Here is a 1,141,689-nt window from a genome sequence, read left to right as displayed (position 1 = left end):
TCTAAGTAGAAATTATCTAGAGTCAAAGGCTTTTTCTTATTTTTTTTTTTGTTATAGATTGTGTTTCTTGGGCATTACTGACCATTTTATTTAGTTTTTCCTTCCCTTCCCAGTCAGAAGTCTGGGTGAGGAGGGTAGGCAGCTTTCTGTGTATAGAGCCTCAGTATGGTTTTGCCCTGAGGCTATTTTTTGAGTCTCTGCAGCAGCATCTGCTGTGTGTGGCCCTGCACTCTTTCTTCACCGAAACTCCATGTTCCTCAGCCTCCTAGGCATACAAGTCCCACTGTTCTTAGTGACAAGTCAGTGTGGCCTCAGCCAGCTCCTGAGAACCTAGAGATTGCCCTGCTGAGGTCTTTGTGGGAGGGTAGGAAAGTCTCTGTGTTGAGCTCCAGAGAGGTTTTTGCCCTAAGGCTATTTTGGGTGCCTGTGTGGCATCTGCTTTGAGCTGTCCTTCTCTGCCCAGTCTCTGAGTCCATTTCCCCCATTTCCTAAGCCTCCTGGAATCCCTAGTCTTGTTGCTCTTAAGGTTAAGTCTATGGTGTCCTCAGTCAATCCCCCCACGAACCTATAGGTTACTCCACTCTGACTTTGACTCTGGCACATGGAAATGTCCAAATTTTACCTGCCTTCCATTCTGTGCCCTACTGTGCAGCCCATCTGATCTTGGTTTTGTCTTTGTGAGGTACACTATCTCAATTGGTAGAGAGGAGAAGAAGAGTCCTGCCTCTACTCTGGGGCCATCTTAACCTGGAAGTGGATGAAGTTGCATTTTGGAAAACTTTTAAACCATAAAGGTTTAACCTTTTGTAAAGAAATACTTGATTTTGTGTCCAAATTGAGGTAAAAATTCATTGTAACTCCTGTATATTGCTAGATGGTCTTTAAGGCCATTTTTATATTGGAGTGCAAATGGCAGAAAAACAAGGGAGTTTCTCGTCCTCCATCTTGTATCCATCACATGTCTATCAAGAGGTGGGTAGCCATCTTCATAACAATTTACCTGAAGGATATAGATACTTGTCTCAGAGCATCTATCTTCAAAATGAAATATATTAAATATGAAAAAATGAATAATACATGAAGAAAATGAATATATCAATCATATTACAGCATTATTCTATGTTATAGGAAAAACATAACATTGTATTTCTTCTGGATCATTTAAAAATTTATGATGATTTTGCAACAGAATCCAACAGTGCTTTATCATGTTGCTTATAATCAACTTAAAGTTTATAAAGATTATGGCAACATAACATAAATTCTGGTAGGTAATTCACAGGTAAAAAAATACTATGAAAGGAGACCTGAGAATGGTCATTGTCAGTTAAGCTCAGAAAGTCTGCCAAGTATTTTTTGTTGATGTGTTTTGTGTTTATGTGTGTGTGTATGTATAGAAATTCATTAAGACCATTTTTGCCATGTTAAAGTTACAATGATTCTCGAGTCAATGTCTATATAGATGACATCTCAAATCCTCAATGTTCATTTGAAACATAAGAAGTAGAGCAGATAGCATTAAATAACATTAAATGCATTTTCTATGTAATTTTATCTTATTTTCTATACCTTTGCTGTTACTTGGCCCCATAGCTGGAAGCACTTCCTCTTCACCTCTACTTTTTAGCACCTTTAGTTTGTTTCAAGACCCAGTTCAACATTGCTTTCTACAAGAAGTCCTTCCTTATCCCCTATAATTGGCTAGTGATGTTTCCTCTAAACTTGCCTGTATTTGCTTTGTATATAATTATATATGTACACATAGACTTCATCAATCATATGTAAGCTTCTGGAGGACAGAGAGTGTTTCATTTCTATTTTGTATACTCAGTACATTGCACCATTCTTGATACATCATATATACATGTGAATTAGTTGAATTTGATGTGAACTCACTTTTCTGCAGTATCAGAGAGAATGTATTCCTTTGAAATTCTTGGGTTTTTGTTCTATCAAATTAATTTTTAATTCTTTTTTTCTAGTTCAATAATGTTTTGGTAATTTAATTGGAATGAATCTGAATAGTGCACCAAAAAAAATCAAAGGTACCTTGAAATAATGAAGTATGTCTGCTCAGATATTTTGAACATCTTTCATAAAGTCAAGTGAATAATATCTTATTTTTGCAGAAGATGTTTACAGAGATCCCACTTTTGATTTTCTGATACCTCGTTCTAAAGATGTATTCAGTTACTTCTTTCTCAATCATACTTTCATTTTATTTGCAGATGCATAAGTGAGTGGAGAGGAAATCGATGCCACATCCCGCTTAGCTCTGCCTCGCCAGCAGAGGTCATATTCACCCAGAATGGTAGGTACCTTTGAATACACATAAATTACAGTCATTGCTTTTTAACTATCTTTTCCTATGATTGTTCATGTTTGATTGGCTTGGAATTGCAGGTATTTGGACAATCTTAATTATTGGATTGACTTTCCTGACAACTCACCTGGCAATTGCTCTTTTCAGTTTCCTTTACAACAGAAAACAGCCAAGAAAGTAAGTGATATATTTTATCATCTGTTGAACAAAATATTTTAGCATGTCACAAAGCATTGGATAATTTCCCAGATTCTTTGGTTTCAACTAATAAGCTTTCCTTGGCATATTCTTTTCAAATACCAAGCCATAAAATAAAGCCTGGAATTAAAAAAAAAAAACTAACCTTACTGGACCCCAAACTAGAATCTATGAAACATGAAAAAAGTCTCACAGAATTCTTTGTTCTCCAAATGGTAGGGCATTAGACTTGTCAGTATGCATAGACATCTTTCACATTTTTCCAAGGTAGTAGAAATAGGACAAATGAAAAAAACTTAAAGCTTAGAACTTTATGAGTTTTCTAGGACAAGAGTTGGCAATGTTTAACCTTGAATCACTGACATTGACATTATTAGCAATTTTATTATTTTTCCTCCTGTATCTTTTGCTCCTCTTTCTAATCATTCCTCCTTCTCCTTCTTTCTCCCTTCATCCTCCTACTTTCCTTATTCCTGGGGCCCTTCTTTTTTTTTCCCTATCCCTTTTTATTTTCCTAAAAATTATGATGATTCAATACTGCCAAAAGCATTGGTATTTTTTATTCCCATCAATAACCTTTAAAGTATAAGTAACTGATGACTGATTTCCTCAGAGAATTTATCTCAAATGACATATAACCATAGAAAAAATGAAAGATCAAGAACAGAAGAGACTTAAGGTTTATAGATAAACTAAGATCCACTGAGGTAATTTGCTCAAGGAAATAGCTAGTAGCAAGGGGTTCCCTCATTCTCAGTGAATTATTCACTAAACAATGGTGCATTCAAGGGGAAAAGTAGCAACTGTATATTTCAAAATTTTGAAATAAAGATATGATCATTATTTCATGGGGAGTACCATATTTTAATAGCCAATCATGAGAACATTAACTAGGAAATGAGGTATTGGTTTTTAGTTTATCTAGTATAACATGATAGCACATAACCAGGTCCCAAAGATTATGCCAGAAAAATTGAAGGACTGTGGCAAGAAGGAAAGGAGGCATAGCAAAAAAAAGGTCTATATTGACTTCTAGTGTCAGTCTTTGTATTCTAAAGCTATCAGTCTTTAAAGTAAAATATCAATTCAAACTGTTATAATTTATTACGGTCCTTCAACAAGGCTGGTGACTTGGGAGGTCATGCTAGTCATTTTTTTTTTGTTTTAGGGATGTGGTTTCTTAACCTCTCATTTTTTTTGGAACATAGGAGCTAATTAACCATTTGCAATTGGTTCTTTAAAAAAAAAAAACATGTTTCTAAGACAGCATCAAGGGCAAATCAGCCAAAACGCCTGCTTTCTCAACCAAAATGAAGTAGAACAATCAGGATAAAGCTTATGAGGCACTTTCTTATCAGAGCAAAACTATACTTGGAGATAAAGATTGAAGGGCAAGGAAAGGGGAGATCCTCATCCTGGCATTTTTCTCATCTGCAGACAAATTTTATCCTGCCACAGTAGATTTGAATCTGTCTTCCAAAGGGAAATTCAATAATATAACATCTCAATAATTCTCCTGAATGACTTTGACTTATATCATTAAGTAACAAGAATGTGTGACTCCAAGACAGGAGAATAATGACTTGGATTTCTCTCTCTAATATTTATTAGGCATGAGGTTTGAACAAATCTGATATCCCCTGTTTCTTCATCCACAAAATATCATAAAGTAACACTTATTTCACAGGATTATTTTAGAGATCATTTTTCCTTGCTTAGATATTGTTTCATTTTTTGTATTTATATCCCTTGTTCCAATCCCAATTCCTAGCACTTTTAGTCACTTTATAATTGATTGACTGATTAACAAATCAGTACATGTAAAGTACTTGGCAAAACTGAAAAACCTTATTCTCTCACATACAATATAGGATCATTCTACTTTATTACTGAAATAAGCATGGTAAGATGCATTTCCTTGTACATTATTTGATAATAGTCAATATTTTGAAAGCTCTTAAGTTTATAAATCATTTACATACATTATTTAATCTTTACAATATTTCCGGTAAAACAGATACTACTGTTATTTATATTTTATAGATAAATAAATTGGGGCAGAAGGAGATTAAGTGATTTGCACAGTGACAGAACTAAGATATGTCTAAGTCAGGATTTGAACTCAGATGTTTTTACTAAAATTTCCATGCTCTAGTAAATATGCCAACTAGCTACCTTGAAAATGAATAAATAAATAAGACATGTATAAGTAAGAGACTTCTGGAAGAAGTGACAGAACCAACAAAAGACAATATGAAGCAGGATTTCAGCCAAAGAAAATAGAGAGGCAGCAGGAAGGGTCCGTCTCCCTAGAGTAAGAGGTGAGAGCTATGGAACTAGCAGTATGAGGATCAGCTTGTTATAAATACCTCCTGAGGAGTTGGAGGACTGAGTCACTGCTAGCATAGCAGGGATAACCCTCCAGCCGATAGAAATACACTGGCAGTAGCAACATCAGAGAGAACTGGCAGCTGAGAAGTGGAATCTAGCTAAATATACTGTATATGACACCCTGGGGAACCAAGAGACCATATTCTCTCCATACCAGAAAAGTGAATTTGACCTTCAACTTGTAAGCATGATCAAGAAAATATTTCCCACAAATGAGTAAAAAAACAAAGAAAAGATTTGACTATTTCAGGAAAAGGGAAGGCAAAAATGCAAGTTCAGAAGAAGACAATAATGCCAAAATGGAATTGTATGAACCTCAAAGGTAAATGTGAAAGGATACCAGGCACAAAATGAACTCCTGAAAGAGCTACAAAAGAGGATCTAGAAAACAGATAAGAGTCTTAGAGGAAAAAATGAAAAAAAACTGAAAAGAGAATAGCAGATAGCAAAATCTCACTCAACAACAGGACTTAGAAAGAGAAACTCTAGTTAAAATCACTCTAGACAATATAAAATATTTAGGAATCTATCTGCCAAGACAAACACAGGAATTATATGAACACAACTACAAAACACTTTCACACAATTAAAAATAGATCTAAATAATTGGGGAAAATATTAATTGCTCCTGGGTAAGATGAGCTAACCTCTCTGGGAGGTTAGGGTACCCTCTTAAACTTTAGTCCTACCTTTATGTTACCCTTAGCTTTATTTCTGGTTTCTGCTAGTTTCAGTTCTTCCAAGATGGTATGATGGCCTGAGGGCTCAGACCCAATTTAGTCTTTAAATGAGGAATTTTAATTTGCTTTCTTCCTACTTCTTTTAGTTGCAAACCAAGTTCTTTAACCTGAACTATATTCAATGAAACTATATTCAAAGAGTTATAAAACTGTGCATGTCCTTTGATCCAGTAATACCACTACTGTATCTATATCCCAAAAAGGTACTAAAAAAGGGGAATGGACCAACTTGTACAAAAATATTTATAGCTCCTCTTTTTTGTGGTGTCAAAGAATGGAAATTGAGGGGATGTCCATCTACTGGGGAATGGCTGAACAAATTGTGGTACGTGTTAATAATGAAATATTACTGTGCTATGAGAAATGATCAGCAGAATGACTTCATAAAAAGCTGTAATGATCTGTGGGAACTAAATAGTGAATAGCAGAACTGAGATAACATTGTACACATTACAAACAGTATTGTATGATGATTATCTGTGAAAACTAGGCTTCTATTCTGAAAAACTAATGATGGGGAAGGCTATCCACCTCCAGAGAAAGAACTTTGGAAGTTGTCTTTCACATCAGTGTATTTTTTGTTTTATTTAGGGAATTTTGGTTATGTATGAGTGTGTTCTTACAACAATGACTAATATGGAAGTATGTTTTGCATGATAACAAAAAATGAAAAGAAAAGAAAATATTAGAACTGCACAAATAGAAGCTAATAACTACATAAGACAAAAGAAAACAAATGAAATTCAAAAGTATTTTTTTAAAGAATATCTGAACTGTCTCACTGGAAAAACAACTGATGTGGAAAAAAGATGCAGGAGAACCTAAAAATCATTGTATAACCTGAAAACCATAATAAAAAAACAAACAAAAAGAATGATTTCAAGAATTTATCAGGGAAAGGGAAAGCTGCTCTGATATTCTTGAACAAGAAGGGATAATAGAAATTGAAAGAATCCACATATCACCAACTGAAAGAGATTCCAAATTTAGCAGTCAGAACTATTTAATGATATTCCAGAATCCCCAGACCAAGGGGAAAGAATTGAAAGTAGGTAAGAAATAATTAGAATGTCATAGATATATAGTCAAGATTACACAGGACCTAGTGGCTTCTACATTAACAGATCAAAAGATGTGGACTATGATGTTCTGCCAGGCAAAGGATCTAGAACTACAACTAAGAATCATCAAACCATAATATACCCAGGAGAGATACACGTATAATAAAATAGAAACTTCTAAGAATTCCTGAGAAAAGGATCAGAGCTGAAAAGGAATTAGTGATCGAATTCAACACACAAGAAAAACAAAAAGATGAAAATAAAAACTTTGAGAGACTCACTGGGGGTAAAATTGGTCATAGTCCTAAATGGGAAAGTGTTAATTAGGATACTTAAGATGTTTATGATTCAAATGTACCTAAGGTATTCAAGATACATAAAGTAATCAAGGGAAGCAATGAAACATTTTACACAAATTGGTAACTATGATACTTAATATATCTATGATACTTGAAGTACTTAATTTTACTTAACTTACTAAAATTACTTTGGATACTTAAATACTTAAATACTTAAGTATTTTTAAGCAAAATACTTAAGAATTTTAAGTAAAATTTTTTAAGTAAAATACTTAAGAATTTTTATCACTATTAAGGCAGTGAATAAGAGCATACATAGAAGGCAGTGAGTAAATTGAATATGATAGAATGATATTGTACCCCTAGAAAATAAAGAAAAAAATGAAATCAAGGGATAACAAAGAAAGGACTATACTGGGAAAAGAGAAAAGGAAAAAAATAGAGTTAAATTATCTCACATGAGAAAGTGTGTAAGCATCAATGCAGTGGAGGAGGAAATGGGAGAGGGAATGATGGACAATGCTTTCATCATAATTTCATTGGAATTGGCACAAAGCAGAAAGAACATATACATGCAGTTAGCTAAAGAAATCAATCTTACTTCATAGGTAAGTAAGAAAAGAAAATTGAATAAGAAAATGGGTAATGGACAAAAAGGAGGGTCAACTCAGAAAGATGATAGTCAGAAAGAAAAATATTTGTTATCAAGGAAAGGATGTAAGGAAAAGATGAGAAAGATAAGCATGGGAAAAATAAGATGGAGGGAAGCACAGTAATCCATCAAATGGAAGATAATAGCAGGGTGAAATCCCACAATATGCTATCCATAAGAAACAATTTAAAGTAGGGAGACACACAGGAGAACATTGTATATAACAACAGCAATAAAGTATGATGATCTAGTGTTAACAACTTAATTATTATGCAAGGATCCAAGACAACTCCAAGGGACTCATGAAAAACAGTATCCACTACTGTAGAAGGAACTGACAAAGTCTGAATGTAGATTATAACCTGCCACTCTTCATTCTTGTTTTTTCATAATTTTTTTCTCTAGCATAAGGGATATGGGTCTTCTTTCACAACATGATGAGCATGGAAATATATAAATGAATATCCCATATCATATTACCTGCCCCCTTGGGAAAGGGGAGGAATGATAGGGAGGCAGAAAACATAGAATGCAAAATGTCAAATAAGGATTGCTGAAAATTGTACTGACATAATTTGGAAAAAATTTAAAAGAGACATCTGGAAAAAAATAGGATTGAAATGTCTCTGAAATAGATCAATAGAACATGAAAAATATACTATGTTATAATGTAGAAATATGAACTTGCAAATATGAATTCTCAGTTCTAGTCCTGACTGTCCCTAAAATGAGATATGTCATTTTGGCCCAGTCATCCTTTAATGGTTGGGCTAAATGATTGTTAATATTTCTTCCAGGTCAAAATATAGTAATATAGGAAAAGTTTTGAGTTAAATCCACTGAGTGCTTAAATGACTCATGTCTTGGGAACATGAATTAACTCTTTTAGAAAATTATAATAATTTTAAATATGATAAATTCATAAGTGGGTGGATGGATAAGCATTTATTAGGTATATATATATATATATATATATATATATATGTCCCTGCTACTGTACTAAGTACAGATGAAAATAGTATCATAGTTTCAAAACAATAAACTAAAAGGGTGAATTTTTTTCCTAAAGGCACCTAATATGTTAAGAAATATTTATAGCCAAGAGGAATTTATCTTAACATTGATATCAAATTGCCTGGATCTGAATGGAAATGTGGTCTTCCTCTTTTGTAAATATCTAGCACCATCTGGGGTGAACCTGTGGCACAGATGCTGGAGCATACTGGAAGGGGTTGCTCCCTACCCATTCTCCATGGGTATCTGAGGAAATTTCTCACATCACCTGCCCCTCTGCCCAGTAGCCCAATGGTAGTTCTTCCTCCCTCCCCTGTCTGGAGCAAGGTGCAGGGCTCACATGCAGTGTGAGATTTGCAATTTGGGTGCTCAGTCCTGAAAAGGTTTACCATCACTGACCTAGAAGTTAGAGGCTACATCAGCTATCTTTCTAACACCTTATTATGAGGCTTATTATTTACATTTAATTAAATACCTAATTAAGCCATTGGAATGCCATTCAGAAACATTCAGTTCTTTAGTCCTATATCCAGTTCTTAGAACTACTTTATAGATGTTCAGTAATATAAATATTACTGAGCCACATATTCAAGGATTCTTAAATACTTTAAGAAATGCTCAGACCTTTTCCAGATTTTGAGACCCTTGCATGTACTAAAGAGAGGCAGGGAAGACCCAGGAAAACAAGTAAAAATTTTCTAAAAAGATAATTTAAAATTATATTTGTTAATCTTTTATTTTATTTTATGCAAACTAATTAGTTATTAGGGTAGGGGTAAAAAAACTGGGTTTCCTGAAATGGCACTATTAATATGAAAGTTATTGAAATTATTCAAACATTCTTGACCAATTTGCTTCTTAAATTTGAGGGCCCATTTGAGCTAGTTAGCTGTGCCAAATGACCTTCTCCTCTTCTCCTTTTATCCCACCTGATTGATCTCACATAGAATGAATGAACGACACAGAAAATGTCCTTTCCACATGAATAGAGTTTAATAGTAGTTTCTGGAGTCATTGCTTATCCAAGGGTAGTTGACAAAGTCACCAGGGGATGTCATGTTGACCTTCTACTTCACCCTAATAATGAATCAGGAAACAATGAAACAAGCTTAGGGTGTCCATAGGATAATATTGATTTATTTGAATCTGAACAAACATTTTATGGTTAAAAGCAATTTATTACCATAGGCATGAGGCCTCCCAGACTTCATGACTTTCATTAGAGATTTCCCTTAGTTGATTCCTAAAGCAGGGAGGGTAGTTACTCTGTATGCCTGCCAAAAGACTTGGCTTCCCTCTGATTCTTGCAGGCATCTGGAAGAAGTCCAAAGCTGCTCACCATCCTGGGCGGGGGGAGGGGACATAGAACACTTGCCTAATTGCCAATTTTTCTTTAATCAGGAGATTCTTTTTTCACCCTATAATAACACCTTTTATACTACTATGTTTCCTAGAGAAGACATTTTCAAAACCAACTGTTCTCTATTTTGAAAAAATCTGATATGACAAACATTTTAATAAATGTATTTCAGAAGTATTTTTTGCTGCAGATATGTGTGTATGTGTAAGTCTCCTAAACAATGGCACATACATAATTATACACAATTTGCATATGTATAATTATATGCATTTATGTTGCTCAGTTGTTCAGGCACATCTGAAACTTCATGACCCTATTTGAGGTTTTTCTTGGTAAAAGATACCAGAGAGGTTTGCCATTTCCTTCTCTGGCTCATTTTACAAATGAGGAAATTGAGGCAAACAGGGTTAAGTGACTTGCTCAGGGTCACAAAGCTAGTAAGTGTCTGATGGCAGATTTAAACTCATGAAGATAAATCTTCCTGAATTCGTTTAGTGCCCTATCCACTGCACACTACCTACTGTGTAAGAATATATACACATAAATAAATAAATAATATATACATTATATATATATATATATATATATACACACACACACACACATAAATATATACCTAACATGATCTTACTGTATACATTCAAGTGCATGGAAATTATTTTGCACATATTTAACAATTACATTTTTGGGGGAAGCTAGGTGACTCAGTGGATAGTGCTCCAAGACTGAAGATGGACGTCCTGGGTTCAAATCCGACCTGAGATACTTAATATCTCTGTGACCCTGGGCAAATCATGTAACCCCAAATCCTGTTCCTTACCTGTCTTTTGCCTTGGAACTGATACTTACTTTCAATTCTAAGACAGTAAGTAGGTAAAAGTTTTTAAAATCGCATTCATAGCCTTATATGATAATTCTTAAAACATTTTGCTACTTAAAAAATGTAACGTTATATATTCTCCTTTTACTGCATTCACTCATTTTACATGGTTTTGCTTTGAGTATTCATGATTATGACAAATATTCTTTAAATTTTTTTGTCACAAAAGCATATTTTTATTGCATTTGGTTGTTAAATGTTCCTTTGACTAATAGCCCAGTTTTCCCAGCCTTTTCTAGATTATAATGTAGAGGTTTTCAATGAGTTTTTAATTGTGTGAATTCCCAGGCCACTGGAATGCTTTAATTTAGATTTCTTGGGTATCTTTCTTGAACATTAACTATGTGTCCTATCACAATGTGACATTCCAGACTTTTAACTCCTTTTAAGAATTTCTAAAATTTCAGAACAATTGTTATTCTTAGTATACCAGTAAATCTGTAAGGATTCATCATTTCCTCAGAGGAAACAAGATTTCCAGGAATAGGATTGCCCAATGGATAGAGATCTAGGCCTGAGATCAGGAAGAACCTAATTTAAATCCCATTTCAGGCACTTCCTAGATATGTGACTCTGGAACAGGCACTTCACCTCTCTCTTTCTTCCTACGTATCCTCATCTGTAAAATGATGGGGTTGATTAATGTATCTACCTCCCATAGTTCTTAGGATGATCGAATGAGCTAATATTTGTAAAGCACTCAGTGTGTGTACACATAGTAAGCAAAATAGAAACATAAGAGATAATGATGATGATTCACCAAAACATTTTGAGAGATGAGTATTTCACCTTTTGAAGAAGTTTCTCAGATCTTACACATTTACTTGGACTTCTAAGAATGATTTTGGCATAGTCTTGAATGAAAAGGACTCTGCAATGTAGTTTTTATATCAGTAAAGAATGTTTCAGATTCTGTGGTTTTCAAAACTGATTTTGCTTCAAAGAAACACGCAAACATTACAGACCTTTAAATGTACATTAGTAGTTCTGTTGCAGTGGCCATTGGTATGGGGCACTCAAGCATTTAGAGATCATATAATAGCATAATAAAGAAAAATCAGTCCCATGGAGGAATAAATTAAATTGTAGTACAAATTGGAAAAAAAGAAAGATTTTTCAATCTTCATTATTCTATTTGTGCTATCTTTCACCTGGAAAACATTTTCTTTTATTAACATTAACAATTGGAAGATTTATTTTCTGTTAGATTGATCTTATGTCTCTTTCAACAATCAAGAACACATATAGTGCTGCCCAAGAATCCATAGCAACCTTTTTCCAGTGACTAGGACCCTCTGAAGGTCTTTGCTTATTTTTCCAAGGATAAATTATACCCTCTTGTAGCAATAGTTTTTTCAGTTCAGTATTTTTTTTCTATTTTCATCACAATTTCATTTTTGATTGAATATGCTTATATTTTTTTTTCATTATGAGACTGAATAATCCTTATATTTGTGATTGCCTCATACCAACAGCCACTACAATAGAGCTACTAGTCATTGAAGGGTACACTTAAAGACCTATGATTTTTGCTTATTTTCTTGAAGTTATATCAATCTTGAAAATTGCAGAATTCAAAATAGAACAATAAAGAACAAGGAAACTAGTATGTATGGCCTAAAATCCAACAGTGAATTTCAGAGGACTTACTAAAGATGGAGACACTGTATCAAACAGTTTTCTTCATGGCAAAGTCATATGTTTTAAGCCTCACATGGTATCAGCTAAAACACACATTCATGATCACTTCTATTGCAAAATGAACAATTTCAAAATAATTGCTTCTGCAGTGCTATTCCTATATCATCCATCATATATGGTATATAAATATTTTGTGGCACTTGGGCTTGTAGCTGAAAATACATTATTTAAAGGCCCTTCCTTTTCCAACCTTCTCTTAAATATTGCTAGAACAAGATCACTTAATTCTTATATGTAGGTTGGTATACATTTACAGGTTCATGTAAATAAGTGAATAATACCTACAAAAAGATACATATGCACTTATCTATGGAATTATTGCAGTTGTACCTTAACATTTTACCTATATATTTTAAAGGTGGACTACAGTTGCAAGAATTCATCTGCATTCACTTTATGTAAGTCAAGATATATACAAATGTGTATAATAATAGGATCTATTCATCTAGTGTTTTAAGTTAACACAGTTCTTTCCTTTTAAAAACCCTGTCAACTTACAAGCATTATCCTCACTTTACAAATGAACTGTAGGGAGATTAAATAATTTTCCTAAGGTCTTGAAAAGCCATGATTTTGAACATGGTGTTTTATTTCATATGCTTTTCTTTCCCCATCATACCATACCTCCTTCCTAAATAGCATGACCACTGGATATATTAATAATCATCCTAGATAAATAAAGGTAAAAGATATGAAATGTGTTTTACTGCCTCCTCTAACATCCCTAATAACCATCATATTCAATTTTAAGTTGCTTTTTTCCTAGTCTCAAAATTTAATATTTGAAATTGTTAGATTTCTAGTGTAAAAGTTATTCTAAGGAAGTTTTAGTCTATGTTTTCTTGGTCTTCTTCCTTTAGGTTTGTTGTAAGCTCTTTACTGAATGGAGGGCAGTATATAGAAATGTTGTTGAATTGTAATTGCTTCCTTATCCCTAAATAATAAAGAGAAAGCAAAGAAATTCCAGAGGAGAAAAAAGTAGAAATCCCAAGATGAAGAAATTATGTCTACAATAAAGAAGGGTGGAAACTCTCAAAAAGAGATAAGATATACATTATTAGTGAATGGCATATCAATTCCATAGAAAGGGCAGAAATTATTTCCCATCTATGACTGGGGAAACATCATTTTGAATGCTTGAGATTTTTTAGTTGTAAGTAGAAGACATTGGGGGGCTTTTCCTTCTTCATTCTGTTTTTCTCTAACTATTTTGTTACCCTTCTGATACCTTCTTTTCTACTTTAAAATTTACTTTCCCATCATTTTATCTTACAACATTCCTCAGGGAGACTCTTGCAACTTTCACAACCTTTTTTTTTTTTGTCATGGAATTTCAAGATCTTTAATGAGAAAGAGAAAAAATAAAATTCCCTCCTAAAAGAGTAGCTTGTCTCTGCCCCTTAACATACTAAAATTGTGTTCCAACTTTTTTATTCATATCCTTCCAGTGAATATTTTAGAGTAAAGCCAAAATTGACTATATAAAATATTATATTTTATGAAGTATTTTATAAATATTATTTCATTTAATGCTTATAGCAAACCTGTGTTATAAATGCTACAGATATCATTGTTATTATTCTCTTTATCATTTCTCAGAGGAAGCACTTAAAACTTAGAGAGATTAAAAGAATTCCTTATGATCACACAACTATATTAGTAGGTGGTAACTAAGGTCTATTTCTAGAAAAAGAAAAATAATATTTTTCCTTTTGTCCACCTCCAAATTGGAAAATATGGAAATTTAGCTTAAATAAAATTAAGTGTGAGATTACATACCAGGTATGAAATTAATTTTCAAGTGTTGTCCTGGATTGAAAATAAACATTCGAGAAGGTTTTTAGTTTATGTTTATATTTGTGGTAAAAAGGGTTAATTTAAGGGAAATTGAAACTGTTTAGGGATTCACATTGCATATACTTTCTTTTGCAGTACAAAAGGATCTCATGTTTTTCTAAGGTCAGTTGAAACTTTCTGAAGTGGTTTGTAATAAAGACAGTTTTAGCAGCCTCCAAATGGAAGTAATCAATGAAAAGATGATAATCTAGCAATATATTATATGGATTTAAGTCAAACAATGTGAATAAACAGAATGGCAAACTATGAATGGTCAGATGAAAGATTCTCCAAAGTATTAATTGGAAAGAGAGATGCAAATAAAAGAAAATCTGAGGTTTCACTTCATACCTAGAAAGCTGGCAAAGATGAGAAAAGCTGGACATAATTAATATTAAAGGGCCTGTGGAAATATAGGGATACTGATATTTATCCTATTGGCAGAACTCTGAATTGGTTCACCAATTCTGAAAAGCAGTTTGGAATCTAAAAATATAATTCTTGGCATCTCCATATATTTTACCTGAGATCCCATAGCTGAGCTTATACCCAAAGGAGGTCATGGATAGAAATAAAAGTTCATATTCACCAAAATATTCATAGCATTGTTTCTTGTGGTAGCAAAGAATAACTTCAAAGGGTATGCTTTTCAAAGGGGATTAGCTAAGCAAAGTGTTTGCTGGAATGTCTGGCCCATAATTAAGTCAGTTAAATTAATGAACATGTATTAATCACCTGCCACTTTCTGAGTACTCTGCTAAGCCATGAGAATGCACAGACATCAAAAACAATAACAAGAAAAACAGTACCTATATTCAAGGTACTCACAGTCTCATAGGGGAAACTGAAAAGAAGTAGGAATAAATAGGTTATATACAAAGTAAGAACTTAAAGGTCATATCATAGGATAAAAGTATTCAGATTAAGGAGAACTGGAAAAGGCTTATGATAGACTTTAGCTGAGACTTGATGGAAGCTAAGGAAGCAAGGATGGAGAAAATTTCAGGTCTGGGGGCACACCTTTGAAAATGCCTAGTGTCTGGAGATAAGAGTGTTGTGTGGGAGGGCCAGCAAGAAGACTGCTGCCATTTGATCACCTTGTACATAAAGGTATAAGAAGGGGCCAAATTATGGAAATCCATTAAGCCAAAGAAGCAATTTCATATTTGATTTTAGAACTGAGAGTTTATAACTTATTAAACTGGTTTTGTGACTTGGTCAAATACATACTTTAGGAAGATCAATTCACAACTTAGAGTAGAAAAGTCTAGATGGGAAAGAACTGAGACAGGGAGACCAATCATGTTGAAATAGTCCAGGCAAAAAGTGATAAGATTTACAAGAGAATGATATCTGTATTAAAGAATGGAAGGGAAAGATGTTATGAAGGTAGAACAGATAAGATTTGGTAACTAATTAGATATGATGATGACAAAGAGAAAGAATTTTAAAATAATATCCAGATTGAAAGCCAAGGTGCCTGGGAAGATGATGGAATTCCTAACCAAAGGAGGAAAGTTAGAAAGAGCAAAAGATTTAGGCAAAAGAATCATGAATTCAGTTCTGGCCATGTTCAGTTTAATATGTCTACAGGACATCTAGCTTATCCTATTGTCTAGTGGATTATTGGGGAAGGGAAACTAGTGATTAGGAGAAAATGTAAGGTTGAATAAGTACCATTTAGAATCATCAGCATAGAGATAATAATTGAAACTGTAGAAACTAATAATAGTATAGAAGAAGATAAAAAGAAGATCCTGGATAGATTGGGTGGGGCAGGTTCAGGGTGTGAAAGATACTCACAGTCAATGGTTGTAACCCAATTGAAGATTTACCAAAGGTACAAAGAAATGGTCAGACAGTTAAGAGGAGAATCAGGAAAGAAATCTTTTTCTTTCTTATTCTTCCTATACTCTTGTACTCACCAAGACCTGGAAACAGATGACTTTTTTTTTCTGGCTACCCTTTCCAGTACTGAATACGCTTTCATTCATGCCCCTGGAATTATTGGTGGTGGATCCTTACTACTCATCACTACTTCTATACTCTTTTTACCATCATCACTCAATAGCATTCCCTCCTTTGAAGCCCAATACTATGATACTATTGAAATGTACCACTTATCCAGGAACTGGTGGCCCTTAGTGACCTTCAGAACATTGTCCTTCCTTTACTAATAAGTTCAGCACCTGGCTTAGAGTATATTTCTCCACAACTACTGCCCTCATAATAGGGCAATTCATTACATACAAGGATGCTTCCTCAAATACTCTTACCTCCCAGTTCCTTAATCTATTCTGTTATAATGAAATATCCACCATTCTGCATCAGCTCTGTAGAAAAAGTCATATTCTTGATCTTGCCATCACCCACAAGTGATACTTCTTTACTAAAAAAATAAAGGAAGTATCTACCAATAACTCCCTTGTCTCTTCTCCTACTCATGTTACATACTGTAGATAACTCCTTTCATTTCATTCTTTTTCATCCTTGTCTTACATGTACAGATAGATCATCCTAAGAGGAAATCATCTATATGTAGCTTTGATCCCATCTCCTCTCTTATCTTCCCCCTCTTTCTAATCATCAGTCTCTCCATATCTATTGATTCATTTCTGGCTAACTAATCCCACAAGATATTCCCATCTTAAAAGAAAAAGAAACTTTTTTAACCATCGCCAGCAGCTGTCATTCTCATTCTCTCTCCTTTTTGTATAAAGTTCTTATTTTATTTTTTATTTTTAAACATTTTTAGTATTTTGGGAAAAAATTGAGTTCCAAATCCTCTCCCTCTAGCCACACCACACCCACTGAGGTAAGCAGCATGACATACTTTATATATGTGAAGTCATGCAAAACATTTCCATTTCATCTAGGTTTCAAAAATAACAATAAATAAAAATAAAGTGGAAACTATATTTCAGTCTATACTTAGTTCATCAATTTTATCTCTGAAGGTGGAATTGGATAAAATTCTTGAGGAACCATCTCTAATAGATTCTTCCTTTTCTTATCTCCCCCTTCTTTTCTAAAATATGTTTTCTAAAATTTATTTTTTAAATATGATTGCTCATGTTATCATTCAACTGAAATATACTTTCCAAAGTCTTCAAAGTTCTATTAATTGTCAGGTCTAAGGACCATGCACCCTCATCCAGTTTTTTTTTTTTACTCATCTTGATCACTTTACAGATTTTAACACTATCTTCTCCTCCTGGATGCTGGCTCTACTCTAGGGTTTGTGACAGTGCCCTTTTCTGGTTCTTCCCCTATTTGTTTGGCTTTTTGTCAGGATATTGGTTCTTCCCTCCAGGTCCTCCTCAGTGATTCTGTGTACCAAAGGCTCTGTTGTGGTCCTTTTCTGCATCTATACTATCTCTTGAGGATATCATAAACTATCTTGAATCTTATCATTATGCAGGTGACTAATAGAGACATAAATAGATAGATGACTGATGTAGAATAAAAGTAGATAAATGGATGAGAAATAGATAGCCCACACTGGGACAGACATAGATATAATGGAAATCGATATTGATTAGAAGTAGAAATACAGAACCTAATAGATAGATAGAAATATATCACTAATAAATTTTCTGACCTTTTTTCCTCTATTTGTCTTTCTTTGTATCCCTAACACAACACAGTGCTTGACACATATTAACCAATTAATAAATGTCCATTCAATGACTGACAAAATATGATATTATAATGTTGCATTATAAGAAATATTAAATAGATGGAATTTAGAAAAAATGGAATCAAGATGAACCACTTTAAAATGAAATAAGAAGAACCAAGAAATCCTTATCCATTTGACTCAGTAAAGTAAGTGGAAATAATCAAGAAGAAAAAGGAATTCTTTTTTAATAATAATGGTCAAGTTTCAATCTAGAGAACTCAAGAAGCATTTAATGAGTTAATTAGTGATCACTATGTTCCAGGCACCTGGCTAAGCAATGATTAGAAAAATTTATTTCTAATTCTTTTTACAGAGGTTGGGGACATTGATATAGAATATTGCAAAGATTATCAGGGATGCTTGATGGGTTTCTGTGGCTTGCTTTTCTTCTCTCTCTTTTTAAATAATTTTTTTTAATTTCATAAAGGATGACTCAGGGGAGAGGTAGGGCTATATTTGGAAATAAACATAATAAAAATTAAGTAGCAACCATTATTATTTAAATGTAATCAAAATTAAAGACTTTGTGTTTAAAAAAGAGAACACAATGAGAAGAGGAAAATTAAAGTGAATTCTCCCAAAAATCAAAATGCTTAGAAAAAAATATCTTTCTTATGAAGGAGAAAGCAATGTGTTCTTATACTTTTCAGCAGAGATTTTTACAATTTTCTTTTAAATAAAAAGAAGTTATCTTAGAAAAGGAAGTTGAAAAATCTCTGGAACGTTGCAGCTTCCTTTCCTTGAGAGTTGATCTCCATTTGATAGCTGAAAAGGGGAAAAAAACATCTTTTAACTAGTATATAGTATGAAAAGATCTTTGACACTGAGCAAACCTTAAGGGGAGAAGACAAATTTCTAGGAGGAACTTTTTAAAGGAAAAATATATCAAATGGGTGAAAAAAGAGAACCTTCTATCCAACTTCATCTCTAAGCACCAAGATAAATATAACAGATAATAGAGAAAATTTTAATATTTGTTGCAAAACCCTATTATGCATTTTATTTGAAACATAGTTAGACTTTTGTTACTATTATTTAATAAGCATTTTGTTAAATCTCTGCAAATATAATGATAAAAAGGAAATTATAATCTTCAATGAGCTTATATTCAACCAGTGACATGTAATGGAAATAGAAAACTAAATGCAAAATAATTTCAGGAAATTAAAAACAACTGGAAAGTTTAGGAAAGATCTTTGAGTTGGGAATTTCAAGAGGAAGAAGATGTGAATTCTAGCTGAATGAACATTTGAACAAGGGTTAGAGGTATGGGCAAAGACCCTGTAAGTTTGCACCTTGGCAAGAAGGAAAGACAATGTGAGATCAAGAATGGAGGATGGTCAATTTTTCCCATAGTTCAGGGCAGGGAGGGAAGAATGGGGAATGGTGATCTATCCATAGGGAGTAGAAAGAAAACTAGAACTGAAGAAAAAGGAGGTAGAGTTTTCCCTTTATTCTTTCATTCCCATCCTCCCTGTGTTAGATTTAAAATAGTTTTGAGTGTTAAATAGTTGTAGATAAAAGAGTGGGAGCCATAAACTGTGATAATTAAAATGTTTGGGAGCAAGGGAAATATATATATATATATATATATATATATATATATCAACTATGACCACTGAAATATGCTTTCTACTGTGTCTTGGTTTATATAAATATAAGATGGTCGCCAGGGAATATATTCCCAATTTATGACTATGCCCAAGCCAACTGGGTTTTATAGAGAACTTTAATTTATAATACACTGATTAATCAACAGAAAAAGAGAGAAAGTAAGAAAGGAATAAGAATGAATAAATCAGTCAGTTGGTTTTATCACTCACCCAAGATCTCTCTAGGCAAGGCTTCTCATGCCAACCTCAGGCTCCACCTTCAAGAGAGCCTCCTTTCAAGAAATGTTTCCAGAGAATCCTCCTCCTTCAGAGCCAGCCTTCTCTCATGGTCCTTCCACAGAGCAACCTCCTCAGTCCTCCTTCAGAGCCACCTCAATCTAAGTCCCCTCCCCTCAGTTCTCACATCTACCAATCACTGTCCATGTCTCCCCTGTGCCAATGGTGGCTCTAGCTTAACCCAGGACCACCCAGAGGTCTTCCCCCCTTTGCACATGTCTGTTGAAGGTCATATTCTCAAATAATTAAATTTTGATCTATGCTGCAGCCCTTCCTAAATTCTATTAGGCTGAGTAGGGTGGAGATTGTAAGTTCCAAGACCTGATTCTGTTGTTCCAAGTATCTCTATTGTATCAATTCTAAAATCAATCATGACTCAAAGAACTTCCTGTTCTATGCTTAAGCATAGGTCAAAGCCCTTTCCATTGTTCAGCAAAAGGTTTCTGTCCTAAAGCAGTCCCAAGTAGGGAGGAGAAGGATCCTCCCATGCCAAGGGGGTTCACATTCCAATATAGTTCTTACTATCAGTAGGAAATTTTTTCCAAGTATGAAACTTTCCAATGGTGAAATTTCCAACATTCACAAGTCTAAGAAATTTTAAGGTTTACACCTGTCCCATACTCTGATTTCATATTGGCAACAATTCAATTAGAGTACCCAAGAAGTGGCAAATAAGCCAACAAGCAAAAAGGCATATGATTTTTTAAATGACCACTGCTAGCTTTTTGGTAGCTAGCTTCCTGATATAAAACCAGAAAAGAATGTGCAATGTATGCCTTCTTTCACAATAAAATGAATATGGAAATGTAAATTACATGATAGCACAAATTGTAACCTATATCAGATTACTTGCTGTCTTGAGGAGGGGGGATGCAAAGGAGGAAAGGAAAGAAGCTGGGTTACAAAAGGTCAAAAACAATTGTTAAAATTGTTTCAATTTGTAAGTGGAGAAAAATACAATAAGATATTATGGGGGGGTAAAAAGAAAAGAAAACAAAATGAGGAAATGATGGTCTTTGACTCACTTCTTGCCTTCCTTTATCTGGGTGAAATGGGAAGACACATTAATTATATTTTTTTTGTTTAAAAACAATTGATGGATCGAATCTTCTTAAAATATCTCTGGTTGACCCTGGACTTATATTCCTAAATTTCAGAAGGAACACTTCTGGACCCCTCAAGAGAGAGAACGTTTTTGTTTTTTTGTTTTTTGTTTTTTTCCTAGCACAGAGATATCATCTCTCTCTCTCTCTCTCTCTCCTTTTCTCTAACTTAAGCAGGAACCATTTCATTACACTTCTAATGGCAGAAACCCTATGGAGTTGGGCCATTGTTTAAAATGTCTGTTTATTAAGAAATAAGACTAATGTCATGACAGAAAGTTGCACAGGCATAGAGGACAGCTTGTATAAAGCACAGAGTTGGGAGATGGTGTGTTAAATCCAAAGAATATTTAGTAGACCAGTGTGGCTAGATAAAATCAATTTTGATTGTGAAGATTTTATGTCAGACCAAAGAACTCATTTTATCCTTGAAAGAATAGAAACCACTAGGGGAGATACCCTGGAGAAACTATTGTTATTCAGTTGCAGCAGTCATGTTTGACTCTTCATGACCTGGTTTTAGGATTTTCTTTGCAAAGATATTAAAGTGGTTTGCTATTTCTTTCTCCATCTCATTTTCACAGATGAGAAAACTGAGGCAAACACTGTTTAAGTGACTTGCCCAAAGTCACAAAGCTAATAAATGTTCAAGACCAAATTTGAACTCAGGCCATCTTGTCTCCAGGTCTTGTACTCTATCCACTGTGCTGCCTTACTGTTCTTAAAGGGCATATATTTTATAAATACTCAGTTTGTGCCCAGGGGAAGGGTAGACTGGACAACCCTGTTGTCAGAACTAGAAAGGATAATAAGGCAGCTTTTGCAATAGTCTAGGAAAAAAGTAATCTCTGAAGGTGGCACCAAGAAAGGAGAAAAGCACTTAGAAGCCAAAGGTGTTTTGGAAGTAGCCTTTTCTTGAAACAGAAATTGTAGTGAAACGATTGTTTTTTTAAATCCTCATCTTCCATCTTAGAATCAATACTGTGTATTGGCTCCAAGGCAGAAGAGTGGTAAGGCCTAGGCAATGGGGGACTTGCCCAAGTCACATGACTAGGTAGTGTCTGAGGTCATATTTGAACCCAGACCCTCTTGTCTCTGGATCTGGCTCTCAATCCACTGACCACCCAGCTGCCCTCAAAACAAGTATTTTTTTGAGAAAAGATACCAGGTCATTTTTAAGTCTAGAATAAGAATGTTGAAAATTACATTTTTCAAATGTCAAATTGATCTTACTGTAACTTCAGGGACTTCGTTTGTCATGATACTGTACTTAAATAGCAGAGCTAAACCCACCACCACCACTGAATACAGAGTGATAAAAGCTCTCTGTGTCAGAGAGAGTGCACTGGATAAATTGGACAGTCTTTGGTTTTGTCTTAAGGTTAAATGACAAAAACTTGGTTTCTCTCCATCTACATTAATTACAACCATATTCATGCATTGCCACCGTCCCCCTCCAAAAAGAGTAATATAAATAGCTATTCCTGTTAATGCTGCTAGGTTTTGTGGCTAATGATGTTGTCCTTTCTCCTGAGGGGGAGATTGGAGGGTGTGGCTTTGGCAGGGGGAAAAGTGGGAAACCTCTGGAGCAATTTTGCATCATGTGAATTAATGTAGCAAAACTAACTGGTTATCCATGTGATCTGGCTTTGTGACCTTGAATGATTAATCCTTTCCTTCTTTCTGTGGTATTTCTTGGTTATGTTAGAAAACCCAAGTCTCTGAACTTGTTTCACCCAAACATATGGTTCATCTGGTTTTTTAAGTATTTGGAACTGCCTCTTTGTACCCTTAGAACTTCTCCCCTTTAATTGGTTCCTCCTTTCAGGAGCTCTTCTTGTTTGGACTTGCTTTGTTTGATTCAGTTCTTTGTTGAGTTGGCTTTTAACACCAGCAGAAGTAGTTGCAACAACAGTAAGGTTTACAGATTCTTCTTTCATCCTTGCCTGCTTATTTGTAGTCTGTTGTCTGTCTTCTGTGTGTGCCTCTGCCTCTGTCTCTCTTTCTTATCAGGAAGCACTTTGCTTGGCACGAGGGAACTAAGCATTTTTCTAAATAATTCATTATATTTAATTGATTTCTCATCTCCTGTTCTGCAATTATTCCAATGTCATTTTAAGGTCTAATACGGTACAGATATATTGCCCCACACTGAAGCTAGTAGTTATTAATTTCCAATCTGAGTAATCCTTCAGTGAGATTGACAAAAAACAAATATAAAAAGAATGTGATTAATATTAGTTACTAATATTCTGCAAAATTATCTACATAAATAGTCTCAAATCCATCTGGTATCCCCGGTATAAACCACTTGACCTAGTATCAGCTCCTTTGGAACGTGATGTATCAAAGAGAGGGAACATGATTTGTACAAAGTGCGTCTTACTAACCATGGCCACATTTCACATGCTCTAGCTACATGTGCCCCTCGCCTCTTAAGAGAATTAGTGTTTCCTTCATTTAGGATGCAGAATTTCTATTCTCAATAGCTGGCTGCATCCCCAAAAGGTTATATCATATTAACTGAAAACTCCAGGGATGGCCCTGAAGGATTTGGGGGATATTTTTGTTGTTGTTACTTTTTTCCCCTAACGATATTGCACATTAGCCCACTTCAGTGTGTTTCCTACCATGATAATCAGTTGTTATCCATCAAGATTTAATTATCTTTAATTAAGGAGTCTTTACTAGGGTTGAATAATAAGACAAATTATTATAAATATTTCTTCTACCAAAATCTATGATGCCGTTTTCCACAAAACAAAGAAAAGGGAAAAGTGGACTCGAGCTTAACAGAAACATGTGACCAAGAGGTTAACTTCCTGCTCCTTGAAGTCCTTTGGCTAGAGTCCTCATGTTGTTCTTAAATATGATGCCACTTTTCTTCTTGACTCCTTATAGGGCTTTGATTCCGCCTTTTGTAGCTGCATACAGTCTGTCCTCAGTTACCCAATGTTGCCTGTACTTCATAGAAGTCATGGCACACTCATATATATGCATATGTAAATGTGCCTGTGAACACTATATATATATATATATATATATATATATATATATATATATACACACACATATATTTATACACACAGGTATATGCTTTATTCTTATATTGAAAATCTGTGAACACAGGAAATTGAGGCAAAAAATGGAAGCATGATCAATTTATTAGCAAGTTAGCAATTAATAATAAAAGAGATTAATGACTCCTCAGTAATGAGAGACCCTGAATTTTCAAAGCCCTTTATAGCCATAAATGAGAAGCATCATCACAATGGGGAACATCAACAATAAATGATGAACATTAATCCTAATTTGAGGAATGTGATATTGATACTCATGAGCTTTCATACATTCTGATTGTTTGGAGTATTTCAGGACTTTCTATTATCATCACAGAAAACTCTTCTATGTTGAGACTAAGGAAAGTTCCCAAAATGAGAAGCAATAGTCAAAGAATGAAAAATGGCCAGGCCCAATCTACAAACTACGGAATTAAGCTCTTGAGACATTTTTACTAAAAATAGGAAACTTGGTCTGTTAGCTAAGAGCTCAGCTCCTTAAAAATTGTAAGCACAGTCTTACAAAAAATCCAAAATCTTATTTTCTGTCTTGGAATCGATACTAATTATTGGTTCCAAGGCAGAAGAGTGGTAGGAGCTAGGCAGCTGGGGTTAAGTGACTTGCCAAAGATCACACCACTAAGTGTCTAAGGCTAGATTTGAACATTGGACCTCCCATCTCCAGGCCTGGCTCTTTATCTTCTGAGTTAACCAGTTGCCCCCTGCACAGTCTCATATATTTCTACATATACAATGATTTCATAAGGGGAAAATTAAAAATTTGTTAATATTATAAAATGCACATACATATGTCATATGTGCATATACAATCAATACACATAGAAGGGGAGAGAACTGCTCCTCAATCCTTTCTCTATTCCAAGATCATTTAGTCTGACATACAAATAGAGGAGGAAATGGTAGAGAAGACAAAAATAACTCTTATGGATCTATACTAAGACCTTGCTCTTCACCTCAGTCCTTTGTTTCCAATCCCTTCCTTTGTTATGATCATGGTCAGATAGTGATATTGATGGATACAGAGCTATAGACAAAGATATAGAGGATAACGATTGATACCTTTCTTCATCAAGAAATTCTAAGGCTTAAAAGTGCTGCAACACTAGCATTTTCCTCTTCTAAAAAATTAAATATCCACTGACTGCATTGTATCTTATATTTTCTGCTTATTTCAATCCATCATGTCAACAAAACAAGTATTTATTAAGTATTTACTATGTTCCAGGCACTGAACTAAGCCATGGGAATATAGAGGGATTCAGAAACAATTAAGTGATATAAAGATGTTTTCTCTGAGAATAAAAGTTGTGAAAGCTTGCTTACTTTTTCATACCTTCATGAAGGAAACTCTCAAGACATGTATGAATTATGATAGAAAAAGATTTTGTCAAAATGGGAAATTTATTTTACAAAACAGTGCTTGTATTACTACATTTTTGGTAGTAATAATGTTTTGAGGTCTGACTAGAGAAAGGCTTCATGGAATAAATGCTATTTCATTAACTTTCTTCAATCTTTATCATTTCATATTTGATTTTCTTTTTACATTTCACCACATTTCTTTATTTGCTGGATACTCGTCATTATTGCTCATAATGTTCTATTACATTCTTTTGCTAGAACTATGCCTTCATCCCCAGACATCTAAATTATTTACAATCCTTTTCTGTTAAAAGTAATTTCCCCGGAATTCCAGATAATCATGGCGGCAATCTAGATGCCACAAGCTTCCTCTCCCCGGCACCGAATGAAACAGACTACATCAAAGGAGCATAAAAATCACCTTTGGAGGAACAGAAGGACACCCCAGTACTCCCCAGTACCCCACAGAGGCGAAGGTACATGGGGATTGAACATTTCCACACTATAATAAGAAGGAAGAAAAGCTTGCACAGAAACGTGAACTGAGCTCCCCTTTCCCCCTCCCACCTCCCCCACCAAAACAGAGTGAGCTACCGGAGCACTCGGACAGCAAGTGAAGGGGGAATGTCTCTATCTGGGGGGGCACTCCAGGGTCTTTGGGATCTGGGGACTGCCAGGAAAAAAATGTCTCAGGGTGGTTTCAGGGGAGAACCCGGCGCTGAGCACAGGGGGGTCTGCAGAGCTATACTTGGAGCGGTTGCGCTGAGCATCTGGGAAGAGCTAAACTGCAGGGGAAGACCACACACTGATTATCTGGGTGGAGCTGAACACCTGGGCAGTTTGGCTGTGATCAGGGGCCCAGTGATCTAAGAAAGCTCAGAGGATGGGAAGAACTAGTCTGAGGCAACCTAAATTCACAGAAAAACCACCCATATCACACAGACCCCAGACCAAAAAGGAAAGGGGAATAAAACCACCAAAGGGATGGCTCACATGGCCCAAAATCAAGCCTCCAGGAAGAAAGGGGAAAAGGTGACTATTGAAAACTTTTATGGTGGAAGTACCCAAGGAAAAGAAGAGAATGAGGAGGAAATCAAAAAAAAAAAAATCAGAACATGCCTCCCAAAATGGAAACTATAAAAAAGCTCTGGAAGATCTCAAACCGGAACTTATTCAAAAGATGGAAACCTGGAAAGAAAAATGGGAGAAAGAGATCAGCAGTCTGACAGATAGGACTGCTCAATTGGAAAAAAGAGCTCGAAGCATCCAAATGAAGGGCAGACAAAGCTGAAAAGCAAAACCAGTCCCTAATGACCAGAATTAAGCAACTCGAAGAAAGTGAGCTCATAAAACAGTAAGAATCAATAAAGCAAACCCAAAAAATTAATAAATTAGAAGAAAACATAAAATATCTCACTGAGAAGGTCACAGACTTGGAAAACAGAGGGAGAAGAGATAACCTCTGAATTATCGGTATCCTAGAAAAACCAGAGATAAACAATAAACTCGATATTATTCTACAGGAGATTATAAAAGAAAATTGCCCACACGTTCTGGAGCAAGGGGGCAAAATAGAAATAGAAGGGGTTCATAGAACACCCTCTATACTAAATCCCCAAAAGACAACCCCTAGGAATGTAATTGCCAAATTCAAGAGCTTCCAAGAAAAAGAGAAAATCCTACAAGAAGCCAAGAAGAGGAGCTTCAGATATAGGGGGGATCCCATAAGGGTCACACATGACTTAGAGGCTAACACACTAAGAGACCGCATAGCATGGAACACAATATTTAGAAAAGCAAGAGAGCTGGGTCTCCAAACAAGAATCAACTACCCAGCAAAACTGACTATATACTTCCAGGGGAAAGTATGGGCATTCAACAAAATAGAAGATTTCCAAGCATTTGCTAAGAAAAGACCAGAACTTAGTGGAAAATTTGATATCCAAGCACAGAAAGCAAGAGAAACATGAAAAGGTAAATATAAAAGAAAGGGAAAAGGAGATAAATCTTATCTTTTTCTTTAAGTCAAACTCTCTTCTATAAGGACTACATTTACATCAAATTATATATATTAATATGTGGGGGAAATGTTTTGTGTATCTCTCAAAAATTGTATGCATCATAACAGTACTTAGAAGAAAAATGCGTAGGGAAGGATTGGAGCATTAAGAAGATTTGGGGAAAGTGGGGGCAAAGAAAGGAAAAGGGAGGGGGGAACTGTCAATAACACTAAGATTTACTTCAAGAAATAGGGGGGGACTAAATAGAATCATCTTTCCCATATAAAGATACACATGGGAAGGGGAGGGGAAGAACTCTCATATGAGAAGGAGAGGAAGAGAGCGTGAAGTGGAGTTACCTAAACCTTATTCTCAGCGAAATCAAATCTGAGAGGGAAGAACATCTAGATCCAGTGGGATCCTGAATTCTATCTTATCCATTAGGGCAAGAAAGAAAGGAAAATTAAGGAGGGGGAGGGGAGAGGGAGTATAAAAAGGGAGGGAAGGAGAGGGGGGAGGGGAAGGGAGCATAAAAAGGGAGGGGCTAGAAAGGGAAGCATCTCAAGGGAGGGGACTAGGGGGGCTGACCTAAAGTAAATCACTGGTTCAAAAGGAGACAGCTAAAGAAGAAAGGTCAGAACTAGGGGAAGATATCAAAATGCCAGTGAATCCACAAATGACAATCATAACCTTGAACGTGAATGGGATGAACTCACCCATAAAACGTAGACAAATATCAGATTGGATTAGAACCCAAAACCCTACCATTTGTTGTCTTCATGAAACACATATGAGACGGGTTGACACTCACAAGATTAGAATTAAAGGTTGGAGTTACACCTTTTGGGCCTCAACTGATAGAAAGAAGGCAGGAGTTACAATCATGATATCTGACAAAACCAAAGCAAAAATAGACCTGATCAAAAGGGATAGGGAAGGTAAATATATTCTGTTAAAAGGGAGTATAGACAATGAGGAAATATCACTAATCAACATGTATGCAACAAATGGTATAGCATCCAAAATTTTAATAGAGAAACTAGGAGAATTGAAGGAGGAAATAAACAGTAAAACCATATTAGTGGGAGACTTGAACCAACCACTATCAAATTTAGATAAATCAAACCAAAAAATAAACAAGAAAGAGGTAAAAGAGGTGAATGAAATCTTAGAAAAATTAGAGTTAATAAACATATGGAGAAAAATAAATAGGGACAAAAAGGAATACACCTTCTTACCAGCACTACATGGCACATTCACAAAAATAGAACATACACTAGGTCACAGAATCATGGCACTCAAATACAGAAAAGCAGAAATAAAAAATGCAGCATTTTCAGATCACAAGGCAATAAAAATATTGATTGGTAAGGGTACATGGAGAGCAAAATAAAAAATTAATTAGAAATTAAATAATATGATACCCCAAAATCGGGGAATTAGAGAAGAAATCATAGAAACAATAATTTCATTGAAGAAAATGACAACGGCGAGACATCCTTTCAAACGTTATGGGATGCAGCCAAGGCAGTACTTAGAAGAAAATTCATATCCCTGAGTGCATATATTAACAAATTAGGGAGGACAGAGATCAAGGAATTGGAAATGCAAATCAAAATACTTGAGAATGAACAAATTAAAAACCCCCAGAAGAAAACCAAACTAGAGATCCTAAAAATTAAGGGAGGAATTAATAAAATCGAAAGTGACAGAACTATTGAGCTAATAAACAAGACTAGAAGCTGGTACTTTGAAAAAACAGACAAAATATACAAAGTACTTGTCAATCTAATTAAAAAAAGGAAAGAAGAAAGGCAAATTAACAGCATCAAGGATGAAAAGGTGATCTCACCTCCAATGAAGAGGAAATTACGGCAATCATTAAAATCTACTTTGCCCAACTATATGGCAATAAATATACCAACCTAGGTGATATAAATAAATATTTACAAAAATATAAATTGCCTAGACTAACAGAAGAAGAAATAGATTTCTTAAATAATCCCATATCAAAAAAAGAAATCTAACAGGCCATCAAAGAACTTCCTAAGAAAAAATCCCCAGGGCCTGATGGATTCACCAGTGAATTCTATCAAACATTCAAAGAACAGCTAACTCCAATACTATACAAATATTTGACATAATAAGCAAAGAGGGAGTTCTACCAAACTCCTTTTATGACACAAACATGGTACTAAGTCCAAAGTTAGGCAGGCCAAAAACAGAGAAAGAAAATTATAGACCAATCTCCCTAATGAATATAGATGCAAAAATCTTAAATAGGATACTAGCAAAAAGACTCCAGCAAGTGATCAGAAGGGTCATCCACCATGATCAAGTAGGATTTATACCAGGGATGCAGGGCTGGTTCAATATTAGGAAAACTATCCACATAATTGACCACATCAACAAGCAAACCAACAAGAACCACATGATTTTCTCAATAGATGCAGAAAAAGCCTTTGATAAAATACAACACCCATTCCTACTAAAACACTAGAAAGCATAGGAATAGAAGGGTCTTTCCTAAAAATAATAAACAGTATATATCTAAAACTATCAACTAATATCATCTGCAATGGGGATAAACTAAATCCATTCCCATTAAGATCTGGAGTGAAACAAGGATGCCCATTATCACCTCTATTATTTGACATTGTATTAGAAACACTAGCAGTAGCAATTAGAGAAGAAAAAGAAATTGAAGGCATTAAAATAGGCAAGGAGGAGACCAAATTATCGCTCTTTGCCGATGACATGATGGTCTACCTAAAGAATCCTAGAGATTCAACCAAAAAGCTAATCGAAATAATCAACAACTTTAGCAAAGTTGCAGGATACAAAATAAACCCACATAAGTCATCAGTATTTCTATCTAATTCCAACACAGCTCAGCAGCAAGAACTAGAAAGAGAAATCCCATTCAAAATTACCTTAGACAAAATAATATACTTAGGAATCTATCTCCCAAGACAAACACAGGAACTATATGAACACAACTACAAAACACTTTCCACACAACTAAAACTAGCCTTGAACAATTGGAAGAACATTAACTGTTCATGGGTAGGATGAGCCAATATAATAAAAATGACCATCCCAATTCATCTATCTATTTAGTTCCATACCCATGGAACTTCCAAATTTTTTTTACTGATTTAGAAAAAACCATAACAAAGTTCATTTGGAAGAACAAAAGATCAGGGATATCCAGGGAAATAATGAAAAAAAAATACAAAGGAAGGGGGCCTTGCAGTCCCAGATCGCAGACTATATTATAAAGCAGCGGTCATCAAAACAATGTGGTACTGGCTAAGAGACAGAAAGGAGGATCAGTGGAATAGACTGGGGGCAAGCAACCTCAGCAAGACAGTATATGACAAACCCAAAGATCCCAGCTTTTGGGACAAAAATCCACTATTTCATTAAAACTGCTGGGAAAATTGGAGGACAGTGTGGGAAAGATTAGGTTTAGATCAACACCTCACACCCTACACCAAGATAAATTCATGGGTGAATGACTTGAACATAAAGAAGGAAACTATAAGAAAATTAGGTGAACACAGAATAGCATACGTGTCAGACCTTTGGGAAGGGAAAGACTTCAAAACCAAGCAAGACTTAGAAAAAGTTACAAAATGAAAAATAAATAATCTGGAATACATCAAATTAAAAAGGTTTTGTACAAACAAAACCAATGTAGCCAAAATCAGAAGGGTAGCAACAAATTGGGAAACAATCTTCATAATAAAAACCTCTGACAAAGATTTAATTACTCAAATTTACAAAGAACTAAATCAATTGTACAAAAAAATCAAGCCATTCTCCAATTGATAAATGGGGAAGGGACATGAACAGGCAATTCTCAGCCAAAGAAATCAAAACTATTAATAAGCACATGAAAAAGTGCTCTACATCCCTTATAATCAGAGAAATGCAAATCAAAACAACTCTGAGGTATCACCTCACACCTAGCAGATTGGCTAACATGACAGCCATGGAAAGTAATGAATGCTGGAAGGGTTGTGGCAAAGTGGGGACACTAATTCATTGCTGGTGGAGTTGTGAATTGATCCAGCCATTCTGGAGGGCAATTTGGAACTATACCCAAAGGGTGATAAAAGACTGTCTGCCCTTTGATCCAGCAATTGCACTGCTGGGTTTGTACCCCAAAGACATAATAAGGAAAAAGACCTGTACAAGAATATTCATAGCTGATCTCTTTGTGGTGGCCAAAAATTGGAAAATGTGGGGATGCCCTTCAATTGGGGAATGGCTGAACAAATTGTGGTATATGTTTGTGATGGAATACTATTGTGCTAAAAGGAATAATAAAGTAGAGGAATTCCATGGAAACTGGAACAACCTCCAAGAAGTGATGCAGAGCGAAAGGAGCAGAACCAGGAAAACATTGTACACAGAGACTGATACACTGTGGTACAATCGAAGGTGATGGACTTCTCCATTAGTGTCAATGCAATGTCCCTGAACAATTTGCAGGGATCTAAAAAATACTATCCACAAGCAGAGGATAAACTGTGGGAGTAAAAACACCGATGAAAAGCAAATGCTTGACTACAGGGGTTGAGGGGATATGACTGAGGAGAGACTCTTAATGAACACTCTAATGCAAATACCAACAACAGGGAAATGGGTTCAAGTCAAGAACACATGTGATAACCAGTGGAATCATGCGTCGGCTATGAGAGAGGAACAGGTGGTGGGAGGGGGCGAGGGGAGGAAAAGAAAATGATCTTTGTTTCCAGTGAATAATGTTTGGAAATGACCAAATAAAATAATGTTTAAAATTTTTAAAAAAGTAATTTCCCCAATTTAAAAACAAAACAAAACAACAACAACAAAAAACAAACAACAATCTTCACTTCTCATGCTTTGATAATGTTAGTATAATGTTCTACATAAAGAACTCATTGAGTAAAAACATATGAAAAGATTCATAAATCTTTCCAATTATGTTAGCAATTCATAACTTCATAGAGATATATCTATTCTTCCCTACTGGTCCTGAATTTTTTCACAAAGCTTTATTTTCAGTATTTTTTTTTGCCATATCCCCCTTTACCCACACCACATATCAAGTACTTCATATAATTTCTAATTCTTCATCCTATCTACCAGCTGTGGTTATTTGAATTATAATTATCTTCACAGTGGTCATTTTGCTTATGCCTTGCATGAACACTCCAAGGCTAAATCATCAAGCATCCTATAAAATGGTTTTTCATCATTCTTTGGATGCTTTCTAAAGCAAGGATGAGTCTAATGAAAACATTCAGTCATTTATCACTTGAATTAAGCAGAATCAACAAAGCAAGCCTATCAGTCCCACAAGTACTAATGGTCTGATTAGCATGCCAACAGTTAAATGTTGATAGGAGGCAGGAGAAATGGATGATTCATAGATCACTTTGTCCCACTTCCATTTTCTGTCCCTATATCACTATAACAGAAGAAGCAAAAAAAAAAAAAAAGCAGCCTCCCAAGAGTTAAGGATATTTATTATTTATCTCATCCATGAGTAAACTTAGTAAACAAATTCATAACTCTGGCCAGGATGCTGGTGATGAGCTACTTATATAGTAGTCACATCTTTCATTGCTAATGTACGCAAAGTATCTTGTAGGACACTAGAACTTTTGCTCTGCTAATATAGCCTTTGAAAATGAAGGATTCTAATTTGAGGATTGTAGAAGAAGGGAAAGAGAATGCAAAGGCAAAAGAAGCAAAGGGTTGAGGTCAGCCTTTGAACTGAACCAGCAGGGGAGAAAAAAAAGAGCAGAAATTCCAACTGAAAGCATAACCAGGCCCCCGACACCCTATCTGGAATAATTAAAGAGAATAAAAAATACAATTTGATATAATGAGGATTAAAAATAAAGGAAAATATAATTTAAACGGTTTAGAACAGAAAGCAAAAATCTTATATAAGTAGTAAAATCTCTGACAATAAAATCAAGTATATAGAACTTAATTCTATAGACAAAACTTTTTAAATGATGAATATGTAAACTACTTGCTGTCACTGAACACAAGTTGAGCAGATATATTTCAAGAATTATAAGAATTCCTGAAAACATGAACAAGTGGGGAAAAATAAAAAAAGTTTGATTACATATTATGGGAAATTATAGATAATCAGAACTTTTAGGGAAAAAAGGTACAGTGAACATAGAAAAAATAAAAACCTCCAGAAAGAAACCCCCAAGCTGAAAACAATCAGAAATATTAAAGTCCAAATCCAAAATTCCTAGATCATAGGAGAAAAAAATATTGTAACTAGTCTGGAAAAAGGAATTCACATACCAAAGAATCTGAGTCAAGATCATATTTCTATAAAGAGAAAATCCTGGAATATATCATTCCAAAATATAAAATATAAATACATGTATATACATATGTATATGTATATATAATGCAGTAGAATAGAGTTATACGAATATAAATAAAAATATTACCACAAGAAATAGTGAAAGAATTAAAAGAAACCTGGGATGGTTTGTATGAACTTATGGAGAGTGATATGAATAGAACTACAGATTAATCTATACATTGACCAGAAGATGGTAGAGAAAAATAGCTGAAAGACTTAAGTATTCTGAAAAAAATGTTTTCTATCAATTAAAAATCCAGAGGAATACAAGTTCCTTATGTGTCATCTATATCACATTAGGCAAGTTACTTCACTCTTCAGTTTGCTCATCTGTGAAATAAGGATAGGGAAGGAGTTGAACTAGACAGCCTCTAACATATCCTATTCTTTCCAGAAAATTTATCTTTGATATTCTATGACATGCCAATAGAAAGTATCATTATAGACTTCTAAGTCTACCATTTTTTACCAAATTAATGTTATTAATTCAAGTGTAAGATGACCAGTCATTGAAATTCTGATTATCTTTTTCAAAATATATTGACATTTTCTAAATGATTCTAAGGGATTTTGCACACTTTCAAAAGAACAGGAAGAAGAATATCTAGCATATTTTACATATGTGGATACACATATTAATGTTAATGACCATTCTTTAGGGACCACAAATGGTCATTTTATTTCAATTTCATATTGTCATGATGGCATTCCTATAATTCTTTGCTTTAAGAATCTCAACAGATCTCTTTGGTTTCAGTAGTGTAAGAAGCTTGTAGATGTTTCAGTATTTATGAAAATAAGTAGCCGTAACACTTCAATACTTTGTTCTTTTTTTCTGAATCAAGTGGATATAACCAACATAAATCTATAATTTTAATAATAACAATTTATAAGCCAATAGAACTAATTATTAAATTAAATTAATATTATAATCATACCTATATTTTTATTGTTGCAACACTGAGGGGAACCAAGCACAAATATCACTGGCACTAGTTTATAATGGATTATATTCATGACTGCTTTAAGTCAGTTTCACATTTTTTGCTATTACAGTTTTAGCATCATTCTTTCCTCCTGTGTATTTTTCTGACAAATTATAGAGAGTTCCTTATGTTCTCTCATTCTCTATTGCCCTTTAAACCTTGTTAAGGGAGTAATTAATCCTTTTACTTGCAATCAGATTGAACCACAGTTGTCTACATTGATATTGCTCAATCATTCTTGAAATGCATTCTGATTTCTCTTTCATATGTTGTTCATAGCTTAACTATGCCAGTGAAACTCTCCCCTCCTCACCTCTATCTGAATCAGTCATTGAAAATGATGTTTTCCTACCATGTCCATCTCACAATGTTCTTTCTTAGCAGTATCCCTTTTCCTCTTAGCTATACCCACTGACATTGAAAGAATTTTCTCAGTTTCCCCATTAAGTGAATTACTTTAGGGGTACACATACTCTCCAAATTAAAATTGGCATATCCAGGTCAGAATTACCCTCACTTTATCTGATGCATTGACATTTCTTTAACAGGCTTGGTGAAAGGTGATTTATCTCTTTGCAGCCATCATCAAAATGACTTTTCCCCTGCTGGATTCCACTAACCACTCATATATTCCAATTGGCCACAATATTTCAAGGGCTGTATATATGTTCATGTCATTCAACACAGAGTGAAAGATCTTATAGTTAAAACAAATTTTTGTAGAGTAGAGAATTTTTAAGAAAATAGAATCTGTGGAAGTCATCTTGTCTAGTTCATCATTATTTAGCAAAATGTACACAAAATACATTTTCATCCCACATACATAATGAGTGTCATTATTTTTCCTTGAAAATTTGGGACTTCAAAACAAGTTATTCACTTTCCCTAGGCTTCTCTTTTGTGCTTACCACATTCCATCTTCTACTTTTATTACTTCTCTCAATGAAATTTTTAAGTTCCCTGCAAGGTCTATGTTTTATTTAATTTGTATCTTCAGTGCCAAGCACTGTGTCTTGCTTATATTAGGTTACGAATAAAACTATGTTGAACTGAAATAAGGAAGGATTACAAAAATATTATTTAAGTGATTATTATGTTTTAAGAACTATGAATAGAAAAAGTTAAACAGATTCTGCTTTTAAGGAGCTCATATTCTAATTGGGGGAGACAGCATGTAAGAGCAAGTTTAGCTGTAGGGCAGATTAACAAGCTTATAATTCCAAAATCCAATCAATATTCATACCCCCCAGATGGCAGTGGACAGGGATTGGGAGAGATGAGCATAGGTGTGAGAGAACATAAATAGAGAATAGAATCTGATAAGACTGTAGTATTTTAGGATTCAGTGACAGGGCAGTTTTTAAAACCTAGAGCTCTCCCATCTCACTTGGTAAAGAAGAGTTAGTTAATTCCATTTCACCTAGGCATCCAGGAAATTAGCAGTCAAGATGCTAGATGGGTTACTGGACAAACAGTGTGTTGTGTGAGGGTATAATGGAGAGATGAGCATCTGCACCATTGAAGATGGGTCTTCTTACCTTCAGTTCTTTGGGGTTGGTTGAACTAATTTGAATCAGGCTAATAACACAAACAAATGGAGCCTATCAACATATAGTGGCTCCATGCTGGGGTTGATCATTATTATCAACAGCTATGATATTTTAGACACTAAGTTTTCAGCATTACAAATACTAAAAATAATCTGTACTCTAGTCAGTTCCAGAGCTTCCTCCAGAAATACAAATAACAGTTCTTTCATTCCTTCTCATTCTGTACAACTCATATCCCTATCCTTCCATGGATCTTTTATGGAAGATCTATTCAAAATACTAGACTTTCCCCTCAGTCTTTTAATTTTTCGACAGTGTTAGTATAGCATGTAGGTTGTACATTTCTTGCTCTTCTCTCCTACCACGGTTATTTTGCTTCCTTTTCTATCCATACAATTATTGAATGATAATATCTGTTAAAAATCATCTTCCATTCTAGAATTAAGATTAGATATTAGTTCCAAAGCAGAAAAAGGGCAAGGACTAGGTAATGGGAGTTAAGTGACTCGCCCAGAGTTACACAGCTAGGAGGTATTTTAAACCTGATTTGAATCCAGGACCTCCTATTTCCAGACATGGCTCCCTGTCTACTGAGCCATCTAGTTATCCAAAATAACATTTCTTTAAGACCACTTCTCTTCAAGCAAGTCCCTGTTACTAAAGTCATTAAAATTAGAGCTACCATGTTACTTTGCATATCCCCCTTGGTTTTCTGCAGTATTGATCCTTCCATGATTGTGTTCTATTCATTCTGTGATTTGAAACTGTAGTATCCACAGTAAATTGTTTTTTTTTTTGTAAAATTGAGGGCTTTTGCAGCAGAGGGTAGTTCAAGATCATGGAGAGGTCAGTAGAGTTCAGAAGCAGAATTACTGTTAACCTGAGTAGAGATAAGATAGTCCATTACTAGGTTAAAAGAAAGAAAAGTATCATGCATTTGTTTGTTGTCTGCTTCTCCCCGTCATCAACATGACTATAATGGGCCAGGATCTTGGCTGGCATCATGTTTCCTAAAGAATTTTAAATGTAGAGTAGCCTTGGAGTCTCTCTAGTTGCTGTAACACCAGAGTAGGTCATATCCAAACCTTAAAACCATGAAAATACCAGATCAGTATTCCTAGTTTCAGTAATCAGTACTAATTTTGAATCAGAGCAACTGGGATCAAATCAAATACTTACAGCTAATAGACATAGTTGGCACTTTAGCTATAATCCTAGACTAAGATTCAAAAGATGTGAGTTAAAACTGGGCTGTAGATATTTAGTAGCTATAAGTAGCTAGGAAAATCACTTAAGTAATTACCTCAACTATAAAATGTAAATGATAACTGACTATTTCTCGCAGGGTTGATGAGTATTAAAAGTGGTAATATCTATTAAAATGCTTAGTTTTACAAATTAATTGGGTGCTTAATAAATGCTAGGTTTTTTTTCCTTTCCTTTTTATCTGTTGGACCTCAGGAAAGTCACTTAATATCTTTGTACCTCATTTTTCCCATTTATGAAATGAAGCTTTGGGACTAGGTCCCTTCCAGCTCTAAATGTATGATTACTTCTTGGAAGAGGGGAAATTAGACATTCCTGTGGAAAATCTATCTTCTGAGGTTTTTAGAATGCTTTGATAATGAGCTCATTATATTTTTCCATATTTCTCTTATATGACTGAATAAAGATCTCCCATACTTATGTAGTTTTTTTTCCTTTGCTACTATAAAGAAACATTACTATTTGGCTGGTTCTCTAATCCATTTGCCATATTTTGAATTTCATTATTCTTCATATAATCCTTAGATAGTTGTTTCTGTTTGGGTGCACTGGTATGTGTGTGTTTGTGTGAAATATGACTCCTATTCAAGAATATTTTGTCTAGTAATAAATTTTCTTTTGACTCCTGGCATAGCATATAAAAATAGCCTTGATCATTTGAGACTAGTTGATCATAGCAAAACAGACTTAGAAGAGGAAGCGAGCATGCCAGTGACAAGCTTCATTAACAATGAGGATATAAGATTCAAAGGCAAAAGTTTTAAAACCTCACTAAAGATTTCATGATACTTCAGAACTCTTAAGCAAACATGTAACATTTATTCAATGGAGATTTGCCTTAAGGCTACATTGTAGTAAACCAATATCTTTAGACAATTATTCCCTCAATCCAAATGATATGGTGGACTAACAATTAAACTTTCTTCCTCAACCCTTTCCACATTCAACAGCCTTGTCAAAGTGATCAGTTTACCAAGGGCTTTTAACTGCACAGAATTAACTGCACAGAGATTAGAACAGGACAAGCAAAAAATGGGAAAGAGGTGAGGAGGAGAAAGGGTGAAAGGGAGAAGAAGAAGAGGAGAAGAGGAAGGGCAGAAGGAAGACAAGAATTAAGATGACTAGAAAGAAAAAATGACTAAGATCATGAAAATTTTAAAAAGTGTAGAATAAAAAGAAGTTAGGAGAAGAAGGAATGGAAAAAAAGAGGAAAAGAGGAACTCACTTCTTCATTTGTTGGTTTTAAGAAGCAAGGAGCTTTCATAGTTAAACTTTGCCCTGGACACCGTGGGTCCACAGACTCATAGAAGATTCCCCTGTGTTCACTTTGGCTAAAATACTGAGATCTTAAAATCACATGCATACATTAGAAGGTTTTTTTACGTACACTTTTGTCGCTTCGTTAACTCAGCTGCCTTCATCTGTAACTCTGAAGGTTCAGAGTTCAGGTTATATTTGTTTTTAGGAACGTGGCTACTTTTGGAATCTTTTTTATCATTTTTACTCATCATAATGTATTCATTTAAAGTAAGCACTTGTTGGCTAGACAATGTGTCTCTCTCCTTATTTTCTACAAGATGTAACTTGAAAATATACTAGAAAGCCTCTTTTAATCCTTAACATTCTGTGTGACACTGTATTTTAAAGGAAACCTGAGGAAACAGCTTACGCGTTTGCGAACCCTATGTATGAAGATGGGAATTGTTCAGAGAAAACTGAGGTAGGTGGCCATGAGGCCTGCATTGTTTCAGTGATGGAAAATCTAAAACCGCAATATTGTTCTTACATGTTTCCACATCACAAATTTAAAAAAAAAAAAGTTCTTTTGTGGAGTTATTTGAACTAGGAAAATGAAGATTTCAATTTCTTTAAATTCCCAATGGGACATTTTTGGCTCAAGTAGCTTCTCAATATGCTAGTAAAGTCAGTTCAGTGTTAAGTGACTCTCTGTGGTTACTTTTCCGATTCAAACAGTGCTGACAAATCTGGAAAATATCAGTTTAAGCCACAGAGTATTAGTCAGCTATTCACAGCAAATGTCCATTGGATGCCCTCCAGTTTTTTTTTCTTATCCCAAAAGTAATAAAGGGGGAAAAATGTGTTCAACAGATATTCACTCTCATTCAAATTAAACTATATAGAATGGAATCCATTACCTAGATAGTTCAAAAGGAGTGGAAAAGGAAATTAAAATGTGCAACATCTACTTAGTCTCATTTTGAGGCCACCTCTTATCAGTGTGATAAGAATTAGGTGAGAAAGGCAATGGCAAAGAAAATTTCTTATCCTTTCCTCAAGCAATTAATGGGAGATTCCACTTGAGCATTAAATAGGATTAGCTGTGACACATCACTTAGGTTCTGCAAAAGTTTCTTTACATCTGATTTTAGACATTAGATCAGCTTCATTCACTTACAAATATGGTCTTCAAGCAGCCTTGACTTTGAATTGTCCCCATTTTTCTCATGTCCATGGACCCTGTGTGATCATATTTGGGCAATTTGGTTGCTGCTAGTGAGCTGAAAACTCCAACTGGGGTTTTCTTGGCAAAAATACTGGAATCGTTTGCCATTTACTTCTCCAGCTCATTTTAAAGATGAGGCACTGAGTCAAACTGGGTTAATTGAGTTGCCCAGGATCACAAAACTAGTGTCTGAGGCCTCATTGTAATGCATGAAGATAAGTTTTCATGTTTCAAAGCCCAGTGCTCTATCCACTGTATTACCTAACTGACCCACTTGAGTGATAGTCAGCCCATATAGTCTTTTCTTATCTGGAGACTGAAAAAAAAAAAGAAGCAATGCTTTAGATCAGACTTTTTCTTTGTGGGCAGTTTACAGAGCCCCAGGCAGTACAATTGAACCTAGGGCAACTCTTGATTTTTTTTCTCTTTGTCTCTTTAAAGAAAGAGGTGATATAGCTCTTAATAATTCTTTTAGTTGGAGTGAAAACAAAAGGTAAGATATTTCCCAGAGCATGAAGTAAATTAACTTTGGGTGATTCATGCTGCCAATCAGGACATATGGTAAAACTGTAAGTGTATCCCCAGCCTGGAGATGAAAAACCAGAGATAAATGTTTTAGAAACTAACTTGGATGTACTCGCATTTTTGAGCTGAGAGATCTAGCATAAACATTTTTATTCTGATTGAAGAAAAAAAGGAGAAAATGTAATATCATTTCATCTTTAAATTAGTTTAACTTTCAGCATCTGAAAAGTACAAATGTTATGTTGAATCCAATCAGGGTCTTTCTTGGCTGATATCGTGTTCTCTGAGATAATATCTAAACATAGTCCCTTGTTTAAAATGTGGAGGTAATACTGCTGGCCATCTTTTACAGGCTACAGGGAGTACTGTCTTCCCAAGGATACAAATCAGTGTCTCTCCTTGGCAAGCTCACACAGAGGTATGTACCAAGAACACTTTTCAAGATGCTATCCAGTGTGTACACACAGCAGTCCATTTAAAGACTCTGAAAGGAACTGCAGACAAAATTTATCTTACTTTTCTGGGCAACTAAAAGAATTCCAGCTGTCTTCTGTTCTCCTCATTCCTTTCCTTAAGAATGACAAGAGAGTCCCTATCTCTGAATCCTGAATTTTGTTTCCATATTAAGTTGTACCATAATTTTAATGAACTGAAACAAGAAATAGCCGCTTCATTTTAATAAACTGAAGCACAACGAAACTTTACTATGCTTCACATAGCTAGTAAATGTAGGAGACATGTTGTAAACTCAGGTGTTCTAGACTCCAAGCCCTTCCTTTCTATTTAGCGCTTAAGGCTCTAATTCTGCCTTTAATGCATAATAGCTTTTTGACCATAAGCAAGCCACTTGATGCCATTGCTCCTAGGCAACTCAGTATAAATAATATAGATGACAGGCTAAGAGAATGAAGCGGTAGGTCTGAAAAACCTCCATCAGACCCATCCAGAAGTTAGATCCTCCAAAAGAATCTTTTGCTATAAATGGTGGTGGAATTTAATTGTATGCTTATAAAAACAAATCCCTTATTTCTTATATAAAAAGTCTCAACAAATGTCTTTACACAGTATGCTCTTTATATGTCTCTATCATGGTTCCTGCATCTGGTAGAATGGACCACTCAAAGCCTGAGGGAAAAGACATGAAATTTCTTTAATAAAAACAAATCCATCATCGATCATGTGAAGTGACAGACTTAGGAATGTGAGGATAAAAACAACATTCAAGAAAAGTCTATGGGGCTTCAGAAGTTTCCTATAGAATTTTAGAACTATCTATATGTTATCCTTGCCCAAAGGGCTAATAGCTGAGTGCCAGATAAATCTTTCTGGGACCAAAATTAACTCAAAGAGCCCCAGGCCTGATCTAGAGTAGTTGGGTTTACACCAACCCAAATTGATTGCATATCGGAATTTGGAGGTTAATTCAAGTCTTCCCAGTTACTTTACTATACCTGCCCAAAAACATTACGTGGGCAAATATGCTATTCCAGAATGGCCAGCTATGCACCTTGGAGAAAAAAACAAACAAACAGGTGCTCCTCACTCAGTTTCTTGGTGCCTTAACATCATCTCATCGCCAGCAAAACTGTGGAAGGAAGAAGTAATCCCAAGGCAGACAATCTAACCTTTCGTCAGTGATGATTTTCCACAAATGATCTGGGAGCATAAAGCAGGAATAGGAAGTTCTCTAGACAGTTAGAAATCCAGAGTCTCCCACCCTCTTTCATTATATATATATGTATTACCATTACCATCTGAACCATTTTTCAAGAATATTCTGATGATTCTACTGGAAAATGAGACCAGAAGTTTAGCCTGTAGGCTGTTCCTAACTTCTCAGAGCTTCAGCTCCTCTGTCTACACATTCAAGTTAATAGCAAGCACCTAACTTCACAGTTAACTCAACTTTTCTAATATCTTCATACAACCACTTTCCTTGTATCCAAACAGATGGTAGTCACTGTAGGTGCTTTTCCAGTGCAATCATCATTGAAGGATAGGAGTTATTCATTGTCCATTGCTTTCTGTTAATTCCTTCCTTCTTTCCTTCTTCCTCCACCTCCCTCCCCCCTTTAACAATCCCCCTTTCCATTTCCTCTCCCTTTCACAAATAGAGCAACACAATAAACCCAGTGATAAGGCACAGCTGGGAAGACTGCTGTGAACTTCATTAGAGTAATTTTAGCTCAACTACTTAACGCATCTCATATAGATCACAGGGTCTTTGTTTGACCCTTATCCTGAAGAGTCCACTTTCTCTAGAAGCTTTATTTAAGGCCAAAACATAAGATGTTTGGCTTGGGCAGCAAATTATTTCCCCGAAGTAAAATTCATTAAGAATCCAGTTATGTTTTGGCTTGAATCTTCGAGATGGAGCTGGTTCTTCTCACATAAAATTCAAACTCTTTAAATGTTTTTTTTTTCTCTTTTTAGACTTCTGCTTATTCCTTTGCCAATCCTTTGTATGGTGCTACATGAAGAAACCAGGAAAATATTTCTAATCATCTACAATAGTCAAATAAATTACAATTAATTCAGTTTGTCAAATTGATAGAAAATCCCAATTTCTAAAATTGGCTAGAAATCATACTGCATACAATAGTAATGAGCAGAAATGAATGAGATTGTTCATGTGAGCTGTAGCATTAAAACCCATTTTTATTGAAATCATACATTTTCTGAAACCATTGTTCTGATCTTCATGCTAGCATAGGGTCAGATGGGTAACTATGTTTTCGTTATGCAAACAGCACAAATTCCACTGTATTAATAAAAGCATTTCACTTAATAAAAGCCAGATTTCTCATTTTCTAAGTGTTTTCATTTTGTTGCTATCATTGAGAAAATAAGAACTTAAATCTTTTCGAATTTGGAGATATACAGAGACTTTAAAATGCTTATTTTGAAGTTTGAAGGATCAAAAGTAAAGGGTGAATTAGCAGAGCATTCAAATAAGCAGAACCAACTAGATCAAAGCAATTTTAAGGAGAATTAAAAGAGTCTCTGGTCCTGCATGTTGAGCACAAATAAGGTCAGTTAATATTCTACCCTTACCCTTCTGAAAGACATAAAAGCTTTTGCATTAATTTAACAATGTTTCATAATGGAGGCATATGCCTTTCTTCCACGTGTTTGCTATTCATCATATCCAAAACTTTTGACTTAGGAAAAAATTTCTCCTTAGGGGGGTAGATGATGGGAGAGTGTATATGTGGCAGAGGGTGAGGAGAGTAAATTTATGGTTTTTATTAAGCTAATGATTGCATGGATTAACCACTCTCATAGCCTGGAGATCAGTCTTGTTGATCTTCTGTCTCTCTGAAAGTTGCTTTCATTCTGATCCTGAAGTGATTCCCTTAAAGAAATACCTAAATGATTTAACTTGAACCAACTTGATGAAGAAGTACAAGTACAAAAGTTTCCTACAAAAGAAGAAGAATACTGATTAGGCAGCTGGAATTGGCCCTGTCTCCTTTGCAGCAATTTGGGGGATTCATGAGACTCATTATGAAACTCAATGAAGTGAAAACTCAGGATAATCAACAGAAAGTAAGAAGTGGGCAACAATTCAGAAATCATTGAAATTTCTCTTTGAAACCTAAATTGATGTGAGTGGTTTGCTTCAACAGTTGTAGAAAGTGTTTTATTATTAAAAGATATTTTATTAATGGTTTCCCATTTTCTTATGTTGGTATATCATGTGACACATTGCTGGGCCTAGAATCAGGAAGACCTGAGTTCAAATGTGACCTAAGATAAGTATTAGCTTAATAACTTCTGGCAAGCCACTTAACATCTTTTCATCTCATTTTCTCAATAGTAAAATAGAGATAATGACAGTGTCTACCTAGCAGGGTTATTAAGAGGATCAAATGAGATCATATATGTAAATCACTTAGCACAGGACCTGGCACCTGGCAGATACCTAATAAATGTTTCTTCCTTATGTTCCCCCAAGAAACCATAAAGCTTTCTCATAACAAATAGTTTGAGTGAAGTAATTCACTAATCATACCAACTACCAATACCAACCAATGGCAACAATTATGAAGGATATTTTTATTGTAACAATATGTCTTATTGAAAAGTTTTGTTTTTCTTATGTTGCTATAGCATGTGGCACAAGAGATAGAATACTGAGCTTGAAGTCAAGATCTGAATTAAAATTTGGTCTCAGACACTTACTATGTGATCCTGGGCAAGTCATTAAATTATCTGCCTTAATTTCCTCAAATGTGTAATAGCCCTAGCTCTCTGAGTCAACGTAAGGATGAAATAAAATAATAATTGTGAAGTGTTTAGCATGTTTAATAAATGCTTTCTGCCTTCTGCCTACCTCTATCTATCTATCTATATCTATCTATCTATCTATCTATCTATCTATCTATCTACTGCATTCTATACTTGTGGTCTGCCATTGCTTTGCTGAGTAGATTTTGCTTCCAAAAAAATCAATCCTCTTAGGAAACTATTGGTTTGATCAAAGTTCTGAAATCATGGAAAACATGTTAAATTTGGACACCTACCTCTTACAATATAAGAACAAAACCAGGAGATTGGGTCTTGTTCCAATGAGTTGAATTCAAGTCTTCCTGACTCCATGTGTAGTATTCAATTCCTTGTTCCACCTAAGAATTACATGTTTGTTAACATCATTAGTAAGATCTCATGAATTTTAGAATTGGAAGGGATCTCACAAGCCATCTGGTCTAATTATTTCATTTTATAAAGAAAGTAACTGAGTCCCAGAAAAACTAAGCAAAGTGTCCATAGTGACACAGTGAAGAAGTGTGATTTGAATACTACTTACTATCTATGAAGTTACTTAATTCATCTAAATCTAAGATTACTGTCTAAAGCAATAAGCTAAAGACAAGTTGCTATTTTGTGCTAAACATAAACCTTTGATTTAGAATTCTTCATGATAATAATAATAGATTTTATTTGCATAATGATGTAAGATTTTTGAAGTGCTGTTATTTAAATGATCTCAATGCCTCTATGTTCTCTGACCAATTTCCCATGCAAGTATTAATAAACATTAACATAATCAAAAGAGGGAGGGAATATGAAAAGAATCAGGTTCATAAAGACAATCTGAAACATAATTTTGACTCAATTCTCCATGAGTAAATTTTCCATTGAGCAGAGAATTCTCTTTACAAGTAATGGGAAAGTTATAAGTAGAATGAAATAGAAATGTTGGGAGAATGATTAGATACTAAGATGCTGCTTTTCTAGGATTAACTTTATATTAAAAAGCAAGCATTCTTATCACTTGAAGATCAAGCCAACAATCACTTAAACTCTATTACAGGGTTAACATATAATAATGCAATTAACCTCCTAATGCTCCCAATGCATTTAAGCTATAGAATATAGAAATGTTCATTGTGGTTTAAGCCTATAAATAAGACTTTCCAAAGATTTGTTGCTATAAATACTAAAATTACTCTATGTAAATTTATAAGAAATTAACCTCAAAAATCCTTTCCCATTCTGGTTTACTGACAAGAGTCAGCCAATTTTAGCTCAGCATACCAAATTACAAAGAAGATAATTCTACTTGGACACAAGCTAGGAGTGATATGAAATACAGAGACCCAATTTTAGTAGTGCTTTCTTGTCAAAAATGAGTTATACTTCCTTTTCTCTGGCTATTTTTTGCAACTGTAACTGGCATCTTCATTACAAATACCTTTTTTACATTTAGATGATATTTTAAAGGAATATGTAAGAGCTGATTTCTTGCCTTTTCATCCCCTTGACCTTCCATCATTTTTCACATTTGTTGCATCATGAACAAAAGATTCATTTATATCGCTTAAATGATTGCTGCCTTTTGCTGGCCACAGCACTGCTGGTCAGGCTTTGTAGACAGACCTGCTACTGTATTCAGCACATGAAGATTTCCAACTAGGAGACTTATGTATTGTTTTCAAGCACAAATAAGAAATCCATATATGTGTGTACACATATATATATATATACATATACATAAGCATATATATGTATACACATGCAAACATATTTTTCATGTATATATACATGCATGTGCAGATATACCTATTAATGCATTTACATATGGATAGAGAGAAATATAAATATGTTTATTTGCACAGGAATTCTTTAAGAGAACAGATTGGTTCTGAACTACTGATGGTCTTTGTTTTCAAGCTTCTAAAAACACTATGGAAAACAACATCATTTCTCAGATAGGGCTGTGACCGCCGAATCAGGAAGACTTGGGTTCAAATCCTGTTTCTAATATTTAAGTTCAGCAAACCTGGGTCATGAATTCTCATTTAAGCGATTTTCTACATCCTTGTGTATCAAAGAAGTTGCTGATGGGAATTGATAGGGGGGGAAATCTTCTGTCCTTTTCTTGATTACACAAGAGGTAGCAATTATACTGAGGAGAAGAAACTGGAGTTAAACAAGGGGTTTAAAGCAAGTGTTGATTAGAGGACTCGTTAAAGGCAATTGTGATGTCACTGAGATTTTATTTACAAGAAGATATGAAAGGCATAAGGAAAACCTCATGTTTCATTAATACAAAAATAAGTATAGCTAAATGATTAACACTATCAATCAGTTTGCATGGCTACTCCCCAAATACACACATACACACACACACAATAAAAATCATGTGTCTACATTGAGAACATCATTGCCACCCCAAAATTTACACAGTGAAAAAGATGTAGAGAAAGTAAGATACGTTTCTTTTTGTTGGCTATGGAAATGTGTTTGACTAGCTAGACCCAACAGCAGACATTCTTGATCTTTTTATTTATCAGAGATCCCCTTCAGCAGTGGAACAATGTGAAAAGACTCACAGAATAATGTTTCTAAATAACTGAAATAATTAATACTACTTTTTATTTAGGTGTTAGTGAAAGTAAGCAGTTTTGTTGGTAATTGTTTTTCCCATCCCTGACCCATAAATCCCATCTTAATGAACTCCTACCTTACAGGCTTTCTTTTAACAGGTTGTCTCCCAACCACACTAAACCACTAAAAATTCCTAAAAAGACACAACAACGGAGATAACAGTGCCAATTACAAAAGGCATAAAACACAGAGACTCCCTGCATGGTCAGTAAAAACAATTGCCACTGTTAGGGAATCCAATTTAGCATCTAAGTTTAAGAGAATCCTCTCAAGGAGGGTGACAACATCCAATGGATCCTTTTCCTGATAATGCTATGATGGAACATTGAAGTGCCTCCTGGAATATATCCAGAACCACTCAAGAGTTTCATCTGAGGGGGAAGCTGGGTAGCTCAGTGGATTGAGAGCCAGGCCTAGAGATGGGAGGTCCTAGGTTCAAATCTGGCCTCAGACACTTCCCAGCTGTGTGATCCTGGGCAAGTCATTTAACCCCCATTGCTTAGCCCTTACCTCTCTTCTGCCTTGTAGTCAATATTGAGGTTTTAATATAAGGGTTTTAATTTTAAAAAAAATTAAAAAAAGACTTTCACCAGACCATCCATGCAACAGAAAGCAAGTGAATGGAAAATGTCCATTGCCTAGATTATGACAAGCAATTATGCATACAGGTACCTATAGAAGCTCTCCATTTGTGTGTATCTATCTTTCTTTATTTAAGCTTATAGATAGTGCAATGTTCGAAATACTTTCTATCAACTTCAGATATCTATCAGTCAGAAATTGGTAAGTACTACAAATCAGGATTTAATTTACTGCTTTCTAGATTATGTAGACATAAGAGATGGAGAAAATCATAACCCTGACTAAACTTCAAAGTATATCACATGTCTTTTTTGGTGAGTATTTTCTTATTTTTTTCAAAACCTTTCCTTCACCCTTAGAACCAATATTGGTTCTAAGGCAGAAGAGCAGTAAGAGGTAGGCAATAGGAGTTAAGTGACTTGCTCATAGTCACACTGCTATGAAGTGTCTGAAGCCAGGTTTGAACCTCCTGTCTCAAGGCTTGGTTCTCATTCCACTGAGCCACCCAGCTGCTCCCTGGAGAGTAGTTTCTTAAACATTCATTAATACCTCCTCAATTATGTTTGCATACGGTATATTTATATTCATGGATATTGTTTAATTTTAATAAAAAAGGTAAACTGAGACCAATCTGCCTAGGTTATCTTTTATTATGAGGAGCATTTGGCATGATAATAAAGGATGAATAAAATGTCCCTACCTCTGATCAAGAGACCCAGAATTGAGAGTATGATACATTTTTATAAGCCCAGAACAAAGAAAAGAAATGAGATAATTGAATATCATCACAAAGATGAAAAATCATTACTGACTACTTTAAAGAAAGTAGACATACTACCCCAAATGCCATGAGGATCACCTCTTACAATCTCTGTGGAATGCCTTTGTAAATGTGAGCTACTCCCCAGTTCCCTGATAAGGGCAGACTTGCTTGCTACTTGGGAATTCAATAAGATCACCTTAATTGTTAAAGATGGGACAAGGTCAGGCTGTCCTAGCTTCTCAGGAATACTCCCACAGACCTTGTAAGAGATGCTGAAACAATGTTTTATGAGAACAACAATAACCGTTTTTCTTTAATATAAATTGTATCCTTGGTTATCTCTCATTTGAGAGGGAGAGGTTTGAACTTCAGCACACATAAGCTTCTCCACTGCAACCTTAAAGACGATGTTTCTGCTTTTGTTCAGTATAAAATCAAATATAAAAAACAAGATAAAGAAATGCTCTAATTTTTCACTTTGAAATTTAATGTATAATATATACCAAGAAATAATAAATGTAAATTTGTTACTGTCATTTATGCATTCATAAATGTATGTTTGCATTCTTATTTTTATATGCATATTTGTATTGTGCATACATCTATATGTATCTATAGATCTATGTGTATCTAGGACAGACATTTCAAATGGCAGTGAGTTGGACCTGGAATGAAAAAGGAGAAACAGTAAAGGCAACATTACTTTTAGGAAGTTGCAAAACTTGTAATGATTCCAAATTTCTCCAAGAAATAAAGGTCCATCTGTTTCATCTTTGTATTCTACCAGTATGGTTTTGTGACTGTAACACACAGATTACAACAATCTCTGAAACTCTGAAAAATCACTGAAGGGCAATGGAGAAATGTTTGATGATCAAGAGAGCCTGCCAAAGAGAACAAAAGAGGAACTTGGAAGAGTAAGTGGAAAAAAATGTATTTGAGGTGATATATACTTGAAAAAGAACATAGCTTAGTCAATCAGAGAAGGTAAATCATAATTCTTGGAAATTCCATTGATCTTTTTGTTATGTCATTAGAACATGAGGAACCCCCACCTCCCCAACATATTAGGGGGACCCCAAGGCAGACTGATGAGAAGAAGCCTAAAGCACTTCACATAGGATTTACATAGTGAGAGCAGCACTATGAAAGGGAAAATTCAAATTGAAAAAATAAGAGATCCAGTTAAGTATTTTGATTGTATACAATATCTAATATATTGTCTTGTACTTGGGGGCAGTTATAATGCAGTTTTATTGAAGAAAAAAATCGCAAACAATAACAAGACTTCTTCGTTAATGGATAGGTTCCCAAAGGTGTATAACCAAGTGAAGGGCCTTGAATCTTCATGTTTCAAGTAATGATCTGTTATGAGAGAACCAGAGAGATGGCTTAGTGGAAGCAGTGCTAGAGACAGGAAGATCTAAGTTCAAGGTCTTAAGACAGAGAATTTATTTGATCTGAATTTTCCCTTTGAAGGTACAGTTCTCACTATCTATCTATCTATCTATCTATCTATCTATCTATCTATCTATCTGTCTATCTATCTATCCTATGTGAAGTACTATAGGCATTCTCTCATCAGTCTGCTAGGGGGAGCCCCTAAAGCCTGAAATTTTACTAGTTGTATGTTCCTGAGGAGCCCCTAAAGCCTGAAATTTTACTAGTTGTATGTTCCTTGACCTCTGATTTACTTAATCAACTAGAGAAGAAAATAGCAAACCACACTGGTGTCTTTCCCAAGAAAACGACATGGCTAGTATTGATTGACATGCTATGGTCCTCAGAGTCAGGCACTACAGAACAGCATTCTGTTATGAATTCCTATTGAATTCTAATAGCACTTTCTCTTATGATTCTAATTCATGATATAATATTTTATTGAAGTTTTGTCAACATAGTTTCAGTGGTCCTTCCTATTTCTCATTTCCCACTATAAAGTCAGAGCCAATCAACCTGGTAGAAATGAGACCTAAACACCTGGATGGCACTTACTAGAAAACCATGTTTGTAGGTTGCCTTATGCTGTTGTGAAGAATGTATGATTAATAGAACACCACAAAATTCCTAATCCAATGCACCATCCTGCTTTCAAGGTGACAGGGTTTTTTTTTTTTTTTAAAGATGAATCCAATGGACAGATATAAAACTAGTAGTTTATGGTTGTTGAGTCACTTAGTCTGTCTGACTCTGTGACCCCATTTGCGATTTACTGGAGTGGTTTGTCATTTCCTTCTCCAACTCATTTTATAGTTTGTACTAATCTAAAAAGATTTTGCACATGTTTTTAGCAAAAGATTATGTATCTGTCTTTGGAGGGTGAAGGTACAGGAGCTCACAACAGTTTGACCACTGGGCAATGATGATTTTATCTTGTAAGGGTAGAATTTCACCAGAAGTACATAATAGGACATAGAGGAATTCCTGTTTACATTGACAGAGGGAACACCCATCCCTATTTTTATCACAGAGCTTATGAATATTGATTCAGCAATAGAAATATATCCACACAAATCATTAGCATATCTATATATGTATATTAAAGTCCTGAAAGAAGATATAAGAAAGAGATATCCCATTTAAAGTAACCACAGATATAGTAAAATACCTTGGATTTTACTTGACAAAACAAAGCTAGGAACTACATGAACATAATTATAAAATACCTTTTATACAAATAAAGTCAGATCTAAATAACTATAGAAATATTAATCATTCATGGCAGAGTCAATATAATTAAAATGAAAATCCTTCCCAAAGTAATCTACTTCTTTAATACCATCCCAATTAAATTATCAAAAAAAGTTATTGAGATATAAAAAATAACAAAATTCATTTGGAAGAACATAGGTCATGGATATCAGAATAATTAATGAAAATCAAAATGACAGTACCAGATTTTTGGTTGTAATATAAAGCAGTAATTTCTAAACTATCTGGTACTGGCTAAGAAATAGAAAGATGGATAAATGGAATAGAAAATACATATAATATAGCATTAAAAGATTATAGGTAACCTTTTCTTAAGAAAAGCATAGATCCAAGTTTTTAGTATAAGAAATTACTCTTTGGTAAATATTGCTGGGACAAACAGAAAATAGTGTGGCAGAAATTAGATAAAAACCAATATCTTATGGCATTTCCTAAGATAAGATCTAAAGGACAAGTAATCTAGAAATAAAAGGAGATATCATAAATAAACTAGAACAGGGAACATATTATTTATCAGATCTATGGACTCAAAAGTTTTTTGTCAAATAAAAAGTTGCCATGATTAGAAGGAAAGTTTAAAAATGGGGAAAAAAATTAGACAGACTCTAAGACTGAGGTCTTATATCTAAAATATATAGAGAACCTTGTCAAATTTATAAGAATAAGAGCTGTCTCTCAATTGATATATGGACAAAAGAGATGAACAGGACTTTGTTGGATAAAGAAATCAAAGCCATCTATATGCATATAAAATGCTCTCAAATACTACTGATTAGAGAAATACAAACCAAACAATTGATGGTATCATTTCTCACCTGATAGACTAGCTAAAATAAGAAAAGGGCAAAGTGACAGATTTTGAAGGGCATGTGGAAAAACAGGGACACTGATACACTGCTAGTGGAGTTGTGAATTGATCCAACCATTTTGAAGAGCAATTTAGAACTGCATCCAGAGAGTTATAAACTATGTTTATCATTAGTCCCAGAAATACCATTGCTGTGTCTGTTTCTCAAAGAGATCAGGAAAAAGGAAAGAACTTATATGTTCCAAAATGTTTATTGCAGCTCTCTCAGTGGTGGCAAAGAATTGGAAATTCAGGGAATGTAGTTTATCAATTGTGATATGACTAAACAAATTGTGGTATAGCATTATGAAGGAATATATAAGAAGTAATTAACAGGCTAATTAAAGAAAACTTGGAAAAAACTACATGAAATAATGAACAGTGAAATGAGTAGAGTGAAGAGAACATACACAGCTACAGAATTAATACCAAATAATGTCAATATTACCTCTAGAGAGTGAAATAAATGGTGAATATATGACAGACTTAATTTTTATGAACATATCTGTCTCCCAGATGATGCCTTCTGTTATTCAGGGAGGAGAAGGGCTGGTACATTTGTTGATGGGATTTATTATGTAGATGTGAAGAAAAGTAAGCTAAACATATAAGAGATTTGTAATTTCATGTATGCATAGTTTTCTTTTTTCTTTGTATATTGAATGCTTATTTTATATGGTTTTATAAAACTTTGAATAAAAATAAAATTAAAAAGAAGGGTTAGAAGACATCCTAAATATAGTGGGCATCTAACATCACACACACACACACACACACACACACACACACATACACACAGAACTATATTTTAAGAAAATGGGTTTCAATGGGATCATAATTTCAGAATCATGTCGATGTAGTTCAATTATTAACCAGGCAGCGGAAAAGCAAATCAACACCAAATTAGGACAAAAATGAGATGACACTACAAGTAATCACAACTACAACTGATGTATTTGAACAAATTATTGATGCTAAATCATAATAAAGAGAAAACCTTTCAACAAGATGGCTCCCATGCAAATGTTAAAATTATATGAAAAAAGAAACAACAATGAAAAATTGGTTGACCATCCTTTGCCTATTAATATTAATCAAAGATTAAAACAGAGAGATACATACTGGCAAGAGGTATTAATTACACTGACAAAGAATATCTAATACAATGTGCAAATTAAAAAAAATAGAAATATAGATTCTAGATGTTGATGCCAGTTAGTTGTAAATTTAAATTAACTTCCAACAGATATTAATCACTAATGTACAACGTATTGACCTGGATGTCAGTGACAAAAGAAACAACAAAATGATATTCTGTATGTTCAGGAATACGTAGATGCAAAGTAAACTTATGAGGGAAGAGAACAATTAATAAATGAACAGGAAAGGCTCCCTGTAGCAGGTGGCACTTCACCTAAGACTTAAAAGATAATAGAGTCTAATACCAGAAGTGAAGAAGCAGTGTATTCCTCACCTGTGCAAAGACAAATTATATTCCTATAGCAGTAATGGCAAGCTTTTTAGAGACCAAGTGCCCAAACTACAACCCTCACATGGTATGTGAGCTCCCCACCTTGCCCCAGACAGGGGAAGGAGGAAGCACTCCCATTGGGCTACTGGACAGAGGTGTGGGTCATGTGAGAAATGTCCTTAGATGCACATGGAGAGAGGGAAGGGAACAACCCACTCTGGCACATGTGCCAAAGGTTCACCACCATGGCCCTTTAGGGTCCCAGTAAATACTAATCACTAAGCAAAGCCTATTCATCACAACTTCCATACCTGGAATTTATTCCTTTCTCACTTCTGCCTCTTGGAATATCTGCCTTGTTTCAAGTCTTATTTCAAGGGCCACCTCCTATATGAATCCTTTCCTAATTCTCTCATTTACCAGTTCCATCCCCCCAGTTATTTCATATGTATTTAAAATGTATTTATCTATGAAAGTTTGTGTAACTAGTGGCTAGAGATGCAGTCTGGATTCACATCCTGCTTCTGGCACTTACTGGATATGTACGTGACCCTTGAACAATCATTTCTTGGTGTTCTAGTTAACTAAGAGCTACAAATAACATGCTTGCCTGAATTGATGAAGAGAGTTCACTCATTTTATCAATAAAGTCTTCCCTTAACCAATGAAATTATACTTGTTCCCATATTTAAGCCTTAATAGTTATTTGTCTGGATATGTGTTTCTCCCACAAATCAAATGTAAGTTTTTTGAGAGCTCAAAGACCATTTGTTTTTGTTTTTTTAACTTTGTCCCCAGAATCTCATACCCAGCACATAGTAGGAATTTATTTGATAAACTAATGAATGAATAGTCCTAACAGCTGTCATACTGAAGATTATGTATAAATCCCTAGTATTAAAAATAGCATGTTTTCCCCTGACATAGAAGGAATTCATTGAGTCTGAAGGCAGATTAAAGTATACCATTCTTCGCTTTATTTTCTACATTATTTTTCCCGATGGTAAGTAATACGTCTTCTTTTAGAATATGATGAACATGGAAATACATATGCATATATATAGTGTCATAACATATATGTAACCTATATAATATTGCCATCTTAGGAGTGGAGAAACATGAGAGGAAATGAACATGGATTGTAAAATGTCAGAAGAAGATTATTAAAAATTGCATTAACATGTTAAAAATAAAAAATAACAGATTTTCTTTTTATTACTATTATTTAAAACTCTTACCTTTTATCTTAGAATCAATACTGTGTATTGGTTCTAAGGCAGAAGAGTGGTAAGGGCTAGGCAATGAGGGACAAGTGACTTGCCCAGGGTCACACAGCTAGGAAGTATCTGAGGCCATCTTTGAACCCAGGACCTTCCATCTCTGAGCCTGGCTCCCAATCTACTGAGCCACCCAGCTTCCCCCTAAAATAGCACATTTTCAAAGAAACATAAGCTCCTCAAGAGAAAAAAAAACAAGAAGTATTTTTTGCATACACAAGGCATTAATATTCTTTCCTAGATTCCCATAAGAAAGAGAAGAGCATGGGAAAATATAACAGTAAACAGGTCAGTACCAGATGAGTGTTGACTGAGTAAGTATCAAGCTTTGTTTCGTGTTCATCTTAAGTCCCATGTGCCTTCAAGGAGCAACCAATTAACATTATGAACATTCAGGAAACAAAATGGGTGAATCACAGTAGGTTGGCAATTTTTTGATATCTTTAATGTTGGAGTAAGTAGAATTCTGGTGAAAAAAAAATAATGTTCCAAGTAATTATACCTCTAGAATAGAATCTAGCTTTCTCAGCAACTTCCAACTAACCTGGAATTATTCAACAATGCTCTTCTGATGAAGCTGAGATGTTATTATGTTATGTTCCTAACAAATGAAGATTCAGGGTTGTGCTGTTTTGCTGTGGTTGAAAATGAGTAAGAAATGAGCATTTTGAAACTTGGGGAAAATTGCAACCAATGTTTTGAAATGAGTAAGTTGCACAGAACAATAATTTGCAATAAGTTTAAAGCCTTTACTGACAAATTAAAAGAGACTTTTTATAGACCTTAACACGATCGTGGCACTTCATATAATAAACTCTCAGAATTTATCAAATTGCTCGCAAATTAACGATAATTTTCTAGATAGACTAGAAAAGGAAATGTGTTCATTGAATTGACAATAATCTCATCCAAAGACAGGAGTGGCAAACTTATCTAGGTGTAGCCCAAGCTGTGCACAGAATTTGCATTGATATATAAGAAAATACAAAGTCTTTAATCTCAGAGGCTGAGCCAATTAGTATGTGACTTACCATTGCCTAAAGTGGTCATTTTCAAATACTGTATAAATATTATTTCAGAAATTGAGAGTTTTTAGCAATTCTTTCCATTTAGATGGGCCAATGATAGGACAACACAATGTCTTTAGACATGATATGTTATGATTCCTAACGATGCGTCCTAATTCCATAGAGCCTTGAAGCTCACAACGTTCACTCCTCTCAGGATTGTCAGGCAAGCAAGGCGCAATTATTAAGTAGTTACTGTGAGCCAGCTACTGGGCTAAGCGTTGAGGCCTCAAAGAAAGACAAAAATACTCTTGAAGCCCTCAACAAGATTATGTCTTGAAGTGAAAGACATTTAAACAGCTCAAAGTGTAAAGAGAGTTGGTAGAAGTTGATCACAGAGGTGAAGGCACAAAGGCAATGATTACAGAAATTTGAGCTGAGTCTTGTTGCAAACCAAGGAAACTGCTAGGTTAAGGTAATAAGGAAGTGCATTCCCAGCTTGAGGGATAGTCAGGACAATGGTAGGAAAATAGGAGATGGAGAGTTGGAAGTGACAAATGGCCATTGTAGCTGAATGAGAGACTACATGGTGAGCGGTAAAGCATATGACTGGAAATGTAGGAAAGGGCCACTTTATGAAGAGCTTTAAATACTTTGAAATGGACTTTATATATGATCCAAAAGGGAGAGAGCCACTGGAGCTCCCCGACAAGAGCAGCTCACATGGGCAAAACCATCCTTTAGAAAAATCACTTTAGCAGCGAAATGGATAATGAAGTGAGGTAAGGAGGTATTTGGCACAAGATACCAGAGAGAAAGCTGTTGTAATAGTCCAGGCAAGAGGGGATGAGGGCCTGAACTAGAGTGAGGTGGAATTCTTTAAATAATGCTATGATGTTACCTGACACATCTGAAACAAAGGAAGCAAATAAGAGTAGAAGTTCTCAGAGAACTGCTGCATATCAGAGAGTGGTATGCTGAGGTCATCTCCTACCAGGTCAGGGGAGTTGATGATTAAATTGTTATTAAGAGGCTTTATACTTGAGTTACATATTGGAGTCTGATTTACTATTTTATCAATTGTCTAGACTGTTTAACAAAGAAAATATTAGTGCTATAAATTGTTTATGCTATACATACTGGGGTTTTTTTTTCCCCACAGTGTTTTTGTTGTTGAACATTTACCATCACATCTTTGGTTAATGGGCAATGTGTATCAGGGATCATGCATTTGTCTTGTTTTTGTATGCCCTGTCCTTAGTATGGTGCCTGACACGTAGAAAGGACTTAAAATTACTTACTGACTGGCTGACATTTTCACTTCTCTGAAATAACTTCTACAATGGAAAAGCATTCATCAACGTATGTTTTGAAAGCTCTTTTTTTGGAAGGAGAATTGACACTGAAAAGTCAGGGTGGAAATACTATATGACCCATGACCTTCTGCTTAGTCTCCAAAAACAACTAAGTAAACATGCACCTCTGAGAGTGTTTCTGTGCATCACTTTAACAACCTAGCAATACATCAGTGGTACATGTTCAGTGCAGAGTACCGAGGGAGACAGGCATGAGGACAAGGTAAAATTATTATGACTCAAGGAAGAATGTAGCAAACTAATGATTTAGGAGAAAATAAATTGTAGAATTCTAAAAAAGCACAAGGAAGCTCACTCTGAAGGTGTACCTGTTTGGAAAATCACTGAAGGCTCTTTGGACTTGATCTAATTCAAGGTACTTTGGAGGAGGATAAAAATACAAAAATAGAAAATTCCTAATTCAAAAGAAGCTCTTTCTTCTGGTCAGTGTTGTAAATTTTAAAGCTTGGTCTTATTATATTGCTACAGTAATTAAAAGCATTCCATTGGTCTTGACTTAAATTAACTGTAAAGACCCTACTACACTGAGAAAAGTACAGGCAAGGGAGAGTGGCTGTACTATCCCAAGTAAGCTTGGTCCTTGTCGATAATTTTCATTTCATGTGCCATAGTCAACTTTCCATTCCACGCAGGACCGAATTTTGAACAATTCACCCAGCCTTGCTATGACAGTTACATAATGGATAGTATTGTAGCTGCTCTCAACATTCCTGTTCCTCGTCGTCACTGCATACCACATCATGACATGAAAATCAATAAGCACCAGGGAGCAGCTCCCATCCAGAACTGATCCTTCTGCAGCATTAAAAAAAATGACAAGAAAAAAAAGAAAACAGAAAATAAAGACCAGAAAGGAAGATAAGGAAGGAGAGACCTTGTTTCAAGAAAACAGCCTAAATAAGTCTTTTTTCCTATGCATAGCATCAAAATAAATATCCCCAAGCAAAAGATGAGGGTGATCACTAATCAATAGTTCAAAGGGAAGAGACTATGATTGTGTTTTATTATCAATAGAAGGGTAAAAACTTTTACAATGTTCAGCAAGTATTTTATGAAGTGATACAGGTTCTATGTCAGAGGCTGAGGATACAAGTACAAAGAATAAAAAGTCTCTACTTTCAAGAAGCTTACATTCTAGCAGGAGAGAGAAAAAAAGATACATTATTATTATTATGTAAAATGAATAAAAAGAGAATAAATACAAGGTGGTTAACTTCAAGGTACACTGAGTGGAAAAGCAGTAGCAGTCTGCTTATCCAGGAAGCCTCCAGGTAAAAGGTGTTGCTGAGCTAAAGTTTAAAGGAAGGAGGATTCTATGAGGCTGAGATAAGAAAAGAGTATATTCCAGAGATGGTAAATAAGCAGTGCAAAGTCACAGGGACCTGAGATAATTTATCTTTGGTGAGGTCCTGAGAGATCAGTTTGGCTATTCACTGATTTTCAACATTCTTTAAATACACAATACATAAACAATGCCTAGGAGTAATAGTTTATTCATTCTCTAATTTTTTTAATTTTTTTATTAAGACTGAAGAAAACATTTGAGCTCCTTAGATTGTAAAGTCAAAACGACTAGGTAAGAGAAGATATAGAGAGAGATCTTGAAAAAGATCTTAAGGTACTTTGTTCAAATTAACTAATTTAAATATTTATAGATCTTGAACAAAGGACTACATTGAGAATTAATTTTCATTTTCTAGTAAAATATTAATTTTGTGTTAATATAGAAAAATATGGTTTATAAACCTATAAAAAGATACTGTTAAGATGTGGGAAAATATCATTGAATATTCTTGGAATTTCTGAATTATATTTGCTTTTGCAGTAAAAATTGTCGTTTTTTATGTAAATCTAAATAGTTTTCTCTACCAAAATGAATAAATGGAAGCCAGAGGATTCCATGGTAACTTTACATATCAAAGCAAAAGAAGTCCTACTCTATAGCTTCATAATGGGATGTCAGGATAGAAAATGGACTTGTGATTTCCTCAGTATGAAAAAAATATATATGTTCTTTATGCTCTTAAATAGTAAACCATAACAGAAAATTTGTAATTTGGAGTCTAATAGCTAATTTTTGTTACCCACAGGACTCAAAACCAGATTTTCCTCATGAGGTCAGATCTCTTTCCATTATAACACACTGCCTGTCTTTTTTTTAAAAAACATTATTTTATTTGGTCATTTTCAAACATTATTAATTAGAAATAAAGATCATTTTCTTTTCCTCCCCCCCCCACCCTTCCCATTGGCGATGCGTGATTCCTCTGGGTATCACATGTGTCCTCAATCCGAACTCATTTCCATGTTATTGGTTTTTGCATTAGATTGTTCCTTTAGAGTCTTTCCTCCATCATATCCCCTCTATCCCTGTAGTCAAGCTGTTGCCTTTCCTCAGTGTTTTTACTCCCACCATTTGTCCTCTGCTTGAGGGTAGTGTTTTCTTTTTCTCCTTGATCCCTGCAGATTGTTCAGGGGCATTGCATTGACACTAATGGAAAATCCATTACATCCGATTGGACCACAATGTATCAGTCTCTGTGTACAATATTCTCCTGGCTCTGCTCTTTTCACTCTGCATCACTTTCTGGAGGTTGTTCCGGTCTCCATGGAATTCCTCCAGTTCTTTATTCCTTTTAGCACAATAGTATTCCATCACCAACATATACCACAATTTGCTCAGCCATTCCCCAATTGATGGGCATCCCCTCATTTTCCAATTTTTGGCCACCACAAAGAGCACAGCTATGAATATTCTTGTACATGTCTTTTTCCTTATTATCTCTTTGGGGTACAAAACCAGCAGTGCTATGGCTGGATCAAAGGGCAGACAGTCTTTTATCACCCTTTGGGCATAGTTCCAAATTGCCCTCCAGAATGGTTGGATCAGTTCACAACTCCACCAACAATGAGTTAATGTCCCTACTTTGCCACATCCCATCCAGCATTCATTACTTTCCTTTCCTGTCATGTTAGCCAATCTGCTAGGTGTGAGGTGATACCTCAGAGTTGTTTTGATTTGCATCTCTCTGATTATGAGAGATTTAGAACACTTTTTTCATGTGTTTATTTATAGTTTTGATTTATTTAACTGAAGACTGCCTATTCATGTCCCTTGCCCATTTATCAATTGGAGAATGGCTTGATTTTTGGTACAATTGATTTAACTCTTTATAAATTTGAGTAATTAGACCTTTGTCAGAGGATTTTGTTATGAAGATTGTTTCCCAATTTGTTGCTTCCCTTCTAATTTTGGTTGCATTGGTTTTATTTGTACAAAACCTTTTTAATTTGATGTATTCAAAATTATTTATTTTATATTTTGTGACTCTTTAAATGTCTTGTTTGGTTTTAAAGTCTTTCCCTTCCCAAAAGTCTGACATTCTGTGTTCACCTAATTTGCTTATAGTTTCCTTCTTTATGTTCAAGTCATTCACCCATTCTGAGTTTATCTTGGAGTAGGGTGTGAGGTGTTGATCCAAACCTAATCTCTCCCACACTGTCTTCCAGTTTTCCTAGCAGTTTTTGTCAAATAGTGGATTTTTGTCCCAAAAGCTGGGGTCACACTTCCTGTCTTGATAACAGGATAATACATAATCAGGATTAGAATCAAAAAGCATAAAAATATCACTTTGGCATAGTATACCCCAGATAAAAAAATATTTTTTCCATTACAGATTAGTATATAGTAACAGCATAGCCAATGGAAACAGGGTTGATTATTTTTAGGTTTGATAAAAGCTTTGCTTTGTTTTTATTATATTTCCTAATTTTCTAAAATGCTTTCATGTCAAAAGAAAATGAAACATTATTTAATTTTGATGAGATCTGCCATATAAAGTGGTTTCTGTATGTTTACTTAGATCCACCATATGTATATAAACATATATATGAATATTTACACATATACAGCATCAGTATTATATAATAGGGCATATTCACATATGTATACACACATACACACACACACACATATATACCATGGTCCAATTTTCAAGGAATACCTCCTTTATCTGTATTTTCTCCTTGAAGTTTTTCCCACTTTCCCTCTACATATTAACTAATTCTCCTTTTTAGGGTATATATCGACTAACTTTTCTGTTTTTAATAAATATCAACATACTCACCTATTTTTAAAATTTGAAATTAAAGTAAGAGAGTGATTAAGTGAGGAGAAAAGCAAATGATGGAGTAAGGGGACTTAATAACACCATTGTGGTTCCATGAGTCCTATGGGTATGCAGTATCTCCTATCTAATACTGTAGGGTTCTAGGTAGGTGTTTTCTCTACACTATAGTTATGTCTTTTCATCCCTAATAAGTTCTATAATGCCATAAAAGAAAGCTATTTCCTTAAAACATTTTTCTAACTGATGCACATATTCAGACCTTAGAAGCTGAGTTCTTCCCTTTCCCTGGATATTTAAGCATAGATCTATGGAAAGAACTTCCAGGTAATGATAAAGACTACATAGAATTCATTTTACATTATCAAGACTTTAAAAAATATCTATTTCTGGGTTCCAGAATCATCACATCTAGAGTACACAGAGTAATACGTCATAAGAGCAAAAGCCAGCTGGAAAATTCACAAGAACAGGTTGAAGCCAACTTTTCTGGCAAAGGCAATTGAAAATTGGATGCTATAAGATATTTATATCATAAAGGGAGTGATAGCAAAAATATATCAATTAATTCACAGAACCTATGAATGGGCAAGTTGGATTGAAGCATAACAACTTAGATATTATAACTGAACCGACCAAAGCAGAGAAATCAAGTATAAATACCTATGTTGTAGAAGCAATTCCCAAAATATGAGGGGTGAGAGTAATTGAGAGCCATTCAACTGTTGTAAGATTTCATTGCACAGTCTGAACTAATCAAATCCTGTGAATTACTACATTTTAACAGTTAGCCTTACCCCCAAAAAAAAAAAAAATCAGACTGGATATTTCCAGGTAAAACCTATTGTAGGATAGGAAAGGCGTCATAGAAGAAAAGAAATACAGAAGGCTAATAGGAATTATGACTTCCTTTAGCTTCTACTTGGTTCACAGTAATGCTTTAGTTTTTTTTTTTTAATTTAAAAAACTCAAATTCAATAGAAATAAAGACACTTGTTAGATTTGGCGTACCCATAAAGCAACACATTTTAAAAAAAAATCTCTCTTGGGTAGAATTGAACTCAATTTATTTCTGTATACGTGTATCCCACTCACTTCCAATAGAATACAAGTTTCTTATAAGAAGGAATTCCTATTTTTGTTTGATGCCTTTGGATCAATATTATCTGAAAACCAAAGTTTCAGTCCCTCTTACAATTTCAGTATTTTTTCTCAATATAGTATCTTGCATGTTAGAAAACATGGTGTCAGTAATTCCCTGTAAGTAAATTACCTCTGCCAATGTGTCTAATTCTCTGCAATTTAGCATCTTAGAAAGTTGCTTGAGCCGATGAAGTGAGGTGACTTTCTGGGAGTTACACAAGAAAAAGGCTAATGTAAGCATTTATGTAGCATCTTCTATGTGGCAGGGACAGTAGTATAAGTTTTTCCTTTGACATATTTGCTCTGTCGAGAAATCAAATGAGATAATATACATAAAAGCATAAAGTATTGTCCCTATCAGGAAAGTCTTCTTGACTCAGGATCGGGGACTTTAATTATCACTTCTCTTGTCTTTATCAACAGGGATTTATTAAATATTTATTATGTGACACACGTGTAGTAGGCATCTAGTAAATACCTTTTGAATCACATTTCCAATGGTGAATTACTCTGTGTATTGGTGAGCTTCATTTTCCATTTTCCATTATAAAATTTTACATTTTACATTGTAAAATAGGAATCTTTCGATATTTTTCACCAAAATAAAATTGCATTTCTGCTTTTCCTTTCATCCTAGTATCTGCAGAATTTGATCAAGAAAGGAGGATGATTTTAATTTATTTTCCTTTTGTTTGTACATCTTAGGAAATTCTGGGTACATTTGTTGTTGGTGAGAGAATTCTGCTCAGGTACACAATCTTCTGAAGTCTTAGAAAGTAACAGCAATGGATTCTAGTGTCATCTAGGAGATATAATTACATATTCAATGGCCCAGTTTATGTTCAACATCTGAAGCAGAATAGTCATCAATCAAGGATGGACACATACAAGCAGAGTTAGGAAAAATGAGCATGAAGAATACTCTTTTTTCCCCATTTTCTAAGAGTGAAGAAGCAGATGTGTCCTTCCATTAAAGGGATATAAGTTGGTTGAGATTTTCCAGAATCTGAATAAGATATGGAGCAATCTTTGCTACTGAATTAATTTAGATAGGAGGAATGAAGAGATTTAGAGTCTTAACTTCTCATAAACAAAAAATTTCATCTAACAGTCCATAATTCAGGGATAAAGTAAGTGAAATTTTATGGAAATATAGACATATTAGAGTTTTCCACACATAGCAAAAATAAACATATCCTTCTTCAAATGATCACTTAAAGAGTATTTTTAAGCATCTTTCAGAGCTACTACTAGGAAGAATTGTAAAAATGAAGAATGAAAGTCTTTACTCTCAGGAAACTTCCATTCTAAAGGGAAATAATAATAGTCTATTGTAAACATGGAAGAAGCTGCCCATAACTTTCCATAAATTCATCATAGGAATGTCAATCCAATGTGCTGAAGGCCTTTCTCACTTTTTCCTGATATGTCACTGGTATCAAAGAAGTGCTCTGCCTTATCTATCAATCATTCCCCTTTCCTGTCATTTGACCAGTCCATTTTCCTTTCCCATAATCCATTTTTCAATAACATCTTTTATTCATGCACATCATTCTTAATTACTCATGTATTATGAGTTGCAATCTTCTTGTACATGCCATGTATTGTTCTATTACCCTCTTTGTTATATTTATGTTTCATTCTGCAGATATAATAAGAAATAGCTATATTTCAAGTCTTGGTCCCATACAGCAATACATGGAGAATTTTTATATTAAAAAGATAGGCCTTATTTCCAGTAGAAGAAATGGGTTATTAATGAATCCTTGCAGTTTCCCAGAGGCAATTCAGTTTTGCCCTGAAACCTGTTCTCCTAATAAGTTCCTCCTTAGTTTAATCCCAAATTTCATGATTATTCCTTGCCAGGATCACAGTATTTCCAGCTCAACGCACTCTCTTGACTGAACTCCCTTACTATTCCCCAAACAAACTATTGCCTTCAAGGTCCAGTGGCAAAGGAGGAATCACTTGACTGAGGCCATAGGGGCTGGAAACCTACACTGATCCCTAACTTTTATCTGCAATTGAAGTTAATACCATATTCAGCTCAATGGGAAGTCTAATTTCTTAGTAGGAGAAGTGGAGTCCCCACATCTTATTTTCATTGTCTCCTAATCATACCTTGGTTTTCCAAGGAAACTTATTGTAGTAAGGTTGTTTTGGGTGCTAGTCTAAGATCTCAATGAATTAGTAGATGGAGGGATATTTAGAAATAGACAATTTTCAGATATGGATCAGGTATGGATTAGGTAGTTTATTTCCATACAGAAAAGAGAATGAACAAAATATTAACCATCAACTGATTATAATAGAATCCATTAAGAGTCTAAGATCTCAATGAATTAGTAGATGGAGGGATATTTAGAAATAGACAATTTTCAGATATGGATCAGGTATGGATTAGGTAGTTTATTTCCATACAGAAAAGAGAATGAACAAAATATTAACCATCAACTGATTATAATAGAATCCATTAAGTATCATCATTAACTGAAAGGCTAGTATTCGGGTCTCACTGGAAGTATAGATTTTGCATAGCAGTTCATTAGTCAATTCACATTTTACCTTTAACTACAATATCCCTCATAACAGAAAATGATTTTCCTTCAAAGAAGGGTACTCATCTATGAAACAGCAAGAAAGTACCCAGGATCTTTTTTATGTTTTGAATGAAAGGCTGAGGAATGCTCTTCCAGATTAAGTCTTTCCACTGCCTGCCCTTTGATCCAGCCATAGCACTGCTGGGTTTGTACCCCAAAGAGATAATAAGGAAAAAGACTTGTACAACAAAATTCATACCTGTGCTCTTTGTGGTGGAAAATTGTTGCTTCATTTGATCACTGAAAGCATTTTATGTTAGTTATATACACTCATGCAGGATCAATTAGTTTCCTGTGGATCATATTCCAACTCAGAGACATCTGTATCTATAGATACTAAACTTGTGATTTTCCTGTTTTGTTTATACATAAGAGAAATTCTTGGGCTAGTTACACAGACTGTAAACTTGCTAGAAAGAAAGATGGGAAATGAGTTTTGCTCTATTCCACCTGATAGACCACTCGGGAAGCTGCTCTAAGCATGAAGGCAGAACAGGCTTCCTGTTTAACCTGGCAAGACAAAGGTTAAAACTTAATAAGTGAAAATATGTACTGTTTTGAAAGAAGCTAGCTAATTAGTTACTGGGTATAGTCCAAGGAGACAGTCTGTGGGGACTACTTAAGAATTTTACACTCAGACACTAGTAATTTCTTCCTAGGATTATCCTTATTTAGAAAATTTTTAAAAATCAGTTAGAGATTTAGAATTTAGAATTTACTTTTCTCTTAGAAAAAAAGGAGATACTCTACTCCACTGTTTTCTTTTCTAGACTATTTATTTATATCTGTTTTTACTCATATTAATATATGCTTTCAAGCAGCCTTTACTTTTAATCTGATCAACTAGAGAGGAGGGGAATTTTGAATAATAAAACTCTTACTATTGTTAAACTACATATGTATGTCTACACACATGTATGTGTGTATACATATATACATATATATATATAACTTGTATTATTTTCTCTCTCTTTCTCTCCCTCCCATCATCATTGTTGGCCACATTGAAATGGTACTGAGACAACAGACATATTAAAATAATCAGAAACTATATGACAGAGAAATGCTTTAATTTCTCCATTGAAAAATTCTAAATTATGCTTATTTCAAAATAATGAGTGTATATACTAAAAGTTAATAATTCTAAAATAGGAGAATTGAACTAATTTGAAAACAGCAAATGTCAATTATGAATTATACTTAATGTTTAGAATTTGAAACTTAGAAAACATTCATGTTCTGAATATGGAAATCATAATTTAGCATTTGCAAAATTTCTCTCCATCAGACTCTACAGGATAATAGATACTGCTTGAGAATAGAAATAGAAATTTTGTTCTTTGATATCCTGTTTTCAATTATATAGGATTCAATAATTTCATGGTCTTTAATGATCTTAGATTTGGTAAATCAAGCAAATCATGATATATTAATGATGAATGGTAAATTGAAATGCAAAATTTATCAACATAGCAATAACTACAATACTCAAATTGAATAATATTGTCAAAATCATTAATGGTTTGAATTTTGGAAAAAGTGAATTATGGTTTGAGAGAGTTTTTAGAGTGGTATCCCAAAAGACGCTTTGTTAAAATCATTTCAGTTAAATTCCAAAAAAATTAAAAAAAAATACTAAGTAATTTAGACTGAACTTATGGTCCAAAATAACATCTTTTTTATGGAAACCTTTGCTCTGAAAACTCATTATCTTCTTGTTATCTTTTGATTGAGAAAATGATTGTACACTTACTATTGTCTAAGAAGCTCCATTATAAAGATTTTAAATACTTGCTACTACATTCAAACTTCTATTTCCATCCTTGTATTTCACTTTTAGTTTGTGGTCTGATGTAATTTGGAAATAAATTTTTCTATTAATTTTCTTTTTATAAAATTATATTATATAAATGTAATAAATTCACCTAAATTATTTCTATAAACCTGATCATAGCTCATCATATTCCTGTTACTCAATTTATTTCAAACACACTTTAGCACTCTAATAAAGGAAATTGTAAACAAAATATGTATGAATTCAATCACATAAGGAGATTTAGGTGAAAGGTTAGTGCAGTTTCTTGATGTGGTAGAAATTGTACTATGAATGGGAAAACCTGGTAGTACAATATAACCTAACCTTGAAGTTCAAAAACTGTATATTGATTCTCCTTTGAATTGAGACACACTAATATAATTATTGCCATATCTTTTTTTAAAGAATCTCCTTGGAACTTATTCAAAGTTCTGAACTAGGGGATCCAGTATTTTTTAAGCCAATCCTTTTAGAATTCTTAGATTCTTGAGTGAACTGGGATATCTTTGGATTTTGTCATTTCTTTCCATCTAACTAATCAAAGATTACTTTCACTTCACATTTACATATGACCATTTGCTAAGTTTGCTAAGTGCAAACTGCTATTACTCTGTTGAAATCTCTGGTTTCTGTCTCGCTTATGAAGGGACCTCCACTACTTCACTTTTAATTAATTTTACATGAATGGGTAGAGTCAATATAATTAAAATGACAATTCTACCTAAACAAATCTATCTATTCAATGCAAAACTAATTACATTACCAAAATATTTTATTCAGCTACAAAAAATTATTTGGAAGAACAAAAGAACAAGAATATCAAGAGAATTAATGAAAAATATATTTAGGACAGAAATCTAGCAGTACTAGATTTTAAAATTGAATTATAAAGAAGTAATTATCAAAACCATCTGGTACCAGCTAAGAAATAGAAAGGTAGACCAGTAGAACAGAACAGACATACAACAAACAGAAGTAAAAGATAGTAACCTGATATGATAAAACCATAGATTCAGGATTATCATCAATGGTATTCCTCCAAAGTTGAGTTATAATGAAGGCTCAGTGCAGAAGTTCTCTTCTCTCTCTTTGTCTCTCTCCCTCCCTCCCCCCCCCTCTCTCTCTCTCTCTCTCTTTCTCTCTCTCTCTCTCTCTCTCTCTCTATATATATATATATATATATATATATATATATATATATATATATAGGTGTGTGTGTATGATCTGATCAGCTCATCTGTCCTCAGTTATTATCTTTATGAAGATGCCATCCATATCTATATATCTATCTCATACCTTTCATGATCCTTAGACCTTTGGCTGTTTAGTGAGCATTTCAGTATCATGTTCAAAACAAGGAGAAGGAAAAGGGCCAAACTAAAGTCCACTTAAGTAAATGAGTAATTCAACCATGCACTTCTGAGTTAGGTGTAGATGATTATATATGTACATATACATTTATTCATATATATATATATTAAATATGTAGAAACATACTTATGGCTTAGGAACTATACATGAGACTCCACTGGTAAAGGGTATTTCTGGGTGAAGAAACTCCTTATACCAGTGTAGGTCAGCACCATTTTTCCAACTGATATTATTCAGTAGTTGCCTAAACTACTGAGAAATTAAGTGCTTTATCCAGGATTGTGTAGTCATCCAATAAGGGTCAGAGCAGAACTTGACTTGAACCTAGATCTTTTTGACTTCTTATCTACTATTCCATGCAGCCTTATATGTGTGTATTGTTAAACATGGATACATATGTTATATGCATATTTGTTTATGTATTATATATAGAAATAAATATATGTCTATAAATTGGCATATATACATTTATATGATAATGGGAGTTTCCTAATCTAAGGAATTATCTGTATTACTATCAAGTTCAGTCCTTAACTGTGTTGGGGGAAAAAGATATTTAAGTATAAGGAAATGTCAAGTAAAGGTATTAAACAGTTAAAATGCAAAAGAAAAGAAAAAATAAATAAAAGGAAGGACCTCCACTCCCCTCTTAGTGCATGAAGCTATGAGAGGAGGATGAGATACAGGTAGAAGGATAAGAATCTGTCTTTCCTGAACCTGACATCCTTTTTGGACCTGTAATCCTGATCTCTACCTCCTCTGCACCTCAGAATATTATATCTCTATTACAATAGACCACACAGTCTATGACTGCTTCCTATATACAGGGATTTCCTTGTCTGTTTTGACCTCACTCCCAGATTCCTCTTATATTGTTGGCTGACAGTCTATTGTTGATGTAACTGGCAAATCACAACATTCAGATTTCTTGGGCCCCCCAAACAAGTTATTGTTGGATCCCTGGGCATAGATCATTAATTCTTGTTAATGACACATTTATCTATTAACATTGGTGGGAAAAGAGCTATTGTGTAAATGAAAAGCCACTATCTAATGCTTACCTAACAAGTCTTTATCTCTACAGCTGCCAGAACTAACTCTCTCTCTCTCTCTCTCTCTCTCTCTCTCTCTCTCTCTCTCTCTCTCTCTCTCTCTCTCTCTCTCTCTCTCTCTCTCTCTCTCTCTGTATTTCCTCTATTTCTAGCCTCCTGCTATTGCTCATGTTGGTACTAAGAAAAATTTCAACCATTCTTCAACCTTCATAAGTTTGGGCTAGATTTTCTAATGATGTAGAACATTTAAAATCAGCTGTGCCTATTATTATTGAAGTCAAAGGTGGTCCTCCTTCCTCTACTTTTATTCAATATGTTGATGATGCATTATCAGCCTCTTCTGATGTTGAGACTGGTGAAAAGGATATTATCTACCTCATATTACAATTGCATGAGAGACCATAAGATTTCTAATTCTAAAGTCCAATGATGATGTCTCTCTCAAGTAGAATATTTAGGTTTTCTTCTATCAGAAAATTCCAGATAAGTGTCATCACAGTACATCAGAACAATATAAAAGATGGAAAATCCAAAGATCAAGAAACATCTACAGGCTGCTTTAGTTCTTTCAAGTTATATTCATCAATGAATTTCATTTTTTGGTGATATTGTTAAACCCTTAACTGCTTTAACTGAAGACTCAGTTCCAAAACCTTTGCTTTTGCAGTCTGCACACCTGACAGACATAGAAACTCAAAAACTCTCTCAGCACCCGTTTTGGGCCTCCCAGATTACAGTAAACCCTTTTTCTTTTTGTCCATTAATAGAAAGATGTAGCATGTGGGGTTCTTGTCCAGTATCTTGGACTATCCCTTCACACAATTCACTATTATTCCTGCCAACTAGATGCTGTTGTCTCAGAAGTACCTCCATGCCACCAGGCATTGGCAAATGCTGCTCTACTAGTAAACAAGGCCTGTAATCTGCTTTTGGACTCTCAGCTTACTGTGCTGTGTCCTCACAAAGTGAAATCCCTATTACTAAGATACCATGCCCAGGCTTTCTCTAACCAGATACTTACTAGGTATTACTTGTTGGTATCCCTTGTTGGGCAAAGAAAATGTTACTATCAGAAGGTGTCCGATTCTTAATACTACCACACTCCTACAAGATCTTCCTTTATCAGAAGGAATGCTTCCTTTACATGACTGTAACCTCATTGTTGATATGACTGAAAGCAAAGGACCTCACCAATGTCCCACTTCCTGATCCAGATCTAACCCTCTACACTGATGGCTCTTCCTCACCTTCACCAAGCCTATAGAATGTCTGAAGGTAAAGTCACAAACACATCTACATATTCCAGGCATGCTTTTGGTTTTTGTCATGCCATTGGTATACTCTGGCTATTATAACATGGATTCCTTACATCCTCTGGAAATATTTTAGGCAATGCTGCCATATCTCTGATTTCCTTGAAGCCATTAACTTTCTTTGCTAAGGTCTTGAGTACTGGAAGACAAAATTTAATGCAAAGCAGATATCTTGGATCTTGAATGCAGAAACTAGTAAGTCCCTTCTTTATAAAATATTTTGCCATCAAATTTGTCTTTCAGCTCACAAAAATGGGCATTTGGTACTCAAGGAATAATGGACACAATGAAATGGTTTGGGGTCATGCATGGCATTTAGTCTATTGCTACTCATACATGTTCTTCTTGCCATACATGCCAATTCTACAACTAACATGCTCTTAGGAAGGCTATATTTGGTGGCTGCCTTCCAGGTGACAACACCTATATCAAACACTTCCACAGGACAGAAGGTAAAGGACAGTCAGCAAGACTGGAAGGGACCATTCCTGGTACTATTGTCAACCCAACAGTCTTTCATTGAGAAGGGAAAGATCTTGGTCTCATTGACCTCATACTAAGGCTACTTGAATTGTATTTGAAGTGGGGTTAAGATGAAGAGGAGGCTTTGTAAACAATATGTGCTCTGTCTCCTCTGTCCTTAATTTCCAAACCTAGCTATGTCCTTTTCAAAGAAGAATGTTGTAAGAAATACTACCCATTGTGCCACTCCCCCAGGGCAGTGAGCTCTCTTTTGTACACTCACATTCAGATCCAATTGAGAGTCCAGAGAAAGGTGATTACTCTTGCCATAGTACTGCTTGTTATAGATCAGGCTTTACCTATTAATAAATCAGATGCTGACTTGATCATCATCAACATAACATCCAGTACACCTGAAGAACCATTTAGACAATAGGTATAGATTGTTGCAGATTTTCCTCTGTAGGGCACTCCTTTAACTGGACTATCAGCACCAGCAGTCCTCATTCCTTCTTGGAACAAGCTTTTAATCACCCCATGAAACTCATATTCATAGTACAGTTTCCTACAGATACTGCCAAGGGCACTCTTTTGTGTGGATAACCCACAAGAAGAGAACATTGCTACTACCTAAGATCAACAACTGTCAAGCCAGAAACATCCATCACCAGTGGTTCCTGACACTTCTGTGTCAGCATCTCTGATAACCTCTGATGGTTCTCTTACCTTTCCTCTTCTTCAATTTTAATTTTGTGCCTCAACAGGGGATTGTCCCCTCTGGTTTTGCATCCTAAATATATTTGTGTTCATGTTGTCTCTGGGTTTGTCTTGTCAAGTAGATATTGACAGATTTTATATTCCATTCAGGAATTTTATATAGAAAAATGAATGTCTTTATATCTCATCCTGATGGATTTTTCACTTGAGTTTATTTTATATTCAGCAACTTTACTAAAGTTGCTCATTGTTTCAACTAGTTTTTTAGTTGATTCTTTAGGATTATCTAAGGATACCATCATATTATCTGCAGAGTGATAGTTGTGTTTCCTCATTGTCTATTTTTCTTAATTAATTTTCTTCTGTTATTGCTTTAGCTTGCATTTCTAGTACAATCTTGAATAATAGCAGTGATAAGGAATATCTTTGTTTCACCCGTGATCTTATTGGGAAAGCTTTAAGTTTATTCCTGTGCAATAAATTGCTTGCTCTTGGTTTTAGATAGATGCTCTTTAAAATTTTTAGATGGCTTCATTTATTCCTATACTCTCTGGTGTTTTTAATAAGAATGAGTGTTGTATTTTATCCAGAGCTTTTTTCCCTACATCTACTGATATAATCATATGATTTTTGCTATTTTTATTGATATGGTTAATTATAAAGAGATACAAAGAAAGTGAAGAAAATGCCAAGTCTCATGAGAGTGTCTCTTGCTCTCTCCTCTGCCCCATACTTCATGCAGTAGTGGGACATTCATCTCCACCAATAAAGGGAAACTACCCTACAATGAGCTTTGGAACTTGGGTTACAAAAATAGCATCAGATTTTTATCATATCCATGTAGCTCTGACTAAACAACTAATTGGAGTGGGTTGGCAGGGGACTAAACCCAACAATGAGTCATGCATAGCAAGAAGCAGGCAGAGAATATCTGGGCTTGCCCAAGTTTCCATTTGTTTGTTAAATAAACATGCTCTAAATGGAGGATAGGAGCAACCTCCCTATAATTGTATCTTGCAAAGGATTAGCCCCCAAACTGTAAATGTTCTGTTTAGATTTTAAATAATTTAAGTGAATAAAATCACCATATTGTACTTAAATTTATATTGTTAATTAAAATAATTACTATTTTCCATTTTTTAGAAAGAAAATTATGTGTAAATTATCCTTTGAAACAGCTATTGGTCTACCACTAATTATGTTCTTCTTACTTGAAAAGCCAGTATTTCACACCTTCACAAAATTATCCATAATCTAGAATGTGTAATGTGAATATTCCCTCCCCCTGCTCATACTGATACAACTGGTGATGGGCTCATGTCCAAATTCCATGAGTTTGATCAAATGATGTAATTTTCCTTGTAGATAGGTTGGAAGCCTACTTCTGTAAGATTATTATAAAGTAAGTACCTTGGAGAGACTATGGAGAATGCATTTATATCCAGTTTGCTCCATGCTTGGAAGGAATTTCTTCAATTGAATGCTGGATGTATTGGATGGATCTTCCAAAAGAACTGAGTCATTTTCAACCTCTTATCTTCTTTCTCTTTTTATTTTATTTTGCTTTTTTAATTTTTATTGTTCCCTGATTACATATAAGAACAATTTGCAACATTTAAAAAAGAATTTTGAGTCTCATTTTCTCTCCTCCACACTCCCAACCCATGATATAAGTAGTCTCATATAAATTTCACATGTATAATCATATAAAATATTTTTCCATATTAATCCTTTTGTGGAAGGAAACTAGAACAAAACAATTGACAAAGTGAAAAACATTTGCTTTTGTCTCAATTCAGACTCCATCAGTTTCTTCTTTGAAATCAGATGACATTGTTTGTCATGAGTCTTTGGGATTGTTTTGGATCATTGCATTTCTGAGAATAACTAAGCCATTTACACCCATTGCTGTCACTGTGTTTAGTGTTCTTCTGGTTCTGTTCATTTCACTCTGCTTCAGTTCATGTAAGTGTTTTCTTTCAGGTTTTTCTCAGCTTCTCTTGCTCCTCATTTCATACAGAAAAATGGTATTTCAATACAATCACATAATATATAATTCAGCCATTCCCCAATTGAGGTATCCCCTCATTTCCTAATTCTTTGTTCCTACAAGAGCTGCTTTATATATTTTGTACATATATGTGCTTCCTTTTTGTATTTTAGTTCTTTGGGATATAAATTCAGTAATGATGTTGCTTGGTCAAAGGGTATGTAACATTAATTTTTTTTTTCTGGGGGCATAGGACCAAATTGCTCTCCAGAATGGTTTAATCAGTTGACAACTCCCCCAACCATGCATTAGTGTCTCAATTTAAGTATATCCCTTCCAAATTTTCTCATTTTCCTTTTCTGTCATAATAGCCAATTATGTTAGGTGTGGAGTCATACCTCGGAGTTATTTTAATTTGCATTTCTCTAATAGTGGTTTAGAGCATTTTGAATGATTATTGAGAGCTTTCATTCTATGAACTACATGTTCATCTTCTTTAATCATTTATCAATTAGGGAATGGCTTTTAATCATATATTGACCTCATTTCTCTATGTTTTTAAGAAATGAGGTCTTTGTTAGAGGAATTATAAACATTTCCCCCATTATGTTTACTGTGTATTACTCTCTGTCCTATTTTCCCCTGTTCATATTCCACCTCCTACAATTTTTCCACCTCCCCTTCTCTTGTCCCCTTCCCATTGTGAAGATTGGATTTAGCTATCTCCTGATTGTAACAATGAAGGTACTTAGCTCTCCCTTTATAGTGAAGCTAGAATTGTAAGCTATAATCCATTTTTAGATTTTAAATACAAAAAGGTGTTAAGTAACTACAAAAGAGGAACTTATTAAAAGAGCTGTTAAGTAACCCCAAAATATATAATCTAAACAGAAAAGGTGAGAATTAGAGTCCTGGAGAAAATCTAACCAAAGAAGGTGAGAACTAAATAATGAGCAGTCCTGGAGAAAAGCATCTGCTGTGATTGGTAGACATGAAAATTTAGGGGAGGTGACACAAGAGAAAAAGATCTTTAAAAAGAGGAACAAAAGGCAGAGGGAGATTTTTTCATTCAGATTCAGCAGTTGTTCAGAGATTTGGGCACTGACTCAGAGGAGTGACTGAGTGACTGGAAGACAAACCCTTGAGGAGCAACCAAAAGGCAGATACTCAGACTTCTTTTAAACTGTCACCATTGGTGAGTGAAAAGCTGACTTAGTGACCCCATCTTTCTGGAGGCATGAAGCCTCCAGGTAAGGCCCATCTTCTTGAGACTCTCTTCCCCTCCCTGGGGCTTCAGAAGAAGTCAGAGCTTTTTTTTTTTTTTCCTCTCTCTTGCTCTCATTCCTTAATATCTTCATTCTATTGTAAATATTGTAAATAAACTACCATAAATTCCATTTACTTTTGATATTCATTTTGGGATTTAGAAATTAAATCCCTGGTGACCATCTATATATATAATATTCAAATTCCAACCACAATTAATTTTAACACCTTCCTACTTTCTTTTAATATAGATTTCTATACCCAATTTGTGTGTTATTACTTAATTAAGCCAATTGTGATAAGATAAAATTTAATGCCCCCCACACACTTACCTTATCTTCCCCCTACACTGTAAAAGCTGTTTTAGGCCTCTTTATTATGCAATGGTTTACTCCATTATATATATATTATTTCCTTTCCCCTTCCTACCAATGCATTCCTCTTTCTGATGTCTTAATTTCATTTTTCTCTCATCCCATAAAATTAAACCCACGTCCTTGTCTATATATGTTCCCAACTGCCCTAATAATTATAAAGGACTTGGAAAATACATCATTCTATAAAGGCATATAAAGAGTTTAACCTTGGTGAATGTCTTTTGATTTCTTTTCCTTGGTTGCCTTTTTATGTTTCCCTTGAGTTTTGCTTTGAGAGTCAAAATTTCCATTTCAAGCTCTGGTCTTTTCACCTGGAATGTGTGAAAGTCTTCTATTTCATTGAATAAACATTTTCCCCCTGAAGGACCCTGCTCAGTTTTGTTTGATAAGTGATTCTTGGTTGAAATCCTAGCTCATTTGCCTTCTGAAATATATTCAAGGCCCTCTAATCCTTTAATATAGAAGCTCCTGGTCTTGTTATTTTGATCTTATTTATTTTGACTATAGCACCACAATATTTAATTATTTCTTTTTGGATGTTGACAATATTTTATCCTTAAATAGTGAGTTTGGAAATTTGGCTATAATTTTCCTGGGAAATATCTTTTGGGATCTCTTTCAGGGCATGATTGGAAGATTCTTTCTATTTATACTTACTTACTCTCTGGTTCTAGAATATCAGGGCAGTTTTCCCTTTTAATTTATTAAAAGATGAAGTGCAGTTTTTTTTTATTTACCATGGCATTCAGGTGGTTCAATAATTCTTAAGATTATCTCTTCATGGGTTTATTTCCAAGTCAGTTGTTTTTCCAATGAGATATTTCACATTTTCTTCTATTTTTTTTTCATTCTTTTCACTATGATTATTTCTTGTTGTCTCATGGAGTCATTAGTTTCCACTTGTCCAATTCTAATTTTTAAGGTATAATTTTCTGGAGTAAACTTTTGTATGTCCTTTTCCATTTAGTCAAATCTACTTTTAAAAAATTTAGTTCTTTTTCTTAGTGAATTTTTATTCCATATGGCCAATTCTGCCTTTTAAAAAGTTTTTCTCTGTAGTGCCTTTTCATATATCTTTTTTCCATTTGGCCCATTATGCTTTTTAATAAGTTCTCTTCTTTGGATTTTTGTGTCTCTTTTACCAATTGGCCTATTCTGTTTTTTAAGATTCCATATTTTTTGTGCTTCCTTTACCAAGCTGTTCACTCTTTTTTCATGATTTTCCTCTATCACTCTCTTTTCTTTTCCAAAATTTTCTTCTATGTCTAATTTGATTTTTAAATCCTTTTTGAGTTCCTCCATTAATTCATTTAGGCATTTAGAACAATTACTACTTTTCTGGAGAATTTTATTGAAGTGATATTGACTTTGGTATCTTCTTCTGAGTTTGTGTTTTGGCTTTCCCTGTAAGCCAAATGACTCTCTGAGTTGTTTCTTTTTTGTTGCTTGCTCATTTTCCAGCCTACTCCTTTTCTTTTTATTAAAAATAAACTTGTTCATGTTGGCCTCTGCAACTGTGGTGAAGGGAGTATTATTCCAAGCTTCAGGTTCTTTGTTCAGCTGCCTTGAGAGCTACTCTGGGGATCTATAGGTTTTTAGTCCTTCCAAAATGGCTTGATCTAAGGAGAAGTCTATTTAATGCTCTTCCAGCCTGGGCTCTGGTCTGAGAGTAACCACAAGCGGTATTTTCTTCCTTGGAACTGTGACTATGGTCCCATGTGGTCACAAGTCCTTGTGTGTAATAATGCTCCTCATCACTCTCCAAACATATCCCTGGCCTGCCACCTGGTTTAGCATATGGACACTATGACAAGATATTTGCACTCAAAGTCTGCAAAGAGACCCCTGAAATCTCCTTCTGAGTAGTTGTACCACCCTCACTCACTGTTGTCTCCAAAAGCCTTGGTTTCTGATTCAGCTATACCAGCCTTTTGCTGTGGAGGGACCTTCCTTGGCATGCTGCTTTGTGTTCCACTTCCACTCTGGTGTACTAGTTCTTTTGCTCTTTGGCCTTCTAAATTGTTTTGGGCTGGAAAATTATTTTGCCCCATATTTTTATGTTTTATGCTGCTGCAGAATTCATTTTGAGGAATTAAATCTCAGTTTTTTAAGTATAATTTGGTAGAAATTAGGTGGATCTGGATACCTTTTCTGACATCTTGGCTCTGCCCTTCTCATATGTCTCTTTTGCTTTTATAAAGTTAATTTTTTTCACATCATCATACTTTTCCATATCATCCCTTCCTCTCTGACAGAGCTATCCCATTTAACAAATAGCATTTTAAAAGATTTTAAAAAGATAAAACAAAAGAGGAAAAATTAACTCAACCAGTTAATACATTGGAAAAAAATACCTGAAAAAACATGCAATCTAAAATACCTGGGGACATCCTATTTCCACAAAAGTGTTGTTTGGGATACTTTTTCATATATTTTCTTTCTTTTTAAATTTAAAATATTCATATTTTGTTTGTTTTTATATCAATGCAACTTTTTCAACAATAATTTTCTGACATTTTCAGACCTATGTTTTTTCTTTCCATCCCACCCTTCCCCTCTCCTCAAGACAGCAGTTAATATGGTGTAGCTTTTACATGTGTTATCATGCAATACATATTGCCATGTTAAACATGTTGAGAAATATATCTCTTACACTAGAGAAAAATTCATGAAGTAAAATGAAAAATGGTATGTTTCAATTTGTATTCAGACTATACTTTGTTTCAATTGATATTTGGCATAATTTTTTTAACATTCATTTTTTATCATTGTTTTTTAATTTGCATTGTTGTAGTCATTGTGTATAGAGTTTTCTTAACTCTCCTTACTTCACACAGCTTGTTTGTTTTTTCGTAGATTTTCCATGCATCTAGGTGTTCATTATAGTAATACCCCATTATATTCTTTTACTTCCATTTGTTTAGCCATTCCTCAATTGTTGGGCATATCCTTTTTCTTAACCATTTTTTTGCTATAATCAAAAGTACTGCTATAAATAGATTGGTTGGAACATTCTACTTATTAATCATTTCTTAGGGAAGATAAACCCAGTAATTTGAACTCTGAGTCAAAGTGTATGATCATTTTACTCAATTTATTTGCTTTCTAAAATGTTGTACTTTTTCACATCTCTACCAATAATATATTAATGCATTCATAATTCCATAACCTCTCCAACGTTGGCCAATACCATTTTTTTCATCTTTGCCAATTTGCAGGGTATGAAACAACTCAGAGCTGTATTGATCCATATTTCTCTTTTGGAACTCATTTACAGAAAAAAAAATATAAGATTTTTAGCAGTCATGTAATTCTTTCTCCCAAGCTAATTGGACAGGAATGGCAGGGGACTAAATTCATCAATGCGTGACGCATAGCCTGAAGAAGATAGAGGACATCTGTGTATGCTCATTTCCAGTGGTATGATAACAACATGCTCCAAAAAGAGATTGGGAGTACTCTCACTATATAATTATCCACAAAGGTCTACCCAAATAATCGAAATGTTTTGTTTAAATTTCACATAATTTTTGTTAAATGCATAACACTTGTAGTAATAATGCCATTTTTAAAATGAACCTGCTCCATGATCAATGGCTTGTAGAATATATATATATTTATATATATATATATATATATATAGTGGTAGTCTCTCGGTGACCGAGAATGACTATTGTCTTTGTACATTATCATCATTATCATCTATTGATGTACCCTCATGTGGCTTTGGAGTCCATAAGCTGAGGCGCACAGTTTGTGGCACATGGGGCCTGGGACGCCAGTTGTTACGGGAGGTGCGGGTGTGGCCTGGTGTCGGCGTTCACGCACAGCGGCAAGACGTCGACGTCGCTCATCTTCAAAGGTGGCGGCAGCATGGTGAATGTGGGCTCGCCAGCTGCTTCTGTCAGAGGCAGCGAGTTCTAGTTGCTTTGGTGTCATGCCAGCCCACTTCAAGTTTGACTTTAGCTGGTCCTTGAATCTTTTCTTTGGTCGGCCTTGTTTCCTGAGTCCAGCTCACAGTTCACCATAGAATACCTGTCTCAGTATTCGCTGTGGGTCCATGCGGATGACGTGTCCAGACCATCGTAGCTGGGTTCTGAGGACCAGGACTTCGATGCTGGTGGAGTTGGCTCTGTCGAGGACTTCCTGGTTGGTGATTCGGTCCTGCCATCGGATCCTCATGATTGACCGGAGGGAGCTTTGGTGGAATTGCTCCAGCTGTTTCATGTGCTTCCGGTACAGTGTCCATGTCTCACACCATACAGGAGCGAGCTGAGGACCACTGCGTTGTACACTTTGAGCTTCGTCGCAGTGCTTACACCTCTGTGTTGGAGGACTTTACAGCGCAGCCGCCCGAGTGCCTGGCTGGCCTGTTGGATCCTGGCATTAATCTTGTGGTCTAGGGACCCGTCGTTGGCGATGGTGCTGCCCAGGTACTTGAAAGGGTTGACGTTAGAAAGCTGCGTGCCGTCAATTGTAATGCACGGCTGGTTCGTTGGCCTCCCTGGTGCAGGTTGGAACAGCACCTCTGTTTTGCTGAGGCTGATAGTCAGGCCAAACAGTTTTGTTGCGGTGGAGAACCTGTCCACAATGGTTTGGAGATGATTTTCTTGGCATAAGTTAAGCCTATTTATTCTTTTTCTCTTATTGCCTTCAGAGACCAAGGCTAAGTAGGGGAAGGTAGTGGAGGAAATGTTTAAATATTTTGTATCATTATATTTTTGAAGTAACTATCCATTTGAATAGGCAACTAACCTTTTTTAATTGATAAATTATTTTTATTGAAATACTTTTTCTTTTGAATTCTTTGTTGCAGGAGAGCAGGAGATACATTTGAAAATGAAAGTGATGTAAAAAGGATATAAATAATTTGTAAACTCCTTATCCAACACCTCACTGTAATGTGGAGGTCACCCTGGATTCTTTTTTTATTTTTAAAATCAATTTATTTAATAGAATTTATTCCCATATGCCTCATCCTGTTAGATGAAGAATATTAAAGCCATGGAAGCATGTGAGTTTGAAAATTCAGGAGGGTATTCCAGTGTTCTGCCATTCCAGAGTGCATCACTGATACTCTGAAGATCAAAGAGTAACCTTCAAAAACCAGTACCAGAAGGGCAGCAAGATGGTTCATGAATAGATAGTCACGCTTAAAGATGGTAGGTCTTGGGTTCATATCTTCCCTCAGCCATTTCCTAGCTATGTAACTCTGGGCAAATTCCTTAATCCCAATTGTTTAACCCTTACCATTCTTCTGCCTTAGAACCATGACTTTATTATTGATTCTAAGACAGAAGGAAAGGGTTAAAAAAAAGGAAAAAAGGGGGTGAATTGCAATCCTAAATAGAATCAACAATGAGTAAAAACATAAATTAACCTTATCCTTAATTTAAAAGTAGAACTCGAGACTCTTATACTTTACTTAAAAGTGCTCCACTACATTTTCAACTTTACTTATATTCTGCTTTAAGCCATAGCCCAAGGTATTTTTTCTCTGTGTGTGTGTGTGTATGAATGCATGCATGAATCCACACATTCTTATATGTTTCAACGAAAGTACTTTGCTTACTGACAGTTTTGAGGCATATGACTGACTGGAAGCCAAAACCAATAAAAATTGTTTTGTACACAGAAGGGCAGCAATCAGTCAGGAGAGCAAATAAATGAATAAATGAAAGTGAATGAAAAATCATTTATTAAGCACTTACTAGGTCTTTTATTGCTGATAATTTTGAGCAGCAATCCCGGAAACTGACAGCTGAGATTTCCTTAGTGTAGAACATCTTTATAATAAATGTTCCTATAAAACTATATTATGATTCTTCACAATAAAATATTTATGAGGCAACATCACTGGGCCCTTGAGAAACGGAGAACATTCAATGAAGATCAATCATATTCTTTCATGTCACCACAGCATGGACAGAGCTGATCTTTGCAACTTCTTGAGACATGATTTCCCAGCTTCTGGAAACAACTTATCTCCCTAAACAATGAATAATCCTAGGACACTTCTCTCCCTTACTTTACAAACTTCTCTCTGCCTCAAATGACCTCTCATATTTTCTCTGTTCATTTTAATCCCACCAATGTTGTAAAGCCCTAATCAAGAGCAACCCTTTCTGTGAATCCTTCTCTGATTAACCTAATCAACACTGATCTCTCTCTCTTCTCAAGGATGAATGCCTATAGTGCTAGGTAACTAGAACTTGCAGTGGAAAGAGCACTATACCTGGAGTCAGGAACACTTGAATTCAAATTCAGTCTCAAACACTTACTAGCTATATGACTAGCTATCCTGAGTGTACCAAACCTGATTTACATATCATTGGGAAATCTTTTTTTTTTAATTGAACACAATGACTTTATTTAAATATTTATTTAGAAATTTTTATTTAGTCAATTTAGAACATTATTCCTTGGTTACCAGAATCATATTCTTTCCCTCCCTCCCTTCTCCCCCAACCCCTTCCCATAGCTGACATGCAACTGGGTTTTACATGCGTCCTTGATCAGAATCTATTTCCATATTGTTGATGTTTGCACTAGGATGATCATTTAGAATCTACATCTCCCATAATGTCCCCCTCAACCCATGAAATTAAGCAGTTGTTTTTCTTCTCTGTTTCTACTCCCACAGTTCTTCCTCTGGATGTGGATAGTGTTCTTTGTCATGAGTCCCACAGAATTGTCCTGGATCATTGCATTGCTGCTAATAGAGAAGTCCATTACATTTGATTGTGCCACAGTGTATCTGTCTCTATGTACAACGTTCTCCTAGTTGTGCTCCTTTTGCTCTTCATCAATTCATGAAGGTCATTCCAGTTTACATGGAATCCCTCCAGTTCATTGCTCCTTTGAGAACAATAGCATTCCATCACCAACATATACCCCAGTTTGTTCAGCAATTCCCTAATCAAAGGGCATCCCCTCATTTTCCAATTTTTTGTCCACCAGAAAGAGTGTAGCTATAAATGTTTTTGTACAAATCCTTTTCCTTATTATCTCCTTGAGCTATAAACCCAGCAATGCTATGACTGAATCTTTTAGCTCTTTTAGCTCCCTTTGGGCATAGTTACAAATTGCCCTCCAGAATGTTTGTATCAATTTTCAACTTCACCAGCAGTGCATTAATGTCCCAACTTTACCACATCCCCTCCAACATTCATTATTTTCCTTTACTGTCATGTTAGCCAATCTGCTAGGTGTGAGGTGATACCTCAGAGTTATTTTGATTTGCATCTCTCTGATTGTAAGAGATTTATAACACTTTCATGTGCTTATTAATAGTTTTGATTTCTTTATCTGAAAATTGCCTATTCACACCCCTTGCCCATTTATCAATTAGAGAACGGCTTGACTTTTTGTTCAATTGATTTAGCTCTTTATAAATTTGAGTAAGTAGACCTTTATCAGAGGTTTTTGTTATGAAGATTTTTTTCCATGTGTTGCTTCCCTTCTAATTTTGGTTGCATTGGTTTTGTTTGTACAAAAAATGTTTTAATTTAATGTAATCAAAATTATTGATTTTACATTTTGTGATTTTTTTCTAGCTCTTGCTTGGTTTTAAAGTATTTCCTTTCCCAAAGATCTGACATGTATACTATTCAGGTTTGACCTAATTTACTTATAGTGTCCTTCTTTATGTTCAAGTCATTCACCCATTCTGAGTTTATCTTGGTGTAGAGTGTGAAATGTTGATCCAAACCTAATCTCTCCCACACTGTCTTCCATTTTTCCCTGCAGTTTTTATCAAAAAGTGGATTTTTGTCCTGAAAGCTGGGATCTTTGGGCTTATCATAGACTGTCTTGCTAAGGTCACTTACCCCAAGTCTATTCCACTGATCCTCCTTTCTGTCTCTTAGCCAGTACCATGTTGTTTTGATGACCACTGCTTTATAGTATAGTTTGAGATCTGGGACTGCAAGGCCACCTTCATTCACATTTTTTTCATGATTTCCCTGGATATCCTTGATCTTTTGTTCTTCCCAAAGAACTTTGTTATGTTTTTTTCTAATTCAGTAAAAAAAAAAGTTCAATGGGTATGGTACTAAATAAGTAAATCAATTTGGGTAGGATTGTCATTTTTATTATGTTAACTCATCTTACCCATGACCATTCAATGTTTTTCCAATTGTTTAGATCTAGTTTTAATTGTGTGGAGAGTGTTTTGTAGTTGTGCTCATATAGTTCCTGTGTTTGTTTCAGCAGATAGATTCCTAAGTATTTTATATTGTGTAGAATGTTTTAAATGGAATTTCTCTTTCTAATTCTTGCTGCTGAGATGTATCAGGGATATATAGAAATGCTGATGACTTATGTGAGTTTATTTTGTATCCTGCAACTTTCCTAAATTTGTTGATTATTTCTACTAGCTTTTTAGTTGATTCTCTAGGATTCAGTAAGTAGACCATCATATCATGGAAATCTTTAATAAAATAAAATGTTAAAATATAATACAACATAAGTAATTCTAGTATTTGTTTTTCTAAGTCAATATGTAAGTCTAAGTCAATATGAAGATAGAGGGTCCATTTCCTTTTGATTTTGACAGTCAAACTCTAGACCTGACCTCTTTACTCTATGTCTCTGTCTTACAGACTCAAGAACAGTCAACTGTATTATTGACATAACATAAGGACATTTTGGACTTTCCATCTTTCTCTCTACTGCACTTTTAGGATATATAGGCATCCCTATCTGCCTTAAAACTGAATTTTCTTTTATTCTCTTCCTTATTTTATTTTACTGTAATTCTTAATTAGTATGTGTTTTATTAGAGGAGTGGTTAGGTCTTTTCTATTGGGTACAATCACTGGCACCTAATAAATGCTTTCATTTTTTTCCATTTGGAATTATTCATTCAGTCAGTCATATAGATCAAGGTTTCAAGTCACCAGTAATGCAGATATAAAGGGTTGAGAAGTAAAGGAGAAAAGATCTAGCAGGACAGGGAAAGAGTTTCAGGAATTTGGATGGGGAGTGATTGCTGAACAGAGCAGAGATACACAAGCCCCAAATGAGTCTATGTTCTCAAGGAATTGCATTTTCTCAGTCTTAGGAGTGAAATAAGGCATGCTATTCCAGATTGCAGACTATTCCTAAGTGTCTACAGCTAAAGTAAAATAGATGTGGTGGGAAATTATCCCACAGACATGATAGAAAGGGGGTCTCTTTGCTCACTCTTTCCCATGATGATCCAAATGTATTTATCAGGAGTGGTCAAGAGCTTAGGGAGCAAAATTGTTCTGGCTGGAGCTTAGGTGTTTGACTCATTGACTACGTGAACCTGGTTCATGGTGGGGAGCTACACTAGGAGGAGAGACAGTAGTTTAATACAAAAGGCTTGAAATTGGAAGCTATTAGAAGAAACCTGGTGTCAAATGTTTGCATTTGTTCTTATTAGCTCTTTGAATGCAACAAAGTGACTTTACGTTTATGAGCTTGCAAATTCTTACCATGTAGGGGAAATACTAATACTTGTGCTGCCTATCTCACTTGTGCTGCAGTTGTGAGGAAAACCCTTTAAAGCTAGGTATATATAAGGATGTGTCCATGCATTAGCAGAATTGTAGCTATTCAGATGCATTAGCAGAATTGTAGCTATTCAGATGCCTTTCTAGGACACTAACATCTCAGACTGTTGACATTACTTCCTGTTCTCCTAATACAAAACAGTCTTGAATATTTCACTGATTCTTGGATGGTAGATCATGGTAAGCATCTCAGTCAAAAGAGATTCAGATAGTTAAATCATCTTAAAGTGTTCCTCAGTTAACATCCTTATTGACTATCTTCCAACTATAGCTACATAAATCTTTTCTTAGATATTAAATGACCAATTACTGTATTATTTCTTTCCAAGGTTGAACTCAATCTACGACAGGATCAGCTTTAGTCAACCTAGAGGACAGCAGACTTTGTAGAGTCAAGAGTTAGCATCTGATTTGTGCTTCACCAATCTGAAGAATCAGAAAGCAGCAGCTTTTGATACCACATCAGAGGCCATGTCTATTAACAGTACAGCTGAGATGAGACAAGAATGACTGACCTGAACTTTACAGGCCGGGGTAAGTGAGAAAACCCTTGCTATCCTGAGGAAAAATTCTCCCTTCCCATGATTCTGAGTAAGGGGGAAGATAGATGCCCTTAATTGTCTCTGAGCAGGAAAAGCAAACATGCCTATGGCATTGCGAGGTACTCAGTTGTTAGTACCCACTTTTGACCCCCAAAAGTTTCTTCCCATTCCATTGTCATTATATAATCTAGTATTATATAATTATAATAATAACAACTACCATTTATTTCTGTGCTATTAGGTAGAAAAATATTAGTTGGGAGCCACAGAACCTAGAATAATGAAATGGACCCATGTAGCCATTGTCATGGCACACCAGCTAGGGAAATAACAGAACAATGAGTCCTCCTCAACTCCCAAACCTGTTGTTACTGCTCTCTGTATCAACTGAGATGGTTAACAAGGAGAAATAGGCATAAAAATAGGGAGAGATTCACAAGCTGAACCTTCATTGGTAGAGGAACCACACATATGCACAAACATTCACATGAACGTATATAAACACGCAGAGGAGTATGCTTTAAGAGAGGGATCTACTATTACATTTGTGTCATGCTAACTAAGCATTTGAGTAGACTGTGCTCAGTACAGATGGAATATGAACTAGACAATTAAGACTTACAAAACTGTTTATGTACCCAGAAGGCTTGAATATTAAACTCCCAAACAATTGCACTGTACTGAGATCTCTCTGTCTCTCTATTTTTCTGTCTCTGTCTCTCTGTCTGTTTCTTTATCTCTGTCTTTCTCTGCCTCTGTCTCTGCCCCCCAAATCCCCCTTCTCTCCTTTTTCTATCTTTCCCTCCCCTTCCCCCTTTTCTCTCTTTTTCTAATGTATATATACATTTTATATATGCTGTTTAGTCATTTTATTTGTATCCAACTATGTTCCTATTTGGGATTTCTTGGCAAAGATACAGATCATTTTATAGATGAGGAAACTGAGACAAACAGGACTGTGTCTAAGGCCAGATTTGAACTCAGGTTTTCCTGACTCCAGATCCAATATTCTATTTACTAAACTACCTATATATCTTCTCTTCTCTTCCCTACTTCATTACCTCTCTCCCTGTCTCTCTAAACATGCACACACATGCACAAAGCTTGTGTATACATATATGACTCACAGAAGACCAATTTATGAGAGAGAAAAGTTCTAATGGACAAAACTATCACATCTATGTCGACTATCCTGAAATGATTATCATAAGACTTTTCAACCCAGACTTTTAGTTATACAAAAGATCCAACACTAGGAAAGGGGTCTAAATTTGGTGATGTCAGATAATTACATTCATATTACACTAACAATTCTGAGTGCTGACAGAAGAAGAATGTTATATTTTTGGTGTATTAGCACAGGAGTGAAGATCAAAGCAAGTACCATGGGAAGAGAAGAAAAAGGAGTCTTAGAAGTGGTAGTTTTAATACAATAACCATAAACCAAATACAAAAATGACCCTCCTGTCCCATAAACATAAGGAATATGCATGCTTGTTTGTTCATTTTTTGTCTTTGCCAGTAGTGTTAAAGATTTTCTCTGAACTGAAACATCTTCATTCCTTGCTAGATCCACCATGAATAAAGAAATCCTTATATTATTTGATTGGTAAGAGATAGAAATCAAATCTATTTCACAGAGATTTTCTCAATTGTAATGATTAGTCAGTATTTTAAAGATGTTTCAAGAGGAAGTTATTAGGTTTTTGCTGACTTCAAAGTAGAAGGTAAGTCTAAGAAAATGTATTTCTCCCACAATCTTACAACTCAGAAGGGAATTCATTTTCCCCACTGAAAGTACAGAACATGAAATTTAATTACTGAGAAAGAGTATAAAAACAAAAAATTCCTTTGTCTTTTCCCTTTGAAAATAATTTTTAGCTTCACACTGGAGAAAGTACACTATTAGAAAACTTTTCTTGGTGTGTTACACTTTTATGTTTTAATATTTCATCAACTTTGAAAATGTTCTCCTGTACACTTTCCTTTTTATGTTTAGTGATTATTAGGGAAAGTTTATATTTTCTTAACAATATATGATGACTGTAATGTTTTGGCATTTCTATTGATGTTTTAAAGTTTTTAAAATATTCAATGTTTTTATTCATTTGAAATTGAAAATCATAGTGTAACTTTTTCCAGAGAAATTGATTAACACTTCCTTTGTGTGTTTCTATTCTTCTCATCCTCCACCAAAACTGAGTTAACTTTTTCCTCATGTATTAACTTCTGGAATTCAGTAATAAGTAATTTTTTTCTATCATAAGCACCCTGTAATCAAATGTACAATAGATAAATAAACGTTAGTGAAAAAGAATTATGGTAACTCCTTATTTATCTATCACCATGAGGGAATAAAGAATTCAGGAGAAGCAAAATTTGAGTAAACTTGAAATTAATGCCTTTTTTCATTTAACCTTTAAAAAATAACTGTTTTGGAGGGAAAGGTAAACTCTCTGTTTACTCACATATAAAAATTTTTTATATAAACAAAAATATAAAATTAGTTTATTCATATATAAATTAGATTCAGTTAATTTTAGGGATGCTTTTGTCCTAGTCTATATTCCTGTAAAATATTCCTACAATCTATTCCCCTACTTAATAAATAAAATATGAAGATCATAATTTAATCTAGGATAATTTAGCTTCCTCACATACAATGGCTATTATATAGGGTCATGACTTCAGAAGCTATTGAAATGTGGAATTCTGGGTGTTCATACAGAAAGAGTCCCCATACTGTCTTGATTTTCCACGTTTTACTTTTGTTTTCCTTTCTTGTCAGCTACTTTTTCATGTAAGCATTATATCTTTATCCCAGGCAGATTAGAATTTTATTAGCAGCAACCTGATTAACCATAATAGATGAATCACTCACCTTATTATTTCTATAAAAATGCTACGTCCATAGACTCCTTTCTTAGTGATGACACTTTGTCAATGGAATAAAGTATATGGGCTTTTTGTCAACTACTCCCTTGATTCTCAGGGGCTGTTCTAAATTTATACTTACTGGCATTCTAAAAAACTGAGGCTGCCACAAGTTTGATGAAGACTTAAGTAGTAAAATTGCTGTACTTAGACCCTGTCCTCTATGAAGATAAAAAAATCACTATTCAGTGAAAGCTGATAGATGCATCTACAGCACATATGATGCAAAATAAGCACATGGCTATTACTTGAATAGATGATAAAAACTTGTTGACAGATAAGAATTACTGAATTTTATCAAATGAATTGATGTTCCCTCTACTGTTGATTGTATGTTTGTGGAATTCCCTATATCAGTGAGATCTCAATTCGTGTCCCCCTAACCCTGTCATTTGATGAATTCTTTCCTCACTGGTAGATAGAAATACTTTATTAAAGTTTTGTGTTAAATATTTTGTACTTGAAATTTTTTACATTAAACAAATCACTTCATCAACTATTATAGGATTAACTAGACTAGATGCTATCCAAAATCCCTTTCAGAGATACAATTCCATTATTATGTGCAAATTAGATATTTTTTATGAAAAATAACCTGATATTAGTACCCAATAAAGATAGTTCAATAGAATTATGAGCATTAGTCTTAATAGAGCCACAACCAGTTTATATGTTAAACCCAACTCATGTGTCATAGAAGACACAGTTCTACACATGGTATCTATCTCCATTTCCTCCCCATATATCTCTGGTCATATAATATTTTAAATTGTATGCTTTTTTTTCTCTCAACATTCCAAGATAGGATGCACAGTGGACAGATTACTTTAGAATGACTAGAGAGTTAGCTGTTCTTTGAATGTTTGATAGAATTCACTGGTGAATCCATCAGGCCCTGGGGATTTTTTCTTAGGAAGTTCTTTGATGGACTGTTGGGTTTCTGTTTCTGATATGGGATTATTTAAGAAATCTATTTCTTCTTCTGTTAGTCTAGGCAATGTATATTTTTGTAAATATTCATCCATATCACCTAGGTTGGTATATTTATTGCCATATAGTTGGGCAAAGTAGTTTTTAATGATTGCCTTAATTTCCTCTTCATTGGAGGTGAGATCCCCCTTTTCATCCTTGATGCTGTTAATTTGCCTTTCTTATTTTCTTTTTTTAATTAGATTGACCAGTACTTTGTCTATTTTGTCTGTTTTTTCAAAGTACCAGCTTCTAGTCTTGTTTATTAGCTCAATAGTTCTATCACTTTCAATTTTATTAATTTCTCCCTTAATTTTTAGGATCTCCAGTTTGGTTTTCTTCTGGGGGTTTTTAATTTGTTCGTTCTCAAGTTTTTTGATTTGCATTTCCAATTCTTTGATCTCTGTCCTCTCTAATTTGTTAATATATGCACTCAGGGATATACATTTTCCTCTAAGTACTGCCTTGGCTGCATCCCATAAGGTTTGAAAGGATGTCTCGCCATTGTCATTTTCCTCAACAAAATTATAAATTGTTTCTATGATTTCTTCTCTAACTAACTGATTTTGGAGTATCATATTATTTAATTTCCAATTAATTTTTGATTTGGCTTTCCATGTACCCTTACAGAAAAATATTTTTATTGCCTTATGATCTGAAAAGGCTGCATTTATTATTTCTGCTTTTCTGCATTTGAGTGCCATGTTTCTGTGACCTAGTGTATTATCTATTTTTGTGAATGTGCCATGTGCTGCTGAGAAGAAGGTGTATTCCTTTTTGTCCCTATATATTTTTCTCCATATGTCTATTAACTCTAATTTTTCTAAGATTTCATTCACCTCTTTTACCTCTTTCTTGTTTATTTTTTGGTTTAATTTATCTAAATTTGATAGTGGTTGGTTCAAGTCTTCCACTAATATGGTTTTACTGTCTATTTCCTCCTTCAATTCTCCTACTTTCTCCATTAAAAATTTGGATGCTATACCATTTGGTGCATACATTTTTGATTGGTGATATTTCCTCATTGTCTATACTCCCTTTTAACAGAATATATTTACCTTCCCTATCCCTTTTGATCAGTTCTATTTTTGCTTTGGCTTTGTCAGATATCATGATTGCAACTCCTGCCTTCTTTCTATAGGTTGAGGCCCAAAAGGTCTTACTCCAACCTTTAAATCTAACCTTTTGAGTATCGACACACCTCATATGTGTTTCCTGAAGACAACAAATGGTAGGGTGTGGGGTTCTAATCCAATCTGCTATTTGTCTACGTTTTATGGCTGAGTTAATCCCATTCACATTCACTTGTGGGTTCGCTGGCATTTTGATATCTTCCCCTAGTTCTGACCTTTTTTCTTTAGCTATATCCTTTTGAACCAGTGATTTACTTTGAGTCAGTCCCCCTAGTCCCCTCCCTTGAGATGCTTCCCTTTCTAGCCCCTCCCTTTTTATGCTCCCTTCCCCTCCCCCCTCTCCTTCCCTCCCTTTTTATATTCCCTCCTCCCTCCCCCACCTTAATTTTCCTTTCTTTCTTGCCCTGTTGGATAAGATAGAATTCAGGATCCCACTGGATCTAGATGTTCTTCCCTCTCAGATTTGATTTCACTGAGAGTAAGGTTTAAGTAATTCCACTTCACGCTCTCTTCCTCTCCTTCTCATTTAAGAGTTCTTCCCCTCCCCTTCCCATGTGTATCTTTATATGGGAAAGATCATTCTATTAAATCCCCTCCTTTTTCTTGAAGTAAATCTTAGTATTATTGACATTTCCCCCCTCCCTTTTCCTTTCTTTGCCCCCACTTTCACCAAATCTTCTTAATGCCCTAATCTTTCCCTATGCATGTTTCTTCTAATTACTCTTATGATGCATACAATTTTTGAGAGTTACACAAAACATTTTCCCAACATATTAATATATATAATTTGATGTAAATGTAGTCCTTATAGAAGAGAGTTTGACTTAAAGAAAAAGATGAGATTAATCTCCTTCTCCCTTTCTTTCATATTTACCTTTTCATGTTTCTCTTGCTTTCTGTGCCTGGATATCAAATTTTCCACTAAGTTCTGGTCTTTTCTTAGCAAATGCTTGGAAATCTTCTATTTTGTTGAATGCCCATACTTTCCCCTGGAAGTATATAGTCAGTTTTGCTGGGTAGTTGATTCTTGGTTGGAGACCCAGCTCTCTTGCCTTTCTAAATATCGTGTTCCATGCTTTGCGGTCTTTTAGTGTGTTAGCCACTAAGTCCTGTGTGATCCTTATGGGAGCCCCCATATATCTGAAGCTCCTCTTCTTGGCTTCTTGTAGGATTTTCTCCTTTTTTTGGAAGCTCTTGAATTTGGCAATTACATTCCTGGGGGTTGTCTTTTGGGGATTTAGTATAGAGGGTGTTCTATGAACCCTTTCTATTTCTATTTTGCCCCCTTGCTCCAGAACGTGTGGGCAATTTTCTTTTATAATCTCCTGTAGAATAATATCGAGTTTATTGTTTATCTCTGGTTTTTCTGGGAGACCAATAATTCAAGGTTGTCTCTTCTTCCTCTGTTTTCCAAGTTTGTGACCTTTTCAGTGAGATATTTTATGTTTTCTTCTAATTCATTAATTTTTTGGCTTTGCTTTATTGATTCTTGCTGTTTTATGATCTCACTTTCTTCAAATTGCTTAATTCTGGTCTTTAGGGACTGGTTTTGCTTTTCATCTTTGTCTGCCCTTCTATTGGATGCTTCCCACTCTTTCTCCAATTGTGCAGTCTTATCTATCAGACTGCTGATCTCTTTCTCACATTTTTCTTTCCAGAAGGTTTCCATCTTTTGGGTAAGCTCCAGTTTGAGATCTTCCAGAGCTTGTTGATAGTTTCCTTTTTTGGGAGGCATGTTCTGATTTTTTTTGGATTTCATCCTCATTCTCTTCTTTTCCTTGGGTACTCCCACCATAAAGGTTTTCAATAGCCACCCTTTTCCCTTTCTTCCCGGAGGCTTGATTTTGGGCCATGTGAGCCATCCCTTTGGTGGTTTTATTCCACTTTCTTTTTTGGTCTGGGGTCTGGATGATGTGGGCAGGTTTTCTGTGAATTTAGTTTGCCTCAGACTACTTCTTTCCAGCCTCTGAGGTTTCTTAAAGTGCTGGGCCCCTGATCACAGCCAAACTGCCCAGGTGCTCAGCTCCTCCCAGATAATCAGGGCTTGGTCTATCCCTGGTGTTTAGCTCTGCCCAGATACTCAGCTCAACCACTCCAAGTATAGCTCCACAGCCCCCATGCTCAGCGCAGGATTCTCCCATGAAAGAGCCCTGATATGTTGATTCCTGGCAGCCCCCAGATCCCAAGGACCCTGGAGTGCCCCCTCCCAGACAAAGACTTTCCCCACTCACTCGCTGTCCCAGTGAGCACTCCGGTAGCTCACTCTGGTTTGGTGGGGGAGGTGGGGGGGGAAGGGCAGCTCAGTTCACCTTTCTGTGCAAGCTTTTCCTCCTTATTATAGTGTGGAAATGTTCAAACCCCATGTACCTTCGCCTCTTTGGGATACTGGGGAGTCCTGTTCCTCCAAAGGTGATTTTTATGATCCTTTGATGTAGTCTATTTCATTTGGTGCCGGGGAGAGGAAGCGTGTGGCGTCTAGATTGCAGCCATGGTACTAATTCCAAAGCCAGGCAGGCCAAAAACAGAGAAAGAAAATTATAGACCAATCTCCCTAATGAATATAGATGCAAAAATCTTAAATAGAATACTAGCAAAAAGACTCCAGCAAGTGATCAGAAGGGTCATCCACCATGATCAAGTAGGATTCATACCAGGGATGCAGGGTTGGTTCAATATTAGGAAAACCATCCACATAATTGACCACATCAACAAGCAAACCAACAAAAATCACATGATTATTTCAATAGATGCAGAAAAAGCCTTTGATAAAATACAACACACATTCCTATTAAAAACTCTGGAAAGCACAGGAATAGAAGGGCTGTTCCTAAAAATAATAAACAGTATATATCTAAAACCATCAACTAATATCATCCGCAATGGGGATAAACTAAATCCATTCCCATTAAGATGAGGAATGAAACAAGGATGCCCATTATCACCTTTATTATTTGACTTTGTATTAGAAACACTAGCAGTAGCAATTAGAGAAGAAAAAGAAATTGAAGGCATTAAAATAGGCTAGGAGTAGACCAAATTATCGCTCTTTGCAGATGACATGATGGTCTACTTAAGAATCCTAGAGATTCAACCAAAAAGCTAATTGAAATAATCAACAACTTTAGCAAAGTTGCAGGATACAAAATAAACCCACATAAGTCATCAGTATTTCTATATAATTCCAACCACAGCTCAGCAGCAAGAACTAGCAAGAGAAATCCCATTCAAAATTACCTTAGACAAAATAAAATACCTAGGAATCTATCTCCCAAGACAAACACAGGAACTATATGAACACAACTACAAAACACTCTCCCCACAACTAAAACTAGACTTGAACAATTGGAAAAACATTAACTGCTCATGGGTAGGATGAGCCAATATAATAAAAATGACCATCCTACCCAAACTTATCTATCTATTTAGTGCCATACCCATGGAACTTCCAAAAAATTTATTTTACTGATTTAGAAAAAAACATAACAAAGTTCATTTGGAAGAACAAAAGATCAAGGATATCCAAGGAAATAATGAAAAAAAAAATACAAAGTAAGGGGATCTTGCAGTCCCAGATTGCAGACTATATTATAAAGCAGCAGTCATCAAAACAATGTGGTACTGGCTAAGAGACAGAAAGGAGTATCGGTGGAATAGACTGGGGGTAAGTGACCTCAGCAAGACAGTATATGACAAACCCAAAGATCCCAGCTTTTGGGACAGAAATCCACTATTTCATGCTGGGAAAATTGGAGGACAGTGTGGGAAAGATTAGGTTTAGATCAACACCTCACACCCTACACCAAGATAAACTCAGAATGGGTGAATGACTTGAACATAAAGAAGGAAACTATAAGAAAATTAGGCGAACACAGAATAGTACACATGTCAGACCTTCGGGAAGGGAAAGACTTCAAAACCGAGCAAGACTTAGAGTTACAAAATGCAAAATAAATAATCTGGAATACATCAAATTAAAAAGTTTTTGTACAAACAAAACCAATGTAACTAAAATTAGATGGGAAGCAACAAATTGGGAAACAATCTACATAAAAACCTCTGACAAAGATTTAATTACTCAAATTTACAAAGACCTAAATCAATTGTACAAAAAATCAAGCCATTCTCCAATCGATAAATGGGCAAGGGACATGAACAGGCAGTTCTCAGCCAAAGAAATCAAAACTATTAATAAGCACATGAAAAAGTGTTCTACATCTCTTATAATCAGAGAGATGCAAATCAAAACAACTCTGAGGTATCACCTCATACCTAGCAGATTGGCTAACATGACAGCTATGGAAAGTATGGAATGCTAGAGGGGATGTGGCAAAGTGGGGACATTAATTCATTGCTGGTGGAGTTGTGAATTGATCCAACCATTCTGGAGGGCAATTTGGAACTATGCCCAAAGGGTGATAAAAGACTGTCTGCCCTTTCATCCAGCTATAGCATTGCTGGGTTTGTACCCCAAGAAGATAATAAGAAAAAAGACTTGTACAAGAATATTCATAGCTGCGCTCTTTGTGGTGGCCAAAAATTGGAAAACGAGGGGATGCCCTTCAATTGGGGAATGGCTGAACACATTGTGGTATATGTTGGTGATGGAATACTATTGTGCTAAAAGGAATAATAAAGTGGAGGAATTCCACGGAGACTGGAACAACCTCCAAGACGTGATGCAGAGCGAAAGAAGCAGAACCAGAAAATCATTATACACAGAGACTGATACACTGTGGTACAATCGAAGGTAGTGGACTTCTCCATTAGTGTCAATGCAATGTCCCTGAACAATCTTTAGGGATCTAAAAAATACTATCCACAAGCAGAGGTTAAACTGTGGGAGTAAAAACGAGGAGGAAAAGCAACTGCCTGACTACAGGGGTGGAGGTGATAGGACTGAGGAGAGACTCTAAATGAACACTCTAATGCAAATACCAACAAGATGGAAATGGGTTAGAAACAGGAACACATGTGATAACCAGTGGAATCTTTTGTGTCGGCTATGGGAGAGGGAAGGGTGGGGGGGGTGGCGGTGAGGAAAAGAAAATGATCTTTGTTTCCAGTGAATAACGTTTGGAAATGACCAAATAAAATAATGTTAAAAAAAAGAATGACTAGAGAAGTGAGTACTAACCTTAGAATCAGGAAAACTAGATTTTAAATAGTCCCAAATATTTACTACCTCTGTGATTCTGATCAAATGACTTAATACCTTTGAAGCTTCAGTTTCCTTGGCTATAAAATGGCAGAAATGAAAGCTCCTTACTGTACAGGGTACAGAAGCTCAATGAGATAGCTGGTGCAAGTACTTGAAAAAACTCAGAGCTCTGTGCAACTTTCCCCTTCCTGAATCTTCTCTGCTAATCATTAACATCAATTATCTCCATTTTACAGATTAGGAAATTAAAGAAACTCATTGAATGTAATTGGCTTCCCAGAGTTCATAGAGCACCTGACTTTAAGTCCAGTGCTATTTTCACTACATTATACAGTAGTAGAGAAAATAAGAACAGAAGAAAGGGGTGGAAGATTTGTGTCATTGTTCAATATTAGGAAAGTGAGTGAACCTGGGCACTTGAATGTGGCACAGAAGAAACTGGATTTAATAATTTGGTATTGGGTATTTATCATAGTGCTCGAGAAGGAGAGAATAGTTAAAATCACATCCATATGGGAAGAATCCCAGATAGGACCAGTATTTTCTCAGCTGAGACAAAATGTATGTATTTCTCTGCTCGAACAAGTCTTAGAAACACTGACAGTAGAGGGATGTTGTATAAATACTTGGAATAACTAGGGGGCACACTAGAGAATGTGTCAGGCTTGGAATTAGGAAAATTTATCTGTGAGTTAAGATCTGGCCTCAGATTTTAAGAATCCAGCACTATTTATCTGAAGATCAAGCAAGAAAAAAGTTGCAGAATACATGCTGTGATATAGAGATCTTTATTATCAGAAGTTGAGTTTTTTATTTATTTTGGAGTTTGGAGATGAAGCTATTGATAATTGCTAACTTACATCTCAAATATTTCCTCCCTAACCCCCCTGTCAAAAAACAGCTACTCAAATAAAGTAAATATGAGAGTTATCAGGCAGCTTGCAAAAGGAAAAAAAAATCCCATCCTTTGAATTTCTGTTAGAAAAATTGGTTTCTATAAAGTTAGAGCCAAAACTAGGGTGGTGTAACCACATCATATTCTAAGGGTACTACTGTCAGTTTTAAATCTTTAGCATCAAAAAATAACCAAAATTAACTCTCTTTTAGAAAGAATAATACAAAGAAATTCTGACCAAATAGGATATTGTAGTTCATACCATAGTCTTCCCCTACCCTCAATGAAGCAGTGTGGTATAACAAATGAGCACTAACTCTCAAGTCAAAAGTCTTGGGTTCAAATATGACTTCTGACCTTTATTTCCTGGGTGCCCTTGGCAAGTCACTTAACTCCCTGATGTTCAGTTTCCTTGTTTGTGCAAAAAGAAGGTTGGAAGGGATGGGCTCTGTGCTTCTTGATCTATAAACATATAATCTTAGCAGGGATCTCATACTGGGGACTTAGTTTTTGTCTTATTAGTAGGGGTGATATCTGCCATAAATCTTGCCCAACTGAGAGCCCCATTTCATTCTATTTCCTGTGGACATGGTTTTTAGTGTTTGTCTGAGCTCAGAAATTACAAATTATACTTTGGTTTAAAACAAAAAATTCTCTATTTTTCAGTAAGTTGATTTTATCAATTATATTGAGAACAGGGACACATTTAGCTATTCAGACAACATGTAAAATGTCAGAGGCAAGACATAAATGGTTATTTCAATTTGCTTCTTTGCATAATATAATGGGAACCTTTGCCCTTATTATGATTATTCTAGTCAAAGCCATTTAAAGTAGCATCTTATTTGGAGGATGATGACTTTAATTTGCCATTTTCATTTCTCTTCCTTTCCTCAAGAAAAATCCTGGTGCAAACTATCCAACTATTTAGCCTACTGCAGTCAAAATATTTGGAAAATATTTTTTCAGTGCCTGGACTAAGCCAATGGTGTTTTTCCTTTGCTCCAGGGAAAGTGGCTACCATGCGTGATGTATGCTGATTAATCAGACTTTGTAGAGGATAACAGCTCCAGGGAAAAGCAACACTTAGTAAAAAAAAAAACTAAAATGGAAAACTAACGTCCTCTAAATATATTACAGTATAAGCTAGAAAATGTGCTAAAATGGGGGTATTTAAAATATATTTACTTTACCTAAAATGATTCAGGAAAATCATGTTATTTTAATCTACATAACATGAGAGAACACTTGAAAGCTTTACAAAGTAGCATCATTGACTGGGAGCTAAATGGGACTATTAAGGCCAAGTAATCAAGTTGTCTCATTTTAGGTATGGGGAAACAGGTCCAGGGGACTGTCTAAGGTTACTCAATTTTTTGCACAGTAGAAGCTGAAGTCCTCAGCTTCCAAATCCAGCACTATGTTTCTACATTATGCTGCCATGATATATTGTATGTATTGCATATAACTTAGTATTCAAGCTTTTGTAGAAATCAGTTTGGTGTGAATTTATCACTTCTGTTGTTCCCAAGTACCTTTTGAATGTTCAAGGAATTCTAGGATGTTCAATGAAGGCTAGCATCTCTAATGGGAGAGCCTTTTCAGGGCTGTTTCTCTACCTTTGGTCCACCTATCACAGAACTTTCTCATGTGACTCCAAGAAACTATAGCATTGACAACAGCCATAGCCTTATAAAACCATGGCAGATGGTCTAAACCAGGTTGAAGGTAGCTGATAGGTCTCAAACCAATCAGTGATTTAGGGACATATCTACCCCAGCATGTGAAGACTTCTTGAGCAAAATGGGGAGATGAGAACAATTTGTTCCAATCATGAAAATAACTGAGGCAGTCACCATGAAGCTCTTAGAATTTGGTTGGATAAAGAAGATGCCAAGAATATACACTGTTTTCAGTCATGGCTAGTTATTCTGACTTTTGTCTTGCTATTGGACTTTGATAAACCTAGAAGAGGGAATGAAGCTGCCAACTCTGTGACCTCTGCCTCACTTAAATTCAATTCATGTGCAAGTCAATAAATCATCCTGTGATGTCATTCGTCCTCTTCCAAATGAAGAACAAACAACATGGACAAAAAGCCAAGGTTGGACATTATTTTAAAATAAAACCAGAGCTTTGTGGCTGGATGGGATCTTAGAAGTAAAACCTCCATTTTACAGATGAGGAAACTGAGGCTAAGAGAAAGTAAGTGAAATTCCAAGATCATGTAATCAGTGTTAGAGCAGGTGTGTATATGTTTTTCATGCTTTAAACTGAAATATTATATTATGGGCTCAATGAGTACAGTATGATAGAGCCTGGCACTCGAAAACAACAGAGACTAAACATATTGCTTATCATATATATATATATATATGTATATATATATATATGTATATATATGTCATATATATTATATATCTTATATTCTCTCTAGAGCTTATCAAGGTAAATTATAGGCATATTATAGAAATTCACCAATTATATGTGCATGTATGTCCATATACATACCTTTGTCACAAAACAAACCTTTCCTTACTGAATGATTACTAGCAGTCCACCAAGTTCTGAGAGAAGGGGAAAGAGGCAGAAGGCAGGGGGAGAGGCACGAAGAGAAAAGGAGAGGGACAAAAGAGAGAATGAAAGGGAGGAAGAAAGGGAGAAAGGGAGGAGGTAGGTAGGAAAAAGAAGTGAAGAAGAGGGAGAGGGAGAGAGATAGTAGGAGAGAGGGAGATAAAGGGTGGGGGAGAGGAGGGAGGGATTGAGGGGAAAAGACAGGAAGGAGAAAGAGAATGAGGGAGGAGGTGGGAGGAGTGAGTGAGAAGGAAAAAGGAGGGGAGGGGAGAGACAGAGACTGAGAGAGGCACTAAAAGGACAAAAATATACCCAAGACACAGTAACTCATGATGCTGGCAGCACAGACTATCAAGTCTTCCAAAAAAATGATAGTAGTATATGAACTCTAAATGAGCAGAATTTTTTCTTTTAAGAGGCTCATGCAATAATTTTAAATTGAATTGAACCATTGGTACTAGATTGGAAAAGAGCCCAAAAGATATGAATGGGCACAAATGTCTATCACAATTATACTTTTTACCCTAGAAAATATTAAATATAATTCCTGGAATGATGAAGTGCTGAGAATATAGTTTAAAAATTCTAGGTATGGTTCAATGAACCAACAGATCATTGAGAAGCCTGTTTTTCACATTAGTGTAAATCTTATTCCCCATTATACCTTTTTCCCCTAAGAATCACTGACAAATACAAAAATTGAATGAATTAAATTTCATCCCTTTCCCTATTTCCTTTTACTCACTTGTGGAGAAGCTTATAAGCAATGAAATGGTCAAAAGAGGGACAGCAGGAAATATTATCAAAGAGTCAGATAATCAAGCTGATATTAAATGCAATAATCATTTTCACTGTAGTGTTAAATCATATTTCTTTCTCATTATTAATAGAAAGCATGTCTTTGACAGGGTTTATCTTAGAGTATAAAGATATCAAAGAGTCCTGACTCATGACTAATCTCATAATGCTGAGTTTGTTAAACAAACTTTGTGAAGGCAAATTCTAAACATTTAAAGCCCCAATACATTTACTTAGGAGCGTATGGGGTGCTCAGGGAGGGGTAGTATCTCTGGTATGGAGGGCTTGTCGTGCCCTCCTAGGGCAGCTCTCCAGCCTCTGACCCTCACCTGACACCCAGCTCTCACTTGTGGCTCCCAGTAGCTGCTAGCATGCAGCAGCGGCCACACCCCAGGCAATGGCTTCAACAGGCTGGCTAAACCTTGTGAGGGTAGCCATCAGGTTGTTGTCCACCCCTGGTGAACCAGGGCTTTGCTCACCCAGCATGTGAAGACTGCTTCGGCAGAACAGGAGGAAGAAACTAATAAGAAGGTTCAATGGCTGAGATGGCGATGCAGCAAAGCACTGTGGAGTGCTCAGGATGTGTTGGAGCACAAAGGACAACACGGCCATCCAATGCAGCTGAGGAAGTCTCCAGGTGTAACGACTTTTCATGCCACTGGACCCAGGTTTCCAACGCCGAGAGAGTGGGACTGTCTCTGTGCATCGGCTTTTCCACTTAACTCTCCTTCACGCACAAGTATCTTTGTGCACACTCATCTATCCTAACCCCGTCCACCCTCTTCAAGACCTTCGGTGATGGGGGAATGACGACACAAGAGGTGGAGGTGACCACTGGCAGTTGTAGTCACGATCCTGCACGTAGGCGGCCCACGGACCAGTGGTTGCTCGGCCCTGTGGGCAGCAGGGACGTTCGGCAGCATCCTGGGCGACTGAGCAGCCCTCTCTAGGACAGCACTGCTCACCCTAATCAAGGGAGGGGACTAGAAAAGTTGTCCCAAACATTGCCTGCCCTACAAACACCCGGTCAGCACAGCGTGGCTGGCGGCTCATCCCTTTAAGCTGTCGAAATCAAAAGAAACAAAACACAAAGAAACTCCTATTAGGAGCATGGAACATCAGGGCATTACTTGACAGAGAGAATACCCCAAGACCTGAGAGAAGAACAGCTCTAATCGGTAAAGAACTGGCACAATATAACATCGACATCGCAGCCCTAAGTGAAACATGCTTACCAGAAGAGGGATCACTCAGTGAACCCACCACTGGATACACCTTCTTCTGGAAAGGTAGAGCCTCAAATGAAGACAGAATCCATGGTGTTGGCCTGGCTTTCAAGACCAGTTTGCTCAAACAGCTGCCAGACTTGCCTGTGGGCATCAGCAAGAGGCTCATGAAGATCTGTTTACCTCTCAGCAAAGTCCGGTATGCCACAATCATCAGCGCATATGCCCCAACACTGACCAGCACAGAGGAGACCATCGAGTAGTTCTACTCTGGCCTGAGTGCAGTCCTTCACTCAGTGCCCACAAATGACAAGCTGATACTACTGGGAGAGTTCAATGCCCGCGTTGGCCAGGACCATGAAAGATGGAAAGGAGTTCTAGGCAAACATGGCATGGGCAAAATGAACAACAACAGACTATTGCTACTCAGCAAATGCTCAGAGTTCGAACTCACCATCATGAATACCATGTTCAGAATGGTGAACAAATATAAAACAATGTGGATGCACCCACGATCAAAACAGTGGCATGTCATTGACTACATCATTGTATGCCAGCGAGACATCCAGGATATAAAGATCACCAGAGCCATGAGAGGAGCTGAATGCTGGACAGACCACTGATTGGTTAGAGCGACTCTTCAAATGTGCATTGCTCCTCGCCATCAAAACGCGCCCAGACAGTTCGCACATTTTACAACGTGAGTTGTCTTAGAGATCCATCTTATTTGCAAACATTCCAGACCCACCTGGACGACAAGCTGTCTGCCAAGGGGACCACTCACTGGAAGCTCAACCAAGAAATGGAACCAGTTCAGAGACGCAGTGAAGGAAACATCAAAGACAGTCCTAGGCCCCAAACAATGCAACCACCAGAACTGGTTCAATGAGAACAACACTGCTATTGCAGACCTATTGAGCAAAAAGAACAAAGCCTTTATGGAGTGGCAAAATAACCCAAACTCTGCTCCTAAAAAGGACAGATTCAAGTCTCTCCAAGCCACGGAGCAGCATGATATCAGGAAGATGCAAGACCAATGGTGGGAAAAAAAGGCAGAAGAAATCCCGCATTTTGCTGATATGAAAAACTACAAACAATTTTTCAGTGCCCTCGAGACTGTCTATGGGCCATTAAAACCTACCACCACTCCCTTGCTATCCTCTGATGGTGACACTCTCATAAAAGATTAAAAAGGCGTCAGCAACAGGTGGAAAGAACACTTCAGTCATCGTAGCCCTATACAAGAACAACGGCTCACGAGCAGCCTGTGACAACTACAGAGGCATCTCACTACTCTCCACTGCTGGAAAGATCCTTGCCCGTGTTATACTCAACAGACTCCTGTCATCTGTTTCAGAGCAGAACCTGCCTGAATCACAATGTGGCTTCCGACCAGATCGCAGTACCATCAACATGGTCTTCACGGTGAGGCAAATGCAGGAAAAATGCCTTGAGCAGAACTTGAGTCTGTAACTTGTCTTCATAGACCTGACAAAGGTGTTCGACACAGTGAACAGGGACTCATTGTGGGTGATCCTCAGCAAGCTTGATTGCCCAGCAAAATTCGTCAAACTGATCCAGCTCTTTCATGTCGAAATGACAGGGGGAGTCCTATCTAGTGGAGAGATTTCCGATAGCTTCAACATCTCCAATGGCATGAAACAAGGCTGTGTCCTCGCTCCGGTACTATTCAACCTATACTTCACCCAAAAGTCATTCTTAGTCACCGAGAGACTACCACTACATTTACTTAAATAGTCCTAGATGTTTGAATCTTACCACATATCCACCATTGGAATTTGCACAAAGAACACAGGGATAAAAATAAGGAAGTTTTCTTCATGGTCACTACCATTGTAGAACAAACAAACAAGAAGAGTTGTGGGAGGAGTATTAGATTTCATTTAGAAAACTCATTTTGTGGTGGGATTGTGGAGCCAAGATGGCAGAGTAGAGGCACAGAAGCCCAAATCTCTTTGAAAATTCCCTCCAATGAATCTAAAATTAAAATTTCAAATCAGATATTAGAGTGGAAGAAATAAAAAAGGAATGGGGTGAGTAATTTTTCTGCAAAAAATAACTTAGAAGGTAGAGAGAATTGGTCCATTTCACTGGAGAGTTCAGAGAGTTTAGGCAAGGCCTCACCAAGTAGCCTAGCACAGGCCAAAAGCAAGCCCTCTACCTCCCCCACTGCTTGAGATTATGAACCTGGGGCTAGGCCAGCAGTGAGATCCTGAGACCTTGGCTAAGTCAATAGCAGAACACCCCACTCCTACTCTTCAAAGTTCTGAGCCCCAGAACAAACCCTCAGATTCTAGATGAGGTTCTGAGACCCAAAGCAAGGTAATACTCCATTCACCTGGCCAATGCAAGTTTGTAGTGAGGTCCCAAGTCCTGGCACAAGCCAGTGGGTGAAATCTGAAGCACCAACACTGACACCTGGCTGTGCAAGTCAACAACAGGTCCATAGGGAACCTGAATCAACAATGACAGGTGACTTCCAGAGCTCTCAGGCCAAAGGCCATCATACTACTTTGGAAGATCTGAAGCTTATATACAGACAGAACTAGATATGAAGACAACAGCAAGAAAATTCTGAAGTTTAAGAAAGTTCTCCATCTAACCTGGGAATAGAGACTACCTTTAAGAAAAAATAGAAAGCAAGAAAAAGGATGGAAATTTTTTTTAAATGGAAGGGCAAGACAAACTCAGAAGGGGACACTGAGATCAAAGCAGCTACAGCTATATGCAAAACTTCAAAGAAAAATGGGAATTGGTCTAGGACTCTAAAAAAACTCAAAAAGGATTTGAAAAATCAAATAAAAGAGGCAAGAAAAAAGAATAAATAACATTTTAAAGTTTATTTATTTAATTTATTTTAGAATATTTTTCCATAGTTACATGAATTATGTTCTGTTCTTCCGTTTCCCCCACCCCCTCCCAGAGCCAATGAGCAATTCCACTAGGTTTTATATGTGTCATTGATCAAGACCTATTTCCATATTCTTAATATTTGTACTAGGGCAATCATTTAGAGTTGACATCCCAAATCATATCACCATCAACCCATGTGATGAAGTAGTTGTTTTTCTTCTGTGTTTCTATTACCACAGTTCTTTTGTCTGGATATGTAAAGCATTCTTTCTCATAAGTCCCTCAGAATTGTCCTGGATCATTGCATTGCTGCTAGTAATTTGTTCAACCATTCCCCAGAGGGCATCCCCTTGTTTTATAGTATTTTGCCAACACAAAGAGGGTAGCTATAAATATATTTGTACAAATCTTTTTCCTTATGATCTATTTGGCGTATAAACATAGCAGTGCTATGAATGGATCAAAGGTCTGTCAGTCTTTTAGCGCCCTTTGAGCATAGTTACAAATTGCCTTCCAGAACAGTTAGATCAATTTACAACTCCACCAGAATTAAATTGATGTCCCAATTTTGCCGTATCACCTCCAATATTTATTACTTTCCTTTCCTGTCATGTTAGCCAATCTGCAAGTTGTGAGGTGGTACCTCAGAGTTGTTTTTATTTGCATCTCTCTGATTTTAAGAGATTTAGAACACTTTTTCATGTGCTTATTAAGAGTTTTGATTTTTTTAACTGTCCCTTGCCCATTTATCAATTGGAAAATGGCTTTTTTTTTGTACAATTGATGTAGCTCTTTATAAATTTGAGTAATTAGACTTTTGTCAGAGGTTTTTGTAGAAAGGATTTTCCCCATTTTTTTCCCTTCTAGTAAAAAATATCTTTAAAAAGAAAAATTGATCAAATAGAAAAGGAGGCCAAAAATTCACTGAAGAGAAAAATTACTTAAGAAGCAGAATTGGCCAAATGGGAAAGGAGGTTCAAAAATTCACTGAAGAAAATAATTCATTAAATTATAATTGAACAAGTAGCAACTAATGACTTCACAAAGAAAAATCAAAAGTGAAAAATAGAAGAAAATATGAATTCTCTCATTGGAAAAAAACCAACAGACCTGGAAAAATAGATTAAGGAGAAATAATTTAAGAATTATTAAACTACTTCAAAGACATTTTCTGTCCCCCAAAAAAGCCTAGATTCCTATTATAAGAAATTATTAATTTCTCTAATATTAGAAATTAAAAGAATCCATTGATCACATAATGATAGAAATCCTCAAATAAAAATTCCAGGTATATTACAGTCAAATTGCAGAACTCTCAGGCCATTGAGAAAATGATGCAATAGTAAGAAACAGTACAAATATCATGGAGCCACAATGAGGATTACACAGGATTTATAAGCTTCTAGATTAAAGGTTCAGAGGTTTTATTATAGGATATGCTGGAAGACAAAAAACTAGGTTTACAAACAAGAATCTTACAGCCAACAAAACTGAATATATTTTAATGGGGAAAATGATCACTTAATGACATAGAGGATTTCCATGTATTTCTGATGAAAAGACCATACCTGAACAGAAATTTTATGTTCAAATACAAGACTCAAGAGAAGCACAAAAAAGTAAATGGGAAAGAAAAAATTTAAGGTAATCAGAAAGGTTGAAAGTTTATATTGCCATATGGGAAAATGATACTTGTAATTTTTCAGAATTTTCTCATTATTAGGACAGTTAGAAGAAGTATACATTAACAGAGGATATAGGAATAAATTGACTATGACGACTTCATATCCAAAAATAAAATCAAGGGGGTGATAAAGAAAATTGGTCTGAGAGAAGAAGGAAGGGAAAAGTAAAGTAGAGTAAATTATCTGACCTGAAGTGATATTTGTGGCAATGGAGGAGAATATTAGAATGATGATGGGCAAGACTTAAACCTTACTTTCATCAGAACTGACTCAGAGAGGGAGTAGATACCATACTTAGTTGAGTATATAAATCTATCTTATCTTATGCAAAGAAGGAGGTGGATAAGAATATAGAGGGATAATAGAAATGAAAGTGATTTGGGGGAGAAAATTGTTAGAAACAAAACACTTGAAAGGAAGGATAGAGTAAAAGGAAAAAGTATAGAATCCAAAGGGGAAAATTTTTTTTAATTTTTAATTTAATTTAATTTAATCAATATAGAATATTATTCCTTGGTTACAAGAATCATATTCTATCCCTCCCTCAACAACCCCATCCTTCCCATAGCCCATGTACAATTCCACTGGGTATTACATGTGTCCATGATCAGAACCTATTTCAATGTTGGTGATGTTTGCACTAGGATGTTCACTAAGTCTACATCCCCAATCATATCCACCTCAACCCATGTAGTCAAGCATTTGTTTTTCTTTGGTGTTTCTGCTCCCACAGTTATTCCTCTGAATGTGGATAGTGTTCTTTCTCATAGATCCCTTCAGGTTGTTCAGAATCACTGCATTGCCACTAATGGAGAAGTCCATTACATTCGATTGTACCATAGTGTATCAGTCACTGTGTACAATGTTTTCCTGGTTTTCCTCCTTTCATACTGCATCAATTCCTGGAGGTCATTCCAGTTCACATAGAATTCCTCCAGTTTATTATTTCATTGAGCACAATAGTATTCCATCACCAAAATATACCACAATTTGTTCAGCCATTCCACAATTGAAAGGCATCCCCAAGAAAGAGTGCAACTATGAATATTCTTGAATATTTTTGTACATGTATTTTCCTCATTATCTCTTTGGGGTACAAACCCAGCAGTGCTATGGCTGGGTCAAAGGGCAGACAGTCTTTTATTGCCCTTTGGGCATAGTTCCAAATTGCCCTCCAGAATGGTTGGATCAATTCACAACTCCACCAGAAATGCATTAATGTTCCCACTTTGCAACATCACCTCCAGCATTCATTACTTTCCATAGCTGTCCTGTTAGCCAATTTGCTAGGTGTGAGGTGTTACCTCAGAATTGTTTTGATTTGAATCTCTCTGATTATAAGAGATTTAGAACACTTTTTCATATGTTCATTAATAGTTTTGATTTCTTTAACTGAAAATTGCCTATTCATGTCCCTTGCCCACTTAACAATTGGAGAATGGCTTGATTTTTTGTACAATTGATTTAGCTCTAAGTTTTTACAGTTTGGCTGACCACTTTGTTTTTGACAAAATATACTCAATCTTCTTAACTTTTCTAAATCTTTTCTCTACTGTGACTATCCATAAGTTCAGCTTTTAATAGCTTATTTTGATCAGCTGTAGAGGGAACAACTGCCTAGATTTTTTAAGCCATGTTTCTCTGGCCAAGGCTTTTCACCTACCCTCACAAAGCTCCCTTGATCAGCTCACTCTTGCTTGCCTGCTATCCTCTTCATACCTTCTTGATTCAGATTGCTCACCTGGTCCCAGCCCTTCCCACCCACCTGGCTCCTGCTGCCTGCTTCTGTGCTCCTGCAATCCAGACCTGCTTGACCCAGATCACTCTCCTGGTCCCACCTGGCTCCAGCCCGAGCCCCAGCAACTCTGGCCTCTGAGCCAGATCGTTCATCACCCCAGGCCCAGAGTCAGGACCCAGGCTGCTGGTAGCTGCTGTGTCTTCAGGAATCACAAACCAGCTGGTAAAAACTGGGGTGTTCTTTCCTTAGGCTACAATTATCCTCCACATGGCAGGGGGCAGGGGGCCACAGTGGGGGGAGAGAACAAGGAGAAGGAAGAGACTTTTCCAAACAGGAAGTTATAAGCATGGCTTCTTTCAAAGGGTATCTTTTGAGTGCACTGGTCCTTTTATTTAATCTCACCTGAGATTCAGGAGAGAATTTAAACTCCCTGCAAATCTTTGACCCAATTTGAGATTCCAAAAACCCACCCTCACTATGGGGGAGCAGCTCAGTGGCTCAGTGGATTGAGAGCCAGGCCTAGAGACAGGAGGTCCTGGTTTAAAATGTGGCCTCAGACACTTCCTAGCTGTGTGACCCTGGGCAAGTTACTTGAACCCCATTGTCTACCCCTTACCAATCTTCTGCCTTCTGATAATAGGCATCTAAATGGATAAAAACCAAGGAACTTTAAAGAGACTGGAAGTTATATTTTTAAGGCTAAAAATATTACTTTGTGAAATTAATTTGCTCATACTCACAGATGATCATGGCCAGGTATGAAGAGGAAATGAATCTCATTTTTTGTGAGAAAACCTTCTATTCTATATTTCCTTAGCTGATACAGTGTGTCAATGATTATAAGCTATATTTTGAATTTTAAACTCTTTTATTATTATATTTTGCTTGCATGTACAATATACTATTTAAGTTTTTTTTTTACTTTTTCTCTCCTTTTTATATTTGAAGCACATGTCACCAGTATTAAGATTTTCCTTAACTTTTTTTTTAAATTTAGCAGTAATATGTTTAAAATACATTTGCTATAATGTCAATACATGCCCCAAAAGCTTTAGACTATAAAAATGATGCCACTGGTCATTTAAAAAAAATTATGAGACTTTGCTTAATGATTCTGTCTGATTCCAGGACAAGATAATACAAAAAGAGCCAATGGACAGGGCCAAAGAAGCAAAAAGCTAAACCTGAATTGTGCCAAAAGAGCACACAGGTCAAAAAAAAAAAAGAAAGAAAAGGAAAAGCCAATACAGGAAGGATTGATGCACTTCTAAGCCAATACAAAGGACTTTAACCTAGTGTGAAAATTCGAGGTTGTGACGCTAAAAATACGTTATGACATAGGCTTTCCTTGTATCCATACTCTTTGTGAACATACTTACAGACAAATATCTCAAATTTGGCTCCTACCTGGCTCTGATAATCTAGTCCCTTTTCTGTCTTTCATAGTGTGGCAACTTTCTGTAGTCCTGGCTACTGACTGAGTAAATGCTTACTTGCTTATATTATTTTAATTGGGCCCTGATTCAAGGACCTGTTATAGATTTACTTTTCCTTACTTAGAATTTTTACACATAAGACTTTGATAGTCTATATTTCATCCAGAAATTATCTTTTTTATTTGTATTTTTCTGATTTTTTTATTTCACTTGCCAATTGATTCATATACCCCATAACTCAGCCATGCATCCTTAAATTATCCCTCTGTTTTTCAATCACCCTCTTCGGGGAGGGGGGAGGGTTATTGTAAAATTATTATCATTCTAAATTGCAAAGTGTAAATTCCTTTTGAGAGTAATTTTAGGTTAAGAAACATGCTACCTCTCCAAATCCAGAAACTGAACTGTTTAGAGAAGACACCATGAAGATGCCTCCACAGACCACAAGCTGCATAAGAAAGATCAAGAATGAACTTTGGATGTTGTAACCACCAAAACGTGGTTGCAAAAACTGTGAATGTTAAAAATTAAAAATGTTAAAAAAATGTAAATGCCAAACACTGTAAAGGTGTAATAGTTAAAAATTAGGGGGAGACTGAGGCAGGTAGAAATTAGTTTCTCTCTGCAAGGAGTATATATATTTTTAGAGGTTTATTAAAGGTTAAGGATTAAAGAAAATACAGAATAAGAAAAATACGTGCCTAGGCCAGAGGCCTAGACATGATAACCTCACATCTTGAAAGAGACACGTCTGCTCCAAAACGGAAGACCAAAAGAGAGCCAAAAGCCTTTGCAATCAGGTTAAATACCTTCTCGATCTCAGCCCACATGAGAATTCAAAGCATTCTAGGGAAGTGGAGCAAGGGCGTCTGGGGATTGAAGTCCAGAGTTCAAGTCTATTTTTACATCCCCCCGTTTGATTCTTATTGGGAAAGGTTTCCTCAAAAAGGATCATGAAAACATAAATGTTCAATCAACCACACCCAAAATTCATTTTTGTGCAGCTTGTGGTCTGGAGGCTTCTTCATTGTGTCTTCTCCAACAGTTCAGTTCTGGATTCAGAGAGGTATCATCTTTCTTTACCTAAAATTCTTCTCAAAAAGAATTTAAACTTTGCAATTTAAATAATGATATTTTTTTTTACATTCCCCTGTTAAGAGGGTGATTGACAAATAAAGGATCACTTAGGGATGCATGGCTGAGGTATGAGGTATATGAATCAATTGGTAAGAGAAATTAAAAAGATATCAGAAAAATCCAAAAGAAAAGAAAAATTTCTGGATGAAAATATAGACTATCAAAGTCTTATGTGTAAAAATTCCAAGTAAAAAGAAAAATAAATCTATAACAGGTATTTCTATCAGGGCCCAATCAAAATGATCAAAGCAATGATGCATTTACCCAGTCAGTAGCCAGGACTACAGAAAGTTACCACATTATGAAAGGCAGAAAAGGGGACCAGATTATATGAGCCAAGGTTTCCGGGATACTCGTCTGTGAGTATTTTCAGAGTAAGTGTGGACACAAGGAAAGCTTATGTTTTAACCCATGTTAAACATAGTAACCTCGAGTCTTCACACTAAGTTCAAGTCCTTTGTATTGGCTTAGAAGTGCATCAATCCATCCTGGATTGGCTTTTCTTTGGCTCTGTGCAATGCCTCTTATGTATATCTTGTCCTGGAATCAGACAGAATCATTAAGCAAAGTCCCATAATTTTTTAAATAATTAGTGGCATCATTTTTATAGTCATAGGCTTTTGGGGGCATGCATTGACAAATGTATTTTAAACTTATAATACTGCAAAGTCAAAAAGTTAAAGAAAATCTTAATGCTGGTGACATGTGCTTCAAATATAAAGAGTATATTGCACATGCAAGAAAAATATAATAAATGAATTTTAAAAGATTCAAAAATATAGCTTATAATCATTGACACTCTGTGTCAGCTAAGAAAATATAAAATACAAGGCTTTCTCACCAAAAATGAGATCCATTTCCTCTTCATGTCTGGCTATGATCACTGTGGGTAGAAGGCAAATGAATTGAACAAGGTAACATTTTTTCATTTCTAAAGAATAGTAGTACAAATATGTAGTTATCAATATCCCCAAAATTCTCAATAGCCAAATTAATTACAATAGTAAACAAACACACTGTCATATTTTACATAAGTTGTTGTATTACATTTAAAAGCCTACGAATTGATGGATATTTATCACAATTTTTACAATCATAGCAAATCTTTCAACCTTGGTGAATAAACATTTTTTTAAACAAGGTAAAACTTATCTTGGGTTAAATACATAATCAAGAAATCTGTATATCATTCTGGTAGAAGTTAAATAATGAGCTGAAGAGTATAAATAAAGGGGTGCTCCTTTTTTGGAGGCTTTGTTAGGGGTAAAAATGCCCTGAGATTAACTGCCCCAACTTCCATTCACATATTTAGAAATGCGGGAATCAAAAATGTATTTCACTTCAGCTACTGGAATGGGCCTTACCTCGTGGTAGGGGCAGGCAAAAATGACCATAAATTGTTAAAATAAATTCCAAAAATCATGTTTAAAAAACCCTTAAAATCATTTGAGGCACATTAAAATTTCCAAAGGTTGTTATACAATTGTAACCAGTTCTGAAGAAGTCCATCTATCCTCTATGTGACAATTTACAAAGGCAAAAATAGAAAAAAAGCTGTTTTTTCATATATGGGCTTAATTAACCTATGAATTTTTTCAATATGGTTATAGGGGAAAAGCAACAGAATTTTAAAACTCAGTACATTAAATGAACAGTATAACAGAATAATATTGAATCCAGTAATATATGAATTCAAAATCACAAAGTTATATCTTAAACAAAATAATCAGGAAATGCAATAGAAATACAGAGATGTTTTATAAACCATTGGAGTCTGAAATGCCTTAAAATATATAACCTCGAGTCTTTAAAGCTCCTTGGTTTTTTTTTTTTTTTGGTTTTGGTTTTTAATTATCCATTTAACTGTCTATTGTTTGAAGGCAGAGTGTTAAGGGCTAAGCAATGGGGGTTAAGGGACCCATCCAGGGCCCCACAGCTGGGAAGTATCTGAGGCCAGATTTTAACCCAGGACCACCTGTCTTTAGGCCTGGTTCTCTGTTCACTGAGCCACCCATTTGCAACTTCAAAGTTAAAGTTGAATCTTTGGGTGGAATCTTCTCCCTGACATGCAGGTGAAGTCAATAAAATCACCAGAACATCAAAAGGTATCCTTTTAAATAGCCCATCGCTTTTAAGTTTCTGTTTGGAAAAGTCTGTTTCTTCTCCTCTCCCTTTCTCTCTCCCCTCCTACACTCTGATCTGCCCATGTGGTCAATACCCCTCGTTTATTTGTTACCAGGTGGTAGAAATGAGTCCTGAGCAATGAGTGAATCTGCTCCAAGGCTAGAGTTTGTTGGGCAGGCAGGACACCAGGTGATTGCAATCTTGGTTGAATCAGGTGGGCCAGGTGAGGAGAGAAAGACCGCTGGGGTGGGCAGGGCCAGGAGCCAGAGAGCAGACAAGCAGGGCCGGGAGCTAATGGCTGGAATGAGCAGTAGCTTTGCAAGGGTAAAAAAACCTCAGCCAGAGAAAAGTGGATCAAAAAAATTTCTAGGCACTAGCTATTACAAGCTGAACTTAAGATCAGAAAAGAATCAGAAGATTGAGATATTTCATTTTCCCGAAGTGTTGAGTCAACTGTAAAGATTAAAATTTTGGGAGACTGAGGCAGGTAGAAATTAGTTTCTCTCTGCAAGGAGTATTATATTTTTAGAGGTTTATTAAAGGTTAAGGATTAAAGAAAATACAGAATAAGAAAAATATGTGCCTAGGGCAGAGGCCTAGACAAGATAACCTCACATCATGAAAGAGACATGTCTGCTTCAAAACAGAAGTCCAAAAGAGAGCCAAAAGCCTTTGCAATCAGGTTAAATACCTTCTCAATCTCGGCCCAACTGAGAATTCAAAGCATTCTGGGGAAGTGGAGCAAGGGCTTCTGGGGATTGAAGACCAGAGTTCGAGTCTATTTTTACAAAGGGTTTTGGCCAAATTGGTAAGATAGTGTTTTGACTTAAATTCTAAATAAGTCATCACCATTGGAAAATTCCCAAATATGAAAATACCCAAGTCAGCTGGGATTGATGGAGATTTTAATTAATATAAATGAAGGAATTAAGGGAAGAAAAGAGAGAGAGAGAGGAAAAGAGACTAGCTAAGCAGTAGAAAAGGGCCTAGGCCAAAAGGGCCTAGGTGTGAGCCCATGGGAGAGCAAGTCAGTCTTTATCACTCACCACAATATCCTCTCCAAGCAAGCTCCAATCCTCACTTCAACTCCGAACTCCAACCAACTCCCAAACTCCAACTAACTCCAACCAACTGACTTCCAATCCAAAAAAAAAAAAACAAAAAACAAAAAACTCCATTACCTGAACTGACTTCTCCTTTTAAGGAAAATTTCTCTTGTGTCACCTCCCCTAAATTTTCATGTCTACCAATCACAGTAGACACTTTTCCCCAGGACTCATCTTTTGTTCTCACCTTCTCTGGTTAGATTAAATCCTCTGAGTACTTCACACCTCTTTTGTTAAGCTTGCCTTTTGTGAGTTGCTTGATCTTTTGGGTACTAATTTAACCTTTATAGGTACTTAGGACCCTTTTTGTATTAGATCTAAAAATAGACCTAGCTTAAGGTTCTAGCTTTACTATAAGTATGAGTTGGGGACTTTTCATTCTACAATCAGGAGTTTACAATTTTATCTTCCCCTACGGCACTGACTGAATGGGGTGGAGTAAATTCAAAAGTTTTCAATACATTCCTGATCAAGTATCTTCATTGTTAAAAATGGGGAATAGCTTAATCAAATCTTCTAAGGTACAGTCTGAGTAGTTTTAAGATTAACAATGTGGTTGATTAAACATTTATTTGTATGTATACTCTTATACCAAATGGGGACAGCCCTCTAATTGGATTTTTGTCAATGCGCCTAGCAATCATTGGTTTTGTTCTCTTTTCCTCTTATCCTCAAGTTATTGTAATTTCAAAGTTGGTATGTTTACAAGCCCCATCAGAGAGATTAATCTTCCTTGGGTCTCAGGGGGGATAATGTAAAATGGAGATTTGAACCCCAGTCTTCAATCCCCAGAAGTCCTTGGTACTTCCCAGAATTCCCTATAATCTCACCTGAGTCCCCACCTGGGCGAGATCACAATTTGTATTTAAACTGGCTGTAATGCCTACTTTGGCCTCTCTCTTTCTCTACTCGCACATGGCAAGATGTAATAAGTAAGATGAGACTGGGCTAATTAGCCTTAGGCATGTGGTTGATTATTTTGTATCCTTGATTTCTAATAATCTTTAATAAACCTCATAAAATATAATACTTTTATTACTATAAACTAATTTAATTTTTACACTTTTTATAAATTTAAGTAATTAGACCTTTGTCAGAGGTTTTTGTTATGAAGATTGTTTTGCAATTTGTTACTTCCCTTATAATTTTGGTTGCATTGTTTTTTGTTTGTACAAAAAGGTTTTAATTTGATGCAATCAAAATTATATTTTATATTTTGTGATTTTTTTCTACCTCTTGTTTGGTTTTAAAATCTTTCCTTCCCCAAAGATATGACATGTATATTATTCTGTGTACACCTAATTTACTTATAGTTTCCTTCTTTATGTTCAAGTCATTTACCCATTCTGAGTTTATCTTGGTGTAGTGTGTGAGCTGTTGAGCCATACCTAATCTCTCCCACACTTTCTTCCAATTTTCCCAGTAGTTTTTATTAAATAGTGGATTTTTGTCTGAAAGCTGGGATCTTTGGGCTTATCATAGACTGTCTTGCTGAGGTCACTTACCCCAAGACTATTCCACTGATCATTCTTTCTGTCTCTTAGCCGGTACTATATTGTTTTGATGATCACAGCTTTATAGTATAGTTTAAGATCTGTTACTGCTAGGCCAACTTCCTTCATATTTTTTCATTACTTCTCAGGATTTCCTTTGTCTTTTGTTCTTCCAAATTAACTTTATAATTTTTTTTCTAATTAGGGAAAAAAAATTTTGGTAGTTCGATAGGTATGGCACTAAATAAGTAAATAGGTTGGAGTAAGATGGTCATTTTTATGTTAGCTTATCCTACCCATGAGCACTTAATGTTCTACCAATTGTTTAGATCTAGTTTTAATTATGTGGAAAGTGTTTTGTAGTGGTGTTCATATAGTTCCTGTGGTTATCTCAGCAGATAGATTTCCAAGTATTTTATATTGTCTAGGGTGATTTTTAATGGAATTTCTCTTTCTAATTCTTGCTTCTGAGATGTGTTAGAGATATCTAGAAATGCTGATGACTTATGTGGGTTTATTTTGTATCCTGCAACTTTCCTAAAGTTGTTGATTATTTCCACTAGCTTTTTAGTTAATTCTCTAGGATTCTTTAAGTAGACCATCATATCATCCTCAAAGAGTGAATAGCTTGGTCTCCTCATTGCCAGTTTTAATACCTTCAATGTCTTTTTCTTCTCTAATTGCTAATGCTAGTGTTTCTAGTACGATGTTAAATAATAGAGGTGATAATGGGCATCTTTGTTTCACTCCTGATCTCATTGGGAAAGCATCTAGTTTATCCTCATTGCCAATGATGTTTGCTGATGTTTTTAGATACATACTGTTTATTATTTTTAGGAAAGGCCCTTCTATTCTTATATTTCCTAGTGTTTTCAATAAGAATGAATGTTGTATTTTGTCAAAGGTGTTTTTCTTCATCTATTGATATCATCATGTGATTTTTGTTGTTTTGCTTGTTGATATGGTCAATTATGTGGATGGTTTTCCAAAATTTAAACCATCCTTGCATTACTGGTATAAATCCTACCTGATCATAATGAATTACCCTTGTTATGACTTGCTGGATTATTTTTGCTAGTATTCTATTTAAGGCTTTTGTATGTTCTTTAAGGAGATTGGTCTATAGTTTTCTTTCTCTGTTTTAACCTGCCTAGCTTTGGAATCAGTACCATATTTGTGTCAAAGGAGGAATTTGGGAGAACTCCTTCTTTGCTTATTCTTTTAAATAGTTTGTATAAAATTGAGATTAGTTGTTCTTTGAATGTTAGATAGAATTTATTTGTGAATCCAACTGGACCTGGGGATTTTTTCTTAGGGAGTTCTTTGATGGCTTGTTCAATTTCTTTTTCTAATATGGGGTTGTTTAGGTAGTCTATTTCTCCCTCTGTTAGTTTAGGCAACATCTGCCCTCCCTAATTTATTAATATATGAACTCAAGGATATAAATTTCCCGCTGAGTATTGCTTTGGTTGCTTCCTATAGATTTTGAAAGGATGTCTCATCATTGTCATTTTCTTCAGTGAAATTATTAATTCTTTCTATGATTTGTTCTCTAATTAACTGATTTTGGAGAATCATATTATTTAATTTCCAATTAATTTTTGATTTGCCTCTCCATGTACCCTTACTGATTATTATTTTTATTGTGTTATGATCTGAAAAAGTTGCATTTATTATTTCTGCTTTTCTGCATTTGTTTGCCATATTTTATAACCTAGTACATGGTTAATATTTGTGAATGTACCATGTACTGCTGAAAATAAGGTTATTTCCTTTTTGTCCTTATTTATTTTTCTCTATATATCTATTAACTCCAATTTTTCTAAGATTTCATTCAAATCTCTTACCTCTTTCTTATTTATTTTTATTTAATTTATCTAAATTTGATAGTGGTAAGTTCAGATCTCCCACTAGTATAGTTTTACTATCTATTTCATCCTTCAACTCCACTAGTTTCTCTTTTAGAAATATGGATGCTATACCATTTGGTGCATACATGTTTATTAGTGATATTTCCTCATTATCTATAATGGCTTTTATCAGGATGTAGTTAACTTCCCTATCCCTTTTAATCAGATCTATTTTTACTTTGGCTTTTTGGATATCATGATTTCAACTCCTGCCTTCTTTCTATCAGTTGAAGTCCAATAAATTTTTTCTCCAACCTTTAATTATAACCTTGTGAGTGTCTACTCACCTCAAGTGTGTTTCTTGCAGACAACATGTTCTGGGATTCTGATTGCTGTATTTTTCCTATATTTTTTTCTTTTTATGGGTTAATTCATCCCATTCACATTCAAAGTTATGATTGCCACTTGTGTATTCCCAAGCATTTTGATATCCTCTCCTAGTTCTATCCTTTCTTCTTTTGCTTTATCCTTTTAAACCACTGGTTTGCTTTTAATCAGTCCCCCTAATTCCCGCCCTTAATAAGTTTCCCTTTCCATCCCCTCCCTTATTTTGGGGGGGTCTCTTAAGTTCCCTCCCCCTTTTTTCCCTCCTTTTTGTGCTCCCTGTCTTCTGCCCCCCAGTTTTCCCTTCTTACTTTCCCTGTATGGTAAGACAGATTTCAATACCCCCGTGGATCTAGATGCTCTTCCTTCTCAGAATTGATTTCACTGAGAGTAAGATTTAAGTATTACCTATGGGCACTCTCTCTCCTTCTTATAAGAGTTTTCTTCACCTCCCCTTCCCATATGTATCTTTGTGTGATAAAGATTATACTATTTATTTTATTACTTTTAGTATCTTTTGATGCCATCTTCGATTTTCCCCTCCCTTTTTCTTTTTTTTGTTGCATATAATCTTATAGCACTTATTACCCCAATCTCTTCCTGTGAATGATTCCTCTAATTACTATAATAGTGAATATAATTTTTGAGAGTTACAAATAGCATTTTCCCCATATACTAATATAAATAATTTGATCTTATTGAATCCCTGAAAGAAGAAAGTTTGAATAAAAAACATTTTCCCCCTTTCCCTCTCTTTCTTATTTACCTTTACATATTTCTCTTGATTTTTGTGTTTGGTTATCAAACTTTCCACTTCATTCTGTTCTTTTCTTTACAAATACTTGGAAATCTTCTATATTGTTGAATGCCCATATTTTCCCCTGGATGTTTTGATGGATAGGTGATCCTTAGTTGAAGACCCAATTTTTTTGCCTTTCTGAATATGTGGTCCTTTAGTGTGGAAGCTGCCAGATCTTCTGTAATCCTGATTAGTGTTCCTTGATAACTGAAAATTTTCTCCTTAGCTTGGAAGCTCTTGAATTTGGCAATTATGTTTCTGGGAGTTATCTTTTGAGGATTTAATGTAGAGGGTGTTCTATGAACTCTTTCAATGTCTGTTTTGCCCCCTTTTTCAAGAACATGAGGGCAATTTTCTTGGATAATTTCTTGTAGTATGATTGCAAAATTTCTGTTTATTTCTGGGTTTTCAGGTAAACTGATGATTCTCAAATTTTTCTTTGTGCTCTATTTTCCTGATCTGTCATCTTTTCAGTGAGATATTTTATGTTTATGCCATCCAAGAAAACTACCTTGAAGTTCTGGACCAAGGAGGCAAAATAGACATTGAAAGAGTTCATAGAACACCCTTTACACTCAACTCCCCAAAAACAACTCCCAGAAATGTAATTGCCAAATTCCAGAGTTTTCAAACTAAGGGGGAAATCCTAAAAGAAGCCAAAAGAAGCAATTCAGATACAAAGGAACACCAATCAGGATCACACAAGATCTGGCAGCTTTAACACTAAAGGACCACAAGGCCTGGAACACGATATTCAGAAAGACAAGAGAACTGGGTCTTCAACCAAGGATCACCTATCCATCAAAACTGACTATATACTTCCAGGGGAAGGTATGGACATTCAACAGAATAGAAGATTTCCAAGTATTTGTAAGGAAAAGACCAGAATTAAGTGGAAAGTTTGATATCCAAACACAAAGATCAAGAAAAGCATGAAAAGGTAAATATGAAAGAGAAGGAAAAGGAGAAAAATGTTTTTTTCTTTTTTTCATTCAAACTCTCTTCTTTAAGGGCTAAAATTAGATCAAATTATATATATTAATATGTGGGGGAGATGTTATATGTAACTCTCAAAAATGTTTTCATTATTATAGTAAAATAATCATTCATAGGAAATGATTGGGGCATTAAAGGACATAAAACAATATAAAAGGGTGAGGGGGAATTGATGATGGTACTAAGAGATATCTGAAAAAATAAAATAAATAGAATAATCTTTGTCACACAAAGATACACATGGGAAGAGGAGGGGAAGAATACTCTTATAAGAGGGAGAGGAAGAACATGCTAATAGGTAATACTCAAATATTACTCTCAGTGAAATCAATTTTGAGAGGGAAGAGCATCTAATCCATTGGGATCTTGAAGTCTATCTTATCCTACAGGGTAAGGAAGAAGGGAAAACTAAGAGGGTAGGGTAAAAGAGATAAAAAAGGGAGGGAAGGAGAGGGAGGAGGGAACTTAACAGATCCTAAAAAAAACAAGAAGGGAACAAAAAGGGAGGGGAGAGAAAGGGAAGCATATCAAGGGAGGGGAATAAGGGGATTGACTGAAAGTAAACCACTGGTTTAAAAGGATATAGCAAAAGAATAAAGGTCAGAACTAGGAAAGGATATCAAAATGCTAGGGAATTCAAAAGTGACAATCATAACTTTGAACATGAATGGGATGAACTCACCCATAAAACGTAGATGAATAAGAGAATGGATTAGAATCCAGAATCCTACCATATGTTGTCTACAAGAAACACACAGGTGGGGCAGCTGGGTAGCTCAGTGGATTGAGAACCAGGCCTAGAGACAGGAGGTTCTAGGTTCAAATCTGGCCTCAGACACTTCCCAGCTGTGTGACCCTGGGCAAGTCACTTGACCCCCATTGCCTAGTCCTTACCACTATTCTGCCTTGGAGCCAATACACAGTATTGGCTCCAAGACAGAATGTAAGGGTTTAAAAAAAAAGAAAAAAGAAAAAAAGAAACACACATGAGGCAAGTAGATAGTCACAAAGTCAGAATTAAAGGGTGGAGCAAGACCTATTGGGCCCCAACTGATAGAAAGAAGGCAGGAGTTGCAATCATGATATCTGACAAAGCCAAAGTAAAAAGAGACCTGATTAAAAGGGATAGGGAAGGTAAATACATCCTGATAAAAGGGAGTATAGATAATGAGGAAATATCACTAATCAACATGTATGCACCAAATGGTATAGCACCCAAATTTCTAATGGAAAAGCTAGTGGAATTGAAGGAGGAAATAGATAGTAAAACTATACTAGTGGGAGACCTGAACCTATTACTATCAAATTTAGATAAATCAAATCAAAAAATAAATAAGAAAGAGGTAAAAGAGGTGAATGAAATCTTAGAAAAACTAGTTAGTAGATATATGGAGAAAAATAAATAGGAACAAAAAGGAATACACCTTCTTTTCAGCAGCTCATGGCACATTCACAAAGATTGACCATATACCAGGTCAAAAAACATGGCAAACAACTGCAGAAAAGCAGAAATAGTAAATGCAACCTTTTCAGATCATAAGGCAATAAAAATAATGATCAGTAAGTGTACATGGAGAGCTAAATCAAAAATTAATTGGAAATGAAATAATATGATTCTCCCAAATTGACTAGTCCAACTTCACTTCAATAAATCACACCCAAAGTTTGTTCTGGATCTTCTTGATGTGTGTAGGTTTTCTGGCATCTTTCTGCAACAGTTTGTTCTCTGGATTTAGGAGTTTGCAAGCTTCTTCCTTGAAGATCTTTCCTCAAACAAAATTTCAAAATCTTGGATTTTTATTAAAATATATCCCACCCCCAAAAGTGGGTGTTAATAAACATCCAGTTCAGCTCAGGATGCATGGTTGAGTTATGGGGTTGTAGGAGTCAATTATCAAAAGAAGAGGAAAAAGAAAAACAAAAAGCAAAAAATAAAGAAAAAAATGGAAGAAACTTAAACTTTTGGGAGAAAGAAGGAAAATTCAAAATCAGAATCAAAATATCAAAATCTATGTATATAAAATGTTGAGTAAACAAGAATAAACTCATAATAGGCCCTTGTACAGGTCCATTTTAAAGTAATTTCTATCCCACCAGTCTGTAAGACAGAATGCAGTAATATTTCAGTTACCCACTTGCAGGCAAGACTACAGGAAGTTGCCATACTATGAGAAGAAAAGTACTAGAATTTCATTTTGATAGCGAAGTGTCATTCCCTGGTCTGATTTTTTTGTCTTTCTCAGGGATATGGGGAGCCAGGATGATAGTCAAACTTTTGGTACTTGTCTGAGTACTTCACAAAGAGTGTAGATACAAGGAAGTCCTACGACTTAACATATGTCAAGCGTCGTAACCTCGAGTCTCACACTAATTTTTTTTAACCTGTGTGCTCTTTTTGGCACTATTCACGTTAAGTTTGTGCTCCTTGTTTTTATCCCATTTCCTAGAATCAGACACAAACCTTAATCACTAGTCCCATAACATTTTATCAATAAATGGCAGGTTCCCACAGTTTAAAGCTTTTGGGTATGCATTGATATCATATCAAGTATACATATATGTGTGTGTGTGTATTAAACTTATGTGATCATTTTATGAAAAGATTAGCAAATCTAGTGATAGAAATTTCTAGGGATCAGGGATTTTCCTTCAGATGACACCCATGCTCCATTAATCTGTTTTACTTTGAATTTTTGCTTCCATTTTTCCACTTCCTTTTCATTATAGGAAAGTGATAAATTGACATCATCAGTGGTTGTTAATGATAAAATTAATTCAGGCCCCTCTATGGCTGCTTGCTTTGCAGAGGCATCTGCTTGATCATTTCCCCTAGAGACAAGGTCAGTGCCCCCTGTATGGGCAGAGCAATGAACTACAGCTAGGGCTTTGGGCAGCTGGAGAGCAGAAAGAACTTCATTAATGATTTCTGCATTAGCTATAGATTTTCCAGCTGAGGTTAAAAATCCTCTCTGGAGCCATAGCATTCTGACTGAGTGACAAATGCCAAAAGCATACCAAAATCCGTATAAAGTGTTGACTTTTTATCCTTGCCAATTATACAGGCGTGTTTTAGATCTATGAGTTCTGCACCTTAAGCGCAAATATTAGAGGGCAGTGAAGCTGACCACTCAGTGGCAAATTTTGAGTAAGACTCAATCATCTATAAGTCTTATAGCTCTGAAATACTAGAGTGATTCTTCCTTAGACAATTAATTAAAAAACAATGGAGAACTTGGAGAAGATGAAGAGCTGAGAATAAAAGATTTTACACATCCAGAAAATGGGGAAAAGGAGGACTAAATCACAGGCAGAAGAACTATTCAGCCTGAAGAAGATATCAAAGAATAATAGCTCACATATTTAAAATTAAAGGACTTTAGAAGTCACCTAATTATGTCTCCTTATTTCATAAGTGAGGAACTGAAGTCCTGAGAGTTGAAGAGATTTGTCCAAAGCCAAACCAAAAGGTAGTAGAGGAAAGGTTTCAACCAAGCTTCTCTGGATCCAAGTCAATACTTTTTCCACTAAAAGAATGTATGCTCCTTTCTATCCAGGACTTCTTTTAGGAAATATTGATTGCCTTATATAGGCAAGATGGTGTTGAATTTGGTTCCAGGCTCCCTATTTACTAGCTCTTTCATCCTGGTCTAGTAATTTCAAAATTCATTAAACTCAATCTTTTCATCTATACTTTATTGTTTTACTGGATTTATAGATGTTCATGCCAGTATGGATGATAATTGTCTACAACTTAATATATTGTTTTGGAGAGTTGTATGGTTGGAGGAAATAAAAACCAACACTTTTTATTCAACCCACTAAAAAGGTTTTCCAACATTGCTAGGCTGGTCCTCAACTAACTGATAATAATCAGTCCATCACCAGGTCCATATTCAGTAATGCTTATTTTGGTAGACCTCTCAGTTTTTACTTAACTGACCCAACCATTAAGAATTCAATTGCTTTCCACACTATGATGAACTCTGTCATAGTAAACTTTAGTGTATTCCATACAATGGGAATAATTGCATTTTAAAAACTTGAATATATTACAGAACAATGAACTATTACAGTTCCTTAAGATGATTGATTTGGCACTTGTATTTGAGATGATTCTATTTTGCAAAGTTCTGACTATCCAATATTTCTTTTGCCCTAGAGCTAGAAAATTATTCCATATTGTTTCTAAATGATCTCTTCTAATATCTATCATTTAGAGGCACTATCTTCCTAGTTTAAAACACATTTTGTACTATTTTCACTAAGTAGTTCATCTTTGTGAGTTAAAATTTGGCCTCATTCACTCCCTAGCTGTTTAGCTAGGGACAAATCACATAACTCCATTTCCTCAGTTTCCTTATATGTAAAATGAACTGGAGAAGGCAATGGCAAGCTACTTTAGTATCTTTTATAATAAAAGGGTTCACAAAGAGTCAGGCATGACTGGAACAACTGAATAAGACCCAGTTCCTATGGCTTCTCAATCCTTTTTTATTTTCTTCAACTCTTCCATTGTATCTTCTGGATTTCTGGGTCTATTGTTATTAAACTCTACTTTGACCTTGAATACTTCCTTTTATATATATATATATCCCTCTACATTCTGAAAACTGGCTTTCTCTTTAATACCCTCTATCTTTAATACCCATTACCATCTCCTATGCTAGAACTTTATTTCCTAAGGTCTGAATTCCATAATAATGTGCCAATATTTCTTGTGCTTTCTATCTAAGATGCAGTAAGTGAATTAAGATTAAAATTAAATGTACCTGGCCCTTGATGAGCAGTCAGTATAAGCCTTGCTTACCCTAGACATATTCAAATATTTGTATTGCTTCCATCACCCCTTCATAAGCTCTCTCTGTATTTCAATCTGTGAAAGATCTGTGAAAGAGAGAACAAGATGAACTGAAATTTAAAATCTTATATATGATTAAATTTTCATAAAATATAACAAATTATGTGTATATGAATATTTACATATGTAGTGTGTTCCAAAACACTTAGTAAAGTTTGATCCATTAAAAGTTTGGGGCCACTTTATATATGGCCAATATGTACATTTATTAGTCACAACAAATTGATTAAGCACTTACTATATATGCCAGATACTATGCCAGATGATGAGGAAACAAAATTAAAGGGAACAATCCCTGCCTATGAGAAGCTTGCATGTGATCAGAGGGAATACTGCCATGCTTGGAATGTGTTTGATAAATGTTTTTTCCCACTTCAACCATTCATTTATTGTGTTGTATATATGTATGTAGAGATAGAAAAATAGAGGGATAGATAGATAGATAGATAGATAGATAGATAGATAGATAGATAGACAGTCAGACAGACAGATAGATAGATAGATAGATAGATAGATAGATAGATAGATAGATAGATTAGAGAGACATAGAACTCAATGGCTATCTGTAACCACAATAGGATTATGGTTAACCCTAATGAGATAGGACTTATTTTTTTCTGTGTCATGGTTCCCCTTTGGCTCTAGATTTTTTAAAAGTATAAGTAAAAATACTTTAAAATATGTATAGGAAACTTATTATATTGAAATATTCATAAAATCTTTTTAAAAGTACCAGTTCATATATATGAGGTTAAAACTCCAACCAAAGATATATTTAGCTTCTTGCTTAGGGTTTCATAATCAGAACTTCAAATTAATACATGTAAAGCCTGCAAATCTTAATGTGATATCTTATTTTTTAGCTATTATTATTAAAACCAAGGAAACTGGATTTCAAAGTTAAATAACTTGATGGTTACACAGCAGAGCAGGAGCAAATTCAAAATGGCGTCAATCCAAGGTTGAATTCTACTTCCAGAATTCCGCCTTATGCTGTCTCTCATCAAGCAGAGAAAGTCCTGAATAAAAAAATACTAATATCGTATTTTTGTTTGCTTATTGTTTTTTTTAAGATTTCAGACACAGAAATAAAAGGATGAAATAAATTCAGAAGGAAAATATTTGGTTGGATTTTAACTAAAAATAGAGGTAGAAGGTAAGAGAGAATGTGTAAATATTTTACATAATTAGATCTTTTTTTTTTCCCCAGCTTTGTTATTATTCAGTAATGTTCAACTTTTTGGATCATTTCTATCTATTGAACTTTCATGGCAAGGAGAGGCTGGTCATTTCCTTCTCCAATGGATCCAGTGAATCTTTTTGTCAGACAAATCAGAAATTAAATGCCTTGTCCAAGGTCATACAATTAAGAAGTGTTTGAAGTTCAATTTGAACCCTGGTCAGCCTGACTCTGAACAGCTGCTTCTCTTTTCACTAGTAGTAATTTCCCCTATTAGATTTTGGTATTTTATTTTTACTTAAAATCTTATCTCCTCTAGTCTTCCATTCCATTAAAAATGTATCAAATACTTTATTTAGACAGCATTCAAAAAGTATTTAATCACTACATTTTAACTGATGGTTTTGTCAAATGGTATCTAACCTAATAAGTTGGCATTTCTAGTTTATCCTTTAAGCTCATTTAAAGACTATCAAATCCAAACATGGGTTATACTTTACTTTGCAAAATGAGAACTCTGATTTTACATTTGACCAGAAAAGAAATCAAATCATTGTTGGTTTCTCCAGTTGATGTGAATGACAGAAATGAATTAGCTGATAAAATATTCAGAAGACTGTTACAAATTACAAATCAGATGAGTGAATTAAGGATGCAAAGAAATGTTTTAATAAATTGGAAACAAAGATAGAATAAAGATGGATGGTGGTATGACAGAGAGAAAGGGTAAAAATTATGGAGTCTAAACTTAAAGATCACTCCAATAATAATCATTTCAATTGAGAAATATATATATATATATATATATATATATATATATATTGTAACCCCAAATAACCACTGGTTTCAGTGCATCAAATATTCCATTTCATTATCAAAGAGAATGACTTGGTGGTCTACTTCCACAGAGAAATTACCTCTCTCTTCTGTTTTAAATGGGTTTTTTAAATTGATTTTCATAGTAGTGACATAAAAGATGTTGATGGAGAAATTTGTCACTAAGAATAATCAAATGTCTGCTCATGTGCTTCACTGGAATCCATTCAAGGGATATAAAGGAAGGTCCCTCCTCATGTGGGTAGGTGTCCTATGGTCAGGGAATATGGAAAAGAATTGCATAGAACATATAAGCTTCGATCAATTGTAATTTGATTTGCTGGAGGGTGGACTCACGTGAAATCATACATGCATTGAGGTATTTGATTTCAGGTGTAATAGATTCTATGACTCCAAGTCCTTCTGCACAGAAGAGGTTCTCTCTAACTATGGGTACTGGAAGTTTTTGACGAATTTTATGTAAGCAAGATGAATATTTGTTTTGAGAGGGAAGCAATGATTTCCTCTCAAAAACAAAAAAGATAGATAATTATGTAGACAAAAAGCATTTCATGTTATAAACACAATAGGACATTTCCTCATATTTTTCTTTTTTTCTGTTTCTAGTCCCTTAGGAAATGCAGAGACTAAGAAGAAAGGCAGACTGAGACTTTCCTTTGGTGGTTTTTTAGAGGTCTCCAAAGAAATTCAAGTACTATAGTGGAGCCCATTACAAAGAATTTTAGTTAATGGTGAGTAGGAATGAATGTTTCTTTAAATTGTGCTCTATGTGTATATCTTTTTTATTTTATTCTGTTATTCAATAGTTCAATTTCTAGTGGAGCCAATACATTCATAATAAAAAAAATGGAATAGAAAATTTCCTGAAAATATCTCTCCCTTAATTATATTTCTGGGAATCTAGATTACAAAATCATAACCAAGGCATCAATGCCTACCTGGTGGCAACACATCTTAATTTAAGAATATAATGTTAAAGTTGTAAAAATTATTTCCTTCAGTGTTGTAATTTACTGCATCATTGGAGATCACAATGCCTCTATGTTTTCTAATACTCTTCAGGTCTCTCGTTCTCCCTGTTTTCTCTCTCTCTTCCAACATGGGCCAGATCCTAGCTCTGATAAATAAGTGGTTTTACTCTTTCTTATTCCTTACACGTCCAAGTTTATCCCTCCTTTGGCACTGTAAGGGTTACCCTGAGGTTTTGAATAAATAAGAGAGTTATAAATTCAATGTTGTGGTAGCCAAATTCAAAATATTATCTGTAAATCAGAAAAAAAATCTTAGCAGCTTTTATTTATTACAAGGAGGAGAAAGAGTTAAAGTATGAAATGTAGGTAGGAAAGAGGTAAGGAGTTGCTTAGCCTACCCTAAGTGCTGATCCAATGAATTTCAGCTTGCTCCCTGACAAAGTTTCAATCTCCAAATGGAAGTTCAAGTCATTATTTGGGATATCCATGGCAACCAATAAATAAAATAATTTAGGTCACAACGCTAAAATTATCCTTTACAGTTTTGGCTGACCACATTGGTTGTGAAGAAATACCCTCAATCTTCTTAACTTTCCTAATCCTTTTCTCTGGTGTGACTTTCCCTCCGTGGTTGCCAAAACTGTAAAGGATAATTTTAGCGTTGTGACCTAAATTATATTAATTATTGGTCGCCATAGATATCCCAAATAATAAAATAAAGATACCCAAGTCTGTCTGAAATTTTATGGTGATTTAATTAATATATTGAAAGAGATTAAGAACAAGTGAAAGGAAAGGGTGTAGGACTTTATACTGCTGGCTTGTACCGGGTAGGAAGATTAGGGGATCTAGAAAGTAAGGATTTGGAGTTTGAAGGAGGAAGGAATTAGATTGAACTCCAAGAAGGTTCAGCCAAGATGCCTGAACTTGAATTAGCTCAAGGGAAAACTCACCACCAAAACCCAGACAAATAGTTGCCACCATGCCAAGATGTTGGAATGCTTAGCATGCTGCAAGCCAGAGATACCTCTCCAGGAAAAGAGACTGAAGAGAGCAAGTGACTTGCCCTATATAGATAGTTTTACATCACTTTCCTGCATTTCATCTGTACAAATGTTAGTAGGAGAGCCCAGAGGTCTGTCCACTATTTCTGCACATGTCTGTGGAAGGCCATTTTCTCAAATACTTAATCCTTGAGTATGGTGCAGACATTCCTGAACCTGTTAAAGTAAATAGGGTGGAGAAATGTAGAGTTCCCAAGAATTGATTCTGTTAAACCAAGTATCACCATTGTTACTAATCAGGAAATAGCTAAATCAAATCTTCTAAAGTACAGTCTGAATGGGGTGGAGTAGTTTTAAAATTCACACTCATCATCAAGGCAATGCAGGATCCAAGAAAGAGAGATTCTCCACAGAATTCATGCTGAAGTGAGTGTCCCACAGAAGTGCCAAAGAGCTGAGAGAGTCTCCTCATAAAACTACCAAGGCAGGACTCTCTACAAGCCAGAAGTCCCCAAAAGAAATTCAAAGGAGAAGTCCCAAGGAACAGTCCTCCAAAGAAGAAGTCCAAAGGAGAAGTGCTGAGGACAGGAAGTTCCAAACTTTTTATAGTCCTTCATTACAGGTCAATTCATGTCCCTTTCCCTCTTCACAGGGGTCAATCACAGCTTCAAAATGTCCTGGCAGTGCCCACAGAGGCAATGTCTGTGGGATTGACCTCTAGTCCTCTGGTGGTACAAATTCTTATCAAAGGATTGACACATATATGACTGAGTTAAAAGGGTAGAGGTCTCTAAATAGGTGACTTATGAATTTGTGTCTAACAAAGTCCTAAGCAACGGTTTCTTGATTGATTAACTCAAAATAAAGAAAATAAAGAATTCAATTTCATAGCACTCTGGTTTAATTTATCTCTTATAATTCCTACTAGTATATCATATCATTACCAAACTTATTTTAGACACAAAATTGTTTTGGCCCACTGTAGCTCAGAATTCCAAGGTTCAAGTAGAAAGGATAGGATTAAATAGGTATGTCAACATGCCTGGCTTATCTGTCTTTCCATAAATCTGAAATAGATGACACATCTAAGGCATTGAAAGCTTTTTCTTGCCCTAATAATATCAGAATGCCACTAATTTGCTGTTATATTTCCATACCCATCATTAATATTTCTTTTTTTTGAAAATTTTATTTAATTAATCAAATTAGAATATTTTTCCTTGGTTACAAGAGTCATCTTCTTTCCCTTCTCTCTTCCAACCCCCTCCAGTAGCCAGTCATTCAATTCCACTGGATTTTACATGTGTCCTTAATGAAAACCTATTTTCCTATGGTTGATGTTTGCTATAGGGTGATCATTTACAGTCTATATGCCCAATCATATCAACATTGACCCATGTGATCAAACAGTTGTTTTTCTTCTGTGTTTCTGTTCCCACAGTTCTTCCTTTGGATGTGGATAGTGTTCTTTCTCATAAGTCCCTCAGGGGGGGTGGAGTCAAGATGGCGGCATAGAGGCAGCAAAAGTTCAGACATCTGAAAACCCTTCCTTATTGATCACAAACTGAATGCTCTGAAGGTACTGAAAATCAAACCTAAAAACAAGATAGCAAAGGAACCCTGTATCTGGACTCAATTCAAAAGGTCTGCCCAAAAGCCAGAATCCAAGAACTCTTGGGTATAAGTGGAAAGCAGAAGGAAGGTCCAAGGACACCTCCTCCCCCACATAGAGCTCTAATCCTCCAGGGGCAGCAGGAACCTCTGGGCAGGCAAAGGCACTGGTCTGGAGGGTGTATCTTGTGGGCAGGTCTGTGCCAGGCTCAGAGTATCAAACACAGGTGGCAGGGAAGGAGCTGGAGAGGGAGAACAGAGTGGGCAGCCTGCTCAGAGTGGTGGAGACCCTCCATATTGCTCCAGCCTTCCAGGAGGTTTTGGCCTCAGGGTACATAAAGACCAACCCAGCTGAACTTAATCCCATCAAAAGGCTTCAGAGGTCAGGGAAGTCCAGGTTCCAATATCCCTCCATCACAGACTGCTGGACTTTAATCCAATCAAAAGCCTCCAGAGGACAAGGAAGTTAAAACTCCAACAACCTTCCCCTACAGACTGTACTGAGAGATCTGACAAAACACCAAGAAGGGAGACTAACAGAAAGCCCCAAAACCAAAAAATGAGAGGGGCAAGAGCACAGACAAATATGGGGAGCAAAGAAGGGGTAAATATGAGAAAACAACAGAAAAATAAGAAAGAAATTACAATAGACGGCTTCTGTACAGGCAATGAACAAAGAGCAAATAGAACAGAGGAGGTGTCAAGGAATAAAACAGAAATTCCAATGAATTGAATACAGACTTTGGAAGAAATCAAAATGCAATTCAAAACACATTTAAGAGAGGCTGAAGACAATTGGGAAAATAATGTAAAAACTAAAATAAGTCATCTAGAAACAGAAAATAGTTTCTTGAAGGCCAAAATCAACCAGTTTGAATATGAGGCAAAGGAGATGAAAGATGAGGCAAAAAAGATGAAAGATGAGACAAAGGAGATGAGAGATGAGGTAAAGATAAGGAAAGATGAATTCCAAAGAAAACCAGATCAGAATGAGAGGGATAACCAAAAAGTCAGGGATGAAATCCAGTCTTTAAGAAACATAATACAACTAGAATTAAGTGACCTCACAAGGCAGCAGGACACTATAAAACAAAACCAAAAGAATGAAAAAATTGAGGAAAATATGAAGCATTTCATTCAAAAAATAGAGGATTTAGAAAATCCTTCAAGGAGAGAAAATTTAAGGATCAATGGTCTACCAGAAGGCCATGACAAAAGAAAAAGCCTAGAAGTCATACTACAGGAAATTATCCAAGAAAACTTCCCTGATATTCTAGAACAAGAGGGAAAAGAGGAGATTGAAAGAATCCACAGATCACCTCCTTTACTTAATACCAAACTCACAACACCCAGGAATGTTATAGCCAAATTCAAGAACTATCAGACCAAAGAAAAGATATTACAAACTACCAAAAAGAAGTCATTCAGATACTATGGAACCGCATTGAGGATAACACAGGATCTGGCTGCATCCACACTAAAGGACCAAAAGGCATGGAATATGATATTCTGGAAAGCAAGGGAACTAGGTCTACAATCAAGAATCAACTACCCAAAAAAACTGACTATATTCTTACAGGGCGAAGTATGGTCATTCAAAACAATAGAAGAATTCCAAGAATTTGTAAAGAAAAGACAAGACCTGAACAGAAAATTTGATGCCCAAGCACAGAACTCAACAAAATCATCAAAAGGTAATTAAAAAAGAGGAAAAAAAGAAAAAAAACTTTTTTTAAGAGACTCAATGAGTATCCCTATAAGAAAAGAGGTCATTGGTAACTCTTAAAAATTATTACTATCATCTGGGCAGCTAGAAGAATTATACTTAGAGGGAACAGTGACAAACTGTATAGGATGAAATGACAAGACATAAATAGGTATATAGATATATGTATGCATACATGCATATACATGTGTATATATATATGTATATATATGTATACTTACATATATACAACTAGAGCTAAAAAAAGATGTTAATACTAAAAGAAATGGGAAAACAAATAAAAGGGGGTAAATTTATATGTCACAAAGAAGCTCATGGCATGAGGGGGGAGACCATCAATACACTGGAAATATAAAGAATTTGGAGATAGGAAATACTCAATTCTTATGTGCATTGAAATTGACCTAAAGAGGCAAGAACATCCAATCCATTGGGGCAGAGAATAGATTTTAGCCCCATAGGGGAGTAGAAGGGTAACAAATGGATTGGTGTGGAGGGAAGCAGTATAAGGGAGGGAGAAGGTGGGGGTACTTTTAGAAAGTTTCCAGGAAAAATAAAGGGGGGAGGAAGGGGGATAGAAAGGGAAGTAAAATTAGGGTGGGAAGTAGGGGGACTGATTAAAAACAAACATTGATGTAGAAGGAAATAGTTAAAGAAGAAAAGGCTGGACCAGGAGTATAAATCAAAGTGCTGGGAAATTCACAGCTAGTAATCACAAGTCTGAATGAGAATTGGAATGAACTCACCCATAAAAAGCAAGCAAATAGAAGAGTGAATTAGAATCAAAAATCCTACCATATGCTGTCTACAAGAAACACACATGAGGAAGGTAGATAAGCATAGGGTTAAAGTAAGAGCATGGAGTCAAACCTATTGGGCATCAACTGATAAAAATAAGGAAGGAGTAACAATCATGATATCTGACAAAGCCAAAGTAAAAATAAATCTAGTTAAAATAGATAGGGAAGGTATTAGATTTAAAATAGTTTTGAGCATTAAATAGTTGTAGATAAGAGAGTGGGAGCCACAAACTGGGATAATTAAAATGTTTGGGAGCAAGGGAAATATATATATCAATTATGACCACTGAAATATGTTTTCTACTGTGTCTTGGGATTATATAAATATAAGATGGTCGCCAGGGAATATATTCCCAGTTTATGAATATGCCCAAGCCAACTGGGTTTTATAGAGAATTTAATTTATAATACACTGATTAATCAATAGAAAAAGAGAGAAAGTAAGAAAGGAATAAGAATGAAAGGTCTCAAGCCAATAAGGCCTAGACCTCAGTCCTAAGAGATAAATCAGTTAGTTGGTTTTATCACTCACCCAAGATCTCTCTAGGTAAGGTTTTTCATGCCAACCTCAGGCTCCACCTTCAAGAGAGCCTCCTTTCAAGAAATGTTTCCAGAGAATTCTCCTCCTGACTCCTCCTGATTTCTCCTTCCACTGCCTCCTTCAAGACCTCTCCAGGAGCTCTCCCTCCAGGACCTCTCTCCTCTCAGACCTCCTTCAGAGCCAAACCTCTCCTCCTTCTCAGCAAAAACTCTCCTCAGTCCTCAGACCCTGCTATCTTTAAGCAAACAATCTAAGTTCCCTCCCCTCAGTTCTCACATCTACCAATCACTGTCTATGTCTCCCCTGTGCCAATGGTGGCTCTAGTTTAACCCAGGACAGCCCAGAAGTCTGTGGCTTTGCACATGTCTGTTGAAGGTCATATTCTCAAATAATTAAATCTTGATCTTTGCTGCAGCCCTTCCTAAATCCTGTTACTCTGAGTAGGGTGGAGATTGTAGTTTCCAAGACCTGGTTCTGTCATTCCAAGTATCTCTATTGTATCAATTCTAAAATCAATCATGACTCAAAGAACTTCCTGCTCTATGCTTAAGCATAAGTCAAAGCCCTTTCCATTGTTTAGCAAAAGGTTTCTGTCCTAAAGTAGTCTTAAGTAGGGAGGAGAAGGACCCTCCCATGCCAACGAGTTTCACATTCCAATAGAGTTCTTACTATCAGTAGGAAATTTTTTCAAGTATGAAATTTCCCAATGGGGAAATTTCCAACATTCATAAGTCTAAGAAATTTTAAGGTTTACAAAGGTAATTACATACTGATAAAAGGCAGTATAGACAATGAGGAAATATCAGTACTCAACATGAGTGCACCAAATGGCATAGTGTCCAAATTTCTAAAAGAGAAACTAGTGGAGCTCAAGGATGAAATAGATAGAAAAACTATACTAGTGGGAGACCTGAACCTTCCTCTATCCAAACTAGATGAATCATACCAAAAAATAAATAAGAAAGAGGTAAGAGAAGTGAATGGAATCTTAGAAAAATCAGAGTTAGTAGATATGTGGAGAAAAATAAATAGGGACAAAAAGAAATACACCCTCTTTTCAGCAGAAAATGGTACATTCACAAAAAATGCCCATGAATTAGGGCACAAAAACATTGCAAACAAGTGCAAAATAACAGAAGTCATAAATGCAACCTTCTCAGATCACAATGCAATGAAAATAGTAATTAGTAAGGGTACATGGAGAGGTAAATAAAAAATTAATTGGAAATTGAACAATACTATTCTTCAAAACCGGTTAGTCAAAGAACAAATCATAGAAACAATAACTTCATTGAAGAAAATGACAATAATGAGACATTGTTTCAATACCTATGGTATGCAGCCAAAGCAATACTCAGGGGGAAATTTATATCCTTGAATTCATATATTAACAAATTAAAGAGGGAAGAGGTCAATGAATTGGGCATGCAAATTAAAAAAAAAACACTAGAAAGTGAACAAATTAAAAATCCTCAGATGAAGACTAAATTAGAGATCCTAAAAATCAAAGGAGAAATTAATAAAATTGAAAGTCAAAGAACCATTGATTTAATGAATAAGACTAGAAGCCAGTACTTTGAAAAAACAAATTAAATAGACAGAGTACTGGTCAATCTAATTAAGAAATGGAAATAAGAAAACCAAATTGACAGTATCCAAGATGAAAAGGGAGACCTCACCTATAATGAAGATGAAATTAAGGCAATCATTAAAAACTATTATGCCCAATTATATGGCAACAAATTTGGCAATCTATGTGATATGGATGAATACTTACAAAAATATAAATTTCCTAGACTAACAGAGGAAGAAATACATTACCTAAACAACCCCATATCAGAAAAAGAAATTGAACAAGTCATCAAAGAACTCCCTAAGAAAACATCCCCAGGTCCAGATGAATTCACAAGTGAATTCTATCAAACATTCAAAGAACAACTAATCTCAATATTATACAAACTATATGACAGAATAAGCCAAGAAGGAGTTCTACCAAATTAATTTTATGACACAAACATGATACTGATCCCAAAGCCAGGCAGGTCAAAAGCAGAGAGAGAAAACTATAGATCAATCTCCTTAATGAATATAGATGTAAAAATCTTAAATAGGATACTAGCAAAAAGATTCCAGCAAGTCATCACAAGGGTTATTCACTATGATCAGGTAGGATTCGTACCAGGAATACAAGGATGGTTCAATATTAAGAAAACTATCCACATAATTGACCATATTAATAAGCAAACCAACAGAAATTGCATGACTATCTCAATAGATGCAGAAAAAGCCTTTGATAAAATACAACACTCATTCCTATTGAAAACACTAGAAAGTATAGGAATAGAAGGGCCTTTCCTAAAAGTAATAAACAGTATATATCTAAAACCATCACCAAACATCATCTGCAATGGGGATAAACTAGAAGTCTTCCTAATAAGATCAGGAGTGAAACAAGGATGCCCATTATCACCTTTATTATTTAGCATTGTATTAGAAACACAAGAATTAGCAATTAGAGAAAAAAAAGAAATTGAAGGTATTAAAACTGGAAATGAGGAGACCAAGCTATCACTTTGCAGATGACATGATGATCTACTTAAAGAATTCGAGAGAATCATCCAAAAAGCTATTCGAAATAATCAACATCTTTAGCAAAGTTGCAGGATACAAAATAAACCCCATAAGTCTTCAGCATTTCTATATATCTCCAACCCATTTCAGCAGCAAGAATTAGAAAGAGAAATTCCATTTAAAATAACCCTAGACAAAGGTCTAATTACTCAAATTTATAAAGAGCTAAAACAATTGTCCAAAAAATCAAACCATTCTCCAACTGATAATTGGACAAGGGACATGAACAGGCAGTTTTCAGCCAAAGAAATCAAAACTATTAATAAGCATATAAAAAGTGTTCTAAATCTCTTATAATCTGATAAATGCAAATCAAAACAACTCTGAGGTATCACCTCACACCTAGCAGATTGGCTAACATGACAGGAAAGGACAGTAATGAATGTTGGAGAGGATGTGGTAAAGTTGGGACATTAATGCACTGCTGGTGGAGTTGTGAATTGATCCAATCATTCTGGAGGGCAATTTGGAACTATGCCCAAAGGGCGATAAAAGACTGTGTGTCCTTTGATCCAGCCATAGGACTGTTGGGTTTGTTCCTCAAAAAGATAATAAGGAAAAAGACATATACAAAAATATTCATACCTGAGCTCTTTGTGGTAGAAAAAAATTGGGAAATGAGTGGATGTCCTTCAATTGCGGAATGGCTGAACAAATTGTGGTATATTTTGGTGATGGAATACTATTGTGTGCAAAGGAATAATAAAGTGGAGGGATTCCCTGGGAACTGGAACAACCTCCAGGAATTGATGTAGAGTGAGAGGAACAGAACCAGGAAAACATTGTACACAGAGACTGATACACTGTGGTACAATAAAAAATAATGGACTTCTCCATTAGTGGCAATGCAGTGACCCTGAACAACTTGGAGGAATCTATGAGAAAAACCACTATCCAAATTCAGAGGAAACACTGTGGGAGTAGAAACACCAAAGGAAAACAATTGCTTGATTACATGGATCAAAGGGATATGGCTGGGGATGTAGACTCTAAATGAACATTCTAATGCAAACATCAACAACTTGTAAATAGGTTCTGATCAAGGACAAAAGTAATACCCAATGAAATTGCACATTGGCTGCAGGAAGGGTGGGTGGAGGGGAGGGATGGGAAAAATGTGATTACTGTAACCAAGGTATAATGTCCTAAATTGACTAAATAAACATATTCAAATGGAAAATACATAAGTCCCTCAGAATTGTCCTGGATCATTACATTGCTACTACTAGAGAAGTCCATTACATTCTATTGTACCACAGTATATCAGCCTCTGTATATAATGTTCTCCTGGTTCTGCTCCTTTCACTGTGCATCAATTCCTGGAGGTCATTCCAGTTCACATGGAGTTCCTCCAATTCATTATTCTCTTGAGCAAAATAGTATTCTGTCTCCAACAGATACCACAATTTGTTCAGTCATTCCCCACTCGAAGGTTATTCCCTCATTTTCCAATTTTTTTGTCACAACAAAGAGTGCAGCTATGAATATTCTTGTACAAGTCTTTCCCCTTATTATCTCTTTGGGGTATAAAGCCAGCCATGCTGTGGCTGGATCAAAGGGCATATAGACTTTTAGCACCCTTTGGGCATAGTTCCAAATTGCCCTCCAGAAAGGTTGGATCAATTCACAACTCCAACAGCAATGCATTAATGCCCCAATGTTGCCACATCCCCTCCCCATTCATTACTTTACTTTGCTATCATGTTAACCAATCTGCTGGGTTTGAGGTGGTACCTCAGAGTTGTTTTGATTTGAATTTCTCTGATTATAAGAGATTTAGAACACTTTTTCATGTGCTTATTAATAGTTTTGATTTCTTTGGCTGAAAACTGCCTGTTCATATCCCTTGTCCAATTATCAATTGGGAAATGGCTTGATTTTGTGGAAAATTGATTTAATTCCTTATATATTTGAGTAATTAGACCTTTGTCAGAGGTTTCTGTTATGAAGATTTTACCCCAAATTTGTTGCTTCCCTTCTTATTTTGGTTGCATTGGGTTTGTTTGTTCATAAACTTCTAAATTTAATGTAATCAATGTATTACTTTTACATTTTGTAATTTTTTTCTATCTCTTACTTGGTCTCAAATTTTTTCCTTTCCCAAAGGTCTGACAAGTTTACAGGCATACTATTCTGTGATCATCTAATTTACTTATAGTTTCCTGCTTTATATTCAAGTCATTCACCCATTCTGAATTTATCTTGGTGTAGGGTGAGACGTTGATCCAAACCCAATCTCTCTCATATTGTCTTCCAATTTTCCCAGCAGTTTTTGTAAAACAGTGGATTTTTGTCCCAAAAGCTGGGATTTTTGAGTTTATCATAGGCAGTCTTGCTGAGGTTACTTATCACAGGTCTATTCCACTGATGCTCCTTTCTGTCTCTTAGCCAGTACCATATTGTTCTGATGACCACTTCTTTATAGTATAGTTTGAGATCTGGTACTGCTAGGGCACCTTCCATCACATTTCTTTTCATGATTTCCCTGAATATCCTTGATCTTTTTTTCTTCCAAATGAAACCGTGTTATATTTTTTTTTCTAATTCAGTAAAAAAGTTTCTTGGTAGTTCAATGGGTATGACACTAAATAAGTAAATAAGTTTGGGTAAGATTATAATTTTTATTATGTTAGCTCATTCTACCCATGAGTACTTAATGTTTTTCCAATTATTTAGAGCTAGTTTTATTTGTGTGAAAAGTGTTTTGTTGTTGTGTTCATATAGTTCCTTTGTTTGTCTCAGCAGATAGATTCCTCAGTATTTTATATTGTTTAGGGTGATTTTAAATGGAATTTCTCTTTCTATTTCTTGCTGCTGTGGAGGTGGAGTCAAGATGGCATCATAGAGGCAATGAAAATTAAGACCTCTGAAAACCCTCCCTCACCAATTAAAAACCAAATGCTCCTAGGGGACTGAAAACCAAATCTAACAACAGGACAGAGCTAAGGAACTCTCCTGCTGGACTCAATTTAAAAAGTATGTCCCCCAAAATCCTGTATTCAAGAACACTTGGGTTTAAGGGGAAGGAATAAGGAAGGTCCCAGGACCCCTTCCCCACTCACAGTACTGAGCCTCCAGCAGTGGCCTAAGTCTCTGGGCAGGCAAGGGCACTAGTCTGGATAGAGAACCTTGAGGGCCAAGCTGTGCCAATCTCAGGGCTCTGAACACGGGAGGTTGGGAGGCAGCTTGAGGAGAAACACAGACAAGGCAGTCTAGTCACAGCATAAGAGACACTCTCTATTCCCCCCACCCCTTTCCAAGGTTTTGGCTTCAAGGCATACCCAGCACTACAAGTTCAAGGCAGCTGGGTTTAATCTGATCAAGTGTTCTGAGGGCAGGGAAGCTCAAGCTCTAACACCCCTCCTCTACAGACTGCTCTGAGTGCCTTGCTAAGCTCCAAGGGTGAAGGCTGACAGAAAAGCCCAAACCCACACATCCAACATACAATGAGAGGAGCAAGAGTCCAGGTCACTGCAGGGAGAAAAAGGGGGCAAATATGAGCAAACAACAGAAAGAGGAAAAAGAAATTGCAATTGACAGCTTTTATCCAGGCAATGAACCGAGTGCAAAAGTAACAGAGGAGGATCAAGAAACATAAAACAAAAACACAGAAATTCCAGGGAATTAGATCCAGACTTTGGAATAACTCAAAATATAATTCAAAACACAATTAAGAAAGACTGAAGACAACTGGGCAAAGAATTTTAAAAGCAAGATAAGTCATCTGGAAACAGAGGCACTTGAACTAAAACAAGAAAATAGTGTCTTGCAAATCAAAATTAATCAGCTTGAAAATGAGGCAAAGGAGATGAAGGATGAGGCAAAGAAAATGAAAGATGAGGCAAAGGATATGAAAGATGAGGTAAAGAAGATGAAATATGAACTCCAAAGAAAGTCAGACAAGAAGGAAAAGGATGACCAAAAAGCCAGGGATGAAATTAAGTCTTTCAAAACTAGAAGATAACAATTAGAAGCAAGTGACTTCACAAGGCAGCAGGAAACTATACAACAAAATCAAAAGAATGAAAAAAAATTGAGGAAAATATGAAACCTCTCATTAACAAAACAGTAGATTTAGAAAACCATTCCAAGAGAGACAACTAATTCTTCCTACTCAGATATGTTGGAAATAAATAGAAATGCTGATAACTTATGTGGGTTTATTTTGTATGCTAAAACTTTGCTAAAGTTGTTGATTATTTCCACTAGCTTTTAAGTTGATTCTTTAGGATTCTTTAAGTAACCATTATATTATTTGCACAGAATGATCTTGGTCTCCTCATTGCCTGTTTTAATACCTTCTATTTCTTTTTCTTCTCTAATCGCTACTGCTAGTGTTTCTATTACAATGTTAAATAATAGAGGTGATTATAGACATCATTGTTTCACTCCTGATCTTATTGGGAAGACTTCTAGTTTATTCTCATGGATTTTGATACATACTATTTATTATTTTTAAGAAAGGCCCTTCAATTCCTATTAATTTTATGTAGTATTTTCAATAGGAATGAGTGTTGTAGTTTGTCAAAGGCGTTTTCTACATATATTGAGAAAATCAAGTGATTTTTTTTTGTTTGCTTGATGATATGGTCAATTATGTGGATGCTTTTCCTAATATTGAACCATCCTTGCATTCCTGGTATAAATCCAACCTGATCATAATGAATAACCCTCATGATCATTTTCTGGAGTCTTTTTGCTAGTATTCTATTTAAGAATTTTGCATCTATATTCATTAAGGAGTTTGGTCTATAGTTTTCTTTCTCTTTTTTTGATCTATCTGGCTTTGGATCAGTACCATATTTGTGTCATAAAAGGAATTTGGTAGAACTCTTTCTTTGCTTATGTGTAAAGGATAATTTTAGTGTTGTGACCTAAACTAAATTAATTATTGGATGCCATTTATATCCAAAATAATTAAAAAAATACCCAAGCCAGCTGGAAATTTATGGTGATTTAATTAATATAATGGAAAGTAATTAAGAAGAAGGGAAAAGGAAATGGTGTAGGATTTATCCCACCTGGCTTATGCAAGAGGGAAGATTAGAGGCTCTAGGAAGATAAGGTTTTGGAGAGTAAAGGAAGAAGGAATCAATGTGAACAGCCAAGATGCCTGAACCTGAATTAGCTCAAGGTCAAACTCACCACCAAAACCCAGACAAATAGCTGCCACCAAGCCAAGATGTTGGAATGCTTAGCATGCTGCCAACCAGAGCCTCCTCTCCAGGGAAAGAGATTTATGAGAAGTTCTGCAAAAAACCTAGATGATTCTACCTCACTTTCCTGCATATCCTCTGCACCAATGATAGCCTAAGCTTGACTTAGGAGAGTCCAGGGGTCTGGCAGCTGTTTCTGATTTGTCATTTCTCAATCAAAGGCCACCCTCTTAAAACTCAATCCTCAAGCATGGTTAGAGACATTCCCAATTTTGTTAGACAAATTAGGTTGGAGTAATGCAAAGTTACCAAGATATCTCTGTTTTTGTTAGTTTAAGCATCTTCATCGTTACAAATCAGGAGATAACTAAATCCAATCTCCAGAATTCCCCCTGTTGATCATTGGGAGACTAGTCTCCCCATTCATTATTTAACATATAATCATCTTGTAGTCCTAAAGCACCTCTAACTACAGATGTATACAATATTCAATTTATAAGGGGAAATTACAAGTTACAATAGTTAGGTAATGAGGGAAATAGAAGATAGACAGACAGCAAACCAATGTTTGCTGAGAGCATTGACAAAAACCAATTAGGGTGCAGTCCCCTTTTGGCATAGGAGTATACATTCAAATAAATGTTCAATCAACCACACCCAAAGTTCATTCTTGATCTTCTTGATGCAGTGTAGGGTTTCTGACATCATTCTGCAACAGTTCATTTTCTGGTTTTAGGAGTTAGCAAGAATAAATTCATAATAGGCCCTTGTACAAGTCCAATTTAAAATAATTTCTATCCCACAAGTCTATAGGCTAGAATGCAGTAATATTTCACATACCCATTTGCAGCCAAGACTACAGGATGTTGCCATACTATTAGAAGAAATGGAACTAGAATGTTATTTAGATAGGGAAGTGTCATTCCCTGATCTGATTTTACCTTCATTCTCAGGGATAGAGGGAGCCAGGATGATTGCCAAACTTTGGTACTTGTCTGTAAGTATTTTCACAAAGAGTGTGGATACAAGGAAGGCCTACATTTTAATGTATGTCAAGCATTGCAACGTCCTCTTACTCTAGGTTCAAGTCCTTTCTATTGGCTTAGAAGTGCATCAATTCTACCTGGTTTGGTTTCTTCTTCTTCTTTTTGACCTGTGTTTTTTTTTTTGGGGGGGGGGGCACCATTCAGGTTAGGTCTATGCTTCTTTTTTGATCTTGTTTCCTAGAATCAGACGCAAACATTAATCACAGTCCCATAACAATTATCAATAAATGGCAGGTTCCCACAGTCTAAAGCTATATGGGTATGCATTAATATTATAGCAAGTATATATACATTTAAACTTATATTATTGTAGAATAAAAATTAATATTCATTGCATATGCCTTAAGTACAATAAATAAGAAAAGGGAAAATTAAATTTTCTAATCAAAATAAAAGAAAATCAATAATAAAATAAAGAAAAAGAAAAAAGAGGAAAGAAAAATTTCAGGAATTCAATGTGCTAAAAAAAAAACGGCTTCCACTTGTCAATGGATTATTATCTCCAATGCATGTATAGGACACAGTCAATCAATTTCAATAGGAGATGCTCTCTTTACATGTGAGCAATGAATCCAAGAGTCATTCTCTCCAATCTTTATAGATGTTGGAGTAGTTAACAATATTTGGAATGGCACTTCCCAGGAAGGCTGAGTTGGTCCAGTATGCTGGAAATTCTTAATATACACCTTGTCTCCTGGGTTCAGGTCATGAAGAGAAAAATCTACTGGTCCAACTTCTACTCCAGCTCCGGATTCATGAAGTTCATGCAATTTGTGCTGAAATTCCTGTATATAGGAAGCAATAGTAGTATTTTTCCCCTAATAGTGATGTATACAGGGGAGAAAGGCTTAGCCTGTATAGGCGGATGTCAAAAAAGCATCTCAACTAGTGAGATGTGTAGTTTTCCTCTAGATCTGCTTCTAAGATAAAATAGGGCCAGAGGAAGAATTTCAGACCTTTTTAAATGTATCTTAGTGTATAATTTGCCAATCATAGTTTTAAGTTCTTTATTTATTCTTCAACTTGGCCTGAGCTCTGGGGATTATATGGAGCATGGAATTTTGGAGTTATCCCCAAGCAAGAATATATCTGATTTAGGACAGAATCAGTAAAATGACTTCCTCTATCTGAATCAATACATACTGGCAGGCCAAAGAGAGGAATAATTTCTTTTAAAAGCACCTTAGCAACAAAAGCTGCTGTGGCTTGGGTAGCAGGAAATGCTTCTGGCCATCTGGTCAGTTGATCTACTATGACTAGACAAAATTTACAATGTCCGGCCTTTGACATTATTATGAAATCTATCTGTATGTACTCAAAAGGTGTATAAGCCAGAGGACACCCACCAAAGACTTTTCCACGAAAGGTATATTGGTTATATGCTTGGCAGGTAGAACAGGCTGTACAGACTTTAGAGGCTATAGTAGTTATACCAGGGGCTATCCATACTCTCTTAACAGAGTCCACAATGCCCTGGGTGCCAAAGTGACAATTTTTATGGATTGACAAATTTGGTGATACAAACTTCTAGGGAGCAGGGGTATTCCTTCAGATGACACCCATACTCCATTAATTTGTTTTGCTTTGAATTTTTGCTTCCATTATTCTACTTCCTTTTCATTATAGGAAAGTAATAAATTTAATTCATCAGTAGTTGTTAATGTTTTGTTTTTTTCCATTTGAATAAGTTTATTTAGTCAATTTAGAATATTATTCCTTGGTTAAAATAATCATATTATTTCCCTCCCTCCCCTCCACCCTCTCTTCCTACAGCCAACACGCAATTTCATTGGGTATTACTTGTGTCCTTGAGCAGAAGCTATTTCCATGTTGCTGTTTACACTAGGATGTTCATTTAGACTCTACATCGCCAACCGCATCCCTTTGACCCATGTATTCAAGCAATTCTTTTTCTTCAGTGTTTTTAATCCCACTGTGTTTCCTCTGGATGTGGATAGTGGTTTTTCTCATAGGTTCCTCTGAGTTGTTTAGGGTCATTGTGTTACAAGGGAATCACTTTAAAAGACTGATATATATTAATTTAAGGTCGCCAAGGAATTTAGCTATGTAATTCCTAAATGAAAACTCAAGTTTGCAGTCAATCTTTTATGGAGTTTAATTACAATAGGAGGAAGAAAGGAATTAGAGATAGAGAGAGAGAAAAAGGGAGAGAAAGGAATAGGGCTTAAATACCCCTTCTGTTTAGGCTGGGCCAAAAGGCCCAAGCCCTTAGATAGCTGGGGCAAAGAAAGGCAATCAGTCCCTATTACTCACGTGACCAAAATGGAGAAACAGTCTCAGAGGCCCCCACCTTCAGCTTCCTTCAGAGCAAGCTTCTCAGAGTACACTGCCACCACTCCGATCAACTCCTCAAAACCCTTGAGTCTTCAGACCCCCCTGATCTTTAAGGAAACCATCCAAGTTGCCTCCCCTCAGTTCTCAAATCTACCAATCACTGTCCATCAATTTCCCTGTGCCAATGGAGGCTCTATCTTAACCCAGGACCGCCCAGAGGCTTTGCACATGTCTGTTGAAGGTCATATTTTCAAATGATTAAATCTTTGCTCCTTTGCTACAGCCCTTTCTAAATCCTGTTAACCTGAGTAGGGTAGAGATTGGAATAATTAAATTTTGATCTAGGCTGCAGCCCTTACTCAATCCTGTTAGGACTGAATAGGGTGGAGATTGATTCCAAGTATCTCCATTGTATCAATTCTAAAATCAATCATGACTCAAAGAAATTCCTGTTCTATGCTCAAGCATAGGTCAAAGTCCTTTCCATTGTTCAGCAAAAGGTTTCTGTCCTAAAGTAATCTTAAGAAGGGAAGAGAAGGAACCTCCCATGCCAATGGGGTTCCCATTCCAATAGACTATCAGTAAGAAATTTTCCAAGTATGAAATATCCCAATGGTGAAATTTCCAACATTTATAAGTCTAAGGAATTTTAAGGTTTACAATCCCCCCTGATGATCATTGGGAGACTAGTCTCCCCATTGATCATTTAACATAATCATTTTGTAGTTCTAAATTCACTTCTAACTAAAAATATACACAATATTCAATTTTCTAAGAGAAATTAGAATAGTGAGAGAGGAAATAGAAAAGAAAAGAAAGCAAAACCAATGTTTGCTAGGCGCATTGACAGAAAGCCAAATTAGGGGCAGTCCCTTTTGGCATAAATGTGTACAGTTACAATAAATGTTCAATCAAAAGTTCAGTCCAATCAATCACATCCAAAGTTCATTCTTGATCTTCTTGATGAAGTGTAGGTTTTTGGCATCTTTCTGCAACAGTTCATTCTCTGGATATAAAAGTTTCAAGCTTCTTTCTTGAAGATCTTTTCTCGAACAAAATCAAAATCTTTGAATTTTTTATAAAAGTAAAATCTTAAACAAAATTCTTGGATTTTTTCAAAAATTCAATTCAAAAAATTCTTAGATTTTAAATTAAAATACAATCCCCCCTGAAGTAAGTATTTTAAAAAAAATATCAAGTTTAGCTCAGAATGCAATGTTCAGTTATGGGGGGTGTATGTGTCAATTATCAAAAGAATAGAAAAATAATCAAAAACATAAGAAAATTCAAAATAGACCTTGTATAGGTCCAGTTTAAAGTAATTTCTATCCCACAAGTATGTAGGACAGAATGCAGTAATATTTCACTTAGCCATTTGTAGCCAAGACTACAGGAAGTTGCCATAATATAAGAAGAAAAGAATTAGAATTCTATTTTGATGGGGAAATGTCATTCCCTTGTCTGATTTTTTTTCCTCAGGGATATAGGGAGCCAGCATGATAGTCAAGCTTTGTACTTGTTTAAGTACTTCGAAAAGAGTGTAGATACAAGGAAGACCTACGACTTAAACATAAGTTAAGCGTCGCAACCTCGAGTCTCACTTTAATATTTCTAGTGTGCTCTATTGGCACTATTCAGGTTTAGTCTGTGCTCCTTGTTTTTATCCCTTTTCCTGGAATCAGACACAAACATTAATCACAGTCCTATAATATTTTATCAATAAATGGCAGGTTCCTATAGTTTAAAGCTTTTAGGCATATATTGATATTATAGCAAGAGTATATATATTAACTTGTATGACTGCAGGGAAAAATAATATTAATATTAATTATGTGTACCTTCAGTACAAAAAATGAGAAAAAAATCAAATATTCTGATAAAAAAATAAAAGAAAAGAAATAAGAAAAAATCAGAAAAAATCAGTAATTCAATATATTCTTGAAAAAAAACAGCATCCATTTGTCTATGGATTATTATCTCCAATTCATATGATAAGATAGAGTCACAATTCATATGATAGGATAGAGTCAATCAGTCTCAGCAGAAGATGCTTTCTTTACATGTGAGCAGTGAATCCAAGAGTCTCTTTCTCCAATCTTTATAGATGTTGGAGTAGTTAATAATATTTGGAATGGCACTTCCCAGGAAGGTTCAGTTGCTCCAGTTCGCTTGAAATTCTTGATATAAACTTTATCTCCTGGGTTCAGGTCATGCAGAGAAAACTCTAATGGTCCAGCTTGTACTGCAGCTCTGGATTCATGAAGTTCACATAGTTTGTGCTGTAACTCCTGTATATAGGAAGCAATAGTAATATCTCCCCCTAATAGCGATGTATAAGCCGGGGAGAAAGGCTTAGCCTGTATAGGCAGATGTCCAAAAAGCATCTCAAATGGTGAAATATGTAAGTCTCCTCTAGGCCTGCTTCTAAGATAAAATAGGGCCAGAGGGAGAATTTCAGGCCATTTTAAATGGGTCTCAGTGCATAATTTGCCAATCATAGTCTTAAGTTCTTTATTCATCTTTCCTACTATTTGGAGAGGAGAAAAAAAAACTGAAAAAAGTTAATTAATATCAACAAAATCAATACAATCTAAGAAGAATCATCTTTATTATACTGGGAAGTTCCCTGGGCACCCTCCTGAAGGGCACCTCTCTGAGGGTCATTAGTACCTCGAGTATTTTTTGGACAAGCTCCATTTCTCATATATTGTTGTTGTTCATTATCATTATAATTTTCTTTAATTGGAACATTGTCATTAATTTCCCAATTCCTATTTCTATAATTCTGGTTTCTAAAGTTCTTATTTCTATATTCATTATAGTTATTTCCATAGTCATTATTATAATTTCTAGAATTCTGGTTTCTATAACCATTATCATCATTTCTATAGTTATTATTTCTAAAACTATTATTAAACTGTGTATTCCTTCCAAACATCTTTAAAAAGGTTCTACAATCCATCATATTGTGGCCCTTTTTCCCACAGAAGTGGCAAGTAATGGATTGATAATTGGATTTCTGGAGAGGGGCAATTGTCGTTGGTTCATTATCATGCCCACTTTCTAATTTAGTTATCCTATCTATTACACATCTCATTTTTTTCTTCATTTCCTCCATGTCATCATTATTTTCTTCCTCCTTTTCCTTGTTTCCCTTTAAAACATATATAGCTGTTTTTCGCAATTCTTCAAGGTCCATATCTGACCATCTTGGGCATTGTGTTTTAAAATAATTTTTAATTGCTTTGCAAGAATTGTTTACAAAGATTCTTCTAACTTGTCTTAAACTACTCTCTTTAGTTAAGTCCCAATCTAAGTATCTGTCCCCAAACTCGATAATTCTGTCCATAAATCTGGAGGGTGTTTCGTCTTCCTTTTGCTTAATTTTTTCCAGTTCCATCCACTTATCTGTACTGTCTGCACATTCCTTCATGGCCGTGAGGATGGCCTCTCTACAACGGTATAGTTGTAGATAATCCTCAGGATTGTTATAGTCCCATTCTGGATCCTGAGATGGCCAATGTGCTGCATTAAGCCCCCGGGTATTGTTGACATGAGCAATTATTTTATTTTTTTCACGTTCACTTAAAAAAGCCTGTAGTAAGCTCTCAACGTCCTTGTAAGACGGATTATACTGAAAAAATATGTCTCCCATCTTTTTTGTTACTAGAAAAGGATCTTGTTCATATGTGGGGATATTTCGTGTAAATTCATTTATTTCTTGGGGAGTAAACGGTATCCTATGTCTTAAAGTCACCACATCCCCATTCCGTCCTATTTCAGGTACTTCTCTTAGAGAAAACAGGCCTCTAGTTGAATTTTGCACCTGTGGGTCAGTTTGACAAGGACAGGTTTCTCTAGGAGGACAAGATCTCCCTTGCATTGGAATTTGGTTTTCTGTAGGAGAAGGAACATGAGAAACTGGGATTGCAGGGGAAGGGTTTTGGGGATTAAATTCAGACAAGATTTGCACTACACGAGAGAAGCAGTCTGTTAACTGGGCTATAGGGAAAGTGTTTTCCATCTCTATTTCAGGGAAGGAAATTTCCTCATTCAAAGGTTCAGAAACAGGTCTGTTTCTGGTAGAGTGGTTGTTTGCCAATTGATCCTGTAAGAAACTTTTTAGATCTTCTAATTGGCTTGCATTTTATCCTCAATTTTTCTTATTTTATCATCTCTAAATATAGTATTGAGGATTACAAAAATGACAGTACCTATTAATATAAAAATTTGGAGGTATCCTGCATTCCCCAATGCCCCTACTTCTTCAGCTGCCATATAATTGTCAAAGAATGTAGTACTCATTTATATATATATATATATATATATATATATATATATATTTTGTAATTTCACAAAACATGTGGGGAGCAGGGCAAAGCAACAAACTTTCCACAGGGTTTTTTTTTCTAATCCAGGAAGTTGTTCCTTAAGGGAAAGGATATTTAGAAACAGCTCAAACGAGTCCTGTTGCTGAGATTTAAAACAGCTGTTTTCTGTCTATCAGAGTCACACAGCTGGGAAGTATCCGAGGTCCAATTTGAACCCAGGACCTTCTGTCTCTAGGGCTGGCTCTCAATCCGCTGAGCTACCCAGCTGTCCCTTAAGATTAAAGGGGAGAAAAAGAAAAAAACTGCTGATTCCAATTTAACTTAAGGAGAAAAGAGAAAAAGTTTTTTATACTCACGTGTTCTAGCAGCTGTGTCTTTAAGCCAAGTTTTTTGTTAAAAAAAAAAAGGGACTAAGTGGTGAGACGGTATAGTAAAAAAGCAAGGAATTTCAAAAGTTTATTGAGAGGATTCTTTAGACTCCCGTGTGGTCAGCCACAATGTTACAAGGGAATCACTTTAAAAGACTGATATATATTAATTTAAGGTCGCCAAGGAATTTAGCTATATAATTCCTAAATGAAAACTCAAGTTTGCAGTCAATCTTTTATGGAGTTTAATTACAATAGGAGGAAGAAAGGAATTAGAGATAGAGAGAGAGAAAAAGGGAGAGAAAGGAATAGGGCTTAAATACCCCTTCTGTTTAGGCTGGGCCAAAAGGCCCAAGCCCTTAGATAGCTGGGGCAAAGAAAGGCAATCAGTCCCTATTACTCACGTGACCAAAATGGAGAAACAGTCTCAGAGGCCCCCACCTTCAGCTTCCTTCAGAGCAAGCTTCTCAGAGTACACTGCCACCACTCCGATCAACTCCTCAAACCCTTCGAGTCTTCAGACCCCCCTGATCTTTAAGGAAACCATCCAAGTTGCCTCCCCTCAGTTCTCAAATCTACCAATCACTGTCCATCAATTTCCCTGTGCCAATGGAGGCTCTATCTTAACCCAGGACCGCCCAGAGGCTTTGCACATGTCTGTTGAAGGTCATATTTTCAAATGATTAAATCTTTGCTCCTTTGCTACAGCCCTTTCTAAATCCTGTTAACCTGAGTAGGGTAGAGATTGGAATAATTAAATTTTGATCTAGGCTGCAGCCCTTACTCAATCCTGTTAGGACTGAATAGGGTGGAGATTGATTCCAAGTATCTCCATTGTATCAATTCTAAAATCAATCATGACTCAAAGAAATTCCTGTTCTATGCTCAAGCATAGGTCAAAGTCCTTTCCATTGTTCAGCAAAAGGTTTCTGTCCTAAAGTAATCTTAAGAAGGGAAGAGAAGGAACCTCCCATGCCAATGGGGTTCCCATTCCAATAGACTATCAGTAAGAAATTTTCCAAGTATGAAATATCCCAATGGTGAAATTTCCAACATTTATAAGTCTAAGGAATTTTAAGGTTTACAATTGCATTGCCACTAATGGAGAAGTCCATTACATTCTTTTGTACCACAGTGTATCAGTCTCTGTGTACAATGTTTTCTTGGTTCTGCTCCTCTCACTCTGAATCAATTCCTGGAGGTTGTTCCATCCCATGGAATTCTTCCACTTTATTATTCCTTGGCACATAATAGTATTCCATCACCAACATATACCACACTTTGTTCAGCCATTCCCCAATTGAAGGGCATCCCCTCATTTTCCAATTTTTTACCACCACAAAGAGTGCAGATATGAATAGTTTTGTATATGTGTTTTTCCTTATTATCTCTTTGGGTTATAAACTCAGCAGTACTTTGGCTGGATCAAAGGGCAGGGAATCTCTTATCGCCCTTTGGGCATAGTTCCAAATTGCCCTCCAGAATGGATGGATCAATTCACAGCTCCACCAGCAATGAATTAATATCCCAACTTTGCCACATCCCATCCAACATTCATTACATCCCTTTGCTGTCATGTTAGCCAATCTGCTAGGTGTGAGGTTATACCTCAGAATTGTTTTGACTTGCATTTCTCTGATTATAAGAGATTTAGAGCACTTTTATATGTGCTTATTAATAGTTTTGATTTCTTTAACTGAAAATTGCCTATTCATGTCCCTTGCCAATTTATCAATTGGAGAATGGCTTGAATATTTGTAAAACTGGCTTAGCTCTTTATAAATTTGAGTAATTTGACCTTTGTCAGAGGTTTTTATAATGAAGATTGTTTCCCAATTTGTTACTTCCCTTCTAATTTTGAATGCATTCAGTTTGTACAAAAACTTTTTAATTTTATGTAATCAAAATTATTGATTTTACATTTTGTGATTTTTTTCTAGGTCTTGCTTGGTTTTTAAAGTCTTTCCTTTCCCAAAGATCTGACAAGAATACTATTCTGTGTTCACCTGATTTGCTTATAGTTTCCTTCTTTATGTTCAAGTCATTCACCCATTCTGAGTTTATCTTGGTGTAGGGCGTGAGATGTTGATCCAAACCTAATCTCTCCCATACTGTCTTCCAATTTTCCCTGTAGTTTTTATCAAAAGTGGGTTTTGGTTCCAAAAACTGGGACCATTGGGTTTATCATAAATTGTCCTGCTGAAGTCATTTATCCCAAGTCTATTCCACTGATCCTCCTTTCTGTCTCTTAGCCAGTACCCAATTGTTTTGATGACCACTGCTTTATAGTATAGTTTGAGATATGGGACTACAAGTCCTCCTTCCTTTGCATTTTTTTTATGATTTCCCTGGATATCCTTGATCTTTTGTTCTTCCAAATGAACTTTATTATTTTTTTCTAATTCCATTAAGAAGTTTTTTGGTTGTTCAATGGGTATGGCACTAAATAAGTAAATTAATTTGGGTAGGATTGTCATTTTTATTATGTGAGCTTGTCCAACCCATGAGCAATCAATGTTTTTCCAATTGTTTAGATCTAGTTTTAATTATGTGGAGAGTGTTTTGTAGTTGTGTTCATATAGTTCCTGTGTTTGTCTTGGTAGAGAGATTCCTAAGTATTTTATATTGTCTAGGGTGATTTTAAATGGAATTTCTGTTTCTAATTCTTGTTGCTGAGATGGATTGGAGATATATAGAAATGCTGATGATTTACACAGGTTTATTTTGTATTCTGCAACTTTGCTAAAGATGTTGATTATTTTGAATAGCTTTTTGGTTGATTCTCTAGGATTCTTTGAGTAAACCATCATGTCATCTGCAAAGAGTGATAGCTTGGTCTCCTCATTTCCAAGTTTAACAACTTCAATTTCTTTTTCTTCTCTAATTGCTACTGCTAGTATTTCTAGTACAATGTTAAATAATAGGGTGGATAATGGGCATCCTTGTTTCACTCCTGATCTTATTGGGAAGGCTTCTAGTTTATCCCCATTGCAGATGATGTTTGCTGATAGATTTAGATATTTACTGTTCATTATTTTTAGGAAAGGCCCTTTTATTCCTATGCTTTCTAGTGTTTTCAATAAGAATGGGTGTTGTATTTTATCAAAGGCTTTTTCTGCATCTATTGAGATAGTAATCTGATTTTTGTCAGTTTGCTTGTTAATATGGTCAATTATGTGGATAGTTTTCTTAATATTGAACCATCCTTGTATTCCTGGTTAGAATCCTACCTACCTGAACATAGTGAATAACCCTTGTGATGACTAGCTGGAGTCTTTTTGCTAGTATTCTATTTAAGATTTTGCATCTATATTCATTAAGGAGATTGGTCTATAGTTTTTTTTATCTGTTTTTGACCTGCCTGGCTTTGGGATCAGTACCATGTTTGTGTCATAAAATGAATTTGGTAGAACTCCTTCTTGGCTCATTCTGTCAAATAGTTTGTATAATATTGGGATTAGTTGTTCTTTGAATGTTTGATAGAATTCATTTGTGAATCCATCTGGACCTGAGGACTGAAGACTTTTAATGGGTTTAAGTTCATCTTGGTTGGGCTGGGTGTGGTCAGAGTCCAAAGCCTCCTAGAAGGCTGGAGCAAATATAGAGGATCTCCACAGCTCTGGCCAGGCTTCCAGGTCTATGCTCCCTCTCTAGCTCCTTCCCCGCATTCTGTGCTTGATGCTCTGAACTTGGCACAGCCCGTCCCTCAAGGTACACCCTCCAGACCAACAACATTGCCTGCCCAGAAGTTCCCGATGCCTCTGGAGTCTCAGAGCTCTAGGTGGGAGAGGGGAGGCATCCTGGGACCTTCCTTCTGCCTTCCCCTTAAACCCAAGTGTTCTCAGATCTGACTTTTCGGGGGGGGAGGCGTACCTTTAGAATTGAGTCCAGCAGCAGGGTTCTTTGGCTCTGTCTTGTTAATATGTTTGTTTTTCAGTCCCCTAGGATTTTTTAGTTTGTGATTGGAAAGGAAGGGTATTCAGAGGTCTGAACATCTGTTCCTTCTAGGCTGCCATCTTCCATTTCCTTCATTCCTTCGATGTCCAGGTAGGATTCATACCAGGAATACAAAGATGATTGTTAATGTTAAATAGAATTGGGATCAGTTGTTCTTTGAAAGTTTGATATAATTTACTTGTGAATCCATCAGATGCTGGGAATTTTTTCTTTGGGAATTCTTTGATGGCTTGTTCAATTTCTTTTTCTGATACAGGAATATTTAAGTATTTTGTTTCTTCTTATGCTAATCTAGGCAATTCATATTTTTATAAATATTACTCCCTAACACCTAGATTGCCATATTTGTTGCCATATAGTTGGGCAAGCATGTTTTTAATGATTGCCTTAATTTCCTCTTCATTAGAGGTAAGGTCTATCTAATCTTGGATACTGTTAATTTGGTTTTCATCCTTCATTTTTTTCAAGAGATTGACCAGTACTATGTCTATTTTATTTGTTTTTTTTTCCAAAATACCAGCATCTAGTCTTATTTATTTATTTATTTGATTTTTTTCTAGTCTTATTTTTTAATTCAACATTTCTTTCACTTTCAGTTTTATTAATTTCTCCTTTAATTTTTAGGATCTCTAATTTAGTTTTCATCTGGGGATTTTTAATTTGTTCACTTTCAAGTTTTTTGATTTGCATGTCCAACTCGTTGACTTCTACCCTCCCTAATTTGTTGATATATGGACTCAAGGATATAATTTTTTCCCCAGAGTACTGCTTTGGCTGCATCCCATGGATTTTGAAAGCAAGTCTCATCATTGTCATTTTCTTCAATGAAATTATTAATTGTTTCTATGATTTGTTCTTTAATTGATTTTGGAGAATCACATTATTTAATTTCCAATTAATTTTTTATTTGTCTATCCATGTACCATTACTAATTAATATTTTATTGCATTGTGATTTGAAAAGGTTGCATTTATTATTTCTTCTTTTTTGCACTTGTTTGCCATGTTTTTAAGTCCTAGTACATAGTCAATCTTTGTAAATGTACCATTTGCTGCTGAAAAAAACAATGTATTCTTTTTTACCTCTTTATTTTTCTCCATTTATCTATTAACTAATTTTTCTAAAATTTCATTCATGTCTCTGACCTATTTGTTATTAATTTTTTGTTTTAATTTATCTGGATTTGATAGAGGAAAATTCAGGTCTCCCACTAGTATAGTTTTACTATCTATTTTATCCTCCAACTCCACCATTTTCTCCTTTAGAAATTTTGATGGTATATCATGTTTAGTACTGATATTTACTCGTTGTCTATACTGTCTTTTATCAGAATGTAATTACCTTCCCTATCTCTTTTAATCATATCTATTTTTACTTTAGCTTTTTCAGATATCATGATTGTAATTCCTGTTTTCTTTTTCTCAGTTGAGTTCCCAAATATTTTACTCCAACCTTTAATTTAACCTTGTGAGTGTCTACCTGCATCATATGTGTTTCTTAGAGACAACATATGGTAAGACTTTTGTTTCTAATCAACTCTGCTATTTGCTTTCATTTTATAGGTGAATTCATCCCAATTATGTTCAAAGTTATGATTGCCACTAGTGTATTCCCCAACATTTTGATATCCTCTGTATAAATGGAGATTTTGAACCTTGACTTCATTCCCTAGAAGTCCTTAGTATTTCCCAAAATTCCCTCTAATCTCTCCTTTGACTCCACATTGGTGAGATCACATTATTGGTATTTAACTGGTGGTAATGCCACCCAGACTCTCTCTTTTTTTTGCCTGATGTAGAATCAGCAGTAATGGTGGTGAGTGGGTTTTTAAAAAATGGGTAACCTGCCATGGGCATATGGTTTTTATTTTGTATCCTCTTTATTTCTTGATTTCTAATGATCATTTAATAAACCTCATAAACTATAATATATTTACTATTGAGATATAAGTATAATTTTCACACCTCCCTAGTTCTGCCCTTCCTTCTTTCTATATATCCTTTTAATCCAGTGGTTTGTTTTTAACCAGTCCTCCTTATCCCCACCCTTATTATGATTCCCTTTCTGCTTAAGTTAAGTTCTCTCCCCCCTCTCTTTCCCTCACTTTTTGTACTTCCCACCCCACTCTCCCCCTTGCTTTTCCCTTCTCATTTTCCCTGTATGGTAAGATAGAAATCGACACATCAATGGATCTAGATGCTCTTCCCTCTCAGAATTGATTTCACTAAGATTAAGGTTTAAGTATTAAATATTAGCACTCTCTTCCTCTCCTTCTTATAATAGTATTCTTCCCCTCCCTTTCCCATGTGCCTCTTTGTATGGTATAGATTATCGTATTTATCTGATTCCTTCAAGTTTCTCTTGGTGCCATCTTCTCCATTCTCTTTCTTATTTACCTCTTCATGTTTCTCTTGATTTTTGTGTTTGGATATCAAACTTTCCTCTTAGTTCTGGTCTTTTCCTTACAAATACTTGGAAATCTATTTTGTTGAATGCCCGTACTTTGATTTTGTTCGAGAAAAGATCTTCAAGAAAGAAGCTTGAAACTTTTATATCCAGAGAATGAACTGTTGCAGAAAGATGCCAAAAACCTACACTTCATCAAGAAGATCAAGAATGAACTTTGGATGTGATTGATTGGACTGAACTTTTGATTGAACATTTATTGTAACATTTATGCCAAAAGGGACTGCCCCTAATTTGGCTTTCTGTCAATGCGCCTAGCAAACATTGGTTTTGCTTTCTTTTCTTTTCTATTTCCTCTCTCACTATTCTAATTTCTCTTAGAAAATTGAATATTGTGTATATCTTTAGTTAGAAGTGAATTTAGAACTACAAAATGATTATGTTAAATGATCAATGGGGAGACTAGTCTCCCAATGATCATCAGGGGGGATTGTAAACCTCAAATTTCCTTAGACTTATAAATGTTGGAAATTTCACCATTGGGATATTTCATACTTGGAAAATTTCTTACTGATAGTCTATTGGAATGGGAACCCCATTGGCATGGGAGGTTCCTTCTCTTCCCTTCTTAAGATTACTTTAGGACAGAAACCCTTTGCTGAACAATGGAAAGGACTTTGACCTATGCTTAAGCATAGAACAGGAATTTCTTTGAATCTTGATTGATTTTAGAATTGATACAATGGAGATACTTGGAATAAATCTCCACCCTATTCAGTCCTAATAGGATTGAGTAAGGGCTGCAGCCTAGATCAAAATTTAATTATTCCAATCTCTACCATACTCAAGTTAACAGGATTTAGAAAGGGCGGTAGCAAAGGAGTAAAGATTTAATCATTTGAAAATATGACCTTCAACAGACATGTGCAAAAGCCAGAAACCTCTGGGCGGTCCTGGGTTAAGCTAGAGCCTCCATTGGCACAGGGAAATTGATGAACAGTGATTGGTAGATGGGAGAAAGAAGGGGAGGAACTTGGATGGTTTCCTTAAAGATAGGGGGTCTGAAGACTCAGGAAGGAGGTTGAGGTTTTGGTCGGTGTGGTTCCTGGGCTCAGAGAAGGCTTGCTCTGAAGGAAGCTGAAGGTGGGGGCCTCTGAGACTGTTTCTCCATTTTGGACACGTGAGTAATAGGGACTGATCTCTTTTCTTTGCCCCAGCTATCTAAGGGCTTGGGCCTTTTGGCCCAGCCTAAACAGAGGGGGGTATTTAAGCCCTATTCCCTTCTCTCCCTTTTCCTCTCTCTCTATCTCTAATTCCTTTCTTACTCCTATTGTAATTAAACTCCAAAAAAGGCTGACGGCTGACTTGAGTTTTTCATTTAGGAATTACATAGCTGATTCCTTGGCGACCTTAAATTAATATATATATCAGTCTTTTAAAGTGATTCCCTTGTTACATAGTTCTGGTCTTTTCCTTACAAATACTTGGAAATCTATTTTGTTGAATGCCCGTACTTTCCCCTAGAAGTATGTTTTCAGTTTTGATGGGAAGACGATCATTTGTTGAAGACCCAATTCTCTTGCCTTTCTGAATATCACATTCTAAGTCTTGTGATCTTTTTGTGTGGAAGCTTCCAGATCTTGTGTAATCTTGATTGGTGCTCCTTGATGTCAAAATTGTATCTTTTTGGCTTCTTATAAAATTTTCTCCTTATCTTGTAAGCTCTTGAATTTGGCAATTACATTCCTGGGGATTGTCTTTTGAGGATTTAGAGGGTGTTCTATGAACTCTTTCAATGTCTATTTTGCCCCCTTGCACAAGGACATCAGGGCAGTTTTCCTGGATAATTTCTTTTAGTATGATGTCAAGATTTCTGTTTATTTCTGGGTTTTTAGGTAGACCAACCAATGATTCTCAAATTGTCTCTTTGAGACTGGTTTTCCTAATCTATCTTCTTGTCAGTAAGATATTTTATGTTTTCATTTCTTTTTTTAATTTTAATTTTTAATTTCAAACATTGTTTCTTGGTTACAAAAATCATTTTATTTTCCTCCCTCCCCTTCCCCCACCCCTCCCATGGCCAACACGCAGTTTGACTGGGTATCACATGTGTTCTTGATCAGAACCTCTTTCCATGTTGTTGCTATTTGCAATAGGATGTTCATTTGGAGTCTATTTCCCCATTCATTTACCCTTTGACCCATGTCATTAAGAAGTAGTTTTTCTTTAGTGTTTTTGCTCCCACAGTTTTTCCTCTGGATGTGGATAGTGTTTTTCTCCTGTACCCCTCTTCTATTTTGTCAGTCTTTTGACTTTGCTTTATTAATTCTTGCTGTTTTGCAAGATCATTGGCTTCCAATTGCCTAATTCTGGTCTTTATGGACTGTTTTTCTGCTTTAATCTTTTGATTTTCCTTTTCAGTTTGTCTATCTTGCTTTTTGTGGCTTCTAGCTATTTCTCCAATTTGGAATTCCTGTCCTTCAAACTAGTATTTTCTTTTTGAACTATTTCCCACTTTTCTTGCCAAAATCCTTCCATCTTTTTGATAAGCTTTGATTTAAATTCTTCAAGTGCTTGTGGCAAAATTCTATTTTTTGGAAGGTTTGGATGCATTTATTTGTTTTTCCTCTTCTGATATTTCCTCTGTAATCTGGGTCAATGCCTTCTTTTTTTTCCTTGGTGTTGGGAAGTTGTTTTTTTCTGGGTGTTGTTTGCCATCACTATGGTGGTTTTTTCCTTCCCTTTCCAGTCAGAAATCTGAGTGAGGAGGACAGGCTCTCTGTATATGGAACTAAAGAAATGGTAGGTGGTGAGTAGAGGAAGAGTCCTGGGTCTACACTGCTGTCATGTTTACCTGGAAACACATCATTAGTATTTCTTGACACATGATGCGGTAGGAAGAATCTTTGATTTGAAGTCAGAGTACCTGGGTTTAAATTTCACTTATGATACTTGTTCCCTATATGTATGTATGACTTTGTGTGTATATATATACATATATATATACATATACATATATATGTATGACTTTGTGTAAGTTATTTAACCTCTGTGAGCCACAGTTTCTTCTCTCAAAAGAGGCAGCTGAACTGTTTGACTTAGAATCACATTCAGCACTTGATCTTTAATCCATTTAATTGGCACAACTTTTTTCTCCCAATTATGTCTTTTATACTTCATTTTGCACACAAGTTCCCCTTGAAATTATATGTCTGACTATTTTTGCCCTAATTATGGATTTTTACATCGAGCTTTTTGTTACTTATAATTTTAGGTTTAGTTTTTGTTTGTTTTTGAGAAATGTGGAGTTCAAGGACTTGCAGTTATATTACATCTCCAAGAGATTATCAAGGCCAAAGTGAAGGACTCTTGTATCTGAGAGCAGTCTGAGATCATTAAAAGTATTCTGAATTTTCCCAGATGCAATTTAATACCTTCTCCTCCTACCAGTCAAGGAACTAGCCAGAGATCAACAGCTTCAGAGATGCTGGTCTTGCAAATTCAAGCTCATAAGATGACCACAAATAGCATTCAGGCTATGTTTTCTCTAGTGTATGGCAGCACCTGAAATTGCTATGTTAAAGAATTACTCAAACAGGCAATCAGTCAAAACTCGCTTGGGTAGAATCACATAGGCCTACATGTACCCAAAATGAGGTAAGGGAAAGCTTATTAGGCCATGCTTATTAATGGTAACTAAGTCCCTTCATGGAGAGTGTTGGTTCTCATTCTGAATTACAATGACCTGTAACCTATCCCAAGTTTACCAGTCCAACACATCCTGTTTAAAAATTGTAGCCAATCAGAAAAAATAGAGTTTATTATAGGATATTTGTGTTCTTGCTAACTCTGCTAGAACACATAATGAAGAGGTCCACCCAACAATGGAAAGTTCCATTCTGAGTTTCCTATTGACTCACTGACTATGCAACTCATGAACAAAACAACTTGCTTTCCTTTACCTCACCCTAGTGACAACTAACTACACCCAGACAAGTGTTGTGCCCCCAAACTCAGGTAAACACCCAGTAATTGATCCAAATGAATAGGTGTGGTAAGGGTGGAGATGAAAAGCAAGGAGTAGTTATTTCTGCTTTGCTCCTCACTTTTTCATTCAAGACTAAATACAGTTACACCCTCCTGGAATTGAATTGATTCTGAGAAAGCGAAATAGATATTGGGCTAGTTGGAAATTGGAACTAGGGATACATGAATAGTGTTTGAAAGTTAAAAGATTGGGATAAATCCTTTGAATTGAGGAAAAGTTCCTATTAAATTGCAAATAGAGGCAGGATCCTACAATGACTGGTTTTCACACCATTAGAGAGCAGAGTCATGAGAGAATCAGATTGAAAAAATTACATTTTGTCAGGAAGAAGTAACAAGTATGTGACAATACAAGAGAGAATACACACACCAACAGGAGGCAAACTGGGAAAGTGTATAGTTGGCCTTTGTCTCCTCACCAGCATTACTTCAAATTCTCTACCTCTAGTCAGATGAGGATTCTTTGACCTTTCTTTTAAAAAAATGTCTTAATGATATTTTTATTTGAACAATTCTGAACATAGACATTACTTTTCCCAACCATTTTGTCTTTTCCTCCTATATGCAATCTTGGAATCTTTTATTATAAAAATATGAATATTAAATAAAATAAACCAATACAAATGAACATATTTGACAGTACAGGAAACATTATTCACCCATAGCCTCTTCTCCTATATCACCCCCATACCTCTGTATTCAAAGAAAATTAAATTTTATCACCTTTTTATGTCAATATTGGTAATTATTATTTTTGCCCTTCCTATTAGTGTTTTTATAATATGTAATGTTATTTTAATTGGGTTTGTATACACATTATTCCTGTCAGTTCTGTTTGTTTCATTCTATATCATTTTATGAAATCTTCCAAGGTTTTCATAAAATTTAAATCTTTTCATTTTCTTAAAAGAGTCATATTCAATTGCATTTATACACCACAATTTGTGCGACAATTTCCTAATGAGTGGGTATCCACTGTATTTCTGAGTTTTTGCTAGTTAAAACACTTTTTGCCTGTTTGAAAATTTGTGGATAATTTCTTTTTGTCCTTGACTTACATAGTATATCTGCGTGTCAACTTACTTAGAACATCACTACACCAAAAAGTATAAAGAATTAGCTAGTTTTCCACATATAATTCCAAACTGTTTCCCAGAGGCACTAGATAAATTTATGGTTTCAACAATAGTATTTCAGTGTTTCTGATTCCTTAGAGTCAACATTAAGCATTTTCCTTTTTTAGTCACTTTTGTTAATTTGGAAAATGTGAATCAAAACCAGAATTGTTTGTTTTGTTTTCTCTTATTAGTAGTAAATCAAACAAGCTTTTATGTGATTTTTTGATATTTTTATATTCTCTTTTGAAGACTACCCATCAGTCCCATTCTTTTTTTTTTTTTTTGGTCAATTTCAAACATTATTCCTTAATTACAAAAGTCATATTCTATTCCTCCCTCCCCTCCCCCTGCCCTTCCAGTAGCCAACTTTGCCATCACTGTAGAGGTTTTTCCTTCCCTTTTTAGTCAGAAATCTGAGTGAGGTGGGCAGGCTCTCTGTGGATGGAGCTAAGGAGCAAGGATTTTGCCTGAGGCAAGCTCTTGAATCTCAGCAGCTTCTGCTGTTTGCTGCCCTTCTCTGTGCTATTTCCCCATGAATACCCATGGTCTGCGCTCTTCAGCCTGCTGGGGTTTCAGGTGTAGCTGTTCTCAGAGGTAGGTCTTTGGGGGTCTTAGTCAGCTCCCAAGGAACTAGAGGTGCCCCTCGCTCACTGATTCTGGCACATGCTGGTTCTGACTCTGGCTCTGTAGGTGTGGGGGGGAGGGTAGATCAGCTTGCGGTTTTGGTGGGAGCTTTTTCATCCCCTTATAGTGTGGAAATGCCCAAATCCCACATACCTTCAATGCTGTGCCCTACTGTAGATGCCCTTCATTCTTATGAATTTGTTTTTTTTTTTTTTGGTATTTTGAGGTAGTCTATTTCTGAGAGGACGAGTCTTGCATCTAGACTGCCACCATGTTTACCTGGAAGCCCGCCATCGGTCCCATTCTTCTGCTAATTTGTCTGTTAAAAATCACATGAGTGGAAAAAGCATGTTTTGATGTAAATTCCAGAGGCATGTCAGGCATGTTTCTACCCTATACTATTATCAGTTGATGCAAGTGAAAATTTTTAACCTGGAAAAAAAGATGATTCAATAGAAACAGAATCAATATAAAGACACAATCAATCATCTGTTTGATCTCATCTGTAATGAATAGATGGTTTCCAAAATCCCTTTCAATTTGGAGGTTGTAAGATTCTATGAACACAAAGGTTACAAAAAGAAAAAAAGGGGAAACGGGTATAATGAGGTAATCATGGGCTATAGTTGTGGTATTTCTCTTCAGCTGTTGCTTCTGATACCTTTTGCCAATTATATCATTAATTTAGCCTGCTATTCTACTTATTTTTAAGGGCAGGCTTGGATGGGGTAAAGGAGTAGGAAGCACTGAGAAGCCAAGGCATATCCTATAAAGGCAAGGAGAAGAGCACAATATGCACATTTCCTGCTTCACAAAAACACACCTTTACTTAGGACCATCCCTATTATGGGATGTTGGTTGTCATATGAAAACTGAATTAAAATTTCATCATGATTTTTATCCTCGTAAAGAAAAGAATGACCATTTGCTCTCTGGTTTTAATGCAAATTAAAAGCTATAATTATAAGAGGGATTTAAGCACTAATTGCATTAAAACTTTTTAAAATCCTGATTTTGTCTCTAATTACCTGTGTGACTTCAGTAGCTTCTATTAATTGCATAGGACTTCAATGTGCTCAATTGTAATGAGAAGAAAAAAAGCTGATGTTCTCTGATGGTCCTACCAGCTCAATATCTCTTTCTCATGTCTCTCTTCTCTCCAGTCCAGCCTACTCAGAGCCAAAGGGCTATTCCAAAAACATATTGCAAAAATGTTATTCTTCTTAAAAAGTTCAGGTGGCTCCTATTTGCTTCTAAGATAAAATTAAGATTGCATTCTTTGTCATTTAAAACTTTTTGTTATCTGAATTTCCCCTACCTTTTAAGATTGATTCTGTTATTATATTTACATCCATGCACAACTATCCACTCAAATTGACCTGCTTGATCATATATAGAATTCTAATCCCCTTCCCCACAGCTACTTATTTGTTTACCTTGGCATAAATTGTTAACAAAGTATGTGTCTCTCTCCCATAAATTACTAGTTTCCCTGAGAATTCATTACCAAAACTCATCTCTTACAAAAAATATTTCCTATTTCTCCATTAGTTGGTACTCTCCAAATGGGCTTTTGCTTTCTCAATATGTTATTTATGCTCATGTGTGTGTGTGTGTGCGTGCGTGTGTGTGTGTGTGTGTGTATAAAGATGTTTTTTTTTTTTCCTAATGGATTGTAAGTGCTTTGAGGGCAAAGATTTCTTTTTAAGCTTTATATCCCTAGAGCTTATCACAGCACTTGCTACATAATGAGAACTTATTCTATGCTTGTTGGTTGATTGATTTACCAGAAAGTGAGATGTGATAGTTATTTTTACATATTAATGTAGATTAGACATCCAAAAATACAAAGAAACTTATTCAGTTTAAAAAAAAACTGGGGAGTGATGCTTCTAAAAAATAAAAAAAAATATGTTAACAATATTGACAATTATAAACAAGAGATTCTCATTGGAAACAAATTATTCTGGCTTCAGAGAGCTGGTCATTTCATTAAAAATAAAAAGAAGGTAAATTGGAATGAGGAAAAGAATGTTGGGCTTGAAATCCTGTATAATGAGAGTGAACCCCCCCTCCCCACAAAATTAAATGATGGAATTAAAAAATGTATATAGTTTCCCAATGATTAAGTTAAGATGCATAACTAATGTGATCACAGTTCCCAAATCTGCCAATCTGACATCAGTGTATTCATTGCTCTGTCCTGTGAAGTAATGGCAATAAAAAGGATATTGTTTCCCATACTGTAACTCTACTGTTTTGTCAGACTGGCAGCAGAGTGACTTAGCAGCTCAATGTAAGAATAGGTTCCTTTATCAAGCTCCATCATAATCAGATTCTGAGCAAGAGTTCCATTTGAGTTGAAGTTGTTTTGTATTTCATGATGGAGGTGCTTCCTTTTTGTGGACTATTAAAAACTAGGTCTAGATATGTATGTGTTTTTAAATTTAATGATGTGTCAAATATGAAAGCGTCTGGAAGGAAAAGAAAGGTATTTTTGGAACTATATAAGTAAATTTTTGTTTTTTAACTGTGTATATGGTTTTGTCTGTCTTTAAAATAATTCTTTGGAAAAAGAAGCACATAAAATTAATGAATATATCAGCCTGAATTAAAATATCAGTTTATGTATATAATCCAAACATTATTGATATTCATAACAACAATTCCAGAACTGCCTCTTAAATTTTATAGAGAACAAATATATGTTTTGGCCAGTCATTTTAATTTTGTTCAATTGATAGTCACATTTATAAAATAAATATATACATTCTTCAAAATATTGAGAAATATTAACTTTACTTTTTAAAGCAGACAATTATTTCTTTTAATTCTTATGAATTTATGAGAATGAATTTCTATATGCAATCTTTTGAGGTTGACTTAAAATTCATTTTTTGATATTTTTATATTAAATACAGAGGAAAACAGAATGGGAAGAGGTATGGAGTTAATTTAAAGTTTATAGTAAATGACATTGTAGGATACAAGAGTAGTCCTTAAGCCTCTGAGTGTATAGGTTCTATTAAGCATTTTGCATTCTTGGCATGATAGTTGTTATTTTGTTATTTTGTTATTTTGTACTGGTTGAGAAAGTAGAAAATGGGGAAATGCTACTATAAAGGCTATAATTTTGAAATTAGCTGATTATTCATTACACCTAAATATAATTAAACTACTAATACATAGGTATGTGTGAATTCACTTTTTACAAGATACATGGCATATTACTTATCTATTATACTGAAATGTGATGCACAGGGGTTTTTTGTTGTTGTTGTTGTTGTTTTTTGAGCCATACAAGGATCAAAACGACTGCTGATTGCACATATTGGTGCAAAGATACTTTATAATAAACCTTTGGCTCACCAGGTGTGCACAGCTCTCATGCGGGAATGGCTGCTACAAAGAGTGGCATAAATTCTGTTAAATTCAGTGCTAAGATTATGTTTCACTTATACTCTATTGGTTTAAAACATTGACAAATGTTATAAATAATAAAGCTTACATTAAATGAAAAAAGGTATCACTTTATAAATACAGAATGACTATCAAGAATTAGGAATTAATTTTGTTTCTTGAATGTAAATAATTTTCTTTTTCAAAATTATGAGAGGGTAAAAGAGTATGATATAACAGAAAGAGGTTTTAGTTCCTTCTCTGTTATATGACCCTGGGTAAGTCATTTATCTGTTCATTCATTTATCTTCCAAGGAAATGGTTATTTCCTTTTATATTCCATGTGTGAGGAAGCTAGGTGGTTCAGAGGATAAAGTGATTGGCCTAGAGTCAGGGAGATTTGAATTCAGATCTGGCCTCCTACAGAACTCACCTAACCTCTATTTGCCTTAATTCATTGAAGAAAGAAATGGAAGATCATTCCATTATCTTTGCCAAGAAAATTCTTGAGAAAATATGGTCCATGCTGTCATAAAGAGATACAACTACACATACTTATTCCCTGAGCAGTATTAGACTCTGGGGATACAAAGGTAAAAAAAAAGTCCATGTCACCAAGAAGCTTCCATTTTGGGGAGGAAAAACAACAGGAATAAAAATATGTAAATTCAAAATATTTAAATATATACAAAATAATATCCATGAGAAACCACTTTCATCAGTTGGAGAAGAGCAGGTGGGGAATAGTACAAGCGAGTCAGGATAGACTTCTTGTAGAAGGTAGCACTTGAACCAAATCTGGAAGGAACTAAGAATTGCCAGGACAAAAGTAAGAAGTATGTGCATTTTAGCTATGCATGACTGCCTTCCCAAAGATACAGAATAAAGTGATCAATCAATTAATAAGCCTACTATGTGCTAGGCACTCTGCTAATTGAAGAAGATCCATAAAAAGACAAAAGACAGTTTGTGCCCTCAAAGAACTTACCATTTAAAAGTCTAATAGAGGAGAGGACATGCAAATAAATATATACAAATTAAGCCATATGTATGCTAAATAGGAGATGATTAAAGAGGCAATGCACTGGAATTAAGAAGAGTTGTGGAAGGTGAATTTTGAATGTCGAATAATGCTCTGTATGTCAGATAGGATAGATGTGAAGTATGAAAACAGGAGCAAAATGAAATAAACACAGAAATCTAAGGTGAAGCCAAACTGTGGAGTTTCTATTTTATCCTCTATGCAATACATAGTCCCTGGAGACTTTTTGAGAAAGATAATAAACCATCCTTTTGGAATATCACTTTGGCAGCTATATCAAGGACTTAAGAATAGAGAGAGGGTTGAAGTAGGGATACCAAATAATTGAGGCAAGAGTTGATAAAGGGCATGAACTAGAATACTAATAGAGTGTGCAAATATATGTGGAAGACATCATAAAATGAAATGCAACAAGATTGCAACTCAGGGGTGGAAAGGAGCATAAAAGGAGTCATAAACTCATACAGCTGGAGAGATGGTATTACCATGCCCTGAACAGAAATATGGAATTGAGGAGGCGAGGATTTGTGGGAAGAGATGAGTTTTGTTTTGTACATGTTGAATTTCAGTTGACTATGGGATAAGCAAATGATGATCCAGGAATATCTCTCATACTCAGTTTATTTGTCATTAAAAGGGGGGGGGGGTTAGCAAGATAATCTTTAAGGTCTTTGCTGACTCTAAATGTATATGCTTATACAAATATTAATTTCTGCTATGTGTTGAGGAGGACCCTATAATATCAACACACATTAAAGAAAAGTTAGTACAATATAGTACAACAGGGAGAGAAGAAGGAAAAAAGAGAAATCGATGAATGCATGAATGAATGAATGAATGAATGAAGGATTGGTAATGAAGCTGCCATTTTTGAAACTAAAGTCCTTAAACTTCTATTGGCATAAAGTACACTAATTAAAGAAGCATTATCTAAGAAAATGTCTATGGTCCTTTGCTTTGTTATTGCATTATTTTATTTTTTGTAAATTCTGAATGGTGCAAGATAATTATAGTCCTAGAAGTGATTGATTTGCACTTAACTTTTTAAGATTTTGTTATTTTATGGGTATACTTTGTTTTCATATTACTTGAATATAGACATTTATCCTCCCTCTTACGTTCATACAAAATAGTCTTCTCTTGCAACAATAACAAAAATATATATGAGAAAAGGGGTGGAACACTTTAAACAAACTGTCATTAAGAAATAAACTAAGGGGGCACCTAGGTAGCTCAGAGGATTGAGAGCCAGGTCTATAGACATGAGGCCCTGGGTTCAAATTTAGCCCCTAACACTTCTTAGCTGTGTGACTCTGAGTAAGTCACTTAACCCCTATTGCCTAGCTCTTAACCACTCTTCTGCCTTGGAAGCAATGCAGTTTTGATTCTAATATGGAAGGTAAAGATTAAAAAAAAACAGCTAAATCTCTACAAAATCTTCTCTCTCCCCACTCTTCTGCAAAGAAGAGAGGAAGGTATATTTTCTCATTTCTTTATCAAAGTAAGCTTGGTCATTATAATTACATGGTGTAAGGTTGTCATTTGCTTTTTCTTTTCATTAACAATCCTGTAATAATGGTTCATCTTAGTGATTCTTAATTTACACTATCCTGTACCACGTCCATAGATATGAACTTAGCTGGGGGGAAATGCATCTTTATTTTCATTAACTTCCAACTCAAATTAGCATTTCCTTCAATTATTTAAAAAACATTTTTTGAGAAAGGACCCCCATAGACTTTACCAAATTGCTAAAAAGGTTCATGACAGATTAAAAAAAAAACAAAAACAACTTTTAAATTTAAACTTTTAAGAACCCTTATCTATATATTGTTTTCTTTATTTTTCTGCTTTCACTTTGCATCAGCTCATTTGAGTTTTCTCCTGGATCTTTCAACTTTTATATCATTTTAAATGTAGTAATATTCTGTTGTATTTATCACAATTCGGTTTTTCTCCAATCGTGTTTCATTTTTTTTTTACTATCACTAAATACATGTGTTTTAATTTATATTTCCTATTTGATTTTTCATCTGGCTCTAGCTGCTAAAAAGTAATAACTGAAGATGTTTTTAAATACACATGAATTATTTTTCTATCTTTCTTCCGTTGTTATAATCTATGAAACAGAAAAGTGATGAAGAATTACTCAAACTGATAAACATGATTTATGTGATAAAAAACATGTAAAAATATTCTAGTTTTAAAGAATTTAGTTTTGGAATCCTTTCATATTCTAAATTTCAGGTCTTAGAAGATGTTGATAAATATGTTCCAAAGTTTCAATTATCTGTAGAACCCTTTATGGGTGAGGGAAGGGTTGGAATAGTTTGATTTAATACCATCTGAGCAAGGAGTAGCTATAATGTGTTCTGTGATATCTTTTAAATTTCGTGTGAATGCTGGATGATGATATGCTATTGGTACATCAAACTTATAGATGGGATATAATTATGGAGTACTAAGGATCACTAAATTACCCCCATTGCTAACAAATTGCAAAGACATTTGAAAAACTACTTAAAATGCTGACTATACATGAGCAATTGCTAAGTGCTTGTTGCCTAATGCAGGGCACATCAATAGGATTTTTTATTATTGTGCTTTAGAATGGAAATAGGGCTTCTAATTTAGGTCACTGCTGTTGACTTTGGACATGCTTGTATAGTTCAAAAGGTTGGATACACAGTTCATAAGGTGAGTTAATTATTTTCCCCCCTCTGGGATATTACATAGTGCAAAGAAAGAGATAATTAAGTGGTACCCTGCTGTCTGTTCTCTGGTCATTCCTCCCCTTCATCTCTCTTAGGATCTGTGAGGATTCTTCTGAGAGTTCATTCAAGAGTTTCTGCTATGCTTTCCTTGAAATATTTTATCTTTTCACATTTCCATCTTCATTATTTATGCATATTATTCTCTGAGCTATTTCTCCCTGTGGCTTACCTGTAGCATCAATTTTTTAATTGAATATTTTTGAAGATTGACTTCAAAATCACTTTTATTCCCTATCTTTCCCAATCCATAAAATGTTTTTGCCCTGACCCTTGGCTAGTTTTTCAATATCTTCTACTTACAAATTAAATGCCTTCCGGTTAAGATGGCGGCTTAGAGAAAGCTAAAGCTCAGATCTCCGGAAAACCCTTCCCGACCGATCTCAAACTATAAGCTCCTAAGGTGCCGAAATTCAAAACGATCAACAGCACAGACCCTGGGAACCCTCCTCCTGGACCTGGACCCGGTTCAAAAGGTACGGCTCCCCTCAAAAGCCAGAACCCGAGATCACTCGGACCTCAGGGGTAGGAGCGCAGAGTCCAAGGCTCCGGGAAGCCGCAGCCAGGCCAGGCTCAGAGAGCAGGGTCCTCGGAACAACAACCCTCAGGGCCTTCTACCGGAGTCCGGGTGAAAGTTACTGCCTGGGGCTTCTGCTGCAGAGAGCTGGTCGAAACAACAGCAACCCTCAGGGCGGCAAAACAGCCTCACGGGCTGGATCCTGCTATCCAAGTCTCAGTGAAAGTCCCTGCCCTCAGAGCTTGGGGAAGCTGCAGCCCATCCCCCCGAAGGCCGACGAAACAGCCTCACGGCCAGCGATTCTGAAGGCAACTTCCAGAAAGCGAGCCAGGGGGAGAGTGTGGCCTCGTGGTCTGACCCTTCCATTCCAGTTCCAGTGAGGCATATTCAGTTTAACCCAGGGAAAGCTCATAGAAGGGACAATCTGCCCCAGACTAAAGCCTCTGATCACCAGACAGAGATAAGAAAAGCTAATCCTCCACATTCAGAGATGGCAGCAAACTCCACAGAAGCACAGAAGCCCCAAAATACCAAGAAAAATAAGAAGAAAGGGCCGACTTTGGACACATTCTATGGAGCCAAAATACAAAATACAGAGCAGATAGAAGAAGATATACAAGAAAATTCTCCAAAATCTTCCAAAGGAAATAGAAACTCTCCACAAACCCATGAAGAATTTGAATCAGAAATGACCAAAAAGATGGAAGCCCTCTGGGAGGAAAAGTGGGAAATAATGCAAAAGAAATTCACGCATCTACAAAACCAGTTTGACCAAACTGTAAAAGAAAACCAGGCTTTAAAGCAAGAACTAATAAAGCAAAGCCAAAACACCAAGAAATTAGAAGAGAACATAAAATATCTCACCGACAAGGTGATAGATCTGGAAAATAGAGGGAGAAGAGAAAATTTAAGAATAATTGGACTCCCAGAAAAGCCAGAAATAAACACCAAACTGGACATGGTGATACAAGATATAATCAAAGAAAATTGCCCAGAGATTCTAGAACAAGGGGGCAATACAGCCACTGACAGAGCTCACAGAACACCTTCTACACTAAACCCCCAGAAGACAACTCCCAGGAATGTAATTGCCAAATTCCAAAGCTATCAAACAAAAGAAAAAATCCTACAGGAAGCCAGAAAAAGACAATTTAGATATAAAGGAATGCCAATCAGGGTCACACAAGACCTTGCAAGTTCTACTCTGAATGATCGTAAGGCATGGAACATGATCTTCAGAAAGGCAAGAGAGCTGGGTCTCCAACCAAGAATCAGCTACCCAGCAAAACTGACTATATACTTCCAAGGGAAAGTATGGGCATTCAACAAAATAGAAGACTTCCAACTTTTTGCAAAGAAAAGACCAGAACTCTGTGGAAAGTTTGATACCAAAAATCAAAGAGCAAGGAATACCTGAAAAGGTAAATATTAAGGAAAGGGGAAAAATGTTATTTTCTTTTACTCAAACTCTCTTCTATAAGGACTACATTTATATCAATCTATGTATACTAATATGTGGGGAAAATGTAATGTATAAATAGGGGGTAAAGAAAGACCAAATAGAATAATGGTTCTCACACAAAGATTCACAGGGGAAGGGGAGGGGAAGAAAACTCCTATAAGAAGGAGAGGAAGAGAGGGATTTTTTTTTTACTTAAACCTCAATCTCAGGGAAATCAACTCTGAGAGGGAAAAACATCCAGATCCATTGGGATCTTGAATTCTATCTTACCCAACAAGGGTAAGGAGAAGGGAAAACCGAGGGGGGGAGGGGGAGAGGGAGAACAAAAAGGGAGGGAAAGAGAGGGGGGAGGGGGAGAGGGAGAACAAAAAGGGAGGGAAAGAGAGGGGGGAGGGGGAGGGAAGAAAAAGAGAGGGACTAAAAAGGGAAACATCAAGGGAGGGGACAAGGGGACTGATTCAAAGTAAATCACTGGACTAAAAGGTAGAGCCGAAGAAGAAAAGGTTAGAATTAGGGAAGGCAATCAAAATGCCAGGGAGTCCACAAATGACAATCATAACTTTGAACGTGAATGGGATGAACTCACCCATAAAACGTAGACGAATAGCAGAATGGATTAGAATCCAAAACCCTACCATATGTTGTCTTCAAGAAACACACATGAGGCGGGTTGACACCCACAAGGTCAGAATTAAAGGATGGAGTAAGACCTTCTGGGCCTCAACTGATAGAAAGAAGGCAGGAGTGGTAATCATGATATCTGATAAAGCCAATGCAAAAATAGACCTGATCAAAAGGGATAGGGAAGGTGATTATATTTTGTTAAAAGGGACTCTAGACAACGAGGAAATATCATTAATCAACATGTATGCACCAAATAATATAGCACCCAAATTTCTAATGGAGAAACTAGGAGAATTGAAGGAAGAAATAGACAATAAAACCATACTAGTGGGAGACTTAAACCAACCATTATCAAATTTAGATAAATCAAATAAAAAAATAAATAAGAAAGAGGTAAAAGAAGTGAATGAAATCTTAGAAAAATTAGAATTAATAGACATATGGAGAAAAATAAATAGGGATAAAAAGGAATACACCTTCTTCTCAGCACCACATGGCACATTCACAAAAATTGACCATACATTAGGTCACAGAAACATAGCATACAAATGCAAAAAAGCAGAAATAATGAATGCATCCTTCTCAGATCACAAGGCAATAAAAATAATGATTAGTAATGGTACATGGAAAACCAAATCTAAAACCAATTGAACAAATTAAACAATATGATACTCCAAAACCTTTTAGTTAAAGAAGAAATCATAGAAACAATTAATAATTTCATCAAGGAAAACGACAATGGCGAAACATCCTTTCAAACCTTTTGGGATGCAGCCAAAGCGGTAATCAGAGGCAAATTCATATCCCTGAAAGCTTATATTAACAAACAAGGGAGAGCAGAGATCAATCAATTGGAAATGCAATTGAAAAAACTCGAAAGCGATCAAATTAAAAACCCCCAGCAGAAAACCAAATTAGAAATCCTAAAAATTAAGGGAGAAATTAATAAAATCGAAAGTGATAGAACTATTGATTTAATAAATAAGACAAGAAGCTGGTACTTTGAAAAAACAAACAAAATAGACAAAGTACTGGTCAATCTAATTTAAAAAAGGAAGGAAGAAAAGCAAATTCACAGCATTAAAGATGAAAAGGGGGACAGCACCTCCAATGAGGAGGAAATTAAGGCAATCATTAGAAATTACTTTGCCCAATTATATGGCAATAAATACACCAATTTAGGAGAAATGGATGAAAATATACAAAAATACAAACTGCCTAGACTAACAGAAGAGGAAATAGAATTCTTAAATAATCCCATATCAGAAATTGAAATCCATCAAGCCATCAAAGAACTTCCTAAGAAAAAATCCCCAGGGCCTGATGGATTCACCTGTGAATTCTATCAAACATTCAGAGAACAGTTAATCCCAATACTATACAAACTATTTGACATAACAAGCAAAGAGGGAGTTCTACCAAACTCCTTTTACGACACAAACATGGTACTGATTCCAAAACCAGGCAGGTCAAAAACAGAGAAAGAAAACTATAGGCCAATCTCCCTAATGAATATAGATGCAAAAATCTTAAATAGGATACTAGCAAAAAGACTCCAGCAAGTGATCAGAAGGATCATTCACCATGATCAAGTAGGATTCATACCAGGGATGCAGGGCTGGTTCAACATTAGGAAAACCATGCACATAATTGACCACATCAACAAGCAAACTAGCAAGAACCACATGATTATCTCAATAGATGCAGAAAAAGCCTTTGATAAAATACAACACCCATTCCTATTAAAAACACTAGAAAGCATAGGAATAGAAGGGTCATTCCTAAAAATAATAAACAGTATATATCTAAAACCAACAGCTAATATCATCTGCAATGGGGATAAACTAGATGCATTCCCAATAAGATCAGGAGTGAAACAAGGATGCCCATTATCACCTCTACTATTTGACATTGTACTAGAAACACTAGCAGTAGCAATTAGAGAAGATAAAGGAATTGAAGGCATCAAAATAGGCAAGGAGGAGACTAAGTTATCACTCTTTGCGGATGACATGATGGTCTACTTAAAGAATCCTAGAGATTCAACCAAAAAGCTAATTGAAATAATCAACAACTTTAGCAAAGTTGCAGGATACAAAATAAACCCACATAAATCATCAGCTTTTCTATATATCTCCAACACAGCTCAGCAGCAAGAACTAGAAAGAGAAATCCCATTCAAAATCACCTTAGACAAAATAAAATACCTAGGAATCTATCTCCCAAGACAAACACAGGAACTATATGAACACAACTAGAAAACACTCGCCACACAACTAAAACTAGACTTGAACAAATGGAAAAACATTAACTGCTCATGGATAGGACGAGCCAATATAATAAAAATGACCATCCTACCCAAACTTATTTATCTATTTAGTGCCATACCCATTGAACTACCAAAATACTTCTTCACTGATTTAGAAAAAACCATAACAAAGTTCATTTGGAAGAACAAAAGATCAAGGATATCCAGGGAAATAATGAAAAAAAACACATATGATGGGGGCCTTGCAGTCCCTGACCTAAAACTATATTACAAAGCAGCAGTCATCAAAACAATTTGGTACTGGCTAAGAAACAGAAAGGAAGATCAGTGGAATAGACTGGGGGAAAGCGACCTCAGCAAGACAGTATACGATAAACCCAAAGATCCCAGCTTTTGGGACAAAAATCCACTATTCGATAAAAACTGCTGGGAAAATTGGAAGACAGTGTGGGAGAGACTAGGAATAGATCAACACCTCACACCCTACACCAAGATAAATTCAAAATGGGTGAGTGACTTAAACATAAAGAAGGAAACCATAAGTAAATTGGGTAAACACAGAATAGTATACATGTCAGACCTTTGGGAGGGGAAAGGCTTTAAAACCAAGCAAGATATAGAAAGAATCACAAAATGTAAAATAAATAATTTTGACTACATCAAACTAAAAGGCTTTTATACAAACAAAACCAATGTGGCTAAAATCAGAAGGGAAACAACAAATTGGGAAAAGATCTTCATAGAAGCCTCTGACAAAGGTTTAATTACTCATATTTATAATGAGCTAAATCAATTGTACAAAAGGTCGGGCCATTCTCCAGTTGATAAATGGGCAAGGGACATGGTTAGGCAGTTCTCAGATAAAGAGATCAAAGCTATCAACAAGCACATGAAGAAGTGTTCTACATCTCTTATAATCAGAGAGATGCAAATCAAAACAACTCTGAGGTATCACCTCACACCTAGCAGATTGGCTAACATAACAGCAAAGGAAAGTAATGAATGCTGGAGGGGATGTGGCAAAGTAGGGACATTAATTCATTGCTGGTGGAGTTGTGAACTGATCCAACCATTCTGGAGGGCAATTTGGAACTATGCCCAAAGGGCGACAAAAGAATATCTACCTTTTGACCCAGCCATAGCACTGCTGGGTCTGTACCCCAAAGAGATAATGGACACAAAGACTTGTACAAAAATATTCATAGCTGCGCTCTTTGTGGTGGCCCAAAACTGGAAAACGAGGGGATGCCCATCAATTGGGGAATGGCTGAACAAACTGTGGTATATGTTGGTGATGGAGTACTATTGTGCTAAAAGGAATAATAAAGTGGAGAAGTTCCATGGAGACTGGAACAACCTCCAGGAAGTGATGCAGAGCGAGAGGAGCAGAACCAGGAGAACATTGTACACAGAGACTAATACACTGTGGTATAATCGAACGTAATGGACTTCTCCATTAGTGGCGGTGTAATGTCCCTGAACAACTTGCAGGGATCCAGGAGAAAAAAACACCATTCATAAGCAAAGGATAAACTATGGGAGTGGAAACACCGAGAAAAAGCAACTGCCTGAATACAGAGGTTGAGGGGACATGACAGAGGATAGACTCTAAATGAACACTCTAATGCAAATACTATCAACAAAGCAATGGGTTCAAATCAAGAAAACATCTAATGCCCAGTGGACTTACGCGTCGGCTATGGGGGGTGGGGGGGAGGAAAAGAAAATGATCTATGTCTTTAACGAATAATGCTTGGAAATGATCAAATAAAATATATTTAAAAAAAAAACAAATTAAATGCCTTTTTTTTTACCATGATATCTCCACATTGTTCCCTTCTTTATCTTCATGTTTCAAAATTATGTCTAAAGCAGAGGAGTCAAAAACTGCATAAGCCAAATTAAAATATACTTGTGAAATATTTAACAAAATAAGTGAAACTGCATTAAAACAAAAAATAGTAATATTTGGTTGTCTAAGTCAATATGAAGTCAGCAAGGAAGCCTATGTAGTTTAGTTTAAGTATAATTGCTGTTTGATACTACTGGCCTTCAATAGAAACATGTTGTGTTGAATCAGTGTTTAATTTATGGTTGGATTGAATATTATTATTGGTGGTCACCAGGGATTTAATTTCTAAATCCCAAAATAAATTACTAAAGTAAAATGGAATTTAATGGTAGTTTATTTTACAATAGAGGGAAGATATTAAGGAAGAGAGAAAAGGAGAGAGAGAAAAAAAAAAGGGAATTGATCTGCTCAGGCCTGATCTGAGCCAGGGAGGAGTTCAGAGGCCTCGACTAAGGGGCCTATCCAGAAAGCCAAGGAAAAGGGGAGTTAGCTTTATAACTCACCACATGACCATCTAAAAGGAAAGCAGTCTGAAGTCTCCTGCATGATTCATTGTTAAAATCAGAGCAGAGCCAAATCCAATTTTCACATCAGTAAATCTGTAAATTTGGAATGCCTTAAATTGTCCTCCATTGACTTACAGATTAAGAATGAATATCTTGCTAGTATCTGCAAAAACCTCTAAAAAATCATTAAGGAGGAAGATGGATGGCTCAATGGATTGAGAGTCAGGTCTAGAGATGGGAGGTCATGGATTCAAATCTGGCCTCAGACACTTCCTAGCTGTGTGACCCTGGGCAAGTCACATAACCCCTATTACCTAACCCTTAGCATTATTCTGCCTTAGAAACAGTACACACATTGATTCTAAGATGGAAGGTAAGGGTCCAAAAAATCATTAAACTCTGCTCCAATATTCTTAAAAAATTTTGATTGTCTTCCCAGACACTGTTCTCTTCATGAATTCTGATCTCATCCATTTTTTTCCTCTCAAATTCTTTCTATTTATTCATTTTATTCTTACCAAGAGCCATGACCCTAACTAGTTTAGTTATATATATATATATATATATATATATATGTTTCTTGACATATGCATCCACATTTTATAAATACATACAATAAAGTAGTGACAACAGTCCACATTTAGAAATACAGAGTATTACAATAGAAATAACTCTAAATTTGAAGTTCAAATATCTTATTTCAAATCCCCAATATATCTACCCTCTTTAAGAGTAACTAGGTGAATAGAATGTCAAGTCTGGAGAATTATTTCAAAAAAGAATTTTTATTCTGTAGAGGTTTCTTTGAATAAAAAAAGAAGTTCAATAATGAGTAGCTGTTTATCATTAATGACAGTAAGAATCATCACAGTAAAGCATTCACCACTCTCCAGGAAATCCAAAGAAGTTGTATATCTTCAAATAGTGCCTTGCCCCATAGCAGGTGTTTAATAAATATGTTGAACTGAGTTTACTATTAAATAAAATTTGCAAGTAAAAGGCATATTGGAAGATGTTAGTGTAATTCCATTATCAAGCTTGGGTTGTGAATCTTGGCTGAAGGTAAAATATAATTAAAATTTTGAGAATCAGATGGTATTTTTGGTGAGTTCCATGATGTCTGGAAGCAAAGAGCAATGATTTTGGATGAAGGATATACAGATTGGCATGGATAGCACTCTGTCTAAAATATCTTAGCAATAAAAGTTAGAATTCAAAAGAAGATTCATCAAATTATCTACTGACTTATTTTCAAAAATTTTGTTCGAGTGAAATATTTTTAAACTCTTTATTTTAAACTAAGTTTTATTTTTAAAATTTTGACATCACGTATCTATATGTTTTTCTTTCTCTCTTCTTTCCTTCCTTCTTTCACTACATTCAACTCCATTTTCCTTTATGTCTCTTTTCTCTTTCTTTCCTTTCTTTTTCTTCCTCCCTCCCTTTCTCCATCCCTCCCTCTGTCCTTCTGTTCCCTCTCCTTTCCTCTTGCTATGTCTCACTTTCTTTTTTTCTTTCTCTCTTTCATCCCTGAAAGACAGACATTACTTTTTTTCCAAAGAGTAAGGAGCCAAAGTTGTCATTACAGTGATGTAACAGAATTCCGTTTTGATTAAAGTAATTGTTTTCCTTATGCATACTATTTTTCTGATAGTATTTATTTCAGTCTTTGCATTTCCATAATTCTTCCCTCATTTCTCTGTATTCATAATAGTCATGATTTCTTACAATTTTGTAATATTCTATTGTATTCATGCACTATAGCTTTCGACATTCCACAAATTAGTGACATAAATTCTATTTCCAGTCTTTAAAACTCTGAAGTAATGATAAACTCTGTATTAATACTAGCACGGCTCCTGTTTATTTGCTTTTGACTACATTTAGAAAGAAGTATTCCTTATGAATCTTTTCCTAGCAAGTGCATTATTTAGTCTTTGTAAATTATGAAATTTGCAGTAGAATGCAGAGGGAAAGCATGATTTCAAATGATGAGAACTATAACAATCACCTTAAAGTGGAACTGAAGTTGTAAATTTTTGTACATAAAATTTTGGCTGAAATATAGAAACTTGGCATAACAGGAAAAATGTAGAAAATAATTGAGAGTGAGATTATCTGGAAATGATGAGCCATTTCACCTACAAATGAATAAAGGAAATAATCTGGCTTCAAATAACTTATGATTTAATCAGAAAACCTAGAATTAGATTAGAAGGAAAGAATACATTCAGGTCTTAAAAGATTTTAGGTATGGAAAAAAAGTCAGAATAAAAATAAAAATAACAAAATTTGGAGAGTGTACCTTTGAATAACCACTAAATATTTTAAAAACAAACCCTACATAAGCTATGTTTTTCACTTCTGCAAGAGACATTGCAAAAAAAATAGAATGGTATATTAATGTTGCTTAGAATTTTCACTGAAATTTCTAACAGATTGCAAGCTTGCCTTTTAATTCACAAATTATGGTGATGTGTGAGACTTTCTTCTTAAATAGATCATAGCACCTGGGCTTAAACACTGTTCCTTTCGGTTTTGTAGCAGTTCAGTTAATCAAGCACATTTAAATAATATTTAAGTTCTAACAGAAAAGCACAAAAGTAGGAAAATTGGCTATGTCACAAGAACCTAGCCATGACAAGCACAGCAGGAGAACCCAGTGGGAAAGCATTAAATGACCAATAATTTATGACTAAAAGTGGCTTTTATTGCTCCAAGAACTTTTTTATTCATAGCAATACTAATCCCAACTTTTCCTATGAATTTTACTGAAATATCTTCTTTGCCATCACATGAATATGATTTTTAAAACTGCTGAAATAATAAGATACTCACACTATGCATGCTTCCATTGTTATATATCTATTTATCAAGAAAGCCTAAGTGATGTCTGATTTCTATTATTCTGAAATACAGTATTATTTCAACTAATTTGGGGTGAAATTAAGTTTTCTCTACCTATCATAGGAAATATTTCATCATTTACATTTCTATGAAAATGTGCAGAGTTTCAAAAATACTTGTTAAATATGACTTTTGGCCCAGCAACCAATTTTGTAATTGATTTGATTTTTTTTAGTTATGGGCAGAAGATCTCTTATTTTATTTGGTTATTTGCTATCTCTGAAGCCTTAGCAAGACACACATTACTTAAATTTCTTTTTGAATGAACAGATATCTATTATCTTCCTCTCTAATTCATATCCCATTAACATCCATTTGTAAGCTGGTAATTTATCTCATAATATTTTTACATCTTTCATTTTTCAAGTGTTTAAGACCCTTTTGAGTTTTCAGTGGTTATTAAAACTATGAATTCTACCTCTTTAAACCTCTCACAACTACCTACTTCTTTTAATTTTCACATCATCACTCTGATACAGGATCTCATCACCACTAACCTGGACTGCCTAACATACCTGCAATCCCATCCTATTGATAACTGCCATATTAATCTGTCTATACAACAGGTCAGGTAAAATCACTCTTCTGTTTCCAAATCTTCAAGACTTTAGCATTGTTCATTGAATTTCACTTCTCTTCTATATTCTTATTTTGGGGGGCCCTCCATATTTTCCTCAACGTGCATTGTTAGCAATATTTTTTATTTCTGCGTTGTTTACGTCCACTCCTTTAGCCAAATTGAATTATTCACTATTCTTCTTCACAAGGGGCTCATGATTACCAGTCCCCTGTGCCATCACTACGGTTTCAACCACCTGGAATACTTACCCCTGCCTCCACCACTTTTCATTCTGAAATCCTCCCTGAACTTCAAGTCCAGCCTTTATGTTACAGGTTTTGAAAAACTTTTCCTGATCTCCACAAATAGCTATGATTTCAACCTCTGAAACCACATAAAATGTTCAAAATTCTAATAGTGTTTTTGCTGCTATTGTTATTTATGTACTTGCCTTACTCCCCATCCCTTCTTCCTACTAGCAGAAAATAAGTTTCTTAAGTTCAGTGGCCATGTTTTCAACCATCATTGTATCTTCTATAGCACAAATTTGCTTTTTATTTTTTTTTCAATTCTTGCCTTCCATCTTAGAATCAATACTGTGTATTGGTTCCAAGGCAGAAGAGTGGTAAGGGCTAGGCAATGGGAGTTAAGGGACTTTCCCAGAGTCACACAGCTGTGAAGTGTTTGAGGCCAGATTTGAACCTATTTTGTCTTTAGGCTTGGCTCTCAATTCACTGTGCCACATAGCTGTCCCCACAACTTTGCTTTTTAAACAAATATACTTCATGGATAGATGGATGATTGAATGAAACAAGTAACATCCTGGAGCTATTGCCATTGTAAAATTTTATATAAATAGAATTAAAGATTAGACAGAGAATGAACCAATACATAAGATGATTGATTTTGCTGGATCTTTTTCTGATCAATGGATGTTAAAGTAAAATAAATGTTCTAACCTGGTCTGAAGGATTAAGTGTCTATTTCCAAAGAAATGACACCTAAGGTGATTTGGATATCAGATCACTTCTGAACTCTGGGAGAGTTATATTTAGATCTCTTTATATATAATCCTATATGTGTTTCTATACCTATGTTGATATAGATATAAATATATATTCATATATATATATATAGGTGTATACATTTGTCCTTATGCCTTAATTGAATATTATATATCTCTATTGGCACGATAGATACACACAGATATATACATGAAATATGCATGCATCCCCTTTCACAGATATGTAAATATAAGGCAACTAGATCTCAGTAGATAAAACATTGAAACTATAATCTTCCTGACTTGAGTTCATATTGGACTGCAGACATTTACTAGCTGTGTGACCTTTAGAAAGTCATTTAACTTCTGTTTGCCTTAACTCATTGAAGAAAGAAATGGGAAATGACTCCAGTGTCTCTGCAAGAAGTGCCCATGGACACTATGATCCATGCAGTCAAAGAGAGTTGAACATGACATGACTGATCAACAATATGAATATATGAGCCTCTGTATACTATATGCATGTGAACATGTGTAAATTACATGCAGATTTGTCCTTATATCTTAATATTTTGGTAAACATGTCTCAGTTATGTTGTAAAGCTATTTTTGCTATCTGAGGACAGTTACTTAGGTTGACAAAAATGATTTCTTTAATTTACATGCTTTATAAGGATTTATATGCAAAGGAGAATGTTATTCTTCTAAAATTTAGGAATATTATTCAAGATATTGGTCCAGTTCAGATACATGTCACAAGTAAGCTGAATTGGTTTTTGATTTAGGTAGGGAGGTTTAGGTAGGTAGGCTCTTTGTTATCAATAGTTTTGAGAAAGCCTAGGCTAGGGAACTACCTTTAACAATGTAGAAAAACATCTTCTTTGCCAGATATAGTCTTAGAGAGTTGCCTAGAAAATCAAGAGATTATGTGAATTGCCCAGGTAGAGGGAAGATTGGAACTGGACATTTCCTGGCTGTAAGACCAGCCTAAGCACATTACCCCGTGCTACCTCTCAAATTGGAGCTTTACTACTAGATTTCCTTCCTCCCACCAAAGAGTTTATGTACCTGAAAATTCCTCTAGGAAGGACCAGTTTATGTGGGTGTGGCAATAATTGCAATGCTGTCAGTTTCAGTTGTCTAAGTGTACAACTGGACTCATTTTCACCACACCCCTCAATGTATTCATCATATTACTTCACAAACCTGTATTTGAGGGAGGTTGTAGTTTATCGCCCATACTGTATCCCATGGAAGCTTCTTTATCCCCTAAGAAAAGTTGCTGCACTCAGTAGACTGAGTGATTTTCAAATTTCACTGCAATTAATGCTAATTGTGCTGACATCTGAGTTCTTTCCTTAGAGAATGCAATCCTTACCATTCTAAAAAATGACATTTTGTTTTGGAAAGTTCTGGTTCAAGCTGGTTCTTATATATGGAAATTAACATAATTTTTTACCATTTCCCTATTCTTTGTCTCAAGAGGTCACAAAACCTTTAATATCAACTTCTGGCAGTCATATGTACAGTATGATTAGAGTTCCTTAATTGTAAGGTGAAATCATCCCCTCATGGCACTATCTGTAATGTGGCTGGATGGCAAAGGCCAGGGTTATCTAATCTTAAAATATTCTTTTTTCTTATATACTATGGTATTTCACTGGACATTTAAATTAACAATCATTCTGTAAGAAACACCTTTAAAGATACTTCTGTTTTGGTATGAAACAAAGTTTAAAATGCCACAGCATGTTATTTTCTCTTATTTTAATGATTAATGATAGATTGCTTAATTATATTTCTGAGTCTACTTCTAGAGTGCTCAATGAAGGCAAGCTAAGATAGGAAAATAAAATTCCTCCCACTATTTGAATAATCTATAAAGATTTATATGAAAGCAGTTAGATTTCATTCATGTCTATGTGGTATGACTTTGTTGTATAGATTTGTAAATTAATTATCTGAAAATATTTGAATAGGTTTCAGTAATAAGAAGTAGCTGAATATGCAGCCAAGTGAGTATGCTTATACTGCACTATTCATGAACATAATACAAAAGTTATGGGCAAAGAAAAAGCTTCATTTTCATCAGCTCCTAAATTTAGAGCTGGTAGGGATCTTAGAGGACATCTAGAGTTATCCTTTTATTTTTCCATTGAAAAAACAGGTCCAGAGAGTTTAAATGCCTTAACTAGAGTCACACAGGTATAAATGAGAAAAGTAGATTTAGAACTGAAGTTCCCTCTCTCCAAACTATGGATACTTTCCAATGTACCAAGTTGCCACTTAGAGATATAAGGTTATTGGTCATGTATGATGCATAACTTTAAGAAATCAGGATAAAACATTTTATAAAATAATTTAGCATTGAAATTATGCATAATAATGCTTTCTTATAGAAATAGATTATGATTCTGTTTCATTATTGATTCTACCCACCTGAAGTTTATATCAAGTTAATTAAAGCATTTTCCTAGTTACAAAAGAATTAGATATGCCATCATTTTTACATCATAGAGACTATCCATGCATGTGACACATTTAACTAGACTGGTTTCTAGTTTATTAGTCACTTAATCAGAAGCAAAAGTGGAACTAAGGCACACAGACATATATTACCTTTAATAAACTCTCAGTGAATCTTGCTTTGCACCCAGCATTGTTCTCAATGCCATTGTACATATTACAGTCTATTGCTTCAGCATATTTAAATCATTAATTCCATGAGCATTTCAGTAAAAAGATAACATTGATCAGTCTCATTGCTAAATTCACTTTAAGTTCTAAAATTACTTAATTCTGTTCTCTAACTAATGCTGATTTAATCAATGAGGGATAATGTAAAAGAGATGTAAGTCATGACTCCAATCCTTCAAAAATTTATATTTTAGTTTGATATATTTTCCGACCTACTCATATTTTATATTTAGCTTTTGTTTCCCCCCAAAATGGGTTCATTAATTTCACTATTTCATTAATAAAAGAGTGCCCACCCAATGACCAAAGTAAATTCCTGCTTCTTTAAAGAGTTTGTCTTTGGGATTTTTTAAAATAGCAACATATTCTTCTACCTAGATAATGGTGAAGGTGAGGAGGGAGGAGGTGACTAAAAGGAGCAGAATAGCAGGAAAAAAAATGAGTAACTCAGTAGATATAGAAAAAAACTGACTCATTGCACTATTAGAAATGATGAGCAAGATGGTTTCACAGAAACCTGGGGAGTCTTATATGAACTCATGCCAAGGGAAGTGAGCAGAACCATGAGAACATTTTTACAAAGTAAAAGCAATATCGTGATGATGGTCAACTCTAAAATTTAGACTTAGCCACTTTGATCAGGGCAGTCATCTAAGACAATTGCAAAGAATCCAGGATGAAAAAATCTATCCACTACCAGAGAAAAAGAACTGATGAATTCTGAGTGGAAATTGAAGCACGGTCTTCCCATTTTCCTTTTTGTTCCCCCCTCCCCCCACATGTTTTTTTTTTTTTGCAACATATCCAATGTGTCTAGTTTTATGAAAGTTTCCTTAGAAATTTCTCTCTCAGATAGGAACCTAACTCTCTACTCTCATGGCCAAATCTCTAGCCTAGATCTTCCTCATTTTGGACTCACTGATGGAAATTGCCTTATTATTTGTTTCCCTACCTCCAGTCTTTTGTCTCTTCACATACAGCATTTGCTGTTAAGACTTCTCCCTAAATATTCTATAGATTGAAAGCAACCACATACAGATGGAGAAATAGAAATACAGAATTTAAATGAATGACATAAGATGAGCTGTGATTTCACCCTACAGTTTTGGCTTGTAATTGTTATGTTCTAATGAGTCCAAAGGAGTGACCTAGATAATTTTCTAAAAGTTATTAGTCAAGGACCAATTCCAACAGGGAGAAATGGGAAGTGGAGAGATTCACCTCTAATCGTCTTTTCAAATGCTAGGCTATCAATTTGGACTAGTTTACCAAATCTCCCTAATGACCTCAATGCGTAAAGATGCCCTTTCTCTGATTCCCTTAAGTATTTGTGCGCACCAATGCAGATGGACATTCATTTCATTCAAGCCTTCTCTGGTCATTCAATTCAAATCCCTGGAAGAAGTGGTGTCCTAAGTAGAGCAGTCTGAGAGGCAATGATAGCAATTCTCTTTGTTCTTTGTATAAGGGAAGCTGAGAAGAAATTGCATGTCACCTATAAGGAGATAACCTATTGTTTACAAAAGCAAAAGTATACAGAAAAAGTTGGGTGTGTTAGAACATGCTGTTTATGTTTTTACTAAGGAATTACTAAATTAAACACATATGGAAATAGATAAGAAAATAATAATAGTGGAGTATTTTAATTTTCCTCTATCAGAACTAGATATATCTAAACAAAAATAAAATAAGAAAGAAGTTAAGGAGATGAATAAAATCTTAGATAAGTTAAATATGATTGATAACTGGAAAGAACTCCCACATCTGCATGTAGTTAGTAGTAGATCTTAGCCTGAGCATAGAAATAATCCTGGTGGGACAAAATGGTTTAGAGTATAAATTCTCTGCAAAAGTCTTACTTTAACAGTCTTTATACCATGGAGGTATTTTTGCATTCTTAGGGGGTTGTAGCATTGGAACAAAAGTTCCACTGAGTATAACGAAGTTGGAAAGATTTGATTTTGAAAAGAGTATGATTCTGGCAATAGATAGGGTTTGCTGCCTAAGGACCAATATAGTTAAATATGGTCCTGGTAATGCATGTTAACTCAGAACCAGATGGATTAAAGGGATCAGATTAAGCACTGAGAGAAACATGAAGAAAACAGTCCAATATTACATAATTGTAGCAGCTATATATTGGATTTTTTTCCTTCAGGAAATTAGGATCTGTAAAGCTGTTCCTGCTCATTGACCTAGAGATACTACTACTTGGATTAAGCCCTAACAGCATTATTGAGAGGATAAAAAGTGCATATGTATGAAAATAGTCATGGAGGTTTTGTAATGACAAAGAAACTGGAAATAACACAAATGTATTGAATAGGAGAAATGTGATATTTGAATGTAATGATTGGATTATATTATTAGAAAGGACAAATATTGGAAAATAAAGAAAATAGGGGAAATATATGAAGCAAATAAAAATAAGTGTAATAAATAGTATGATTATATTAAAAATAATAGACAAAATCAAGAGAAAAAATATCCAAGTAAAACAAATCCAAAGGGAATTCAAGAGCAGATGTTTATGTTAGCACACAAATAATTTGCATATCATTAAATAAATTGTAAACAATCCATAATTTGTGGTTTTGCATACTTTTTACACACTTGTCTAGTTACAAATTTCTCTATGTTGGTTTTAGTTATTGATCATGACATTTTTAAAAAGAGAAAAAATGTACTGGACTAGGCAGAAGACCTACCAGAAGAGGCATGGGGATTCCATTCCATGCCCATTGAATGGAGAGGCATGTGAGAATATTACTCAAGATCAATGCAGGGGACATCCTTTCCACTGTAACCTTTTTTTTTTGCCATCAGGGCCAATGAAAAACCATTTGGAAACACTTCTAAAGATGAAAACATTTAAGAACACCTCTCCCACAGTCTACACCAACTGGCTCATTATTATATCTTAATACCATAGACTTAGACCCACAAGAGATCATCTTGACTAACATATCCCTCCTTTTTGTTTCCTTTATGAGGAAGTGAGAGTCTCAAAAGTTAAAGGACTTACCCTAGCCTATACAATAGAGCAGTCAAAAATCAGAATCAAGATTTTTTCTAGTATTCTTCACATACTAGTATTATGATAGACTGAAGCTAGTAGAAGAATATCCTATAGAGGAATACCTATTGTACTAGGTATATTATTTATCAGAAGAAAAATACTAAATATGGCAGTGATAGTGATATATTTTGTTTTTAATTTGTTGTAGGTGGATGGGTTTTTAAACTCATTCTTCACTAAGGTCTCTGGCTTAAAAAATAAGGAGAAGGTGAGGTACAAACCATTATGAACACAATATAAAATCTCTTCAGAATGTAAAACATTAGCTTTCTAGGATGAACATATAAGACTTGTGATTGTATACCAGAAGTACACCCAGGGAATTATCCTAGGTAACTGAGAAGAGGAAATAAATATCTCAGGCCTAGAAGGAAGGGATGAACTTGAAGCCATCTAAGGATTAGGATGCAGTTGTGAAGTTTTAGGAACCTTTCAGGTGACACAGTGGATTGAGAGTCAAGGGTTCAAATTTGGCCTCAGACACTTTTCCATTGCCTAGACCTTACCATTCTTTTTTCCCCCCCAACAATTCTCAGAATTCATTCTAAGAAGGAAAATACGATTTTTTTTTCTTTAAAGAAAGAAACCTTTTTCATTCTAACTAGACCTTTTTTCCAGGGACCATCTAGCTTTCTTTTTATTAGATATAGGTTCCTTTTGAGTTTGTTATCATCTCTTATCAAAACCTCAATCTAGGCACTAACAAATGTTACCTTGTTAGGTAAGGATCTTTGGATGAGGACCCACTGAATAAATAATATAGAAATTCAGGCTATTTCAAAAGCTTCCAAATTGCAACAACTCACATTTTATATACAGATTTAAATTTATTTAAAGACAAACTACTCATTGCAAGTTAAGATAAAATTACTCTTCCTCTTTTATAGGTTATTAAACAAACTCTGAGTGATGAGTGACTAGCCCATACTGAGGAGTGCTAGAAGTCATATTCATGGCTAGGGCTCCTTTCACTATGCAAATTTTAATGTCTTGAGAATTTAGAAAGTTACTTGGGAAACTGGAAGAGTACTAGAGCATTAGATGGATTAACATCGTCCTGTCCTGTAGCCCATGTAGCCAGAAGGAGTCAATCTACTATCTCCTGTAATTCTAGCCACCATTGTCACTGATAGCAGACAATTGCCATGATGAAGACATTATTGCAAGTAGAGTTAGTCTATCTTCAAAAGCAAATTGAATAGAAGTTTAACAACCATAAGTATTAATAACTTGAGGTTGTCTTCTTACTGTCCCCATTTTCTTGCATGATTTGTGTAAGCTTGTTCATATTCTACTTCATTTGGTAGGTGCTAGGGCCCTTCATATTATGTATTATGTCCTCCAGTTACAAAGGTCAAAAGGGAAACCACAGTTGAAGTTGGAAGAGTGGCTATCACTTGTCAGAGAACCAGTCCAATGGAAATGTCATGGGGAATACACTATCTTATTTTTTCACATTTAGTACTGAACATTGATCTAGTTAATCCACACCTATCTGCGGTCTCCCATATTGTTTTGTTATTGTTGTTGTTGTAAGCTTTATCATCCTTGACCCTTTTTGTGATAAAATAAGGGACAGCTGATAGTAACATGGCAACAGCAAAGCCTGTTTTGTTTTGGTGGTGTTTTTTTTTTTAATGCAGAGACAACATGAAATAGATTGAATGACTAAAAATCGTACCTGGAAATTACAGAGTCCTTGTTACAGTATTATAATTTACATAAATTAACTTATTTCACGTTACATAATTATAATGTAATTTAAATTACATTGTCAATGTTGTCATTTTTGAGTAAAAGTTCCACCAGCTAAATATTCCCAACTCACATATTAAGTGACTAGTATTGTTTAGGAGGAAAATTGCTAACTTTTATGTGTGATAAAGTCTACAACCTTATTAGACTTTGGTGTAGAGACAGAAGAGAACCTTAAGAGTTTGGTTTTGTTCTTTGTATCATGCTTATGGACCCCCGCATTCCCCCTCCCCCCCCCCCATCTTATAATGTTTAAAAGCTGGAGCAGGAGGAGAGGAAGAAGGAGATAGAGAACGAAGGGAGACAGGAAAGTATTTTTAAAGACATCAAGATGCTGAGCAGGATGGGAAAAAAATTGGGGTAGAGAAAGGGGGGCGGGGGAATGAGGGGCAGACGGACAGAGAATTGTATGGAATAGGAGGAGAGGGAAAGCCAGAGATTGGAAAGGAGGTAGAAACGAATTCTCTAAAATGAACTTATCCCTTTCTTATGAGTGTCTGGAGGCTTCCCTAGGGATCGGAATAAAAAGAAGTCGACTGAATTTCGAGTTTTGAGACAATCCGGCATTGGAGTTGTGAAACTTGCTGCTGTTCAGAAGCTTCTCCGGGCTGCTGCTGCTGCTTCTGCAGGTAGTAAACTCTGCTGTGCAGTGAAAGCTTCCAGCTCCCTATAGAGCCCTGCCCTGGGTACTGAGCATGCCCAGTGTTTTACCTAGAGTGAAGGCTGATAAAGAAAAAGCGGAGACAGGAAGATAAGAAAGGAGTGGGTAGGGGGCGCAGCAGGAGCTTGGAGGAGACCGAAGAGAGACAGAATGAACCATTGAGAAAATTAGTAAACACTTTTTTTTCCCCTTGTACTGTTGTGTACTTGTTGGGATGATAGTTTGGTGGAATAATTAATTGTACTCTCAGTGATTCATCGTTTTGAGGGAGACTTCAGTTGCCTCATTCTCCTGAATACTATAAAAATTCTTCCTTGTTTGTCTTCCCTGGCTCTTTAACCACTTTCCCGTTCTGCAATGAACTTCAGAGATCTCTTTGAACACGTGAAGGGAGAGGGATGGAGAGTTTAGGGTAGCCAGGGACTGACCTTTTAGCAGACAAGGAAAAACAAAGGGAATTAGACATACGAGTCAAATTCCCTTCGGAGACTGACTTACACTTAGGTGCTAATTATATTCATGGGTTAATGGAGGGTAGCGGTAACTCCTTAAGGGGAGGGGTGGGTGACCGGGATTGAAGGGGGTCTGTGGTTTGTAGAAGTGCGCGCATATTCGAGCCCCAAGGAAGGGGCTAAAGGAAGACGATGCGGGAACCCAGTTCTTTTAAACTCACGCTTCTCTCTTCCCGGGTACTTTACGAAGCAGTAGCAACTACAGCAGTAGCTGGACCCCAGAGCAGCCACCAGCAGAAATCTAAAAGCGTCCGTGTTTCTCCAAAAGCTTTGTCTCCTGGTTCGCCACCCGAATACCCTTTGTAGCCATCCTGTAATTTTTCTAGTCCCAATCACAAGGATAATCACAGCAAGTCCTTATGGGGGATGAAGGGTTTCTTGGGGGCAAAAACTCCCCATTATCCTATCGCTGACATGGCCGAGCCCCAACGCGTGGTGGCCGCGCATTACACTCCAGAATCTCCAGTCGCCGGCTCCTTGCCCAGAGCCCAGGCACCAGATGCCAGCGGTGTCCGGGTCGCTCCTGGAAGCAAGTGCCGGGGAGAGAGTCTGGGACAGTGCTCACACCATCCAGCAGGCTCCGCAACGCATTCCTCTCCTCCTTCCCTTTCTCAGTCACCCCGTGTCACAGTCCTCTTTCTAGTGAGTCCTCCAAGCGCTCCCTTTCCTTTAGCTTTCATCTCCCATCGACTCTTCATAGACTCCTGGGGGAAAGTGCTGCCATTGGCCAGGTCGCTTCCGGCAGCCTGTTAGAGAGGAGGAAGGTGGGAGAAGCAGCGAGCAGAAAGGCGGAGGGAGGAAGGGAAGGGAAGGAAAGAAAAGGAAAAGAAGGAGGGAGGGTGAGGGCAGTTCCATCAGCTCAGGCAAATTGCAAGATCTGCCTTCACTCCTCAAAGTGTTGAGAGGAAGGGATCCCCGGCTGGTGAGCGGTCTGGCAATCACCAAACTATCTCGTCCCTTGCTGCCATCGGATTTCATCTCTCTTTCCTCTTCGGCAAATCGGAACCATCTCAGGATAGGCTCCAACCTGACTCCCCCCCCTTCCTCTTCTCCTCCTCCTCCTCCTCCCCTCCCCCGCTCCTTTTGCCTCCTGGCATAGGATCTCTGATTCTACTGCAGCCTGAATCTTGCAAATAGCAGGGCTGTTGGTGTGGGGGCTGCCGTCTGCTTGGGAGCCGAGAGCACAGGCAACCAGGGGTCCTGACCTGGGCAAAAGGAAGAAGAAAAACTTGTGGTGGCCGTGGCCAGAGCCTACAGCCATCCCCTCCTCCGAGACCTCGGACACCCCTCAGGGGTTGCTTCATTCCAGCGGAGGCAATAACAAGGTCGGGGAGGGAAAAGTTCCTCCTACTGGTGTTGCCTCGCGTTTGGAGGAGGCGCAGTGGCTTTGCTCCCTCGGAAGTGGGGATTGTTTTGAATCCAGCTAGTAGGGGGTGGGGGGCTCCCGGGCACGCAGGGAAGTCATCATCCGCAAGCCCAAAGGGAGCTCTACCTAACAGCAAGGAGGACCTTCAGAGCTTATTCGGATTTGTCCTGGAACCCGGGACTTAGCAACGCACTTTGCAGCCCAAGCTACGAAAGATTTCATCCCTCCCAGTCCTACCTTGGTTTTGGACTGAAATCTGCTTGGCCGGGCAACCTAGGAAGAGCGCTGAAGTGACACTGGGAGCATTGCGCTGCCCCCTCCCCATCTCCTCCCATTTCTCCTCCTCCCCCCATTTTCCTTTTCTCTCCAGGGTACATGAAATCAGATCCAAATAAAAAGGCGACTTAATCCCGCGGTGATTGTGGTCTGCAGTACTCTTGCTTCCTTGCCCCCTTCTTCCCACCCCTCCTTCCTCAACTCTGCAGCCCAAAGGAAGAAGCTCTGGAAGAATAAATTAGGGGGGGAGGGCTAAGGGGGAGGTATCCGCGTTATGGCGAGGTTAAGGAAAGCCGAGCTGGCCACAGCTGGAGTTGTATTACTTTGCCACTTTTTAATGGACCGGTTTCGGTATGCGGAAGGGGAGACCGTAAATCAAACCAATGGTAAGCTGCGTTTTTACTTCTCTATTGTGCATGTGGGATGCGGACCTCTTTTCTTTTTCTTTTTTTCCCCTGCGGGAAAGTTAAGGCTTCTGCTTCTAGGGAAAAACTTCGGCTCCAAAATGCAAGGGGGGAAATTGTTGGGAAAGGGTAGGTTTGTGGGGGACGGGACTGCTGGTTGGGAAAATGTATCTGAGATTCCCACTTGGGTGGCAGGGGGAAGGGGGAGGGGGAGCAACGTGGAGGAGCTCGGGACAAATGGGCAGGTGGGTTTAAAAAGCCCCTTCATTCCGGGCTAGCCCAGGGTTGGCTCGAAGCCTAAAGTGTACTACCACTGACGCCTACTTCATCTTCTTGTTACCACCTGAGTGACTTTGAGACGGGGTGGGAAGGGAAAGTCTATTCCTCTCCACCATGAAATTGTCAAAAAGAAAACAGGTCCCACTGGTCTTGTCAAGTCTGAGGCTTCATCCTCCCCGCCTCTCCCCTAGACTGTCACACCCTGCCCGGGATGGGAGGCTGGGGTGGGGAAAGGAAATGGGGAGATTGTGTCTGGGGAGGCAAATCTCCTTAAACTATCGTCCACCCAATACTTAATTTACCAGCTAGCCTGAACTTATTGAGGCTTCCTCAAGTGCCTCCAGGTTGGCTCAGAGATTGACTCCTCCACCTGCCATCTGGCCCCTATCCCAGGGGTATTCCAATACCTTCTTCCTGATGCTGCTTTGCTTATTGGTATAGGTTTCTGACTGAGGGTCACAAACTGCCAGCTAAGGGAGAGCTGGCGTTGTTTGCTCCACCAGCTGACCCACTAGCCCAGACTGGATCAGTCTAGTGTGACTCCTTCATGGCATTGCTAGCCATTCCAGTCTTCTCTATGCACATGTGTTGTTTTACCTGAGATGCATCTCCAGCTGTGGAGTCAATGACTAGTTGCTTAGGAACACAGACACCTAACCAGATTTATGGAAATATTGCCCCCTGGTCACACACACAGAAGGGATCTCTTAGTTAAAGGACTTAGCCAGATTTTCGAAGCTATAATCATTTCCAAAGTGCACTAGGAGCAAAGTCACGATAGACTGTCTCACCAGCCTGCCATCAATCATCATATTGTTTGTGGCAATCACAGGGGAAAGTTAGTACATGTTGAAGAACTCTCAGTTGTTTATCATGTTGGCACCAAACCATGAGAAATTAAAGTTATCATCTGAGGGTGATTTGGTTTGGTTAAGACTAGGTAGAGCTGTGGCTGCCTGGTAGAGGGTCCCGGGTATTTCCACTGGAGAAGACATTAAATAGAAACCAATAAAAGCTATGTCCATTACATGCACCTCTATAGTAGAAGTATGCTTGTTTCTATCACTTCATTTTTAAAAGGAATGTGCAGGTGTTGACCCGAGAACCCCTTAATCTCTCTTGACTTTATTGCTTTGCTAAGAATCAACAGGTCAAAGGGCATTTCTGTGAATAATGCACTAAATAGAATTTAGAAGGCACTAAATAAATGTTCATTAATTGACAGTTTAAGGTGGACTTGTGTTAAATGGAACAGATATCTCATTGTACTGTAGATGTGTATTCTCCAAACACACAGGTGTTTGTTTCTTGATTTATAGGTAAAAGGCCTAGAGCTTACAAGTTTTTGATCACTGCTTGTCTTTGATTCATAATTTCCTAGTAAGAAATGAATGATTTCAATAGGCTTGGTATCTACTCATAGTATTGTAGAAGAAGACTAGGATAGTAGAAAACAAAACAAAACACTGGATTTGGATTTGAATGTGTCTCTCTTGTCTCTGCCACTCACTGTGTGACCTTGGATACTGCTTTGACTTTTGCCTCTGCTACTTTAAGTCATGTCTCTTGACTCAGTTTCCCCATTGGTAAAATAAGGAGGTGGGATGGGTTTGTTTCTAAGGCTCCAACTCAAAAGTCTGTATTGATTTCTATTCTGATTAAAAGAATACACTTTGGACTGTATTTGTAATAAACACTTATGGAAATAATTTATTTAGTTCCAAAGCATTAGAGGTAAAATTCTGACTCCACAGATCAAAGAATCTTTCCTAAATTGCTTAACTTTGAAGAATTTCCTTACCCTTACCTGAAGAAAAACATTGGAAGATTAAAAAATGAAAAGTTAAAAAAAGAACATAGGACAGCAAATATTTAGCTTTTTCTTTTCTTTCTGACTTCATATTTTCACACATTTTTCTTCTGAAAAATACATATATCGCACAATTTGAAAATGTTTAGTGTAAGTTCCCAAACTGAGGGTCCAATTTGTTCCATTTTCACTGAGGGGAGAATGAATTAGAAGAATGTTCTGTTTGAGAAAAGAGAGAATGCTGGCATTAACTGCCACGAGAAGAAGTTTAATATGGGAATAAAAATGTTGGTAGGGAGACAATTAACAAGGGTGTAGACTCAAGGGATAGTGAATTTTTTTAAAAAATAAAGGTATGTTGGCTCTGCCTATTTCTTGAAGTTAAGCTGTAAGAACTGCCTAAAAGCTCTGTTGTACACTGGAGCATCTTTTCTATTCCCTGGGCAGCTCTTCTGTTACTAAAGGAGATCTTTGAAGTAATTCACTAAATAAACCTTATTTCTTGCACGTACAATCATTTTCAAGAGGAGACTAAATACTAATATACTAATAAAATATACTTATTGATGTTTCAAGTGAAAGGAAACAGGTTTTATTCTGTAAGATTAGCATAGGACCCCCCCCCCCCCATACAAGGGGAAAACTAGGCTTTTTTAAAAGTTAAGACCACGGCTTTTTACAAGTTTAGTTTTGGAAACTCCAGCTGTTTGCCCAACATCTTTGACATTTTATGAGAAGCAATCGGCTACTACACACACCTACACACATACACACATGTATGTATAGTTGACTGTAGGGTCATGGGGAGAGCACCTGAAATGTTTCAGGGGCATTTGAACCCAGCAGTAATTATTGTAGTTGGTTTTGTACCCACTAGAGGGCAGAGAAGTTGTTAATTTCCCTGATCCAAGAACCTTTTTCAAATATTTCAGATTAATTGTCCTGCAATGTTTTCTTCACATCTAGTTGTATGGAACTCCATGCTGCTGTCCAGAAAATAGTGACTATGAAAAGGAGGAAGATTTCCCCATTTTCATATTTTTGCATATTAAATTAATTACTCAAATGTAACACTTTGTGAAACACACCCAGTAAACTGTAATAAATTCTTTCTCAGTAACTAATAGGGCAATAAAGGAGCTCTATTGACTAAGAAAATTTATTAATTATATCACTCCCATAAGCAATCTTCAAACATTGCCTTATAAAATCATTTTTATTATAATGTAATTTAAAATATGTTTAAATTTAAATTTAAACAATTTAAAATATGTAAAAATAAAATTATTTAAAAACACTGTACTGATTTTTCTTGGGCTGAATAGTCGTATAGTATGTACCACATACCTAACATTACTTTTGGGTGTCTCCTAATCAAACCAGCTCCTGAATGCTTAATATTTCCACTCTGAATATTTATTAAGTTTTTACCTTATCGATGGATTGCTCTTCTTTCTACATGTTAGTTGTTACTTCAGCTGATAAGAAACATGTCTGTATGAGGTTTAAGTGGTCTTATTAAACATGAAAGCAGGACTTTTTATGTCCGAGAGAGCTTTACATTATTCAGAGAAGAGGAAATAAGAACACTCTGAATAGCTTGATGAACGTTTCCTACTCCTTTTATATTATGTTGTGAGCTGTATGTTTCAATCACAAAAAATGTTGAAGGAGGGATCACAGGCCATGACAGTAGCAAACTTTACATCAAAGCCATGTTCTGGCTTAAGTACTATGCCTAGCAATCTTCACCAGCAAAGCTTTCATGCTTATGTGCACTATTCTCTAACCCATTTCTCTAAGTCAATTCAGACTTTTTTTCCCTGCCTTGCCTCTTTCCCTTCTGTTTTGGTCTGAAGTAAATATGTGGTTTCAAAGATTCCTAGCTGGTAGAGTATTTGTTTTGAGAGCACCCCAGCTGACACATGCAGAGTATTACAAGCATTTAACTCATTGTGTACTTTAGCACTGGAGAAAGGCAGGAAGGGTGTCATCTGGGATGGGGTGCTTTAGAAGATGGTATAAAAAGAGAGCATGCAGTGAGTTAATGGATAAGTTCATGGTCTTTGATTACTGAATGACAGGTTAATGAATTCAATTGATTTATGACAGATAGCTACCCTCAGAAGTTTGCCTGCTTGTTTGAGAACTTAAGGTGAAGGACTTTATTTTATTTAAGAAAGAGATGAAAATTGAGAGGTTATGCGAGGGTGATCAGCAAACTAAGTGTCTTTAAGGAAATCTACACTTCAGTAAAGTTTGTTCTTCAGAAATTCTTACAGAATGTGGTATGCTTATAGCATAACGATGGAAAATACCCGGTTAACTAGGTGAGGAGACTGCAGAAGGAAAAGATACTTTGCTGTGGGGAAATTCTGACTTCATAACAGGATTAAAAAAAAAAAAAGCCTAACTTTCTACAGGTTTAGCTTTAAACTGGTTTAACTTTAAACTTTTTACTCTCCTTTAAATAAAGTTTCATTTTTTAAAGATTCCATGAGATAAGCAAAAAAATTAAGAATTTGTGAGCATTAATTTTAATTCTTGTAGTACTATTAATGTTACCTTGAAGTTACATTGGGTGATCTTCTTAATGCTATTCTTATCTCTCTATTTTCCAATGTCATAATATATGTGAAAATTATATACTATAACATGTACTGTATTTATAAATATAAGTATTAGATACAATGAGATATTATTATGTTTTCATATAAAATTTGGGTAACCATGTGGGCATTTTTTTTTGTTCAGAGAGTGGGACAGAGAATCTCTTAGGAATGGTCCCAAATGGTTTAAAACTTCATATAGGAAGGCTCCAAAATTAATTCAGGAAACAATATTAAAGTATTAGACACAGTTCTCATTGATGATTCAGGGCAAATAGGTACACAGCTTATTATCCTGAGAATATGACCCTTTTTCTGGTGTTTATTGCCAGGAAGTTCATCTTCAATCTGGACTTGCATTCTCCTGTTTTATCTCTAGGGGAAATACTCTCTCTGTGTTAAATTCCTCTGAAATATCTGAGGATTATTAATAAATTTATCTCCAAGGTTGTTGTCATCTAACAAGTGTATATTAGCATTTCTTCATAGAATCTTTTTGCAAGCTGTTAGACTGCCTTTGCCTCAGTCCTCCAGAGGAAGATTTCATGATCCCACTAGAAACCTGGAAGGCAAGGACTTCCATTGGTATTTTCAGTATCCCTAGCACCTACCAATGCCTTGAACATAGGGAATGCTAAATAAATATTTGTTGAATTGAATTATAGGTACACCCTTGCTTCCTTTGGAATATTCCAAGAGAAGAATGCCCTCTGCAACATAGTGGAGATTTTGTACAAATGAAGCCAATGATAGAAAAAAAATGATATCTCTGCTAAGTTGTCATGCTTTTATATAGAAGATTCTGCCCATTGATTGTCTTGTGTCATTCATTTGTTGTTTAGCAAGAACAGAATACTTTCTGGTAAAATAACCGTTAACTTGCTGAATTTTTTTTTATTCTTTGTAACTTGAGGTAACATTTATTCTTTGCCCCCCCCAATCTGTCTCTGTTTCTCTGTATCTCTGTCTCTTTCTGTCTGTCTGTCTGCCTTCTTTCTTCCCAGTTCTCTCTTTTATCTTTCTTTCTTCCTATTGTGTGCATTCTTACTTTCTTTCCTGTAAGGGTTAAAGTGATGAATTCCTATCCTTTGAAATTGTATTTAAGGTTCTGCCTTGGATCATGATAAGGGTGTTTTGCAGCCAATCACAGACAGCCATTTTACTTACTGGATTTTGTTAGTTGATACAGAAAAGCATACAAAAAGCATTGGCAATGGAATTGAAGACCTAGTTTCAAGTCTCAGTTTTGTTACTTGTCAACTATATGAACTTCATTGTCATGGTTGCACTCTACTACTGGGGTATGACTACTACTTCTGCTCCAAGGTTTACTGACTGAATACTTTTTTAAACTAAGATTTAAATGCATCATGTTTGCTAAGAAAGGCAGACTGGAATGGAAAGATCACCCATTCTGTCTCTATGGCCCTGGGCAAGTCATTTAATTTCTTTGTGTCCACAGTTCTCTTCCATTGCAGAACAGTTATTGATCTGCATCTGCAAAGGGCCTTTTCTTTGATGGAGTTCCCTTCATGGATGAAATCCTAGCTTTGGATGCCACACTTGTCACAAGAGAGAAGGAAACCCCAAAGTCATTCATTCATTGGACTTCATATTCTGGCTGATTGGCAATCTCTTGTCACTACATTGACTCTGCTTAATTAGTACTTCTAGAGATGGAAGAAAGTTGGCATTCTTTTTTTTAAATAATTATAATTTAGTAATTCTTAGACACTGAGTTACAAAGATAGGACTTTCAAATATCTATATAGATTTATTAATTTACAAATAAACTCTTTTAGCCTCTAATGAAAGGGTGCTTTAAACAGTGAGGCAGAGAGCCAGATTCAGATTCAGTCAAAGACCTTGATGAAGGTACCCCAAATTTCCTCCTCTGACTCGAACTTACTGTGTAAATGGCATTAGGAACTCCCTATGACAATTAAATTACATTGCCAAATTATAATTCCTCCCTTTATCTTCATGTTAACATCTCAACTTAAAATGTTTTGTTCTAACCTCAGTGGAGAGTTCTGGAGTATGATTTCCTCTGTTGGACAGACACAGATTGGCCTAATCCTTGTCAAAAGGAAGTAAGGAAGGAGAGTGTGGGGAGAGATAGGTGAGGAATGGAGGAGAGAAGAGGAAGAATAGAGGAGAGAGAGAGGGAGAAGAGGATGAAGGACAGAGAGAGATGGGGGAGAGTAAGGGAGAGAGAATGAGGGGAAGAGAAAGAGGGAGAAGGACACAACCCCCAAAAGTTAGCTTATCAAAGCCCAAAGTGATTAAACTTTTTACCCCAAGGTCACAGAGTTAGTAAATAGTATAACTGGGATTCAAATTAAGATCCTCTCATTCTAAAATCAGTCACTCTTTTAATCTATTCAGTAAGGTCCACCTAGCTCTGGATTTTCCACTTCATCAGTTGCTTTTTGTTGAAATTGTCCTTGTTAACTAATAAACTTTAATGAACATTGCCAGTTTGAACACATTTGACAACTCCGGATCCCTATGAGCACAGTTGGGGGTTAAGGTTAGACAATGAAAGCATTCTATTGCATTCTAGTCCAATGTCTTCCAAAATAACATAAAACTCACCCTGTTCTATTACATCATGGATTGTGCAAGATTTTGTTCTAGTATTCTTATTGTTTATGTCAAGGTATTTTGCATTGGCAAGATCATATTAAACCTAGATTTGTCAAATTTTTATTTACAGGAATTTAGTGTTTTGTTTCTCTTGTTCAGCTAAATATTTACAAAATATATATGACCTCTGTTGCTGTTTGCCTTGATTGCAATGATTTTAACTATGTTAACTACAATTAGGAATTCTGATACATTATGTTAATGGGATAGGTCATATTGGGAAACAGCAGTGCATTTTGCTGTTCACGTTTACTCCTGATTGGTCTTTAATGCTGATGTGTATGTCTGTGTTTGTCTTATCTCCCTCATTACAATATTTTTAAAAAATGGTGACCAGAGAAGGTCTTTTTGCCTAGATGATACAAGATTCTAGGAGCAAAGAAACTGGTGTTACACCGGTTTAATGAGGGTGGTAATTCTGAAATATTCTTTCCAAAAGTGGTGAACTATGAAAGCTGAAACAGCTGGAAGTCATTTGTCTGTTGGGCAAAAAGAAGGAATCCCCACCTTTGAGAAGATTACATTCTAATGGCAGAAAATGATTATCAAAAATAATTTCAGGTGGTTTAGTGGATAGAGAGGTAGGCCTGGAGATGAATAATTCCAGATGAAAATTCTAGGCTAGGATCAACTCTGGCCTCAGACACTTCCTAGCTGTGTGACTCTGGACAAGTCACAACTACCATTGCCAGCCTTTACCTCTCTTTTGCCTTTGACCAATACTTAGTATCTATTCTAAGACAGAAGGTAAGAATTAAAAACAACAACAACTGGGAAATATTAGTGACTGCTAGCTAGAGCTGAAGGATGCAGAATGAACAAATGGGGTGTCATTTTAATATTATTCCAAACCCTTTAGTAAAGACCTGTAAAAATGTGTTAACTTGTTTTGTATGTGTCTTCCTGTTAGTAATAACCATCTAGTTGGACTTCAACTGCAGTAGTCTCTGGTGAAACTAAAAGGACACAAAAAATGTCATTTGGCCTCATTAAAATCATGTTCAAAGGATAGCATTTGGTTGTTGGGAAAATAGTTAAGCCCCCTGTATCTAGGATCCTCATTAAGATTTACTACTTAGATAATCATTATGAGTGTCAAGAAAAGGGCTGGGTTTAAAAAAAAATGATACTTGTCAACTCCTCAGACTTTTTGTCCCTAAAATACATAGCATTGTGTATTCTTCTACTGGTGGCTTAAAATGTAGTCTATTTCAAAATCCCATGACTTCAGTATCAACACAATTTGTGGCATACTCATACATACATGCTGATACAAACTGTGTATCTTTAGTACAAAATAAACTGACAATCTGTTTTATTTCTCATTCCTTATTTAGCCATCATTATCTTTTCAACATCTGTTGTTAATTCCTGACATTTAGCAAAAAAATGCATGATTCTCAAGTCATTGTACAGATGACAACCTCATTTTCTAGAGTGCAAAGTGGCTTCATGAAGACAGCCAGATTGGCTCAATCTTTGCTTTGTAGAACCACTTTTAATTCAGAGCTTTGCAAAGTAAGGGAAACAAATTTGTTAGATACCCATTGTCATTTGATCTTAAATCTTCTTTCTGTTTTAATATCCTGGTATGGTTGCAGACTCGAGTTTGCTCTGACTGAAAGGAAAAAAATGAAAAAATGAATTTGTGGTGTTTTACCCTTTATTTCTCCCATTCTGTTGGCTCAGCTTTCTATTTATCCATCCCATGGATTCCTATGTGCTCTAGAGTCTTTTCTTGTGTTAAATCCTGGTCACTGAACAGGGTACTTATATCAGAGAGAGGAACTCAAAAAATGTGGGAGTTTGTGAACTGTCTTGTGGGCTTGTACTTAGCAATAACCTGTGAGATGCCAGGGAATGGGAAGTGTCCAGTGACAAATCAAAGCCTCGAAGATAAAGCTCTAACAACGAAGGCACTGAAAAAGGGGTGTTATAACTTTTGTTTCTGGAACACTATAAATCAGAATAACATTTCAAAGGGCAAAAAACACCAAAAAATTAATTTCTGAACAATGATTTATAATCCAATAAGCAGTATTGTCTGATAATAATAAGACTATTCATTAAATTGATTTCTCTAGAGAAGATACTAATGTTCAAATAGCAAGAGGGAGAAAGGGAATTAATTGGAAAAGCTAAAGTGGCAATGTCTGGGTAGATATCATTAATATGCTTTTTCCAGTCATATTATACACTGATTTTTTTCTTTTTTCACTGTTGTTGTTCAGTCGTTTTCTGTTGTGTCCAACTCTTTGTGTCCCCATTTGGGTTTTCTTGGTAAAGAAACTGATTTATTATTTTTTTCTCCATCTCATTTTACAGATGAGAAAACTGAGGCAAACAGAATTAAGTAACTTGTCCAGGGTTACACATTGAGTAAAATGTACTCCTGAAGCCAGATTTGAACTTAGAAAATGAGTTTTCTTGTTTTTGCACTCTATCTACTGAGCCACCTAGATGCCTGCTTTCTTCCTTATTATATTACTTTTTGCCTTCATCAAAATGACTATATGTAAAGTATATATGTATATTTAATATGAATATATGATATGCATACATATGTGTATAAATATGAATTTATAAATAAAAGAGAAAAAAGAAAGATAGATAGTATGGGTGGATGGATGGATGGAAGGATGGAAGAATGGCTGGAAAGATGGCTGGTTGGCTGACTAGATGGATAAATAGATGTATACAAAGACAGACAGACAGATAGATAGATAGATAGATAGATAGATAGATAGATAGATAGATAGATAGATAGATAGGTAGGTAGATAGATAGATGGACGGATGGATGGATGATTGGGTGGAGCAATGGATGGAAGGATGGAAGAATGGCTGGAAAAATGGCTGGTTGGCTGGCTGGTTAGATGGATAGATAGATGCATAGACAGACAGACAGAGAGACAGAGAGACAGACAGATAGAAAGAAAGAAAGAAAGAAAGAAAGAAAGAAAGAAAGAAAGAAAGAAAGAAAGAAAGAAAGAAAGAGAAAGAAAGAAGGATGGATGGATAGATAGATAGATAGATAGATAGATAGATAGATAGATAGATAGATAGTTAATGGATAAGTAGTTAGGTTGGACTTGGTAACCAACCTTACACACAGTATTCTTCAATGATTCTAAAGATTATTGCATGTTTGCATGCAGGTAAATCTTCTGTGCAATGAATAGACACACTGGCACATAAGCACACACAAAGAGACTTATACTCATCCCTTAATTGTCAATCTTTTATTGATGATTCCCTCTGAATTTAGCTAAACTGGTCTGGTGAAAGATGGAATCTCTCTCTGAGCCTGAACTCAACAACTTCCACTTGGGTAGTGTCTATCCCAACTTGAACTTACCAGGTGTACGTGTGACATTCATGTTGCCAAGAAGGAGACTAGTAATAACTTTATATTTTAAGCCTTCAACAAGTACTTGAATAAATAAATGGACAAATGAATGAATAAGAAAAGTCAGAAGTGCAGCCTTCCTGAAATGAAATTTTTGATGTAGAGAACAGCTTGCAAAATAGCCTCAGCTTTTGTGATCACCTAAACACTGGAATTTTATAATGGGGAATTGGCTACCTTAAAAAAAATCAGAGAAGGGGACTCAAACTCTATGATGTATCACAGTGTCCCAGATTTGCAATTACAAAAGATCATCATGGCATCTAAGTTGAATTCCACCTACTGTTATTCAAATCAATTTCCTTTTATTTCTGTCCTTAGAAACACTGCTGCTCACCCACAACTTCATTTTTAGGAAACTATTAGTAATCCATCTCTCTGTTTTCTTTTGTCTAGGCTAAGCAGAGGCAGTTCTATCAGCTTTTCATCATTCATGTAGCACTCACCTTTTCTTCATTTTCAACATTTCTTCTCTGAACCGATTCCTTGATTTTTTCCATCTGTCTATATTTGGGACAAAAACAGAGTGATGTACAGAGCGACCTGATTTATCTGGCATTAAATTAGTTCTAGTCCATCAAAATCTTTGATGAATCATTGTGATAAGGAGATGACCCTTTATTTTCAAAAGGTACATCAGCAGAGCATAAATTCTGTCTAGTCTTATCAAGCTGGAATTAGAGTTTTGAACATGAGTCTGATAATATTGATTATATATGTTTTTGGAGGAATATCCTAGTCATAGATTGCCTTAAAGAGGTTTCTTCCTGGAAAGTGCAATGCAAGTCACATAAATCAGCGAAGAATTCCTTTTAAAGAATAGAAATGGAGTGATTTAGATTGTTAGAGCCGTGGCTATGTTTATATGTATGTATATATATATATATATATATATATATATATATATATGACATCTAGGAGGCACAGAAGATAGAGTGTTAGGCCTAGAGTCAAGAAGACTCCCATCCAAATCTGGCTTAAGGCACTTAATAGTTGTGTGACCCTGGGCAAGACATTTAACCCTGTTTGCCTGATTATTCTCATCTGTAAAGTGAGCTAGAGAAGGACATGGCAAATCATTCCAGGATATCTGCCCAAAAACAAAAACAAAAGTGAGAAAACGATCACAAGGAGTTTGACATCTGAAAAAGAATCAAAGAACATTGACAAAATGCTTGCATGTACATGTGCATATATGTAAACATATATGTGTATTCATGCAAGTGCATGTGTATATGTATAGATAGCCTTACATTTTGTGAACCATTTTACATCTGTTAATTAATTGGATCCTTATAACCTTGTCATGTAAAGACTATTAATATTCTGATTTTACAGATGAAGAAACTGAGACTGAGTGAGATGAAGTGACTTGTTCAGAGTCACTTATTGTTGAGTCATTTGTTTATGGTGTCTGACTCTTCAGGACTCCATTTGGGATTTTCTTGACAAAGATAAGAAAGTCAGGTGATTGTGATTCAACATTAATAGGCAAAAATGTTTTTGTTCTGCTTTGAGGTCTTCTGCTATTATCAGAGTGTCCCCTTTTCTTCTCTGTTCCCTTTATTTTTGTCTTGATTTTGAGCTCTACTTCTATCCTTTGTTCTATCTTACCATTCTTCCTTCTAAATGTAAGAAATTTCCATACCAAAAACAAAAACAAAAACAAAAAAACCCCAACAAACCCAAGACCATCTTCTGTTTTTTAAGTTTAATTTATATTTTTAATTAATAAACATCTTTTTCTTTCCTCCTGTAGCTCCATCCTCAGTTGGAGGGGGAAAAACAAAACAAAACAAAACCTCAAAAACAAATCCCCACATTTGCTGGCTATGATCCCAATTGTCTCATTTTGTACTCCAACCCCTTTCACCTGTAGAACCACTTCTTCTTAAAAGAGGTGGTATTTATCCTCAAAGCTTTTGAACATGGGAAATCTTCCTCCTTGAACAAGCAGCATGAAAACAACCTCTGGCTTTTTGAGACAAATGCAGTTCAGCAGAGAGATATCTCAGGGCACAGAGCCCCATGTGAGGAGAGAGGGACTTGGAAACACCTGGAAAGAGAGCAGCAAGCAGGGAAAACTAGGTAAGGAAGGAGCATACTTATGCATGGCTTCCAGTGGAGAAAAGGAAGATACTGTAATACCCCCTGGTCGCCTTCAATTTATGTGAATTATTCTTGCGAACTAAGGACTAAACTCAGCTGTTCTCCCTGCTGAAGGAATAAAAAAGCTTGTCAGTGTCTTCTATAATTATCCTGGAAAGAAGAAAACAAACTAGAAACTCTGCCCTAGGTGTGTTTCTCTTCTTTATCGAGTACCTTCTGTGGGAAATGAATTGCCTTAAGCTTAAAAAGATATGTATAATAGACCTGAGGGACTTTATAGGCTTCCTGTACACACATTACAAGACAATATGTAGTGATGCCACCAGTGTAAGAAGGGTAGAGTGCTTTGGGTGGATAAAGAAGGGAGATGTCATTTATATTAGGGCGACGGAACAGCAAAGGACTATAGATGTTGAATTTAGAACATGTAAATAGTAATTGACTAAAATAATGGGTGTGTGTGTGTGTGTGTGTGTGTGTATGTGTATGTGTGTTAGTGTAGAGACTTAGTTAACTGGTTCCAAAGATATTAGTAGGTAACTTTTTGAACTGGATCTTGAAAGACAGATAGTTTCAAAAGGCATTGAGTGATTGGAAGATGAATTACAAATAGAATAAAGGCATGGAGTCTAGAGGAAATGGGGAATATTTGCAGAATGATGGTTCCCTCAATTTGATTATAGCTTAGAGAAATTGGGAACATATCTAGAAGATAAATTTGAGTCCAATTATAGCTTGGAGGAATTAGAAATATATCTAGAAGATGGATTTGAGCCAATTACTATGTGAGCCCAGGATAAAGAAATTGGGATTCATTTAATAAACAGGAAGGAACCATTGACATTTTTATTTATTTGTATTTTGAGTAGTACAGTGATTTCATCAGACCTATGCTTGGAGAAAATGAATTATATACAACTTCTTGTGAAGTCAACTATTTCATTAGTGTTATACAGTTTTGCTAAACCCAGTTGTAAATTGGAAGAATTGTCAGTCAGTAATCCTTTATTACTTGCCTCCCATGTCCTAGACATTATACCAAACTCTGAGGATACAAAGAAGGGTAAAAGAATTTTTGATTCCAAGGCCCTCCCATTCCAATGAAGAGTTGATAATTATAGGTGTTTATGAAGTATTGATGTCCCAATAATTACTAACTAGTCCCAATCTATTCTCAACCTATCTTCCTTCCCTTTCCTTCTTTCTCTTTCTTCCTTCCTTTCCTCCCCCCCCCCAATTGCTTTAGAATTTAGTTACTGTTTAGAATATTATTTTTTGGACACATAAAATCCAGTTTTGAACAGAAAGGTTTTACATTTGGAATTTACAAATCAATAGAGCAAAAATGAAAGAGCCATAATCCCATTGGTCAGTTGGGTGCTTCCTAGATTTGACAATGTACTTTTGAGATACTTGGTATTACAGTGCTTAAGACAGTATCATGATTACCATAAGGCTTCAAAAGAATAGTCAGTAGATGAATATTCTCAGGAATCACTATAATTACTTTGTAAGCATTAACTATTACAATCACAGTGTAGCAGAGTAAATAGAGAGCTAGCCTCAAAGCTAGGATGAGCTGGGGTACAGTGACCCTCTTCTAACCCCTCTTCTATAGGCAATATGAACCTGAGGAAAGTCATATAATTTCTCTAGGCAATTTTCTAAGACCAGAAGCTGTAGAGACTCATATCTCCCTAAATGCAATGAAAGGGGGAGTATTTCAAATATATCCCCAGCTTCTTATACCAATGGAATCAAAGATCCAGACCTTGTCTCTAAATATTACATTCTTTTTTAATGTTTTGTTTTCATCTAAAATGATACATTTAATTTTAGAGATGTGTATATACATATATACATATATATGTTCCCCTTTATGGACAATGTTAGTTTTAATTATTTATATTCTATCTGACTCTTCAAATGGCCAGAGATTATATTAGTGTCAGAGTGCAAAGTGGAGTCCCATTCATTCTTATTAAATAAGTCTTGCTACTGTGGGATTAAAAAAGATTTAATAATAAAAATAATAGCACTTTTTTCAGATACTATGCTAAATGCTCTACAATTATTATTTCATTTGATCCTCACACCAGCCCTGGGAGATAGATGCTATTATTATCTTCACTTTACAGGGGAAAAAACTGGGTCAATTAGAGGGTAGGTGACCTGCCCAGTGTCTGGGGTCAGATTTGAACTCATCTCTTCCTACCTTCCAGGCTGTCACTCTATCCACTGTGCTGCTTAGCTTTCCCCATTGGCCTCTCAGCTTAAGGAAAGGAAGAGCCATTTCTCTCCATATGAACACTAAATTGCTTACAGAGGCATCTAATCTGTTTCATCAACAAGTTCTGACTTATGCTTCTACATGTCAGGATACAAAGCTTTTTCCCTTTCCAGAAATCTTCCATTTCACTCAGTGAGACTATAGCCAAAGGCAAACTTTGAATTAGACCAATGGAATGTATATTTTAACAAGCATTAAATGACTGTTTTCTAAAGTAGCTCAGGCTCTGTGAAGGAGACAAATCTCCTTGAAACACTTTTGTCTCCTTTCTATTGGCTGGGGATCCAGAACTTCATTCTGTGACACTATCCAAAGCTGATGTAGGCAGAATGAAACGTTGACCTGATAATCCCAGGTGAATGAACCATTTTATCAGGGCAAACAAGTCTTCTGTGCTGTACTAAATGAGGTTTTCTAGTTAGTGAGTTATATTAAGAAAGGGCACGTAAATCTCTCGAGTTGAACAATGTTAGAAATGGGACAATGCGTGTACCGTGTTTTATCTGGGTGCTGTAGACCAAGAGTCCCAGATTTACAAATGAAGTAAGAATCAGACAGAGATAAGAAATCAAAACTATTTTAGAAGATGAGATCACTTGGTTATTGCAGCTCTGTGAAAGGAGAGGTGATGCATTCCAGGTCAGAAAAAGGCAAGGTAACACCTGTGCTGATCGGTAGTGGGATCTGGCCCATTGGGGAAGAGAGAGACAGAGAGACAGATAGAGGGACACAGAGAGATAAAGACAGAGACTGGCAGAGAAAAGATGCAGCTTTCAGGTATTGCCTGGAGAATGAATGCCTCTAGGAAAGCTATTTGCCAATATATCTATAAGTTTGGGAAAGAAGTGTTGAGGGCAACAGGACACAGGGAAGTGGATTTCAAGCTAAAAAAGAATCTTCAAGACTTGGAAGACTTGTTTCAGGAAAGAACATTACATTTGGAGTTAGCCTGGATCCCACTCTCAGTTCTTCTGTTTACTGACTCTGAGGCTGAGTAACCTCTGTAGACCCCCGTTTCCTCATTTATAAAATGAGAGGATTGGCCCAGATAACACCCAGATCACTTCTAGCTCTAACCCAATGTTTACCAAAGCCCGAAGTCTATACCTTAAAAAATTGAAGTGGTGAGATGAAAGTGATTGACCTGAGGGCACACCTGAAGTTGCTGAGTCAGAGAATTTGAACTCATGTCTTCTGATTGCAAATTGAATGGTCTTTTAGAAAACTGGTAGGGCAAGGAACCTTCAGGTAGAAGGGAATCTATGATAAAATTGATTACCAAACAATTTTATTCTCTGTTCTGGATTGAATATATTTCTGACACCCTGGGAATACCAGTCACTAAATTATCATATTAGTATACAAATTGACATGTCAATAGGGGTCTCTAAGAGCTAATGACATTGTCCAAAAACTACAATTAACTTCACTAACATAATTCATGAAGTGGGAGAATGATACAAGTAAGATCTGTTGCAAAATGTCTGAGGTTGTGTTGAATTGAATGAAATGTTAGAGGAAATTTAGCAAAAAAAAAAATCATCAAATTTCATGGTCGCTAGCCCCTGGAAAAATAGGGGGCAGTGGTTATTTTTTTTTCCCTAGCATATTGGAAGAAATCCTGTGCTAAGACTATAAGAAAACTAAGCTGTTAGGATTATCTCATATTGGAAAGGTAGGTCTAGTGGATCTCCAAAGGAACTTAAATGTTGGGTTTTATGGGGGGGATTATATTTTATTTTATGCATGGAAGACTTTGTAACATCTAACTAAATGGCTGCAATTAACAGCAACAGTCTTCAACTTTAGGTAGTTAAGTATGAAGAATGGCAACACATAGAGTTACATGGGTAGAGAGAATAGTGCTTCTAAGCTATAGAAGAAGCCAGTTTAGGGTTAGCTAACATTTGCTTGTAGAGTATTGGTACCCAAGCAAGAAACAATAGATACTTTTGAGGATAAGGATATTTAAAAGCATTTTTTCAGTTTCAGAAATGAACACTTACCAAAGCAAAGCTGCATTGCATTCTGGAGGAGAATGTTGATGCATTGCTTAGCTTATCATAGAATCCAAAGTAATCCCCAATGGGATATAAATGAAGGGTATTTTGGGCATTGTAGTTACTGGAGCAGGCAGGGTCTCTACTTGGTATTTGTATAGGAAACTCCCAGGTGAGGAAATTTCCTTTATCAATCCAGGTCATTAGTGCCTTCTCAGCAGTTTAGCATCTCAGAGAAGCTACTGAGAATACAGACTGAATAAGTGCCAGTATGTCAGAGTCTTATTGACTCTGAGGCTAGTTCATTAGTCACTACATCATTTTGCCTTCTTTAGTTATGCTTCTGCAACTATTTTGAAGAGAATGTATTTTTATGACAAAAAAAATAACTGAAGGTTATTGAGTAAGTTTTTCCACATTTTAAAAAGCTTTATTTTGCTGAATGATTGCATCGATGGCCTCTGCTATCCTCTAAGATCTTCCCTTTTTTGTCATTGTTTAGTCCTGTCTAATTCTTTGTTACTCCAATTTGGAGTTTTCTTGGCAAAGATACCAGAGGAGTTTGCTATTTCCTTCTCCGGTTCATTTTGCAGATGAGAAAATGGAAGCAAACAGAGTCGTGTGACTTGCTCAGATCACATAGCTAGCAAGTGTCTGAGGCCAGATTTGAACTCACAAAGATGAGTCTTCCTGGTTCTAGACCCAGCCTCCTGTTCACTTTACCACCTTGTTGCCCCAGGGCTTCCCCATACAAATAGAATGTAAAGTGCCAGAGAGACTTCCTAGTGTTATGTTGGTGGGATCTTTACACTGCTCTTCTGGAGTTTTCTGACATTGCTGTTCTCATGAGCTTGGAAAAATCTATAATGAAATTTAAATCCAAAATAATATGTAAATGAGATGAATGTTTATGATGAAAAACAAAATACTGGTTAGGTTTTTCTTTATAAAACAGCAGTAAAGCAGTCCTCAATCTTAATAGAAATAGGAAGAATTCAAGGAAGCAAGACTCAGATTCCCCCCTTCTTTCAGGCATATGGAACTTCCTTTTTAGTATGGAAAATGTGAACTGGCAAAGGAGGCTTTTTTTTTCTCTACCTGTGCTGCCTGCCAGGTGACTCATAGTTTCTATCAATGGTTGTCTTATGGAATTGTAACGAATGCAGAACTGATTGATTGGGGGCACTTGTGGCAGCTTTCCCTCTAGTCTAAAACATTTATGAGTAATGTGGATTTAAAAAAAATACATCTGCTTCAGCTGGGATTGAAATAATAATTGAAAAGTAAATTTGTTTTGTTTTTTTCCAAATCACTTATACATTGTATTATTCATTCTGTGTGTGTGTGTGTGTGTGTGTGTGTGTAAATGTAACAGCAAAGGATGGGGCTTCTCTGGGAGAAAGAACAACAAATTGACTTGGGTCAAGTTTTGTGAATGTATGATGATTTTTAAATATTGACCACTCATATAGGATAGTGGCTTAATCTATATTGTAAGAAACTATTATTTTATCATTTTTGGCTTTATAATTTGCAGCAAAAACCAATATAACAACATATAAAATGAATGCATTTATTTTTATAAAACATGTTGAAATTTTAATGAATCCAATAAATGTGCATCCATCTGAAGTTGTTCCACTTGTGACTGAACTGGTTGGGTCATTTATCATTGTTTGGATATGCAAATGACTTTGCCACATGCTTTTGCAGGAATTCTCAAGCATGGTTTTCCATTTATGGATGTTTAGCTTATTTCTTATTCCACTGAGACATTTGATATTTAACCTGCAGATGTATTAGCAGAAAAGTCAGTGAAATAAATTTATCTCACCTTTACAAAAAAAAGTCATTATATTTTCAGAGAAGGAAAAATAACCATCTTTTTAATGAACTTCTTTTAGCATTCTATTCCAAATCTCAAATTTTCAAGTTTATCTACTTTAAAATATTTTTTTTCCTTTTGCTGTCCTTCCTTTCTTCCATATTAGATCATCAAAAATGTATACATTAGGAAAATCACAAGTATTGATAACTTGATAATAAGGGCCTTTTCTCCATATACTTTTAAAAAATAATCCTGTTTTATTTTATTTTCAGTTTTGAATTCTCTCCCTCTTGCCTCTTCTCTTTCCTTCTTTGAGAAGGCAAGAAAAACAAAACTTTTTACTAATATATATAGTTGAACAAAATCATTTCTCTCATTAGTCATTTCTAACAACAAAAAAAGAAAAAATAGAGAAGAAAATATGCTTCACTCTGCATTCTTAATCAGCTTTCCACCTGTAGGTGGATAATATATTATGAGCTCTCTGGAAATGTGGTTGGTCATTATTATGACATTAAGTCTTGTTCCTAAGTCTTTCAGAGTTACTTGTCTTTACAACATTGCTGTAATTGTATGAATTATTTCCTTGGTTCTGCTCACTTTGCATCAGTTCATACAGGTATTCATAGGCTTCTCTGAAACCATTTCCTTCATCATGTCTTATGAAAAAATAATATTCCATCACTTTTTATATCATAACTTATTTATCCATTCTGCAATTTATGGGCACTCTCAATGTCTAATTCCTTCCCAATATGAAAAGAGCTACTATAATATTTTCTGTACCTTTGGGTTTTGTTCCTTGTTCTTTTATCTCTTTGAAGAATAGACAAACTAGGGCCTTCTTTTAAATATGATCAAATTTTAAAGAGTAGTTTGGAAACATAGTTCAAATGAATAATTTAAAATAGGAATCATGTTAAAACTAGTATATCAAGAAAACATTTAATATTATACTCTGAAAGTCATCTGAAAAATACTTTGATCATAATTGAAGTAGCTTTTAATGTTTTACTAGTAGAAATGCATGGTTTCCTTAAATTTTGGAATTCTACAATCTAGGGGAATACTTAAGATTTTATTGTTAAACTCCTATTCTATTTTACTTTCCACAATAATATGAAATAGCAAGCAGGCTCTTACAAATAGCCATTCTATAGTAGATGACATTTTTATGGTCCTTCAATGACTTAGAGACTTATAGAATAAAATAAAATCTCTCCAGTTACTATTGCTTGTTTTTTGTTTTGTTTTGAAGTAATTGACTTAAGGAATACAGAATACAGAGTTCAGATATCCATATCAGCTACTCACTATCTGTGACTGTAAAAGTTATTTAACTTCGCACCTTCTATTTCCTTATTGGTAAAATGGAGGCACCTCAAGCGATTATTGTAGGATAAAAGGACTTAACTGCACAGCATTTTGTAAAACTTTAAGTCTGTCTGTCTTGGTCATCATCATCATCTTCATCTCTGAACCCAAAATGAACAAGTCTAATTGTAGTAGAATAAAACATAATCTCAAAGGCTCTCTCCAGACATAGTATTTTCTACACAAGTCAAAATTACACAAGACAAGATGACATCTGTCTAGAGAAAACGCTTATTTGATGATCTACTGATTATTGACATAAAAAATATATGAATCAAGGAGGCAGAAATGTGTATGTGTATAATGAATGTTTGTACATGTGATGGAAAATAAGTTTCACAGAGAGCAAATAAAAAGATTCCCTAAAGTTTATGAGTTTTTCCCCAATTCATAGATTACATTATTTTAACTTTATTGAATGCTATGAAAACCTACAGTGAAATCAATATGATTACAAGAGAGTGATATGATCTCTCTCACATCAAAATGAATGTAAATTTATTATTTCAAGACAACAGTATATATCTGGGCAGCCAGTTCCTTAGATAAGACCACACACACACACACACACACACACACACACACACACACACCACCTTAAATGAATGCTTAAACTAAAGACAAATGAGTTGGTTTAAAAATCAAGTAGTAGGAAGAAGAGATTGGAATGTGTCAGCTAGGTGGTTCAGTGGTTAGAGAGCCAGGCCTAGAGACAGAGGGTTCTGAATTCAAAATCTGGCCTTATAAACTTCTTAGCTGTGTTACCCTAGAGAAGTCATTTAGCCCCAATTGCCTACCTCTTACCACTCTTCTGCTTTGGAAAATATACCTTGTATCCATTCTAAGGCAAGGTAAGGGTCTACAAAAATAAGAGGTTGAGGCAGTTTGAATTTAGAATATTAGATAGTACTTTGAACAGTTTTAAAATAAATGTTGAAATAATAGCACATCTCTTTGAGACCAGTATATATGATTAAATATCATGCCCTTGGAAGAATTAAATTTGTAAACAACTTGAAATGGAAGAAAAATAGTCAGACATCATTGTTTCCAAGTCATAACTTATTGCTGTCAAATAACACCCCCCCCAAATGACCCAAACTGTATTATTCGAGATGTGTGTAATCAGAAAAAGATATGGAGACATTATTTCACAGTGGTACCCAGGATTTTAGAACCAGCAGAATTCCTCCAGTGCTTGGGATAATTCCCTCTGTGGTGGAGGAAAGACTGCATTTGGAGTTAGATAATCTTGATTCCAATCATACCTAATCTACTTATTATTAGGGAATTTGGACATTTCAGCATCAATCTTAGTATATATGTAAAATGAAAATTTGACCTAGAATAATGTTAGGCCACTTAGATGAATTCCACATATTCTATTCCACATAATTCTATTTAATTCAATGCCGTATAATCCTATTAGTTATGGGATTATATAGATAAGAATCACCTAAAATTACAAGTCATAGAGAAGCTTCTATCTTTATTGGGCTGGGTTGGTCTCATTGATGGAACCATAGTTGGACCAAAGTAATATTAATATTTTAGCACTTCAAAAATTTAATGATATCATTCATGTGTTCATTCTCTCCCCTGATGCAGAGTATAGTACTTTTAAACAGGAGTTTCTTAACATGGAGTCCAGGGACATCAAGAGGGTCTGTGGATAGATTTCTGGGGATCCATGAACTTGAATGTGAAAAAAATACATCTTTATTTTCATTACCTTTTAACTTAAATTGATTATTTACTTATTTAAAAATATTATTCTGGAAGTCTATGAGCATAGGCTTCACAAGATTGCCATAGGAGTTAATGTTAAACACACACACACACACACACACACACACACTCACACACTCACTCCACCACCACCACCACCACCACCTCCATCTTTACCAACACTACCAATAACAACTAAGAACTCCTCTGAAACTAAGTGGTCAATTTCTTGACTCACCACAGCCAAAAATATTTACCACAAGCCCCCTTATCTTCTGGAAGGGGGCTATATACTATTAGCTTGGCCTTTGATTACCCTACCCTGCACAAAGTCTTTTGCTGGGTCCCTGTTTAACCCCTATCCATCTGGGGGATTGTGGCTATTGTTTGGTTTTGCAACTTCCTGTACTTTGCAGCTAGACTAGACTGCTTTTGAAATCCTGGGGTCAACCCTTTAAAATGCAACTAGATCTATTGAAAACCTCTTACAAATAGAAAATGTCTAGTTTTATTTATTTACCCCATGATTTTAGTCTGTGATTAGTTAAAATTAAATGCATTGAAATCAATACTGTATTGCATAAGGGATTCATACTTCTGATTCAACAATTTTTGGCCCAATCTAAAAATCTCGTTTTTTCTTCAAGTTTTCCCTACTGATTACAGATTGCATTATCTCTCTCTTTTTAGAAATTCTTCTTTCCATTATTGTTTGTACCATATGGTTCTACACTTAATGATACATTGTCCCATCTGCTAATATTTCATTAAACCCATGTCTTATCTTCAACATTGTATCAGAGGCAGCAAAAGACAGGGGAAAAATAATAATTGTGGAATCAGAGACCTTGAGTTCCAATTTGACCTCTGATATTTACTCCATACCTTAGATAAGTCCATCAATGTCCCTGGGGCTCATTTTCCATTCCTGTAAATGATGGGGTCTGGCTTAGTGTCCTTTGAAATTTCTCTTAGTTCTAGGCCCATGAACACCAATATAAATTCTTTAAAACCAGGTTTGAGATCTTAAACCATTTGTATCCTTCATAACATTCCAGTGTCCCTAATCTCTCTGGTTTCTGATGAATTATAATTCAGTTCTTTCTCCATCATTAGGGATAGCTTTGGGCAAAGCCCCCAAATCAGATCTCCTTGGCACATTGGATAGAGACTGATGCTTCCTTCAATGAACTCTCCATGTGCCAACATGAGAGAGACATGCTTTCAGGTCTTAAACTGCTTGGAGTATATTATAGATCCTCCTATCCTATGCAGAAAAAACATGGCAGGTAGCTTTGATACTTCTCTTTATATTTCAAGTTAATTCATCAAATATTTATTGAGTACAGTTTGGGAGATGCTATGAAGAAATGAGTCAAGTGGCTGCCCTCAAGGATTTTCCAATCTAGTAGAGGATATAGTTCAGGTAAATAAATAGCTACAGAAATGTTTTACTATAAAGGCTATGAGTTTGTGATAGTAGATATTTTTTTTACGGTCATAGTACAGTGAATACTAGATTTGGAATTAGAAGACCTAGATTCAAATCCCTGCTTCTCTTTCTATATACTGTGACCTCAGGAATTTACTTAAAATCATTTGACCTCAATTTCCTAATCCATAAAATGAAGAGGTTGGACTAGATTATCTCTAAAGTCCCTTCTAGCTTGAAATGTCTGATCTTATGATTGATAAAACAAAGAATCATGCACTCTTTCTAAGGCTTAGGGACCTGCTCTCATGAACCACTTTGAGTAAATACACACATACACGTACACACATGCTCTCTCTCTCTCTCTCTCTCTCTCTCTCTCTCTCTCTCTCTCTCTCTCTCTCTCTCTCTCTCTCTCTCTCTCTCTCTCTCTCTCTCTCTCTCTCTCTCTCTCTCTCTCTCTCTCTCTCTCTCCCCTCTCCCTCTTTCTCTCCCTCCCTCTCTCTCTCTCCCCAGTATATTTTTGTCATTATTTCCTCTGATTAGTGAATGCTGGTGAATACTCCTTAAATTGTATTGAAAGCATTCCTTAGAGCCTGGATTCCACTGAATAATTGTGAAAAATCTAGAATCAGTCCTAGGCTAAGATAAAACATTAAAGCAGGACTTTAGGAAACAAAGGTGTCATTTTCTATTTCAAGTTGATTTTCTGATATGCCTGTATGAACAGGAAAGGTGAGAGAGGAAATAAGGGCCTTAAATATTTATAAAAGCATACAAGTTGTATAAAGGCTATGATTTAGTTTATATAACATTCAATCATAGTATTTTTATTTGAAGTGCTTAAATCAGTTCTCCACAGAGCCTATATTCACCTATCTATATTGCATTTTAGCAACAGCCCAAGAAAAAGGAAATGTTTATATGAAGTGCTGAAGGTGTGCAGAGAATTGTGCTAGGTGCTAGGAGAGATACAAAATACAGGTGAAATAGAGACATTCTCATAGAGTAAGAAAATGATATTAACTCGACACTGATAATACACAATATTTATAGATTCTTCAAAACGTTACAAAATAAATTACTACTTAAATTAAAAGGGAAAGGTTTTTGCTGTGTAAGAGATCAGAGAAGGCTTTCTGTAGGGAGGAACCTCTTAACTTTGGGTATATGACCTTGTGTATGAATGTATATATACATTTATATTTATATACATGTATGACTACATACATATATAGATATATTTATATACATATATGAATATACAACCATATATTCATATGTGAAAAGAGAAGCAGAAATAACTATTTCTATATAAATGGTTTTCTTCATAAGCCTAACTTCTTTATACATTTAAAAATATGATGAGAAGTTCATAAACCAGACAGTTTAAGAGCTTCTGTTCTAGAAGGTGGCATTTGAGTTGGCCTTTAAAGGATGGGCAGGAATTGAGCAATTGAACACACAGAAAATAGTAATGAGAACAGTTAGCACTATAAGAGTAAGAGCAAATACATGGAGACCTGGAAGTACAGGCCATGTTACAATTTAAAGAGTTTGGGGAATATTGGCAGATGATGCTGGAAAGGTGGAATGACTCAATATTGTCGAGGGGTCTTAAACAACAGAGGAAGCTGAACTTTATTTAATTGGAAACCAAATGTCATTGGAAGATGTTGAGCAGAGAGACATGGCATTGACCAAATCTATGTACTGCATTAGTTAAGTAACTGATGGTAATCAGTAATGCCATTCTGTATATGGAAGATGAGTTCATTTTTATCATTCTTGTTTATTTTGTAGATTAAAATTTCCATAATGGAGGAGAAAACTTACTGTTATATTCTCATTGTTTTGTGATTTTGATTGTCATCAAAGAATGCTTTAGTACCAGGCACTCAGTTTCAAATGATTATAACCATACATTATTTCTTTCTAGATTTAGGTGACTAGAGGGCATAAATTCAATAAAACATAGTCCTTAATTTCACTTTGTTTCAGGCAGGTGGTGAGGACCACTACAGATAGCCTAATATCATGGGATGCTTGTAAATATTGATTCCCTCTCTGAAGCTTTTTTTAAAAAAATAAATCTTTAACCAGATTCTCTTCACTTAATGAGAACTGCTTTGATTAAAGGTTAATGGAGAATTGAATTATTTCACTTCATTATTTGGTCTCCTGTAGGTTCAAATTACTTTCTGTCTTCTGAGGATATGACATATTATCCCATTGCCAAGCATTTCTGGAGATCCTAACATTGAGTTAATATTGAATTTTGTTTGAGAGGGATGAGGGAATTCAAAATATTTGTTTCTAGTTCCATTTTCCTTATCTAATAGAATGGAAGCTTCTTGAAGATTGAGACTGGTTCTTCGTTGTCATTATTTCCCTGGTTTCTGGTGTAGAACAATGAATGGGGTAGGTAGATAAATATAAGGTTAGATGGAATAGAAATGTTGATAATGAAGGTTAAATTGCTTTATTAAACCTTCTTTGGACTCAGACTCCAAATCTCCATTTAGCAACATTTTTTGCACACCAAATCAGATAAACTAATTAAAAGAAAGAAAATGGAACTGAAAGAGAGGTAAGAATGACTTGTAAACATACTATAATAGAAAGTGCCCTAACTCTGCAGTCAGAGGATATGCATGAAATTTCATGTCTGACACTATCTGTATAACCTTGAACATGAGGCTGAAACTGCCTCAGCCCCATTTTCTCTCTTTTCTTAGATGTACTTTTAGCTATTGATTCATGGAAATGATGATGATGATGATGATGATAACTAGAATTTATTAGAGCATTTTAAGATTTGCATTGTGCTTTATAAATATTACTTTTTAAAAATCCTCATTCCAACCCCATTATCTTTACCCTTTTATAAATGAAAAAAAAAAAACAGTTTAAATGACTGGTCTAGGGTCACATAGCTAATAAATGTCTGAGGGAGGATTTATATTCAGGTCTTCTTGATTCCAGGACTAGCACTCTTAGCCACTTTACTCTCTTGATACCTACATCTATCCAAAGGTCATGGTTGGTGTTGCTGTGTTGATCTCTGTTCCCACCCAAAACCAAGCCCTTTCATTAATTTGAGCAACTTCCAGGAAAGCATCATGGGGGTACTAACATGTTAATTTAATTTCCATGATTACAAAACAATGACATGTGAGGTATAGGAACGGAACCCGGGCCTTCATGACCCCTGAGACTAGTCCTGTAGTCATTCCACCACACTGCCTCTGTTTATATTCTCTATTAATAGTATACTTCAAAATTTAAAGAATCTATATTTTCATTAATGAGTGTACCATTAATTCAGATGAAGGATGTATATAATATGGTAAAGTTTATAAGCATTTTATGTATATCATTTTATTCTGATTTTCACAACAACCCTGTGAGGTAGGTGCTATTATCCTCCATTGTACAGATGAGGAAACTGAGGTCAGGTGATTATTTAGGGTCACACAATAGTAAATGTATGAGGTGGATTTGAATTCAGGTCCTTCTGACACCCAGCATGGCACCCTAACTACTACATCACCTCTCTACCTCATCACAAGTGTGCTGCAATTTAAAGGTGGATTTCCAGAGTAACTATGGCTACAATTTTGGTCACTCAGCAGCTAATGGATAAGATGCCTCTTAGGACTCAACTGGACTGATCCTTAGTTGACTATGGGTATCATACATATATGGGTACCATACATATGTGTCTATTATACAATTTCACAAATTATTTCAAGGATTCTCAGTTTGGCGGGATCTGATGGAGATTTTTTTTCTATTAGCAAAGAACACAGGGTGATCTCATAGCCCATAGCCAGGTTGAGACATAGGAAAACTGAGGTATATATGATAGTATTTGTAATTTATGGCATCTAAGGCTAGAGAGAGCCAAGTCTATCTCCTTTGTGTTTTGTACAATACCTGACAAGTTGGGGATAATCAATAAATACAGAATAAATATTTAACAAATTTTAAAATGACTTCTGCATTAATAATTTATGTATTGAAACTGCTGTGATAAAGTGATACAGAATTGCTGAAAAATTACTTCCTGAGAATCAATGGCTGAAATAACAGTCAACAGTGAGTTGTTAATTTTCTTGTGTACACATGAAGCACCTAGCATTTCTATTTAATTTATAGATCATTTGCAATGTGAAATTAATAGCTTGTACCATTTACTTTAAGGCCTTCTATAAATTAAGTGCATGGTCTTGGATATTTGGGGTCTGAAGAATAGCTAAATGGTGAAGAGCCTTAATTAAATCATCAGCTGAGAATTATTTGGTAATGACACCAATTGTCTTGGCCATTGTGTTCAGTATAAATCAACAGATGAAATGGATTCTCTATTTCTGCTCTCTTATTTAGAATATTCTTTCCTTAATAAGTTTGGTGTTCTTGAAATAACACTGATTCCCTTTTTTTACCTGGTTGGGATTGCAAACAGCAGAGTGTCAGAAAGGGACAAAATTCTCCATCCAAATGTATCTTCCTAGTTTCTCCATGGTGTCCTGAAACCATGTGTTTTTAAGATTTTGCTCTTGATGTGATTGGTAGTTAAGGATGTTATGATTTTCAAGCCATTCCCCAACTGAAAAATAGATGAGGGACATGAATAGGCAGTTTTCAGATAAAGAAATCCAAACTATCAATAAGCATGTGAAAAAGTCTTCTAAATCTCTCATAATTAGAAAAATGCTAAACAAAACACTGAGGCGCTACCTCATACCTAGCAGATTGGCTATTATGATAGTAAAGGAAAATAATAAATGTTTGGAGGGGATTTTGCAAAGTTGGGACACTAATGCATTGCTGGTGGAGTTGTGAATTAATCCAACCATTCTGGAAGGCAATTTGGAATTATGCCCAAAGGACATTAAAAAAATGCACACCCTTTGATCCAGCAATACCACAAGTAGATTTGTATCCTAAAAAAATAATAAGGAAAAATACTTGTACAAAAATATTCTTAGCCTCACTCTTTGTGGTGGCAAAGAATTGGAAAATGAGGGGGTATCCATTGATTGGGGAATGGCTGAACAAATTGTGGTAGGTGATGGTGATGGAATACTATTGTGCTATAAGGAATGATGATATGGAGGATTTCTATATGAACTGGGAGAACCTCAATGAATTGATATAGAGTGAAATGAGTAGAACCAGGAGAACATTGTACACAGAAAGTAAAACATTGTAGAATAAACCAGTGTAATAGACCTTGCTACTAAAATCAGTGCAATAAGCCAGGACATTCCTGAAGGACTTAGGAGAAAGAATGCTAACCACACTGAGAGAGAGAATTATAGGAGTAGAAATGCAAAAGAAGAACATATGACATCACTTATCACATGTATATATGGGTATGTGATTTGGAGTTTAGGCTTTAAAAGATCTCTCTATAGCAAAAATGAATACTATAATAAATAGGTATTAAGTGATAGCATTTGTACAACCCAGTGGAATTGCTTGTTGGCTCTGGGAGGGGGGAGGGAAGGAGGGAAATAAATTAAATCATGTAAACATGGGAAAATATTTAAAAATAAAAAATTTAAAAATACATTTTAAAAAAGGATGCTATGATTTTTGCGGCTGCTGAAAACAGGCTCCTTTGGACTCCAGTTCAAGTTCAAATTAGGGTTGAGTTTAATGGATTGCCCTGAGATATGGTGATGGTCTATTTTTAACTGCATCTCCTAAACCCAACAAATATGGCCACTATTGGAAACCTGCGCTGTCAGGTTCAAACTGGGAATGGATCTTAATTGGTTTGTGTGTGCTGTCCTCTGCTCTGAGGATTTTAAACTAGAGGACTATCAAGGAGGGGATCTTTTAAAAGAAAATTACAAACCATAGCTCCTAGGTAGAGCTAGAGCAGAAAGGAAGCTCATAGTTCATCTCACTGGACTCTCTCAGTTTACTGATGAGAGACCCAAGACCCAAGAAGTTAAGTGGCCTGCCCTAACTTACACAGTTAGCTAGTATGAGAAATGAGACTTCACAGATTTCAACTTTGGTCTTGGATGGGGCTTAAATTGAAAGAAGAAAAGGAAAGTAATAATTAGGATTTCTTAGTCAGTTGCTAAAAAGAGCTTTTACTTTATTTTATCTTTTTCAATGTAATGAGTAGCACAAAAGGCACATAACTAATTATTTCTGGTTAAATGGCATAGTTTGGTGAATAAAGAATTGCCTGGTTCATTCCCTGATGGAAAGGAAAAATCGTAAAAGACTCAATGGGATTTGCAATCTAGATCTCTTGTTTATTTATTGATGCTTCCCAGAATCCAAAGTTATTAACAGTTGCTCTGGCTTACTATTTCTTAATTTTTTTCTCTGACATTTTCCACTGGGATTGTCTTACTTATTTTACTCTTTTATTATGAAAAGAAATCTTATTTACTTATAATCTTAGAGTTGGAAAGATAACTACAGGTAAGTCATATATGAGTGCAGTACAGAAATTACCTTGGCAGCTTGAGTTCTTAATTTTTATGAAACTGCAAAATATGAATGTGTTGTTTTTTCTAACTTGATCATTTAGATCCTCAAATGCCTTAGGAATCTGAGTTTACTAGAAGAGATTTTATTTAAAGGTATAGATCAGACAGATCCTGAAATAAGAATTAGGTTTTCTCTTGCTTTACAATCTGAAGCATAACCATTTACAGGAAGCACATGTGACAAACCAGTTAATTATATTCTATTAAACTTCTAATTGAACAAAAACTAATTATATAGAGGAGTCTATTACAATGAAATTTATAAATAAATGTAAATTCGCATTTCACAGCTTGAATTTGACATGAGGAGCAAAGCTTAGAAAGGACTTCCTAAGTATTTGTGATAAAAGGATCAGACGGATAGCTGGGTAGCTCAGTGGATTGAGAACCAGGCCCAAAGATAGGAGGTCCTAGATTTAAATCTGACTTTAGACACTTCCTAGCAGTATGACCATGGGCAAGTCACTTAACCTCCATTGCCTAGCCCTTACCACTCTTCTGCCTTGGAAGGAATAAACAGTGTTGATTCTAAGACAGAAGGTAAGGGTTTAAAAAAAAAGTATCAGACAATGTTATATAAATAACTAACCTTGGCAATAGAATTGTAAACAGAAACACAATTTGTACATTGGCCAATTATTTTTTTAATTGGGCACTAATAACTTTTTTGTGTATATGTGCATATGTAAATGATCATAAGAAAATGCCTGGTCCACCATACTTGGGATCCTTCCATAGATATGGGCATTGCATATGCATATCAAATGATATTAATTAAATATTTCTCTATCAAACAAAGGGGAAAAGAACATTGGAAAAATTATAAACACATACTTTATTATATATTATATGTCTTCTTATTTCTACAAATATTTATTTCTCTAATGCTATGCCATTGCTAAAGCATATTATACACATGCATGTATTGGCTCTGTATTAATTAATATCTACATAGATATAAAATATAAACATATACATAAAAGTATATAGATATCTGTACACACACATCTTCCTTTCACATTTCTTTAATGTTCTCCTCCACCAGTGAAAATATTTAAGTAATATCAAACAATATATATTGCTTGATGATATAAGATATATAGAAAATTAAATGAAGGACTGTATTGTGGATGAGAGCTTAGGGATTTTAACAATTTAATTCTCCTTTTGTTTGCCAGAATACTGAATGCTTCTGATTAGATGTAACCCATCCTTGTCACTTTTAAGATCTGACTATGACACGATAACAGATGTCAGAAAGGTAGTAAACTAAAAATAACTTGAATACAGACACCAATTTGATCCAAGAAACCTGCAAAAATACATAAGAAGGAAAATAAGTTTATGAGATTTTAATGTCACTTGTCTTTTAAAATAAAAATTGATTGATAGATTGATTGATTTTGTCTAGCAGGCCAGCATGCATACATATTGCTAAGCAAGATTCCTAATAGGAAGCATGGGTGTTAACCTTAGTATTTTATACCTAATATGAGACACATTTTCTAAGTAATTTAATTTTATCCCTACTTAATAATACCCTAAAAGCACAACACAAAGATTTAAATTTTATATTTCCTAATTAGTGTTTGATTGACTCTACTTAACAGAATAACTGTACTAATGTAAAAGAATTATCTTACAAAGTTCGGAATTCAATTGTCTGGTAAATTTTCCATTTCTCCTCTAATATAAATGCCAGTGTTTTTTTATTTTATACCACTAATATTGTTCTGAAGAGAATATTCAAATATAGGGGACAGACAAGGAAGGATTTAAGGTATTTATAAGATACTCCTTAAAAAGTCCAAGGGTCTGTTTTCCATTCAAAATTCCTACCTAGATCTCATTTCTGGCTCCTGTTAGAAGCTACTAACTCTAGAACTTTTTCTTCTACAGTAAGGAGAGGAAGTTCTTATAGAATTTTGTAGAATAATCAAAAGTTTATATCTATAATTCAGATCCCCTCTTCTTTACAGCCTCAGTTTGGGGGTAGAGGGTACAATTTCCTTGGATGTTACTGCTTACCAAGAGTTCTTGACATTTTCTGAAGAGTAGAATGTTATTTCATCATTGTGGGAAATTCATGGTGTAGAAAACCTTTCACAAAGACAGATTCACAGCTTACCTCTGAATTGATAGTCTAGGAGTTCCCTTGGAAACTGAAAGTTCAAATGACTTTTCCATGTTTACAAAGTTAGTGTCAGAGATGGTACTTCAGTGTAACAGTCTAGCTCTTATTCTCCACACTAACTTTTTGTTTTCTGATTATGTTGTGATGCAAAATTGAATCCTATAACCAATTCAAAACTTGTATTTCACTTCTCTTAAACCTTTGTCTTGGTAGAAGCCACATATAGATCCTTTACATTAATATTAGTCTCAATTATTTTGTAGATTACTTATTTATCCTAGTTTTCTCTTTCTGATGATTTTTTAAATGTAGCAGTGGGATAGTTTTTTCTATCTCCAGTAAAGCTTGCCTTTTTTCTACATTAATGGATAGTTTTTGTGGATGTAAGATTTTAATTGCTAATCCATTTTCATCAGTCCATTCTGGTAATAAAAATCCAAAGAGAAATAGTTAAGGTAAAAAGGAAAAAAAATCCTTTTCAACCATGGACTTGGATGAATAAAGATGGAATTATAAGAGAGACATGCCAGTCTCAAGCTAAGATACAGCCCCTACTAAGTAAGATGGATTTGTATTGTCCAAATGGGTTGGATTCAATCTAAGAGCTAGAGGTTGACACTGGACCCTAAATTTCTAGGTCTTTCTCCGCATGCAGAAACCATTGCATCCCCCACATATTCATTGTAAATCAATTTTAGTCTTCTCTTCCACATGCACACAGTTCATTAATGCCTTTTCTAAATATTGTGTTTTTCTCTTTGTCACATCAAATATTACCATTCTCTTCCCTCTGGATATTAAATTTCAGGCACCTAAGGACTCGTGATTAAAAACCCTGAAGCTTCAGTGCATTCAAAATGCTTTCATAATATCCTGGGGTTCTGCGTTCAGACTTGAACATCAAGTTTGTGACCCTGGTAGGACTCTGTTAAATTAAACTTTGAAATTCAGAGGAAAAGTATATTTTTTAAATACTATATAGTGATGGGGACTATTTTCCCTCTAAATAAAATTATTTAAAGGTGTTGCTTCTTAGTAATAGTTGAATATATCATCATCATGATCAGAATAATCATCATCACCTTTGTTAATAACAAGAAAAGTTTGTGGAATATCTGCATGAATAGATGACTCTCTTAGTTATATAGACATTTCTACCATGATTGGAAGGCCTTTATATATAAGAAACAAAATTGTGCTTTAAATTGCTTATAAATATTTTATATCAAATAATGTTTTCTTTAGACATAGTTTTCATATGATAAACATATTATAGCTGCAATATTATTTCATTTACCACATATTGGAAATAATGAATAAGAGATTTTATATATTAATATGGGATCATAGATTATTAGAGCTGGAAAAGACCTTAGGAAATCAACCAATCAGCATTTATTAAGATCTTTCTGGGTCAGGCACTGTACTAAACTCTTGGGAATAAAAAAGGAGGCAAAAAGTAGTCCTTGCCCTCAATAAGTATAAAATTAAATGGGAGAGTAGATATATAAATAAGTATATACAATTCCAGCTATATACAGGGTAACTAGGAAATAATCAAGAAAAGGAAGATACTAGAATGAGGAAGGCTTCCAATAAATAATGGAATTTAAGTTCAGACTTAAAGAAAGGCAAGGAAGTCATTAGATTGAGATAAGGAAGAAGATCATTCCAAGGAATGATCCAGAAAGGAAGAGCCAGAGAAAATGCCCAGAGCTGAGAGATGGAATGTCTTTTTTGTGGAACAATGAGGAGACCAATGACCCTGGATTAAAAAGTTATGAGTTGGGGGAATACAGAGAACATTGGAAAGGTATGAAGGGGGTAGGACATGAAGGACTTTGAATGCCAAACAATATATTTTGTATTTTATTTATCCTGGAGGCAATAGACACCCTGGAAACTTATCTTTATTTTCTTTTTTTTTTTAATCCCTACCTTCCATCTTAGAATTAATACTGTGTATTGATTCCAAGGCAGAAGAACAGTAAGGTCTAGGCAATGGGGGGAGGGGTGGTAAAGTGACTTGCCTCAAGTTCCACAGCTAGAAGTGTCTGGGGCCAAATTTGAACCCAGGATCTCTGGTCTCTAGGCCTGGCTCATAATCCACCTAGTCACTTTGTTGCCCCCATCCTCATTTTCTAGATGCGGAAATTGCAACCCAGAGGTTACCAATTCTTCTTGGCTGACACAAGGGGAAAGGCCATTTCAATTTAAACATTGGTTCTTATGAATGGGTTTGGGGAGAGAATATACATCTGTTCTTTGAAGGTCGCATTTACTAATTTATTTCCAGGTTGACCACAGAATGATGAAGTTTTGGATCACATCTCTTGAAGACTATACTGAGTTATGGATGGATTATAAGCTGCCTTGGTTAAAGGAGTACTTATACCAATAAACCAAAGATCTTTGAAATATTCAAAAGACACTATTTGCAAAATATATTGATTGAACCCTGAGTAGCATCAGTGGAGCATCTTTGTAGTGGCACATCTAAAACATTGGTCCAAAAAGAAGGAAATGATGAGAGAGAAGAAGAACATAGTGCTACTTTGTTTATTCCCTTGAAAAAATGTAATGGTAGATTGGTATACTGTGGGTAGTAGTTAAACCATTCTTTAAGAAGCATTTGATTTAAATGCCTCATAGTATTCATGTGGAAAGATAGATCGATATGGGTTAGCTGATTTCACTGACAGATTCAAAACTGAGGTCATGGCCAGACTTAAATAGAAGTAATTAATGATTCGTGTCAATTTGACAAGAAGTTGGAGTTGGCCAAGGAGTGCTTGGCTTGTTCTGTTTTACATTTTCATCACTGACTTGGATAAAGGGAGAGATGACATGCTTATCCAATTTACAGATGGCACACTGCTGGGACAAATAGCTATATCACTAGATGACAGTCAGGATCCAAAATAATATTGATGAATCAAAGCATTGGTTTGAATCTAAGATGATGAAGTTTAGTAGGGAGACATGCTGAATGGAACACACTTTCATTTATGCAAGATAAGGGAGGCAGGGCAGGAGGGCAGTTTACATGAAAACTATCTAGGAATTTTAGTAGGCTACTACATTTGGATCAGTGATATTCTATGGCAAAACAAATAAGCAATAAACAAATTATGCAATCTTGGGCTTTATAAAGTGAGGGAGAGCTTTCAGTAATAAGGACATATTAGTCCTACTATTTGTGATAAACTAGGAAAGTCTAGTGCTAGAAACCATTTATGGAAGAGCATAATTAGCTAGAAGCCGTCCAAAGAAGAATGTGTGTGGTAAGTGATTTGAATCTGTACCATATGAGGCAATTAACGATGTTTAAATTGGAGAAGAGAAGAACTGGAGGGAAGGTATGATAGCTTCCTTCGAGTTTATAAAGGCAATTATCTTGCAGAAGGATAACTTTATGGAGTTTGCCCATGCCCTTGTATTTATGTATGTGTATATATTTATATGTGTGTTTCCCAGAAGGTATAAATAGGAAAAATGGCAGAAGTTGCAAAGAGGAAAATTTATGATTGATATAAGGAAATACTGTTTTAATAATTAGACCTTTGGAGAATAGTATGGCTTATTTTTATCTTAATAACAATTTTCTACATAAATTTTCCAAAGTTACGTGATTCATATTGTCTCCCTTCCTTCTTCCCTCCTCCTCCTCGAGCTGAAATTTGGGTTATACATATATGATTACACAAAGGATATTTACATTTTGTTCATTTTTGTAAGTGAATGATCTTAAAACCAAACCCCCCAAATATATACCCAAATACACAAGTGATAAATCGTATGTTTTTATCTGTATTCCTCTCCAAAAGTTCTCTCTCTGGAGGTGGACAGCATTTTTTTTTCACAAGTCCCTCAGAATTGGGTTAATTGGGAAGGTATTAGTCACTCCCTCATTGGAAGTCTCCAGATACTGAGTGATGATGACTTCTTGAGATTATGTAATAGGAATTACTTTGGGAGCTACTAGACAGTTACTGATGTCATTTCTAACTCTAAAATTCTATAAGTCTGTGTAAGAATATAGAAAAGATGTGAAATAGAAGAAGAGGAAGGAAAAAGATAAAAAGAGATGAGGACTTATCATCAATAACAATATCTACTGCCACTAACAAAAATCTTTTGTCCATCCTATTGCTATCCTCTCCATTGCCTATTCCAATGAATTTGCAGCCACCATGATGCCAAATGCCTAATCAGATTGTAAAAAGCAGATGAACTTCTATAGTACTTGTAGAACTTATGTAGTATTAGGTTTAGAAGCATCCAAAGTGCCAATTCTTAGTCATTCTCACCATTGGACCCATCATATGAATAGGAATACTTCTAGAGTGAGTAAAATAGTGGAAGAAGCCATAAAATGATATCACATAATCAGCATGATTATGAGCTTTACCAAGTAATGTTAGTATGCTGTAGCAAAGCTGCATGTTTACTTCATTTTCATTGTGAAGAAATTACATCTGCAATTATCTCTTGATTTATGTAATTTAGGAAAATGTATTTTCTTTTAGCTCTGTATTAAATAATTACCAACACCCTACTTTATATTCTGTGCATTTTACATTAGTTTACTATGGGGGGAAATTGGAAGGGAGCTGAATTGGTAAGGATACTATGCCTGTAAGTGTGCATAGTAAATAATGGATAAATAGAAACTGCATGCTTTTAAGACAACACCTGTTTTGAAAGAGGTTAAATAAAAGAGAGGCTTTTGCTTTTCTAACTGTCAAATGGGATGTTTATGCAAAGGAGAAGACTTGGCTGAATTAGCCTCACCTTTATTAAAGTAAATATTATTAGCCTTACTTAGACAGTTAGTGAACTAAGAACCACAAGTTGGATTTTTAATTTTCAAGTATTTAAACCCTGGCTACACAGGTGAGTATAAAAGCTTATGTGCTATAGGAATACGTTTCCTCATAATTAGGCTGACTCCAACTAAAATATTTTTAAAATATATTTTATTGTGTTGTGTGGTGTTGAGTATCTAGTCCATCAAAATAAAGAAAAGGTTCACATGCATATGTATATAATATATATGTATATATTACATATATATATAAAGGATTGAGAACTGATTTGTTTCAGATTGTACAGATTATGTTATTTTCAAATAAGCAACTCAATGATCTTCTACTCTTGGAATGTAAGCTAAGAACTGTATTTTAAATGAATGCTTTAGGGCATATTGAGAAGTTTGCTATCAGTCAACCAGAGAGTCCTGGGAATCTTGTGTGGATCTATTGTTCTTTTATCTCCAAGCAACCAACATGGAGGGCTCAGAAAGAAAACATTCTCCATCCCTCATAGTCTGCAGGGGCCAAACATATGTCACAGCGAGATGCCTCACCACCCCTACTTCACCCAAGACTCAGACATTTGATGAACTTTGGGGATTGGTGAAGCCTAGTTTCTCTTCAACACTGTCATTCACCAGCATTGTTAAGAGATTTAAATTTCACCAAAAGAATCAAAAGTCTAGTGAGGGCATTGATGCTCGTATCACACAGCTCCATTCTCTGTCTTAGCATTGCAATTTAGAGACTATCTTCAATGATCTGTTGCAAAAAATATGTTTGAAGTTCATGGTGACACTCACTAGTGGCTCCTCTTAAATACAATTTAACATTTTTTCTTGGCCCAAGACAAAGTCATTGCCAGTGAGACTCCATCACCGAGTGTCACAGAATTAAAGGAGCAGATTCTAATTTAGATCCTGCCTCTAAAATTCAGGTGGAGAAATATTTTTAATGAAGTTAGCAAAACATAGGAAATTATGCTCCATGATATCTGAAAATCAGTTGACATCCTTGCTAAATTTTCAGAGGATTACATAGCCAAACTAACAGTTATGGAGTGCAGCTTTGGAAAAAAGGCCCATCATAAGAGAAATATGCCATTTGAAACTCATTAGATCCTCTCCAGCATCCCCTGGGAGCCGTCAGCAGTTCATATCATGTTTCATTGTGTAGTGTTTATTTTTATTTTATAGAACCCTCAACCCCTACTTGTTCCATGTCCAGAGGATTGATTTTGTGATGCTTCACACTACTATATTTGCAGCAATTGTATTAAAAGAATCATTCAATTTTTAAGCTGTAAAAGTCTTTAGAGTTCACTGTGACTGTAGCATAGAAATAGATAGCAAACGTGGTATTTCAGTACTTTCAAGTCATCCTTCTAAAATGTATTATTTTTATTAGGTCTATTGCTAGAGATGTTGGGAACATTATTTATTTTTCCAGGTGTCCAGAACCAGGAAGGTGATACCATTGGGAAATATTTGAAGATTATGTTTATACCACTAGAAATCAGTATCCTAAGTCTATTAAAAGAATGTGATCATCAGAAGTTGTCAACCTATTTCCCAGAGTGCTCTGTGAGAAGAGGGGAGCCTAAAATATGGAGTGTGCCAATCTGCTTGGGTACAGAATAATGCCCCTTTACTCTAGAAGGAGATAATTAAAGAAGTTCTTAATTGTGATCAATTCCTAAACATAGCTTACAGGATGTAGAATGATCACAAACCTGTTGAAGCTCTCAGCTCTGAACTAGTTAATTGTTACTTCCAGATTGTTAGATGCTATCATTTCTGACAACATGTCTACATTACCTGCATTTGTAGACATGAATCTTATCCAAGCTGTCATCATCACTTCTCATCATCCTTAAACAACTGGCTTCAATGAAACTGTGGGAGAGATTATTAAGTATGTGATAAAACAGATTTTTGGCAGAGACTGGCCAAAGAGACTGTTGCATTTCTCATCTTTCAGCATATAATTTCACACTCAAAAGTAATTGTTATTCCTTTTTGGCCCTGGTCAGGATGAAAAATCATTTTGCTGGCTTTTTATACTAGTATAAGGAGTTGATACTTAGTGTGGTATTTTTGGTTTATTGTAAATGTTTCAACTGGAGAGAGAGGAATGACAGCGAGACTCAGGCATAGATGCTTGTAAAGATCAAAGCATGTATAATTTTATTACTTTAAAAAAGTAGTCTTGAGTTGCCAATCCAGTGACATTTCAAGACTTGTCAGGATCATGTTGATCCAGATTTAGGTTGCTCTAATTTGATCTCTCAAGATTTAGCAAAAGATTTACAAGCCAAACATGAATAATATGCTACTATAGCAAAACCTATTTCTGTATATGTTAAAAATAAGAAAAACAGTTAGCTAAAATTTCTAGATCTTCCTAGGAGCGAGATTTTAAATATACTCTGAATGCTGCCTGAACCAGATTTAAATCTAAAAAGCAAATATTTAACAAAATAAAAGTATGATACAACCTAAATAATGTGGTTTTCTAAGTTAGCATGCTACTAGCAGGGATCCTTATGTACTGTTTAGTGGCTCATATGCCCACTCTATACCCACTATACCTAGTTTCTATACCCATTATAAAACTAGATCAGTTTCTGGTAATATAATTTACATAATTGATTTGCCTTAAGTTGGAAAGACTGATTGACCTTGTTTTCCATGTCTCACTGGGGCAGAGCAAGTATATATGAATTGAATGTTCTTGGTGACATATTTCAGCCCAACATAAGGAATTTTTTCCCCTAAAAATTATGGGTATAAAAAATAGAATGGGTTCCCTGGAAGTATAATAGAAACACCTTGACTTCAGGTTTCCAAGGATACTTGGAGTATCAAATTGTTTCAGGTACTAGAGAGAGAATTCCTGATTAATTTTCTGATTAGACTAGGATAACCTCTGAAATTTCTTTCTTTTCTTGGAGTTTGTGATTCTGTAAAGTCTAAACATATCATATGAAATCCGATATTTTTTTAAAAAGGTCCAGTGTAGATATGGAATCATATTAATAAATTACCCCCCAAGCGTTTCAGTATGATTTGATAAAGACCAAGGCTATTAATCACATCTCTTCTTACTCTATGTAGCATCAATATTTCCCCTGAGAACTTGCCAGAATCAAAAGGTAAAAGCCCTGATGTAACTTCTCTGACCACTATCACTGCTAAAGCATCCTTGCCTCGTATTTCTACAACAGCCAGTGGAACATATAGGTTTGGGGATTTTGTTGCTATAGTTTTTTTGTTTGTTTGTTTGTTTGTTTTAAATTCTTCCTAGTAAAAGAGTGCTTTCTAAGAAAGATGGTGTGATATGTAGGTAAGCCAAGGGAGGTATGGTGCAATGTCAGGATTTTGTACTTTGTGAGTTCTAGTTCAGATATTTTATCTTTTTGATAGCTGTGGTTCAGTTTGAAAAAAACAAACTTTTGAATGTAATTTTTGATATGTAAGGCAGAGTGAATTAAGAGCTTGCCTCAGAGTCAAGAAAACTAGTCTTCAAGTCCAGCCTTTGACACATACTGACTGTGTGACTGTCAGCAACTTTTTGACCTCCCAAAATTTTCTAAAGTTACTACAGAGTGGTCTGAATCGGTAGTAGAAGTTTCCTTATCGAGGATTCCTTCTATGAGGAAATCAGAAGTCTGATAATATATCATTGGAATAACTATATAATAAAATATTAAATTATTTAAAACATAAAATATAATATACTTATATGATACATTTCTGTTATATACATTATGTAATATAATTATCTATAATATAATAAAATAAGTTATAATATTTCCAGCACATGGTATTATGCCATATATAAAAATGCCATATGTGTGTCCTACATATGTGTGTATATATATATTTGTGCATACCACAAATGTCTCCTGTGTAGTATCATACATACATAGTGTCATGTATATGTATGTCTACATATGTGTATGTATGTGTATGTATATACAAATATTACCATGTTATGTGGTGGAAATATACAATAACATCTAAATTGCCCAAAGTTGCCACATGGTTACTTAGGTGCAGAGCTAAGACCAGAACCCAGCTTAGACCATATATGCAGTTCTCTTTCTACTGTATCACACTATATCTCTATAAATTGTGTAGAATTTATCATAGACAGATAGTGGATAGAATAGTGGATATAGTGGATAGAATACTGGGCTTCAAATTAGGAAGACATCTTCATGAGTTCAAATGCTATCTCAGACACTTCTTAGGTGTGTTACCCTGGGCAAGTCACTTAACCCTATTTGTCATCTGTAAAATAAATTGTAGAAGGAAATGACAAATCATCCCAGTATCTTTGCAAAAAAAAAAAACAAAAACAAACAAACAAACCCCAAAACAGCCATAATGGAATCAGGACAGACATAAGTGAAACCAACTAACAACAAAATAACAACAAAAATTTTATGAAGGTTAAAAACCCATTTGAGACTAAATAATAATACTCTTTGATATACTTTTGAAAATTATAGATGATCAAAAGAATAGAGCCATTCTTTCATAGAATAAACCCATGTAGCTGAGTCAGGTAATTCCAGTTATCCACTGAAAAGACATTGTAACAGAAATAGAATTCAAATATGAATTTCAAATAAATGATTATTAAACTTTAAAAAAATAAAAAACCAAAATCAATTTATAGTTTTAAAAGACTTTCATATTTTAAGACAAAAAAATAACAAAACCTTTAAGAAAGCACTTGAACTTGGAAAAAACTCATGTTCTTTTTCATTTGTATTTCTGAATTATCTCTGATTACCCAAAATAATTTTCTAGTGTTTCCATGAAACCTTCACAGAGAGATTAAATACTTTTTACTAAATTAAAACAAAAATAAATAGCAAAGCTGGTATCTGATACAAGAATTCCTCCTTATTTTCCTAAAGGAGTGCTTCCTCCACTATGCACAAAAACTCTTCTTTTGCCTCTCTTATACCCACCATACCTCTGCCTTTGCACATGCTGCTCCCTTAACTGCAATACCCACAATCTTCTTTTCTCTTAAAATCCATAGTTAAGCTGAACCTGTTTTTAAAGTATGTGATTGCCTAGGGCTTTTATTTATGAGATGGAAGATTTGAAAATTTGCCTGGTTAGTGTTACTGGTTAATGAAAGAGAGCATTCAAATAAGATAATTTCAGTCTCTTGCACAATTTTTGTGAAATAATATGAAAAAGGCTTTAAGTTTAATCGTGGACATTCAGCTTTTATACCACTGAAAATAAATACATGGCAAGGGTTTTCCATATATCCAGTGTGCATTATTTTAAATACACATCTGTCTACATTTTGATTGAATTTATATATAGCTATATGGTAACAGTTTTTTATCTACCATATAAATGTATATATACAGGGTAGATTAAGCCACACCAAAGAAAACCTACATCTACAAGGAGAATGTATAATATATAGGTTGAATCTCAATGGTTAACATCAATACTAAAATAATAACTAAAGAATGGACTGAAATCCAGTAAGTATATTAGAAGATAAGGATAGGGACTACATCTCTGTTACATTCATATAATGAATTCCCAGGTGAGGAAACTCCTTGTATCCCCAGAAAGAACTAAGTGGTCCAGTTTGTACAACATTAGATCTGCAAATGGAAAGAACCCCAGTTCAAATCCAACTTCACACTTATTTGTTTTGTGATCCTGAGTAGTTGCTGCCTCCTTTCATTTCCTCATCTGTAAAATGGGGATAATAAAAAACACCTACCTCTGAAGATTGTTGCAAAGATAAAATCAATTATTATTTGTAAATATGTAAAAATTGTAAATATTTAAACTAAATTTGCTTTGCAAACTTAAGGTGTTGTTTACATGCTATCATCATCATCATAGCAGATGTTAAAAATTATAAAATAAGATAACATAATGAAGTGGATAAAATGGAGGGAAAAGAATATAATAAAACTATTCCATAGTATTTGGTGGCAGTTTTACCTAGCCACTGAAGTAGATATGGTCTAGATAATTTAATCACTAACCTCAGATATAGATATAGTTGTTTTTCTAATCAGATGAGGTTTCTACATGTCTGTTTTAATCATTCACTATAATGGAAGTAATTATTTGTCAGTAAATGCAATCCTTGCAATAATAAGTATTTTTTTAGAGTCTCTGAAAATGAACTAGTGGAGGACAGGGGCAAGAATTATCATGATTCAAAATACATCCTGCCCAATTCACTAAATAGTATTGCTATACCTCTATATTATTTTCTCTGTGTGGATTCTTTGAGAGAAAAATCTTTCTTGCCTAAAATAAAGCCATCCCTACAAATTTACCTGATAGGGTTTTCATTTTAGTTGGAAAGCAAAACAAAACAAACCAATGCATACTCATCTAATGACAGGATGGAGGGAACTTTTCAATTGGTGTTTTTACCACAGTAGGTGAGAGTCCTTAGAGATATTTGGATCCTTGTTTATAGATGAATTATCAGGAAAAATACTTTATTTTTCAAATTTTAAACCTCTCATCTTGTTTTTGGGCAATATAAATTAAGAAGATGAAATGTAAAAATAATTTGGTGAAATTAATATTATATCAGTATAATAAAAAGAATATTCTAGTTTGTTCTTTAAAAAAATAAGAACATTTATCTTCTGTTTTAGAATTGATATTAGTTATTGGTTACCAGAAAGAAGAGTTGTAAGGGCTAGCTAGTTGGGGTTAAGAAGTGATTTTTCCAGAGTCGCAGAGGTAGGAAATATTGGATGGTAGATTTGAACCCAGGGCATCTCATCTCCAGGACTGAAGCCAGGGATATTCACTGATCCTGACCCTTATAATTTATTCTTATATACTACTTCTATGCTCCATAGTATGAAAAGTAAAGCAAATTGTGGGTGCTTGAATTTCTACATCCTAAATTCTTTGTTGCAGATACTGTAAATATTTTATACAAAATACTCTAGTAAAATATCAAAAAAATTGAGATTTCATGAAAGGCATGTTTTTTTTTAAATAAGTTCCACCTTCATGAAATATAATAATAAAGTACTTTGGTCAGTCACTATTGAGCAAGTATTTCATAGAAGCTCTCAGAGCTGATCAAATGGAAGTTACTACCTGCTCAACTAAGGAAGAGAGTTGGATGAACTACTTTCTAAAGATGGATGACAGGTTTCAGATGAATAATAATGTTATCAATAATAAAGAGAAGGAACTCAGTCAACAGGTCAGACATTCTACAATAAACATGGAAAAAGAATGGTTTCTCTTCTCTTTCCTTGTCATTACATGAAATTCACCAACTTTTCTATGATAGGTATTAAGTGATTATTAGGTCCCATATGGAGGAATTTTGGCCATTTATCTGTATTCCTTGTTTTATTTACTGAAATTATAAGAAAAGCATAGGTCCTATGGTTTTCCTAAACCCTATGTTCATTTACAAATATTTAGACTTTCCAGGCACCATATATATACAGCTATGGATATAGATAGGAGGATAGATATATGGATAGATGGATAGATGGATAGATAGATAGTTCCAGTCACAGTTAAAAAGGATACTCGCTACTGTTTCAAGTACTGTCTTTCCCAATCCTTCCTAATTCTAGTGCCTTCCCTCTATTATTTCTTTTTTTTCCTATGGAAAAACTTGTTGGTACACAATTGCTTGTTGTCTCCTTTGCTAGATTGTGAGCTTCTTGAGAACAAGAACTTTTGCTTTTCTTTGTATCTCTCATTCTTTCACATTTAGTACAGTGTCTGACCCATAGTAGAAATTAAATAAATGTAACTGTCTGACTGATGTAGTTTAGTTATGTGTTTTGCAACCCACGTGCTCCTTTTCTTTCTTGACATTTTTGTGTGGAAAAATGTCTTTGGGGGAGAGGATAGTGAGGAATTTGGTGGAGGTCTAGTCCATACCTTGTTCTCAGTTCAGTCATATACTCTTTCTCAGTTATAAAACTTATCTTTAATAGATAAATGTGAGTAAACTGTTGTTGTAAGAAGGCCAAGTAGCTTCCAGCCAACTTGCTCATATTTCAATGCCTTCATAATTCTTCATTTGCTTTCTCATAACTTCCCTGTATATCTGCTTCTCATAGAAATCAGGATGAGGTTCACCTAAAATAAATTATTGAAAATTTAGAGATGAAGGAATTTTTAAAATTCATCTAACCCCCTCATTCTATACCTGAGGCTTCTGCAGTCCAGAAAAGTTATGACTTGTCTAGGATCACAGAAAGAGTAAATTGGCATTGTTATTTGAACCGTGGCCTCACTTAGTTACTAGATGCATGACCCTGGGCAACTCACTTACCTTTATTTGCCTCAGTTTCCTCATCCAAAATGAGCTATAGCTGGACATGACAAATCCACTGTAATGTCTCTTCCAAGAAACCTTAAATGGGGTCATGAAGAGTGGTAGAAGACTGAAAAGAACAACTCAATTACAACAAAATTCAAGCGCAGTTCAGTTCTAGTTCACTTTCCACTATACGGCAGTGACTCTGGAAAAGAAGGTAAGCTTTGGTGAATGAAGGCTGTGTTTCATTTTAGCTTCATATCTTACCTTTTCCACCCCCAACACACATACTTAAGTTATTGTTAAATCTTTTAATTTACATTAATAGAATTTATCTTGAATGTTTTCTCTCTTTTCCATGGCAAGATATGACCTTAATTTAATGCCTAAATGTCTAGCCTGGTCTACTGCAGTGGTTTTTAGGAAGTCATTCCTGAATTCCTTTATAATTATAATAATATTATAATTCCTTTCCAGCAAGTCCTTGTCATCTCCAGGATCAAATATAGATTGCCGTTTGACATTTAAACTCTTCTCAATATCACCCCTGCCTGAATTTCCATCCTTTTGCAGCATCAGAAACCACTTGATGTTTTAGCTCAAACATGATGCTTCATCTCTGTCTTTGCCTGTTTCTTACACATTGAGAATTGTCTCTCCTTACTTCTTCCTCTTAATTTCTTAGGCCCCTGTCAAATGAAGCTCAAGTCCAACTTTTTACAATAGGCCTTTTCAGGTCTACCCCATCTGTGCCTAATACTTTTCCATCTGAGATAAAAGTCCATCCCTTCAGTATATATCTCATCTATGTCATTCATATCATATGAATGCTGTCTCCTTTGAGGGCAAGGATCGTAAGGCATTATTACTGAGTCTCTAGTGCTTAGCACAGTGATTGTCATACTGCTCAGTCACATCTGCCTCTTTATGAGCCTATTTGGAGTTTTCTTGGCAGACACCAAAGTGGTTTACCATTCCTTCTCCAGCTCACTTTACAGATGAAGAGCCTGAAGCAAATTAGGTTGTGACTTGCCCAGGGTTACACAGCTAGTAAGTATCTGAGGACAATTTTGAACTCAGGAAGAAGCATCTTCCTGACTTTAGGTGCAACACTTTATGAACTATGTTGCTACCAAGCTGCTCCTGCTTGTCCTATGAGCACACAATAAATGCTCATTTTTGATTGGTTTATTTTCAGAATGGATCACTGAACAAAGAATGTAAAGAATTTGCTGAACAATAGGGAGTCACTTGCTTTAGAATGATTTGTCATTGTTGCTTCAACTGTATCATGAAAATCATAAAACCTTTAAAATGCCATTGTAGTCTTATATTTTGACAGCTATAAATGATATCTAGGGTATATGTAGGAAGTGATGAGTAACAGTCCAATGTCCTAAAAAATGGCTAATATTTGGTCAATTTAATTGCGTTTTCCATGTTAGGAGCCTTTTCAGGAAGATGTACAAGGACTAATAAAGGAAGAATAAAAACCTGATTTTAGGGAGAATTTTTTTGTTCTAAGAAATCAGGAAGGACAAAGGGGATGTTATGAGTGAAAGTACTGAAGATAGAAGGAAAGAGTCATCAAGTACCAACCGCAGAGAGTAATACAGTTTAGGTACAAAACTTTGGAATTCTGTTCTGGAGAGAAGGACCAGCATGACTGAGTAGAAGCCAGGATTCTGTGAGGAGAATAACTTGGCCAAATTGAAAGAAATATGACCTGATATATAAGCTGAGAAGAAATGGTCCAAGTAAAGGAGTGACAAGCAATACTTAATGAAAAAATGAACAGCAAATCATTGAATATGAGGAATGAGAATAATGACCAAAACATGTTAAAATAAAAACTACCTCATTTCATATTCCATATACAGTATATTGAATGGAAGGTTTGCAAATGTGTGCTGCTGCTGATCCGGCAATATTAAAAGAGTTGATCAGAAAAAAAGCAAAATTATAACTTTTGAATTCCAAATAAAAAATAAATGTGTATTTTCTAATGAATTGCTTCATTTCATCCATTGTATTGTGTGTGTGTGTGTGCGTGTGTAGCATAATTCATAGGAAGCAAAAAACATCAACCATGAATTAGTTTTTTATAAACTTTTAAAATGAAACAAAACCATGTTTGAAATTTTTATAATGAATGAGTAAATGGCTATATATGTAATGGATATATACATATATGCATATATATAATTAAGCATTTCTTTTACTATATGCTAGATACTATGCTAAGCAATCTAGAGATGGATTGGAAAATTAAGTCTGTGCTCTCAAGAACTCTTATTTTCATTGGGTCAGGAAGGATTCAGCAATTATCATTGGATATTGGGAGGATTCAGCATCAGGGCTCATTGAGAAGTCCTTCAGAGAGAGGGGCAAGACAGGCAATAACAACTTATAATCTTCCATCTTTCCAGAAAGATTGTTGATGTAGATTATCAATACACTGAAGTGATTTGATTGGCCTTGTTCAATCCAGGGTCAGAAATTGCAGGATTCAGTTTTTAGTAGCTTCTTCTCTAAGCTTCCTTTCCTTGTAGTATACATCCTGCCTATCTCATTTTCCCTATTAGAATGTATACTTCTTGAGAGCAAACTTCTTTCCATCCCATTTGCTCAGAACCATGCTTGGTACATAGTAAGCACTTTATAAATTCTTGTATTGTTTTGGTTTGGATGATAAAAATTGTATGGGATATTAACTTTTCTACTTCATACAATATTGGTTTTTAACCCCTTACCTTCTGTCTTAGAGACAGAATAGTGGTAAGGGCTAGGCAATGGGGGTTAAGTGACTTGCCCAGAGTCACACAGCTGAGAGTATCTAAGACTAGATTTGAACCTAGGATCTTCTGTCTCTAGACCTGGCTCACAATCCACGGAGCCACCCAGCGGCCCCCCCCCCAGACAGTACTAAATTTAAGGGAAGCTTTAATTCATATAATTTAACATTAATTAGGGGTAGGATTGGAGTTATTTGGTTTATCGGGAAAATTGTTTCCACATTTTTCTTGTTCCTTCTTTTGAGTACATAGAGTCAGTCTTTCAGCTCCTTCTCTCAGGTGTTTGGGTGACCATGAGACTTCCTAACCTTTTCAGAAGAAGAAAGGGGCATCTAAAGAGCCCAAATAAAATATTACTCAAGGAAGCAATTCTTGGTGCTTACTTAAGACCTCTTTTCTTTTAACTGTGAGCATTGAACTCACTTAAGGCCAAAATAATCTATAATTTCCTGATTCTTCTTTATTTTCCTTGTTTTTTGGTGGGGAGGGGAGGAGGCAGGTAGTTATACCACTTGTCAGATATCTTTGGTTTTTATCACTTCTCTGTTTATGTGTCCCAGATGGCCCATCATCCCTTATTCCATTGCTTTCTTAATCCCCTCCACTAAAAGTATCTACAGGAAACTACTTTCCTTCCCTAGGCAGAACGATACATTAGAGAAGGCATCCTCATCCTGAAATACATGGATATATTTGAAGGGATTGGAGAATTCAATTGAGGAAAAATGCATATTTATATCAATAAAAGTATTTTCTTTCATCCTAATTATTTTAATTTCTTCATTTAAAACAACTCTTATGGGTACATAGGTTTTACTAGAGTGCCAAAAGATATATGCACACACATGTTATGGAAACTTGCCTTAATGAAGCAGGTTTAATGCTGAGAGAACACTTGATCAATACTAAAAGCAAAGGGACAAGGAATGGAAAAAAGCTTAAATAGAAAACTAGAAGGAAAAAGGAGAGAGAGAATGTCACCATTATGGTTCATAGGAGACAGACAGAAGCTACAGTTTATTCCCTTTGCTTTCAACATTCTCTCACTAACAAGTTCCCTTTCATGTCAATAATTGTTCAACTGGCTCTCCCATCCTCTCCATCTTCTATTGTCTCTCTTCTTCTGTCCCTCTTTCTCTCCTTCCCTTCTTCTTTCCCTCTCTCCCCTTTTTTCTTTCTCTCCCTTCCCTTTGTCTTTGCCTCCCCCTTCTTCCCCCTTTTTTCTTTCCCTTAATCCCTCCTTCCCTCCTTGTATCTCCTTCCATCTCCTATCCTTTCTCTGTTTATCTGTCTATCTCTATCCATATCCCAAGCCTGAGTGTCCTCAGAAGCTTGCTCACCTCTCTCATCTCCTGAGATTTCTGATCTTCCTCCATCCAAGATGAAGAGAAGGACCTCTGGCCCTTAATATCAAGATACTGGGTTCCCAAAGCTCCGGAGGCATATAGTGTGGGCTTCATTTCTGCCCCCCTGTGTCTCTAAAGACCTACAAAAGAATGTTAGACCTGGAAGGGACCCCAGAGGTCCAACATCTTTGCTTTATCCAATGAAGAAACTGAGGTGAATAGGCCCTAGGTAACCTGAGCTTAGTAGTTACAGAATTTGGATGAGCATTATTGGGCTCCCCTGGCCTCCAAACTAGTGCCCTTTCTACAATGCCCATAGTGTAGAGCAACAGTTATAAGATCGGCAGCAAAAAATGCATTTTGTTAATTTCATAAAAAGTGAACTAATCACAATAATTTCAGTCTTGGATGCTATTCAAGAAGGCCATTTATTTAACTACTCTGAACAAGCTATCTAACTTAGATATGTTCTTTCAGTGGCTAATTTATCAGTTTTCATTTTGAACAAATAAAGGATGCAAATAAAGACTCATAATAGTTTAAAAGGTTCCAGTGGAGTGGGCAACGGATGAAATGTAGAATTTTTCATTAGCTGAAACAGCAACTCTTTGGCTGATTAGTACATTGCTTTTATTCTCAAGTTCTATGCCATATTTTAGCAATACCAATGATGTTAGTGACCTACTTTCATTATTTCATAGAAAATGCACTAATTACAGAATTTCTCTTGACTTAAAAAAGACTAATAAATGAGTTTCTAAAATTAAATTTATTCAATGTGTTGCAAGATATTTTAAAATACTTCTTGTGTCATCAATTGATTTAACTGAAATAAAAGAACTCTTAAAAAAGAGGGAGAACCTTGAAACACAGTGTGTCTATACCACAGCAAAGCATCTAATCAATTGTTTTAAGTAATATTCAAGTCAATGAAAAAATAATAAAGTTATGGCCTTGGCAGCTAAGAGATAACATAACAAGTGGTTTGACTAAAGGAAAGTGTAAACAACTAAGAATTTCACTCTAAATTCTGTCCTTTAGGTTTAAGGCAACGAACTTCAGTCCACACCATAGACTTAGGAATTAATTGACAAGTTTGACAACAAAGTTTATGCTGTTTCCTGACCTTTTCCTATTCATAGAGATCTCAGAGGAGAACTCTGTCAAGAGTCTTTGTGTATGTTTCATAATCTCTTCCTTTCTGTTTCTCCTGCATTGTTGACAGTACAACTGTGACATTTCAAATGATTCCTTGTATTTTTTCGTCCCAATACATCCCTTTTTTTCTGCTCATCACAATTGGAGGTAAGGAAAAGTTATAAATATTTTTTAAATTAGAATTTTTTAACTTTGAGGATTTCATTGATATTCATTGTACCACTTTAGTTTTAAAGCTTATTATTCGATCTAAAACACTAAATTCTTAATGTGGATAAGGCATACTCTACTACTCAATGGTTGATGTATGAATTTAAAATAAGAAGTTTCTACTCTCAAGGAGTTTTTTTGGTTAATTGTAGTCAATGTAAAAATGGAGCAATGTATGGGGCAGAGTAGATAGAGTCTTTTCCTGGAGTCATAAAGACTTAAGTTTGACTCTAGCATATGACACACTAGCTTTATAACCCTGGATCAATCATTAAATGTCTCTGAAGATTAATTTCCTTATCTGCAAAAATGAGGTTAATAATAACACGTACATTTTAGAATTATTATGGTGATTATAAGTGATAATTTTTTTGGAAAACACTTTGTTCAGCTATAAAAGAACTATACAAACAAGCTATTAAACTATAAAGCAATATTAGATATGTACACAATCCAATCCAAATGCAATTTAAAAATAATTTTTCAACATAATGATTTTTATCATTAAAGATAACTCAATGAAATAGACTTACAAAAACATTAATGTTTAATGAAATCACACCATAGGGGGTAAGTTTTTCCTCGAGGAAACTGACAAATTCAGTCATCCTTGTTTCATTCATATACATGCCTTTCAAATGGTCAGGAATTTTTGTTCTTTAATGCTGTCCTTTTCAAGAATTCCATGATTGAATACCTTTTGATTTATAAAGGCCATCTAGGTGGCACAGCATTGGATATAGTATAGGGGCTAGAGTCTGAAAGATATGTGTTCAAATTAGGCCTCAGAAATTAAATAGCTTTGTGACTCTGGACAAGACACTTAAGCCTATTTGCCTCAGTTTCCACATATGTAAAATGAACTGGAGAAGGAAATGACAAACCATTCCAGTATCTTTGCAAAGAAAACCCCGAATGAGGTAGGAAAGAGTTGAATACAATTGAAAGGAATAAACAGATTCATATGGAATAAAGGAATTAAGAACTAATTTGGTAGAATTAAAATAGTAGAAAGAGTCATCTGTCATCCAGGATCTAGGATAATCAGATTTCTTTTTAATTTCCTCTTTTTAAAATTGAACTAATAATTTTGGCATGCTTTTAATTGGTTTTCCCCTACCAATATTAGTTTACTTTGTTCTTCATATCAAAACTTTACAAGTAGAGAGAGACAAGTTAGTGACTCAGTTAACTGAAATCCAGGCCTAGAGATAGGAAATCTTAGGTTTAAATCTTACCTCAAATACTTCCCAGCTGTATTATCCTGGATAAGTCACCTAACTTCCATTATCTAGTCCTTATAATTCTTCTGCCTTAGAACTCATACCCAGTATTGATCCTAAGATGGAAGATAAAAGTTAAAAAGAAAATAAAACACTTTATAAGTCATTTAAGAGTGGTACTAAAAATATAATATTTATTAGCAATTTAAATAAAATAAATCTATGAGGAAATACATGACCAAGATCACAGTTTGCTTAGCCATTGATACTCTTATGAACTTGGAGAAAACATTTTCTATTTTGACTCAGTCTTCAAAATGGATGTCTGAACTTGAAAATCAGTAAGAATTATACAAACTTACAACAAAGCTTACTGTATGGGATCAACTTCACTTTTCAATTGCCCTTCTACCATGGGTTTCTGGCAATAAAGATTATTAATTATAAGAATGAAACATATGTGTATTTTCTTCATGTAAATCAAAGAATGGGAAATAACTCAGAGAAAGAATATATATATATATATATATATATATATATATATATATATATAGAGAGAGAGAGAGAGAGAGAGAGAGAAACAGACAGACAGACAGAGGGAGACACAAAGAGAGACACAGAGAAAGCGAGCAGAGAGATGGAGAAATTTTTACTTTTTTTAAGCCAACTCTCTCTTGGACAGTTGAGGGAAAAATATCCAACAATGATTAATCCACTATATTTACCTGCTTTCCTCCTCCCCTCAATTCTATGGAGAGACTTAAGGAATTACAAGATTGTAATTTTTTATTTTATGAATTGAAATGAAATATGAAATGAAAAAAGTTATTTATGATAACTTTAAAGGGACAAAAAGAGTAATAAAGTAGAACTTTTTCTAAGACAATAACATTTAGTGTCAGAGTTCAAATTTAATAATCTATTAACAAATCACTACTACTCAATACTATTTCTCATCTGAGTACTAGCTTCTCACAGCTTGGCAGTCTGTGTTAAAAGTTTTAAAATCAAGGAATCTACCTTATGATGTCCCTTGTCTTGTTTATGCCATGCTGCTCCTACTGTCAATTTGTGAAATTAATTCTAATCTTGAAAGAATACTGATCCATTTTCCTTAACTATAAGGATGGGGCGAATATTTAATGGTGTTTCATATAGCTACTTTCTTTCGGATATCTAAAGTAGGTAATTGCGGTGAGGTCTTTTAATGTAAGCATGATCATGAAGCATGGAGTGACTTCAGGAAAACAGAATTGAGGTGCACTGAATCGCCTGATTCTTTTTGGTTTCAAGTCACTCCTAAAAGATTGTGAGTCATTTTGGGTGGTGGTGTTGAAAAAAAGAAAAGCAGATTTTTAAATTCCCCAAGCTTGAGTGTTTAATGTAGCATTTATTAGAATGGAAGTAGTCCCATTAAGTTGAAAAGTTTTCTACAGATTTGAGGTAAATTTAATTTATGATCCCATAATTGACATTATCAGTCTCATGAATGAAAGGTTATAGTAGTCAAAAATTACATGAAATGTTTGCGTGCTGTGCCACAATAAATAATACGGAAAGACTTAGGGTCCACAGCTAGAGTGATGGTAATGGAAGAGGTGGGTGAGTATTAAGGGAAAGGTAGATGGAGGAGACTTTTTCTCCCATTTCCCTCCTCCTACCTGCAGTTTCAGAATGTTAATCAGATCATTAATCATGAATGAAGTAGGGAAATTTTAAGTGGGTGTGTTGAATTGAAATGTTAATCCCTTAACTCCACTGCATCAAAGCAACTGGGTGCTGATCAAGAAGAATCCTATGGACTGGAACTAGATTTGAAAGGGACATCAGAAGTCTGTTAATCCAAACCTTCATTTTATAGAAAAGGAAACTGAAACCTAGAAAGTTGAAGTGACTGACCGAAAGTCACACACATAAAAAGTGGCAGTTAGATTGTGAACTCTGGTGCTGTGACTCCAAATTCAACTCTTTCTCTAATGTAACACATTAAGATCTTGGGTTCAAATCTTGTCCCTGACACTGCCTATGTGACTCTGGACAAGTGACTTAACCAGTATGTGCCTTTACCCTCTCCCCAGGAGGAAATTTCCAAACTGGAATTTCAGTATGCTGATTAAATCACAGATTCTTAGTATAATTTCTTTGATGTAGTGAAATGTCAGTGAAGTAATTCTCTTTATTAGTACAGATTGTAAACCCATCCTACTATTTAAAATTTTAGAACACTCTCTGGTGAATTATAAAATGTCATTCTAAGGTTACATAGCCAGTATGTGTACGAGGAAAGAATTGAACCTGCCTTTCTGACTCAGAAATCTACTATTTACCTACTAAGCTATATAATTTATTAAGCACAAATGTAAAAATAAATCTTATATTTGAGTTAATTGTCATTCTCACAAATCTAGAACATAAATGGTCATCTAGATAAGATTTCTGATGTAAAAAGATCTGGAGATTTTCAGAGGACATCAAGATCAATGGATCTTTTACCAAGGATTAATTAAACACCTTCTATATAGTAGACACTGTGATATATTCTGAGGATAAAAATACAAAGAATGAAATAATCACTCCTTACAAGTAGTTTCCATGCTAATGGGGAAGATGTCAAGTACACATTTTATATACAACTATCCATTCATATCTACACACATATTATATATTATAGCATACATACAAAGTGAATAACTACTGATAAACATCCTTAGTTCCTTTAAACCCTCCTTCTATGGAATGGACTCAGAGCCCTTCATTATCCTGGTTACATTCTGTGGCTTGTCAATGTGTACCAAGTTTAGAGAAACTAAAACCTTCTTATTTTGGGAAGCTATACCTCTGTTAATGCAGCCCAAGATTTCATCCAATTTTTTGGCCATTTCATCATATTTCTGGTTCATGTCGACTGTGTGGTCTAAATTCCTCAAATCTTATTTTGGATGAACCGTTTTATAATTATACCTTTCCCTGCATATAACCATCCCCAAGGTATTGGTTCTTTATGTTAACTTTCTAAAGAGTTGGATATTCCTTAGTTTTGCTGTGTATTCCTCTTGACTCTCTCAATACGCCAGCATCAAGAATGTGTAGACTTCAGGTGTGGTGACATCCAACTCTTTTTGAATGTCTTGCAGAGTGACAAAAGCAGGTATGAATTACATGTATGGATTAGGACTACCACAATCAGATTTATGTTGTAGCTTCAGAAAATCCCTTCAAGTCATACCTATTTCTCATGTATCTTAACTCTTTCTCTGATATGACCAAGGGAATGAATTGGATTCTTTGTTTCCATGCTCTTCTTGTCTAGAAGAAAGATGGCAATTTTTTTCAAAGAGGAGCTTTGTGTTTTGTTTTGTTTTTTTAGATCATCCATGTACTTGATTTACTCTGGAAGTCTGATTATATTCTGGTCATTTTTCATATTGTCACATAAGAGCAGTTGGGCCCTGTGTTGAGGAAACACTTTTTTCATTTCTCCTGATTTTATATTTTGGTTTTTTTGGGGGGGAGATATTTGGGCAGAAATTGTATCAACAAAAAAGAACCACGTGGATCTCAGTTAAAAAAAAAAGAAAAACTATTCTGTGCTGGGAGCTGTTTGAGGACCAACTACCAGTTGACATATTCCAAAATTTCTGATAGAGCCGGGACACCTTATAAAGGGTTTTGCCTTTGAAACTTTTCTCCAAATGGCTGTGCAGCTTAAGAAATCCAATTTAATTCATGGGGATTAATACAACAGACCCTGCATATATGCTAGAATACAGATGGAACATCACTGCCCTACCCAAACAAGTTCTCAGTATGTCCTTTGTAGAAGAGAACAATACCTTATAATCTGATGGTATCGTTCATTGAAGCTCGAGTTGGGAGTTAATGAAAAACCTATCACAGGTCTCAAGAGTATTAGTGGATTAAAGATTCATGCATTCACCAAATTAAAAAGCACATAGTTTCACTAGCATTTAGGACTGTAGATTTTTAGCTAGAAAGTTCCCTATGAATCATGTGACAACTTTTCTGAGAGATGTCTAAGGTTACACAAGTCTTAAATGACAGAGCCAGGACTGAACCAGCATCCCTGGATTCAAAATCTAGCCCGTTTCCCAGCATAACATATGCTTGTTATATGTAGTCATTGGTCTTCAATATACTTCATCAGTCTCCAATAGAATTATAAAATAAAGATTTTCATTTTCTGCTAAGATGATGGTTGCCTTATGATAGCAGAGAGAAACTATGATGTTATTTTAGGAGAATACTGCAATAGCATGTTTGTCTCATAAAAATCCAGAAGGTAAGGATACTAGGCTAGCAAGTCATCACGTGTGACTGTGGGAATACACACTGTATATGATGAGAATCTGGCCTATAAATACTAATTACTTGTGAGTAATGAACTCTTCATTTTCATTCAGTAGAGAAAATGACATAAAACCTGAAATTGCTTGGGGAAGGAATGCTCCACTTAAGCTATAACTGGTCATTCCTGTTCATCCGTTTAAATGAAAGGACAGGTGCCTTCCTGATCAACCTTGATTTCACTCAATCTCTGATAGTAGACAAAGTGCCTCCAGCACAAACTTAGGTAAAAACTACAAGCAAAAAAGCTTTGAAATTATAGTTGTCCATAAATACTGTATCAACTTGGATTGTCTACACTTAGTTAAGTGTTGCTTAAAAATAGTCTAAGCCTTATGTTAAGTTAGTTTTTTTTTGAGGGGGATGGAAATTTATTCATGTACATTTGGGTTGGTTTAATATTTTATTATATTTTATTTTTCATGGATTTTTAGAATTAATTCAAGTAGCAGTATATATGATCATATGACTCTTGGTATAACATTTTAGTCTAGGATGACCGTAGATTATAACTAGAATGTTTTCATGTCCCTGATGACTTTTCACTAACTACCATATTTATCTTGATTTAATTCATTCTCTAGAAAAAACATTCCACTCAAATAGTGACCAAAACTGAGTGATATCAGTTATATGACAACTCCTTAGTCTTAGGAAATAATATTAAAGGGGACAAAGAAACCCTGGTGGTTTCTTTTCTCTGCTAAAGTTTCCTCTGCTAAAGACAATAGTAAAAAAAAAAAGAATATAAGAAAACGTGTGATTGTTGCTTTATTAAGGGAAAACATGAAACAATTCAACAAGTATATGTCATCTGATTAAAATACTATAGACACGTTTCCTGGAGAAAGGAAGGAGGGAGGAAGAAATATATATATATATATATATATATATATATATATATATATATATATATATCCTTTAGTACACTAACACCCTACTCTTGATGACTCTTAATGGCATGAAATTGACCCAAGATCCTCTCAGAACTTTCACTTAAGGAGTGCATCCAGGTCAGTCATGTCTCATTCTTCTCCAGGCTGGAATCTGGACTTCCTCTATCAGGTTTACGCAGTCTGAATACCTTTCTGTACCATCCCTTTTAGTTCCCTTTTATGTGATGTCTTACCATCTTAGATTTTATGCTCACTGAGAGCAAGGATTCTATTTATATTTACAGCACTTAACATGGCACCTAGCACAAAGTAAATAAAACATAAAGTGACTTATATAAGTGTAGGAAGAAAAGAAGGAGGGAAGGAAGGAGGGAAAGAAGAAAGGGAGGAGAGAAGGAGGGATGGAGGTAAGAGGAGGAAGGGAAGGAAGGAAAGAAGAAGGGAAGGAAGGAGGGAAGGAGGGAAGAAAGGAAAGGAAAGATGGACAGAGGGATGGAAGGAAGGAAGGAATGAAGGAAGAATGGAAGGAGGGAAGGAAAGAAGGAAGGAAGTAATGAAAAGAAAACTGTGCCTACTCCCTATAAGCATATGTTTTATGACCCTTCTATAATATCCTCTCCTTTATCTTCTTGCCTCTAGTTTTTCTTCTGAGGGAGACCTCCAGCAGTTCCCTCAAGAAAGGAAAGATCAGAGTTTTACCGCTGGGATCTGAAGTAGGGAGGGATGGAAGAAAGAATCAGCCACAAATCATCCGTTATACATGAGCCCCACAGAGATTAGCTCCCAGTCCCTCATTTCCCAAGGACAGGAAACCCTGAGGTGACCATAACATCATGGAAATCAGAACTGTGTTCAGAAATAGGTAAAGAGCAAGCCCAGTCCCATCTAGCCTTGCTTGATGCACGGACTTTTACGGCTCATGGTTAAGGGATAGAGCAGGAAAGGTAAGTCAGAGAAACAAAATAAATTGCCTAAGAAAAACTGAGCATGGCCAGAGGCCGAGCTGGAAGAGAGATAAGTGAAAGGAGTGGAAGAAAGGAAAAGTGAGAGAGAGTGAGAGTGGGCTGGCCACTGCCTGGCTTGTCTTTTATTAATATTCATATGCAAATGTTCATAATACATTATTAATAGGAGACATAGTGGATTATCATTGGTAGAAAGGTAAATTGTCATAAGATAAGGGCATAGCCTTTTCACAGCCTGAGAACAAAGAAACCTGCTTTCGTGCCTAAACTAGTTGGGATCAAAGTTCAGTGCCTTACTGGCCATGCACAGGATAGAGAATGCCTTCTCCTAAAACCAACTTTACAGCTTAATTATCTCTAGAGTAAACACAATTGCGTACTGCTACATCTTCCCTTCAGATCCATCCTTTCATAGTACTAACCCCTTCAGTCTTCTTATTTGTAGACCCTGTCATGACCCTTTCTCAATTCATTGCTCACCATTCTTTTATCCTTTGTCTTTGTTTGGATCATAGTCAAACATTTCTTATTTTTAGTAGTAAATCTAAGATTATAAAGGGAGGCAGCAAAGGTGACATTTTTCTCTGCTTGTTAAGGGGCAAAATAGGGGGTCAGATGTACTAGCTCTTAGGGACAGCCTACATAGACAAAGTCTCTGGGAATGCTGAAAGGGAGAGAAGCCATTGACCATGATGGGGCTATTTGGTTATTCTTGACCTAAAGACAAAGCTTTTCCTGAACCCCCATGATGTGCCTTCAACTAGACACTGTATAGCTGAGACAATGACTCCTAGCAGAAGGCAAATAATTTTTGGCCTTTCCTGAACATAAGAGCTGAAATTTGAACATTGCTTGCACCCTGGGAATCCAAATTTCCTGATGCCTAGGAGAGAGTTAATTTTTTTTTTCTTTTGGAAGATTTGGAAACTACTTTGGGGGTATTTATGATTTTAAGGGAGTGGTAACTTAGGGGTTCTCTCTTTGAATCCTTAATTCAAAAAGAATGAAAATCATCCTCTTTGGTTCCTTGATTTTAAGAGCATTGTTACACCCTGATTTCTGTTACATTTCCACTTATCATCCTAAAGTGTAGAGTTTAAAGAATGCTGTCATTTCCCCTACATTCTTGAACATCTCTATAGAAATTGGAATTGAAGGTTGTTACAGTAGTCCTGGTAAACTCAACAAATTCTCTGGAGAATCAATATTTTCTGATGGAAGGTCTTGAGAGAACAAACAATGATGGTCATAGTGAATAGAAAATCACCTTCCCCCTTCCTTCTTGCTCCCACCCTCCAATCACAGAGTTCCTTATTCTCTAGGGAAACTCAGCTTAAACTTCTTGCTGCATTCTGATGCTTTCAAGGTTTTTTTTTCCTTCTCTTCTAATAGACACATCCTATCTCTTACAGCCCTCCTGGTTATTGTGATTTTGGCCAGACACAGATTCTAGACTTGAAGCTCATTGTTTCCTAGTAGCCCTCTCTGCCTTTCCTCTTCCTTCCCTGAAACACAGAAAAGGAGACACTGAGGTCAGCCAGATCTAACCATTTGATTTCCTCAGTTTGGTAGTTTTCTGAGCTCTTTAGGATATTTAAGATTCAAAAAATTGAGAGGAACTTCTGGAATGCCTTTATGACAGAGATCACTGTCTCCTTTTGCCAGGAAAGGGCTAGAATATGAGAGAATAATGATGTTTGTAGAAGTGAATGCTACATCCAGGCAACTCAGGAAGAAAAGATGAATCACCCAAACCTATTGTGTTTCTATTTCAAAGACACTGGGGGAAATCCTCTGCAAGTGAAAAGGGTCAGAGATAGGTCAAGGGAGGTAATGGTCAAGGGTATATAGCCTAGTAGAATGTTAATGGATTACTTTTAAAATGAAATAAATAGAAGAGTAAATGCCTGTTTAAAATATGGCCATCTGCCTGTCAGGGTGTTGAAATCCTACTCTTCAAAATTAGGATTCATATCTGGCAATAGAAACGAGGTATATTTCTAGCAATATATGTGATATAAAAACAGAAGTCATCAATTCAAATTATTTTTAATGTGGCATATACTGTCGTATGCACTCATCAGAATGGTTTTGCTGAAGTGCTTTTCTCTTTTTTCTTTTTTCTTTTTACATCTTTGCTACCAGGGAAGATTCTCTTAGTTGGGGAGGATTATATTTGGAAAATGAATGTGATATAAAAACAAAAGACAAAAGACAGCTACAAAAAATAAAAATCAGGATTTTTATGGGCATAAAAGAAGATTGAGATCTAAGGACCATGAATTACTTTAAGGCTGCTGTGGCAGATAGGAATATTTAGATGAACAATCAGAAAAATTCTATTAAGATATACTACGTGAAGTCTTAGACGACAATATTTTCCTGAAAATATCTTTGGGGTTTTTAATAAAATACTTTCATATCCTTGAAAATGTAGCCTGAGAATGTAGTCTGTATGACTTCCAAAAGGACCTGCCCTAAAAATTCTCCAACAGTCAAGTCTGTTCTACATTAATGATAATTTATCCATTGTCAGATTTGATAATGTTTGACTTCAAAAATAAATGAGTAACTATCAGACTTAAAAAAGCATTGAGGATTTACAATGATTTTTGGTGCTTTACTACAATGAACACTTCTTTAAGGTGAATAATTGTAGATTCCATGTACTTTGTTAAAAGCACATCATGCATTCTAATGAAGCAAATATCCATATTCCAATCCATATTTTAAAGGATATGGAGGAAAGAAGTGAAAAAGTGTTGTAATGGGTTTTACCAGTAAGAAGGCTGATGAGGTAGTGGTGTGGAAGCATAGATCCGAGGTGAGCAAGAAGCAAGATGACCAGGTAGAACAGGGGTCCCCAAACTATAGCCCACAGGACACATGTGTACCCCTGAGGCCATTTATCCAGCCCCCACCACCCTTCTGGAAGGGTCACCTCTTTCATTGGTGGTCAATGAGAGGCGCACAAGATACATCCTAATCCTGTGCTCCTGGAGCACCGTATGTGGCAGTGCTGCAAAGCTCAGTACTACTTCAGGTGACATAATCCTTTGCATGGCACCTTGTTCTGAAAGTAACTGAATGAGAACAATGTGCCACTCAAAGGATTATGTGGCTGCACAATGGAAGACATCAGTGTGACAGGCCCATCATAGCCAGAGCTGCAGCCTCCGCTATCCTGGACAGCAGTATACAGTGTCACAGGCTCAGCCCTGCCTCCAGTACTGTATACAGGCATTGGATAGTGGTGATCTGGCATCAGGGGTGGGCCTCTACTGTGAGAAGCCCATCATTACCACTGGGTGTTTTATAAGACACTCCCTGTTTTTTTTTGGGGGGGGGTCAAATTAATATAAGACATTGTCTTATTTTGGGGAAAACAGGGTAGTACAATGTCCCTCATACTCCCCCAGATGTACAATGTAATGGCCCCTATTATGGGGGGAGTATGGTGGTCATTGTACTATGTAGTAATGTGGGGAGAGACTTTTGGGCAAAGGGTAGTTTTAGGGGACATTATGTTGTGCATATGGGGGAGTATGGTTGCCATTGTACTATGTGGGGTAAGTGTTTTTCGTATTATGGTCTATAATTACAGATCCATGAATATGGACCTCAGGACAAACACTAGTGTTGTGTCTTTTTTTTTTTCCTGCCGTGGAATCTGATTGCATGGGTAAGACCCATGCGATCAGATTCCTGTGTGAGTTCACAGATCACAGTGAGGTTCCCATAGGGTCATGTGAACTGGAAAGGTGGTAGAGGAACCGGCTCTCTAATCGTGTCAGTTACCGCACTGCACCAGTGTGAGCCTGAGGTGAAAGTGGAGTTCCACCAATATGGCCACTGGTGAGGGTGAAATGATGTGGACTGGGATGGCTGCATTGATGGACACAGATCAGACTGCATTGATGGATTGATAGGCAGAGCAGTCTATATGCCTCTGTGTGGGCAAAATTATTGTTGTATTGTTTCTGTAGGGCTGTGTATCTGTGTGTGTGTATACATACATATATATATATACATATATATATATATATACATATATGTGTATTGTAAAGGATAATTTTAGCATTGTGACCTAAAATTATATTAATCATTGGTTGCCATGGATACCCCAAATAACAACAAAAAAAAATTTACCCAAGTCAGTCTGGAAATTTATGGTGATTTAATTAATATAGGAGAAAGAAATTTAAGAAGAAGGGAGAAGGAAAGGGTGTAGGATTTCTCCCGTCTGGCTTGTGCTGGGCGGGAAGATTAGAGGCTCTAAAAGGTAAGGTTTGGAGAGTAAAAGAGGAAGGAATCAGTCTGAACTCCAAGAGGGCTCAGCCAAGATGCCTCAACCTGAATTAGCTCTAGGGCAAACTCACCACCAAAATCCAGACAAATAGCTGCCACCACGCCAAGATGTTGGAACACTTAGCACACTGCCAGTCAGAGACGCCTCTCTAGGAAAAGAGAACGAAGAGAGGAAGTCACATGCCTTATATAGATGATTTTATGTCACTTTACTGGATTTCATATGTACCAATGATAGCTTGACTTGACTTAGGACAGCCCAGGGGTCTGTCCACTGTATCTGCACATGTCTCTTGAAGGCATTTTCTCAGATACTTAATCCTTGAGTATGGTGCAGAAGTTCCTGATCTTGTTAAACTAAGTAGGGTGGAGAAATGTAGAGTTCCCAAGACTTGATTCTGTTAGACCAAGTATCTCCATTGTTACTAATCAGGAAATAGCTAAATCAGATCTTCTAAAGTACAATCTGAGTAGGGTGGAACAGTTTTAAAATTCACAGTATGTATGTATTTTACTAATAGCAATTTGGAATCCCTAGGAAACAAAGACGTCAAGAAAGAGAAAAATTGACTCAGAGTGTAGGATATTCAAAGAATAGTGGACTTATGATTACTTTTTCATGCAGTACAAGGAAAGAGCTGCATGTTTGATATGCCAGAATATAGTGTCTGTGTTCAAAGAACATAATTTGCGTCAACACTATCAAACTCAACATAAAGATAAATATGATTGTTTGGTTGGGGATGTGAGAAAAGATAAAATATCAAAACTGAAAAATACATTGACAACTCAGCAAAATATTTTTGTGAAGAAGCAGCAGTTAAATATTTCATCACTGCGAGCAAGTTTTCAAGTTACCAAGCTAATAGTGTGCACTGGCAGATCACTCATGGAGGGAGATTTTTGAAAGTGTGCCTTCTTTCTGTTGCCAAAGAAACCCTTTTTTGGGTCAAGAAAAGGAAGACTTATTTAGTACAGTTAATCTTTCAGGATCTACACTTACATGAAGGATTTAAAAAATGGGAGACAATTTGCATCAGCATTTGCAAAACTCCGCAAGAAAACTTTGCTATTTTTCCTTGGCACACAATGAGAGCAATGATGTTCTTGATTCTGCACAACTTCTAATTTTTATATGTGGGATGAATGACAGTTTCAAAGTCACAGAAGAACTTGCTGCACTGCAAAGCATCAAATGAACAACTACAGGAGAGGATATCTATGAAAACTTTTCCCAAACTGTGATGGATTTGGACTGGGCTAAGCTAGTCAGTGTGACAACTGATGGTGCTCCTAGCATGGTGGGGTCTAACAAAGGAGTAATTGCTCACATTAACCAAGAGATGAACAAACGTAACCATTCTCATTCAATAGCCATGCGCTGCCTCATTCACCAACAAGCTCTACTATGTAGTAAAAATCACTGAAGTGGGACTCTGTTATGAAAATTGTGTATCTTGTGTTAACTTCATTAGAGCTAATGCACTAAACCATAGACAATTTCAGGAATCTTTGTGTGAGCTAAATGTTGCCTGTGAAGATGTTATATACCATAAAGAAGTCCATTCACTGCATCAAGGGAGAGTTTTGAGACATTTCTAAGACTTACTTCCTCAGATTATGCCTTTTATCCTTTCAAAAAACAAAGAAGTACCAGAGCTCAATGATGCATAATGGAAATGACACCTCGCCTTTCTGACAGATGTAATAGAGCTACCCAACAGTTTCAGTGTTGAACTTCAAGGAAAAGGGAAGCTCATCTGTGATATGCAATCACATGTGAAAGCATTTGAAGTAAAATTAGATCTCCTTATCAAACAAGTGAAGGAGGGAAATTTCTGCCATCTCCCTTTAACTCAAAATCTATTAGCGGAAAAACCTTTGATTGCATCCCCAAAAGAAACATGTGGATTCACTGGAAAAGTTGCGAAAGGAGTTCCAATTCAGATTTAAAGAGCTTCATCTCCATGAACAGGACATCTAGCTTTTCTATCACCCATTTTCTATTGACATTGAAAATGTGGATACAATTTACCAAATGAAACTGGCTGAACTGCACAATTGTGACTCTTTGAAAGACTCATTCAAGTCAAGCAGCTTGCCTAATTTCTATGCATCTCTCCCCTCTGAGACTATATACTAATCTCAGGAATCATGCACTAAAAATGGCAACCATCTTTGGCAGCACTTATGTCTTTGAACAGACTTTTTCCAGAATGAAACATCTGAAATCTCTAACCAGATCTAAACTAACTGATACACACTTCCACCACTTGTTATGGCTATCAGTAACAAATATGGAACAGGACATTTACAATCTCATTAGCCAAAAGCAGGCCCATAGTTCCCATTCAAATACTGGTCAGTTTGTTGAATTAAATTTACTTGTTCTTTACATTAAATATTGTATTTGTTCCCATTTTTTTAACTTTAAAATAAGATATGTGCAGTGTGCATAGGGATTTGTTCATAGAGTTTTTTTTTGTTTGTTTTCTTTTTTTTATATATATATAGTCTGGCCCTCCAAGGGTCTGAGGTACAGTGAACTGGTCCCATTTGTAAAAAGTTTGGGGACCCCTGAGGTAGAAGGATGTTGTTTAAATTCAATCAAACATATCCTCATTGAAGGTATACACAGCTACCAAAGTAATATTCTTACAAAGTTAACCTCCAACTTAATACATTTCAGTGATTCCCTATTGATTTAAACTCCTCCATTTTGCATTTAAAATTCTTCAAAGCTTGACCCCTTCATATTTTCCTATTTCTAAAAAAATATTATTCTCTTCCATGAGAATTATGTTTAAACCATGTTTGCATACTTGATGTTGAGTTTTTCAGTTATGTCAAATGCTTTGTGATCCCATTAGGGGTTTTCTTGACAAAGATACAGCTGTGGTTCGCCATTTTCTTCTCTAGCTCATTTTACAGAGAAGGAAATTGAGATAAATAGGGGTAAGTGACTTGTCCATGCTCATACAACTAGTGAGTGTCTGAGGTCAGATTTGATCTCATCTTCTTGATTCCAGGTCAGGTGTTCTATCCAATCTACCACCTACCTGCCCACATGGTCAAACCATACTGGCCTTTTTTACTGTTTCTCACAAATGATATTCCATCCAACTTTTCTTTGTCTTAGCATATGCTTGTACTGTTCTGCTTTCTCATCTCTGGTTCTTAGCGTTCCAAACTTCCTATAATATTCATCTCAAGTTCTTCCTTATGGAAGAGGCCTTTAACAGTTCCTATATCTGCTCATGCCTTCCCCTTTAAAGATATCTTCCATCTACTCTGTAGCAGAAAGGTGATTTCAGAGAATGTATTCTTATACTTTTTGTTCCCAAGATTTAGAACAGTGCCTGGGAATGTAGTAGTCACTTAATAAATGTTCCTTGTTTGATTCATATGAGTTGTTTGTCCTCTTTTGAATTAAAGCACCTCCCCCTACTTGAAGGCAGAGATTAGTTTTTGCTTTTCCTTTTAATCCTCAGCCTTTAATACGGAGCCTGGGACATAGAAAACACTTGATTGATTGGTGTTTGATTGATTTTGGATGTTTGCATGATACTTTTTATTTGGAACAGAGAGAATACATCTATCTGCATTTTTATATTTGACTTTATATTTTTATTTCTTTTTTAAAACATCGACATAATTTTTAATGATAATTTTCTAACATATTACAGTCCATGTCCTTTGCTTCCCTCCCATTCCTCCCTCCTCCCCAAGATGGTAGGTAATATGAAACTGTATTGTATTTTATGTTGCATTTCCAAATGACACTTGTTTCAAAAATATCAAGAATTTTAGGATCACATGCAGGTGTATGTATATATATATATATGTTTATATATGTATTTTAAGTACATAAGTCTACAATTAGTCAAAAGTCTTGGGATTTCATATCTTTACACTAACATTTGGGACATCAACTATTTCTTTCTGGGCCTCTATAGCATGGCCCCAAAGCACTTTTTAAGCCTTACTTCATATTATTTGCATTCACTGACTCTACCTTAGAGTCCAAATAGACTAATCTCTTACTTACTTTCTTATTATGCCCTCTTGTTCCCATGCCTTTGTTCACTTTACTTTCAAAGCCTAGAATGAACTCATGGTTCATTCAGTGTCTGGCTCCAACCATGATTTTCATCTCCTGAATTCTTTCCTGTTCTTTGAGTCCCAACTCAGAAATTATTTTTTTCCATGAAAAATTACTAAATTCCTTTTTTCCTACAATGGAAAGTAATCTCTTTTACCTCAACTTTCTCCTAATATTTTACCCATATTTTATTATTTATATTTTCCTTAATCTTAGTTTTTGTGGATCTACCCCTTCCCATAAGTTTGTAATGTTCTTGAGAGCAGCCTTGTATCATATTTATCTTATTATACCCAGAATATAGTAACACCAAATAAATATTTCAAAGATGTTTGTTGTATTTATTATTTAATTTAAATTAATTAAATGAAATTATTTGTTATTAAATAAATTATATCAAAATTGAAATAAAATTATTTGATAATTCATTTTACTTGGAATAATAGTAACACTATGTCAAGCTACTGAGGTATGTAATATTGCCGATGTACTAGTGTTTATCTTCCTTGTAGCCCAATTCTTATAGTCTCATGAATCCATTAATTTCTATGATTTGGGTTTAGCTTCACTCTTCTAATACCATATAATGAGGTAATCATAATTTATACATAATCAGCTCTTGACACTTTTCAACTTCCAAAATCTTGAAAAATGAAATCCTCTTCTCTGATTTATGATATCCTCTCCTTTCTCTTCTTAATAAGATGCCCTTCATTCTCATTATGATCATTTATCACACCCAACATTCCCTACTCATCTTAGATGTTCTAGTTTTATTTTTCTTCCCTCACAGTCTAACAATTTCAAAAAAATGTCTCTCTTCCATCCTTGAATTCCATAACCTTTTGACCTTGCATTTTTCTATGTTTCTATTTTTCCCATTTTCTAGGTCACTCCCACTCTCTGCCTTCTCTACTTCTTCCAGAAGTGACATAATTCTGGATGAAATCCATAAATCTCTTTAATGGGATTTATTTAAATAAGCAATATCAACTATATCCTTATGGATATTTGGAAATTAATTTAGTCCCTTCCAAAGAACTCTATTGTATTCCCTTTAACAAGTGTCTCATACCTTCTTTACTCGCTCTTGCAGTATTCACTTCCTCATTTTTTTGTTTATTCTGCAGATATACATATACTCACAGAAACAGAAATATATATCTCTCTGTAAATATATATTGGCATACATGTATACAAATGTAAATGCTTATGTAGCCTAATATATGTATATGTGTTTGTTTTTGTGTATATCTAGGTCTATGTAATAATATATTGTTGTATGTATTCCAAAGCTAATGAAACAGATGGGTCTCAATAGTAAAGAGAATTTTAGAAATGCTGTAGGTAGTAAAGAATAAAAGGAAAAGAATATGGCAGGAATCTCTTAGAAATAACTAAATATGGAAAATACAAATACATTTTCCTCAGGTCAGCTCTCCAAAGTGGTCTAGTATCTGGCCTTGGTAAAGATGGGAAATTTTAATTATTGCAGTGTAAAAGCACTTCAGTCTTGTTTTTATCATGTGTCAGAGGTAATTTCCTAATGAAGGAATCAAATAGAGGAGACAGAGAGAATCATTTGGTTTTGGTTGTTCCTTCAAGTGAGGAATTAGTCATGGATTAAATGTTAAATGCTAAGTATATGTTAGATAAAAATCTTTGTGGAAACAGTGACAAGATTTAAAAAATAATTCATCGCTTTTTGCCAGCAAACTCTAATTTGCAATTTGTGCTAATTTACATTGACAAAAGGCATGCATGAGTGTATTTGTTTTCCCACAGTCCTACTAGTTTTTACTTTTTTATTTTTGTTTTTGCCAATTATATAGGACTGAGGTTGCCTCTCACAGTTTTAAAGTGCATTCTTTAAGTCCTAATTGATGCAATGGATAAGAATGCAAGACCTAAATTAGAATGCAGTCCAGCAGGTATAAATCAAATGAACAAATTTACTTTGGCAAAAAACTCCTTATGGGAACCTGTCAAAGACTGTGAGGGCAATGGAGTACTTCAGTGATTATATACAATGAAGAGCCATGGAGATTATGATTTTACGAATATTATAGATCAAATTAGTTAGCGGAATAGCCAAATTTAGAATTCAAGTCTTCTGTCTCCCAGACTAGTAATTTTATTATTACTGATGTTTCTTAGTCATGACTAGGATGAAAAATAAATCCTTGTATCACTCATATGATATTGAAATTATTTCCTTTCAGTATGCTGATAAAAGTATTAGCAGCTATGGTTATATGGTTGTCCCTAAGAGTAAGACAGGGAAATAGAAACTATCAAGTTACATCCCAACAACAGATTCAGAAGCCATAAAAAATAATTTTAAGAAATGGAAAAAAAAAAGAAAAATTCTCTTTAAATTCTTTCACTTTGCGGTAATAAAAGCTTTTACTTTAGATCTTTCCCAATAATACTAGATGCTTTTAATATGAATGAATGTATTTTCTCCTTTATAACAAGACACAGAATTTTAGAATTTTTATTTTATATCAGAGTACTTACAACAGAAAATGGCTTTTATGTCTTTTGACATTTTCCAATAATATCCTAAGTACCTCTTACTCCTATATATTTTAAGATAATTATTAAAATGTGATGATTTATATTACTAATTAATCTCTCCACTAATGTATTCCCCCCTCCAAAAGTGATATTCCTCTCATTTCTTATGGCTTCCATTTCTTGGATACTATCAATTTGGTTTTCTTCTTTCCTTTTTTTAAATTAGATTGACCAATACTTTGTCTATTTTATTTGTTTTTTTCAAAGCACCAGCTTCTAGTCTTCTTTATTAATTCAGTAGTTCTTTGACTTTCGATTTTACTAATTTCTCCTTTGATTTTAAGAATCTTTAATTCTTCATCTGAGGGTTTTTAATTTGTTCACTTTCTAGTTTTTTTTTTTAATTTGTATGCCCAATTGATTGACCTCTGCCCTCTCTAATTTGTTAATATATGAACTCAAGGATATAAATTTCCCCCTGTGTACTGCTTTGGCTGAATCCCATAGATTTTGATAGGATGTCTCATCATTGTCATTTTCTTCAATGAAATTATTGTTTCTATGATTTGTTCTTTAACCGATTCTGGAATCGTATTGTTTAATTTCCAATTAATTTTTAATTTGCCGCTCTATGTATCCTTACTAATTATTATTTTCATTGCATTGTGATCTGAGAAGGTTGCATTTATTTCTGCTCTTTTACACTTGTTTGCAATGTTTTTATGCCCTCAAATATGGTCAATCTTTGTGAATGTACCATGTGCTGCTGAGAAGTCCTATTTGTTTTTCTCCACATATCTATTAATTCTAGTTTTTCTAAGATTTCTTTCACTTCTCTTACCTCTTTCTTATTTATTTATTTTTTCATTTGATTTATCTAGTTCTGATAGAAGAAGGTTCAGGTCTCCCACTAGTATAGTTTTTCTATCTGTTTCATCCTTGAGCTCTACTAGTTTCTCCTTTAGAAATTTGGATGCTATGCCATTTGGTGCATATATGTTGAGTACTGATATTTCCTCATTGTCTATATTGCCTTTTATCAGGATGTGATTACCTTCCCTATTTCTTTTAACTAGATCTATTTTTACTTTGGCTTTGTCAGATATCATGATTGTGACTCCTGCCTTCATTTTATCAGTTGATGCCCAATAGATTTGGCTCCATCCTCGTACTTTTACCCTATGCATGTCTACCTTCCTCATGTGTGTATTTTGTAGACAGCATATGGTAGAATTTTGGTTTCTAATCCACTCTGCTATTCACTTGAGTTTTATGGGTGAGTTCATTCCATTAACATTCAGAGTTATACCAGCTATGTATTTCCTAGCATTTTTATCTCCACTCCTAGTCCTGCCTTTTCTTCTTTCACTATTTCCTCCTACACCAATGTTTTGTTTTTAATCAGTCTCCCTAATTTCCACCCTTATTTTACTTCCCTTTCTACCCCCATCCCTTCTTATTCCTCTCTTATTTTCTTTTCAGTCTTTTTAAACTACCCCATCCTCTCCTTCCCTTGTACTGCTTCTCTCCTTACCAGTCCATTTGTTACCCTTCAACTTCCTTATAGGGCTCAAATAATTCTCTGCCCCAATGTATTTGATTATTCTTCCCTCTTTGAGTCAATTTCAATGCATGTAAGATTTGAGCATATCCTATCTCCAACCTCTTTACCCTTCCAGTGTATTGATGTTCTCTCCCCTCCCACCATGAGCTTCTTTGAAAAATAAAAATATCCCCTTTTGTTTCTTTTCCTATTTCTTTTAGCATTAATCTCTTTTTTAGATCTAGTTATACACACACACACATATGTATTTATGCATCCTATACAGTTTGTCACTGTTCCCTCTAAGTGTAATTCTTCTGGTTGCCTAGGTGATAATAACAATTTTTAAGTATTACCAATGGCCTCTTTTCTTATAGGGATACATATTGTTTTAACTTATTGGGTCTCTTATTTTTTTTTCTTTTTTCCCTCTTTCTTAATTACTTTTTGATGATTCTCTTGAGTTCTGTGCTTGGGCATCAAATTTTCTGTTCAGGTCTGGTCTTTTCTTTACTAATGCTTGGAATTCTTCTATTTTCTTAAATGACCATACTTTCCCCTGTAAGAATATAGTCAGTTTTGCTGGGTAGTTGATTCTTGGTTGTAGACATAGTTCCCTTGATTTCTGGAACATCATATTCCATGCCTTTCAGTCCTTCAGTGTACATGCAGCCAGATCCCATGTTATTCTTACTGTGGTTCCATGGTATCTGTGACATTTTCTTAGCAGCTTGTAATATTTTTTTATTGGTCTGATAGTTCTTGAATTTGGCTATAACATTCCTGGGTGTCGTCAGTTGGGGATTAAATACAGGAGGTGATCTGTGGATTCTTTCAATCTCCAATTTTCCTTCTTGTTCTAGAATGTCAGGGCAGTTTTCTTGGATAATTTCCTGTAGTATGATGTCCCGGATTTTTCTTTTCTCATGGCCTTCTGGTAGATCAGTGATTCTTAAGTTGTCTCTCCTGAAACGATTTTCTAAATCTTCTGTTTTGTGAATGTGGTGCTTCATATTTTCCTCATTTTTTTCATTCTTTTGATTTTGTTTTATAGTTTCCTGCTGCCTTGTGAAGTTTCTTGCTTCTAATGTTGTATTCTGTTTTTAAAAAACTGGATTTCATCGATGGCTTTTTGGTCATCCTTCTCCTTCTGATCTTTAATCTCCTTTGTCTCATTTTACAAGCTGATTATTTTTTGGCTTTCAAGACACTATTCTTTTGTTTTAGTTGAAGTGCCACTGTTTCCAGATGACTTATCTTGATTTTTAAGTTCTTTTCCCAGGTTTCTTTAGCCTCTCTTAATTGTGTTTTGAATTGTATTTTGAGTTCTTCCAAAGCCTGTATCTAATTCACTGGGGTTTCTATTTTTTGCTTGGTGTTCCCTCTCTGTTCTGTTTACTCTTTGTTTATTGTCTGTTGTGAATTTTAAAAGTCTCCATCTTGGTCTAGCACCCAAAAATTGTGCACACCCACACTACACGGGCATGTGCTAGTCAATGACAAATCAGAAATAACTAACTGCCCACCTGGGCTGTCCTAAGCCAAGCTAGAGCCAACCATTGGCATTTGTGAGACACAGGAAGTGAGGTAGGGAACAGCCTCTGGAATTTACTCACTTCCTGTGGAGAGAGCTAGACAGGAGTTGGTGTTAGGAGCTTGGACAGAGAGGACGCCCGCAGACAGCTTTCCTTCAGATCACTCACGTGAGTTAAGGACTGATTCTTTCCACCTTGGCCCTTTGGGCCTAAAACTCCCTCTGCCTTGGTCAGAGGTTGAGTAGCCCCTTTCCTTTTTCTCTTCTCTCCTTCTCTCCCTCTCCTTTCCCTACTCCCAGTGTGATTAAACCTCCATAAACTTCATTCTGACTTGAGTGTTTCATTTTAGAAATTTCATAAGTAAATTCCTTGGCGGCCATTGTTCAATATTACATAAATCCTGTAGCCACATTTGTAACCATTACAGTGCTCATAACCTCTCCCAGAAGCCTAAAATTTCTACCATTACACTGTATAGAAGTTGTCGGTTATAATTTCTTTTTTCTTTTTCTGTCTTTTGGTCATATTTACCCATATTTTTGAACCTTTACCTTCTGTCATAGAATTGATAGTATGCATTGGTTCCAAGGCAAAATATCAGTAAGGATTAGTAATTTGGGCAAAGTTAATTAAGGGCCACACAATTAGGAAATGTCTGAGGGCCAATTTGGACAGGACCTTCCTTCTCTGTGGCTGGCTTTCTTATCTACTGAGAAACATAGCTACCCTGACAAATTATTTTTAAAGAAGAAAAAAAAGAGGACAAATAAACAAAAATCAGCAAAACTGTAAAATACATTTGAAAGTATATTTAGACTTGCATATCTTTTAATCTTTCACATCTGAGAAGGAATGAGGAGGTAGATATCTTCCATCTTTTCTTTTTATTTTTTTTTTATTTTTTTTTAAATATATTTTATTTGATCATTTCCAAGCATTATTCGTTAAAGACATAGATCATTTTCTTTTCCTCCCCCCCACCCCCCATAGCCGACGCGTAAGTCCACTGGGCATTAGATGTTTTCTTGATTTGAACCCATTGCTTTGTTGATAGTATTTGCATTAGAGTGTTCATTTAAAGTCTATCCTCTGTCATGTCCCCTCAACCTCTGTATTCAGGCAGTTGCTTTTTCTCGGTGTTTCCACTCCCATAGTTTATCCTTTGCTTATGAATAGTGTTTTTTTTCTCCTGGATCCCTGAAAGTTGTTCAGGGACATTACACCGCCCCTAATGGAGAAGTCCATTACGTTCGATTATACCACAGTGTATTAGTCTCTGTGTACAATGTTCTCCTGGTTCTGCTCCTCTCGCTCTGCATCACTTCCTGGAGGTTGTTCCAGTCTCCATGGAACTTCTCCACTTTATTATTCCTTTGAGCACAATAGTATTCCATCACCAACATATACCACAGTTTGTTCAGCCATTCCCCAATTGATGGGCATCCCCTCGTTTTCCAGTTTTGGGCCACCACAAAGAGCGCAGCTATGAATATTTTTGTACAAGTCTTTGTGTCCATTATCTCTTTGGGGTACAGACCCAGCAGTGCTATGGCTGGGTCAAAGGGTAGATATTCTTTTGTCGCCCTTTGGGCATAGTTCCAAATTGCCCTCCAGAATGGTTGGATCAGTTCACAACTCCACCAGCAATGAATTAATGTCCCTACTTTGCCACATCCCCTCCAGCATTCATTACTTTCCTTTGCTGTTATGTTAGCCAATCTGCTAGGTGTGAGGTGATACCTCAGAGTTGTTTTGATTTGCATCTCTCTGATTATAAGAGATGTAGAACACTTCTTCATGTGCTTGTTAATAGTTTTGATTTCTTTATCTGAGAACTGCCTATCCATTTCCCTTGCCCATTTATCAATTGGAGAATGGCTTGATTTTTTGTACAATTGATTTAGCTCATTATAAATATGAGTAATTAAACCTTTGTCAGAGGTTTCTATGAAGATTTTTTCCCAATTTGTTGTTTCCCTTCTGATTTTAGTTATATTGGTTTTGTTTGTACAAAAGCTTTTTAGTTTGATGTAGTCAAAATTATTTATTTTACATTTTGTGATTCTTTCTATATCTTGCTTGGTTTTAAAGCCTTTCCCCTCCCAAAGGTCTGACATGTATACTATTCTGTGTTTACCCAATTTACTTATGGTTTCCTTCTTTATGTTTAAGTCACTCACCCATTTTGAATTTATCTTGGTGTAGGGTGTGAGGTGTTGATCTATTCCTAGTCTCTCCCACACTGTCTTCCAATTTTCCCAGCAGTTTTTATCGAATAGTGGATTTTTGTCCCAAAAGCTGGGATCTTTGGGTTTATCGTATACTGTCTTGCTGAGGTCGTTTTCCCCCAGTCTATTCCACTGATCTTCCTTTCTGTTTCTTAGCCAGTACCAAATTGTTTTGATGACTGCTGCTTTGTAATATAGTTTTAGGTCAGGGACTGCAAGGCCCCCATCATATGTGTTTTTTTTCATTATTTCCCTGGATATCCTTGATCTTTTGTTCTTCCAAATGAACTTTGTTATGGTTTTTTCTAAATCAGTGAAGAAGTATTTTGGTAGTTCAATGGGTATGGCACTAAATAGATAAATAAGTTTGGGTAGGATGGTCATTTTTATTATATTGGCTCGTCCTATCCATGAGCAGTTAATGTTTTTCCAATTGTTCAAGTCTAGTTTTAGTTGTGTGGCGAGTGTTTTGTAGTTGTGTTCATATAGTTCCTGTGTTTGTCTTGGGAGGTAGATTCCTAGGTATTTTATTTTGTTTAAGGTGATTTTGAATGGGATTTCTCTTTCTAGTTCTTGCTGCTGAGCTGTGTTGGAGATATATAGAAAAGCTGATGATTTATGTGGGTTTATTTTGTATCCTGCAACTTTGCTAAAGTTGTTGATTATTTCAATTAGCTTTTTGGTTGAATCTCTAGGATTCTTTAAGTAGACCATCATGTCATCCGCAAAGAGTGATAACTTGGTCTCCTCCTTGCCTATTCTGATGCCTTCAATTTCTTTATCTTCTCTAATTGCTACTGCTAGTGTTTCTAGTACAATGTCAAATAGTAGAGGTGATAATGGGCATCCTTGTTTCACTCCTGATCTTATTGGGAATGCATCTAGTTTATCCCCATTGCAGATGATATTAGCTGTTGGTTTTAGATATATACTGTTTATTATTTTTAGGAATGACCCTTCTATTCCTATGCTTTCTAGTGTTTTTAATAGGAATGGGTGTTGTATTTTATCAAAGGCTTTTTCTGCATCTATTGAGATAATCCTGTGGTTCTTGCTAGTTTGCTTGTTGATGTGGTCAATTATGTGGATGGTTTTCCTAATGTTGAACCAGCCCTGCATCCCTGGTATGAATCCTACTTGATCATGGTGAATGATCCTTCTGATCACTTGCTGGAGTCTTTTTGCTAGTATCCTATTTAAAATTTTTGCATCTATATTCATTAGGGAGATTGGTCTATAGTTTTCTTTCTCTGTTTTTGACCTGCCTGGTTTTGGAATCAGTACCATGTTTGTGTCGTAAAAGGAGTTTGGTAGAACTCCCTCTTTGCTTATTATGTCAAATAGTTTGTATAGTATTGGGGTTAACTGTTCTCTGAATGTTTGATAGAATTCACAGGTGAATCCATCAGGCCCTGGGGATTTTTTCTTAGGAAGTTCTTTGATGGCTTGATGGATTTCAATTTCTGATATGGGATTATTTAAGAATTCTATTTCCTCTTCTGTTAGTCTAGGCAGTTTGTATTTTTGTATATATTGATCCATTTCTCCTAAATTGGTGTATTTATTGCCATATAATTGGGCAAAGTAATTTCTAATGATTGCCTTAATTTCCTCCTCATTGGAGGTGCTGTCCCCCTTTTCATCTTTAATGCTGTGAATTTGCTTTTCTTCCTTCCTTTTTTTAATTAGATTGACCAGTACTTTGTCTATTTTGTTTGTTTTTTCAAAGTACCAGCTTCTTGTCTTATTTATTAAATCGATAGTTCTATCACTTTCGATTTTATTAATTTCTCCCTTAATTTTTAGGATTTCTAATTTGGTTTTCTGCTGGGGGTTTTTAATTTGATCGCTTTCGAGTTTTTTCAATTGCATTTCCAATTGATTGATCTCTGCTCTCCCTTGTTTGTTAATATGAGCTTTCAGGGATATGAATTTGCCTCTGATTACCGCTTTGGCTGCATCCCAAAAGGTTTGAAAGGATGTTTCGCCATTGTCATTTTCCTTGATGAAATTATTAATTGTTTCTATGATTTCTTCTTTAGCTAAACGGTTTTGGAGTATCATATTGTTTAATTTCCAATTGGTTTTAGATTTGGTTTTCCATGTACCATTACTAATCATTATTTTTATTGCCTTGTGATCTGAGAAGGCTGCATTCATTATTTCTGCTTTTTTGCATTTGTGTGCTATGTTTCTGTGACCTAATGTATGGTCAATTTTTGTGAATGTGCCATGTGGTGCTGAGAAGAAGGTGTATTCCTTTTTATCCCTATTTATTTTTCTCCATATGTCTATTAATTCTAATTTTTCTAAGATTTCATTCACTTCTTTTACCTTTTTCTTATTTATTTTTTGATTTGATTTATCTAAATTTGATAATGGTTGGTTTAAGTCTCCCACTAGTATGGTTTTATTGTCTATTTCTTCCTTCAATTCTCCTAGTTTCTCCATTAGAAATTTGGGTGCTATATTATTTGGTGCATACATGTTGATTAATGATATTTCCTCATTGTCTAGAGTCCCTTTTAACAAAATATAATTACCTTCCCTATCCCTTTTGATCAGGTCTATTTTTGCATTGGCTTTATCAGATATCATGATTACCACTCCTGCCTTCTTTCTATCAGTTGAGGCCCAGAAGGTCTTACTCCATCCTTTAATTCTGACCTTGTGGGTGTCAACCCGCCTCATGTGTGTTTCTTGAAGACAACATATGGTAGGGTTTTGGATTCTAATCCATTCAGCTATTCGTCTACGTTTTATGGGTGAGTTCATCCCATTCACGTTCAAAGTTATGATTGTCATTTGTGGACTCCCTGGCATTTTGATTGCCTTCCCTAATTCTAACCTTTTCTTCTTCGGCTCTACCTTTTAGTCCAGTGATTTACTTTGAATCAGTCCCCCTTGTCCCCTCCCTTGATGTTTCCCTTTTTAGTCCCTCCCTTTTTGTTCCCTCCCCCTCCCCCCTCTCTTTCCCTCCCTTTTTGTTCTCCCTCTCCCCCTCCCCCCCTTGGTTTTCCCTTCTCCTTACCCTTGTTGGGTAAGATAGAATTCAAGATCCCAATGGATCTGGATGTTTTTCCCTCTCAGAGTTGATTTCCCTGAGATTGAGGTTTAAGTAAACCCCCCCCTCTCTTCCTCTCCTTCTTATAGGAGTTTTCTTCCCCTCCCCTTCCCCTGTGAATCTTTGTGTGAGAACCATTATTCTATTTGGTCTTTCTTTACCCCCTATTTATACATTACATTTTCCCCACATATTAGTATACATAGGTTGATATAAATGTAGTCCTTATAGAAGAGAGTTTGAGTAAAAGAAGATAACATTTTTCCCCTTTCCTTAATATTTACCTTTTCAGGTATTCCTTGCTCTTTGATTTTCGGTATCAAACTTTCCACAGAGCTCTGGTCTTTTCTTTGCAAAAAGTTGGAAGTCTTCTATTTTGTTGAATGCCCATACTTTCCCTTGGAAGTATATAGTCAGTTTTGCTGGGTAGCTGATTCTTGGTTGGAGACCCAGCTCTCTTACCTTTCTGAAGATCATGTTCCATGCCTTACGATCATTCAGCGTAGAACTTGCAAGGTCTTGTGTGACCCTGATTGGCATTCCTTTATATCTAAATTGTCTTTTTCTGGCTTCCTGTAGGATTTTTTCTTTTGTTTGATAGCTTTGGAATTTGGCAATTACATTCCTGGGAGTTGTCTTTTGGGGGTTTAGTGTAGAAGGTGTTCTGTGAGCTCTGTCAATGGATGTATTGCCCCCTTGTTCTAGAATCTCTGGGCAATTTTCTTTGATTATATCTTGTATCACCATGTCCAGTTTGGTGTTTATTTCTGGCTTTTCTGGGAGTCCAATTATTCTTAAATTTTCTCTTCTCCCCCTGTTTTCCAGATCTATCACCTTGTCGGTGAGATATTTTATGTTCTCTTCTAATTTCTTGGTGTTTTGGCTTTGCTTTATTAGTTCTTGCTTTAAAGCCTGGTTTTCTTTTACAGTTTGGTCAAACTGGTTTTGTAGATGCGTGAATTTCTTTTGCATCATTTCCCACTTTTCCTCCCAGAGGGCTTCCATCTTTTTGGTCCTTTCTGATTCAAATTCTTCATGGGTTTGTGGAGAGTTTCTATTTCCTTTGGAAGATTTTGGAGAATTTTCTTGTATATCTTCTTCTATCTGCTCTGTATTTTGTATTTTGGCTCCATAGAATGTATCCAGAGTCGCCCCTTTCTTCTTATTTTTCTTGGTATTTTGGGGCTTCTGTGCTTCTGTGGAGTTTGTCATCTCTGAACGTGGAGGATTGGCTTTTCTTGTCTTTGTCTGGTGATCAGAGGCTTTAGTCCTGGGCAGATGTTGGTTCTATGAGCGTTCCCTGGGTTAAACTGAATATGCCTCACTGGAACTGGAATGGAAGGGTCGGACCACGAGGCCACACTCTCCCCCTGGCTCGATTTCCGGAAGTTGCCTTCAGAATCCCTGGCCGTGAGGCTGTTTCATCGGCCTGCGGGGGGATGGGCTGCCGCTTCCCCAAGCTCCGAGAGCACAGACTTTCACTGAGACTTGGATAGCAGGATCCAGCCCGTGAGGCTGTCTTGCCCGCCCTGAGGGTTGCTGTTGTTTTGACCAGCTCTCTGCAGCGGAGGCCCCAGGCAGTAACTTTCACCCGGACCTACCGGCTCTTTGACCGACCGGCTCTTTGCAGCAGAAGCCCCAGGCAGTAACTTTCACCCGGACTGGGACTTGGGTAGAAGACCCTGAGGGTTGTTGTTCCTCAGACCCTGCTCTCTGAGCCGGGCGTGGCTGCCGCTTCCGGGAGCCTTGGACTCTGCGCTCCTACCCCTGAGGTCCGAGGGATCTCGGGTTCTGGCTTTTAAGGGGAGCCGTACCTTTTGAACCGGGTCCAGGTCCAGGAGGAGGGTTCCCAGGGTCTGTGCTGTTGATCGTTTTGAATTTCGGCGCCTTAGGAGCTTCTAGTTTGAGATCGGTCGGGAAGGGTTTTCCGGAGATCTGAACTTCAGCTTTCTCTAAGCCGCCATCTTAACCGGAAGTCCCCAAATTTCCCATCTTTTCTTGAGAGTAATGATTCTCCTTTGTAATTTTTCAACATTTGTTTTCAATTGTTTTTGTTCTTGCTTTATCAGTTTATCTTATTGAAAATCTTATTGAAAATATGCTGTTTTCTTTCTACACTTCCTTCACTCTGCATAAGTCCTCTAATTCTCAGCATGATTCTATATATTTATGATATTCACATTTCTTAAACACAGAAATGACATTCATGTGCCATTATTTGTATATCCTTTCTCAACTGATGGATATTTCCATTTTTTTACCTCAAAACATTACTTTATGAGTATTTTGAAGCTAACTTATTTTCTCTTTATTTTAAAAATAAAAATAGAAAACACTGTTTTGATCAAAAGAATAAAAGAATGCAAAAGACATTCCTGTCACAGGAAATATGGATTATATTATTTTACAAAATAATTGTTCATAGGTTGTTATAAATATAGATATTACCTAGGAAGCACCTACAATTGTTTCCTGTATTCTAGGTAAGATCTCTCTCTGACTCTGTCTCTTGGTCTTTTTATCCTGTCTTTCTCTCCGTCTTGGTCTCTTTCTCTTTCTCTCGCTTTTTCTTCTCTCTCTCCCTCCTTTCCACTTTCTCTCTCCCCTCCCTTTTTCTTTCTCTCCTTCTCTCTCTTCTCCATTCTCCTCTTTCTTTTTCTTTGTTTCTCCTCTCCCTCTCCATCCCTTCTTCCCTCGTGAAGAATTGCTTTTAAAAATTACCAAAAAAACGTTTAAAATAAGAGCTTTCCACATCTCTTAGTTATGGATTCAAACATTAAAGTCCTTTACTACTAATTACCAAGTTTAACAGATAATCTGTTGCTATTCTTTGTTTCTCTACTATTGTAAGATTTCAGAATCAGTCTTCTTAGTTCTATATTTATTTGGAAAACACATTTTTTTCAAAAGAGAGGAGAATCATCCTTGTAATATGATTCTAATACAGCTTGGACTTAGGAGTACATTCAATATTTGTCACAATTTTATTTATTTGTATTTTTAAAAGCCCTCATGTTTTTGCCTTTGAATCAATACTATGTATTGGTTCCAAGGCAGGAGAGTGGTAAGTGCCAGGCAATGGTGGTTAGGTGACTTGCCCAGGGTCACAGAACTGGGAAGTGTCTGAGGTCAGATTTGAACCTAGGACCTCCCATCTCTAGGCCTGGTTCTCAGTCCACTGAGCTACCCAGATGCCACCATCACAACTTTAATTAAAAATGCCTAGACATTTGGTTAGCTTGAGTAATTATCAGGATACTTTTAATTTTTGTACTGAATTAACTGAGAAATCCATATATTCCCTTCATCGGTACAAGTTATGCCTCTACTCCATTATCAGCACTTAGTTCCATGATTCCATGGGTTAATGATTTCCAGAGTGAGGTTTATTAGATTATGATGTATGCATATATTCTCACCTCATTTCACTTTTGTCAAATCTTTCTAACGAATTTCAATAAAATTGTTTCCCAATCTTTTATAGAACATAATTAATTTTTGTGGTCAAGTTATAAGCTTCAGTTTTTCTAGAAGTCACATATAAAACCATGGGTTGATATTGCACATTAATAGTATATACCTTGTACTATACCTTGTAAAAACTTTCTTCATCATATAATTTTCCTCCCCTTTCTCCATTATTATGCCATTCTCACTGTGGATTTGAAAGCTACACAGGACTAATGACTATTTTCTGGTTTTGCTTTTTTTTTTCTTAGACTGCTGTGGCCAACAACTTAACTTCTTACTGGTCTGTCTAACTTTTGGTCATGGCCTTTCTGTACCTAGCTAGGTTTTTCTGCATATAATAGACCTAGTTTGTTGATGAAATGACACTTAAAGCTTTTATAACACAATAGGACTCTCCAGAGCTTGAAATGCTTGGTCATTCTCTTAGGAAGAACAATGCCAGTGTATATACCATCCATCATGAATTCATCATCAGTTCATGTAATTTTTTTCTAATATGTGATTTTGTGCTGATCCACTTTTACCTGTCCTTACTTATAATCAATAATAGCTTTTTGAAGCATCTACTAGACTAGATCACTTGAGTTGAAATAGTTGATTTTCTCCCCCCAAGACAAATCAAACTGAGACAATGACCTCTTAAGTAAGAGGCTTTCAGAATTTGAGAAATGCACTCCTACAGAAAATCTATAATTTCCCCCCTCCCTCTAATGAAGTCATGGAGAAGGAGTTGAGATCTCTTTGTCCTCTTACTCTTTTCAAATATCCACCAATTGTGATTGCCAATGGAGGGCCAAAGGACTCACTGGCAGGTCATTCAGAAGGAAGACCCATCCTTGGCATAAAAGGTGTGCAAGATGGCCACTTGGTCTTTTCCCTTCAGAACCACATGTGATTTACTCATACTTGATTAAGTATAGATTGATGCCCCTATCAATAAATAATGTTATATTCAGGGGGGAAATTAACTGATAAAACTCCAAGAAGTCCTAAAAGGCAAGTAGATAGAAAGTGAAGTTTCCTTATTCTTTGGTATTTGATATGCTTTGAGGTCTGAGTCACTTCTGAGTAACTGGGATAGAGTTTCAGTGGAGGCTGAATGTATATGAGAATACATAACTTTTAGAGGAGGAAAGATGTTTTTCTACAAAGGGAAAGTAACTTTGGCCCATAGTTGGATTATTTACTTAAAAAGGGGGTTAGAAAAGGGCCTCTCAGACCCTAACCAGCTCTAAATCTGTCACTGTGATAGTCTTCTAAATATGTTTTAACAGCTTATATGTGGATTGTCAGGGAAGTAGATAGACTGATATCTCTGACCAACTTGAATATGATTAAAATGTTTTGAAATATTATCCTTTTTTTAAACCGATGATTATCTTGCTTTCTGTTTCCCAAAGCAAAGTCAAGTAGTCATGAAGGATTTGTTATTACAATAATTCAATTAAATAAATATTTATTAAATGCTTGTCACTGAGTTACATTCTGGGGAAGAAAAACAGATATTTTTGGCCTTCAAAAGATTTACATGGAGGTGGGAAAGAGACTATTCACAAAAGGAGGCTCTGAGGAAGGGTGACAGGGCACCAGGGAATGCTGGGAACATCTTATTCTGTGGAGCTGAAACCAGGCAAAGCAGCAGATATGAAGTAGATTGAGTTGAAAGTCTTCTTTCTGCCTTCAATAAAGGGGAATTTTTTTGAGACATTTGATATTTTGCTCTCCAGCCTTCTAATCAGAGGATAGAAGAGATTGAATGAGATGGTATCACACAAGGCTTGAGTTAACATATAGTGATAACTTTATCCTGGGAGATGCATCTTTTTCCAAGGAGAATTAAGCAGACAGGAAAGCAGATGCACAAAAAAGGTTATCCTAGTAGGGAAATGTCCCAAGTCCCAATTCTAAAACTGCTCTGAACTGGTGAAATGCTTAGTAGTCTCAAATATTAACCGAGATCCGTGGTAGAGTTACAATCAGTAAAAATGGGTCCTAAATCCACCTCCAATAATTAATAACTATGTGACCATGAGACAGCTAGGTGACTCAGTGGATAGAGTGCTGGGCTTGGCATTAGGAAACGCTAAGCTCAAATCTGGCCTCAGACACTTGCTAACTGTACAACCATGGGCAAGTCATTTAGCCATTATTTATGAAGGGAGATAGGTAGTTCAGTGGATAGCATGCTGGTCCTAGAATCATGAAGACCTAAATTCAAATCTGACCTCTCACACTTACTAGGTAGGTGACCCTGGGCAAGTCACTTAACCTCTGTTTGTTTTAGAGAAGGAAATGGTAAACCACTCCAGTATGTTTGCCAAGAAAACCCCATGGACAATAATGACATACTATGTGTTCCATAAGGTCACAAAGAGTTGAACAAAACTGAAAAACTAGGCATGTCACTTAATTTACTGAGTTTCATTATTCTAACTGTTCAGTAAGGTTGAAAATACTTAGAATTCCCACCTCACAGCATTGTGATGAGCGTCAAATGAAATGATATTATATCAGTAATGCATTTTACAAACTGCATAGAACTATAAAACATGATTTGTTTTTTTTTTCATTTAATTTAATAATTTTTTCAGTTTTTATCCATTTTCACATTGCCTTACATTACCTAGGTGGCAGTATTATCCACTGTGGAGGGAAAACTGTCAACAGGCTCCCTTTTTTTCTGTGTGGTTGGGAACCTTATAGTTTTAGAGCTGCTGTCCTATGTTTGATTCATCAGCTTTCACTTCATTGCAGACAAGGATTACCACCTGGGCCATACGAAAACAAAGACATTGCTCTCTTCTTACCTAAAAAGAGAGCTCTGCAAATTGAGAAGGATCCAAAAATCAAACCCAATTCTCTCCTACCAAATTCTACTTCCAGTTTCAAGAAGGGGCCCAGGAGAGAGAAAGCTACATGATTCAAGACAAAGAGATCTGGCTTTCTAATTAGAATAGCTGGGCTTGATTTCCAGCCCTTTTCTCTGAGAATCTGTGTGATCATTGCCAAGCCTCATAACCTCTCTGTTCCTCAGTTTCCCCATCTGTGAAATGATGAGATTAGCCTAGATAACTTCTTACCTTCCTTTCAGACTCTAGATCTAGGGAATTCAAATGTCTAACACCCTGAATGTAAAATGGTAGTGACTTTAGCAGACCCAATTCCTATACTATAAACCCATTTTTTTATGACTATTGACTTTTCTTTCATTGTTGTTTCATCTCCTTCCTGTGTTTTTAGCATTTATGAAAGAATGGATGCTCTAACATGTAACCAAGAATTACAAGAGAGTAACAAAGGGGTCCATTCAGGAAGAGTATTATGGGTTGATTCCCTTTGGTCATCAAACAAATTCAGCAAGCATTTATTAAACACTTACAAAGTGACAGCCATTGCTCAAGTGCTGGAGAGACAAAGAAATGAAATAAAGAATCCATCCAGGCCCCTAAGGAACTTGTAAGCTAATGGGGGATACAAAATAAAAGAACTATCCACAGATAAGATACATATAGAATAAATTGGAGAACGTGTCATTGGGAAGACAGTAGCATGAAGGGCTTCAGGTTTGGAAATTAATATTAATCTGTCCCCATTTTTGTCACCCTGAGACCACCTTTGGGTTTTAAAAAGGAATAAAGTTTAAGCTTAAGATTGATGCTCCAACATGTTTTCCCCCCATCTCTTGCTGAATGAGGGTGGAAACAATTTCTTTGTTTTCTGTAAACAATTCTTTTGATAGTGAATTAACTAAGTAAGCTGGGCAGAGTCTGGCAGAGGAATGTGGACATATGTGCTATGCCTGTGCCACCATTCTAGAGGTCCTGTAACTCAGAATATGCTCCTCTTGTCCAGAGTGAGGCCAGAGTCCTCCAATGAAAGAGGCTTGGGAAACAGATTTCATGAAGAACATAATGGAAAAGGGGAGGACGTAGGACCTTTTTTTCCCTTGGGATCCCAGACCAAATGATGTGCTGGGGCCAGCTCATAAGGGTGGGTTAGGGGGGATGACAGTCAAAAGAGCTTCCAGCCACATGTGTCGGGCACCTTTACTTTACTTTCCTGATTTTTATTATTTAATTTAAAAAAAGTAAGAGATGGTCTCCAGAGAGCTTTAATCATAACACAGGGAAGTTTTCTTATGGAAAGATCCTTAAGCTAATATCTTTCTCTCATCCAACAAATCGCATATAGTAGCAGTATTTGGGGGGGGGGGATGGAGATCTTGTTGGAGGGATAGTACAGAGAATTAGGTTAGAGAGATTAAAAGAGGTAACTCTCTAAATGTGAAAAAAAGTTTATTGCTTCTGATGTGCGTGTAATTTATATGCTTCATAGCATGTTGAATGAAAATGCAAATTGACAGTGATGCTACATATTAAAAAAAAGATTATTGGATAGTGATCTCCTTTTCTGACTACTGTTATGCCATAACTCTGATGCATATGGCTGCATTCCATTTCAAATATACAAGACCAAGCTTACATTTGGAACAAATCATTCTTTCCTATAACACTCATAGAATTCAGATTTTGCCTAAAAGGGAGAAAAAAGCACTCATTTTTCACATTCTCCCTTTTATTTGAAACTATATTGAAGGCTCCCTAAAGGGCACAATATCATAGATCATGGGCTAGAAAGGACTTTAAGAGGTCACTGAACCCAACTCTCTCATTTTGCAGATGAGGAAGCTGAGACTAGTTCAGACAGATCAAGTCAACAAGTACTTATTAAACACATACTTGGGGCCAGACATGTTGGTGAGCACTGAGTATAAAAATTCAACCAAAAATAAAGTCTTTGCCCTCAAGAAGCTTGCATTCTAATGGAGAAATTCAGTTCTTAAAGGGAACGTGGAATAGGGTGGGAGGTAGAATAAGGTTCCTAGGGAGGGGCATTGTATAGAAAGTCCAGAAAGAAAGTCAGAAGTGCAGTTTGGAGAAGAATGAAGACATGGTAGATCTAGGAGTCCTCCTTAAAATGGAAGATCTAAAAGAAGCCAGCCAATCAAAGAGATGAACTACAGGGGCAGAGGGGATTTCCTATGTAAGAAATCCAGGGAATGAGTGAGTTTCTAAGTTTCTGGGTCACTGAATAGAAATTCCAAGAAGATTTTTCAGAGTGTACCCCAGAGAGTGATTAAGTGACTTGCCAAAAGTCACAAAGGAAGTGAAGGGCAGAAGCAATATTCCACCTCTAATCCCATGACTGATAATTCTCTGTTCAGTTGTTCATTTATTTCAATTGTGTCCAATTCTTTGTGACCCCATTTGCTGTTTTCTTAGCAAAAAATGCTGGTATTGTTTGTCATTTCTATCACCAGTTCATTTTACAGATGAGGAAATGAAGGCAAACAGGATTAAATGACTTGCCCAGGCCAGTAAATAGTAAGTGTCTGCATTTGAACTCAGATCTTCCAGACTTCAAGCCCAGAGATGTAGCTATTATATTACCTAGCTACAGTTCAGTATTCTTTCTCTTTTAAATTATTTTTTTCAAGATCACATGTTGATAAAATTTTAATAATCATTTTCAGAAATTTTGTAATACATGTTCTTTCCTTCCCTCCCATCCATCTCCTCTCCCCAAGGGAAAAAAAAAGATAATATGATATGGTTTGTACATATTTTACATACAATGAGTATTTATTGAGAGACAGTTTTTCTTAATTTTAACTTTATTAGTTGACAAGTCAAGACATCTTAATCTAGTTAGTTCTCTCTCTCTACAAGGCAAAAATGCCCCACTTCTCTGGTGCAGGTCTACATATAACCTTGGTGATGTCACCACTCAGTCCTTCCCTGGTCATCCCAAGACTTCTCTGATTTGTAAATGGCCCCTGAGGAGGTGGACTTAGAGACCACAATTCCTCCATTATTATTTCATCACAAGAGACATGTGTCCTTGCTGGAACCTGGAAGCACATCCTAAGCCACTTTCATAGCCTGAGAGAGAAACTGGGTATAACCTTAGCTTAGAATAATTATTTCATAAAAATATCACAATTTGACATTGATTTTCCATACAAGAAACCTATTGCTTAGACTAGAGATAAATCCATGAAGGAAATTAAAGGAAGAATGATATGCCTCAATCTGCATTCAGATTCCATCTGTTCCTTCTTGGGAGTGGATATCATTTTCATCATGAGTTTCTTGGAATTGTCCAGGTTCCTTGCCTTGTTGATAATGGCTGTCATTCATAGTCAATGATGGTACAATATTGTTGTCAGCATTCTTTCTGCATGCAGCTAGTTGGTAAGGTGGACAATGTTTGGAACCTGGAATGAGGAAGAACTGAGTTTGAATGAAGTCTCAGATCCTTAGTACCAAGTGCATTTGGGCAAGTAACAAACATATCCTCTCTCAGTCTCAGGGTTGCTTTTCTCCACACTGGAGATAACAAATGTGACCCAAGAGAGAAAAGACCTAGAGACTTTTTTGCAAACCTTAATGTTCTGTATAAATGCTAGCTATTCTTGTTGTGGTTCAAGGAAGCATCTCCCCTTACCTAGCATTAGGCTGGTTGTAATGTTAAGGGGAGAATCAGATCTTTAAAACAAAATAGACAAGCCCTTGCCACCTCAAATCATTACTGACAGACTTCTTTTGGCAGGAACTGATGATTTCACCCAAGTAGAAGAAATGTCTTATTGCAAATAGATACTTGAAAGTCAAGTATTTATATCTTTTGCATATTGATGGCATTTTTAAAGACAATTTACCTCTATGGCCAAAATAAATTAACCTGTTGCTCTTCACCACAAAATATTTCTTTCCTTCAATAGTTAGCTCATTCCCCTGCCATTAGTGTCTCTATCTAAATAATCCCTTTAATTACCCCCCAAATGCTATTTTGAAGTGCCTCTGATTACATCTGTTACTTCCTCCCAGATGACTGGGAATTTGAGTTAGGAAATTTGAAAAACAGAATTCCCAGACTGAGAGTCACCTCCACACCCAAATGTGATGTTTCCTTTTTATCTTCCTGGATAATCTGCAGTCTACTCAGTTTTCTGGGATGCTTTGGCCTCAGGCACAGTTTGGAAACAAGTAAATGAAACTGCTTGATTGGGGGCAAATCTTTTCCCTTACACTTTACCAGGGGATTATTCCCAAATTACTGTGCTTTCAAGCCTCTCAACCAGCTTTGGCGGGGATTGAAAAACTTTGAAAGTTTATAAGTTATAGGCAACAGCTGATTAAAAAAAGCTAAGCATGGCAAGCATTCTGACTGTCATTAAAGTGGGAGTGCTCAGCCTGTGCCTGATGACATTAGAGGCATGGAAATGGGCTTCTGATGGGTGGGGATGCACTTTAGCAAAGGTTTCACTCCCAAGCATGAAAAGTGAGTGCATTTGCTGAGCAAGGTGATTTAGATGCTGTTTCCATTCACTTCAGTTGGTTTTCCGTTCTCTCTGACTCTTCATGACCCCATTTAAGTTTTTCTTGGCAGATACTGGAATAGTTTGTCATTTCCCTCTCCAGCTCATTTTACAGATGAGGAAACTGAGGCAAACTGGCTTAAGCACCTTACCCAGAGTCACACAGTTAGCAAATGTCTGAAACCAGATTTGAAGTAAAGAAGAAGAGTCTTCCTGACTCCAGACTCAGGGCTCTATCCACTTAGCCACCTACCTCATTTTTTCATAGACAGTTTTAATGGAAATTGAGAGTTCAATTGATTGTAAATCAGTTAGGCATATGACCCTGCTAAATAAATATTTAGAGTTATGAATCTGGAGCTGCAAGAGACTTCAGAGGCCACAGAGTCAAACTCCTTCATTTTATATTTGAGGAAACTGAGGGTTGAGAAATATTTTTTCCTCCTATGGTTACAAATTGTATCTCTTAGAAGTAGGATTTGAATCTGGGTCCTCAGATACCAGAAGCAATGCTCAAATCATCTTATTCTTTAACCTTAATAGAATATCTTTTATTCTTCTGATGTTCATTAAGTATATCTTGTTTGATGACAAAAGGAACAAAATAATTTCTCTCTGTCTCCTTTTAACCTTCTGGTCATACTGTCAGAGGATCATTGATTTTAGACTGAGAGGTTCTGTAGAAGTCATGTAGTCCGAACCCTTTGTTTTATCAAGAAGGATATTGAATCCCCACTTGTCAAAGCCATACAAGAGAGCATGAACTTACTGCAAAGTCATTGTATATTCACTTACACCATACTCCCTCTTCATTCATCCAGAAAATCTTTATCATATGTATATTCTGAACATCTGATCAGAATCTTCACAATAGCTAGATCACAGGGTCTTAGAACTTCATCAGGGAGGAGCACTTGAAACCATTTAGTCCAATTCTCTCATTTGAAAGCCCAGTCCAAGAAATGCAGGTGACTTGGCCAAGGTAATATAGATAGTAACCCTCACAGGTGACATGAATTCAGACTGTCTGACTCCAAAGCCAGTGTTCTTTAAACTATATCCATCTGCCTCTTATTTGTTGAAAGGCAAAATCTGTAGCTTGGTGATTTTCTGCCCTGGTGGTTATTCAGATGTTGCATTGTTATATAGGCTCAGTAATGGCTGGCAAGTTTTTCTAGGACACTATTAAACAAACTAGGTCGTGACAAAATATTTTGAGTTTTTGTTTATTGTGCCTTAATTTGTTGTCATTGACCACTTTAGTGTGTTCAAGACCTTACATTCTAATAGCTGTTCTCTAACATCCTTCATCAAACCTCCTGATATTATTGGTGTTCAGTCTTTTCAGTAATATCCAACTCTTTCTGAAAACACTTGGGGTTTTCTTGGCAAGGATACTGGAGTGGTTTTTCATTTCCTTATTCAGCTTATTTTACAGATAATGAAACTGAGGCAAATGGGGTTCAGTAACTTGCCTAGAGCCACACAGCTAGTATCTGAGATCAGATAGGAACTCAATCTTCCTAATTTCAGTCTTGACTGTTTTCAACTGTGCCTAGTTGCCTCCTGATTGAACCTGGTTAAAGATAGGATGATTCAAGAAGCATTGATGAAAAGATAAGTTGTTTTCTTTGTTTTGTTTTCCTTTTAGTGGGTGGAAGAGGAACATGAAAGCCTGCTAAAAGGATTCATTCATGGAATAGACTGTATACCTTTCATTTCCCCCTGTTTAATAAAGTTTGTAATTTCTTAAAAATAATACCAAGTTTTTCTATTATCTCTTAAATGAGTAATGAAGTAAAGACTTAATTCTCATACTATATAGGCTATTTTTATGTTCATTTCCATGTCTTATTATCCTAATGATGACATATTAAAGTCCAGATGTTCCATATGGCTCCTACAACTCGTTTCAGATTAGATCATATGAATGATACTATTGACTAGATGGTCTGGTTTTTCATCAGGATGTTGTAAACATGTGTTGCCATTAGAAAAAACACTAATTATGATGGAATGTGTGTTGAAATATGGGAGTAGCCAAAGAAGACAGAGCAAAATTATTCCTCTAAAAATAAAAGTAATTAATCATTTGCTGATTGGAAATCAGAATCAAGAATGTAACTGAGGCTTATTTTCATTACAGGTTTCTAGAATGCCATTCTTCCTCCTTAGACAACAAATTCTTAGAGTCCATGAATACATATTTGGGGGGGGGATGTCTGTGAAATTGAGTGGGGAAGAAATAACATTTCATTTTCATTAGACTTTTTCTTTTGCAAATTTATATATTTTATGTTATGCCTTTTAAGCTATTATTCTGATAAGGGCTCCAATGACTTCATCAGACAGCCAAAGGGGGTCCATCATACACACACCCCCCCCCACACACACACACACAAGAGAACAATTAAAACTCCCTGCCTTAAACTATTTCTTTCTCTGATGCATCAGCCTCCTTACCAGAAACAAGAGAAATACTGTCTACTCCTGTAATACTTTCCTACCCTTTCATGTTCTATCCATCTCTTGTTTTACTTTCTTTCTATTCACTTTTTCTATGTACTAGATGTTTTCTCCTGAATATAGCCTCAATCTCCTGATGCTGAGCCTTCATTGGCTACTCCCATCTCTAGAACTTTCTCCCTCCTCATCTCTGTCTCCTGACTTTCCTAACTTCATTCGCATCTCAGCTAAAATCCCACCATCTCCTATACTCCTCTCTTAACTCCCCTTAATACTAGTGTCTTACCTCTATTGAGTATCTCTGTTTTATTCTTTTTATGTCTTGTATGTACAGATTTGTATCCATATTGTCTTCCTCATTGGATTTTGAGCTCTTTAAGAACAAGGTGTTTGTTTATGTTTACATTACCAATATATATTTCATAATGTCTGCTACATAGTGTTTAATAAATGCTTTTGAATTTGACCTTTTTCCCTTCTCTGCTGTGGCTTCCCTAAGCTTGTCTGAGATTCATTAGACTCTGGATGTTTAAAACTATTTACACAGCACACAAACTAGCATGATTAATTTCATTAAAAATATAAACAGAAAGCCCAGTAAAATGAATATTTATTAATGGTTTAGTTAGCTCTTTTTTGGACAACACAATGCTCATTGAATCATGTGAATTTATTTCCCAACTTTCCAACAGGTTGCTTTGATATTCTAAGAACAGAGTCATGAATGAATCTGCCAAAGCATTTTACTAGAAAAGGCAAAAAGTACAAATGAGAATCACTTGAAAGATCCATTATTCGGACTCATAAAAGAAATGAAAGCTTTTTTTAGTAGTTATTAAGAGTAGTATATTAAATTATTCATATTTCTCAATTGCTGCTGTATCACATATCTGGAGATCATAAGATTACTCCTCTAGTTCCTTCTAGAATGCTTTGTGATTTATAAGTAATTTTAGGTTATTGTGTTATATTTCATATATTTTATTATTATATAGCTTCCATAGTTAAGTAGTAGAATTTTACAAATCCCCAATAATATCCTCATGATTAGACTGGAAAAAAGTAAAAACATGGAGCTATCTACCTTTATCAGTTTAGTTTTCCAGGTATTTCTTCAAGCTAACTTTGGATTAATGTGCTTTTGCAATTTTGGGATAGCTGATTTTAATACTTTTCAATGTTTTAGTCTGTTCTGAATTGTTGTTGTTTGTCCTTCATCTTTAAAGAGGACCAAATGGCACCAAAGGGTCATCAAAGTCCAATGGCAAGATAGGACAAGTGGTGATGGCCCAGGATACAAGTGATGATCTTGAAATCTTTGTTGGTTTTTTGGCTATTGGAACAAACTTTGTTCATCTGCTCATTCTAGTGGGAGAAGATTTCACATGATTGTGGTACATATCCCCTCCACTCAAGGTTAGACACTACCCATGTGCCTTATCAATTATCCTCATCATGATTTACCCCACCAGGGTGTGGGCACTGCATATGCTACAGCTTAGTGGAGTCACAGGTGATAAGTGAGTGTCAGGTGGTCATCAAATGTTCAGGATAGCTCTGAAAAGGACTCAGCAAACCCTCACATCAGAGGTGCTAGTTTACTTTGAACGCCTCATTCTAAATTGTATAGTATAGTGGAAAGAATGATGAATTTGAGTATGTATGTATCTGGGCTCAAATTCTGACTGCCACTTAGTGCCTGTGCCAACCATAATCACATAGGTAATGAGAACAGAGGCTGTGAGAGAGACTAGGTCTTTCTAAATCCCTCTTGAATATGGAAATGCAAATTAAAACAACTCTGAGGCACTACCTGACACCTATCAGATTGGCCAATATGGCAGTAAAGGAAAATGATCAATGTTGGCAGGGATATGGCAAAATTGGACACTAATGAATTGCTGATGGAGCTATGAGTTGATCTAACCATTCTGGAGGGCAATTCAGAATTATAGCCAAAGGCTATAAAATAATGCATATCCTTTGATCCAGTAATACCACTACTAGGTCTGTATCCTAGAGAGATCAAAAAAGGAAGAAGGATTACCTGTTCAAAAATATTTATAACTCCTCTTTTTTGTGGTGGCAAGGAACTGGAAATTAAGGGGATGTCTATCAGTTGGAAATGACTGAACAAATTGTGGTTTATGATAGTGATTGAATACTATTGTGCTGTAAGGAATGATAAACAGAATGATTTCAGAAAGAGCTGGAAAGACCTACATGAACTGATGCAGAGTGAAATAAGCAGAATCAGAAGAACATTATATACAGTAACAGCAATGTTATAGAATGATCAACTGTGATAGACTTGGCTATTATCGGCAATACAATGATCCACAACAATTCTGCGAGACATAGAACATAGAGTGCTATCCACCTCCAGAGAAAGAAATGTTGGAGTCAGAATGCAAATGAATTGCTGTTGTTTATTTGGGTTTATGTTTTGGAGTTTATGTTTTAAAATATTATTCACTTACAAAAATAAATATATATGAATATATATATATATTTAAGAGATCAGGTCTTTGACATCAAATGAAGGAACCATTTGTGAAGTACTTATTATTTGAAAATGCTCAGTGCTAAGCTCTGGGGAAACCAAAATGTAAGAAAGTCCCTGCTATCAAGTAATCTAAATTTTATTTGAGGAGACAATAAATCTGGAAATTCTGCAAGTGACTTAGAAAAATCCCATGTTCTTTAGGGTCTGATGGCAAAACAGATAACGCCTCTTTTAATGCTATCACTATGAATAATAGATCAGTTTCTTCTGTCGAACAATTTGACATTGCCAAAGACTTTGGTGGAAAGAACTGCTTTTTTTGGGGGGGACGGGGATGTCTTCAATAGCTGTGTCTTCAGTTCTGGTAAAGACAATTACAAGGCTATATAGCAACTTGCTAAAAGGAGTTGCTTCTTGGGATGATGGTTAAAGGCACTGGGATGGAAGCATTGCTGTTCCTAAGGCTCCCAGGTTCAGGACATGGGCTAACTCCATCAGTATCTGAGAGGAGATGGTGGTTGTGTTAAATGGTTATGGTGTTGCTTTCATTTGCCTAACATATGCTGCCTTCTGGCTTGCCCTCAATGTCCTTTGCTACTTTAGCTTGTCTATTTGCCTCCCTCATGTTTGACAATTGTTTGGCAATTGGTAGACATGGTTGGTCCTTTCTCTATAGTTGCTTACTAAGGTGATGGCTATGAGAATAGGAATAGTAGTTTAGAAGAAGGGGTGCTGTCACTCCCAGGGCTCCAAGCCTGTCTGCCTTTTGGTGGTAGTTGATCAGCAGCTATTGCTGGTGATGAGGAGAAAGGTACCCTGTCCTCTTTTCATAATGATTCCATGCTCCATGCTCCCCCAATGATGGCTGTAGAAGCTGAACTAATAGGTGGGATGAGGGGTTGGGTGAAAATGGGAACTGTTATGTCCAAGGTTGGTGGATTCTCAGTTTTGAGCAGTCACTATCAGGATCTATGGGGAGATAGGAGTCATCATAGTAAGAATGCTTTGACTTTGCTGGAAAATACCATGTCCTGACTTCTGACTCTCACTCAATGCCAGTGCCATTGCCATTACACATTATGTAAACAGTGAAACCAAGAGAAGCCAACTTGGGGATCATGAGCTGTTTTAGTAGGGGCCATATTGAACTTCACATGCATGTCTTATAGTTTTAAATAAACTTCATTTCTGCACCTATATAAGCCTGAGCTAAAACTTTACTTTATTTCGCCAAGGCTTCTCTTTGTGTTGATTGTTTGACCATCACCCTAGTCAGCTTTAATAAGCCTGCCCCTCTCCTCTCTCCCCCAATCCCATGGCCATCAAGTCATTTGCCATGTGTTATCTGTTTTACTTCAATAACACCTCTGTATTCTACCTCTTAATTTCTACACCTATACCCAATAGCATAAATCTAATAGGTAGATAGACAGACAAACCAACAGATAAATAGATAGAGAGATTGACATATTGATAGATAGATAGATAGGTATATTGATAGATATATTGATAGATAGATAGAACATTCATGGCTTTAAAGTACTGTATTTTTCACTAAGAATGCAAATATAAGCACAAAAGACAGCCTCTATCCTAAAGGAGATTACATTCTAATGGGGGAAAGAACTATACAAAAGACAGTGAAAAGTGTGTGTGTAGGGGTGCTAATGAAAGAGTCAAATTTGCTGGAAAGGAGGTAGAAAATACTGGAGAAATAGTGGTGAGGGGAATGAAATGAAAATGATCTGGGGAGATCATGAAATGGTGCTCTAAGTCCAGCAACTCACCAATCAGCAGAAAGGGCCTCAAGACAGAAGTGTCTTATTGCTTTTCAAGCCATGTGCCATTTATTTATTTAAAAGATATTTATTAAGAGCCTGTCTTTGAGTGTGTTCTCATGTTTTCTCCATCACTATCATATCCATGACAGCTACTGAATTAGAAAACTGAAAGTATCAGCTCAGCTTTATTTTATACTCAGATATAAGATGTTACCAAGTAACATTTTAAAATGTTAGTTCTTTGGCATACAAATATGAACAGGATGCATATTGTATCAAGTCATTCAGTGTAACTATGATTGTTAATGAGGATGGTAGCTGAAAGTTCTTCTGTCTCTTAATACCTCCACACCCCCAAACCCCCCAATACCCACAAATATCCTAAGTTTGGACTCCTTCTCATTAGTCAGGATCTTTTACTTATATCTGTTTAATTTCATATTTATATAATTCTTTAAGATTTGTAAATTACCTTCCTTTCAATTTCCAATCTATGATCCTACAAACCAGTGCAGTAGATACTTCAAGTGTCATTCCCATTTTTCAATGAGGAAATTGCAGTTCTCACAACTTTTAAACATCAGAGCCACATTTAATAGCAGAGACCACATAAGGCCTAAAGTGATGGCTATTCTTTTATTTTTTTTAGTCTGGCAAATGTGTGAAAGGGTTAAAGGGAATATTCCGAGGCACTTGTAAACATGAAAGAAAATGAAACAATTATCTGGAATGGGTAGGACAGCTTTTTTATAATCTCACTTTGACATGTCAGCATGGTGTAAGTCATTTGGAGATGACATTATAGCTGAGCCAGCTGAAAGAGAAAGGGAAAAAAAAGTGCCTCAGAATGATTTTGGCACTGCCCACATTCTCTTAGGTTGAATTACTTTATTACAGCTGTGTCCCCACCTATAAGAAATATGGCATTATTCCGGCTTGGGTAGTACACTTGACTTTGGTATTCATTAGATTTTGCAGCTCACATAGAACTCATTCATATGCTCACTAAAGAGAACACAATTGCCCATCACAATCTTTTTCCTTTGTTCATTTATGCTATTTTGGATCAAATTTGGAAGACTATTCTTAGGTGGCAGGTTTAAAAAGACAAAGAAAGTTGAGGCAGCCAGTGATAGATCCCGTTTCCTCAATTCTGAATGTTTTTGAAATCATAAGATGAGACAGAAATGATTCATCTTTGTTAAAGGTTTAAGAGAAAATGGAATACATCTTTTTTTCCTAACCAAATCTTTGATCTACAGATTGCCTTTGGCTACTGAAAGACTATATCATAGAACTAAGCCAAATGCACCCACTGCCAGTTTCCCCTTAAGTATCAATTTACAGATACTGTAATGCTGACCAATTCTCTGCTCTTTAAGACTACTATTTAAATTCTCTGGAATCATCTTTAAATAGTGCTGATTTATTAAGATACAAAATCAGTATTTAGTTTCAGAAACACATCCATGTTTTGATCTTATACCACTTGAATCACATAATAGGAAACAGACACATTTATGACATAATAGAATAATGGCAAACTGTACTTCATAGTGAGTATATATTGTAAATAACCAACCTGATTCTCTATACAGGCAGCTTTCAGAGGCATGTTTGTTATTCACACAGCATAAAAATGCACATCAATATATAGAAATATATTAAAAGAATAACAACCAAGCAACAAGCATTTATTAAGTATCTCCTCTATGCCAGGAATTGTGCTGCGCTTAATAGAGATATAATGCCTTTGTTTGCAATAAAGTCTTTACTATAACTTTGTCTTTTATCACAAAAGTAAACTGGAATCCCTGATTTGTTCTATCTACTGCCTATGCTGTTGCTCAGGAAGATGCATCAACTGCTCTGGGTTTTGAAGGCCCCTTTGATTGTACTGGACCAAAATCTACTAACTGACACTTATTCTTCTGAAACCATAAGGGTTTCAGTTAAAATTAAAACTGTTGCTATAGGGGTGGGCAAGGGGAGCTAGGTGAATTGAGAGCCAGGACTAGAGAAAGGAAGTTCTGTTTTCAGATCTAGTCTCAGACACTTCCTAGATGGGTGACCCTGGGCAAGTCACTTAACCCCCACTGCCTAGCCCTTACCACTCTTCTGCCTTGGAACCAATACACAGTAGTGATTCCAAGATAGAGGGTAGAGGTTAAGAAAAGCAAAACAAAAGAAAGCAAAACTACTTCTATAATACAACCTGTTGGTTCTTATAGCCTGAAAAAAATACTATTCAGGCAAAAAGGAATTTATAAGTGGACACAAGGGCAGGAGTGGGACAAACACTTTTGGAAAGAAAATAAATCATTTCTCTACTTTTTTTCCCCTGATTTCCTTTCCTATTCATATGGCATAGTAAAGAGAGAGCTGGCTTTGGAATTAGGAAACCTTAATGAGTTCAATTTTTTCCTCTCATTTGTGTGGATCTGAGCAAATCATTTAATGTCGCATTGACCCAAGGGAATTCTAAGAGTATGACTAAGTTTTGGAGAAAGTGCAGTGTGAATTGGTAGAGGCACTTCCCTAGGCTGAGAATATTCTAGATCAGTGAACTTACAGGTGCAGTGACTGACCCTCCCTTCCTCCTACCTGATCCTCCTCCAACATGTATTTCATTGACACTTCAAAGGTTAGTGATAATTATTATTATTTTTTTTTGTATCATCTTTCAGAAATTTGGATAGACAACTGGAAACGTGATAACTGCCACATATAGTACAGGTATTTCCTATTCAAAACTAGCTACTCAGCTTATTTGATCCTGGCACAGTGAAAGAATGTAAGAAATAAATCTCAGGCCCAGCCTCTTTGAGGACTCTCTTTCCTGACTACTACTTAAGAAGATAGTGGGTTGCTGTTGACATCAGGGTTATAATTTCATTTAGGCATTACATATCTTGATTAGCCAGCCTTAAAAGCATGAAAAGATGGGGTTAGTGGCATTCTGCTACAAGCACTATCTTTGTTAATTGTGAGGAACCATATTATAAGCTAAGGACATCAATTTTGTAAGGGGGGAAAAGGAGTTATTATATAAAAAGGTTGGACTGGACTATATTTAAAAATAGGGTTGCCAGGAATTTATATTAATTCCAAAGAGATTTATTTAAAAAATATAGAAAGAGTAAAGTAAGAAAATCAGAGAGAGGATAGGGTAAGATATGATATCTAGCTTAAGCAATAAGTAATTTAGTCCTGGCCCCTGGCTCAACCCAGGCAGGGAGAGTTAATACTCAGGCCTTGGCAAAGCTAAGAACCTGGGGAAATCTCTCTCAAGAGGTAAGTCTTTCCTGAGGTTAGTTTTATAAGAAAAATCCAGCAGTTAAGAGTCAGCTTTTCACTCACCACATGTCAGTCCAAAGGAAGAAATTTTAGAATAGCCTCACTAGGAAAAGAGTCTCCGGTCAGGTCAGCAGATTCTCCACCAGCCTCCACTCCAAATAATCAAGAATTGTCCCTCACCGGGAATTGTAATTCCTTTTAAAGACACTTTCTTTTGCATCACTTCCTGTTTCTTCCTCCACTTTTTACATGGACAAATCATAGTCTAAAGCCTTGCTTAAGACTGCCCAGGAGGCAGACAGTCAATTTTGATTATCACCCAGTATTGAACATGTAGGTCACAGACCTCTCCCACTCAAGTGTGAATGGGGTGTTTATACCTTTGGGGATTAAATCTAAAAATGGGCAGATCTCCCCACTCAACTTTTAAGTAGGATGTTGACACTTTTAGTGATTAAATCTAAAAATAGGCAGCGTTACAATTTAATCCTCACAATCAGGGGAGAGTTAAATTTAATCTTCACAATTTATATTTTTTAAAGAAAATTATTAAATTTAGTAATTTTATTGGTAAATAAAATAAACTTCATTTTCTCATTTATAAAATTGGGAAAACTTTTTCTTTTGGCCTTTCTCTACAGAGTTATTATGATGCTCAAATGACATTATGTGAGGGGAATTACTTGGAAAATTTAAATTTCAATACTTTGCAGTACTGAGTACTTCAAAAACCCTATAGTGTTTTTTTTGTTTTTGTTTTTGTTTTTTGGCCCTTTACCAGCAGTGATTCTAATAATCCCATATTTTAGTTTTAATGAGATGGTACAAACAGACAAATTAATTAACTAGTGGCCAGTCATCAAGTGATTACTACCAATTAAATTAGCTCTGCCAGTCCTAGGATGACAGACATAGTCTGTCCCCAGGCCTGTAAGTGAATCTTTTCAAATTTGGTAGGAACTAATAAAACTCATCTTCTGGCATAGCTTTTGAAAATCCAAGGTTACTTTCACAGAGTAGGACATTAATGGAGGATATATGTTTTGAAGAATATGTTCTGTATGTTCTGTATTCCTTCCTTCCTTCCTTCCTCCTTTCCTTCCTTTGTTCCTTCCTTCCTTCATTCCTTCCTTCCTTCCTTCCTCCCTCCCTCCCTCCCTCCCTCCCTCCTTCCCTCCTTCCCTCCTTTCTTCCTTCCTTCCTTCCTTTCTTTCCTTCTTTCCTTCTTTCCTTCTTTCTTTCTTTTTTTCCCATTTTAGAATCAATACTAAATATTGTTTCTAAAAGTTTAAGAAGGGTAAGCATGAGGCAATTTAATGATTTGTTCCAGGTGCACATAACTAGAAAGTGTCTGAGGACAAATTTGAATCCAGATCTAGTTGAAGAATATATACACACTCACTCACATATACATATAAAAATCACTCTTATTTATTTACTTTGTGCTAGGTACCATGTTATTTGCTGTGAACAGAAATAGAATGACTATCCCTGCTCTCAATGAGCATAAATTCTAAGAGGGTAATACACCACATAAAAGGAAACTAAACAGGATGAGGCAGAAATGTATTCAGACTGGGAAAACCTGATAGAGGAAGTCCAGAATTCAGCCTATAGAAGAATGAGACAAGACTGGCATGGGTGTTTTTCTTCAATGGAAGTTCTGGGAGAATCTTGTATCAATTCAATGCCATAAACAGGTGAAGAGTCATCAAGAGTAGGACTTTAGTGTACTAGAGTGATATATACACACACACACACATACTACTATACACATTCCTGTGATATCCCCAATAAATGGATCACTTATTTTGTTGCAGTTTTGTTCTTTCAATTAACCCTACATATTGCACATGCCAATATTTTAACTCAGGTCTTCAGATACCAAATTCAAAGTTCTTTCCCCTACACTAATTTCTTCACACATACTCAACATTACGATTCCATTGATATGATAAACTCTCAAATTCTCTTTTCCATAACAACTCTTTTCCATTTTTTTGTTCTTTTATTTATTCACTTGACCTTCCTTATCAACCTCTTTTTCTCAGCTTTTAAACAATAGTATTATTAATTAATTGGATTAGCCATAGATGTTCCTGAGAGTGAGATGGGAAGGAATTCTACTGGCCTATGGGTTGCAATTCATCTTCATGTGAACCCCAAATGCTAGATCAATGAAATTAAGTGCATAATAAGAGTTGCTTTCTAGGTCTTGAAGTTTCACTACTTTCTGCGATTAGTCCTCAATAAAGGAGAGATCTACTTTCTGGCTCACTCTCTTGAAGTTTCAATAACTTCTGGAACTAGAACAAAATTAAGCATGATATAGAACATTTGATTATTGCCACTGGACTATTACCTCATAGATGTTATCACTTCCTTACCAAGTAAAATACTTATTCATTAAGGCAAAGAATTAGTTTCACCTTCAAGGTCCAATATACCCTGAACAAACCCAATATCAAATAATATATCTGAAATTGCTTCTTTGATTTAAAGAATTGGATTTTCATTTTCTCAAACCATATTAAGGGACTCCTATAGAAACAAATGAAAATAATTGAAAAATCTCCTCATGCATGCTTGATGGATTTCTCTTAAAGAACTTGCTTGTCTTATCAGTATTTTGAACATAAAGAACTTATCGGAGTCTGCATCTGGCTTTCTATGAAGGCATAATAAAGAGTTTTTGGATTTTGGAAGCCATTTCAGAGTGACTTTAAAAAAAAAATGTGTCAAGTTACACTTAATGTTAGTTTTCCCTTTACGCTCTGTGGACCGACCATGAAATTAACTGTCATATTATGGTAATTTGTGAATAATTCCACAAAGGCTAGATACAGCTTTAGAATGAAGTGACCACTATAATCCAGAGCAAGGTTGATAGAAGTTATACTCAGAGATTAAGAAGTTAGCTAATTGTGTAGCCTGTAACAGGAGAGGTAATGTGTCACTGTTTTTTAACTTGAACAATCCCCAGGAAAAAGTGGAATTGCTCTAAATAGGGATGTTTTATTTCAAAGAACAATAGATTCCATTAAGTTTGCACAAGATTAAATATCATAAAAATATGCCCCTCATTCTTTGATCTAATTCTTTCCCATATATCCCCTATAAGTTACTCCCTAATAATCATCAACTTATATAAAACATCAGAAGTATAGTTTGCTTCGTCATCATCATCATTGATTTAGTCCTGTCCAATTCTTCATGACTCCATTTGGGGGTTTTCCTGACAAAGATACTAGAATTGTTTGTCATTTGCTTCTCCAGATTATTTTACAGATGGAGGAACTGAGGCAAACAGGGTTAAGTACTTACCCAAGGTCACTTAGGTAATAAAATGTCTGAGGCTGGAAGTGAACACAGGTCCTCCTGATTCCTGAATTGGCACTCTCTCCATTGTGCCACCTAGCTGCTTCCATAATCTCATTTTCTGGTTGCCAAAAAAAAAAATGAAACAAATCTTCAAGCTGGACTGTGTGTATGTACAGGTATGATTGAGTATGAAGTTACTCATGTGTTAAATCATATTGGTCACACTAATATGAGACCATTTTAGAAAATAGAGATATCATAGGGATATATGAACTTTTTGAGTATATAGGTTTTTATTCTTCCCATTTGTATATCTGGTACCTGGAACATAAAGGTGTTTAATAATTGCTCATTAATTGATTGAATCAATAAAGTCTTTGCAAAGGAGAAAATGTATACAAGAGAAAAACTGAGCTTGAAGGAAAGAAAATAATAAGTATTGCCTAATTACAAATTAGCAAATGAGGCTGAACTGGAATTCAGAGATCTAATGGCCAGTGCAGTGTTGTTTCCCCCACCCTTCTTCTATACTCTTCCTTAACTTGAAATGGCTTTATTACTTTTTTATTTGTTACAAGGTTCAGCTTCACTCAATGAAATCTAACAAACCAGCCTCTGTAGACAGTTGATAATCTGGATTCATTTTTCTTCCAGCCAGTGAGCCTGGCTTTGACCTTCATCACTCTCAAAGTTAATAATCCTTCCTCTGCCAGGCATGACCAATGCAATCAAATCTCACTAGCCCTGTTCATAGATGGTTATGAGGATGCTTTGGCTATGGTGAATTTACTGAAAAACAAGCAAACAAAAAAAGGAATACCTGTGCCCAGCATTCATTTTCTAAGAAGCCTGATGCTATTGTGACTTAAATCTTCATGCTATATATATATGAACAAAAACTGTCTTGCTTAATGTTTAATCCTGCTGTGTATTTCCAAGATGGAGCATACTTTGGAAAAGTCTGATGATGTGATAATGCTCTAAGAAGCTGAAAAATACATCTTAAGGAAGTCGTTTCTCCAGTTATTGAAACAATGGAAACAGTCATTGCTTAATCATAATGGTGAAATAATTTCTTTTTACATACCAAATAACTTTGTATGTATTTCCATAATGGTGATCTTTCTAATGCAAAGGTATCTTTGTATTATGATTTGCTATACACAACCAGAGAAGAGGAATATTTCATTTTACTCCTTGATCCCTAATGACTGAATTAGATACCTGAAAAACTTAGTGTAGGTTGAATGTGTGACAAGCCAGTGTAAAGGGAGTCTTGCATCTCTGATGATGATAACTGGTCTTAAGGTTTATGAAATACATTATATACGTTAGTTTAAGTCTCATGACTTTGTGTTATCCAGATATCTTTGTTCCTATTTATTATTATACTATACTATAAGATATAATATGATACTATTGCAAAATATGTATATATACATATGGTGTATGTAATTTTACAATTATTTCAAATACCTTAAGTGACTTGCCCATATTCCCCCAGTAACAATAGAAGAGACAAGATTAGGACTTTACTTCTTATTACCTCTTTTTACTTTGATCAAGTCATTGTTCCTTTCAGGGCTTACTTTCCATAGCTCTAACATGAAATGTTTTGAAATAGATAACCTCTGTAATTCTAAATCCAATGAACTGTCATGTATAAACAATAAATTATGAGACAATATGGGTATTATTGGTAATTATGATACTAGTCTGTTATTAGTAGCAATAAGTAACATTAATAATGATTAATTATAATTAGTTTATAATTATATAGCATAAATAATTCATTTTTACTAAGAATAGAGGTTCATATCACTTTTATTATTATAATTATTATTATTCCTATTCATTATAGGGTAATATGAAAATTCATTGTTTATATATGAGTTCATAAGTTTGTGAGCCAGGAGGAACCTTAGAGTCCTGTTTTCTCAGATGTTTATATACAACCAGATCCCAGAACTGTGATGTTCAGTCTCTGCTCTTTTTACATGTCTTCCTTAGGTTTACTGAACTTTAAAGGGCATTTTTTCTTGTCATAAGGATTATGTCGACTTCAGTATTTAAACTCTTTAGGTATTTTAAAATTTGGAAATTTATTACTATAATTATTAAAGAGACTTCAAAGATCAGGGTTTCAAGAAGAAAATGAGAGCAGATAGGTGTGGTCATTATTAGATATCCGCTAAAACATTTTTGTATATACCACCACCACCATCACCACCATCATCCTCTTCAACCACCATCATCATTATCATCATCAACCATTTAAAGCTAAGTAGACGTAAGAAAAATCTCACCTCATGTGTGCAAACTGCTTAACTCTAGGCAAGTCATTTAACCTCAGTCCACTTGATAATAATGTAATAGCTAATTTTCATTAAATTATTTATTTACTTACAATATTTATATAATTATTCTCATTTGATTTTCACAACAGTTTTAGGACATAGATGCTATTATTATTTCCATTTTAGAGATGAGAAAACTGAGGCAAACAGAGGTTAAGTGACTTGTTACACAGCTAATAAATATCTGAGGCTTTATTTGAGCTCAGGACTTCTAGGTTTATGAATGATTTTTGTGTAATAGGAATGCCTATTTTTTTTAGTTGACATTTGAGTTGTTTGTTACCAAAGCAAGGCTGATTATCTGACTCTGATATAATTGATGGATGTATTTCTTTCACCCAAGCTAAACATCTGTGCTTTATAAGAAGTATAGCATTATTCCATTCCGTTTTCTCCTTCTGACCATTGTAATGCTTGCCGTGAATTAATAACAAGAAATTGCAAAGCAGTATTGAAAAGTTTCATATACCTCCTCCTAAGATTCACAGATCAAACATGGCACCTATTTGGAAACAGACATATAGTATGCCCATCTGGCCATAATAAAATGATGTAGACAGAGGATTCTATTAGTTGAATATGGCCTTATCAGAGTGGTGCCATTAATAATTTAGAAATAAGAATATGAATCTGACTTCTCAAAAGATGTATTGGGAGAACAAATTGGGTAACAACATATTTTGGGACCCTGGATGTTTTCTCCAAATGCAAACTGCACACTAATAGATCTTAATGATAGAATCACATATCCTTGGAGCATCGAAAGGAAATATGTATTCTAAGATTTTTGAACTGCTTTGTTAATAAATTTTCCCACCTTCTAAGGACTTGCCTACTAAGTTTAGGGAGGTTTTTTACCTACTGGCAGGCCACTGGCATTTTTTTTTTTGTTGTTGTTGTTCACTAAAAGCCATGATACATATATTATAGGTTATAAATTAAAACAATTAATATGAGTACATTTATCCCAGGATCCCTTAAACAATAAATAGTTGTCCTTTTCATATCTTGATATCTTGTAACTTTTTCCTTCTGATATAATTTCAAGAGAAATAACTTGAATAATTTAAAATAATTTGAGGATTTCAAGATTCCTGGTTTTATTTTTCCATCAAAATTTATCTTCTTTTTTTTCCTAAATTCATGTTAATTTGAGAATGGGAGGGATAATTTTTGAAAGCCAACAAGGTCAGGATTAGCATACTTATTAAAGACACCTGTATTGGTGGGATATTTTAGAATCTTAGAAAGTTAAAACTTGCAGTAACTTGTCATGCTAATCCTATCCTTCCCACTTTAGAGATATAATTAGCATAAGACCCAGAGAGGGGAAATGAGTAAAAAGGATTACAATTTAACATAGTAAGTTGGAACCAGAACCTAGGTGTTCTGGATCTGATCTTAGGTCTTTCTGTTACTTGAATCTTTATAGGAAGTTTTTAGACCTAAAGCTTCCTATAATTAATTCACCTCTATTAAAGAACAACATTATATTAAAATGAAAAATGTAACATAAATCTAGGCTTAATAGGGACTTGAACCCTAGGTCCTCTCATTAAAAGTCTGATTCCCTATTCACTATTTAAGTTTTCCAGACTTGCAAAAACTGAATTTTCTTCCACTTTAAGGAATACTAGCCTACTTTTCTTTGTGAAAGGCAGAGGTATTCATTACTATATATGAAATAAGAAGATAGTAGAGAATGGGTCACTCAGATTGCACAGAGGAACATATGGTGGACATAAATAAGCTACAGGATGTTAACAAGAATGAATTGAGCACTAGAGGCAGAGTAAATAATATCATTACAGAGACATATTACAGGAGAAGTTGGGTCACATAGTAAAAAACCAAGGATAACATATGCATTGCCCAGGTGCTGTAGTGCTGCTTAAATAAATTTAAGACATATTGGAAGTCCTTCAAATTGAGTGGACACTCTCTGGAGGATTTATGGGAAGACATTGATAAGGGGACTAACATGATGAGAAATCATGAATGGACTCCTATTGGCATTGTTGATGAGAATATCCACATTGCTACTGATGTATTGGAGCTCAGTGATATATTAAAATGTTAAAAGGAACATTGAGGGATCAGAGGAAATGATCACTATCCTCAAGTATCTCTTTGACTTTCCCATGGAAGAGAAATTTTATCTTTACTGCTCAGCATCATAAGAAAGAACACCAAGCATCAGGTGGAAGATTTAGAGAAATATATTCCAGCTTAAAGTGTGGTAAATCTCTTAATGATTATTACTTCATCATTTCAGTCATGTCTGACTCTTCATGACCCCATCTTTGGTTTTCTTGGCAGGGAACAAATAGAGCTAATAAATATTTCTGTTAGCTTCCTTTGTAGTTGATGCCTTCAAGAAAATGCTAGATGATCATTTATTATATCTTGTAATGAAAATACTTATTCAGATAAGGGTTGGAGTAGTCATCCCTGGTGACTCTGAGATCTACAGTTATTACTATATATGCTATTACTATTATTTTATGGAAGCATGTATAATTATATACTTATTCCAGAATATACATCATGCTTGGTACTATTTAAACTACATGACTTTGAAATACCATCTTTAAATATCCCTTTGGCTCTTTCTCTGTTTTTCAATAGTCTTCACTATTTTAATTTATCACTTATACTATTACCTCCCAACTTAGTTTATTTTTCAAACTGATTCCATATGTTTCAATGATTCCCCATGACAGTCCCTCCAGACCTTGGATGAATGCCTTTCCAGCAGTTTCCCTGTTTAACATTCTACAGAGTTCTTCTGCAGCAGTCAAAGTCAAAGTCAGTGTCACCTCTTTGGTATGACAATTTTCTGCCTCAGGTTCTCCAATTCTGCTGGGAGGCTCATTTAGATAAAGATGTCCTCATAAAGGCAAAAACTTTAGACCTCTCTAAGACCAAATTAGAAACCAAATGGGCAGAAATGAACTTAGGCTAGCTGAGATCAGGCACTAAGTGTTCATGCAGTGAAAGGCCAAGAAGGCAATGTGTCATCATGGAAAGAGTTGGGCTTGATGTCCAGAAGATATAGATTCAAATGTGGATAAATTACTTAATCCCTTGCCTCAGGTGAATTCTTAGGGTTTATTTATTGAGTAAGAGGGAGCTTAAGATGTTTTACATAATGGAGTCATATATCATTCACAAATATTGGGTCATTTAAATTGGAGAAATTTGGAGAATGTAAAATAGGTGTCATTGATTTGTTTGGTATCATGGCCCCATTTAGCATCTTGATGAAGCTGATAGACCCTTGAGAATGATGTTTATAAATATCTCAAATAAAATATATAGGTTTAAGAAGGAAATTAAACTGTATTGAAATACAGTTATCTATAGGTGTGCATGTGTATATACACATACAAATATAAAGATGGACTTTAACAAGTCATAGAGCCATTTTAAGAAATATCTAATCTATGGTTACACTTTTGAGAACAGATTTTGTATGTGGCACTGTATATAGTACCAACTAGATATACTCTTAGAGATGTATAATAGACCACTAGGTCTATTTTGAGCTTCATTTTCCAAATTTAGAAGGCACAGGTTGGACAGTTACTGGCATTGACACTTTGTGTCTGGGTGACTTTGGTGAGTCACAGAATTATATGTTCCTGGACCTAAGTTTCTTCACATTTGAAAGGCACATAATGATATGCATACTACTTATGTAGAGTGCTAGTTGTGAGGATGATGGCACACAAACCATCCATGCTAAATTAATGTCTATTAATTGATACTTAATACATAATTGATATTTAAATATAAGATATAGTTTTATGGAAATAAGCAAAATTTAGCAGGAATTTTCCAGCCCTTCCTTACATGAGCAATTTGCAGTACCTACATTCAGAAGGTTAAGTCTTTTAACTGTTTAAGGGTCTGTTTTATATCCTTGTAGAGCATGACAACAATGGTACAATAAATGTTTGCCAGATGGGAGGAGAAGCAGTTTCCCCACTAATTAACCTTTCCACTCACATTTCTATAGTATTTTCTAACTTCCAAGTGCTTTCTTTGCTACTCGAGGACGTGGTGCCACGATGGGGATGGAAAGACTGACGCATTTAGAGTTAGAGCACCTAGATTAAAAACCCAGATTTGTTTTTACTTATTTTACTTTACTTATTCCTTTCCTATTCCTATATTACTTTATGGATTCCTGTGTGTAATTCCTTTGGCAAGATTTCTCTAGGCTTCAGTTCCCAAATTTTTTGGAGTAGAATACCTCTAAGCTTGCTTCTTTTTCTACACTGATGAATAGATATGCATAAAGCAGCCTATTCCACAGAAGTACATACATAGTAGGTTAGTGACAGGGGAAGGGAATAAACATTTATGAAGTACTTTCTGTATGGTAGACTTTGGACTAGGAGCTTTTCAAATGTTTTCTAATTTGGAGAACGCTGAAGTTGTCACTGAGTTTTTGGGTAAGTATTTGAGAAGGATCCTAAACTCTGCTTATTCCTCCCCCGCCCCCACTCCACCCCCACACCATGTGATTGGAGTTTCTACTTGTTAGGAACACCTGTGCTGAAATGGGTCGTACCGCGTCCTCCGCCCCTCCCCCAAAGAGGAATTTTTGAAAGCTCGGTTTTTAGCCTTGTAGAGGAGAGTGATGGTCCTGCTGCTTTTAGGTAGGATAGCAAAAGCAGGCGACTGTCAAAGGGAAGGAAAGAATGTATGTGTTAGAAATGATAGTAGATTCGGTCCCAGAGCCCCGGTTCCAAACCAAACTTTGTTACTGCTTAGTTATGTGGACTTTGGCAAATTACTTAACTTCTGTACCCTGAGGTTTCCTAATCTGTATAATGAGACATTTGAGCTCTGAGCTCCCTTAGAATTCTACAATCTAGCCCTCACCAAAGACTGTGGCACTCATGTGGAACTCATCCCTTCCTTTCTGCTTCTTTTCAGAATCCAGAGCTTCTTTCAAGGTGCTAACCCCTGGGGAAATCTCTTATGGTAAGCTTGCCACAATTGTCGGGGTTATCGCTGTACTCTCCTCCATCCAATACTTTGGGCTTATTTATTTTTGTACATTTTATTCCTCATTAGGTTTTAAGCTCCTTCATGGTAGGGAGCTATATTTATTTTATATTCGTATCTCCTAGCCTCACGATAGAGTATAGTAATACAAATAGTAGGCATTGGTATTGATATTGATTTCATAGAAAAAGCAATTGAGTAGACAAATCCGCTCTCTCCCCTTCTAGACATTACAAGTTCTAATAGTGCATTGAGCTATATCACCAGAAAGCCAAGTACTTGAGGCACATTATCCCCTCTAGCACAATACCTTCTCTAAGGAGATTTATTTACTTTTTTCTTATTTTTTCTTTTTTATGTTTATTCTTTCGATTTCCAAAGACGGAACTTCTCCCTCCTAAAAAATGTACCCATATGAAGAAACTGAGTATTTTCATGAGTTTTGTAAGATGCTATCTACTATTTTACCTAATGTATCTCATGGCTGGATATATTTCTCCTTAAGATTAATTCTAAGAAAATAATAAAGTCTGCAAACAAAGTTATATAGCCTGCCTTTTGTCAAATGGTGAATCTGAAATATCAGGCTATTTGGGGTAGAGATAGACTAATATGGTATATTTAACATATGTTGGCTTTGGAGTCAGAAAAAAGAATTTTTTTAATAGATAAATGATCCCGAGTCAGCCCTTTAAGCTTTGTGCCTCAAACAATTCACTCAGGGTTTCATCACTCAGTTACAGGTGGAGTAGGATCTCTCTTGGAGGGGATTTCTCTCCTTTTGAGTAATTGAAAATTTTTTTCACAGTCTCATTTTCAGAGTCAAATTTTCCAGTTTATCTTAACTACCTGTTAATATCTATGCTTTCTGGTCCTATTTTTGCCTTGTTTAATTGTGTAATTCATCCCTGATCTTTTCTGGAAGTATGTTTGGTATAATAAACAAATGAACCTTGAAAATAGAGGAAATGAGATAATTTTTTAGGGTCAGTATCAGTCTCTTCTCCCCATCTATTATTTGTTTTTAAGTTATAAAAAGAACCTCTCCCAGCTCCTTTCAGGACTGGGATTTTCTTTGTACATATTGGTAATATAGAACTATATAACCAAGAAACACTTTTCTGAATAAAATAAAATTCAGTTTTATATCCTGAGTTAAGTTTTATATTGAGATGCCATGATATTTTAATTTTAGCTGTCAGTCACTAAGGTCTCTTAAGTATCTTTTTTAAATTTTTCTCAAAGAAACTAATGTTTAGCATAGATATGAGAAATTATTTCCAATTATACTTCTTTTGGAAAAAAAGAAAAGGCAATAGAACGTCATACTTGTCTTTGAAGTATTTTTTTTAATTCAAGGAAGGAATTTAAATTTTTTAAATTTTTTAAAAAATTTCCCCTGAATTTTAATTTTTTAATTTTTTTTCCTGAATTTAAATTTAAATTTAATTTAAATTAATTTAATTTAATTTAATTTTAATTCAGGAAGGACTGCTACATCCTATCATAATATTGATGTTTTACTGTTGTGTTTCAATTAAACTTTAAGAGGCTCAATTTCTTCATCTTTAAAGTGGACATAATAATAACTATACTACAGCAGTCTCATAAGATTGAACAGTGATAATGCATGCAAAGTATTTTGCCCAACTCAATGCTACATATAAATGCTACTAGCTATTACACATCTTACTCTTTGGGATTGTCTGTTTACGTTTCTTTTTCTTGCATTCATTTCTTGTCTGCTGATAAAATGAATACTTTTCTTGACTTCCATAAATCGTAAAAAGCCTTTTTTCAACTGGAGCTTTATTCTGTATAACTTTTATTAAGATGGGATGAAACACATTTAGAAAAAAACAAGAGAAATCTCTAAAGTGGGAATGATCACACTTTTTCTATATATCATCCAGTTTCAAGATTGTTAGAATCAATTTGTGAAAATACATTTAAGGTAAAATTTTGAAATGTTTATTTTTCAAAATAAAATAAATGAGTAAAGTTTCTGAAAGCTTAAGATAACAGTTGCCTATCCCTCAGCTAAAATAAATGTCTGAGGTATATAAAATGCTAAAGGAAAATTCTTACTGGAAAAATAATATGAAGTACCAGTGCTGAAGAAACAAATTGTGATGCTTCAAGTGCTATTTTATCACTTCTGAAGGTTTTAGTGCAATATTAAATTGTAGTAATACCATTACATTTATCTGTCTCCTCCCCTCCCTTTCTCAGTCCTGGAATATTTTCATCGTAAAATAGAGAATAAGTATAAAAACCATGTACGTGATTAAGCCCTGGCCAACTGAGCTCTAGTCATTATTAATGTTCTTACTCAGATTTTCAAGAAAAAGAGTGATTTTCCCCCCAGAGATGTAAGTCAAATACAGGTAAAGGGAATTGAAATCTACCATTTCTCTCTTCATCACCAATGAATTTCATGCAATTGGCCACTTAAATCACAATGATTCCACCTGTAAGCAATTATGAATAAGTGTTGAGATCAATCATTTAGTCAGTAGACATTTATTAAACCCTCATATGGCAGGCAAATGAAAATTACTCAAATCCAGTTGGTAGTTGTATTTTTAGAATTTAGACCCCATTGATCCAATGGAGAAGAAGACAGGTAATGGAAGTTGCCTTGGCTTTCTCCTGCATCTCCTTAATGAGTCACAGGTATATTACCAGTAATTGGTAGCCCAAGACCAGTTAGTAAAAGGTCAGTACCTTCTCACCACTTTAAAATTTTGCTATCATAGATTCCCAACAGCTTATCCTGCCTCCATTTTCTTTCCTCTCTGGCCTAATGTAGTATCAAGGAAAGCCATTTTGACTTATTGCCTGGAAACACTTGGGTTCAAAACTATGTACACTAATTAGTGATCTCAAGAAAATAAGTTAATTCTTTTGAGTCATATTTTCCTCATATGTAGAGTGAAATCTAGTATAAAGAATTGAAATTTGATTCAGGATGACTTGAGTTCAAGTTTTACCTTTGAAATGCTAAGGCTATGTGATCCTGAAAAAGACACTTAAATTTTCAGTGTCCCAAATCATTGAGCTAATTCTTGAGGATGCAGAGCAGGCTATTCCTCTATTTTGGAGTAGTTCCCTGAACCAGAAAAAAAGTTATGTCAGATTTTAATCCTTCCACTTCTACCTATAATAACTTCCTGCCTCTTCACAAGTTGGTTATAAGGAAAATGCTTCATGAACACCTCCACTCCCAAACAAATGAAACATATGCAACAACATCAAATTGCTGTTATTACCCATCCTTAATTCCATTACCAGATAAACTTTCCTAATACACAGATCTGCTTAAATAACTCCTCTTAAATAAAAATTTTATTTTTTAAATAAAAAATACTCAGTGCCTCCCTATTACTATATAGGTGGAATTATTTTTATAAGGCATATAAGGCTCTTAATGGATAATTTTGAAAAGCTTTATCTTACAAATTTCCATCATAGACTCCATTGTCTTCTCAGATTGTAGTATGTTGATATCCAGACCCCCTCTGTACTTTCTTCCTTCTGTAGATTTCTTCAAGTTATTTCCATGGGTATAATGCCCAACTTCTGTACCCTTTTCTTTTTGAATTCCTTCCCATCCTTTAAAGTTTTCCTCAAATCTGCCTTCTGAAGTTTTACATAATGTATCTCTGATGATGACAATTTGCACCTCTCCTTTCTTGGATACCTCTCTAATGCACTTTCCATAGGTAAACACACCATGAGCCTTCAGCTCAGGGTCAGTATTTTCTTTTAATCAATGGATCCATTACATCAGCTATATGTAAACAATCCTTCTAGGAAAGACTGAAGTCTTCCCATGCATTTTAGTGCTGTTAAAACTTTCTATATCATTCTATATATTCTCCATGGGGAAGCTATCAAACATACTAGACCATAGACAGGTCACTTTACCACCATGTGCCTCAGTTTTTTCCTTTGTAAAAAAAAAGTTGGATTTACTTCTAATATCCCTTCTAACTCTAAATTTGTGCTCCTAAGATCCAATGTGTCTTTGCTTTGGTTATTTTAATATTCTGAGGATGTAAGTTCAGTGTTTATTATCTTTTTTTCTTCTTTTTTTTTAAAAACATTTTATTTGGTCATTTTCTCCCCCCCCACTACCCCACCTATCCCATAGCTGACGTGCAATTCCATTGGGTATCACAAGTGTTCTTGATTCGAACCCATTTCCATGTTTTGGTGTTTGCACCAGAGTGCTCATTTAGCGTCTCTCCTCAGTCATATCCCCTCCACCCCTATAGTCTAGCAGTTGGTTTTCCTCGGTGTTCTTACTTCCACAGTTTGTCCTCTGCTTGTGGATAGTGTTTTTTCTCCTAGATCCCTGCAGATTGTTCAGGGACATTGCATTGACACTAATGGAGAAGTCCATTAGGTTTGATTGTACAACAGTGTGTCAGTCTCTGTGTACAATGTATTCCTGGTTCTGCTCCTTTCGCTCTGTATCACTTCCTGGAGGTTGTTCCAGTCTCCATGGAATTCCTCCACTTCATTATTCCTTTTAGCACAATAGTATTCCATCACCAACATATACCACAATTTGTTCAGCCATTCCCCAACCTATGGGCATCGCCTCATTTTCCAGTTTTTGCCACCACAAAGAGCGCAGCTATGAATATTCTTGAACATGGCTTATTCCTTATTATCTCTTTGGGATACAAGCCAAGCAGTGCTATGGCTGGATCATAGGGCAGACAGTCTTTTATCACCCTTTGGGCATAGTTCCAAATTGCCCTCCAGAATGTTTGGATTAATTCACAACCCCACCAGAAGTGAATTAGTGTCCCTACTTTGCCACATCTCCAGCATTCATTACTTTCCTTTGCTGTCATGTTAGCCAATCTGCTAGGTGTGAGGTGATACCTCAGAGTTGTTTTAATATGCATCTCTCAGATTATAAGATTGAGAACACTTTTTCATGTGCTTATTAATAGTTTTGATTTCTTTATCTGAAAACTGCCTATTCATATCCCTTGCCCATTTATCAATTGGAGAATGGCTTGATTTCTTGTACAATTGATTTAGCTCTTTGTAAATTTGAATAATTAAACCTTTGAGGTTTTTATGAGAATTGTTTCCCAATTTGTTGCTTTCCTTCTGATTTTGGTTACATTGGTTTTGTTTGTACAAAAGCTTTTTAATTTGATGTAGTCCAAATAATTTATTTTGCATTTTTGTGACTCTTTTTAAGTCTTGCTTGGCTTTAAAATATTTCCCTTCCCAAAAGTATGACATGTATACTCTTCTGTGTTAACCTAATTTTCTTATAATTTCCTTCTTTATGTTCAAGTCATTTGCCCATTTTGAATTTATCTTGGTGTAGGGTGTGAGGTGTTGATCTAAAACTAATCTTTCCCACACTGTCCTCCAATTTTCTCAGCAGTTTTTATGAAATAGTGGATTTTTGTCCCAAAAGCTGGGATCTTTGGGTTTGTCATAGACTGTCTTGCTGAGGTCACTTACCCCGGGTCTATTCCACTGATCCTCCTTTCTGTCTCTTAGCCAGTACCAAATTGTTTTGATGACCGCTGTTTTATAATATAGTCTGCGATCTGGGACTGCAAGGCCCCAGTCCTTTGTATTTTTTTTTCATTATTTCCCTGGATATCCTTGATCCTTTGTTCTTCCAAATGAACTTTGTTATGGTTTTTTCTAAATCAGTAAAAAAAAATTTTTGGAAGTTCCATGGGTATGGCACTAAATAGATAGATGAGTTTGGGTAGGATGGTCATTTTTATTATATTGGCTCATCCTATCCATGAGCAGTTAATGTTTTTCCAATTGTTCAAGCCTAGTTTTAGTTGTGTGGAGAGTGTTTTGTAGTTGTGTTCATATAGTTCCTGTGTTTGTCTCGGGAGATAGATTCCTTAGTATTTTATTTTGTCTAAGATGATTTTGAATGGGATTTCTCCATTGTTTATTATCTTATGCATCTTTTAGCTCTCATGTTTAGCCATTTGTGTCATTGATGATATTTATGCCCCCTTTTATACCCAAAAAGCATCTTTCCATTGCCTTGTGGGTGACCTGTAGCTTTGATTATTCAAAGGTTGCAATGAGAGAACCTATTGCTTCAAGTACTTCTTATAAATAGATGAACAGGTCACTGCTTTAGACCATTAATCTATATATTTAGACAGGTGTTACAGATAGACAGTGAGCTCATTCCCAAATTGAAAATCAGGAAATCCTCAAAGCAGAAAAAAAACCAGGGAGTTAAGAGTAAATTTATTTGAAGGATTTTTTCACATGTAAAATTTATGTAAGGGAAATAATTGAGATCAAATAAAAAATAAAAGTTGTTGGAACACAGGTGTGAGACTGAAGTATTCCCAAAGATAAAATTTGTTTAACACTGATTTTTTTTTCTTAATGAAGGAGATAGTTAAAGAGCCAAGATTTGTATCCTATCTCTGTTCCATTGTTCCAGAACTAAATTCTTCTTTACTCCTGTTGTTCCACAAAAGAAAACAAAAATAGATCTAAAAGGAGCATTCAAAACCTAATGTCATCCTTTAGAATGAGAATGTTATAGATGAGGATACTAGACCAAAGAAACTATAGGTAACTCACCCAATTAGGACTAGAATTCGGATATCCTGTCTTTTCACAAGAGCTGTTAATTCCTTCCATTTTAATAAGTTAATTAATGGACATATCTCGAGAGCATACTATATGCCTAACACTTTACTAGTCATGATGGGAAATTTGAAACTATATAAGCTTGTAGCTAATCTGGTCATAAGAAAAAAATAAAGACAGTGGAAATAAGTAGAGAATGAATATTAAATAGGACAATCATCTCTAAATATGATTAGAACTTAGGAGCTATAGAACTTAGGGATTTAGAGAAGGAACTTAAAGAAGAAAGAATCAATGGAAGTCATAATAGAAATCTTCCTTAAAGTAGATATCAAAAGGAATCTTGAAGAATGAGGCTGTGTAGGTGGAGGGCAAAATAATAATCAGTTGGCAGAGGAGAGAGTAGCTACAGAGTTAAGAGGGAATATGTTATAAAGAACTTAAAACTAAAGCGAAAGCAACTAATATCCTCAAGGGAAGGATTTGGCCAGAAGTGGAAATAGTTCTAAAGACAGACATTACAAATAAAACTAAAAATAGAAATAAAGGAAAACGCATTTATTAACTGCTTACAATGTTTCTGACCCCTTATTAAGCAAGGCATATTCAAATCATCCAAACCAGAGCAATTAAGACTGGCATTGCCTTTAATTTACTTGCATTCTAATGAGGAAAGACAATACATTCTAAGTTTATTGTATTCATTTGCTTCCACTTCAAGATTACTTTTTTATATAAGTGCCTATTATATGCTTTTGATTTTTGCTTTAGATTAAATTTTGAGATCCACTTGTATATATCAGCTTTTTTTCTCATAAATTCCTTTCTTATTGGTTGTATATATTTTCTTTATTAATAAACATAATGGCTAAAATTTATATAATACTATGTGCCTGAAACAGGGAGAGCTAGGATGAATTTGGGTTCCTTATTTGCAAAGATGACCGGGGAATGGCTGGAAAGTAACATGGAGGCTTGGCTTTGGGCAAGAAAAAATGAAATGGAAATGTTCCAAAGGGCAGAATTCTGGTTCTGGTAGTTAGGAGGTTAGAGCTAAAATATTTTCTTTCAGGCAAAATTCAACACAAGTGTATTTATTATTAAGTATCAAGTATGTATCCTCATAGTGCCTGGCCTAAAATAGTCACTTAATAATTGCTGGTGAATTGAAACAAATTATTCTGGGCCAATGAGGAATTGATTCAGTTGAAGGATCTACCACACATCCCTGTCCTTAAGGAAATCATTAAACATCAAATTCTTCTTTTTATACCTTCCTATGTAAGTGCTGCAAATAGCAGAAATGTGGAAATATGGAAAATTTAAAATAACAGCCAAGATAATTGCTTGCTTGCTGTCTTTTAATGCCAATAATTGTCATGCCTTGTACTTTCCTTTGTAACTGATGCCATGCCTCACCTAATAGGCACTCTATGACAAATGTGTACATTAACAACTAATCAAGAATTTGATGGGGTGACCTTTTCAGGGCAGGGTGCTAGGACATTGGGATACAATACAAAGAAGGAAACCTACTTTTTCTCAAGGAATTTCTATTCTAATTGAGGAGATAATGATCTATGTAAGGGATTCTATAAGAGGATCTATGTGAGAATGATTAAATATAAGGAACATTGTACAAATAAATATAAAATAGCCAAATACAAAGAACCTGAATTATAATAGAGAACCCACATAAGTATGCAAAGGAGGAAAAAGAATTAATATAAGTAAATAAAAAGTTGTTAAATACAAAAGGGAATTGGAGTATAATTAAAGCAGTTGGCAAAATCTTTTCTTTGCCAGGATTCATCTGAGGCAGCTAAGCAAAAAAGCCCTCTTTGGTCTTCAGGCAGATTATAGTAACTCCTACTTTGCCATTAGCTTATCAGTGCAGGAGGCATCCCAAAAGGTGATAACAATGCATTAGTCCATGGTCTAGCAAAACTCTTTAATAAAGTATCTCCACAGGCCTCACTGTGGGCATATTATGGAAATCATTAACTGAAATGTCAAATACACATAGGCACTTATGTCTATTTTAAAAGACAACTTGTTTGGTAAAAAGGATTATTTCATAGCATTTATGAGGATTTAGTCAGTTATTGAGATTTAATACCTTAACAGTGTTGGACCTTTAATGTGATTGGAGCAGAGGGGTGGCTGAGTATTTTAGGAAAATGTAACTTTTTTTTCCTGATGGTAAAAAACTACTTTGTGAAATATTCCCAGTGTTATATCATTTTGAGTGATACTCTTTCCTTAATACAATTATTTAGCATTTAGTATAATTCAAGAATGAGAGGAGGTCTTAGAAAAGAACAAACCTTTTATCTGGAATATCTTATTAGATTTCCTTTGATTTAGAAGTATTATATGCTTCTTTGTTTTCTTAGTAAGAAAACAATAAACATCACCTTAGATAAAAAATAAAATAAAATGATTTAGGAAACATGGCCCCAAAGTGAAAATGGAAAAGAATGAATAGGACATTTCAGCTTTAATTTACAGTGTGTTCAGAGTACTGCATTCATATGCATGTGCACAAAAATGGTATTTTAAAAGGACATTATCTGGCTGGTAGACACTTGCTTAAATGAAAAAAAATGTTGCTGGCAAAGAATATTTTAAACTGTCTTTGGGCAACCTAAGTAAACACATCTGTACCTTGGGAGAAAGGGTGAAAGCTAATAGCAGTGATAATAATTGTTTTAAGGAAAACAATTGACAAACTGAACTGATTTTTGAAAGTATCCAACTATAACAAGAAACACTGTTTGAAGCAAGGTAGCTAAGCACATTGTTTGCACTTTTATCTCTGCTTCAGATTGTTCTCTTCCTAGGATCCATGTTTGTCTAGTAGAAGGCCACTGGTTACATTTCATTGTTGATTTGCCTTATCAGGCTTAATTCCCTGTCCTTTTCTTACATTATGGTCTGGGATTTATATGCACCTCTGCTCTGTGCCTCAGACTCCACCTAGTATTTAATCTTAGGCATCAGATTTTCAGAGAGTCATGAGCAAACTGGAGTCTCTCTAGAAGAGAGCAACCAAAAATGAAGGTTCACACAGATTACAAATGCGATATGTGTCAGAGATTCTGAGTTCAAATCTAAACTCATTTTAACTCAGTCACTTCCTGTGTGGCCTTGAATAAATCTCTAATTTTCTGAGTCTGTTTCTTCACTTGTGCAAGAAAGACATCAAACTCCAAGATTTCTAAGCAATCTTTTTAATCTAAATCTATAATGCTGTCACATAATTAGGGATTTTATATAAAAGAAGAAATTAATTTCTTCTGCATTGCCCTAGAAAACTGAACTCATCAACATGAAATTTATCAGCAGGTAGATTTCCACTTAAGACAAAGTTTCTAATCACATATCTGATCTATAATGATTACTCCTATAATTAATGGATTATTGTTTATTTTACTAAATTTTATTGAAGACCTCCAGCATATTTAAGATCTTATGATTCCAAATGTTTAAAATAGGCTCGTTGGATTTTGTTTTCACTTTGTTTAGATGATTCTCCATTCATCTTAGTTTCTTTTCACTTATGTAATTGTATAACATTAAATGAATTTAAAGGGCTCCATTAATGATAAGGCCTTTTGGAGGTTGGACATGCCTTATAGAAAATTATTTTTTTTCTTTGTGTACTGAATTAGAGAAAATAGTCTTCTCATAAAGCATTAATTAAACAAAGGGAATTTAAAGTTTAAATTTCAAATAAATATAGTCTTCAGTGAATGAAAATTATAGCTCAGTTATTAATTCTTTAATAATTTGTAGAAATTCCCCTTGAAGGCTTGAACTGCTATGGTGTGAAAGTATATTTGGCTTGTCTCTGATGCTTCTTAGCCTAATGCCCAAAGACAAATCATTTACTCTCTCCAAGACTCAGTTTCCTTATCTGTAAAATGACTAAATGATGCCCAAGAGCTCTTGCAGCTCTCGATGTGTTATTCTATGATAATTACACCTGTAGTTCCTAACTCACAGAGGATAACAGTGATAAATAAATGGTATCATTTATGTAAAAAGCTATGTAAACCTTAATGTACTACTTCCATCTCAGTTATCAGCACATATATTCTCCCCCACCCCAATAAAAGAAATGCTTTGCATTCAGAGAGCTTCCATTTTGAGGTATCCCCAGGAAATATACGCATGTAAACTAGAATCTCAAAGAGATATTTAGTAAGCAATGGCATGGTGCAATGCATTGTCTCACCTTTCTGGCTGCCTCCTCCTCTTTTCTCTGCAGTCTCAGCTTTGCTTCTACCTTCTCTCCTCCCCTTCAATCACACTTTGAGTTTTAAGGGTTCAGGCAGGGTTATAACTACACATGCTGTGATTTGAGAGATACTGAAATGTCACCCTGACCAAAAATGCTTCCCTCCCCTGCACAAGAAGTTCCTATAAATAGTGTTGTCGCCTACCAGCATCTGTTGGAAACATCTCTGTCTAGTATTTAGGCTACCTGCAAGGGGGTAAAATACGTGAAGGTGTCTCCCCGAGATTCATGTCTGTAATTAATATGTTTCAACTCATTTTTTTCTCTTAGCAAAGAGCAGCATCGCCCACAATGGGGCAGTGTACTGATGAGATTTGCTGGAAGAAATGCAAGGAGGGAAGGGCACAGAGAATGGGCACAACCTGGGTCCCACTAGAGTATCACTGAAAGGAGATGATGAATAGACAAAGTAAGACATGAAGTCATGGCTATTGAGTGATGGAAACAAATTTCAGGGAAATGATAGTATCTTCAAAGGAGGAATAGATACTTTGTTAGAGGAAATGTCAAATGAAAAATTTCCATGTGCTAATGGAGTGAGTACATGGCTCCCCCCACCCCTTTTTAGTTTCTATTCAAGTGAACTTGATCAGGAAGTAGTCTCAAATGGGAAGGAGTCTACTAGAAAGATGAAGGGTGAATTATTTCACTTTGGCAAGTAGTTAAGTGCAAATTCTTTGGTGTGCTCATCAGAGATAATAGTAGTTGGGGTCTACTGTATTTGCTTTGTGGTTTTAATTCATGGACCTGACCTAATAATAGAAATAAGCAATCAACTTCATACATATCACTTAAGAGAGAAGATTCACCCAGTAACATTAGAATGCCCTGTTTAGTACTGGCAAAAAGCAGCTCAGTGATTAAAAATTAACTCTTTTAAAAAGTTCATCAAACTGTTCTCTAGGGCTAGTAATTCTTATTTGCTGTAGGCAACAAGAAGGGAAAATAAAAGATCTGGGAAATGTATTCATCATATTAGTTTTTCATAGTAGTAGGCTGCATGGCAATATTTGAAGTTGAACAAAATGTCTTCTAACTTTATATTCCTTGAAATACATTTTTGCTTAGCTGAAAATCAAAACATACTTCTAAGTTTTGAAATTTGTTTCAAAGAAATCTCCTCAGAGTATTTTAAATTTGTTTGCACTTAATTCATCCTGAAGCTATTTGACTAGGAATGTCTGATCTCCAAGAAATCTTTGAGGAATCTGTAAGCAACTTAAGATGCCTTTTCTTTGAACAAGGAAATTCTAGTACCACATGTTGTTGGACCTTTCCTTTCTCTTGGTGGCTGAGGGTGAATGTATTCCATAGGGATGAGTTTTTTCCCCATTGACCTTACACATGGAGAGATATAGTTTGATTTAAAATTTCACTCAGGCATGCCATCAGTAAACATTCCAATGCTAGAAAGGTATTTCTGAAACAAACTCTTGATTCTGAAACTGACTTCTTATATACATATTTTAATCTGTGTCTCCCATTTTATGGGGGACAAAGAAAGAATAGCCATCCTGGAGACAAAGGACCCAGATTTGAATTCTGCCTCTGCTTCTTCCTACTTTTGTGAACTGGAATAAATCACTTAACATCTTGTCTCAATCTCCTCATCTGTAAAAGTGAGAAGGTCAGGAGAGATGGCTTATGGGTTTCTTTCTAGATCTATGTTCCTTTAGAATATATTCTATTTGTTTTTTAAATATAATATGGTTCATAAAGCAATTTATATATAACAATTACAAGAAATCAAGTTTTTTTGAGTGCAAAAAAACTAAGCAAGGTACTAAAAAGCTTGATTTATTGTTATTTGTGCCACTGCTCTAAAGATCAAAAGATTTGATAAGTAGTAATTAGACTGAATAATTTTCTTCTGAAGTAGGGCATGATTTATATATTTACTCCTCGATCACACTGGGGCACTTGGCCATTGATGATATAACATTTGCCTTCTTATATCTTCTAAATATGACTAAGAATATGCCCTTTGGTTCCATTTCTACTTTTCTCTACCACCTCATATTAATTTCATTGACTTTACTTCCTCTTACCCTATCCTACCTATTTGTTATCATCTTTCTTCCTAATGAAAAGCAAGATTAAATACAAGTATTGTGAGAGATAGTCAGGAAGAACTAGGTTCAAATCCTCCCTTTGACATTTTTACAGCTGAACTTGGGAATCGGGAATATGGAAGTTCAAATCTTCCTCCAGATATTTTTTAGATCTGACAATCTGAGAAAGTTATTTAATTTGTCTAAGGCTCAGTTTCCTTATCTGGGGGAAAAAGGAAAAAAAGTAATAGCCCTATCTCAAGATTATTGAGAGCAATAAATGAGGTAACATCTGTAATTTTTTATAATCTTTAAATATTATGTAAATGCTATTTCTCATTTATAAACTAGAGGTAATTATGCCTTTAAGGATCTATGGTTGCTATGAAGTTTTCACATGTTAATGCATGTAAAGAACTTAGCCAGCTTTGTAGTGTTACATGGATATTGGCCATCCTGATGATATTCAGAATTAAGCTGGACTTATAAAATGAATATGCTTAATCATTCCAAAAATATAAAAGGAAAGAACAACAAAACACTAAAATTGAGGATTTTGATACTTGAATGATGAAGTTTGTCCCCAAATACTAGATATTAAATGACATTGCCCTTTCTTCATTGAATAAGTAGGGGGTTATGGTTATAGAACATGGCATATTGCATTATAATTTTTCAGTGTTTGTTAGTTGTGCAAAACTGCTTGCTTTTCTATTTTTATTTACTCTTATAAAGAATGATTCCCAGGTGAAGTAGGTGTGTTAAATAAAGGTTCAAAACTATATATATATATATAACAAAATAACAGATTTATTTAACAAAAGGGATAAGGGGGAGGGGAATCAGGGAATAACTAATTTTACACCCAAATCAGAGACTAAATCCCTTACAGCCTTTTATAACTATTCTAAACTAACTCCTTAATTACTAATTAAGATTGGGGATGGTTTGGTAGGAGCAAGAACAAGGGTCAAAGTTAATTGCACAAAACTGGAGTCCACTTTGGGTCAAGCAGAAGTCCCAGTATAAAGAGTAGCACTGCAGGAATCAGGATCAGAAGGGGAGTGATGAATAACACACACCATCCACTAGTTCAATGTTATCCACTATGTCCATCACTTCCTTTAGATGATTTTGACTGGCAGAAGGTCCTGTCTCCGGGCAGTGCAGCTTCAAGTCTCCCTCTCTCCTCCAGAGAAGACAACCAGCTGCTCCCAGAAACTGTCTATGTTCAGTTCTTCAGCTCCTGAGAGCTCTGGAATGTTGACCTGCAGGATACCCTGCTTTCAGCTTGCTCCTGCTAAAAATCTCTTATAACACAGGGAAGGACATATAGTGATGTAAGATATGTGTATACATATACATACATATGAATAAAAAATCCCAAGTTCATGTAGGATCTCCTTTATTTTCTGTTGGTCAAAACATTATAAATTATTACCTTCTGAAACTCTACTAGGTAGAGTTGATTTGAAAATAATATTATATCCTTCATTGTTTTACTCTTCTGTTAAATCCCACTTCAAATGGATATTCATCACCTTCACTAAGAATTCACTTCATAAAATTACATTATTTACTAACTTTTGGGTGAGAGATGTCAGTGCCAACTGCCTGGTTTTAGCTAAACAAACACTCGCCAACCCAATCTAGTACTCATTAGACAATTTGTACATGTGGATATTGGAGCAAATTAGTGTGGATACTTCTGCCCAAATACTTGGGAATTTTATAGATTGTATCTAACTTATTAAATAGAGCCTTGTCAAATCAAAAACTGAATGACCTTTCTCCCTTCTTTTATTTTTAACATGACTAAAAGCAAAGAGGAATAGTTGACAGTTTGAGAAGTGAAAATTGAATTTTATTTAGCAATTTAATTATGGAAACTTCTTCTTGGGAATCCAGGATGGGTGATGCATGGTCTGTAGTTCTGGGTTATCAGGATAAGAAGAGAGGCTTGCCTTAAAGGTCAGTAGAGTTGATCTAATTTTTGCCCCAGACAAGAACAGAATGAGAAGCATTTTTACTAAGAAAAAGACTTTCAGAATATTTTTTATCCCAAAGAATATGTGAATGTTACCTCCTTACAAATCAGCATGTAAAAGAAAATGTTTTACTCACTCTCAAGTTGGGAAAACTTTGACAAATCTTTTGACAACTTGGCAGATTCTTGTAGGAAGGTTATTGATTTCTCCTCGGTCCTCCAGAAGAGAGTAGTGTTTAGGGGCCATCTGTTCCCACAGAAGAGATCTGGTTTCTATTTTCTCCTCCCCCTCTGTAAACTTCATCTTCATAGTATCTGTGTGTGTAAGTGAATTTTAACTTAGTAAAATTCCCTTAATCCTTGTAAACCCAAGGTATTAGGCTATTCTCTGAGCCTGTCTTCCAAATCTCTGTTTCAATAGATTGCCTCATTAGGAGGCAAAGTGAAATTACTTTTATGATTAGAATGATATATCTCAGTTGGAAATCAGGGAAAAATTGGTAGCAAACATTTGCTGATTTATGGATAGATGGGAACTTCTCGTTTGAAAACAGCTGGGATTTTTTTCCACTTCAGCTCTCTGCAAAACCCCTAATCAGGTCTTTAGCACCATGAGCAGCAGCGTAATTCACGGTTGTCAAGAAGAATATTTGCTAACTTAAAGTCTGTGTTGACTGGTATTAGTGAAAGGCGGTAAGAATTATGTTTGTGTCTTTTCATGCCCACCAGACAATACTAGGGGCTAGGGAACTATTTTAAAAAATCTATGATAAATCAAAGTATGTGGTGACTGAAAAAAGAGATTATGGAATCAAAATGAAATTTTTCAAAGGGAGGTGTGAGGGTGATCCTAGCATTAGTTTAATTGCTGGGTGCATGACAGTATTAAAATCAATCCTTTAGTTTGGGATTACTGCTTGCGAAAGGCTTAAGGATCATAGTATTTAAACCTAGAAGGTATCTGAGAAGTCATCTACTCCAACTATCATTTTAGAAGTGTGAAAACATTGGAAAATGAGGGGATGCCCTTCCAATTGGGGAATGGCTGACCAAATTGTGGTATATGTTGGTGATGGAATACTATTGTGCTCAAAGGAATAATGAACTGGAAGAATTCCATGTGAACTGGAACAACCTTCAGGAACTGATGCAGAGTGAAAGCAGCAGAACCAGGAGAGCATTGTACACAGAGACTGATACACTGTGGTACAATCTATTGTAATGTACTTCTCTACTAGCAGTAATGCAATGATCCAGGACAATTCTGAGGGACTTATGAAAGAACACTATCCACATTCAGAGGAAGAACTGTGGGGGCAGAAATATAGAAGAAAAACAACTGCTCAATCACATGGGTCAATGGGGTTATGATTGCGGATTTAGACTCTAAAAGATCACGCTCGTGCAAATATTAATAAAATGGAAATAGGTCTTGATCAATGACACATGTAAAACAGTGGCAATGCTCATTGGCTGCAGAAGGGGTGTTAGGGGAGGGGAGGGAAAGAACATGAATATTGTAATCATGGAAAAATATTCTAAATCAATTAAATAAAATTTTTCAAATAAAAAAGTGGGAAATTTGGGCCAAGAAAGATTGTGAGTTTTCACATAGTCACTTAAGTAGAAAGTGGTGGAATTCAGTTTAAAATTGAGGTACTCTGTTATTCCAATGCCAATACTCCTTCTGCTACATGATAGTGCTATTGTGGCTATCTAGTGAGTAGGGATATAGAGTAGAGAATGAAATGAAACTATTGAAAATAAACCATGAATCATTAGGAGTGGCAATGAAGAGCCTGGATGATTCAAAACTCTCAGCTTCCCTACCACTCTCTCCCCCCTCCCCCCACTGTCCATTCTAGCTTCTGAATTCCTTACCATCTGTATCACTCCATAATGTTAGAGGCACTGGTAACCCCAAAGATAAATAGGTTTTAATGAAAATTTATAAGGTTTGGCAGAGGCTACATCATTTTTCAAGTATACCTTACTTCAGAGAATAGATATGTTAAAAGTTCAGTAGAAATCATATTTATGAAAATTTCATATTAAGTGCCTCCAGGGAGCTTGTCATGTGAAGGAAAATTTCTGCAATTATTCATGTTTATAATCACCATTTCCTACTTTTATTAGTTTGGCTAACTTAAATTTTTAGCCATCTTGTTGTGCTCAAGTAGGATAAGCATGCCCTATTAGCAAGATATTCTCTAGGGAATCTGTGTAGCTAGCTCTTTGCTGATCTCTATTAATTCTCTATTAACCTTTGACTATCTGATAGAGGACCATAGGCAAAATCATTTAGGAAGATGTCATGATAGCAGCAATTATACTTTCTTTTTATTGTTTCCCACATTTCTTTTCCTTCTGCAGCCTCCTCCCCACCAACTCCCAGACTTACTTCTACCCACCTGGTCCATCAAGGTGGAAAGCACTTGGTAACCTCTAAGTACAGTGATTGGAACTGAATTCCCATCACTCAGAGAAAGTAATATCCACAGAAATGAAAATTGATTTCAAAAATAAAGATGTTTCTTTAGAATTATTGGTAAATAGTTTTATTTTTAAATGTAAAATAGAGGAAAGGATTGAATTTGTGATTACACTATATGGGACATCCCAAATAAGAAAAATCCCTCTATTCAATTGTTTCTACTCTGCAACTTGGAGCATTAGATGATCACCTAGAAAGGAAAATGGCTAAATGACTTGTCACGATCACATAGATCTCAGTATCACATGTATCTGAAAGATTGAACTTAAACTCATGTCTCTACTATGTCATGGCTCCCTTATGCAGTTCAACTACTAGAACAGAGTGAAAATTTTCTTGACTATATGAACAAACTTGGGGTGTGCTATTCATTTCAAAGCTTCCAGCTTTCAATGTTCTTCAAGATAGTGTTTCCACTGTCTGCCCTTTGATCCAACCATAGCACTGCTGGGTTTATACCACAAAGAGCTAATAAGGAAATAGACTTGTACAAAAATATAGTCACATTCTTTGTGGTAGCATAAAATTGGAAAATGTGGGGATGCCCTTCAATTGTGAAATAGCTTAACAAATTGTGGTATTTGTTGGTGATGGAATACTATTGTGCTAAAAGAAATAATAAACTGGAGGAATTCCATGTGAACTGGAACGACCTCCAGGATTTGATGCAGAGTGAGAGGAGCAGAACCAGGAGAACATTGGACTTCTCTACTAGCAGTATTTCTATGATCCAGGACAATTCTGAGGGACTTATGAGAAAGAACACATCCAGAGAAAGAACTGTGGGAGCAGAAACACAGGAGAAAAACAACTACTTGATCATATGGGTTGATGGGGATATGATTGGGGATGTAGACTCTAAACGATCACCCTAGTGCAATTATCAATAATATGGAAATAGGTCTTGATCAATGACACATGTAAAACCTAGGGGAATTGTGCATTGGCTACAGGGGAGGAGGGAAGGAAAGAACATGAATCATATAACCATGGAAAAATATTCTAATTAAATAAAATTTTTCAATTAAAAACAAAACAAGAAAAAATATTATGTATTTCCTGTTTCTCTATATCAGTTAAACACTTTTTTTTGACTGGGAGTTGGAAAACTATAACAACTCTCTCTTACCCTGTCTCTTCCAAGCTTTGTGGTGATTAGAAAAGGAAGTTGAAACTTCAAGTGATCAGAGAGTGTTGTTTCAGCTTTATTTTCCCCCCAAACTACCATAAAACTTGATATATACTGATCTTTTCCTCTCAAAGCATTTTTAACTTGTAAACTAGGCACTTGAACATCTGTAATTTTTGGGGAGGTCTCATTTAAATCTAATTCACTTATAAAGGTAATCTAGAATATCTCAATCCCTCATTAAAAGCATGTTCAAACAAATATCTAATTTATAGCCTAGATACATTATTAACTGGATGAACCACAGGTATGGTACTACTGTTTTTCTGAGTTTAGATCCTTTTGAGGCAGTAGTCTCCTTTCTCTTTGCCAGAAATGACAAATTTAACCACTGAGGAGCTTTGATAGACAACTTGAAAATTCATCACCTTGTTTGAGGGAATTATAGACTGTTCCTTCTCTACACTGTTCTCTGGTGGCGCATCTCTGCCTTTTAGACAATGGGTGATAGACTGCTGACACTGGGGGCTTTAATGTCCTTTGACAAGGCCAACTGTCTCGCCAACTACTTGACCAGTAACTGTCTGCATGGCTCACTGAATCACACGTCAGTTGACAAGCTAGCCAGCAGCTAGAGCCAAGGCTACGCACGAACTTGACAGCTGACAGGTGGGATTTGCCTGGAGCTGTAAGAGTTTCCTTTCCAGCTCTGGGCAAGAGCCAGTCTTTCACCCGACACCCAGTAAGTATTCAGGAAGAAATCTTGATTGCTATCAAGCTGTGGCTCTTCCTACATCAGCTGAGAAGTGGGTTTCTGCTATGGGAGATGGTGAGATAGGATCTTTCCATTTATTGCTCAGGCATATTGGGTTGGTTGATCTGTGCCATAAAACTATAGACCTCTTACACTTATATTGATATAGTAGGATTGCTGAAAAAAAATTCTCCCTGAGAAACCAAGCATCTATTCCTCTATTCAGGCCTGAGAAAGGATGTCCATATGCTAGAATTGTCCTGACTCTCATCAGTTTCAAGCCCTGCTCCTAACATTAGTGTGTCAATAGAAAATCTCCCACCTCTAGTGAGTGCTAGAACTGGTGATCAAAGACTCATGGATGGGAATTCCACAGGCATGAGTTCTGAGAAATCAGCTTCAGAAATGAATTCAGGATTGCCTCTGACCATGACAAAACTACCTGGGTAGTAAAGATGCTAAGAATACTAGTCCACATCCTTAGAGGGTCTGCTTTTGGCAGGCTGTCCATTAGCCTCATGACAGAAATGGCTTTTTGCTGTACCCAAAAAATAGAGAGAGGGCACATAATCCTGATTTAATCTGATGGAAGACAAAATGTCCCACTTCTTTTCCTTTGATTAAAAAAAAGTTGTTTTCATTGTTGACAAACAGGAATTGTGACTTTACTTAGAAGTGATATCTCACAGAAGCACCTTGGAAATTGGGGTCTGAAAAATGGAATAATGGTAGCTTTTGTATGTGTTTTTGATTCCCTGATTTTTAAGGCGAATGGCAACATGGTTATTAATTATTATTTTTATTAACATTAGATTTGGCTTTTTAAATGGCATGTACACTTTGTGACATTTTGAAGTAATACAATAAGTTATATTTCTATATATGATAGTTTTTTGCTTATTCGTTGATAGACTCATCAGGAATATTGAAACTTCTACTCTTCAGGGCTTTGTTCTTAGGCTTTTGTTGTTGTTGCTGACACTGTAGCACTTCAGAAACTCTTTAGGTTTAGTTGTGTAGAAGGCCATTGGAATTATTCTAAAAGAGAGATAGATTGGGTCTTTGCCTGAATTCTAGTCTCTGTGTAAAGGCAGACTTTTAACATAACACTCCCTTTATATCAAAGGGCGTGTTATGAAAGATAAAATGTCTCTTTCTGTGAAAATAGCTAATTAGCTTAATTAGGGGCTTTTTGCTATGACACAATGAATTAGAATCAGCTAGAACCATGTGTTCTTTATTCCTGCTAAAACCAAATAAATATAGATTTACTTTTGTTGTAGTTGGGTGAAGGGGAAGAAGAGTTTTTGAAGCCCTTTATCTAGTTCTACTTATCTAAAGATAGTTCATCTTTATCTAGCAAGTATGGTGGTCATTCATGGAGCCTGTTCACACTCCTGCCTGTCTGGGAGCTTTGACCTGCTCCATTTTGCGAATGTGGCTACTTTAACTCCCATTTTCTAATAGCTCTCTATATCAGTTTTTATCTTAATATAGACAGTTAGGTGGTATACTGGATAGAGTACAGGGCCAGAAATAATAAAGACTCATCTTGCTAAATTAAAATGTAGCCTTAGACACTAGCTATGTGACCCAACACAAGTCACTAAACCACGTTTGCCTCAGTTTCCTTCTCTGTAAAATGAGCTGGAGAAAGGAAATGGCAAACCACTCCAGTTTCTTCAATGACTGAAATAATGACTGAACAACAACAATTGAGTGAGTTTAGTTTACTCAAATTCATTGTTTAAAATTTTAATAACATAATTAGTTCTCCAAGTTAATTTATGTGATATTGGAGATTCTCAAACAGAGGGATAGTCTGCATTCAAGCATTCTGAGCTACAGTGTGCTAAACAGTCAACTGGATATCTACATTATTGTGGTTGTTGCTCTTCAGTCATTTTCAGTTGTAGCTGTTATAGTGTAGTATTTTTCAAAAACAACCTCAGCATTATCTTGGATTACTGTACTGAGAATAGTGGTCATTTACAATTGATCATTGTATATTATTGCTGTTACTATGTACAACATTCTCTTGATTGTGCTCATTTCACTTTGTGTCAGTTTATGTCTTTGCAGATTTCTTATAGTTCAGTGTTATTTCAACACAATCATTGATGAAAACTTGTTCAGCCATTCCCCAATTGGTGGCCGTTCACTCAATTTCTAATTATTTACCACCACAAAAATAGCTGCTATAATTTTCTGTATATATAGGTCATTTTCCTTCTAAAAAAATCTCTTTGGGATATATTCAGCATATTATTGTTGGATCAAAGGGTTTACAACAGAATCCTGCCCCAGTATTGGGAAAAAAAGTTGGGAATCTTCTTCTGATAAACTGTCTAATCCCTTTACATTCTGTGAGCTGATAATCTGGAAGATTCTACCATTAATCCAGATGCCTCCAAGACATACTGAAGGCCTCCTGGAGGTCCACTTTCATCCTAGAGAGCCTGACCTTTCTTGCCTACCTTCTAAGCCATCTTAGACAAAAAGGAATATTTCCCCTTATCTTTTTGTTAGTTCTGCTTCTCCAAAATTCATTTTGAGGCATTATTTTAAAGTTGTTTGGGAGAGCTCAGGCATGCCACTGTTTGCCCTCTTTTCTTGGCTTCCCTGGCTCTATACAGATTCAATGCCTATTTCTTAGAGATTTTTTTAGATAAAAAAATTATACATAGATTTATTTTATAATCACTAATAAAATTATATTCCCTTTGAATAAAAGGAATTGATTATAAGTAGATAGATTTATAGAAGCTATCTTTAAAAGAGAAAAAAGGAGGCAGGGAAGTAGTAAAGGAAAGAGGGAAGGAGTAAGGATGAAGGAGGAAAAAAAGGAGGGAGGAAGAAAGGAAAGTCGTCTGTTGTCAGCTTCTTCTCTCTCAATATTCCTGTGGTTTAGTTAGCTGCCTGATCATGAGCTGGCCCAACTCTCTGTGACCCAGTGACTGTGCTTTAAAGAAAAGACAGAATTCTGGGTTTTAGTCAATTTGAGCAAGCCAAGAAGTGCATGGCCAAGGCTTTTCTGGCCAAGTCACAGTTAACAGATTCCTTTATGTGGGCCTCAAATACTTCTCAAAATTCCATCTTCAGTATTTCAACAATAAATTTCTCTGACCTATACAATCTATTCGGAGGAGTATAAAAATATGCTACTTTGTTAATCTATTCAGGTAACTTGGAATTAACAACCCTTTAATTATTCCCTCAAAATAGAATCATATTAATTAGTCTCTGAGTGACTCATTTAAAGTCTGGCCAGAGTGGCATCAGATGAGACCTTCCTCTGCCTAGAGTTCCTTTTCCTTTGTACCCTGGCATTCATATAGCAAAGAAGTAAGCAAGACCATGGAGTGGAAAGGAGTTGAATCTGGCTGTTATCGTGTATTCTCCTCCAACTTAGACCATAATACCTTAAGCTATGTGAAGAATATCAAACCACTTTTGGAAAAAGGTAAACTAAAAAGAAATAGGTCAGTTTTAATGGAAAACTCGAGATCAAACTATATGGGTGTATATATGTATACACACATGCACATAAGCTGTAACGTGTTTGACTAACCCAGTACAGATAAATCCTTTGACTGAATATAAAGATCTTTCTTATGTTTCTCGGTGGGCAACCTCTGCCTTTGGTATGGAATGAATAAATAAATGAAGCTGCAATTTCTTTGGCTTCAACATTATAGAACAGCTTGGCACACAGATGGAGAAAAGCAGTAGTTTGTATTCTAGAATGCAGGTAATTTTTGTGAGAGAAGCCAGGGGAACTCTACCAGCTGGTGTAAAGCAGTTCAAAGAAATACACATCAACACAGAGGACTTTGAAAGATGTAACTCTTGGGCACCTCATTCCTTATGGGCAATGGATCTCTTGTAATCTGCTTATCTGAAAGCCAGGAGAAAAAGTTCTGGAACTGCTAACAGAATTTGTAGTTGGGTTCTCAACTTTCGGTAGAAGAATGTGGCAGATAGTAGTTTTATATAGTACCACTCTTCTCCTTTTTCATGATAACTTTGTAAGCCTGAATGGCTAATAGGGTTTAGAGTTGATGATTTATGGCTGCAAAGAAGCTACTTGACCTACTGGATAGACTGACATTAACTAGACCAGCTGCCTAACTTTGGATATGTTACTGCATCATGTACCTCCGACAAATTCTTAGGATTTATCTACTAACTCAAATGAAGGCTGTGATGTTCCAGATGGCAACATCTGCAAAAGGTTTGGTTTTTTTTAAAACATTTTTTTTGTATCATGAGCCCCTTGAGGAGTCTGGTAAAACTTATGGATCCTTCTTTAGAATGTTGTTTATCACCTAAATACAAATTTGAAGATAATATTAAATGTAGGTGCTTATGAAAATAAAGACGTGTATTTTTCCCCATCTAAGTTCATGTCCCCTTGAAATCGATCCATAAGAGCCTCTCAGCATTTCCAGGCTATCAAACCCTTCTCTTTCTCTCTATATAAATATGTTATAAAACTACACTTAATGAAAAATTTAAAGCAATCCCGTCCACTAGTAGTGTTCTGTATGTAGTGTTTTGAAGCAAATATTTAAACCAAATCTAGTTGATATAAGGCAAATCAATTTGTTTCTTATTTTTGTTGTTTTATCCAGGGAAAAAGAAGTGTTTTATTATCAAAATTACAGAGAGTCTTAAATTCCAGTCTTGGAAGACTATCTGCATAGAACTTCCTCTTTCCCTTTTAATCAATTTTCTGTAATTATTCAAGTTTTCAGCTTTTTAATTTATTTAATCACTCTCACTTTTTAACATTTCCTGACTTCAAGGACATTTGACTTAATAAAAATATTTTATATCCTTTATTTTATTATGTTTTAAAATCTAATTTACTAGGGAAATAACATAATAGCTTATCTTTTCTTCCCCTAAAGCTTCTGACAGTGAAAGAAGATTTCAATAAAGTTTGACAGGTATGCAGAGTCTCAAGCTAGATAGAGGACCTAGAAATTTTATTATATCTAGTATGTATGAAGGGCAGACATGGACTCAGAGAAAAAAATTGTTGCTTTTAATTTAAGGTAGTTCCAACATAAGCCAAACAGAAAATTAAATAGCCCAGTCAAGAAGTAAATTGGAAGAGAGGGAGTATACTTATGGCCTGCCAAACTAGTTGCCTAAATCAAATCAGTGAAAGGAATTAAACTCCATATAATTAAAAAAAAGAATATAAATCTAGGGTGGGCAGCCCTTTTCCATCTGGCCACATTATTCCAGGAAGTGAGTTGATGTTATGAAATCATCTTGGTCTAGTAGAAATATCCAAGTTCAAAAAAATGACTAAAATGTTCATATTCTTTAACCCAGAGGTCAAAATACTGAACATATGCTCAGTTAATCGAAACCCAAATCCCCCCATATAATAAGATTTTTAAAGTAATCTTTTTGTGAAAGCAAAGGCCTGAGAACCAATGGTCCTATCATAAATTAGAGAATGGATAAAATTATGATGCACACATTTAAATAAATATTTTGGCTGCATTAAACAATAGGAGAAATTAAGATAACATGGGAAGATGTTAATGATTGAATGCATGGTGAAATAAGAACAAGGAAAATTAAATTCTTGTAAACAACATTTGAAGTTAAAACAATTCAAAAATGAAAGATCTATGTGAATGAAAATGAGCTTTGTGTACTCTTTATTCACTTAGTTTTATTATAATCTCCTGATTTTCCTTTTACATTTCTAACTACTTCTCTAGATTTGTTAAGTGTCCATTACTCTTCATAGTCTCTTAATGTGACTGTTTGCCAAAGTCTGCTTCTTTCATTTCCATATTGTCAGTTACCAGATCTATGTGTACTTTTTAGTCTTGAAATTTTCTTCTAAAGTAATTTCTCTTAAGAAATCAATCTACATTTATATATTGAACATCCCTAATATTCCACATGTACCAAAATGAATTTTCTCCAACCTGCTCCTTTTTTTGGTCAAAGCTTTTAGTAAATGGCATCACTCATTTTTTACCAAAACTGGTAGCAGAAAATTGTTGGTATATAGCTCCATTTACTCACTGAGCATTCACCCACCCTCATTTTTTTTTTTGCCATTGTTGACCCTATCATCCAGCAATGACCCAGAGACTAGGAGCACAAAAGAGAAGAAAAGGGAATGGATTATCCTCAATTGTATAATCAACCCATGAGTAATCCCAAATTGGGCTCAGAGCCAATGACATAAAATGAATTGGGAAGAATGGGCTTTGTTCTTTATTTGAGAAATGAGCCATTCTTCTGCGTTAACTGGTTCTATGTTTCTTGTTTATAGGTAGATAGCAGTCTTAAGATCTTTCACACTGTTTCTTGCTCCTGGGATCTTGAGTGGGTAGACAACATTTATTCTCTAAGCTACTTTGGGGGTTAGCCATATAGACTAGATCATGCTTTGTAAGATATTTGTACACTTTATTAGCTCTGTCATAAAGATCAGACAATTCCCTGGACACTCAATTCTCATGTACCCCCTCACAGCTCTTCCCAGAAAAAAGAAAATGATGGAAACTTATTTTAAGGATTTTGCCTATGTTATATCTTTGTATCCACCTTTTTGTGGTTAAACATTTAAGCATAGATCCTGTTGTTTCAGTGTTATATGCTTAGAAAAATACGTACATATCTGATGTAAAACACATTAATGCTTATTGTATATGTATATATGCACTAATCATATATATATAAATTTAGTATATATCTATATCAGGCGTATATGATAGAAATATCAGCTGACATTAGCTTTTCATTGTTAAAGGAAGTTCTTGCATGAGGACTCTTTACCAAGTCAATTTAACCTTTTCTCTGAAATGGTCTTTGAGAGCTGCTTAGTACATTGAGACACTCAGTGACTTAAGAGCAAGTATCAATTTTTCCCTCTCCATTTACCTCTATTATACAATAGATAACTTTTATAAAAGTGTATAAATTAATAGATGTGATATCTATATATCTATACCTTTGTCTATAGCTCTTTATATGGCATATCTGGAAATCCATAGCCAATGTCTGCATAGCAACTCTATTGATCAATATACCTGTCTATTCTTCTGTCATTGACCTACTTAAGTAGCTGCCTTTCTCCTTGGAAAGCCAATTATTGGTAGAGTTTTAGTTTGCTAGTGAAGAACCATTAAATGAAAGAAGCAGCAAAATATCAAACCAATTAGATGAATTCTTGGCTTGTGTCATTTACCTTGCTGAATGATAGAACAATGGTCTGGTTCATGATTTTTTTCCTTCCCCCTGGTCTAGACTGAGTAAGTGAAGAAGTTCCTTAAAACACAAAAAGCAATCCCCTGCTTTTTCTGATATGTTATTTCAATGACTTGCTATCTTGTATGAGTGAGTGCTAATAAAGGATGATTTGTGCCTGGCTGAGATTTTCAAATTTTAAGTCTTTCAGACTTTTGTTATGCATTAATCATTACTATGTTCATTTACAGTATTTAATGGAACCAAGCCTTTCCACCTTTAAAGGCATTGACTATTAACTGTTATTACTTTCTTCTAAAAGCTTTCTGGATATTTTCTACCTTCTGGTAGCTATTTTGTTGAGGGATCCCAAAGGCAAACTGTATAATAAATTGATAGGGACTTGAAGTGTCTCAGATTCTATGATAACCAGTAATAAAGAAGGCAATAAAATTGAACATAGTTTTTGTATGTGCCTCAGAAGGCATTAGAAAAAGCCAAAACACAAACTCACAAAATTTTCCTGTTAGTTGGTGGCAATAAAGACCCCTTATGGATTAGAGAAATTTGCAATGTAATCCTGATAAGTCACCCTCATATACCATCTGGCCCTTGTATTTGGGATTGGGGGGATGGTTAGCAGATGAAAGTCAGGATGACAAAATGTTGTTTTCTGTTTTCTCCTCTCTGATATAAAACACACACGTGCATACGCACAGACACTCATACACACATGCATGCACCAGATAGCAAACATTTGGAAAATGTATCCGTTTCTGAATCTTATATTACCAAAAGGGGATTCCAGGATGCCAGATTCAACTGTGCCTTCCTGTTATTTTCTAACTACCTGCCCATATGCTCCCTCATTTGATATCATGAAGCAGCATGTCTTTTCTACCTCCTCATGCACCTTGTTTGGTCCACCACCCTGATCAGATTATTGTTATCAGACTACTGAGATCCTTTACTCACATGCAGAAAAACTGTCAGCAAAGGAAGATTTTTCAGTGGTAAATCCTGGGCTATATATTACCTGCTTTTCATATTGGGCATCCCATCTTTCTGATTCCCATTTAGTATGGTTTGACCGTGATGCAGTTGAACCTTTTTCAAAATCTAAACTAGCCCATAGTTTTGTCTTGTATTGAACCAGGAAGATAGAAACCATGACCACTCTGCAAACCTGCAGGTTCATTTGTAATCTGGTCTATGGATTTCCCAAGGAAATGCTGCCTTTAATTGATTTTTTTTCTTTGTGAATATGTGATCCATTATATACTCTCCTAGATAAACCAAATTCAGTAGTCACTTTTTATTTTCACTGTAATATTTTGATAATCACTGTCTATGCATAATAATCTGTGCCTCAAATTTTCATGAGCCTTTTTAGGTCCTAGAGAGGAATCTACAGTTTTTCCCTTCCAACTTATATATGTTTCAGCAGCACATTTGTCTATTAACTGCAAATGATTTGATAAACATTTTATTAAGCACCTACTATGTTCCAGAACTCCTTTTAATCTTTGTAAATGAGATTAGTTTTATGGAATAAATTAACTCTATAACCCAAAGGCACAATTTTTAGTAACAGTGCAAACATCTTAAGCCAGAGGGAATCTCACAGGTCATATATTCCAGTACCTTCATTTAATAAATGAGGAAGTTGTAGAATGTCCAGAGAAGTCCAACAAGGAATTTGAAGAGCTGAGTATATGATGTATGAGGGAGAATGAATTGAAGGACATGTGTAGAAGGAGCCTAGAGAAAATAAAATTCAGGAAATGGAGTTATAATGATGTCTATGTTCATGTATTTGAAGGGTTGTCATCTGGATGAGAGATTAGAATATTTTGTTTGGCTACAGTGAGCAGAATAAAAATAAAATTACAAAGAAGCCAATTTTGGCCAGATATTAACATTTTCCTAAAAAAATAGAGTTTTCTGAAAAAAGAATGGCTTGTCTCAAGAGGTCATGTATTTTCCCTCCTTTGAAGTCTTTAGGAACAGCTTAAATAACCATTTTTAGAAAAAGAATGTAATAATGGCAATAGTTCTTTGTATCAGTTCAGATAGATTGCCACTGAAATTTCTTCCAAGCCTCATTATGTAATTCAGTGAGACAGAAGCTCAGGAAAATTAAATGATTAATTAATAGTATGTAGGTATTGAGACTCAGACAGAGTTTGAACACATTACTTCTCAAATCAGAATACTTCCTCAATACTCTCAATTCAATTTACTAATATTACATATCAAAACAACTCTTTAATATTTAGAAATGTCTTCCTTACAAGTGTCTGTAACTTAGGGAGTGTAACTATTATTGCCCATGTTATAGGGGGAAGAGAAAAAATGTTTATAGTGGCAAAATGACTTTTGTATAATGTGAGAGGGCTTAGAAGTTGCCTTGCGGAAAATGAGTCAGAAAAGTGGAGCCAATATGGAAGAGAAGGTATAGAGACCCATCTGATTTCTGCCTCAATAAAGCAATTATATAAAACCTCAAACACATTTTTGGAGTAACAAAATCTAAGAAAAGATGAGGTGAAGGAAATTTTCAGCCCCAAACAACTTAGTAGACCAGTATAAGGGATTTATTACCCTAGGGTAGAGACAGAGCTCAGCACATCAGGTCAGACAGCCCACTAAGGAAATAGAGCTTGAGCATAACTGAAGCAGCAGCCAAGGCCTTCAGAGCTCTCAACCACAGAAGGTAAGGTGTATTTGGATAACTGCTGAGAAGATTGTAAGAGACCCTTTGCTGACTCTGGGTGCAAAATTCTTCTTCCATTGTCTATATGCAAAACCAAATAATAGTCCTGGAGTTACAAAAACCCACTCAAAATCAGGCTTTAAAAATTAGAATTGAGCAAGTAGAAGTTAATGACTTCATGAGACATCAAGAAACAATCAAAGTCAAAACAATGAAAACATAGAAGAAAATGTGAAATATATCATGGGAAAAACAACTGCCTTGGAAAATAAAGCTGGGATAGATAATGTAAGAATTATTGGATTGCCTGAAAATCATGATAAAAAAAAGCATGGACATCAATTATCTTTCAAGAATCTCCAAGGAAAACTGCCCTGATATTGTAGAGCCAGAGGACAAAATAAAAATGGAAAGAATCCACTAATCACCTCCTGAAAGAGATCCCAAAAGGGTAACTCCTAAGTATATTATAACCAAATTTCAAAATTCTCAGGTGAAAGGGAAAATATTTCAAGCAGCCAAAAAGAAGAAATTCAAATATTGTGGAGCCACAATCAAGATAACACAAGACTTAGCAGCTTCTATGTTTAAGGATGGAAGGTTCTGGAATAAAATGTTCCATAGGGCAAAGGAGCTAGACTTCAATAATCATTTACTCAGCATAATTGAGCAAAATCTTTCAGGGGAAAGTGCCTATTTAATGAAATAGAGGTCTCCCAAATATCCCTAATGAAAAGACTTGAACTGAATCAAAATTTGACTAAATCTTAAGACTCAAGAGAGTCCATAGTACATAGTAATCATAACGGTGTAAAATTTTTTTACAAAAATTTTTACATGCCTTCTTTGGCATGTAGAGCACTCTCTGAGCATGAGTTCATTACTAGAAAGACAGAGGGATTCAGGCAGAGCTGCCCCCTACCTCCTCTCCACCATGCCTGACAACATTTTTTCACACCCACCCCTCTGCCCAGTAGTCCAATGGGATTGCAAAGGGGTAAGGTGGGCTGCTTATGGGTGGCAGAGCAGGAGGAGACCAGAGAGCTTGGTTGACTCCCTTCCCACTCTCTACACTCTCTGAGGACATTTCTCACTTCACCTTCCCCCTTCCCAGCAGCCCAATGGGATTGCTTCCTTATTTCCCCATCTGGAATGGGGGGGGGGTATGACATGTGATCTCTAAAACAATTACCATCACTGATATAAATAAATGAATAAGTAATAAGAATCCAAGGCATTTCCCAATTAACAAATGGTCATAGGATATAAACAGGCAGTCCTCAAACAAAGGAATTAAAAGTATAGTCCTAAAAATACTCTTTATCTAATTAATTAGAGAAATGCAAATTAAAATAACTCTGAGGTACCACTCCACACTTGGGAAATTGGCTATTAAGACAGAAAATAAAATGACAAAATGTTGAAGGGGATATGGGAAAGCTGGGAAACAAATACATTGTTGGGAAAACTGGAAGTAGATTCATTCATCTCAAAGGGGATTGGGTTCTGTGGGAGTGAAGAAGGGAGAGAATTTGTGACTTGGTGTTATTTGAAAATTTTTGGAATCCGTTTTGTATGTAATTGGGAGGAAATAAAATAAAATAATGGAGAAAACAAAAAGAATTGCTCTTGCCTTGGGTAAGGCAAGGTTTCTAGCTATCAAGTTCATTATTTTCCCCTCCTGCAATACTATACTCCTATTTGCCAGAACACATATGCAATATACTTTTGTGAGAGGAAAAAGGTTTTAGCTGATTTTAATCTATATGCAACATTCAAGATTGAATCAGTCACCATATGAAAGTGAAGACATACAACCAGTGTGACAGAATGGCATCATTTTTCAGTAAAAATTCCATGGTAATATGCTGTATTTTTTTAAAGGACCAACAAGTAGTTCCATCAAAAAGGAATTTCCTTATTCTCAACACAGCTCTCAATTCTCATCAATTGCTTCATGTGTTGCATGGGGAAGAATGAAATGATTGAGCATGTTTTTTTCAGGGTTTTAGGTGATGGAGGAAAAAGGAACTGAAGAGGATTTCTTCTCTTTCTTCCTATATTAGTTCCAAAATATCCTATTCTATCAACTACTGGAACAGAAAAAATCAGACAAAAAGCATCGATTTCAAAGTAGTCCCCTGAATGATTTGGCTGTTTTATTGAAAATACTCTATGGTCATTTTCATCTTGGAATCATTAGAGCCAACTTAATGACTTCTAAACTTATGTGAATTATATTTCTCTTTTACTTTGAGCTCTACTTATGACTGATAAATAATAGCTATTATTGGTTGGGTATGGGTTCTAGCTAAAAATTCACCTGTGTAGTCTGACCAATAGTGATGAAACCAAAAGAAAGTTATAGCTGAAATATTTTAGCATAAATCTGCCATAATACATCTAGTGAAGTAGAGGAACTGGAGCTATGATTTCATTTATATAGGGAAATAGATCAGGAAACTTTCTACTTTAGCCCCTTCTTGTAATTTATATTAGAGGATTGACTAGGAAGATGTAGAAGACAATATTGTGTTTGAATTTTTTGCACTATAGATAGTATGCAAATGTGTAAATATAATTTCACATATATAATTGATATGATTTGCCTTCTAAGTATGTTTAGGAGGGCCAGGTGAGATGAGAAATTGGAATTCAACATTTAAAAAGAAGCATCCTAAAATAAATAATATTTTTTTAAAAGTTGTATAATAGTCAATTGAAGGAGAAAATTCTTTTTTTACAGAGATGACAGAATTAGTCCCTTTTCTTCTATAATATTTATTGAAATGGCATATCTCAGTTTCTTTTGGGAATAGATGGAGTTAGATACAGTGAAAAACTTAACCAATTAAGAAGAACAGTAGGGAGTAAATGAGAAATGTACCTTTAACACCAATTGAGATGTGGTAAATGGGATTAACATTTCAGAAGACTAAAATATTAGTCTGATTATTTTTATTAGGATGTAAAAAGAATGAAATGACAGAACAACTACAAAACATTCATTCCTTAAAATGTGATGATTTGTCAGCTAGAAAGGAAATTACAATTCATTTTATTCTTTTTTGGAGGAAGTTTGTTTTGAATTCTTTAATATGGTTCATTCATCTAAATATACCTTGGGGAATATACAATTTAATTCTTTCAAGATATTCTTTTTCCTATGGTGCAACTTATTCTTTCATTTGTTAAACAAAAACAAAATTCTAATAAGTTCAATTCCAAGGACAGTTATAATATCAGTTATCTGTCTTCTACATTAGAAATAAAATGGCATTGCTTATAGAAACCTGGCCTTGTCATTAGGAAGACCTGATACTTGAATGGATAGGTTTTGTAGCCTTGGTCAAGTAATTTACATATCAGGGTTCCAATCAGCTTTCTAGCAACTGACAAGGTAGACAATTTCCTGCTCTTTATTTTGATGAAGGGATTTCCTTGCTTGGAGACTGAGTCTCCTATGTGAATGGAAAGAAATTCAAGCTGTAAAGAAAAACAGGACATTGTGCTATTTTCTTGGGATGTAAAGACAGAAATTATAAGTGCTTGCTCTGAAGAAGGTTGTAGTCTACATTTCTCTTAGTCTAATATCATGCTTTCCTTCCTTTCAATTCATTTCACACATGTATTGATTGCTTCTTACTTTCTAGATATACTGCATTAGTTCCTGTTGTGAACAAGCATATAAATAAGATATAGTTCTTGGCTTTCAAAAATCTTTCTACCTAGTACAGAGCATGACTTTTGAACAAGTAACAGTTGTGTAAGGCATCAAGTAATAAAGACCCTAAAATAATCACCCCAAAAGTGCTATGGGAGTTCTGGACAACATAAAGATAGAAAAATCATTTTTATTACTGCTTTATGCTTTAGAAGAAAAATTATGGTTGAAAATTGTATCAACACTTAGAGTAGATAGGTAAAGGATCTGACTCAGTGCTGGCATATTCAGTAGAGAGGGAGAGAATAAATATTAAGTTTCTGTTATGTGCCATGGACTAATAGGCACCTGACAGTGTTTACAGGGACTTCTATCATATAAAATAGATGCTTTGAGTATCCCCACTCAGGGTACTTGGAAATTGGAAAGAAATGGGGAAAAGCCTGGGAAAGATGAGGAAACTGGGGAAGACAGAAATTAAGTGACTTAGCCAGAGTCATTTAACCTGCAAGTGTTTGAGCTCAAATTGAATTTCTGACTTCAGGTCTAGCATTCAAACCTCTGTAGTTACAAAATTGGCAAATATGTTACCAGAGACATAGGTCTGAATTTTTAAAAGGAGGGTTTTCTTTTTACATGGTGAATCTTTGGTAGATAAAAAAGAAAATAAAAGACTTTTATGAATAGAGAATGGCACTTAGAGAACATTATCAGTTGGAGTCAAAGTTGTATGGACTTTCAAATGGACACTGTTAGAGGCTCTGCAAGTCTGGAGTTAGAATCTTTCCAAGAGAAATATGATAAAAGCTCTCAGTCCATATATCTCCTTTAAGTTATCTGAATTTACAGGTGTGTCAACTCAGAGTCTCTTTTGATTTCTTCCAATTTAGAAACATTGGGAACAAAGAGGAGAATACTCATGTATGTTATATACGAATATGAATACACACACATGACATGACTAGTTTCAGTACTTGACAATAGTAAGCTGGAGTGAGGAATTAATATAAGGAGCCTAGAGCTCAAATCCAAGGGCCAGGGTTTGGAATTTATTGTTACAAGGCCATTTGTAGTATAAGTGAAATATAAAGCAAGGGAAACCCCTGTTTTCCTTTGGACCTTTTGACCGTTTGGGATAAATAAGATTTTGTAAAAAATTCTGTTGAGTTTTGATGCCAGAACTATATACACTTCATCTCAAAAAGTGAGCATCCTTATGACATTTGTTGAACTTGTTAATTTATAATAATAATGACTCTTGAGACATCGAGTGAGGCTTATTTGTTAATACAGCGTATTTTTAATTAGGTAGGAAATTTGACTACCTGGAACTGATCCCAATTTTTATGACCAGGTCATAAGTAATTTTGGCAAAACAAAGCTGCTCATTATAAATTAGATAGAACACAGATTTTTCCAAGGTATGTGAATCACAGATCAGTCTCAAAAATGATCCATATTAAATATGAATTTAAGTGGCATAAAACAAACTAAAAGGAGTGGAAGTGCTTTTATATCAAAGTCGCAGATGTTAAATCTAAGCAAGCATCCTTCCAGTTTTCAGCTCAAGGTCACTAGATTGTTGAACTCAAGAAAGAGAGGTGAGATTTATAGACATTCCATCATATATAATTTTCAAATATCACAAAATTTGTTAATTTGCAAATTCCTAGCAAAAATTGCTAGGAAGTGAGAAGTCAGGAAATACATGTAATAGATTAGAAGAGTATGATTTTAGTCATAGTTTGAAGAAACAATTGAAATACCTGCATAAAAAGAAAAAGAAAACTGTTATAGTTTAAATATCATATAAAATATCTCATTAATAGTAAAAACAAAACTCCTCCAACAATTAAAAAAAACCTGGGATAGTTAGTCTTAAAACACAATTCTTTGGCACTTCAGTTCCATAAGTAAAGATTGGAATAAATGAATTAGTTTATAGATTTCTAGGATAAAGAGAAGACTTCAGTTCTCAAAGCTATAAATCTAGTGTCTTTCTTATAGACTATTTTTTTCTCCAAAAGTAGTTTGTAACTATCATCATATATGATCAATGAGAGATTTTTCTTTTTCTTTTAAATAATTCTTGATATAAGTTGAAGGAAATTGACTATATTTTCTTTAAAATATGATATCAAATATACTCTTAGATAAAATTACTCAAAGGTAATAAATTTATTTTTTATTTTACCAGTAAAACATAAACTATATTTAAAAAAAACTATGATACTGGGGATCTTATTATTGAAGTTTATTGATTATATCAATATTTTATTAATATATTTATCAATTTATTAATATAAAAATAATTAATAATTAATTCAATTATATGAATATTAGTTTTTAATATCTTTGTTGCTATATAAAATTCTGCCATTACTTATTCTCAAAAAATTCATGGTACCTAATTAATATCCAAAAGTCTATCAATGTACTCTAAATTAGATTATATTGTTACTTTAGTGTGATAATTATGAGTTAGCTAATGTGAATGAGAATGTCTTCATTTTTTGTTACCTTTTAGAGGATAGTACTTTTGATCATCCTATTAAACTGATTGCTGCTATCTGAATTACACAAAAATACCTTTGGGAACAAAAATAAGACCTAACACAATTTAGTACTTTTATTGATTCCAGAAACACTATTTAGATGTGATCATCTTTATCAAGGAGAGTTCTAATTTAATCATTAACAGAGGTAATTTCATAGGTCAAGGATTTCTGATATTCTTGGTAGAAGAACTCTACTCACTCATCCCAATTCAAATATTTCTATAAGTTTGAGTGTTGTTTAAGGTTTAAAGGAGTTAGGCTTCTTGCTCATGGTTACAAAATTGATGGGTATGAGAGAGGATTGGAAGCTAGGAGTTTCTGATTGAAGATCTAGCATAACTACATAACTTTCAAATAAAATTTATTTCAGTAATAATAATAAGAACAATTCTAAGTCATATTTGTATGGTACTATTAAGGTTTATAAGACAACCCCCTTCATATAACAATATGAGGGAGGGATTATCTTGAAACAAAAGGGTCAACAATATGACATTTCACCAATTTGCTTATTATTAGTAAAAATTAGAAGGTTCTTTCACAAAATGTAAAATAAATAATTTCAATTACATTAAATTAAAAAGTTTTTGTACAAACAAAACCAATGTAACTAAAATCAGAAGGGAAACAACAAATTGGGAAACAATCTTCATAGAAACCTCTGACAAAGGTTTAATTACTCAAATTTACAAAGAGCTAAATCAATTGTAAAAAAAATCAAGCCATTCTCCAATTGATAAATAGGCAAGGGACATGGATAGGCAGTTTTCAGATAAAGAAATCAAAACTATTAATAAGTACATGAAGAAGTGTTCTAAATCTCTTATAATCAGAGAGATGCAAATCAAAACAACTCTGAGGTTTCACCTCACACCTAGCAGATTGGCTAACATGACAGCAGAGGAAAGCAGTGAATGCTGGAGGGGATGTGGCAAAGTAGGGACATTAATTCATTGCTGATGGAGTTGTGAATTGATCCAACCATTCTGGAGGGCAATTTGGAACTATGCCCAAAGGGCGATAAAAGAATGTCTACCCTTTGATCCATCCATAGCACTGCTGGGTCTGTACCCCAAAGAGATAATGGAGAAAAAGACTTGTACAAGAATATTCATAGCTGCACTCTTTGTGGTGACCAAAAATTGGAAAATGAGGGGATGCCCATCAATTGGGGAATGGCTGAACAAATTGTGGTATATGTTGGTGATGGAATACTATTATGCTAAAAGGAAAAATAAAGTGGAGGAATTCCGTGGAGACTGGAACAACCTCCAGGAAGTGATTTAGTAATTTACTCTTTGTGCTAAGTTGTGTATATGTACATATAAACATGATTTATATGTATTTTGGCATACATATACACACATATACCCAAGGCATATTCACATATGCCTTGGGGCAAAAAAGGTTTTATAAATTATTTTTTATCTTATTTAGTCTGTGAAAGCCTCTTAGGGAAAAAAAAGGACCAGTTTTGTTGTTGTTACTTTAACACTGCTCTTCCTGACTGATCTCTTCAGGTTTTACATCTCACTTAAGTTAATCTCTAGAGACAGTGGGCTTTAGAAGAAAAAAGAAAGTATATTTTCTACTTGGTCAGGAGGAGGACTATTTTCACCTTTGAGAAGGAGTGAACACTTTTCTCTAGGTTTTTGCCCCCACATCTAATTAGGAGAGAAGGCAATGTAGCTAAAAGATACATCTTACCCAGGTGAAAACCTGAGGGTCTACTAATTGGGTTTTTTGCCAGAGGGGTAGGTTTGAGAATAGTTTCCCCAGGTGGGGCCTCAGTATCCAGCCTCTAAAATTAAAAATGGCTATGCTATATTTACTTTTCAGGGGAAAAAGGGGAAAAAAGAATTTTACTTTAGCTGTGAAATGTAGACTCAAAATAAGCTATTTAAAGCTGACTTAGGGATAGTCAGAAAAGTAAAAGTCCAGAAAAATAGAAAGATTGAGGGTATTTCTTAACAACCAAAATGGTCATCTAATAAATGTAAGGGGGGAAAGGGGTTAATTGTAAAAAAGTGTGGACTGGATTATTTAAGAATAGGATCCCCAGGAATTTAATTTATTCCAAAGAGATTTATTTACCAAATATAGAAGGAGTAAAGTGGATAGGGTAAAATATCTAGCCTAAGCACTAAGTAATTTACTCCTGGCCCCTGGTTCAACCCTGGTCCCTCTTGAGGCTATTCTCTTCAGAAAATCCAGGAAAGGAGTCAGCTTTTTCACTAACCACATGTCAATCCAAAGGAAGAGATTCAAGGGCATTCTCACCAGAACCAGATTCTCAGGTCCAGTCAGCAGATTCTTCACCAGTCTCCAACTCCAACTTGAACTCCAGAAGAAGCCAAAGTCCAAGTTTAATTCTCTGAAGATCTCAGATGATTCTTACAGGAATATCAGAGGATTCTTCTCCATAGGAAGTTGTCACTCCCTTTGAAGACACTTTCTTTTGCATCACTTCCTGTGCCTTCCCCTAATTTTGCCTCTACCAACCACAGTTGAAACTTTGCTTTAGGACAACCCAGGGGCAGTCAGTTTAATTCTGATTTATCACCCACTATTGCACACATGGGTCACAGATCTTCCCACTAAATGATTAAGTGGGATGTTTATACTTTTTGGTAATTAAATCTAAAAATGGGAAGGAGAATTAATTTAATTTTCACAATCAGAGGAGAGTTAAATTTAATCTTCACACTTTATACATATATATATATATTCACTATATATCAAGCTCTATAAAAATAAATAGACTATAATTAACAGAGGGAAGACACTATAATTAAGAAGGACTGAAAGAGACTTGTAGCAAGTGAAATTTTAGTATGAACATAAAATAAAATACAGAGATTAGTAGCCAGAACAGATGAAGAAAAGCATTTCAAACATGAGAGATAGCCAGAGAAAATACTCAAAGCTGAAAGATCAAGAATTTGGTTTCTGGAATACCTAGGAAGCCAGTGTCACTAGATTGACGAGAACATTACATGGAATAAAATGAAATCAAACTAAATAGGTAAATGGGAATTAGGTTATAAAAGGCACTGAATGCCAAATAAAATGATGTATTTGTACTTTAAGGGAATAGGAAATTTCTAGAGTTTAGTGTGAGCAGGGTGACTGGACCTTTATTTTAGGGAAATCATTTAATTTGCTGTAAATCATGAGGCAAGGTTCTTAGCTGAGAAGGTGGAACGAGGACAGGAAGCCATTTGTGGCTTGAAGAGAAATGAAAATATTTGGGAAAAAAGTGGTGAGAATGTGATGGTGGATTGATAAGGAAGGTATAAGTAGAATTACCTTTCAGCAGTGAGGATCCAATTGCAGTTATGTAACATGAATTTGTAGTGGGCACAGTTATAGTAGTTATATTTTTTTCTCTAACTCCAATCAGCAACATGTGTATAGGAGTAAGGGTGACAAATCATGAGAATGATTCAAGACCTAGGCTTGGTTGGGTGAAATAAGTGCCATGATAAGGGGGTTCTGGATTCAAGAGGGAAGGATGGCATAAAATTGAACTGGTTCACCAAAGAGTCAGGATTAGGCAAAGAGGAGAGAGTGGAGAGTGCAGAGGTGATAGTGTGAGAGTGAAGGAATTGGAGGTCAAGAGTGGATAGAATAGACACATGTAGAAATGTATACCCTATATCCGTTTTATATATAGTGCCTCTTAGGGTTGGCAAGGATATATGGAGGCTGAAGAAAGATGTCTGCTGGTAAGGATGGAAATCTATTGGGCTCTCCATGATCCCCAAGGAATTGCCCTCAAATGAAATGCTGAATAACAGTAGAGTCATCTATCCTAAGTGAATGAAGCCCTAGTATACTAATAGCAAGCCATCTGGCCCAGGAATTTGGACAAGTTTGAGGAAATAACACTAACCAATATGAGAACTCAATACATGGAATGGGAGTCAGGAAAGAAGCCACACAATACATTTACCTTGGAAACAAATATAGTGTTTCAAGAATGAGAATACCAGACTCTAGGAACTGGCATTTTGGGGCATAATTTTTTTTTCCTGACTTCACCCAGAGGAGAAGACTCAGATCTGGTGACTCCTTGTTACTATCCTCCCTCTTTCCTCTATCCTGAGTGTTCCTATTTTGAAAACAACTCTTTTAAAAATATTGCTAATTTTCCTATTTACCTAATTTTTAAATCCAGATTTTAAAGAATGTAATGAAGCATTACCTTCCTGAACTAGATATTTCATTACTCAAATGCAGCAGAGAAAGATAATAAGCAGGGACGTCGAGTGGGAGGAAGGAAATAGATTTTACAGTGGAAGTACATATTGCCACTGATCCACTGACTGGGGGTTCAGGGTGAACAAAAGATCATTATAGATATTTTTTAACTTCCTCGAGCAGATGGAGTTCAAAATTACATTTGAGGAATACTTAATGCCAATAAAAGTCAGGGAAACTGCTTTTGACTTGAGAAGGTTGTGTTTATTTTTCTTTACTCAAAGTCAGATTCAAAGTTAATGTCTTCAATAATTCTGACTGATCTGAACTTGCTCTTCTAACTCAATCAAACACAGTCCAGTTGTCTTGTTGGATGGATGTGCATCTGAAAATTGGTTTCCAAATATGACCTATTATGCTTATTAACTGAGTAATGTGTAGCTAGATACCCTCCCTGGGTCTCAATTTTCTCATCTGTAGGAAATGGGAAGAGACTGGATTACATGGCCTCTGACTTTTGCTATGTAATCTTTAAGGTAGCTCTTTTAAACTATATTAAATTTCATTAATTTTTTATATATGTATATATAAATATGGATAGACAAACATACATACACACATCTATATACATAGAAATCTATATACACACAGACAAATACTTTTGGATCAAGTGAGCACATATTTGTTTTGCAAATTCAAAAGCCCCAAAAAGCTATTTGTTGCTTTTATTTTATTGTTGTGTCTATGGCTGTTGTTATAGTTATAGTAATGTCCCTAATCTGAAGAGAACACTTTCTATTATTCATTAGATTTAACTATCAACCATGAAGACTAAAATGAAACACAAATATGAGCTAATATTTAAATTCCACTTTCAGGTTTGCAAAATATTTTATGGATAGTATTTTATTTAGTTTCATGACAACTCTCTAAAGTAGGTTGTTTTAGTATTGCCATTTTGTAGATAAAGAAACAAACTGTGGGAGGCTAAAAGTCTTGCCCAAGATCCATCAACTAGAAATCTCTAAAAGAGGATTTGTATTAAGGTCTTCGTGACTCCTGATCTGTCAAGCTATCCATAAAATGATTAGTTGGTCTTTGATTCACACTGTCATCTTCATCTGCTTTATTTTCCAGAGTTCTTCAGAGGACATCTCAGTTTCCTAGGATTTGGCAAGCAGGTCTTATATGGTGTGTTAGCTGCCAAGTAGTTATCAGTATTGCTACATTTCCCCACATATTGCCTATACTTTACTTTTATTGTTTCCTCTATCCCTTTGAAGCTTGATGTTTTGCTTCAAATTTTTATTAATGTAATAGAACTGAAGGTGAACATGAAAAGAATTTGGCAAAGTAACACACATGCTTACATCAGACTCGATTCTTGTTCTTTGCAACTCCATGGGGAAGTTAATGAAATTCACAGGAGTGCAAGATTCTAGAATGTCACAAAGCCAAGATCAGGGTTTTAAGTGTGTGTGTGTGTGAGAGAGAGAGAGAGAGAGAGAGAGAGAGAGAGAGAGAGAGAGAGAGAGAGAGAGAACACCTTATTGCTTTCTGGTGAAACATGGAGAATATTTCTCAGAATAATGTTTTAAGACATTTGAAGGAATTATTAATTTCAGTGACAGGGTAGGGAAAACAAATCGATTATTTTTCTCAGACAAGTTCATGGATGTACTAAAATCTATGCATTCAAGGATAAGAAACCCTAGGACTAGAGGGGAGCTGAGGGAGGGTCTTAGAAGAAGAAAGTAAGGGGAGCTTATATAAAATACCTTATTCCCATCAGCTGTGTACTAAGTTCCTACAATTTGTAATTTTGTGCATGTGTATATGTAGTTATTGGCATGCTGTTATCCCCAAGAGAACATACTCTCTTTGAGGGTAGGAACTATGATTTTACATTCTTTTGAAATATCAGCTTCTAGACAGTTCTAGACATTTAGAAATGAGTAATTGATCAACTACCTGGCTGAATCACTTTTATATTTGTTAAAATTAGTGTAATATTCAACAGTATGATGATATTAACATGAATATAATTATTTTGGGTGGAATCATCATGGCAGTACCTTATATAATTAGTGTTTCAGGAAAGAACAGTGTTTATTAAGTCAGAGGATCTGAGTTTCCACTTTTAATGATCATTACCTATTATAATTTGGGCAAGATATTTAATTCCCTGCACCTTAACTTCCCCATCCAGAACTTGAGGTAAGTTCACCCTAAATGTGCAATCATACAATAGTTGATAAATTACTCCCAAAGCTCACTTCTATGTGATCCCCAAACATCTTCCTAGATTGGACATGGTCATACTATTACTATCATCCTATAGCTGAGAAAGCTATATCTCAGAGAGAAAACAAAACAGTTAAAAAACATCAGAACTATAATCTCAGAATCTAAGCTTTCTGATCCCTGTCCACTATACTCCACAACTCTTACCTTGGGTCAGAGAAAGACAGAGAAGACAATTGCTCTTGGTTGCAGCTTAGATGGGAATAAACAGACTAGTTTCAGGACATTGATGGAATCTTTTTCACTCATTTTTGTACTAATGTATCTAGTAAATTAAAAAATAAGAAATAATGATTTTCTATGCATATATGGTCAGTTTCTGTTTTTATAAGCTCTGGTATATAATTACCCTTTAATTCCTATTTCTCTTCATCCCCTTTATCCTTCTAGGTCAGACAGCATCAGTACCAACTCTTCTGATAGATAGATCCCTCTGGTTATAACAAATGAGTATTTGATGTCTTTGTTGGATCTGCCTATTGGGATCCTCCAGATTCTTTAAATTTGAACTCAGATACATTCAATTCTCTTCCCTGATCACATATGTCAGATATTATCTTTCCATATTTGCAATTCATAGAGTAGGTTTTATCTTTCATTGATATATCATATCCAAGTTTTTTTAGGGGTGATATTATATATGTCTCACATCAGTGAAATACTGTTTGAGGGCTGACTGTATTTCTTTTGAGTATTTTCCCAACATCTTCCATAATGCATTGTGCATAATGAGTGCTTAATAAATATTTGATTCATGTTGAAAGATTCATATTATACTAAACTGTATTCTTGTATATATATTTTAAAATTCTTACCTTCCATCTTAGAATCAAAATCATGTTTTCTAAGGCAGATGAGTAGTAAAGACTAGGCAGTGGAGGTTAAGTGACTTGTTCAAGATCACATAACTATGAAGTCTTAGGTCAGATTTGAATTCAGAATCTCTCATCTCTAGGCCTGGTTCTCAATCCACTGAGCCACCCAACTGCCCTCTTTGGATATTAATTTTATCTCATAGTCCATGATTTCTAGGTTTCTCCTTTCCCCCCTTTCTAAGTTCAGAGAATTTCTACTCTTTCCCATGATTTCCTTTTTTAGTTTGATACATTTTGGACTGAAAAAAGAGACAAATTGGAAACATATTAAAATAGTCTAGGTAAAAGAGATGAAAATATGAAATAAGTAAGGAACCTTTTAGATGGAGAGATGTGGCAGAGAGAGAATCCATAGAAACTTTTCAGTTATTTGTATGCATATCTGAGGAAAAGGGAAGAGTCAAGGCTAATTTTGGGTGTATGATGATACCAATAGCAGAAATTGGAAAGTTGGCAGTGAAGAAAGGTTTTTATAGGGAGAGAAGGATAGAGACACTGTGTGAACTGAAAACAGAGCTAGGAGACTAAAGTAGTTTTCACCAAGAATTAATTTCACCTTGCTGGATAAAAAGCTAGTTTTCTGCTATGTATGTGACCAGTATTTCTTATTAAAAAGAGTTGATGAGTTCAGTAATCTTATTTCATTATCACCTCAGAATGAAATCAGGCTTAACTTCAGAGACAAAACACTACTGTTTTTAAGCTACAGTTATGTTATTCAGATCATGATGTCTAATTCTGTCCAACAGGGGCTTAGCATTAGCTGTTTTCTTACTATTCTGTGCAGAGTGAATATAGGAGAACTTGACTAAGGTCTAAGATAAATTCTTTAGTTGAGTGACTGATGAATCAGGATAATAAGGCATTCAAAATTGTTGCTATTGACCCAGGCATTAGGTTTATGGTAAAAAAAAAGCAACTTTCTGAAATGTTTCCTTTGGTGAAGGGCAATTATGTTCCATATCTAAATAGCCTCTATGTCCCAATTTATATGATGCTATCTCTTCCATTAGAATGCAAACTACTTGATGAAAATAGTGGCTTGGTTTGTTTTGCTTTTTCTTTGTATTCTCTAGACTGTCCATTGTGCTTAGATGGCAATAATCCTATTAAAATAATATTTTATTTCCTCCAATTTCATGTAAAGTGATTTTAATATTCATTTTTAAAATTTTGAGTTATAAATTTTTTCACTCGCTTCTTTCTTCTCTTCTACCCTTCTCTCCTCTCTGAAACAGTAAACAATTTGATAAATGTCTTTTGGATGGCAATAATTAATGAATTTTTAAAAACTGATGAAATCTGCTTGACCTGACACTTCATTAGTGGGCTAAAAGTACCTAGACGTTCTGGGAATTAAGGTTTCTACTGTCAAAGCCTTTATTTATGTTATTATCCCAACATCTAGGGCATCTTTTCAAGTACTGGTGCCAGAGAAAAACTGAAGTCTTCTTGTAGCCCAAAACATCCTAATCTTTTTGTGTGTTAATCATATATTCTTCTTTGAAGTAGACCTACGTATTCATTGGTATTGAGGACTTCCAGGGAGAATACATCTTCTAACATCACAGACTAATATTTGCTTCATAGCTTGAAATTGTAAAGAATTAACTAGATGAAAAGGAGTTAAGTGACTTATCTCTAATCACACATTGTATAATCTGTTAGAGACAAAAGTTAATCCCTGGTCTTTTTGACCCTGCTAGTAGCCATATATCTACTACACCATATTTCCATTAGACTTTGGACCATATTTCCTGCAAACTATAAACATACTCACTTTCTGAGCATCCTTTCTCTTGGTAGTTTGACATTGTCTAGCTGCAAATGCAATAATGGTATATCCATCCATTATCCTTCTTGTGGTAAGACTATGCCATTTCAATTTTGTAGCCAACATATAAAACAAGTCTGGGACCTAATAGGATTAAACTTCGGTTAGAATTGGGGTTTTCTGTTTTTTTTCTTGGATAAAATGGTCCATTGGAACCTGAGAATTAGATAAAATCATTCTCAAAGGAACAAGGAGAGAAAAACGACTGTGTGGAAGTCAGAAACCAGATGACAGCTGTTAGTATCATGAGAACTTCTGGGCTGTTCTAAAAAAGGGAGGTTGTCACAACATGGGTCTCCTCTCTATGTTTCCTTTGAAGGAGAGCTTTAGATATCTTATCATAGACTGTCTTTATACATTTTGCCTTCTTGGCCCCTAAAGACTGAATGGATAAGACTGAGGTTGAGTTTTAGCTTCAACACCTGGTAAAAGATATTGGCTCTCTTACATGAAACTGAGCAAAAATTGAGTCCACAAAGGCATACATGTGATGCTACTCCTGAGTAAGTCCTCACTTAGAAATCATTGAATGATAAATGAGGGAGGTGAGTCCCTGGTATGGCACCTTATCAATCAGAGCTATTCAGTGTCTAATTATAGATAGATCAGTAAGGAAGAACTTGGGGAATTTCTACCTTGCAAATTAAAGGTAAGAAGTCTAATTTTCTGGGGAATGACTTGACTAAATGACAAAAGTAGGCAGCCCTGTCACAAAGGATTCATTCAATTTGGTGTAGAGACTTGCAAAATATCCTGATTATCCCTCAATTTACTCCCAGTTATTGGATGAGTGTAGGCAGATCACCTAGCTTTCTTGTTCCCAAGTTCTAGTCACTCCTTGAGCCTGTCTTATGCAATTTTTCTGCTGAATTGTTCTGATGTTACCTTCTAACTATTCAAGTCACTATGAGGTATCCATCAGTGTGCACTCCTTACTTGAAGAAAATCAGGGAAGAGATAGGTGGTGGAGGATAGAGAAGACTGCAAAAGTTTAGAGAGCTCACTCTAAACAAAGGTGCAAAATAGTGCTTTTAATTAAGGTCACATAAGATGCTGATAGTTTTCACTTAACACAGGAATACAGGACAAGTTTATTCAAACTATGAGTAGAACAATGTGGGATTTGTTGCATGGATATCTTTTAAAAATTTGTTTGTTAATTAAACTTCCTTCTGCCATGCTGTGACTAAACCTGATCAAGTTCACTAATTGCTACTGATTAACTGAGCAGTTCATGAGAAAGGTTTTGTGAAAATTATGGATATGGCCCTTAAGCTAAGGAGAATGGGACCATCCTTTGAGAGATCTCAGCACCTTTGCTATTATTGGCAAAACTCCACAAAAAAAAAGAGGGTTGCATACAAGGGCGAGGCAAACTCAGGTAAAGATGCTGTGAACTGAGGGGAAGAGGTCAGAAGGAGAGTGAGAACATGAATCACAAAATGTTAGAAAACAATTATTAAAATTTTTGTCAATGTGAAATCTGGGAAAATATTTCAAACTGTACTTATTAGTGTAATTAGGGAATGTGGGGTAACAGAGAGAGGGATCTTCCTTCTCATATTTCAGATGGGTGAAGCGTTTTAACCTCTTTGTGCCTCAGTCAACTCTAAGACTTCTAGTTGTGTCTGTAATAACTTGTAGATATAGGAAATTTCCTTCCCTCAGTTCCTCTATATGAATAAAATCACAGGTTCAGAACAAATAAAGAAATATTTTTGAGGCAGCAGATCTCAAAGGGCTTAATACTGAGGGAATGATAACTCTGAATATTCTTTAAAAGTGCAAAGGGGCAATAAGAGTGCAATAAGTCAGCTACAGTAAGGCTGCCTGAATTGAGGTCCAAAAACAGCTCAGCCTGGTTATTAAATGAGTAGGGAGAACCAATCCTGCATGTCCATTTAAAACAATATTAACTGCCTCCCAATGGAGTCAAACTTTGTGTCTATTAAAAATTGGAAACAGAGGTGAAAAGAAAAGGGAAAAGCCTGTCCTTAATAGCTTACGAAGACATGTGTTAATTGTATGTATGAACATAGATGGTTGATTTCCAACAGAATTCTCGGGGTAATGTTTTGAAGGGTAATATCTCCATTTCAATTGTTTTAACTATCTTTGCTCCCTCCACCATATAATACATGAAAACTTCATTTATCATTTTTCTATAATTCTGAACTTAATAAATGCCACATAAAAAGCATGTCTACACAGTAAAAGAAAAAATATTTTACATTAAATCATACATAATTACATACATTTTTGTTTCCCTTTTAAATATATAAAAGATTCAGCATGTAACTTCCAAACTACTATGGCTTTGCTCCTGTGAATTAAAAAAATGCTTTTCAGTGGATTCTCTTCATTTTTCAACATTAGCATTTCCCAACTCCTCTACATCTAACTAAAACAAAGTAAAACTATATATGCATATATATATATATATATATATATATTTGTAAGAAATATGCCTAGTCAACCATAATAATCCAACCTTTGCCCATTCCAAAAATGTATGTCTTATTCTATACCCTGAGTAAATTATACTTGTGGCAGTAGACAGGTAACTTATTTCATCATCTGCCAAGTGGAATCCTGGTTGATCATTATATTGAATATAGTTCTTCCCTCCTTCAAAGATTTTCTTGACAAAGTCTTCATTATTTATAAATTGTTCTTTGGATTCTTACTTTACCCTGTGCTATTTCATACTTATGTGTCTTCACAAGTTTCTTTGAAACAATTCCTTTTGTCATTTATAATATGGTGTATTATTATTGTATGAAATTTATATACAATAATTCAGTTCTTTTCCAATTAGGGGATATTCTTTTTTTCTAATTCTTTGCTTTTTTCTAAAAGTAGCTGCTATAAGTATCTTGAATGTACAGTACTTGTTCTTTTCTCTTTGATCCATTTAGAACATAGGTGAAAGAATAGGCACAAGTGTCTTCTCAAGTCTAGTCTCATGTATACTAATTGGGGGAAGTGAAGGAAATAAGAACCTACTATGTGCCAGGAATTGGGTAAGTGACTTTTAAAAAATATCTCATTTGATACTATTAAAATAGATAGGACTACAATGATGACAACAAAAATTACTAGTAAGTATAAGAATAACTTTTATTTTAAGTATTTATAGAGAGCTTTAAGATTTACAAATATCCTACTTATTAACCCATTTCATTTATAAATCGAAGGGATTAGCTTTTATGGTTTCATATTTACATCCCTGATCTTCAAATATTTTTGTAGACTGGCCTTTTGTTTGCTATAGAGAAAAAAATATGGTACATGCATGTATGTATATATGTGTGTGGGTTAGGGGAGGGGCATTTGCAAATGCTGATTTTTTCACTTCTGCCAACATATTTATATTGCTGATTAAAACTCTCCAAGTAGAAAAATTGAACATTTCTGAATTTGAATTGGATATATTTTGATTCTTTGGCTGTTTTAGGAGCAGGAATTTGGTATTATGCCTTCCAAGTATTTGGAGTATCTCTGATGAAGGAAAAGCAAGCAAAAAAGGAAAGCAAATTTTGGGAGGATTTAGTGAAGCAAGTCATAAATTCCCAGAATACTAAGTCAGCTTTATTTTTCAACTATTTTATTTAAATAGGAAAATTTGCTTTAGACTTTCTCAGAAGACAAAAAAAGACTGGTGTCCTCATGATACTTTTGTAGTTCTCAGCTTCTTTTCTTTCTCCCTCAGCAATCACGGCATGGAATTCATGCATGGGTCCCTGTACTTATTCTTGGTTGTACAGAGCATGCAGTGACCTTTTGAGCATTTCCTCTCAAATCAGCTAGCTTGAAGTTATATTTTATTGATTCTCTTTTAAAGCCCAAGCTAACAAAGATGGAATGATAATAGGCAATTTTTGATTTTACTAAAGGTTCTGTGTTTGATGGAAGTGGTCCCTGCAAGGTTCCAATGAAGAGTGAGCTCTCTCTGTGCATTTAAAATAGGATTCATTGAAACACATTCAAATATGTACCCTCTACACATCCCCTCAATACATTCCTCTTGTGTAAATCAAAGTATAGATTTCAATCTATTTACATATTGGAATGCACTTGGGCCAGGCACAGATGAACTCTTAATGAATAGTGCTCGAAGAGATGAAATAATTCAATTTGCATGATTTTCTCAAGTAGTACTCATGTCAAGTATCAGAAGACATAGAACCTTCTCTATATAAGGAGGAAAATGAGCCTTCCATATGACAGTGTTTGTGTGGCTAGGGGCAAGAAGTGGAGAATATATCATCACCCTTTGATAATTTTGAATTGGGATACTCCTGGTTTATAAACTCTTTCCCCCATGGATATCAGAGAATAGTCTAATAACTGGGGTCTTGGAGAGTTGCTGGGGCACTGAAATGAAATGACTTCACTTGGCCAACTAGCAAATTTTGGAGATAGGGCTTGAACCTAGATCTTCATAACTCTATGACATGGTATATTGTTTGGTAATATTACTCTATCCCCCCCACACACAAATACAGAAAAAACCACCCTATTCTTTGATGATCCTGTTCAATAAGTGGGTGATGCAACTTTAAACTCATATGAAATAAAGTGTTGAGAAGAGCACAAAGGAATGTATACATTAATATTGTACAAGTGCCAAGACCATATATCATCCATCATCTTGTTACTTTCTGCCCTTCTTATTGGTGGATTATTCTGAAATTTCCTTATCCTAATTTTATGATGACCTCAGTTTCCTTCATCTACTCCCATCTTCTATTACTCAAACATTAACTGTCTTGGACCTGTCTGTGTTGGTCAAGTACTGATATATGCTCATTTCCAAGACTTCACTATTTTTTCAGCTTGCATTCATTGTCCATATTTAAACTTGTATTATATTTTGTCATGTTGGGGATCCCCATGTCATAATTTTTCCAGTTTAGTTAAAGCTCTAAAATGAGCCCCCTATTTTTAATTCCACATGTGTATTTTAATAATGTACTTCTGAGAACAGTGTTCCCAAAGGTGTTATTTGGTTCAAAGGGGTAGTGCTTTTAGGTCACAGATAATGGGAGAGTGATATTGGAGAAAAATGAAGTTGAAGCACATCCAATCTTGTGAGCCATTTATTTTATAACACATTGCTTTCTCAGAAGACACAAAGTATTAGTTTAATTACTGAAAGGATCTGATCTTCCTATGATCAATTTATCTATAGTGGGATGTAGTAATGATAGTGACCATCATCATGCGAGATCACATATGTCATAGGAACATCATGGTAGCATATTCTTTGTTCAGAGTAGACAACAAACAAGTAATTATCCCCATTGTTTTGGCTCCTTATTTCATCACACTGTAATCATAAAGAGTAAAGGAAATGATTATTATTTTGATTTTGCCTATCCTTATATCTGAAACTATGGAGCAGGTTCCTGGCATGTAATAACCACTTAATAAATACTTCTTGTTTGACTTTAAATGGATTGTGTATTTATTAGATGCTTACATGTGCTAGGTAATATGCAAAGCACTAGGTAAATAAATGTCTGGCACATAGTAGGCACTTAAAATGCTTGATAAGTTGATTCAACTTGAAAAAGCAAATCCTATCTTCTAGTAGTTTACATTACATAATTAATAAGACAAGTTAAAATAGGGATTATAATATACACAGAGAGAATAAATGGAAAATAATCTCAGAAGGGAAGGTACCAGATGTAGTAGTGTGAGAATGAGTATATGAACCAATAGACAGGACGAAGAGGAAAAATATTTCTCCAACTTTCTCTTTGCACCTTAGTGACTACTCTTTGGATGTGTCTTATGGATATAGGTTTTCCTTCCTTTCTTCTTCCCCCAATATCTTATGGCTCTCTGAGCCATTCCCCCAACCTAGTGACTAATTTCTCAAGTCTGTGAATTATTGATTATTGCCATTAAGAAATACAAATTCAGAAGACCCCAAATGGATACTCTCACTTTTTTATTACTTTTGTTTTCTTGTATGGCATCTGCAATATGGCAATGCTAATCAGGTCATTCCAGAATAATGAGAATTCCAATTGTGTCAATGTGAGAACCATAATGGGAAAAGACTGAAGCATTCTTGTGATTATAGATGCTTTTAGTTAAGCTTGTCTTGTCTCAGCTTTCAGGGCATGTCCAAAGTTTAATCCCTAGTCTTTTGGGAAAATATAAGAAGTTTCAAATGCTAAAATCTCTCTCTCTCTCTCTCTCTCTCTCTCTCTCTCTCTCTCTCTCTCTCTCTCTCTCTCACACACACACACACACACACACACACACACTCGCTCGCTCGCTCTCATGACTCATACAGCAGTGTTGAAATAAGGACAATACTAAAATTATATATGTGTCTTGAAAATAGATGCTTCATTGTGAGGTTAAGTAAGGGAAATCTGATGACTGAATCTATAATAATACCTTGTAAAATAATCTTAGATTTAGAGTGGGAATGAAACTCAAGGGTTATCTAATCTGTTGTCTTTATTTTATACATGGGGTTTACATTGAACATGAGGTTCAATGGCTTCTTCCTAGTCACAGAAGAACTTGTTTATATGAACTCTAAATCCATTCCATGCTGTGATACCATCCTATTCAATGAACTGTTCTGTTTTAACTGAGATGTATGTATGTAATAATGTCTTCTTTTTTGACATCTTTGTAATGAATTATAAAAATTCAGAGGGCTCAATATTTAAGGTGATAAGTTTTAATCTTAATCTTGAAAGTCTACTCATCTTGAATTCCATAATGCTTTATTTTTTAAAGGATGCAAAAAATAATGGGAAGAAAGTGACCTTGCCAACCATATTCATACATCTACTGAGTTAGGATTTGAACCCAATGACAACACAGAGCTAGATATTTCCAACCTAATATCTTGCTTATTTGTTGTCAGTTGAAGAAGATGATGCTTGGAGATCTACACCTTTACAAAGACAGAGCAGACATTTTAGCAAAGTACACTTTTCCCTTTAGAGGACCAAATTAGGAATCTGCCTTGTTTTTATTGTCATGCAAAACAGAATTCCATATTTATCGTTGTAAGAGCAAATTCATACATAACTCAAACCACAAAATAAAACCATAAAAAACACTGATGTGAAAGATAACTCCAATAGTTATTTCTTTGGAAATATATAGCATTCCCCATAATAAGACTTTCAGGTTTATCTCAGATCAGTCTATTGCTGAGAGTAGCCAAGTTTTCACAGATAATCATCATCCAATATTGCTATTACAGTATACATTGTTCTCCCAATTCTGCTTATTTCACTCTGCATCAGTTCCCGTAGAGCTTTCTCTTTTTCTGAAATCATCTTGTTTATCATTTCTTATAGCACAATAGTATTCTATTACCAACATGTACCACAACTTGTTTAGCCATTTCTACATCCCCTCAATTTCTAATTCTTTGCAACCACTAAAAAAGCAGCTACAAATATTTCTGTACAAGTAGGCTATTTCTCTGTCCTGTTTAAATATGCATATATCATTGTTGCACTTAAGACATATCCCAAGTTATTTCATTCTCCCTTTTATGGGTCAATTTAATTCCATCAGATTAGATTTCATTTGGTGAAAGAAAAGATGACTTTCATTAGCTTAGATCCATGCTGGCAAACTTATGGCATAGGTGCCAGAGAGGGTACACAGCTTGCTCTTTGTGGGCACACCATGCCATCACACACCAGAGTTCATTACAAGGAAGGCAGAGGGACTTGGGCAGAGCTGCTCCTTCTCCGTCTCTACCATGCTTGATGACGGTTTTTTTGGTTTTTTGTTTTTTTTGTTTTCACATCACCTTCCCCTCTGCCCAGCAGCCCAATAGGAGTACTTTCTCCCTCCCCTGTGTCAAGTAAGGGAGGGGTGGATCACATGTGGTACTCATTGAGGGGTAAGGTGTGGCACAGCATGCGATCTCTGGGTGGGACATGGCATGACATCTCTAAAAGGTTCACCATCACTGGCTTAGATCATCTTATTTTCAGAGAATTTTACCTCTTCAGCTTCCAAGACTCTTAACTTTTAGTTTGCCTTCATCAAGAATTAGGAGGTGTAATTTGTCATGGATTCCCAGGGATGCAAGAAAAGGCAACATTATTTTCTGTAGTCATTCCCTTTAACATAATTACCATATACTGACTTAAATGAGGGGGCAGAGGGAGACATAAGTGGGCAAAGCATACAAGTATTATGGATGCAGCAGATAAATCATGAGAATCACAACATTTTGGAAAAGCCTGTTCAGGGTCAAATTACAGTCTGTCTTTGCCATTGCTTGCAGATGACAGTCGTATTAAAAGTCATGATTACTATCTAGCCCTTGTCTAAAAGTCAAATTGAGTAAAGAAGTTTGTATAAAATAGAGTGAGGCTATCATGATTTCTGTGTGTAAATTAGTGCACATGATACTATTGTTTCTCATATATAAGCATCTAGATATCATGGTAGTTAGAGTGCTGGATTGGGAATTGATAAGATTTGAATTTAAATTCTTTCTTTGATACTTATTAACTCTATGACTTGTGAAAAGTCATTTAAATATTTTTAGCCTCAGATTCCTCATATATAAATGAGTATAATAATAGTACCTATCTTCATAGGATTGTGAGGATAAAATGAGATAACATATGTGGAGCGCACTAAAATGGTAAGCACTATTATGAAAATTAAAGTGCCATATTATTATTAGTAATAATATAAACTGTGATTCAGTTTGTCCCTCCAAAACCAATATTGCCATTAGACTTGGACTAATTGCTTATGGAACTTAAAAGGAAGAACTTCTTTTCTTTACAAATTCTTGGTCACTTTGTTTTATTAAACTATAAAATGCTGTATGTAGATCTGTATAAGTTGGACAATAATGTTAATTAAGTAATTATATCACTTTATAAAACATTTTTTTTTGATTCTGCTTAGTTATACTTTCTATAGATGAGGAGTAGTAGTAGTAGTAACTATCACTTATATAGTGCTTACAGTAGTACTAGCCATTCTGCTAAGAACTTTTTAATCATTTTCTTATTTCTGACTAGTTTGCCATATATAGATTCAACCTTTGTTTCTTAAAGGTGAAGCCCACAGGATTGGACAAGCTGAATCCTAGGAATTATTGGAGGTTTTAGAAGTGGTGGAGAGGAGCCTTTGAACCAATCCAGCATTGTAGATGCCATCCTGTAAATGATATTGATCAAGTCCCAACATTAAAACAGCAGATGGCATTGCCCAGTGTTAGACCAGTAAGCTTTGTTAGAGAAAGCCTGCCAATCTGCAAATTGAAAACAGGTGGCAAAAATTTCACTTGGGAACTTGGCATCTGTAAGTAATCACTTACTGTAAAAACCCTGGTCAGACACAAATTAGCTTCATTGCTGATGACAATTTTAATATCTTAAGGAACTTGCAGCTATTTTTAATTAAAACAGTATTAAAAATTTAGACATAGCTCATGAACTTTGACATTGTTGACATTCTTCTACTTTGTTAGTTTCAGTTGTGAAATAATAGCTTTATTTTGGTGAAATGATTTTCAAAGATTGTAGCCATGTGATGGAAGGCAATCCATATCTCCCCATTTCTACAGACCCACTGTCTCTCTGTTGTACTTTCTTTAGTTTTTCCTATTCATCCATAACCAACCCTTAAAAAGAAATCAAACACATATGCATTTGGTTTCTTCCCAGTGGAAATTAAAACCCACAAAACCAAACAGTGGTTTTGAACTAAACATTGCTCATCTTTTCAGCATGGTACTAGCCTTCCTGACCTTATCTTTCTGTTTTCCTTGGGAATATGGAAATGGATTAGTGTTTTCTTCATGGAGAAATTTCTCAATAAAAGAATGGATAAAGAAATGTTACTTACATTGTCCCTGGTTGACACTTTTTACACTTTGTGTCTTAAGACTTCAAAGCATCTTTAAGGAAAATGTGACAGAGTGGGAATTAAATAGAAATGGAGTAGGTATTCAGTTTTTTAACTACATAATTTATAGTCCTTTACAATGCATATCATGGGAGGATTTCTGTAGATTCAATGATTCTGCTGGCCAGTATCCCTGGAATGTAATAAGAACATTTCCCCTCTGATTTGATTCTATGTTTTTAAAAGAAAAACATTTGGTGTTCTGAAACAGAAAACTGTCCATGTTCTCAAAAATTCAAGTTGATCACAAAACACAATTCACATTAAGGAGAGAATAACTAAATGAATAAATTTAACTAGGTTGTGATATAAATATATATATATATTTATTCAGACAGAACTATATAGATATAACTATATACATAAACTACCTAGACATATGTATATATATATATATGTATATGCACACATAAAAATCTATAAATTTTCTGGATTTCAAAAGGTATTAACATAACTGAATTTATTGTATCTAAAACCAGTGGGAGTAGATTTCAAATCTGGTTATGCTACTGAGCACCAAACACAAAAATTTAAATTTTTTTCTCACATCTCTGTAGTATTTCATCTCAACAGGCATTGGAATATTGGTACAAATGGAAAGACATACTCCAGGATGTTGGTTTGGTCAATCAACTGCCTTTTATGTTAATCATTTCTTCAGGCCATGACAGATTTGTTGTTTGAAAATAAGCTGGCTCTAATACTTTAATTAGATCAGCTCTCCCACTGCAACCAGAAGCCAACAAGAGGGGGTCAAAATCTTTTAAAAATTTAGGAACAAGCTGTCTGGATTTTGATGATTTTGCTGCACAGATAATTGGCCCATATGAGGAAAATGAAACAAAAGCCTGGGTGTTGAATTTATACTTGTGGTGCTCAAAATTGTAGTGAGAGCTTGAGGATTCATTTTGTCATCAAAGCTGTCATTAAGTAGAAATGGATAAATTTCCAAATGTCATGAAATCTGCTACCCAGGGATCTGGGTTTAGTGGCCTTCCCAAATTTATGACTTATGGCATGAATTTTATGTTGTTTTTTCATCCTAATTTATAAACAGCAAAGGTAGATAGGGATATTTTTGTAAATTATGTATGTGAAAATATATTTTGTAATCAACTATTTGAGATCTTATCAGTCTGATGCATTCTGGAGTTCATTGAAATCTTGGTTTTGGTTCAGAGGCTCCATGCATTCTCCTAGGATTTTAGGAAGGAACACTTGGGACACAACTCCACATGAGCCATAAAAGCTAATTACAACATATCTTGCAAGATAATGCCAGCTTCACAGATTGAGATGGAGTGAGATGGTAGAGTGTGGTTATGTGACTGTGATAGAGTATAAATACAATCCCTTCCTTTTTATTTTTTTAAACAGTTGGCACCCTAAATTAATAAGGACTCCATTTATTTAAAAAAATAGCCTTTAGTCTAAGTAAATAAATAAAACAGTATAAATAGGGTGTTCATTTTTTTTCTTGGAATAATCTGTCAAATTTTCCCCATGTATTGGATCTTTCTGACAACTGCTTCATTCCCTCCAATAGATCCTCACAGCATTTTCTTAGATAAGTCATTGATCTTGGATTAGAAAAATCCAGATCCTCAAAAACTTCTGGCAAGCTCATGAGTGAAGAATCTTTTCTAGTTTGCTCAATAAAATGTTTATGTTCCTGGGGTGTAAAAAGTTCAGATAAAAGAATTTCTATATCCTCAGAATCTGGTTCATAAAGGGGAAATGCTCTTTTCAGTTCTTTAATCGTGAGATGAGGCTCTAATAAAAATGTAGGCATACGTTTTTGTAAAGATTCTAAGCCATGGGTGGTGAATGACTTACGAACCTTTGCATGTAAAATGCTAGAGTTATCAGTGACCTTAGCTATATCACCCAGAGGCATAATCTTTTGAGCCTTTGATGCATTTGCAAGATTGTTAGGGGATGCATTAATTGGTGCTTGTATGTTATTGGCAAGGTCATTTCCCCCTATTGCACCTAATGGTGTCCCAGTATTAGTATTAGTAACTACATTGTCCTTATTAGTCTGTTCCATCACATCCCCAGTCTCCTCGTCAGTTCCCTTACCCATGCTTTGTTTTCTTTGCATATAATCCTGGCATATCTCAGTTAAAAAAGGGATCTGATCAAACAATGTCTGAAATCTATTATCAATGTCTAGAGCATGTACAGTTTTCTTTTGGAATATCAGGGTGGCAGCAGCTTTGATATTCTTTAAGATTTTAGTCACTACCATGAACGCAAAATAGACTTGGGGTATGATTTGCCAGAGGTAATTTACATCTAGATAGTTCACTGGCAACTGCTCCATTCCATAGTCATATTGGTTAATGTCCCCAGAATATTGTCTATCATCCCTGCCACTGTGTTATGATACAGTAGCCCCAATAAATGGCAATTATTCCTAGCACAGTCGACCATAGTATTAGTTATAACATGTTTCCCATTAGATCTTTTCTAGGCTCTAACTGCCAGGAGTTAACAATTAGAAAATGGTTGTTGTCCCCACAAGCTTTGCTTTTAGCTAGATAGGATCCAAGATGGCTAGATCGTATTGCTGACAGCTCTAGTACAGACTCTCTCACTCAGTATTGTAACTGACCAGAGTGGCAGTTGGTAATGGACTAGTCGTCCCCCCACCCCCAAGGAATTAAGATGTTTTTTTGATCCTGTGTGGAAACTGCTAGGCAGAGTCAGTGACAAAGGCTGCTTACCTCAGGAGTTGTAATTGACAACCAGTTGTCAGTCACTAAAGGTTATTTTTTTTTTAATAAATGTGGTCCTTATTAATCTGGGATGGCAACTGGTTAAAAAATAAAAAAAGGAAGGGATTATCTACTGAGGGGAGGCTTGTACCCAGAGGTATAGAGAGGGGGAAAGAGAGGAGAACTCCCCCTTCCCACAAAGTGGGGTTTAGGGGGAGACAGCAGCTGTAATGGGTTGGCTCAGAGAGAGGAGAGGGGGTTTGAAGATTTCCCCCCTTCTGCTTTCCCTCCTTAGTTAAAGCTGCTCTCCCCAATTCACTCTTGTCCCTCTTGTCCCCCTTCCACTACTCAAGACCCAAAGGTCACCCCTGGATCTGTTCACTCACACTCAGCTTGGGGAACAGATAACTTTTAATGTTAACTCAATCAGGTAATACAAAAGGAATAACAGGCAGGGAAGTATGGGAAAAGGAAAGTGGGAAAAGGGGATCTCTGTCTCTATCTAAACCCTTTCCCCCCCTCCTCGAGTTTGGGGGGAACTCAGGCCTTGGCAGCCGGAACCCCTTGAGAGAAAGTCAGGTTGACTCACCTCTGGACAACAGGAGCTGAGGTAAAGTCTGCTCAGGTTTCTCTTCAGAAAGTCACTTCAATTGGGAAGTGTTGGGGGAAAAGATTTCCAGTTACCAGCAGGAAAAGTGGGTAATCCTCAGGAGAAAGTCTTTATCCATCTTCTCTCTTCTACTTCTCAAGACTGAGAGCCTCACTGCTCTCCCACCAAAGTCTTCTCTCCTCAGGAAAATTCACTCCTGTGTCCCCTCCCCGTCGAGGTGATCAATTTCTTATACTCTTCAGTCTGGCACTTTTTCTCTAGTGCCAGCCTCTATCACAGTGACCATAGTGATAATATTGAATAGCCCTGTCTAGTGCAAAAGGATATTGATTTGTGATCTATTGTAGATTTGGAGACAGACAATGTAGCCAATTCCAGAAAGCAGGTTTTGAAGTTGTGCCAAAATACCAAGAAATATTAAAAAGTGAAAATACTGACACAGTAAAAATACTACCAATGTCTGGATTTTTTATTGCTGATTTCTCCTTAGATCAATGGAATGCTCTATCTTGTTGCTAATGTTTTTACAATGATGAATTTAAAAAGTCATTATTATAACAGCTGCTTAAAAGAAGTTGGTTGTCTATATTATATTAGTCTACTTGAGATTAGTCCAGGACTGCTTATACCTTTGGTATTTTGTATACTTCCCTTATCTTCTTCATCTCATGATGGAAGTTTTTGTAGTCTGAACTTCAAAAAAGGTATCATTCACCTTATGATCATGCAAAATTAATTATTATTGTATAGGAACATTTTCCTCCTATGGAAATAATTTTCCAATGCTCTTATTAGCTTGTGGCATTTAAAGGGAATGGCTTTTTGATTATCCTTTTTTATTATAATATTTGTCTAAGATAATTGGCAGAGGATCAATAAAGCCTATATCCCCCTTTGAGGGGATATTTTAGGTTTTCTGTTCTAATTATGACATCATTTGGTTTTACAAGGACATTAAAAATGAATAAGTCGACAAAGATAATTTTGCTAAATGTTTACCATGTAGGCTACTTTAATCACTTCTTTGTCTTTAGGGAGACAATAAAGTTTTCTATTATAAGTAATAAAACTATGATAATGGAATTCTCCTTTCTCTTAATGACTTACCAAACTAAGAAAAGGTAGCAAAGACATGGAAACCTACCAGTTCTAAACCCCAAAGAATAGCCATGAGTAAAATGTTGCATAGTTACCTGTTATTAAAAGGGTTGAACTTTTCTGGAAAAAAGGTCATGTGGACTCCCTACACTAAAAGCATATTGCTTTGAGGAGGCTAATGAATGTATAGAAATAAGAAAACATTGTCAAATGGTAGAGGCTAAACACAAATGGATAGAAAATTTAGAAAAAGCATAACTGCAAATTTATTCTTTATCATCTAATCTCTTTGTAATGGAATTTAATGAGTAAAGCTAAATAGGTACTTCAATTGTTGATACTATGAACTACATAAAATATTCACAAACCATGTGACATTCTTTTTCTAGGTGTAAAAATAGTTATCATTGTCTAATAACAACTTTTTGGAAGTTGGCAAAAGGCAAAAGCAAAACACAATTAGGAAATAAATCATCATTTTGGCTCCTGAGTTTTGTTCCTAAAAATAAGAGAAATACTTTTAAATATACACATTATGAGGATTTCCCTTTAAGTATAATTTTCAAAGCCATATGCCCTTCAGGAAATAGGTAAGTGGCCAATCTGTAATCCAAGTTCCACAGTTCTCAACAAAATCAGTGTATTATTGGTTCTGGATTGTACCACAAACTGTAAAATGTTTGTTCTAAAACCATTCTGTGGTTTCTGTGGCTCCAGATGGGCTGTCAGCCAGTCTATGGGTGAATAACTTGGCACAGGTATCATTCCCATAGAATTGGTGGTTAACATAAAAGAACAGGCATGTTTTATGTGCTATCTAGTCTTGTACATTGTATCAGGTTAAGTAGGGGAATGTCTCTGGTTGTGAATTCACTGTGTTGATAAAATAACACCCAGCATGCAATTTTTTAAGCAATATTCAAAGGAAAATAGAATGTAGAGTTGAATCAAGGAAAAAGCTTATCCCAAAATCATTTAAAATGGAACTTTTTATGGCTTGCTTCTCTATTAAAAAATAAACTTTCTCCAATTTGATTTAATATTCCCCCCCCAAATGACCGGAAATTAAACAGTTTGTTCATTTCTTGAATGTGATGATTGTTAAGGAGAATTAGAACATAACAATTGGCATCATTATAAACTAAAATAAATTTTAAGTTGTCTGCCCATTTCCATGTTTTCCTTACTAAAGGTCCTAAAAGAAAGTTGAAATGATCACTTTTAAAGTGTGTTTCAGAAGTGTTTGTTATTACAACTTGAGTTGGACCAGAGTGAGGTTCTTAGCCTTGTTTTTTGTCATGGAACCCTTTGGCAGTTAGGTGAAGCCTATGGATAGGTTTTCAGAATGTTTTTTGTAAGTATTTAAAGTTTACTAGTATAAAATTTAGTTACATGTAATACCAAATCAAGAATTCTGAAAATATAAATGAATCTACATTTTGTTTTTCATTAATTTTTTCCCTTTTAAACATTATTTTATTTGGTCACTTTCAAACATTATTCGTTAGAAACAAAGATCATTTTCTTTTTCTGCCCCCCTCCCACCACCAATCCCAATGGCAATGTGTGCTTCCTCTGGGTATCACGTATCCTCGGTCTGAAATCTTTTCCATGTTGTTGGTATTTTCATTAAGTTGTTCATTTAGTGTCTTTCCTCAATCATATCCCCTCCACCCCTGTAGTCAAGATGTTGCCTTTCCTCAGTGTTTTATTCCCACCATTTGTCCTCTGCTTGAGGGTAGTGTTTTTTTTTTTGTCCTAGATCCCTGCGGATTGTTCAAGGACATTGCATTGCCACTAATGGAGAAGTCCATTATGTTCAATTGTACAACAGTGTATCAGTCTCTGTGTACAATGTTCTCCTGGTTCTGCTCTTCTCACTCTGCATCACTTCCTGGAGGTTGTTCCAGAACCCATGGAATTCCTCCACTTTATTATTCCTTTTAGCACAATAGTATTCCATCACCAACATATACCATAATTTGTTCAGCCATTCCTCAACTGAATGGCATCCCCTCATTTTCTAATTTTTTTTGCCACAACAAAGAGTGCAGCTATGAATATTCTTGAACATGCCATTTTCCTTATTATCTCTTTGGGGTACAAACCCAGCAGTGCTATAGCTGGATCAAAGGGCAGACAGTCTTTTATCGCCCTTTGGGCATAGTTCCAAATTGCCCTCCAGAATATTTGGATCAATTCACAACCCCACTATAATCAATTAGTGTCCCTACTTTGCCACATCCCCTCCAGCATTCTTTACTTTCCTTTGCTATCATGTTAGCCAATCTGCTAGGTGTGAGATGATACCTCAGAGTGGTTTTAATTTGCATCTCTCTGATTATAAGAGATTGAGAACACTTTCTCATGTGCTTATTAATAGTTTTGATTTCTTTATCTGAAAACTGCCTATCCATGTCCCTTGCCCATTTATCAATTGGAGAATGACTTGCTTTTTTGTACAATTGATTTAGCTCTTTATAAATTTGAGTAATTAGACTGTTGTCAAAGGTTTTTGTTATGAAGATTGTTTCCCAGTTTGTTGTTTCCCTTCTAATTTTGGTTACATTGGTTTTGTTTGTACAAAAACTTTTTAATTTGATGTAATCAAAATTTTTTATTTTACATTTTGTGACTCTTTCTATGTCTTGCTTGGTTTTAAAGTTGTTCCCTTCCCAAAGGTCTGACATGTATACTATTCTGTGTTCACCTAGTTTACTTATAGTTTCCTTCTTTATGTTTAAGTCATTCACCCATTCTGAGTTTATCTTGGGGGGTAGGGTGTGAGGTGTTGATCCAAACCTAATCTCTCCCACACTGTCTTCCAATTTTCCCAGCACTTTTTATGAAATAGTGGATTTTTGTCCCAAAACCTGGGGTCTTTGGATTTCTCAGAGACTGTCTTGCTGAGGTCACTTACCACAAGTCTATTCCACTGATCCTCCTTTCTGTCTCTTAGCCAGTACCAAACTGTTTTGATGACCAATGCTTTATTTTGAGTTTGAGATCTGGGACTGCAAGGCCACCTTCCTTTGTATTTTTTTCATTATTTCCCTGGATATCCTTGATCCTTTGTTCTTCCAAATGAACTTTGTTATGTTTTTTTTCTAATTCAGTAAAAAAAAAAATTGGAAGTTCAATGGGTATGGCACTAAATAGATAAGTTTGGGTAGGATGGTCATTTTTATTATATTGGCTCCTCCTACCCATGAGCAGTTAATGATTTTCCAATTGCTCAAGTAAAGTTTTAGTTGTGTGGAGAGTGTTTTGTAGTTGTGTTCATATAGTTTCTGTGTTTGTCTCGGCAGATAGATTCCTAAGTATTTCATTTTGTCTGAGGTGATTTTGAATGGGAATTCTCCTTCTAGTTTTTGCTGCTGAGCTGTGTTGGAAATATATGGAAATGCTGATGACTTATGCAGGTTTATTTTGTATCCTGCAACTTTGCTAAAGTTGTTGATTATTTCAACTAGCTTTTTGGTTGATTCCCTAGGATTCTTTAAGTAGACCATTATATCATCCTCAAAGAGTGATAACTTGATCTCTTCATTGCCTATTTTAATGCCTTCAATTACTTTTTCTTCTCTAATTTCTACTGCTAGTGTTTCTAGTACAATGTTAAATAATAGAGGTGATAATGGGCATCCTTGTTGTACTCTTGATTTTATTGGGAATGCATCTAGTTTATCCCCATTGCAGATGATATTAGCTAATGGTTTTCGATATATACTGTTTATTATTTTTAGGAAAAACCATTCTATTCCTATGCTTTTTATTGTTTTTAATAGGAATGGGTGTTATATTTTATCAAGCGCTTTTTCTGCATCTATTGAGATAATCATGTGATTTTTGTTGGTTTGCTTGTTAATATGGTCAGTTATGTGGATGGTTTTCCTAATATGTATAAATCCTACTTGATCAGGGTGAATGGCCCTTCTGATCACTTGCTGGAGTCTTTTTGCTAGTATTCTATTTAAGATTTTTGCATCTATATTCATTAGGGAGATTGGTCTATAATTTTCTTTCTCTGTTTTTGGCCTATGTGGCTTTGGAATCAGTACCATGTTTGTGTTATAAAAGGAGTTTGGTAGAACTCCCTCTTTGCTTACTTTGTCAAATAGTTTGTATAGTATTGGAGTTAGCTGTTCTTTGAATGTTTGATAGAATTCACTGTTGAATCCATCAGGCCCTGGGGATTTTTTCTTAGGAAGTTCTTTGATGGCTTGTTTCATTTCTTTTTCTGATATGGGATTATTTAAGAATTATATTTTTTCTTCTGTTAGTCTAGGCAATTTTTATTTTTGTAAGTATTCATCCATATCACCTAGATTTGCATATTTATTGCCATATAATTGGGCAAAGAAGTTTTTAATGACTGCCTTAATTACCTCTTCATTGGAGGTAAGGTCCCCCTTTTCATCTATGATACTATTAATTTGCTTTTCTTCTCTCCTTTTTTTGATTAGATTGACCAGTACTTTGTCTATTTTGTTTGTTTTTTTCAAAGTACCAGCTTCTTGTCTTATTTATTAGTTCAATAGTTCTATCACTTTCAATTTTATTAATTTCTCCCTTAATTTTTAGGGTCTCTAGTTTGGTTTTCTTCTGGGGGTTTTTAATTTGTTCACTTTTAAGTTTTTTGATTTGCATGTCCAATTCATTGATCTCTGCCCTCCCTAATTTGTTAATATATGCACTCAGGGATATGAATTTTCCTCTGAGTACTGCTTTGGCTGCATCCCATAAGGTTTGAAAGCATGTCTCACCATTGTCATTTTTTTAATGGAATTATTAATTTTTCTTTGATTTGTTCTCTAATTAACCAATTTTGGAGCATCATATTATTTAATTTCCAATTGATTTTTGATTTTGCTCTCCATGTACCCTTACTGATCATTATTTTTATTGCTTTATGATCTGAAAAGGTTGCATTAATTAATTCTGCTTTTCTTCATTTGTATGCCATGTTTTTATGACCTAGTGTATGCTCAATCTTTGTGAATGTGCCATGTGCTGATGAAAAGTATTCCTTTTTAACCCTATTTATTTTTCTCCATATATCTATTAACTCTAATGTTTCTAAGATTTCATTCACCTCTTTTACCTCTTTTTTATTTATCTAAATTTGATAGTGGTTGGTTCAGATCTCCCACTAGTATAGTTTTATTATCTATTTCCTCCTTCAATTCTAGTAGTTTCTCCATTAGAAATTTGGGTGCTATACCATTTGGTGCATACATGTTGATTAGTGAAATGTCCTTGTTTTTTATACTCCCTTTTATCAGGATGTATTTACCTTCCCTATCCCATTTAATCAGGTCCTTTTTTGCTTTGGCTTTGTCAGATATCATGATTGCTACTCCTGCCTTCTTTCTGTCAGTTGAGGCCCAATAGGTCTTACTCCAGCCTTTTATTCTGACCTTGTGAGTATCTACCCGCCTCATGTGTATTATTTGAAGACAACATATGGTAGGGTTTTGAATTTAATCCATTCTGCTATTTGTCTACATTTTATGGGTGAGTTTATCCCATTAACGTTCAATGTTATGATTGTCATTTGTGAATTCCCCAGTATTTTGATATCCTCCCCTACTTCTGACCTTTCTTCTTTTACTATAACCTTTTAAACCAGTGATTTACTTTAAATTTTTCCCCCTAGTCCCCTCCCTTGTTATGCTTCCCATTCTGGCCCCTCCCTTTTTGTTCCCTTACCCTACCCCTCTCCTTCCCTCTCTTTTTGTACTCCCTTCCCCCAGCCCCCCCTAAATTTCCCCTCTCCCTTACCCTGTTGGATAAGATAGAATTCTAGATCTCAATGAATCTAGATGCTCTTCCCTCTCAGAGTTGATTTCACTGAGAGTAAGGTTTAAGTAATACCAATTAACACACTTTTCCTCTCCTCATTATAAGAGAATTCTTCCTCTTCCCTTCCCAAGTGTATCTTTGTGTGACAAAGATTATTTTATTTAATTTATTTCTATTTCTTCAACTATATCTTAGTACCCTCATTGATTCCCCCCTCCCCTTTATCTTTCTTTTTCTTTTTTCCCCCTCCAAATCATGTTAATGGCCCGATCTTTCCCTATGAGTGATTCTTCTGGTTACTCTATTATTGCGTACAATTTTTGAAAGTTACACATACTTTTCCCCCCATATGTTAGCATATATAATTTGATCTAATTGTAGCTCTTATAGAAGAGTGTTTAAATAAAAGAAAAAAGAAAACACTTTCTCCTTTTCCCTTTCTTTCATATTTACCTTTTCATGTTTCTCTTGCTCTTTGTGTTTGGATGTCAAACTTTCCCCTGAGTTCTGGTCTTTTCTTTGCAAATACTTGGAAATCTTTTATTTTGTTGAATGTCCATACTTTCCCCTCGAAGTATATAGTCAGTTTTTATGGGTAGCTGATTCTTGGTTGAAGACCCAGTTATCTTGCCTTTCTGAATATTGTGTTCCAGGCTTTGCAGTCTCTTAGTGTGTTTGATGCTAGGTCTTGTGTAATCCTTATTGATGCTCATCTGTATTTGAAGTTCCTCTTTTTAGCTTATTGTAAGATTTTTTCCTTAGCTTGGAAGCTCCTGAATTTGGCAATTATATTCCTGGGGGTTGTCTTTTGGGGATTTAGTATAGAAGGTGGTCTATGAACCCTTTCTATTTCTATTGTGCCCATTTGCTTGAGAATATCAGGGCAATTCTCTTTGATGATTTCTTGTAGTATGGCATCGAGATTTTTGTTAATCTCTGGTTTTTCAGGTAGACCAATGATTCTCAAATTCTCTCTCCTTCCTCTTTCCCTGGTCTGTCACCTTGTCAGTGAGATATTTTATGTTTTCTTCTATTCATTATTATTTTGACTTTGCTTTATTAATTCTTGCTGTTTTGCAAGATCATTGGTTTCTAATTCCTCAATTCTGGTCCTTAAGGCCTGGTTTTCTGCTTTAATCTTTTGGCATTCAGCTGTAATATTTTGGTTCTCTAATATAATTTTTTGGTTTTTTTTTTGGAACCATTTCCCACTTATTTTTCCAGATGGCTTCCATCTTTCTGATAATAAGCTCCATTTGAGACTCTTCCAGGGATTGTGGTCAATTTTCTTCTTTTTTTTTTTTTTTGGTTTTGCCTTTGTTTGAATTTCGTCCAGTATTTCCTTGGTAGCCTGGGTTTTACCTCCATAAAATTTTTTGAGGGTGACAGCTTTCCTTTTTTATCTCCTGGTGGGATTTTGAGGCTCCTATGCACAGTTAGCCATTTTTTTCTGGATGTTTTCAGTTCCCTCTTTAGACAGAAATCAGAGTTTGCTGAGCAGGTTTATTGTGTATGGAGTTAATAAGCAGGCTCTAGGTTTTCCTCAGTCCTTTGCGACTTTTCTCAGTACCTTCCTCCAGGGGCGCTCAGTGTCTGCTCTCTCTTTCCTCTTGGTTTTCTGGTTTAGCTACTTTCGGGAGTGGGTCCCCTGCAGACCTAGTCAATTCTCAAGGACCCAAAAAACATTCCCTGTTTGTTTCAGAGGCACTCCTGTCTCACTCCCTGGCTCAGGCTGGCACAATGGCTCTGGGCATCTGAGGTCTGCACTCTCTCATATCTTGATTTTTTCTGCCTAGCTGCCTTGGGGGGGGGGATCCCCCTGCTGTCCTAGTGAGCTCCTAAGTGCGCAGAAGTGTCCTATCCTCGCTTCAGAGGCACCCCTTGCTTGGTTGTCTCAGTGTGCACTGGGGCCTCAGCTCTGGCCCTATAAGTGGGGGTGGGGGAGGGTGGATCCACTCATTTGTGTGGAAGCCCTTTCCCCCTTTTATAAGCTGGCAAAGCCTCCATGCCATGCACCTTCACTGTTTTCTGCTCTATAATTCCTCTGGTAAAGATTCAAAGATCTTTTGGGATGATCTTTATCGATGTATGTCAGGGAGAGTGAGTAAGCCATGTTTTGCTGGCCACCATGCTTACCCGGAAGTTCCCCAGGATATTTTTTGATGCAGAAAAACACATGAGTACAAAGAAAAGTAACTATGTTGAATAAAGATGTAATTTTTTTTCTCATCCCTGTCCAGAGATTCCTAAAGATTTATCAGCAGACCTCATTAGAGTCTGTTGACCACAGGTTAAGTACTTCTTAGCTAATAAGAGAGGCAATAGGCTTACAGTTCAGTTTGGGACATATTAATTTTTTGAGACATGAGAAATGCAGGAGTTTATTTTTCTTGAATCTAGACCTTTATAAAGGAGGATTTTGTTTCTTTTGCTTTCCAAATGGAGGGGTACAGGGAAAAGAGGAAATGCAAATCTTTTGGGAAAAGATCTTAATTTTTCAAAAAGAACTCCTGGGCTAGAAGCATTTTGAAGTCCTTTTCAATTCTGATATTGTCTCTCTTGTTAAAATAATCACTTGGGCAGCTTGCATGACCCTAGCTCCTGCCACAACAGCCTCTGGTTTCCAACTGTCTAAGACCACAGGATGCTTGATTTCCTGTTTAACTCCCACATGTAGAAAATACACTTAGCCTTTAACTTACTCATAATGGAAGTAATTAAACTTTAGCAAACTATTGTTCTCAGATTAGGATGTTCTTAATTTGCTTTTGTTTTATTTGAACTGTTGGCTGTTTAAAAATCTTTCTAAAATATATTAAACTCCTTTCCCGAATTTGAAAGTATAGTTAGTATAGTTTTTATCTTTCTCAGATGATAAGAATTGTTCAGTGTCAGGGAATATCAAGTTTTATAAACTGTGTTTGTAAAATCTAGTATCCTTGGTTTTGGGATCCTTTTCATCTTTTGTCTTTAAGGAAAGTTCAAGGGTTAAAAAAAAAACCTAGTTAATTGTAACATTCTAATATGTTGCATTTTTGATTAATCAATAAATTGCTTATGTAAAAATGGTAAAGATACATCTTATTTAGCCTTTAGGGTACCTAATATATTAGGGATTCAATAAAAATTTGTTTATTATTTTTAAAATATATATTAATATTTTATTCCCTCCTTGCACTAGTTACCCTCCTATTGCTTTTCCATTTTTTACCACTTTTTTCATTTGGTTGTATTTATATATTCGGGAAATAAATAAGAATGTATATTGAGCTTAATAAGTGTCAGAAACTAAACTAAGCATCTTACAAATATACCATTTGACACTCACAAACCCTGCAAGATAAGTGCTATTATCACCATTTTACAGTGAAGTAAACCCAGGTGAACTGTCTTTAATTGACTTGCCCAGGGTCAGACAGTTAAAAGTATTTGCTTCACTCGTGATGAAAACTAGATAGCCCAGATTTTATTTTTTCTTCTGTTGTTAGTTCCTAGATGATCAGTTAAACTAATAATAATAAAAATAACCATCTTGTTAGGTGGATAACTCATGTAAGGCAGGGATGCTTTTTGTATTTTCAGGAGGGAGAGAAGCGTTAGTGCTTAGCACCATGCTTAGCACTTATTAACATTATTGATAGATATCAATATATTATGCTATACAGATTTTTCTCTTAAAATAGTTTGATTTTGATTATTGTTTTATTGTAATGAATGAAAGGTGAAGTAGTATCTTTGACCCAATTTTTCATAAAATTAACCATGGAATTTTTATTATTTTATTCTCAGGTCATACATTTTTCAACATCTTTTATATTGCCTTATACTAATACAGTGTTATTTTCCTTCCCAATTTTTCATTCAAAGAATTATTTTTCCCTAGAGATTCTGTGCATTTAATGCAGCTGTCAAAGTGTCTTCATTACTAACATTTGCCACAGCTGATATAATTCCTATCACTGCTTCTCTGTGCCATTGGTTTGAGATAGAAGAGGGACCAGAACCTAAATGGCTTCCCCCAATTCAATAATATACCTGACAATTGTTACTAATAGGTGAACTGAGTTCTAAATCTAAGTGGCAACGGAGGGGCCCAAGCCTGATTGATGGACAATATATGACAGCAAATTCTTTCCATATTTATTTCACTGTGTCTCACCTATGATATTTTTTAACATTATTTTATTTGGTCATTTCCAAACATTATTCACTGCAAACAAAGATCATTTTCTTTTCCCCACCCCCACCCCCATCACCTTTCTCTCTCCCATAGCCTATGCACGATTCCACTGGTTATCACACGTGTTCCTGTTTCTAACCTATTTCCATGTTGTTGGTATTTGCATTAGAGTGTTCATTTAGAGTCTCTCCTCAGTCATATCACCTCCACCCCTGTAGTCAGCCAGTTGCTTTTGCCCGTTGTTTTTACTCCCACAGTTTATCCTGTGCTTGTGGATAGTATTTTTAGATCCCTGCAGATTGTTCAGGATCACTGCATTGCCACTAATGGAGAAGTCCATCACCTTCAATTGTACCACAATGAATCAGTCTCTGTGTATAATGATTTCCTGGTTCTGCTCCTTTTGTTCTGCATCACTTCTTGGAGGCTGTTCCAGTCTCCATGGAATTCCTCCACTTTATTATTCCTATGAGCACAATAGTATTCCATCACCAACATATACCACAATTTGTTCAGCCATTCCCCAATTGAAGGGTATCCCCTCATTTTCCAATTTTTAGCCACCACAAAGAGTGCAGCTATGAATATTCTTGTATAAGTCTTTTTCCTTATTATCTCTTTGGGGTACAAACCCAGCAGTGCTATAGCTGGATCAAAGAGCAGGCAGCCTTTTATCGCCCTTTGGGCATAGTTCCAAATTGCCTTACTTTGCTGTCATGTTAGCCAATCTGCTAGGTGTGAGGTGATACCTCAGAGTTGTTTTAATTTGCATCTCTCTGATTATAAGAGATGTAGAGCACTTTTTCATGTGCTTATTAATAGTTTTGATTTCTTTGGCTGTGAACTGCCTGTTCATGTCCCTTGCCCATTTATCAATTGGAGAATGGCTTGATTTTTTGTACAATTGATTTAGCTCTTTGTAAATTTGAGTAATTAAACCTTTGTCAGAGGTTTTTATGAAGATAGTTTCCCAATTTGTTGCTTCCCTTCTGATTTTAGTTACATTGGTTTTGTTTGTACAAAAACTTTTTAATTTGATGTAGTCCAAATAATTTATTTTGCATTTTGTAACTCTTTCTAAGTCTTGCTTAGTTTTAAAGTCTTTCGCTTCCCAAAGGTCTGACATGTATACTATTCTGTGTTCACCTAATTTTCTTATAGTTTACTTCTTTATGTTCAAGTCAATCAGCCATTTTGAATTTATCTTGGTGTAGGGTGTGAGGTATTGATCTAAACCTAATCTTTCCCACACTGTCCTCCAACTTTCCCAGCAGTTTTTATGAAATAGTGGATTTTTGTCCCAAAAGCTGGAATCTTTGGGTTTGCAATATACTTTCTTGCTGAGATCACTTACCCTGAGTCTATTCCACTGATCCTCCTTTCTGTCTCTTAGCCAGTACCAGATTGTTTTGATGACCAATGCTTTATAATATAGTCTGTGGACTGCAAGGCCCCCTTCCATTGTATTTTTTTCATTATTTCCCTGGATATCCTTGATCCTTTGTTCTTCCAAATGAACTTTGTTATGGATTTTTCTAAATCAGTAAAAAATTTTTTTGGAAGTTCCATGGGTATGGCACTAAATAGATAGATGAATTTGGGTAGGATGGTCATTTTTATTATATTGGCTCGTCCTACCCATTAGCAGTTAATGTTTTTCCAATTGTTCAAGTCTAGTTTTAGTTGTGTGGAAAGTGTTTTGTAGTTGTGTTCATATAGTTCCTGTGTTTTTCTTGGGAGATAGATTCCTAAGTATTTTATTTTGTCTAAGGTAATTTTGAATGGGATTTCTCTTTCTAGTTCTTGCTGCTGAGCTGTGTTGGAATTATATAGAAAAGCTGATGACTTATGTGGGTTTATTTTGTATCCTGCAACTTTGCTAAAGTTGTTGATTATTTCAATTAGCTTTTTGGTTGAATCTCTAGGATTCTTTAAGTAGACCATCATGTCATCTGCAAAGAGCGATAATTTGGTCTCCTCCTTGCCTATTTTAATGTCTTCAATTTCTTTTTCTTCTCTAATTGCTACTGCTAGTGTTTCTAGTACAATGTCAAATAATAGAGGTGATAATGGGCATCCTTGTTTCACTCCTGATCTTAATGGGAATGGATCTAGTTTATCCCCATTGCAGATGATATTAGTTGATGGTTTTAGATATATAGTGTTTATTATTTTTAGAAATGATACTTCTATTCCTATGTTTTCTAGTGTTTTTAATAAAAATGGATGTTGTATTTTATCAATGCCTTTTTCTGTGTCTATTGAGATAATCATGTGATTTCTGTTGTTTTGCTTGTTGATGTGGACAATTATGTGGATGGTTTCCCTAATATTGAACCATCCCTGCATCCCTGGTATAAATCCTACTTGATCACAGTGAATGACCCTTCTGATTCCTTGCTGGAGTCTTTTTGCTAGTATCCTATTTAAGATTTTTGCATCTATATTCATTAGGAAGATTGGTCTATAATTTTCTTTCTCTGTTTTTGGCCTGCCTGGCTTTGGAATTAGTACCATGTTTGTGTTATAAAAGGAGTTTGGTAGAACTCCCTCTTTGCTTACTTTGTCAAATAGTTTGTATAGTATTGGAATTAGCTGTTCTTTGAATGTTTGATAGAATTCACTGTTGAATCCATCAGGCCCTGGGGATTTTTTCTTAGGAAGTACTTTGATGGCCTGTTGGATTTCTTTTTCTGATATGGGATTATTTAAGATATCTATTTCTTATTCTGTTAGTCTAGGCAATTTTTATTTTTGTAAATATTCATCCATATCACCTAGGTTGGTATATTTATTGCCATATAGTTGGGAAAAGTAGTTTTTAATGATTGCCTTAATTTCCTCTTCATTGGAGGTGAGATCCCCCTTTTCATCCTTGATGCTGTTAATATGCCTTTCTTCTTTCCTTTTTTTAATTAAATTGACCAGTACTTTGTTCATTTTGCCTGTTTTTTCAAAGTACCAGCTTTTAGTCTTGTTTATTAGCTCAATAGTTCTATCACTTTCGATTTTATTAATTTCTCCCTTAATTTTTAGGATCTCTAATTTGGTTTTCTTCTGGGGGTTTTTCATTTGTTCATTCTCATGTTTTTTTATTTGAATTTCCAATTCATTGATCTCTGACCTCCCTAATTTGTTAATATGTGCACTCAGGGATATGAATTTTCCTCTTGGTACTGCCTTGGCTGCATCCAATAAGGTTTGAAACAATGTCTCGCCATTGTCATTTTCCTCGATGAAATTATTAATTGTTTCTATGATTTCTTCTCTAACTAACCAATTTTGGAATTTCATATTATTTAATTTCCAATTAATTTTTGATTTGGCTCTCCATGTACCCTTACAGATCAATATTTTTATTGCCTTGTGATCGGAAAAGGCTGCATTTATTATTTCTGCTTTTCTGCATTTGAGTGCCATGTTTCTGTGAACTAGTGTATGATCTATTTTTGTGAATGTGCCATGTTGTGCTGAAAAGAAGGTGTATTCCTTTTTGTCCCTATTTATTTTTCTCCACATGTCTATTAACTCTAATTTTTCTAAGATTTCATTCACCTCTTTTACCTCTTTCTTATTTATTTTTTGGTTTGATTTATCTAAATTTGATAGTGGTTGGTTCATGTCTCCCACTAATATGGTTTTACTGTCTATTTCCTCCTTCAGTTCTCCTAGTTTCTCTATTAAAAAATTGGATGCTATACCATTTGGTGCATACATGTTGATTAGTGATATTTCCTCATTGTCTATACTCCCTTTTAACAGAATATATTTACCTTCCCAATCCCTTTTGAGCAGATCTATTTTTGCTTTGGCTTTTTCAGATATCAGGATTTCCACTCTTGCCTTCTTTCTATCAGTTGAGGCCCAAAAGATCTTACTCCATCCTTTAATTCTAAACTTGTGAGTATTAACCCGCCTCATATGTGTTTCTTGAAGACAAGAAATGGTAGGGTTTTGGGTTCTAATCCAATCTGCTATTTGTCTACGTTTTATGGGTGAGTTCATCCCATTCACGTTCAAAGTTATGATTGTGACTTGTGGATTCACTGGCATTTTGATATCTTCCCCTAGTCTAACCATTCTTCTTTAGTTATATCCTTTTGAACCAGTGATTTACTTTAGGTTAACCCCCTAGTCCCCTCCCTTGATATGCTTCCCTTTCTAGCCCCTCCCTTTTTATGCTCCCTTCCCCTCCCCCTCTCTCCTTCCCTCCCTTTTTATACTCCCTACCTTCACCCCATCCTTAATTTTTTTTTCTTTCTTGCCCTGTTGGATAAGATAGAATTCAGGATCCTACTGCATCAAAATATTCTTTCCTCTCAGATTTGATTTCACTGAGGGTAAGGTTTAAGTAATTCCACTTCACGCTCTCTTCTTCTCCTTCTCATATGAGAGTTCTTCCCCTCCTCTTCCCATGTGTATCTTTATATGGGAAAGATTATTCTATTTAGCCCCCCCCCCCATTTCTTGAGGTAAATGTTAGTATTATCGATGGTTACCCCTCCCTGTTCCTTTCTTTGCCCCCACTTTCACCAAATCTTCTTGATGCCCCAATCTTTCCATGTGCATGTTTCTTCTAACTACTTTTATGATACATACAATTTTTGAGAGTTACACAAACATTTTCCCCACATATTAATATATATATAATTTCATGTAAATGTAGTCCTTATAGAAGAGAGTTTGAGTTAAAGAAAAAGATAAGATTTAATCTCCTTTTCCCTTTCTTTCATATTTACCTTTTCATGTTTCTCTTGCTTTCTGTGCTTGGACATCAAATTTTCCCCTAAGTTCTGGTCTGTTCTTAGCAAATGCTTGGAAATCTTCTATTTTGTTGAATGTCCATACTTTCCCCTGGAAGTATATAGTCAGTTTTGCTGGGTAGTTGATTCTTGGTTGGAGACCCAGCCCTCTTTCCTTTCTAAATATCGTTTTCCATGCTTTGTGGCCTCATAGTGTGTTAGCCACTAAGTCCCGTGTGATCCTTATGGGATCCCCCCTATATCTGAAGCTCCTCTTCTTGGCTTCTTGTAGGATTTTCTCCTTTTCTTGGAAGCTCTTGGATTTAGCAGTTATATTCCTGGGGGTTGTCCTTTGGGGATTTATTATAGAGGGTGTTCTATGAACCCTTTCTATTTCTATTTTGCCCCCTTGCTCCAGAACATGTGGGCAATTTTCTTCTATAATCTCCTGTAGAATAACATCTATATTATTGTTTATGTCTGGTTTTTCGGGGAGACCGATAATTCGGAGGTTGTCTCTTTTTCCTCTGTTTTCCAAGTCTGTGACTTTTTCAGTGAGATATTTTATGTTTTCTTCTAATTCATTAATTTTTTGGTTTTGCTTTATTGATTCTTGCTGTTTTATGATCTCACTTTCTTTGAGTTGCTTAATTCTGGTCGTTAGGGACTGGTTTTGCTTTTCAGCTTTGTCTGCCCTTCTATTGGATGCTTCTAGCTCTTTCTCCAATTGTGGAGTCTTATCTATCAGACTGCTGATCACTTTCTCCCATTTTTCTTTCCAGAAGGTTTCCATCTTTTGGGTAAGCTCCAGTTTGAGATCTTACAGAGCTTGTTGATAGTTTCCATTTTGGGAGGCATGTTCTGATTTTTTTTTTTTGATTCCATCCTCATTCTCTTCTTTTCTTTGGGTTCTCCTACTTTAAAAGTTTTCAATAGTCACCTTTTTCCATTTCTTCCTGGAGGCTTGATTTTGGGCCATGTGAGCCATCCTTTTGGTGGTTTTATTCCCCTTTCCTTTTTGGCCTGGGGTCTTGATGATATGGGCAGGTTTTCTGTGAATTTTGGTTGCCTCAGACTAGTTCTTCCCAGCCTCTGAGGTTTCTTAGAGTGCGGGGCCCTTGATCACAGCCCAACCGCCCAGGTGTTCAGCTCCGCTCAGATAATCAGCACGTGGTCCGCCCCTGGTGTTTACCTCCGCCCAGGTGCTCAGCACAACCGCACAGAGTATAGCTCCGCGGGGCCCCCTGTGCTCAGCACAGGATTCTTCCGTGAAACCGCCCTGGGACGTTTTTTTCCTGGCAGTCCCCAGATCCCAAGGACCCTGGAGTGCCCCCCCAGACAGAGACATTCCCCACTCACTCACTGTCCCAGTGAGCGTTCTGGTAGCTCACTCTGGTTTGGTGGGGGATGTGTGTGTGGGGGGGAAGGGTGGCTCAATTCACTTTTCTGTGCAAGCTTTCCCTCCTTCTTATTATAGTGTGGAAATGTTCAAAACCTCCCCCATACCTTCGCCTCTGTGGGGTACTGGGGAGTCCTTCTGTTCATGCAAGGTGATTTTTATGCTCCTTTGATGTAGTCTATTTCGTTGGGTGCCGGGGAGAGGAAGCGTGTCGCATCTAGATTACAGCCATGTATATCCGGAAGTCACCTATGCCATTTTTATTGGTCACTTTCACACTTTTTAATGCTTATTCCATTCAGTACTTAAAAATCATTGCCAAGTTATGGGCTAATTTTGATGATACAGTTGATGAAATGAAAGACTGTATTGTTCAAAACTGTTGTGGACTGTAATCCTTCAGATTTTTTTTTTTGAGTTGGAGATTATGAAATTGAAAGTTATCTATAGACTACAGCTGCTATAGTTGAAAAGTTGATTCTCTAAAGGATAGATATAAGTAGAAATTTTGGACATTCATTGAAATCTTCAGTGTGTCTTTTGCTTAAAATCTATTTGTCCAACATCTGGTAAACTAATTTCCAAGGATCAGATTTGCTGAAATAATAAACTTCATTGCTGTTGATTTTAGATAATCATCCATGGTTCGTAAGGATATAGTGTATTTAATCTTCATTAGTGATTTAAGTTTCTGAGGGTAAAATAAATGGATGGCAAGCAGTTCCTATGTCTAGAAAAAAGACAGATGTCCAAGATCCAATTTTTTTAATTTTAATAAACACATTTCAAATAAGTAATCAAAATGGATTTCAATAATTGTGTTGGAGAAGAGTCATGTTTGTTATGTTTACATGAAATGCTAATAACAGTGGAATATCTTAAGTGATTCATATGCTGGTAACGTGGTCATAAAAGAAGTCTACTTCATTTTTTCCCTCTTTGAGACATGTTTCTGACATAAAGATATGAGCCAATGATTTTGCAATATGATACCTCAGGTAAAAGCTTGCCAGACAAATAATGACAAAAGTTCTAATCTAAACAAGTTCTAATCATCTGTTTTTCATTGAATGAATCAATGCATGCTTAAAATGATTAGCACTTGGTACAGCAGCAATCTAGCAGGCCATGGGGTAGTTGTTGAATTTCAGTTCATTGTTTAAACTAGGCAACCTGAAAAAGAAGCCTTGCTATTAGACTGAAGTAAAAAGAAAACAAACAAACAAATTTTCTTCCTTTCCTTATTCATCTTATTTTGCCTGCCTCCCAAGCCTAGTCACCTTCTCCATATATATATAGAAACCAACATCTCAAATCTTATGGCTTTCTCCTTGTTTGAAAGTTTTATACCTTTCAATTTTTTCTCAGGGTATAGTTGTTTTATTTGAGTAGATGGAAAAATTGAATTGTTTACCAGATGTAGGTAAGAATGGATTAAATTCTCCCCCGCCCCATTTTTAACTGCTATATTGATGCAAGAAGTTCAAATAGAGATTTTGTTAAAGATCCATTTGATTGAATTTTTTTTAATTCCTCAATCTGTGATAAGAATGATGCTGATGTCATGAGTGAAGAACTAACATCTTCCCCTTTGTTTTGTTGCTCATGCAAAATATAGAATTAATAATATAATCATTAATACTGGAAGACACCAGACATCTACCAACCTAATGAAGTACTGAATTTTCTTCTTTGAATCCCTGGTTTTGTTAACTCAAAACTGAGAGTATTACATTGATCTCTTCTTGGATGAGCATTTAGTTTTATGAACATTGTTAGGGTTAAAAATAAGGCAATATTACTTTTGAAGTCATAGCGTGGCTATTTTGTAGAGGAGACAATTAAATGTTAGTTTCTGAACTGCCAAATGTATTATAATCCAATAGCTGTGGAGAGAAAGGTCTTTCTTAATGTATCTACAATGAGTTCAAATAAGATAAAGTTAGTATTAGCATTCTCATGAAAGAATGGGACCCATGCAGAGGAATTGAGAATTTGCATATAAATAGAATATCAGTCTTTTTTTTTTCTTGGCAAGTCTTTTTCTGAGAAAAAATGAATCTGATATGAGATATACAAAAATATTCAGGTTTAGACAAACACAGAGAAAAGTCTTTTGGACTTAATTTTAATTAAACTTTATGAAGGGTTTGATTGATAGATCCAAAAGAAAGAAAGAACCCCGTTGGCATACTAAATAATGTGGGAGTGTATTGATGGGTTTAAAAAAAAAGTTTACCTGCTGTCTCTCTGTTATGGTGCTGCCCAATTCATAACAAAAGACAGGTTTGAGACAATTTCTTTAATAGGGAATGCTGTGTATAGAGGAGTGAGACATAACGTAAAATTCAAATAAGAACACCATTTATGTGCTTTCTTTGCTTCTATTCAAATGCCATTCTTCATAACTGATATACTTGGAAGGGTGTATGGATAATATCTATGCAGTTTACTAGACCACTGGGGAACTGCACAAGAAAATGGTCTCTGTAGGCTTCAGAAATGTTAATATATGCTAATCATATTCTAGGGCAGATCCTGAGTGCTGAGATTGTGGGGAATCAAATACTATTTTAATGGTGACTATACTCTATGAGCATATGATCCACTTGGGATTAATACTTCCCTGGGAGATAAGTGGTATTTTTTTAGTAGGAAGGGAAGAGAAATTTCTTATATGTGCTTGTGATTTTCTCTGATTTTTTTAAATTTCTTTTTAAGTATTCTGTGTTAGTTGAGTGTACAGAAGTTGTGAAGTACAGAAGTACAGAAATTACTCTTTAACCCTGATTTTATTTTCTGGGGCACAAATGTGACCTGGGCTTACAAAATGGCTCTAAGATGGGGAGAACAGCCTTTCCTGGGAGGATTAAGGACAATTGTCCTGTAGATATGAATCCTATGATCCAGGACCTCTAAAAATGAAGGATTATAGAGGAAATAGTCAAATGATTTCTAGTTAGTTAAATTAATGGAAATATTGGAAGTCCAAAATGCTATTGTGAAAAATCTCACAGTGCCAGCATATACTTTTCTGGAAAAAATAAATTACAGAGATAAAAATGATATAGCTATACAACAATTGCTAAAGATCGAGGAGATGGAGATAGATATTTTAAGGATCTTCCTTCATCTATCCCAGAGGAATGATCTTACAAACTTCTTTCCATGGAAAGTCCCCTAGGCACATGTTCCCTCTCAGGGAAACATTTTTACTCTATGAGGGAGGGAAAATGTTAGGTACAAACTAGATTAAATCACCTCCTTTGAAAAATAATTTAAAAACATTTATTAAGTATTTGCTATGTGCCAGGCATCAAGCTAAGTATTTGATCAGAATTTATTTACTTTTATAATGGAGAAAATTAGAATAGTTGACCTCTAAAACCCTTTACATTTGTGCTGGGGAACATAAATCCTATCGAAACTTTAGATAGAATGAAGTGTGCTGAAATGGAAACAAATATTTATAACAAAATTTTAGTCGATCACTTGGTATCTAAGACATATTGATAACAAATTCACGTATGTCTCTACAATAATATGTATACATACCTATAAATGTATATGTCTTCATGTGTAATATAGATTAGTGATGAAAATTTATGTACAAAGAAATTTCAGTAAAGGAATTGGAAACTATTCAAAACCATATGGAAAAATGCTCCAGATCACAAAGAAGAGAAATGGAAAATTATTCCAATTTCATGTATATATTATATTCAAAAAATTTTCAGAACTGACAGAAGATGAGAATAGTCAATGATGGAGAGGGTTATGAAAAGAAAGGCACACAAGTGCATTGTTTATAGAGCTCTGAATCAGTACAATCATTTGGGAAAGCAATTTGAAGTTATGAAAATAATATAACTAAAATATCAGTGCTGTTTGACTTGGTGAAGCATTGGTGAAGCATATACTCCAATGAGCTTATTGATAACATGAAAGCCCTATATATATATATATATATTTTTTTTTTTTTGCTAAAATATTTATAGGAGCATTCTTTGTATGTCATTGCAAAGCACTGGAAAGTAAAAAGATGTCCATTATTTTCAGAATGGCTAAGCAAATTGTCATGCATGAATGTAAAGTCATAGTGCACTTGTCAGAAGTGAAAATTATTAACAGAAATTGTACATGATCTTTCACAAAGTGAATTAAACAGAGTCAAGGAAACAAAAACACAGTTGGTACCACAAGGTAAATGACAATAAGTGCCAAACATTTATTTGAATGTTGTGAAATTACAAAATGAAGCATAGCCATAAAAAAACATAAGAAATCTTAACCACTGTACATCTTTGTAGCAGTAGGAGGTCTGGCAGTGTGTACTACTGTATATGTTTTCAGACTTTTTTGGTATATTGGTAGGTTTTACTGATTTTCCCCTCCCTTCTTCCTTCTTTCCTTCCTCCCCCAACTCTTTAAGCATAAAATAATTATATATTTTATGAGATGGCTCTTTGGAGAGGGTGAAGTATTAACAGAAACTGAAATGCAATTTGTCAATCTAAAAATATTTTTAAAGAAATTTGTTAAGATTGTTTATAGGTCTGCCAAAGGCAAGTCCTAGAATAAGATATAGTTTAATGCCTACAGAACACAAGAAATGTCTCATTGACTGAGCATTGACATTTGTATGTTCTCAATCTCAGAAGATCTAAAATTTAATCTTTAACCCTTCCCACAAAACTACCACCATCTCTCCCCTAACCCCTGATTTAAAAAGAAATCCTTATCATCTTTATTAGTGTAAATTCTAAGATAAAAGAGCAGCAAGAGCTAGGAAATTGGAGTCAAATTACATGCCTAAGGTGACACAGATAGAAAGTTTCTAAAGCCAAATTTAATCCCAGTTTCTCCCAATTTCCCAAATTGTTGTAAAGGCATTCTTTCAGTGTTATAATTTTCACAGATATACATCCTTAAAGCTTTGCTCAAGACTGGCAGCTGATAGAATATTTTAAATGACGAAAATAAAAAAAAGATAACTTGAAGATTATCCTCTTTTACAGGTTACTGGAACAATGGTGGTGCTCAAACAGAGGGAGGAAGAACAATGTTAGGCAATGGTATACTTTATTGGGAGAAAGTATTAGGCTTTGTTTTGTATATAGGGTTATGAATAATTTAAGAGATTTTTAATCTCTTTAGGAAATATGAGAGATCATCAGTGTCATGAATAATAGAAACTTGACATTTTTTTTTTAGCTAGAATGGCCCTTAGAGATCATTTTCTCTAACTCTCATTTTACAGATAAACAAATGCCCAGAAAAGATAATACCAATTTTCTATGCTCCAAGGGACAGCAGCTAACAGAGCTAGTATTAGACTCTGTGTGCCTTGTATCTCAGTCAAATTGTCTTTCCATCATACTATATGCTTTTCAACAATCTTTTCCCCAGCAACCAGCCTTCAAAGTTCATTGCGGAGTTAGAGAAATAAAGGTCCAGTCTATTCTTCTAATTTACTCTGATATTATTTGTAATCTCACCAAGGCTGGCTATTCTCTAATATTATGGCATTGGTAATTACTGATTATCGTAATGTCACATAATTTCTTCCTTGCCTTGGCTTTAACCAAGGTGGGAAGTGTCACCTGGCTTTGTTATCTGATCATTTCCTTATGATCCATTCTCAACCAATGATAAGGAATTCATTCAAGTGTTCATTTGACATATGGCACAGAGATTTGATGAAAGGTTTCATTGAAATATATTCATAATGCATGAAATTAAACTGAAACAAAGTTTGAATCAAAATTGATAGACCTCAGCTTATTTATAGCTAACAATCCTGTGAAGTTATGTATAAATATAATTATGCCCATCTTACATATAAACCCAGGCTCACAGAAGTTGTAGCATGCCCATTCTTGCAAAGCAACTAAAATATTAGAGATAGCAGTCAAATTCAGATCTTCATAATGCCAGTTCCAAAATAGTATCTACTAGATGACCCTAACTGCATACAAATAAAGAATATCACAAATTAATTACTAGAAATGTCAGCTAATTATATTCATAAGACGAGTTTGCCAGTGTAAAATCGACCTGTGCTTTCCTTTTTCATACAAATCTGCAAAGCTTAAAACTAATCTTTATACTATTTGTCATGAGTTATCCTTTTCTCATTTCACGAAAGATGCAGAAAACACTGAGAAATCAAATTTGAAATTTCACTTATCTAAAACAGGATTTTGTTTGCTTGCTTTACTATCTGCCATGGTACATCAAGTCAAAAGAGCAGAGAAAGTAATTGGAGCTAAACACTTGAAATTCTAATGTAAAAACTGTAGTATAAGGCATCCTTAAGTGAATTACTGCAATATGTCAATCACAAATACTTGTTAAACTTCCGATTTGGTGTTGCTTACATGCTTACCCTCAATGAAGCAGGAAACCATAGTGAGTGGCTTGGATCTAGAAATTCTTCGGCTACATGCTGGCCATATGGTCCTCTATAAAATTATAAATCAAATACTTTTTTGATCTGCATTGGTGGAAAAAGAACTTCTCTAACTGTATCAATGAAATTGAAGGTTTAGTTATCCTGAAAGTGCCTTATGAAATGTATAATACTGAGAATAAAAAATACTTTAGAATTTTTTCCTTTCAAGGCAAATTGCACACTGAGGGATGAATTCATTTACTAATTTGAGGCTCATTGAACTAATATCCAAATGCACATGATGTTCAATAAATTGGAAAATAGCATACAGCATAAAAATAGTATGAAGAGGGAGTCTTCTGCATTTACTCTTAGATAATCGCTGTATGGAGTCAGTGTTTTAGATTATATAAATAACTTATTTTATCCTGGCATTACCAAAAGCTCCTCTATAACTCTGGTTGAATTTGGCTTGCCTTATACAGCAAAAACATTGATTTTTTAAGAACCCTGCGTTATTGAGACATTTTAAAAAATTAAGGTTTTCTGGGTAACAAAGGATTTATCTCCTTTTAAACATAGAACTTTGATCATTTTAACTATACTGAGAATATATTTCTGAAACATCTTTTTTTCACACCTTCATAAGTGAAGTAGATTAAATATAATGCAAGCTTTTGGAAATGATTGTCATCAATTTGATATAATGAAAAGAACACTGGATTATAGACTAAAGACCCGTTTTCAAATCCCTACTCTGATATTTAACTAGTCTTGGTCTCATCTTTTTAATAACTAATCCTCACTAAGTTGACAAGCATTTGTAAATCTATAAATCAACAAATATTTACTGAGGACTTACTAGGCATCTGGCACTATGCTAGTAGGTTTTATGTGCCAGGCCCTGGACAAATTACTAGAGATACAAAAAAGTAATTTTCCGGTTTTTGCAAAATATACATAAAAAAATCTGTCTGGCAGCATCTCAATAGGCTGCAAGTTTCCTGCTGCAATACCATTACTATCTGAAACATTACATTCAAAATCCAAAGTCAACCAGACTATCTGTTGAGATCTCTAAGGGGTGATGTTCTTCCAGTAGGAAAAAAGAAAATAAAAAGAAAACTGAGGAATTAAATTGATGATCAGACAAAATCATTATAATCTGGTTTGATTTTTTCAGGCATCACTAAATATAGCTACAATAAACAACCTGTACTTGAAACAAATAGACATTTTCTTAATTCCTATATATTAGATTGTGTAGACTGAGTTGAGTTCTGTTTTTATGGTGATATACTTTTAAGGGTGGGTGTGGAAGAATGTGGTGGAGAAACCAGGAAACTCAATTGTGCTTTTCTAATCCAGAGGGCATCAGAAATATCCTTACTTACAGTGAAGCAAGGAGAAAGAGAAAGCTTCTCTGCCCCCCAGTCATTCTATTCAGACTCAAACCCAATGAAGGAGAAACGGAGTTTATCTCATAACTGCTAGCCAAGCAGCCTTCTCAGGTTGTCAGCTGATGTGCAAGTCACTGACTCCAGGGATAAGATGTCTGAATGAGCCAGGAAAAATAGCTTTCTTATGTTGCTGCAAAAATGGGAATATGAAGAGAAGTAGTAACTCCAGCTTGACATGGCAACTCTCTCTCCAGCTATGATTGGAAGAAGAAAATACTTAGTTACATGCCCTTTTTTGGAGGACTTTGAAGACAAAGACAGTTATTTGGGGACAATGACAGCATGGTAGATGGTGGCTGCCATCACTTCCTGCCACCTCATCCAAGTACAACTACTTTTACTATCCAGTGCTTTATTTCACATGCTGTACTTCTGGCACCTCCAAGGTTTTCTTCTTTCTCCTTCAAGGAATAGGAGGTTGATATCATTTCCCAGATGATTATTTATGAAAGATAAAATGTTTGATATAATTGGTAAAAGTTTCTGTGTGTTCAGTGAATTTAGAAGGATCATCTATCACAAGCAGTTCCCAATTGGAGATAATCTCTCTTTTCCCAGATTGTTTTGGGGATACAAAAAGAGTAATAACTGGATTTTCAATAAGAAGATCTTAGTTTTAACCATGTTGATGTCACTAAAAAGTTACCCATGTGACTTTGTGCAAGTCCACTTCAGTTCCCTAGATCTATTTCCTCATCTGTAAAATAGAGGAAAGTGTTGGAATAGATGACTAGAGGATTGTCTAAACTTATGATGCTTAACTTTTCACTCCTTAAATGATAAAGTCTTTTTGGGAGGAAAAGAGGGCTACAATATGGGAATGAAATATTGGTTAGTTGATATATAGACTATATAATCATCATTTTTAAAATGAATTTCTCTGGTTTAAACTGCATATTTAAGGAAAGCTCATTGAGAATCGTGGAAACTAAAAGTGCTCAGTCTAACAATTCATATAAGAAAAATAAATTCATGAACAATTCGACACTTAGTTGGGTGGAGAATGCCTTGAGATTATCCATTGGTATATACTTCACATGAACTGTGAACTAGAGCTATAAATGAAAAGGAGGAAGAAAGTGGGTTTGAAAGTATTGTCTGAACTAGTTTTATAAAGTTCTAAACAGTGAATTTTAAAGTGGATATATTTCAAATGAATACCAAATAAATTTAAATGTGCTTAATATGATTTACAATACGTTGCATTTAAGAAAAGAGTTCAAAACATGCAAATTCAACTCACTCTTTGATAATACATTTAAATATATGCTGTAATTAGCAAAGAACATAGACCTACTAGGGTTGTCATGATGTAAGTCAACACTTTTAAGTGTTTTGGCAAAGGTTAAGTTATTTTTTGTGAATGTCAAAAATAGTTTTAATTTCACGAATCTATATTTGGATAGGATTGAGGCGTAGCATATAGAGTTTCAGCCTCTCATGCAATCAGGTGGTGTGATCCTCTCTGATCTTAAGTCACAGCCTTTCAGTGCCTAAGCAATCTACTAAGACTGCAGAATCGGAGTGGTTGCTGATCTGCACTGTGGAGGGAGTTTTCTCACTAGAGAGTTCCCTGGAGGGATGACATCCTAGGTACGTAATCTCTGCCCTCTGCCCAGGGTGTCTTGGGAGATAGAGGCATTTGTCAATAGAGAATTATCATTTTATCTTGCGGGGTCAAAGAGTATGCACAGTTTTATGGCCCTTTAAGCATGATTTCAGATTACTCTGCAGAATGGCTTTAGTGTATTAGTGTCTTAATTTTTCAGCATCCCCTCCAACATTTATCATTTCCCCTTTTATCATGTTAACGTGTCTGATAGTTGTGAGGTGGTGTCTGAGTTGTTTTCATTAGCATTTTTCTAATCAATAGTGATTTGGAGCATTTTTTATATGACCTAAGATAGTTTTGATTTTTTTCCTCTGAGAAGCACCTATTCATATCCTTTCATCATTTGTCAATTGGTAAATGTTTTGTATTCATATAAATTGGACACATTTTTCTATATATTTGAGAAATGAAATCTCCATCAGAGAGATTTATAATAGTTTTATTTTTAATTTGTCATTTGCCTTTTAATCTTGGTTGCGTTGATTTTATTGTGCATAAACTTTTAAAATTCAATATTTTCAGTTATCAATTTTGCATCTCATAATATTCTGTCTTGTTTTCACCTAAATTGTTCCCTTATCAATGTGAATAACAGTTAAACCATTTTGAGCTCACCTAATTTGTTTATGATATCATCATCTTTATTTCTAAATCATGTAAACATTTTGACTTTACCTTGGTGTATGGCATAAAATATCCGTGTATTTCTAATTTCTATTACATTATTTTCCAATTTCCTCAGCAGTTTTTGTCAAATAGGAACTTAGAATTATCATTATTTTCTGAATACGAAATGACTTCAAACAACTAGTTTTAAAATGGAATACCTTCAAAACTTTGGGAAATGTGTTCTGGAAATAACATTGGGAAGTTAAGACTATAATATGTTTTTGAGGCTGCTTCTCCATATTTTGTCCAGGCTGGAAAGGCAGTGAGCACTCATGAATCAGTTTACAATTCTGATTGGTATAGAATCTTTGATCTATTCTATTTCTCATCTAAGCTAGTTCTCCCACTCCTTAAGTAGTCTGGTTATTTACCATACAGATATCAGACATGTTGCAGACATCTGATCATAGTTGAGAACTACTGGAATTCAAAACTTCTGAGCTCACATGTTTATCAACCTCAGCCTGCTCAGTAGCAAGGATAACAGGTTGTGCCACTACACGTGGCAAACAAATTTATTTTTTGTCACTCCACAGATAAATAGATCAGTTGTATCAGCTTGTACTTTCTTTCCTACTTGAGGAAGAACTTCATGTAGGGAATTTGGAGACCCTGTGGAAGGTGTTTTTTCTGTGTACATTTTGTAATCAGAATGCATTGAGATGCTATGAAAGTGGAAATCAATTGCTGTGGCATCCATAAAATAATTTTTCGGAATGCAAGTTGTTTTAGTGAATATTTGGGCAAATAAAGTGATGTTCAAAAGATACTAAGTTTTTTCTAGATTAAATGTGATATATTTATGTGTGTATATATACTGTCTTTTAGTGGTTTGGTTCCAGAGATTTTGTGATCTTATTCTTTGGGTTTATTCCCATCAGTAATGCAGCTTATATCCCATCCATGCCTACCATCCTTTTGAACTCTTGCCCCCTCACCCCCAATTTTTCACAGTAGTTTTAACAGTTTGTTCTTTGACATCGTGGGGATAACAATATGTCAAGGGATATATCTATCTACTTCCTTTTTCCTCAGGACCTGTCCATCTATTTTCTTTTTTCTTTTTTTTGCCCAAACTATCCTTTGGCCCTGACTCTTTTACTCAGTGATAGGTGTAAATTTGTATTTCTAAATAAAGGAAGATATAGCGATTTAGAAAACTACATGATAGAATAGATATAACTCTTATATTTGAAGTTATGGAAGATATAAATTCAAATCCTTCCTCAAACAATTACTGACTATCCCTGAGCAAGTAACTTAACCAATGCTTGCCTTTCTCTCTTCATCTATAAAATGGGGTTAAGAGCACCTGTCTTCCAGGTGGAGATGATGAAATGAGGTGATATTTGTAATGTGCATTTTAAACCTTAAAATACTATCTAAATGCTAGCTGTCATCATCATCATCATCATCATCATCACCATTATTAGTCATTTGTTAATGTTGGAATACTCAGTTCATGGCTTGGCATACTTACCTAGAGATAATTTCTCAGAGCAAGAAGAAAAAATCACAAAATGGTATCTAAAGGATAAACTTACAATTTTAAACAAATTTTAAAAGATGGAAAATCTTCTGAAAAGTCAGAGGCCTCTATAAAGGGCAGGTGTAGTGTTATTGGAAGAAGGGTTTTGTAATGCATGGATTGCTTATTCCTATTGCTGAAGTCTTATGTATTCTGGGGATACATTTGGGAGAAGAAAACTAATTCTGGTGAATTTTTAGTCTTAATTTTACCATATGTGTGTTGAGGTTTTTAAAGTAATTTTGGTGATTGTGGTTTATTTTACAAAGTTGGTCAAATTATGTAATCAGCATAAATATATGCAATCATGCACTTTCATTAGAGAATGCTAGGAGAATAATACTAGAATTTAGCTATTCCATAACATTTGAGATTCTTTAGTCAACCTCATTTTCTAAATCTAACTGTGTATATATATTTATATTTAATATTGATATTTTTAAATTTTAATGAAACACTCCTCTCCCTCACTTTAAGAAAATGGCATTCTTGTCCATCTTGCAGCAGACATATGGTGTCCTACAGGCTGAAAAAAGGCTTCAAGAAATTGAAATGCTAATCTTATTTCTCACTTTTCCCAATTATAGCAGGGTTGATGGGGTGGATTATATTCATTTGTAGATTACTCTTTGCCATATATATATATATATATATATATATATATTCACTCTTCTCAGCTCTAGGATTACTCACACATATTTTTTGGGTATTTTCTTGCCAATTAATACAGTTTTAACTTCTTTTCATATTAAATTGACTCAAACCCTTATTACAATACACTTAATATTATTTATTTACTAGCAGGTATACTTCCTTTCCCAAAGTACTTACACATAAATAACAAAAATAAATCCTTTAATTTCCTGTGATACAAAAAGAATGATTACAAAGGAACTCAGTTATATTGAAATATAGTCAGCAAAACATAGTTATAGAAAGAGTTCATGGTCTTCAGGGTAAGAACTCCAAGGTTTAGGTTCTCAAGAAAGTTTTTCAGATTTCATATATTTCAGTTTTACTCAGTTTCTCCGGAAATTTTTATTAATTATATTAGTTCTCTTTTTATGCTTTTCTCTAGCCATCAGAGTCTTTCCTGAAATCCTGAAAATTACCCATTGACTCTTAATAGTTATCTTAATAATATTTCTTTATGACAAAATATTAAATTAAATTAAAGTTTATACAAAAATGTTTTGCCTTACTTCCCCTTTTGTCTTCTACTTTATCTTAATTCTACGTTAATGTCATCAGAGATGATGCACATTTTTCTTGATTCCATAAAGAGAAGTACCTATTCTCTATCAGAAGAATGATTTGCAATTGTAACTCTTACCTTCTGTCATCATCTAGAGAGTGATAGATTATAACTTGTATAAGAGAACCTCATAAAATATACACACATGCACACCTTTACACATATACATAATTTATGAAAAACTATATCTATTTTTATAGTCTACATATGTGTATCTATCCTAGGTTGACTCAGAGAATGGTGAGACTATGCTAGAGCCATAAGATTAATTATATACAGCAAAATAAAAACATTTTTCATTAAGATGTAGTCTCTTTTTGGTTGTATTCTCACTTGCACTCCACAAGTTCTTGTTGTCATTCAGGCATTTCAGTTCCTTCCTACTTTTCATAACCCCAGTTTGGGTTTTCTTGCCAAAGATACTGAGGTCGTCTGCCATTTTCTTATCCAGATCCTTTTATGAATAGGAAATTGAGAGAAGTGGGGTTTAGCATTCCCCCAAGGTCACATAACAAGTAAAATTGTCTAAGTCTGAATTTGAACTCAGGCTTCTTGACTCCAGCACTGTATCCTCTCTGCCACCTAACTAACAAATTACCTTTTATTTAATTACACCTGTAAGTGTCATATTTCCCAAGTAGGAATTGGTTTAAACAGGGACTGCTTACTTTTTGTCTTTTTATCTCCCTGTCACTAATACAGTCAGTTGTCCCTCACTATATCATGGTTCACTGTATCTTTTTTTTTAATCTAATTTTGAATCATGGAATTTTTGCTATATTGTGGGAATTTTTTTTTGTAAGAAACCATTGGTTTTTTGAATGAAAAACCCAACAGCACTCTCCCACTACCCAAGGCCCAACCAAGAGAGCAGTTGAACCCAGGCAAGTTGCTTTTGGGCACCAGGACTGAGTAACAGGGGACACAGGAGGGCTCAGAAGGGAGAACACCTTTCTGTCCAAACCTTTGGGATGGGGATCAGCTTCACGGCAGGAAGGGGCTCTCAGTGGACAGCCATAGCACCTGGGGTTCAATCTCCCTGCCCCATCTTTGGAGAGAGGGAAGCTCAAGCTCAGATGAGAGTTCACCAAAAGGAGGAATGAGGCCAGGAGACACACAGCCAGGCTGAGGCAAAAATAAAGGAATGGAGGGATCCTCACAGGGGCTCACTCAATCTGGGAGGCTGCCCACAGAGGGAGAAGCGGTGCTAGGGCGGGAGCCTGGGGTTGGCCAGACTAGGAATGATTGTGGGTGGGCAGGAGTTTTGGGAGCAAAGAAACCTGAGGGTTCGCAGGGGAGTCTCACCAAATAGAGAGGAGAGAGCAGGCCAGAGAGGGAGGCGGGAGCAGAAACCAATGAGATCTGGAAGGCATGGACATGACATCACAGGGCACACTTCTGAGGACACCAGGGATTCTGGGAAGGGTCTCTAGGAGCGGGGACCAGGGACCAAGGGGTCCTTCCCTTACGTGCCTGGCTAGCCAGGAGATGGAGTGGCTGTGCTGCCTTGAATGCCCCTTTCCTGCTGGGTGGCTGGTCAATTCCATCCCTTTGGCCTCAGGTCACCCCTTCTGACCCCCTCCAGAAATCACAGCTGACTTGAGACAGAGATGATGTTCCAGGGCTGGGGTGGGATGAGGAGGTTAGAATTAACCTTAACCAACAACTGGGGCGCTGTGTTCTGTATCCTGGGCGCTGATTGGCTCAGTGACTCTAGCTTCAGTCTGTTGGCTCTCCTGCTACTTAAGGAATTTGCACCTATCACAGGGGTATGTGGAAGGGAACTCCCTCTGATAGGGGAAGGATCACTCTCTTTCTCATGGTAAACCTTCAGTAATTTTGGGAGGAAGGGATTTTTTTAAAGGAGGAGATCACAGGAAATTGAACAGTGTTTTGTTTGTTTTTCCCTTGATGTGAGTAACTCTTGTTCAAAACTGTACCCAGCTAATATACTATGGATGGATGAGTGCTAACTTTTCACACTATTAAAATTTTTAAAGAAGACAACTTTTCTTTCCTGGGAATGATTTTTGTCTTCTCTATGTATAAAGAAAAAAACACTGAATTATAGTGTAGAGATCATCAGTGTGGCTTAAAGGTTCTGATTCTGGCTCTGAAAAAAAAATCTCTCTCTCTCTCTCTCTCTCTCTCTCTTTATATATATATATATATATATATATATATATATAACTTTTATGTGTGTGTATATATATTTAACATATAGACATAATTTTGTGTATATATATTATATATAACCTTTAAGAGTCAGAAATTATGTGTATATATATTATATATATATGTATAATATATTTAGGGGGAATCACTGTTCCCTAGTTGGACTTTAGTATTCATTAGTATCAATCTCAGTCTCTGATTATCATTGTGGTTATCTCAAATTGCATTCAAAATAAGTATTTTGGTCCATTCCTTGATAATTCCAAGGTTCTATAAAAAAAAAGAACTCAGTTTACCTTGAAAAAGTACAAAATTGAATAATTCATGGGAGCAAATTACTTCTTATGATGGAACAAGGTCTTCAGAAAATTTAAAATGATGTCTAAGTTATACTGTTATTACAGTATTATATGGCAGGGATAATCCTCCTTCTTAACATCTTCTGCTCAACTAGTTAACATATTAGAACATATTAGAAATTATGTTGAGGATTGTATTACTTAAATTATAGCAATGATAATGTTAATTAACAAAGAAAGTCTCTTCAGTTTATCTGTTGGTCCCTTTTTTTGGTCTTAAAGAAGGACTGCTTCATGTGAAACTTCAAGAATCCTTTCAGCAAATATTCACACTTGGGAGCAATTGGGAGGATAAGTGACTTGGGAATGCTTTTTAAGGCACCGTGATACCTCAGATTCTTTATCCTTTGGACTTCTCATTTTTAAATATATAATACCATATATGTGTGTGATTGTATATAGGTTTAAAAGTAAAACTACCCTAAGCCTTTTTAGACATATTCATATGCATGGAAGGAAGGACAATAGGAGACAATTCTTCAAATATAGATAGGAAACAAGGGGATAGAAGAGTGCAGTAGAGTAACTGTAGAGCCAACTGGAATGAACCCTATTCATTCTACTCCAATCTTTGAAAGAGCTCTAATAACTGAAATGAGTCAAGGACTTTTAATCCCTCTGCATCACTAAGATCAAACCCATTGAATTGTACAGGGCACTTTAACATAATTGCCTCAAAGAAGCCATATTCTACAGAGGCTGACTATTGGTAGCCATTCTCCTTATTTTCTATTTTTAACTTGAAATGTTTCTACTTCATATTTTTTGCAACTTGCCTTTTATAAGTATTCATTCAATTCCATTTGGAATATTTCTTCATGATTTCATTGACTAAAGTGGGCAGAAAGATCAATTACACAACTACAACCATAAGCGTTGCTGAACTCACCATGAACTATTTATTAAGTCTAGCTCATTTCAAATTAGTAGATTTTTTTGAAGTTATAAATTATTTCTGTTAGCTTTGCTCTTTCTTCTTTTCAACTCCCTTTCTCCCACTACTCAGAAATATGATTGAAATATTAAGGAGAAAAGATGCTTTTTCTGATACCAAAAAAATATGGACCAATTTTAGACCTAAGGGTCACAATGCCCTATGTAGAATTACTTGAACAGATAATTTAGATCTTATCAATCAGTTTTAAAACAGCTATTTTAAGGATCTACTATTTGGAAGGCAACAGTGCTAGGCATTTGACATACTAAAACAAAAAAGCAAAGGCCTTATTCTCAAGAATCTGGTCAACTACTCAGAGAGTCATTTTCATATATTATATGGATTATGCATAGTCCATTTATAGAGAGTCTATAAATCAAAGGTAGTTTAGAGAGGGACAGTATTAGTGCAGATGGGTCAGTGCTGAGAAAAAAAAGAAGGGTATCAGGAAAAGCTTAATGTAGAAACTGGTTGAAAGGTTGAGGACCTTTGTCTATAAGGGAGTAAATTCTAGGATGTATAAGTAAGAAGAGATTATGTTGGGGAGGACCATTGAAAAAGTAGATTTGAAGTGCCATATAAGTGAAGAACAGGAAGAAAACAAGCTCTTAAATTGTAGCATGTGGGAAGAAGCTATCATGCTAATGAGGACAGGTTCAGATGTGGAGCTGACCTTAAAGCTCTTTTAATGTGAACTACCTCATTTTACCAATCTCGATACTGAGATGCCAGAAGGTTGAGACTTCAAGACAGCAGTTATTTCAATTTTGTTTCTGTATTTTCATACCCCCTTACACAAGTTTACTTAATATTAGATGCTTAATAAATGCTTGTTGATAATATGAACATATGTTTTGTATGACTTCATATGTAAGATGATTATATTATTTCTTGCCTTCTCAAAGGATGAATGGAGGGAACAAATTTGAAACTGAAAATAAAAATTTAAGAAATGCTTATTGAATTATGGCTTATCTAAACCAACATAGATATTTAGCAAATATGTATGAGAAGAGAATTGTGATCTCATTTAATTCATTTACCTCTCATTAGGGTTGTGGAAACTGAGACCAAGAAAAAGTTAAATGAAAACAATATATACTTAAATTGATATATGATAGATTTGAAGAATCCCAATTTTGTCTTATCAGTGATACCAAGTTGGAAATACTGAGTTACTTGATATAGGAAAATGTTTTGAAAATAGATTTAAATGTGGATAAGGTCAGTAAAAATTAAAATTAATCATAAATAATAAAAATATTATATTTTAGGAGTTTTATTAATGATCATTAGAAATAAAGGAATAAAAGGGATACAAAATAAAGACCACAGGCCCATGGCTGATCAGACATTTTCAAACATCCATCTTACCACTACCATGCTTGCTGTCATCATGCCAAAGAGTCAGGACCCTCTACGTCCCTGCCTAATATCCCCTGTCTACTGGAAGTATGTAACAACAGGAAGTCAGTGGGCTCCCTGGAAATGTAGTTCTTTTTTTAGGGTAACAGATTTTCAATTTTACAGATTATGGGTAAATAGCAGATACATGAAGCAAACATTTATTTAACTCTTAATATGTGCTTAGCACTATACTAAGTCCAGGAGAGATAACTAAAAACAAACAAACCAAAAAAAGCCTACCCAAGTAGGCACATAAGCACATAGGCACACAAGCACATAAAAGGGAACTGTAAACCTGAGAGGTAGGGGAAGTCAAAAGAAAGCAAGGATTAGAGCCATCAAGGAATTGGAATTGATAGAGACTTAGTGGCAGAGTCACCAGAGTTATTGGAGTAAAAAAGCTGATTAAACAAAGTTATGTTTGAAGTGCTTGGTAAAATTTTAAGTTCTGAATAAATGATTGATAGTGGTTTTAATGATTATTGGGAAGGTCTAAGGGAAATTCTGTTTCAGGTTTGGATTAAATAGCTCCTTTGAACTCTTCTAATTTGAATCTTTGTTAATTCTCTACAACTAACCATTCACTAGAGCATTCTCAATTTGAATCTATAGGGAGAGAGAGGGACAGGAACCATGATTTCATTTAGGTAAGGAATTCTAGGAAAAGGAAAATTCCTCTCTCTAGATGTAGGCCAGCATGTTGCCTGCAATTTGTAGTCTTGAAGAGTTGCCTAGAGCAATGAGAGGCTCAGCAACTTTTCCAAGACCACACAATCACGATGTGTCAGTGGCAGGATATTTGAAGAAAGATTATCCTTATTTTCAATCTGCTCACTATTACTTCAAGCTGCTTCTTATTATGTCACCTACCAAAATATTTTTTCATTGTCACAAATAGTAAAAACTGTTTTTGTTTCATTTTTGGATTTTCATGTAATCACTTCATTATGTATATTAATTAAAGATGTGGGAAAGGGAAAATTAACAAAAAGCATTTTTAGGCTGTTTCCCTTCATACCACAAAGGTGAATTTTATGAGCATTTCTATGAAGTTTTAAAAAATAAATATTACCTGTCTTTGATATGGTTCCTATCTCAGTCTGAGCGTGGTGGCCAAAGGTCTAGTCTGGTCACAAAGATAACATTGTGAAGCTACATCCAGCTGAATTATTATGCCAAAATGCCTGCATTTCTAGTTTGATAATTGTCTGTGTCCCATGAATATTGGCAATGTGTGGCAACATTTTTGAGAAAAAAGAATTAGGTGTTGGATTAGAGGCAGCAACCCAGTCAAACTTTCTCAGTATTCTCCTTAAGGTAATTCTAAAATAATCATTCAAATTGAATTTTGGAGTACCAAAGCTGACAAAAGGTCAGGGTGATACTTTTTTGTAGCCTAAAACAGCATTGTAGGTTGTCAGGAGAGACCTCCACTGTTGGGGACTGTCCTAGATGCACTCAGAAGCATTATTCATGGTGGTGGCTGTAACAACAGCAACAGTAAAATCAGCAGCTCTCAGTCCAACATCAGTAAGCTGGTAAGACAACTGGTCAGAAACAGTTTATGGAGTTTCCTTTGCTGGCAGTGGTTGGAGCTGATATTAGTTGGCATCTCTATTGCAGAGCTGATTTTGGTTTGCAGTTGAAGTGTAGGAAGCACTTGTGGTTACAGGTGCTCAGGGGTCCTTCTTGGGGAAAGATCAGTACAGAGACAAGGAGAGTTGCATCACAGCACCTTAGAAACACTAAAAATTTAGAGACACCTAGAACAAACTGAAAAAAGTGACCTAAAAAAACCTGAAGCTCAGGATAGCAACTCCCCTCCACAGGTGATCAGAATCCAACTTAAAATAAAGTTAAAAGTCAAGAAATAGCCTGGAAGGTGAAGCCAGATGTCTCAGTGCATAAAGGACAAGGCTTTGAGATAGGTTGTCCTAGATCAGCATTGATGAACCTTTAATGAGTTTGAGCGTCAGAAGGCAAATTGAAGCTGTCTGTGAGTCCCCACATTACCTGAGAGAGATAAAGGAGAAAGTGCTTGCTTTAGGGACTGGACAGAGGGATGGAGTAGGCAAAAAAATGTCCTCAGGTGCTGTGAAGTAGGGGAATGGAGCATCTCCCCAGGTACACATGCCATGTCTTCACCAATGGGGTCCTAGGTTCCAATCTGGTTGGAAGCCCTTATTTCTGTGTGACCTTGGGCAAGTCACTTGACCCCAGTTGCCTCACTCTTACTGCTCTTCTGCTTTGAGACTGATATTTAGTATCAATTCGAAGGCAAAACATAAAGGTTACAAAAATAAGTTGGAAAATGAGGAAACACATCCACACAAAACATCTTGTTCATAAAAACTACTATAGTGATAGGGAGGACTAAGACAAACATTCAGAAGATAACAGTACAAAAACAGCTACAATTGAAGCCTCAAATAAAGAATTCTAATTAGACATAAACCCAGCAAGAAGAAGGGGATAAAGGAAATAGGGATGGTAGAGGAAAAATCAAAATGAAATACAAGGAAATTATGAAAGTAAATTATGAAAATGAAATAATGAAAATAATGAAATTAAAATTATAAACTGTAGAAGATATATGAAATGTACTGAATAAAATAAAACGTTAAAAATAGAATCGTCCTAATGGTAAAAGAAGTACAAATATTCACATAAGAAAAGAACTTTTTAAAAGGAAAATAGTACAAATAGAAAAGCAGGTACAAAAACTCACTAAAGAAAATGCTTTTTTAAAAGACTTGTATAAAATTATTTATAGCCATTTTCTTTGTGGTGGCAAAAAAATGGAAAATGAGGGGGTATCTATTGATTGAGGAATGGCTGAATAAATTGTGGTATCTGATGGTGATGGAACACTATTATTTTGAAAGGAATACTGAACTGGAGGAATTCCCTGTGAACTGGAAAGCTCTCCAGGAATTGATGCAAAGTGAAAGGAGAAGAACAAGGAGAACATTGTACAGAGAGACTGATACACTGTGGCATAATTGATGTAGTAAACTTTTCTAACAGGACAATCCAGAGGAACTTATGAGAAAGAATGCTATTCACATCCAGAGAAAGAACTGTGGGAACAGAAGAAATGTAGAAGAAAACATATTATTGATCATATAGTTCAATATGGATATGATTAGTGTTTTGATGTTAAAAGATCACTCTACTGCAAATATGAATAACATGGAAATATGTTTTGAAGAATGATACATGTATAACCCAGTGGAATTGCTTGTCATCTCCAAGAGAGGGGAGTAAAGAGAAAGGGGAAAGCCATGAATCATGTAACAATGGGAAAATATTCTAAATTAAAAAAATAAAGCCCCGCAAAATAAATCTGGAAATGCCTTTGAAAAAAGAGAATTCCTTAAAAAATCCAACTAGGCAAATAGAAAGTAATTATTCTAGGAAACATTAAAAAACAAATCAAAGTCAAAAGAATGTAAGAAAAGAAGAAATATCTCATTAAAAAACTGACTTGGAAAAGAGTCCAAAGACAAATAATTGAAGTATTTGACAACCTGAAAGCTATGATAAAAACAAAAAACAATCCATGGAAGTTTGAAGGAGCTGCCTGGACTTCCTTCTTCTTCTACCTGAAGGTGGTTTGAGGACAGACCACTTCATCTCCTTTCTGGCCATTACCTTACTACTTGTATTGTGAACTAAAGGAATAGTTAGTTTTGCCCACAAAAGACCTTGGCAGAGTTATTTCATTTCATTCTCCCAGGAAAATATTTCATTTCTTTCTTTTGAAGAGACTTATTTAAAGCCTTCAATCAATTTTACAACTCACAAGAATAGTGAAACCTTTTTCCCTTTTCCCCAGCTTCATCACTATTCCCTGCTCCCCAAAAGAATAAAAGATCCTTTTAACTAAAGAAATTAGTTTGAAGGATTATTGTTACTAGAGAGAAGAATTAGCTTACCATCTGTGAAGAAAACCTCCATGAGGTTGATTTGTGAAGGAAGGACAGGAAGTAGAGAGGGGAGAGGGCCTTAGATTCCACCTCTCTCATTGTGTACTTCCTGGTATAATTTCTTTTCATTTCCCAATTATATCTCAACAATTTTCCTCTCTAGTACACTAGCAAAACTAAGTATAATCCTTCCAGAAAAGAACTTTAACTTATTCTGATAGAAAAGGACTGAAAAGAAAATTTGATTTCTAATATAAGATTTAAGAGAAGCATAAAATCCTAAAAATGAGAGACTCGAGAAATTAAATTGTTTACATACAACATGGGAAGATAATACATGTAGTTCTTAAGAACTTTATGATCATTAGGACAGTTAGAAGCAGTTTACAAAGACAGGGCAGTGATGGTGAATCTTTTAGAGTCAGAGAGCTGCGCCCTGCCCTCAACCCACTCACCAGACTAAGTGCCATGCCCATCCAGTGCCAAGCATGCCTTGTCCCACCTTACCCCACACAGGGGAGGAAGGAAGCATTCCCACTGATTTGCTGAGCAGAGGGGCAGGTGAAGTGAGGAATATCCTCAGCAAGTGTAGAGAGAGGAGAGGGGAGTGGCAAGCTCTATGTTACCCTCCAGCTCTGCTGCCTCTGAGTTCCACATTTTATCCCATATGTGCTCTCATTGGGCTTCTGGGAAGAGGGGTGGGTGATGTGAAAAAAATGTCATTAGGCATTTGGAGCAAGGGAAGGGAGCAACTCTCCTCAAGTCCCTCTGCCTTTCTAGTAACAAACTCTGGAGTGTGTGAAGTTAGTCACATAACCATAGAGCACTCCGCATGCCACCTTTGGCACCCTTGCCATAGGTTCACCATCACTGACATGTGGCATTGGAATATGTAGACTAGGTGAGAATAATTTTTTAAAAATGAAAGGGTGAAGAAAATAGATGTATTGGGAGAGGTAGAATTGAAAATTATTTTACATAAAGGAAGCATGCAATGAAGAGCTTTTATAGCAGAGTGGAAAATGGGGGACAGACAACACTAGAACCTCAATCTCATTTAAATTGGTTCATGGGCAATAATCATGATCTCAGAGAAAGCAAAAGCCAAAATAGTTATAATTAAGAGATAATTAAGGAGTGTATGCATATGTGCATATATATATACACATAAATACATATGTTTACATATGAAAACTTATATTATCACAAATTGCCCCCCATCCATTGATAATTAAATGACCTATATTTGCAAACTATTAGGACATGTTTTAAAAACGCTGTGGTTATTCAGTACTCTGCTACTAAATACAACTATATCGTTCTCACTAATAAATAAATGTAACAATTGTATCTAGTGAAATAAAGCTTAATTATGTAGTAGTTTGAAATGCTAATCCATTTTTTTCAATCTACTCCAGCCAAAGGACTCTTTCTCAAGTGAAAAATAATATATTTTCAATAAACACTCTAGGTGTTTTTCCTTTCAGTGAAAGCATGTTATATTTGGAAATCTGTATTGTTTATATCATGTAGACCACAGTCCTTGTCCAAAAATGTAATGGTAACATATGCTATAATAAGATATTTTGTACAGCATATTTAATGTGTACATGGTTGAGATCGTTTGATGCTCTGGGATGTTGTTATTCTTTTTATGTTTGACCAGACAACTCATAGAACTAAGAATAAAGAAAACTTGGGCCAATTGTTTCATCTGTAGAGTTTAAAAATAAAATTATAAGAGCAAGACAGATTTAATCACATCTACCATAAATTAGTTGACTTCCGTCTTTTTCTTCTTTTACGTTTTATAACCTTAATCTCAGCACGTCTCTTCTCATTCTCAACCTTTCTAATGAGGTGACCTCACAATACAGTTCCTCATGTTGCAGTGACCCCAAACCAAAACATTATTTTGGTGGCTACTTCAAAACTGTAATTTTGCTATAGTTATGATTCGGAATGTAAATACCTGATATGCATTATGTATTCTCATTGCTACAAATTGAGAGGTTGAGAACCACTGGTCTATTCCATCCTCTACTCTGCTGCCAAAGTCATATTCCTGAAGAATAGGTCTGGTTATGTCACACATAAACTGAAGATACTTTCATGCTTCCCCATCATTTTAGAAACAATTGTACAATTCTCTATTTGACTTTCAGAGCCTTTATAACTTATCTGCTCTACAAAGCCTTTCTACTTTTCCTACACATTACACCTCTTCCATTTTTGGCAATCCAGTGATACTAGCTTTTTTTTTCCATTTTCTCAAAGAAGATACTTGATCTTCTGGTTCTGGGAATTTTCATTGGCTATATTCTATGTGAAGAATTTTCTCTTCATCTCTGTTTCTTTCTTGGCTTCCTTAGTTTCCCTCAAATCCTAGCTAAAATCCCACCTTCAGAGGGAAAAATCCCCATCCTTCTTATTTCTAGTTCATAATCTCCTTTATCTCTAACTTTGTTTGCACAGGGTCCCTTAACCTCTTTTTACCTTGGGTTTTCCTTTGAAAAAAATGACCTAAATATTAGAACCTATCTCCCAGAGTTGTAAATATCAAATGAGATAATTATTTCGCAAAGTACCTAGTACATAGTAAAGCACTACATAAATGTTAGCTTGATGATGATAATTATGGAAATTTTAACTCCCCTCCTGGTCTTTGAGAATGGAGACTCAATAGACTCTCTTTTGTCTTTCTTCATACTTCCACTATTTAGCACACTGCCATAAAATTAGGAACTGAAATGTTTGATTGACCAAATGAGAACTACAAGGTCTGTGAGGAGGAATACCAGGGCATTCGAGGTCTATTTACCATCTCACACTGGCTAGGTCACTATGAGGAGTTTAATTCTAATTTTATCAAACGGATTAAATTAGAATTACTTTAGTAACAACCCCAACTGATATTTTAACCCAATGAAATACCTGATAATGGTGTCAAATGAACACAAGTTGAACAACAAAGTGAGGGCAGAAAAAATTTATCATCCTTTAAAGCTTCCTTTACTACTGGCAGTGACTCTTTAGACATAACTAAATATGTTCTCCAGGGTGTCTGATTAACTAGACCACAACAAAATAAATGGGAGGAAATTATCATGGAACTAATCAGAATATTCTATCATGGATTTAATTAACATACAGTAGACAGAATACAAACAAATAATCTGTTCAATTAGTCTGTTACAAGGAAAAAAGGAGGTTACTTTTGTGTTCCACAGCTGAGTGTCAGGATATGATCATTCATTTCTGCACATGATCATTTTTCCTGGTTCCAAAGTATAATACTTGGTGTTGATTTTTAGAAAAGCTGTCAGAGATTTTTAAAGAATGAAGTTGGAAGTCTACAACATAATATCTTTAGAGGAGGAATAGTCTTTGATCTTTTTCCATTCCAAGTTCTTAATCTCACCTTTTTATATACTTTATCACTTTTTAATATGTTTCAAATATGAGTTTCACAAACAAAAATTGATAATTTAAATAACATGATTTTTTTTTCAATCCTATAGTAGTGGTAAAATATTTTTATGCATTCTAAAACATTCTTCTGAAGGTGTCCTTCCATGAATTTCCCCAAGCCTTGCCAATGCACACACTAAAATGTTAAGAATCCATTCACAAAATCAGAAAAGTATTATCAAAACCATCTAATAAATGCTTTTCTTCCTTTTGATGATCAGCTTACTAAGAATATGTGAAGATAATATTATCATCTTCTTTGCCTAGATGTCAGTTGGTTAGCATCCTTACCAATAGGGAACACATTTTAGATAAAAAAAAATAAATAACCACAAAAACAAACCTCTAAACTTTCTTAGAAGGCAGTGTTCTTGAATCTAAGGAGATTCTTCCCAATTATACAGAGCTTATTTTCTAAAAAGAATCATTGTTGTATTTTATTTTATGCTGACTCATTTTCTGTATCATTAGTTTCTTGTCTTAGCCTTATTATATAATTAATCTTAAAATATATTTTACTTAAATTTTCCCAATTACATGTAAATTTTTAAAATTATTTTTAGATGTTGAGTTCCAAATTCTCTCTCTCCCTCTCATCTTTTTCCCTTTCTCAAGTAGACAATTTGATATAGAATATCCATGTGTCATGCAAATATATTTTCATTTTAGTAATGTTGCAAAAGAAAATAAACAAAATAAAACATATAAAATAACATTTTGTAAGTGACCTTCAGTCTGTATTTAGAGTTCATCAATCTTTTCTCTGGATGTGGATACCATTTTTCATCATGGGTATCTTGAAATTGTCTTGAAGCATTGTCTTTATCATATCTAGCCTTTTAATGTTGATCATCCCTGTTAAATATTAATTTTAATATATAAAATGTTTCCCTGATTCTGCTTACTTCGTTTTGCTTTAGTTCATATAAGCCTTTACAGGTTTTTCTGAAGGCATTCTGTTTATTTCTTATAGCACCATAGTATTTTATCCTAATAAGGTATCACATCTTATTCAGCTACTCCCCCATTGATGATCATTCCCTCAATCCTAATTCTTTGCCAACTCAAAAAATGAGACTATAAATATTTTTGTACATATAGGTTCATTTATTTTTCTTTATCTTGTTTTATATATATATATATATATATATATACACACATATATTAACTTTTGACCAAATTACTAGGCTGCAGACCAAGTAATTGATATTGCTAATTGATATTGAATATGCAGTTTTATAGCTCTTTAGGCTTTGTTCCATATTATTCTCCAGAATGATTGGAATAGTTCACAAATAAGGGCATTAATATTCCAGTTTTTCCACATAACCTCCAAAATTTTTCATTTTCCTTTTTTTGTCATGTTAAAAATTTTGATAGATGTAAAGTGGTATCTCAGAGTTGGGTTAATTGTCTAGTCAGTAATATTTGAGAGCATTTTTCTCATGTGAGTATCAATAGCATTGATTTATTCTGAAAAGTGACCATTTATCAACTGGGGAATGACTTGAAAAAAATCTGACAAGTATATTTTACCATGCTCCCATAATTAACTAATTATATTCTTTTTATCTAAATCATTTATTCATCTTATCTTATCTTGCTATATAGTGAGAAATGACATTCTATGCCTAATTTCTGCCAAAAACTTTCCAAGTAATTTTGACCAATGGTTGAGTTCTTACTTTCAAAGCTTAGATCTTTGGGTTTTTCAACCATTAAATTACTGTGGTCATTTACTACTTTAGTATTGTGTAATTAATCAATTCCACTGTTTCTTAGATAATACCATATTCTTTCAATGATTACCACTTTGAAATATAGTTTGAAATCTGGAATGGCTAGGTGGCCTTACTCATATTTTTTTATTTCCTTGTTATCTTTGACTTCATGTTTCCAGTGAATTTTGTTATAAAATAATTCTTTGGTATTTTCATTGATATGGTACTAAATAAATATAATAACTTGGGTAGGATTGTCATTTTTAGTACACTGGCTCAGCCTACTTATGGGCAATTAATATTTTTTCAATTGTACAAATCTATCCTTGTGTGAAAAGTGTTATGTAATTTTGCTCACTTAATCCCCGAATTTTTCTTGGCAGATAGTCTTAAATGCTTTATATTGTCTACAGTTATCATGAATAGAATTTCTCTTTCTATCTCTTCCTTCTGGATTTTGTTAATAGTATATATACATATATATGTGTGTGTGTATATATATATATATATATATATATATATATATATATATATATATATATATAAATGCTGACAACTTACATCATGCCATTTTGCCGAGGTTGTTAAGTGTTTTAACTAGTTTTTCAGTTGATCCTGAAGGGTTCTCTAAGTATACACTAACATCGGCAAAGAGGGTTGGGTTTGTTTCTTCATTGTCTATTCTAATTCCATTAATTTCTTTTTTTTGTCATTTTGATAGCTAGAATATCTAACATAATATTGAATACTATTGGCAAAATGCACATTTTTGCTTCACTCATGATCTTATTGGGATTCCTTCAAGTTTATCCTCCTTATATAATATAATGCTTGCTCTTTTTTAGATAGATAGCAATTATTATCCTAAGAAAATATCTTTTTATTAATATATTTTCTAGTGTTTTTAATAGAAATATGAGCTGTATTTTTTCAAGGCTTTTTCTGCATTTACTGATAGAATCAAAGGATTTTGATCATGTTTGTTATTGATGTGGTCAGTTATGCTGCTCATTTTCCCAATATTGGATCAGTCCTTCATGCTGGCTATATATCCTACCTTGTGATAGTGTGTGGTGCATGTGATAGGTTGCTGAAATCTCCTTCAGTATTTTATTTGAATTTTTTGTAGCAATATTCATTCACAAATTGGGCTATACTTTTAGTTCTCTGTTTTTGTTCTCCCTGGTTTTGATATCAAAGCCAGATTTGTTACCCAGAGGGAAGATTTCTTATTTACTTCTTTTTCAAGTTATTTGTAATGTATTGTGATGAACTATAAATTCAAAGTTAGATAGAATTCACTAGTAAATTCATCTTATTCTGAGGAATTTTTAATTAGGGAGCTCATTGATTGCTTCTTTGATTCCTTTTTCTAAGATAGAATTATTTAAGTACAAGGATCCCTCACCTATTGTGGGAATTACATTTCAGAGACCACCATGATAGGTGCAAATCTGTGAAGTAGTAGCACATTATTATTTGTGTATATTTTAATGCTTTATGAACCCTTCCCATTCTCTTACAAACCTTTTCCACACTCTTATTAACCTTGCCAACACTCTTATAAATGCTTTATATGGTCTTAGACACTTTCTATTCTCTTAAATCTATGTAATTTGGCACTTGGGTTCACTACCAGAAGCATTAGAAAGCACAGAAAGTTTGGGTGGCTTAGGCTTGAAATAAATTCAAACTTTTATGAAAACTTCTCAAAAACACAACACCACAGAACAACACTATGTGTAGTGATTAGACATTGATGTGAAGTAGACAAGGAGAAACACTGAATGTATGGGAACAGTGCAGGAGAGCAAACAGAAAGATTATACAGTCACTTCACTGAGCCAGTCATTGCCCAGGATACAAAACACAGCACTGTGATTGGTTGCCTTTTGTTCCATCAGCCAGTACTGTGTCTTGTACAATCTCACATTGGCAAAGTTGTACAAGCAGTTGTGGATAGTGGTGTATTGCATTTCCATTGTGCATAGTATGGTATTCATCCACAAAATCCCACAATATAGCAAAAACTCTGTGACACAAAATTAGATACATTAAAAAAAACCCCTGACTTCCGGTTAAGATGGCGGCTTAGAGAAAGCTGAAGTTCAGATCTCCGGAAAACCCTTCCCGACCGATCTCAAACTAGAAGCTCCTAAGGCGCCGAAATTCAAAACGATCAACAGCACAGACCCTGGGAACCCTCCTCCTGGACCTGGACCCGGTTCAAAAGGTACGGCTCCCCTTAAAAGCCAGAACCCGAGATCCCTCGGACCTCAGGGGTAGGAGCGCAGAGTCCAAGGCTCCCGGAAGCGGCAGCCGCGCCGGGCTCAGAGAGCAGGGTCTGAGGAACAACAACCCTCAGGGTCTTCTACCCAAGTCCCAGTCCGGGTGAAAGTTACTGCCTGGGGCTTCCGCTGCAGAGAGCCTGTCGGTCTGGGTGAAAGTTACTGCCTGGGGCCTCCGCTGCAAAGAGCTGGTCGGTCAGGGTGAAAGTTACTGCCTGGGGCCTCCGCTGCAGAGAGCTGGTCAAAACAACAGCAACCCTCAGGGCGGGCAAGACAGCCTCACCAGCTGGATCCTGCTATCCAAGTCTCAGTGAAAGTCTGTGCTCTCGGAGCTTGGGGAAGCGGCAGCCCATCCCCCCCGCAGGCCGACGAAACAGCCTCACGGCCAGGGATTCTGAAGGCAACTTCCGGAAATCGAGCCAGGGGGAGAGTGTGGCCTCGTGGTCCGACCCTTCCATTCCAGTTCCAGTGAGGCATATTCAGTTTAACCCAGGGAACGCTCATAGAACCAACATCTGCCCAGGACTAAAGCCTCTGATCACCAGACAAAGACAAGAAAAGCCAATCCTCCACGTTCAGAGATGACAAACTCCACAGAAGCACAGAAGCCCCAAAATACCAAGAAAAATAAGAAGAAAGGGGCGACTCTGGACACATTCTATGGAGCCAAAATACAAAATACAGAGCAGATAGAAGAAGATATACAAGAAAATTCTCCAAAATCTTCCAAAGGAAATAGAAGCTCTCCACAAACCCATGAAGAATTTGAATCAGAAAGGACCAAAAAGATGGAAGCCCTCTGGGAGGAAAAGTGGGAAATGATGCAAAAGAAATTCACGCATCTACAAAACCAGTTTGACCAAACTGTAAAAGAAAACCAGGCTTTAAAGCAAGAACTAATAAAGCAAAGCCAAAACACCAAGAAATTAGAAGAGAACATAAAATATCTCACCGACAAGGTGATAGATCTGGAAAACAGGGGGAGAAGAGAAAATTTAAGAATAATTGGACTCCCAGAAAAGCCAGAAATAAACACCAAACTGGACATGGTGATACAAGATATAATCAAAGAAAATTGCCCAGAGATTCTAGAACAAGGGGGCAATACATCCACTGACAGAGCTCACAGAACACCTTCTACACTAAACCCCCAAAAGACAACTCCCAGGAATGTAATTGCCAAATTCCAAAGCTATCAAACAAAAGAAAAAATCCTACAGGAAGCCAGAAAAAGACAATTTAGATATAAAGGAATGCCAATCAGGGTCACACAAGACCTTGCAAGTTCTACGCTGAATGATCGTAAGGCATGGAACATGATCTTCAGAAAGGCAAGAGAGCTGGGTCTCCAACCAAGAATCAGCTACCCAGCAAAACTGACTATATACTTCCAAGGGAAAGTATGGGCATTCAACAAAATAGAAGACTTCCAACTTTTTGCAAAGAAAAGACCAGAGCTCTGTGGAAAGTTTGATACCGAAAATCAAAGAGCAAGGAATACCTGAAAAGGTAAATATTAAGGAAAGGGGAAAAATGTTATCTTCTTTTACTCAAACTCTCTTCTATAAGGACTACATTTATATCAACCTATGTATACTAATATGTGGGGAAAATGTAATGTATAAATAGGGGGTAAAGAAAGACCAAATAGAATAATGGTTCTCACACAAAGATTCACAGGGGAAGGGGAGGGGAAGAAAACTCCTATAAGAAGGAGAGGAAGAGAGGGGGGGGGGTTACTTAAACCTCAATCTCAGGGAAATCAACTCTGAGAGGGAAAAACATCCAGATCCATTGGGATCTTGAATTCTATCTTACCCAACAAGGGTAAGGAGAAGGGAAAACCAAGGGGGGGAGGGGGAGAGGGAGAACAAAAAGGGAGGGAAAGAGAGGGGGGAGGGGGAGGGAACAAAAAGGGAGGGACTAAAAAGGGAAACATCAAGGGAGGGGACAAGGGGGACTGATTCAAAGTAAATCACTGGACTAAAAGGTAGAGCCGAAGAAGAAAAGGTTAGAATTAGGGAAGGCAATCAAAATGCCAGGGAGTCCACAAATGACAATCATAACTTTGAACGTGAATGGGATGAACTCACCCATAAAACGTAGACGAATAGCAGAATGGATTAGAATCCAAAACCCTACCATATGTTGTCTTCAAGAAACACACATGAGGCGGGTTGACACCCACAAGGTCAGAATTAAAGGATGGAGTAAGACCTTCTGGGCCTCAACTGATAGAAAGAAGGCAGGAGTGGTAATCATGATATCTGATAAAGCCAATGCAAAAATAGACCTGATCAAAAGGGATAGGGAAGGTAATTATATTTTGTTAAAAGGGACTCTAGACAATGAGGAAATATCATTAATCAACATGTATGCACCAAATAATATAGCACCCAAATTTCTAATGGAGAAACTAGGAGAATTGAAGGAAGAAATAGACAATAAAACCATACTAGTGGGAGACTTAAACCAACCATTATCAAATTTAGATAAATCAAATCAAAAAATAAATAAGAAAGAGGTAAAAGAAGTGAATGAAATCTTAGAAAAATTAGAATTAATAGACATATGGAGAAAAATAAATAGGGATAAAAAGGAATACACCTTCTTCTCAGCACCACATGGCACATTCACAAAAATTGACCATACATTAGGTCACAGAAACATAGCACACAAATGCAAAAAAGCAGAAATAATGAATGCAGCCTTCTCAGATCACAAGGCAATAAAAATAATGATTAGTAATGGTACATGGAAAACCAAATCTAAAACCAATTGGAAATTAAACAATATGATACTCCAAAACCGTTTAGCTGAAGAAGAAATCATAGAAACAATTAATAATTTCATCAAGGAAAATGACAATGGCGAAACATCCTTTCAAACCTTTTGGGATGCAGCCAAAGCGGTAATCAGAGGCAAATTCATATCCCTGAAAGCTCATATTAACAAACAAGGGAGAGCAGAGATCAATCAATTGGAAATGCAATTGAAAAAACTCGAAAGCGATCAAATTAAAAACCCCCAGCAGAAAACCAAATTAGAAATCCTAAAAATTAAGGGAGAAATTAATAAAATCGAAAGTGATAGAACTATTGATTTAATAAATGAGACAAGAAGCTGGTACTTTGAAAAAACAAACAAAATAGACAAGGTACTGGTCAATCTAGTTAAAAAAAGGAAGGAAGAAAAGCAAATTCACAGCATTAAAGATGAAAAGGGGGACAGCACCTCCAATGAGGAGGAAATTAAGGCAATCATTAGAAATTACTTTGCCCAATTATATGGCAATAAATACACCAATTTAGGAGAAATGGATGAATATATACAAAAATACAAACTGCCTAGACTAACAGAAGAGGAAATAGAATTCTTAAATAATCCCATATCAGAAATTGAAATCCATCAAGCCATCAAAGAACTTCCTAAGAAAAAATCCCCAGGGCCTGATGGATTCACCTGTGAATTCTATCAAACATTCAGAGAACAGTTAACCCCAATACTATACAAACTATTTGACATAATAAGCAAAGAGGGAGTTCTACCAAACTCCTCTTACGACACAAACATGGTACTGATTCCAAAACCAGGCAGGTCAAAAACAGAGAAAGAAAACTATAGACCAATCTCCCTAATGAATATAGATGCAAAAATTTTAAATAGGATACTAGCAAAAAGACTCCAGCAAGTGATCAGAAGGATCATTCACCATGATCAAGTAGGATTCATACCAGGGATGCAGGGCTGGTTCAACATTAGGAAAACCATCCACATAATTGACCACATCAACAAGCAAACTAGCAAGAACCACATGATTATCTCAATAGATGCAGAAAAAGCCTTTGATAAAATACAACACCCATTCCTATTAAAAACACTAGAAAGCATAGGAATAGAAGGGTCATTCCTAAAAATAATAAACAGTATATATCTAAAACCAACAGCTAATATCATCTGCAATGGGGATAAACTAGATGCATTCCCAATAAGATCAGGAGTGAAACAAGGATGCCCATTATCACCTCTACTATTTGACATTGTACTAGAAACACTAGCAGTAGCAATTAGAGAAGATAAAGAAATTGAAGGTATCAGAATAGGCAAGGAGGAGACCAAGTTATCACTCTTTGCGGATGACATGATGGTCTACTTAAAGAATCCTAGAGATTCAACCAAAAAGCTAATTGAAATAATCAACAACTTTAGCAAAGTTGCAGGATACAAAATAAACCCACATAAATCATCAGCTTTTCTATATATCTCCAACACAGCTCAGCAGCAAGAACTAGAAAGAGAAATCCCATTCAAAATCACCTTAGACAAAATAAAATACCTAGGAATCTATCTCCCAAGACAAACACAGGAACTATATGAACACAACTACAAAACACTCGCCACGCAACTAAAACTAGACTTGAACAATTGGAAAAACATTAACTGCTCATGGATAGGACGAGCCAATATAATAAAAATGACCATCCTACCCAAACTTATTTATCTATTTAGTGCCATACCCATTGAACTACCAAAATACTTCTTCACTGATTTAGAAAAAAAACATAACAAAGTTCATTTGGAAGAACAAAAGATCAAGGATATCCAGGGAAATAATGAAAAAAAACACATATGATGGGGGCCTTGCAGTCCCAGACCTCAAACTATATTACAAAGCAGCAGTCATCAAAACAATTTGGTACTGGCTAAGAAACAGAAAGGAAGATCAGTGGAATAGACTGGGGGAAAACGACCTCAGCAAGACAGTATACGATAAACCCAAAGATCCCAGCTTTTGGGACAAAAATCCACTATTCGATAAAAACTGCTGGGAAAATTGGAAGACAGTGTGGGAGAGACTAGGAATAGATCAACACCTCACACCCTACACCAAGATAAATTCAAAATGGGTGAGTGACTTAAACATAAAGAAGGAAACCATAAGTAAATTGGGTAAACACAGAATAGTATACATGTCAGACCTTTGCGAGGGGAAAGGCTTTAAAACCAAGCAAGATATAGAAAGAATCACAAAATGTAAAATAAATAATTTTGACTACATCAAACTAAAAAGCTTTTGTACAAACAAAACCAATATAACTAAAATCAGAAGGGAAACAACAAATTGGGAAAAAATCTTCATAGAAACCTCTGACAAAGGTTTAATTACTCATATTTATAATGAGCTAAATCAATTGTACAAAAAATCAAGCCATTCTCCAATTGATAAATGGGCAAGGGAAATGGATAGGCAGTTCTCAGATAAAGAAATCAAAACTATTAACAAGCACATGAAGAAGTGTTCTACATCTCTTATAATCAGAGAGATGCAAATCAAAACAACTCTGAGGTATCACCTCACACCTAGCAGATTGGCTAACATAACAGCAAAGGAAAGTAATGAATGCTGGAGGGGATGTGGCAAAGTAGGGACATTAATTCATTGCTGGTGGAGTTGTGAACTGATCCAACCATTCTGGAGGGCAATTTGGAACTATGCCCAAAGGGCGACAAAAGAATATCTACCCTTTGACCCAGCCATAGCACTGCTGGGTCTGTACCCCAAAGAGATAATGGACACAAAGACTTGTACAAAAATATTCATAGCTGCGCTCTTTGTGGTGACCCAAAACTGGAAAACGAGGGGATGCCCATCAATTGGGGAATGGCTGAACAAACTGTGGTATATGTTGGTGATGGAATACTATTGTGCTCAAAGGAATAATAAAGTGGAGAAGTTCCATGGAGACTGGAACAACCTCCAGGAAGTGATGCAGAGCGAGAGGAGCAGAACCAGGAGAACATTGTACACAGAGACTAATACACTGTGGTATAATAGAACGTAATGGACTTCTCCATTAGGGGCGGTGTAATGTCCCTGAACAACTTTCAGGGATCCAGGAGAAAAAAAACACCATTCATAAGCAAAGGATAAACTATGGGAGTGGAAACACCGAGAAAAAGCAACTGCCTGAATACAGAGGTTGAGGGGACATGACAGAGGACAGACTTTAAATGAACACTCTAATGCAAATACTATCAACAAAGCAATGGGTTCAAATCAAGAAAACATCTAATGCCCAGTGGACTTACGCGTCGGCTATGGGGGGTGGGGGGGAGGAAAAGAAAATGATCTATGTCTTTAACGAATAATGCTTGGAAATGATCAAATAAAATATATTAAAAAAAAAAAAACCCTGCACTCTTTGTGGTGGCAAAAAATTGGAAAATGAGGGGATGCCCTTCAATTGGGGAGTGGCTGAACAAATTGTGGTATATGTTGGTGATGGAATACTATTGTGCTCAAAGGAATAATGAACTGGAGGAATTCCATGTGAACTGGAATGACCTCCAGGAAGTGATGCAGAACGAAAGGGGCAGAACCAGGTGTACATTCCACTGTGGAACAATTATTGAATGTAATGGACTTCTCCATTAGTGGCAGTGCAGTGATCCTGAACAACTTGGAGGAATCTAGGAGAAAGAACACTATCCACATTCAGAGGAAACACTGTAGGAGTAGAAACACAGAAGAAAAACAATTGCTTGAATACATGAGTCGAGGGGATATGGCTGAGGATGTCGATCCTGGGTGAACATCCTAATGCAAACACCAACAACATGGAAATAGGTTTTGATCAAGGACACATGTAATACCCAGTGAAATTGTGTGTCAGCCATGGGAAGGGTGGGGGGATAGGAGGGAGAGAAATAACATGAGTCTTGTAACCAAGGAATAATGTTTTAAATTGACTAAATAATTTAAAAAGAAAAAAAAACTCTGCAATACACTGAAGCCACAATAAATGAACCATGATATAGTGAGGAATGATTGTATTCTATTTCATTTTCTGTTAATCTGTGAAGTTTGCATTATTTTTTTGTGAAATATCATCCATTTTAGTTAGATTTTCAGATTTATTTACATATAATAGGGAGAATGACTCCTAATAATTTCTTTAATTACATCTTCATTCATGGCATATTAACCTTTTCATTTTTTGATACTAGTGATTTTCTTTTCTTCCTTTTGTCAAGTTAACCAATGGTTTATTTTTTATTGTTTTTAATTTTTTTTTGCTTTAAACTTTATTGTTTTTTATTTTCAGAATTTCCATTTTAAAGTATTTTAACTTCTTTTTTTCTTTTTAATGTTTTCTTTTTAGTTGATTACCAAATTAATTAATTTGAATGTCTTATTCTGATATTTTGTTTGCTGTGCAACTCCAGAATTCACCTTAGGGTGTTATTTTAAAGGGGTTTTTGTGTTGTTTTTTTTTTTTGAGAAGCATTTGAAGAGAGTTCAACTAAGTGCTTTCTCTACTCTGCCATTACTTCTGAAAATCTACAAATATTTTTTAAAGAAAAAAATAATGAAATCAATGAGTTTATTTAAAACATAATATGTGATACTGTTTACAGTATTCTACAATGGTAGACCCCTAATATCTATAAAGGTTTTAGAAAAAGTTTCAAACTAATCTTTGATTTTTTTGTAAATTTGAATGTAGACATTAACATTAATTGTGCAACCTTGGCCAAGAGATCACTTGATCTCATCTGAAAAATAATGAAATGGAATATTTGTACTACCATACATACAAAATTGTTGTGAGGAAAATGCTTTGTTTATATGAAATATACAAATTTTAGGTTTTAGTTTTCTCATCTGGCTTCCAAGCACATTGCACATGAGTAAATGAATTATTGCTGTTATCAACATGAATGTTGAGTACTCCAGTAAAGATTTTTAAGGTAGCAAAAGAGAAGACTATAAATTTCTCAAATACAGATCACTTTGCATCATTATATATTCTAATTTTTCTTTCACTGTTATCTGTTACTCCTTACAGAAAATGCAGTTGTCCAGAAGGATATGTCCAGGGAGAATTCTAGATAGAAGATATTTAATGAATTATTTTTTGTTGTATAATTTACATTAAATGCTAATTTATCTATAATCTAAGCAAAGGTCTAATGTTTTTATCTCATATATACATTCTGTAAAGGGAAGAGAGGCCATTTCATCATCTAATTGGTTGAGCATTAACTAACAAAATTTGACATTAGGTCAATCCATATAAATTCATTTAATATCTGTAACAAATCAGATAAGAAGTTTTCTCCTTCAAGTAACATACAGTTAAACCATTAAATACGTGCCAGAAAAGTCCAGTAACTTTTCTTAGCTTTCAGGCAGAAAGAAATCAAGTTTTATTAGAAAGAATTAGACTTGGTGTCAGGATAATCTATTTCAAGTCTGGGTTCTAGAACTGGATAGTTTGGTAACTATAGGCTTTTAAAACTCTTTGCCTCTGTTTTCTCCTGTCATGTGAGAGGGTTTGTCAAATGATTTTTTTGATCTATATTCTGACAAAGAAAGGACTTGAATGTTCAGATTTCTATATCTCTAAACTTCTTGTCATGTTTATTCTTTCTGAAAAGCTGGAAGTAGGAGTGAGGAAACAAATTTTTTATTTTTATTTTTTTCAAATTACAGCCTTAATATTTTCATTCTTTTTAGAGCTCATATTTCTCAATCTGAAACTTTTCTCTTCATTCCTTGCTGAAAGAATACAGGGGAACAAGCCAAACATACCTCAGGGAATTAAGCTGGACTCTCTTCAGTCACACATTAGCTCTTTGACCCTGGGTGTATCTCACAATGTGTGTGCCTTAGTTTTCTCATCTGTATAACAGGGGAAATAATAGTAATTACAAAATTATGAGACTCAGATGAAATATTATATAATGATTTGGTAATTTTAAAGCACTATCAAGATCATCTATATGTTATGTATACATATGTTCAGTTGTTTCAGTGGTGACTAACCCACCATAATTTCATTTGGGGGTTTTCTTTAAAAAGATACTGGAATGATTTGTCATTTCATTTTCAAGATCATTTTCAAGATGAGGAAACTGAGGCAATGAGAATTAAGTGACTTGCTCAGGGTCAACACAGCTAGTAAGTGTCTGAGGTGGTATTAGAACTATGGAAGATGAGTCTTCTGGAATATAGGTTCAGTACTCCCATTCTCCCATATACATACCCATATTATGCATATAGGCTGTTTATATATACATATATATATATATATTATATACACAAATATATATAGCGTATATGCTATAAGTCTTTTATATTATATCATTTTATCCATAAAACAACCCTGTGAAGTTACTATCATTATTGTCTATATTTTGCAGAAGGAACTGAAGTACCTGGAGATTAAGTGATAGCCCCAAGGTCACACAACTAGTATTGCCTGAGGCTGAATTTGAATGCAGATCTTCCTTTTTCTAGATCCAGCACTTGCATGCAAAGTGTTTTACAAATTTTAAGCACTTCATAAATATCTTTTTATTATAATTTTATCATGCCAATGATCAATGTCCTTATGTTAAATCATACTTAGTTGAATGTTTAGTCTAAAGAATCTGGCTCATATTTTTGAGTAAAATGATTTCCCCAATAGGCTGGCATTAGGATAGAGACAAGGAAGGGACCTGTGATTACAAAGGAATAGGGGCTTTCTGTTATCAATTAAGGTTGACATCATCCACAACTTTTAATTGCAAAGACTCATTTAGAGTACTCTAGTAGCAGGTAGCGAGTATGTCTGGAAGCCAGGGAGTCTTGGATCCCAGGTCCCTTATATCAAGATTACTTCAGTTAAATTCTGTGATTAATCTTATCTTTCCCAAACCAATGCATTTCTTCAATTCCAAGTACATTGCCATAATTAATAAAAAGATGCCACAGGACTCCTTTGGCTCAGTTCATGTGTTTTGGTAGAGCCCTCAAGCTAAAGAATCTTCTCCATCATCTTTTGCTTTGGTGAATATTTTTAAAAGAAATATTTTTAGTATTTTTCCAAGGTGACATGATTCATATTCTCTTCCTTTTCCTCTTCCCTGCCTCCTGAAGAAATGTATTTAAAAACACATTAGCTATTTCTCCAGTCTGTTATCAAATAAAGAAATAGATGGATTCTCCTGTGTTTGACGTATATTATGACTGATTTGTGTTACATGTGGGAAACATACTGGGTATCTGATCTATTTCCCATGCTACATTTGTCTGCATTCTCAAAGACAGCCTCTCATTTGACTTGTAATCATATTCTAAGTTTATGTAGAAGGACGTCCTTTACATATTTGCAGCTAACTCGTAGAAAAGGATTATGAGCAGGAGCTCTTTTACTGGTAGAGCTGACTCTGACAGCTAATTATTTGGTAAAGGAGAACTCAGATGTTTTTGCAAGTAAAGACCCAGAGGATGCACAGTGTGTAGCAATGAAAGATTCCTTCTATACTCAGGTGCAGGTTGTATATTCTTCTTTATTGTCACTCATCTCTTACTGGGGACTTCTCCCACTATTTGACAGAGATGTAATTAGGAATTTTTCATCTGGGACAGAAGCCCTTGTGGGTGAAGGAAGTACATTAGAACAAGCATTAAGAACATTCAGACTTAGAGTCTATATTTATGTTATTAGAAAGGGAGTCTTTATAGCACAGGCATTGGGGGAGGCGGTGGCAAGGCTTGGGACAAGGTTGTCATGGCAATGTAATCCTGGGAATGATTATATCTTAGGACAATGAAGGTTTCTAGATGGCAATGTATGAGAATGGAAATTGTTCTAAAGAAGGAATTTGACCTATTCTACCTGGTCGAAGCTCCTAATACCCTGGCAGTTACAGCCCCACTCATTGGACTCTTTTGTGGTGCCTTTATTGTTGAAATCTGGATGTTTTCTAAATATAGAAATTTTTCCTTTCTCTAATCACATCTAAGTATGTTAGATGGCCATGACTGTGACTATGTGCTTCTTTTTTTAGAATCCTTTGTAGAGCCTAATGTAGAAAGGACTACTTTTCTGGAACTAAAGGCTTACCTGGCTCAATAAAAGCATCCTGTTCAATTACAGATGAACAAACCAGTAACTTTCTGTCTTATCCCAATAACATAGCCTGGGAAATGTAAAAGACTTAGTAAAAATTGCTTTGGCAGTCTGTTTTTGTTCCCTCTGCTGTGGTCACTGGAACACCCAGCAGTCAGACCTCTATGTGGTTTCCTGAGCAGAGAGAGAATCATGTCTCTTCAGGCAGAAGGAGGGGCATCATTTGTTCTTTCCTCTCCCCAAAGAGGAAAATGAGAGCCACTAAGCCTGTGACCATGAGTGTAGGCTTAGATTGATTAATGAGGCTTCAAACCACAATTCTGATGACATTATAGTATATATCAAGCACATTTTGATCTCTGAGTATGTTTTTGCCATAGGGGAAAATCACAGCTACAATTAAATCACTCTTCTCTTAGCCCTTTTTGATCCCATAACCTACCAGTTGTAAAGCCTGTCAAATCATATTTTGGTAGGGTGAAGAGGACATCACTGGGGAGAGCAAGGTTGTCCCTCTCTATGAGAAACTGTGTTCCCTGACCTATTGAAATGAAAGACTGGGAACCATGACTGAATCTAATTTTCCCTCCTGTAGTACATGATGAACCAGGTCAGCAGGGCCAGTCCCTGCTGATGGCTTTGAAAGACCATTATGATTGATCTTCTTGCCTTTCTATCCATTTCTATAGGTGCCCATCACTGTCATACTTAGTTGCTCTGATTGTACTCTTAGGTACTAACAAGAAAAAGGGGGGAACTTGTGCATTTGTAGAAATTCCCAGATGTGTTTCACCAACTTAGGCAGAAAACCAATATAGAATTTAGAATTTGCACATTAGTGATTTAGTGATTACATATACGTATATATACATATATATACTTTTTATGTTTTATATATAAATATATTTAATATAAATATAAAATATAAAAATAGATAAAATATGTACACACATACATATACATATACATACCTACATATATACTCAATATACATATGTTGGTGGATATATACACACACGTGTCTATGTGTGTATCATGTAGACATATAATTTCTTCCAAGTGCTTCTTTTTAAAACATCCTTGTCACTTATTACAACACATATCCATCAAAGGTGACATGCAAGTAAATGAATTTCCAATCAATCAAACATTATCTGGTGGAATTTGTCTCTTTTTTATGAGATCTTGTTTGTTTTCCTGGAACCAGTAGAGGAGAATGGTTATTTGCCAAGTTTTCATGGAGGTAGGCAAGAATTACAAAATATCAATTTATGGAACAAATAATTTTAGGTACCCTCTGGTCATTGATATATATTCAAGGTTCGTAACTTATGTACCTTTGCCTGGGACAGCTATATGGTCCCTTGGTAGAGTGCTAGATATGGAATCAGAAAAACGTGTCTTCAAATTCACTTACTAGTTTTGTGATTTTGGGCATTTAATGGGCTAAATAAAGGCACAATAAAAGCATTTATCATGCCTTAATATCTGTTTCCCCCATTGTTTCTATGTATATAAAAATAGGAATAATAATAGCCCTAACCTTGTTGGAATTATTGTAAAGATCAAATAACATAATTGTTGAAAAGTGTTTAGCACAGTACCTGGCATATAGTAAGTGCTATATAAATGCTAGTTATATTATTTTTAATTATAATTATTTTGTTAATATTATTATTCCACATAAATAACATTGCAGAATAATCCTTGTAAAATGTTTCATATTTAAAAGATGGATTTCCATTTTTTATGGCTAGCAAAATGAAGATGTTTCATTTGGTACTTTATATAAACTAATGGCAACTACATTTTTATTTTAATCTATTTACTCTGATTCTTAAAAACAGGATTATGAATTATTTCTTACAAAGAATCACTTTTTTCCCCAAACAGATTTGCTTCATGAAACTGTCAGTGGTTTTTCTCATGGAGAAGATGAGGTAGACATAGACTCACATGCCTACAGCCACAGGTGGAAAAGAGACTCTGAGCCACTAAAGCCAACTGACACCAATCGAGCAAGTGTGGGTCAAGATTCTTCAGAACCCAGAGGTCTCACTGATCTGCTCCTTGATGACGGACATGACAACAACACACAGATTGAGGTAGAACTCTATTCTTAGTATATGGAATTCAGTCTATGCCAATTGATCATCTACTGGGTGTAAATGAGCATTGTTGTCTGCTGTTTGTAATTAAAATGGCTAGGTATAACACAGTCCCTACTTTAATGGAACTTGCATGGCATCGGTGAAGATAATCTGATTTTGTGATTCATTAAAAATACCTGAATTACAGCTCATATATTTACAAGGAATGGGTTTGATTTATTTATTTTCAAAATTATTAGTTTAAACCACTCATTTTACAATTCAGGAAATTGAGGTTGATAGAAGTTAAATAACTTTCTATGTCACTTAACTAATTCAAGAGTAGAGGTAAGGCAAGAAACCAAGCTTTCTTTACAATACTCTTTGCTATCCAATTGCTTCATTTTGTAAAGCTTAACTAGCCACTGAAAAAGAACAAATAAGCAAATCTTCTGCCTCATGAATTTGAAGATTACCTTATTCATTCTTCCTGAGGCTCATCCTGTATGTCTATGGGAGAGGCTTTAGTTTTTTAGAAAAAATGAGAGTTTTCTGTTGTGTGTTCCCTATGTGTCTGTGATAGTTTAGTTTTTGTTTGATGAGGGTTTCTGTACGAGGAAGCAAATAAATTATGAGTACTGCAAATAGCACTGCAACTTTGTTTTTCCTTCATGATTGTACAAAAAAAATTGTTTGGCTTATTCCCCAGAAGACAGAAGAATTGGGAATTCTAAATAAGGAAAAGTATTTGGCAGATTTTCCAAAATTCACTTTGCAAGTCATTTGGGTTTATCAGAGAACTTCAGTGGTCACTGGGTACAGAGATGATGCATCTTTCCCAGTGGCAAGCCTTCATCTCTTCTCACCTAAATATTCACAGCAATGCCCTCTAATTGAACAGAAGCCAGAATCTGACCTCTTCTTCTTCTATCCAATCCTACTACAGCTGCCAAAATAATCTACCTCAGATGCCAGTCTATTGATCTCCCTTATTTAAGAATATTTGATGACCTCCTATTGACTCTAGAATAAAACATCTCTCAGTTTACTATGTTTGCTATATCTTGCCTCTTCTTAATCCTCATCTTTCTTGATGTTCTGAAGAATTTGACACTGTCAACTTCTTTCTCCTCTTAGATATTCTGTCTACTCCAGATTTTCTTGACCCTGCTGTCTTGTGGTTCTCTAGTCTCAATAGGTCTTCTCAGGTTCACTGGTTCCATCATTATCTGTCAAACCTACTGTGTGTGTAATAAAGATTGTTTTCTCTTTGCCTCTCATGTCTTTGCTTTCTGTGGTCTCTTTTTAGTGCTTACACCACTACACCTATACAGCTGGTTCAATTAAAGTTGTTTTTTTTATTTTATTATCCAGCTCAAGGATATATTTCTTGATCTCCAGTCCCACTTCATGAAATGACTTTTTTACAAAAAAAATTGCTTCCCATAAGCATTTCAAATTTATATATGTCCAAAATAGAACTTCTTATCATGTTTCTCTGTCTTTCTATGTCTCTGCCTCTTTCTGTCTCTGTGTCTGTCTTTTTGTGTCTCTGTCTCCCTCCCACCCACCCCCCACCTACATTACTCAAATTTTGCTTCTCAGAGTAAGCAAAGAAAATTTCCTAAAGTTTAGGACTGACCATGTTGCTCCTGACTCAATAAATTCCAATGATTCCTTATTACTGCCAAGATTAAATATTAGATACCAAGTTGGAAATTTAATGCCCTTCCCGTTTTAGTGCCTTCCTTCCTTTTCATTTTTCTACACTTTATACCCTCCTACTCACTCTCTTAGCTGCCATAATGGCTCTTTCCCTAGGCTCTACACCTTTGCATTGCTTAGCCCTTATGCCTGGTATATATTTCTTTTTTATCTCCACTTCTCAGAATCAATAGTTTTCTTCTAGTGCCACCTACAAGAAGTTATGACACCATTCCATGAGATGCCTGGTTTCATGGGATTGTTTTACATTACTCTCATCAACTCTATCCTCCAGCTATACTGATGTACCTGAAATTCTATTCCCTTCCTTTCAGCCACTGCCCAAGTTATTTCAAATGCCTAAAGTGTCCTCCCTCTTCATTGATCCCCTTGAGAATTTCTAACTTCATTTATGGCTCGGTACATGAGTCACATTCTTTGAGAAACTTTTCCATTAGGGTAGAGATTAGTTTTATTTTTTTTTTACCCAAAATGCTTTAATACATGGTTGTTGAATTATAAATTAAAAAAAAGAATGCACTTGGTAGAGAGACAAGAGCATGTAGGCAGCTCTTCTCCCATCTGCTCTATAGGGCCATGTTATATCAAGTAAATAACAAAATTCTACTCTGAACAAATGATTACCAAAAATACAGCTTCTGAAATCTAGGGGATAAACAGGCAAGCACTTCTCTTCACTGTACAGAAGTAGCATCCTGCTGAGAGTAAAGGATAAAATAGAACCCATTATGACTTTGTGTCCTCCTTGGTGTAGAATGGGATTGATTCACAGAAATCATAAAAGAGTTGATGCCATTGCCCAGGGAAATACTATAATTAGTTAAAACGTAATCTTAACCACTTCTAAGTACAGAGTTATTTTGCCATTATGGGATGTTTCCCCCCTTTTAATCCTGTTGGCAGAGATAAACCATGTAATGTTATTAATTTTGAAATGAACAACAACAAAAACAAAACCTATTCACATACACAAACTTTGTGATGTTTTTTTGGGCAAGAAGTAAAAAATCTTGTCCCGAGGCGGGACTCTATACAATCTGTTTGTCACCTGCTTTTCTCTCTTTGAACATCACTGACTCTTTTGTTGCATACACTTCTGCCTGATTTGACTTCACAAGGGGAAAGAAATGGACATGCATTTTGATCACATAGGCTTAATAGAAACAGTGGGTAGCCAGAATTCCATGTGTCCTTTCCTCCAGTTGCTTCCATAAGCAGTGATAAGAATGGGAATTATTTAGTCTAGGAATGTGAGCTGCATTACATTCGAACTTATTTATCTTGTTACGAGGTAAAGGCCAGAAAACATTCAAATGTGTATTCTCCCTGATTCCATAACTGTCTAGACTTTACAACCCATGTCCATTAAACAACAACAGCAAGGGGTCAATGCAGTGGATATTCCTAATTTTGGCAGCAAGTAATTTTGGCACAGAGAAAAGCAGTTGCTTCTACTTTGGAGCAGCACATCTCTGTGATGCTATACAACTCCAGATAATGGAGGATCTTAATTTTTTTTTATCTATGTAGAAAGTTGTTGCTTTTCAGTGGTTTCAGTTGTGCCTAAATCTTAGTGAGAATGTTTGGGAGTTTCTTGGCAGAGATACTGAAGTGGTTTGCCACTTCCTTCTCCAGCTCATTTGACAGATGAAGAAACTGAGGCAGAGTTAAGTGACTCCCAGAAACTGGGGTCTGATTGAACTTAGGATAATGAATCATTCTGACTTAAGGTCCAGAACTCTATTTCCTTTGCAACCCAGTTGCCCTCAAGAAGAAGAATTCAGCTAATTAATAGAACAGGTGAATTTTTACCCTCCCTTCTGCCATCAAAATATTACGTTTTTTGTTTCTTTTTCAATTTGAAACTAATGGTATTTTCTGTTGAATAAATAAGAAACTAACAGTTGGCAAATATCACTATTGCCCTGAATTTTGAATAATTTTGTGTTTCTTCTTGTATTCCATATGGTTGTAAGGATGTATGACTACTTAACAAGAAAGGGAAGGGAGCTACCTTCTGAACAGTTACACAAAAAAGAGACATGACAAAAAAGAGAGGATGATCTGTCAGGACTAGTATGAACTGATGCTGACTGCAGTGAGCACAATTAGAGAGCAATTTATGCCAAAACAACAAAAAACAATTGTCCTTAAAGTCAGAAAAAAACAAAGCACTTGACTTTCCAATGTCTGGTCATCCAAAGATGGCCATGCTGTCTATTATAAATAACAATTATGAATCTCCAAGACTAGAAGTTCACAAAAAATACTCATCAACACTAAGATTTTCCCCATTTGGAATTTCTCTATAACAGAATTTTATCATGAGAATCTACCTCTTATTTGCCCTTCATATCTTTACTGAAGTATATTATGAAGTGTTATTAGGCTACTCATGCAAACCATATTATTAAGTATTTGACTTTTACCACTTCTTCTTACATTAGATATTGATAAGGATAAGATACTATTCCTGAGATGTCCCAGAAAGTTTCCAAGTAAGGTTGGGAGAACTATGCGATCCAGTGTATAGAATGGATGACCTGGAGTCAGGAAAGCTTGAGTTCAAATTCTACCTCATTTAATTACTAGATGAATGACCTTGGAAAGGTCACTTTCCTTTCTTTGCCTTATTTTTTTTCAACTGTAAAGTGAATAATTACAGTACCTTCTTTCCACAGTTTTAACAAAGACTATATGAAATAATATTTGTAAAACACTTTACACAGTTCCTGACATATAATAGACTGAATCTCTCTCTGACTCTCTCTCTCTCTTTCTCTCTCTCTCTCTCACTCACTCTCTCTCTCTCTGTCTCTCTCCATATATATATGTATATATATATATATATATATATTTATACATATATCTTAATGATACTGGAGAGTAATATTCCATTTGATTCTCCTCTTTGTTTTAGGAAAGAAACTTAGTGTGTAATTTCTTAGATGGGAAGAGAAAATCCTTTCCTAGACCTTCTTCTCAAATACTATTTTAGATTCCTGAGGTTAGGAGTTTCAACCCTTCCATTCCTTTGCATTAAAGAGATATGTGTATTTGTGAATCTTCTTGTTTTCAATATATTTAGTAGTAGCCATCACATTTGAATATCTGACTACCCTTCAAAGTGATTTTATATTTACATAAGCAAATCTTACCCTTTTTATTTGTTACTTTAAGCAGTTACAGATCAATAAGGATCCTCTTCTTAATTTATCAAATAGAGATCGTCTTGTGTGGCTATTGGGTAGATAATATTTTGTAAATTTCCTGATTTTTTTCATGAAAAGTGACACATTTTGTCATACTATACTCGAGCCTTATCAGTTCATACTTTGCATCTCCTAGAAATTCATCATTTAGTTATATATAAATGAATTTTACTAAGTAGTTCTTTTCATTAGAAGTTATATAAACATGTAAAAATATGAGCTATGGATAATGGTCAGGATAGCCATTTAAGAGAAACAGAGGTCTTTTAAGAATAAAATAAAAGCCTGAATTTCTAGGATTTTGCAGCACACAAGTCATCCTGAATGATTCTTTTGTCAACATCATGAAAATAGCTAAATGATCTATATGTTGCTCTCTCTAAGGTTTGCAAAGCCATTTACACATATCTCACTTGATTTCCACAAAAACTTTTTGAATTAAATTTTTGCAGGAAGTATTCTCTGCTTTAAAGATAAATTGAGGCTGGGAAAGTTTAGATGATCCCCTAACATCCCTCATCCTTGATAGGATCACATAATTATTCTGAAATAGGGTTTGAACCTAGATCTTCCTGACTCCAAATTCATTGCTCAAAACTGATTATGGCTTTTAAGCTTCATTTGCTTCTCTGAATAAAGGCAGATATATCTATTATCATTTTTTCTGACCCAAGTGGCTTCCCTGTAGTCTGTTTGTGATACTACTACTTCTATGTGGGACAAGAATTATTAACCAATGTATTTCCTGTGTCCTCACTTATCTCAACTGAACTCCCTAAACCAACTGAACGAAAGCTAGAACTTTCAGAAATTTTCTCATTCATCAGACTATTGCTGTTCATCTCAGACTTTTGATTTTTGACAAATAATTCAGTTAGACAACTAGAGTACTTTGAATATACTTGGTGCTAAATTAATCTTTCTTGAATGAGTGAGTAAATGAACTCCTAATTGAGATGAATACTGGCCTATTCATCATGACCTATCTTCAGACTACTAGCTTGAATGTCACTTAAGTTTAAAAGATGAACAAAAAGTCTATCATGAGACAGATTCATTGGAATTAACAATATTAAAGACATTATATAAAGACAAAAAGTCTATCATGAGACAGGTTCATTGGAATCAACAATATTAAAGACATTATATATATAGAGACATAAAAAGACAGAACAATAGTAGCAATTTTATGAAAAATTAGCATAAATTCCTAGAGAACACTTTGATTCTAGTGGAAAATTGTGTCTTGGCATGAGTGTAGGAGAATGCTAATATTCAAAGAATCATAAAAACAAGAATTTGAAGGGACTTTAGGGTATCTCTAATTCAGGTCTTTTTCAGATGCTTGAATCCTCTTAACAAAATCATGAACAAATGCCAGTATGGTGACACTGCCATACAGAGTAGAGACAAAAGGATGTAGAGGCACAGGACCAGAATTTTTTTCCTTATTACATAGATCATTTTAGGCAAGTAATTTTGATTATGTGGTTCTCAGAAACTCATTTGTAGAATAAGAGAATTAATTGGATTAGGCGACCCCCTGAGCTGCCTGTCAACTCTGATTACCTGAATTTTAGCCTTTCTATACTTAGTATCTCTCTGTCTTTAGGTAGGAGTAACATTTCTTTCTGTATCTCAGTTCTTACCTATTTAAAATGAAGTTTTGGATCAGATATCCTAAAAGATCCTAAAAGTTGTGAAGACCTATGTGAACTGATGCAGAGTGAAGGAAGCAGAACCAGGTAAACACTGTACACAGAAATAGCAATATTATAAGATGATCAATTGTGAATGACAGATGTTCTCAGCAATACAATGATCTGAATGATTTATGACAAAGAATGCTATCCACTCCTGAAAAGGAACTGTTAGAGTCTGAATGCAGATCAAAGCATAATATTTTTAATTTTAATTTGTGTTTTTACTTTGAAATTTTGGTTTTATATAAGTATTTTCTCCCAACAGTGGGCTATATGGAAATATGTTTTGCATGATGAAACAAACATGTATAACCCAGATAAAATTGCTTACTATCTCTAGGAAGGGGAAGGAAGAAGGGGATGGAGGGAGACAACTTGGGTCTTATAATTTCTGAAAACATATGTTGAAAATGTTATTACATATAATTGGGAAAATAAAATATTCTTTAGAAATGCAAAAGAAATAAGGACCCAATCAGCTCTGCTATCATAAGTGATCAGGTACAGTAATAGGAATATTTGTGAGGCACAAACTTTGGCATCTGTACATGAATTAAGAAATTTTGGTAACCAAAAACTGAAGGCTTCTGACTTTAACATCAGAAGGCACCTTGTCATTTGTATTCAGAATAATTAACTATCAATTTGGAGATTTAACTGGAAAGCTAGACCAGAAACAATGTACAGAAACCAGAATTTGAGAAGCAGTGTGACATTTAATTCATTCAAAATTCTTCCCTTATTCTCAATCCCATTCCCACACTCTCAAAGAATACTTGTGAACACCTATGTGAGATCCCTGCTGTTGGATTTGAACAACCTGGGCATATCAAAGGAGTTCCTCTAGAGAAAAGCCAAATGGAGTCTGTAATGCATTTTGCCTGGGCTCTAAGCCCAAGATTCTGTTTGCACAAAACAAAGTAAAGGGGGGATTGAACAATTATCCAGTTAATTTTACCAAAGTCAGTCTCCACAGTGGGTAATTTAAGCCAAATGAAAGGGAGGGGGAAATATCAAACATAGAAGACCTAAATTATGGTAATATCCATTCTCACCTGGAAATTTCCAGTAACCTCAGGCCTCCAGAAAAATACTCTGAATAAAGAACAATTGAACAAAGTTCCCTGAACATAGCTATGACAGACAGTGCCTGCACTTGAGCTCTGTCTCCCAGCTTTCCTCCTTTGCCTTCAGTTCTCTGTCCGAGTCTGGGTGACAGTTACTAAGTTAACATCCAATTCTTGTCAACCTGCTGTCTGGCTTCCCAGGCTAGAGAATATTAAAAGCAGTAAACATGTAGAATGGTAGAGTAGAGCTGGACTGTAAGGGGTGGACACTGGGCTAGCAAGGAGACTTAGAACTGATAGCTTGACACTGAGAAAGCAGACAGAAAACTAGAACACACTTGGCATCTAAAGTAACCGCAGCAACAAATGAACTTAAATGCCATTCTCTATTACCGCCCAGAAATGGGGATGATTGTAGGGGAGGCAGTGTAATACAATATGAGGAGGGGAGAGGGAGAATTTGTGGACAGAGAATCATAAGGTCACAAATTTAGAGGTTGGAGAAAATGGAATGACCTAGTAATCTACCTCCTTCATTTTGCAGTTCAGGACTTGGAGGGCCAAGGTTAACTGGCTTGTCCAAAGTCATATATGTAGTAAATGTCAAAGTGTAGATGAGTCTGTTTAGGTATCTGTCTTGATGGAATTAACTAAATAACCATCCAAACTCCAGAATAGTTTGCCATTGAGAAAGCCCTAAGATATCCTTCCTTTCAGTCTAATATCTTTAAAAGAAAAAAAATCAGATTCCTTGCAGTTGTGCAGATGAACAGGTTGTAATGAGTCTCTATGGTGGGTTTCACTTCTTTCAAAAAGACATCATCTTTGGGGGAAAAACTAGACCGCTTCGTGGATTGAATCAGGTCAAGAGATGGGAGGTCCTGGGCTCAAATCTGTCCTCAGACACCTCTTAGCTATGTGATCCTGGGCAATTCACTTAACCTCTACTAGACCTTATCACTTTTCAGCCTTGGAACCAACACACAGTATTGATTCTAAGATGGAATATTAAAGTGTTTTTTTTAAGGTATATTTCACAACTTTACCTTAATAATGTTTATTTCAGAAGTTTGGTTTCCAGTGCTTCAATTAATTGTGAAAGAGAACACAAGTAAGCAAAATTATTCATTTATGCAGGTGTGACAAATAATTTCTAAAGTATTCCTTTTTTTATGAAAAGATAATGTTTTTATTTCTCCAGCTATTTTGTCCCTGACTATGCCTTAGGGTTAGTATGATCAATATTGGTTAATGTTGAAATAAAAAAAATTGCTTCATATAATTCCATTATTGAAGAACACAAAGAGTACTGGAATGTGTTACTGGGTTGTTAGGTAACTTATCACTCAATTATTCATTCAACAGATAGGTATTAAATATCTACTGTTCCCTTTTAAACTGGGCACAGTTGGAGACCTTTAGAAGTCCTTCTGAGGTCCTTATTCTGGGAAGGCATTTGGAATGTGCCTTGGGGAAGAAATGACCTAGGCAGTGTTCAGAGGGTCAGAATCTTAAATATGTTTTTTCCCTGTTGTACCTGTGGGACTTATGATTCCAGCTTCTAATACGTTGAATTCCTGGCAGGAACAAAGATTTATCTTTTGCCTGATCTCATTGGTTGTGCAGGCATTAATAATCAAATTACCATTACCACTGTTTTCTTTTTTCCCTCCAAGATGTTCAATCTACTCTATTCTAGTTCTACTTACAAACCAGTGATTGTGAGTCTGGGACTGCCTGGTCAGCAGTTCTTTCCCTGGTCACCAGGCAACACTCTCTCTTTTCCATACAAGTCATCCCTATTCTTTCCCACAACCTTGTTGTATTCTGCTCTAATCTTCCATTGTGTTTAGGAAAATTCTCTCATTTAAATTCTGTCATTCATTTTTTAAATGTGCTCTTTCCCTACTTTCCCTAAATATATTTTATGTGTAATTTTCTATTTGCACATTGATTCTCCTCAATAGAATATTCACTCCTTGAAAACATCGATTATTTGTATTTCAGAATTATGAAAAGGCAGCATGGTATAATAGAAAGAAATCTGGCTTGTGTCAGCAAGACCAGGCTTCCATTTCTGCCTTTGCCATATGCTAGCTATAGAGACTGAGGAATGTTACTTAATCTCCCAAATTCATAAGCAACTCATTAAGATAATAAATTGGAGAGTTGGCACTTACTGGCATGGAAAGATGGAATTTTCCTACTGGGAGTTTCTGTTGCAAATACAGTTACTATTTTGTGTGTGTGTTTGCATAAAAAGTTTAATTTCCTATGTGCATTTTGTTCCCTCAGATAGCAATAGAATATGTCACTCAAAGAGAGGAACTTCTTTGCTTTGGTCTTTCATCTCTATCATCTGATAAAGTGCCTGGTATGTAATGTGCTATAATAGAGGGTATACTAGCTTCCAACTTAGAGTGCATGGGTTCAGAACCCATTCTGAGAATTCCTATATATGTGTGACCTTCAGTAAAGCATTTATCTTTCAAGGCTTCAGTTTCTTCACTTGTAAATGAAGGAACTGGATTGTGTTTCCTTTGAGATCCCTTCTAGATCTATATCTATGATCCATTTGTCTTAGATCAAATACATGTAAGGTCCCAGGAAACAGATTAAGAATGAAATTAGATTTCATGAGGTGTGATCTCATTGATATGGATGTCTCCTCCATTAGTAGAGATTATAATTGAACCTTTTTGTCTACCTAGGTTATTCATGTTCTACTAATTGTCTTTTGGTATAGTAATATATTTAATTATTTTCCCTTCTTTCATATTTTCCAATCACATAAATTTTGTATTTATTTTAATATATTTTAATAATGAAATATATTTTTTCATTCTCACAACTATCTTATCAGAGGAAATTATCCTCATAATAAATATATGTAGTCAAGCAAAATATATTTCTACATTAGGCACATCCAACATTATGACTCATTTTTTATCCTAAATCCTTCAGATAGATTACTTTATTATCAATCCTCTGGAATTGTGTTTGGTTGTTGTGTTGATCTAAGTTCTCTAATTTTCAAAGGTGTTCAGAATATTGGCGTCATTTAAAAATTGGTCTTGCGATTCTGATAATTTCATTTAGCATTACTTCATTTCCTTCTATGTTTTTTTAACAAAAATGTTGTATGAATGCCTGATGCTTATTATAGTGCAAATAACATGAGCTCTTAGCCTGGCAGCAGAGCATCCAGATTCAAGGTGGTCACCTCCTAGATAACCTTAGCAAATAACAATCTCCTGGGGATTTTAGTTTTTGTAAATTAAGGTGGAATTATATCAGAAAGTCGTTGGAGTCTCTTCCATCTCTCCATATGTAATCCTGTGATTTGATATTCTTGATTGCTTAATATTTAGTATAGATTTCTTTGTTGTGGACTAAGACAGATGCATTCACTGTGTCTTCTTATATACCATTTCCCCCCAACATTTTCAGGCTGAAAGCATTAGGGTCGAAATGGGCTGAGTGCATTGTCATTGATCATGACAATGGTGCTTTATGCAAATGTTGACTAATCTGTTTCATCTTTTGGTTTTCCTCCTGCCAGCTTCATTTATGACTGTTCGAGATATTCTGACTCTACTGTGTCTCATGCCAAGTTTTCTATAGACTCATGTTCATTTCTGCCTCTTCTAAACTCTTCTATGAGGTGAAGGAGCTTGTAGTCTTCTGATACTCTCTTCTGGATCATTTTCAAATGGGTGTTTATTCAAAACAGGCATTGTCCTTGGCTGCCATTCCCCTCTGTTTGGCAAGGAACTGAAATGTTAGGGATGAGGTGATTTCTAGTGATTTTTTGGTCTAATCTGTCTGCCTACTTTTCATATTAGTTAAGTTTTTGAAGGAGTTAGTGAAAATGATACAAATCTCAGCTTGTTTTCTTTAATTATTTGAAGAAGGTTATTGATAGTTTGTTTGACCAGGTCATCATTGTGTATATTGTTTATATTCTTTCTAAACCATCATTGTTTATGATTTTTGCTCTAACTAGTTGAGATTTTTATTGCTCACAGCTAACTGATATAACCAAAATGCATGAAACAAAGGAGAAAAAAACTATTCCTTTGTTCAGGAAAGCCCATTTCTATTGTCCCAGTTATGGGATTCTGATAGGAACAGACATTGCTAAAAATCAGTCTTCCTGTATTTTGTCACCAGCAAGGTTACTATTTTTACTCAAAATGTGAGCAATTTGTGCAGTGTCCAATATTATGGCCATATTCTAAGCACTGTGAACATCAGTAATAATATCATAACCAGAAAATTAAATGAATTTAGAGCTCCTTATAACAATGGCTCCCTGTCTCTCCTTGAAGAGGCAGTTAGAGGATTTGATGCAATAGGCTTCACTGTGTGCTCAAAGATAATAAGAATCAATGAGGACAAAGAATATTCTTGTGATTTTCTTGATGAGTTAATTCACAATCAAATGTATTCTATCATGAACCATGCCACAAACATCTGCTATAGAGGTTGATGACTGAGAGTAGTTATTGAAATATCCTATGTCCTCCAAATCAAGGCAACATATGCCTTAATTCTAAGTTACTTCAGTGAGAATGAGGATACACAGGAGGAAGGGGAATATATGTTGGAAAACCATTTGGTTTTAAGAAATGGAAGAGACCAATGGCCTATAGGAAAATGTAGGAGGAAACTAATATACAAAGTTATTTTTTAAAAATCGTGTATCAGATAGTGATATTCATTGTCCTATCAGTTTCCCCACTAAATTTTTCCTCTCAATCATTCCTTGATTTGGCATAAGAACAAATGAAATTTAGAGTGGCTATCTTCCTTTATTCTCTCCTTTTGTTATTTTGCCTTCTTTTTGTCTTCTTTGAAATGATCTTTGTTTAGTGTCTGTAAGTATGTATTACATAATGGAACGTGTTTAAATAATACCAGACAGTCCCTTTTCTATATAGATGAGGTGACAAGGTTAAATTATTTCAGTAAGGTCCAGAGAATCAGGCATAGGAATTGAAGTCAAGAAGTTTGAACTGGGTTCGAATATCACCCTAGTTATTTTAAAGATTTTTAATCCTTGACTTGTGGTCACTCTTCCTTGAAACTCAGTTTCCTCATATGCACAAAGGCAATGAAAATGGAATCCACTTTACAGCTTTTGTTATTTTGTGAGGATAAAATGTGATCTTATATGGAAAGTACTATTTGTGAAAATTATTATTGTCCAAGACTATATAGGAAGTAAAAAGGAAAGTCATATTTCTAGGTTATTTTCATTTCAAGGCAGCAGGGATTTATAAAAAGAACTGAACTGAGGCTCATGGAGCCCTCTATCCTTAAAACTCACTAGTCAAGTAACATTAGGAAAACAATTTTTCCCCTTGCCACAGTTTCTTCAGTAAAATGAAGGTTTTTTTCCTTAAGTAGTTTTCCACTTCTAGGTTTATATGATTCTCTGCAATAGGTACTCAATAACATTTCTAATTATAATGTGGAAGGACATCAAAATCCTGCTGCTGGTCATGATTTCATCCTGCAATATATTTGCATCTACATTTTTTTCAGTATTGCTCTCATCTTTCCCACTACTATTGTCAATGAAGCAATAGTAGGGAATCTTCCTCAATAATGTATCATTCAAAATTGTTCCTCAACAGACTGCAAATTCTATTTCCACTCTTGATATTTTGCTTATTTGGAAAGACTTCATGGTTCTGTGCTCTTGCTTAACCCTATTTATTTCCTCTCAGAAAACCAGCCAGTGAGTGGCAACTTTTAATTTAAAAAAATAAAATAAAATAGAGTAGAAGTAGTAAATCAGGTAGAAGTTATAGCCACAATTATTGTTCATCCTTTAAAAAGATAATGAGAATGGAAAATAGAGTGTCACGTTTCTTACTCAATTAGAGATTATTTTTAGCCTGGCAGATCAGCTCCATATTGAGTAGAAAATGGGGACAGTGTGTAAGTGTCCTTCAAAGAGTTCCAAAAAAAATGAATAGATTTTTTCATAGTTCTACATTCATCTTATTTCATTGATTTTTCTGACAACATTGAAAGAGATACATTATGAGGCATAGATATTATTAACTACTAAAAGTAATGGCAGCATAATTTGTTGTCAGATAACAATTGAAATGCATATTCTCTTTTTCCTCTGAACAAAATTGAAAACCTACATTTAATAAAAATCTTTTTCTCTTCCCTGCCCAATGCCTTTACCTTTGTTGTAAAATGATTTTACATTTTGTTTTATTCCATTTCTCAAATGATTAGTATAATCTTTGCTTGTCATTTTATTGATGAATGATGATGGCTTACTACTGATAGAGCAACCTAACTGTTTAATTTTCCAGGGCAAAACTTTTTTTCATATTTTTTACAAAGATCTCATGTTTGGTTATAAAGAAGATTTATGAAAAAGTTAGAATTATAATACCAACTGTTATTTAAAGTGAAGTAGAACATAAGCTCTTTGAAGACAGATGCTGAGTTGCTTATGCTTTTTATCTCGTGGATACATTGGTGTCTGGGATATAGTAGCAGCTACTTTAAGAAAGAGAAATCAGATGCATGGGAATGTATCTAGGTTTTATGCATGCTGAATCTATCCATGTACAAATCTCTCTGTCTTTTTATCTTTTTCTCTCTGTCTCTTTGTCTGTGTCTATGTCTGTTTCTTTGTCTCTTTCTCCATCTTCTTTTGTCTCTGTATCTGTTTCTCTCTTCTCACTAAAGACAGAGATGATTCCTTTTTATTTGTTAATATATCTTGTACATTGTATGGGGAGGATATTCCTCTTCAACTTGGACCTTTGATTTCATTGATGGAGAGAATTCCTCGTGAGTAAACTCTGTCTCCCATTCCATAGCACCACCTATTTTGCAATAATAGTCTATAAGCATTGCCTAACTTGACTTTCCTAGGAAAATATGATACTATACACCAGAACTGAGTCACTAGGTCAGGTCTTTCTGACTCCAAGGCCAACTCTTTATACTCTGCCACCTGCTCTTGTTTAACAGTTCACTATTGGCATTTAATAAAAGTATTTTTTTTTTTGGATTGAATTGGTTCATCCAGCCTTGTAAGCATTTTATTTTGGTTTATTTTAGCCAGGCATTATAAATCACCCTAAGTTAGTTTAGGAATCAAGAATGATCTAAGCTTTATACATATTTTCAAATGCTTTTTACTTACAGGCTCATGCTTGTCAGTAATTTCCATAATCAAAGGTGAATAGTGAAATTAGCAAAGCCCAAGAAATATAGCATTCCAGTGAATAACTTGATTTTCTTTTTGTTGATATTTTAATGGCTGTATATGTAAAGCATGTTAGGAGTCATGTTTGTTTGATTTCTTGCTACTCTAATTTCTTTATAATAAGTCAATGAGCCCATAGGACAAGAGATAATTTAGTTTTTAGTGATTCAGCTATCTATTGGACATATTCAATGACAAACAAGTTTTATAATTAATGTAAACTCCTATTACAATTTGCTTTTGTAGACTTTGTAAAAAACAGTCCCAGATCAATACAAAATAAATTAATTTATTCTTATTCAGTGCCATGATAAGCTAATGATACTGAAAAAGTAACTGAAAAGTCAAAAGTCACAAAATCCCAGAATCTCAGAGTTGAAAGGGTCATGAGAAGCCTTCACATTCTACTTGTACCTGAAAAAAAACCCACCAGGTGAGCATAGCTAGCCTATATGAAACCATAAAGCGTCTAGTATCAGAGTCTTTAAATATTTAAAGATAGTTTGTATCTCCTACTAAGGTTTCTGTTCTCTAGCCTATATATACGCAGTTCCTACCAGTCAATAAATTTTATTATTTGCCTCCTAGAGGCACTGGGGATACAAAAAAAAAAAGAGCAAATACTGTACCTGTTCACAAGGAGCTCACAATTCATTGAGAGAGAAAATATTTAAGCAGCTATCTCTGTACAACCTATATACAGGATAAGTTGGAAAGAATCAGTTGAGGGATGGATGAAACTAGAAATTAAGCCTTCCAGTTGAGAATGGGATTTAAGATGGGTTGAGCTCCTCAAACTAATACTTATACCTTTGTAGAAAATGGCATATTACTTTGTTATACTGAGTAACCATGATGATTAAAATATTTTCCTATTCATTAGCATGTGGGGCAGTTTCAGTGTTGATATGGTTTAATTATGTAGAAAAGAAGAGTTGTACCTCCGTATAGGATTGTTCTACTGCTACTTTAAGAAGAAAGATCTTTTGCCTAACCCTTGTTAATTACTATTCTCCTTACAAAATGAGGGTCTCCTGCCAAGAAGAATGAATGCTTATTTTTATAGTCCTTTGCTTTTGCATTGGCTGGCTACAAGTTTGGCTGATGTACAGCTCTATCAGAAGTTGAAGAAGGAGGCCAAGGATTGCCAGGTCTAAATGGGAGTTTGTGGTGGCATTCACAAAGGAAACAGATTGCCTTAATTTTGTTTTTGTCTAGTTATCCCTGAAAGAAAGCTTTTTATATCACTTTATTTTTTTTCATTTTCTTGCCCCAGTCAGTCACTAATGCTTGGATGTCTGGATCTGTCTGGTAATAGCAGTAAAAGGATTGAACTTTGCAGCCCTTGGGATTTAGGAACAATTGTTGGAAGCTAGCAGCAACAAGAGTTTTAGAACACTCTTTGCTGTGTGCTATTTCAAGGCTAGGCAGCTAAACAGAAGTAATGCTTTGGATTCCACGGTGCTGAACTGAATGAATGGATTAAAAGTAACTGGAATTATTACTGTACTTGAGTCAATTCAGTGTGACTTTAAAAATAATTATAGATGTGCATACACATATATATGCATTTATATAGTCTATGGATCAAAGGGCAAGAAAACAAAGGGAATAAGACATACCATGTTCAGATTTTATATATTTAGTTGTGAATGAATTATTCTAGATTCAAAGTGCTGAGCCTACCAAAGGGCTGAGGGATATTCAAATGAAACCCTGAATAATGGAACTTGGTCAATGAAAACAACCCCACCTCCCCCAAAATGAATAATATCAAGTTGAGCGAAAGATGCTATTTTATACCAAAGGAATGAATTATTTCTTTTTTATTATGTTTTATTAAACAAGTATTCTTAGTTCATCTCTATTCCTGAAATATTTGATCCTGCAATGGCATTTTGTTTTTAATCAGGCAACAATTTAGTTTTATTGTATTTCTCCAGTGATTCAGAAATGTAGGTGTTTTGTAAGATTTATGACACTTGATTTCCTTCGTGAGTCTCACTTTTACATTAAAGTATTATTACTCTGCAGTCATAGCAACCTAGAGCAATCTGTATGTTGTTTATACTTGGAGAACCCTTCAAAATGAAGATCACAACCAATCTGTGGCTTAGCAGCCATTTCCTTTAAAGTTGCTGGGCCAAAACAATAATAGCAATAATAGTAAAATAATTCAGGTTCAAGATAACAATAATCCAGTGACAAGCCTTTCAGAGTGTAGCTTAAATTGTCAATGGGGAAAACAAATGCAATAGTTTAGTGTGAAGGAAAGAATACTGGTATATGAGTGAATGTGGGCTCATATTCTGTCTTGGCCACTAACTATATGCCTCTCTATAAGACACTTCAGTTCCCAAAGTTTCAGTTTCATCATCTGTGAATTGAATGAATTCTAATAGACGGAAGGGTCTACATCAAGCCCAAGATATCTGTAATTCTGACCCTTATCCAGACTCATAATGAAAGTCTTTCCAACTTGGTGGAAATCTCCTCCGTTTGAGTTCTATAGCATAAATAAAAGAAGAATATGAGAAAGTATTAGTAGAGAACCTTAGTTCTCTTAGGAAGGCATCTAAACCTAAGTACTTTCCCCCTAGATGGATCATATTTATGCCAGTTAATTCCAATATCAGGAATCAAACTTCATGTTTTGAAAAGTTATCAGACTTACGGTCCTAAAAATCTGTCAAAAAAAAATATATATATATATATATTTAAAGGTAATACCTCCTGCATGCTAAGGATAATGGAAAAATTAATTAATGTAAAAATTTGGCCAATGTTTTCAAGAATTTTACACTTAAATCATTGTAGCATCATAATTTATTTTATTATGAGCTAACAAGTTCTCAATAATGGAAGAAAATTATATAAAAATTAGTCAAGGGGACTGGGATGCCTCCCTTATTTAATTGGAACATTTCTCTGTTAGTCTCATAGCAAATATATAAACATATAAGAAAACAGTGTTTATCAAATACTCAGCTGGACACAATCAATGAATATTTATCAAAACATGCCAAAACTTAAAAAAAAAAAACTCAAGAGAAATGGATTCATTAGGCATCCTTGCACTGATCAAAGAGAAAATAATGAGTTCTGATGTTTTCAAAGGCATAGACCTTTTGCCTGATAATTATTCTCTACCTTTCAAGATCCCTCAAATAGGATAATGTTTGCAAAGTGCTTCTGATCTGTAAACTTTGAATGCATATAAGTTATATTCTACTTCTTTTTACTGGCCTTGCTTCATATATTTCTTGTTCTATTAATTTAATTTTTTGTATTCTGCTCATTAACTAAGAATTTTTCATTTCAAAGAATTGTCAAGTGATCTAAGTAACTAATTGGCTGATAAAGAGTTTGACTGAGAAATCAAATAGCTCTCTGGCATAGTATCAGAGATGAAATTAAATAAATTTTACCTTTTAAACAGATGGATACCTTGTTATAGCCAAAAAAAAAAAAGACTACACATGATTTGGGCATTTTTTCCTTGAAGCAGTTTTGTTATGAAGCAATAATGAATATTTGTTCAAAGAATTTTCATTCAAATTTAATATTATAATCCTGGGATATGATATATTTTATACAAATCAAATTCCTTTCATGTGAATCAGGCAATTGCAAAATATCTTAGTTTCCTCAACAGAATAAGGAAAGTCTAATTTTGTTTCAGTGGGTGCTGATTTTTTAGATGATAGTCACCAATGAATGCAAATTAAAACAGATAACTATTCTTTCCACTATTGATTTTCTTCTATAATTTAATTATAAAGGATAACCTAGCAGTAAATGAATTTAAAAGAAAAATGTAGATATCTAAAAAAGTGTCTGAAAACAAGGCAAAAGTTGACACTATAGCATCAGAATCAGGGACAGATGTTAATTTTCACACTTGTGTTCCCATTTTAGTCCATCAGAGTTTTCCACCAGTGATCTCATGTTTGCCTCCTACCTAGCACACTCATATATCATGCCTCTCCATTGCATTGCTTTTGCAGAATGATAAGCGAAACAGATGTGGTATATTTTTGGTGGAAATATTTTCATGTTTTTATTGATATCATGTAACTGTATTATAGAAGTGTGATTTTTGGCAAACACTTATGACTTTATTGATGGAGGGGACTCCTCATCTACCAATGATGTTTTCTCCAACATAAGATCTTAAGAGATGCTATTCACTGAGAGCTTCAATACTATGTCTTTCTCTCAGTCAGAATATTAAAATCAAGTCTTCCTCTTAAACCCATTACACAACTATACCATGAACATGGTGTTTTTCAAAAATACTAATAGTAATTCAAATTTTCAAAGTTATAAAATATTTTATATTTATTTACAAAATATTTTACATATATTATGTAATTTATTCCGAAGCCTTTTGACTGCCTGGCATTCTTATGTGTAAGTAATTATTTGCATAAAATTGGTTTCTTCAGTAATTCTATATATTTAATTTTGTGTATTATAAATATAATTGTGAGAAAGACTTCAAGGACTGTATAAGCCTGAAAAAGTGGTCCATGAGGCAAGATAAGTTAAGAATCCTGCTCTACCAGTTTTTTATTTGTACCTTAAGGGAATGACTCAAAGTATGTCTAAGGATGGAGATTCTACTTATCTTGGATGTAGCTTTTCTAAAAAAAAAACAAAAACAAAAACTCTTCTTTTTGGTGTAATTATGTAGCAATACATTCACATGGAAATCCTTAGACATTTGAGTGCCCTTCCTAAAGGGACTAGAGTCAGGACATAATAAAGAAACACACAGGATGAAGGCTACATTGAGCATCCTCCATCTCCAAGATTCAATGAGCTCTTTTGCAAAGGAGGAAAGAATGAGGCATGTATGTAGCATAAAACCTTCTCTAGAATGAGGATATTAGATCTTGAAGTTCATTAGCAATCATTAGTCTAACTTCCTCTTTTTGCAGATGAGAAAACTCAATCCCAATGAGGATAGATGTCATTGAACAAAAGGAGATTTCCTCAAAATGACCATAAGTTTTAGGGTGTCCTCTTTGGAGGAAAAAATAAGTTCTAGCTAAAGCAAGATGCTCATGCATAGATTTACTTTTAAGAGAAGCTCTAGCTTCCTTTTTGAATGATATTTTCAACTACCCTACCTCCAGTGCTTCATATCTTTCCCTTACCCTTTCTGTCTCCCTTTATATCTGAAATAAACTACATTTTTTGCCAAATGGTAGACTTTGAAGCTGCTTAAACTCAGAGCCATGATGTAAAAAAAAAAACAGTAAAGAGAGCCCAGCAGCAGTTTGCAAAAGCCAAGGTGACTTAAAAAAATGCCCTTTGGCTCCAGTAGACGACTTCTGCCACTGCTACTGTTACCTCAACTTGGCTCTACTCAAAACCAGAGCTGCTGTTGGTTACACCCATTCTGCTGTCTTTACCCCCATTTCTGAACATTCAAAATGCCAAACTATTTTAGTGTCCAAAAATAAGTTTACTTTAGCAACTGAGAAGACTGGAACAGAGAAATAGAAACATTTTCCTTAATCCTGCCTTTCTTGATTAGAGTGAGGTCACTTCTCTCAGAACCTAGTTATCACATCTTTGTTGAACACTGATGACCATCATTAGACTGCCTGGAATATAAGTTTTACAACAGCTGTACTTGGCTAACTTATGCTAGGGAATTTAGTAGAAAATAAAGTAGAAATATCCACATTTTGGCATTTGGTGCCCATAGACATATGTAAAGACCATTAGGTTTGGAGACAAATGGCCTTGATCCTTTAATGGTATCTAGGAATTCTACCTTCGGACCCCAGAAGTTATTTCATATCTCTTTTTCCTACTTTACTAGAAAAAATGGATATCATAATATTTGTTATGCTACCCACCTCAAAAGATGGTGGCAACATTGCATAATGGATAGGGAGTTGACCTCAAATTTAGAACAACCTCAATACAAATCTTGATTTTACTCATGCTGGCAATGTGATGCAGGCTAACAAGTATTTTAGGCAACCAGGATTACATAATAATTGTATGGAAACAAGTAGCCTAAAAAGCAATTGAATTAATATAGGAGACCTTGATTAGTATGATAACAATGAAAATGAAATGGAAATGATCAATGCAAGATTGTTTTTCAGGGGCAGAATTAAAAGGTTTGGCAATTGCTTGGGTTGGGATTTAAGAAAATGGAAGAAATTTAAGACTGACAGCTAAATTCCTAACTTTGAAAAAATCATAACCTGTGAATATAAAATTTAAAAAATCTTTAATAATGGCACCATTGAAATCTGAAATGGAGAAGTTAGGATTATGTGGCATTATTAGGGAAGGAGTTTAGTTTTCAACCATGGCAATTTTGAAATATTTTAATAAGTCCAACAAGTATTTGGGGATAGGAGATTAGAGTTAAAGAGATGCACTTTTTAAAATATATAGATTTAATTAAGGATGAGATTATTAAAAAGAGGACTGACTATGAGTAACAAAACAAAAAATGGAGAGAGATTAATGGAAGGCAAAAGGTTGATATTTAGGAGTCTTTTACAGTTATAGAGCAGAAAGAAACAGAAGAACAGATAAAGAATGTAGAGGAAGATTTACCTGAAATTGAAGAGATGCAGCTTGGCATGGGAGTTAGAGTACTGTACTTGGAATCATGAAAAACCTGTCTGTGATACTCATGAGCTTTATGATCCTGATGCATTCATTTAAGCATCCACAATTTTGGTTTCTTCATCTATTAATTGTATGTAATTTTAGTATTTCCTTCATTAAGAGGTTGTTACAGGGATTAATTGAGATATTATAGATAGCATTCTCAAAAAGTTTTTTTGCTATTTTATGCTTTTAAAACTATAAAAATTTCAATTGAGCTATGATTTTTGGGATACTTTACACATAATGTACTTTGTCCCTTTTCAGAGTGGCATTATATACATATTATCATTTTTAGGAAAAGCAAAAGAGAAAAGGTATCACAAAGCAAACAAAGGGAAGATCGAGGGGCAAAGTTGATGGTTCATGATATCTAATAAAGTATGAGGTTCGTAGAAGTTAGTGTTCATTGACACTGGCCATTAGGAGTCCATGATTGAAGTTAGGGAATATAGTTTCTGTACAGTGATAGTGAAGGAAATCAGACTGCAGAGAGTGAATAGTGAGGAAGTAAGGACTATACATATAGCTTGCTTTTTCTCAGGGTTAAGGAATGAAAAGGAGGAGAGACAGCATGAGAGCTACACAGAAGAGCAGAGCAAAGGGAAGGAATTTTATAAGTGAAGTGACCTGAGCATGTTTATAGGATTATTAGAGTCTATTAATAGAGAAGATGAATAAGATTGAAAGGGGGAAAGTTATTGCAGTGAAGTTGAGATCTTTTATTCCACTGAACTCATCTATGCTCGTGGAACCCCTCAAAACTTAAGTCATTCTGATATAATGGAAGCCACTGGTCAATCTGAATGTTTCATGTAGTATTCTGTTAGTTGATCAGACTTACCATGTAGTGATTCAGGTCAGTTACAAAGATGGTAGGTCAAAGGAGATTGATATCACCATGGTTATATAGTTTGAACAGAGTTTAGATAAAGAAATCATATCTATATAGCTATACATATAAAGTGAAAATATATATGTATGTATACAAATCTATGCTTAGCATACATATTGTTTTATATTTTAAATAGATTTTATTACTTTATGTATTTTTTTTAAATATATTTTATTTGATCATTTCCAAGCATTATTCGTTAAAGACATAGATCATTTTCTTTTCCTCCCCCCCACCCCCCATAGCCGACGCGTAAGTCCACTGGGCATTAGATGTTTTCTTGATTTGAACCCATTGCTTTGTTGATAGTATTTGCATTAGAGTGTTCATTTAAAGTCTATCCTCTGTCATGTCCCCTCAACCTCTGTATTCAGGCAGTTGCTTTTTCTCGGTGTTTCCACTCCCATAGTTTATCCTTTGCTTATGAATGGTGTTTTTTTTTCTCCTGGATCCCTGAAAGTTGTTCAGGGACATTACACCGCCCCTAATGGAGAAGTCCATTACGTTCGATTATACCACAGTGTATTAGTCTCTGTGTACAATGTTCTCCTGGTTCTGCTCCTCTCGCTCTGCATCACTTCCTGGAGGTTGTTCCAGTCTCCATGGAACTTCTCCACTTTATTATTCCTTTTAGCACAATAGTATTCCATCACCAACATATACCACAATTTGTTCAGCCATTCCCCAATTGATGGGCATCCCCTCATTTTCCAGTTTTGGGCCACCACAAAGAGCGCAGCTATGAATATTTTTGTACAAGTCTTTGTGTCCATTATCTCTTTGGGATACAGACCCAGCAGTGCTATGGCTGGGTCAAAGGGTAGATATTCTTTTGTCGCCCTTTGGGCATAGTTCCAAATTGCCCTCCAGAATGGTTGGATCAGTTCACAACTCCACCAGCAATGAATTAATGTCCCTACTTTGCCACATCCCCTCCAGCATTCATTACTTTCCTTTGCTGTTATGTTAGCCAATCTGCTAGGTGTGAGGTGATACCTCAGAGTTGTTTTGATTTGCATCTCTCTGATTATAAGAGATGTAGAACACTTCTTCATGTGCTTGTTAATAGTTTTGATTTCTTTATCTGAGAACTGCCTATCCATTTCCCTTGCCCATTTATCAATTGGAGAATGGCTTGATTTTTTGTACAATTGATTTAGCTCATTATAAATATGAGTAATTAAACCTTTGTCAGAGGTTTCTATGAAGATTTTTTCCCAATTTGTTGTTTCCCTTCTGATTTTAGTTATATTGGTTTTGTTTGTACAAAAGCTTTTTAGTTTGATGTAGTCAAAATTATTTATTTTACATTTTGTGATTCTTTCTATATCTTGCTTGGTTTTAAAGCCTTTCCCCTCCCAAAGGTCTGACATGTATACTATTCTGTGTTTACCCAATTTACTTATGGTTTCCTTCTTTATGTTTAAGTCACTCACCCATTTTGAATTTATCTTGGTGTAGGGTGTGAGGTGTTGATCTATTCCTAGTCTCTCCCACACTGTCTTCCAATTTTCCCAGCAGTTTTTATCGAATAGTGGATTTTTGTCCCAAAAGCTGGGATCTTTGGGTTTATCGTATACTGTCTTGCTGAGGTCGTTTTCCCCCAGTCTATTCCACTGATCTTCCTTTCTGTTTCTTAGCCAGTACCAAATTGTTTTGATGACTGCTGCTTTGTAATATAGTTTGAGGTCTGGGACTGCAAGGCCCCCATCATATGTGTTTTTTTTCATTATTTCCCTGGATATCCTTGATCTTTTGTTCTTCCAAATGAACTTTGTTATGGTTTTTTCTAAATCAGTGAAGAAGTATTTTGGTAGTTCAATGGGTATGGCACTAAATAGATAAATAAGTTTGGGTAGGATGGTCATTTTTATTATATTGGCTCGTCCTATCCATGAGCAGTTAATGTTTTTCCAATTGTTCAAGTCTAGTTTTAGTTGTGTGGCGAGTGTTTTGTAGTTGTGTTCATATAGTTCCTGTGTTTGTCTTGGGAGATAGATTCCTAGGTATTTTATTTTGTCTAAGGTGATTTTGAATGGGATTTCTCTTTCTAGTTCTTGCTGCTGAGCTGTGTTGGAGATATATAGAAAAGCTGATGATTTATGTGGGTTTATTTTGTATCCTGCAACTTTGCTAAAGTTGTTGATTATTTCAATTAGCTTTTTGGTTGAATCTCTAGGATTCTTTAAGTAGACCATCATGTCATCCGCAAAGAGTGATAACTTGGTCTCCTCCTTGCCTATTCTGATACCTTCAATTTCTTTATCTTCTGTAATTGCTACTGCTAGTGTTTCTAGTACAATGTCAAATAGTAGAGGTGATAATGGGCATCCTTGTTTCACTCCTGATCTTATTGGGAATGCATCTAGTTTATCCCCATTGCAGATGATATTAGCTGTTGGTTTTAGATATATACTGTTTATTATTTTTAGGAATGACCCTTCTATTCCTATGCTTTCTAGTGTTTTTAATAGGAATGGGTGTTGTATTTTATCAAAGGCTTTTTCTGCATCTATTGAAATAATCATGTGGTTCTTGCTAGTTTGCTTGTTGATGTGGTCAATTATGTGGATGGTTTTCCTAATGTTGAACCAGCCCTGCATCCCTGGTATGAATCCTACTTGATCATGGTGAATGATCTTTCTGATCACTTGCTGGAGTCTTTTTGCTAGTATCCTATTTAAAATTTTTGCATCTATATTCATTAGGGAGATTGGTCTATAGTTTTCTTTCTCTGTTTTTGACCTGCCTGGTTTTGGAATCAGTACCATGTTTGTGTCGTAAAAGGAGTTTGGTAGAACTCCCTCTTTGCTTATTATGTCAAATAGTTTGTATAGTATTGGGGTTAACTGTTCTCTGAATGTTTGATAGAATTCACAGGTGAATCCATCAGGCCCTGGGGATTTTTTCTTAGGAAGTTCTTTGATGGCTTGATGGATTTCAATTTCTGATATGGGATTATTTAAGAATTCTATTTCCTCTTCTGTTAGTCTAGGCAGTTTGTATTTTTGTATATATTCATCCATTTCTCCTAAATTGGTGTATTTATTGCCATATAATTGGGCAAAGTAATTTCTAATGATTGCCTTAATTTCCTCCTCATTGGAGGTGCTGTCCCCCTTTTCATCTTTAATGCTGTGAATTTGCTTTTCTTCCTTCCTTTTTTTAATTAGATTGACCAGTACTTTGTCTATTTTGCTTGTTTTTTCAAAGTACCAGCTTCTTGTCTTATTTATTAAATCAATAGTTCTATCACTTTCGATTTTATTAATTTCTCCCTTAATTTTTAGGATTTCTAATTTGGTTTTCTGCTGGGGGTTTTTAATTTGATCGCTTTCGAGTTTTTTCAATTGCATTTCCAATTGATTGATCTCTGCTCTCCCTTGTTTGTTAATATGAGCTTTCAGGGATATGAATTTGCCTCTGATTACCGCTTTGGCTGCATCCCAAAAGGTTTGAAAGGATGTTTCGCCATTGTCATTTTCCTTGATGAAATTATTAATTGTTTCTATGATTTCTTCTTTAGCTAAACGGTTTTGGAGTATCATATTGTTTAATTTCCAATTGGTTTTAGATTTGGTTTTCCATGTACCATTACTAATCATTATTTTTATTGCCTTGTGATCTGAGAAGGCTGCATTCATTATTTCTGCTTTTTTGCATTTGTGTGCTATGTTTCTGTGACCTAATGTATGGTCAATTTTTGTGAATGTGCCATGTGGTGCTGAGAAGAAGGTGTATTCCTTTATATCCCTATTTATTTTTCTCCATATGTCTATTAATTCTAATTTTTCTAAGATTTCATTCACTTCTTTTACCTCTTTCTTATTTATTTTTTGATTTGATTTATCTAAATTTGATAATGGTTGGTTTAAGTCTCCCACTAGTATGGTTTTATTGTCTATTTCTTCCTTCAATTCTCCTAGTTTCTCCATTAGAAATTTGGGTGCTATATTATTTGGTGCATACATGTTGATTAATGATATTTCCTCATTGTCTAGAGTCCCTTTTAACAAAATATAATTACCTTCCCTATCCCTTTTGATCAGGTCTATTTTTGCATTGGCTTTATCAGATATCATGATTACCACTCCTGCCTTCTTTCTATCAGTTGAAGCCCAGAAGGTCTTACTCCATCCTTTAATTCTGACTTTGTGGGTGTCAACCCGCCTCATGTGTGTTTCTTGAAGACAACATATGGTAGGGTTTTGGATTCTAATCCATTCTGCTATTCGTCTACGTTTTATGGGTGAGTTCATCCCATTCACGTTCAAAGTTATGATTGTCATTTGTGGACTCCCTGGCATTTTGATTGCCTTCCCTAATTCTAACCTTTTCTTCTTCGGCTCTACCTTTTAGTCCAGTGATTTACTTTGAATCAGTCCCCCTTGTCCCCTCCCTTGATGTTTCCCTTTTTAGTCCCTCTCTTTTTCTTCCCTCCCCCTCCCCCCTCTCTTTCCCTCCCTTTTTGTTCTCCCTCTCCCCCTCCCCCCCCTTGGTTTTCCCTTCTCCTTACCCTTGTTGGGTAAGATAGAATTCAAGATCCCAATGGATCTGGATGTTTTTCCCTCTCAGAGTTGATTTCCCTGAGATTGAGGTTTAAGTAACCCCCCTCCCCTCTCTTCCTCTCCTTCTTATAGGAGTTTTCTTCCCCTCCCCTTCCCCTGTGAATCTTTGTGTGAGAACCATTATTCTATTTGGTCTTTCTTTACCCCCTATTTATACATTACATTTTCCCCACATATTAGTATACATAGGTTGATATAAATGTAGTCCTTATAGAAGAGAGTTTGAGTAAAAGAAGATAACATTTTTCCCCTTTCCTTAATATTTACCTTTTCAGGTATTCCTTGCTCTTTGATTTTCGGTATCAAACTTTCCACAGAGCTCTGGTCTTTTCTTTGCAAAAAGTTGGAAGTCTACTATTTTGTTGAATGCCCATACTTTCCCTTGGAAGTATATAGTCAGTTTTGCTGGGTAGCTGATTCTTGGTTGGAGACCCAGCTCTCTTGCCTTTCTGAAGATCATGTTCCATGCCTTATGATCATTCAGCGTAGAACTTGCAAGGTCTTGTGTGACCCTGATTGGCATTCCTTTATATCTAAATTGTCTTTTTCTGGCTTCCTGTAGGATTTTTTCTTTTGTTTGATAGCTTTGGAATTTGGCAATTACATTCCTGGGAGTTGTCTTTTGGGGGTTTAGTGTAGAAGGTGTTCTGTGAGCTCTGTCAGTGGATGTATTGCCCCCTTGTTCTAGAATCTCTGGGCAATTTTCTTTGATTATATCTTGTATCACCATGTCCAGTTTGGTGTTTATTTCTGGCTTTTCTGGGAGTCCAATTATTCTTAAATTTTCTCTTCTCCCCCTGTTTTCCAGATCTATCACCTTGTCAGTGAGATATTTTATGTTCTCTTCTAATTTCTTGGTGTTTTGGCTTTGCTTTATTAGTTCTTGCTTTAAAGCCTGGTTTTCTTTTACAGTTTGGTCAAACTGGTTTTGTAGATGCGTGAATTTCTTTTGCATCATTTCCCACTTTTCCTCCCAGAGGGCTTCCATCTTTTTGGTCCTTTCTGATTCAAATTCTTCATGGGTTTGTGGAGAGTTTCTATTTCCTTTGGGAGATTTTGGAGAATTTTCTTGTATATCTTCTTCTATCTGCTCTGTATTTTGTATTTTGGCTCCATAGAATGTGTCCAGAGTCGCCCCTTTCTTCTTATTTTTCTTGGTATTTTGGGGCTTCTGTGCTTCTGTGGAGCTTGTCATCTCTGAACGTGGAGGATTGGCTTTTCTTGTCTTTGTCTGGTGATCAGAGGCTTTAGTCCTGGGCAGATGTTGGTTCTATGAGTGTTCCCTGGGTTAAACTGAATATGCCTCACTGGAACTGGAATGGAAGGGTTGGACCACGAGGCCACACTCTCCCCCTGGCTCGATTTCCGGAAGTTGCCTTCAGAATCCCTGGCCGTGAGGCTGTTTCGTCGGCCTGCGGGGGGATGGGCTGCCGCTTCCCCAAGCTCCGAGAGCACAGACTTTCACTGAGACTTGGATAGCAGGATCCAGCCCGTGAGGCTGTCTTGCCCGCCCTGAGGGTTGCTGTTGTTTTGACCAGCTCTCTGCAGCGGAGGCCCCAGGCAGTAACTTTCACCCGGACTGGAACTTGGGTAGAAGACCCTGAGGGTTGTTGTTCCTCAGACCCTGCTCTCTGAGCCCGGCGCGGCTGCCGCTTCCGGGAGCCTTGGACTCTGCGCTCCTACCCCTGAGGACCGAGGGATCTCGGGTTCTGGCTTTTAAGGGGAGCCGTACCTTTTGAACCGGGTCCAGGTCCAGGAGGAGGGTTCCCAGGGTCTGTGCTGTTGATCGTTTTGAATTTCGGCGCCTTAGGAGCTTCTAGTTTGAGATCGGTCGGGAAGGGTTTTCCGGAGATCTGAACTTCAGCTTTCTCTAAGCCGCCATCTTAACCGGAAGTCCCTCTTTATGTATTAAAGACAAAGAAATATCCATATATTTCTATAAAGTATTTTTCTCATATATGTATGTTATATATATATGTATATATATATGTATATATATATAAATTCAACATATAGTGGTGAAGGCTTCATATGATTCTACCTATATATGCATGTATCTGTCTATGTGATTTGTTTGATTATATGGCATTCTAATCAAATAACCATAGTGATACAAATCTGCTTAATCCTGCCATTTCTGTATATTTTCTCAATGTCTGTAAGTATAAAATTTTCTGGCATTGGACTACACAGTCAACATTGCAAAGACTAGTGACTCATATAAGTCATATCTAACCTCTAAAAGTCAAGAAAAAAGTTTTATAGTGATGACTGGTGATTTTCATATGATTTGTTTAAAATGATTGACATTTACATTTTAGATATTCAATAAAAGTTGAATTGAGAGAATTGAATTAAATCAGCTGAAGTCCAACTAGCTCCTGGATTGTGATATTACTCTCACTTTTAAATTTTGTCCGCCATTTGAAAATATTAGCAGCATCAGTTAGCATGAGCCTTTTGGTGTGACTGATGTAGCTCAGAATTTGTGAAAAATAAAACATAAACATGATAATTGTCCAAATGCTGAAATAAACACTAAATAAATATTAGGTCAAATAGAAAAACAGAATTATATTAAACACCAAAAATGTTGTCATTGATTAATTTAGATGTCAGAAATGTGGAATAAGTTTAAAAACAATTTGTCAGTAACTAAAGAAAAGTCTACATAATTGTTTTAGCTAATGTCCTTTCTATAGTCATGAGAACATGTATTTTATTTAGTAACCACCTTGAAGCATTCCTAAAATTATGGCTTATGTGAAGAATGCAAATTCACAAGAAGAAACACTTTTGGACAATGACTGTGAATGTGGAGATATTACTTAAAGGTTACATACTATATTAATTGTTGTGGCCACATTTTCTAGCATTTTGTCTTCATAGACAAGTAATTAGATCCTAGGAACCTTTAAAATTATAAGAAATTAAAAATCACCTGTATTGTAGAAAAAGCTTTCAAGAGAATTTAACCCAATTTCATCTAGCTATGAATGATAAAATCAGATAAGAAGGAGATTAATTAACAATAAGTTTATATATGTATGTAGTTATTGAGTTTTTCTTGGAGACAGGAAGTATCATCTGGTCACTGACACAGATTAACTGTGACCTTGAGCAAATCATTTACTTTCTTAGTACCTAAGCAAATTGTCTAGGATTTTAAGTTTCTGACCAGTTGCTGATCTTCACTAGTGCAAGGTAGCATATCTGTTCTGCCTGTATCATGCCAGTTGTATGATGGCAGACCATCCAAGGAGACAGTTGCACTACAATGAAAGAATTATCGAGATACCAAACCAAGAAGGGCAGATCATGATAGCAGGGAATTAAATTTTAATGGTAGATGAAACTTATCAATGAGTTCCAGTCCTTGGTGGCAATAGAAAGCAGTAGAGCTCCATAGTCTCCTCTCATCAAGCCAGATACTACAAAAGAAGAGAACAAAGAAGGCACAGTGCCAGATATGTCTCATGGTCACATGCAAGTTTTCCCACAGGAGAGAGTTCCTTTTTGCTATGTATGTTAATCATGATGCCCAAAGTTACATTCCCACACTGTTGCTACCCACAACAGAAGGTAACACTGCAGGTATACTCTGACCAGAAGAGGTTACCTTGGTATAGAGAAGTACTCATTTTCTCCATTGAGCCCTACACTATATTTTAGTTCTTTTCTTTTATTTGTCTGTGTGTGATAGAGACAGACAGACAGAGACAGAGAGACAGAGATAGGGAGACAGAGATGGTATTTCTCCTTCCTCAACTCCAAACATGTCACAACACACTTTAGGAACTGAAAGGAAGAGATTCCCAATCATTATTGAGTTGAAATTCTATCACTCTGGAATATGTTGTTCCACAGTAGATGCAAGGAGATTAGATGGCATTTAGGAATGATAAATAATTGGAAAATGCTTTTATATGAAAATCAATTGAATACTTACTTACCCAAATATTCATTGCTTGGGTAATATAGCTGTGACTTCTTCCGAACAAAGGGAAACCCAATATATTTAAAAGACCTAAAAGTTCATGGAGAAACTTATTATATAATCTAAATGTGTGTGGGGAGGATATTGGTAGAATTGACAAATAGACCTCAGGAAAGTGTTGCTATGAGAAAATATTAGTAAAGAGTCAGATCAGATTGTTAGACTCGGGAAATAGTTTAGTGTACACTTTCTGATATATTAGTTATAGAATGGGGACTACAACCTTTCAGAATCATATAAAATGTTGGAGTAACAAAATATTTTTAGGCATAGGTACACAATAAGGCTGAATTATATCTGAACATTAAAGCTGCCACTGATTATTTCGTATATTACATACAAATTGGTTGCAGTGAGTCTAGTTGCTTTTACTATCTTACTAATTAGAGTGGATTGCTTCATGGTAGCTCTTGATAACTGATAACTAAAACATTCTAAAAATGAAATAAAATTAGACCATTTGAACTCTCTTTAAAAGAAAACTTAAGAAATGTCATGTTTCATTGTTATTTGAAGCAGCACTTGTTTTACCCCTGTAATTTCTAGTATTATATTCCCTATATAGAATGGCATTGCTATCAGGGATTCCAGTACTTTTGGAAGTCAGAAACTATTCCCATAGTCCCATTCCATTCATATATTTCTTCTTTTTTCGTTGGTCTGTATTATAATACTATGATCTGTAGATGAGAAATTATGAGTACTAAACTTGGAACTTGAGACCTAAATACAAATCTTGACTACATTTACTAGCTATGTGATTGAAAAAGTTACTTTACCTCTCTTGGTTTTCTCATCTGTAAAATGGGGATAATGACACTTATCTCCCAACTTTCTCATGTGATTCCTTTGAGATATTATATGTCAAGTGCTCCATAAAACTTAGATTATCATATAAATCTTAAATATTCATTAATGACAAAACAAACTGTGAGAGGATAAAGAGGAGCTGTCTTTATAGAAGAAATCTTCCCCCCAGAAAGGAACCTTTCTCCCCACTCTTCGATGATCTCTAAAACCTTGTTTTCTTTTTTGAATTATTAAAAAAAATTTTTACAAAATGCACTGAATAAAATTTTTATTGTATTATTCACACAAAATAGACTAGAAAATAGAGATATGCTTGAAAGAAATTTGTACAATTTTTTATTTTAAACCATATTATCAGTTTAACATATAATTTTTAAAGCTATTATATATTAAGTGTTGCAGTAGATGGAGCACAGGATCTCTAGCCAGGAAGACTCATATTTATGAGTTAAAATCTGGCCGCAGACTTCAGATACTATCTATGTGAATCTGAACAAATCACTTAACCCTCTTTACCTCAGTATCCTCATCTATAAAATGAACTGGAGAAGGAAATGGCAAATGACTCCATGTATCTTTAGCAAGAAAATCCAAATGAGGTCACAAAGATTTGGACATGACTGAAACGACCAAACAAAACATGCTTCGATTCTATTTGGTCTTTCTACTTTTCTCTTCTGTACATTTCAAATATTCATTAAATGTCTTCTTTTTTCTTTCTGGCTATTTTACTCCCCACTTCCCTACTCCTATCTTTGACTCTGTCTAAAATTATGACTTATTATGTATCTTGAGATCATCACTTCTCTGTCAGAGGAGAGGTAATGTGCTTCATTATTGTTTCTCTGGAATCAATTTGGTTTTGCACAAAATTGAATTCAGTGGAAAAATTTTGCCAAACTTAAAGTTTTCCCTTTTTTTGTCATTTTGACTATGTTGCAACTGTATAAAGTTTGTGATTTTGCTCAATTCACTATGCATTAGTTGACACAATTCTCCCTAGATAACTCAGAAACTATTTCTTTCACCATTTCATATGCCAAAATAATACTAAATCACTCATGTCCAGACATAAATTGATCAGCCACTTCCCATTTGGTTGTGACAGTTTTCAGGTCTTTTATATTATAAAATGAGATTCTAAAAATAGTTTTGTATAAATTGATCTTTTACCCCCTTTTCTTTGAGCTCTGAATAGCATCAGCTATGGTATCACTGGAGAAAAGCATATGTGAAGTTTAGTGTTGGTTCTTTTTATTTGATCAATAGGGAATTATGTGGATTAGATAGTTCTAATACCCAGTCTCTCTAAAAGTAATTATCAAGTCATTTCCCATTTCCAAGGTCATGTGAGAGAGCTATCCCCTCTTTTGGAGAGTGAAGAGATGAATTACTCTGAACCTTAATAATGGTCCATTAGGCAACTAGTTCCACTTACTCACCTGACCTAAATGTCTGAAGATACTCCCTGACAGACTGTGGGAACAGAAATCCTCACTCCTTCACCCAACATACATCAAGACCAACAGCCTCCCCAAGAACCCAGTAACACCTGCCAAATCACCAGGACTTTGTTTCTCAGCCTGTCCTGCATGGCTCAGCATCATGCCTGAGAACCAACCCCCCACCACCAGAGACTGGTACTCTATACCCACCTCGGGGACATCCAATGAAGTTAACCTAAGTAGCTCACCTTCCCCAGAGACAACCAATAGAGGTGATCCAAGTTGCCTTGTCCCCTAGACCCCCTTCCTTCCCCAGCCCTATCAAAGTCCATATCTTTCCTCACTGCCTTGCTGACTCTCTTGGCATAAGGGTCCCCCTTACTGCTTCTTTTCCCCTTTCTTCCCCCATAGGTTTCTGCAGCCACCTCTCCTGGCATTGTATTCCTCCCCCTTGCTGCCTCAATCCCCCCCAACTTTTGCTAACCCCACTGCATTGGACCCATTTCCTGCTCCAAATAAATATTGCTCTATCACCTTACTCTGATCTCATTTGCCATGGACTAACACTCCCAACTAAGTGAACACAGCAAACTGATCTTGAAAACTATATTGGAAAATCCCCCTACATCACCTTATTAATATGTTGGGGATTTATATCTTTGTCCCACAACTGATTACTTGCTCCTGGATTTCGTGCAGTGCTTTATTTCATGGGCAATCCAATTTGTCCTTGGTCCTTTTGACTGATCATAGTATCCTGATAAACAACCTTCTTCTTCCCTCCCCTTTGCCATGCTGCCAGGAGGCAGTCCTGGGAAAGGTGTCAGCACCTGAGAAGATGACAGTTCCCAGGAAGACTTGCCAACTGGGCAAGACTAGGATAGCAGCACATTAATTTGTGTGCTTAGAAAAGGGTAATACTACTATAGATTGATATAAACACTAACGTTAAATAAAAATGTTGAGTGGCAGTCACAAAATGAACTCTTGTCTTCTGGAAATTTGAAGGGAAAATCTGGCCTCAGACACTTCCCAGCTGTGTGACCCAGGGCAAGTCACTTGACCCCCATTGCCTAGCCTTTACCACTCTTCTGCCTTGGAGCCAATACAGAGTATTGACTCCAAGCTGGAAGGTAAGGGTTTAAAAAAAAAGAAATTTGAAGGGCAGTAAATGCTTTGAAAGTGCTGTGGATTTAAGCAAATAACTACATCTTATAGAATTAATCAAAAGTCTACCATACGTAAAAATGGCTTATCACCATTACACTTGACAGTGAGTAAATTCAGAATATCTTTGTATGTGGCTACAAATACATTTCTTAGAATATACTAACATTATAACAAATGTTGACTATTACCCTTATGGGCTTATGAACACACTGTAGAACATATGATCAAGGTTAGATTAAATGTCAGGAGAAGTAAGTCACTTTTAGTGTAGATGCCCAGGGGCTTTTAGTTTCTCTTGTACTGCACATAACTCCACACACTTGAACTTGCATGCCCTTCAAAATATAGGGAAATTAAGCTCATTCATTTTCAAGGCATGCTTAGAGAGAAATTTCTAGGACAAAATGACTAACTCAAATTAAGAGGAAAGGATTTGTGACTTATAGTATTTCTGACCTTATTTTCTATAGAATGTGCCAGGACATCACCTTCATATTTTAAAGCCCAGAAACTACTATGTCTAGAAAACAAATTTTGTTATGGATGTGTTATGGCCATTAGGTTATTCTGTTTGGTCTTTTTGTTAATTGAATATGGCATATTTTTATATCATCTATCACTGAAGAAGTCAAAACATTATGCATTATATTGTGGATTTTATTTTTAAAACAATTCTACTGTAAAGTAACTAAAGAGTAGATTTATTAAAATCATATAACATCCTACAGCTGTAATAGACTTTAGGTCTGACTACTTTTCTGACCATTATATCATATTGCCATATTTTCTGTCTTTTAAAAAGAGTTGCTACTTTGTATGTTAAGTACATAATTCTGTCTAGAATGATTGATATATAGATCATCTTCAATTAATTCTATCTTACTTATTCTTTAATATCTATAATAAAAGTAGCTTGTGATTCTTGATAACATAAGAATAATCTAATGATATCTGATACTAAATGGTGCCTCATCAATGTTGGTACATTCAAATACATTTTTCTTTCTTTTTTCCCCTTTTCTTCACTTTGTGCTCTCATGCCTAGAATTCTCTCTTGTTACTTTAAGTCATGATATTCTTTTTGTATGTGTAAGAATTTAAAATTTAGGTTTTATGCTAAATATGAAAGTTCTAAAGTAATATTGTGGTCACTGATTTAAAAAATTAACTCTTAAATCATGAATCTGTTAGCTGCTCTTAATGATTTAGTTTAATAGAGATATAGTAAAAGAGAGAAATGTAGGAAAGAAATAGAAAGTATTGCCTAGCTAGATATCCTATAATTTCTGTCTGAAGTTCAGCTTACCATCTGGCAAAAGGTCTCAAGTCCCTATATCTACATGGAGTCATGGTAGTCTCTTAAGCCATGAGTCCCAGTGGTGTCTTCAGACAGGGTTCCACCAAAGCAGCCTCCTCCAGGAAAAGAAGGACTCTCTGGAACCAATCTCTCCAGAAGCCAAGAAAGGAAGGCCAGCTACTTACCCAGCAAACCAACACAGGATCCAGGAAAGAGTCTCTTCCTTCAGTCCAGCTCACCAATGCAGAGTGTCTAAAGACAAACTCCAAAGGAGAAGTTCAAAGAAGTCCCTTGGACAGGAAGTCCAGGACTTTTTATAGTCCTTTTTCTACATCACTTCCTGTCCCTTCCCAACTTTATTGGAACCAATCCCAGTCTTTCAATTTGCATAGCCCTGCACAGAGGTAGGGCAATGGCTTTTTGAGTTATTACCCACTATAGCAAGTGACGTGCGAACTCTCTTACTTAGTATCAAGTAGGGGTACTTTAAGTTCTTGATTTGTTTAGCTAAAAATAGACAAATGGAGAGTTAATCCTATCTTCACATATCAAAATTTGGATTCCACTACCTCTGTGAAGTCTTCCCTAGTGCCATATATTAGAACTCATTTTATCTTCTAGTCATTCAAGTTATTGCTTAATAATTTGTTTGCATATGTGTTTTAATTTCCCAGTAGAATTTAACCACTTTAAAATCAGAGGTCAGGACTATTTTTTTCCTATACCTCGTGTCTAGTAATTCATTTTAATAGAGTAAATTTCAAATATATTTGTTGAATCAATATAAATATTACTAAAATTATTCACAAATGGTAAATTAAAGTTCTATTTACCAAGTAGAAAGTAGGTTATCATGGTTTTAATACTCATTAATTATATTATTTTCAAGCCATAATTAATTATAAAATTTTAAATTACTTCAGATTAAAGGACTAACCAAAAATTCCAAATTCATCTTACTAGGAAATATGAGAAAAATTGATTAAATGATGGAAAATGAGAGAAATAAAAAGAAAAATAAACATTTGTTTCAGTAAAATATAAAAGCCCAAATTGGCTATTAAAATGTTTGACTTAATATAATATTTTGTAAACTCTTCAATGAAATTATTTTTCATCTTGAATATTTCAACATTTGTGATTATTGCCATTTATAATTTCACCATAATCAAATCAATTTCACCAAAATCAAATTTTGTAAAGTTAGGAAAAAAGATTTATAGTGATTATAGGTGATATTTTTACAGGATGTTTTGATGACATGGAGATGTAATAATATATAATGAATTTGTTCAAATAATTTTTCTAGTTCTTAAATATTAAATATTTTTAAAATCCTGGAAAACAAGATTGTGCCAGAATGATTTGAAGCAATGCAAAATATTTCTGTGTAAAATCCAATAGAATTATTCCCTTTTCTCTATTTATTTTTCTTGGGGGAAAATATATTAGGTAGGGGACATGGATTCAGAGTTGGAAGGAACTTTCCATGCTCTCATTTCAGAGATGATTAATTAAGGCACAGAGTAGGTAAGTGATTAGTTTCAAATTACACAGTGATAAATATTAATCAAGATTTGAATCCAAATTCTCTTATTTACCTTTACTCCAAATCAAATGTTTGCATTTTTCATACTTTAAAGAGATAAAATGTCTTATTGTTAATATGTCTGATAATTTTAGGAGATGAGATTTAAATCCAGGGTTTCCTTACTCTAGTTCCAATATTATAAGATCTATATTGTTTGGCTTTTCATATAGAATATATAGAAACACTTGAAACAGAATTCTCTTTTTCATTTACTAGGATTTTTCTCCTTAAATGCTTGTTACATGAATTTGTTTTTCTTCTTTGGAACATAACATCAACTTGGGTAAATAAGAGAAAGGAGTTCTTGAATAGCCTAGGATGAGGAAACATTATATAAACCTGAATGAGAGAATTATCATTTGTAATGGCCACTAATATGAATCTAGACTCTAGTATGAAAGTAGTTCTAGGTTTCTCCTGGTCTCTGTTCTCAGTGAATAAGAAGCAAAAATAAAGGAATAATATTCTATCTAATTTTATTGTGCACTCAGTGTAAGAATCTTCAGAGCAGAAAATACTCATAGTAATTTCAGCTAATCTCTCAATAATTCTGGGAATGAGAAGAATGCTACCTGACATGTCACAATTACCATTTTGTAATAATTCATCTTAGAAAGTAGTTCCCTATGTTAGATTGATGTTTAGCTGGTACATCTGTCTTTCCTCTAGCCCAAATAAATCTGTCTTTAGTACAAAACCCTTCATTATTTTTAAAACTTAGCCATCCTTTTAATTACATGTTATACCCACCAAGTTTCAATGAAAAACTGGTCCTCATGTGCCATGGTTCATTTTTACTGTTCCTATGACTCTTCTAAAAACAATATGTTTTCTCAGGTTCCCAGACATCCAATAGTTCTTAGAACTGAAAGCAAATTTATTGGGAGTAGGTACCCAATAATAAAGTAACTTCAGTTCAAAAGTCATTCTCAACTTACAAACTAATCATATTTTTAATGTCTGTTATTTTTTCTTAATTGGTGTTTTGGGATTCTTTCATTTCATTTAGAAATTGTTGTTAATTCTCCAGATTTGAGAATTATTTTTTCATTGAGCTTTAATATCTGTCTAAACACTGATTTTAGGGTTCTTTCCTATTTGATTCATTTATATACTTTATCTGCTTAAAACTATAATGTTCCCTGAGAAATTAACTTACAGGCACCAGTAATAAACTAGTAAGGATTAGATTGAATTTCTTCCATGACTTTCTATATGATTATATTGTATTTAAAACATATAAAGCACAGGGCAGCTGAGTGAATCAGTGGATTGAGAGTCCTAGTTTCAAATGTGGCCTCAGACACTTCCTAGCTGTGTGATCCTGGGTAAGTCACTTAACCCCTATTGCCTAGCCCTTACCACTCTTCTGCCTTAGAACCAAAACACCGTAGTGATTCTAAAACAGAAGGTAAGGGTTTAAAAAAAAAAAAAGAAACTAAAGCAAAGTCCCCTAGTTTCTAGCAGGGAGATGACATGACTTTCTGGAAGCTTCAGAGATGTGATAAGGAAGCTAAGTTTGCCAAATTCGCATATTCTATTCTATTTCAATCTTACACTGAAATTCATACATTGGAAGTATCTTTCATCCCCTCAGCTTCTCCATCCAAAGGAATTATGTTTCCTAGACCATCTACTTAAGGAGGATAACTTGGCCAGCTGGGTCTCATTTCTCTTGAAGCTCTGTATCCCAGCAACCTTCCTCTCCAATCCCCACCCTTACTTGACTCTGACCTCACTTGAGTCAGTTTCCTTTACTGGTTTATCTTTCCTATTTAGAAAGTAAGCTTTTTGAGCAAAAGAGGCTATATGTCTGGCACTTGAAAGATCTTAATAAAAGCTCGTTGACTGACAGACTAACTAAGAGTCCTATTTTATTCACTCTACAATATATACATATCTAACCATTCACAATACTAATATTTATTAAGTTGTCCTCTAAAAGGGTAAAATTGTTTGATATGTAATTCTTTTCTTGAAACACATTCTTATGCCTTCTCTCTTTCCTTTTCTGTGTTTTTTTTTTTTGACAATTGAATTATTTTACTTTCACTGCAAAAATTCATGAGAATTAATTCTGACCTGAGGCTGAAGGATTAATCTGTTGATGATCTCTCTTATCTGGGTTTTACAATAATGAAGGTTAAATACAATTCAAAAGCACATGGAATAAAGAAGCAATGGGAATTAATGGAGAGTACAAGAAGTTAGGAATTTCATGGGTTTTTTCCTCCCTCAATCTAGAGAAAATATCTTTAATTGTATGTTTTTTTTTTTTGTTTTTTAGGAATGTTGTTGTAGCTTATCTAAGGAATTTTGGGTTTATCAATATTCTTTTTGGAGGATAAACTATTTGATGATTTTTTTTCTAAAATGGTTTATTAGGTAGTATTTCAAAATTCACAGTAAAAAAATTTAAATAGCAAGTATTTTTCCATCACTTTAATGCAAAAGTATACTTAAGACTGTTTTGGGGGGGGCCATATCGGAGTGAAAGTGAAGTGGGATCCTGTATTAAGGACAGGTTTCCTGAATTGTGACCTCTTTTTTGACTGATCTATTTTTTTAAAATATTGGTGGAGGTTATTTAGTGCCATCAGACCTCAATTTAACTGTCCCAATAGGATTACGGTAATACTAGTACATTACAGTGATGCTTTGAGAATTAAATTATGTAGAATAATAAGAAGAAGACCTTAGGGTTTATGCAGTGTTTCTGAAGTTTGCAAAACACTAAAATATCATCATATCCTCATAAGAAACTTGGGAGGTAGATAATATTATCCTTATTTTACATATAAAGAAACAAGGGCAGAGTGATTTGTTAATTACCATAGCCATGTCATTAGTAATTGTCTGAGACTCTATCAGAACTTGGGTCTTCCTAAATCTAAGTCTAGTATTCTACTTACTACATAAATCTAGACTCTTTTGCTCTGAATCTGATACTTTAATTTTTACTGTTGCAAATGGATTCTTTAAGGATCATATAGGGAAATATACCTTCTTATGAGTCTTATTGGGGAAATGGTAGGTTAGTAATAGATATTAATCAAAGATTCAAGATTCTTAAAATTTCTCTGTGCTCTTTGATTATTTGTTTGGTTCCTGGAATGAAAAGGGTAGTATTTCTTCTTGATATGTTTAGCTGAATAGACTCTATAAACTATGAATCATTATTTATGTCTATATATATATATACTAACAAAAAATGGTGTAGTTAAGAATAGAGAGTTTTGTGTTGGATGCGATGCAGTAGGTATATTACTTAAAGCATTGAACCAAGGCATAAAGCTAGAAATTTTTCTCTTAGTCAATACGACAGAGAAAGAATCATGTTAGAAATCATCCTCACTAGACTGGGCAAACAGTAGTAAATTCTGCTGGCAGTCCTCAGAGACTGATATATTTAATTCCCTTTAACTCTAGAAGAGGTATAAAATACTGTTTATATGCTATATTATATCACATATACAATATATAATATGATAATAAACAGAAGGACCTCCTACTGAATTTAGGTGTCCTATATTTCCCCAAACACTTTTAAACATATTGATTTTTAAATGTTTTAAAACCAAATCTTTAAAATTTCAAATGAACAAAGAACTTTACCATCTATGTTTTTTTTTTTCTGCAGACATTCCTCTGTGTTCTAAAAGGAATGATGCTAGTCAGTAACTATCATTGTTCGGTTGTTTCAGTCATGTGTGACTTTTCCTAGCCCCATTTGTGATTTTCTTTTTTTTTTTAAATATATTTTATTTGATCATTTCCAAGCATTATTCGTTAAAGACATAGATCATTTTCTTTTCCTCCCCCCCCCACCCCCCATAGCCAACGCGTAAGTCCACTGGGCATTAGATGTTTTCTTGATTTGAACCCATTGCTTTGTTGATAGTATTTGCATTAGAGTGTTCATTTAGAGTCCATCCTCTGTCATGTCCCCTCAACCTCTGTATTCAGGCAGTTGCTTTTTCTCGGCGTTTCCACTCCCATAGTTTATCCTTTCCTTATGAATGGTGTTTTTTTCTCCTGGATCCCTGCAAGTTGTTCAGGGACATTACACCGCCACTAATGGAGAAGTCCATTACGTTCGATTATACCACAGTGTATTAGTCTCTGTGCACAATGTTCTCCTGGTTCTGCTCCTCTCGCTCTGCATCACTTCCTGGAGGTTGTTCCAGTCTCCATGGAACTTCTCCACTTTATTATTCCTTTTAGCACAATAGTATTCCATCACCAACATATACCACAGTTTGTTCAGCCATTCCCCAATTGATGGGCATCCCCTTGTTTTCCAGTTTTGGGCCACCACAGAGCGCAGCTATGAATATTTTTGTACAAGTCTTTGTGTCCATTATCTCTTTGGGGTACTGACCCAGCAGTGCTATGGCTGGGTCAAAGGGTAGATATTCTTTTGTTGCTCTTTGGGCATAGTTCCAAATTGCCCTCCAGAATGGTTGGATCATTTCACAGCTCCACCAGCAATGAATTAATGTCCCTATTTTGCCACATCCCCTCCAGCATTCATTACTTTCCTTTGCTGTTATGTTAGCCAATCTGCTAGGTGTGAGGTGATACCTCAGAGTTGTTTTGATTTGCATCTCTCTGATTATAAGAGATGTAGAACACTTCTTCATGTGCTTGTTAATAGTTTTGATTTCTTTATCTGAGAACTGCCTATCCATTTCCCTTGCCCATTTATCAATTGGAGAATGGCTTGATTTTTTGTACAATTGATTTAGCTCATTATAAATATGAGTAATTAAACCTTTGTCAGAGGTTTCTATGAAGATTTTTTCCCAATTTGTTGTTTCCCTTCTGATTTTAGTTATATTGGTTTTGTTTGTACAAAAGCTTTTTAGTTTGATGTAGTCAAAATTATTTATTTTACATTTTGTGATTCTTTCTATATCTTGCTTGGTTTTAAAGCCTTTCCCCTCCCAAAGGTCTGACATGTATACTATTCTATATTTACCCAATTTACTTATGGTTTCCTTCTTTATGTTTAAGTCACTCACCCATTTTGAATTTATCTTGGTGTAGGGTGTGAGGTGTTGATCTATTCCTAGTCTCTCCCACACTGTCTTCCAATTTTCCCAGCAGTTTTTATCGAATAGTGGATTTTTGTCCCAAAAGCTGGGATCTTTGGGTTTATCGTATACTGTCTTGCTGAGGTCGTTTTCCCCCAGTCCCCCAGTGGAATACACTGATCTTCCTTTCTGTTTCTTAGCCAGTACCAAATTGTTTTGATGACTGCTGCTTTGTAATATAGTTTTAGGTCAGGGACTGCAAGGCCCCCATCATGTGTGTTTTTTTTCATTATTTCCCTGGATATCCTTGATCTTTTGTTCTTCCAAATGAACTTTGTTATAGTTTTTTTCTAAATCAGTGAAGAAGTATTTTGGTAGTTCAATGGGTATGGCACTAAATAGATAAATAAGTTTGGGTAGGATGGTCATTTTTATTATATTGGCTCGTCCTATCCATGAGCAGTTAATGTTTTTCCAATTGCTCAAGTCTAGTTTTAGTTGTGTGGCGAGTGTTTTGTAGTTGTGTTCATATAGTTCCTGTGTTTGTCTTGGGAGATAGATTCCTAGGTATTTTATTTTGTCTAAGGTGATTTTGAATGGGATTTCTCTTTCTAGTTCTTGCTGCTGAGCTGTGTTGGAGATATATAGAAAAGCTGATGATTTATGTGGGTTTATTTTGTATCCTGCAACTTTGCTAAAGTTGTTGATTATTTCAATTAGCTTTTTGGTTGAATCTCTAGGATTCTTTAAGTAGACCATCATGTCATCCGCAAAGAGTGATAACTTGGTCTCCTCCTTGCCTATTTTGATGCCTTCAATTCCTTTATCTTCTCTAATTGCTACTGCTAGTGTTTTTCTTCTTTGGAACATAACATCAACTTGGGTAAATAAGAGAAAGGAGTTCTTGAATAGCCTAGGATGAGGAAACATTATATAAACCTGAATGAGAGAATTATCTTAATTGAGAGAATTAATTAATTGTTTCAGTCATGTGTGACTTTTCCTAGCCCCATTTGTGATTTTCTTAACAAAGATACTGGAATGATTTGCTCTTTCCTAATGTAGCTCATTTTACAATGGTTAGAGATGATTTCTTGTGGTTAATTAGCATTTATTAAATGCTTACTTTGTGCCTGGTCCTATGCAAAGCATTGGAGGTACACACAGAGAAGGATGTCAATAAAGACTCCCCTATATACCTTTGCTGCTCTCTAATCATTATTCTGATATTATGCTATCTATATTATTATTCTTTTTCCCAGTGGTTTCCAATTTTTGTTTTGGTTAGGGAATAGACCTTCTTTAATTGCTTAATACTCTTGAAACTCTCATGAGGGCTTTGAGGGACTTCCACAAAGAAGCTTTGAAAGCTGATTATAGACAAGTTCTCCAGCATGTTCCTTTTTCCACTGGAAGTTTCAGTGTTTTGAAAATTGCTCTCCCAAAGTCAACCATATCTTATTTAATTTGTTTATAAATCAACTGGTTGGTGAGCCCTATTCTAATCTTTTACTGAAGGAAGGTAATAGACTTTTTCTAGTCTTGAGGCATATCATTTTCAGATTCATAGACTCTTATTTCCTCACATTGAGCCTTCATATCTTTAATTTTTTTTTCAGAGAAGAAAATTATTGACACTATTTGGTGTTTTTGCAGGGAACTTTTCTTCCATTCAAATAATTATATTTTTAAACTTTTACTTTCTGTTTTAGTAACAATTCTAATATAGAAGGGTAAATGGTAGGTAAAGAGGTAAAATGACTTGCCCTGAGGCTCAAGGCTATGAAATGTTTTAGGACAGACTTGAACACAGTTCTGCCTGATTGCAGGTCCGGTGTCCTAGCCATTGAAATATGTAGCTGCCTAAATCACTATGAAATTAAAAAGAAAAAATAAGAACAAATTACGTCTTCCTCAAGAAATAAACTTGGTGACCAGATTTTTGGAAACAATAAAAAAAGAATAAAAGATGATGCCAGATGGCCATGTTTCTGTCAAAGCCACATAACTGTGATTTGGCTAGGCTGCAGCCTCAGATCTGGACCTGGCCAAAATCCATTATGCCTTTGTATGCCATCCCAAAAGGACAGTAGCAGTGCATTGAATCAGTTAGGGATATCCAAAAAAAAAAAAATCACTCCTCAGAGTTTTTGATAGGAGTGTAAACCCTTAAAGTTCCTATTCATGCAAACAGATCTTCATTCCTGAGTTAAATATATTGGATCTAGATTTTTAAATGAGAAATAAAATATGTTTATTTTTATTTTTGAAGACTTTACTGCTCTAAGACTGAGAATCCCTTTTCCATTGCCAATATCTGTCATTAATAGCTGGAGAGTATGCCTTATATCATTTTACTGTATTACCACAATGAATTGTGTGTGTGGTTTCCTTGACTTCTTACTGTGCTAATCAAACCATTCTTACAATCTTGGTAAAGTTTACTTATGGAAATTAAGAGAAATACTCCATTTAAAACTAATCCTAACCCACTATTTCTTCCCAGATTAAAAAAATAATAATAATCCATAATTGTTTGGTGATGTTTGATTAACACACATGGCAGCCCATGACTTGGAATATTTATAACATGGTCAATAGAACTTTCCCAGCTGAATGATTGCTGCTAGGGAAACAAAAACTATTTTGCTGGAATTAAAGAGAGAAGTATTTGGCAAGACCTAGAAAATGTACAAACTTCCAGGGAAATTAAAGCTCAGTATAAACAATCATCTGTCTAAATTACTTTGATGAATTGAGTATAGATTTCTTAACATGAATCCTAACAATGAGATACTAGATGGATACAGCACTGAGAATGGAGCCAGGAAAATTTATCTTCTTGGTTTCAAATGCTTATGAGTGATGAGGTCCTGGACAAGTCCCTTTTGGCCTCAGTTTCTCATCTGAAAAATGTGCTGGGGAAGGAAATTGCAAACCATGCTTGCTGAAGAAACACCAAAAGGGGTCATGGGTATTTGGACACTAATGAAATGACTGAATAACAACCTAAAGATATGATAAATGAATATTCCTTCAAGTAGGATGGAGTTAGATAACCTTTCCTGGATTGAGTTGGGTCATTCCTGAAGAAAGGCATGCAAGCTCTTTAGTTCTTTTGAAATCAAGCAGAGAAATAAAGGAGACCTAATCTGGGTACTATTTTGCTCATTAGAGGAAAACTAATACAACCTGCTGCTCCACTCCTTCTAAAGGCTGCAGAGGGCCTGGGATGAGGTGTGTGTTTGTGTGTCTCTGTGTCCATCTGCCTTTGTGCTCATTTTCATGAGCATGCTCACCTACATGTGCACAGGATATATGTGTACATTATGGTAGGTCCTAGGGATTCATTATTAAAAAAAGAAAAAGGAAATAGTCCTTGCCCTTAGAAGCTGATATTCAATTATAAGAGATATTTTCCAACAATAATTAGAAAAAGATATATAGGATTAGGGAATGGACCAGTGGCTTTATTAGTATAGAACAGTTGAATCCAACTCAAGTAGCTTCAGGGGTCACTAATCCATACCAAAGGTTACAGCCTGAGTGACTTTTAAAATATGCCATGTATGTTTTATTTTTGTCTTATTTTGTTAAATATTTCCAAATCACAATGAAATCAAGTTTTTTTCTAACTGTATAGGACTCTGTCAACTTCATGTTTAACACCTTAAGTAGAGGGAATTCTTGGATGAGTAAATTCTCTTTTCTAACATTTGTGGACACCTTCTGTGGAACTTAGATTCATAGGACAGGTATTCTTAACCAATTTTGTTCTATTAATCCTTTTCATTTTGAGTTGAAGAAAATTGAGAAATATTGGATTGATTGTGATTTTATTTAGGCTTCTTTAGGGGTAAGGTTGCACCTGCTACTGGAATTGAATAAATCAGACATTTATACAGAAGAGGATTTATTACTTCTGTATTAAATTTAAAGGCTCTTTTTTAATGTGTCCCAGAAGTAGCTAAGTTGGTACATTGGACAGTCCCACAAGACCTAGATTAGGGAAGAACTGGCTTCATATTCTATTTTAGACATTTGGTAGATATAACACCCTTGAAAAGTCACTGGACTTCTTTCTGTGTTTGCTATTTTGTAAGATTGAATTAATAATAGTATTTTAAGCATAGAGTTGAAAGGATAACATGATATGTATCATTTTAAAACACTTTGCAAATTGTAGAACCTTATATAAAGATTAGTTTTCTTTGTTAGTATTATGAGCAGCTAAGTTGTAAAGTAGATAGAAAGCCCTGAGGTGTGGAAGAATTGAGTTTAAGTTTTATATTAGATGGGTACTAACTGGACACTTTAGTTAGCCTCTGCTTACCTCAATTTCCTCGAGTGTAAAAGGGGGATAATAATAGCTCCTATCTTCCAGATTTGTTTTGAGGATAAAAGGGGGAAAATACAAAGAGATAATAAGGGAAAAGATCTTTAAAAATATTTATAGCCATGCTCTTTGTGGTGGCAAAAATTGGAAAATGAGGGGATTCCCTCTGATTGGAGAATGGCTAGACAAATTGTGGTATATGTTGGTGATGGAATACTATTGTGCTTAAAGGAATAATAAAGTAGAGGAATCCCATGTGAAATGGAATAACCTCCAGGAATTGATGCAGGAGAATATACACACAGACTGAAAAACGGTGGTACAATCAAATGTAATGGACTTTTCTAATAGCAGCAATTCAATGATCCCAGACAATTCTGAGGGACTTATGAGAAAGAACACTATCCACATCCAGAGAAAGAACTCTGGGAGTAGAAACACAGAAGAAAAACAACTGCTTGATTACATGGTTTGATGGGGATATGATTGGGGATATAGACTCTAAATGATCATCCTAATGCAATTATCAATAATATGGACATAGGTCTTGATCAATAACACATGTAAATCCCAGTGCAATTGCTCATTGGCTACAGGAGGGGGGCGGTTAGAGGAGGGGGGAGAAAGAACATGAATCATGTAACAATGGATTCTAAATTAATTAATTAAATAAAATATTCAAATAAAAAGGGAGAATAATTGCAATGCACTTAGCACAATCTAATTTCTTATTGTTATTCTTATTATTCCCTCCCAAGACTGTACCACATCAACAACTGAGGCTATATAAAATCTGTCAGTGATCACAATTTACACACCCTTTCTAGGAGGAAGTTAGTCTACTTTTTGATTTCCAGTGGCAGTGAAAGGGAATGTTTTCACTACCTCGAAGTTATGCCATTAAGGGAAACTCAGCTACCAGTCAAATTGAAGAAATGCTAAGTCTACTTTGATATCATGTACATACTCTGCCAAAATAAAGATGATTTGATTGATCTGATGTGAAAATATTTAAGTGAATCTGTTTCAGTAATGCAGCAATTCCTTCAAAATCTTTAGAACTTTAGACTTAAACATTTAAAGTTTATATTTATGAAACTACAAAGTTAGACTTTCCAAAGCCATCCAGCCCCTTCCCAAGAAATACAAATTTCTATTAAAATCATAAAGCAGGGAGTCTCTTTCAATTTGTCCCTGTTTAATGTTCTGCAGTGAATGTTTTTGAAAAGAAAAATGATTATGCTCATAGGCTATTTAATGAGCTTTAAAATTGTGCTGATGTCTGAAAATTATGCAACCTATTCATGGAGCTTTTGAAGTCCTGACACTTTGATGAAATGTTGGTGTTGCTCCTAAATGAGAATATGTTTTTGGGGAAAAAAGAGCTTTGGAGACTACAGAACAAGGTTTCTAGATTTGTATCATTTGTGCTAGGTGGAAACAAACTCGGTGACATTATACATTGAGAAATTACTCATTTAAATCAAATCAAGGTCTGAAATCCATTAAGAAAGCCTCTAACTGGTCATATCATTCTCTCCTAAAGTATATTTCCTGACACTTGGACCTTTCAAAGTAGTTATTCCAAAGATAGATGAAGAGTTTCAGTTTGGAGGATTGTTATCCTACCTTTATGGAGTACTGATTTTGCCTTAGAGAGACTATTCTTTGAAGTAACTCTTAGTACATCTGGGTTTGGAAATGAGTAAGCTCAGTTCTTCAAAAAAGAGCTTATTATTTTTCTTTTAACATCTGCCATACAGTAAGCTGGAATAGCTAAATGCATATTAATAAAGACTTTGTGTGAACCTCATCTCTCATAAAATACAAGACATACATCAAATGTCCCCGGCCAGTTGATGGAAAGCTCAGCTAATTTACAGAATGTACTAGCAGTTGCCACTTGTTAGCAGATGAAGAGCAAGGTGGTTTTGAGAGGTAATAAAGGACAGAGTAAAGAGCAAGAGCCTTGAATTTGGATGTAAAAATCCTACTTCTCATCCTTGATAGCTATGTGATCTTGGCCAAGCCCAGATACTAGTTAATAGTATATAAAAAATGTCTGATTTTAAGTTATTGCTTAAGTTAAAAGAAAGTAGTATAGGAAAAAGGAATCATTGTAGTTTCATTATTACATATTTTAGAAATAGGATAAATTATATTTATTATATTAATATAATATATGTATTATATTATATATATATATTAAAATCAGATACCTTTTGGAGAATGTCTCAATTTTTCCTGTACCATGTCTGTACATTTGATGTTTTGGGGTCTTTAGGATTATGATTCTCATTTCCTTGCTTCAACTTTATACTATCTTTTGTACATTCCACTTTTGATTTTGAAATGTCATGCAATATTGTGACTAATAAATACCTTCCATTTTAGCTATTTATTTCTAATTCCCTATTTCCTTTCCCCATTTCTCTTAGTGACACCACTAAAATCTTGATTACCAAAAATCAAGACCTCTGACACACAGTCTGGCTCCAGTCTGCCTTTCTAATCTGAGTATTATTAGTTCTCCTGGACACATACTACTGTCCATCCTAATGGACCTTATTATTCCGCAAGCAACATTCCATCTCTTACCTCTATATGTTTGCACAAGTCTCCCATTCTGAAAATGTTACCTCATGGGATCCTTGCCCTCCATCACATTTAAGTTCAAATCCCAGCCCTTTTTAAGAAGCATTCCCTCAATCTCCAACTGCTAGTTCTCCCTTATATTTTTATGACAAGTCATTTTTTTCAGCTATGCCCTACTCTTTGTGACCCCATTTGGAGTTTTCTCATCAAAGACACTGGGGTTTTTTTCCATTTCCTCCTTCAGCTCATTTTATAGCCAAAAGCCACCATGATTAAATGACTTGCCCTGGGAAACAGCTGGTCTATATCTGAAGCCAGAGTTGAGCTCAGGTCATTCTGATTCCAGCTATGGTCATGCTGTCTACTGTGCAATCTAGTTTGCTCATTATTCTCTTACTACTCTATACCTATTTTGGAATATGTTTAATTAAATTTTCTATAAACTTATTGCATCTTTGCAGCAGAATGTAAATTTCTTGAGCTCATAAACTACATCACTTTTCTCTTTGTATCTCATGTCATAGCATGGCATTTCATATATTTCTTTGTGTTGCAATGCCTTTGTACTTCTTTTAGATTATTAGGCTTTAAAAGTCAAGACCTAGATTTTTATGTATCTCTATTCTACACAACTCTTGCACACTGCTTATGCAAATATATGAATCAAAATTGTTTTTTTCTCAAAGTGGTGAACTAAACGAATGGATGACTGAAGTATGATTGAGTAAAATAAATGAGAAAATAAGTTTTTTTCTACAAACTCCTCAAAAACTACCCAGAATATTATTTTTCAGTTGTTTGGTTTTAACTGATTTTTCATGACCCTATGGACCAACTATTCATAGAGATTTATCTGCTAAGATACTGCTATGGTTTGCTATTTCTTTCTCCAGTTTCATTTAGGCAGAGGTTAAGTGACATACCAAAGGTCACAAAGCTTGTGTCAGTAGTCCAGTTTGCACTGTGATCTTTCTGACTCTAGCTTCAGTGCCACCAAGATGCCCCAACTTTGAATACCTTGATCTTTCATCATGCATTTTTTTATACTTTAAACTATCTTTTGAAAAGTTAAGCACCAATAACCTTGATTCTCATGCCTGCCATAGAGGACTATTTCAACACCCACCACAACCTGATTTTAAGTAGGAAAAGGAAAGAAACAAATGGAGCTTCTCAGCTAGCACTGAAATAAAATCTCTACTACCTATTTGTGATTTTATTATGAAACATAAACACCAGTTTTATAGGCTTTAAGAGCCATGTCCAGTAATGCCAGCAAAGGAAAATTACTAAAAATATTTGTTTGGTAATTTAAAAACAAAACCACTTAGATTCTCCACTTTCTGTTCACTTGCACTTTTATCATTGATTCACAAAACTGTTAAGCCTGTTTTCCATTGACTCCCTCCAATTATAACTTCTCTGGTGGATATCTCAAGAGAATCATATATATATATATATATATATATATATATATATATATATATATATATATATATAGAGAGAGAGAGAGAGAGAGAGAGAGAGAGAGAGTTTTCCTTATTTCTAAATGGAGATCCAAAAAAGGGAAAGAGTATAATCAGAAATTAGCCTCATATATAATTATTTTAAAAAGTATAGACAATAGAAATCTTTAGGTGATTCTGAAATTTAACTCAATTTAAGGATCTGCTTTTACATTTCCCAAACCTTCTCATTAATAAGGTCTTTTAAATAGACTATTGGAATTATAGCCAGGAGGATCTGAGTTTAAATCCTGTATAGGATACTTATTAGTTATGTGTCCTTGAATAAGACAGTCAACCTCTCTTTTTCAGTTTCCTCTCTGTAAAATAGAATAATAATATCTAGTTACAGATTGTTTTGAGGGTAAATAAGAACTGTATAAAGTGCCTTATAAATCATAAAACACTATATAAATAGTAGTTATTGTTTTATGATTATTAATATTATTATACTGTAAAGAATGGGAGAGATGTCTAAACTTTAAAAAACCTATTTTCCAACTTTTCAAGCATCTCAACCTCTCCTAAATTCCTTTGTCTATTGCTTACCTGAACTGAGCAGCTCTTCTAGCTGTCAGTTCATAATCTTATGTTAATTTTCCATCTGAATAAAAGAAACCTTGGAAGTAGGAAATGACAAGAAAAGGTTTCCTTTTATCAACAATGCAATGATCCAGGTCAACTCCAAGGAAGTTATAAAGAAAAAGGCTATCCACCACCATGAAAGAAACTGATCTGAATGAAGTCTGAATGCAGAATCATGCCATTCACCCCTTAATTTCCTCCATGATTCTTTCTCTAGTTTAAGTGATATGTCTTATTTCGTAACATGATGGACATGTAAATATCTACTGAATGATAAAATATATCATATTCTTTTCCATCTTGAGGAGGAAAGAGGGGTGGGAGAGAAGGTAAGAACATAGGTCACAACATGTCAACAAACAGTAAATAAAAATTGAATCAACATATAATATGGAAAACTAAAAATAAAAAGTTAACTTTTCAATCCACGAATTCCAATTATATGTGATAGATAGAGATTAAAGATAGAGAGATGGCTGTATACTTCTTTTCTTTTCCAACTTGTCATTAAATAGGGTTTTTTGAATATAGGATATTTCATCATTTGATGATACTGTATAAAGCATACTGACTTGGAATCAGGCAAACCTAAGTTTATATCCAACCTCAGACACTGGTTCAATCATTTAAACTCCTTTTGCCTCAGTGCTTTCATTCACAAAATGAGGATAAAGGTAATACCTATCTCTTGGTGTTCTTAGGAGGATCAACTGAGATTTTGTCAAATACTATAGAAGTAGTAGCTATCATTGCTATTGTTAACTGTATATAGAGAAAATTTAAAAATTTATCAGATAATTTTGAAAATACATGGTTTTTCTTTGATCAAAATTATTTTCTATATATTCTATATTCTATACTCTATCTCCAAATTCCATAAATTCTCTGTGTGTGGCAAACCAAGACAGAACCTAAGACTCAATATTTATTGAGATGCTTAATCTATTCACTACTTTTATTTCTCTGATCTCAAAGAAACTTTGGGTGGGGAGGAGGTGTTGCGGGTTTTCTGAGAGATATTTTGAAATATATATACTTATGGGCTTTATTCCACCAACTAACATTTACTTTCTGATGTAATAGAGGACATTTTCCACCATTAATTTCCAGACAATATTTTCATCTTTTATGTATTCCCCTTAATGTATGGATTCAATTGATCATTTGCTTATACATATAGTTTTGATTCCAGAGAAAATCAATATCTATAGTTAAATAACAAAGACAGTTGAGTTCTGGGATTGTTCTACCTGAAGTAGTATTTCTATACAATTGTATTATTTGAGAAAGATATTCTGAAAATAGTTGTGCAAAATTTTACTGTGAGAAAAGGAAGCCTATTATTAATGGGTAAAGTTTGATCATGAATTGTTCTAAATCTTTACTTTTTACCAGTTAGAGGTTCAGTAATATTCTGTAAGAGCTACGTGTAATTGTTTAAAAGAAAAGGTAGAGTCTAAGTGTAGCTTTATGGTTTTCAGCATGATATACATTTACAAAAATTATTTCTTAATACTGCAGTCTTCAGAGCACTGGATCATTTGTTAATTGTGATACATGAAAAGCACTCTCTTGACATAAGAGAATTTATGCTCTAATAAATGTACCCAGATTAAAAATACTGTAAGTTTAAATTTTTCACATTGATATGCAGAACAATTGGGTAAAAGGATTGATTAAAAATGCTTCTGCATTTTTAATGGCAGTCAAGTTTTTATGGCTATGTTTTTAAAAATTTCATTATTTTGTCTATTCTTGGGAGTTCATATTCTTCATTTAATGATATCTTTAAGAATAGATTTATGTTAGATTGGACTTTTGGAATTCTACAAACTCTACAAATGACTCAATAAGTGAATGAATGTCTTATTTCTGTGTTTCCATGTTAGAATATCTCCTTTGCTCCCATCACTCAAATTTTCTTATTATTCCAATATACTTTTCTTTATCCCCAAAAGATCAATTCCCATTGAATATAAGTCCCTTGAGGATAAGACATTATTGTATGCTTTTTAAAAATATTTCTCAATTACATATATATTTTTAAACATTAAAATACCTCACCTTTCTCTATTCAATTGAGAAGGCAAGTAATTTGAAATAGATTATACATGTGAAGTCATGCAAAATATGTTTCCATATTAGCATTATAGCAAAATAAAACAGACAAAATACATAAGAAAAATAAATTTTAAATATATGCTTCAATCTTCATTCAGACTCCATTTGTTCTTTCTCTGAAGGTAAATAGCATTTTATATGTCCTTTACAATTGTCTTGAATTGGTATCGCAGAGAAGAGCTATATCATTAACTGTCTCTATCATTAACTGTTGTTCATCCTAACATATTGGTGTTACTCAGTATAATGTTTTTACGGTTTTGTTCATTTCACTTTGAATGAGTTCATCTAAGTCTTCTAGTTTTTCTCCAACCACCTTGATCCTCATTTCTTAATAGCAAAATATTATTCAATCACAATCATAAACCACACTTTGTTTTGGCACTTCCCAAATGATGGGCATCTTGTCAGTTTCCAATTCTTTGCCACCAAAAAAAGAGATACTATAAATATTTTTCTACATATAGTTTCTTTTCCTTCTTTTATTTCTTTGAGATAGAGATACCATTAGTATTTTTCTTGGTCAAGGTTTAAACACAGTTTTATAGTTTTTGGTCATGGTTCCAAATTGCTCTCCATAATAATTAGATCAATTCACAACTCCATGAACAGTGTATTTTTATACTAATTTTTCCACATTTGTTATTTTTATGTTCTGTCATGTTAGACAATCTGATTGGTGTGAGATGGTTTCTCATGGTAGTTATAATTTTATTTCTCTAAACAATATTAATTTAGATTTTTTAATGAAATTTTAGTGCAAAAATTTCTTGTCATAATAGGGTAAACATATACAAACTATATCCTATTACCTGCTGTCTTGTGGAACAGAGGAAAGGAGAGAACATGGCTCCCAAAATGTCAGAAAATAATGAATAAGAATTGTATCAACATGTAATCTGGGAAAAAGAGAGATTTAGAATTTTGTTATATGACTACAGATAGTTTTGATTTCTTTGGTAGCCAACCATTTATAAAGTTGGGAATGACTTGCATTCATAGATATTTGAATCAGTTCCCTATATTTGAGACATTTAAAAAAGAAAAAAATATCCTTTCAAAGAGAAATTTGCTGTAAAAATTGTTCTCTAGTTTCCTCCTTTCTAATCTTGGTTCTATTGGTTTTGTTTGTACAAAACTAGTTTTTATTCCATGTGATCAAAATAGATGGTATTATGGATATAATATAGACTATCTCTTGTTAGGTTATAATTTTCCCCATTACCAGTGATCTGACAGATATAATATTCCATGTTCCTCTAATTTGCTTATTATATCACTCTTCATCAATTTTCACCTTATCTCACTATAAGGTGATATATGTATGTGTATGTATTTTATGTGTGTATATGTGAAGGTAAGTATAGTTGCTCCCAAACTACTTTCTAGTCTTCTCAGTAATTAGACAGTAGTCATTACTAGTTCACACATATTTGATTTTTGGGTTTTTCAAACACTAGATTACTATGGTCATTTACTACTGTATATTGGACACCTAATCGATTCCATTGATGTAGCTTAAGCTGTAGTAGAGGGTTTTGATGATGATCAATTTTCTTTTGGTATCTAATAACTGGTAGGAAGAACACCTTCCTTTATATGTTGTTTTTCATCAATTTCCTTGATATTGTTAACCTTTTGTCTTTCCAGATTAATTTTATTACTATTTTTCTAATTCAATGAAATATTTTTGTAATTTTGATAGGGATGACCCTGAATACATTTATTTGGGTAGAAGTATCTTTTTTCTTGTCCAAGCCTTCCCACTAGCAATTACTATTTCTCCCATAAGTTAAATCTAATTGTTTTGTAATTGTATTTTTATAGTTTATAGATATTTCTTAGCAGGTATACTAAAAAGAATTGTAAGTAATCTGACACTATAGAGTTTGATTTGAGGAAGTATTTTCAGTTTGTTTGTATAGGATTTGGGGAGAATTCAGTTCAGTTCCTTCCTCTGCTCTACCATATTGGCTCTATCTGATGCTATATTCAATTTTCTCAAATATGTATTTTATCACATTTAAAAATAATGTTCAAAGAATATATTACCTTATGGATTTTTAATCCCAAGATAACCCATTTTATAGATCAATGTTTTTATTTGATAACAGTTTTTATACATTTATTCATCAATGTTTTATTATATAAGTACTTTGAACAAAATTATATACTGGAATTTGTGACATAAATATTAGGTAAGATAAAACCCCTGCATTCTTAATGTTTGCATCTGTATCATGAAATAACTCACAAACAGAAGTCACTATAATATGATACCAATTATATGAGGGAGTTGTAGACCTGTATATTTGAGATATATAATACTAATACATAATACATCCCTGCCTTGTTTCCCCTTGCAAACCTTTTACTTTCCTTTTTATTCAAACTGGTTCTTCTAATTTCAGTTTCACTTTATACTGGTACCATTCTTTTTCAGGTTCCCCCTCATCACTTACCAACTAATGAAGTGATCATTTCCTCCTTTAACTTTTGCCTTACATTTCTGCCCCTCTCTTATTCATGATCCCCACAGCTACCACAATAACTTTCTCAAGACACAAATATTTCCATATAATTTTGTTTTCAAGAAACTCTAGTTCTGTGAAGGTGAATCTTTTAGAGGTGGAGTGTTGGGTCCCTCCCCTCCCCCACCCCCCAGACTGAGTACTGGGGCCTGCTCCCCATTATCCCACACAGGGGAGAGAGAATGCTCCAATTGGGCTGCTTGGCAGAGGGACCAGTGATGTGATAAATATTGTCAGGAACAGTGGAGGGGGGGGAAGAGGGACAGCTCTGACTGAGTCCCCTTGCCTTTCTAATAATGAATTTGGGGGAAGAGTGGCTGCATGTCCACATACAGCTCTCTGCATGCTATCTTTGGCACCTATGCCATAGGTTCATCATCACTGTTCTAGTCCTTCTAGTTTTCTCAATTTAGCATTTAAACATTTACAGTCTGATTCCAGCCTACATTTCCAGACATTTCATTGACTCATTTTCATGAACTTCATCCTTCAGGCCAAATCTTGACCAAATTTCCATTTTCTGCCTCACTTCTTGTTCCCAGGATGTTATTTACACTTCAGATGCTCTCCTTCCACACATCAACTTCTCAGACTTCCTAATTCCCATCAACACACAGCTCAATAATCCTTCCTAAATGAAGCCTTTCTTAATTCCCCTTAAGATTTGTATCCCCCTCCATTTGTTGACATTAGTTTGCATTTATAAACTGAAGAAAAAGTTGCTAGACCCAGAAAGGCTCCTGTAGAGCACACACTCCATTTCCCAGCAACAAACCTCTCTACTCTGCATCCCCAGGATGTAGTTTGATTAGATCAGTGTAAGAAAGTATATCCTTTAATAAAAGTAAGGCTCTCTTTTCTCACATTCCTCAGCTTTCACCCCTAGACATTTATTAAATACCTACTCTGAGTCAGACATTGGTAAGGACCTAGGGTATAGTACATTAAATTTACCCTCTGGCATGCCAGAAGTTACTTATTATGGTTTAAATTTAGACACACATCTATGGTTTCTCCAAAAAAGGAAATAAAAAGGCATAAAGTATGAGATATGTTTTTATCTTTTATTTTTAAAATGCTAAAATATTTTAAATTATCATGAGTGCACATAGTCCTTCAAACAGGATGCAGAAAGAATTTATTAATACAGTTGATACTTGATCAAGGGACTGATACTTAGTCTCACCTTCATTATGATAAAGTTTGTTAAATGGCTCATGAGGTATTTGACTTTTCACCTTGACATTATGTTATCCAAATGTCTGCTACATATCTGCTACTAAAATGGCCAGAAATGACCTTGTCTTGACAATGGCTTTCTTCTCTTATGTAGAAACTTCCCACAATGCTCTAGTTCTACTTTTTGGACCCATAATCTCTTGACCTCTCAAATACTCAAGGCTCCCTCCTAGTTTGGATCTATTTTTAGATTCATGTTTTGTCACCTACTCAGGAAAGGAAACATGTGGAAGAAAAGTCAGATACAAGTCAAAGAACAACTTGCCAATTGGAATTTACCTTACTGTAGCTGCCATTAGAATGTGGATGCATGACTTTCTACATGGAAATTTTAGAGTTAAATGATGCCACCTGAAGGGTTAAAGGGAAAGAGAACTAGCTTCTCTATTTTAAATAATAAAACAACCCCCATATAATCTCCCCTCCTGATTACTGTCATGGAGTGGGGGAAGACATAAGAATGATTCAAGGTTTTCTGTATTAGACCAAAGTGCCAAATCTTTTTGACAATAATGTAATGATAATCCCATTATCCACCCTCAAAGAATTTCCTTCCACTGGTTCAAACACACCATTAAATCCAGTACATTTTATTTAGTGCCATTATTTGTCAGACACTCCAGTAAATAATAAGGATAAATAATGAATCCAGTTCCTCCTCTTAAACACCCTACAATTCTTATGCAGTATATAATATGTGAAGATAAGTAACTTTTAAAAAATGAAATTAATATGCCACAGATGGTCAGTAGGTCTATAACGGTATTCCACCAGAATGTGTACCTAGATCTAGGTCTAGGAAATTTCAGGAAGAGCAAGAATATGTTGACAGTGCTGATGTTTGTGGCTGTGTTATTTTATGTTTTTGTTTTGCCTAAGATAGTGTCTTGCATATACAGTAATTAATAAACTGGATCATATTAATTACCTACTCCATGAAAAATAAAATCCACTAAGCTGAGGGTCAGAGGTTAATTATGAAATCCATATTCAAGTAATTCATTATTTTCAATAATGTCATAGTTATAGAAAATAATTATATATAGATAGAATGTTCATATTGTATTTCCTTATATACAACTTTATTAGTTAAAACAAAGAAGTATGTTCATCATATCTCCCTCTATCATTGCCAAGGGACCTGGGCAGCTATGGAATTTTATTTGGGGCTCTTCTTTTGAAATTATTTTGAAATCTCACATATTTTATCTTGTTTTCTTTTTCACTTCAAACACGACTTTACATGTCCTAGAGAACAGTACATGGAAAGAACCAAAGGCTGATTCCTTATAATCAGAATCAGCCTTCATTAAGAAATAGAGGTCCATGGAACCAAAAATGCATTAGGAAAAATATATAATTGACCACATAGTGCGATAGGGATGTGATTAGGGTTTTGATGTTAAAGAATCACTCTACTGCAAATATGAATAACATAGAAATAGGTTTTGAACAATGATACATGTATAACCCAGTGGGACTGCTTGTTGACTTTGGGAGGGGGGAGGTGAAAGTGAAGGGAAGATTGTTTCATTAGTAATACTTCCCAAATGGGAAAATGACTAGGAATAATGCCTTAATTCCTGCTGCTGGAGATCCTGTTGGATGGCTTTACTTTCAGGGGTTCTGAGTTGCAGAAGGACTGATGCTCATTGATTGGTATCTCTTTGTCTGGCACACATAAAAGGAGGCTACATGAGTGGAGGGGCTACCAGGATGTCTAGGAGGGAGTGAATCAGTCTATGTCATAAAAACCTATGGTAGACAAAAGCTTCTTTGTTGATCTATGTTGGAATTGGCCCATTTGTGGCAGTATTTCCAACATAGATGTATAGGAAGACCCAGGCTCAAAAAAGGAAACTATAAGATAATTTTACAAAATAAACATGGGCATAAACTGAAGGAACATGAGAATTGCTGTAGGACAAATGTAAGCAATACTAAGAATTTGAAGGATTCTTATGTTACTTGTAGCTCTTGCTTTCCCTATTCCCCATTAATGAATTGATCAAATTAAAAACATATTTTGAGAAGGACAAACAGCATAGATATTGTAATAGTAAATCAAATATAAAATGGATCAATGACATACATTAAGGATAAATAATTTGGAAAAGTGGAGACTTATCTGATCCCTTTAAGTATTTGATAGTTTGTCTAATATGATATTTAAAAGGTATGGGAAAATATTTTTGCTTGCTATGGAGAGGTAAATTCTGAAAATTAGAGGGTCCTCAGAAGAGAACATAAATTCTGTCACAAGACAGTTTCTGGTGATTCTTGAAGCATTTTAGGGCAAGAAAGCTGTTTAGTGGATTTGTAGTCTTTTATGGGGGAAGAGGAGTGAGTACATCATAAACAGTTATATAACATCTACTAGTACCAGGCATTGTAATAAGTGCTTTTTAAAAATTTTATAATATTTTATTTGATCATTTCCATGCATTATTCATTAAAGAAAAAGATCATTTTCTTTTCCTCCCCCTGACCCCTCGTAGCCGACACATGATTCCACTGGGTATCACATGTGTTCTTGATTCGAACCCATTGCCATGTTGTTAATATTTGCATTAGAGTGTTCATTTAGAGTCTCTCCTCTGTCATGTCCCCTCAACCTCTGTAGTCAGGCAGTTGCTTTTCCTCGGTGTTTCTACTCCCACAGTTTGTCCTCTGCTTGTGAATAGTGTTTTTTTCTCCTAGATCCCTGCAGACTGTTGAGGGACATTACACCGCCACTAATGGAGAAGTCCATTATGTTCGATTATACCACAGTGTATCAGTCTCTGTGTACAATGTTCTCCTGGTTCTGCTCCTCTCGCTCTGCATCACTTCCTGGAGGTCATTCCAGTCTCCATGGAATTCCTTCACTTTATTATTCCTTTGAGCACAATAGTATTCCATCACCAACATATACCACAATTTATTCAGCCATTCCCCAATTGAAGGGCATCCCCTCGTTTTCTAATTTTTGGCCACCACAAGGAGCGCAACTATGAATATTTTTGTACAAGTCTTTTTGTCCATTATCTCTTTGGAGTACAAACCCAGCAGTGCTATGGCTGGATCAAAGGGTAGACATTCTTTTATTGCCCTTTGGGCATAGTTCCAAATTGCCCTCCAGAATGGTTGGATCAGTTCACAACTCCACCAGCAATGAATTAATGTCCCTACTTTGCCACATCCCCTCCAGCATTCATTACTTTCCTTTGCTGTTATGTTAGCCAATCTGCTAGGTGTGAGGTGATACCTCAGAGTTGTTTTGATTTGCATATCTCTGATTATAAGAGATTTAGAACACTTCTTCATGTGCTTATTAATAGTTTTGATTTCTTTATCTGAAAACTGCCTATCCATGTCCCTTGCCCATTTATCAATTAGAGAATGGCTTGATTTTTTGTACAATTGATTCAGCTCTTTATAAATTTGAGTAATTAAACTTTTGTCAGAGATTTTTATGAAGATTTTTTCCCAATTTGTTGTTTTCTTTCTGATTTTAGTTACATTGGTTTTGTTTGTACAAAAGCTTTTTAATTTGATGTAGTCAAAGTTATTTATTTTACATTTTATGATTCTTTCTATGTCTTGCTTGGTTTTAAAATCTTTCCCCTCCCAACGGTCTGACATGTATACTATTCTGTGTTTACCCAATTTACTTATGGTTTCCTTCTTTATGTTTAAGTCATTCACCCATTTTGAATTTATCTTGGTGTAGGGTGTGAGGTGTTGATCAATTCCTAATCTCTCCCACACTGTCTTCCAGTTTTCCCAGCAGTTTTTATCGAATAGTGGATTTTTGTCCCAAAAGCTGGGATCTTTGGGTTTATCGTATACTGTCTTCCTGAGGTCGCTTGCCCCCAGTCTATTCCACTGATCCTCCTTTCTGTCTCTTAGCCAGTACCAAACTGTTTTGATGACTGGTGCTTTGTAATATAGTTTGAGGTCTGGGACTGCAAGGCCCCCCTCATTTGTGGTTTTTTTTTCATTATTTCCCTGGATATCCTTGATCTTTTATTATTCCAAATGAACTTTGTTATGGTTTTTTATAAATCAGTAAAGAAATTTTTTGGGAGTTCCATGGGTATGGCACTAAATAGATAAATAAGTTTGGGTACGATGGTCATTTTTATTATATTGGCTCGTCCTACCCATGAGCAGTTAATGTTTTTCCAATTGCTCAAGTCTACTTTTAGTTGTCTGGCGAGTGGTTTGTAGTTGTGTTCATATAATTCCTGTGTTTGTCTCGGGAGATAGATTCCTAGGTATTTTATTTTGTCTAAGGTGATTTTGAATGGGATTTCTCTTTCTAGTTCTTGCTGCTAAGCTGTGTTGGAGATATATAGAAAAGCTGATGATTTATGTGGGTTTATTTTGTATCCTGCAACTTTGCTAAAGTTGTTGATTATTTCAATTAGCTTTTTGGTTGAATCTCTAGGATTCTTTAAGTAGACCATCATGTCATCTGCAAAGAGTGATAACTTGGTCTCCTCCTTGCCTATTTTGATGACTTCAATTTTTTTTTCTCTAATTGCTACTGCTAGTGTTTCTAGTACAATGTCAAATAGTAGAGGTGATAATGGGAATCCTTGTTTCACTCCTGATCTTATTAGGAATGCATCTAGTTTATCCCCATTAAAGATGATATTAGCTGATGGTTTTAGATATATACTGTTTATTATTTTTAGGAACAACCCTTCTATTCCTATGCTTTCTAGTGTTTTTAATAGGAATGGGTGTTGTATTTTATCAAAGGCTTTTTCTGCATCTATTGAGATAATTATGTGGTTCTTGTTGGTTTGCTTGTTGATGTGGTTAATTATGTGTATGGTTTTCCTAATATTGAACCAGCCCGGCATCCCTGGTATAAATCCTACTTGATCATGGTGGATGACCCTTCTGATCACTTGCTGGAGTCTTTTTGCTAGTATCCTATTTAAGATTTTGGCATCTATATTCATTAGTGAGATTGGTTTATAATTTTCTTTCTCTGTTTTTGACCTGCCTGGTTTTGGAATCAGTACCATGTTTGTTTCATAAAAGGAGTTTGGTAGAACTCCCTCTTTGCTTATTATGTCAAATAATTTGTATAGTATTGGGATTAACTGTTCTTTGAATGTTTGATAGAATTCACTGGTGAATCCATCAGGCCCTGGGGATTTTTTCTTAGAAGTTCTTTGATGGCCTGTTGGATTTCATTTTCTGATATGGGATTATTTAAGAATTCTATTTCTTCTTCTGTTAGTCTAGGCAGTTTGTATTTTTGTATATATTCAACCATATCCCCTAAATTGGTGTATTTATTGCCATATAATTGGGCAAAGTAATTTCTAATGCTTGCCTTAATTTCATCTTCATTGGAAGTGCTGTCCCCCTTTTCATCTTTAATGCTGTTAATTTGCTTTTCTTCCTTCCTTTTTTAAATTAGATTGACCAGTACTTTGTCTATTTTGTTTGTTTTTTCAAAGTACCGACTTCTTGTCTTATTTATTAAATCAATAGTTCTATCACTTTCTATTTTATTAATTTTTCCCTTAATTTTTATGATTTCTAGTTTGGTTTTCTGCTGGGGTGTTTTAATTTGGTCGCTTTCGAGTTTTTTTATTTGCATTTCCAATTGATTGATCTCTGCTCACCCTAGTTTGTTAATATATGCACTTAGGGATATGAATTTACCTCTGATTACCGCTTTGGCTACATCCCAAAAGGTTTGAAAGGGTGTCTCGCCATTGTCATTTTCCTCGATGAAATTATTAATTGTTTGTATGATTTCTTCTCTAAACGATTTTGGGGTATCATATTGCTTAATTTCCAATTAGTTTTTGTTTTGGTTTTCCATGTACCATTACTGATCATTATTTTTATTGCCTTGTGGTCTGCAAAGGCTGCATTTATTATTTCTGCTTTTCTGCATTTGTGTGCCATGTTTCTGTGATCGAATGTATGGTCAATCTTTGTGAATGTGCCATGTGGTGCTGAGAAGAAGGTGTATTCCTTTTATCCCTATTTATTTTTCTCCATATGTCTATTAATTCTAATTTTTCTAAGATTTCATTCACTTCTTTTACTTCTTTCTTATTTATTTTTTATTTGATTTATCTAAATTTGATAATGGTTAGTTGAAGTCTCCCACTAATATGGTTTTTTAAAAAAGCATTATTTCTTTTATGGGGTAAAATGATTGGACTTGTTCTACTTTCTCTTAAAGAACAGAAGTAAGAGTGGTGATAGGAAACTGCAAAGGGGCAAAGTGCAAATAAGTAATTTTTTTATTGAAATAAACAAAAACTTCCTAACAAACTTTCCAAAAGAGAAATGACCTTTATTGGGAAGGAGTGGTTCTAGTGGAGGTTATTTATATTGTAATCAGGCTTTCATTTAGGGGTTTTGTTGGATTAAGCTATGTCCAGAGTTTCTTTGAATTCAGACATCTTTAGATTCTTTACCCAAGGACACGACTGAATGTCTTTGAACAGAGTATATGTGCCCAATTTAGAGAAAGGATTTATATTCTGTTGAGGCCTTCATCTCCAATATAGATAGCTTCTGAAATGTTTCAATTACAGAAGCACAATTCTTGTATTTCATCATAATTATGCTAAAAATTTAACAAATATATATTTGCTTGCTGATTGCAGGGGAGAATAAAGGAAACAAGTGTTACTGCAAAAATGAAAGAAATATTATCAAAATGTCTTTGCTTAAGAAATTGACAGTTCAGATTTACTATTATGGCAATATCTATGTTCATAATTACCTAAAAATGTCAGTATCGCTTAAAATAATTAGAAGAGGTTACTATGTAATATGAAATATTAAAAAATTACTAAAAGTGATCTTTTAAAGAAAATTCACTAAGAACAATAACCACAACTCATTCAACTCACTTTAAGTAAATAAACCCAAGGCTATCTTGAAAGAGTTTGATTTATAGGATGTAAACATTTCACTGGGTATGGATGAAGATACCAATTAATGCTTTGACATAAAAAACTCTAATTAATTAACTGTTATGATCTTGTGATCTGATTCATAAAGTAAGGTTAAGATTTTAGGAATTAATCACTATTATCTTGGTTTTGATTTTATAAAATATGAACTTGCTACTTGTAAAAAGAAAAATCTTGATTCATAAAAGGAACCATATAATGCATTTATTTTTTTCCTTTAGAAATCAGTCATATCTTATTTCCCACTGTGCAAGAGTTATTGTTTTTTTCAATATATATCTTTGAACAGGTTAACACCTGGCAAAAAAACAGTTCCCACAGTATTCATTGTAATAACATCCCAGGCAAGTCATTGATTGATATGAAGACATTTGTTAGAAATGTTATAACTGTCACCACATTTTAAAAATATTAACCTTAAACCTAAAATCTGTCCATGAAATAACAAGAAAAAGTGTATTTCAAAAGATATAGTCAAATATTTTCTTTCTATTAAGCTTGTTATATAATGCCCTTCTTTTTCCCATATGAATTTCTTTGAGAAGTTAGTAAAAATAGCAGTGAGAAGAAAATTCATTCAGTACTATCTTTTTTAATTTATTTTATTAACTAGCAATGCTAACTTAATTACAACTCCATGCCAAAATCTACTATTTCTTTATTTGGTCTTATTTTTTAACTTTGAGTTTTGGATGGAAGCTTAGATGGAACTATGTTTTGACTGACATTTTTTGTTACTAAGGACTCTGAGCATTCTTTCATGTAGTTGATAGTGATTTCAAATTCTTCATTTGATAACACTTTCCTTATAGTCTTTGATTATATTTATTGACAGACTCACTCTTTGAAGTCATGTGAGTGTGTGTATTCCATCTAGATCTTAAATTTCACACCCTTCTCAGATAATTTTGATGGAAAGTTTGTTTTAGTCAACACTTTCCTTTCTTATTTTACTATTATTGATGTTTAGTGTGAATATTTTTTGATTTAATGTCATCAAAGTTATCTCTTATCTTATGTGATAATAATTATCAGTACATTAAAGATTTTTATTCCTTTAAAGTAGCTGTCTAAGGTATTGAGCTTTTTATCTCTATTTTATTTTTTTATCTCTATTTTAAATAGTGATCTTAAAATTCAAATCACATATCCATTTTATATTATTGTCATATGTTACATAATTATATAGCATGACCATATCAATTGTTGTTGGCTAGATTACATTCTGATATCCCTTAAAGATCTTGTCAAAGAGGATTTATTCTTTTTTTTTTGCAAGTTATTCTTAAGTGACATATCCTTGAGTTTAACAGATATTCAATTATAAAGTATAACTGTTATGGTTTTTAACTATTTCTGATATCCACATTCTTATCTGACTTGATCAAAAGGGATAGGGAAGGTAAATATATTCTGTTAAAAGGGAGTATAGACAATGAGGAAATATCACTAATCAACATGTATGCACCAAATGGTATAGCATCCAAAATTTTAATGGAGAAACTAGGAGAATTGAAGGAGGAAATAGACAGTAAAGCCATATTAGTGGGAGACTTGAACCAACCACTATCAAATTTAGATAAATCAAACCAAAAAATAAATAAGAAAGAGGAAAAAGAGGTGAATGAAATCTTAGAAAAATTAGAATTAATAGACATATGGAGAAAAATAAATAGGGACAAAAAGAAATACACCTTCTAAAAAGAAATACAGCATTACCATGATCCAAGACAATTATGAAGACTTATGAAAAAGAATGCAAATCACTTCCAGAGAAAGAAATATTGGAGTAGAAATGAAGATGAAAACATATAATTTATCAATTATTTATTTGGGTACATGTTTTGGTGTTTTATTTCTATAAGACTGAATAATATGGAAATATGTTTTGCATGATAATTCATTTATGCCCAAGATTGAATTGTTTGTCAGCTCTAAGAGAGCAAGAGTGAAAAAGGGAGGGAGACAATATGGATCATATAACTTTGGAAAACATGTAGAAATTTATTATTAAAATAAAAATAATTAAAAAAGAAAAAATTCACTTAAATCTAGTTTTTCATATTAATATTGTTTTAGGCATATAATAAACACTATAAAATTATTTTTATTCTTTTAAATTTTGCTAAATTTCATTTTTAGTTTTTTATTATTGAGTGACAACTATGAGAAAGGGGGAGAGATTTATGAAAAAAAATAAAAGTAATAGAAGACAAGATATAGCAATAAAATTAATTTAAGATTTCATGTAGATGACAATGCTAAAAGAATTTAAATGGAAGAAAGATGTTCCAAGGATATAATCTTTTTTTTTCACTTTAAACATTATTTTATTTGGTCATTTCCAAACATTATTCATTGGAAACAAAGATCATTTTCTTTTCCTACCCCCCCTCCCACCACCTCTCCCATAGCCAATGCAATCACATGTGTTCTTTATTCGAACCCATTTTCATGTTGTTGGTATTTGCATTAGAGTGTTCATTTAGAGTCTCTCCTCAGTCATATCCTCTTCCCCCCTGTAGTCAAACAGTTGCTTTTCCTCGGTGTTTTTACTCCCATAGTTTATCCTCTGCTTGTGGATAGTGTTTTTTAGATCCCTGCAGATTGTTCAGGGACACTGCATTGACACTAATGGAGAAGTCCATTACCTTCGATTGTACCACAGTGTATCAGTCTCTGTGTACAATATTCTCCTGGTTCTGCTCCATTCGCTCTGCATCAGTTATTGGAGGTTGTTCCGGTCTCCATGGAATTCCTCCACTTTATTATTCCTTTGAGCACAATAGTATTCCATCACCAACAGATACCACAATTTGTTCAGCCATTCCCCAATTGAAGGGCATCCCCTCATTTTCCAATTTTGGGCCACTACAAAGAGCGCAGCTATGAATATTCTTGTACAAGGCTTTTTGTCCATTATCGATTTGGGGTACAAACACAGCAGTGCTATGGCTGGATCAAAGGGCAGACAGTCTCTTATCATCCTTTGGGCATAGTTCCAAATTGCCCTCCAGAATGGTTGAATCAATTCACAACTCCACCAGCAATGAATTAATGTCCCTACTTTGCCACATCCCCTCCAGCATTCATTACTTTCCTTTGCTGTTATGTTAGCCAATCTGCTAGGTGTGAGGTGATACCTCAGAGTTGTTTTGATTTGCATCTCTCTGATTATTAGAGATGTAGAACACTTTTTCATGTGCTTATTAATAGTTTTGATTTCTTTGGCTGAGAACTGCCTGTTCATGTCCCTTGCCCATTTATCAATTGGAGATTGGCTTGATTTTTTGTACAATTGATTTAGCTCCTTGTAAATTTGAGTAATTAAACCTTTGTCAGAGGTTTTTATGAAGATTGTTTCCCAATTTGTTGCTTCCCTTCTGATTTTAGTTACATTGGTTTTGTTTGTACAAAAACTTTTTAATTTGATGTATTCCATATTATTTATTTTGCACTTTGTGACTCTTTCTAAGTCTTGCTTGGTTTTAAAGCCTCTCCCCTCCCAACGGTCTGACATGTATACTATTCTGTGTTCACCTAATTTTCTTATAGTTTCCTTCTTTATGTTCAAGTCAATCAGCCATTTTGAATTTATCTTGGTGTAGGGTGTGAGGTGTTGATCTAGATCTAATCTTTCCCACACTGTCCTCCAATTTTCCCAGCAGTTTTTATGAAAGAGTGGATTTTTGTCCTAAAAGCTGGGGTCTTTGGGTTGGTCATATACTGTCTTGCTGAGGTCACTTACCCCGAGTCTATTCTACTGATCCTCCTTTCTGTCTCTTAGCCAGTACCAAATTGTTTTGATGACCGCTGCTTTATAATATAGTCTGAGATCTGGGAGTGCAAGGCCCACTTCCTTTGTATTTTTTTTTCATTATTTCCCTGGATATCCTTGATCCTTTGTTCTTCCAAATGAACTTTGTTATGTTTTTTTCTAGCCAAGGGGATAATCTTGAGATATACCACAATAAAAGTATGAGAAGATAATGACAAAAATAACTAATATCAACTGATTATGACATTGTATATAATGTTCTGCAAGGGAATATTTGAAATGGTAGGAGGAGAACCATGGGAGGGAGAAACTTTGATTTAAGTGCCTCTTAAATCAAATTATTACAGGGTGCCTACTAGAAAGTCAACACTTTAAAACATTGTGCATTTATAAAAGAGAATGAGGAAAGACTAGTGAATTTGTCCTTAAGAAACTCATTCAACTGGTCTTAGAGCATGGAATTTTAGAAAGGTTGATTGATTTCCTCTTTTAGTCTTGCCCTTTCTTCTGTCACTTTTTCCATCTACCCCAGTGTTTTACTTTTAATCAGTCCCCCTTAACCCCTTATTTTACTTTTCTTTCTATCCCCTCCCTTCTTATTCTCCTCTTATTTCTCCTTAAGGTCTATTAATTGCCCCCCACCAACCTTTTCCTCCTTTTAATACTCCCTTCCCCACTATCTCCTTCATTATTCCCTCTCAGCTTCCCTGTAGAGTAAGATAGAATTCTATACCCCAAAAGATATGGCTGTTTTTCCTTCTCAAAACTAATTCCACTGAGAGTAAGGATTAAATATTACCTATTACCATTCTCTTTGTCCCCTTCTCATAATATTATTCTCCCCCTCAATTACTATGCACCTCTTTATGTGGTATACTTTATCTTATTTTTCTTTTTCCTTCAAGTTTCTTTTAGGGTTATCCTCTTTTTTTTTGTACCCACTACCCTGATTGTTTTTACATATAATCTTGAACAAATTAAAACCATAACCTCTATGTATGAATAGTTCTTCTCTCTACTATGATAATGAATGAAAAAAATTTAAGAATTACAGATATCATTTCTCCATACAGGAATATAAACAATTTGATTTTACTGAGGCCCTTAATTTCCACCCTCTTTCTTGTTTACCTTTTCATGTTCCTCTTGAATTTTGTATTTTGACATGAATTTTTTCATTTATTTCTGTTTTTTTTTCTTTAGGAATGCTTGGAAATCTTCCCTTTTGTTAAATGCCCATATTTTCCCCTGAAAGTATATAGTCAATGTTGATGGATAGTTGATTTTTGGTTGTAGATCCAATTTTCCTGCCTTCCTGAATATCATATTCCAAGATGTGGTGTCCTTTACTGTGGAAGCTGCCAGATCCTGTGTAATCCTGACTGAAGCTCCTTGATATCTGAATTGTCTTTTTCTGGTCATTTGTAATATTTTCTCTCTGGGCTGGAAATTCTTGAATTTGGCTACAAAATTCCTAAGGATTGTCTGTTGGGAATCTAATGTAGGGGGTTATCTATGGATTCTTTCAATGTCTATTTTGCTGACTTGTTCAAGAATATCATGGAAGTTTTCTTAATTAACTTCTTGTAATCTGATGTCCAGACTTTTGTTACAGGCTTTCTGGTGAACCAACGATTCTCAAATTGTCTCTCCTCAATCTGTTTTCCAGGTCAATTGTATTTTCAATGAGATATTTCATGTTTCCTTCTGTTTTTTTCATTCTTTTGATTTTTCTTTATTAATTTTTGCTGTCCTGTGATATCATAAGCTTCTCCTTGCCCATTTCTAGTCTTTAAAGAATGTTTTTCAATTATGATATTTTGATTTTCCTTTTTGGTTTGGTCTATCCTGCTCTCCATGCCTTCTATTAGGTCAGTTCTGCTTTCAATTTTGCTTATTATTTCATTTGATTTCTGTGTCTCTTTGCCCATGTGGGCAATTTTATCATTTAAGCTGTTATTTTATTTTTGTATTACTTTAATTTCTTTTTACCACTTTTCTTCCCATACTCTATCTGTTGTTTTCATTTGGTTCTTGAACTCTTTTATGAGTTCTTCAAGAACTTGCGACCAATTTCATTTTTTTTTGAAAGTTTGAATGTGTTTGTTTGTCACTCTCTGCTGTTGCTTCTGTATTTTTCTCTTTTTTTTCTTCTGTCTTGCAGGGCTTTGCCTTGGTAGTATCTTCCCTTCTTAGTCAGAAGCATGAGTGAGAATGGGTAATGTTATGTTCTTAGTGTAGCTTGCTTTAAAGAGTTTCACCCTGAGGCTATCTTTCCAACCCCTACTGCCTTGGCTATATCCAGCCTTGTTTCTGCCCAGACTCCAGGCACTGCTCCCCAGGCTCTGCACTCTTTAGCCTCAGGTCTCAAGTTTCACTGTCAAGGCCTTGCACTATCCTCAGGGCTAAATCTGTGGTGTTTTCATCCAGCCCCTGAGAATTTAGAGATTGCCATGGCCCTAATTCTGACTTGTGTGGGAGAGGGGTAATAAGCTTCTATAAGTGCAATTTTGCCCCTTCATGATGTGGGAATCCTCAAACATTGCCTACCTTTAAGGCCACATCCAGTAGGAGAACCCCTTTACTCACTCACTTTTGCTTTCTCTCTTTTTGAGACACTTTCTATTGATTGGTTGGAAGAAGATTCAGAAGACCCCTGCTACTAAGCTGCTATCTTATCTCTGCCTCCTGAAAGATTAGTTTTAGATCAGTATCTCACACCCAATGTCATGGAAGAGATGTAGCATAAAAGCCCACATTGAAGAGTAATTCTCTTTATATGCTGAGACCCTCTAGATGCTCTTGTTTGTTGATTACTGTACTTGTTATGTCAAACCTTGAGATTCTGAAGAACCAATTCAAAGCAATTTTACTATCTGTGGAAAAGTCTGGATTCCCAGCCCAGGGCAATATGGACTGAAAGGGGATGATGCATGTGGACTCAGAATGAAGCCATGACAGAGAAGCTGTTTAAGCAAAAAACATTTTGTAGTGGTTTATGGAGAAAATAAGTGTTGAAATAGACAAGTAATGATGTATAAGAAAGTTTCAAGTTGTTTGGCAATCAAAGGGTAGAAAAAATAGAATTGATTTTGATATTGTTTCAAGATGATGAAAAGACCATTTGAGGTTTTGGAAGTCCTGAGGACTTTTGGTTTGGTTTGGTTCTTTGTGTCAACCTTTACTCAGAGATCAAAGACTCAATATAAAAAAGATTATTAGAACTCATTATGGCAAAGTAAAAAATTGTGGATTCCAACATATTCATATTGATTATTTAGAGAGATGACAATCTGCACATTTTTGAACTTTTCCACTTTATCTGTGTAATTTTGTACTGAGTGAGTTCATAACATTTCTCGGCATGCTAACAAAATGTATTTTTTTGCCATCTATTATGACATTACTTTTTCTGTTATGCTTGGATTTCTAACTGAAATGGATGTATCACAATTGTGCTATTTCCCCTATTTATTGTGTTAGAAATGTTTCAGCTTTTGAACAGAAAATGACAATTGCTATGCTGTGAATGCCTTTTGATAGTCCTCTTTAAGTCCCTGTTACTCCTATAATGGACCAAGGAAAGAACATTACTATAAAAGCCACCTGGTACTAAGAGGCAGCTTATGAAATTAAGGTCTGCTTCTAATTCTTAACATGTTATTTATTCTTGGTAACTATTTCTACTTCCTGTTGAATGTTTACTAAATAAAACTCAATGAAAATAAAAGTACTGTTTATAACTTTTATATTTTAACTTTGTCAACATGAAAACTATTTCAAAATTTAATGTCCTTAAGTTTGAAAAATACTTGATTATAGAGTCCAACTGTTTTTGTTATTTAAATATTTCTGATATTCAAATTTCTTATTTATTCCATTGATCTACTTTTCACACCTGTTAAGGCTTTAATAAAAAGTGTCCAAAGATACCTTCAAATATACTTCAAACATTTTTAAATGACTTCCATTAAAATTTCTTTACCTTTTAAAATTAGGACATTATATATAATGTTCCACCTATAAGGAAAAATTCAATGTAGTAGAAGAAAGAGGGAAGAGTAGTGTTTCTTAAGCAAATGTAGGAAAGGTTACCTACTAGAAAGTCAACCCTTTCAAATACTGCAAGGATAAGAGGATGATCAATAGAAAACCTAATTAATTTGTCCATAAGAATCTCAGTCAACTGGCCTTAGAATAAGGAACTTTAAGAAGGCTGGTTGGGACAAAATCCAAATATTTGAAATTCTAATAAATATTGAACTGTTTGAATTATGTGTACATATAGATCAACATTTTACTAAAATAAATACCAATAACCCAGTGACACTATGTTCTTGAAGTAAAAATATCAGAATATGTAGCCTCTGTGAGATTCTCTTGGATAAAAAGGATAAGGAAAAAACAACATGAGCATATTATCTAATAACCAGTCTAAGTAGGGAGAGGATGTATTCTGCCTGATAGAAGGCTTTGTCTATAGCTAATCATGAAAGAAATCATTTTAAAAGAATCCACAATTTTAAGAGGCTCTTTTTTAAATAGTGTTGTTAAGGTATACGTAGAAAGGGGAAAATAAGGTACTAGAATTACATAAGATTGATATAGATTCATTAATAACTACTGATATATTGGCCTCTGTTTGGAAAATTTTCCTAAGTTTCATCTTAGGGGAAAACATATGAACATAGGCACAGTAAAACTTTAAAGTTATTCAAGAGCACTGAAAAATCCAGGGACTTCTCCATGGTCACACACACACACACACACACACACACACACACACACACACACACACACAGCTAGTATATGTCAGAAGTGGGGCTTGGAATCAGTTCTCTTTAACAAGGCAGGATTTCAATACTTTAGGTGACCATTTATGTTTTAATTTTATAATGTGTTCATAAGAATACATTGAAAATATAAGGACAGAAAAAGCAGATTTTGGAAAATCATCTTCTATGATAAATCACATTGTTATAGCCATTCATTTAAGTGAAAGGTATATAGTTTTTTAATTTAATTTTATTCATTTATTATTATTTAGAATATTTTCCTATGGCTACATGATTAATGATTCCCACCTCCCTTCTCTCTCTCTTCTGGAGCTGGCAAGCAATTCCACTGGGTTATACATGTATCATTGTTCAAAACCTACTTCCATGTTATTCATATTTGTAGTAGAGTGGTCTTTTAAAATTAATACCTTAATCAGATCCTTATTGAACTTTGTTATCTATAATATGTTTTTCTTCTGAATTTCTCTTTCCATAGTTCTTTCTCTGGATGTGGATAGAGTCCTTTCTCATAAGTTCCTCTGGATTGTCTTGGGTCATTGCATTGATGCTAGTAGAAAAGTCTTTTATTTTGGATTATACCATAATATATCAGTCTTTGTATACAAAGTTCTCCTGGTTCTGCTCCTTTTGCTCTGCATCAATTCCTGGAGGTCTTTTAAGTTCATGTGGAATTCCTCCAGTTGATTATTCCATTCAGCACAGTAGTATTCCATCAACATCAAATCCCACAATTTGTTCAGCCATTCCCCAGTCAGTGTACACCCTCTCATTTTCCAATTTTGTGCCACCACAAAGAGCATGGCTATAAATATTGTTGTACAAGTCATTTTCCTTATCATCTCTTTGGGGTACTAACTCAGCAGTTGTATGGCTGGATCAAAGGGCAGGCATTTTTAAAGCCTATTGCACATAGTTTCAAATTGTCCTCCAGAATGGTTGGACAAATTCACAAATCCACCAGTGATTTTAAATGGAGTTTCTCTTTCCAATTCCTGCTGCTGAATTTTGTTGGAAATATAGAGAAATGCTAATGACTCGTGGGTTTTTCTTGTACCCTGCTACTTTGCTAAAGTATCATCTGCAAAGAGTGATAGTTTAGTTTCCTCATTGCCTACTTTAATCCCTTCAATCTTCTTTTTTATTTCTCTAATTGCTACTGCTAGAATTTGTAGTACAATATGAAATAGAGGTGATAATGATCATCCTTGCTTGACTCATGATCTTATTGGGAAAGCTTCTAACTTGTCTACAACTTAGATAATACTTAATGATGACTTTAAATTTATACTGAATATTATTTTGAGGAATGACTCTTCTATACTTTCTAGTGTTATCAACAGAAAGGGGTGTTGTGTTTTGTCCAAAGGCATTTTTTCTGCAACTTTTGAGCTAATTATGTGATATCTGTTGGTTTGATTATTGATATGGTCAGTTATGTGGATGCTTTTCCTAATATCAAACCAGCCTTAAATTCTTAATATAAATCCCACCTGGTCATAGTGGATAATCCTTGTGAGAATTTGCTGTAGTTTTTTGCCATTATTTTATTTAAGATTTTTGCATCTATGTTCATTAAAAAGATTTCTCTGTAGTTTTCTTTCTCTGTTTTTAGTCTGCCTGGCTTTGGAATCAATACCATATTTGTGTCATAAAAAGAATTTGGTAAGACTTCTTCTTTGCTAATTTTGTCAAATAACTTGCATAGTATTGGGATTAGTCATTCTTTAAATGTTTGATAGAATTCTCTTGTGAATCCATCTGGCCCTGAGGATTTTTTCTTAGGAAATTCCTTGAAAGCTATTCGATTTTTTTTGCAGAGATGGAATTATTTAGGTATTCTATTTCCTCTTTTGTTAACCTAGGCAATTTATGTTTTTCCAAATGTTCACCAATTTCCCCTTAGATTATCATATTTATTGCGATATAATTGGGCAAAATAGTCATTAATAATTACCATGATTTCCTTTTCATTAGAGATAAGATCACCCTTTTCATATTTGATACTATTAATTTGAATCTCATCTTTCTTTTTTAAAATGAGATTAACCAGTATTTTATCAATTTTATTTGCTCTTTCAAAGTATTAGCTCCTAGACTTATTTATTAGTTCAGTAGTTCATTTACTTTCAATTTGATTAATTTCTTCTTTAATTTTTAGGATTTCCAATTTAGTTCTCATCTGGGGATTTATTTTGTTCTTTTTCTAATATTTTTTATGTTGCAAACCCAATTCGTTGATCTCCCTCTACTTTGTCACTATAGGTACTCAGAGACACAAGTTTTCTCCTGAACACTGCTTTGGCTGTGTCCCATTGGTTTTGATATGATGTCTCCTCATTGTTATTCTCCATAATTAAGCCTGTAATTGTTTCTATGGTTTCTTTTTTTATACACCAGGTTTGCAGAATTAGATTATTTAGTTTCTAATTATTTCTAAATTTTTCTTTCCATGGACCCTCTTTCTGAGTAAACTTCTATCTTCTTTACTACTATGAGTAACTTTTGAGCTTGGAAATCTTCTATCTTATTCAATAACCATTTCTTGACCCTGAAAGAATATGCAAAGATTTGCTTTAGAAGTGACTCTTGGATATAAAAATCAGATTTTTGCCTTCCTGAATATCATATTCAATGTGTTTTCCTCCTTTAATGTAGAAGCTGATAGGTTCTGTGTGATCCTGATTGTAACTCCATGGTATTTGAATGATTTCTTCCTTCAAGTTGTCATTTGATGATTCTTTTCTGGAGGTGATCTGTGAATTCTTTTAATTTCAATTTTATTTTATTGTTCAAGGCTCTCTGGGCAGTTATTTTTGATGATTTCTTATAATATCACATCCAGGGCTTTTTCTTGATCATGGCTTTCAGGTTGTTCAATAATAACCAAATTGTGTCTCTTAGATCTATTTTCTATGCTGGTTGTTTTTTTCAATGAGTTATTTCATGTTTTCCTCTATTTTTTCATTTCTTTGATTTTGTTTCATTGATTCTTGATTTCTCTCATAAAATAATTAATTTCTAGATAGTCAATTCTCATTTTTATGGCTTGATTTTCCTCTGTCAGTTTTTTGGTTTTCCTTTTTCAATTGGCCCATTTTTATTGCATTACATTCCTTTCTCCTTGCATCGCTTTTTTATCTTTTCCACACTTTTCCTCTGCCTCTCTTAATTGGTTTTGAAGTCCTTTTTAAGTTCTTCCAGAATTTGTGTCCAATCTATATTTTTATTTTGGACATTAGGTGTATTTTCTTTGCTTTCACTGTCCCCTTCTGTGTCTATACCTTGCTCTTTGTCATTATAAAAATTCTTTAGATTTTGCTGCTTTTTTGTGTGTTTGATCATTTTTCTTATCTATTTATGGGTAGGCTTGTGGGGATGATATGATGGTCTGAGGGATGAGAATTCTGAGAGGCCTCTCTTCCAGCTGATTCAATTGGCCTTTGAGATCCTGCTTTAGGCTTAGGTGTAAGCTTTTGATCTCACTCTCATCTTGATCAGATCAGGGACTAATCAATTTCTATGCTTAGACTTAGGCTCAAGTTTTTGGCCTCACTATTTACTTGATTCAATCAGCACATCCTTTCTTGTTTTCTCTTGTAGCTCTGCCCTGAGTATTAGGAAAAAATATCAGTACTTAGAATTTAGTACTATCATGCTCCCAAATGTATGAGTTAAGTCCTTGTCCCAAGCCCAAACTAGAATTCCCTGGGCAGGGGTTCCAGACTTTTCCACATGTTTGAAATTTCAAGGAATATGGATTGACTTTTACCTCTATTTGCTCAGGCTGCATCTTGTAAAGATTAAAATTTATGGAATATGGGGAGACTGAGGCAGGTAGAAATTAGTTTCTCTCTGCAAGGAGTATTATATTTTTTAGAGGTTTATTAAAGGTTAAAGATTAAGAATATACAAGTAAGAAACATGTGCCTAGGCCAGAGGCCTAGACAAAATAACCTCACATCATGGAAGAGACGCCTCTGCTCCAAAGTCCAAAAGTCCAAAAAAAACCAAGCCCCCTTCAAAAGCCTTTGAATCCACTTAAATACCTTCTTGATCTCGGCCCAGGTGAGATTACAAGGCATTCTGGGGAAGTGGAGCAAAGGCTCATGGGGATTGTAGTCCTGTATTCGAGTCTATTTTTTACAATCTCAGTATCTCGATATTGGCTTAGGCATAGGTTTTCTGAACCAAGGACACCAGAAGTGGGGTTAGGGTGGTGTGACTTGCTTTTGACTTGCTCTTCCCTCTTTGCTGCAGTTTCTTGCTGGGTCTAGTCTCCTATCACTCCAGTGCCCTATGTAACAGTTAAAATTTAGGGAGACTGAGGCAGGTAGAAATTAGTTTCTCTCTGCAAGGAGTATTATATTTTTTAGAGGTTTATTAAGGATTAAGGATTAAAGAAAATACAGGATAAGGAAAATGTGCCTAGGCCAGAGGCCTAGACAAGACCTCACCTACATTATGGAAAGAGCCACATCTGCTCCAAAATGGAAGTCTAAAAAGAGCCCCAAAAACCTTTGCCACCAGGTTAAATACCATCTGGATCTAGGCCCAGGTGAGATTACAAAGCATTCTGGGGAAGTGGAGCAAGCAATTGTGGGGATTGTAGTCCTGTATTCGAGTCTATTTTTTACACCTAGATGTTAGTTGCCTACCTTTTGGGTTTTTCTTTTCTTGAAAGTTGTTTCACTCTATCTTCTTGTTGATTCTTTCATTCCTATATTTATTTTGTGGAAATCTTTTATTTTTGGTTGGGAAGGATTCTCATTGTGGCACAGAGGTTCACAGAGTTGCTGAGGATTAATCCACCATCTTCTAGAGATTTTTTAAAAAGAACACTTCTATTTCAAAAAAGAATTTGATACTGGATAAATCAGTCTTAAAAGCTTTTTTTTTTTCCTGCAGGAGTTTATTGATGAATATATTAAGAATTTAATTGTTTAATAAACATAAACATATATACACATAAAACTGTGAAAGTATCTCCTGGTTATTAGTATATACTTAATTTGGATATATATGGATAATTTGGAGATATAAGAGTTATTTTGTAGAACCAGATCTATCAATTAATGAATAATCACTTCTTATTCATCTATGACATACAAAAGACAATACTTAATTAATTGTGAGCAAAATAACACTCTACTAAATGTTTCAGATATTATATGAATGTTTTTATTAAGAAAAATCAATTAATGTTAATTGCCTTTACTCTCCTTTTCTTTCATTAAACTAACATTCATATCATCAAGTAACCAGAGAATTTATTACCATCAAAGCCATATTCTTTGTGAAAATTTGATTTGAATATTCTATTAGTTTAGAATAAATGGTTCCTTATAAGAATAAAATTAAAAAAAAAACTTTGAAAACCAATTAACAAGTTAAGGAGCTGGAAAGTGGAGGGGGGGTGGGGAAGGTGTCATGCTGCTCTGATCTACTTCTTCTGTTATCCCCAGATGTCCTTTTCCACACTACCTATTTTTATCATTTCTCTTTGATGATCTATTTGAAAATTTGACAGTCAGAGGTTTCTTCAGTTTGATCATGTATATATGCAAAAAATGCAAAACTTCTATTTAAGAAAAGGACCTAATTATTACCAATACATTACTGTGAATTGGTTCAGTCCTATTTTTAATATCTAGATGTATAAGTCACAAGGGGATTTTAATGAGGTAGAAGAAGATATAGATACCTTTTGTGATATGGGACAAATTGAATAAGCCCCAAGAGTTGGAATTTAGGGAGCTGCAACAATCTGGGTGTTGGATATTACAAGCATAAAGTTGTAGAAGAAAGATAAAGGAAAGAAGTAGGAAGGAACCAAAGAACACACTTGATCCAATTCACCAATTCAAAAGGTTGGAGGTAGACCTCTGATACCTGAAACAAAGAAAAAAAATGTCTTCTGTCTTCTTATGTCACACTTTTTCATCCAACCCAATGTGTCTGGGTCTCAAAATTCAGTCTAATGCTATTAGTATAGAAAGTGTGACTACATCCAGTAAAAATCTTGTGTAGCATAATTGCTTGTACTTGCCCTTCCTTTGATAGCAGTATCCTAACAGGACTATTTCAGAGGAAGGAACATAAAAAAGCGAAAGGATTATGTATTTCCACCTTCCACATATGGTCATTTATATATTGGTGTGAGTGACTAGGATAGATTAATGTAAACCATAGATTGCTCTAAAGCTTCCTGTTTGTCAATAGTTTCTACCTATTCACCATCAATGTTTGCTTTTTTTTTTTAACCAGAGCCAGTAATTGACAATAATGATCCCTTTGCCATTCATTCTGTAATAAATAATAAAATTAAATTTGAAGGAGCCAGGGAGAAAATATTATATTTAGCTTACCTGCATAGAATAAAAGTATTCCATTTTGGGGGTCTTTATGTTTCAATAAAGCACTTCACATATATTATTTCATTTTAGCTAAAAAACTGTTTTGTGAAATAAACACTACAGGTTCTAATTCCATTGTTCTAACTCCATGAACTAAAGAGCTGGAGCTGAGAAATGGTGATTTGGCCAGGGCTGTTCAGCCTCTTCATTTGCAATGCAAGAACAAAATACTCTTGACAATAGATTTAACATTTTTTCCTCTTTGTTATTCTGCACCTGTTCTTATTAGTTAGTATTTAATTATTAGTAAAATTTTACAATTTTTAGTTTCTTGGAGAGGCAGCCTGTAATGGAATGAAAGCGGACACTCAGAATCTGAAGATATGAGTTCAAGAAGTAGTGTGTTTTTTTATTAATCATGCAGTCTTGAACAAATTTTCTAAGTCTTAGTTTCTCCATCTAGAAAATGACAATGATAATAATATTCATTGTGCTTATCCTCCCTTTTCATAGGATTCTTATAAGAATCAAATGGAAGAATACATACCAATAGTTTGATAATCATCAAGTAAAATAGAAATGTGGATCTTTATTACATTATATTTTATTACATTTATACTTTTTATGACATTTACTATTTATTACACAATGATGATGGTGATGATAATGTCTAGGGGGTGAGTAATCTCTTCCTTAAAGTCCCTCTTTAAACAGTTTTGGAAGATCATATTTCTTTTAAGATAAATACAATATTTCATTTCATTTATTGCGTAATAATGTTGTAATAATATCTATGAGTGGTGAATAATCCTTCATAAATTTCCTGTTCAGAAAATTTAAAAGATCATGTTTGTTTTAATGTAAATTCAATATTTACTGCGATTTACAGAAAGAACATTAGGTATCAGTTTAGAGAATTCATTCTCGAATCCCATGTTTTCTACTTATTGCCTGTGTTATAATGAACATCACTTAATCTATCTGCATACTCATAAAATTAGAAAACTGAACTAGATGAATGCTATCTTCTCTCCAACATTAAATTATGTAATTTAAGAACTGGGGTGGAAAGTTAGGCTTGGAGATGTCTAAGCAATAGACTATCCCCCTATTCCTCCTCAGCTATTCCTATATCTATATCAAGGTATTGATTTAATGGAATATTTAAGCTAAAATGTTTGACTTTAATGGATTAGTAAAGTTGGGTTTCATATTAGAATTGACACGATTTTGTTAGGAGGCTTTCAGTCATTAAATTGTCTGCTTGTCTTAAAATATTAAACTTGAGAAAGACTAATTTCTTGAAAAAAAAAAACTTGCATCTAAGAATCAATAGTATGTATTGAATTAAGACAGAAAAATGGTAAGGGCCAGGCATTGGGGACTAAGTAACATACTCAGGGTAAGTAAGTCACACAGCTAAAAGGTAACTGAGGCCAGATTTGTTTGCAGGGCCTCCCATCTCTAGGTCTGGCTTTAGATGCAATGAGACATCCAGATGCCTCTGACTATTTCCTTCTTAATTTAGACATGAAAAGGAGAAAAGAAAATTGAAAACATATTTTCAGAATGTTAATTGAAATATTAAAGGAGGCTTTATCTATACTTTCTTTTTTACGCATCACTCTTGGCACAGCTAGGAGGCACAGTGGATAGACCACTGGGCTTGCAGTCAGGAAAACCTGAGTTCAAATCCAGACTCAGATACTAATTAGCTATGTAACCGTGGGTAAGTCACTTTACCATGGTTGACTGAGTTTTCTCACTTGTAAATTGAGCTGGAGAAGGAAATGACAAAGTAATCCAGTAGTTTTGTCAAGAAAACTTCAAGTGAGTTTATGAAGAATTGAATATGACTGAAATAAAACTTCCCTATTAGATACTCCATGAAATTTCATCGTTGTAATTGATGATATAAATGGTGAGATACTTGCATATAGTCCCACAGTCAGGTAGTCTCAAAAGCCAAAGTGTCAATGGTTAAAGTATTTAAAGCCAGAGATTTCTGCAACTAAGTCCATAACATTATGAATACTAAGAATGTATAAACTGTGTACATTTTCTTTGTATGGCTATTTTATTGAGTATTCACTTTTTGCCATAACCAACATTTAATAACTTTGCATATTTAACAAACTTGTTGATATATTGACTTTTTATAGACCATATGATATTTAGTTATTTTACTTTTGTTTCAAATGGAACCTCACTTGACCTAATCAACTCATTCATAGGAAATGTGAGAATTGATATAAGGGTTGATGTAAAAACAGAGCAGATATAAATTCATGTTCTTTCCCTCCCTTCCTCCCTTCCCCTCCCAAAGGCAACAAGCAATTCCACTGGGTTATTGATTTGTTTTGAAATTTTACAGACCTCACGCTCCTTATATTCTTTCCTAGGCTCTCTTCACTCTCCATTCACTCTTGGTGATCTCAATTGTCAGGGTTTAAATTATTTTCACTTGGAAAATAACTCCCAAATGCACAGATCTAGCTCTCATCTGTCTCCTGAACTCAAGAGCCACATCACCAGCTGCTTGTCTGCCATCTCCACCAGCTGGAAATTGCGTTGTCATATCAAAATAAAAATTTCTAACTCAGAATCCATTCCCTTGTTCTTTTGCTACTTTTACTTCAAAATTCCTCATTCCTTTTGAGAATATCACCCTCGTTCCATGTCTTCACTTTGACAACCTTGGACTTTCTCTTTCCTTTCCCCTCTATTCCAATGAAAGGATTGCCAAGTCATGCATGTTTTCCTCCCTGAAATCCTTGTATTAATGGCCTTCTCTCCATTCACATAGCCACAATGATAGTTTTAGCTTTCAGCACCTGTTGTCTACATTTCAGGAGCCCCCTAATTAGTCCCCTTGTTTCAATTATCTCCCCTTTCCAATTCATTTTCCACATAGCTGCCGAATTTTGTTTCTAAAATAGAAATCTGATTGTGTCATTCAACTGCTTTCAAGTCTTTGGCAATTATCCATTGCCCCAAGGGGGGCAATTACAGATTCTTTAAACAAGTATTTAAAAACTTCCAAAATCTAATTTTTTAAAACTTTTTTGAAAATATAAAATCTTTAACTTCTGCCTTATAAAGGATACTAAGTATTGGTTGCAAGGCAGAAGAAGAGTGCTAAGGGGTAGGCCATTGGGGTTCAGTGATTTGCTCAGGTCGCACAGTTAGGAAGTATCTGAACTCAGGACTTCTCAAATTTAGGCCTGGCTCTTTATTCACTGAAAAAAACTAGCTGTCCCTATCTTAACTTCTGTTTTGTTTTTTATGTTTTAAATTATTATTGCAAATGTTTACTAATCCATACATAAGCATTTCCATATATAAACAAAAAGAAGATATTACACAAATGAATTTTAAAGAATTCTATATGTTTAATTACTTTTCTTCATATCTACATAATAAATCCGATCCACAGGTGTCCTAACCTCTCTACCTTCTCAGTATCACATAGTATATTCCCAGGAAAGCCAACATGTTCATTAAAATTAAGTCTTTCATGTTTTATCTTTCTGTTCACTTCCTGTAAGTAACATTTTTAAGTTTATTCTTCCAACATTAGTTCTGTGACTGTGTATATAATGTTGTCTTGGTTCTGTACATTTCTGTTTGTTATCTTATATACTTTTCTAGTATTTTTAAACCAACCTTTTTTTATCACTCACTTATCACAATCTTATACCACAATTGGTGTAGCCATTCCCCCATTGATGGACATCATCCTCAGATTCCAATTCTTTGTTGACACAAAGAGCTGTTATAAACATTTTGAAAAATATGGATTCTTTTCCTCTTTCCCTAATCACCTCAAAAAACAGAACCAGCAATACTGGGTTTAAGGGTATAAACAGTATAAACTCTCTGGCTGTAATTCCAAATTGTTCTCCAAATGATTGGATCAGTTCCAGCTGAGAGAGTATTAATTAGGGTCCCTGGTTTTCCATATTCCCTTTAACATTCATCATTTTGCCCTTTTGTCATTTTAGTCAGCCTGGTGTGTGCAAGGTGATATCTCAGAGTTGTTTTGGTTTGTATTTCTCTAACCAGCAGTTATTTGGATCATTTTTTAATACCTAGATTTGCTTTCAATTTCTACATATGTAAATTATTCACATCTTTTATCCATTTACAATTAGGAGATGACTCTTATTGTTAAATTCGACAAAGTTCACTACATATTTTAGATATCGAAGGGATTATATATGAAATTTCCCTCCATTTTTTGCTTTCCTTCAAATCTTGATAGTTTATTTTTAGAAAAACATTGTTTTCAAATTATCCATTTTATATTTCATGATGCTCTTGTGTGAAATTAACATAAAATGTCACTTATTGTTGGCCCATGCATATTAAGATAGGACACAGAGTGACAGTGCAGTTTCCAACATTTGGAATAGGCATGTGGAGTATATATATATATATATATATCCAAAATGAGGTCACAAGGACTTGAGAAATGACTCAAGTTCGACAACAAATTTTTTGGGTAGGAAAGACACTAGTGACCTTCAGGATCGAGAAAAGTCAGTTGTATAAGGTAGTCCTAAGACTGTCTTGAAAGATTTTTGGACTGCCGTAGAAGGAACAGACAGAGTCTGCCTGTAGCATGAAGCATACTATTCTTCACTTCATTTCCTCCATTATTTTTTCTCTAATGTAAGCAATATGTATCTTGTTTCATAACATGATATACATGGACAAAATATATTGTATAATATATATATATATATAAATATATAATCTGTATCATTACCTACCTTCTTGTGAAGAGGGGAGGGGCAGAAGGGAAGGGGAGAACATGGATAGGAAAATGTCAGAAAACAAATATTTAAAAATGTTTAGATGCAAAATGGAATAAAAATGAAAGAATCTAGGGATTTTAAGATGGAAAAGTAATGTGTGAATGCATTTTATTTTGTTTTTTACTTATTTGGGGGAGCTTAATTTTATTCAATTAATGTAGAGTATTTTTCCATGGTTACAAGATTCATGTTCTTTCCTTCCCCTTCTCCCACCCCCTTCCTAAAGCTCAAGCGCAATTCCACTGGGTTTTACATATGTCACTGATCAAGGCCTATTTCCCTATTATTGATATTTGCACTAGGGTGATTGTTTAGAGTCTATGTCCATAATCCATATCCACATCAACCCATGTGATCAAGCAGTTGTTTTTCTTCTGTGTTTCTGCTCCCACAGTTTTTCCTCTGGATGTGGAGTGCATCTTTCTCATAAGTCCCTCAGAATTGTCCTGGGTCATTGCATTGCTGATAGTAAAGAGGTCCATTACATTCAAGGGTACCACAGTGTCTCTGTGTATGATGTTCTCCTGGTTCTACTCCTTTCACTCTGCATCAGTTCCTGGAGGTTGTTCCAGTCTCCATGGAATTCATCCAGTTTAGTGTTCTTTTGAGCACAACAGTATTCCATCACCAAGATATGCCACATTTTGTTCAGTCATTCCCCAATTAGAGGGCATCCACTCATTTTCTAATGTTTTGCCACCACAGAGAGGGCAGCTATGAATATTCTTGTATAAATCTTTTCCCCTATTATCTCTTTGGAGTAAAAACCCAGCAGTGCTATGGCTAGATCAAAGAGCAGGCAGTCTTTAACACCCTTTGAACATAGTTCCAAATAACCATCCAGAATGGTTGGATCAATTCACAACTCCACCAGCAATGTATTTATGTCCCAATTTTGTCATATCCCTTCCAACATTTATTATTTTCCTTTGCTGTCATGTTAGCCAGTCTTCTAGATGTGAGGTAATACCTCAGAGTTGCTTTGATTTGCATTTTTCTGCGTATAAGGGATTTAGAACACTTTTTCATGTGCTTATTAATTGTTTTGATTTCTTTATCTGAAAATTGTCTATTCATGTCCCTTACCCATTTATCAATTGGGGAATGGCTTGATTTTTTACATAATTAATTTAGCTACTTATAAATTTGAGTAATTAGAACTTTGTCAGAGGTTTTTGTTATGCAGATTTTCCCCCAATTTGTTGCTTCCCTTCTAATTTTGGTTGCATTGGTTTTCTTTGTACAAAAAACTTTTTATTTAATTTAATGTAATCCAAATTATTTATTTTATATTTTGTAGTTTTTTCTAACTCTTGCTTGGTCTCAAAAATCTTTCCTTTCCCAAAGATCTGACAAGTATATTATTCTCTGTTCACATAATTTTCTTATAGTTTCCTACTTTATATTCAAGTCATTCACCCATTCTGAGTTTATTTTGGTATAGAGTGTGAGATGTTAATCTAAACCTAATCTCTCCCATACTGTTTTCCAATTTTCCCAGAAGTTTTTGTCAAATACTGGAATTTGTCCCAAAAGATTGGATCTTTGGGTTTATGGAATGAGTTTTAAACATTAAAGAAAACCAAAGAAAAATAACTGGAAATGGAGTATCTCATATGAGGAACAACAAGGACATTTTGATTGTAATATAAAAAGTTGAAGGAGATTGATATTTAATAAGGCTGGAAAAATAAGTTTGGTTAGTCTTGGGAAAAATAACTTCATGTGCTGAACATTTTATTTGTTATTCTTTTTTCTAAAGCTTGGATTCAATATCTATTCCTGTTAAGTTTATCAAAAGATGGAGAGGTGATATTTCCTTTTCCCATGCCTTATGCTGAGTAAATTCCTTTAAAACAGGAACTGTTTTATTTTTGTCATTGTATTCTAAGTGTTTTCAGAATTTAGGTACTAATATGCCTCACACATAGTAGGGAACTTAATGGATGCTTGTCAAATTAAATTAAAAAAGAAATTTTGCAATTTGGAGAATACTTTTTTTGACAAATAAATTAGTACCAGTACTTCTCAACAGAGATATTTCTGTTAATATTCAGAACACTCCATTTAGTTGTTTGCATGCCAAAGCAATTGCATGCCAAACATGATGTTGGGTGCCATAATTATTGTTAATGATGATTCAACAAAAAGCCACAGTTAATGAACAAAATGAAAGGCAGGAAATCTTGAGAATCACTTCATTTCCAGAGCCATTAGCAAAAAGCTGACTATTGCCATTATTAAAGGACATTGGTTGCTATGGAAGATTCAGTGATTCTCGTTCACCTGGATGTTACCACTAAATTGTTTTTAGGTTTCACTAGATATTTTGCTCAAGAATAGTTCTTATGTTAGGATTGCCAGCAGAGGAATACAAAATGTTTCTTATATTGCAAGATTTTTTGGGACTACTTCTTCATTTTAAAATATTTCCCATAAAGACTTTCTAGTTTGTACAATATGCATATTATTTCACTTGCCTCTTAAATAATTTAATCCCCATAGTCACTTTGTGGAATAACAAGCCTTCAAGATCCAAAGGCGTTCATATTAATTGTTACAGAATTGTTTCTGGTTTTTTTTTAATACAATTATGTTTTTCTCTACTTTATTACAGGAGGATACAGATCATAATTACTATATTTCCAGGATATATGGGCCATTTGACTCTGCCAGCAGGGATTTGTGGGTGAACATGGACCAAAAGGAAAAAGACAAAGTGAAGATTCATGGGATTTTGTCCAATACCCATCGGCAAGCTGCAGTAAGAGATTTGACATATGACATTTCTCCCCTGATAAACTATTATTTTAATTGCTATAACTGTAGCATTTTTAGAACACTTCTCAAGAAAAGTCAGCTTTAAAATTGCCTGTAGGGTTTTATGGAAAATAAAGAAATCAAGTTGTTTCAGATAACTTGAATTTACCTTAGGTAGATTTGAGAATCTCTTTAATACATAGCATGGATACATTTTTACAATTTAATCCTATAGAATATAATTGTATCAATTGGTGACATTCTTCTATTTGTACATTATTGTTTAACTTTTTGGGTCAGATAACTAGTTTTGGGGTCACTCTCTTATGAAAAAAAGCCCTTACCAGAATCAATGCTATGTATTGGTTCCAAGACAGGAGAACTGTAAGTGCTAGCCAATGGGAGTTAAGTGACTTGCCTAAGGCACACAATTAGGTAGTAATTAAGGACAGATATGAACCCAAGATGTGGCATTTCTTCATCTGGCTCTCAATCCACCAAGTGACTCAGCTGCCCCTTGGGTCATAGGAATTTCCTATTTGGATCCTAGTAAAGATCATGAATGTATGGATGGAAGGGATTTTTAAAGGCTATGTTATTATACCTTCCAATTTCATAGATTCAGAAACTGAAGTGCCACAGTGCTAAGTAATTTGTCCCATTTCACCTAGATAATAAGTTAAAGAGCCAGATTTAGAACCCAGGTTCTCTGACTTCTCAGCCAACCTGAAAAAAAATCAAAATCAGTTGACTTTATGGATACACTGAGAATTCTGAACTTAAAGGTAAAAGGAGATAGAATTTGAGGTGAATTTAAATTTATATAATAGTTGGTCACAAATCTCTATATATTTGTTACTTCTTTCATCTGAAAAATATTGAACAAATGCACATTAGTTATAAACCACTGTATTAGACATTGATTTTTCTGGAGAACTTGATATTTTCATCAAACACCCTTTGAAGCATTTATTACTAAGATATAAGGAATATATATGGAATATAAATTTATAAACATATATATGTTTGTATGCACACACATACCACCAGCTTGAACACTACCTATATAATAGGTAGTAGGGATGTTCTAAGCACTGCATGTGTCACAGAAACAAATACTAGTTTACAATATCCTAAAATAGCAAACTAATTTCATAGACTTTTCATCATTATTACTATCTTTAATCTAAAAAGAAATGGTAGAAATATATGTTACAATGTGACTTAAAAGGCACTAGTTAAGTAACATAATAAGTAACATATATGAATATTCATCTATGTATATCTAGTTATGACTGTCCCTGAGACTGGGTTCTGACAGCTGAAAAAAAGCTAAAAACATCTTCAGCATTTACTTGATATTATATATCATCAGTATTTTTTATGGGTGAATAAAAATAAAAAGCTAGGCATCTTTTCCCTTTGGGATTCCATCTTCTTTTCTTTTTTCTCCCCAGGGTCAATAAATCCATCACAAGATAACAAATACAAATATTTCACTGTGAGATTAAGATCAGAATCTCAAAAGAAAAATAAGTGATGAAAATGTGTAGGTTACATTGATGCCTAGCAGGTGTTTTCACTGGGAATGTCTTATTTCACAGTTCCCAGGAGCAATAAAAAGACTACCTACCTAGTAGAAGGGTGAATGGAATGGTCTTTATTAGAAAATGTTCCAATCCAGAGAAGGAACAATCTTTACATCTTTAGAACTAGAGACAAAACTTCAGAAACAGTAGCTTTTGATATCCACAGTTTGTTTGGACCAGGGCTATTCCTAGATATGAAAAATGTCATCAAAGTGTTTAATTGTCCTTCCTGTCATCCCTAGGAAACTCCAAGTAAGATCTCTGAATTGTAACTGACAGCCTAAATAAGTTACCCACTGTGGGAAACAGGAATAGAAGGAGTATTCTTAATTTCCAGTAGTCTTTGAGTTGGTTCCTTGTCTTTTTTTTTTATAGCTACCTTGGGGGCAGTTATGCCCTACATTGCTGAATCTGCTGTAAGGTGATGCAGAATTCATTATGATAATCACTTGACAATGAGAAGGCTACACAGCCCTAGTGTCTACATTCCCCACTTTTAAGTGGATGCAACATTAATCACATGAACGGTCCACAGAAGATGATCTGAAAGGGTAGTTCCCACAAACAAGTTCTTGCTTTAGATGTTCTGTGGGAAATCACAAACTATGGCCAGGAAAATATTCTATAATGTTACAATGTGAATGTCACCTTTGGATTTCTTTCAAATTTTACCCATCTAGTACAAGGAACAGGATTTTTATTCAAAGAGCACCATCTTTAATTGTAAGTGTCTGGCTGTGATTAAATAGAGACAATTTTGCTTGTGCATATGCATATACATACAGCTCTATGTGTGCCAAGAGTAAATCATACTGTTATATTTCTTAAATTTTTAAATGCTCTACAAAGGGCATTTTTAAAATACATAAATCTAAAAATGTTTAAAATTCCCAAAGTCCTGTTTAATTGAAGCTGATTTGAAGTAACTTTTAGCTCCTTTTACAAAGATAAATTCCTCCATTTCACTGAAATCAGATATTCAACAATTTCTCTAGTTCAGTGAATTACGTACTAATGACTTCCTAAGAATAATGATTGTTTTTCATGGAAACATGAATTTAATTTTGTTCCAAGTTCACTGTTTAGAGATTCTTTTCCATTTTCAAATGATTTGCAAATGAAAATTTGAGTCTGAAAAAAACTAAATATGTTCCACTCTTCACCTACTGGTCCTGCTGTTCTAAGACCCACTATTTATTGGGAAAGAAATAAAAGTCCTGTTGTTCTAGGAAGAAAGCATCACAAAAAAATAATTGTTACAAGCAGTGTCAGAACAATTTCAGTAAAGATAATCATTATTGTCACCACTTATGTGACACTTAATATTTCCCAAAGGTGTGTATAATAATTGCTATTAATTATGCTTCATAGCTCTGGGAAATGAGCCTTTTGTACTACTTACTTTTTCTTTGGGCTTCTTTTTAAGGTAAACCAGTAAGGAAATCAGAAGGCGATTTGATCAGGATCATAAAGGAAATCAAATTAATCAATATGAGACCTGATGCTCTTAATTTTTATCATTAGGGATAGAGTTGTAGAAACAGAATATTTCCCAATTTATACAATGTGGAAGTTTGGGGATTTCAAGGGGCCAAGGAGTGTGACACATACTTTGACTCACATGAAATCTGATGGTGTCATTTCAACTCATGTTATCTTTGGGACCCTAAAAAGATGTGGTTATAAGAGAAGAGAATTATGGCTAGAAAGGGCTTTAATTTATATATATATATATATATATATATATATTAGATATAGATACACACATATATATATACATATATATATATTAGATATAGATACACACACACACACATATATATATATATATATTTTCTTTCTGTGTTCTCCATCATCTCTCTGACCTTGTACAGAGATTAAAGGATACAGATAAAGACAGATTGATAGATATTCTCTCAATTAACATACATTGTCATGGTGATAAATCATATAATGACTACCTACAGTGGAACACAGTAAGATGGGCAGAGAATCCAAGTTTTTTCTTCATTTATAGAGACTATTTTATTTTCAAGTTTCTAGAACCATCTGGGAGATTTGACCTAAATATCTCATTGATACTAAAGTAACAATTCACACGTAGTCTCTTTAATTAAGAAAATAATATAAAAAGTGGTAAAATAGAAGTTACTGGAGATCAGACACTTAAAAAAATGGTTTAGTATCCCTAAAACCTAATATCAGTACTTAGTAGACATTTTTAAAAAGTTTTATGGAATGAATGTCAGAAAAAAAGAACAAATTACAGATAGCAATAGCTGAATTTTATTAAAATATATCAGCAAATATAAAAAATGTATTCCAAAATTTGCTCATTTATATTAAAAAATGCTATATTTGCTCAGTTTGGAACCTCCTCCTCCCTTTACTGGTTGGCTGTTCATGTGTTATAAATTTTGGTGCAGGAACCATGGTAATCACATCTATTGTTTGCTTTTAATCCTCGTTTCCTGAACTCTAGAAAGAATATATATGCATTTGAAAACCTCTTTAAATAAGAAAGACTATTAGTCTGGGTTCTGACATAGGTCACAATCTTTCCACCTCTCATTGGATAGTTTGACAAAGTTTCTGTAGCACTACAAAGATGACAACTATGACTACAACTACTACTACCACCATCACTACTACTACTGCTGCTGCTGCTAATCTAGTAATTAAGATTCCTACTTACATTGGTCTTCTGGCAAGAAACACAACAGTGCTCTGAAGACGTCCACATTAAATGATTTAAAAGTTTCATAGCCACTGCCAGAATATTCCAATCTCTGACACTGCTTTCAAAATTCCAGGATTATCTAGATATCCAAGAAAGCCTATCTATGAGAGTTAAAATGAGGTTTTTTTCCCCCTCTCTCAATAGCTAACAAATATACACTATTTATTAATGTTATACCAACTCCCCACTGTGGTTGTTATAAGGAAAAGGAAGGAGGGAAATTTCCTGAATGCCAGAAATTCACTTTTACTGAGAGTACAAACAGAAATAGCTATCTGTTTCATAATGGAGGACCTTAGTTATTCATCTTTGACTGATTCAGACCTAAATTGCACTTTTATTAAGTATTACTTTAAAGATTTAGGTCTATCCTTCTGATGATATGGGAACTTAAATTCTCAATCATGCAGCTTTTTTGAAAATCTTTACCTCAAAGGAGATAAAAATGAGATAATTAGTAATTAGTAATGAGAGAATAAATTGAGAAAGTTTCAGAAGGGAAATACAAAAGATATTTGCTCATTAGACATAGATAGGGAATGGATCCATGTAAATAAGTCCAAGTTAACACCGCCCTTGTATCAATGCCAAACAATACCTTCTCTACCTCTTAGAGCCTAAGAGGGTTGCCCAGAGCATTGAGAGATGAAGTGACATAGGCTATCACACTGCCACTATATTTCAGGGAGGAAGGACTTCACCACTGATCATCATGCTTCTGAGATCAGCTTTTAGTCCACTATACAAAGTTGCCTTTCTCCTCTTCCTCAACCATCACCAGCCTCATCTTTATTATATTATGTATCTGTAAAAAAGTATTGAACTACATATGAACTGAAACTCAGGTAAAATTACATTGAGCTATGACCATAATTTAATTTCAAATTCTCTTCTTGGCAGGAATATATTGTGATAACTTTGTTCTCTTACCATTTTAATTTTCTACTAATGTTTCATTAACAAGAACATGGTACAATACACCAAAGGCTAAGGAGATGTTCCATCAGTTCATGCTTTCATTGATTCATTCAAAATTCAATTAAAGGTATAGAAATTGTTCTAAGAGGGTGTGTAGTTTGTACTAAATATGTGGCAGATTTTGTTTATGTCAGTAATTGAATTGTTCTCTCTGTCTCCCTTAGAAATCAACAACTGTTTGCCAAGTGATATAATTTTAACTGTTTTCATGTTTCTATCTTTCTAGTTCTCTACTCAATGAATCTTCAATGTTTAGTTTCAGAATTTTAGCATACTTAGAGAAACTTCGTATCTTTACTGAATATAGATAACATCTATTATTTTTATTGCAAGATGTTTAGGGGTTAATTTTCTGCCAGGGAAAATCTCATTATTTCATTCAATATTGCCATCAATCTTACATTTGCATAGCTTGATCTTGGGAATGTTCATGTTGGTAATTCACAGTGCCAACCCTCTATCAATTACACAACTTTCATAGATTTAGCAAAGTATTAAAATTGATTTGTATTATATTCATCAGAAAAATATACATGAATATGAAATAATGTGTTTATTCAATTAAATTCAACAGTCACTAAGTCATGATGGGCACTGAGCTCGGGTCTGGGAATGCATTGATAAAAAAGAAATCAACCATGATTTCAAAGAATTTATGTTTCTACTGGGGACAATGTTGGATGGTAACATATTTGCCCCTCCAAAAATATGTCCCAAAATCTTCGTACATTTATAAGTATGTTGCAATTCAGTAAAAAGTTCCAAGCAATAAGTACACCAAAATTTTTGGCACCTCCTCTATATTTTATATCGATCATTTTGCATATATGTTAGTCCCCAGCATTCCTCTAATTAAAATATAAATATAGTTTTAATATTATGAGCTAATATAGGTTAAAATTTCCCTAAGATTTTTTGTGATATTTGATGTACAAAGCAAAAACAACTTGAATTTAGAAGATGAAAATTGAATCCTAATAATCAGGTCTTGAAAAGAGATGGGGACCATAAGATGCTAGGGAGAGAAGTAAAGGTATTGTAGAGATGGGGGACAACCAGAGCAAAAGTAAAGAGGTGGGAAATGGCATGTTGTAAATAAATAATTGTTAATAGACCAAATTCCCTGTAATGTAGAAAGAATAATGTGAAGTAATTACAAAAGATCAATTCTAGAAAGATTCTAAAATGCTTTCATTGCCTCAAAGAAGATTTTTTGTTTTCACCTTTCTTTGTATTTGAGGGATTTAGCCCAAGATCTTGTGCAGAATAAGTCCTTAGGCAGTCCCTTTTTGAATTTCAGAATTATAGAATTGTAACATTAGAAATATTATCTAGTACAACCTTTATGTGAAAGGAATTCCTGCAACAGCACATCTATTAAGTGATCATTCATTGGTTTCTTGAATACTTCCAAGGATGAGAATCTGCTAACTTCCTAAGTGTCTCATTCTAACTTTTTTTAAAATTTTATAATATTTTATTTGATCGTTTCCAAGCATTATTCATTAAAGACAAAGATCATTTTCTTTTCCTCCCCCCCCACCCCCAGTAGCTGACGCGTGATTCCACTGGGTATCACATATGTCTTGATTCGAACCCATTTCCATGTTGTTAGTATTTGCATTAGAGTGTTCATTTAGAATCTCTCCTCAATCATGTCCCTTCCATCCCTGTAGTCAAGCAATTGCTTTTCCTCAGTCTTTTTACTCCCACAGTTTGTCCTCTGCTCGTGGATAGTGTTTTTTCTCCTAGATCCCTGCAGATTGTTCAGGGATATTACACCACCCCTAATGGAGAAGTCCATTACATTCGATTATACCACAGTGTATCAGTCTCTGTGTACAATGTTCTCCTGGTTCTGCTCCTCTCGCTCTGCATTACTTCCTGGAGGTTGTTCCAGTCTCCACGGAATTCCTCCACTTTATTATTCCTTTTAGCACAATAGTATTCCATCACCAACATATACCACAATTTGCTCAGCCATTCCCCGATTGATGGGCATCCCCTCATTTTCCAGTTTTGGGCCACCACAAAGAGCGCAGCTATGAATATTTTTGTACAAGTCTTTTTCTCCATTATCTCTTTGGGGTACAGACTCAGCAGTGCTATGGCTGGATCAAAGGGTAGATATTCTTTTGTCGCCCTTTGGGCATAGTTTCAAATTGCCCTCCAGAATGGTTGGATCAGTTCATAACTCCACCAGCAATGTCATTCTGACTTTTTAATAGCTCTAACATCTAGAAATTTTTTACTGACATTGAACAAAAAAATGTGTCTTCACAGCTTTCCCCAATCAAGTTTGCTTCTCACTCCCTCCAACCCTGCCTCAGTATTAAATAGAGAAAATATAATTTTTCCCCTTATGTCAGCAGCCCATGATCATTTCACCTGAACCTTAAATAAAATAGTCTCCACCTGTCACTGCTATGCTGGTTGCCCTGCTCTGGAAAATGCCCAACTTTTCAGTTTCCTTTTTTATTTTTTTTATAAATTTTAAAAGTTTATTCATCTTATTAATTAATTTAGAATGTTTCCATGGCTACACAATTCATGTTCTTCCCCTCTCCTTCTTACACTCCCCTCCCATAGCCAACAAGCAATTCTACTAGGTTTTATTTCAGTTTCCTTTTACACTAGAACAGGGAAAAATAAACGCTCAATTTGATAAAAAAAACAAGGTCAGACTACTTTAGTACTGTCACCACTTTATTTCTCAAAGCTATGCCCCTCTATTTTCTTGGTATGCCCATCTTCAAGCAGCATTTTTTACTAGCTCTATACCCTGCTTGATTCATTTTGAGCTTTCAGTATCTTAAACCCCATAGCTTGTATTCACAACAATGCTCACAAACAATTTATATTTTCTCCTATTATTAAATAAATTCATCATAAAGGGAATTGAAACTTTTTCAGCAAATGATAGACATGGTGATACCCAGGCTTTAGGAATATCAGTTACTTAGCTACTACTTGCTTATTTATCATTCTGAATCATTTATTGCAAGACTCATTGCAATAATCTATTATTAAAGGATCATTGTTCCATACATTGAGAACTATTCTTCTCACATATACAAAGGAATCAAAACATTTATTTCTGCTTCAACATGAGTTTTGGGAATTGTTGTGAAAATTTTAATTATCCTTTACTTAGGCAAAAAAAAATCAGGTTCTTTGTTCTATAACCTGATTTTCCCCTTACTTTCATTCAATTATAGAAAAATTTAGACACTTTATAAAATAGTATGGTCTTATGCCCTACTTCAGAGCAGTTGATTTTACAAAAAAGAGCTGTCTCTTTTTTTCTTAAATTGGACATATGGAGGATGCTCGGTCTTCCCTGGAGTTATAAAACTTGGTGAAGTCATTTTAGTTACATCATAATATGGATAAGCAGAACATTGAAGATAAGCTACTTAGGCTCCTTTTAAAGATAAGAAAAGTAGGGCTGCACAAGGCTCCAAAGTTTTCCAGGGAAGTTGTTCCTAAAGTAATGCATCTTCTGAGGTTTAACATCAGAAACAAGCATATTTACTTTTTTTCTTTAAAGCTGAACCAAATCTCATCATCCTACTTCTATAAATATGATTTAGACCTATCCTCTTTTATTGAGTCCTAAGTATAGTGATAATGATTATACTATGATTTTGTAGAGGTTATATTGAGGCTACAAGGGAGCACAGGAGATAGTGCAACTTCCACTTCCTGGACTAACTACAAACCAAGCCAGGCAGATGATTACCCAACTTTGTTTTTAAAAAAAAAAACACAAAGAAGGAAATTCTCTAAATCCCTTTAGTGATGTGTTACTATTTTTTACGATGACCTTTCATCTTCTTAAAGACTTCTAATAAGTGACCTCTCCACCTTCTCTTTGGTAGCCTTAATAATTGTAATTATGCCAGTCTTTGATATTTGATGCTGTTTTTAAACCTACTTTCATTTTTCTCATCTGAGTCCTCTCTGTGGGCTGATGAGGATTTGCAACATATCTAATTTTAGATAACATGACTATGAGAAGTGTGCTCATCTGGAAGTTATTAAATGATATCAGTTTTTACATGATTCCTTTTAAAGGGAAAATTTCTAAAATAATTTTACAAAATGAAAATTATATGTGTTGTTCCTGTGAATTACTGATACAACAGAAAAAGAACATGGTATGGTCTTGTAGAAAGTAGTAGATATAAAGGATTAGAGGGAATTCTTTTCTATGTTTTTAGTTGAGATTAAGATTTATTGAGATAAATTAATATGTTAATGCATATTTTGATATAATACATAGCTTTATTAATTGATTGACCATAATGCTTAGAGTGCTGGTCCTTGAGTCAGAAACATCCGATTTTAAATGCAGAATAAAAAAATTACTAATTGAGCAATCCATTTAATCTCTCTGAATTTGCTCATCTGTAAAATGAAGATACATATATTCTCTAACTTTTTGGATTTTATGAGGACCAAATAAAATAACACGTAAAGCACCTTCAAATTTTTAATGATGAATAGAAGAGTTCATACTTAGATTCTTTAAGAAGTTGGGCTTGTATAGACAGCTAATTTGTGTGAGACATTTCACATACTTCATTTAACCTTTACTTCCTTTTTTGAGGTATAGGGTCCTAGAGACAGAAGAGACTTGAGAATTCTTCTAATTCACCCCCCTGTAAAATATGGTTTTGATTCATGTCACCAGATTGCTATCCTCAGGCATAATCACCATTAACCAAAGTCCAGTACTTCTCTTTGCTATAAAATGAAGGCAACAGTTTAGACAACCTTCAAGTTTCCTTCCAACTCTCAATCTATGATTCTTTGACCTACCTGCAGCTCCCTTTGAGACTTCACTTGACATGTAAAGATTCACATAGTTCTCTTCCACTCTTTGCCTCACTGAAATTGTCCAGTGCTTCCAATCATCACTGAATATTTGAATGAAGTCAATTAGCCACGTTAATTCTAGCCATTAGAAGACCATTAGAAGCCACTTGGTTATTTACCTTTCTAACCACCACAACAAATCTGGCAAGTTGAAAAATCAAAGGAGATGGCAATATTTCACATACTCTTTTAAGTTTCATGCAGTTGGATATGAGGTAACTAGAAAAATTAACATATCACACTTCTAATTCATTATATTCCTGTGAAAAGTATCATCTAGTGGATGAAGAGACATATTAGTTCCTGCAGATAGGAATGGACATTGAAGAGGTTGGGATTTCTTATTCAGAAAATCAATGCAAAGAATGTTACTTTTGTCTGAAAGGAGTGATAAGTCCTCACCAACAAATGTGCATGTTAATTATCCCTCTCCACTGAACAGTTTGATCTTCTAATTAGTCTCCACTGTTTTCAGCCACTAATTTAATAGTCCATATCCTGACAAACCCTTCACAGAGAATAAGAGTTAGCTAAGTCAAGAATAACATTACATTTTTTTATGTGACACAGAAAAAGTAGTGAATTACCCTGGCACATCACTGCAATCTCATTCCTGGGACACACTTTGCACATTCGGCATTCTGTGCTTAGAGGTAGGGTAGTACATTGGGATATTTCAAAGGTGACCTAAGTGATGGTTTTTCAACGAAATATCCTACCTCATATTTCCTTTTCAAATAAATTTATAGGTGAAGACCTCTTTATAAAACTTGATTTTTAATTTATTTTCTCAACATTTGTTTTTTCTTTTCTTTATGTTGTCCTTGGCATTTTGTGTTTGCTTTAATTTGTGTTTCCATAGTCACTTTACTTAACAATAGTTACATCCATGGCTGTAGTTATATGACAGTCTAGCTCTTGTTTCTTAGACCATTTCTAAAACTGATTGAACAATTAAAATTTCAGATTTTATATGAATGCTAAGCCCTTTAAATATTTAAATAATGTATCAGGAATCTGCTCTTAGGGAGTAAGAAATGAAGACAGCTGTCATTAGGCATTATTTCATCTGAGATAAGCTCTCTAACATGTCTGGCACAAGTTGTATGAAAGGTGCTCTCATTTGTGCCAGGTGGAGGCAGACATTATCCCCCCAAAAGGATATGGAGAAATCCAAAGTTCAATGTTATCAATGGAAAGGCTAACCATCACCATCAACCTTTGTCCCTTAGTTATTGGTAACTTCCTAGTTAAATTACTTTTTTTGTTGTTGTTGATAACTAGATACTAAGGTCAATTCTTTCTTTTTCTTTTGTCAACAAAAAAAAAAACAGATTTCTGATAGCTCAGAGTAGAGTGATAAACATATATGAATAGAAAGCTTTTGGGAAAGAGACTAAAATAGGACTTAAAATTGCCCTTTTATCTCCCCCCACACACACAAATGACTGCAAGTTATCATCTTAGAATTGTAACATTGGAGTAATATATCACAGTACTTTGATTTTTACTACTTAAATGATGATGGAGAAATGGCATGATTTGATTGTGGTCTCAAATTCAAGCTCTGGTTTGACTCTGAGTCAACTTTGCAGTCTTGTAGCTAAAGAAAGAATTGTTGATTAAGTGCCTTCCATATGCAAACACTTTTAAAGCATTTTACAAATATCTCATTTTATCATCACAACAATCTTGGAAAGTAGGTGCCAAAATTATCCCCATTTTTACAGATAAAGAGGCTGAAGTAGACTTGCCTAGGACTATATAACTAATAAGTATATGAGGCAAGATTAGAACTCAAGTTTTCTTGACTCCAGATCTAGTATTCTAACCATTGTGTATCAAAGCAGAAAACTAATCAAGGGTCTTTAGGGTTTTATCAGTTGGGGTCCCTTGGATGTGTTATGAAAATGTTTTGCCTCTGAGGAAATGTGGCAGTGCTGGGGGAAATGTGGTCTGTCTTGCTCAAGTACTTTCTTCCAACAAGCAATAGCAGCAATGACTTTCAAGTGAATTCCCTAAACAGATGTGTCCTGATGATTCTTTAATGATTCTTCTCAAATAAGCCTCTGAAGTCTGTTCTGACCCAGCTGAAGGTCTGCTCTTGACCAACCATATTCCATCAAAGCAAGATTTGTTCTATCAGTCACCCCCAGTTCATAATGAGGAAGCAAAAATGCACCTTCCCATCATCTCAGCCACAACTAGGCAAAATGTAATTATCCTAACGATCCAAAGTGAATCTAAACATCAAGGTTGCTTAGTTATGCACAGAGGACATTGCTTGGTTTATTTTACACTCCTCTATGTCTTCATGGAATACCTTGACTAGATCAGAAAGGAATATTATGCTAACATATACAAAAGAAATATAAAAAATTATGGAGGGGAAGAAACATCTAGCCACATTGATCATGATTCTTTCTTAATCTGCCCATCATAATCAATGCATGCAAAATGGAAACAAATCTGGGTTAGGTATTAGAGAACTTGAATTTGAATTCCCACTTTGTCATTCACTACCTGTAAACCTGGAGAATGCTTCTTCTCTACTCTAGCCATGTCAGTCAGTACCAAATATGTCTTAAGCCTACATGGTGTGCCAGGTACTATGCTAAGTGGTAGAAGCCTAAATACAAGTAGAAAAATGGTCTTTTCCTCCAATGAGATTCTATTTCAATTGAGGAAGCCAACAACAAATACACTATGAAAAGGAGAAGTAGTTTTAATGGATGAAAGTCAAAGAAGGAAGTCTTACTCTATGAAGGAGATATTTCTATGGAGATGAGTTAGCTGTTTAGCATGGAAAGGAATAAAAAGTGGCTGGCCTGGATTTCCTTAAAGAGGAGGTTCTGGGAGAAACCAACCAATCCTGAAGGTGAGGTTTTGTTGTTATTCAATCATTTCAGTCATGCCCAACCTTTCTTGACACTATTTGGGGTTTTCTTGGCCAAGATACTAGAGTAGTTTGCCATTTCCTTCTCCAGCTTGTCTAAAGATAAGGAAACTGGTGCCAACAGAGTTAAGTGTTTTGTCCAGGGACATAGTAAAGTGTCTGAGATCAGAATGAACTTAAGATATGTCTTTCTAACTTTAGACCTGGCACTCTATCTACTTTGCCACTTAGCTGCCCACGAGGCTAAGGATATACTTTCTAAAAAATAGTCTAGGGTGTATTGAGCTCCTGGAAGTGAAGATATTGCTAAAGTATCATAAAGAAAGAACCATAAAAATGAGTCAGCACTGCAGTCCGGAATATTTTCATCTGTAATAGGAAGGGATCTCACTTCTATGTCTTCAAAGCCTTGACTCATATAAAAATATAGGAAATAATTAATTATAAGAAATAAAATTAAAGTAGAAATTGGAGTCATTTATCCAGATATTTCATATTTAAAAATAGCATTTACTGTGGAAAGTTTTCAGACTGTATCTTTATGCAATCTGTGTTTTCTACTTTATGTTATTTTTGGTGGAGGAAGGAATAAAATAGGTCCAATTTTTGTGTTAATCAACTACTTCCTGAGGTTTTATTTTTTTGCAAGGAGAAGGTAGAACTATGATTTCATTGAAATTCTGAGCACCTTATGAGAAACCTCCTATTATAAATTATGATTCATAACTATTTTCCCATTTATATGCTTTAGGTATTTTCCTGAGCACTGAGAGATTTGACTTGCCCAAGGCCACACAACTCAATAAATTTCAGAAGCTTTGTGGACCCGAAGCCAAATCTTCCTGATTTCAAAGAGGGCAGCTGTGTACACCACCATAAGTACATCAGAAAATTATTATCCTAGAAAAAATCCTCAGTGATTAAGAATGATGTATCATATTTGAAGTTATATTGCATGTTCTTCAGATTCCCCTATGATATTCTTTTTTTACAAAAAGAAATATGATTAAACATTCTAAACATTCTAAAATTTATAACATTCTAAACATTCTAAAATTTATAAGAAATGAACCTAATTATGTGTCCAGACTGCCTGCTGAAGATAAAAAGATCAAAGAAGGAAACCTCAGGGTATTTAACACAATCACTAAAAATGTAAGGCTGTTTTAGGCTAATAGAAAGAGATAAGGGAGAAAAAAATAAGGATTATAAATTTATTCAAGTCAAATATTTAGCTCTTATTGAGAGCTTTCAAAAATCAAAGTTTTATAAGATTCAATTACTTTATCTAAATACAAATAGACCAAGGAGTTGAAATAAAATAGGAGACATGAAATTAAGAATCATTTAAAAATAATTAAGAGAGATCAATCTGATTAATTCCAAAAGATCACCAAAATTAAATGACTATAATTGTTGAGCATTCTCTGGCCAACAGAGAAGATGACAGCCCCAGGAAGAATTATGTGTTGTTGTTTTTTTTCTGTCATCAACATTAGAGGTTAAATATGCTAGCTTTCTTTAAGACCGATTTATTTTAAAAAATCTAAATTCTGATGTCTTTTTGTCTTTTAAAATCGTTGATATAACTTCATGAAAAGTTTTCTGAAGAACTTAGAAGATTATATTCATAGGTTTTCCTTTATCTGTATATCTCCTGTTCTCTCAATTCCAAAGAATTAATTTTATATGACTGCTCCTGGCAAAATGCCTTTTTTGTCAAATAGGTTATATTTGTTTAAATAATTTTCATCCTATGGAGAAAGTAAAAAAAAAAAACAAACAAAAACAAACAAACAAAAAAGCCCACATCCAATTCTTTGGCCTTTAAGGCAGAAAACAGATTGCCATTAGTTTGTGAAATCAGCTCAAATGTCTGTGGTGGTAGTGTGGTGGATGTTTGAGGTAACTTTCCTTTTTGTAATTTTGGAGGTTGTTTTGTTGTAAAACTTCCTGATAATACAGTCCGTATATCACAGACTCTCATAGATTGCCTTTTAGAGATTTTTGTTTTTTAGTCATGCCCAATTCTTTGTGACCCTGTTTGAGGTTTTCTTGACAAAGATAATGGAGTATTTTGCCATTTTCCTTTTCCAGCTTATTTTGCAGATGAGCAATAGAAGCAAACAGAGTTAAAGGACTTGTCCAGGTTCATTCAACCAGTAAAAGTCTGAAGCCAGAACTTAAAAAGATGAATCTTTCTGATTCAAAGTCCAGTATCCCTATACACTATGCCATCTAGTTCCCATTCCTTTAAGAGATAGTGCTCTTATTGACTAAGAACCCCTAACCAGAAGCTTGGTCAGACCATAGTAATGGAGTGTCAAATTTCTCCCATAGTGGCTGGTTATAATATATACAAATTAAAATAACTAATACAGAAAAAAGAACTAGAATCCCACCACCAATTGCCTATTAAATAGCCTGAGAGCAAAATAGTAACAACTGACTCCTCTAACATTAACATTATGATTAAGTTAGATAAATTAATGATTGAATGGATTTATAATACTAAATGCACACCAGATAATTATAAAATTTTATTTGTGATTGATGACATTGATGTACTTTAAGAGAATGGAGTACCACTGTGTCATTATATATCATAAATCAAACCTTACCTGAGTACCTACTGTGTACCATTCAAATATAATCAATAAAACATCCCCCAATTACAAGAATTTGAATGAGGGAAATGACAAGTACATATATCAGTATATTCAATAAAGGATAATAAATAAACCAAAACCCATAGTAGTTAAATGCAAGTTAATTTGAGAAAGAAGTGATATGATAAGAATGATCAGCTCAGGATTTGTATAAAAAATGTTGGAAAGTAACCAGCTTAAAGATACAATAATATTCAATTTAGATTTTGTATCAAACATTTTATGTCAAAATTCACAATCAATATGTAGTTGACATGAAAACTTATTAATCTAAATAAATTATCATTAGAGAAATAGGTCTGAGAAATTGATGGGTTTTGGCAAATCTTTGGCCATTATGGGCTTTAGTCGACACATCAGTAAAATGATTAAAAACATTGTTAGTGTGAATCTTGAAATTTCTCAGACTTGTGAGTGTTAAAAAATTCCCCATTGGGGAATTTTTCATTGGGACAATTCCCTATTAGGGACCATTCCCCATCTAAAATGTGAGAACTCTACTGGGATCAGAAATGGGAGGACCTCTGTTCCACCCTTGGGACTGCTTTGGGGGAGAGAACTCCTTGCTAAACAATGAAAGTACTTTAACCCATACTTATAATGAGGCAAAAAGTTCTTTAAGCCAAGCCTATTTTTAGAATTAATACAATGGGGTGCTAAGTACCTATTAAAGGTCAGGCAACTTGTAAACTTGCCAGGAGCAAAGAGGTGAAAATTTATTCAGAAGTTTTTCTGGTTCAAACTAACTAAAAAAAACTAAAAAAGCTGACCCAGCAATGAATTCAGAATGGGCTGTCCCTTGGAAAACGGCTACTGTGATTGGTAGATGGAAGAACTTAGGGGAGGTGACATAGGAGACAACCCCCTATATAAGAAAAAGCAGAATCTCTTGAAAGAATCCTTTTGGAAAAAAATCCTTTTGGAGAATCTCTTGAGAGAGGCTCTGGAGAAAGGAAGCTTTTGGAGGACAATCTCTAAGGAGGTCTCGCTGGAGCTCCTCTGAGGGGACTCTGTCCCTCTGGAGGCTCTGGAGACAGGCCCTTTAAAACAGTCTCTGGCTGGAAGGCTCTTTGAGGAGGACTCTGGCTGGAACTCTCTCTGAGGATACTCTGTCACTAGAATCCTTGCTTAGACAGACCTTGTGGTGAGTAATAAAAGACTGACTGACTGATCTCTCTCTCTTAAGACTCAGGTTTAGGCCATGTTGGCTTAAAGCCCTTCATACTTATTTCCTTTTTCTCTCTTTCTCTCTTTTCCTTAATTCCTCATTGTATTATTAATTAAATTCTCTATAAAACCCAGTTGACTTGGGTATATTCATAATTGGTAATATTTCCCTGGCGACCACCTTATATTTGATTTAAAACCAAGGCACTGTAGTGAAACATATTTTCTGTGGACAAATTTACTCACCCACTCTTATATCTACAATAATTTATATCTTCCACTATTTTTACTCACTACAGTTTACAACCTCAAACATTTTAACTCTTACAGTTTATGGCTCACCACTATTTTAAATATAACATTAGATAGTCTACAAGGATTTTTCCATTTCTTATATTTGTATGATTCTAATAAAGATACCCTTGTAATCTTACATGAAAACACTTGTTAGATATGAAATTGTACTTATTGCATTTGTATATCAGGAAGAAATAAGCATTCATGGAGCTTCTTTATAGTTTCTTCCAAAGGAACAGAATTAATCACTCTCCACTCCAAGCTTTCCTCTTGGATTAATTGTATGTGGATCTCCAAAATTTCCCTAGAGAAGTATTTCTCCAACAGGCTGGGTAATATTTCTCTTATTATTTTAATAATATGTAGCTACTATTGTGAGATGTGGGCTCTTTATCTCTTGAAATTTCTTTTAAAATACGGTTCCCCATTTTTCTTTTGTCTTACTTCTTAGCAAACAAATTCAAGATTCTATTGAAAATCCAATTACTTAATCCATTTAATTGCAATTTAATTATTGGTCTTTGGACAAAGGTTGATTTAGAAAAATATAAAACAAATAAACTGATATTTAAGTAGTTTGACTAAGATTAATATAATTCTTAGTATATTCTACTCTTTTTCTGCCAGTGCATCATCATCCACAGAAACAAAAGTTAGGCACCAATAAAAGATTTTATAAATTGTCAATTTTCTACATTGCCTTGATGGAAAGAAAGGAAGCTTTATGATATCCTGGTCAACTCTTTGGAGAAGAGAATCTACTTGATGAACTAGCATTTGTCTCCTCCAACTTAGTAAATATGTTAGAATATGAAATCTTTTTGCATAAGCTTTTAAGAACGCAGTATCTAATATCTTTATACATACCATATTTAATGGTTTAAAATTATTCAACTAATTCTCTTCTATATACAGTTTTGGCCTAATGATAAGATTTAGCATTTAAATGTTTTAAAGTTTGCAACACACTTCCTGAAATTATATCATTTGATTCCCACAACAAATTTATCATGCAAGTACAGTTCTTATCCTTACTTTACAGATATTGTGGCCTTTGAATTCAGGTCTTTATGATTCTGAGCTAGCATTCTTTCTATTTCACCTTGGTAACTCAGATCTACAACTAATTTATATTACAATTTACATCTTTTATTTTTAGTGAATATAGTGGAATTTTTTTTGTTTTATTAGAAAACTCAAAAAAGGATAATAAACCTTCATGCAAAGTGGAGCTTTCATTAAACAGGAAAGAAAACCTAAGTGAAAGTAGCTGTAATTAGGGAATGATCAATTTCATCCTAAAGAAGAAATCAAAAACTTGAATGACTATACAAATCAATCATTGGTTGAGTTGTAAAAAAAGTCAAACTCCAAACTAAAAACTTATCTTTTTATGATTATGATGATGATGATGTGTGGGATTTCAGAGAGAGAGAGAGAGAGAGAGAGAGAAAAGCTTAAATTGTCATGTGGCTGAATAGACATATACATCTTATGAAGCCCTCCCTTTAAAAATTATATGGTTCTTAAATTAGACCCATTTTATAACTCACTTTCTCCATTAATAACAGAAAATCCCCTGGATTTTGACTAGGCCACTTCTTCTAAAATTCAATTAATTTATCTAGATTTTATAAACCAGTTAATATAAATATAGATATCTGAAGTGTTCAGTCTTCCCTTTGGGGGAAAAAGATAGTTCTTTTAATAATTATTTCAAGAGAGAGAAGAGGATAGAATTTCATTCTCAATCAGCCTTTTAATTTCCACATACACTTAGCATATAAGAATAATGCCTTGCAAATTTAGGTATTTCAATATAAGTTTAGTGAATTGAATTTTATGAATTATATAATTTTGCATAGAACTTTCTTTAAAATAGACATAATTAAAACTCTTTTCTCAGAGTGTTACAAGAGGTGCCATCCACTTTACTGGATATATGAGAAAGATGGGTAACTTCTCCAATCACTCAAACTGCTACTCTTCTGGTCTTTGGGACTGTTGTCTAAATGCTTCCTCAAATTCTTCCTGATCAAGAGTGAGGAAAAGGAATGTAAAAAGACTAGATGTATTTTCATATGACATTAAGAGTCACTCATCCTTCATCTTCACCTTGTGACTGATTTATCTTTTTTTCACATATATATTAATATCCTTATCATAATTTTACCTTTATTGTTATTTCTATTATTGTTTATGGTTTCCTCATGCCCACCATATGCTTCTCTAATGACTTTTAGTATTTCTCAGTTTTTGGAAATAATAGTGTTCTATTATAGCCACTCTCTAACACTGGGAAGATGTTTGTATGAAAATGATAGAGACAGGATAACCAAATTGTTAGAAAAATTGATCGACACTATTCACAAACAGGTCTATGACTGATCTGTTTCTACTTGCCTTATCAGGTAAGATTTACTGACAAAACACTTGCTTCTCTTGACAAGGCACAGAGAAAGAAAATAGGACACTATAAGCCTTAATGTTCCTTTCAGTAAATATCTGTGCAATCCAATTCAGCTGTGTTGATGGTCATGGCTGTGAAAACAAAACAAAGGGAAAAAAACAAATCAAATGATTCAAACAAATCATCTCAGACATTCAACTTATTCATTCTCTTTATACCATATCAAGTAACTCAGTGATGACAATGATGGAATTGACTATACATAGATAACCACAAGTCCAAAATACCTATGAAGATATTGGTAATAAAAGAAAGTGAAATGTAATGATTGTTTTATACATCTGAAAAAATAATTAGCAACTTCTGAGACCAATTTTTTTTTTCTGCCAACACTGTTCTCTTTTTCAAATACCAAGGGAGGTGTCATTTAGAGAAATAAAACCCTGCACAATTTAAAATATATTCTTTTAATTTTTTTATTTTACCATCATTTCTGAATATATTCCTCTCTTCTACTCTGTCCTCTGATCATCTCCCAACAAAGAATGAAAAATAAAAAAATAAACCTCTGAAGAACTAACCATCACATCATTCATGTCCTGCATTATTTACAATATCCTGAACTGTAGCTCTTAGCTCTTCAAGGAAGAAAGAAGTCTTTTTTCTCAACTCTTGGAGTATAGCACATTTTTTTTAAAAGTAGAAAGCTTTTCATTTTACATTTGCTATACTGAAAATTATTGATTTTACTTTTCTGGTGTTATTCCTTGCAGAGAGTGAATCTGTCCTTCGATTTTCCATTTTATGGACATTTTCTACGTGAAATCACAGTAGCAACTGGGGGTAAGTAATATTCTCCAAAATTTTACTAAAATAATTTTAGAAAGAGAAAGTGTGATATTTATTGGGAAAAAGTCTTGTGTTTTTCTGTTATAAAGACAATGATTTAAATTAATCCAGAAGAGGATTATGCTATAGAAAAAGCTTTGTAGTAGAAAAAATGACAACAATAATAATTTTCATCTCAAATTTTCCATCATTTTCTTCAAAATTTTAATTCACTTCTTGACTGAATCCTCCCTGATGGAAATTGGAATAAAACCATTAAGTAAAATATTCTGAGAAAGTTTCTGAGATTATAAAGTTTGTATTCACTCCCTGTATAAAGTTTTTCAACTTTCAAAACTCCCTCCCTTCCTCTTTGAACCCATGTATGGTGGACATTAATTCAATTGTGATATTTATTTGAAAATAAACATGATAATTGGATTACACTTTCCTAATTATATGTTTTCACAAACTTGGAGACTAGTATAAAGCTTGGAAGCACCATGCCAATAATTGTCAAAACAATTAATGATTCCTATAGAATGTTTAAGAGGACAATATCCATTTTATTTCTTATTGCCACTAAGAGAACTAAGCACAATGCCCATGGATGTTATTGGTGGGCCAGAGAGAGAAAAATAGAGAGGAAATAAAAGAAGATAAAAATAAGGGGAAAAACTGTATGGTAGAAAATTGAAGTCAGTGCATAAGTAGTAGGGTACAAAAACTTTTTGTCATAGAAATACATGCTATATATAAAATATGTCCTGAAAATAATTGTTTTGAGTCATTCTTCCTTTTGTATTTTCACAGGTGTTTGATATTTGACATAGACTCATGTTAATTTTTGCTACATCTTAATTAGAATATTTGTAGGACTTTGGAGCCAGAAATATAAGTTGTAAAGAGAGAAATTTATATTTAAAATAAAAAAAAAACTACAAGACTTAGAGCTGCCTAAAAGTGCAATAGGCTACTTTGAAAGGTGGTAGGTTTCCTGTCTTAGAAATCATAGGATATAATCCTAAGAGTCATCACTTAATCAGATATACATTGGTAGAGCTTTCTTTCTAATTTGAAATTGTTCTGGATTGACACAGTTGGCTGACAAAGTCTGTTCCAACTCTCATATTCTAGGATTTTGTGATTCTGAAGCTCTGAGTGTTTAGTTGTAATTTCTCAAGGCCATAATGAAGGAAAAATATTCATACTATATAGTATCACAAGAATTCATATATAAACACATATAATTTCATGTGTATAGATTTATTTCTCTCTATATATATATACATATGTACATATGTTTACATATATAAAATGAAACTAATATGACACAACTCCCCTAAAGATAAATACAACTTACATTCTTTGAGTCTAGAATTAATAAGATTTGCCTAAAACATTTATTTTATTCTTCCAAACCATAATTTTTATTATATACTTTCCATATTTGTTATGTTGTAAAAGAATTTGTATATCATACATATGAGAAAATAACTTAGGAAGGAAAAAAGTGAAAAGTGGTTTGCTTGAATCTTTCATTCAAACTCCATCAGTTCTTTTTAAGACAGGAGACCGAATTTTTTTTTATTATGAATCACTTAAAGTTGAATTGGATCTTTGCATTGCTGATAATAGTTAAGTCATTCACAATCATGATACAATATTGATGTTAGTACTTTTAATGTTCTGGATCTGTGCACTTCACTGTGCATCAATTCACACATGTCATTCCTCCTCCCCCCCATAATCACATTCATCTTTCTTATGGCAAATAGTATTCCATTACAGTTATATACCATAACTTGTTCAGCCATTGCACAACTGTCAGTCATCTCATTAGTTTCCAATTTTTTGGTTTAATATGTAAAATGACTGAAATTATATCTGAATAATATTGTCCTCTCCACCACGCATCCCTCTGTCTCCAGAGATTCATCAGCCTCACAGTGTTTGAACAACTATTTCTGTGTTGTGATTTTTCTACTTCTTCTTAAAGAGAAAGAAGAGAAATAATCATTTAAACAATATCTACCATGATTAAGGTCCTATGCTAAGTTTTGTAAAGCAATTATTATTATTATTACTACTATTATTTTATTATAGCAACTTAGAACCAAATGAGTTATTTGAGTCTATATCCTCCCTTCTTATTCTGCCTTCTTGTATTTATATCAAATTAACATTGCCCTCACAATGAATATATTTTTTTCCTGAGCTAACTGGGTGGGAAGTTTGTCATAAATGAATCTTGAAAGCCATTCTACTTCTTGAATTTATTTTCACCTATGAAGAAACAGATTGCATAAATTTAGAACTAGAAAGGATCTCCCAGGAATTGCCTGGTATCAGACCCTTCCTTTTACAAAGAAGTTAGGTGGTTTATCCAAGGTTACAAAGATTCTATATAAAATGCATTACTCATTCTATTTTACTTCATGTCCCAAGTAGGCGAGTCTTCTTTGGAGAAACCATGGAGAGCAGAATGGTACAGGGGCAGCCCACTTGGCATATGACCATTGGATAGCTTCTGACTTTACTCTCAATGTGAATTGTCTGTCCTTTCTATTGGCCTTTTAAGTAGAGTAAGTAACTTTATTAAGTGTTTCCTCAGGGCCAAATACTAGGCTAAGTGGACTAGGAATTTAAATATGGCAAAAAAAATATAAGGTGCTTCTGCCCTCAGAGAACTTACCTTCTATTGGGGGAGCCTAGTGAGGAAGGAATTAGTAAATAATGCTCATCTGTGCATTCTTTAGAAATGGAGGTTTCCATAGAAACTAGCAAATAAGAGGTGAAGGAGTCTTTCAGGAGGAGGAAGCTCCTATACTTTGTTGAGATATTCTTCTTGAGTAACACACAGGTGAAATGGAAAGTGGATTTAGTTTCATGATTATGAGTTGTATGATAAATATTTTGGAAAATTTCTATCCCAGCCACCTTATATCATCTCTTAACAACAATGAAATTTTTATGCCTCTTAATTAATTAACTTAATTAACTTAATCTAGTTGTTTCAGATAGCTACCTTAATTTGTCCATTTTAATACAATAATTTTAAAGTTATTTGTAAATCACAAAAGTGCAATGAATTATTTGTCCTGCTTCTGATCTTTACATGACAGGTGACACTTAAAATTATAAAATCATCTAGTCATTTAATGGCAGTTATTTGAAATGCAGATATAACATTTTCCTAAAGGAGTACTTTTCTTTTTTTAACAGTATGTCCAAATCTCTAGTTAAAAGTATGAAATAAAAGATAAATGTCAGGTCAGTTATTTATAGACTTCCAAAATGAATGTTTGCTTATTAAGTATTCTAGTATTCACAATCTTCATTCAATATAAATTATGTGCAAAATGAGTTGTAAATATTCACCATCTCATTTTCTGGTCGACTGATAGTAGAATATGAAACTATTCATTTGTCTTTTTTGTTAAAAATAAATCCTCTTTTTGAAAAGTAATTTTTCATATATTACTAAAATCAACCAATGATTCTTCTGAGACTCCCACAAATATATTTCTATTTATAACATTATGATGGAGGCTTGTTAAATTGGATATTGATTTTACATTAAGAATTACATTTATTATAAGTTTTATACACATAAAATAAGGACCAAACTTAATAATTCTTATTTATTTTATTTCTTTATACGATCTGCCCCAAAAAGGTTATTGTATTAGGCTCATGTCATTTTTCAGTTCTGTCCAAATATTCTTGACTTCATTTGGGGTTTCTTAGATTCAAAATACCACAGTGGTTTGCCATTCCCTTTTCCAGCTAATTTTACAGACAAGAAAACTGGGGGAAATAATATTAAGTGACTTGTCCTAGGTCACACAACTAGTAAGTGTCTCAGGCCAGATTTTTCATGAAGTTGTATCTTTTTGATTCCAGGCTTGTTGCTCTGCCCACTGTGCCAAATAGCAACTGATACAGTCTCTCTAAAATGCACTATCTTAAATCTTCTAATATAATCTAACTGTAAAATTTGAATTAGAGATGTTGCAGCATTGTGTAAATACTTGGGAGAATATTTCATCATGGCTCACTTCTCAATTATAATAATCAATGTGGGGGAAGTAAATTTTCTCTTCATGTGAGAAGAAAATATTAAGAAAACTCAGGAAAATGTTCAGATAATTCAAAGAAAGTAATATGTATGAGACTAGAATGGATTAGATTCCCACCTATCCACCCACACTTGCCATGTTCCTTAGGTGGTTATTTCACTCAGAAATGTTTGTTGATGCTCAGATAAAGGCAGAAGTTAAATGCCTTAATCATTTCTTGCCTTTCAGATGGCATCAATGATCATTACAAATCTTCAAATTTTTCACAGCTTGATTATATTCAATTAATGTTTACCAACTAAGGATTGATTCATTCAATAAATATTTATTAGCACAAAGGGATGATCAAAGCATTGTTCTGCTAGGAGAATCTAAATCTCAGAAAATTATCTCCTTAAAAAAAGATGAAGGGGAAAAGATAAGTAAAATGCATATAAGCTATTATAGATATGAGGGAATACCCCAGCTATTTTGCTTAAAAAAAAAAGATCTGTTATTCTGATGGGCTTTTAAGTTCAAAACAAGTTATTTATGTGATACAGTGATTAGAGAAGCAAACGTAATCTGAGGTTAGATTAGGGAGAGTCATGATTTTTAGAAATAGAAAGGTCATAGTCCTGTGGAATTTAGCACTTGTCCTGCAAAATCTGGCATGTTATTTTTTGTTTGTGGTTTGCCATGTTTTATCAAGACCATCCAAAGAAGGGCAAATAGACTGGAAAGGGCTTTAAACTACTTACATAACAGGATTAGTTCAAGTACCTATGGGTGCTTAGGACAGAGAAGATTTAAATTAACTTGGTAACTATTTTTCTCATATGAAAAGAATTACCTCTGTATTTTTTTTACCCCATAGAGCCAAATTAGGCCCAATGGGAGAAAATTGCAAAAAAAAAAAATTGGTTTGATGTTAAAACAATTGTTACTGACTATGAGTGGTTTACAAAGGGAAAAAATAGTCACTTTTTGATATTGTGGGTTCTACCTTATTGGCATATTTCAATAAAAATTTCTGATAATAACTTCTTGGTTATTTTGTAAAAATATTTCTTGTCCCTAGAGGCAAACTAAGTAGCTTCTTATACTTCCAGAATCTAAGATAAGAATCTAAGACTCTATGTTACAATTAAATAGAATGTAGTATAAAAAATAACATTATGAACATGTCTGTGGGAAATCTTTCAGTAATAATAGTACAGGAGGGTCTATTTTCTGTTCGTGCATATATATCTAAAATACATAAAATTAATGGAGAAAACAGATACTTTAGAAAATTATTTGAAAAGAATGTCCCTAGGCATATCTCTTCCTTTATTCTGGAGCCATGTCATTGTTGTCTCTTGCATCTTCTCTTGACATCAATTTTATTAACATTCTCCACCTTTGTGATACTTGATTGACCATCTTGGAATCTTATATGAAGAAGACATTTCAGTATAATTTTCTTAATCTTCATTCTGTTTATCAGAATCACTACATCTTTTATTAATTAATATCTGGATATTCACTGACAAATGTGGTAGAAAGAAGCAAACTAGAATTTATTTCTATTTCATCATCAAACTATATGGTTAACAAACAACTCATCTTTGAGGTAAGTGGCAAACATGATGCAAGTCCTCTAAGGCATGAAAGTAAAGCCTCCAGCTGTAAGAAAAACTTTTGTTTTAAGAATTCTCCCTAAGGGGATAAAAATGAAACTTCTACAATTCTCACCTATAAGACAAAAAAAATAAAACAAAACCTTTAGCAAGAATTCCTCCAGGGACTAAAGTGAAGCCAAAAGATTTCAGGGCTAAAGTCAATTTAAAAATAAAAATGCTACCTGGGTCAAAGGAAGAAAAGAATTAAACTTTCTGGCCAGGCTAAGCATTGCTTTTAGGAGAATAAAAAAATATAACGATAGACACATATATGTTTTAATATATTTAAATATATACACATATATTCAAAAATATGCATTTAAACATATACATAAATACATTTTTAAAAAGCAAACTTTATTGATACATTAATGTTGAATACTGGACTAGAGTTGAAGAATACAAAGAAAAGAAAAACATCAGAAAACAGTATTAATTTCTTCAATGGAGAACTACCTTTACGTACAATTTGACCATTTATCAATTGAGGAGTGACGAGTATTCTTAATTTGACTTACTTATCTGTATATTTGAAAATGAGGTGTTAGTCAGAGACACTTGCTATACCCCCCATCTCTGCTTATTATTTTTTCTCTTCCAATCTTGGTTGCATTGTTTTTTGGAGGGCAAAACCTGTTTGTAAGTTAATTTCATAATCTGTTTTACATCTTGTAATGCTTTCTATGTCTTATTTGGTCATAAATTCAATTCATTCATTTTTTCTGATAGATAACACTATTTTTGCTCCCCTAAATGGAGATTTTCTTTCTTTGAGGAGTATGTTTTCAATGCTTTCATTGTCAAAAACTCTTTTATTAGTCAAATATGTCCATATTTTTTTAAGATCTTGACTGTTCCCCATGAGTGGTTTGGTGGTGATTATGTCAAAATTTGGAAGCAGAAAATGGGAAAAAAGAATACAGTTTAAAGTTTTTGAAATGTATACTGTCTCTTTTAAAAAGTATCTACTGATTTATGTTTTGGGTATGATTTTGAGATCATGATAAAATAATTAATATGATCAGTCATGTTTTTATTACAAGATATATATATATATATATATATATATATATGTAATTTGGATTTCTTCCTTTGATAATTTTGACCATTTTTCTAGATTGGAGTCCAAATATCTGGAAGACTTCCAATTTTTAACATTCTGAGGTTACTCATGGAGCATATAATAGGGTTGACCAGAATTTGTTTTTTGGCAGTAGCCTATGGCAGAATTTGAAAATTTGTTTTGTTGTATCTGACAACACAAAATATTATCCACATTTTTTAGATTCATGAAATAAATAGAACCATAAGGCTAGGCCTTTATAATAGTTATTAAATATAGAGATTTTTTAGAGGATATTGGGAGGATTACTTGGAATCATGTGGAATGGCTTTCTCTTCATCATATATTCACTTGGAAAATGCCAACTGCTAACTAAAAAGTGTATATATATATATGTATATATGTACATTTATATACATACACATATATGTGTGTGTGCATTAATATACACACATATATCCATTTCAATTTATTCCATACTGTGCGCTTTAGATTTAGTTTTCTAATGTGTTTTCTAAGTTTGAAATGGGAGACAGAGTTACCTTCTTAGTAACCCAGATATTCCCAGGTATGGTTATTTCTAGAGTCTTTTCCCATTCCTCTATTATTTTCAGTGTTAATGACACCATTTTTATTTTCATTTTAATCCTGGAGGAACATTTAGTGCTCTAACAAACATTTTAGAGAAAGCAAATTCCACAATTTTTTATATACTAGGTTCTAATGAGGTTACAGGTAGGCATGATTAGTTTGTTGGTCTGATGTAGCTTGAGGGCCACAATGGAACTTTGGCATAATCTATTACACTGTTTATTTAAAATTAACATTTTTACTGGTGAAAAGTGGTTTGAAGAGGTTTACCTTTTAATTAGTTTTTTTATTAATTTCCCCAACCTCTTCAAAAAATGAAAGATACAACAATACAACATGCTTACCTATGGCTAGAAAATTAAAAATTAAATAAATACAATTTGGTCCTAGAGATATATAGTACTTCAAGATTAATAATTAATAAGAGCCAATGAAAAATAGTGAACAGAAAGCCATTCTCCCTGGAGTAAGGAGTAAGATGTAGGTTTAAATTCAGACTGGTCTATGCTAGTCTTTTGCCCTAGGCAAATTTACTGATAAGGTATAAATTGAAATTGATAGAGGAAATTTTCTCATTTTATAATTGTCTGTGACCATTGAAGTCACAGATCTGTGCCTTTGCCCTTCAAAAAAGGACATGTATTTAATATGATCTTTAAAATTACTAATTTAATATTTAAAATAATATTCAGAATTGAAAAATAATGATTTCATGAATATATATGTACATTTTTCTTAGGTAGAAAAATAATTTCTCATTTTCTCATTGCTGATCTGAATCATTGGAATTAACAGGTTTCTTAACTTGATCTTTTCATCTATTTTCCATATATCATTTGATTTTTATGAAACACAAAAGGAACACAAAACAGAGAGAAGGAAAGAGTTCAACCCATTGTGTTCATAGAAATTTCCCAAACTAATCAAGGTTCTCCTCTCTCTCCATTCCTATAGACATATATATGTATATGTATATACACATGATAAATAAATAAGTGATAAAATATAAGGATGCATGTACACATAGATATATACATATATACATTCATGAAAAGTCTATAAACAATGAAAATGAGGATATGTTACATATTCCATATGTGTATACATAATATATAATCATTACATACATATGATGTATACATTTGTATATTATTAATTATGGGAATATATTACCCTAGATATTGATTTGGGATATTGTAAATTGCCACTAGTTGTAGTGGTTATAGATCAAGCTCTTGGGTGGAGGTGATCTCTGTATTGACAGTTTGAAGCTGACTGCGTTTGATGGTTGGAAAATTCTACTAGAGACTAGATAAATATAAAAACTAAATTTTTGTAACTATAAGAGTTTAGAGAAACACAAAGAAAAAAAGAAAGTATTTCATGTGTTTTATCCTCATACTAAAAATTCTAACTAATCCCAGACCCAACTTAAAATTTCACATGAAGTCACTTCTGTCTAGAAACCAGAAGTGTTTTTATACTCTTCATTCTAACTAAATATAAATATTCTATGTAAAGAAATCAATTCTAATTTAAGTATTCTCATAATTTATCTTCAGTTTAAATCAGCTTTTCAGTGTCTTCACTTTAGCCTCCAAACTCAAATTACTGACAAGGAATCTTCAGTACAGGTCACACTGAGATGTTGATCTCTCTGTTCCCCACTGATCAGATCAGGGAAATGCAAACCAAAGTTTCCTTTCCTGGCAGTTATTCATTCTCCAACTTCTCTACTCACATGAAGTTGTTGTTTTTTTTTTCCCCAAACCAACTGCCTCCATATTTCCCTCAAACTTCTAGGAAATCCTTCACCTTCCTACTCTTGAGTGGATAACCCAAGAGTGGCAGTTAATCTTCAAAATTCCCAACAAAACATCTCTGGGAATATTCCTTAAGGAACTCCATGAGCATTCCAGTTAGTTTCTTAAGTTAAAATCTTCAAGTCCTCTTTCCCCCTAGCTGACGATTTTCTTATAAGAGCCCTTACTAATTAACCCAATTTCCTAATCAATTCTTAATTAACTAATGAATATTCCATTACAATATGTATATACATAATTTTTTCATTATTTTGGGAAAATTCTATAAGATTACTTAAGGTATACATAGACATATAGCTAGTCATTGTATAGCTCTTAATTTGCATCAATATTGACTTCATTAATTAATTTTATTCTGTTCAGTAGGTTCTTTTTTTGTTGTTCCTTCAAGGATTTCAATATGATGAAAATTATTTCTACTGATAGAAGATCAAGAAATGCCTTGAAATAAGATTACCCATGACAAGAACATAGCCTATATTTGTTGACTGGAAAATCTATAAAAGAAAAATTATTGAAGATACTTTTGAGTTACTTAATATGATTCATCTTAAGTTAAGTTAAAGGATAATAATAATTCTCATTGTTAAAACTAACACTTATATAGTGCTTACATTGTGCCATGTATTCTGCTAAATTCTTTATCATTATATTATTTCATCCTCCTAACTACTCCATTGATGCCATCTTTCATTTAAATATTCACTCTTAACTAGTCAAGATTTCTTTTTATTCTGAATTTTTATTCTCTAGTCTTCATTTTTCTTTCATATTAGAAGAAAGACAATTCTGTATGCCCTCATCAGCTTTTCCATACCTAAGTGCTTTTGTTGGCAATCTCCTGTCAGTTTTTCTTTATTTAAAAGAGTGACCAAAATGTTGAATTCTAGAAGACCTTTTTCAGCTGGCACTCTAGTTATGTTCCAGCTGCATAAGTTCATAGAAAGAAAGAAAGAAAAGAGACTTTTCAGAAAGCTGGATGAAATGAGACAATTTCTGTCATGGCCATTTCCATCAAGTAGATCACCCTTAAACAATATTTATAGTAACTCCATTACATTCAAGCCCATAATATGCTGAGGTAGTTAATTCCTGGAAGTGATGTGAATTCCAGGATGTGTAACTGCTTTACTAGGGTTTACTGACTAAACTCAATGCCCAATTCATTCTCAGATTGAAATCTTCTGTTAAGAAAATTGCTTGAGTCTTTAAAAGTTGGAGCATTATTTTTGTAGCTTTGATATCTAAGTAAAATCATCTTTCCTATGACCTCCTTAAGATATTTATAAAAGATCTCTTTTTGATGATAAAGATTTGGAAATGTAAGAGATGCCCAGTTCAGGAATGACTGAACAAAATGTGAAATACTACTATGATGCAGGAAATGATGCACAGGATGATTTCAGAAAGAGCTGGAAAGACCTACTTGAACTGAAGTAGAGTGAAAGAAGCAGATGTAGGAGAACATTGTACACAGTGACAGCAATATTGTATGATAATCAACTGTGAAAGTCTTAGCTACTCTCAACAATACAATGATCTGGAACAATTCTGAAGAACTTGTGACAAAAAATGCTATCCACCTCCAGAGAAAGAATTCTTGGAGTTAGAATGCAGATCAAAGCATTCTACTTTCCATATCATTTTATTTATGTTTTTATGTTGGGGTTTTGTTTTTCTAATGAATATTCTCTTATAGCAATGAACAACATTGCAGTAGGTTTTGCATGTTAACACATATATAAAAGATCAAGTTGCTTATCATCTCTTAGAAGTAAGAAGGGAGATGATTTGCATCTTATAATTTGAGAAAACAAATTTTAAAATTTTATTACATGTATTTTGGAGAAGAAAGTATCTTTAATATAAAAATCATCTTCCCTCATCAATATTTTCAAATGAAATAGCATATTGAGTGGTTTACTGTTATTCTTTGTGGAAAAAGGTCAAAAATCATAAGTCAAAATATTGGCTATGATCCTCTCAAATCCAGCTGCTCCAAACATAGAACAAAAACAATGGAATTATTTCATATGAGTTGATTCCATTTATAACAAAACTCTCCTATGGATATACAATAATTTACTTCGTGAGATACCCAATTTATTCAATGTTTCACCGGTATTCATAGTTGCTACTTTCCATAGTGGCTTCATATTTCTTGAAAACATTTCAACTAATAGACATCATTACTATAAATTGACCCTCCTCATATGTGGGCTTGAAATTCAATATGAAAGAGCAAAATAGAAACTGACATTAAGTCTTTCATAAAGTCAGCTCTTAAGAGAGATAATGTAATACAGTGGAAATAGAAGTGGATGTGTTATAAAAGAAGTAGAGTTTGCATTTTGGCACTGCCACTTCCTACCTGTATGACCAGTGAGAAATCATTATAACTCTAATCTTAACTCTCTGTACCTTGGTTCCTTATCTATAAAATAAAAGGTCTTGACTAAATGGTCATTGATGACATTTTTATCTCTAAATGTATAATCTCTCTAAATGTGGTGACCTCTTAATGCCCAGAGCAATTTCTCATAAAAAGTGACAAATGTTGGAGGGTATGTGGAAAAGGAGGACACTTAATACACTGTTGGTAGACCTGTGAATGAACTGATCCCAACATTTTGGGGAGCAATCTGGAATTATGCTAAGAATTATGATTTGTATACCGTTTGACACAGCAATAACATTATTAGGTTTGTTTCCTAAAATGATCAAGGAAAAAGGAAAATAACTCATATGTTCTAAAGTATTTATATTAGTTCTCTTTGTGGTGGCAAATAACTGGAAATTGAGAGGATGTTCATCAACTGGAGAATGGCTGAACAGGTCATGTGGCATATTATTTTGATGGAATATTTCTATGGCATAAGAAATGATGAGCAGGATAACTAAAAAAATGGGAAGACTTACATAAAATTATGCTGATTCAAATGAGAATAAGAAAATATCATATAAAGTAATAGAAATGTGGTTTACAGAATGACTTGTCTATGTCCACATTCAGAGAAATAACTGATAAGTAGAAATAAGCAAGACATAGTTTTATACATACTTGTATCTTTTTCAGCAAATGATGCCTTCTCTGGTATAAGGAGGGAAAGGAAGGAGAGAGATACTTCAAAGTTTTAGCATAACTAACAAATTTATTAATTATTTTATAAATTAAAAATAAAAATATACCTAATACAAAGATTCTTCAGTTGCATTTAAAAACATTTGATAACTCTAAAATTATTTTCCTGTGAGTTTGGAACTGAATCATTTGTCTCATGAAAAGGAAAAAAAAATTAAATTAGCTATTTTAATGATATTGGTAATATTCCATCATTTTGATTCCATCCAAATTAAATTCACATGTTGAATATCTTTAGATATTATTCCATGTAGTCATTTTTATTAATCTTCTGTGATATTTTTGTTGTGCTAGGTTATAGATGCTCCAAATTTGTTAGGTCACTCAACTGTGTACTGCTTTCACAATGAATGACCTTTATAGTTTTGAGAGACATCTATCCTTAGTTGATTTTATTTTCTCCTATAGACTAGCCTGCATTTTGTACTTTAGGTATTTAGAAAATATGGTAAATGAAGACATGCTCCCTAAATGAGCCTCATTTGTTAAAAGTATTATGTCATTCTAATGAAATGGATAATTTTAAGAGTTGACATTTATAGATAATTTTACATCTCATTTGATCATCATCATTTTTAGAAAGCTCATTCAGATATTGCTTTACCCAAAAGATGGCCTTTATGATCAAATAAAAATTTTTATATATTGCACTTAAAACCTTCCCCCAACTTGTCCACGATCTACTTTCTAGCTTTCATATTCACTTCAGCAAAAAAAAAGGAGCCTTCTTAGTGTACTTCATATTGTATATTCCTTGTCTTTGCACAGTTCTGGAAGATATCTCTCATCACTTTTGCTTCTTAGTCTGTCTAGTGTCCTTAAAAAACTTCATTCATTTGTCATCTTCCACAGAAGTCCTTTCCTCATTCCCACAACTACTAGAGATAATAAGGGCATCTGCTTGGCAGTGTTGTTGTGGGACTCAAATAAAATATGTAAAGTGGTCAGCACAGTGGTTGGCACATAGTTGATGGTATATACATGTTTATTATTTTATTCCTCCCCTTCCCACAGAATATATGCCTTAAATGTATGCTGTATGTATACATGTGTGTTTGTATTTATGTGTGGGTGGGTTTAAGTCCGTATTCTTTTTTCTTAAGTTAATTTGATTAATAATACAGCACATAATCTAGAAAAAAGTGAAATGCTTTTATTATTTTGTTTTTGATTATTTATTTTTTCTGGGGACTTGGGAGACTTAAAGGTGTTCCAATTTCTCTTCATATGTATTTCTGTTGTAGAGTTGCAAAGATGGAAGCTTAGAATTTTCCCTAAAAACCTATGATTTTGTACCAATGCTGATTGATAGCTCTTCCGGAAAAGCATTCTAAAGTATCTTAAATTGATTTTTTACCATAAAGTCTCAAGACTGAGGAGGACTTGTAGTCTTTTGCTTGGGAAGGAAAATAGTGTGGTAAATAAATGACAGCTAGTGGTTAACAAAGAATTCCCTTGACTTTTGCAAAGTATTGGCAAGTAGCTGTTATTCTGAAAGCTTGTCCATAAGAGGATTAGATGCTAGTAGAGAGAATGTCTACTTAGGACAGCCTCTTCTTAGATCTCAATGGCGAACATGGCCTGAAATGCCTGGGAACTAAAATTCAGCATTTTGTTGATTTTTGCTATGGACACTTGGTTTTCCTATTTGTGATCTAGCAAGAAACAGATGCCTCCTCTTTTCAGTTGTCTCTTTATGACACCTGCAAGGGGTGTAAAGCAATTTAATCTAATAACAAAAATGTTAGGAATGATGGTGAACAGATGCAGTGATAGATTTATATAGCAGAAGCTTAGCAAATGCTTCCCTTCAAGGCAGTTTGACTCAGTAAATGTTCACAGACAGAGAATCAACCTCAAAATGCATCTGTATGCCTTTGGATACATTTTCCCTTTCTGATTGGGGGAAAAATAACATTACTTCAGACTTAGATTCAAAGGGTTTATTTTCTATTAATTGGAGGAATTTTTATTCCTTTTTTTAAAGAAAAAAATCCACATCCCCTCCCCTACCTAATGAGTAGGTAAGAAAAACAAAACATATCAAAAACATATACACACATATATGTTGTACATGTATATATAATTAAATATATAGATCTTTCTATCTATGTTTGCCTATCAATCATTATTATCAATCACTTCAGTCAGGTCTGACTCTTTGTGACATTATTTAGAGTTTTCTTGGCAAAGATTCTGAACCAGTTTGCCATTTCCTTCTACAGCTCATTTTCAGATGAAGAAATTGGTACAAACAGGGTTAAGGGACTTTCCCAAGGTTCTATAGTTAGTGTCTGAGTTGGGATTTGAACCCACATCTTCTCTTACTCTCTCCCCCTCTTCCTCTCCTGCCCTCCATGTATGTGTGTGTCATTGTTTATGTGTTTCATTGATTTTTTTAATTTTTTCTTGGAACTTGAGAGACCTATAGGTATTTCAGTTTCTCCTCATCTGTATTTCACATGCATATCTCTGAAGATGGAGGCTTAGAATTTAGACATTTACTTATCTATGACTATATTATCCCTTACTTTAAACATACATATTCATGAAAAACAAATTTAGTTGTATCCAAAATAAAAGAAAGAAAAAAAAACATGCTTCATTCTTTCACTCCTCTATCTGGAGGTGGCTAGCATGATTTATTGATACATAGACTTCAAGAACTAAAAGAGACCTTAAAGATTTTCTGATTCAATCAAAAGAAAGTCAAGACCCACAGAAAGGAAGGAATTTGTCCATGTCAAGTAACAATAAATGGTAAAACTGAACTTTAAGCCATCTCATTGCAAGCCAATTGTTCCTTTAAGAAACATTTTCAGCCACATTTAATAAAATTTCGGATTTTTTAAAAAAATATATTATCATGGCAACTTCCTCTTTATGTTTAAGATGGGAATTATTTGTTATTAAACTTATAAATATTCTTTTTTTTGTTCTCTGGGAGAGAGAGAAAAGGGATACATTATTAAGGAATATGAATAATATAAAATGGCAATAAAATGTATTTTAAATACAATCATAATTAATGCTTTAGAATATAATTTTTTGTTATTAGACACAGAACTTTATGGTGGACAACTTTTAAAAATACTTTATTTTACAGATAGCAGAATTTTTAAATTGCATCTAATGGGGAGGGTAATATTTAAAAGCATGAAATTCCATTTTGAAGTGGTTCTAGAAGAGACTCAAGGAATATTGTACCATTTGTCACTGATAGAGAATAGGACAGGACTGAATTACTCACTACAGCAAAACAGGACATTCAGGATATAGGTTTGCATTGTAATTTCTCATTTATTTTGATTACAAAAATATATTTTGCAATAATTATATCAGCACATATTTCAAACATAGTGCTAGGGGCTGTTGATGCAAATCACTCAATAAGAAGCCCTAAAAAACCTACTATGAGCTAAGTACAGTGCTAAAACTGGAAACATACATACAAAGAATGAAATAATTTAATTGCTAAGTGCAAGAAACTTTCAACGTGATGATAACTATAATTAATACATATTTGTTCATACTAACTATTAAGTGAACAAAAATCAAACACCTTTTTAGAATACTTTTAGTTTTTTTCTTATGTTACTATTTTCCCAGATGCAGACTGAACATTACTTACTGATGGTATAGATAGAAATAAAACAAAAGAGATCCTTTGTGACTGGGGATGTAGACTCTAAATAATCACCCTAAAGCAAATATCAATAATATAGAAAAAGGTCTTGATCAATGACACATGTAAAACTCAGTGGAATTGCATGTCAGCTACGGGAGAGAATGGGGTGGGTTAGGGGAGGGAAAGAACATGAATTTTGTAATCATGGAAAAATATTCTAAATGAACTAATTAAATAAAATTTTCCAAAAAAAAAAAAAAAGAATTGATCCTGTAAAAATGGAGATTTGAACCCCAGACTTCAATTCCCAGAAGTCCTTGGTAGTTCCCAGAATTCCCTAAAATCTCACCTGAGTGCTCACCTGGGCAGAGAACACAATTTGTATTTAAACTGAATGTACTGCCTACTTGCTCTCTGCTTCTGCTTCTAAGCTCACGTGCATCTCTCTACCAGGCAGGCAAAATGTAGTAAGTAGGTTACACGTGCTTTTCTTACTTTTTATTTCTTTATTAATTCTAATGATCTTTGGTAAACCTCTGAATATATTATACTTTTTAGTAGAGAAACTAATTTAACTGTTACAATCCCTGCTTTAGGGCAACTATTTGGTACAGTTGATAGAATGCTTCTCCTGGAATCAGGAAGACTCATCTTTCTGAGGTCAAGCCTTGCTTTAGTCTCTTAGTATGTATGTCCCTGGGAAGTTCACATAACACTGTTTACCTCAGTTTGCCAACCTGTGAAATGAAATGGAGAAGGAAGTAGCAAACCACTCCAATATTTTTTACTTGAAAATCCCAAATGGGATCACAAAGAGTCAGTCACAACTGAAAACAGCTAAACAATAACAATATATTTTCTAGTATAGAATGAGAATTGACAATAAAGTATGAAGAAGGCTTAGAGGACAGAGTCTAAGTACATAGAAGATAGCATATTGAACTAGGTCCTTCTTCTTTTACCAAAAAAAAAAAAAACACCTCAAATTTATCATCTTCTTCCCTAAGTCTACCCCTCTTCCAGATTTCTCATTTTGCACTGATGCCATCAGCATCCCTTCAGACATCCTAGCTTTATACCTCAATAACCAACAACACTTTGCTCTAACTCCTTCCAAATCCAATATGTTGCCAAATCTGGTTGTTTCTATCTCCATGATATCTTCTTTTATATTTGTCCTCTACTTTCCACTCATAGATCCACTATGGTTCAGATTTTTATTACTTCTCTATTGACCTCTTGAGAAATATCCTTACTGGGCTTCTTGTCTTTTGTCTTTGTCCTCTGACTTCCATCTTTTATATGGTTGCCAAAATAATCTTCCTACAACATACATTTTGCTGCTCAGAAATCACCAATGGTTTTCTACTACCTGGAGCATCCAAAAAGCACATGGACATTTAAGACCCTCCATTATTGGTCTCTTGCTTACCTTTCTACCTACTGCTACCTTTCATTCCATCTATTTTCCAGTCAAACTAGACTAGGAGTTTTTCCTTGAACTCAATATGATTTTGACCAGGTCTCTACAGTTCATTTCTCATGCCTGTAATATATTCTTAAAATTTTTATTGACTCTACTATTCATTCATGTCATGGTCATTTTCTCTTGTTCACTGATAAATGCCTAGCGAGAATAAAACATACTTATAGCAGCCACTTCCTCAGTTCCCATTGATTTCTTTACCCCTTTAAGTTGACCTTAAAGAATATGTCTAGCAAAACTGCTTTCTGTCAAAAAGGTTACTAAGAGCCTTTTTATGACTAAATTAATGGACTAGTCTCATATCTCATCTTCCTAATTCTTTCTTTGTCATTCAATATAGTTTAATTGCTTCTGCTTCCTTACTATTCTCTCCTCTCTTGGCATCCATGATTATTTTTCCCGAGTCTCCTACCTGTTATCTCCTATTCCTATAATGAAAATAAATGACCTTTATAGAATGCTTAAATATTTATGAAGCACTTTTATATATGATAGGGGATGAGAAACTGGCCAATGAAAGGCTGCTCCTTGACCTCATTGGCAAACGTCCTTATTTCATGTAGGTATTATTCTATTTAAGTCCCATAATAGTCTCATTAAGTAGCCACTACAGGTTTTATATTAATTTTCTTAAGACTTTATAGTCATAAATAAAAACTCATGATTTCAGAAATGGTATGAAACACATTATATAGGGCATCCCCATGTTGAGAGCAGCAGACCAAAAACAGAGACCCAACTTAATGTTTGTTTATTTCGTCATTTTAGGAGAATGGCATTTTAAACCCAGAGGTCAGGTAGTTCTCAGTTAATACTTCTTCCATATCAGAGCAGTTCTAAAGTAAAAAGCACTTCCTGCATGTCTCTTCTGCATTTATAATCTCTGTAGTTATTAGTTTTATGAGTAGAGTGTTAGGCTTGGAGTCAAAACAACCTGAGTTCAAGTCCCATCTTTGACTTTTATTAGCTCTTTTGCCATGGGAAATTCACTTAAAAACTCTGAGCCTCAACAGCCTTATCTGGAAAAGGGGGTTAATAATATCTTCCAGGACCTGTCACATTGGAAATGTAAGAGAGGAGAGCAAATTCATCATGCTGGAAGATCATCTTGAGCAGACAGTTGTAGAGCTCAGATGGCATGATGCTCGTAAAGTGCTAGTTGACTTCGCCAAGGCAAGGCTGACCTGCTGTGAAGTTGGCTCACCACAAATGGTACTGATCCTTTGCCATCTGGTAAACCAATAGACATAAATGCAGGATCTGGCATACCCACAGATGGGTATAGTGGTTGACATCCTGATCCTATGCTACACTGTGGCAGGACTATGAGGCAAGGAAATGGGAAGCAGACATGAATGCCACAGAAAAAATTGTGGGCATGTGATTTTTTTAAAGGTACAACTATTATTCTCTGGAACAAGTAGCAATCTCCACTTTTGAACAAGTCATGCTCAAAGACATACATAGTTATACTGTCCTCTGGAGTTCTAATAAAATTTGAACTTATATGGAGAATCAATCTCCCAATTAACTGGTGGCACTAGTAATATATTTGATAAATTCTAATTTTTAAAGAGTTATTTTTGCTAGTAAAGTTTTGTACTTTTAAAATGTGGTCAATTTTAATTTTTAAGAAGTTATTTTCTTCAGTATTTTTCAGTGTGTTTTTGACCAAACCATTATTTCTTTTCATATATTTCTGGAATAGCTATTTTTTTCTTTTCCCAATTATCCCCTACTACTCTTATTTAAAAACAAACAAACAAAGAAATAAACATTTTTTTGCTCTTTGGGAAAAAAAGACTTCCTTTAGCTCTTCATGGAATTCTTGTTGGACTTGTGTAAAATCTACATTTTTCTTTGAGGCTTGACTTGTAAATATTTTCAAATGATTATCTTCTGTGTTTATGTACTGATATTCTCTACCACCATAACAGCTTCTTTGTGGCTAGGTTATTTTTGTGTTTGCTTATTTATCCAACTTATTTCTTGACTCTGGACTTTCTTAGAATTTAGTTCTGCTCACCCCTTGAGGTTTCAGAGATATATACCTTGAGTTTGCCTTTAATACCATTCTGCTGATTTCATAGTTCAGTAAGAGCTTGTAAGTTTTCAGTGCTTCTAATATGATGCGATTAAAGGAGATATATGATCATTAACCTCCTGTTCTGCTCTCTGGATCATATAAGAAGGAGTGACCATCACCACTCCTCTCTGCCTCAGAACTACAACCTAGAAATGTGCAATGGGTGATATCGCTTCAAATTCAATCCCCTGGGATCAATTTCTAATCAGGGTTTTTCCCAGCTCCCACAACACACTCCCTGTCCAGCAACTTAAAAAATACACCAAGCCAAATTCTAAGCAGCCTGCAAATAGAGTTTGGTTTGGTATATTTTTTTAAGTTGCTGTGCAGGGAATGTGTTGGGAAAGCTGGGGAAAATAGTTACTTCATTCCACAGTCTTGGCTCTATTCTCCTGGTACATTTAATGAAGAGGAGGGGAACATTTTGAGAGAGACAGATCTTGTGGGTTTTCTCCCTGTGTACTGCTTTAGGGTACAAAAAAGGTTAATTTTCTTTTCTTTGGGGATTGATTAGCTATCTCTGGAATATATATTAATCAAACACGTCTTCAATTTCTCCTCTAACTTCAGAGTATGAAGACATTTCATAGGAGATAAAATTAAAATGTAGAAATTATAATTTCATGGCAAATCACTGAGACAAGGAAGAGGGAAATTACAAAGAATATGATTTCCCCATAAATGATGTGCACGAATACCTCATAAATCATTTTATTTCCTATTGAATAGCTGAATAGTTTCTATGATACTCAGTAATTAAGAGTTTTTTTTACATTAGTGAAATCCCAAGATGACATGGACCAACAACAGAAAAAAATGAACATATAAGTATTTAGGAAGAATATCTAGTATAACATAATATAAACAAATGACTGAGTACCTTTGAATTTTAGTCCTTCACTTACTTGCTAGGTCAAATAGCCAAATCAACATGTCTAAGCCTTAGTTTACTGATGTTTAAAACCCAAATACAAAAATTAAAAGATAAATATATATCTTTCAAATGAAAATGCTTTCTAGTTAAGGGAAAATATTTTGAAACCTTAAAGTATTATAGAAAAATAGAGATATATTTTGTTACTATTACAAATGAGTTATTTATATGAAATCATAGGCTGATTTGATGTCTCCATGTATCCTCCACACAACTCTCAAATAAAATCTTGAGAAAGCACAAATATGACAATATGAGTACCCTTCTCAATAAATTTAATTGGTACCCTATTGCTTCTAGGATAAACTAGACTGATGCAGCTTGGCATATGAAATCTTTCAAAATTTGCCTCCAAGAAAAAAATTTCAGGCTTGTCGAACTTTATGTACCTTTACTCAGCCTATGTTTTAGTACCATTAACTGGTGTTCTTTTGCTAAAACTCAATACCTTCCTGGTTTGCACTGGCTGCCCCTATGTCTAGAATCAAATACGTCCTCATCTTAACCCCTTAGAATCGTGAATTTTTGTCTAGACTGAGCTCATGCTGTGCAGGAAGCCTTTGCAGATTCTTTTGGCTATTAGTGCTATGATCCCTCACCTTACAAAAGGTGTTGGTGATACAAGGGCAAAAGGAACAAAAAACAGTCCCTGTAGTCAAGAGATTTCCATCCCATTCAGATGAGGGTGAATAAGAAATAACAGAGAGGATATTTTGTGTTTCCGTTAAGTGCTTCATATTTTGGGGGTAGAGTAAGAAAGTTTGTACATGTTTGGGATTAAACATTTCATTTTATACTAATAGAGATGTGAACTCATTTTGTGACTTTTTACCATATGGAATTCCTTGGAACATTGAGAGTTTGTCACCCTGATCATCTACAGAGGGCTATGTCAGAAATGGGATTGGAATCCAGATTTTTTTTTGACTCTACATCAGGTTCTTTGTCCACTAGACCATACACCTCTTGAGCTTACAAAACCAAGTTTTTAATTTTAATAGCCAGTTACCTCGCTTAAATTGTCCTATAGTTGCAGCAAAACTTATAACTTATCTGAACAAAATATGGGCATCATTTTTTCTACCCCAGTTGTTTTCTGAAGTTTAGCAGTGAACATCTGAATCATTTGAAAGAAACTCGCCTGCAATTTTTTTCTAAATGACTACTGTGGCTTTGAGAGACTGATATGTACTATACAGAGAATGAAAGACTGAGCTTTTAGCTTCAGGGTTAAAGCTAAAATTCAATTGGAATACAGTAAGTGCATGGCTATAGGAAGCAAGTGAAGAACAACCCTGAGTTTGACTTTGAGCTGTATTTCTATTTCTATTTCTGATTTTTTAAAATTGTTAACTCTCCTCTTTGAACCAAATTTTTCTTTCCATTTCTAAAATGTGGATAATTATCCTTAAATGTTTGACTGGATGATTATGAGGATTAAAAGACTTCAGTAAGCATGATTTAAAAAATGAGACTAGGATCTTTCTCAGGGCAAAGATGATGTCTCATGTAAACTGCCTCTCCCCATGTGCCTAGCTGAGTGCTTTGTATAGAATTCACTTATTGTAGTGGAAGTTCAAACCTATGATGCTACTAGTGTTCCTTCCAAGCATGATGTTGCTTAGAAGACTATTTTTCAATCTGATTGCTCAGAAAATTGATTTAGTAATTGGTGACTGGAAGGGGAACCACTCATGATGTTGAAAGAAATGATCAAAGCCTTGAGCTTAATGTGCATGTATTAACGATTTTGTATTTCTCCATAATGGACATTAGTTTGTTGCTTTGTATTATTAAAACAAATAAATCTAGCTGAGAGGGCAGGTGGTGAGCTGAGATAAAGAAGTTTTATATAATTCAATTTTATTTCTAGAAGTGTTTTAAGATAATAGATATGTAGCTATTTCTTCATTCTCTCCTTTGCTTATATTAGGTGGCTGTGTAGTAGAAAGAATGAAAATATTTGTAAAATATACCGTAGATATTTCCTCAGAAAAGGACAAACTCTGGGAAAAACTAAGGAGGGGAAAGTTATTCAGCAATGCCCTTCCATTTTCCTTTCAGAGTCCTACTATAATCTGTTATTCCTCTGCCTCTTCACACATCCTCTCCTGTATTGTATACCATGATTTAGATTTTTGTTGATTGTTACTATTTCTCCTTTCAAAGAACTTTTCAAGAACACATATCTTGCTCTGTTAGGGTTTTTTTTTCTGTTTTAGAGAAGGGGCAAAAGTTTGACGTAGAAATTAAAAAGATCTTTAATTTTGGATTGTAGCAATCTGTGTGACTATGGAGAAATATAAACTTAGGGATAGAAGTAAGGGAAAGGAAAAGCCCCTGCCTTCAAGTTGAAGCAAATATGAGATTATAATGCAATCTTCTGGGGCAGAGGACAGAATTCCAGGGCTGGATTCAGGAAGAACTCAGTTTAAATCCAGCCTCAAGATATTTATTAGCTGTGTGACCCTGGGAAAGTCACTTAACTCTATTTGCCTCAGTTTTCTCATTTATAAAATGAGTTGGAGAAGGAAATAGTTTCTTTGTCAAGAAAATCCCAAATGAAATCATGAAGAGTGGACATGACTGAACAACAACAACAAAAACCTTATCTAATCCTCATTTGACAGATGAGGAAACTGAGGTTCAGACAGATATAGAGAGAAAAATGAAGGCCAAAGATCAAGCAAGAGCACCAGAAAACTGATCTTCTGATTAGAGTTTGTAAGGGAGAATGAAGGAAAGCAGGGCTTTTGCAAAAAAGGCTACAGGCAGGGGTTTGCAACAGAAGGTCTGGTCACACATACAGAACTGAAGGAGCTGTTCCAGAATCTGAGGAAGGGATAAAAAACCAGACACCTAAGGCAGTTGGTTATGCTTTGTTCCTGTTCTTCCAGGGGAATGGAGAGGTGCCTTTCTGTGGGCATTTTGTCTAAGCCTTTTCCCTAAAAACCAGAGGTTCCTGTGTTTCCAGCTATTGAGATATTCCTGAGATCTTTTCCATCCCTATCTCCAGTTGCCATCTCCCTGTGATCTTGTAAACTCCTGTTTTTCTGAAAGATTACTGACTGTGTGAGAGTGAGTTGCCAAAACCCAGTGGAACCTGCCAGTGAGAACAGTCCAGCCATCTTGGCCTTTGGACAATGGCCTACAAGGGTGAACTCATCAAAGTTCAAGCTATCTGATCTGGATAAACTGTTTAACTTGTCTATCAACAAGTTGAAGTCCAGTTAGCTCAGATCAGATAGTTAGGTGATTTGACAGTGTAGCCAAAGGATCTATGAAGACAGTCTGTGAGAAACCATAGAGGTATTTAGGTGGAGAATCTAGAGGTTTAAAAATAGGGACTCCTTTTCCCTGGTCCTCCTCCTTCCTCTTTACTTGAATACAAATAAACCTAAGTTATTGTTTTTACAAAGATTCAGATAGCATTTAACCTTACAAGCTGTTTCTCAGGCCTTCACAGGCCTGAAGCGTAGTCTTTGTGAAATATACCAAACTGTGAAATGTCAAGTCTACAAATCCTTCTGTCAATATTATCAACATATTATTTCAAGATCAAATATGCTTTTTTTCTATTACCTCAAAAACAATTACCTGAAGGATGGGCCAATGAGTTATGAATTTTGTGTAAACAGAAGTAATTTACCTTATATCTAAAAATAGCTTCTAACTCAACAAGAAAAATCATTGTATTATATGGAAGACACAACTTAAATAAATTAATTTGGGGGGCAGTGAACCAAAATGATTATGGGAAACCTTTCCCTCTCATAGAAAATATATTAAACTCCCAACAACTATTAGTGTGCTGCCCAGAACTTCCTGGAAGGATATTTGATATTAAATGATTCGTTCTTTAAACCATGTACTCTCCTGGTCACGGTAGGTCAGCCTATCCATTCTGGCAACAGTTATTGAAAAAAATTGAAAAAAAAAAAAGCTAGCTAGCTACCTTAATTATCTATAACCTTCTATTTGGAATCTGTTCTGTCTTGACCTCAACATGTTAACTCCTACAGATCTCCTTGATCTTAACTGTTGACTTGGAATCTTCTTTGTCCTCTGCCCTTTATATTCTAGTTCCTGTTTCTGTTCTGCCTAGTCTCAGATCCACTGCGTTTTCTGGTCCTCATTAAGGATTCTTACTCAGGCTTGTCTACCCACAATCTAGCTCTGATGTTTAGTATCTGGTTGCATCCACTCCAGACAGCATATGTGTTTTTATTCCTTTAACCACTGAATGTGACTTTCACTTTCCAGGCCCTGGCCTAGATTCTTTCTTCCTTTTTTTTTTCCTTGCCTGAGACATGGGCCAATTTTCCCAGCTCCAATTACCTCTCCTGTTATCCATGACTCAGTAGTGTCTGCAGTGCTGAAACTGAGTAAGACTTTTTATTTGTACAGTGATACTTGTCCTAATGGCATGTCTGCTCCAAAGGATACCACCATGAACCTGGAATTCCTAACATAATAGTTGTTCCTGGGGATTAACAGAATATTTTCAGTAGGCTTTTAATAAAATTGAGTTATCTTACAATAGTAGTTCATTAAACCTCTAGAAAATATATTCCATCAGGTTAGCAGGATTTCATCCAAAAGAAATTAAGATTTTTAGAGAATGGCTTGCAAGGACAATTTTGATTTATTTTTTAAAAACTCTTACCTTCTGTCTTAGTATCAATGTCATGTATTGGTTTCAGGGCAGAAGAGTGCTATGGTCTAGGCCATTCTTCTTGCCAAAGAATCCACAGTTAGGAAGTGTCTTAAGGCCAAATTTTAACCCAGGACCTCCTATCTCTAGACCTGACTCTCTATCCAGTGAACCACCTAGCTGCCCCTGACAATTATATTTTGATGAGAATGAAGAGGAAGGAATAAAAATAGGGCAAGTATGGGGTGGATCAGGGTAAAAAACACCTGTGAGATTTAAGAGTGGCAAAAGCATGAGGAATTGCCGGCCTATGAGTGGTAAGAAATCTCAGCAAGTTGAGAAGAGATCAATGGCCCCCAAATTAAATATAAATTATTGAGGAAAAAAATTCCTCAATCCTGCCTTCACCATGAGGTAGCTATGTCTCTCAGTGAATAGAGTACTGGACCTGTGGTTAGAAGGACATAAGTTCAAATCTGATCTCAGATACTTAATAGCTTTACTACCCTGGGAAGTAATTTAAACTCTGTTTGCTGAATTAACAAGGAAAGGATAAGACAAAAGATTCCAGTATATTTGCCAAGAAAACCCCAAAATGGATCATGAAGAGTCAGCTAAGATTGAACAACCAAACAACAAAAACTCTTGTCATATTTTCCCTTCTAGTGATATCCATGTTCTACAGTCCCAACAAGGAGGATACTTAAGTTAAATTAATTCTTTATTTGTTTTTTTTTTATCTTATATTGACAAACTTCTTTAAAATGATAATTATAACAACTTTTGCTTACCTCAAAAACACTGGAATGGAGTGCCTTCTTCCCTTCAATATCCTCTTTATTGATTATACGTACATATATATTTGCGTTTGCATTGTTCTGTTTTTGTTTTTTTAATCCTTACCTTACCTTCCAAGGCAGAAGAGTGGTGTAAGGGCTAGGCAATTGGGGTAAAGTGACTTGCCCAGAGTCACACAGCTCAGAAATGTCTAAGGCCAGATTTGAACCTCCTACCTCCCATCTCTAGATCTGACTTTCAATCCCCACATTCATATGGTTTTAATGATTATAATTTAACTTTCAAAATTACTTTTTATCTTCTTTTTCATATCTCTGCTGAACATATAGACCCAACATAAGTATAGACAAACTTTACTTGAACAGAATATTCATATAGAATACAATATTCACATAGAAATGCTCATTCCAGTAGCGTAACCAGAGTGTTTTATTGAAACTTATCAAAGTCCCAAGAGAGCTGAAGGTTTCCAAAATTGTAGCATATAAAACCCTGAGTATCATTCATACCTATGGCAAATATTCCAAACCTTCTAACTTCATGACCCTGAAATGCTTCAAAACACAAATAAAACACTTCTCAGCCATCCATGATTCCATTCTCCTTATCCTAAGATATTTAAACAATTATTTCATTCCCATATTTCTTGAGAAACAAAGGCTGAGTCATTTGTTCAATGATGAAGTATAAAACAGAATTACAAGCTTTTGATTTTCTATCTAGTCCTCTTTCCAATAGACTATAAATAAAGTCCTTTCATTGACTTAATATTCTATTCACTTAAAGTGGTTTATATAGAACGTTCTTCAAAATGGAGGACAAAGTGGTCTTCGATAATATTTCAATTGCACATAGTTCTTGTCTATCATTTCCATTGCATCTATGGGAAATGTGGTAAAGTGGGACATTGCTTAGAGTATCACAATGCACTAAATTAAAGGAATAGTGTAATAATAATCATATAATATTATTATACATGCTATACTATATTAAAAGATAGAGTGTATTCAAAAAGATGGATATGATCTTTCATGTTTGTGCTTTGAATATTCTCTCATATTCCTCTCTCAGAAAGGAACTGTTTCCATTTATTGATTGCCACAAGATTTGAAGGCAAAGGAATTAAGGAAAATGGATTAAAGATACTCAAAAGAAATTTTCAATGTGGATATTTATAAACTTGTGACAGAAGTAAAAAAAAATTATCACCTATGTTTTGATACAGTTCACAGTAATATTTTTACATTAGGACAATGTTATTTCCTCTTTTTCAGACTATAAAGTCTCTGATAACACAGTTAACTTCCTACATATCTTTTTATTCCTACAACTTAGTGTATAGTAATAAGCTGGTGAGTTCAAATAGTTGCCTTTTTGAAGTAGAGAACATACTTGGTTTGCACTCCATGTCAGTCAATTAGTTTAATTTTATTTTGTGGCTAAAGCCCATAGTGAGAACTTTAAAAGGATAGTTTTTCCTAAATGGAGACTCCTAAGCCATCCACTCAGTAAAAAGAATTATGAGGGTGGAGCAGAGGAGAGATAGTTTGTCTTGGAGTCAGGAAGACTTTGACTAAATCCCATGGCATACTGCCTGGATCAGGAAGTATCCCAAGTAAAAGGTAGTACTTAAACTGAGTTTTTAAGGAAATTACAGACTCTAAGGTGCAGAGATAAGGAGGCTGGGCCTTCCAAGAATAGGGAAAGCCCATGAAAAAGCACATATAAGTATTCATTGGAATAATATATGCAAGAAAAAAAAATTCCTAAGAAAGGAACTTGTAGTTTAGGGTATAAATTCCAGTCTTCCATGTTTCAGATGCCAGTGCCAGTGCAACTCTCCCATTGTCCCATTCCCAGAATTACAAAGGCCACTTCAATTTCATCTTGAATTTCCTTTTAATTTCAAAACATATATTTGACTGGATGGGCATTTTAGGAAAGCAACAATTTCCCATAATTTCTATAGGTGTGGTATCTAGGGCAGCTTGTTTATATCTGTGATGGTCTTCAGATCTTTTGGTTTTATTTTATTTGTTTATTTTTAAATTGTGGAAGCTTAGTTTGAAAAGAAGCAAGAGCAAACTCTGTGGTAGGTTTTCGCCTTGTATTGATCACTGTGCATTTGTGTCATGTGGATGACTAATTTAGGATTGGGTATGTTTCATTCAAAGATAAAGAAGGCTCCATTTTACTGAAAAGCATGGCATTTGCATCAGGTGATAGGGTCCTGGGGGATAATTAGGTGGAGCAGGTGGGCTTCACAACAAGTACTAGAAACAGCCCCTGTCAAGTTGACTTCTGGAGAGGAAAAAACCTAATATTTAATAACATTTTTTGAAGAAGTTAGTGATGTTCTATCATCCCTTATTTACTTGCTGTGATAGATCAGAAAGACTATTTTTGTTTTAACCTTGTTTCTTAGGAATGCTGGAGAGCAAGGCTCTTCTTTTCTTCTTCAGTTAAGTGACTTATTTCTTTAAAAGGCCATATTTATGCATTAAGGCTTAGAAATGTTCTATTTATTTTTTCTTCTTATGGTTTTTACTGATTTGGAGGTTATATATGAGAAAAAAATCTTGAATCAAAGGCAGTAGCATATTGGAAAGTTATCCTTGAGAGCTGTTTTTTTAAATTATAAAGAAATATTTACTGAAAAGACATAACAAGGACAGAAGTATAAATGTTCTCCCAATACCTTGTATCACACACTCTCTCTCTCTCTCTCAGTCTCCTCAATCCCAGGGGAGAGGTGGCTCAAATTTAAAAGATTGGGTACGTAGCATTCGTCCCACCACATTCACTTCCAAATGTGGCTTAGCAGCCAGCTGATTTCCTGACTCCATTACAATTAGTTTATTTTATTTCCCTTTTCTCAGGATATTGCAACTGGACTGAGCTTGATGCAACCATCTGGCATAGACACTAGTTCCCAGTACTCTTCTGATCTTTCAAACCTCAAAAGGTCATTTACTTTTGCCAGTAATCTTTCACCTAAAAGCAGAAAGAGGAGACACAACAGAAAAAGAAATTATTAGAAGGTCATGGACCAGTGAGACCCCATGAGAAGAAAGACTACAGACCTCTAACTACTTAGTTATTTCCACTATTCTCTGAGGCCACACTCTAATGAAGGCCAGAGGGAAAAAGCCTGGCCAAGATTTGTTTGTTTTTCTTTTTTGACATTGATATAAATTCTCTTTAAATCAGTACGAATTAGGGAATTACCCTTCGCATTTCCAGAAGTGTATTATGATAATTCTGTCTGCTATTTCAATAAAGTACATTAGACTGGAAGGACCTGGAGGGGGCTCAGTGGATTGAGAGCTAGGCCCAGAGATGGGAGGTCCTGGGTTCAAATTTGTCATCAGACCCTTCCTAGTTGTGTGACCTTGGTCAAGTCACTTAACCCTCCTTGCCTACCTCTTGCCACTCTTCTGCCTTGGAACCAATACAGAATACTGATTCCAAGATGGAAGGTAAGGGTTTAAAAAAAAGTAAATTTGACTAAGAGAGGGACGAGGAACATTGGAAAGACATATGTGGCTAAATTGCCTTTGTTATTCTTGCCTTTCTATATTAAATACTCTCTTCGAGTTGAAAAGATGAATTTCAGTCTCTAGATTCTAGCCATTTTCCTCTTGCCTCTAGAGTGAATTCTGTTCTTTTAAGAAAAAATAAGAACAGAAGAATAGCCACCAGCAGAAAATATGTATTATTATTGATCAGTTGTTATCCATGTTTTATTTTAAGTGAAGACAGACATGTTCAAGCCTTGATTTGTGCTGTGACAATCCCCAACTCTCTCTTCTCTGTAGAAGTGGCCAGATCTGGCCGTCTGCTCCTGAAATTACCTGTGATTTAGTAATCCAGTTCAATCAATCAGTAAGTAGGAGGTACTTTCTAAGTGCCAGCCAATGAACTGTGCCCCAGCCGGGATGCTGGGGGTGGGGATTGGGTTGCTATAGAAATCCCCTTGCCTTGAGTTTCATGGAGTAGCTTAATCTGTGCTCTTTTCATTTTGGAAGGCTAAAAATGGAATATCCTATTAGTTGAAGTAATAGTGTTTCCAAAGGTAACGACCACTCGTTGTGCTCTAGAAAAAAAAAAAAACTCAAAATCGGAGGGATGTTCACGGGGATGTCTTGATCAAAGCAAAATAAATGAAGCTCTCTTCATCTCCCTCACTAATGGAACCCCAAGAGCTCCCTGAAAGCTCTGGGCCAGGCTATCATTTTGCATCACAAAACGGTACATAAGGCAGATGTGAGAATGGTGGCTTTCCAGTAATACATCAGAAGCAGAAACAAAAGGTAATGTCCTTGTTGTGCACAGACAAGTTTCTGTTTGCATCAGGAAGAGAAAAAGTCTCCTCTAAGGTGATGGATACCATAGAAATCCCCCCGCCCCCCCCCCCCGCTGAAAAATAAATAAATAAATAAATAAATAAATAAAAAAACATTAAATAACAAGAGGGGAAAACACTAAGCAGGAGCCAGGATGTGATCCTTATTTAGCTGACTCATTCATTCAGAAGCCCTCTCTTTCTGCTTCCCTGCATGCCCGTTAGCAGAATGTTCAGGCTGCATGCTCCAGTTTGTATTGCCCTGTGTATAAGTTTGTAAGGCAATGTTAGCTTGGAATCATGGGTGAGGAAGTGGGTTGGGGGGGAGGGGGATGGAAAGAGGTGGGTGGTGAGTTACCATAGCAACATAACAGAAAATCGATAAGAGAGAGGTGACGGGATATAAAGAGTTTCTATCCCCCACCCTGAGGTAAAATTTGGAGGGAGCATAAAAAATGTATAGTTATCAGCAAAGTGCAGACAGTTTGTGTAATTCTGCAGCCACTTAATTTAATTCACGGATGTCTGTAGTTCAGGAGGGGCAGGACGTCCCATCCCTGACATTCTCCTCTTCCCTAGGCAGGCACAATTCTAGAGTGAAATTGCCTTAGCCCTTAGAATAATTGATAAGGGCTCTGGGGTTCAGGTGTCAGAAACGAAGAAGGGGTGAGCCACGTGTGCACAGCTGGATGGCTTCCTTCCTTCAAAGGTTTTGCTGATGTCCTAATGATGTGGTTCTTTGTGTATTGGGGCTCTCTGGAAAATCAGGTTGATTTCAAAAAAAGGCTTCATTTTGAAAAGGTGGATTTTGCTGGGCGCTTGCCTGGACAGCGATGCTTTGTAACTCTATCCATCTGCACTGCCATAGAAAGTTATCTTAACAAGCCAGGAGTCTCTTCCAAAAAAAAAAAAAGAAAGAAAGAAAGAAAAAGAAAAGAAAAGAAATGGGTGTCAGCAGCCAGATCTAGAACTCTATTTGCTTCTTGGTTGTTTGTGTACCTGCCAGTTCAGTCATTCTACTGAGCTTTGTCATCATCAAGATTTCAGATTGGCAGCTGGCAGCCGCCATGAATTCCCTGTTTTTTCTCTCTTTTCTCTGATAAGATGACAGGCACTCAGTTGGCGGAGGTGTCAGCATGTACAGACATTTGGAGGGAGGAAGATATTAATGTCAGTTTCTTATTAAGGGAAGTGACTTTCCCTTTTGCTGAGTATCTATCTGTCTTCCTTATAAAATGGTGGAAGTTTGGATGATGATGGTGACCCAGTTCATCCAGGGTCTATTCTAAATGTATATATCTACTCTTAATTTCAGCTTAACGGCCATATCAGAAGGTTATTGTTAAATGTAAAAGACAAAGGCACACACAAATCAAATTAGCTCCTGTTATAGATTCTGTTATTCCTCTGTCTCATTCTCTGTTCCTCTCTTTTTCCCCCTATTTTCTTTGTGCCTCTTCTACCCTTAGGATATCTCTTCTCATTCTCTTGTTCTTCATTGACATCTCCCCTTATGGCTTCAGAAATGGTTCATTCTCCGTTCATTTCGAGAAGAAGCACTTTCCTCATATTTCTTCTAGCCTCATATTGGCACACCTTTATCATATATGCTGGAAGAGATTGCTCCCTACCCCTTCTCCACATATACCTGAGGACATTTCTCATATCACCCACCCCTCTGCCCAGTAGCCCAAAGGGAGTCCTTCTTCCCTCCCCTGTCTAGGCTAAGGGGGAGGCTCATGTATGGTGTGAGGGTGCAGTTTGGGCGTTCAATCTCTAAAAGGTTTGCCATCACTGCTCTAACTCTTCATAGTTCTCAGATTGTAACTTTTCAAATGATTTATCCGAAATCTCTATTTCCTTACTAAAATAGTTCAGCTAATTTCTCTATTTTCTCACTACAAAGTCTCAGTTTCAGCTTAAATGATCTGCTTCACATTCTTATCACTCAAATAAAAGTAGACTCCAAGATATCATCAATGATCTCCTTACTAAATACAATGGTCATTTCTTGGCCTCCATCCTCTTTGACTTTGATATAGCATCAAGCACCGATGACCAATTTTCCCTAAAAACATTTCCCATCAACATATTCTATGGCTTTTTTATCTCCCTTCTTTTTGCTGAATTCTACTTTGCCTCTTTTTCTCTATTGTGCCTTTATTAGGCCAGTTCTCAGGCATTTTAGGTTCAATATTGCAACAAAATGAGTCCATTCATTGGTCTCTTTTTGTCTGTCATTACATACTTTGATGATATTCTAATATTATCTTACCCCTCCCCTAAAAAAATTCTTCATCTGAAGATTTTCTCATTTGATAATTTTTTTTTCTATATTACATGTCAATAAAAAATTTTTAAACCCTTACCTTCTGTCTTGGAATCAATACTGTGTATTTGTTCCAAGGCAGAAGAAGAGAGGTAAGGACTAGGCAATGTGGGCAAAGTGACTTGCCCAGGGTCACCAGCTGGGAAGTGTCTGAGGCCAGATGTTAACCTAGGACCTCCCATTTCTAGACCTGGCTCTCAATCCATTGAGCTACCCAGCTGCCCCACAATACAATTTTTTAATATTCATTTTATGATATTTTGCAATTCATGCTCTCTCTCTCTCCTATTTATCCCAGTTCCCCAAAATGCATTTAATGACTAGATTATACATACAGTCTCATATAATAATTGTTATAAAAGGAGACATATATTGCTTACTCTAGATGAAAATTTATGGAGGAAATGAATTATACTTTTCAATTTGCATTTGGACTTCATCTGTTCCTTCTATGTCTGTAGAAATCCTTTTTTTGTTGAGAGTCTCTTAGATTTGTACTGAATCCTTGCCTTGTTGGTAATAGTTGTCATTCACAGTTAATCATCATACATTATTATTCTTACTGTGTACAACATTTTGATTCTGCTCACTTCACTTAGTATCACTTCATATAAGACATTCCTGATTTTTTTTGGTGATTATCTTGTTTGTCAGTTCTTATGGCACAATAATACTCCATTACAAAAATAAACTACCACTTGTTGAGTCACTCCCCAATTGATGGATATCTCTTTAGTTTCCATTTCTTTGCCACCACAAAAAGAGCTACTAAGCATATTTTTGTCCAGGTAGGTTCAAATTCCCATTATCTTTAAACTATTACAGAACTAACAGTGGTATTTCTGGGTCAAAGGGTATACACAGTTTGATGCCCCTTTGGTCATGGTTTCAGATTGTTCTCTAGAATACTTGGATCAGTTCACTGCTCCACCAGCAGTGTCCCAATTCTTCCACATCCCCTCTAACACTTAGCAAGTCTGATGGGTATAAGGTGGTACCTCAGAGTTGTTTTAATTTACATTTCTCTAATCAAATGTGATTTGGAGCATTTTATATGCCTAAAAATAAGTTTAACTTCTTCACATGAGAATTGCCTTTTCATATCCTTTAACTATTTGTCAACTGGGAAATGCTTTGTATTTCTATAAATTTGACTCAGTTTTCAATATTTTTGAGAAATGAAGACTACATAAGAGAGATTTATCATGTTTTCCCCAGGTTGTCATTGACTTTTAATCTTGTTTGCATTCCTTTTGTTTATGAAGAATTTTTTTTTAATTTAATGTAGTCTCACCTGAAGATCCCTGCCTCAGAGCATACTCAGTCTGAGGTTAATCCTATCACCAGCCTTCAGAGGTCTGTGAAGCCATGGCCCCTCCCCCTCAGAGTGCAGGCTCCTCTGGCCAGCAAAGGCATTGAAATACATCTGAGAGTGTCAAGCCAGGCTCATAGCATAGAAGTAAGGCAACAGAGAAGAAGTAAGGCAACAGAGAAACACTGGGAGGGAACTGAGGAGGGTAGTAACACCGAAACACTGAAACACCAGCAATTCTGGGCTTCCTGGGGAAGACAGACAATTTGCCTGGGGCTAAAGCCACTGAACACCAGACAGATAACAGAAGAGCCAGCCCCCCTCACTCAGAGATGGCAAACATCACAGAAGCAAAAAAGCCTCAAAACAACAAGAAAAACAAGAAGTGGGCAACCTTGGACACATTTTATGGAGCAAAAATAAAAAATACAGAGGAGATAGAAGAGGAAACACAAGTAAATGCCCCAAAACCTTCCAAAGGAAATGAAAACTCTCCACAAACTTTTGAAGAATTTGAATCGAAAATGATCAAAAAGGTGGAAGCCTTCTGGCAGGAAAAGTGGGAATTAATGCAAAAGAATTTCACGCAACTACAAAACCGGTTTGACCAAACTGAAAATGAAAACCAGGCTCTAAAGGTCAGAATTAGGCAACTGGAAGACAATGGGCAGGTAAAAGAGCAAGAATCAATAAAGCAAAGCCAAAAGATCAAGAAATTAGAAGAGAACCTAAAATATCTCACTGACAAGGTGACTGACTTGCAAAATAGAGGAAGAAGAGATAATTTAAGAATAATTGGACTTCCAGAGAATCCAGAAATAAACAGCAAACTCGACATTGTGATACAAGATATAATCAAAGAAAATTGCCCTGAGATTCTAGAACAAGGGGGCAATAAAGCCACTGACAGAGCTCACAGAATGCCCTCTACACTAAATCCCCAAAAGACAACTCACAAGAATGTAATTGCCAAATTTCAAAGCTCTCAAACAAAAGAAAAAATCCTACAGGAAGCCAGAAAAAGACAATTTAGATATAAAGGAATGCCAATCAGGGTCACACAAGACCTTTCAAGTTCTACTCTGAATGACCATAAGGTATGGAACATGATTTTCAGAAAGGCAAGAGAGCTGGGCTTTCAAACAAGAATCATCTCTCCATCAAAACTGACTATATACTTCCAAGGGAAAGTATGGGCATTCAACAAAATAGAAGATTTCCAACTTTTTGCAAAGAAAAGACCAGAGCTCTGTAGAAAGTTCTATATTGAAAAACAAAGAGCATGGAATTCCTGAAAAGGTAAATATGATGGAAAGGGAAAAGGATAAAATTGTTATCATTTCATTTTTTCAAACTCTCTTCTATAAGGACTACATTTATATCAATATATCAATATATATACATATATATATATTAATATATGGAAAATGTAATGTGTAAATAGGGGGAAAAGAAAAATCAAATAAAATAATCTTTCTCACACAAAGATTCACACGGGAAGGGGAGGGGAAGAAAACTCCTATAAGAAGGAGAGGAAGAGAGTTTTTACTTAAACCTTACTCTTAGGGAAATCAATTCTGAGAGGGAAAAACATCCAGATCCATTGGGATCTTGAATTCTATCTTCCCCAACAAGGGAAGGGAGAAGGGAAAACCAAGGGGAGGTAGGGGGGAAGGGAAAACAAAAGTGGAGGGAAGGAGAGGGGGAGGGGGAGGGAACAAAAAGGGAGGGGCTAGAAAGGGAAACATATCAAGGGAGGGGACAAGGAGGACTGATTTAAAGTAAGTCACTGGATTAAAGGGTTAGAGCTAAAAAAGAAAGGTTAGAATTAGGGAAGGATATCAAAATGCCAGAAATTCACAAGTCACAATCATAACTTTGTATGTGAATGGGATGAACTCACCCATAAAACGTAGACGAATCGCAGAATGGGTTAGAATCCAAAACCCTACAATATGTTGTCTTCAAGAAACACACATGAGGTGGGTAGATACCCACAAGGTCAGAATTAAAGGATGGAGAAAGACCTTCTGGGCCTCAACTGATAGAAAGAAGGCAGGAGTTACAATCATGATATCTGATAAAGCCAAAGCAAAAATAGACCTGATCAAAAGGGATAGGGAAGGTAATTATATTTTGTTAAAAGGGACTTTAGATAATGAGGAAATATCACTAATCAACATGTATGCACCAAATAATATAGCACCCAAATTTCTAATGGAGAAACTAGGAGAATTGAAGGAAGAAATAGACAGTAAAACAATATTAGTGGGAGATTTGAACCACCATTATCAAATTTAAATAAAAAAAAATAAGAAAGAGGTAAATGAAGTGAATGAAATCTTAGAAAAATTAGAGTTAATAGACATATGGAGAAAAATAAATAGGGACAAAAAGGAATACACCTTCTTCTCAGCACCACATGGCACATTCACAAAGATTGACCATACACTAGGTCACAGAAATATGGTATACAAATGCAGAAAAGCAGAAATGATAAATGCAGCCTTTTCACAAGGCAATAAAAATAATGATCAGTAATGGTATGTGGAAAACCAAATCAAAAATTAATTGGAAATCAAACAATATGATACTCCAAAATCATTTAGTTAGAGAAGAAATCACAGAAACAATAATTTCATCAAGGAAAATGACAACAGCGAGACATCCTTTCAAACCTTTTGGGATGCAGCCAAAGCAGTAATCAGAGGTAAATTCATATCCCTGAGTGCATATATTAACAAACTAGGAAGAGCAAAGATCAATCAATTGCAAATGCAATTAAAAAAAAACTTGAAAGCCATCAAATTAAAAATCCCCAGCAGAAAACCAAACTAGAAATCCTAAATATTAAGGGAGAAATTAATAAAATAGAAAGTGATAGAACTATTCATTTAATAAATTAGAAGCTGGTACATTGAAAAAAAAACAAAATAGACAAAGTACTGGTCAATCTAATTAAAAAAAGGAAAGAAGAAAAGCAAATTAACAGCATCAAAGATGAAAAGGGGAACATCACCTCCAATGAAGAGGAAATCAAGGCAATCATTAAAAATTACTTTGCCCAATTATATGGCAATAAATACAGCAATCTAGGTGATATAGATGAATATATACAAAAATACAAACTGCCTAGACTAACAGAAGAACAAATAGAATTCTTAAATAATCCCATATCAGAAAATGAAATCCAACAAGCCATCAAAGAACTCCCTAAGAAAAAATCCCCAGGTCCTGATGGATTCACCAGTGAATTCTATCAAACATTCAGAGAACAGTTAATCCCAATACTATACAAACTATTTGACATAATAAGCATAGAGGCAATTCTACCAAACTCCTTTTATGACACAAACATGGTACTGATTCCAAAACCAGGCAGGTCCAAAACAGAGAAAGAAAACTATAGACCAATCTCCCTAATGAATATAAATAGGATACTAGCAAAAAGACTCCAGCAAGTGATCAGAAGTATCATCCACCATGATCAAGTAGAATTTATACCAGGGATGCAGGGCTGGTTCAAAATTAGGAAAACCATCCACATAATTGACCATATCAACAAGCAAACCAACAAAAATCACATGATTGATTATTTCAATAGTCACAGAAAAAGATTTTGATAAAATACAACATCCATTCCTATTGAAAACACTAGAAAGCATAGGAATAGGAGGGTCATTCCTAAAAATAATAAACAGTATATATCTAAAACCATCAGCCAATATCATCTGCAATGGGGATAAACTAAATGCATTCCCAATAAGATCAGGAGTGAAACAAGGATGCCCATTATCACCTCTACTATTTTACATTGTACTAGAAACACTAGCAGTAGCAATTAGAGAATAAAAAGAAATTGAAGGCATCAAAATAGGCAAGGAGGAGACTAAGCTATTGCTCTTTGCAGATGACATGATGGTCTACTTAAAGAATCCTAGAGATTCCACCAAAAAGCTAATTGAAATAATCAACAACTTTAGCAAAGTTGCAGGATACAAAATAAACCCACATAAGTCATTGGTATTTCTGTACATCTCCAACATAGTTCAGCAGCAAAAACTAGGAGGAGAAATCCCATTCAAAATTACCTTAGACAAAATAAAATACCTAGGAATCTATCTCCTGAGACAAACACAGGAACTATATGAACACAACTACAAAACACTCTCCACATAACTAAAACTAGACTTGAGCAATTGGAAAAACATTAACTGCCTCATGGGTAGGATGAGCCAATATAATAAAAATGACCATCCTACCCAAACTTATCTATTTAGTGCCATACCCATAGAACTTCCAAAAAATTTCTTTACTGATTTAGAAAAAAAACATAACAAAGTTCATTTGGAAGAACAAAAGATCAAGGATATCCAGGGAAATAAAAAAATACAAAGGAAGGGGGCCTTGCAGTCCCAGATCTCAAACTATATTACAAAGCAGCAGTCATTAAAACAATTTGGTACTGCCTAAGAGACAGAAAGGAGGATCAGTGGAATAGACTTGGGGCAAATGACCTCAGCAAGACAATATCTGATAAACCCAAAGATCCCAGCTTTTGGGTCAAAAATCCACTATTCGATAAAAACTGCTGGGAAAATTGGAAGACAGTGTGGGAGAGATTAGGATTAGATCAACACCTCACACCCTACACCAAGATAAATTCAAAATGGGTGACTGACATGAACATAAAGAAGGAAACTATAAGTAAATTAAGTAAACACAGAATAGTATACATGTCAGACCTTTGGGAAGGGAAAGACTTTAAAACCAAGCAAGACATAGAAATAGTCACAAAATGTAAAATAATTTGACCTCATCAAATTAAAAAGCTTTTTTACAAACAAAACCAATATAACTAAAATCAGAAGGAAAGCAACAAATTGGGAAGCAATCTTCATAAAAACCTCTGACAAATGTTTACTCAAATTCATAAAGAGCTAAATCAATTATACAAAAAATCAAGCCATTCTCCAATTGATAAATGGGCAAGGGACATGAACAGGCAGTTCTCAGCCAAAGTAATCAAAACTATTAATAAGCACATGAAGAAGTGTTCTACATCTCTTATAATTAGAGAGACGCAAATCAAAACAACTCTTAGGTATCACCTCACACCTAGCAGATTGGCTAACATGACAGCTATGGAAAGTAATGAATGCTGGAGGGGATGTGGCAAAGTAGGGACATTAATTCTTTGCTGGTGGAGTTGTGAACTGATCCAACCATTCTGGAGTGCAATTTGGAACTATGCCCAAAGGGCGATAAAAGACTGTCTGCCCTTTGATCTAGCCATAGCACTGCTGGGTTTATACCCAAAAGAGATAATAAGGAAAAAGACTTGTACAAGAATATTCATAGCTGCGCTCTTTGTGGTGGCCAAAAATTGGAAAATGAGGGGATGCCCTTCAATTGGGGAATGGCTGAACAAATTGTGGTATCTGTTGGTGATGGAATGCTATTGTGCTAAAAGGAATAATAAGGTGGAGGAATTCCATGGAGACTGGAACAACCTGCAGGAAGTGATGCAGAGCGAGAGGAGCAGAACCAGGAAAACATGTGGTACAATTGAAGGTAATGGACTCCTCCACTAGGGACAATGCAATGTCTCTGAACAATCTGCAGGGATCTAAAAAACACTATCCATAAGCAGAGGATAAACCGTGGAAGTAAAAATACCGATGAAAAGCAACTGCTTGACTACAGGGGCTGAAAGGAAATGACTGATGAGAGACTCTAAATGAACACTCTAATGCAAATACCAACAACATGGAAATGGGTTGGAACCAAGAACACATGTGGAGCCCAGTGGAATTGTGCGCATGCTATGGGAGAAGTGGTGGGAAGGGGGTGGGGAGAGTAAAAGGTAATGATCATTGTTTCCAATGAATAATGTTTGTAAATAACCAAATAGAATAATGTTTAAAAAGTCAAAAAAATGTTATAGGGAGGAGAGGAATGTTTAGATTTTAAAAACATTTATGTCTGATATTATTATTCATATTAATTGACTTTATTAGAAAATAATTATTTAGTAATGGCTCCCTTGAGTCTTTGAATGACCTGTCCTTAGTTCTCTCGGATGACAGAGAGAAAGTATGATTTCAATAGTGGAGGTACCATTGACAGTGTGTGACTGTATTTGGATTGCTTACTAGGGTAGAAGGGATCTAAGGTCATTTACATGATCAAATTGATATTAAACTGAGTTGCATTTTATCATAGATTCACTACTATGGTATTACTGACTTTTACGTAAATGTTATATGCCAAACACATGGTAGTGAAAAAGATACATGAAGAGAATTGGAAACCCAGAAATATACTTGTTTCTGACCCTCCAAGGAAAGTAGTTGGGGATATTAGCAAAACATGTATTACAGAAATGCATGGGAAAAAAAAAAAAACTCCTCGTGTCATCCAACATTATATTTGTATTTCCTTCCACAAACAAGATTGTACATTATTATTTAAAAAAAAAAACATACCTTTTGTCTTGGAGTCAATACTGTGTATTGGCTCCAAGGCAGAAGTGTGCTAAGGGCTAGGCAATGGGGGTCAAGTGACCTGCCCAGGGTCACACAGCTGGGAAGTGTCTAGGCCTGGTTCTCAATCCACTGAGCTACCCAGCTGCCCCCTGTACATTATTCTTAAGAGAAAAAAATCCCCCCAAAGTAGTAAGATTCACATGAAAAAAGGAAAAAAAAAGAAAGAAATCACTTTTTTTTTCTTTTTTGGTACCTTAGGAGTATACCATCATCAGCTTAACTAACCATGGTTGTAAAACCACTAACAAACTTGCTTAACTTACTTCCTTTATGTCGATAGGTCCAATGGATCTTCTGAATTTCTATTTTCATAGTAACTCCATCCTAAAATTCTTTTAAATCCTACCTTTCATAGAAAATTTATTTGGCATGGTTCTATATTCCTTTGCTGAGATCTTCAGAATACAAGGAGGGTATAGATATTTTCAGTCTTTTAAGTATCATTATTATTTCTTTCTTCCTATAAAATAAGATAAAGGAGCCAAAAATAACAACCAACTAATTAACCCATTAATAAGTATCTCTTAGTAGAAGATATTATGCTAGATACTAGTCATACAAAATATTCAGACTCTGAAGGATCTTATTTTCACAAGAAGAAACTATTATTGATTTTCCTTGAGAAAATCATCCAGAGAAAATATCAGTCATGTTGAAAATAGCTGAAATTTTTCCTAGATTTTACATAAATAACTGGCAGAGAATATATATATTTCCCTCATCACTAGACATATCCAACTTATAAGAACAAAAGTGGCTATTACCTCTTGGAATGCTATGAACATTATTATTTCATGACATAGAAAAATGGTCATTTGGTGCTATGGTGAAACTGGAGAAAGAAAGGGGATTAAGAAAATAGAAATTAAAATTTCCCTACTCAATTAAGAATGGTTTTGTACAAAGTAAAACTAAAAAGTTCCTAGAATACCAAAGCTGAGGAAATTTGGGTATATGGACCATCATCTAAGAACTTATTTTGTGGGAAGCGTTCTTCACATTAAAGTTAACTGCAAAGGTTTTATTATTTAACAGTCTAGTTTGCTTTTTCTGAGAATGAGGGCAGGAGCGACCAAGTAAGGTGAGCCATAACAATTTAGCAATTTATAAATTACACTTTTCAGATGGATATGTTTTGAAGTTTATATTTGTTTGGAAAAAGCATTATGTTCCCAATGAAACAGAATCATTAAAATACAAATTTATGGCTCATGAAACTTGCTATGTTTCCTATTTCCTTGGTTTCATTGTATAACTTAAAATCCTGACTTCTTGTCATTCTGTCACTTAATCCTAATATTCATTTGTTTCTGTTGCCCTCCTCCTCTCTTAACTCGTTGTTGTTATAACATAAAATATCTAATTCACTTGGAAATATTCGGTGAGATTATTATAGATGTCTTATAGAGCTAATGCCTAATTCATATAACTAAAATTTCTTATTAATGAATTGAAATGCTTTGCTTTCTTTGCAGTACATTGTTATTTTCTGTAAGGAATCACTTTCAATCATCTTAAATGTTATTCAGCTGCCACTCAAACTCCTGTTTCTTATAATAAGCATTGTAATTAAAAAATGCCCTCAGGAATGAACCCTTGGAATCTTTTTAGATGTATTTGGAGCTTGAGAGAATTTAGCATATATGTTTTGTTTTGTTTTGTTCTTTAGTGTGAGCATCAAACTAAATATTTGTTTTATCATCTGGAATATGTTTTCATCAACTAGGATAAACAATTTTCTTCCTAGGAAATCAAAGAATCTTGAATAATGTTTTATTCAGTGTTCATAGGGTCAGTTATAAACTTTTATTATTTCCAATAATTAATATAATCTTTTGAAAAAATATGCAAGTCCTGTTTTATTAAGGTATATATTCCTTTGAAAAGATTCATTCCCTATTATTGATTAAGACTGGTGATTTTCTATATTAACATATTACCTTCTAGTTATTTCTTATGTAATTCATAAAAGAAACACCACATCAATGAAAAATCATAGTAATAGTAATTACTGATATTTATTTTACTCTTTATATTAACAAAGTGTTTACATAAATGATTTCACTTGATCTTTTTAGAAATTCTGTAAGATAGGTGCTAGCTTTAAGATTAACATTCCCGTTTTATGACTGAGGAAACCAGCTTAATAAGATTAATTGACTTACTCAGTTCAATTACACCTATTGTAATTGATGAACATGGGAATTGAATACAAGTATTCCCTTGCAGTAGGTACAAGATTTTTTCTCTACATTATAATGACTCTTTGAAAAGTGAATAAGTACTGGACCTGTGAGTTCATTCATCTGAGAAATTCAAGGATGAGGAAACTCCCCATTCCAAACAAAATAATATCTTCTATATACATTTTAACTTTAAAGAGTTTCCTAGACTATACTATAAATTAAATATCTTGCCTAGAATGACATGCTGTGCAAGAGACATCATTGAAATCCAGGCTTTCCTGAGTCTAAGACCAGCTCTTTATCTTTATCTAAAAACTGCTTGGTATTAGGATTTTAATTTATAGAACATCAGAATCAGAAGAAAACTAAAGGACCATCCCATCTAACCCTCAAGTGAAGAAACTGAGATCTACAGTGCTTTACGTGATTTTTCAAAGGTAGGACAGCTTGAAAGTATCCATTCAGGATTTGAGGACAAGCATCTTAATTCAAGGTTCATCAGACCTTTACTAATCCATGTTATTTCCTCCATGAATTCTTGTTCTTGAAAGGTTAAAAATGAGAACCCTGTAATCTTCATTTTAAAGCAATAGCCATCCTAAACAACATGCAACCTTCTCTCCTTGTCTTTCTTCAGTGCATCCTCATCTTTACTCTCAACATTTTGCCCTCCTTACTCTATACTTCCCTTCCAAATCTATCATGTAATCATATCAGTGCAGTATCGCCTGTGGATAGGAAATGCCATTGAATGTTTCACTGTTTCACTCATCATCTCTCTGACTTTTAAGACTTCTTTTTCTGTCTGTCAGTGTCCTATATCAAGAATCTTTCCTATTTAAATGTATGCTCCTTCAGATCGGGGACTTTTTTTATATTATACTATTTATATCCTCAGTACCTCCCTTATTACCTGGCATTTAGTATGTGCTTTAAACATAATCATTCTTTGTCATTTATTCATTCATTCATCTACCTTTCTTGTTAATATTGCAGATGTCAGTAACTATACATTCTCATCTTTGTATCCTAGTACCTTTATAGTATCTTGTATATAGTAGATGTATTTTTAATTCTCAAATTAAAGATTATAAGATTTTTTTAATTATCAAAAGTATTTCCTCTTATTATTACAAGTATTTTCTTTGGATAGTACTGAATCTTCACATTTATTCTTGATACATCTATTCTTGGAGCCAAAATATTTTTTTTCCATTTGGTATTCTTTTCTCTTTCACCTTCTTCCTTTAGTCAGTAACTCTCCTGGCAATATCAATTTATCTCTTTTTTTCCTTTTATTTGGGCTATCAGTATTAGATCAAGACTGCTTAGAGCAGGGCCTCTTGTCTGACCACTCTGTAACATTTATATGCCTCTGGTTTATCCATTTTAAAATAAAATCATTTTATTCTAGTCTATTTGGGATATCAATAATATGTTTCCTTAATTCTATTTAAGTTAAAAGCAAAAAAAAATTTTGGATATTTGCTATGTTTTCACAGAGAACTTTATTCACAGATATTGACAACTAACAAATTATTATCAAGAGGAAATGGAAACTTTCATATCTGGATTGGTCTCTCTGCCTAAGGTGTCTTTCAGACCAGAGGATATAGTCATAATAGCCCTGCTTAATATATGAAGGGTGACCCAATGACTTTTTTAACAACTTTCCCCTCAATGTGGCCTTTTCTTTCCATGATGTAGAGATAAACATCTAGTTTAATGCTTATTTTAGCACAAAATCTCTTCTATACTAAAACTCCTTGCAAATGTATTTATTCAGCAAAGTAATGTGACTAGAAGAGATACACCAAAAATCAATCCTTTGCCAAGGAACTCAATGAACGGTCATATCACCAAGTAGAAAAAATGCCAGTGAATCATTGAATCAGAATCATAGACTTGGAACAGGATATTGAGGTCATCTACTCTAACTTCCTACTGATACAGATTCTCTCCTAACAGTATTTCTGACAAGAGATTATCCAACTAGTGATTGAAAATTTCTAGTGCTATGGGGGGGGAAAAAACACCTTCTTTATCATCAATTCCTCTAGGGACCAAATTTTAAGAAAGAGGTTCAGGCCAAAGATGTCTTCATCTCTCCTGGGAAGCATTCACTAAATTCCTTATAGGCTTCTCCATGCACCATTCCTATTCTCTACACTTCTGCTTGCTTTTCAATTCTCTTTTATGGTTTGTCTTTCCCCCATTAATAATAATAATAATAATAATATTATTATTATATAAAAATAGCCAATATTTATACAACATCTACTTTGGGCCAAATACTGTACTAAGTGCTATATAATCATTATTTTGTTTGATTTTCATAACAACCATGCAAGATTAGTACTATATATTATCCCCTTTTTAAAAATGAGTAAACTTGAGCAGGAAGAAATGAAGTGACTTGCTCAAGGTTCAGTAAGTTGTATATATTTGAAGATAGATTTGAATTCAAGTCTTCTTGACTCTAGACCCAGATATCTATCTCCTCACTTCCCATAAGAATGTAAGTTTCTTGAGGGCAGAAGCAATCAATTCATCTGATTTTCCTTCTAGCACTTAGCATAGTTATTATACTATTATATGCATTATATAAATAATATAATAATATATATTATAATTATACATGATACGCCCTTAGCAAATGTATATAGAATGCTGCATTAATACTCTCATCTTCATCCTAGCAACTGGCCCATAAACAGTTTGTTTTGTTGTTGTTTTTCATATTTCAATATAATTACTTTCATTTTAACATAATATATTTTGTTTTATGTTTTAAATATCCCTTTGAGACTTCTATGGGCTTCATCATGAATCTAAAAGGGAGTGTAATGCAAAATAATATTGAGCCTCTGCTACAATGCTTGCCCATTATATATCCAACTTCTGATATTAGTAATTTTAATAACTTATTGTTGCCTGGAATTGGACATGAAATCAAATAAAACACAAAGTCTATTAGTGATAGCTTTATTTTTTCAAATTGCCTTTTTTTTCAAATTGTCATGCATTTAAATAGAACTGATTATCAAAGTAAACAATAAGCAATATAGAACAATTAAACCATTCTGAATCTTCTTCGCCAATCATTCTATGAAGTCATAACATCTTCCATATAACCAGGAATGGAATCTTCTCCATACAGTTACTTTTTAAAACCAAAGTACAGAGTTTAAATTCATACCTCTTGATTGGATAACATGTCCTGTAAGTTTGACTCATGTCAAAGTCAGGTTTATCACTATATGACTTTAGAATCTATCATTTATCTTGAGTTTTGAAAATAAAGATTTTTACCTGTTCTCTTATCCTCAGGTCCTTAAGGATAAAAAAGTAGTCCAACCATAAATATCTGATTTTTTCTAATATTAGTACCATGAAGGTAATTCATCTGGTCCATGTCTGTACTCATTGGCAGCAAAATGTCATATCTCTTCATTATATTGAGCTTCAATTCCTCTTAGGCATTTTCATTTTTACCATTTGCAGTTGGAAAGATTAGCCTTCTTCGAAGAGACTTCTCTAAAGAAAAAGAAGAGTTTAATTTTCTCTGTTACTTCCCAAAGTAGCACAGCTCGCATCATTCTTGTTCCACTTTTTAACCTGAAGATAGTCTTAATAGACAATTTTCTTACTCTCAGTATTGTTTGTGTCTATGTTGCATACTAATAGTGGGCTCTTCCTCAAGGTCTTATTCATATGCCTCATTTCAGAAGACCTGATCTCTGGAGGATGATGACAACAGAGATGAATTTCCATCACGTTCATGCAAACTCTAAAACCTCCAAGTATAGTCATAGATCAACTTCTTCATTATGAAGATCAACATAATTAAGTGTGCAAAGGTTAATGAATGGTCACTGTGTGATTCCCCACCCCCAATCCATAGCAACTCTCATAGTTTAGCTATTAAGATTTAAAGCAATAACTGTGTGCATCAATGGAAGGATTTACCAATATGGAATACATCACCTAACTTTGATATCTTTTTTTTGACATTTATATAGACCTTTAAGGTCTGTAGAATGATTTACATCCATTATCTCTTCTGAACCTCAATAATAGTCCTGGACTAGCTCTTCAGAGGCACTAGCAGGTGGCAGCACAATAGAGAGAAAAGAGCAGAAGAGGAACCCAGCAATATGAATCTATGAAGAAAGCAGCATACATCCCAAAAAGACCTCGATGTTGTTTTTAGTGGATTAGTCATGCCTGACTCTTCATAACCCTATTTGCAGTTTTCTCAGAAAATATACTGAAATGATTTGCCATTTTCTTCTTTTTAAAAATATTTACCAGATTAGAATTTTTATATCATAAATTATTAGCTACATACACCCAACTCTAGTGTTATCCTGATCTATTCTGTCCTGTAGGGCTAAGTTATAGGAAAGCTCTTGGGTGCTGCTGTTAATACACATTACTTCCTAACTATTAATATTGTGTTTTCTCTGTTACATCAGTCCTGAAAATTGGTGAAAAAATTATCTGAATATTACTGTATCTTATGTGCACATGAGGAAATTTAAACTTGGAGAAATTAAATATCTGCAAGTATGCAGCAAAGGCAGGACTTAATAATAGTACTCTACAATCTAAATGTAGATTTCTTTCCTTTTTGGAATATTTCTATACAATGTACAAGCAGCATGTAAGAGGAAGAAAATATCTTTAAAGTGAGGGAACTTGGGCTCTAATGTTAGTGCTCTTGTGTAAGCCTGGGCAAGTGATATAAATTGTGTTAGCCTCCTTTTCTTCATTTGTAAAATGAAAGCTTTTATCAAGATAACTATGAGGGTCCTTCTAGCTCTTAATCTATGAACAGATTGCTTCTACTATATAAGAGACTGGGTCATTATTTAATCATTCAATTTTATCCAATTCTTTGTGACTTCATGCACCATAGCACACCAAGGCATTACATCCTCCACTATCTCCCAAAATCTGTCCATATCCATTGCTTCCACAACAGTATCTATCCATATCATCTTCTCTCATCCCCTTTTCTTCTTGTCCTCAATCTTTCCCAAATTGGGATCTTTTTCATTGACTCCTGTTTTCTCATTATGTGGCCAAAGTATTTAAGCTTCAGCTTCAGTATTTGATCTTCCAGTGAATAGTCTGAGCAAATTTCAAGTATTGATTGATTTGATCTTCTTACTGTCCAAGGAACTCTCAAAAGTCTTTTCCAGTGCTCTAATTCAAAAGCATTGATCCTGTAGTGGTCAGCTTTCCTCACAGTCCCACTCACAGAAATACATTATTACAGCAAAAAAAAAAATAGTCTTGACTATATGGGATGTTTGTCAGCAATATGAAGTCCTTCTTTTTTTAGTGTCCAAATTTGCCATAGCTTTCATTCTAAGCAGCAAATGTTTTTTGTTTTTTTTTTTTAATTTCATGGTAACAGTCACTGTCTATGGAATTCTTTGAGCCTATGAATATAAAATCTGACACTACTTCAATTTCTTTTCCTATTTTCTGGGAAGTGATGGGACCAGTTCCCAAGATCTCAGATTTTTGTTTGTTGTTGTTAATCTTCAATTTAATCTTCAAGTTAATCTTCAGTTCTGATTTTAGTTCCTCCTTCTTCACCCTCTTCAAGAGGCTTCTTGATTATTCTTCATTTTCTGCCATCAGAGGGATACCAACTGCCTATTTCAGATGGTCGATATTTCTCCTAGAAAACTTAGTTCCATTTTTTGATTCATTCAGCCTGGCATTTTGCATGATGTAATCTGAATATAAGTTAAATAAATAAGCTGATAACATACATCTTTGTTGTCCTCCTTTTCTAATCTTAAACCATCCATTTGGCCCATTTTCCCTTCAAAGTGTTGTTTCTTTACCTGCATATAGAGTCCTCAGGAGATAAGTATGATATAGTACTCCCCTCTCTTTGAGAACTTGCCAAGTTTTGTTGTGACCCACAAAGTCAAAGCTTTTAGCATAGTCAATGAATCAGAAGAAGATGTGTCTTCTAGAATTCCCTTAGTTCTCCATAATCTAGTTAATGTTAGCAATTTGGTCTCACTTTTCTCTGCCTCTTCAAAGAACAACCTGATCTTTTGACAATTCTCAGGTCACATTATTACTGAAGTCTAGCTTGCAGAATCATAAGAAAACCCTTTCTGGCTTAGGATATCAGTACTATTAATTTGAACATTCTTTAGCACTGCCCTTCTGTAGGATTGAGACATAAATTTATGTTTTTCAATCCATTGGCTGCTGCTGAGTTTTCCAAATTTCCTGACTGTTGAGTGCAGCACTTTAATGTCATCATCTGTTAGGATTTTAAAAAGCTCAGCTGAAATTCCATCACCTCCACTACCCTAATTGTTAGCAGTTTTTTTTGTTTGTTTTTTTAACTAAGGCCCATGACTTTGTTTTCTAGGGATATCTAACTTTTGATCAGTAACCAAACAATAGTGACTATGAGTAAGGTTAAATCCTTTCTTGAATAGCTCTGTGTATCCTTGTCAGTTTTTCTCAAACTCCTGTACTTCTATTAAATCCCTACTATTTTTGTTTTTTTCCTTAGTCCATTTTACATGGAACATTGCTTTGCTGCCTTATTTTCTTGAAGAAATCTTATCTTTCCAATTCTATTGTTTTCTTCTTTTGTCTGTGCTTTGTTCCTTTAAGAAAACATTTTTATCTGTTCTTGCTCTTCTCTGGAATTCTGCATTCAATTGGATTTATGCTAACTTTTCTCTTTTACCTTTCACTATCCTTCTTTCCTAAACTATTTGTGAGGTGTCACTGGGCAGGCATTTTGGTGTCTTGCTCCCTTTGAGATTTGTTTTTTTGTCTACCTCTTAAATAATATCATGAGCTTCTGTCCATAGCTATTCAGCACTCTATCTACCAGATCTAGTCCCTTAAATCTATTTTTAAATTCTATTTCATATTCCTAAGGAGTGATATTTAAACTATACCTATCATCAAAATGAATCTTTGCTGACTCTCCTGTCAGTTGGTTTTGCAAGTAAATCCCAACTATCAATGGATTTCCTTATCATTTCCTCTTCCTCCTGTTCTCTCTCCTTATTTTTATTTTTGTTCTCTAATTATTTGAAGTTGTAGCATTCCCTCTGGCAAAATCCCAATGAGAGTAGATATTATTTATAGGTTAGAGGAGTGTCTCTGGAACTCTATTCCTGGCTCTGTAGTCCATGAGGCACATTGGAAGTGCTTCCCATTAATAATTAGTCACTAAACACAATTATATCTTAGCAAAGACATTTACTAAGTTAGCAAAGTAAAAAGGACAGCTACAAAATATAATCCTTAGGCTTGATTCTCTCTGCCTCCCCCCAATAATGGAATATGTTCTACTAAAAACAACAATATGAATGGGAAGAGGACGCATATTTAGAGTATGATGAGACTGAGGTACCCGTATAAAGTGCACCAACAAGCAAAATAACTAAATTTTCTTGATACTTCAGTACATATGAGAATTTTGCTCCCTATAGAGGCTTCCGCATTTCCATTTGGTTCCATGTTTTGAAGATTGGGCAGCCCAGATCCCTAAGTTTTTTCCTCTCCCATAGTTTCATTTGTTACCAAAGTAATTCCATTTAATGGAATCCCTCACTAACATTTTTCTTTGCTGCCAAGATTCCCATTCCTTGAAGCTGCTTCTTCCCTGGACTAAATGCCTTTTTCTACTCTAAACCATTTGGAGGGTCTGTCTCTGCTCCCCTAGTTTTGTCTTGAAACAATTGAACAGATAGTGTCATGGCACTGATGAAGCAACTTTCTCCTCAGGAAAAAACACAGCTAGTTGACATAGTTTATGGAATAGAGGAGAACAGGGAGAAGGGAAAGGCAGAAAAAAATGCTCTCCTTTCTACACTCCCTCCCAGGATTATCCTCCATGAAAGACTTCCAAAATTATACTCCTTTAAAGTCCGCAGGGCTTAGGAATTTAAAGCCTTTAGAGGTATTGACCTCTCCTGACTCAATGAGAAATGGGTTTGTACTGCCCAAAGAGTAGAACATCTCAAGAACTGTAGTACTGTTCTACATACTTTACCGTGGGCTTGTAAACAAAACCAAAAGTTCTCATTAAATAATTCCCTATACAGTGTTTAACACTTTTTAATGGGGAAAAGAGGGAAATGACATGATTCTAATGTGAAAATAGCATTTCCATACTGATCCCTGTATTTCACCTTTTTAAACATATATATTTCATAAGGCAGGGAAGGTAAAGAGGCAAAAGATTGGCAAATTGTAGCCTAAATTTTTTTTTCTTATTTCATAATTTTTCCCAAGGTAGATCTTGCTCTTGCTCCTAATCCAAAATTTAGGAAAGGATGAGAATTGAACTCAATATTTTTCATGTAAAGCAAGATAAAAAATAATGAGAAGAGATGTGTATGTTACATATTATTTTTGATTGATCTTCTTGCCCTAATGCATTTTGGGCAGAGGGATTTGAGCATGTTGGGTTGCTTGGGTTGAAGATGAGTCAATAACAGTTCAGCTATTTCTTGTGCATTTTACTCTAGGGACTCTCTAGTGCCTTCCCTCTGAGATTGAATTTATATGGAACCTACTATGTGTCAGGCACTGTACTAAGCTCTTGATAATATCTCATTTAACCTACAACAACCCAAGGAGGCAGATGCTCCTCCTATTATAGATGAGAAAAGTGAGGCAGATAGAAATGAAGTGACTTGCTCAGTCATACAACTAGGGAATGTCTGTACCTGGAGTTGAACTTTAGGTCTTCCTGACTCCAGAAACAGATGTTCTTTTATAGACACACATACACACTTATGCACAGGCAATTCTGATGTGTGTTCCTTGCAGGAAGAAGCAGTTTTTGCTTTCTCTGTCCTCCTGCTCCATAGCATGGCTCCTAGTACCAGCATTATAAATTACTGTTGACTTTCAGAGGGGATCATTCTTCATGTCCATGGGAAAAATGCCTTTCAGCAAAGTGGGACTTTTATTCTTCTGTCTTATTTGACCCAGCACTAAATAGATAAACTTGTCTGTCCCATAAAAATGCAGTGTGGAAAACATGACCTTATACCACTCTAAGAAAGAAGGTAACGTTTGTTTTTTAGAGAAGTTGACAACAGAAATAAAGTAGCTTAAACAAGCTCTTTTCCTATTCCACTGGCAAACTTTTAAATTGCAGGAATGTTCTATAATCTTTCTGGGCCTCAGATTTTCATATGTCAAATGGAAAAGTTCAAATAGGTGATTTCTAATGTCTGTTGCTACTTAAAAATTCAGATTCTCTAGAAGAATATGCAGGATATCACTAAGATTCACTTTTGTTCTAAACAAGAAAGAGAGCATAAGCTAATGATCCATTCAACTCCATCTGTCTGTCCTCTGCATATGGCATTATTAATCTACTTATTGTTGCTTTTGAGCACCCATTTTTGTTACAGCTGAATGGATTTGGGATCCAGCCAAATGCACATCTCATTGAACAGCAAAATGAGTCATTCCAATGAGGAAAATTTTTTGTTTGGTTTTGTTTCATTCTTGTTTCCGTAATTGTTTTGGTGAGCCAGTGAAGTATTCAGAATTTAATTGGAGGAAAAAGCCCAAGACAATGGAAAAATCAGGCATCTTTTTAAAGAGATAGCATGAGACCTCAAGTTCAAAGATGTCATCTGATATACTTGTAGCCTTCCCCTATCTTTTTACAGGATATAAAATTTTGTTTAAATACATGTACATCTCTCTATATATAGATCTATATATTTTAAATAAACCTTACATGTAAAGTTTATTTTTTAAAATATTTTTCCATGTTTATATGATTCGTTTTCTTTCCCTCCCAGAGGTGACAAACAATTCCACTGGGTTATACAAATGTAATCCCTTACATCTATTTCCATGTTATTAATTTTTCAATAGAGCAATCTTTTAAAACCCAAACTCCAAATCATATGCCCATATAAATAAATGATGTCATATGTTTTCTATCTGTGTTTCTACTCCCACAGTTCTTCCTCTTTCAATGTCAACAACATTCTTTCTCTATATGTAAAGTTAAAGAAAAACAAAAACCAACACTTCTACATTTGGAATTAGAAACCTGGCCTCAAATTCTAGCTCTCCCACTTCCTAACTTCCTCATCTTGGACAAGTCCATTTAATTTCTTCGAGTCTTGGGTTCTTCATGTTCAAAATCAGGGAACTGGACTAGATAATTTCCAACATCCCTCCTAGCTACAAGGCTATTATTCTAGAATGTCATGAAATAAACGCTTGCATAAAAATTTCTGGGCTTTGGAGTGCTTGTATTATTCAATTTTCCATTCAGAAGTTATATTTTTAAATCTTAGGGCATTTCTCAGGAATGGCATGTTTGTTGAGAAAAGCCATTATTTTTATGTGTGTATGTGTGTATGTGTGTGTGTGTTTAAACAACCTAAAATCCAGGCAAAACATTTATCTTAAGTCCGTGTGTTTTGTGTATGTGTGAAAAGAGTAAGAAAATATTTTTGAAAAATAATAGTTGGGATTTAAACTTAAGTTGATAGACTCTCCCTCCAGTAACCCTCAGCTCAAGTTATTTCTTGGAAAGAGGCAACACCCCAGCATGTTTTAGACAGAAGAGCTTAGCGAAAATTTTTATACCTTATGAAAGTATAATCTGCATGCTCAAAGGTTCCAAATTGAATCTACTTTTTGAGACAAAGAACAAAGCTAGCCAAACAATCCTTTGCCTGTCTGCCTCACTGCCCATGACCAAAATGAGTACATTCAATCCTATTTACCAACAATAGTAGAAGCATTTCATTCTACCTAAATTTTCCCTAGATAAATAAAAGGAGATCATTCTGAAATTGCTTTTTCATTTTTATATGCATAAGGAGTCTTAGAATTGAGAGCAGAAGGGATCTTAGGCATTACCTAAATATAATCCATTCTTTTACTGTTGAGGAAAACTGAGACCTTTAGGGATTAAATGACTTGACTCTAGTCAAATGCATAATAAGCATCAAAGTTGGGCTTTCTGGTCTGGCCTTTTGCCTCCAAACAGTTATATTTTCTCCAAAGTGGTCTATTATTTAGTACTTAAATCATCCCTCATTTTGTCTGGATGTAAGCTGTCACCCCTATTGCAGGTAACACTAATCCCTGTTTGCATTGTTCTTGATCATATCTTTAAGAGAGAAGTCATAACATGGCAAAGGTTTTCTTATCTATATCTTTGGATTCTGTATCTAATGGAGTGAATCTATATGACTCTAAATGAGCTGAAGAAGGAAATGGCAAACTACTCCAGCATGTCTGCCAAGAAACCCCAAATGGGGTTATGAAGAATTGGACAAGACAAAACAACTGAGCAACAACAAAAACACATGTAAAACATATAGATTTTGTCTTGTTTTAAGGGGGTAATCAAAATTTGAGGATCAGGAAAGTAAATAATAGTCAAGTCAGCAGCCACTCGTTGAGCACTTACTTTGTGATAGACAGGATGCTAAGAACTAGGGATAGAAAGGTAAAAGGTACTCTTTCTTCCTCCCTCTCTCTCTTCCCCTCTCCCTCTCCCTCCCTCTCCCTCTCCCTCCCTCTCTCTCTCCCCCTCTCTCTCTCTCTCTCTCTCTCTCTCTCTCTCTCTCTTTCCCTCTCCCTCTCTCTCCCTCTCCCTCCCTCTCTCTCTCCCCCCCTCTCTCTCTCTCTCTCTCTCTCTCTCCCCCCTCTCTCTCTCTCTCTCTCTCTCTCTCTCTCTCTCTCTCTCTCTCTCTCTCTCTCTCTCTCTCTCTCTCTCTCTCTCTCTCTCTCGTTTCCCTCTCTCTCTCTCTCGTTTCCCTCTCTCTACCCTTAACATCTTCCCTCTATTGTAAATAAAATACCATAAATTCCATTTTATTTTAGTATTTCATTTTGGGATTTAGTCATTAAATTCCTGGTGACCACTAATCAAATAATTAAATCCAACCATAAAAATCTAACATTATCCATGTAATTTTTCCTATAAGGAGACCCTGTAGTAGCCTGTGATGTTTGTAAATGCAATGCCACCTATAAATAATAGCTTCTGAAGAGCTTCATTTCTATCAGAATCTTCTCTTCTACTTGGAAGCTACATAGGCCATCCTCCAGGACAACGACAGGTACATTTTGAAAGTAGATATCTTCCTATTTTATGCCCCATTTAATACTGGTAGAAAATTGTTGAGAACAAAATTTTTGTTGTGGTTTTATTTATTAATCACTTTACATGCTGTCAACACATACATGGGAAGCCTCTAGCCAGAGAAGAATCTTTAAGGCTCAGTTTTTTTCTACTAAATCAATTTTTGATCAATAAAAACATACACACCAAATCTCTATATATCTTATAGCTCTTTAATTGTGTCTTTGAAGGCAAGATCTGCTAAAGAGAAAGAAATATGAAATGTTGGCCATTTCTCATATTTTCATGAAGGAGATCCATATTACATTCACAGATCAGTCTTGTAATGATTTCTTAGACATGCTCTATAAATAAATATATGTAAATGTTTTCTTGTTAATGTTGTTTTAGTACTAAAACAATCTCAATTTTACTTCTTTTGAAATCTTAGTCTCTTTTTAGATATCTTAAAAATAAATATTTGAAAACTTTTTTAAAATATTATTTTATTTGGTCATTTCAAAACATTATTCATTGCAAACAAAGATCATTTTCTTTTCCTCCCCCCCCCCACCTCTTCCATAGCTGACACACACACATTTTCTCAGTGTGAATTTAGTCCTGGCCAGGTATTTCATTCAGATTTATTTGCTTCATTGTCATTCCTCAGATTTTCCAAATGGGTAGTTCTACTGGTACCAAAAGATAAAAATAAATCATTACCAAAATATAGGAAGATCTTACATTTCAATGTTAGTTGTTTCTCCCCTCTTCTCTGTCATTATTCCTTCTAAAGCCTCTGATTAAGGGATAATCTGATTTAGTTTAGTCTACCTACTACCAAGATATCTTTAGACTTATTTTCCTGATAAATTTTTTTATTATGTTTTTGAAAAATATCATCTTTCACCCTACCTTTCTTTAATGTTTTGCTAATGAGAGGAATTGTGTGAATAGTGATAGATTAGGGCAGGAAGTCTCTTTGTCCTAATACTCTCTGCAACCAAAAACAACCAAAAATTAAAAAATCAGCACTAAAAGTGGCAAAAAACAAAAGTACATAGTGAAGTTGAACAGTCAAGGAAAATTAGAGAGGAAGGTTTCTGAGTTCCTGGGGGCTGAAAGAGAGTAAACAGAGTAGAATCCACAAGGTAATCTCAAAGGACAGGATTAACAAATTTACTTTGCTGAATCTGGGGATTTTCAACCCCAAAGATATCCCAGGCAGAGAGGGCCCTGGACACATTGTATCTGCTGCTACCTTGGCTCTGGAGACCTCTACTGACCCAGAGCAAGAGATTAAAGGAGTAGACACATAGACTCTATGGGTTCTAGGCCCTAAGGGCAAAAACTCAGGTCTCCTTTCTAAAAAAACCATGGGATTTTGGGGGCCATAGAACTATGGATTAGAAAATTTCTCTGTCTGGGGTTGTAGCAGTTAGAGGGGGGAGATTAATGAAGGAGAGCTCAACAATAATTAGGGTTGCTCAGGAACTTGGACCCCATCACCTGTGGTCACTCTCAGGAGAGTGGAGTCCCTGGTTGCTTCTGTAGGGGGAGGTTGGCTGTGTGGAGTTGCAGTTGCAGAACTATCCATTGGTTCTGGTTAGAGCACCTGAGGTCAATCATGGACTGGTCTTTGGGCAGGGGTCTGGACTGGAAGTACATCTGAAATTGTATTATAAAAACTGACATAATTCAGTAGGACCAAGAAAAAAAAAACCCAAATCCCAAAATCTGAGGAAATATACCTCAAACCAATATAAATCATGGAACACCAGCAAAAAGCCAAAAATTAAGTCTATTGTCCTGGCTGTGAAAATTACAATATATAAATAAAAATGGGCAAGCAAAGGAGAAGAAAGAACCAAACTACTGAAAGCTATTTTGGTAACAAAGAAGACCTTGGCTCCCACTCAGTGGACAGTGAAATAAAAACATCTACTACAAAAACAGGAAAGAAATATAATAAATGGCCACAATCTCAAAAAGAACTTTTAGAAGAGCTTTTAAAAGACCTGAAAAACAAATGAGAGAGATTGAGGAAAAATTAGAAAAAAAATGAATAATGCAAGGAAATCAATAAAATTATGAAAGATGACCCAAGTGAAAATTTAAAAAAAAAAAGGATCCAAAAAACACTGAAGAAAATAATCTGTTGACAACTAGAATTGGAAAAGGTAAAGCTAATAATTTCCTAAGATGACAAGAAATAATAAAGCAAAATTAAAAGAATTAAATAATATGAGAATATGAAGCATCTTATCACAAAAACAACTAACCTAAACAACTGATAAATGAGAGACAATATAAGAAATGTTAGCTCCCAGAAAATTAAGGTTTAAAAAAAGAGTTTACTACTTTTTACAAACCTATTTCCTTTAATGCTTAGCTCATGTGAACTTCATGTAATCTTTTCTCATTCCCTAAAGTGCTACTGTCTCTTGCCAATAAAGTACAGACTGTAAGGGGAAATTTTAGGGTTGTTACTTAATCTAATTTTTATTGGTCACCAGGGAATATCCCAAATAAAAATACACAAGTCAATTTGGAAATTTTATGGTGGTTTAATTAATATAGAGGGAAGGAATTAAGGAGAAGAGAGAGGGAAGGGGTTTAGGATTTCTTCCGCATGGCCTGTGCCAGGAGGAGTTCAAAGACCTCCACCACAAGGTCTTTTCAGAAGGTTAGAGGCTTTCCTAAGAGGATAGTATTTTGGAAGGTAAAGGAGAAAAGAATCAGCCTAAACTCCTAGAGAGCTCAGAGAAGAAGCCTCACCTGCTGATTAATAGACAAATTATAGATATGATCCTATTTTTTCACTATTAATTATCCAAAAAGTATTTTTAAATGCTTACTATATGCAAGGTCTCTAACTGTTGATGATACAATGGTAAACAAGAGATAATTCAAACACTTCAAAATTTTTAGAGTCTAGCAAGGGAGATGATTTGCCTTATTTTAGCTATGTATCAATCTCTATATGTATTATGCATAGATATAAATAGATATATGATGTGTGCATGAGAGAGAGAGAGACACAGACATTAGATTGGAGGTTGGAAGTAACCTGATATAAATCTGATCCTGAAGTTTTTGGTACACTAAGAAAGGGGCAGAGTATGTATGAGATCTGAATGAATGCAAAGGGATAGTGACCTAAAGCACAATAGAAGGGTAGAATGAGTTGAATTCAACAGAATGAAATTTTCAACACCAAATTTGTCAAGCACATTTTCAGAATATTCCTACTGTTATATTTATTGAAAAGATGAGGGGATTGAAAAAACAGGGTATAAAGGGAGGTCTATAATAGGATATGGAGTTTAAGGGGAGATAGGGGATATTGCTCTGTGAGGCAAAGGAGAGAGGTGCCCCCTGCCGAGAGGAAGCATCAGGGGTCTGAGAAGGACTGTATGTCTTGAATGACTTATCTGACTTATCCACTTATCTGACTGTGAATTCAAATAATATAAAGTAATATAATATAATATAATAACCTATTATTATATTAGATATATTATAATATATAATTTATATTATATAATAATATAAAGTTTAATAACCAGTTAGGATTGGAGTTTTTTCCTCAGTTACAGAGCTGAGGCCAGGCCTCATAGGCTCCCACTCCTGTCTACTCTATATTTGTCCTCACTTTGTCTAATTTAGAATCTTAGCAGTAGACAGAAAGCAAACAAGACACTTCTAATCTTCAGAAGTGATTGGGCCTGAATCTTTGGGCTGAACCAAGAAGAGACATGCCACTACAGACTGGGCTAAATGAGCTCCTCCCTCCTCCCACACCCAGAAGGAAGTAAAGCCGGGCAGGAAGGAAATGTTAGTCACAAGACCCAACTGCCCCTCCCAGCAGGAAGGAAGTGCTAGTCACAAGACCCAACTCCCACTCCCAGTTGCCCCTTACCCCACTAACTGTCAGTCTTGTTTCCTTTCCACACTACAGAAATCTACTTAGCCTTCTTTTTGTTTAATAAGGTTAATTTGTAGATGAATGAAATCAAGAAAACATCTTGGCTTCATGGAGACCATCCTCTCCTAGTTTTCCTATTATCTTTCTGACAATCCCTACTCTGTCTCCTTCACTGACATCTAGCTCTTCTTTAGTCTCTCTTTATGTGGCTGTGTTTTTAAATTAAATGTTTTTACATTTTAAACAACATGTTTTCAACTATTTCAACTCCTTCACCTCCCACCACCATAGAAGCTATCACCGAACAAAATATATGCGTATATATAAATTATGTATTTCTTTATTTTCTATTTATTAGTTCTTTCTCTGGAAGTAGACTTTCAAAAGTTAATGTTCAAATATTAATTCTGTAGCTCTATAGAATGTTCTCTTGGTTCTGTTCATTTTATCTTCATTACTTCATATAGATCTTTCTAGATTTATTAAATTAATCTGCTTATTAAGTCTTATGGCACAGTAGTATTCCATCAAAATTATATACTCCAATTTGTTCAGCCATTCCCTCAATTGATAGACATCCTCTCTCAATCTTAAGTCATTTGCCACCACAAAAGGAGTATCTATAAATATTTTAGAACCTATAGCTTCTTTTCCTTTTCCCTGATCTCCTTGAGATATAGACCCAACAATGGTATTGCTGGTTCCAAAGGTATACACAGTTTTGTAACTCCCTGGCCATAATTTCAAGTTGCTATCCAAGTAGTTGGATCATTTCAAAGTTCCACCAACAGTGTACTACTATCTCCATTTTTCCATCCTCCCTCCAACATTTGATTTTTTGCCCATTTATCATTTTAGTCAATCTGATAGGTTTGAGATGAAATCTCAGAATTGTTTTGATTTGCATTTTGTAATTTAGATAATTTTCCAGACACTTATAAGCGGCATTTTGGTTCATCTGAAAATTGTTTACATATTTTGCTCATTTATTAATTGGTGTATGGCCTTAATTATTGTAAGTTTGACAAAAATCTGTATATATTTTAGATATGAGGACTCTATCTAAAAATGGTAATTTCCCCCCAAATTTCTGTTTTCTTCCTAATCTTGGCTACATTAGTTTAATATGTGCAGACACTTTTTAACTTAATATAATCAAAATTATCTATTTTATTTCTCACAATGCTCTCTAGTTCTTGCTTATTCATAATACTTATGTTTCTGAAAAACATAATAGTGAGTTCTCCATAGAACTTGTCTGAAATATCTACTCTTGAATCTTACTTTTAGAGGGAAGATGGGTAGGAATTAAAGGAAAACAAAGAAAATTATTAACTTGAGATAGTTAATAGTGTCTTCTTAATATAAGGATTCTGCACCTAATGAAGATAGAAGTTAAATGATATATACATCTGAAGATTTTCACAAAGATCAGGGGGGTATAAAATGACAGTGAAAAGTAGCATAATCTTCAGTGTATTAACTGCATAAAGTATTTGTATTTATTTGTACATTTGAAATATGAAGGGAAAAAATCTTTCATTGAGATTGTACTGAATTCTTTCCCTCCCTAAGAATCCAGTACCTGACGATAGTTGCATTGACTTCAGAAATGCTTGAGCTTTTTCATTTAACAGTTTACATATTACTTCCCAGTGAGCTGTCTGTTCCATTGACAACAGAGTTCTGCCCAGTGGAAACCTCTGTTATGTGAAACCTCTCATTGTATAGTCACTACTGGCAGACAGTTACTTTGCCAGACAACTTACTGAAGCATTTTAATTTTCAAATTAGCAATCATCACAACATATGGTTTTGCTTAGCAGACTGACTAAATTATAAACAGTTAGCTTTTGGCTCATAGTTCGTTCTCTCTCTCTCTCTCTCTCTCTCTCTCTCTCTCTCTCTCTCTCTCTCTCTCTCTCTCTCTCTCTCTCTCTCTCTCTCTCTCTCTCTCTCTCTCTCTCTCTCTCTCCCCTCTCCCCTCTCCCCCTCTCCTTTCCTCTCCCCCCCCCATCTTAACTGCTTCTTGAAATTGAATCTATGTAAAAGACAACAAAGACAAAGTTTTATTTGGGTAGATAATTGATTGGAAGCAGAAAATGTCAAGTCTTTTTGATTCCAGAAGTTATTCTGACTAATTTTAAGCAAAAAATAATTTATAATCCAGGAAACAATTTCTTTTCTCATCAGTGACTGTCCCCATCTAACAACCACCCAATGGTAGACCTCAAGAACAAAATGAGAAAGTTGTTTTGTGGGAGAAGAAAATCATATCATAGAACCAGTCAGTTTCTGTTTCAGCATTTATAGAGTTAAGAGGAATAAGAAATAAAATGAGATATGTATTGTTGTGTTTTATAACGGAGATACTCCATTTAGATCTCAGCATTTAATGTCATGCCAGTAAGAACTGCCAGCTCTCTCCTCTTCCCTTCTGGGTCAGAACCTTAAGTGAAAGATGATTCAATGCAGAATTTTATTTAGCAACTTCAACATTAAAGTTTCACAGGATGGTTCACAGCCAATTACCGGCTCAACATGCTCGCGCTTTACATCGTGACACTTGCTATAAAATGTAGCAACTGCTTGCAATAAACAGAGGGTGATGCTTTATAAGCTCATTATTCTCTCAAACGAGTGAGGAGGGCTTTATTAAATCAGGAATTCCAAACAGAGATGCTTTGGTGAAAGAGATAAAAAGTTTCCCTCTGAGTTGGCTTGATTGGTTGGTTAATTGGCCGGCATTAACAGTAGCCATTAGAATCAGAAATCAAGATGAAATGCCAACAAAGGTAGCGTCTACTTTGCCATAGATTATTAGCAAGTCACAAACATTTAGGTTATCCATGGCTAGTGAGATCAAGCTTAAAAAATGTGAGGTCTCAGACAGAATATTGATATTTGAGGTGGAGTTAATAGGTATAGTTGGATTATTTTTATTTCCCTTTCAGTTATCAGAAGGGAGTAAACTAAATAAATGGTTATATAAATATATTCATTTTTATATATTTATATATATGAAGCACTTTGAGAATCTCAAAGTCCTATATATTTACATGTAGTTCTTCCTTTATATTTATATATTTCATATATAAATATATAAGAAACCCTTTGAAAATCTTAAAGTCCTATATATTTATATATAGTGCTTCCTATATATTTATATATATTTTGTATAAATATAAATATAAAATAAATATAAATATAAAAAATTTATATAAATATAAATATAAAAAATATAAATATATTTTATATATATTATATACACTTGTATACATAAATATATAGGAAACACTTTGAGAATCTCAAAGTCCTATGTATTTGCTGACTATCATAACATTTGGATAACTTTTTATAGTTTATTTAGCTTTCCCTTAAGTACTATCATGTCCTTCAGAAAAAAAGTATAAATATTCCCATTGTACACATCAAAAAATTGAATCTCGGAACTCTACTCAGCTCAGCAAAATGTAATTAATAATGTGCAGAAGTGAAACTAGGGATTTCTAATTGTATTAAAAGTAAAAAATGAACTGTAATGGGTGAAGCAATATAGGGTTCACTTGTCAGAAAATCTTATCAGTTTTAAAATAAACTTTTCAAACAAACTAGTTGGCATATTTTTTTCTGTAGATTTTTTTAATACTTCCTGGTTCACAACAGTGTTTGATATAGTTGTCCTTGCTAGATAAGTGAGTTCTAAATAATCATCATATTAATATCATTAGTCATAGAACACATGATTACTTATTTTATCTTGGGCCTAAAATCAATGGCCCTGAATTTGCTTCTGAATTTACCGACAGCTTGCATTTTAAACTGAAAGTGAAATGCATTATATTGAACTCCAGATTTTGAACCACATCCAATCAAATATGCTTGCGTTAATTTTTTGTATATTTTCTGGATAATCACCTCATTTCTAAATATGGTTTTCTCATATGATCAATCCCATGGTATAATGCATGGTATAATGGGCATATGATTGGGGATGTTGACTTTAAATGATCACTCTATTGCAAATATTAATATAGAAAGAGATTTTGAACAATGATACATGTAAAAGCCAGTGGAATTGCTCGATGGCTCTGGGAGTGGGGAGGGAAAGAACATGAATCATGTAACCATGGAAATATTCTAAATTAATTAAATAAAAAATGAAAAATATAAATATGGTTTTCTATTAGTTTGAAGATAATACATTATATTGCAGAATGATCACAGAGCTGGAAAACAGCCTATAGGGCATCTCACCCAGATAAGGTACAAGGGTCTCAAAAAGGGTAAGCATTTTATTCCAGGTCACAGGTGCATAGTGTATCGTGAAGATTAGAACTCAGGCCTTAGCATTCCAAATCTAATATTATTCCTACTATAAATTTAATTCAAGCTATGAGTGAAAGTCTAATAAGACTGGAAGAAATTATCCAATAAGTTTACTGATGTATGAGTGTATGATAAGGTTTTGGATTTTGCCTAATAACTTGTAAAAAGTGATCATTTTCATATTGAAGTTAGCTGAAATCTTATGAGTTTTCCAAAGACCTAAAATGTCAGCAAAATGTTGTATTATCTAGCAAACTTAGATAAAAGTGGTAGATAAACAAATGGGATATTAATCTAAATTAATCTACTTTTTCAGTGTTTTTAGACCCCAGGGCTCTTTTGAGTTCTGTAACTGGATCTGATTCTTTAGATTAACCAAAGCTTAACTACTACCCTTAAAACACTCTCCACTTTCCCTCTTTTTAAAAATTCAAATAGAAATCCAAGTAGGTTACAGGGTTTGTGGCACAGTAAAATTTTTATTTCTCAGCCATTGAGAGTTCCCCTGATTTTTTAAAACCTTAATTTCTATCTTAGGATTGGCACTAAGTATTTGTTGCAAGGAAGAAGAGTGGTGAGGACTAGGAAACTGGGATTAAATGACATTCTCAGGATGACAGAGCTAGGAAGTGTTGAAAGCCAGACTTGAACCTAGGATCTCCTGTCTCCAGGCAATTACTTAGCTTCCCTTCATCAGATGTTTTCATAGATATGTTTTCTTTTCCTATTTTTAATGAAAGATAAAAAAATAAAATATATATCTTATGAACAAAGCTTCACATTCATTATGGCATTTTTGCTTGTTATTACCTTGAACTCTTGGAACTTAATAAAAAAAAAGAGAAAACAATCATTGGGAGGGCATGGTTTATAGCTTATTTCAAACCAGCAGTAACCAAAGGGGCAAAAACAGCATAACAGACATCATTATATTTCATCAAATCCTTGCCTTTGGAACATTTTCCAGACCCCTCCCACCAAGGAAGGATTAAGTAGTTCAGGAAATTGTATGTCTGGAAAATTCTTCCTTGGCGAAAGGACACAGCAATAAATGATGACTAAAATCCAGAAAGTAGGTCACAGACAGTAGTGAGAGCCATCTTGCCAAATTTATACAGAAAGCAATTCGAAGAGAAGTTCATTTTGCTCTTTCCATTTATTTTAAGCATTAGCAGTGAAGATTAAACATGTAGACTCGGTGCTGGCCATGCTTTTGCAAATCAAGGATGCTCCTCGTTGATTTTCTGTTACCACATCATTTAGAAGGATTCCCTCCTCCCCCCACTGGAAAAATAAATCCTTCAGACAGTATTTCTGATGAAGTTCCCATCCTTTCAGCTTCATACTTTTTACATAAAATAAAACTTTATTTGGCAGCCAATTGAAAATTCCCATTAGGCTAGGTAACTACCTGGGTTTATTCGGAATGGAACTGGATTCTGTTCTCAACTAACCACTCTATAAAGGGGGCATCTAGCTGCCAGTAACATCCATTTTTATGTGAAATTTTGAAGGCATTCCATTAAAAGAAAGGAGAATTCATGACCCAGAGACACAGAAGGTAGTTATTTTTCATGAATGTGATTTTGAGGGTTTGATTCTGGTCTTTGAACATTTGGGGCATAACGGTGGAAATATGGGATTCAGGGGAGGAGTAATAAACATAATGATGCATCTGCCATTGGGAAACTTTCAGAGCAATCATGCATGGGGAAAATCAATGTATAAAAGCTTATAATAAACTGTAAAGAACCTTCTTTCTGGATATTATGTTAATAGACAATAAGAATTAAAATATCATTAAAATAAATACCAGTTACTCATGTCATGAATATAAAAATGTGACCCCAAATGATGTCTGTTTGTGTGTCTCACCCCCCCTTGCTTTCTCACTAGGGAAAATAAATTGAGATTTAAAGGAAGATCTAGTGCCCTAAATAGAAAAGGGAACTAAGTAATGGACAAAACACAACCCACTTCTGTAATTATTTATTATAAAACACCTCATGTTGGAGTTTCTGATGTACATATCAAAAATCCTGGATTAAAGATCATGATTTTGGTTAGAATAGCAGAATAAAATAATGTGAAGTTACATAGATTATAAATAACCTACAGATATAGAAACATATTTTTGTTTAAAAAAATACAGAATCACCAACTTGGAGGCAACATCTGTAAGCATCTGGTCTAATCCTTTCTGAAAATGTCAGTTCTATAAAAGATCTCTGAAATATAATTATCAAGCTTCTACTTCAACAGAAATAATTATGTAGAACTAATCTGCTAATAAGTCCCCCTATCCTATTCAATAAAAAAAATTTAACTATCAATAGTAATAGTGGTGGTAGCAAAGTTACATTTATTCTTATAAAAACTGGAAACTATTTTGTGCACTAAACTATCAACACTCATTCACAGTACATCGAGGTAGTATGGACTAGTGTATAGAGAGCCCTTCTTGCATTCAAGAAATCTGGTTTAAATCTGCCATTTTTAAGACCATAAATTATTGATAAGTTGCCAATTCATATCAATGAAGGTAATTTCTATGTTTTTACATGTGTGAAATCATAACTCTAGACAAAGAAAATGATTTAAGGAAATTAATCTCAATGAAAGGAATAATATTTTACTTTGTATTTTGGTTTTGAATATATTATATATCTATATAGTCAAATTGCAATGATATATACAAAGATATGTGTTTATATGCATATACATATTATAAATACATATACACATATATACTTATAGTTCAGCTTTACCTTCCTAATTAGAACTTTGACTCATAACAAAAATTGCCAGTATTCCTGAGATGACAGTAATGGCAGGTCGCCCAAAATATGGTGGCAAAAAGCCAATTTTAAATTAAAAATTAAAAATTGTCACAGTCAATCCCAAAGTGAATAATTGACTATTGGCTAGAGTTGTAATAGAAGAGACAGTACAAATAATTTCATGGGCAAGTTATTTTGGTTTAAATTCATTATCAGTTAGAACAGGGAACTACCAATATTGTTTTAAAGAGAAGCATAAGTATAGAAATTATATTTTTAAAAATAAGTTTTTATCAGTATTTCCTCTTTTTACATTATCATAGTATCCTTTGTATCCTCCTTCCCAGAAAGTCATGCTTTATAAAAATAGGGGAAAAGAAAATAAAAACCAGCATAACTGTTGAATACATTGAAAAAAATCTGAAAATACATGTAATACCTCTGGATCTCCCATCTCATTAAAAGGGTATGCTGGGGGTGTCTTCTCATATATCTTATTTTAAGTCCCATGTGATCATTATTTCTTTCATTTGCTTTGTTGAACATTGGGATTTTTTTTTACTCAATTTACTAAAACTTTATCAGTTCATATAGATTTTTCCATGGTTCTGTGTATTAATCACAGATATTTTTTCTTACAACAAAGTAATATTTTGTTATATTCAGATGCCATAACTTATTCAACCATACCCTGATTGGTGATTATCTTCTTTGTTTTCCATTTCTAACATTCACAAAAAGTGCTATAAATATTTTGGAATATACAAACACTTTGTTCTTATCAGTGGCTTCTTCCTTAAGATAAACTCAATAAGGAAATTTCTGGTCCAAAGTAGATCTGCTAATACAACCTCATTGCCAGAACTGTAGGAGAGGGAGGAGGGGTACGAGCTTTAGCTCAGGGTGAGTGAACATCAATTTTCAAGTTTGGGGGAATTTACTTTTTTTAACTTCTTTTGGATTGTAGGTGTCCTAAACAATGGAAAAAATGATGTTTTTTTTTTTTTTAATTTTCTATCTAATGCCAAATTTCTCTTTTTGAGTGGTTTGAGATGTTGTAAGGAAAGGGGAAAATGTTTAGTCTGAAATTTTTGGTTCATATGACCCAGAAGTTAGAAATTATATTTTAGTCTTATAGATGGATGATATACTTTGGGATTTTCTTATGTTGTGATGCCTAAATATCTACAAAATTATTTATTCTGTTTCCATTTTTTCTTATAGGTTTCATATATACAGGAGAAATTGTACACCGAATGCTAACAGCCACACAGTACATAGCCCCTTTAATGGCAAATTTTGACCCTAGTGTATCCAGAAATTCAACCATCAGATATTTTGATAATGGTATGTATTTTCTTAGTTTTGTCATTTATTTTGTCAGTTTCAATAACAAATTTTACAAGAAAATGATATTAATTTAAAACCATTTTGTTATTATGTCTATATTAATGTTTAATAGAGGAAAATGAAAAAATTCAATATTTGCCTTTCTTACTTAGATTGAAAGTATAATGCTGAAGAACATACTTTTTTGTCATCAACAATAAAATTTATTAAGTGCCCTTCATCTTTTTGGAGTATTATAGGGAACATCCTCTTCTAATGTAATTATTTAGAATGAACTCTGCAATAGTACATTAAAAATATTATCACAGAGAAATAATGTGCTACTCTTTTAGCATTTATAATTAGCCCTTATAAGAAAGTAAAGTTAAATAAGCTTATTTTGAAGGATCAGTCTGACCATCAATTCAAAACAAGGTGTGGAAATTGTCTATTAATTGTCTATTGATATCTATATCTTTTTAGAGGAGGGAGAGAGAAGATATATACACATAGATGTGATGTCTATATATCTATATATCTATATCTATATATATATATACACACATATTTGTATATATTTTTGTGTCACATATAGAATTGTGTGTATATGTAGATATATACATTCATATATATAGTACCACTCAAGTTGGTAAATAGTCTCCTCCTCCCCAGGAAAAAAAAATCCTCTCCCAAATTTTGTGCATGATTTTGTGAAGCCAGGACCAGTCTCTAGCCCAATTCTTATCCTAAACTTCTGTATCTGAGACTCCCTTCAACCTATAAATAGCACAGATTACCAATTTGCCACTTCATCCCTGCCATCTAGTATCCCCACCTATCAAGACACATGTTTCATTGTCATAACATCTCTTCCCACCCTCTCATCCCAATTTAGTTCTCTTCTACCCCTAACCATTGCCAACCATCTCTGCCCTACCACCCACTGGAGTATTAGGAATCCATGCTTTAGTCTGAGTACTTTCTTTGTCTCTCCTCTTTTTATTTTCTACTTTGTTCTAATAAACTCAAACATAACTTTCTTCTGAATAAATACAATAAAATAAGAGGGAAAAGGACTATTAATAGTCATAAAATTATAAATAATTGATAAAAATTAAAAATGGATGATTAATTATTATTTGGTAAAAAATTGTTGGGAAAATTGGAAAGTGGTTTTGCAGAAACTAGATTTACACCAATATCTTTTTCACCATTTCCCAAGATAAGATCAAAATGGATAGCAGACATAGTATAAAGCTAGTATAAATAAATTATCGTAATAGAGAATGTTACCTATAAGTTAAATAGATAGAAGAATTTATGAATAAACTAGAGATAGGATGCATTGTAAAATGTAAAATGGATAATTTTGAAGACATTAAATTATTTTTAACAAATTAAATAAGTGTAACCAAAATTAGAAGGAATGAAATACATTGGGCAACATTTTATAGTTTCTCAGAGAGAGCACATATTAAAGATGTATAGAGAATTTTGTCAAATATATAAGAATATGAGTCATTCTCAATTGATAAAAATGATAATTATGATAATTAGTATTTATATAGCACTTTAAAGGCTTGCAAAAAGTGCATCATAGCTCTCTACTTTTATCTTCACCATAACCCTGAGTGATAAGTATTGTTATCACTGTTACAGATGAGGAAACTGAGGCAGATAGAGATTAACTAACACCCAGAGTGACAAAATTAGTAAGTGTCTGAGGATGGATTTTGAACATAGATGTTCCTGATATCAAGTCCAATGCTCCATTCCCCACACCACATTCATTATTCTCTCACATCTGGTCAACCCTTCTTTGATAACCCCTTCCTTAAAGAACAAGAGCAGGAATCAGAGTGCTTCTTGAATCTTCCTGATAATTCCAAATAATCATTCTTCTATCAAAAGAAAATGAACTCCCTTGGCATAAATTCTATTTAACTTCTAAATTGTGTTCTTGGTGCCTAACACAATGCTTAGTTTGTAGCAGGCCCTTAATAAATATTTGCTAATTGAGTCAAAGAATCAAAGTGTTAGCATTGGAAGATACCTCAGAAGCTCTCCAGCCCTCTGCACCCAAAATATCAATAATAATCATCTAGAAATATGTATTGTATGGTAAACATATGCAACCTATATCATAATATCTGCTGTCTTTGGGATGGGTAAAAAGGAGGAATGGAGTGTAGGGAGAGAACATATATCACAAATGTCAGAAAATGATTGTTAAAAATTATATTGATATTTATCTGGATTTTTAAAAAATAAAAATAATTTAATCTAGAATCTATATTTAAAAAGGTTATCTAATCAATTATATATTTACCTTAATTTATTCTCACAACAACCTTGTGAGTCTATTTTTACTCCATTTTACCAATAAGGAAATTTGGACTGAGAAAAAATAAGTGACTTGTCTGTAGCCTCATAAATTATAAAAATTAATGGTGAAAACTTTAGTGACTTACCTAGTCCCTTAATAATAAGTATCTGGAAAAACTATTTGAACTCAGTCTTTCTTGTTTCCAAATCCATAACTCTGTCTTCTATGTTATCTACCTAATTAATGATCTTAACATATTCAAAAAGAGAGACTCCAACTTTTGACTCAGGTTGTCTACCTGGAGGCACTATCTTCAACTGATATCCATTCATGACTGGGGTTAGCTACTCCAGTGATGCCTTTTCTGCCACATTTTAATCTTAGAGAAGCAGCATGCTGAATGAAAGGATTACCTAACAATGGAGAGATTCTCCAAAACTCCTTTCAAATTCAAATTCAAAAAAGATACCTTAAAACCAAAATATTGAGAACGCCTCTTTAGTGAAATCCACTGCAATGTGAAACAGGTTTAATTACCATCTTAAAAAAGCAAAGTTGTTGAAAATTCATAGTGTTGAACCTATGAAATACAGCTGAATAGACAGCTTATTGAGCTAATTTATAATTGTATTGACAAAATTCTGAGAGCAAGGATGAATCAACTCACAAGGAATCTAAAGGAAGAAAGGGAAAATACCAAAAGTATGGGAAATATCTCTGGTTTTATTTGAGAGAGGGGAAAAAAAGACAATCAAAAGAACTAATATTGACACAGATACCTACTTTTCCATTTAAATGTAGAAATTGTGAGTCAAATTGGTCCAATTTTGAGGACGATGATAATTATAATACTAGCTTCCTCCCTCTGCTACTTAATATCTGTGTGGCATTCAACAAGTCACTTAATCTATATTGCTCAGTTTCTTCATCTGTAAAATGAATGAGCTGAGTTAGAAGTCCTCTGTGGTCCCTTCCAACTTTAAAACAATGATCTTAGGATCCAATAATTCATTGTCCCTTTTAACCTTATTTATACTTTTTTTGTTTTTAATTTATTATTTAATTTTATTATTTTCTAGGTTAAATGTAGATACAATTATAATAGTAATTTTAATAGTAGTTTTGATATTTTATAATCCATGTTCTCTCCCTTGCTCCATCACTTCCTACTCCCTAAGATGACATGTAATATACCGGTTATACGTCTGTTATCATGCAGTACATATTTCCATGGTCATCATGTTGCGAAAAAATACCCAAGCTGCTTCTGTTCCCCCTCCAAAAAAAAAAAAAACAACCCATGAACAAGTAAAGTGAAAAATGATATGCTTCTTTTTGCATTCAGACTCGCTCAGTTCCTTTTATGGTGGCCCATTTCACATCTACTATTTCTACTCTGCTAGTCTACTGACTTGGCATTTCTTGGGAAATCCATATACACATCTACTCTCTTCCTTTTCTGTTTTCATTCCTGAGGCCATGGAAGAAGATAGAAATCTGTGTTACTTAGATATAGGACACATTTAAGCTTTCCTCCCACCTGAACTGGTCCCATATGGCTTTCTAGGAGTCTTTTATTCACCACTTAGTCTCATTTACATTCCCTACATTGACTATTCTAATTCTTTTTCTCATCCCACACCATACTCATTCTCAGCAGATGAACTCACTTTCCTTTTTGTTTTTTTTTTTTTTAAAGAATGAGGTAATTTGAAATAAACTCCTTTATCTACCAGACTTCATATCTCAAAACTTCTGTCTTTGCCCATTTTTTCCAGTTTCTAAGGAAAAAGTGGTTCACTTCCTTGCCAAAGCTAAAACCTTCCTTTGCTTAGCTATTTCATACTATTCCATTCTTGTTTCTCCCACAACTTTGCTCTATCAATTGTACTACTTCTTTCTTGTTCTTTCTGCTTCTCTTTTTTTACTGGCCCCTTCCTTTCTCCTTCTAAATTATTTCTGTTCTTTCCTACCTTACAAAATATAAATATTTGCATGCATATTTCCCCACAGAGACACATATGCTTCATATTCACATTTATACTCCCTCATTTACTCCTTTGAGTGGGTCCTAATAGCCAAACTATTTTCTTATGCCTTTTTTCTCCTTTACCATGAAACATTAAGCAGAAATAGTCTTTATTCACCTCCCGTGCTTTATCACCCATTTTCTGCTCAAACCTCTGCATTGCCTCCTTTAATTAGATCTCTGCTAGGATTGCTGTACATTTGACCTTGCTCTCTTTCCACTGCTTGGTTTTTATTGTTATCAACATGCTCTTCTGAAATAAAAATGGCTTCAGGTTATCAGTCTGACCACTCTTTCTTAGCTTCCCTTCCATGTTCTTTTTTCCCCCTTCCTCTCCCAGGTGTTAAAATCCACAAAGGCATTGTCTCATATTCTTCTTTTCCTTTGGAAAAAAAATTCCCCTTTTCTGTGTTCCAGGGGTCACTTCTATGCAAATGAGTCCCAGTCCTCTGTGTCTAACACCATGTTCTCCCCAACATTTAGTCTTCTATTTTCAACTACAGGTTATTCAATATTTCCTGCCTTCATATTTCAAATTCAGTATGCTAAAAACTAAAACAAATATTACCAATAAAATTGAGCATCTTGAATTATCTGTTTATGTTGATGGTACCAACCTTCTCTTAGTCACTCAAGCACAAAAATCAGGAGATTGTCTTTCTCCCTGTGGCTCCATTCTTTCCCAAATTAGTCTCTATACAGGACTGTCTAAGTCACAGTGGGCACATATGTTCATATTCATAGAGTTTTACATATATGATGGCATCTGAACTTAACTTTATCTTATAGTTCTCTTTTCCTTAGTACTCTTCACTGATGTTCTCTGTCCTAAAAAAATAAATACTTTCTGTACATAGTAATAATAATAAATATGATTTATATATTTAAAAAGTAAATACTTCATTCTAGCATTAAATACTCTCTGCAGTCTTACTCAAAATCTACCTTTTCTACTTTTTATATAATTCCCATTTCATACACTTTCTCTGAAAAACTAAAGTACTATTCCTTTACTTAGGTCATTTTACTCTCCCCTATATAAAATACATCTACTAGTGCTGTTCTTTGTGCCTGAAATAAACTATTTTTATCAGAATCCCTCTTTTACTTGAAAACCAACTTCTTGTTTTAACTTTTCTGACAATCTTTCCAAGCTAGAAATATTTCCTTCTTACTCAAATCATTCACTTCTTTCTCTTATTTCTCATATGCACATATATCATAAAATGTTATAGCAATTTTGTAGGTTTCATCTCTCTTTAAGAATGTTAATAGGACTTCCGGGTAATCATGGCTGCAATCTAGACGCGGCACGTTTCCTCTCCCCAGCACCGAACGAAATAGACTACATCAAAGGAGCATAAAATCACCTTTGGAGGAACAGAAGGACTCCCCAGTACCCCACAGAGGCAAAGGTACGTGGGGCTTGAACATTTCCACACTAAAATAAGAAGGAAAAGCTTGCACAGAAAAGTGAACTGAGCCGCCCTTCCCCCACCCCACCTCCCCCACTAAACCAGAGTGAGCTACCTGAGCGCTCACCGGGACAGCGAGTGAGTGGGGAGCGTCTCTGTCTGGGGGGGCACTCCAGGGTCCTTGGGATCTGGGGACTGCCAGGAAAAAACGTCTCAGGGCGCTTTCACTGGAGAAGCCAGCGGACTTCGGGCGGGCTGCGCTGAACAAGGCGCACGGATTATCTGGGCGGAGCTGAATACCTGGGCTCGGAGGCTGGGAAGAACTAGTCTGAAGCAACCTAAATTCACAGAAAAACCACTCTTATAACCCAGACCCCAGACCAAAAAGGAAAGGGAAATAAAACCACCAAAGGGATGGCTCACATGGCCCAAAATCAAGCCTCCAGGAAGAAAGGGAAAAAAGTGACTATTGAAAACTTTTATGGTGGAAGTACCCAAGGGAAAGAGGAGAATGAAGAGGAAATCCAAAAAAATTCAGAACACGCCTCCCAAAATGGAAACTATCAACAAGCTCTGGAAGATCTCAAACTGGAACTTATCCAAAAGATGGAAACCTTCTGGAAAGAAAAATGGGAGAAAGAGATCAGCTGTCTGACAGATAAGACTGCTCAATTGGAAAAAGAACTCGAAGCAGCCAATACAAGGGCAGACAAGGCTGAAAAGCAAATCCAGTCCCTAATGACCAGAATTAAGGACCTCGAAGAAAGTGAGATGATAAAACAGCAAGAATCAATAAAGCAAACCCAAACAATTAATGAATTGGAAGAAAACAGAAAATATCTCACTGAGAAGGTCACGGACCTGGAGAACAGAGGAAGACGAGAAAATCTCCGTATCATCGGTCTCCCAGAAAAACCAGAGGTAAACAACAAATTGGATTTTATTCTAGAGGAGATTATAAAAGAAAATTGCCCCCACGTTCTGGAGCAAGGGGGCAAAATAGAAATAGAAAGGATTCATAGAACACCTTCTATACTAAATCCCCAAAAGACAACGCCTAGGAATGTAATTGCCATATTCAAGAGCTTCCAAGTAAAGGAGAAAATCCTACAAGAAGCCAAGAAGAGGAGCTTCAGATACAAGGGGGCTCCCATAAGGATCACACATGACTTAGCGGCTAACACACTAAGAGACCGCAAAGCATGGAACACGATATTTAGAAAGGCAAGAGAGCTGGGTCTCCAACCAAGAATCAACTACCCAGCAAAACTGACTATATACTTCCAGGGGAAAGTATGGGCATTCAACAAAATAGAAGATTTCCAAGCATTTGCTAAGAAAAGACCAGAGCTCTGTGGAAAGTTCGATATCCAAGCACAGAAAGCAAGAGAAACATGAAAAGGTAAATATGAAAGAAAGGGAAAAGGAGATAAATCTTATCTTTCTCTTTAAGTCAAACTCTCTTCTATAAGGACTACATTTACATCTAATTATATATATTAATATGTGGGGAAAATGTTTTGTGTAACTCTCATAAATTGTATCATCATAAGAGTAGTTAGAAGAAACATGCATAGGGAAAGATTGGGGAATCAAGAAGATTTGGGGAAAGTTGGGGCAAAAAAAGGAAAAGGGAGGGGGGAACCGTGATAATACTAAGATTAACTTCAAGAAATAGGGGGGGAATCAATAGAATAAACTTTCCCATATAAAGATACACATGGGAAGGGGAGGGGAAGAACTCTCATATGAGAAGGAGAGGAAGAGAGCTTGAAGTGGAAGTACTTAAACCTTACTCTCAGTGAAATCAAATCTGAGAGGGAAGAACATCTAGATCCAGTGGGATCCTGAATTCTATCTTATCCATTAGGGCAAGAAAGAAAGGAAAATTAAGGAGGGGGAGGGGGGAGGGAGCACAAAAAGGGAGGGAAGGAGAGGGGGGAGGGGAAGGGAGCATAAAAAGGGAGGGGCTAGAAAGGGAAGCATCTCAAGGGAGGGGACTAGGGGGACTGACCTAAAGTAAATCACTGGTTCAAAAGGAGAAAGCTAAAGAAGAAAGGTCAGAACTAGGGGAAGACATCAAAATGCCAGCGAATCCACAAATAACAATCATAACTTTGAACGTGAATGGGATGAACTCACCCATAAAACGCAGACAAATAGCAGATTGGATTAGAAAACAAAACCCTACCATATGTTGTCTTCAAGAAACACATATGAGACGGGTTGACACTCACAAGGTTAGAATTAAAGGTTGGAGTAAGACCTTTTGGGCCTCAACCGATAGAAAGAAGGCAGGAGTTGCAATCATGATATCTGACAAAGCCAAAGTACAAATAGACCTGATCAAAAGGGACAGGGAAGGCAAATATATTCTGCTAAAAGGAAGTATAGACAATGAGGAAATATCACTAATCAACATGTATGCACCAAATGGTATAGCATCCAAATTTTTAATAGAGAAACTAGGAGAATTGAAGGAGGAATTAGACAGTAAAACCATATTAGTGGGAGACTTGAACCAACCACTATCAAATTTAGATAAATCAAATCAAAAAATAAATAAGAAAGAGGTAAAAGAGGTGAATGAAATCTTAGAAAAATTAGAATTAATAGACATATGGAGAAAAATAAATAGGGACAAAAAAGAATACACCTTCTTTTCAGCACCACATGGCACATTCACAAAAATAGATCATACACTAGGTCATAGAAACATGGCACTTAAATGCAGAAAAGCAGAAATATTAACTGCAGCCTTTTCAGATCACAAGGCAATTAAAATATTGATCGGCAAGGGTACATGGAGACCCAAATCAAAAATTAATTGGAAATTAAATAACATGATACTCCAAAACCATTTAGTTAGAGAAGAAATCATAGAAACAATTAACAATTTCGTTGAAGAAAATGACAACGGCGAAACATCCTTTCAAACCTTATGGGATGCAGCCAAGGCAGTACTTAGAGGAAAATTCATATCCCTGAGTGCATATATTAACAAATTAGGGAGGACAGAGACCAAGGAACTGGAAATGCAAATCAAAAAACTTGAGAATGAACAAATTAAAAACCCCCAGAAGAAAACCATACTAGAGATCCTAAAAATTAAGGGAGAAATTAATAAAATAGAAAGTGACAGAACTATTGAGCTAATAAACAAGACTAGAAGCTGGTACTTTGAAAAAACAGACAAAATAGACAAAGTACTGGTTAATTTAATTAAAAAAAGGAAAGAAGAAAGGCAAATTAATAGCATCAAGGATGAAAAGGGGGATCTCACCTCAAATGAAGAGGAAATTAAGGCAATCATTAAAAACTACTTTGCCCAACTATATGGCAATAAATTTACCAATCTAGGTGATATGGATGAATATTTACAAAAATATAAATTGCCTAGACTAACAGAAGAAGAAATAGTTTTCTTAAATAATCCCATATCAGAAATTGAAATCCATCAAGCCATCAAAGAACTGCCTAAGAAAAAATCCCCAGGGCCTGATGGATTCACCAGTGAATTCTATCAAACATTCAGAGAACAGTTAACCCCAATATTACACAAACTATTCGACATAATAAGCAAAGAGGGAGTCCTACCAAACTCCTTTTATGACACAAGCATGGTACTAATTCCAAAGCCAGGCAGGCCAAAAACAGAGAAAGAAAACTATAGGCCAATCTCCCTAATGAATATAGATGCAAAAATCTTAAATAGGATACTAGCAAAAAGACTCCAGCAAGTGATTAGAAGGGTCATCCACCATGATCAAGTAGGATTCATACCAGGGATGCAGGGCTGGTTCAACATTAGGAAAACTATCCACATAATTGACCACATCAACAAGCAAACCAACAAGAATCACATGATTATCTCAATAGATGCAGAAAAAGCCTTTGATAAAATACAACACCCATTCCTACTAAAAACACTAGAAAGCATAGGAATAGAAGGGTCATTCCTAAAAATAATAAACAGTATATATCTAAAACCATCAGCTAATATCATCTGCAATGGGGATAAACTAAATCCATTCCCATTAAGATCAGGAGTGAAACAAGGATGCCCATTATCACCTCTATTATTTGACATTGTATTAGAAACACTAGCAGTAGCAATTAGAGAAGAAAAAGAAATTGAAGGCATCAAAATAGGCAAGGAGGAGACCAAATTATCACTCTTTGCAGATGACATGATGGTCTACTTAAAGAATCCTAGAGATTCAACCAAAAAGTTAATTGAAATAATCAACAACTTTAGCAAAGTTGCAGGATACAAAATAAACCCACATAAGTCATCAGCATTTCTATATAATTCCAACACAGCTCAGCAGCAAGAACTAGAAAGAGAAATCCCATTCAAAATTACCCAAGACAAAATAAAATACTTAGGAATCTATCTCCCGAGACAAACACAGGATCTATATGAACACAACTACAAAACACTTTCCACACAACTAAAACTAGACTTGAACAATTGGAAGAACATTAACTGCTCATGGGTAGGACGAGCCAATATAATAAAAATGACCATCCTACCCAAACTCATCTATCTATTTAGTGCCATACCCATGGAACTCCCAAAAATTTTTTTTACTGATTTAGAAAAAAACATAACAAAGTTCATTTGGAAAAACAAAAGATCAAGGATACCCAGGGAATTAATGAAAAAAAATACAAAGGAAGGGGGTCTTGCAGTCCCAGATCTCAGACTATATTATAAAGCAGCGGTCATCAAAACAATTTGGTACTGGCTAAGAGACAGAAAGGAGGATCAGTGGAATAGACTGGGGGCAAGCAACCTCAGCAAGACAGTATATGACAAACCCAAAGATCCCAGCTTTTGGGACAAAAATCCACTATTTCATAAAAACTGTTGGGAAAATTGGAGGACAGTGTGGGAAAGATTAGGCTTAGATCAACACCTCACACCCTACACCAAGATAAATTCAAAATGGATGAATGACTTGAACATAAAGAAAGAAACTATAAGAAAATTAGGCGAACACAGAATAGTATACATGTCAGACCTTTGGGAAGGGAAATACTTCAAAACCAAGCAAGAATTAGAAAGAATTACAAAATGCAAAATAAATAATCTGGATTACATCAAATTAAAAAGTTTTTGTACAAACAAAACCAATGTAACCAAAATCAGAAGGGTAGCAACAAATTGGGAAACAATCTTCATAAAAACCTCTGACAAGGGTTTAATTACTAAAATTTATAAAGAACTAAATCAATTGTACAAAAAATCAAGCCATTCTCCAATTGACAAATGGGCAAGGGACATGAACAGGCAATTCTCAGCCAAAGAAATCAAAACTATTAATAAGCACATGAAAAAGTGCTCTACATCTCTTATAATCAGAGAGATGCAAATCAAAACAACCCTGAGGTATCATCTCACACCTAGCAGATTGGCTAACATGACAGCTATGCAAAGTAATGAATGCTGGAGGGGATGTGGCAAAGTGGGGACATTAATTCATTGCTGGTGGAGTTGTGAATTGATCCAACCATTCTGGAGGGCAATTTGGAACTATGCCCAAAGGGCGATAAAAGACTGTCTGCCCTTTGATCCAGCCATAGCACTGCTGGGCTTGTACCCCAAAGAGATAATGGACAAAAAGACTTGTACAAGAATATTCATAGCTGCGCTCTTTGTGGTGGCCAAAAATTGGAAAATGAGGGGATGCCCCTCAATTGGGGAATGGCTAAACAAATTGTGGTATATGTTGGTGATGGAATATTATTGTGCTAAAAGGAATAATAAAGTGGAGGAATTCCATGTGAACTGGAACAACCTCCAGGAAGTGATGCAGAGCGAAAGGAGCAGAACCAGGAAAACATTATACACAGAGACTGATACATTGTGGTACAATCGAAGGTGATGGACTTCTCCATAAGTATCAATGCAATTTCCCTGAACAATCTGCAGGGATCTAAAAAAAAAAATACTACCCACAAGCAGAGGATAAACTGTGGGAGTAAAAACACCGCTGAAAAGCAACTGCTCGACCACAGGGTTGGAGGTGATAAGACTGAGGAGAGACTCTAAATGAACACTATAATGCAAACTCCAACAACAGGGAAATGGGTTCGAGTCAAGAACACATGTGATAACCAGTGGAATCATGCGTCGGCTATGGGAGAGGGAAAGGCGGGGGGGGGGGGGGAGGGGAGGAAAAGAAAACGATCTTTGTTTCCAGTGAATAATGTATGAAAACGACCAAATAAAATAATATTAAAATTAAAAAAAAAAAAACAGGAAAAAAAAAAAAGAATGTTAATAACCTGAGGGCAAAGACTACACACCTACACTCATGGGTGGACATATATGCATACTTGGATTTATGTATACATATACAAATATATGTATAAATCCATGTATATATGGATATATATACCCATGTCTATATCCCTAGTATCTAGCACAGCTCCAATGTTGGTTCTTTAATATATCCCAATTGGATTTAATATAATTGAGTAAACATATATAAGTGGACCTTACAGGAATGATCAAACAAAACAATTAACAACATTTTTTGGTAGTTAACATGGGATAAAATGATACAGTCTGAATAGAAGTGAAATATAGAAATACAAGTAGAATTTTTCTCTGGCGATGATGAAATTATAAATAAGAAATCAAAATAATTATTAGGACAGTGAGGTATCCATCTCTGATTTCAACTGAAGGATAATAACGTATGACAGAAAAAGGCAATAGAAGTGAACAATGAGAGCTCCCAGGTAGTACTAAGGAACATAATTTTGTTTTCTTGACTATCTCATTATAAAATAACAGAATTTTGACAAAGAATTGAGACCATTTCCATGTATATATATGAAAAACTTAAATTGAAGAGGAGACTAATGTGATTAAGTAAAAATTGGGTTTAAATTGGAATGGGGGAGATGATTTCCATTAAAATTCTAAAACTAAATAAAGTAGAAGATAATTAAAACATCCAAAGAAATATTATGGTAGAGAAGTCATACATTAAGTTTCCTATCATAAAAAAATGTGAAAAGACCAGAAACTACTCTTATAGCTTACATAACAAGCTCCAGGATTTGAGATGAAACTAAAGTTAAATGGAAATTTTAGCCCATGAATCTCAGTAGGATTTTCTGGCTGATACCCTGAAAACTTAATTTATGAATACCATCATGAAAATGGAAAAGTAAATTATTTCCAAAAGAAATAGCTTCCATGGAATCAAAGGAATGTATATATGTATGTGCAGGCATACATACCCCTTCTATGACATTGTTTGGATATATACATATATGTTTCTGCATACATATGTATGCATATATGCATGAAATATGTACATTTGTTTATATTCATGTATATATGGTCTATTTATGTTTAAAATTACAAAAATTCATGATGAAAGCATCATAGACAACTTTAGGTTAAATCTAAAAGAAAAGAGAAATAAATTTACATTTTTGAATTATAGTCTATGATTTGAACAGATGCAAAAATGTACCAAAAAGAGGCCCTATGCCTTATAGTTTCCTAATTTGATTTCTAACCGAGTCACTCAAGCAAACTATAGTAGTTTTTGAAGGCTTCACTTTGTACTCAGAAGGATCGCTAAGGCATGCTAAAGCAATAAATGTTGATTTCAGTGGACCCATGTGATGTAATTTGTATCAAATTAAATTTATTGGTAAATTTGTAAAAGCAGTGAGAAGGCCTAAAAGAAAGCAAGACCTATGTCTAGTGACACTAATATAATCTCTCAAGTCCTGGCAGCTCCCACCCACTCAACCATAGATGTTTTTAACATAAAGGAAAAACAAATTAGAACTAATCAATGTAGGCCTAAAAGGAATAACATAAAGGTATTTTTTTTTGTTCTGTGACAAAAGTGATTTCAGGATTAAGATAGAGCTAAAGTGGTCCAAACCTTTGGACAAAAATAAAAACTATGCCACTGCCTATGAGATCATCTGTTTATCAGCAAGAATATGACTGAATACAGAACAGTTGACCCTCGTGGGTCTACAACTATGTATTTAGTCCTTAAATAATTGACAACTTGTTTCTGTAGGTGAATAAAAGAAACGAAGTAGAGAGGATTTGATTTATTTAACATCTGAATCTAAGAGAATTATGAATGAGATGATCTCTGACAAAGCTACGGGAATGTTTGTGATCCGAGAAAGTCTGGCAGGAACAGAAGGATGAGATAGAACATGACATCTCTGTTGATGGAAAGCAAGATTCTACATAGATATATCTGTATTTATAGATTGGTATAAAATATATATATATATGCATATTCTTATACATGTATATGTCTATTTAGAGAGATTTTTTTAATGAGGAATCTTTCCTTAGATGAATGGGATTTTGGGGAAATATACACATATATTCTCTTTTCCTTTTGATTTGGGTAAATGGAAGCATGGGCCATTTTCTTTCTAATTTTTCACCTTTTTCCCCTTCTCTCTCCTTAACTAACAAGGAATGTCAGTCTGCTGTGTTAACATCTCTGTGAGACTCTGATTTTAGAAAATATTAGCTCAAAGCTATTATCTGGTTAAAATGGTAACTCCTAATTTGAATAAATAATTAAATTATTTTACTTTGAGCCAAAATAATAAACATATTTATTCTGTTTGTTCACTAAATCTAGGACCCAGATTTCAAAGAGGCAATTTTAGTAGAGTAGGTCAAGGGTACATTGATAAACTGCCCTATAAAAGGTTAAAATATTCTACATTCATATGACACTTGGAATGTGTGTGTGCATGAGTGCATGTGTAAAGCACGTATCCACAGATAAGGCTCCGTTAAAAAGAATTTTGGCATCTGTTAGAAGCCATAATTAAGTAAATATGAAATATTTAATGAAAGTTTAACGTAATTTACTGATGCTTTTGGTGTAGTTGTATGTCCTCTTTCAAATGATAGAGAAACCAGTGGCATGGTTGGGGAGGGCCACCACTCCTCTCGGTTTAATTCTTACATTCAAGAAAGAAATGACTAGTGGTGTTGACATAGAGAATTTCTGGAGGTAACCTGTTGGGTCTTGTATTTTCTTTTTGCTTTCTAATTTTTACTGAAACATCTTGTTTTATCCTCTACTTAAAGAGCTATTCCCGGTAACAAAGGGGAAAAAAAGGAAACATATACACATATATCTATATCTACACACATACATATATAAAAAGGAGGTATATGTGTCTCCTTTTTTATCCTTTGTTACCAGGAATATCTCTTTAAGTAGAGGAAAAAGAAGATATTTCATAAAAATTATAAAGGAAAACATATATAAAAATATATGTCTCCTTTTTATATATGTGTTGATATATATATATATATATACACATATGTTATATATATTAACTTATTTGAATCTTACAATAGCCCTGTTAAATACATGCTATTTTTATCCACATATTTTAGGTATAAAAAATTAAAGACAGAAATTAAATGACTTAACAAGGGTCACACAGAAGGTAAATGCTGAGTCAAGATTCAAATGCAGGCATTCCTTTCTCAAAATCCTTAGGCTCAACCACTGAACCCCCTAGCTGCCTACCTGAGAAAGATAAAATCATTTTAGGATTTACTGAGTTTAAGATGTCTATGGGACATGGGTTCATGATATATAGTAGATGCCCCCCAAATCATTACGTGTTATGGCTCCAAATAAATTTAAGCATCATCTAGGACCTTGCAATAATGTGAAGTCTGGTTCCCTAGAGTATTGTTCTGAACTAGGAATGAATCATATCTAAATGAAGGTGTTGACTCATTTTTTTCTATAAAATTACCATTTTATTCCCAATACTAAATGATTAAATGATATAATTTAAACGTGCAAGGGTGATAGTAGAAGACGATCCCTTGAGTACAACCTTCCTGATGAAGTTATTTGGAGAAAACTATGCTAAACAAATTGCATAGATATTTGGCTTTTCATATAAAAGTGATTCATCTGTAGTATACAACTTTTATTGTTGTGCTAACCAGTGGCTCAAAATACCATAGACTTGTGTGTTTAGATGTCATTATTCAGTTTTATGTATCACTCTCTTATTGACATATTCCTTCCATAAGGAATATTGAGAACAAATTTCTTCTTTACTGATTCTCTAGGAACTTCATTTCCTTCCTTTTGTATCCCCAGACCTTAGTGCAGTAACTGGTACACAAAAAATATTTATTGACTGACTACTGGCATCATATCTTCTACTTCTTCTAGAGTCTAATATGATAGGACAAAGGAATGAAATAGAGATGCAGAAAAATTCATAAATAAGTATACACACATATACACCCCAAAAGAATTTATTTTGCATTGTCATTAGCTCTTTACTCTCTAGTTATACTCTTTGGGAACTTGATAATTCATTTACTCATTTGACAAACATTTCTCAAGTGCTCACTGTGTGTGATGAATGTACTGTTTTTGGAGCTAGAAGAGAGGAAGGATAATAATTTAGAGGTGTGTTTCCCATTATGATGAAGCTGTCTCTTCTAATGTAAGTCACATTTATTTAGAGTTTTCCCCAAGCATAAAGTTCTAAATGTAGTGATACATGCCTGTAATTCCAGCTTCAGGGGTGGCTGAGGTTTTTAAAGGTCTTAAGTGTGATATTCAAAAGCAGTAATTATAGATGCTCTTATTGCAAACCTATGGCATGTGTGCTGGTGGGAGTTGCTCCCTTCCCCTTTATCCGATGCACCTAAGGATATTTCTCCCATAATAGCCTCCCTCCTTACCCCATTCAGAGGAAAGAGAAAGCTCACCCATTGGACTGTTGGATGGAGAGGTGGGAGAAGTGAAGAATATCTTCAGCAAGCATAGAGAGGGGGAGGGGACTGACCAGAGCACTCCTCTCCCCTTCAGCTCTGCCTCCTGTGAGCTACTGACCTTACCTTCTATGAGCTCTGCTAGGCAGAGAGGCAGGCAATATGAAAAAAATATCATCAGGCATGGTGGGGAGAGGGAAGGAAACAATTCTGCCCCAATCTCTCTGCCTTTCTAGTAATGAACTCTGGAGGTAGGGAATGGGGAGGGAAAGTGGCCAAGCACCCATAGAGAGTGCTCTAAATGCCATCTTTGGCACCTGTGCCATAGGTTCACCATCACAGCCCTATGTGATAAGTAATCATGTTACTTGCATTCTACACATGAACGAAGTATACTTTTAAGAGGTTAAGTAACTAGCAAAAAAGTGACATAGCTGCTGAGTAAAAGAAATAGTATCCAAACTTTTTTGACCACAGGCTCACTGCCTCCTTTCTTTATTCCATATTTGTATAATGAAATTAAATTATCATTTGAAAGTATTGGCTTTTAATTAATAGGGCATAGAAGAGAGTGATATTTTAAAATTTTAATGATGGCCAATTAACATGGACATCCATTAAGTCATCCATCTCATTATATTACACAATTGAAATTTTAGACTAATTTAATATTTTATGAGCTTGGGCTCCTATAACTTTTATGATTTACTGATGGGTAATTCTAAATCATATTTGTATACTTTCATGCTCCATAATTATGTTGTTATAGGTGTTCTATCCACAGATTCATAGAATGACTCCTGACACTTTAATAGATACTGTTTATGCTTTTCTGTGGCCATTTTCATTAGCTTCTAGAACTGTCTCTATACTTTTTAAGTTAATTCCTTAATGACAAATAAAATCATGATAGTTTTGTGCAATTCTACCAGGTCTATTTTTATAGAATGTTTACTTCTCTGAAATAGCAACAATTAATGATACTTCCATATCCTAAAGAAGCATTGTATTAAGATTTAACTCTGGGTTCATACAGAGGATCAATGTGCAATAATTCTACTAAGGGGATATAATAAATAGTCTCTGTAGAAATAGTATATATGACATATATTTGTTCACTTACCTCTTGAGGCTTAACTTTATATTCAATGAAAAATTATATTCAATAAAATCTCCAAGAAAAATGTATATGTAAGGATCAATAATTGGTTCAAGGTTTGTGGATGTCTATGAAGGAGAGGGGATAGGGCCAGTGAGTATTTCAGGACCTTATTGATCCCTACCCTATCTATCACCAGAAAGTGTCCAACTGCAACTTTGATTTACTCCATTTTTAGATTGTGCCATAACTATTAGGACAAGTAAGAAACAAAACATACTTATGTCTGTATCTATGTCAAGTAGAAAATGGAAATTCTGAACACTAATTTAGATTAAAATAAACTTAGTAAAATATGGGATGATGATCATAGTTGAGTGGCACATAGATCTATATTTAATTGTGTGCTTATTAGAATTTTTATCATTGGCAGATGAAAATATGTATGACATCTTCAATTTGAAGAATGACAAAAATCAGAGAAATAGTATCACAATGAGTGGCAGTCTAAGTTTAAAATATCTTGAAAGGCTAAAAGACTGGAAGAAATGTAATGTTATGAAATAAAAGTCATATTTATAGGAGAAATATAGGGGTGGTTCTATGTTAGGAAAACAATAAATTACGATGTACTATATTAACAAAAATAATTAAAATTATGAGATTGTTTTGGTGGATTATTAAAAAAACATTTGGTAAAAGAGTTCTTTTTTGTAAAAATGTAAACAAATAACATATATAAATTAACCTTTCTTTAATATCATAAAGAATATGTAAAAAGAATGACAATTATATATATTTTGGGAAAATATTACAAGCTCTTTCAATAAGACCAGGGACTAAGAAAGAAAGTTCTTTAATGACAATGCATTTTTATAATTTTGGAAATGGTATCCATACAAATAAAAAGAAAAAAGATTAAGGGAAGAAGCACAAAGTGAAAACAGAAGCTTTTTTTGTTGATGCTATAATGACCTATTTAAAGAACATTAAAGATTTCACTTACAGTATGACTAGTAAAGTTATTCACTGCTATTATTAATAAACCAAAATATAAAAGAAAGCAGCCCAAATAATTAATAAAACAGTAATAAGGGAAGAAAAATCCACTCAAAATGGGTTCAGAATCAATATCTTCTAGTTCAACTGTAGACATACAAAGGAACTCTAAGAATATAAACTACAAAACACTCTTTACAGAAAGAAAATAGCAGAAGTGTATACCATAATTCAGTGATGTAAAAATAACATTAGTGAAGTTAATTTATTTATGAAGTGTCATACTAAACTGCCAAAGGCTTAATATATGCATATGTATTTTAAAATGTGAACACATATATACAAATATTTAGAGGAACAAGATATCAAGAATGACTATATGTTATATATGTACATATATAATATATAAAGAGCTAGGGATGGACCTCAGAGTACAAGGTCTCAAACTATCCTATAATATTAGAACCCTAAAAAGTATTTGGTCCTAGTTAAATATGTAAAGTTAATTAGTAAGACAGATTACAAAAACAAGAGTCAAAGGCAATTTTGACATATAATCATAGAAGATGATAAAACCAAGTTTCCATATACAAGGAAAAGGAATCAATATTTGATAGCAAAGGTTGAAAAAATTAAAAATATTCTGTATGAAACAATTAGGCTTAGACAAAGATCTCATACATTAATTTCATGTGGATAAATTGCAAGATTTAAAAAGTTACACTGAGTAAAATGGACAAACCTTCCATAAGTACAGATAAATTATTTATTACCATTTCATCAAAAGGTAGAAAAATTCATAGCTAATAAGAGACTATATATATGTAAATATATATATATATACACAGAGAGAGAATTGAAGAATGCAGAGCATTATTCAATAGATAAATGATCAAATGGTATTATAAACAAGTAGTTCTCAAATAGAGCAAGTTAACAAGAACCCATAAAATATATCAAATAGCTAAGAATAATGGTAATGCAAATTAAAGAAAAAAAAAAACTCCAAGGTTTCAACCCACACTCATCAGTTTGTCAAATATGACCTAGATATAGAAAATGCCAATTGTTGGAGAATATGTAGGAGGACAGGAATAATGTGTTCTTTCTGAAGATGTGAATTGGTCTACTTAGCCATCCTGGACATTAATTTATTTTTATTTTTTATTTCAAGTATTTTTTCTAATTACATGTAACAAATTTCCACATAAGTGTTATGAAGTTATATGATCCATATTTTCTCTCTCCCTTTCTTTCTCCATTCCGGGACCGACAAGTAATTTGATCTGATTTATACATGTATTATCTTGCAAAATTTATTTCCGTCTTGATAATTTTTCTAAGAAAATAATCAGAGGACAAAACTCCCCAAACAAAACCCAAATAAACTTATGCGAAAAACTGCATGCTTTAATCTGCATTCCAACTCCAACAGTTCTTTCACTAGTGGTGAATAGCATTCTTTGTCATAAGTGCCTCAGAATTTCCTAGATTTTTTGGCTGAGAGTAGCTAAGTCAGTCACCATTGATCATTTCACAATATTGCTGTTACTGTGTGCAATGTTCTCTTGGTTCTCCTCATTTCACTCTAAATCAGTTAACTTAGGTCTTTCCTGCTCTTTCTGAAATCATGCTATTTATTATTTCTGACAGCATAATAGTACTCCATCACCATCATATATCACAATTTGTTCAGTCATTCTCCAGTTGATGGACATCCTCTCAACAACCAATTCTTTACCACCACAAAAGCGGAGTTATAAATCTTTTAATGTAGGTCTTTTCCCCTTTTTAAAAATATCTTTGGAATACAGACCTAGTACAGGTATTACCAGACAATGTGCATTATGTTATAGCTCTTTGGACGGAATCTGGAAATTAATTTAGAACTACACAAAGAAATTCTAAAAACTTCTAGAACTGCTAAGTTCCCTACCCGACAATGTTAGAAGAAAGAGGGAAAAACCTCTAAAATTAATATATATGTATGAGTGTTCATATATGTATTTCTCTCAGTGCTTTTATGTCATTGCAAAGACCTGGAAATGATGAGGGCACCAATCATTTCGGGAATGGCTGAGCAAATCATGGCATATGGCTCCTATGGGATATTACTGCATTGTGAGAAATAATGAAAGAAGTAGATTCAGAGAAATCCAGGGAGACTTTTATGAACTGATGTAGTCTGAAGCAAGTAGAAGTCAAATAATTTAGATAATCATATTATTATTATAAAAAGAAAATGTTGAAATAAATAACAATTCTGGTCAGTGCATCATTGACCAAGCACAACTGCAGAGAACCAATGAGAAACCATGCTAACTACCTTTTGAAAGAGGTGATGGACTGTTTCTGGAAAATAGGTCATCCATTTTTAGACATGAGCTATACATATATTTTGTTTTGTGTAATTATTCTCACTTATTTAAAGAGGAGAAGATTTTCGGAGGGGAATCAGAAAAATGAAGCTATTTTTTTAATCCTTCATTGAAATACTTTACAATGTGCAGAAGGTTATAAGAGGGTTGTATGGAAATATATATATATATATATAATTAAAAAATAACATGCTTAATTATGCATATACTTAAGCTGCAAAATTAAATGAATATTTTCTTATATAATAGGTGGCTGTTCTTTGTATTCTAAAATATTGGTAATAGTTTGTCAAATTCAAAATAACAAATTTATATAAATATTAAAATTTTTTTAAAATTACCCTTGAGTTTATAAGATAAACTTCAAAATTACAGTATGTGGAAGATGTAATTAGATATACCTTGCCTGGAAAAGTTCTTTGGGTTTTAGTACATCGAAAGTTGAATATCATTTATGTTGTATACATTTTTTATTAATGAATCTGTATTTTTATTGCCTCTTCCACTTACTCCCCAAAATGTAAAGCATTTGAATTTAAGAATTCTTCTCTTTTATTTCTTTTTTCCTTTCCTTTATCCCCCTAGCAACTAGTTCTGCAACACTGGCAATTATTGTATTCATATAAAGCCAAATGATAAACAAGAAAGCTTATACCATCTTTAGCCACATTAAGAGCACCATCATGTCTTATATTAGAGAGATCAGTTTCATTGGATTCTACCACATTAAAACAGTAGTCTTACTTAGGGATGGGGTTCAGTTCAGATTGCTTCATTTTAGGCAGGACTTTTGTCAACTAGAGGTTATCCTGAGAAAGACAACCAGAAAAATAAAGGGTCTCATACTCATAAGCATGGCAGATCCATTTAATTAGTTAGGACTACTCATTCCACAGAAGAGAAGACAGATGGAAAAGCTGATAGCTTTCATCCATGTATTCGAAGAGTGTCACAAGGGAAAAGAAACAAATCTATTTAGCTTGACTCTAAGAGGACATGATTTTTGACAATAGGGGGAAGATGCTGAAAGGCAAATTAAATTTGCTCTTTGGAAGAATTTCCTGATAATTACAATTGTCCCCAAATATAAAACCAAACAAACAACTGCCTTAGGAATTTATATCTAAATGTATATCATCACTCTCATTAGAGATATTTAAGCAAAATAGGGATAAATATTAGATACTTCAGGCTTCTTATACAGATATGAGTTGAAGAAAATGGCCTTTGTGCTTTTTTCCAACTCTGAGATGCTATAATACATTCATAAAGGGAATAATCATGAAAGTATTTCTTTAACGTATAAGCTTATTTTAAAATAAACATTTCTAAGATTTCACACTCTTTAGGAGTGTCAGGCATATAGGATGTCTAAGCTGTTATTTATACTTCAAAATATGAGTTTGCTTCTGAGAACTTTACTAATAGTAGAAAATAGTGACATTAAAAAACCTACCACACTAATTTGTTTTTTATATCACATTTTTCTTAGATGTAAGAATGTGCTTTGCTATGTTAATTCTTTTGCAAGCTACATACTTGGCATGGCATTTTTTGGTTTCTTAAAAATTGTCTCCTGAGAACACTAGAAGAATGCAATCATTAAATCTAAAAAGAAACATCCTTCTATTTTTATAAAGTATGTATATCAGCTAAAATGAAAATAGGAAATTCTTAGTGGGTATGTGAATTGGTTAAAATATAATATTTCCCAATTCAGATTTGCATGTTAATAGCTTTCTAGTAAACATTGCCACAATGTATCATCAGAATCTAAGGTTTGATGCTGAAAACTCATTCCAGTGTACTTCAGGGATGTCATAGAAATCTCAGCTTCAAGGCCCTTTAAGCCACCTTCCAGCAGTCTTCAAGCTGTATAACAATCACACACAAAAAGCAGGCATTCAAAATCAAAGAACATAATTCCTATTAGCAGTAAAGAAATTTCTGTATTGTGGAAAGCATAAAACTGAGGTGGAAAAAAGGGTTTTAGTTTACCATTTTCTTTTCCTTGAATGATTCTAGCCACTTAATGTGTTCCTTGGTCTTTGTGCATTTATCAAGTTTGTTTGAAGTTCTTCTCATCCACTTGGGCTATATTTTGAAAGTGTCTAAGGTAATTTAAAGAGGCAGCACCCATTAACATTAAAGAACTCCAAAGTTACAATCTCCTGCATTATGATCAATATTATGTCTTTCTGGGGTTATAGGTTTGCAAATAGTCAAATATATAATGTTCAATCTTTTTCTTTTAGAATTCAAATGTTCTTTTTCCATACTTGTAGGTCAACTAGCTATATAAAACCCAACAGAAAAATTACTAGTCTTGATGGAGAAGTGTTTCCTTGAAAAGAAATAAATTCTTCTCAGATCACTGGTCAATAAACTATTCTTACATCATTGTTTCTTTTTCCACTGGGGTTTGTAGGTACAGCACTTGTTGTCCAGTGGGACCATGTACATCTCCAGGATAATTACAACCTAGGCAGTTTCACTTTCCAGGCTACCCTCCTCAACGATGGGCGGATCATCTTTGGATACAAAGAAGTAAGTGAAAAAACTCTTTCTCTCTCTTTCTCTCTCTCTCTCTCTCTCTCTCTCTCTCTCTCTCTCTCTCTCTCTCACACACACACACACACACACACACACACATGCATACAGAAAACATTTTAATTCTGTCTCAGAACTCTTTTTTCCTGTCTTTTTTGGCTCTTTTCCATTCTTTAAAGTACATAAAATTGAATGATTCTTGCCCTAAATACAAATTGTGCTTTTTTATTTTTCTGTGTTATGCTGAAAAATAAAATACTTGTTTTCTATTTGATGGCCATAGAATGTAAGATATAAAAGCCACCTATTTGCTTTTTATTCATAGCCCATGAATTTAATTGACCTCCAATGATTAAATTCTTGCTCTCAGTGTTTCACTAGAATTCTGTAGAAGAAAAGGATTTGCTAACCTGGCTTTATCCCCATACTCTGTTGAAATATATAACAAAGAAATACTGTTTTGCATTCTTATTTTTGTTACTACAAGTCAGGTTTTAGTTCCTAAGAATTCTTGTGAAATTCTATATTACAAAGAACAAAAGAAAAGAGGAAACATGACTAGAGGCTTTGTAGTAACCGTGAGTGGAAACCTTCATAGCAATGGTAGTTGGAAATTTAGGTTGAACTATTTAAACTTTAGAAAGAAATTGGACATCAAAATGTATGTGTGTGGATCTCTTTATCTTAGGAAAAGGTAATTAAAGAGCCACTGTGATATGGTGGGAAACAGGATATTGTCCATCATCTTTCACAGTAATGTTTGAGACTTGCTTCATCATGTAATAAAAAAAAACTACATAAATAATTGGCTATCTTTTATCTTAGCACAGTGGAAATGACCAAAAATTTAGAGTCAGATGATCTGTTTCAGTCCTGCTCCTCATATTATTAGTGTTGTGACCCAAAGGAGTTCACATAAGTTTTTATTTTTGTTTTTCAGATCATTTTCCTTATGGAATAAAATGGTATTGATAATATTTCTGTTACTTATTTCATAGTGTTTTTATGAAAGTCAGAACAGTGATATATAGTGTATGAAAGTGCTATATAAGCTTAAAGTATTAAATAATGTAATTAAAAGCTAGTATATATTATGATATAATACACATAATATATTTTCCATTTTACATATATCATGTGTTTTCATATATGCATTTTATGCAGGCAATATATAAATAGATACATATAGTATATATATAAATATATTTTTATAGTTTTCAAAAGGGACAAATGAAAAAAACAGTCTTTTCCATAATATAAGCTTTGACCTCATGAAACTATTGACATTTTGAGACATTATTTCAATGATCTCCATTTGGAATTGTAAATAATATTAAAAGGAGATCAAATTTCAGGACTGTAAAACTCAGATGAAGGAATATCACTAATGTAGAATAACTGTTAATATCATCATGCTGTAGTCAAAGCTTTCCAAAAATTTTCTTTGCCAAAAACTGTCAACATAATCTGCCAAAGAATCATTTACGAGGCTAGTTTCATGATGGAAAGACTGCTATTTGGGAGAATCATTATACTTGGCTTTGGTAAATAGAACTTTGACAAGTAGTTGGAAATTATTGATAGGTAAATTTTAGTTCTACTTAAAGAAAGACTTCCTAGCAACTGGAAACTATCCAAAATAGAATGCTTTATGGGAACTTAGAGGAAATTCCATGGCACTTACACTTATTAAGTGATCAATGATCATTTTTGGTAGATGCTGTAAGTGACTTCCTCTCACCCTGTTCTGGGTTTCTATACTACTAGTGAGAAAATAAATTTAATTAGAAACCAAATTTGATAGACTACATGTAGTGGATAAAAGAGAAATATATATTTAAAGCTGAGAAATTATTAATTTTAGAGAGATTCACAATTAAAGGATCCATTGTCTCTGTTTGAAAATGTCAAGTGTACAGAAATTTGTTTAGCTTTTTAGATGCATATAATGCATTATTTATCCAGCAAGTGGGGAAGTGGTAAAATTATAAGTACTTTTTTTCTTAGTTGAGGAGACCTGAGTAAAAATCTCATTCCAGATTTTTAATAGCTATGTGGCCTAAGGAAAGCTACTTGTCTATGCCTTGCATTCCTCATCTATAAAATAGGGGAGTTGAACATGATAAATTAGAGGTTATTGCTAGTTCTAAGTTCTGTATTCTGTCATTCCTTATTTCATAGAGAAACATTATTTCTATGCAGTCTTCATCTAAACCTGCAATTATCCTGAGTATTATTATAACTAGCTAAGTGGCACAGTGGATACCAGAGTCAAGAAGTTCAAATCCCACATGAGACTCTTACTAGCTGTATAATCCTTGGGCAAGTTATTTAATCTCTGCTTGCCTCAGTTGCATCAAATGTAAAATGGAGATAATGATAGCATCTACTCGAAATGTTAACAGGAACACAAGGTATTATATTTTTAAAATGATTAACATGGTGCCGAGCACAGATTAGTTACTTAATGTAATGCTTAGTCCTTTCCTTCATTCTTTTCCCCTTTTGGAACAAGAGGAAGTGTATACATTGTAGACAGACTATCTACTCAAGAGGCAAGGGGGAAAAAAGCAAGTTCTGCTTTTTACATTATCTTCCTGACCATGTACAAGTTACCTAACCTTTCAGTGCCTCAGGCAACCAACAAAGACCTGTAGTTACAAAAGAGTTGCTGATCTGTATCAGTTGAGGCAGTTTTGACACTAGAAGTTCCAGATAAAAACTGCCAATAAAATCACATTTCCTACAAAAAATAATCTAGAATGGAAATGGAATATCAGGAAAAGTGAATCCATCCATTTCTAGCTTTTGAATAGAGTCTAGTATGTTTTGTATAGAGATTAAAGACTGATGATGATCATTTTGGAAAGAATGAGACTGTTTTTTTCTTTGGTTTTTAGCTTAAGTGGTAAGACTCTTGGCATCCAGATCCAGAGTCAACATGGTCTGGAGTTTTAAAATATAACTTCAAGCTTTGTCAAAATATAGCTTCATATTTTAACTATGGCCTTCCTCTGGTTTCTGTTATCAAAATGCTGTCATCTTTATTTATTCTTTTCCCAATGTTTCTCCCATGGCAGATTAATAGTTTAGTATGTCTGTTTCCCCTTTGTTGTGGGTTTGGCATTTTCCAAGTGAAATGCTAGTCTGCTTTTATCAAAAGCAATTTTCCATTGTGGTTTTCCTGTTTTATGTCACATGATATTAAGTAGATGTGCAGAGAGAATATTTTCTTGATTTTTTCCATCTCTCTTGTCTTACTGTACATCTCTTCTTTGCACTCAGAGTCCCTGCAGAAGTAATCTGATTATGCCTTTCATCTTATATGGCTTATCTCACTTTGAACAAGAAATCATTTCATCTTCAATTGATCTATGCATTGCTATTACCAGGGGTTAATGATTTCCTTTTATTTGAAAATTTTACATATATTTTTGGGGGAGGAGAAGACAAGGTTACCTCTGGAACTATAGCTACTTGGAGAGTTTCATTATTCTGGATATATAGGCATCCTTATTGCTCTTGATGTGGCAGAGTAAGGGAGAAGTGTAGTCCCAAGGTACAGCTAATAGCAAAGCAGTTTCTACTTTGCACTTAACTTCCACATAGAATTATTGCCACAAATTTGATTACTTGGGACCAGAATAAATTCATGAAAAAAGGTTGTAGAAGCCTAACAGGATTTTTTAAACCAACTTATTACATCAACCTGCTAATTACTAGAAAACCACATTGCCCAAGATAGCATACCTCAGTTTCAGCAAAATTTTTGACTAAGTCTTTCATTATTACCTGTGTACAAGATAAAGATGGTTGAACCTGAAGATACAATGATTAGGCAAATCTGTAATTATCATGACTAGCATGCTTGCTAAGATCATTCAGATTATTATATTTTATTATTTCTGCCCTTTTCCATCTCTCATTTATCTCATATAGTGAGCTAAATACTTGAATAACTTTACCTGTATCTATTTTCACATGTAATAAAACATTTGAAATTAATATGAAGCCCTCTAGCAATAAAACAAACAAACAAAATTCAATTGAATAGAGGCCAAGAGTAGTGCTGTTTATCTGGAGGAAATTCTTTAGTGGTAATCCATAGAATCCCAATGTGCCTCTCAGTGACTTTGATAAAGACATATATTACATTGTTTATCAAATTTGTGGATTCAACAAAAGCCAAGGAAAGGGAAAGGGGCACCAATAAATCTGACAGAGTAAATTAAAAACAAAAAGGTCCTAGGGCAAAGAGCTTTACTGAGAGGATAAATGGCAAACTTTTTAAATGATGTGGTCCTTTAGATTGGATTTAAAGGATAGACCCAGAGAGTAAAATACATCTTTGAACATTGTTGAATTTTAAAAAAATCTGATTTGGTAGAGTAAAATACAAAATCAAAATATTTCTTGTAGCAGAATGTCTTCCTTGCATCTATGATGGACAGGCTAGAACTGTGTTGGCAAACTGATGTCACGTGTGACACAGGGAGCTGCTCTCTTCCCTTCTCTCTACATGTGCCTAAGGACATTTTTCTCATTACCCACCCCACTTCCCAGCAGCCCAATAGGAATGCTTCCTCCCTCCCCTCTAAGGTAAGGGACTCATATGCAGCATGAGGGTTGCAGTTTGGACACTTAGTCTCACCATCACTGGGCTAGAATGATGGGCTAAATTTAACAAGATAAATTTTAATAGTCAACAGTAAAAGAGAGGAGTCCAGGATATATTTTAATTCTGTTAATTTTCATGGTTGACTTAATATTAAATTGGTGGTTGCCAAATAATGTTAAATTTATATAGTTGACTGAATATTTAATTGGTGGTTGCCAGGGATTTAATTTCTAAATCCCAAGATCAATTACTAAATTAAATGTAATTTATGGTAGTTTATTTATAATAGAGGGAAGATATTAAGGAAGAGAGAAGGGTGGAGGGAGGGAGAAGAGAGGGAGAGCACTCCAGCTTCCTCTGAAACAGTTAGAAATTCTAAGTCACCAGTCAGGGGAAAGGAGTCTAAAGATGATGGGCCTTTCTCGGAGGTTCACATCTCCAGAAAGGGCAAGGAAAGAAGTCAGGCTTTAAACTCACCACAGTGACTCTCTAAAAGGAAAGCAATCTGAGGTCTCCTGCTTGAGCTCCTCCAGGGGTTCATTTCCACAGCCAAGTGTCTTCACTCCATGTCCCAAGTGTCTGTCTTCCAGTCTCTCCTCAAGTGTCTGTCTTCTCTCCAGCTCCAAGTGACTCTCTTCCAGTCCAACTCTGAGTGACTGTCCTCTGTGTCTCTGTTTCCACTATTTAAAGACCTTTTTCTCTTGTGTCACCTCCCCTAAAATTTACATCTACCAATCACAACAGATGCTCCTCTCCAGGACTGCCCACTCTTTCACACATGGGTCACAGACCTCCAATTCAATGTATGAAATGGGTGTTCACACCTTTTGTGTTTGGTTCACATCTTTTTGTGGTTAAAATGGGTAGATCTACTTCAAATACTGGGTTAACACTTTTTGGGGATTAAAATCTAAAAATAGACAGGGGATTACAATTTAATCTTCACAATTCACAGCTCAAGTTGAGTTAATTGTTTACTGGAGTGCCCCATCATTTCTGGGTGTGCCATTGTTAATACCATGTCCAGAACTATTATGTTTAGAGTCTGGTCAGACTGCTTATAGAGTACAATATTACATCGTAGATGTTGCATTTAAGGATATTTCTAAGAGTATCAAGAAGCAGAGAACCAGGATGATGAGACATGTTAAAAGCAAGTCCTTTGAGAAATTTTGGTAGACATTAGGGATGCTTAAATTGAAAAAGAAATTTCAAGAAAACACAAGATAGCCTCTTCAATTACATGAAGATCTGACATGTGATAGAGAGATTTGGAACAATTCTATCTACCTTCAGAAAGTAGAAAGAAACCATGTGAAGGAGTCTAGTTGCAGCTGCTTAAAAGGAACTTATTAATTTTAGCATTATCCCCAAATGGAATTGGCTTCCTTTGGAAGCAGGAGTTTTTCAGCCATAGGTTGATTTCAAACACAGACTGGATGACTACACTGTAAATATAATGTAGAAGGAAGTTTGCTTCAAATATTTAAAGAATAGGACTTGAAGGAAAGTATTTTTATTTTGAGGGATAGTATGAGTTAAATGACCTCTTATTATTTCAATGTTCTATAATTCATATGGGTGATAGAATGTATTATTAGTTTTATTTTACTCATTAAATAAAAAGATACAGAAGTTTTTTGAACCTATTATTAATTAGTGCCATAATCAGGGCTAGCATTCAGGAAGTTTGACCCCAAGTCCATTGGTTCTTCTAGGTTTACTATTTGCCCTTACTGAATCAGTACTTTAGTCTTTCTTGCCCTGGGAAGAGAGTTGATGCCCTAAATAAATGTCTTTCTTAACTTTTCTAACTAGTAGGAAGTGAGGGAGCAATCTGAGTAACAAGCAGGGAGTTGCTAGTGTTTTTAGTTGTGGAGCTAATCAGAGTGAAAATATAACAATTGGATTGAAATTGTCATGAGTACATTTACTTCCTTTCCTTTCACAAGCTCAGTGATTTATAATGCAGTGCTATACATTTAAGAATTATGTGGTAAAATATATAATAAAAAGGCCTTTATTCATCCTCTTAGTAGCAAAATATGTGTGCTATTTATTTCTGGAATAAAGGAGTTTTCATTTCTCAATGTCAAGAAGTAAAATGTAAATTCCTAACTCCTACCAGCTGGCTCTACTCTGCCTTTCTGAGCTATTTCATAATAATCTCTTTCACGTTCTTTATGTTGTAGAAAAATATGAGTGTTCCTATTCTCTAATACTCTCTTATTCGTGCCTCTGAGGATGTTGGTATCTAATCCATTATCAATGTGGATTCAAATCCCTACTTAGATACTTTTACATGAAAAGGAGAAAGTCTTTGAAACTTTTTATATTCTTCAGTTTCCACGTCTGCATAATGAGTAATTTGGGCTTGGGGACTGTTGCTGTGATCCAATTGGCCTGTAATCCCTAATGATTCCTCCTGTTAGGACCTTTCCTTCCTTCAAGAACCATTAAGGAGCACTTCCCTTTATGTAATTTTCCAGAAATGGCCATAGCCAGAAAAGAGCTACTTCCTTCTTCAAATCTCTCACACCATTCTCTCTGACCACTCTGTTCAGTTAATCTGATTTTAGCTTTCATTATAATTATGGGTGTCTTATACAACTTAACTTATTCATAATTTTTTTCCTTTGGGTTTTGAGGGGGAATATTTTTATGTTGTTTTACAAAATGAGCTTATGTCCACAAAGCAATATTTTTTTTCAATCATTGTATTTCTGATTCCTAGCCCAATGCATGAAACATAGGGAACACATAATGAAAAAAAAAATAAACACAACAGTTTAATGCAATAGATAGAGTGCTTACTTTAGTATCAGACGATCCATATCCATATCTCAACTCTGACATAATGTTTTTAATTTATTTATTTAATTAATTAGTTTAGTATATTTTTCTATGGTGCCACAATTCATGTTCTTTCCCTCCCTCCCCCTTCCTTAGCCAATGAGCAATTCCACTAGGTTTTACATGTGTCATTGATCAAGACTTATTTCCATATTATAGATATTTTCAATAGAGTGATCGTTTAGAGTCTACATCCCCAATTAACCATCCCCATCGAACCATATGTTCTTTCTCTGATTGTGGATAGTGTTCTTTCTCAGAAGTCCCTCAGAATTGTCCTGGATCATTGCATTGCTGGTAATAGAGAAGCCTATCATAAACTATAGGAGATCCTGGGCAAGATATTGGTTTGAGCTACAGTTTCTTCCTATATAAAATGGGAGCTACTTGTTCCATCTTTTAGACGGTCATTGTGAAGGAAGTATTTATTTTTCTAGCCACCTCAAATATGGGTTCTTCAAATCAGAAGATTATTAAGAGAAAGGTGTTTTGCATTTGAGAAATGTTAACTTTTTCATGGTGTTAAGTATAATGAAACATTATCAATATTGCTAATGAATAAGTATTGAATTTTGGAATTAATCATAACCCAGACAAAGTCACAGATCAACAATTAGGAAGACATTGTTTTATTGATGAAAATTTATTTTTCTCTTGTCTTTATGTGATTTATTTCAATAGGCTGAGGTTTTGGCTTTTTTTTTTACCATTTTGCATGTCAGTGACTCATGATGACACTGATTTTCTCATAATCCATTACTGGATAACAATTTCCACCTACTTCCTTTAATTATGGTGTGTGGAATGCTACCCTACTGGGACTGTCTAGATGGAAAAATCAAGGGTTTCCCTCAGTAACTGTTGTCATTGTTCTTTCCATCCTGTCTTCCATAGAGTACATGAAGCTTTGCCAGCAACTGCTGTGCTGACTTGTTACATTAGGTAGAGAACGGCAAATTAGTTTTGGACAACTGATCTGAATTGAGGCTTCAGAGAACCCTTAGGCCTGCTTGTTCATTCTCCATATGCATTTTCCAATGTGTTTATGGAATATTTGTTGGGTAGGTTGCTCTCCTTTACAAAGTACTTCAAAGATTAATGATTGAACATTATCTCAGGGCAAAAATCAGTTATCTATAATGGTTTCATCCCAGTGCACAGAGCTTTTATTTGTATATAATGGGGGACAGTATGGGGACAATATAGATTTCCTAATGAGAAGATGTGGTTTCAAGTTCCTGGCCACTTAATCTAAAATCTTATATGGCCTGGAATAGGTGAATCACACTCTCTGAACCACAGATTATTTTTATTTTCCAGACTACATGTTAATAATTTATAATACTCATTTTCTGACATTTTGCAATCAGTGTTCTCTCCCTGATTCCTATTTCTCCCCCTTCCTCAAAAGGCAGGTAATATAGGTTGTACTTATGTTATCATAAAATGTTTCTATGTTCATTGTGGTGTCAAACAAGACACATATTACATACAGAAAAGAAAAATTCATGGAGGAAATAATATGTGAGCCACAAATAATTGCTCTGGAAGATATATAATGTCCAAGCATTCCATAATGGATAAAAGTTCTTCTTTAAGTAAGGAAGAACTGAGTTCATCTCTTGTCTCTGATACATATGATCAATGCAGTTATAGGCAATTCTCTAAAATCATCTGCACTGGGTTTGAATATTTGTCAATGAAGGAAGTGTCCATACCTTGGAATTCATCACTAGACTAACTAACCCTTTCAAAAAATTAAGAAAACAAAATGTGGGTGCTCTAGTTAGGTCATATTCATAACACTATAAATGAAAAGCGCTCTTTAAATATAAGCCATTTTCTCTCTTGTCTAGTCATTTTAAAGAGGAAAGTTAGCTTTAGGAAATGTGAATATTCTCTCAAATGAAATGACAAATAACCCAAAGATAGATGGATGATAGCTTTGTCAGCTATTGTTCTAGATGCTGTCATCTCATTAGTGGAGATAATTTCCCTCTACCATTGCAGATTAGCAGCACTTATTGATTGATCATCTAAAATAGCTGTTGAAGAACAGCACTGAAAGATTAAAGGGCTTACATTTTTGCCAGGGGCAGGTCTCTGAGCTATGTTTTCCTGAGTTTAAGGATTCCTTCTTTCCATTATGACACACTGACTTTTAAGGAAAGGATAAAGCAGTATAGGACTAGTAAAAGTGAACAATTGCCATGCCATCTCAAGGAAGCTACCTAGCCACCCAAACTCCTAAATATTGTGTTTGAGACCTGCTATCAGGCTGGTGTCACCCAATGTTAGCTTGAACACCAGCCTTGCCACATGTTGAGTGCTCTAGTTAGACCACAGTTTACTACCTCCTTAATACTCTAATTATTTCCCAGAATCTATAGGTTTTGATGTTCTCCATGCCTAGAATGTTTTCTTTATCCTTTATTTTGAATACCCACCATATTTTAAAGGCAAATCAAATGCCACTTTTTTTCTTGAAGCCTTCCTTAATGCCAGGAGTTAGTAAAGTGATCTTCATGTGGTTCTTATCTTGTGTGTCAGATGCAGTTATATGTCATTTTGCATTATAGTTTCCTGTGCATATCATAACCCTGACCCTATCTCACCCTCTATAGGAAGCCTTTCACAGTCCCTCTTAATCCTGTCTTCCCTCTGTGGATTATAAATAGCTATTTTCAATTTGTCTCTTATTTAACTGAGTTTTTTGAAAGCAGGATCCGTGTTTGTGCCTTTCTTGTTATGCCCACCAATAAGCACAGTGCCTGGGACATAGTAAGAACATAACATTTTTGATGAATAAATGATGAACAGCCTCCCTTAATAGAATGTCAGCTCTATGAGGACAGAGTATGTATTTTAGTTCTACAAGCAGTGAGTGATTAATAAGTGCTTGTAGGAATCTGATTTTGAGAGGAGCAAAAGGGAATTGGAAATGGAAGAGGAATAAAAAAGAGAAATTGCAGTGTATGCATTCAAGAAAGACTAAAGGAATATAAAGTATTTAATGTCAAAGGGGAAAAAATGACTACTTATGGAATGATGCTTCCAGGCTCAATGTTTGTTTTGCTTCAAGTGAAACTTTATTGCCGTAACTATGGTAATGAAGTAGCCAGTCATGGCTATAATGTATATGCAACCTGAACAGTGGATTGTAGACACATTTCTACATACCACATATGGTCTCTGTGGTCCACGTTTATCTTTAGCTAATTGAAACCAGTCAAGCATATCCTTTTGGCAAATGTATCTGCCCTAACAGCCAGGTTCCATAAGAATTTTTATGCAGTGAACTCTAGAGGGTACCTTCACCCAATCCAATCAAACCATAAACATTTATTAAGCAATTCTCTGTGTCAGGCACTGTGATAAGTGCTGGAGAGAAAAATGAAGAAAAAAAGAGAGATCCTGACCTCAAGGATCCTAGAGAGTTTCATGTGTATGAAAATATCTACAGTTGTCATTTTAAAGTCTGAGAAGAAATGTTGGACATTGCTACTCTAAGTATTCATTTTGGACAATTATATTATTTTTAAAATGCAAAGAAAATGGCATTTGAGTATCTGAGAAAGATACTTTCTCGCCTTAGACTACTTATTAAATTTGTGAGACCTTGGATAAATCATTTAATCTCTTGAAGTTTCAGTTTCCTCATCTGTAAAATGTGGGGGTTGAATTAGATATGTTTCCTTACAGGTTCTATCATTCTGGAAGGTAGATCTTAAGATGATCTTATCCCATTGTGGTCAGGACAAAGCATTAATTATTTCTAGAATCATGTTTATTCTAAAACAAAATTAGGATACAATAATGGAATTTGTGACAAAGTAGAACACTAGTACTCTGGATTACATCATCTTCAGAAAACTGCTTTTTATTTGGAATTCCCATTTGTTTCTTTAAACTTTATACATTCTCATAGAAATTAAGTAGCATACTAAACATAACCTCTACTGTCTCTCCTAAAGAATTGTCATTTTTTCTAAAAGGGAGAATTATTTCTTACTGTAATCAGTAATCTGTCCTCCATTTATGATTCAGAAACTCTTTGGAGGGAAGAAGAAGAGTGAATTAGAAAGATTGCATGATATTACCCTGTTACAGAGGGAAGTGGTAGAAAAAATTATTGACTTCTTTTCTTTGAAAGGATTTATTCTTTACTTTTACAGGTAATGAATATCATCTCTCTCATTGGTAAATTTTTAAAGAGGTCATATTGCAAAAATTCTATGATTTGTTAAAGAAAATTGCTTTTTAATCTATTCTGCTCTTTGGTACTTAAACTTAATGTTCCTTAGTGTTTTATAGTTTCAGTCAAAGAACACATAATTAAATGATCTTTGCCAAGTACCTCTAGCTACCTATGGTACCTTTAATTGAATCAAATATTTCTTTAAAGTTTCATTGACTTGATGACTCTCTTCATTTTAATTGTATTGACCCTTTGATTTCATATTATTATCTAGAAAGTATTATGAAAACCAAACATCTGCAAGGCTCGGAATATCTTGGAAAGCAAACATAATTCTCACAAAGAAGGGAGCAATTAGAAAGTTAAAGAGGGTTTAGTATCATCTTCAAAGTATAACTTCAATAGATTAAATAGAAAGAAAAGTCTTCAGTGGGAGTGAAGATCTATGATTTCATTGATGTAGGTAGTCTTAACACAAATGGAGAACATAACCTTCTTCCTCACCCTTAATATGTAGCCTCAACATCTTATTTTAGTCAAAAAATATGTAGTGAATTAGAAATCTCATAAAGATGAGTCTCTGTGTTTAATGATGCTGGTTATGTTTGAGACATTCCCTCAGGTGATACTTAAAATGTGCCCAACTTGGAAGAACTATTTTTTTTTCTAGGAAGGAGGGGTTTTCCTTCAAATGACACCCATACTCCATTAATCTGTTTTGCTTTAAATTTTTGTTTCCATTTTTCCACTTCCTTTTCATTAGAGGAAAGTGATAACTTTAAGTCATCAGTGTTTGTTAATGTTAAAATTAATTCAGGCCCTCCTATGTCCACTAGCTTCACAGCAGAATCTGCCTGGTGTACAATTACAATAAATGTTCAATCAAAAGTTCAGTCCAATCAATCATATCCAAAGTTCATTCTTGATCTTCTTGATGAAGTGTAGGTTTTCGGCATCTTTTTGCAACAGTTCATTCTCTGGATATAAAAGTTTCAAGCTTCTTTCTTGAAGATTGTTTCTCGAACAAAATCAAATCTTGAATTTTTACAAAAGTACAATCTTAAACAAAATTCAAAATTCTTGGATTTTTATAAAAATACAATCTTAAACAAAAAAAAAATTCAAAAATTCTTAGATTTTAAATTAAAATACAATCCCCCCTGAAGTAAGTATTAAAAAATATATCAAGTTTAGCTCAGAATGCAATGTTCAGTTATTGGGGTGTATGTGTCAATTATCAAAAGAATAGAAAAATAATCAAGCTTTTCAAGGTAATATTTTCACTATTTAATAAGGTTATTTCATACCTTGTAATTCTCTGATCCGAGAATGCCTATGTTCTATGTTTTATCAATAATGCTTCTATCTCATGTGGGCACATTATTGTTAATGGACATCCCAATACTAAACCAACGGTTTTTGTTACTAGTAAGGCTGCAGCAGCTACTCCTCTAAGGCATGGTGGTGATCCTGCTGCTACTGGGTCTAGTTGGGCAGAATAATAAGCAATTGGGCACTGAGAAGGTGCCAAAGTCTGAGTTAACATGCCAGAGGCTACTCCTCTTCGCTCATGCACATATAAAGTAAATGGCTTGTTGTAATCTGGGATGCCTAGAGCAGGGGCAGACATGATAGCCTTTTTCAAATCTGATAGAGCTGACAAGTGTTCAGGCTCTAATTTGAGGGGTTCAGGAACCGAATCCTTTGTTAATGCTATAAGGGGTTTAGTAATTTCCCCATAGCAAGGAATCCATTGTCTACAAAACCCTGTTGCTCCTAAAATTGCTCTCAGCTGTTTCTTAGTGGTAGGAACACTCAATTTTTGAATATTCTCAATTCGTTTTGGAGAAATATAACGAGTACCCGCAGTCAAGATGAATCCCAAATATTCTACTTTAGGGAGACACCACTGAACTTTATCCTTAGAGATATTATGTCCTCTTTTGTGCAATTCCAAAAGAAGGTGTTTGCTATCTTCTTGACATGTTTTTGCATCTGTTGAAGCCAAGAGTAGATCATCTACATATTTGATTAATTTGCTATTTTTAAATGTTATATTGTCTGTGTCTTGGCTCAAAATTTACTCAAATAAGCTCGGACTTTCAATATAACCCTGTGGCAGCCAACACCAGGTATATTGTGAGCCCTTCCAGGTGAAAGCAAAAATATGCCTGGAGTTCTCATGTATAGGTATGGAGAAGGAAGCTGAACACAAGTCTACTACTGTAAAGTATGTAGCTGTGCTAGGAATGGATGAAATAATAGTATGTATGTTAGAAACTACGGAGTATCTCTTTATAACATGATTATTCACTGCCCTTAGATCCTGTACGAATCTATAGAGGTGCTTGCCATTGGACCCTCTTTTTGGTTTTTTAATTGGCAGGATGGGTGTGTTGTATTCAGATTTGCAAGGGATTATTATTCCCTGTTCTATTAATGAGTTAATAACTGGTGTAATACCCTCAATTGCCTCCTTTGAGAGGGGATACTGAGGGATAGAAGGAGGTGGGCTAGATTTAGTTTTATCTGCACAGGAACAGCCGACTTAAGTAAACCTACATTGGAAGAAGATGTGGCCCAAAGAGACTCCGGTATATCTTTAGGTATTGCAAAGATGGGATGCTCTTTTTTCTCCTGACTCTCTGAGAGAATTACAGGGAGTAAATTTAAAGATTCCTCTGGTACTTGTAATGATAATGAACCATCTGGGGAGCAGGTTATTGTGGCTCTGAGTTTGCATAGAAGGTCCCTCCCCAGCAAATTTAAAGGGGAGTCAGGCATCAAAAGGAAGGAGTGTTGTACCTCTAGGGGTCCTACAGACACCATTCTAGGAGGAAGTCTTTTAACGCTTTGGGTTATTCCTGATACTCCCATTACATTCTCTGAGCCAACAGAATAACATTGTAAATCAGGTGTTCTCTTTAATACAGACCAGGAAGCTCCGGTGTCTAATAGACAATCATAATAGGTGTTACCCACATTTAAGGTAACATGGGGTTCATTAGTATGGGGGGCAGTGGATAGGGACAACGGGTAGTAGGACATCAGGGTCCAGGAAATCAAAGGTTGTATCCTCTGATTCCTGTGCCCCAGCCCCCCCCCTGGACACCATCATTGTGTTTGGGATATTCCTTGGGCACCCCCCTGAACGGCACCTCTCTGAGGGTCATTAGTACCTCGAATATTTTTTGGACGAGCGCCATTTCTCATATATTGTTGTTGTTCGTTATCATTATAATTTTCTTCATTTGGAGCATTGTCATTATTTTCCCAATTCCTATTTCTATAATTCTGGTTTTTAAAGTTCTTATTTCTATATTCATTATAGTTATTTCCATAGTCATTATTATAATTTCTAGAATTCTGGTTTCTATAACCATTATCATCATTTCTATAGTTATTATTTCTAAAGCTATTATTAAACTGTGTATTCCTTCCAATCATCTTAAGAAAGGTTCTACATTCCATTCATTTTGTGGCCCTTCTTCTCACAGAAGTGGCAAGTAATGGATTGATAATTGGATTTCTGGAGAGGGGCAATTGTCGTTGGTTCATTATCATGCCTACTTTCTAATTTAGTTATCCTATCTATTAAATATCTCATTTTTTTCTTCATTTCCTCCATGTCATCATTATTTTCTTCCTCCTTTTCTTTGTTTCCCTTTAAAACATATGTAGCTGTTTTTCACAATTCTTCAAGGTCCATATCTGACCATCTTGGGCATTGTGTTCTAAAATAATTCTTAATTGCTTTGCAAGAGTTATTTACAAAGATCCTTCTAACTTGTCTTAAGCTACTGTCTTTAGTTAGGTCCCAATCTAAGTATCTGTCCCAAAACTCGATTGTTCTATCCATAAATCTGGAGGGTGTTTCTTCTTCCTTTTGCTTAATTTTTTCAAGTTCCATCCACTTATCTGTACTGTCTGCACATTCCTTCATTGCCGTGAGGATGGCCTCTCTACAACTGTATAGTTGTAGATAATCCTCAGGATTGTTATAGTCCCATTCGGGATCCTGAGATGGCCAATGTGCTGCATTACGCCCCCGGGTTTTGTTGACATGAGCAATTATTTTATTTTTTTCACGTTCAGTTAAAAAAACCTGTAGCAAGTTCTCAAAGTCCTTGTAAGACGGATTATACTGAAAAAATATGTCTCCCATCTTTTTTGCTACTAGAAAAGGATCTTGTTCATATGTGGGGATATTTCGTGTAAATTCATTTATTTCTTGGGGAGTAAACTGGATCCTATGTCTTAAAGTCACGACATCCCCATTCCGTCCTATTTCAGGTATTTCTCTTAGAGGAAACAGGCCTCTAGTTGAATTTTGTACCTGTGGGTCAGTTTGACAAGGACAGGTTTCTCTAGGAGGACAAGATCTCCTTTGTGTTGGAATTTGGTAGGAGAGGGAACATGAGAAACTGGGATTGCAGGGGAAGGGTTTTGGGGATTAAATTCAGTCAAGATTTGCACTGCACAAGAGAAGCAGTCTGTTAACTGGGCTATAGGGAAGGTGTTTTCCATCTCTATTTCAGGGAAGGAAATTTCCTCATTCAATGGTTCAGAAACAGGTCTGTTTCTGGTAGAGTGGGTGTTTGCCCATTGATCCTTTAAGAAACATTTTAGATCTTCTAATTGGGCTTGCATTTTATCCTCAACTTTTTCTATTTTATCCTCAACATTTTTATTTTAGCATCTCTAAATATAGTATTGAGGAGTACAAAAATGACAGTACCTATTAATATAAAAATTTGGAGGTATCCTGCATTCCTCAATGCCCCTAATTCTTCAGCTGCCATATAAATATCAAAGAATGTAGTACTCATTTATATATATATATATATATGTATATATATATTGTAATTTCACAAAACACGTGGGGAGCAGGACAAAGCAACAAACTTTCCACAGGGTTTTTTTTTTCTAATCTAGGAAGTTGATCCTTAAGGGAAAGGATATTTAGAAACAGCTCTTCCAGCCAGGACTTTATGGTCCTGTTGCTGAGATTTAAAACAGCTGTTTTCTATCTAACTATCAGAGTCACACAGCTGGGAAGTGTCCGAGGTCCAATTTGAACCCAGGACCTTCTATCTCTAGGCCTGGCTCTCAATCCACTGAGCTACCCAGCTGTCCCTTAAGATTAAAGGGAAGAAAAAGAAAAACTGCTGATTCCAATTTAACTTAAGGAGAAAAGAGAAGAGAGAAAAAGTTTTTTATACTCACGTGTTCTAGCAGCTGTGTCTTTAAGCCAAGTTTGCTGTTAAAAGGGACTAAGTGGTGAGACGGTAGAGTAAAAAGGCAAGGAATTTCAGAAGTTTATTGAGAGAATTCTTTAGACTCCCGTGTGGTCAGCCACAATGTGACAAGGAAACCACTTTAAAAGACTGATATATATTAATTTAAGGTCACCAAGGAATTCAGCTATGTAATTCCTAAATGAAAACTCAAGTCAGCTGTCAACCTTTTATAGAGTTTAATTACAAACAGGAGGAAGAAAGGAATGAGAGAGAGAGAGAGAGAGAGAGAGAGAGAGAGAAGGGAATAGGGCTTAAATACCCCCTCTCTTTAGGCTGGGCCAAAAGGCCCAAGCCCTTAGATAGCTGAGGCAAAGAAAAGAGATCAGTCCCTATCACTCACGTGACCAAAATGGAGAAACAGTCTCAGGGGCCTCCACCTCCAGCTTCCTTCAGAGCAAGCTTCTCAGAGCACAACCTCTCAGAGCAAAACCTCTCTAACCAACACCAGTCCTCAGACCCCCGCTATCTTTAAGGAAACCATCCAAGTTCCCTCCCCTCAGTTCTCACATCTACCAATCACTGTCCATGTCTTCCTTGTGTCAATGGTGGCTCTAGCTTAACCCAGGACCACCCAGAGATCTGTGGCTTTGCACATGTCTGTTGAAGGTCATATTCTCAAATAATTAAATCTTGATCCTTTGCTGCAGCCCTTCCTAAATCCTGTTACCCTGAGTAGGGTGGAGATTGGAAGTTCCAAGACCTGGTTCTGTCATTCCAAGTATCTCTATTGTATCAATTTTAAAATCAATCATGACTCAAAGAACTTCCTGTTCTATGCTTAAGCATAGGTCAAAGCCCTTTCCATTGTTCAGCAAAAGGTTTCTGTCCTAAAGTAATCTTAAGAAGGGAGGAGAAAGACCCTCCCATGCCAAGGGGGTTCACATTCCAATAGACTATCAGTAGGAAATTTTTCAAGTATGAAATTTCCCAATGATGAAATTTCCAACATTTATAAGTCTAAGAAATTTTAAGGTTTACACTGGTCATTTCCCCTAGAGACAGGGTCAGTGCCACCTGTATGTGCAAAGCAATGAACTACAGCTATGGCTTCAGGAAGCTGGAGAGCAGAACGAACTTCATTAATAATTTCTGAATTAGCTATAGATTTTCCAGGTGAAGTTAAAAATTCTCTTTGGAACCATATGTGACAAGGGAATCACTTTAAAAGACTGATATATATTAATTTAAGGTCGCCAAGGAATCAGCTATGTAATTCCTAAATGAAAAACTCAAGTCAGCCGTCAGCCTTTTTTGGAGTTTAATTACAATAGGAGTAAGAAAGGAATTAGAGATAGAGAGAGAGAAAAAGGGAGAGAAGGGAATAGGGCTTAAATACCCCTTCTGTTTAGGCTGGGCCAAAAGGCCCAAGCCCTTAGATAGCTGGGGCAAAGAAAAGAGATCAGTCCCTATTACTCACGTGTCCAAAATGGAGAAACAGTCTCAGAGGCCCCCACCTTCAGCTTCCTTCAGAGCAAGCCTTCTCAGAGCCCACAGGAACCACACCGACCAACTCTCCCCCTCCTCAAATCTCCAGACCCTCCTATCTTTAAGGAAACCATCCAAGTTCCTCCTCTCAGTTCTCCCATCTACCAATCACTGTTCATCAATTTCCATGTGCCAATGGAGGCTCTAGCTTAACCCAGGACCGCCCAGAGGTTTCTGGCTTTTGCACATGTCTGTTGAAGGTCATATTTTCAAATGATTAAATCTTTGATCTAGGCTGCAGCCCTTACTCAATCCTGTTAGGACTGAATAGGGTGGAGATTTATTCCAAGTATCTCCATTGTATCGATTCTAAAATCAATCATGATTCAAAGAAATTCCTGTTCTATGCTTAAGCATAGATCAAAGTCCTTTCCATTGTTCAGCAAAAGGTTTCTGTCCTAAAGTAATCTGAAGAAGGGAAGAGAAGGAACCTCCCATGCCAATGGGGTTCCCATTCCAATAGACTATCAGTAAGAAATTTTCCAAGTATGAAATTTCCCAATGGTGAAATTTCCAACATTTATAAGTCTAAGGAATTTTGAAGTTTACACATAGCATGCCAACAGTGTGACATATGCCAAAGGCATAACAGGAGTCTGTGTAGATTGTGACTATTTTATCTTTTGCAATAATGCAGACAGGTTTCAATGCTGTGAGTTCTGTACCTTGTGCTCTTAAATTTGAGGGTAAGGAAACTGGCCACTGACTTTCTAATTCATTAACTACTCTAGCTCCTGTATAGAGCAAGCCATCTCTCATAAATGAAGAACCATCTGTAAATAATATTACATTCGAATTATCTAATGGGGTGTCCAGTAAATCATTAAGAGTTTTATCAACAATGGACACTAAAGATGTACAATTGTGTAAAGGTTCTCTGGAATTTGGCAAATCAGGAAGTAAAGTTGCAGGATTAAGTGTTCCACAGCATTTTAGTGTAATATGTTCATTGTTTAGTAGTGTTATTTCATACCTAATAATCATTTGGTCAGTAAATGCTTGTATCTTATTTCTAAATAACAATGCCTCAACCTTGTGTGGGCACATTATGATCAGAGGGCATTCCAATACCAGACCGGCTGATTTAGTTAATATTAAAGCCATGATGGCTACTCCTCTAAGGCATGGTGGTGCTCTGGCAGCTACTGGATCTATCATGGCTGAATAATAGACTACTTGGCATTGAGCAGGTCCCAAAAGTTAGGTTAGAACACCTGAAGCTACCCCTTTTTGTTCATGTATATATAGAATAAATGGTTTATCATAATTTGAGATGCCTAGAGCAGGGGCAGACAGAATAACCTGTTTTAAATTTGAAAGAGCTGTTCATTTTATAATTTAAGTGGTTCAGGGACCAAGTTTTTGTAAGTGATACAAGGGGCTTAGTGATCTCCCCATAACAAGGGATTCACTGCCAACAAAATCCTGTTGCTCCAAGAATCTCCCTTAATTTCTTTTTAGTGGTCAGAGCACTTAATTTTTGTATGTTTTCTATGTGCTTAGGAGAAATTTCGCAGCCATCAGCACTTAGAATAAATCCCAAGTATTTACCTTTGGGAGATACCACTGTAACTTTTCCTTTGAGATCTTGTGTACTCTTTTATGTCGTTCTAAGAGGAGGTGCTTACTATTCTCTTGGAATGCTTCAGCATCTGTTCAATTCAAGAGTAGATCATCTACAAATTTTATATATATATATATATATATATATATATATATATATATATATATATATATATTTAATCTTATATTGTCAGTGTCTTAACTTAAAATTTGGCAAAAAGTCCTGGACTCTCCACATAACCTTGAGGAAGAAAAGCCCAGGTCCTCTAAGGGAACTTCCATGTGCCTGGAATTTTTATGTATGGGTATGGAAAAGAAGGCAGAGTAAATGTCTACATCTGTAAAGTATGTAGCTGTGCCAGGAATGGAAGAAATAATCATATTTATATTATAAACTATAGGGTGTCTCTTGATTACATGATTGTTCACTGCTCTCAGGTCTTGTACAAATCTATAGAGGTGCTTGCCATCGGGCCCCAATTTTGGTTTTTAAATTGCAAGATGGGCATATTGTATTCAGATTTACAGGGAATTATGATTCCCTAGTCAATTAATGAGTTTATTAATACCCTCAATTGCCTCTTCTGAGAGGAGGTATTGAAAAATGGAAGGAGATGGACTAGATTTAGTTTTAATTTGGACAGGGATAGCTGATTTAAGTAAGGCTACATCAGAAGAAGATGTGGCCCAAAGAGACTCATATATCTGCAGGTATTACAAAGGTGGGAGGCTCTTTTACCTCCTGGCTCTCTCTGAGAAGTAGAGGGAGTAAATTTAAAGATTCCTCAGGTACTTCCAATGATAAAGAGCCATCTGGAACACAAATTATTGTGGTCTGTGGTATGCATAGTAAATCCCTCCCCAGCATGTTTGCGGGGCATCCAGGCATTAAAAGAAAAGAGTGTTCAATGGTTAGGGGCCCCACACATACCATTAGAGGAGAAAGTTATGTGACCTTTTGAGGTGTTCCTGATACAACTTCTGCATTAATAGAGCCAATAGAGTCACATTTTGCATCTGATTTGGTTACAAAGACCAACCTACAGGCTCCAGTGTCCAAGAGACAATCGTAGTATGAATTCCCCACCTTTAAGGTGACATAAAGTTCCTTACTATGTTGGGTGGGGACATGTACAGGGATAATTGGCATTAAAATATCAGGGTCTATAAGGTTTCATTCTTTGATTCCAAGGCCCTTTCCTACCCATCACACCATTGGAAAGATGCTTGGGCAGTTTTCTGGGATTCTCCATGCTGATGGGGCTTTTCACCCTGCATATAGTGTGGACAAGCTCCATTTTTTATATATTGTTTGATATTTTGTTGTGTATGTTCTTTTGTCTCAGTTTGAGCATTGTCATTTTCCCAATTTCTATTTCTATAATTTTGATTTCTAAAATGTTGATTCCTATATTCATTATAATTATTTCTATTAGTTCTAAAGTTGTGATTTCTATGATCATTATCATAGTCATTTCTATAGTTATTATTTCTAAAGTTGTTATTATTTCTTTTTTCCCAAAAGCAGTTCCTACACACCATCATTACATGGTCTCTTTTTCCCCAGGCAAGGAATGTTATTGATTTTTCTGTGGATTCCTGAAAAGGAGTTATGGTCTCCCTGATTTTTCAATTTTCTTTTTAACATTTCAATTTCTTTCTGTAAGTTTTCCATTTATTTACTGTTTTCCTCACGTCTTTTTGTATGGCCCTTCTAAACATAGACTGCTACTCTCCTCAACTCTTTGAGGTCCCTAGAGTCTCAGTTTGGGCAGCTAGTTTTAAAGTATTCTTTTACTATTGAACAAAAATTATTAATGAATTGTCTATGTATTTCTCTAATGTCTCTTTCTCTGGATGTATCAAAGTCCATATATATGTTATCCACATCAATAATTCTGTCCATAAACTAAGATGGAGTCTCATCTATTTCTTGTTTGGTGCTTTTGAATTTAAACCATGAATCTGCTCTATCAGAGCACTCTCTCATGACTGTCAATAATGCTTCTCTGGCCTCATTTAGTTTGGTATAATATGGTTCAACATTGGGGTTCCAATGCGGCTCTTCAGTTGGCCAATAATTTCCTCTCTTACCTTGCTTCTGATTAGCCAAAGAGATGACTTTATTTTTTTGTCTGTTTGTCAGAAAATGTTCTAATAAATTTTCAACATCTATCCAAGTGGGGTCAAAAGTTTTGAATATGTTGTCCAATCATTTTATAATTAATATTGGCTCTTCCTCAAATGAGGGAAGTGTTCCTTGAATTTATTTAAATCATCAGGCCTGAAAGGAGTATGTTGTCTTATAGATACCAAGTTGCCATTTTTATTGAAAGTTGGAATTTCCCTTAGAGGGAATAAACTTCTATCTGAATTTTCTCATGTTTCTGTCTGTAGGCTTCTTTCTTTGTTGTCAATGGAGTAGTTATGAGAAATGGAAGGGGTGGGTAAGCTGAGGGGGTGGGGTTGTTGTCCTATCGTGCCAGAAGGATGAGAGGTAGGAGCAGTATGGGAAATGAATTGGGCTGAGTGGGAAGGAGGGGCAAAGGAAGAAGGGGCAGTAGCTGCGGGAAAGGATGCATAGGGGAAAGGATGCATAGGGGTTGGGGCAGGAGGAATGGACAGGGTGTGAAGTTAGGGTGGAGAGATGGGGAAGTGAGTATGGGAGGGGATGGTTTGTGAACTAGGATTCATTTCATTGTTTTTTATAAAATCCATGATCTTCCCCAAACTTTCCTATATAAACTCAAGTTGAGCTTTTTGTTCCCCATTTTGTTGAGTAGTAAAAGTAATATTTGGTCTGTTTGACTGGGAAATGGGTTTTTCAAGAGAAGACTGACATAATTCTCCTAACGGTTTCTCTTATTTATGTATGGTATTTTCTAGTTTTCTCTTAGAGAAAAATAGATACAACATTACAGCTCCAACAATTAAAATCCCAACCAGGAGCAGTGCAGAGTATAGCAATTACCATGCATTCTCTAGCATTATGAAATAGATGAAGAACAATGTTTTTCCAATTTTGGTTATTTTACTAACAAGCCAGTTGTTAAAGTAAGTTGTGTGAAGACTGTAACCACATTTTTAGGTGTTTGGTTATGGTCCTTTTTTTAAATTTTAATCCAATTAACTTCTTCTGGGTGAAAGGTCAGAGGAGACAAGTTTAAAATGTAATACAAAAACTCTCTCTATCAGGGCTATTTTTCCAGGTTTTTCTCACAGCTAGTTAACACTTCAGTCAGTTAGTATTGCCAATGAGGATCGGCTAATTGGGTTGTTTGGTCCCTAAGTCAAGGGAGATCAAGAAACAGCTATCCCCGCTAGGATCATAGGGCCCTGTTGCTAAGATTAAAATAGCTGTGTTCTCTCTAATTTAAGGAGAGAGAATAAAACAAAAACCTCTATAGGTGATCAAAATAAGCTATTAAAAGCTCACAGCAAAGAAAAAGTTTAGGAAAATTAAGAAGATTGAGGATATTTCATCACAACTGATGTGATCAGCCACATTGTTAATTTTAATTGTGGTTGGACTCTGAATATTTATATATGTGGTCACCATGGATTTAATATCTAAATCCCAAAATGAATTACTGATGTAAATAGAATTTATGTTAGTCTTTTTTTAATAGAGGGAAAATGTTAAGGGGAGAGAGAGAGAGAGAGAGAGAGAGAGAGAGAGAGAGAGAGAGAGAGAGAGAGAGAGAGAGAGAGAGAGAGAGAGAGAGAGATCTGGCTTCTTCTGATATAAGTTAGAATTTCTAAGTTCCAGCCAGGGGAAAAAAAGTCTCTAGATGATGGGCCTTTTCTGGAGGCTTCACACCTCCCGAAAGGTGGGGTCATTAAGTCAGCCTTTCACTCACCAAAGGTGAACATCTAAAATGGAAAAGCAGTCTGAGGTCTCCTGCACAAGTTCTTCCAGAGGTCCAGTTCCTCTAGTCCAACTCCAAGTCAGAGAATCCTCTATCCAACTTGAATCTTGAATCAAACATAACTTCTTCTGGCCTCTCATCCTCTTTTTAAAGATCTTTTTCTCTTGTGTCACATCCCCTAAATTTCACTTCTACCAATCACTGCAGATGCTCCTCTCCAGGACTGCCCACTTTTTAGTTCACACCTTCTTTGGTTAGATTATACCTTTTGGGTTACTTAACACCTTTTTTGCTTAGTTCAACTTTTGTAGTTACTTAACACCTTTTTGTAGTTAAAATGGGTAGATCTACTTAAAATACTGAATTATCACCTTTGGGGCATCAAAATCTAAAAATAGAATGTGGATTACAATTCAATCTTCCCAATAAATGAAGGGCTAAGTACCTTCATTGTTATAATCAGAGGATTACAATTTAAACTTCATAATAAAGGAAGAGCTAAGTATCTTCATTGTTATAATCAGGGGAGAGCTAAATCCAATCCTCACAATATACATCTTGGACCCTAGTGAACAGAACTCACAATTATCACTTCAACCTCAGAGGAAGATTTCATACTGTTAATATTTTATCTGTAATTTCTCTCTCCTCATGCATCATCAATTTCCCTCTTACCACTAGGCTATAAACTCATATGCATATGAATATATTTTAATTTTTCTTCATGTTAATTTTTAAGTCAAAGTTGTTATATCTCTTATACTTGACCAAAAGTTATATTTATGTTTATGTATATGTATATATGCAGTTATACTTTTTATGTATTTTTTATCATAGAATATAAATTATTTTAAATTGCTCTTCTCTACCTATTCCCCTTTCTAGGTCAGGAATCCTTCATGAAAAGATTGAGAGAAAGGGTCTCATCACTTCACTAAATCTTAGCTGGTTACTATTAAAGTTGTCTTGAAACTTTTTCATCTTGCAAGTTATCATGGCAAAAGTTTGATGAATGAGGGAGGAAGTGATAAGAAAAGATGCTAGAGGAAGAACAGATATTTCCCATTGAATTCAGGGTCTGGGCAGGATATATGTCTTCATTTAAAACTTGGGTGAGGTCCAGATGGGGAAAAGTAAGGTCTCTTATTTTTTTGAGATTTTGGCCTAAGATCAGGAAAATAAAAATGACTCAAGTTTCTTAGGGAGAATGAAGAAAAATCTACCCCCCCCCAATTACTTCAACGGTCTTGTCAAATTTCATATAAAATAACAATGGAGATGAGAACCCCCTTTTTAAGACAATAAATTTAATTTGTTCTATTCAAGTTTATCATTTTCAGAACAAAGACTAGAATCCAAGCACTTTTAAGGTAAGATTAGCATACTATCACCCTTATCCAATACCAAGAAGTTTTACTAGATGAGAACACCCATAGATAGGGCAGTTATATGGTGCAATAGATAACGTGATATGCCTGGGGTCAGGAAAATTCATCTCCCAGACTTCAGATACCAAATATCTATATGACCCTCGGAAGGTTACTCATCCTTATTTTCCTCAGTTTCCTCGTTTGTAAAATGAGCTGTTATGTATCTGTCATATAAATATATATAGGTTATATATTCACCTTTCTCTATATATGTCTTGTCATTCTGAAAATATTTGTTACTGTCTTCTATCTTCCCTCCCATTTATAATCCTTCCTCCTCTTCTGCCTTTACCTTCTACTTCCCCTGTGAGTAAGATAAATTTCTATGCCGAGTTGAGTATGAAAATAAATTCTTTCTTTTAACCAATTCCAAATGAATGTATAGCATTTTTTAAACATTATTTTATTTGGTCATTTTCAAACATTATTCATTAGGAACAAAGATCACCTTTTTTTTTTCTCCCCTCCTCCACCCACCCCTCCCATTGGCCATTCATGATTCCTCTAGGTATCACATGAATCCTCAACCAGAGCCCATTTCCATATTATTGGTTTCTGTAGTAGGGTGTTCATTCAGAGTCTCTCCTCGATCATATCCCCTCCACCCCTGTAGTCAAGCTGTTGTCCTTCCTCTGTGTTTTTACTCTAACTGTTTGTCCTCTGCTTGTGGGTAGTGTTTTTTTTTCTCCTTGATTCCTGCAGGTTGTTCAGGGACATTGCATTGAGACTAATGGAGAAGTTGATTACATTTGAATGTACCACAATGTATCAGTCTCTGTGTACAATGTTCTCCTGGCTCTCCTGCTCCTCTCACTCTGAATCACTTCCTGGAGGTCATTCCAGTCTCCATGGAATTCCTCCACTTTATTATTCCTTTTGGCACAATAGTAATCCATCACCAACATATACCATAATTTGTTCAGCCATTCCCCAATTGAAGGGCAACCCCTCATTTTCCAATTTTTTCCACCACAAAGAGCGCAGCTATGAATATTCTTTATTTTTAATTTTTTTAATTTTTTAAATTTAAATTTTTTAATTTTTTGGGGTCATTTCCAAACATTATTCATTTGAAACAAAGATAATTTTCTGTTCTTCCCTCCCCCACTCCCACTACCTTTCCCATAGCCCATGCGCGATTCCACTGTGTTATGGATTCAAACCCATTTCCATATTGTTGGTATTTGCATTAGAGTGTTCATGTAGAGTCTCTCCTCAGTCATATCCCCTCCACCCCTGTAGTCAAGCAGTTGCTTTTCATCAGTGTTTTTACTCCCACAGTTTCTAGTACAATGTTAAATAATAGAGGTGATAATGGGCATCCTTGTTTCACTCCTGATCTTATTAGGAATGCATTTAGTTTATCCCCATTGCAGATGATGCTAGCTGATGGTTTTAGATATATACTGTTTATTATTTTTAGGAACGACCCTTCTATTCCTATACTTTCTAGTGTTTTTAATAGGAATGGGTGTTGTATTTTATCACAGGCTTTTTCAGCATCTATTGAAATAATCATGTGGTTTTTGTTGGTTTGCTTGTTGCTATGGTCGATTATGTGGATGGTTTTCCTAATATTGAACCAGCCCTGCATCCCTGGTATAAATCCTACTTGATCATGTTGGATGACCCTTCTGATCACGTGCTGGAGTCTTTTTGCGAGTATCCTGTTTAAGATTTTTGCATTAGAGAGATTGGTCTGTAGTTTTCTTTCTCCATGTTTGATCTACCTGGCTTGGGAATCAGTATCATATTTGTGTCATAAAAGGAATTTGGTAGCACTCCCTTTTTGCTTATTGTCAAATAGTTTGTATAGTATTGGGATTAGCTGTTCTTTGAATGTTTGATAGAATTCACTTGTGAATCCATCAGGCCCTGGGGATTTTTAATTAGGGAGTTCTTTTATGGCTTGTTGGATTTCTTTTTTCTTATGTGGGATTATTTAAGAATTCTATTTCTTCTTCTCTTAGTATAGGCAATTTATATTTTTGTAAATATTCATCCATATCATCTACATTGGTATATTTGTTGCCATATAATTGGGTAAAGTAGTTTTTAATGATTGCTTTAATTTCTTCTTCATTGGAGGTGAGGTCCCCCTTTTCATCTTTGATGCTGTTAATTTGCTTTTCTTTTTTCCTTTTTTTGACTAGACTGACTAGTACTTTGTCTATTTTGGATGTTTTTTTAAAGTACCAGCTTCTTGTCTCATTTATTAGTTCAACAGTTCTACCACTTTAAATTTTATTAATTTTTCCCTTAATTTTTAGGATCTCTAGTTTGGTTTTCTTCTGGGGGTTTTTAATTTGTTTGCTTTCCAGTTTTTTGATTTGTATGTCCAATTCATTGATCTCTGTCCTCCCTAATTTGTTAATATATGCACTCAGGGATATGAATTTTCCTCTGAATACTGCTTTGGCTGCATCCCATAAGGTTGGAAAGGATGTATCACAGTTGTCATTTTCTCCAATGAAATTATTAATTATTTCTATGATTTTTTCTCTAACTAACCGATTTTGGAGGATCATATTATTTAATTTCCAATTGATTTTTGATTTTGCTCTTCACATACCCTTACTGATCATTATTTTTATTACCTTATGATCTGAAAAGGTTGCATTAATTATTTCTGCTTTTCTACATTTGTATACCATATTTTTATGACCTAGTGTATAATCAATCTTTGTGAATGTGCCATATAGTGCTGAAAAGAAAGTGTATTCTTTTTGTCCCTATTTATTTTTCTCCATATATCTATCAACTCTTATTTTTCTAAGATTTCATTCACCTCTTTTACCTCTTATTTATTTTATTTGATTTATCTAAACTTGGTAGTGGTTAGTTCAGATCTTCCACTAGTACAGTTTTATTATCTATTTCCTCCTTCAATTCTCCTAGTTTCTCCATTAGAAATTTTGGGTGCTATACTATTTGGTGCATACATGTTGATTAGTGATTTTCCTCATTGTCTATACTCCCTTTTATCAGGATGTATTTACCTTCCCTATCCCTTTTAATCAGGTCTATTTTTGCTTTGGCTTTGTCAGATATCATGATTGCTACTCCTGCCTTCTTTCTGTCAGTTGAGGCCCAATAGGTCTTACTCCAACCTTTTATTCTGACCTTGTGAGTTTCTACCCGCCTCATGTGTGTTTCCTGAAGACAACGTATGGTAGGTTTTTGAATTCTAATCCATTCTGCTATTTGTCTACATTTTATGGGTGAGTTCATCCCATTCACGTTCAATGTTATGATTGTCATTTGTGAGTTCCCCAGCATTTTGATATCCTCCCCTAATTCTGACCTTTCTTCTTTTGCTATTAACTTTTAAACCCATGGTTTGCTTTAAATCAATCCCCTCCCTTGTTATGTTTCCCTTTCTAGCCCCTCCCTTTTTGTTCCCTTCCCTTTCCCTTCTCCTTGCCTCTTTTTTTGTGTTCCCTTCCCCTCCCCCCCCCTTGGTTTTTCCATCTCCCTTACCCTATTGGATTAGATAGAATTCAAGATCCCAATGGCTCTAGATGTTCTTTCCTCCCAGAGTTGGTTTCACTGAGAGTAAGGCTTAAGTAGTGCCAATTAGCACTCTTTTCCTCTCCTTATAATAAGAGAATTCTTCCCCTCCCTTTCCTGTGTGTATCTTTGTGTGACAAAGTTTGTTCTATTTAATTTATTTCTATTTCTTCAAGTATATCTTAGTACCATCATTGATTCCCCCCTTCCTTTTTCTTTCTTTTTTTCACCCTCCCCTCCAAATCATGTTAATGCCCCAATCTTTCCCTATGAGTGATTCTTCTGATTACTCTATTAATGCATACAATTTTTGAAAGTTGCACATAACATTTCCCCCATATGTTGTTATATATAATTTGATCTTATTGTGTCCCTTAGGAAGAGAGTTTGAATAAAAAAGAAGAAAAAGCACTTTTCTTCTTTTCCCATTCTTTCATTTTTACCTTTTCATGTTTCTCTTGCTCTTTGTGTTTGGATGTCAAACTTTCCACTGAGTTGTAGTCTTTTCTTTATGAATATTTGGAAATCTTCTATTTTGTTGAATGTCCATACTTTCCCCTGAAAGTATATAGTCAGTTTTGATGGGTAGCTGATTTTTGGTTGAAGATCCAGTTCTCTTGCCTTTCTGAATATTGTGTTCCAGGCTTTACGGTCTTTTAGCATGTTCGCTGCTAGGTCATGTGTAATCCTTATTGACGTGCCTCTGTATCTGAAGTTTCTCTTCCTAGCTTCTTGTAAGATTTTCTCCTTAGCTTGAAGACTCTTGAATTTGGTGATTATATTCCTGGGGGTTGTCTTTTGGGGATTTAGTATAGAGGGTGTTCTATGAACTCTTTCGATTTCTATTTTGCCCCCTTGTTTAAGAACATCAGGGCAATTCTCTTCAATGATTTCTTGTAATATGGCATCGAGGTTTTTTTTTTAATCTCTGTTTTTTTCAGGTAGACCAATGATTCTCAAATTGTCTCTCCTTCTGTTTTCCTGGTCTGTCACCTTGTCAGTGAGATATTTTTTGTTTTCTTCTAATTCATTAATTTTTTGACTTTGCTTTATTAATTCTTGCTGTTTTGGAAGATCGCTGTCTTCCAGTTGATTATTTCTGGTCTTTAAGGACTGGTTTTGCTTTTCAGTTTGGTCTGCCCTTCTGTTAGAGGCTTCCAGCTGTTTCTCCATTTGTGAGATTTTGTCTCTCAGGCTAAAAACTTCTTTCTGAATTTGTTCCCATTTTTCTAGCCAGAAGATTTCCATCTTTTGGGTAATCTCCATTTTGAGTTCTTCCAGAGCTTGTGGGTAATTTCCATTTGGGGGGCGTGTTTTGATTTTGTTTGTATTTCATCCTCTTTTTCGTCTGTAGCCTGTGTTTTCCCTCCATAAAAGTTTTTAATAGTCACTTTTTTCCCTTTCTTCTTGAAGAGTTGATCTTGGGCACTCTGACCCATCCCTTTGGTTGTTTTCCCTATCCTTTTCAATCAGAAATCTGAGTGAAATGGGCAGATTTTGATGTTTTTGCCTCAGGCTGATTCTTCCCAGCCTCCTATGTTTGTTAGCGTGCCCGCCCACATAGTCTGTGGTCTCTTCTCTCCCATGTGCTGCACGCAGACTTCCCCTGTAAAATTACTCTGCAGGGTAGTTCCCTGGTAGTCCTTGTCCATTCCCAAGGACCCTGGTGTGCCCCCGCCCCACAACACTGAGGAGTGGAGGAGATTTTGCCTCAGGCCATTTCTAGAGCCTCCACAGCATTCGCAGATTGCAGGAGCCCCTGCAGACTGCCCGCTCTCCAGTGAAACTGCTCTGAGGGGTAGTTCCCTGGGAGTCCTCCTTAAATCCTAAGGACCCCTGAGTGCTCCCCACTCACTGCAGAGACATTCCTCATTCACGCGCTGTCTCCAATGAGTGTGCTGGGGTGGGAGAGGGCAGCTCAGCTCAGCTCATGCTTGGCAGTGAGCTTTCTCTCCCTCATATATTGTGGAAGTATTCAAAGCCCACATACCTTCATTGCTGTGGGCTGCTGGAGAGTCCCTCCAATCTTCCAAAGATGATTTTTATACTCCTTTGAGGTAGTCTGTTTTGTTCGGTGCAGGGAGAAGAAGCTATTCGCATCTAGATTGCTGCCATATTTACCTGGAAGTCCTCTAGCATTTTTCTTTGAAGCTTTACTTATAATTTCATGTTTTTTATTATCTTCTCAGTTTGTGTCTTGATCTTCCCTGCCACCAGAACAGCTTTGTATTATCACATTCTTTCTTTTTATGTTTGCTTATTTTCCCATTTTTTTTTACTTTAAATTCATGTTAAAGTCTTGGACTCTGCTCATCTGTTGGTGAGGAGACGCTGTTCAAAATTTCAGGCATTTTTACATTGTTGTCTTCAGAGCCTATTTGAAGCATTTGGAAAATTTTTGGAGCTTTCCAAATAGTTTTAACTTGGGAGAGGTGTGGTAACTTCTATCTTTGTATTCTAGTCTTTATCCATGAAGATCCCTTGCTCCTCTGCAGTTGCAAACATTAATGTTTCTCTTGGACAGATAAGTGGCACAATTGATAGAATACAGATTCAGGAATCAGTAAGATTCACCTGAGTTAAAATCGTGGCCTCAGACAATTACTAATTGTGTGACTGTGAGTAACTCATTTAAACCCATTTTGCCTCAGTTTTCTCATCAATAAAATTAACTGGAGGACAGACACATAACTCCAGGATCTTTGCTAAGAAAATATCAAATGAGATCACAAAGAATCACACGACTGAAAAATAATTGAACATCAATTGTCTTGGAATTGGGACCAGACTCTCTGCTCTTTTATGACTGACCAAAAGAGCTCCTCTCTCCCCAAAGGTCATTTCTGAAAAGGGAAACCAGTCATTAAGTTGAAAGCCTCTGTCTACTTTTTTCTTTTTCATCTTTTAAATTTATATATTCTTCACATTTTTATTGTGAAAAAAATATACTTCAATTTGCCCTCAGAGATGATCAGCTTTCTCTGGAGATAGATAGATACTGCCAAAGCTACAGTGCTATTAAATGGCAGTATACATTTGAACCCATAGAGTTTGTGTAAATCAGTAATAAAAAAACAATGATGATGACCCAAATTTAGGAGGGTGGATATCATATGATGAGTAGTGTTGTTGCTTTTGTTTTGAGTTTTATTTTTAGATTGATTTGTAATTTGTATTTTGAAACTCGTATTGAACATCAGAATTTCTGTGTAGTCTTTACAAGAGAAGTGATCCTATAATGGAAACAAATAATGTCATTTGCTTTTGTGGTTGTTAGAAGTAAAAAAGTTGACTGATGACAAAACATAGTTTTCATTAATTATGGGTCTGGCCAGAAGCTTATAATACCTGGCAGTAGAAGAGATTTGGAAATTTTAGGATTTAACATTTTCCTACAGAAAGCCCCACCTTAGGAGAGGAAATAGTTCTTGTCATCTTGAATTTGCTTCATGAGAAAATCATTCATCTATGTCATTTTCCCCTCATTCTTTTGTTCATTTCTCTGCCTTGATTTAGTAATCCCTTCTATCAAGGTAGAAGCCTCTCTTCTGTTGTTAAAAATTATTTCTTTTATTTCAGTTCAAAGAAGACATCTTAAATATATCATCGATAGATCATTCTAAAATGTAAGAAAAAAATAATTATCTACCCAAGAATTGAGTACTACAGATTAACCTAACACAGGACCTGTGCTAAATAGTGATCATATTCTTGCTACTTTTCTGTCATCCATTTGGTATTAATTATTTGGATGCCTATTTATCTTTGTTTCAGAGTAAAATCATGCTCACAATATAGCATTGCAGTGGCCTCATCTCTCTCACTATATTAATCCATTCTCCATATTTCTGCTGAAATGATTTTCCTTAAGCAAAGATTTGACCATATCACTTCCCTGTTCCATATGCATTTCAGTGTCTATAGAAAAAAAAACATAATCTTGCATGTTTCATTTTGAAGTCTTTCATAACCAGGCTCCCACCTATATTTCAAGGCTCATTACATAATTATTCCCCTTCCTATATTCTAAAATCAAGTCAGATTTCCCCTTTCTCCACTGAATGTGTGTGTAATATATATATATATATATATATATATATATATATATATATATATATATATATATATATATACATAAAACATATATACCACTTTATCATCTTTGTACTAGAATAACTCCCTCCTCCTCACCTGGGTCATTGAATCCCTCTCATCCTTCAAGTTACACTTCAGGCACTATGTTCTATTTTTTTCCCCTCTTTCCCTTATTGGTACTTCCCAACCCTCTCCCAGCAACTTTATATTTGATTCCCTTGTATTTATTTGATTTCTATTTCTATTTTACTTAAATATGTAGTTTTTCTGATTGAATGCATGCTCCTTGAGAAGAATTGATGTGTGGGTTTTTTTGTATTTTCCCAGTGCCTGATACATTAAAGCTAAATTTATATATGCTTGTATGGACTATGTGTGTGGGAGAAAGAGAGGTAGGATGGGTAAGGGAAATGTGTCCTAGGATAAACCAACTGAGTGTGAAATGACTCATTCAAATCAAGTCCATTTTTTATTAGCTACCTATGAAAAGCACAATGACATATACTGGATATTAAAAAGATGGAAAGAACATGGGTTCTGCACATGAGGAACAGAGTCCTTGGGAGATTTGACATCATCATAAATAACATTAGAAGAGGTAGATGTGATGTGGCCAAAGGAATTCAGGCCAAACTCTAGAAAAACATAAAGAGAGAGATGATATCAAAATCAGGGAATCAGAAGTGGTTTCATGGAAGATATTAATATTCCATAACCAGTTCTGAATAAAATGCAAGCCCCATCTCATTTCTTTCACTGAAAGAAATGAGATGGGGCTTGCATTTTATTCATATAAATGCTTCCAAAAAATAGATTGAGAAATGATTCCTTATTACATTTTAGATTATATCAAGATAAATAGTTTCTATCAGCAATTGAAAGGTCACTAAATAACCTTATAATTTGCTAGTTCCTGCCCCAAAAAGCTGTAAATCCAGTACTTTAATCCTTGGAATCATGACCACCCTGGGACTTGTGGATACTTGAGGAGTTCTTTTCACCATTCCTCTAAAATTCTGCAGGAAAATTTTAACTCTACACATTGTCAGTGAGAGTATAGAGTATGCTTACTTAAAAGGGAAAAACATTGCTCTGGGAAAGTTTTATGTGAGAACTTTCTTACCCAAGCCTAAGATATTAAATATAGATCGTTTCATCAATGTCCCCAAACAGAGGAGAAAAATCACAACAAACAGACCCCAAACTGGGAAAGTTCTGTCGAATTTCCTTTAATAATTTTCGTCATCAGTAACAATGTAACATCTATATTTGGACTCTAACACTAGAGTCCCTGCTGTGTTAAATGAAAAAATATAAAAGGCACCGAAGAGGACAAAGATGGGAATGGCAATTGGAGTAAATGAAATATACACAGAGGAAGGCTGTGCTGGAGTTGACAATTCTGAGAGAATTGACAGTTCTTTTCTTAAGAGATCTTCAAAAATAAGGAAAGAATTTTAATAATTAGGGAAAATATCAAAATGTCATTAGTACTTCAATAGGAAAACCAATGACATAACTGTGTATATATATATATATATATATATATATATATGTATATCCTTGTGCTTTTTCCTATGCGAAACACCAGTTATAACTCAGTGCAGGACATATAAGGTAGCAGAACTGGAGCCAGAGGGCATCTTATAGGACCTTTAGTCCATTTCTCTCATTTTTTGAGGAACAGAGAGGTCAGATGGTTTTCTAAATGTCACACAAGTGACAGGTAGGATTTTAACTAATGTCCTCTGAAAAACTCAGTGCTGTTTCAGAGGAAACTGTCTCTAATAAAACCTCTTTGATTTGATTCTTATTATAAATAGCCTTAACAAAATTATAGCAATGACATTTGCCCAGGCACACAGCTAAATGAAAAAAAATTGTCAAAAATTATAAAAAATTTGAAGAAATTCAAAAAATACTTAAATGTGTTCATAAAAGTCTTACCTTCAAAAAGTTGTCAAAAGTAATACAATATGCTTTTATAAATGCAAGGTAAAATAACTTTGTTAGAATATTCAGATCAGACAAGGCATAAAAAAGAAGAGAGATTTACCAAAGGTGCTTCCCAGTTTAATAGAGGAGAGTCCAACACTGAGAACATTGAAAAAAGGTTCTTTTATGGATGGTATCTTCACATGGTTCTGTTGTAAAAGACATTGCACTATTTTTATTAAGTCGTGTAATATTTACAAAGCCCTCCATGTGAGAACTATCCTCACTCAAAATAGTTTCATGGAAAAAAATTAAAATGGGTAATAAAAATGTTTGTCATACATATATGAGATTTATTTCATGACCAACCATTTCAGCAGCCCATCAATATATACATCTTGGATAATCACTGTAGGTGGACAATAAGATTAAATAAAAGGAAAAATGCTGCTGCACTTAGCACAGTACCATGCTTTATACATCTTGTATTTCTCTCATTGTTTATATGTTCACTTCCACACTGGAATAATGGCTTCCTGATGGCAAGAATAGTTTTAGCCTTTCTTTATATCACTGGCATTTAAATATAATATGCATTTAATAAATTTTTGTCAGCTTAACTGAGGTTTTTTTTTCCTAAGAAAATGGTTATACACTTTAAAATACATTTTTAAAAGGAAGATAAATATAGAGCAAGTTTCTGGTTCATTTATTTCTCCTTGTTTATTAATAATGCTTGAAACATGGTTTGATTTCCTATTATTTATAAATATTAATAAAATACATTCCTTATAATTGAATGGGAAAACCAAAGGAAGAAAAGAATCATGCTCTTTACAGTTGCTGTGAATCTTTTCTCCCACAATCTGATTATTCCTCCAACAGATATTTCTCTTCACAATGAACCTTTATTTTTATCTCTTTTCCTTTCATTTCTTAAAGAAAGGCTAATCCCTACTCTTCTTTGTATGAGTAATTATATATCCAACTGAGTCAGTTTGATTTCCACAGTTGGTCTTTCTATGCTTTACCTGCATTCCTTATTCATATAGTCTCATTTCCGTATATTTTTCAAAAGATACTAGATGCCACAGGATTTAAGAATTTTATTTTCATTTGGAATTGAGAATAGAACACAAAAGATTCCCTTAAGAGGACTGTCTTCATGGCGTTTAGTGGGAGTTTTGGTGAAGAATTTTGAGTTTGATGTGTAGGCTTGGCTTGCTGTGTTTCAATGTATTATGGGAAATACTGCCACTTGCAAGTTAGTATTAAATCGACCTAAATAGAAAGGCAAATTCTTTAGAGTGGTTTCAGGTCACCTGACAAATATGCGTTCACTGGTGGCATTATTTGTCATTCTTGAGATTTTTCTCTACAACCAAGATCACAATAACATGAAGAACAAAAAATAATGATGAGAATGATGACATGAGAGCACAGATTTAAGAGCAGAAGAGAATTTAAAAGAAATGTAACTCAACTCTCTCATTTTACAAATAACTGTGAAAGGTAGCATGGTGTAGAGGGAAAGAATAATAACTTGGAGTCAAGATAATTGAGTTTTCCAGTGAAAAGTGACAGTTAACAGTGACAAGAAAGGAGATGGGAAAATTATCAAATAAATGGTTAAGAAATAAAAAGGTAGAGCAGTCTGGAATCATTTTATGTAGGGCCAAATAGACGACTCTGCCTCAATAGACTTTAAAAATATTATTCAATATGACACAACAAATAATGAAAGACATCAATACATACTGAGTTCAGAAATAGAATTAATATCAGAAAGACCTGAGTGCTATTTCTGCCTCTGGTATATACCTGCTGTGTGACCACAGCTAAATCATGTAATATCTCAGTGACTTTGAGTACCCTTTAAGAATATAAATTATAAAAATGCATGACTAAAAATGAAAACTATTCTGATCTACACTGACAGAGTGAGGTTCCATAGTGAGTTCCCTACACCAGAGAACTAAAAGGGCTGGAAATTGTGCTCCTTCCCCCCAAAAGTTAATAATACTAACATATGATATAGCACTTTACTCTCATTAAAAATGGTTTCGATGTATTCCCTCTGTGTTTTCTTATTTGAATTAGAATTGGAATATGTTTAGAATCCAGAGAATAAAGACAAAAATTATGTTAAAGATACTTTTTTATTTGATTTAATTAATAATCAGACACATATATTGAGTGCCTACATATATGTAGTACTATTCCTCAGCCATGCAACATAAATTAGATAGTCCTAATTTTTGCTGATTCACTTTTGTAGTTTTTGTGGGACTTTTTATTATCCAGCATCTGTGGCTATTAAATGAGATAATGCATGTAAAACACTAGATATTGTTTTAAGTGCCTTTCTGTAAAGGTCAGCAATCTATAGCTCGAGAGACTACTTCGAAGCTTTCATTTCATTCTTGATAACAGCTCCCATTTATATTATGCTTTAAGGTTTCCCTGTGCTTATCTCGCAGAAGCTCTGTGAGTTAGGAAAATAAAGAAAATTGCAGATGAGGCAACTGGGAATAAAAAATTAAATGATCTGCTCAGGGACTACACATCTGGAGCACTTTCCACCAGAATTATTGCTTATCTGGACTACAAGAAAATTAATACTGACTTTGATGCTCTATTACAGAATCTGAAATAAGGTATCTATTTGCCCTGTGTATAAATATTTTCACATAGACGTATGTGCTTATGTATATGCGCATATACACATATATGGATATTTTTTTCTCTGAGAAGATATCATTTGCATCAAACTGTGGAGCAGTTTTGAATAGAGTTGGCCTAGGAGTGAGGAACAACTCGATTCAAATCCCTCCTCTGGCACATACTATATGGAACCCTCTAAGATAAGTTTTAGAAATGGTATCAACCTATAGTGGTAGAGGTAATTCCTTGGTGGGAATTCAAACACCAAAGATATAATTTTTCTTTCCTTATTCTTATCTCTGAATCTTTAGTCCTTAGTGTTTCTCATTTTGCCTCAATTATTTAAAATTCAGTCATTAAGGAAATAATCAGCGAGGCTTACACTTGGGTTATTTTGTTCTTTTTTTCTTTGGGAGGATGTACAAGACTAACACATGTCAATTTGAATTTCTTTTTTTTCCTTTTCCCCCACTAGATTCCTGTGTTGGTGACCCAGATAAGTACAACCAATCATCCAGTCAAAGTGGGATTGTCTGATGCATTTGTAGTTGTCCACAGGATCCAACAGATTCCCAGTATGTATGTTGGAGATGGGTAATAACACAGCCTGGGTCTTCTGTGGGGGTGTTTGGAAAAAAAAGAGATTTACTCAAGGCTGCTTTAACTATTTAAGCAACAAATCATTTAGCTAATTTCAGCTTGTTAATTAAAATGCAATTGTTTTTGGTTTATAACTCCCACTGTGGTTTTCCATCTCATTGTTTCTCTTGAACTAATAATTTAGGTAAAGTGAAATTAAGCAGAGAATACAAGGAAATATAATTTGTCACCCACCTAGGATATTTTACCTTGATTGACAAAGTGTCTCTTTTCTTCCTAAAGAGCAATCAATCAATAATTGGACATTTATTAAGCACCTACTATTGGTTAGGCATTGTACTTAGGACCAAGGATTAAAAAAAGAGAAAAATATAATTCTTACTTTCAAAAAGCTTAAATCTAATATAAACAAGTATTTACAAAGCAAGCCATTAACAGGATACATTTGACCTCATGAGCCTAAAGAAGGCACTGGAATTATGATGGTTTGGGGAGAGTTTCTTCTAAAAGGTGAGATTTTAGTTGGGACTTAAAGGAAACCATGGAGATCAGTAATTGAAACAGAGGAGGGAGAACATTCCAAGCAAGGAGTCAGGAAACATGGCCAAAGTCGAGATGATGAAGTGAAATGTCTCCTTTGTGGAACAACCTGTGGCCAGTGTAAATGGATGAAAAAATGTGTCAGGTTGCAAGGTGTGAGAAGACTACAAAGTTAAGAGGAGGCTAGTTGATGAAGGGATGTCAAATACGACGTTTAGAGTTTGTTCTTGTAGGCAAGAAGGAGTCACTGGAGTCTATTGAGGGGGGTTTGTTGACTTGGTTGGTAGTTTTTTCTTACGTGATTGGTTAGAAACAAGTTCGTTCTTGATAGGCAACATAGGGTTTCTGAATGGATCTTTCAGTTAAACTATAAATTGGAAGAGTGGGGAAGGTCTCATTTCAGGAAAGTAAATGTTCTCTGTTATTAAAAAAGTGATGGTCCTGCTTCTCAAACCACAATTTAAGGAAGTTTAATAATTCTATTTGACAATCTATATTGTTCCATGCAGACAAACCAGAATCCTTTTGTGCATTTATGTTGTATATTAGATATTATATTATAACAGAATATATCATCCCATAAATGCTAGTGCACATTAAGCCTCCTTGTCTTCAAAAGTTTTCCTATGGTCCTTTTCTCCTCTGATGCCTTTGATTTGAGCAATAGATGAAAATGATGAAACTCAGCTCATGATTAAAACATTACTTTCCTTTTCATCCATGCACATTTTTTTTCTGACTTTTTCCTCTTAATGGTAGGTATAATTTGTCACAAGCATAGGCTGTGTGGTCCTGTCTGAAGTTCATTCTGCCTCATTATGTCATCTCCGGAATGTGGCAGGTAAATGGAGTGGAAATTATTTAGAGGTTTCCCAAGCAATAGAATCATTGCAGCCATAAGAGTGGCTAACCTCCTGTAACTCCGTACTGTAGTATTTTAGGATTCCACATAGACACTAGACAGAGCTCGGTTTGGTGCTGGTTGGGAATCCTCAAAGGGTTTTCTCCTTGTTAGCTCACAATTTGTGGGAGGTAATATTATTCAAGAGGACTGCTAAATCGAGGCGGAATTTCTAGAAACTAAATTGTCCTTTCAACAAAGTAGGAATATATTAGTATGTGTAGGCAATATAATAGCATCCTGACAGAGCTGTTAAATAATGTTAGCCCATGGAGAGCCAATGTTAGCTTCCCTTTCAGTATGCATGTTCCTCCATTCTTGCCTTTCGGGGTGTTAAATCAACCATGGCTTCAGTCAATTACAGCAAAAGTGAAATGAAAGACTAGTTGTTTCAGTTTATTTGTTGGTTCTTTAGGACACAGAAAGAATTTCAATTACAGCTTGCTTTGTCTTCTAAGAAGGCACCTCAAAGATCTTGTAGAAATATTATTAGTTTGATTCTAGTTATTTTGAAGAGAATTGATTAGCCTTTGGAATGAAGTTAGCTCTTTGAGACTATTTCAGTGAGGCAATTGTCAGTTGCATTTATTTTAATAAAATGTAATTTAAGGGTTCTTTTGCTGTTTTGTCTAATTTTTATTTCAAAATAAAAAATAGAGATAGTTTCCTATATTAATATAATTTTCTTATGTATATGTAGTAAATTTGTACCCAAATTAAGGATGTGTATGTCTCTCTGTCTCTGTTTCTGTCTCTCTATCCCCCTCCCCCTCTGTTTCTCTGACTGTCTTTGTGTCTATTATCTATCTATTTTTCTCTCTGTCACCTCTTTGTCTGTATCTGGACTCTTTTAAACATTTTATAGGTGTAAAAGTTGGGTTCAGAAAGAAAAGAATGCCATTTTTAACAAAAGAAACTGATATATAAATATATATGTATACATGGATTTGCATGCAGATTTTATCTACATCTATGTCCCAATTATTTTATATTCATTCTTCCTGTCTGTCTTACACAGAGATACATAAACATACAATCACTTAGATTTTAGGCATAGCTGTTCATATAAAAGAATAAAGTTCAGATAAATAAACACCTTATGATGAAAGTATGAATATTGAAAAGACTCTCCTATATCTACTATGTCTTTATAGTGTCAGCTTGAATACTTGATTCTGTGCTTCAGTCATTTTTCCACGAACTTTTAGGACTGCACATCTTGAAGGCATTCAGAAAGATGCTTGAATTCTTTCCTTTGCCTTTAGCCAGGAATACCCTTGATCAAGCCTAACAGATTTGAATATATTCTATTTTCCATGGGCTATAGTTTCATGGTTCCTGCTCTCCAATGTATAGCAGTGATATCACCAGGAAATTTGTCCTTCTGTCAAATCACAGTTTATGCTCCTTTCTGCTTGCTTTTTCTGCCATCAAAATGAAGAGAGAATGTGATTAATTATACTAAAAGTTCATAGAACCATAGATTTAGAGATTGAAGAAGCCTTCAAGGCAATTCCTGAAGCCCAACCTTCTCATTTAATAGATGAGGAAAATGAGCCCCAAAGAGTTTAAGTTAATTACTCTGAGACCCATAGCTAGTGAGTGCCTGAAGCAGGATCAGAATCTTTTAAGCTTTACTGCTTCTCAGACCAGAACACTCTAAGTCTTTCTTTGGACTTACAGTCCTCCTATAAGTCTCTTTTTTAAGGTATATTATTCTGATTCCTTAACCTCCCATAGGGTCTATTATTCAAACTTTTAATTATATTAACAGAACCTTTTCTCACCTCTTGTGAATCTCTGTTGTGGCATTTAGACATAGGCATCCTAGTGAGAAATCCAGTAATGCCCTCATGCTAATCTGGCAGAGTAAATATAGAAGTATCAAATACAGTGGATAGAAAAACATTTAACCTCTTCTTATCATGAAATGTATTTTCTATTCAGAATTAAACCACCAAAGGTATGCTAAAGCAGCTGAAGACTGTTGAATGTTTTTCCATATATTCTCTTTCAATAGAATATAAATTCAAATATTGATTCTGTCACTTACTCCATAGTCTCTCTCATCTCAGTTTTTTCCTCTGAAAAATTTGAAGATCAGATTAGAGGATCTTTTTTTGATCTTTGTGATATATGCAAAGGTTTCTTGTACAGGGACCCAAATTCTACTGATGTTTATATTCATATTTTTAATACCTAATATGTGATACAACTACAGTCTTAATACAAAGCCACTGGATTGATTCACAGAATATACTGTCATGGAAGTATGCATATGGATTTGTGTGTGTGTGGTAGTGAAATCAACCAGAGGAAAGGCTGAAATATATTTATATAATTCAATTATAAATCAATATAGGATCAAATAATTAGGAAATCTCAGAATAATGCTAGAGGTTTACAGAAATGTTATTCTTAGAGGAAGTGTGTCAACAGACTTGAAAGGTAAAAAGGAGTTCAACAATGTGGAAAGAGTCTGCTGCATATGGTGTGTCACAGTGGATGTCAGTATTCAAAAGGGTGGTGAGGAGATATGAGAATAATGATGAGTAAGTGGTTGAGAAAGACCAGAGCACAAATATTATTTAGGAAAGAATTGTGAATTATACCTATAGATATGGTAGAGAGCCAATGGATTCATCTTGATGTTCATCCTTTTAAAGAACAACAATCACTTAAAATATACCATAACAAAGTCCCGCTTGAAAATCCCTCTCATTCCAGGCCTTTACTTTGTAGCAAGATTTGTTTAGTGCCTAATATTAATTGGTAAGATTGAAGACCTCAAAAACACCGAGGCAAAATTCATTTTAAGAAACTCTACAATAATGCTAGAAATCTGGTCACTTCTCTGCATTTCAGCTCAGTTGACATTATTTTGATTTTAACATGATTTCTTTTATCTATGCTTTCACAGCAGTTTAAGACTTAGTGACTATTAAATGGCAGATACTTGCTAATCAGGATCTAATATTTCATCCTTCTGCAGGAGGCAATGAAGCTGGATATTCTTTATTACTAGTTAGAGATTAATAAGAAAAGTTAGCTTTTCTAAAATAAAATTGGAAATTTATTTATAGAACAAAGATTTCCAACAGATCTAGTAGTCCACTGACTGCCTTGAGGATTGTTATATAGCTATTGATTTATATCATGGTGTTATTATGAATCCATTAATTGTCTTTATTTTCAGAAAACTAAATCAAATGCATAATAATTTTTGTAACAAACAGAATCAAATAGTTTAATTATTCATGTCCATAGTAGAATGCCTCTTGTTTTTACACAGTGGAAAATACTGGTTTGACTAAAATAGATTTAAAAGTAAAATTTCCAAGTATTTGTTGGTATTCATAGTTTAAAAAATGCATCTGCACTCTTAATAATACCTCACATTTGTATAGCACTTAACATTTTTCAAAGTACTTTTGTTTCTTCAAGATAACAAAACAGAGATCTTAAGCCTAAAACAAGATGAGGTTTTCAAAAAGCTATGTTCTAAACTAACTGGTTTTACTTCAGTGAAGAGACTCAAAACACTGATTTAGAATTAGGGTATTTTTATTAATGCTACCTACCTAATAGATACAGCAAAATGTCATCATAACCCAGAAAATATTTGAGCCATTCCTGATTTTGGAGGGTTTTTTTAATTCACTATTTAATGTGATTTATGTCAATCACTGGCAAAGGAAAATAACTTAATTTGTTATAGCCAAACATGCTAAATCTCTAAATTTATGTTATATCTGATTAGATCTGAAATTTTAGCAATAAATTTTGTCATTTGCAGTGTTGAACCTCACTTCCCACCTTCAAGATAGAAACCATGTAAAAGTTGTTTCTTTTTTGTGGAGGTGCTGTTTGCTAAATTAAATTACATTGAATCAGTTTAACATTGAAAGACATGACTGGTTATGCTGAGTCTCCTTCCATTATTAATTACATTAAGAATGTGAATCTAGTAAATTCTAGTCCATAGAAGAGAAGAGAATCACAAAAGTTTTTATTTTGAATTTTTAGACATGTGACAGCTCTAGTTTTTAAGTCAAAGTAAAAAAAAAAAACAAATAAGAGAATCAAAGTCCCATACAGTGAAAAATGAGGCTCTACATTTTATTCAGTGCACCAACAGAATTCCTTTGGGCACTGAGGCTCTCAGGGACCTCATCACCCATTGAAGACTTTCCGAAAAGACAAATAAATGGAGGTTATAAAGTTGCGCCATAAAATATCTTCCCTTGACAGATCATAAAACACTTCAAAGATAGATAGCATTTGCCCAAATTGAAGTTTCAGTATTTTGATACTGATAAATGTCTAAAGGACTTTTAAAAGAAAGTATGTTCTCTGCCTGTCCTGGGGAGTACTTGGCAACAAGGACAAATAATCTGTATATTATTGTCATTTGTTTCTGATAAAGGTATTTGAACCATTCTTGAATATTTGAGAATTAGCATATTCATAATTGGATTCCTTTTTGAATTTGTGGTTGAGAGATTTTCTCTTTGTGAGCCTTCATTTGTGTAATCTTCGTGGGCGATGAGCTGTTACATCTCTAATTAGAAACTACCCAGTAATATTCTGAGTGGACAATGCTGGTTTTCTTCTCAGCCATTCATTGGTGGTAGAATTATCCCAGTATCCTCTGGATGTGTAGAATATATTATGAATTTGCATGTGGCTTCTGTAAAGTAATTGACCTCACTAGGTCAATTTCCTCTCCTGGAAAATAAAGGTATATGACTAGATTATATATTCTAACTTTAAAGTGAAAAACATGTTATATAACTATTACTCCCAATAAATATGGAATCTTGATTCATTTTAACTTTAATAATGAATTTGAATGGTTTAATCTTTAAAATTAAAATAGAAGAACTCCTACGATCATTAATATTTATGTCCTCACATTTACTAATCTTGGTTATGTTAATCATTTTAGTACTTTATTGAAAACTACTTTATAGAATCATAAGCTAATAGCTCTGGGGATCTAAGAGACCATATAATCTTAATGCCCTCGTTTTTTTTCAAATGGAAGTCAAGGCCAGGGAGATTGTGAATTTCCCAAGTTCATACAAAAAATTAATGTCACAATTGAGTCATTCGAATGTGTTTCCATTAAATGTGTCTATAAAACAAGTAGTTTGGATTCAAGTATCTGAAAGGCTTTACCAATCACTAAAATTATATTGATCTAGAACTGTGAAAAGCAAATAGGGTAAGAATATGAAAATTAGGGTATTATTAGGACATAGGAATAAAATAAAAATTTTTTCTATCATATTAAATATTATGTAAAGGGCAATTAAGTATCACAATGAATAAAGCACCAGACTTGGAGTTGGAAGGACCTGGGTTCAAATATGACTTCAGACACTCTTAAGCTATGTGATCCTGGGAAAATCACTTAACCCCAATTGACTGACCTTTAGCTTTCTCCTCCTTAAAATCAATATTTAGAATCTTTCATTCAAAGACAGAATAAAGGATTTAAATTTGTTTTAATAAAAATGTACCAGTGGGGCAATATTTTTCTATGTGTACTTCTTATTTATCTAGAACAAAACTGAGAACTCAAGAAATGTCAAAAGTGCCTAGTAACAATCCAAATGAATATTACAAAGACCATTCAATAAAGTTCTTGAATTTTACTCTTGAAAATCCCTCATACCCTCATTCATTGTTTCTGTTGTTTTATTCTAAAACTTGAAGTTAATCAAGTAAAATTTGTTTGAGATTCAGTACTAGACACATAGGATACAAATAACACCACCACACAAATCCTGTCCTCAAAGAACTTAGAACTTATTTAGGAAGAAAAGATACATATAAACATCTATGTTACGAGGCAGGATATGGTAGTAATATTTATATTCTTTCCCCACAATGGTCTTTCTGTAAATAATATAATGATCATTATGCATAAGGAAATTCAGAAGATAAGTGATTTGGAAAAGATTACACAGCTAAACATGTCAGGGAAGGTTGCAAAACTAGACCTCCATTGTTTCTTATTTTTTTTATACCTTTTAGATCTCCTTGAACACACACACACACACACACACACACACACACACACACATACAAACATACAAACACATGCACAAACAAATCCTCACACTCAACTCCCCTCTCCAGCAACAATGACCCCTTTGCTCCCTTGCCCTTCCTCATACAAGATACTGGCTATTTTCACTGGCTGTCTAGCTTGTCTGCATACTTTCCCTGCCCATGTCCACCTCCTTATTTTCTTGGCTTTCTTCAAGCCCCAGCTAAAATGCTACCTTCTCTAAGAAGCCTTTTATAATGCACTTTAATATCAATGACTTCTCTTTCTTGATTATTTCCAATTAATTCTGTTATATCTTATTTGTTCAGAGTGGTTTGCAAGTAATCTCCTTTAATCTGTGTGAAGAGTGCCCAGGATTTCTGCCTTTCTCTGAGGTTCTAATAGTTAGCACAGTACCTGGAACACAGGAGATACTTAATAAATGTTTGTTGTCTGAGTGAGAAAGTGGGAGCTCTCTAGAATTCTGTATCAAAAAGAAGAAAGAATAAGATATTGTGTGGATAGCAGGATTTTTCAAAGGATTGGGGGAGGGAGCTGGCCATGTGAATAAGTCCATCAATTCTAGGAAAGGAGATAGAAGGGAGTCAAAGATTGAAACTGGTGGCAGATGATTATCGATGAGATAAGGTCAGAGACTCTTAAGAGAGGAGATAAAATGGTAAGAGCACAGGATAAGTGAAGGAGGGCAATCTCTTCCTCCAACACTGAAGGTAAGCATCAGAAGATGAATGGGGATTCTGAACTTTTGCAGAATGGAAGAGTCATGTTGAGGGAACCCATATGCGAGGACCTGAATATTCCTGATAAATGTTGAAATCCTCTGAGAATGTTGGGGAAAGGATGGGGTGAGAAGATTAAAACAAGGGAAGAAATATTTTAGAAGACTAGGAAAATATGACACTATACATTTTTGTGTTTCAAAGTTTCTTGAATTCTTTGGGGTTTGTAGCCTGTCCAGTGATGCAGTTTGCCTTCATCTTGAGACTTTAGAAAATGCTGTGACCAAATAAGTTCACCTTCAGCCAACCTGGTCACAAAGTCAATGAATTTTTCAAAGAAAATCTAAGGCACTGGATACACTGTCTATTACTGAGACAATTCATGAAAGCAGTATGGAACAGTAGACTGCTGCTAGGTTTGGATTCAACGGACCTAAACTTTTTTTTCTTTTTTTACAAAACATTTTCTTTTCTTTTTTACAAGTTGAATCTATCTTTTTAAAAAAATATTTTCCATCTTTACATGATTCATTTTCTTTCCTTCTCCTCTCCCCTCCCCCTCCTGGATCCAATCAGCACTTCCACTGGGTTATACAAATGTTATGATGTATACCAATTTCCATATTCTTTTTTGCAATAGTGCAATCTTTTAAAACCAAAACCTCCAATCATAAACCCATATAAACATATGATGTCATTTGTTCTTTTTTTCTACTCCCCCAGTTCTTTCTCTCAATGTGGATAGCATTCTTTCTCATAAGTCCTTTGGGATTGTCTTGTAGTAACAAAGTCCATTACATTGGATTGTTCCAAAGTGTTTCACTTTCTGTGTATAATTTCTCTTGGTTCTGCTCATTTTCACTCTGCGCCAGTTCCTAGAGATTCTTCCAATTCATATTGAAATACTCCAGTTCATCTTTCCTTATAATACAGCAATATTCCATCACCATCATATACCACAATTTGTTCAGCCATTCTCTAATCTAGGCATTCGTACTCTTTTTCCAAATGTTTGCCACCACAAAGAGCTCGACTATGAATATTTTTGTACAAACGTTTCAATTATTATCTCCTTAGGGTAAAAACCTAGTAATTGACCTGAATTTTGCATTTATAGCCTATACACTTAACCTTCTGTGGACTCAAAATTTTTCCATCTGCAAAAAGATTAATAAGAAATTATCTAGGGCAGTGGAAAGAGAATTGATTTGAGAATAATGGTATTTGGGCACAAACTCTACATATACCTTGAAAAAGTTATTTTACTTCTCTCTACTTCAGTATGCTTATCTGTTTAATGAAGGGATTGAACTAGATAACTTTTGAAGTGATTATTTCCACCTTTCAAGGACCTGTAAGTGCTTTTGCTTCCTGACTATTACATAAAAAAGCAAAAGACAGTAATTAAATATGCTAATTTTATATTCTCTTGGCTCCACTGGAAATATCATCTCCTTTTATTGGAGCTAGTTTAGCATCTGTAACTCCTTTCCTAAGTTCCAATAAATGCCTCCATAGTCCAACAAAAATGTTGTTTCCAGAAAATGTGTACCATAAGACCCCCAGATAGCAAAAATATAAATGTATATGGATCCTTTTAGTATTTCCAGTGATGAAACATCATTGTCATGACAGAGAAGTGATGAATTTGTGATATGGAAGTATGATATATATTTTATGGATGTATTGAGGGAATTTATTTTGTTTAATAATATATTTTTATAAGAAATTGATTTTTCTTCCACTCCTTTATTTCATGTAAAAAGCAGGGTGGATAAAATAGATTTGTATTATTTTTTAAGGAGAGTTGGAGATGTAGAATGTTGCATTCATTTTCTTTTTTATTATTCTTAATTAATTTTAATGATAATACAATTCTAAAAATTATTTTTTGATATTATAAATCCATGTTCTCTCCCTACCTTCCTCCATCATGAAGATAGCATTGTACATATGTCATCATACAATAAAAATGTCAGTATTTGCATGTAAAAAAATACACACTAGCCTTCCACTATCCAAAGTGGTAGAAATGAAGAATAGGTATGCTTCAATCTTCATTTGGAATCCATCGGTTCCTTCTGTGGTGGTCCATAGTAATTTTTGTCATGAGTATCTTGGAGATGTCCTGGATCTTTGCATTGCTTATTGTTTCATGCACTTTCAGATGAAGTCCCTTTTATTTTGTTTCAAGAAACCCTTCAAAATGGAAAGAGATTGCCAATATAATAGACAAAAGAAAACACAATAAAATATTTTAAAGATAATCCCATTGAAAGAGACCCAAAATAGCCATTCCTTACCCCAAATTCTAGTTTAGCATATCCAGAATTATCGAAAGCCCTCATTGCATTATCCTTATATTTCTGAATTCTGCCTCCATAACTATACCATCATCCTACTCAAGCATTTAGAAATAACATTCTTGTGAAGGGTTCTTTATGAAAAAGAAGCAGGTTAAATATTTGATTGGTCTGAGAACTTTAACAACATTCCTTCCTGTTGAGGCTATTATATCATGATTTATAATACTATAGATTTCTACTTCTCCATTAACCTCTTTTTCTCTTCTGCTTATTTGCTTCAAAAATCATTAGTTATTCCTCCCTCTCCCTCATTTTCTAAATCACACGATAATTAGTTGATATCTCCAGTATTAAACATTTCCCTATGTCTTTGGAGCAAGTGCTTCCATATTCCTTTCTACTCCAATGCCTCTCCAATTAGGCATATTTTCTTATTTTTTTCCTTTTAAATGTGGGAGGATTGATTGCATGAATCAAGGAATGAATTAGTGTATTTGTTTCAAAGCATTCTCCAGAAGAAGATAAAGCCTAAATCTTGATCAGATCTTCATGTGCATGTTATGAAAGCAGCATTTCAGGTTTATCCATTTCATTACCTAAGAATAATATTTATGAAGAAAAAAAAAACTTCTCACCTCTGACTGCTATACAGAAAATCAATAAATTAATGAGCTTTTAAAAATGTATTTATTTAATTAATTTAGAATTAATGAACTTTTATTAAATACTTAGTATGTGCCGAACATCCTGCTAATCTCTGGTGAGAGAAAGTGTTTCAATCAGACCAGTATCTTGGATATTGTTTTATAGATACTTTGTTCTATCTCTTAATACAGCTATTTCATATGTATAGGCTATATCATATTACCTGGCTTTTTGGGGAGGAGTGAAAGGGACAGAGAATTTGGATTGCATTACATCAGAAAATGAATATTTTAAAAATTACACTGATAAGTAATCTGGAAAAAATTAAATTATTAAAATAAAAATATTTTTTCAATTGTCCATTGGGAAATAGTGGATTCTATTTTGGCAGCTCAAAATTAACTATGGAATGCTCTCATCTTGAGAAAAACATTCTTTCTGTGCTTAAATATTAGGTGAACTTTGTAGTTGCCAGATATGGTTCTTTTCACATGATAAGGACTCAGTAAATACTACTGAAGGATGAACTGAAAAAAATGTGATGGCCATTTGGAGTTCATCATTAAACAGGAGTAATTATGTAAATAAAGAATTATTGGCAAGTAATTTATTTGACTGCTCAGCATGGCCTCAGTCCAACACATTAAGATATGTTTATGCATTCCCAAGCTGGGACTAAATTTTGGAGATAGAAAACAAAATTTTTCTTAGAATAATTAAATTTATATGTAAATATTAGCCTCCCAGGTGAGTGAGAAGGGGTATGGATGGCATGACCTATGTATTATCCTATAGCCATGTTGTCTAAATATTTAATAATACTAATAAGTCACTGGGCAAGAAAATTCTACTCAGATTCCACTATCAATGCCAAAGCTGTAACTATGGGTTTTTGAGAGCAGTGCCTATGGAGTTGGTGAAGAGCTCTTTTCTGAGGACCAATCTAACTAACATTGGAGCGTTTATTACTAGCTTCAGGGTGATGAAATGTTAACCATGGGACTTCTTAAGGAACACATCATATAAGAATTACAATCTGAATTGGGAGAAGAAACAACCATCCCAGTGAAATTATAGAAACTGAAGAATTTAAATAAATACTAATAATTCACATTTAAGTAGACTTTTAAATTTTATTGCTAAGAATAATTGTTATAAAGAGTAGTGTATATTGCTTAAATTGGATTTCTTGTATTCTCATATGGGCACATGGAAAATGATTGGTATTGACAATATCTCTTGAATTTTCCAATTACACCTTATAATTAATTCAGTAATGTATGCTGGTCACAACTCTGTAATTTAAAATGAGCATTTTGTAGCACATAGCTTTAGGCTTTTTGGTTAATTAATTAGATTTTAAATGTTTTATTTTGTTACAAGGAAATTTTAGTTTTGAACAGATCCCTAATTGCTAAGTATTGGAGAGGGTCCTGAATCAGTGAGATGCTAAGAAAATAGTCCAGATTGTATAACCTCTGCAAAGAGAGAAAGCATTAGTTTAACTGGGCTCATTTGAAGTACTAGAGGCAGAGATTTTTGATTTTATATTAATTGAGCTTATTTATTTAGATGGAAAATGTATATGTACATGTATACATATGCATATATGCATATATAGATGTGTGTGTGTCTTTATCTATATAAACAACTGAAAGTCTGCAATTTTGTCTACAAAGCTGGCATGTTGCTAATAACTATAATTTGGCACATGCATCTCTTAAATATAACAGAACTGACCATTTGCATTTTCTAGCTGCTGGGAATAGAAAAGCCAAAAAACATTCTCTTATTTTCACTTTGGGCAAATATAACCCTCTCCCCCAGGCTGCCACCCTTCTAGGGACATCTAAATACATATAATATCTAACAAGTTAAAAACCTCCCTTCTTCCCATTCATCCATCCCTGTATATGATCAATAAATATAAACAACCTTCATCAGTATGCTTATTTTGGGATAGGGGTTGGGGCTAAATTTTTGAAACTTATTGTCCTAGGTCCTCCATTATAAATCCATACAATTTGCTCATTTTCTAGCATCCAATTTTCTTTTGTTTTAAAGCAAAGTAAAGGGGGGAAGCAACAGGAAGGAAGTTATTGCATTAAGAAATCTAACAATGCCAATCCATCTTGGTCTTTCCCTTCAGCCCAGAGACAAATGTTTGAAAAGAAAATTAGATAGCAAGATCCAGATGTCTAGGTATTGTATAAACCTAGGTACAAGCTACACAATGTCCCTCCTGTTTCATTCGATTGAACATGCCCCTGAGGATGTATTAAATAGAGATCTTGCGGAATAAGTCTGAATGTATTCCTAGGTTGTTGGGAATGAAAGGACCTCAGAGATCACCTAAGCTGACCTTCTTTGGCAGATGATGAAAGTGAAGGCTTAATGAATAAACTTACTGATTCAAGGTTGCCTAGCTAAGATTGTGATTTGGGTCTCTAGACTACTGCTGCTCTCTACTTTCTACCATATTGCACTGACTCCAATGACCTTTTTCAGAATATGGATTTGATTTAATGGAGATAGAGTTGGCCTCAGAGTCAAGCCAACCTGCCATCTGATACATAATTATTTTATGTCCACACCATGGGCCATAGAGTTAAGTTCCTCAAAAATACAGGCAATTTTAAAACTGTAAATTGCAGAGTATTTGGTAATTGACTTCAGTTCAGGGAGTTTCCTCACCAAGAACTCCTCTCACCAATTAAATTATTGAACTATTTTTTTTAAAAGATGCCAAATTAGAGTGATATTATCAAAACCTCAGTTGTTCATGGATTTTCTATCTGAACCTAGAATAAGTTTTCTGAAACTGTTTCAGGTTGCAAGGCTTTAATATAGTATAGAACTTCACTAAGACTTTTAGGACAGTCTCTCTATACCACATTTACAACATGTTTTTAGAATTTGTGGATAGCTGTTCTTTTGTGTATAGCTACAGCTGACATTCAAAGCAGAATTTATTCACTTATGGAGTATTTTCCACATTTAATCTAATTATCTCCCCAGGTATTGGTCAATATATAACTGAAAGGTCTTGATCAATGACACATGTAAAACCCAAAGGAATTGTGTGTCGATTATGGGAGGCAGGTTTGGGGGAGGGCAGGGAAAGAACATGAATCTTGTAACCATGGAAAAATGTTCTCAATGAATAATTAAATAAAAATTTCCAAAAACAAACAAACAAATAAATAATAGTTTTCAATTGAACACACACACACACATGACTGGAAACATGACCAGAGTAAAAAGATTTGCACTTTGAATGAGAAAGACTTCTTTTCCTGGAATTACTAGCAGGGTGACCTGAGCAAGTAAACTTTTCATTGTTTTAGTTGATTTCTTATGATTATAGGTTGGTGGAAATTAGGCATCTCAGTGGATTGAGAGCCAAGCCTATAGACAAGAGGTTCAGGGTTCAAATTTAGCCTCAGATACTTTCTGGCTGTGTGATCCTAGGCAAGTAACTTAACCCCCATAGCCCAGCCTTTACCATACCACTGCCATAGAACCACTATGCAGTATGTAAAGGCCAAAACTGTAAGGATAATTTTTAGTGTTTTGACTTAAAATCTAAGTAAGTGGTCACCATAGGAAATTCCCAAATATGAAAATACCCAAGTCAGCTGGGATTTATGGAGATTTTAATTAATATAAATGAAGGAATTAAGGGAAGGGAAGGGGAGAGAGAGAGAGAGAGAGAGAGAAAATTAATTTAAACTGCTCTGGCTCAGACTGAGCCAAGCAGTAGTTAAAGGCCTAGGCCAAAGTGGCCTCCCTGAGTGTAAGGGAGAACGAGTCAGTCTTTACCACTCACCACAAGACCTTCTCCAAGCTGGGTTCTTCTACTCCGAACTGAAATTACTCTCCAAACTGAGTTGCTTGAACTGACTTTATATCCTTCCTTTTAAATAAAATTTTCTCTTATGTCACCTCCCCTAAATTTTCACATCTACCAATCACAGTAGACACTTTTTTCCAGGACTGCCCATTCTTAGTTTTCACCTTCTCTGGTTAGATTAAATCTTCAGAGTATTTCACACCTTTTGTTAATTTTGCCTTGTGTAAGTTACTTGACCTTTTTAGGTCCTAATTTAACCTTTACAGGTACTTAACACCTTTTTGTATTAGATCTAAAATAGACCTAGCTTAAGGTTCTAGCTTTGCTATAAGGCATGAGTTGGTGACTTTCATTGTTCAATCAGGAGTTTTACAACTTTATCTTCCCCTAAGGTACTGTCTGAGTAGGGTGGAGTAATTTCCAAGTTCACAAGTATAAATTCTAAGATGGAAGGTTAAGGGTTTAAAAAGAAAAAAAAAACATTGATTTCAGAGTAGATGCTGATATTTTTGGTTGATGTTAAATCATCATAAGTTCTCTAACCCCATGAAACTACAAGTCTATTTTCCTCCTTCTAAAATACATAGCAAACTTATTTTCTTTTGCTGTGGAAAAGCCCATGATCTTCGTAAGAGTCATTTAAATATGCTGAAGAATTGTGGTAAATGCATTTGCACAAAGTAATTGCATTCTTTAGTGATCTATAAATTCAATGAATGAATACATAGCAAACATTTACTGTGTTCTAAGAATTATCCTAAGGGTAGAGTATACTATTTATTTATATATCTAACATAAAATAAAATAAAGGCTTCCCTTCCTTGAGATATCCCTTTCTTTCAAAGAGTCCTTTCCCTATCTTTTTTCTTTCCTTTAAAAAATCCCTTCCCTTCCCTCTTAAATCAATACTGTTATGTTGATTCCAAGGCAGAAGAGCAGTAAGGGTTAGCCAGTGAGGGTTAAGTGCCTTGCCCAGGGTCACACACCTAGAGAGTGTCCAAGGTCATATTTGATCTCTCATCTCTAGGTCTGGCTCTCAATCCACTGAGCCACTCAGCAGACCCTACATTTATTTCCTACTAAGGGATGACAACACACATTGAATAGTAGTCATTAGAATAAGAAATCTGGTTCTGGAGAGACAGAAAACAGGAATGATATGCTTGGCTGGAAAGGATGTGAAATTAAAGCATTGTCTGATGTCTTGGGCCAGGCAGTAGATAGAATAAAATAAGTAAACTAGTTTGCAAATACTCATTCACCAATAAACTGGTTCGGACCCTTGGGTGGGAGTTTCAAAGCTGGAGTGGTTTAATTTCTCCAGAGACCATGCCATGAATTCTTGAAGATGCTGGGATGGAAGTCTTGGTTCAAGTAGGATGGAACAGATCAAAGAAGATAGGAAGGTGATGAGACAGCCAGGGGATTAGCTGCATGTTATCTGAATCATCCTCTTGTACCCATGGCTTTAGGGTTTGGCTTTAGGATAGGAAGTTCCAAGAGGAATATCCCAAAGGTAATCTATTTCGAGGTGGAGGAGAATATCAAGGTAACTTAATTCAACATTTGTATTTAAATAAGAGGAAATTGGGTCTCAGGAAGGCTAAATAACTTGCTCAAAGTCATTCAATATTGATGATTAATGTTCAATCATTCAATATTAATAATTGCTGTTCGTTAAATTAGTATTTTGCAGACCTAGGATTCAAACATGGGTACTAAAATTATAAAATTAGTGTTTTTCCTACTCTAATATATTATTATTTCATATTTTTAAAAGGATGATTTGTTTCTTATTGAAATTAAGCTATTTTAAAGAATATTTCATGCTAACACTTTGAATCAAATGTTATGATACTTGACCTAACATCAAATTTGGTTATAGTTTCAACTTTGAGCTCAAAAGGCATCTTAATTTTGCATTTGGGGATAAAAGGATGGTGTAGTAGATTGAGTACTGGATTTGGTTTCAGGAAATCATGAGTTCAAATCCTGAATTGGCCACTTACTATTTTGTATGACCAAAAAGAAAGTCATTTAACCTCTTTCAGGCTCAATTTCTTTATCTGCTGGATACCTACCACACAAGGTCATGTTGAGGCTCAAATGATATAATGTGTTTGTGTTTTACAGACCTTTAAGCTCTGTAAAAATATTTATCAACCTCAGAATCTTGCTAAAGAATAACTATTTTAATATGGGCAAATTATTGCCATTTTTGTCTCAGTTGCCAAAGTCTTCAGGAGATGTGAATCTAAGGAGGAATAAGGAATATAGTTAAGGGTGAAGAAAATAAATTAATGGGATTACCTAAATGATTTAATGAATTGCTTAATACTCTACTCAGAATTTTCATAAATTTCTTAGTGGGAAAGGCTCCTGAAACAACTCCAAAGAGAACAAAGGGATCTTATCCTGTGAAAAGATTTTAACTTAGATTAATTTCTATCTGCTATATATTTAATTTCTATATTCACTAATTCATAAGATGTAATTGGCTTAGAAAAACAGAGTTTAATTTTTCTTTTAACATTTTTTTCTTTTTTCTTATAGATGTTCGAAGGAGAACAATTTATGAATACCACCGAGTAGAGCTCCAGATGGGGAAGATTACCAATGTTTCAGCTGTGGAGATGACCCCACTACCTAGTAAGTTACCTGGATAAGTGAATTGGAAAAAATGATCATAAAATGTCAAATTCTGACATTTCCCATATGTGTTTGAGAAATCAAATTAACACCTTCTAACCCGACAATAGAGAATCAGCGATATTTTGACCTACTGAATGTATCTGAGGAATAAGTTTTATTTTTGCTAAGAGGTGATTGTTCTAAAATACATGAATGTGCTCTTTGACAAATTTTTTGTTTCTCCATTTTTTTAGCTTGCCTCCAGTTTAATAGTTGTGGATCTTGTGTCTCTTCTCAGATTGGGTTCAACTGCAGCTGGTGTAGCAAACTCCAAAGGTAATAAAATACACAACCTTGTTTTTTCCTGCCTTCTTATGAAGATAGAAATGTATGTTAAGTCATGTGTACGTGGAATTGTGCTTTTGTCATAATAATATGTTTAAAGATCAAATATTATGATGAAAGAAAACTCCAAAATTTAATTAATTATTTCCCTACCTCTAAAGTCATCTAGGGAAATGATTCTCTCTATTAGCATAGAGAAAATCCAGTTGAGGAAACCCCTTCTCTCAATGAAGGTTTCCACCTTCTCTTAAATTTACAGCCTTAAAGCAATGAACAGATCTCTGAAATTAGTGCATTTTTATTGTGACATTTACACCTGAAATATTCACAAAAGATGGTATCTCATGTTATTTAAATTTTTGTTTAAAAACCCTTGGAAAACATTTCAGGCATTTGCTGACTGTTCTCCCCAAATTATTAAAGGCATAACATTAATATTTTTCCTGGTGGAATGAATTTCTTTACAATCTCAAGGAATCTTGTCTAGGGTTTGTTTTTTGGTAGAAATTAAAATAATCCATCCTTTTATTTAACTTTTATGAATGTGATTTTTATATATTTACTGCACATTCATTTTCAGAATTTTTTTCAAACAGAGAAGAAATCAAGGAATCAAAATCCACAATTAGGATAGATAATTCTTTGTCAAAGGTAGCCAGGTGCCACAATATAGATAGTTCTGGAGTTATAGTAAGGAGGACCTAGGCTCAACTCCAACTTCAAACACTATGTGCGACCCAACGCAAGTCACTTTCTACTGAGTTTCCAGATCTACTTTGAAAGTAATAATTGCACCTAAATCTCAGAGTTTATTGTTAAGATAAGATACAATTTGTGAAAATTTCCACACATTTTAAAATACTATGCAAATGGAGGTTATCATTATTTTGTTGTTGTTCAGTCATGCCCTTCTCTTTGTGATCCATTTGGGGTTTTCTTGGCAAAAATATTGGAATGGTTTGCCACTTCCATCTATAGCTCATTTTTCAGATGAGGAAACTAAAGCAAACAGGGTTAAGTGATTTATCCAGGTTCACATTTCTGATGCTAGATTTTAATTTAGTAATATGAGTCTTCTTGCCTCTAGGCTTGGCACTCTATCTACTTTCATTACCTAACCCCAGTTATTATTGTTATTATTATTATTATTATTATTATTATAGTCTATTCATATTACCACTCCATTTTCTGTAACAGAATTGTAAGAGGGTTTTTTTAAGTGATGATAGATTTGAGCTTAGCTTGACTTACTTTTTTTTTCACCTTCTTCCCTTTGTAACTCATCTCAGAGAAAGGGTTAGAGGTGCTATCTTCAGGCTGAAAGCTGCTGGCCCATTTAGGAGTCAGACCTTGGGGATTGGCCTCCTTGATTCTGTCTTCTAAGCAATTGACCTGTGGTGCTGAGACTTCAATTACACAACTCACTAGTGGCAGAGAGAATTTTATTGTCAGCAAGGAATGAAAAGAGACAAAGTTGTAAAATAGGCTCATCCTTCAAAGTGGAATAGGGCAGACGCATTAAACAGTTAATTGAGGCAACTTTGACTTTCCCATTATGATCATGGTGAGCTCAGTATGCTTTTGTCACTGCATTTGCAGCCAAGGAAGGTTAGAGAGTGAAGGCAGGTTCAAAAGCAGTTCAAAAGCCATCCAAGCATAAAGAAAAGCATGGTGACTATGTTCTTAAAACTTTAGAAAGTGTTCTTCTTTTCCTGGCCCTGTTGGAACCATTGTAGCATTCTGAGCAAAATTTTCTTGACCAAAATTCTAAATACTATTGGACTTTCTGCCCTATACATTGGGATTAGTAATTTTTTCTTTGGAAATAACTCTCACATAATAAAATAAAGAGTAGACTACTGGGCTTATTGAAAGTGCAATTCAGTTTAATAGAATTTAACCTTATTTGAATAATGGTTTATAGTCCTGGTATGAAATTAAAAAATTGGGATCACTCTTCTGCCTTTGAACCAATAGATAATATTGATTCCAAAATGGAAGATAAGGGTTTAAAAAAAGAAAGAAATTGGGATCACTTGTATTTTTATTTTCTTGAGTTTTTCTTTGGTATTTCTTTTGTATTCTAGCTTGTCATAGATTAGCTGTGTTCATTTATTTGGCAAAAAGAGTCATCTATTGCATTGTTTTAACATCTATAATGAAATAATCTATTTTATGCATTATTGTGCCAAAACTCCTCCAAAAAGTCAACTTTAATGGCCAATCCTAGTATGATAAGTCTCCATACTAAGCTAAATTGGTCTTTGGAAAGGAGCAGAACTACTGTCCTCAAAAGCTTTGCCAATCAAGCTTTACCTTTATGTTAAGATGTCACACCACAGGAAATCTTTTAGGGAGTACTATATCATGGTATGAAGTGTCCTAAGGAATTAAGTTTAAGTGGCATGCTGGACTTCTTTATAAGCACTAATAGATATTATATCGGTGTGGCAAATTAATTTTGTGAGTTCTCTCAGAGATTTTGGGTCTTGTCTGTGTTTATATATATATATATATATATATATATATGTATATATGTACATATATTTACATATGTACCTAAAGAAAAATCTATACATATGTAGTTATATATAGATATATAGATAGATAGATAGATATATCACAAGAAAAGATGATTTGGTATTTCACATTTCAATTCTAATCATTTCATTTTTTAATTGAAAGTATATAAATATATGATTCTAGAGAAAGATGCCAAGCTCTCTTACTTTTGAAACTGTCATGAGATAAGTTCAGGAAATAAAGCTATAGAATTTAGAGAAGATATGCCTTTTTGAAAATTATATTCTCAGATAATGTAAAATAAGAAGAAAAGGAATCATTTCACTACTAATTTAAAAATTTGATTTCTAGTACTTTAGCACATGAAATCTTATGAAAACACAAACATAAACTTAAAATCTTCAGAAGCCTAATTACATATGTATTAAATCCTGCTAATTAATTGGTTTGTCTATGGCTCATCACACTTTTGTTCTCCTTAATTTCCCCACTGCATTTTATTTCTCTTTAGACTAATGACTTAAAGAATTTTATTTTACTGCCAAACAGCGTTACCATAGAGTTAATATATTGCTTTACAAAATTAATAAAATAAAAGAAACATTACCCTAAATGGTTCAAATTTTGTGACCTCATATTTTACCCTCTCTGAACTTTGTCTTTTTCCTCTATTCTGCTATGGGTAGAAATCAGTTAGTGTTGATTACCATAATGTTAAATTGAATTCTCTGAAAGAAAAGCATTTTGATCAGTTCTCAGGGAAAAGAAAGTAATTTTATTCCTCTTTTTATAGAGTTCTACCCACGCAAACTCATAATAAGAACTCAATTTTAAATTATGTAGAACTAGAATGACTGTTACACATTTTAAAGTTGGGCTCAGGACACTAGACTCATTTCTTTAAGTCATGGTGTCCCTTTTTTTAGTGATAAGTTGAAATTCCCTGGAAGAGGTGTTATTTTTAAATATTCAGAAGAATCTTAGAAGTGAAAATGAGTCATGCATTGTAAAATTAGTGAAGATAAAATGGGGAAAAAATTGCACCTGGAGTTGAACATGAAAGATAATGTGGCGAAGTAGAGAGGGACCTGGGTGGTTTTAAAGCCTAAAATAACTGGGACACATTAGGTCTCTGACATATATCCTAATTATGGGAGGCTGTGTAATTGACTTTTTGGATCTGTATTGATCCACATTGTTAGAGGGAATTTTCACACTGAGAATTCCCTACACTTAAGTGATCATGAATCTGAACTGCACCAATAAACAGTACTTGCCCAGAATCTGTTTGTTTTTTAATTCAAAAGACATTTATTTTTTAAATACTCATTCTTCCGTTGTATACTTTCTGCCAGACAGACACACAAGCCATGAGCACCTTAAATATTCTTTTTTTATTGAAGGCTTACTTCCACCATTAAGGAAAATTCACTTTTCTCTCTTTTTTTGAAGCTTGTGTTTTTAGAAGTCTTCATACTGCTAAGCCTGATAATATATTCTGTCTGTTCGTAAACAAAGTAAAATGGGAAAATGAGGTGGTTATGCAAATAACTGAGGAAACAAAAGACAACACAACAACTATCACCCAAAAAGGAGGTTGTTATTGAGAATCTAAATTACCTACTTTGGCTCTTTTCATTCACTGTGTAATTTCTAAGTCTCCCTCTGTGGCTTGCCAATGTAGATGAAGCTGTTGTGTGAAGGAAATAAATACAGAGATCAAAAAGCATGGTTTGAATTCTATGTATATATGTATTTTTACAGCTGTGAACATCCTGGACAAAATTGGGAGCCATTTTTTACTTTCTTATATCTCATCTAATAAATATTAAATAATTATCAATTTAAAATAGTCAAAATATGCCAAATTCCATAACTAAAACATCTATGTTAATAGTGAATATATGTGTATGTGTCTCTACTAAGATAACAATATTGACTTAAAATACTTTTCAGAATGATCCAAACATCAAAATCCCTTTTATCATGTTCACCTTACTCCTAACCTATTTTTGTTTTTTGTTTTCTCTTTCTCCCTTAAATAGCTTATCAAATCCTATAATTTGGAGGGTTTGTTGTCATGTTTTAATTAATATAGTTCATTGAAGTATATTTCATTATGCAGTATTCACAAAGACCTTTGAAATAATATGAGACAGTAGATAATTACATAGTATTTGAGCAAAATGGAAGGTGGTATTAAAGAAAATATTGCTTCATATATAGGCATGATCAGTTTTGCAGATGTAACACTAAATGGAATTAAAAAAAACATTTTCCTATAAGTTTTTGTTTTCCTATAATTTAAATTTTGTTTTCCTATAGTATATTTTTTGTTTTCCTATAATTTTTCCAATATACATTTGGTAATCAATGTTCTACAATTTTTCAAAGTATTAACCCCTTTCTTAAAAACCAGAAACTACTCAAGGAATCTATTCGACAACTCCATGAATCAATCCATAAACAAATACTTATTAAGTACCTACTATGTGTCAGGCACTGTTCTAGGCACAGGATATGAAAGTACAAAGAATAAAAAATTCCATTTTCCAAGGAGCTTATGTTCTATAGAAGATACTTACATAAATAAATAGGTTGCACATAAATATTAAGGTAAAATGCTAATATGTAAAGAGTTGTTAAATACAATACAATAATTTGGGAGGGAGGGGAGGAACAATTAGGGGATTAAGAAAGTAAGCCAGCAGAAGACAATGTAAAAGCTGAATCTTAAATAAAGAGAACTGACTGTGTGAGATAGCACTAAACTTGGAGTGCATTGCATCTCAGGAATATGAAATGGCTAATACTAATTCGCAGAGGAAGGAGGTGGAGAACACAGAGAAGGCCAGTTTAACTAGACCATAGAATATGCAAGAAGTAACATCCCAAGATGTTGATAATCAGGAGGTTATCTACCAGTTTAGAAGGGATTTAAAACCTCAATGAAATATTGTAGAGGCAAAGGAAGTCAATTTAGTTAATTGAGTAGAGAAGGCATATAATTAGGCATGGACTCAAGGAAAATTATTTCACTAGCATTGTGTAGGCTGGACTTGAGCCACCTTTCAGAAAAGGATATTTGGGAAAAGATAATGAATTCATCTTTGGGTGTCTAAATGGTAAAATGTCTCTAGCATATCCAATATGGAGTGTTCAACTGACCATTAGTGATCTGGGATTAAAATTCCTAGGATAGACTAGAATTGCAGATATAATCTAGCAGTCGTCATCATTGAGATGTTAGTTAAACCTAAAGTAGCTGATTTGGTAATCAAGATAGAAAATACAAATGGAAAGGAGAAGAGGACCTAAAACCAAATCTGTGGTATGACCCACAATTGGAGTATAAAAAAGACAATGAAATGGATCGAGTTGTCAGACAGGTAGGAAGTAAACTAGACTCATGAAAATCCAGAGAGGATGGAGTTTCCAGTAGAAGAGAATGTTCAACAGTGTCTCATAAAGTAATTGAAAATTGAAAAAGATTATCCTCGAAAAAAATATCAGATTAGGAAATAAAGAGATGATTTTTCATTCCAGAGAGAATTTTTGTTGTAATTGAGTGAGGTAATAAATTGAGCAAATTTTCAAAGGTTGAGGAGTGAATGAGAAGAGAGGAAGCATAAGTTGTGAACACACTAGATTTTTCAAGAAATTTGACTAAGGAGATAAGATATATATATATATATACATATATATATGAATAAGTAACAATAAATTGAGGGAATATTAGGCTCTAGAAAAGAATTTTTGTGATTGTTTTTCATATGATTCATGCTCTGGAATTATTCTTCTAAACCACACTCACACTTTTAGAATTGTGAGATTCACAGGGTGCATCTCCCCTCAAGGTTCTAAAGGACCCCAGGGGAGTAGCTCATAACTTCCCATGTATCTATTTTCTCCCATGATTACCAGTTGAAATCAATGAACCAAATAATGGGAATGTAAATTTACCAGGGTGGTAGGAGAATAATAGCTAGTACCAATCCTCCTCATAACCACCCACCAAAATTTAGAGAATTGTAGAGTCAAACTTAGAGATCCCCTGTAGTAAAAGAGTTGGTCAAAGTTACTGTTTTTTTTATATTTAATTTATTTTTCTTCATTTATACATGAGTCCCATCCATAAGTACCCCTTCCTCACATCACAGAAGCTATGGTTGAGGAGACTATATTCATACAGATTTATGTTTTCACTTTTTAGTTCACAATCAGGAGGTAAAATTCAAAATATATTCTTCAAGTTATAATTATGTAGCTGTACATAATGTTCCCTTAGTTCTACTCATTTCATTGTTCTTTATTCCAGGTATTTCTTACCAGTTTTTTTAACAGCTTGTTCATCACTTCTTTTCATTCAATAGTAATCTAGCATAGTTATAAATACAATTTGTTTATCCATTCCACAATTGATGTGCATCCCCTCAATTTTTGATTCTTTGCTACCACCAAGAGAGTTGCTATACATATTTTGGAACATATGGATTCTTTTCCTTTTACCTTGATTTTAGGAAACAGACCTGGCAAGGTTATAGAATTCTTGTAATTTATTTTGCTGCTTTCCTCAATGTATGCCTTTTAGGAATAGTATAGGGGTTTTGCTATGCCCTTGGGGTCCTTGAATCAACCTCTTCCCATTATGTTCAGTCTACATTTTCATAATACTGATGTTGCCGCTAGGCACTGTTAGGATTCTAATAGAAAATTCCAAGTGCTCCAAAGTTCCCAAAAAATTTATAGTAGGTGGCAGTGAGGAGATTGAGCTTGAGATATCCTCCTCCTTTTCAAGTGATTGACTCCTCAGGGCTTGACTGAGGTTTCTACAACTGAACTGCTAAATGTTCATATCTTCAACTGAAAATTTTCTTATACAAGTTGTCCAGATTGTATCCAAGACTCTCAGCTTCCTGCTATACCTAGTTGAAACAGGGGAGATTCCCAGTTCATACATCTGATTGATCTGTTTTTTTTTTTTTTATCATTCTGATTGATCAGTACTCTCAACCAATAAAGCTAGAAGAGATGGGTTCAGTCAACTCCCACCCTGATACAAAAATGGTGGAGATAATTCAATGTTAAAAACAGGAAAGAAGGACAGAGGTCAAAGATTAGTGGGTGGGAATAATCGTGGTACCAAGTTGATGGAGAAGATGAGAGCAAGCAAGATGAAGTATGCTTATATGTGGTACTGGACAAGGAGAAAGGTCACCTCTTTTAAAGACTGAGGAAAAGGAAAAGAGTTGAACATGATGTTAAAGAATTTTGACAGGAGGATAATGGGACAAAGGGGGAACTCATATGTAAAAGCCTGGGTTTTTGAGTAAAGTAAATAGCAAAGTCCTCAGCTGAGACATGAATGAGGAGAGTTTGGGGAGGCTTGAGGAAGGTAAAGAAAGTTTTGAATAACTTCTCTGGGAAATGAAAAAGGGAATCAATTAAAGAGGAATAAAATGATTATTATCCCTCAATGAGTGCCCATTTAATTTGTTGTGAATTCTATAAGCACAATTTTGATACTTCTTCCAGTTATATTCTATAGCATATGAGAAATGGGATTTTAGGAGTAGTCCAGAGCTTGGTTTTGGCAAGAGGAGGGCACTGATGGGACAAGAGATAGGGAACTCAAGAATAGAATATGGTTAAGAGTTGAAATGTATAATGTTTGAATTGAGAATTGAAAGGGAAGAAAGTAAAATTAAGATAATGCTAATGGCCCAAGAAAGTACTAAATGGTATAGAGATTTAAGAGTTAAGTTTCTAATTAGGGAAATTGGACACATGATATTAATGGTTAAATCTAGTTCATGGCCACCATATTGTAGAAGGACATCAATAAGCATCACAATGAATATTTATGTAATAGGTAAAAAAAACAGGGTCATAAAATGTTATGCTATGCTATGGCAAGCTAAAAGAATGTTGTGACCACTCCAAAAAAACATGCAGATGAGACCACAGTATGTATCATATTAGCTAAAAACAAAGTATTTAAATTCATGTGTTTCTTGTAGCACTCATTCAATGTTGATTGATTTTGACAATGTATGTGATATTTCTAGTTGCATACTTATCCCAAGAACACAAATTAATTAGAATATGACCTCCCTGATAGTAGAGCTTGTCTCATTCTTGAATTTTGTATCCCTAGCACCTAGCAATCACCTAACACATAAATGGTATTTTATACTTATTTCTTATTTATCTGTAGACCCATTTTAAAGTCAATGTAATCACATGTATTACAATACACAAATCAGTCTAAGAAAGCATTTTGTTCAGATCATGGGCCTGATTTGAAGTTCTAAAAATATGGTGAATGTAAATATCACAAAATCTTGTCCAGATGTTGACATTCAGCAGGAGCAAAGTCACATAAAAATAGCTCAGTTATAAACCATAGGCTCTCTATTTTTGAAATAGATACCAATTATTAATTCTTATTTCAAGAGAGGACAAGAGCTTAGTAAAATTCTACCTATACACTTGGTGTTTTTATACCTTGTTTTGTGTTTTAATATAGAAACAAACCCTGCCATTTTAGAGTTTAACATCTAAATTCTTATATACAACTTGTGACAAACCAGATGTTTAATTGATTCAAATCAGAAAGCACACAAACTAATCCTAAGAAGTTTTCTGTGAAATCCAAGGGAAATAATCAAATAGAAATTGTTACTAATTAGATTTTGATGCAAAGTGAATAAATGGTATTCATGTTATTCGAGCAGTTTGGCAAAAGGTGTGGTTCAGCTAAAATAAATCTCATTTCTGGGTACTGGGAAAAACCAAAGACCCAAACATTAGAGACCATAATGTGTTGGAGCTAGTATCAGAAATAAATCCTTCATATTTTTCAGTTTCTTGTCATGCAAGTTTCAAGCTTTTTTAAACCCTTTCCTTCTGTCTTAGAATCCATAATAAGTATCATTTCCAAGTCAGAAGAGTGGTAATGGCTAGGCAATTTGGGGCTAAGTGATTTGTGCAGGGTCACACAGCTAGGCAACTTTTGAAGTCAAATATGAACCTAGATGAGACTCTCTTTGCTTTTAACAATTTATCATTTATATCGTTAACTCATCAGAATGATGCACATCTGAAAAAGTTTAAGACATTAAAATGCACATATATTAAACTTGAATACTTCTGTAATCTAATTTCAGTGATGTGCAAATTTACTCTTATAGATCTTCATTTCTTTACTAGTCATTCAATGATTTTTGAGAATTGGTGTAGTCCAACTTTCAGTCACCTTTTGATGAAGTCATATAATTTATAAAATGTGATAGTCCTAATTAGCATCAACCATTACCAGAAGTATATTTGGGACCTGCTAGACTTGTGCTATCATGTCACATCCTATAAGAAATCCAAAAAATCCCCATGTCATTATATGATAATGCAGTATTTAGTCAATAGGCATGTTTTCTTCATTTTTGAAAATTTGTATTTAATTGGTTAATTTAGACTATTTTTCTATGGTTACAAGATTCATGTTCTTTCCCTGCCCTCCCCAAAACCCCTCCCATAGCTGATGTGCAATTCCACTGGGTTTTACATATGTCATTGATCAATACTTATTTCCATATTATTATTTGCACTAGAATGATTGTTTAGATTCTACATCCCAGATCATATCCCCATCGACCTGTGTGATCGAGCAATTGTTTTTCTTCTGTGTTTCTACTCAAACTGTTCTTTCTCTGAATGTGGATAGCATTTTTTCTCATAAGTTCCTCAGAATTGTCCTGGATCATTGTATTGCTGCTTTGTAATTGTCCATTACATTTGATTATACCACAGAGTATCAGTCTCTGTGTACAATGTTCTCCTGGTTCTGCTCCTCTCACTCTGCATCACTTCCTGGAGGTTGTTCCAGTCTCCATGGAATTCCTCCACTTTATTATTCCTTTGAGCGCAATAGTATTCTATCACCAACATATACCACAATTTGTTCAGCCATTCCCCAATTGTAGGGCAGCCCCTCATTTTTCCATTTTTTCATCAACAGGCATTTTAATTACTTTCTAGGGGCCAAACAATTAATATATTAAAAAAAAAAGTAAAAGCACAATCTTTGCCCTAAAGGAACTCAAATTCTAATAGAGTTTAGGAGACAACAAAAAACAAATATGTGTGTGTACTTGATATGGCAAATGTATATTTATTATATTTATATTTATTTATTTTTCTATTCAATTTCCCTAATTAGAATTCTATTCAATTCCCCTAATTAGAAATATATTTATGTATGATATAAAGTAATATATATATATATAATATAAATGTAAAAAAACACTAATCTCAAAGACAAGACATGGGCATTGGCAGGTGGAGGTATGAGGGTCAGCCAGTGAAACAGAGGTTTGTGTCAAACAATCAAGAAGAGTTTATTAAACACCTTCTAGGTGTCAAGGTAGGATATAAATCACTAATTAACTAAAAAGAAGCAAAAGATAGCCTATCTGAGTAAGAAGAACAGCAAGAAGGCACAATCCTTGGGTCCCAGAATATATGGATGGAAGCAAAGTTTAAAAAGAGTAAACTCGGGAGATTATTAAACATCACCAAGTACAATGCCCAAAGCCCAAGTGAAGGACTGACATTTATTTCATCTTGGAGATATTAGACACTGAATTTTACCATGTGGGACAGTGCTCATGCCAGACTTATACTTCAGTGAAATCAACTGAGTAGAAGATGGTTTGGAGCAGGATAAGGCATGAATCAGAGAGAACAACCAGTAATTCAATGGGATAATAAAGGCTTCAGGGAGATGATGGCTGAATAAGAGGAAAGAAAGGAACCTATTCAAAGTTGTTATGAAGGTAGAAATGACAATATTAATGTTTGAACAGAGATATATTGGAAACGTGCAAGTGTGGAGTTGAAGGTCCTATTTAAGTTGGGAGACTGGATGGAACCCTTGACAATAAAATGGAAGTAAGGTCAAATTGGTTTGGGGAGGGGAGGATGAGTATTATTTTGGATGTGTTGAGTTTGGAGACTCAGTTTAGAATATCTAAGAGGCATCTGAGAATATCAAATTCAAATTCAAAAAAGAGACTAGGGCTAGATTTATAAATCTATGACAGCTGACTATGTAGAAGTTGAAATCACCAAGCAAGATAATGTAAACATTGAAATTAATGTGTAATAATAAAATACTATATTTTAGAAGATTTATTAATGATCCTGTTCAAAACCCCCGCACTTGCCACCACCATGCTTGCAATATCGAGAGAGCGTGAGAGAGCAAGAGAAGGAGAGAGCGAGCAGGAATGCCCACTGAATTTATCCTCTGTTTACAGGAAGTGCATAATGACAGGAAGTCAGTGGACTCCTGGGAAATGTAGTTCTTTTTTAGGGTAACAGATTTTTCAATTATACAATAATGGAGAGAGAAAAGATAATATAGCCCAGGGCAGAGCCTTGGTGAGTATCCATAGTGAGTAGTTATAGTTATGGCCTAGATGAAGATTCAGCAAAGGAGATTGGGAAAGACCAGTCCAAAAGTTAGGAGAGAAGAGTTTCAGAAAAACCTAAAGGAGAGAGAGTCTAGGTGATTTTCAAAAGTATTAAAAGACAAGCAGAGGACAAACTGGGAGTAAAAACACCGAGGAAAAGCAACTGCTTGACCACAGGGGTTGAGGGGATATGATTGTGAAGAGACTCTAAATGAACACTCTAATGCAAATACCAACAACATGGAAATGGGTTCAAATCAAGGACACATGTGATACCCAGTGGAATAGCCCATTGGCTATGGGAGAGGGAAAGGTGGGGGGGGGGGTGAGGAAAAGAAAATGATCTTTGTTTCCAATGAATAATGTTTAAAAATGACCAAATAAAATAATGTTTAAAAGGAAAAAAATATTAAAAGAGCAAGTTCAAGAAGATGAAGATTGAGGAAAAGCCATTAGATTTCAAAATAAAGCAATGATTTGTGACTTCAGAATGAAGTTTCATTTAATCACATGGATTAGAATTCAATGAGAGGAGAAATGGAGTTCCCAGATGTAGATGGATTGCCAAAGGAATTTAGCTAGGTAAAGAAGAGACAGGGGATGACAGCTAAAGGAAATGGTAAGATCTAGAAAACTTTTTGTTGTTATTTTTAGAGAGAGAGACATGTATTTACAAGAAGCTATAGGTAAGGAAAAACTGAATATTAGTAAGAAAGTCAGGACAAAAGGGTAAAACTACGAAAAGAGACTATTATAAGATAGATAAATAAGGTTCCTGAAGACCCTTTACAATGGAAAGTCCAAATTACGAATTTTAAATGAATTGTGGATCTTGTAAAGCCTGTGCTTCTGTATTTAGAAGTTAACTTTTATTCTCTTCCTGCAAGTTCAAGCCAGAGGAAAAAAATACATTTCATTTAAATGTGACTAATTGGAATACTTTATTATTGCAGTCTCTAGTTACAAGGGACAAAGAGAGAAAAAACAGCTGACATTTCTTATTGTTGGCAACAGACAAAGGTTGGTATTTTAGTTTATTTAGTCAGCAAAAATGAGGAAATAGAGCAGATTTCAGAAAGTCATTGTCAATTATTACAAAGGTCTGAGTTAAACAACTTCTCCTGACTTTCTAATGGCATCATCTTCATAGCTACCAAATATCATAAAATTCATTACACATGGCATTTTGAAAATTATTTATCCTCTTGAGCTTTTGATTTCTTGTCTCCAAAATAAAGACAGAATATGAAATAATCATCAAGGTCCCTTTGAATTTGGCCTATGATGTTAACTGACTGTAGTCCCAGGTTTCTCTATGAGTCTGTTTTCTCATCTGTAAAATCAGGATGACTATAAAAAGTATAGGATGTAAATTATTAGATTAGATTGATGATGAAACGAAATTATGTACAGAGACTAATGAACCACAAAGTACCCCATAAATGTAAAAGTATTATGATTATATGTCACATCCTTTCAGAAAGGTAACTTCTGAAAATAGCAAAACCAAAATATCATGTGAATTAGATGTCTAGGAAATTCTATAGTGATTTGAATTCAAAATTATGTAACTGCTCCTATTTTATGTGTATGATAACAGTCCTTAAAAAAGCCTAACTGTCCTCATTTTGTATACATCGAGTTATTTCAAAATTATTTTGCCCATGAAAATGCAAATAGGTTACCATTAGAATATATTATAGATTATAAATTGAAAGAGTAATTCACTTTCTCAATTCATGTTTTACAAGTTGAAAAGTTTTAAAAATGCAATTTTGGAGTTATGCTAGCCATATCAAGTTCCTCTCAGAATCATTTAATTTTTTAAGTTTCTATAATGCATTTCTTTCAGTATTACCCTAGAAACCTCAATGATTTAAGGTGTCTTGCAGAAGAGTTTAATGCCTTTGAGTAACTTTTTATGCAAAAATCTCTTTTTGAATTATATGCTATATTTATTATATTGGATATAACTTTAAAATTACTTCTTTCAAAATATAATGAATCAGGTAAATAGGGAAAGGAACTCTGCAGCAAATGTCTCAATAAATGTCTCATTTTAAAGACATATGACATTGATTCAAACAAAAAAAATTCCTCAAGTACCAAATGGTCTTCAAAATTCTTTAAGAAATTCTTCCAGTGATAAATGGAATAGAATATAGAAACAAGCATTTTCATAGAAAGAAATATAACCTATCAATAGATAAATTTAAATTAGAGTAATACAAATTAAAACAACTTTGGGGATCTGCCTCAGGTCTAAGAGATTCATAAAATGGATTTTTAATAAAAGACAAATTCAGGAAGGGCTGTGAGTAAACAAGTAAATTGCATGGATAATGGAATTGTTAACAAATCCAGTCATCCCTGAAAGCCACCAAAGGTTAATAAATTGTGTCTACCCCTTAATCTAGCAATACCACTCAAGGAATCATAGATAGAAAATATTTATGGCAACTTTTTTGTCCTGACAAAAAAATTGTAAACTGGAGCCAAGCAATTGCCCAATAGCTAGACAAGTTATAGTATATAAAAGTGATGAGATGCCATTAAATTACAAGAGAGATGGTTTCAGAGAAACTTAGGTGGACTTGGATAGTCTGATCAAGAGTGAAGTGAATAGAATCATGGACATAAAACATACAATAACTTTCTTATAAAGATAAATAACTTTGACAGACTTTGAAACTGGCCAGAGCAATAAAAACACTTTGATTTTAGAGGATTCATGATGAAGCATTGCCCACCTCTTTTCACAAGACCAATGAAAGTCTCAGGGTTGAGACAGCAAAATAGAGATATACATATTGATGGGGCTTTTGAGTGGTTCAATAGATAAGCGTGCCAGACCTGGAGTCAGGAAGATTCATCTTCAAGAGTTCATATTTGGCCTCACACACTTACTAGCTATCTATTCCTGGGAAAGTCATTTAACTGTGTTTGCCTCTATTTCCTCATTTGTAAAATGAGTTGGAGAAGGAAATGGCAAACCAGCAAAAAAATTTTATAAACGTTTCTATATCAATTATATAATTGTACTGTTATTATTATATAAACATACCATTATGGACATTTATATGTTAATTATATAATAATCAATAATAAACAATGAAATTATTATTGGTTGGATTGTTGTGAATTATGAATAAATTATTAAAATTATTATAGAATAAATTAATATTTAAATCAGATTATATATTTATATGTTATATATAAACAAATATATATTATAGACACAACCATGAAAATTTTTGGCAATATTTTTTGTAAATAGGGGTTGTGTCTGTCTTTCTTACTCAGTGGATTAAGAAGCCAAAAGGGAGAGAAGGCAAGTTTTCATTGGTTAAACAAATGAAAATGCATTTCTAATAACATAAAACTTGATCCTAACCTTTTAATATGAGAATTTTCATATTATACAATATAATTCAATTCATCAAATGTTTAATAATTTTCTACTACTGTCAGTTACTATAGAAAATAATGAAAAATAAAGATGAAAACTAAATAGTTCTAGTTTTTGCTTTCAAGGAACTTATATTCTTTGGCATAGTTGAGTTACAGAGGAAGAAGAGAACATTACCAATAATAATAATAGTAATAGAGTTTTACCAAGACTTTCCCATTTGATCCTCACAACTCTGGAAAATAGGTACTATTAGGATCTCCATTTTATAGATATGGAGTATAAGGCAGAGAGAATGACTTACCTGGGGTCACATAGGTAATAAGGGTGTGAGGCAGGTTTTGAATTCAGATTTTATGTAAATGTAAAATATACATAAAATGAATAAAAATACATTTGGGGTGCTCAGGAAAAACCCTACCTCCTTTTGGTATGATTAGCAGCAGTCCATAAAAAAGAAAGCCAATGAGCTGAGCACTCAGGATTTTAAGAAGTCATCTCTTTGTAGATAGTAAAGTAACATAGTAAACTCTTGCTCGTTATCAGGCTTTTAAATATTAAATGAAAATGTTTGTACAAAATGCAATAGTATTGTTCTCATACTAAGTACTACTACTTTTCTAGGTAGGAATATTTCTCATAGTATAACAAAGTATGAAGTCATTTTTTTATTACAAGAAGTAGGATTTTAAAAGAATATTGGGGGCAGCCAGCTGGCTCAGTGGAAAGATTCAGACTTAGAAATGGGAATATTTGGATTCAATCATTTAATCCCTGGACTTTATACTCTCCTGCTATGGAATTCATACTTAGTATCAATATCAACACAAAAAAAAAGAGTTAAAAAAAAGAGGGAGAGATTATCAGTACATCTGGAAGTGGAAGAACTTCAATACACTTAAAGAGATAAAGATAGAAGTTTAAAAGCCTTTTAGGAGGGGAAAATAATTATTGCTAAACTTGTAAGCTACATTTATTTCTGTGGAAGGATGTAATTTGGTTTCCCGATTCCATACATGACTAAATGCAATTCTTTTATTCCAAAAACAACTCTTTTTCCAAAAGAAAAGCATATTTTTATTTTCTTTTTTTCTTATTTTGGGTGGCTTCTCTAAGAATTGTAATCATTTGGTTTCTTGGTAATGGTCCAGTTTTGAAGCTTGTCTATGAATGCAATTTACTGATTGTTATTTTTTTTATTTTTAAATGTACTTGAACATCATCTCCGTGTAATGGTGGCAGAAAGTCCCCCCTGAAATATGGAGGGTTTGCTTTACGTTGTCTTTGATTTCTGAGCCAGAAAATCCTGTCTGTTTTTAATTTGAACATCATTTGGCAAACTTACTTGATACAATCACTAGAATTAATTAACATCACATCTGTTTATAGCCCCTCTTTCAGGTTATCTAAGTGATTCTGAAAGTTTCTTTATTCATTATCCAGATGTGATGTCCTCTCTTTGGATGGCTATGTTTTAAGAAGTTTGGGGGGAAATTAAAAGTGCAATTTTGGTGCTAGCTTACATGTTCCATTCCCAGTTCTTGCTTGCACTAATAAAATAATGAGTTCCCCTGAAAATAATTAAAAGTTAATTGCCCACGAATGAAATTGCATTTGTTCAATTTAAGAACAGTAGGCATTAAATTAGCATGGGAAATATGGTGTGGAGGGGCAGGGGAATCAAAATTGGATAAAAACAAAATTTGCTGTCTGCTCAGGTAGTGGAAATTTTGACTTTTGTGTGGCATATTAGGAACGTCTAGACTTATAGTCGAAGTGATCAAATTGCTGATTTTATTGTTAAGACTCAAATAGTATTTAGACTAAGTAATAAGAAGTTGAGAAAGGTAGAAATTTAAAGAAGGTATACTAGTTTTTAACAACTTCCCCTTATAGGTGTCCACACTTAAGAAAGGGAAGCAATGAAAAAAAAATGTTCATAACAAAACAGTGCTTTCAAAGTGTTTTTTTTAAATAAAGTGTCATTAGAATATCTCCTGTTTCTCAAAGTTTTAATAATACCTGTATTTTTCATTAACAAAAAGGACAAAAGGTTTATGATGCTACTTGATATTTTCCCTGAATATCCTAATTTTTATTTCAGTGTGTTTGATCTTTTTATGTATGCCCTAAAAATGCAGACTAGCAAGTGCTTGATACTTGAAAAGTGCTGTTTTTCTTTTATAGTCTAAAGTCAGAAAACAACCCTTCCCAATTAGGTAGCCTACCAGAAAAATGCCATGAGAAACAATTCAGCTCCAGACCAGAAAGCCACAAACTGCTGTACAAAGCCCTAGTGTAGCCTAGTCTGAGATAGATAAACAGGTAATTGGGGAAATGGTTAGCAAAATAAATCGAAGCATATTCAACATAAATAATGTTAATATGTTGTTCTAAGATGATATCCAGGCTTATAGATCAGGTTTTTAGACTCAAACGTTTTTTTGAAAAATAAAAATTGATGGTAGGAAAGTGAGGAGATAAGGTAAATATAGAGCTAAGGTGAACAAGTGAATTCTGATAAGAAAAGGGCAGAGTATATGATGGGGAACAGTTTCGAACATCTGAGGGTAACAGGGGCTATTAATTTTTCTAATTGTAGAAAGAATACTGAATATGAAGTCAGATTTCTTCCTTGGACCAAATTTATTTCTTTATAATTACTACATATTTCAACCAGGGTTATTCACCTTTGACTTGCAGTTTCTGTGTTTGTAAAGGGCCAGGGAGAGACTTAGATGGCTTGGAAAGTCTCCTTCAGCTCTTAAGTCTAGGATCCTGGAGTTCTCAAAAAACGTGGCCATTGTAGGGAGAGATCTAGAAGATAAGGGGGCTCTTGGTGGAAGTGGGTAGTCTTAGGGAAAAGCAGGAACAAACTCTTTCAAAGGCAAATGAGCTTTATAAAGGGTCAGAAGGATGGAAAGTGAGGAGAGGAACAGAATAGAGATTTTCATTAAAGTTATGTGGGTAAATGGAGCTTTTGAACCAAGTGGCTGATGCTTTCAGAGAGGAAGGAGACTCACTGAGCCAATCAAAGTAAATTCTAAGTTTTTCAAGAAGGGGAAAAACTAGACACACATAAGCTGCTGGTAATATGAAATGATATTAACTCAATCTTATGGAGCGGAAAATTGCTTCACATCCAACTTGTTAAAACCATTTTGGGGTCATTTTTTCATAAGACACAGACAATTTGAATACACAAACTGCATGAAGCTCTAAGAAAAGTGGCACTTAATAATTGGGGAGTTTGGTTGCCCGACAAATCCGGTGTATAGGACAGCAAGGAAGTAAAGCTTAATAATCAGAATAGCATCTGCAAGATAGAAGGAGAGTTGAGCTTAGGGCCAACTTATTCTTTCCATGTGAGCTTGTAAATTTATGTAGAAGGGAAAAAACCCTGAGGAAAATAGGAAAACAATTTTCTTTATACGAGAAGCCACCATGAAATATACACAATCTCCCATAGAGTATATCACATTACATAATGGTAAGCACTTAATAAAGGTTGATTGAATTGAATTCAATTGAGTTGAGCAAAATTGAAATGATCCTGGATTTTAAATGCATTTATGTTGGAATTTAGACTTTGGCAAGTCAAATTAGACTGTCAGAGATATTTATAGGTATATAAGATTCACGTATATGAAGCATCCTTCAGCCAGAGCTGAAACTGCTTTGGATTTTTAGAGAAAAGTCTCTAGTCCAAAAACTAATTTATTGATTATAAGAATAATCATATTTAAGAGTGAAAGATGAAGTAGGATTTCTCTCAGCTCTGGGGGTCTAGGGTCTGTTGGGGATCAGCTCTTCAGAAATACTACTTCTTTCTGGAAATAGAACAATGACTATTTTCAAGATAAATGATTCAGGCTAGATCTGATGACATAATAACATGGAAGATGATTAAAAGTTAATTCTAATTAAAGTCACCCTAGAAAGGCATTCTCTTGTTCAGAGGCAGTCTTCTATAGGAAGAAGAGCACTCAACCTGGCAATGGGAGAGACTGCTCATGGAACTAGCTGGTGAGCAGGTTAGTCATTAGACATAGCTGAGCCAAAGTTTCTTCATTTGGAAAATGAGATGTGAGATTTAAATTAAATATCCAAATACTCCAGTATTATATTTATAAGATTCATTAATAATAATAACTCAAAGTAAAGGGAAGTAAAGTGAGAGTGTTTTGCCAGCCCCATTAGCAGGAAAAAAGACCCCGAGGGCATGGTTATAGAAACTTTTAACAACAAATGGGAAGGATATGGGTGAGCACGCAGAGGAAAGGAATTCTGGGAAATATTAAAGAAATTTTGGGGAACATAGTACTGGGGTACAAAATTCCAGCTACACAAGGAATAAGACCTCCCATATCTAGATGACTCCCTATCCACTGAGCAACCCAACTGATCCTCTTTCAGTAGTTTCTATTAGGAATAAATGAAATATTTCTTAACACTATGCCTGGTACTGTTCATGGAAAGTGCCAATATAGGAAGAATAATAAAATCCATTTCCCTTGAATAATTACTATATTAAGTTTTTTTTCTCTTTAGAACCAAATAATGTGAATAACTCATTCACATAGAAGAGGATAATCTACATTATGTGATCCCAGGATCATGAATTTACAGCTATAAGTAATAGAGTCCAATCTCTTTACTTCACTGAGATCAAACTTCCCCAGATCATGCAAGCAATATCTTAGCTCACCTCTCTACCCAGGTCATCCTGACCCTTAAGCCCAATGCCCTTTCTACTGGAGAATCCTACTTGATCAAATAGACAAACAAATTTACAAGATTGGCTGAAAACAATGATCTTTGATAAAAAAAAAAAGTAAAGCCAGACTAAAGAGAGGGGTGAAATATAGGACAGACTTATTTCCTGCAGCATGTATACAGCAGCACACTGTAAAATTATTTTCTAATCATAGACATTACATAAATGCCAACTATGGTTTTCTGTCCTTTGATTAAAAATCCCTGTGAATAAGGTATCTTGAAGAGATCACCCCTTTTCCCTCACAACTAAAACAAATGTAAGAAATTCCTACATCTGACCTCCACTATATATATATATATATATAAATAGAGAGAGAGAGAATCTAAACCATATAAATGTGTATATATAAATATATGTATATATATGTATATATATATATATATGTATGTATTTTAAAACATTGTCCCAGTCCTACATTTGTCTTCTTCCCAATTTTTCACTGGTACAAATAACAAAACTGTAATGTTTTTGTACAAATTGGATTATATATATTTCCCTTTTAATGAAAACTTTTTGTTTAATTTTATTTATGAGTTCAGAATCAATGGGTATATTAGCTTTCTAACTCAGTATATTTTGTCACAGTGTTCTTCAAAATTTTACAGCAATTTAACAATTGCATGAAAAATGTAATGAGCATGCCCATTCCCCATAGGTACATCAGTGGCAAATTTCATTAAGTCTTTTAAGTTTTGGAGCTGTCTTTTGTTTTGTTTGTTTTCCACCACAAATATTTCCCTTAATCCCTACTCTGCTCCACATTGAGTCCTTCCTTATAATAAAGAAAAATAACTTATAATAAGGCAAATAACACATTTAGATTTCACAATGTATTTGACAGATGCAGCCTAATTGCCAGGATCTGAGGTCAAGTTCTACCTTGGATCCATGTGTGATGTGTGGCCATGGACAGCTTATGTGACTCTCATTGCCTTAAGACAAGGGATACCATACATTTCGGGAAACAGTAATTTATCCTAGTAGAAGTGGCTCCTTTTCCCAAAGCTCCTTTGTTGATAAAACCAGAGGTCCTGGAAAAAGTAACCTTTCTCATAGCTACTGCATTGACTTGAAGAACACCTGACCACTCTCTTTGCCAAATCTGACCCTGGCCAGATTTCTGTATATGCTCTTCCCTTCTCCTACAGTCTTTATTCTTGATCATGGAGTGTTTTTTAATTGGTTGGTTTTTGCCCCCTTTCTTGAAAATAGTTAATATTGCAAAAGATTTTCACTTTGGGCAATACTATCTTTTTACTTGGAGAGTTTTTTTAAATGAGATTTCATTATCTTTGCTAGTTTAGACATAGACCTCTCTAGTTAATGGAGCAAAATAAGACATCCCATATATAAGTTTTAGTCTTGAATACCTTTAATTTTAAATGAAAAGGTTGATGTTAAAAATGTTAATTTTTTTTATTCTGGTAATTGTTGCTCTTCTGGTTCTCTGAGAAATGAAAAGCTCTTCTTTTATGACAATTGCATCTACTGTGATGTACCTCTCCAACAGACATGTTTCCAGGATTTATGAATGATAATCAAATAAAGACTCATAATGCCCCGTCTTTGATGAGCCAGTTTTTTTTTTCCTGAGATTTGTAACTTCTCTGCTGGCAGCCAACCTTATGATATGACTAGAACAGTGGTAAGAATTTATTCATGTATTGTTCATTCTCCCAGGGAAGATAAAATCCTAATAGAGGCTGTGAGCCATTAAATTGGGTATTGATGGAAGGGAAAAGTCATTCACTAGCAAACCTGCAGGATATTCCACTTGCACAGCATACCCACCGACACGTGGCTTCATCCCTCTTATTTCAAAGGAAAGGAAAATTGAGCACTCCATTCTTTCTCCATTTCATCTGAGCTGCACAGGTACCTTGTTTTATGGTACTTGCTAGAAATTCAAGTATTTTTTCCCTTTGAAAATGGAAGTCCAAAGTTGAGACTACTGACCTTTTTTATAGTTCTATAAGTGAGCAGTTGCCTAAATCAGGAATGTCAGGTTGAGGGCTCATGGCCCTGTGTCTTATCAAAGAGAACTTTTGCTTTGTTTTCCCTTTTTTTTCCTTTTCTGGAAAAAAAATCTCATCTCTATTCTCCTATGATAGCAAAGTTGAATGCTATCAAGGAATCAGTGGTTCCATAAAGAAAAATATCTTATTAATCTCAATTTTTTGTGGTCCTAATTTCAGTAGATGCAGAAGCTGAGAAGATAGATCATCAGACCTCAAGTCAGGAAGACTAGAGCTCAAATCTGGCCTCAGACATTCATTAACTGTATGACCTTAGACAAATCACTTAACCCAGTTTGTAGCAATTACTTTATCTGTAAAATGAGCTAAAGAACAAAATGGCAAACAACTCCAATATCTTTGCAAAAAAAACCCACATGGGGTCACTAAGAGTCAAACATGACTGAACAAGAAATACAGAGGTTCTATTCCCATTGATTTGGATAATGTTAAAAGTTTATTTTTTAAAAGTATGTTAGTTTTATAATACAGAAATGGGTCTTGATCAATGACACATGTAAAATCTGGTGAAATTGCTCGTTGGCTACAGGAAGTAAGTGGGAGGAAAAGAACATGGTTCATGTAACTATGGGAAAATATTCCAAATCAATTAATTAAATAAACTTTTTAACAGTTTATTAGTTATAGAGGAGGTTATAAAGGTTTGGCCTTTTAAAAATCTGTCTCTCTGGTCATAGAGTGGATAGAATGCTGGACTAAACATCAAGAAAACCCAAATTAAAAGTCTATGTTTGATACTTACTGGTTTTTGTAGCCTTGGACAAATCACTTAACTTTTCTTTGACTGTATATTTATCTACAAAATGGGAAACAATAATAATCTCCTATCTTAAGCATCTCACAGGGTAGTTGAGAAACACAAATAAGATGAGATATACAAAAGCCCTTTGCAAATCTTGAAATACTATTTGGTAACCTGTTATTGTTATTATTGATGTTATTCTAGGCACTAAGAAAGTTATAAAGTGGATTAAACTATGGTCTTCTGACTCCAGAAACTTAAATTTGTAGTGTAGTTCTTGTCTCACTTTGTAATATGACAAACGTGAATCAGTTTCAGTCCTACCTGTCAGTGGGTTGAGCTCAAGGTACATTATTCATATTAATAAAGGGAGGAGGGTTGATTATGGGGCTGGAGGAAGGAGGTGTATTTTGAGAGAAAAGGGCACTTCTCATAAAGGTCAAATCTTGTTAAAATCTCAAGATGGAGATAAGGTGGGTTCAAATAGCCAAAGATGAACATAAAGGTAAGAGATCTGAGGGTTTGCAGGGAGAAGAACAATCAGAAGGTGAGATAAAATTGAAAAAAAGGAAATGGAAGGGGGTGGTGCAAAGGATAAGCTTTCCAAAAGCTTCAGTTTTTCTTTGAAGTACAGAGGCTACATCCTCTGAATATCAACTCAGTTCTTTGGTCTTGTGTTTCCACATCTGCAGTCTTTTAAGAGAAATTTGTGCTTTCACCCACTTAGCAATTTGGTAAGCACTGACTTCATCGAGGACAGAAATTACAATATAACTGTTTTATGTCCCTGGCTGTCAGGAAACTTTCAGCCTAGTAGTTGAGTGACCTGGATACACACTATCTCTTCTCCAGGATGCATCCTTTAATCTGTGTTTTATCCATTTTCTTCTTCAGCATTCCAGTATAATAGTTCTAAAAACTACTTCATTCCTTTAATTGTTTTTCCTAAATCCTTAAGTTTTTAAAATTATATTTGGTGTTTCTAACTGAAAACTAGTTCTTCCTTGAAGTCTCCATTTTTCATGCCTCCTCTTCCCTTCTCAATCACACAGCCAAAAAGTATGAGGATGTTTCTTAATCAGCATCATTGCTCAATTTTCTTTCCTTGTTTGACTTCCTTACAATCGGACTACAACAACCTTTGGCCATCATTGTCACAGTTACATGCCAGGCATTTTCACAGCTCTTCATGGCTTTGGCACCTAGCCATTCATCTTCTGTTCCATCCCATCCCTGGCCCTTTTTCTCAGACACTTCAGGATTCACATTCTATCATTCCAATTTCTCAATATCCTTAATTACAATACAGCCTTCACCATCTGCCCTACTAACAATTTGGAATTCTTCAACTCTAACTTTACTTGACTATTTCATTCCCAATCACATCAATTCTCCTCTTCTTTCACTGCCAAGACACTCACATGATCCACATTTGCAGGAATTGATCTACTCTTCTTCATTTACTAAAAAGAATAAGGCACATAAACACATAAGCTCCTCAGGCCTATATTTATTTTTCTTTAAAACTCACTATGATCACCCATTTCCCCTTTTTAACCTATTATACCAGAGAAATATAATTATCCCTCATCACTATGAACTCTGCTTCCTATGGCATTATTCCAAATCTCGCTGTCTCTGTCTATCTTTCTTTGTCTCTCTCTCCTTCCCTTCCCCACCATCCATCCTTCTCCTTATTGCAATAGATACTTTTATATATTTTATTTTATATGTATTTATTTTATATTTTATATTAGTTAAATTATTTTATGCATTATACATTATATACATTATATATTATATGTATTATATGTTTATACATATATATTGAAAAAAACAGGTTCATAAAAAGGGGACCAAGGTGTTATTTTAGCCTAGGGAAATGTCTAGATACCCAGCTGTAATTTCTGGGTATCCCAACTGTTACTAGGGAAAGGGAAGCAGGTATCCACCTTCTTTCATTAAGCCAGCAGTGCGCAAGGTCCTGAAACCAGTGAGATGTTTAGATATACAGAAAAATATCTCTTTAATTATAAAATTAGGAGGTGAGGATTAGGAAAAGAGAGGTCCCTGCTTCTCGTTTTTCTACTCTCATACCCACCTTCCTACATTTGTTACATGACAAATTCCTTAGTTTCTTGAGACTCCCTGATACTTCCTGATTTAACTAAATCACCCAAAATATGTCTAAGATCTGCCTGGCTAAAAATCATCCCTTTTACTCCCAAAAGTTGGTTTCAAGGGTTTGGTAACAGTCACTCAGAATGACAGAGCTCACTCAGCAGGATTTGACCCTGGGTTGGACCCCAAAGTCCAACCTAACTTAGAATAAAGTCCAAGCAAGTTGTCACACATTCACAGACAGCAGGGATAACCAGATCATCTCCAAACTGCTCTCCAGCAGATCAGGAACCACAGGGAAGGATTGAAGGGTTGTCCTTTGTTCTCCAAAGACTTGAGATAGGAAAAGCTCCTAGAAGCAGCTCTTTCTCCCTCTGCTTGGGTAGGACCAAGATCAAAGTGGCAATCCAAGACCAAGACAAAAGACCAAGTCCCAGTCCAAGACCAAGACCAAGGACCAAGAGACAGTTGCCTATCCATTAACCTTTCTTTCTCTAAAATACTTTCTCCAAAGTTCTTGGCATGTGCCAATGCCAGTTTCTTAAAGCCAACTTTCCATCTTATGCTTCTCTCTATAATTTCCCTATTAAAATATTAGTTGAATTAATCAATAAAGAAAATATTCCTAGATATGTGCTATTATTGGAGGGGGAAATATATATAACAACTACAGTTCAGAATATTATAAAAGCATGGGAAAAAGTGCCATCTAAGGCTATTCCCAACTTGAGGGAATGGAAATTAAACAGTCAGTAGTTCTTAAATGTTCATTATATTATCTGATTATGGTGGACGTCAAGAAACTCCATGCACTATTATTTCATTTAATACCAAATATAATTTCAGCTCAAGCTGCAATGTGGTTTTGTACACATTATCCTGAGTTTAAAACCAGGATTCCCTACTTAGTCTTTCTGAAGCTTCATTTTGCTATCTAGGAAATGAATTAAGTTCTATAGGACACCATTTACCTTATATTGATGATAGGATGAAAGTATTTAGACCACACACAGAAATTTAAGAGAAGACTAATAAAAGGTTTTTAGATAAATATTGAAAAAATTCACTTCCTTATTTAATTAAAATTCTTTACATCTCAGCTTGCTCATTCTCAGGTTTGGGGTTAAAACTGTCAGTGTAATAATTACATGTTAAGATTTTACTTCCCAGCATCACAATATAACTGTGCATATGTGTAATGTGGCTTTTCATGAGTGCTAATTGTCCTCTAAACCCTCGGTACTCTGACATTGCTGACTTATTTGGCCAATAAGTGCTTCTCTTGTGTTGGTATCATATTGTGCTAGGAAATAACACAGGCAAGAAAGAGAATACTTTTCCTAACTTTTAAGTCAATGTCATTGCATTTATTTGAGCATTATCAATCTTTGAGTATTTCTACCTTTTTTTTTGGTTCATTACACTTCTAACTTGATAAATTAATTGAGATTTCACTATCTGAGCTCTGCTTTCCCTAAATTCCACTTTAATCATGAATCTCTACTTCTCTTCACTTAGAGAAACTCTTTAATGAGAAAAGCTATCTACCTTTAAAAAGCAGATTCCCCTTCTGTAAGAAAGGAGAACATGCTTATTCACAAATTCTTTTTTTTAACCCTTACCTTCTGTCTTGAAATCAATACTGTGTATTGGTTCCAAGGCAGAAGAGTGGTAAGGGCTAGGCAATGGGGGTCAAGTGACATGCCCAGGGTCACACAGCTGGGAAGTGTCTGAGGCCAGATTTGAACCTAGGACCTCCCATTTCCAGGCCTGGCTCTAAATCCACTGAGCTACCTAACTGCCCCCTCCACAAATTCTTATGAAACATTGGCCTACATGGAGTAGCTACCTACTATGTCAGTTATGGTTCTCTCTTTAAAAACCTCTCATTCCTCATTTCCTAGCTCTCATCACCACTCTGAACTCTGCCTTGAACTCCCCAAGACTTTTCAGATCTAAGAAACCTTTGTGTTCAGCAATGATTTGATATCACTTAAAATCTTTAATTCAATTCCACTGTCATTGATGTTTAAAAACATAAGCTATCATATATACTAATTGCTGCCTAAATAACTAGAGTTGGATTTACTTAAAAATTTAAACTACTTTTTAAAAGTGGCTAGCATTCATATAGTGTTTTAAGGTTTCCAAAGCATCTTGCATGTATGATCACATTCAATTCTCAGAATAATCTGGTAAAGAATATGCTATAGTTATTCAAAGTATTTTAGCTGAAGCTAAGAGAATGAATTACTGCCTGCATTAAATAGGAACTGGGTTCTAAGGAAGTATTTGAACTTATATCTTCCTGACTTCAAGTCCAGCATTCAACTCAATGTGCCATTTAATTGCAAATTTTTCTATGAAAATGAATAATTAGTCTAGTTAGCAAGCAAGTCTTCCTTTCAAAATTAGCATTTTTCAAAGAGGAAAAATGCTGTAAAAAAGGTCAGCAACAAACATATATGTATATAATATTTTGAAAAGCTAGAATATGAATAAAATTCTCCAAAATATATATTGAAATCATTTTGTTGTAATGAATTCCTCATATCTATAAGAAGTGCTATATAATGAACTTGTCTAGCACAGTTTAATTTTTTACCTGATTTGAGACTTTAATTAGTCTTTTAGATACAATCATGCTTTTAAAATAAGAGCTTATTTTCAAGCTTTTCACATAGAAATGTGAAATTCCTGTGACCTGTCCTTAGGGTGAGCTTTCTAATGGTTTTGCCATCTCTGCATTTTAAAAAATTTCTGTTTGAGACTTCCGGTCAAGAGGGCAGCTTAGAGAAAGCTAAAGTTCAGAGCTCCAGAAGCCCTTCCTTACCGATCTCAAACTGAATGCTCCTAGAGCACTGAAATTCAAAACAAACAACAGAATAGACCCCGGGAACAGTCCTCCTGGACCTGGATCAAAAGATACGGCCCCCCAAAAGTCAGAACCCGAGATCACTCGGACCTAAGGGATAGGCAAAAGGAAGATCCCAGGACCCATCCCCCCAACCCAGAGTGCTGAGTCCGAGGCAGCAGCAGGAACCTCAGGGCAGGCAAAAGGGCCTTGGGAGCCAGCTATTCTGAAGGCCGCACCCTGAAAACAACCGGAGCCAGTCGAGGGGGCACCCAGACAGCAGGGAAACAGAGAGATATGGGGGAGCCTGTAGCCCCCTGACCAGATCCTTCCATCTGAGTCTCACCTAAGGTCCCTGCCTCAAGGCATACTCAGTCTAAGGTTAATCCTATCATCAGCCCTCAGAGCTCCTGGAATCCACAGCCCCTCCCCCTCAGAGTGCAGGCTCCTCTGGCCAGCAAAGGCATTGAAATACACCTGAGAGTGTCAAGCCAGGCACAGAGCATAGAAGTAAGGCAACAGAGAAGCTTCGGGAGGGAACTGAGGAGGGTAGTAACACCAAAACACCAGCAATCCCGGGCTTCCTGGGGAAGACAGACACTTTTCCTGGGGCTAAAACCACTGAACACCAGACAGATAACAGAAGAGCCAGACCCCCTCACTCAGATAGAGATGTCAAACAGCACAGAAGCAAAAAAGCCTCAAAACAACAAGAAAAACAAGAAGGGGGCAACTTTGTACACACTTTAGGGAGCAAAAATACAAAATACACAGGAGATAGAAGAGGAAACACAAGCAAATGCCCCGAAAACTTCCAAAGGAAATGGAAAACCTCCACAAACTCTTAAAGAATTTGAATAGGAAATGATTAAAAAGGTGGAAGCCTTCTGGCAGGAAAAGTGGGAATTAATGCAAAAGAATTTCACTTAACTACAAAACCACTTTGACCAAACTGAAAAGGAAAACCAGGCTTTAAAGGTCAGAATTAGGCAACTGGAAGACAACGGGCAGGTAAAAGAGCAAGAATCAATAAAGCAAAGCCAAAAGATCAAGAAATTAGAAGAGAACATAAAATATCTCACTGACAAGGTGACAGACCTGGAAAATAGAGGAAGAAGAGATAATTTAAGAATAATTAGACTACCAGAAAATCCAGACATAAACAGCAAACTCGACATCGTAATACAAGATATAATCAAAGAAAATTGCCCTGAGATTCTAGAACAAGGAGGCAATACAGCCACTGAAAGAGCTCACAGAATACCCTCTACACTAAATCCCCAAAAGACAACTCCCAGGAATGTAATTGCCAAATTCTAAAGCTTTCAAGCAAAAGAAAAAAATCCTACAAGTAGCCAGAAAAAGACAATTTAGATATAAAAGAATGTCAATCAGGGTCACACAAGACCTTGCAAGTTCCACTCTGAATGACCATAAGGTATGGAACATGATTTTCAGAAAGGCAAGAGAGCTGGGTCTTCAACCAAAAATCAGCTATCCAGCAAAACTGACTATATACTTCCAAGGGAAAGTATGGGCATTCAAAAAAAATAGAAGATTTCCAACTTTTTGCAAAGAAAAGACCAGAGCTCTTTGGAAAGTTCGATATTGAAAAACAAAGAACATGGAATACCTGTAAAGGTAAATATGATGGAAAGGGAAAAGTAGAAAATTATTATCTTTTCATTTATTCAAACTCTCTTCTATAAGGACTACATTTATATCAATCTATATATATTAATATATGGAAAATGTAATGTGTAAATAGGGGGAAAAGAAAAATCAAACAGAATAATTTTTCTCACACAAAGATTCACACAGGAAGGGGAGGGGAAGAAAACTCCTATAAGAAGGAGAGGAAGAGAGTTTTTACTTAAACCTTACTCTCAGGGAAATCAACTCTGAGAGGGAAAAACATCCAGATCCATTGGGATCTTGAATTCTATCTTACCCAACAAGGGTAGGGAAAAGGGAAAACCGGGGGGGGGGGGAAAGAGGGGGGTAAGAGCAGGGGAGGAGGGAACAAAAAGGGAGGGGCTAGGAAGGGAAACATATCAAGGGAGGCGAAAAGGGGGACTGATTTAAAATAAATCACTGGATTAAAAGGTTAGAGCTAAAGAAGAAAGGTTAGAATTAGGGAAGGATATCAAAATGCCAGAGAATTCGCAAATGGCAATCATAACTTTGAAAGTGAATGGGATGAACTCACCCATAAAATGTAGATTAATCACAGAATGGGTTAGAATCCAAAACCCTATCATTTTTTGTCTTCAAGAAACACACATGAGGTGGGTAGACACCTACAAGGTCAGAATTAAAGGATGGAGTAAGACCTTCTGGGCCTCAACTAATGGAAAGAAGGCAGGAGTGGCAATCATGATATCTGATGAAGCCAAAGCAAAAATAGACCTGATCAAAAGGGATAGGGAAGGTAATTATATTTTGTTAAAAGGGACATTAGATAATGAGGAAATATCACTAATCAATATGTATGCATGAAATAATATAGCACCCAAATTTCTAATGGAGAACCTAGGAGAATTGAAGGAAGAAATACACAGCAAAACAATATTAGTGGGAGATTTGAACCAACCATTATCAAATTTATATAAATTAAAAAATAAATAAGAAAGAGGTAAAAAGTGTATGAAATCTTAGAAAAATTAGAGTTAATAGACATATGGAGAAAAATAAATAGGGACAAAAAGGAATACACCTTCTTCTCAGCACCGCATGGCACATTCACAAAGATTGACCATACACTAGGTCACAGAAACATGACACTCAAATGCAGAAAAGCAGAAATAATAAATGCAGCCTTTTCAGATCACAAGGCAATAAAAATAATGATCAGTAACTGTACATGGAAAACCAAATCAAAAATTAATTGGAAATTAAACAATATAATAGTCCAAAATCATTTAGTTAGAGAAGAAATCACAGAAACAATAATTTCATCAAGGAAAATGACAACAGCGAGACATCCTTTCAAACCTTTTGGGATGCAGCCAAAGCAGTAATCAGATTCATATTCCTGAGTGCATATATTAACAAACTAGGGAGAGCAGAAATCAATCAATTGGAAATGCAAATAAAAAAACTCGAAAGAGATCAAATTAAAACCCCCCAGCAGAAAACCAAACTAGAAATCCTAAAAATTAAGGGAGAAATTAATAAAATAGAAAGTGATAGAACTATTGATTTAATAAATAATACTAGAAGCTGGTACTTTGAAAAAAAACAAACAAAATAGACAAAGTACTGGTCAATGTAATTTAAAAAAGGAAAGAAGAAAAGCACATTAACAGCATCAAAGATGAAAAGGGGGACATCACCTCCAATGAAGAGGAAATCAAGGCAATCATTAAAAATTACTTTGCCCAATTATATGGCAATAAATACAGAAATCTAGGAAATATGGATGAATATATACAAAAATACAAACTGCCTAGACTAAAAGAAGAAGAAATAGAATTCTTAAATAATCCCATATCAGAAAATGAAATCCAACAGGCCATCAAAGAACTCCCTAAGGAAAAATCCCCAGGGCCCAACGGATTCAGAAGTGAATTCTATCAAACATTCAGAGAACAGCTAACCCCAACACTATTCAAACTATTTGACATAATAAGCAAAGAGGGAATTCTACCAAACTCCTTTTATGACACAAACATGGTACTGATTCCTAAACCAGGCAGATCAAAAATAGAGAAAGAAAATTATAAACCAATCTCCCTAATTAATATAGATGAAAAAATCTTAAATAGGATGCTAGCAAAAAGACTCCAGCAAGTGATCAGAAGGGTCATCCACCATGATCAAGTAGGATTTATACCAGGGATGCAGGGCTGGTTCAAAATTAGGAAAACCATCCATAATTGACCATATCAACAAGCAAACCAACAAAAATCACATGATTGATTATTTCAATAGTCACAGAAAAAGATTTTGATAAAATACAACAGTAATCAATGTTGGAGGGGATGTGGCAAAGTGGGGACACTAATTCATTGCTGGTGGAGTTGTGAACTGATCCAACCATTCTGGAGGGCAATTTGGAACTATGCCCAAAGGGTGATAAGAGACTGTCTGCCCTTTGATCCAGCCATAGCACTGCTGGGTTTGTACTCCAAGGAGATAATAAGGAAAAAGACATATACAAGAATATTCATAGCTGAGCTCTTTGAGGTGGCAAAACAATTGGAAAATGAGGGGAAGCCCTTCAATTGGGGAATGGCTGAACAAATTGTGGTATATGTTGGTGATGGAATACTATTGTGCTAAAAGGAATAATAAAGTGGAGGAATTCCATGGAGACTGGAACAACCTCCAGGAGGTGATGCAGAGCGAAAGGAGCAGAACCAGGAAAACATTGTACACAGAGACTGATACACTGTGGTACAATCGAAGGTGATGGACTTCTCCATTAGTGGCAATGCAATGTCTCTGAACAATCTGCAGGGATCTAAAAAACACTATCCATAAGCAGAGGATAAACTGTGGGAGTAAAAACACTGAGGAAAAGCAACTGCTTGAATACAGGGCCTGAGAGGAATTGACTGAGGAGAGACTCTAAATGAACACTCTAATGCAAATACCAACAACATGGAAATGGGTTCGAACCAAGAACACATGTGAAACCCAGTGGGATTGCGCGCCGGCTATGGGAGAAGTGGTGGGAATGGGGCGGGGGGGGGGAGGAAAAGATAATGATCATTGTTTCCAATGAATAATGTTTGTAAATAACTAAATAAAATGATGTTTTTTTAAAAAAAAAGACTGTGGCCAGAAAAAAAATTTTCTGTTCAGTAAAGAGATTAAAAAAATAAGGTTAGGTAGTTATTATTTTCAGATGCTAAAATAATGGCAAACCGAGTCAGAAAATTATATAGATATGTTCGAAATGTTATGTTTTGCTTGGGTGAACGGGTCAGCAAATACAGCTCAATATGAAAATATAGAAATTAATCCTGGAGTGAAAGAGCCATTTCAGGGAATATATCACAAATTGAACAATCATTCAGCACACTGATCTGGAAAGAGATTTGGAGGAACAGGATGAGGAGAGTGAATATCTGAAACCATTAATTACAAGCAAAGCTGCAGTGGGCAAACTGGGCTGATCATAAAATACAAGTGATTTTCTTTTGGATTATAAGAACTTTGATAGTAAGAAAATTTGGAGTCTGATGATAATAAACATGTCCTAAATGGATTCTAAAAAGTTGTTATAGGTTTAGTGGTCACAGATTTGTCTTCATCTAAACCCACTGCATCTCAAATCAGTAGTATTACCAAAAGCACTTTGACATAGTATAGAGAGCCAGGCTCAGAGGAGTTTACTTCTCCAGGAGCTCCCTACACTAATAAAGTCATAGATGTAGTCCCTCTCCCAGCATGATAGAGGCATGCGATTTAATCACTGAAAGAGATCTCTGTGACTCTCTAGTCTAAAGGAATTGAACAAATTGAGGGTTAAAAACAAACAAGATATGTTCATAATTGGGGTGGAAATTTATTAGCCAAGACACCAAAAATAAAACTAAGCCTTCAAGCCAAAAAAGAAATAGGTTTATTGAGAGAGGGCTGGTCTCCCAATAAAGCCGAGCTCTGGTTAGCCACTAAGGACTTGGAGGCTTGAAAGCAGCCTCCTTTTATTGCACAATTTCATAGCAGTGAAGTCATAAGTACAATGGGAGCTGATACAACTAGCTTGACTATTATCATTCATTTGCTGAAGTTTTATTTGATGCACAGTGAGTATTCTGCATGTATATTTTGCTCACAGAGGGTTTTGTAGTACCTTTGACCAATAGTTGTCATAGTAGACCCAGTGCGCAAATTGGACCTGTGTGTTATGCAGAATAAACTCTGCTTAGTCTTGCAAATACAGAGTGTGTATTTTGACTCAGTGTGAGTAAAGAACCACAGACCCAAAATAGGAGAAGAGTATATAGCTAATTATCCTGATGTGCCTAATGGAATAAAGTCAAAAGCTTAGAACAGAATACAGTCTTCCCTTGCCATATTGCAGTTCACTTATTGCAGCTTCACTGTATCCTAGGTTTTTATTTTTAAAATATATCTAATTCTGTATCATAGAGTTTTCACAATATCATAGGATTGTGCAGATGAATACCATACTGTAGACAATGGAAATGCAGTAAACCACTAGCCCTTGTACAATTTTGCTGACATGAGATTGTACAGGCACACTATTGGCTGATGGGATAAAAGGAGACCAATCACAGGGCTGTGTTCTATATCCTAGGCACTGATTGGCTCAATGATTGTATCTTTGGTCTGTTTGCTCTCCTGCACTGTGTCCATACAGTTCAGCATCTCTCCTTGTCCACTTCACACTGAGGTCTGATTGCTGTGCAATGTTGCTCTACGGTGTTATGTTTTTGTGAAGTTTTCATAAAAGTTTGGATTTATTTCAAGCTCCATGCCACCCAAACATAAGATTAGGGGTCTCTGGAAGGGAACTCAGGATAGGTGAAGAATCACTAAATATTAAAGAAGCCTTATGGAATTAAGTGTGTAGGGGATAGTAATATTTTACATTCACATTCATATCTTTGCCTAAAAACTGCAAGAAAAGAGAAATTACTTACTTCTTGAAGCTATTTATTATACTTTTGAAAAAATTCTAATTGTTGAGTAGAATTTTCATATGACAATTCTAAATCTGCCTTTCTGCAACTTTTATCAGTTTTTTCCCACTTATGTCATATATGATTATTCTAATGCTATATGACAGACCTTAAAGCAAATAAAGAAAACCACTATGCCCCATAGGTATTTTCTTCTTTAAGCAAAACTTCCCCAATGCTTCAACAAATCTCCTTATAGTATAAATTCAAGGACTTTAGCCATTTGGTTTTCATTCATTGAATTCTCTCAGTTTTCCTTAAATGTTTTGCCAAGAACAATGCATAGTATACAGGATGAGACATAACCAAGATATACATAGTGCATTTCTCTTCCTTTCCTTAGGTCATGAATCTTCCTTTAATTCAACAAAAGATCACATTAGCCTGTTGATATACCAGAAATCAACAAAAGACCCTAGATTAAAAAAAGGGGGGGGGGATATCTGGGTAGCTCAGTGGATTGAGAGCTAGACCGAGAGACAGGAGGTCCTGGGATCATATCTGGCCTCAGACACTTCCCAGCTCTGTGACCCTGGGCAAGTCACTTCACCCCATTGCCTAGCCTTTACTACTCTTCTGCCTTGGAACCAATTCCCAGTATTTTTTTTTTCAAGATGGAAGGTAAGGGTTTAAAAAAAAAGAAGAATTACTGCTTATTTTTTCTCTAGTACATTATGGACATATATTTGGTTTTTTTTTTTTTTTGTGTGTGTATGTGTGTGGTTCTTTTGTTTTGTTTTGTTTTTCAAAAATCTAAGTCAAATTAAAAAAAAAAACAATTATATGCTTCATGGTGCTACCCACTATGAAGATGCATCTAAGCAGAAAACAAGATAGTCCCCTCAACAGGCTTACATTCATTAGGGTAAGATAATGTAAAAAGCAAACAGAATAATAGTGTAAGATGATCAATTATGAATGACTTAGCTCTTCTGAGCAATACAGTGATCCAAATTCCAAAAGACTCATAATGATAGCTGGTCATCCTCAGAAAGAACATTTCCTGAGAAAGAAATAATGGAATCTTAATGCTGATTGAAGCATACATTTAAAAACATTTTTGGTTTATTTTCTTTTGTAGAATGACTAATATTGAAATGTTTCTGCATTATTTCACATGTGTAATCTATATCACTTTGCCTTCTAAAGAGGGATAGAAGAAGGAGAGGTAGGATTTGGAATGCAACATTTTAAAATAGGAATGTAAACAAACATTTTAATGTAATTGAGAAAAATAAGAGAAAATTAAAGCTGAAGGGAGGAAATGAGAGGAAAGTAGCACCTCAAGGTAATGGTATAGAAAATCCAAAGATTAAGGAATGGAACCCCTGGAAGAAAGAGTATAAGAAGTTGTTCCTTAAAATGGCTTATATTAGATTTTTATCCTTAATACCTCTGAAATTTAGTTTTTCTGTTGAGAACTTTTTGAGTCCCAACTCTAGTATCAAGTTGGGAGGCTATTTCTCCCAGCTTTGCTCATTCGCAGACTTAGTAAATTTGCCTTAATTCATTCATAAAATTGATCTTCTCCTCCTCCTCCTCCTTTTTCTTTTTCTTGTTCTCTCCCCTCCTCCCCATACAAGTCAGTTTTGCTTCAAACATTGCTTTCCTTTATCTGTTCTCTCTTTTATCACCCCCTCTCTCCCTGTAATTTTTATTCCCTTCCTCTTCTCCTTCCCTGCTCAGTAAGATAGATTTCTATTATCAATTGGATATATATGTATTTGTATATAGAAAACCTTTTTTGAAACAGTATAAATGAGGTACACCCATTATCTATCCTCTCCCTTCCTGTCTTGATTTCCCCCTTCACAGAAAAACAGTATCTCTTCCTGTGTCCAGTGCAAGGACAGAGGTAATCTTTAATCTCTTTTTGATCAGTTGGTAAGTTCCCTTACTGATTCTGGCTTGAAAAGTCCTGACCCTATTGGTGCTTCTGTCATAACCATTTACTCCCACCACTAGAGTTTCATCTACATGGGCTCTGCTACTACAGGTTTTAATTTAAAATATTGTGAAGTTATTTGGAGGCAAATCTTGGGAGAGCTCAGTTGAGTGCTCTCTGACTTTGCCATCTTGGCTTTACCACACTAGAAGGTAGCTTATATTCTTTAAATATATATATATATATATATATATATATACATATATATATATATAAATTGAAAAGTATTGATTTTCTTATACTTTTAATTCCTCCAAAAAATGAGAATTTTAAAAAAAATCCTCATAATATTAATTGTAAAATAAAACAAATTTCTGTGCTGATGTCTAAAAGTGCCTATCTCATTCTCAAGCATTTCTCTGCTCTCAGGTGGGTAGTATACCTCATCATTAGTTCAAGAATCACATTTGGTGATTGCACTGATCAGATTTCTTAAATGTTTCAATTTTTTTTCTTTATAATTTTATATAAAGTATTCTGGTTGTTTTCTGTATCAGTTCATACAAGTAAGAACTGATTAGTGGGAATTTATATATACACACACAAATATTTGAATGCATAAAGAAAAAAACCATAATAATGAGTATAATGTTACTTTAGGACATTTCTAATTGCTTAGGAGGGTATGGGAAGAGAACCAAGAAAGGTTTTATGAAAAATATGGTGCTTGAACTGCATCTTGAAGGAAATATGAAATTTCAAGAGTCAAAGGGAAGAAGAAAGTATATAATAGACATGAGAGATATCCAGCTCAAGGCTTAGAAGTTAGAAATGGAATGTTGTATATATGGGCCAATATAGTTGACCAATTTGTTAAAATTCAGGAAAGGAATTAAAGATACTGAAAAAGTAGGAAGAATTCAGATTATAAAAAGTTTATTTCATAACGGAGCCAATAAGGAGCCATGGAAATTGGTTGATTATGAGTATGGCTCTTTGGTGACACATTCCAAAATGAAATAATATATATCACATAAAATTTGTCATCAAAGAAATTCATGATGGATAAAAATGATTAGCCTTTTATCCCAAAAAAGAGTCATCTGGTACATAACTCACATCCTCCCTTTGTATCATGGAGTTGTTAAGAGAGTGAAAGTAGGTGAGCCAGCATGTTGAGTAGACCAAATAATGTAATTATGGAAGGTCATGGATGAGAGCTATTAAGTTGGGCAGTCATGGGAGGGTAGCAACCTACATCTTTGGAGGAATAGGTGCATCAATGAATATCACAGATCCAATTAAGTACTCATTCACTGATCCTTGTATTATTATGAGTATAAAGGAGTCCCCCAAGTGAACTAATCACAGTTTTCTTTAACCCAAAATCTTCTTGAATGAACTAGATTCTGTGTAATCTCTAGATCTTGTCACCTGTGTTTAGCAAAGTTAGGAAAGATGTTTTGGATAAATAATATAGAAGTTACATCTCAATCATTTTGCTGATAGAAATGTATAGAATATAGGTTATGAGAAGGATAGAAAATGAAGGCTCAATTTTTTTTCCACTTTAAACATTATTTTATTTGGTCATTTCCAAACATTATTCATTGGCAACAAAGATCATTTTCTTTTCCTACCCCCCCCCTTCCCACAACCTCTCCCATAGCCAACGCACGATTCCACTGGGTATCACATGTGTTCTTAGTTCGAACCCATTTCCCTATTGTTGGTATTTGCATTAGAGTGTTCATTTAGAGTCTCTCCTCAGTCATATCCCCTTCCCCCTGTAGTCAAGCAGTTGCTTTTCCTCAGTGTTTTTACTCCCATAGTTTATCCTCTGCTTGTGGATAGTGTTTTTTGGATCCCTGAAGATTGTTCAGGGACATTGCATTGACACTAATGGAGAAGTCCATTACCTTTGATTGTACCACAGTGTATCAGTCTCTGTGTACAATGTTTTCCTGGTTCTGTTTCTTTCGCTCTGCATCACTTCTTGGAGGTCGTTCCAGTCTCCATGGAATTCCTCTTTATTATTCCTTTTAGCACAATAGTATTCCATCACCAATATATACCACAATTTGTTCAGCCATTCCCCAATTGAAGGGCATCCCCTCATTTTCCAATTTTTGGCCACCACAAAGAGCGCAGCTATGAATATTTTTGTACAAGTCTTTTTCCTTATTGTCTCTTTGGGGTACAAACCCAGCAGTGCTATGGCTGGATCAAAGGGTCTTTTATCGCCCTTTGGGCATAGTTCCAAATTGCTCTCCAGAATGGTTGGATCAATTCACAACTCCACCAGCAATGAATTAATGTCCCTACTTTGCCACATCCCCTCCAGAATTCATTACTTTCCATAGCTGTCATGTTAGCCAATATGCTAGGTGTGAGGTGATACCTCAGAGTTGTTTTGATTTGCATCTCTCTGATTATAAGAGATGCAGAGCACTGTTTCATGTGCTTATTAATAGTTTTGATTTCTTTGGCTGAGAACTGCCTGTTCATGTCCCTTGCCCATTTATCAATTGGAGAATGGATTGATTTTTTGCACAATTGATGTAGCTCTTTGTAAATTTGAGTAATTAAACCTTTGTCAGAGGTTTTTAGAAATATTGTTTCCCAATTTGTTGCTTCCCTTCTGATTCTAGTTACAATGGTTTTGTTTGTACAAAAACTTTTTACTTTGATGTATTCCAGATTATTTATTTTGCATTTTGTGACTCTTTCTAAGTCTTGCTTGGTTTTAAAGCCTCTCCCTTCCCAAAGGTCTGACATGTATACTATTCTGTGTTCGCCTAATTTTCTTATAGTTTCCTTCTTTATGTTCAAGTCGTTCACCCATTTTGAATTTATCTTGGTGTAGGGTGTGAGGTGTTGATCTAAACCTAATCTTTCCCACACTGTCCTCCAATCTTCTATTTGTCTACGTTTTATGGGTGAGTTCATTCCATTTACGTTCAAAGTTATGATTGTCACTTGTGGATTCCCTGGAATTTTGATAACTTCCCCTAGTTCTGACCTTTCTTTTTTAGCTATATCCTTTTGAACCAGTGATTTACTTTAGGTCAGTGCCCCTAGTACCCTCCCTTGATATGCTTCCCTCTCTAGCCCCTCCCTTTTTATGTTCCCTTCCCCTCCCCCCTCTCCTTCCCTCCCTTTTTATACTCCCTCACCACTCCCCCTCCTTGATTTTCCTTTCTTTCTTACCCTGTTGGATAAGATAAAATTCAGGATCCCACTGGATCTAGATGATCTTCCCTCTCAAATTTGATTTCACTGAGAGTAAGGTTTAAGTAATACCACTTCACACTCTCCTCCTCTCCTTCTCATATGAGATTTCTTCCCCTCCCCTTCCCATGTGTATCTTTGTATGGGAAAGATTATTCTATTTAGCCCCCCCCCCATTTCTTGAAGTAAATGTTATTATTATTGATGATTCCTCCCTCCCTTTTTCTTTCTTCCCCCCCCCTTTCACCAAATCTTCTTGATGCCCCTATCTTTCCCTATGCATGATTCTTCTAACTACTCTTATGATGCATGCAATTTTTGAGAGTTAAACAATATATTTTCCCCACATATTAATATATATAATTTGATATAAATGTAGTCCTTATAGAAGAGAGTTTGACTTAAAGGAAAAGATAAGATTTATCTCCTTTTCCCTTTCTTTCATATTTACCTTTTCATGTTTCTCTTGCTTTCTGTGATTGGATATCAAATTTTCCACTAAGTTCTGGTATTTTCTTAGCAAATGCTTGGAAATCTTCTATTTTGTTGAATACCCATACTTTCCCCTGGAAGTATATAGTCAGTTTTGCTGGGTAGTTGATTCTTGGTTGGAGACCCAGCCCTCTTGCCTTTCTAAATAGCATGTTCCATGCTTTGCGGTCTCATAGTGTGTTAGCCACTAAGTCCTGTGTGTTCCTTATGGGAGCCCCCCTATATCTGAAGCTCCTCTTCTTGGTTTATTGTAGGATTTTCTCCTTTTCTTGGAAGCTCTTGAATTTGGCTATTACATTCCTGGGAGTTGTCTTTTGGGGATTTAGTATAGAGGGTGTTCTATGAACCCTTTCTATTTCTATTTTTCCCCCTTGCTCCAGAACATGTGGGCAATTTTCTTCTATAATCTCCTGTAGAATAGCATCAAGGTTTTGTTTATCTCTGTTTTTTCAGGGAGACCAGTAATTCTGAGGTTGTCTCTTCTTCCTCTGTTTTCCAAGTCTGTGACCTTTTATGAATTTCAAAACTACTCAACCCTGTTCAAACCATTCTTTAGAGGATGGGATTTGGCTATTTCCTGATCAATAACAATAGAGATACTTGGAATGACAGAATAAGGTTTTGGAAACTACAATCTCCACCCTACTCAGGGTAACAGGATTTAGGAAGGGCTGCAGCAAAGCTCAAGATTTAATTATTTGAGAATATGACCTTCAACAGACATGTGCAAAGGGGACAGACCTCTGGGCGGTCCTGGGTTAAGCTAGAGCCACCATTGGCACAGGGGAGACACAGGAAGTGAGGTAGAGGACAGCTGAGGAGTCTGGGGACTTCCTGTGTGGAGGAAAGGAGGTGGTTGGACCCTGGTGCTTGGAGTGGAGCCTCTGAGACTGTTTCTCCATTTTGGTCATGTGAGTGATAGGGACTGATTTCTTTTCTTTGCCTCGGCTATCCAAGGCCTTGGGCCTTTGGACCAGCCTAAACAGAGGGTGTATTTAAGCCCTATTCCCTTCTCTCCCCTTTCTTTCTCTCTGGAGGCATGTTCTGATTTTGTTTGGATTTCATCCTCATTCTCTTCCTTTCCTTGGGTACTCCTCCATAAAAGTTTTCAATAGTCACTTCCCTCCCCTTTCTTCTTGGAGTCTTGATTTTGGGACATGTGAGCCATCCCTTTGGTGGTTTTATTCCACTTCCTTTTTTTGGTCTGGGGTCTGGGTGATGTGGGCGGGTTTTCTGTGAATTTAGGTTGCCTCAGACTAGTTCTTCCCAGCATCCAAGGTTTCTGAGAGTGCAGGCCCCTGTGCTCAGTGCGGCAGCCCCTTTGCTCAGCACAGCCTCTCAGCATGGTCGCCCCTTTGCTCAGTGCAGCCTCTCAGCATGGTCGCCCCTTTGCTCAGTGCAGCCTCTCAGCATGGTCGCCCCTTTGCTCAGTGCAGCCTGTCAGCATGGTCTCCCCTTTGCTCAGCACAGCCTCTAAGTGTGGCTGCCCCATTTGCTCAGCGCAGCCTCTAAGCCCCCCCTTTGCTCTGCACAGCCTCTAAGCGTGGCTGCCCCTTTGCTCAGCGCAGCAGCGCAGCCTCTCAGCACGGCCTCCCCTTTGCTCAGCTCAGGATTTTCCTGTGAAACCACCCTGAGAGGTCGTTTCCTTGCAGTCTTTAGATCCCAAGGACCCTGGTGTGCCCCTCCCCCCCAGACAGAGATGCTCCTCACTCACTTGCTGTCCCAGTGAGCTCTCTGATAGCTTACTCTGGGGTGTGTATGTGGGGGGCGACTCATTTCAAGTTTTTGTGGGAGCTTTTCCTCCTCCTTATAGTGTGGAAATGTTCAAACCCCATGTACCCTCGTTTCTGTGGGGTACTGGGGAGTCCCTCCGTTCTTCCAAAGGTGATTTTTATGCTCTTTTGAGGTAGTCTATTTTGTTCAGTGCCAGGGAGGGGAAGCGAGTCGCATCTAGATTGCAGCCATGTTTACCTGGAAATGCCAGGCTCAATTTTTTTTAATGAAATCTTTTATGTAATTAATTTAGAATATTTTTCCATGGTTACATGATTCATGTTCTTTCCCTCCCCTCTTCCCTCCCACCCCCCTGTAGCCAATGTGCAATTCCACTGGGTTTTACATGGAAGGCTCAATTTTTAAATCATGCACACTATGCTTTTGCATATTAGGAATGCATTTGTAGGTTCAGAGAGTTTATTTTCTGGTAATCAATGGTTGAGAAATCCCTACACGTACCTGCTTTAGAGCATGTGTGTGTATTTTCCATTTCCCCAGTTATCAAATTTTCTACAAGGACTAGAAAAGATGTGGAAGTTTACTTTACAAGATTTGTAGGTTTCATCTATATTTATAGGTTTCATCTAATGCAAATAAGACACCACAACACCGGGAGGAACTGTAGGACTCAAATATCATTGGTTTCAAAGAACGAATAAAATATATTTAACCAAGCATGACATTCAGGTAAGGAATTCAAAACTTCACAGCAGAAGCCAGATACACACAAAGAGTACAGAATAAAGATAAATTAGTTTAAAATTAATATAATGTTATGTCCTAGCCTGACAAAAATTTCTAAAGCTAACTGTGTAAATATTCGCTCAAAGAAGTAAGCAATTGCCTCAAAAAATGAAAATTTCATTATAACTTCCTCATTCCTCCATGAAATTAGAAGCTGGCTTGACTTTAAAAAAAATGATACTTGTGTAAACTAAGGCAGCAATTCTTGAGTCAGATGGCCTTTTCCAACTTCAAAATAACTTGTCAACACTTCTTGGGCATCTTTTCAAGGAATATTTTTAAGTAATTTTTATGTAGGTGTAAGTTATGTGCTGAGTTGGGGCTTACTCTAACATTCCAGGGACATTTGGCATCCCCCGGGTTAAAACATCCATCAACTTAATTCTTTGAAATCATTAGAATTTTCTTGGCCACAAGTTTCATCCTAACCCCTTACCTGGAGATATTTGATAGAAGAATAAATGTGTATCCTATAATAAAATACTTTTCTTTTTTTCATTAATTGGATCTACATTAATGCAAAAATGCATTTCTCCAATCAGTTGGAGCATTTGGCTGTTCTTTGTTACCCCAATTACAGAAATATATTTTAAAAAATAGTTTGCCAGTCCTCAGAAAGTGTCTGAGCATTTGATCAGTTTAGCATAACTTTTGCTGTTTCACTATTTCAGCAATATTATTTCCAAATGAAGAATAAAATAATTTTAGCAGAACTCTCCCCAAGAAGGGGCCAAACATTGTCTAAAAGGTTAATTGTAAAGATTTGATAAGGGGGTCTGTAGTAGAGGGCAAGAATTTTAATTACATCTTATCTATAAATATACCTATAAATATAGATGCATTTTATATCTAAGTAGCAAGGTGCAATGGATAGCATTCAGCATGTAGAGTCAGTCAAATCTCAGTTAAAATCTGATATATGCAAAATTTTAGCTCTGTGTGACCCTGGACAAGTCATTTAATTTCTCTACCTCAATTTCTTCATATGTAAAGTGAGAGCAATTATAGTATTTATTTCCTTGGTTGTTGGGAGTATAAAAAGTGTGGTGATATAGCTAACAGAATTGTAAATAGTATATTGCATATATAAATACTACTCCTTATTATTACTTTTAATGATCACACACATAAATATTCTTTAAAAACAAAGGTTGAAATATATGTAAGGAAAGTTAATAGTTTTTATTCAATAATCTCTCAATTTATTCTTTATATTTCTTGTTGTTTGTTAAAAAGTTAAATTCACAATAAAAACAAAATTTAAGTATAAAAACAAATGTATGAAGTATAACAAAATTTGACCATAGAGAAAGAAAAGAATATTTAAGTTCTAACTATTGCAGAAACCATCCCACTTCTTGATGAGAATAACTAAGTTCTGTCAAGGTACCTATGTTAATCTCATCATTTAAATATTATCCATGGATTTTGCAACTAATTAATAATAGACAACAAAAATGTCAAAGGCAAGTTGAGCCAAGTATATTTGTTAGTGAAAAATATACTCACTTTCTCCTAGAGCTGTCTTAGAAGATTCACCAACTTGTTATTTGCTTTAAAACATGACTTGTCTTTGCAAACATTAAGTTGTCCATTTCATTGCAAGTCACATTTTCTTTTTTGAAATTTTAATTGTGTTAAATATGACCCATTACATGTAAAGTATTTTTAATATTTCCCAATTACATATTAAAAATAATTTAGTTCCCAAATTATTTTTAGCTCTCTCACTCCTTAAAAAGACAAGCAAATTGTCTTCTATTATTTAAGGAAGTCATGCAAAACGTACTTCCATATTAACTATGTTGTAAATGAATACAATAAAAATAAAAATATAAAGAGCTGAAAAAAATTTGCTTCACTTGGATTCGGAGACAGTTTGTTCTCCCTGGAAGTGGATAGCATTAGCATTTTCATCATGGGTTCTTTAGAATTGTTTGTATCATTGTTTCCATCAGAGTAAGTAGCTAAGTATTTCATAGTTGATCTTTATAATAGTGTTGTTACTGTGTACAATGTTCTGCTAGTTCTGCTTGAAGGGATCTATCCTTTCAGGGCTTTCATTCCCCCATGAGTAAAATTGCACCTTGGGGCAGTTAAATGATTCAGTGGATAAAGAGCCAGGCATGTGGATGGGAAGTCCGGAGTTCAAATCAATAATCAGACACTGCCTTGCTGTGTGATCCTGGGCAAATCACTTCATTCTATTTGTCTGACCCTTACTGCTTTTCTGCCTTGCAACTGATAACTTAGTATTGATTCTAAGAAAGAAGTGAAAGGTTTAAAAAAAAAAGAAGTATTCCTCTCTGCCCTTGAACTATGAATCAGAAGTGGATATAGCCAATGGAGTTACCAAGAAGCATCCTGGCTCTGAGTCTAGGGCTTCCTTGACATGCCAGGTCTACTTACCATCACTGGCCTGAGAATTCCTCAAGCTACAGCTACTTTTATTGCCACCACCCAGCCCCACTGCTGGTATTTCATCCAGATGGATATCATGCTGTCTTCCACCCTCACGTCCCAGATCTTTCTTTGCGGCTTCTTTAATTGTATTGGGCTGGAGGAATAGCTCTGACATTTTGTTAGCTTTACCATTCCAGAATCCAATTTGAGAGGTTATCTTGAAGTTTTTTGGAAGGGGGTGTGAATGTTTTTTAGTTCTGAATGTTTTTTAGTTCTGCCATCTTGACTCCCCCCCCCCAAGTCTATGTGTCTCATTTTCATGAAGGTTCAGATTATCTTGTAGTAACTAAATCTATTTTAGAAGTGATAAGAGTGGTGTAAGGCAGTTTCCTCAAGGTGACCAAGCCCTATACCCATATGCTAGATCTAGGTCACTTAAAAAAGGCACTTTTAACAAACATTGGAATTGAGGTGATTGTATTTATTTAATTTTTAAGATTTAATTTCCCTTGTGGACCCATAGGATTATTCCCATGTAGCTTCTGTACGTGTTCTATGTAAGAAATATTTATCCATACTGTATGCCTCTTTTTATGTATTCATTTATTTGCCATAATATAGTCGATGTTCTAGGCCTGTCTCCATTTCATTATTACTGGAAGCTCATTTTTCCTGCCTTTTATATTACTTCAAGAGCATTTTATGCAGTATATAATTGGTTTTTTCCATGAAGATGTCATTCCATGATACATGTAAAAACTTCCCATGTGACTGACTATTTGGACAACAACAACCATCAGATCATCTGCTAAGATACTTGCCTTGAGTTTTTGGAATTTTGCAGATCATTAACTTTATAAAATAATCCAGGACAGCATTCTTGGACTGGTTTTCCATGTCTGTAAAAGATTTAGATCTCTGTGTATGTTTGTGTGGGTTTATGATATATTAATGGCATATACTCATAATATAATAGTTTCATTAATGTCTGTTAACCAATTTTAAACTGCAAAGTAAAAAATATCTTTTTCCATTAAAATCTCTCCTTGGATTTTTCTTTCTTTCTCTTTTTATATATCTCTCTGACTGTGTCTCTGTTTCTTTCTCTATCCCTCTCTCATCTCTCTCACCCTATATCTTTCCCTCTCCATCCTCCCACTCTCTCTCTCTCTCTCTCTCTCTCTCTCTCTCTCTCTCTCTCTCTCTCTCTCTTAAATTGGATAGCATTTTTTATGATGAGACCTTTGGAACTGTGGTAGGAACTGAATTAGCAGCCTACTAAATCTTTTACAATTGATTATTGTTGTTATTTTATACATTGTTCAACTGATTCTGCTCACTTTGTGTTAGTTTATATGTCTTCTCCAGTCAAGTAAAACTTTCAAACACAACCATTTTTCTATTAAATATTTTATGAATTAAAAAAATCTCTCCATGGGAGAAAGGGAGGTGTAGACATATGGATAGAGAGCCTGATTGAGAATTAGGAAGATCTGGATTCAAGTCCCATATCTGGTGTGTGTGTGTGTGCAGAGTAAGATAAAGAAGGAAGGAGATTGTATGATTTCTGAAATCCCTTTTTTATCACTATATCATTGATAAATGGACTTATTTCTGAAGTTCTCTTAATAGTCATCAAAATAACATTTAATTAAACATGCTTTTTTTAAACACTTGATATTAATTAACCAAAAGCTATATTCTTTGTGTTCTTGCTTTCTACAAAAAGGCAATCTCCTGACTGAAATACTGATACTTACAATCTATAAACTGAGCAAATAAGTAGAAGGGACTTTTAAAAGGAGTAGAAGACAAACAGTAATAATAACTAGCATGTCTATCGTACTTTGGGGTTTGTCAAGAGCTTTCACAACTACCTTTGAGCCTTGCAACATTCACGAGAGATTGGTGCTCTTATCTTCCCCATTTCACAGAGGAGAAAATAAAAAGAAGTTGACAGAAGTTCAGTGTTACGTAACTAAAAATAGTGCTGGAGCCTAATTTTGAAATCAGGTCTCTCTAACTCAAGGCACAGCACTCTATTGACTGGATAATTGAAAAGGTAAAATAATGGAAAGCTTTTTGATGGGGGCAGCACCTTCGCTGGTATTTTTAGGGGATTAAAGACTCAGCATCAGAGATGAAGAAAGTATCCATTCCAGGAATGGGGAACAATGTGTTCAAAATCAGGGAGGCAGGAGATGGAATGTTAAGTTTGGAGAATGTCTGGAAGTCCATCCAGTTTGGCTGTGATATAGAATATATAAAGGCTGGGAGGGGTCAACATGCAAGGTCTGGAAGGCAGGTTGGAGGCAGATCATGGACAGTTTTAAATGCTGGTCTGAGGAGTCTGCTTTTTATCTTAGCAGCAACAGGAAACCACTGAATACTTTTACATGTGTGTGAGGATGATTATTTTGGCAGCTGTGTGTGGGATGGAAAGAGTAAAAATTGGAATCTGGGAGAACCATTACAAAACTAGTCCAGGTGAGAGTTGGTAAAAGGGTAGAGAGTAAGTAGAGAGGGGAGCAATATGCATAATTTTGTGGAAGTGAAATGGACAAGATATAATTGCAGATTCAATTCAGGATATGGGAAAAAGTAAAGTGTCATAAGAGCCCAGGTGACTAGGATGGTGCTGATACCCTCAACAGAAAAGAGGCATATTCAAAGAAGAGTCAGTTGGAATAGGGGGGAGGTACTGATTTCTCTTTTGACCATATTATCTGATGGAATGTAATATGTTAGGAAAATAGAGCAATGTTCATTTAATATGGCCCTATAATAGGGTCTTTTAAACCAAAATTCTGAGTTCTAATGCATACTTTTTGTTAAATGAATAAAATTATATTCTAGAAACAAAAAATAGGAAGCTACCTATTATGTTTATGGTTTGAGATATAGTAAAAATAATGTGTCACATTTAATAGTATCCCACTGATGGGTCATTTAAGTAATTTCAACAGTCTCTTTCTGAGGCCATCTTAAAAGTTCCAGTTTTGAATGGTACTTTTTGCCATATTCTCGTTCATTACAATATTTAATCAAATAAACCGATTTTGTCATTCCTGTACCATGTTTCATGAAAATCTTATATTAAAATCTGAAACTGAAGCTCAAAGGCCCTTGAAGTAGGAACTTAAATATTCTAATTCATTAGTTGAAGTAGATACATTTTCTCCAGAGTCACTGTATCTTTGTATTTCTGTATACTTCCTTTGTATTTTATAGTTTGCATATTATATGTGTATGTATATTTTACATATGCATGGATACATGTATATTTTGTGTGTGTTTATATATGTGTATTGATATTTTATACATATATATATATTTATTTATTTATAGATCAGTTTGCTTAGAGTTGAAGGACTTTCTGTTAGACCTGCCTTCATATAATACGGCGTCTGTTTCACCAATGTGTCTATAGAAACTGCTGAATAGTCAGAATAAAGTCTGGAAATTTTTAAGGCATACTAAACAGAGGAACCTGTGCTTTATACATTTTCAAAAGGGACCACTGGAGTTCTCTCATACTAGTAGGTCTGGACTGTTAATTATAATGATACCAGAGCTTGCCACAAGATTCTGCAGTTTGCTCAGGGAAATCTTTCAAAGTGTAACAGATTAATCCATCGAGGACATTTTTTTAATTCTGGCCAACCTGTTTGTTGATGGATTGAAAACTGTATTTCTTGCTGTGTGGTACTCTAAGAGGATATCCTCAAGGTTCAGAGAACGGGAATAAAACTTCTTTGTATTCTTTTATTCTCACATTTCATTTTTAGAGTTCCTTTTGGTTTTATGTGAAGTAAAAGGGAACCCCAAGAAGTTTTCAGTCACCTCCCTAGTGAGCACCATTACACTGAAATAATACCCATATACTTTTTATTTGACATAAACAAAATCAAAGGGATCTTTCCTGGCTTTTAACTTTGAATTGCAAACCAAACTCCATTTATAAACTTATGATAAATACATTAAACAATAGCATGTGCTTATAATAGCAGTTTCTTTTATGATAACGAGCAACTAGATGGTATAGTTAATGGAGCACCCAACCTGGAGTCAGGAAGACTAAAATGCCTATTTCAGAATTTAAATGGATAATATGACAAAGTACCATTAAAAAGAGGAAAAACCCCAACAAAAATTTACTCATATAATTATTTATTATATCAGTGTGCCCAACAAAGAATGCTGGAACTAAACAGACCAGCTGTAAAAGCCCTTTTTGGGAGCGATTGTTTAGTCTTTTCTGCCAATAGTTCTGTTATATCTCATTCCATTTGATATGTTATATTCATTCATACCATGAGACAACATTCTATGGCAAAACCTATTTGAACAGACTAGTGAATTAGTAGGTGAACACTTAGTAAAATATTTGGTGGGGAAAATTATAAAGCAGCAATATTAAAGTATCATTGAGACCATAAGATGGAAAAGTGCACTCTCATAAAAATATCTTTCATGGGTACCTTGAGTTTAAGAATAAATGGATTTCTATACTTTAGTAAAACAATTAGCCTAGGTCATAGCCATATTTATTCAAGACCTACAAATTAAAAGTTAATGCATAAGAGAAAATAATAGAGACAAAGAAATATGACATGGTCTTTACCCTCATATAGCTTGTATTCTTTCCAGTTGGAGAAACAAAATATAAAAAGAGGAAAATTTAAAGAATATCTGAGAAGTTAAGATGATAAAATAACTTTGTACTCATGGGATAATATATGGCTTTTTAAAAGGAGTAATATTTTTGCTGGAGCTAATATGGTTTGAGGAGAAAAACAACATGACATGGCATGTAATGCATAGGTGGATTTATAGTAACTGTATTTGTATGTATGTGTATTTTTATGAGTGGATAGGATCTTACCAACCTATTCTCAATTATAAATTCCTATGTAACTAAGTGTGAGTCTGAGTAATGGATTAATTTGATTTCATACAGATCTGCATTCCCAATAATGAGGCCCTTAGAGTAAGGAAGAATTAGTTTGGCATTTACAAGGGACATTTGCAAGGGACAGAGGAACTTAGTATGCAAACATGAGAATATCACATCTCATTTCCCATAAGTGAAAATTAAATAAGTATCAAAAACCAGACTCAAAGCATTTTGTGTGATTTAGACTAAGAATTTACTGATGAGTGTAATTGCAATAGCAGAGCCTTTCAGAGAGTGACCGCTCTGAAAAGCTTTAATCAATTTTGGACTTTTTGACTTGGTTATTATCTAGAAGTAGGCTTCTGATATGCTAAAGATGGAAAAAAATTAGTCTATTTACCCTTACTCTTTCTCCCCTTTTTCCAAACATATTCTCTTCTATGCCTTTTATCTTTCTCTTATGGACTACAATTTCACCTTCATATCAAGATGCTCCAGTGGATTTGATCGACACCGGCAAGACTGGGTAGACAGTGGTTGCCCTGAAGAGGTATGTAGGTGCCATAAAAGCACAATCTCAAAGCTTTTGTGGATGTGTTGTCTTATATTGCATGATGAACTTTAATTGAAAAAGACACTAAAACTAAGGTATTATCTTATTATTTTATTTTAGCCTTTATTTCATATGTAAAAGTTCAATAGGTTTAAGGGGAAATGATGATAATCATTAACCCATGTCATGTAAAAGAAATTTATTATTCCTGGATTGTAGACATAAATTCTCTGCCTCCTTTTTCTAAAAAGAAGCAATAAACTTTTTTAAGCATCATCTATGAGCCAGATGCTGTGCCAAGAACTGAGGATACAAAATGAGGCAAAAGATAATCCTTGCCCTAAAGGAACTTAAAATCTATTAGGGGAGGCAATGCATAAACAAATACAAAACCAAGCTATATTCAGAATATAAGGATATATAGGAAATAATTGGGATGGAATTCACTAGAATTAAGAAAGGTTGGAAGGGCTTCCTATAAAAGATAAGATATTCGTTTTAAAGGATTTAAAGATATTAGATATTAGTTTTAAAGATTTAAAGGAAGCCGGGGAGGCAGTAGGTAGAGCTGAGGAATGTGAGAGTATTCCTGCCATCAATCTTATGGGCTCCACACTCCATTCAGTAGCCAAATAGCCTTGTAGATATCCTCCTTATTTAAATAAACGAATTCCATCAAGTTTTAAAGAAGTGATGGACAAAAGTTTTTAGTGTCATTTTAAAAATGCCATGTATCCCTTTATTCCCTTTTGACAGTCATCTACAAACTAGAAAATATGCTGACAAGTAAAGTGATCAAAATATTTAATTTTTTAAATTGAAAAAGGAACTAAAAAGACAGAATATCCATAGAGACCACTGTCAATAGATCACTAAGAAAACCATTTAAATCAAAGGAGCATACCATTGCCCCTTCTTTAATCAAGTTGCCTAATATTGTATTCAGTCAAGTGTCAGGAGTGATGTAAATTAATCCATTTCCCAACTTCTCTTGTTCAAAGGAACAATTATTCTTCCCCTTTATTGTGTCAGTGAAGGTAGCAACAGAGATAAAATTAAAATAATTAATAAAAATACAGCATTATTTTAGATGGATGCTTGTATAGCTTAACAGATTCAATTAAACATTTTTTCAGTGCCTACAAATGCCTGGTAATGTGACAGTTATCACAAATAGAAATATTCAGACAATAATTATCTGCTACCCATGAGTGTATGCATACATATATATATAGTTAACACACACACACACACACACATATATATATATACATATTTGTGTTTCATATCATATGCATACATATCTACCTCTTAAGCTAAAGGAATGATCATTTATGGCAGTGACAAATTATATTTCTTTTTCCCCAATGTATTTCATTTTAGTGAATAAGTATATAAATATAGTTCTATCCAGAATCATATCCTTCATGTCTTTACTGTAAATCTATTTTCTTAGTTTTTTAGTTTTATTTTTTTATAGTTCAAACCCTTTTACTTGATTAAAAAGTGTTCACTATTCATTTTGATGTTATTTTATGTATTTTTCATCAGTCCAAAGAGAAGATGTGTGACAGCACAGAGCCAGGTGAAACATCTTCCCAGACAACCACAACCCTACATTCCACAACTACACAATTCAGGGTTTTAACTACTACGAGAAGAACAACTGCCCCACAGCTACCAACCAGCCTACCGACAGAAGGTGGTAAACATCTGGGTTTTTTTTTCTTATTTTGGTAATATTTGATCAAGTATGGTTTTAAAGGGGAAAATCATAGTTTGTGTTGTTTTATGGAATACAAATAAAAAAGGAGTTAGGAAAGCAAAATGGCTTTTGAGTTCCTTTTCTCTATCTTTAGGAGTTAATTGGAACATCTTTCTTTACAAGTTAGTTGAACTACTCCTTTCTGAATCATATAGCAATCAGCTAATTGTCTTCCCTAGAGGCAATGTCACAAGATTTTGTTTTTTGGTTTTAATTATTTTTTACTTCCTATACTTTAAGACCATGGCAAGATACTGCTGCTTTTGATAAAGTTGGTGCATGTCTGTCAAATACCCAAAAAATCTACATTTGAAAAGCAAAAGAATTACAAACATAATATTTGAGATATTTATTCAATAATCAGTCAATCAACAGTTTAATTATCCCTTCCTGATTCTGAGCATCATATGTTATGAATGCTTTTGGGAGGTCAAAAGAAATGTGAGCTTAAAATCATGCTTTCATGCAGTCTTAAGGATTCAAAATGACTTAAATGAAAATTAAGAGCATGGAAAGAAAAGTATGATGGGGTACATATATTATCTACTATTCTGAATTGCCATTTATGCTGACATGAAATTTGATTAGAAATCTTATGATACTTGAGTGATAATGTGAAAGATAACAGAAAGATGGGTCTAGGAAAGCCTTATATATTTATCTTAAGTCACTGAAATACTCTCCTTTAAATAAAATATTAAATTAAGATGTCACCTTATTTTTTTAATGAGCTTCAACTGGACTAGTGCAAAGATAATTGATGCACAATTATGAAATATTTGTATGTCCTTTTCTGAGACCAAACTACATATTTTTCTTTGTGTATTGATAGCACAGACAACCTGAATTATTCCTGTCATTCAAATCATGGTGGGAAAAGAAAACTAATAGGTACCTAACTTAGCAGGTAACTATAGCAGTGGATGTAATCTAGTTCCTTTAAAAAAAGAGTAAGATCAAGGATACCTAATTAAGCATCAATTTGTCATACATTCAATTTTTCAAAGGTATAAGTTGAATCTGTCATTGGGGACAAACATCTAAATTAAGTCAAACTTTTTTGTTAAGATTTTTATGAAAAAAAATAATGAAGACATACTTACAAAGTAACTTTTCGTTATTGTTATTGGTTGGAGAGAATCTGAAGAAAATTTGTCATGATAAATTACGGAGTAGCAGAAAGGTCACTGGATTTGAAAGTGAACTTGAATTTAAATTAACACTTACTTTCGCTTCATAGCCCTTTAACATTTATTGAATTGGAAGGAATGCAATGCCAGCCCTGCCACATTTGTACCTGTGAAGTTTCAGGAAACTCATCTCACCTCTCTGAGGTGTTTTCCCAACCATAAAATGAAAGTGTTGCAGTATATAACCTCGAAGGCACATTCCAGCTCTGAATTCCATGATCCCATGATCATTACATCCAATATAATTTACCTGCGTTAATAGACTTTAACAGTGTAAGAGTATGTATAATTTTAATTCTGGAAAGAAACTTGAAGGTAATTTATTCAAACTCTTTAATCTTTTGGATTAGGAAACAGAATCCAAGAGAAGTGAAGTGGCTTGGTCAATAAAGCAAAGTGAAACTGGGGTAGAGCTAAAATGAAAACATAGAAATAATAATAACAATAATAACAAAAATGATAACAACCCTATTCTAACTCAGCACACTGTTCTTTTAACTATACCACATTTCTTCCATGTAATATTCTGTATATTGCATTATTATTCATGATGTGCACTAAAATCTTTGTCTTGAGATTCTTAATCAGTGCTGTCTTTTAAATGTTGATTATAAGGCACAATCTCAAACACACCCACCAAATCTTGTTACCAGTTTGGACCAGCTTCAAAGAAGTGGAAAATGACTTCATAACAAAATAGTGAATTCAAATCATGTTCCAGCTAAGTCAGATAGTAAAATAATCCCATTAATGAGATGTCTGATATTGATAAGGGAAGTTTCCTATTGTAATAACTTTGAATTTCTTTTCCAGATGATACCAAGATAGCTCTACATTTAAGAGATAATGGAGGTAGGAACTCATACTTTTCTTCATAAGCAATGTTAATAGGTTACTTAAATGTATGCTAATCGCTTTCATTCATCTTAATCAGGAAAAAGAACAGGCTTTGTAAAACACAGACCACAGATTTGTTTTCATTCCCTACAACTTTGGTTCAGGGGCATATAACAGTGGGCAGTGAAGGTGAAGTATTCTATCACAGGGGGTGAACCCTAACTCTTGTACTGTGCCACTGCTATATGATGAAAAAAATGCATCATCTTATCAAATATTCTGTTGTTCTTTGGACCCCAATACTGATATGGATGATTTTTCACTGAATTGGTCAACTTATATACTTCTGTAGATTGTATTAAATAAATGTTCTATAAATACAGAATTTTCTAGAGCAAAGGCTTTGAAGTTCAGTTAACCATTGTCTTGCAGTGGGTGGGGGGGGGAGGAATATCAACAAATTACCTGAAAATTTTTAATTACAAGCCAATAAGTATTTCCAATTATGTGCTTGTAGTACCACTTGTTGCATAATTTAACTTTTGAAAAAATGATTTTTACAAAAAAGCAAAAAATATAGAAGAACCTAGAATATAGAGATGGTCATTTTTAATCCCATTTTAATATTATACAACATTATTTCATAGATAATCCACATGTAACTATGTAAGTTTGCTAGATTCTGATAAAAGGAATTTATGTAGACTCTATAGTTTATTCAGGACAGGAAGGGAGTCTTCTCATTGAAACATTATCTATTACATAAATAGGGTATGCTATTGATTTCGACAAGTTTTCATTTTTGCAGTCCCAGTTGATTTCTTGTTCAAGTTGAAATTTTATATATATATATATATATATATATATATATATATATATATATATATATCAAGAGAAGCTTGACATCATCATCAGTGATCTTTATAGCACACTAGTATTCCATCACCATTAGATACCACAATTTGTTCAGCCATTCTCCAATTAAGGGACACCCCCTCACTTTCAATTTTTTACCACCACAAAGAGTGCAGCTATGAATATTTTTGTACAACCCTTTTTTATTATCTCTTTTGGACACAAAGCTAATAGTGGTATTGCTGAATCAAAGAGCATACAGTCTTTTTAAAGCCCTTTTGATATAATTCAAAATTACCTTCCAAAATGATTGGATCGTTCCCAACTCCACCAGTAATGCATTAATGCCCCAATGTTGACACATTCCCTCCAGCATTCATTACTTTCCTTTGCTGTCATTTTAGCCAATCTGCTAGGTGTAAGGTGATACCTCAGTGTTGTTTTGATTTTCATTTCTCTAATCAGGAGAGATTTAGATCACTTTTTCATGTGATTATTGATAGTATCGATTTCTTCATCTGAAAACTTCCTATTCATATCATTTGACCATTTAACATTTGGGAAATGGCTTGATTTCTTGTACATTTTACTTAGTTATGTATTTGGGAAATTAGACCAATTTCAGAGAACTTTATTATGATTTTCTCCAGTTTGTGGCATCCCTTCAATTTTTGGTTGCATTGATTTTGTTTGTACAAAGCCTTTTAAATTTAATATAATCAAAAGTATTCATTTTACATTTTGCAATGTTCTCTATCTCTTGCTTGGTCTTAAATTCCCCACAGATCTGACAGCTATACTATTCTATGTTCAACTAATTTATTTATGATTTCACTCTTTATATTTAAGTCATTTACACGTTTTGAATTTATTTTGGTATAGGGTGTGAGACATTGATCTAAACCTGATTTTTCCCATAATGCTTTCCAATTTTTTCCTAGCAGTTTTTATCAAATCCTGAGTTCTTGTTCCAAAACCTGGTATTTGAGTGTTGATCAAACAATAGTTTGCTGAAGTCATTTACCCCACATCTTTTCCACTGATCAACTCTTTTATCTTTTAGTTAATACCATACTGTTTTGATGATGACTTCTTTGTAATACAGTTTATGATCTGGTACTACTAGACCCGCATCCTTCTCATTTTTTTTTCATTAGTTCCCTTGATAATCTTGGTCTTTTGTTCTTCCACATGAACTTTATTTTTTTAATAATTCTATTCAAAATGTTTCGATAGTTTGATAGGTTTGGCACTGAATAAATAATCTAGTTTAGGTAGGATTGTTCACCCTTTCCTTTTCTTCCTCATTTGGATAGTTTCACCTCATTCTTTTTTTTTGCCATCAACATTTCTTTTGTTTTTTTGAGAATGTTCTCCTTCTGTATTTACTGCCCCTAAGGAATTTAAGTGTATAGAATCTTCCCAATTTTTTTCTTGACCCTTCAATATCAGCTTTCCTGAAATTTAGGAGACTTTACATTGTATGCTTAGATTAATGAATGATGAGTTAGAGCAGTGATTTGGCATCCAAGACATTTTCATATAATTCTCCAGATAAAATTAAATAGCAAAAATGTCCTGATGGAAACTACATTCAAAATATTTCTTAGTCATGATATTATAATTGATGAATTAGCAATGAATTCAGATGTATTGTTGATATCTGGAGCCAACAATGACACTATATATCTTTGAGACTGGAGAACTGGATGCAATTTTAAATGAGTACATGTAGATGCAAAATGTAGAGTTTTGGACACCGAATGAAATATATTCTCTTTTATCTGTGAGGTCTGGAATTTGATTGTTATATTCCTTGGAAAATATTAGCATGTATGTTCAACTAGTCTGTAAAGAAGAAAATTATGAAAAGACATCAGCTTGTAAAAGAGGCACAAAAATACAAATCTTTTAAAAATAATTAAAAAATTTAAAGATGTTTTGTAAAATCCACTGATGAAAATTATTCCTTTAAAGCAAGAATTTGCCACCTGGAAAAAATAGTACAAAGCCCCACCTCAGAAAACCATTCTTAAAGCAATAGAATTAATCAAGTGGAAAGTAATATCTCTATGAGACATTAAGAAAAACTAAATATGCCAAAGGTATGAGAAAATTAGGGAAAAAAATGAAATATCTCATTGGAAAACTATCTGCCCTGGAAAATAGATCAAGGTGAGATGATTTAATAATTATTAAAGTCATGCTCAAAAAGCATAAACATCATATTTTTTAATTATCAAAGGAAACTGTTCCAATATCCTAGAAGCAGAGTATAAAATAGAAAATCAAAAAATTATTGAACACCAACTGAAAGGGATCCAAAAATGAAAACTCCCTGTAATATAAAAGCCAAATATCAAATCTCACAAATAAAAGAGTATATTTTATGTAGCCAGAAAGAAATCATTCAAATACTGTAAAGTCAGGATTACACAAGATTAAGCAACTACCACATTAAAGTCGTGCAGGACTTGGAATAGGATATTTCAGAGGGCAAAAGAATTGGAATTGCAACCAAGAATAATTTATACAGGAAAATAATAAAAGCCTTTATAGTAAAAATCAATGCATAGTTAATGAAATAGAACACTTTATGAAAAGACTGGAGCTGAATAGAAAATGTAACTTTCAAATACAAGACTTAAGAGAAACCTAAACAGGTTTCAATTAGAAGTTGAGATTGAATCAATTCTATATACCTTTCTATATGGGAAATTGATGCATGTACCTTCTAAGACATTTATCAATATTAGGAGAATTAGAAGGATTCTTCATAGAAAGTACGTATAGGAGTGAGTTACTCATGTTGTGATTATGTAAACAAAAATATGTATAGGTGAGAAAGAAAGATGCCATGGGACAAGAGGGAGGAGAGAGGAAGAAATGGGGGAAACTATCTAACATGAAAGAGGCACACAAGGAGGAGCTATAATATTGAAGGGTGAAATGATGAGTGGGGACAGGAAACACTTGAATGTTACAACTAAATTGGTTCAGAGATAGAGGGGAAAAAATATATATATATATATATATGTTTGTCTTTATGTGTGTTTGTAGGCATGTGTGAATGTGTGTATTTATACACACACACCCAGTTGGTAATAGAAATCCATATTACCCAAAAAGAAAGGGGACAGAGATGAAAAGGAAATCAGATAAAAGGAAAACAGGCAGTCGTCAGAAGCAAAGCAGACTTTAGTGGAGGGACAAGAGAAAAAGAAGGATGATCAGAAGAAAATATTATGTATGGAAATGCACAATAAGTAATTATAACTCTGAATATGAATGGAAGGAACTCACCCATAAAATGAAAGTGGATAACAGAATGGATTCAAATACAGGATCCCACAATATATTGCTTACAAGAAACATACTGGAAACAGAGAGAACCAAACAAAATTCAAATAAGAGGCTACAGCAGAATCTATTATGCTTCTATTGAAGTAAAAAAGAAAGGGCAAAAAATTGAGAAATATTTGACAAAATAAATAAAAATAATTTTGAAGAAAGACAATGTATGTATGACTAGATATTGTGAGAATTGCAAATAAAGAAAAAATCATTATTCAATATATTAAATATCCAAAGACATAAAAGGAAAAAATCATTAAGTTGAATAGATTACCTATGGGAAAATTGATGGAAAGATATAAACAAAAAATATTTACAGTTTGATGTCTTTATTACATCAGTGAAAGCTGATTTATAAAAATTGAAGTATAGGACTAAAGCCCTGAAAAGCAGAAAAATATTGAAACCAGAAGATAGAAATGACTCAACCTGATTATATACCATAGTCTTTTCTAATAAAATGTGAAATTTGTAAGTGCAAAAGCTGTTACATTTTGATCTTTATATTTTTAGTGCCTAGACCAGTGGTTAATATATAATAAATTCTTAATAGTTGATTGATCACCTCCTACCTAATATTCACTTAATACATATTTATTGAATTGAAGAGTATTCATATGAAACATAACAAGGGAGAAAATGCTGGGTATAGTAAAACACTTATTCTAAATTTTAGAATAGCAGATTTCATTTTTTTCAAGTGAAAGATAGGATTACATGGCCAGAAATTCCAAAATAGAAAATAGTTCAAAAAAGTAGGAAGAATCTCAAAAATCAACATTGGAATATGCAGCCAATTCAACTAGTATTTATTAATGACAATATACAATATATTTAAGGCTTTGTGCTAAACATGAAGGTTACAACAAAAAAAAGGACAGTTTCCACCCTCATAGAACTCATAGCCTCAAGAGTTCCAAATGAAGGCAGAGAAAAAAAATATAAATATTGCTACTTTTCCTGTTTTGTATTTTCAGGACCTCACATAGTGCTTGAGACACATTAATGGGCCAATAAAAGATTGCTTGCTTACTGATTGATTGAAAATTATATTGGTTCCTCTGGACTTCCCCACTGACTGTAATTTTAAAAGCAAGCCTCTTCCTCCCCTCATGAAATGGAAGTCATTGTATATTATTTTAGAAATAGAAAATTGTACAGAATGTAATGTTAAGAAGATTCAAGTTCAAAACCAGGAAAGTATTTAACATGTAAGAACTGGGGGCTTGTGTGCCACTTTTGTAGACTTTGCTACCTTAATGGATTTAAGAGGAAAAGAGGAGCAGTCAGAGACACTTTCCATGAACAAAGGCATTTGATTTCAGGAATAGAACCAATGATTGGCATATTATTGATTTGCTTGTCTAGAGCTTTTTTTTTTTTTTAATGTTTGACATGAAGCAGTTTCAAAGTAGTAAAGTTATACAGTATTTTCTCACCCACTCTCACCCAAACAGAACTATAATCTCCTTAGTTGCTCTCAGTGAATCTTCCATTATACATAGTATTTTATGATAACCCTTAGATTAAATCCAAATACCTCTGAACCTACAGGTCTGATCCTTGATTCAAAGATATATCAGTCTTTCAGACAGAAAGGAAAATCTAAGACATAAGAATCTAGTCTTCATCTTTGGAGTGAAGATTTAAGTGAATCTTTTAGTTTAAAAAATTAGCCTTTTTTCATCTCTGTAGGATACATTGTAATATATGGCCATCAAAATTTTGTAAAGCAAAATAAAAAAGGATTCTCTGTAAATTCTGAATTTTCTTGTCATTTTGAACTTTGAAGGGTACTTGCTTGCTCATTTAATTTGAAGTAAATTAAATTTCAAAATGGAGTTCTTCAGATCAAAATATTTTCTTTTCTGTTTCTATGACAATTAAATATACTTGCAAATGTATCAAGTTCTGACTCTGAAATCAGAAGACTCACATTTGAATTTGGTTCAATCATTCACATTTATGACCTTGGACAGGACATTCAGCTTCAGTTTTTTGCAGTTACAAAATGAATAGGTTGCTGTAGAAAACTTTAAGGACCTTTTAAACTCTAAATATATGATCCAATGTCCCATATTCTCATTTGACTCTTTTAATTACATCAAAATATAGCATTCATAACTTTAATATTTCTGTGAGAGCACTGGGAATAAGTATTAATTTCTAAAATAGTTTACTGAGATTAGCCAGATAAGGATTATATTCAAATTTGTTCATTAAAGCTTCTTTAAATTTTTCTTATTTTCAGAAATTTGGAATTCTTTCATTCTATTTTATTTAGTGAGTGCTCAACAAATATTTGTTTTCATTTACACTGAAAATGATGATGATTGTAAGATGTTTCTAATTTTTCCTTTTAATGTCCATTTTGTTAAAAAAAATCTTATTATTTGTGTAGTACAACGGATTTGTGCAATAGACTTTAATTAAAATTCTCACTTTGCCACTTACTATTTGGCCTTAGCAAATAACTTCACACCCAGGGCTTGTCACCACATTAAAATAAAGCCTTGATCATTCTTCAGCTTTAAATTACTTTCACATTTATACTTTTAACAGAGGACTGAACTATATGGTTTTATAGCTTATACCAGTTTTACATGTTTTGTGTTATTGGTTCCTTTGATTATTTTCCAGTTTTTATATTATATACATATAAAAGATATCAAATCAATAATTTTACCATCAAGTTAATTTGAATCTCTAAAATTTGCATATTTTCTAAGTGATTTATAGCAACATTTTTGGAAGAAGTAAAGTAATAAATTAAATTAAATGTTGGATTCTGTTCAATAGAGAAATAAAGTGAAGGGGTTTATACTCTAAGAACCTTTAATATCTAATTTTCTATGATTCTATTTACATTTGTGTAATGACACTTGGATTTTCACAAAATACATTAAAATTTAATTTTTCTGGATATACTCCAGTTTATCATATACTCTTGAGAAATGACCAGAACTTTCCAAAATTTCAGATGCAACTTATTAGAATACAATGGGAATAGCACCTCACTAGTCTTATGTAATATTCCTCTGAATATGACTTAAGATAGGGGGCAGCTGAGTAGATCAATAGATTAGAAGCCAGGCCTAGAGATGGGAAGTGCTAAGTTCAAATCTGACCTCAAATACTTTCTAGATGTGTGACAATGGACACCTCACTTACCCCCACTGCCTAGCCCTTCCCATTCTTCTGTCTTGGAACCAATTGGTTCCAAGCAGAAGGTAAGGGTGTGTGTGTGTCTCTATATATACATATATATGCATATAAAAACTAAGATAATATTCAATTTTCCAGCTATTTTCTCATCTTGAGATTGTTATCCACAGTCCCACTTTCTCCAATCTTTTTTCAGACTAACTGCTATCTAGTCATTCAGGTTGAATTTTTTTAACATAAGTACATTTGCCTCTATTAAAATTCCATCATATAATATTTTCCCCAATGTTCTAGCGTATCTGGAAGTCCCAGCATCATATTATTCAGTATCTTAACTATGAAAACTTGAAGTCATCTGTCATTATAGGTGACTAGATGATCTAATGGCTGGAATACTGGGCTTGGAATCAGGAAGACCAGAGTTCAAATATGGCCTCAGATATTTCCTAACTCTGTGACCCTGGAAAAGTCATTTAACCCTTGTTTGCCCCAGTTTCCTCACCTGAAAAATCAGGGTGCTAAGGGAACCTGCTTTCCAAAGGTTATTGTGGGGATCAAATAATATAATATTTGTAAAGTGCCTAGCACATAGCAGGTGCTGTAAAAATTCTTATCTCCTTCCTGCCATTTACAATTTGGATAAGCATCCCTGCCATCGCCACCTATATCTAGATCATTAATAAAACTGTTAAATAGGAAAGGGCTAATATAGGACCCTCCCCTGGAAAACAATATTCAAGTTACCATTTTAACAAAATAATGACTATTTTCCACATTCCTTTATTCAATCACCCCTAAAACTCCCCAATCAACTATCATCATCAACCAATGGCTCTACTAACTTTAAAGCATGAGAAATAAGAGAGAAATTATCAAACATTCATCTTCAATTTTGGTAGGCAACATCTACAACATTCCTTTTATCTACCAGCCCTAGTATCATGTAATAAAGAAAGGAAATTAGTAAATTACTGTAGTTACTTCTAAATGAAGCCTTTTGGACTTTTACTTTGTTCCCATTTTAGCTCTTCATTAAATATCTAGCTTTAAAAAAAGACAACTCTAAAGGACTTATGAGGAAAAATTCTGTCTACTCCCAGAGAGAGAACTGATGGAGTCTCAATGCAGATCAAATAATACCATTTTAAGTCTTTTCTTTGAGAATTTTTTTTCTTTTGATGGGGATATGTGTCTTCTTACACCGCATGATGATAATAAATGTGGAAATATGTATTACATGATAGTACATGAATAACCTATTTCAAATTATTTAATTTCTCTGGAAGGAGAAAGGGAAGGAAGAGAAAGAAGTTGGAACTCAAAATGTGGAAAAAAAAACAAGTTTAAAAAATGGGGAAAAGAAACCAAAATATTACCAAAAGTAGGGGAAATTATCTGGCTAATATTAGGAAGATTCTATTCCGAATTCTGAATTTGTTGTTTTTCATTTTTATCTGTATGTATATCCTCTAGCAGTTCTCTAGATTTTCCTAATCTTTCAGAGATAATATTGCTAGTAACTTAGAAGGCATATTGTTTTCAATACATTCAGGTCTCAAGAGTATAGTTCATCTGGACCTAGTCCCTTAATTTCATCTAGTATTTTTTTATTTTTGCTGTATCCTTTACACATGTGGGTGATAGGTGCAATTTTTGTTCTCTTGTTTCTAGTCCAGATATAATCCCAAGCAAAGCTAACAGAGATCAACCTTGTCTCCTGTCCATTTTCTAACATCACCTACTCCAAAGTAAGCTCCCCAAAGAGTTCCATTTTTTGTCTTTAGACACATAATAGGCATTTGAAGTGAACTTAATTACCCCATTCATCTACCCTAAGCCCTAATCCATGCTTTCTTTGATCTTCTTCTCTTACCCACAGAGTTAAATAAGTTCATGCTATTGCCTTTAGCTTTCCTTGCTAGCCTGAGCTCATTTTAACCTTGAATTGGCTCTCATGTTTCCATCTTGCAGATAAATTGCTATCTGATGTAGTTTCCAAGAGAATGAGAGGTCTCAACTTGACATATTGGATAGAATGATAGACATGCATGTGGAAGACTTGAGTTCAAATCTTGCCTCAGACGCTTTCTATGTCAGTCAGGACAAGTCATTTAATCTCTCCCAGCCTCTATTTCCACATTAATAAAATAAGGATAATAATATTTAGTTTTTATGATTATTTTGAGGACAAAATGAATGAACTAAGTAAAGTGACTTGTAGGTTGTGTAATTAGAATTTTGTACCCCAGGACTCCATTTCCTAGAATCCCACTTTCATCCTCACATTATGTCCTTATGTTTTGAAGATAAAGTTTCTGTAACCCTGCCCTCTCTCATTCTCCTGCTAATGCCTTTGAGAAAACTTCTCTTTACTCAGTTTTTACTTTTGTTCTTTTTATCTCCTCTACTTCAAGTGATTATTATTAAATCATAAAATATAATACTTGGAGTTATTGGATATTAATTTTAATCAGACATTGTAAAATGCTTTAGAACTACAAATTATAATTTTTGTTATTTTTCTGAAATTTCTTGGCCTCCCCTTAAAAACCATTTTGTATTCAACACTAAAAATGGGGATACTTTTGGTCTTGATCATTGTTCACTTCTTATTTCTTAAACATCTCATATAACTCTTTAGAGCTGCTGTTATATGGAAAGTGTCTTCTACTCTTTTTTCTTTCTTTGAATTTGATATTAAAATGGCCTTTTGCTCTGACTGGTTAATGATCTGGTTGCATGAACATTTCATTATGAATTGTTCCAATTAAATCTCATTTACCTTAGTAAAGAGGCTCAGTTTTAGACTTTAAAGCTAGTACTTTCAACTATATTCTTAAATAAAATAGTATGTGCAGGAAGGAAAAATATGCCTTTAGTCATTGCATTTCTAAGTACAAAAACTCAAGGTATAGGTTGACTTTAGATATTCTTGCTAACTACTTTTATAATTGACATTATCTCAACACCGGCAAATAACTTCAGAGCAGTTTCTTTGCTTAGAATCATACTCAAGTCCGCAAGATGTCTAAGCATCCCATTAAATTATGTTTCCTGTTACCATTGGGTACATGATTAAAACTGATTCCTTTAATCACCTCTCCAAGAAGAATATGTGAATGATTCATACATTTTGCTAAATGTTAAGGTGGGTGGTTGTTGGATATAGATAACTTATTAAGGGTCCTAATCAATTACTTATTGAAGGTCCTAACAGTTACAGAGTTTGTAATCAGGCTAAGAATACTGTTTTGCTTATCTCTTTCTGCCTGCTTTTTCATCCACTTTGTCACCGTTACTGTGAAAATAGAAAAGAAACTCCCTTTGATATTTGTATCCTCTCATTTGGCATATTGCATGCAATAAGCTATTTTAAAAAATATTAGTTTGTTGAATTGAAATTGAAATTAATTGAAAATTGAAGGACATGATATATTTTATCTATTTTTATTCTGGAAGTATCTTCTGACCTCTCAAAAAGATAATCTTTACATATTCTGGTGAAGCCTTTTCATAATTCATTATATTTTCCATGAACAATAGAATATTTACTTCAGAACTCACATTCAAAGGTTTTCCATCTCAGTAGACACTCCTAGAGAGTGGCACAGACAATGAGGACACAATAACCTCCATTTTATGGGGGAGATACCTGAAAAAAGATTTTGTGGAGAAATTCAACAAGATAGATTGGTAAAACTAGTGCAACATAGATGAGGGGAAACCTTAATTCAAAGGCACATTCTACAAAGTGATTTATTTCAAAGTTCTAATGTAGGTGCAATTTTAATAAGCCACTGTAGACTAACTGGGCTAATTCAAATTCTCTTGGGTTAAGCTCTGAATTTCCTCTGTTCATATCGGAAGACTTTCTTCCAGTGATAAAATATTACAGCATTACTTGGACTTTTTCAGTGGAATAATTCTAAGGTTCTATTTTATTGCCTAGTGCATAGTGACAGATCAAGTGTCTTAGGTTTCATTTATCATTCAGTCAGATTATTATTTTTCCTTTCATATATAAATCATCAAAGTAACAGATCATTCAGTATTTTTCTACCTCCACTGGACTTTTTTATCTGTGTCTTTCTTATAGATCATAATCTCATAAGTAAAGAAAAACTGTTACTCCTTTTTGACAGGCTATTGAACATCCATCACATTCAGTTCATGGAATTGTTAAAGCCCTCAGAATTTAGTTTTATCTAATGCTTTATCTGGCTAGTTTTCACTAAAACCCTAACTTGGATTTGACAAAAAATAAATGCACTGAAATGAATAATTCAAATAATGTTGAAGATAAGCTGATGCATTTTTTCCTGGAATGAGAAAAGGAGAAAAAGCCTACCCTTCTCAGTCTTCTCTTCTTCCTTTCTTTCTGTCTGTGACCAATGTACTCTGTGTCCATAACATGGTAACTATAACTAATGAGTGATTCCAAAGCCACACTCTAGTAGGCAGCAATTTCCTAGAAAAAATCAGTTATTTTCCAATAAGATTTCTATTCTCTAATAAAATTTTCTAAATTTTAGAATGGAAAATCATGAAGTTAAATGGAAAGAATCCTAAAACCAGCTTTTATTTCACAAAAGAATGATAATTTGTACTAAGTAAAGAAAAAAATGTATTTTTATTTTATTTTTTTCCAGATTACATACTGGCACATTTTTCCACAATTGTTTTCTGACATTTTGCAATTCATATTTCACCACTCCCTCATTCCCTTTCTATTTCCCAAGATATATAATATAGGTTGTATCTGTGTTACTATATAAAAAGATTTCCATGTTCATCATATTATAAAACAGGAAACATTATGTTTAGACTGGAGAAAATTTGTAGAGGAAACAAAGAATGACATGCTTCAATCTATACTCAGACTCCATCAGTTACTCCTATAGTAAAGGATAGTCTTTTTCATCATGAATTCCTTGGAGTTGTCCCAGATCCAAGCAGTGCTGATAATAGTTATGTAATTCATACTTGATCAGTGAATATTTTTGTTCATTTACAACTTTTTTCCTGTTTTTGCTCTCTTTGCATCACTTCATATAAGTCTTCCCAGGTTTTTTGTGATCTTGTTCTTCCATTGCAATCCTATACTGCAACTTCTTCAGACATTCATTCCCCAATTGAGGGATATCCCTTCAGTATCCAGTTCTTGTGCCACCAAAGAAAAAGCTGCTGTGACTATTTTTGTCCAAGTGTGTCCTTTTCCCCTTTCTTTGATCTCTTTGGGATACAGACCCATTGGTATTTCTTGGTCAAAGGATATGCTCCCATAGATGGCCCTTTGGACATGATTCCAAATTGCTTTTTTTAGAATGGTTGGATCAGTTCCTAGCTTTAACAACAATGTATTCATATCTTAATGTTTCACATACCAGCTTCAATTCCCTCTTTTGTCAAATTAGCCAGTCTGATAGGTGTGATATAGTACTTCAGAATTGTTTTAATTTGCATTTCTTTAACTAAAAGCAATTTGGAACATTTTTTTTTTCATATGTCAAAAGAGAGTTTTAATTTCTTTGTCTGAGAATTGCCTATTCATTTCCTTGACCACTTGCCAGTTGTGGAATTCTTTGTATTCTTATATATTTGATTCAGTTCTCTATAAATTTGAGAAATGAGGCTTTGGACAGAGATCTTTGAGGGGGGAAAAGTGCATTATTAACAGTATTATTCCTATAGCTGGTATTTATTTAACTTTAAGATTTGCAAAGTAGTTTATATCATTTCTCTCAAGTGAGCCTTACAAATCCCTAATCCTCGCTTTACATATGAGAAAGCCAAGGCTTATTAAGGTCAAATGACTTTCCTTAAATCACACAGCCAGTAAATTTCTGAGACAGGATTTCAACTCAGGTCTTCCAGGTAGGTAGCTCAGTGAACAAAGTGCCAGGCTTGAAGTCAGGAAGACTCATTTTCTAAAATTTAAATCTGACCTCAGACACTTACTGGGCATGTGACTCAGAGTGAGTCATTAACCACTTGTGCCTTAGTTTCCCCCTCTGTAAAATGATCTCAAGAAGGAGACAGCAAACTACTCCAGAAAACTCCAAGAGTGAAGTAGAGTTAGAAAAAAGTGAAAATGACTGGACAACAACTTTCTGACCCCAGTTCTAGCACTTGATACACTATTCTGTCTAGCTAAAAAGATTTATCAATCCCTTCCAATATGTGCACAAGAATGAGATCACTGAAGGAATACTTCCATATGATTAAATACAGTTCTGTGTTTTTAATGTCAGTGCTTTAAATTACTTATATTTTGATGGTGTCATATATTGCATGGGGAGAATAGAATTAGCAGAGAGCTAAGATTGCTTTTTTTAATAAACAAGGTTTTTCCCATGTTTATTTCCAGAGTAAGTTGAAGTAATAAATCAAATTCCAATCTGATGGTGAAAAATAAATTTTGCTTGCTTACATTTATTCTGATAAACTAAGTGAACATACATTGTACATCATAAAATATCTCTGAACATTCTTCCTGTTTGCAATTCTCAGTCCTGAAAACCTCTTTTGCTGAAGTTTCTTTCCTGAGCTCAATTTTCAAGGAACATATTTCTATTTCTTTCATGCCCTATTTCTATTAGGTTTTCTGAGTCCTTTTACAACTCATTGCTTCCTCTTGGCTCTATCCTTATTAGCTGGTACAGTGAATAGAGCAATGGATCTAGAGTCAGAAAGACCAGAGTTCAAATACTTATTTAGACTCCTCATGAAATTAACCTCTATTAATTCTACTCTACTCAGCATCACATTTTACTTTTCTTAAATTTCAATTCATTTTGCACTCTGCAGAACTGAAATTAATCTATGTAAAATTTTGGAAGTATTCTGGGCTATAAGTGCAAGAATTAATTATAGTGATCTCAAAGAATAAATACACTTTCTGAGAATAGTGCTAGAAACTACTGTGTCCAAACATCTTCCACTGCCAAAATTACTTGATGGATAAAACTCAATCCCAAGATCTTTTGGCAGAAGAGAAATTAACTCATGTCAAAATTCTAGCATCCATTTTGAGACTTTGTTTTAAAAAATTTCAAAGTGATTTTGCCTTTGTCACTTAACCTTTAAAAATTATGTTTAGGGTCAGAGGGAAGAAAGGGAAGAGGGTAATAGTATTTTTCTTATTTCTTTAAACTCTATTTTGTTTATTATTCACTCTTTCTCACAAAGAAGTATGTTCTCAGTAGTTTCTAAAACCATTTGAAAATTAAAATGACAAGACAAAGAATGTAGTCAAAATTACTGATTTTCCTAGTTGGAAGGGACCTTTTGTATCCCAAAATCTGAATAGGAATTCTTTGTAAAATCCAACCTCTGGAAAATATTCAGTCAACCAGGTATCACTTGACAACTTTCAACTCATTTTCTCTCTGTCTCTGTATTTCTCTCTGTCTGACTCTGTCTCTCTCTCTCTCTCTCACACACACATACCTCTCCATCCCAACACAAACTTTGCCATTCTCCTATTAAAGACTGGACCAATACAACCAAATTTTGGCATTATAAAAATTATAGAATCAGGAAATCTTAAAAGTTGAAGGGGAATTTAGGATGACCTACTCCACCTTTCCCTTTGAAGAAAGCAGTCATTCTTCAGTTAATAATCAATTTAGGAAGTAGAATAATGACCTCCAGGAATTGATGCAGTGTAAAAGGAGAAGAACCAGGAGAACATCATACACAGAGGCTGATACACTGTGGTACAATTGAATGTAATGGACTTCTCTACTATCAGCAATGCAGTGGTCCAGGAAAATTCTGAAGGACTCATGAGAAAGAACTCTATCCACATCCAGAGAAAGAACTGTGGGAGCAGAAACACAGAAAAAAAAAACAACTGCTTGATCACATTGGTCAATAGGGATATGATTGGGGATGTAGACGCTAAATGATCCCCCTAATGCAAATATTAATAATATGGAAATAGGTCTTGATCAATGACACAAGTAAAATCCAGTGGAATTGCATATCATCTATAAGGGAAGGGGAAGAGGTGAGAAGGGAAAGAATATGAATCATGTAACCATGTAAAATATTTTAAATTAATTAAATAATTATTTTCAATTAAAAATAATCAATTTAGGTACTATTATAGGACTTCTAGGATTACTCTAGAAAATATAGTGAAATACCTTCTTGTTAAAGATGGAGAAGGAAAGGACTATCTCCCACTTCATAAGCTAACCATGTTTATATCAGTCTTTTTTCCTAGAGCATTTTAAGTTTATGAATCGGTGCCATAGTTAGGGGTAGAATATCGAAACCTGTGATGAGGACCATAACATGTTCTACCATCCTTTCTACCTATCTTACTCAGCTTACTTACTTCCATCTTATGAGAAATTATATCCAAACCACAATTTGCTACCATTTCTCTTGGGCCATGAAAATTTAATAATTCTACACAATTGGTTAGCCTTGCTTCCATTTTTCATTTATGATATTTGATGTATGCAATCCTTTTTATCTGCCTCTTTAACCAAACCCAGATTTAAGTCCCAGGAACCAGTTAGTTTATAATTTCACTATTGTTGCTCTACCATCAAGATGTACTGCTGGCCATGGAGTCCTTCATCCTTACCTTCTAGTGAGGGGATAACATCAATTCTGTTCCAACAGATTTTCTAAAGGAGGTGATTGTTTAGAAGCAGTTCCAGGAATAAGAAGCAGCATCTCAATGCTGAGCAACATCCCAACTAGCTGACACAAGCTAGTTGTATATAACCAGGGACTAAAAACAGATTTCCTGTATGCACATGTGTGTGCCACATATTCACACAATGCCTCGAGAGAACCTGTAGGGCAGGATGTTTAAGTTAAAGGCTTAAAAGTCTCTTGTTAATCTTTCTAAAATTTAAGTCTGATACCAGCATCTGTGGGAATTGAGAATGGCTTGAGATATTGTCATTTCAGATATCTGCTTTTAATAAGTGCCACTTAAAGGCTATCACCGAAAGGTGACTATTGCATTCTTAATTTAGCATCAGTTCACATGTGTCATATAAGGCTTCTCCAATTTCCTAATATTTTTTCTTTATAGTATAACAATTTTCCTTAATATTCAAATTCCTAATTGTTTGAGCTCTTTGATTCCAAAAAATGCTTACACACACACACACACACACACACACACACACACACACACACACACATGCACACTCATATTTATGGTACAACTTTAAATATTTTTGTATATGTGGTATCATTTTTGCCCCATCTTTGACTTTCTCAGAGTATATTCCTCTAGTAAGATCTCTGGGTAAAATATTGTGGATGTTTTAGTCACTTTAGTATTTTTTAGTTCAACTTTAATTGTATTCAGAATGGTTGGGTTCCTGCACTGTTACATCACCATTGTATTAATATGCATAACTTTCAAATCTTCATATTATTAGACTTGCTTTGGTTTGGCATTAAATAGAAGGAAAAGAACTAGTCTATAGAAACTAAATTAATTTAATATACAGAATTTAGGTACTGGTTTTTTGGGAGCTTGATTATCATATGAGTAGTATATAAAATAGAATTAGTGTAAGACAGTGGAAAGAAAGCCTAATGGATCCAGAGTTGGCTTTGAGTTATAACTCATAACATACCTGTTGTCAGAAATGTTGTTTTTTTTTCATGTCACTCTTAGATGAGAACCTAAAGTTTTGCTGGATTCCTTTGCAAATGTATTTATTTAGTAATATTTACCTTATTTCCAACTCTACCACTACCCTGGGAAATTTTTGCTGAATCTAATTCTTTCTCTGAGTGTGTGTCATTATTTGTAAAATGGGGAGGAATGCCCAGATAGCTACAAAGGTTTCTGCCCTTAGGTTTCAGACTTAGACCTTAAGAGATCTCAGTCTTAGGCTTTAAGAAAAATTAAGCAAAAAATAAATCAATCTTTTTGAAAATAGACTTACAAAGAATTCATATTCCAGAAAAAAAGTAAAGCCATTAGAGTATGTATTGAAAAGCACAGACCATTGGCAGTGCAGCATATGAGGATGGGGGAAAGAATGCATTGTTACATAAATTTGTGAATTGTGTTGTTTTTCCTTGTATAACCCTAACAGTGTGACTCTAGATATGATCACAAAACACATAACATGGCTTGAAGCAAGTTAGTGATGGTTCCCTCATAGACATTTGCATTTTTGTCAAATTAAACTTTTTTTTCCCTTTTCAGTATTGGAGAGAAGTGCTATTTTTCCTCAGTTTTAGAAGATAAAAGGCTAAGGATTATGACTATTAAAAAGGATTGTCCTAAGCAAAACTTCCTTAGACCAGAACATTCTATATTAAATCCTAAGCCTTCCTCTTAATAGCATAGCCTTACAAGGAGAACTACACTGACAGGCAAGTCTAGGCCAGAGACATTTCTCCAATTCCTAATTAACTTATTATCATTTTTGCCCTACCATTATCAGTATCTGTACTCTGCATTTATCCAAATGTCTCCTGCAATGATGTTACAATATGAACCATTAATTTTTCCCTGTGGTATATGTATATAAGATTACATATCTTTCAGGTGTTAAATTATTTCTAATTATGCTAGTATGAAAATTTGATTCTGTGAATTTTAAAACTACTCCACCCTTATTAGACATACTTTAGGGGAAGATAAAGTTGTAAACTCCTGATGAAACAATGAAGGTTCTTAACTCATACCTTATGGTGAAGCTAGAACTTTAAGTCTATTTTTATATCTAATACAAAAAGGTGTTAAGTACCTATAAAGGTTAAATTAATCACAAAAAAAGGTCAAGTAACTAACAAAAGGTGAACTTAACAAAGAAGTGTGAAGTACCTCAGAAGATATAATCTAACCAGAGAAGGTGAGAACTAAAGAGTAGATAGTCCTGGAGAAAATCTAATCAAAGAAGGTGAAAACTAAGGAATGGGCAGTCCTGGAGAAAAGTGTCTACTGTGATTGGTAGACATGAAAATTTAGGGAAGGTGACATAAGAGAAAATTTCTTTAAAAGGAGGCTAGAAAAGGGAGTTGGGGGATTCTGGACTAGAGGATCTCCCTTAGACAGCTTCCTTGAAACAGTCTCCTGGTGAGTGATAAGACTGATTCCCTTTCCCTTGGGCTCAGGGAGGCCACTTTGGCCTTTAACTACTGCCTGGCTCAGCCTGAGCCAGAGCAGTTTAAATTAACTCTTTTTTCTCTCTCTTTTCCTTAATTCCTTCTCTCTCTCTCTCTATTAATCAAATCACCATAATTTCCACCTGACTTGGGTATTTTATTATTTGGGAATTTTCCCTGGCGACCAAATTAATTTAGATTTTCAAGTCACAGTGCTAAAATTATCATTACAATTCACACCCTAGAAGTGTTAGAAATTGCCCATAAAAAAGTAATACAATCATCATGAAAAAGAAAGTGTCACATGGGTTGATGGGGATATGATCTGGGGTGTTGACTCTAAATGATCACCCTAGTGCAAAATCAATAATATGGAAATAGGTCTTGATCAATGATACATGAAAGACATAGTAGAATTACATATCAGCTACAGGAAGGTGTTTGGGGAAGGGGAAAGAAAGAACATGAATCATGTAACCATGGAAAAATATTCTAAATTAACTAATTAAATAAAATTTTAAAGAAAAAACAGTGGAATTGCTCCTTGGTTACAGTAGGAGGTTAGGAGGAGGGGAGGGAAAGAAAATGAATCATGTAACCATGGAAATATTTTCTTAATACATAAAATTAAATTTAAAAAAAGAAAGGATGGAAGGAGTGATAAAAATGATCACTTAGTAGAGATTGCACTGAAGAAAAGATGAAAGGAGAAATAGGGCATGTGTCACTTGAATAAAGAGGAAATGCAAGTAATATTGAGGCTAAAGAATGAAATTTGTTGGTGTGTCTGGGAAAACTTCCAGATAGAAACTCAGTTGAGATTCTCTCACTTAATTTTCAAAAAGTCATGAACTTGACTAGAAATCCATAAATATGTCAGATTTAATCCCAAAGGGATCCTTTTATTAAATTTTGATCATCTAAAGTTGGAAAACTAATCTTTAATCTCCACTAACTAAATGGCTGTCTGTTGCCTAGAAGAAGACATTCCAGCTTTGATTCGCCAAGATTTATTAATCTTGAACAAAATTTTGCCAGGTTTTATATTGTCCTACATCTTCACAGTTCCTAAAAGGACTTCATTTTCTGTCTCAGAGCAGTTAGACTGGAGGGAGATTTAGGTTTCAGGTGAAAACTCTCTCTCTCTCTATGTTTCCTATATTTCTTTACTTGTACTAAATTATATTCATTATTTATTGGTGGCCTTAGCTCATTTCTGTTGTATGATAGAATTAAAGTAAGTAGAGAAGTTAGAGAATAAGTAGAGGCACTTATTAAACCTTTAAAACATATTAGAACATTATACTGCTGGGTACAAACTCTGAATTCTAGATATCAGGGAAAAAAACCTAGTTGTATGATTTAAAAAAAAAAAAAAGGCTAGATGACTTTAAAGCTAAATAAGCCTCCAGGAAGAAATAGATTGCTGAAAGTTCTTTGTGTTCCTTCTAGGCATGGACTATTATTTCTTTTATTTTTCTAAAACAAGGCCAATATATTTGTGCGATCTCAGAAGTTGTTCTCCCCTCAAGAGTTTAATCATAACATTATTTTGTTTTTCCAACTCTCACGTTTAGTCCATTATCTGGTACTGTGATGCCAAGGAAGGTTTATTAAGACTCAGTAGACTTGGTTTCGTGACCTTTGATGTCTTCTCTGTATTTAAATGTCAATTTATGTTCCACAATGATAAAAATAATCAAAGAATGTGCTCAGGTCACCAGATTGAGACAATGAAATATCTTTAATGCTTTGAATATATAATGCTTTGTGTGTACATATATATATATTATATGTATGTCTTGAAAATTGCAGAGGCAAAAAAGATGTGTATCTGAAATATATGTATATACATCTATGTGACAATATGAATATATGTCTAAATATTCACATGTATATATATATTCACACATAGAGCTATATATACATTTGTATATACATAATGCTATATATGTACACATGTGTGTTCATGCATATATGTACTAACACTATATCCATGCACATATCTGTTTGTTCTTTATTAACAAGTCTCCTTTTTTTCATTATGTTCTGTTGTCTATTCTTTGCTCCTTATCCATCAGTGCATAATGAGAAGCAAACAGCTGTGCAAGTTAACTCTCACCTTGATGGGGAGTGGGAGGGATGGGAACTGAGAATTAAGAAAATTACTAGGTTGGAATAGTTGTAGAAGAGACTAGAGGAGAAGGGAGCAACTAAAGATTTTCCATGCGGAAGGGATTGGTCATGACAGATCTCCCTACTTATTTAAACGTTTCCCAAAACTGTTATCAGGCTTTGTTAAGTGTAATCCTGATTTTGCACCTGAAAGCTGTTCGAAGGTCTCTTTCAACCATCTCTCCCTGTAGCCTTAGCAAAGGTTATTACCAAAATTGATAGCTTTATTTATTGTTTCTGTAAAGGGTATTAAATTAATTCTATCATAGCTCCTCTGACATCAGGATCAACAAACTAACTGTGGAAATTTCTAGATATTTACATTTTTATACTTTTTTAAATTGTAGCACATTTGAAGTGCTTTATCATTTGCTCTAATGAAATGTGTTAATAAGTTTTGTTTTTATATACCCTCCGTTCCTTCCTATTTACCTCCTTCACCCCTTTCCAGAGAGTTAGCCTTCTTGATAGAACCTAACCAAAAAATAAGCAGAATATAAAATAAAAATTCATTGGAGGCAAAGAAAACATAAAAAACCTTACTTTAAATAAAATGACTCATGCCTAACAATGCCATCTGCGAAGGAGCAAGCAGTATCTTTTCATATCTCTTCTTTGGGGACAAGTTTATTAATAATAATTTTGCTTTTAACTTTATTGCATAGAAGATCTGCCGTGTCTACATTTTTGTACCTGTGTTGTTTTCCTTAATTCACTTTACATCATTATTTTAAGATGCATAGAATTCTCTGGGATTTGAACCACTAGATGAATGTGTATGTATCAATATGCCAAAGACCCATGTTATTCTTGGTATAGAAATTCCAAGAGTGGGAGCTTTGGAGAGCTATCTGAAGATCAAGTCCCTCATTTGGTGGCAAAGGCTATAGTTGAAATTCAGTGTAACTGATTCAAAGCCAAGCATATCATTTATTGAGTAAAACTACATCTATATGTCCATACATTTATGTGGGTTGGTCTACCTTTACGATTTCATCAATAAAGTGAAATTTCAGTGAAGAAACACAATGTACCAACATAACCATTGGTACAATTGAACAGTGTTGGAATATCTTGGACATTGAGACTTTAAGGGACCCACTCAGGGTCACAAGGCTAGTATATAGGATTTTATTTCAAGTATATGTCAGAGGGAGTCCTTAAACCTAAGATGTTTTGCCTGAATGGCTAGCCTTTCACTGTGTTACCCATCACCAACACCACGACAATTCAAAGTGCTGTAAATTTTATAAAGGCAATAAGTCTTTTTTTCACATTATTTAATTTTTTTTAGAATATTTTTCCATGGTTACATGATTCATATTCTCTCCCTCTCCTCTTCCCTCCCCCTTCCCAGAACTGAGTGTAATTCCACTGGTATATACATGTCTTATTACTCAAAACCTATTTTCATCTCATTCATATTTATAATATAGTAATTTTTTTAAAAAACACAACCCCAAATCATATACCCATAAAACCAAGTGATAAATTATACGTTTTCCTTCTGCATTTTTACTCCCATAGTTCTTTCCCTGGGTGTGGATATCGTTCTTTTTTCATAAATTCCATGGGATTATTGTTGATCGCTATTAGTTTATTACGTTTGATGTTTCCACAATGCTTCATTTTCTGGGTACAATATTCTCTTGGTTCTGCTCATTTCACTCTATCAGTTCATGGAGGTCTTTCCAATTCATATAGAAATCAAGAAGTTCATCATGTCTTATAGCACAATGGTATTCCATCACCATCATATGTGATAATTTGTTTAGTTATTCCCCAATTGAGGGACACCCCTTCATTTTCCAATTTTTTTGCCACTACAGAAAGCACAACTAAAAATATTTTTGTACCAACATTTTTTATCTCTTTGAGGTACAAATCTAGCTTTGGCTGGATCAAAAGGTATGCAATCTTTTGCAGCCCTTTAGGCATAATTCCAAATTGCCTTCCAGAACTGTTGGATCAATTCACAACTCCACCAGCAATGCATTAGTGTCCCAATATTGCCACATCCCCTCCAACATTTATCATTTTCATTTACTGTCATATTAGCCAATCTGCTGGGTGTGAGGTGGTACCTAAGAGTTGTTTTGATTTGCATTTCTATAATTAGGAGAAATTTAGAACACTTTTTCATGTGAATATTTTTAGTTTTGATTTCTTCATCTGAAAATTGCCTATTTATATCCCTTGGCAATTTTTCAATTGGGGAATGGATTGATTTCTTGTAAATTTGACTTAGTTCCTTATATATTTTGGAAATTAGATCTTTGTCAGAGCATTTTGTTATAAAATTTTCCCCAGTTTGTTGCATCCCTTCTAACTGTGGTTGCATTGGTTTTGTTTGTACAAAACCTTTTCAATTAATATAATCAAAATTTTCACTTTACCTCTTGTAATGTTCTCTATCTCTTGCTTGGTCTTAAATTCCTTCCTTTCCCATAGATCTGACAAGTATACTCTTATGTTCACCTAATTTATTTATTACTTTACTCTTTATATTTGTCATTTACAAATTTTGAATTTATCTTGGTATAAGGTCTGTGAAGTTGATCTAAACCTGATTTTTCCCATACTGTTTTCCAGTTTTCCCAGTAGATTTTTGTCAAATAGTGAGTTTTTGTTCCAAAAGCTGGGATCTTTGGGTTTATTGAACACTAGCTTGCTGAGGACATTAGGAAGGGCAATAAGTTTTAAAGCAAATGTATACATATGGTAAAGTCAAATTCACCCTATTCTCACACCAGTTATTCCAAGTGAACTGTGTCATTCATGAAGGGAGTATCTTCAAGCAGGACATATGTAACTGTAAGATAGGAATTGACTCTAAGGGCTATGTTGATTGGACTAGGGCACAAATACAGCTGGATAAACCCAGATCCAAGCTGCTATAGATCTTAACTCTACCATTCATTATTTGTGTGACTTTGGATGAGTCCTGAAACTGCTTTTTTTTCCCTCAGTTTTTTTTTCAATTTTCCATCAATATAATGAATACATATTTTTTTGAAATATACTTTGTGATGATTTGTTAAATCTCATAAAATTTTTATTAAAATTAATCAACATATTGAAAGAGTCTGACATTATATGTAGTTTTTTTACACCCAGGGTCCTCTCACTTCATTATTTTTTTTTATTCCCTCACATCTTAAGGAAAGGAAGGTAGTACCTTCTCATATCATTTCCTTGGAGCCACAGTTGCTTTAAAGCATTTACTTTTATTTATTTTGCTATTGTTCTTTCCATTTTATTGTATTTATATTATATATTACCTTCCTAATTTTACTTTGCTTTGCCTCAGTTTACCTAAGACTTCCCATGATTTTCTGTAAAGGTCAATATTCATCATTTCTTACAATGTAGTAATTTTCCATCATATTAAGCAGAAAAACTTAGTTAACCATTTCACAAATTGTTTCTAGTGTATTGGGTTTTTTTCCTTTGGCTAGTTAAAAAAAAAAGAAGTATTTCTATAAATAAATTGGAGAATATAACTTTCTTCACATTATTCCCAAATGTCTTTCCAAAATAGTTAGATCAATTCATACCATTCTACCAACAATGCATTAAGTGGGCTACCTTCCTATAACCCTTTAAGATTGAACATTTCCTCTTTATAAACTTGCTGTTTACAAGATTCAATATTGTTTAAAGGCTCTTTCTTAAATAATAGATTTTTTCACAAGTTTTACTATAAACAGGGGAATATAATAAGTATTATACATGTGCACTTAATACATATTTTAAACTATCAATGCTGTTCTTCAAATTATTTATAATAATAATGCCTATACCCAAAATACCTTAAAAATTTAAAAAAGTGAAAGTATCATAACAGAAATCCAGGTACTATGGTTTCTGACCCAACTCCCATCAGGTAGTAAATTATTTGTGCTATATAGTATATAATAATCTCTACAAATTTAGCAATTAGTAGTAGATGTTTACACATCTTAAACTACCATAAGATTCATATTAAAATGAAGGTAATTATTTTACTTTTATCATCCATTCCCAGACACTTGAAGGTGCTGGCATCTTTCCAGACATCATTGTCTGGTAACATTAGTTTAGCTAATTGCAGTGCCCTTGAACAGGAAGAGATCACTGTACATAGAGATAAGGATAAAAATCTCCTGGTCTTTTTTAAGAATGGAAGAAGCTCACCTTGATTTCTACTGGGACATGTCCTTTTTATCAGCTAGCTAATGACTGAAAAAATGCACAAATTTGTAGAAAATGAGTGCATCGATAATTCTTTTTCACTTCCAATGATATATTCATTCAACCAATGACTAAAGGGTCTAAATAATAAAAACATATAATCTATAATGTTTGCATTGTTTATGGCATTTTAAAAAATATTCATTTTTCTATTTTAATGTTTCACATGTTGTACCCATTTTACAGGCAAACTGAGATACAAAAAGTTTAAGTGACCTATTCAGGGTTACAAAGCTAATAACTGGTTTTTCCAAAGTCATCACTTTTTATTATTTTTAAATGTATTATTTTAAATGTAATATTGAACCTTAATATGTTAATGAGTATTTTTTCTTACTTTATTTTTTCAAAAAATTCAATTTGTGGAGTTTAACTTTTCATTCCATCTAAATTTCTAAGAGGAATCTTTATCCACTCAATTTCATGTAGTTATAGGTGATATGTATTCTGTCCTAATTTTGTGAATGATTTCATAAATTTTTTCTCAGATTTCTTTGTATTTCTTCAACTTTATCTAAACTGTGGTATAGTATTCTAGCAATTTACTATGATTTGTTTTAAAAGTCCATTCCTTGTTTTTTTTTTAATTTTGCATGATATTAATATATATTTTGAATAGATATTTCTTTCTAATAATACTTTCGAGTTACATTGCCCGCAATGAAATCTAAATAACAGGTGAACAAAGGGATGACTGCCTTAGTAAATTTTACAGTGTGCTAGCATATTGCTCTCTAACAATTTCCTGAAAATTTGTAAATCTACAAGTAGTAAATTAGTGTACGCATATCTCCACAGTGCCACCAATAATGAGCTTATTGGTATTATTTGTGCCAACTTGGGGGTTTTGATATGGTAACACAGAGCTATTTTATTTCACATAAATGAGTGAGGCGATGTATTTTTCAAGTGATTATTAACAATTTGTTCTATCTTTTGAAAACTGTTCATATTTACAAAAAGATCTATTGACACCAAGTACATCTCTTTTTCTGCTATAACCAACTAAAATGCTTCTTGCCTCTATAAACCTTCTAATCATTGTTAAACTTTGTGTACATTTCACTATGAGAGTAAGGAAAATCAGAAATTCCAGATATTGATGAGGACAAAATGACCTCACAGTATAGTTATCCATGGAGAATATAAGGAAAGAATTTGACCTAAAAGGACCAAGGAGATTTTAATGTCAAAAGAAGGGTAATGGCATTCCAGAAGAAGGCCTAGTGTAATGAATTGAGGAAGTGAGTATGGTATGTTGACGGAGAATCAGGAATCTAAACTGACTGAATCAGAACATAAATTTTTCAGAATAGTCAAAGACGATACCAAATAAAGGGGATAGAATCAGTTAGCAATGGTTGGGAATGTTGAGCTGCAAAGTTAACTCTTGATTCTGTAGGAAAAGCAATTGAAGAGTTTTGTCCTGGAGAATGATGTGCAGGAGATGGTTACTTAATACTTTGGATTGTTTGATTTTTTATGAAAGAAATGTTTTGTGAAGATTAAATCTTACTTTTAAGAACCTGCTAATAATTTAATATCACCAAACGTGGCCAGAAGAGATCTTTTGTTTTTGATGGGCCATGTGCTAATGTGCAATTCCCTGAATGTTTTGCTTTAGAGTCTCTCAAACACTTCTCTTTCCTTTCTTCTTCTACCATTTATGGATAGGCAAAAATAGGTGAGTGTTGTTTGAGCGTGGAAGCTCTCAACCCTCTGTGAATTTTTACTAATTGTATAAAAAGCCAAAATATTGACTCTCCATGAAGGGGTGCAGTGATCACTCCATGTATACCTCCTCATAATGTTATGCCCATTCTCAGAGTCCTTTAGTAATTTATGTTCCCTTTGATTGGTTGCCTTTTGGTTTAACAATTCTTAAATATCTTAACATATCACTTTCCAAAAATGGGTTTGGAAAACATCTCAGGGGAAGCACAATGGAATATTTTCTTAGATTAAATGCTCTCTTTAAACTATTTGTGGGTAATTGGGTATTGAACTTATTTGCTTTGAAGAATAATTCCATTCAATTTGGATGTGAATTAGGAAAACTAGTACATTAAACTTTATGTACATGTCCTATAGGATGCCTATTGAAGGATTCATGTCACTGCTTAATTTGAAATCTGAGAAAGAAAAATCAGTCAGGCTTTTGAAATGTATTCGTTTGCAAAACAATTCTGAGTTTCCAGAAGAAGTCAAATACTTAACTAAGAAATGCAAATTATTCAACTCATTTTCAAGAGATTAATTTTGTTTATTAAACTAAAAATAAGAAAACATCTTATTTTTAACAGTAACACTATCAAGTTACATGAATAAAGATCTCATCAATCTAAAATCATTACCTCTGAAAACATTTGAGTGGAAGTGATGTTTAGAAGAAGCAAAAGTTTAATGTGTTATTTTATCAACATTTTTTAAACTCCCCAAATGAAGTTTAGGAAATTGGAAAGCAGACTACTAATAAGTATGCTATTCTTATAGCCTCTACTGATGACAGTGCAGCTGAAAAAAAAGAAGGAGCTCTTCATGCTGGTCTAATCGTTGGAATCCTCATCCTCGTCCTCATTATAGCAACAGCCATCCTCGTGACAGTCTACATGTACAACCATCCAACATCAGCAGCCAGCATATTCTTCATTGAGGTGAGTGGAGGGCTCGTTCCCTGAATATATCAGTTATCTACTCCCAATGTGTGATCATACCATCTGCCCTGATACTGCCAACCACACATTTTACATCTGAGAGCAGTCAGAATTCATAAGAAATGACTGATGGGCTTTTTGTTCCACAAACTCTTTTCCCTTTACTCTAGGAAGTTTTATAGACTCAAACTATCTCTTCCTTCATAAATCTAAGGAAAACTGGAACCATATTTGTCGATCCTGATGTACATTACTTGGTAACCAGCTTTCCTCCATCTCCAAGGTGGAAATAAGCAAAAACATGAGCATGAGAGACATTGTATATATCAATCCATCAGCTTTGGGGTGGGGGTATTTTTTGCTTTTTATGTGCAAAGAAATTCATTAAGTACTGTGTAAATGGGGTATGATGAGGAAGAAAACATATTTACCTTTAAGGAATATAAAATTTAGACAGGGAAATTGAATATATACTTTAAAAGAAAATAGAGCTATATGTATGCTCTATATCTGGCACTTATGGTATACATTATCTGTATATATGTGTATATATATATGTATGTATGTATAATCTATAGATTAGATAGATAGAAAGTAAAATATGCCTACACAAGAAGGTTATGTCAGCAAAGACTTCCTCAATACCTTACTGTCTATAATATTCATTTGTAATATCATTCTTCCATGCTTTCAACAATCTATATTTTCATTAGGATAGGAAATCCCTACATTAGGACAAATCTCTACAACTATTCTATGATTTCGAGTTAATTTGACTGAAAAATTCATCATCCTATGATCAGTCTAATGCTATGTCTGCAAAATCAGTTAACCTGGTCCTCAGACCATCTAACTGGTATGGAAAACTTCCCTATCACTAAGGATTTTTTAAGCATCTGCTATGTGCCTGATACTGGGGATAGGAAAATAATGAATTAATTTATCAAAGAAGGTTAAATAGCGTTATCTAAAAGTCCTTAAAGACTGAAGATATCCTAGTTTGTAGAGAATTTCTTCTTAGGAGAATGGGCTCAAAGTATTTCACAGTCCCTTTACTGTTTGTTATATTAGAAACAGTCATTCTTTGGCAAATGATAGAATCTTATGAGGCACATTAAAATAATAATTTTAAAATACAGGAATGTGTTGGCCATTAGGAAATTACTTTGTTCTACCAATTGTGTGCATGATGGAAAAAATAGTTTCATAAGGATCAGAAGAAATATTCCCCTAATCTCATATAAGTTCCAGTTTGGTATTTTCCATAGATAGTGTTCTTAGAAAATGTGGTGGTGATTGGGAAACTTGTTTGGCAAGCTGTTTTGTTTTTGTTAATGTGCTTGCTTTTCATGAGTGGAAGTAGAAAACATTCATGTTTAACAAGATCATTTATGCATTCTACAAAGAGCTGACAAATAACAAGTTTCAAAGATTCTGAGATCAGCCAGATGTCTAACTGCTGTTGGTCCTAGAACCTTTTACGTGGCCCACTACCTTCTGACACCACACTGACTGCTTCCTAACTTTGCAAACCAAGGGCTATCTCTCACATCAACCAAGTACAACTATACTTGTCCCTTTTCTTTCAACAGTTTGGTCTAACGTTGCAAGGATATATGAAGATTCCATATGAAGTATTGGGCATTATATTGTTTAGAACAAATTGGGGCAAAAAACACTTAATTCCTTCTTCCTATGATTGGAATAAGGGCATTTGTATTAATGGTTAGAGTTGACATTTATCAAAAATAAAACCCTATTTAATGTAAAGCATATATTTACCAACAGCCTTAACCTCATAATAATCACAACTGTGATGGTAGCATTTATCCTCTGCTCTCCCATTCACAATCTCCAAGGATGAAGATTCCCTAGGAGCCCTAGATTTTATTATAGAAATGAAGTTATTTTAAAGTCTAAGCATATCATTGGCATTAACTATTATTATCAAAATGAAAATTACTCTTGAAAAAGATTTCTTACTGAAAGACAGATGACACTTGATCATGAGGTGAATAATTAGATTTCTGGTGTTGATCCCCAGTCTAAAACCCTAATGTAAACTAAAATCAAGCAGAACCCCTCACTGTTGCTACTGAGATTTAGAAATAAATATAAACTTAGTAAAATATCTTGGCCAGGTTTGATCCCTTATTTTAGGAGAATGTGGGAAAATTGGAACATTTCCAGTAAAGAACAAGAATAATTATTAATTTATGCAATTTATCATATAATAACAAGTTGGAATCAAAGTAGGATCAGTCAGAAAAATATAAGAGTCAAGTTAGTGCATCTCTACTCCCAAGCAATTTTGAAAAAAAAGAAAGAAAGCATGAGCAACAATTACAATATTTCTAGGAGGGCAAGATAATATCATAGTTCATCAATAGTGATTTGGGGTCTGGTGAGTTAAATAGTTTAAAAAGGGGAGGGGGGAGTGAAATCAAAGACAAATATCAGAGAAGATGTGCTCCAGATTTTTTTTACAGTAAGTACAAGGGAAATATAATAGAGGGGATGTGTATATTCAGCCTAGAAATCATAAATAAGGGAAATAAAACAGTAGGGAAACAATAATGTAAGCAAAATTTTTCAGGATTTTTCAAGATGTAGGACAAGGTGGGTTCTGGGACACTGCAGGGACACAGGCAGTCATTTCATCAAAGGAGAAGCCAAACCCAGTACCAAGAATAAGAGCATGAACTATGTTTTGGAAAAGTTCTGCTTCTATTTTGTAATCTGGATGAAATACTGAATGATGATATAGTTAGTTGAGTGTCATTGAACTAGAGTGGGAAGGGACTTCAGAAGTCATCTAGACTAACCCCTTTATTTTACAGCTGATAAGTCTAAGACCCAAAGATGTTTGGTGATTTGTCCAAGGGTATCTCTTAGGTTTAAAAAGCAGTATTCCCTGCATCAATAGGGCAGTAAACTTCAGGGGATCAAGTTTGCAATGATTTTCAGGCATTGGATTAGATTTTTTTTTCTTCAGATAAAGGATTATTCTTGGTTGTTTCCTCACAAATGTTATAAATACCAACCAAGAAAATGCAATTTGTTACCTCTAGAAGAAAAAAAATCTTAGTCCCTTCAATTGAAAAGTTCACTCAAAAGGATATGTTTTGGAAACAGAGGACCTGCATTCAAATGTCACTTAGTAGCCTCACTTTCCTTATCTCTAAAAAGAGAGGATTAAACTAGAAATCTCTTTGAAATAAAGAACATTAACTATAAAGACTCTCTGTGCCCACCAACAATATACTTTTTTTTTCCATCTTTAAATCAATATACTGTGAATTGGTTCAAGGGCAGAAGAGCAATGGAAGTTAAGCAATTTGCCCAGAGTCACACGGCTAGGAAGTGTCTGAAACTAGATTTGAATCCAGGACGTCCTATCTCTAGGACTGGCTTTCAAAGTGCTAAGCCACCTAGCTGCCCCCAACAATATACTTTAGAAACAATAAAAAGTAGTTATTTTTGGTTACTTAATATGTGCATCTTGAAGATACTGCTCTACCCCAATCCTCATGATTAAGAATTCTGATGCTTATTTAAAAGACTTTAATACAGTAGCCTCCAAAGGCCATGTCCAGGATCTGGCATCATTAAAATGTTTTTGGTTGTCATACATAGGAAGATATTTCCTATCTATAATTTGGCTAAACACAAAATTGTGGCTAACCAGGACCACTGGAAAATGAGCCTGAGGCAGCTCACATCTTTGAGTTTTCCTAGTATTAGGAGGCAAAGATCATGCAGATGGAGAAGCAAATACATAAATGCAGCTGCTGGGATTTGGGAAATGAACAAGGAAGAGTTTGGTCTCTTTTCTTAACTACTAGATTGACTCTTTTAAGGGATTATAAAGGAAGGATATGCTACTTTTATAATAAATGGCAATAGCGAGGGAAACAGTAGCTCAGAATCACTCCTTTTCCTTTTAAAAGCTCATGTCCTTCATAACTTCGCTTTCCTTCTGGATAAGAATTATAAAATACATGACTTTATTTCTGAAAATATAGGGGGAAAAGAATCCTGATTATTCTTCTTTTCTTGGGGGAAGCAAAGGAGGGGGCAGAGGCAATAAATTACTGCAAGGGAGGAAATAGATCAGGAGAAATAAAACTATACAAGGTTAGCTTCATCCCCTTGAGCTACATTATTAGATGACAGCTTTGTAAAAATATGAGAATCATAGGAAAAAATGGACTGCAATAAGAGTTTTACTAGCACATACGTGAACTATTTCCAATATTGTTCTACTGGAGCCTCTGGTTTGCTCAAGTACTTCACTGACTAGGACTGTTATTAATCCCAATATATTTTGAATCTCCAAAGTAACAGTGCTTATAGAAAGACTAATTATCAGTTCATCATATTTTAATTTAAATGACCATTATCAAAACAATTTTCCTAATTAAAATAAATGTTTTGCTCCCATGTAATGGGAATAATCATTAAGAATACCAAACCTTTTACTTCACTAAGTTCTCTGCTCTATTTCCTTCCCAAGTGCTCACATGAAGTTTATTATTTTTAAATGGCTCAGACTAAGGGATATGAGGATTGGGGTGGGGGACAGTTTTGAAGTTCATAAAGCAGGATAATAAATGAATTAATTTAATTATTACCACTAATGAGATACCATTCACATTATATCTACTTTAGATGATCTAAAACCTGATGTATTTTTTAACTGTGTGGCCTTAGAGCCAGGTTAGATATTATTAACCATTGTCTAGTTGTTGCTTGTTATAACAGCAATTATTTTAGGAGGGCTAATATTAACAGATTCATGTCAGGATTAATGATCCTCAAAATATCAGCTAATACAATTTTAATATAATTCACCCACTCATGTAGTTAGTATAAATATAATAAAGGCAAGCTCTAAGTTTTATCTGGGCAAGAATGATTTTTCATGGCATTGAATATGGCACAATTAGGGAGTGGATTCAAGGCATGGGTAGCTCTTCTGTTTTTAATCACAGTAATCCCTCCATTGGTATATTACTACCAAGGTGGTTTTTTTTTAATTACAATGATATACAAAAATGAGTTCCCCCACTTTGCAGAGTCATTTGAGGCAGTGTCTCAATATTTACATCATGCTTTAAGGTACACAAAATACTATATGGCAAATGGGTATGGCACATCTGGATGTATAGATGTCATTTTTCTTGGAAAAGGTGATCATAAATAGGTTCAAGCCTACTTACCCCACCAACCTTATTACAAACCTTTATCTTTTCAGTTGAGTAAGATGAGATCTGTTCCAAAACAAAATTCCCATTATAACAAAATGTGTTGCAATCAGGTTCCTGTATAGTCCCTTTAGCCTTCATCTTTTGCTTTTAAATTATTAAAAATTAACAGGCCATATCACAGTTGAATGAATTATTTACAAAATACATGTAGAAATCCTGTCCCCCCAAAAAAAATTAGTTACAAATTATTAGGAAAATATACATTCTCAAAATTTCAAAATATCCATTATTTTACATGTGGGAATGTTTCCCTTTGCCATGTAGGTCATACCACTAATAATGGCTGACTAGTGAGTTATTGGACCAAGAATATTCCAGATGTGGTAATTATTCTTCCAGTGATAAGTTCCTCCAAATATATCTTGACCAATACCCAGTGAATGGTGCCTTTCCCCATGGGTGCTGCCAGATATTGTGTTCTATAAGCATAGCCTTCAGAAAACCAGAAAGTCCATCATCTAATCTTCCTTAAAAGAGACTAATTTTAGATTTTAAAGTACATTGACTAGAAATAAAAGTTGTTTGTTCCAATTTTCAAACATCTTATGAAGTCATCTAGTCCAACATTGTGCAACTCTAATAGAAATTAATCTCTTTAGAGACTGGAGGTCTGGGTTGAAGTTTTACATCCGACACTTAATACAGGTGTGACTTTGGGCACTTAATCCCAATGGCCAAACCCATATGACTTTTCTGCCTAAGAGCCAATAAAGAATATTGATTCTAAGATGGAAGGTAAGGATATTTTTTTATACCCTTACCTTCCATCTTGGAGTCAATACTGTGTATTGGCTCCAAGGCAGAAGAGAGGTAAGGGCTAGGCAATGGGGGTCAAGTGACTTGCCCAGGGTCACACAGCAGGGAAGTATCTGAGGCCAGATTTGAACCTAGGACCTCCCATCTCTAGGCCTGACTCTCAATCCAATGAGCCACCCTGCTGCCCCCAGGAAGGTAAGAATTTAAAAATAAATAAATAAATAAATGCATGGTCATGTACCAACTCAGAAAATCACAATTAATATTATCTAGGTTAATAATAGCAATATATGTCTGTCTCTGTGTGTATATATACACATGTATATATCATATATATGTGTGTGTCTATATATATATATGTAAAGAAATTTTAAAATTATGTTTTAATCTGGATGAGAATACACTCAAATTTTGCAGGTTGCAAGCTTGAATCCTCTGATCTAATCCAACACTACAAATTTTAGAGAGGTAACAGAGGTCCAGATAAATTAAAAAAATAATAACCTATCTAAGGTCACACAGCTAGCAAATTGTACGAGGCCAAGAACTTAGGTCTTCCAAGCCTTTTGACTTCAATAATGATGCTGTAGAAAATGGTTAAGATTTAGAGTTCAGTGGACATGAGGTCAAATTCGGACTCTGCAAATTATATTCCTGACTTTAGACAAGTTGGGTACATTTTGGGGATGAGTGGGGCTAGTCTTCTAATCTTTAAAATGAGGAGCTTCCAATGTGCCTCCTGGCTTGAAATCTTTATCCAACTTGTGATAGCAGTGTCCTTTCCATTACATAAAATATAAAAAATAGGTATTATTTCATTTAAAGTTTTTCTTTGTCACTCATACCTATAATGATTTCCTTCTTTGTAACCCCTGTGGTTAGACAGTGCCTCACACAGAATAAGGTATTACTAAGTATGTGTGGACTTAACTTTTATATCTGTCTTCTGTAGCCAGATCCTTTTTTTCCCATTCAGCAAAAGCATACAACAGTCTAAAAGGTTTCCTTCCTAAAGCTCATTTTTCTAAGCTTGCTATTAAAGCAGTTGGGACACTATGTCTACAACCCTAGAACTACAAATCCACTTCTACAAGCAGCAGAGAGATTTAGAGAACTGCACATTAAACAAGCTTAGCATGAAAACTGAACTCATATTTTTTTTCTATTCCTAATTTCACCCGAATCTTTGCTGATACACTTGCTATTATACTGCGGGCTAAGAAAGAAAATATATATTCTTACTCCCCTTCTCCAACTGGGGCAAGGACAGTCTCTTCCATGTTAAAGCATCTGTGTCCTGGACAGAGGTATACCTAAAGCATCTCCCAGACACAGAAAGCACTTGTTTCTCCCTCCATTAGTCTTAGGGGAGGTGAAATATCAGTCATGACCTGGTGAGTCCAAGAGGAAAATAATAATTATTCTTCTCCCCACATCTCAATTCATTAAAGATCATTGTCTCACAATCATCTTTCCCTCTGGAGTCAAAAGAAAAGAAAGAAATACATCCACCTTCCTTCTCATGCAGAAATGACCTTTTGTTTCTGTGGGTTCTGTATTGGTCCCTGAACACTGCAAAACAATCACATCTACTTTTTGTCTTTCTCTTGAAAGGTTGAATCTGCTACTAAAATATTTCTACTGAGATTTGCATTCAAATTAAATGGCTGAGTGACTAAGGTTTTATAGTAACCATGATGTTGTTTTGCCTATAAAATGAGGAGAAAGAGCTCTTTAAATTGCAAAATGAAGTTACTAGTGTAGGAAATAGTCACCATCTAGTGGAAGTCAAGCCACATGGTAAGTTCATAATTATAATGAAAAAATAAAGAAAGCCACTGGGGTTTTTTATCCCAGAAAAATGCAATTTTTAAGTTAAAAAATAAAAATTGCAGCAGGTTCCCTTTGTTTGGGATGGTGAAAGAAGCAAAAAAATCCTATACCCCAAACTAGAAAATATTTAGCACATTAGAGATTAATCAAATGAAAGATTTACTAGGAATGTATAAATGGAGACAAATCCAACTGTTAACTTCACATTTTTTCTAAGAAAATGAGATTGAAATAAGATGCAGAAAAATAAATATTGTTTATAGAAAATAACTTACCAATGACTCAATTTATTCATTGCCCACTCTGTGCTCAGGATACTAAGAAAGACAAAATACCATTATTACTGTCAGAGAACTCTCAGCTTAATGGGGGAATATAGCATGCTATGAACTATGTATGTATCTCTAATATAAATTAGAAACTAAGCTATAATAGGTTAAGATAAAATGCTTTTCAATGATAGCTACCAAATCTTGATCGATTAACAGAATTTATCCATGTTAGTTAAATAATTTGTATATTTTCTCATTTTCAAAAGATTTAACACCTCAAAATGAAGTGGATAGCCAAATGTAATGAAGTTTTAAAACATAATCATTCCTCATTTAGAAATATGATTTGTGATTGGCTGGCTAGCTTATCTCTACCTCTACTTAGGCAAACAATAATTAATAAATTCAATGGGAAACATTTACATTAATACAAGAAAAACCTTCCTCTAAAAATGTGACATCATAGAATGGAAGTGAAAGTGGGCTACTCAATGTTTAAAGTATCAGGTTCAATACAAGCCCTAAATGGTCATACTGTCCGAGATTTCAAGCTGGAAGGGGCGATGGGCACCATTAAATACAATGTTCTCATTTATCAGATGAAAAATCTGAATCATGGACAGATATGTCAGTTAGCCAAGGTCCCATAGCTATTAAATAAATGTCTGAGGCTCAATCTGAACCCATGTCTTCCTGATTTCAAGTCCAGTGCTCTATCTACTCAACCAGGCAGTCTCTACTAAACTAAGAAGGTCCATAGATGTGAGATATGTGTCTGCCACCTGAGAATTTGTCTAGGTACAATTTGTCTAGGTACGTTGTGCAAAAGTTCACCATCGGGTGCTCTAGACACTGTCTGCTAAAGCACATAGACCTGCATTAGTACGAAAGGTTACAAACACTGAAGAAATCATCAGCCCTTTAAGATCAGACATATTGAAGTTAAAAGTTCTGCCCAGTGAGGGTTATCAAACAGTTGAATATACACCAGTGTAGATTCATCCTATGCTGGAGAACTTTACGAATACTAAGTATCAACCTCAAGAAGTGAATTCTTCTTTCTTCCAAACACATTAAAACCTTTCCCTTTCCAGAGCATGCATCCCTCAGTGGTAATGGATATATATTATCATAAATGAAAGTCACACAATGTAACAACAGTATCTTAGCAGCACCTCTCTTCTTCTAGATTACTGACCAAGGTAAATGACAGAAGAGAAAGCTAAAAAGTAGCCAAAAGGGAAGGGGGGGGGGTAAGAAGTCTAAGCAACCCCTAAAACTGATGACCGGACCCAGAATATTATAGATTTGACCACACAATGAAAACATTAGCCTTTTCACAGGAAATAACTGGGATCCATTAGACAAATTGTGACCATTTTTCTGATGCTCCTATTGTGGAAGTCGTTTCCTGGGATATCAGCTGTGAGTGTACTTGTGTAGGGATGGTGGTTTACATAATACCACTTGTAATGGCCATCCCTGCTTTCTTATCACAGAATAAATTTACTCCACTCTCATGCTAGCTTTCATAGAAATTACATGAATCTTTGTAAAAGACAGCAATGTGCTGTTCCCCTTTGAAGAGCCTGGAAAAAGAAATGATTAAAGGCCAATTAAAGGCTATTTGTAGAGATGATGGTGATGAGTCCATCTGCTCAGAGCTAATGTAATCAATCTTCTGTATCATATTTTCTGGCTTTACAAATGCAGTGAAGGTTCATCCCCCTCCCTCTTCTCTTCACAGATCATCATTATTTCTATCAATTTTTAACACTTGGTCAGTGTGACAAAGGACAGTGGGTGGCCAAAATTAATATATCAAATAAGTAATGATTTTATACATGCCCATTTGCCATTACTGAACTACTTTCAGGGGAGGCTAGAGAGAGGCTGCTTTTGTTTTTTACTTCAGTTCAGTAGCCTTTTGTAAATGTAATAACCAGAAATGAAGTATGTGTGTGATTGGTGAGAAAGCAAATGTCCTTCTAGCAGAGAACTGGTTTCAGACCTGAGGCTATCTGTGAACTTGTGCTGCCATCATCTTCATCTCTAAATTGAATTACAATCACTTTTGGAACTGGGGGAAGGAGATGGCACTACTCAGGTCAATTGATTCAATATTTGATGTTAAAGAAAATGCCCTGCCTTAATGACACCAAATAGTATCCCCCACACACATATACATTTAATGTTTCTAAGGTCAGACCAGTTGAAAGAGTCAGTTGCCTTCTAGCTTCAAAAGAAGCTTTTCTTTGCCTTAATTCACAAATGTTGGTGTACCTAGACAGTACAGTTTTACAAGAATCCCCCCCCACCTCCATGTGCAGAATTCAGACTGTTTGATTATATTTCCAGGCAGCTCTAACTCACATTAGACATTTACTGGAATATTCACAACTTAGGGCACCCATCCTTTGTTCCTTTAACCACATCACTATGCAACAATGAATTGGCTCATTTACAGAGAGCCTTCAAAGCTCCTTTTAAAATTGACATGATTATTGCAATAGGTGCTGGATGCTCACATTTGCTAGTTTAATAAGCAGATTACAATTCCGTCAGCAGAAAAGGAGCCAAAGTTGGTGTTGTGGTTGAGGAGATCGTGGCCAATTTTCCGTATCAGTACTACACTAGAGACAAGTCACAAGACCCGAGAAAGCTGCTGTTTTATCAGTATGCTTAAAGGGAAATCAGTTAGCCTTGGTGTGGTAGTAATAATGTTTAAGGAAGTATACTAGATGTTGTAGGGAACAAAAAAATCCATCACCTCTGCCCTCAAGCAAGGCTTATAAAATCAGTGGAAAAATAAGATATCAATATGTGAAGATTTCAATAAATGACTAATGTTAAATAAAACTACAAATCCTAAATCCCATTATTGTCAGCTTCTGTTAGATTGCTAAATTGTGGTATCCTTGATAGGAAGTCAGCCTCAAGGCAAGAAACTGATGGGGGTCCAAGTCTTGCCCTTGACTTACATTCTATGAATGACCTGGACAAATCTCTTAAAATCTCAGTGCCCAAGGCAAAGACCATAAAGGTGAAAAACTAGCTTCTGATCTACCACGCTAGAGAGAGTTTCCTAAAACAATGTAATCATAGGTCTGGTTCCACCTCAAAATAGTAATAACAATTATAATTAGCTAATTACCCAAAATTTGTTCACCAACATACTTAACTCTAGAAAATAAATTTTAAAAAATAGACTGCAACTCGTACATTAAAGCCAGTAATAATCCTAAAAATAGTTACAATTCACATCTAACCCCTGTTTTGAGTAGCTATAAGAGCCTGGGCAAATGATTTGCTATTAGTTAGTCTCAGTTTCCTATTCTGTAAAATGGGAGTGATACTGCCTATATTTTTCATAAATGAGCAAATCAGCATAATATTAAGCATTTCATTGTACCCAGGGAATACAAACACAGAAGTAAACTTCTGTGTTTTTTTTACTGCCTTCAAGAAGCTTTCATTCTATTAGGGGAAGATAAACTATATAAAGGAGCTGCGGCATTGGTGTTTTCTGCTTTGGGAAGTTGTGAGGTTGTCATTTGACCTGCCCTTTCCAAGAATGGCAGCATTCATTCTGTTGCAAATATTAATAACATGGAAATGGGTTTTGAACAATAATATATATAAAACCCAGTGGAAATGCGCATCAGCTTCAGGAGGGGAAAGGGAGGAAGAGAAGAACATAAATCATGTAACCCTGGAAAAATATTCTAAATTAATTAAATAGAAAATGAAAAAAAATGAAAACAAAATAATGGTAGCATTGACTGAGATCACTGATCCCAGAGCAAGAGAGAAATGGTGGAGGGAGGGAATGTAGTATAGTTGGACAAGAGCCAGATAGATTTGGTGAACTCTCACTAATCATGAGCCCAGGACCCTAAGGATGATAAGGCATAAGGAATGTTGCCTTGGAGGCTGAGGTATAAAAGTACAGTTGAAAAGCTCAACCTGTCTAAAAAGTTCTAGAAACCCCAAAGCACTATGATTGACAAATTTATTAGGAGCCCTTTATAACTACATAATATTTTAAATACGTGATTTCATTTGATCCAAACTACCAGAGTGAATAGCAATACTAATGATCATCCTTTAACAGATTATATCTATATTAGGAATTTTAGAACATGTTCTGCAGGTGAGTATGCCTATTGCTGCATAGATATTATACACACGGAGTATTCTATTTACAACAACCCTGTGAAAATCACAAGTTGCATATCATTGTGTTCAATTTACAGAGAAGGAAATGGAAGCTCAGACAAATAAATAGCTTCCTCGAGGTCTAAACCTACAAGTCAAGCAATGGAGGCACAGCACCTGAGCCAAGGTCTTCTTTAAGCCCTGATAGCCTCCCAGAATTTCATGCCACACTCCCACTGATATGTGCAACTGGTCATGCCATGGTGGCACCATTACATACTTTTCTTAGAGAAACAAGGACTTCAGTCATTCTAATAGATGTTCTGAATGCCCCATTAATTTGATTATAAGAAATAAAAGGAAACTATTCTGTTCAAGGAAGAGCAACTGCAGGGTAGGAACAGAAATAAATGATTCAGGTTACAAATAATTAACTTATTTTTCTCTTGACACATCAGGGCAGTCTAAATATGAAAAATTGGTATATACAGAAAAATAAGACTGACCACTGGAAGAAATAAAATGTATAATGTCTGTGTGTATATGTTTTTACATATATAGTTATATATTTATGTGTATAGATATATATGTGGGGTGGTATATGTGAGTGTGTAAATACAGAATATCCATTTTCCTGAAGCTTCTAGCGAAAAGCAGATTTTTGCAAACTGCTTATACTAGCTCATCATTTCTGGGACTCGTAATCAGCCATGAACGTGCTATGTATGTAGAACAAATAGATTTTTTTAATAGTTACATGGCATTTTTCAGCCTTTGTAACAAATTGGCAGCCAATCAAATCTCTTTTTTTTCCATATACCCTAAAACTGTTCAGAGTACAGACAGCATGGCATAATGCAACTCCTCTCTTTGGAGTCAGGAAGATCAGATTTAAAAAAAAAATTTTTTTTAATTAAAAAACCTCTGACACACCATGGCTTGGTGATCCTGAGAAAGTTAGTAAACCTCTTGGGGATTTGGGCAACTGTCTGAGATGAGAAGTTGTGGAGAAAATTCTGACCTTCAATGGCAGAGAAAGTCCTCAGCTTTGCCCATACCAGATGAGTCCAACACATGAGGACAGCCCAAATGATTAAAATGTCGATCCTGGTTTGAGTATATGAATGTATGGAAAAATAGGAGGTTTTCTAAGTATCCTTAAATACAGTTTAGTGCCTGCCTATTTCTATCTGAGTCATACTGCATCCAAGAAAGCGAGGTCCAAACTCCTATCCTATCTCCCTGATGGGAGACAAACCATGAGAACAGAGACAAATCACTTCATCTCTAGAGACCTGAAGCCTATTAATTAATTTATAAAGAGTACCAGCTGCATAATGTAGAATAGACTTTCCCTATGCTAACAGAATTATTTAATATAGTCAAGTATCTGAACATGACTGCAGTAAAAGTCAATTGCCAATATTTACATAAATGACTGACTTAGTTGACAAGATGTCACTAAAATGCATTTTGTAATCCTACATACCTTGCCTAGGGGCAGGTAGGTAGCTCATTGGATTAAGAGACAGGCTTAAGGTCTTGGGTTTAAATGTGGCCTCAGGCACTTACTGACTGTGTGACCCTGGACAAGTCACTTAACCCTGTTTGCCTCAATTTCTCAATTGTAAAAATTGATCTGGAGAGGGAAATGTCAAACCACTCCAGCATTTCTACCAAGAAAATCACAGATGGGGGCAGAGAGAATCAGGAACAACTGAAAAACAACTTCACCACTACCCCACCATAGCTGGGAGCTCATACTTTTGTAGGGTTTTCAGTTGGAAGAGACTTCACATCACTTATTATTTTACTGTTTGAAAAAAAGGCTAGAGGTAAGAGTGGAAGATACAAAAATAAGTTTTCTTCTTCTGAAGGTGTCATAATATGTGGCCAGATTAGAGCAAAATGAGACACTGCCTCTGGTCTATGTGTATATTTTTGTTATGGATCTGCTTTCAATGACAAAAGAAGCATTTGATTCATTAGAATTATCTTTTCATCCTCACAGACTAGAACAGTGTATTTTATGCACATTTTCCTCTTAATAAAATTCTATTGAATTGAATTAATTTACAACAACCTTTCTTCTTTACGTATGCAAAAAAATTTTTTTTAAGTTCATTATCAAGGAAACCACAGAGCTAATGTCATTCAGAAATCCTGAGGATAAATGTTGAGAAATGCATAAAAGAGGTAGACAGTTGCTGGCCAAAAGTATTCACTAATTTCAAGGAGGATCTTCTCCTTAGAGTCACATTTTTTAGAACAGAAGGTAAAATAATAGCATGAGATAAACCATAACTATATTGTAACTTTAGAGCTAAAGATTAAATGAAGTGTGTACTATTGAATTTTCACAACCCATCTGGATTGGGGAAACAACTAAACAGATACCAATTAGCACTCGTACTTCAAAAAAAAATTAAATCTAATGATGAGAGGTCATTTTTACCTTTATGATACAAGATTTATCTTGACCAATGAGTTTTAAGAGTTACCCTCGCAGGTAAGATTTACAAGCACATCAGGCCTTTGAGAGCAGGGATTTTTAAAATCATCTTTCAATACATCATTTTATTTTTAAAAGTATTTATAAAGTGCCTCCCATCACAACGTGCTACTCTAAATGGGGAGATGCATAAACAAAAAGAGAAATATTTCCCATTTTGAAGGGATTCCATTCTACTGAATTTGAAACTATAGAACTATCCTATAGCATAAATGGTAAGGCTACTAGGTAAAGTATACATTTATAAGTAGTGGAATTTTTTGTCCTCCATTCAACTAGGAGAGGATGGATATGCAAGGGTACAATACACTTCCTAAATTTTCAGTAATGATTGATGGTGACTTCCAATTCTGGAGCTGACTGACCTAGTGATTTGTAGCTATTTTAGTTTTAATTTCCACTTACAGAATATGTAGGTTTTCAAATTTCAACATATAAGAGAAGTAATGAGTTAATGAATGCAGAATATACTGACTACATGTTGAAAACACACTAAATACAAATAATAATGAGCCAAAAATAATTACTTTGATTGGAATTTGCCTAGAATACAAAATTCAAACTCATTCTTTCTTATATAAAATCAACTTTCCAAAGATATTAATCATTGACAGTGGCATGTAATTGGCCAAAGTCAGTGTTTCTGTGCTGATATTTAACCTTTTTCACATTAAAATTCTCTAGATATAGATGAACTTCCTTTGTTCAATATTTATTGTCCTATTTACTCATCAACCAAAAGAACGTTGATAAATGCAACAAAAAACTATTAGGCATCACTGTAACCCATATATTTCAGAATCTTTTTCCTCCATAATTTAATCATTTACTTTAATAATGTTCTTTTATAAATTAGAGAAGTCACTTCTTTTCCTAGAAGGGGAAGAAAATACTCTTTTCCCTTTTTTTTGACAATATAAAAATAGTCAAAAAATTGAATTGCTGATGAGAATACCTAATTATTTAGGAAGTTTGTCTACAACCATGACCTCAGAGGATTCATGATTAAAAATGCTACTCAGAGCTTGAAAGAGAAGTAAAAGTTTCAGGGATTGAGACAAGGAAAAACCTATTTGGAAATGGTCAATTTGAGAATTTGTTTTAATTGTGTAATTAGAATTTTACTCCTCAGGTCTCTAAATCCCAGCTTCCCATGTTCCTTCGCACATTATGTGCTAACATAGGAAGGATATATTTTGAATGTAGTCCTGCCTCTTTCTCTCTTTCCCCCAGCCCCCCCCCCCCCAGGATTGTGGCTGGGAAAGTTGGACGAGTGCCAGGCAGGAGAATTTTACTGTGTTATTAAGCTTTCATAATTTTTTATTTCTTCTAATTCATATGATCATTAATAAATCTTATAAAATATAATACTTGGAGTTATTGGATATTAATTTAAATCTTACATGATCATCTACACATATTTTAATGGGTTTTCCCTTTTTTTAATAAGGGTAGGGAAGGGCTATTAAAAGATCTTTAGAGAGAAAGAGGAGCCAAATATTGGTTGGTTTAAAAAAAAATTAATTTAAAAATGAATTTGTTGTTATGCACCTTTTTGATTTTAAAGTCTAATCCCCTCATCCCCTTTTTATTTCCCTATATCTTCAGTTTAGAGATGACAGTATCTGTTCCTTTGGAAATCAAATTGGCCTACATGTGAACTTTAAGGAATTAAATAGTTCATAGAATCATAAAGGATTAAAGATCACTAAGGTTATGATTTGCATAAAGATACTCAGCTGACTCATTCTAAGTAAAGCCTAGAATCAAACTGAGGTGTTTTGATTCTAGGTTTAGTGGAATTCCATCACATCCATGTTGATCCTATTCTGCCTATAATAAATAGGTCCACTTGTCTGAGAGAGTAGAAGAGGTAACACGTTAAGGAGATTGCTTTGAATTGTCATCTATTCTGTGAAACAAACTGGAGGAGAATGTCCTAGAGGCTGAAGGTTAATGTGTTTGGTTTTTTTGTCTAGAGTTGTAATTTTATCAAGAGAAACTTTGAGAGAAAACTCTTTTGACCTATGCAAATGTGCAACTATTATGCAACTTACAGTCTGTACTTAAGGTACAAAGGGCTAAAAGGTTTTCCCAGTATAATAGGGAGTTTGTGACAGAGGCAGGATTTGAACTCAGATCATCTTGATTCTAAGGCCAAATCTATACTCACTATGTTTGATACTTATGCTATCTCAGAATTAGGGGGATAATTAAAATGTCATTGCAAACTCATTTAAATTAATTGAAGATGTGTTCCCTTTGTGACATTTAGATCATCCGTACTTACTCTTTATATATATATATATATATATTTTTTCCTAGCGACGTCCCAGCAGATGGCCAGCAATGAAGTTTCGAAGAGGCTCGGGACACCCTGCATATGCTGAAGTCGAACCTGTTGGAGAAAAAGAAGGTTTTATTGTGTCAGAGCAGTGTTAAAATTTATAGGACTGAACACCAGTACTGGCTTACAGGTGTAAGACTTTAACTTTGCCTATATCTTTAAAAAAATTTTAAAAACAAAACAAAACAACAAAAAAAAAGAAAAAATAATAAAGGAGCCCTAAGCTGCTGTAGCCTGAACAAGAGACGATTTCCGGATCAGCCTTGCCCAAGAAAACTGGGGAAGGAAATTTGCAAAAACACAAGATTGTTCTGTGCAGTCATTTTCTTTAATGGAATGACGTTACAGCTTCCCCAGTGGACTGGTCAGGACTCTAACATGACTGCCATGCGGTTGGCTTAGGTGTTGGGTCGCGTAGGAATCAAGGGAAGAAATAAAGCTTTAGTTCACAAGGGTTCTATCCCCTTTGATTCATGTTTTCTGGGGCCTCAAGGGTAATAGGTATTACAAATTGGCAACATTTTTCATGGAAAAGCCAATAATTCATATTTTATGATGGTAGAACAAAAACCAATTCGTGCAGGTCAGAGAGTGATGATATGCAAAACAAGCATTTTCCAATCTTTTCAGAAATGAAAAATGGAGATAGAGTTTTGGTTTTAAAGTTCCACTTTCACCAGTTCAAACAAGTTCCTGACTTTAAAATGTGAATCATTTTCTCAAGAGAAAGATTAAATTGTGCCTCCTACTTTCTAGGAGATACATATCCTCTCCATCCATAGGTTGTGAAGACATCACAAAGTTTTAGGTGAACCTTTGGCAGATGAACTCCCGAAGGTCTCTTTGATGAGGTGCACCTTCAGTTTCAGAATGTCAAATTTGATTTTTTTTTTTTGAGAAGTATTGCCTGCATGGTCTACCTGTGGAGTGAAATGAAGGTAACAGATGGTCTTGTCTGATAGAAAGGGAAGGAAACACGCAGAGTTTCTCAGGCATTTTGTGAAGCAAAACTATGGAGGGGATTTCAAACAAATAGGTGTGGGCTTGGGTTTTTTGTTGTTACTGTTGTTCGTTTTGGCCGGGTCAGCACAAATGACCTGTTTCATTGTTGATTCTTGCCTAAGAAGCCATTCAATTTCCAGCACACATCCCCAGAGATTTAAAAAAAAAAAAGGAAAATGTTTCAGAACCCTGCTGATTCATACAGTAATTTTGTTTAAAGCACATAGTAGTTGCATAAATATAAATATATATATATAAATATATTTTTGTTTATAGCTAACACAAGGCAGGCTCTTGTGACTGTTAAGACTGCATTTTGTCATCTGGACAAAGAAAATGGATCGCATTACTGCATACTTCCATTGAGTTGTAAAATAATCCTTAATATTAGAATATTTTTATGTCCCATGGGGAAAGTGGTTCATCCTATTGCAGTGCCATATGTTTTCCTGCCTACGTGAGCCACTCTTCCACTTACATCAACCTTTTCCTTCCCAGATTAGGTTAAAATACATTAAAAGCTCCTTAAACGAGGCCGCCAGTTGTACTGGCCAGGTTGAACTAACCACAATCCAGATTTTTTAAACATCCCCACTGGAAAAGGAATTTTAAACATTCTTTGAGGAGGAAAAGGGTTCATAAACACTGAACTTCTAAAATTGAAATTCAAGTACTGTGTGTATAATGACATTGCCATCTTGACTTATCAACCCCTTGCATTTTGTACAAAGTGATTCCTGTTAAGGTACGGTGTTCAACATTTGCAGGTTCAGGTCTCAAGTAGCATGCATATATATTGTAAGTAGCACCTTACTAACATTTTAGAATGTATAGACAGTTTCTGAATCCAATGACTGCAATCCACTAATAAATCATGATTCTCCTCAATAACTGTCTTCATGAAGTAAACCAGTACTGTTTTGTTTTGTTTTTGTATAGCACAGTTTGCTTTTTAAAGGAAAAAAAAGTTATCCAACATGGCATTTAACCTTTTTCATAAGTTATGTAACAGTCATCTAAAAGAATTGAGAAGCAAGTTAAAGTGAAGGTTGAATGGAGCACCTTACAGCCTTCTCCTTTTGTATGAACTGTTCCAACACATCCCTTGTAGGGTTGCTTTAGTTATGTAGCAATAACCAAATGACTTGCCAATTTAACTGGTGCAACTGGTACGTTAAGAATATTTAAGGATCATTAGACAACCTCCTTCTGGGACGAGATGCTGTTCTCTGGTTGGTTTTGTTTTGTTTTGTTCTTTTTAATAGTAAATTTATTTTCCAATAAGCAGTAATTGACAAATAAGCATATTAAGCCTATCTATAGGTGTGATTTCTTGCATGGTAATGTAGGAAACAGAAGTTATTCCAAAGCCCTTCATAGATTATCATCCTCTATATGTATCCTAAGGATAGATAATTCTGTGGAATTTTTCCATGACTATGAGTTACTCAATTTGCCTAAATATGAAACATTCAAGACAACTGCAAAAAAAAAAAAAAGAACACGTCAGAATTAAGAGGGGGCTATAGGAAAAAGATCCTCCTCAATTCAGGTCAAAGATTCATTATAATTGCCTTAACTGCCATCTTTCCTTTTCCATGCAATTTGCTTTCTATTCTATACCTAGAATCTCCTGCACGACAAAGGGAAAATTCCCTGATATCTTGTAGTACAAAATGAAAATTGGACTTCCTATATAGAGAATGTGAATGGGTTAATACATATTGGACTGTGGCACACGCTTAATAGCTATATAAATTACAATGAAATAAAACAAAAGATCAAAAAAAAAAGAAAGAAAGAAACACCAACAGAGGAAATTAAATTAAAATGCTCTTTGGTTGTCCTCTTCGAGTGTATTATAAGAGTGGTTGCCTTGGTGGTTCTCAAATAGGATGAGGGGCTAATGAGCCTGGCATACTAATATGACTTTTGACATCAGGGCTTCTCAGGTTGATGTTGAGTAACTGTTACTGGACTGCTGTAGAGTCAGACGCAAATTATCTAAAGTCTTTGGACCTCCTGCCTCATAAGGAAGATGGAGATCATGATATCACCTTAATTCATTTACATTAGGAAAGAGAAATGTGGGAAACTTCAAAGTTAGATACTAAATAGGAAAAATACAGAAAGTTTAGGACCTATAAAGATGTTTCTCATCCCTTTTTCTATTTGAATAAATGAAGTACTGCAGGTAAATCTCATAGCTATTTCCTCTGACCAGCAAGACTCAGTGTCAAATCAGACTGACTTACCTATAAGACAGACAATGCTTCCTTCCTATGGGATATTAATTTAATTGCATAATCTTTACAGGGATGTTGACCTAAACATAGTGTATTAGCTCTATATAATTTAAGATTTTATATTTTTCATCAATTCCCTCATTTTACCTCTGAGTCAGCTAAGGTGCCGAAGAGGAAAACACTCTCCCATAACACTCTCCTATTGCCAAGACCAGGGCATTGATTGTCATTTTCATGAGTTTTTACCATCTAACAATTTGATCTGAAGCAGTTAAGAGTAAACCAATTGTTTCATTAGGGAGATAGTTTGTCTGAAAGTCTACTTCATTTTGCAGCCTTCTATTCTTTGTTATATCATGCAGCATATCTCTCTCACCATGAGATGGTATGATATTTATATTTTAAGCCAGTCTACTTAACAATGAAATCAGGTATTAACTGACTTGTTTCTTTTTTATCTCTTCAACATTGCTAATGACCTAAATTTCCTTAGGATCTGAGAATGTTAATCCTTTTATCCAAAGGTCATCAACAGTTTCTTAAGGAGATCAAGTTGAGTTTTTTTAATGATTATTCTTTTTTTACTCTTATCTCTGTCCCATCCATAGATATGTCTTGAACAGATAATGCAATTGTTTAGTGAAATAGCCCCACAAAATTAAAGTAGAATAATTAATTAGTTTCATTACATTTTGGAATTTTGGAAATTAATTACTTTAAACTTTAATTTAAAATAAAAGTCCATCTTTTTAACATTGATATCCAGATGGTTATTATTAAAATGTAGAAAAGAAGGGAAAAGTCTGCAAAAGGCAAGAGACTTGCTTTTGAGATCCAGGTGGCCTCTTGCCTTTTGTAGACTTTTCCCTTCTTTTCTATATTCTAATACTATGACATATACCTGTAAATCACAGAATTACTAAGACTCTGAAGGATTGAACTTATGGGTTACCCAATGGGTAAAGGTAGGATTTTTAATGGACTTTGGTAGACTGTAATAAAAACACCAATGAAAAATTGCATAGCAGTGAACATAAAAGATAACAGAAAAAGTCCTCTGGTATTATGAGTTGGCCTCTATGCAAAAATTAATGGCAAGACATGGACAAGAGTTACAAAATATGTAAAGGCATGAATTAATTGTGACCAAAAATTTCAAAAGGAAAGAATCAACAAATTTATCCAGCTCTCTGAGGATCCTCTAAAAGAAGTTATAGAGTGAGCATTTAGATATTTTAGTATTAAAAAGAGCACTATTGGTGACATAATTTACTACAAAACCTATTTCTTTGTACTTTTCTGTAGCATGGTTTTATTTAGAGATCTAAAAATTGTCTAGGAGGAATATAATGAAAAATACAGAGATAATCCTAAAAATGAATTGATTGGGTTTTCCATTCTAAAAAAAGACAGATAAGCTTCTTTTGGTAAAGGGACTTTACCAAAAAAAAAAAAGCTTCTATAATGGTCAGAATAATGACTGGGGAATTGTTAAGATATGGTTTTTAGGCTTAGTTTGGTTACTGACTAAATGTGTGATCTTAGGTATTTCTTGATCCTTCCCACTTTAGTTTCTTAATCTGTAAGACAGAGACCCTGCCTTCCTCTGTAGTTAGTGATACAGGGGAAAGAATACTGAGTCTGGAGTTGGAGGGCCTATGATCTCATTTGGGGTTTTTTTAGCAAAGTATTGGAGTAGGTTTTTTTCATTTCCTACTCTAGATCACTTGACAGATTAGGAAACTGACTTAAATAGTTAAGGAAAAACCAGGGTCACATACCTAGCAAATGACTGAGGTCAGATTTAAATTCAAGAAGATGAGTTGTCCTCATTCCAGGGCAGACAGTCTATCCATTTTCCACTAATTGACTCTCAATCACCCTTTTTATTCCCACTACATCACATATTTTCCTTTTATTAATGATATGTACTATTTTGTTTCACAGTTGCTAGACAAAGCATAAGACTACAGTTTATTTGAATCTTGTTCTTCCCTGAGAGAGATCATTGTTTTGCTTTTTTTCTACCAGTATTTCTCTTAGGGTTTCTCAAATTTTATGAGCTTTAGGTTTCTTAAAATATTCCAGAAGCAAAGCAGTTTTGGTAGTTTTTAGGAATGCAAATTGTACTCTGAAGGTCAATAAAAATAACTAGAAAGCCAAATAATAACACTTTTAGGTTGACAGGTCCTCTCTCCTTCATTTTCAATTATACTCTTAATCCATCCCTTTCACTGGTGCAGTGTTTGTAAGAGTCAAGGTATTCATTTGTCATGTACCACTAAGGTCAATTGCTTACAATAGTCATTTTGCAAAATTGTGAAAGCTCCTTTGACAAGCAGGATCCTACATGGCCTCTTCTTTCCCTCCAGCTTTTGAAGGCATATCCTCCTGGCTTTGACTATTGTCTTTTAGAGGAGGTAGGGAGGTCTTCTTTTATAGGTCTTTTTTTAATGATGGATGAACCTTACTAAGAGGATGATGAAGTAAATGAATCCATATAGGCACTCTATGTTGTTAAAGTAGTGGCTAACCTAAACATAGGCACTCCTCATTATGTAGATTTATTCACTTTGTCAGAGAACTTTTCATATTTCTTCCTCATGGCCATTTATATACTGCGCCCATTGATACTCTTGTCACCACCCTCCATCATCATCCTGACCTTGTAATCTGAGTTACATTTGGAACACCCTTTTTGCTTGAACTTTGGCTATATTCTACAGTGGAACAAAGGCACCACAAAAGAGGTACTTCAAATATCTCCTTCCAAACATTCCTTTTGTTTCATGGAAGAATTTCTCTGGGTTGGTTGATCTGTAGACATTCAGAAAAGAGATAGCTGACTGTGGCTTAAGATTGACCTTTTCCAGAAGGAAGTGACTTCACTTATCTTGCCCATCTGCATTTCCACTGACCCTAAGGATTAAAATGTTCAAGGCTGTCATGTCTTAATCTATCCCCCAACTCTGTTTTATCTTACTATCATTCATTATGATGATTCTTAACTAGAATGGACATGAAACCAAATCTATTAAATATGTTAAAATGGGCCTTTAGAATTGTGAAAAAAAAGATAAATATTTACATGTGATACTAAATAATATCACATCCAAGTCCACATTGAGACATTTAATCCTACTGTCTCTTAGCCTTAGCTAAAAAAATTAAATAGAAATAAAGAATTCCCTGAGTCTCATTTGTGAAATCCATCATTCATCTGTTTTCCCAAATATCTAGAATTATTGAGTGGAAAATGATCTTTAAAATCAATGGAATAATACATAAAAAATATCTTAACAAAGAATAATATATTCATTTTGACTAATTTTGGCTTAGGAAAGAATATTTGAACTATCCCTTCCCTTTCTTTGCAGCAAACTTTTAAAAAATGGTGCCCTCAACTTAGTGTTATTATATTTGCAATGAATAAATCAATAAGCTGTACACTGTGCAAAATGTTGGGAATTCAAGACAATAGTTTTCCATGACATACGTGTCAACAAATAATTATGCAACCCATATTTATAATAATATTTTGGTTTACTATAATGTTTGATGGTCTTCTTGATCCTTAAACTAATCCCATTAAGTAGGTACTATTATTATTCTCATTCTCTAGATGAGAACACTAAGCCCCATGACCAAAAGAGCACTTAGTAGTAATTTTCTGAGGCAAGATTCAAATTCATGTCTTCCTGATTCAAAGTCCACCATTTTATACCCATTTTGACACCTAACTTTTACTGTATTAAAATTTTAGCTAAGTGATTGGCTCATCCAGTCCCTTAACTTCCATTAGAAACATTGCAACATCGTCTTTTCTATTTTAGGGAAAGGGAATGTAAGTGAAGAACAGGGCATTAATAATAATTAACTAAACTTCTAAAGCCCTTCTAATCAATTTTCCTAAATTCAGAGAAATGGATGAATGTAGAGCCGGGGCCACATCAAAGTCTGGACAACTAGTAGGACCTGAAACTCAAATTGTAAGTGCTGGAAAATATCTGTCTATCCACAGCTCCACACAATGAGAGAAGAGGTGGAGGGTTGTGCAATTTGGCCCCAAATTCATCTCTGCCTCCAGCATGGCCCCTATACAGATGATACTCCAGTTTGCTAAACAATGTAATTAGGTTAGGTTGAGGCTGAGGGCGAATCAAGAATCGATGCCCCCTCGCCATCCACCGACTTTATTATTTAATAAGAACAGATGTGGGTTGTAGATTTAGGTTTTGTTTTGTTTTTCATGTCACAAGAAAGGGAAAGCCAGAAAGATTTTTTTTTTTTTCCTGAAGGGAAAGATTGTAGAATCTGGTGGGCCCACATTTTAAAAGCCTTGACACTGTAGAGACCTTATAGTGCATTGCAGTCATCTCTATGGAGGGAACTTGTAAGGGGGGAAAAATCCAAGATTAATATATTTATTGCTCAAAATCAAGTCTTCTCAGGTGCCCTCATTTTGACAGCACTGAAAATGCCATTAGGAAAAAGCAGGTCTTCCCTTGCTAAAAAGCATTCTAATCAGTTTAAAGAGTAATGAAAGCTCTTCAAACAAAGTCATCTTGTGAATAATGGAACATGGGCACAAGGGGACTGGTTGGGGTGGGAGAGAGCTTTTTTTCACTGTCTTATAAGGGAAAAAACAACCCTTGCTTGGCTGAATTGGGCTAGATGGGGCAGGGGCATTTGGCTGGTACCTTGGAAAAGTAAGATTTTCAAGGCAAAAGAAAAAGAAAAGACAGGCTTACTGGCATGCCCATTGGTATCATGGGAATATTTACAGCCAGGAATTTATGACTGTTTCTGGTAATTTTGTCTGTAGGCATGTGAAGCATTACAGCATAAAAAGAGAAAACTTCTGAGCTCCACAGGCTGCCAATCCTTGCATACCACTTGTCCTAGGGTAGTGAATATTCCTAGTGCATTTCTAAGTACAACTGCTACCTTTGCTCAAATCTGAATGTCAGTCAATTAATATTCATTAAACACCTACTAAGTGCCAAACACAATGAGCTCATTTATGGCTTCTAAAAGAGAATAGGATGGAGGAGGATGTCTGATCAGGTATAGCCTAGTAAAAAGCTTATCACAAGGAAGAACCCCAGAGAGGGGTTGATGGAAACAATTTGACAATTATTTTTTTCACTATCTCTCCAGGCACTGTGTCTCATCTCAAGGACCTTGTCTTTCAAGAGAATGTAGGGTTTCACAACACTTAGTAAGAACACACTTGCAGAAATGGAAAATTTGGACTTGTACCAGTATTTTAGACTTCATTTCCCATTTTTCATGCCCTGGAAATGAAAACAATTCATTTAGGGCCACATTTTTCAGTAACAGAATTGTGTTGATTTTGCTTTTCTTGAATTACCTGAACCTGCAAATGTAAAAACCATTGTGTCTGAATTTGCACTAATGATGTTTGATAGCAAAAGAGGTGTGACTTGCCCAGGATCCCTCTGCTTAAATACAAGAATATGCAGATACTACATATTTTCTGTAAACTCCTGATTGTTTTAACTGTAAGATTAAATATCTCTAAGTTTGAATGTATTCCATTATAAGGTATTGATCTGCCACTTAATTTTTTTTCTGGGATTTCTGTATTGTTGCAATAATTCATTATATTCTTTCCCCATATAGCTTTTTAAAAACTGACTGTATTTACATTTTTTATTTTGGTTTTGCTTACAGTATGTTGGGAATGGTTTTTTGGTAGTAAACATATAAGAAAGCCAGCACATAAACTGAGAAGGAAACAGAATTCATATTCAGAGGCCCAAAAACTAGTGATGATCAAATATTTCTCTTATTCTCTTTGTTGATTGTTATTTTCAGAATTTATTCCATTCTTCACTTTGAGTTGATGCTGGCAAATTTGGGTTTTTAGGAGGGGAGAAGGGAGCAATTTATGTAACACTACTGTCAAGTTTGACTACATATTAAACAATAAAAGTTTTTGTTTTAATTTTTTAAACACCTTTAGCTATGTCTATCAGAGCTTTTATTTAGGATTAAAATAACTGATGTTTATAGATCATTTGAAGGTTTATAAAGTATCATCAAATTCCATAATATTAGATTATTGCATATCATCTAATTTTTCCTTAAATCAATTTAGTGATGTAATAAGCATTGTTAATCACAGCATTAATAAATCTAAGGCTGGAAGGGATCCCATTCAACATAAGGCACTTGTGTGACACCAGAGTATATAGAAAGCTGGACCTGTACTCAAGAAGCCATAAATTCAAATTCAACATCAGATGCTTCAACTCTGCCTTAGTTTCCTTGACTGTAAAGTGGATTTAATAACAGTATCTTCTTTGCAGAGGTGTTGTGAGGATCAAATTAGAGAATATTTTAATATGCTTAGAGCAGTGCCTGGCACATTATAAGTGCTATAAAATGAATTATTTTTGTTATTATTATTTATCCAAGTCCAAATTTTAGAGATGAAGAAAGAAAAGCCCAGAAATGCTAAGTAATTTGCTTGACCAAGGTCATGAAGGTAGCAAACATCAGAGGTAGATTTTGAATCCACATTCTCTGGCTCCATAGCCAGTGCTCATTACGCTCATTACAAATATTTAACTGGTTTGATTAATTAATAATTAATCAATTAATTAATCAATTAATACCCCCTTTCAATAGATGCCAAAAATGAAGGTGAGGAAGATTAAATGACTTGGAAGTGAAATTTAAAACCAAGTCTTCCTGATTCTAAGTTAATCACTCTCACGCTCCTCATTCCACTTTGATGCTTGTTATGTATTTATTTAGGAATACTACAAATCATCGCATTAATGTCTCTCTGAAAATAACATTTCTGCATCCAAGTTATTCATTTTCAAAGCATTTATGTGTCTTTGAAGAATTGTTATTGTTGTTTTCATAAACAATCCTTCCAACACTTTATGATAAAATTGATAATTAAATATAAAGGTTTTTTTGCAAATAAAACTTATCACTAATGGTCAGCTGAACATAGAATGAGCAGAAGAAAAGCTACAAAGAATATGACCCAAATGTAAAACAGTGAAATAGGATAAAATTGTTCTCAGTTGAAGAGACCTTGCTTAAATTCACTTTGATGATTAGTGCTCTTAATTTTTGAGCTCCAAATGAACAACAAACTAATTTTTATTTGTTTTTCAGTTTTACTTTTTCCATTGATTTTTCTAGTGACAATTTCCCAAGTTGAAGTCATTGTATTGTTTAAGTTGAGCTGTCTCTCTTTTTGCTGCTTAACTTGGATGAAAATCTGAGGCAAATGACAGTCCTTTATGGCTCTTTCACTCCTCCACCCCTTTTAATAAATGGTAAGGATTATAATAGTTTACCTCACAAGATGTTTTGAAAGTAAGAATATACTATTTCTATGCTGTACGAATCCCTAAGGAAATCTGTTGTTTTGGATTCCAATTGTTCTTCCTCATACTATCCATCAGTATTGGAATGCCACTTTAAACACACAGAAAATTGGCAAAACAATCCAAAATTTGGTAGTTATGTTGTATAGAACATGAAACTATTCGAAACACTGGTCAGCTAGCCCAGGACATTTATCTATCTAGTATTTTAGACAATCTGATTTTGATCTTTTATCATAATTCTCTATCATTTGTTTGCACTGTACCAATTCTACCTTGATTTTTCACAATAAAATCAGAGCTACTGTTTTTAAATGCGCAGATTGTCTTCATGTAGTAAGAGGTCAAAATCAATGGAAATGTTATCTTCCTCCTCTCAACACAAACACCAAAAGAGAAAAACCTTGAATCTGTATCATAAAAAAGAATAATTGTCTAATGTCTTTTGAGCTTTTATACTTTAAATTATCACAACAGTGTTGCCTTAAATTCACTTTAATGGGGGAAAAAAACTGATAATGATCAGTCTACTGATCAATTTAGGAGCAAAAACTTCATCCATAAAAGATGAAAAGAATCTGTTCTTTTAAAAGGTCATTGTAAACCTACTGACACAAAGCTTATCCCCATGGGAATCTTCAGTATTCAAATATTTCTCCTGAGCTCCATTTCCCCTCGAGTTACCCTACATACCTTTTTCCTTCCCTCTTCCTGAGGATTTATGTCTATCTCCATTTCTATCTCCAGATATATGTATTTAGATATAAATAACATATATAGCTATATATATATTATATATGTTAACTATATCTTTGTGTGTATAGATAGATATAAATGGAAAGATGATAAATTTCAGAAAAAATGAGATAGAGTGGTCAAAAACAATTGAAGCTTATCTGGTACTTTAAATACAACAAAAACAATTTGATATGATAACAGTACTACGAAATGCTTGGGTTCAAATCCTGTCTCAGAAATGTATTGACTCTATGAGCCTGATCATATAAATTAGCCCTTATAAGCCCCAAAAAACTCCCTAGGACTAATCTCCCTAGGAATTCTTAATTTTTTTTTCACTCTGGGACAGAATGATAAAGCCTATAGACTCTGCAAAATAAAGTTTTTAAGTACCTGAAGGAAGTGCTAAATTTCAGCTAGAGGTTAGTAAAAATAAGATGTACTTTTTCCCCCTCAAAGATTTTGGATCATGCAAAATCTACCCTTGAAATGTGAACCCCAATTTAAGATCCCTGTCAGTGGAGGGACTTCCATGTGCTCATTATACTGGTAAAAAATCACAGATCATTCCCATTAGCTAAATTACTCATTTGATTCTGACAACCTCTATACCCATTTTATAAATGACAAAACAAAAGTCAAGAGATGTTAAATGAGTTTCCCCAAATATACACCTAGAAAATGACAGAACTTAGGTAGTTATCAGAAGAGGCTACCATTACCCTATTGATGTTTGAGCAGGTCTGGTGGTATTTCAGTAAATTTACCACTCCTAGAACCTTTGATTTAGTCAGACTTTAATCCAATCACTCCTCTCAGTCATCACTTAGAGCCTGTGATCTTACCAATTGTTGGTCACTCTTCCCTGTTGCTTCCCCCTCTGATCCATCTTCTCTACTGAAAGTTCTTTAGCCTTGTTCATTCCACCTTAGGGTGGATACACCTTTTCTTTCCTTTGTTTTGCAGTGACCCTGAACTATATTTCCTCAGCCCTGATTAAAGAGCCTTGTTATTTTGGTAGTCCTCTTTATTTTCAAGTTTCAAGGGGAACACTGGTTATATTTTCAATTCAATTTAAGATGCTTTATTATTTAAAAAAATGAAACAAAGTATATAGACCATGAATTTGAGATATGAGACCTGTCTGATGATCTTTCTGAATCTTCAGTTTTGTTACAGATGGTGAGAAATCTAGACTTCATTTTCTAAGAAAAGTTCAAAAGGCTTGACCAGATTACCCGTATTGATCTTTTACTTTTCAAATAATGGTGTTCATTTTGAAACAGAGAAAATACAAAAAGATGGACTTAAAAAATTTTTTTTCAGTAGTTTATATATACATATGTGTGTGTGTGTGTGTGTGTGTGAGTAATCTAATAAAGTACTTCTTTGATGCCTTTTCATGCCATGGAGGTAATATTGGTACTTTGAAATCCATATAAATTGCAGACTCCACCATGATGACAAATGTTGAGCTCTAGTCCTAGTGGTGCATCACATGTCAGTTGAGTTGCAGTCTCTCAGTTTAGAGGAGCTCATCATTTTGGTTAGACAATGAGAATTTCTCAACCAAAGAATATCAATGACCATGTAAAACAAACAGCTTACTAAGTAACATAGAAAGGCCAAGATCTGAAATCTCTAAAGAGAATATTCATCTAAGGAAATAATCTTTGAATATGAAATAGTATGCATGAATTTATTGAATTGACATATTTCATATCCTAGCTATAGCAATAAGATGATGAAAGTAAATTAAGGGAATTCATATAGGCAAAGACAAAATAAAATTACCACTCTCTGCAGATGGTTTACTTAAAAACTTCTAGAAATTTCAACACCAAAAAATAAAGCAATTGGTTACTTCAAAGTTACAGAGAATAAATAATATTCCTTTCCCCTAAGATCCTCATTAGTATTTTTAATATATTACTGGCCTTTATTTTTTATTATTTATTACTTAATATATTACAAAGCTACCACATGAGAAAGAAAAATTAATTCAATTCAAAATAACTACATATTTCATTTAAAATTGAGAAAAAAATACTATAAGTCCTCTAAATGAATATGCAAAATTTCTCAAATCCACAGAACACTAGAAAGGCCATGGTGTTCTGCTTAGAAGAATTTTTATATTTGTTGTAATAAAGACTTCATTGTGCAAAAGTTGCAATATTGTAAATCAATTAGCCTAAAACTCAAATATTATATACAAAAGTACCAAAATATTCCTGAATATAAATATTACGTACATATATTTGCATGTAGGTGTAAGTAAAATTAGAGACTTATTGTCATGAAATTGTTCATGAAAACATTACAAAAAATTACCTATTGTTAATTTATAGGGTTAGTGTGCTATCATTCAACGATCATCTTACTTTGTAGAACTAGATAAAAGAGTAAACAATATTATCAAGAGTTGCATAAGGTTAATACTATCAGAGAAAAAAATTGAAGCAGAAATTGAGAATGTGTGGCATCACCAAATTAGAAACAGTAATAAAGGGAAATAATCACCCAAATTATTTGGTAATTGTTAAAAATACAAAATATAACAAATGAAGTATATTAAACTAGTCCAGAAATAAAAACATACTAAGGAGTCCGATGCCCAATATACCTAATGTCTTTGTTCTGGGGAGATAGATACACACACACACACACACACACACACACACACACACACACACTGATCTTTGCATTTAAGGTAATATGTAAGGTCTGGAAGTCTAAGTTATCAAGGATATTAAAGCATTACTTGAAAGAATGACAGATACTCCGAAGGGAAGCAAATTATGAAAAGGAAGCTACTGGGGAGTGGATGGATGTGATACAGAGAAGGAATATAAGAAAAAAAGGACCCCTAAAGCTGTTGAGGTTTGCAATTGATTTGAGGCTCATTCATAAAGGATGAGTTTGAGGAGATAGCATCTTTTAATGACTTTATGATTCAAAGAATCAAGGGAAGAACTCTTAAGTCTCATCAGAATGCAAGAAATAAAATATTAGTCAGAAAAAAGGAGATACAGTTCTTTTGGCTGGCAATACAATGTGGTGAAAAGATCATTGAATTTGATAGTCAGAGGACCTGGGTTTTGTTTTCTTAGGTTGAGTTCTTCATTCCACATTTTGGAAAGTAGACTAGTCCACTAAGGAAGAAGTGTCCAAAAAGGTGCCCACTGACTAGAGCACTCTTTAGGGCAAATAAAACAATAACAAAATGTTTAAATGTAATTTGGAAATATTTATTTTTTAAAAAATCAGTAAAACAAAAATAACATTATATTTTAAAACTAAGTCAATATGAAACCCCCAGAAATCTTTATGTAACAATAACACCCTGATTTCTTTTTTATTTTGCTATCAATCAATAAGTATACTTGGATAGAAGGTTTAAAATGCTGAAAGAACTGGAAAATATGGAGGTTTACTATGACAAAGAGAAGACTTGAACAAAGATCAGAGAGGAAGCATGAGAACTACATACTAGTATTTGAAGAGTCACTATGTGGAAGAGAGATTGGATTTTTGCTTCTTAATCCCAGAACGTCCAAGTACAAGGAGTGAATTGAAATTTAAGAGCCAGATTTTTTTTTGTTTTGATTAAAAAATAAAACAATTGAGTGGTATAATTAACTATTGCCTTAAGAAGGAATGAGTTCGTAGGCATCTAGGTGGGTCAATGGAAAGCCAAGCCTGGTAATGCAAGGTCCTGGGTTCAAATCGGACCTCATATACTTCCTAGCTGTATGATAATGGGCTAGTCATTTAACCTCATTGCTTCACCCTTTCAGCTCTTTTTCCTTAGAATCAATACATAGTATCAATTTTAAGATGGAAGGTAAGGGTTTAAAAAAGAATAATAAGTTATTGAACTGAGATGGTGGAGCAAGAAGGAGTAGTAAAGGCTTGTTCACCATTCTATCTTCTCCACAAAGGTCTAGAAAAAGTACCAGACCAAATTCTGATCTGGAAAGTCAATATGGAGTAAGAGTGAGTTTGTTATTTTTCCCAGCCAAGAAAAACTGTAAAAGACAGAGTGGTCTTCAGACACTGGACACCAGGACTGACCAAGAAAAGAATGAGAGAGATACAGATATCCAAGGAATATATGAAGGCCAAGACTAGAGAGCAAGGCAAGAAACAATGGGCAGGATTGAGGTGAGGCCCTGAGTCCCAGCACAAGGTAGTTCACAGTGCTCTGAGTTCTGTAAGCCATCAGTAGCCATGAAAGGAGACTAAATCAGCATTGGGAGGTGGCTTTCAGAACTCATGACCCATAGACCATCATACCACTTTGGAAAAACTGAAAATTACAGAAACCCAGAACTAAAACTGAGATAAAAAAAAAGTTTTAGAGAGTGCCCTTGAAACAGAGCCCCCCTTAAAGATTAAAGAAAAAGTGTTTTTGTTTATTTGTTTGTTTGTTGTTTTGACTGAGAAAATGAGCAAATGGAAAAAAATGCAACCATGGAAAATTCTTATGTTGACAAAGATGGGCAAGGCATAGGCATAGAAAGGGGTGGTGATATCAAAGCAGCCGCAAGTAAAACTGTTTTTCAAATAGACATGGATCTCAGGTTCTGGAAGAGCTCAAAAAGGAATTAAAAAATTAAATAAGAGAAGCAAAAGAAAAATGGTAAAGATAAATGGAAATAATAGAAGAAAATGGCTCAAAAAAATAAAATCAAAAGAATGAAAAAAATTGAATATGAAATATCTCATTGAAATAAAGCAAGTAACACAGAAAATAGATCCAGAAGAGAAAAATCTAAGAATCTTGGACAAATGATATGATAAAAAAAAAAAGAAAGCCTACATATCATATTACAATTATCAAAGAAAATTCATTATAAAAATATGCATTATTAGGAGGGTAAAATAGAAATTGATCACCTCCTAAAATAAATACCCAAATGATAACTCCAAGGAATATTACAGCCAAATTCAAGAGTTCCCAGGCCAAGGAAAAAGTACTGCAAATAGCCGGAAAGAAATAATTCAAATATTGTGGAGCCCCAGTAAAGATTTATACAGGATTTATCAGTATCTACATTAAAGAATCAAAAGACTTGGAAGATGATATTCTGGAAGGAAAAATAACTAGGTTTTCAACTAAGAATCACCTACACAGCAAAACTGAATATCTGGGGGGGAAATGGTCATTTAATAAAATAGAAGATTACTGAATGTTCCTGATAAAAAGACTGACATTAACAGAAAATTTGATGTCCAAATACAAAATACAAGAGAACCATGAAAAGGTAAAAACAAAAGAGAAAATACAAGGAATTTAATAAAGTCAGACTATTTATTTATATAACTACATGGATAGATATTTGTAACTTAAAATTTTTATCATTATCAGAGCACTTTGGAAGACTACACATAGACCAAGGATGAGGGAATAAGCTGTTTAGGATGACATGATGGGCAAAGAAAAAAGAAAAAAAAGAAGAAAGAAAAAAGAAAAAAATTGAGGTATGATAAAGAAGATTGAAGTGAGAGAAAGGGGAAGAGTTAGTTAGAATGGTATAAATTATCTCACCTGAAGTGGTATGGGGGAAAAATAAACTATTATACTGAAGTGGAGGATGAGGGTGGTTATGGTCAATGCTTAAATTGTATTCTCATCTGAATTGGCTCAGAGGGGAAATAATAACTTTAATCATTTTGGTATACAATCCTATTTTACCCTATAGAGAAGTAGGAAGGGAATAAGGGAAGAGAGCGATAATAGAAAAGAGGTAGAAGTAGAGGTTGATTAAATGCAAAACACATATGAAGAAGGACAGAGTGAAAGGAGAGAGTGTGAATTTTAGATTTACTCCACCCTGCTTAGTCTTTAGAATTTTAGTAACCAGGAATGTATACACCCCCACTTAAGGATTAAGTGTGGGGGAGGAAGGTCTATGACTCACGTGTTCTGGCAAGTGACAAATCAGAAACAACTGACTGACCCCCTGGACCATCCAAAGTCAAGTTTAAGCCACCATTGGTACATGTAAGACACAGGAAGTGCATTAAATAAGTGCCTTTATATTTCACATCACTTCCTGTGAGAGGGATTTTGGCGGTGGAACTTGACTGTGGAGGAGCTCAAGTGTAAGTCCTCAGACTGCTTCTCTTAGACTGTCACATGATGGGTGAGTGCAAGGCTTACTCCCTTTTCCTTGGCTTTTCTGGAGACACAAACTTCTGGGGAGGCCCATCTCTTGGGACTCCCTTTCCCTTAGCTTTCTGGAGGTACCATCCTCTGAGGAGGCCCCTCATCTTGCAGGAGGCTTCCTGGATGGAAGCTGGGCTAGATTTAATCCTCTGTCCCCCCTCCCCCACCTCTTGGCTGGGGCCTCTGAACTCCTACCTGGTATCTCTCTCTTTTCCTCTCTTTCTTTCTTCTTTAATATCTTCACTCTATTGTAAATAAACCACCATAAAATTCCATTTGGACTTGAGTATTTCGTTGGGATTTAGAATGTAAAGCCCTGGAGGCCAACTAGAAATATATTCAGTCCAACAATAAGTTTTACCCCTAACAAAAGAAAGAGTGAAATAAAAAGGGGGAAATGAGATGGAGGGAAATATACCAAAAGTAATCATAACTATGAATGTGAATGGAATGAACTCACCCATAAAAAGGAAGCATACAGCAAAATGGATTAAAAAAAGAAACAGAATTCTATAATAGGTTGTTTACAAGAAATACATGTGAGGCAGGGAGATAAACACAGAGTAAAGATAAGGGGAAGTAATAGAATCTTTTGTGCTTCAGCTAAAGAAAAAAAAAAGGAGTAGCAATCATGATCTGAGACAAAGCTAAAGAAAAATAGATCTAATTAAAGGAGTACCTTTTATGAAGATGTAATTTATTTATCTATTGATTATAAAATAATATCAATACTATAAACATAGATACACCAAATGGTATATCTCCCAATTTTTTAAAGGAGAAATTAAATGAGCTTGAGGATAAAATAGACAGAAAAACTATACTAATGCGGGACCTCAACCTTTCCCTCTCAAAATGGTACAAATCTAACTTAAAAAATAAACAAGAAAGAAGTAATGGAAGTGAACAAATTTTTAGAAAAGTTAGATTTAATGGACATCTGGAGAAAATTCACTGGAATTAAAAAGGAATATACCCTCTTTTTAGCAGTACATGATGACTACACAAAAACTGACTATTTACTGGGGGCATAACTTCACAACCAAATGCAGAAAAGCAAAAATAATAAATGCATTCCCTTGAGAACATAATGAAATAAAAATTATAATCAATAAGGGTCCATGGAAAGACAAAAATTAATTGAAAACTAAATAATCTAATTCATTAAAAAGGGATGAGTCAAAAATATTTTTTTTCAAAAACAAGCAATATTTCATTAAAGAGAATGACAACAAGGAGAAAACACATCAAAATCGATGGGATGCAGCCAAAGTAATACTCAAGGGAAGTTTTATATCTCTAAACATTTACTTTAAAAAAATGGAGAAAAAGTAGATCAATAAAATAGATCATGCAACTAAAAATAACTAGAAACAAATTTAAAATGCTAAATTAAAGATTAAATTGGAAAACCTAAATATCAAAGGAGCTATTAATAAATTTGAAAATAACAGAACTATTAGACTAAGACATGAAACTAGAAATTGATCATATAAAAACATCAAACAAAATACATAAAGCATTAGTTAAATTGATCAAAAAAAAAAGGAAACCAAATTACTAGTATCAAAAATAAAAAAGTGAATTCATCTGCAGAAAAGAAGAAATTAAAGCAATCATCAGAAGCTACTTTGGCCAATTATATGACAATAACTTGGACAATCTAGGTACAATGAATGAATATCTACAAAAATGTAAATTACTCAGGTTAAAAAAAAGGAAATAGAATACTTAACCCCATCTCAGAAAAAAAAAAAAACAATTGAACAAGCTATCAGTGATTTCCTTAAGAAACAATCTAGAACCAATTGGGAAAAGGCATGGATTTGGGAGTCAGGGGACCTGATTTCAAAGAGACTTTCAGTTATCAAAATGTTGTAGTTAGAAATTCTGGGAGCTTGTCCACCACCCTCCAAATAACTAAAGAAAAACAAAAACTCCTCAAAACAAATTCTGGAGTGGCAAAATCAACAGAAGAAGAGAGGAAGCAGTACTCCAGACCAGAACAATGTGGAGAGACAGCAAGTAAGATTCATCTCACTGGGCCATGAAGGAAGAGTTGTTGAATAAGTTTCAGTGGAACTCAGACATGATGCAGCATAAATGTAAGGGGAAAACAAAAGCACACAACTGGTTTGGTCCAGCCTAAGCAGGGGAAGAGCAGAAACCAATGCAACATAGAATAGATACCAATGAGAAGAAAACAATCTTGTATAGTACAGCCAAAGAAAGGCAAGATATGACCAGCACAGGCAACAGTGGGAGGAACTTGGCCCAATGGAACAGCCTTCATAGGACTGGGCAGAATACAATTCAAACCAACTGAATTGAATAGCTGCAAACCTCCTCATAACAGGTCAACCAGGTCTCCTCTGCAAAGGGTTCAATCTGGAACTGAAACAGCTGAGCCAACACTAGGCACAATACAGGTGTAGAACAGTACTCCCTCCATCTTAGGAATGGAACTTAGCTTTATCATATGGATAAAATGAAGAGAAAAAAGTAGCCTCCAGTGGCACAACTGAATGTAATAGACTTTTCTACTAGCAACAGTGCAATGATCCAGGACAACTAAGAGGAACTTATGAGAACAATGCTATCCACATCCAGAAAAAGAACTGTGGGAATAGAAATGCAAAAGAAAAACATATCATTGATCATGTGGTTTGATGGGGATATGATTGGGGTTTTGGCATTAAAAGATTACTCTATTACAAATATGAATAACATGGAAATAGGTTTTGAACAATGATACATATATAACCCAATGGGTTGTTTGTTAGCTCTGGGAGGATGGAGGGAAAAGGGGTGGGGAAAATCATGAATTGTAGCCATAGGAAAATAAATAATTATAAATAAATAAATGAAACTGTGCCTTAAAAATAGCCCCCATATGAACAAAAGACAGAGAAAAGTCCCAATGCTAGGAAAATATTTCAACAAGGGAGCTGACCAAAATTTGAGTTGATATTGTAGACAATAACAATAAAAAAAGGTAATTGTGTTAAGCCCTAAAGGAAAATGTAAAACCAAAACAGAAGTCTTAGAAGAGCTACAAAACAGAACCAAACAAATAATAAGAAACTTAGAATTAAAGATAGAAAATAAAATGATAGAAAAAGTAGTATAAAATAAAAACTTTACTGAAGGGAAGTAACTCCCTAAGAAAGGAAATACAAAGCCTCAAAGGAGAAAATGGCTCTCTAAAAATTAGAATTAGACAAATGGAAGCCAATGACTTCATAAAATAGAAGGAAATGATAAAAACAAATTAAAAAGAATAAAAAAAAAGAAAATCTGAATTCTCACTAGAAAAACAACTGACCTGGAAAATGTATTGAAGAGAGGTCATCTAAAAATAATTTGAATGCCTGAAGCCATGATCAAAAATGGACACAAAAAAATTGGACACATATTGCAAGAAATTATCAGGGAAAATATCCCTGATGTTCTGGGAAAAAAAGAAGGGAAAACAGAAACAGAAAGAATTCACCAATCATCTCCTGAAAGAAATGCCACATTTTAAAATCCCAGGACAATAATAACCAGATTCCAGATGTCTCAAAGAAAGGAGGAAATGCAATAAGCAAGAAGAAAAAAAATTGAAATTCTGTGGAACCACATTCAGAATTATACAGAACACAGCAGCTTCTTCATTAAATGATCAGAAGGCATGGAATATGATGTACCGCAAAGCAAAGGATATAGGACTATAACAAAAATTCATCTTCCCAGTGAAGCTGAGCATGACAAATATTGCCAATTTGACATTCTGCAAGTCACTTAACTTGCTTGGACCTCAGTTTCCTCAATAGAAGAACTTGGACTAAATTACATCGAAGATCATTTCCAGCTTTATATTTACAATTCAAAGATCCCATGTTCTATGGTTATATCAAGACTTAATCACTCTATCACCATCACATAGCAGTCACTCTTCTGGAAATTCTAGTTGGTTTATATTTAAGCTGTATTTTTCCCTGAGTCTTTGCCTATAGATATTTTAATTTTTTCTTCTGTATTTTTTATTGAATTGACCTTCATGATAATTATAGTGGGATTTTTTTTTTATTTTCTCATTCTTCCAGGCTACTTGTAGCCTTAGGGTTTGATGTCTAGACCCTGCTATACTTCTCAAGAGAAGATATAGGATGTCTTGGTTTCTTATTTCTTAGGAATATTAAACCTAACATAGTATTATTTCATGGATATCTTGAATAGGCTGAGGTTCTACAAGTTGTAAGCACTCTCAAAGTGGTCTGATGAAGGACAATGTCTGATTGCAGTCACTCCCAAACTCATTTTCTGATCTGAGTTTGAGCAATTGTAGAATGTTGGTAAACAATCATTATCAGACAATTGGAAAAAAACTACAACAAAATAGTCTTGGTTTAGAGTACAGACATGTAGATTTCCTTTTATTCTAGTATTTATTCTAGTCCAGATCTGGTTATTCCTCTACAGGATAAGTTACTAACTAACCTAATTTGGTACGTGTTTATGATGGAATTTTATGATGATTTAGGAAATGATGAGAGGATGTTCTCAGGAAAGAAAAAAAAGTCTTTTGAAGACTTATATGAACTGATGCAAAGTGAAATGAGCAGAACCTGGAGAACACAGTACACGGTAACATCAATATTGTCAATGACTATTCTCAGCAACACAAGAATAAAGACAATTTTGAAAAATTTATAATGAAAAATGATATTTGCCTCCAGAGCACCTACTAATGGTGTCTGAATGCAGGTCAAAGTTATTTTAAAACTATTTTTCTGGTTTGTTTTTTGGTCTGTTTTCTCTCACAATATGACACAGAAATATATTTTGCATGACTGCAAATATATAATCTATACTAAATTGCTTGTTATTTAAGGGAGTGGATAGAAGAGAAAGACAAGGACATGGAACTCAAAATTTTAAAGTTGGATGTTAAAAAACTTTTGCACATATTTGGAAAAATAAAATATGAAATAAAAACACATGCCTAATATGGAAATACATTTTGAAAAATAATATACATCAAAAACTTGCAATCACAATATAAAATCTTTTAGAACAAATAATTGCAATTATATGGAATATTGTATATTAAAATTTCCTGATACAAAAATTATTATAAAGTTTTTCAATAAACATAATTTAATTTTGCCCCAAGTAATAAGCATTCATACATTGAAAATACAAAGAATACTGGATCTGGAGTAGGTGCTTACTAAATGTTTTCTGAATTGGATACAAAGACAAAAATGAAACAGTCCTTGAACTTAAGTACTTTCAAGCTAAGGTGCTAACTTGAAAAGAATAGGATGCATCTTTGCTACTGACCACTTAAATAACCTTGGATGAAGCTTTTCCCTTTGGACTTAAATTTTGTCCTCCATAAAATGACAAACAGGTGACTTAATTGTTACACCACTAAACTTGGAATCAGAAAGACTCATCTTTATGATTTAAAATCTGGCCAGAGACACTAGCTGTGTGACCTTTGTCAAGTCACTTAACTCTATCTCATTTTCTTATCTGTAAAATGAGCAACAGAAAGAAATGGGGAACTACTTCAGTATCTTTGTGAAGAAATCCTGAAATGGGTCAGATATGGCTGAAACAACTGAACAGCAACAATAATGTTTTCCATATCAGTTTTGTCTAAGTTTGACGGGTGTCAATATAGGAAGGTATTCACTGAACTGAACGCTGGTCTTTTGACTCCACATCTACTACTTAGATATAGAATATTACTGAAACGATAGACATAGCTGACATGAAATTAGTGATATTTTTGTTTGTTTTGTGTGTCTGTATGTTTTTCCTAGAGAAAAAGAAGTAGCCAATTCATCAGACCATCAGTATCCTGGCTTTTGAGTTGATGAGAACTAGAAGAAAAGATATCAGAAATATCACAGTCCTCAACTATGAATGTTCTCGTTACTGATAAACTAAAAGATGACACTTCTGTTTCCTGCCAGAGTAGGAAATAGGACTGGGGAGTGGAACACTGGAACAGTTGTACAAGGCTGAGATAATTCTAACATGTGGCATCCCTTTCTTTGTCCAAGTTCTAGCTAGAAATTGCTAAAACCTGAGGTATAAGTGTGCTTGGACTCTCTAAGTAAATACATTTTGGATATGCCAACATCTTGATAAATGTTAATTGACTCTCTCTTAATGTGCATTGCTTTAATGGTTTCCACAGACTTCTCTTTGAGTTCTTTCTTGTACATCTACTAAATTGTTTCATGACATTTTTCATTGTGAACTTTACAAATAAATATTTGGGACATGCAGAACAACATCACCAATCATTCCCTCCCCTCCAGCCACCCTCCTCTCCTCCTGCTCAAATTATTTGAACAGTTTCGATTCAGATTACTCTCCTGAAGGGCTCATTGTAGCAGAAACCGTGTTAGAAAGGAAAGTGGATTTCTCCCAGTGGGGTCTGGCTGACTGCCTAGAGGATGGACAGCATAAATTACTCTGAAATACCATGGAACTTCATGTCTTATTTCTCACTAGAATGCCTCAAGATATTTGCCAGGATGCTTTGCAAGATACTTATCAAGTGGGTACATATGACAAGACAAAAATATATTGACCAGCAAAAAAAAAAAATGAAATATGACTTTTAGAACCTCAATGTCATTTGCCATTTAATTCGATGTTGTTTTTCAAGAGGAAATTAACTTCCTCTTGGCAGGGCTCAGCAAGTTAAAAAACAATAGCCAGGGAAGAGAGGGAACACTATTTATTGAGAAAGTAGAATGAACCCTTCTGGTGTGAAGCAAGACAGAAGGTCCATAAATGAGGACACACCATAGCAAGGAGTGATGAGTGGATTTGAATTGACCTGCTTTTTGGACTGGTGAGAAAATGTAATCTGGCAGGAAGGAAGAGCTTTCATTTCATTAGAAGGATGTCATCATTGATTTATATAATATTAAATAATTGCTGATGATTGAAGCAATGAATGAAAAGGCATTTATTAAGAACCTGCTAAGTGTAAAATCCTACATTGAGTGCTGGCACGACAAAGAGAAAAGAAAGATAATCCCTGCTCCCAAAGATCTCACAGTCTAAAAGGAAAGAACAAACAGCAGATTTCAATTTTAAATATATCATAAGGTCCAGGTCTCCTCAGTGTATAAACAGCAAGGCAGATTGCAATGCATTATTTCTAATGACATTTCCATTAATAAAACCATATTGATTCATGATGTGATTGATTCAAAGACTCTGGTGGATAAAAGTTTCTTTTCTGGGTCTCCTGTAAGACTGCATCTGCCTCAGGATGTGAGGTTGCCTCATTTGCAGAGGTAACTGTCAGTAAAATCCCCAGAAAGGTGCTTTCCCTGGATGGTGGCAACAGAAGCAGGGTAGGAGATAGATAGGGAGGAGTTATTGTTCTTGAGCCTCTTGAGTGAAGAATTCTGGCCTATCACCATTGACAGAGAGTAGTTGTCAAAGCTGTGGCAGTTGTTTAGCCCATGTGCTGTCCTTTCTCCTTGAAGAATATGCTCCCAAATATATGAATTCCACAGTCACAAGATCTCACTTTCCCCCCTTCTCAATCCCAGTCTTTTCTTCTCCCCTTATGACTGGATACACTAAAATATAAGTGTATCAACTTCTACTGAGTTCTCATGCTGCAAGGAAATTCTACTCTAACTACCTTATCAACTCACTATTCTATTCACCATAATGGCTACTCCAAACTTTTAAATTCTTCCACAAAACTCCCATGGGTCCCTTTCCATATCCGCTCTCAGCTGTGAACTTTGCTTTATATTTTATAGGAAAAAATTGAACTATTCACCATGAACTCCCTTTCTCCCCTCTTTCTCATCTCCTACAACTCAGAAGCCTTCTGCCATTACTTTCTTCTTCAACCCTCTCTCACATGATGAAGTGGCCTTAATCCTTAACAAGGCTAACTGTTCTCTGTGTTCATCATTTCATTTGATTTCTGGATTTCTTTTTCCAAGTAGGAGTTTCTGTCTTTTAAACTGTTATTTTCTTTTTGAACTATTTCCCACTTTTCTTTCCAAGTTTCTTTAATCTTCCTCATTGATTCATCATCTCAGATTTAAGCTCCTCAAGAGTTCTTTCTCCCTGTTCAAGTGATCTCACTCTATCCCATCTCCTCTAACAGGGTGCCACCTCCATCATTCCAACTCTTTCACTTATTTTTATTTTCTCTCATACCCAATCCCATTGCCTAGGCTAATTGATTTTACCTTTGCCTTATCTCTCCAACATGCTCTCTTCTGTCTTCTGACATTGCCACCACTTTAATACAAGACCTTATCACCTAATGCCTGGATCATTTCAATAGACTATTCAGCTAATAAAATGAGTTTCCTAAAATGAAAGTCTATTCTTGCCTTCCCCTGACACTTGCACTCAAAATCTAGTGACTTCCTATAGCTTCCAGGATCAAATACAAAATGCTTTGTCTGGCATTCAAAGTCCTTCATATCCTAGCACTCCTTATCTTTCCAGTCTTCTTCTTTTTAAAAATTTATTCATTATTTAAATCCTTACCTTGTATCTTAGAATCAATACTATGCCTTGGTTCCAAAGAAAGAGGAAAGGAAATGGGTGTTATGTGACTTACCCAGTGTCACACAGTTATGAAGTGTCTAAGGTCAAATATGAAATTATGATCTCCTGTGAAATTAGCCAAGATGCTATATTTTCACCCTGCACCCCATTACACTTTTTTTATCTTTCATTTCCATTCTCTCACCTGTCTCTAAGCCTGGCTATCTATCCACTGAACCACCCAGCTGCCCCCTTTTCAGTTTTCTCAAATCTTACTTTCTTACTCTTTGAAAGTTAGTAACATTGACCTTCCTGCTGGTTCATGAACAAGACCAGGTAAATCTCCAATCTTTATCCAGGTTTCTTGCAGTTTAACCCTTGAGGGATACAAATAACTGAACAAGGAACATTGTATCTCTGGACTGCCATGAACTGAATTCAGTCTGACTTCTAAAATGTAAGAATAACAACTTGTTCCTTGATTTATGTCCCTCTACCCATGTTGGTGCACCTATGGCACAGGTGCTGGACCTGCTGAGCAGGGCTACTCCCGTCCCCCACTACAAGAGTCTGAGGACATTTCTGGCATGACCCACAGCTCAATGGGAGTACTTCCTCCCTTCCCTGTCTGGGGTAAGGCAAGGGGGTCACATGCAGCTTGAGTTTGGGCATTAGATCTCTAACATTGCTAAAAAGTTCTCCATCATTGCCCTATACCCTAATCTTAGTGAAAAAGCTCTTTAAACTTAGCTTAGCTATAATTCATTTTGGTGTCTTCCCTAAAAGGGTAAGAAAGAGCCAATCCCCCCAAAAGGGCATTTAATTACAAAGTAGAAGTTATCACATATAGGATGTGATTTATGACTGTAAATTTTAAGAATATTGAATACACCAAGTATTATATTTATAAGATTTGTTAATAATAAAACTTGAAGCAAAGGAAAATAAAAGGCTAGAGAAACAAAGAGAGCTCACCAGCCTCACACATGAAAAAGAGAGAATGAGGGAGGAGCCACGAAAACTTATATACAAAAGTAAAAGACACAGGTAAACAGAAATGGAAAAGGAATCTTGGGACGAGGGAAGAATTCTGGGAAAAGAAGTCTAAAGGATACAAAATTTTCACTTATACGTGGCCTTCAATACAAAAGAAATCCTTAATATTCAAATTGACTAAAAATTGATGGGTACTCAGAACAAATCCATGAACAATAATGCATTATTTCTAATACACACACACACACACACACACACACACACACATCTCCAAGAATGGAAGAATCACTAGAGACTTGTAGAACTGAAGGAGAGATTTCAATTTGATCTTTCTAAGAGCATCTCAAGGTCAAGATCTGGGCAAGGCTCATTTTCATCTCTGTGATTCCCCAAGTCTTAGCACAAGAAATATGGAATTGCACCCTAATTCAAAAACAGTACTCAATTTTACTATAGAGTAAAAAAAAGTCATAAAATAAACTAATAAAAATGAACAAAAAAAGAATCTGACTATAGATAGTAACTGTTGACAGGGAGGTTGAAAATGCAAATATAGAAGGAGATAGCATTGACAAAATAGCTACATGTAAAGCATCCAAAAAAAATTTTAATTGGTCTAAAGCCCAAAAAGATCTAATGGAAGAGCTCAAAAAATCTTTAAAAATCAAATAAGAGAGTTAGAAGAAAAATTGTGGAAAAATGAGAGAAATATAGAAATGAAAAAAAGAATCAAGAGCCTGGTTAAAAAAAAAAAAACATAAAAATTGGGGAAAAGAATAAAAAATTTGCCAAGGAAAATGACTTCTTAAAAAGTAGAATTTGCCAAATGGATAAGGAAGTATAAAAAGTAACTGAAGAAAATAATTTCATAAAAATTAGAACTAAACAAATGGAAAATAACGTCTTCATGAGGCTTTAAGAAATAAACAAAAGATGATTGGAAAAACCAACCTGAACTGATGCAAAGTAAAATGAACAGAACCAGGAGAACATTGTTTACAGTTACAACATTACATAATGATCATTTATGAACAGCTTAACTATTCTTAGAAATACAATGATCCCACTTCTCCATTAGTGTCAATGCAATGTCCCTGAACAATCTGCAGGGATCTAAAAAATACTATCCACAAGAAGAGGATAAACTATGGGAGTAAAAACACCGAGGAAAAGCAAGTGCTTGACTACAGGGGTTGAGGGGATATGACTGAGGAGAGACTCTAAATGAACACTCTACTGCAAAAACCAACAACATGGAAATGGGTTTGAATCAAGAACACATGTGAAACCCAGTGGAATTGCGTGTTGGCTGTGGGAGAGGTGGTGGGAGGGTGGGGAGGGAAGAAAAGAAAATGATCTTTGTTTCCAATGAATAATGTTTGGAAATGACAAAATAAAAATTAAAAAAAAAAAGAAATACAATGATCCAAGAAAATTCTCAAGGATTCATAATGAAAAATGCCATCCACCTCCAACGAAAGAACTGATGGTGTCTGAATTGCTGACTGAGATATAGTATATTTTACTTCATTTCATCACTTTTGTTTGGGTTGTCTTTCACAAAATGACCAATATGGAAGGATGTTTTGCACTATTACATATGTAAAATCTACCTTATATTGTTTCCTGCCTCAGGGAGAAGGAGGGAAGCAAAGGGAGGAAATAAAAGAGGGGGAGAATTTGACTTAAACTTTAAAAAAAATGAAGATTAATTTTTTTCAGCTAATTGAGGAAAAAATTAAAATATTAAAAAAAGAATTAACTTCTTCAATTGCTATCTTATTCACTAATTTCAAGTTTCATTTGCTTCCATCAAGAAAATTAGGATACAAGAGAAATGTGTAAAATGTTAAATTTGGAAATCTGATAGCTTCCCATAGGGAGGAAAATAGAATCACAAAGATTTGTTTATATGTAAGAAGAGCATGTCACTCAATTTCAAAATCACACTGTATTTAGGGTCAGAGCAGGTTAGAAATATGGCTTGAGTCACCATCTGATGACTATTTTACTGACCAGACAAGAATCATAAATCAAATAACAAAATATTTCATTAGGTCATTTGTCCTCATTTGCCTCGATCTTCCAGAAGAGGAAAACAGAGTTCTAGTGCTGAGAATCCGTTTTTTTCTGGGTGTCCCATATCAAGTAGGCAGCCTAATTACTGTAGATATGAATATTGAGTGAGGGGAGAATAAAAAGAGAAATAAAGGGGGAGAGAGAGAGAAAGGGGAAAGGGAGAGAATGGGGCACAGAGATCAGGGCCAACAGAAAAAGTAGGAAACACAGGGGTTAGGAGAGACACAGAGGTAAGAGTAATCATCATTTAAATAGACTCTATGTGCCAAGTACTGTATAAAACATCATTTTTTTGATCCTCACAACAATCTTTAGGTGTTATTATTTCCTCTATTTTTCAGTTGTGGAAACTGAGGCAAATGGAAGGCAGTCACATACAGCTTGCTTCATGTCTTACACCAGATATTAGCTAATGTCTTCCTCATTTCAGGCTCAGTGCTTTATCAATTAATAACTGAATAAATGTTGTCAGACATACAGAAAAGTGACACTGAAAAACTCTTAAGCCGAGGGTGTCAACCTCAAGGCTCAGCCCCATAAAACTCCACTAATACAATGTAATTGGGAAATGTTTAACAAAATGAATAAAAATACAATACAACTTAATGTCAATTTTTTCCCTAAGTCATTATATGGCCCTTAGTTATCAGTTGTGATTTGAATTTGATACCACTGGCTCTGGATAGGTAGATGGCACAGAACTATCTTCTGTAGGCCTGGAGTCAGAATACTTGAGTTCAAATCCACCTGCAGACACTAATTAACTGTATCTTGATACAAAGCAAGTAGCTTTGCCTCAGTTTCTTGATCTGTAAAATGAGCTGGAGAAGGAAATGGCAAACCACCCTAGTCTCTTTACCAAGAAATTCCCAAATGGAGTCAAAAAGAGTCAGACATGACTGAAATAACTGAACCACAACAATCAAAATCACTGTTCTGAGCAATAAAAATTTTAAGTGGCAGAGAAAAAAAGGCCAGTTTGCCTTGCAAGATGGACCTTCCTCACAGGTTGCATTGCCATTGCAAGGATAAAATATAGTTTCTTCTATTTTCTTTTTTTTTTAATTCCCTAATAGGTTGGGTATAGCAGCAATAAAAGCTATATTTATAAAGAGCTTTAATCACTGCAAAGAGCTCTCCATTCATTATCTCACTTTATTGCCATAACAACCTTATAAACTAATTATTACCCATTAAACTTATTTTAGGAGATGAAGAAATTGAGGGCCAGACATGTTGACTTGCTGATGGACATGGATCTGATAAGTGGCAGAGATAGGATTGAATTCTTTCTCCAGATCTAGTGCTCTTTCCAACATATCACTATTTGGTATGGAATGAAACCAAGCCATTACAGTATTTGTATTACAAATAAACTCAAAGCTAGGCAGATAATCTGGCTTTTATGATTAGCTGTCTCTGAGCTAATTCTTATTTTTACTAAGTCGAATGAGTATACTTTTTGCACTCCATCACTGACTCTATTTTTAAGTCCCATTTCATTTCAATAATAAGACATTACATACAAAGGATCACATGCTGAAAGTCTTTGGGCATCACTCTTTTGAGCTTACGGTCTTAATCAGACACAATCATCTAGTGTTACATCACTCTTTATCTTTCTCAGCCCAACTTCTTATCTTGATATACACTCTCTCATGAAACCTTTCTGCCATTGTGAACCATGGAGATTAAATCCTCCTGAAGAAATCAAAGAATTATCCCATTGGCCACATTTTCTATAGAAAATAAGGCAATTAATGGTTTCTAGAAATATTAAAATAGTAGAAATAATCACACCAGGGGCTATATAAATATATACTTATGAATATATATTATATATTTTATATAATTATAGATTAGATTATATATTTTATAGAATCATAAATTATCAGATTAATAAATTATATATAGATAAAATTATATATTATGCTGATAAAATATATCTTCACATGAAGAAATCTTAACATTGAAATGTAACCAATTTATTGGTAGTAGAGTTAAATGGATTAGGAATAAAGAAAATATCTTTTGTACATATAAAAGGTTTAGAAAGTTAAACAAAGTGAGGATTAAAATAATTAACATAATAACAATTATTATTACATAGCTCTTTAAGATTTATATAGTGGTTTACAAATATATTATCTCATTTTGTCAACCACAAGTGCTTTACTGACTAATCATATATGTTTCTGATGGAGATTTTCAGAAATTCAAGCCCTTCCCATCAATCATATCAGTTGCCAACTCTTGCCAATTCTACATTGATAACTTCTCTCATCTGGCTCCTCTCTACTCACATGGCCACCACCACAAAAATAAATTTTCATCACATCTCATTGGGACTACTGCCTTTTAATTGGCCACCATACATTTAGTCTCTAGTGCCTCAATTCTACACATCACAAAGATGTCAAAACGGCATTCCTAAAGCACACGTCTGAACATACCACAACCCTGCTCAAGATTTCTTTGTGTCTTTATTGATTAAAACCAAATCTGATCTTCCATGTGTGGTGATTTAATTCCTTCACATCTCTCTTTCCAGAATGATTTCACATCAATTCATGCTCTTGCTCACCCATTCCATTTAGTCAAATTCCCCCAACTACAAGGATATTTCATCTCTCTTGCCATATCTTTGTACAGGCTGTCCCTCATGTCTAGAATTCTCTTCCTTCTAACTTCCACCCATTGGAACCTCTATTTTATATTCCCAGTTACTTATGATATTCATAACAAAAATTAATTTTTATATTTATATGTATGTGTATGTTTCTATTTACTAGAAAAAAAAACTATTTTATTGTCTATATTACAAATATTGAGACCCACAGTAGACTATGAGATCCTTGAGGAAAGGGCTATATCATTTTTTTAGAAATTCTATCCACAATGCTTTATACAGTACCTGGCGTGAAGCTCATGACTAAATAAAGCTGACTGAATGAATGAGTGAGCATTCTTCTCAAGAATGATCATTTCTCAGGTCTTGATCAATGACACATGTAAAACCCAATGTAATTGATCATTGGCTACAGGAGACAGGGAGGGAAAGAACATGAATCATGTAACCATGGAAAAATTTTCTTAATTAATCAATTACATACAATCTAAAAAATAGAATGAAAGTTTCTCCTCAGAATATAAAATTATCCTTAAAAAACAAAAACTCAAGAATAATTAAGCTACATCTTGTTCCTTGTCCATCTATCAGAGTATTCATTCTTCTTCAGGATCCCTCAGATTGCATTTGAAATCAGGAGGATATAGGTTCATCTACTACCATAGACTTTTAGTAGTGGCATGACTGTGGAGAAGTCATTTGACTTCTTGGGGCCTCAATTAACTCATTTGAAAGTTTGGAGGTGGATTTGATGGCCTCTTTTCCATCTAAATCTATGTAAAACACCCCAATTTTCTTGAAAAAAATGTATTTTGGTTGTAATTACCATAATATCAGAAATATGTGAAGAGTAATATTTCTTTTTTATATGTCTTAAGTATAAGCCTGTTAAAGTTCAAATGATTCTTGCTCATTCTAATATTCCTGGACATGATAATGATGTAGTCCATGTTCACCTTCCTCTTTCAAGGCTGGCACAAAGCTTTCTTTTGTAATATTTGAAACTATGAGACTGGTTGTAGATTAAATACTTTATTAAATCAAAAGTAGTAGTAGTAGGAGAAGGAGGAGGAGGAGGAGGAGGAGGAGGAGGAGGAGGAGGAAGAGGAGGAGGAGGAGGAGGAGGAGAAGGGAGGGAAAAGTAGGGTCCTTAACCTTTCTGGTCTTCTACCTCTATTTCTCACTTGAAGTGAGGCCAGACTTCATGCATATTCTTCATCTGGACATCAAGCATGCTGTACTAGATTCTGCCTTTAATGAATATTGTGACAAATCATTTAATCTCTCAGTGCCCTAAGCTGATCTTCAGGAATGTAATTGATCAAGAAGGTGCCCACCTACAAAGCAGGAGGGGAGTCTCTTCATCTGAGAGTTTGTTTTAGTAATCAAGTCTATTCACTCCCCCAACACCATTATATTCTTGATCCTATAATTTAATAAGATGCTCTCCTCTGCCTTTCAGTTCCTTCCATGAGATTATCCTTCTGCATTCCTAACCCTCAACCCTATATCATTCAGACCATCTACCATCTTGTCTCAAGATGCTGTAATAAAACCCTATAGATGCACAGACCTCAAAATGGGTTCAGAGTCCTATGAAAGGAATCCCAAGATAATGTCAAGGTATCCGTAAAGTCAAAACTGTCTACATAATAATAGAAAGATGTTTTGATTAATAATATGTTAAACCTTGATAGATATTACCAGAACACAAAAGGGAACTAAGACTAAAAGATTGATAATATAGACAGTTTCACCCCCTCTCTACTTAAGGAAGGAGTCATTTGGAATTTTATCTTCCACAATATTTATAACCACCTGGAACTTTGATGGGTACATTCTCATACAGGACCCAGTGGGATTTGTGTGACATCACTCTGTATTCCCACCAAATTAATTCCCCATCAATGATAGCACTTGTGATAGAGGCTGGCACTAGTGAAAAAGTGCCAGACTAAAGAGTATGTGAAATTGGTCACCTCGATGGGGGAGGGATGCCAGGAATGGAAATCCAGAGGGAGGAGTAGACTTTGGCTTGGAGAACAGTGAGGGGCTCTCAGTCTAGAGAAGCCAAAGAGAGAAGGTAGGAAAAAGACTTTCTCCTGAGGGTTACCTACTTTTCCTGCTGGTGACTGGAAATCTTTCCCCCCAACACTTCTCAATTGAGGGGACTTCTGAAGAGAAACCTGAGCTGACTTTACTTCAGCTCCTGTTGCCCAGGGGTGAGTCAACCTGACTTTCTCTCAGGGGGCCTCAGGCTGCCAAGGCCTGAGTTCCCCCCAAACTTGAGGAGGGAGGAAAAGGGTTTAGATAGAGACAGGGACCCCTTCTCCCCACTTTACTTTTCCCATTCTGTACCCCAGATTTAAAAGAACCCCATTTATTAAAAACATCTTTAGTGACTGTCACCAACTGCCATCAACTGTCAGTTGTGAAGTTTGTCAATTACAACTTCTGAGGCAAGCAGCCTTTGTCACTGACTCTGCCTAGCAGTTTCCACACAGGATCAAAATCGTCTTGACGGGGGGGGGGGGGGGGGGGGCGGGGAAGAAGTCAGTTACCAACTGCCACTCTGGTCAGTTACAATACTGAGGGAGAGAGTCTATTGTAAAAGGGAGGCTGTACTGGGGCTGTCAGACATAGGATCTAACCATCTTGGATCCTATCTAGCTAGAAGCAAAGCTTGTGGGGACAACAACCATTTTCTAACTGTTAACTCCTGGCAGTTAGAACCTAGAAAGATCTAATGGGAAACATGTTACAACTAATACTTTGATCTTCTGTGCTAGGAATAATTGCCATTTATTGGGGCTACTGTATCATTTATAATACAGTGGCAGGGATGATAGTCAATGTTCTGGAGACATTAACCAATATGACTATGGGATGGACACAGTTGCCAATGAATTATCTAGATGTAAATTACCTCTGGCAAATCATACTCCAAATATATATATCTATATAGGGTGCCATCTGTCTTAAAAAAATATAAAAGAGGGGAAGTTTTGTACCCGGAGGGAAGCTTAGACTTTCAGTATGGAGAGGGGAAAGAGAAGAGAACCCCCTTCTCAAAGCAGGGTACAGGGGAGACAGCAACTGTAACAGGTTGGCTCAGAGAGAGGAGAGGGGGTTTGAAGATTTCCCTTTTTCCTTCCCTCCTTAGCTAAAGCTGCTCTCATTTTGCTCTCATGCCTCTTGTCCCCCCTCCACTACTAGAGACTTAAATGTCTCAACTTATTCTGTTCACTCACACTCAGCTTGGGGAACAGATAACTTTTAATGTTAACTCAATCGGGTAATACAAAAGGAAATAATGGGCAGGGAAGAATGGGAAAATGAAAGTGGGGAGAAGGGGTCCCTGTCTATTTAAACCCTTTCCCCTCCCTCCTGGAGTTTGGGGGGAACTTAGGCCTTGGCAGCCTGAGCCCCTTGAAAGAAAGTCAGGTTGACTCACCCCTGGGCAACAGGAGCTGAGGTAAAGTCTGCTCAGATTTCTCTTCAGAAGTCCCTTCAATTGGGAAGTGTTGGGGGAAAGATTTCCAGTCACCAGCAGGAAAAGTAGGTAACCCTCAGGAGAAAATCTTTTTCCCACCTTCTCTCTTTGGCTTCTCTAGACTGAGTGCCCCTCACTGTTCTCCAAGCCAGAGTCCACTCCTCCCTCCAGATTTCCACTCCTGGCATCCCTCCCCCATCATATACTCTTCAGAATAATACTTTTTCACTAGTGCCAGCCTCTATCACACACTCAAGTCAGTTGCTCATCCTCCTAAAAGGAGACAAGACTGCTTCCTTAGATTACTGTCAAAAGCCTTGCCAAAACTGAAATATGTTCCTTTTTTTATATCTGTCTTGCCTATTTGAGCTGTCAATACCATAGAAGGAAACAAATGAAAAGGGTCTGGCACAATTTGCTGCTCATTAAACCATGGTTGGTTGCTTCCCAGCATCTTGGGCTCTTCTGAGTGGTTTCAGATTGATTGACTGATATTATTCTTTAAAACAAATGGAATGTCACTTATTTTTGTTTTGCAAGAAAAATCTTCTGTGAATTTAACTGCATTTATAAGAGCATCCATATATCAGCAGAGAAGATCTCACAGAGGTTTGGAATCAAATTATAGTGCATTCTGGCACATACTGAACCTTGTGACCCTAGGTAAGTACCTTAAGACTGAGGGTTTATCCTGAGTTCTGTGATTTTCCTCCCCCCTTAACATTTTGATAACTTTCAGGGTCAGTTTATTTATTTTCTGCATGTCTATTTTTTTTTTTCTGAGAAACAGTCCATTGGGAATTTTGAAATTCCTAGAGAAGCCAATACCATATATTTTTTTAATTAGAAATGTGTTTTCTAAGGCTAAAAGTTGCATTAAAGGTGCCGATCTGTGAGGACAGCTGGATTGCTCAGTGGATTGAGACCCAGGCCTAGAGCCTGGAGGTCCTAGGCTCAAATCTGGCCTCAGACATTTCCTAGTTGTGTGACCCTGAGCAAGTCACTTAATCCCCATTGTCCAGCCCTTACCACTCTTCTGCCTTGGAACCAATACACAATATTTGTTCTAATACAGAAGATAAGGGTTTTTTTTTTTTAAAGGTGCCTATCTGTACTGACAAAAGGAATTTTCTCTCCACAGAGTTCCCTAAATCTCTGAAGTCACGTATCCAGTCCCTATCTTTTCCTTATTTTCAAAGGACTTGACATATACAGCATATCTACTTTTTTGTATTTTAATTTTTAATATATAATGTAATATATGACATTATAATATAATATGTAAGATTTGTCATGAATATGTACTGAATTATAATAAATATGCTTATCAAAGAGAAAGAAATTCTCACATTAGCTTTGTCCATTAACACTTTTAGATAGTTTTGCTTAACTGTTAAGGAATGTATTTTGTGGATAGTAACTGTGGGTATTCACTGCACTGGATTGTAAAGAAAATGTCTAAAAAGAAATTTCAAATTATTAAAAAACAAGCTATAGATATGTAGAAATCTGTCTGAGAGGTTTCTAGTGCTTAGTGATATATTTTTTATCTTCCGTTTCTCCCTAGACTTTCAACCTTTGCCTTTGTCACATCTTTGTTCTGTGAATTGTCATTTTTCACATTGCTATAAGAGATAAAAGTCAAAATCATTACACTATTTGCCCCCTTTGGACAAAAAGAGTATTTGAGCAGAATAAGAGTTCAAATTTCATTTATTTGGCTGGTGAAATCTTTTTTTACTCCTCTTCTATTCCAGATATTTAGATTTAAAAAATACTTGGAAAGAATCCAGCCATTTCTACTTTCTTAAAAATGCGCGCACACACACACACATTGGGCAAAAATAATGTATGCTATGTTATACTCAAATATCTCAATAGATCCAAGATCTCATCATCATGAATTATCCATTAGTGCAGAACCAGATTCCTCTATGCTTTGCTTCCCCTTTTCATCCTGTGTGAGCTTTGTCTGTGTCTTCTCTTGAAACTTCCACAGGGAATCTATGCAACTTGCTGGAAGCCTTCTGATATGCCATGGATAGCAGGTTAGTTAGGGGGCTTATTGTTATAGTTCATTCTCATTATATGACCAATTTACTTCCATCTATAGTCAAATATATCATTAATGAAATCATGCTACTTCTTGAAAATAAATCTTCGTCAGCAATATGCTGGAATCTACTGATACTGTACACTCTTCACTTGTTATATTTTGCAATTGTGATTCTTCTGAAATCTGGTATTGAATGATTGGTAGCTATAGAGCATCTCTGAGATTAAAATCTTGGTGTTAAAAAGGATGGATTTTTGTGGCAGAAATCCCTGTAAGATTATTGAAGACGTGGTACTTTTTCACATGTGTAAGACAAACTAGTTGCTTCCTTCTAATCAATTGTGGGCCAACTGATCATTACTGAAGTGCCTATCCCAAATTATATATCTTGCTCTACTAGAGTAATGAGGTAGCCATTCATCTACATATTGATATCAGATCAATATATTCATTTCATCCCATTTCTTAGATGCAATATTAAGCCAACAGCTTTCAAAAACAAATGATTTCAGAAGCCCTGCATCCTTTCAATGTAAAACCTAAGCTAGAGAAAATCATCTATGAATAAGAACATCTAGACATTCTCATTTTATATGGAATATCTCTAGGTGCTATATTAAAGAATATCACTACATGCATTTTTATATAAAAGTCTAACTTTTGTGTCATATTCTGACCTATAATTGTTTTTTCCCCCAAGTCAAGAAAAACATTGCAAATTCCTGGGTAGTGGTCAAGTAGGATTCAAATGGTCTATTTCTTTATAAGAAAGAAAATATACAATAACTAATCCTCTTTCCTAATCTATCCTTCACTTCTTAGTTTAACCTAAATCTCATTCAGCATTGAATTGTGTGAAGCTATGAGATGGAGTGTGTCAGTATTGGCTAGGCTTAGGCATCAGGAAAAAAAGCAGTAGGAATCCATAGAATGGGATGGAGAGTAGAGCTCAGAACTATGAGTCAGTTTGGTGCTGAGATGCACAAGGTGTAAGGAAAGCTGTATTCTTCCCTCACCTCTGACTTATTGAAACAAGAAAAATCTTCTGTAAATTCCCTGATATGTCAGGTAGATGAGATACTAGTGGATCTATTACAAAAGAGGAGGAACAATGACAAGAACCAAGTACAGGGGAAAAAATTCTAGGAAAGGAAATACAGATATTATATATGTGTGTGCATACACACACACACACACCATATATCATATATATGTCAATATCATATCTAGGGTAATATCACATATATGTCAATATCAGCCAATATGTCAATATATATCAATATCATATATATGTCAATATCATATATATGTCAAGTATAACTCAAAAGCTGCTAATAGGCAGAAGATAAATTGAAAGAAAACTAGGGTGTGACATTTAGCACTTAAACTTGCTTTAAAAAAAGAAAAGACTTGAGGACAGCTTGGGGGAACAGTGGACAGAGTACCTGTTCAGCAATACCCAAGTTCAAATCCAATCTCAGATATTCACTAGCTGGGCAGCCCTGGGCAAGTCCCTAAGCCTGTTGGCCTCAGTTTCCTCATCCATTAAATGAGTTTGAGAAGGAAATGGCAAACTACTTATATGATTGAAAATCTGTTACCCTAAAAAAGAACTACATATCCCAAGAGCCCACTGACTTCCTGTCATTACATACTTCCTATAGACAGAGGATAAAGGGCATGGGTTTTGGAGGCTCCCTCTCTCTGATGTAGAATCAGCACTGATGGTGGTGAGTGGGGTTGACTAAAAAATGGCTAACAAGCCATGGGCGCATAGTCTTTATTTTGTATCTTCTTTATTCCTTGATATCTAATAATCATTAATAAATCTCTTAAAATAAAATATTATTATTGAGATTTAATTTTAACTTTTACATTGATGGCAACTACTGATCAAGAAGAACCTCTCAAATTTTTTTAAGATAACCTAGATAAAAAATTTTTAAGCCATATTTCTCCTGCCAAGGCTTTTTTTTTCCCCCCACCCCACCCACCCTTACAAACTCCAATTCTCTTTGGAGCTGTTGCATTTTTCTTTTACTACTTTTTGCCCCATTGCTTGCTCTCCCTACTAGCCAGGTTATTTTTATCCGGAGGACTCTTGCAAAGAAGAAATAAATCACTTTTCTTGTCCAACTGCTTGAGTCCTTCATTCCTCTTTCCTCCTTCACTTTTCCTCGATACTGACTCTGGAATAGCTGATGCTTCTTGCTCCTGATCTTCTGGACCCAGATTGCTCACCTGAACCCATCCCCAGGCCTCCAGAAATCCTCCTCCTGATCTCCAGCTCTGATCCTAAATCAGTGCCTCGATCCTGATAGCTGTTGCTGCCTCTGCTAGACTGATTGCTGCCACCAAAAAGCTAAGAGTCCTTGGAGTCCCTCTTCAAGGCAGATGGTAAAAAAAAAAAAAAACAGGGTGTTTTTTTTTCCCTTAGATAATGTTTAGCCTCCTAATTCCCTCTGGGGAAACTAGCATTTTACCTCAGGGGGAATGGGGAGAAGGAGGAAACTCTTCCAAACATGAAGTTGATTACAATCATGGTGTATTCTATGAAAGAGCACTGCATTAACTATTTCAAACAGCTTCCAGCTTTAGGATGTTTTTTCTTTCTACCACTGATCCTTTCAATTATCTTGCCTGAGATTCAGGGGAGAAATTCATCCCTCCATAACCCTTTTCCATTTGGGCCTGCCCAGTTTGACATTCCTAAAACCCATGTTCTCCCTCACTATGGGAAATTCCACAATGCTGACAATAGAGATCTGAATTTTAGAAAAAGGAACTTTAAAGGGTCTGGAGTTGAAATTTTAAGCCTTTTCAGACTCCATTTTTTAATTTTTATTTTTTTTAAGTTACGTTAATTTATTTAATTTAGAACATTATTCCTTGGTTACAAGAATTATATTATTTCCCTCCCTCCCCTCCCACCACCCTTCCCACAGCCAATGTGCAATTTCATTGGATATTATATGTGTCCTTGATCAAAATCTATTTCCATATTGTTGGTGTTTGCATTCGGATGTTCATTTAGAGTCTACACCCCCAACCATTCCCTTAGCTGACAGAGTGTTAGTGATTGTAAGCTATATATTTTTGGTTTTTAAAACTTTTTTATTCTTGTTTTTGCTTGCATGTGCAATATACTATTTGTTTTATTTTTTCCTTCCTTTTTGTATTTGAAGCACATGTCACCAGAACTGATCTTTTCTTTAACTTTTTTTAAATTTTGAATATAAGTTTAAAATATATTTGCTATTATGTCAATTCATACCCAAAAAGCTTGAGACTATAAAAATGATGTCATTGGTTACTTAAAAAAGAATTACGGGACTTTGCTTAATGATCCTGTCTGATTCCAGGACAAGAAAATACAAAAAGAGCCATTGCAGAGTGCCAAAGAAGCACAAAGCTAAACTGCATAGTGCCTATTGACCATAAAGTCAAAGAGACCAACCAATCCCAATGGGAATCATGAAAATTTTGATCCAAGACAAAAGGGCTTGAACTTGCTTGGGATTCGAGGTTGAGGCTGTTTAACTTGTGTTAAAGGCAGGTCTTCCTTGTCCCACATTCTACCAAGTATCTCAAATTTGGCTCCTACCTGGCTCCTATAATCTAGTCCCTTTTCTGTCTTTCATGGTGTGGCAAACTTTCTATAGTCCTGGCTACTGATTGGGTAAATGCATAATTGCTTAAAATCATTTTACTTGGCCCTGATTCAAGGATGTGTTATGGATTTATTTTTCCTTTACTTAGAATTTTTATACATAAGACTTTGATAGTCTATATTTCATCCAGAACTTATTTTTTATTTGGATTTTTAAAAATTTTTTTTTATTTCTCTTGCCAATTGATTTATATACCTCACAACTCAGCCATTCACCCCTAAGTGACCCCTGTGTTTTTCAACACCCTCTTTATGGGAGAATATATTATTACTTTAAATTGCAAATTTTAATTTCTTTTTGAGAGTAATTTTAGGTTAAGAAACATGCTACATCTCCAAATCCAGAAAATGAACTCTTCTTAGAAGGCACCATGAAGATGCCTCCACAGATCACAAGCTACATCAAGAAGATCCAGAATGAACTTCTGGTGTGGTTGATTGAACTGAAGGCTGATTGAACATTTAATTTGAATGCATACTCTTATGCCAAAAGGGGACTTCCCCCTAATTGGCTTTTTGTCAATGCGCCTAGCAATTATTGGTTTTGTTCTCTTTTCCTCTTATCCTCAAATTATTACAATTTCAAAGTTGATATGTTTACAAGACCCACTGGAGAGACTAGTCTTCCTCAGGTCTCGGGGGAAATATATGATTGAAAATCTGTTACCCTTAAACAAACAAAAAAAAATCTACATATCCCAAGAGATTTCATTAGAAATCAAGGAATAAAGAAGATACAAAATAAAGACCAGGTGCCCATGGCTGGTTAGCCATTTATTAGTCAATCCCACTCACCACCATCAATCCTGATTCTACATCAGAGAGAGGGACCCTCCAAAACCCATGCCCTTTATCCTCTGTCTATAGGAAGTATGTAATGACAGGAAGTCAGTGGGCTCTTGGGATATGCAATTCTTTTTTAGGGTAACAAATTTTCAATCATACACACTATAGGATAGGATAACTAGGGTTTTGCCCTTGAGTGCTGCACTTTATTTGTACTTGTACTTCTTTATCAGGGAGAAGTTTAGAAAATTGGCAAGGGGGCAGCTAGTTGGCTCAAATGGGGGCAACTGGATGGCTCAGTGGATTGAGAGCCAGGCCCAGAGATGGGAGGTCCTGGGTTCAAATCTGATCTCAGATACTTCCTAGCTTTGTGACCCTGGGCAAGTCACTTGATCCCCATTGCCTAGTCCTTACCACTCTTCTGCCTTAGAACCAATATACAGTACTGATTCTAAGATGGAAGGTAAGGGTGTGTGTGTGTGTATATATATATATATATATATATATATATATATATATATATATAGGCAAGACATGATGGACAGTTATCCCAGTTATGTATTCTCATCAAGTCCCATTGCACGAATACTTGATCATGTAGCTGCTAGCTAAAGTCCCAAGAACTGAGTCTCTCTACAGTTTCCCTCTGTTATAGAAACTCTTCTAATTTAGTTTACTTTGCTTTTTGAGAACTGAAACCTATTACCTTAGGTAATTGAGCATCCCAGGCATCACAGTTTTCTTCTGCTTGCTTGGTTTTGTTTATTTTAAAATGGGAAAACTTTTTGCACCCTCCTACAAAATAATTCTATCTGAAATAATGATATTTCATAGATCACAGTTTTTCTGCAAATCTCTATTATGGTTTATGGGATACCTCCCTTAGGATTACCTTAAAAGAGCTTAGGCTTTAGTTCCAATCATATCTGGATAAAATCAGAGCTCAGTTTAAGTACTTTTAAAATGTAATTGAACTCTTTTATCTGGAAAGAGAAAGGCTTTCCTTTTTATTTTTTAAGAGATCTGTAGTCATTTTATATCAATAAAGGTAGCTTTATAGCTCATATATAGAAAGAGAATTAAGGTATGATTGCTCTTGGTTCTATTATATCACATGAAGCACCAAATTCTCATATGCTGTTGTTGTTGTATATTCATTCAGTCACATCAAGCTCTATGTGACAACACTCATGGGATTGTCTTGGCAAAAATACTTGGAGTAGTTTGCCATTTTTTTCTCAAGTATGTCCCCATTTTATAGATCAGGAACTGATGCAAATAGGGGTTAAGTGTTTTACCCAATGTCATGTAGCTAGTAAGTATTTGAGGCCAGACTTGAACTCAGATTTTCCTGTCTCCAGGTCCAGTGTTCTACCCATTGAACCGCGTAGCTGCCTAGCTCTCATACAAAGGGCCCCAGAGTAACTCATACACCTCCCTTATTTTATGGGTCTATATCTACTCAAAGCAGTATCCAACTTAGGGTTCCTATTCTCTTAGAGAGCCCCGAGTGCCTGATTCAATTGAAAATCAATTTTTCAGAAAAGAAAAATTACACACAAACACACACACACATGCAAGGCACAAAGTCAAGGTTTCCCTAACCACCTAGGTCCCTTTTGTCATCTTATTTTTCATATAAGTGTAAAACCTGATTGTTTTGGTGCTACCTCTTTTAAAGCAAAAACTCAATCTCACTAGATATGAAGTTATAGGCTTAGTTTGCCTGACTATACCTATGAAAAATCATTAGGAGGATGTTTAGATAATTCTCCCCACCAAATTACTTTTGTAATTGTTTGTAAAAGTTAATCCAAAGGAAACTCAAATTTAATTAAAATTTAGAGTAGTCATTTATAAAAGTGAAATTCATATACATCTCCATATCTGTGTCATAGTGATGATTTTCCTAAATATGCTTTTGGGGTGAAGGATTGGGGGGGGGGGAAGAATACTGTTTGGAGGAATACTATGGGCATGTCAGCTCCTCTTTGTTTCAATGGTGGTAGGTTTAGCATCAGTAAAACATGTTAGTCCAAGAAATACTTTTATTTTGCAGAGTGAAGTACAAAGAAAATGAGAAAAGATTTTTTAAAAATTCTCTTTTCTTTTCTCTCAGTGCTATCTAATTTGGTGTTCACATTAACTTTCATGAATTCAATGATCATCTCAATGGAGAGAATGCCTAGATATATCTAGCCAGACCTACTCTCTATCCTGAGCTCCAGTCCTTAGCCAACAGCCACCTCTTGGACATCTTGAATCAGATGTCTTGTAGGCATCTCAAACTCAACATGTGGAAAAGAAAAAGCATTCATTGTTGCTGTGGTTCAGTCATGCCCAACACTTTGTGATCCCATTTGGGATTTCCTTGGCAAAGAAACTGAAACGGGTTGCCATTTCCTTCCCTGGCTCATTTTCAAATGAGGAAACTGAGGCAAACAAGGTTAAGTGAATTGTCCAGTATCATACAGATAGAAGTAGCTGAGATAATATTTGAACTCAGAATGAAGAGTCTTCATGACTCCAAGGCCCAGCCTTCTCTTTTCTATCAAGGGCATCATCATCATCTTAATCATCCAGGCTCACTTAATGTCATTACCAACTTCTCACTTTGATTCACTTCATTTACCCAATCCATTATCAAATCTTGTTGTTTCTACTTTCACATTTTTCATGTGTTCCCCTGTTCTTTCTTTCACCAATATTTCATTAATATTTTGTCAGAGCTATACAGATCAGAATTATTGTCATTGTTCATCTACAGATTCAAACACATGAATCATTTTAATTACCTTGAGAGTGTGTAGAGCATAACTCTTGTTAGCTTTATGATCCTAATGGTAAAAGAAAAATTGGATCTTCCATGACACACTAAAAAACTAAAACCAGTATTTAAAAGAAGTATTAAAATAGAATGAACAAATGTGAAAAAACAAAAAACAGGTTCATGTCCTCAATACCTCCCTTCTAAAGTATTGAAATAACCCTCTAATTGTTCTTTCTGCCTAAAGTCTCTCCCCGCTTCCATCCATCATCCAGGTTGTCAATGTGATTTTTTAAAGCACAGATCTTACTAGATCACCTCCTCCCCAGTACATACACTCCAAGAGGTCTCAACCAAGGGACATATGTAAATTGTTCTTTGTTAGCATTTAAAGCTCACCAGAACTTGAGCCCTTCTTCTCTTTCTAATCTTTTTTACCTTTCACTCCTCTTCAAATACTATATGTATAATACAGCTATATTTACCTGCTTAAAGTTATTTAACCATGACTCCCCATCTCCTTTCTTCATGCCTTTTCTTAGGCTGCCTGCACCCTATTATCACAGCCCATACATTGAACACACTGCCAAAACATCTTTACTTCCTAGTCCCCTTTTGCTTTCCCCACCCTCCTACTTCCTTCCACACTTAGTTCAAACCCGTCATCTCCCCAGTGGATTTCCCAGTACCTTCTCTCTTATAGTACCTTAAAACTATTTAGTAGTACATAGAAGATAATTGAGTGTGCTAGTCTTAGAATTGTCATTTAGCTTATAAAAGCTAGTTTGTTACCTTCTCCATGGGTGAGGACTCTGGGACAGGATTGGGAGGAAGATTGATGAAGGGCAGAAGGGGCAATGGATAGCTTGAGTGTTTCCCTTGCCTCACCTGGGTTGGGTTGTAAGCACAGATGTTTTGATTTATAGTCAAAGCCTGGTGTTGGGTCTTGGGAGGAACCTTGGGTATATATTGACAGTGTGCTGCCTAGTCAGTTGGCACTACTTAGCCCATCGTTGAAGTGCTCTCATTCATGCAGGGGAATGCACAACTGCCTCTTTTTACTCCTCCCTTCTGACTGATCTTGTTTATTTGAGTGAGTAGGTCCCTGGTATCTCACACAGGTTAGTGTGGGGTACTTGTGCTCCTTTTTTGAGACACTTGTAATCAATTTTTGCCCTACCCAGTAGTATCTTCTCTTTATACCAATTTTTTACATATTGCCTCATTGATCAGAATGTGAGCATCTTAGGGATAGGGACTTTTGTGTTTTACATCTTCTTGTATCCCCAATATTTATGTCTGGCCCATAGTAAGTGCTTAAAGAATATTTTCTAACTGAACTTCTCTAAAAGCAAATGCTGTAGCATAGCATAATTCTGGGTGAAGGAAGTTCATCCAATGGGCATATCATAACCTGCCTGTGACTGCTCACATAGTTAATTTACTGAGTCTATTAAGGTAAAGTGCTTGGCCAGGATCAAAGAGCTAATAAGTGCCAGAGAAAGGAATTGAACCTAGATTATCTTGATTTCAAGTTTACCCTACTTGCCCAAATGAAAGAGCTCATGAAATTCTGAATTTGGCAATTGTAACACTTAAATAAGTCTCTAGAAATAAAAGTATTATATTTTTAGAGGCTTATTAAAGATTAATAGAAATCAAGGATACAAAATAATAAGCCACGTGCCCAGGGCTGATCAGCCCATTCACAGCTTACTTACAATATGTTGTAATCTCTGAATAGAGGCATAGAGCCCAAAGTAGGCAAAGAGCTCCTTTAAATAATAATTTGTGATCTCGCACTCAGGTGAGATTATAGGGAATTCTGGGAACCACCAAGGACTTATGGGGATTGAATTCTGGGGTTCAAATCTCCATTTTTACACAATGCAAAATATAAGCTGTTTTATAGCACTTGATATAATATTACCAAAGTATTTTGAAGTTTGCAGGATGCTTTACACACTGTGATACCTCTTCACATAGTGTAATTAAAAACTGTGTCTTATTTAGCTTCCTGCATAACAGAAAAGATGATAAAGGTAATAGATTGGAATTCAAAGGAAAGAAATAATACTCTGATCTGGAATAAAGGACGCAATAGAAACAATACTGAATTTGTTGTGCATGTGATTACAATTTTGCTTAAACATTTAATGACTAGGCAAGATATAACCACTCTGGGACTCAGTTTGCCTAATTGTAGAAATTAAGGAGTTGAATTAGAAGAACTTTAAGTTTTCTTCCAGCTTTAAATCTGTGATCTTAACCAAAGGATGAGCATTAGTTTCTCATTTGAAGGTCAGGAAACATAGGCTATATATTAACACAAATACCTCTAACTCAAGGTGGCTGCTGTCTTTTTTTGCAAAATGATTTATGATCTAATTTGGGACTGTTGTTTGTGATTCGAAAACCTAGCCTATTTATTTTGGGCCAATCACATAAATAATTATATCCTGGATGTGGTGAGAAGTCAGCTGCTGGGAATGACAATGTGGCTATTTCATCACACCATAAAAACTGAAATTCAAGGTCCTGCAAATCAAACAGAAATGCAGCCCATCATGACCACCTTAAAGTTTGGAATCTTTGTAATTGAAAAAGACAAAAGTCCTTTCATTTGTTGTAACTTGAAAATCAAGAAGCTGAAATAAACCAAAGAAAAATCTCTTCAGGCTCTGCACACAAGCATTTGAAAAAACAAACAAACAAAAAAAAGATGTAGGTAGCTATATTGAATAAATGGGTTTTCTTTGTAATCTTGGGCATTTTGTTTTATTCATTTAAAAACATTATTTTAAAAAATGCATAAGATTTACCTGATTGCCAAAGGGATCTGAGACATTTAAACAATTAAAAATTCATTGTCCAGGGTATATAGAGGAAAGAAAAAAATGACAAATTAGTGTATCATTATATACTGGTAGAGCATGCACTTCTAGGACATGCTATAAATGTTATTTTGTTCCTTCTACACAAAGGCTGGAATATCAGATAGTTTAATGTTTTGAGCCAAGGTAGGACACAATCCTCTTCCCTGTCTCCTCTTCAAATTATAATGTCTCTCTTCTTCCACATTATTTGGGCTACACCTTACATTTTGAGAGAAGGTGGCAAAAATTTTTGTGAGCCCTTGTATACATCAGGAATTTAATTAAAATACATATTACAAATTTTATGGGCTATATGGGCTATACTTATTTATTGATGATGAAGACTTAGAATAATTAGCTTACAACATTTACCTTATTGAGCTCTCCCCTTCTCCAATTCATCCTCCAAACAGATGTGAACTGATATTCTTAAAGTACAGCCTTAAGTATGTATGTCATTTCTTTTCTCAAGAAGTTCCAATGACTAGTTATTCAGTCTTTCTAGTCACATCTTCTCTGGGTACCCATTTGGAGTTTTCTCAGCAAAGACACTGCAGTGATTTGCCATTTCCTTCTCCAGCTTATTTTACCAATGAGGAAACTGAGGCAAAGGGAGCAAAGGAACTTGCCCAAGGTCACACAGATTATGTCTGCGGCTACATTTGAAGACAGTTGATCCTGACTATAGACCTTGAACTTTATCCACGGTACCACATGTGCAGTAAAAATTAAAACAAACTTTATAAGAAATAATAAGCAGGATGATATCAGAAAAAAAGCTAGAAAGATCTACATGAAAAATATATGAGAAAAATATAGAATTGGGAGAATATTGAACACAGTAATAGCAATATTTTACCATGATCAACTGTGAAAGATTTAGCTACTCTCAGCACTACAACGATCTGGGACAATTCTGAAGAACAAGGCAAAGAATGTATCCACCCCAAGAGAAAGAACTGTTGGAGTTGGATACAGATCAAAGCATAATACCTTACACATTAGTTTATTTGTATTTTTTTGTGGAGATTTTGGTATTATATGAATATTCTCTTACAACAATGATCAATATAAAAGTATATTTCACATGACTATGCATGTATAACACTGATCAAATTCCTTACCATCTCCAAGATGGGAAAGGGAAGTGAAAGATGGAGAAAATTAGAAAATTTGGATTTTATAATTCAGAAAATTTTTGTTGAAAATTGTTATTACATATAGTTGGGAAAATAAAATATTTTAATAGAAAAGAAATAAAACAAAGGAAAAACTTATGAGGCATAACTGAATAATAAAGATTTGGTCTTGGAGCCAAAAAGAAATAGATTTTAAATCCTACCTCTAATTCACATAGAAAATTTCATGGTGATGAAGAAAGACAATAATGAATTGTTAATCCTGGACAAGAATAGAAGATAAATAACAAGTACATATAAGTAGAAATATATATTGCTATAGAAAACTATTGTGGAGAATAAAAAGAATTAATGTGTTCTCTTCAGGGTGGGAATCCATCCTAGCCTGGATCCCCTATCAGGAACAAAAGCCTGTTTGGCTTAAAGATTAAGACCTTAAGGAAATTCCATTATTGCCACAGAGCCAGTCAGTTGGGAGGTCTCTTATCTCATTTCAAGGATAAAAGCCATTAGGCAACCCTACCTCCTTATCTCCTCATACCTTTAGAAACTCAGGGAGTCATTCCTAAAGACATGGTTACCTTTCCATAACCCCTACTCCTCCCTGGTAGGAGCTCATGATGAACTCAGGTCAAGGTATCTTGTAGTTTTCTGATTGGGATAGACTTTGAGCCTAGATTGTAAGTCCTGGCCTCCAGACAAAGGGATGTAGGATAGAAAGAAGAGAATGTCTTGCAAGAGGAATTTATATAACGTTTGTATTAGCACCCATGTGTTGGCATTTGCCATTAGGGCATTTGTCCTTTTCTCATGGGAAAAAATAAAGACTGCTTCTTCTACTCTCACTTTCTGACTCCAGGTTTGTAATTTGGGTGGGTAGTCATTTTTGTTCCACTCATTAACTCTCCAAAAATCTATAAACCTGAGAATTTATCCAGGCCCTTTGTAAAGTATCCCTTTGTAAAGGGAATTTCTACCTCACAGTTTTCCATACCAATAAATTCATAGCTATAGTTTTAAAATTGATTATTCTAAATAATATCAAAATCATTGTCTTCTTTATCTTTCAATCAAATAGCTAAAAAATTCACATATTTGGCTAACTGCATAAATCAAATGAAAATAATTAGTTTAAACTCTTCTTATTTATAATTCTGCCCTATCTGCCTAGACATACAAAGGATTTTTAAAAATGATAAATCATATATAGTAGAATTGTTGCCATAAACATTTCATATCTTGGTGAAATCAAAAAAGCATATTATTAATAGATAATTTTAAAATACTTTATTTAATATTTAACTCATTTAATGTCTCTATAAAGATTAAAATTAATAATCAATACTCCAAGTATTATATTTAATACTATTTATTAAAATCAACTTGGTGTAAAGAGGAATTGAAAAAAACTCAACCAGGCACCCAAAATGCTCCCTCCTTACTGCTGGTACCAGAGCGAGCTGAGTGGACAGAAAAGGAAACTCAAACCTCTATTCACTTAAAGAGACATACAAATAGGAAAAAGAAAAGGGCATTGTGAGAAATGCAGTCTCTAGGGTTCAAGATTCTAAATCAATACATTTATTTTGTGACTTTTTATAATATAACAAACTAGTGTAGCATGCATATACATTAATGCATACATATAATTTATAAATTAAAAAAACAATTTAAATGTAGCATCAATATAGTTTGGAAAACACTGGACTAAATAGTCAGAATGAAAGTGACTTGCTCAGTTCACATAACTAGTATGCTCTAAACCAAGCTGCCTCTTAACAGATTGTTTAATGTAGCGCAAATCTGCCCCCTTGCAGTTAATAGAGTGAATTTTAGATTTACTCCACCCTGCATAGTCTAACAATCAGGAATGTATACACCCCTACTTAAGAATTAAATGTTGAGAAGGATGTTGAGAAGGTCCACTAGAGGTCCACCAACAAAGTCCACAAAAAGTCCCTCTCACAGGAAGTGATGTGAAATATAAAGGAAGATCTTTACATCACTTCCTGTGTCTCACATGTACCAATGGTGGCTTAAACTTGGCTTTGGACAACTCAGGGGGTCAGTCAGTTGTCTTCTGATTTGTCACTTGCTAGCACACGCTGGTCACCGATCATCCTCCCCCACACTTAATCCTTAAGTGAGGGTATATATATTCCTGGTTGCTAGAATTCTAAAGATTAAGCAGGGTAGAGTAAATCTAAAATTCACAGAAACTTGGTGGCTGTGTGACCCTGAACAAGTCATTTAACTTTCCTCATCTTGAGTTTTTTCATTTATAAAATGGAGATAATTATCACACCTACCTCTCAGGGCTATTTTGAGGATTAAATGAGTTTATATGTGTCAAATGTTTTGCAAACCTTAAAGTGTTGCACAAATGCTAGCTGTTATTACAATTATATTATTATTATGTTTTCACTGTATACTTGATCTCATCCTTTGAAGTAAAAGAGAATGAAACACCAGGAACAAGAGCATGAAACTATTGGGTCATTCTAGCACTTACCTGTCTCATCCTGCAGTTGGAGAGAAGATTTCCAATATTTTCTGTCCTGTCCTTTTTCTCTGCCAAGAAAAGGATTTATACAAATCCACTAGGAGACCACTTCCAGAGCAGCCTGGGATATGAAGCTGCACCATAACCAAAGCAGTCACCAATGCCACAGAGGGTTGTGAGGAAGTCAGGTAAACTCATATTGAGGTAGTAGGCATAAGACTCAGGCCCAGGGATCAGTCCTTTGTTCAGACTGTAAGTAGGGAGACACTCCTGGGAGACATTCCTCTGATACAGCTCTGCCCCAGGGTTCCAGGACAGTGGGAAGGTTGGCTCTCTTTTCCATCTCAAACTCAAGAGTTCCTGCAGCTGGAACAGCTGCAGAGGGAATGAATGAATTACAATCTCTGGGATGAGCACTAAGTGTTCATTCTGGTGGAACTGTAAATGGAGATGTACAGCTGTGGAGCAACCATACCCCTCAGTGCCATTTAGGAAGTCTTTTCCACCTGGATTCATCCCATCACCAAGAGAACCTCTGGCTAAAGAGGCTACACCTTTCACCTTTTAACCAATTACCTTTGCAGTGCATAATTAAAGATAAAGGACTGGCTTAATTCAAATGTATTCAGGTGTTCTACCCCCAAAAAATATGCACCATTGCTTATAAGGCAAACAGTCAATGAGACAGTGAGCTTATTGACATCAGAGATTTTTTCTTTCCTTTTATCCTCATTACTCAGCTCATTGGCATGGTAATAGGCATTTTGTCTATCGATTAATTGACTTATACTTGGTTGTGTTGTGCAAAATTCATATATATTTTGTTTCGGCATATATTGTTTTTAGAATCATTTTGTGCCTTTAATGGGAGGGGGGGGTAGGTTTCCTCTGAAGACTAAGGGTTCCTTGAGATGCTGGATAAGTGTTTTGGATGGGGATAAAGACATTACTAAACATGGGCATCAGTATTCACCTGAATTTTCCACTCAAATTGAAAATGTTTAAAGTCAGATTTCTTCAAAATATAAATTGTTCTCTGAAACAGAAGTAGGTCTCAACTTAGAGAGGATAATAATCCCTTAAATTTCTTTGTATTGCACTTCATATTTTCTAAACTATTTCTATATATATTATCTCATTTGATCCTACCAACAACTAGGAGATGGATAAGACAGGTATTATTATTATTCCTCTTTTTCAGATAAGAGTAGTTAGTCCAGAAGCATACAGAGGAATGGATTTGGAATCAGAGGACCTGAGTACAAATCTTCTGTCACTACCTGAGTGGCATTAAGCAAGTCACTTAAATTCTCTATGCCTCAGTTTCTACTTTGATAAAATTAGAGAGAAGGATATGACCATTAAGATCTCTTCCAGACTTAAATCTCTGTGATCCAATGACATGTATAAAATCACCAAGCTAGGTAAATTGAGTCTGCATTTAAAACTATTCTTCTCTGGCCCCAGGTCCAATGTGCTTTCCAAGACCTGACACTGTTGAGTCCTTTTCCTGATAGACTATTCTATCCATTTGTCAAGGCCTCCTAACCTAGCTTCATGTTTTGTTCTCGTCAGTTTTCCCATAACTATAAGTCCTGTCCTTTAATGATAAACTGTAAAATATGATATGAATGTGAACAATCACTACTCTTACTTCTGTTACTACTGCCTGTTACAAGTCCTCAGATAGACTGGTATGAGGAATAGTGCTATATTTATCATCAAAGGTTTTTGTATTAATGTTTTCAGTCATATCTTTCACTTTGGGACCTCATTTGGGGTTTTCCTTGGCAAGGAAACAGAAGAGATTTGTCATTTCCTTCTCCATTTCATTTTATAAATAAGGAAACTGAGGCCAATACGTTTAAATGACTTGTCCAGGTTCACAGAGCTAGTAAATATCTGGGGTCATATTTGAACACAGGAAGTTGAGTCTTTCAGACTCAATTTCTCTGTCCACTTCGCCCCACTAGCTATACTCTTGGCATGAGAGGATCTTGATTCAAATTCTATTACTAGTTTACTACAGATGTGAATTAGGGTTAGTCTCTTTGGCCACTTCTCTGAGCATTTTTTAAGTGAATCTCAAAAAAACTCTAAAATGCCTAAATCAAGGATCTGATGCACTGACCTGATTGTACCTCCACCTAACTCCTTTGAAGAGGCTAATTCAATCTGTTCTTCTTGTCCATGGATCAATTTCCCTGTCACAAACTTCCTGCTTCCTGAATCATTAACTTTAGCATGCTATTCAAGGCTCATACTGGTATTTCAGGCTCTAATGAAATGATAAAGTTGTGAGTGATTGAATAGTTAATAAATGGAGGTGTAGTTGGTCATAGCAGAAGAATATCCAGCAAAGAGAGGCTCTTGAGGACAACCCAAGTGAATTCAGCTCAAATGAGTCAGATTTGAATTTAGTCACTATTCCTTGTTATTGGTGAGCACTTTTCCATTGGCCACCTTCTTCTCTAATGAAAAGGGCTGACAGAGACTCAGAAATACGTTCCAGCTGGGTATTATAACATTTGGTAACAAATTAATGGGTTATATGTGGCTGGAGAAAGACGCTATTATATACATCAGCATCTTAGCACAAAACTGAGATATTGGTGACCTACCCAATAGGTCTCTTCTATCTACTGGAGAAAGGGAAATGGAAAATGTTTTTGTATCAGACTATTCAGTCCTATAGAGAAAAGAAAAAGCTGTTAAACTCTCTTGTGTCAAATTTTAGTTAGAAAGTACCTAGGCAGAGAAACCTAATCCAATCAATACCTGAAGAAGAATTCTTATTATATCCACCCCAGAGGGGGACATTTAGCTTTGGCTAACTCACTACATCACAAAATCATGGAATCTAAGAGGTAGATGGCCCCTCAGGCTATCTCCATGTCTGTGGGTTTTAAAATTAATATATAATAACCAAAGCATTCTATTTTATAAAGTTTATTATTAATGACAAAAGTAAAAGAACTACCTAAACCGAGCCAGGTCGAGAGAGAAGAGAGGGGGGAAAAAAAGAGGAGTAAGGCAGAGCCTTAGAATTTATTTATAACCAATAAGTGCACAGAGGGAAAAGCATTCTGGGTAATATAGAAAGGAATTCCAGGTAATGTATTTTTAGGAGTTCAAGATTTTCTAACTATACACATGTCCCCATAACCCTGTACTTCACACGGACAACTAACTTCTCAAAGCCCTCCAAAAAAGGTTTAACTCCCTACTTCTTTTTTAATTTAGTTTATTTTGTTTTCCCAATTGAATTGATAAAAATTTTGATAATCATTCTCTGATATTTCGCAATCTATGTTCTTTCTCTCCTTCCCATTTTCCTTCCTCCCCAAGAGGACAGCTAATATTATAGAGGTTATAGAGATGCTATCATAAAATAACTATTTCCATGTTTGTCACGTTGTGAAAGACACATGCTTTTACTAGAACAAAAAACTCATGAGGAAAACAAAACAAAAAATGGTTTGCTTCAATCTTCATTTATAAACTTTCTATACTATCACTCCCTTCTATGAATTTTTTTTTGGCATGAGTTCTTTGGAGTTCTCGTGAATCCTTTCATTACTGATAATTGCTAAGTCATTTACAGCCGATTATTGTACAATTTTGCTATTATTGTATACAACATTCTCCTGGTTCACCTCGTATCATTTCATATAACTCTTCAAGTTATTTGTGTGTGCGATTGCCTGTCATCATTTCTTATGTTACAAGGGTATTCCATTACAATCATATACCATGACTTGTTCAGCCATTCCCCACTGATGGACATCCCTTCAGTTTCCAATTCTTTGCCACCACAAAAAGAGCTGCTAGAAATATTTTTGCATTGGTAAGTCACTTCCCGCTCTCCTTAACTTCTTTGGGATACAGACCCAGTAGTGGTATTTCTAGGTCAAAGAGTAAGCACTATATTATGTTCCTTTCGGTGACAGGAACCCAGTTGCTCTCCAGAATGGTTGCATCAGTTCACAGGTCCACCAAAATTGTATTAGTGTCCCAATTTTTCTGCACCCCTTCCAATATTGATGATTTTCTTCTTTTTTTTTTATCATATTAGCCATTCTGATACGTAAGAGGCGATACTTTGGGGTGGTTTTAATGTCTGCTTTTTTAATTAATAGTGATTTAGAGCATTTTTTATAACTAAAGGGAGTTTTAATTTTTTCATCTGAGAACAACTGTTGACATCCTCTGACCAGTTATCAATTATGGAATGACATATTGATATAAATTGACTCAGTTTTCAATATATTTGAGAAATGAGGCCCTTTTCAGAGATACTTGCCATAAAAAATTCCCCAATTTGTTGTTTCCCTTTTGTTTTTGTTGAATTATTTCTTTTTGTTTTGTATAGGTTTGGCAAAAGAAAAAAATTAATGTAGACAAAATTATCTATTTTACGTCTTGTTGTGATCTTCCCATCACGTTTGGTTGTGAATTCTTCCCTGATCCATAGATTTGGCAGCTAACCAATTTTGTGTTCTTCTAATTTGTTTTATAGTCTCACCCTTTATTTATAAACTATATAATCATTTTTGACTTTATCTTGGTGTAAGGCAAGAGGTATAGGTCCAAATCTAGTTTCTGCCATACAGTTTTCTAGTTTTCCTAGGAGTTTTATTGAATACTTCTTCTAAAAGCTAGGATCTTTGGGTTTATCAAACACTAAACTAATATAGTTATTTACTACTGCCTAGTGAATGCCTAATCTATTCTATTGGACCTCTATTCTATTTCTCAGCCAATACCAGATTATTTTGATGGTTGTCACTTTTTAATAAGTTTAAAATATTGTCCTTGCAGGCAAGAACAAGAAAGTCACTTACTGGTGAGTCATACTATTTTACAATACTTTCTTTGGATGTTGTGACTCTTCACTGGTTGTAAATTAGAAAAGCTCAACATACATATGGTGTGCTATAACATTCTAAATTTGTTCTATCTTATTGTGCTAATTAGCATGTTTGTAATATTAAAAAAAACATTTATTGATGCTTTGCTACAGGAGTTTGAAGCCTGAGGTAACAGCATTTGCTGTAGAAAGTGGGATGGATTTATGATTCATCAACTAAACTAACACTCACTTTTGCTTAAGAGTGGAGTCCTGGAGACTTCCGGTCAAGATGGTGGCTTAGAGAAAGCTAAAGTTCAGATCTCCGGAAACCCTTCCCTACCGAACTCAAACTATGGGCTCCTAGGGCACCGAAATTCAAAGAGAACAACAGCATAGATCCCGGGAATCCTCCTCCTGGACCTGGATCAAAAGGTATGCCTCCCTCCCCAAAAGCCAGAACCCGAGATCACTGGGACCTAAGGGGTAGGCAGAAGGAAGGTCCCAGGACACATCCCCCCAACCCAGAGAGCCGAGTCAAAGGCAGCAGAGGGAACCTTAGAGCCTCAGGGCCAGCTATTCTGAAGACCTCTTCCTGAAAACAACCTGACTCAGATGAGGGGGCACCCAACACAGACAGCAGGGAAACAGAGAGAGATGGGGGGAGCTTGTAACCCCCTGGCTGGATCCTTCCATCCGAGTCTTACAGAAGGTCCCTGCCTCAGGGCATACTCAGTTCAACCCAGGGAAAGCTAATCCTATTAGGAGCCCTCGGAGCTCCAGGAAGCCACGGCCCCTCCCCCCTCAGAGTGCTGGATCTTCTGGCCGGCCAAGGCACAGAAACAAACACCTCGCAGAAAGGGCCAAGCCAGGCTCAGAGCATGTAAGTAAGTAAGGCAACGGAGAAGCATCGGGAGGGAACTGAGGAGGTCAGTAACATGGAAACACCAGCAATTCCTGGCTTCCCTGGGAAGACAGAACAACAACTAGATAGAACAGACAATCAGCCTGGGGTTAAAACCTCTGAACACCAGACAGAGATAAGAAAAGCTAGTCCTCCCCACTCAGATGGAGATGGCAAACTACACAGAAGAACAAAAGCCCCCAAAATCCAAGAAAAACAAGAAGAAGGGGGCGACTTTAGACACATTTTATGGAGCAAAAATACAAAATACAGAGGAGATAAAAAAGGAAACACAAGCAAATGATCAGAAACCTTCCAAAGGAAATGGAAACTCTTCACAAACCCATGAAGAATTTGATTCAGGAAGGATCAAAAAGATGGAAACCTTCTGGGAGGAAAAGTGGGAAATAATGCAAAAGGAATTCATACATCTACAAAACCAGTTTGACCAAAGTGAAAAGGAAAACCAGGCTTTAAAAGTCAGAATCAGGCAACTCGAAGACAACGAGCGAGAAGTAATAAAGCAAAGCCAAAAGACCAAGAAATTAGAGGAGAACATAAAATATCTCACTGACAAGGTGATAGACTTGGAAAATAGAGGAAGAAGAGACAATTTAAGAATAATTGGACTACCAGAAAATCCAGAAATAAACAGCAAACTCGACATCATAATACAAGATATAATCAAAGAAAATTGCCCAGAGATCCTAGAACAAGAGGGCAATACAGGCATTGAAAGAGTTCAAAGAACACCCTCTACACTAAATCCCCAAAAGACAACTTCTAGGAATGTAATTGCCAAATTCCAAAGCTTTCAAGCAAAAGAAAAAATCTTACAAGAAGCCAGAAAAAGACAATTTAGATATAAAGGAATGCCAATCAGGGTCACACAAGACCTTGCAAGTTCCACTCTGAATGATCGTAAGGCATGGAACATGATTTTCAGAAAGGCAAGAGAGCTGGGTCTTCAACCAAGAATCAGCTATCCAGCAAAACTGACAATATACTTCCAAGGGAAAGTATGGGCATTCAACAAAATAGAAGATTTCCAACTTTTTGCAAAGAAAAGTCCAGAGCTCTGTGGAAAGTTTGATATTGAAAAACAAAGAGCATGGAATGCCTGAAAAGGTAAATATGATGGAAAGGGAAAAGGAGAAAAATATTATCTTTTTCTTTTACTCAAATTCTCTTCTATAAGGACTACATTTATATCAATCTATGTATACTAACATGTGGGGAAAATGTACTGTGTAAATAGGGGGAAAAGAAAGACCAAATGGAATAATCTTTCTCACACAAAGATTCACATGGGAAGGGGAGGGGAAGAAAACTCCTATAAGAAGGAGAGGAAGAGAGTTTTTACTTCAAACCTTATTCTCAGGGAAATCAACTCTGAGAGGGAAGAACATCAAGATACATTGGGATCTTGAAGTCTATCTTACCCAACAAGGGAAGGGAGAAGGGAACACCAAGGTGGGTAGGGGGGAGGGAACACAAAAAAGGAAAAGAAGAAGAGGGGGTAGGGGGAAGGAACAAAAAGGGAAGGACTAGAAAGGGAAACATATCAAGGGAGGGGACAAGGGAGACTGATTTAAAGTAAATCACTGGACTAAAAGGTAGAGCTAAAGAAGAAAGGTTAGAATTAGGGAAGGATATCAAAATGCCAGAGAGTCCACAAGTGACAGTCATAACTTTGAATGTTAATGGGATGAACTCACCCATAAAATGTAGATGAATATCAGAATGGATTAGAATCCAAAACCCTACCATATGTTGTCTTCAAGAAACACACATGAGGCTGGTAGACACCCACAAGGTCAGAATTAAAGGATGGAATAAGACCTTCTGGGCCTCAACTGACAGAAAGAAGGCAGGAGTGGCAATCATGATATCTGATAAAGCCAAAGTAAAAATAGACCTGATCAAAAGGGATAGGGAAGGTAATTATATTTTCTTAAAAGGGACTATAGATAATGAGGAAATATCACTAATCAACATGTATGCACCAAATAATATAGCACCCAAATTTCTAATGGAGAAACTAGGAGAATTGAAGGAAGAAATAGACAGTAAAACTATATTAGTGGGAGACTTGAACCAACCATTATCAAATTTAGATAAATCAAATCAAAAAATAAATAAGAAAGAGGTAAAAGAAGTGAATGAAATCTTAGAAAAATTAGAATTAATAGACATATGGAGAAAAATAAATATGGATAAAAAGGAATACACCTTCTTCTCAGCACCGCATGGCATATTCACAAAGATTGACCATACATTAGGTCACAGAAACATGGCACAGAAATGCAGAAAAGCAGAAATAATAAAGGCAGCCTTTTCAGATCACAAGGCAATAAAAATAATGATCAGTAAAGGTACATGGAAAACCAAATCAAAAACTAATTGGAAATTAAACAATATGATACTCCAAAATCATTTAGTTAGAGAAGAAATCATAGAAACTATTAATAATTTCATCAAGGAAAATGACAATGGCGAGACATTCTTTCAAATCTTTTGGGATGCAGCAAAAGCAGTAATCAGAGGTAAATTCGTATCCCTGAGTGCATATATTAACAAACTAGGGAGAGCAGAGATCAATCAATTGGAAATGCAAATAAAAAAAACTCAAAAGCCATCAAATTAAAACCCCCCAGCAGAAAACCAAACTAGAAATCCTAAAAATTAATGGAGAAATTAATAAAATCAAAAGTGATAAAACTATTGATTTAATAAATAAGACAAGAAGCTGGTACTTTGAAAAAACAAACAAAATAGATGAAGTACTGGTCAATCTAATTTTAAAAAGAAATGAAGAAAAGCAAATTAACAGCATCAAAGATGAAAAGGGGGAAATCACCTCCAATGAAGAGGAAATTAAGGCAATCATTAAAAATTACTTTGCCCAATTATATGGCAATAAATACACCAATTTAGGTGATATGGATGAATATATACAAAAATACAAACTGCCTAGACTAACAGAAGAGGAAATAGAATTCTTAAATAATCCCATATCAGAAAATTAAATCCAACAAGCCATCAAAGAACTTCCTAAGAAAAAAATCCCCAGGGCCTGATGGATTCACCAGTGAATTCTATCAAACATTCAGAGAACAGTTAACTCCAATACTATACAAACTATTTGACATAATAAGCAAAGAGGGAGTTCTACCAAACTCCTTTTATGACAGAAACATGGTACTGATTCCAAAACCAGGCAGGTCAAAAACAGAGAAAGGAAACTATAGACCAATCTCCCTAATGAATACAGATGCAAAAATCTTAAATAGGATACTAGCAAAAAGACTCCAGCAAGTGATCAGAAGGGTCATCCACCATGATCAAGTAGGATTTATACCAGGGATGCAGGGCTGGTTCAATATTAGGAAAACCATCCACATAATTGACCGCATCAACAAGCAAACCAACAAGAATTATCTCAATAGATGCAGAAAAAGCCTTTGATAAAATACAACACCCATTCCTATTAAAAACACGAGAAAGCATAGGAATGGAAGGGTCGTTCCTAAAAATAATAAACAGTATATATCTAAAACCATCAGCCAATATCATCTGCAATGGGGATAAACTAGATGCATTCCCAATAATATCAGGAGGGAAACCAGGATGCCCATTATCACCTCTACTATTTGACATTGTACTAGAAACACTAGCAGTAACAATTAGAAAAGAAAAAAGAAATGGAAGGCATCAAAATAGGCAAGGAGGAGACCAAGTTATCACTCTTTGCAGATGACATGATGGTCTACTTAAAGAATCCTAGAGATTCAACCAAAAAGCTAATTGAAATAATCAACAACTTTAGCAAAGTTGCAGGATACAAAATAAACCCACATAAGCCATCAGCATTTCTATACATCTCCAACATAGTTCAGCAGCAAGAACTAGAAAGAGAAATACCATTCAAAATTACCTTAGACAAAATAAAATACTTAGGAATCTATCTCCTGAGACAAACACAGGAACTATATGAACACAACTACAAAACACTCTCCACACAACTAAAACTAGACTTGAGCAATTGGAAAAACATTACATGCTCATGGATATGTTGAGCCAATATAATAAAAATGACCATCCTACCCAAACTTATTATCTATTTAGTGCCATACCCATTGAACTACCAAAATACTTCTTCACTGATTTAGAAAAAAACATAACAAAGTTCATTTGGAATAACAAAAGATCAAGGATATCCAGGGAAATAATGGAAAAAAAAACACAAATGAGGGGGGGCCTTGCAGTCCCAGACCTTAAACTATATTACAAAGCAGCAGTCATCAAAACAATTTAGTACTGGCTAAGAGACAGAAAGGAGGATCAGTGGAATAGACTGGTGGCAAGTGATCTCAGCAAGACAGTATACGATAAACCCAAAGATCCCAGCTTTTGGGACAAAAATCCACTATTCCATAAAAACTGCTGGGAAAACTGGAAGACAGTGTGGGAGAGATTAAGAATTGCTCAACTCCTCACACCCTACACCGAGATAAATTCAAAATGGGTGAATGACTTAAACATAAAGAAGGAAACCATAAGTAAATTGGGTATACACAGCATAGTATACATGTCAGACCTTTGGGAGGGGAAAGACTTTAAAACCAAGCAAGACATAGAAAGAATCACAAAATGTAAAATAAATAATTTTGACTACATCAAATTAAAAAGCTTTTGTACAAGCAAAACCAGTGTAACTAAAATCAGAAGGGAAACAACAAATCGGGAAAAAATATTCATAGAAACCTCTGACAAAGGTTTAATTACTCAAATTTATAAAGAGCTAAATCAATTGTACAAAAAACCAAGCCATTGTCCAATTGATTAATGGGCAAGGGACATGGATAGGCAGTTTTCAGATGAAAAAATAAAAACTATTAATAAACACATGAAGAAGTGTTCTAAATCTCTTATAATCAGAGAGATGCAAATCAAAACAACTCTGAGGTATCACCTCACACCTAGCACATTGGCTAACATGATATCAAAGGAAAGTAATGAATGCTGGAGGGGATGTGTCAAAGTAGGGACATTAATTCATTGCTGGTGGAGTTGTGAACTGATCCAACCATTCTGGAGGGGAATTTGGAACTATGCCCAAAAGGCGATAAAAGACTGTCTGCCCTTTGATCCAGCCATAGCACTGCTGGGTCTGTACCCCAAAGAGATATTAAGGAAAAAGACTTGTACAAGAATAGTCATAGCTGCACTCTTTGTGGTGGCCAAAAATTGGAAAACGAGGGGATGCCCATCAATTGGGGAATGGCTGAACAAATTGTGGTATATGTTGGTGATGGGATACTATTGTGCTAAAAGGAATAATAAAGTGGAGGAATTCCATGGAGACTGGAACAACCTCCAGGAAGTGATGCAGAGCGAGAGGAGCAGAACCAGGAGAACATTGTACACAGAGACTAATACACTGTGGTATAATAGAACGTAATGGACTTCTCCATTAGTGGCGGTGTAATGTCCCTGAACAATCTGCAGGGATCTAGGAGAAAAAACACTATTCATAAGCAGAGGATAAACTGTGGGAGTAGAAACACCGAGGAAAAGCAACTGCCTGAATACAGAGGTTGAGGGGACATGACAGAGGAGAGACTCTAAAGGAACACTCTAATGCAAATATTAACAACATGACTATTGACTGGTCCTGCCCTTGATCAATGAAAGTTCTTCCCATTTGACTTCATTTGTGTACAAAGTGTTCCATAGTTGTGTTCATATAGTAATGGGTTTGCCTTGGCAGAGAGACTCCTAGGTATTTTATATTGTTGACAGTTATTTGAAATGAGATTTCTTTTTCTACCCCTTGCTGTTGGACTTTAGATGAACAGCTTCTTAAAGTGAATTATTCTACTTTTGAACAACTTTAATTCATTAGAAGTTTTGTTCTTGTTTTGTTCTAACATGAAGCCTGGATTGGCTGTTTTACACTGTCCACTTTTGCTCTTAGTTCCGCTCACAAGGACCAAGCAGAACAAATCTAATTCTTCCTCCATATGGCAATCCTTCAAATTCTTTTTTTTTTTAAAAAAGGTACAGCATACCATAATCTAAGGATTCTCTTCCCTGGGCTCAATATGCCTAGTTCCTTCAACTAGTTTGTATGTACCTGGACTCGCCCTCATTTCTGCCAGGACTCTGAAAAGATGAAAATGCTCATTTCCCCCAGATTATTGTGAAAGCAAGGTGAGGCCATAAGCCATTCATCTCACAAGATATAGAATTATGTTCCTAAAAAAAATGTTTAATCACGGCATTCCCTTTCTCAAAAGCCACAAGTGACTGCCATTTACCTCTAGGAAAAAAATAGGTTAACCTTACAGGCAAACAGCCCTACCAGCTTTCCCCCTTAGAATTTCATTGTAGCTGCACCATTTAGTGTCTTTTTACCAGCTGTACCTCATATGTCCCTGCTCCTTATAAAAGAATCTTTAGCTTCTTTCCAGATTCAGCTCAAGTACTACCTCTTCTTTGGGGCTATCTTCTCCCCCCGCCTTCCCTATCATCCTGTCCAACAAATTTCTTTCTTACCTAATTTGAATAATTTTTCTGTATTGAGTTCTCTGTAGATATTACTCCTTCAGGTAGAAATGTAGGATCTTTTAGTACAAGGGTAGTTTCTTTTTTGGCTTCGAATAAAGTAGATATTTCTTTTGACAGAGAATTAAAAAAAAATTTTTTACCTTTCATCTTAAAATCAATATTTTTTACTGGTTCCAAAGCAAAAGAGTTGGCAAGGGCTGAGCAATGGGGGTTAAGTGATTTACCCAGAATCATATAGATAGGAACCCCAGGATGAAAGCTGCTCCTTACATAGATTTTTAATACCTTATATCTTAGGGCGGCTGGGATCAGTAAAGAGAGTGCCTGGTTTGGAGTTAGGAGGACCTTAGTTCAAATCTGGCCTCAGACACTTCCTAGTTGTGTGACCCTGGACGAGTCATTTAACCCCCATTGCCTAGCCCTTGCCACTCTTCAATCAGAAGCAATACACAGTATTGATTTTTAAATGGAAAGTAAGAGTTTAAAAACAACCAAAAAGGATACTAATTTCTGTGCTTGCACCTTCTTCTTCAAGATTAGAACAAGTCTCAAAGCACCACTGATAGAGTAATTCTTCAGATCCACTAGTACAAACAAATGCCCTTGACCTAGATATAAGGGTTTCACTTCAGGTCTACAAGTCAATAAAGTAGAGTGGGTCATTGCAAATAGTTATAGTGTGGAAATGGGCTTTGAGCAATGATACATGTAAAACCCAGTGGAATTGCTCATTGGCTCTGGAAGGGTGTAGGAAGGAGGGAAGGGAAAGAAACTGAATCGTGTAACCATAGAAATAATATTCTAAATTAATTAATTTAATTAATTAAAAAAAACAAAATCTAGTGGGAGAACAAATCATAAAGAATGTACTTTGAGATAAGCAAGTTTGTCTTGGAAAGTTGGTTTAAAATTATACCTAAAAATATTAATGAATATATTTAGAAGAGGAGTTTCTCCTTTATCATGGCCGTCACCCCTCTTTAGATTCAGAACATTATATATATTGAGAGCGAGGTGAATAGAGCACCGTGAAGAGAGCACCAGGTCTGGATTCAGGAAGGCTCATCTTCCTCAGTTCAAATATGTCCATAGACATGTACTCATCAAGGGACCCTAGGCAAGTCATTTAACCCTATTTACCTTATTTTCCTCATTGGCAAAATGAGCCAGAGAAGTACATGACAAATCACTGGAGTATTTTTGTCAAGAAAACTCCAAATGTGATCACAAATAGTGAAACATGACTGAAAATGGCCATAGAAACAAGAAGTTATTTTATAAAACTTCTAACCATATAGCCTGTGGTTTTTAGAAATGTGCAGTCCAGGATAATGATATATGACTTCACAAGGCTCCACATCTGACTTCATAAGACCCCTACTCATATCTAAAAGATCAGAAATTATAAGAAATTGCATGGAAAATTTTCTTGGTTACCCACTTCTCAGTCCTTTCTTATTTAGGCAATTGCATGCAACCATTCAAATGTTCAACAGCCATAAATTACATTACAGAATACCAGGTGGAAACACTTTAGGAAAAGGAAAGAAGAAATCAAATTAAGACATGTCAGGAAAAAAAGAAATTTCCTCCAGAAACTCCATCTGTCCAGTTGAGTCCACTGGTTTTCCATTAGTTCCAGTTTTGAAAAGTAGGGACTTAGTTTCCTGTTCTTAAATCCTACAGGAAGTCCAGTTCTTAGTGCTTTTCCTTTAGCACTTGGTTTTTATTTTAATGTAAAACAGCTGAGTAGGTAGCAGATGGAGAATTGCCCTCAAAATCAGGACATTTTGATTCAATCTCACCTCTATCGACTAGCTTGTTGTCTCCATGGGGAAATCCTTTGAGAACATATCTCAGTGGCCCTAAGCATCTCTAAGACTATAAGTGAAAAGAAGATGCTGATATGCATTGGTCAAAATGGTTTGCTTACTGGCATCCTCTTCCATTCATGAATTCTCAGGTCCAGACAAAAGTAAAAAGAAAAAAGCCAGAAATATGTTAGTGCAATGATTCCATATCAAAATTCTAAAAAACACGCTTCCTTGCACTGAAAAAAAAATGCAATGTTTATTTAGAGATTTAGGAATCCACTTACTCTCCTGACAAAAGAAGGTTTTCTCTTCATTTCATCTATGCTACCCATGGTGAGAACTGAATAAAAGTTCTCTGGGTTTGGCTCTCTCTGCATTGTATGACTGAGGTGAAGTTGCGATAGCCATCAAATACATCAAGACTGAAACAGATTGTGCTTTTCACTCAGAATGGATTGTCAAATGTCAGGAGAGGCAGGAAAGACCATAAAAGAACCTTCTTCTAAATCCGTATTTTCTTCTTGACCGCACCAGGTCTATCCTTCATACACCCCTTCTGCAAAGTCCTAAATTCTCTCATTTCAGCTGTTTCTATTATCTCAGCTTATTTTTTATTTCAGAAATATATTTTCTTTCTTTGTAATTCCTGAAATAACTTTCCCAATGCCTCCGCAGCCTTCAGGGATGTGTGTGTATCACATGTGTCTTTATTCTCAGATTTTATTTTATCCTGTAAGTCATCAAGTTGATACTCATTTTCCTTCTTCCTGAGAAATAAGCAAAGCCATTTTGGCCTCTGCTTTTTCCAACTTTTCCCTGGGGAAGTAGGAGATGATTACAGAGATTGTAAAGTAATCATGGGGGCTTAAGACCGTTGTAATGAAAATCCCAGTGCTCAGAAGAGGGGATGAAGGTTTATAAAGAAGAAATGTGTGGTTTCCCATTTTCTCATCTCATTTTTCTTTGGAGTAAGTAAAGACAATGGTGTTTGTGCTTATTGTTGGTTCTTTCTCAGGCAGTTATTTTAAATCTCTGGTAGTAAATATTCTGATTTTAAGATGTTTGTTTTAATCCCTTCTCTAAACTCCAACCACAATTCAGAATGGGGCTTAAAAATGGCTCCAGGAGAGACAACTAGCCACAGTCTCCACAAATTAGGATAAAGAGCAAACAGACCAAGAAAGGAAATAGTCTGAGTCTCCAAAGAGAAGTCTCCAGAGTGGCTGACACAATGTTGATAAAGCCAAGTTTAAATATGCATGAGCTAGTTATAAAAATAGGAGAATGTCACATAAATCTATTCAGTGAAATGCAGACCCTGCTTATTATCACCTCATGACCCGTCAACCAAAGGACATCCAATATCACTATAGATGTAAGCACTGTAAGGGGAATTTGCATTCAATATAAAGAATAGAAAGTAAGCATGTCAAATTTCTAAGCTGTTTTTGAAAAGCAATCTAGCACAGGTTCTTTCTTCCCCCTTAGTCTATGCAAAATTATATCTGTTGTTCTATCTTCCCTAACTCCTTAAAGTGAGCGCCACAACAAGAATGAAGTGACTGAAGTTTTTCAACAGGGCATCAATGACAGCAAAGATCCAGAGGTAGATTTCCTCCTCCTGGAAGATGCTTGACTTTCTGTATTGTATTTATACCCTAACCTGCTATTCTCATGTTACCTGGCTCCTGATTATTACTGAATCATATGCTATAAAGGATTTTTTCTTCTTCATCTGTGCTTAGGAGTCTTCTTGCTATATTATTTCTCCCTCAACTGGTTTACCCTGAGCAGCACAACTCCTAGTTACGGTTCTGCTGAAAATTATCATTATTTTTTGCTTTTGTCTAGTTTACCTTTTTCTGTTATTTCTCAGAAATATTTCTTCTCTTCTTTCACCCTGACACCTGTGCTCTTGATTCCTTCTATTTGAGGGACTTTAGAGAAACTACCTCCTTTTTCATTCATCTGCAGGGTTCCTCCCTCCCCAAATTGGTTCTGCCTACAAGCATACTGTTTTCTGGCTTTTAAACTGTAAAAAATAAAAATTCACTCAAACCTGTTTTTTCCTCAATTTACTAGCCTATTTTCCCACTCCTTTATTGATTCTTTATCTACTTTCAAATTTATCAAAGGTACTGTTTACACTTGCAGTCTGTGAAGATTAAAATGAATTCTCCCCTGATTGTGAAGATTAAAATTGTAACCTCTGCCTAATTTTAGATTTAATCACCAAAAGTGTAAATACCCTACTTAAAAGTTGAGTATGGAGAGCTGCCCATTTTTACATCTAATCACCTAAAGTGTAAACATCCCACTTGATCATTAAGTGGGAGGTCTGTGACCCACGTGTGCAATAGTGGGTGATGAATCAGAATCCTAAAGCAGACTCTGTTTCCTGATGTGGTTGTTCTAAAATCTGTTCCTTTGAAATGACACGTGGTGAGTGAAAAGCTGACTCCTAACTGCTGGATTTTCTGAAAAAAAAAAACAACAACTAATCTCAGGAAAGACTTACCTCTTAAGAGTGATTTCCCCAGGTCCTCTGCTTTGCCAAGGCCAGTTAAGGACTAACTCTCCCTGCCCAGGAATGAACTTAGAGCTTAAGCTAGAAATCTTTCCCTATCCTCTCTCTGATTTTCTTACTTCACTCTTTCTACATTTTGTAAGTAAATTGTAAATAAATCTCCTTGGAATAAATTAAATTCCTGGTGACCACACTCTTAAATAATCTAGTCCAACCCATTTAAAAATAACCCCTATTCCCCCTTACAAGTCCCACTACATTTTCATTTCTTATCTCCTTGCAAATCTGACTACATTGAATCGACTTTCTACCAAGGATTTCATAACTGTCAACTTGATTGAACTCTTCTTTTCACCTGTCCTTTTCCAAGATTTAGATGAATAACTCACCTCTTTTTCAACTTCCCTCTCCTCCTTAAATTGGTTGAAATTTTACTGTCCTGTTTCTATCTTTGACCTCATCCTTTCTCACATCTTTTCTCAGTTTAAATTATCCTCTAAATGGGAGGTCACCCCCATAGAATCAGTCCCATATAATATTTCCCTTAGAAATCACTTTTCATAACTCCAAGCATCCATGTAGCACCAAAACTATATTTCTGGTTCCAATTTTGGATCCTCACTTCTATTCCTTCTCTGATCTTCTGAGGGACAATTGCATTTGTCTATTCTATTCTTCAAATTTATTCAACACATCTAAAACTGAACTTAGTTTTTTTCTCAAAATAATTTCTTTTTTAAATTTCCCTATTCATGTAAAGACTTCCACCATTCATTCCTTATTTATTTATTGTTTTTTACTTTAAAATTCCCCTCCTTCTCTCTCTTCCCCCCCACTAAAGAAGTCATCTTTTAACAAAAAAGAAAGAAGTCATCTTTTAACAAAAAAGATATATGTATATATAAAATTGTCTAGCTTATTTCTATTTATCAGTTCTTTTTCTGGAAGTTGGCATACACAAATCAATCTTTAAACACACTTTCTGTTACTGTCTCTAATTTTCTCTTGGTTATGTTCATTTCACTCTTCATAATTTCATTTTTTTTTCATTTTATTAAGCAGTTCATCATTTCTTTCAGCAGAGTAGTTAATGTTCTATCACAATCATATGCCACAAACTTATTTAGACATTCCTACATTGATGGATTTCCCCTCAGTTTCCAGTTTTTTGCCACCACAGAGATACTATAAATATTTTACAATATATATGTCATTTTCTTCTTTTCCTGACCACCTTAAAATATATCTAATAATGGTATTGATGGGTCAAAAGTTATACCTAGCTTCATAATTCTAGATTGCTCTTCAAAATAGTTGGATCAGTTCACAGGTCCACCAACAGTATATTAGTATTGCTATTTTTCTACATCTGTCCTAACTTTTGTCGTTTTTCCCTTTTATCATTTTAGTCATTCAGAGAGATGTGATGTATCTGAGTTGTTTTGATTCACTTTTCTTTAATCAATGTGGATTTAAAGCATTTTTCCAAATAAATGGCTTTGATTCATAATATATATATATTTATATATATATACATATATAATGATAGATAGCTATAGCTTTGATTTCTTCATCCAAAATTTGTTTATATATTTTGACTGTTTGTATTCATTGACTCATTTATCAATTGAGAAATGGCTCATATTCTTATAAATTTGACAAAGTTCTCATATATTTTAGATATGTAACTTTTCTCTGAGAAAACTGTCTATAAATTTTACTTCTAATTTACCACTTTCTTTCTAATATTGGTTATATTAGTTTTAGCTGTATAAAACCTTTTTAATTAAATATATTAAAATATTTCTCTTATATTTCATACTGCTTTCTTAATCTTGCTTATTCATAATTTTTCTCCTATCCACCAATCCAATAGGTAACACATCCCCTGTTCCAATATGCTTATGTCTAGGTCATATATATATATATATATATATATATTTTATCTTGGCAAGCAGTGTAAGATATTGGTCTATATCTAGTTTCAGTCAGAATGTTTTCCAATTCTCCCAGAAATTTTCACCAAATAGTGAATTTTTTTCCATAAATCTGGATCATTAATTTTGTCAAACACAAGGTTACTCTGATCTTCTACAACTGTTTGCTATATGCCTATTCTATTCCATTGATCCATCTTTCTACATTTTAGCCAGTATCAGATAGTTTTGATAATTACCATATTATAAAACAGTTTAAAATCTGGTACTGCTAGAACTCCTTCCTTTACTTTTTATTAATTTCTTTGATATTTTTGACTTCTTGTTCTTCCAAGTGAATTTTTTTTTAAATTTTTACTAGCTCAGTAAAATATTTTTATAATTTAATTGAGATGACACTGAATAAATAGACTAGGTAGGGGTATAATTTTACTTATATTAGCCCTACTCATCTATGAACACTTAATGTTTCACTATTCTATAAATCTCATTTTATTTGTATAAAAAGTACTTTATAATTATGTTCATGCAGTTTCTGGATTTGTTTTGGCAGGTATACTCTGAGGTATTCTATTTTTATCTATGTTGATTTTATTTGGGTTATCTCTAACTATCTCTTTTAGTACTTGGTGATACATAGAAATGATAATGATTTATATGGGTTTATCTTATATTTTGCTACATTACCAAAATTTTTTGATAGTTGTAACTCATTTTTAGTTACATGTCTAGGATTTTCCATGTTTTCCATTCACCATTAAAACATTAGAATTGTCCTTAAGAATTCCCCTCTACATCTAGCAAATGACCAAGCCCAAAGTATTCTTCCTTGATACAACTATTTTTATTCCAAACTTATCTCTCAAATTCTAATCTTTCCTACATATATAATAAAATATCATATCCAATTATCCCAAAAAGATCGATTCTTTTCTACTTTAACAGTTGCTACTATTCTCTTCCTCCTTTATTTATCTGGGTACATATTGTGTCCCCATTCTACTGCGTCAAAGACTATTCCCTTTTGATCTTTGTGTCACCAGACTAGTGCAAGTTGTCCAGTTGTTCATCAGTTGTAGTCAACTCTTCCTGACCTTATTTTTAGGGTTTTCATGTCAAAAATACTGAGTGCTTTGCATTTCCTTTGGCAGCATATTTGACAGATGAGGAAACTGAGGCAAGCAGGGGATAATTGCTTTTCTCAGGTTCACACAGTTAGGAAGTGTCTGCCGCCAGATCTGAACTCAGTAAATTGAGCTTTCATTGTCCCCAGGCCATTCACTCTAGTCTTTGAACCACCTAGCTGATCTTCAATGGGACAAATGCATTTGTCTGTCCTATTCCTCAAATTTATTCAGCACATCTAAAACTGAATTTGTTAGTTTCTTTTTCTCAAAATAATTTCTCTCTTTTTTAAAATTTCCCTATTCATGTAAAGAATTTTGCCATTCATTCCTTTTTCATTTTTAAACCCTATTCATTTATTGTTTTTTACATTAAAATTCCCCTCCTTCTCTGCTTCCCCCCCCCCCCCCATTAAAGAAGGCTTATTTTGGTAAAAGGTTTTTGTCTAGCGTTCCTTTAAATAGAATCTAAAGAACATCACCATTACTACCATCACCATCACATCTCTTCTAACAAAAACCATTTAGCATTAGGCAGAATGCCACAAAAGGCATTTTCATTCTATCAATAGAGAATTTCCAAGGAGTTACATGTATAAATAATTAGCACTGGTTTAAGGGACTCTTTTAAAGGACTTTTCTATGCTTGGCAATAGAATCTGGGGGATGTAAGGCCCTATCATTGCTTAGTTTTCAAAAATATAAAAGAACTGCTGCCATATTTGTGTGTTCTTGCACTGTTGTTGATTGGGTTGAAGAGTGGTGGGGGAAACATTGTGGCTTAGCAGTGCTATTATTTTAGTCATGGCTGTCTCTTTGAGCATTGGATATTGTTCAAAACAGGGCTAACAGATACTATTGATTCGCATAAGAGAACTCATTTTTTTGCTAAATTAACCATAGGAAAAGGGCTAGTTAACAAGGTATTATATTAACTATAAAAATGGAGCTATGCAAGGTAATTCATTTATGGCCTAAAATTCGTTCCTGAAGGGCAAAGCTAGGTAGTTCAGTATATTGAGAACCAGGGCTGTAAAGGGGAGTTCCAAGGTTCAAATCTGGTACTAGACATTTTTTAATGTTATTAAGAAAATTTTCCATGGTTACATAATTCAAATTCTTTTCTTCCCCTCCTTCCATTGCCCTCCCATAGCCAACATGCAATTCCATTGGGTTTTACATGTGACCAGACACTTATCCATTTGACTGGGCAAGTCATTGCCTTGCCCTTGCCATTCTTCTACCTTGGAACCAATTCATAATATCAATTATAATACAGAAAGGAAGGTTTTCTGTTTTTGTTTTTTAAAGAAAATTAATTCCTTGAATATAAAAGAAAGGAAGTAATATTGGCATAAGTAAAATAATAGGCAACATTACAAAGTGATTTTAAAAGGTTAGTTTAGTTGATTCTGGACAGAAGCTTGAAAAGAAATGCTGGTGCTAAAACAAAAAAACAAACAAACAAAACTGTTTAGTAGATACCAGGAAAGCACAAGAAAAACAAAAGTCTTGATCAGTTTCATAAAGTTAGGAGAGCAGAAGCAGAAGGTGCCATAAGGAATGGATCCAAGACTCTGGAAGTAAGCCTATGCTGGTCAATAGGGCAAGAGAAATGTGGGAAAATTGTGTTGCTGAAATGCCTCGCAGAATAATAACCCAGTTTGGTAGGCTTGTGTCTTTTCTTTCTCAGTATCATCCCTTGAGAAAGTCTGAAGTCTTTCCATCTTCTAAATTTTCCTTGCCTATTGCTTTAAAATAATTAATTAGTAGATATTGTTAATCATATGTCTTTCCTTAGTGTGTATAATTACTGGAAAATAGTTAGGAGATAATTAAGGGATAATTATCCCCAGAGAATAGAGAGAATTAACACTGAGGTATTTTTTGCCGAAACTATGTCCCTAGCTGGGGGGTTAAAGCAAAAAAGGTATGTGTCAATATGATAAACCCAAAGATCCCAGCTTTTGGGACAAAAATCACTATTCGATAAAAACTGCTGGGAAAATTGGAAGACAGTGTGGGAGAGATTAGGATTAGATCAACACCTCACACCCTATACCAAGGTAAATTCAAAATGGGTGAATGACTTGAACATAAAGAAGGAAACTATAAGTAAATTAGGCAAACACAGAATAGTATACATGTCAGACCTTTGGGAAGGGAAAGCATTTTAAAACCAAGCAAGACTTAGAAAGAGTCACAAAATTTAAAATAAATAATTTTGACTACATCAAATTAAAAAGGTTTTGTACAAACAAAACCAATGTAACTAAAATCAGAAGGAAAACAACAAATTGGGAAACAATCTTCATAAAAACCTCTGACAAAGGTTTAATTATTCAAATTTACAAAGAGCTAAATCAATTGTACAAAAAATCAAGCCATTCTCCAATTGATAAATGGGCAAGGGACATGAATAGGCAGTTTTCAGATAAAGAAATCAAAACTATTAATAAGCACATGAAAAGGTGTTCTAAATCTCTTATAATCAGAGATATGCAAATCAAAACAACTCTGAGGTATCACTTCACACCTAGCAGATTGTTCAACATGACAGCTATGGAAAGTAATGAATGCTGGAGGGGATGTGGCAAAGTAGGGACATTAATTCATTGTTGGTGGAGTTGTGAATTGATCCAACCATTCTGGAGGGCAATTTGGAATTATGCCCAAAGGGCGATAAAAGACTGTCTGCCCTTTGATCCAGCTATAGCACTGCTGGGTTTGTACCCCAAAGAGATAATAAGGAAAAAGACTTGTACAAGAATATTCATAGCTGCGCTCTTTGTGGTGGCCAAAAATTCGAAAATGAGGGAAAATTGGAAAATTCAATTGGAGAATGGCTGAACAAATTGTGGTATATGTTGGTGATGGGATACTATTGTGCTAAAAGGAATAATTAAGTGGAGGAATTCCATGGAGACTGGAACAACCTCCAGGAAGTGATGCAGAGCGAGAGGAGCAGAACCAGGAGAACATTGTACACAGAGACTGATTCACTGTGGTACAATCGAAGGTAATGGACTTCTCCACTAGGGACAATGCAGTGTCTCTGAACAATCTGCAGGGATCTAAAAAACACTATCCACAAGCAGAGGACAAACTGTGGGAGTAAAAACACTGAGGAAAAGCAACAGCTTGACTACAGGGGTTGAGGGGACATGTCTGAGGAGAGACCCTAAATGAACACTCTAATGCAAATACCAATAACATGGAAATGGGTTCGAATCAAGAACACATGTGAAACACATGTGGACTCGTGCAACAGCTATGGGGTGGGGGGGAGGAAAAGAAAATGATCTTTGTCTCCAATGAATAATGTTTTGAAATGACCAAATAAAATATTGTTTAAAAAAAAAGGTATGTTTCTAAGGTAGAGAATTGCCTAACTTTTGATATAACTTTTAAGAATACAGGAGTTTTAATATCAGAAAATATAATAGTATGAAGAAAGGAAATGATAACTTGGCCAAGAAATGGAACAGATATAAGACAATATTTTTAAGAGTTATTATGCTCATGGGATTTTGTTGTTGTTCTATTTTTTAAGGTGGGAGGAGATATGAGTGTGATTGTAGGCAATTGGAAACATTTCCAAAAATTACAATTGAACAGGAGTAGAACAGTGGAGGATAGTCGTGGTAGTTTTCTGGATATTGGGAAGAAATGAAATAAAAGAAGAATGTTAATGATTTGGCCTTGACAAGGAAAAGTGAATGAGGAAAGGGAAGATGCCTGAATGGTGTGAAATCGGGAGAAGAGAAAGGGGAAGTCTTGAGAAACATTCTCACTTATTTCTGTAGAGTATGAAATAAAGACTTCAGCTATGAAACTGGGGTTTTCATGGAAGGCTCGAAGAGAGATAAAAATATTTGGAAAAACTTCTTAGGAAAGTGAGGTGGCAAATCTCTTAATTAGGGAGGAAAAATATGTTTGCCTTATGTCAGGGAGAGCTCGGGAGACTCTAAATAATTTGTTGTAGTTCCAACTCAATTCTTCCAGCTCCATTCAGCAGCAGATGGCTTGTAGTAAAGAGGCAGACTGTGGGAATAATCCAGTGTTGGGTTTTGGCAAGGTGTGTTCAGTGATAGGAAGAGGGGCAAAGGACTCAAAAGTGTAGAAGTAGGACAGAGTTGAGTAGACTACCCTGGAAGATAGGATAGGATATGGAGGGAAGTATAGCCAGTACAAGAGTGATAATCTGCAAAAGAAATAAAGGTTAAAGGAATAGAGTTCATAGTGAGGATAAAGACCAAATATATGATTATTAGCCAGAGGGGAAAACAGAATGACCAAGATCATGATCAGACAAAGGAAATTCATGAATACAGAAGCAGAATACTTATGGATGAAGGTAAGATCAAAAGCTTAACCACATTGACCACAGACTGACAAATTGAGAAATTAGGATAATTGAGGTTCTGCTTGAATTTATAAGACAAATAGAGGCCCTTTATACTTAATCCTAGATATAATTGGAGGTCAATGGAGAGTTCTGATCAGGGAAGTAACATAGTAGACCTGGGCTAAAGAAAAAAAATTACATTTAGAAGAGGTATAGAAATGTTATGGATCAAAATGTGTGGCAAGGAGATCAAAAAAGAGGTGAAGACAATAGTATAGGACAGAGGAGATGTCAATGTATACTAGAGTGGTAGTTATATGAATAGAAAGAATGGGATTCAGAAGAGATGTTATAAACATGACACATTACCAACACAACCAATGAAACCAAGATTATAACACAAACCAAAAATTGGGGAGAATTATTTTATAAGTATTTCTGACAAGCGCCTCATTTCTCAAATATATTGAGAACTGAATCAAGTTTATAAGAATAAAAAACATTCTGCTGCTGACAAATGTTCAAAGGATATGTACAGGCAATTATCAGAGGAAGAAATTAAAACTATCTTTGGACATAAAAAATTCTCCAAATCACTATTAATTAGAGAAATGCAAACTGAAACAAATCTGAGGTATTACCCCATACCTTTCATACTAATATAACAAAAAAAAGAAAATTATAAATGTTTGAGGATATTTTAGAAAAAAATTGAGAAACTTATAGAGCTGTGAATTGATCCAACCATTCAGGAGAACAATTTTGAACCATGCCCAAAGGAACATCAAACTGCATATATCCTTTAATCCAGCAATACCACTTCTAGTTCTGTATCCCAGAGATCAATGTAGGGGAAGAGGACCTACATGTACAAAAATATTTATAGCAATTCTTTTTTGTGGTGACAAAGAACTGGAAACTGAAGGGATGTCTATCAATTGGGGAATGGCCAAACAAATTTAACAACAGGACAACAGGATGATTTCTCTCTCTCTCTCTCTCTCTCTCTCTCTCTCTCTCTCTCTCTCTCTCTCTCTCTCTCACACACACACACACACACACACACACACACACACACACACACACACACATACCTGGAAAGACATAAGAAATTATGCAAAATAAAGTGAGTAGAACCTGGAGAGCACTGTACACAATAACAATAATATGTAGTGATCAGCTGTGAATGATTTAACTATTATCAATAATGCAAGGACTCAGGACAACTCTGAGGGATTCATGATAAAAGAGACTATCCACCATCCCAGAAGGAGCTGATGGAGTCTGAATGTAGATTGAAACATTCCATTCTTCACTTTATTTCCTCCATGAACTTTTCTCTAGTGTAGGCAATATGTTTTTTTTCACATGAACATGGAAATATATGTACTATAATAACATATGTACCACGTATATTGCCTGCTGTCTTGAGGATGTGGGAGGGTGGGAGGGAGAGAAAGAACATGGATTATAGAATGTCAAAAATAATTAATAAATATTATGTTAAAATATACTCTCAATGTTTTTAAGAATTTGAAAAAAAAAAGAAATGACAAATTGGCAACTAATGTTGGATGAAAGAGAATGAGCAGCTGAAGATTAATCTAAGGGTTATATTGACCTCAACATCAATAGGCAAATTCAGAAGAGGGGTGGGATTAGGGGAAGACAATGCGTCTAATTTTGGATGTTTAATTTAGGATATCTATGGGATATTATGCTTGAAATGGTCACTAGTCAGTTGATTATTCTAGAAATTAAGGGTGGGTAAATAGATCTGTAATCATGTACATAGACATAATTTAATTCATGGTTACTGATTGAGTTCAACAAGTGAAAGGATGTAGAGGGGGGAAAAATGGAAGACTGCCTGGAATAGATCCTTAGAGACTACCCATAGTCAATTGGGTTTGACCTAAATAAAGACCCAAAAAAAGAGGCTGAAAAGTCATGCAGGTAGGAAGAGAAACAAAAGTGAAGCATGCCATAAAAACTAAAAAAAAAGAGAATATCTAGGAGGTGATCTGCAGTGTTAAATGTTGCAGAGTGGTCAAGAAGGATGAAAATCAAAAAAAGCTATTTAATTTGAAACCACTGGCAACTTTGAAGAGAAGCTTTATTTGAATGTTGAGGTCAGAAACCTGACTTCTAGGAGTTGAAAAGAGTTTTCACTCCTTTCAGAGAGGAAATGGAATCACTTAATTTGCCTATTAATTTAGGCTATAGATTACTTTTTGAATTCAGATATAGATTTTTGAAATGCCTAGTTCTGAATAAATTTCATTGATATTATCAAGTACTTTACCAGTTACTATCTTTATAATACTATACTAGATATTTATGGGGATTTAACAAAATTGACCTGGAAACTAACACTTGAATCAGAATATCAAGGTATATGTAAAGTGTTCTCAATGGGTTACTCTACTTATTAGTAATCATGTTGATTATGTGTTTTAATGTCTAGTAGACTTGTCTATGCAGACATCTTTGTATTCAGGTAGACATGCCTGAGTTATCTTCTATTTTCTCCTTTGAAAATTACCCTTTTGGGGTACCCATTTAAATATGCTCTATTCCTTTTACTTTCATTTATTTACCTTTCAAAAATTAATTGATGAAGTCATGAACTCTAACATGAATTTCATTTGGTGTTATTCCTCAGTCCAATTTCCCAGAATACATTTTGGCTTACATATTTAATTATGTGGTCAGTTCTGGAGATAATCCAAGACTAACAGTGTGACTTCTTTTGGGTCAAAAATGAGATTTTGCCAAAAATTGTTTCAAATTTTCCAGCCAATTATTTTGGCTCAAATGACCTTCATATTTTGGAGTTTTGCAACACCATTTTATTTTCAAAATACTTTCTAAACATGTCCAAACTATTATTTCCCATGTCTCCCAGAATTAAGTATATTTTCATTTATCCCACACCATCTAATCTTTGTTGTGTTACAGTCATCTAAAGAAAACTGAAGTAGAAAGTAAAGTAAGTGTTCTACAAGTAGAAATCTTTTTTATAATTAAAGGAACCTATTTTAACTATCACTCTCTGTCTGTTAGAATCTGTGTAATATAAATGTTAGGGTACAGAACTTGGAGCCAACTGGAATTCTGATTCCAAGCCCTAGTTTCTCTTGTGATGTCTAGGTCCCACATCAGCAAATACCTATTGAATTATTCAAACTGGATGATCCAGAGGCATCTTAAACTCATCAAGTCCAAAAGAGAACTCATCTTTTCCCCAAAATTCACCCCTCTTTCCAACTTCCCTTTTTCTATCATGGATAACACTATCCTTCCAATCTCCAAGTTTCACAACCTTAGAGTCATCCTCAACTCTCCTTTATCCCATATATCTGACCAATTGACAAATTGTGTCATTTCTTTTCTACAACATCTTTCATATGTATTCCTAGCTTCACTAAACTTAGCCAGTTATTATCCTGCTTCTGGCTCTGTACTCTTATAATCATCTTCTAATTGCTTTCCTGGCCTGAATTCCCTATCCTAAACTCCAGAATATATTCCACACAAATACTAGTGATTTTCCTAAGAAAGTAACCAAATATTGGGATACTTACTTTGTGGCAGGCCAAATGCTAAACTTTGGGAAAGTAAAACAGTCCTTTCCCTTGAGGAGCTTACATTCTTTGGGGAGTGGGGGAGACAAGACAATTTCCTGACAAGAAAATATTCAATATACTATATGACCCTTGAACTGAGTCTTTAATAAAACTAGATATCCCAAATGACATGGGTAATGAGGAAGTCCATTCCCAAAATGAAACTAGTTAATATAAAGACACAGGAGATAGGGTGTTCTGTATTTGAAATAATGAGATTTAGCTGGTTGGCAAAACTAAGGGGAAGGGAATGTGTAAGAAAACTGGAAAAGTAGGAATAGGTCACGAGGAGCAGGTCTATAAATGCCAAACTCCAAGAGAAGTTTATATTTGATCCTTCAGGCAATGGGCAGCCATTGGAGTTTAGTGAGAAGAAAGCCGACAAGATCAGCACTACCCTCTGGTTGCCATGTGGACAATGATCTGGAGTGAGTAGACTTTCGAGTAAAGAAGACCAAAAGCACAAATCTAAACATGTGGATTCCCTACTCAAATTCTAGGATTTCTCACTTGTAACAGCAAATGATAAATTCAAATTCCATTCACAATACAGCTCTAACTTGTTACCTTTCCAACCTTCCTGCACATTATTCCCCTTCATGTTCTCTAGGGTCAAATCTGATTGATCTTAGAGTTCTCCCTCCTTCCTGTTTTTGTACCACCTGTCACCCATACCTAAAACATCTAACCTCCCACTGTTAGCATCTCTAATTTCTTTCAAGAGTAAGCTTAATCTTCACCTTCCAAATTGTTCCTAATGCTAGCAGAATATAACTCTACCTTAAAAATTACATTTTATGTATTTTGTACACAGATATGTGTGTATATATATGTATAGATATAGATGATCTAGAGATAGATATACGAGAGAAAATACATACATATTCTGTTCACAGCTATGATAGAAAAGGGAAAAAAAGTTTTCACTTTTATCTCTATATACTAGCACAGAGCCTGGCATAGTAAACACTTAGGTATCTATTGATTGACTGGCTGGTCAGTCTCTGACTCTCCCTTGTGTGAACTTCCACAAATCATGTAATTTTTATGCATCAGGTAACTTGCTAGAATTTATCTATTAAGTCATTTATTGTTTGGTAGAGGAAAGTCTCTATATTGAGGAAATCCAAGAGCTTTGGAAAATTTATTAAGGTATTATAAAGCTGCTTCTACTTCTCTGAAGATGTTAGTACCTATGGTTTGCTTGCATGAGGAGATGTATGGATAATGTTGAGGAATCCTCTGGTATGAGGGAAATAGGTATCTGCTTACTATCACTGTTTATTGACATTAACTCCTTTAGAATATACAAATCAAAATCTGAAGGTTAAAGTTATTTTCACATGTAATTAAGGAGAAATAATTATTAAAATTGAAAAAAGAATACACATTTACTTTAACAAACTTCACTTTGGAGCAGTTTTCTTTAGCTGAAATGGCTAGAATACTGGATTCATACTCCATCCAAAATTATTTAATATGATAGAAGTTAATGGGATCTTCTCTAATTACCATTAGATAACTAGAAAAAATTTACTTGTCAGTCCTACACAAATTTTCAAAATTCCTTTTACCCTTGTTGAAAATTTATTTTCAGAATTTCTAATCAGCCAATGAAAAGCTGATTCTGATAAAGAAAATGAAATATTTGAATTTTAACCCTTAGTCAGACAAAATTGGAATAAAGTAGGCAAGGGTTACATATGTAACATGAAGTGTTTACTTATGATAAGATTAAATTTCCTAGGTAAAAAAAAAGTTCTGGCATAAAAATCTTTTAAAAAGAATTTTGTATCAAGCATGATTTCTTTGAAAATGAGATTTTTTTGAATATTCATCCTATTATTCATTAGTGAGGATTACTTTTCAGATTTTATTATCTTTCCAAATTATTTTTGATATTTTTATTCCAATATGATCATCCCTGAACTAGGTAATTTGTTTTATATAGTTATCTCTTCAATCTGCATCTCTTCAAACAAGATAAACTCTATGAGAAATATGTGAGTCAGAAAAGCAAATCAAAGTCACGATGATTCTTTGAAATTATTACTGGATCCTTTTATTTTTTCCTTTCAAAAATGTTTTTTTGGGGATTATAATGCTGTTAAATTGTGAATTCCATAATTATCAATAATCATAAACTGTCAAGTCTTGAAGAACAAGAGCAGAAGAAAGAGAATTCCAGAGTCATCAACCATCACAAATTTTGAATTCCTAAAGAAGAGGCCATAATAAAAGAACAGCTTATAAGGTGACCACAATAAAATGAAGACAAAAACATGTATTTCTTCCACATAGATTGTTCCTATTTTCTAAGAAAGTTCATCAAAGTTGTAAAAAATTTCTCTATTTGTTGTCCCTTTAGTCTCTCTCCTCCATTTTTCATACCTATTAAAATGCTTTAACGTTCTTTTTTCTATTTCTATCACTTTTCTTAAGTCCAAGGAGATGACCTCTCTTGGGAAAATAAAACTGGCCCTTTCTAAGAATACATATCTCATTCTTTAACTTCTGCCTATCATATCACCTCTCTGCAAAGAAGTGTAATGGAAATTGCTTTATCAATATTTAAAGTTATAATGGGTCACTGTTTTGAACAAAATTCTAAGATCTTTCACATTTGTTTGCCTTAATTTTATCCTGGACACTGGATAAAGTATTCTCTTTCTGCTTATTTCATCCTCTAAAAGTTTATAGAGTTCTCTCTATTATTTTCTGAAGCTATAACATTTCACAGTTCTTATAGTATAACAAAATTCATAAGATGATAAGATGGAGACAAAGACTCAGTCAAGCTCTACCAACTTAAATCTCAGAAAAAAAAAACATTCAAAAAAATATCTAAAATTAAGTTCTGGAATAGTGGAACCACCTTTGACAAAAAGTTAAAGTGAAATATTCTTTCTGCTGTAATAGAAGCTGCTATTAAGATATTTATGCTAGCAGAGAGGTGTTAGAGTGATAACACCAGGAAATAAATTAGAAGAAAGGCTAAGGTTTGCACTCCTTCCCCCCACCCCACTTCCTGAGCCTCTCCCAGTTGATCTTAAGAACTTTTCTCAAAGAGTAAGCGATCAGAAGTTTCTTAAGATTAATCTCAGAATATAACTCTTTTCTGAAAGGGTTTTTTTATTCTTAATTTAAGGGAATTAAGGGAGGTGGGAGAAGAAAGAGGGAAATTAAGGTCTCCCTAATATCCTATGGGGTTCAAAACAGGGAAATAAATTTATTTTGTCTATGAGGGGATATTACTGATAAACTGAAAAGGTTCTTCAGAGCTAAGCTCCAGTCTTTGCAATATTAAGTCAACGAGTAGTCAGGAATCCAATACAAGACTATTTCTCAGTTTCTTTCCTCCCAGTCAGCAATAAGAAAGTCTCTCAGTTTAGCTGCTGGTTTTCCCAAATGCCTTCTAATCAGATTCTATTGGAATTTTCTTTCCTTCTGTTTGATTGACAGTTCCTTCAAAATTCTATCTCTTGCCTTTGCTTGCCAATATATCTCTGGTGTAGTAATCTCTTTCTCACAAATCCCCACTTTCTTATTCAGCAGAATTACAACCAGTGATTCTGCATCAGTCATTTATTTACCTTTTTTTGAATAACTTCCCTAAATCTTTCCTTCTGTGTTAGTATTTAGAAGGTCAGTAACAACCTTATAATGTTAGAATGTTAATTATTATATAGTTTTGTCTATACATATTTTACATATGTACAATTATAATACAGTTTTGTATGTGATTTCTGTGCAAATTCATGCAAATAAGAAAATTCCCTTCATCTGTTTGAATTTTCCACAGAAACTCACAAGTGTATCAGTATGAATTTTGCATGTGTTTTAATTATGAAATTTTTTTATGTACTCATCCAGCCCATGAGATTCCTTTCCACATTGTGCTTATGTGTAGATGTATATGTGCATGTACCTATATGTGAAGTTAACATGTATGGTGCATTCTTATGTGACCTCATCACCATCAGTTCAAGATTTCAAAGTCTTTCCATGTCTTTGATGTTGATTGTAGAAACATACATGTCTTAGGTTTTTCATCTGTGCAGCATATACATGTTGTCTGTTATCTCATCTTGCTTAAAGTCATGTGTTCTTTAACATATAGAAACATGCATGCATAAGCTCTTCATATGTATGTATATAAGATTGATTTCTTAGTTTGCTTGTGCATGGAAGTAAGTTTGAATTCTTCATGCATGCCTGTCAGTGTTTATGAGTTGGTTCTTCATGTGTGGAAGTATGCTCTTCTGTATGATAATCTTCATGTGTGTGTGTATGTAGTTGCTTCTTTAAGATGTCCATATTAGGAGATTATCTTGACTTGAATTTTACTCGGAGATAAAATTTTCCTTTAGCCTATGGTTTTTTATGTTCTTGTTTGTGTAGGTAAAATAATACATAATGTAATGTATTTTGCAGAGATTTATCTTCTTAGTTAAGTAATTTTGTTTAATTTTCATTGTTGTTGTAAGCAGAGACAAATTCTCATTGTAGCCATAATCTTTATATATGGGGGCTATTTCATCATTGCTTTTGTGGTGCTTATTTCTGTTGTAATTTGTACTCTCATGTCTTTTATTTGTGTTATAATATGTAGTGCTTTCATATTTGTTCTTCTTGTCTTCTCATGTATAGCTTTCCATTTATAGGGACAATTGTTAAGTGTTGTTAGGGCTTTTGGCAATATTTCAGATTTTCCTTATGCATTTTCTTTAAGTTGTTACTTCTTATTCTTCTTCATTGCTGGTAATGTTATGTGCATAATGAAGTTTTACATGTGAAGTATGAAACCATGGATGTTTTTCAGATACTTTTATCTATGTAGGAATAACCACAATCATGTCTAAAGGACCTATCCATCTTGGTTCTGTACGTGATTCTCTATTAAAATTCTTGACATATACTCTATCTCCCTGTTTAATTTTATACAATGAAAAATCCAGTGGAATTCTCTGTACTAGTAATGCTAGCTTCTTAAATTTTTCCAGTCTGTTTTGTATTTCAACTAGGTATTATAAAAATGGAGATTTTGAACCCTAGACTTCAATCCCCAGAAGTCCTTGGTATTTCCCAGAATTCCCTATAATCTCACTTGAGTCTCCATGTTGGTGAGATCACAATTGGTATTTAACTGGCAGTAAAGCCTCCCATGCTCCTCTTCCTTTCATTGCAATGATGTAGAGAGTATAATGGTAACCTAAGTTCGGGGATTTCAAATGAGCTAATCAGTCATGGGCACTTGGTTTTTATTTTGTATCTTCTTTATTCCTTGACTTTTAATGATCCTTAATAAACCTCATGAAATATAATATTTTTGTTATTAGAGACATAATTTTAATTTTTACAGTTAATGGCAACCACTGGCCACATGAGAACTTCTCAATTTTTTTTAAGATAGCCTAGATAATAATTTTTTTAGCCATGTTTCTCCTGCCGAGACTTTTCACCCTACCCACCCACCCTCACAAAGCTGTTTCTGATTCAGCTCACTCCTCCTTACCTTCTGGACCAAGATCGCTCATCTGGTCCTGGCCCAGCCCGGCTCCTGCTCCTGCCTCCAGGCCCAGCACCAGCCCCAGCAACTCTACTCTGGCCTCCAAGCCAGATAGCACCAGACCAGCCCCAGGACCCAGGCTGCTAGTAGCTGCCTCTGTGTCTTTGGAATCACGAAGTAACTGGTAAAAACTGGGGTGTTCTTTCCTTAGGCAACAATTAGCCTCCACATGTCAGGGGACATTGGGAGGGGGGGAGGAAATGAGGAGAAGGAAGAGACTTTTCCAAACAGGAAGTTGATTACAAGTATGGCGTATTCTATGAGAGAGCAGTGCCTTGCCTATTTCAAAGGATATTTTTTGAGTTCACTGATCCTTTTACTTATTTTACCTGAGATTCAGGGGAGAAATTCATCTCCCTGCAACATTTTGTCATTTGGGCCTGCCCAATTTGAGATTCCTAAAACCCATGTTCTCCAGTATGGGAGATCCCACAGTACTGACAAAGGGAATCTCAACAGATTAAAAAAAAAAAAACACGAACTTTAAAGAGACTTGAGATTATATTTTTAAGGCTTTTCAGACTCCAATGTTTTATAAAAAATTATGTATTTTATTGCATTTTGCTGATTGTTTTAAGGTTTAATTTTGTTGGTTTTAAGTTCATATATTAATGTATTCAATACTATTCTGTTACACTGAATAATTTTAATATACTGGGTTTTAACTACTGTTATATTCTGTTGCTTTTCCCCTATAACTATACTGAACAAACATTATTGAATAAGCCCATATATAAAAAAACGTCTTTTTTCTGTTTTGACTTTGTAAATTGTCACATAGAGGATGGATGGACTTCATCAAAACTGGTTGCCATTGTTTAACAACTTTTGAAAAATTCAATGAGCTAAGTATCTCAAATTGATTTTAAGGGGTTTTTAGACATGATTTTTAGATTTTTTTCAACAACTCTGATTATTTTGCCTTCCTCGAACAGGAGGTAAGATCCATTTTAGTAGTTGAAGTGAAATGCAATTATAATCCCCACCTCCCACATTTATAAAAATGTGAATGGATGGGACCTCACAGTCTCATACCAAAGGAGTTGGGAAGTTAATCCTAGGGCATGGTATCCCTGGATGGCTCCCAAAAAGAGGAGCATCTCTCATTTATGACTCTTCAGCTCACTATACCCTTTCACAAGAATAATCTCTAGATTTCTTGATGATGTTCTAGACCTAAGTAAGTTTTACTTTGTTTAAAAACATATTTGCCAAGATTGAAAAATTTGCTATGTCTGTAAAAATTGTGACAAATATCCATCAGTTCATCAGTTTTGTTGTCACACAGCAACTTATATGAATATTAAAGTGGGTTTATTTGCTATTGTCATTAAATGGACTATTATGAATTTTGGAGATTTTGGTACTTTTTGAATGTGCATTATCTGTTGTACTACTGTTCTTTATAAAAAAACTGTTACTTTGTGAAAATCATTTTGTACTCACACATGGCTGACACAGTGTATCAATGATTATAAGCTATATTTTTAATTTTTTAAAACTTTTATTATATTTTTCTTGCATGTGCAATATACTATTTTAGTTTTTTATTTTTTCTCTCTTTTTATATTTGAAACATGTCACCAATATTAAGAATATTTTAACTTTTTTTGATTTTGCAGTAATATAAGTTTAAAAACATTTACTATAATGTCAATGCATACCCAAAAAGCTTTAGACTATAAACATGATGCCATTAATTATTTTAAAAAATTATGGAACTTTGCTTAATGTTTCTGGCTGATTCCAGGACAAGAGAATACAAAAAAGAGCCATTGTACAGTGCCAAAGAAGCACAAAGCTAAACTGCATAGTGCCAACCAAGCACAAGGTCAAAGAGACCAACCAATCCCAATGGGGTTGATTAAAATTTTGAGCCAAGACAAGAGGACTTGATCATGTTTGGGGTTTGAGGTAATGGCTGTTTAACATGTATTAAAGGCAGGTCTTCCTTGTTCAACATTCTACTAAGTATATCAAATTTGGCAAAATATGAGAAGTAAAATGAGACCCCCTATCTGAGTCTATGGTATTGGGAATGTCATACCTAGGAGTTATGTCTTTCAGTAAAGATCTCACTACTGTGACTGTGTCATTTTTCTTAGTTGGATATGCTTCAACCCATCTCATCAGTCTATGTATAATAACCAATGCATACTTGTGTCTCTTGTCTTTAGGCATGTTTATGTAGTCTATTTGTAGACATTGGAGAGGAATATAACTTAGAGGTCTGCCTCCCAATGCTATGTTCTTGGAAAAGTCCTTGATTATTTTCTACATGTGCCACATACCTGACAAATTCTAATGGCAATTGTTGTTTTCCCTCGTGCTGTCCAGAAATGTACTGCATCTAAAACACCTTGAACTCCATAATGACCTTTTGAATGGATCACAGTACATAGAGGTTGGTATAATTTTCGGGGAAGAATTGATTTCCCACCATGAACTACCCAAATACCATTTTATTGCTCTTTCCATGACTGAATTTCATCTCTAAGGTAAGCTTCAGTAAGATGTTTATCCACCAGAGAAAAATTCAGGACCAAATCTCACTGCGTAATTTACTGTTATGTCTGATCTTTTGTTCCCAGGGGATATTCTGTCTTTTCCATGAGTATGTGCCTTGCATTGGATCATGGCCAGCTCTTTTGGAAGTTCTACAGCTTTTTTAAGATAGTCAATAAGTTTGCCATATGCAATTGGTTTTCCAGCTGAAGTTATGTGCCCTCTGTTCTTCCAAATAAAATAAAATAAATAAAAATAAAATAAATAAAACCAGTGGCATGTATGGTCAAAAAAAGATAAGTAGAATCAGTGTAAATATTCACTCTCTTGCCTTTGCCATTTCCAGGGCTTCAAGCACAGCTTTTAACTTGGTGCCCTAGGCACTTACATGACTTGTAATGATGCACACCAAAGTGTTTTGTCAATATTCACTACAGCTGCCCCTATGACCCTGTGTCCTCTATAGATGTGTGAGGATCCATCAATGTATAATTCCATATCAGGCTCACTAAGAGGTGTATCTTTAAGATCTTCTCTGGGCTTATACATCATTGCCCAAGACAACTTTCAAGATCAAAAGGAAAGATCCATGATCTAGGGGTAGAGGCTAATCCTAAACCCTTGTGTATGAAATACCAGGTGATAGCAACAGAGGAGCAGAACCTGTGGAATCTCTTAAACCAGCTGTAGAAAGATGTGGCAGTGGTCCAAAAGAGCTTATAGGAGACCCCTATGCTAGTCATGTATGAGAACCAATTTGTTGGGAGAACTTAACAACTTCATGGCCCATACCAATATTTGAATGATAATTCAAGGACAGAGAGGAACACTTTCAGTCAAAAAGAAACAGAAGTCTTGAACATAATTTTAACTTTTAGATCCAAGAGATCAGGAACCCTAAGGAATAATATCATTTCTTGATCGAAAAGAACAGGGTTTCTGAGAGAAAATACCAATTGTAATTTCAAGGGATCAGGGGCCCTTCTGATATCAGGATCAGAATATAGACCAGGAAAGTAGTAACCACATTTTGCCCCAGATAATTCTACTTTAGAACCAACATTAAAATCAACCCATTCCCCCCCTCCCCATTCCCCCCGAACTAACCCTGAAAACAGACTGAAGTTTGAGACTGCTTTGCTGAGCTGGCCAAGGAGGACAAAAAGGTTTGGGTGGAAAACACAAGATATGGGCTGCTGGGATGTTTCCCTTAGCAGGCTCTGAAAGCTTCTTGGGGTTAAAGGAGCAGTTTTAGTTATCTTTACTGCTGCTCTCCCTAACTGCTCCCCCTAGTGTTCCACCTCCCACTTAAGCTAACGATAGAGACATGTCGGCCAATATGGATCTTGAGGAATTAAGAGGAATGGTAGTTTACATTTTTGATGGACATATGAAAAGAAAGATGAAGATAACACTGACTTAGTGGAGACATTAAGGAAGGAAATAAAAGCATTAATGGAAAACTTGAAAAATAAAAAGTAAACCAAGGAGAAATCATAGCCCCTTTGCAGGAATCCACAAATCACCCACTAACATGTTACTTTTATAGAAAAAGGGGTCACATAATGATAAAATGTAAGAAGTGGAAGGAGGTATATAGAAATGTAAACTATAGAAATAATAACAATAATAGAAACTCATATAGAAATAATAATTAAAATGAGGCAAATCAAAATTCACACAAAAACACCCAAAATGGGATCTGTCCAAATAGTACTCAAGCTGGGAATCCCACTCAGTATGGGGGACCTCATAAACATGACCAATAGAATCTAGATGAATGATGGTACTCGGGAGGGGAAGGAAACTCAAAGTGTCTGGAGGTGAATTTTAAGCTTTATCAGACTTCATTTCCTTATTGAGGTTAACTGTTTGTTCCCCTCCCAATAGTGAAGAAGTCTCTATAATGCCATTTTAAATACAAGGTCCTCTTCAAGTACCATTAGCTACTAGAACAGCTATCAAAATTGGAGAAAAGGACTCTTGCATTCATTGTAAAACAGGTACTATATAAGGGACTATTGTGAATGGTAATTGATAACTACAGATCAGGCTGTTAATCTTCTTTTTCCCTTCCTTCCTCTTCCTCCCTTCCTCCCTTCACCCTCCTCCTTCTTCTCTTAGTTTTTTAAATCTACTCAGGGCAAGTTTATAATGTCTTAAGTGAAATACTCTTTCTCTTCTCTATCTTAAGTAAGGGGTTTATTGGGGAGGACAGGGAAGGATAAGGATAGGAAAGAAAAGATGGTTTTGGGGTTTCCCTAATACTAGGATGAGTCTTAGATTGAAAGCTGGTGAAATATAGTTCAATCTAGAAAATGACTGATAAGTCTGGAAGTTCAGTCACTATCACAACAGAGCAAATCAGAGAGCTGGATTTTGTCCTTCTTTCTTCTGTCTTCAAAGCCAAAGGCAACCTTCAGGCTTCAAGTCTCCAAAAGTCAAGAGACATCAGACCTCTTCTGTCTTCCAAACCAAAAAGGTCCAGACTTCAGTTGGTTTCCCTCCAACTGCTTCTCCTGGTCACATTCCAAATCAAGATGCTCTTGTTTGAATGACAGGTCATCAGTCTCAGCTATTCCAAGCTCCTGCTACAAACCATTCTTAATTTCTCACTTCCACAGTACCTTCTATAGACATTGATTAAGTGTATCCTCTCACATGCAATTGTCTTTATTTATACCCTCCTCTTATGCCTGGATTGAAGATAATACCATTATAAAAGTCCATAGATAAGTTGGCCACTGATTTGGCTGACACATTGAATTCCTGAAATTTTATTATTTTTTCTTTTGATTTGCAATAGGATATTTGAATTTTTTTCTTATTTTTTGTACTTGAAGTACATGGAATCTATATTTATTTATTTATTTTATTTTGAAAGATAAGTTTACAATATCCATTAGCCCTAATATCAATACATACCTAAAAGCTTGAAACTGTGGAAACTGGCCATTGTTTGTTAAATATTATGGGACTTTTATTAATAATCATGTCTGATTTCAGAAGAAGGGATCACAAAAGAGCCACTATATAGTGTTAAGAAGCACAAGATCAAGGAGACCACCAATCCCTGTAGGATTGATGAGAATCTGCACTAAGACAGAGGACTTGTTTGAGGTTCAAGGAAGTGGTTGTTTGACAATGTCAGATGCTGAACTCCCTTCTGCCATATTCTGACAAGTACCTTAGTTTGGCTGCCCTTTTGGCTCCCCTATCCCTAAGAATGAAGACAAAAATCACAAAAAGGAATCATACTTCCCTTTTACCTAAGAATTCAGTCCCTTTACTCTTTTATAGTATGGCAATTTTCTGTAGTTCTGACTGCCAATTGGGTAAAGTGCAATATTGCTGCAATTGTCCTGCAGACTTGTAGGACATAAATCACTCTATTTGAGACTTACTAGTGATTTAAGGATCTGTTATGGGTTTATTCCTTTTTACTCGTGAATTTATATACATAAGATTTTGATATATATTTCCCCCAGAACTGAATTTTTCTCTTCTTTTTGGGTTTTATTTTTATGTTTTTAGTTTTGAAATTTGATTCATATACCCCATAACTCAGGTATCTATCCTAGGTTGATCCTGGTATTAGTAAACACCCTCCTCAGGGGGATTGTATAATTATCCTAAAATCTAAAGTTTGAAATCTTTTGAAGAAATTTCAGGAAAAGAAACTCACCAATACCTCGAATCAAAAAACCAGATATTTTTGGAGAAGGTGCCATAAAGAAGCCTATGAAAACCATATACTGTATCAAAGATCCAGAGTGAACTTGAGAATATAATGAACTAAACTGCAGAAGATTGAACACATTTATTCTGAATGTTAACAATGTTTAAAATAAGTAAATTATATATGTAGGGAATTCCCTTTTTATTTGATTTACTTTGATATTTTTTTCTCATAATTTTGTGGCTATTATTTTAATGTAATCACAGTATGTATTATTCTTATTCTCTTTTCACCTCTTCATTAGTTTCCTTACTTCCTTTATATTTCCAATATTGGTCATTTCTAATAACATAATACAATGCATTATCACAATTCATTCAGTCATTTCTACAGTTCATTACATTTGTGCCATTTCCAGTTATTTTGTCATAATAAGCAAAGCTTCCATGAATATTTTTAAATATGTAAAGCTTTTTACCCTCTCAAAAATGCCCTTAGGGTCTAATCCTAATAATAGAATGTCTAGTTCCATGAGTATGACCAGCGATGCAACTCTAAATGTATAATTCCATATTGTTTTCTTTTTAAAAAATCACAGCTACTTTAGCAATGTCATAATTACTCCCTGTGCATTTCCATCTGTTTCATTCTTTCTCACAATTTGTTACTCTCTTCTTTTCTTTCTTCTGTATCCCTCCTCAGATGTCCAATTTCCTTTGACCAATACCTCTCTCATTCACATACATTCCTCCAAATCCTCACTTATCCTCTCCCCTTGCTGTCCTAGTTCCAAACTGTCCCACCTTTCCATAGGCCACTCCCTTACCCCTTCCTCCTTACCTCTTATTTTTTATTCTATCCACCTTTCCCCAAATCCCCTCCTTATCTCCCAATTGTGCTATTCTACTTCTTGATTCCCTTATCCCCTACCTCATGATATGTAGTTCCCTCTAATTTTGTCCCTTTCCTTCCCTTTTCTTATCCCATTTTCTTCCTTTCTCTTTCCAGTTCCTTTCTTATCCCACCCCTTTCCCTCCTATTTCTTTGGATATTAAAAAATTACCCTTCTAATTACATATGTTGAAGTATGTTTATCCCAGTCTGATGAAAGTTGGGTCCTAGTACCCCTAGCCCTCCAGCCTCTCCTTCTCTTCTCCCTGGGAGGTGCTACACTCATTCATCCTCCACATGAGAACCATTCTACCCTTGACTCCTCTTGTTCTCTTTTACTACCATTTCAGCTAATTCCATTACATTCTGTAGATTTCAAGTCTTCCCTCCATGCCCACCCAGGCAATGATACAATTCTCAGGGACCATAAATGTTATTTTCCCATATCAAAATCAAAGCATTTGAACTTTTGGGTTGCTTATGATTAGACTCTCATTATCTTTATATGTTTCATATAAATCAAATTTTTCTGTTAAAATCTGAGTTTTTCTTCAGAAATAGTTGAAATTCCTTTAGTTCAATAAATATCTGTGGTGGTTTTATTTTATAATAATGCTCAGTTTTTCTGCATATGTTATTCTTGGTCATAATCCCATTTCTTGTCCTCTGCAAAATACTTGGTTCCATGTCTTATATTCTCTTAAGGCTGTGGTTGCTAAGTCTTGTGTATTCTAACTGTGGTTCCACAGCATTCAATTGTATTTTTCTTCTTGTTTGTAGTATTTTCTCCTTAACCCAGGAGTTACAGAACTTAATAGAGATGTTCCTGTGCATTTTCATCTTTGAGTCTTTTTGAACATCTCTATTAAGTTCTGTATGCTATCCATATTGTAAAAAATAGACTCGAATATAGGACTACAATCCCCATGAGCCTTTGCTCCACTTCCCCAAAATGCCTTGTAATCTCACCTGAGCTGAGATTGAGAAGGTATTTAAGCTGATTCAAAGGCTTTTGAAGTCTCTCACTCTTGGACTTCAGTTTTGGGGCAAGCCTGGCTTTTTTCATAATGTAGGTGAGGTTGTGTCTAGGCCTGTAGGTGAGGTTGTGTCTAGGCCTCTCTATGGCCTGGACACGTGTCTCTTATCCTGTATTTTCTTTAATCCTTAATCTTCAATAAACCTCTAAAAAATATAATACTCCTTGCAGAGAGAAACTAATTTCTATCTTGCCTCAGTCTCCCCATATTCCCTAAATTTTAATCTTTACAGTTTGGCGACCTAATGGGAAAAAAAAAAAACTCAATCTTCTGGTTTCTTTTCTGATCTTTAGTTCAACTTTTAATATCTAGTACCTAGAAAAAAAATTTTTTTTGAGCCATATCTCTCTGGCCAAGGTTTTCTACCCTCTCAAAGCTGCTACAGGCTCTGGACCTGCTGCCCACCCCACCTGGCTCGGCCCCGCTGCTTCCTGCCTGCAGCCTGCAGCCCTGATTGTCCTCACCTGGTACCTGGTCCTGGCCTTGCCCACCCCCTCAGCCGCTCCAGCTCCTGCTCCTGGCTTCTCACCGCCCGCTGCCTGCCTATTTCTGTGCCCCAGACCCATGAGCACAACCCCAGTTGGCTCATCACCCAGATCCTTGGAGCAGATTGCTCAGGACTCATTGTGACCAGCTGGGAGCAGACTCAGCCCAAAGATTCAACTTTAACTTTGGGGAGGAAAATGGGTGGTTCAGCAACCTGATAGCCAGACATAAAGACATTTGGTCCTGGGTTAAAATCTGGCCTCAGATACTTCCCAGATATGGGGCCCTGGACAGGTCCCTTGAAACCCATTGCCTAGCCCTTACTACTCTGTCTTCGGACAATAGACATTTAAATGGATAAGAACCCAAGGAACTTTGAAGAGACTAAAGGCTATATTCTAAGGCATTTCAGACTCCAATGGTTTATTAAAATCTCTGTATTCTATTGCATTTTTTGTTTAAGGTTTAACTTTGTGATTTTAAGTTCATATATTACTGGATTCAATATTATTCTGCTTGAACTGAAGGTTGATTGAATTTATTTTGAATGTACTGAGTTTTGAAATTCTGTTGTTTTTCCCCTATAACTGTGTTGAACAAATATTATTGTGAATAAGCCCATATATGAAAAAACAGCTTTTTTCTATTTTGCTGAGGATAGATGGACTTCAGAACTGGTTATAATTGTATTAACAACCTTTGGAATTTTAATGTGCTAAATACCTCAAATGATTTGATTTTAAGGGTTTTTTAAATATGATTTTTGGAATTTTTTTTTAACAATCTGGTTATTTTTGCCTGCCCTAAGGCCCATTAGCTGAAGTGAAATACATTTTATAAACCTCAACCTTCCCACATGTGAATGGAAGTTGGGCAGTTAATTTCAGGGCATTTGTACCCTTAAAAAGCCTCCAAAAGAAGCACCCCTTTATTTATACTCTTCAGCTCACTACTTTACTTGCACCAGAATGATATATAGATTTCTTGATTATTTCTTAACCCTAGATGAGTTTTACTTTGTTTAAAAAAAATATGTTTATGCCAAGGTTGAAAGATTGCTATGTTTGTAAAAATTGTGACAAATGTCCATCAATTCATAGGTTTTAAAAATGTCATACAGCAACTTATGTGAAATATGAAAGTGTGTTTGTTTGCTATTGTAATTAATTGGGCTATTGAGAATTTTGGGGATTTTGTATCTACATATTTGAACTACTGTATTTTTAAAGATGAAAAAATTGTTAACCTTGTTCAATTCATTTGCCTTCTACACACAGTGATCATGGCCAGATACAAAGAGGAAATGGATCTCATTTTTTGGTGAGAAAGCCTTGTATTTTATATTTTCTTAATTGACACAGAGTATCAATGATTATAAGCTATATTTTTGAATTTTTTAAAGCTCTTTTATTATTATATTTTTCTTGCATGTGCAATATACTTTTTCAGTTTTTTCTCTCCTTTTTATATTTGAAGCACATGTCACCAACATTAAGATTTTCTTTAACCTTTTGATTTTTCAGTACTACAAGTGTAAGATACATTTGTCAGAGCATGCCCAAAAAGCTTGTGACTAGAAAAATGATGCCACTAATTATTTAAATAAATTATGGGACTTTGCTTAATGATTCTATCTGATTCCAGGAGAAGATATACACACAAGAGCCATTGCACAGAGCCAAAGAAAGGCCAATCCAGGATGGATTGATGCACTTCTAGGCCAATACAAAGGTCTTGAACCTAGTGTGAAGACTCGAGGTTACTATGTTTAACATGTGTTAAGACATAGGCTTTCCTTGTATCCACACTCACCCTGAAGATACTCACAGACGAGTATCCCCAAAACCTTGGCTCCTACTTGGCTTCTATAATCTGGTCCCTTTCTTTTCTGCCTCTCATAGTCTAGCAACTTTCTGTAGTTCTGGCTACTGACTGGTTAAATGCATCATTGCTTAGATCATTTTGATTGGGCCCTGATTGAAGGACCTGTTATAGATTTAGTTTTCTTTTACTTGGAATTTTTACACATAAGACTTTGATAGTCTATATTTTCATCCAGAAATTTTTCTTTTCTTTTTGATTTTTCTGATGTCTTTTTAATATCTCTTGCCAATTGATTCATATACCTCAGCTATGCATCCCTAAGTGATCCCGGTTTTTAAATCACCCTCTTAACGGGGGGAATGTAAAAAAAAATATCATTATTTAAATTGCAAAGTTTAAATTCCTTTTGAGAAAAATTTTAGGTAAAGAAGATGCTACCTCTCTGAATCCAGAACTGAACTGTTGGAGACGCCACCATGAAGAAGCCTCCAGACCACAAGTTGTACAAAATTGAACTTTGGGTGTGGTTTATTGAACATTTATTTGTATCTGTACTTTCATGCCAAAGGGGACTGCCCCCTAACTGGCTTTTTGTCAATGCGTTCAGCAATTATTGGTTTTATTCTTTTGTTTCCCTTATCCTCAAATTACTGTAATCTTTAAATTGATTATGTTTTCATGATCCTTTGGAAAAAAATTAAATTTTTTCAAATGATCATCGGGGGGATGTAAAAAATAGACTCAAATACAGGACTACAATCCCCATGAGCCTTTGCTCCACTTCCCCAAAATGCCTTGTAATCTCACCTGGGCCGAGATCGAGAAGGCATTTAAGCTGATTCAAAGGCTTTTGAAGTCTCTCACTCTTGGACTTCGGTTTTGGGGCAGGCCTGGCTTTTTTCATAATGTAGGTGAGGTTGTGTCTAGGCCTCTCTATGGCCTGGACACATGTCTCTTATCCTGTATTTTCTTTAATCCTTAATCTTCAATAAACCTCTAAATAATATAATACTCCTTGTAGAGAGAAACTAATTTCTACCTTGCCTCAGTCTCCCCATATTCCCTAAATTTTAGTCTTTACAATATCCAGTGAAAGAACTGTGGGAGCAGAAATGCAGAAAAAATATATATGATCAACCATGTAGTACAATAGGGATGTGATTAGAATTTCGATTGTAAAAGATTCCTCTACTGTAAATATGAATGACATAGAAAATAGGTTTTGAACAATGATATATGCATAACCCAGTGGAATATTTGTTGGCTTTGAGAAGAAGGAGGAGAGAGCAGGGGTGGAGAGGATCATAAATCACGTAACCATAGAAAAATATTCAAAATTAAAATAAAAAAAAATAAAGCTTTTCCAAAAGCTTTTTCTGAGCTTGTGGTCATTTATCATATTTCTTTGCTTTTTTAAAAGTAGGAATTTTTACTTCATTTCCTCAGAGTTTGAGCCAAGATCTTTTCTGTTCCTATAGAAGCTATTAATAGTTGGATTATTTCTCTTTTGCTTATTCATTTTTACTTATTTGTTATGTCAGGCAATGATACTTAATTGTTGACTTTTTTCTGGAATCCTAGAGTTCCTATTCTGTTGATGTATTACATTTTAGGTTTTAGGATGTGTGTGTGTGTGTGTGTGTGTGTGTGTGTGTGTGTGTGTGTGTTTCCTGGGTCCTATCTAGTTGATGTAGTTTTTTATAGTTCGAACTTGGGTATATTCTTGGTTCCCCAGACAAGCCCCAGCACGTGATTGACCTCATATGTTCCAACCAGAGCCCATGGGAAGTTCTACAATGGTGTGCCAACCACACACTGCCTCTCCCTTATCCCACACAGAAGAGGGAAGAAGTGCTTTTATTGGAGGCTGAGTAGGTAAAGTGAGGAATGTCCTCAGTGTGTAGAGAGGGGTAGGGGAGTAGCCTGAGCACTCTGCTCCCCTCCAGCTCTGCTTCCTGTGCACTTACCCCACCATGTGCACTCCCATTGGCTGCTAGGCAGAGGGGTGGGGGATGGGAAACAATGTCATCATGCACAGTGGCAAAGGGGAGGGGAGCAGATCTGCCCAAGTCCCTCTGCCTTTCTAGTAATAAACGTTGGTGAGCAGGGGGTAGAGAGGGTGGCCAGAGAGTACTCTGCATGCCATCATGGGCACCCATTCCATAGGCTCACCATCACTGGAGTAAAAACTTAAGAAATGTTTATTGATTGAATGATTGTAGTGCCAGGGTATGTGTGGTACAGTGCAATAAGGTACAGGGCTTATAAATGAAAAGCCTGGGCTTAACTCCTCCAGATTCCTGCTAATTAGATGTATAACACCAGGCTAGACACTTGAGACTCATGCTTTAAATTTTTCAGTACCAAATGAAATAAAATTTCATTTCCAAGTTGTCTTAAGAAAAACATTGTGAAAGTCCTATGAAGTGTGAGTTATGAAAGTGTGCTAAGATTTGTATGGAAGGAAAAGATTTGATTCCTACGTACAAATGCAATTTAAACTATGGTTTAATGACTACCAATTACTTTATATGTTTTATCTCATTAAAACCTCTGGACAACCATATTAAGCAGGTGCTATGTGTTTTATAATCTTCTTTTTAGAGATAAGAGAGTGAATAAATAAGAATGTATTGCTTACTATTAACCAAGAACTGTACTAAGTACTGAGTATAACACTAAAACAAAAACAAAAAGAATTTCTACCCTTAAGGATCTCATTGTCTAATGAGCAAGACAAATACATGATAAAGAATTTTGGGAAAGGAGTAGTGTAATCTAGGAAGTCACCAGGACGGTGTCATCAGTCTATAATAATCTGTTGACAAATCCTTTCCAGGAATAGTAGGGTTTAATTAGATTACAATTTCCAAAGCAGAAGGTATAAAGGGAAATTGATAAGTGGAGATACTCGAGTACCTCATTAATTAGGTGAGTACAGACAATAGAGCAGAAGAAAGTTGTCATGCTGGGAAAGTTAGAGATGAGGTTTGAAACTCCTGGCTCTAAACTTAATAATCTTTTCACTTTGTAGACAAAATAACACTTATACAGAAAAATGGAGAGTCCTTTTTTTTTGAAAGATATACATAGAAAATAAGATATACAATGTTTCCTAACTTCTGCGTTTGAGTGATATTTTTAAATGTAAAGCATTATGTGCAGATAGAGAAGGGACAGAAAATGTAATACACAGTTTGATGAAAAAAGGCAAGTGCAACTAAAATGATATTCAGATTTTTATTTTTCTTTAAATTCAATGCCACTATTACAACTGAATGGCATATAGTTTGGTTTTGTTTGTTTGTTTGTTTTTAATGCTTACCTTCCATCTTGGAATCAATGCCATGTATTGGTTCCAAGACAGAAGAGTGCTAAGGGCTAGGCAATGGGGGTCAAGTGACTTGCCCAGGGTCAACACAGCTGGGAAGTGTCTGAGGCCAGATTTGAACCTATTACCACCCTTCTCTAGGCTTGGCTCTCAATCCATTGAGCAACCCAACTGTCCCCTGGTTTGGGTTTTTTTTGTTTGTTTGTATTGTTTTGTTTTTATTAATTTATTTTAGTTGATTTAGAACATTATTCCTGTTACAAGAATCATATTCTTTCCCTCCCTTCCCTCCCCCAACCCTTCCCATAGCTTATTCGCAATTCTACTGGGTATTATATTTGTCCTTGACCAGAATCCATTTCCATGTTCTTGATGTTTGCTCTAGTATGATCATTTAGACTCTACATCCCCAAACAAATTCCCCTCAACCCATGTAATCATGCAGTTGTTTCTGCATGTTCTGTGTTTCTACTCCCACAGTTTTTCCTCTGAATGTGGATAGTGTTCTTTCTCATAGATCCCTCCAGGTGTTCAGGATCACTGCATTGTCACTAATGGAGAAGCCCATTACATTCAATTGTAGCACAGTGTATCAGTCTCTGTGTACAATGTTCTCCTGGTTCTGCTCCTCTCGCTCTGCATCACTTCCTGGAGGTTGTTCCAGTCTCCATGGAATTCCTCCATTTTATTATTCCTTTGAGCACAATAGTATTCCATCACCAACATATACCACAATTTGTTCAGCCATTCCCCAATGGAAAGACATCCCCTCATTTTCCAGTTTTTTCCACCACAAAGAGTGAAGCGATGAATATTCTTGTACAAGTCTTTTTCCTTATTACCTCTTTGGGGTACGAACACAGCACCACTATGCCTGGATCAAAGGGCAGACAGTCATTTATCGCCCTTTGGGCATAGGTCCAAATTACCCTCCAGAATGGTTGGATCAATTCACAACTCCATCAGCAATGAATTAATGTCCCCACTTTGCCACATCCCCTCCAGCATTCATTACTTTCCTTTGCTATCATATTAGTCAATCTGCTAAGTGTAAGGTGATACCTCAAAATTGTTTTGATTTGCATCTCTCTGATTATAAGAGATTTAGAACAGTTTTTCATGTGCATATTAATAGTTTAGATTACTTTAACTGAAAATTGCCTATTCATGTCCCTTGCCCATTTATCAATTGGAGAATGGCTTGATTTTTTTGTACAATTGATTTAGCTCTTTATAAATTTGAGTAAGTAGACCTTTGTCAGAGGATTTTGTTATGAAGATCATTTCCCAATGTGTTGCTTCCCTTCTAATTTTGCTTGCATTTGTTTTGTTTATATAAAACATTTTAATTTGATGTAATCAAAAATATTTATTTTACATTTTGTGATATTTTCTAGCTCTTGCTTGGTTTTAAAATCTTTCCTTTCCCAAAGATCTGACATATATACTATTCTGTGTTCATCTAATTTACTTGTATTTTCCTTCTTTATATTTGTCATTCACCCATTTTGAGTTTATCTTGGTATAGGGTGTACCCAATTCACTGACTTCTTCCCTCCCTAATTTGTTAATATATGAACTCAAGGATATAAATTTCCCCCCAAGTGCTGCTTTGGCTGCATCTGTAATATAGGGAAAGATGGTGAATATGAAGGAAAGGGGATATGAAAGGTTTGTAGCAGGGAATGGAGGAGATGAAGGGAGAAAGGGAATATGGCTGCCCATGAGGCAAAAGGAGAGAGATACCCCCTGCCGAGAGGCTATTTTTGGACAAAATGGGGTGTCTGAGAAATGAGCCACTTATGATAGGCTCCAGGTATGTCTTCTCTATGGATTGATGCCAAAGATGCCCCAGAACAGGTAAACACAGACCCTCCTGAGGGACAAGCCTTTCCCCAGACTTTGGCCACCCAGCAGGGGTCCAATAAGGACCATTCATAGTTGAATGACTAAACTTAGGTTCCACTCCCTCTATGCCCCCAGAAAAGATAGTCCACTTATCTAACTGCGATATTCAAATAAGATAAATTTTAATAACCAGTTCAGATTGGATTATCAGGGAAAAGGGAAGGATTTATTTCCCTCAATAAGGTTTGAGTCTTTATTAGCTTTGGAGCTGAGGCCAGGCCTCACTGGCTGATGGAAGGTTTCTATTATTCCTATCTACTCTATATCTGTCCTAGTTTTCTTAATTTCAAAATCTTAGCAGTAGACAACAAGCAACAATAAAGTTCTGACCTTAAGAACTGGTTGGGCCTGCTCTTTGGGCTGAAGAAAATAGAGGCACTTCTATACAGAGATATAGAAGAAAAGACTCCTCCCACTTCCAATGCCAGGAAGAAGTGCTAGTCACAAGACCTAGTGCCACTTCCAGTTGCCCCTTACCCCACCAATTGTCTGTCTTGTAAATTTCTTCTCTCTCTAATATTCCAACTGTTGCTTGTTCCAACACAATGGCAGAAAGTCTGGAACTTGTTTTAGTTTCCCTTTCATAGATTTTGATAGGATGTCTCATCATTGTCATTTTCTTCAGTGAAATTATTGTTTCTATGATTTGGTCTTTTAACTAACCAATTCTGGAGAATCATATTGTTTAATTTCCAATTAATTTTTGATTTTTCTCTCCATGTACCCTTCCCTCTTTTGGTCAATTTCAATGCATGTACGAGTTGAGTATTTCCTATCTCCAACCTCTTTACCCTTCCAGTGTATTGAATGTTCTCCCCCAGCCCCCCACCATGTGCTTCTTTGTGACATATAAATTTACCCCCTTCATTTTCTTTTCCCATTTCACTTAGTATTAACCTCTTTTTTAGCTCTAGTTGTATATATGTGTATAGATATACAGATATACACATATATACTTATTCATATATATATATATATATATATATATATATATACACACATATTTATGTCTTGGCATTTCATGCTATACAATTTGTCACTGTTCTAAGTGTACTTCTTCTAGCTGCCCAGGTGATAATAATAATTTTTAAGGGTTACCAATGACCTCTTTTCTTATAGGGATACATATCATTTTAACTTATTGGGTCTTTTAAAAAAAGTTGGGTTTTTTTGGTTTGTTTTCTTTTTCCTTTTCCTCTCATTTTTAATTACCTTTTGATGATTCTCTTGAATTCTGTGCTTGGGAATCAAATTTTCCTTTCATGTCTGGTCTTTTCTTTACAAATCCTTGGAATTCTTCTATTTTGTTAAATGACCATACTTTCCCCTATAAGGATATAGTCAGTTTTTCTGGGTAGTTGATTCTTGGTTGTAGACCTAATTCCCTTGCTTTCAAGACTATCATATTCCATGCCTTTCAGTTCTTCAGTGTAGATGCAGCCAGATCCTGTGTTATCCTCACTGTGGTTCCATGGTATCTGAATGACTTCTTCCTAGCAGCTTGTAATATTGTTTCCTTTGTCTGATAGTTCTTGAATTTGGTTATAACATTCTTGGGTGTTGTTGGGGATTAAGTACAGGAGGTGATCTATGGATTCTTCAATCTCCATTTTCCCCTCTTGTTCTAGAATATCAGGGCAGTTTTCTTGGATAATTTCCTGTAGTGTGATATCCAGGCTTTTCTTTTTGTCATGGTCTTCTGGTAGACCAATGATTCTTAAGTTGTCTCTCCTGGAATGATTTTCTAAATCTTCTGTTTTGTGAATGAGATGCTTTATATTTTCCCCAAATTTTTCATTCTTTAGATTTTATTTTATAGTGTCCTGCTGCCTTGTGAGGTCACTTGATTCTAGTTGTTGTATTCTGGTTCTTAAAGACTGCATTTCATCCCTGGCTTTTTGGTCATCCTTCTCATTCTGGTCTGATTTTCTTTGGAGGTCATCTTTCATTCTCTTTACCTCACTTTTCATCTTCTTTGAGTCATCTTTCATCTCCTTTGCCTCATTTTCAAGCTGGTTGATTTTGCCTTTCAAGACACTATTTTCTCATTTTAGTTCCTCTATTTACAGATGACTTATCTTAGTTTTTAAGTTCTTTTCCCCAATTGTCTTCAGATTTTCTTAATTGTGTTTTGAATTGTACTTTGAGTTCTTCCAAAGCCTGTGTCCAATTTGCTGGGTTTTCTTTTTTATTGCTTGGTGTTCCCTCCTCCTCTGTTCTGTTTACTCTTTGTTAATTGCTGTATAAAAGATGTTGATTGTAATTTCTTTTTCTTTTTCTGCTGTTTGCTCATATTTGCTCCTTCTTTACTACATGCAGTTGTCTGTGCTCTTGCTCCTCTCATTTTTCTCTTTTTTTGGTTTTGGGCTTTTCTGTCAGTCTTCTTTCTTGGAGTTTGTCAGCAAGTCTCTCAGTGAAGTCTGTGGGGGAGGGGTATTGGAGCTTTTGTTTCCTTGCCCTCTAGAGGCTTTGATTGGATTAAGGTCCAGCAGTCTGTGGGTGAGGGGTGTTGGAGCTTGAGCTTCCCTGCCCTCTGAATACTGTTGTTGGGATTAAGTTCCCCTGGGTTGGACTGGATGTGCCCTAAGGCCAAAATATCCTGGAAGGGGAGAGCAATATGGTGGGTCTCCTCTGCTGCAACTAGGCTTCTCACTATGTGCTCCTTCTCTAACTCCTTCCCACTGCTTGTGTTCGAAGCTCTGAGCCTGGAACAGCTTTGCCCACAAGGTACTCCCTCCAGACCAGAGCCTTTGCCTGCCTAGAGGTTCCAGCTGCCTCTGGAGGCAGAGTCCTGGGACCTTCCTTCTCCCTTCCCCTTAAACCTGAGTGTTCTTGAATTCTGGTTTTGGAGGAATGTACCTTTTAAATTGAGTCCAGCAGGAGGGTTCCTTGGCTCTGTCTTGTTGTTAGGTTTGATTTTCTGTCCCCTAGGAGCATTTAGTTTGTAATTGGTAAGAAAGGGTTTTAAGTGGTCTGATCTTTCGCTGCCTCTATGCCGCCATCTTCACCTGAACCTCCTGAATTATTTTTCAAATAAGCAATATATATGTTCTTTCATAATATGATGAATAAGGAAATACATTTTGCATGATAGCACATATATAGTCCATATCATAGTGTATGCCATCTTGTGAAGAGTCACATGAGGGAGGGAGAGAATGTGCATCATAGTCAGAAAAGAATTATTAAAAAAAAAACTGTATCCATATCTAAAAAATATAAAAGGGAATCTCACAGCTCCATATAAATCAGAAAATCTATGTCTTGAAATTGTTGGCTGTGATTATTCAATCATCATCATTGAATTGCTTATTTTTCAGCTAAAATATGTAGATTTCCTTACCTCGATTTGACATTAGTTGTTTTCTTACTAGAAATTATACAAATGGAAACTTCAAGTTTGCCCTTCAAGTTATCCAAATACAATAATAAACCTGAGTATGTGGTTAAAATGGGAAAAAATTATTTCCATCCATGTGTTGCTCTTATTCACATATTCCAGAAGAATTTACCTGAAGTCTGAAAGCATGCCCAGAAAATTTCCAGCCCAAAGGATAACTGTCTATGAGCGTCATGCATGTAAATGGGGTGAAGGTTGAAGGCTGCCAACAGCCCTTAGTCCATATTACTGGTACCAGAAACTTTATTGCTGTTGACAGACACAAAACATTTTAGCTCTGGAAAATTTATTTTCTGGTCAGAACACTAAGAAATGTTTTTCTTATCCATAGTTCTCAGTATCTCTCTCTTTTTATATTTAATAATGGAGTGGGGACTTCTGCAACCTAAGCAGCTTGAAATAAATACTAATTAATTCTTTAGATGTAAATTTCTAAAAGTTGGGAACTTACCAGAATTCTAAATATAATGTTCTTCCAGGACATCAAAATTACCATAGTCAAATATTTCTGGAGGTTGCTCTCTTCCTTATCTGAGGAAGCATTCTTTATAAACAGTAAAACTTGCTGTACATAACTTATAGAGTCAATCCACTTAGCTACCCAGCTGCTCCCTATCAATGAATTTCTTAAAATGCAGTGCACAGAACTAAACACATTACTCCAGTGTCCTGAGAGCAACCCCTGATTTACCAGTTTAATGACTGTCTAAAAAGCAACTAGAATTCATCTCTCTTGACCTTTTCTTGAGGAAATAACACTGATTCTTAGGATCTTTACTTCATTTTTAGTTGCTTGTCAAATGTGCTTTTAATAATACAGACTAAAACTGTACAAGGAATTAAAGTCAATTTCAAGGGCACAGAATTTTTAGACTGTTTTTTAAATTTTTTTTATTTTTCCAGATTACATGTTAATACAATTTTCAAAAAATCATTCTTGACAGTTTGCAATCCATGTTCCCTCCGTCCTTCTCATCCCTCTCTTATTCCAACATAGCATGTGATATGATGTAGGTAAGTGTGTCCTTATTTTTTGAAAACTAATAACACCCCCCTTTTTCTTTTCTACATTATATCTACACAGTCTTTCAGAAATCACTGAGAATAACTCAAGTTTCATCTGTAGTTTATTTGTATAGAACTGATGACTTTAACCCATTAAGGGTAGCTAAATGTTTTCTTGCTCTTTTATATTGCATGTCAACTCCCTATTCTCCAAGTTTATTTATTCCTTTCCAATTAAAAAGCAGTTCTCTTTGGCAGAGCTTTTAGAGTCAAAGTCAAAGTGGTTTGCTTTCTCTATTGTTAACCTTTTGTTGTTGTTCTTGTAGGCCTTAACTTATCCCATTAGTTTCAGTTTAATGTAAATTTTGGCACTTTTTTTTTTTGAAAATTTTATTTAATTAGTAAATTTAGAGCATTTTTCCTTGGTTATAAGAATCATGTTCTTTCCCTCCCCTCCCCCTTCCCATAGCTGACTTGCAATTCCACTGGGTATTTACATGTGTCCTTGATCAAAACCTATTTCCATGTTGTTGATGTGTGTACTAGGGTGATCATTTAGAGTCTACATCCCCAATCATATCCCCCTTGACCCATGTGATCAAGCAGTTGTTTTTCTTCTGTGTTTCTACCCCCACAATTTTTCCTCTGAATATGGATAGTGTTCTTTCTCATAGGTCCCTCCCGGTTTTTCAGGATCACTGCATTGCCACTAATGGAGAAGTCCATTACAATCGATTGTACCACAGTGTATCTGTCTCTTGTATACAGTATTCTCCTGGTTCTGCTCCTTTCACTCTGCATCAGGTCTGATGAACGACCTCTGGAGGTCGTTCCAGTTCCTATGAAATTCCTCCACTTCATTATTCCTTTGAGCACAATAGTATTCCATCACTAACAAATACCACAATTTGTTAAATAATACCCCAATTGAAGGGCATCCCCTCATTTTCCAAATTTTGCCACCACAAAGAGTGCAGCTGTGAATATTCTTGTACAAGTCTTTTTACTTGTTATCTCTTTGGGGTTACAAATCCAGCAGTGCTATGGCTGGATCAAAGGACAGGCAGTCTTATAGAAAATTTTGGCACTCCTAATGCAATTTTTTGGTAGTTGTGTAACCATGAAAATGTGGTTTGCCAAGACTGTGAACTGCCAAAACTGTAAAGGTTTTTGGCCGAACTGTAAAGATAATTTTTAGTATCTTGATTTAAAATCTAAAATTAAGTGGTTGCCATGGGAAAATTCCCAAATATGAGAATACCCAAGTCAGCTGGATTTTATGGAGATTTTAATTAATACAAATGAAGGAATTAAGGGAAGGAGAGAGAGAGAAAGAGAAAATAGTATAAAGGGCCTAGGCCTGAGCCTTAAGGAGAGCGAGTCAGTCTTTATCACTCACCACAAGATCGTCTCAAGCAAGCTCCAGTCCTTCACTGAACTCCTGAACTCCAATTCAACTTCCAAACTGAACTAACTCCAAACTGAACTGAATTCTCCTTTTAAAGAGTTTTTTCTCTTATGTCACCTTCCCTAAATTTTCACATATACCAATCATAGTAGATACTTTCCCCCAGTACTGTCCATTCTTAGTTCTTATCTTCTTTGGTTCTTACCTTCTCTGGTTAGACTAAAACTTCACACCTCTTTTGTTAAGCTTGCCTTTTGTAAGTTGCTTGACCTTTTAGTGATTAATTTAACCTTTATAGGTACTTACCACCTTTTGTATTAGATCTAAAAATAGACCACCTAGCTTAAGGGTTTGGCTTCACTATAAGGTATGTTAGGGACTTTTCATTGTTCAATCAGGAATTTGCAACTTTATCTTCCCCTAAGGCACTGTCTGAGCAGGGTGGAGTAATTTTAAAAGTTCTCAATACATTCCTGATCAAGTACCCCAATTGTTAAAAATGGGGAATAGCTTAATCAAATCTTCTAAAATACAGTCTGAGCAGTTTTTAAGATTCACAATTGGTTTATTTTTGTACTATAGTAGGCGATATTTTGATTATGATCATGAGACCATAACACAAACCAGGCATTACCTGACTGTAAAAATGGAGATTTGAACTCGGGACTCCATTTCCCAGGAGTCCTTGCTCATTTCCCAAAATTCCTTGTAACCTCACCTGTGCTGAGAGCAAGATGGGGTATTTAACCTGGCTGTAAAGGCTACTGGGTCTCTTTCCTACTTCGGCTTCGGAGCACCTAGCATACACATCTCATGATGTGAGTGAAAATTGAATGGGCCTCTTGGCCCACCTAGCACATGCTTCTCTTACTTGTATATTCTTAAATTCCTTATCTTAAATAACCCTCTAATAATATAATATTTCTAGAGTGAAACTAATTTCTACCTGCTTCAGTTTCCCCCTAAATTTTAATCTTTACACTGACCTTCCTTTCATTATTTGTGCATGTCTTTTTAAAATTTAAGACAGAATAGCAGCTCTTTGCCATTAAGGATGGTTTCATCCATTATATTTGAATCCCTATCTCATGGCACAGTACCTACTTGGGACAGGGTAGGAATTTTTTTAAAGTGCATTTATTTAATTAATTTAGAATATTTTCCCATGGTTACATGAATAATATTCTTTCCCTCCTCTCCTCCCACCTCACTCCCATAGTCAAGGAGCAATTCCACTTGGTTTTAGAGTAGGAATTTCTGGATTGATTAATGAACAAAGTTGTTTAATGAAGTTACTGCACATCCACATATCTCCTTTTACCTAACTTCATCAGGATTGGTTTTTCTTTGTGTCTTTAGAATTATTAAAAATGTGGAATTTTTCCTACTAATACTCAATATCCTTTGAAATGAATTCTTCAAAAATCTAAGGTTCACAAGAGAATAATATAAGAATTTTCCCCTCATGACAGTTTAGAAGATGATCAAGATTAACAATAAAAATATCATCAATAATTAACATTTAGCTACAACTTTAAACTTTGGATAATGATTTATATATATAATCTCAATTTGCTTTCACAACCACTCTTTGATGTTATCAACCCCATTTCATAGACAATGAAACTAAGGCATAAAAAAGTAAAATAAAGTACTCATGGCCTTAAAGCAAAGTACAAATCTGTGTAAAAGAGACTGGTCACTTATCACAAAGGGGCCATTAAATTTTTCCCTTTAATCAATGATTCTTTGTTGGAGAAAATAAAACATAGAAAAAAAATCTTACTTAATGATACCTTTTCCATTCAAAATATGAAATTATCAGTAAAGCAAGTGAAGAAATGATTAACTGCTTTGTTTTCTTTTTTTTTAACCCTTAACTTTCGACTTGAAGTCAATACTGTGTATCGGCTTCAAGGCAGAAGAGTGGTAAGGCTTAGGCAATGGGGGTCAAGTGACTTGCCCAGGGTCACACAGATGGGAAGTATCTGAGGCCAGATTTGAACCTAGGACCTTCCATTTCTAGGCCTGGCTCTCAATCCACTGAGCCACCCAGCTGCCCCCTGTTTTGTTTTTTGCAAAAAGAAAGTTCATACAGCTATCTGAATAATCACCCTTGCCTTGAACTTTATCGTGTTATATGCCACATATTATATATTTCAGGATTTCTTTTTTTCTCATTTTCTTTGTACGTGGTCTGTAGTATAGTCTTAAAAAATATCCTGTTAGATTTTGCCTTCTTTCATTTTCACTCAAATGCTCTCTAAACCATGCTTCCCTTTGCTGATTATTAGATTTCATTTTTTCTTTCTTAATTTTTTCTTTTTAATTTGTTGCTATAAATATGAGGAGAGATGATAAGAGACATTTCCCAGGGTTCATTTTATGATTGCTTCCAAGTTGGTTGGCTGTATGGATTCTAAGAGAATAGACCATAGTGGTAGGAGTGTCAAATTTCTAGGGGCCCAATTAGGGAGCTAAAAGATTTGCTTGGTCTTTCTACTTTTTTTCACCTTTCCCCTATTGTAAAATACATCTGTCTTCTTTCAACTGATTGGGGGGAGATAATTTTGTTATGTGCACGTTGTTCTTCCTATGAGTAATTCGTATATTCCTTCACATGAGTATAACTTCATAATAAAAATGCAATTTCATCCTACATTTATTAGATTTTTTCAAAATTAAGTATATCCCTGCAGAGCCATAGAACAAATAGAGGTTCTATCCCACTAGTCCTCAGTGTTATTGGTGAGCTCAAATTTGCCTCCTGGCCTTCAAATTCCTTCCCTTGACACATGGCTCAATCTTAAGGATAGCTCATTATAACAATTTTAGCTCTCTATGCAACTATCAATCTTTTTTCTAAAAGGTCATGGCTGCACAAATTCAGATAATTTTTTAGTAGTAGGAAGAGTCTAGCAGCTAACAACATTTTGACTACAAAGTCTTCCCAGCACTGTAGAAGCTACTCTACTGAAAAAGATACAGGAGGCAGAGAAGCATATAGCACCGGGTTCTCTTCCTTGAGAACTCTATACCAACATCCGACAGTGGATCCACCCATACACATTCCAATATCAAAGAAAAGAATATTTCTATAGTCATAAACCGTGTATGCTGTTTTATATCTATATCTATATCTATATCTGAAGGTGTTTAGGAAATTAATTCTCAATAAGACTAACAGATATTTATACAGTATGTCCAAAGTTTTTAATAGAAGTTTAAGCTCTGAGAGTGTACCTGGAGTCCCCAAATCCATTAGTATGGGACTCTCTCCTCCTTGGTGGAGATCAGTGCCCTAAATCTGCATTAAGGTCAGGGTCAAGGTGTCAAGAGAGGAGAGAGGAGAGCTCCTCAGTTTTCTTTGAGTCTTCTGCAGTTGCTTTGGGGTTCTGCCTTCCAAAAACTTAAGACTTTTGGAATATCCTCTATAGCACATTAATTTTGTAAAACATTTTATCTAAATTTTGTCATTTGAAAGAGTTGAAAATAAATTCTCTCCTTGATCTTTTAAAAACTTTATTAAAAGAAGAAGAAAAAAAAACACCTGAAATTAGCTAGCTGAAATTAACTAGAAAACCCTGCTACTCTGAATCTCCTCAGATTCAAAGTTCCTTCCTAAGCACAGGATTGGTCCTTATATAGACCAATCCCATGCCTGGAAATGGGGGGCCCCTCCCTAGTTTGGGATTGGTTCAATTCAAGACCAATCCCATGCTGGGAAATAGGGGGCATGGTCCCTCTCCCAGCATGGGATTGGTTCATTCAAGACCAATCTCACACCAGGAAGTAGGACACTGGGGGTTGCAGTGTCTTGGGCAACAACATTTTGAAACTCACACATTTGATCCTCATTACAATGCTGTCATAGGTGTAGCAATTATAATAATCCCTGTCTTATGAATGTGGAAAGTGAATTAAAGGGAAACTAAATTACTTGCCTAAAATCACCTACATACTAAGAATCAAAGGGATCTAATTCAAGTCCTTGTGATTCCAGGTCCAGAATTCTCTACTTGATTGCCTAACTACCCCTCCTAGGATGAGATGCAATAAGTAATCAAAATATCAGGCCATTTGAGAAAGTAACCAGTATCACACCCCACACCCTCATCCCCAATATAAGGTCAATTTGTTTTGGAGCCAGCTTCTTTTATAGTCTGTAGTATTTTTTTCTCAATGAGTGATCATGATGATGATAATGGCAAAACAAAACAAAACAAAAACAAAAACAAATTACAAATAACACAAAGTCAATGCATTGAAAGATATAATGAGTTTAAAAGCTGTAGCATATTACCCATGATGACTTGCCCATAAGAAGCAATGCAAATAAAAGACATTGAAAAATGCATGCCTTAAAAGGTGTTGGATTAGTCATGAAGGAAAAACAATAGATGACACATCTAATGCTAAATTGGTGCTGCTGATATATTAAATAGAAAAAGGCCTAGAGTATATAGAGTGGACTTTCTTTATTGGATTTCTATAGATAAGAATGACACAGTAGTAATACATGAAGTTGATTTAATTCATAATTTATTATTCTATTATTGTTTTTATATTTTATTGTGTATTTATTAACTAATTAAAATTAATAAATGCAACCTCATTGTGCATCAGTGGAATAATTCTCCATATTTTTGCAGTTGTGGTTTCTTTGAGGAATGTTATCTATACAAAATCAATATGAATGTTTTGAAGGGAAAATGAGAAATACCACCCTCTGATATAATTATAGCCTATATTACTTATATTTATCTATGTCGAAGACAGAATAATGAAGTAAAGGACCTGGGTTCAAGATCCACATCTGATATTTGCTATCGACAGCCTTGGGCAAGCTGATTAACCTCTATGAACATCAATTTCCTCACGTAAAAATGAGGGGATTTGGCCTTGTCCTCTGAGATTTATTTCAGAGAGATTTTCAATACTTTACTTAGAATTTGGGGAATAGTAACATATGTAAAATGTGCAGAGTATAGCTTTTTACTAAGGACACAAGCCCATCTTCCGAATTAGAGAATTAATAGTGTGAATGACTTTTCAAAATGAAAAATACTTTAAGTTTATAGTCCTTAGTGATTATCAAACTAGTATGGATTATTAGTTGACAAGCAACTGATTCTGCTTGGATGAACACCAGAACTAGAAAGTCCTAAAAATATCAGCTTATACACTAAAGATAATAGCACATTTCTTGGTGACTCATCATAGGAAACAGGAATTTTCAGGAATTTTTTTTAATGATTGTTTATCCTGATTTTAAGCATGACTTCTCTAAGTATTTTATTTCATTGTCCTGATATATCTTTTAAGATTCAGACTTTTACCTCCTTTTTTTCCTAATCATATATATATATATATATAAAATAAGGCCACAATTCTTGCTATTTCCCATGAAATTGCTCAGGGAAATAGCAAGTTTTTTTTTGGTAGGCTATCATAGGAGTAAGACTTATTAGGACATTTCATTCTAATAACCTGGCTAGAAACGTAAAACAGAAAATGAATCATGAAAGGATTAACCCTTTCCCTTCTATGTTATAGAGAAGATTCAGGGGATGTTGAAGATGGAATCTAACCTAGATCTATCAAATCATATTTAAAGCCCAATTTTCCTTTATGCTAGAGATGTACAATAACTAGTCACCATTTTTAATAAAATGCCTAGTCACTTTCTGGTAAGGAGAATAAGAGAAATTAAAATTTCTCTCAGCTAGAAGGGAAGATTGAAGAATAATAATTGGCTAAAGATAGGGAAACTTGGGAACTTTGGAGCCCTGATGGCAGGTGCCAGATTGCAGGGAAAGACACAGATACCTTGAACTGAATATAATCATGAGCTGTAGGAGCCTTGCCTTGCTCAATAAATTACCTAGTGAGTGATTTGCATAGATAAAATATTCTATCACCCTAGAACCTGGTGAATTTTTGTGACTCTATACTTTCTCTCCTTTTCTTCATCATTGCCTAGATAGTTGGCATTGCTTACATTCAAACATTTTGTGCTAGCTCTATTTTTACAGATTATGTTCTGGATATAATCAAGGGGGAGGATAAAAGGGGGAAATGTAGATAAATCATTATAAACTTTATGACAACCTATTTGTTGTTGTCCAATTATTCAGTCATGTGTCACTCTTTGTAACCCGTGGACTATGCATTACATGACAGGTTCATGATCTGCTCTCTAAGTCTGTCTAAGTTTATGTTCATTGTTTCCATTACATTACCCCATTTCATTCTCTGCCACCCCTTCTTCTTCTTTCCTTCAATATTTCCCAACATCAGTCTTCTCATCATGTATCCAAAATGTTTAAGCTTTACCTTCAGTATTTGACTTTCCAATGAATAGTGACTTGATTTCTTTAAGTATTGACTGACTTGATCTCTTTCCTACCTAAGGAATTCTCATAAGTCCTCTTCAGCACCAAAATTTGAAATCATCAGTTCCGTGGCACTAAAATTTTAATATCCTATATTGAACAGAAAAAGCGAAGTATGAGAAATGGATGGTTTGGGGGGAAATGTAATATCTTCCATACTGAATTATTTAGTTTGAGGTGTCTATGCAAAATCTAAGTGAAAATATCTAACAGGCAGCTGGTAGCAGGAGATTGGAATTCAGGGGAGAGATTAGGTCTGGACTTATATAGGTGAGTATTACTTCACTAAAGATGTTAATTGAGCCTATAGCACAGTAATGGCAAACCTTTTAGAGATTGTGTGCCATGCCCTGCCACCTCCACACCAAGTACTGCCTACTCCTCCTGCCTTACCCCACAGCTGTGTGACAGAGGCTGGCACATAAGAAAAGAGCCAGGCTAAAGAGTGTGTGGAACTGATCACCTTGATGGGGGAGGGGTCCCAGGAGATGGGAATCTTGAGGAGGAGAATATTCTGGCTGGTAGAGCAGTGAGGGTCTGTCAGTCTTGAGAAGCCAAAGAGAGAAGGCAGAAAGACTTTCTCCTGAGGATTACCCATTTTTCCTGCTGGTGACTGGAAATCTTTCTCCCCAAGATTTCCCAATTGAAAAGACTATTGAAGAGGAAAACTGAGAACGACATTTTAAATCTCTGTCTGACTTTACTTCAACTCCTGTTGCCCTAAGTCTGAACTGTGGCCAAGGGGCCAAACCCAGGGTCAACTTGGCTTTCTCTCAAGGGGCTCAGGTAGCCAAGGACCAAGTTCCCCCCAAACTCAAAGAGGGAGGGGAAATGGTTTTAGTAAAAGCCAGGGACCCCCTTTTCCTCACTTTCCTCTCCCATTATTTCCCTGTTAGTTATTCCTTTGTATTACCCTGATTGAATTGAAATTAAAATAGTTATCTTTTCCCCATGCTATGTGTGAGTGAACAGATCAAGGGGAGACCTTTTGATCTTGAGTAGTGGTGGGGGAACAAGAGGGACCAGAGTGAATCTGGAAGAGTAGCCTTAGCTAAGAAGGGAAGGCAGAAGAGGGAAAAATCTTCAAATCCCCTCTTCTCTCTCTGAGCCAACCCTAAACATCATCTGTCTCCCCTGAACCCTACTTTGAGAAGGGAGGTTCTCTTCTCTTTATCCCCCCTCTAATACAAATAAACAACCCCTTGAATACAGTGGAGAGGGAGGAAGCACTCCCATTGGGCTGATGGGCGGAAGGGCAGGTGATGTGATAAATATCCTCAGGCAACATGGAGAGGAGGAACGGAGTAGCTCTGCTCAAGTAGCTCTGCCTTTCTAGTAACAAACTGGGAGGGGGTGCAGTGCGCATGCGTGTACCATCTTTGGCACCTTTGCCATAGGTTTGCCATCACTGTTATAGGAACAGATGAACTTATCAAAGAACAGAAAGTAGAAAGAGAAGGGTGCTCAGTACAGAATCTTAAAGATACCTGCTCTTAGAGGTCAGGAAGAGAATGACTAGCAACAGGGATGAAAAATCTTTAACATACTGTCACAGTTTCTATTTGTAGATCATTGTTTATAACAATCTATGACATTGTAATATTGTTTTTGTAGTTTTTACTGGATCTCTCTACAAATTCTTGTTCCCTTTTCAGTTATGGGACTCAAAAGCTACAATATTGTACTTTCTACTAATCCTGTTAAAATAAAGCTATAAATTTAATCTATTTTTAAACATGTCAATTATTCATTAGCCAATGATTTCTTCTGTGAAGAGAATTAATAATAGGAACATGAATTTAGAATTAGGAGGAACCTTTAATGTCATCTATTCCATTTTGCAGATGAGGAATCTAGTCTCAAAGAGGTTAAATGATCTGACAAAATCACCATCAATCATGGAATTTGAACCCAGGTCCTTATAAACCATTGAGATATTTCCAGATGAATCATCCTAATCACATATTACAGCCTCCATGCTGAACGTATTAGGACTTTATTGATCCCTCACCTTTATTTTTCCTTTGTTGGAGGATTCTCTTCAATTTGCTTCCTGTATTGAATTATATGGCTGTGTACTAAGGCAAACACCTAAATTGTGAGCCACAGTATGAACATTCAACTGTGCAAGTCACCTTTAATAAGGAAGACTATTAAATTATGCATTTTAGCATAAAGAAAACTCATTGGTATTGACAACCACTATATCTTACTTACCAGCATGTTTTATTACAAACAGATGAAATGTCAGATATGGATGAACATCTCTAAGGAAGGTTTTACTGCTTAGTGTCTTAAGATAAAAGTTGAAGCAGGACTCTTTGAAATAGTACAGGATGTCAGCAAAAATAATCCAAAGAATTTTTTTTAACCTTCAGAATTTTTTTCTTGTATATGTCTCTGTTTTTCCAGGAATATAAAGAACCTGCATTGAATTAGCACTCAAGATACTGCGGAGGAAATGTGGTTGTAATTGGGAGATAGACAAACAAATACATCATTTACGAGACTTCATATAGGGATTCAGAATACACTGAGTCTTTCCTCTGTGCTGGGATGGAAACTAATTTCATGTGAATTCTTTAAAAAATAAATGATATTTATATGTTCTGGCAGATTTCATCATGGTAGAAGAGTTGGATCTCATTAACTCATTGCATTTATTTCCAGAGGTTTTGAATAGAGGTGTGTTGCCAGTGCATGTAGACACAATGAATTTTTTAACCCTGATAACCTATGGATATATTCAAAGTGGTCTTCAATCCTGCTCAGCTCCCTTCTACTTCTTTAGGGGTTATGGTGAGATAGAGGAAAGGATGACAGGATGACAGATGGTACTCAGAATAATAGAGTATATAAACTTAATGGTTGATTCTTTAAATATGACATTCATCCAATGATAGCAAGTAGGCATATGACAAGAGGTAGTAGTAGTAGTAGTAGTAGTAGTAGTAGTAGTAGTAGTAGTAGTAGTAGTAGTAGTAATAGTAATAGTAGTAGTAGTAGTAATAGTAGTAGTAGTAGTAGTAGTAGTAGTAGTAGTATTTACATAGATCTTTGCTTTATACTATACTTTAAAAATATCTTATTTTTACTCACAACATCCCTGGGAGGTATTGCTATTATTATTCCCATTTTATAGATGAGGAAAAGGGAGCTAATAATTGTGACTTTATTTATGGTCACACAATTAGTAATTGTCTTAGCTGGAGTGTACAAGTTTTCTTTTTCTCCAAGTCAGCACTCTATCCACTGCCTCATGTTGAATCAGATCACTGTTGATATTCTTACTTTAATGTTGAAAAAGCTTTCACATACCTTTTTAAGCCACTCGCTTAATGATTTCAGAATGATAGAATGGAAACTAGGGACAAATTTGGAAGATGTTGCAAAGGAGTAAATCAAGTGACACTAAAAGCCCAAATGAACATGGTGGCTGTATGAGTAGAAATAATGGGGACATGCAAAAGAGATTAAATTGTCAAGTTGTTGCAACTGATTGGTTTTAAGGAATCAGACAGTGAGTATATGGAAGAGTCTGGGATGACTCCAAGGTTGAAAAATGGATAACTTGAATGATTGAGGTGCCCTTATGAGTGGTATTTTTGATATGTTCAGTTGGAAATATTCATGATACCTCCTGATGAAGATGCCCCCAAATTACTTGGGTATATAGTACTAGAGTTCCAATAGCAACTAGAGTGGAACCTATAGATCTGGAGATAATATTGATTAAGATCATTTAACTGGAGTGTGATGATAAAATCATGAAGAGAGTATATATAAAGAGAGAAAAGAAGAGGGGCAGATTATACCCAGAATAGAGCCTTAGGGATTATCTATATAAACATTAGGGAACAGAAAATAAAGCCTGAGAAAGAATGGTGAGAGAGGTGGGAATGGTGACCAAGGAAGATGAAAAAGAATTTCAATTCCTATGGTTACCAGTAACACAATATTTCAAAAAAGAAAGAGTAATTAGAAGGTAATCAACAGTTTCATATGCTAGAGAAATCAAGAAGGGAGAGACCTGAGAATAATATAATTGAATCTAATAACCTTGGAGGGGGCAGGTTTAGAGTTGATGAGTGGAAATCCTTTGTTCCAAGGGAAAAGTTACCCTAAATATAAAAGATACCAACATGGACTCCACTCTTCTCTTACTTCTCTGAGCCTATATATACTGTTGAATAAGAGAGGATACTATGGATCAATCTCAGTATTATGAAAATCTTCATATGCAGTATATTTAAGGATTGTTTATTTGTGTTGCTGAGTATGACTCTATTGTACTTAAACAGCCACAGCAATGATCTAATCTTTAGAGTCAAACTGTAGCATTCTGTGTTTGTTTGTATGTTTGTGTTTGATGACTAATTTAAGCAGTTCCTTACAAGAAAGGCAAGTTGTAATGGTTTCGATAGAACATCCTAAATTCAGTTTCTATTTTAGGATATAATGTGTTTTCTTTTTTTTTTTTTTGCTCCTTGGATATACTTGCTTTAGTGATACTTACAAATCCTCATAGAAACTTGATATACTCTTGCCAAAATAATTGTGCAGAGAAACACAATAGTGTAATTCATCAACTTAACAACCCTTTTTCTCTTTGGTTATGCTGAATGCATTCATTTCATTTCAAGGTCTGTTTAGAAAGCTGCTAATTGGATTGATGTCATTCAGAACTTTTTATTTGTCAGGACTGGATTTTTCTTATCCTTTCCTTTGAGAAAATTCCTTCTATGACAACACTAATACCACCATATAGAGCGAAAATGACCGTGTAACCACTGTTCTAAATAAGTCACTTGGGAAGCTTGCAGCATTCCAAAACAACTTAAAGACACTGAGCTACAGGAATGAACGAACACATGGTGGATGTCATTGGGGAGTTATACAGGATCCTGCCATGATTAAAATCTGAATGCCACTGATTTACTATCAAGGGTATCATTGATGTTAGAAAGATCACCCACTAAATCTGTCTGCCATGCATAATGATTGAGCTTTGAAAAAAGATGATGCCCTTTTTAGCCATTATCCTACTCTTGGGTAATATTACAAATGCACAGGGAAGAAGGCTGAGTAAGTTTAACTACCTGAGAAAAGCAGTAATTAACCAAAAATGTTTTACCTTAATGGTGTTGTCAATTCTCCTTTTCATGTCTCACTCTTTCTTTTAGTTAATATTAAGGGCCATTCCTTTCACAACCATAGAACACTTAAACTTTAGCAAACTTACTATTTTCCCCTCTTAAACTTGATTCCCTCTTCATTCTCAGTGCTTTTTACAGTAGTCATCAAAATGCTCCAAATAATCCTAGGAGTTCAAGTCACCATAATATCATGGAATCAAATGGTTTGGGAAGGAGGGATGACAAATGTTCTCAATTTCAAAGGATACTGGAATGTGAATTTATTCTACAATCTTCTAAACAAGTAGTCATCTAGTTTCTGATTAAAGATGCCAAAGGGTACAGAAGTGATTACCTCTCTGAGAGAAATCATTCCATTTTTGGATAGGTTTCTCCTTAGATGGAATCCAAATCTTCTGCTCTGCAGTGTCAAACTATTTTTCCTAGTTCAGTTTTAATTTAATCTTCACACAGAGTAGCGGCAAAGGAAACTGTTTTGGTGGGTAGACTGGTCTACATCACATGGATGTGGGACTCGGAGAGAAAAGTTGGAAGGCTGGAGCAAGGCTTCAAAGAATTACCCACAAGCTATCCTTTCCAAGACAAGACAGAGCTGAAATAATCTGGGGATGAGCAAAGTAAACATCCTGGGGTCAGAGGTCAGGGCTTTAAGTTAGAGAAATGGAGTACTGCCTCAGGAAATATTCAGAAAATTGGATTCTTAGATGAGGTCCAGGACCTGACAATATCCCTGCATAGAGAGGACCCTAAAGGCACAATATGACCTTAAACCTCTTCCTAGAGTCTGTGTCTAAGAGTCTTAGCTTATTCATCTTTGGCCTGAGATGTGACATCCTATGGCAATAAAAATAATGAATATGTAATAGTTTACATTATTTTATTGTGTTGATCTACATTTTTCCTTTACTCTTCAGTAATATTCTATTCTATATGGCTACTCTCATTACCACTGCAAAGAAAGACCATTCCAAGACTTAATATAGCATCTTGACAATTAGTCACAAATTCCATCATTCCTGCAGCAAATATAATTATAATGATCTAAATCATCTTTGGACAAAAGAGATATAATCCCTTACTGAGACTATACTTGAAGCCATTCCAGCCCAGTGGGGTCCACCAGACATTATTCCTCTGAGAACTTGGAGTTGTCACCTTTTTAGCTTGATAAACCATTAGCATAAGATCTTTCTAGAGGATTCTATTTGTGAAGCATGAAAATAGGAATATACACTATCTCAAAATGAAAATGAACTAGAATGCTTTGCAAATTATTAAAGACAAATTAAAGAAATATAATATTTTTGAAAGGTTGTAGTTTTGTAAAGCTTCAAATAATGTATTTACAACTTTGGATAATTTTTTAATGTATTTTTCCACGTCCTTATCTATTCTTTTAGTATCTTGAGTACATCAGTGTGTGACCTGAGAACAACACTACTATCATTCTTCTTATTTGAAATTGGATGAAGAGTCTTTCAAAATGTGTCTTCCATACAGACTAATACTATAGGTAATCAATAAATAGAGAATACATACAGTCAATAAATAGAGGATGGAATACACTCTTGCTTCAAATCTACTTTATATTCCAATTGTGTGTGTATATATATGTATATATATATACATATATATATATATATAAATCCTCCATATTATTCAGTAAAACAAAATGCTGTCTTAAAAGCTCTCCTATGACAAACTCTATTCCTTAGATATTTCAAAACAGTTCTTGAAAAATAGAAGAGATAATTTTGTTTGGTGATCATTTGGCCATTAATATCAGAAAATAAGGTGATAAACTTGCCTATTAAAGGTATTTGCACCAGTTATAAAGGAAATACAGCACAGAGGCTAAATTGAAAAAGAATACAAATGGAAAGGATCAGCTAATATGCTGGTTTGTTTAACTGAATCACATCTTATAATGTGGGATAATCTTCTAAATGAGGGCATAATCACTGAAAAGAGTTTGATTTAAATATTGACTTAGGAAGAACCAAGCAGATAAAGCATGCTGCTCACCTCAATAATAATATCTAGCCTAATGGACAATCCACAAAGATATAAAAGAGCACCTGTACATACCTGAATTTCATACTGCAAAGGGACAGGGAACTAAGCCCACTATGGAAAAAGGAGGAGGAGTGGGACCCAGAATGACTTTGTGAAATCGTCAAGTTCTTGGAATGTCTTCAAATTCTCCTTGAAACAAAAGCCTAATTATTTTTAATAAAATTCTACTCTACGTATATTGTGTTGCAACAATTCATAGAATGCCATACTCTAAAAAGAAAGGAAATTAAAAATTATAGAAGAGGCAATGGAAAAATGTATGGTGGATATAATTGGATTGTAGCATATTTCAAACAGATAATTCTCAAAAGCAAATAGGATAAAGGATATCTTTAAAAGTAAGATAGATAAAGGAAAAGGGAGAGAAGAAAAAACAAAACAAAACAACAACCCTGTATTAAGCACCTATTATGTGCCAGGCAGGTCAGCAAGAAGGCTAGATAAAGGGCTGGATCAGGAGTTCAAAGTTAAAGAAGAAAATGGCAAACCACTCCAGCATCTTTGCCAAGAAAACCCCATGGACAATATGGTCCCACAGGATCAGGCATGACTGAACAACTAAACAACAACAATGTTCCAGTCCCTGATAAACACTCTACAAATATTATATCATTTGTTCCTCACAACAGCTCTGCCAAGTGGGTGCTATTATAATCCTTATTTTTCTACTTGAGGAAATTGAGTCAGGCAGAAGTTGAGTGACTTGCCCAGGAAGACACAAAAAATACATGAGGTTGGATTTGGACTCGGATCATTCTGACTCTGGATCCAGCACTGTATTTACTGTGCCAGTGAGCTGCCTCATATAAAATATAAAAGATAGATGAAGATAGCCCAATGATATGGCAAAAGTGAAGGATTATTATTGAACCTCAGCACACCATTTATAATGTCAAAATATCATGAAAAACTGGCAAAGATTCCCAGCTCATTGGATAGTTTCCCTTTGAGGAATCTGTAGAAAAACATTGGCAAGAATTATACAGGATGAGTGAGGATGAAAAAGTTTAACCTGTATTGTTGGAGGGTATACCAAAATTGAAGAGAACATTAGTGCAAGTTCTTGAGTATTTCCCCAATAATGTCATTTGTCCACCTTCTCATATAATTCATCACTGATAATAGTCTAGGGCCTATATCCAAAATACTTTTTCCCCCATTGTACTTGGCATTATTCATTATTTTACTGTTTCCCAGTATCATGGCATTTCATGATTTTATAGCCATATGAGCTATAAACCTTATATAAAAATTATAAACCTTAAGTTTTAAAGCTCAAAACTGTACTAGCATTTTTGATCTTATTGTGAGGAACAGGTCCTAACAAGACCATTGGATTCCTTTCATAAACCTGTCCAAAGGAGTAAAAAGAAAAAAAATTGAGTTAAGTTTCATGTTGCTAACTTAAGCTCCTTTTCCCTTCATCCACATCATGACAAGGAACACATGATAGGTTAGTCCTTTAAGAGTTTAACAGGTGATGTTGTTTTACTTTGATTGATTAAAACTTATGTGAGTGATTGGAGTTGTCAATTGCATTCTGATCAGCTGACTCTCCTGACTAGTCTGTAACTCTCCAGTAACCGGCCAATGGTGAACAAAGGGAGAGACTGAGTTGGATAAAAGGGTGCCTACATGCTCCCACACCTTGTACTTGATAACTGGTATTGACACTTGTAAAACTGGCTTGTGAGTATCCATTCTTGCAAGATGAAATAAAAGAGCCTTTGCCCCACTGACAGGGAGTTCAAATTCTTTTGAGTAGGTGGTCATTCCTTTCATATATTTATATAATTATATTCCTATTGTTCTTTTTGCTTTTGTTTATCATAATAAAAGGCAAAAGAATTAAATTTTCCAAGCACTGATTTCTCTTATTTATTTTAAGATCATTAGCTTAAATAAATATCCACACTTTCTGACTTTTTTCTCTCCATGTACCTATATCTTCTTCTTACATATGAGTGACATTACAAGAAAAACATTAGACTCATAGTCCAGAAACTTGGATTGAAATATGGTTTCTGATGCCAAGTATAGTTTTATTACCTGGAGCAATTCATTTTATCTATCTGGGCCTTAGTTTTCCCATCACAAAATGTGTAGTATTTTCCACCTACTTCACAAGTTTTGAGGGAAGTGTTTTGTTAACCTAAAACATTATATTAATGTAAACATTTACATTCCTATTTTTAGCAAGAATGTAAACAAATGTATTTCACCCCTTCTCAGTTCTTAACACTTTGCCTAGCACCCTAGTGAGTGCTTGATAATTTTTTTTGGCAAAAAAATAGTAAGAACACCAAAAAAATTGCCTTTGATCTAAAAACCTTGGTTTTCTCTATCCACTTCTTCACTTCTGCAGAAAAGGAAGGTGGTCATGGAGATTTCATTCCCCTTTTCATTTTGTGATTTGTCTACTTCACAGACATCATATCTACCATAGCCAAGAAATTCACAAATGGCAAAATAACTTCAGCTAATGAATCTCTGTGTGTTTAGCTAGGGAAGTCCTAAAACTACCGACATATAATGGAACATGTACCTGAGGCATTTTCATGTTGGTAGAATGGGATAGGATTGAATACTGATGTTATAGCTCACAAGTCAGATTATTCTCTAGCCACACCACAATGTGAGATAAGAGCAGTATTTTTTTGTATATACTTATTTTAGAAAAAATAGTGGCAAAATGGGGAGAATGGAAAATAATTGATTTCCAGTTTCTTGGACATATAGTGTTACATAAGAGTAGAGTGCTCAGACATTATAGCACTATGAAAAAAAATTTCCCAACTGCAATTTAGTTTATCAGGCTTCTCTCCAATTCTATCCTATAGTCCAAAGAATGTAATAAATAAAAACATTTTTTCTATTGGTCTAAAATTGATTACCAAGACACTAGAGTTGAAGAAGCTATATTATTGTTTTTTCCACAACGTAAAGGAGCTCTTTGGGACCATAAATTTCTAGGGGAAAATCAATATAGAAACTATAAACTTGAAACACATGACAGTTAACGGATAAAAAAAATTGTGCAGAATGGAAAAAATATGCAAGAAAAATGGAAAGAATTGCAATGTCTTTGAAACAGGAGTACAAAACAAAACTAGCTCTGAACCTCCTTATTCCTAAATGGCCATTGTTTATTCTTCTGCTATATTTGGGTTTGGGGAACAGAGACAAACTCCTAGGAAAATTAATCATCAAAACATGCATAATTGTGTTAGCTAAGTATAAACCAAGTAAATTCATAGTTGGCAACTTGAAACTTGTTTTTCAAGCCACTTTGATGAGCTGCTTTTCAAACCTTGGATTGATCTGCTTTGTACAAGATGCACCTCTCAATCTGCTTTTGAGAAAGGATCATGAAGTCATAGCTTTAGGGCTAGAAGGAGAACAGACTATGTTAATTTCCATGAGCAAAAAGACTTCTGAGCAATTGAATTCATTCTCCTCTTTTTCACTTTCCATTGATTATGCCCTTTCTTCTCTTTTTCTCATTATCCTATATTCTCTTCACCTTCTCTCAGCCCTATGATTTCTTTTAGTGTCCAGTAATTACTATATGAAATAAAAAGTTGAAAAACAATAATGGTAACAATGAAGAAGAGACTAACCCTATCCAGAAGTCTCATCAGTCATGATTATTTCCTGGGGGAGAGTCCTTGAAATGTCTGTAGACTTGATGAGTTTAAGGAAGAAAAAAAGGATACATTTAATATAAGAAAAGTCAGGGTGGTAGAAAAGTAACAAATGGAGAGCCTACCCTAGTTTCCTTGACCTAATCCCCACTAATATGCAAATAATTATACCAAACACAAATGACTAGACATTACTACTCAGAGATACCCAAGGGGAAATAGTGCTCTTGTCCCAGCTGGTAAAAATACCAAGAAGTATCATTCCAATGGTGGAATTTTCACCTTTTTGAAAAACAAACTCCTGGTAAATAATCTTGGTATAGGAAAGATTTATGGTATCACTGCAAAAATAAGAGAATAAATTACCTCTAGGGGAAAAGTCATTGTAAGCCCACAAGAACGTTCTTTGAGGACATGTTAGAGGTAAAGAGATGCAGATAAAAAGGTTAAAAAGACTTAAGAAAGAGAAATATATGAAATTTATGACGTGGCAGAAAGGGATAAGAAGGAAGACCAGGTCTTTATAGCTAAGGAATCAATTTGGGGAAAGTCCCAAGCTCCACTGCTCAAAGTTTAGGAAAATCGGCAGCATTCTCAATGTTATTTGAGGTTTGCCTCATTATTCATAATGTATAATGGAAAGAACTAATTATCTCAGAACTGGGCAGCTGCATGCAACCTTCAAATTAATATCAGAGTTCAAAGAGAGAAGCAGATGTGCAAAACAGAAGCCATGCCAGATACGTATTTTGGAGCATTAAGAAATAGTTGTTCTGATGAAAAAAGTCTTATTGAATAATAATTTTCCATCTCTCAGCAATGGACATGTGATTAATATATCTAGCAAGTCAGCTAGACTGCTGTTTTTCATAGTATTTGTTGTTGTTTTTTCTATTTGAGATGGAATAAGCAGGAAATTGCAGCTTTGACAGAGGTTGTAGGGATTTGCAAAATCTGACCAGAAGACACTCACAAGGCAAATATAAAGAAAATGCCTTAGACAGTGAAGATGAACAATTGTTTTTCTCCATTTTAATGGAACCGATAGTGATGCTATTCTATCCAATCAGTTTTAACTTGTATCTTTTCTTTGTGGTTTAATTTTAGTTCCTGGATAGTGGTTTTCCTGGTGATTTCTGTTTTCTTGTTTATTCACTGCCGGACTTTAGATTCTCTTTTGGGGACAAGCTTACAGACAAAGATGAATCAGGTTCTTCTAGGGTACTTAATATATGGCTTTGTGAAGTTCTCTACTGGGCTTCAACTACCCATTTCTAAGAAATAATAATAATATGAGATCTGAAAGTCACAGAGTCCTTTAATGTTTGCAAAGTGCTTTACATTACTTTTCTTGTTTAATTCTCACAATAAGCCTATATATTAGGGGTTACTAATTCCCTCATTTTACAGGTAAAGACTGTAAAAAGTGAGCTGACTTTTCCAGTAGGATATTGCTGAGGCAAGATTTGAACCCAGTCATTCCCACTTACAAGTCTTGCACTCTGTTTTATAGACAAAGCTTCCTCACTTATTCAAACCCATTTAAGTTGGCCAAATTTAATTGAAATTCTGCATTTATACATTACAGTATTTCATAATCCCTTATAATGGTTATGTAAGAATAAAAATGAATGAATAGTCCAAGTATTTAAATTTATATGAGAGAGAGAGGGGTTCCTTGGCTGCATGAGCAGAACAAAGAGCCAGAGACCTGCACCTGCTGCCCTGGAGCCAACGCAAAAGTGCCCCCCACCTCCAGCATGGGTTTCAGCAAATTTATAAACAAACCCACACCAGGGTGCAACACAGGGACACAAGACAAGGGAACCCTGGGAAGAGTAAAGAATGCTGGGAAATGAAGTTCTCCAGCCACAATATTTTTAAAATCCCACAGTTACCATTTATGTAATGATTTAGGGATTGGACCACATTATAGATGAAAGGAGGAGGAAGGAGGGGGATGAGAGAGAGAGAGAGAGATAGAGAGAGAGAGAGAGAGAGAGAGAGAGAGAGAGAGAGAGAGAGAGAGAGAGAGAGAGAGAGAGAGAGAGAGAGAGAGAGAGAGAGAGAGAGAGAGAGAGAGAGAGAGAGAGAGAGATTGTTTATAAGAGAGAGGAGAATCTCCCAACAATATTTTTAGAAAACAGGGACCATAATTATCCTAATTTTGCATTTGAGAAAACTGAGCATTACAGAATCTAATTGACTTACCCATAGTTATACAGGTAATAAGTTTGAGACAAGATTTGAACTCAAATTTTCCTGACTCTAAATCCACTCTTCCACCATGTGCAATTAATGAATTATACAATGCCCTGCCTAATTAACTAGACCCTTTCAGAACTAAGTCTAATGGGAGGGTATTGGCTTTTGGAAAATTTCCACTCATTTCCTCCTCGTTGGAAATAGGTCAGTTGAAAAGAGGCAAGAAGATAGTCCATAGTTAGAAAATCTTGAACTCCTAAAACTATATTACCCAGAATGCTTTTCCCTTTGTGCACTTTTGCATCTTCACATCATTGTTTTTAAGTTCTGTAGCTCCTCCCTATCACTCTCTTGTTTCCTGAACAGGCTGAGTGGTTTTGGTAGCTTTTACTCTAGTTTGTTTTTTTTAACAAAACTTTAAAAATATAATACTTAGTCTATTGGATATTAATTTTAATCTTTACAATACATCAATCTCCAATGTATACCATACATGGCAACATTTTCTTTCTTCATTACAAAACAAAAAGGAGACATCTTAATAGAAGTCCTTCGTTATCAGTACATCAGCATATATGGTCCCTGTTACAGTATACTCCAACAGATGAAGAGACAAATGTACACATTGAAAATAAAAGTCATTTCCTAAAGGGGGAAAATGTTGGCATTTCCTGATTTGAACTTTGTGGTGGTAATTTAATCAATGTCATGTCTGATTCTTTGTGACCCCATGGACCATACTGACTACAGGGTTTTCTTGGCAAAGCATTGGAGTGGTTTGCCATTTCTTCTTCCAGTGAATTAAGCCCAACAGCAGTTAAGTGACTTCTCCACTGTCACACAATTAATGGGTGTGAATTTGAAGTCATTCAGGTCTTCCTGACTCCAGAGGCATCTAGTTCCCTTTCTTTGTATTTCACTCAGAGGTTAAATTGAGGCAAATAAAGGGTTTTGCCTGCTTGAGTTGGGATGAATTGAGGCTGAGGTTGGAAGCCCCTAAAGAAACATTGAACCAAAATATTCTTTGTGGCTGGATTCTCTCTACTTCTGCCCCCCTCCACTTCTTCCAGACACCCCAGACCAGGAATTCCTTTTGATTTCTGCCCATGTTTGCCCTCTATTTTAGAAGTAAAGACAAAAGTTTGGTTTTCACAAACCTATCCACTGGGATTGAACCTCTACCTGCTGGAGCACCACCATCTCATTGGGGAAATGGATTTATGTGGCAGTGAATGGTAACAGTTGATATTTAACAACATAACAGGAAGAAGTGTGGTCCCATAAGAGAATATGAGCAGGAGAATAATATCAGTGAAAATTCAGGCAGGAGATGAGATTAACCTCTCCTCCCAACAGGAAGCAGCATACCATCTTTGATCGCCACGAGGGATTAGTAGCTTATCCAAATTATGGATTTATTTAGTTGCTTGAGTTACTGATTTTCTGTGAGACCTGCATTTTATGGGTCATGAAATATTTGCTTCCCGTAGTGAATTCTATCTTAGCTTTAAGTACCACCATCCTGGTACAAGGAGAATACATGAGTGACATAACTTCAACCTATTATTGGTATGGCTGAATCCATTTTTTTTAAGTTAAATGTTTTCTGTTTTCATATTTTTGGAGGGAAGTGGGAAGGCAGAATTATTATCATAGAATGAGTTACCTTCATACACACAATGTTTGAATTTTGTGTGTCAGAAAAGAGAAAGGAAGGGAAGAGCAGAAAAGGGAAGGATCGTTTATTAAATGCCTACTAGTACCTGGTAAAGAGTTTACAGATATCTCATTTGACCTTCACAACAATCATGGGAGGTAAATACTATCATGATGCCCATTTTACAATGGGGGAAACTGAGGCAGGGATTTACTTGTCCAAGTTTACACTACTTGGAAGTATCCAAGGCTGGATTTGAACTCAGGTCTTCCTAACTTCAGTCCCAGGGTTTGATCTATTTCATCACTGGGTTTCCTGTAACATTTTTTTTTAATTTAAGAATTCATTGAAAGTTTAATGAATCAACTCACATTTATTAAGCTCCTACCATGTTCCAGGATAAAAAGTCAAAAGTGGGTTTCCTGTAACTTTTAGCCCTTCATATTCCTCAGCCTCAGTTTCCTCACTATTCTTGTCTCAGAGGGCTGTTGTGAGATATTGTGATTAGTCCACTCACTCACTCATTCTGGATTAAGAGAATTTAGATTAAAATTTGACCTGTGAAGTTTGCTGCCTGTATGTCCCTGGAAAAGTCCCTTTACCTATCCAAGTCCTAGTTGTCTTTAAACTTCCCAAATGATGGGAGTGAACTAAATGGTCTCTGGGATCATTACAAAATAATTAATTGTAATAAAACCTAGAAGGACACAGAGATGGAAAAACAAAAGGTAGTCAAGACATATTATAATATCATATCCTGGATCAATCTGGATAATATGGTCCAGATGGTTTGAAAACTTAGATTGTAGGATACATAAAGGAAAGATGATAATATCTGGAGCACTTAACATTGTCCTTTTCAGTAGGAACCATCAGGTTAATAGCACTACACTTCATGTTTATGAACAAATGTCTTATTTACCCTGTACAAAAGGAGAATTATTCTTATATAGCCATCATAAACTTTGGGCTCTACTTCCAAACTAATTAAAAGGATAGACACAAATGCTCCTTAGTGGGTTTTCTCCCCCTAAATTGAAATTACTCTTCCAACATTATGTTTTTCTTTGCATAATGAAAGTATAACATCTCCATCAGAGGTTCAAAGTGTGAGTTTGCATATTGAAGATTTCAAAATCAATAATTTACGACCCACTGATGTATATTCCTTCATCTGGGCAAACAGGAAATGCACTTCATTAAAAAATAAATCCCGAACACATGAAAGTTTTATCTTTTTGTTTGTTCCATGTCAAGGTCCCTAACAAGTTGCAGGCTAAATATCCCTGTAACCTCTTGTTTTGAATTCTGATCTATTTTTCATGTGTTTATAATGAGCTTTGAGTTTAGCATGCCTGTATTTAGGAGGAAAATATGCACAGCAATTGAAAACCAAAAAGGGAATCGAACAAGACCAATTTGAAGTCAGAAAGTCTCTAGAAATCACCAGGATGCTTCTTGCTCAGGAAACCATTAGACTTGTTTGTTATACCAAGTTCACAGAGTGAACCAAGAATACTAAGAAATGTGGAAAAAAGAAAAATATGCCTCTGAAGCTTTTTCAAGGCTAGGGAATTGGTTCCCATTTTTTTAAAATGTATTTTCCACCTGTCTTATCCTAAAGAAGCAATATTTCTTTACTAAATATCAGTCTTTAGCTAGTGTGTGTGTGTATAAACACATGCATCTATGTACTTATATATAACTGCATATTATATACATATATTGCATCTCAAGCCTCTTGGGTATACACTTACATGTATGTGTTTTGTGAATATATACATACATGCATATATTTATACACCCCCTTATCTGGAGATCAGAACAAAACCCTGAATTTTATAACCATTATAATAAAATATTATTGATTTAGATTGAACCTTTTGCATTTAATAAGTTTATTTTAAATTCTAAATTATTTTTAAGAATAAATATTAATTTATTTGTTAAAATTGATTATTAAATTAATATATTAATAATAATAAAACATTAAATATTTTAAATTATTTTAAACTTAAAATTAATCCAGTCTTTATCTGATTTTATAGTTAACAGTAATTAGATGAAAACCAGTAGGATGAATAAATCCAAAGCAATAGATGGATCTGAGACAAGTGACAACCTAATATTTAGAGAAGAGAGGGAAAAAAGCAGATAGAGAACTATTTTCAGTGAAACTAGACCATTTAAAAACAAGTTAGGGGGGCAGCTGGGTAGCTCAGGGGATTGAGAGCCAGGCCCAGAGATGGGAGGTCCTCCTAGCTATGTGACCCTGGGCAAGTCACTTATCCCCTATTGCCTAGCCCTCACCACTCTTTTGCATGGGATTCAATACCAAAACGGAAGGTAAAGGTTTTAAAAAATAATAATAATAAAAAATAAAAACAAGTTAGCTTGAGTTTGGCTTCAACTGCTAGTCAATAAACACATAAGTACCCACTGTTTGCAAGGAACTGTGCAACTATCCATTTTGTGTCCTAACAAAATGGTAGACTCCTCTCATAAGCCCATATAATGGAGTAAAAAGAAATGAAAATTGAGTTGTTTCATGTTCCTACCTTAAGCTCCTTTTCCGCACATCCACATCAGAAGGACATAACAAGGAACATCTGATAGGTTGGTCTTTTAAGAGGCTAACAGATGAATTCCCTTTACTTTGATTTGTTAAAACCCATCTGAATGATTGGGGTGATAAATTGTTTGTTCATCAACTGACTCTTCTGGTTGATATTCATGAAAAAAACAGAACCTTCTTGCTCCCCCATTCCTTGTACTTGTTGACTGGCTGTAGCTCCTGCTCCTGTGTACCCATTCTCAGGAGAATAAAATAAAATAGCCTTTGCCACATTAATGCTGAGTTCAAGATTCCTTGAGTAGATGATCATTCATCTCATCTATGATTAAAATCAAGTCAAAAGACAATCACTTTTCAAAATAATTGGACTTTGTCATTATGGAAGACAAGATGAGAACAACTCTTTGCAAAAAAAAAAAAAGTACATACTGGATAAATTGGAAATAACCTACCATAGAAAGGAACCAGAAGTTAGGGGGGTTAAAAAAGTCTTCTTTCAGAAGGTAAAATTTTAGCTAGGTCTTATAAAAAGTTATGGAAACCAGGAGGCAGAAAAGAGGAACTATAGTCTGGATGGTAGCCAATGAAAATGGCAAGAGTGCAAAATGGCATATATTTTGTGAAGAACAGCAAGAAGGTCAGTGTCACTGGAGCATTAGTGCCTGGACTTCAAATGAACTTCATAAATACTTTCTGTGAAAAGATAATAAAAGAGGACTTGACATCCATAGATTAGACAATATAACAAAGTTATTTTTTAAAAACAGGAACATATTTATTACAAAAGAAAAAAATCTCAAAACAAGTACAATTCATTTTTTATGGAGATATAATATGGGATCAGATAAAAAAAATTACATAGTTCAAGGTATCCTTGGCAAACAGAATACATCCCTATTGCTATATGACAGTGATGGTGAACCTATGGTACAGGTGCCAAAGATCGCATGTAGAGCACTCTCTGTGGACATACAGCCACCTTCCCTCTACCCAAGAGTTTAGTACTAGAAAGGCAGAGGAACTCTGGCAGAACTGCTCCCCTCTCCATCTCCACCATGTCCAATATGTTTTCACATCACCCACCCCTCTGCCCAGCAGTCCAATAGCAACACACAGTGGGTAAGTTTGGTGGCTCACAGGTGGCAGAGCTAGAGGGGAACAGAGAGCTCAGGCCACTCCTCTCCCCTTCTCTATACTCCCTGTGAAAGAGAGGAATTGGGAAAGCATGCAAAAGGAAGAAGCAGTGGCTGAGTGGTGACCTGTTAGTCAAACGAAGATTCTCATTTGGAATGTTCCTGGGAAAGGCAGTTTGGAGCCAAACCAACTGCTAGCTGAATTCTGGTTACCTGACTGATGCTGCTTGTCTTATACCAGGGAGGAAGGAGCTGATTTCTCTCTTTGACTTTGGAAATCAAGCTGGAGGTGGCCTGGTGACTTTGAAGGCAGAAGAAAAAGAAGCACAATAGTCCAAATATCTCACTGACTTACTCTGTTAATGATAGTGACTGAAATCCAGACCTATCAGATATTCCTCTCAATATCCTCCAACCTAAGGCTAATTGTAGAAATAGGGAAATCCCCAAACCTCTTACCTCCATTCTCTATCTTTCCTGTCTCCCCCAAATAAACCCTTACTTAAGATAAAGAAAAGAAAAAGATTTTCATTTGAGACACCAACTCACCCTGAGTGATTTAGTAGGAAGAAGTAAAGGGGGAGGGTAAAGAGGGAGGCTAGGAGAGAGGGAGGAAACAGAAGGAAGGGAGGTATAGTGGGAGGAGCGAAAACAGAGAAGAGATATCTACCTGATTTATTAGCTATCAATTTCCATCAAATATACCCCTTCATTATTATCTATTACATCCCTGAGGACATTCCTCACTTTACCCGCCACTCCATCCAGCAGCCCAATGGGAGTGTTTCCTCCTTTCCCTATATGGGGTAAGGAGAGGGAAGCAGGGCATGCCCAGCACTTGGTTGGGGGAGGGGCTTATCAGGGGGGCTGGCCTGGCACTCAGTCTGGGGGGTGGGGCAGGAATGGGACCCAGTACTCTATCTGTAAAAAGTTCACCATCACTACTATAGAACATTAACATAGGTTATAAAATATTCAGTAGAGGCTAATAAAGCAGGTGCCATTCAGTAAATCCCTTACCACAACAGAAAGTAAATAGATTATTACTTCTAGGAAGGTCAATCAGTTGTTTATGTATTGAGATAAACTTGTTAAAGCAAAGATTAAAATGACTGTGAAAGATATGTAAGGATGATATTAGAAAATAAGTATTGTTTTATTAGTTTAAGGATAAGAAGTAAAGTGGCTGCTTGAGAAAAGAACTTGAATTTGAAGCAGAGCTGAGAGAGTGTGTTGATTTCAGATGTTGACAGTTATAACCATTTTTTCTATGTCAGTTACTCTCTTTGGCAGTTGGGAGTTGCTCTCTGGCTGTTGGCAGAGACACACTCTCAGAGACTCTCTCTCAGGGCTGGAGGAGGTAACATCTTTGCCACTCTTGCTCTCTGTCTGAGGGAAAGACCTGAAGGAGCTCAGTGTTTTCCTTTCCCAACTTGGAAACATTATTGACTATCAATTGTAGTTTTTATAGATTGGTTTAACTCTGAGAAGAACAAAGAAAAACCTGGTTTTGGTTTGGACTCTGAGTCTGTTAAGGCTCAGAGTCCTAAATTAATTCTTGTTGAGCCTCAACCAGCTAGCCTTTACTATTTTATAAATTGAAGGTGAAGTTAAGAATTATAAGGATAATAGTGATAGTTTTTATTTAGATAGTATGAATTTGGGTAAGTCAGATCATGGAGGAGTAGTGTAGCCTGTGAAACACAGGAGAGGTAGTTCCTTGTGGAAGCAAGGAGTTATTTTGGGTGGGTTAGAATTAGAAATACTTTTTTATCCTTACATATTTCAATAAATATTTTATTTCACAACTTGCCAAATAATATTTTTACAGAAGATCAATCAGTTGCTTACGTATTGAGATAAACTTGTTAAAGCAAAGTTTAAAATGACTGTGAAGCTAGAAAAAAGGACTAAATGACTTTAAAAGATATGGTATGTAATAAAAATATTTGCCATTTTAACTCTTTAAATGCTATTGATGCCTAAATTGGGAAATGGACAAAAAACAACTATTACTACAATTTCATATAAATATTGGAAATCCATAGTATGATTCCCCTATATAATGCCATATAAAGAAAATGATCCATTTCCTTCTCAGGTGAGTACAATCCACAATGACTTCTGACCTATCTCAGATAATCTGAAACATCACAAAATTCACCATTTTAAGAGATTTCAAATTTTGGTGCATTATGGAGAAATTTAATGAATAAATATAGATATTATATGGTGACTGATGAAGAATACCCATCAAGTAACACATATTTGCATAAAATAAAGTACCATCTAATTATATCTTACATACATGAAACATCTACTCCCCACACAAACATACTTTTAGATCTAATATAATGGCATTTCAAAAGACCTAAACTTAATTTTGAGAATGAACATCATGTATATGAAGAACACTAAAGGCTTTGTAATTCCTGTTTGGGATTCTGAATAGGCAAGGAGTTGGCCAGAAGGTATGGAAAGTATTAGGACTCCAAAGACCTTTTTGAAACTTGTTCTAATCATATTGCTCTGACTATGTGGGACTAACACTGGTGTGTTTGTGGGCTAGTTCTGAACCTGGACTATTTGGGGATGGTTCAAGAATTTAACAGATAGTCAACAAGTACAGGACCAGAAATTGCATCACTCAGATCTTCAGTGTTTGAAACATTTGCCTTTTAGTCTCTTTCGCAATAGTGGGGATGGGTCCACAGGTTGTAACCAATCTGCTGCTTCTCTTTCTAAAGAAGCTGAAATCTAAAATTAGGACATTGGCATTGACCCTGGTAGCACAACCTTGTCCAACCCTGGAAGCTCTTCTAATGCTTGGCTACTGGTTCTGGGGATAGTATTGAAAAATCAGGGACTGACCAGATGGTGACTATATCTTACAGTACTGGAAAGATTTATTTCTTCCACAAAGCAAAGGAAATTAAGCAAGTTAGTCAAATACATGGCATCTGTGTGTGTGTGTGTGTGTGTGTGTGTGTGTGTGTGTGTGTGTCTTTAGGTCTGTGCTTTCTTTGTACAAGGAAATCCTGGCTAGCCTTTTGGCAGCTGTGAGTTTGGCAGGCTAGTATTCCTGGCAATGCCATTAGACTTAGAGAACCTCTTGGGTTTTTCAGACCACAAAGTAATTCTTGTTGTTCACAAAGATTCTAGATGAAAGAAAAGACACCATGCCATATCCAGCCCCTTAGGGTGTTGGAGAAGTGAGAGCACTTCTGCCAGGATAGGAAAAGAAATGCGATGTATATTAAAATAAAAGGCAATTTCATTTAAAAATGGATCAAATGGGTGAATACTTATTTGACATTATTGAATGCTAATAATATATTGATCTTTTTTGCCTAATAGGCTTGGTACCATGGACTTTAATTTTTTTTTTAATTGTACTTTCTTCATTCTTAGTGGGAGGGAAAGGGTAAATCAGTAGTAGATTGGGCACACCTGCCACTATGGAACTGAACAATGTTGTCACGTAAACCTGAGGTTAAGTATATAGGTATAATGAAGTCTGATCCTTTTTTTTTTTTTGCATGATAGGGAAATATACGGAACATGAAGAAAAAAGTGCTTTCCTCTGGCTCCTACACTATATCTATGTGCCAATGGAAATAAAGTATTGAAATTTCCCAATTTTGAAAGCAAAAAACAAGGGAGAGTTTTCAGAATAAGCTTTTGTCAATGAATTAGATTCATGGCAGTTATTAAGTACCTAATAGGTACAAGACACTGCATCAGGAGACTCACAGACAAAACAAGAATTGTCCCCACCTTTGATATAGGCGCATATTTTATATTATGTACTCATTTATATGTGTGTATGCATCTACATTCAAAGACATTTATAATTATATGTACAGTGAATAAATGTACATGTGTATAGATATTGTATATAAAGTATAAACACACTAGAGTATACATACACACATAACTGTGCATATATCCACATTTAAAGTATAAAGGAATTAATTAGCCTTGTGAACACTTAGTCCAATATATATGTATTATTAAAAAATGACATGGCTTCTATAAATGGTAATTCCAACCATCTAATTTAGGAGAGTTTCTTAGAAAGACAGATTTATGTGAATAAAAAAGAGAGGAAGATTCCTTTCATCCATTCACTAAAAATATTTATTAATTGTCAAGGGAGTAATAAGCCAAAGAATATAAGAGGTTTTGATGAAACATCATCTTTGCATTCAGAAAGTTTAATAGGTTGTCATGTCAAGATCAAGTAGAAAAAGTGTGGCTACCATATGTTTAGAAAGAAGTGGAGAGTGAATGAGAAAGAAATTATAAACCTATTTTCCTATTATTCTTCTCCATGCACTCTCTACTTTAGATGAATAAATTTGTTTCTATCCTTCAGGTGGACCATAAAAATTGCACCTTTCCTTACAACTTTAACTTGCTCAATGATGCCAAATATCTGTATAATGTCATGCTCTTTTGGAACTACATTCCATAGAATTCAGGACAAAAATCCTGCAGATGAAGGCATCATCGGGAAAGTCATGTGGGAGGCTAGCAGATGAGATATAGAGATTTTGGAAAGAACAGACTAGGTGAAATTTGTTATTCAAAAAATGTTATGAGAATATAAATGCCTGAGGGGCCAGATATACCTGGGTTTCGTTTTTTCCTAATGATGCCAGCATGCTGAAGCATCCCTTTATTCAGGTTCATATTAGAATTTCTTTACTTTGATGATCTACGTTGACAGCCCTCCAGGGCTACTTTTCTTCTTTGCTAGGAAGTAGAAGTTTTAGAATCCTGAGGATTCACTAGTTCCATGAGAGAAATTACGGCATTTCATGTTTCAAGGTATAGTGATCTTTGTATTCACTGATGAACAAATTACTAACCATCTTTCAATCGTAATAAATAATGATGAGTTGCACTCTTGAATTTTTATTCCTGAAGTTTTCAAGGAAGTTTGGGTAAGGAGTCCTGAAAGTATTACTTATGAACTATACATTTCTCATTTATATGGCAATTCTAGCTATAGTAAATAATATTTGCATTTATAGATGTTTTGTGCATGTTATACTGAAATGCATAGATAAAAGTTTAGCTCAAGAGAAATAACTCATGAAGGCAAATATGCAACCTATAGGTTGCATTTAGGATGGCTATACATGTTCATTCTTATCTAGCTTCTTGATTTTAAGCTAAATTTGTCACAAATGGTAGTGGTAACAATAAATAGCGGCACATTTTTAAATGGTTCAAAAAGTATTGAATAAAATATAGTTTGGGATTTTAAAATATCAAAACATAATTTTAAAATAATAGTTCTATTTAAGATAAAATCTCTTAAATGGAGAGTTTCAGAGGATGGAATATTCTGTCTTGTCAAATATTTTGGTTTGCCATGAGTTATAATACATGTACACACATATTTCTGAATGGAAATAATAGTATTCTAAGAATTTAAAAATAATATTTAAAATCACCAAGTGTGTTCTAAAAAATTGTGATTCAGAATGTATAAATAATTCAAGAATCTCTTTTCTTTCTCTATGAATAACAATCAACTCAATACTACAAATGTATATGAGACATTTCTTGTCAATATTCCTATGATACTTTGATGGTTCTTTTCTAAGTACAATAAAATAAATGAATGAGCATTTTATTTAAAATATATTATTTTTTTCTCAACTTTATTTTGCTGAATCCTAAAATCATTTATTTTAAAATATTTTAATTCAATATATTTATATATTGAATTCAATCCAAAAACTACTATATACAGGTCCCTGTACTTTATATATATATATATATATAAACAATAATATATAATAATAATAAATAATAATGAATGTATCATTAATTATATCCAAAAAAATTGTCTCATTCTTTTCCCCTCTTCCTTCCATTTCTCCCCATTACCTAAGAAGTCAAGTAATATGACACAGGTTGTACATATATCATATAACATTTATTTCCCTGTATATCATGCTGTGAAAAAAGATACGTATTACAAATACTAGAGAAAAATCCAGAGAGAAAGTAAAGTGAAAAGTGGTATATTTCAATCTGCATTCAGCTTCCACCTATTCTTTCTATGTCAGTGAATGTACTTTTTTTTTTTTGTCATGAGTCCCTTGGAGTTGTCCTGGATTCTTTGCTTGTTGATAAGAGTTAAATCATCCTGGGTTGACTATCATACAACATTGTTGTTACTGTCTAGAATGTTCTCCTGGTTCTTCTCACTTCACTAGTCTGCAAGATTTTTTTCATCATGTTGTTTGTGATATTTATGGCAAAATAGTCTTCCACTACAAATATGTGCCACAACTACGTCAGCCATCACCCAATTGATGTATATACTTTTAGAATCCAGTTCTTTGTCACAACAAAAAGAGGAACTATAAATATTTTAGAATATATTGGTTATTTTCCATTTTCCTTTGTAACCTTAGAAAAGAAACCCAATAGTGGTATTGCTGGGTCAATATGTGTACATAGTTTTATAACTCGAGTATAATTTCACATTGTTCTCCAAAATGTTTGGATCAATTCCACCAACAATATATGTGCCCCTATTTTTCAATATCCCCTTCAAGATTTGTCATTTTGCCCTTGTATCTGTTTAGCCAATCTGATAGTTGTAAGATAAAATCTCAGTTATTCTGATTTTTATTTATCTAATTAAAGATGATTTAAAGCATTTTTCAGATACTTATATTAAGCTTTGATTTCTTCATCCATAAATTGTCTCTTCACATATATACATTTTACCATTTATCAATTCTGGATTGAATCATATTCTTATATAATTGACAAGGTATTTATTTTAGATATGTGACCTCCAAACTTTCTATAAAATTTTCCCAAATTATTTCCTTCCTTCTAATCATTTATTTTGCTTATGTATACATATATTTATTTATTTTACTAATACATGTAATAGTCAACTTCCACACAAGTTTTCCTAAGTTATAAGATCAAATTCATCTCCCTCCTTCCATTCTCTTCTCCCTCTTAATGCTGGCAGGCAATTCAATCTTTATACATGTATTATCGTGCAAAAGAAATTTCTCTAATATTCATTTTTGTGACTAATCTCCTAAAATCCAAATCCTAAAATAAATTAACACGAATAATTTTAAAATGGTACAATTTCTTGGGCATTCTGATTCCAGCAGTTCTTTCTGTGGAAGTGGCTAGCATTCTTTGTCATAAGTGCCTCAGAATCTACCATGATCATTATTTTGCCAAATATAACCAAGTCTATTACAGTTTATCATTCCATAATATTGTTGTTACTACAGTGTTTTCCTAATTCTTCCTCTTTCACTCTGTGTCAGTTCATGAATATCTTTCCAGCTCTTTCTAAAATCATCCTGTTTATCATTCCTTACAGCAAATTCCATAACCTTCATTTACAATTGGTTCAGCCATCCCCTAATTGATGGACATCCCTTTAATTTCCAATTCTTTATTACCACAAAAGTGGAACTACAAATGGTTTTGTACAAGTAGGCCCTTTCCCTTTTTTTAAAATCTCTCTGTGATAAAGACCTAGTAGTAGTATTACTGGATCAAAGTGTATAGATTATTTTATAGCCTTTTGGGAATAATTCCAAATTGCCCTATAGAGTGATTGGATCAGTTCACAATGTCACCAGCAATGCATTAGTGTCCCAATTTTGCCACACCCCCCTCCAACATTTATCATTTTCCTTTGCTGTCATATGAGCCAATTTGATAGGTGTGAAGTGGTTCCTCAGAGTTGTTTTAATTTGCATTTCTCTGGTCAAGAGAGTTTTAAAACATTTTTTGACACAATTATTGATAGCTTTGATTTCTTCATCTGAAAACTGCTTATTCCTTTCCTTTGAACTTTTGTCAATTGTAGAATGATGTCTATTCTTATGAATTTGATTTGGTTCTTTATATATTTGAGAAATAATACCTTTTTCAGAGAAATTTTATATAGTTTTCCCAGTTTATAATTTCCCTTCTAATATTGGTATCACTGGTTTTGTTTGTCCAAAAACTTTTAAATTTTATGTAATCAAAATTATTCATTTTACATCTTATAATGTTCTTCATCTCTTGTTTGGGCATAAATTCTTCCCTTTTCCATGGATCTGACAGGTAAACTATTGTATGTTCTCCTAATTTACTTATAATATCACCCTTCACATCTTTACACTCTTTAAATCATATACCCATCTTAACAATATCTTAGTATAGGGTGGGAGATACTGATCTATGCCTAATTTTGTCATATTCTTTTCCAATTTACCTAGCAGTTTTTGTCAAAAAGTGAGTTCCTCTCCCAAAAGCTGGGGTCTTTGGGTTTATCAAAAATCAGATTACTGAGATCATTTACCTCTACTCTATTTCATTGATCCACCTTTCTTTTTCTTAGTCAGTTCCAGCATTTTTTGATGATTACTGCTTTTTAATACAGTTTAAATACCACTAGGTCAATATCCCTCACATTTTTTATTACTTCCTGTTCTTCCAGATGAATTTTGTTATTATTTTTTCTAGTTCTGTAAAATAGTTTTTGATATTGCTTGTTATGGCACTGAATAAGTAAATTAATTTATGTAAGATTGTCATTTTTTATTTTATTAGCTTGACCTACCTTATGGGCAATTTATGTTTTTTCTAATTATTTAGATCTGACTTTATTTGTGTGAAAAGGTTTTTTTTTTTTGGTAATTGTGTTCATGTAATTCTTGTAGTTTGCCTTAGAAAATAGATTCTAAAGTACTTTGTATTGTCTAGAGTAATTTTAATGTAATTTTTCTTTATAAATTGCTGCTGGACTTTTTTTGTAAATACATAGAAATGCTAATGACTTATGTGGGTTTATTTTGGATCCTGTAACTTTGCTGAAGTTATTAATTTCAACTAGATTTTGGTTGATTCTCCAGGATTTTCTAAGTGTAGCAAGTTATCATTTGCAAAGAGTAATCGTTTATTTTTTTCTTTGCCTACTCTAACTCCTCAATCTTTTTCCTCTCTTATTGCTAAAGCAAACATTTCTAGTACAATATCAAATAATAGTGGTGATAATGGCATTCTTGTTTCACTCCTGATCTTATTGAGAAGGCATCTAACTTATCCTCATTGCAGATGATATTTATTGATGGTTTTAGGTATATACTACTTACTTTAAGGAAAGATCCTTTCATTCCTATGATTTCAAATGTTTTTTAATAGAAATGGGTGGTGTATTTTGTCAATGGTGGTTTTTTTGCATCTATTGAGATAATCATGTGATTTCTCTTAGTTTGGTTATTGGTCCATAATTTTCTTTCTGTTTTTGGTCTTCCTGGATCAGTTATCAGCACAATATTTATGTTATGAAAAGAATTTGGTAGGACTCCTGCTTTTATTATTTTGCCAAACAGTTTATACTATATTGTAATTAATTGTTCATTAAATATTGATATTGAATTCACTTGTGAATCCATTTGATCCTGGGGATGTTTTCTTAGGGAATTCTTTGATAGATTGTTCAGATTCTTTTTTTGAGATGGGATTATTTGAGTATTCTATCTCCTTTTTTCTTAATCTGGGCAATTTATATTTTTATAAATAATGATTCATTTCTCCTAGATGGTCAAATTTGCTTTCATACCAAAAATCGGGCAAAATAGCTACTAATGATTGCTTTAATTTCCTCTTCATTGGAAATGAATTCACCATTTTCTTTTTTTTTAATACTGGTTATTTGATTCTCTTCTTTCCTTTTTAAATCAAATTAACCAATGTTCTATTTTATATGTTTTTTTTTCATAGAACCAACTCCTAGTCTTATTTATTAGTTCAATATTTCTTTTGCTTTCAATTTTATTAATTTCTTCTTTGATATTTAGGATTTCCAATTTAGTCCAAAATTGGGGATTTTGAATTTATTCTTCTTTTAGTTTTTTTTTAGTTGTATGCCCAATTCATTGATGAGCTTTTTCTCTGTCTTATTGATATAAGCATTCATGGATATAACATTCCCCCTAAGTACTGCTTTGGCTGTAATCCACAAATTTTGATATATTATCTCCTCATTGTCATTCTTTTTAATGAAATTAGTCATTATTTCAATGATTTGTTCTTTGACCCACCCATTTTGAAGAATTAGTTTATTTAGTTTCCAATTAATTTTTAATTTACCTTTCCATGAACTCTTATTGATTATAATTTTTATTGCATTGTGATCTGGAAAAGTTGCATTTGTTATTTCTGCTTTACTGCATTTGGTTGTGAAGATTTTATGCCCTTGTACTTCAATTAAAGAAGGTATATTTCTTTTTATTCCCATTCAATTTTTCCCAGATATCTATGAATTCTTACTTTTCTAAAATTTATTCACTTCCTTTATTTCTTTTATGTTTGTTTTTTGGTTAGATTTATCTAATTCTGATAAGGAAAGGTTAAGGTCACCCACCCAATAAAGTTTTGCTGTCTATTTCCTCCTAAAAATCCTTTAGTTTCTCCTTGAAAAATCTGGCAGCTATACCTTTTGGTGCATATATGTTTAGTACTGATATTTTTTCATAGTCCATAATACCTTTTATCAAGATATAATCACATTCCTTATCTCTTTTAATCAGCTCTATTTTTGTTTTAGCTTTATCTGAGATTGTGATTGCTACTTCTGCTTTTTTATCCAAGTTGAAGCCCAATAAATTCTGCTCCATTCCCTTTTTGTTTTATTACTGAAATTTAATTTTTACATTTACATTTTCTTTATTCTCTGTGTGTCTACCTGCCTCAAATATGTTTCATGAAAACAACATATTTTAGGATTTTGGTTTTTAAATCCTCTGCTATCCACCACCATTTTATGGGTGAGTTCATTACATTTACATTCACTGTTACAATTAACATATTTGTATTCCCCACCATCTTGTTTTCCCCTTTTAATCCTGCACTTTTCTCTTTCACTCTATCCTTCTACATGAATGTTTTCTTTTTAGTAACTCTCCTCATTACTTCTCCCTTATATTACACCCCTTCCCACTACTCCCCTTCTTATTCTCCTCCTACTTTTCTATATTGTCTTTTATTCACCTTCTTCAACTTTCTCCTCTCCTATATTACTCCCTTTTCTTATTACCCTTCTAATTCTCTTTAGAGAATTCCCTAATTCTCTAATCTTTCTATAATTCCTATAAGATAGGATTCTAAACACTAATGAATTTGGCAATTATTCCCTCTTTGAGTCAATTCCAATAAGAGTAAGGTTTAAGCATTACCCGTCACCATTCTCATCTTCCTCTCCATTGTAATAGTTTTTCCCCAGCTTCTCTTTATGTGATATAATTTATCTCAGTTTACCTCTCTCCTTCCTTTATTCCCAGTGCACCCTCTTTTTTATCCCTTTACTTTTTTTTGCTTATCATCTTAAACAGCTTACTACCCTAACCTCTATGTAAAGATCTTCTAACTACTATGATAATTATATCAATTTAAAGAATTACAGATTTTATATTTCCATGTAGGAGTATATAAAGCATTTGACCTTATTGAATCCCTCAATTTTTTTTTTCTTATATACTTCTTAATGCTGCTCTTGAATTTTGAATTTTGACATGAGATTTTCTGTTTAGGTTTGAACTTTTATTCAGGCATGACTGGAAATTTCTTTTTTAATAAATGACCATATTTCCCCCTGAAAGAACATAGTCAGTTTTGATAGGTAACTAATTCTTGGTTGTAAACCCAGTTCCCTTGCCTTCTGGATTATCATTGTCCAAGCTTTCTATCCTTCAATGTAGAAGCTGCCAGATCCTGTGTAATCCTGACTGAGGCTCCATGATATTTGAATTATTTCTTTACAATTTCTTGTAACATTTTCACCTTGTATTGAACTTGGATATCACATTCTTAGGAGTTTGTCATTTGGGGATTTATTATAGGTGATGATCTATGGATTTTTTCAATTTCCATTTTACCCTCTTATTCAAGAATATCAGGATAGTTTTCTTTGGTAATTTCTTGTAATATGATGTCTAGGGTTTTGTTTTGTTTTTTTGTAATCATTAATTTCAGATTATCCAATAATTATTATATTGTCTCTCCTGCATCTATTTTTGAGATCCGTTGTTTTTTCAACGAAATGTTCAATATTTTTTCATGTTTTTCATTCTTTTGATTTTGTTTTATTGTTTCTTCATGTCTCATGAAGTTCTTAGCTTCTATTTACCCACCTCTAATTTTTAAAGATTGATTTTCTTGCATCATCTTTTCATTCTCCCTTTCCATTTGGTCCATTCTACTTTTCATGAACTTTTTTCATCGTTGGATTATTTTACCACTTTTTCCTGTAGGTCAATTTTTCTGTTTTTTTTTTTCAGAAACTGTTTATTGTTGTACTTTTGTGCTTCTTTTTCCACTTCACCAATTTTGCTTTTTAAGCTGTTATTTTATTTTTGCATTTCTTTCATTATTTTTCCAAATTTTCTTCCATCATTATTATATGATTTTAAAATTCTTTTTTGAGCTCTCCAATGCCTGTGACAAATTCTCATTTTTCTTTGCATTTTTGCATGTGATTGTTTTGCCCCTAAGTGTCTTCTTCTTATTTGTATCCATGACATTTTTCAGTGTTTATGTATTTCTTTTGCTTTTTGCTCATTTTTGTAGTCTTTTTTTTTTGCCTGTGAACTGGGAGTTGTGAAAACTGCCAATTCTGTCTCCTCTGCTGATGGCTTGCAGGTCTCAGAGTACTGTGAGCTATTTTGCTTGGAGGCCAAGGGCTTCAACACAGATTTTAAAGGGTCAAGCACTATAGACTTCAGGTCCTAACTGCATTCTTATGCCAGTATTTGGGACGTTAAAGAGTGGGTGAGGAATACTCTGCTATTAGCTTATGCAAGGTCCCATAATTCCAAGTTTGGTCGATGCCCAGGGTTGTTACCTGACACAGTAGCTGGGGGTGATTGACTGGCACTTTTCTGTGTGCAGTTTTACTTCCCATTCCTTCTTATCCCAAGAAAATTGGCTCTCTCTAATTAGCTATCAAGTTGTTTTCTGTAGGAGGACACCCTCACTCTGTCGCTTTGTTGGTCTTTGACTTCAGTAATTTTGAGGTGCTAGTTTTAGGTTGGTTTTGGAGGATTCTCGGAGTAGTTTAGCTTTCCCTGCTACTAAACTACCATCTTGGGTCCCCTTAGTTTTCCTTCTGATCTTGACATGACATTAATTTTATTTGTACAAAAACATTTCAACTTAATTCACTCAAAATTATTCATTTTATAATCCATAATGCTTTCTAACTCTTGTTTATTGATACAATTTCCCCATCCATAAATCTGATAGATAATATATTCCCTGTTCTTCTATTTTGTTTATAATATTTCCTTTTATATCTAGAGGTCATATATAAATTTTGATCTTATTTTGATAAATGTTTTAAGTATTATGATCTATATCTACTTTCTGCCAAAACACTTTCCAGTTTTCCAAGAAATTTTAGCAAATAGTGAATTATTCAAAAAATTTGAAACTTTAGATTTGTCAAATACAAGGTCATTATAATTTTTTTAATTGCTTGTTATACATCTTTTCTGTTCTACTAATCTACTTTTCTATTAGTCCATTCCAGATTATTATAATTTTATAATATAGTTTAAAATTTAATTAAACATTTAAATACTGCCATGCCTCCTTCCTTTTTTTCATTATTTTGTTTTATATTATTAACATTTTGTTTTTCAAAATCAATTTTGAATTTATATTTTTATTTATTTTTTCTTAAATTAATTAAATTTTAAATTTTATTTAATTAATAAATTTAGAGCATTTTTCCAGGATTACAAAAATCATGTTCTTTCCCTCTTCTCCCCTGAATAGCTACAATGGATAAAAGATGTTAAATTTATTCCAAATGGTAAAAAAGGTATATAAGATATAGAATATTAAAAACAAAGGAGGTAAATGGAATGAAGCTGATAATCTCAAAAGTAAAATATGATAATAAAACCTTAAAGAAGTATAAGAATTAAAATTTTGATAAGCAAATATTGTATGTTCCACTCAGCAGTTTTAATAAATAAAAAAAAACATTATAAAGATGAGATTCATCATCTCTAGGCAATGTCAAAAGGAAAATGGTAGTATAGAATTCAAAACTAATACCTAAAATGATAAATGGTCTAAATTTTCCCACAAATAATAGCATTATGAAAAGGATGAAGAAAAATCCATCAATAGTTATTCAGTAAACATTATTAAACACTCATCATGTTTTAGACACTATACTAAGTGCTGAGCATACAAATCAAAACAAAAGACAATCAGTGCCCTCAAAAAGTTCACAATCTAGTGCAAAAATAAAAAATAATGCTTACTTTTAAATTTTTATTCTTCAATATATCAAGATACTGAAATTTTTCAGGGTCAAGAATGTTACTAATACTATCTTATAAACTAAAATTTGAACTAAAAGACAATCAATTGATAGTTTATGGCATTATTAAGATTAATCATTAGCAAATGAATATGATGTACAATTTTCAAATTATATGAGCCATGCACTAATAAAACAATGATATAGTGAAAAAAGTGCTAGATTTGGGATCGAGATTATAGGTTTGAAAATAACTTGGGTTCCTTGCTTCTATAGCTCAGAGAAAGTATCTTAATGTCTCCAGGCTTCAAATTCCTCCCTAAAAATTGGAAGAGAAGGTAGATATGGCATCTAAGTGTTCTTCTAGCTTGGTCTACAAGCTTCTAATTTTATAATTTATGAAACATTGGCAATCCAGGAAGAAACAGGGGAAAACCCCTCTCCACAATAATAGATGAACATTAACATGCTAGTATGAGAAGATAGAACAAAAACTAGTAAAGAAATAACAGACATGAATTGCTTGATTAGAAATATGAAAAGCATTAAATAGGAGTAGGCTGAGTACAATATCTTCAAGTACAAGGAAAGCTCACAAAAATTGATCACTGAGTAGATCATATAAAGTCATATAAATTTAAAAGATATGAAGTTGTATATAGAAATTATACCTCCCTAACATGTGTTTATATCCATATCCACATCTATATACACTATATTTATAGACTATAAGAAATCCAATAAAGTTAATTATCCTTAAAAAATTAAATGAAAAAATTATAAAGAAACAAAAGCAATCTATTGAAAAATATTTATTTTAAAAAGAAATCTGAAGTAACAAAATAAACAATATATTAAAGGTTATAATAAACCCGTCCACATATCAAAATCTATGTTATCCCTGTTTTGAAGGAAAAAATGTTAAATTTTTTTTTATTCCATAAGAATATTTAAGCACCAACTACATGACATTTTCTAAAGTGTGATGGAATAAGCATTTATATAGTATCTGCTATATGCCAGACACTGTGCTTAGTGCAAAAAACATTATCTTATTTGCTATTCACAATAACCCTGAATCATTTTAGTCATATCCACCTCTTCATGTCTTCATTTGAGATTTCTTGAAAGAGATACTGGAGTACTTTTTCCATTTACTTCTCCAGCTCATTTTACAGATGAGGATACTGAGGCAAACAGAGTTAAGTAACTTGCCCAGGGCCATAGAGCTAGTAGCTAATATCAGACTTGATTCCTGACTCTAGACCCAGCACTCTATCCATTCTCCTACCTACATATCCATATTTAATCAAAGATACTGAATAAAAAAGAAAAAAATTGCATTGGTTGGTTGTTAGATTGTTAGGAGATGATTTTGAAAAAGACCAATAATCAGAAAAATCATTTACAAACATAATTTTTAAATGAGAGAAAAGAAATGAAAATCAGCAGAATTACAAATGAAAAAGAAAGGTCGTAAGAAACAAACAAGTTTAAAAAAAGGAAGTCTGGATATTTTTAGGGAATAGTAAACAGATATATTCAAATAGAAGATATAAAGGAAACAGATGATTATCTAGAAAAACACAAATTGCCAGAACTGACACCAGAGGAAATGGAGAATTTATATTCTTGGAAGAAAAAATAAGATAACGCATCAAAAGTATTATCCTCCCACACACACATACATACACATACAAGTAAACTCATCAAAATAGTGTCTAAGCTACATTCTTTCAGACTTTCCAAGAAGCAATCATTTCAGTTTCATAAATAGAAAGGAAAATAATACCCAAAACTATTTGAAAGACATAGTGTTGATTTTAAAATTAAATATAGTACTAAAAACAAAATTAGTGACCAATTTCACTATCAAATACAGATGAAAACTTTAAATAACATAATAGCCAAGATACAGAATAATGTACATCAAGGAAACTATTCATCATGGCTAAGTAGAGTTAATGCTAAGCAAAAAACATTGTTTCTTAGGTTACATCCCCCTTATATTCACATGAGAGTGTAAAGATTAAAAATTTAGGGGAGACTGAGGCAGGCAGAAATTAGTTTCTCTCTGCAAGGAGTATTATATTTTTACGAGGTTTATTAAAGGTTAAGGATTAAAGAAAATACAGAATAAGAAAGCACATGACTAGGCCAGAGAGACCTAGACAACATAACCTCACATCATGAAAGAGACGCGTCTCCTCCAAAACGGAAGTCCAAAAGAGGCTGAGCCTATTCACAACCAGGTTTAAATACCCCATCTTGCTCTCAACCCAGGTGAGAATTCAGTGAGATTAGAGGGCATTCTGGGGAAATGGAGCAAGGATTTCTGGGGATTGAAGTCCTGGATTGGAGTCTATTTTTACAGGAGGAGGGCTATAATCAGTGTCCTGATCAATGCCTCCACCTCTAATTATATGACCCAAATCTGTAATAACTGTCACCAAACTGTTGGGGAGAGGGAAGGCTGAGAAATATCATAATTAAATGTGTATGAGGAAAAATAGCCAAGAAGAAATATTAAGTAACTCCTTGAAGTAAAATACTGTTGAAAAGGTTCTTGTATATTTTATATGGTGTCTGTCATCAAAAATGTTACCAGATCAAAAAAAAATGGTAAAAACTTAACAGATATGTCAGATATCCAACCAAGTGTACATAAAAGATTGGTGTTTGATAGATCTTCAAAAAATAATGACCAAAGAGAATTAAGGTAATGTGACCGTAGAATTGAAAATGTCTTGTCGTCACTTCCAATCCTGAAATGTTCCATTTCTGACTATGCAGCAGTAATGTTCTGAAAAAATAAGGGCTGATTTAAAGTGTTTTGGACAATATTACCTTTTATCTGGAAAGGAAGAGATACACTAAAAGGTTCCAAATTTTGGAATCAGGTTTAAAATGCATTTTTCCCACTCCCCAACCCAGCAATCAGTTTTAAAAGTAAAGCCAATATTTCGATGCTGGTTATAGCTCTCAGTTGCTTCTATTTGAAATACTATGAATGTGACAAAGCCACCTTTTGCTTTTAAGTGAAGATAAACATCAGAAAAGTCAAATCAGGAGTCCCATAATTAAATATGTCCATGTCTGGGTCACAGAGTAAAATATGTGTTGGTGTGATGATTACCAAAATTTTTTGAATGTTTTTATTCCCCCAGAACAAAACAAGCCTAATGTTTTGGAGCCTTGGAATGTAATACCTTTGTTCAATTGGACTTGATGAATCTCTAAAAGATTTGTAATGAAGATATGATCCTAATCCCTAGTGCGTGTGGTCATAAGATGATTAAAATGAGTAAAAATTACCCATATTCTCAATTCTTATGAACTAAATATCTAACTATTTGGATATGCCTGACTGATTAAGAATTAGAAAAGTTTGCAATTGAAATGAATGGACTTTTTCCAAGGACAACAGTGGTAAAAAGACAGACAGTAGAGGAGTCAAATCAGAACAGTTCAGAAATCTTTGAATTGGAGAGCCTGACAACAATTTCAGGAAAAATTACTAACTAGTGGGGAAATGTTGTAAGTAATAAAAAAGGTGTTGGGATTTTTTTTCAAAAGAGACTGCTGACTTATTTGGTATTGCTTGGCATCTATTGTAATTATTTTCAAAACAGCTTTTTGTTGTTGTTATAGGCATGGTATATTGTGAAATTTTCTATTTCTAATGCAAAATTTATTTCTCCATCATGCTTCATGTGATAGTATTTCAAATTGATGTGTTATTTTATTATGTCTAAAAACTGATCTATTAAAGAAGTAATTGGACTTTCTAAGCTGATTTTCGATCTTTTGTAATTATCAAAAGCAAATTATCAACAAAAAAAAATGAATGGATTTTAGAGGTAATGGATTTACAGAATTTTGTTTTAATAACCCTTACCTTTTGTTTTAATATCAATTCTAAGACAGAAAAATGACAAGGGCCAAGCAATTGGGGTTAAGTGACTTTCCCAGGGTCACACAGCTTAGAATTGTGGTATGGTCAGATTGGAACCCAGGACCTCCTGATTCTAGGCCTGTTGTCCTATCCACTGTGTTACATATCTGCTCCAAATGATACCATTTTAAATGGAAAGGGGATTTCAAGCTTACTTTGACCTATTTCTCTGACTTTACCAGTAAGGAATCTAGTGTCTAAAAGATGAAATGACTTGTTAAACTCCAATCTTGAGTTTCAATACTGAAATTCAGTATTTAGGTTCCTACCCACTAATCTCTTTTAAGTATACCAAAATACCTCTGTCATGCAATCCACTATTCTCTTAATCTAGTTCAGTGTCTTATTCAGTGTCTAAGAAATGCTGGGAAATTTTCTTTAAGAGGTCCTTATTTAATTCCTTTTTTGTATATTTACTATGATAGGGAACTCACTATATTATAAAGGTTCCCATTAAATTTTAGACAACTTCAACCATTAAAAAAAGTCTTTCTTTAATGGTAAATCTGCCCCCCTGTAACATGCTCCAACTAATCTTTCTTTTCTTCTTTTGAGTTATACAAATAAATGAAACTCTTTTCTGACTTTAAGGACCTTCAAATGTTCAGTTAATGAATGTGTTTTGTTTAATTATTTCTTCTCCATAAACTATCTCTAATTCCTTTAACACAACTCCATGTTCTATACTTTTAAGTCCTCTTGCAGCTTTGATTGCCCCATTCTGGCTCTACTACAGTCTTGTGATTTTATTAATGTTGGTATTCCTTCTAGTATTATATATCATGTCATCCGTGATTATTTTCATGTGTTATTTTTCTGCATCTTCTTTTACATATGCTAGTTCACAATATACTCTAGAAGCCTTCATCTTGACCTCTTTGAGTCATTAAAAACTAAGCAATTTCTCAAAAACAATTCAATATAATATCCTCCTCATTAATTCTTGGATTTTCTATTGTCCATAAACAATTCTTTGTCAAATAAGTTTATTTAGAAACCATCTCTATAGGCTTCATTTCTAAATTGAGTCTCATTAAGGTAATTCCTCATGTTGTTAATCCCTCTTCATTTTAGGTGAGTCACTTAAATTATTTTATTGATTATGAATCTCATTTGGGAGATTTGACAATGTGACAGTGTTATATGTATTTTAGGACATGACAGTTTATTGGAAACCTCTTTTTAATTTGGATTCCATATTGTGCAACATTAAAAATAGTGAAAAAGACTTGTGGGAGAGATTGGCTAATATGACAGTAAAGGAAAATAATAAATGTTGGAGAGGATGTGACAAAACTGGGACACATACTTTGTAGCTGAAGTTGTGAAGTGATCCAACCATTCTGGAAGGCAACTCGGAATTGTGTCCAAAGGGCTTTAAAAGAATGCTTGCTCTTTGATCCAACAATACCACTACTAGGTTTGTATCCCATAGAGTTAAAAATGAGAAAGGAACTGTTTTGTACAATAATATTTATACCTGTGCTTTTTGTATTAGCAAAAAAATTGGCAAATGAGGGGATGGCCCTCAATTGGGGAATGGCTGAACAAAATGTGGTATATGATGTTGGGGGAATACTATTTTGCCAAAAGAAATAGGAATCACTTGATTTCTGTAAGAGCTGTGTATTGATTTAGAATCTTGAACCCTGGAGACTACATTTCCCACAATCCCCTTTTCCTTTGCCTATCATGTGTCATTGGTGAATTTGGTATGCAGTTTCAACTTCCTCCAGGCTGGTGCTCCTCCCAGAAATCCAGGTTCTCTCTGGCTTGTACCAGCCTGGAGGAAGGGAGTGTTTTTTTTTTCTTTATCTGTTTTTTTTAAAAATTCTTCTTTGCTCCAAGTGGATTTTAATAAATTGTATTAAATTAGTACTTGGAGTATTGAATATTTATTTTAACCTTTACATTTGGCAACTTACAAAGGGACCTGAACTGAGAACTTTTTGAGGACTCTTCTGCTGAGAATTTTGAAACCCTGGCTCCAGCCACCAAGCTGTGGCTCATACCTCTAGCTGTCCTTCCAGCTTCCAGGCCTCTGGCAGCTGTGAGTATTTTCTACCCCTGCCTGTTGGTTGCTCTCTTACTGGCCCAGCTTCTTTAATTTGGGGGACTTGGTGGAGAAGCCACCCACTGCCCACAGACTGGAGAGCAGCCTGATAAGTCCTGCAACTTGGCCAAACCCCAGCTATGTGGCAGACTCACTCCTCCCCCACTGTCTCAAACTGCTACCTCAGCTGTGGCACCACAGGCCCACCCTGGTGCTGTTACTGCCCACTGCAGCTGCTGAAGCCTAGTTATGCCTGGCTTGGCTGCTCCTACAGCTGCCACATCCCTGAGCTTTCTGCTGCTTCTGATGACCTGCTCCTGTTCTAGCAGGTGAGCATAAGCTTCCCTTTCCCTGGCCCAGCACAGAAGGGAAGTCCTTTTCCCTGTCTCTGCCAGGCTTTTTGCCTTGACTGAGAGGGTCATGGCCCTCTTTTAACCACCCCAGATTAACTTCTACCCCTCCTTGCTTTACTAAACTTGCTTTACATCCATCTTTCAAAGGCTCTGCCCAGTTTTGTAGTTATATCTTCCATTTTGGTTTCTGGCAGTCCCTAACCACACTCCTTACCCTGAAAACCACATCTAACCTCACCCCTAACTCCTCCCAGTTGTATTGCTGCCTCTTGGCCATGAGAGGTCAATATTGAGCACTGATTTTTTTCCTTCTAATTCTTTTCTCACTTTGTTTCTTTTTTTCCCTCTTTTCTTTTTCCCCCCCTTTTTTGGCTTAACTACAGTGGTTGCTTGCTGTCACTAGAGGGCAGCAACAAATAAATAATTAAATATTTCTTCCATTTTATGAATAAATATCCAATAAAATCATAAAAAGTTAAAATAAAATAAAATAAGCTAAATACCCTAACCTTACTCCATCCCCATTCCTTATAATAATATTTAAATAAATAATATACATTATTTTTATTTTTTTCTTTTTTTGATCAAAATGCTATGTAGCATAAATACTACCATACATGACAGTCTTCTGCTTTTTGCCCAATTAGAGGAATGTTATATTCTGAATTCCCTCCTTCACCAAGTAATCCTAAGAAATCTTATTTTTACGATCTTCAATATTAAGACAAAAATGCTACTATTCAAGAGATTAAAGCAGAAATGCAGGCCAACAGGCAAATTAAATCAAAAAATTTTAAACCTCATGAAAAACACTGATCCCATCCAAAAGAAGTCTAAATTTTATGAGCCTGTTCCTAAATCACAAATAGAGGATGATTCTTTTTCTCCCAAAATGGAGATATGACACCCCTCTTGTATACATCAGGTGTGGACCTTTCTCTCTCATACTGTGCAACATCTATCGCATGTACTGCAACTCCTGGATGATCTTACCTACCCTGATCCTTATTCTAATCCCCATCCGCTTCTGCCCTTTCTCCCACCCCACAACCAGCCCCAACTCCAAAGAAATATTGTTCTGCTACCATTCCTGTTCCTACCCATGTTGCCTTGGCACCCCCACAGTCAGCTTCTAAGGAATCACAAACATCAGATGACTACTATGAATTCTTTTTCCCCTTAAGGGAAGTGTCTTAAATAGGACTCAATGTAGATGTGGTGACCCTAAGACACCATATACCTTTCACTCCTGAAAAAATTAGAGAACTGAAATAAAATTTACCTCATTTTGAATGTGAACCTCTGGTGGGAACAAGAAAATGGATGATATTTCTTATCGATATGACCTGTTCTATAAGGATGTTGAAAATTTGCTCAACAGAATGTGAGAAAAATAAGATCACCTCTCTTGTTAAAAAGGTTCAGGGATGTGGTGCAGCACACTGGCCATCTCAGGATCCTGCATGGGATTATAACAGTCCAGAGGATTGGTTACAATTAAGTTATTGTAGGGAGGCCATTATAACTGCTATGTAAGAATGATCCAAGGATACAGAAGCAAGGTCAAAATTTGAAAGCCTTAGACAATCCAATGATTGTCTCACAATTCATGGACAAGCTCATTGAGCTTGAGGGTAGGTACACAGACCTTGATATTTCTAAAGACAAAGATATTAAGTAAATAAAGAGACATTTTGTCAACAACTCTTGCAGAGTTGTCTATGATTATTTTAAGATGCATTGCCCACAGTGGCCTCAGCTGGACCTTGAAGAGTTGAGGAAAACTTCTGCTTATGTCTTTAAAGGCCAAAAAGAAAAATAGGAAGAGGCTAATAATGTCATAGCACCCTTGAAAAAAGAAATCAAATCTTTAAAGAATAGGCTTGATAAAAAAGACAAGGGGCATGATACTCAACCATTGGCACTAGCTTCTCTCCAAGAATCTATCATTCCAATGGCAAGCATCTCTATCAAATTGTCCAGGATCTGAATAATCATGTTACAAAGAAGCACTCTGTAGTTTCTAACATACTGTTATTTCTTCTGTTCCTAGCACAGCTACATACTTTACAGTAGTAGACTTGTGCTCAGCTTTCTTTTATATACCCATACATGATAACTCCAGGCATATCTTTGCTTTCGCCTGGAAGGACTCAAATAGACCTGGACATTTTTACCCCAATGGTTCATGGACAGCCCCACCCTGTTCACAAAAACCTTAACTGCTGATGCAGATGCCATACAATTTGAATATAGTCATTTAATTCAGTATATGGATGATTTGCTCTTGGCAAATACTGAAACAAGCCAAGAAAGTAGCAAGCACCTTATTTTAGAGCTACATAAGAGAGACCACGAGGTCTCCAAAGATATAAAGTTCAGTGGTGTCTCACCAAAGTACAATATTTAGGCATCATTTTAACTGCTGGGTTCCATTTAATTTCTCCCAAGCATACTGAAAATATTCAAAAGTTAAGCACTCCTACCACTAAAAAGCAATTGAGGGTTATTCTTGAAGCAACAGGATTTTGTCAGCAGTGGTTCCTTTGCTATGGGGAAATTACTAAGCCCCTTATAGCACTCACAAAAAACTCAGTTCCTGAACCACTTAAACTGGAAGCAGAACACCTACCAGCTCTTTCAAATTTAAAACAGGCTATCCTGTCTTCCCCTGCTCTAGGCATCCCAAATTATGATAAACCATTTACCTTATATATCTATGAATAGATAGGTATAGCTTCAGTTGTTCTAACTCAAATTTTGGGACCTGCTCAACACCTGGTAGACTATTATTCAGCCAAGCTTGACCCAGTAACTGCTGGAGTACCACCATACCTTAGAGGAGTAGCTATCAAAGCTTTATTGGTAACCAAATCTGTTGATCTGGTATTGGGATGCCCTCTGACAATAATGTGCCCACATGAGGTTGAGGCATTGTTATTAAGACATAGAACCCAGGCATTTACTGACCAAAGAACTACTAGGTATGAGATAAACTTATTGAATAATGAACATATCACACTAAAATGTTGCCGAGTTCTTACTATTGGAACCTTGCTTCCTGATTTACCAATCTCAGGAGAACCTTTGCATGATTATAGATCTTTAGTGTCCACTGTTGATAAAACTCATAATGATTTACTGGACACCCCTTTGAAAAATTTAGATTTAATATTATTTATAAATGGTCCTTCATTTATGAGGGATGGTGTGCTCTATACAGGAGCTGCAGTGGTTACCAAATTTGATATTCTGTGGTCAGTTTCCTTACCTTCAAATGTAAGAGCACAGGGTGAAGAACTCCCAGCTTTGAAAAATGTTTATATCATTGCAAAGGATAAAATTTACAGACTCCCACTACACCTTTGGCATATGTCATGCAGTTAGCATGCTATGGCTTCAGAGGGGATTCTTAATATCAACTGGAAAATGTATTGTCAATGCAAACCTTATTACTAAACTGTATATGTAATAGTTTCTTTCAGACTTTTTCTTCTGTTTGGCTCCCTCAGTCATCTGATTATGCTCATTAGAGTTTTCCAGGTAAGAGCATATCAAAACAGTAAGTCATACATTAAATCTTCATTATTTGAATGATTTTAATGCTAGGATCACAAATAAAATCATTTAAATTAATGAGTGACAGCTGGTGAAAGTTTTGCAAATTTCAAAATGTTTCTAGCATAATGTATAAAAAGAATATTTATTGTGAATTTTAATGAGTTTGGGTAGGATGGTCATTTTTATTATATTGGCTCGTCCTACCCATGAGCAGTTAATGTTCTTCCAATTGTTCAAGTCTAGTTTTAGTTGTGTGGAAAGTGTTTTGTAGTTGTGTTCATATAGATCCTGTGTTTGTCTCGGGAGATAGATTCCTAAGTATTTTATTTTGTCTAGGGTAATTTTGAATGGGATTTCTCTTTCTAGTTCTTGCTGCTGAGCTGTGTTGGAATTATATAGAAAGGCTGATGACTTATGTGGGTTTATTTTGTATCCTGCAACTTTGCTAAAGTTGTTGATTATTTCGATTAGCTTTTTGGTTGAATCTCTAGGATTCTTTAAGTAGACCATCATGTCATCTGCAAAGAGCGATAATTTGGTCTCCTCTTTGCCTATTTTGATGCCTTCAATTTCTTTTTCTTCTCTAATTGCTACTGCTAGTGTTTCTAATACAATGTCAAATAATAGAGGTGATAATGGGCATCCTTGTTTCACTCCTGATCTTAATGGGAATGGATTTAGTTTATCCCCATTGCAGATGATATTAGCTGATGGTTTTAGATATATACTGTTTATTATTTTTAGGAATGACCCTTCTATTCCTATGCTTTCTAGTGTTTTTAGTAGGAATGGGTGTTGTATTTTATCAAAGGCTTTTTCTGCATCTATTGAGATAATCATGTGGTTCTTGTTGGTTTGCTTGTTGATGTGGTCAATTATGTGGATAGTTTTCCTAATGTTGAACCAGCCCTGCATCCCTGGTATAAATCCTACTTGATCACGGTGGATGACCCTTCTAATCACTTGCTGGAGTCTTTTTGCTAGTATCCTATTTAAGATTTTTGCATCTATATTCATTAGGGAGATTGGTCTATAATTTTCTTTCTCTGTTTTTGGCCTGCCTGGTTTTGGAATCAGTACCATGCTTGTGTCATAAAAGGAGTTTGGTAGAACTCCCTCTTTGCTTATTATGTCAAATAGTTTGTATAGTATTGGGATTAACTGTTCTCTGAATGTTTGATAGAATTCACTGGTGAATCCATCAGGCCCTGGGGATTTTTTCTTAGGAAGTTCTTTGATGGCCTGTTGGATTTCTTTTTCTGATATGGGATTATTTAAGAAAACTATTTCTTCTTCTGTTAGTCTAGGCAATTTATATTTTTGTAAATATTCATCCATATCACCTAGGTTGGTATATTTATTGCCATATAGTTGGGCAAAGTAGTTTTTAATGATTGCCTTAATTTCCTCTTCATTGGAGGTGAGATCCCCCTTCTCATCCTTGATGCTGTTAATTTGCCTTTCTTCTTTCCTTTTTTTAATTAAATTAACCAGTACTTTGTCTATTTTGTCTGTTTTTTCAAAGTACCAACTTCTAGTCTTGTTTATTAGCTCAATAGTTCTGTCACTTTCTATTTTATTAATTTCTCCCTTAATTTTTAGGATCTCTAGTATGGTTTTCTTCTGGGGGTTTTTAATTTGTTCATTCTCAAGTTTTTTGATTTGCATTTCCAATTCCTTGGTCTCTGTCCTCCCTAATTTGTTAATATATGCACTCAGGGATATGAATTTTCCTCTAAGTACTGCCTTGGCTGCATCCCATAAGGTTTGAAAGGATGTTTCGCTGTTGTCATTTTCTTCAACAAAATTGTTAATTGTTTCTATGATTTCTTCTCTAACTATCCGATTTTGGAGTATCATGTTATTTAATTTCCAATTAATTTTTGATTTGGGTCTCCATTTACCCTTGCCGATCAATATTTTAATTGCCTTGTGGTCTGAAAAGGCTGCAGTTAATATTTCTGCTTTTCTGCATTTGAGTGCCATGTTTCTATGACCTAGTGTATGATCTATTTTTGTGAATGTGCCATGTGGTGCTGAAAAGAAGGTGTATTCTTTTTTGTCCGTATTTATTTTTCTCCATATGTCTATTAACTCTAATTTTTCTAAAATTTCATTCACCTCTTTTACCTCTTTCTTGTTTATTTTTTGGTTTGATTTATCTAAATTTGATAGTGGTTGGTTCAAGTCTCCCACTAATATGGTTTTACTGTCTATTTCCTCCTTCAATTCTCCTAGTTTCTCTATTAAAAATTTGGATGCTATACCATTTGGTGCATACATGTTGATTAGTGATATTTCCTCATTGTCTATACTTCCTTTTAGCAGAATATATTTAACTTCCCTATCCCTTTTGATCAGGTCTATTTGTACTTTGGCTTTGTCAGATATCATGATTGCAACTCCTGCCTTCTTTCTATCGGTTGAGGCCCAAAAGGTCTTACTCCAACCTTTAATTCTAACCTTGTGAGTGTCAACCCGTCTCATATGTATTTCTTGAAGACAACAAATGGTAGGGTTTTGGGTTCTAATCCAATCTGCTATTTGTCTACGTTTTATGGGTGAGTTCATCCCATTCACGTTCAAAGTTATGATTGTTATTTGTGGATTCGCTGGCATTTTGATATCTTCCCCTAGTTCTGACCTTTCTTCTTTAGCTTTCTCCTTTTGAACCAGTGATTTACTTTAGGTCAGTCCCCCTAGTCCCCTCCCTTGAGATGCTTCCCTTTCTAGCCCCTCCCTTTTTATGCTCCCTTCCCCTCCCCCCTCTCCTTCCCTCCCTTTTTGTACTCCCTCCCCCCACCCCCTCCTTGGGTTTCCTTTCTTTCTTGCCCTAATGGATAAGATAGAATTCAGGATCCCACTGGATCTAGATGTTCTTCCCTCTCAGATTTGATTTCACTGAGAGTAAGGTTTAAGTAATTCCACTTCACACTCTCTTCCTCTCCTTCTCATATAAGAGTTTTTCCCCTCCCCTTCCCATGTGTATCTTTATATGGGAAAGTTTATTCTATTGATTCCCCCCCTATTTCTTGAAGTTAATCTTAGTATTATCGCGATTCCCCCCTCCCTTTTCCTTTCTTTGCCCCAACTTTCCCCAAATCTTCTTAATGCCCCAATCTTTCCCTATGCATGTTTCTTCTAACTACTCTTATGATGATACAATTTATGAGAGTTACACAAAACATTTTCCCCACATATTAATATATATAATTTGATGTAAATGTAGACCTTATAGAAGAGAGTTTGACTTAAAGAAAAAGATAAGATTTATCTCCTTTTCCCTTTCTTTGATATTTACCTTTTCATGTTTCTCTTGCTTTCTGTGCTTGGATATCGAACTTTCCACAGAGCTCTGGTCTTTTCTTAGCAAATGCTTGGAAATCTTCTATTTTGTTGAATGCCCATACTTTCCCCTGGAAGTATATAGTCAGTTTTGCTGGGTAGTTGATTCTTGGTTGGAGACCCAGCTCTCTTGCCTTTCTAAATATCGTGTTCCATGCTTTGCGGTCTCTTAGTGTGTTAGCCGCTAAGTCGTGTGTGATCCTTATGGGAGCCCCCTTATATCTGAAGCTCTTCTTCTTGGCTTCTTGTAGGATTTTCTCCTTTACTTGGAAGCTCTTGAATTTGGCAATTACATTCCTAGGGGTTGTCTTTTGGGGATTTAGTATAGAAGGTGTTCTATGAATCCTTTCTATTTCTATTTTGTCCCCTTGCTCCAGAACGTGAGGGCAATTTTCTTTTATAATCTCCTGTAGAATAATATCCAATTTGTTGTTTACCTCTGGTTTTTCTGGGAGACCGATAATTCGGAGATTTTCACGTCTCCCCCTGTTTTCCAGGTCTGTGACCTTCTCAGTGAGATATTTTATGTTTTCTTCTAATTCATTAATTTTTGGGGTTTGCTTTATTGATTCTTGCTGTTTTATCATCTCACTTTCTTCGAGGTGCTTAATTCTGGTCATTAGGGACTGGTTTTGCTTTTCAGCCTTGTCTGCCCTTCTATTGGATGCTTCGAGTTCTTTTTCCAATTGAGCATTCTTATCTGTCAGACAGCTGATCTCTTTCTCCCATTTTTCTTTCCAGGTTTCCATCTTTTGGATAAGTTCCAGTTTGAGATCTTCCAGAGCTTGTTGATAGTTTCCATTTTGGGAGGTGTGTTCTGAATTTTTTTGGATTTCTTCCTCATTCTCCTCTTTTCCTTGGGTACTTCCACCATAAAAGTTTTCAATAGTCACTTTTTTCCCTTTCTTCCTGGAGGCTTGATTTTGGGCCATGTGAGCCATCCCTTTGGTGGTTTTATTCCCCTTTCCTTTTTGGTCTGGGATCTGGGTTATATGTGTGGTTTTTCTGTGAATTTAGGTTGCTTCAGACTAGTTCTTCCCAGCCTCCAAGGTTTGTTAAAGAGCTGGGTCCCTGATCACAGCCACACTGCCCAGGTGTTCAGCTCCACCCAGATAATCAGCGCGTGGTCCCTGGTGTTCAGTGCAGCCTGCCCCAAGTACAGCTCCGCTGGATTCTCCAGTGAAAGCGCCCTGAGACATTTTTTCCTGTCAGTCCCTAGATCCCAATGACCCTGGAGTGCCCCCCCCAGACAGAGACGCTCCCCACTCACTCGCTGTCCCAGTGAGCGCTCAGGTAGCTCACTCTGGTTTAGTGGGGGAGGTGGGGTGGGGGAAGGGCGGCTCAGTTCACTTTTCTGTGCAAGCTTTTCCTTCTTATTTTAGTGTGGAAATGTTCAAGCCCCACATACCTTTGCCTCTGTGGGGTACTGGGGAGTCCTTTTGTTCCTCCAAAGGTGATTTTATACTCCTTTGATGTAGTCTATTTTGTTCGGTGCTGGGGAGAGGAAGCATGTGGCGTCTAGATTGTAGCCATGATTACCCGGAAGTTGGCTAGATTACTCTTAACTAGCAGTGAGAAAAACCTGGAGGACTGCTTTCTTTTTTTTCCAAGCCCCCATGTGTCTAGTTTTTTTTTTTTAATTTAAGTGAAAAATAAAAATCCTGGTGGGGCCACCTAGGAAAAATGGAGGCTTTGATCAAAGAGGGAAATGGTTTTATCCTGAAAGGGGAAGGAGAGAAGGTTTGTGAGCCCTCCCAACTCAAATAAAAACTCAACCTTAGCCTCAGGCAAAAGACTTTTTCTGTCCTTCTTTGGGCTAGAAGAGTTGATTGGATTAAAGGCTTTTAAAGGACAGTATACCCACATTTTCTGTTTTCTCTCCCTGACTTCTAATGACATCTCCTGACTAAAACCAAAATTATAAATAATTAAATATATATATATATATATATATATATATATATATGAATACTACATTCTATAAAATTTTCATGGCATTTGAAAAATTAGAGACATTCAAGATTTCAGAATGCCTCCCAATTCTTATGTTCTTGGACATTTCATTTTTATTTTTCTAAATATTGTGAAAAGACATGCTTCCTTGAAAAATTTTGAAGCTAAAATTCAGGAAAACATACAAGAACAATTGGAAAAATACTTCTCACAGGGTCAAATGGCAAATACTGACCCCACCCAAAACATGTCTGACCCTTACAAACCTGCTTATGAACCTTTAAATGAGGAAATTCCTTTCCCCAAAATGGAGATGGAAAACACCTCTCCTATAGCTCAGCTACTGGACTGCTACTCTTGTGGTCTGCAAATTTTGGCTGAACTTACTTCCCAAGACCCTTCTCCTGAAATCCTAACTTATGAACTCCCAGGTTCTCCTGTTCCTTCTCCCACCCCAAAACCATTTCCAGTCCCAAAGAAAAATTGTCCTTCTAAAGAATCTATTTCTAGTATGACTCACATGTACCAAATTCAACTAGAGGCCTTTTTCCCCTAAGAGAAGTAGCCACCATAGGACACACCCTTCCCATAGCTGATGAGCAATTCCACTGGGTATTACATGTGTCCTTTATCAGAACCTATTTCCATGTTCTTGATGTTTACAGTAGGATGTTCATTTAGAGTCTATATCCCGAATCATATCCCCCTTGACCCATGTAATCAAGCAGTTCTTTTTCTTTAGTGTTTCTACACCCACAGTTTTTCCTCTGAATGTGAATAGTGTTCTTTCTTGTAGATCACTCCAGGCTGTTCAAGATCACTGCATTGCCACTAATGGAGAAGTCTATTACATTTGATTATAACACAGTGTATCAGTCTCTCTGTGCAATGTTTTCTTTGTTCTGCTCCTTTCACTCTGCATCAATTCCTGGAGATCATTCCAGTTCACATGGAATTCCTCCAGTTTATTATTCCTTTGAGCACAATAGTATTCCATCACCAACCTATACCACAATTTGTTCAGCCATTCCCCAAATGAAGGGCATCCCCTCATTTTCCAATTTTTGGCCACCACAAAGAGCACAGCTATGAATATTCTTGTACATGTCTTTTTCCTTATTATCTCTTTGGGGTACAGACCCAGCAGTGCTATGGCTGGATCAAAGGGCAGACAGTCTTTTAGCTCCCTTTGGGCATAGTTCCAAATTGCCCTCCAGAATGGTTGGATCAATTCACACCTCCACCAGCAGTGAATTAGTGTCCCGACTTTGCCACATCTCCTTCAGCATTCATTACTTTCCTTTGCTATCATGTTAGCCAATCTACATGGAGAGGCAAATGAAAAATTAATTCATTGGAAATTAAATAATGTGATTCCCCAAAATGGGTTCGTTAAAGAACAAATCATAGAAACAATTAATAATTTCATTGAAGGAAATGACAATGATGAGACACCCTTTCAAAATTTATGGGATGCATCCAAAGCAGTAGTTGGGGGAAATTTTATATCCTTGAATTCATATATTAACAAATTAAGAAGGGCAGAGGTAAATTTGGGCATGCAATTTAAAAAACTAGAAAGTGAATAAATTAAAAACCCTCAGATGTAGACTAAATTAGAGATCCTAAAAATCAAAGGAGAAATTAATAAAACTGAAAGTCAAAAAACTATTGATTTAATAAATAAAACTAGAAGCTGGTACTTTGAAAAAACAAATAAAATAGACAAAATACTGCTCAATCTAATTTTAAAAAGGAAAAAAGAAAACCAAATTGACAGTTTCCAAGATGAACAGGGAGACCTCATCTGTAATGAAGAGGAAATTAAGGCAATCATTAAAAACGATTATGCCCAATTATATGGCAATAAATATGGCAATCTAGGTGATATGGATGAATATTTACAGAAATATAAATTGCCTACACTAACAGAGGAAGAAATAGAATACCTAAACAACCCCATATCAGAAAAAGAAATTGAACAAGGCATCAAAGAACTCCCTAAGAAAAAATCCCCCGGTCCAAATGGATTTACAAATTAATTCTATCAAACATTCAAAGAACTAATCCCAATATTATACAAACTATTTGACAGAATAAGGAAAGAAGGAGTTCTACCTCTGCCTCTTTCAACTGGTTTTTAAAGACCTTTTTGAGCTCTTCCAGGATCTGTGTCCAATATATATTTTTCTTTTGGACTTTGCATGTGTTTGCTTCACTGTCCTTTTCTATGACTGTACCTTGCTCTTTCTCTTCATAAAAATTCTGCATAATTAGGTGATTTTTTTGTTGTCTGTTCATTTTTCCAACCATTTTATAGGTAGGCTCGGTTCTCTGGAGATTTGGGTACCCTCATAAACTTCAGTCCTTCCTTGGTGTTACCTTTCCTTTATTTCTGGGTTTCTACCAATTTTAGTTCTTTCAAGATGGTATGATGGCCTGAGGGCTGGAAACTATGAGAGCTATCTCCTACTGGTGATTCAATTAACCCTTGAGACTCCTGATAGCTCTAATTCTAGCCTCAGGCTTATGTGTATGTAATCTTTTGTTCTCTCTCTCTCTAAGCTTCATCTAGTCAGGCATCCAGTAGATTGTCTTGCTATGGGGCTCAGCCTTAAGGTTTCAGCACAATGATCAAGGTGCCCCAGCTTTGGGTCTATAAAACTACCCCTAACTGGCCAAAGGTCCAGACTGGGACTCCTGGTTTCACTCTGGGCCCACATAGATCAGGCTGCTTTAGCACAGGACTGCTCTGAGTTGGAATTCCTGACTTCACTGTAGTTTTGCTTGGAATTTCAAGGGGTATGCATTGACTTGGCTCTTTATTTGTCCAGGCAGCGTTTCAGTGTCTTGGATATTGGCTTGGGTTGAGGTTCAGTATTTGGCACAGCAAATGTGGGGTGTGGAGCTTATACTTGGCTTGATGCTCTCTCCTTGTGGTATGCCTCCTGCTCTCTGTGCTCCTGTCTCACCCCAGTCCCCCAAATGTTCTCTGCATACCTTTTAGGTTTTTCTCTTCTTGAAAGGTCTATTGTTCTATGTCTCCTTATTGGTTCTTTCACTCCTGTGTTTGTTCTGTGGAGTTATTTCAAGATTGGTTGGAAAGGATTCTCATGATGGTTTTGAGCTTCCCTGCTTCTACTATGCTACCTTTCCATTACCAGAATAGTGAGATTCTACATTCATCTTTCTAAAGGGCTTATCATTGCTACTACTAATTAAACAGTTCTTAAATACTTAGAGTAGTCTGACATGTGACATCATGGTGACCTCAGAAGTATTTATGATAAATCTGTAACTCATCCTCGCATCACTATTATGGAAACAAGAGATGAAATGGTGCATAGAAGCAACTTTTCTGTAAAATATCCATGGAAATCCCTGGTATATAAGCACTTGCCAAAAACTCTCTTCCCTGAGAATATTAAACCAACACATGTCAAATTATTAACCCATTAGTCTTTCAAATACTAAAGTAAAGAATAATCTATGCAGCTGTGAAATATATGTGTGTATACATATATATACATATTGAAATACACATATTAATATATGTTATACATGTATAATTTTTTATTTGAATTTGCTTAGCACAATTAGGATTGACTAAGTCTGACACTTCACTTTTCTCTCCATCATAATTATTTCATTTAATGTATTCATAATTAATAATGGCATTATGGCTGCTTTCTGTAACTGACCACACTTGTTGGGGCTCAGAAATTGAGTTGTGAATAATAAAGATGTAATTCATCCACACCAAGTCTACCTCTGTGGAAATTATAGTTATATTGTCACCATTTCCTTCTAGAAATTCCCCAAATGTGTGTGTTTGTGAAAGAGAGACAAGAGGCAGAGACAAGAGGCAGAGAGAGAGAAAGGGGGAAAAAGAGAGATGTTACATTTAAGTTACATGTGGGCATGTAGTAGAACTATATTCATCTTACCATGTTTAGAACTATAAGGAACTTTAGAAGCCATCTACTTCAAACCTTCACTTTATGAATGAAGACACCAAAGGCCAGGGAGTCACATTACCTGGTCATATAGAAAATCAGTGAAAAAAGCAAGACTTGAACATAGATTCTCATTCCAAATCCTGTGCTTTTTTCACCATGTCCCTAGGTAAAATTTATCCTCCTGTTCCTTCTTCTTTTTTAAACCCTTACCTTCCATTTTGGAGTCAATACTGTGTATTGGCTCCAAGGCAGAAGAGTGGTAAGGGCTAGGCAATGGGGGTCAAGTGACTTGCCCAGGGTCACACAGCTGGGATGTGTCTGAGGCCAGATTTGAATCTAGGACCTCCTGTCTCTAGGTCTGGCTCTCAATCCACTGAGCTACCCAGCTGGCCCCTCCTGTTCCTTCTTGATAATAATCTAAACCCTTTTTTGTATTTTACATCTTTACTAATTTAATTTTTTTCAGTTTTTAGATTTGTTCTCTCTTCCTGATTTTATTGATTTTTCTTACTCTAAGAACTTGACTATTATCAAATGCATTTATTTTTTTTCTTTATACTACAAGTTTGGAACTCTGTCTATATTATATTTTCCCCATCCCATACAATATGAGGTTTTTTGTCTTTCCAAGGTCCCATGTGTGGGAAGGAATGAGTCACAACTAAAGCATAGTATTATTATATGGTGTTATGGTGATTGTTGTGAGGAGGAGTCATTTTCACATAACCAACAGTGCTTTTTACTGATTCTAAATTACAGAAAAAACAAATATACTTGTATCTTATCTTCTTCTCCATGTGAATCATTACTGAAGGAGGAAGCCATGTCACCCCTACTACTAAATTGACTCCTTGTAATACTTCCTAAAATAGATCCTCCAGTGCTTTTTTTTCCTTCCAGCCTCCAGTTCTCATTGTTTTTAACAAAATGATCACTTCCCTAACCTTCTTAATAAAATCAAAGCCATTTAACATAGGTTTCTTCAGATCTTCCATCCATTCTTTTAACTCAAATAGTTTTATGTATCCTTCTCCTCTTTTCCTCTAGACTCAGAGGATGAAATGACTTTCTTTTATTGCATCCTTTGTAATCTCCCTACTTCACCAATTATCCAGACTCTTGTATTTTCAATTTCTTATTCTCCTGTTTCTTCCTCTTTTTTCCTATGAACACTCCACTTCATTTTATATAGCAACTTAACTCTGATAATACACACTTTCCCATATTATTCTTCTGTCTTTCTCCTGCTTTTCAACAGGCAAACTTCTAGATACAATATCCTATATTTATTTTTTCTCTCCTTCATATTCACCCAGAAACTATTTCTCATTAGGTTTTAATCTATACTTCTTTCTTTAACATTCTTTGTAAAATCACTAATTCCTCTCAGTCACCGAAAGTAGCACTTTTTTCCTTAAGGTTAAGGACAATTCATTTCTGTATTTGTATCCTCCATACCTGGCATATAGAAGACACATAATAAATGTACATAAAACTGAACTGAATTGTTCTTTGACTTTGAGCATCCTGGTCTATCCTACCCCCCACCTGCTCTGTCCTGCTATAGTCACCTCCTACCTCTCTGACATATGTGGTTTTTTGGTTTGTTTGTTTCACCAATTCACCTTTCATCTGCTTCTTAAGCATGAGCATCTTCAGAAGCTCTATTCCCACCTCCCTCTTCAAGTTTTATATTCCCTTTCTTGGCAGCCTTCTACACACAAAAAATATCTATGTTCACCTCTGAAAATGAAAATGGATAGAATGTAGGAAAAAAAGTAGAAGCAGCAGCCAAGGCTTCCAGAATTTGCGACCACAGATGGTAATGGGAGGAGGGATCAGACAACTGCTCAGAATATTGGAGGGCTCCCTTTACTAGCTCTAAGTTCAAGACTCTTGTTGCATTGCCATACACAAAACCAGATTGCAGACTCAGGGCATAGTTGCAGGCTGAAGAGAAGCACCAGCATATACCAGCAGTTGTAGCCACAAAGGAGCTGGGGGCCATGGCCACAGTTCCAGGGAACAAAAGGATGCTTGGAGTTATTCACAGACCAGAGCAGAGGCCCTGAGAGTATTAAATACTTCTCTTCTTACATCATACCACCTTTAAGAGAACTGAAAGCAGATAGATAGATACCCAGTGCCAGCTCTGAAGCTTGGCATAGTGCTCCCTTCACTACAACTACAGGGCCCAAATTTAAAATTTTTAAAGTAAAAGACAAGAAAAAGGCAGGAAAATGAGAAACTAATAACAAAAGAAACATCATAGGAAGTTATTTTTTTTGGTAACAGGCTAAACTGAAACTCTGAAGAAGGCAACAGAATCAATACTTATGTTTCCAAAGTCTCCAAGAATAATATCAATTGCTCTCAAGGCCAAAGTGAATTAGTTGAGGATCTCAAAAAGGATTTTAAAAAATAAAATAAGAGAGATATGAGAAAAATTGGGAAATGAAATGTGAGTCATACAGGAAAATCATGAAAAAAAATCAAGAGCTTGGTAAAGGATGCACAAAAAATACTGAAGAAATTAATATCTTAAAAACAGAATAGGCCAGTTGATAAAAGAGGCATGGAAACCAAAGAAAGGAATTCTTTAAAAAAAAAGAATTGGCCAAATGGAAAAATATACAAAAAATACACTGAAGAGAAAAAACTTCTTTTTTTGGATAATAAAATAGAAACCTTATTATTTTTTACACTCAGACATCTGGAGATATGAAAAGTTTTAAGTGGCAAAATTTTAAAGCCACCATTTAAAAAAAACTTACATGCTAACAACACATGGTTCTACAATTATTAAATTTTGCGTTTGTATAAATATATATTTTATAAGAGATTTATATCATTAGTGTGCATAAAAATACTTAAAGCATTCAGGTATGTTTATTTATGATCTAACAGTGCAATATGCACATGGAAGAAAAATACTGATTTCCTGAGCAAGTGTTCTAAGTCAAAAGTTAAAGCATGATTCTCAGCATAGAGCACCATTTAAATACATTTTGTTTAACTCTGGCTCAACCTTTAACATTTTTTTGTACTGTATTCTTTTTTCATTATCTTTGCAAACTTCTCACTATTTTTACTTCATATTATTGCCTAGTTAAATAATTTTCAGAAGTATCAGGCAAGGGACTAAATCATTGTTTAGTAAGTCATTTAAATAACTCCATAATCCACCTTATCAAGCAGATTTTAAAAACAAATTGCCTAGAAAAATTAATTTAGTATTCAAAACTAATTTATCTTATTCCTATAGAAGGCAGAGATTTTATAATTTACTAACACTTTATCTATGAAATTAACACATGTTTTTAAAAGAATGCAGCTCATGTTTTACCTTGGAGTGGTTAAAATTGCAATTGCATCTTTGAACACAAGTACAAAATATTTTTATTTATAACCAAACATTTCCAAGGGAACCAAGTATATTTTTCCAATTGTATTTTTGTCAGTTTGAACATGCTAATATAAAGTATGCCAATTAAATCTGAACACTTATCAGAATAAGAGTTCAATATACATTTAACCTTAAATCCCATTTCCAAAACCTACTTGTAGAAAACAAAAAAGATGCCCCTATTGAGAAAATTACATTAAGCAGCTTTCACATACCATTGTCATGGTGCTCATTAGCACATTAACAAACTGAAAATTTATTAACTACTAAGATTGTACTTCATTGCTATGTTTAACCATATTCTCTCTCAGCTGCTGTATTTAAAGATCAAATTTGTATTCCAGAGCCATATGATAGGTAAATGAGGGAGAACTACTTAGCAATCAAGAGGATGCATTTTATGTTCACATTTACCACCAAAAAATGACGTTCAATAGAGCAGAAGTGGTTTTTATATCTAGGCAGGTTTCATGTTGAAAATAAAAGTAACATACTTTTATTTACCTATTTACTTATTATACCCCTATTATAATTTCAAAGTAGCACCAGTAAAAGGCAATTATTGATGCTTTTTAGCTTACCCATCTAATTAACATTATAAATTCTTCACATAATTTGTTTTACTATTTGTAAATTGTATTCCCCTCAAAACTTACTGTTTTTCAGTAGGCTTACTAAAAAGCATTGTACATACATGCTAAAAGTAACCCTGACTAAGAATTAGAAAAAGACTGCATTCCTCTTCAAAAATTTAGATTGTTTTTTGAGGATGGATGTTCACATAATTTAGGTGGCTTCATGAATGTTGATCATTTGTCAGGCTGTTTTTATAGGAATGAGTTGATGTATTCACTAGTAAAACATTCTGGCAAATGTCCATTATATGAAAGGGCTGAGTGTTGTTTTCCTTCTATCTTTACGATGCTTTGCTTCTAAAAGAAAAAGATACTCTTATCCTGGGTCTAGGTTACTCATTTGCCATATTATTCACTCAATAGGTCTTAAGATACAAAATGATTGCTTCTCTAGTTCAAATATCAGACACTAGGAAATAATGCCCAGAAAGTGAGGCAATAGCATAATCCTAAAACACACAAAAAATTTAAGTTACACATTTAAGAAAGGCAAGACAGACTCCATGAACCTATCTTCTATGGCAGCACCACTTTTGTGTTTTATAAATATAGTCAATCAGTAGGCAAGTGCTTGTTTAGTCAGTTTATTATGAAGTTAAGGTAATGTGATCATCTACCTCAGAAGACAAATTCATCTCCATCCAGCCCTAGCAAAAATCCCTAGCCAATTCCTCCTCTCTGGTCCTCATGATACACTGTGGTTTAGAGAGAAAACTTTTTCACTCACTTTCTACTTCAGTCATTGCCTTGAAAGATAGAGAGGGTGAGGGATCAGTAAAAGAAATAAGAACTCTATCTTTTTTGCCTACCAAAGCAAATGACCTAGTTTACAATTTTTTTCTTAGTCAACCATTTTTTTTTGGCAATTCACATTAGACAAAAAAGGCAACAGATACATAGATGTTGCCCATTATATTGTGCTTGATTAACTGAAAGCTAAAATCAGTTTACACTACACATATAACACAATCATCAATTCTATTCAAAGGGAAATCTAGGACACTGAAGTCTCAGTTTGATTCTAAAAAGTATGTAATTCTTATAGTAACACTGACATTTAATTACAGAATTCAATTTAATTAAGGCATGTTGCTGCATGTATGGAACTGCAACAATTCATCAGAGGGTATTAAGAACTTTTCCCCAAATAATGTATTTGTACATGTGTAGCACTTTTCTTCAAAGAACTACAAATGTACAGAAGTCTTAAGCAAATTTTACTGGAGACCAAAACAAAACATAGACATAGTAATTAAAAGAAATGTCCAAAAATTAAACAAATTAAACATCTCAGATCCTCTGATTTACTCCAATATTCTAATTAGTCAATGACACCACTTCACTACATAATTCCCAGAGGTTTTAATATCAACTTGAAAGTCCTATCTCCTCTTGCCAGTATTATACCTTCCTTTCTGATTTTGTTACTTTTGTATTTATGCTGAATTATAAGTGATAGAAAACTGTGAAGCATCATATTAATAATGTGTCCATCACAAATACTTTTAGAATCAAACAAGTGTTTTCTCGATTAAACATTTTGAGCTACGAGATAATATTATCATCTTGCAGTAGTAAAAGGATTTTTTCAGTGGCATACATCCAGTGCTACTATTCATTGCTGAATAACTTTAACATTAATACCTTAAACAAATTTTTTTTTCTTAAACAGATATACTTCAAGGCTATGTTTAAATAAGAGAAGAGGATGTAAAATTTTCTAGAGAAATTTCTATGTACTAATATTCATTTCTGCAGTGCAAGAAGAGAAACTTTGATTTAAACCATTCAAAACACAAAGAAGGTAGTAAGCCTAATTTTCATATAGAATTGACTTGCAAATGGCTCAAAACAAAGTCTCTGGAAGAAATAAAAACATTTTCAATAAACCAAAGTACTGCCCAGTAGAGGTAAATCATGGATATAACTGATTCACTGCATTTCAGATACATTTGTAGTTATAAACATTATAATTCAGAACTGAATCCAATGTTATATGCCATGTAGAAGGAGACTAAAAATTCTGTTTTTGAAGTTTGTAATCATCTTCGTGTCCAACATTTGTTCCTTTTGTTGGAATTATTCCATTCCCTATTTCTCTCTGCTGTGATGGAGCTATGACTCCTGAGTACAAATGGGAGGAATCCACTGTAGAATGGTGACTAACATCTACTTTAACTAAAACTTCATAATACAGTAAGTAAAATACTGGAGTTATTATGCCTACAATCAACATTATCACAACAGCTGTCCACCAACCTATTCCCCAGTCTGCTTCGTAATAGGGAACCTTACGTCTAATGCTTTTACTATCAGGTTCAAATCAGAGCTCTTGTTTTGATAAAGCAGAAACAACTTCATTGAGGTTCTCTCTTTTTGTGTCTGTACATTTTATCATTTGTTATATGTCTTTGTCCACTTCTTTTAAGAAATTCCCAGCAGTCTCATTTGAAATTGGAAGATCCTGCAGTTCTGGAACACTGGGCAGCTGAAAGATGTGAAGTATGTCGTCCTTTGGGAGAGTAATGTGTTTCAGTCAGTATGTTAAATCTTTTCACCGGAATTTTAATAGACCTAAGTTCAAAAATGTCTTGATCCTTGATGAGATTATTAACACTCTTGATATCTGCTACCAAACAACAATACTGAAGGGCTTTTGCATTTAAAGTATCACCTTCCTGTGTATCTTTTGTTAATAATACATTATTATCTAATCTTTCTTGATGTACTTCTTCTGACTTTCTTCCTCTTGGTCAAAGTTCATATACTGCAGCATCATCTTCAAAGATATCAGTCTGTATTACTTCCGAATGAATATATTTGATTGCTCACCACAGATTGAGTTATTGGAAACTGAAAATTTTTAGTCTGATTCCTCCCTGTCATAACCTCAAACTTTCCTGGTCACCTGAAGGGTCTTAGTCTGGGGTATGGGTTCATCCGCTCCAAAGGACTTGCCGTCTCATGGATGTGGATGGTCCCTCCAACTAGATAGATCCCAATCCATCCACACGTGCCCATCTGAGTCCATGTTCAGCTCACGACTTTTAAACGTCACACCACATAGCTTTCCCACAAGCTGGGGGGAGGTGTTTTGGAGGGACTGCGGGAGCCCCAGCAGATCTCATCAAGTTCATTGTCAAGGCTCCCTGTGTCCTCTGTCACAATCTAGTCTTCTGTCACCTTGGCGTAGCCAGTGCTGGTGACCTCTCTCCCTAAGAGAAAAATTTCTTGAAAGACAGAATTGGCCGGTGGAAAAAGAAGTTCAAAAATTAACTGAGGAAAAATGCTGTACTGAGTAGAATTGGCCAAATGGAAAAGGGGTACAAAAGTTCACTCAAGTAAATTATCTCTTAAAAATTAGAATTGCACAAGTGGAAACCAATGACTCTATGAGACATCAAGAAACAAAGGAAGTCTAAAGAATGGGGAAAAATAGAAGAAAATGTGAAATATCTTGTGAAAAAACAAATAACCCATAAAATAAATCTAGAAGAGATAATTTAAGAATTATACTACATGAAATTCATAATTAAAAAAAGAACTTGGATATCATCTTTCAAAAAATCATCAAGGAAAAATGCCCTGATATTCCAGAACCATAGAACACAATAGAAATTGATATAATCTACTGATAATCTCCTGAAAAAATCCCTGAAGGATAACTCCAAGGAATATTTTAGCCAAATTCCAAAATCCCTAGGTCAAGCAGAAAATATTGCAAACCACCAAAAAGAAAGATTTCAAATATCATGTAGTCACAATCAAGATAATCCAAGACTTGTCAGCTTCTACATTAAAGTTTCTGAGGGTCTTGAACATGATATTCCAGAGGGCAAAGGAGCTATGACTTTAACCAAGAATCATTTACTCAGCAACACTGAGCATAATCGTCCAGGGGGAAAATGAAATAGATAACTATTCCTAATGAAAACACTAGAGTTAATGGAAAATTCGACTCCTAATTATAAGACTCAAAAGTTTCATTTAAAAAAAAAACAGGAAAAAGAAATCAAAAGATCTTCAGTAGGATTAAACTGTATGCTTCCCTACTTGGGGACATGATTGTTAGACTACTAAAGAACTTTGTCATTATTAGGGCAATTAGAAGAGACATAGACACACAGAGAGTGGGTGTTGAATATGATGGGATGATATAAAAAAGAAAATTAAATTAAGCATGAGAAAGAGGAATACACTGGGAGGAGGGGGAAGATAAAAATAGAATAGAGTAAATTGTTCTCCATTAAAGAGCATTCACAGTTAAGGAGAAGATGGGGGAAGTGGGGAGGAGCGCAGATGAACCTTACTCTCATCAGAATTGGCTCAATGAAGGAAGAACATACACAATCTACTTAAGATATTTATGATAGTTGAAATATCTAAGATATCTAAAGTGCTTAGGCTTCTTTAGGTATTGAGGGTCCTTAACAAATTCAACACTATTAGAGTAATGGATAGGAACGTAGACAGAGAGCAGAGAGTAATGTTATAAATAAAAATTAATCTGCTGGTTTATTACCAGATTTATAAGAATTTATTAGTAAAGAGAGAGAAATCAATAAGAGGTAGAGAGAGAGAGATCTCAGCCTTTCTAACTTTAGGGATAGATCTGATTCTCCATTTAGCTGGCTCAGGCCAAAGTTTGAAATAGATGGCTCAAGGAGATAAGGTGAAGCTCAGAGAGAAATGGGAGGCCAGAGACAGGTGTGGAAGCAAAGACTCCTGTCTCTGCTTCCTAACCTGTTTTAAAACCCACTTGCTCCTCCCTCTGTGGCAATGTCACACTGGCTCTGGCAGGCTCAGGTCACTCCCCCTGATCAGGAACCCAGGAGTCCGGCTATCCCATATAGGTCACTTCGGTGCTCAGGATCAAGTTCCCTAAATAAATTACTTCACATAGTAAGCTGAAAATGATGATGTGATGTTTATTAAAAAAGAAAAACAACAAGAGGTAAGAAAGAGAAATATACTAGGAAAAGAAAAAATGAGAAAATGTTGTTGGTAAATGAGGAGGCAAGTAAGAATCAATACTGTGGAAGCAAATATGGGAGAGGGTGGTGGGCAATGCTTAAACCCGATTCTCATCAGAATTGGCACAAAGTGGGAATAACATCCACACTCTGTTAGTTTTTGAAATCTATCCTACAACAAACTGAGAAAAAAAAATTTAGCAAGTCTTTTTGATAAGGGCTTCATTTCTCAAATTTATAGAAAATAGAGTCAAATGTATAAGAATACAAAGAATTTCTCAGTGAACAAATATTCAAAGGATACAAACAGGTATGAAGAAATTTATGAAGAAATGAAGAATGAAAAAATGAAGAAATTTAAAATATCTCTAGTAAAAAATGTTCCAAATTACTATTGATGAGAGAAACACAAATAAGAACAACACTGAAGTATCATTTCACACTGATCAGATTGGCTAAAATGACAGGAAAGGAAAATGATTAATTCTGCAGGGAATGTGGAAAAATTGGGACACTAATATACTGCTGGTGGTGCTATGAACTGATACAACCTTTCTGGAGAATAATCTAGGACCATGTGTAATGGCTATAAAACTGTGCATACCCTTTGACCCAGCAATACCACTACTAGGTCTGTATCCCAAAGAGATTAAGATAGGGAAAGGAACCTAGTTGTACAATATATTTATAGTATCTCATTTTGTGGTGGCAAAGAAATGAAAATGGAAAGGTTGTCTAACAGTTGGGGAATGCTGAACAGTTTGTGCTTTATGCTTGCAATGAAATACAATATACCTTAAAAAAAAGACAACCAAGATGATCACAAAAAACACCTGGAGAGACTTATATGAAGTGATACAAAGTGAAGTGAACAGAACAAGGAGAATGTTGGACAAAGTAACAATAATGTATGATGATCAACTTTGAAGGATTAACTGTTATTAACAAGGATAACTCCAAGAGACTAGACAATATATATAAAACATCAATGCAAATTAATGTATATTATTTTTTCCTTTATTTCCTGTATAAACTTTTCACTAGCATAGGGAATGTGTCTTCTTTCATAACATGACAGACATAGAAATAATCATTGTATGACAATATATGTACAACCTTTTTCATATTACTTGCCTTCTTGGGGAGGAAAGAGAGGAACAAGAGAGAGAGAGAGAGAGAGAGACAGACAGACAGACAGACAGACAGACAGATAGAGGAGAGAGAAAGATAGAGAGAGAGAGAGAGAGAGAGAGAGAGAGAGAGAGAGAGAGAGAGAGAGAGAGAGAGAGAGAGAGAGAGAGAATGTATTACAAAATGTTGGAAAATGAATATTTTAAAAAAGGTTGTATTAATATATAATCTTAAAATTTTTAAATTTTTATAAAAGAAGGAAATAATAGCTATCTCAGCTTTTTGGGATGAAGAAATAAGATAATACAGATAAAGTACTTTATAAACTCTTGAGTTTATAGTTATTCATTTAAATTTTTCAATAATTAGACTGTCTGCCCTTTGATCCAGCCTTAGCACTGCTGGGTTTGTACTCCAAAGAGATAATAAGGGAAAAGACATGTACAAGAATATTCATATCTGTGCTCTTGTGGTGGCAAAAGATTTTAAAATGAGGGGATGCCCTTCAATTGGGGAATGGCTGAACAAATTGTGGCATATGTTGGTGATGGAATACTATTATGTTCAAAGGAATAATAAAGTGGAGGAATTCCAAGGAGACTGGAACAACCTCCAGGAAGTGATGCAGAGCGAAAGGAGCAGAACCATGAAAACATTATATAAAGAGACTGATACACTGTGGTACAATCGAATGTAATGGACTTCCCCATTAGTGGCAATGCAGTGTCCCTGAACAACTCAGAGTAACCTACGAGAAAAGTCACTATCCACATTCAGAAGAAACACTGTGGGAGTAAAAACACAGAAGAAAATCAACTGTTTGAATACATGGGTTGGAGGGATATGGTTGGGGATGTAGACTCTAAATGAATATCCTAGTGCAAACAACAACATGGAAATAGGTTCTAATCAAGGACACAAGTAATACCCAATGAAATTGCACATTGGTTGTGGGAAGGGTGGGTGGAGGGGAGGGAGGGAAATAATGTGATTATTGTATCCAAGGAATAATGTTCTAAATTGACTAAATAAATTTATTCAAATGGAAAAAAAATTAAATGCCTCTAATGATTTGTCTTCTTTGTATTCTTTTTCTCAGTTTGGGACATGTTTTTGATTATATTTTTTCTAGATTGTACATACAATTTTGAATTCTCATTTTCTGACATTTTGTAATCCATGTTCTCTCCCTCTCTCTGTGTCTTTGTATTCTTATAGTTTGTTACATATATAGTGATATATTATATATATGTATGTATACACATACATACAAATATATATATATATATATATATATATATATATATATTTAGTTACATATATAGTAACAAGGAGTATATTCTTGGATTCCTAGAGTTGACTTAGGTCAGAATGAATTTATAGGAAAATATATGAGTATTCTGTTGAGGGTTTACTTGCCTTTCCTTTGTTTAATGCCAGAAGTGGTAATATTCTTAAAAATGAAGCCTGCATTTTATTTTTCTACTTAAGGATTTTGACTCATACTGTCAGTGGGGGTGGAGGTAGAATGTATTCTTGCTATATTCTTGCTATATTACAATCACCATGATATTTTTTATCATATTGCCTTTCTTAGAGAAATTGGCCTGATCACTTTCCAAAAGACATGATAGAAAAGTGACATAGATATAACGATGTTGCTCAATATAGAAATGACAGAATAAGCTGTCATGTTCTTTATATATGGATATCATTTGAGGAAAACAATATTAAAAAGAGGGAGAACAACATAAAATTTCTGGGAAAGTAAATCAGGGGTGTTATTGCTATTATTAAAATCCTTCCCACAGAAATTCATATTCTGGGATTCCATATACCTAGGACCTCATCTCACCTGTGCCATTACCTATTATGACTATAGGAAAGTTTTTCACCTCTTTAGAACTCTGTTTCATTCTCTTTAAAATGAGACAGAGCATTTTCTGTGGTTTCTTCTTTCTCTACCATTTTATGACTGAAATACAGAGTTCCACTCAAGCATTTGATAAATGATTCACTTAATAGATATGAAAGAAGGAACCATGATTTAATTAGTATAAAGAACTTGCAGTGTGGGAGCTCTCTTCACTGATACAGATATTACCCTGTATACGATTTAGTAGTTATTTAAAGATCAGGGAACTTTAGTGACTTGCTTAGGGTCATATAGATGACAAGTGCCATTGGAACCATTTGAACTCAGGTATTCCTGACTCCAAAACCAACCCGATATCTATTACTCCAATTACTCTATTACTATTATTGTTGTCTGTTCAGGGGTCCAAAAGTCAGTGCAGTTTTGTGCTTCATTAGTTTTAGAGCTTAAACCTGCCCTGAGACTTTTGGGAATCCTCCAGTTGCCTAGTAATTCTTAAAAATGAAAGACAACAAGGAATAGCTTCTTCCTTAGAGACAATAGGATCTGCCTTCTATTTCAGGAATATTGTGATGACCCAACAATGATATATGTGAAAAAATGTCGTATTTCTACGAAAAGATAAAACTTCTTGGGAATATATATTCCCTGGAGCTCTTTTGCATTAGAGAAGAGAATGTTTAGATGACCTCTCATGGTGCCCTTTTGTCCTTGAAGTCCATTATTTCTGGGAATCCACTCTCCAGAAAGAAACCCAAACAACACAGGTGGTAAGGAAGCTGGCCCAGGAAAGTGATTTATTTATAAACAGAGTGCTTGCTTTTGGCAGCTGAATCAGATCCTAAAAGGCATAATTAAGAGTTATGACATTCCATGTGCATAATGCTGTGGTTTTCACATTTTGCCTCCTATTCCAAGGGTACATCCTCAATTTTTAAAGAATGCTAATACTGTAGGATAGTGACTAGATTTGTAGTTTTATTGACATAGTACATTCCCAAGCAAGAAACTCTCTCCATTAACACAGATCATTGTCTTCTTTCTAACTTATAGTATTAATCCTAGGGTAGAAATTTTAGGGCAGGGTTCAACTTGATAAGAGAGTCCCTCTAAAAGTTAAGTTCCTCTGCATACTCCTGTTTGGGAGTGGCACTGTGCTGGTAGCATCATGTCCCAAAATGGTGTGGAGCCTCTTGGATTTAAAAAGTTGGATGAGCTCCTCTCCTCCTTTAATGTTGATTTCACTTTTTTAAAGGGCAAGCCTTTGGACTTATCCATGATGATTTTTTATAATATTATTAAGTCTATAAATGCAGTCTTATGAAATGCTTTGGATTAGGTCTCCATCATCCAAATATTAGGTGACTCATCTAGCTTCAAATTATCTACAGATTCAACTAAGCATATCTTCATTTTGGTCACTAATTAGAAAATTAAAACTAACACTGTCTTCCATTCTAGACATCTCCATATCAGAGACAATGACAAGTTCAAGTGCAATTGTTCTGAAGAGAATAGAAAATGTTAGAGGAGGTTAATTTCAATAATACCTAACTAGCATTTACAAAACACTTTAAGGTTTACAAAGTGCCTTACAAATATTATTTTGTTTTATCCTTCTCAAGAAAAAAGGTTTATTTTATCCTTTTTTCTAGGAGGTAGATGCTACCCCATTTTACAGATGAGGAAACCTCATATAATTGTGACTATGCTTATATGCATGTACAAAGCAGACAAGTAATTCATTATATATATATATATCTTCCTATGAAGCCACATTTGATTATCTCATTCTGGAATGGAAATTATATGGGATTAAATTAGGTTATTACAGAAAAGTATGAACTCTGGGAAATTCTTCCATAATAAAGAGATAGAATTAGAGTCCCAGTCATGCCCTTCATGATTAATCTCCAAGGCTCAGCCTAGATAAATTTGGAAGGCCCATATTCAGGTTGGCTTTGTGCTTTTGGCCATAATAAATCTTGAAGACCATCTCCTAAATTATACCAGGTTTATAATCTCCATAAAGCTATTCTCTCAACTGACTGAAAGAATATCCATGAAATAGTGAAGCAGATATGTATTTATCATATGTATGAAAATGTATTTGAGTTATAGATGGCTATTTGCTTTGAGGCCATGATGTCTCTATGCTATTCTCCAGGAAGCAGCCATTAGAAGGCATTTTCTTTTGGACTTTAACTCATTAAACATCTTTACCATGATCCATTTGCAGGTAGGTTTGGAGCTAGTCAGTGTTCATTGTCCTCGTTTGTGATAAACTAAAATAAACTAAAGGAGAAAGGGAGACAAATCATTTTACAACACATTTAAGCTCTTTCAAGTTCTCTCTCTCCACCTGTCCTGCTCTTAAATAAAACTTTATGCAAAAAATGTCAGGCAAAGAACAATATCAGGGGACCCATTAAGTTCTTGATTAGAGTTTCTGAGTTTCACAAAGAAGAGAAAAAATGGTCAGATATTGAAAATCGTGTGTTTTTGAAGGCTTAAAGAGATATACAAACATTAAGATTTCCTTTAATTTCTCTGATGCATTGCCTTTATATTTATATTTCTCTTAGAGTATATACTGGGAAGATTTTACTGAGAATTTTACTGTTTTCATAATGAAAAATTTCACAATAAAATATTTTTCAAAATGAAAAACATTTGCTTTTAAACACAGCTGATTTCCAGGCAGTTGTTTTTCTCTGTTAAATAACCCTGACCACAAGCTTGTCTTCCAGGTTCAAGGAGGGAGGGGAGCTTCAATGAGAAGATGGTCATGGAGTTCAGCTGGTCTTGAGAAAAAATGAAATATCTCTCTGAGGCTTCACCAGCTGCTAGTGGGAAAGTTGAAGTTAGGCCAATTGTACCCGAGAAGGCTTCTGGGACACACTGAAATACAATGCAGAGCTATTCATGCTGCTAACTAGGGAACAAGGGCAGCTGGCAGATCATGTTGTTTTGTGACTAAAAGAAAGGTAAGGCATTATCTGAAAAATTTTAAAAAATGGGAATAACAAAGGAACACCCTCTAACATGGAGGGATATGATAGAGAAATGCTTAATTATGATCCTAAAAGAGAACCTTATCAATATATTCTCATAGTGAGATTCTTCATTGGGCCACATCAGAGTCCTGCCACGTTCACGGTTACCTTTCCTGGCTGTTTGCTGTTTCTGGTACCCCCATGAAATCATTCAGCAAGGGGGAATGAAGAGTAAAGCTCCAAAGACCCACATAGTCTGTTTAATTTAGATAAGAGGGAGCATTGAAAGCTTATTTGGTAATTTGGACTATTTGTATTTATGTGTCTTCAAAAGATAGTCATAAAATAGGTACAAATGTGTTTGTGTGCATGTGATTCCAGCATCTCTGGAGCCAGAAGTCATGTGAAAATGAAGAATAATGAAGAATAAAGGTTTCTGGACTGACTGTGATAGCTGAAGTGAGAAGCAGAACAGAATCGGGAAGGAAAAGAAAATAAAGTATTGTTAGTTTAGATGGTGAGTATTTATAGGTACATCACATTATTTTTAAAAGATTCTTTAAATGAAAACCAAATTGAAATGTAAAAAAAATGTAAGAGACATCTGAGGGGAATAAATCATTTTTAGACAACAGAACGAGTCTTAAGAGACAAGAATACTCTTGTCAATGAGTTCTATTTAGGATCACCCTTTTCAAATTGACAAAATAAAAAGGATGAACTAGGGATAAATGGCTTAGTGTGTTAGCTCCTATTGTTTTCTTTCAGTACTAAGATTTCTTTAGGGATGTAAGGATTACAAGGTAACATTCTACGTTACAAAAATTCCTTTCTCATTGCTTAGGTACTTCTTTTAGTGAGTGTTTTAGTAATTAGTGATCCAAGAGAAGAGCCAGCATAATCTGATAAAGGTTTTTCAGAAGATTATCATCATCGATTAATATTTAACATGCTCTGTGCTATAAAATTGATCAAGTTGGCTCATGTTGCCATGCTGTGAGAGTTCCTTGTGCCTCAGTAAAATCAGATGAAATTCTAAATCCTGCTCTCCATTCTCCCCCTACAACTCCCACCAACTACCTGCCACTCCTCCACTAATGATCAGAAACAGAAAAGTGGTAAAAGATCTGGCCACTACAGTTTTATAATAGACTTATTTTTAGGTGTTGGAAAACAGGGATAAGAATAAAATATTTAGTAAGCCAAATGCTCCCCCACAAATATGTTTGAAATTATACATGTGGCCATCAATGTGTTCCAAGGCCCATTCCAGCCATCACTTCCATCCTTTCAAGCATCTCTCTAACCAACAGTAACAGAAAATCTGTTTGCAGATATTCTATTTGTGCAGCTAATTCCCAGGCTAAGTGGATGGGCTTGTCCAAGGTTAAAGTCACATGGCTTTTTGGGGTCACACATCAAAGTCAGGAAGCCTGAATGACCTCAAAAAGCCTTATTGAGTTTGCAGTCTATCTACCAGCTGATATTATAGAGAATTGACCTTAGATCCAGTAAAACATGGGTTCAAATCCTGCATCAGACATACACTGGTCTTGTGACCTTGGGAAAGTCTCTCACCTCTCAGTATTCAAGGTAGTTATCTAAGATTCTAAGTTTTAGGAAAAATGGGGGGGGTGGAGCAAAGATGGTGGCTTAGCAGTGGGGAAAGCCAGAACCAGTCTGAGAATCCTCTCAAACCAGCCTTAAAATAGTGTCTCAAAATGAAGAGTGGAGTCTCAGAACCAACATTGGGACAAAATGAAGTGATTATCCTTGTGGAAAACAACTTGAAAGGTAGAGCAGAGAGGGTCTATTTCATGAATAAGGGGAAACTCCAAGTGGAATTGTGCACAGACAGAGGATTTCAAGCCACCATCTCACACCTTCTGCACCAGGCTCCAAACCTGGACACAAGCCAACTCTGAGACCCCTTGACCCTGCCTAAGCCAATGTCTATCCCTGGAAGTCCCAAGACATGGCATAAGCCTGCAGTGAGTCCTCAAGTCCTTGGTGTTTGGCCCTTTCAAACCTGTGGTGAAGCCCCTAGCAGCAGGGTAAAGCAGCTCACAGTGCTCTGAGTCCTGCAAGCCATCAGCAGTTCCTAGTGGAAACTAAATCACCAGCGTTCAGAGCTCCCAGCCCACAAGCCTTCATGCCACCTTGGAAAATTAGATGAGGGTGGCAGCAGCAAGGATAAACTGAAGTTTAAGAGAGGGCCACCTCTACCTGAGGACAGAGCTCACATTTAAGATAAAAATAAAAGCAAAAAACAAGGCTGTGAAAATGAGCAAACAGCAAAAGAAACACCTAACCATAGAAAATTTTTATGGTGACAAAGAAGAGCAAGGCACAGACTTGATAAAATTACAAGCTGTATTTCTATATTAATGATTAAAATAATATTGATCATAATAAAATTTATTGTATAATAGAATAATATAACTATATAAATAGTAGAGCATATGAAGATATAATATAAATGAATAATAAGAATAGAATAAATGATACCATTTAGTCAAAGCATTTTATATATATATTACCTTATTTTATCCTCAGAACAACCCTGGTAGATAGGAGTTGCTATCATTGTCATTTTGCCGATGAAGAAACTGAGGTAGAGTGGTTAAGTAACTTTTCCAAGTTCATACAGTTTGAAAGCATGTATAAACTCAGGACTATCTTGACTCAAGGACTAATTCAATATGCCACTTATCTATCTATCCAATCTGATACTTAGCAGGTTCTCTATCTAGGAGTTCTTTCTACAAATGAAATCATAGGTTCAATTCTATTCCAATCATTTAAAAAAATTTCTATCTATTCATAATTAACCTTCCTGGCTAAATTATAAACTCCTCCAGGTCAGGGACTATTAACTTTTGCCTGTACCTCCCTAGTCTTTGGCACATAGATGTTTAATAAATAATTATCAATTAACTGATTCACTATGTCACCATTTCTCAGACAAATTTAATTCACAAGTTACCCAATAAAAAGTCAAAGAACAGGACAGAAACCATATCAGACAAAAACACAATCTCCTTGCTCAGCATGAAGACATGATAACCAAGAGCAGCACAAGACTGAAGTGCATGCTTATGTGCAAATGATTATGAAGAATGCTGAAAATAGAGTAATATTGACTTTGAAAATAGCAAAAGTATAGTTGTGAGAGAAAACGAGTGTGAAGATTTGCTATAAAGTAAACCTGATCTTCCCAGGAACATTTGTAAATTAACCCAGAAGGAAGGCATCAAATAGAGTTAGGGAGAGAGAAAAGTTTGGGAGAAAAAGCTAATAATTTGAATTTTGGACATGTTTAAAATGTCTACAGCACAACCAGTTTAAAATGTACAATAGGTGATTTAAGATGTAATTGGATAAGTCTATTTACAAATCATCAGCAAAGATTTATTTGGATCCAGGGGAATTGATGAGATCACTAAGTAAAATAGTATAAAAGGAGAAGAAAGTTGAGCCACTTATAGGGATGTCCATAGTTAATAGGTACAATCTGATCATACTGACAGCAGCAATAACTGACCAAGTGTGAATTAATTAATTATTATAAGCAATGCAAAGATCCAGGACAACTCCAAGGGACTCATAATAAAAAGGCTCTCTCTACTGCCATAGAAAGGAAGTTGATGGAGTAGATTGCTGATTGGAGGATACCATTTTTCACTTTATTTCCTCCATTATTTTTTGTCTTGTGTAAACAATATATGTCTTCTTTCACAACATGATGAACATGGAAATATGTATTGTATGATTAAATATGTACAGCCTATATCATTCTATCTGTCACCTGAGGAAGGGCTGGGGGGAAGGGCAGAAAATAAATTGTAAAATGTCAGAAAATAATTATTAAAAATTATATCAATATGTAAAATCATTTAAAAAGTAAATTAAAAGAAAAACAGATAATAACTGGATGATGATCCAGCAAAACAGTTTGAGAAAAATCAAAATGACTGAATTTGTAGGAGGAGAATGAGGAAAGAATAGAGTCTGGAAACCAAGAGAGAAGAGTATATTATGGAGAAGATGGTGAATGGACGTGTCCAAAGGCTGTAGAAAGAGGTTGAGAAGAATGAGGACTGAGAAAAGACCACTGTATATAGGCCTGGAAATTAAGAAAAAAGTAACATTGGAGAGAGAAGTTTCTGCTTAATGATGAGATTGAGGCCAGGAGCCAGACTATAGAGTATGAAGACAGGGATGCACTTCTGCTTTTCTTTGTACTCCCAGTCCTTCCTTAGCTCAGTTCCTGGCACAAAGGTACTTATTAAAATGGAACTTCCTTCCTTCTATCCTTCCTAAAAGGCAATAAAGTTGTCCTTGGAACCTGATTGACTCCTGAGTCCCTTAATGCAACTTCATGATCACCTAAAGGCATTCAAATTCCCACTCATATGGATTTAGGTCCCCTCCAACTCAATATATGTTTGAAAACCACTTTTTACTTTTCACTGCCAACAAGACAGACCAGACATGCTTTTCTTTGTTCAGAGAAGAGTATAGAGGGGAGAGAAGACCCAGAGAAATGAAGGACCACTATATCCTTGTTGCATTTCCCTGCTTTATTAGCACCCACTTTTTGTTAACTGTTCATTGACTTAATGCATCATTCCATCCCAAACCAAACCTGAATAGGGTGCTTGTATTAGACCCTTCCCTACCCTATGCAGGATATTGTGTTAATAGGTCTCCATGGGAGAAGATATAAACTCTGCCCGTCTGGGAACACAGACTGCCAGTGCAAGAGAGGAATGAATGAGAGAATAAGCACCAGGGTCTGTGCTACATATATATATATATATATATATATATATATATATATATATATATATATATATGTTATCTTTACTTATAAAATATGTTGACTCTCCCAATAGAATGTAAGCACTTTGAAGCCAAAACTTATTTCATTTTTGTCTTTATTTTCACAGCATCTGGGGCATCACCTGAAATAAATAGATTTTTAATAAATAGTTGTTAATTAATCCATTTATTAATTGATCCTGCTATTGACACAGAGTAAATTAATATTGCATACACCAAAATGACTTAAGTCAGACCAAGGAACTCATCCTGATCCAATATGCCAAAGAATACTAGAAATTCTCCAGGTTTTTCTTCTTTGGGGTGTCCTCTGCTCTGCCTGAATGCCTCTTCCCTGGGGAATGCTCTAGACAGGTTTATTATATGTATCTTTCCTGTCCCCCCTCTTCCCTGGGACCTGGGGTGGGGGTTACGTGTTCACTGTTCAAACCACTCAGCCCTTTAGTCATGGAGACAACCTAAGGAAATTTGATGTTGTGAATCTATTCCACAAGGTCAATAAAAGTCGCATCCTTGATATTCCCTGCTACCACAGGCTTTTCAGGTATGCTGCTCATGGGTACTAATGTGAAAATCTTTTTTCTCTAGGAGTAAAAATAAAACCCTCAAATCCTAGCTCCCCCGAATAAACATTTAAAATGGTTTTCTGGGAATTAAACCAACTAGACACCTCACCCATAGCAGGTTCATGTCTAATCCTATTATATTTACATAGTTATAAGTGCCCTTTGAAATATTGGCAAGTCAAGGGAGAGGCAGTCTTGACAGCCTGCCTAGGAGAGAAATTATGCTCTTGGCTACCCAAGTTCAGTCTGTCAAAGTAATTTTATCACAATATTTGAGGGTGGGGAAAAGATTAAAGAAGAAAAGAAGGAAATTATGCAAAGAATACAATAACTGATTTGCCCATAGTTCCCAAACCCTGTAATGACAAAGGCAGAAGAGTATAACAAAGAGGGGAAATTTTCTTTTATTTTGCACACTAGGTCATACCTTTTATCTAACAGAAAATATGGCTTTGTCTTTTGGAGGCATCAGTATTGTCAAATTTATTGTTTTTTAAAACACCTGTAGAATTTTCTCCCTGTGACAGAACAGTGGTAAAAAAAAGTGAGGCTAATATATAATGCTGCACTTGGTTGTTCTGGGAAATGCAAAATTTTTCAAAGTTTCCCAAACTAACTCCTTTCCCAGGTACATTTTTAAATCCTACTTACTGATTTTATGAACTCCACACGCCATGTTGCATATGATTTATGATATGAAAAAAATCCCTCCCAGTCTAGTTTATAACCATGGAGATGGTCCCACCAGCTTTGGAAATGTGGCTGCTACTATTTCAGCAGTAATACATATCTAAGTGTTTCTGGGAAATTGCATTTGAACCCCAAATTGGTGCTGTAATAAAGAAAACAAGTATATTATTTTAAATAGGATCTTTTTTAAAAATAGTTTTCCTCCTTTCATCTCTTGTTTTTCCATTTTCCTTTAGGTAAAGGAATGAAAACTATGTATCCCGCCATTTGCTTGAGGTTAGATATATTTAAATGAAATGTAGGAACATACATTATGAATTCAAAACACCTGAAATTTGCTGGCTTCTTCATAAAATCTAGTTAATCCTTCTTGAGCTCAGCTTGTCAAAACAGAAAACCTTTATGAAGAACCAGTTCCAACAGATTTGAATCAGCAGGGACCTTTTTGACTATTTTATTTATTTAATTAGTTAACAATATGAAGCCTTAAGTAGAGCAATTACTTACTGGATGGAATAAATCCCTTAGGGTTGTGCAAACTAGAGACAATTTAATTCAGTCAAGGAATAAGGACGTAATAGCTCCATTATACTCTTCTAGTCATACAACATTCAGTTATGGGCACCCATTTTGGAAAAGATACTGGTAAGAAGAATATCAATAAAAAGAAACCAGGATATTGAAGAATCTGGAGATCAAGTCCTTTGAGGAATGAAGTTGAAGGCCCTGGGGATGTTCAAAACCTGAAAAGTGGAAGATTTAAGACGGAGAGACTAGCTGTCTTCAAGTATTTTGAAAGGCTGTCATCCGGAATAGGGATTGGAGTTTTTCCACATGACCCCTCATAGCAAGACCACAGACAATAGTTGGAAGAAGTGTGGCAACTAGGACATCTTTTCATCTGATGTTGGGTATCTTGAAGACACAGCTTTATGATATTTAAAGTACTCTTCTTGTTCTCACCCATTCAAAGGAATCGTTCCAGTCATTTTTTAGTTAGGTTTAACTCTTCATGATGCAAATTGGGGTTTTCTTAGCAATGACAATATAAAAATTTGCCATTTTCTTCTCTAGTTCATTTTATAGATGAGGAGTGGAGGTAAATAGGGTTAAGTAACTTTCTCAAGGTCATACAGATAGTCTCTGAGGCTGGATTTCAACTAAGGTCTCTTTAACTTTTGATCCAGCACTTTATCCATTCTCCTGCCTTTCAAAAACATAGCTTATAAATTCATCATCACCTTTGTGATGATGATGATGACCATGATGATGATGACAATAATACCTACCATTTATATAGTACTTTAATATTTACCAAGGTCTTTAAAAATAATATCTTAATGAAACAGTAAATTGTTATGAAACCCCAACTATTACAGGCACTATAGTATAAGGTTGAGGATTATAAAGAGACAAAAGACTTTCCCTGTCCTCAAGAAGCTCACAATCTAATTGGGGAAACAATTTACAAACAAATATATATATATATATATATATATATATATAAAGCTATTTACAAGATAAATAGGAAATAATTAATAGAGATAAGACACAGGAATTTAGAAGGGTTGGAGAAAGTTTCTTCTAGAAGGTGAGATTTTAATGGCTAAAGGAATCCATAAAAGGTCAGCAGTCAGAGAATAAGATGGATAACATCATAGGCATGACTACCTTCATTCCAGGCAGAGATTATTAGTAACCTTGGAGAAAGAGTAGAATGATAAGGTTAGAAGTGTGATTATAAGGAGTTAAGAAGAGAGTGAGAGCTGAAAAAAATTCAATTTAAAAAGTAACAATCTCAAAAAGATAAATAAAAAGATAAAATTATCAAAAAAGAAGAGAATGAGAAGAGAAAGGGGGAACACCTATTGTTAAATGCTTTTGAAGAACTTAGCTACAAAAGGCAAAAATATATAGGATTACAGTTAGTGTGATAAAAAAATCTCGAGGGATTTTTTCAGAATAAGAGAAACAACTATGTTGAAGGGGAGGCAGAGAGGAGGAGAGAGAGAGAGAAACTGAAAATATATGAAAGTGTGGGGATGACAGAATTTCCCAATTTTAGCAATGAGGAAACTGAGGCAAACTGAGGTTAAGGGATATTCCGCAAGGTCACAATCCTAGTAAGTGCCTGAAACTGGATTTTTGTTCTGATACTGATTCCAAGGTAGTCAATAGATTGACAAAGAGCTCCTCTTACTGCCTTTGCAATTCAACAAAAGAGCACAATAAGTTAAAAGCAGTTATTTAATCAAATAATGCAAATAGTAAAACTAACAAAAACTTCCCCTAGTGGCCTCAGACACTTCCCAGCTGTGTGACCCTGGGCAAGTCACTTGACCCCCATTGCCTAGCCCTACCACTCTTCTGCCTTGGAGCCAATACATAGTATTGACTCCAAGATGGAAGGTAAGGGTTTAAAAAAAAATTTCCCCTAGACATAGCAAATTCTGCTATTAATACATAGACCATCAGCAAATAAACTTCTATTACTAACTGATGATGCTGATGATGGAAATGTTGATGATGACAGACCCATTAAAGGATAATGGCTAAAGAATTGACTTTGAAGCCCAGAAGACCTGGCTTCCCTAGACATCCAAGCTGTGTGACCTTGGACAGCTCACAACTCAGCACCATAGGCATCTCTCTCAGATTACATAGTTTCATAGTGCCAACCTGCATTGGTGGAGGTAATCTTCTCATCTGGAATCTCCATATACACACATGAAATCATAGATCAAGTCCTTCTGCTCATCCAATAATGTCAAAATAACTAATATTTAAATAAATTTAGTAAAGTGCTTTAAATATTGGATCCTCACATGAACTTGGTATTCAGGTGCTGTTATCCTCATTTTTCACACAGAGGCTAGAATGTTTTATGTAATTTGCTCAGGATAGTATAGCTAGGAAATGTATGAGGCAATATTCAGAATCAGATCTTCTGACTCCAAATCTAGTAATTATATCCTACACCATTGTCTCTAGCTCAGGGATTCTTAATCATTTTGGTGTTGGCAACTGCTTTAGCAATCTGATGGAGCCTATGAACTCCTTTCAGAATAAAGTTTTTAGATAAACTTTAGTTAGAGATTAGTGAAAATAGAGATGTAATCTTTTCTTTTTTCCTGTCTAAGTTTACAGACCACCTGAAGTCAATCCATAAAACCCAGGAGAGTCCATGGTCCCCAGATTAATCAACTCTGTGGTAACTAGAGTAAAAACAGATAGGGAGCATGGATGTAGATGTCTATTAGTAATAATAAATATGGATGAGGTATATGGATGAGATATATGTGTGGAGGGACAACTCATGGCTCCAACAGTATAGGATTGTGACATTTTGAGGTGACTTCATATTAGGATTTTTAGTCCTTTCTAGTATCTTGCACTTGAGGCCAATCAGCAGGTGAACCTACTTTCTACCCAAGTTAAATCCTGCCTGCTGCTCACTTTCTATTTTTTTTTTGGATCCTCTGACTTCCTCACCTTCCACCACCCCAGCAGCTTGGCCTTCCTAAGTGTGGGCACCCTCCTTACCCCTAGTTAGATTTTCCAGTTTAATTAACTGATCAATAGTCAGTCATGAAGTGGCAACTATGTGCCAGGCACTGTGCCAAGCACTAGATCTCCTTTATTTTGTCTAGTTCATTAAAATGTGAATTTCTTGAAATAGGAATCGAGCTCCTTCCTTGTTTTCATTTCCCCAGCACCCATCACAGTACCTGGCATATAGTTACAACTTAATCTATGGACTAGCTATTTTCAATTGTTCAACAGCATGATTCTGCTATTTCCAATAACCTCCCTAAGCTTAGTTTCTACTTCCAATTTCTAGTTCTCAGCTATAGCCCAATATTTTCTGCATAGAAAGATGAATGAGCTCAACTACCACTCTTAAAGCCCAGAGGCTATTGGTTATACCCTTGTAGAAGAGCAGAAACCACAGGAGTAGCCCCAAACCTTTAAATGGCTTTGCCTCTCCTGCCAATATGCATAGATCTATATGTTTTAGAGTATTGGAGAACATAATTGGGTCTTTCCAGCAGACTCCATGCTCAAGGCACCAAGTTCTTTCTAGTCAGCCAAGAAATAACCATTCATTAAGTGCTTACTACTTGCAAAGCACTGAGATAAGTGCTAAAGATACAAGGAAAGGTAAAAGACAATTCCAGGTCTTAAAGAGCTTCCAATCTAATGGGAGAAACAACATGCCAACAGCCATGTTCAAACAAGATAAAGAAAGTATAAATTAGAAACCATTAATTCAGGGAAGTCATAACTTCCACATAGGTGAATGGGGAAAGGCTTTCTGTAGAAGGAGGAATTTTAGGGGAAGCTAGGTAGCAGGATAGATAGAGCAGTGGGTCAGGAGTAGGGAGAGCCTTGATTCACAACTGGCTTCAGATACTTCTTAGCTGTGTGACCCTGGGCAAGTCATTTAATCCTAATTGCCTAGTCTTTGCCACTCTTCCATCTTGGAATGGATACTAGGACAGAAGGTAAGGGTTTAAAAAAAGTTAAAACTTGAAGTAAGATAGGAAAACAAGGAAGCAAAGATAGAGAGAGAATTTTAGACTCAGGGACAATGAAAATGCCCAGAGTGGCCACTAAAGGAACACAAATTGATTCAGTGATGACTTGATGACAATCTAGGTAGCAGCCCCAGATTCTTATATAATTCATATGGGAGCAGAAGAACAAGAACTCTCCATATCCTAATTTCTGCCATTCCAGGAAAATTCTCTAATAGCTTCTGGTCATGGCTATAAGGCAGGAGGACTCTCTTAATTCAATACCATGGCCTTTTAGGTGGAAGATGCATCACACACCCTTCCAAAATGACTAGCTTTGAGAGAGTTTTCAGGGTAGGCCAGTGATGGCGAACCTTTTAAAGATGGAGTGCCAGGCCACACCCCCATTCCACCCCCCAGATCTTGTGTCATGCCCCCCCACATTGAGTCCCAGGCACACTTGGGCCCCCACTCCGTTACCTCACAAAAGGGAGGGAAAAGGTGCTCCAATTGGGTTGCTGGGGTGGGTGAAGTGAGAAATATCCTCCATAAGAATAGAGAGGGGGAGGGGAGTGGTACAAGCTCTCTGCCCCCCTCCTGCTCTGCTACCTGTGAGTCTCCTCCCTTAACCCCAGTGTGCTCTCATTGGGCAATTGGGCAGAGGGGCGGGGATGTGAAAAGATGTCATCGGGCACAGTGGAAGGGGAGGGGAGAAGCATCCATATAAAATTCCCAGTATCTTATTCTTTGAACATCAAAGAGCTCAGTGTCAATAGATTGAAGAGTATATATGGCACAGAGTAAGATACAAGATTGAAAAGGTGTAATAGTGCTAGTTTGTGAAGGGCTTTGAAGGCAAAACATAACATTTTGCATTTGATCTTAGAGGCAAAAGGGAACCATTGCAGTTTATTGAGTGGGGATGTGGAGATAACATGATCAGAGCTATACTTTAGGGGAATATTTTGGTGGCCGAATGAAGGATGAGTTGGAGTAAGGAGAGACTTGATAATGGCAGACCTACTGGGAAATTATTGCAATAATCCAGACACAAGATGTTGAGGACCTACACTAAAGGGGTTTCCATGTCAGAGGAGAGAAGGAGTCATATTCAAGAGATGTTGCAAAGGTGAAATCAAGAGACCCTGACAACAAATTGCATATGAGGAGGAAAGGTGCTAAGAGATGGTGAGGAATACAGGATGACACCTAGGTTGTGGACTTCAGGACCTGGGAAGATGGTGCTGCCCTCTACAGATATAGGGAAGGTAGGAGTGGAGAGGATATGGGGAGAAAGATCAGTTCTATTTTGGAAATGTTTGGTTTAGGATATTTCCTGGACATCTATTTTGAAATGTCTGAAAGGCTGTTGGAAATGGGAGGTCTGAGGTCAGCAAAGAGGTTAGGCTAGGATAGGTAGATGTGGGAATCATCAACGCAGAGATGATAATTTAATTCATTTTAGTTAATGAAATAGAGAAATGAAACACTATAAAGGGAGAAGATAAGAAAGCTCAACACAGAACCAGATAAGTCACCAAAGGATAGAGCCCTGAAATGGAAGCCTGATTCTCCTGATACACAGTAACTAAGTGACCCTGGGCAAATCACTTGCTGTCTCAGCCTCAATGTCCACATTTGTAAAATGATAAATTAGGATTAAATGGCATTTAATCTTCCTTTCAGCCTTTCTAGCTCTAAACCTATCATTCTATGCTTTCTCAATTTCTAATAATAGGATGGGCATTGGATTATCACCAAGGAATATGAAAGTGTATTAAATATTTCTTTTCTAATAAAATGAAAATATCTGGAAATATTCATTATTTGCCTTTAATAAAAAGTGCCTTCCAGGATTTCTGTGTTTGAAGGTCAAGGACCAGATTTTTTTCTTAGAGAAATTAATTTTGAGTTGTCACCAAACCTTTGAACAAAGAATATCTCTTGTCCCATTTAGATCACGTGGTCCTATTCCCCACTCTGTTCTGACTCATCTCACAGCAATTTCTTCTTTGTTCTTCCACAAAAGATTGAGCAATCAGACTTTGAAAGAAAGGAAGAGAATTTACTTTGATTATGGGAGGAAATTCTTTTGTTTGCCCCTGGGAGAAAATTTGAGAAATGATATTGGAAGGAACTAAATAGTGACTTTTGTTTTTGAACCATTAACCCAAACTGTATTTTAACAGCAGCTAGGAAGTCCAGGGAATGGCACACTGCTCTTGGAGTCAAAAAGACCTGAGTTCAATTCTGGCTGCAGATATTTACCAACTATATGCCCCTAAAAGATTATTTAATCTCTCTGCCCCAATTTTCTCTACTGTAAAATTGAGACAATAAACACGGATTTTTGTGAGAATCAAATGAAATACTTATTTTTAAAGTGATTAACATAGGGCCTAGCATAGAGTAGACATGTAATAAAGTATTTTTCTCTTCCTTCCTCATTCAAGAGTCTATGTTACCTCAAATTGTCTTGGGATAAAGAGTTGTAGGGCATGGGGAAAATATACCAGTTTATATATTTGTTTTAATTGTATAGCTTATTTCTTCTAATCTCCTATATTTCACCCTTCCTGTTTAACTACCCTAAAGGCAATGCCAGCATCATGGCCAAGAACTACTGTAGGTGATTGTAAATTATTGTAATTTTGTTAATACCGACAGATACTAAGCTGTCAGGAATATTGGCTCCCCCCAAAGCCATATGAATTGGCAGTAACAATGCTGACCCATCAGTTCTTTGTATTTGAATCAATTCTGTCACTGCAAAGGAAAATTGGAGTATCAAAGCATCCTGATTTTTTAATTCTAATTGGTATTATTTGGAGGTAAATTGTTTGGAGTAATGAAAATAGTTTCCTTGTTGTATGATTCTAACTTAGATATAGTGTGAGCTTCCTAGTTATGGTCAAAATAAAAGGAAAGTTTCCTTCAAATAAATTTGTCTTAAAACAAGGGGAAAATTCATACTTTGGTTTGAGGACTCAGAATATTAAAGTCAAAATTCATAGCATGAATGATTTAAACTGCAAAGGATTCCATCTTGAAATCTGCTTCCTAGTTTAACTACATTAGCTTTTGTCTATATCTTCTCTGCTTATTGGAATACATGTAATTGATTATCTCTCAGGTGGGATTAAGATTAAGCCTATTGTCCAATATGAGAGAAAAAACACCCAGAATGAGTCTCTAAGAAAGCTGGTAGGGGTATCACATTTTCTTTGGAAATGTCTTTGACATGTTACCAATGAGACTGGTCACACCAAGTGATGAAATGAGTTATTTATGCTTGCCACTTTCTTGGGAACTCAAGCCCTGTTCACAGCAACCGCGTCCTGTGAAAAAGCCACTTCATCCTCTTTGATAGCAAATGATATGAGAGCAGATTCCTGTATGTAAACACCCATTTTCATCAAGGAAGGAATTGAGAAGTATCATGGCTAATATAATTATGCTCATTTTTAAATGGCTGGACTTAAAAGTTGATTGTTTTATTCAAATATTCAGACTTTTATGTCCTAGCTCTCAGCAAAGAATGAATAGACAGGTTCCAGTGTATAATGAGTTAGGGTTGCTAATTCACCAAAACAAAACAAAAAAATATCCCCAAGAGACCTCCTGACCTTTTATCTCTAAAATAGCAACGCCAATGTAAAATGAATTGTATACAATCACTTGCTTTACTCATCTTCTGTTCCACACTATAAACTCAAACTGCTTTTTAAATCATCTAGAATCATATTCATGGAAGCTGGTTCCTTGGATGTTCAATGGAACGAGTCATTATTTCAAGAGGTTTTTTTCCATAATAATAAAAGAGATTAATTGAATGATTCAAAATTAAGAGCAATCTACTCTCTGAGGAGAACCCTTTCTCACATCCCCCTAGCTATCTCCTCCCTAAAAATATTTTTGAAATACTATCACATACATTTGGTAGTTTCTATCATTTTTAATGATGCTGTTGAAAAGGGGGGTATATTAATTTCTTGCCAACAAATATTTACCTATGCTGTTTTTGATTTGACATATTTACTTATGACTACTGCAAAGCATGACAATTTTTCTTGTTAATAATACAAAAAAATTTTTATACTGCTATTCTGTCTTCCCTTGAGAAAGCTGTATATGAAATACCTTGTATTATTCTCCTTTCTCGAAATCCTGAGCTACAATGATTTGGGTTTTTTATGCATGTAGAAGTTATTATTCCTTATTATAAACTAGCCAACAAGCAAGAGAACATTATAAAAATAAAGCAACTTTAAAACCCTCAGCATTTTATAAAAGTTCCCAAGACCTGTTTCTGTGAATTTAATAGACTCAGAAATTAAATTTCCATTGGAATGAACAATATATATGAAGTGTAAATTCTAGAAGTCAATTCCTTAAACTAGAAAACTCCAGGAAATAATAAACTGAAGAATATATTCTCATTCTTATTAAATAGTGAAAAAGCATTTCATCTTAACATTTTTGTGCATTTGATTTGGACCTTGGAAGGAAAAAAATATATATATACACACACATATATATATATATATATATTTCGTATTAGGTGGATTTGCTTTTAATACACACCAAACCAACGCAATAGATTAAATTCTACATATCTAAGGAATTTTTGAAAATTTCATGGATATATACATTGGACACAGAAATACCACTACTAGCTTGATATTCTGAAGAAATCAAAGACAGGAGAAATGGACCTCCTACAAAAATATTTATAGCAGCTTTTTTGTTGTTGTTATGGCAATGAACTGGAAACTCAAGGGCTGCCTATCAATTGGGGAATGGCTGAACAAGTTCTGGCAATAATTGTAATGGAATACCATTGTTCCATAAGAAATAATGAAGAGGAATATCCCCACCCCTCAAAACACTAGAAAGACTTTTAAGTGATGCAAAGTGAAGTGAACAGAACCAGGAGAACATAATAAACAGTGATAGCAATAATGTGCAATGATCAACTGTGAATGATAACCATTATCAGCAATACAACAATCCTGGGCAACTCCTTTATGAGTCCCAAGATTAATAATGAAAAACATTATCCACTGTCATAGAAGAAACTGATGAAATTTGAATACAGAATGGAGCCCAATTTTTCACTTTATTTTCTTCATGAGATTTTTCTAGTATAAGAAATGTGTATCTTCTTTTACAACACAACGAACATGGAAATGTGTATTGCCTAATGGCATATAAATAACCCACAACATATTACCTGCCATATTCAGGAATAGGGAAGGAAAAGAGGAAGAAGAGAATATGAATTGCAAAATATCAGAAAACCATTATTTTAAAATAGTATCTAAAGGGGCAGATGGGTGATTAAGTGTATAGAGAGCCAAGCCTACAGATGGGAGATCCTGAGTTCAAATATGGCCTCAGATACCTCCTAGATGTGTGACCCTGGGCAAGTCACTTAACCCCCATTACCTAGTCCTTACCACTTTTCTGCCTTGGAACTAAAACATAGTATCGAGTCTAGGACAGAAGGTAAGACTTTTAAAAATTGTATATGCATGTAATTCAGAAAGTATAACTCAAAAATAAAATTAAATTTAAAACAGAGGGAAGTTGGGTGGATAAAGACAGAATATATATGTAATTCATCCTTGCTGAGAGTCTTCCACTTGATATAAGGGAATTCATTGGATTATTTCATAATGATTTGTAATGAAAAGAAGAAAATATATATTTTTTAAATTCATGTTCATCAGGCGACTTTTATGACATGTTTTAAAAGGCAGTGTTCTACAATGGATAGTGTTCTGAGTTTGGAGTCAGAAAATGTGACTATTAGCTGTATATCCATAAACAAATCACTTAGCCTCAGTTTCTTCATCTTTAATATGATTTCTATGAGAGTTAAATCAAGTTAAGACATAAAGTGCCTTGAAAAGCTTACAACATATATGTCTGTTACTGTTTTTGTTGATCTTAAAACAGTAGACTTTAGGATGCTCTGATATCTTTAACCATGACTTTGTAAGAAACAACTAAAAGTTACTAAAAAAGGAAAAGAGACACTAGTTCATTACATAATCATAAACAGATTGACTGTAGAGATCAGAGGAATTGTGCAAAATAGTCAAAGGTTTGCTTACTGAGAAATGAAAGTCACTCTGGTTAGGTTAGGAGATCTGTCCTTCTGCCATGATGAAGAGGAGCTTTCTGGTGTTCCTTCCCCAAGAAGGAATCATGTGCCAGATAGAGAGTAATTATAGCTAAATCTACAGGGGGAAAGAGAATCCCCAGCCAGTTGGGTTTGTGTATTTACACCAGAAAACTGTACTGTCTGTAGTACTCATTTGATTCCCTTATTCCCATCAACATCCATAGGTCCTTGGCGACAATCACAAACACACTTATAGGTATGTGGCTGAGACCCATTGAGGGATATTCTGTTGCTTCGGTAATTCTGTTTGAATAGTCCCCAACCCCATTCCAAGGACCAGCAGATGGCCACCATTGTTTCCTATTCTTCATCAACTTAGATTTCCCTGATTGTTGCTATGTCCCAGGAATGATGAACACAATTTTAAGCATATAGAAATAATGGGAAAAAAAAGATGGAAAAACAGAGTTAGACCAAAGGAGATCCTGATCAATTCTAGAGATGAGAGAATGCTTTCTGTTGATGTGCACAGGAGATGAAATAGTTATTCTGCTCTCTAAAAATGGGTTGCAAGTACAAATCACTTCACTGACAACTTCCATTTCTCTCTTGCTAATATTGGAATGAATTTCTTTACACACATTTTAAGAAATAATGATCTGCTTGCACAATATTTGTTCATTCATTCATTCTCATCTAACAGACAAATATTTATTGAGTATATAACAGGTGCCACGTTCCTGTTGGCAATTCAGTAGGAGAAATGCAAAAACAACCACAGGAGGAGGATGAGGACAGAGAAGGATATTTGAGATTAGGAAGCTCGAAAATCTTATAACCAAAAGTAGAAAAGAGATGTTCTTGATGCTCAAGCCATCACTACAGGCTTCAGTTTCCTTCTGTAAGATTAAAATTAATATCCAATAACTCCAAGTATTATATCTTGTAAAATTTAAGTAGTGCTTGAAGTAGAAGAAATAAAAAGACAAAAGTAAAGCATTAGTAAAGAGAAATTTTCCCAGCCACATTTATATGAAAAGAGAGAGAGGCAGGGTCATACACAAATTTTATCTCCAAAACGTAAGGATGTAAGGTGAGAAGGAAAGTGGGATGCTGAAAACTGGAGTCCTGGGGAGAAGATTCTAATTACACACTCTAGGTAAAAGGTTTCTGAGGTCTATCAATAAACTCAAAAAACATTAACTCTGACTTGTCCTTTTCTAATAAGAGCTTTTTTATTTTTTCTAGAAATTACTATCAAAGTGAGAAGAAGAAGACAGAAAGTAGATGGGGGGGGTGTATGACCAGAGTGAGACTTGATAAGGTGGTTATAGTGAGAAGATGGTAATGATTTCAAGGGGGCTAAGAAGAATGTAACTAAAATCATTCATTTCAGGGGTATTGATAGATGAGAAGAAAGTCAAGTCAGAAATGAAGCTGATAGCCCAGCAGAATGAGAATTTTCTAGAAGCACTGAAGGTCAGAATGATGCAAATAATTGATTCAGTAGGAATGAGGAAATGAGATAGATGGAAGTAGAAATACAATGCCTCTTTGACTTCGATTGTATTCTGGACTTAGACTTTTCACAAAAATCTCTTTGATCTTCTTGGACTCTAAAATTGCTTGAAAAGTGAAAGCACTTCTCTAAGTACATCATTTAGAACTATGCCCCATCTGGCCATCAGACTTAGCATCAAGGTCCCACAAGGCTAGGGAATGGTAACTGGGAGCATGAGTCAGACAGATAACTGCTCTTTCTCCACATCCTCCATTCACCTTGGCCAGGTTTTTTGTTTCTTTGAGATTCTAGGTTAAATATCATTATGTTCCTTCCACTTCCTCACCTACATATATATATATATATATATATATATATATATATATATATATATATATATATATATATATAGGAACAATGAACTTCAATAAAGTCAGGTCACATGACAGGTTTTTGAAGCTTTCTAAGTTTTCTATTTGTCAAACTGTATTTATTTTCATTTCTCCCTCGTTCAAATTGCCTCAAATGTCCAGTTCCCTCCAGGGTCTTTGATCTAGCTGTGTTTTTAACTTTATTGTCAAACAACTTGGGGACTCAGCTGTTATTTCCTTCCTTTTATCATCTCACACATAAAATAAAATTCTCAACAGAAATTCTGTAATCAAATACTCTCACTGATCTACTCACTTCCCATAGAATCACTCCTTTCTCCATTTCCCAAGAGCCCTCCAAAAACCAATTACAGTAGCAGTTTCTCCCCCTCCTATCAGACTGTAAGAAAAGCACAGACAAATCACTGAGAGAACCATTACAATTCTCAGAGAAGTAGAGTGAGAGGTCTAGTCCATCAGACTTGAACATATATGAAGTCCTTCTCTTCAACAGCAGATGAGTAAAAGACATCTACTGGACCTTTTCCTGTATCTTCTCATTGACCATAGCATCCATTATTCTGAAAGAAAAGAAAGATGCCGAATTCCAGATGATGAACACATCCCAAAATAAATCACATAATGAGGGTATTTCCCTAGAGTAAGAGGAAAGCATCAAAGTAGCTATCTACATATCAATGCTTTACTTCTGATGTTGAAAGAAGAAATGTGCTGAATTTAGAAAATCCACTTGCTTAAACACTCACACACACATGCACACATAAGATCTGAAAGAATGTTTAACATTTAAATCTCTTCCCAGCTGGTCCCAGTCAACATTTCCAGTATTTCATATGCTTCACTTCCCTCATCCTATCCTTTCATCCAGGTGTACTGGCCCTATTTATTCTTCTACATACATGACACTTCATCTCCCATTTCTGTACCTTGGGACTGGCTGTCTTGCCATGCCTGTAATGCTCTCCTTCTTCACCTCTGCAAATCCTTGCTTTCTTTCAAGACTCAATTCAATTGCCATCTTCTAAATGAAGCTAATCTGGTCCCATGCTTCCCTCTCAACCCTAAAATATGCTTACCACTGCCCTTCCATTCTCTCTCTCTCTCTCTCTTTCTCTCTCTCTCTCTCTCTCTCTCTCTCCTCTCTCTCCACCTCCCTCCCTTCCTCCATTGCTCTCTCTCCCTCCCTCTCCCTCTCCCTCTCCTTTCCTCCCTCTCTCTCCCTCCCTCTCCCTCTCCCTCTCCTTCTCCCTCCCTCTCCCTCTCTCTCTCTCTCTCTCCAGAGTCTTGCCATTCTAATGTAAATAATCTGAAAAATTTAAGGTTAATATAATTGAAACTTATTATTGTGTGCTAAAGCATGAATATGTAAATTCTATATATTCTTATATTCTTATGGGTATACTTGTTGTTTCCCTTATTCTAGTGAAGGCTTTCTGAAGACAAGAACTGCTTCTCTTTGTTCTTCCTTTGCATCTTCAGTGCTTACCTCAGTAGCTGGTTTCTATTAAGTACTTACTCCATATACACATTTTGATTAGCAAATGTCTTTGTGAGGAATAAAATGAGCCATGCAGAGATATTAGTCATGATCTGTGACAAGATGGAATGATACTGATGTAAGTTGAGGAGATTGGACAGAGTTTATAAGGGCGTGAAGAATATTTAGCTGATGCTAATGCCCATGTGGTAAAGACCAAGGGATCCATTTTGGGAAAGGTGTGATGTCATGTATTGGAACGTTCCTGATCAATTATTTGGGGCACATAGAGACATTCTATTATTGATTCTAATCTGCTTACCACGTGATGAAGAAGAATCTTTTTGGAGGGCTTTGGAGCTTGATTGGGGTTTCTTCAAAGGGATTTAATTAAACACCAATTTTATTCCAGACACTGTAGAAAGAACTTTAAAATCTAATCTCATTTGTTCCTCAAAACAATTCTAGAAGGTAGATGCTACTGTTATCTCCATTTTGCAGCTGAGAAAATGAAGGCAAGAAGAGTTCAAATGACTTGCCCATGGTCACACAGCTAGTAAGTGTTTGAGTACAAATTTGCACTATTCTTAACTGCTTGCCTGGCACTCTGTCCATTGTGCCACTTAGCTACCTCTAAAAGTGCATAACCAACAAAAGTGAGGCTGTTAGTCTAGCTGTACCCAGACTAGCTAGTGTTTTAGAAGGAGGAGATGTTATGGATCTCCTTTTGAAGGAAGAGCCTCTGTCCATTATTTATCCAGAGCTAGAGTGAAACCAAAAGCATATGGCCCAGCTCTTCATTCTATCACTATTATGTCCACTCTTTCTGGCTTTTATGGGAAGTAATTTTGGAAATGGATATGACCTTGGGAAATTTGAAAGTTCAGAAGAATAAATTACCAAAAGTCTAAGAGTTGGAATTCATGCTGGGACTTGTCGGAAACCAGATGGTGAAGAACAAAATCTCAAGCAACCTGCTTGTCTCAGCCCCTATGTGGAACAGATGCAAACTTATCAGTCTATTATTTATGTCTCATATGGAAGTGAACTTGGTGATACCCATGCTATACTGTAGAATTGGCTTTAAGTTTCAGCCCACTCTCCCAAAGACAGAGATGGGAGAGGGGAGAATGTGCTCCAAGACACTAAGAGGGCAATATTTGTACTTCTTTTCTTGTGTGATGGTTTCACAGTTAGAATCCATTTATAAAAACTAATCAATATTAATTGGTTCAATTGGACTGGAATACTGTTGGCATTCAACATTAGGAAAATGTGAACGAAAGATGATAGTACTAAAGAGAAATCAAGGGTACCCTAGAACTGTAGGTGATTCTCTCTCTCTCTCCCTCCTTCTCTCTCCTTTCCTCTCTCTCTCTCTTTGCCTCCCTTTCCCTTCCTCTCTCTCTTTCTCTCTCTTTCCCTCCCTCCTTTCCCCCTTCTCTCCCTCTCTCTCCTTCCCTCCCTCTCTCTTTCTCCTGTCTTGCCATTCTAATGTAAATGATCTAAAAATATAAGGTTAATATAACTTAAAACTTATTAAAATATTGTGTGTTAAAGTATGAATATGTAAAGCCAAGTCAAATTAGCCACCAGAATAAAAAATGCCAGAAGGAGAAAGAACCTTAGTGATTACCTAGTCTAACCTCATATTATAGCTCAGCATTCCCTTAAAACATGGGCAATGCTTAAAATAAAGCTTATATGTTGCCTAGGGTCCAATGTGGTATTCTATGCAGAGTAGATGATTTATTAATATTTGTTTAATAGGGATAGAATAAAAGGTAGGGTTCCCCATCAAAGAACTGTAGAATCACACAAAGCAACTAGGTAGTATAGTAGATCGAATATTGGACCTGAAATGAAAATAGGAGTTCAAGTCTGGGTTAAGGAAAAAGTGAGTTTAATTCCTACCTGGGATAGTTATTAGCAGGATGACCAAGTGACTTAGCCTCTGTTTGCCTCACTTTAGTCAAGAGTAAAATGGGAAGAATAACAGCATTTGCCAGTGATTTTTTTGGGAGGCTCAAATGATATAATATTTATAAAACACCTAATACAGGGCATATAGTAGATATTATATAAATGTTTAATTATTTTCCCTTGTACAGTCACAGATAGAGAATTGAAAAGAACCTCAGAGGTTATCTAGCCCAACCCTTGATTTCTCAGGAGTACATGAAATGACTTGTCAAAGATACACAGTTATCACCAGACTCCAGAACTTGAACCAATGTCTTCTAAAACCAAAGGAATTAGTCTTACTACAGGGAATAAGCAAGAAAGAGCAAGAGGTTGCTCAGAATAACATTTGTCAAGAGAGGAAGGAATGGGGTAGCTCATCACTGAGGGCAAACTCCCAAGTTTTACCTGGAGGCAACTTTGAATCATTCCTTTTACAGACTACCTCCATCTTGATCCACCATTTATACATTCCCTGCAGGACTGTATAAATTGAACAAATAAGCCATGGCGGGGGGGGGGGGGGGGGGGGCGGGGGGGGGGAAACTACATCCTTTAACTTTAAAATTACTGAGAGAAGAATAGAAGTATTCTGTCTTTAGAATGCCTCACTTTCTAGCAGGTGGTTTTATTTTATTATTTTCTAATAAATAGAAATAGCATTTTCCTTTGCAGTAAATTCTTCTAAGAGATACAAATGTTCTTTAAAAGATATCACGTTTTCCAAAAATTATTGCTTCCAGCCACTGGGTATATTTTATTCCGTTTCTGAAGGCAGGAGACCTAGAGTCTAGTAATCTTTGATAATGGTGAGTGTTTCTGATCCTTTTGAAAAAAGAGACAGAAAACTGTCTGTCTGGGTCTCTCTCTCTCCATTGCCACATCAAGAGTGTTGGATTGGATTGGATTGGATTTTCAAGCACTATTAGTTTATGTAACAGAAGGAACAGAAGCTGGGATGATTTGGCTTTGGGCCATTTTCAAATGGAAAAGGGTTTCAGCAAAAACAAAAAAGCCAACAGGCCCCATATATCAGGTTTCTTTCTGTTTCCACAGAAACACCTGTACTGAAAGGATGCCACGTGTGGAGTATTTCACCCACGTATGGCATGTGTTGTACTGTTTTCTGTGCATTATGTAACTTGGAAGAATTTCCCCCTCCACCAGTGAAAGTTTGTATGTTGTGAAAATGGGTTGAAATTAATGGAACTAAAGGCCCCCATTGGGCATATCATCTCCTTTTGATTTGGAGATTGCATTCTGAGGGATTTTTAACCCTACACCTACACAAGGAAACCCCTTTTGCAAGGGGAAGTCTATATCACATTAGAAGACAGAGACTGATGCTCTGCAAGTTTGAATTTTTATAAAGCAAGCCAGGTGGATGGCTAGACAGCACAAGGGAGAGAGCACCTAATATGGTGTCAGAAAGACTCATCTTTCTGAGTTCAAATCTCATCTCAGACACTAATAGCTGTGTGATCTTTTTTTTAACCCTTTACCATCCATCTTAGAATCAATACTGTGTATTGGTTCCAAGGCAAAAGAGTGGTAAGGGCTATGCAATGGGGGTCAAGTGACTTGCCCAGGGTCACACAGCTGGGAAGTGTTTAAGGCCATATTTGAACCCAGGATCTCCCAACTCTATGCCTGGCTCTCCATCCACTGAGCAACCCAGCTGCCCCTTCTACCTGTATGATCTTAAGCAAGTCACTTATCCCTATTTGCCTCAGTTTCTTCATCTTTAAAATATCTGGTGAAGGAAGAAATGGCAAACCACTCCAGTATCTTTGCCAAGAAACCCCCAAATAGGGTCATGAAAATTTGGACATGACTGAAAAATGACTGAATAACAACAAAAAACATGCTGTCTTGTATATTTAAGGTATGTGGTTCAGATGTGAAACAAAATTAATTTCCTCCTAAATTTTTTCCACTTTGCTTCTCTCCCATTTAGTTATGCCTAGACCTAGAGTTAAAAAGAAGGATACAAATTATGGAGAAATCATAAAATTAGATAAAGGAAAGAGCCCTTAAATATGACTTTGGTCATCTTAGTATGGACCAGATGATGTGAGACAATGCTGTCTATTGAATCATGTTGGAATTAGTGTTGGGAAGCTCTGCGTTCGAATCCAAACTCTTCCACTTCCTAAATATGTGGCAAGTTATTTCATGTCCCTGTGCTTCAGGCTCCTAAATTTTGACTTGTATGGTTACTTCAGACTCAGAAATCTACGATGAATTCTATGATAAAGTGGCAAGCTTGGTCTCTAACTAACAACATACTCACTCATTTGTTCATGTTTTCATTTGTTGTATTTATGTTCCAGAAGTAGAAGAAGTGGTCAGCTCATAGAAGGGAAACAATATAAGTGTGTGAGTTTATATATACACATATATGTAATTATATGTATGTAATGTGTATATTATATAATTTATATATGTATATAATTTATGTGTGACATGACATAAATTATATCCTTAAAAGTAGGAGGTGTTAGTTATGCTAGTGAAGATAGAAAAATAACACAGATGGAGTGTTGTGAAATGGAGACAATTAAAAAGGAAATATTCTGGGAGGGACAGGTTGAGGGAAAGAGAAAATGAACCATAGATGATGCATATACAATTGAAAGCTGAGATCATTCATTTTAGAAGAAATTTGGTCTCTGTCAACATATTGTCCTTATGTTGGGATGTTAGGTGGACGAGGGATTACACTTACACCACCTGGTCCCATATGACAGAACTAGCATTAGTGGGTGGAATTTTGAGAAAGACTGATTTAAGAAAGCCAAAGAGAAAACTTCCCAATAATTTAAGCCATTAAGAAGTTTGTAGGCTCGTGAGCACCAGAAGATGACCAGTGCTTAGCAGGGGGATTCAATGCCTCTGTAATTCCTTCCAGCTCAGCAATTCTGTGATTCTCATATTTAGCAGAGGGATTTAGAGAATTGTGCCCACCGTAACTATTTTTTTAAAGAAACAGTCAGCAGTATTATCAAAAGAACAGATGCTTTACTGGACTTGTTCTTCTGTAACAGGAAAAAAAAAGATGAGGAAGCGGGCAGGGAAAAGGAAGAAGAAAGATTATTTAACACTATAGTTCCCTTAATATGCCTATTTGGTATTCTGAAAGATATTATCTCCAGTTTACAAATAAAGAAACCGAGGTTCAGAGTGGTTAATTGACTAGACCATGGCCATGCACAGGTAGTTCATTTCTCTTCTGGCTGCACTTCTGGAAATGCTTTGAATAGAAAAGCAATTTATTAGGCACTTTCTACATCCCAAATACAAAGATGAATGGATGGTTCTTCTGTGTCTGCTCTTGAGGAGCTTATACAAAAATTAATAATGTTGAGTTATTTCAGTTGGGTCTAAATCTTCACAAACACATTTGGTGTTTTTATTTTTTTCAGGAAAAATCCTAGAGTGGTTTGCCATTTCCTTCTCCAGCTCATTTTATTTGAGGAACTGAAGCAATAGGGTTAAGTGACTTGCCAGGGGTTATACAGCTAGTAAGGCTAGAATCCTTTCCAAATCCAGCTTTCAATCAACTACAAAAGAAAAAAAATGATTCAAAACAAATTTTGGAGCAAAAGAAGCAACAGAGGATGGCGTGAAGCAAAGTTTAGTAAAAAAATGTAGAGTAGCAGCAGGAAGAACCCATCTCACTGGGGTAAGAGGTGAAAGCAGTAGAATCAGCAGTCTGAGGAGTGGCTCAGTGCAAACACATGCTGAAGAGATGGAAGAGTGACCCAGTACAAGCATACTGAAGAGAATTTTCACTAGAAGGAACAACCTCAGCACTCAACTGCAAACACCAGGAGGAGATGGCAGCTGAGTAACAAAATGCAGGAAAATTCACTGTATGAGGCATTGTAGAGAGCTCTCCACCCCAGAAGTAGAACTGAGCCTCATATATATAGGCAAGATCAAAAACATCCTCACTGTCCCCACAAATGAGCAAAAGACAGAGAAAAGGCTTGACCCTGGAAAGCTACTTCATAAAAGGGGAAAATTAAAATACAAGTTCAGAAGAGGACAGCTCTGCAAAAGTGGAAATGTGTGAACCATAAAAAGCTAATTAGAAAGGATATCACATCCAATATGGACTTCTAGAAGACATCCAAAAGTGGATCAAAAAATTAATAAAAACAGACAGAAGAAAAATTATAAAAGAAAATGATATAAAACATCAATAGTTTTGAGCAAAAACTGAATGAAGAAAACAAATTCCTAAAAATGAAATACAAAACCTTAAAAGGAAAATAACTCTCTAAAAAGGATGTACATGTCCCAAAAAAGAAAAAGGCTCTCTACAAATTAGAATGGGACAAATGGAAACTAATTACTCAATAAGACAGGAAAAAACAATAAAACAAATTCAAAAAGATGAAAATATAAGGCAAAAATCTGAAATATTTTGCTGGAAAAACACTTGACCTATAAAAGAGATCCATAGTTAGGTCTACACAGTGTCTATCAGCCTCCACATTAAAAGACTAAAATGCATGGAGTATGATATTCTACAAAGCAAAGCTCTAGGACTGTGACCAAGAATCACCTACCCAGAAAAATGGAGCATAATACTTCAGGGGAAGAAATGCACATTTAATGAAATAGAACACTTCTAGGTATTCTGGAGGAAACTATTAGAAAGAAAAGAAAATTTGGTGATCAATATCAACACTTAAGCATAAAAAGGTAAAAAGTAAAGAAAAACTTGAGGGATTCAGTAGGGTTAAACTGATCACCTTCCTACATGGGAAAGTGTTACTAGGATACTTGAGAAATCTGTGATATAAGAATATTTAAGGTATTTAAGATACCTAAAGCAATCAAGGAAACAATGGACTTAAATTTATTGAATAATTATATTAGGGTGATAATTAAAATATTAAAGATAAGATTCTTCAAGTAGATAAAGCATTCATTCTTTGGGTATGGAAGATACTTATGAACTTTATCACTATTAGAGTAGTAAATAAATAGAGCAGGGAGGAAGTAGAATATTATGGAATGTTATCCTCTCCCCCAAAAGCAAAAAAAAAAATCAAGGCATTAGAAAGAGGAATATACTGGTAAAGAGGAGAAAAAAAAACTTGGAGTAAATTGTTTTACATGAGGAGGCATATAATAATCAATAGAGTGGAGGGGAAGTTGTGGGAGTGGTGAGAAAAGTTTGACTCTAACTCTCATCAAAATAGATGCAAAATGGGAATAATAGCCACATGCAGTTATCTATAGAAACCCATCATACCCTATAAGGAAATAAGAAGAGGAGGGAGAATGAGAAAATGAGGGGACAGGAAAATTCAGGAAGTGGCAGTTAGAAACAAAAATATTTTTGAAGAGAGAAAGGGTGAAGTGAAAGTAGAGAAAGAAGAGGATAAACAGAGGAAAATTAAATTGAGGAAAACAGAGTAATCACAACTGTGAATGAGATGTACTCACCCATAAAATAGAAGAAGATAGTAGAAGTAATTAAAAAGCCAGAATCCCACAATATATTATCTACAAGAAACACATTTAAACAAGAAGACACACTGAGTTAAGGTGAAAGTCTGAAACAGAATCTACTATGCTTCAGTCAAAGTTAGAAAAAACAGAAGTAGCAATTATGATCTCAAACAAAGCAAAAGTAAAAATCTATTTAAAAGATATATGGTAACAGCAATAAAGTATGATAATCAATTGTGAGTGACAGCTATTAACAGCAAGGCAAAATTCCAGGATACCTACAAGAGACTCATGATGAAAAAGAATATCCACTGCCGTAGAAGGAACAGATAAGAGTCCAAATGCAAATTGAAACATACCATTTTTCATTTTATTTCCTCCATGAAGATTTCTCTAGCGTAAGCAATATGACTCTTGTTTCACATGACAAACATGAAAATGTGTACTGTTGGATAACGTATGTCCAACCTTATTGTATTACTTGCCTTCTTGAGGAGGGGAGAGGGAGGGAGAAAACACAGATAATAAATTTTAGAAAACAATTTTCAAAAATTATATTGACATGTAATCTGGAAAAAATTTAAAATGATTTTAAAAAAGAGCAAATCCAGTAACTGGAATGAGATAGAAACATATGGAAAAGGAGGTAGGGCTTCCCCAATAATGTAGACAGGGTAACTGAAATGGGTTCAGTCACTATCATACTGAAGGATCTCATGTCTGCAATAAGGGAACTCAAGTATAGATATGAGATAGACTTTTAAAATGTTTCTGCATACCAGTTGCCTGGCTTCCTCAAACAAAAGCAAACAAAATTGTCATCTACATGCAATGAGGAAGTTACTTGTCTGTATGCCACATCCCTAAAGTGCCAATGTCATTCTCTATTAAGTTATAGTATCTATTTACACTAGCCAGACTGATATATTTTTCAACACCTACCTTCTTCCTTTTTGTGTGTGCTTGGTTATCATTTTTTCTACCATAGATAAAACCCTGCATTTTGAATCAGAAAACATAAATATGAACTTTAATCTTGAGTCTGGCACTTAAATAGTCATATGATAGAATGTAAGTGACATTCTCTCTGGACTTCATTTAGTTCTGTAAACTGAGGAGGCTAGACAGAATAATTCCTAAGCTCCCTTTCTAGTGATTCAAAATATCTTCATTTGACTCAATGCCCATTTCTACCAGTGCATTACTTATCTCTATTTTTTCAATCTTTCTGAACTTAAAATTGGTTGTCTTTATCTGTTGGAACTGCCTAATCCTTCAAGACTGAGCTAATTTCCCTGGAATTAGCCATTCTCTACCCCATCCTCCATTTTGTTTTAGCTTAAGCTATTCTGCCCAATACCTCTTTTCAATTGCATCCAGTTGCTCACATCTAAATTTCTGCTTCCAAAGGGGGCACCACGCTACTTCCAGTGACCCAAGTTCAGGGTTGTAGAGTCATCCTTAAAAATCTTCTCTCTCCCTCATTGTTCTATTCAATCAATTCCTAATTCTTATCCATTTCAAAAATGTTGATTTTACAATTTCTAATGATATTTCACATTTCCTTCTTTTACCACTCAGAAAGCCAACTCATATAATGAAGATTATTTTATGAAAAAGAGAAAGAGAAAAAGAAATCATCATTGATAAAATTGATAAATAACTAAAAATATATTATATGTAATATCCTATGCCTATGGATATTCCAACACTACAAAAAAGGGGTGTGTGTGTGTGTGTGTGTGTGTGTGTAGAGTGATGTCCTCCTTTTTTTTCCCCTTTGGAGAACCTGATTCATTTCATCTCCACAATATCCCTAACATATGACCACTTCCCTATTTACATGACCAGTACCATCGCCCAAGTCCTCATCAACTTTTGTCTGGACAATTGCAGTGGCCTCCTAATTTGTTTCCATGCATCTCATCTCTCATTTATTTATTCTATACTCTACATCTGACAAATTCATCTTCCTAAATCACAGGAGTGACCATGTCATTTCCTCATAGCATAAGGTGAGGAAGGTCAGAATCCAACCGACTTTTCCAAATAATTCCATATACTTTGTGAATTTTAGATTTACTCCACCCCGCTTAGCCTAACAAAACAGGAATGTCTACACCCCTACTTAAGGATTAAGTACTGAGAAGGATGGCCTATGACAAACATGTGCTAGAAAATGACAAATCAGAAATGACTGACAGACCCCTGGGCTGTCCTAAGTCAAGCTTAAACTACCATTGGTACATGTGAGATGCAGGAAGTGATATAAAAATGGTCCATATATTTTGTGTCACTTCCTCTCTCTAGGGGTTCTTTTCACAGAGTGGTGTCTCTGGCTCTGTTGGAGGAGAGGTGGTTGGTGGCAGTGTGCTGAGTGTCTTGGCATCATGGCGTGACTGCAGCTATTGCCCAGTTTTGGAGGTGAGCGTCATTGATACAATACTGGGAAAAGCTTAATAGCCTAGTTCAGGTGAGGCAACTTCTCTGAGATCTCTTGGAGTTTAGGCTGATTCCTTTTCCTTTAGTTTCCTTAAAAATGCCATCCTCCTAGGAGGCCCTTCATCTGAGAGGAGACCTCGTGGCTAGAAGGTCTTTGAATTCCCCTTGGTTCAGGCTAGGCCAGAGAAATCCTATTCCCTTTTCCCTCCCTCTTCTTCTTAATTCCTTCCCTCTATATTAATTAAACCACCATAAAATTTCCAAACTGACTTGAGTATTTTATTTGGGATTTGAATGAAATCTCTGGCAACCAATTAAATTTATGTTCAGTCTCAACCCTAAACATACTCTCACAAATTCCAGGTTATAAATAAAAATTAATCTGGAAGCTTATTACCAATTTTATAAGCATTCATTAGTAAAGAAAGATGAAGATAGAAAAAAATATTTTAGCCTTTCTAATTTTAGGTAAAAATCCAATCCTCCGTTTTAGCTGGCCTCTAAGCTACTGTCTACCAGAGATGGTCAGGTAAGGTAAGAGAGCAGAGAGAGCAGAGCCAGGCCAAAGAGCAAGTCAGTTCAAGAGCCAGGACCAGAAAAAAGAGAGCTCCATTTCTCAAGCTGTTTTTTTTTTCCTCCCTGACATCATTGGGGGAATGTTGGCTTCTCCAGGGGATGCTGGCCATGGCTGGGGACATGTGACTCTGTGACTATGTCCCACTACTGGCATGCACAGGCTCAAAGTTCCCTAAATATTTTACATCATACATAACCTACATGCCCTTTGTAATCCAGCCAGACTAATTTTTTTTTTAATTCCTTCTCTCATCCATACCTTTACATGGATGTTTGCTTGGTTGTTGTCCTTTGTACTCAAAGAAGAACAAAATAAACTTACTGGTAATGCTTTTTGATGGACATATTAATTGGATTTAAGCAGAAGAGTTGCACAACATTGTCAGCCTCATTCTGTCTTCAGAATCACTAACTACTGGTGACTTGAGGTGTATTGAGTAATTTTGCCTTCTACGATCTCTCTAAAAGATCTGTGCACTCCACAGTCCCCTCTTCCATCTCTTTCATGGCCACTGGAATAAGCTGTTTTTATCTGCCTCTTCCACAGGGGATAGTCTTCACGTGTTCTTAACTCACTGATGGGTTTGAAGTCTGTAGTTTACCCTCAACCTGGTTTCATCCTCTTGCTGAGGCAATTTATCAGTGTGTGAGCACTATGTATGCTACAACTCATACACTTCTTCCGCACTTCTACCTCTTAGCTTTTCTGTCCTTATCTTCTTTCTAAACTCTCTTCACATAATCCCTCTGATAGGAAGATGCATTCAATTCCCCTCCCCTTTATTATTCTTTTTCTCCTCAATTTATATTTACCTATTTGCACCTTGGTGAAGGTGGTACAGTGGGATAGCAGACTAGACTTGAATTTAGGCAGACCCAATTTTAAATACAGACTCAGACACTTAATTGCTATATGATCTTGGGAAAATCTTTTAATTGTGTTTGCCTCAGTTTCCTTATCTATAAAATTCACTAGAAAAGGAATGAAAAACGATTTCAATATCTTTGCCAAGAAAACCACAAAAAGAGTCTCAAAGAGTAGAAATGATTGAAAATGACCAAACAACAAAAGCATTTGCATACTGCATTATCAATTAAAATGTAAACTCACTAATATCATGTGGTGACTTACAAAATCAATAATTTTATTTTTGAAATCCAATTTGCACAGAGTAGGGGCTTCCTTAGTGCTTGTTGGATCGAGTTCAATTAAATCTCTGAGTTTAGATAATGCTTATCAGTTCCAAATGACCTGGTGATTGCCTTATGATATAACTACCACTAATTATATTAACATAAATGAGTCAACTAATTCTCTATCTTATACTCTCCTATTGTTTTTGATACCTGGTGCACTTAGTTTATACTGTAGAGTAATGGCTATAGCCACAGAAAAAGCAATACATTTTGGAGGAAATCACAGGAAAATGTATGAGTAGTGGGAAATACTTTGTCCATTGAGGAAACAGTACAATTACTTCTGTCCTCTATTTATTTATTAGGAATAAGCTTTACTCATAGAAAGTAAGGTGAAGCGAAACTATATTAATATTCCCTAACTTTTTATTTGACTTCCCAATGGGAAAGAAGAAATATAGTGCCCAAGTTATGGAGTTTATTACCCTGCTATTGTTTATAGCTTTTGCTACACCCAATTTCAGTGGTTGAAAACGTATCCCAATATATTTTAAGGATGACTTTACTGAAGTGACAGCTTATATAACTTGTGCTCTTGAATTGCCTAACCAGCAATGTGAAACACCATTTAGGCATCCCTTCTCATTTAAATTCTAACTTATACAGAGTCTGACATTCATTAACCAATTGGACCAAGATGAATTGGACCACAAATGCATTTTGGGATATGAATTGCCTTAATCATATGTGAAATGGGATGGAGGGGTTTCTCTCACTTGTTCTCTTCATTCTTGAACCAATATTTCTGTTTAATTTTGAAGCGAGTTAGGAGGATATGAAGTAATTTAAAAATTGCTGGTGTTATCACTTAAAATGCAAAGAACATTTTACCAGGCTTTCAAAATTTCTGTTATCCTGGTGCTCTTCACTTACCCTACACAAGGAAGGGTCAGTGTTGCAGACCTGGTATTCCGAACAGAAACAATAAAGGAAAACATGATACTTAGCAAGAACTTATTTTGCCGCTGTATTTTCTTTGAAATAATTTACAGAGGTAGAAGAAATGTTAGAATGTTTACCTGGAAATGTTCTCTAGGCTTATTTTTCCTCTGTAGCCTCCCAAGTCATTGCTTTTCTTCCAAAAACTAGAAATAAGTAGGAAAGCCTTGACATACAGCACAATACAGTGCCTTCATCTTCTAAGAAACTCCAGGAAATGGTTGAGATTTTTATGTCTTCTGGAATCCACAAATAAACAATGGGCATAATATGAAAAACCTGTTCAGTCTTATCCACTCTTTTAAACTTTTTCCCCATGAAAGCCTATTAAAATACCAAAACTGATTTTCTTTTATCTATATAAGGGCATTGGTCCTTATTAACAAGGAGAAAAACCAGGAAACTGAGATGCCAGAAACAAAGAAACTCAGAAGCATCTTAGTTACATTTGATAATGACAAGGGACCTTCTGTTGGCAAGATTTAAGAGGCAATTGTGGAAGTACTAAATGAAGGAGAAAGCAATAGAAAACCATCATATAGTATGTAATCTTTGTTTTTTCTACTGAAAAAGGTATAAATGAAGTATTCCCAGGAAGGAAGGAATGAAGTATGAAAGGGAAAAGGCAGAAAAGGAGGGATAGAGGTTGAGAAAGAAAGAAAGAAGGATGTAAAGGAAAAGGGAGGAAAGAAGGGAGGGATGTAAGAATGGAGAAAGAAGGGAAGGAAAGAAGGAAAGAGGGAAATAAAGATGGCAGGAAGGAGAGAAGGAAGGAAGAAAAAGATGAAAATAAGGATGGATAGAAGGAGAGAGAGAAAGGAGGAAGGGAAAGAAAGAAGGAAAAGGAAATGGAGGGAGGAAAATAAAAAAGAAAAAAGGAAGGAACGAAGGAGAGAAGAGGGAATGAAGGAAGAAAAGTAAGGTATACTGAAGGAATGCATATCCCCATGCATACTAGCCCCCAGAGAAATTATCCTTTTTTATTTTTTTATTTCCATATTATTCATTTTTGTAAGTGAATAAGTTTATGAAACCAAAACCCAACAACTGATAAATCATATGTTTTCATCTGCATTCCTACTCCAACAGTTCTTTCTCTGGAGGTGGATAACATTCTTTTTTCATAAGTCCCTCAGAATTATCCTGGACCACTGTATTGCTATTAGTGGCTAAGTCTATCACATTTGATCCTTCAACAATATTGCTGTTATGTATACAATGTTTTCCTGGTTGTGCTTATTTCACTCTGCATCAGTTCATGTAGGTCTTTTCAGCTCTTTCTGAAATCATTCTGTTCATCATTTCTTATAGAATAATAATAATATTCCAATACCATCATATACCACTGTTTGTTCTGCTATTCCCCAACTTATAGACATGCCCTCAACTTCCAATCCTTTGCCACCATAAAAGATCAGTTATACACATTTTTGTACAACCAGGTGCTTTCTGATTTTTTTAACCTCTTAGGAATAGACCTGGTAGTAGTATTACTGGATGAAAGGATATGCATTTTTATTTATTTATTTATTTATGTCCTTTTGGCATAATTCCAAATTGTCCTCCAGAATGGTTTGATCAGTTCACATCTCCACCAACAATATACTAGTGTCCCAATTTTGCCACATTTCCTCCAAAATTTATCATTTCCCTTTACTGTCATATTGACCAATGGTATAGGTGTGAGGTAGAACCTCATAGTTGTTTTAATTTACATTTATCTGATCAAGAAGGTATCAGAACATTTGTTCATATGATTATTGATAGCTTTGATTTCTTCAATTGAAAACTGCATATCCATATCCTTTGATCATTTATCAATTGGGGAATAAATTGGTTTCTTATAAATTTGATTTAGTTCTGTATGTATTTGAGAAATGAGACCCTTATCAGAGGAATTTGTTATAATTTTCCCCAGTTTGTTGTTTACCTTTTTTTTTTCAGGATTGAGATTGTTTTTTATTGTTTTTTAATTTTATAGTATTTTATTTGATCATTTCCATGCATTTTTCATTAAAGACAAAGATCATTTTCTTTTCCTCACTCCCACCCCCCGTGGCCGACGCGTGATTCCACTGGTATCATATGTGTTCTTGACTCGAACCCATTGCCATGTTGTTAGGATTTGCATCAGAGTGTTCACTCAGAGTCTTTCCTCTGTCATGTCCCCTCAGCCATTGTAGTCAGGCAGTTGCTTTTCCTCGGTGTTTCTACTCCCTCAGTTTGTCCTCTGCTTATGGATAGTGTTGTTTACCTTCTAATCTTGATTGCATTGGTTTTGTTTATACAAAACATTTTAAATTTAATATAATCAAGATTATACATTTTACATCTTGTAATGTTCTCTATCTATTGTATGGCCATAAATTCTTCCCTTCTCTGTAGATGTGACATGTTTACTCTTCTCTGTTTCTCTAATTTACTTATAATATCACTCTTTATGTTTAAATCATATACCCATTTTGACTTTATCTTGGTATAGGGTGTAAGATATTGATCTAAATCTAATTTTTGCCATACTGTTTGAGATTATCCTTTTCATGCTTAGTTCCTCCAAAAAGTCATTAGAACATGATTAAAAAATAAATTCAAGAATACAACAAATTCTTGAGGGCAGTGAGAACATTAAAATTTTATAATAATTACCTGAAGAGTTAATCGGTTATAAACTTCTTAGACTATGCAGACATAGCCTTAGAACGTTTTGCTTCATCTTGGGCATATGAAATATATATATATATGTATATATATATGTCTATATAAGAGGAATATTTTTATAATATTCAAATATACATTATTAGGTGTGTGTCACAAATAGTTCCCTAAAACATCTAATAAGTTATAGTTAGGCTGTATCTGAACTGATGGAGGGAGTTTCCATTATTATTAGTAGTATTATAATTAATTGTACAATTATTAGGTAAAAATAGCATATATTATTAACAAACATTAAAAGTTTCTTAAGTACTTTTCATTTATTTTATATATATATATATATATATATTTGGATCTTCATATCAACCTATGAAGTAGATTCTATTATCTCCTCTTTTCTCCCCATTGTATAATTGAAAATCTGTTACCCTAAAAACTGCATTTCCCAAGAGCACACTAACTTCACACTAACTTCCTATCATTACGTACTTCCTGTAGACAGAGAGATAAATTCAGTGGGGGTCTGGTCTCTGTACTATTTTTGATTCCTGGGTTGTGAATGTGGTGGTAATCGGGTTTTCAAACAGATAGATTAGCCATGGGGACATATTTTTTTTCTTCTGTTATCTTTTTTATTCCTTTATTTCTAATGATCATTAATAAATATCTTAAAATATATTTAATTATTTGAGATTAATTTTAATTTTTACACCATCCTCCCTTTTTTTAATAAAGGATCTGAGACTAAAGAGATCAAGCTAATTGTCTGGCACCTAGTTTGGAAGAGTCCAGGATAGAATTTTAATTTTGGCTTTTCTAAATCCAAATTGAACTTTTTATCACTATACTAGTCTTCCTTTCAGATCACAGATCTTTTTGTTGTCCTGTATTAGTAAAGGGGCTGATACAAAATATTTTTCCTTAGATGAAGGAGGGAATCATCAAATATGGTGGATGGAAATCATTTGACTGGAAAAGGCTACAATCTTCTGGGTTCTCAAGAGATACAATATGGATCAAGGAGTTTATGCATTGAGTCAGCCTCAGATGATTGTATGGAAAGGTCACTTCTACCCTGGACTGAATATAACCATGAAGAATTTTGGAACATTGTCTGACTTAAAAAGGATCCTGCCTATATAGAATTTGATGATGAATTTATCCCCTTTTTATATTCTCTCCATCTTTTGTCTTAATCATGTCATGATCTGGCATATTCTTCGTTAAATCTTATTTATTTACTGTCTACATTTTGGTTATATGTTTTTCCCCCTCCAGATATAAGTAAGCTAATTTTTAAAATTCCATTTGGAGTGAGTTTCTGCTATAAATGAGTGGATCATATTATTGGAAAGAACAAAGGAGAATGTCTGGACAAATACCTCTAGACTTAACACAGACTTTTTCTCTGGAGACACAAAGAGGAGCTTCATTTGACATATTGATGAATAGATTACCAACAGTGGATAAAAATGGTAATTCATTGAATGCTGTCCTAGTAGCCGGAATGAAAACATATGTTACCAACAATGTTACCAACAAAAAGCTGGGTTTTTTTCTTCCGCTTGGACCAAGTCAGACTCTCTTGTATAGTTGACATTTGTGTCTTTTAAAGACTGGCTACTTAAGTTGTTTTGGAATGACTATTTTTTTCATTGTAGCTCATTGGGCAGAATAAAAATTATTTCTCATCTCTCCTTAAAAATCTCTCAATCATATGCATTTTGTGTCTGACATGTTTAACCCTTAAACTAAAACGTGACAAAACTCCACATGGTAAAACTCTCATAATTTTTGAAGGTCTAATTCCTCCTAGATTAGAGGCCACCTGGCACAACTCCTTTTAGAGTAATAAATTTGCAAATGGAAAGCCCAAAAGTTGCCCATTTGCTCCTAGATCTCTGGTAAGAATAAGTCTATCAGTTCACTAGTCCCTGGAACTGAGTTCAAATTCTGATTTGACCTTAGAGTACCTATGTGACTTTGAGACTCAGGACTTCTTTGATGCTCTATTTAATTTCATTTTCCTCTGTCTCATGATGAGATAGCTTGTTTAGTGAGATAAGGCCAGAATAACTTTTAATAATCTTTATTTATAAATAATTCTAGCTAATAATATAGTAATCCCATGACTATACATATGTGTCAAGGAAGTTCATTCCCCCCTACTGAGTAGCCTGTCTGTCAACATCCCTCACATAACACAGTTACACCAGGTTTGCGTCCATTACAGCCTGTCCACCAATAAAAAGGGAGGGGGCAGGTCCTTTCAGGGTTTTGGGCTTTTGAATGAATGCAGGAATAGAGGAGGCAGTTAAGGGAAAAGGAGGAAGGGACTGGAAGTTTAGGCAATTTGTGGTCAGGCTACTACTTAGAGGAATGATGAGATTTAAAACTATGATTGCCTACCCTTTCTAATAAACTTTATAAAATACATATCTATGTAGAAATATTAATTTAATTCTTATATATACAAGGCTAAAATTCCAAGTTACTTGGATTGATTTTTGGACTAAATCTACTAAACCAAATGACTACTTTTAGAAATATTTCACCATGCTTCTCATAAATTCACAACTATCTTTGCCAGCTAATTCTATGTAGTAGCTATATGGAAGTGGTTTTGTTTTAGTTATTTTACTGAACTTTATGATTTTTAATAATTTATTTATTCAGATCCATTTTATCCTTCTATGATAGTTTTGGGAGTATCTTTGTTCATGAAAACATTTCTGCCCTTTATAAAAATACAATAGATTTGATGTTATGTGGCTCTACTCATGAATATTTAATGTGACCCAAAGTGACAAAGATATGTGAATACATTGAACGATGATGACTTTTAATGTTATTTTTATTTTTTAGCAATCCATAATGACTTCTGCATTATAAGACTTATGGAAACACAATATACATTTCTTAATTAAATGTGCCCCCTTAATCATTTCAGTGTGCAATGCCTGAAGACTTTCTATTTTTTTCTCCCCAAGACACATCAAACTACTAAAGGTGACTTAAAATCAGTCCAGTTGATAAGAAAATAAGTTCTGCTTGGATTTCTTGAAGCTTGCCCTCTTTTCCACAGCTAAATGCTCCATGTGGAAAGCATCTACTACATGTGGAATTGGAATATTTCCTGGTGAGAAGCTTTTCCATCTGTATTTAACTGCTAAATGGAAGTCAAATATCAAGTTAAATTCTTCCCCCTTCCCATATCCCTCTATCTCTCCTCAGCAAGACATGCGTCACCATGTCTGAGAGTAACCCATTAACTTTCCCTTGGTTGGTACCCAAGCATTTATTAAATATGCACTATGTGCTAGGTGCTACGCTAAGCACTGAGTGATACAAAGAGTTCACAAAGAGCTTTTCATCAATTTTGTGGTTAATGTGAGTCATCAGAGGAACCAGCTTTGGTTCTAAAATTGTTCTGTATTACTAACATTATAATGCATGAGCCTTCATTGATGTGCTCCTCATTAGAAGGAAGCCAGTAAACTGTTAAATTGAGTGAATTTACTAAGATAACATTATAAGAATACAAAATATTCCCCCAATAAATTTAGGGCACATTATAACACAAATAACTCAGTACCAATGGAAAGAAACCAATGGAAAGGGCTTGACCTTAGGCTATTCTGGTTCTTAGATATGCATTTAAGAGATATGCATCCCAAAGGCAATTCATAAATCCTGGCACTATTACAATGCCTAGAAGTTATTTCTTCAGGGACATAGGTAGTGGATAGAGCACTAGATCTGGAGTCAGAGAGAGTTCAAATCTGGCCTCAGACATTTATGAGTTGTGTGACTCTAGTCAAGTCACTTAACCTCCATTTTCCTCAAAAGGAGGAGAAATGAATCCTCTCCTCAGTTCTGTTGCCATCCCCCAAAGTGATTCTCTCTCAGTAGTTTGGTCCATGTTTCTCTTCTAGTTCATGGTTTGAAACTTATATGTAGATTAGCTAGCAATTCAACCTCATAACAGTCATGAGATGTGTGGCAGGTTTTCTGCTCAGTTAATCACATTGTCTCTTTCTGTTTTAGACAAGGAACTTTTCTCATATTTCTTAAAAGTCTGCTCCCAATTTTGTAGTATTCAAACATATTAAACTTCACCATGTGACTAATTCAGCAGTGGAAAAGAACTCCCTTTCTTTTATAAAAAGAATAAACCAGAGTTTCCCAGAGCAAATACAAACTCTGTGGGACCCATTCAATTGCGATGACTCTGGGTTCAGATTTCCACTCCCCCCCCCACTTTCCTCCCAAGCTTCATGCTTGGAGAATCAGGCTTTGAAACCTCCAAACTCCAAGTATGAGAGGTCAATGGGTTTCATTTGTAATCTTCCAATGTGAACTCAAAGAAGCAGGGCCCCATATTTCTCACTGCATTCCTGTGATTTCCCTAGAATAAAGAAAACCAAAGCTCTGATCCACAAAGGGATTAAAATGCCTATGCAAGCTCATTGTCCAGATCTCATTGGTTTCATTCACATTGACTGTTACTGAGGTCCCAATTCTGTGCCTAAGACTTGAAGGGAAAGGAATCATGAAAAGAGGACAACTAGGATATTTTGCTCAATTTTTTTCTGGCTTGACACAAAAAGCCTTTCATTTCTTATAAAGATTTAGCCAATTTGCTTTTGTTCTATAAGTTGCTATAAAAGAATGTTGGAATAGCAAAGAGCAACTAACTGCCTAGAATATGCCTTCCTAGGAAGGGCCTGAGAACGTGACATCCTGTGGCTTCAATATAAACCATGACATTTATCATACTAACATTTTGTTTGGAAGCTGCTAACCCCTCTGTTAGCAGCTACTGTTAGGAAAAAAGAAAAATTCAAGGTGGATTAAAACAGAATACGTGTTCACATTCATTGCAGATCTGTCCCTAACTTTGATTTATAGATTTTTTCTATCTTCTTTTTATTAACTCTTAGTTTCTATCCTATAATTCCACATTTGATTCCTTTACTGATACAACTATATGCTTGGAGGGTTCTTCTCTACTCCATGCTCTAGCTATGTTTATATTTAGAATGCAAATCAAATGGCAGCACATCAATGAAACTTTCCTCCCACTGCCAGATGAAAATGATCTCTCCTTCTGACAAGACAGAAGTGTGTACCCACATTGTATTCTAATTTAAATTCCTGGGATAGAGTGTGTGTGGGGGGGGAGAGAAATCCACAGTATTTCAAGTTAAGAGAGACTTGATTCTAAAATCTAGTCCTGGCACTGAATGACTGAAAAATTTGCTTAAATCTCTGGGCATCAAATTTTTCATGTGCAAAATGAAAATGAGACTTGCCTTTTTTATATCACAAGTTTGTTGTGAAGAAAAGATTCTGTAAGCCTTAAAAGACCTCTAAAATGTGAGGGTTTTAGTATTGTATTTATCTTCTTTTTCTTTGCTCCTACATTAGATTGTATGTTCCATGAAGGCAAAAGTCATTTTTTTTAAATTTTCAAATTTCCTCCAATACCCAACTTATTACATTTCACAAAGGAGAAGCAATAATTATAGATATGAATGAAAGAATAAATAATTGAATGAATGAAACATCTTCCCATATGTTGGCCAATGTAGGAAAACTGATACTGTGATGGCAACATTTTATTGAAACAAAGTCAAAGCAATTCCATCCTCATATGCTACAGCCATTCCTTTAATTTATGTGAAGTATGGCTCTAACCAAGTCAAAGAGAAGTCAAAGTACACAGGAAAGAAAAGAGAAGGCCAGGCATCACTTAGGATATAGTCAGAAGAGGATCCACATCCTTTTTTACAATTAAACACAAAAAATCTCAGTGGCATAGGACCAAGAACTCACTACCTATGATTAAGTTCTCTGTTGTGTATTTCATGGAAGAACTTCTAAGGTAAATTTCTTTCACATTTTTCAATTTACATTTTTACAATACCATGATTTGAACTGTCAGGGAAGCCAAAGGGGAAACATAGTGTTACTGGTCCAAATAATTCATATCAGTAAGAGGTGATGGATGGCAAGCTTTTCATCAAAAGTCATTTAAATCTAAGCTAATATTATTATTTAAAGGATCCAAAACAACTATTGAAATGATCACTGAGGGGATGTCCCTAACTTAGATGAGGTCAGTTAACACAGTGGATAGAATACTTCAGTTAGACTCAGACAACCAGGACACAAATCTGAGCTCTACCACTAACTGTGTGATCTTGAGCAAGTCATTAAATTCTCCCTAGATCTCAGTTTCCCTATCTATAAAATAGAGGGTTCTCTACAGTTACTTACAGGTTTAAGTATTTCTTCATAAAATTAAATTATGTCATTTTGTATTATCTGTAAAATTTAAAATTAATCTCAAATAGTAAAAAATACTATATTTTAAGGATTTATTAATGAGCATTAGAAGTAAAGGAATAAAACAGTAGCAAAATAAAAACCACATGTCCATGGATAATCAGACTGTTCAAAACCCCAACACTTATGACCACCATTCTCATGACAGGAAACCAAAGAGCCAAGGACCCTCCACCCCATTGCCTAATATCCCCTGTCTACAGGAAGTACATAATGACAGGAAGTCAGTGGGCTCCCGGGAAATGTAGTTTTTAGGGTAACAGATTTCCAATTACACATTCCCCAGTGATGATCATTTTGGGAGACTAGTCTCCCCAAGTGAGCATTTAACATAAGCAACTTCTAAATTATAATAATTTGGGGATAAAAATGAAAATAACAAAACCAAATATTGCTAGGCACATTGACAACAAGCCAATTACAGTGCAGTCCCATTCGGCATAAGAGAATACATACAAAACAAATGTATTCAACTGCACACAGTTCAAATCACCACATCTCAAAGTTCACTCTAGATTTTTCTGGTGCAGTGTGTGGTCTATGCAAGCATCTTCATGGAGCCTTTTCCAAACGGTTCACTTTCTGGATTTGGAGAGGTAGCATTTTTATTATCTTGAAATTTATCTCAAAATAATTTAAACTTTGCATTTTAGAATAATAATACATACCCCCCCTGAGAGGGTGTTGAAAAACACAGATCACTTAAGGATGTTATGAGTTATGAGTTATATGAATCATTTAGCAAGAGAAATAAAAAACATCAAAAAATCCAAAGAAAAAATAATTTCTGGATGAAATATAGAATATCAAAGTCTTATGGGTAAAAATTCTAAGTAAAGGAAAATAAACTTATAGCAGGTTCTTGAATCAGGGCTCAATTAACATGATTTAAGCCATTATGCATGTGGCCAATCAGTAGCCACGACTACAGAAAGTTTGCCACACTATGGAAGACAGAAAAAGGGACTAGATTTATGGGAGCCAGGTAGGAGTCAAACTTGAGATACTTGGCAGAATGTGGGACAGGGAAGACCTACCTTTGACATATGTCAACAGCCACAAACTCAAACCCCAAACAAGTTCAAGTCCTCTTGTCTTGGCTCAAAATTACATCAATCCCACTGGGATTGGTCTCTTTGACTTTGTGTTTTCTAGGCACTATGCGAGTAGCTTTGTGATTTTTTGGCACTGTGCAATGGATATTTTTGTATTCCCTTCTCCTGGAATCAGACATAATCATTAAGCAAAGTCCCATAATTTTTTAAACAATCAATGGAATGATTTTTATAATCTAAAGCTTTTTGGGTGTGCATTGACATTAGGGAAAATGCATTTGAAACTTGTATTACTGTAAAATTAAAAAAAGTTAAAGAAAAATCTGCTCAACACTCTTAACATGTGCTTCAAATACAAAAAAGGAGAGAAAAAATAAAACAAATACTATATTGCATATGCAAGCAAAAACAATAATAAGAAAGTTTTAAAAATTCAAAACATATAGTTTGCAATCATTGACACACTGTGTCAGTTAAGAAAAAGTAGAATACAAAGGTTTCTCACCCAAAATATGAGATCCATTTCCTTTTTAACTTGGTCATGATTCACTGTGTGTGTGCAAATTAGGTTCACAAAGTAACAGTTTTTATAAAGAATAGCAGTGCAAGAGGTAATGCACATTAAATAAGTACTGAAGTTCCCAAAGCTCTAATAGCCCATTTAATGACAATACCAAACAAACCCACTATCATTAGGATTCACATGAGTCTGCTATATGACATTTTAAAAATACCTTAGAAGCTAATGGATATTTGTCACAAGTGTTTCAGGTGTAGCAATCTTTCAACCTAGGCTGAGATATAGTTTTTTAAAAATATCTATTGCTGCCATTATTACAAAACTGTGGCAGAGGAGTCTAGAAAAGACACAAACCGCTGTACTCTTGATGTTGGGTCTAAAAACATCACTGAGAATCTAGATCATTCTGGTGCAAGGGTAGAGTAAGCTGAAGAGTTACAAATAGGAGATGCTCTCTCTTGGGAGCCATCTAAGGGTATCATGCCCTAGGAACAACTTCCCAGCTCCTCTGGTTTGAGACTGTGATATGTCCCATCCATTTACATTTTTTATAAATGGGGAGGTGGGGATCATTGCACTTCACTGCAACTACTAAAATGGACCCTTATGACTTGTTACAAATAACTCAGAGGCAGGCAAGATGATCAGTCAGAGCTATTGAAAAAAAAACTCTAAAAATCATGTCTGAAAATCCCTTTAAATAAATTTGAGAAATTTAGCTCATTTAATTCTCCAAAGTTTGGCCGGGTTGTGTAAACCTCAAAATTTCTTAGACTTATAAATGTTGGAAATTTCACCATTGGGAAATTTCATACTTGAAAAATTTCCTATTGATAGTGGGTCTTGACTATTGGAATGTGAACCCCATTGGCATGGGAGGTTCCTTCTCCTACCTTCTTAAGATTACTTTAGGACAGAAACCCTTTGCTGAACAATGGAAAGGACTTTGACCTATGCTTAAGCATAGAACAGGAATTTCTTTGAGTCATGATTGATTTTAGAATTGATACAATGGAGATACTTGGAATCAATCTCCACCCTATTCAGTCCTAACAGGATTGAGTAAGGGCTGCAGCCTAGATCAAAATTTAATTATTCCAATCTCTACCCTACTCAGGTTAACAGGATTTAGAAAGGGCTGTAGCAAAGGAGCAAAGATTTAATTATTTGAAATTATGACCTTCAACAGACATGTGCAAAGCCTCTGGGCGGTCCTGGGTTAAGCTAGAGCCTCCATTGGCACAAGGAAATTGATGGACAGTGATTGGTAGATGTGAGAACTGAGGGGAGGCAACTTGGATGGTTTCCTTAAAGATCAGGGGGGTCTGAAGACTCGGGGGTGGTGGTTGAGGAGTTTGCCGGAGTGGTTGCGGTGTGCTCTGAGAAGCTGGCGCTGAAGGAAGCTGAAGGTGGGGGCCCTGGAGACTGTTTCTCCATTTTGGTCACGTGAGTAATAGGGACTGATCTCTTTTCCTTGCCCCAGCTATCTAAGGGCTTGGGCCTTTTGGCCCAGCCTAAACAGAAGGGGTATTTAAGCCCTATTCCCTTCTCTCCCTTTTTCTCTCTCTCTATCTCTAATTCCCTTCTTACTCCTATTGTAATTAAACTCCATAAAAGATTTACTGCTGACTTGAGTTTTCATTTAGGAATTACATAGCTGAATTCCTTGGCGACCTTAAATTAATATATATCAGTCTTTTAAAGTGATTCACTTGTAACAGTTGACAGAGTACATCTACCATCTATGTGACAAGTTAACAAAGGCAAAATGGAAGAAAAAATGCTGTTTTTGTGGGCTTAAATAATGACATTTTGTTCCACATAATTATAGGAGAAAGGTAACAGAATATATCTAATAGTTAAAACACAGTAGATTAAAATGATTCAGTGTAACAGAATTGTATTGATCAGAATTAATATATTAATTTAAAACAACAAAACCAAATTATGAAGCAAATCATCAGTAAAATACAATAAGATACAGTGAATTTCATAAAACAATGGAGTCTGAAATGACTTAAAAATTTCATTTACAGACTCTTTATAGTTCCTTCTCTATCCATTTGGATTCCTTTCATAACACCTCTGGGATCTCTCAGTGAGGGAGAATTCCTTGCTGAGTATGGTGTGGAGGAATCCCAAATTAGATGTATTTTAGTGGCTGGGCAGGACCAAATGGCAAGGGGTTTTAGGGAGATTAATTTCTCCCCTGAATTTCAGGCAAGATAATTGCAAGGACCATTGCACCCTGGAACAATAGGAAGAAAAAGCATCCTAAAGCTGGGAGCTATTTGAGGTAGGCAATGTACTGCTCTTTCATAGAGTGTACCATGCTTGCAATTTTGCTTCCTTTATGGATGAGTAACCTTCCTTACCCTTCTCCTATGGGGTAAAACACTAGGGAGCAGTTTGCTTCCCCTGCCATGTGAACATGGAGTTTGGAGGCTAATTATTGCCTAAGGAAAACATACCCTGGTTTTTACCAGCTGCCTGAAGACTGGTTCTAAGGATTTCCAGTTTGAATTCCAAAGACAGGGTGGCAGCTACTAGCAGCATAATAGGGTGTGGAACAGCAGCCTAAGCTAGGGCTGGGGGCCGGGCCTGAGCAGGAGCAGGAGCAGGAGCAAGCAGCATCAGGAACAGAAGCAGGTACCATCTGCACCAGCTCTGAAGAGAGGCAGTAGGCTTAAGCAGATGTGTGAGAGAAGTGGGTTATCCCTTCTCTACCAAGTCCTTCAAATTAAAACAGCTGGGTTGGTAGGGTGGGAGACCTGCAAAAAGGAGAACTGCAGAAGTAAGGTCAAAGCTCTGAAGAGAGTTCAAAGTTCTCTCAGAGTTTACAATGGTAGATAGGAGGGGGCTGTGGGGAGCAAAAAGCCATGGCAAGAGAAATGTGGCTTAAAAATTTTATCTAGGCTATCTTAAAAAATTGAGAATTCTTTTCTCCAACTTCTGGTCACCAAAGGACAAAAATTAAAATTATTCTCATTAATAAAAATATTATAAGAGATTTATTAATGATCATTAGAAGTAAATGAATAAAAACCATGATCCCATGACTAATCAGCCTGTTTAAAAAGCTTACTACCACCATGCTCGCAACAGGAAACCAAAGAGTCTGGGACTCTCTGCCCCACTGCCAAATATCCCCTGCCTACAGGAAGTATATAATGACAGGCAGTCAGTGGGCTCCTGGGAAATGTAGTTTTTTTTAATTCCTAATTACACAGATCTCAAATTGGTTTTATATGCTGAACTTTGCTAAAAGGTAATACTTCTGCTCTGAGATATGCAATTATGTTATAGATGAGATAATAGTCATTTGGATTCTTTCCACCATTCTTATTTATCATCCCCAGGAAATAAGGATCAAATAAGATTTAGCAGCTAACACTATAAAGAATTAGAATCAGAATAAGATTCCAAAAGGCAAAAAAAATAATGGATTATGATGAAGAATAACTTATTCAGGAAAAATTGAGTGTAATCCTACAAAAGATAAAACTGATTTTTCATTAAATAGAAGGCTTTCCAACAATCTTAATGAAAATAAATAAAACTAAAAATGAATTTTGAAATATAAATAAGAGTCAATAGAAAAACAAAAGGACTCTATAAAGATGAACTTTTACATTCCAATATTGGAAATGATGATGATAAAACTATATTTTTCAAATCTTAGTTATCACAAACTAAAAGAAAAAATCTATAAGTATCTTTGTTAATTTGGGGTGTTTCTGAGAGAAGAAAAATAAAGAATGGAGGGAAAGAATGCACTTTTGAGTGAGATATGAGGAATAAAACAAAGGACCTTATCTCTCATAACTGAATTGCACAAGTATAACAAATGTAGAAGAAGCTATGGGAGTGAATCTCACTTAAACTTCATTTTTACCTAAGTTAGTCAAAGGAGGTCAGAAGACAGACCAACATACATACCAAGGTACAGAGAATTTTGGTATAACTTAAAAAGGACACAGAAACACTATGGCATGAGATAATGAATTGGAAAAGGATAGCAATGTGAGAATATATTTTTCATATATTCTATTAATTCCCATATACTAGGAAAACTTGGCATGCTTTCTTGTGCCTGTGATCAGAGTCAGAGACACCATCATCTGCTGCTTTTAAATTTTTCTTTTTTCCTTAGGAATCCACAAGAATATTTTCCTTTTTAATAGAATTTTATTGATAAATGAAGGGGACAAAAGTTCTTTACCTGTGTATATGTTCCCTATGATGTTGGGTGGGGAGGAATGGATAGGTTGATGGACCACCTCTTAATTAGCCATTCACCAATTAATGATGTATTGAGATAGTCAAGAGAGAGATGAATAACATAAAAATCTATTTTTAAACTTTCAGTTCCAACCCAGGTCATTCCTGCTCATGAGACTTGGAGACCTATATCACCTTATGGGTTATGAAGATGTCCTAACTAATACACCTGATTTATAAACTCATGCTCCTACCTAAACATCTTTCTCTCCAGATAATTTTAAGTGAAGAGGAAATTAAAGTAAAGGAAGAACAAAAACTCTGGCTAGCCCTAATAAGAACAACAAAAAAAAAAACTAAAGAATTAAATGAAATACTGTATGTGTGTTATCAAATGATGAGTTTCTAGTCCAATAGCTTCATCAAGAGGTATCTGCATAAGGATGAATTTTTAGTTCATAACATCTCTCAAAGACTACCTTTTGAGGGCACCTGGGTGACTCAGTCCTAAAGACTGATCCTTGGTTGAAATCTGGCCTCAGACACTTCCTAGCTGTGTGACCCTGGGCTAGTCACTTGACCCCCATTGCCTAGCCCTTCTGCCTTGGAACCAATACACAGTATTTTCTACACCAATTAAATATCCACATATTATGTTCTCTTTATATCTATCCAAATCATAAGTCTTTTCTAAAATATCACAAATTAGTCACTCAATCAGCTTGAAGCCTTCAAGGGATAAAGAACTGTAAACTGATTCTTTATGACTTCCACCCCTTCCTTTATCCTAGATATTCCCTCCATTGTTCAGAACAAATACCCAACCCCTCTTTTACATGAAAATCTTTTAACTATTTGAAGACAGTGACCATATTCCCTTTTAACTCTTCTTTTCTCCATCTCAAATATGTAATAGTCCTTCAAAATATCTTCACATAGCATAGTGCTGAGTATTATCACCATTGATGTCACCTACCTCTGGATTACTCCCTAACTTGTTGATACCCCTTTGGAAACATGGTATCTAGAATGGAACACAATTCTCCCATTGGTGTTGGACAAGAGTGAATTACAGAAGGACCCTAATATTCTCCACTCTGGATACTATATTGATGTTAAATTCATCAGAAACTTTAGGGTTTTTTTATGGTTATTATTATCTATCCATTTTAGCCCGTGTTCTATTTCAAAGTGATTCCCTTTAAATGTGATGCTATCCAAGGTCATCTTCATAAAAAATGGTATTTCAGTTACACTTGGTGTTACTGATTCTAGAATCTCCCTTAAATCATTTTTGGAAAAGTGTCATCTAAGAGTCAAAGACTTTTTCCTTTGTTTTGTTTTTGTTGCTTACATTACTGGCAGTATTGTTTTATTTTCCTTGTTCCTCTGTTATATATTCATGAGGATATTGGTAAATTAATTAACTGTTAATTTTATGAAATCTTTAAAAGAGAATTTCTCTGGAAGTAACTATGTCTTTTGATTTGTGGTGAATTCATCATCTTATTCTATATACTCCTCAAAATGTCTAGATTCATTTCCTTCAAGGAGGTGTGAAATCAAAAGACTCTTTAGGATAGGAATAAAACAGATAGAAAAAGATGCTGACTTTTTGGTATGTTCCTATTTCCTAATTGTTTATATGATTATTGCTTTGTTTTATGCAATATTTTTTGTTTCATTTTGTTTTACTGAGTAAGACAGCTTATGAATTACCAAAATTCTGTTAGCATGAAAGGTATTGAGGAAGTTAAAGAAAAAGTGCATTAGGGGGCAGCTGGGTGGCTCAGTAGATTGAGAATCAGGACTAGAGATAGGAGGTCCTAGATTCAAATCTAGCCTCGGACATTTCCCAACTGTGTGATTCTGGGCAAGGCACTTAATCCTCATTTCTTAGTCCTTACCATCCTTCTACCTTGAAACCAATATATACTATTGATTCTAAGGTGGAAGGTAAGGGTTATTAAAAAAAAGAAAAGAAAGAGTAGACTAGTGATAAAGCTAAAGTTTGAATTTTCTGACTGAAGACAATTCTGACATTTAGCCTTCTCCTATTGAACTCTAAGAAGAAGGCCTGTTGCATCCATTCCTTCTGCTTCTTGGACTTGGCATCAGGAAGACATGTTTGAATATTGCCTCTGTCACTCACTAGTTGGGTGATCCTGTTCTAGACCCTTATACTTTCTTAGATTCAATTTTTTTTTCAAATAGGAAAATAAGTGAATCTGACTCAATGGCATCTATGGTCTCTTCCAGTTTTAAATTTATGATCCTATGGACAAATACAAATATTGACATCACAAGGATATATAACACCCTTTTGGAAAGATCATAAATGTTAAAGCAAATAGAGATAAATGTGTCTGGCTACAATCCTTCTCCAGAGAACAGTCATCAGACAATTCATGAGTAGTTTTATTTTCTTTGGAAATTTGTTCCTAGGATAGTCTCTGTTTAGACATACTGAGAAAATGTAATATTTAAGTCGCTGGAACATCTTCTATGTTTCTGAAAATCTGAGAGATTTCTGGCATCCCAAAGGGGTAGAATACTTTAACAAACAACTTAACTGCTAGTCAGTAACCCCGTCAGAATCTCCCTACCTGTCATTTCTTTGGCTAGACTGTGGAAAGAAGCACATAAAGCACCAGAGCAGTGTTTAACTTCCATGGCTGTCAGCAGGAAAGCAGTCTAGCTTTAATATGGCTAGCAGAGATGGGGTTAGGAATGTCTGACCCAAATGAGATTTCCCAACTGACATCAGACAAAGCAAATTCCACAAGACCCCCTGCAAAAGGAAACATGTTCTATGAAATATATTTGTTAGAGGACAAGAAGGAAATCTCAATAAATGCTCAAGTCTTATGACTTAGTATTTAACATGGTCAAATTTAAAATTAACCTCCCACACTGAATTTATGCTCTAGAGGTGAAGCGAATTCAGCTGTCTCCATGGTCTATAAGATGAATAACCCAAAAGAATGTGAAAATAAATGCCATGAAATAATTACTAAATTGATCTAACTCAGGATCCCACAATACCTCACCATCCACTATGCCACTGTGGAAGTGAGAAATTGAGAATGATTTTGTAGCAGGAGTTTGGAGCAGCTGAGTGATGACCTGTCAGTCAAAGGAGAGTGTTATATTTGGAATGTTACCGGGAAAGGCAGTTGGAATCCAGACCAACTGTTGGCTGGACCTTTTTTGGTTTGAAAGAGGGAAGAAGGCTGTTTTATCTCTTGATTTTGGAGACAGAAGAAAGAAGGAAAAAAGTCCAGATATCTCTCTCTGACTTGCTCTGTTGTAATAGTAACTGAACTTCCAAACCCATCAGCCATTTCTCCAATTGAACTATATAAAACCATCTTACAATCTAAGACTCATCCTAGTGATAGGGAAACCCCCAAATCCTCTTTCCTTCCATTTCTTTATCCTTCCCTGTATTTCCCAACAAACCCTTTATTTAAGTTAGAGAAGAGAAAAGGTATGTCATTTGAAACCTCATAAACTCACCCCTGAATTGATTTAGAGAAACCAGAAGGAGAATCACCAGGAAGGGGGAAGGCAAGAGCCTGGAGGTGAAGGGAGGAAGAGAAGGAGGAGGGAAAGAAGGAAGATAACAGCCTGATATTTAATTATCAATTACCAATCAAAATAGTCCCTTATTACACCAGCAACATCAAGACAAAACTTACATAAGCATAATTGACTAGAAGAATAACAAAACTGAAAGAAATCACATGGTTTTCTGAATAGATGTAGAAGAATTATTCGACAAAAAGCAACACTCATTCCTAATAATGTTACTAGAAACATGGGAATAAATGGGTCTTTCCTTTACATAAATGATATTCATCAAAACCTTCAGCAGGTATCATCTGCAAAAGGGAGAAATTACAATCCTTGCCAATAAGATCAAAGGTGAAACAAAGGTGCCAATTATCACCAGTATTTAATATTGTACTACAAATACTAGCTTTTACAGTAAGACAATAAAAACAAATTAAAGGAATTAAAGTAGGCAATGAGGAAACTAAACTATCACTATTTGTATATGATATGATGATATACTTAGAAGATCCTAGTGAATAAACTGAAAAACTAGTTGAAGTAATTAATTACTTTTTCCTTTTTTTTAATTTTATATTTTATTTGATCATTTCCATGCATTATTCATTAAAGACAAAGATCATTTTCTTTTCCTCCCCCCAACCCCCCGTAGCCGACGCGTGATTCCACTGGGTATCACATGTGTTCTTGATTCAAACCCATTGCCAGGTTGTTAATATTTGCCTTAGAGTGTTTGTTTAGTCTCTCCTCTGTCATGTCCCCTCAGCCATTGTAGTCAGGCAGTTGCTTTTCCTCGGTGTTTCTACTCCCTCAGTTTGTCCTCTGCTTATGGATAGCGTTCTTTCTCCTAGATCCCTGCAGATTGTTCAGGGACATTACACCGCCACTAATGGAGAAGTCCATTACGTTCGATTATACCACAGTGTATCAGTCTCTGTGTACAATGTTCTCCTGGTTCTACTCCTCTCGCTCTGCATCACTTCCTGGAGGTCGTTCTAGTCTCCATGGAATTCCTCCACTTTATTATTCCTTTTTGCACAATAATATTCCATCAACAACACACACCACAATTTGTTCAGCCATTCCCCAATTGATGTGCATCCCCTCGTTTTCCAGTTTGGGGCCACCACAAAGAGTGCAACTATGAATATTTTTGTACAAGTCTTTTTGTCCATTATCTCTTTGGGGTACAGACCCAGCAGTGCTATGGCTGAATCAAAGGGGAGGCAGTCTTTTAAAGCCCTTTGGCCATAGTTCCAAATTGCCCTCCAGAATGGTTGGATCAGTTCACAACTCCACCAGCAACGAATTAGTGTCCCTACTTTGCCACATCTCCTCCAGCATTCATTACTTTCCTTTGCTGTCATGTTAGCCAATCTGCTAGGTGCTTTGATCTGCATCTCTCTGATTATAAGAGATTTAGAACACGTCTTCATGTGCTTATTAATAGTTTTGATTTATTTATCTGAAAACTGCCTATCCATTTCCCTTGCCCATTTATCAATTAGAGAATGGCTTGGTTTTTTGTACAATTGATTTAGCTCTTTATAAATTTGAATAATTAAACCTTTGTCAGAGGTTTTTTATGAAGATTGTTTCCCAATTTGTTGTTTCCCTTCTGATTTTAGTTACATTGGTTTTGTTTGTACAAAAGTTTTTTTTTTTAATTTGATGTAGTCAAAATTATTTATTTTACATTTTGTGTTTCTTTCTATGTCTTGCTTGGTTTTAAAGTCTTTCCCCTCCCAAAGGTCTGACATGTATACTATTCTGTGTTTACCCAATTTACTTATGGTTTCCTTCTTTATGTTTAATTCATTCACACATTTTGAATTTATCTTGGTGTAGGGTGTGAGGTGTTGATCAATTCCTAATCTCTCCCACACTGTCTTCCAATTTTCCCAGCAGTTTTTATCGAATAGTGGATTTTTGTCCCAAAAGCTGGGATCTTTGGGTTTATCGTATACTGTCTTGCTGAGGTCACTTGTCCCCAGTCTATGCCACTGATCCTCCTTTCTGTCTCTTAGCCAGTACCAAATTGTTTTGATGACTGCTGCTTTGTAATATAGTTTGAGGTCTGGGACTGCAAGGCCCCCCTCATTTGTGGGGTTTTTTTTTTCATTATTTCCCTGGATATCCTTGATCTTTTGTTGTTCCAAATGAACTTTGTTATGGTTTTTTCTAAATCAGTAAAGAAATTTTTTGGGAGTTCCATAGGTATGGCACTAAATAGATAAATATGTTTGGGTAGGATGGTCATTTTTATTATATTGGTTGGTCCTATCCATGAGCAGTTAATGTTCTTCCAATTGCTCAAGTCTAGTTTTAGTTGTGTGGTGAGTGTTTGGTAGTTGTGTTCATATAGTTCCTGTGTTTGTCTCGGGAGGTAGATTCCTAGGTATTTTATTTTGTCTGAGGTGATTTTGAATGGGATATCTCTTTCTAGTTCTTGCTGCTGACCTGTGTCGGAGATACATAGAAATGCTGATGATTTATGTGGGTTTATTTTGTATCCTGCAACTTTGTTAAAGTTGTTGATTATTTCAATTAGCTTTTTGGTTGAATCTCTAGGATTCTTTAAGTAGACCATCATGTCATCTGCAAAGAGTGATAACTTGGTCTCCTCCTTGCCTATTTTGATGCCTTCAATTTCTTTTTCTTCTCTAATTGGTATTGCTAGTGATTCTAGTACAATGTCAAATAATAGAGGTGATAATGGGCATCCTGGTTTCACTCCTGATCTTATTGGGAATGCATCTAGTTTGTCCCCATTGAAGATGATGTTTGCTGCTGGTTTAAGATATATAATGTTTATTATTTTTAGGAATGACCCTTCTATTCCTATGCTTTCTAGTGTTTTTAATAGGAATGAATGTTGTATTTTATCAAAGGCTTTTTCTGTGTCTATTGAGATAATCATGTGGTTCTTGTTGGTTTGCTTGTTGATGTGGTCAATTATGTTGATGGTTTTCCTAATATTGAACCAGCCCTGCATCCCTGGTATGAATCCTACTTGATCATGGTGGATGACCCTTCTGATCACTTGCTGGAGTCTTTTAGCTAGTATCCTATTCAAGATTTTTGCATCTATATTCATTAGGGAGATTGGCCTATAGTTTTCTTTCTCTGTTTTTGACCTGCCTGGTTTTGGAATCAGTACCATGTTTGTGTCATAAAAGGAGTTTGGTAGAACTCCATCTTTGCTTATTATGTCAAATAGTTTGTATAGTATTGGGATTAACTGTTCTCTGAATGTTTGATAGAATTCACTGGTGAATCCATCAGGCCTTGGGGATTTTTTCTTAGGAAGTTCTTTGATGGCCTATTGGATTTCATTTTCTGATATGGGATTATTTAAGAATTCTATTTCTTCTTCTGTTAGTCTAGGCAGTTTGTATTTTTGTATATATTCATCCATATCACTTAAATTGGTATATTTATTGCCATATAATTGGGCAAAGTAATTTCTAATGAGTGCCTTAATTTCCTCGTCATCAGAGGTGCCGTCCCCCTTTTCATCTTTGATGCTGTTAATTTGCTTTTCTTCCTTCCTTTTTTAAATTAGATTTACCAGTACTTTGTCTATTTTGTTTGTTTTTTCAAAGTACCAGCTTCTTGTCTTATTTATTAAATCAATAGTTCTATCACTTTCTATTTTATTAATGTCTCCCTTAATTTTTAGGATTTCTAGTTTGGTTTTCAGCTGGGGATTTTTAATTTTGTTGCTTTCCAGTTTATTTGCAATTCCAATTGATTGATCTCTGCTCTTCCTAGTTTGTTAATATATGCACTCAGGGATATGAATTTACCTCTGATTACCACTTTGGCTGCATCCCAAAAGGTTTGAAAGGATGTCTCGCCATTGTCATTTGCCTCGATGAAATTATTAATTACTTCTATGATTTCTTCTCTAACTAAAAGATTTTGGAGTATCATATTATTTAATTTCCAATTAGTTTTTGATTTGGTTTTCCATGTACCATTACTGATCGTTATTTTTATTGCCTTGTGGTCTGAAAAGGCTGCCTTTATTATTTCTGCTTTTCTGCATTTATGTGCCATGTTTCTGTGACCTAATGTATGGTCAATCTTTGTGAATATGCCATGCGGTGCTGAGAAGAAGGTGTATTCCTTTTTATCCATATTTATTTTTCTCCATATGTCTATTAATTCTAATTTTTCTAAGATTTCATTCACTTCTTTTACCTCTTTCTTATTTATTTTTTGATTTGATTTATCTAAATTTAATAATGGTTGGTTCAAGTCTCCCACTAATATGGTTTTACTGTCTATTTCTTCCTTCAATTCTCCTAGTTTCTCCATTAGAAATTTGGGTGCTATATTATTTGGTGCATACATGTTGATTAGTGATATTTCCTCATTATCTAAAGTCCCTTTTAACAAAATATAATTACCTTCCCTATCCCTTTTGATCAGGTCTATTTTTGCTTTGGCTTTATCAGATATCATGATTGCCACTCCTGCCTTCTTTCTGTCAGTTGAGGCCCAGAAGGTCTTACTCCATCCTCTAATTCTGACCTTGTGGGTGTCTACCCGCCTCATGTGTGTTTCTTGAAGACAACATATGGTAGGGTTTTGGATTCTAATCCATTCTGGTATTGGTCTACGTTTTATGGGTGAGTTCATCCCATTCACGTTCAAAGTTATGATTGTCACTTGTGGACTCCCTGGCATTTTGATTGCCTTCCCTAATTCTAACCTTTTCTTCTTCGGCTCTACCTTTTAGTCCAGTGATTTACTTTAAATCAGTCCCCCTTGTACTTCCCTTTCTATCCCCCTCCCTTCTTATTCCCTCCCTTATTTTCCCCTATAGTCTTTTTAAAATTTCCCCCCCACCCTCTCCCTCCCTTGTACTGCTTCCCTCCCCACCAGTCTGTTTTTTACCCTTCTACTCCCCTATAGGGCGCAGATCTATTCTCTTCCCCAATGGATTGGATTGTTCTTCCCTCTTTGGGTCATTTTGAAAGTATGTAAGAAAAAACCCTGAGGTTTCTGTCCTTTCAGTAGCTCTGAGGGTTCCTGATGGGATTAGGTTCAGCTGGTGCCCTAAAGCTGGGACCTCCCTTGAGACTCAGATGGAAGAACCCAGCCAGGGGGCCACAGGCTTCCCCTTTCTCTCTATGCTTCCCTGCTGTCTGTGTTAGGCACTCCAGAGACAGGCTCGGGTTGCTTTCAAGGTGAGTCCTCAGAGCCCTGAGGTTCCCGCTGCTGCCTTGGGCTCAGCACTCTGGGTTGGGGGGGATGGGTCCTGGGACCTTCTTTCTGTCTACCCCTTAGATCCGAGTGATCTAGGGTTCTGGCTTTTGGGGTGTGGTACCTTTTGATCCAGGTCCAGGAGGAGGTTTCCCCAGGTCTATCCTGTTGTTTGGCTTGAATTTCAGTGGCCTAGGAGCACTCTGTTTGCGATCGGTAAGGAAGGGTTTACTAGGTCTGAACTTTCACTGCTTCTATGCTGCCATCTTGACCGGAAGTCCGAAGTAATTAATTACTTTAACAAAGTTTCAGAATACAAAACACATCCACATAAGTCATCAGCATTTCTATATGTTGTCAGCAAAATCCATGAGCAAGAGTTAGAAAAAGAAATTCCATTTAAAATGACCCTAGACAATGTGAAATACTTGTAAATATATCTGCCAAGACAAACACAGGAATTGTATGAATAAATTATAAAACACTTTCCACATAAATAAAATCATATTTAAACAACTGGAAAAAAACATTAATTGCTCATGGATAGGCCAAGCTAAAATATAATAAAAATGACAATTCTACCAAATTGATTTACTTATTTAGTGCCATACCAATCAAGCTACCAAATAATTACTTTGTAGAACTAGCAAAAATAGTAAGAAAAGTCATCTGGGAGAACAAAAGGTCAAGGATATCAAGGGATGAATGAAAAAAGAATGAAAAACTCTATATTACCAGATCTCAACCTGTATTATAAAGCAGTAATCATCAAAACAATCTAGTAATGGCTATGAAATAAAATGGCAGATCAATGGAACAGATTTGGAGTAAATAACTTTAGCAACCCAGTGTGTGATAAACCCCTAGATCCCTCCTTTTTAGATAAGAACTCACTATTTGATACAAATTGCTGGGAAAATTATAAAAAATGTGGCATAAAGTAGGTATAAACCAATATCTCACACCCTATACCAAGATGAAGTCAAAATGGGTATATGATTTAAACATGAAGAGTGATATTATAAGTAAATCAAGGGAACATAGGATAGTTTACCTGCTATATCTATGGAGAAGGGAAGAACTTATGACCAAAGAAGAAAAAGAGAACATTAAATGATGTAAAATGAATAATTTTGACTATATTAAATTAAAAAAGGTTTGTGAAAACAATATTAATGTAACCAAGATTAGAAGGGAAACAACAAACTGGGAGAAAATTTATAACAAGTTTGTCTGATAAAAGTCTCATTTCTGAAATATACAGATAACTAATTCAAATTTATAAGAATACAAGTCCTTCCCCAAATGACAAATGGCCAAAGGATATAAATAAGCAGTTTTCAGATGAAATCAAAGCTATCAATAATCACATAAAATGTCCTCAGTCACTCCTGATTAGAGAAATGCAAATTTAAACAACTTTGAGTTATCACTTCACACCTATCAGTAAGCCAATGATGACAGTAATGGGAAGTAATAAATGTTGGAAAGGATGTGGCAAGATTGGGACACCAATGCATTGTTTGTAGAATTATGAACTGATCCAACCATCCTTGGGGGTGGGGGGATTTGGATCTAAGTCCAAAGGACTATAAAACTGCATATTTTTTTTATTCTGTAATACCACTACTAGTTCTGTATCCTGAGGAGATAAAGTGGGGAGGGGAAGGAACTGTTTGTAGAAAAAAATATTTATAGTAATTCTTTTTTGTGGTAGCAAAGGATTGGAAATTGAGGGGATGTCCATCAATAGGGGAATGGTAGAACAAATTGTGGTATATGATGGTGTTGAAATACTATTGTGCTATGAGAAATGATGAACAGGATGATTTCAGAAAGAGCCATAAAGAAAGTTATATGAACTGATATAAAGTGTAATAAGCAGAATTAGTAGAGCATTGTACATAGTAGTAGAGATATTGTTGAATTCTGAAACATTTAGTTATTCTCAGTAATATAATGATCCGGGACAATTCTGAAGGACCTATGACAAAAACTGTTATTCACTGCCAGAGAAAGAACTGTTGGAGTTGGATGCAGTTCAAAGCATACTATCTGGCACACTAACTTATTTATATTTTTATTTTGGATATATATATTTGGTTTTATGTGTCTTCTTACAAAAATGAGGAATATAGCAATATATTTTGCATGATGATATATGTATAACCTAGATCAAATTGCTTACCAGCTCTGGGAATGGGGAGGTATGGTAGACTATTTGGATTATATAGCTTCAGACAAGTTATGTAGAAAACTGTCAATACATGTAATTAGTAAAATGACATCTAAAAAAAGACAGAATTTACCACTCTAAGGGCTTATGCACAAGCTTCCAATAATACCCAGTCTCACACAATAGTTCCTCCTCTCTCTTTCCAGGGAGTGATAGGGAAATCTCTGTTCCAGGATACATAAATTTGTGGAGGTTCAGGGGCAAGACTATGAACCAAAAGGTTTCTGCTGAAGAGTAGAAGAATAGCAGAAAAGATGCAGGACACAAGTTTGGGTTTTAAACAGAACTCACTGCCACATGCTTCTCTGCCCACAGAACCTTGTAGATCTAAATCCTAAAGGACAGATATTGGCCCATACCTGCAATATCATCAGCATAGCAATGATGTGAACTGCCTGGCCAGAGACTCAAAAAGAGTACTAATAGGACTAGAAATTAATCTGTTCAGGATTATAGGACACTCTGCTAAGACAGATAAAAAGAGCCTAGCATTAAATGAAGGCCATTTATATCTTCTCAAAAGTCACTCAGAAATAAACTCTGGCAAATGAATTGCTCTATGTGGGAGGAAGCCATCATCAGAGGGGAGGGAGTCAGAAAGTAACCAATAAGGGAAAATAAGGGAGAGGGGATTCTGAAATTAAGAAAGATCTCATGTGGAAGAATACTCACAGACCTTAAATATAACATAAATAAATAGGGAAGGGAAAATTTTAACCAAGGAAATATGGATTCCAGATCTACTAAATGAGTTTAGATTTCTATGAATAAATACAGCAAAACAAGAGAAAGTGACTTAGCACCTGATGAGACGGAAAACTGTGGAGTTTTGAAGAATTCATGAAACCATAAAACATAGTTTCTGTGTTGTTTAAAAGAGAAATGATAATTATAAGAGAAGAATTCTGGCCTGCTCAGCGGAAATAACTGGCATAATAGAAAAACTTGAATATATAATGGCAAGTCTCAACAAAGATCCCAAAGAGAATACAATCAACTATCATTTTCTTCAGGCAGACATATAATACTTAGCTTGTCTCTATATATTCTGTCTTCAGGTTTAATATGTTTTGCTTGCATAGAACATGTGTTTTCTTTGAATATTAGTATGTTTTGCTTCTCTTCTTGTTGTTCCTTCATTTCAATTGATTAGAATACAAATATACAGAAATGAAGGAACATCTAAAAAAGAAGCAAGCATAGTAAAAACAAATATGTTCTCTACTTATTTAAAACATTATTATCACAGAAAAGATAGGTCTCCTAGAATACAAGTAAAAAAGGAATACAATAATGCAAGAAAGTATTTAATCAACTATGAATGGCAAGTACTAATAACAATGCAAAGATCCAGCACAACCCAAGAGACTCAGGACAAAAAAAAGACTGTTCATAGAAGAAATTGATCTATTCTGAAAGCAGATATAAACTTGCCATTCTTCACTTTATTTCCTTCATGAATTTTTTTCTAATGTAAGCATATGTGTCTTCTTTCATAAAATGAAGAACATTAAAATGTGTATTATATGATAACATATATCCATCTGATATTACCTGCTGTCTGGAGTGTAAGGGTGAGGGAAAGAGAGAACCTGGATCACAAAATGCCAGAAAATGATTGTTAACAAGTGTATGACTGTGTAATCTGAAAAAAAAAAGTATTTAAAGAAATAATAAAAGAAAACTACTTAGAAGCAGAGAAAATGAAATATCAAGTGAATATATCCATATATTAGCTCCAGAAAAAACCTGAAATTCTAAACTCTAAGATACATAGTAGTTAATTTTAACTATTCAGTTCAGAAGTTACTGATTCTGCAATCAATCAGGAGAAATACTTTCATATAGGAAGGAAAAGAAATTTAAATAACAAGACAAATTTCCTGAAAATTCAAGAAGTGGAATGATGTGTTACAAAGAGCAATGGAACTGAAGATACAGCCCAGGGCGACATCCTGAAAATCTGAGTTTAACCATAAATGAAATAATAAAGAAATATTCAAAACATTTTTAGATATAAAGAATTTTCACCTGTGAAGTAGCATGGACTGATGAGTCGAAGACTGGACCTGCAGTCTAGAAGACCTAAGTTTAAACTCCATTTTAGACATCAGCTAACACCTGAGCAAGTCATTTAACCTTCGTAAATCTCATTTTCCATATTTTAAAGAAGGGAAATTGAGAATGATCCAAAAGAAGGGATTGGATTCAACCTCAAATTAGGGGTTCTTATCTTTTTTTAATCTCTTTTACATTCTCATGAAACATATAGACCCCTCATGAGAATAATTGTTTTAATAATTAAGTTTTAAATGCATAAAATGAAATACATAGGATTATGAAGGAAACTATATTAAAATATGGTTATCATAATATATTTTAAAATAGTAAAGCCATGGAACCCAGGTTTAAGAGGATTGTAAAGTGCTATGTGAAGACTAGAGTAAGAAATACTACTGGCTATTAGGATTGAAAAAGTTTTCCTGGAGAAGATTAAAATTTAGTAGACTATTATAGTAGGAAAGGGAATTAGCAGGTGGAAGAAGGAAACACTGGTGGAAAATTCCCAGGCTTCTCTTTTTTTCTTAATACAACTTTTCACATTAAGGATTTAGGGACTTTTATAAAAGGAGACTTGAGGATAATTCAAAGATAAATTTTTACTTTCTGACTCTACTTCAATGGAGTCTATACTATTCATTATGCCTTATAATGATACATGTCCTCTAATATTTTATTGTTTATATTTAACTATTTCTTGCCAATTTTTTTTAGACAGAGATCCTCCTTTGCCAGTGATGGAACTGGTATAATTATTAGCTCTGCAAATTAAACAAACAAATGAGTCTCATCAAAAAAAAGTCACAGTATGTGCTTATGCATGCCCCTAAGCACTAAAAAATGGATCATAAATTTAGAGTTAGAAGGGACCTTAAAAATCATCTTATCCAATTTAATCTTTTTTTAAAGCTAAGAAAACTGAATCCCAGAATGGGGTGAGAGATCATTTAGATTGCAAGTAGCAAAACCACTCCGGTCAGACTCTAGATTGAATACTCTGGTTGTAAGAGAAATGAATGAATATTTCAGAGTATTTAACATAGCTTCTGGCATAGGATAAGTACTTAATAAATACCTCTTATCTTCTGTTAACAATATGACAAATTGAGGAATAAATGGTTTACATGGCAACATATCTACTTATCAATATAAAATCTAAAGGAAGTTTTTCTGTACCAGAGAAGCAGAGTGCCACCAAAAAAAAAACAAATGAAAAATAAAAACCTAAGAAAATTGCATATTAGACTGAATTTCAAATATATATATATATTATATATTATATTATATATAATATTTATATATTATAATTGTTAACATTGGTTCTATGCATGAGCCATTCTTCCAAGGCAAGGATTAAATATTTTTTCAGGGTTTACCCCTTTGGACATGATACTTCTGCTCCAATCTTTCATTCATTCATTCATTCATTCATTCATTCATTTATTCTTTCAATAGATTTGCATATTGGAACTACAACATTCAGTAAACTATGCTAGACCTCAAGATAAAAATTCAAAAAGGAAAGTTGACATAGTAAAAAATAACCTGGAATCAGAAGAGTCTTAAGTTCAAGTTCTATTTTGACACTTTATTTGTGCTGTGATCTTGGAGAAGCCAATTAACTTCTTTGAGCTTCAGGTTCCTCATCTATAAAATGGAGATAAAACCCCACCTCAGAGGCTAGTAGTTGTGGTTATCATGAAGTTCCAAGTGCTCTATAAATACTAAATGCAAGTGACAACCTATGGTGGGGAAAGCCTTGCATATGGATAAATATAATCCAAAGGAGAAATAAAGGAGAGTTCCAAGAAAACTTCTCTGAGGAATTTGGAGGAAAATAATTAATCCTGAGGTTGAGAAGAGGGAGGGGTCTACAAAGGTGTCATGGTAGGATGTGATACCTGTATTTGCAGGCTCTGACATTTGCTACCACAGTGTTGTGCCAGTTTCCTGAAGCTCATGTGAATTCTGAATGGTTCTGCTCCACCTCATTTAGAGAAATTACTTTCTCCCAGTCTACTGAGAAGCTACTTGAGAATTACTATCGGTCCATTTGTAGCACATGATCAACTCAGTGTGACTGAACTGTCAAAAGGAGTTTCTTTGAGTCCTGTGGAGTGACTGCTCAGTTATAAGAACAAAGCCTTGTTTATACTTCGATAATTATCCCAATATTGATGTGGGGGAGAGGGCAGAAAGAGGGGAGTTGAGAAGAACATAAGCACTTTGGCTCTCACGATGGCTTTAAAATTCATCATTGAGCTCAACTCTCAGAGCTCTGGGATCACAAGTTAGATTCCCTGACCAAACCTTTTCTGACACTCAAATGTCATTCAAAATCTTGAACACTTTTACCCTGAGGAATTTTGTCTTTGAAAAAATAAGAGGATAGAATATTGATGAGATTCACAAAATGTCCTTATGGAAATGAGCTTCCCTCTTGAGACAGTCAAGGGAGGGGAAAATATCAGAAAAGGGGAAGGATAGTTAACTACAATCATCTTTGAACTTCCCCCCCTTTAGGTGCAACTCATAAAATGTTTCCTCTAATTGGATATTAACCCTTTTGTTACAAATAGAAACATTCTCCTCCTCATAGTCTTGTGCTTTTTCAGAACAAAATGGCCAGTGATGGAAACCAAAGGATCACAAATTCAAAACTGGATGGGACTCTAGAGGTCATTTAATTCAACTTCCTACTTTGACATGTGAGGAAATGGTGGGCTACAAAGATTAGGTAAACTGCCCTAGTATATACAAAGTCCATGATAGAGCAAAGATTCAACCTTAGGCCTTCAGATCCAAATCCATCACCTTTTCTTTTGTACCACAAGAGACACCTTCAAGTAATGGTTTATGAGGCAAGATGGGATAATGTCTAAAAGGACTGGCCTTGGGGTCAGCAAGGTGTGGGTTTCAAAAATTTCTCTACCACGTATTAGCTACATGAGCATAAGTAAATCACCTAGAACAAGAATTCTTAACCAGAGATTCACAGGCCTGTGGATACATGTCACAGGATCTATGGATTTAGATGGCAAAAAAAAATACATCTCTTTTCCAATGTAGTTACTCTCCTTAGTAACCCTATGCATTTTATGCATTTAAAAACAATTATGAGAAAGGGTCCATGACAAGAAACAAGATTATATACCCTTGCCTACAGAGGGCTCCAGGTATTTTTACCTCTCTAAAATGAAATTTTATAGAAGAATTACAGATCTGTATTGGTGGAGGATATGTGCACAGAGGGAGTTCCCAGAAGTATGCTGGAGCACCCACCAACTCAAACCAGCTCTAGGAAGGTGATGCCAAGTTCTTAGTGTGAGCATTTATACCTTGATAATGGACAAATATTACAAATCAAAGATGAATTTGTTATTTGGTTGATTTGTAGAGTTAAGTGGGTGATTAGACAAATGTTAATAATGGAGATTAAACATAAAATTAAGTTGGGTGTATTTTGTTTTTGGAGAACTGATAATTAAACATTTACCAGGACTATTCTTATACCAGTGAAGTCTCACATCCTCACTCCTTCTCCCTGAATAAAATGCCTGACACTTTTATATTTTTCTTACTCAATTTGTATCACATTCTTACACTTTTAATTCTTAAGTTTACTTTCCTTTTTCTTTTTTTTTGTTCCCAGAAGTTGTTAAAACAGACTTTTTTCTAGACAATTGACCACCAAGTATACTTCAGTCCATACTGAAGATGTCATCAGTTCAGTGGAAAGAGTGCTAGGGTGCAGAATCAAGAGACCTGGGTTCAAGTCACTTCACCATGCCAAGTATAAATTTCCTTCTCCAAAAAGTGAGGAAGCAAGGAAATAAGCATTTAATAAGGACCTACACTGTGCTAAGTAATATTTCATTTGGTGCTTATGAAAATCATCAGAGCTATTATCTCCATCTCTGGTTGAGAAAACTAAAGCTGGCAGAGAAATAGAGAGAAGAGAGAGAAAGAGAGAGAAAGAGAGAGCAAGAAAGAGAAAAGAGAGAGAGAGTGAGGGAAAGAGAGATGGGGAGAGGGTGGGAGGGAGGGAGGGAGGGAGGGAGAGAGAGAGAGAGAGAGAGAGAGAGAGAGAGAGAGAGAGAGAGAGAGAGAGAGAGAGAGAGAGAGAGAATCATTCGCAGGCACAGGCAATGTATTTCCTGTGAAAAGGAGTCTTATTGTTGTCATAAAAATGAAGTAGGGTCAGATGATTGCTGGATCTCTCTTTATGAGACTTAAAATCATAGCATAAGCCCAACACAGCGAATATATAAAACATTTAATACTCACAGCCTATTGGAAATATGTCTGCAGGACAGGATATACACAACCTGGAACTTTCTCACAGTAGTAAGTTATTCAAGAAACAATTCCCTTAAATTAACCTATATCTCTCTCTACTGCATTGGTTACAAGACTGGAGAAATGTTCAGAGGAGGAGTCCAGTAACCTTATGGAGTTAAATGAGAGCAGGCAGGGAAGCAACTATGAGAGATTATGCCAAGGATGGAAATCAAAGAGAGGGCTCAGTCCAAGGCAAGTGATGGTGTGATACTGAAACTTGCTTATAAAAAATGAAAGAAAGAAAGAAAGAAAGAAAGAAAGAAAGAAAGAAAGAAAGAAAGAAAGAAAGAAAGAAAGAAAGAAAGAAAGAAAGAAAGAAAGAAAGAAAGAAAGAAAGAAAGAAAGAAAGAAAGGAAGGAAGGAAGGAAGGAAGGAAGGAAGGAAGGAAGGAAGGAAGGAAGGAAGGAAGGAAGGAAGGAAGGAAGGAAGGAAGGAAGGAAGGAAGGAAGGAAGGAAGGAAGGAAGGAAGGAAGGAAGAAAGGAAGGAAGAAAGGAAGAAGGAAGAAAGGAAGAAAGGAAGAAAGGAAGAAAGGAAGAAAGGAAGAAAGGAAGAAAGGAAGAAAGGAAGAAAGGAAGAAAGGGAGGAAGGGAGGAAGGGAGGAAGGGAGGAAGGGAGGAAGGAGGAAGGGAGGAAGGGAGGAAGGGAGGAAGGGAGGAAGGGAGGAAGGAAGGAAGGAAGGAAGGAAGGAAGGAAGGAAGGAAGGAAGGAAGGAAGGAAGGAAGGAAGGAAGGAAGGAAGGAAGGAAGGAAGGAAGGAAGGAAGGAAGGAAGAAAGAAAGAAAGAAAGAAAGAAAGAAAGAAAGAAGAAAGAAAGAAAGAAAGAAAGAAAGAAAGAAAGAAAGAAAGAAAGAAAGAAAGGGAGGAAGGGAGGAAGGGAGGAAGGGAGGAAGGGAGGAAGGGAGGAAGGAGGAAGGAAGGAAGGAAGGAAGGAAGGAAGGAAGGAAGGAAGGAAGGAAGGAAGGAAGGAAGGAAGGAAGGAAGGAAGGAAGGAAGGAAGGAAGGAAGGAAGGAAGGAAGGAAGGAAGGAAGGAAGGAAGGAAGGAAGGAAGGAAGGAAGGAAGGAGAAATGAGTTTCCACAAGAATTCCAAAGAGGAGGGGAGAGGGTGAAGAGAAGAGGCAGACTATTTGGGGCTAGAGGAAAATACCTGTATAGAAAACCAGAACATTAAGAGTCAATTTACTGAAATATCCTGGCTTCCCTAATTGAATGGTGAAGTTTGATTCATTTTTGCTTCTGCTGAGTAACTTAATGAATTTTTATATTCAGCAATGGAGGAAAAACAAAGGTAAATGAGACCCATAACCTACTTCCAGGCAACTGATCACTTGGTAAATGGGCTATATCATGGATTGAATCATGTACCCTGAAAAAGCAAGCAAAATATACACTCACAGTGACATTCAAGTCAAATCTTAAAGGACAAGAAAGAGAGCAACAAGTAGAGGAAAGATAAAGCAAGAAGAGCAGACAAAATGGCTTGAGCATGAGTTCAGATATGGGAAAAGGTTTGATGTATGTGAAGAAGGAAGGAAAGAAATCTTTATAAAGCCTTTATATCAGGTATAGTGCTAAATATTTTATAAAGAAGTACAAACAAAAAGAAAGCCAGTGCCTGACTTCAAGGACCTTACATTTTAATGGCTTGAAAAGTATAGCACTTAGCACTGTGCCTGGCACATAGTAAATGCTATATAAATTTTAACTGCTGCTATTACAATTACTATGACTAAGACAACAACAACAACTACTACTACTACAACTACTACTACTACTACTACTACTACTACTACTACTACTACTACTACTACTACTACTATTACTTACTACTACTACTACTACTACGATTCTTACTATCACAACTCTTCTTACTAATATTACTACCATTAATAATTCTATTACTGGTCCTGACATAACTACAACTAATACTACTGTTATTGCAACTTGTGGGTGGGGTTTGGGAATGAAGGTACCCTGAGGCATGATTTTGAAGATGTGAAGCCAAGAACAGGGATAGGAGGGAGATGAAGGCAAGTTTGGGTCTCTCTAGAAAATGGGTGCTCTGGGAAGGACTTATCAAGGAGACAGACTCTGCAGAGAGATGTTCCTTATTAAGAAGACCACAAAGAAATTGGTCAAATCATTCTGGAGGGCAATTTGGACTATGATCAAAGGGTTTTAAAACTGCCTGCTCTTTGACCCAGTCACACCACTGTTGGGTTTATACCCTGAAGAGATAATAAGGAAAAAGACATGTACAAGAATATTCATAGCTGCGCTCTTTGTGGTGGCCAAAAATTGGAAAATGAGGGGATGCCCTTCAGTTGGGGAATGGCTGAACAAATTGTGGTATATGTTGGTGATGGAATACTATTGTGCTAAAAGGAATAATAAAGTGGAGGAATTCCATGGAGACTGGAACAATCTCCAGGAAGTAATGCAGAGCGAAAGGAGCAGAACCAGGAGAACATTGTACACAGAGACTGAGACACTGTGGTATAATCAAATTTAATGGACTTTTCTACTAGCAACAATGCAATGACCCAGGACAATTCTGAGGAACTGATGAGAAAGAACACTATCAAGAACACTATCCTCATCCAGAAAAAGAACTGTGGGAACAGAAATGTAGAAGAAAAACATGTGATTGATCATATGGTTCAATGGGGATATAATCAGGGTTTTATGTTAAAAGATCACTCTCCTACAAATATGAATAACATGGAAATAGGTTTTGAACAATGATACACCTATAACCCAGTGGAATTTCTTGTCAGCTCCAGGCGGGGGAAGGGAAGAAGGGGGATGGAAATCATGAATCATGGAACCATGGAGAAATATTCTAAATAAAAAAAAATAAAAATAAAAAAGAACTCAAAGAATGGTTAGCTGATCTAAGACACGGGGACCCAAGGTTCTGAGAGAAGTTTCAGGACTATGCAGTGAAGTGAGAAAGTTAGAGAGCTGGGAAAGGGACCAGGAGAGAAATAAAACAATTTTTTATTGTAGAAAGAATATTGGATTTGAAGTCAGAGGAACCACATACAAATTCATCTCTGCTACTTTGTTCCCCAATTATTAAGAATAAATTATGTAGCCTAGGGATTATTCCTTAAATGTTTGATAGAATTCAGTTGTAAATCAGACTGACTCAAGAGCTACCTTCCCACAGCTGGGGAATTCTTTTAGGAGGTACTTTTTTTTCCCCTGAGAATTGGTTTCCATACATTTTCTATTTAGAAACAGCTTCTTGAATTCAGTCAGACCACTGACTTATGAGAACAAAGGCCAAGATGAATAACAAATTAGAAAACATAATATAAGTGAAAAAGACATGGGGGATGCCCTTCAATTAGAGAATGGCTGGACAAACTATGGTATCTGTTGGTGATGGAATACTGTTGTGCTAAAAGGAATAATAAACTGGAGGAATTCCATATGAGCTGGAATGACCTCCAGGAAGTGATGATGCAGAGTGAAAGGAGTAGATTATCTATACCAACATCGTACTAATACAATTTGACATATTTAAACAAGATGATGAATCCAAGGAATGAGAATGAATAAAAGAACAGAAACTGAGGCAGACTATGATAATTTCCTGCTTTTAATAGAAATGAATAGCCACACTAAAGAAGCCAAGAAACTGTAAAAAGTGTCTCATCCAAAAAACGTTTGGTTTCTTTACAAAGCATAGATATCTAGAAGGCAAGGGCAGCGCTGATTCACAATATAAATTCATTTTTGTAAAATATCACATGAGGAGGGCAGAAGATTTAGGGCAGTATCACTTCATAGAGTAGTTGTCATTGCTGTTCATTCTTCATGTTGAAAGAGAATGATGACATCACCAGGGTGATGTCTTGACATGGGAGTAAGTGGATTTAAGTGAGTCACAGCTGCATCATCTTTGACTTCACTCTGTATTCTAGAGGCATCAAAGTCCAGTGGCAGATCAAAAGTGAAGATTAATGGTGATGGCCCAGGATGCAATAGATGACCTTGGCATCTTTGATAACTGACTAAGCCCTATGCACAGCACAGCACCTTCTTCAGCCACTTTCATGTCTGCTGGAATAAATTGTTCTCATCTGGCCATTCTGCCAGGGGAAGTCTTCACATGTTTGAGCTATCTGTTCCCCTAATTCACCTAAGGGCTTGAGGTCTGCTGGTTACCCTCAGCCTGGTTTAGCCCATCTCCTGAAACAGTTTTAATGAAGTGTGGCCCCTGTGCATGCTATAGTTTCCTCAAACCATAGGGGAGAGTTGGGTAAGCGGTGAACATTGAAGGTGGAATAGTGAGGAACAGGGGAAGGAAAAGAACAAATTTACAGAAACCACAAGATACTGAACTCAACTAAATCCCAAGAATTAGAAGCAGTAAGATTGAGAGGGGAGAGAGTGTAGCAAAGAGATAAAAAATGGAAAAGATTCATCAAGCTGTCTCTAACACATTGTCGTCATTGTCAATGTCATTGAAACTACAATATTTGGTCTCTAATATCACAACCCTGAGTGAATGATATGAGGAAGTAGAAAAGTCGTGGAAGCAAATGAAGAAGGGTAGAGGAGCCTCATTGGGTTTCATTTAGGCTGAGGAATTCTGGACTAGAGCCGACACCATTCTAAGCATATCAAGGGATCCATCTTTGAGGCAGTTTTGAACAGAAGGGAGTATGACAAAGGCTTTGGGAAAATCAGGGATATTAGTGCTACTGAAATGAAAGAATCAAAGCAATGTCAGTAAGTAGTGGATCACATACCTCCTTACCCATCTCTGGATAACTGCTGTGAGATTAAACAACCACAAAGCAAGGATACCCTTTACAAAGTCATAATGAAGAAATAATCAACCTTTTGAAATTGATATTCTGTGGCTTACCACAGTTTATAGTCACATGACTTTTGTAGGCACACAACTGGCTCAACAGGGCAAATAATTCAAGAATTCACTTGATATTGTTTGCTGACAAAAAATGAACTTAAAATGTATAAGATTTCCTTTTCAAAATATGGCTCAAAAATATTCTTAAATCTTAGAGCACCTAAAAATGCAACACTGAAAGTTTAAGTGTTGTGAAAATGGGTTGAAATTAAAGGGAATAAAGGCTCTTGTATGTGCGTGTCATCTTTTACTTTGGAGATTGAATTTTGAGGGCTTTTTAACCCTCCAACTCTACAAGGGAACCCTTTTGCAAGGAGCAGTCTATATCGTGTCAGGTTTCAACTGTATCTAATTTTGTTTTACCCTCTGCATATTTGAATCTTTATAAAGCAAGCTAGGTGGACAGCTAGACAGCAAAATGGAGAGAATGTCAAATATGGAGTCAGAAAGACTCACCTTTCTGAGTTCAAATCTTGTCTCAGACACTAAATGTGTGATCTTTTTTTTAACTCTTATCTTCCATCATAGAATCAGTACTGTGTATTGCTTCCAAGGCAGAAGAATGGTAAGGGCTAGGCAAAGGGGGTTAAGTGACTTGCCCAGGGTCACACAGCTAGGAAGTGTCTGAGGCCAGATTTGAATCTAGGATCTCCTGTCTCTAGGTCTGACTCTCAATCCACTGAGCCACCCAGCTGCCCTCTGATCCTTTAATTATTAAGTGAGCACTGAGTTACCTATTCACAAATGTTATTAAAACCATGAGCTTATTAAATTTGAATGGAAGTAAGATTTTTCTAGAAATATTATTGTTACATCTAGTAAGAGTAGATAGTCAATAGTTTCCAGTAAGAATATATTTTTCCATAACTTCTTCATATTAGACATAAAAATAGTAATGGCTAGGCAATGAAGGTTAAGTGACTTATCCTGTATTCATACAGTGAGAGCAGGTCTGATTTGAACCCAGGACCTCCAGTTTGTGGACCTGGATTTGAATACACTGAACTACCTAGTTTCCCCATGAAAGACTTTTTGATTATTTTAGTCATAGTAGAGAGTCAAACACAAGGACTAGAGTCATAATTTCATTAGAACTGTATAGCCCTTTCTTTTTTGTATAACCCTTACTTCTCTTCTTCCTCAGAATAAATACATAGTGTTGATTCTAGGACAGAAGGTAAGGGTTAAAAAAAAACTCTATAGGTAACTTCCAATGAGGAAATTTCCTCCACCAATGAAAATCAACACTTCAACAACTTAGGTTCTTAGAAGGTTACCTACAATATTGAGAGCTTCACATAGCCAGTAGATGTCAAAGTTGGGATGTGAAATCAAAACTCACTGCTTCCAAGGCCAGCTGTATATCCATTGTACTATACTGCCTCAGCTACTGGCAGTAAAAAAAAGGGATAATGACGCTCAGTAAAGTCTCTCATAAATCCTCTAGAAGGTTTAAGTGCTTATTATTCCAGAGATGGTCATGGCTGGAAGAAACTGTAAATCTCTTTTCTAAATGGAGATCTGATCAAGACAGAACAAAAAATTATGGTGACAGTGACTATAAAAAAAGGTCCTGAACATGGTAGTAGAGGAAATATTGTGTTCAAAATACTGGTAACCAGGCAATGGGTGCATGGAGTGTTTCGGGATGAGTAGTACCTCTGATGTAAGGGTTTGATAATCCCTTGTCAAGGCTGCTTTCCCCCTTCGATGCCCATCTGTCGCCCTGCTCTCACCTCCAAGAAGGTATAGCATGTACAGCAACCACACCCTAGTAAAACCATATCAAGAGATCGGCTAACCCATGTTGATAATTCAGACCCATCAATAAGTTAGGGGGGAATATGAAAGGAATGAGCAAATGAGGATAATTTGTTCCAAAGATCATAAAGATGGCTGAAGCAAGTACTGTGGATTTCTTAGAACCTGGTCAGACATCAAAGACACCAAAGTCATCCACTGCAACCCAGGGCATTGTCAGTCATCCTGACTTTTGTCTTGCCATTTGACTTCAGTGACTTTGGAAGAGAGAGTGATGCTGATAGTGCAACTCTAATTTATATAGCATGTGTGAGTGAAGAGACAGCACCAATAGCGATACTGTTCTGGTTGGCTTCAAGTATGAAGGACAACAACTAGGAAAGACATCTGAGTTTATGGTCTCATCTTTCCTCTTTGCTGTTTATGTAATCTTCACCCAATTATTTTATTTTTCTAAGGCTTGGTTTCTGCCTCAAAATTTAACCAGTTGTACTAGCTGGTCCAACTCAATAGTCTATGATTAATTGTGTGAGTAAATGATGGTGTAGGAACTTGGCCAAATGACTTCTCCTCATATCCCTGTACAAGGAAATATCTCTGAGAATTTCATTTCTGACTGGTTTCCACTTTTGATTCTGTAGCAGTCCATTATCCAGTCAATGATTTGGGGCATTTCTAGAATTAGAAATCTGTGAAATAATTATTTAGGGAGCTTGGATCCTGTGCAACCTGGTCATAGGACACAGGAATCACAAAGTCATGTGGCTTGTTAGAAGGCTGGATTCCTGGGTTCACAGTCAGGATGGGTATACTGAGTGACAAGATGGTAGAGTCAGTGCAATGTGGCCATGGAAGGGGAGGCGACTTGTTCTCTTGATTTTAATATCTGTCTTTTTGGTGTCTGATGGGGTAGGGTTTGGCTCTTTTGTTCTCTCTGAGCTATATAGGTCTTGGCTCATCTATTTAGCCATCTCTTGCAAGTAGGCAGTACTCAGCATGGAGGGACCACACTGGGGTGGGATCCAGATCTTAACACTCATTCACTCTCTCTTTCTCTCTCTCTCTCTCTCTCTCTCTCTCTCTTTCTCTTCTACCTCTCACTTTCTCTCTTCTGCCTCTCAATTCTACCTCTCTCTCCCTCTTTCTCTTCTACACCTCTCTTTCACTCTCTCCTACCTCTCACTTTCTCTCTTTTACCTCTCAATTCTATCTTTCTCTCTTCTACTTCTCTTTCTCTTTCTCTCTGTCCTACTTCTAACTTTCTTTCTTCTACCTCTCAATTCTACCTCTCTCTCTCTTTCTCTCTCTCTGTCTTTGTTTGTCTCTCTGTCTGTCTGTCTGTCTCTGTCCTCTAATAAATGCTTATAAAGTCTCCAGATATTTTTTTTAATAACAGAGGAAGGCACAGTGAATAGAGTTCTGGGCCTGGAATCAGTTTGACATCTTTCTGAGTTCAAGCTCATCCTCAGATACTTAATTGCTATGGACCCTGGGGTAGTCACCTAACTGTATTTGCCTCAGTTTCTTCATCTGTAAAATGAACTAAAAAGGAAATGGAAAATCACACCAATATTTTTGCTAAGAAAACCCCAACAAGAGGATATGAAGAGATGGACATGACATGACTTGGAGAAGTAAACAAAGAAAATGAAATAATCCTAACAACAAAAATAATCATCATAGCAATTGTTCATATTATATAGGATTTTAAAGTTTTCAAAATACTTTGCATATAGTATTTAACTATTCCTGGAGAAAATTCCAAGTTAACCCAGTTGAGGCTGAAAGCTAGAAAAACCTTGGGCTTTGACAAAAGAGACTTTTTTCAAAGAATAGTTAAGATATTAACATGAATGATGCATAATTGACATTCCTAAAGAGAGTATTTTTATTTATACTTATAAACCTATGAGGTCTTCATTGAGATGCCAGATTTCAATTGCTACTTGAAATATTCAACTGGTAGATATCCTCGATGAGACATCAAGAGAGAAATACTATTTTGCATTCACTCATTGATTTTTACTAGATATATTGATAAATATTGGTATTTACTTACCTGTTTGCTATTGCTTTTCCCCATTAGAACATAAACTTGTAAAAGTTAGGAACAATATTTTTGTCTTTGCAACTCTGGTTCCCAAAAGAAAGTCTTGCATGATATAGGCACTTAAAATGCTTAACACAGTTACTGCCATATCCTAGGTACTCAAAAATATTTATTAATCAATTGTTGAAACTTCAGAAGATTTAAGATTTCAGATCATTGTAATGAACTAGCATGATTCGAGGCAAACATAATTAAGCCTATCTTGATCTCCTTATTAGACTCAAAGATATAGAATGAAATACACATTTTTAAACATGGCCAATAGGAGAATTTGTTTTGCTTGAATATGTAAAATATGCATTATGTATATATAGTTGTTATAAGGTTGTGTTGGTGAACCTATGTCATGCATGCTGGAAGGGGTTGCTCCCTTCCCCCTCACCACACCCATATGAGGACATTTTTCACTTCACCCACCCATCTACCCAGCTGCCCAATGGGAGACCTTACTCCCTCCTCTATCTGGGGTTGGGTGGCTCACATTCACCAGTGAGGGTACAGTTTGGGTACTCAATCTCTAAAAGGTTCACCATCATTGTTATAAGGATTTGGTATTTCTTTCATTTTTTTCATTAGAGGTGGGAAATGGGAAGGAAGGAAATAAATGCTTGTTAATTGAATGCATTTCTTAGTTTAAAAAATAAAATGCTTACTCAATAAATGAACAAAGAAGCCAAGGTACTGGGATTCTATTAAGCTAAGCCCCCAAAATAGCAGGAGCCAAAAGGATATAGAGGTACAACTTTTTTAAAAAATCTAATTTTAGACAAATTTTGTTTCTCTTAAAAGCCCCTGCAAAAGGAGAATATATTTCTTTGCCAGGAATTCAGGGGGCTAAAAAAGAATCCAGCTGACTCATCACTTGGCTAATATCTCTGCTTAGCACTGAGCAAAAGTACCTTCTAATGAAGAAGTACTCCAGAATTTCATTAGTAAGTAAAATGAAACAAGAAGGATTCATGATCTATTTCCCTCCTTGGGTGGCAGAGCACTCCCAACTCTTTTATAAATAAAAGCCTTATTAGAGTAAGTTAGAATTCAAGGAACATGGCCAAGTTTTAAATGCAAGTGAATTACTGAAAATACATTCCTGATAACAATTGCAAGCCCCTCTATTGATTTATTCAATATTCTGTCTAGGGTTCCTATCTTTTTGACATGCTTTAGCAGTGCTCTAGGATTTAGGTGAATCTTTGGTATCAGTAAGTTTCCATGACTCTTGCCCCTGTATTCTCTCTGTCATTCTACTGGTAGAATTATTGTACAAAATGTTGTATGTGGTCTGTCAATGTTAACACTAAGAAATTAAGAAAAGAACATTACTAGGTCTTAGACTCTATACTTGATAGGGTCAAGTCTCAAATTTTTCTACAAAAATAAAGAGAATAAGAAATGACAGTCCGTCATCTTTCCTCAATGGAATTTCCAGAAGGTTAATCTCTTTTTCTTCCTAATGATTCCTGACAGAGGTCTCAGAGATACATAGAAATAATTAATAGAAAATCAGAGCTAGAAAGGACCTTTGAGATCACAGAACCACTGAATGACAACTCAGAAATCATCTAGTCAGCACTGTATCCAAATGAGAATTCTCTTTATAACAAGCTCCACAAGTGATTATTCAGTTGTTCAATGACAAAAGAAATCATACTCAGAGATTACTCATTCCACTTTGGGATGGCTCTATTTTTTTAGTAAGTTCTTTCTTTGTTCTTTCTTTCCATCCCTATTCTTGAACACATTTGGGGTTTTCTTGGCAGATAAAACAGAATGGTTTGCCATTTATTTCTCTAGCTCATTATATAGATAAGGAAACTGAGGCAAAAATAGGATTAAGTGACTAGTCTCAAAGTCATACAGATAGTAAGTATCTGAGAAAGCTTTGAACTCAGGAGGATGAATCTTCTTACCTCCAAACCAGGCATTCTATGCACTATGCCACTTACCTGCCCCAGTTCTTTCTTATGCATAGTCGAAATTTACTTCTCCACAACTTCTATCTATTCCTATGCATTCAATTTTAGCCAACTGTTTTTAAGGCCAAACTTTGCTCAGCCCCTTCAAATTCTTAACTTCTCTAGAATAAAAAAATCCCCAGTTTTTTATACAATGTAGTCCTTCATGTAACTAGAATACTAAATATAGTATAAACAAGGTAGCATACAACAGGACTATCACTTCTCTTATTCTATACTCTCCTCTTCTAACAGTTAAAAATCACACCCATACTAGAACCATAGATGTCATCCAACATCCTTTCCTAAATGCTATCCTCTTCTACTTCTCCATATAATCTCACCAGCTCCCATTATTTCAAGTATCATCTTCATCTCTATGTCTACCGTTCTCATTTCATCTGGTGCTAGGCAGGGTGGTAGAGCATCTAGAATAAGAAGTGTTAAAATCTAGACTCAGGCTCTTAATATCTCTGTTGCCCTGGACATGTCACTTCAGCTCTGTGGCCCATTTCCACATCATGTAAAATGGGAATAATAATATCATCTACTTCTATTATGATACAATAATTGCAAAGTGCCTAGTATAGGGCCTGACATAAACAAGATATAAGCATCAGCTATTTTTATCATTAATCTACTGAACAACATATCATATTACCAACTGCCTAATGAACATTTCAATGCATGTCCCATAGACAGGGCTATTCATCAGATTTAAAATAAAAGTCATACCCCCCCCAAAAAAACCAACTTTGCTTCTAAGTTCTCTATTCCTATTTAAGGCAATCTCATTCTTCTAGTTCAGGTTCACATTTTCAGTCATTCTTTTTTACCTCCTTTATTCTACTTTGTTTCCCAAATCCAATCAGTTGTCTTCTGTAGGAGGTACAGTAGATAGAGCTCTGGGCATGGAGTCAGAAAGCTCTAAGTTCAAATCTGGCCTCAGTTATTGCATGATCCAAGACAAGTCAAAAAAAAATCTCTGCCTCAGTTTCTTCAGCTACATAATTTGGATAGTAAAAACACTCTACCTCTAAAAACTTTTATGAGGATAAAATGAAATAAATTTGTAAGAAACTTTGCAGCTTTCAAGTGTTATGTAAAAAGCAATCAATTATAAGTGAAAGTTATCTCTCTATTTAAATTGCCTAAACTAAATCAGACCTTTCTTATTTCTAATCTGTAAACTTTTAATTGGTTTCTCTACTTCTCATCTCTCCTCCCAGCAATCCATTCTATGAAGAACCACTAATAAAGATATTGATAACACATAGGTCAACTATATCATATTGTCTTTAGGGGGGGGAAAGACTATTATTACTCTGTCATTTAAACACCTTCACAATGTGACTCATTCTCCCTGTAACACACCCTGTGTTCCTGCCAAATTGGTCTTATTGTTCTTCAGGGAGGAAATTCCTCATTCTGTCTCTGTGCTTTTGATTAGGCTTCACTAATGCCAGAACATTTCTTGCTTCTACCACTTCTGCCTCTTAGAATTCTTTATTTTAGCTCTTCTTCCTACATGAGGAAAAATTTTGGCAATGAATTCTGAAAACTTAATGAAGGATGGACATATCAATTGATTGCTATCAAGAAAGCAAAATTATTTTACCATTTTGATAAGAGGAACAGAAAATCTCATTTTTCACAAGTCAGGACCTAATGAATTTCTTTTTAAAAATTAATCCTTCAGCTTGTTGTTGATAATATCTATATCAGATATTAGGTTAAATGAAACCAGAAACAGTACAAATTATGTAAAAACTTAAACTCTCAGAAGTTTCAAATGGACTATGACATCCTAATTTGATGTTCTACTTATAGCTCTCTCATTAATAGAATTAGAACCATAAGGTTTGAGCTGGATTTCACCACATGAACTAGTTATTGGAAAAGCGAAATTCAAGAAGCTGTGTTAAATTGTTTTGAGTCCTATAACTGGCAGATTTTAGCAATCTCTTCAAGTGATTTGGGATCAGAGAAGGAAATCTATTGAAAGAAGTCACCTTCAGAGCTGTTCTGAGAACAGGCCTATTCTAGAATGATGAAGAGGAGATGCTTTCAAAAACCATATGATTACATGAGACACATGAACTGTAAGATATGATGTGATGATGAAATGGACCTGGGGAATGGGTTGCTGGGAAAGAGATGAAATATTCTTCCTTTTCTCTCAGTTCTTCCACATATGTTGTTTTTTCTATAAGGCTTATTTACTGAAGGGGACTGTCCCGAAAAGAATTTCTCAATGCATTAGTCATGGATAGTATCAAAGGAAAATTGTTATAAGATGAAGCCTGATGTTTATGGGGTCATCCTCTCAAACTAATTCCATTAAAGTATATTTGATATTAATTTTCCTTAGCCCATATTCCCATATATGGGAGTTATGGCATTAGAACAAGACACTGGAAACATGTCACTTCAACAGAGATTAAAATCATAGAATTTGTCTTCTATAATATTTTTTACTAAGTATTATGTAGCAATATACATCCATGACTTTTACTTTAGTTAATTTGTAACTTTAATGATGCTAAATGATTAATGGGAGGTGAATCCTCCCAAGAATCAAAGGGTGTAATTGAAAAATACAAATTAATTCTACCTTGTAATTTATTCTATATCATCTTGTTTTTATACTTAAATGTGCAGCTGCCTAGGCAGTATGACCCATAGGTAGAAAAGATGGAAGGTCTTGAATTAGAAAAGACCCTGGAGCAAGAGATATGGGAAATGAGTGGGAGATTCTTCAAGTAATATTTTTTTTCTTCTTTTTTTCAGTTTTTAAAAAAAATTTAGAATATTTTCCCCTGGTTACATGATTCATGATTTTACCCATCCTTCTTCCCTCCCACCTCCTGGAGCTGACAAGCAAATCCACTGGCTTATAAGTGTATCATTGTTGAGAAACTATTTCCATATTATTCATATTTGCAGTAGAGTGATCTTTTAACATTAAAACCCTAATCATTCTCATCGAATTATATGATCAAACATATGCTTTTCTTCTGCATTGCTGTTCCCACAGTTCTTTCTTTGGATATGGATGGCATTCTTTCTTATCAATTCCTCCAGATTATCCTGGAACATTGCATTGCTGCTAGTAGAAAAGTCTATTACATTTGATTGTACCACAGTGTTTCCATCTTGGTTTACAATGTTATCCTGGTTCTGCTCCTTTCACTCTGCATCAGTTCCTGGAGGTATTTCCAGTTCACATAGAAATCCTCCAGTTCATCATTCCTTTGAGCACCATAATTCCATTGAGCACAATAGTAATCCATATAAGTATTTTCTTCTTGTCTTACCACAGGAGTTATATTATTGAGAAATTCAAATTAATATAACCTTGAGCTTCTATTGCATAGGTTTCTACAGAATTAATTCTACTTTGTGATTGATTTTATTTTGTATTGATTTCATAATGTAATTTATTATCTGCTTAAGTTCCCTTTCCATATCCCTGAATTGAAGCTCAAAGCTTTAGTTATCCTTCTGAATTAGTTTTGAGTTATAATGAAAAGAAAAGTGGTTATCTCTTATACCAGTATACTCAGGTATATTTCTTGAAGAGTTATCTTTAAGTCCCATGAGTTAAGTTGGTACCACCTACAAAAGATTTATTGTCTGTCCTTACCTGTCCTTGTGCAATTAGGGGAGTTTTTAATCTTTTCCGAAGGAACAGAAAGTCTGAAAGTTTTTATTTCCTAGCAAAGATTACAAAATGGGGATGGGTCCCTTAAAACAATTAACATTTTTAATATTATAGAGGAATAGTCAGTAGCTCTATTTATGTGGATGCTAGTTCACTTTCCTTGATGTAACCAATGATGTTACCCCCACTCTAATGATGCTCTCTACTCAGTAACCAATCACAGTACCTTCCCATCTGTTCAACTCTGTATTCTGTTCTCTTATATTTTGCATAACTATAAGGAGAATAGTAAGACTTTCTTCATTGTCTGGCCAAGGATTTTTGTCAGTATGCTTGTTAATATGGTCAATTATGTGAATGGTTTTCCTAATATTGAACCATCCTTGCATTCCTGGTATGAATCCTACCTGGTCATAGTGATAACTCGTGAGCACTTGCTGAAGTCTTTTTGCTAGTATCCTATTTAAGATTTTTGCATCTATATTCATTAGGGAGATTGGTCTATAGTTTTCTTCTCTATTTTTGATCTGCCTGGCTTTGGGATCAGTACCATATTTGTGCCATAAAATGAATTTGTTAGAACTCCTTCTTCACTTATTCTGTCAAATAGTTTGTATAATATTGGGATTAGTTGTTCTTTGAATGTTTGATAGAATTCATTTGTGAATCCATCTGGACCTGGAGATTTTTTCGTAGGGAGTTCTCTGAAGGCTTGTTCAATTTCTTTTTCAGATATGGGGTTGTTTCGGTAATTTATTTCTTCCTCTATTAGTCTAGGCAATTTATATTTTTGTAAGTATTTATCCATATCACCTAGATTGCCATATGTGTTGCCATATAATTGAGCAAAGTAGTTTTTAATTATTGCCTTAATTTCATCTTCATAAGAGATGAGGCCTCCCTTTTCATCTTGGATACTATCAATAGGGTTTTCTTCTTTCCTTTTTTAAATTAGACTGACCAATACTTAGTCTATTTTTTTTGTCAAAATACCAGCCTCTAGTCTTATTTATTAAATCAATAGTTCTTTGACTTTCAATTTTGTTAATTTCTCCTTTGATTTTTAGAATCTATAATTTTGTCTTCATCTTAGGATTTTTAATTTGTTCACTTTCTAGTTTTTTAATTTGGATGCCCAATTCATTGACCTCTACCCTTCTTAATTTGTTAATATATTAACTAAAGGATATAAATTTCCCCATGAGTACTGCTTTGGCTGCATCCCATAGGTTTTGAAAGGATGTTTCATCATTGTCATTTTCTTCAATGAAGTTATTAATTGTTTCTACGATCTGTTCTTTAACCAGTTTTGGAAAATTGTATTGTTTAATTTCCAATTAATTTTTGATTTACCTCTCCATGTACCCTTACTAATTATTATTTTCATTGCATTATGATCTGAGAAGGTTGCATTTATTATTTCTGCCCTTTTATACTCATTTGCAATGTTTTTATGCCCTAATACATGGACAATTTTTGTGAATGTACCATGTGCTATTGAAAAGTAGGCATATTCCTTTTTGTCCCTATTGATTTTTCTCCACATATCTACTAACTCTAATTTTTCTAAGATTTCATTCACTTTTCTTACCTCTTTCTTATTTATTTTTTGTTTTGATTTATCTAGTTCAGATAGAGGAAGGTTCAGGTCTCCCACTAGTATAGTTTTTCTATCTATTTCATCCTTGAGCTCCACTAGTTTCTCCTTTAGAAATTTTGATGCTATGCCATTTGTTGCATACATGTTGAGTAAAGATATTTCCTCATTTTCTATACTGCCTTTTATCTGGATATAATTATTTTCCCTATCTCTTTTAACTAGATTTATTTTTACTTTGGCTTTTTCAGATATCATGATTGTGACTCCCATATTCTTTTTATCAGTTGATGCCCAATAGGTTTGGCAACATCCTCTTGCTTTCACCCTATGCATATCTACCTTCCTCATGTGTGTTTCTTGTAGACAGCATATGGTAGGGTTTTGGATTCTAATACCTGTTATTCGCTTTCATTTTATGAGTGAGTCATTCCATTCACATTCAGAGTTATGATTACTAGCTGTGTATTTCCCAGCATTTTGTTTTCTACTCCTGGTCCTGCCTGTAACTGTGAAAATGTGGGTTTTGAAGACTGTGAATTGCCAAAACTGTAAAGGTTTTGGCCAAATTGTAAACATAATTTTTAGTGTCTTGATATAAAATCTAAAATAAGTGGTCGTGGCTTCCAGTCAAGATGGCAGCTTAGAAGCAGCAAAACTCAGACTTCTGAAAACCCTTCCTTACCAATCATAAACTGAATATTCCTAGGGAACTGAAATTCAAACTTAACAACAGCACAGAGCCAGGGAACCCTCCTTCTAGACCCAAATCAAAAGGTACACTCCCCAAGAGCCTGAATCCTAGAACAATTAGGTCTAAGGGGAAGTCAAAAGGAAGGTCCCAAGACCCCTCACCCAAACTCAGAGCGCTGAGCCACCAGCAATAGCAGGAACCTCAGGGCCAGCAAAGGTGCTGTTCTGAAGGGTGCAACTTGAAAGCAACATGGGCCAGGCTCATAGTGTCCAACACAGATGGCAGGGAATCAGCCAGAGAGAGACAGGGGAGAGCCTGTAGCCCCATGGCAGGGTCCTTCCATCAGAGTTGCATCAGAGGTTTTTGACTCAGGGCACATCCAGACCAATCCAGTTGAACCTAATACCATCAGGAGCCCTTAGAGCTCAGGGAGGCCAGGACCCCTCCCCCCCCTAGAGTACAGGGCCTCCCAAAAGGACAGGAACCTCAGAGCTGTCAAAGGCACTGGGGTACCTTGGGGACAGTGCTGTGCCAGGCTCAGAGCATTGAAGTAAAGCAGTGGAGAAGCAGCTGGAGTGAACTGAGAGCAGTAACACCTGAAATGACAGAAGGCAGGGGAGGGCAGACCCTGGGCTTCCCCATGAAGACAGCTCAGCTGCAGATAACAGACAATTTGCCTGGGGCTAAAGCCTAGGATCATCAGAAGCATACAAGGAGAGCCAGGCCTCCTCACTCAGATTTCTGACTGGAAAGGGGAGGAAAAACCATAGAGATGGAAAACAGTGCAGAGGTGCAAGAGCCTCCAAATACCAAGAAAAGCAAGAAAAAGGGGGTGACCTTGGACACATTGTAAGGGGTGAAAATGCAAAATTCAGAGGAGATAGAAGAGAAAACACAAACAAATGCTCCAAAACCTTCCATAAGAAATGGAAATTCTCCACAAGTTCTTGAAGAATTTAAATTGGAAATTATCAAAAAGATGTAAGCTTTCTGGCAGGAAAAATGAGAAACAATGAAAAAGGAACTCAGCAATCTGAGAGAGAAAATATGCAAATGAAGAAACAGCTCAAAGCTTCAAAAAACAGGTCAGACCAAACTGAAAAGGAAAAGCAGTCTTTAAAGGTCAGAATCAGGCAACTGGAAGACAATGATCTTGCAAAAGATAAAAAATTAATGAAGCAAAGTCAAAAGACTAAAGAATTAGAAGATAACATAAAATATCTCACTGACAAGGTGACAGACCTGGAAAACAGAGGAAGGAGAGACAATCTAACAATCATTGGTCTACAAGAAAAGCAATAAATAAACAGTAATCTTGATATCATAATACCTGATATCATCAAAGAAAACTGCCCAGATTCTAGAACAAGGGGAAAAATATATATTGAAAGAATTCACAGAACACCCTCTACACTAAATCCCCAAAAGACAACAGGAAAGTAATTGCCAAATTCCAAAGCTTCCAAGCAAAAGAAAAAAATCTTAAAAGAAGCCAGTAAAAGATAATTTAGATATAAAGGAACACCAATCAGGGTCACACAAGACGGAGAAATTTCCACTCTGAATGACCATAAGGCATGGAATATGCTATTTGGAAAAGCAAGAGAGCTGGGTCTTCAACCAAGAATCAGCTATCCATCAAAACTGACTATATACTTCCAGGGGAAAGTATGGGGATTCAACAAAATACAAGATTTCCAAGTGTTTGTAAAGAAAAGACCAGAGCTCTGTGGAAAGTTTGACATCCAAACACAAAGAGCAAGAGAAAAATGAAAAGTTAAATATGAAGGAAAGGGAAAAGGAGAAAAATGTTATCATTTTCTATTATTCAAACTCTCTTCTATAAGGAGTACATTTACATCAAATTATATATATATATATATATATATATGTGTGTGTATATATATATATATATAGGGGGAAATATAATGTGTAACTCTCAACAATTGTATGCATCATTAGAGTATTAAGAAAAATTATGCATAGGGAAAGTGTGGGGCATCAAGACAATATGAAAAAGGGAGGATATAAAGAAAAAGGGAGGGGGGAATCTTTGATGGTACTAAGATATACTCCAAAAAATAGAGAAAACTAAATAGATTAACCTTTCTCACACAAAGATACATGTGGGAAGGGGAGGGGAAGAAAACTCCTATAAGAAGGAGAAGAAGAGAGTTTTTACTTAAACATTACTCTCAGTGAAATCAACTCTGAGAGGGAAGAGCATCTAGATCCATTGGGATCTTGAATTTTATCTTATCCAACAGGGTAAGGGAGAAGGGAAAACCAAGGGGGTTAAGGGGGGAATGAACACAAAAGGGGAAGGAAGGAGAGGGGGGAGGGGAAGGGAACAAAAAGGGAAGGTCTAGAAAGGGAAACATATGAAGGGAGGGTACAAGGGGGACTGATTTAAAGTAAATCACTGGCTAAAAAGGTTATAGCTAAAGAAGAAAGCTCAGAATTAGGGGAGGATATCAAAATCCAGGAAATCCACAAATGACAATCATAACTTTGAACAAGAATGGGATGAACTCACCCATAAAACATAGATGAATAGCAGAATGGATTAGAATCCAAAACCCTACCAGATGTTGTCTTCAAGAAAAACACATGAGGCGGGTAGACACTCACAAGGTCAGAATTAAAGGATGGAGTAAGACCTTCTGGGCCTCAACTGATAGAAAGAAGGCAGGAGTTGTAATCATGATATCTGACAAAGACAAAGCAAAAATAGACCTGATTAAAAGAGATAAGGAAGGTAAATATATTTTAAAAGGGACTATAGACAATGAAGAAATATCACTAATCATCATGTATGTACCAAATGGCATAGCACCCAAATTTCTAATGGAAAAACTAGGATAATTGAAGGAGGAAATAGACAGTGAAGCCATAATAGTGGGATATCTGAACCAACCACTATCAAATTTAGATAAATCAAATCAAAAAATAAATATTTGAATAATTGAATGAAAAATGAATAAAATCTTAAAAAATTAGTTAATAGACATATGGAGAAAAATAAATAGGGAAGAAAAGGAATACACCTTCTTCTCAGCACCACATGGCACATTCACTAAGATTGACCATACACTAGGTCACAGAAACATGGCATACAAATGCAGAAAAACAGAAATAATAAATGCAGCCTTTCCAGATCATAATGCAAGAAAAAAAATGATCAGTAAGGGTACATGGAGAGTCAAATCAAATATTAATTGGAAATTAAATAATATGATACTCCAAAATTCGTTAGAGAACAAATCATAGAAACAATTAATAATTTCATCGAGAAAAATGACAATGGTGAGAAATCCTTTCAAGCCTTTTGGGATGCAGCCAAAGCAGTACTCAGAGGAAAATTCATATGCCTGAGTGCGTATATTAACAAATTAGGGAGGGCAGAGATCAATGAATTGGAAATGCAAATAAAAAAAACTTGAAAACAAACAAATTAAAAACCCCCAGAAGAAAACCAAATTAGAGATCCTAAAAACTAAGGGAGAAATTAATAAAATTGAAAGTGATAGAACTTTTGAACTAATATGTAAGACTAGAAGCTGGTATTTTTGAGAAAACAAACAAAACAGACAAAGTACTGGTCAATCTAATTAAAAAGCAGAAAGAAGAAAAGCAAATTAACAGCATCAAAAATGAAAAGGGGGAACTCACCTCCAATGAAGAGGATTTAAGACCATCATCAAAAACTATTTTGCCCAATTATACGACAATAAATATACCAATCTAGGTGATATGGGTGAATATTTACAAAAATATAAATTACCTAGACTAACCAAAGAAGAAATAGATTACTTAAATAATCCCATATCAGAAAAATAAATCCAACAGGCCATCAAAGAACTCCCTAAAAAATCCCCAGGGCCTGATGGATTCACAAGTGAATTCTATCAAACATTCAAAGAACAGCTAATCCCAATACTATATAAACTATTTGACATAATAAGTAAAGAGGGGTTTCTACCAAATTCCTTTTATGACACAAACATGGTACTGATTCCAAAGCCAGGCAGGTAAAAAACAGAGAAAGAAAACTATAGACCAATCTCCCTAATGAATATAGATGCAAAAGTCCTAAAAAGGATACTAGCAAAAAGACTCCAGCAAGTGATAAGGAGGGTCATTCACTATGATCAAGTAGGATTCATACCAGGAATGTAGGACTGGTTCATTATTAGGAAAACCATTCACATAATTGACCATATCAACAAGCAAACCAACAAAAATCACATAATTATTTCAATAGATGTAGAAAAGTCTTTGATAAAATACAACACCCATTCCTATTAAAAACACTAGAAAGCATAGGAATAGAAGGGTACTTCCAAAAAATAATAAACAGTATATATCTAAAACCATCAGGAAACATCATCTGCAATGGGGATAAACTAGATGCATTCCCAATAAGATCAGGAGTGAAACATGGATGCCCATTATCACCTCTAATTATTTAACATTGTACTGGAAACATTAGCAGTAGCAATTAGAGAAGAAAAAGAAATTGAAGGCATTAAAATAGGCAAGGAGGAGACCAAGTTATCACTCTTTGTGGATGATATCATGGTCTACTAATAGAATCTCAGAGAATCATCCAAAAAACTACTTGAAATAATCAACAACTTTAGCAAAGTTGCAGGATCCAAAATATTCCCACATAAGTCATCAGCATTTCTATATATCTCTAACACATCTCAACAGCAAGTATTAGAAAGAGAAATCCCATTCAAAATCACATTAGAGAAAATAAAATACTTGGGAATTCTTCTCCTGAGACAAACACAGAAACTATATGAACACAATTACCAAACATTCTCCACACAATTAAAACTAGACTTGAGCAATTGGAAAAACATTAACTGCTCATGGGTAGGACGAGCCAATATAATAAAAATGAACATCCTACCCAAATTGATCTATCTATTTACTGCCATACCATTGAACTTCCAAATTTTTTTTTTACTGAATTAGAAAAAAAAAACATAACAAAGTTCATTTGGAAGGGCAAAGGATCAAGGATATCCAGGGAAATAATGAATAGAAATACAAAGGAAATGGGCCTTGCAGTCCCAGATCTCAAACTATACTATAAAGCAGTGGTTATGAAAACAGTTTGATACTGGCTAAGAGACAGAAAGGTGGATCAGTGGAATAGACTTGGGGTAAATGACCTCAGCAAAAAAGTCTATGACAAACCCAAAGACCCCAGCTTTGGGGACAAAAATCCACTTTTTGACAAAAACTGCTGGGAAAACTGGAAGACAGTGTGGGAGAGATTAGGTCTGGATCAACTCCTCACACCCTACACCAAGATAAACTCAGAATGGGTGAATGACTGGAATATAAAGAAGGAAACTATAAGTAAATTAGGTGAACACAGAATAGTATACATGTCAGACATTTGGGAAGGGAAAGATTTTAAAACCAAGCAAGAAGACATAGTCACAAAATGTAAAATAAATAATTTTGATTAAATCAAATTAAAAAGGTTTTGTACAAACAAAACCAATGTGACCAAAATCAGAAGGGAAGCAACAAATTGGGTAACAATATTCATAACAAAAACCTCTGACAAAGGTTTAATTACTCAAATTTACAAAGAGCTAAATCAATTGTACAAAAAATCAAGCCATTCTCCAATTGATAAATGGGCAAAGGACATGAATAGTCAGTTTTCAGCCAAAGAATTCAAAACTATTACTAAGCATATGAAAAAGGGTTCTAAACCTCTGATAATCAGAGAGATGCAAATCAAAACAACTCTGAGGTATCACCTCACACCTAGCAGATTGGCTAATATGACAGCAAAGGAAAGTAATGAATGTTGGAGGAGATGTGGCAAAGTGGGGACATTAATTCATTGCTGGTGGAGTTGTAAATTGGTCCAACCAGAATGGAGGGCAATTTGGAACTTTGGAGTTTGAGCTTTCCTGTCCTCTGAAGACTTTTGATTGGATTAAATTCCAGCAGTCTGTGGGGGTGGGGTGTTAGAGCTTGGGCTTCCCTGAGCTCTAAAGATTTTTAATGGGATTAAGTTCAGCTGGATTGGACTGGATGTGCTCTGAGGCCAAAACCTCCTGGAAGGCTGTAGCAATATGGAGGTTCTCCGCCACTCTGCCCAGACTGCCAGCTCTGTGCTCCCTCTCCAGCTCCTTCCCCACCACCTGTGTTCGAAGCTCTTAGCCTGGCACAGCTCTGCCCACAAGGTACACCCTCCTTACCAGTGCCTTTGCCTGCATAGAGGTTCCTGCTGCCACTGAGGGCTTAGTGTTCTAGGAGGGGTGGGGGAAGGGTTTCTGGGACCTTCATTCTGCCTTCCTTTTAAACCCAAGTGTTCTCAAATTCTGGCTTTTGGGGAGCATACCTTTTGAATTGAGTCCAGCAGGAGTTTTCCTTGGCCCTGTCTTGTTGTTAGGTTTGATTTTCAATCCCCTGGGAGCATTTAGTTTGTGATTGGTATGGAAGGGTATTCAGAGGTCTGAACTTCTGCTGCTTCTTGGCCCCCATCTTCTGGACAAACTTCTGAGATTCTTCTAGCTCTAACATTCTATTATCCTTTGATGTAGCATTATATGATTAGATCCAAATTAGGAATAGAGGTAGGGATACATAGGTAGGTCACAAAGGAAGAAGCATTTGTAACCCAGGAAACCCAAACTAGAAGTGGGCAGGTTATAGAGACCATTAAAAGTTAAATAGCATTTTATACTGGGCTCTGGAGGCAATAAGGGTCCACTGTAACTTAATGAGCTTCAGAGGGGAATGTTTAAGAGGAGGATAGACTAAAATGGGGGAAATCTTGAAGCAGGAAAATCAAATAGCATGCTATTGCAGTGATCCAACTCTGAGTTGGTAAGGTCTAACATAAGGTGGGAGCAGTTTCAGAGGAGAAAAGACAGTGAATCTGAGATGCTACAGAGGTAGAATCAATAGGACTTGACAAGAGATTGCAAAAAAGGGGGTAAGGATGATGAGTTGAGGGTGACATTTAGCTTGTGAAACAGTGTAACTGGAGAGGAGGAGAATGCCTTTTACAGTGATAGAGAAATTAGGAAGAAAAGGGATTTGGCAGTGGGGGGTGGGAAGGGTAGAAAAGAATGAGTTTAGTTTTAGACATCAATCCATAAACTGGAGAAGGATGTGTTACTTCCACACACTACTAGCATATTGAAATCTTGAAAAGAAGTTTCATAGACCTTAGACAGATTTAGTTAACTTTGTCATCAAATGGTTTGATCTAGGACCCAGCTATGGGAACTTTGGACAAAAGGATTTAGTCAGTTAATAAATAAATATTTAAGTGCCTACTATGTGTTAAACACTGTACTAAATGTTGAGGATATAAAGAAAGGAAAAGATAATCCCTGATCTTTGGGATCACAATCTCATGGGGAAAGCAACATGTAACCAATGATGTACAAACAAGGTATATATAGAAAGTGGAAATAACCAACAAATTAAAGGTTCTACAATGAAGAGGGAATCAAAATGGGTTCCTCTAGAAGTTGGGGGTTTAGCTGCAACATGAAGAAGCCAGGAAGTCCATTAGGCAGAGATGAGAAGGGAATACATTCTAGGTAAAAGGAACAACCAATAAAAATGTTTAGAGTTGGGAAATGAAATATTTTGTTGAAGGAGCAGAAAGGAAGTCAGGGTCATAGGATCACAGGATATATGGAGGGAGTATCAGTGGGGGTAGATTGTGAAGAAGCCATATAGAGGATATACATATAAAAGTAGTTTTTATGACTTTGATATGGAGCTGCTCAGAAATCTCCTTGTTGATAGCTTTTTAACATTTGGGAGGCATTTATTTTTATCCTCTACACAAGTGATAACAGAGACTCAGTCCTTTGGCTATCTATGGCCACAACATTCCTAAGTTTTCCCAAGATGAGATTAAAACATAGTTGAAAAATATTTAACCAATTAATTAAAGTAAAACAGATAACAAAATCTTTTAAAACTAAGCCATTATAAGTCCCAGAGGGATCCTTGAGTATAATTTGTTGTTTAATCATTTTAAATTGTGTCCAACACTTCATGACTCCACTGGGGGTTTTCTTGGAAAAGATACTGGACTAGTTTGCCATTTTCTTCTCCAGCTCATTTTACAGATGAAGAAACTCAGGCAAACAGAGCAAGTGACTTGCTCAAGGCAACATAACTAGTGTCTTAAGCCAGACTTGAACTCAGGTAAATGTCCTAACTCAAGGTTTGACACTCTATCCACTGTGCCATGTAACTTCTCTTACATATAATTTAGAGGCCTTATTTATTATTTACTTATTTATTTTTAAGTATTTTTCCATGGTGACATGATTCATGTTCATTCCCTCTCCTTTTTCCTGGCCCCTCCCTGAGCCAACAAGGAATTCCACTGGGTTATACATGTATTATCACTCAATACTTATTTCTGCTATTCATTTTTATAATAGAGTAATCTTTTAAAAACCAAAACATCACATCCTATATCCATACAAACAAGTGATAAAGCATGTGTTTTTCTTCAGTTTCTACTCCCATAGTTTTTTCTCTCAATGTGGATAGTATTCTTTCTCCTAAATCCCTCCAGATTGTCCTGTATCATTGCATTGTTGTTAGCAGCAAAGACGATTACATATGATCATCCCACAATATTTCACTTTCTGTGTACAATGTTCACCTGATTCTGCTCATTTCACTCCACATCAGTTCAAGGAGGTCTTTCCAGTTCATATAGAAATCAAGCAGTTCATTATTCCTTATAGCACAATAGTATTCCATCACCATCTTATAAGTGGCTTTATTTCTATTTGAGTTTGATGCCATTGCTTTAGATTATTTAACCAGCTTGAAAAGTGCTTCTATCTGAGAGTATTGGAATACATTTTTGGTTAAAGAGTTGGTTTGTGAACTTTTATTATCAGAGTAAACCACTGACCATATATAGTATAAAGACTAACATAATGGCAATATAGCCCAAGAGATATTTCTGTTATAAATCTTTAAACGTCTATTAATATAAATTTTATTTATATTTTATTTTTACTACTGATTTTTAAATTTAATTTTATTGTTTAAGAAAAATTTCCCATGGTTATGTGATTCATGTTCTTTCCCTCCCCTGCTCCTACCTCCCCTCATAGCCAATGCACAATTCCACTGGGTTTTACATGTGTCATTGACCAAGACCTATTTCCATATTATTGATATTTGTACTAAGGTGAACATTTAGAGCCTACATCCCCAATCAGAGATATTTCTTTTAAATTGAATATGCCCAACAGTGTCAAATAAGGATGCTTCATTAAATTCTAGGGTCAATTAATTCCTAGAAAGACAGTATCACAGAACTGGACATTAGAAGAAGCTCAAAGGCTATATAATCCATTTTACAGATCACAGAATAGAGGACTAAAAAGGTTTTCTCTTACATCAGTAGTAAGTACAGAAGGCATAGTTTATCACCTAGACTTCATATACACTGCTCTTTCAATTGCACCATTCTCTCCCTAAATTAAAACCTATTCCTTTTTTCTGATCATTACTGATTTGTGTCTTTAAATAGGACAGATGGAGAGCTCTCTATTAAAAAGAAATGTAATTAATTAAATTCTTGGTATGTGTGTGTATGTGTATTATGGTCACAAAATATTTTAGATAGCTTTTATATGATATGGATTATATTTTTTAAAAAACCTAGCATATGGTCAAGCTATAAATACCACCAATGGCAAATCTAAAATTATCTGATTCAAAGTCTACAATAATGGAGACTTTGGCAGTTTCACCAGGAACCAACAGACCTTCCACATAATTAATTATGTGAATCCTGCTGATTAAGTTGAAGATGGAGGCTAATGTAATATACCCAGCATCTTCTCAGGTTAGTTGGCTTTTGTACAATTTAATCTTCAGATCAAGACACCATGAGAGTGTCAAAATGCAGAATTTTCTTTATGCCTTTACACAGTCATCCCTTTAATCTGCTACAGGGAAAATAAACCTTTGCACCTATGCCAGAGAGTCAGCAAGTATTTTATTTCTCCCAAAAGCTTATGAACAATAAAGTATTTCTTGAGATGGAAAATGGATGTCTGCTCTAAGAAAAGACTATATTTTGAAAAATCGAGTCCTGCAGAATTCAGAAAAAGGCAGTCTTATGCCTTAAAGCAAAAGGTGATTTCCCCCTTCAGTCTGGGCTATTTCTATTAAAATATTGCAGCTATCGATGGACATTCAGAGCATTTTATGGGCAAAGATGAGTGGAGAGAAAGAAAGTTTGACTTGTTTATCATCACATCTCCTTTATGCAACATATTCTTGACTTTTTGGCATCTCTGGGAGCATAACTTGTTGCTGAGGTTCTTTAAAACTTATATCCTATCTGATTAAATCATTTTAATCCTCAAAACCACTTACTTATCCTCTGTCTCCAAAGTGGACCTGTTATGGAAGTAACCAATGGTCAACTGGGACTGATGATAATAAATTTCAAAGATCCAGCAAGTTTCTCAGTGAAGAGGTACCTTCTTGAAGAGAGTCCATGGCCTAAAACAGGTAATGTAGCTTTCAGAATTTCCTGGCATCTTTCACAAATTATCTGGGTACTAATACTTATCTGACTCAGCACAGTTACTCAGAAAGGAAGGATTTTTCCAAGCAGGTCATTTTGAAATTTTTTTTTCTTACTGTGATGGAAAATTAACCCCAGGACAGGACTGATTAACTCTTGCTAAGGAAAACTTTCATTCTCTGATGTAAACACAGATTTTAAAATGAGATCAAAGAATCAGACATAGAAATGAAATTTGGATATTAAAATTTCAATAGAAGAAAAATTTTCTCCACCACTTTTATTCAAGTCAATTTAAAAAATATCTACCCCAAGAGAATTCTGAAGATGGAGTCAAGATGGCAGAGTAGAGGAAGCCCTCAACTGAGCTCTCCCAACATTCCCCTCCAAACAGCTTAAAAATAATTCCTCAAATCAAATTCTGAAGTGGTGGAGCCAACAAAACGTCTTAATGAGACATTTTTTGAGTATAAAACAGCTTAGACAATCAGAAGGAAGAGATCTATGATACAGTGGTGGAAACTGACCCTAAGCCCATGCTTATGAAACACTAGTGGCAGGACTAATTGATGGCAAAAGAAGCAGAAACAGCTTTCATAATTCAAGCCAGAAAGAGTAAAAACAATATGGCAATAGGCAAGAAAGAACCTAAAGGGGATCTTTGTGCTATTATTAAAAAGATTGCAAGATACTTTTTGTCAAGTCCATTGACTATTCCCACTTCTGGGGCATAGTTCAAGGGTAGAGAAAAGCACTTTCAGTAAAACAGAGCAGGATCCATAACAAGAGGTCAGAGACCCTGAAGAGCATCATGAATTGCAATTCAAAGGAAGCAGGGGCTTTCTCTGTAAAGGAACTAAGGTGTACACCAGGAGTATAATGACCATACCTCTCTCTAGTTTTCACTACCTTAGAAAATTTTTTTCAGACACCTAGAAGTAGCTCTGAAAACAGCATAATGAAAGAGGCTGAACCTTGAGTCAATGTCTCCATCTGACTTCATGTCAAGTAGAGAACTTAACTTTAACATAAAGATTAAAATCAAGAAATATTAAATGAGTAAATGATAAAAAAAAAGAACTTGACCATAAAAATCTACTATGGTGACAGAGAAAGTCAAGATACAAACTCAGAAGAAGACCATGAAGGCAAAATTGCTACGACCAAACTTTTAAAGGAAAATATGTATTGAACATATGCCCAACAAGAATTACAGGGGAGATAAAAAAAATTTAACAGTTTTTTGGGGGGAAAATTATAGATAATTTCTCAGATAAAGGTCTCATATTTAAAATATACAAAGAACTTTGTCAAATTTCTAAAAACATGAGCTATTCATTAATTGATAAATGCTCTTATAAAAATATAAATATATGGGTTGGGATAATGAAATCAAAGCTTTATATAATTTTATGGGGTAATGTTATAAATAATTAATGATTAAAGAAATTAAAATTAAAACAAATCTGAGATATCATCTCACTCCTATCAGATAGGTTAAAATAAAAATGATATAAAGACAAATATTGGTGGGGAGATGGAAAAATGGGAAAACTAAAGCACTGTTTTCAGATCCTGAACAGATGCAACTATTTTAAAGACCAATCTGCAATTAGGCTCAAAGAGGTATAAAATTGTGTATAAATTTTGATCCGTTAATACCTCTTAGGTTTATTTCCTAAGGTAATCAACACAGAAAAGGGGTACTTCAAATTATGAAAAGTAAAATGAGCAGAACAAGAGAAAGAACTGATAAATAAAAATAAAGAAGATAGTTTTATATATACAAAATCTTTGTCAAAATTTGCCTTCACTAACTAGGGTAGAAGAGTAAGGTAATCAGCTGTATAAATGTAATAAGCAAGTATTTTTAAAATATAATTGGAGTGGTAGAGAAAAGAATAAGTAATGAAATGAAAGTAGTGTAAGAAAATTATGAAAAGACATTTAGCAAATTGGTAAAAGAGGCACAAAGAATTGAAAAGAAAATCTTGTAAAATAAAACTGAACAAATGGAATTCACTTATGAGAAAAACTCCTTAAACAGAACTGGTCAAATGGAAAAACAGATGTAAATCATGACTGGAGAATGTTTTTTTTTTCAAAATTATAATTTGGCAAATGAAAGCTAACTCCATGAGACATGAAGAAATAAAACAAAGTCAAAAGAACAAAACAAAATAGAAGGAAATATGAAATATAAAATCAGAAAATAACTCATTTGAAAAATAGACCAAAGAGAGATAATTTAAGAATTATTCTATTACTTGAAGCCAGACTCAAAGAAAGGACATAGAGCTGGGGCAGAGTCAAGATCTAAAAGGAGCAGAAGTTTAGACCTCTGAGTACCCTTCCTTACTGATCACAAATTGAATGATCCTAGGGGCCTGAAAATCAAACCTAACAACAAGACAGAGCCAAGGAACCCTTCTGCTGAACTCAATTCTAAAGGTATGCCCCCCCAAAAGCTGGAACCTGAGAACACTCAGGTTAAAATGGAAGGCAGAAGGAAGGTCCCAGGACCCCTCCCCCCACCCACCGAGAGAGCTGAGACTCCAGTGGCAGCAGGAACTTTTGGGCGGGCAAAGGTTCTGGAGTGGTGGGTGTACCTTGTGGGCATGGCTGAGCCAAGCTCAGAACATTGAACACAGATGGCAGGGAAAGAGCTAGAGAGTGAGCTTAGAGCTATAAGCATGGCCAGAACTGTGGAGATCCTCCATATTTCCTCTAGCCTTACAGAAGGTGTTAGGCTCAGAGCACACCCAGTCCAACTAAGCTGAACTTAATCCCATCAAAAGTCTTCAGAACTCAGGGAAGGCCAGGCTCCACACCCTTCCCTCATTGACTGCTGGACTTTAAGCCAATCAAAAGCCTCCAGAGGACAGGGAAGCTCAAACCCCCAACAATTCTTCCCCAGAGACTGCATCAAGAGATATTTTGTCAAAGCTCCAAGAGGGGAGACTGACAGAAGCCCCCAAAACCAAAAAAAAAGAGAGAGGAGCAAGAACACAGACAAATACGGGGAGCAAATAAGGGGTAGATATGAGCAAACAACATGAAAAGAAGAAAGAAATTACAATAAATAGCTTCTATACAGCAAATGGAATAGAGGGGGAGGGATCAGCAAATGATAAATCAGAAATCCCAGCAAATTGGATACAGGCTTTGGAAGAACTCAAAATGCAATACAAAACACAATTAAGAGAGACTGAAGACAACTTTAAGACAACAGCAAGATAAATCATGTGGAAACAGAAAACAGTGTTTTGAAAGCCAAAATTAATCATCTGGGAAATGAGGCAAAGGAGATGATAGGTGAGGTAAAGAGGATGAAAGATGACCTCCATAGAAAATCAGACCAGAAAGAGAAGTATGATAAAAAAAAGCCAGGGATGGAATCCAGTTTTTAAGAACCAGAATAAAACAACTAGAATTAAGTGACTTCACAAGGCAGCAGAACACTATAAAACAAAACCAAAAGAATGAAAAAATTGAGGAAAATATGAAGCATTTCATTCACAAAACAGAGGATTTAGAAAATCGTTTGAGGAGAGACAATTTAAGAATCATTGTTCTACCAGAAGACCATGACAAAAGAAAAAGCCTCGACAAAATACTACAGGAAATTATTCAAGAAAACTTCCCTGATATTCTAGAACAAGAAGGAAAAGTAAAGATTGAAAGAATCCACAGATCACCTCCTGTACTTAATCCCCAACTAACAACACCCAGAAATATTAAAGTCACATTAAAGAACTATCAGACCAAAGAAAAGACATTGCAAGTTGCCAAGAAGAAGCCATTCAGATACCATGGAACCACAGTGAGGATAACTCAGGATCTGGCTGCATCCACACTGAAGGACAGAAATGCATGGAATATGATATTCCAGAAAGCAAGGGAACTAGGTCTACAACCAAGAATCAACTACCCAGCAAAACTGACTATATTCTTAAAGGGGAAAGTATGGTCATTCAACAAAATAAAAGAATTCCAAGAATTTGCAAAGAAAAGACCAGACCTGCACAGAAAATTTGATGCCCAAGAACAGAACTCAAGAGAATCAGCAAAAGGTAATTTAAAAAGAGGGAAAAAAGAAAAAACAAAACAAAACAAAAAATTTAAGAGACTCAATAAGTTAAAATGATATGTATCCCTATGAGAAAAGAGGTCATTGGTAACTCTTAAAAATTGTTGTTATCACCTGGGAAGCTAGAAAAATTACACTTAGAGGGAACAGTGACAAACTGTAAAGGATGAAAGCACAAGAAATAAATAGGTATATAGATATATGAATGCATAAATACATATACATGTGTGTCTATATATATATGTGTGTGTTTGTACATATATATATATATAACTAGAGCTAAAAAAGAGAGGTTAATACTAAAAGAAATGGGAAAAGAAACAAATGGAGTAAATTCATATGTCACAAAAAAGCTCATGGTGGGAGGGGGGAGAACATCACTGGAAGGGTAAAGAGGTTGGAGATAGGAAATACTCAACATATTGCTGCAGAAAAAATAATATTAATTGTATGTGCCTTTAGTACAAGAAATGAGAAAAAAGGGGGGTAAATTAAATATTCTAATTAAAATAAAAGAAGAGCAATAATAAAATAAGGGGGAAAAGAGAAAAAATCAGGAATTGTGTTCTTGAAAAACAGCATCCACTTTTCAATGGATTATTATCTCTAATGTATGTGATAGGATACAGTCAATCAGTCTCAACAGATGATGCTCTCTTCATATGTGAGCAATGAATCCAAGAGTCCTTTTCTCCAATCTTTATAAATGTTGGAGTGGTCAACAATGTTTGGAATGGCCCTTCCTAGGAAGGTTGAGTTACACCAGTACACTGGAAATTCTTAATATACACCTTGTCTCCTAGGTTCAGGTCATGAAGTCAAAGGTCTAGTGGTCCAGCTTGTACTGCAGCCAAGAATTCATGGAGTTCATGCAATTTGTGCTGTAATTCCTGTATATAGGAAGCAATAGTAGTATCTCCCCCTAATAGTGATGTATATGCAGGGGAGAAAGGATTAGCCTGTATAGGAGGATGTCCAAAAAGCATCTCAAATGGTGAGATGTTTAAGTCTCCTTTAGGACTGCTTCTAAGATAAAATAGGTCCAGAGGGAGAATTTCAACCTATTTTAAATATGTGTCAGTGCATAATTGGCCAATCATAGTTTTAAGTTCTTTTTTCATTCTTTCAAATTGGCCTTGACCTCTGGGGATATGGAACATGGAATTTGGGAGTTATCCCCAAGCAAGAATATATCTGATTTAGGACAGAATCAGTAAAATAACTTCCTCTATCTGAATCAATACATGCTGGCAGGACAAAACAAGGAAAAAAATTCTTTTAAAAGCTCCTTAGCAACAATAGCTATGGTGGCTCCGGTTGCAGGAAATGCTTCTGTTCAGTTGATCTACTATGACTAGACAAAATTTATAATGTTCGCCCTTTGGCATTGTTATGAAATCTATCTGTAGATGCTCAAAAGGTGTGCCAGAGGACACCCATCAAAGGCTTTGCCAAGAAAGGCATGTTGGTTATATGCTAGGCAGATATAGCTGGCTATACACACTTTAGAGGCTATAGTAGCTATATCAGGGGCTATCGATACTCATAACAGAGTCCATGATGCCCTGGGTGCCAAAGTGACCATTTTTTATGAATAGATTGGCAAATTTGGTGATAGAAACTTCTAGGGAGCAGGGGTTTTCTTTCAGATGACACCCATACTCCATTAATCTGTTTTGCTTTGAATATTTGCTTCCATTTTTCCACTTTCTTTTCATTATAGGAAAGTGATAAATTTAAGTCATTAGTGGTTGTTAATGCTAATATTAATTCTGGCCCTTCTATGGCTGCTAGCTTTGCAGCGGCATCTGCTCAATCATTTCCCCTAGAGACAAGGTCAGCACCACCTGTATGGGCAGAGCAATGAACTACAGCTAAGACTTCAGGCAGCTAGAGAGCAGAAAGAATTTCATTAATAATTTCTGCATTAGCTATAGATTTTCCAGCTGAACCTCTCTAGAGCCATAGTATCCCAACTGAGTGACAAATGCCAAAAGCATATCTAGAATCCATATAAATTTTTTGCCTTTTTATCCTTGGCAATTATACAGGTGTGTTTCAGAACTATGAGTTGTGCACTTTGAGCACTAATATTAGAGGGCAGTGAAGCTGACCACTCAGTGGCAAATTCTGAGACTACAACAGTTCCAGTGTAGCATATGCCATCCCTCATAAAAGAAGAACCATCAGTAAATAAGACCAGATCTGGATTGTCTAAGGGAGTGTCAAGAGATTATCTTGAGGCTTTTCTGCCATGGGCACTAGAGTTTCACAATTATGTAATAGTTCTCCTGAAGTTGGTAATTCTGGAAGCAAGGTGGCAGGGTTAAGAGTTGTACAGCTTTTCAAGGTAATGTTTTTGCTATTTAACAAGGTTATTTCATACCTTGTAATTCGCTGATCCGAGAATGCCTGTGTTCTATGCCTTAGCAACAATGCCTCTACCTCATGTGGACACATAATTGTTAATAGGCATCTCAATATTAGACCAACAGTTTTTGTCCCTAGTAAGGCTGTAGCAGATACTCCTCTAAGACATGGTGGTTCTCCTGATGCTACTGGGTTCATTTGGGCAGAAAAATAAGCAATTGGATGCTAAGAAGGTCCCAAGGTCTGATTTAAAACATCTGAAGCTACCCCTCTTCACTCATGTACATACAAAGTAAATGGCTTGTTGTAATCTGGGATGCCTAGAGCAGGGGCAGATAGGATAGTCTGTTTTAGATCTGATAGAGCTAACAAGTGTTTTGTCTCTAATTTCAGTGGTTGAGGGACTGAATGAATCCCTTGTTAGTGCTATAAGGGGTTTAGTAATTTCTCCATAGCAAGGAATCCATTGTCTACAAAACCCTATTGGTCCTAAAATTGCTCTCAACTATTTCTTAGTAGTAGGAGCACTTAAATTTTGAATATTTTCAATTTGTTTGGGAGAAATAGAGCGGGCACCCGCAGTCAGGATGACCAAATATATTACTTTAGGAAGACACCACTGAAGTTTATCTTTTGAAATCTTATGCCCTCTTTTGTGCAATTCCAAAAGATGGTGTTTACTATCTTCCTAACATGCTTCTGTGTCTGTTGAAGCCAAGAGTAGATCATCTACATATTTGATTAATTTGTTATTTTTTTAATGTTATATTATGTTTCAGCTCAAAATTTGTGCAAATAAACTTGGGCTTTCCATGAACCCTTGTGGCAGATGACTCTATGTAAATATAGTACTCTTCCAGGTGAAAGCAAAGATATGTCTGGAGTTCTCATGTATGGGTATGGAAAAGAAGGCTGAGCACAAATCTACTACTGTAAAGTATGTAGCTGTGCTAGGAATAGAAGAAATAATCTCACGTCTGTTAGAAACTATGGAGTGTCTCTTTATAACGTGGTTGTTCACAGCCCTCAGATCCTGTACAAATCTATAGAAGTGCTTGCCATTGGGCCCTATTTTTGTTTTTTTAACAGGCAGAATGGGAGAATTGTATTCAGATTTACAAGGGATTATTATTCCCTGGTCAATTAATGATTTTATTACTGGGGCAATACCCTCAATTGCCTCCTTTGAGAGGGGATACTGAGGAGTGGAAGGAGGTGGGCTAGATTTAGTTTTTATCTGCACAGGAACAGCTGACTTAAGTAAGCCTACATCGGAAGAAGATGTGGCCCAAAGAGACTCCAGTATCTCTGTAAGTATTCCAAAGGTGGGATGCTCTTTCCCCTCCTGACTCTCTGAGAGAATTACAGGGAGTTAATGTAATGATTCCTCAGGTATTTCCAATGATAAGTAACCATATGAGGAGCAAGTTATTGTGGCTCTGAGTTTGCATAGAAGGTCACTCCCCAGCAAATTTAAAGGGGAATCAGGCATCAAAGGGAAGGAATGTTGTACTTCTAGTGGTCCTACAAACATCATTCTAGGGGAAAGTTTTTTAATTCTTTGAAGTATTCCTGACATTTCCATTACACTCGCTGAGCCAATGGAATAATGATGTAAATCAGGTGTACTTTTTAATACAGACCTGGAAGCTCCAGTGTCTAAAAGACAATCATAATAGAACCTTTAAGGTAAACATGGAGCTCATTAGTATGGAGGGGCCATGGATAGGGACAATCGGTAGTAAGACATCAGGGTCCTGGAAATCACAGTTTGTATCCTCTGATTCCTGTGTCCCAGGCCCACCCCCCCAGACACCTTCATGGTATTTGGGAAGTTCCTTGGGCACCCCCTGAAGGGCACCCCGTGAGGGTCATTAGCATCCTGAGTATTTTTTGGATGAGCACCACTTAAGTTATATTGTTGTGGAGTCACTTGGTTTGAGTTATCATTTTCCCAATATCTATTCCTATAGATATCCTTCCTAAAGTTGTGGTTTCCATTACCATTATTATAATTATTTCTATAATTATCACTTCTGTAGTTGTTATTAAACTGCATATTCCTTCTGATTGCCATGAATAAAGTTCTACACTCTATCATTCTGTGGTCCTTCTTCTCACAGAATTGGCTAGAAACAGATTGATAATTATATTCCTGGGGAGGGGCAAGTTCCATTGGTTTAGTATCATGCTCACTGTTCAGTTTAGTAATCATGTCTTTTAAATATCTCAATTCTTTCTTCATTTCCTCCATGAGAATATTATTTTCTTCCTCCTTTTCTTTGTTTCCCTTTGAAACATATAGAGTGATTTTCCACCATTCTTCAAGGTCCATATCTGGCCATCATAGGTAATGGGTTCTAAAATAATCCCTAATCACTTTGCAAGAGTTATTGACAAAGTGCCTTTTAACTTGTCTTATGCAATTTTCTTTAGATAGGTCAAAATCCAGGTATCTACCCTGAAACTCAATTATTCTGTCCATGAATCTGGAGGGTGTCTCTTCCTTATTTTGCTTAATTCTTTCAAATTTTGTCCACTTATCTGTACTGTTTGCACACTCTCTCGTTGCTGTTTAGATGGTCTCTCTACAATGGTATAGTTGTAAATAATCCTCAGAGTTTTTATTGTCTCATTCAGGATCCTGAGATGGCCAATGTGGTACATTGCACCCCCAGGTTTTATTGACATGAACAATTATTTTATTTTTCTCACATTCAGTTAAAAAAACCTGTAGCAAGTTTCCAAAGTCCTTGTAAGATGGATTATACGGAAAAAATATGTCTGTCATCTTTTTTGTTACTAGAAAGGGATCTTGTTTATATGTGGAGATATTTCGTGTAAATTCATTTATTTCTTGGGGAGTAAATGGTATATTGTGCCTTAAAGTCATCACATCCCCATTCCATCCTATTTCAGGTACTTCTCTTAGAGGAAACAGGCCTCTAATTGAATTTGGTACCTGTGGGTCAGTTTGCCTAAGATGAGTTTCTTTAGAAGGATGAGATTTCCTTTGAGCTGGAATTTGGTTTTGTGTAGGAGAAGGAATATGAGAAAGTGGGATTGCAGGGGAAGGGTCTTGAGGATTAAGTTCAGCCAACATTTGCAGACCATGAGAGAACCAGTCTGTTAGCTGACCTATAGGAAAGGTATTTTCCATCTCCATTTCAGGGAAGGGAAATTCCTCACTTAGAGGTTCAGAAATAGGCCTGTCAGTTTCAGACCTGTTTTTGGTGGGGTGGATGTTTTTGCCATTTGATCTTGTAAGAAGCATTTTAAATTATCCAATTGGGCTTGCATGTTCTTTTGCATGTTTTTTATGTTTTCCTGTGTTTTATTTTCAGATTTTTGCATATTTTTCTGCATTTCAGCTTCAAATAATTTTTTATGTTAGTATCTCTTAACACAGTACTGAGGAGTACAAAAATGACATTACCTAATAACATAAAGAATTGGAGGTATCCTGAATTTCTCAATGTCCCTAATTCTTCAACCACCATATAAATGTCAAAGAATATAGTATGCATTTATATATATGTATATATGTATATGCATATATATATATATATATATAGCATTATTACATGGTTGAAAAATGTCAAAGGATATGAGCAGAAAGTTTTTAGAAGAAGACATCAAAGTTATAGTCACATAAAAAGAATTCTCTAAATCATTACTGATTACAGAAAATGCAAACTAAAACAACTCTGAGATACTCCCTCACACCTATCAGATTGCCTAATATAACAGATGAGGAAAATGAAAAATGCTGAAGGGAAGGTGGGAAGATTGGTACATTAATGCACTGTTGGTAGAGTTATGGACCAGTCCATTCATTCTGGAGAACAATTTGGAACTATGCCCAAAGAGCTATAAAACTGTCCACACCCTTTGAGTTGACAAAAGCACTACTTCATCTGTATCCCCACCCCTTTCCAAAAGGGGGAAATGACCTATTCCTACAAAAATCTTTATAATAGCTCTTTTTTGTTGTGGCAGAGAATTAGAAACTGAGGGAATGCATATCAATTGGGAATTGGTTGAATAAGTTTGTTGTATGTAAAGTATGTAATTGTATTGTGATATTATTTGCTTTAAGAAATAGCCAACAACATAGTTTTAGGACAACCTGAGAAGATTTATATGAACTGATGTGAAGTAAAGTGAGCAAAACCAAGAGAATATGATTCACAGTAAAAGCAATATTGTAAGAATAACCAACTATGAAAGACTTATCTCCTCTAATCAAGACAATATCCAAGATGATTCTATATGAATCCATGATGAAAAATAACTGTCCAGAGAAATAACTGATTAACTCTGATTGCCAATTAAAGTATACCTTTTTTACCTTATTTTTCTTGTTTCTATTTGTGTTTTCTTTAACATGACTAATAAGGAAATATGTTTTACATGACTTCATATGTAATCAATATCAAATTGTTTACCTACTCAAGTAAGGAGGAAGAGTGGGATGGAGAGAGGGAATTTGGAACCCAATATATAATTGGGAAATATTTAATGAAAGGTATATTGAATTTTTAATTGAATTTATTGTTTGAATATATATATATATTCATTTAATGAAATATGTACATAATTGTACCCCAGTGTAACTATCCCTTTCCTGCTTCTGCTCCATCTCCAGCCTCCTCTGGTTAGAAGAGGAACTAAATATCCTCTGATCATATTCCTTGTAACTTCCATCTCCTGAACTCTACATATCCCCAGAGAAAAGGGAAAAAGGGACTGAACAAGGTGTTTTAAATTTCCCCCAAAGCAACAACTTCTGTTTCTGTTTCAATCTGTGCTTTAACCTATTAAATTTTCATTTTTCCCTCTGTCTTCCTTTACAAAATCCCATTCTTTGTCTGCATAGTGACCTTTAATGCTCTGGTCCCAACAATTCTCTCCCAGCCTAATTCCTCTGCACTAGCCGCTCTCTCCTTTTCCCAGTCATGACTCCTTTGTAAACCAATTCAATTCTATAATGTCTCATCTCTTAAATCTCTAGCTATCTTATTATTTCACTGATTATTCCTTGCCAAACCTCAGTCTTGAATCACTCCCACCATTTGTCAATTAAGCTCATTCACATGTGCTTCTGAATGAAGGTAGAGAAAATCACACATCATTTTGACTAGGTTCACTACAAATGTTACAAGTCAACTTGGGCCCTCATTGCTGCTTCACAATCCTTCTCTATCTGCTGTATCAATCCTCTATAACACTGAAAAGAAGCTCCTCCATGTCTTTTCATTTCATTTCAATCCTCTCATGAATGCTTCTGCTCTAACCTCAGATGAGAACCTGATCTCATGTTTTTCAGGGGGGGAATGGTGCCATTCCCTGGGAACTTTCTCTTTTCCCTTCTTCCAAATATCATATATCTTCTTCTGTGATCTTCATCATTAGCTTTCTCACTTACTCCTTATCAATGTCAATCCCTTTATGGATCTACTCAATTGAAAGCATTCTATCTTATCTTCTCCTGCCCTTTCTGTCACTTTTTTTCTATTATTCTAATTACCTTCAACATTCTCCCTGACTCATTCCTTTCTGTCTACAAAGATGGTCTCTCTATTTCCATTCTCATTAATTTTTATCCTCTATCTTTTTTGTGGTTAAACTAATTTAAAAATAGTTTATACTGCTTCACTTATTGAATAAATTCCAGTGAATCTTTATTACTTTCAAGTTAAAATACAAAACCAACTGTCTGACAATCAAAGTCCTTCATATCCTAGCCCCATTCTACCTTTGATGTCTTTTAAAACTTCACTCCACAGCATGTACTCTTCAATCTATCCAGTGACATTGGCCGTTTACTTTTCCAAGAATACAACACTCCATTGTTTTGCTCTATGCATTTTCTCTGGCTTTCTCCCATGCCTGGAATGATCATCTTTCTGTTTTCCACCACTTGCTTTCTGTAGGTTCCTTTAAATTTCAGATAAAAACCCATCTAGAGAAAGCCTTTCCTAACCTCTCTCAATTCTAGTGTTTTCCCTCTCTTAATTGTTTCCTATTTATCTTGTGTATAAATTGTTTGTAAATATTGGTTTGTCTTCTCTCCAATTAGATTGTGAGCTTATGGAAGTCAGGAACTTTCTTTTGTTCCTGTTTTTGTACCCCTAACATTCATTTGGCATAGTGTCTGGCACATAATAGATGCTTGATAAATTCATATATATTCATATCAATCTCTCTCTAAATAAATATATACATATATATGTATATAGTCTCATCACTTTGAAAATGTGAGATCTTTGACAAGGAAGGACTATAATATTTTTCTAAAGTGTATCCTTGACATTTAACACGGTGCTTAGAACATAGTGAATGCTTGATAAAAATTATTAATTCATGTAATCAAGTATATGTCAAACATCACCCAAAGCCTTTCCTGTTCACCCCAATTGTTAGTGCACTCCTTGGCATCTCCAAAGTTATTTTGTATCATGAGGTCATAACTAATGAGATGTAACCTTAGTCACATGGTGCTATTTCCCTAGTTATTGCTTTTGCTGGGACCTATCTGGTTGGCTTCAGTATTAAGTTGACCTGGAGTAATAGGAATTATAAATGACAGAAAAGAATCAATGAATGGAGATGCAGAGGTGATATAAAAGGGCAGAAGGGTGATGGCAACAGAGACCTGCTGCTGTGGCAATGTTCGCATGAATGATCCCTTTTCCTGGTTACAGAGTAGAGTAGCCAGGAGTTGTTCCCAGATCTGTGAGATGGTGGAGACAGCTGACTGAGTCATCTGTTGTGCAGAATAATTAGAGGATGTGTGAGGAGCCAGGCTTTAAAGAAGTCATGTCCCCACAGCTGTCAGGGATTTTCTAGTCTGTAAGTCAAGGCCATGACCACTACCCTCCTAGGAACAGCTGCCCAATACCCCTAGAAAGTGCCAGGAGTACCACCTACAACAACAGTTGGGAGGGTAGGGTATGTTAAGTTAGTATATTTCCTGATTTCTTCTTCTACCATTAAATAGTGGAATTTCATTCATCCCCCTTAGGGAATGAGAACTGAGATTCACTTCAGTTTCTGCTCTTGTGGCTTCACTAATTGATATTAGTAATTAAGCTCTCTCATTTCTTTAACCACCCTAAGTGGGCTGAGTAATTTGTTGAGAACATAGATGAGAAACCCCCAATGGTTTGGGACAAGAAAGCTTAAGACAATATCATGCACTACAGAGACCAAAGGAGAAAAGATGTTCTTTTGGGAAGAATTACTCATCTTCCTTTCTTCCTTACTCTCATCTGTATATACAGGATATTTTCTCAATAGAGTATATGCTCCATGAAGACAGGTACTTATTATATCCTTTTGACAGATAAAGAATCCAGTTCAGAGAGATTAAGGAAAATCTTGTTTATAAGATAGTCATGAATCAAATATAAAAGTTGAGACCAGATCTCTGTTTATACTACACCAAATATTCTTTCCACTACTCCACAGCGTTAATGAGAAATTCCATGGGTCCAATATTGGGTGGTGGGGTTGCTTTTCAGAAATGGATATCAGAATCACCAAGTGCCCTCCTACTGGGTGCTGCTTTTGCACAGATCTTTCCCTCTAATGACATCTGTTTAAGTTTTTGTCCATCCCCAGGATCCCTCTGTAATGGTGAAATGCTTCTGAACAAAATTATAAATCCCATTAAAAAAGTTAAATAGTTAAACCTTTCTTTCCTGATTCCAGAGGTTCAATTATGGGCACAATCCACCTAATTCTTTTCTATAACATTAGCCAATGCACAATCTGATCCTGCATCTGTCAGCATCACCCTAATAAACTATAGATGTATTCTTGCCCTCCTTCCCACTCTAGAGGTTTCTGGTAGGAGAGAGAGAGAGACTAAAGGTTCTACTGCCTATTTTTAAAGTGACTATTTTATCTATTCAATATGCTTAGAATCTGAACTACTTTAAAACTAATACCATACCTTATACATTACTCTGTGGACACTGGAAAATAAGTGATTGTTATAAAATATTTTACTTAGATTAGAGCTCAGAGTCAACAGAAGCACCACAATGAAATAAAATAGTGGGGAAAATGTTTCTCCATAGAAATTCATGGTGTCATTGTGGAGGGGACAGACAGAAGGCCTTGTGCTAAGACCTTGTCAAAGAGAAAGCAAAATAAATGTTCCATTTCATGGCCTTAATCTCCCCTTTGTATGCAGGAGGGTACTCAGCAACTCCAGAGCAAAGTCTTACTTCACAATAATCTTTCAGTTTTTTATTTCCCCGCACAGCTGACCAGCCCCATTGCCCATGAAATAGATCATCCTCATTCTTTGAACCCCTGCCAAGTCTGTGTTATCATACACTGTCATTTTAACACAGGAATCAGATAGCTGAGCTACAGAATCACCGCTATTGAGGAGTCTTCAATATAAGACTTTCCTGATACCACTAGTTGTTACCCTTTCCCCCTCCAAAAAAGAAAAGTCACTGGATTTATTTTTATATATCCTCTAGTTATTTATCTGTGGCTACATATCTCTGAGATAAAAATACATTTTTTGAGGACAGAAATTGTCTTGATTGTGTGCCTAAATCTTTAGCACCTAGGTCAAAGTCTGGCACATGGTAAGTAATAATAAATGTTTAATCACTTACTGTCAAGCCTAATTTTCAGGTTGTCCCCACTTGAGGGAATGTAACGATGGGACCAACTAGCTAACTAACTCATCATAGCATCAGAGATTTAGGGATGAAAAGTACCTTAGGAGGCTATCTATTCTAGTCCTTCTTATTTCATAGAAGAGGAAACTGAAACATGGAGATTTATTTGCCTAAGATAGCATAAAAAGTAAAGTATCTGAGATGGGGCCTTCCTTATTCATGTCCAATGGCCAAACTTCTATACCATGCTCATTCCAGAGATATCCATTCCATCATATGTATGAACAGAAATTCTAAGGACCTACATTTTACAGTAGAAAACAAGTTCCTTAGAGACAAAGATTATTTGTTTTCTTTGTTTGCCCAAGCCTAGAAAAATGACTTGTACACAGTTTTTATTAAATGCTTGCTGATTTATGGATTGATTTCAGAGTTACTCTAGATTCCCATGTATTTTCCTGAATAGGATTGACTTTGTATATAGTCAAATTTCTTGAAGCATTTACAAGTAGGAAGATACTATTATGGATTGCTCCAAAACTGAAGTGGTTTTGAGGATAACCTAGCCAGAGAAATACAATTAACCCTTTGGCTAGGCTGTCAATACTCAACCCAGAAAAGAAAGTTGTAAGACAATGACCTTGATCATTTGACTTTGAATGAGGTAGAGAATTAGTGGGAAGCTAGGTGGCACAGTAAGTAGAAACTAGGACTAAAGTCACACAGATTCATCCTTCTGAGGTTAAATCTGTCCTCAAACACTTACCAGCTATGTGACCCTGGGCAAATCACTTAATCTATTGCCTCAGTTTTCTCATCTGTGAAATGATCTACAGAAGGAAATGGCAAACCACTCTAGCATCTTTGCCAAGAAAATCCCAAATAGGGTCACAAGAAATTGGACATAATTGAAAATGACTGAAGAAAGACAAAGTAGAGAAATGTTATGATGAGTTGTAAATATTCATCATCAACTCTTCTTTCTGGGGAAAAAATTAAACAATAAAATAAAATGGACTCACTCCAGTAGAAAGAGATGTCAAGGATCAGTAAAGCATGTTTAGTGACAACAGGTCAACTCCTCCTTTGTTTCCTCTAAAGCTAACCACCATACCCCAAACTAAAGAATATCCAAAGACTGGCATGAAGGAAGACTTTCACTTTTCTATCTGATGAATGCTTTTCTTATAACATGATTTCAGGAAAGCCCAGACATGCTATATCCTCTCTTCTCTTTTAACTCCTCCTCCACTGCTTGTCCTCCACATCCTCTCTTTATAACTCCTTAGTTCTAGAAAAAAGGGCTAAGATCAAATCAACTCTGCCAATGTTCCAGTATTAGATATTTCAATATATCCCCATTACCTCTTTTTCAATATTCCTATAACTTTCTGTACCAAACCAAAGTGTACTCCTGGGTCAATGCCCTAGTCCCTGGATTTCTTGTGTGTGAATGAAATGATTTAGGAGACGTTGATTCAGAGTACAGAGTCTAACCCTGGCCTACCAGCTTTAATGTGCAACATCACCATGGAGGGAGGAGCTAATGGGGTTTAAAAGGCAAGCATGGTAAGACTTTCTGCCCTTTGATCCAACCATAGCACTGCTGGGTTTGTAGCCCAAAAATATAATAAGGAAAAAGACCTTGTACAATAATATTCATAGTTACACTCTTTGCTGGCAAAAATTTGGAAAATGAGGGGATGCCCTCCTATTGGGGAATAGCTAAACAAATTGTGGTTTATGTTGGTGGTGGAATACTATTGTGCTCAAAGGAATAATGAACTGAAAGAATTCCATGTGAATTGGAATAACCTCTAGGAATTGATGCTGAGTGAAAGGAGCAAAACCAGGAGAACATTGTATACAGAGACAGATACACTGTGGTACAATTGAATGTGATGGACTTCTCTACTAGTAGCAGAACAATGATCCAGAATTATTTGGAGGGACTTATGAGAAAGATGCTATCCACATCCAGAGAAAGAACTATGGGAAAAGAAACACAGAGGAAAAAGAACCGCTTGATCACATGAGTTGATGGGTATGTGATTGGGGATATAGACTCTAAAAGATCACCCTAGTGCAAATATTAATAATATGGAAATCGGTCTTGATCAATGACAGTGGAATTGCACATCAGGTATAGGAGAGGGTTGGGAGAAGGGGAAGGAAAGAATATGAGTCTTGTAACCACAGAAAAATATTCTAAATCTTCTAATTAAATAAAATTTTCCCCCAAAAAAGGCAAGCGTGGGAAGGGGAGAAGTCTTTTTTACTTCTGCTTTTGAACAGACTGACTCCCTGGGAGCTTGGGTAAGTGGCAGTACAGAATGAAGATCACCACACTGGGCTGAAATCTGGGATTTGTAAGGCTGAAATCTTGTCTCCCTCCCTCCCTCTCTCTCTCTCTCTCTCTCTCTCTCTCTCTCTCTCTCTCTCTCTCTCTCTCTCTTTGTTAATAAATGCCTATAAATCTGAAGATGAGCCTATAGACCACCTTTCTTGTTTCTCTCAAATGACATACAAGCTCTTTGAAGGCAGGAGTTTTTGTTTTTGTATTTATATCCCAGGGCTAAGCAAGAATCTTGGCATATAGTGAATTCCTAATAATTTCTTTTTTTCATACATTCGCTTGAGACATTGTTATGGTTTAATTATTTTAAGAGATACATATTAAAAATGAAAATTAATCAGATTCAGTAGACCATAATTTAATACAGGTAAATCTGATGGGGAAAGAGTTTTCTAAATGGAATATTGATGACAAACATGATTTAATTAGCCCCAGAAGTATTTTTTCCTCTTCTGAATGTCAGAGTGATTTCTATTAAAATGCATTTCTTTTCTAGAATGGGCTTTATTCTAGGTTTTTTTTAATCTGACTGAGGAAACACATATTAGGACATATGTGGAAGCCAATTTATAACAGTTTTGCCAGCATTGCTTTTACTATAAAAGTGCAGTAAAACTTGTATTCATGCAGGCAGTTTACATTTTTACATGTATATGCTTTTCCTTCAGGCCAATTTTTCCTAATGGTGCCAATATACAAGGTTTTCAGAATTAGTTCTGAATTTCCCTCAAAGTACATTCACTTGTTAGGAATTATGGATAAATGTCCATATATATTCTACAAAATCTGTCTCCTCCCAAGCAGATGGCACTTTCTATAGACAATGCTGCCGACTTTCACTGTATGCTGCCCATTTAGACCACTGGAATAGTGTGTTCATCTATGTGTCCTATATGTTAGGAATGACTTAGACAAATTAGTGTACCTCCAGATAAAACTACCAACAGGTTAGTTAAAGGTCTTGAGATTATTACATAGGAGGTCCACTGAAGTAACTGAATGGGTTTGGCTTGGAGAACAAAAGGCTTCAAAGAAATATGATGGATATTTTCAAGAACTTGAAAATCTATCACATGGAAAAGAGATTAAATTTGTCCTTTTTTTGCCTTTTTTTCATCCCTAAATCTTAAAACAGAACTTGGAATCTGAAGTGTAACAAATGTTTGGAACTATCCAGTTCTCAAAAGTTCAAACTAGAAGTAAAAGAGGAGACAGTTTATTGAAAGAAAAGAGGGTAATAATTAAAGCTATTCAAACATGGGGTTGGCATATATATGTAGGCAGTAGGTTCTTCTGCACCAGAGATTTTACGTGAAGACTAGTTAAATATTTTTTGACATTCATAAAGAGGGAATTTTTAGTCAGCTGGGCAGTGGAGGTCCCTTCCAAATCTAAGATTTTGTGTTTCTCCTCTCTTTTTGAGAAGTACAGATCCCCAACAAGTAGTTCCATAGAAGGAAACAGATGTACGATGACAACACATGTTTCACACTTTTTCTAATGCTCAAGTTAATAATCCTGTTTATTTGATTCTTAAGACCAGTCTATTGACTGCCTGGAAATAGGAAAACTCCTAGTGACCATTTAATTGAATTATCCACAGTGTTTTCTCTCATTGTAATTGATGTGTAAGTATGACAAATATATCCCCATAAATTAAAAAATAGCCTTCAACTTATACTGGCCCATCTTTAATCTACTTTTATCATAGACATTCCTAGGAATGTCTTTAAAAAGAAGAGTTACTTTACCTGGTTTCATTTTCATTTCTTATTATAGGGCATCTATGGCACTGTTTAACTTTCTCTAACAGTATCACTCTACTGTAAGAATTCATGTCTTGATTCTCCTTTGGATTCTAATCTATTCATGGTTTAATAAAAACTCTTGGAAGTCTCAGGCTATTCTGACATTGTATTGCAGAAGCAGTGGTAATCAGCCAGGGAAAATGGACTCTCCATAGTATTAATATCTATTATCATAGGAGCCTCTTCAGAAAATAATGCCCTTTCTATTATGGAAAGTGAAAAGATTCAAAGTACTAAGAAGTTTCCATATAATAAAGGCATTGCATTATAAGACATCTCTCCCTGGTATATAAACATAATAAAATGACTCAATTAACATAATTTAGTCAAAAAATCAACCATAAGCCATTTATTAAATGCCTAGTAATATGCTTGGCACCATGGATACAAAGATGGAAACAGGAATCTTTGTTTTAGAAAACTAAGATATTTCCAATTTGCTGAAATAATACTTCAGTTGCCATTAATATCACATTTTGAGGTTTCCAAAGAATTCTACAAATATTAGATCTTCACAATAATCTGAGATAGGTGCTCTTATTATTCCCATTTTATAGATTATTAGACAGAGACTGGCAGAGGTTAAATGACTTTCCAAGGACCACACAATTAGCAAGAGGAAGGCTTTGAACACTATCTCTACTGACTCCACACTCAATACTCTAGTCCATACATTTCTAAGCTTGAGCAATTCCAAGAGACAGAAAATGATTGCTATGTTCATGTTGTGGTTTGATTTGAGTTCTCAGGAGGTCTAGTAGAAATATTGAATCCAGATGGCTTTGAGGGAGATACTTTCTTCAATGCAAAGCTTTAGAAAACCTCCAGTGCTAGGTTACCATGGAGCCTAGCAATTTCATTTTGGGGCTTTTGGTTTTCAGCATAATCTTATCCAAAAATACAAAAATGCACTTTATTCTTCCCATGCATATGAATTCATATTTTATCATCAGGATAACTTGAAGTGAAAAATTTCACAGTCCCCAATAGCATCACTAAGTTTAAGAACAATGAGGGACCTTGCTGGCATGTCCTAGAGTGTCCCTGCCAATACACTCCCTTCAACTTGGACCTGATATCTTCTTTTCTTTCTTAGAGGGGGATGGTCAGAGAAGGGCAAAAGTAGAATAGGGAGATAGGATATTTTCCACCTTGATTTCCATTTTTCTCCCCTCCCATGCAAAAAGTTCTAGAAAAACTCTCATTAGAAATGCTCAGTTCCTTACTTGAACCTTTCCAGAGGACATTTTGAGAAGCTGGACCTCATTGGTGCTAATGTCAGTTTTAACAAGTTTTATAACCAATTAATTTTTTTTAAACCACCATTTTCTGTCTTAGTGAAAACTCTCCAAGAGTGAAGGGCAAAGGCTAGGCAAACAGGATTAAGTTATTTGCCTGGTTTCACACCTAGGAAGTATCTGAGGCCATTTTTGAACCTAGGTCCTCCTGACTGCAGGCCTTGGGGCTCTATCCACTGTGCCCCTAACTGCCTTCTAACCTAGGTCTTTATTAACAATGCTACCTTAAATTTGTACATACACAGCTTTCATTCCCACTCATTTTTCTTCAAATAAAATAGAACTATTCATCTGTCCCCTGAAATCGTTTGATTTTGTTTTCCAAAGAAAATTTGTCAAGCTTTGTTCTAGGATCCCTCTGTTGAGTAATAGAAAAAAGAATTAGGGGGAACCTATAGATGTGGCCTGAGTTCATGAAGGAAAGAACTTCCTAACAATTAAAATAATAAAACATGGAGTTGGCTTCCACAGGAGGAAATGAGTTCAACTTTTGGGGAAGATTTCAAGCACAAGACAGATGGGCAGTTGTGAAAGCTATTTAAGAAAGGATTTCTGATTAGGGATGAATGAGGTGAGGGTGGCTCTAAGACACCTTCTACCAGCATTCAATGATTTTGTGGAGGCTTTCAGAGTTCATCAGCATGCTGAGGGGGAAAAATAAGATAAAATGGACAGAACACTAGAGAATCGAGAAACTGGGGTCCTTGTCCTGGCTTTGTTGTTCAACTGCTTGACATTAGACAAGTTGCTTACCTTCTCTGATCCTGTTCATTCATATATAAAGGTAAAATGTTTCAGGATGTATATGGTAACCACTTGTTGGTTGACATCAAATCTGACTATACCTTAGTTTGTCTTCCATTAAGCTTTCAGACTGACCTTCTTTGAGAATGAAGTTAACCATGGCACCCCTCTATTCATTAAACTCCAGTGCCTCCCATCCAGTCACTCCTAGGATTAACTATAAAATTCTGTATTTAGGTTTTGAAACCCCTTCATAGATTAGTCTCTTCCTACTCATTGTGTCTTATGCCCTATACTCTTCTAACTTCTTCTATAAGATACCTTCCCAGATCTCCTTTATTGTTAATACCTTCCCTCTGATACTATCCTCAATATTATTGTATTAGAGAATACATGTATTGTTTTAGTATTGTATTATTAGAGACTGTATTAGAGAATACATGGCTGGTTTGCAAGTTATTACTTGCACATTTTCTCCTTTATTAAATTGTGACTTTCTTGAGATCAGGGAAGGTTTTTTACTTTTTTGTGTGTATGTACTGCCAGCACTTAGCAGAGTGTCTGGCATATAGAATGCATAAATACTTATTGTCAGATTTTGAATGACTGAAAGGTCATGATTTCTGTTTCTTTGTAAATTTAGTAGCAAAACAAAGACTGACTCCTATAGTAAAAAATAAGCAGAATAGTCACAGACACTACAGGACTCAAAATAAAATCGTTTTTTGTCTTGTCAACACTACCATAATGCCTGATTGAAATAGTTGTGGCAAGCTTTGAGCCATCACTCTTCTTAGTAATTCTATAGGACTGACTCCTTATATTGGTTTTGGAATAATATTTTGATTGATGGGAAATCTAGCCAGTCTGGTTAGCCAATCTTCAAGACATCCTTAGCAATTAGAACAATTCTTTTAGCTTGGTTATTTTTTTCAAGGTGATACAATTCAATGAGAACAACTCATATTGTTCAACTCAGACTGTTCAGATGAACAACGCTTCTTGTTCATGTATGCTCAGTAAAAGTAAATGTAAACTCAGTGTCAAAAGCAGGAGTGTCAGGTTAGTATCTCTGTTGTAAATAATTTTCCCAGCACTCTGATTGCTATGGCAGAGTTTGCTGATGGATTTTGGAATAATATGAAATCAAAGAAGGAAATCTTCCCTTGGAATAACTCTACAAAATCAATGTAGGGTCAGATGTGGCTTTTTATTCATTAAAAACAAATGCTTTATTGATGCTCTAAAATATTGTTAATCTTCCAATAAGTTCCTTTTTCATCTTGCTTCCCACCCCCCCCCTCTGAAATATCCCTTGTAATAAATTTAAACAAAATAATTGCATACATTACCCTTTTCAGAGTATGTGACATCTCTAGTCCACCACCTCTATGAAGCAGGGGATGTAATTACCCATCAATATTCTGAAGTTACTATTGGATGTTTCAGGGATTAGAGTTCTATAATCAGTCAATGTTGTCTTTCTTTGTGTTGGTTTAGACAAATGTACATTTCCTCTCCTCTTTCGGGTTACTTCACTCTATATCATTTCATCAGAGTGATACGATTTTTCTCTGAAAGGTTGTAAACCATGGCCTTTTTTGTATGAAGCCATGGCTAATGGAAATCTTTTAAAATCAAAACTTGCAATGAAAGTGATACATCATATAACCTAATAGGATCCAGAGTGACAGGGAACTCCACAAGTGATGAAGTAAATTGGAAAGAATTGTTTCTTTCTTTGTGGAATAAAAACCTAGCCAAATTTGAGTAGCCTAAAGGAAGATCTTGAGACTCCTATCAAGTTTGTGATAAAGGCATCATAAAGAACACCTATCTCATTTTAATAACAGCTTCAATAAGGTGAAATTAGAGCTCTGATGCATAAAAAGTACACATATTCACTTTAGAAAATGGTCTAAAAATTTTCAATATCCAATGTATTTGAATGTAACCCAGTCCCAATGCCCACTGGCAGAATTCTCTCCTTATCAGTACTGATAAAGGTTTTGTGCCTATGTGAGGGATGGGGAGGGAAATTGATGAGAGTCTGAGAGAGGAGAATTTCTTCAGTTTAAAGTTTTCTTCAATTCATTGATCTCTTCAGCCTTTAGGGTTTTCTGGGTTCCTGGGCTTAGAAAGACTGTAAGGAGAGATTATATCTATTTCACTAAAGTTACTGAAGGAAAAAAGACTCTAGGAAGAAGCCAAAATGAGAATTGCTGGCTGACTACATCATGTCCCTAATGTTAGTGTGCTACATTAAAGCTATCAGGAAACTTCCTCTTGGGTGAGCTAGGACTCTCAGTGGACCTGAATTACCTCACTCCTCAGAGGAGAGCTCCTAAAACTGTATTGTCTGGCATCTATTCTCCTAGGTATATTTTCCTTGGCTTTTATTTTTCCTACTGATTTGTCTTTCTTGGCCAACTGCTTTGTGTATTTATTATAGAACCACTATTTAGTGAGAATGGAGTCAAGCTTCGATTCTACTTTCCTCCAATAATTAACATCATTCAAAAGTTAACTTGAACATGAAAACCATATTCTTACCCAGAAATTTCTCTTTGAAAAGATAATGGTGGTCTCTGACCCCAAATTCCTGCTTTCCCTGCTAAAAGGAATTGAAATCTCCCTTGGAGAAGGATAGGGGGAGAACATGCTAGAGATGTCTATTCTTGCCTCCCTTTGAATCATAAAGTGGTACCTCCAAGCTCTATGTGAGAGCTCACGATTTATGAGATAAAACTTCCCAAAGGCTTTAATCCAGTTAGTCCTCTGTAGATCAATGATCAAACTAAGATAATTCATTTTATGTTCTATCAAGGAGGGTCTAATGATAGATTTGAAACTTCTGGAGGAAAACCAACTCAACTGAAGTTCCTTCAATCAAAATGCCTTTCAACAGGTGGTAGTTGTTGTATCAATCTCTTAAATCAAGTAGTAATGTTGGCCAAAGTCAAATTTTGCAAAAACCTTCTCAATAGTAAATGATTGACAATACAAATACGACATGTGAGTGCTGGTTGTTAATACTACACTGGAAGCCTTGATTTTCCTTGTCATGTTCTTGCAGTTATTCAACTTACTAATACCATTGATATTTGTAACACAAAAAGAACATGTCTGTATAATTTATGTTGGATTTATCCTGCCTCTCCCCCCCCCAAAGAAGGAAAGTAGGAGGTGAAGGTGAAGGCAGAGGAGGAGGAAAAGTCCCTAATGTCTTTCACAGTTTACTTAAATGCCTTTAGGATTTTCAGCCACAAGAAGGAAAAGTCATTCTTTCGTGTTGTTTTAGAGGAATTCTTCACTTATTTTTGACTTTTATTTTAATAGCAACCACATTTGTATAGCTCCAGTCACTGTGCTAAACACTTCATAATTAATATCTCATTTAATTCTCACAATAAACCTGTTAGGTAGTTGTTATTAGCCACATTTTACAAATGAAGAAAGTGAATCAGAGGTTAAGTGGCTTGCCCAGGGTCAAAAAATTAGCATCTGAAATCAGATTTGAACTCACCTCTTCTTTACTCCAGGCCTTGTACTCTATCTGCTGTAACACATCCCTATTTATTTGGCTAACTTCATTTGAGAGGTGTTAGATCATGATTAGGAACCACTTCAAAACTATAGGCAATGAGCTAAAGGAAATCTAAAACTAAGGACTTTGGAAAATAGGTGACATAGTAAATAAAATGTTAAACTTGGATTCAAGAAGATTTGAATTTGAAACCTTTACATGCATTAATTAATTTGAACCTTAAGACAACTCTGGGAGTCAGTTATTATTTCTACTCTCACTTTGTAGATGTGTGAAATGAGTCACAGAGAGTGATTTGTCAAGGGCTCATAAAGCTATTAAGTTTCTGAGGCAGCATTTGAACTCAAGTCTTTCTGACTTTGAGTCCTGCTCATTATATGAGGCATAAATGAGAAAATAATATATTATCCATTGTATTTGCTTACTATTATCCTCTCTAAAACTGGTAAAAAATTAAATGGATAAATATCTCCTTGTTTTATCTTTTACTTGGCCAATCAGGCACCAGATGATCAATCAACCAGCAATAAGAATTTTTAAGAATCCTCTCTGGGCTCAACACTAAATTCTAAGGATACAAAGACAAAAAAGAAACAGATTTCTGCTCTCAAGGAGATTACATTCTTTTGGGACAGTCATTATATATGCTTATCTTGGTATAAACAGATAGATAGATAGATAGATAGATAGATAGATAGATAGATAGATAGATAGATAGATAGATTATTATATATAGTATACACATATATATAAGTATGTTGAACAACAAAAACTTCCACAAAAGATCAAAAAGGGAAAAAGTTTTAATATGTTTAAATTTAGTAACTTGTATTTATGCATAAATACAAGTTACTAAACTTAAACTAAGAATTATAACATTGTTAAAATTACCTCTGTGGTTTTATATATCAAGGAAACTTATATAATCTTAATTTATACATAACAGACATCTTGTTGGAGAAAAAAATTTTCCCTTTTTGACCTTTTGTGGGAGTTTTTGTTATTATTCAAAAACACTAAACACAATGATATCTTTTTTCTTTTTATTTATCTTTCTTTTTTTAAGATTATTTTAAACTGTGAGTTCCAAATACTTTCCTTTGAACCCCTTCATTATTTGTTAAAAAGGTAAGCAATATGATATCCATTCGATATGTATCCATATTTTCAACCCCTTTCAGCCAACTTTATGACTTTAGAAAACTGTCTAAGAAATTATGTCTCTTTCCTTCTCATTCATACCAAAGGTAGCCTTGATATGTACAAATTCATTCTCAAAAAGATATTATATATTCAAATGTAGGCATAGATCACAGTATTGCATTTCTGTATGTGTATATGTGTGTGCTTACTATTTCTGCTTAATAATGCCATTTTTAATCTTCTCTATTCTTTTGGAATATTCCATTCCATGTTAATCTTGAAAATTGACCTCTCAGCAACTTTAAAATTCTGTCACATTTAATATAAATATTTTCAGTATTTTTAAATTAAATCTAACCATTCTTACTCACTTTATCTTCCTGTCAATTGGTATACTAAGTCATGGGAGCCCATTTTCATTGATCTTCTGACCTACAGCCCTTCTGTGAAACTAGATTGTGAGATAAGATTAAAACTCAGGTCTACCTGACTCCTGATCTACCAATAGGTTCCTTTGTGACCAATTATAAAAACAAAACAAAAACAAAAATGAATAGTTGATCTCTATGACCCTACTATATGACATTAAACACTAATGAAATCAAGTATCACAAAGTTGTACCTCAGACTTCTTAGAATGCATGCTAGGATATTAGATGAGCTATGTTAAAAGTGACAAAACTCCACGTTACTACTAATTTGTAATCTACTTTTCAGACACATCTCTCCTATCATCCAATGTCAGTGAAAACTTGGAAGACTCCATAAAAGGTTCAGAGAACTAAAAAATTAATTCATTCTTGGGTTAATTTCTAGCTAAAGGACAATCTAGTGACAATGTGGCTGTGGTTTGGAAGAAAACTGGCAGATGCTATTCCAAAGAATTTTTTTAGGGAGAAAATAAGCAAAAAACCCTCTGCTTATCTTGAACAAATCTCAGTTTCATATTTGTTGACTGATAATTCACCTTCTGGAAACCTGACACTTGCGAGCAAAAACTACAAACCATCATATAGAAGTAAACGTTTAACCCCTTCCATGATAGAGTAAGTCACCTGATGACAGCTTATGTTAAAAAAAAAAAAAGCATCAATCAATACGTTAACAAGTATATGGACACTGACCACATGCTTAATTCTGTTACAGTCATCACTATGTAAGATGCAATTGTATATGAAAGATGTTGAGTTGGAGAAAATGGAGAGGCTAAGTCTTTCCAGAGATACATGGCTCATCTTTTCACAGAGATTGCCAACCACATGCCATACTCTTCCAATTTATAAACACTATGACCTATTGTCTTTAGATTCTAAAACAATTATAATTTGATAGAGTAATCATCTCTCTCTCTCTCTCTCTCTCTCTCTCTCTCTCTCTCTCTCTCTCTCTCTCTCTCTCTCTCTCTCTCTCTCTCTCTCTCTCCTAATTTTTATATTCCATGGCAGCAATGCAGAAGGTACCTTTCTACCATATAACTCACAATCCCGCATATACCTACCCATTTTTGCACCACCCTAGTGTATATCCTACATGTGGCTTAGGGTATCTACCCAAAATTCTGTGGGCCTTTCTTGACTTCTCTTGGGATCTGAGGCTACCAGTGAGACATAGGCAGCCCATAGCTACTTTTCACTATATGATAAGTCCTCCACACTTAACCCAACATATTTTCTTGATAGCATCATTCAATCACTTAAAAATAAACATACATTTTTTGGCATCTAGTTGATGAATGCTACATAATGGCTAAAATAATGGCAATTATTTACATTACTGCCATCCTTATTAATTGGCGATAGAATTAAAATATTAATATTAAGTAGGAATATTCCATGGAGTCAAACCATAAAATAGACTGAGCCATTATCATCGGTTGACTACTTACAAGTTCTGTGGCTCCAGGCCAGTTGCTTCTGTAAAAACAATGCTTGCAAATCTAGCCCAAAGAACAAGGATGCTGCTTTTCTCCTTTAGGCAGAGATATATGCCAGGTACTTCCCAAATGCAAAATGCGTTTTCCAGTTGCATTCAGATTCTTACACTTGACTGCTTAACTTCTCTTGCTATCAATTAACAGCAGAATTATCAAAGGGCAATGAATATGATATAAATACATATTAATTTTTTGGAAACTGTACTGTATTTCATTTCCATAATAATCAGAATTCTCCTTGTGTAGAATCAAAGTTCCCAGTAGGAACAACATTCTGTTTTGTTGTGGAGTTTTGTTGCTTAGAACCAGGGTCATCTTAAAGTGAAAAAAATTTGCAGAGAATATGGATATTTAATGTTCCCCTTTAAAAAATTAAATCCACTTTCAAGAGTTTAAATGCTTTAGTCTTCTTCATTTAAAACCAATCATGATCCTATTTGAACAGGGTTTGTCAATGTTTCATTTCATCACTTGTGCTTTATTTAGCTGACTTAATAAACTAATAAATTACTTGGGATGATTAACTAATAGCTCTAATGCAAAATGCTCATCATGTTCTCATCAGTAGACTGTTTTTCCCAAAAAAAAGTTTCTCATTCAACTATAAGATTGGGAGTAGGGAAAAGAATATTAAACATGTCTTTTCCAGAACAGTATGCTTTTTACCTCAAACTGGCAATATACATTTCTATATTATATGTACATATATTTTTGTTTTAGTTTTTTTCTTTAATCCTCTTCAGCTTTATCATTTAATAGTGATGTTCATTTCTACTTCCTAATCTCTTCATGTTAACTTTTTAATTATAGATTATTATGAATATAGATTAGTAAAATTTTCCCAAGGCTTTTAGAAGATGCTTTTAGATTCTCTCATTCTGGCCCTTTGGTATATGAATTCAGAAATGATGATTAATTTATATAAGATGTTTCCATTCCCTTCAGGAGAACCAGTAGTTTGGTTGGGTCATGCATGTAACTGTGTTCAACAAATCCTAAAATTATTTATCGAGCTCCCAGTGTGTAAAAAAGCAGGACTGAAATAAGTACTGGGAGAGATACAAAGTATAGCTAAGGCAAAAGTCTGGCAACCAATGGCTTATTCCCTAATAAAATGGAGACTGGAATATATCCATCTATCTATCTAAGTTTACAATCCTGGCATCACTACATTAGTCAGCAGGCTTCAGATTCTTGCATTCATCCCAGATCTAACTCCTCTGGCTTCTTAATTTCTCCTTTTAGTTTTATGATATCATGACCCTGCTTTAAAATGCACACAGTGCCCAAATAGCAACATATGTTTTAGAATTAGGGTCTCCTGGGAAGTTCTATCTGAAGGTTTCTGGGATTGTTCCAGGAAAAAAAATAGAAAGAGTAAAGAAGAAAATGTGAGAAGACAATATGAGGGTTCAAATGGTATCTTTAGCCCACGTGAGGATATGTTGGTGCCCAGATTTTTCCTTCTAGCAGGCAACACTTCTTAGACAACAGACACCATCCTTAATGCTGGAGAAATAATACATTCAAAAAGAAAGGCAGTAACTATTTTCAAGGAGCTGATAGTCCAAAGGGGGAAGATAACTTTAAAAAAGGCAGCTGAAGAAAGCAAGGGAAGAAGATACCCACATTAGACATGGTGTCAAAATCCACAGAATCTGAAGCTTGGAAGGGGTGGTCAGGTAGGTAGTGAAACAGAGCTAGTCTGGGATCATGCTCCAAACCTTTTGGAAGAAACCTGCCAGTGGTAGTAGAAAGACTGCATAGCAGAGAGATACTTTAAGGTAAAAATGTCCTAGGTGCTGAGAAAATTTCCAGAGAAGGAAGGCATCTGAATCATGGTGGCAACATCTGAGAGAATGAGAAACACAGTAGGGAGCAGAATGAAGAAAGACTAGGATGAATTGTTTCATTACTACTATAGAAGCTGCTTGGGTTTTTAGGCTTTGCAGTATTTTCTGAAGCCAAAGGAAAATTAAAAGGAGTGTGACTGGAGTAGCTAAGTATGGGAAGGATGTGCTTTGGGCTGAACAGAACTATTTAGGTAAAAAGGTACCCCAGAGACATTCTTCTCCCAGGATGTATTATGGTCATGTCCCCATTTCCAGTCTCTCTAAAGGAAAAACTATTTCCTTACCTTCCAATTAGAGATGCTGGGAGTTGTAGGGCTGGTTTTCTATCCTTTTTAATTCTTGTTCCTTCTTGCTCCACTTTATTACTATTGCTATATTACCACAGCTATTAAACAAAAAGATATGTGTAGCCACTCATCCTTGTTCACTGTTTGATGTTGCTTGCAGTAGTTGAGGGAGCCAAGACCAGTCTGAGAAAAGTAGTTGAAACATCCATATTCTCCCTCCTCCAACCTACCAGGAAAGACAGATGAGTTAATTATCTCTTATGCAGGAGATCACTAGCCCAGGGATAATTTCCTTTAGCCATCCTAAAATAATAGCAAGGGAAAAATTTAAATAGGGGGATGTTAAGAATCTTTGGAAATCAAAGAAATTTCCTTTAGACTAATATATGAAATACTTTGAGAGAGATACTGCTGTTCAGTTGTTTCCATTTGTGACCCTATTTAGGGTTTTCTTGACAAAGTTACTGGAGTGATGTGCCATTTCCTTTTCCAGCTCATTTTACAGAGATGGAAACTGAGGCAACCAGGTTAAGTGATTTGCCCTAGGTCAAACAACTAGTAAATGTCTGAGGCTACATTTGACCTAAGGAAGATGAGTCTTCCTGATTTCAGACCAGGCACTCTATCCACTGTATCACACCTCAAATCCCTTACAAGGTCATTCTTTGACTCTCTTTTAGCATTTCCTCCTGTTCAGCCCAGTCTGGAGTGGCATGCTCTTCTTGGTTCAGCTCAAAGACACAGACTTCTGAAGGTTAGAACTGTTCTTGTCTGCTTCCTGTCTACTGCTAAAATTCTGAATTAGACTAAGCAGGACTGATATAGAGTAGACGGAAGTGGGAGAAACCCTCCGCCAGTCTCAGGGCCTGGCCTCAAATCTGAATCTGAGAAAAAAAAAAACTCCAATCCCAACTAGTTATTAAACTTTTTATTATTTGAATTCGCAGTCATATAAGTGAACTATCTTTCCTGGTCATAGAGGGAGCTGAACTTCAGTTCAGTCATTCCAGGACAAACAGTGCTTATCGGACCCCTGATGCTTCCTCTCAGCAGGGGGCATCTCTCTCCTTTGCTTCACCAAGCAATAGTCTCTCCCCTGAACTACTCCATACCCATACAAACCTCCCATTATCCCCAATTTTTTTCAAATCCCCCATTTCCTTTCCCAATAAATATTACACTCCAAACCCATTAATTATGAAGAGAAACTATTTGTTGCTCATAGTTTTTGTTTATTCTATATTTAGGCACCAAAAATGTAATAAACCTTGAAAAAGAAAGTATGAAAACTTTCACTTGAGCAACTCATGTCCCTCATTCCTCAACTGAAATGGAACTCAGATCAAAATAAGAGAAGAAACCATACTCAATGTGCAATCTCAGGATCTATGAATCAAGCTGAACATGACAGCTCATTTTGTATTGACAATGAATAAAAATTAGAGCCTAAGGTGCCTTTGAGAAAGATATGTAAAACCAGGACTCCTTGTCTTGCAACTACAAAATTCTTGGACATAACCAGAATTCTTAAGGGATCTCTAAATTGTAAGCCTGGTAATTCAGTGAACCTTCCCCTTGCCCTACCACTCCTTTGAAGAAACCTTGGCAAAGGTCAAATTATCTCCCAAATTCTAACTCAAAGCTCCTAATTCATTCCACAAAATTTTGCAGGAGCATACATTTAAGACTATTAAGGACCTTAGAAGTCATACAGTCCAATCCATTCATTTTAAAGAAGGGGAAACTGAGGCCCAGTGAAAATAAATAATTTTCTGATGATCATACAAGCAGCAAGTGCAAAATCAGCAGCAATGCAATTCAACAAACACCTACTAAGTAAAATAAAATGTTCTAAGCACTGATCTCAAGCAGCTTATCATCCAGAAAGGAAGAAAAGATAGGAGAAAATAAACACAAGTAAGAAAAAAATGTAATATGACAGATATGCATTAGATATAAAAAATACTATAAGAATCCAAAGGAAGAAGACATCATTCCTGTGAAGGGGAATGGTGCATAAGACTTCATGGTAGCATTTGAGATGTGCCTTAAAGACTGATAAGACTCATATTTAATTTATATTTAATTCTTTCTCTACAACCTGAGATAGCTAGAAGACCTGAGTTCAAAACTGATCTCAGACTTTTTAGTGATCCTGGGCAAATTATTTAGCTTCTTCCTGCCTCAGTTTCCTCATCTGTAAGATGAGAATAAAATAGCTCCCACTTTTTAGAGTTGCTGTGAAGATATGAGAGCATATTTGTAAATCTCTTTGCAAAATTTAAAGCAGTATGTAATGCTAGCTATTATTGTCTCATGTTTCCTAGTAGGCTACACATTCACTGCACTTGGAGATATGATCTTTGTATCTCCCAAATCCACTTCTGTAGTATTTTAAAGATGAGAAATTAAATTAAATATTTTAATGAATAAATTAATGAAGTAAATTTTATAGTTGAAGATCACTTATCCTTCCTTGTATCTCTAAAAAATGGATGAAACAAAGAATTAAAGATTCTTCTTTGTTACATGGTCATATAACAAAGCCTTCTGGGTGCAAAAGTGATAATCTCATCCAAAGCATTTCTTTTCCTGCCCATTCCCATTCCATTCTACCTCTGAAGTATTGGAGATAGAAGCTTAGAATACTTATGACTTCCAGTTCCACTTACAAATCAAGAGGTGAAAAATATATTAGACCCTTTTTTTACATACCCACAGCTCTTTCTGCCAGGTAAAAGAACTACAATGGTCAAATACTCTAAGGACTTTAATTTTATCAGTGTACAATGTTCCCTCTAATGATCTGGAATCCAAATCACGGCTTCCCATCCTGTGTGATAATTTTCTGTCTTCCCATCATTCAGGCTCAAGAGTAGAATATTAACCATGTATGGTGTTAAATGTGGGGAAAAAAACTGAAATGACTTTCTTCTTTTCTTTCCTTCTTTCCACTATCCTTTTCACTTTCTCCATATCATTGTTGGTTACAATGTGGAGATTAAAGGAGGGAAGCCGACTGAAAATGAGATAGAATGAAGCCAAGTGAAGGAAGACTTTCTTGTATTCAGAAAATATATATTTGTAACCATTCCACACTCCCTACCTCACCCAAATTTAGGAAGTCTTTCTCTTTTGTAGAATTTGGGAAAATGACAAGCATTTTAACTTTTTTTGGGGGGGGTGTCCTTAGGTACTGCCTTTCCCATTTGTAATATAAATTTCTCTCAAATTCATTGATCCAATTATTCACTCACTGCCTACTTCCTACAAGTTTTCCTTTTGCAATTAAATTATTCATGTACCTTCCAGTGTTGTTTTACATAATACCTGAAATGTATCCCTTTGTGTTAACAAATTAATAATTCCCTAGTGGCACAGGGATCATGCAAATTCCTAAGAACTTTATTTTCAGAAAAGATTTCTGGATTTCAAGTATAATTGTTAATGCTTGAACCACTATTTTCCTCTTCTTGCTATAGCCATCCTACAAAACTTAACCAAGTTCCCACTTGTTACAAAATTTATGTAATCGCTTCTCTTTATATATATATATATATATATATGTATATATATATATATATAATCGACTTCTCTTTTCTTCATATGCTTCCTTTGACACTTGAGAAATCTCTAGTATGGTGGAAGAGCACTGAATTTAAAGCCAGAAGATGTGGGTTCAAATCTTAGCTCTAACATTTTTTACCTATGTGAAGTTGGGCTAAATAGGAGTAATCACAATGTTTTTTTCTAGCTCTAAATCCATGATCCTATGTATGTTTATCTTGATTAGACAAGTAAAATGTAACACTTTTAAGAGCAAAACAACATGCCCTCTGAAGCACATGCTCTGATGCCATGTACATATTAAATATTCAAATATTTGCTGGACAAAAAAAAATCAAGATAAATAACTTACAAGGTCATTTATTATTTCATGAAAAAATCAGCAGAGGGGCAATGTACAGGAATAATGCAATAATCATCTCATTATGCTTAGCAATGGTCTGGCCATTTCTAGAGTTTAGTTTTATATGCAAGTTTTAGCCCTCCAATTAGGAAGATGTGAGGAAATTTTGAGAAAATTTCAGAAGAGAACAAAAACAAAGAAGTCTAATATGAGCAAGTGGACAATTAATTCTCATTCCTATCACAAAATAAGAGGAAATAGGCTTGAGTTAAAACATGAAGGATTTAATGGAAAGCAGTTTTTAAAATTCTATTAAAGGGAGCTATAGGATTTATTTCTGTCTCTGAAAAGATATTCCAGCAGGGGGTAGATATTGTATTTGATGTAGAACCAGGCCAGGGAAATTAAGGGTAGGCTCAATCTCTCTTTCTTCCAGGGTCTTCAATGGATCTTGATTCTGTGAGTCCAGTTGTCTTAGGATTCCTGGTGCCTCAGTGTACCCCAAGGGGGACATATGATCCTTTTTATCATATATTTTGTTTTTCTAGTGATATGTAGTAACAATTTTCAACATATGTTTTCCAAAATTACAAGATCCAAATGGTCTTCCTCCTTTCCCTCCCACCTCTCAGAGATGATAAGCAATTTGATCAATGTTATACATATATCATCATGCAAAACCTACTTCTATGTTGGTAATTGCTTTATGAGAATATTAGTATAAAATCAAGATCCCTAAGTAAAAGCATAAGTAATATGAACAAGTAGTATGCTTTGGTCTGCATACCAATTCCAGCAGTTGTTTTTTCTGGAGGTAGGTAGCATTCTTTGTCATAAGTCCTTCAGAATTTTCTTGGATCTTTATATTGCTGAATGTAACTGTCTTTAACAGTTGATTATTCGACAATATTGCTCTTACTATGCACAAGGTTCTCCTGGTTCTGCTTATTTTGTTTTCCATCAACTCTTGTATGTCTTTTCAGCTTTTTCTGAAATCATGCTGCTCATCATTTTCATAGCACAATAGTATTCCATCACAATCATATACCACAATTTGTTCAGCCATTCAGCAATTGATGGGCATCAACTCAATTTCCAATCCTTTGCCAACACAAAAAGACCTGCTATAAATATTTTTACAAGTTTGTCCTTTCTCTTTTTTATCATCTCTTTGGAATAAAGACCTAGTAGTAGTTTTATAGGTTTGAAGAATATACATAGTTTTATAGTTCTTTGTACATCATTCTAAATTGCCATCCAGAATGCTTCGATTAGTTCACAGCTCCACCAACAATATATTAGTGTTCCAATTTTGCTACTTCCCTTCCAACATTTATCACTTTCCTTTATTGTCATATTGACCTTCTAATAGATGTGAGGTGGTACCTCAGAGTTGTTTTATCTAATCAAGAGATTTAGAATACTTTAAATGATTATTGATAGCTTTGATTTCTTCATTGTACTAGCACTTTTAATTGGCTCTTTTTCTAGATTTTTTATAGTTGCATGCCAATTTATTGATCTACTTTTTCTTTACTTATTTAAGTGTTTCAAGATATAAATTTTCTCTCATGTGCTTTGGCTATATCCCACAATTTTTTATGTGTTATCTCATCATCATTCTCTTTAATGAAATTACTGATTGTTTCTATAATTTGTTCTTTGACTCAACTGTTCTTTGGAATTAGATTATTTGGTTTCCAATTAATTTTTTATTTGTTTTTTTCATGGATGATATTTATATTTTCTTGATAATTTTAGTGCATGGTGACCTAAAAAGTATGGCTTTATTATTTCTGCTTTTCTGTATTTGGTTGTGAAGATTTTATGCCATACTACATGGTCAGTTTTTTGTCTAGAAGCATACTGCTGTATCCACAAGTTTTGTGACACCTCAAAGAGATGACAGCGACCATCTAACCATTTAATGGATTTTTCATTATTTTGAATATTTCTTTATTTTGTTGTCTATACTTTAAACTATGCCTAGTTGAGAGATTATTCTTCCATAGAGATTCTTCAATTACCTATTTGTTCCTCGGTTTGGCAAACTAAAATTAAAGGTAGAGGAATGAAATGAATGCATATAAATGCTGTTTCCTGATTTTGGTTTCAAACAACAAGGAAAGTAGGGGGTAATTAAGTGACCCAGTGTATAGAGTACCAGGCCTGAAGACAGATCCTGGCTTCAAATATGACCATAGGAATTTCCCAGCTGTGTGACCCTGGGCAAGTCACATAATCTCAATTGCATAGTCTTGTGCACTTGTCACTTGGGGTGTTTTTTGTTTTTTTTCTGCTTTTGTCTTAGACTTTGGGGAGCTTTGGGACCTGATTTCATAATTTTTCCTACTTTATTGTGAGTAGTAAAGGCTTGGGTCATGACTTCTTGGGAGTCTTCTCCAGAGTTTTGACCTCAAGGGAAGAATTATATTCTTTGTCTTCTTAGGGATGGGTTCTTCCTTGGCTTCTTACTTCGCCAGTGGCTGGCATCTTCTTCAAGTGTGTGGAACCTTTCTTAATCTATTTTGGAGTCTCCAGAGCCATGAGGGCTTTTCTCTTTTTACCAAGAGTTTAAGCTTGTAGTATCTCAGAGCTGAGGCTCTCTCCTGTAGACTCTTTAATTAGGGCTACTTTCTCTGGACACTTTTGAGGAGATGTTGCTTGAATTGGAACTAGTTGTAGAATCTCATCCTCAGAGTCAGGTCCTGCTTTGCCATTCTTTGTGGTTTCTTCCATAGAAATGCTTTCCTATGTGTGAGGGGAAAGTCATTTAAGTCTTTGATCAGCAAGAAAAAGGTCAAAACTACTCAAAAGGTGCTGCTTGGCTTCATAAGGGTTATATTCTTGTTTTACTCTTTGATAAGGGATGACGTCAGTAATGCTTGTCATCCCCTTCTTTTTCAAAAGCTGCTTATAGAAATGTTCTCTCTATTCTGAAGTGAAATTGGATTCATCCTTGGTAAATAATTATGTCTTTTGAGTCAGGTCTGACACCTGGGGCAAAGGTATTCTCATTTCTTTTCCCTTTGGGGGAATTTTCCATAATGTCACCATTAAAAACACATTCTTGTTCTTCTTCAAAAGCAATGTATTATCATTTTACTTCCTCTTTGTGTAACTCAACAAAGCTTCTGTAGCCTTTTTAATCTGCTGTGTGACAGGAGATTAGGCTCAGTCTTCTCTCCTGCCTGACCATCCATTTTACTCTGAAGCATATGTCCTACAACCCTCCTAGGAGGAGGTGGAGCAAGGTAAAGGCCTCTACTTTAAAAAAAAAAAAACCTCTTACCTTCCATCTTGGAATAAATACTGTGTATTGGTTCCAAGGCAGAAGAGTGGCAAGGGCTAGGCAATGGGGGTTAAGTGACTTGCCCAGGGTCACACAGCTGGGAAGTGTCTAAGGCCAGATTTGAACCTCCCATCTCTAGGCTTGGCTCTCAATCCACTGAGCCACCCAGCTGCTCCTTCAATTCTACTAAGAAATTCTTTGTTTCATTGAATTTGTGTGTTTTTTTCTCATTTGGTGATTTATTTTTGTAATGTTTTCATTTCTCTTCCTGTTTTTCTTCTTGATTTTTGAAATCCTTTTTGAGCTCTTCTAGAACATGAGATCAATTCTATTTTACTTTGAATTTTTTGTGTAGCTGCTTTGATTTCACTGTTCCTTCTAAGTCTATACCTTATTCTTCTCTGTTTTCATAAAAAATTTTTTTCTACATTTAGGTAGAATTTTACCTGTGTTCATTTTCTTAGTTTTTAATTTTTTTTAATTTTACTTTTATCTTAAAGGTGGCTTCTCTTCTCAGAGTAGAAGGAACAATCTCTTAAACTTCAGTTTTTCCTTACTGCTACTCTCAGCTCTAGTTCTAGGTTTCTATAAGTTTCAGTTCTTCCAAGGTGGTATGATGGCTTATAGCTAGGAGCTCTGAAAGATGCTTCCCACTACTGACTCAGTTTCCCCCAGTGCTGCTAATGGTATGTAGTGCCCATAGCACTGTGAACTACCTCGTTCTAGGGCTCGGGGCCACACCTCAGACTTGAGCAGGGTCTTAAGACCTCACTCTGGACTTACACAGGCCAGAAACACTCAGACTGCCTTGAAATGAAATTAAGATCCTCACTGCAGGCTTGGGCAACAACTCTGTGCCTCATCTTGGGTTTACATCAGCTAGTTGCACCGCCAAATGCCTTGTACCAGGGTTTGGGGCCTCGCCTTGAGCCTGTGAAGAGATTCAGAGCCTTTACTCTTGGCCTACCCCAGCCAGGTACACTGAAGACTGCCTTGAGCTAGAGCTTGGAGCCGCACTACAGGCTTGTGCTAGGGCTTGGAACTTACTGGAGTACACTGCTCCTGGCCTAGACATTTTCTCAGGCTCTCAAGGTTGGGTTGGGGCCATGTTTGGAACTTGGAACAGTAGGTTTGGGGAGGGGGGATTTGCTGTTGGCTTGCACCAGTACTCCTTGTTGTGGCCTTGCTGTGAACTACCCTCCTTCCTCACATCTGCCTGCCTTTCCAGAATTCATTTTCTGTAGGAACACTGCTTCATTATGTCCCTTGTTGGCTGGCAACTCCAGTATTCATTCTGAAGTATTATTTTAAGGATGTTTAGAAAGAGCTGTTTGAGATTTCCCTGACTCTACTCCATCACATTAGTTCTTCCTCTTGGTTCTTGTTTTTAAAAATATTGCATTGATACACCATTAATAGAATTATGAACTGATATAACCATTCTGGAGAGTAACATGGAACTATGCTCAAAGGGCCATAAAAGGGGCAGAGTTAAAATGGCAGCTTAGCAAGCAGGAAAAGTTCAGATGTCAGAAAACCCTTTCTTACCAATTACAGACTGAATGCTCCTAGGGCAGCAAAATTCAAACTGAACAACAGGACAGAGGTGGGGAACCCTCCTTCTGGACTCAAATCAAAAGGTATGCCCCCCAAAAGCCAGAACCCAAGAATACTCAGGTCTAAGGGGAAGGCAGAGGGAAGGGCCCAGGACCCCTCCCCCCCAACCCAGAGGGCTGAGCCCCCAGCGGCAGTGGGAACCTCTGAGCAGGCAAAGGTGCTGGTTTGGAGGGTCTACATTGTGAGCAATGGGGTGCCAGGCATCGAGCATCCAGCATGGACAGCGGGGAGGAAGCCAGGGAGAGACTGGGCTGTGACCGGGTCCCTCCATCTGGCTCCAGTTTCACCATTTCCTCAGGGCACATCCAGACCAATCCAGTTGAACATAATCCCATCAGGACTCCTCAGAGCTCAAGGAGGCCAGCAAAGGCACTGGGGAACCTTGCGGACAGTGGAGAAGCAGCTGGAGAGACATAGAAAGAGCCTGTGCAGTCCAGCCTTCCTGGAGTCTTCAGCCTCAGAGCACATACAGCCCAACCCAGTTGAACTTAATCTGATCAAAAGCCTCCAGAGGACAGGGAAGCTAACATTCCTCCCCTAAAGACTGTACCAAGAGATCTGACAAAGCTCCAAGAGGGGAGACTGACAGCCCCAAAACAAAAGAAAAATGAGAGGAGCAAGAGTACAGACAAATACGGGGAGCAAAGAAGGGGTAAACTCAAGCAAACAACAGAAAAAGAAGAAAGAAATTACAATAGACAGCTTCTGCACAGATAATGATCAAAGAGCAAACGAAACAGAGGGGGAGGGACCAGCAAAGGAAAAATCATAAATCCCAGCAAATTGGATACAGGCTTTGGAAGAACTCAAAATGCAATTCAAAATACAATTAAGAGAGGCTGGAGACAATTGGGAAAAGAACTTAAAAACTAAGATAAGTCATCTGGAAACAGAGGCACTTGAACTAAAACAAGAAAATAGTGTCTTGAAAGCCAAAATCAACCAGCTGGAAAATGAGGCAAAGGAGATTAAAGATGAGGAAAAGCAGATGAAAGATGAGGTGAAGAAGATGAAAGATGACCTCCAAAGAAAATCAGACCAAAAGGAAAAGGACGACCAAAAAACTAAGGATGAAATCCAGTCTTTAAGAACCAGAATGCAACAACTAGAATCAAGTGACCTCACAAGACAGCAGGACACTATAAAACAAAACCAAAAGAATGAAAAAATTGAGGAAAATATGAAGCATCTCATTCACAAAACAGAGGATTTAGAAAATCGTTCAAGGAGAGACAATTTAAGAATCATTGGCCTACCAGAAGACCATGACAAAAGAAAAAGCCTGGACATTATATTACAGGAAATCATTAGAGAAAACTGCCCCGATATCCTAGAACAAGAGGGCAAAGTGTAGATTGATAGAATCCACAGATCACCTCCTGTACTTAATCCCCAACTGACAACACCCAGAAATGTCATAGCCAAATTCAAGAACTATCAGACCAAAGAAAAGATATTATAAGCTGCCAAGAAGAAGTCATTCAGATACCAAGGAATCACAGTGAGGATAACTCAGGATCTGGCTGCATCCACACTGAAAAAAAAGAAAGGCATGGACTATGATACGCTGGAAAGCAAGGGAACTAGGTCTATAACCAAGAATCAACTACCCAGCAGAACTGACTATATTCTTACAAGGGAAAGTATGGTCATTCAACAAAATAGAAGAATTTCAAGAATTCGTAAAGACCAGACCTAAACAGAAAATTTGATGTCCAAGCACAGAACTCAAGAGAATCAGCAAAAGGTAATTTAAAAAGAGGGGGGAAATGAAAAACAAAACAAAACAAAACAAATTTTTTTTAGAGACTCAATAAGTTAAAATGATATGTATCCCTATAAGAAAAGAGGCCATTGGTAACTCTTAAAAACCGTTGTTATTACCTGGGCAGCAAAAAGAAGTACGCTTAGAGGGAACAGTGACAAACTGTATAGGATGAAAGGACAAGACATAAACAGGTATATAGATATATGCATGCAAAAATACATACACATGAGTATGCATATATATACATATATATAACTAAAGCTTAAAAATAGGTTAATATTACAAGAAATGGGAAAAGAAACAAATGATGGTAAATTTATATGTCATAAAGAAGCTTATGGTGGGAGGGGGGAGAACATCAATACACTGGAAGGGTAAAGAGGTTGGAGACAGGAAATACTCAACTTTTACGTGCTTTGAAATTGACTCAAGAGGGGAAAACAATCCAATCCATTGGGGGCAGAGAATAGATTTGTGCCCTATAGGGGAGTAGAAGAGTAACAAATGGTCTGATGGGGAGGAAGCAGTACAAGAGATGGAAGGGGTGGGGGGGTAATTTTAGAAAGACTATGGGAAAATAAGGGGGGGAATAAGAAGGGAAGGGGTAGAAAAGGAAGTAAAATAAGGGTGGGAACAAGGGGGACTGTTTAAAAGCAAACATTGGTGTAGAAGGAAGTAGTGAAAGAAGAAAAGGCAGGAACAGAGCAGAAATACTTAGAAAGAGTCACAAAATGTAAAATAAAAAATTTTGACTACATCAAATTATAAAGTTTTTGTACAAACAAAACCAATGTAACTAAAATCAGAAGGGAAGAAACAAATTGGGAAACAATCTTCATAAAAACCTCTGACAAAGGATTAATTACTCAAATTTACAAAGAGCTAAATCAATTGTACAAAAAATCAAGCCATTCTCCAATTGACATGAACAGGCAGTTCTCAGCCAAAGAAATCAAAACTATTAATAAGCACATGAAAAAGTGTTCTAAATCTCTTATAATCAGAGGGATGGAAATCAAAACAACTCTGAGGTATCACCTCACACCTAGCAGATCGGCTAACATGACAGCAAAGGAAAGTAATGAATGTTGGAGGGGATGTGGCAAAGTAGGGACACTAATTCATTGCTGGTGGAGTTGTGAATTGATCCAACCATTCTGGAGGGTAATTTCGAACTATGCCCAAAGGGCACTGTCTGCCCTGTGATCCAGCCATAGCACTGCTGGGTTTGTACCCCAAAGAGATAATGGACAAAAAGACTTGTACAATAATGTTCATAGCTGCGCTCTTTGTGGTGGCCAAAAATTGGAAAATGAGGGGATGCCCATCAATTGGGGAATGGCTGAACAAATTGTGGTATACGATGGTGATGGAATACTATTGTGCTCAAAGGAATAATAAACTGGAGGAATTCCATGGGGACTGGAACAACCTCCAGGAAGTGATGCAGAGTGAGAGGAGCAGAACCAGGAGAACATTGTACACAGAGACTGATTCACTGTGGTACAATCGAAGGTGATGGACTTCTCCATTAGTGGCAATGCAATGTCCCTGAACAATCTGCAGGGATCTAAAAAACACTATCCACAAGCAGGGGATAAACTGTGGGAGTAAAAACACCAAGGAAAAGCAACTGCTTGACTACAGGGGTTGAGGGGATATGACTCAGGAAAGACTCTAAATGAACACTCTACTGCAAAAACCAACAACATGGAAATGGGTTCAAATCAAGAACACATGTGATACCCAGTGGAATCACACGTCGTCTATGGGAGAGTTTGGAAATGACCAAATAAAATAATGTTAAAAAAAGAGCCATAAAACTGTACTGGGTCTGTATCCTGAAGCTTTCAGAGATAAGGGAAAAGGACTTAGTTATTCAAAAAAATTGATAGCAGTTGTTTATGTAGTGGCAAAGAATTGTAAACTGAGGGATTGTCTATCACTTTGGGAATGGATGTAGAAGTTGTGGTTTTTGGTTGTAATGGAATACTATTGTTCCATAAGAAATGACAAATAGGATGAGTTCAGTAAAACCTGGAAAGACTTAAATGAACTAATGCAAAGAGAGTGAGTAAAACCAGGAGGATAACATATATAGTAACAAAAAGAAGATACGATGATCAACTGTGAAGGACTAATTCATTATCAGCAAAACAAATTTCCAAAATAACCACAAGGATCTCAAGAGGAAAAATGCAATCAACATCCAAAGAAGGAACTGTTGGGTTCTATGCACCAATTAAAGCATGTCATCTTCTACTTTTTTTTTCCTTTATGAGTTTTGTAAAATTATATTTGTATTATGGGTTTTCTGTCATGACATAAACAATATGGAAATACTGATATAACCTATATCAGACTATTTACCACCTTGGAGAGGGGAAGGGACAGAGGAAGGGAGAAAATCTGAATCCTAAAATGTCTGAAACCAATTATCAAAAACTGTTTCTACATGTAACTGAAAAAATAAAAGTAAAATGTAAAGAAAAAAGTAAATTATGGCTTATACTGGCATATATTGAAAATCTGGAAGTTGAATATTCTAATGTATGTTACCAGTTATATACTACTTATATATAAATATAGGTAGTATGTTATAATGAATACTATTTTAATCTTAGAATTAGGAAGAATGGGTTCAAATTATAACTCTGATTATTTCCAGCTATAACTCCTTGCACAAATCACTTATCAACTCCTTTATGTTTAAATAAAATCAAGGAAAAGTTTTTATTTCATGAAATCGTTTTTTTCCTTACATATTAAAGTATACAAATTTATCACATAGGTAGAGACCATACTACGGTTAATGTCCCTAAAACAAGGAATATTATTAAAACTAATTAACATACTATTCTCATTCACTTATTTGAACTAAAGTCTCATTAATTAATTATAGCTATTAATCCTCTTTCAATTAGACATGTTACCTAATTTCTGCAAAAATGTGTGAACACCAAAAATTATCTTTCTTAACAGGAACCTAGATGCAGTTAAAATTTCAATTTAATGTAATGATGGGTTTTTGTAAGTACAACACCTGAAATTAACACATTTTTATCCTTCACAATTTTAAGATAAAAATAAAATGCTAATTAATTGGATAAAAGATAAATACATATTTAAACAACAAATAGCTAAATTGTGTCATTAGTTATTATATGCAAAGACCCATGATAGTTTATAGACACATTATATTCCCAAATACAGCATCTTAATTTATGTGGAAAATTCTAGTTACATTTAAGCTATATCTTGATTACAAATACCTCCTGTTTTAAGACTGGTAGAAATTGCCCAATGAACTGATAAAGATAGGGATGAGTGAAATGTGGGTGTTTTTTAGGAATATTGCCATAATTTAAAATCAGAAAAATATTACGTTTAGCTTCACCTTACATTTTTAAAAGAACTATTCTTCAAGAATTGAGTGGACAAGACAGAAACAAAATTAATGAAATCTAAACAGAGATAACTAAATTGAGGCAACCTGGGGTTTGCAAAACAGCTCTGAATTTGGTGGAGGTTGACAGTGTGTAGTCTTTAAACAGTGTGCGACAGGATTCAATAACTTGTTCCCAAGAATAATTAATTAAAATAATAAGGTACCAGGTAGGATGCTGTGCTGAGGTTTTCTCTACCCCCTTAATTGTGTTCACATGTTTTGTGTCATTTGCTTCATGTAGTTTATGCTATTAGCTCTAAGTTTCAACATTTTCTATTATTGTTCTAAAAATAAAACTACAAAAGATGGAAAGAGGAGAGCTATGAATTCAAAGATAAGAGGATCATTAATTTAGAGATGGAAATGACCTTGACTTAATGGAAAGAACAGAGGTTAAAAGGTAAGAAGAGAATGAAAAATTATGATATCAATGACTTCACTGGTAGTTGCTCTACTTAGCCAATAACACCATCATGTTAGTAATTACCTTCACTTATTGTGAAGCACTTTATGATATGGTGGCAATAATCTTTGGCTCCTTTTTACCAAGATGGTTGGATAAAAGGAGAGAGTGGGTTAGCAATAATTTCCATGGCACTTATTCCATTATTAGTGCTATAAAAAAACTGTTAAAGCCTTTAACTTACCAGTTTCTCTCACTAGTCAGCTACTGACAATTCCATGCTTATTACTTCAGAAGCATCCCCTTAGCAATCAGACCTCCTTTACTGCAAGCCTTTTTTTTTAATGAAGAGTGTGTACAAATACTATGCCACCAGAGAAACAACAGAACAAGTGAAAGTAGATAATCTTCCGTCCTAACTTTCAGAATCCAGTACTATAATTAAACACTAAGAAAGGAATTAAGCTTCTCTCTCCTCCCCTTCCCACCATACCCATAATTGTACCTTTTAATCCTAGGTGATCCTAAACTGATGATTTTATTGCCATATATTCCATGAGATACTTATAAATGATTCTTGCCTTTGAAAGAAACCTTAACATCCTCACAAGTTTCACTTCAAAATCCTGGCTATTATTTCAGGTCTCTATTTCTCCAGAGCAAACTAGTTTCTGAAGTCAACATAGCAGTCTACATCCAGATGTAGTTACTCTAGTGAAGGGTAAGCTGAACCTACTTGAATTGAAAATTACAGATCAGAGGATTAGAGGAAAGAGAGAGAGGGAGAGGGAGAGGGAGAGGGAGAGGGAGACAGAAACTATGTGGCAAATCCTCTAGTGTCCTCAAAGCTGCCTATCACTAACTCAAAATCAGCCAGATTAGCTCCAGAACTTTGGAGAGTGAAAAGGAAATGTTCTTGATTTATTTGGAAAATGTCACCAAAACAACAATGATGTCACTAACTTGTGGGAACAAAATTCATTCACAGAAAAATTGAGTATGACTTGAGATACTCTGGGTCAATTCAATAAAATGCCTAAATTGTCTCCTGGCATATTCTGAGGCAAAAGAGCTCACATTTGACTGAAATGAATCGGAGTCAATAACAATGACTTTTTTCATTGTTATTCAGTGTTGTTTTGTAAAGTAGAAAAAATAACTTTTTGTTAAACATTTCACCTTCTATTTAAACACAGATAACGGAATTTAAACAAACAAAAAGGAGCACCACAACTCCTTGCATTAATTCAGATGTCTACTGTATATGTCAGGACTTAGAAATTTTCTTACTCTTCAAAATGTCACTTTGCCCATAGTTGGGGAAGAAGGGGTTCACATTCTAGTGATGTAGTTTTGAATCTGAAAGCACAGCAGTGAAACAGAAGAGGTGCTGGTTCCAAACAAAAATACATTTCTTCCCAAGTTGATTTTTACTATCATTTTGTAGAAAATAGTATTTTTTTTAAATTTTATAAAAGGTAGATCTGTGGATCTTTTGTGTTTTATACCTAAAAATGAACTTGGGCATCAAGAACAGGGCAACCAGTCAGAATCAAGGCAGGCTGGAAGTGCTTGAAGTCCTTCAAAACTATAGAAACAACCTGTATGTGATTACCCAGAAAATCTTTTTAAAGTAAGATTATCAGATGGGATTCTGTGATGAGTTCCTTCCTATCCTTTCTTCACCCGAGGCTTCCTGATTCATGCCACATACTCTGGAAAAAATGCACTATTCTAAAATAGTGATAATGCTGAAAATGAATATGGTTCATAATGGAAGTTCAGAGTTATATATGTGTACATATACAGAATTTGGTTGCTTTGCTTGCTACAAAGCATATAATGTTCTGAAATAATAAAGCTTAGGGTTAAGGAATGGATCTATGTTTACATTAGTCTAGGAAGAGGCAGAGTCAAGATGGTAGCTTAGTAGCAGTGAAAGATGAAACTATTCTGGCAATCCATCCAACATGATCTTTAAAAAGTACCTCAAAATTACATGACGCAAAAGCCAACAGCAAAATGGAGTGAAGGAGCTCTCCCACTGAATGCAATTTGAAAGGTAGGCAGGCAGAGTCAATTTTCCTGAGATAAGGGGCAACAGGATGCAATACTGCACACAGAGAAGTGTTGGCTGTTCCCCCCCACCCCTCACTGCACCAGATTCTAAGCCAACTTATAGGCCAACTTGTGATTTGGGGGTGCTGGCTACACCAACAGCAGAGTACCCCAGATCCACCCCCTTGAAGTCCCAGGTCCTGGCACCACCCCATAGTGAGACCTGAGCCCTTTTGCTGGGGTGAAGACTAGTTCCAGGGCAAAATATCTCACAGGCAGTAATCAGCATAGAAGACAGAATAAGCAGCTTTCAAATTCCTGGTCCACAGGCTAAAAACCTATGGAAAAATGAGCAAATAGCAAAAGAAACATCTAACCCTAGAAAACTTCTAAGAGTGAAGCACAGACTCAATAGGTGATGGTGATATTCAAGCAACTACATGCAAACCTTCAAAGAAAAATGGAAATTGGTCTTAAATGCTGGAAGACCTCAAAAAGGAATTAAAAATCAAATAAATCAGGTAAAAATGGGGGGAAATGAAAGTAATGCAAATAGAAAATAGCTTAAAAAACAAAATTCTTCAAATGAAAAAAGAGGCATGAAAATCCAATGAAGAAAAGTATTTCATGAAAAGTAAAATGGACTAAATGGAAAAGGAGGATCAAAAGGTCATACAAGAAATTCATTCTTTAAAATTAGCCTAGGAAATGATCAGGTGAGGAAAAGCCCTCTACTTATTCAGGTTGGTAACTTCTAAATTTTAACCCATAATATAAAATCTCTAAAATGATTGTCTGTCATTAATCCTCTCATTTTGTTTTTTAGCCAGTTTAAGCTCCTGCAAAGAGTTTGAAGTAATTCTTGGGTTTCCTTTGACTATGATTATGGCAAATATTAAGACTAGAATCCCAAACTTATTTTTTTCCGAACAGAGGCTAATTATTTAGTTAAAAGAATGAATGATAATATACAGATACAGATCAGGATTAAGATATAGTTTAAAAGAATTGTTTCTTGATTGCTACATATTATATTCCTTTCTACTCTATCACAATATTGTTTTAGCTTTCCTAACCAACACTTAAAATATCATCAAAGTTTCCCATGACTTTAATATTGCATCTATTCCAACATTAGCTTTTTCCAGGTGTGCTAGCTATAAAACTAATAAGAATTAACATTTAAGCAAATTTAAATTAAAAAAACCCTCTTTACATGTGTTTTTTCAATTCCTCACAACAAACTTATGAAGTAGGTACTATCATTATTCTCATTTTACAGATGACAAAACTCAGACTAAAATTAAATTAATTCCCCACAGTCACAAAGTTTGTAAGTGTCTCAGGTCTTCCTGCATCTAAGTTCAATGTTATTTCCTCTAGATAGCTAAAGTTACAAATTGCTAAGTATCACAAGGTCAGAAAAAATAAATATTCAATTGACTCCCAGAGAATAATAGAAATATAAGGCTGAAAATTATGCAAATGCAGATTTACATATGAGAAATAATGCAGAAGATATAAAAAGATATTTATGGTAAAAGAAAATTGATCTTCTTGTAATGAGTTTGACAAATGGGCAATCTGAATGCTGTACTGGTATCCATAAAATATTAAAAAGAAAAAGAAAGTCTTTAGAATGATATGTAGGTCCTTTCTGAGGTATTTATGGGTCACATACATGGATGAGAATATTACTTTTCCCTGTTACCAAACACTTTATAGAGTAATTAAACAACATTTTATTTCAACTACAATGGATTTAGAAGAAAAACAATAAGTGATTTAAAAGAAAACAAATTTATTATAGGTAAGGTTGAATTGGTTTATGCTATAAGTAGAAAAATAATTAAAACAGATGAATATTTCCTATGGTGAAAATGTTGCTTTCTTTCAATATCAACAAAAGAAACACAAGAAATTTTCTCAAAGCAAGAAGGATTTGCAGGTAGAATACAAGAAATGTTTGATTGACCATAAAGAAGGATTTAGCAAGAGATTATAAAACACTAGATAAGGCTACTGAACAATGTTCTGAAGTCTCTGATCTTTTTAGTCTTTGAAAAACCAGTGATTCCCTTTCTTCTGTTTTGAATGGATCACTTGGAACTCTGCCACCTCCTTCTTAGACTTCTCCTTGGGTAGGAAAAAAAGCAACATTTTTCTGCTACATCACTCCACCTCAGGTGGTTGTATGCACATGGAACCATTTCCATAGACACAACTAAATGATTCTGGGACTACATTTTATATGCCTAGTTTCCTTGAAAGAAATTGACAAGTTTATTGTTTTCTCTTGGGCACGAGTGACCAAACACTAATCCTTTAATAACTGTTTCTTGGTGTACCAGTTACTATGAGTCTGGCACTTTGGGAATACTAAAATTTGATACTGCCAGTGGGATCCCTGCAACTTCTTGGAATAGGAGAAAACTATTACAAGAAGGTTGGGTTCTTTTTGACTGGTAAGAAGATATGTTCCTAGAATTTTTCTCTGACTAGCATACATAGTATACTTACAAAGGGTAAGGGGAGAAAAGGGTTAATTAATATAAAAAGGTTGATCTGGTTCATATTTAAATATAGGGTCACCAGGAATTTAATTCATTCCAAAGTGATTTATTTACAAAATATAGAAAGAGTGAAGTAAGAAAATTAGAACGAGGATAGGGTAAGATATCTAGCCTAAGCACTAAGTGATTTACTCCCAGCCCCTGACTCAACCCGGGAAGGGAGAGTTAGTCCTTAGTTGGAGAGGTCTTGGCCCTTGTAGCCCAGGATCTGGGGATAGAGGGAGCCTCTCTCAAGGGGATAGGTTTCTCCTTAGGCTAGTTTTATTCAGAAAATATCCAGGAAAGGTGTCAGCTTTTCCACTCACCATGTGTCAGTCCAAAAGGAAGAGATTTATTAAGAACAGCCTCACTAGGAACAGGGTCTCAAGATCCAGTCAGTAGATTCTTCTGCAGTTTCAACTCCAAAAGATGAAGAACTGCCAGTATAATTGCACTTGGGAAATTGTAACTCCCTTTTAAAGACACTTTCTTTTGTGTCACTTCCTGTGTCTTCTTCCACTTTTTACATGGACAGATCATAGTCAAAAGCCTTGCTTAGGATTGCCCAGTCATTCAATTCTTATTTGTCACCCACTATTGCACATGTGGGTCACAAACCTCCCACTTAATGATTAAGTGGGATATTTACACTTTTGGTGATTAGATCTAAAAATGGGCAGGGGTTACAACTTAATCTTCACTATCAGGAGTTAATTTCATTTTCACAATTAGGGGAGAGTTAACTTTAGTCTTATCAATAGTATAATAAATAATAGATTTAGACTTGGAATTAACCTTAGATGTCAACTAGTTCTGTCCTCTTATTATTCAAGTTTTGTGTTCTGATTTTAAAGGAGACAAATACTCACCCAAAATGATATCTTGTTGAAGATAAGATTGTCCACATATTCCTCTTTCCAGATGTGATGGTTGTATTAAATGCAGAAAACTACAGTGCCTTCCAAACAACAAAGATATGCACTCAAAAGATTTTAATCTATTTGAAAAAGAAGAATTCCATGAATGAAAAAATGTCAGTTATGTGGTCCATGATGCAAGTGGATAGTCAGCCAAAAGAAGAGCTCTGCTGAATGGAGAGAAAAAAAGGAGAGAGAAAGATGAGGAGAAAGGGAAGGGAGAGAAGGAAAGAAGAGAAGGGGAAGAAAACAAACATTTATTAATCATCCACTGTATACCAGAAAGTGTACTAAGTATTTTACAGATATTATCTTATTTGATTCTCGAAACAACAGTGAGAGGTAGTTATTATTATCCTCGACTTATAGGTAAGGAACTGAAGTAGACAGAAATTAAATGACTTTCCAACTCATTTTTTGGTGAATATCTGAAAGACTCATTTTGAACTAAAATATTTGATTCCACTCCAAGAACTCTATCCACTGTGCCACCTAATTCTCTTTACACATATATCATATAGGCATTACTAATAGGTAATAGACAACTTGAATGGGGAAAAGATGATATGGATTGCCTTTGGGAAATTAAACAGTTCTTTTTAATACTTTTCAGGCTTCTTCCTTCTTCTTTAACACCAATATTGTTTCATTGATGTTGAATGGCTATTTCATTGTATGGTCTGGCCTCTGAAACAATAAACATGCAGGGCTCCTTAGATACTATACCAAAAAAGTTTTAACCAGGAGATTATAAAGTGGTCAAGAAGAGGGAAAACTCTTTTTACAGTTATAAGGAAGAGTTCAAATCCAGCCTCAGATAATTAATAATTATATGACTTTTAGTAAGACACAGCCTCTTTGGCCTCAGTTTCTTCATTTCTAAAATAAGGATAATAACAATAGCATATACCTCCCAGTATTGTTGGGAGTATCAAATGAGATAATATAGGTAAATCCCTTGGTGAACCATATAGCTCTCTATGAATGCTGGCTATTTTTAATATGATGATTATTATAATGGGGGGAAGGAAATGAGCATTTTAATGCACCTACTATGGACCAGATTCTGTGCTAAATGCTTTACAAAGGAAATTATTAGAAAAATATATGACTATAAAAGAATATGAAGCCACCATACAGTGACAGTTAGGGATATGCTATAGTAGAAAGTCCAGAATTTAAGGTCAAGAAAAGGGAAGAAATCCTTGTATCTGTATTGAGTGCTTGAGTGACACTGAATAAAGGGCTTGACTTCTCTGGGTCAAAGTTTCATTATTCCTAAAAACAATGGACTTGAACACTCATTATCATGTGGCAGCCCACTGTCAGGAAATGTAAAGACACACACTCCAGCATATTGAGGAAGTGATTGATGGCAGATTTCTAGGGGAATGTGAATAAGCATCTCAAAGGATGGGCAAAAATAGATGTATTACAATCTGTGTCATTAAAGGGATCATCCACATGGATAAGAATCCCATGACACCAGCATATCTGATTTTAAAGTGTTTATTTCTTTGTCATGTCTTAGAAAGATTCCTGGAATTAAAGACTGAACCTGAGTTCAAATCTTCTCTCTGCTACGTGCTACCTGTGTAAGCTCTCCATCTCAGCCTTAGTTTTCTTATCTATAAAATAATTGGACTGATCTAGATGCTACAGTTCGTAGCACTAAATCTATCAATTCTGACTAATCAATCAACAAGCATTTATCCATACAGAAAAAGAAGCAGATGAAAAAGATCCCTATTGTCCAGACTATGGTATGGGATTGGATAAATGGCCCACAGATCTAGTCTGTCACTAAATACAGCTCAGACACTGTTGCTGAACAAAGAACTAATTGATCCCTCTCCCTCCTGCAGCTGTCAAGGTCCATTCTTTCACATTACCTTCCATTCAACTACTCTATATTTCTACTTATTCTCTTCATAGCCCTTCTTCCATATTTATATATTTTGTTGTCTTCCTTGTTAGAATGTAAGTTCTTGTAAATAGGAATTATTTCATTTTTTGCTTTGTATTTTTGTATGTATGTTTAACCCAACACCTGCACAGTGCCTAACACAGAGTAGGGGCTTAATCAGCACATGCAGATTAAGTATCTGTTTTGTCTCACATGATGTACTAGATAGGCTGTGGGAAAGAGTAAGCAGGGTCCTGTGCTCTTTTCAGATGATGCTATGAAAGGAAGAAAAAAATCTATAGCTCATCACTCAGAAAAAAGCTAGTTTGGAAGAAATCTCTAGAGAAAAATAGAGGTGGCAGCATTGAGAAACTAGTCAGGAGGCACTCAGTCCTGCAGCTTGATGATGAAAAAGAGTGGGGTCATCAGGTACACACAAGCCCAAGGCATCATAGGTAAAGGGGAGCATGAATCATGGTTAAACAAGAATGCAGTCCTCTTACTGAGCTTTGGAGTTACAGCTCTCCTGCTTCTCGCGTTGGTCCTTAATAAATGTCACATATGATAAAGATGGTTGGTCTAACAGCTGCAGACTACAATGAGAATTGTACTTCGACTTCCTTGTCAGCATAATTTAGAGACACCTAGAAATCCCACTTTGAAAAGATGTCACCGTAAATCAGGAGAAGCAGTGATTGTGGAGACTAGCATCTCCATTAAGTCTATTAAAAAACAAAGGGTTCATTGAAAAAGAAGTGACTTCTCTTCAAATTTTCTGCATTCTGCATATCATGGAGACATATTTCTATTCCACTTCTGGAATAGTGCAAAGAAGGCTAGATAAAGAGGTGCAAGATAATTGGACTGCCAAGTCTCATGAATGAGCACTTTTTCAAGTCACCTCTAACCAACAGATTATGATTTTCCTTCCTAATCTAACACTAAACATTGCATTTCAGAGTTTAAAATTGAGGGGAGATAACATTTTGATACATATTTAAAATTAAATAAACAGGGAAAATTGGAGATAATCAAGAGTGAAAGGATTGAGGAACTGCCATAAAGTTCAAAGATACCCATGATCAGACTCCATGTTTCCCCACAAAAAAATTTTTGTTCCTCCTGAAAAAGTTTTAGTTATGGAAAAAAAATAATCACATTGTCTCCCCTAGAAAGGCCATTTGATCATCCACCTATTGCCCTGTGGCTATATTTTTGTTTGTTTCTTTCCCTTATTATTTTTATGAACTTGACAAAGATCAACCAATATTAATATTTCCATACCAAAAAATGAGAAAAAAGCCCTGTATGATGGCATTAATTTCTTATTATTACATTTTTTACAATTGTCTACTTGTCTATGTCCCTTTCTGAAGTCATACCTGCTGTCTTCTATGTCTCTTTTTCAAATTAAAATGTTGATCTTCTTTTCTTCATTTTGCAACATTATCACTGCCCTTCCTCCTGCCCTTCCCAAAAATGAAGGCCCTTCTTATAAAAATTGCCACAGTCAGATATATATGTGGGCAACGTTCCCCATTTAACTCCACCTTCCCTCATTGCTCTCACTCTGCTGCCTTCAAAATGTAGTTAATAGTTGATATCAACTCAATTAGTTCAAAAACACTAATACGATACTCACCAGTTGTACTGAAAATCCTATATGTATAGGATAGGTAAATTGAACCTCCCTGAAGGCAGGGGTATCTGACCCACCCACCTCTTCTGCTTGTTCAGAGTTCTGGGTCATTCCAAGTTTGTTAACTAAGGAGGATCTGCCAGAGCAAAGTCAAAATAGAATCAAACTGGACCCAGTCTAGGATCACTGAGATGAAATTGGCTGGAACTGTCTGCTCCCCTTAAACTTCCAGCTTCCCCCAATTCATCCACTTTTGGATAACTGTGGAGGTTCATTAAATGAACTCTCAAGATGCAGAGGACTGTTCAAATGCATGGATGCAATAAGCCAATAAGTGATAGATAGCATCATGAAGCTACAAGGCACAATTCCTAGGAGAAACTGGAGAAAAGGAAAATGAGATAAAAGAGGCCATCAAGGCATTTATTGCAGGCGACCTTGGTCAAGAAGGAAATGGAAGTGGAACAGGAGGTCAAACTCTCACAAACAAGAATAAATGAAAACCTTTGAGCATGATTTTCAGTCGCTGGACAGCACGTTTTGGATGTTCCTGAAGGTGAATGAGTATCTTAAGGTTCTTTGAGTCAGGACTTCTTTTGGCACAATGGAGACAGATCAAAAAAGAAGAATGGTGAATTTTTTAATTTAAGTACTTGACCTTGTTACTCCCTCTCACCCCATCCCCAATAAAGGGGAGAGACCTTCTCTATGAAAGCCGTTTTGTAGTGAAGAGAGACACTTAGAGTTACCTGCCTTACAGTCAAGAAGGACTGAGTTCAAGCCCTGCCTCTGACACATACTTCCTCTGTGACTATAAGCAAGTCATTTAACATGGAGTGAGTATGGCAATCACCATCATTGTCTCTTCACTCCTCTACTGCCTCACATATTTATAATATAATAAAGTTTCAGGCTCCTGGAATCGAAATAAATTTAGTTGGCATGTGGGCAAGTTACTCTTCTGTTGGCCTTAACTTGGATGTAAATATAAGCTTCATGATTTTTTGCTTATAAAAATTAAGAGGTACCTCTCAGAAGCAAAGCTGATGAGGTTATTCTGAAAAGCCCAAAGAGCCATTATTAATCTAAGGATTCACAATGCTGAACTGAGGCTGGAGCTGCCCCTTCCTTGCTATTGCTAATGGGAAAATCCTGACACATGTTTTATCCTCAATATCTTCCTAGCACTCCTGCTAGCCTAAAAAGTCTACTAGGAAGATCGCAGGTGTTTTCTCTGAGAATGTTTAGCCATGCCCAAGAGCATCATAGAGAGGGGGATCAGGTGGGGTCTCAATAATTGCTATCACTAGCAGCTGAATTGGTGAAACTATCTTTGCTAAAAAAGAAAACAGTTTTGGCATATTTTTGACCTTAGATAAATCTCCAAATACAGCTAGAGTACTCAAGCCAAGGCAGCATAGCCTACTGAAGCCCCATTCGAAGGAAATTGGGTGAGGCTTTATAGAAAATATATTGGGAAATGGTAAGAATTACAATAATACATTTAAAAATAGGACTCAAGCACATTTATTTAAGCAAGCAAAATGCATTTTCCTCTACTTATTCTACCCTGTAATGGTATTTGGTAATTGTAAAACAAGAGAATATTGCAGAGATTGCTTGTCAGTTTTTCCTTCTACAACCCTATATGCTAAGAAATCCACTGATTAATGGTATTGGTATAAAGGAGAGTGGAGAATACAAACTAAAGGATTAATAATTAATTAAATTAATTTAGAACTAATTAATTATACAATAGGTGTTAATAGTCAATCCAAACCTAAATTTCTTTCAAGGAAAGTTATGGCATGTTCAGGATTTCATTTGCCTGATTTTTCCACCCACCCCTATTCTTAAAGGCCTACCATTAAGTAATTTATAGTAGACCTTTAAAGAGGTGAGAAACCTGCTGAAACTCATGTTGGCTTTTCTTCCAAAGTCTGGTGGCTAAAACATTTCCAGAGATATGCTGATACTTCTGAGACAAATCCAATTGTCTCATCTTATGCATGTACCAGAAAGAAAAGGGATGATTGTCATTTTAAAATCATATTTCCATATGATTTGATGTTTGCAAAATTTCCTTACAAGAAGAAGAGAGTACAAGATTTTTCACATAATCTGAGAATTTAAGAAGTAGAAAAGGCTCCTAGCAGACATCTAGCCCAACCTATAAACCAAAGTATCTCTATTATAAGGCATCTGGCAATCAATAAATCTGCTCTATCCTTGCAGAATTTCATGAAGGGGAACTCATTGTCTCTTAAAATAATCTTTTCTACTTTGGATAGTTTTAAATGTTAGAAAGTTGTTTTGTTTGCTTCCTCTGAAATCAGACTTTTGTAACTTCATGGATTCATAGTCTATTTTCTGGAGCCATATAAAACAAATCTAATTCATCTTTCACACAACAGTCTTTCAAACACATGAAGCCAGTTATTATCCCCCTTGAGTTTTCTTTTATCCAAGATAAATATAACTAATTCTGTCACCCAGTCCTCACAAAAAATGAACACAAATCCTTTCATCATCTTCCTTACCTCTCCAAGTTATCAATGTCCTTAAACTGTTCTTAAATAGTCCTGAAAGTAATACTGCAGATGAGATCAGATAAAGACTGAGTATGGTGGTTATATCACCTCCCTATTGAAGGAAGCTTTCCCCCTCCTAATGCATCCCAAGATTATATTAACATTTTCTGCTGTCACACCACACTGCAGACTCATATTGTGTGTCTAGTATAATAAAACCCTCAAGTACTTTACAGAACAATTGCTGACTAGCCATGTCACCACAGCTCATCTTTTGTGCCTAAGTGTAAGATTTCACATTTTTCTCTATGGAATTTCATCTTATGAGATTCAATCCAATGCATAATTTGTGGATCCTGGCTCTGTCATCTATAGTGTATTAGCTATCTTTATGAGTTTGGTGACAAGTACAATTTGATAAGCAAAAACAATCAATACATTTATCTAAGTAAATAATAATAAAAATATTAAATAGCTCTAGGCCAAGAAAAGATGGGGGGGGGCATTCCATGGGAGACCTACCAAATTACCTTCTTTACACTCCTGGTTCTGGATTTTCTCTCCTTTTGCCATAGAAGCCTCCTCACCTTGTTAGTTCACCTTACCCCTGGATTTCCCACACCAAATTTTCTCAAGTATTCTTTGCACCTGTGACTTCCTTTTAATTGGTAGCTTCCTCCCAGAACCTCTTTTTTATGTAGAATACCCAATACAGCCATGTATTCTTTCTTTCCCAGGCTCTATTCCTGATTATTCTGATTTTCTCTACCATGTCCCACTCCATGTATGGCCCGCTCCCAAGCTTTTCAGCTCATTTTTGTTCTTTGTCTTCCCCACTAGAATGTAAGCTCCTTGAGGGCAGAGACTGTCTTTCTACTTGCATTTAGTAATACTTAATGATAATAATTAGCATTTGTAAAATTCTTACTGCATACCCAGCATTGTGCTAAGCCCTTTGCTGTTATTATCTCATTTTATCTTCATTACAGCCCTGGGAGATGAGTACTATCACCCCTCATAAGTTTCTTTAGGCAAGTTGGTTGATACTGAAATCCATTTTTTCTCCTAATTTACATTTCTCTCCAATTTTCCATTATTGAAATCAATCTATTACTCACTGTTAGGTCTTGGATTATAGCATTTCTCTCTCATTTTTGTGTTCTGTCCCTTAAATTCCTTCAAAACTAGACTATCTGGTCTATGTCCAGGTATGGATTTTTGTCCCATGACTCTGCTTTGTTTTGTCTAGTATTTGGATGTCTAGAGGTAAGGACATTTTTCTTTATGAAAAGGAAAGTAAACATCATTCTTAGTTCCCTACTTACTGAACAATGCATATTTAATCCTTTTCATTTTGTCTTGGTAAATAATGTCTATTTTGCCTTAATCAAATAGGTTTCTAAACTTTAATCCTTGACCATCAAAGTCACCATCTTACTAGTATTAAATCTAAAATAAATGCAGCCACAATAAAGAGATGTTTATTTTAACATTTCAATGGCCCTACAGAAAGAATGGTGTATTAAAACCCAAATAATTTTATTCAGATCTCACTTCTGTTATTTTCTCTGTGATTTTGGTTTTCAGTAAGTCTTGGTCACCATTATATCAACACAGTAGGATTTTTCTGCTCCCTGCATTGAATCCTCAGAATATATTTCCTTTTCATGTCAAAACAGATCCATACTTAATGTGCTTATTTTAATATGTTTCTAATGCCTCTTACTGATTATCAAGATCTATAGAAACATAGAATCAGTTTGAAAAGGGTCACTCACGTCCTACAGATATATGAAATCTGAAGCAATAATCTCCATTTCAATAATCTCAAAGAAAAGACAACCATACAAATAATTTATAAGACTTTTGAACAACTCCAATGATTAGGAAGTTTTAGTGATTTATATCACACTAAAACTTTTCTCTCAAAACTTCTATCAATTTGTGATACATTCTACTCCTTAGAAACAAAATACTACAAATACCCAGAAAGAAACAATTCAAATAAAATGGAGCCCAAAACACAGGATTTAGCAACTGCCTTGTTAAAAGTTTTGGAAGGTAATGAATATAATATCATGGAGGGCAAAGGAGCTGGGATTATAATGACATATAATCTATCCAACAAAAAGTATAATCATCAGGAAAATAATATTTAATTAAATAGAAAAGTTTCAAGTATTCCTGATGGAAAAACCAAAGTTGAGCAAAAAAATTGACCTTCAAATATAAGACTCAAGAGAAGCATGAAAAGGTGAATAAGAAAGAGAAATCATAAGGCATTCAATAACTGTTTACATTCCTTCATTGAAGATGATACTTGTAACTTTAACTTTGACAGTTAGAAGGATTATACATAGACAGAAGGCATGAGGGTGATTTGACTATGAGAGGGAGATACATAAAAATAAAATTAATGAGTAAGAAAGAGGGATGTATTCTGTTAATGAAGAAGTAGAATGGGTGAAATTATCTCACATAAAACAGGCATGAAAGAGATTTTTGAGAGAAGGGGAAAATGGGGATGGGGAGAGGGAGTGATTGAAACTTACTGTCATCAGAATTGCCTAAAAGAGGGAACCACATATACTTTCAATTAGTTAAAGAAACCTATCTTACTCTAGAGGGAAGTAGAAGTGCAAGGAAATAAGAAAGGGCCGAAAGACTGATAGAATAAAGGATGGTTTAGAGAAATTTGTTTTCTGAGGCAAACCATATTTGAGGAGCAGCAGGTTAAAAGGAGAGAGATAAAAAGAAAATTGGGGAGGTGGAGCAAAATGAAGAGAAACACTCCATTAGTAATTAAAGCTGTGAATGTAAATGGAAGGAATTCACCCATAAAATGAAAATGGATAATAGTGTGAATTAAAAATTAGGATCCTACAAAATGTGGTTTACAAGAAACAAACTTTAAGCAGAGATACAGATGAAATGTTAAGGGCTAGAAAAGAATTTGTTATGCTTCAGCTGAAGTAAAAAGAAAAAGCAGGAGTTGCAATCATGATCAGAAACTTCTAACTAAAAGGTACCATAGAAAATTAAGTAATATTAATACTAAAATTTTGTGGACCAAATGATATAGCATCCAAATTCTTAAAGGAAAAAACTTAACTACTGCAGGAAATAGATAATAAAACTACAGAAATCGAAGACTTCAACTTTTCCCTCTTAGAACTTGATGAATCTAATAAAAATCAGCAAGAAATAATGAAATAAATAGTAGACAAATTAGAAATCAGAGGTCTCTAGAGATAACTGAATAGAAATGGAAAGAAATATATATTTTCAGTGGTAATGGCATCTAAAAACAAATTAACCACATTTTAGGGCATAAAAACCTCACAACCAAATGCAAAAAAAAGAGAAATGTTAAATTCAACCTTTTCAGAACATAATGAAACAAATATTATGTTCCATAAAGAGTCATAGAAATCTAGATTAAAAATAATAGGAAAATAATCTAATCCTAAAGAATGAGTGGACTAAAGAACAAAATATAGAAACAATGAATAGTTTCATTAAAGATAATGAGAAAATGAAAAAAAACATACAAAATTTTATGAGATGCACACAAATTGGTAGGTGGGAAAAAGTACATATCTAAATGTATTAAACATCAAAAAACAGAGAAAGCACAGATGATTGAATTGGACATGCACCTAAAAAACTAAAAAAAAAAGAACAAAGTAAAAATTCCTAATTAAACAACAAATTGAAAATTCTGCAAATCAAAGGAGAAATAAATAAAAACTTCAAGTAAGAAACCCATTGAACTAATAAACAAAATTAGATCTCATTTTAAAAATAAGTTTGATAAAACATTGATTAATTTATTTTTAAAAGGAGGCAAATTAAAATTATCAAAAGAGGGTGAATTGACCAGCAAAGAAGATGAAATTAATCATTAGGAAATATTTTGCCAAGTTATGTGCCAATGAATCTAAAAATATAAGTGAAATGGATGACTGTTTATAAAAATGTAAATTGATTAAATCAATAGAAGAGAAAGTACAATACTTAAATAATACTATATTAGAAGAAGAAATTGAACCCACCCCCAACCCTCAATCAATGGCTTTCCTAAGTAAAAAGCACCAGGAGCAGATGGAATCACAAATAATTTCTATCAAAGTAAAAAAAAAACAATTACTTCTAATACTATATAAATATTTTGAAAAACAGGCAGAGTCCTATCAAATTCTTTTTGTGATACAAATGTGATACTGATACTTGAACCAGCAATAGCACAATCGGAAAAAGAAATGTATAGACTAATTTCCTAATGAACATTGATGCAAAAATTGTAAGTACTATCCAGAAGATTATAATGATATGTAACAAATATCATATTATGCAACTAAGTGGAACTTATATCAGTAAGGCAAGGCTGGTTCAATATTAGGAAAACTATCAGTATATCTGACCATAATAATAACAAAATCAACACAAATCTGTGACAGAGGCTGGCACTAAAGATAAAGTGCCCGCCTGAAGAGTGTGTGGAACTGATCACCTTGACATGGGAGGGGCTCCTGGAGTTTGGAATCTGGAGGAGGAAAAGACTCTGGGAGAAACCGAAGAGAGAAGGTTGAAAAAGACTTTCTCCTGAGGGTTACTCACTTTTTCCTGTCTGTGACTGGAAATCTTTCCCCCCAACATTGAAAAGACTATTGAAGAAGAAGCTTGAGAAAGACATCCGACTTTACTTCAGCTCCCGTTTCCCTGAGTCTGAACTGTGGCCAAGGGGCCAAGCCCAGGGTGAGTCAACCTGACTTTCTCTCAGGGGGCTCAGGCTGCCAAAGTCTGCGTTCCCCCCCAACTCGAGGAGAGAGGGGAAAGGGTTTAGATAGAGACAGGGACCTCCTTTTCCCACTTTCACCTCCCATTCTTTCCCTACTAGTTGTTCCTTTGTATTATCCTAATTGAGTTGAGATTAAAATAGTTATCTTTTCCCCAAACTGTGAATCAAGTCTGAATGAACAGATCAAGGATTTGTCATGAGTAGTGAAGGGGGGCAAGAGGGACAGAAGAATTTGGGAGAGTAGCCTTAGCTAAGTAGGGAAGGCAGAAGGGGGGGAATCTTCAAACCCCCTCTCCTCTCTATGAGCCAACCTTAAACATCAGTTGTTTCCCCTGAACCCACTTTGAGAAGGGGGGTCTCCTCTCTTTCCCCTTCTCATTACTGAAAGACTGAATCCCTCAGATACAAAGAAACAACCCCTTGAATACAAATCATGGGATTATCTCAATAGATGCAGAAAAAGTTTTTTATAATATACAATACTCATTCCTATTAAAAACACTAGAGAGGATAGGAATCAATAGAATTTTCCTTAAAAGAGTAAGTATCTATCTATCTAAAACCATCATTGAGCATTTTCTCTAGTGGGGATGAGCTAGAAGTCTTCCTAATAGGACTATTAGTAAAGCAAGGATACCCATTATCAACACAATTTAATATTATACTAGAGACACTAGCTATAGCCATAAGAGAAAAGGAAAGTGAAGGAATTAGAACAGGCAATCTTAAATATTGTGTCCAATAAAATGCAAAGATTCAAGCTTCTGTAAAAAGAATTCAGTTTTTGACAAAAAAAAAAAACTCCTGGGAAAACTAGGAATCACTTTGGCAGAAACAAGATATAGAACATCATCTCACATCAAATACTAAGATAAAGTCAAAATGGGTATATAATTTGGACAAAAGTGGTGATGTCATAGGTAAATTGGAGGGGCATTTAGTATTTTACTCATAAGATCAATAGGTAAAGGCAGAATATATGACTCAAAAAGAGATAGAGAGCATTACTGGATTAAAATGGAAATTAATAAGTCTTTTGAGCAAACAAAACCAAGGCAGCCAATATTAGAAAGCAGGAAACTGGGGGAAGTTTTATGAGTTTCTCTTATAAAGGCCTCATTTCTCAAATATATAGAGAATTGAGTCAGATTAATAAGAATGCAAGTCATTTCTCAACTAATAAATTGTCAAAGGATGTGAACACATAATTTCCAGAAGATTAAAGTTATCAATAGCCATATGAAAAGATACTCTAATTCACTAATAAAGGAAAATCAAAACAACTTTTGGAGTACCATATTATACCTATCAGAGTGGCTAGTATGTCAGAAAAGGATAATGACAAATATTAGAAAGAATGTGGGAAAATTTGGATATTAATGCCTTATTGTTGGAATTGTGAATTGATCAAAACATTCAAGAATGCAATTTGAAACTATGCTTACACAGCTACCAGAATAGCAATATCACCACTAGTTTTATATCCCAAAGAGATTTTTGTAAAATGGAAAGGACCTATATGTACAAAAATATTTATAGAAGTTCTTTCAGAGTGATAAAGAATCAGAAAATAAAGTAATACTTAATCAGTTAGGGCCTGGCTGAACAAGTTGTGGTATGATTGCTGATGGAGTATATGAAATGATGAACAGGATGCAGAAAAATCTGGAAATCTCTACATGAACTGATACAAAGTTAAGTGGGTAGAACTAGAAACCATAAATAAATTAGAAGAATTTGGGGGAAAAAATGAATCTGTCAAATCTGAGGGTAAGGGAAGGCCTTTTTACTGAATGATCAATGAGAAGATTAACGGAAGTAAAATAGGTCATTTTAATTAAACAATATTAAAGAGATTTTGCACAAATGAAATTAATGTGACCATAATTAAAAGGAAAGTAAGGAAATAGGGAAAATTTTACTACAATTTTCTCTGATAAAGGCTGTATTCCTCAAATATATAAGGAAATGAACCAAATCTATAAAAAAATGACAGAAAAGGAAAATGACTAATGATGGAAAGGATGTGGAAAAATTGGGACACTAAATCACTGCTGGTGGAATTGTCAACTGGTTTAGCCATTGTAGAGAACAATTTTGAACAACACCCAAATGCCTATAAAACTGTGCATACCCTTTGACTCAGCAATGCCACTAGTAGTTTTGTATCCCAAAGAGAAAAAAGAAAAGGAAAAAGTACTTGTTCACACAAAAACATTTATGGCAGCTCTTTTTTGAGGAATGCCAAAGAATTAGAAATCAAGAGAATGTTTGTCCATTGAGGAATGGCTAAAGAAGTTATGATATATGATTGTGATGGAATACTATTGTGCTATAAGAAATGATGATTAAGATTGTTTCAGATAAACACAGGAATATGTATAAGAACTGATAGAAGGTGAAGTGAAAAGGACCAGGAGAACACTGTACATAACACCAATTTAAGAAAATTCCAAAGGACACAAGATATGAAAAATGCTATCCAGCTCCAGAGAGAGAAATGATGAATGCTGAATGATGAGTATACTTCCCTTAAATTTTCTTTATCTTTATTGTTTTCTTTTTGTGCATGTGTTTTCTTTAGTAACATGGCTAATATGAAAATACATTTCCATGTGCATTATCAAAATCTGTATGATTGAAAATCTGTAACCCGAAAAAAGAACTACATTTCCTGGGAGCCCACTGACTTCCTGTCATTCCATACTTCCTGTAGACAGGGGACAAATTCAGTGGGTGGTCCTGCTTGGCCTCTTTGGCTTCTTGGCAAGGATGGTAAGCATGAGGGTTTTGAACAGGCTGATTAACCATGGGCATATGGTTCTTATTTTGAATCCCTTTTATTCCTTTATTTCTAATAATCATAAATGAATCATCTAAAATATAATTTTTATTATTGAGATTAATTTTAATTTTTACAAATCCAATTATTTCCCTTTTCAAAGTGAAAAGAATTTAGAATTCAAATTAAAATATACATTGTTAAAATGTTTAAATATAGTTTGTAAATATTTTACAAAATAAATAAAACTAATATGAAAAAGTGATTTCTCATGTCTGGAATGAATTCCATCCTAACCACCACCAAGTTATAGAAACTCTATATTCCTTAACAGCCAAACTTGATAACATACATCTCTAATCTTTGCTTCCAAGAAGGCTAATACTGATGCATTATTTAAACTTAAGAATACTATAATTGTATGTCATATACAATCAATTCAGACCTTTCTTTATGAATTTCAACACTCCTCAGCAGGGGATCTCAACCATTTTTTGTATCATGAACCTCATTAGCAGTCTTATAAGCCATGGACCCCTTCTCAGAAAAACAATTTTAAAAAATAAAAAAATGAATCAAATAAAATATATAGGAATATAAAGGAGCCTAATGAAACAGTTTTTTGTTCTTCTTTAATTGTTTTCCAAATCCAAGTTAAGAGTCAATGCCATACAGGGAACTAGATTCAGGGGAACAGTTAGTCATCTGGTTATCTAAGAGTTAAGTCAGACCCAATATAGGACATTTCAAATTACAATCTAAAACCACAATGAAGTTTTGAGGCAACCCAAAAAGGGCCTGAGAAAGCAGGGTACAGTTAGAAAATCAGTGTCATAATCATCCTGAGACTAAATTCACTCCATACATTAAGGAGAGTACTAAAGCCTAAGAGAAAATGAGATTAAGCCATAGGTCCATCCTCATGGTGTTTTCAGAATGAACCAGTCTGTTAGGATTTCACCTCAGGAGTTACTCATATCCCTAGATTTTGCAAGAAAGGAAAAGAAGAGACTGTATTTGATGCAAACTTGCCTCTTTAGCTACCCCATTTCCCCCTCACTCACTGGGAACCAATTTGTACTCAGAGTATAAATGCAGAAATGAATGATAGTTCAAATTCTGAGATACAGATTGGCAACATGAGAACCTGAAGCTGATAAGGGAATATGCTGGACTTCACAGGGCTCTTAGCATGAACTGACATCTTTTTCTATGGAGAAAAGGTATCAGGAATTTACCGATGCCTTTTGCCAAATTTTCAACACTTCCCTCCCTTCCAAATATTCACATCATCCGGGGTCCATGCCCACTACCTTGCCTATATTATAATAACCCCCTTTGGTTTCAGAAAAATGGAAATATGGTTCTTAAGTATCTGAGAAGATTTGATTTTCTTCCAGAAAGATACAGTCCTCATGTTGCCTTCTTAATTCTTGTTTGCCAATCTTTAAAAATGAGAACCCTTCCATTTTGTTGCTCCTTTCTATTTTTCACAACAAAATTATTCATTTCAAAGAAAACAGAGCAATATTTTTTCTCACTCTACAATAACTAAAAATTTCTCTTAGCATCAGAATCACGTAGACAGCATATCATACACAATCATCAAGCTACAAAAACATGGAGACGTCCTTCCTAAATTAGCCAATCCCCAAGGTCGTTTGGTAAAATTGCCTATGATTAAAAAGAACACAGTCCCAAATGGAAAAATCCACTGGGGATTAAATGCTGACAATGTTTGGGATTTTGAATTTAATTTTTTTATGGTAAATTCTTGTTGTTGCTGTCTTTTTCCCCAGGTAGACTGCAGGAAAGTAAAGTATAATGTATTATTGATACTTGGCTCATTTTTTTTCCATTGCAAGGATATTCCTTTAAATAAGTTTGTAAAATGCATCTTTGGCAACCCAAGGGGTTGCATGTACATATGCTCAGAGACTGTCTCCATTGCCCAGCCCTTTAATAAAACAACTGAAGGAAAATGATTTCATTTAACCTGCTCAGAAGCATTGATTCTCATGTTCAACAGAAATAAATGTACCATATTGGAGGAGATTGTGGCAATGCACATCATGATAATGTTACTTACTTAGTAGTATCCATGGGAATGACAGTTCCCTTTGGTTAAAAATGTCTGTAGAACTTGTGAAGATAAAGAGGATTCTACTTCCCACAGGGCCCATGTTTCAAGAAAGAAGAAGCAGAAATGATCACAAGGCACTTTTCTCTCTTCCTAGGCTTTGTCCTTCAGGCCTTTTTGTCTGCAAATATCAATCAACTTACACAACAGCCCAATGCTGATTTCTTACAGCTGTCAGTTAACTCATATAAATACCAACTGTAATGCATTCTAAATTAAAGAACTGTTGGGGGATTTGAAAGGAAAACATTTTCCCCCAGTTTTGTCTTCTTAGAATTAGCATTACGCTATCCCCAATTCACTCAATTTAAGGGATAAATTATGTCTCTGCAAATTCCAGAAAGGCATAAATGAACACTTTAGGCTCTTATCATTTGACAACATCTAATGAGCTAGATACATATGTCTCCAGTGGGGAGGCAGAGTGCCCGAACTGTATGAAATAAACACTGGGTAATGTCAGAGAAAGATTTGCACTGTGGCAATTTTTGCATAATAAATAGATGCATGATTAATATTGCAACAGTTTTTATTTTCTTTGCATACTAAGTTTAGCAGCCTGAGTCTGAAATTAAGGGGAAATCATGTGCAAATAATGCAGGTGTTTCTAAAATTCCATCCATCTAACTCCTAAGGTCTGTTTTACCCATCATGTCCTTTTGCTGAGTTTCTAGTACGTTTGAAAGGATGCCTAGGTCAAACGTTAAGAGGAGAAAAAGTAAACAGAAATGGTTCTTATTGAAATGTTCTGTCTCCTCTGAGTTCCTTTTCTGCATCCCCCTCCTTCCAATCACCACTTTAGGAGAGGAAGAATTCAGCTTTCCACTAATAGCAAATGTGCTTTTAACATCAAGTTTCTGACTTTTTTTTTCCTCTGCTTGTCTAAAAAGGGAACATATTCCCATTCCATTTGCAATATGTTGTTTTGGGTGGGGGGCAAATAAGGCAAAATGTTGGGATGAAAAATGTACTAAAGTGTCTAAAAGATATGAATTCTAAAAATGACTTCAGCATTAACTATGTAATCTTAAACACATCCCTTTACTCCAAAAACAACGTAGTGTGGCAAGCCGCAGGGTGAGACTGGGAGTCAAAGTCTTCCTCTGACAAATACATAATTATCTCTGTGACCCTAGGCAAGTTACTGAATCTGTCCATTTCTCCAGAAAACTCTCTAAAACACTAAGTGTCATAGAAGATGCCAGCCTGCCCTGAAAGGAGTTTCTTAATCCAAGAGTTCCCTATACTCAGGAAATCATGAGTAATCCTATTTAATTCCTACATGCAGAACTCTTGCTCTTAATCATCAACTATTAGAATAACCATGCCAGTAATTGAGGGTATTTGCAAGGAAAAAAATCCTTTGTGAAAAACAGAATCTAAACTGGGTAAGGTCAGAAATTTACTGGACTACCAGATCTTTAGCATCAAGTGAGAGATGGAAAATGGGTTTGCAAACAGTGGGTCTAAAACCCTAACAAGTCAGGAAAGAATAGCCCTGTGAAAGCATTGCACAGGAGAACAATAGGTACTGATCAACAAAAAGGTAGTTCATTCTCAAAGAGTCCCCATATCTTAGTTGGGGCTCCATCATGACTCCAATGTGCCAGTCTTCTTTGCTTCTGACACTGACTGAACAAACAAGCTCAGCAATCTTTTCAATTTCTTGACTTTTCCTATCATAAACATTCTTAACCTTTTCTGTGGAATGGATTCCTCTGGCAGTCTGGTGAAGCCCAAGGATCATTTCTCAGGATAATGTTTTTAATCACAGAAAATAAGTTAAAGGCATAAAAATGCATAAACTTATATTGAAATTCAGTTTTCAAAATATTAGAGATTCTGATTCCAGGTTAAAATCCCTGTTCTAGATGATATTTTAGATTGTTTTGAAACCCAAATCTATGTGAGTTTAATTTTTCATTAACAATACTTATTATGATCCAGGGATGGTGTAAGAATTGGAATAATATTTCTACATAGATATATATTTTCTAAAGTTAATTAGAAAGGGTAGACAATCATTCCTATAAGTAACCTGACCACGTGGTCCCGAGCCTGCAAGTCTCTTCCTCATTCCCTTCATCTGCCTGCTCTGTTCCTGACTTCTTGCTTCTTCCTTCTCTTCTCAGTCCTCCCCCTGATTCTCCCTCTATTCTCCCCCTAAGAAACTCCAAATCTTGACCTTTATTGATGCACAGCATGTTGACCAACACAAAACCTGGCACAACTGTGGTATATCAGGCATGTTTGATGGACTGCTACTCAGGAGGGGTAGGGGATAAACTTCCTTGATGCAATCTCACCCTGTGATCCTTTGGGAGACCCTTCTCCCCAATGGATCATTTAAATATAAGTATCTTATAACTCTAAATACCTTCTAGCTAAAAAGTATATACGATATTACATTTTTTCTAAGAGGGAGTTACAAGTTAGAGATGAGAATAAAATACAAAAACTGATTTTTAGATGCATTGACAAAATGGCATAAGAGTTTACATTCAGAATAAGTATGTTCAATCCCTTTCAATTTAGTTCATTATATCCCAAAGTTCATTCTGGATCTTTTGATGCTGTGTGTGACTTCTTCACGCATCTTTACAGTACCTTCTTCAAAAGGATCCACTTTCTTGATTCAGGATGTTGGCAAATTTCTTTTCCTGAAATTTATCCAAATATTTTAATCTTGGAATTTTAGAATAATTACACAATCCCCCCTTAGGAGGGTGTTAACCAATACCAAAATCACACTGGGATACATGACTGAGTTATGAGGTCTAAGAAACAATTGTCAAAAGAAAAAAAACACCTAAAAATCCCAAAATAAAAGAGTAAAAATTAAATTCTGTATAAAAATAAAAAATAAAATAAAAATCTTATGCACATAAAATTCTGAGTAAAAACTATACTGTAATAGGTTCTTGAATCACAGTCAAGGCTCTATTAAAGTGGCTTATGTCCCATAAGCCTGTAGGACAATAGCAACAATACAGCACTTTACCCATTTTGCAGCCAAGACTACAGAAAACTGCCAAACTATAAGAGAGAAAGACTAAGTTTCAGCAGCAAATGGGAAAATCATTCCCTGGTCTGATTTTACCATCACTGTCAGAGATAAGGGGAGCCAGGATGATAGCCAACCTGAGGTATTTGAATCAAAATATTGCACATGGAGGGTGGTTCAATGAAGTCCTGCATCTTAACATATGTCAAGCACTGCAACCTTGATACTCACACTAGGTTCAAGTCCTTTTCTATTGGAAAAGAAGTTCAACAATCCTCCCTGGATTGGATTTGGTCCTTTTTGACCTAGTGCTACTTGGCACTGTATAGTGACTCTTTTGTTCCCTTCTCCTGGAGTCAGACATAATCATTAAACAAAGTCCCATAACATTGGTCAATAAATGGCAGGTTTCCATAGTTGAAAGTCTCTGGGTATGCATATTATTAGGGCTAATAGATACTGTAAACTTATAGTAACAAAACATATGATAGTTTTCCAGTTGAACCAAATCAACTTGCATCAGGATGTGGTTGGATAATGGCTGCTGATGGATGGGATGTCTCAAAGGAAGAAGAAAATAAATAATGCAAATATTTGGGCCCAAAACTTAATTCAGCTAAATTAGGAAAAGTGTTTTTTGAATGTAGCTAATGTTAAGCTAATTTAACCTTAAAATGGAGACTTTCTATGGAAAAAACACACTATTAATTCCTAATTTAATTTGCATTGATAGTTACCTTTTTTAAATTGTTTTTCCAGTGACATAGACATTTTAAATATGTTTGGACGATTGCCACTTCATATTTTCATATTTTTAATTTAAATTCCTGATTTAAAATTTAGGTTATTTATATAAGACTTTAAGGATTTGAAAGCATCTGTCATATATATATATAATATATAATTTTACACTAATAACAACCCTATGAGATTATTTCTATTATTATCCCCATTTTACAGATGAGAAAACCAAAGCAGACAGAAGTTGACCTGCTCAAGGTCAGGGGAGTGAAAAGGAATAAGCATATATACAGTGATTACTATTTGATCACACAGATAGCAAGTGATCCAGACGGGATTTGAACTCATCTTCCTGACTCAAGTCTAGGGATCCAGCATTCCATAGCTTTATAACATGGTTTTCTCAGCATGATAGCTTTGAGAATTGCACATATCTTCCAATCCATATATAGCTCAGAATATGGAATAGAGGGAAAAGCTCTAAAGGTCAAGAAATCTGCAATTTCAGGCCTGGATCTGCCATTGTTATACTTTGACCTCAGGCAAGACTTCATTTCCTTCAGTTTGAGTAATCAAAATTCACCACTTACTCAAAGTACAATTTTGTTTTTGTAGCCTCAGGTCCTAGCACAATGCTTAACACATAATAAATGCTTGTGGAATTGAATATAATAGGTAACCCTCTTTCTCCATCAATGGCAGTCTATCCAATTTGCCACTGAAGATCAATTTTACATCAAACAACAAAACAGTTCAAATTATAATCGTTATTATAATGAAAAATACCCAATTTTTGTACTGAAGGGTTTTGTGGATACAACTGAATCCCTTTATTGACAGTCAACTCTTAGGATCTTTTTGGCAATAAACAATAAGACATTGATGTGACTGGATCCCAACTGAAAAAATAAAGATGATTTTGCTCAAGGGAGAGGAAAATAAATATGTAATTACTAGGAAGTGTAGGAACTGTTGGAAGGTTTTTAGTTCAGTACAAATGTACAAATCCATCATAAAATTTCAAAAGCAGAGAGATGGGTAAAAGAATGTTGTACATTTCCATTAGATATCTTGATCTGGATGTCTTAGGACATACATCTTAAATTTAACATATCCAAAATTAAAATAAATATATTTCCCACAGGACCATCCTTACTTCCTAACTATTGCTGTTGAGGGCACTACCATCCCTTAGGCACCCAGGCTTACAAATTAAGTGTCATCCTTGACTCCTCACTATCATACCCCCATATCGAATCAGTTACCAAGCTTTGTATGGTCTACCTTTATAACATTTTTCATAGGTGACACCTTTCTCTTCAGACATTGATACCATCCTAATGTCCTTACCACTTCATAATTTAGCCTTCTGAATGGTCTCCCTGCCTCAAGTCTCTCTTTACTGCAATCTATCTTCCTTTTGGCTGTCAAACTATTCTTCCTAAAATATAAATCTGACCATGTCACTCTTTCATATAAGAAAATATACTCTTTTCTCAAATATAAAATCCTCTTTTGGCCTCTAAAGACCAAAATATCCTGGATCTCACCAATCTTTCCAGTCTTTTCATACGTTACTTCCATCTACATACTCTGTGATTCAGTAACAATGGCCTTCTTGTTCTTCTTAAGATATAACTAATTCCATCTCCCAATTCTATGCATTTTTACTTGTGCAGTCATTTTAAGTCATGTCTGACTCTCTTTGACACCATTTGGGATTCTCCTGGTAAAGATACTAGAGTGGTTTGCCATTTCCTTCTTCAGCTCATTTGACAGATGAAGAAATTGAGGCAAACACAGTTAAATGACTTGACCAGATAGGAAGTGTCTGAAGCCACCATGAAGATTTGAACTCATGAATACAAGTCTTTATCATTCAAACCCAGTGCTCCATCTACTGTGCCACCTAGCTTCCCAATAGCTGTTCTCTAGTCACCACCTCCTGGCTTGCCCCATCTTATAAGAAATCTCACCTTCATCACCCTTATGTAAAAATGGAGATTTGAACCCCAGACTTCAATCCCAGGAAGTCCTTGGAAGTTCCCAGAATTCCCTATAATCTCACCGGAGATACACACCTGGGCTGAGAACAAAATGGGTATTTAAACTGACTGTACCGCCTACTTGCTCTCTCTCTCTCTGCTTCCGCTCCTAAGCACATGTGTCTCTCAAGATGTAGTAAGTGAAATTGAAAGGGCTTACCAGCCCTAGGCTTTTCTTATTTTGTATTTCTTTATCCTTGATTTCTAATAATCTTTAATAAACCTCTAAAAATATAATACTTTTGGTAGAGAAACTAATTTAATTGTTATACTTAAGAAGAAGGAAGGAAGGAAGGAAGGAAGGAAGGAAGGAAGGAAGGAAGGAAGGAAGGAAGGAAGGAAGGAAGGAAGGAAGGAAGGAAGGAAGGAAGGAAGGAAGGAAGGAAGGAAGGGAGGAAGGGAGGAAGGGAGGAAGGGAGGAAGGGAGGAAGGGAGGAAGGGAGGAAGGAAGGGAAGGAGGGAGGGAGGGAGGGAGGGAGGGAGGAAGGAAGGATTACTAACTCCATCAACTGCAGCCTTTTTATTTCTTTTACCTGTTGATATGATTTTTAATAATCATTTTGTGACATTTTGTGAACCATGTTCTCTCCCTCTCCCCATGATCCATGTATTTCATGTATTGTCATTTAATATATATGCCCATATTCATCTTGTTTTAAAAGAGAATTTACTCTTCTTCATCAATTACTACTGAGAGCACTTAGCAAAGTCTCCTTTAGTGGACCTACACATGAGGGACTTGCATTCATCCAGGTCTAAGGGAACACTAACCCATTCTTTCTACTACTGGGGCCCCTGGGCAAGATTAGCTGTCTGGACACACAGCTACTTTTTTAAACTGTGTTTTCTACCTGACATTGATTGGGATTCCTTTCTCATGACCCAGCCCTCTTTCTGGTTTCTTTAAGTTTGACTTGGGCATTGAGGATATATTTTTGGTTTAAAAATCACATTAAACACTTTCTAATTTTGTTTCTAGTTCTTGCTTTTAGTGATACATGCAGCATCCTCAGTTGCCAACTTTTGCTTTCACATTTCATATCTGTTAAAACTCAGATAACTTCTGTTGAAAATCAATGCTTTTTTCTCTGTATTAATTTAATAACTTGCTTTCTTTTGGCTTGTCAACTCATTTTCTGATGATAATTTTCTTTCTCAAGATCATAGTTCATCTTTGCTAGTTGCATTGGTAGGTCTTACCTTTCTCTCAATGTCCAGTTGTATAAACTCATTAACTATTAATTCTAATAACATTAAGCCCTTTTTTGTTTTCTTTTCCCTGGTGTTTTTCTTTTCTTTTCTTTTCTTTTTTAATGCATGCTTCATTGGGAGAGGGAGAGAAAGAGATATGGGGCATTGCCCTAAGTCATTGACCTGAGGCAAATACCTCTGTTTTTATTTTCAAAAAAGAAAGCAAGCTGATAATTTCCTACTTGAATTACTCAGATCATCCTTTGAGAGTGGGACACATTTCCCAGAATATCCACTCTTCCTAAGCCTCTTCTCTGATCACTCCATATGGCTTATGCATTTGGAATTTTTTACCTATCCTTCATATGATTCATTAGGGGAAAGAACATGTTACAGTAAAAACAAAAAAAAAAAACACATTTCCTCTGAGATGAGAACACTGAGGTTCAAATCCCACTTGTGCTACTTACTACCTGGGTAACCTTATATAATTCAATTAACCTCCCATAGGCTTCAACTTCATCATTTTTTAAATTAAAGATAAAGGATTTGGACTAGAAAATGCCTAGGTCCCTCCCAACTGTGGATGTATGATCTTATAAAATACTGAATCATCAGAAGTAAAACTGACATATTGTCAACTATAGTACTCCCTCTTAACCTTCTTTTAAATTTGATTTCCTGTTTAAATGTGACCATTATTCTTGCATGTTTTGTTTTTTTCTTTGTAACTCCAAAGTGACTGGCTCATGTTGTTGGTTCTTAATACATATTTGTTGATGGTACTTTGTTGGTTCTCTGTCTCAACTGCTTTCTAATTTCTTTTAGCTATTAATAAATAAATGAGTCCTTCAATAGTGACTTCCAAATAGGACTATATGTAATTTAATAAATTGCAAGTTGATAAGCATTTCAAGTCAATCATTCATTCTCACTTTCACACTTGATAAGGTAAATCGGATTTTCCCCACACTAAAATAAAATGATGTTTGATGATAAGTGACATTACTCAGTGTGTATAAAATTTTGAATACATCTCAGTTGTGCCAAATATAAACTTGGGAGTGAAATATTTCAGTTACAGTTAGGTTCTGATTAGTTAAAAAAATAAATCCTCTGATATGGTCATTTATTTAAATTTGCTCTGAATGTCTCCATTGGACTAGAATCAACTACCATGTTCTTTGTAATGCCTTTTTTAAAAAAATTATGTTATTTTTAACATTTTTTTTAAATTTTGCCTTTCAAATCCTCTCCAATTCTTCTCTCCTTCACCACCCACCATTCTCCATCCACTGAAATGTCAAGTAAAATTATATCAATTAATTATACATGTAAAATCATATAAAACATATTTTAATATTAGTAATTTTGCAAAAATAATTCAAAAAGTAGAAAATTATACTTCAGTTTTCATTGACCTCAGCCCTTCCTAGTTTTATAACCTCAGATAAATCACTTACCTCTGTCTGGCTCAATTTTCTCATCTATAAAATAAGCTGGAAAAGGAAATAAACCACTCCAATATCTCTGCCAAGAAAAATGCAAAATGGCATCACAAAGGGTTAGATGGGACTGAAAATGACTGAACAACAACAAAGGCTTTGATTAGCCATTCTTTGGGGCAGCTAGGTGGCACACAGGATAGAGTTCCAGTTCTACAATCAGGAGTACCTGGTTTCAAATCAGGCTTCAACCAATTCCCATTTGCCTAGCCCTTGCCCTTCTGTCTAAGAGTTGTTACTAGGACAGAAGGTAAGGTTTAAAAAAAGTTCATCAATTCTCTTTTGGAAGTGGATAGTATTTTTCACCATGAGTCCTTTAGAATTATCTTAGATAATTGCACTAATCAGAATATTTTTGTAGTTCATCATCCTACAATCTTGTTGTTACTGTGCAAAATGATTTCCTGGTTCACATTTTACTTTATATCACTTCATATAGGTCTTGCCATTTTTGTGTTTGTTGTCTGTTTGATGTATTGTCTTGGAAAAATTAATCAGAACTTTTTAAAATAAAACACATCAATGTAAATATTCAAGGTATGTGAAATCTCCAAAATCTAAGCTAACCTTTAAGTTTAAGCAGTTTTGAAAAAAACTGTATTAAATATGAAGGAAAATGTTTCTTTTTCTGAAAACACCCCCTTGTCAGCACTAGTTGTACCCAGTGCCAACAAAGGGTCTCCTATAATCCTACTCTTGGCATCTGGGTTGAGAACTCCAGAAGTTATTGCTGCTGCTATCAAATATCCTGTGCAGGCTCCTACTTTTGCTATTATCCATATTTTACCGATAAATAGTCTTACAGATTTGAAGAGGCTTATCCAAGGTCACAAAAATAGGAAGTACCACACGTAGGATTTGAACCAAGATTTTCCTGACTGAGTCGGACCATCTTTCCACTATACTATTCTCTTTCAACTGAATTACTATTAAAGAACAATCCTCTACCAAAATATCCAACTGCACCACAGTCATCACCAGCCCAATCTTGCTATTTCCTTATAGGTAAGGTCAACACTAAAAAATAGGGAAAGGAAAAGAAGAGGAGAGGCAGGAAAATAACTCATTCAAAGCAAAAGGTCCCAGGAGTGATATATATATATATATATATATATATATATATATATATATATATATATATTTTTTTTTTTTTTCCTCTCCTAATATGAGTCAAGAAAAAAGTAAAGCAAAATCTAGGGAATCTTCATTTGCATGGCCTTGAATAAACAAACTACAACAAAATCTGATTAGTGAAGGAGGGGAATGATGCAATGAGAAATTCCTCTTTAATCTAAACATAACTTTCAAAAAACTCCAACGGGGGAATAGGCAATCTGAAGGTGTATTTATACCTACTTTGCATCTAGCCCTCAGCTAGGAGGAAAGTTTTTTCTATTGAGATCCATGGGGTGACTTTCATTTTAGCATTCCTTTGGTGAAAAACATCTGTACTTTTCTCTGAAGAGCCACTTTCTGAATCAAAAAGCTCAAGAATAACTGTGGGGTTTTTTTATTGTTGTTTTTATTTTATTTTTTACTGGCACCGACAAAAAAGGGAAATTGGGCTTTTGTAGTTCTCATCTTCAATTTGCTCCCTTTTGAGCCCAGATGATATTAACAGAGGTGATAATCCTAGAAGTATATAGTATTTAGCTAATGAAGACATAGACTCTAAGCCAAAGGCAGCATATATATTAGGTTTCTCTAAGTATTGCTTTGGGGGGATAAGAAAATTAGTTCTTTATTGTAAAATGCTATAATGCTTACTTGGATCTACAATTTACTGGTCTGTTACCTGTTGCAACTAATTGCTATTTTTGCTTAGTCTTGTCTTGGTTGTACACAAGGCTCCAAATAAGAGGGTTTTCCTATAAGGAGGGCACAGTGACGGGATCTTTTTTCCACAGGGTGTGGAATAAAAGGATGTTGATAGCATACCTCCTCGCCAAGGCACGCCATGCTATTCATCTCTGGTTCTGTTTGTTTCAAGTAAAAATAATCCCACTCGCAGTTCTGTCAGATAGACTTGGGCATACTGGTTGCTTTTCTCCTTCAATAGCTGATTTTTGATGTATGTGAACTGAAGGAAACATTGGCTAAGCCCTTATCAAAGGAGTATCGATTTCTCAAGTCTAAAAGGACTTTAATGACCATTTAATCCAACTCTCTCATTTTAGAGATGAGGAAAAAGGGCTCCAGATTGGTTAAACAATTTACCCAAGGTCACATAGGTTATATGTGTCAGAGGCATGATATGAAATGTATTTGGGGAATGTCCAATACAATCCACTGGAAATGATGCTTTTAGGAACAAAGGGTTTTAGACTTCTTCAGTCCCCAATTCCACCTTTAAATATTGCCTTGGCTTAGGTTATCCTTTTTTTGGGGGGTGTCTTTGAGTATCACCTTTTCTCTCTGGGTCCCATTCTATATCTATTTCCCTTTCAGAAGGTTCTCATGAGGTCTCCCAACTAATTTGTCCCTCTGCCAGAGTAAATGCTTCTCTGAGTAACAAAGGGCACTCCTGGGGCTGCTCCAGGTGACAGCCTTAACTCTTGACTCACTCAGAATTCTGACAGCAAGTAGAACTAAACTCAACTTGAAATTGAATTTGCTTGGAAAGGCTATGAAGTTTTTTCTGACCATAGTTCAGTATAACTATTAGAAGGCAAACTCCTTCCCATGCATTGGTCCAATAGGTTTTAGAAACAACTGAAAATAATCAATGATAGAGCTTTGATTTTGAGAGGAGGACACATGATAAATCATTCATACCCTCTCTCTGAAAAATGAGAATTAAAAGTAATAAAAAGAAACTTGCAGGCAGATCACGGAAATTTGGGGTTTTACATTTGGTTTTTTCATGAATAAAGAATGGGATAATCTTCCCATATCAATTCTGAATGAGTTATGGGCTCCAGCCATTTGGAGCTTTGGGGCCTTTGCATCACAACGGGATGGTGCTGATGAGGAAGGTTACTGGAGCAGTAAAGCATGTTAGTTATTCGCCACTGAAAAATAAAACCCTGCTTATTGATCAAAATACAAAGCTGCTATGGCAGAGAAAGAAACTGTTATCTCAAACAAGGCAACAGAACAAAACTGGTTTCCAGAGGAAGTCTTGGGTTTCGGTTTCCCTAGAGAAAGGTCCATTGAAAGAAAAGATGAAATTAATCTTTTTGAAGAAACTTCTAGAAAATTAAATGGTACAAATTAATTAGTATTTTGGGGGTTGATTTGTTTATTTGCAATAAAACAGTTCAGCAATACTTCTCTTTTAGCATTGGGCTGATACTTCACTATGGAATCTATTGCATCTTATTTATGCAGTTATAGGAAATGAATATTTTGAAATGAATTTAAACATATTCTTTTAAGGAACTCACTCAAGAAAGCAAAGTGAGAAATTGAGGCAACCCTGCAGATAATTCAAACCAAACCCCTGCTGTTTTCTTGATATTTCAAACTAAGTAGTTTGGAGAAAAAGCTGAATTGTCCACATGATGATATCAGCTTTGCATACCACTCTCCCTGTGTATTTTGGAAGCCCATAGAGACTGATAAAGTACTCATCAAAAAACAAAATTATGGCATATGTTAAAAAAACCCAAAACTTTACTTTCTTCAAACATTGTCCTCCTCAGATTCACAAATCACTCATCATTCCTCTTTCTCCATCAAAACCTGTCCTTATTAAACCACAAGATTCTATGCAATTCCATTAAGCAAAGACTGGTGTAGCAAATACTTTGTATAAGGATCATCTTGTAACAGTTAAATTAGTTTCTCTAATAAAAGTATTATATTTTATGAGGTTTATTAAAGATTATTAGAAATCAAGGAAATAATAAATTACAAAATAAGAAAAGCATGTGCCTAGGGCTGAATAGCCCATTCACAGCCACCTACTCTACATCTTGCATGCCAGATAGAGAGACGCGTGTGCTTAGAAGAGGAAGAATAGAGTCTTGGGAGGTAGAGCCCTTTAAATAAAAATTGTGTTCTTGCACTCAGGTGAAATTATAGGGAATTCTGGGAAACACCAAGGACTTCTGGGGCTTGAAGTCTGGGGTTCAAATTTCCATTTTTACAATCTAGACTGAACACAAGGAATAGAGATAGAAATGGAATGTATCTGCCCTCCAGGAAAATAAATTCATAGATAGGAAAATACAGATTAGAATTAAAATGTGGTTGGATTGGGGTAAGATTAATCAGACACATCCCTCTGAAGGGAGAGTCAGTTATCAAACATATGTTTATTAGTCTCTTACTGTGTGCCTGACACGCTGCTAAAACAGAGGGTAACAATGAAAAGCAAAAATGCATCTCCTGCCCTCAGGAAGCTGACCTTCTAATGGAAGAGACAAACATAAAAATATTTAAGGATACAAAAGATATATACAAATTAGTTGAAAGATAATCTGAAAAAAGGAAGGAACTAGCATCTAGAAAGACCAAGAAAGACCTATGACAAAAAGTCAGATTTATGCTTACTCTTAAAGGAAATCAAGGAACCTAAGAGATAGAGGTAGGGAGAGAGAGGTATGGAGCTGCTATTGAAGGAGAGAAAGTCTATGACCTGCTGTAATACTTCTTATGAGTTGCATTGCAATAGTAAGAGTAAAAAAGACACTAGACCAGACTAGTCAATTTTCTCCAGTCTAAAGTACTTGTTGAAAGTCTGTCAGAAAATATATGAAGTTTTGCTCTCCTCTGTTTGTAAGTTAAACACAATCACAAAAAGAAGTCACTCTCTGAGAAAGAAAAATAATGGATCACCCAACTCCTACCTGGAGTGGCCTGATTGGAAAAATGATATTCTGCCACAGTCCCCTTTTAGGACAGAAAAAGAAGCAGAGTTTCCATGACACAAAGGATAGATTTTTCTCCAGACCAAATGGGCCAGGTCCCTTTGCAGTAGAAGTCAGATTCTACTCTAATCATCTCAGGAGCTCTTTTTAAAATACTTCAATGTCCTATAAGAAACAAAAATCTAAACTGCTTTGGGACTTACTTTGTTAGCGTCCTTTTTTTTTAACTGATCCATCAAGATCACCAATATACTCAACAACTGCAAAATCAGTAGTATAGACCTCCAGACACCAAGTAAGAAACTTAGAACAAAGTGTTTTATGCATTCTCTGTGAGAAGGATCTCCACTACTATTGCTTCACCATTCAAGCACTGAGATCAGGGAATTTTCTCCCCCCACATTTATCATTTGCTCTCCAGTAACAACTACAGTGCCTAGTCTATACTGGATGCTTACTAATTGTTTGTTGATTGATTGAAGAGGACAGAGTGTTTGACTTATATAAACTGGGAAAATGACATTACCTACCTAAACCTATTAGAAAGTTGCCATTTCTCTCTTTTTCCTCTCAGCTACTTGAGCACAAAAATTGCTTTTATCTTTTCTTAGTATCCTCAGAACTTAGTACAGTACCTGGCACACAGAAGGAACTATCAATTGATGATTGCCTGCTATTTTTACTAGCTCCAATTTCCTCTGAGGGTTAAAAAAGTGCAATCAACAGAATGTGTCTTCCTTCTTTTAGATAAATGGCAATTTGTAAGTTTAACCATCATACTTGGTTAAGTGGTTGGAAAGATAGCCTTGGAGTAAGAAGACATTGTTTCTAAGGCATCATACTTCTGGTTCATACTAGCTCGAACCATTAGCCTCTCAGTTATTACTGTGATTCTATAAGATTTTAAGGTAGACTCTGATTGGATTGGGAGGAACTTTTACATTAATTAAATCAGAGGCTGGATCCACCAAAACAAACAATAATGAAAGTCATGTCTACACATCAGCAACAGGATGTTACAAAATGTAGAATTCGGTATGTTTGTTGAAAGGAACAGCCAAGAAAGAGTGATGTATTTGAAGAAACTGGATTCATATCCTAGTCACTGCCCTATTAGTAGCCATGAGATTACATATAAGTTACTTCATCTCTCTAAGCTTCAGTTTCCTCATCAATAAAATGCAGGAATATGGCTCAAATAGCCCATACATCAGCCCCTGGAAATCTTTTTCATATTGGTCATATCTTGAGGGTAACTTGTCAAAGAGCACAACAATGAGAATTTCATTCTTTCATATTTAGTTGTTCATCCTAGATGCTTATAACCACATGTTCCTCAGATTGTACTTTCCATGACTTTTCCTAAAGAAAACTATGACTTTAATACTGCATACGAAGCAATAATTTTTCACTGTATTCTAGTGAGAATTTGGTTGGTGATGCCCCCCCTCCTTGAAAAAACAGATCATCCAATACAATCCCAATTTATGTTGCTTTGAGGAATTATAAAGATTCTGGAGGTAGAATTTATTCAAATGTTCTAAACTGAGAAACCAAGTACCATGTCATTCAAAAGGAATAGAGGAGTCCTAATAGAATTTATATAACAGATGAACAGCAGGAGTATGGTTAATTGGACTAGAAGCTCCTGAAAATCCTCTACCCTCCCAGAAATGGAAATTCAGGCCAGGATTTCTAAATTTCTTCCTCTTTCTCTTCCCCTCTTATACTTCTTTCTCCCTCCCTATCTTTCCTCTCTCTCCCTCTCCCCCTCTTCCTCTTTCCCTACTTCCTCTCCTTCCCTCTCCCTTTTCCTTTCTTCCTTTCCCCTTCTTCTTTCTCCCTTTCTCACCTTTCTGCTCTCCTCTCTTCCTCTTCCTTTCAACAACTATCTCTCCCTCTGCCTCTGTCTACTTCTCCCTCACTCACTCCTCCCCCCCATTCTTCTCTCCTTCTCCTAATATCTCCTCTGACAATTCTTAAAGAATGGAAACAAGCCTTACTCAATCCCAGGTGGAAAGAACAAGCACATATGAGAAAATCAGGATCATAAAATCCTAGATTCAGAACTCAAAGGGATCTTTGAGATCATCATGTTGAGCCACTTCATTTTATATATGAGAAAACATAAGTCTAGAGAGGCAAAGTTTGAGCCCAAGGTCACACAGGTATTAAGTATCAAAGTAAGAATGATAAGCTAGATCTTTTGACTTCAAAGACAGAACTTTTTTTCACTATGACAAAGATGGAAACTGCAATTCTACAAGTTACAACAAATAGGCAAGATTGTCACCATTTTAAAGACAAGGAAATGGGCTCATAGAGGTACCAAGGATTTCTTAAAATCAAATAGATGATAATGAGCAGAGATGGGACATATGCGCATGCCTTCTTATTTACAAAATCAAGGAGTGGTCTTTGTTTTGAACCAAGGCTCCCACTTAGGTTATTAAGAATGGGATGGTGAATATAAGAAATGACAAAAAGATTAATTTTTAAAATCTAGAAAGACCTCCATGAAATTTTGAAGAGTGAAATAAGAATTAAGAAAACACTATATAGGGTGACAGAAATATTATTTGAAGAATGACCTCCCAAAAAAGAATTGATAAATAAGAAATAAGCAAGACATAGTTTTATACATACATACATACATACATACATATAGATGTATATATATGTATATATGTGTGTGTATATATATATTTTTTTTTCATCAAATGATGCCTTCTCTAAGGTGGAAGATGAGAGGTGGAAGGATCCATCTGCATATTTTAATAGAAGAAATAAACAAAAAAAATAAATTTATATTTTAAAAAAATGAAATAATATTACTAAGATATGGCATTTTACAAATGCCAGTCCACACTATTCTTGTTGTACACAATTTATAATGCTACAACATAATTTAAATGTATGTGTGGAGGAAATTTGGCTGAATAACTTCTAGCTAGAGCAGAGAAGAAAACTCAATTGATATATGGTAGAAGAATACCTAAAAATACCTAGAAGACATTATGGATACAAGATAGTAATGGAAAAACTGCCTCTGGGTCCATTGTTCAGAGTTCCTTAACAAGTTTAATTCCATTTAAAATGCAGAAGTGTATTACTGTGCTACCCACCATCTTATCTCTCATGTAAACATATAAGTAGAATAATTAAGTGAATGAGATCACTTCAATTTGGAGATAGTTAATCCCATCAAAGTTCTTTTAGGAATTCTATTATTGTTGGAATTAAAGCATCACTGCTTGAGATTTGAAATACTTTTTGACATCTCTAGAGTTCTTATGATGATAAATTTGTTACTCAACTTGGAGGGTCAGTAATAGAGTACATTTTCTTTGACCACAAATTTAATTAACTGTACCCTGTGTTGGCACTTCTACTGTCCACTAGTTATGTAACTGTGATTGGTTTGCTTTATTCATTATTGGGATTTCATTATTGGTGATTAGCTGATACAGTGGTCTTGTCAACCAATAATCATTTTGGGAAACTCAAGCTTAATCATAAAACAGATGAATCATATACCAAATTCAACAAGCACCATTTAAGTATGTTACTAATAACCCCTAAGGAGGACCGTTGCCATCCATTAAATAAACCATTAGGTCCCCAAATCCTGAAGGCAAAAATATACTCTATGGTTAATGGCAGCTGGATCCCCAAAGCACAAATATTAATTTTTTTGAGATTTAGAATATAATTTCTACTTGGTTTATGGAGTTAAAAAAAAGAATTTAACATAAATTTTCAGCAATTCAATATCACCTCCCTTAAACTGTGATGTTCCATACCCTTAATTATCATTCCTTCCCTTTCTAGAGAAGAAAAACAAAAATACTATTTATGAACTATCTTGATTTAGTGAGAATTGGTTTTTGGCTGAATTAGAGTGTTCTGGTAAATCCTTAAGTTCATCAATTTGCTCTTTATTTGTTTTTTTTTTCACTTTTAAAGAGATGTTTATATTTTTAAAGAAATTAATTTTGTTTTAGATCAATCAAAACAATATATTCAGATTTTACTTTAAATCGGTTATCCATCTAACTTTGTAAAGTTCATTATAGAAAATCAAAATGTTCTCAGAATTAAATGAAATTAAGCTCTAATAATAAGCTATTTTTCAAATACAGGAGCAGCTTAGTTTTAAAGATCATTCTTTTTCAAATGTGATTCTCCCACTTCTTCTAGCAGACCTTATATGATTGCTGCATAGATGAAGCAGATGGTAATGATTTGCCTGAATGAAAACTGGACAAGATTCAGATTCTCCAAGAAATTTTATGCAATTCAGTCACAAAATATATATTTTTAGGGAAGTGGAATAAAATTTAAATGGTCCATGTTTGAAAAATAATTTAAAAATCACCTTGAGGAGACCAGTGATGGATATGATGTTCTCATGCCTTCCAAAGACTCCAGACATACTTCTTTATAAAAGTCTTTCAAAATATATTTTTAAGAATCTCAATACCTTTGCTTTTCATTTTATCAGTTTTCAGATAGAATTTGTGCAATTTGCTGCAAAAAAATTTCAGATAGAATTGTGGGGTTATGACAGTGAGAAAAAGTGTACAAGTGTAAAAATTAACCCCAAAGATTAAGAAAAATTGAAGTAATAAATAGAAAAATACACTCAAAAAGAAAGATAAAAGAGGCAACATAATAAGTTTTTCTTGAATGAATTGATTTTGAGGTGTTGGTAGGACATCAAGAAGTCAATTGCCATGTCACTGGAGTTCTCAGTCTGAAATTCAGAAGAAAGGTCAAGCACAGTAAAAGATTAGCATTATTTATATTTATTAAATAGTCTAGAGGATCATCTTGAATTTAGAGCTAGATGAACTTAGAAACCATATAGCTCAATATCTTTATTTTAAAGATAGGGAAAATGTGTCCCATACTGGTTAGGTGATTTGTGCAGAAATACATGTGGTCTTACTTCATGTCCTTGACCAAAATAAAAAACATCACCACTCCTTTGTCCACTATTCCCAGACACTTCAGTTGTCCCAAGTCCTTCCTATTCCAGAAGAAATTGATATTGGGTGCAAAGGGCTTTAATGTATTATCTAAACACACAAACACATACACACACACACACACACACACATACACACACACACACACTAGGTCTTGCATTTTAATATAAAAACCATGGGCAATTTCACCAGCTGGGATAAATTTCTAATATGCATTTCAGATACCTAGGTAGAAATGATATTTGGAGGGCCAGTGTTATATAAGGTCTTTATCAATGTTCTGAAAGAAAATTGAAAAGATGTTCATTAGATCTGCAGATGATGAATGATAAACAGAGTCTATATGACAGTAAAGGTCCATCATCATCAAAAAGCATTTACTAATTCATTCCCCAATGATTCAAATATGCATCCCCTTCTTTTTTCCATCCTAGAAATCCTTATTTCTAGTTTTGCTCCAACAGGCAAGGCTAACTGATTCATGTGATGAGAATTCAATTTCATTATATTTCTTTTGCCCTCTACCTTTGGTAGAGGTGTGAAAAGGGATTCCATAATTCAGTGTCATGCCTTGCTGCCTGCCTCTTCCAATCAGGGAGATGGGAATTGCATAAAAACAAAATGAATTAAATTAGTAGTGCACCAGTTATTACCAAATCTGGAATCTAGTAGTACCTGTGGCTTCTAGACTGTAGAATGTTTCTAGATTTGGAGTTTGATGAAGAAGACAAAACAAAAAACTCTCCATATTCGTTGCTTCATTCACCAGGTTCCTTATTTCTGATTAAATGGTTCCATAGTCTCTGATCCAATCATGCCATAGAGGAGATATCTTAAAATAAAAATTCTGCAAAAACACACAAGCAGGTAAACATCATTATGCTTGATGAAACAGTGCATTCTGCTATTAATTTGCATAATGGAAAATTACAACCACTGACTTTTCATGAGGGTACAGAGATAGCATTTGTTCCCATTCAGCCATCTCCAGCATTTTCATGATGACTTTTCATCAGTGGATCACTGTACAGTTTTTTTTAATTAATTTCCCTTTTATTATAAGAAATGTATATAGGACCATTGGGACAATATTTATTTTTTCTAACCCATTTTCTATACTGGGTAATTAAGAACTCAAATAGGCATTTAGCAAGTTACATAAAATCAATGGAAAATATGCAGGAGAGAATGATTTCTCTATATGTAAGACTGCTGTTATAAGGGGGAGAAAAAAACGTTTCTTTTAGGTACAGAAAATATGTATCATCATACCATGCAATAGGATATAGGCAAGTCACAGTGTTTCTTATAAAGACATTGGAGGGTGGAAAGGATATAAGATTAAAAACTCTACTCTTCTGGTTTGTTCTTCATTTGCATTTTGAATTCATAAAACTTTCATTTCCTTGTTCTCAGTATCTGGATATTACTCCTAAAATAGAGGCAAAATAACTGCTTATTTCAGCCATTCCTTAATTTTCTCCTGATAGATTTTCAATATAGCAGTATTTTTCTGCAAGTGAAAACAAATCACCACAACCATTCCCCATCTTTCCTGGTTCCCTTCACATCGATCATCATGAAGGCAATAACACTCTTTCCTCATATTATTTGGGTCGAATCCACTGAGCCACAGTGACCTAGTCTTCCCAAATGGTACTGCTAGAGAGACAAAGGAACCAGTCACTGTGCATCATATTTATAGTCTTCTCCAATTTTTATAAATTCTGCTTCTTTCTTTTAAAGCCATTTAAAGAGGGTCAAAGAGATTGTCAAGTCCCCTGCCTGTGGTGACAAAGAGAGATGAAATGGAGATGCCCAAGGGGGAGAATCTAAATAGTCAACTTTGCTAAATAGATAAGAGCCCAAAAAAAAAAAAGAAACTATTTCTAGGATGAACATATCTATAAAATATTTTTTACAAATAATGAATGTGTGTATGGTGTTTTCACTCTTAGCAAGCATTATTTCATATGATCTTCATGAAAACCTTGAAGTAAGGAAAATCTTATCATTTGATAAAATGGGAAACCAAGTCTCAGAGAAGTTAAGCAACTTGAAAGAATCACACTGCTAGTAAATGGCAGAGGAAGAGTTTTCCTGACTTCAAAGCAAGCACACTATATGTTGTACCAATGGTTATCAAGCTTTTTTCATCATGGGTCCCTTTAATACTCTTAAAATTATTGAGATCTCCCAAAGAGCTTTTGTTCACATGGGTTATATCTATGGATAATTACTGCATTAGCAGTTTCATAATTATCATTATGAAAATATCTTTGACCTCCTGGACTCCTTGAAAGGGTCTGATCCATGTACCACACTTTGAGAATGGTAATATTATATTCTATTGCTTCTACTATGTTAGCATGTTGCACTGGAAAGTTATGGAGAATGGAATCAGAGCACTAAGTTTCAAATCCTGATTCTGCCACTTACTAGATGCATGTCTTAGGGCAAGTCACTTAACTTCATTGAGACTCTTCTTCTTATATAAAATTGGGGGGTTGGAATTGATGATCTCACCAGTCCTTTCTGATTCTTATTTTGTCTAGGTAAGGTCTCGGTCCCTATCAACAAGCTTTGAAAATGAGTGTTGTTTTGCAATGTGCATTTAAAGGAAAAAGATTATCTGATATTCTCTATCAGAGAACAAATATTCTACAATAAAAGACATTTATTAAAATATTAATTTGCTTAATGGAAAATTATAACCACTGACTTTTCATAAGGATATAGAGTTAGCCTTTGCTCCCATTTCAGCTATCTCCAGCATTTTTATGATGGCTTTTCATTGTATAGTTTTTTCAAATAAATTTTCCCTCTTAATATAAAAATTGTATGTAGTAGGATTGCTGAGGCAATATGTTTCTGCATACATTCAATATATGAAGTTCTTTCAAATGTATTCCATTTCTCTTAATACATCCCTTTGTTCTCATTAATGTTAAAGGAAAGACTTCTGGGTTTATTTTTAAAAGGGAAAAAAAAAGAAACTGAGTGCAATATTTTATAGCAAGTTCTCTCAAAGAAGAGACAGTGTAGAGTAGTAGATATAGAACATGTACCTGGAAACAAGATAATCTAGATTCAAATTCCACCTTAGACAATTACTATCTGTGTGATCCTTACCCACATTTAGCCTCTCTCTCCCACAGGTTCTACAAAAATGAAGATGTTGGCTTTTAAAATCTTTTAGGTTTAAGACTATAATTGATGATCTAACTTCTTGAGCTACTAAAATGAGGGTATTCAAGCCAAGATGAACTAGAACCTTAAGATTTAATAAGATGGTTTCTAATAAAACCCATAAATTACAATGTGAAGTAACAATTTAACATCAAATTCTTATCACAAGACTTCATAACTGTTGTCCTGAAACAGATGTACCTAGAGGCTGCTCCCTAGATCACTGACTTTGGTGCTCATGCCCTGTCAATGAGGCATAAAATGATGCATTGACTTTGCTCTTCTGATTGTATCCCATGAAGTAAGTTTATTATTACAATTACTTTCCGCTGCATATGGACTCAGTCTGAATATGAAGGGCTAAAATGGTACAGGGAGCATATGGACACTGTTGACTTCTGCAGCTGTCATATTTAGGGGGTTATGTGATTTGCCAACAATCCAAGGACATTAGGAGCTATTCCCTGCTGCCTTATCTCCTCCACACAAGTTTTATTACCCTAAGAATCAAAGTTTAGGCTAAGTTGGTGCTATACAATTATTATTTTATATTAACTGCACCAATGTTCCACTTACAGAAATAACAAGGTGTTGTCCATAACATAAAATAAACTACTTCTCTGAAATCAAGATTCCTTCCTGAAAAGGTAATAAAGGTACTTGAGATGATAAACTCTTTCAGATCATGGGATTGTAGGAAAGAATGTGGGACAGTCAAACTTAAACTCATCTCAGAGTCAGAATAACTGATGTGAGGTCCAGCTAAGTTAATTACCAATTGTGTGACACTGGATAAGTCACATAACTTCAATAAGCCTCCATTTTCTTGTCTTTAACGTGTAAAAAATAAGACATGCTCTGCTTACCTCAAAGGGTTGTTATTAGCATCAAATTACATCATATAGGAAAATTATTCTCTAATCGTGGTGTGAATATTTATATATATAATTATTATTTCACATCCAGCTGTTATTTTTCACTAATTAATATCTTTGTAGTCTAAAATAACATCTTTATCCAATATTCCTATGGAACCTGCTCTGTCTCTCTGTCTGTCTCTCTGTCTCTCTGTCTCTCTCTCTCTTCCCCCCTCACTCCCCCCTTCTTCACTAGAGAACACTGAAGTTCTAAGAACTTTGGAGGCAGGAAGATTTGGTTTCAAAATCTTGCCTCTGACATGCTGATGACAGTGTGACATTGAACAAATAACTCACGCAATGTCTTAGTGCCCTGGGCAATAGCTCTAAAACAATATATTGCAACGGTATCTACTTTCATTGGATGAAGATGTTTTCTGATCTTGAAGTTCCCTATACCAATGGAATCATATAGTATCACAGGTCTAGTCCTCATCTATAATTTCTGTCTTAATTCTTATTCCTATACCTGTGACCATAGCTTAGTCACCAAGCTTGACTGAAGCTTGCTTTTGGTTAAATTAATCATTGCTTCTGACATATCTGTGTGGTTAGGAATGAAGGACTTTTAATTATATTTAAATTGCTACTAGGCAGAAAGGCTGAGGTTGACCATTTTGAACAATGACTACCACTAGAATGGTTTAGGGATGGTGTTGCAATGGATGAAGGGAAAAAATGTGTGAAGTGATTTGTATGTGAATTCTAGGCCATTCCTCATATCAGTTGATAGTGTTTATATATGAATTTACAGTAAGCGTCACATTATTTGTTTGAGTATCTCTAATAGCTTAATTTCCCCCTTATTTTTATTCATATCTGGTTCCTAAATCCTGGGTTCAGATCCCATTTTTGGTGCATAGTATCTTTATTATCTTGGACAAGTCAAGTTAAACCAACAAATATTTACTAAGTGTCTATGATGTATACTGTGCTAAGTTTGGGGAATACAAGAAAGGCAAAAATGTAGTCTGGACTTTCAAGGTATAGAAAGGAGTGAATTAATGCCCTACACTCCCATGATACTAGTCAAGCCAATATATTGCAAGCAAGGATGTGGTATAGACTTAGGGCAGTTTCAGTTATACTTGTTCGAAATCACATTGATCTGGGACCCAATTCATTGGGATGTGGGCACTTTGCATAAGATAATTCATTGAATAAATAATTATTAAGTACCTATGATATGCCAGTAACTCCAAGTTCTGGCAATACAAAACAATGGTTGAAACTTAATACTCTCAAAGAGATTGAAGTCTAGTGAAGGAGAAAACACACAAACAGCTTGGTACAAAAAATATCTAGGATAAATTGGAGATAATCTCAAAGAAACAGCATTACAATTAAGGGATATATGGAAAGGAGTTAGTTGACCAAACTTTGTAGACTTCATTTTTTCCTATTTATGTCATGAGAAGATTGGATTTGATCATCTCTGAAGCTTTGATTCTATGAGTTCTCTTAAAGGAAAACAAATTTCAAATATTAATATATTTATACATAATAAAATTATATAGTATTATATTATTTCTATTAATTTTATATATAATTTATTGATAATATATAATGAAATATTAAAAGAAATGTTTTTTTCTCATTGGAATTGTACAGTTCAAATTACTCAGAGTAATGGTGTAGGCTAAAGGTCAGGTAATTTGTTCCCTGTATCACTGCTTAGAATCTTCTATTGCTCCTCCAGCATTGGGGGCCACATTCTCTTCTCTATCCAACAAGTTCCACCAAAATTATCCCTTTTATTTCTAGAAGGGGAGATGTTAGATCCACTCTGCCTAGCATCTTCTCTAACTCCTTCTCTCTCAAGGACATTCATGTTAGGTAATTCTTGACCTTCCTCCACAAAGCTAGGATTCATGAACTCTCACTACTCTTACTATATGGTTGAGAACACGCTTGCCATAGAGACTGCCCCTGCAAGGTTAGATATTTAGATTAAAGGCACTTGTGGTCAAAGAAATTTCCTCTCAGTTACATAGGTGACAGCACATTTAGAAGCCTTTTGCCTCTCCTCCAAAGTAGTTTTAATAGTTCCTGGATGAAAGACCTATCCCTTCAGCACTCCAGAGCAATACAGGAATAGAGAGTTCGACAGGTAATTACTGGAAAAATCTCCAAGAAGTACTTTGATTTGAGTCCCCTTGCAATCATCCTTTCTCTTTTTCCTGAAGACTGACTTTTTGCATATCATAGTAAATAGCTGTTTCAAGCAATGTACTTCTGGTCTTCTCCCTCACCTTTAATCTTTTCTCCTGGGTTCCACACTACTTCTCAGGTACCCATTTTCCTTCCCTTTGATCTCTGGAGTGCCTCTGATTTATTGGTACCAACCTGACTGAGTGCTGATGAGTTGATCTTCAATCTTTTTTAAAATAAAATTACACTGTGATAGACTCTTTGCATTTTCCTCTTCTTCTCATTCTGGATTTTGCAGCATTGTTTTCTTCTTTATTTGGACTGCTGCTAGGTTTTGATCCCTTGTTTCAGTTGTAAAATCTGTCATTCTTCTATAATTACCTTCAATACACAATTAATTGGCATAAAATGAGTGCTATAAAAATTCAAATTTGCACCAATATAGCAAGAAACATGAATAATTTTCTAGACATCTTAGATAACCCTATGCCTGGACTATCCCTTGGCAACCAGTTTTTGTCAATATCTTCATCCTTAAAGACTCCTCAGTGAAGTTTTATTTGATCTTATTTCATTCTCTATGGCCCATCCATTTATGATATTCCAATTCTGTCATACTGATATGTATAAATATTTCATCTCCCTATATTAGACTATAAGCTCTTTGAGGTTAGGGGACTTTTATTTATATTCATATCTCCTACTTTAAAAATGTTGGAGAATAAATGAATGAATTCCCCCCTTCCCATCTCACTATTCATTTCTAATTAAAATGTCAGTATCATTTTTGTAGAGCTAAAACTTGTACAGGAAATAGCAGACATGTTTCTTTCATGATTTTGTTTTGGTTGATAATTCAGCAAATGGCCAGCCTTTATTATCCTAGATAATCTGGGAGCGGTTCAGAAAAAAAAAATGTATTAGTTGTGTTCCATGATAGAGACCTGGTTTCTGTGGTATGAATGAATCACATATGGAATGGAAATAGTCATTTTATTCCCAGAGGCCATTTTCATAACAAGTAAATTGTGAAATCTATTTTTCTGGCTCTCTGCCTATAGTCTTTGACAAACAGATTGTTATCTGAAAATCACATGGAATCGCAATCCCATCTGATTTAGCTGCCTTCTTGTTTGTTGGAGAAGTTGGCCATTCTTGAAGATAACTTTTAACTCATGTACTATGCAAATTGATTCAGGAAGTCATTTGGCAAGTACAAATATAGAATTCTTTCATTATTTTATTATTTAAGAAATGTCACCAGATTGAAGTCTTCTTTGAAAAGATCAAAAGCTTTGTTTTATTAATAAATTAGTATTATTTCCTGAATTTAGAACTGAAATCATCATAATTCTGCCATTGCTATTTTAATAATTCGATAGGTCAGTCAGTAAGCATTTATTAAGACCTTATCATGAGCTAGGCACTATGTACTAACTCCTAGAATAAATATAAAAATCAAGAGTCCCAACTCTCAAGAAGAGAAAACATATGAATCAAATGTTGCCATTAAGTCATTCAGCTATGTCCAACTCTCTATGACTCCATGGACCATGGCTATCCATGGGTTTTCTTGGCAAGGATACTGGAGTGGTTTTCCACTTCCTTTTCCAGTGGATTCTTTCAGTGAGGCTTGCACAAGTTAAATGACTTGCCCAGGGTCACTCAACTAGAAAGTGACTGAGGCTGGATATGAATTCTGATCTTACTGTCACAAGACCCAGTGCTTTTTAATTAGTGAGGCATAGCTGCCTTATATTCTGATTTATCAAATAAAGAGTTGATGGAAGGTAACTCTTGCAGGGGTACCCTAGCATCTGTAAAGAAAAGGAAAAAAATTCATTGAAGAGGACATGATAGATTAAATTTGTTCTAAGAGAAAGACAGAAATTCTAAGAGGTAGAGGTTGGAAGGAGAATATTCTTGGTTTAGAGAATAGTCAGTGCAAGGTTATAGGGATACAAGATGGAATGTTGTGTTTGTATTGTAATATTTACAAATTTATAAGCCCATGGCAGGAAAGAAGTTTTTTTTTTCTTTTCATCTTAATATCCTTTATGTCAAGTAAACAACACATTGCATAAGGTCAGCATGAAATAATTATTGAATCAAAATGAATCAACGCAGTCTTAAGATTGTGCCTAGTGTTTTATTAAACATAAAATGATACCTCTCATATATGTGCTTAACCCTGATTCCATGTATATTCAAAAATATTTGATAACTATTTCAACATAATTGACTTTCTTTGTAATTCACTGTATTTTATTTTGTGCATTTAAAATTGTTCTGTGAAGGGATCCAGAAGCTTCATCACTAAACGGATCCAGGACCCAAAAAAGATCATGAACTCATGATCATGTGAAAGAATTGATCCTAGAATTATCTTTAACCCTTTCATTCACCTCCATAGCTTCATAATTTTACCCTGCTGGTATGCAATGAAGGGATAGAGAGCCTTGTTGCTCATATCAAAGATCTTTCACTTTTAATAAGTTGATCAATAAAGAAGAATATTTGGCTTTTAGTCAAGCACTATAGAGTTTACAACAGAAATGCAACAGTGACTTTAAAGAACATGATTAAAAAAAAAACAATCTTTCCAGAAGCTATGTGTCCAGATAACTACTGTCCTTCAATGTGGACACCATATTGAAGGTATGTATACTAAGTCCTCTTCTGGAATTGCATTCAAGATTATTGAATATGCATAAAAGAATGAGTCTCCCTATTTGGAGATCTATACCTCATAATAAACCAAAGTTTTACTACCCCATTTGATAATATAAATTAGCTAAGGCAGGAGGCATTGATTTTTTTAATGTGTCATATATCCCATTGGCAGGTTGGTGAACCTCTTAAGATACTGTGTTTAAATATAGAAAATAGCATACATAGAATTAAAAAGGAAAAGAATTTTAATGGAATAATCATTTTTTTAAGTTCATGAACCCCTGTTTAAGAACTACTGTTCTTTTAGCATTTGGATCTGAAAATCTCTGCCTATTTTCTGAAATAAAATCTAACCTCTAAAAGGAGAAAATTTTCCATCAATTAGTTTAAAGAACTAATGGGGCATAAACACTCGACATATTTCCAAAAGATGGAATCCATGTATGTTGTAAGTATTGGCAACATAACTAAAAGAGCAGTTTAGCTCCCAAAAGTTTGTACTTACAAAGGAGGCTTCAATCTACAGGACCACACTGTATGTTGTAAAAATTAAATTATATTTCTACTAATAAAATATTATATTTTATGAGATTTATTAAGAATTAATTAGAAATCAAGGATACAAAATAAAAGCCACGTGCCCATGGCTGATTAACCTGTTTAAAATCCCCATGCTTATGCTTAGCTTACCACTATACTTGCTACATCATTACAATGCAGGAAGAGAGCGTGGGAGGCATTACTGCCAGTTAAATACCAATTGTGATCCCACCAATGTGGAGACTCAGGTGAGATTATAGGGAATTCTGGGAAATACCAAGGACTTCTGGGGATTGAAGTCTAGGGTTCAAAATCTCCATTTTTACAATGTTAGGAGCTGGAAGGGACCTTATCAATAATCTAGTCCCATTATTTTTCAGATGCAGAAACACCTCACAGAGGCAAAGTGACTTATTTTACATCACAGGTTTGGATATATGAATTGTCTTATGTCCCTAAAAACTCATATTAATTTAAGATATCCCTTTTATCCCAAAGGACTCTATTCTAACTGGAGAACCAAACAAACAAAAAAAAAAAGATGTATAAAACAATTAGAGAAAAATATTAATGGTACAAAATTAAATGTTAAAATAATTGCTATAAATATAAAGATAGATTAAAAAATGAGAACTTTCAGAACAAATAGCTTGTTAGGATGTTCCAAGGTGTTGTAGATTCCATGTATTTAACCAATTTGAAGCAGGATTTGATCAATTTACTAGCAAATCAGGTTTGAAAAATACCCATGTCACTTAGTGTTTAAAAGAAATGGGAAAACTGCTGAATAGAAAATAATGGGCTTCACAGTTCAGATTAATCTGTTATTTTTATGTTCTTTCAAGGGCTATTTCCAGAGGAGCTGGTCAATTAGCATATATTAAGTGTCTATTATGCAAGAGGCACTCCATTAAGTGCTGGGAATAAAAAGAAAGGCAAACAAGAGTTCCTTCTCTTAAGGAGGTGAAAATCCAAATGGGGGGACCATAAACAAAAAACAAACAAGAAACATATCAAATAAATTGAAGGTAATCTCAAAGGGGGCACTGTGAAAGATTTTGTTTTTGTTTTTGTTTTTTTGGGGGTTTTTTGCAGATAGAGCTTCAGTTGGGATTGAAGGAAGCAAGGGAAGGTAGAGATGAAGAAGGAAAGCATTCTAAGTATGATGGAATATTCCAAGTTATAAGATGGTATGTCATGGGCAAGGAAAAACAAGGAAGCCAGTGTCACTGGATCAAAGATTATGTAGAAGGTGTAAGAAGCCTGGGAAAATATGTAGGGACCAGATTATAAAAGGTTTTAAAAGTCAAAGAGAAGAATTTATATTTCAAACCAAAACTAGTTAAGAGTCACAAAGTTTTGAAGAGAGGGATTATATGATAAGATCTATGCCTTAAAAAAAGATGTTTGACAGTTAAGTGGAGGACAGATTGAAATAGGGAGAAAATTAAAGCAGGAAGATCAATCAATGAGTAGGCTACTGCAAATAGTCCAAGAATGAGTCAATGAGGGCCAAGACAACGATGGTGGCAATTCCATAGGAGAGAAAGGAAGATAAAAGATAAACATTTTGAAGGTAGAAAGAATAACTGATTGACTATTTTGTGCAAGAGAAATTGAGGAATTAAGAAAGAAACTTAGGTTTTGAACTTCTAGGACTAAAAAGATGGTGGTACACTCACTAATAATAGGAAATTTAGAAAGTAGGAAAGTCTTGGTAGGTAAGATGAATTCAACATTGGACTTGATGAGTTTAAGATATCTGTAGAACATCCAGGTAAAGTGGCTAAAAGGCTGTTAGGAGGAATAAGAGGAGTTGAGAGAGAGATTAGGGCTCAATAAGTAGATTTGAGAGCCATCTACATAAATATGATGATTGAAACCACTTTGAAATTGTATAATTGGAGAAGAAATGGAGGTAGAAATTGAACTAGGTCATTCCTAAAGCATTTTTTCCTAGGATTGCCATCCTTTATACTTGGGTTATTGTTGTCATTTGTTCCTTTTTCAGTTGTGTCCCACTCTTCATGACCCCAGCTAGGGTTTTCTTGGCAAAGATACTGGCATGGTTTCACATTTCCTTATCCAACTCATTTTTCATATAAAGGAACCAAGACAAACATGATTGCATGGCTTACCAGGATCACACAGCTTAGTCAGTGTCTGAGGTCAGATTTGAACTCAAGAAGGTAAGTCTTCTTAACTTTGGGTCCGGTGCTCCACTTCACCAGTGACCTGCCCTTTCCACATGTATAACTCATCGAATGAGAAATTATCACTTGGAAACACACCCTTGGTTCTCATTTTTCATATAAGAGGATTAGAATCAATGTTTGGAAATTGTTTATTTTCTGTTTTATTCTTTACCACAAGCAACTATAAGCTAAAAGCCTTCTGATATACTGTTTAACTTCAAAAATAACATTGAAAATTTCTCAGAAAAGAGATAAAAATTGTTACTCACAAACATAGATTGAAGTACCAGCAAAGTAAGAAGACTATGCCCTGGAATTAAAAAAAATATTTATTTCACTATATACTTCCCAATTACATGTAAAAATTGTAACATCCATTTTTAATATTTTGATTTCTCAATTCTTTCCCTCCTTCTTGCCACTTTCTAACCTTTGAGAAGGCCAGAAAAATGATATCAATTATACATGTGAAGACATGCAAAATATTTCCACCTTAACCATGTTGCAAAAGGAAATACATAAAAAAATGAGAAATGTAAAGAAAGTTTAAAAAGTATGTTTCAGTCTTCTTTCAGAATTCATTAGTTTTCTCTCCCTGGAGGTAGATACCATTTTTCATCATGGGTCCTTTGAAATTTGCTTGGACCTTTACTTTGATCAGCATAGCTAAGACTATCACAGTTGATCATCTTACAATATTACTTACTGTGTACAATGATCTCATGGTTCTGTTCACTTATCTTTGCATGAGCTCATATGTCTGCCCAGTTTTTTTCTGAAACCATCTTGATTATCATTTCTTATAGCATAAATAGTGTTCCATTCCAATCATATCCAATTGTTCAGCCATTCCCCAACTGATGGGCATTTCCTCAATTTCCAATCCTTTTATGACTAAGATAGCTACTATAAATATTTGTGTATAAATAAATCTATTCCGTTTTCTTTGATCTCTTTGACATATAAACCTGGTATTTGTATTTATAAGTCCAGTTTTTATAGCCCTTTGGACATTCTAAATTTTTTCCCACATTGTTTGGACTCCCTCACAACCACACCTATACTGAGTTAAGCTCCTTATTTTTTTTTTAACATTCCCTCTCGCATTTGCCATTTTCCTTTTGTCAAGTCAGCCAGTCTGATAGGAGATATCTCAGAGTTGTTTTTTTTTTTAATTTTATAATATTTTATTTGATCTCAGAGTTGTTTTAATTTCATGTCCTGGACTTTGAATAAGTAAACATAGATTTTGAATGTACCACTTACTGTCTTTAATCTTAGGCAAGTGAGTTAATATCTCTGGACCTCTGTTTCTTTAGCATCTTCATTTCTCTTCAACTTTTACCTGTTGGAAAAGAAGAGAACGCTTTATTTCTTTAGTCTTTAGTCTATTATTTTCATTGTAATTCATCCAGATATGTGGTTGGTACTGGAAGAAAAATGTAAAATGCAGGAGTGGGACTATATGACCTCTATAGTCGTTTCCAACTCTAGATCTATGATCTAATGAACTATAATATAGGGAATACTGTTGGACTATATAATTGCCAAAGAAATATAGAAAGAAATGAGCAGCTCAGCCTGATATTCTTAAAAACAACAGGCTAGTAACAGTTAAACATCTTTATCTACCTAGAAAATGCTATATGAATTTTAAAGTTTCCTTACATATAAAATAGTTAATGGCTGCAGCCCAATATGTTTTGCAAGATGCTCTGTTACTGTAAGTCCCCTATTGCTGATCAAGGTCAGATTTATAAAACTATTTAGCTTTTCTCAATGATCACCTCAAGTCCCCTGGAAAAGGGCTTCCAGGAACTAAGCTTTCTCATAGTGCAATTTAATTCCAGCTTAGATTTGGAAGACTATTTTGGCATGGGACACTACAGTGAAGGCATGTTTAGTACTGGCTCATTTAAATAGTCTGATAGGGGAAATGTATTATGTTATAATGACTGTATACTTTCTGATTCATTTGCAGAGGATACTCCACTTATGATGCTATTATAGTCATTCTTCAAGGCTTTTTTATCTCAGTGAAACATTTTGACTTGTTTGACCATGTCACTTAAGTTTAGCTGTACTTACATCAGCAAATTCAAAAGGTGATCCCTGAATTAAATCAGCATACATATCAATCTAAGTCACTTAATTTCAAAACCTTCCCTCCCACTGACTGACCTCTTCTAAACCTTCAGTGTTCACCTTCTTGAATTATTCCAGTTATTTTCCTGTCTCTATATGATGAAACAAATTATTTTTTTTCTATTTGAGAAACAATTATATGACAGAGGAAAGAAGACTAAACCTGGGGCCAGTAAGATCTGAGCCCAAATCCAGGATCAAACATTGAATAAATGTGTGCCCAACAGTGAACAGCTTAACTTTGCCTCCATTGATTTCCTCTTATGTAAAATCTGGGTAATAATAGCATGTACTTCCTCGGGTTGTTGAAAATAAAATGAGACATATGTAAAGTAATTTTTAAAACTTAATTTTCTATATAAATGCTATTTTTCAGAATTATAACATTTTCTTATAATTATTATTTAATTTTAAGTTCAAAATGTGCTATTCAATTAATATTTTTCCAGTTGTCTGTCTTTATTTCCCTGAACAGTGTATTGCAGTTCCTATAGTTTTATATTCATATTGTATTTATGTGTATCCCAGTGGGCAGATTCCCAAATATTTCATATATATTTTTAAGTTATTTTAAATAATTTTTTGGCTCTTCCCCTTCAGTTTTCCTGGTATTCTAAAGAAATGCTACTAAATTATATGGATTTATTTTATACTTTGTTACTTTTCTGAAGCTATTTTCTGAACTTACACCCTGTGATACTTCATTGTTCTGTAACTGGATAATGTATCTAAGTCTTATCTCATGGAATAGGATTACAAATTCCTTTAAGATGAAGATTATGTCATATCTATACACATATGTAAATATATATTCATATATATACATTTATATTACTTTGCTAGGAATATGATAGGCATTGACAGTTATTGAGGTAAACTAAATTCAAGGCAGCATCATGAAGAGAAGTAGATATGAACATGGAGTATTTAGAAATACATTCCATTCTCACTTTAGTTTGCCAGCAGAAGATAGCCTTAACCATAATATAGTAATGATTACAAAGCTTTACTCCTTCACAAAGATCTGGCCTTTTGATTCCATACTAAATATCTTCTACTTTGCTTTTTCAAAGCCTTGTGTTTTATCAGTAGAGTTATTTCCTCCACAAAGACTGATTATAATTCCTTGGGAAATTATCTTTATGTGTCACTGAAAAAGGTGTCACCAAATCACCCCTTCTAATTATGCATTTCTCTGGACTTAAAAGGGTTCTTTCTTAAATGGCAATCAACACCCAAGTCTCAAAGTCTTTGCTCACTTGACAGGACCTCAGGTACATATGTATTGTATAGGATAAGCATCAAGAATCCAGGACCATCTCTATCAGGATGACATATCAAAGGAGGACTTGAATTAAGTTCCATTAGGGACAGAAATATAAATTTACAGAAAATGTGTGTGTGAGAGAGGGAGGGGGGAGAGAAAGCAACAGAGAGAGACAGAGAGATAGAGAAATAAAAAGAGAGACAGACAGAAAGAGACAGAGACTGACAGACACATATACATACACACAGAGAAGAGAGAGATGGGAAGGAGAAGGAAAGGGAGAAAGAAAGGGAGAGGGAGAAAAGGAAGTAATAGAAACAGACACCAAAACAGAGCATTAGAAAAAAGTGATGAGTCCAAGTTTTTTATTATATTTTACAACAATGTTAGGCAAATGTTTTAAAGCATAGGCAAAGATGATCTTATATTTCTTGGGTAAAGAAATGGTTGGAAGAATAGGAATTATAGTAATACTAAGAAATAGAGTTATATTTTGATCATGGACTATTACCAAGACTTCAAACTTTCAAAGATTGTACATACAAAGCCTACCACATGAGACTTTTCACTCCTTGCTTCTTGGGTTACCATGAAAGACAAATAATAAGGTAATTAGCAAGCAAGCAAGCAGTGGCTATTTTTCACAACTGAAGAATATAATCTCGTATGCAGTTAGGCTTTGAAACAGTGAATGGATGGAGTATAGCATTTTGTCTAGGTCAGCAGTTTTTAGACTTTTTGGTCTCAGGATCTTTTAAATTCTGAAAACAATTTAAGGGGCACTTTCTAAAGAGTTTTTGTTTGTGTATTATATTTGTTAATATTTACAATGTTAGAAATCAGTGTATTAGTATTATGATTAAAGTTTTGACCTTTTATAGCCCCAAGAGAATCTCTGATCCATATGACAGATTTGTTCAGTAAAGGCAAATGAGTTGTGTGTGAATGAACTAA

General features: G+C 35.1%; 2 protein-coding genes, 1 long non-coding RNA gene and 1 pseudogene across 4 annotated transcripts in view; 3 read left to right on the top strand and 1 right to left on the bottom strand.

Moving 5' to 3' along the window:
• Positions 1-43,559, top strand: part of MALRD1 (MAM and LDL receptor class A domain containing 1) — a 1,015,998-nt gene extending 972,439 nt beyond the window's left edge. The window contains exons 38-42 of the mRNA XM_007504899.2: positions 2,229-2,311; positions 2,404-2,500; positions 39,412-39,484; positions 41,106-41,171; positions 43,187-43,559. Coding sequence (XP_007504961.2) covers positions 2,229-2,311; positions 2,404-2,500; positions 39,412-39,484; positions 41,106-41,171; positions 43,187-43,231 — 364 coding nt within the window. The 3' untranslated portion in view covers positions 43,232-43,559. The remainder of the gene's footprint in view (positions 1-2,228; positions 2,312-2,403; positions 2,501-39,411; positions 39,485-41,105; positions 41,172-43,186) is intronic.
• Positions 43,560-49,677: 6,118 nt separating this feature from the next.
• On the top strand, positions 49,678-126,968 carry LOC130454645 (uncharacterized). The gene is made up of 4 exons (XR_008912433.1): positions 49,678-49,909; positions 85,785-85,989; positions 125,238-125,320; positions 126,788-126,968. It is a non-coding gene; the product is annotated as an uncharacterized LOC130454645 (long non-coding RNA).
• Positions 126,969-184,930: 57,962 nt separating this feature from the next.
• On the top strand, positions 184,931-781,108 carry PLXDC2 (plexin domain containing 2). Of its 2 annotated transcripts, XM_056800138.1 has the most exons (15): positions 184,931-190,456; positions 299,561-299,608; positions 416,839-417,050; positions 503,669-503,815; positions 524,212-524,281; positions 591,299-591,421; positions 614,858-614,976; positions 652,975-653,074; positions 670,696-670,791; positions 671,028-671,109; positions 721,630-721,690; positions 723,245-723,395; positions 725,462-725,500; positions 752,861-753,021; positions 770,148-781,108. In XM_056800138.1, the coding sequence occupies exons 1-15, from the start codon at positions 190,345-190,347 to the stop codon at positions 770,262-770,264; spliced, it is 1,638 nt and encodes a 545-aa protein (XP_056656116.1). In that variant the 5' UTR covers positions 184,931-190,344; the 3' UTR covers positions 770,265-781,108. The 2 variants fall into 2 exon arrangements, with proteins under 2 accessions (XP_056656116.1, XP_007504960.2); XM_007504898.3 differs by lacking the exon at positions 299,561-299,608.
• Positions 781,109-940,393: 159,285 nt separating this feature from the next.
• On the bottom strand, positions 940,394-941,265 carry LOC100026429 (lysM and putative peptidoglycan-binding domain-containing protein 3-like; annotated as a pseudogene).
• Between the last annotated feature and the right edge of the window lie 200,424 nt (positions 941,266-1,141,689).

Source organism: Monodelphis domestica, chromosome 5 (assembly GCF_027887165.1).
Source record: "Monodelphis domestica isolate mMonDom1 chromosome 5, mMonDom1.pri, whole genome shotgun sequence".
Lineage (NCBI taxonomy): Eukaryota > Metazoa > Chordata > Mammalia > Didelphimorphia > Didelphidae > Monodelphis > Monodelphis domestica.
The sequence above is the reverse complement of the archived record's forward strand: the minus strand, read 5'-3'. Positions and strand labels throughout refer to the sequence as shown.

Bases quoted from the DNA above. Each gene is read 5' to 3' on its own strand.
- PLXDC2 (XM_056800138.1), top strand. From the start codon at position 190,345: ATGGCGAGGTTAAGGAAAGCCGAGCTGGCCACAGCTGGAGTTGTATTA. The intron at 299,609-416,838 runs GTAAGCTTGCCA...TTCCCCAAACAG, and splicing joins CCCTGGGGAAATCTCTTATG to ATTTGCTTCATGAAACTGTC. The intron at 670,792-671,027 runs GTAAGTTACCTG...CCATTTTTTTAG, and splicing joins GGAGATGACCCCACTACCTA to CTTGCCTCCAGTTTAATAGT.